The 1,138,711-nt window shown below is 31.5% G+C and overlaps 3 protein-coding genes and 1 long non-coding RNA gene across 30 annotated transcripts; 2 read left to right on the plus strand and 2 right to left on the minus strand.

Moving 5' to 3' along the window:
* The first annotated feature begins 30,276 nt into the window (after positions 1 to 30,276).
* Zasp52 (Z band alternatively spliced PDZ-motif protein 52) lies at positions 30,277 to 541,080 on the plus strand. 27 transcript variants are annotated; one of them, XM_075313766.1, is made up of 18 exons: positions 69,398 to 69,576; positions 70,300 to 70,622; positions 127,732 to 127,763; positions 175,909 to 176,034; positions 403,752 to 403,903; positions 403,970 to 404,126; positions 418,061 to 418,197; positions 442,275 to 442,369; positions 454,258 to 454,609; positions 470,418 to 470,612; positions 479,273 to 479,372; positions 497,884 to 498,507; positions 498,889 to 499,221; positions 504,486 to 504,669; positions 521,552 to 526,121; positions 530,374 to 530,557; positions 535,251 to 535,490; positions 540,051 to 541,080. In XM_075313766.1, exons 4-18 carry the CDS (start codon positions 175,924 to 175,926, stop codon positions 540,126 to 540,128), a joined length of 7,512 nt encoding a protein of 2,503 aa, XP_075169881.1. In that variant the 5' UTR covers positions 69,398 to 69,576; positions 70,300 to 70,622; positions 127,732 to 127,763; positions 175,909 to 175,923; the 3' UTR covers positions 540,129 to 541,080. The 27 variants fall into 27 exon arrangements, with proteins under 27 accessions (XP_075169884.1, XP_075169886.1, XP_075169881.1 ...); XM_075313768.1 differs by lacking the exon at positions 70,300 to 70,622 and adding an exon at positions 97,664 to 97,713; XM_075313778.1 differs by lacking the exon at positions 127,732 to 127,763 and having other exon boundaries at positions 69,399 to 69,576; positions 521,552 to 522,436; positions 523,760 to 526,121.
* On the plus strand, positions 169,872 to 170,707 carry LOC142240034 (uncharacterized). Its single transcript, XM_075311757.1, has 3 exons — positions 169,872 to 170,025; positions 170,078 to 170,414; positions 170,686 to 170,707. Exons 1-3 carry the CDS (start codon positions 169,872 to 169,874, stop codon positions 170,705 to 170,707), a joined length of 513 nt encoding a protein of 170 aa, XP_075167872.1.
* Positions 492,479 to 492,976, minus strand: LOC142241919 (uncharacterized). The gene is made up of 2 exons (XR_012723869.1): positions 492,836 to 492,976; positions 492,479 to 492,765 (listed from the first exon to the last, which is right to left on the minus strand). It is a non-coding gene; the product is annotated as an uncharacterized LOC142241919 (long non-coding RNA).
* A 17,493-nt stretch (positions 541,081 to 558,573) lies between the features above and the next one.
* LOC142238680 (uncharacterized) lies at positions 558,574 to 898,545 on the minus strand. Its single transcript, XM_075310386.1, has 6 exons — positions 896,790 to 898,545; positions 855,002 to 857,613; positions 593,522 to 593,706; positions 575,228 to 575,450; positions 574,362 to 574,454; positions 558,574 to 559,813 (listed from the first exon to the last, which is right to left on the minus strand). Exons 1-6 carry the CDS (start codon positions 898,278 to 898,280, stop codon positions 559,156 to 559,158), a joined length of 5,262 nt encoding a protein of 1,753 aa, XP_075166501.1. The 5' UTR covers positions 898,281 to 898,545; the 3' UTR covers positions 558,574 to 559,155.
* Positions 898,546 to 1,138,711: the final 240,166 nt, after the last annotated feature.

Raw genomic sequence — 1,138,711 nt, forward strand, 5'->3', positions numbered from 1 at the left:
CCAATTTTTACCTCCGATTTAGTTGATATTTTGCACAGGGAGTAGAATTAGCATTGTAGCTATGCCTGCCAAATTTGGTTTAAATCGGTGCAGATTTAGATATAGCTCCCATATATATGTTTTTCTGATTTCGACAAAAATGGTCAAAATACCAACATTTTCCTTGTAAAAACGCCACTGCTTAGTCGAAAAGTTTTAAAAATGACTCTAATTTTCCTCAAATTCTAATACTTATATATCGAGCGGTAAATCATAAATAAACTTTTGCGAAGTTTCTTTAAAATTGCTTCAAATTTAAATGTTTCCCATATTTTTTTATTAACATTGTGTTCCACCCTAGTGCATTAGCCGACTTAAATTTTGAGTCTACAGATTTTGGTGCGACTTTTGACTTTCCTTACTTGTTTTAACTACATTACTAATGCGGACATCACGCCGAAATCACAAAAACAATAAAATAATTTTCATACAATTCAAGAAACTTAACTACATATTTCGTTGACTAAATTTTTTATAGAAATAATTTTTGTTTTATTTCTATAGAAATAAATTGTTTACAAAATTTTCTATAGAAATAAAATTTTGACAAAATTTTCTATAGAAATAAAAATTTGACAAAATTTTCTATAGAAATAAAATTTTGACAAAATTTTTTATAGAAATAAAATTTTGACAAAATTTTCTATAGAATTAAAATTTTGACAAAATTTTCTACAGAAACAAAATTTTGACAAAATTTTCTATAGAAATAAAATTATGACAAAATTTTCTATAGAAATAAAATTTTGACAAAATTTTCTACAGAAATAAAATTTTGATAAAATTTTCTATAGAAATAAAATATTGAGAACATTTTCTATAGAAATAAAATATTGAGAAATTTTTCTATAGAAATATTTTCTATAGAAGTGGTGCAGGGTATAATATAGTCGGCCCCGCCCGACTTTAGACTTTCCTTACTTGTTTATGTTAAAGCTTGTGACCAGTGGTAGCATTGAAATGCAGTCTTAAGGAAGTAGATTATTTTATTGTTAAGATTAAAACCACAAATGCCACGCAATTTTATTCAAAAGGATGCTCATGAAATAATATTTCAATGGTATTTTTGTTATGAAAGTATGGAAACCCCCTTGAATGAATAGAACATATAATATCGGGAAATTTGAACAATGCAATTCTTCTTTTAAATAAATTATTTCCGGTGGGAGGTAAATAATAGATTTTAAAATGTTAAACCAAAAAAGCATAACGGCGCTAGTAAGGTTTAAAGAATGCCAACTTCATTAGAAATTAATTAGACGAACTTCTGTTCATAGTATGCTTTTGTTGAATAAAAACCAAAATTTAGTGAAAAGTACTTTTTCGCTCAAAAAAAAACCTAATAATTACATTTTCCATTTCTGATTGATAAGCTCTCTTGTTCCAGTACGAGAGCATAAACTAAGCAAAGATAATAAAAGAGGAAGATGGGAGATTGGCTTGCGTCATACCAAATGTTGCATTTGCCAGATTAGTTTAATACATGTTTGTAACCTTTTAGTTGTTTTTAGTTTTCATTTTTTAAATGAGAAATTTAATTTTCTTAATGAAACAATGATAAATTTTAGGCAACAACAAAAAAAATTAAATTTTCCCCTTTATGGAAATTTATTTCGTGCTCTTAATTTCTTTTTATGTGCATTTTAATGCTATGTCAATACTTGTCGTATACGCGTTTGGTTCGAGTATTAAACTAATGTGGTAAATGGTTTGATGTGCTCAGTAGCCAATCTCCCATCTTCCTCTTCTATAATCTTTGAAACTAAGGACAGTTGTGTGTAGTGAACTCTACAAAAACAAATCGTTCGTAAAGCTAAGCCATTTACAACAAAACACATATCAATGCATACATACTATTAGCGGGAATTCAATGAAACAATATTCAAGAATAACACATTCTCTATTATACCGCATGTTTCAGTGAAGAGTTATTCTTTTTTGCAATAATTAATTATGAAATAACATAAATGTAAAGACATCGACAGAAACCCATATTAAAAACTATGGTCAGGAAACAAGATACACTATTAATAATAAATTGCCCATTAACAGTCTTATAATATAAAAACGTTTTGTTTCATAATTTACTAAAACTATATTTTCTGTATAATAAATCAATGTAAATCTAACGATTATGAATTCGCTTATAACTCACCTCAACCTCGTCGTTTATGCCAATGCCTACAACATTCTATAAAATTCGCTTTATTTTGGTAATATGTAATACATACCGAGCAACGGTACACACTATTATGTAGAACACTAACACTAACACACACGAATACAAAAAACGATCGACCGCAAAATAGAATCTAAACCGAACGAGGCCAGAGTTAAAACAGGACTAACAAAAGCTGTGTATACGTTGGTGGTGGATACCATAGAATTTTTTTTTTAGTAAATACGCAACTGGAGCGGGTACAAATCTCTTCCTCTAACAAAGAGAAGGTTTTCATTGGAAACGGAAATTTGTTCTCCCCACATATTGAGAAACTCTCTTGTTCTAGTATGAGAACATAACATATGGAGAGTTATTTGTAGTGAACTCTACAAAGAGCCGAAAACACAACGATTTTTTTAACCATGCACCCGGTCAAATATTCATTGTAAATGTTTAGTAAGGGAAGTCAGAATAACATTATAAAAAGTAAAATTAACAAGAAACATAAATTAACCATATATGTATATGGTTAGATTTTACCTGAGTGATGAGAAATGAGTACGAAATAAACTATAAAAAAACCATTCGGCTCAGTTATGTCGATATTTATGAACAGCTATGTGTTATACGAAGGTCAGTAGTAAATTACACGAAGTTGCAACGATTGCGATTTCTGTCCGACCACCGCTCTCTTTTTTCTAGCTTCATTGATTGTTGAGTTGTGCGGCAGCTTTTCATTGTTACAACAATTAAATTTAAATTTGTATATTTATATTAGCAATTTTTATACCCTGCGCCACACTGTGGAACAGGGTATTATAAGTTAGTGCATATGTTTGCAACACCCAGAAGGAGACGAGATAGACACATGATGTCTTTGGCAAAAGTGCTCAGGGTGGGCTCCTGAGTCGATATAGCCATGTCCGTCTGTCCGTGAACACATTTTTGTAATCAAAGTCTAGGTCGTTGCTCCGATTTAGTTGAAATTTTGCACAGGGAGTAGAATTAGCATTATAGCTATGCGTGCCAAATTTGGTTGAAATCGGTTCAGATTTAGATATAGCTCCCATATATATATCTCGCCCGATATGGACTTAATTTGCTTAAAATTTTGCACAAGAAGGACAATTAGTAGTATAGTCAAGTGTGCCAAATTTTATTGAAATCGGTTCAGATTTAGATATAGCTCCCATATATATCGTTCGCCCGATTTACACTCATATGACCACAGAGGAGGGAGTAGGGAGTAGAATTAGCATTGTTGCTATGCGTGCGAAATTTGGTTGAAATCGGTTTAGATTTAGATATAGGTCCCATATATATTTTTCTGATTTCGACAAAAATGGTCAAAATATCAACATTTTCTTTGTAAAATCGCCACTGCTTAGTCTAAAAGTTGTAAAAATGACTCTAATTTTCCTAAACTTCTAAAACATATATATCGAGCGATAAATCATAAATAAACTTTTGTGAAGTTTCCTGAAATAGAAATAAAATTATGACAAAATTTTCTATAGAAATAAAATTATGACAAAATTTTCTATAGAAATAAAATTGTGACAAAATTTTCTATAGAAATAAAATTTTGACAAAATTTTCTATAGAAATAAAATTTTGACAAAATTTTCTATAGAAATAAAATATTGAGAAAATTATTTTGACAAAATTTTCTATAGAAATAAAATTATGACAAAATTTTCTATAAAAATAAAATTTTGATAAAATTGTCTATAGAAATAAAATATGGAGAACATTTTCTACAGAAATAAAATATTGAGAAAATTTTCTATAGAAATAAAATTTTGACAAAATTTTCTATACAAATAAAAATTTTTGACAAAATTTTCTTTAGAAATAAAATTTTGACAAAATTTTTTTATAGAAATAAAAATTTCACAAAATTTTCTATAGAAATAAAATTTTGACAAAATTTTCTATAGAAATAAAATGTTGACAAAATTTTCTATAGGAATAAAATTTTGACAAAATTGTCTATAGAAATAAAATTTTGACAAAATTGTCTATAGAAATAAATTTTTGAAAGAATTTTCTGCCAATATTCGACATAAGTATATAAGTATATGGTCTTAAAATAAAATTAAAACAAGTATATACGGCCGTAAGTTCGGCCAGGCCGCAGCTTAGGTACCTTATGTATCATGGATTGCGTAGAAACTTCTACTAAAGACTGTCATCCACAACCGAATTACATGGGTTGCGATAACTCTTGCCAATGGCACGGTATCTCAAAACTACCTAACAACGTCTTTTAAATTGTTAGTCCATACGTGGTATATATTAGACAAAAAAAGGTATATATAGGTAAGTCTGCAAATAATTACGAACCGATATGTACTTTTGCGAGGTAATTAGAGAGCCAGAATCGAAATATGGGGATCGCTTTATATGGAGGCTTTGTACAATTATCGGTTCATAAAATGACCAATTTTTGTGTGATTGGGGATCGGTTTATCTGAGGGCTATATATAACTATAGACCGATATGGACCTAGTTTGGCATGGTTGTTAGCGGCCATATACAATGTGCCAAATTTCAACCAGATCGCATGAATTTTGCATCTCCAATAGGCACCGGAGGTCAAATCTGGGTATCGGTTTATATGGGAGCTATATATAATTATGGACCGACATGGACCAATTCCTGCATGGATGTTAGATACCATATACAAACACCACGTAGGAAGGAGCCACCGTGGTGCAATGGTTAGCATGTACGCCTTGCATACACAAGGTCGTGGGTTCGATTCCTGGTGAGATTTCTGAGGGCTTCAAATCTTGTCTAAGTGGTTTCACTGCAATGTGGAACTCCGTTCGGACTCATTGAGCTTAACATGGAATCGGGCAGCACTCAGTGATAAGAGAGAAGTTCACCAATGTCGTATCACAATAGACTGAATAGTCTAAGTGAGCATGATAGATCGGGCTCCCACCTAACCTAACCTAACCTAAGCTAACACCACGTACAAATTTCAGACGGATCGGATGAATTTTGCTCTTCCAAGAGGCTCCAGGCTCAAATCTGGGGATCGATTTATATGGGGGTATATAGTTATGGACCGATATGGACCAATTCCTGCGTGGTTGTTGGAGACCATATACTAACACCACGTTCCAAAATTCAACTGAATCGGATGAATTTTGCTCTTCCAAGAGGCTCCGGGGCTCAAATCTGGGGATCGGTTTATATGGGGGCTATATATAATTATAGACCGATATGGACCAAATTGTGCATGGTTGTTATTGACCATATACAAACACCATGTACCAAATTTCAGCCGGATCTCTTGGATCCTCAAAGCCAAGCAAGCCAAATCTGGGGATCGTTTTATATGGGGGCTATATATAATTATAGACCGATGTGGACCAATTTTTGCATGGTTATTAGATACCATATACTAACACCACCTACCAAATTTCAGCCGAATTGGATGAAATATACTTCTCCGCAAGCCAAATCTGGGGGTCCGTTTATATGGGGGCTATACGTAAAAGTGGACCGATATGGCCCATTTGCAATAACAACTACTTGTGCCAAGTTTCAAGTCGATAGCTTGCTTCGTTCAGAAGATAGCGTGATTTCAACAGACGGACGAACGGACAGACGGAAGGACGGACAGACGGACATGCTTAAATCGATCAAAATTTTGCCATGACCAGAATATATATCCTTTATGGGGTCTTAGAGCAATATTTCGATGTGTTACAAACGGAATGACAAAGTTAATATATAATATAAACCTATGGTGGGGGGTATAAAAATAAAATCGATTGTTCGAAATATTTTAAATAAATTGTTATGGTGATGGTCATTAAAATGGATCGATTCAGCCCATCTGCTAGTCTAACATTCTAGGAAAAATAAAATGATCTCCATAATTAGAAGTTGCTTTTCATTTACGTCATACCTTACATTGATCGAATGATTAACGTTTTATTGTTGTCCAAATGCTTTTTTCTTCTTTGGTTTTCTTCAATTTTGTATTTTTTGGTTTGAAAAAGGGTCATACCGATCCGGAGCTGGAGGAGTTTAAAAATCATGGTTTCAATCCAGCTTCGACCGAACACTAAAAAGTTTTTTTAGCGGTGGATTATCCCCTCTCAGTAATGCTGGTTTCATTTTTCAGCAGTGTTTCAAAGATTCTCTAAGAGGTTTCACTGCAATGCACTAAAGGGTGATACGGTCAAAATTTGGTCAAGGGAAAACGCGTGTAAATCGGTGAAATCGTTTATTTAAAAAATCAAATTAAATTTCTTTTTCAAGTTCAATTAGTATAAAATTCAGGAAAAATATTCAGTTAGGCTTTCGCTTTTCCAAATCCGAATTGCTGGGCCTCACGCTTGACACCTGCCATCAGATTTTGTACAGCCACCTTGTCCACCTTCTTCGCCGCAGAAAGCCAGTTTGTTTTGAACTGCTGCTCGTCCTTAGCAGTTTTTTTGGTCTTCTTTAGGTTCCGCTTGACAATAGCCCAGTATTTCTCAATTGGGCGGAGCTTTGGCGTGTTGGGAGGGTTCTTGTCCTTGGGATCCACCTGCACGTTGTTGGCGGCATACCACTCCATGGTCTTTTTACCGTAATGGCAAGATGCCAAATCCGGCCAAAACAGTACGGAACAACCGTGTTTCTTCAGGAAAGGCAGCAGACGTTTATTCAAACACTCTTTCACGTAAATTTCTTGGTTGACAGTCCCGGAAGCTATGAAAATGCTGCTTTTCAAGCCACAGGAACAGATGGCTTGCCAAACCAGATATTTCTTTACGAACTTTGACAGTTTTATGTGCTGTCCCGGAAGCTGCTTGTAGTCGGCTTTGACGTAGGTTTCGTCGTCCATTACCACGCAGTCAAACTTCGTCAGCATCGTCGTGCTTTGGCCGTCGTAGTTTGTTTATAATCGCGATTTGGAGTCACTACCTTCTTGTAAGTCGATAGTCCGGCTCGTTTTTTGGCTCGATGCACGGTTGTAGACGATACACCCAGCTTATTTGCGGCATCTCGGAAAGAGAGATTAGGGTTTCGCTTGAAACTACCGGCAACTCTCTTTGTCGTCTCAGCGGCTTCCGGTTTTCGATTTCCCCCCGATCCAGACTTCCTGGCTGTCGACAAACGTTCCCCAAACACTTTAATTACATTTTTAACGGTTGATTTGGCAACTTTTAGCGATTTTGCCAGCTTTGCGTGCGAGTAGCTCGGATTTTCGCGATGCGCGAGCAAAATTTTGATACGCTGCTCTTCTTGCTTGGACGGCATTTTGACAACTGAAGAGTGAATTCCTACACACACACACCTTCAAAATGAGGGGTGTTCAGGTTTTTTAAATGCAAAATTGAAAGAAATACGTCAAGTTTATATTGACCAAATTTTGACCGTATCACCCTTTATTTACAAAAATGTTAAGTTTTTTACAAAATTTAGTTTAGTCATTCCGTTTGTAACACATCGAAATACTGCTCTAAGACCCCACAAAGTATATATTCTGGGTTGTTGTGAAATTCTGAGTCGATCTGAGCATGTCCGTCCGTCTGTTGAAATCACGCTAACTTCCGAACGAAACAAGCTATCGACTTGAAACGTGGCACAAGTAGTTGTTATTGATGTAGGTCGGATGGTATTGCAAATGGGCCATATCGGTCTACTATTACGTATAGCCCCCATATAAACGGACCCCCAAATTTGGCTTGCGATTGATCTAAGAGAAGCAAATTTCATCCGATCCGGTTGAAATTTGGTACATGGTGTTAGTATATAGTATCTAACAACCATGTAAAAATTGGTCCACATCAGTCCATAATTATATATAGCCCCCATATAAACCGATCTCCCGATTTGGCTTTCGGAGCCTCTAAGAGAAGCAAATGCCATCCGATCCGGCTGAAATTTGGTACATGGTGTTAGTATATGGTCTCTAATGACAATGCAAAAATTGGTCCACATCGGTCCATAATTATATATAGCCCCCATATAAACCGATCACCAGATTTGACCTCCGGAGCCTCTTGGAAGACCAAAATTCATCTGATTCAGTTGAAATTTGGTACGTGGTGTTAATATATGGCCTCAAATACCCATGCAAAAATTGGTCGAAATCGGTCAATAATTATATATAGGCCCCATATAAATCGATCCCCAGACTTGACCTATGGTGCCTTTTGGAGAAGCAAAATGCATCCAATCTGGTTGAAATTTGGTACGTGGTGGTAGTATATGATATTTAACAACCATGCAAAAATTGGTCCATATCAGTCCATAATCATATATAGCCCCCATATAAACCGATCCCGAGATTTGGTTTTGGAGCCTCTTGGAGGAGCAAATTTCCTCCGAGTCAGTTGAAATTTGGTACATTGTGCTAGTATATGGCCGTTAACAACCATGCCTAACTAGGTCCATATCGGTCTATAGTTATATATAACCCGATATAACGATGTTAAGAAGTTTTTAGATACCACAACCCAAGTAATTCTATTGTGTATGACAGTCTTTCGTAGAAGTTTCTACGCAATCCATGGTGGAGGGTACATAAGATTCGGCCTGGCCGAACTTACGGCCATATTTACTTGTTCTTCTTTGGTTTTCTTCAATTTTGTATTTTTTGGTTTGAAAAAGGGTCATACTGATCCGGAGCTGCAGGAGTTTAAAAATCGTGGTTTCAATCCTGCTTCGACCGAACACTAAAAAGTTTTTTTTAGCGGTGGATTATCCACTCTCAGTAATGCTGGTGACATTTTTCGGCAGTGTTTCATAGATTCTCTAAGAGGTTTCACTGCAATGCATTATGGGTAATTTGACCCGATTTTGTGACAAAAACATTTAATTTTCTTTGTTGAGAAAAGCTTAAATTAAACAAATTTTGCAATGAACAGACTAACCATTGCATCATGGTGTATCTAAACATTTCCCATATTTACTTTACTAGAATATTTTAAAATTACTTCTACTAATTCTCCCTGAATAGTCCCTACGATGATACATCAACATCTTGATTGCACCTTTCAACGAATCTAGCTGATCTCATTTTCGTTCCTTCGTAGTTATCTCCTTGTATGTCAAGATGTGCGTTCATTTGTATTTGCTCAATTACTTAAAATGCCAACTACGCATGCGTGACATTTTTAAAATAATTTCACCTTCCTTCCTGTGGCGGTGAAAATCATTACAAGTCCACACCGCAAAATTAAAGAACAGCATAAAAAAGGAAAACGGTCAGCAGGAAAACCTGATTATAGTTGGAATACTTAGTTAGCTGAATGTGTTTTGTGTTCAAGTGCAATGGGAGCAAAGTGAGGGCAAACGAAAATGAAGGGCTAAATGATTTACTCCTCTTTTGTCAGCCAAATGGGCACGTACGACAAATGTTGGTCGTCCGTTGCTTGGTTAGCCAGTTGGATGGTTGCAATGTTTGACTTACTCGGTGAATGGATGGACGGATGATGGCCCGTCCGTCTATCTGGATATGATAAAAGCATGCAGTCCTATTTCGAAAGGTTGCCAAAGAACAAACAATCTTTGCCACACATATACATTGTGCTTTTTGTGTTTTTTCTTACAGGCTTCTCTCATGGCAACTTGGTAACAGAAAACTCGACGGGAAAACTCTGAACCATCTATCCATCGAACAAAAGTTGTTGGTGCAAAAACACATGCACGTCCATGTAAGGGGGAAAGGCCCTTCATAAAAAAAAAAAAAAAAAACAACTACAAAATGTGAAAAGGAATTTTGCAACATGTTGCAAGCGTAAATAAAATGTAATAAAACGTGCTAGCCGGGTGGCAAAAACAACAGCCACAACAACATTGGCCATTGGCGGCGAATGGCACACAACAATGGCGGCATCATCACCACAGAAAGATTATTCTTTGCTCACAAACAAGGTACGTACGTGCAGCATCAAGTAGAGCGCACGTATTGAACTCACTGTGGTGGGCAACCGAGAAAATATGTGAATTAAATTTTCTCCGATGGTTCTCAGTACTAGAGAAAATGTAAGTGTGTAAACACAACCATGGTTAGGTTAGGTTAGGTTATGTGGCAGACCGATGTATCAGACTCACTTAGACTATTCAGTCCATTGTGATACCACAGTGATGAACTTCTCTCTTACCACTGACTGCTGCCCGATTCCATGTTAAGCTCAATGACAAGGGACCTCCTTTTTATAGCCGAGTCCAAACGGCGTTCCACATTCTAGTGAAACCACTTGGAGAAGGTTTGAAACCCTCAGAAATGTCACCAGCATTACTGAGGTGGGATAATCCACCGCTGAAAAACTTTTTAGTGTTCGGTCGTAGCAGGAATCGAACCCACGACCTTGTGTATGCAAGGCGGGCATGCTAACCATTGCACCACGGTGGCTCCAACCATACAGCCATAGCGACTGATCATTTGTTTATGTGTAGAATCTTGTGGGAATATCAAAAGGTCAAGAACCCCGTGGACAGTCCTGTGGCACGGCTTCGGATGGCTGAGTCCTCCATGTATGTATGCTGTAATGGCATGTAAAGTTGTTGTTGTGCTACGAACTTTACGGAATCCGTGATGTTGATTAGCAGCTAGAAATTTTTCCACAACGCTGGGGAGCAGTAGTGCCTCAAGAGTTTGGGTTATTGGCGAGAGAAGGAGATCTGTAATATTCACTCATCCTCTAGTCTTTGTCTGGTTTCAGTAGCGGAATCTTACCCATTCTCCATACATAGACGATTCCAAAGACAAATTGAGGAGTCTGGTGAAGTACTTAACTCCCATATTCCCAGATACTTCAACATTAGTATAAAAATTCCGTCGGGATCCAACGCCTTCGGCTGAGGTAAATGGTGGGGCGTCGCTGGCTCGCAGACAACCAATGCGAGATGCTCAATAAACAGTCGGTTAAAAAATCTCGCGCCGAAAGCGACTGATATCCCATCAACTCTTGTAGCGGAATTCGAAGGGGCTCTTAAAGGGTGATACGGTCAAAATTTGGTCAATATAAACTTGACGTATTTCTTTCAATTTTGCATTTAAAAAACCTGAACACCCCTCATTTTGAAGGTGTGTGTGTAGAATGTTGCTCCTATTTTGATTTTGGAATTCACGCTTCAGTTGTCAAAATGCCGTCCAAGCAAGAAGAGCAGCGTATCAAAATTTTGCTCGCGCATCGCGAAAATTCGAGCTACTCGCACGCAAAGCTGGCAAAATCGCCGTTACAAATGTAATTAAAGTGTTTGGGGAACGTTTGTCGACAGCCAGGAAGTCTGGATCGGGGGGAAATCGAAAAGCCGCTGACACGACAAAGAGAGTTTCCGGTAGTTTCAAGCGAAACCCTAACCTCTGTCTCCGAGATGCCGCAAATATGCTGGGTGTATCGTCTACAACCGTGCATCGACTTATAAGAAGGTAGTGACTCCAAATCGCGATGATAAACAAAATACGACGGCCAAAGCGCGATCCCGGAGGCTGTACACGACGATGCTGACGAAGTTTGACTGCGTGGTAATGGACGACGAAACCTACGTCAAAGCCGACTACAAGCAGCTTCCTGGACAGGAGTTTTATTCGGCAAAAGGAAGGGGAAAGGTAGCAGATATTTTCAAGCACATAAAACTGTCAAAGTTCGCAAAGAAATATCTGGTTTGGCAAGCCATCTGTACCTGTGGCTTCAAAAGCAGCATTTTCATAGCTTCCGGGACTGTCAACCGAGAAATTTACGTGAAAGAGTGTTTGAATAAACGTCTGCTGCCTTTCCTGAAGAAACACCGTTGTTCTGTACTGTTTTGGCCGGATTTGGCATCTTGCCATTACGGTAAAAAGGCCACGGAGTGGTAAGCCGCCAACAACGTGCAGGTGGTTCCCAAGGACAAGAACCCTCCCAACACGCCAGAGCTTGAGAAACACTGAGCTATTGTCAAGCGGAACCTAAAGAAGACCAAAAAACTGCTAAGGACGAGTAGAAGTTCCAGGCAAACTGGCTTTCTGCGGCGAAGAAGGTGGACAAGGTGGCTGTACAAAATCTGATGGCAGGTGTCGAGCGTGAGGCCCGGCAATTCGGATTTGGAAAAGCGAAAACCTAACTGAATATTTTTCCTGAATTTTATACGATTCACCGATTTACACGCGTTTTCCCTTGACCAAATTTTGACCGTATCACCCTTTATTGTTGACCACACACCTATCTGTACCCTGTGTAGGTTGCTCTAACCAAGTGTTTCGCTTGTGCTCTTTGACTATCTTATTAATCTCTAGATTCAATTTCACGATTCTGGGATCAACTGGATTAGCACGACGGCACTCGTCTGTGAGTCCCACCGATTCTGTTGGGAAGTTGGGTTTCACCTGGACTATTCGACCAGCGGGTATGAAATGAGCGGCTGCTTTTGATGGTGTCGCGGGACACCCTCTGAGCGATGTGAACATGAGAGGGGGATGGAAGCTCCTTAAGCGGCGATCTATGTAGTATCTGAAGATTTCTTTTGTTTAAAAAAAACGTCCAGCATTACGAGGTATGAAATCGAATTGGTGAAAATTATGGAGAGGTGGTCTGATCCCAGTAATATGATTGATTGCTATTGATGTACATCGTTTGGTGTTGCAAATTGACCATTTTTATTGGACCACTTTTAGGTATTTTCCCCATGTAAACTCCATGACTTCTTCACACTCCTGGGTGAGCAAACTTCATCTGATCCGCTTGAAATTTGGTACGAGATGTCAGTATTTGCCTTCTAATAACCAAGCTGGGGAGGAGTAGTGCTATTGACACGAGAAGGTAGATCGATCTGTACGATTCATCCATGCTCGAGTCTTTGCTTGGCTTCAGTAGTGAAATCGCCATACACATTCTGCTGACAATGTCTGCAGAATGTGTCTGGAAGTATTCAATTCCCATTATTCCCTGATGCTTCAACATTAGTATAGAAATTCCGTCGGGGCCCAGCGCCTTGCAGGGTTTTGCGCTATTGATGACATTTGAAACTTCGGCTAAAGTAAATGGTGGCGTGTCGCTGGGCTGGACACCACGAATGCAACGAATGGCTCTCTTTTTGATAGTTGTTTGTCGCGCATCTCTTCGGATTCGCCGCCAAAATTGACAGATATCCCATCATTCCTTGTAGCGGGGTTCAAGCGGACTCGTACCTTGTGCCTCGATTGCTCTAACCAAGTGTTCCGCTTGTGCTCTTCGACTATCTTACTACTCTCCAGATTCAGATCCCCGATTTTATGACCAGCAGCAGTGATGCCAATTTGATGCTTTTAGCACCAAATTTAGTGCTTTTTGATTTGCAAAAAGCGGCGTGTGTCCGAATTTCTTAACTTGATAAAGATGTCATTAAAAAGTTTGTATTAAATTCACAAAAGCGTTCACAATTGAAATAAGAAATAGACTCCCTCCAAATAACAGGTTAGCTGATAAGTCCCCGGTCTGACACATAGATGGCGTCGCTAGTATTAAATACATATTATTTTTGTATAGTACCAACCTTCAAATGATTCGTGTCAAAATTTGACGTCTGTAAGTCAATTAGTTTGTGAGATAGACCGTCTTTTGTGAAGCAACTTTTGTTATTGTGAAAAAAATGGAAAAAAGGAATTTCGTGTTTTGATAAAATACTGTTTTCTGAAGAGAAAATATACGGTACAAACAAAAACTTGGCTTGATAATGAGTTTCCGGACTCTGCCCCAGGGAAATCAACAATAATTGATTGGTATGCAAAATTCAAGCGTGGTGAAATGAGCACGGAGGACAGTGAACGCAGTGGACGCCCGAAAGAGATGGTTACCGACGAAAACATCAAAAAAATCCACAAAATGATTTTGAATGACCGTAAAATGAAGTTGATCGAGATAGCAGAGGCCTTAAAGATATCAAAGGAAAGTGTTAGTCATATCATTCATCAATATTTGGATATGCGGAAACCTGTGCAAAACGAATGCCGCGCGAGTTCACATTTGACCAAAAACAACAACGTGTTGATGATTCTGAGGGGTTTTTGCAGCTGTTAACTCGTAATACACCCGAGTTTTTCCATCAATATGTGACAATGGATGAAACATGGCTCCATCACTACACTCCTGAGTCCAATCGACAGTCGGCTGAGTGGATAGCGACCGGTGAACCTTCTCCGAAGCGTGGAAAGACTCAAAAGTCCGCTGGCTAAAAAATGACCTCTGTTTTTTGGGATGCACATGGAATAATTTTTATCGATTATCTTGAGAAGAGAAAAACCATCAACAGTTCTTGGAGCGTTTTAAGGTCGAAATCGCGGCAAAACGGCCCCAGATGAAGAAGAAAAAAGTGTTGTTCCACCAGGACAACGCACCGTGCCACAAGTCATTGAGAACGATAGCAAAAATTCATGAATTGGGCTTCGAATTGCTTTCCCACCCACCGTATTCTCCAGATCTGGCCCCCAGCGACTTTTTCTTGTTCTCAGACCTCAAAAGGATGCTCGCAGGGAAAAAATTTGGCTGCAATGAAGAGGTGATCGCCGAAACTGAGGCCTATTTTGAGGCAAAAACCGAAGGAGTACTACCAAAATGGTATCAGAAAATTGGAAGGTCGTTATAATCGTTGTATCGCTCTTGAAGGGAACTATGTTGAATAATAAAAACGAATTTGGACAAAAAATGTGTTTTTCTTTGTTAGACCTGGGACTTATCAGCCAACCTGTTAAAGCTGAACACTTGGATAGATAAAATTGAAAATGCTTTTATTTTTTTGTAGTACATTTAATTTTAGCTGGCTGGAGTAGTTTTTTATGGTTGGAACTGGTATGTTAGAATTTATAATATATTTTTAGTGTTTTTTTACCCTTCGGGAGTTGGTATCACTGAGCAGCACGGTTAGCCCGACAGCGTTCATCATGCTCGTCAGCAAGTCACGCCGATTCTATTGGGAAGTTTGGCCTCACCTGGACAATTCGACCAACGGGTACAAAGAGAGTGGCTGTTGCGATCTTTGTAGTCTCTGAAGCCGTCCCAAATGGCTTTCTTTTGGTTAACGAATTATAGAGAGTGGGTCTGATACCAGTGAAATGATGGATTGTTATTGATATAGGTCGCTTAGTATTGTAAATAGAGCACTTTTAGACTGCTCTATTTCTCCTCCCGCGTATCATCGATAAGTTAACAATTGGATTGACCGATATTTCAAAATGACCCTTCGACGATTACAAGCAAATTTAATGGGGCCACAACCTTGATGAAATCCCAATTTACTCTTGGTTTTAGCCACTGTACATAACAAATTGCGGAACTGAAGGAGCATTTGGTCTCATGGTTGGTTCATGGTTGCCACTGCACGTACAAGTGATCATCATTACGATTTTTCCTCTACATCTCCTACGCTTTTCACATACGTGAATCAAACGCATTGGATTGCTCAAATTATTTTTTTGTTTTGTATAATACTCCAACATTTTATTCGTTCAATTTGCTCGCTGTAAAAAGGGAAATTTTGTAGAAACCCCTGAAATAAAGTAAGAAATTTAAATTTTGTTTTCTATAAAAATTAATTTCTTTGGTAGAACTTTCATTTTTGTTCGTTTTCTCGTTCTGTATTTGATTTTTGGTAAGTAAGCAATAACAACCAATTTCACTTCACTTAAGTTGTTTGTCCTTACCCCATGGTTGGGCTACAAGCAAATTTCACTTATTCTCAATTAATCAAGAAAAGGACCCCATGGGCAAAGAAACCAGTTTGCATAGTAGCAACTCTTTGCTTTTGCAATTGAGCCCAAAAGTCCAGAACGAACCACTTTCTCGGTCAAAATCATTGTGGCAGAAATAAATGGTGGCAGTGTTACTCTGCCATTTGGGGGTTTTTCTTTTTATGTCATGAGAAGAACATTTCTGTTTCGGGTAGACAAAGCAACAAAATTGAGACCACTCGCCCAGAGATGATGGTTGAAGTGGTTGTGATTTTGGATACATATCACAGGGGCGTCGAGTAATGGGGTGTTGTCCTTTAGGCTATAATTATAGATAAGCTATCTACTTTATTAATGAATTATAATTTGGTAGCTGTGTATATTTCATAGGAAGTTAATATAGTTTCCTTTAAAATTTGAAATTTAATTTAAAGCATAAGAAATTAGGATAACGCCATCTTAAGGCTAATGACTGCGTATGGGCATATGTAGAGATAAATTTCTCGAAATTATTGATAACTGAATAAGGGCAGGTCATTGTGACAGGTTTTCTGTCACCTCCACTGTTGCCAAAGTTGGTCGAATTCTACCAACAGTCGTAGATTTTTTACTGTTTGGTAGATTGGTAGAATTCATGATGTTTTGGAAGATACAATTTTATTTTCTATAAAAATAAAAATGTTTGACAACATTTTCTATAGAAATAAACATTTTCTATAAAAATAAAATGTTGATTAAATTTTCTTTAGAAATAAAATATTGACAAAATTTTTTTAAAGAAATAAAAATGTTTGACAAAATTTTCTATAGAAATAAAATTTTGACAAAATTTTCTATAGAAATAAAATTTGGAAAAAATTCCTGTAGAAATAAAATTTTGACAAAATTTTCTATATAAATAAAATTTTGACAAAATTTTCTATAGAAATAAAATTTTGACAAAATTTTCTATAGAAATAAAATTTTGACAAAATTTTCTATAGAAATAAAATTATGACAAAATTTTCTATAGAAATAAAATTTTGACAAAATTTTCTATAGAAACAAAATTTTTACACAATTTTTTATAGAAATAATATTTTGACAAAATTTTCTATAGGAATAAAATTTTGAAACAATTTTCTATAGAAATAAAATTTTGAAAAAAAATTCTATAGAAATAAAATGTTAACAAAATTTTTTATGGAAATAAAATTTTGAGAAAATTTTTTACATAAATAAAATTTTGACATCATTTTCTACATAAATAAAATTTTGACAAAATTTTCTTTATAAATAAAATTTTGACAAAATCTTCTATAGAAATAAAATTTTGAGAAAATTTTCTATAGAAATAAAATTTTAACAAAATTTTCTATAGAAATAAAATTTTGAGAAGATTTTCTATAGAAATAAAATTTTGAAACATTTTCTATAGAAATAAAATTTTGAAAAATTTTCTATTGAAATAAAATTTTGAGACAATTTTCTATGGAAATAAAATTTTGAGAAAATTTTCTACAGCATTAAAATTTTTAGAAAATTTTCTAAAAAAAAATTTTGAGAAAATTTTTTACAACATTAAAATTTTGAGAAAATTTTCTATAGAAATAAAATTTTGAAAAAATTTTCTATAGAAATAAAATTTTGAGACAATTTTCTAAGGAAATAAAATTTTGAGAACATTTTCTACAGCATTAAAATTTTGAGAAAATTTTCTAAAAAAAATAAAATTTTGAGAAAATTTTCTAAAGAAATAAAATTTTTGAGAAAATTTTCTACAGCATTAAAATTTTGAGAAAATTTTCTATAGAAATAAAATTTTGAAAAAATTTTCTATAGAAATAAAATTTTGAGACAATTTTCTATAGCACTAAAAGTTTGCGAAAATTTTTTCAAAATTTTATTTCTATTGAAAATTTTCTCAAATTTGTAGTGCTGTAGAAAATTTGCTCAAAATTTTATTTTTTTAGAAAATTTTCTCAAAATTTTAATGCTGTAGAAAATATTCTCAAATTTTTATTTCCATAGAAAATTGTCTCAAAATTTTATTTCAATAGAAAATTTTTCACAATTTTATTTCTAAAGAAAAATTTTCTCAAAATTTTAATGCTGTAGAAAATTTTCTCAAAAAAAATTTTTTTTTACATTTTCTCAAAATTTTAATGCTGTAGAAAATTTTCTCAAAATTTTATTTCCTCAGCAAATTGTCTCAAATATTTATTTCTATAGAAAATTTTTCAAAATTTTATTTCTATAGAAAATTTTGTTAAAATTTTATTTCTATAGATTTTTTTTTTCAAAATTTTATTTCTATAGAAATTTTTTAAAAATTTTTATTACCATAGAAAATTTTTTCACAATTTCATTTCTATAGAAAATTTTGTCAAAATTTTATTTCTATAGAAAATTTTGTCAAAATTTTATTTCTATAGAAAATTTTCTCAAAATTATATTTCTATAGAAAATTTTCTCAAAATTTTGTTTCTATAGAAAATTTTCTGACAATTTTATTTCCATTAAAAATTGTCTCAAAATTTTATTTCAGAACATTTTCTAAAAATTTTATTTCTATAGACAATTTTGTCAAAATTTTATTTCTATCGAAAATTTTGTCAAAATTTTATTTCTATAGAAAATTTTCGCACAATTTTATTTCTACAGAAAATTTTGTCAACATTTTATTTCTACAGAAATTTTTTTAAATTTTCTTTCTATAGAAAATTTTCTCAAAATTTTGTTTCTATAGAAAATTTTTTCAAAATTTTATTTCCATAGAAAATTGTCTCAAAATATTATTTCTATAGAAAATTTTGTCAACATGTTATTTCTACAAAAAACTTTCTCAAAATTTTATTTCTATAGAAAATTTTGTCAAAATTTTATTACTATGGAAAATTTTATTGCTATAGAAAATTTTCGCACAATTTTATTTCTACAGAAAATTTTGTCAACATTTTATTTCTATTGAAAATTTTGTCAAAATTTTATTTCTATAGAAAATTTTGTCAAAATTTTATTTCTATAGAAAATTTTTTCAAAATTTTATTCCTTTAGAAAATTTTGTCAAACATATTTATTTCTATAGGAATTTTTGTCTAAATTTTATTTATATACAAAATTTTGTCAAAATTTTATTTCTACAGACAATTTTATCAAAATTTTATTTCTATTGAAAATTTTGTCAAAATTTTATTTCTATAGAAAATTTTGTCAAACATTTTTATTTCTATAAAAAATTGTGTCAGTAGTTTATTTCTATAGAAAATTTTGTCAAAATTTTATTTCTATAGAAAATTTTTATTTCTATAAAAAATTTTGTCAAACATTTTTATTTTTATAGAAAATAAAATTGTATTTCTAAAGAAAGGTACTTAGTTGGAAAGTATCTTCCAAAACATCAAGAATTCTACCAATCTAATAAAAATTTTTAAAAAATTTCTATAGAAATACAATTTTGAAAAAATTTTCTGTAGAAATATAATTTTGACACAATTTTCTATAGAAATAAAATTTTGAGAAAATTTTCTATAGAAATAAAATTGTGACAAAATTTTCTATAGAAATAAAATTTTTAAAAAAATGTTCTGTAGAAATACAATTTTGACAAAATTTTCTATAGAAATAAAATTTTGAGAAAATTTTCTATAGAAATAAAATTTTGAGAAAATTTTTTATGGAAATAAAATTTTGAGAAAATTTCATACATCATTAAAATTTTGAGAAAATTTTCTAAAAAAAATTAAATTTTGAGAAAATTTTCTACAGCACTAAAATTTTGAGAAAATTTTCTAAAGAAATAAAATTTTGAGAAATTTTGAAAAATTTGATATAGAAATTAAATTTTGACAAATTTTCTATAGAAATAAAGTTTTGACAAAATTTGCTATAGAAATAAAATTTTGACAAAATTTGCTATAGAAATTAAATTTTGACAAAAGTTTCTGTTGAAATTAAATTTTGACAAAATTTTCTGTTGAAATAAAATTTGTTGTTTGGTAAATTTTTGGTAACATTTTTCTCCAAATTTTGGTAGAATATTTTTTGGCTCGAATAGCAACCGTGGTCACCTTTTGATCATTGTGTATGTGGATGATTGTGGACCACGTTTTCTTGGGAGCCATTTCGGCTCAATGGTTAGCACGCAAGATCTACGCTGGTTTAAAATATATGGGTCTGCTAAATGGATTGACATTTTTTATCAGGTAGTGACCGGTTACATTGATTTTTCACATTTCCTGTTATTTGAAATTTTCGGGTTGAATCATAGTAAGACTGCAAACTCAAAGTGCAGAATTCGGTATGATCGAACCACAAAAATTCAAATATCAAATCTCGAGAACCTTGATAATCTTTCTGATCAGTTTTCCTGCCGTAGGTGATTTATATCCTATCGTTCCTGCTACAGCGGTTAGAGAAGGTTCCTACGGTGATTCACATCTTATCAACACTCGCTTTCCGCGATAAACATAAAGCAACTGCTACCCTCAATCATCACCATTCGCTTTATTATTATTTTCGATCCTCTTCAAAGCTTTCCCAGTCCAACACCTCCACAAATTTTAACACTACGCCTATGCATTTGGTCATCACAATTTACCATTTGGGCGAAAGACATCGAAATCTTGTATTTTCGTAGAGCGATAACTTCGTAGAACAAAAATAAATGGAATGTCTGCCCATCATGCCACAGACATGACAAGTTTGCGTTGCTCGTTTTTTTTTTGCCATCTTCGAAATTCGTTCTGGGTACGTGTGTCCATGGTAAGTAGCGTGTGTCAGAATGTTTCCGTTTAAAGCAGATCATCATGAATGCCATCATCTGTATTGGCCGATTTCTTGTTGTGAGCCGCCACCACAGTTGTCCATTTGATCATATGTCCGTCCGTTCGTCCGTCCATCCATCCGTCCTTCTTACCATCCAATGTTCATAGTTTTTGCGCTGCTGATCAGCCTGGTTGAACATTGTAGTCGTCACCCAGATAATCAGGAAACTGGAGGAACCAGTTTGAGCAGCCTAAATATAGAACATTACAATAAAACTGTGTACTTTTTTCATGGTTTTCGACTCCTTCGTACTTACAACTTACATGTTTAGCATTGTGGACATGGTAAAATTTTGGCCACCAAATGAAACAATTTCGATGCTATAGCACAATCATTTTGTGGCTTAGAGCAAGTTAGAGAGAAGTTACCAAACTTGAGTCTTGTCATATATATGAGAAACTCTTTTAAGGGGAGACCGATAGTCGATTGTATTCAAGTAAGGCACAAATCCCAATACCATCACCATAGGATAGTCACTGAATTAAAAAAACAAATAGCACCTATATTTAATTGCATTGCATGTAGTAACCAGACAAATAATCCTCAACGAATTATTCATAAGACAAATAAAAATATTTATTAAATAATCTTCAACTGAAATTTCCTATAGAAATGAAAATTTGAGAAAAATTTCCTATAGAAAGGAAATGTTGGGAAAATTTCCTGCAGAAATGAAATTTTGGGAAAATTTCCTATAGAAATAAAATTTTACAAAATTTCCTACAGAAATTAAATTTTGCAAAAAAAAAAGCATATAGAAATTAAATTTTGCGATTTTTTTTTGGAAATGAAATTTTGCAAAAATTTTCTAAAGAAATAACAGTTTGCAAAAATTTCTTATAGTAATGAAATTTCGCAATAAAAAGTCTAGTAGAAATGAAATGTAGACAAATTTTCCTATAGAACTGATGTTTTGCAACAATTTTCTATGAAAATGAAATTCTGAGAAAATTGTCTATAACATAGTAATAAAAAATTTGACAACATTTCTTGTACCAATGAAATTTTGACAAAATTTTTGGCAGCAATGAAATTTTGACAAAATTTCCTACAACAAAGAAATTTTGGTAAAATTTTCCATAGAAATTAAATTTTGACAAAATTTTCTACAGCAAAGAAATTAAAAAAAAAAAACAAAATTCTATACAAATTAAATTTAGACAAAATTGCCGATAGAAATTACAGTTTGCAAAAATTTCCTATGAAAATGAAATTATACAACAATTTCCTACAGAAATGAAGTTTTCACAAAATTTCCTATAGGAAAGAAATTTGAAAAAACTTCTTATAGAAATTAAATTTTGAACACATTTCCTATATAAATGAAATTTTGAGAAATTTCCTAAAATATGCAATTTTATAAAAATTTCCTATAGAAATTAAATATTGACAAACATTTCCTATAGAAATTAAATTTTTGACAAAATTTCTTATAGAAATGAAATTTTGACAACATTTTTTATAGAAATTAAATTTTGACAAAATTTCCTACAGAAATGATATTTTGACAAAATTTGCTATAGAAAAGAAATTTTGTAAAAATTTCCTATAGAAATTAAATATTGACAAAAATTTCCTATAGAAATGAAATTTCGACAATATTTCCTACAGAAATGAAATTTTGAAATTTTTGAGAGCAAAAAAATTGTCTACAGCAAAGAAATTTTGAAAAAATATTCTATAGAAATTAAATTTTGACAAAATTGACGATAGAAATTAAATTTTGCAAAATTTCCTCTGAATTTTGGCAAAATTTCCTCTAGATATGAGATTTTGACAAAATTTGCTATAGAAATTAAATTTTGATAAAAATTTCCTATAGAAATTAAATATTGACAAACATTTCCTATAGAAATGCAATTTTGACAAAATTTCCTACAGTAATTAAACTTCCTCTAGATATGAGATTTTGACAGAATTTCTTATATAAATGAAATTTTGACAAAATTTCCTATAAAAATGAAATTTTGACAAAATTTCCTATAAAAATGAAATTTTGACAAAATTTTTGAGAGCGAAGAAATTTTGACAAAGAAGAAGAAATTTTTAAAAAATATTCTATAGAAATTAAATTTTGACAAAATTGCCGATAGAAATTAAATTTTGCAAAATTTCCTCTGAATTTTGGCAAAATTTCCTCTAGATATGAGATTTTGACAAAATTTGCTATAGAAAATAAATTTTGATAAAAATTTCCTATAGAAATTAAATATTAACAAACATTTCCTATAGAAATGCAATTTTGACAAAATTTCCTACAGTAATTAAATTTCCTCTAGATATGAGATTTTGACAAAATTTCTTATATAAATGTAATTTTGACAAAATTTCTTATATAAATGAAATTTTGACAAAATTTCCTACAGAAATGAAATTTTGACAAAATTTCCTATAAAAATGAAATTTTGACAACATTTTTGAGAGCGAAGAAATTTTGGCAAACTTGTTTACAGCAAAGAAATTTTTAAAAAATATTCTATAGAAATTAAATTTTGACAAAATTGCCGATTGAAATTAAATTGTGCAAAATTTGCTCTGAATTTTGGCAAAAATTCCTCTAGAGATGAGATTTTGACAAAATTTGCTATAGAAATTAAATTTTGACAAAAATCTGCTATAGAAATTAAATTTTGACAAAAATTGCTATAGAAATTAAACTTTGACAAAATTTCCTATAGAAATGAACTTTTGACAAAATTTCCTATAGGAATGAAATTTTGACAAAATTTCCTGTAGGAATGAAATTTTGACAAATGATATACATATATTTAAATATTTGTTTTTTTTTTGTTATTTAATTTATTTGTATTTGAGTATAAATGGAAAATGTTATTATTTCAACTTTGAACCCGACATGTGCCATCTTTATCGATTCAATTCACGATCGACATTCGTTTAAAAACAGATTTAGGACTTGAACAGAAATCAAATGCCCATTCTCCACTCGACAATGTAAAGTCCACATTATGGATACTACCCACAATCAAACATACATACATTCCTATACAACCAACATAAATGATGCAAAAAATATTGCGGGGAATTTAAATGAAGAGTGTGTGTCTGTTTGTCTTTCGTGGCCAATGCTTGGGGCGTGTGGTTTGTGTCATACTGTGTCGCGTTTTTATTTTCTTTGTAATTTACTGATAACAAGTACGTTTCTTGTTGTTGTTGTTGCATTTATTTTTGTGTGGTGTATAAACAAATAATCAACAGGTAAGCTAACCACAAATGCAATAGCAAAAACAACAATGCTATGCAGCAGCCGCAAAAGCAAAAACTATAACAGAATACCCATTATGCATTGTGATATTCGATCTCTGTTTATTCTCAGTATGTACTTGCTCCCAGACTGTTAATGCAAAGTAAGAGAGAAAGAGAGAGTACATTTGGCGGCAATTTGATTCCTTACTCTCCGAAGATAGCTCATTTGTATCTTCGTTTTTGAAGCGAATGCAGTTTGAAGATATTTAAAGAGTTGCCAACTCTTTGGAATTAGATTTTTTTTGTAGGGAGATGGGTAATTTAAATCGTTAACACTAACTAAAGGAATAAGTATTAAAATATGTGCATATTGTTTGAAATCAAATAAATTTCATTAATGTATACAATGGAAAATTTATTAAATCCAATTTTACAATCTAACATACCAGGACACGACTATCACTGATAAATTGCACTTTCATAGCTTGCGCGCTGAAGGAATAATTTCTTTTCTTACAAATATGGTAAAATTTAAACAAAATAGGGTTTTTTAAGTTGGCTCTTAATTTGAGTTTCACGTTTTTTGTTGTTACGAAACTCAACATTAGGGAGTTTCTTCCTTTAACAAAATTTGACTGTAAACATTTACTTGTGAAATACAAGGGTATTAACGGCCTTTAAGTACAAATAAGCCAGAATAGAGATACCATTAGCAAATTTCGCAATAACCTTTGAGTTACAGTATGAAAAACGGTTTCAATAAAATGATTTTCTTTCAGGATTACAACTTATCGTAGTGATATACCTACGATATTCTCCAAGAATATGGTAAACATTTGCATCATAAATATAAATAAACTATGCGAGATTTCATACAAATGGGTAGTTATTGTATGTCCTATAATGCGTATATAGGTACACTGAAAAAACAGTGAACCCACCAGGAAGAAAACTTTCGGTTAATTTTAGAAAATTTTTAATATTTGTAGAAAATTTTAACTAAGCAGTATTACAAACGTTGGCATCACGTCGATGTAGTAAAAATAAGTAAATATTTTTCGACAAATTCAAGAAAATTTATTAGACATAACTAAGTTTTTTCACTTGTTAAAGAAAATTTTGTAGTTTGTAGGAAAAACTTGGAGTTCAAAATTGCAAGAATGTCTTTAGTGACATACGAAGTTCATGATGGACGCATTTTTGGCAAAATTTACAAATTCAAAGAAATTCTGAACTATTTTGTTGAAGACACGAATTTAGTTAATCTTTATGCTTCATTATATATATTTTTTTCCTCGGTTTTAGTTAATTTAACAAACTTACACAAAAAATTATTAGAGTAAAGGAAACTTTCTCCAAACATAATAATTTCGTGAACTAAAATAAAGTTAAATTGGCTTTAGTGAAATAGAGAGTTCGCTTTTTTTTTTTGAGTGTAGCCATAGTGTTGTGGATTATTCTTTTGATGTTGCGTCAATCACACGAGTTCTTTAAACTAAAGAGGAATTCTTGAAGAAGTATCCCCAATTTTAATTTTTTAAATCCCTAATTTTAATTTAAAAAATTTAAATTTGGATACAGTCTCAGTTATCGTATTTTGTATTATCTTTTTGATATAAAATCAGAATTATCAGGCTATAACGAAGTTAGGCTGATAAGTTTCTCCGCCTGACGTAAGATCAACATACTGATATTTTAAAAATTTAGGCTAGTTTGAACCCGAATTTGCAGTTTTTAACGGTGGTCGGTGTTTGCTTTTTAATCTGGAAACTAATTAGCATGGCAAAATAATATAGAGGTTCTGAAAAACTACGATAGCGCCACTATACTCGTAGAAGATAAAGTGGCCTGCCCATGGGAATCTAGCGAAGCAGCTGGCACATTATTAGATTCAAAAGTTTACATGCCGCTATCATACATTAGCTTTTTTCAGGACAATTAACGCAAGCGCAACACAAATTCGAAATCATAGTAGAATCGTTACAGGATCCATAGAAATGTTTTGAATTAATATAATCTACCAGGCCCAGATTAGTGAAGAGCAGACTCATACTTACACGACTTCGTAAAACAAATTTACAAGACAAAAGATTAATTTAGCCAACATTTACAAAAAGCTATATATTGTAATTTACTATTTTGGTAACAATGGCATGATCGCGACACGTATTTTTGTTTTTATCGGTAATCTATATTTTTCACTATTTGATGGTTAACAAAAGTATTTTTATCGTTCATTTTAAAATATTACTACGACTATTAAAAAAATATTACTATTACTAGAGATTGTAATAAGAATTATTAAGCTCCCTAAAATTCTCATTTCGTTGAGATCGTAACATTTAAGGATGTGTGATGGTAACATTTTAGTTGTGAGAAAAAATTAGTCCAGAATTATAACATTTTAGCTTTTGACCATGTTCTTTATATTGTGAGTAAGTATTATTTCACTAGACAAAAATTATTTTGTTTAAAATTTTACATGGAAAGCAAAAAAATGTGCCTACCAATAATATTTTGCCTTCAATCAACAAACAGTGACCCCACCAGGAAGGAAAATGTTGGTTTATTTTAGAAAAATTAGGTTCATTTTAGAAAATTTAACTACACTGTAATACAAACGCAGATGTCACGCCGATTTCACAAAACTAGGTAAATATTTTTCGGCGACATTGATTTTTTTCACTTGCAAAAGAAAATTTTATAGTATGAAGGAATAAATTGGAGCTAAAAATTGCAAAAAAAAAAATTGGAGCTAAAAATTGCAAACCTAATTTTAAGAAACTGTTTGGTGGGAGTCATGAATTTAGTAAATCTTTATGCTTCATTTGTGTATAATTTTTCCCCTTTGTTAGTTAATTTAATTAACGTACGCAAAAATTATTAAAGTCAAGAAAACTTTCTCAAAACGTAATGATTCCATGAACTAAAATAGAGTTAAATTGGGTTTAGTGAAATATAGGGTTCAATTGTTTTGAGTGTTTGAACGCCACAGCTATATCTCACTTCATCGTAAACATAAAGCAATAATACATACCTTCGAAATCAAATTTTTGGCTAATGAAATTCCCCTTTATTATAAACTCCTTTTTTTAAACAAATTTATCTCAATTTATGGTCTTCAAACAAGCCCAGCAAAAAACAAAATTGGATGTTGTTTCACAGGCACAATTTTAAAACCAACAAGTAAGTAAAGTCTAAAGTCGGACGGGGCCGACTATATTATACCCTTCACCATCTCAACTACTTCAAAATTTGCTGGGAGCTATATAAAGGTTTGCATTTCCAGATACAAATACTTATAATGGAGACAATTTTTGTACTTCTAGAGAATCTCTAGAATTAAAATTTAAATTGGCTAAAGCTATCCAGTTAATTGGAGGAAAATCCCATAGAAAATGTGTATAAAATATGAAACAGTCTACCATATTTCCCCAACTCTGGTGTACGTATATATGGGAACTATATATAATCTGAACCGATTTTGACTAAATTTGACATGCATAGTTAGATTAATAATTATGCTATCTCTGCACAATTTCATGAAAATGGGAGTATAACTTTGGCCTCCGTTGTCATATGAGTCGGGCGAAATATATATATGGGAGCTATATTTAAATCTGAACCGAGTTCAACCAAATTTGGCAAACTTACCGATACTATTAAACGTACTCCATATGCAAAATTTGAAGCAAGTCACGGCAAAACTCTGGCTTTTTAGGGCATATAAGTTCAAATCGGACGAAAGATATATATGGTAACTAAAGGGTGATTTGTTAAGAGCTTGATAACTTTTTTTTTAAAAAAAACGCATAAAATTTGCAAAATCTCATCGGATCTTTATTTGAAACGTTAGATTGGTCCATGACATTTACTTTTTGAAGATAATTTCATTTAAATGTTGACCGCGGCTGCGTCTTAGGTGGTCCATTCCGAAAGTCCAATTTTGGGCAACTTTTTCGAGCATTTCGGCCGGAATAGCCCGAATTTCTTCGGAAATGTTGTCTTCCAAAGCAGGAATAGTTGCTGGCTTATTTCTGTAGACTTTAGACTTGACGTAGCCCCACAAAAAATAGTCTAAAGGCGTCAAATCGCATGATCTTGGTGGCCAACTTACCGGTCCATTTCTTGAGATGAATTGTTCTCCGAAGTTTTCCCTCAAAATGGCCATAGAATCGTGGCATGTAGCGCCATCTTGTTGAAACCACATGTCAACCAAGTTCAGTTCTTCCATTTTTGGCAACAAAAAGTTTGTTAGCATCGAACGATAGCGATCGCCATTCACCGTAACGTTGCGTCCAACAGCATCTTTGAAAAAATACGGTCCAATGATTCCACCAGCGTACAAATCACACCAAACAGTGCATTTTTCGGGATGCATGGGCAGTTCTTGAACGGCTTCTGGTTGCTCTTCACTCCAAATGCTTATTTACGTAGCCATTCAACCAGAAATGAGCCTCATCGCTGAACAAAATTTGTCGATAAAAAAGCGGATTTTCTGCCAACTTTTCTAGGGCCCATTCACTGAAAATTCGACGTTGTGTCAGATCGTAAGTCTATTCATGATGAAATGTCAAAGCATACTGAGCATCTTTCTCTTTGACACCATGTCTGAAATCCCACGTGATCTGTCAAATACTAATGCATGAAAATCCTAACCTCAAAAGAATCACCCTTTATATGTAAATCTGAACCGATTTTAACCAAATTTGGCACACATAACAGTATCATTAAACGTACCGTTTGTGCAAAAATTGAAGCAATTCATAGTAAAACTCTGGCTTTTGAGGCCATATAGCTCTAAATCGCGCGAAAGATATATGGGAGCTATATGTAAATACGAACCGATGTCAACCAAATTTGGTACGCTAACCGATACTATTAAACGTACTCCTTGTGCAAAATTTGAAGCAAGTCAGGGTAAAACTCTGGCATTTGAGGCCATAAAAGTTCAAATTGGACGAAATTTATATATGGGAGCTATATCTAAATCTGAACCAATTTTAACCAAATTTGGCACATATAACGTACCCATTAAACGTACCCTTTGTGCAAAATTTGAAGCAAACCACTGCAAAACTATGGCTTCTGAGGCCATATAAGTCCAAATCGGACGAAAGATATATATGGGAGCTATATCTTAATCTGAACTGATTTGGCTGATATTTTGCAAGTTTTGCGAGACTAATAAAATATTCGAATGTACTGAATTTGAAGAACATAGGTTGATAAATACGCCAATTATGACCAGATCGGGGATAAATATATATGGCAGCTATATCTAAATCTGAACAGATTTTTTCCAAAATCAATAGCGATTTTCTTTGTGCCAAAAAACGACCTTATGCCAAATTTGAGGACGATCGGACTTAAACTGTGAGCTGTACTTTGCACACAAAATTACATATACAGACAGACGGACGGACATCGCTAAATCGACTCACAATTTAATTCTAAACGATGGGTCTCAGACTAAACGATGGGCCTCAGACTTTTCCTTCTTGGCGTTACATACCAATGCACAAACTTATTATACCCTGTACCACAGTAGTGGTGAAGGGTATAAAAATGTCCGTCCAAAGATGTTCTTTATTTTATCTACAAAGAAAATTTTTTTAAATCATTTTTTATAAGTAATTTTTTCATATGTTTAATGGGGAATTTTAACTTTTTTTGTTTCAAATAGACCTAAAACAGAGTAAGAATAATTAAAATGATACAAACTATTTAATGTTTGTCAAAAAAGAAAAATTGAAATTTAAGAAAAATTGAGATTTTTTGAAAATATTTGAGATCAAATGTTTCAGACAAGCATCAGAATGCATTAAAAATCATCAAAACTTATAAAACTATTTATTTAGCAATATATAAAATTTTTTAATTCACACCCAAAACATTGAATTAGAATCACGCCTTAAAAAGTGATGCCAATTTGGTGTAACGGCTGCTGAAATGGTGGACATTAGTCCTATGACAAGTCTGTGAAATTCATCGCTTGTGCGTCAATTTTCCACCACTTCCGGATCCAAAAAGAACATGTTCACTACTTTTTTGGTGACGTTTTTTTTTTGCTGGGAGGTCTAATAGTTTTTATTTGCTCTTAAGGAAATTGTTTTGGCAACAAAATAATATTTCGGTCCTTAGCAAAGTGATCTTTCAGTGTATACTGTCGAAATCTAATTTTCACCATTTAAAAAGTCCCATTTCAAATTAGCCCACATTGTATGACACTGGCTTAGTAGGTGGTAACCCTATAGCATAACATCTACTTAGCGAAAGGTTCGCCAGCTCACTCGGCTCTTTGGTGTTTGTGTGCCATTGTGTGTACTCGGTTGTTGGTGTTGTGTTTGAAGATCTTTGAAAAATCATTCGTTTATTTGCATTGAACGCGCACGGTACACGTTGGAACGTCGTAGAGGTTGTTACATTGAATTCAATCGTTGAATATTGTGTGTATTTTTGGCTAAAAATCACAATAAACGCAAACAATTAAAAAAGCCGGAGGGTATTATAACGAAAAGTGATACTCGCATAAATCAACTCATTTGCCTTTGTGTTTGATTGAAGTTCCAAAAAGAAGTGATAACTAAAAAAAAGAAGAATTTATCTTCATCCCAAAAACAACGCAAAGACGTAAACAAAACAAACAACTGTTATGAGTGATTAAGTGAATGGTGAAGCATACATGGTGAGGGGAGCATTATCAAAACAAAACGAAAGAAATTTGCGAAAGCAATAAAAATAACAACAACAACAATTCATGAATAAGTGAACAATCGCGAGTGAATGTGTGTTTGTGTGTGTATGTATGTTTGGTAAACCCACAGAATTTGCCATTAACCTTAAGATACGTACAAAATATTGAATCATTCTTTGATGAATAAAATAAAATAGAATCCTCAGTACAGTGGATAAAAACAAGTACAAAAAACACAACAACAACGACAACCCCAAAATATCTTCAAAAGCAAAGTCAACAAAACATAAATTAAAAAAGCAGCAAAGCCGAAACTTTCTTCCTCAATCGTTGGAGATAACAGCAAAGGAGATATCATCCAGTGTTTAACCAAAATAAAAGTAATTATTTGTATTTTTTTAGAGTCGTTTTTTTTTAATGTGTTTATTTGATACTTATGCAATTCGTTTTAAGATTAATATGTCTTCTTAGTGCTATCTTGGTGCTTCTTCGAAATTAGTGTCATGAAACCGAAATTGGATACAATAATGCCTTAACGGACAACAAAGGCTTGTTTTCCACGAAAATATAAAGGTGTATATGGGACACTACATGGAATATATTTCCTTATTTGCAAGTGTTTCCTTATTTAGTGGTTAAAAAAAAGAGTTTTTAAAGGAATATAATTGAAGTAAAATTAGTATTAATGCGACTAATTGGAACAAATCTACTTTAACACAAGTTGTTAAAAATAAACAATTTTTTTTGAGTGTATTTTCGATTTGAAATCGAAAATGTAAGTAAAAAATTTGGCGGAAAAGCCAAGTTTTCGAGATATCGACATCTGAAAATCGATATTTTCCTTTATATTTTTCTTAATTCTGACAGAAATTTTTCATGAAATGAATAAAATTAATTTTTTTTGGCGTATTTGGTAAAAATAGTACATTTTAAGCAGAAAGTATTAAGTAAAAATTTTGTCCAAAGAGCGTAGTTTTCGAGATACCGACTCTTAAAAATTGGGTATAGGTGACTGGCCTTCGGCCGGGATTTGAGGCTTTCCCCTATGGGCAGGGTCCAAAGTGGGCTAACGCTAACCCAAAGGGGAAAGGTAGCCGGCCTTCGGCCGGGGTTTGAGACTTCCTTCTATGGACAGGGTCCAAAGTGGGCTAACGCGAACCTAAAGAGGATAGGTAGCCGGCCTTCGGCGGGGGTTTGAGCCTTTCTTCTATGGGCAGAGTCCAAAGTGGGCTAACGCGAACCTAGGACTTCTCCGGATGATTATGTGCGATGGCTACTAAATCCAATATACGTGGCAATGAAAACTTTAGGGGCCCGTAACTCCGAAAATAGGTCTTTCCACCAAAAAGTGGTATATCACATTTTGTGTTTCGAATCGAAAAGTCTACCCGCTGGCCAAAAATTGGACCAATCGGACCACTTGTACTAAAGTAGATTTAAGCCGACTAATTGTACATAATCTACCGTTAAAAATTGATAATTTATTTAATTTTTTCTTCGTGGCAAGAGCTAAATTTTTCTGAGATGCATAGGAGTAGAGAGCTTAGTCCCCTCAAAAAAAAAGTTTGCCAAAATATTGTATGTATTGTTCAAACATATTATATTTTATCTTCGGCATACATTGGTAGAAAAAAATCTCAAACTTGGACACTCTGAAAACCGGACACCTGCTAAACGTGGACAGTTGTCTGGGGACGAATGCTATATAAACACATTAAAATTAACTTCTAATAACTGGACAACTCTCAAATGTGGACAAAATTTCGGCGACCGTGGGTGTCCACCTTTCAGAGGTTTCAATGTATATATATTTTTAAAACGCCAATTGGTTACTTCCATGTTTGCATCCCAACATATTATATTTAAAACAAGTATATACGACCGTAAGTTCGGCCAAGCCGAATCTTATGTACCCTCCACCATGGATTGCGTAGAAACTTCTACGAAAGACTGTTATCCACAATCGAATTACTTGGTTTGTGGCATCTTAAAACTTCTTAACATAGTTTTCTAAATTGTGAGTTAGTCCATACGTGGTATATATCAGACAAAAAAGTTATGTATAGGTAAGTCTACAAAAAATTACGAATCGATATGAACTTTTTGCACGATACGTAGAGCCAGAATTGAAATATGGGGGTCGCTTATATGGGGGCTATATATAATTATGAACTTGGTATGGGCCAATTTTTGTGTGATTGCACGGATGAAAAAGACTGTTTTTCATATGTTTGGCTATAAACATTATATGTTTGGAACACAAATTTTCAAACACAATATTTTTGAGTGCAAGCATATAATGTTCATAAACTAGCATAACATGTTTGGGACATATATGTTAATATGTTAGAACATATTATGTTTGGGACATAAAATGTTTTTAAATATAATATGCTTGGATGCAAACATATATTAATTTAGAAATAGCCTATAAACATATATGTGTTTAGTAGCTTGGAGCGCTATTTAACAGGGAGCGATATTGAATTAAGTTGGTGGTTGTTGCTTGTTATTACAAAATTAACATTTTTTTATTTTTCCTTGGGCAATTGATCAGCTACTTCTTTGATCCTTACAAACTGTGTGGTCCGCTGTTCGAATCCCCGTCCGGCAAAAGGTAAAATTAAAATAAAAAAAAATCATACAATTGAATAATTTCTTCTACAATGTTTGTATTACAGAAAAAGGTGCTAAGAACTAAAAAATCTCGTGGAAGTGAGAAAGATGTGGGGGAATATACAATTGGGCAGAAACAAAATTTTGAGCATTCAGGTCGAAAACCTATGTTGTTAGCACCTATATTACCTGTTTATTTTCATAATTCATTATGATTGTAAATATATAAATAAATAAATAAAATTTTGAGCACAATATTGTTTGGGAGAATTTTTTTTAAGCATATAATATTTTTGGGTGCAAATGCTTATTGAATTTGGATGCAAAAATACAAAATGTTTGGAAATTAACTACCCAAACATATATTGTTTAGACCATATGCTTTCAAACATATTATATATTGGAAGAGATCAAACATATAAATGTTTGGGCAATAGCCAAAAATGTATATGCTTGAAGCAAAATATGTTTGGGAGTATATGTTACAGAAGCGATTTTTTGTGAGCGTGTGGGGATCGATTTATCTGAGGGCTATATATAACTATAGACCGATGTGGACAGAGTTAGGCATGGTTGTTAACGGCCATATACCAGCATAATGTACCAAATTTCAACAGACTCGGATGAAATTTGCTCCTCAAAGCGGCTTCAAAACCAAATCTCGGGACCGGTTTATATGGGGGCTATATATGATTATGGATTGATATGGATCACTTTTGGCATGGTTGTTAAATATCATATACTACCACCACGTAACAAATTTCAACCAGATCGGATGAATTTTGCTTTTCCAAAAGGCACCGAAGTTCAAATCTGGGGATCGGTTTATATGGGGGTTATATATAATTATGGACTGATATGAACCAATTCCTGCATGGTTGTTGGATACCATATACTAACATCACGTACCAAATTTCAACCGCATCGGATGAATTTTGCTCTTCCAAGGGGCTCAAATCTGGGGATCGGTTTATATAATTTTGCTCTTCCAAGGGGCTCAAATCTGGGGATCGGTTTATATGGGAGGTCAAATCTGGGGATCGGTTTATATGGGGCCTATATATAATTATGGACCGATTTCGACCAATTTTTGCATGGGTGTTTGAGGCCATATATTAACACCACGTACCAAATTTCAACTGAATCAAATGAATATTGGTCTTCCAAGAGGCTCCGGTGGTCAAATTTTGGTGATCGGTTTATATGGGGGCTATATATAATTATGGACCGATGTGGGCCAATTTTTGCTTGGTCATTAGAGACCATATACTAACACCATGTACCAAATTTCAGCCGGATGGGATGAAATTTGCTTCTCTTAGAGGCTCAACAAACCAAATCGGGGGATCGGTTTATATGTGGGCTATATGTAATTATGGACCGATGTGGACCAATTTTTGCATGGTTGTTAGAGACCATATACTAACACCATGTACCAAATTTCAGCCGGATCGGATCAAATTTGATTCTATTAGAGCAATCACAAGCCAAATTTGGGGGTCCGTTTATATGGGGGCTATACGTAAAAGTGGACCGATATGGCCCATTTGCAATACATCCGACCTACATCAATAACAACTACTTGTGCCAAGTTTTAAGTCGATAGCTTGTTTCGTTCGGAAGTTAGCGTGATTTTAACAGACGGACGGACATGCTCAGATCGACTCAGAATTTCACCACGACCCAGAATATATATACTTTATATGGGGTCTTAGAGCAATATTTCGATGTGTTACAAACGGAATGACATACCCACATCCTATGGTGGAGGGTATAAAAATTTAAAATTCTCGTAATTTGGAAAACCTTCTCAAAAGAACTTCTATGGAAGCGAAAAAGTCAAATGGCATCCCATCGGGGATGAAATTTATTCTTTTTATTATTTTTTTACTTTTTTTTATTAATTTCTATTTTTTTTAGTGTTTTTATTAGTTTTATATTTTTTGTAAAATTTAATTGTACACAATTTGCACTTAAAATCCCAGCAAAAAAATTTGGAAGTTCTTCCAAAGGCATAACTTTAAAAGCACTTCCAGAAGATGCACTCCCAATTATGTTCTTTATTTTAAATTCTCAGGAAGTTCTTTTAATTCAATTTTTTTATAACATGTTTTTTTTCATACTTTTGATGCGTAATTTTAAGTGTTTTTTTTTTTTCAAATAGGTTGCAAAAAGAGTAAGACTTCCTAAAATGATACAAATCATTTAAATTTTGTCGAAAAAAATGCTAAATCCAATCTGAAAACAATTGTGCATTTTTAAAAATATTTGAAGTTAAACGGTTCCGACAAGCGTTATGATCAAAAATATAAAAATTATTTGTTTGACAAAATATCACAGACTTTTTTAAATTACATCCAAAGCATTGAATTCGGATAGAACCTAAAGAAGTGATGCAAACTCAGTGCAACGGCTGTTGAAATGGAGGACTTCCGTTCTATGACAAGCCCATGTTAAATTCATCGCTTCTGCGTCAATTTTGCACCACTTCCGGGTCCAAAAAGAACATTTTCATTACTTTTTGGCGACACTTTTTTTGCTGGGATTTCTGATTGCGTTCTTTCTAATACTTGTCCACAAGGACTGCATCGGAAGTAGAAAAAAATCATTGGGGGATCCCAAGATGCGCTTTAGAAGAAATGTTTGTGCGTTTGTCCAAAAGGACTGCATCGGAAGTGGAAAAAAATTATTGGGGGATCCCACGATGCGCTTTAGAAGAAATGTTTGTGGACTTGTCCAAAAGGACTGCATCGGAAGTTGAAAAAACTCGATGGGGGATTCTGGGATGGGCTTTAAAAGAAATGTTTGTGGAACAACTTCCAATATTTTTTGCTGGGTGTTTGCATCCCATCATATTATATTTAAAAAAATGTTATGTCCCAAACATATTATGTTCTAACATATTAACATATGTGTCCCAAATATGTTATACTAGTTTATGAACATTATATGCTTGCACTAAAAAAATATTCTTCTTCTAGTTGGTCTTATTACTTACGTTAAAGTATCGTCTATACGACCACAACGAGAAAATTTTTTTTATTTAAATCTGACATTTCTAACTCGAGATATATTGTGCACCCCGAGAAGGAATATGATCATCTCAAACATGTTTTAAGAGCAAAATGTTATTTTTGGGTGGTGACCATGTAACATGGTTTTCGCAACCATGTTATTTTCTCGGAAATCATGTATCTGATTTCGGCAAGAAGGTTATATTTGACGAGAAAATAACATTTTAGTGACAAACATGTTACATGGTCACCATACAAAAATAACATTTTGCTCTTGAAACATGTTTGAGGTGATCATATTCCTTCTCTGCGTGTGTTTAAAAAAAAAAGAGCGACAATATAAAAATATTTAAAAATTTAAAAATGAAAAATTTTTAAATTTTTTTTTCGAATTCAGCAGCTCAAAATACATAAGAAAAGTTGATTTTCATCAAGTGTACATTTTGAAACATTTGCGTTAAAAAAAAGTACGACACATTTTCTTTGAAATAACGAAGAACTTTCATTGAAGTTGTAAAATTTCCGTTCGCGACATAAAATTGCCTTTGGTAATGTGCTTGAGTGTATTCTTTTATTTAATTTTTTTATTGCATGTCTATGCTACTTCTCATTTGGGTGACAGCATGATATGAATAAAAGTAAAGCAACCATACTAAAAGTTATTCAAAATAAAATATTTTTTTTTCTAAAAGTTCAAACATTTTTCATAAAAAGTACGAAATTATATGTAAGGGAAAATAAATCCGTATATGAAAATTCGTTTCAGCGCCACCTATATGTGAAAAAATGAGTTATATACGAATAAAATTTTTTTTTTTGCGATATAATCCTCCGTAGAAATTGGCACAAATTTGCCAAACGGGAAGAGATAGAAAAGCCAAATTTTAACCAAAGATAAACTGAAACGATAGCTTTCGATTGGAATTAAAACCTTTTGCCAGAAATCTTCCGAATCGGAGTAATGTTGCATATACGAAACAGAGAGAAAAGTGACCACTGTGGCCAAATGGAAAAAGATGGGGTTCCAGATTTATATGTGAAATATAGATATTTTAGTGCTCTATCCGATGGTAAAAACGGATATTGCGAAATGTGTTTGGGAGTCTCAATATATGGCTTGGAAAAAAGTGGACGCACTGCTCCTGGAGAGAAAAGTGACCACTGTGGCCAAATGGAAAAAGATGGGGTTCCAGATTTATATGTGAAAGATAGATATTTTAATGCTCTATCCGATGGTAAAAACGGATACAGCTAAATGTATTTGGGAGTCTCAATATATGGCTTGGAAAAAAGTGGACGCACTTCACCTCAAGAGAAAAGTGACCACTGTGGCCAAATGGAAAAAGATGGGGTTCCAGATTTATATGTGAAAGATAGATATTTTAGTGCTCTATCCGATGGTAAAAACGGATATTGCGAAATGTGTTTGGGAGTCTCAATATATGGCTTGGAAAAAAGTGGACGCACTTCACCTCAAGAGAAAAGTGACCACTGTGGCCAAATGGAAAAAGATGGGGTTCCAGATTTATATGTGAAAGATAGGTCTTTTAGTGCTCTATCCGATGGTAAAAACGGATACAGCTAAATGTGTTTGGGAGTCTCAATATATGGCTTGGAAAAAAGTGGACGCACTTCACCTCAAGAGAAAAGTGACCACTGTGGCCAAATGGAAAAAGATGGGGTTCCAGATTTATATGTGAAAGATAGATATTTTAGTGCTCTATCCGATGGTAAAAACGGATATTGCGAAATGTGTTTGGGAGTCTCAATATATGGCTTGGAAAAAAGTGGACGCACTGCTCCCGGAGAGAAAAGTGACCACTGTGGCCAAATGGAAAAAGATGGGGTTCCAGATTTATATGTGAAAGATAGATATTTTAATGCTCTATCCGATGGTAGAAACGGATACAGCTAAATGTGTTTGGGAGTCTCAATATATGGCTTGGAAAAAAGTGGACGCACTGCTCCCGGAGAGAAAAGTGACCACTGTGGCCAAATGGAAAAAGATGGGGTTCCAGATTTATATGTGAAAGATAGATCTTTTAGTGCTCTCTCCGATGGTAAAAACGGATATTGCGAAATGTGTTTGGGAGTCTCAATATATGGCTTGGAAAAAAGTGGACGCACTGCTCCTGGAGAGAAAAGTGACCACTGTGGCCAAATGGAAAAAGATGGGGTTCCAGATTTATATGTGAAAGATAGATATTTTAATGCTCTATCCGATGGTAAAAACGGATACAGCTAAATGTGTTTGGGAGTCTCAATATATGGCTTGGAAAAAAGTGGACGCACTTCACCTCAAGAGAAAAGTGACCACTGTGGCCAAATGGAAAAAGATGGGGTTCCAGATTTACATGTGAAATATAGATATTTTAGTGCTCTATCCGATGGTAAAAACGGATATTGCGAAATGTGTTTGGGAGTCTCAATATATGGCTTGGAAAAAAGTGGACGCACTTCACCTCAAGAGAAAAGTGACCACTGTGGCCAAATGGAAAAAGATGGGGTTCCAGATTTATATGTGAAAGATAGATCTTTTAGTGCTCTATCCGATGGTAAAAACGGATATTGCGAAATGTGTTCGGGAGTCTCAATATATGGCTTGGAAAAAATTTAGACTCCCAAACACATTTAGCTGTATCCGTTTTTACCATCGGATAGAGCATTAAAATATCTATCTTTCACATATAAATCTGGAACCCCATCTTTTTCCATTTGGCCACAGTGGTCACTTTTCTCTTGAGGTGAAGTGCGTCCACTTTTTTCCAAGCCATATATTGAGACTCCCAAACACATTTCGCAATATCCGTTTTTACCATCGGATAGAGCACTAAAATATCTATATTTCACATATAAATCTGGAACCCCATCTTTTTCCATTTGGCCACAGTGGTCACTTTTCTCTTGAGGTGAAGTGCGTCCACTTTTTTCCAAGCCATATATTGAGACTCCCAAACACATTTAGCTGTATCCGTTTTTACCATCGGATAGAGCATTAAAATATCTATCTTTCACATATAAATCTGGAACCCCATCTTTTTCCATTTGGCCACAGTGGTCACTTTTCTCTCCAGGAGCAGTGCGTCCACTTTTTTCCAAGCCATATATTGAGACTCCCAAACACATTTCGCAATATCCGTTTTTACCATCGGAGAGAGCACTAAAAGACCTATCTTTCACATATAAATCTGGAACCCCATCTTTTTCCATTTGGCCACAGTGGTCACTTTTCTCTTGAGGTGAAGTGCGTCCACTTTTTTCCAAGCCATATATTGAGACTCCCAAACACATTTAGCTGTATCCGTTTTTACCATCGGATAGAGCATTAAAATATCTATCTTTCACATATAAATCTGGAACCCCATCTTTTTCCATTTGGCCACAGTGGTCACTTTTCTCTTGAGGTGAAGTGCGTCCACTTTTTTCCAAGCCATATATTGAGACTCCCAAACACATTTCGCAATATCCGTTTTTACCATCGGATAGAGCACTAAAATATCTATATTTCACATATAAATCTGGAACCCCATCTTTTTCCATTTGGCCACAGTGGTCACTTTTCTCTTGAGGTGAAGTGCGTCCACTTTTTTCCAAGCCATATATTGAGACTCCCAAACACATTTAGCTGTATCCGTTTTTACCATCGGATAGAGCATTAAAATATCTATCTTTCACATATAAATCTGGAACCCCATCTTTTTCCATTTGGCCACAGTGGTCACTTTTCTCTCCAGGAGCAGTGCGTCCACTTTTTTCCAAGCCATATATTGAGACTCCCAAACACATTTCGCAATATCCGTTTTTACCATCGGATAGAGCACTAAAATATCTATATTTCACATATAAATCTGGAACCCCATCTTTTTCCATTTGGCCACAGTGGTCACTTTTCTCTCTGTTTCGTATATGCAACATTACTCCGATTCGGAAGATTTCTGGCAAAAGGTTTTAATTCCAATCGAAAGCTATCGTTTCAGTTTATCTTTGGTTAAAATTTGGCTTTTCTATCTCTTCCCGTTTGGCCAATTTGTGCCAATTTCTACGGAGGATTATATCGCAAAAAAAAAAAAAAATTTATTCGTATATAACTCATTTTTTCACATATAGGTGGCGCTGAAACGAATTTTCATATACGGATTTATTTTCCCTTACATCGAAATTATTTCATTAAAAGTACGTAACAATTTCATAAAAAGTTTGAAACTTTTTTCACAAAATGCACGAAGTTGTTTCTTACAAAGTACGAACAAATTGGAAGAAATTTTCATCGTGAAAAGAACGAAATATTTCGCCCTTTTAATGAAAAGTTTCTTTGGTTGTAAAACAATGACAAATTTCGTACTTTTAACGAAATTTTTCGTTATTTTTACGAAGAAAATTCTTTGGCTTCGAAATTACGGAACGCGGATTTCATTACGACCCAGCAAAAAACCTTAGCCAAAAAAAAGCAACCTAGCAACTGCTTTCAAAAAAATATTTAGGATACCCAATTTGTGATGTGTACACTCAAAAAAGAGTGAACTCTCTATTTCACTAAAGCCAATTTAACTTTATTTCAGTTCATGGAATTATTATGTTTGGAGAAAGATTTCTTTACTCTAATAATTTTTTGTGTACGTTAGTTAAATTAACTAAACCCGAGGAAAAAAATATACTCCAATGAAGCATAAAGATGAATTAAATTCGTGTCTTCCACAAAATAGTTCAGAATTTCTTTAAATTTGTAAATTTTACCAAAAATGTGTTCACCTTGAACTTCGTATGTCACTAAAGACATTCTTGCAATTTTGAACTCCAAGTTTTTCCTTCAAACTACAAAATTTTCTTTCACAAGTGAAAAAACTTAGTTACGTCTAACAAATTTTCTTGAATTTGTCGAAAAATATGTACTTATTTTTATGACATCGGCGTGATGCCAACGTTTGTAATACTGTTTAGTTAAAATTTTCTACAAATATTCAAAATTTTCTAAAATTAACCGAAAGTTTTCTTCCTGGTGGGTTGACTGTTTTTTCAGTGTAAGTAGTGCAAACTTTGATCATCTCCGATGAATTGTACATGAACTTCTGCTAGGACAGAAGTGCACCGTTTTTGGATCCTTTGCATTGTTTTAGAAATTATGCCTTGGAAGTTCATTTGAATTAAGCAATTTAACATCTAAAAAACAATTTTTTTTTCAATTACACTTTTTATTTTTATCAGAATATATATAAGTGCACTGGACTTTGTCACTATCCTAGTATCTTGTATGGCTTCAGAAGCCCGAGTTTTACATTAATTGCCTTCTAACTTCCTTTCAGACTCTGTGAATGCTAGAATTCTGGTCATTAAAATAAATTAGAACTTTTCCATTTCGGTTTCCTTTTACCTACATTCATAAGTAGCATCGCCGGTGTTTTTTAGTGGTCTGGATTTCTTCGTAGAATAAATATCGATCGACCCCAAAAATAAAACTTTCGGTAGTACTATAGATTATTTTGTAACTCTACATGATGCGGTACTATGACGAATTATTGCAATTCAATGTTTAAAGGCCAGTATTAAGCTGGCATTAGACCCCTAAATTGGACATTTTTTCACGGATCAATTCATTCATCAAGTTATAATGAAATTTGCAACAAGAAGATATAATTTTTTTTTTTGTTTTTGCAAATTTAGTTTTGTTTTTAGCGGCTAAACTCGAACTTTATACCCATCTTAATCGACGAAAAATCGTTCAATTTGTTTGAGTGGGTTGATGCATCCCAATGACTTCCTTTGGTTACCAACTTAAAAAAAAATCACTCATTGGGCACGAATATAATTGGAAAGAGGCAGTTATCCCCTCATTTTAGGTTCCGCATTTTATCAAATTGGATCTTGTCTTACAGGCTAGTTTATAGATCCCCAAAAAAGTAGAACTCTACGTTAAATAAATACCTGAATAAAACGATAGATGCTAACTAATTTTAAAGTGTACTCGCTAATCCTAGTAAAAATAAAAAAGAATCGAAATGTATACCTTGATATTCTAATCCGTTAGTATGTTCGTATGGCAAATACATCAAAATATTTACAATTCTTTTTTTCTTTTTCATATTGTTTGTCTTATTTTTCATCTGTGTGGGATTTTATTTTGATATTTTGCATCAGTAACCACAAGAAAGAAAGCTATGCGAATGATTCTTTGTATATTAAATTGATTGATGTGCTCCAGTTTCTTGCACAAAATATTTTCCTCTTCTTGTTCGAAGATCCAGTGAAATATGGATTTTGGCCGATATCAAGAGGCACTGATGGAAGCACTACAGCTGCAGCATATAGGCGCCCAAGTATTTTGTCAAGTTTTGAGGATTACACGTCTCCATTTACCATCATCCTCTCCTGACATAAGATATGAGTCAGTCAAAAAGAATTTAAGATGGGTTTAAGTGATTAAATAATTGAATATATTATCATTAATGGATATTAGGGTGGAAGCGATTCATTTTTTTAGACAGATAATTCTTAAAATTTTAGTTGTTATAGAATAGTTTGTAGTTTTTTCTTTGGAAATTTTAGATAAGATTCATTTGTATAGGAAATTTTGTCAACATTTCGTTTCTATAGGAAATATTGTAAAAATTTTATTTCTATAGGAAATTTTGTCAAAATTTAATTTTTATAGGAATTTTTGTCAAAATTTCATTTTTATAGGAAATTTTGTCAAAAATTTATTTCTATAGGAAATTTTGTCAAAATTTCATTTTAATAGGAAATTTTGTCAAAATTTCATTTTTATAGGAAATTTTGTCAAAATTTCATTTCTATAGGAAATTTTGTCAAAATTTCATTTCTATAGGAAATTTTGTCAAAATTTCATTTCTATAAGAAATTCTGTCAAAATTTCATTTCTCTAGGAAATTTTGTCAAAATTTCATTTCTATAGGAAATTTTGTCAAAATTTCATTTCTATAGGAAATTTTGTCAAAATTTCATTTCTATAGGAAATTTTGTCAAAATTTCATTTCTATAGGAAATTTTGTAAAATCTCATTTTTATAGGGAATTTTGTAAGAATTTAATTTCTATAGGAAATTTGTGTCAAAATATTATTTCCTATAGGAAATTTGTGTCAAAATTTCCTTGCTACAGGAAATTTTGTCAAAAATTTCTTTGCTATAGGAAATGTTGTCAAAATTTCTTTGCTATAGAAAATTTTGTTAAAATTTCATTTTTATAGGAAATTTGAACAAAATTTCATTTTTATAGGAAACTTTGTCAAAATTTAATTTTTTTAGGAAATTTTGTCAAAATTTCATTTCTATAGGAAACTTTGTCAAAATTTCATTTCTATAGGAAATTATGTCAAAATTTCATTTTTATAGGAAATTTTGTCAAAATTTCATTTTTATGGGAAATTTTGTCAAAATTTCATTTTTATAGGAAATTTTGTCAAAATTTCATTTTTATAGGAAATTTTGTCAAAATTTCATTTTTATAGGAAATTTTGTCAAAATTTCATTTTTATAGGAAATTTTGTCAAAATTTCATTTTTATAGGAAATTTTGTCAAAATTTAATTTTTATAGGAAATTTTGTCAAAATTTCATTTTTATAGGAAATTTTGTCAAAATTTCATTTTTATAGGAAATTTTGTCACAATTTCATTTCTCTAGGAAATTTTCTCAAAATTTCATTTGTATAGGAAATTTTGTCAAAATTTCGTTTCTATAGGAAATTTTGTCAAAATTTCATTTTTAAAGGAAACTTTGTGAACATTTCATTTCATTTAGGAAATTTTGTCAAAATTTCATTTTTAAAGGAAACTTTGTGAACATTTCATTTTTTTTAGGAAATTTTGTCAACATTTCATTTTTATAAGAAATTTGTGTCAAAATTTAATTTCTTTAGGAAATTTGTCACAATTTCATTTCTAAGAAACTTTTATCAAAATTTAATTTCTATAGGAAATTTGTGTCAAAATTTCATTCCTTTAGGAAATTTTATCAAAATTTCATTTCTATAGGAAATTTTGTCAAAATTTCATTTCTATAGGAAATTTTGTCAAAATTTCATTCCTATAGGAAATTTTATCAAAATTTAATTTTTTTAGGAAATTTTGTCAAAAATTAATTTTTATGGCAAATTTTGTCAAAATTTCATTTTTATACGAAATTTTGTCAAAATTTCATTTCTATAGGAAATTTTGTTAAAATTTCATTTTTATGGAAATTTGACAAAATTTAATTTCTACAGGAAATTTGTCACAATTTCATTTCTATAGAAACTTTTGTCAAAATTTAATTTCTTTAGGAAATTTGTCACAATTTAATTTCTATAGAAACTTTTGTCAAAATTTAATTTCTATAGGAAATTTGTGTCAATATTTAATTTCTATAGGAAATTTGTGTCAAAATTTCTTTGCTATAGGAAATTTTGTCAAAATTTCGTTGCTATACGAAATTTTGTCAAAATTTCCTTGCCACCGGAAATTTTGTCAAAAATTTCTGTGCTATAGGAAATTTTGTCAAAATTTCTTTGCTATAGGAAATTTTTGTAAAAAGTTCTTTGCTATATGAAATTTTGTAAAAATTTCGTTTTTATAGGAAATGTTGTGAAAGTTTCATTGCCATAGGCATTTTTTTCAAAATTTCATTTATATAGGAAATTTTGTCAAGATTTTATTTATATATAACATTTTGTCAACATTTTATTTATATATAACATTTTGTCAAAATTTCATTTATATATAAAATTTTGTCAAAATTTCATTATTATATAAAATTTTGCCAAAATTTCTTTGCTATAGAAAATTGTATCAAAATTTCTTTGCAATTGGAAATTTTGTCAAAATTTCATTTCTATAGGAAATTGTGTTAAAATTTATTTACTATAGAAAATTTTGTCAACATTTATTTGCTATAGGTCATTTTTGCATTTTTTGTTTCCTGTAGGATTTTTTTAATTTCTTTTCTATAGAAAATTTTGCAAACATTTCCTTGCTATGGGAAATGTTGTCAAAATTCTTTGCTATAGAAAATTTTGTAAAAATTTCTTTGCCATAGGAAATTTTAGTAAAGTTTCTTTGCAATAGGAAATTTTGTCAACATTTCTTAGTAATAGGTAGTTTTGTCAAAATTTCATTTCTATAGAAAATTTAGTCTACATTTCACCAAGTTCGTGGGCAATGTTTGTGCACTTGAAGAAACATTTCAATTAAAATAGAACCTTGACTTCCCAATGTCAATGAACTTGTGACCATTGCATATTCAAAAGTTTGGGACAAAACAAATGGCAGCATCTTAAAAATATCTGCTAACATTTTTGACAACCCATTAGAAAATCTAAAATGTGAAAACTTAAGCACTAACGTTTAACATATTGACAGCCCATCAGCTACCTCCTATTGTAGCTGATATTTTTAGTCCTCTTCCCCTATTGGTTTTCTAAAGCAACAATTGCAACAAATGGAAAATCTCGTCAAATCTACCAATAATTTTATTGACATCATAAAATTCCACTTGGATACTCGTTAATTATTTCTGTCGATGACTTCAAATCAACATAAATAAATGTTGCTATGGCAAATACATAAAAGGAAGACTAAAACAACAGACAATCATAATATGTTCTACAAATGGGCGAAGAACCATGAAATTTTCGGGTTCATTAAATTTTGAAATGCTATAAACACAAACAGTGGAGCTTAAAATAAATGAAGAGAACGAAATAATTTTATTGATATTAACATCTTAAATAAATGAAAATTTCTTTTAAAATTTTATTAAATTTTTATTTATTTTGTAATTTGTTTCGAATAAATCGCTCCATTGGCAGAAAATTGTCAAGACTACCTACAGCATTCTTCTTCATATTCCCATCGATAGTTTTATCTATCTATCTAGATAGATGTGAGCAGACTGCTTAAGTTAACTTTTTCCAGGTCCGCAAGTAATCTAAAGCTATATGCCCCATATTTGCTTGGTGTCGCTACAACCCTTGCAATTCTCCCATCGAAGATTTGCCATCATAACAGCCTTCTCACGCAGTATGAGCTTGCAGGTAGCCAGGGGCATACCAACAGATTCTAGTTCCCCTGGAATATGTAAGGTAGTACCTAGCCTTGCCAACTCATCTGCTTCGCAGTTCCCCATACCGGGGAGGCACACGCATCCAGATTTCACCCAATATTGTGCTGCTCAGCCTCCTCATTGAGAGATTTGCGGCAGTCGATGGCCGTTTTCGAGTTAAGGAACACAGAGTCCAAGGATTTTATTGCAAGTTGACTGTCTGAGTATATATTAATGCCAACATTTTTTGGAACATTACTTCTCAGCCAATTCGCCACCTCTCTTATTGCTAATGTGACCCACTAAGTGACAATAACATTCATTTTATAGTGAAAATACATGGATATGTAAATGTAATCAACACAGCAGAAAATTCATATTCTATATATCAAATCTTCTTCTTAATATCGTCTTCTAAATTCTAAGTTAGTCCATACGTGGTATATCTTATACAAAACAAGTATATACAGCACTAAGTTCGGCCGGGCCGAATCTTAAATACCCACCACCATGAACCAAATATTAGGGTTTCCTTTGAAATTTCAGGAGGGCTTGAGGACACTTCCCGAAGATAAATTTAAAGATTTCACCTATGAGGACTATATCAGATTCTGGATTTGTAAGAACCATTTTTGTTTGAGTTTTAGAGGAATCATTAACATCTCTTGTAAGTTTGCAAGAAAATTATAAAATAACGTCTTGGTTTGAAATTTTAAATCTGTAGAAGTAAAATCTGGAAATTTTACATTGAGTTTCAAGCAATTTTCATGATCAGTGCGCCTTCTACACCCCCAAGAAGTGAAGTCGGTCTATATGGAGGCATTACCAAATGGACCCATAAAAACTTAATCCGATACACGTTTTTGTGAGCCTAAAATACCAGAATATTTACAATTTCAGGCAAATCAGATAAAAACTTCGGTTTCTAGTGACCCAAGGAGTTAAATCGGGAGATCGTTCTTATGGGGGATATACTAAAATACGGACCGATAAAAACTTCGGATTCTAGAAGCCCAAGAAATAAAATCGGGAAATCGGTCTATATGGGGGCTATACCAAAATATGGACCGATACTCACCATTTTCGGCACACCTCTTTATGGTCCTAAACTACCTCTAGATATCCAATTTCAGACAACATGGATAAAAACTACGGTTTCTATAAGCCCAAGACCCCAAATCGGGAGGTCGTTTTATATGGGGACCATACCAAAACATGGACCGATACTCACAATTTTTGGCACACGTATTTGTGATCCTAAAATACCTCTAGATTTCCAATTTCAGATAAATTGAATAAAAACTGCGGTTTCTATAAGCCTAAGAAGTACAATCGGGAGTTCGGTCTATATGGGGGCTATACAAAAACATGGACCGATACTCACCATTTTTGGGCACACCTCTTTATGGTCATAAAATACCTCTAGATTTCAAATTTCAGGCAAATTGGATAAAAACTACGATTTATATAAGCCCAAGACCCCAAAGGGGGGTTTATATGGGGACTATATCAAAACCTGGACCGATATAGCCCATCTTCGGACTTGACCTGCCTGCAGACAAAAGACGAGTTTGTGCAAAATTTCAGCACGATTGCTTCATTATTGAAGACTGTAGCGTGATTACAACAGACAGACAGACGGACAGACGGACATCGTTATATCGTTTTAGAATTTCTCCCTGATCAAGAATATATATACTTTATATAGTCGGAAATCAATATTTCGATGTGTTACAAACGGAATGACAAACTTATTATACCCCCGTCACCATTCTATGGTGGTGGGTATAAAAAGGCAGATTAAATACGTATTTAATTCACTTTTAGACCGGTGTATATAGAGAAGTCTACAAATAATTACAAACCGATAAATTTTCTCCTCCCAGAAGCTCCGGAGGGAAAATCTGCGGATCGGTTTATATGGGGGCTATATATAATTATGGACCGATATAGGCACATTTTCCCCAAGGTTGTTAGAGACCATATACTAACACCACGTACCAAATTTCAACCGGATCGGATGAATTTTGCTCTTCAAAGAGGCTCCGGAGGTAAAATCTGCGGATCGGTTTATATGGGGGCTATATATAATTATGGCCCGATATGGACCAATTTTTGCATGGTTGTTAGTGACCATATACTTACACAACGTACCAAATTTCAACCGGATCGGATAAATTTTGCTTCTCGAGAGGGCTATATATAATTATGGACCGATATGGGTCAATTGTTGCATGGTTGTTAGAGACCCTATACTTACACAACGTACCAAATTTCAACCGGACCGGATGAAATTTGTTTCTCTAAGAGACTCCGGAGGACAAAGTCTCGGTTTATATAAGGTTTATACGTAAAAGTGGTCCGATATAGCCATTTGCAATGCCATCCGACCTACATCAAAAACAACTACTTGTGCCAAGTTTCAAGTCAATAGCTTATTTCGTTTGGAAGTTATGGTGTCTTAGAGCAATATTTCGATGTGTTACAAACGGAATGACAAAGTTAATAAAAATAATTAGTTTTGCGAGCAAAATCAAATAAATTTTTAGTTTAACTAATTAAAAATTAAAAAAGAGATCAATTAATTTTTAAACAGGTAAAATTTTGATTTCAAATTAATTTTGTTATTCATTATTTTCGTGAAGCGATTTTAATTAAAAAACAAGTATATAGGCCAAGTTCGGCCAGGCCGAATCTTATGTACCCTCCACCATGGATTGCGTAGAAACTTCTACGAAAGGCTGTCATCCACAATGGAATTACTTGGGTTGTGTTATCTTAAAACTTCTTAACAACGTTTTCTAAATTGTGAGTTAGTCCATACGTGGTATATATTAGAAAAAAAGTTATATATAGTTAAGTCTACAAATAATTAGGAATCGATATGGACTTTTGCACGGTACGTAGAGAGCCACAATTGAAAAATGGGGGTCGCTTATATGGGGGCTACATAAAGTTATGAACTTGATATGGACCAATTTGTGTGTGATTGCGGATCGATTTATCTGAGGGCTATATATAACTATACCGATATGGACCTAGTTAGACATGGTTGTTAACGGTCATATACTAGGACAATGTACCAAATTTCAACTGACTCGGATGAAATTTGCTCCTCCAAGTGGCTCCAAAACCAAATCTCGGGATCGGTTTATATGGGGGCTATATATAATTATGGACCGATGTGGATAAATTTTTGCACAGCTGTTAGAGACCATATGCTAACACCATGTACCAAATTTCAGCCGGATCGGATGAAATTTACTTCTCTTAGAGGCTCCGCAAGCCAAATCGAGGGATCGGTTTATATGGGGGCTATATATAATTATGGACCGATGTGGACCAATTTTTGGCATGGTTGTTAGAGACCATATACTAACACCATGTACCAAATTTCAGCCGGATCCGATGAAATTTGCTTCTCTTAGAGGCCTTGCAAGCCAAATCGGGGGATCGGTTTATATTGGGGCTATATATAATTATGGACCAATGTGGACCAATTTCTGCATGGTTCTTGGAGACCATATACTAACACCATGTTCCAAATTTCAGCCGGATCGGATGAAATTTGCTTCTCTTAGAGGCCTCGCAGGCCAAATCGGGGGATCGGTTTATATGGGGGCTATATATAATTATGGACCAATGTGGACCAATTTCTGCATGGTTCTTGGAGACCATATACTAACACCATGTACCAAATTTCAGCCGGATGAAATTTGCTTCTCTTAGAGGCCTCGCAAGCCAAATTTGGGGGTCCGTTTATATGGGGGCTATACGTAAAAGTGGACCGATATGCCCCATTTGCAATACCATCCGACCTACATCAATAACAACTACTTGTGCCAAGTTTCAAGTCGATAGCTTGTTTCGTTCGGAAGTTAGCGTGATTTCAACAGACGGACGGACGGACGGACATGCTTAGATCGACTCAGAATTTCACCACGACCCAGAATATATATACTTTATGGGGTCTTAGAGCAATATTTCGATGCGTTACAAATGGAATAACAAAGTTAATATACCCCCATTATATGGTGGAGAGTATAATTAATTGGATCGATTAATTTGGTGATTAAACTTTTTATTTGCGATCAAAGTGTTCAATTATACTTTTAATTGAAAATAATATTTTAATTGATTCAATTTGGGACAGTTAATATTTGAATTAAAAACGTAAAATTTTTTAAACATTTTCTTAACTGTCTGTATTTTTAATTTGATCAAGAGTTTTTTTTTTTGTTTTTTTTTTTTTTATTATTATATTATTATTAATTCATTTTTACAAATTAATTATATATATACATTTATAAACATATTTATAGCCTCAGCGCCATAATGGCATTATTGAGGCAATCTGGCAACATTTAAACTGTTAATGAAGTCAAAATTAAATTACAACATATTTCATTAAAAGAAAAAAAAAATAATAATACTAATAATAATAATTTTAAATCTTGTTCTATTATATTTAGCATAAATTCAAATTCTGCTTATTCCCATCATCATATTATAAGCATTTCAATATTGTCAATTAGATGACGCTTTAATCTTTGTTTAAATATTGATATTGATTGTGCATCTTTAACATACAATGGCAAATCATTATATTCCATGCTTCCCATAAATTCGATTCTCTGTTAACTATATCAATTATAAATTAATTGATTATGCTTTTTCAATTACAATCAATTTTTTAATTAGAAATATTTTAGTGTGTACCACTAAAATATTACCAAATTCAGTAAAATATCTTTCGATTTGTTTTCAGTGGACCACATTCTCATTTAATTATTGCTATATATTTTTAACGCTGGTGTAACGTATTAGGCACCCAAGTAAAATTTATTCTAAACACCAGTGTTATTGGTCATCTCTGCTTCTCCATTGCCCGCAGGGCTCCAAAGTCAATATATCATCAATCAAACGAAATTTAATTGATCTAATTTTATGTTGTGATTTTAATTCAATGTACATAATAAATTTTTCCGAATTTTTGCTATTGTAGAACATTATTAAACAAATAAATTTATTAGCTTATAGAACCTTGAGGTGTCAATGCGTCAATGAATTTCAGGAGAAGGCCTATGGGGAAAATCGTATATTTGTCGCTGCTACTACTCGTGGTTGCTAAGATGAAAATGTCGATTGATTTTTTATGAAAATTATTGAGCACACATAAATTTCTAAAGACTTTACAACATATTCTACAAAAAAAAAGAAAAAAAAAACATTTCCACATTTATTCTTTTGCTAGAGATGGGTTAGAAGTAATGGGTGGGGTGGCTAGGGTGGTATATGTGCTACCTTCAAGATTCATTACTTCATACTTGTTTGATGCGTAGTGGTATTTGCCTGTGGAGAGGGAAATCATAGAGTGTGTTGTGTTTATGTTTCTGTCCAATGATCATGTTGTCCTTGTTGTTGCTGTTGTTCTAACAACTAAAATTGCTAAAATGAAAGAGAAAAAATCGCTTTGGTCGCTTTTGTGGGCCAAGGCTGAAATATAATATAGTTCAGAGCACCACCATCATCATCTCATCACCACCACCGATGTGTAAAGAATGAAGAAACAGCATTTCGTCTATATATATTTTTAACCCAAACGATTTATGATGAACCGCATGGGTGGTGGCAGAAAATTTTTTTTGTTGTTTTTTGGGAGACTAATTCATAAAGACTTGCTTCTCTTTGGTATTTGGTTGAATTTTTCGTTTTTTTTTCTCGAAACAAATTTCTGGGCGTCGCTCTGTATGCCAAATATGTTTTTGAAGGCCATTACAATGTTGCAATTAGGTTTTTCTTTGGCGCCCCATGTCATCTTCCATTGGCATATATTTCTGAGAACTTTTTGAAGAGCACTTACCTTCAAATGCAATATCGAAATATTTACATATCACACAAGCGTGTTTATGACATTCTTAAATTTTACATCATAGAAATATGTAAAAAAAAATGTATATAAATAATTATAATATATTAATATAGACAATAATAGAGGAATTTATATCATATCCTATATTTTGCTGATGTTTTTTTACATTCAAAATAAATACTTTTCAGCTTAAAACCATGCATTGACTAAACTACAAGTGTAGCTTAACCAACAGAGGAAAAGTATGCTTGTCAAAACAAAACGAATGAAGATAGAGGAAACACGCTCAAAAACAAAACCCAGCCAACTACATTCAAATCGATAATTTGAGTTTCGCAAAGGAAGAGAGACATGCTTGCAAATTTGTTTAGGCAGTAGCCGACTATCAAATCAAAGCTTTTTTCGGAAGGTTCAAGTGTAGTTCACTTTGGGTTGAGTGAATTACACGAATTTATTCTGATAATGTGTTGATAGTTTTGCTGCAAGTATAGGATGCTGATGAGGAATGTGGTAATTCCGAAACAGCTGTACATCCAACCACACACAGAGAAGGAATATGATCACCTCAAACATGTTTTAAGAGCAAAATGTTATTTTTGGGTGGTGACCATGTAACATGGTTTTCGCAACCATGTTATTTTCTCGGAAATCATGTATCTGATTTCGGCAAGCAGATTATATTTGACGAGAAAATAACATTTTAGTGGCAAACATGTTACATGGTCACCATACAAAAATAATATTTTGCTCTTGAAACATGTTTGAGGTGATCATATTCCTTCTCTGCGTGCATCTTGCAGTCTATAGGCCTTTCCCCAAATAAATTTGACAAGCATACTTTTCCTCTGTTGGTTAAGCTACACTTTTGGTTTAGTCAAAGCATGGACTTAAGCTGAGATCAAAAACAACAATAACGATTGAAGAGAAACCAATAACAAACAAAACGAATAAATACTTCTTTAAATCAAATGAATAGTTTTTCATCTCAAAGGAAATAAAAAAAAAATTGTCGTAAGGCCAAATATTTCATGTCCTTAACATACGAATGCGAATTTTGATTAGCATAGAAGAGGAATTTCTCCGTTTCAAAGTTTTTTTGCCTTGTCCAACAGTTGATGAAGTGTTCAATGAAGTCGTTTTGTCCTTATAGTTAAGTGATTCGACTAGAAATTGGAATTTTAAAATTAAAGAAAAATGTGTTTGCCAAAGGTCAACCTAGGTTTAATAATTCTGAAAAAATCTTCAAAATCAATGAAAGCGCCGGACTATTAACCACTCCATATATTCACACATTGAGGATGGAGATTCTCATCATAAACTCTTGGGAGTTTGGGGACCCATATACTACAATTTTAGTGGTTGGTATTGCCACATGCTAAGAAAAAAAAGTTTGGAAAACGTGTACCGAAAACGTTTTTCTTTTGTTAGTTTTTTGAATTGCTTCCAAAATTTTAAACTTTTATCACCAAAAAAATTCGTTTGTTACAAAATTTTTATTTTTTCAATAAAAAAAAAAATTGTTTTTGAACCAACAACACAGTCCATTTCGTTTATATCAACACTGTTCTTTTCTGACTTTAAGTCTTTAATAAGACACATTTTACAGTTCATAGTAAAAAATTAATATAGTAGTATATAATGTTGAACATCTTTTCGGAATCTTCCGAACATATCTAGAATATATTAAAACAAGTATATACGGCCGTAAGTTCGGCCAGGCCGAAGCTTATGTACCCTCCATCATGGATTGCGTAGAAATTTCATCTAAACACTGCCATCCACAATCGAATTACTTAAGTTGCGGTAACGCTTGCTGATGGCAAGGTATCTTAAAACCTCCTAACACCATCTTCTAAATTGTATGTAAATCCATACGTGGTATATATTAAATCAAAAAAGATCGATCCAATACGTATATAAATCAGTTTGACAAAGTAGACATAAAATTTTGACAAAATTTTCTACAGAAATAAAATTTTAACAAAATTTTCTATAGAAATAAAATTTTCACAAAATTTTCTATAGAAATAAAAATTTTTACAAAATTTTCTATAGAAAGAAAATTTTGACAAAAATTTCTACAGAAATAAAATTTTAACAAAATTTTCTATAGAACTAAACTTTTGACAGAATTTTCTATAGAAATAAAATCTTGGTAGATTATTTTTGGCTCGAGTGGCAACCATGATTATGAACCGAATAAAATTTGAACAAAATTTTCTATAGAAATAAAATTTTGACAAAATTTTCTATAGAAATAAAATTTTGACAAAATTTTCTATAGAAATAAAATTTTGACAATGATGAAAATTTTATTATGAACCGAATAAAATTTTAACAAAATTTTCTCTAGAAATAAAATTTTGACAAAATTTTCTATAGAAATAAAATTTTGGTAGATTATTTTTGGCTCTAGTGGCAACCATGATTATGAACCGATATGGACCAATTTTTGTGTGATTGGACCAATTTTGGTATGGTTTTTAGCGACCATATACTAACACCACGTTCCTACTTTGAACCGGATCGGATGAATTTTGCTCCTCCAAGAGGCTCCGGAGGTCAAATCTGGAGAACGTTTTATATGGGGGCTATATATAATTATGGACCGATATGGACCAATTCTGGCACGGTTGTTAACGATCATATACTAACACCATGTTCCAAATTACAACCGGATTGGATGCAATTTGCTCCTCTTTGAGGCTTCGCAAGCCAAATCTGGAGATCGGTTTATATGGGGTCTATATATAATTATGGACCGATGTGGACCAATTTTTGCATGGTTGTTAGAGACCATATACCAACACCATGTACTAAATTTCAGCCGGATCGGATGAAATTTGCTTCTCTTAGAGGCTCCGCAAGCCAAATCGGGGGATTGGTCTATATGGGGGGCTATATATAATTATTGACCGATGTGGACCAATTTTTGCATAGTTGTTAGAGACCATATACCAACACCATGTACCAAATTTAAGCCGGATCGGATGAAATCTGCTTCTCTTAGAGGATCGGCAAGCCAAATTTGGGGGTCCGTTTATATGGGGGCTATACGTAAAAGTGGACCGATATGGCCCATTTGCCAAGTTTCAAGTCGATAGCTTGTTTCGTTCGAAAGTTAGCGTTATTTCAACAGACAGAGGAACGGACGGACATGCTCACATCGACTCAGAATTTCACCACGACCCAGAATATATATACTTTATGGGGTCGTAGAGCAATATTTCGATGTGTTACAAACGGAATGACAAAGTTAATATACCCCCATTCTATGGTGGAGGGTATAAAAATTGTCGTGACGCCAAAGAATTCATGTCCTTAAAATACGAGTGCGTATTTTGAGAAGCATAGAAGAGGCATTTCTCCGTTTCAAAGTTTTTTTTTGCCTTGTCCAAAAGTTGATGAAGTTTTCAATGAAGTCGTTTTGTCCTTATACACTCAAAAAAGTTTACTTGGATCCAAAGATTGTCACCTTCACTTAAGGATTCCTCTTGATAGCATAGATGCCACCCATACCATTTTCCGGCACGGATCCAGTCAAAATTGAGCTCTATACCATGACGGTATTGTTGTAGGATTATAAAAATGGTAGTGTTCCAATAATTGTTAATATTAATATTAATAAATATAAAATACAGTATTTATCAAAAATATATGAGTATATATTAGCAAAAATCGATCAATGTTAATAGAATTTCTCTGCATTTCCATGGTGGTGGGTATTTAAGCTTCGACCGGGCGGAACTTAAATCTGATCTTACTTGTTTAAATTCAATTTTTTCCTTCAACATATGAAAAAAATATTATTTGTAGTAAATTTTCTTTAATTTAATTATTGTAACATGTTGCAATTAGAAAACTGTTTTAGTTAAAAATTTCTAAAATAAACATACATTTTCTTTCATGGTACACTTTTTTGGATGTAGTTTTTAGTTTTTGCATAGTACAAATATATTTTTCCCTTTACACTCAAGAAAAAAAAAATGATAAATCACTTAACTTGCAACACCTTGTCAAAGAGAGTGCCATGAAATTGAAAAAGTCAAAACCGCACTGCTTCAAATGACCGCTGGGATGAATTTTTAAATGTTTTCATTTTTTTATTTTTTTTCTATACTGTTTGCTATATTTTATTGTCTACGATTTATTTTTATACCCACCACCATAGGATGGGGGGTATATTAACTTTGTCATTCCGTTTGTAACACATCGAAATATTGCTCTAAGACCCCATAAAGTATATATATTCTGGGTCGTGGTGAAATTCTGAGTCGATCTGAGCATGTCCGTCCGTCCGTCTGTTGAAATCACGCTAACTTCCGAACGAAACAAGCTATCGACTTGAAACTTGGCACAAGTAGTTGTTATTGATGTAGGTCGGATGGTATTGCAAATGGGCCATATCGGTCCACTTTTACGTATAGCCCCCATATAAACGGACCCCAAAATTTGGCTTGCGAGGCCTCTAAGAGAAGCAAATTTCATGCGATCCGGCTGAAATTTGGTACATGGTGTTGGTATATGGTCTCTAACAACCATGCAAAAATTGGTACACATCGGTCCATAATTATATATAGCCCCCATATAAACCAATCCCCCGATTTGGCTTGCGAGGCCCTTAAGAGAAGCAAATTTCATCCGATCCGGCTGAAATTTGGTACATGGTGTCAGTATATGGTCTCTAACAACCATGCAAAAATTGGTCCACATCGGCCCATTATTATATATAGCCCCCATATAAACCGATCCCCCGATTTGGCTTGCGAGGCCTCTAAGAGAAGCAAATTTCATCCGATCCGGCTGGAATTTGGTACATGGTGTTAGTATATGGTCCTTAACAACCATGCAAAAATTGGTCCACATCGGTTCATAATTATATATAGCCCCCATATAAACCGATCACCAGATTTGACCTCCGGAACGTCTTGGAAGACCAAAATTCATCTGATTCAGTTGAAATTTGGTACGTGGTGTTAATATATGGCCTCAAACTCCCATGCAAAAATTGGTCGATATCGGTCCATAATTATATATAGGCCCCATATAAACCGATCCCCAGTGACGTCCAGAGCCCCTTGGAAGAGCAAAATTCTTCCCATTCGGTTGGAATTTGGTACGTGGTGTTAGTATATGGTATCCACCAACCATGCAGGAATTGGTTCCTATCAGTCCATAATTATATATAGCTCCCATATAAACCGATCCCCAGATTTGACCTCCGGTGCCTTTTGGAAAACCAAAATTCATCCGATCTGCTTGAAATTTGGTACGTGGTGGTAGTATATGATGTTTAACAACCATGCCAAAAGTGGTCCATATCAGTCCATAATCGTACATAGTCCCATATAAACCGATCCCGAGATTTGGTTTTGGAACCTCTTGGAGGAGCAAATTTCATCCGAGTGAGTTGAAAATTGGTACATTGTGCTAGTATATGGCCATTAACAACCATGCCTAACAAGGTCCATATCGGTCTATAGTTATATATGGCCCTCAGATAAATCGATCCCCAATCACACAAAAATTGGTCCATAACAAGTTCATAATTGTATATAGCCCCCATATAAGCGACCCCCATATTTCAATTCTGGCTCTCTACGTACAAAAAGTCCATATCGATTCGTAATTATTTGTAGACTTAACTATACATAACTTTTTTGTCTAATATATACCATGTATGGACTAAATCACAATTTAGAAAACGATGTTAAGAAGTTTTAAGATACCACAACCCAAGTAATTCGATTGTGGATGATAGTCTTTCGTAGAAGTTTCTACGCAATCCATGGTGGTGGGTACATAAGATTCGGCCTGGCCGAACTTGCGGCCGTCTATACTTGTTTTCACTTAAAATGGCCAAATAGAATAATTTTTAAGACTTGCATAAGATAACTTCGTCGAAATTATAAAAAAAAACTCCAGGGATTTTTTTTAAAAAGTAATGTTTGCGGAACAACATACAATTTTTTGTTTTGATGCGAAATTAGTACCAGCCGAATGGCTACCATGACCATACCACATCCTTTTCATCATATTTTGACTGTGTTGAGTTTTATGTAATGTTTAGAAAAAACTTCCTGTCCTGTTGGTGAAAAATAAAAACCTTTGTCCTAAAAATAGGAAGCCATCAACGCCACGGGGCCAGGGTATATGCTTTAATCGCAATCTCAACTGTGAATATATTGAGTTCAATTGTCTCTTGGTCACTTTGACTTTCCCTTGCTGGTTAGTCCTATCGATTTTGGACGGTCAAAAATTTAGATTGACCCTTGATTACTTACGTTCACATTGAATTTAAAATTAGGCGGTTCTTTATCTTCCAAATTGAATTAGCGAGTTGTATCTTATTTTATAATCTAATGTTCTTCAACCCCATAGGATGTTATTCCGAATATGAATTATATCACTTTATTTGAGTCGCATTCACATCTGATTTACACTTACAACTTTTAAGTCAGTTCTTTAAAGTATGGTGTTCTTCAGTATATCCTTCTGATTCAACTCCATGATGGAGAATTTAGGATCTTCACTATAGTCGTATATGGTCTGATTTCCTTCTTTTATTGCTTGCTAAAATTTTCGTATTGAATTTTCAATCTGTAATACAACTTACATAGACCAACAAACAACGAAGACCGTTTCGCGTCGCTTGTCCTTTACCCTTTCACTACCGATGTCCACTTAGAAGGACATTCGAAAAAGACACCAAATTCTATTTTCCCACTTAGTTTTGATTTATTTCTCGATGTTATTTTAAAGTAGAGGCTTTATTCTAAATAAGTTATAAATATTGTCCATATTGGTGAGGTCTAAAATACATTTTTATGAACTTCTTTAACAATGAACGAAAAATACGAAAATTTGAGACAATTTTTCTACCGTATGTTTCAATTTGTAAAAAAAACTATAGCTGATACTTTTTCAGGTTCTTTTTTGTTTTTTTTTTCTCACATTTCGAAATATATTATAGGGCAAATAGCGCTTATTTTCGTAAGGCAATTTGGTCACAATTCAAGAATCAAGTTTTCAGAAGAAGCTCATATAGCTCTTGTAGTAATTGAGGTGGGTTTTCAAAATGAAAATTTTTGTTCTACATGCTGTTACTACAAGTAAAAACAGAAGAAAACTAAATGTTTTTAACATTAGGTTTATTTCGGTAGTGAAAGGGTTAAAATAGGATTGCGATATATTTTTTTTCCTTAGTCAAAAGTAGATAAACTTTTCAATAAAGTCGTTTTGTCTTGACTAAGGTCAACCTTGCTTTAATAATTCTGAAAAATTCTTCCAAAATACCATTTAATTATTGTGATTTTCATGAGGCGATTAATTTACGGCACACCCTGTTCTTGTAATAATTAAATATTATTCGTGAAACTTGAGCAACAGTTCTAATTAATTGTTTTAAATGATAACGTTTTTTAATCAAATTTGTCAACAAATTGGTTTCCGTCGTCTAGATTCCTCAAGATGAGATCACCACCTGAAATATTTAATAGGACATAGATTTATTTGCAATTTAGGGCAAGTGGTGCATGGCACATTAAGATGACCTTCTGGCATGCAATCATATTAGCTAGCGATATGAAATTTTATAACTGCAAGTAAGATTGAAAACGTGTGCTTTAGATTTGACGATAGTATAAGAGGAGACAGGAATATATTCAGGTTTAGAAAATAAATTCACTCGAAACATTTTCACTAATGGCTAATTAAATGTAGATTAGTGATTAATATAAATAATTGAGAGTGTTTAGAGATAACCATATTGAGTGTTAATATTAATCTATAGACTCAAAATTCTGTGGTACTTATACTTCGATAATCATTTATCGATAGATAGTGGAGTGAACAGCTGATTTATGGGCAGTAAAAATTATAATCGAAAACTGTAATTAATGTGCTATCAGCTGTTTTGTATGTATAATAAATCTAACGATCAGCTATTATGGGAATATTACGCTATTAATAACGAAATGTTCGGATATTAGCTGGATGTGTAGGATAAAATATGTGATCGGCCTTATTTATTGCCAGGATAAATTGTAATCATGTCCGTGAAAATACAGTTTACCTTGAAATGTATGTTAACATTGCCTCCGTACGGAACACAGCTATGTCATAACAGAGCTCTGTTAAGTACTTAACAAAAAGTGAACGTTTACTTATAAAAGCTTTCACTGTGCAAAAACTATAGAGGGGGGGTAGTGTACACCCATATACCAAGTTTTAGGGGTCGATGATATGATTTCAGAAGGTTCTGTGCAAGAATTCGAGATATTTTCACTTTAATTGGTGATCGAGCTACAGTTAAAGTCAAATGTGCCACTACTAAAACTATAGAGGGGGCAGTGTACACTAGATAGGGTCACGGCCTAAAGGAAAAAAAAAAGTTGATGCAGTCACCCCCCAGTTTTGTAGATTATTCGAAGATAATTTCAGAATACCAAAACCTTTTTTTCGTGCACCCTACGACCCCCGAAATACAATTTATTGTGCTGTGTCGTCATTTGAAGTCCGATCGAAAAGAAACGCATATCGTTGTTCGTGGTTGATCATGTGCTATATTTCGTGCATTGGTCATTTTTGACTCCGACGTCAAATTTGATTTTTAATTTTTTTATTTCGCTTCGTGTACCCCTATGATGCCCATTTCTGATTACCATTATAAAGATCTTAACTAAATATGAAACTTTTGCTTTTGAAGTATTTACTTATATTCATAAACAAAAAAGTTACAGAGATTTTAAAAAGTCAATAGGTCACCCTACACACCACCAAATAGTTTTTGCTGCGTTGTCATGATGTCCGATCGAAACCACATGCACATCGTTATTCACATCTACGAAATTAATTTATAAGGCATTTAGAACACAAAACCTGTTTATCTGTAAATTTCTAACGGTACCTTTGTATACATACTCGTTGTTTGCACTACGGCATTTTCTGCGTTATGCATGTGCATGTGTTTTAGCTAGAACAATTTGAGAGTCTACTGTTTTAAAATTCTAACAATCACTTTCGCTACATAATTTTTTAAGTCTGTCCATATTTTTGTGAGAGAAGGCTGTTGTTTTCACTTTTTTCAAATACTATCAACAGCCAAACCTCAGAATTGTCAACAACAGTACTGAGGTGGGATAATCCACCGCTCAAAAACTTTTTGGTGTTCGGTCGAAGCAGGAAAATTTTCTATAGAAATAAAATTTTGACAAAATATAGAAATAAAATTTTGACAACATTTTCTATAAAAAAAAATTAACAAAATTTTCTATAGAAATAAAATATTGACAAAATTTTATTTAGAAATAAAGTTTTAATAAAATTTTCTATAGAAATTAAATTTTGACGAAATTTTCTATATAAATAAAATTTTGACGAAATTTTCGATAGAAATAAAATTTTAACAAAATTTTCTATAGAAATAAAATTTTGAAAAAATTTTTGATAAAATGTTCCATAGAAATTAAATTTTGACGAAATTTTCTTTAGGAATAAAATCTTTTCGAAATTTTCGATAGAAACAAAATTTTGACAAAAAATTCTAAAGAAATACAATTTTGACAAAATTTTCTAGAGAAATAAAATTTTGACAAAATTTTCTATAGAAATAAAATTTTAACAAAATTTTCCATAGAAATAAAATTTTGAAAAAATTTTCTTTAGAAATAAATTTGTGATAAATCTTTCTATAGAAATGAAATTTTGACGAAATTTTCTTTAGAAATAAAATGTTGACGAAATTTTCGATAGAAATCAAATTTTAACAAACTTTTCGATAGAAATAAAATTTTAACAAACTTTTCGATAGAAATAAAATTTTGAAAATTTGTTTTTAAAAAATTAAGTTTTGATAAAATTTTCAATAGAAATTAAATTTTGACGAAATTTTCTATAGAAATAAAATTTTGACAAAATTTTCTAGAGAAATACAATTTTGACAAAGTTATCTAGAGAAATAAAATTTTGACAAAATTTTCTATAGAAATAAAATTTTAACAAAATTTTCTATAGAAATAAATATTTTATAAAATTTTCTACAGAAATAAAATATTGAAAAAATTTTCTATAGAAATAAAATTTTTGACAAAATTATCAATAGGAATAAAATTTCGACAAATTTCTATAAAAATAAAATTTTGACAAAATTTTCTACACAAATAAAATTTTGACAAAATTTTCTATAGAAATAAAATTTTGACAAAATTTTCTATAGAAATAAAATGTTGACAAAATTTTCTTTGGAAATAAAATGTTTACAAAATTTTCTATAGAAATAAAATCTTCACAAAATTTTCTATAGAAATAAAATTTTGACAAAATTTTCTACAGAAATAAAATCTTGACAACATTTTCTATAGAAATAAAATTTTGACAAAATTTTCTATAGAAATAAAATTTTGACAAAATTTTCTATAGAAATAAAATTTTGACAAAATTTTCTATAGAAATACAATTTTGACAAAATTTTCTATAGAAATAAAGTTTTGACAAAATTTTCGATAGAAATAAAATTTTGACAAAATTTTCTATAGGAATAAAATTTCACGAAATTTTTGATAGAAATAAAATTTTGACAAAATTTCTTTAGAAGTGAAATAAAATTTTGACAAAATTTTCTATAGAAATAAAATTTTGACGAAATTTTCGATAGAAATAAAATTTTCATAGAAATAAAATTTTGACAAAATTTCGTTAGAAGTTAAATTTTGAAAATATTTTCTATAGAAAGAAAATACTGACAAAAATTTCTATAGAAATAAACTTTTGACAAAATTTTCTATAAAACAAAAAAAAAATTGTCAAAATTTTCTATAGAAATAAAATTTTGACAAAATTTTCTATAGAAATAGAATTTTGAAAAAATTTTCTATAGAAATAAAATTTTGACAAAATTTTCGATAGAAATAAAATTTTCATAGAAAAAAAATTTTGACAAAATTTTCTTATAAGTAAAATGGTGACAAAATTTTCTATAGAAAATAAAATTTTGACAAATTTCTCTATATAAATTAAATTATGACAAAATTTTCTATAGAAATAAAATTTTGACAAAACTTTCTACAGACACAAAATAGTGACAAAATTTTCTATAGAAGTAATATGTTGACAACATTTTCGATAGAAATAACATTTTGACAAAATATTCTATAGAAATAACATTTTGAGAAATTTTCTATAGAAATAAAATTTTGACAAAATTTTCTATACAAATAAAATTTTGACAAAATTTTCTATAGAAATAAAATTTTGAAGAAATTTTCGATTGAAATAAAATTTGCATAGAAATAAAATTTTGACAAAATTTTCTATAGAAATAAAATTTTGACAAAATTTTCTATAGAATATAAATTTTTGACAAAATTTTCATAGAAATAAATGTTGACAAAATTTATTTGGAAGTAAAATTATGACAAAATTTTCTCTAGAAATAAAATTTTGACAAGATTTTCTATAGAAATAATATTATGCAAAATAAGAATCGTTTCTTTGGTAGATTTTGGTAATATTTTCTCCAATTTTTGGTAGATTATTTTTGCCTAGTAGTCGCTTTTCTAATTTAGTCTTCACTTTTTGTTAAAGTTAACTTTATTTTTTCCTTTGTTAAGTAGCTCTTTTATGGACCGGATAAATTACAATCTTAGAGTAAATGGAATTATTATTCACGCTTTCATTACCCATTGTTCTGGTCTTACTCCTTAAACCTTTGTAATGAGGTCTATATTCGTTAAACTCTCGATAATTTTTCGATATTATTCCTATGGTGGTATCTCTGGGTTTATTCTATTTGTGTCGGTATTTGTGCATATGGTCGATAACATTGTCTAGACCTCGATTTCGAAATAGTTCAGAGTAAACAAAACTAAACCACACATTTCCGGATGACATTTTCGAAAACAAATTTTGAAAATAAACGAAGACGATGGTGTCGATGCCAGCCAGTGCAATGTTTAACTTCAGCATCAATTCATTACAAGAAATTTATAAACAAACACAAAAAAATGCCAGCATATTGGGAGGTGTCGTATTATGGTGTAGGGAAAGTGTTCGATGAAAAGTCCATACAATTTGATGAAAATACATTAGAAATGAAAGAAAGAAAGAGATAAATGAATAAATAATGAAGAAGTACACGGACAAAAATTATGTAAATTACAAAATACTGTCCCAATACTTTTTACAAATGCAAAATTCAGAAGCTTGCTTTCTTTCTCCCATAACATATAATTATTAGAGAATAACGTCAAATATTATTAAACAAACATCGTTTTATTGTTTTTGAGCGAATTTGGTTTTGTTTAAACTGTATGCATTTAAAGTAAACCCTTCTTGTAAAGAAATACCTTTCAGTTAGGAATTGTCTACTTATAACAGGTCAATTTGAATATGATAATATATTTTACGTTTGATGAAAAGTGTCCACTTTTGATATTTATCCGCTTTTCAGATTGTACAATTTTGAGAAATTTGCATGCGTAGTTAAATATAGTCGCTATGTGTTGATTTGTTCCACTTCGTAAGAGTAAGAATTTGTAAAAGGTTACCACCTAAAATTCGTACTCTTAATCACTAAGAATATTCTGTTCGGTACTGTTTCGTACCATTTCACTACTTAGTACACTTTTTGTAAAATTACAGCAAAAACTGTTATTTTGATATTTTATACAGGCTGTATATATTTTAATTTTATTGCTCAAAAGCAAAATTTTGGAAATAACATCAAATTTTAGAAACATATTAGATTTGTTCGATGTGTCAACCTTTGGTACAAATTACGGCCTTCAAACGACCGCCAAAGCCACCACACGTGACACGTCATTGCATCCGCGGTATTATGGCCCATTTCCGGTAAAGCGCCGTGTTGAGTTGATCGACACTTTGGTAGTTTTTAGTGCCTACCTTATTCTCGAAAATGATCGACGCCCAAAAGTCCTTACAGATTGAGATCAGATTATTGGTTAACGCGTACTGAGCGCGATTGTGATGTGTACTCTAGGAAAGACCATGGTCTGAGGCCGAAATGTTTGAATGCTCAGGGCTTCAATATTGTCTTTAGAATTTATTCCCGATAATTAGCGCAACGTACGAATGCCACAATTGGTAGAATTCTACCAAAAATGATTGGTAGAATTCTTAATGTTTTGGTAGATTTTGCAAAATATTCTTCTCCAACTAAGAGCTACTTTACAAATTTTCTATAGAACTAAATTTTTGAGAAAATTTTCTATAGAACTAAAGTTTTGTCAAAATTTTCTATAGAAATACAATTTTGTTAAAATTTTCTATAGAAATAAAATTTTGATAAATTTTTCTATTGAAATAAAACTTTGACAAAACTTTCTATAGAAATCAAATTTTCAGAAATTTTTCTATAGAATTAATATTTTGAGAAAATTTTCTATAGAAATAAAATTTTCATAGAATTAAAATTTTGTCAAAATATCTTTAGAAGTAAAATTTTGACAAAATTTTCTATAGAAATAAAATGTTGAAAATATTTTCTATAGAAATCAAACTTTGAAAAAAGTTTCTCCAAAAATAAATTTTTGAGAAAAGTTTCTATAGAAATAACATTTTGTTAAAATTTTTGTATAGAAATACAATTTTGACAAAATTTTTTATAGAAATAAATTTTTGAAAAAATTTTTTATAGAAATAAATTTTTGAAAAAATTTTCAATAGAAATAAAATTTTAACAAATTTGATAAAATTTCTATAGAAATAAAATTTAGACAAATATAGAAATAAAATTTTCATAGAATTAAAATTTTGTCAAAATATCTTTAGAAGTAAAATTTTGACACATTTTTCTATAGAAGTACCATTTTGACAAAATTTTCTATAGAAATAAAATTTTGACAATATTTTCTATAGAAATCAAACTTTGAAAAAAGTTTCTCCAAAAATAAATTTTTGAGAAAAGTTTCTATAGAAATAACATTTTGTTAAAATTTTTGTATAGAAATACAATTTTGACAAAATTTTTTATAGATATAAATTTTTGACAAAATTTTCAATAGAAATAAAATTTTAACAAAATTTTCTATAGAAAAAAAAATTGATAAAATTTCTATAGAAATAAAATTTAGACAAATATAGAAATAAAATTTTCATAGAATTTAAATTTTGTCAAAATATCTTTAGAAGTAAAATTTTGACAAAGTTTTCTATAGAAATACAATTTTGACAAAATTTTCAATAGAAATAAAATTTTAACAAAATTTTCTGTAGAAAAAAAAAATTGATAAAATTTTTATAGAAATAAATTTTTGACAAAATTTTCAATAGAAATAAAATTTTAACAAAATTTTCTATAGAAAAAAAAATTGATAAAATTTCTATAGAAATAAATCTTTGACAAAATTTTCAATAGAAATAAAATTTTAACAAAATTTTCTAACGACATAAAATTTTGTTAAAATTTTCTATAGAAATAAAAATTTAGAAAAAGTTTCTATAGAAATAAAATTTTTCCAAAAATTTAAATGTTGAAAAAATTTTCTATAGAAATACAATTTTGAGAAAATTTTCTATAGAAATACAACTTTGACAAAATTTTTCCCGATAATAACCGCAAAGTGCGATTGCCACAATTAGTAGAATTCTACCAAAAATGGTAGATTTTTTATTGTTTAATAGATTGGTAGAATTAATAATGTTTTGGTAGATTTTGCAAAATATTCTTTTCCAGCTAGAGATACTTTACAAATTTTCTATAGAACTAAATTATTGAAAAAAATGCAATAGAAATAATTTTTTAAGAAAATTTTCTATAGAATTAAAATTTTGAGGAAAGTTTCTATCGAATTAAAACTTCGATAAAATTTTCTATAGAAATAACATTTTGAGATCATTTTCTAAAGAAATAAAGTATTGTCAAAATTGTCTAGAGGAATACAATTTTGTTAAAATTTTCTATAGAAATAAAATTTTGAGAAAAATTTCTATTGAAATAAAACTTTGACAAGACTTTCTATAGATATCAAATTTTCATAAATTTTTCTATAGAAATATTATTTTGGGAAAATTTTCTATAGAAATAAAATTTTGACAAAACTTTTTATTGAAATCAAATTTTCAGATATTTTTCTATAGAAATAAAACTTTGAAAAAGTTTCTACAGAAATAAATTTTTGAGAAAAGTTTCTACAATAACAACATTTTGTTAAAATTTTTGTATAGAAATACAATTTTGACAAAAATTTTTATAAAATAAATTTTTTACAAAATTTTCAATAGAAATAAAATTTTAACAAAATTTTCTAACGACCTAAAATGTTGCTAACATTTTTTATAGAAATAAAAATTGAGTGAAAGTTTCTATAAAAATAAAATTTTCTCAAAATTTTAAATGTTGAAAAAAAAATTTCTATAGAAATACAACTTTGACAAAATTTTTCCCGATAAGAATCGCAAAGTGCGATTGTCACAATTGGTAGAATTCTACCGAAAATGGTAGATTTTTTATTGTCTGGTAGATAGGTAGAATTATTAGTTTTTCTATAGAACTAAATTTTTGAAAAAATTTGCTATATAAATTAATAATAATTTTTTATAGAAATAAATTTTTGACAAGATTTTCTATAGAAATAAAATTTTAACTCGATTTTATAATGACATAAAATTTTGATAAAATCTTCTAAAGAAATAAAATTTTAACAAAACTTTGTATAGAAATAAAAATTTAGAAAAAGTTTCTATAAAAATAAAATTTTGAGAAAATTTTATTTCTATAGAAATTTAATGATGAAAAAATTTTCTATGCAAATAATTTGACAAAATTTTCTATGGAAATAAAATTTTGTAAAAATGTTCTATAGAAATAAAATTTTGTCAAAATTTTCTATAGAAATAAAATTTTGTCAAAATTTTCTATAGAAATAAAATTTTGTAAAAATTTTCTATAGAAATAAAATTTTGTCAAAATTTATATAAAAATAAAATTTTGTCAAAATTTTTAATAGAAATACAATTTTGTCAAAATTTTCTATAGAAATAAAATTTTGTCAAAATTTTCTATTGAAATAAAATTTTGTCAAAATATATATAAAAATAAAATTTTGAGAAAATTTTCTACGTAAATAAAATTTTTTGTAGCAATACAATGTTCACAAAATTTATTATAGAAAAAATTTATAGAAAAAAAATTGTATAGAAATAAAATTTTGTTAAAATTTTCTATAGAAATAAAATTTTGTCAAGATTTTCTATTGAAATAAAATTTTGCCAAAATTTATATAAAAATAAAATTTTGTCAAATTTTCTGTAGAAATAACGTTTTGTCAAAATTTTCTATAGAAATAAAATTTTGAGAAAATTTTCTACGTAAATAAAATTTTTTGTAGCAATAAAATGTTCACAAAATTTTTTATAGAAAAAATTGTTCGAGAAAAATTTTTATAGAAATAAAATTTTGTTAAAATTTTCTATAGAAATAATATTTTGGAAAAAAAATTTAATAAAAATAAAATTTTGACATAAGTTTCTATAGAACAAAATTCTGAGAAATTTTTCTATAGAAAAAAATTTTTCCAAAATCCGATTTTTTTGGTTTGTTTTGTTTGTTAGTTTTTTTGGTAACATTTTTTCCAAATTTTTCTTAGATTATTTTTGGCTCGAGTAGCAACCGTGATTCCATCACGAAGAACAGCGGTTTAGAAATGTGAACTGAAGTGGGTTGCAATACAAATTTCGAAAATTCTGACTGCCAAGTTCTGGCCAATTTTTGATCAGCCCTACTCCAAAGGATTTTAGCCGTTTGGTTATAAAAACTCTTTGCCATTTTCTTTGAGTGTACAAACAAACACAAACAGCATGCTTGAAATGAGGAAAATTTCAAAAAAAAATGGCCAAAAGCCAAAATCTAAACAAAAATACTCGAATAAAAGAACTGGTCTTCTTTTTTTCGAAAAAAAAGACTCAAATTGAAATAGTGTAGTTTTGTGGCAGAAAACAAAATAAATTTGTTTAAAATAAGCCGCATTAAATAATAGAATGATGCAAAATGATGAAGAAGGGGAGAAAACACATGGAAAATCACAGATAAATTCAAATACCGATGATGCAAAGCTACAGAAAATGCCAAAGAATGGCCAAGAAATGCAAAACACTAGGCGATGAAATAACAACAAAAAATAAAATAAAAAAAGAATTAACGAAAAACACTATTTGCTGCTCATCGTAGTGTGTTCTCACCAAGCGTGTTATACTTTCCACGCTGTCTATTTGAGTGAATTCTTGCTATTGTATATGTAAGTCCACGAATATGGATGGATGGCAGGGTGTGTGAGTGGGAAAATTTGTTTTACCCAATTTTTATGAATTTTCTTTAGTTGAGAGAAAATCGTCGCTTAGTTAACGTCGCTTTGGAACACAAAATCACTGCAATTTAAACGAAGGACAAATTCTTTCAAACATTCAAGCAAGAATTTACGAAGAACTCTGGAATAACGATTCAATTCAAAACGAGTGGAATTCAAATCGCCTGAGAAAAACGTTAGTTTTCCAAATTTTGTTTTTGTTAAATAATTTCGATTTAAAAAACAAAAGTGATTTATTTTATTGCAAATAAGCTAACATAGAAAAATAAGAACCAACTAAAAAATTATACAGAAGAAAATTAAGTTTTAAGGAAAAAAAGTGACCAACATAATTTTTACTACTAATAAAAAAGAAAACAGTGCAGATATTTACAATAAAAAATAAAATTTGAATTTATAATTAAAAAAAAATCTTAAAAATACATTAAAAAATTATTTAAAAAAAAAAAATTAAAAAAAGTTTTTAGTTCTTAAAACAAAGTTTTTAAAAATTTATTTATCCAAACCCTAGCCATTTGAAGGTTATCTCTGTTACGAAACCAAGAAAGAAAATAACCCAACGCTTTTAACCATGTGCGCCGTCTAGCGGTAGTGTTTAACAACATCTCTATCTTGTGGGTCTTCTTCTTTGTATTTGTAGTGTAATCGGTGTGAATGTGAATGAATAATCGAATAAATCGACTTGATGATATATTTTTTTTTTTTTTTTTTGATACAACGCGCCCACTCACATCCATTTTGCCCCCTCAATATTGCAAATTAGCGCCTATACAAATCTCTCACAAATCTGAATCAACTTCAATTGGGATTGTTTGTTGTTTGTTCAAAAAAATTTTTTTTTTCAAAATTTTCTAATTTTAAAAAAATTTCCGTTATTTTTCTCATCCATCCCACGCAGATATACACTTGTTGTTGTTTGTGTTTTTTTGTTTCACCTGGAGAACTTTTCGTCCGCAAAAATAAGAACAACAACAACCGATCTTTTGTGTTCGACGTTACGTCCCATACGATAAGTCGCAAGCCATCAATCCTTCTTCAATTGAAAAAAACAAAAAAAAAATCGTTGCCGCCACCACCACGACCATTTGTCAAAAATTTTTAAAAATATTTTTACGAAAAATATTTGATTTCGCAAAACTAAATTCAAACAAGATAAAGCAGTACTAAATTTTCGTTTTTATTTCTTCATCTCATATACGATACGTACGAAAACATTTCAAGGTGAGTATATTTTTAGAAAATATTTTTGCTCAACGTGAAAATTTCATCAGTATCTTTTTCGTTGGATTTGTCGTATTCTGTGGGTTTTATGCTTTTTCTGTTGGTCAATATCTGTGGATACAGCCAAAACTAGCCAGCAGCCAGTCAGTGATTCAGTCTGTCAGTCATTTCGCGTGTCTGTACTTTTTGGATGAGAGCATGTGGTTAGGTTTTTATTTTGTGTTTCTATGTTCTGTTTAGAAACACCAAGAACTCATCCCCCCCATTGGTGCTCTTTCAAACATTTCGCCATGTTTATAAAATATCATTGATTTGCAGAGATGTCCAAGATTTGGTTTGTTTTTGAGGGTGAAATGTCGTATTTTTCAATATAGCTTTCAGTCAATAGAATTGCTGTGGACATTTTTGCATATGCCTATTGATAACATTGATTATCGATTTTCTTGGTTTTAATACTTGAAAGTGAGAAAGATAGAGAGAGAGAGAGAGAGAGAGAAAGAGCCACAGCTAATAATCTCTTCCTTAGTCCCACATTGATTCTTATCATTAATAAATTCGACCATTCAACCAACCAAAGTTCAAATTGATAATTCGTTACTGTAGCACGTGCTAAGCCCGCTAACACGACCTCTTTAGCAGTAGAAAGTGTGTTTACTATATTTATCTGAGAGAGAGAGAGAGAGGGAGAGAAACCGAGCGAGAGATTATTCTTATAATGTCTTATTAGTACCTATGTTTTATAAGAATAACTAAAAACTCCGTATTATCTTCTCTCTCTCTCTCTCTTCCTTTCATAAAGTGATGGAGAGAAATCGCTATCCCCTTGTATTTAAACTCAATATTTGGGATATGGTTCATAGCTGAAACAGAAATATATGAATAAGGCTGAAAGTTTTATCGGATTGAAATAAGTTTAGAAGCTTCAAATTCTTTCACACATTAAACAACATATTGCCATGAGGCCAAAGATTGAAAATGATGCTTGACCAAAGGCCACTTGGCTTTAATATTTCTGAAAAAAAAAATCTTTCAAAATAACATTATCCATGTATTTATAACCCACACACAAAACGAACGTTTCAATAAAATTGAACCAGCAATACGGTTTAGGCAACGAAAATATTAATTAAATGTACGAAATGTATACTTATAAAAAAAAAAAATCATTACAATCATTACAATGATACTTTTTATCATTCCATTTATGAAATTGTTTCGTTGACTCAAACGTTTAACCTCAAATATTTAAAAAATTCGAACTTTTTCTAAAATGGATTTTTTTTTACAAAAGTAAATTAATTTGTACAATTTTATTAATTCTTACTCTGTTTTTTGTTTCAAAACAGTTAAAAATGCTCATTCAAAATATGAAAACTCGAGTCATAAAAAAATTGAATTAATATAACTTCCTGTGTAGTTAACGTACGGAACATTTTATTAATTCTTACTCTCTTTTTAACCTAATTGAAACAAAAAATTTTAAAATTACCCATTAAATATATGAAAAATAGCATTCACATTTTCTGAACTAAATTTTTGCAAAAGTATTATAGCAACTTGATATTGACGGATTTTGGGTGGAAAGTTTAACATTTAGACAAAAAATACCATAATTATTCATAATTTTTTTTTAATCAATTTTTGTGATAAATTTGCGGCTAATTTTGAGTCGAAATATTCGACGGCGGCTTCGACTGGCAAAAACTAGTCGGCGACGGCTAAAATCGGCGGCTTCATTCTCTGGTGGCAGCTCGATATTTCAGGCTCACTTAAAATCTTCAGTCCGTTGTGATACCACAGTGGTGAATTTCTCCTTTCTTCCTTACATCCTTCCTTTGTAGTTAAAATAAAATAAACATAAATAATTAAAATAAAATAAACATAAAATAAATTCAAATAAACATCTTTTGGAGGACATTTTTCGAAGCGATTTTAAATTTATGGCTTTAGAACTTCAATTTTTTTCTGGGGACTAAAATAATTTATTTTTGTAATTGTTTAGTTTTTTAAATGTAATATTAGGATGCCTATTATTTTTTTTACCAAAGTGGTCACATTTCTCTAGACCCTATATTTTTGTAGACCCTATACTGGAATTCTCAAATTTTGTAATATTACCATCGTACACTGAAAAAAAAGCATACTCGGTTCCAAAGATTTTGTCTTTACTTTAAAAAATTTGGTATTGATTCCGAGCCAAAGAAGCGGAGAATACAAGTAAGGATACTTTTAAGACACAATTCTCTTTTAAATTTAGGTTTTGTGTACTTTCTTCTAGGAAGCAAATTTTAATTTTTCGCTTTCTCAGCTTTTTTCTTCATATGCTATCAAAGTCCTTTAAAAACGAGTTAACGGCAACTTTATTTTCCAAATTAGGACTCGACTTCCAGTAGAAATTATGCTATGTTTGAAATAAAAAACTTCTTTAAAATAAAGTTTTGAAAAACATGTCCTATATTTGAACGATTTTTTGCTTTGTAGTCAAGATGCAAAAAGACAGCAAATTTAAAGACAATTTCATTAAATTTAAAGAATTTTTCTGAATTATTAAAGTCAAGTTGACCTTAAATTTTTTCTTTCATGTTAAGATACCCATTTTTAAGTCAAATCACTTAATTATAAGGACAATACGACTTCATTGAAAAGTTTATCGACTTTTGAACAAGGAAAATAACTTTATCTTAGAGATATGCGTCTTCTATGCTAAGCAAAATTTGTATTCGTATTTTAAAGACATGAAATCTTTGACCTCACGACAATATTTTTTTCAGTGTGTGGAAATCATGCTAACTTTCGAACGAAACAATCTATCGACTTGAAACTTGGCAAAGGTAGTTGTTATTGATGTAGGTCGGATGGTATTGCACATGGGCCATATCGGATTACTTTTACGCATAGCCCCCATATAAACGGACCCCCAGATTTGCCTTACGAAGCCTCTAAGAGAATGATATTTCATCCGATCTGCCTAAAATTTGGTACATAGTATTGGTATATGGTCTCTAACAACCATGCAAAAATTGGTCCACATCGGTTCATAATTATATATAGCCCCTTCATCCGATCCGGCTGAAATTTGGTACGTGGTGTTAGTACACACAAAAAAATTTCACGAAAATTTTTCCAATTAAAATGTTAATTGAGTTTTAACAAATATTCAATTAAAAATTTAATTGATTCAACAATTTTTTTAATTGAAACAAAAATCAATCACAAAAATAATAGTATCAATTAATTTTTTAATTGGATCAATTAACTTTTTAGTTGATCTTCAATTAATTTTTTAATTGATACTATCATTTCTGTGATTGAAGACATTTCAATTAAAAATTAATTGGATCAATTAATTTCGTGATTGAATCAGAAAAAAATTTTTTTTTGTGTATATGGTGTCTAACAACCATGCAAAAATTGGTCGATTTCGGTCATAATTATATAAAGCCCCCATATAAATCGATCCCCAGATTTGACCTCCGGAAGCTCTTGGAGGAGCAAAATTCATCCGATTCAGTTGAAATTTGGTACATGGTGTTAGTATATGGTCTCTAACAACCATTCAAAAATTGGTCACATCGGTCCATAATTATATACAGCACCATATAAAATGTTCCCCAGATTTGACCTCCGGAACCTCTTGGAAGAGCAAAATTGATCCGATCCGGTTGAAATTTGGAGCGTGGTGTTAGTATATGGCCGCTAAAAACCATGCCAAAATTTGTCCATATCGGTCTATAGTTATATGTAGCCGATCACACAAAAATTGGTCCACATCGTTCATATTCATGATTGTCGAGCCAAAAATAATATACCAAAATTTTATTTCTATAGAAAATTTTGTCCCGAATTTATTTCTTTAGAAAATGTTGTCAAAATTTTATTTCTATAGAAAATTTTGTCAAAATTTTATTTCTTTAGAAAATGTTGTCAAAATTTTATTTCTATATAAAATTTTGTCAAAATTTTATTTCTATAGAAAATTTTGTCAAAATTTTATTTCTATAGAAAATTTTGTCAAACCGACTTATAGACGTATTTAATCGGCCATTTTTTTAGTTTAATATATACAACGTATGGACTAGCTTACAATTTAGAAGAGAGTCTGTTAAAACTGCAAAAAGTCTGCTGAATAAGAGAAAGCAGTCACTGTTTGCTGAAATAACAAACATTGTCTGCTATTTTTAAGCTAGATTACATTAAAACTAGTAAAACATTATGTAATAACTACACAGTAAAAAATATCACCAACATTTTTCCAATTAAATTTTTAATTGATTTTGAAAAAATATTCAATTAAAATATTAATTGGCTCAACAATTTTTTTATTGAAGTAAAAACCAATCAAAAAAATATTTGTATGAATTAATTTTTTAATTGGAACAATAATTTTTTTCTGCGATTGAAGACATTTCAATTAAAAATTACTTGGTTCAATTAATTTCGTGATTGAAGACAAAAAATTATTTTTTTTGTGTCTATGAATTTTATAAAATATAGGCTAACAACAAATAAAATGTTTGGATATTAGAATGCAGGGGCATACAAAAACTATTTGGGATTCTTGAATATGCTTTCGGCAACATTATGAACCCAAAAAGTTTTACAATTTGTTATTCGCTAGACCCTGAAGTACAAAAATATAACAGAAGAGACCGACTGCTGGTTTAGTACACTTTTTTCTATGAGTGTAAGAATATCTGTAAATCGATCCTGGTCTTAAATCTAATTTACTACGAGTGTGAAAAAATAATCGCAATTAGTGTCAACTCAAAATTTTTAGGAAAACACGAATGATAAATTGCGGTCCAAGAAATATTTGATACATTTTAATTTTGCAATATTTTTTTTTGCATTAAAATAAGCACTAAGAATAATTACAAATCACATTTTTTGCTATTTTGAATGTTGCATCATTAATGTTGCCAAAAATTGATAAGCATCATTTCCTGTCGCATTCCAATATTTTTTCTGCCATTGCCAACAAGCGTGCCACAGACTGCTCATCGTTGGTTAATATGAATTTTAAGCCATCTTCTATTCGATAGCTAGAGAGAGAGAGAGAGAGATTTGTTAGACAAATTGCGAAACTATTGTTATAGTCACCATTGGCCATTTAGCACAGCATTTAGATATGCTAAAATTATACGATTTTTCTATTCCTTAATACGGCACAGCGAATATAGCAAAATAGAAATTTCTAAATGATCATAAAATATTTCCCATAATTTTTATCCACATGTCTTGAAGGCGGAGGCGGGGTATCATTCATAGTCAATTTGTTGTGATCTCGAATTTTTTTCACATAATTTTCTTTAGGCAACCGTGTGCAAATGAAGATCATCATATTTTGAGAGATACTCATCACTTTGTGTCTTAAATGATTGAAAAAGTATATTTTTTTAAAAGCCATAAATTAATGTGGCTATAACCACCCTCACGCAATCTAAATACTCGTGTGTGTTATTTCTGTGGTCTCAATGTGAATTATTTCGGTTTCATGTTGTACTCCTAACCCACTGCGATCTTAGATCTTTTTTTTGAGGATTTTTGTTTCTAACTGCACAGTGAAACAAATGGTATAGTGGCGTCAACAACTGTTGGATATTCATAAAGGAAATAGAGAGAAGAATTATATTAGCAACGAACTTGAGTGCGATTTCGTATAAATTTCATGTAGAATGGGATATAAATGGGGATATTGCGATCAAGATATAGATAGGCGGTGCTAAGAGCTAAATTCGATACAAGAGGGAGTTTTGAGTGGAAACTTTTATTCAGGAATGAGATTGATATAAACTTTCAGTATCAGAGAAATGCATCTTCTAACAGGTTGGTTGATAAGTCCCCGGTCTAACAAAGAAAAACACATTTTTTTTGTCAAAATTCGTTTTTATTATTCAACATAGTTCCCTTCAAGAGCGATATAACGACCTTTTGCCTCAATATAGGCCTCAGTTTCGGCGATCACCTCCTCATTGCAGCCAAATTTTTTCCCTGCGAGCATCCTTTTGAGGTCTGAGAACAAGAAAAAATCGCTGGGGCCAGATCTGGAGAATACGGTGGGTGGGGAAGCAATTCGAACCCCAATTCATGAATTTTTGCCATCGTTCTCAATGACTTGTGGCACGGTGCGTTGTCTTGGTCGACCAACACATTTTTCTTCTTCATATGGGGCCGTTTTGCCGCGATTTAGACCTTCAAACGCTCCAATAACGCCATATAATAGTCACTGTTGATGGTTTTTCCCTTCTCAAGTTAATCGATAAAAATTATTCCATGCGCATCCCAAAAAACAGAGGCCATTACTTTGCCAGCGGACTTTTGAGTCTTTCCACGCTTCGGAGACGGTTCACCGGTCGCTGTCCACTCAGCCGACTGTCGATTGGACTCAGGAGTGTAGTGATGGAGCCATGTTTCATCCATTGTCACATATCGACGGAAAAACTCGGGTGTATTACGAGTTAACAGCTGCAAACACCGCTCAGAATCATCAACACGTTGTTGTTTTTGGTCAAATGTGACCTCGCGCGGCACTCATTTTGCACAGGCTTCCGCATATCCAAATATTGATGGACGATATGACCAACACATTCCTTTGACATCTTTAAGGCCTCTGATATCTCGATCAACTTCATTTTACGGTCATTCAAAATCAGTTTGTCGATTTTTTTGATGTTTTCGTCGGTAACCACCTCTTTCGGGCGTCCACTGCGTTCACCGTCCTCCGTGCTCATTTCATCATGCTTGAATTTTGCATACCAATCAATTATTGTTGATTTCCCTGGGGCAGAGTCCGGAAACTCATTATCAAGCCAAGTTTTTGCTTCCACCGTATTCTGTCCCTTCAGAAAACATTATTTTCTCAAAACACGAAATTCCTTTTTTTCCATTTTTTTCACAATAACAAAAGTTGCTTCACAAAAGACGCTCTATCTCACAAACTAATTGACTTACAGACGTCAAATTTTGACACGAAGCATTTACAGTGAAACCTCTGAAAGGTGGACACCCATGGTCGCCTACATTTTGTCCATATTTGGGAGGTGTCCAGTTATGAGAGGTTAATTTTAATGTGTTGACATATCAAACGCCAGAAGACAACTGTCGACTTTTTGGAGGTGTCCTGGTTTCAGAGTGTCCAAGTTTGAGAGGTTTCACTGTAATACTAGCGACGCCATCTATGTGTCAGACCGGGGACTTATCAGCCAACCTGTTAGTGAGCAAAAATTTCAAGTGATGAATTGGCCAGCGCAAAGCCCCGACCACGGAACAATTTTTGCATGGCCGTCATAGAGCACATGCTGGCATCACGTACCAAATTTCAACCGGTTGGGATCAAATTTGCTCCTTCCAAAGGAAGCCAGAGGTAAAAAGATTGAAAAACTGGCTTAGTGAGCAAAAATTTATGGTCAATCGTGGGAAGACGGCGTAGGTTTGTGGGGTATTCAAACAAATAGGGATTGTACAAATCAGCTCCATCAAAAGTTAGAAGACCTGTGGGAACGAGTACAGCTTGAGTGGGAGAATATACCTGGAGAAATTATAAAGGAATATGGTATTAAAAAATAAAGGGTTATGTTTGTACCAAGTACTAGAAAATGTTCCAACTGACACCGGTATAGAAAAGTGCAATTGAGTACATGCGAGTTTTTTGTTATGTTTATTTATCTCTCTGAATTCCTTACTTTTTGTTTTGAGTTTTTCGTTGTTTTATTTAGAATTGAAGAAGGAATAAAGGAAAAATAAAATTATTTTAAGTTTCTTTATTGCTGCTTTTTTTATTCGTTTAGAATTAAAAAAAAAAATAATTATGTACTCATTTCTGCACGCCACTGTATATATTTTATGGGGTCTGAGACCAATATTTCCCATCATAGGATGGGGGGTTTAAAAAATCATATCAGATACCCTTTGCATACTTTATATAGTGAATCCTAGTATATGGAGTAGGGTATTATAAGTTAGTGCATATGTTTGCAACACCCAGAAGGAGACGAGATAGACATATGGTGTCTTTGACAATATTGGTCAGGGCTGACCCCTGAGGCGATCTAGCCATGTCCGTCTGTCTCTGAACATATTTTTGTAATCAAAGTCGCAAGGTCGCAGTTTTGGTCCAATCAACTTCAAATTTAGTACAATTTTATATTTTCGGTCAGAATAGCCAATTGATTTTGGAAGAAATCGCTTCAGATCTTGATTTAGCTCCCTTATATATGTTTCGCCTGATATGTGCTTATATGGCTCCAGAACCCCGAGTTTTTCTCTGATTCGCTGTGCTTCATTCCTGAAAGGATATTTATGAACCAGGACAGGACAGGATGCCACCCACTGCAGCCGTGTGAACCCTCTGTGATTATTGAAAATTTCACCAAAATCATCAGTTATAGTCACAAATTTTCTAACAATGCCGTGAATTCCCATTCGGATGTATTTACTTAGTTGGAGAGCAGTTTGCAGACTATGTCTCAGTTCAATACCAACCAAACCTAGAGATAGTTCTTGCATAGATGAAATTGGAATCTCAATGTTGCGTAAATATAAGAAATACAAAGTGTTCCTTGTTTTAAAGTTTAACGAGATTTTGCGGATGATATGTGGACATTTTTTAAAAACAATACTTTTATGCATTTACGACGCGTAAGTGAGGTTTCAAACTTTGCGACAGTCGCAAAACTCAAAAGGTTGAGTACAGGCTATCACTGTATACAGTTTCAGTTAAAAGAAAACAAGTATGTACGGCCGTAAGTTCGGCCAGGCCGAAGCTTATGTACCCTCCACCATGGATTGCGTAGAAACTTCTTCTAAACACTGCCATCCACAATCGAATTACTTAAGTTGCGGTAACGCTTGCCGATGGCAAGGTATCTTAAAACCTCTTAACACCGTCTTCTAAATTATATGTAATTCCATACGTGGTTATATTTAATCAAAAAAGATCGATCAAATACGTAGATAATTCAGTTTGACAAAATTTTCTATAGACATAAAATTTTGACAAAATTTTCTATAGAAATAAAATTTTAACAAAATTTTCTATAGAAATAAAATTTTCACAAAATTTTCTACAGAAATAAAATTATATCAAACTTTTCTATAGATATAACATTTTAACAAAATTTTCTATAGAAACAAAATTTTGACAAAATTTTCTATAGAAATAAAATTTTAACAAAAATTTTCTATGGAAATAGAATTTTAACAAAATTTTCTATAGAAATAAAATTTTGACAAAATTTTCTATAGAAATAAAATTTTGACAAAAATTTCTATAGAAATAAAATTTTGACAAAATTTTCTATAGAAATAACATTTTGACAAAATTTTCTTTAGAAATAAAATTTTGGTAGATTATTTTTGGCTCGAGTGGCAACCATGATTATGAACCGAATAAAATTTTAACAAAATTTTCTATAGAAATAAAATTTTGACAATGATGAAAATTTGATTATGAACCAAATAAAATTTTAACAAAATTGTAAATAGAAATAAAATTTTGACAAAATTTTCTGTAGAAATAAAATTTTGACAAAATTTTCTATAGAAATAAAATTTTGGTAAATTATTTTTGACTCGAGTGGCAATCATGATTATGAACCGATATGGACCAATTTTTGTGTGATTGGAGATCGTCTATATATAACTATAGACCGATATGGAACAATTTTGGTATGGTTGTTAGCGGCCATACACTAACACCAAGTTCAAAATTTAAACCGGGGCTTTATATGGGGGCTATATATAATTATGGACCGATGTGGACCAATTTTTGCACGGTTGTTAGAGACCATATACTAACACCATGTACCAAATTTCAGCCGGATCGGATGAAATCTGCTTCTGTTAGAGGCTCCACAAGCCAAATCTGGGGATCGGTTTATATGGGGGCTATATATAATTATGGACCGATGTGGACCATTTTTTGCATGGTTGTTAGAGACCATATAACAACATCATGTACCAAATTTCAGCCGGATCTGATGAAATTTGCTTGTCTTTGAGGCTCCGCAAGCCAAATCTGGGGATCGGTTTATATGGGGGCTATATATAATTATTGACCGTTGTAGACCAATTTTTGCATGGTTGTTAGAGACCATATACCAACACCATGTACCAAATTTCAGCCTGATCGGATGAAATATGCTTCTGTTAGAGGCTTCACAAGCCAAATCTGAGGGTCCCTTTATATGGGGGCTATACGTAAAAGTGGACCGATATGGCCCATTTGCAATACCATCCGACCTACATCAATAACAACTACTTGTGCCAAGTTTCAAATCGATAGCTTGTTTCGTTCGGAAGTTAGCGTGATTTCAACAGACGGACGGACATGCTTAGATCGACTCAGAATTTCACCACGACCCAGAATATATATACTTTATGGGGTTTTAGAGCAATATTTCGATGTGTTACAAACGGAATGACAAAGTTAGTATACCCCCCATCCTATGGTGGAGGGTATAACAAGTGTCATCTTTGGCTCACAATCATTACTAAAATCCTTAAGGGAAGTTTAAAATCGTTGGAACCAAACTTTTTTTTTGAGTTTAGTGTGATTCGTTTTCCTCAGTATAGATGACATCAATTGTTTATGGTGATTCTCTTGCATTTACCAAAAGGGTATTCTAAATAGAATGAACAATAACAACATGGAATGTTTGCTAACATAGTACCACATTCACAGTAATTTCCTACACAGTTCTATGTGCTTTTTCCGTAGGAATGTCTTTTGTTCTTAGGACAATGTAATAAATTTTAATTGGTCTACAAGAGTTATGCTATAATATTGTTTATATCATTCATTAAAATATTTATGAAAAAAAATAATATCTGTTTAGTGTTGCTTTTCACCCATAACATATTGTGTTCCCGTTGATCTTTTTTTTGTTTTACTAAGAATCACTAGTTGTTTGCATTACCGTGAATGGATTTGAGTTGAATTACCCACTCTTTATATCTTTCATATATCAACTATTCTTTGGGTTATGCTATTTATTTTTCTATAAAAATAAAAACAAAAAAATATATACTACATAAAATAGTCTAAAAACTAAATGAGTAAAAATATAAAAAAAAGAAAACTAAAGATATACAAAAACCATAAGAAATGTTTAAAAATATTTGATAAAGATACATAGTCTCTCGTTGAAATCTCGAACAAAAATAAATGATTTCAGCACGCAAATTGTAAACAGGAAAATGAGAAAATATAAAACAAAACTGTAACAGAAAAATTGAAAAAAAAAAACACATCAGCAACAACTATAAGAAAATAAATACTAAATATATATGTACGTATATAAGAACCAGCGGGTATTGAGTTTTCTTGGCGAACATGCAATTTAATTGCAATATCAACAACCAGCAGCAATAGCAAACCAAGACCGCTATTGCATCCCAAATGATACCAGGAACAATGGCAAGCAACAACAGCAACCCTATTTGATTGAATACCCCACAAAACTAAGACAACCAGAACCACAAAATAAAAAAAAAACAGACAGAAAAATAACAAGTATATACGGCCGCAAGTTCGGCCAGGCCGAATCTTATGTACCCACCACCATGGATTGCGTAGAAACTTCTACGAAAGACTGTCATCCACAATCGAATTACTTGGGTTGTGGTATGTTAAAACTTCTTATTCCTGCATGGTTGTTGGATACCATATACTAACATCACGTACCAAATTTCAACCGAATGGGAAGAATTTTGCTCTTCCAAGGGGCTCTGGAGGTGAAATCTGGGGATCGGTTTATATGGGGCCTATATATAATTATGGACCGATATCGACCAATTTTTGCATGGGAGTTTGAGGCCATATATTAACACCACGTACCAAATTTCAACTGAATCAAATGAATTTTGGTCTTCCAAGAGGTTCCGGAGGTCAAATCTGGTGATCGGTTTATATGGGGGCTATATATAATTATGAACCGATGTGGACCAATTTTTGCATGGTTGTTAGAGACCATATACTAACATCACATACCAAATTTCAGCCGGATCGGATGAAATTTGCTTCTCTTAGAGGCCTCGCAAGCCAAATCGGGGGATCGGTTTATATGGGGGCTATATATAATTATGGACCGATGTGGACCAATTTTTGCATGGTTATTAGAGACCATATACTGACACCATGTACCAAATTTCAGCCGGATCGGATGAAATTTGCTTCTCTTAGGGGCCTCGCAAGCCAAATCGGGGGATCGGTTTATATGGGGGCTATATATAATTATGGACCGATGTGGACCAATTTTTGCATGGTTGTTAGAGGCCATATACTAACACCATGTACCAAATTTCAGCCGGATCGGATGAAATTTGCTTCTCTTAGGGGCCTCGCAAGCCAAATCGGGGGATCGGTTTATATGGGGGCTATATATAATTATGGACCGATGTGGACCAATTTTTGTATGGTTGTTAGAGACCATATACTAACACCATGTACCAAATTTCAGCCGGATCGGATGAAATTTGCTTCTCTTAGAGGCCTCGCAAGCCAAATTTTGGGGTCCGTTTATATGGGGGCTATACGTAAAAGTGGACCTATATGGCCCATTTGCAATACCATCCGACCTACATCAATAACAACTACTTGTGCCAAGTTTCAAGTCGATAGCTTGTTTCGTTCGGAAGTTAGCGTGATTTCAACAGACGGACGGACGGACGGACGGACGGACGGACGGACGGACATGCTCAGATCGACTCAGAATTTCACCACGACCCAGAATATATATACTTTATGGGGTCTTAGAACAATATTTCGATGTGTTACAAACGGAATGACAAAGTTAATATACCCCCCATCCTATGGTGGTGGGTATAAAAACGCAAACTTAAAACCCACAGAACATTTAGTCAGGCAGTCACTATTGAAATCTGAATACAAAACTATGAAATGAAAAAAAAAGACAAAAAAAACAGAAATTAAAATGAAGAACTCTAAGAAAAGTAACAAACATTAAAATTCTCTAATGAGTGCAAGTTTGGCGCTTAGTCAATGAAATATACGAGGCCCCACATGAAATGCATTGACTAGGTCATTGCACTTGTCCCACACTTGTTTTGTGGGCATATTGAATAACAGAGATACCATTGATTTTAACGGAAAGCAATAATGATGGGAAAGAAATTAGTCTATCAATAACGTAAATTCAAACTACCCGAATTTAAATTGCTTAGCAGAAATATTGATTCCACAGCCTAAATTATAAATGGGTTTCCAATAAGTGTTGCTATTTTGGTATTTAAAGAAAAATATTTTTTTTGATATAATTTTTTTTTGTTTATTTAAGCAATTTCTACAATCATACTATGCTTATATTAACTACAACTAGTCTCTTTATACAGTAGTGACTAACCAGTAGTTTAGTTAAGGAATTTTGTAATGTTAATTAATTAATGATTCATAAATTAAAAGCAAAATTTAACTGGTTGTAAAGCGAGTAATAAGGTCATGCGGCTTAAATCTTTGTAATCTTCTTCTCATGTTGCCGATTTGAGAAAGTTCTGCTGCTCCCATGTTTATATGTTGTTGCAGTCTTTCATTATGCCTCTTTGCGAGGTTTACTATTTCTTCCTTTACGGTTTTTACTTGCAGGTCCCGATGCAGATCGTTATTCCTAATATACCATGGCGTGTTTACCGCGTTTCGTAGAACTTTGTTTTGGAAGCGTTGTATTTTCTCAATATGGGTAGCTTTTGCACATCCCCAGAGTTGTATGCCATATAACCAAACAGGCTTTAGTACTTCGTTATAAATCATAAGTTTGTTGTCAAGAGATAGGATGGAATTGCGTCCAAGTAGCCATTGGAGTTCTCGGTATTTTGCCTTCAATTCTACTTGTTTTTTGTCGATATGTTCATGCCACTTGAGTTTGGAATCTAATGTAATCCCGAGATATTTTGCTGAATGCGAATGAGGAATCTGGTTTCCATTTATGAATAGAGGATTGTATGTTATTTGATTTAGAGCGAAATCTATGTGAATTGATTTGTTACTGTTTAATTTTAGATCCCAATCTGTCGTCCACTTATATAAGCTATTCAATGTTAATTGCAAGTTTTGTTTGGTTTCTACAGTGTTAAAACCAGTCGACATGATGACCGTATCATCCGCAAAGGTACCTATGAAACAGTTTTCGCTCGTCGGAACGTCGTGGGTATACAAAAGGTATAACGTGGGGCCCAGAATGCTTCCTTGTGGAACACCAGATGTGATTTGATGTAACTCACTATATGAATTTTCGTAACGAACTCTAAAGTATCGATCTTCCAAGTACGATTGAAGAATATAACAAAATTTAAGTGGTAGTAGCGTACTAATTTTTTGAATAAGGCCAGAATGGTTCACTCTATCAAAAGCTTGGGAAATATCTAAGAATACTGCAGAGCAGACTTTTCTATATTCAAAAGCCTCTTCTATGTAACTTGTTACCCTATGAAGTTGATCTATCGTTGAGTGTTGTTTTCCGAACCCAAATTGATGATATGGAATAATATTCTTCGAAGTTATAATGGTTTCCAATCGGTTGCATAAAAGTCTTTCAAACAGTTTTCCAAGCACGGGTAGTAATGAAATTGGTCTATATGACTGTACATCGTGGGGATTTTTTCCCGGTTTTGGGATCATAATAATTTCGGCAACTTTCCAACAAAGCGGAAAGTAGTTTAACTTCAAGGCGGCATTCATGATGGATGTTATGTTTGCTACACTTATGTATGGTAAGTTTTTCAGAATTTCTCCGCTAATTAGGTCGAATCCTGGTGATTTTTTGTTTTCGATTTTATTTATAGCATCCCATACTTCCTTAAAAGTAAATCTTTCCAGGGACATTAGACTGTTGTTTTGAAGAGGATACGTTGGAGTCGTATAATCAGCGCCATTCGATTGTGAATTAGAAAAAGTTGTTTTAAGATGTTCGGCAAAGTGCTGGACTTTCTCAGAGTTACTTTTTAACCATATTCCGTTACTATTGCGTAGTGGAGCTTTCTGATCAATTGGTCTGTTAGTTTGTTGTTTGGTAGTTTTCCAAAGAGAATAGTTAGTTTTACTATCATAGGTAAGATTGGATATAGTTTTATAAAAACATTCTTCATTATATTTTTTAATTATTCTGTTTAATTTCTTCGACGCATTGTTGAAAATTCTCTTGTCTGCCGGAGAACGTGATATTTACCACCTTTTGCGGAGTTTCCGTTTGGATTTTATTAGATTTATTATGTAGGAGGGATAAGTTCGTGTATTTGTTTGGAAGTTTGATGGTGGAGTACTTTTCCAAGCAGCTTGTTGGATGTTATTAGAAAATTTGAGCACTTCATCTTCGATTTCATCGATGTTTGTAATTTCAGAAATCATTGTCGAATTTCTAACTAAAAATTTGAAGTAATTCCAGTCTGTTTTCTTGTTTGTCAGGGGGAGATTGTACTTTTGGTTTATGTTTGCACTTTTGTAAGTTAAATATATTGGTGTATGATCGGAGCTGAGCTCATAACCATCTTCTATTGCTAATTTGAAGAAGGCAATCTTTCTAGTAATAAAAAAAAGTCAATTAAGTCAGGACATTTTAAAGCATCAGTTGGCCAGTATGTCGGGTTACCGGTGGAAATTGATTTGCATCCTGTTTGCTTGAGAGCTCTTAACAATTCTTTACCTTTGGGAGTCGTTAGTCTGGATCCCCAGTGTGTGTTTTTTGCATTAAAATCACCGCCCATTATAAAACGATATTTGTGTTTCTCAATTATTTCCCTGTATCTTTCACACTTTATATTGTGTCTAGGTGGACTATAAACCGATGTTACTGATAACAAATATCGTTTTGATATAAATGATCGGAATATTTGAAAGCCAAATGTCGACTACCCACGGTTGCCACAATTGGTAGCATTCCACCAAAAATAGTAGATTTTTTGGAAGATTGGTTGAATTCTTTGTGTTTTGGTAGATTTTGTAAGAGGTAGACTACTCCGTTTGTATTTAACCTGATCTTTTTACAGTACGCACAGAAAAAATATAACCAAATATAATATCACTAAGAATTGAAGTGGAAAACGTAATCAATTAAAAAATTGACTAATACAATTAGTTTTTTTTTTAAACAAATTAAGAAAATGATAGACAACTTTTACATTTTTTAAATAATTATAACAAGTAACCCCAGTTAACATTCTAATTAAATTAAAATAAGTAAGGAAAGTCTAAAGTCGGGCGGTGCCGACTATATTATACCCTGCACCACTTTGTAAATCCACATTTTCGATACTATATCAAATCCGTCAAATGTGTTGGGTGCTATATATAAAGGTTTTTTTTAATCTTTATTAACAAATAATATGAAATTATTAGTTAATTAATGTTAGCTATAGCTACATAGGCCTTAAGCTTAACATATAGTTAGGTACATAGTTGGTAAGTTAGATTTTAGTTTTGGTTATGTCTTAGACGTATCTATACAGGTTTGATTCTTTTAAAAATTTTAATAAAATGGATACGTTATGTGTAGTAGGATTGGATATAAATGAAATAGGGTTTTCCCCTTTAAATGCATTATGTTGTATGGTTCGCGTGTCATTGCATTCACGCATAATATGATCAAGTGTTCTATTAGGCACATTACAATTACAACTTGGAAGGTTGGGGGCATTGATGAGGTGACCGTGTGAAAGTAAAGTATGGCCTAATCTTAATCTAAAAATCTTTATTAGCTATAATCTTGAAAGTTTTGATAGGTCAGAGTTTAGGTAATCCTTGATTGAAATTCTGCTAGGATTTATTGATCTATACCAAGGACTCGGATGTAAAAAGGGGATGTCATTGGCTTTTAAATGCTCTTGAACGAACCTGTATGAATCTCTTAAATTAAAATTCTCTGTTCCTATCAAAGGAGCTTTTAAGCCCTGCTTTGCTACATTATCTGCGAATTCATTACCTGTTATATTGCAGTGACCAGGTGTCCAAATAAGTACAATTTTAGGATGTTTATCGATCAATTTACTTCTTATGTAATCTGTGTAGAAGTCGTTCGCAGTAATATTCATGATCCTTTTAAGGGCGGACAGTGAATCAGAACAAATTGCAAATTTCCTCTCTTGGTGGAGACTATCTTAATTGCTTCGAATATTGCTATTAATTCAGCGGTAAACGTTGAAGTGTGGTTAGGAAGAATTGATGTTTTCAAAATACTTTGGTTCCCTACTACGCTGTATGACACACAATCCTGTGATTTCGAAGCATCTGTGTAAAGAAATTCGTGGCTAGGCATATCCTCTTGGCTTTTCTTATGTAAAGTTTCAAATAAAATTGGATTATGTTGAAGTTTGTTATATCTACTAAGAGTCAAATCTTCGCATCCTGACATTAGAAACCATGGAGGGAAACGTTTCAGACGGTTAGTTTTGGGTAGTTCTGAAAATAGACCTAGTTTTTTACATTCCTCAGTAACCCTATAAATCACTGATGGTATTCTAGGTACTTTTTTCCTATTAAGGCATTTCCGAAGAACTATTCTTAAAGGATCATTGGGTTCATATAAGTAGATTCTGGCTTGCTTATATAACTATTATCTAAATTGTGCAGTTAAAGGCAATATATTGGACTCAATATATAGATTACTAATAAGAGTTGTTCGAAACGCTCCGCAGCAGAGTCTAAGAGCAGAATTAATTACTGTGTTGATTTTATTAAGATAAGACTTAGGGGAGGAAACGTAGAAGGGAAGCGTAAACCGTATACGAGATAGAATCAATGCATTCGCAATGGATATGAGTGTGTCTGTACTGCAATTGTAGGACTTGCAAGCTAAACACTTTATAATGTTCAAATGTTTTTGAAGGGAGCCAATGAGTTTGTCAATATGAGAACGAGTATCTCTTATTTATATGAAGGCAAGAATCCGTAAGGAATTTGCTTCATTTAGTATGTAATCAGAAGATTCCAGTAGGCATACGCAAAAACGTTTTTGTCCCAAATACATACATTTAAATCTGACTCCATCTGAACAAAATTTATAATCTATAGACTTAAAATTTAAGTCGGCTAATGCCCTAGGATGCTACACTATGTTAATAAAAAAAATATGGGAAACATTTTAATCTGAACCAATTTTGAGGCAACTTCGCAAAAGTGTATTTATGATTTATCGATCGATAGATATGTATCGACTTAGCAGTGGCGATTTTATAAGGAAAATGTGGGTATTTTGGCAATTTTTGTCAAAATCGGAAAAGCATATGTATATGGAAGCTATATAGAAATGCGAACCGATGTCAACCAACTTCGACATGTATACTTAGTATTTTAATTCTACTCCGTGTGCAAAATTTCACGTAAATCAGACTACAACTTTGAACTCTGTGGTCATATGACGGAAAATCGGGCGAAAGATATATATGGGAGCTATATATAAATCTGAACTTTCAACCAAATTGGGCTAAAACTCAGGCTCTCTCTGTGTAAAATTTCACGAAAATCGGTAGTAAACTTTGGCCTCTGTGGTCATATGAGTCTACATCGGACGAAAGATATATATGGGAGCTATATCTAAATCTGAACCGATTTGGCTGAAATTTTGCAAGATTTTCGAGATTCATAAAATATTCGGATGTATTGAATTTGAAGAACATCGGTTGATAAACACGCCAATTATGACCACATCGGGGATAAATATATATGGCAGCTATATCTAAATCTGAACCGATATTTTCCAAAATCAATAGCGATTGTCTTTGTCCCAAAAAACGACCCTATGCCAAATTTGAGGACGATCGGACTTAAAGTGCGACCTGTACTTTGCGCACAAAAATACATGAACAGACAGACAGATGGACGGACAGACAGACAGACGGATATCGCTAAATCGACTCAGAATTTAATTCTAAGACGATCGGTATACTAAACGATGGGTCTCAGACTTTTCCTTCTTGGCTTTACATACAAATGCACAAACTTATTATACCCTGTACCACAGTAGTGGTGAAGCGTATAAATATATATGTATCGATTTAAAAGAATAATTAAAATGTTATTCGAAAATAATTGCATATTTTTATTGGTTAGACTCAAATCTAAAGAAAAAGCCAACTATGACTTGAAAATTCCTAAGAAAATATAAACTTTTGTAAAATTACAAGAAAATTATTTCGTCTAATGGAAAAAATTATAATTAAATAAAATAGTAAATAATGGAATTGATTGATTATTTTGGACTAAAATCAATTAAATTTTTAATGGAAGTAACTAATTTAGTGACCTTACAGTGGTGGAAGAAATTGATTAATTTTTTAATCATGTATATTTTTTTTACATTTTTATGATTAAAGAAATTTCAAGTTAAAAACAAGTATATACGGCCGTAAGTTCGGCCAGGCCGAATCTTATATACTCTGCACCAGAGGTTAGGTTAGGTTAGGTGGCAGCCCGATATATCAGACTCACTTAGACTATTCAGTCCATTGTGATACCACAGTGGTGAATTTAAGCTCAATGACAAGCGACCTCCTTTTTATAGCCGAGAAATAAAATTTTGACAAAATTTTCTATAGAAATAAAATTTTGACAAAATTTTCTATAGAAATAAAATTTTGACAAAATTTTCTATAGAAATAAAATTTTGAGAAAGTTTTCTATAGAAATAAAATTTTGGTAGATTATTTTTGGCTCGAGCGGCAACCATGATGATGAACCGATATGGACCACTTTTTATGTGATTGTGGATCGGCTATATATAGAAATAAAATTTTGAGAAAATTTTCTTTAGAAATAAAATTTTGACATAATTTTCTATAAACTAAAATTTTGACAAAATTTTCTATAGAAAAAAAATTTGACAAAATTTTCTACAGAAATAAAATTTTGACAAAATTTATAGATCTAAAATTTTGACAAAATTTTCTATGGAAATAAAATCTTGACAAAATTTTCTATAGAAATAAAATTTTGACAAAATTTTCTATAGAAATAAAATTTTGACAAAATTTTCTATCGAAAAAAAATTTTGACAAAATTTTCTACAGAAATAAAATTTTGACAAAATTTTCTATGGAAATAAAATTTTTACAAAATTTTTTATAGAAATAAAATTTTGGTAGATAATTTTTGGCTCGAGTGGCAACCATGATTATGAACCGATATGGGCCAATGTTTGTGTGATTGCGGATCGGCTATATATAACCATAGCGCGATATGGACCAATTTTGGCTTGGTTGTTAGCGGCCATATACTAGCACCATGTACCAAATTTCAACTGGATCGGATGAATTTTGCTCCACTATGAGCCTCCGGAGGTCAAATCTGGGGATCGGTTTATATGGGGGCTATATATAATTATGGACCGATATGGACCAATTTTTGCATGGTTGTTAAAGACCACATATTAACACCACGTACTAAATTTCAACCGGATCGGATGAAATTTGCTTCTCTAAGAGGCTCCGCAAGTCAAATCTGGGGGTCGGTGTATATGGGGCCTATACGTAAAAAGTGGTCCGATAACAACTACTTATGCCAAGTTTCAAGTCGATAGCTTGTTTAGTTCGACATGCTTAGATCGACTCAGAATTTCGCCACGACTTTATTGGGTCTTAGAGCAATATTTCGATGTGTTACAAATGGAATGGCAAAGTTAATATACCCTCCATCATATGGTGGAGGGTATAATAAATTTCGTGATTGAATAAAAAAATTCTGTGCGTTTACGGAATAACAACTAAGTTCAGAAGGAAAATTGTTTTGTGGCTAATAAGTCAGTCTTGCATATGCGGAATGCTTCATAAAGGTGTTTGTGAATTATAGAACTACAAAGTCAATGTCTTTCAAAATCTTAATTTTCGTGTTTGACAGTCCTAGACTAGGCTATTAACTCTTTTACTACCGATGTACTCTACAGAGGACATTTGAAAACAACTCAAAACACTGACTCCCCACTTAGTTTCGATTTATTTCTCGATGATATTTTAAAGTAGAGGCTCTTATCTAAATAAGCTATAAATATTTTGCATATTTCTGGGCACTAAAATGTATTTTCATAATATTTCTTGACAATAAACGAAAAATACACAATTTTGAGACAATTTTCCTACTGCACGTCTCTAGTAAATGGATATTCATATAAAAACTATAGCCTATTATATTGCAGATTATTTTTTGATTTTTTTCCAACACTTCAACAGATATTATAGGCCAAATAGCGTTTAATTTGGCCACAATGCAAGAATTACATTTTCAGAACAAACACATATAGCTTTAGAAATAATTGAGGTAGGCCTTCCAAATTGCAATATTTTTTTTTACATCCTGTTAGTACAAGTAGAAACAGAGCACAAAAAGTGTATCCAAAATGTTCTTTTTGGATCCGGAAGTGGTGCAAAATTGGCGCATAGGCGATGAATTTCACATGGGCTTGTCATAGGACGGATGTCCACCATTTCAACAGTCGTTGCATTAAATTTGCATCACTTCTTAAGGTGTAATGCGATTTCAGTGTTTTGAATTTGTATTAAGAAATTTCGCGATATTTTGAAAAAAATAATTTTAAAATTTTTATTTTTTTTTTTGATTTTTAATGCATTCTAGCGCTTGTCTGGAACATTTCTTTTTTTTTTCTTTTTTCTGAAAAACTTAAATAAATCGTACCGTTCTATTAATTCTTAATGTGTTTTTAACATATTTGAAATAAAAAATTTAAATTTCCCATTGAAAATATGAAAAAAAGCGAGTTATAAAAAATTGAATCAAAAGAACTTCCTGAGTAGTTAAAATAAAGAACATCTTTGGGAGAACATTTTTGGAAGAGCTTTTAAAGTTGTGCCTTTAGAAGTACTTCAAAATTTTTTTTTGCTGAGTAACGAAAGGACGACCATATCCTGGATTACAAAAAAAAAAAAAAAAAAAAAACAAAACTGTTTTATATGACGAATGAACTACCTTGTGCGAAAATTGAACCATTTTGTCTCTATATTTTAAGATTCATCTCATGATGAACTGATTTGAACTTATGTTTACGACCATTGAACTTTATTTCTTCGTTTAGTTCATAAAATGTTTGAAACATACTCAAAAAGAGGAAAATTTCATTCAAGCCGAACTGCGGCCAATTGTCAAAAATCCAACAGAGCTAACCTCGTTAAAGCGCAATAATTACTGCAGATTTTTTTTTATCGCCGTCTCATCATTGCCACAGCTGTAGTTTTATTGTTCTTTTCCGAAAATTATATTACCACATAAACTTCAGGCAGACGAAAAACAATTTTCACATTTTCATTTTCCATTTGTGAACACAAGAACCACCTCCCTCTCTTGTCTCCTGGCATTGCAGCACTATCAATACGAAAATTGTAATTACTACAAAACAATCATTCATTTCATTGCCTTCGATAGAGCTATTGACTCATCATCCTGTTTGGCATTTTTCCTGCAGAGGTTTTTGTTTCATGCGTTCGTATCTCATTACAAATTTCCTTCTTTTTTCGGAGATTTTAATGATTCCCGTCTCACGTACACGTATTCGGCTACAAGACATAATCTTTTGCTCATTTCTTTTGAGTTACATTTTGCAAAGACAATGAAACTGTTTTGCTTTGTTTTTAAGGAAAATTAAAAATTGTGTTCCTTGTTTTTTTTTTGGTTGAAGAAGGAACTGTTCTGGTGTTGTTTTTTCCATTTGTTGCGATGGTTGTAGGAGTCATTATGGTAAATGGCTTTTTTTCCCCGATTTAACGAAGAGGAACAAATGGGCGCTATCTATGGTCATGGTTAATTAAAAAGATTAAGTGGTTGTGGTTTTTCTTCTGTTTCTTAGAATATAACAGACATAAATAAGAAATTTTGTATATTGGAAAACATAAATGCGGAAAAAATTATGTCGACGATATTAATGAGTAGGGATTGTCTTGTAAAATGAAGGAAAAAGAAAGAATATTGTATATATAAAATATTATTTAGAATGATTTATTAATTTTTTTCGGATTTATAATGGATCATTAATAGTAAATACCCTACACTGAAAAAAAAATCCGTAGGTATGCTTTGAAACCCCAGAAGGAAGAATTGCTGCCTTACATTGTATTAAGGCACTGATAATATCGGTAATCGTAAGGGGATTTGATAAAAATCTACAATTAAATACTACAGTGTACAGGATAGCCGATATATAAATTTAACAGGTTGGCTGATAAGTCCCCGATCTAACAAAGAAAAACACATTTTTCTTGTCAAAATTCGTGTATCACTCTTGAAGGGAACTATGTTGAATAATAAACATAGTTCCCTTCAAGAGTGATACAACGATTATAACGTCCTTCCAATTTTTTGATACCATTTTGGTAGTACTCCTTCGGTTTTGCCTCAAAATAGGCCTCAGTTTCGGCGATCACCTCTTCATTGCAGCCAAATTTTTTCCCTGCGAGCATCCTTTTGAGGTCTGAGAACAAGAAAAAGTCGCTGGGGGCCAGATCTGGAGAATATGGTGGGTGGGGAAGCAATTCGAAGCCCAATTCATGAATTTTTGCCATCGTTCTCAATGACTTGTGGCACGGTGCGTTGTCTTGGTGGAACAACACTTTTTTCTCCTTCATATGGGGCCGTTTTGCCGCGATTTCGACCTTCAAGCGCTCCAATAATGCCATATATGAGTCACTGTTGATGGTTTTTCCCTTCTCAAGATAATCGATATAAACTATTCCATGCGCATCCCATAAAACAGAGGCCAGTACTTTGCCAGCGGACTTTTGAGTCTTTCCACGCTTCGGAGACGCTGTCCACTCAGCCGACTGTCGATTGGACTCAGGAGTGTAGTGATGGAGCCATGTTTCATCCATTGTCACATATCGACGGAAAAACTCGGGTGTATTACGAGTTAATAGCTGCAAACACCGCTCAGAATCATCAACACGTTGTTGTTTTTGGTCAAATGTGAGCTCGCGCGGCACACATTTTCCACAGGCTTCCGCATATCCAAATATTGATGAATGATATGACCAACACGTTCCTTTGATATCTTTAAGGCCTGTACTATCTCGATCAACTTCATTTTACGGTCATTCAAAATCATTTTGTGGATTTTTTTGATGTTTTCGTCGGTAACCACCTCTTTCGGGCGTCCACTGCGTTCACAGTCCTCCGTGCTCATTTCACCACGCTTGAATTTTGCATACCAATCAATTATTGTTGATTTCCCTGGGGCAGAGTCCGGAAACTCATTATCAAGCCAAGTTTTTGCTTCCACCGTATTTTTTCCCTTCTGAAAACAGTATTTTATCAAAACACGAAATTCAGTTTTTTCCATTTTTTCACAATAAAAAAAGTTGCTTCACAAAAGACGCTCTATCTCACAAACTAATTGACTTACAGACGTCAAATTTTGACACGAATCATTTGAAGGTTGGTACTATATAAAAATTTAATACTAGCGACGCCATCTATGTGTCAGACCGGGGACTTATCAGCCAACCTGTTAATGTAATGTAAAAAAAAAAAAAAACAAGGGAAGTCTAAAGTCGGGCGGGGCCGACTATATTATACCCTGCACCACTTCACTTTGTAGATCTAAATTTTCGATACCATATCACATCCGTCAAATGTGTTGGGTGCTATATATAAAGGTTTGTCCCAAATACATACATTTAATAAATATCACTCAATTTGGACAGAATTTGATAGACTTTTACAAAATCTATAGACTCAAAATTTAAGTTGGCTAATGCACTAGGGTGGAACACAATTTTAGCAAAAAAATATGGGAAACATTTAAATCTGAAGCAAAAGTTTATTTATGATTTATCGCCCGATATATATGTATTAGAATTTTAGGAAAATTAGAGTCATTTTTACAACTTTTCGACTAAGCAGTGGCGATTTTAAAAGGAAAATGTTGGTATTTTGGCCATTTTTTTCGAAATCAGAAAAACATATATATGAGAGCTATATCTAAATCTGAGCTATATCTAAATCAAATTTGGCACACATGACTATATTACTAATTGTACTCCTAGTGCAAAATTTCAACCAAATTGGGCCAAAACTCTGGCTTCTGGGCCATATAAGTCCATATCGGGGGAAAAATATATATGGAAGCTATATCTAAATCTGAATCGATTTGGCACACATGACTATACTACCAATTGTACCCCTTGTGCACAATTTTAAGCTAATCGGGATAAAACTCTGGCTTCTGGGTCCATATAAGAGCATATCAGGCGAAAGATAGCTATAGAGCTATATATATATCTGAATCGATTTCAACCAAATTTGGCACGCATAGCTACAATGCTAAATCTTCTCCCTGTGCAAAATTCCAACCAAATTGGGCCAAAACTCTGGCTTTTAGGACCATATTAGTCCATATCGGGCGAAAGATATATATGGGAGCTATATCTAAATCTGAACCGATTTCAATCAAATTTTGCAAACTTGACTATACTACTAATTGTACTCCTAGTGCAAAATTTCAACCAAATTTGACCAAAAATCAAGCAAATCGGTATAAAACTCTGGCTGCTGGGTCCATATTAGTGCATATCGGGAGAAAGATATATATGGGAGCTATATCTAAATCTGAACCGATTTCTTCCAAAATCAATAGGGTTCTATTCTGACCCAAATTAGGAACATGTGCCAAATTTGAAGGCGATTGGACTTAAATTGCGACCTCGACTTTGATCACAAAAATGTGTTCACAGACAGACGGACGGACAGACGGACATGGTTATATCCACTCAGCATTATTGCCTGAGCATTATTGCCAAAGACACCATGTGTCTATCTCGTCTCCTTCTGGGTGTTACAAACATATGCACTAACATATAATACCCTGTTTCACAGTGTGGCGCAGGGTATAAAAACTGAAAATAATTTAAATTTTAGAATCACTTTAGATTTTTCCCAATTGGCTAGTTTTGGCACGAATTATGGCCTTCAAATGGCCGAAATATTCATAACACTCCGCACGAAAATGGCTCTGCAGAATTTGGGTTATTCCGGCAAAGCGTCATCTTAATATGATCGAAATTTTGGCATTTTTTTTTAAGCCAAAACTTACTCTACCAAATGCCACAGGCTCTGAGTGCGAGTCCCGTTGTAATGTCCATTGTGTGCGACCGAAAAGTTTCTCTGCCCATGGGGCTTCAATACAGTCTTTATAATAATTTCTCTGTAATATTATTTTTAACCTTGTGAAAATCACAATCATATGTAAGCATTATCAAATTTGCCTCCATTTTAAGCGGTGATAGTTTTGTGCCATCCTGTGCCACCTTTTTGTCATACTGTGCCACTTCTTAGTTAATGTATTCTAGTTTTTGTGTATGTCAACTCCCTTTTCGACTTGTGTGCAATTTTCCCTTCGTGGATACGTATACCGCCTAAAAGTATGCACACACATCTTTCTATCATAAATAAACCGGATTAATCTCCTGAGTACTGCATTTGGAGGAACGGTTTGTAATGTAACGAATCTAAATTGAAAGACTATTTTAACAATTCAAAATACAAAAGAGCATGTATGTTAGGTGGCAGCCCGATGTCTCAGGCTCACTTAGACTATTCAGTCCATTGCGATACCACAGTGCTAAACTTCTCTCTTAGCACTGAGTGCTGCCCGATTCCATGTTAAGCTCAATGACAAGGGACCTCCTTATTATAGCCGAGTCCGATTGGCGTTCCACATTGCAGTGGAACTACTTAGAGAAGCTTTGAAACACTCAGAAATGTCACCAACATTACTGAGATGGGAAAATCCCCCGCTGAAATTTTTTTTGGTGTTCGGTCGAAGCAGGAATCGAACCCCCAACCTTGTGTATGCAAGGCGGGTATGCTAACCATTGCACCACGGTGGCTCCCGTAACTGCATTTAATTATGACTTTTTCTTTATGAAAAAGTGTGTGGCACTTTTTGTGCCACTCTCTGGAAATGTTCAACGGTAACGCTGGATGGAAGTCGATCAAATGAACTACGACCGTTCTTTCTTGTACAATAATTAATTCTTTTCTATAAATCTTTCATTAAAGTTTCTTCGCAATCAATTATAATTTTGTTTTTTTCTCTTTGCAGGTACGTTTGCCATATTGATTGAAATACTATAATTGCACTTGATATTTGACGTAAGTCCTTTTGGTACGATATATTATAATCTTGCCATTGTAGTTGTAAAAGGGGAGATTTCTATAGAAACATTTTTGAAAAAAAAACATATAATTCAGAAAAATTCATGAAATTTTTATATGAATCGATAGTACAGCCCATACAATTTTACGCTTGAAGATTATTTCATGAAAATGTTGATCATAAAATGGTCCCTCCATTTAGTCCAACATCTCCAACCGTATCTCACGAATAAATGCTTCAATGTTGTTTTCCAATGCGTCACATTAAGCGGGCTTGTATGTACACTGAAAAACAAAAATGGTGATCTAATATGAAAGATTTTGTAACTTAAATTGTAGGATACGCAATTTACACAATTTCAAGCAAAAAATTTTCTTTGAAATAATGAATATTAATTAGAAGAAAGTTTATACTCTTTGCTTTAAACCTTTTTATACCCTCCACCATAGGATGGAGGTATATTAACTTTGTCATTCCGTTTGTAACACATCGAAATATTGCTCTAAGACCCCATAAAGTATATATATTCTGGGTCGTGGTGAAATTCTGAGTCGATCTGAGCATGTCCGTCCGTCCGCCCGTCCGTCTGTTGAAATCACGCTAACTTCCGAACGAAACAAGCTATCGACTTGAAACTTGGCACAAGTAGTTCTTATTGATGTAGGTCGGATGGTATTGCAAATGGGCCATATCGGTCCACTTTTACGTATAGCCCCCATATAATCGGACGCCCAGATTTGGTTTGTGGAGCCTCCAAGAGAAGCAACTTTCATCCGATCCGGCTGAAATTTGGTACATGGTGTTTGTATATGGTCTCTAATGACCATGCAAAAAGTGGTCCACATCGGTTCATAATTATATATAGCCACCTTATAAACCGATCCCCCGATTTGGCTTGCGGAACCTCTAGGGGAAGCAAATTTCTTCCGATCCGGCTGAAATTTGGTACATGGTGTTTGTATATGGTCTCTAATGACCATGCAAAAATTGGTCCATATCGGTCCATAATTATATATAGCCACCATATAAACCGATCCCCCAAATTTGGCTAGGGGATCCTCTAAGAGAAGCACATTTCATCCGATCCGGCTGAAATTTGGTACATGGTGTTAGTATATGGTCTCTAACAATCGTGCAAAAATTGGTCCGCATCGGTCCATAATTATATACAGCCCCCATATAAACCGATCCCCCGATTTAGTTTGCGGAGCCTCTAAGAGAAGCAAATTTCATCCGATCCGGCTGAAATTTTGGTACATGATGTTAGTATATGGTCTCTAACAATCATGAAGGTTAGTTAGGTTAGGTGGCAGCCCGATGTATCAGGCTCACTTAGACTATTCAGTCCATTGTGATACCACATTGGTGAACTTCTCTCTTATCACTGAGTGCTGCCCGATTCCATGTTAAGCTCAATGACAAGGGACCTCCTTTTTATAGCCGAGTCCGAACGGCGTTACACATTGCAGTGAAACCACTTAGAGAAGCTTTGAAACCCTCAGAAATGTCACCAGCATTACTGAGGTGGGATAATCCACCGCTGAAAAACTTTTTGGTGTTCGGTCGAAGCAGGAATCGAACCCTCGACCTTATGTATGCAAGGCGGGCATGCTAACCATTGCCCCACGGTGGCTCCCAACCATGAAAAAAATGGTCCACATCGGTCCATAATTATATATAGCCCCCATATAAACCGATCCCCAGATTTGACCTACGGAGCCTCATGTATGAGCAAAATTCATCCGATTCGGTTGAAATTTGGTACGTGGTGTTAGTATATGGTTTCTAGCTACCATGCAGGAATTGGTCCATATCGGTTCATAATTATATGAAGTCCCCATATAAACCGATCCCCAGATTTGACCTCCAGTGCCTTTTGGAGAAGCAAAATTCATCATATCTGGTTGAAATTTGGTACGTGGTGGTAGTATATGATATTTAACAACCATGCCAAAAGTGGTCCATATCAGTCCATAATTATATATAGCCCCCATAAAAAACCGATCCCGAGATTTGGTTTTGGAGCCTCTTGGAGGAGCAAATTTCATCCGAGTCAGTTGAAATTTGGTACATAGTGCTAGTATATGGCCGTTAACAACCGTGCCTAACTAGGTCCATATCGGTCTATAGATATATATATAGACCTCAGATAAATCGATCCCTAATCACACAAAAATTGGTTCATAATTGTATATAGCCCCCATATAAGCGACCCCAATATTTCAATTCTGGCTCTCTACGTACCGTGCAAAAGTCCATATCGATTCGTAATTATTTGTAGACTTACCTATGCATACCTTTTTTGTCTAATATATACCACGTATGGACTAACTCCCAATTTAGAAAACGATGTTAAGAAGTTTTAAGATACCACAACCCAAGTAATTCGATTGTGGATGACAGTCTTTCGTAGAAGTTTCTACGCAATCCATGGTGGAGGGTACATAAGATTCGGCCTGGCCGAACTTACGGCCGTATTTACTTCTTATTGTATTTTTTTTCCGGAATGAGTGGCTTTCGGTCGGAGTTTCAGACTTTCTCCTATGGATGAAGACCAAAGTGGGCTATCGCAAATGCAAAGTAATAGGGATGGCGAGGTTTACGACTCCCTCCCTTTACGAGATCCAAAGTGGGCTGACTCGAATTCAAAACGATAAGTGTGGATGGCTGTGGTCGGGGTTTAAGGTTTTGACCTATGTCCAAAGTGGGATAAGTTAGGTTAGGTTAGGTTAAGTTATGTGGCAGCCCGATGTATCAGGCTCACTTAGACTATTCAGTCCATTGTGAAACCACAGTGGTGAACTTCTCTCTTATCACTGAGTGCTGCCCGATTCCATGTTAAGCTCAATGTCAAGGGACCTCCTTTTTATAGCCGAGTCCGAACAGCGTTCCACATTCCAGTGAAACCACTTAGAGAAGCTTTGAAACCCTCAGAAATGTCACTAGCATTACTGAGGTGGGATAATCCACCGCTGAAAAACTTTTTGGTCTACGACCGAACACCAAAAAGTTTTTCAGCGCAGGAATCGAACCCACGACCTTGTGTATGCAAGGCGGGCATGCTAACCATTGCACCACGGTGGCTCCCAAAGTGGGATAACGCAATTGTGTTGGCCTTCGAAAGGGGTTCTCTTATGGAGTCTAAAATGACTATGTTTAGATACCAAAGTGAGCTAAGGCGATTCCAAAATGACAAAAGTGGGTGGCCTACAGCAGGAGTTTTAGACCTTCACCTTCGAAGGCTAAAGAGGGCTACTATGATTTCCAAATGATAACACATCATTTAATTCAAATGTGAAAATGAGCCCCAAATTTTATTTTCAATGCTTCACTTACATTTGGTTGGGTCTCATATTCATTATGAAGCTTTAATGAACACGTCAACTAATATGTAATGCAAACTAATTATTTCAACTTCTCAAAAAATCTACCATGGTCAAACTAATTAGAAATTATCTCAGCATTTTTTTTACAGAATAGCTGAATAAACATGCGGAAGATAAAAAGATGAAACACTCACAATGAAATATGTATTTCAAATGAAGATATTTGAGAAAATAATTTCAAATTATATGTAGATAAGATTCGGTTGCTTTACGAAATAATCAAGAGAGAAAAACTGAACAGTTGTTCAAATAAATGTCACCGAAAGAATGGTGATTCACCAAGAGAACTGTTGTTTTTGTAGATAGAAGGCTGACAAATTGATACATATTTCGGCCTGATATATAAATGCTTTTCCAAAAGACACACATTTTTAGAAAATATTTCTGAATCATTATGATTATATATTTGTGAATATTGCAAGAATTTTCTGTTGGCCCATAGATTTTTTTTTGAAATATGCAGTCTTTGAATTCACTTAATATTTTTGTGGTCATTAATAAAGAATATAATGAAATTGTATCTGTCCTCGTTTTCCTTATTGATGATGGCAAAACGCCTAATCTTTCTATAATTTTTCTCACGCAGTGATTGGAGAGTTTTATGAAAAAATTTATAGTAGATTTCATTTAGGTACATATATGAAACACATATTCATCCATATGAAATTTATGAGATTTTTTAATTGCAAATTGTCCGCTACACGCTTACCAAAATCTCATAAACATTGAAATAAAAACGTCCGACTTTTTCGGCAATTTTATGGGGGCCATAAAGAATGTCTACATGTGTGTTATTTGTCAATAGATTGGGTGTTAGACACTGAAGAAAAAAATGTTTTAATTTTTTTCGTTAGCTTGCAAGGATTAGATATCTTAACACTTTATGCAAAAGGAATACAACATAGATTTGGGTTTTGCTTCATAAATTTGTTAACAAGGAAAAAAGGAAATTTCGCCCAAGAAAATGTCTACGTTTTAAAGTCTTCGCCCTTCAATATAAACTTAATATTTGAGACATATTACTTGGGGTATAGCAAATTTCTTTAAAAGTTGGGAAAAAATTCTAGGGATTTTTTTTTTTTGCAAAACAACACAATAAGTTACGAGGGTTTACATTTTATACTCGGGATTAGAGACCAAAAATTATCGAAAATCGCTTCATTATTGTTTAAAATATTCCCCATTAAGATCTATATGTACACTCAAAAAAAGTTTACTTGGACCCAAAGATTTTAATCTTCCCTTAAGGATGTTGGTACCGATTCCGATCCAAAGATGCGGCTTCTTTAAAATAAAGACATTTTTACGGACCTCCCTGGCTTTAAATCTAGGATCGATAAAATAAAATTTGGAAACAGATCTCATACATCGAATTTTTATTCTCTGTTTGCGGTATATTAATAGAGGTATTCATGAAGAAACAAATTCCAGTTTCAAAAGCCAAATTGTGCCAGATACTTCAAAGTAAAAACAGTTTTCTTAATGCTAAAAAAAAACTTTAAACCAAAGATGCAAATCCTTAAAATAAGTGTTAGTATACTATCGCTCATCAAATTACCTACACTGAAAAGTAGACGTACCATGCTGAATATCTGTTTTATGGTTGATTTAATTAACGGAAGATTTAAATCTGACTTCCTTATTAACAGCATATCATTCAATGTACCCTTTAGACCTACCCGCAACTTTGAACTGCTCCACATTGAATACTTTCGAACGAACTTTGAAAACAACGATCCACTTCGCCGTCTTTGTAAAGAATTCAATAAATTTTATTATTATCTTGATTTGTCAGAAGAGAAATACAATGTAAAGAAAAAGATAACATTATTATTAAATACTTGATATATTAACAAACAATATGTATATAATGTAATATATTACTGTTAGTCTGTAAGGGTTTAATCCATAGATGAAAATAAAAAAAAAAAAAAGTATATATTTAACAGTTGAGTTAAAGACAATTTCTTTAAATTAAAAATGTTTTTCTTAATTTTAAGGAAAGTTTTTCTTACTTCAAAGATGGGAGCCACCGTGGTGCAATGATTAGCATGCCCGCCTTGCATACACAAGGTCGTGGGTTCGATTCCTGCTTCGACCGAACACCAAAAAGTTTTTCAGCGGTGGATTATCCCACCTCAGTAATGCTGGTGACATTTCTGAGGGTTTCAAAGCTTCTCTAAGTGGTTTCACTGCAATGTGGAATGCCGTTCGGACTCGGCTATAAAAAGGAGGTCCCTTGTCATTGAGCTTAACATGGAATCGGGCAGCACTCAGTGATAAGAGAGAAGTTCACCAATGTGGTATCACAATGGACTGAATAGTCTAAGTGAGTCTGATACATCGGGCTGCAACCTAACCTAACCTACTTCAAAGATCTACAACTTTAGCAGAGGGACGCAAAATTTCAAGATTTGTGTCCTAAATTTAATAAAAAAAAATTTTTGAAGCAAGGATTATAAACTTTCTTTTAATTAAAATGTCATTATTTTAAAGAATTTTGTGCTTAACATTGCGTAAATTTCTAGTTTTAAAATGTAAGTTGCGTAATCTTCCATATTAAGTTAATACTTTTTTTCAGTGTATTTGCATGCATTTGAACCAATTGTAGAAGCATTTCTTCCACTCTGATCGAGGTATCTCCAAAACATGCACTCAGAGTGCAGACAAAATTTCCTATAGAAATACAATTTTGACAAAAATTCTTATAGAAATAAAATTTTGATAAAATTTTCTATAGAAATAAAATTGTGACAAATTTTTCTATAGAAATAAAAATGTGACAAAATTTTCTATAGAAATAAAATTTTGACAAAATTTTCTATAGAAATAAAATTTTGACAATATTTTCTATAAAAATAAAATGTTGACAACATTTTCCATAGAAATAAAATTTTGACAAAATTTTCTATAGAAATAAAATTTTTACAAAATTTCTTATAGAAAAAAATCTTGACAAAATTTTCTATAGAAATAAAATTTTGACAAAATTTTCTATAGAAATACCATTTTCACAGAGTCTTCTATAGAAATAAAATTTTGACAAGTTTTCCGACATACTAAAAATAAAATGACAAAGTTTACTACAGAAATAAAATTTTACAAAAATTTTCTATAGAAATAAAATGTTGAAAAAATTTTCTATAAAAATAAAATTTTGAGAAAATTTTATATAGAAATTAAAAGTTTTAGAAAATTTTCTATAGAAATAAAATTTTCACAAAATATTCTATAAAAATCAAATTTTGCAAAAATTTTGTATAGAGCTAAAATTTTGACAAAATTTTCTATAAAAATAAAATTTTGACAAATTTTTTTATATAAATAAAATTTTAACAAAATTTTCTATAGAAATACAATTTTGTTATTGTTGTTTTTGATCTCAGCTTAAAGCCATGCATTGACTAAACTACAAGTGTAGCGTAACCAACAGAGGAAAAGTATGCTTGCAAATTTGTTTAGGCAGTAGCCGACTATCAAACCTTTTTTCGGAAGGTTAAAGTGCAGTTCACTTTGGGTTAAGCTACACTTGTGAGGTGAGATCAAAAACAACTATAACAAAATTGTATTTCTAAAGAAAATTTTGTTAAAATTTTATTTATATAAAAAAATTTGTCAAAATGTTATTTTTATAGAAAATTTTGTCAAAATGTTATCTCTATACAAAATTGTTGCAAAATTAGATTTTTATAGAATATTTTGTGAAAATTTTATTTCTATAGAAAATTTTCTAAAACTTTTAATTTATTTGGGCAATTATCAGAATAAATTCGGGTAATTCACTCAACCCAAAGTGAACTGCACTTGAACCTTCCGAAAACCTTGACCAAATTTTCTATAGAAATAAAATTTTGACAAAATTTTCTATAGAAATACAATTTTGACAAGATTTCCTATAGAAATAAAATCTTGACAAAATTTTCTATAGAAATAAAATATTGTCATGAGTATATAGAAATACCATTTTAACAAGTTTTCCGACATACTAAAAATAAAATGACAAAGTTTACTACAGAAATAAAATTTTACAAAAATTTTCTATAGAAATAAAATTTTGAAAAAATTTTCTATAGAAATAAAATTTTGAAAAAATTTTCTATAGAAATAAAATTTTGACAAAATTTTCTGAAGAAATAAAATTTTGACAAAATTTTCTATAGAAATAAAATTTTGACAAAATTTTCTGTGAATTAAAATTTTGACAAAATTTTCTATAGAAATAAAATGTTCACAAAATATTCTATAAAAATAAAATTTTGCAAAAATTTTGTATAGAGATAAAATTTTGAAAAAAATTCCAGAGTAATAAAACTTTGACAAAATTTTCTATAGAAATAAAATTTTGACAAAATTTTCTATAGAAATAAAATTTTGACAATATTTTCTGTAGAAATAAAATTTTGACAAAATTTTCTATAGAAATAAAATTTTGACAATATTTTCTATAGAAATAAAATGTTGACAACATTTTCAATAGAAATAAAATTTTGAGAATTTTTTTCTATAGAAATAAAATTTTGGCAAAATTTTCTATTGAAATAAAATTTTGACAAAATTTATAGAAATAAAATTGTGACAAAATTTTCTATAGAAATAAAATATTGACAAAATGTTCTATTTAAATAAAATTTTGACAAAATTTTCTTATAGAAATCAAATGTTTACAAAATTTCCTGCAGAACAAAATGTTGCCAAAATTTTCTATAAAATAACATTTTTAAAAATTTTTCTATTAAAATAAAATGTTGACAAAATTTTCTATTGAAATAAAATTTTGACAAAATTTTCTATTGAAATGAAATTTTGACAAAATTTTCTATTGAAATAAAAATTTGACAAAATTTTCTATTCAAATAAAATTTTGAAAAAATTTTTTATTGAAATAAAATTCTGAAAAAAATTTTCTATTGACATAAATTTTGAAAAAAATTTCTCTAGAAATACAATTTTGACAAAACTTCCTATAGAAATAAAATCTTGACAAAATTTTCTATGGAAATAAAATTTTGACAAAATTTTCTATTTCCTATAGAAATAAAATCTTGAAAAAATTTGCTATAGAAATACCATTTTAACAAGTTTTCCGACATACTAAAAATAAAATGACAAAGTTTACTACAGAAATAAAATTTTGAAAAAATGTTCTATAAAATTAAATTGTGACAAAATTTTCCATAAAAATAAAATTTTGAGAAAATTTTATATAGAAATAAAAGTTTGAAATTTTCTATAGGAATAAAATTTTGCATGAATTTTCTATAGAGATAAAATTTTGAAAAAATTTTCAACAGAAATAAAATGTTGACAAAATTTTCCATAAAAAAAAAATTGACAAAAATTTTTATATAAATAAAATTATGACAAAAATTTACTATAGAAATAAAATTTCAAGAAAATTTTCTATAGAAATAAGACTTTGAGAAAATTGTCTATAGAATAAAATTTTGACAAAATTTTCTATAGAAATAAAATTTTGACAAAATTTTCTATAGAAATAAAATTTTGAGAAAATTTTTTTTATAGAAATAAAATTTTGGCAAAATTTTCTCTAAAAATAAAATGTTGAGAAAATTTTATATAGAAATTAAAAGTTTGAGAAAATTTTCTATAGAAACAAAATTTTCACAAAATATTCTACGAAAATAAAATTTTGCAAAAATTTTGTATAGAGATAAAATTGTGACAAAATTTTCTATAAAAATAAAATTTTGACAAAATTTTTTATATAAATAAAATTTTAACAGAATTTTATTTGTATAATTTTATTTATATAAATAAAATTATTGTCTATAATTTTTATTTATGTAAAAATATAGAAATACAATTTTGACGAAATTTTCTATTGAAATAAAATTTTGACAAAATTTTCTATTGAAATAAAATTTAGACAAAATTTTCTTATAGAAATCAAATTTTTACAAAATTTTCTGCAGAACAAAATGTTGCCAAAATTTTCTATAGAATAAAATTTTTACAAATTTTTCTATAGAAATAATATTTTGAGAACATTTTCTATAGAAATAAAATTTTGACAAAATTACCTATAGAAATAAAACCTTGACAAAATTTGCTATGAAGATAAAATAAAATATTGACAACATTTGCTACAGAAATAAAATTTTGAGAAAATTTTTATAGAAATAATATTTTGAGAAAATTTTCTATAGAATAAAATTTTTACAAAAAAAAAACGCCCTTATGTATTGATTGATTGATTGAAAAAACTATAATTCCACATTATTTATCTACAGTGTATTTCCCAATCTAAGAATTGCCACACAAGCACACATTTCTAACTCGAGAGCGAATTCATGAAATACCTACTTTCGTTGTGCTTTTGCCAAACACCCGCAATTTGTATGCCAATTGAAGAACAAGAAGTAAGAACACAAAAGCCCCTTACTATTTTGGTACATTGCAAACAATGTTGTATGAGTCCAAGTGCTCAAATGAAATCAAAGATCATCATCATAGACATTTTGCGCAATAATCCACCAACCAAGAAAAGCATTTCAGAACAGTGGCCCCAATTTTTTTTTGTTGGTTTGCCTCTGCCTATGTATAAGTAAATGTGAATGATTTTTCTAATGAAACAAGATAAAAAGAAATAATAGAAAAATAGTCATAAATCTAAAATGTGAAAATATTTTTCCCATTCATTTTGCATTTATAGCCAACCATTAAAAATATTTTGAGAAATCTTATACTCAACGTGTCGTTATTTGTTTTTAAATAAAACAAAATTTCATTTTAGATAGACATTAAAAATCAGAATAGCATATGTTGGCGGTGAATGAATAATTTGATTACAAGAAGCAAAAATAAAAGCAATTTAATTACATGACCTCAAATATACAAAGTATACTCGAAGGCAATGAGTCCGATTTTAGAGGGAAGTGAATTTCGAAAAAAATAGATAATAAGAAATCAATGCTATGAATCAGTTACATCAAATCGCCAGTATAGAATTAAGGTGCAATAATTAAATCAGTCACGAATATTAATTTCCATACAATAATGTCATAACTTTCATCACATTTGATGACATCATTTGCACTTAAGGTTTACTCTTCACCAACCACAAAATGATCACCCGTCAAAGATCAAGTATTTCAACACCACTCTCACTTTTTTGTTTGAAAATATATGCCAACAATTTAATATCCCTATAGAAATACAAGTCGTTACATTATATTTTGTATGTGGTTTATCCCAGTGGTTTTTGTTTTTTTTTTATTTGCAAAAAAAAAAATAGTGGGCTTTCTTGGTAATGAAGATAATGAAAGCAAGAACAATAAAAAACCATACTATGCGGTGCACACATACCAAAAAACCAAAAAATTTTGTGGTTTTCTTTAACGAATATGTGGGCGGTATTGTCTGCTGACACAGCTTTTCTTTCACTTTCAATTGATCTCAATGCAATGAAATAAGAGATAGAAAAAAAAACTTAAAATTGCTGCAACATACTTTTCACAAATAAGAAAAGACAAGTGTTGGAGGGCTTCTATTACAGCTACCCGAATTTAAAGATAAAAATAATGACATAAAAAAGTACCAGAATATTAGGTTGGAGCGAGGAGCATAAGATAAGATAATTTAAATATGAGCAAATAATGGAAAGTAGTAAAATAATATTGAAATAAGAAGCTCCTTACTTGACATACGTAACAGGTTGGCTGACAAGTCCCCGGTCTAACAAAGAAAAACACATTTTTTTTGTCAAAATTCGTTTTTATTATTCAACATAGTTCCCTTCAAGAGCGAAACAACGATTATAACGACCTTCAAATTTTTTGATACCATTTTGGTAGTACTCCTTTGGTTTTTGCCTCAAAATATGCCTCAGTTTCGGCGATCACCTCTTCATTTCAGCCAAATTTTTTCCCTACGAGCATCCTTTTGAGGTCTGAGAACAAGAAAAAGTCGCTGGGGGCCAGATCTGGAGAATACGGTGGGTGGCAAGCAATTTGAAGCTCAATTCATGAATTTTTGCCATCGTTCTCAATGACTTGTGGCACGGTGCGTTGTCTTGGTGGAGCAACACTTTTTTCTTCTTCATATGGGGCCGTTTTGCCGCGATTTCGACCTTCAAACGCTCCAATAATGCCATGTAATAGTCACTGTTGATGGTTTTTCCCTTCTCAAGATAATCGATAAAAATTATTCCATGCGCATCCCAAAAAACAGAGGCCATTACTTTGCCAGCGGACTTTTGAGTCTTTCCACGCTTCGGAGACGGTTCGCCGGTCGCTGTCCACTCAGCCGACTGTCGATTGGACTCAGGAGTGTAGAAAAAAAACTCGGATGTATTACGAGTTAACAGCTGCAAACACCTCTCAGAATCATCAACACGTTGTTGTTTTTGGTCAAATCTGAGCTCGGCACCCATTTTGCACAGAGCTTCCGCATATCCAAATATTGATGAATGATATGACCAATACGTTCCTTTGATATCTTTAAGGCCTCTGCTATCTCGATCAACTTCATTTCACGGTCATTCAAAATCCTTTTGTGGATTTTTTTTGATGTTTTCGTCGGCAACCACCTCTTTCGGGCGTCCACTGCGTTCACCGTCCTCCATGCTCATTTCACCACGCAGAGTCCGGAAATTCATTATCAAGCCAAGTTTTTGCTTCCACCGTATTTTTTCCCTTCAGAAAACAGTATTTATCAAAACACGAAATTCCTTTTTTTCCATTTTTTCACAATAACAAAAGTTGCTTCACAAAAGACGCTCTATCTCACAAACTAATTGACTTACAGACGTCAAATTTTGACACGAATCATTTGAAGGTTGGTACTATATAAAAATAATATGCATCTATGTGTCAGACCGGGGACTTATCAGCCAACCTGTTAGTAGTATGTAATGTCGTAATCGGAATCTTCCGAACATATCTGGAATATATGTAAAAAAAAAAACTTTTTGGTGTTCGGTCGAAGCAGGGATCGAACCTACGACTCGTGGCATGCAAGGCGGACGTAGCAACCACTGTTCCACGGTACCCAACTAAATGTATGTTTCTGTTAAATAAAGTTTGTTTAATCTACTCGTGGGCGCCGCAAGCTATGCTATATAAATATAACTTATATGGATAATTGTCTATTGGTGACAATAACAGCTACGTAGCCCAATGGACAGTGTGTTGGCTTACAAATTGCATGGTCCGCGGTTCCGTCTAGGCGAAAGGTAAAATTAAAAAAATAAAAAAATATAAAATCGAATAATTTCTTCTACATTGTTTGTATTACAGAAAAAGGTGCTAAGAACTATAAAAACCTCGAGGAAGTGAGAAAGATGTGAGGGAAAATGAAATTAGCCTGAAAAGATATTTTTGCGTGTATTCAAAAATGTCCTTACGACAATATTTTTTTAGTGACCGTGGTTTGACATCGGTACGAATACGAATCCTTAGGCCAAAAGATTTTTTGTCCTATAAATGGTATCCCTACATCAATTATCCGCTACTCTGGCTCGGATTAGTCTTAAGGCAAAATCTTTGGAAATGCGCAAGCTTTTATTTCAGTGTGTAATAGTACGTAAACACACTACTTTTACGCTTGATTTTCATCACGAAAAAAATTACTTTGTAAGTAAACTGAAATGCTTTTAGTGGATATATGAAGATCAATTACCATTTGCCCAGCAAAAAATTGGAAGTTGTTCCACAAACATCTCTTTCAAAGCGCATCCCGGAATCCCCCATCAATGTTTTGACAATTTCTTTTCTTTCTTTTAAAACTCATCCCTGGATCCCCTATTGATTTTTTCCACTTCCGATGCAGTCCTTTTGGACAAGTGTTAGAAAGTACGGAATTGTACCGTTTTAAGTGAAAAATAAAGTTTGAGACAATTAAATTTCGCAAACAAGAATAGAAAATCAATAAAAAAGCAAAAAATAATTAAAGAAAAAAAAAAATCATCCCCGGTGGGATTTTCACATCCATGGAAGTTCTTTTGAGAACTTTTTTTTAAATTTAATGGAAACTATATATTTATATAAAAATATGTGCCGAAAATAATAAAATAAAAACGATGTGTAGCACAAAAAAATATTTTTTGTAGAAAAATATTTAATAAAAAAATTGCCGCTGGTGAGATTTGAACCAGCGTTCTTTATTTTTTCATTCATAATAATAAAGAACATCTCAGGAAGTAGTTTAATTGTCATGCCGTGATGCCATATTAGGTTTGTATCACAAACATTTGAGTAGACGTTTTGATGCATCGTGTTCAATGGCGATTGTGGCTGAATGTGGTAAAGCGTTCTGTTATGTGTCAAGAGACCCAGGTTCAACCCCGATGGAAACGAAGAAGTTTCTCAATTTGTAAAAATGGCTGGGTGGCATTTCTAATTTAACACACACACCAGTGTAAAATTGGCAACATTCCTTATATACCAGTTTACTAAACAACTATCATGTTTTTTGTTTGCAATACCTTTTTACCCTTTTGTTTATTTTATATAAAAAAAAAACAACTCTTGACATTATGCGATTTTAAGTTAATATTTTCAATTAAAATCTGTCGAATCATCGACCATTAATTTCCGTTTTAATGTCAATTATAAAATTATTTCGAGTATAGTTAAACATAATTGCCTTTGATACATATATTTATTAATTTATTCCAATTTCCAATTTTTTTGTTCACATTTTAGTTTTTCTACAAGCAGGCATTGTATATTGTTATGCATTGATTTTGGTTTCATTTCATTTTGTTGTTATCAAATTAATTAGTTGTAAAGTCGACATTTACCTTTATGTGTTATTTTATTAATTACCGCTTTTGGTGTGGTATTCAATGCTTTTTGTGGTTGTAATAACTGCATAATATTCGCCATAAAATAATAGACAAAACAAAAAGCAATCAAATTAGTAGTAGCTCCATGAGCCTAAGGGGATATTATAATTAATTTATATTAATATAAGTGTGCGTATAGACATTTGTGAAATGGGATTGAAGATTATAATTCAATTTCTATTAGATTAAATAGTACACAGATAGACTTACACAGTCTCACATAAGTTTACATACCCTTGAGGTTTTTACCTTATAACTAAACATGTTTCTTGTTGTTGTTTATAATCCAGACTAAAAACATCTTCTTGAAAATGGACAAATACTTTGTTTTTCATATTAATTTACAAAATCTAAAGCATATATATGCATATTTTATTATATTTTAATAATTAAAGAAAATACAATTTTTTAATCCGTATGTAAACTTGTGTAAGACTGTGTATATATAGGTTAGGTTGGGCTATGGAGGATGACACGAATCCGTGCAAAGCTGATTTGTGTTCACTTAGGCCATACACCCAAAGAATAAATACTTTCCTCAGGAACGAAATTTTAAACAAACAAAAATCCCCTTTCTTATAAAGTATTTTCTTTAAGACCAAACAATCCCAAATCTATGATATGCGATTGAACGATTGTCTCTAATTCTTTTTATTTGCCTTTAAAGAAAATTCTTTAGCGTCAAAAGAAAAATTTTCTTTTCTAAAACGTTTTTCATTAAAAAAGAAAACTGAGTGTAGTTGGTCCAATGCGATTCCTCAAACTATTTTTCTCTTCCTGTTGGTCCTATTCCACCTCGGCCGAGATAATCCAGCCCTATACAATAATGTATAATGTCCTTCAGATCTGCCTAGTCCCTTCACCTAGAGGTCTTGATGGAAGCGAGAATATTCTTCAGGCTGCATCTCGCAAGTCTGTAATAGTCTGAAAGAAATAAGAGCCCAGTATATTGTTACTTCTGAGAGATAATGCTGGACACTGGCAAAGAAAATGGAATGAGTCTACAGTAGCTTCTACAAATCCTGTTATGATACCTATTAACGGCATTACATCCACCCTTTGCATCGACATTAGAGTTCCTACTATTATTCTCGTCCCATATAAGCCTTGTTTATTCACAGCCCGCAGAAGGAATCCAACGTCGCTTTTGTAAGTCGTCATATTTGCCATTGATCCTTTAAATATACAAAGAAAACTGATGAAAAAGTGCGAAATGACGTTATTTGTAATATCGTATCGTACGTAATATTACAGCAAAAAACAAGCGTCGATAGGGAAGTGGTGTAAAATTGACTCTGAAGACAGGATTGAAGGACGATTGCCTCTGGAGGCATAAATATTCTACCAAAATTTGGAGAAAATTTTACTAAAAAACTATCGAACAAAAAATCATAATTCGCAAAATTTTATTTCGATAGAAAATTTTCTTAAAATTTTATATCTATAGAACATTTCTATACAAAATTTTCTCAATTTTTTGTTTCTAAAAAAAAAAAAAATTTTTTTCAAAATTTTATTTCTACAGAAAATTTTTGCAAATTTTTATTTATATAGAAAATTTTGGCAAAATTTTATTTATATAGCAAATTTTTTCAAAATTTTATTTCTATAGAAAATTTTGTCAAAATTTTATATCTATAGAAAATTTTGTCAACATTTTATTTCTATAGAAAATTTTGTCAACATTTTATTTCTATAGAAAATTTTATCAAAATTTTATTTATTTGTCAAAATTTTATTTCTATAGAAAATTTTGTAGAAATATTATTTCTATAGAAAATTTTCTTTAAATTTTATATCTATAGAAAATTTTGTCAAAATTTTATTTCTATAGAAAATTTTGTCAAAACTTTATTTCTATAGAAAATTTTGTCAAAATTTCATTTCTAAAGAAAAGTTTCTCAAAATTTTATTTCTGTGGAAAATATTGCCCAAATTTTGTTTCTATAGAAAATTTTGTCAAAATTGTATTTCTAAAGAAAAGTTTCTCAAAATTTTATTTCTAAAGAAAATTTTGTCAACATTTTATTTCTATAGAATATTTTGTAAATATTTTATTTCAATATTTATTTGTAATATCGTATCGTACGTAATATTACAGCAAAAACAAGCGTCGATAGGGAAGTGGTGTAAAATTGACTCTGAAGACAGGATTTTTTCATGGGAATGTTATAAGGCAAAAGCACGATTGCCTCTGGAGGCATAAATATTCTACCAAAATTTGGAGAAAATTTTACTAATAAACTATCGAACAAAAAATCATAATTCGCAAAATTTTATTTCGATAGAAAATTTTCTTAAAATTTAATTTCTATAGAACATTTTTTTAAAATTTTTGTTTCTATGGAAAATTTTCTCAATTTTTTTTTAAAAATAAAAAGTACCCAAAATATTTTATTTCTATAAAATTTTTTTACATTTTTTTCAAAATTTTATTTCTATAAAAAAGTTTTGCAAATTTTTTTCTATAGAACATTATTGCCAATTTTTATCTATAGAAAATTTTTGGAAAATTTTATTTCTAAAGAAAATTTTTGCATAATTTTATTTATATAGAAAATTTTGGCAAAATTTTATTCATATAGAAAATTTTTGCAAAATTTTATTCATATTGGAAATTTGTCAAAATTTTATTTCTAAAGAAAATATTGTCAACATTTTATTTATATAGAAAATTTTGTCAATATGTTATCTCAAAAAAAAAAAATTGTCAAAATATTATTTCTATAGAAAATTTTGTCAAAATTTTATTTCTATAGAAAATGTTGTCAAAATTTTATTTCTATAGAAAATTTTGTCAAAATTTTATTGCTATAGAAAATTTTGTCAAAATTTTATTTCTATAGGAAATTTTATTTCTGCAGGAAATTCTGTCAAAATTTTATTTCTGTGGAAAATATTGTCCAAATTTTATTTCTAAAGAAAATTTTCTCAAAATTTTATTTCTAAAGAAAATTTTTTCAACATTTTACTTCTATAGCAAATGTTGTCAATGTTTTCTTTAAACAAAAAAAAAAAAAAAAAAAATATATTATTTCTATAGAAAATTTTGTCAAAATTTTATTTCTATAGAAAATTTTGTCAAAATTTTATTTCTATAGAAATTTTTTTCAAAATTTTATTTGTATAGAAAAAATTCTCAACATTTTATTTCTAAAGAAAATTTTGTCAACATTTTACTTAAAAAAATTGTAAAAATTGTATTTCTATAGAAAATTTTGTCAAAATTGTATTTCTACAGAAATTTTTGTCAAAATTTTATTTCTATAGAAAATGTTGTCAAAATTTTATTTATATAGAAAATTTTGTCAAAATTTTATTTCTATACAAAATTTTGTCAAAATTTTATTGCTATAGAAACTTTTTGAAAAATTTTATTTCTAAAGAAAATTTTCTCAAGATTTTATTTCTAAAGAAAATTTTGTCAAAATTTTATTTCCATAGAAAATTTTGTCAAAATTTTATTTCTGTAGAAAATTTTGTCAAAATTTTATTTCTATAGAATATTTTGTCAAAATTTTACGTCTACAGAAAATATTGTCAAAATTTTATTTCTATAGAAAATTTTGTCAAAATTTTATTTCTATAGAAAATTTTGTCAAAATTTTATTTCTATAGAAATTTTAGTCAAAATTTTATTTCTATAGAAATTTTAGTCAAAATTTTATTTCTATAATTTTGTCAAAATTTTATTTCTATAGAAAATGTTGTCAAAATTTTATTTATATAGAAAATTTTGTCAAAATTTTATTTCTATACAAAATTTTGTCAAAATTTTATTGCTATAGAAACTTTTTGAAAAATTTTATTTCTAAAGAAAATTTTCTCAAGATTTTATTTCTAAAGAAAATTTTGTCAACATTTTATTTCTATAGAAAATGTTGTCAATGTTTTATTTAAAAAAAAAATGTCAAAATATTATTTCTATAGAATATTTTGTTAAAATTTTATTTCTATAAAAAATTTTGTCAACATTTTATTTCTATAGAAAATGGTGTCAATGTTTTCTTAAAAAAAAAAAAAAATTAAATTGTCAAAATTTTATTTCTATAGAAAATTTTGTCAACATTTTATTTCTATAGGAAATTTTGTCAAATTTTTTTTCTATAGAAAATTTTATTTCTGTAGGAAATTGTGTCAAAATTTTATTTCTGTGGAAAATATTGTCCAAATTTTGTTTCTATAGAAAATTTTGTCAAAATTCTATTTCTAAAGAAAAATTTCTCAAAATTTTATTTCTAAAGAAAATTTTGTCAACATTTTATTTCTATAGAATATTTTGTAAATATTTTAATTCAATATTTATTTGTAATATCATATCGTACGTAATATTACAGCAAAAAACAAAAGCGTCGATAAATATTCTAACGAAATTTTGAGAAAATTTTAGTAAAAAACTACCGAACAAAAAATCATAGTTTGTAAAATTCTATTTCGATAGAAAATTTCCTTAAAATTTTATATCTATAAAATATTTTTTTAAATTTTGGTTTCTATAGAAAATTTTCTCAATTTTTTGTTTCAAAAAAAAAAATGTCAAAATTTTATTTCTATAGAAAATGTTTGAAAAATTTTATTTCTAAAGAAAATTTTCTCAAAATTTTATTTCTAAAGAAATTTTTGTCAACATTTTCTTTCTATAGAAAATTTTGTCAATATTTTATTTTAAAAAAATTTTGTCAAAATATTATTTCTATAGAAAATTTTGTCAATATTTTATTTTAAAAAAATTTTGTCAAAATATTATTTCTATAGAAAATTTTGTCAAAATTTTATTTCTATAGAAAATTTTGTAAAAATTTTATTTCTAAAGAAAATTTTGTCAACATTTTATTTCTATAGAAAATTTCGTCTATATTTATTTCAAAACAAATTTTGTCAAAATTTTATTTCTATAGAAAATTTTGTCAAAATTTTATTTCTACAGAAAATTTTGTCAAAACTTTATTTCTATAGAAAAATTAGTCAACATTTTATTTCTATAGATAATTTTGTCAAAATTTTATTTCTATAGAAAGTTGTGTAAAAATTTTATTTCTATGGAAAATTTTGTCAACATTTTATTTCTAAAGGGTGATTCTTTTGAGGTTAGGATTTTCATGCATTAGTATTTGACAGATCACGTGGGATTTCAGACATGGTGTCAAAGAGAAAGATGCTCAGTATGCTTTGACATTTCATCATGAATAGCCGAACGATCTGCCACAACGTCGAATTTTCAGTGAATGGGCCCTAGAAAAGTTGGCAGAAAATCCGCTTTTTTATCGACAAATTTTGTTCAGCGATGAGGCTCATTTCTGGTTGAATGGCTACGTAAATAAGCAAAATTGCCGCATTTGGAGTGAAGAGCAACCAGAAGCCGTTCAAGAACTGCCCATGCATCCCGAAAAAAGCACTGTTTGGTGTGGTTTGTACGCTGGTGGAATCATTGGACCGTATTTTTTCAAAGATGCTGTTGGACGCAACGTTACGGTGAATGGCGATCGCTATCGTTCGATGCTAACAAACTTTTTGTTGCCAAAAATGGAAGAACTGAACTTGGTTGATATGTGGTTTCAACAAGATGGCGCTACATGCCACACAGCTCGCGATTCTATGGCCATTTTGAGGGAAAACTTCGGAGAACAATTCATCTCAAGAAATGGACCGGTAAGTTGGCCACCAAGATCATGCGATTTGACGCCTTTAGACTATTTTTTGTGGGGCTACGTCAAGTCTAAAGTCTACAGAAATAAGCCAGCAACTATTCCAGCTTTGGAAGACAACATTTCCGAAGAAATTCGGGCTATTCCGGCCGAAATGCTCGAAAAAGTTGCCCAAAATTGGACTTTCCGAATGGACCACCTAAGACGCAGCCGCGGTCAACATTTCAATGAAATTATCTTCAAAAAGTAAATGTCATGGACCAATCTAACGTTTCAAATAAAGAACCGATGAGATTTTGCAAATTTTATGCGTTTTTTTTAAAAAAAAAGTTATCAAGCTCTTAACAAATCACCCTTTATAGATAATGTTGTCAAAATTTTATTACTATAGAAAGTTTTGTCAAAATTTTATTTCTAAAGAAATTTTTCTCAAAATTTTATTTCTAAAGAAAATTTTGTCATCATTTTATTTCTATAGAAAATTTTGTCAATATTTGATTTCAAAAAAAAAAAATGTCAAAATATTATTTCTATAGAAAATTTTGTCAAAATTTGATTTCTATAGAAAATTTTGTCAAAATTTGATTTCTATAGAAAATTTTGTCAAAATTTTATTTCTATAGAAAATTTTGTCTACAGTTTATTTCTATAGAAAATTTTGTCAAAATTTTATTTCTATAGAAAATTTTGTCTACAGTTTATTTCTATAGAATATTTTGCCAATATTTTATTAAAAAAAAATTGTCAAAATATTATTTCTATAGAAAATTTTTTCAAATTTTTATTTCTATAGAAAATTTTTTCAAAATTTTATTTCTATCGAAAATTTTGTCAAAATTTTATTTCTATAGAAAATTTTTGTCAAAATTTTATTTCTATAGAAAATTTTGTCAACATTTTATTTCTATAGAAAATTTTGTCAAAATTTTATTTCTATAGAAAATTTTATTTCTGTAGGAAATTTTGTCAAAATTTTATATCCATTCAAAATATTGTCCAAATTTTATTTCTATAGAAAATTTTTGCAAAATTTTATTTCTAAAGAAAATTTTGTCAAAATTTTATTTCTAAAGAAATTTTTCTCAAAAATTTATTTCTAAAGAAAATTTTGTCAAATTTTATTTCTGTAAAAAATTTTGTCAACATTTTATTGCTATAGAAAATTTTCTCACAATTTTATTTCTAAAGAAAGTTTTGTCATCATTTTATTTCTATAGAAAATTTTGTCAATATTTTATTTCAAAAAAAAAATTGTCAAAATATTATTTCTATAGAAAATTTTTGTCAAAATTTGATTTCTATAGAAAATTTTATCAAAATTTGATTTCTATAGAAAATTTTGTCAAAATTTTATTTCTATAGAAAATTTTGTCAAAATTTTATTTCTATAGAAAATTTTGTCAAAATTTTATTTCAATAGGAAATTTTATTTTTGCAGGAAATTTTGTCAAAATGTTATTTCTGTGGAAAATATTTCCCAAATTTTATTTCTATAGAAAAAATTTTGCAAAATTTTATTTCGAAAGAAAATTGTCTAAAAATTTTATTTCTAAAGAAAATTTTTTCAAAATTTTATTTCTGTGGAAAATATTTTCCAAATTTTATTTCTGTGGAAAATATTGTCCAAATTTTTCTTTCTATAAAAAATTTTGTCAAAATTTTTTTTCTATAGGAAATTTTATCAACATTTTATTTCTGTGGAAAATATTGTCCAAATTTTATTTCTATGGAGAATTTTTGCAAAATGTTATTTTTATAGAAAATTGTTGTAAAAATTTATTTCTATAAGTTTGTGAAAATTTTATTTCTATAGAAAATTTTGGTAACATTTTATTCCATAGAAAATTTACTTGCAAAAACTGCATAAAATAAAAGATTTTTATAAGCCAAAATTAAGTCCTTCTCCGAAAGAGTATTTTTGGATGTGCATTAAAAGCAATAATTTACGAAGAACTTCCTATAGTGTTAGCTGCGATTCCCCATTGTTAAAACCAGGAATATGTAATACCCTGGTGTACTTTTTAACTACTCACGAAGTTACACCCTCTCATAGAAGAAAAAAATCAACTAAAAGTAAAGGAAAAAATCATTGCCGCCAAATCATTACCTACGCCGCCAATCATGACCTACGTTTAGTTCATAAAATGTTTGCGACATACTTAAGAAAAGTAAGATTTCATTAGGCCGTGGAAATTTTCAAACAAAAAAATTAAATTTATTTCGAAACAAATAATTTTTTTGCAATAAAAATAAATGAAATTTAGCGTTAGTTTAACTACGCCCAATATAATCAGTACGTGAAAATAATTTTGTATTGTTTGCATTTTTCTTTTTCTTGTGTGTTGAAATACTTCTTATACATACAACAATAAATTATCATGAATTTAATTTAAATTAAAATCAATAAAATCCATCGGACCTACCTCAAATTTCTTCGAATTTACAAAATTCCATGCCGTTCATAAATAAAACTAATTTTAATTAAAATATCATCACATTTTTCTTCTTCCCCCATCCATTTCCCCTTTAGCTGATGTGTGGTAACACATATTTCTATTGAAAGCTCATAAATTTAATTAATTTTCCATAAATATTATGTGATAATTTTTTTGTTTTCTCCAAATTATGCCACATGCCAAGAGAAGACAATTCTTTCTCCCCGCAGACCAGACCACACCAAGAAACCGTGGTAATTATTTAACAATAAATTTCTATTCCCACCCTCCATTTAAATGGCAATTAATGTAAAACATGCATTTTCTCACACACACCTACAAACAAACAGGTTTGTTATTGTATTTTTGTCTTAAAGAGGGGGGTCATAGAGCAAAACACTATGCCGCTAAAGACTCTCCCATACTGCACTGCACATTGTGTATACGCACCCTGTTTCGGTGTGCTACATTAAAATAAAAACAATGAGAAAAGTCCCATTCTAAATGAGAATGCATTCCAAGGTGGCATAGATTCACGTTCTTGGAGGCTGGGAATTTAGAGAACCGGCATATGAAAACAATTTTATGTGTGGATTTCCTGCATTTTGATGGATTATGTGTAATAAATTTTATTTTTTGTTTCTTGGACTTTGTGCTTGCTAGACGATGAACAACATGTGTATATTAGGGTGAATACACGAAAAATCAACTACTTCATATAAATTTAGAAATTTTAGAAATTTCAATCAAATTAGGGTAAAACCCCATATAAGTCTATATCGAAATATATATATGGGAGCTATATCTAAATCTGAACCGATTTCTTTCAAAATCAATAGGGTTATATTCTGAGCCAAAACACATACTTGTGCCAAATTTAAAGTCGATTGGACTAAAACTGCGACCTAGACTTTGGTTACAAAAATGTGTTCACGGACAGACGAACATGGCTATATCGACTCAGGAGCCCACTCTGAGCATTTTTGCCAAGACACCATGTGTCTATCTCGTCTCCTTCTGGGTGTTGCAAACATATGCACTAACTTATAATACCCTGTTCCACAGTGTGGAGCAGGGTATATTTAAATTAAAATTTAAATTAAAATTAAATTAAATTTAAATTAAAATTAAATTAAAACTAAAACAAAATTTGAAAATAAAATTAGAATTGTTGAAATTAAAGCTAACATAAAAATTGAAATTGAAATTATATTTAAAATATATATTGATATTAAAAGTAATGCAACAGACTTCACATCGTTAGGAATTTAAAAGTGAAATTAAAATTAAAATAAAAATTAAATTTACTCTAACAATAAAATTGAAATTAAAACCAAATTGAAATTAAAATTGAATTTAATATTAAACTTAATTATAAATTAAGATGGTTCGTACTGTTCGAAATCAACGTCATTCATATAGGCTTAGAAAATCAGTGAAATATACACAATAAAAATTCCAATTTGTTTAATCAACATTAAATATTATATCAGTTAAGTCAATGATTGAGAATTTTTAAATTTTTAATTAAAAAAATAATTGACAGAATTAACTTTTTACTCAAACACGAAAGACTAAGTCAGACAAATTATAGAAAAATTTTCCAATTTTTGTAATTTTTACTTTTTAAAATTATTTGAAACCATAAATTTCAATTAAAAAATTATTGAAATTTGCTAATAAAATCAATTTGGCATCAATATTTTACTGATGCCCAAATAAAACTGTGATTGATACTATCATTTTCGTGATTAAGGACATTTCAATTTAAAAAAAGTAGATCGATTAACTTCTTGAATGAAACAGAAAAAAAATTTTCTGTGTAGGTTCATCTCAACCTATTATTTCACCGCCACCACATGCCTATAAAAATATTTATTAAATCTCCCTATGGAAAGCGATTCTAATGTTGAAATCGACGATAAGAGCCAAATCCGTTGAGTAACGAAACATTTTCGATTATTGTTTATTTTTCTTTGGAAAATCGGATGCATTTGGCACAATGTGTATGAGAATTATTAACTAAGTGATTTATGGCCATTGTTATGGCTGTTGACATTTACATATTTTTCTTGGCGTTATGCTAAATAAATATATAGGCCATTTATGCTACATACGCCAGTCTTTCTTTGGTTCAATTCATTCTCAAGGAATATCAACAACTATCGAAATGACTACCAAAAAAAAAAAACAAAAAAAAAAATCACTAAGCGCTAAACATTCAGACGATATTATGGCACTTGTTGTGTATAAAATTCTCTACTTATAGATTCTATGCCCGTCTGTTGGTCTGCCTTGTTGTCTATTTATTCAGTGGGCCAGTGGATGTCTGTCTATTCATCCATCCCGCCTGTCTCTAAATGTTAAATGAGACATGGCTTTCAGACACTTTTTACACAATTCCATTTGTTAGTTTAAATTCATTTGTGTGATATTACAGTGGCAGAACATGATTTATATTTTTGAAATAATTAAATCAAAAATAAATTCCAACTAAATAAGGTATTTGAAAAATTATGATAATATTATATACTTAAAGTTTTGTATGCAACTTACATGAATATTAATTTATTCAAATGTAATTTTATTTAAATTGAAAGTTCACAAGTTTAAGATTAAGTTTTATTTTATTTTTAATTTTTATTTTAATTTTAATTTTAATTTTAATTTTAATTTTAATTTTAATTTTAATTTTAATTTTAATTTTAATTTTAATTTTAATTTTAATTTTAATTTTAATTTTAATTTTAATTTTAATTTTAATTTTAATTTTAATTTTAATTTTAATTTTAATTTTAATTTTAATTTTAATTTTAATTTTAATTTTAATTTTAATTTTAATTTTAATTTTAATTTTAATTGTAGTTTTAGTTTTAGTTTTAGTTTTAGTTTTAGTTTTAGTTTTAGTTTTAGTTTTAGTTTTAGTTTTAGTTTTAGTGTTAGTTTTAGTTTTAGTTTTAGTTTTAGTTTTAGTTTTAGTTTTAGTTTTAGTTTTAGTTTTAGTTTTAGTTTTAGTTTTAGTTTTAGTTTTAGTTTTAGTTTTAGTTTTAGTTTTAGTTTTAGTTTTAGTTTTAGTTTTAGTTTTAGTTTTAGTTTTAGTTTTAGTTTTAGTTTTAGTTTTAGTTTTAGTTTTAGTTTTAGTTTTAGTTTTAGTTTTAGTTTTAGTTTTAGTTTTAGTTTTAGTTTTAGTTTTAGTTTTAGTTTTAGTTTTAGTTTTAGTTTTAGTTTTAGTTTTAGTTTTAGTTTTAGTTTTAGTTTTAGTTTTAGTTTTAGTTTTAGTTTTAGTTTTAGTTTTAGTTTTAGTTTTAGTTTTAGTTTTAGTTTTAGTTTTAGTTTTAGTTTTAGTTTTAGTTTTAGTTTTAGTTTCAGTTTCAGTTTCAGTTTCAGTTTCAGTTTTAGTTTTAGTTTTAGTTTTAGTTTTAGTTTTAGTTTTAGTTTTAGTTTTAGTTTTAGTTTTAGTTTTAGTTTTAGTTTTAGTTTTAGTTTTAGTTTTAGTTTTAGTTTTAGTTTTAGTTTTAGTTTTAGTTTTAGTTTTAGTTTTAGTTTTAGTTTTAGTTTTAGTTTTAGTTTTAGTTTTAGTTTTAGTTTTAGTTTTAGTTTTAGTTTTAGTTTTAGTTTTAGTTTTAGTTTTAGTTTTAGTTTTAGTTTTAGTTTTAGTTTTAGTTTTAGTTTTAGTTTTAGTTTTAGTTTTAGTTTTAGTTTTAGTTTTAGTTTTAGTTTTAGTTTTAGTTTTAGTTTTAGTTTTAGTTTTAGTTTTAGTTTTAGTTTTAGTTTTAGTTTTAGTTTTAGTTTTAGTTTTAGTTTTAGTTTTAGTTTTAGTTTTAGTTTTAGTTTTAGTTTTAGTTTTAGTTTTAGTTTTAGTTTTAGTTTTAGTTTTAGTTTTAGTTTTAGTTTTAGTTTTAGTTTTAGTTTTAGTTTTAGTTTTAGTTTTAGTTTTAGTTTTAGTTTTAGTTTTAGTTTTAGTTTTAGTTTTAGTTTTAGTTTTAGTTTTAGTTTTAGTTTTAGTTTTAGTTTTAGTTTTAGTTTTAGTTTTTGTTTTTGTTTTTGTTTTAGTTTTAGTTTTATTTTAATGTCAACTTTAATTTTAATTTAATCTTAATTTTATTTTTAATTTATTTATTTATATATTTTTTATAAAATAGTGTTTCTTTAATTTATTGATGCATTGTGTAGATATTTGCTAATAGTATAAAATTTAATTTCATCATTTTAATTTTATTTTTAATTTAAGTTTTAATTTTAATTTTAATTTTATTTTAATGTCAACTTTAATTTTAATTTAATATTAATTTTATTTTTAATTTATTTATAAATATATATTTTTTATAAAATAGTGTTTCTTTAATTTATTGATGCATTGTGTAGATATTTGTTAATTGTATAAAATTTAATTTCATCTTGAAGTTACGAACAAAAAACAAAAAAAAAAAAAAAAACTATGGCCTAACAAAAATTTTTATTTCTTTCGACACGAAAACAAGTGCTGAAAGAGAAATACTAACGATATAATATGTATGTACTTGACGGACAAGTGTCCCTCTATCCGTCCGACAAACCCTATCCAGCGTCAATTTCAGATTGTGTAAGAAAAATATTTTAGGTTTCTTTTTCTTTTAATTTTCATTTTCGTGTTCTTACTTTCACTATTATCGTACCTTTCACTATTATCGTACATTTGTTTACACGGTATATATTTCCTATGAATAGATGTGTCTGTTTATTTTATATATGTATTTTTGATATATTTTGACGGCTGCTCTTGTTGAAGATTTATTTTCAAGCAAATTATATTTTTATGTAAGGAAACTAGGCTAACAGCCAAATCTTTGGGTAAGAGAAAAAATTAACCCTCAGCATTTTTTCTCTTACCCAAAGAAAAGAAAGAAATACAAAATTTGTTATAAGAAATTTAAATTGAGAATTCGATTCTTAATGCATCATAAATTCTTCAGTGATCAGACATTTTCAACTACAGTTGTTTGTATTTATATAAACGAAGTTTATTTTAATACATTTGTGTATGCATTACACACTGGTTTATAAATAGAAATCGTAAATTGTGTGGCGTTGAGTATAAGATATACATGGCCCAGTAGATCAGTGTTGCCAGAAGTAGGCGAAATTTCCTATATGTTTATCCTAATATTTAGCGTCTTGTAGAGACGTGGGAGCACAATGTACACACTTTTTCAATCAAAACAATGTTTAGTAATTTTTACATTTTGGAGGCTTTAGAAGAGGAAATTAGAAGTTCTAGAGGAGGAAATTAGAAACCAAAACAATCTACCAAAATTTGAAGAACACCTTATCAGAAATCTACCAAACAATTTTTTCTCTATAATATTTTGTCAAAATTGTATTTCTATAGAAAATTTTGTAAAAATTTTATTTCTATAGAAAATTTTGTCTAAATTTTCTTTTCATAAAAAAATTTGTCAAAATTTTATTTCCATAAAAAAATTTGCCAAATTTTATTTCTATATAGAAAATTTTGTCAAAATTTTATTTCTATAGAAAATTTTTTCAAAATTCTCTACCAAACAAAATTTTCTATAGAATATTTTCTCAAAATTGTATTTCTATAGAAAATTTTCTCAAAATTTTATTTCTATAGAAAATTTTCTCAAAATTCTCTACCAAACAAAATTTTCTATAGAATATTTTGTCAAAATTGTATTTCTATAGAAAATTTTGTAAAAATTTTATTTCTATAGAAAATTTTGTCTAAATTTTATTTTCATAAAAAATTTTCTCAAAATTTTATTTCCATAAAAAATGTTATTTCTATACAAAATGTTGTCAAAACTTTATTTCTAAAGAAAATTTTGCCAAAATTTGATTTCTGTAGATACAAAATGCCAGAAGATGGTTAGTGGCACTAACCGAAATATTGGCAATAAATATTAAAACAAATCAATAATCGATTATTTCTATGAACTCAAGCCGAACAAAATAAGTAATCAATATTTATTTCTATACAAATTTTTGTCAAACTTTTATTTCTATAGAAAATTTTGTGACATTTTTATTTCTATAGAAAATTTTATTTCCATAAGAAATTTTGTCAAAATTTTATTTCTATAACAGATTTTGTCAAAATTTCATTTCTTAAGATTTTATTTCTATAGAAATTTTTGTCAAAATTTTATTTCTATAGACACATTTTGCCAAAAGTTTATTTCTATAGAAAAATTTGTTAAAATTTTATTTCTATAGAAAATTTTGTCAAAATTTTATTTTTATAGAAAATGTTGTCAAAATTTTATTTCTGTAGAAAATTTTGTCAAAATTTTATTTCTATAGCAAATTTTGTCAAAAGTTTATTTTTAGAGAAATTTTTTTTTCAAAATTTTATTTCTATAGAAAATTTTGTCAAAATTTTATTACTATAGAATTTTATTTCAAAATTTTATTTCTATAGAAAATTTTCTGAAAATATTATTTCTATTGAAAATTCTGTCAAAATTTTATTTGACAACATTTTGTATAGAAAATTCTGTCAAAATTTTGTTTCTATACAAAATGTTGTCAAAATTTTATTTCTATAGAAAATTTTCTCCAAATTTTATTTCTATTGAAAATTCTGTCAAAATTTTATTTCTATAGAAAATTATGTCAAAATTTTATTTCTATACAAAATGTTGTCAAACTTTTATTTCTATAGAAAATTTTGTCAAAATTTTATTTCTTTTAAAATTTTTTTATGAAAATTTTCTAAAACTTTTATGTGTCTTTCATGTTACGATACCCATTTTTAAGTTCAATTACTTAATTGTAAGGACAACACGACTTCATTGAAAAATTTATCGACCTTTAGGCAAGGAAAAAACTTTATATTAGAGAAATGCGTCTTCTATGCTAAGCAAAATTTGCATTCGTATTTTAATGACATGAAATCTTTGACCTCACGACAATATTATTTTTTTCAGTGTATAAAGGTTTTCCTTTCCCCTATACATACAATTAAAACTGACTCGATATATATCTATATCTGAACCGATTTCAATAAAATTTGGCATACGTGACTATAGTACTAATTGTTCTCCTTGTGCAAAATTTCAAGCAAATTAGGGTTAAACTCTGGCTTCTGTGACCATATATGTGAATATCGAGCGAAAGATATATACGTGGGAGCTATATCTAAATCTGAACCGATTTCTTCCAAAATCAATAGGGTTCTATTCTGATTCAAAAGAGAAACTTATGCAAAATTTGAACTATCGATTGAACCAAAACTGTGACCTGGATTTTGATTACAAAAATGTGTTCACACACAAACGGACATGGCTAGATCGACTCAGGGGCCGGCCCTGAGCAATATTGCCAAAGACATCATATGTCTATCTCGTCTCCTTCTGGTTGTTGCAAACATATGCCCTAACTAATAATACTCTGTTTCACAGTGTGGCGCAGGGTATAGTTAAATACTATATTTGCCTCTAAATTCTATGTATTAGGGAAGAGAAAGTGTTGAAAAGTAAATTAATGTTTGGTAAAAAAACAAGTTTGTGAGCATGTTTTATGAGCAAGATGTCAACGTTTATCACAAAAATAATATATCGTTCTGCCAAACAAGCATTTTCACCGCGACAAGAAAATTCAAAAATATTGGCTTTAGTCTGAAACTTCATTTGGGAAAATATATTTATTTTTGCTTGTATATATAATGTAGTCAATTAATCAAATAACTTTTTAATATGTTTGCTCTTATAATAATACAATATTTTCTTCTTCATTTCAGGTGCGTTTTAAATTCATTTAAACTTAAAACTGGTAAGATACAATTTCAGAATATTTCTCAGTATAATCCTATTTATATTTAAACGAAATCTATATTGGTCAGTTTAAAAATTAATTTCATTTCATTTATTATTATAAACCATAAATTCTGCAATACATACCATAGATACAAAAGGTGTATATATGATGATAATATTTCCCACAGGCTGACGTTATTGACGTCCCAGTGACGTCAATACCAACTAGAAGAGTTCTCAATTACCAAAGAATATTATACAAAAAAAAAAATATTCTCCTTCCAATTTCTTCTTAATATTTGGCCTTGAAAGAGATAAACGATGTGTAAATGATTTTTCCTCGGTTTGGCTTCATTCCATGGTAAAAAGTCTCACATGTAGGTGGATTATGTTGCCAAATCACCTTGGCTTTTTCTATATACATATAAAGTACACATGAAGTATACAAGAATATTTTAATTAACAAAAAAATTATAATATTCATTACGTTTAATTAATTTTCTCTCATAGGTTTGGTCAAAACAACACGTTCGTTGTTGCCAAACAATTTCGGAGGTGTCTACACAGTTGTATTCACATTTTCAATTTGGTATTGAAATGTATTCGAAATAAACATTATACAATTTTTTTTTATATAATACACTCCTCTTGAGGGCAGACTACGTCAATGTGATGTAGCAAAAGATCGCATGAAATTCATTATGATATAAACCGATCCCCAGATCCCCAATGAAAATTTTTACTTGAAGTATGTATATGTCCTCTTATAACCATACAAATCGACACCCAGAGTTGACCTCCGAATCCTTTGGGAGGAGCAAATTTCATTCGATCCAGTTGAAATTTGCTACGTAATATTAGTATATGCCCTTTAACAACCATATAAAAAGTGTTTGATAACGATCCAAAATTATATCTAGCTCCCATATAAACATATCCCCGGATTTGACCTTCGCACCTCATGAAGGAGCAAATTTCATCCGATGCGGTTAAAATTCGGTACGTGATGTCGGTATATGCGTTTTAATAAGTTTTCATATCGATTCATAATTTTATATAACGCCAATATATACCTAATCCGAAGATTTTACTTCTGGAGCGTCATGAAGGACCAAGTTTCATTAGGTCGCGTTGAATTTGGGCTTCAAATTACCATACGAAAATTGGTACATGTCGGTGCAAACCGATCAAGAATTGTGGCTTATGTAGGTATTTAATCTTACTTTTTTTATTTAATGTATACTCCATATGCAAATTAGGAACCTGAAATGTAGATCCACAAAGTGATGCTGGGTATAAGATAGTCGACTCCGCTTGACTTTAGACTTTCCTTTTTTGTTGTATGTGTATTTTTGCTGTTGTTTTACCATAATGTTTGCACGTAATGGTTATAATCAATAGATGTAATATGACATTTAGGACGTTATTTCTGTTTCGCAAAATCATTACAACAGTCAACTAGAAATCATACTCTGATTCTTAGGGGAATTTTCCAAAAAAAGAAAAAACATCGTACAAATATTTTACATTTCAGATATATCATACAAGAACTGCACAATGAGATATTTTATTTGTATTGTCCTTTCAATGCTCTTACTATTTACGTGTGCTGTACACTTCTGTAAAAATGTTATTTACAATTTTACGAATACATACTGCGTGGTATGCTTTATTAAATTTATTTCAAATAAATTTAAATCAACAATCCAGCATGCAATATATTTTTCTGTTTGCGAATTGTATTCATTGATTGTTTTTCAATAGCAGCCAATTGTTTGCGTTTTACCAGTAGCCATGGCAGCGCTGGATGTGACTCTATTGTCAGGGGCGAGGTGATGAAAGTCATAATGAAAAATTACCTCAGACCGCTATGGCACTAGCCACAGAAAAATTATTGAAATGATTAATTGTAGTTCACATTTTTCATTTGCGTTTACGCAAATTAAGAACTTCTGTTTGGCTAGAAAGCAATGCTTTCATGTTTCCTCCTATGGTTATTGGATATTGCATGGATACAATAGGTGAAGGATTGAGTTCCTTGGTAAGATCAATAAAGGTCCTGTGTATGGCATATGACTGATTTATTTATTAGTTTATGATCACTCCTAAAAGCGACAATTTATATGGATGTATAGATATATCCAAATTTTTTTATAAAAATATGTCAACATTTTAGTCAAAATATTATTTCTATAGAAAATTTTGTTAAAATTTTATTTCTATAGAAAATTTTGTTAAAATTTTATTTCTATAGAAAATTTTGTTAAAATTTTATTTCTATAGAAAATTTTGTTAAATTTTTTTCTATAGAAAATGTTGTTATTTTTTTTTTCTATGGAAAATTTTGTAAAAATTTTATCTCTATAACAATTTTGTCACAATTTTATTTCTATAGAAAATTTTGTCAAATGTTATTTCTATTTTGTCAAATTTTATTTGTATAGAAAATTTGGTCAAAATTTTATTTGTATAGAAAATTTTGTCAAAATTTTATTTCTATAGCAATTTTTTTTAATTTTATTTCTCTAGAAAATTTTGTCAAAATTATATTTCTATAGAAAATTTTGTAAAAATTTTATTTCTATAGAAAATTTTATTTCTATGGAAAATTTGGTCAACATGTTATTTGTATAAAAAATTTTCTCAACATTTTTTTTTCTATAGTAAATTGTGTCAAAATTGTATTTCTATCGAAAATTTTGTCAAAATTTGATTTCTATAGAAAATTTGGTCAAAATTTTATTTCTATAGAAAATTTTGTCAACATTTTATTTCTATAGCAATTTTTTTTAATTTTATTTCTCTAGAAAATTTTGTCAAAATTATATTTCTATAGAAAATTTTGTGAAAATTTTATTTCTATAGAAAATTTTATTTCTATGGAAAATTTGGTCAAAATTTTATTTCTATAGAAAATTTTGTTAAAATTTTATTTCTATAGAAAATTTTGTAAAAATTTTATTTCTATAGAAAATTTTGTCAAAATTTTATTTCTATAGAAAATTTTGTCAACATTTTATTTCTATAGAAAGTTTCGTCAAAATTTTGTTTCTCTAGAAAATTTTCTCAACATTTTATTTCTCTAGAAAATTTTCTCAGAATTTTTTTCTATACATAGTAAATTTTGTCTAATTTTTGTTTCTATAGTAAATTTTGTCAAAATTTTATTTTTATAGAAAATTTTGTCAAAATTTTATTTTTATAGAAATTTTTGTCAAAAGTTTATTTCTATAGAAAATTTTGTCAAATGTTTATTTCTATAGAAAATTTTGTCAAAATTTTATTTCTATGGAAAATTTTTTCAAAATTTTATTTCTATAGAAAATTTTGTCAAAATTTTAATTTCTATAGCAATCAAACTTCGTGAAATTTTGGCAATTTTTTTTTTCTAAAGAAAATTTTGTCAAAATTTTATTTCTATAGAAAATTTTGTCAAAATTTTATTTCTATAGAAAGTTTCGTCAAAATTTTGTTTCTCTAGAAAATTTTCTCAACATTTTATTTCTCTAGAACATTTTCTCAACGTTTTATTTCTCAAAAAAATTTTCTCAGCATTTTTTTTTCTATACATAGTAAATTTTGTCTAATTTTTTTTTCTATAGTAAATTTTTGCAAAATTTTATTTCTATAGAAAATGTTGTCAAAATTGTATTTCTATTGAAAATTTGTTAAAAATTTATTTTCCCTAGAAAATTTTGTCAAAATTTTATTTTTATAGAAATTTTTGTCAAAAGTTTATTTCTATAGAAAATTTTGTCAAATGTTTATTTCTATAGAAAATTTTGTCAAAATTTTTTTTCTATAGTAAATTTTTGCAAAATTTTATTTCTATAGAAAATTTTGTAAAAATTTTATTTCTATAGAAAATTCTGTAAAAATTTTATTTCTATAGAAAATTTTGTCAAAATTTTATTTCTATAGAAAATTTTGTCAAAATTTTATTTCTATAGAAAATTCTGTAAAAATTTTATTTCTATTGAAAATTTTGTCAAAATTTTATTTCTATAGAAAATTCTGTAAAAATTTTATGTCTATAGAAAAATTTGTCAAAATTATATTTGTATAAAAAATTTTGTTAAAATTTTATTTCTATGGAAAATTTTGTGTAATAGAAAGTTTTGTCAAATTTTAATTTCTATAGCAATCAAACTTCGTGAAATTTTGCCAAATTTTTTTTTCTATAGAAAATTTTGTCAAAATTTTATTTGTATAGAAAATTTTGTCACAAATTTATTTCTATGGAAAATTTTGTCAAAATTTTATTTCTATAAGGAATTTTGTCAAAATTTCATTTCTATAGAAAATTTTGTCAAAATATTATTTCTCTAGAAAATTTTCTCAAATTTTTATTTCTCTAGAAATTTTTCTTAACATATTATTTCTCTAGAAACTTTTCCTAACATATTATTTCTCTAGACAATTTTCTCAGAATTTTTTTCTATACATAGTAAATTTAGTGGCTTCACTGCAATGTGGAACGCCGTTCAGACTCGGGTTTAAAGAGGAGGTCCCTTGTCATTGAACTTAACATGGAATCGGGCAGCACTCAGTGATAAGAGAGAAATTCACCAATGTGGTATCACAATGGACTGAATAGTCTAAGTGAGCCTGATACATCGGGCTGCCACCTATCCTACATAGTAAATTTTGTCTAATTTTTTTTCTATAGAAAAAAAAAAATTTCATTCGTATAGAAAATTTTGTAAAAAATTTTATTCGTATAGAAAATTTTGTCAACACTTTATTCCTACAGAAAATTTTGTCAAAATTTTATTTCTATAGAAAATTTTGTCATAATTTTATTTCTATAGAAAATTCTGTAAAATTTTTATTTCTATGGAAAATTTTGTCAAAATTATATTTCTTTAGAAAGTTTTGTCAAAATTTAATTTCTATTGCAATCAAACTGTGTGAAATCTTGTCAAATTTTTTTTCTATAGAAAAATTTCTCAAGATTTTATTGCTCTAGAAAAATTTGTCAAGATTTAATTTCTATAGAAAATTTTGTCAAGATATAATTTCTATAGAAAATTTTGTCAAAATTGTATTTCTATGGAGAATTTTCGTAAAATGTTAGTTTTATAGTTTTATTGTGCTATGTACAGTTGTTTCTTTTTGGTGAATAAAACTATAAAGCAAATAAATGGAATTTATTTCAATCAAAATTTAATTTAATTTATTTTAAAATTACATCTTTTAAGCATTTAAATTGCTTTTTAGTTCTTCTGATTGGCTCACTCACTTAGAGTGTGAAGTGACAACAGCACTTGCTGCCTACAGCTTATTTGTCTTTCCAATCTATATTATTCACATTTTATTTTAAAGTTTTGTTTTACATCTATTAAATACGATCAGTGTTTCAATCTATTTTTATATGAAATCAATTACAATTTAAATAATTAAATATAGATTTTAGCTTGAAATTTTCTTCGTTTTTTTATTTATGGCACATTGTTTTTTGCTCAAAACTTTATTTGTTTAATTGCCAATTCATAAACTTCTTCTATATAAATATTTTGCAGTTAAAGTTTAAAACAAATATACATAACAAAAATATTCCGATTATTTTCACACATTAAGTGATAGTAAACAGTTCATAAAAAAAATGAAAATAATAAAAAAAACTAAAAATATTACACATTTAAAAAATCTGGCATACATATTCATAGCAATTTAAGGACATCTTCAAAAAATATATATGTGTGTGTGTGTGTTTGTATATGTTTATATACATATGTTTAAATTTGTGTGCCATAATGTGGAAGTAATAGTCATATTTGAATTTCCATAAAAATTTTATTTTCCTGTTGTGTTTTTTTTTTGGATTGCTGTCGGAAAATTGTATACTTATTTTTTTAACAAACTAGAACAGTTAAGTAAATAATATATGAGCAGGAAAAATAAGTTGTCGTTTCTTGTCCCCTGTATATGTGTGTACATACATATATCTGCGTTTTCATATGAAATTATATACGCATACAAATGCAATTATTTCTATGATATAGTATGGTACAAGGAGTTATACTTGTATGAAGATAAAGTCGAACATATGGGTCACTACTTGAGTGTATGTATACATAATAGAGATGCTGTGGCTTATGGCAGTTTTTGATTTGACTTCCGACATTAATTTTCAAAAAAAAAAAAAAAAACATTTGGCCTTATGTACGTTTTTGAGTTTTTGATTTCACTTCCGACATTAATTTTCCAAAATACATTTGGCCATATGCCCGCCTATTTTTCGGAGTATATGACCGCGATAGGGAAGAACGTAAAGCCCAAACTAAAATTTTCGGTAATTTTTCCTTTCATTTCATGTTTCTTGTGGAAAATCTCTTATCATTGTAACAAAGAAAAACACATTTTTTTGTCAAAATTCGTTTTTATTATTCAACATAGTTCCCTTCAAGAGCGATACAACGATTATAACGACCTTCAAATTTTTTGATACCATTTTGCTAGTACTCCTTCGGTTTTGCCTCAAAAAAGAACTCAGTTTCGGCGATCACCTCTTCATTGCAGCCAAATTTTTTCCCTGCGAGCATCCTTTTGAGGTCTGAGAACAAGAAAAAGTCGCTGGGGGCCAGATCTGGAGAATACGGTGGGTGGGGAAGCAATTCGAAGCCCAATTCATGAATTTTTGCCATCGTTCTCAATGACTTGTGGCACGGTACGTTGTCTTGGTGGAACCAGGGCTGTGGAGCCGGAGTCGGAGTCTGAAGATTTTGCTGGAGTCGGAGTCGTAAAAATTTTGCTCGACTCCGGCTAAACCAAATTTTTATAAACACTTCACATTTTTGTAACTAAGCAAGTTTTTACGCAAATTAGTTTCCATTGCGTTATTCATTCGATCAATGTACAGGATGATTGTAAATGAAAATCAACTTCCAATTACGTCTATCTTTTTATGTTTCCTAGAATGTTAGACTAGCAGATGGGCTGGATCGATCCATTTTAATGCCCTTATCAGTTTATTTGAAATATTTCGAACAATCGATATTATTTTTATTTTAAGGACATATACATATGTTATGTGGAATATTGACAGAAAATGTTTTCAAAGTTGTTTTTTATAGAAAATTTTGTCAAAATTTTATTTCTATAAAAAGTTTTGTCAAAATTTTATTTCTATAGCAAATTTTGTCAAAATTTTATTTCTATAAAAAATTTATTCAACATTTTATTACTATAGAAATATTTTTTTTTTATAAAAATTTAGTCAAAATTTTATTACTATAGAAATATTTTTTTCTATAAAAAATTTAGTCAAAATTTTATTTCTATAGAAAATTGAGTCAAAATTTTGTTCCTATACAATGTTTGCAAAATTTTGTTTGTTACACAAAAATTTTTTCAAAATATTATTTCTATTGATAATTTTATTTCTATAAAAATTTAAGTCAAAATTGTATTTCTATAGAAAATTTTGCCAAAAATTTTATAGTAATAGATTTTTTTATTAGAAAATTTGGTCAAAATTTTATTTCTATGGAAAATTTTGTCAAAATTTTATTTCTATAGAAAATTTAGTAAAAATTTTGTTTCTGTAGAATATTTCGGAGAATTTTATTTATTACACAAAAATTTTTCTAAAATTTTTCTAAAATACATTTTATTGATAATTTTTTTTTCAAAATTTTATTTCTATAAGAAAAAATTGTCAAATTTTATTTCTATAGCAAATTTTCTCAACTTTTTTTCTTACTGATGATGCTCACTGATACTCACTGTTATAAAAAATGTATTCAAAATTTTATTACTATACAAATATTTTTTTCTATATAAAATTTAGTCAAAATTTTATTTCTATAGAATATTCTATAGAATATTTTGCAAAATTTTGTTTGCTACACAATTTTTTTTTAAATTGTATTTCTATTGATAATGTTTTCAAACTTTTATTTCTATAAAAAATTTTGGCAAATTTTACAAATTTTATTCAAAATTTTATTTCTATATATTTGGTCAAAATTTTATTTCTATAGAAAATTTTCCAAAATTTTATTTCTATAGAAAATTTAGTCAAAATTTTGTTTCTGTAGAAAATGTTTCCAAAATTGTATTCAGTGAGCATACAATTTTTTAAAAATTGCTACTAAGTCTAACACTTGTTGAAATGACTCAAATTTTCAAATTTTTCAATGAATGAATCATAAATGCATTTTTGCAAAATTGTCTAAACAATTATACATATTTCCCAAATATTGCCCGAGTTTTGTAGAAGTCTGATTTGAGATTTTATCAAAATGTAGATATAAATACAAAGTTGTGCAGAGTACATTATAATCGGCACGCCCGACTTTAGACGTTACTTGCATTTTTATTTTTCGTTACAATTGTGTTACGTCCCATAACGTTAGATTTAAATTTTAAGTACATAGATTTTGTAGAAATATATACAATTTTGTATAAATCGATTCAGATTCAAATTCATGCATATGGAAATATAAACCTTTATATAGCTCGCAACAAATTTAAAGGATTTGAGATAGTATCATTAATTTTGGTCCACAAATATGTTACATATACTGTTGGTATCTTCTCATATTATGATGGGTATTTATATCACTATATTATTTATTAAACATTGCCCTAAATGTGAAATATAGAGTACAATTGGCATCTAACGTGAAATTAAGACCTTTTTTTGCACTTTCGATACTTCATATCGATCCACTTACGGTACCCCCACAATAGAACTACAAATTAGTGGTATTAAAATTAGATTTAGTTATATTACCCGGAGTCGACTCCGGAGTCGGAGTCGAGCTGATGAAAAATGCTGGAGTCGGAGTCGTGCAAAATTGGCTCGACTCCACAGCCCTGAGTGGAACAACACTTTTTTCTTCTTCATATGGGGCCGCTTTGCCGCGATTTCGACATTCAAACGCTCCAATAACTCCATATAATAGTCACTGTTGATGGGTTTTCCCTTCTCAAGATAATCGATAAAAATTATTCCATGCGCATCCCAAAAAACAGAGGCCATTACTTTGCCAACTTTTGAGGCCGAAAGTCTTAGCGTGGCAATGGGAATACCGTATCCGAACGTTTCAGTTGGATAATTGTAGGTCCTAACGTCTCTATACGGGAAATGTAGACCCGAAGTGCTCAGTAGCGCAACTTCAGTTCCATGTCGTTGCCTGTATATGTTTCTCGTGGAAAATATTCCTTAGAAGTTCTCAGATTGGTAGCTATATGTCGGTTGCCCAATTCAGTAGGGCAATTTTAGACACTAGCAAGGGAACTGTAAATCCGAAAGTCTTAGTGGGCAACTGTAAGCCAACAGTTCTCAGTGACGGAACTGTAGTCGTGAAGATCTCAGTCGAACAACTCAGTGTACTACGCCACCGAGAATGAATTCCCAGGGATGAGTAAAAGAATTTAACACCGATATGGAGCCACCGTGGTGAAATATTTAGCATGTCCGCCTTGCACACACAAGATCGTGGGTTCGATTCCTGCCTCGACCGAGCACCACAAAATTTTCTCAGCGGTGGATTATCCCACCTCAGTAATCCTGGTTACATTTCCGAGTGCTTCACATCTTCTCTAAGTGGTTTCACCGCAATGTGGAACGCCGTTCGGGCTCGTCTATAAAAAGGGGGTACCTTGTTATTGAGCTTAACATAGAATCGGGCAGCACTCAGTGATAAGAGAGAAGTTCACCACTGCGGTATCCAAATGTACTGAACAGTCTAAGTGAGCCTCAAATAACGAGCTGCCACTATACATCACCTAATCTAACCTAACACTGAATTGCTGGTATGATGACGTTGGTGTAAAAGTTCCGAGTTTTCGTCCTGTTTAAATCCTGAAGTACACTGTACATCTATGCATTACGTCTCCACGAAATATTTCTAAGTACGTGTAAGAAATTAATAGCGTACTGCAAAAAGTAAGCTGATATAAAAGATCAGTCTCCATCCATTCTCTTTTTCTCGTCGGAAACCAGAGCCAATAGAAATAATTCAAGCGATGGAATATCTGAGAATTATTTCTTCATTAACACGCAAATTAGAATTTAACTTCCATATAAGAATTTATTTTTCTCTTGCAATTATTCAATCTTAAATCCCCATGTGAATGCCCTCTTAAAATTATTATCTTAGTAGCCCATATGTACATACTTCACTCTTCTTCTTGAACAATCAAGTGTAGTTAGATATTCCAGTGAATATAGCATTTTAAAGATAGCACAATGTTCCACTGCCTGAATTGCAAGAGGACCGAAAACAGAAAGCGACAGTATGAAACGTAATTTTTGAACAAATGCAAGAAGAACAAAAAAAAAACAAAAAAAGAACAACGTCGTAACAGTAGTACTTTGTCAAGATAATTGCTACACTTTGTAAATGTCATGACAGTGAAGGAGAAATGACACAGCCACGAGAAACTATGATGACTTGGAGGAGATAATGGTGATGACTGCTACTACTAGACACCAATCTTGTCAGTGACATAAAAACATTTTGCAACCACTTGTACCTTTTGCCATAGTCCATTGTACTTTTGTCCAATATGGCGAAGTTGCGAACGGTACTGGATGTTAGTTAGATGGTTAAGTGTGATGCCGTTCTCACTTAAGATGAATTCAGGTGTAGGCACAGGATATGTGGGGGTCATCTCTTGTTCTTGTACATCAAACATCTGATACATTCTCATGTGTTGTAGGTATGGTACTACCTTTGTTACCACAAGGTTACCACTTTCTGGAATGACTTTTGCGTACTTTGAATACGAATTTTCAGTCAAAACGTCTAGGAAGCACGGTTGCTACAGCTGGTAGAATTCTACCAAAAATGGTAGATTTTCGACTGTTTCGTAGATTGGTAGAATTGTTTATGTTTTGGTAGATTTTGCAAAATATTCCTCTCCAACTAAGAGGTACTTCACAATATACAATTTTGAGAATTAAAATTTTGACAAAATTTTCTATAGAAATAGAATTTTGACAAAATTTTCTATAGAAATAAAATGTGGACAAAATTTTCTATAGAAATAAAATTTTGATAACATTTTCTATAGAAATAAAATTTTGACAGAATTTGCTATAGAAATAAAATTTTGACAAAATTTTTCATAGAAATAAAATTATGACAAAAATTTTCCATAGAAATAAAATTTTGACAAAATTTTATATAGAAATGAAATTTTGACAAAATTTTCTATAGAAATAAAATTTTGACAAAATTTTCTATAGAAATAAAATATTCACAAAATTTTCTATAGCAATAAAATTTTAACAAAATTTTCTATAGAAATAAAATTGTGACAAAATTTCCTATAGAAATGACATTTTGACAAATTTTTTTTAGAAATAAAATATTGACAAAATTTTCTATAGAAACAAAACTTTGACAAAATTTTCTATAACAATAATATCTTGACAACATTTTGTATAGAAATAAAATTTTGACAAAATTTTCTGTAGAAAATTTTGTCAAAATGTTCTATAGAAATAATTAAAATTGTGACAAAATTTTCTATAGCAATAACATTTTGAAAGAATGTTCTATAAAAGTAAAATTTTGACAAAATTTTCTATAGAAATAAAACATTGACAACATTTTTTATAGAAACAAAATTTTGACAAAATTTTTTATAGAAATAAAATTTTGACAACTTTTTCTATAGCAATAACATTTTTTATAGAAATAAAATTTTGACAAAATTTTCTATAGAAGTAAAATATTGACAAAATTTTCTATAGAAATAAAATTTTGACAAAATTTTCTATAGAAGTAAACTATTGACAAAATTTTCTATAGAAATAAAATGTTGACAAAATTTTCTATAGAAATAAAATTTGGACAAAATTTTCTATAGAAATAAAATTTTGACAAAATATTCTATAGAAATAAAATTTTGACAAAATTTTCTATAGCAATAAAATTTTGACAAAATCTTCTATAGAAATAAAATTTTAACAAAATTTTCTATAGCAATAAAATTTTGACAAAATTTTCTATAGAAATGAAATTGTGACAAAATTTTCTATAGAAATGAAATTTTGACAATTTTTTTTAGAAATAAAATATAGACAAAATTTTCTATAACAATAATATTTTGACAAAATTTTGTATAGAAATAAAATTTTGACAAAATTTTCTGTAGAAATACAATTTTGTCAAAATGTTCTATAGAAATAATTAAAATTGTGACAAAATTTTCTATAGCAATAAAATGTTGAAAAAATGTTCTATAAAAATAAAATTTTGACAAAATTTGCTATAGAAATAAAACGTTGACAACATTTTTTATAGAAACAAAATTTTGACAAAATTTTTTATAGAAATACAATTTTGACAAATTTTTCTATAGCAATAAAATTTTCTATAGAAATAAAATTTTGACAAAATTTTCTATAGAAACAAAACTTTGACAAAATTTTCTATAGAAATTAAATGTTGACAAAACTTTCTATAGAAATAAAATTTTGACAAAATTCCATAGAAATAAAGTTTGCACAATATTTTTTATAGATATAAAATTTGGCAAAATTTTGTAGGGTAATAAAATTTGCACAAAATTTTCTATAGAAATAAAATTTGCACAAAATTTTCTATAAAAATAAAATTTGCACAAAATTTTCTATAGAACTAAAACATTGACAACATTTTGTATAGGAACAAAATTTTCTATAGAAATAAAATTTTGCAAAAAAAAAGATAATTTTTGGCTCGAGTGGCAATCGTGCTAGGAAATTCGTAAGGACCACGTGATACCCTCAGCATCATTAATGAAGTATAAGAACACAAGCCGTATGAGTTTCTCCAAGACAAAAACTTGTGACGCTACTCTTTCCAAGCCCATTGTCAGCACGTCTCATTACGTAATTATAAGTATGGAGTGTGAACCATCTCCCGAGAAGTTATGTTTATGGTCAAAAATTTCTTTACACTTGCAAGTTTCGTGATGCAATATCTCCTCCTTTCGAGTCAAAATCATACTCCCTTATGAAATGTTTACTTAATTGTTTATTAACCTCATTTGGATGTTCATACACATGTAAATGTATGTAAGTGTATAAATATATGTGTAAGGATAATATAGGGTCTCAGCTGCATAAACTGTTAAAGAGCCCATTCTAACCTTGAGTACCATCATCAGAAGATCCTCACATAGAAGGTGAAGGTGTATTGTAATAGACGACGACAACATCATCTGTTAACCGACAACTGATGACGACTCCATTGCATATTCTTATGTGGCATTTAGCAGTAGGTTGATGGTTGATTTAAGTGCTGCATTCTTTTATGTGGTGACATCCTGAGTAAAGGCAAAGGTTAAAGGACAACCATTACGGTAATTCTGTGTTGCCTTTGCATAATAATAACCCGCCTTTCTATCTTGGTCTCAGATGTAATTGTAATGTGGCAGCAAAAGGTTGAGTTGAGTCTTTTGTTGATCCTTACATTTGTTTGATGGTGAATGCTAAAAAATTAAAAGTCAAATGCGTTTGCCATAAGTATTTGAGTTGGTTGGCATAAATTGCACAGTCTTTTTGTGTAAAGGACACCACACTACAAAGGATAATTTCTGTCACAGAGAAATCTTCAAAAAATAAATTTTCATGCAAAACAAGTAAGAGGGGCGATGCATTCGGTTGAATCGAAGCTCATATATCCTATAAAACTGAAATTTGAGAAAATTTCGCATAGAGAAACGAAATTTTTACAAAATTTCCTATAGCAAAGACATTTTTAGAAAATTGCATATAGCAAAGAAATTTTGACAAAATTTCGCATGGCAAACAAATTGTAACAAAATTTCCTATAGAAATGAATTCTTGTCAAAATTTCCTGTAGAAATGAATTTTTGACAAAATTTCCTATAGCAAAGAAATTTTTGACAAAATTGCCTATAGCAAAAACTTTTTTTTCGAAATTTCCTACAGCAAGAAATTTTACCAAAATTCCTATAGCAACGAAATTTTCACAAAATTTCCTATAGCAAAGACATTTTGACACAATTTCTCATAGCAAAGAAATTTTGACAAAAATTTCCCATAACAAAGAAATTTTTACAAAATTTCCCATGGCAAACAAATTTTGACAAAATTTCCCATGGCAAACAAATTTTGACAAAATTTCCTATAGAAATGAATTCTTGTCAAAATTTCCTGAAGGAATGAATTTTTGACAAAATTTCCTATAACAACGAAATTTTGACAAAATTTTCTATAGCAAAGACATTTGGACAAAATTTCCTATAGCAAAGAAATTTTGACAAAATTTTCTAAAACTAATTTTGACAAAAATTCCTATAGCAAAAAAGTTGTAACTAAATTCCATATAGCAACAATTTTTTGACAAAATTTCCTATTGAAATGATTTTTCGACAAAATATCCTATAGCAAAGAAATTTTAACAAAAGTTCCTATAGCAAACAAAATTGTGACTAAATTTCCTAAAGCAAAGAAATTTTGGCAAAATATCTATAGCAATGAAAAGTTGGCAAAATTTCATATAGCAAAGAATTTTTAATAAAATTTTCTATAACAACGAAATTTTGAAAAAATTTTCCATAGCAAAGACATTTGGACAAAATTTCCCATACAAAGAAATTTTGACTAAATTTTTTAAAACAAAAATTCCTACAGCAAAAAAGCTGTGAATAAATTCCATATAGCAATGAAATGATTTTTTGACAAAATTTTCTATTGAAATGATTTTTTTACATTTCCTATAGCAAAGAAATTTTAACAAAAATTCCTATAGCAAACAAAATTGTGACTAAATTCCATAGAGCAACGCAATTTTAACAAAATTTCCTAGAGCAAAATAAGTTTGACAAAATTTTCTATAACAACGAAATATTGATGAACGTTCTTATAGAAAAGAAATTTTGGTTAAATTTCGTATAGCAAAGAATTTTTGACAAAATTACCTCTAGAAATGAAAATTTTCAAAAATGTCCTAACGAAATTAATTTTTTTCAAAAATTTCCTACACAGAAAAAATTTCCGTAGTTAAACTAACGCTAAACTGAGCTTATTTTTATTGCAAAAATTGTTTGTTTTTAGTTAATTTGTTTTTAAGTTGCGAAATTTTCCCGAGCTTAATGAAATTTTCGATTTTTAAGTATGTCTCAAACATTTTATGCTCTAAACGTGAATATAAAGTTCAATGAATGTACACAAAAGCTCAATATGAACTAAAGCAAATGAAAATTTTCGTACGATTCCAAAATAAAGCAGGAATGAACTACTGTATGATTATAATGGCCCTGATTTGGAACCAATGATTTTCTTCTTTACATTTACTTAATTTTTCCTTTTATGAGAGCGTGTAATTTCGTGAACTGCAGTTAAAAAGTGACACAGGGCATTAAATTTTCCTAGTTTTAACAACGCTTTGTGGAATACAATTTAGTTCAATTTACTTACAAGTTATTTTTTTCTTTCTATAAAACCGTTTACTTTTTTCGATGTACAGAAATGAAAATTTTCAAAAATTTCCTATAGAAACAAAATTTTTCAAAAAAATTCCTATAGAAACGAAACTTTTCAAAAATTTCCTATAGAAACGAAATTTTTCAAAAATTTCCTATAGAAACGAAATTTTTCAAAAATTTCCTATAGAAAGGAAATTTTTCAAAAATTTTCCATAGAAACGACATTTTTCAAAAATTTCCTATAGAGACGAAATTTTTCAAAAATTTTCTATAGAAACGAAATTTTTCAAAAATTTTCTATAGAAACGAAATTTTTCAAAAATTTCCTATAGAAACGAAATTTTTCAAAAATTTCCTATAGAAACGAAATTTTTCAAAAAAATTCCTATAGAAACGAAACTTTTCAAAAATTTCCTATAGAAACGAAATTTTTCAAAAATTTCCTATAGAAACGAAATTTTTCAAAAATTTCCTATAGAAACGAAATTTTTAAAAAATTTCCCATAGAAACGAAATTTTTCAAAAATTTCCTATAGAAACGAAATTTTTCAAAAATTTTCTATAGAAACGAAATTTTTCAAAAATTTCCTATAGAAACGAAATTTTTTAAAAATTTCCTATAGAAACGAAATTTTTCAAAAATTTCTTATAGAAACGAAATTTTCTATAAAAAAGGAATTTTGACAAAAGGTCTTATAGCAAAGAAATTTAGACCAAAATTTCCTACCGCACAGAAATTTACTCAGAATTTCCTATATCAATAAAATTTTAAAACAAAATTAGGACAAAATCTTCAGACATCACCATACTTACTTTCCGATGCAATTTTTGTAATTTTATCGCTTCTTTACTTCACACTAGGCATCACACTGACCATCACCTCTTCACTCGAGAAAAATTGTCTTCCATCGCCCATTGATTGCTATACGATATCATCGTAATGACTTACTGTAGCGTGAATACTAAGGAGATCGCTATATTACGGAATGACGGCCTTATTATAGCCTTATAGTGAAGTGAAGGACATATTTCGCCGTGTGTCTGCGCGCTTACAATTCTCTTTATGCTCTTTAAGTTGTTCATTTATGTCGTCTGCTAGTCCTTGATATCCATTTCGTTTTGACTTTCCATTTGGTTTTGACTTTGGTGCACTTTTGGTATTAAATCGGCCTCTTTGTAATGATGGAAAGCGGATGCAGTTGTATAATTTTTGCTTTTTTGTTTGTGAGAATAATCACAAAACAGGATTGCATTGGGCTATGACCTACAAACATTATTTTAATGATGTACGAGTCATTACGGCAACCTTACCTGTGATTCTCTGTGAATTACTTGATTATAATGAGTTCATGTTCCACAAACCTAATTCCAGGATTGTTTTGGGAATACTATTGAAATGCTTTGAAAACAACAGAAATTACCTATAATTATAAGGGTTTTTAGATGTTTTTTCTAAACCACAAAAAAATGTGGATTGAAGCTGAGAACTTAAACAGCAAATGGATGCAAACACATTTTGATCACCTTAAAAATATTAAGTTGCTAAAATCATTGAAAATGTTTACGTTCTCAGTAACAACTCGTTAAGTTTAAAATTTGTAGTTTTTTATACCCTCCACCATAGGATGGGGGTATATTAACTTTGTCATTCCGTTTGTAATACATCGAAATATTGCTCTAAGACCCCATAAAGTATATATATTCTGGGTCGTGGTGAAATTCTGAGTCGATCTGAGCATGTCCGTCCATCCGTCCGTCCGTCTGTTGAAATCACGCTAACTTCCGAACGAAACAAGCTATCGACTTGAAACTTTGCACAAGTAGTTGTTATTGATGTAGGTCAGATGGTATTGCAAATGGGCCATATAGGTCCACTTTTACGTATAGCCCCCATATAAACGGACCCCAAAGTTTTTCTTGTGATTGCTCTAAGAGAAGCAAATTTCATCCGATCCGGCTGAAATTTGGTACATGATGTTAGTATGTGGTCTCTAACAACCATGCAAAAATTGGTCCACATCGGTCCATAAATATATATAGCCCCCATATAAACCGATCTTCTGATTTGGCTTGCGGAGCCTCTAAGAGAAGCAAATTCCATTCGATCTGGCTGAAATTTGGTACATGGTGTTAGTATATGGTCTCTAAAGGGTGATACGGTCAAAATTTGGTCAAGAGAAAACGTGTGTAAATCGGTGAAATCGTTTATTTAAAAAATCAAATTAAATTTCTTTTTCAAGTTCAATTAGTATAAAATTCAGGAAAAATATTCAGTTAGGCTTTCGCTTTTCCAAATCCGAATTGCCGGGCCTCACGCTTGACACCTGCCATCAGATTTTGTACAGCCACCTTGTCCACCTTCTTCGCCACAGAAAGCCAGTTTGCCTTGAACTGCTGCTCGTCCTTAGCAGTTTTTTGGTCTTCTTTAGGTTCCGCTTGACAATAGCCCAGTATTTCTCAATTGGGCGGAGCTCTGGCGTGTTGGGAGGGTTCTTGTCCTTGGGAACCACCTCCACGTTGTTGGCGGAGTACCACTTCATGGCCTTTTTACCGTAATGGCAAGATGCCAAATCCGGCCAAAACAGTACGGAACAACCGTGTTTCTTCAGGAAAGGCAGCAGACGTTTATTCAAACACTCTTTCACGTAAATTTCTTGGTTGACAGTCCCGGAAGCTATGAAAATGCTGCTTTTCAAGCCACAGGTACAGATGGCTTGCCAAACCAGATATTTCTTTGCGAACTTTGACAGTTTTATGTGCTTGAAAATATCTGCTACCTTTCCCCTTCCTTTTGCCATATAAATCTCCTGTCCCGGAAGCTGCTTGTAGCCGGCTTTGACGTAGGTTTCGTCGTCCGTTACCACGCAGTCAAACTTCGTCAGCATCGTCGTGTACAGCCTCCGGGATCGCGCTTTGGCCATCGTATTTTGTTTATCATCGCGATTTGGAGTCACTACCTTCTTGTAAGTCGATAGTCCGGCTCGTTTTTTGCTCAATACACCCAGCTTATTTGCGGCATCTCGGAGAGAGAGGTTAGGGTTTCGCTTGAAACTATCGGCAACTCTCTTTGTCGTCTCAGCGGCTTCCGGTTTTCGATTTCCCTCCGATCCAGACTTCCTGGCTGTCGACAAACGTTCTCTAATGATCATGCAAAAATTATGGTCTCTAATGATCATGCAAAAATTATATTATATATAGGCTCCATATAAACCGATCACCAGATTTGACCTCCGGAGCCTCTTGGAAGACCAAAATTCATCTGATTCAGTTGAAATTTGGTACATGGTGTTATTATATGGCCTCAAACACCCATGTAAAAATTTGTCGAAATCGGTCAATAATTATATATAAACCGATCCCCAGATTTGACCTCCGGTGCCTTTTGGAGAAGCAAAATTCATCCGATCTGGATGAAATTTGGTACGTGGTGGTAGTATATGATATTTAACAACCATGCCAAAAGTGGTCCAGATCAGTCCCCATATAAACCGATCCCGAGATTTGGTTTTGGAGCCGCTTGGAGGAGCAAATTTCATCCGAGTTAGTTGAAATTTGGTACATTGTGTATATGGCCGTTAACAACCATGCCTAATTAGGTCCATATCGGTCTATAGTTATATATAGCCCTCAGATAAATCGATCCCCTATCACACAAAAATTGGTCCATATCAAGTTCATAATTGTATATAGCCCCCATATAAGCGACCCCCATATTTCAATTCTGGCTCTCTACGCACCGTGCAAAAGTCCATATCGATTCGTAATTATTTGTAGACTTACAGATACATAACTTTTTTGTCTAACATAAGATATACCACGTATGGACAAACTCACAATTTAGAAAACGATATTAAGAAGTTTTAAGATACCACAACCCAAGTAATTCGATTGTGGATGACAGTCTTTCGTAGAAGTTTCTACGCAATCCATGGTGGAGGGTACATAAGATTCGGCCTGGCCGAACTTACGGCCGTATATACTTGTTTTTTTTTTTTTAAATACTATGCAAAATTACTAGAAACGTTTTGCATCATAATTCGTTGAATTTTTCTTGGATTCCGTCCATTATTCACTTTCTGGTTGTTATGTCTCTGATCTTCTTGAAGGATATGTTCCACTCTCGATTAAATTTTTCCATGTGCTCTTAATTTCAATATCTATTACAATGTCTTACTACTGCCCGGAGTATTGGGCAGTTTGCTGGATTTGCTTGGCGCGGTACTAAAAGTATATCAGTGTTGCTATATCATTCAAGAGTGCTTTTGACGGAGTCACATAATGCTGTCCGGTTAAAAATATGCAGATAACTGATAAAAAGTTTATTTTTGTAAATGTTTGAATTCTCATTTAAAAAAAAAATTAAAGTTCATGTTAACGTACTGTTTTTCCACTGTCCGTTGCGTCAAAAAAATATGGAAATATAGAGAAGTTCCCTAATTAATTAATTATGTGACATATTTAGCAAAGGTAATGAAATTATTATTGTGTTTTACAACTCTAGAAAAATTATGGTCGATAAATTCTACACAAGTATTAATCCTTTTTAAGTAAAAACTATAACAATGTTTACATGCTAGTGCTTTTTAAAGTTTTCTTTTCATAATTTATTTATATAAATATTTTCTTCATTTACAGGTATGTGCTTATCCTTACCCATATAGAGAAAATAATCTGTTCCGTAAGTTGGAATATTTAATGATAATTTTTAAAATTTTCCTATTCCTATAATAATATAAGGCAAACGATAGACTCAAAAGTAAACTTAATAATTTTTGTTACAGCACACTCCAAAATATCCTCTAGTTAGTGCTCAAGAGGGTTTATTTTAAGTCTATTTTAGTTTATATTATATTTTCATAAAATTTTCAAGACTTTAATAATTTGTTGCGTAGGTTAAGTAAATTAACTAAAAAGGGGGACAATTATACACCTACAAAGCGTAAAGACTAACTAGCAAAAAAATTATGACAAAATATCCCATAGCAAAGAATATGGGAAATATGTAAATCTATAGCCGTTTTATATTATGTATAGGGCTTTGTCTAAATCTGATTCAATTTGGCACACATTGCTCAAATGTGCAAATGTTCAAGTAAATCGAAGAGAAATTTTTACCTATGGGTCTATATCAGGCAAAATGTATATAAATCTGAACAGATTTTGACCAAATGTGGTATGCATAGTAAGAAATTTAATTCTGCTACCTGTACATAATTTCACCTAAATCGGAGTAGAACTTTGGTCTTTGAAGCCAAATGAGTATAAATCGGGCGAAATATGTATATGGGAGCTATATCTAATTTTGAACCGATTTCTTCCAAACTCAATAGTATTCTATTTTGATAAAAAAAATGTGTTCACAAATAAAGGGACATGGCTAGATCGACTCGAAAGCATGGTTGCCACAGTTGGTAGAATTCAAACAAAAAAAAAAATGGTAGATTGGTATAATTTTTGATATTTTGGTAGAATTTTTAAATATCCCTCTTCAACTAAGAGGTACACTGAAAAAAACCATGCCCGGTTCCAAAGATTTTGTCTTTACTTTAAAAATGTTGGTATTGAGTCCGAGCCAAAGACGCGGAGAATACAAGTAAGGATACTTTTAAGACACAATTCTCTTTTAAATTTGGGTTTTGTGTACTTGCTTCTAAAAAGAAAATTTTAATTTTTATCTTTTTCAGCATTTTTTTGTTCGTATGCTATCAAAGTCCTTTAAAAACAAGTTAACAGCAACTTTAGTTTCCAAATTAAGACTCGACTTCGAGTAGAAATTATGTTATGTTTCAAGTAAAAACGCCTTTAAAATAAAGTATTGAAAAACATGTCCTATATTTGAACGATTTTTTGCTTTGTTCTCAAGATGCAAAAAGACAACAAATTTAAACACAATTTCATTAAATTTAAAGAATTTTTCTGAATTATTAAAGTCAAGTTTACCTTAGCTCAAACAATTTCTTTCATATTATGATACTCAATTTTAAGTGAAATCGCTTAATTATAAGGAGAATACGACTTCATTGAAAAGTTTATCGACTTTTGGACAAGGAAAAAACTTTATACTGGAGAAATGCGTCTTCTACGCTAAGCAAAATTTGCATTCGTATTTTAAAGATATAAAATATTTGACCGCACAATAATATTTTTTCAGTGTACTTTAATTTTCTATAGAAATAAAATTTTGACAAAATTTTCTATAGCAATAAAATTTTGACAAAATTTTCTATAGAAATAAAATTTTGACAAAATTTTCTATAGAAATAAAATTTTGACAAAATTTTCTATAGAAATAAATTTTTGACAAAATTTTCTATAGAAATAAAATTTTGACAAAATTTTCTATAGAAATAAAATTTTGACAAAATTTTCTATAGAAATAAAATTTTGGCAAAATTTTCTATAGAAATAAAATAGTGACAAAATTCTCTACAGAACTAAAATTTTGACATAATTTTCTATAGATATAAAATTTTGACAAAATTTTCGATAGCATAAAAATTTTGACAAAATTTTCTACAGAAATAAAATTTTGACAAAATTTTCTATAGAAATAAAATATTGACAAAATTTTCTATAGAAATAAAATTTTGACAAAATTATCTATAGAAATAAAATTTTGACTAAAATTTCTATAGAAATAAAATTTTGACAAAATTTTCTATAGAAATAAAATTTTGACAAAATTTTCTATAGAAATAAAATTTTGACAAAATTTTCTATAGAAATAAAATTTTGACAAAACTTTCTATAGAAATAAAATTTTGACAAAATTTTCTATAGAAATAAAATTTTGACAAAATTTTCTATAGAAATAAAATTTTGACAAAATTTTCTATAGAAATAAAATTTTGACAAAATTTTCGATAAAAATAAAATTTTGAAAAAATTTTCTATAGAAATAAAATTTTGACAAAATTTTCGATAGAAATAAAATTTTGACAAAATTTTCTACAGAAATAAAATTTTGACAAAATTTTCTATAGAAATAAAATTTTGACAAAATTTTCTATAGAAATAAAATTTTGACTAAAATTTCTATAGAAATAAAATTTTGACAAAAGTTTCTATAGAAATAAAATTTTGACAAAATTTTCTATAGAAATAAAATTTTGACAAAATTTTCTATAGACATAAAATTATGACAAAATTTTCTATAAAAATAAAATTTTGACAAAATTTTCTATAGTAATAAAATAATGACAAAATTTTCTATAGAAATAAAATTTTGACAAAATTTTCTATAGAAATAAAATTTTGACCAAATTTTCTATAGAAATAAAATTTTGACAAAATTTTCTATAGAAATAAAATTTTGACAAAATTTTCTATAGAAATAAAATTTTGACAAAATTTTCTATAGAAATAAAATTTTGACAAAATTTTCTATAGCCATAAAATGTTGACAAAATTTTCTATAGAAATAAAATTTTGACAAAATTTTCTATAGAAATAAAATTTTGACAAAATTTTTTACAGAAATAAAATTTTGACAAAATTTTCTATAGAAATTTTGTCAAACTTTGACAAAATTTTCTATAGAAATATAATTTTTACAACATTTTCTATAGAAATATAATTTTTACAAAATTTTCTATAGAAATAAAATTTTGACGGAATCTTCTATATGTTAGATGAAAGAACTAAATTAAATTAACAAAAAACTTTTTTGTTATCATATTTTAATGAACATAATTTCGTTTTACTCTATAGCAATTAACTAATTGATTTCAGTTATGAATCATCAGCAAGTGTTTTCACATTAAGTTCTACATCGAAGCCATAATAATTAAATTTGAATTTTTGCAAACAAGAAATCTCCTTTAATAGCTTATCATGGAAATTGATTTGCTCATTCCCATAAATCGTTTGTCTTGGGCTTGGTTTAAAAATTGCAAACACGTTTTTTTTTCTAAGTTGTCTGCCAATAAGCAGCGCTTATTTCCGTATTGACTTTCTTTACACGTAATAGACATTTGAATTTAATTTTACACTTGCTAATCGGAAGAAATCTTTGACGTTTTAATTTTTATTTGAATAAAAATCAATGGTAATCAAACAAATTCTTTAATAAACCGCTTGTCAGAGGCATTTCATTGAAGCGGTAATTTAATTTTCTTTGAAGTGTCTAGAATATCATCTAGATGTTCAGCGAAATGATTTTTTTTTTGCGATAATTGATTTCGATTACACTAAGGAACATTGAAACGTTGAAGAACTGAAATCAGGGGATGTTAACATTTTAATAGATCGATACAAATTTCTATTTAAAAAAAATATGAATAAAAAAATTAATGAAAAAGAGATTTAAAAAATTTTTATAAATAAATGTTCCTTATGTTAAAAGAATTTGTCTTGAATATTGTGCATGTTGTTATACCTTCCACCATAGAATGAGGAGGTGTATTAATTTTGTCATTTCGTTTGTAACACATCGAAATATTGCTCTAAGACTCCATAACGTATATTCTAGGTCGTGGTGAAATTCTGAGTCGATCTAAGCATGTCCGTCCGTCTGTTGAAATCACGCTAATTTCCGAACGAAACAAGCTATCGACTTGAAACACAAGTAGTTGTGCCATGGTCGGATGGTATTGCAAATGGACCATATCGGACCACTTTTACGTATAGCCCGGGAGCCACCGTGGTGCAATGGTTAGCATGCCCGCCTTGCATACACAAGGTCGTGGGTTCGATTCCTGCTACGACCGAACACCAAAAAGTTTTTCAGCGGTGGATACTCCCACCGCAGTAATGCTGGTGACATTTCTGAAGGTTTCAACGCTTCTCTAAGTGGTTCCACTGGAATGTGGAACGCCGTTCGGACTCGGCTATAAAAAGGAAGTCCCTTATCAGTGAGCTTAACATGGAATCGGGCAGCACTCAGTGATAAGGGAGAAGTTCACCACTGTGGTATCACAATGGACTGAATAGTCTAAGTGAGCCTGATACATCGGGCTTCCACATAACCTATCCTACGTATAGCCCCCATATAAACCGACGCTCAGATTTGGCTTGCGGAGCCTCTTGGAGTAGCAAAATTCATCCGATCCGGTTGAAATTTGGTACATGGTGTAAGTATATGGTCTCTAACAACTATGCAAAAATTGGTCCACAACCGATGTGGACCAAAATTGGTCCACATCGGTTCATAATTATATATAGCCCCCATATAAACGGATCCCCCGATTTGGCTTGCTGAGCCTCTAAGAGAAACAAATTTCATCCGATCTGGCTGAAATTTGGTACAACCATGCCAGAATTGGTCCACATCGGTCCATACATATATATAGCCCCCATATAAACGGATCCCCCGATTTGGCTTGCGGAGCCTCTAAGAGACGCAAATTTCATCCGATTCAGCTCAAATTTGGTACATGGTGTAAGTATATGGTACATGGTGTAAGTATATGGCCGCTAACAACCATGCAAAAATTGGTCCACATTGGTTCATAATTATATATAGCCCCCATATAAACGGATCCCCAGATTTGACTTCCGGAGCCTCATGGATGAGCAAAATTCATCCGATTCGGTTGAAATTTGGTACGTGATGTTAGTATATGGCCTCAAACACCCGTGTACAAATTGGTCGAAATCGGTCAATAATTATATATAGCCCCCATATAAACCGATCCCCAGATTTGACCTCCGGAGGTCCTTGGAAGGGCAAAATTCATCCGATTCGGTTGAAATTTGGTGCATTGCGCTATTATATGGCCGCTAACAACCATGCCAAAATTGGTCCATATCGGCTATATATAGCCGATCCCCAAAATAATCTACCAAAATTTTATTACTATAAAAAATTTTGTCAAAATTTTATTACTATACAAAATTTTGTCAAAATTTTATTACTATACAAAATTTTGTCAAAATTTTATTACTATACAAAATTTTTTCAAGATTTTATTTCTATAGAAAATTTTGTCAAAATTTTATTTCTACAGAAAATGTTGTCAAAATTGTATTTCTATAGAAAATTTTATCAAAATTTTATTTCTATAGAAAATTGTGTCAAAATTTTATTTCTATGGAAAATTTTGTCAAAATTTTATTTATATAGGAAATTTTGTCAAAATTTTATTTATATAGGAAATTTTGCAAACTGAATTATATACGTATTTAATCGGCTTTTTTGTTTAATATATACCCCGTAAGGACTAACTTACAATTGAGAAGACGATGTGAAGAAGTTTTAAGATACCTTGCCATCGACAAGTGTTACCGCAACTACAGACAAAAAAAAAAAAAATTCTGATTCAATCACGAAATTAATTGATCCAATTAATTTTTTAATTGAAATGTCTTCAATCACAGAAATGATAGTATCAATTAAAAAAATTAATTGGAGGTCAATTAAAAAATTAATTGATCCAATTTAAAAATTAATTGATACTATTAATTTTTGTGATTGATTTTTGAATCTATTAAAAAATTTGTTGAATCAATTAAATTTTTAATTGAATATTTTTTAAAACTCATTTAAAATTTTTATTGGAAAATTTTTGGTGAAATTTTTTTTCTGTGATATGTAATCCATGGTGGAGCGTATATAAGATTCGGCCTGGCCGAACTTACGGCCGTATATACTTGTTCCTTCTAAAATTTCATAGGTCAATATTTTTTTGTTTCAGTGTATTAATGATTTGCACTTAATTACCATTACCATTCCAATCATATTCAAAACAGCATAGACTCTGGTTCACATCTTATTTTCTCACATGCTATGATGATGTCATGTTACAAATTTCCGATAAATTTCAAAAGTAACCACACGGAATGGAATTGCTTTCACAAAGAAATATAAAAACCAAAAACAGAAAAAAAACATGAAGGCCCAGTTAAAGGTGTGATAACCAAATCGACAATACGTAAATTGTGTTTTAATTTGTGTGTGCAATTATCGCACCTCGTTATATTTAAGCGTTTTTCCGCTCTTTCTTTGTAACAGACTTATTACAAAAATCGTATTGATTCGGTTCAGTTCACTTCAATTCAACTCATTTCGCAGTATCATTGTCAGATTAACAATCAACAACAGTCAATAGTTGAGGTTTGTGTTTTTTTTTTTTTTTTTTTTTTTTGTGAACAAGCTTAAAACACCCATATGACTGACTGTTTGTCTTCCACTTTTATTATTTTATATCCGCTTTTTTTGTTTGTCATTTTTTTGTGATTTTTTTTCGTTAACAACAATTTGCCATATATTTGTATTTGATGGTCTTTATTTAACCTTTACAATTCTGGGTGTTTGAGTTTTTTTATGGGATTTTGGTTTGGAATCTTATTTTCAATTATAACAATGCTACATATATGATCAGAAATGTATATCCAATGTAGGGATACATAAGTCGAAACTCGAATTTTTATTAAAAAAGGTTTTAACAGGTTTTTTTTATAAATATTATCATGTTTCATTTTTGCTTTTTTAAACTTAGAACGGATATTTCTTGTTATTCAAATTCCTGTACTTTAATAATGAGACTTTAATCTTGTTGTATCGGGCACGCTTCCATAAATAAATAAATAAATAAATAAAAAAGTCGACTTGATATATTTTAGGATATGCAAAAGTCCTTAAGTGAATATCTAAATATTTATTTATTTAAATGTCATTAATCTACAAAAATTAGTTTTTATTTAATTTACTCAAAAAATTTGCCCATAATTTAATTTGACTTTAAATTATGTATCAAGTCATGTACAACCATATGTTTTGATTATAAATACATATATGTACATATGTATGTATGTGATCTATAATATATCAAAGTTTGACATATATTTGCTCTCCAATTTGTGCCATAATTTATTGCTTATTTTTGTTTGCAAGGTGAGGTGAAAAAACACGGTTGTAGATTTTTCACTTTTACCATAATTTGCATGACCATAACTAATAACATGTAAGGTATTTTTGTGGCAATAAATATTGGCATCTGGCATTATTAATGGTCAATTAGTGTAGCATATTGTAATCATGCAAACACTAAGAAATTTATAGTTCTCATGTTAAATTGTGTTAAAAATGGATGAAAAGTATTTTTTGCCAATATTTAATTGGAAATAAAGTGCATGCATTTAGTATTTTCAGATTTAATTAGAATGCCAAGCATGCTTCTTGACGAAAGTTTTTATAGAATAAAATTTTTAGAAAATTTTCTCTAGAAATAAAACTTTTCTATAGAAATAAAATCGCCAGAAATTTTTCTAAAAATGTAGAAAATTTTCTATAGAAATTAAATTTTAACAAAGTTATCTATAGAACTTTTTTGACAAAATTTTCTTTGCATATACAATTTTGCAAACAATTTCTATAGAAATAAAATATTCTATAGAAATAATATTTTCGGAAATTTTTCTATAGAAATAAAATGTTCAGAAAATTTTCTATAGAAATAAAATTTTCCAAAAATTTTCTATAGAAATAAAAATGTTCCCAAAATTTTCTGTAGAAATAATATTTTCGGAAAATTTTCTAAAGAAATAAAATGTTCAGAAACTTTTCCATAGATATAAAATTTTCAAAAATTTTCGATAGAAATAAAACTTTTCAAAAATTTTCTATAGAAATAAAAATTTTCCCAAAATGTTCTGTAGAAATTAAATTTTCCTAAAATTTTCTGTAGAAATAATATTTTCGGAAAATTTTCTATAGAAATAAAATGTTCAGGAACGTCTCCATAGAATTTTCAAAAATTTTTCTATAGAAATAAAATTTTTGGAAAATTTTCTATAGAAATAAAATTTTCAAAACATTTTCTATAGAAATAAACATTTTCCCAAAAGTTTCTGTAGAAATAACCTTTTCTTAAAATTTTCTATAGAAATAATATTTTCGGAAAATTTTCTATAGAAATAAAATTTTCAAAATTTTTTCTATAGAAATAAAATTTTTGGAAAATTTTCTATAGAAATACAATTTTTGGAAAATTTTCTATAGAAATAAAATTTTCACAACATTTTCTATAGAAATAAAAATTTTCCCAAAATTTTCTGTAGAAATAACATTTTCCGAAAATTTTCTATAGAAATAATATTTTCTGAAAATTTTCCAATATTACAAAAATATATATAGTAATAAAATTTTCTATAGAAATAATATTTTCGGAAATTGTTCTATAGAAATAAAATGTTCAGAAACTTTTCTATAGAAATAAAATTTTCTATAGAAATAAAATTTTCAAAACATTTTCTGTAGAAATAAAAATTTTCCCAAAATTTTATGTAGAAATAACATTTTCCGAAAATTTTCTATAGAAGTAAAATGTTGAGAAACTTTTCCATAGAAATAAAATTTTTAAAAATTGTTCTATAGAAATAAAATTTTCCAAAAATTTTCTATAGAAATAAAATTTTCCCAAAATTTTCTGTAGAAATAAAATTTTCCAAAAATTTTCTATAGAAATAATATTTTCGGAAAATTTTCTATAGAAATAAAATGTTCAGGAACGTTTCCAAAAAAATAAAATTTTCAAAAAATTTTCTATAGAAATAAAATTTTTGGAAAATTTTCTATAGAAATAAAATTTTCAAAACATTTGCTATAGAAATGAACATTTTCCCAAAATTTTCTGTAGAAATAACATTTTCACAACATTTTCTATAGAAATAAAAATTTTCCCAAAATTTTCTGTAGAAATAACATTTTCCGAAAATTTTCTATAGAATGATATTTTCTGAAAATTTTCCAATATTACAAAAATATATATAGTAATAAAATTTTCTATAGAAATAATATTTTCGGAAATTGTTCTATAGAAATAAAATGTTCAGAAACTTTTCTATAGAAATAAAATTTTCTATAGAAATAAAATTTTCAAAACATTTTCTGTAGAAATAAAAATTTTCCCAAAATTTTATGTAGAAATAACATTTTCCGAAAATTTTCTATAGAAGTAAAATGTTGAGAAACTTTTCCATAGAAATAAAATTTTTAAAAATTGTTCTATAGAAATAAAATTTTCCAAAAATTTTCTATAGAAATAAAATTTTCCCAAAATTTTCTGTAGAAATAAAATTTTCCAAAAATTTTCTATAGAAATAATATTTTCGGAAAATTTTCTATAGAAATAAAATGTTCAGGAACGTTTCCAAAAAACTAAAATTTTCAAAAAATTTTCTATAGAAATAAAATTTTTGGAAAATTTTCTATAGAAATAAAATTTTCAAAACATTTGCTATAGAAATGAACATTTTCCCAAAATTTTCTGTAGAAATAACATTTTCTTAAAATTTTCTATAGAAATAAAATTTTCAAAAATTTTTCTATAGAAATAAAATTTTTGGAAAATTTTCTATAGAAAAAAAAAATTTCGAAAAATATTCTATAGAAATAAAAATTTTCCCAAAATTTTCGGTAGAAATAACATTTTACCGAAAATTTTCTATAGAAATAAAATTTTCAGAAAAATTTCTATAGAAATAAAATGTTCCGAAACTTTTCCATAGAAATAAAATTTTCAAAATGTGTTCTATAGAAATAAATTTTCGGAAAATTTTCTATAGAAATAAAATTTTCCAAAAATATTCTATAGAAATAAAAATTGTCTGTAGAAATAACGTTTTCAGAAATTTTTGTATAAAAATAAAATTTTCTGAAAAAATCCTATAGAAATATTTTTTTTTGCAAATATTCAATAGAAATAAAATTTTCAGAAATTTTTCTATAGAAATAAAATTTTCCGAAAATTTTCAATAGAAATAAAATTTTCAGAAAATTTTCTATAGAAATAAAATTTTCCGAAATTTTTCTATAGAAATAATATTTTCGGAAAATTTTCTATAGAAATAAAGTTTTCTAAGAAATTCCTATAGAAATATCTTTTTTCTAAATATTCAATAGAAATAAAATTTTCAGAAAATTTTCTATAGAAATTATATTTTCGGAAAATTTTCTATAGAAATAAAATGTTCAGAAACTTTTCCATAGAAATAAAATTTTCAAAAATTTTTCTATAGAAATAAAATTTTCGGAAAATTTTCTATAGAAATAAAATTTTCTATAGAAATTATATTTTCGGAAAATTTTCTATAAAAATAAAATGTTCAGAAACTTTTCCATAGAAATAAAATTTTCAAACAGTTTTCTATAGAAAAAAATTTTCGGAAAATTTTCTATAGAAATAAAGTTTACCAAAAATATTCTATAGAAATAAAAATTTTCCCAAAATTTTCTGTAGAAATAACATTTTCAGAAATTTTTCTATACAAATAACAATTTTCAGAAAACTTCTATAGAAACAAAATTTTCAGAAAATTTTCTATAGAAATAAAGTTTTCTGAAAAATTCCTATAGAAATATTTTTTTTTTTGCAAAAATTCAATAGAAATAACATTTTCAGAAAATTTTCTATAGAAATTTAATGTTGACAAAGTTATCTGTAGATATTGCTTGACAAATTTTTCTATACAAATAAAATTTTGTAAACAATTTATATAAAATAACATTTTGACGAAATTATTGTAAAAATAACCTTTCCTATAGAAATAAAACTTTGACAAAATTTTCTGTGGAAATGAAATTTTCACAAGTTTTCTATAGAATAAAATTGTCTATAAAAACTAAAATTTTGACAAAATTTTATATAGAAATAAAATATTGAAAAATTTTCTGTAGAAATAAATTTTTCTTCCGTGTACAAAAAACTAAAAATAAACTTTGGATATAATACCCACCTCATCTTTAAACTAAGGGAGTAGAATAATTCTTGTTTTATTTCAAAATGATCATAGCCAATAAAACTGTGATAAACAATTAAATTGTTTTTTTTTTTTCTAGAAATAAAATTTAATAAAAAATTTCTATAAAAATAAAATTACAAAAAAAAAATTAAATCTTTTTTTAATTTTTTTTTTTAATTTTTTTAGAAATAAAATTTTCAGAAAATTTTCTATAAGAACTAAATTATGACAAAATTCGTTAAAAATAAAATGTTGCAAACATTGTCTTTAGAAATAAAAATTTGACAAAATTTTCTATAGCAATAAAATTTTCAGTAAAAATAAATTTTGACAAAATTGTTTATAAAAAAATTCTATACAAATAAATATTTGACAAAATTTTCTATAAAAAATAAAAATAAAAATTTTGACAAAAATTTCTATAAAAATAAAATATTGATAAAATATCCGATAGAAAAAATTTTAACAAAAATTTCTATAAAACCAAAATTTTGACAAAATTTTCTTTAAAAATAAAATATTGACAAAATTTTCTATAGAAATAAAATGTTCACAAAATTTTCTTTAGAAATAAAATTTAAATTTGTTTAGAAATGAAATTTTAACAAACTTTTCTTTAGAAATAAAATTTTAACAAAATTTTCTTTAGAAATAAAATTCTAACAAAATTTTCTTTAGAAATAAAATATTGACAAAATTTTCTATAGAAATAAAATGTTTACAAAATTTTCTTTAGAAATTAAATTTTAACAAACCAAAATTTTGACAAAATTTTCTTTAAAAATAAAATATTGACAAAATTTTTTATAGAAATAAAATGTTCACAAAATTTTCTTTAGAAATAAAATTTAAAATTTTTTTTTAAGAAATGAAATTTTAACAAACTTCTTTAGAAATAAAATTTTAACAAAATTTTCTTTAGAAATAAAATTCTAACAAAATTTTCTTTAGAAATAAAATTTTTACAAAATTTTCTGTAGGAATAAAATTAATTAAAAATAAAAATAAAATTAATTAAAATTTTGACAAAATTGTCTATAAAAATAAAATGTTGACAAAATTTTCTAAAGAAATAACAGTTTGACCAACATTTTCTAAAGAAATAACAGTTTGACAATTTCTATGAAAATAACATTTTGACAACAATTTGTTTTTGTTAAAGTTAAAGTTACTATTAAGCCCCGTTCCTGTTAATTAAGGGTGTACCACATAATTCTTGTTTTATTTAAAAATTATCATAACCAATATCTATTTCGCTGTTGATTAATTTTACGACTAGGACGTGCCCAAAACAATTGTCGCAATAACTCCACCTTAAGGAAGTCTACCAGCAGCTTGTTTGCCAGCAATACAACTTATGATTTATTTAATTTAATTGTTATAGCATTCACTAGAAAATGTGCATAAATAAAAATTCTGAAAAGTGTTAATATGTTTGTTTTTTGTTTGCATAAACACCAACAACCTCTGTCTCTGTCACTTATTTATCGTCAAAAAGCTATCACACGCACTAAAAAACATTCAAAAAGAATTTGCTTTTTTCGCCACAAAAAAAAAAGTCGTTTATCAACTGTAAAAAAAATTATGAGTAATTGTCAGTGATGGTGGTAGCCGATTGACTTGTTGTAATGACTTAAGGAAATTACAAATCTTTTGTGTAATTTATTATGAGTTTTATGTGGTTGTTGCCGGTGTTTGTGACATTCCAAAATGGAATTGAAATGGGCTGCAGTAAATTGCATTTGACGAATGTCGTGTAAATTGCGAATAAAATATAAAGACATTTTATGATTAGGAGTTTTTACTTCTATGGTGATTGGAATAAGGGGATAAATAATAATCAGTTACGGATATGAATGAAAACATTCGTCATTGCCTTAATCGACTCTTGGGAATTTAATGTCTGACTAAGAGAGGAAACAGAAATGAGTTAAAACTACACTCAACAAAAGTGAACACAACAGGACACTAAAATTTTGTTTCATGTTTTCTTTTTTTAATTAAGACAACACTTTTTACTTTGAAGTATCTGTTATAATGTGGATTTTTATACTGAAAATTTAGTTTTACGTGAAAAGCTTGGTTATTATAACACAAAAAGATAATAAAATTCGATAAATGAGATTTGTTCAGAGAGAGAGAGAGGGAGAGCTAAGTATTAATAGCTCCCTAAACACGTCTCTATTGCTAATAAGCCCCATATTTGTAAGGTAAGGTCAAAATCTTTGCTTCCAACTAATCATGTTTTGTGGGTGTATACTCTGAAGATAATTAAAAACAATTTTGTTTTACATTCTGCCCCATTTACTTCTGCATTAAATCTTTACATTTTTAAAATATACTCGACTACTTAAAAATCTTGCACATTCAAAGCACTTAGTTATAATTTCCGATGCTAATACTCCATTTACCCTAAAATTTAATTTTCATTTGGCATCCGAAAGATGCAAAATGCAGTAAATTATGCAAAATTCAAAAATATTCCACAGTGATCCTTTCGTAACAAGCTTTAGGAATTGCGATTTTATACACATTTTATACATCCGCTAACGCAAAATGAATGTTAATTATATTACTTTGGTATTCCAGCAATATTCAACTAAGACTCCTCGCAATATCTGCTGACTACGCATTGGGTTAAATACAAATATTTATACCTAAGGGAACATGATTTAATATTAGGGTATGCAATGGTGTTACAAGAAAAATATTATTGTGATATTTTTGAAAGGAATTAAATTTTGACAAATTTTTTTATAGAAATAATATTTTGACAAAATGTCCTATAGAAACGAAATTTTGCCAATTTCCTATAGAAATTAAATTTTACTAAAATTTCCTAAGGAAATTAAATTTTGCAAATATTTTCTATAGAAGTGAAATTTTTGCTGGAATTTCCTATAGAAATTAAATTTTACTAAAATTTCCCAAGGAAATTAAATTTTGCAAAAATTGTCCATTTCCGAATCGTTTAGCTGGTCGTTTTTATATACCTTCATTTGGATATAATGAAAGCCATAACATACACGGCCCTGGTAAAGATGTGGCAAAGACTGAGTGTTCAATATAAACACTGCATGCCGTCTTGGTCCATCCACTTCATCCAAACTGCCCACCTTCCAATCAGCTGTTGGATGATCTGGATTGCATTGTTTCAGTCTATTTAAAATAGATTCAGGGTCAGGAGGATTTGCAGGTATCCACGCATGTGCTCTTGGTCTAGCCGGTATGTCTTTCTTCTCGTCTAATTGTAGAGCAGCTCCTTCCCAAACTTCACCAATTAGTATCAAAGCAGCTTTAAAACATTCTGTAGACGTCTGGTCCTCAAATGCGACTAGCGTAAATCCAACCAGCCTCTTGGTGTCGAGGATCTGGGCCGGGAAACTTTTCCAGCACCTGTGAGTAGACGCCAGACAAAGCATTCTCAATTTCCCCCCATTTTTGCTTTGGGACCATACCGTCCAATGCTCCTTTATTAATGATAGCCGTCACAAGGCTGTCTTTAGCAAGTGAGGCAAACGATCTATGATTCCTTTTGGAGGATGGCAGCTCATCCGGTGATCGTTCCCTTTTTCCTGCTTCAAGAATTCCTTGAGCCCGTTTTAAGGAATCGCTTTGTTTAGCCGACAACGTGCTTGGGTCGACTGATTCTAATTTCTTTTGGATAAACAAAGCATTTCTGCAATCCTTGAATCTCTTTCGTGAGGGATTACCTCCTTTTGATGTCGCTATGTTACCTTAGAAAAGGTTCGACTTGTCAAAGTGTCGCCACCTGTCGACCCGTCTACAGGTCGACTAATTGGGCCTAACTCTTGGTCATTGCCCAAATTTATAACTCCAGTCGATACCCGTCCACTGGGCCCTGAAGTTAGGAACCCAGTGGATGACTTTGAATTTCGCTGCATGGTGGCTTAATATCCCACCACACGTGAAATTCAAAATTTTGAGACAATTTCCTGTAGAAAGTAAATTTTGACAAAATTTCCCACAGAAATAAAATTTTAAGAAATTTTCTACAGAAATGAAATTTTAAGAAATTTCCTACAAAATTGATATTTTGAGAAAATTTCCTATAAAAAAGAAGATTTACGAAAATTTCCTATAGAAATTAAATTTTGCAAAAACAAAAACCTATAGAAATGAAATTTTGATCAAAATTTCCTATAGAAATTAGACTTTGACAAACATTTTCCATAGAAATGAAATTTTGAGAAAAATTTATATAGCAAAGAAATTTTGACCAAATTTGCTACAGCAAAGAAATTTTAACAAAATTTCCTACTGCAAAGAAATTTTAACAAAATTGTCTATAGAAAGGAAATCTTGACAAAATTGCCTACAGCAAAAAAATTTTGACAAAACTTTCTATAGCAAAGAAATTTTAACAAAATTTCCTATAGTAAAGAAATTTTGTCAAAATTTCCTATAGCAAAGAAATTTTGACAAAATGTTGACAAAATTTTGATAAAAATTTCCTATAGCAAAGAAATTTTGATAAAAATTTCCTATAGCAAAGAAATTTTGAAAAAAATATCCTATACCAAAGAAATTTTGACAAAATTTCCTACAGCGAAGAAATTTTAACAAAGAAATTTTAACAAAATTGTCTATAGTAAGGAAATCTTGACAAAATTTCCTATATAAATGAAAATTTGCTAAAATTTCCCATAGAACTGAAATTATGACAAAATTTCCCACAGCAAAGGAATTTTGACAAAACTTCCAATAGCAAAGAAATTTTAACAAAATTTCCTATAGTAAAGAAATTTTGACAAAATTTCCTATAGCAAGGAAATTTTGACAAAATGTTGACAAAATTTCCTATAGCAAAGAAATTTTGACAAAATTTCCCATAGCAAAGAAATTATGACCAAATTTCCCATAGCAAAGAAATTTTGAAAAAAAATCCTACGGCAAAGAAATTTTAACAAAATTTTATAAAGCAAAGAATTTTTTTGAAAATTTTGTAAAGCAAAGAAATTTTGACAAAATTTTATATAGGAAAGAAATTTGGACATAATTTCCAATAGCATAGAAATTTTGATAAAAATGTCGTATAGCAAAGAAATTTTGACAAAATTTCCTACAGCATAGAAATTTTAGCAAAATTTTCTATAGTATCGAAATTTTGACAAAATTTCCCATGGCTTAGAAATTTTGACAAAATTTCCTTAGCACAGAAATTTTAATAAAACTTTCCTATAGCAAAGAAATTTTGATAAAATTTCCTACAGCGAAGAAATTTTAACAAAATTTTCTATAGTAAGGGAATCTTGACAAAATTTTCTTTAACAAAGAAATGTTAACAAAATTTCCATAGCAAAGACATTTTGACAAAATTTCCTATAGCAAAGAAATTTTGATAAAAATGTCGTATAGCAAAGAAATTTTGACAAAATTTCCTACAGCATAGAAATTTTAACAAAATTTTCTATAGTAACGAAATTTTGACTAAATTTCCCATGGCATAGAAATTTTGACAAAATTTCCTATAGCACAGAAATTTTGATAAAAATTTCCTATAACAAAGAAATTTTGACAAAATTTCCTACAGCGAAGAAATTTTAACAAAATTTTCTATAGTAAGGAAATCTTGACAAAATTTTTATAACAAAGAAATTTTAACAAAATTTCCTATAAAGCAAAGAAATTTTGATAAAATTTCCTACGGCAAAGAAATTTTAACAAAATTTCATAAAGCAGAGAAATTTTGTCAAAATTTTGTAAAGCAAAGAAATTTTGACAAAATATTATATATCAAAGAAATTTTGACAAAATTTCCCATAGCATAGCAATTTTGACAAAATGTCCTATGGCAACTAAATTTTGATAAAAATGTCGTATAGCAAAGAAATTTTGACAAAATTTCCTTAAGCAAAGAAATTTGACAAAATTTCCTACAGCAAAGAAATTTTAACAAAATTTTCTATAGTAAAGAAATCGTGACAAAATTACCCATAGCATAGAAATTTTGAAAAAATTTCCTATAGCACAGAAATTTTGATAAAAATTTCCTATAGCAAAGAAATTTGGCAAAATTTCCTAAAGCAAAGAAATTTTAACAAAATTTTCTATAGTAGGGAAATCTTGACAAAATTTTCTATAGCAAAGAAATTTTAACAAAATTACCTATAGCAAAGAAATTTTAACAAAATTACCTATAGCAAAGAAATTTAGACAAAACTTCCCATAGCAAAGAAATTTTGACAAAATTTCCTATAGCAACGAAATTCTCTCAAAATTTTGTATAGCAAAGACATTTTGACAAAATTTTCTATAGTAAAGACATTTTAACAAAATTTCCCATAGCAAAGAAATTTTAGCAAAATTTCCCATTACAAAGAAATTGTGAGAAAATATTATAAAGCAAAGAAATTTTTACAAAATTTCCTACAGCAAAGAAATTTTGACAAAATTTCCAATAACAAAGAAATTTTGATAAAAATTTTCAATAGCAAAGAAATTTTAACAAAATTTTCTATAGTAAGGAAATCTTGACAAAATTTCCTATAGTAAAGAAATTTTAACAAAATTTTCTATAGTAAAGACATTTTAACAAAATTTCCCATAGCAAAGAAATTTTAGCAAAATTTCCCATTACAAAGAAATTGTGCGAAAATATTATAAAGCAAAGAAATTTTGACAAAATTTTATATAGCAAAGAAATTTGGACAAAATTTCCCATAGCATTGAAATTTTGACAAAATTTCCTATAGCAAAGAAATTTTGATAAAATCGTCCAATAGCACAGAAATTTTGATAAAAATTTTCTATAGCAAAGAAATTTTGACAAAATTTCCAACAGCAAATAAATTTTAGCAAAATTTTCTATAGTAACGAAATTTTGATAAAATTTCCTATGGCATAGAAATGTTGACAAAATGTTCTATAGAAAAGAAATTTTGAAAATTTGATTGAAGATTTCCTAAAGGAATTAAATTTTGACAAAACTTTTTATAGAAATGAAATTACTACAAAATTTCCTACAGAAATGAAATTTTGACAAAATTTCCTATTGAAAGAAATTTTGACAAAATTTCCTATAGAAATGAAATATTGAGAATATTTCCTATAGACATTTTGCAAAAATTTGCCATAGACATTTTGCAAAAAATTCCTATAAAAATGAAATTTTGACAAAATTTCTCATAGAAATGAAAACTTTCAAACATTTCCTATAGAAATGAAATTTTTCAAAAATTTCCTAAAAAAAATTCCTAAAGCAAAGAAATTTTATCCTATATAGGAATGCAATTTTGACAAGATTTCCTAAAGGAATTAAATTTTGACAAAACTTCCTATAGAAATGAAATTTCTACAAAATTTCCTACAGAAAAGAAATTTTGACAAAATTTCCTATAGAAATGAAACATTGAGAAGATTTCCTATTGACATTTTGAAAAAATTTCCCATAGACATTTTGGAAAAAATTTCTATAAAAAATCTTTTAAATATTCTTTAATACACTTGTGTATCATTTTCGTTAGACCCTAATGTATTTATATGCAATTGTGAAATCTCCACGCTATTATGCATAAGCACAAGCTTATGGAAAATATTTCATTTCTACTCTCCAACATTATCAGCAACATGTGTTGCAGCCTTGTGGTAACATTCGACTTTTGGCTCTAACTCCTGTTGGGTCACATTAAGAACTGGAAGTTAAGTAAATTCTACGGGCAAGCTTTTTTTTGCCTATTAGACAGATTTTAATGACTTAATGTAGTTAGGATTCACTCGTTTACAGCACAATACAGTAGCATGCACTTCAACCCTATTAAGTCGAAGGACAAAAACAGGTTAAGTAAAAAAAAACGAAGAATAGTACTAGAGACTATGCGATTCGCACGAGTACACATGCATCATGGGTCTATGTATTTGACAATGACATTTTTTTGCTTGTAGATTTTTGTTTTTGTATAACAACCATTCATAGAATAGCCTCAACGAAGCAAAGATTTTTTAAGCCATTTGCTAAACAATTTATGCGAACGCTAAAATGTATTAAAGCCCTGCTAGGAACCAAAAAAAACTCTTTTTATTATCTGTTGCCTAGCAGGCGTGGCAAGAATTCTGGTGGTGATAATACAATGCCTTGTTTCTGAGAGGTCTTACAACGAGGGGCCTCATTAGAAAAGGTCACGCAATTTTTTTTTTAATTATATAACTTTTTTTTTTAATTTAAATTTAAGATTTAAAAAAAAAAAAAAAAAATAAGTAAACTGAAATAAAAAAAATCTTAATAGAAAACAAGAATAATGTTAATATGGGGGCTGTAACTTGGAATTCTACCTTTTTATGTTATACTCTATGATGCTGGGTATAAAATTATTTCAAGTTTGATTAGAAATAATAAAAATACTTTTTCGTCTACCCAATATTAGTAATATGAGTACACAATAAAAATGCCTTCCAATAAAGGCCTTATATCCCTGTTATATGTGATTTCACCTTACCACCACTGACAGTGGTCGCAATGGTACAGTAGAGATGGTTCGCCAATGGCTTTGTCATGCCACAATTTACGGTGACTACGGGATGAAACTGACTGGGTTATCGGTGTTGCTAGAGCAACAATTTAAGCCACTGTTACTCAAAGATAACAAAACAGTCGCCACAGATACGAGTCATCCGCACGCATAGTATATACCTAACTACGTAGTGTTTTTGTTTTTTGGCCTAGAATTGCATGGATCTTGTCCAGATACTTGCCGTTGAACAAAATCAGCCCAGTAAGCGTATGCATATGTCCTAGAATGTTTGAAAAAAAATTTCGCTTTTTTTTGGTTTGTTTGGCACGAATCTTCGTGGGGGTATAAGTGGGCGAAGGACCATGCAAAACTAAATGTGCACTAAAATTTTATTTTATAACTTTAAAACGTGAGTGCATTATCATAGTTTGTATATGCATGAAATACCTTCAATTATCAGCATACATTGTTGGAAAGTGAATTAAAATCCTTTTTCTTTCTGTTGGTTTTGCACTTCACTTTAGCCAGTTATTTGCCATCTCCCATACCATTCATTTTTATTTATTTTTCTGGATGATGTCAATGAGAATGTACCCTAAAAGGGAAATTTCGAAGGAAAACGTTTATAAATTAGAAGGGGTAGTAGATTGATACCCTACAAATAAATAATTACAAAGTGCAATAGATGTCATTGTTTAGTATGGTATAACATACATAAACAATAATCCTTGGGCACTAGGAAACCAACTAATTACGCCAATAATTGGCACGAGATGGCCAATTATGACCAGAATGAGATGCGAACCTCCGTGGAAACCTTAATCAGAGAAGATGAAAGCGCTACAGAACCGCTCACAACCAATAGAGGAACTGCAAAATAAAGCCAAAAGGACAAGAAGGCACCTGTTTCTGACGGCATACCCGTAGACGTAATTAAAGAAATAGCAACCAAGCGACCCGAGACCCTACTTGATATGTACAAAAGTTGCCTAATAGAAGGTGTCTTCCCTACTGTGTGAAAAGAACAAGTTTAGTTTAGGTTAGGTTATGGAGGATGACACGAATCCGAACTAGCGGATTTGTGTCCACTTAGATCATAGTTGGTCCATTGCGGTTCCTCAAACTTCTTTCCATCTTCCTCTTCGTGTCTGTTTCGCTCCGGCCGGAATGAGTCCATTCTATGATAATGTGCCTTTCGGATGCGCCTAGGTCATCCACAAACAAAGACTAGTTGTTAGGGGCAAGGGCGACAAAGCGTCCCCACCGTCGTACACAGGAGGCTATCAGGACTGTTGCAGGTCTGTCCGTGAGACAATCGAAACATGGAGCCCTGGAGGATGTATTTATCAGACGCCGTCCGGGCGACACAACAGGGCAGTAACTGTTCGACATCTATAATTCTACTGACGACGCTGGATATTAAGAACCTATTGTGGACAGACGTAATATACACCCTAGAGTCTATATTTCACATAGCGAAATACTTGACGAGAATATTGAAAGACTATCTTAAGGACCAATTTTTGACATATGGCACTATACAGGGCGCAAGAAGACTGAAGGTAATTTCAGGTGCCGCACAAGGCACAATCCTCAGACCAGATCTCTGGTCCGCAATATACGACGAGGCACCCATGCCAGATAATACATTCCTTGTTGGCTATGACATAGGTGCTGCATAGGTGCTGCGATAAAACCGAGAAATACTGAAGAAGGTCAATGCAATCTTCGGTAAACCATGATATGTTCCGCGCAAAAGACTGGTTAGACTCGTGGTGCAATGGTTAGCATGCCCGACTTGCAGACACAGGGTCGTGGGTTCAAATCCAGTTTCGACTAAACACCAAAAAATTTTTCAGCGGTGGATTATCCCACCTCAGTACTGCTGGTGACATTTCTGAGTGTTTCAAAGCTTCTCTAAGTGGTTTCACTGCAATGTGGAACGCCGTTCGGACTCGGCTATAAAAAGGAGGTCCCTTGTCATTGAGCTTAACATGGAATCGGGCAGCACTCACTGATAAGAGAGAAGTTCACCAATGTGGTATCACAATGGACTGAATAGTCTAAGTGAGCCTGTTACATCGGGCTGCCACTATACCTAACCTAACGTAACGAAAAGGTACCTGCCTCAAAAGTAACGTACTCCAAGCAGATAGAGTACTATACAGAAAAAACTGTTACGATAACGTCGCGATTGAGCAGGCCCTCTTCCAAGCAGAAGAAGGATACTCATGAAGATGACTAACGGTATACTCCTATATGGAAACGAGATCTTGGCGTAGATACTACAGAGACGAACTAGACCAAAAATACAGTAAAGAGAACGGCAGTATACCGCACAGTATCGGGAAGCCGCATTAGTGATAGCAGTAACGATCCCTATAGATTTCCAGGCGATTGATCTGCAAAAAGTCTTCGAGCTAAACAAAAAAGTGCGACATGATACCGAACATTCAACAAGAAACCAGAGATAGATGGCAGGAACGAGACAAAGGCCAGATGGACACACCTACTTATAGCTGACATATATTTAATTATGGCGAGAGGCAAGATATGGGGAAGTGAGGTATTACATGACTCCATATGGGGTACTGGATTTACGAAGACGAAATGGGACTAAGACTGGACTCAAAATAACGTACTCCAAGCAGATTGAGTACGATACGGAAAAGGCTGCTAAGTCGCAACTGATCAGGATGATGGTAAACATAGAAGGACCTCTTCCAAGTAGAAAGAGGATACTCATGGAGATGACTAACGGTATACTCCACTATTAAAGCGAGATCTTGGGGTCGACCCTACAGAGACGAACTAAACCAAAAAGCTGTTTTCAGAACAGCTCTGAGAATCACTTCAGCATACCGCACTCTACCGGGGGAAGCCGCATTAGTGATAGCAGGGACGATTCCAATAGACCTGCAGGCGATTGAACGGCAAACGGTCTTCGAGGCTAAACAACAAAGTGCGAAGGACTTGATTCGACAAGAGAGGCTGGAACGATGGAGGGACGAGACAAAGGGCAAATGGACACATCGACTTATAACTGACATACAATTATATGGGGCGGTGATGTATTACATGACTCAGATGCTCTCTGGTCAGGGATACTTTCGAAAGTACTTGCAACGTATGGGGAAATTTAGGACAGAGAACTGAATTTACGAAGACGTCACAGACTATGCCGAGCATATATAGATATAGCCTGTGGGCAGAGCGGCGAACACCGATTGAAGATGAAATTGGACATGTCTCTCCGAGAAATATAGTTCTCCGCAGGAAAAAAAGTTGATATGGATACGATATTTTCCCATTTTAACTTGCAAGGAAAACAAAAATAAACCAAATTATATAATAGTAAAAACAACAAGCATCTACTCTTCCTTATAGAGACTACATGCGTATGACTTAAGAAATCTCCTCCTCCACTCTAAACATTTTCCCCAGTTTTAAAGTTTCAAATCCATAAAATACACATGGATACCCAAACATGCATAATGGTGGCAATAAAAATGCCACCACCAGCGTCATGTCACCGGTATAAAGTCTTCATTATTGTAATTTTGTTGGCAATCCACAGAAAATGCAAAAGTACCTGAGATGATTTGGCCAAAACGTAATGCTAAAATAGTTGGAGATTAACAATGTAACAAAAGTTGTCACAACCTACACAATCACGCGTACCATTAGAGAGTACGATATTTCTATGTGGAAGGACATGCCAGTGTAGTTTGTGTAAATGGTAGAGGATAGCTTAGGGAGTGTAGCAGAGTGGTTATGGTTTTTTTTTTAGGTTTTAAAGGAACCTACAGAATTGTATCGATATAAAATTATAAACAAAACCCGGGTATTCGGTTAGGTTAGGTATTACAATATTTTAAGCTCACTTAGACTATTCAGTCCTATGTTAAGCTCACTGACAAGGGACCTCCTTCGTGTAGCCGATTACGTTTAGAGAAGTTTGATACACTCAGAAATTTTGTAGAAATGGGGATAAACCACGGAAATGGTGTTCGATCGAAACTGGGATTGGATTCCCCCAACAAGGGAAAGTTACTACTTCTACAATGGACTATGATAGTATGACATTTATAAAACAAATTTTGTCAAAATTTTATTTCTGTAACAAATTTTATAAAAATTTTATTTCTGTAACAAATTTTATCAAACCTTCTTTTTCTATAGAATTTTTTTTTCGAAATTTTGTTTCTGTAGCAAATTTTGTCAAAATTTTATTTACTATAGAAAATTTTGCCAAAATTTTACTTCTGTAGAAAATGTTGTCAAAAATTTATATCTATAGTAAATTTTGCCAAACTTTTATTTCTATAGAATATTTTGTCAAAATTTTATTTCTTTAGAAAATTTTGGCAAAATTTTATTTCTATAGAAAATTTTGTCAACAATTTATTTCTATAGAAAATGTCAAAATTTTATTTCTATAGAAAATTTTGTCAAAATTTAATCCTGTAGAAAATTTGGTCAAAATTTTATTTCTACTGAAAATTTTGTCAAAATTTTATTTCTAATGAAAATTTAGTCAAAATTTTATTGCTATAGAAAATTTTTTCCAAATTTTATTTCTGTAGACAATTAAGTCAAAATTGTATTTTGTCAAAATTTTATTTATATAATTTTTCCATAGAAAAATTTGTCAAAATTTTATTTCTCTAGAAAATTTTGTCAAAATGTTATTTCTGTAGTAAATTTTGTCAAAAATTTATTTTTATAGAAAATTTTGCCAAAATTTTATTTCTATAGAAAATTTAGTAAAAATTTAATTTCTACAACAAATTTTGTCAAAATTTTATTTCTAGGGAATATATTGCCAACGTTTTATTTCTATGGAATATTTCGTCAACATTTTTTTTTTATGGAAAATTTTTCAAAATTTTATTTCTATAGAAAATTTGGTCAAAGTTTTATTTCTATAAAAAATTTTGTCAACATTTCATTTCTATAGAAGATTTTATGAAAATTTTTTTCTATAGAAAATTTTGTCAAAATTTTATTTCCATCGAAAATTTTGTCAAAATTTTATTTCTATCGAAAATTTTGTCAAAATTTTATTTCTATAGAAAATTTTGTCAAAATTTTATTTCTACAGCAAATTTGCTCAAAATTTTATTGCTACTGAAAAATTTGTCAAAATTTTATTTCTATTGAAAATGTAGTCAAAATTTTATTTCTATAGAAAATTTTGTCCAAATTTTATTTCTGTAGGCAATTTTGTAAACTTTTTATTTCTATAGAAAATTTTGTCAAAATTTTATTTCTATAGAAAAATTTGTCAAAATTTTATTTCTATAAAAAATTTTGTCAAAATTTTATTTCTATAGAAAATTTTATTTATTTTTTGTCAAAATTGTATTTCTATAAAAAATTTTGTCAAAATTTTATTTCTATAGCAAATTTTGTCAAAAATTTATTTTTATAGAAAATTTTATCAAAATTTTATTTCTATAGAAAATTTTGTCAAAACTCTATTTCTGTAGAAAATTTTGTCAAAATTCTATTTCTACTGAAAATTTTGTCAACTTTTTATTTCTATAGAAAATTTTGCAAAAATTTTATTTTTGTAGAAAATTTGGTCAAAATTTTATTTCTACTAAAAATTTTGTCAAAATTTTATTTCTATTGAAAATTTAGTTAAAATTTTATTTCTATAGAAAATTTTTTTCTATAACCAATTTTGTTAAAATTTTATTTCTAGGGAATATATTGCCAACATTTTATTTCTATGGAATATTTTGTCAATTTTTTTTATAGAAAATTGTGTCAAGATTTTATTTCTACAGAAAATTTTGTCAAAATTTTATTTCTATAGCAAATTTTGTCAAAACTCTATTTCTGTAGAAAATTTTGTCAAAATTCTATTTCTATAGACATTTTTCTGTCGACATTTTCTTTCTATAGAAAATTTTATCAATTTTTTTTTTGTTCTATAGAAAATGTTGTCAAAATTTTATTTCTATAACAAATTTTGTCAAGATTTTATTTCTAGGGAATATATTGCCAAAATTTTATTTCTATGGAATATTTTGTCAACATTTTTTTTCTATGGAAAAATTTTCAAAATTTTATTTCTATAGAAAATTTGTCAAAATTTTATTTGTATAGAAAATTCTGTCAAAATTTTATTTCTATAGAAAAATTTGTGATACTTTTATTTTTATAGCAAATATTGTCAAAATTTTATTTCTACAGAAAATTTTGTAAAATTTTTATTTATATAAGAAATTTTGTCAAAATTTTATTTCTATAGAAAATTTTGTCAAAATTTTATTTCTATAGAAAATTTTGTCAAAATTTTATTTCTGTAGACAATTTTGTCAACATTTTATTTCTATAGAAAATTTTGTCAAAATTTTATTTCTATAGAAAATTTTGTCAAAATTTTATTTCTATAGAAAAATTTGTCAAAATTTTATTTCTATAAAAAATTTTGTCAAAATTTTATTTCTATAGAAAATTTTGTCAGAATTTTATTTCTATAAAAAATTTTGTCAAAATTTTATTTCTGTAGAAAATTTTGTCAATTTATTTTTATAGAAAATTTTTTCAAAATTTTATTTCTATAGAAAATTTTGTCAAAATGTTATTTCTATAGAAAATTTTGTCAAAATTGTATTTCTACTGAAAATTTTGTCAACTTTTTATTTCTATCGAAAATTTAGTCCAATTTTTATTGCTATAGAAAATTTTGTCCAAATTTTATTTCTGTAGACAATTTAGTCAAAATTTTATTTATATAATTTTTATATAATTTTTCCATAGAAAATTTGGTCAACATTTTATTTCTATAGAAAATTTTGTCAAAATGTTATTTCTGTAGAAAATTTTGTCAAAAATTTATTTTTATAGAAAATTTTGTCAAAATGTTATTTCTATAGAAAATTTTTTCAAAAATTTATTTTTATAGAAAACTTTGTCCAAATTGTATTTCTATAGAAAATTTTGTCAACATTTTATTTCTACTGAAAATTTTGTCCAAATTTTATTTCTATTGAAAATGTAGTCAAAATTTTATTGCTATAGAAAATTTTGTCCAAATTTTATTTCTGTAGACAATTTAGTCAAAATTTTATTTATATAGAAAAATTTGTCAAAATTTTATTTTATGGAAAATTTTGTCAATATTTTATTTCTATAGAAAATTTTGTCAACATCTTATTTCTTGTGTAACATTTTATTTCTATAGATAATTTGGTCAAAATTTTATTTCTATAGAAAATTTTGTTAAAATTTTATTATTTTATTTCTATAGAAAATTTTGTCAAAATTTTATTTCTGTAGACAATTTGGTCAACATTTTATTTCTATAAAAATTTTGCGAAGATTTTATTTCTAAAAAAAATTTTGTCAATATTTAATTTCTATAGAAAATGTTGTCAAAATTGTATTTCTTTAGAAAATTTGTGAAGTATCTCTTAGTTAGAGAGCTATATTTGTCAAAATCTACCAAAACATCAAGAATTCTACCAATCTAGCAAACAGTAAAAAACTACAATTTCTGGGGGTATTCTAAGGTTTCATTTGAACGTTAAAAGTTTAATTTGATTTAAAACAGGATTCCTTTGATTTGTAAAAGAATACCTTGTATTTGAAAAGAAATCATTTAGTTTGAAAAAGGTTTCATTTGAAGTGAAAATTTGATATAGAATAAAATTAGTGAAACTTTCCCTCAAAAAAATGGAAAAGCTAACATGACCAACAACTTTTTAAACTGCCAATACTGTATTGTCTCCGGTTATATTATCCAACGTTACCAATTCCTTAAATAAAATTACAACAAAATTTCGATACTCCAGAATATCATTCCAATTGTATCTGCAAATTCCAACAATCTTTTGAAGATTTCAAGCTATTTGGTAGACGATCCAACCGAATCGAATGACCAACCGAATCTATGGTATTACCACAACTTACTAGCCAACTAAATTCTTATTTGCATAGCTGCTTTGTAGATAATATTCTTCAGTGCATGTGTGCTGTGGTTAAGTTTTTTTGCCACTTTTTATTTGGCGAGTATCATCACCATCCTAGCTTGCTATCACCTAGAAACCAACTCGGATTCAGTAACCATTTATAAAATGTATTGTCCTCGTAATCATCGTGTGTGAAAACACGACCATACAACTTAGATAAACTTTTGCTTAAAATTTGCATTGCAAATATCCCAGAATAGCAACTGAAACATGCAGCAACAAGAGACTATAAAAGAAGGGATTTATACGAAAATGTTTTTGGATTTTTATTTTAAGTTCCTAATTAGATGATTTTGTAAAGTTTTGCGGTAATACATGTTAGAAACTTATGCTAGTATTTGTTGTTGAGAATTTAATAGGCAAGTATAATCCTAGTTGGGAAAGACAAATAATGAAATAGTGCAGTCAGATTGGCAAGAACATAATATCATATCACTTACTCATTTAACTCAACTCAACTTTACATATGAAACCATTTTATGATACCATTGAGGCTATACACTGAAAAAATAGTTTTATTTTTTGAGGAATTAAATAACACGCAAACAAAGTTTTCTTTTCAGTTTCTTTTTCTGTGGTTGAATTTAATCTAACGTTGTTTTATATTCTTTTTCTATATTTCCAGTAAATATCTGTAAAAATGGCTCAACCACAAATGATGCAAATTAAATTGTCCCGCTTCGATGCTCAACCCTGGGGATTCCGTCTTCAAGGTGGTACTGATTTTGCCCAACCTCTTCTTGTACAAAAGGTAAGTTCTTCTTCCACCAATATAATGAAAACTCTTAAAATTCACCATGAAATGATGATGATGGGATACTATATATATTCTAGATCAGGAAGAGGTTTTAAGATGATATAATCTTGTCCGTCTGTCTGCTGTAATCATGAATCAGAAATAAAAGTTTGAAAAGTTTTTTCTGTAAAAACAAAATTTTGAAAAAATTTTGTACAGAACTAAAGTTTTGAGAAAATGTTCTCTAGAAATAAAATTTTGAGAAAATATTCTATAGAAATAAAATGTTGAAGAAATTTCCTATAGAAATAAAATTTTGAGAAAATTTCCTATAAAAATAAAATTTTGAAATACAATTTTGAGAAAATTTTATATAAAATTAAAATTTTGACAAAATTTCCTATAGAAATAAAATTTTGAGAAAATTTTCTATAAAATTAAAATTTCGACAAAATTTTCTATAAAATTAAAATTTTGATAAAATTTCCTATAAAATTAAAATTTTGATAAAATTTTCTATAAAATTAAAATTTTGATAAAATTTTCTGTAAAATTAAAATTAATATAAAACGTTTTTGAGAAAATATAAATTTTGACAAAATTTTCTGTAAAATTTAAATTTTGACAAAGTTTACTATAAAATTAAAATTTTGACTAAGTTTTTGAGAAAATTTCTCATAGAAATAAGTTGTTAAGAAAATTTCCTATAGAAATAAAATGTTGAGAAAACTTCCTATATAAATAAAATTTTGAAATATAATTTTGAGAAAATTTTCTATAAAATTAAAATTTTGTCAAAATTAATTAAATTAATTTGTCAATATAAAATTAAAATTTTGATAAAATTTTCTATAAATTAAAATTTTGACAAAATTTTCTATAAAATTAAAATTTTGACATCATTTTCTATATAAAAATAAAATATTGACAAAATGTTTGAGAAAATTTCCCATAGAAATAATATGTTGAGAAAATTTTCTATTGAAATAAAATTTTGAAATACAATTTGGAGAAAATTTTCTATAAAATTAAAATTTTATGAAAATTTTCTATAAAATTAAAATTTTTATAAAATTTTCTGTAAAATTAAAATTTTCTATAAAATTAAAATTTTGACATAATTTTCTATAAAAATAAAATATTGACAAAATGTTTGAAAAAATTTCCCATAGAAATAATATGTTGAGAAAATTTCCTATAGAAATAAAATGTTGAGAAAATTTCCTATAGTAATAAAATTTTGAAATACAATTTTGAGAAAATTTTCTATAAAATTAAAATTTTGTCAAAATTTTCTATATAATTAAAATTTTGTCAACATTTTCTATAAAATTAAAATTTTGATAAAATTTTATATTTTTTTAATTTTATATTTTGAAATAAAATTTTGAGAAAATTTCCTATAAAATACAATTTTGAGAAAGCTTTCTATAAAATTAAAATTTTTAAAAAATTTTCTATAAAATTTAAAATTTGACACAATTTACTATAAAATTAACATTTTGACAAAATTTTCTATAGAAACAAAATTTCATAAAAAAATGTTCTATAAATATTATATCTGTAAAAAATTTTATTTTGGTGTTAGGTCATACTACCAAAGTCCATTGTGAGCAAGTTCTCTCTCTTTGTAGAAGTAACAACTTTTCCTTGTGGGTGCAAGCTAAAATCGTTAAAACCTTTAAAATTTGGAAAAAATATTAAAATATTGTAATAAACAAATATTTATAATGCAAGTTTTAAAGAACAACGTTTGATACATCCGTTTTCCAAAAGTTGTATTTTTTGCTTGAACGCTTTCCATTATTTCCTCCATTCATATGTTGCCTCATATGAGCCTCGCACATCGTTCACTTTTCCAATACTGTCGAATTGAATTAGTCAAAAATTCTAAGTTCGCTAGAAAAAGTCCGTACTCTCAAATGACTAACTGCATTATATTGTTGGCTGCAACCCACACATTGTTGTGGAACCATGACTGATAACATGGAGTTTCCCAAAACAAATTTTCACACATCCATGACCCAAGCACATGGCCAAGTGATCCCTTAACCACCATTTCTGATAAATGCAACACTATATTGCTAAATTGTTCACCAGTCACTATATTTCAATGTAAAATTTGATTATGAATCATCCGTAGTGTATGAGCATGGGTGTGTGTGTGATGTTGACTATATTTTGGAATTAACACAATCACTGAGAGTGACCAATGGCCCAGTGGTTATGGTAGAAAGTGTTACTTTGGCCAAATCAAGCCTAAGAGTGTAGGTATGTGCGGCATGAGTGTGACGATATCCTACCAAAAAGCCCATTGATTTTAATACTCTTCAAGCTCAATTTGAATAGTCAACAAGTCGAGTTGATTCAATTGAAAAATTTATTCGCATATTAAAATTTTGATGGATTGTGTATTAGGGTGAAGTGAAATATTTTAATATAGGAAGGAAAGGAATTTTGGGTATAAAACTAAGTTTACCATTGAGTTGGTATCACATGAAAATACCGGGTTTTTAATACAAACGGATAGACGGACGGACATGATTAGATCGCCTCAAAATTTGACCACTATAAGACTTGATCAAGAGTTTTCAAACAAGAGGAGTTATTTTGAATAACTCTTTTTTCGGTAACTGTCATTTTAAACAATTTTATTATTCCTTGACATTGTACAAGTACAAGCTATGGTTAGGTTAGTTTACAGAGGATGACACGAAATCCATAGAAAGGGAATTGGTTTCCACTTAGACCATTTTGGTCCATTGTGATTTCTCGTTGTGGTTTCTTTTCTCTTCATTATCTAGCTTCCTTCGCCACATTTGTGTTTCCAAACGACTTTCCAGGTCTTCCATCCAGAATCCTTGATAAAGGCAAGCATATCCTTCAGATTACATTCCCGTACATCAGTAATATCCTGAACGAAAGTGGAACCCAATACACGGTTGCCACTCGAGCCAAAAATAATCTACCACAATTTGGAATAAAATTACCAAGAGAGTACCAAACAAAAAAATCTTATTAAAAAATTATTTCTATAGAAAATTTTGTCAAAATTTTATTTCTATAGAAAATTTTGTCAAAATTTTATTTCTATAGAAAATTTTGTCAAAATTTTATTTCTATAGCAAATTTTGTCAAAATTTTATTTCTATAGAAAATTTTGTCAACATTTTATTTCTATAGCAAATTTTGTCAAAATTTTATTTCCATAGAAAATTTTGTCAAAATTTTATTTCTATAGAGAAATTTGTCAAAATTTTATTTCCATAGAAAATTTTGTCAACATTTTATTTCTATAGAAAATTTTATCAAAATTTTATTTCTATAGAAAATTTTGTCAAAATTTTATTTCTATAGAAAATTTTGTCAAAATTGTATTTCTATATAAAATTTTGTCAAAATTATATTTCTATAGAAAATTTTGTCAAAATTTTGTTTCTATAGATAATATTGTCAAAATTTTATTTCTATAGAAAATTTTGTCAAAATTTTATTTCTATAGAAAATGTTGTCAAAATTTTATTTCTAAAGAAAATGTTGTCAAAATTTTATTTCTATAGAAAATGTTCTCAAAATTTTATTTCTATAGAACATTTTCTCAAAATTTTATTTCTATAGAACATTTTCTCAAAATTTTATTTCTATAGAAAATTTTCTCAAAATTTTATTTCTATAGAAAATTTTGTCAAAATTTTGTTTCTATAGATAATATTGTCAAAATTTTATTTCTATAGAAAATTTTGTCAACATTTTATTTCTATAGAAAATTTTGTCAAAATTTTATTTCTATTGAAAAATTTCTCAAAATTTTATTTCTATAGAAAGTTTTCTCAAAATTATATTTCATGTTAGCCTGATAATGAAACAGGCAATTGACGTCCAAATGCATTATATCTAATTATACAATTATTTTTCGAGCTTTATGGACAGATATAGATTAAGGAACATCGTTAGTAGAGCCATTGAAAAGAAAACGCCAGATACCAATCTATACACGCCTGGACTGTACATGTTTCGGTTCGGGCGAATGAACCTTTCCACAGCCTTTTGTATAGATCTGGCTGGGAGAGATAACTCAATTTTGGGCCCTTTATGCTAACTCCTTATGGAGAAAACATTTGGGAAATTTCCTCTTACAAATTGAATCATCTTTTCTCCCACTGTACATCATCTTTTCATATAACTTACAAGTCCCTTAATCTTATTTTTATTTCGTTTTGTTACATAGTAATGCAACAACACGAAATTTATTTTTAGAAAGCTAATTTGTTAGAAATCACCTAAGTGGTGAACAGTCGAACAATGCTTATTGTTTCTACAGTCAACTACAACATATGACAATTAACAGAAACTGGTTTCCAGGATACAACAACAATTCTAATGCGTACATTAGTCGTGTTTTTCCTAGTTTTACGACGGGCTCATCGTTGCTTATTATATTTCATGTTAGCCTGATAATGAAACAGGCAATTGACGTCCAAATGCATTATATCTAATTATACAATTATTTTTCGAGCTGTATGGACAGATATAGTTTTCTCAAAATTTTATTTCTATAGAAAATTTTGTCAAAATTTTATTTCTATAGAGAATTTTGTCAAAATTTTTTTTTTCCATAGAAAATTTTATTTCCATAGAAAATGTTGTCAAAATTTTATTTCCGTAGAAAATTTTGTCAAAATTTTATTTCTATAGAAAAGTTTGTCAAAATTTTATTTGTATAGAACATTTTTTCAAAATTTTATTTCTATAGAAAATTTCGTCAAAATTTTATTTCTATGTAAAAATTTCTCAAAATTTTATTTCTATAGAAAGTTTTGTCAAAATTTTATTTCTATAGAAAATTTTGTCAAAATTTTATTTCTATAGAAAATTTTGTCAAAATTTTATTTCTATAGAAAAGTTTGTCAAAATTTTATTTGTATAGAACATTTTGTCAAAATTTTATTTCTATAGAAAATTTCGTCAAAATTTTATTTCTATATAAAAATTTCTCAAAATTTTATTTCTATAGAAAGTTTTGTCAAAATTTTATTTCTATAGAAAATTTTGTCAAAATTTTATATCTATAGAAAATTTTGCCAAAATGTTATTTCTCCAGAAAAATTTCTCAAAATTGTATTTCTATAGAAAAGTTTGTCAAAATTTTATTTCTATAGAAAATTTTGTCAAAATTTTATTTCTATAGAAAATTTCTATAGAAAATTTTGTCAAAATTTTATTTCTATAGAAAATTTTGTCAAAATTTTATTTCTATAGAAAACTTTGTCAAAATTTTATTTCTATAGAAAATTTTGTCAAAATTTTATTTCTATAGAAAATTTTGTCAAAATTTTATTTCTATAGAAAATTTTGTCAAAATTTTATTTCTATAGAAAATTTTGTCAAAACTTTATTTCTATAGAAAATTTTGTCAAAATTTTATTTCTATAGAAAATGTTGTAAAAATTTTATTTCTATAGAAAATTTTGTCAAAATTTTATTTCTAAAGGGTGATTTGTTAAGAGCTTGATAACTTTTTAAAAAAAAAACGCATAAAATTTGCAAAATCTCATCGGTTCTTTATTTGAAACGTTAGATTGGTCCATGACATTTACTTTTTGAAGATAATTTCATTTAAATGTTGACCGCGGCTGCGTCTTAGGTGGTCCATTCGGAAAGTCCAATTTTGGGCAACTTTTTCGAGCATTTCGGCCGGAATAGCCCGAATTTCGTCGGAAATGTTGTCTTCCAAAGCTGGAATAGTTGCTGGCTTATTTCTGTAGACTTTAGACTTGACGTAGCCCCACAAAAAATAGTCTAAAGGCGTCAAATCGCATGATCTTGGTGGCCAACTTACCGGTCCATTTCTTGAGATGAATTGTTCTCCGAAGTTTTCCCTCAAAATGGCCATAGAATCGCGAGCTGTGTGGCATGTAGCGCCATCTTGTTGAAACCACATGTCAACCAAGTTCAGTTCTTCCATTTTTGGCAACAAAAAGTTTGTTAGCATCGAACGATAGCGATCGCCATTCACCGTAACGTTGCGTCCAACAGCATCTTTGAAAAAATACGGTCCAATGATTCCACCAGCGTACAAACCACACCAAACAGTGCATTTTTCGGGATGCATGGGCAGTTCTTGAACGGCTTCTGGTTGCTCTTCACTCCAAATGCGGCAATTTTGCTTATTTACGTAGCCATTCAACCAGAAATGAGCCTCATCGCTGAACAAAATTTGTCGATAAAAAAGCGGATTTTCTGCCAACTTTTCTAGGGCCCATTCACTGAAAATTCGACGTTGTGGCTCGTTAGTAAGTCTATTCATGATGAAATGTCAAAGCATACTGAGCATCTTTCTCTTTGACACCATGTCTGAAATCCCACGTGATCTGTCAAATACTAATGCATGAAAATCCTAACCTCAAAAGAATCACCCTTTATATAAAAATTTCTCAAAATTTTGTTTCTATAGAAAATTTTGTCAAAATTTTATTTCTATAGAAAATTTTGTCAAAATTTTATTTCTATAGAAAATTTTGCCAAAATGTTATTTCTCTAGAAAAATTTCTCAAAATTGTATTTCTATAGAAAAGTTTGTCAAAATTTTATTTCTATAGAAAATTTTGCCAAAATGTTATTTCTCTAGAAAAATTTCTCAAAATGTTATTTCTATAGAAAATTTTGTCAAAATTTTATTTCTATAGAAAATGTTGTCAAAATTTTATTTCTATAGAAAATTTTGTCAAAATTTTATTTATATGGAACATTTTGTCAAAATTTAGAGTCGACTTTTCCAATAGCCGAATAGTTCAAAGCCGAGCTTTTCATATTTGAAAAACAGAATTAAAAATTCCGAGTTTTCAAATGTTTAATAGATTGCACTATCGAAAGTTGATTGCTAGTTTTTTTATTATCGGAGTTTGATGGTATTGATATAAGCAAATTTCACGAGACCATTTTTGTTTTAAGAAAAAGTTTCCGAGCCATGATGTCTCTCAAAAAAGTGATCCAAATTGGCTACCACGATCTGTGATTTAATACTTAGCGAGTTATTCCTTTGGAGTCTCCTGAATGATAACCTCTACGCCTACATCCTAGTGTCAATTCAAGGTCCGGACTATATGTTGCATACTGACCCCCTAACCAACCTCAAGATGATCTGGCAAATCGCTATCAATGTGTGTATGGCTTGTATTTGGTCTGATGGAAGGCAATGCCTCTCCTATTGACCAATGATCGTTGCTTTTCGGTTGATTGATTTCTTCAGTGGAACTTGCAATTATTTACTCATAGTAGATAATTTTCTGACAATTTAACGAAAAATACAGTAAAACATTCCTTTTCAATTAAGAAATTGATCGTCTTTACCACGGTGTTTACGTTGTTGCCAGCCACTCCAACCGTTTCAGAAATTGGTAGATTTTGCTGTGATTCAGCAGCGATTCGCTGATAAAAATTCAGCCCATGAGATATTTTCGCGTTAATTCGGAAAGCTCCTCATTGCATCCAGCCTTATTCAAATGGTTCCCAGTGGGGTTTTGGACAATCTTTAGCTCCGGGGCAATCGAAAAAGAGCTTACATGATGTCGGACTCGACAATGTTCATGGTTACATTGACATTTCCTAAAGTTGGCCTTAATCAGCCATACACAAAACTGACAGAAAAGCAGATTTAGTATGAAAGGTCGTCTTTCTAACGCCATCTAGATGCTAGATATTGAAAAAATAATGGATTTTATTTTACGGTACCTTATATATCTTTATCCTATGGTAGCTTATATATTAAATCATTGTCTTCTTTGAGTGCTATCTTTAAATCCGGAGAAATTTGAGATAATTTCCAGGATTACCCAATGACCCCTGATTTAGTACAAATTATGTATTCGTTTAATCCCCAATAATTCCTTCTCATCACCATCCTAATTATTATTATTATTAGTTTATTTAAAATCATAATAAATTATGAAAATAAATACAAAAAAATGAAGGTACTAACAACTAAGGTTTTCGACCTAACCATCCTAATATTTTTGTGCATAATTTTGTGGTACCAAAAACAAACAAAAAACCCAAACAACTACTACCACTTCACCATCACGCACGTATCTTGAAAATGAAAATTGGCACAAAAATTGTTATTTTATTTAAAGGAAAAAGTCAAAAGGTACCAGAATGTATTATTATCACTTTTGTTGTTTGTGTTGTTATTACCGGTGATCATGAAGAGTGTTTGTCTTTTTTGATTTCTTGTTGTATGTTGAAGAGTTTTCTAAACAATTGGAGAATTTGTTGAGTCATCGTTGATTCATACATTTTGAGATTATTGGTGGGTTTTGAACACAAAAAAAAAAATCTCACTGTCTGTATGTAAAGGGTGATTTGTTAAGAGCTTGATAACTTTTTTTTAAAAAAAAACGCATAAAATTTGCAAAATCTCATCGGTTCTTTATTTGAAACGTTAGATTGGTCCATGACATTTACTTTTTGAAGATAATTTCATTTAAATGTTGACCGCGGCTGCGTCTTAGGTGGTCCATTCGGAAAGTCCAATTTTGGGCAACTTTTTCGAGCATTTCGGCCGGAATAGCCCGAATTTCTTCGGAAATGTTGTCTTCCAAAGCTGGAATAGTTGCTGGCTTATTTCTGTAGACTTTAGACTTGACGTAGCCCCACAAAAAATAGTCTAAAGGCGTCAAATCGCATGATCTTGGTGGCCAACTTACCGGTCCATTTCTTGAGATGAATTGTTCTCCGAAGTTTTCCCTCAAAATGGCCATAGAATCGCGAGCTGTGTGGCATGTAGCGCCATCTTGTTGAAACCACATGTCAACCAAGTTCAGTTCTTCCATTTTTGGCAACAAAAAGTTTGTTAGCATCGAACGATAGCGATCGCCATTCACCGTAACGTTGCGTCCAACAGCATCTTTGAAAAAATACGGTCCAATGATTCCACCAGCGTACAAACCACACCAAACAGTGCATTTTTCGGGATGCATGGGCAGTTCTTGAACGGCTTCTGGTTGCTCTTCACTCCAAATGCGGCAATTTTGCTTATTTAATTGTTTGCTCACTTGGTCGATTATGTAGACCATAAATCGGACTTAAAGCGCGAAACACATTTCGAACCGAACACTGATTTTGGTAATAAAATTCAATGATTTGCAAGCGTTGCTCGTTAGTAAGTCTATTCATGATGAAATGTCAAAGCATACTGAGCATCTTTCTCTTTGACACCATGTCTGAAATCCCACGTGATCTGTCAAATACTAATGCATGAAAATCCTAACCTCAAAAGAATCACCCTTTATATTAAATCATTGTCTTCTTTGAGTGCTATCTTTAAATCCGGAGAAATTTGAGATAATTTCCAGGATTACATTAAACCCAATGACCCCTGATTTAGTACAAATTATGTATTCGTTTAATCCCCAATAATTCCTTCTCATCACCATCCTAATTATTATTATTATTAGTTTATTTAAAATCATAATAAATTATGAAAATAAATACAAAAAAATGAAGGTACTAACAACTAAGGTTTTCGACCTAACCATCCTAATATTTTTGTGCATAATTTTGTGGTATCAAAAACAAAAAAAAAAACCCAAACAACTACTACCACTTCACCATCACGCACGTATCTTGAAAATGAAAATTGGCACAAAAATTGTTATTTTATTTAAAGGAAAAAGTCAAAAGGTACCAGAATGTATTATTATCACTTTTGTTGTTTGTGTTGTTATTACCGGTGATCATGAAGAGTGTTTGTCTTTTTTGATTTCTTGTTGTATGTTGAAGAGTTTTCTAAACAATTGGAGAATTTGTTGAGTCATCGTTGATTCATACATTTTGAGATTATTGGTGGGTTTTGAACACAAAAAAAACAAATCCCACTGTCTGTATGTAGTTTACGAAATCGACTGGCTGGGATGATAGTTTGTCTGGTTGGCCATATGTATGAATGTGGCACAATCTGACTACCACCTTTCACCATGATTGGGTCTTCTATGCAGACAAAAAACAGCTGTTTCGGAATTACCACATTCCTCATCAGCATCCTCTACTTGCAGTAAAACTATCAACCAATTATCAGAATAAATTTTTGCTGCAAGTAGAGGATGCTGATGAGGAATGTGGTAATTCCGAAACAGCTGTACATCCAACCATCTTGCAGTCTATAGGGCTTTGCCCAAATAAATTTGACAAGCATACTTCTCCTCTGTTGGTTAAGCTACACTTGTAGTTTAATCAATGCATGGCTTTAAGCTGAGATCAAAAAAACAACAATAACGATTGAAGAGAAGCCAACAATAACAAACAAAACGAATTTTATTTCTATAGAAAATGTTATCAAAGTTTTATTTCTGTAGAAAATTGTGTCAACATTTTATTTCTATAGGAAATTTCGTCAAAATTCTATTTCTATAGAAAATTTGGCAAAATTTTATTTCTATAGATAATTTTGTTAAAATTTTATTTCTATAGAAAATTTTGTCAAAATTTTATTTCTGTAGAAAATTAAGACAGCTTTTAATTAGAGAATAATCATAAAAAATCAAGAATTCTACCAATCTTCCAAACAGTAAAAATTTACCATTTTTGGTAGAATTCTACCAAACGTGGGAACCGTGGCTGGAAGTCGGGCCTATTTTGCTGGTTTGTGGCTCCGACTCCAGTATTTCTTATTAGTCTTGATTCCGACTCTGTAGTCAACTCCAGGTAATGTAGCTAAATCTCATTTTAATAGCTCTGTAATGGTAATTCTATGGTGAAAGGTTCCAAAAATGGACCGATATAAATATTCTTATGGTTGCATACTACAGGGCTGGGAGGACGGTTGCCCCTCGTGCCAAATTTCTAGCATGAATCTCTCCTATTAGCGACAATTTTTTGGGTGTAGAAATATCCCTTAAAATTAGCTCATTAAAATTTTGTGAAAATTTTATTTCTATAGAAAATTTTGTGAAAATTTTATTTCTATAGAAAATTTTGTGAAAATTTTATTTCTATAGAAAATTTTGTCAAAATTTTATTTCTATAGAAAATTTCGTCATAATTTTATTTCTATAGAAAATTTTGTCAAAATTTTATTTCTATAGAAAATTTTGTCAAAATTTTATTTCTATAGAAAATTTTGTCAAAATTTTATTTCTATAGAAAATTTCGTCAAAATTTTATTTCTATAGAAAATTTTGTCAAAATTTTATTTCTATAGAAAATGTTGCCAAAGTTTTATTTCTATAGAAAATTTTGTCAAAAGTTTATTTCTGTAGAAAATTTTGTCAAAATTTTATTTTTATAGAAAATTTTGTCAAAATATTATTTCTTTAGAAAATTGTGTCAAAATTTTATTTCTATAGAAAATTTTGTCAAGATTTTATTTCTATAGACAATTGTGTCAACATTTTATTTCTATAGGAAATTTTGTTAAAATTTTATTTCTATAGAAAATTTCGTCAAAATTTTATTTCTATAGAAAATTTTGTCAAAATTTTATTTCTATAGAAAATTAAGACACTTTTTAATTGGAGAATAATCATAAAAAATCAAGAATTCTACCAAGCTACCAAACAGTAAAAAATGTACCATTTTTGGTAGAATTCTACAAATTTTGTGTCAACCGTGGCTGGGAGTTGAGCCAATTTTGCTCGTCTCTGGCTCCGACTTCAGTATTTCTCATTACTCTTTATTCCGACTCTGTAGTCTACTCCATGTAATGAAGATGACATAAGCAGCTGAACATTTATGAATATAGTTTCTAAAGAAAAAAAATGTAAAAATCAGTTATGGACATTAGAGGTCGTAAATTTAAAGTAACAAATTTCAGGTGACTCTAATGAAAATCACTCCCTCCTAAAGACCGACTCAGATGATGGCACGTTGCCAGAGGTTTCATTTAAAATTGTAGCCTCCAAGGACATTAGGTTAATTGATTCAATGAAAATTTTATTAATGTTGATTGCAAAAATCAATTAATTTTTTAATTGATTCAAACAAAAATTTAATTGATGTCGATTGGGAAACACAATCAGTTTTTGATAGATTCTATTAATTATTTCGTTACTTATTACTAAACAATTAGGGCTAGAAATCGACATCGATTAAATTTTTAATTAAATTGTTAATTGGAACAATTAATTGTTTAATAAAAACAGCGCAAAATTTGCACTTATTTTCTTAACTAACTGTGTGTTCTTAGCTTGATTACAAAATTATTGTATCAATTATTTTTTTATTTAAAGACGTAACCATTTTCACTTGAATTATTCATTAAATTGGCTTTGTGTTTTTATTTTGATTAAAAAAATTGATTGCATTAATAAATTTTTTATTAAATATATAAAAATTCAATCATTTTTTTTTTAATGACATAGTCATCCGAGTTTGATTTTAAAATGGTAATAGTATCAAACAATTTTTTAATTAAAAATTTAAAATTTCTCAATCATTGACCTAATTGACTCAATGTTTTAAGTTGGATTCAAATGTCAATTGTATCAATTAATTTTTTAAGTGGAAAATTTTCATCTTCAATTAACTTTTTACTTGGAAATAGTTTGGTGATATTTTTTCTGTGCATTGAACTTGGGAAAGATCCTATAATCCCGGCATCTATTTAGGGAGCCGCCGTGGTGCAATGGTTAGCATGCCAACCTTACATACACAAGGTCATGGGTTCGATTGCTGCTTCGACCGAACACCAAAAATTTTGCAGCGGTGGATTATCCCACCTCAGTAATGCTGGTGACATTTCTGAGGGTTTCCAAACTTTTCTAAGTGGTTTCACTGCAATGTGAAACGCCGTTCGGACTCGGCTATAAAAAGGAGGTCCCTTAGCTTAACATGGAATCGGGCAGTGACAAGAGAGAAGTTCACCAATGTGGTATCACAATGGACTGAATAGTCTAAGTGAACCTGATACATCGGGCTGCCACCTAACCTAACCTAACCTATAATCCCGGCATAAAGTTTTTAAACTTTGCTTCAAATAGATGAATTCATTATTTGGATCCGATGTATGCTATTGGTCACGTATGTAAAGAATTATGTTATAAAAAACAAATACGCTTAGATTTAATTTCTCTGTATGTTATTCATCTAACAGTTCGTGATGATTTTATTGTTTTTTTTTCAATATTTTTTATTAATCGTGATGCTTTTGAAGTACTTTATTTACCTTATGCCATTTGCATATGTTTTCCAAGCTGGTGTTCATCTCTTCATTAAACAATCACTGAGTTTTATTTTTTTTTTATTAAATTCAATATGTTTATTTTCATGGCCCAAAGCATTTTATTTATCTTAAATAAACATGTCAAAGTTTTGTTGATTTAAGAAGAGAGAAAAAAAAAGCAATTTCGCTTTATACACTAAATCAATAAATAGAATAGCATAGAAATGAGAATGAAGAAAATTAATTTATTATGTTGATATCAAAAATCTTCTACTTTAAATATTAAGATGAAAATAAAGGGGTTTCCAATAACAGGAAACTCCGGCATTTATTTTGACTCCACGGCCGATGATACATTGTAGCCACCCTGTAGGTACCTCTAAAATAATTTCGTAATGTGAGTTGTGCCCGGGAAAAAGTTTGGATTGACCTAACTTAAGACCTTTGAATTTCCTATGCTTGTCATGTGATTCTGCCAGGCCGACTCCATGAAATAAAATCCCAACGAAATAATGATAATCTGGAGTTTGAACAGAGCCCAAAAAGAACATATTTATACCCTGCGCCACACTGTGGAATAGGGTATTATAAGTTAGTGCATATGTTTGTAACACCCGATATGGATTAATATGGTCCTACAAGCCAGAGTTTTGGCCCAATTTGGTTGAAATTTTGCACAGGGAGTAGATTTAGCATTGTAGATATGCGTGCCAAATTTGGTTGAAATCGATTCAGATTAAGATATAGCTCCCATATATATCTTTCGCCCGATATGGACTAATATGGTTCTAATAGCCGGAGTTTTCGCCCAATTTATTTGAAATTTTGCTCTAGGAGTACCATTAGTAGTGCAGTTAAGTGTGCAAAATTTGATTGAAATCGGTTCAGATTTAGATATAGCTCCCATATATATCTTTCGCCCGATATGGACTAATATGGTTCTAATAGCCAGAGTTTTGGCCAATTTGGTTGAAATTTTGCACAGGGAGTAGAATTAGCATTGTAGTTATGCGTGCCCAATTTGGTTGAAATCGGTTCAGATTTAGATATAGCTCCCATATTTTTTTACTAACATTGTGTTCCACCCTAGTGCTTTAGCCGACTTAAATTTTGAGTCTATAGATTTTGTAGAAGTCTATCAAATTCTGTCCAGATCGAGTGATATTTAAATGTATGTATTTGGGACAAACCTTTATATATAGCCCCCAACACATTTGACGGATGTGATATTGAAAATTTGGATCTAATAGTGGTGCAGGGTATAATATAGTCGGCCCCGCCCGACTTTAGACTTTCCTTACTTGTTTTTTACTAAAATTGTATTCCACTCTAGTGCATTAGCCAACTTAAATTTTGAGTCTATAGATTTTGTAAAAGTCTAACAAATTCTGTCCAAATCGAGTGATATATAAATGTATGTATTTGGGACAATCCTTTATATATAGCACCCAACTCATTTGACGGATGTGATATGGTATCGAAAATTTAGATCTACAAAGTGGTGCAGGGTATAATATAGTCGGCCCCGACCGACTTTAGACTTTCCCTACTTGTTTTCATAATGAAATAACGCCCCAGAAATTAAAAGTGAAATAAAATTCCTGTCAATTTTGCAAAAAATTTCTATAGATATAATATTTTCCAAAATTTTTATAGAAATAAACTTTTACAACAAAATTTTCTGTATAGAAAATATAATTTTGTAAAAATTTTCTGTAGAAATAAAATTTTGCAAAAATTTTCTATAGAACTAAAATGTTGCCTAAGTTTTATGTAGAAATTAACTATTGCAAAAATTTTACAAAAAATTTATATAGATATAATATTTTCCAAAATTTTTATAGAAATAAACTTATACAAAAAATTTTTTGTATAGAAAATAGAATTTTGTAAAAATTTTCTGTAGAAATAAAATTTTGCAATAATTTTCTATAGAACTAAAATGTTGCCTCAGTTTTATGTAGAAATGAACTATTGCAAAAATTTTCTATAGGAATAAAGTATTGCAAAAAATTTTTTTGAACTAAAATTTTGACAAAAACTTTAATAGGAATAAAAAATTGTAAAAATGTATAGAAATAAAATTTTGTCAAAATTTTCTACAGGAATAAAATATTGCCAAAAATTTTATATAAAAATAAAATTTTGCCAAAATTTTCTATAGAAAAAAAATTTGGCAAAATTTCTATAGAAATAAAATTTTGACAAAATTTCTATAGAAATAAAATTTTGATAATAATTTTCTATGGAAATAAAATTTTGACAAACATTTTCTATAGAAATAAAATTTTGACAAAAGTTTTCTATAGAAATAAAATGTTGACAAAATTTTCTATAGGAAAGAATATTTTCACAATATTTTCTTTAGAAAATAGAAATACAATTCAGACAAAACTTTCCATAGAAATAAAATTCTGACAAAATTTTCTATAGAAATAAAATTCTGCCAAAATGTTCTATAAAAATAAAATTTTGCCAAAATTTTCTATAGAAATAAAATTTTGACAAAATTTCTATAGAAATAAAATTTTGACAAAATTTCTATAGAAATAAAATTTTGACAAAATTTCTATAGAAATAAAATTGTGATAATAATTGACTATGGAAATAAAATTTTGACAAAAATTTTCTATAGAAATAAAATTTTGCAAAAATTTTCTATAGAAATAAAATGTTGACAAAATTTTCTATAGAAATAGACAAAATTGTTTATAGAAATAAAGTTTTAACAGTAATTTTTTGGAGAAATAAAATTCTGCAACAATTTTCTATAGAAATAAAATTTTGCAAAAATTTTCTATAGAAATACAATTCAGACAAAATTTTCTGTAGAAATACAATTCAGACAATATTTTCTATAGAAATAAAATTCTGAAAAAATTTTCCATAAAAACAAACTTTTGCCAAAATTTTCTATAGAAATAAAGTTTTGATAAAAATTTTCTATAGAAATAAAATTTTACAAAAATTTTCTATAGAAATAAAATGTTGACAAAATTTTCTATAGAAATAAAATTGTGACAAAATTGTTTATAGAAATAAAGTTTTGACAGTAATTTTCTGGAGAAATAAAATTTTGCAACAATTTTTTATAGAAATAAAATTTTGCAAAAATTTTCTATGGGAAAGAATATTTTCACAAAATTTTCTATAGAAATACAATTCAGACAAAATTTTCTATAGAAATACAATTCAGACAATATTTTCTATAGAAATAAAATTCTGAAAAAATTTTCCATAAAAATAAAATTTTGCCAAAATTTTCTATAGAAATAAAATTTTGCCAAAATTTTCTAAAGAAATAAAATTTTGCCAAAATTTTCTTTAGAAATAAAATTTTGAAAAGAGTTTTTATAGAAGTAAACTTTTGACAAAATTTTCTATAGAAGTAAATTAAAAAAAAAATCTTTAGAAATAAATTTTTGCAAAAATTTTCTATAGAAAAGAATATTTTCACAAAATTTTCTATAGAAATAAAATTCTGACAGAATTTTTCATAAAAATAAAATTTTGCCAAAATTTTTTATAGAAAAAAAATGTTGGACAAAATTTCTATAGAAATAAAATTTTGACAAAAAATTTTCTATAGAAATAAAATTTTGACAAAAATTTTCTATAGAAATAAAATTTTGACAATAATTTTCTAGAGAAATACAATCTTGCAACAATTTTCTAGAGAAATAAAATTTTGCAACAATTTTCTCCATAAAAATAAAATATTGCAAAAATATTATTTGCAAAAATTTTCTGTAAACTAAAGTATTAACAAAATTTTCTATAGGAATAAAATATTGTACAACTTTGCTATAGAAATAAAATGCTGGCAAAATTTTCTATAAGAATAAAATATTGCAAAAATTGTATGTGAAACTAAAATTCTGACAAATTAAAATTTTGCAAAATTTTTGTATATAAATAAAATTATGACCAAATTTAGAAATGGAAATATTCTAAAAAAAAATCAAAAGAAATAAAATGTTGCAAAAAATGAACAATTTTTTCATAATGAAATAACGCCCCAAAAATTTAAAATGAAATAATATCCCTGGGTCAATGGAATAAAGTCTCAAATATGAAATGAAATAAGGCCCTAAAAGTTGGCAAAAGCAATATATTTTTGGGTATTAACAAAATTTTCTATGAAATACAATGTTGACACAATTTTCTAAATTTTTGACAAAGTTTTCTATAGAAAAAAAAATTTGGAAAATTTTTCCTACAAAAATTGCAAAAATTTTCTATGACCTAAAGTATTAACAAAATTTTCTATAGAACTAAAAGTGTGACAACATTTTCTATAGGAATAAAATTTGTACAACTTTGCTATAGAAATAAAATGATCACAAAATTTTCTATAAGAATAAAATATTGCAAAAATTGTATGTGGAACTAAAATTCTGACAAAATAAAATTTTCCAAAAATTTTGTATATATAAATAAAATTTAAACCAATTTTTCTATAGAAATACAATTTGCACACAATAATAGAAATAAAATATTCTAAAAAAATTAAAAGAAATAAAATGTTGCAAAAATTTTCTATAGAAATAAAATCTGGATGTTTAAACAGAGCCCTAAAATAACAATTTTTTCATAATGAAATAAGGCCCCAAAAATTTAAAATGAAATAATATCCCTGGGTCAATGGAATAAAGTCTCAAATATGAAATGAAATAAGGCCCTAAATGTTGACAAAAGCAATCTATTTTTTGGGTATTATTTCGTTTTGTGTGGTTTTGTTCAATATTTAAGATTAGCATGTTATTTCATAATGAATTAACACCCAAAAATGAAAATTGAAATTAATATCCAAAAAATTAGTTTTTGGGGTGTTTTTTTTATTTTTTCTAAAAGTTGACTTCGCTAAAAAATATATTAGAATACTTAGAAATACAAATCTATCCAAGTGTCTTTACAAAATAACAAAATAAAATTGTTCCTATTGCAAATATTGGGGCGTTTCTTCGTATACACTTTTGGGATCGTATTTCATTATGAAATAAGACCCCGAATCATTTGGGGCCTTATTTTGTGGAGCCTTTTAGGTCAAATTAAACTTTACCCCAACTCGCATTTAACAACAAATGTCATAGTTTATTAATTAAACGGACTAAGAAGAAAACTAAAGTCATAATCTATTTTTGTCCTTCAATTTATATAATCGCATTTTCTTGGAAACCAAAAAAAAAAATAAAATAAACATAAGCATAAGCATAAGCATATAAAATTTTAATCCCTTAATTAATTTCATTATATTCATTACAAAACCGATTTAGTTTTGCTTGAAATGCCTGCCATAACACATTTAATAACATTTTAATACCACAATTATTTATCGTCCATTTGGCATCGTACTGATGGCCGAATCCCTAAACACACATTATTTTATAGCATTTTGCCACAGAGTGAGAGAGCAGGTAATTCATTAGAGATTCAAAGTACTTTTCATTGTTGTAAATTCATAAATTTCACAAATAAAATACCAGCTTAATAAAGCATTAAAAATTTGTTTAATTTTAAGCTCTAAAGCTTTAAGGGAAAAAAATCACAAAAAAAAAAAAAAATATTTACACAGCTGATGACTGTCTGGTGGTGGCACAATGAATTATTTTCATGTCATATATTTGCATTTTTTCTTGTTGTCGAAAGAGAATAACAAAAAAATGTACGAAAAAATACTAAATTTCATTTGAAAACAGTAGAGAAATAGCCCACAAGTTTCATGGGATTATAGATGATTGCAATAAAATATTCACTACTATTCATTTGCTATGGGATATAAAAACTCAAAAAAATATTCCTCTTCTTAAAACCATATTTAATTGTTTGCTTTAGCTTAAGATGGGTTCTCGTAATTTGTTTAACTCACAAAGAAGAACACTTACCTCAAACACACACACATACATACAAACATAAATGCTAGTGAACACCTGAGCTTTACGGCAGAGCCTTGAAACTGAATAATTTTCCTAAGAGCCTTGCCGTCCTTAGAATGGCTAGACTTTTATAAGTGTTGTTGGCCAAGGTACACAACAAACCCTTAATTTAATTAAAGTTTACCAAGGATATATAAAACAAATTATTTCTTAATTTCTATTGTAAGGCTATAATCAAAGAAGAATAAAATAAAGTTGAATACAAAGCAGGAAAGTTGACAATTTGTTTTACAAAATTGTCCATAAAAATAAAAATTGCAACAAAATTTTCTATAAAAATAACATTTGAACAAAATTTTCTATAAAAGTAAAATTTTAAACTAAATTTTCTATAAAAATAAAATTTTGACAAAATTTTCTTTAGAAATAAAATTTTGCAATAATTTTCTATAGAAATAAAATTTTGCAATAATTTTCTATAGAAGATAATATTTTCATAAAATTTTCTATAGAAATACAATTCAGACAAAACTTTCCACAGAAATAAAATTCTGACAAAATTTTCTATAAAAATAAAATTTTGCCAAAATTTTCTATAGAAATAAAATTTTGACAAAATTTCTAAAGAAATAAAATTTTAACAAAATTTCTATAGAAATAAAATTGTGATAATAATTTTCTATGGAAATAAAATTTTGACAAAAATCTTCTATAGAAATAAAATTTTGCAAAAATTTTCTATAGGAAAGAATATTTTCACAAAATGTTCTATAGAAATAAAATTCAGACAAAATTTTCTATAGAAATACAATTAAGATAATATTTTCTATAGAAATAAAATTCTGAAAAAAGTTTCCATAAAAATAAAATTTTGCCAAAATTTTCTATAGAAATAAAATTTTGCCAAAATTTTCTATAGAAATTAAATTTTGCCAAAATTTTCTTTAGAAATAAAATTTTGAAAAGAGTTTTTATAGAAGTAAACTTTTGACAAAATTTTCTATAGAAATAAAATTTTAAAAAAAAAATTTCTTTAGAAATAAATTTTTGCAAAAATTTTCTATAGAAAAGAATATTTTCACAAAATTTTCTATAGAAATACAATTCAGACAAAATTTTCTATAGAAATAAAATTCTGACAGAATTTTTCATAAAAATAAAATTTTGCCAAAATTTTCTATAGAAATAAAATTTTGAAAAAATGTTTATAGAATTAAAATTTTGACAAAATTTTCTATAGAAAAAAAAAATACAAAATATTCTATAGGAAAGAATATTTGGACACAATTTTCTATAGAAATAATATCCTGACACAATTTCTATAGAAATAAAATGCTAACAATTTTTTTATCGACAAAATTTTCTATCGAAATACAATTCAGACAAATTTTTCTATAGAAATAAAATTCTGACAAAATTTTCCATAAAAATAAAATTTTGAAAAAGTTTTTATAGAATTAAAATTTTGACAATATTTTCTATAGAAAAACAATTTTTGACAAAATTTTCTATAGGAAAGAATATTTTGACAAAATTTTCTATAGAAATAATATTCTGACAAAATTTTCTATAGAAATAAACTTGCGACAAAATTTTTTTTATCGAAATAAAATTTTGACTAAATTTTCTATAGAAATAAATTTTTTACAATAATTATCTATAGAAATAAAATTTTGACAACAATTTGCTATAAAAATAAAATTTTGCCAAAATTTTCTATACAAATAAAATTTTGCCAAAATTTTCTATACAAATAAAATTTTGCCAAAATTTTCTATAAAAATAAAATTTTGCCAAAATTTTCTATACAAATAAAATTTTGCCAAAAAGGTCTATAGAAATAAAATTTTGCCAAAATTTTCTTTAGAAATAAAATTTTGAAAAGAGTTTTTATAGAAGTAAACTTTTGACAAAATTTTCTATAGAAAAAAAAATTTGCAAAATTTTTTCTATAGAAATAAAATTTTGCCAAAATTTTCCATAAAAATAAAATTTTGCCAAAATTTTCTATAGAAATAAAATTTTGCCAAAATTTTCTATAGAAATAAAATTTTGCCAAAATTTTCTATAGAAATAAAATTTTGCCAAAATTTTCTTTAGAAATAAAATTTTGAAAAGAGTTTTTATAGAAGTAAACTTTTGACAAAATTTTCCATAAAAATAAAATTTTGCCAAAATTTTCTATAGAAATAAATTTTTGACAAAACTTTCCATAAAAATAAAATTTTGCCAAAATTTTCTATAGAATTAAAATTTTACCAAAATTTTCTATAGAAATAAAATTTTGCCTAAATTTTCTTTAGAAATAAAATTTTGAAAAGATTTTTTATAGAAGTAAACTTTTGACAAAATTTTCTATAGAAATATAATTTAAAAAAAAAAAATCTTTAGAAATAAATTTTTGCAAAAATTTTCTATAGAAAAGAATATTTTCACAAAATTTTCTATAGAAATACAATTCAGACAAAATTTTCTATAGAAATAATTCTGACAGAATTTTTCATAAAAATAAAATTTTGCCAAAATTTTCTATAGAAAAAAATGTGGACAAAATTTCTATAGAAATAAAATTTTGACAAAAATTTTTCTATAGAAATAAAATTTTGACAAAAATTTTGTATAGAAATAAAATTTTGACAATAATTTTCTAGAGAAATGCAATTTTGCTACAATTTTCTAGAGAAATAAAATGTTGCAACAATTTTCTCCATAAAAATGAAAAATTGCAAAAATATTATTTTGCAAAAATTTTCTATGAACTAAAGTATTAACAAAATTTTCTATAGGAATAAAATATGGTACAACTTTGCTATAGAAATAAAATGTTGACAAAATTTTCTATAAGAATAATATATTGCAAAACTTGTATATGGAACTAAAATTCTGGCAAATTAAAATTTTGCAAAATTTTCTATAGAAATACAATTCAGACAAATTTTTCTATAGAAACAAAATTCTGACAAAATTTTCTATAGAAATAAACTAGCGACAAAATTTTCCATAAAAATAAAATTTTGCCAAAATTTTCTATAGAAATAAAATTTTGAAAAAGTTTTTATAGAATTAAAATTTTGACAAAATTTTCTATAGAAAAAAAAAATTTTGACAAAATTTTCTATAGAAATAAAATGTTAACACTTTTTTTTATCGAAATAAAATTTTGACTAAATTTTCTATAGAAATAAAATTTTTACAATAATTTTCTATAGAAATAAAATTTTGACAACAATTTTCTATAAAAATAAAATTTGACAAAATTTTCTATACAAATAAAATGTTGAAAAAAGTTTCTATAGAAATAAAATTTTGCAAAAATTTTCTATAGAACTAAAGTTTTGCAAACATTTTTTATAGAAATAAAATTTTGACAAAATTTTCTATAGAAATAAAATTTTGACAAAATTTTCTATAGAAATAAAATTTTGACAAAATTTTCTATAGAAATAAAATTTTGACAAAATTTTCTATAGAAATAAAATTTTGACAAAATTTTCTATAGAAATAAAATTTTGGCGAAATTGTATATAGAAATCAAATTTTGAAAAATTTTCTATAGAAATAAAATTTTGAATAAATAAAGGGTGGTTAAAATATCAAGAGCCGATGTTGATTTTGAATAAAACACAAACTATTTAGGAAATTATTGTAATTTTATTTTATTATGATATATTGGCATTACTCTATTATGTATGGAACAAAATATCGGCCAAATGGGCGCCGCGACCTCGGTGTCACACCTTCATCCAATGGTCTAAATTTTCGATGACGCTGAGGCATAATGGAGGTTCTATGCCGTTAATGTGCCGAATTATCTCAACCTTTAGCTCTTGAATTGTTCCTGGCTTATCGACGTACACCCTTTCTTTCAAATAACCCCAAAGAAAAAAGTCCAACGGTGTCAAATCACATGATCTAGGCGGCCAATTAACATCGCCATTACGTGAGATAACAGGGCCATTGAATTTGTTGCGCAAAAAAAAGTTCGTTATCATCTCACGATAGCGAACACCATTCACAGTAACTGCCTGACCGGCCTCATTTTGGAAAAAATACGGCCCGATGATGCCGCCAGCCCATAAACCGCACCAATCAGTCACTCTTTGTAGGTGCATTGGTTTTTCGACAATCACTCTTGGATTCTCATTCGCCCAAATGCGGCAATTCTGTTTATTGATGAATCCACTGAGGTGAAAATGTGCCTCATCACTGAAGATGATTTTCTTCGAAAATTGATCATCCACTGTTGCCATTTCTTGGAACCATTCTGCCCATTCACGACGTCCATGGTTCAAATTGAGTAAGTCTGAAATAGAGAAATGTCAAATAAAATTCGGAAAAAAAACTTGGCGTTTTGGTGTGGTTCACATTCAATATCGGCCGTTACAATTTAACCACCCTTTAATAAAATATTTAAATTTTTTTCTGTAGGAATAAAATTTTGTTAACGTATTCTGCAGAAACAAAATATTTTACTTTGCCTAAAAATATATTCCTATTCACCATCATTACCCACACAGAGAGATTTGTAAAATGACATGAACACCTCCCATTCTATATAAATCGCTTCCAAAAAGCATTGACACACTACATATAAATCCCATTATAAGTTGCATGTAAAGAGATCATTGTTCATTTAAAACAAAACCAGCAGCCAAATTACGCATAGCCACAGTTGAGGCAAAAGCCCTTAGGAACAACCCATCTGCACTTCCCATAGTTTATCAATGGTATGCTTGGTTAGGCTTTCCAACTCTACGGGCACAACCAGCACAAACATCCTTATTGCCATCATTACCATATGCCAGACCCTGGTCGTCTCTATCATTGATACAATTCTGTCCAGAGTTACAACGACAAGTTTTTTAAATTGCCAACTAAAAAGTAATGAAAAAGTCCAACATTGACTTAAAATTTTCCTCAAAGCTTTTCATAAATGTATTCATGTCGCCAGAGGAATAAATCGAGGGTGTTTTGAGGATTATGAGAAGGCCTTTTTCCAATACCTAAAAGTAAAGTCGGTATTCGACAAATTTGTTTAGCATAGAATTTTATGAGATTTCATATCTTTGCACTGTGCCGTAGTTTTGAAAAATTTTATTTATATAGAAAATTTTTTACAAATATTTATTTTTATAGAACGTTTTTGCTAAATTTTATTTCTTTAGAAAATGTTTGCATATTTTATTTCTATAGACAATTTTTGTACATTTTGTACAAATCCTTGCAAAGTTTTATTTCTTTAGAAAAATTTTGCTAAATTCTATTTTTATTGAAATATTTTACAAAATTTTATTTCTTTAGGAAATTTTAGCAAAATGTTATTTCTATAGAAAGTTTTTGCAAAATTGTATTTTTATAAAAAAAAAAAAAAACTATTTGATAACCTTAATTTTTCGTATTTTATTCAGATATAAATTTTTTGCAAAATTTTATTTTTATAGAAAATTTTTACAAAATGTTATTTCTATAGAAAATTTTTGTAAATTTTATTTCTATTGACAATTTTGGAAAATTTTATTTTTATAGCAAAGTTTTTGAAAAATTTTATTTCTATGGAAAATTTTTGAAAAATTTTATTTCTATGGAAAATTTTTGAAAAATTTTATTTCTATAGAAAATTTTTGAAAAATTTTATTTTTATAGAAAATATTTGCAAACTTTTATTTTTATAGAAAATTTTTACAAAATATTATATCTATAAACTTTTTTCTATAAAATTTTATTTCAATAGAAATTTTTGCAAACTTTTATTTCTATAGAGAATGTTTGCTAAATTTTATTTTTATAGAATTTTTTTTTCTAAAAATTTTCTCTATAGAATATTTTTGCTAAATTTTGATTTCTGTACAAAATTTTTACAAAATTTTATTTTTATAGAAAATGTTTATACAATTTTATTCCTATAGTAAATTTTGTTATAATTTTATTTCAATAAAATTTTTATAATTTCAAAATTAAAAAAGAATAGAAAATAATAATAAAAAAATTTGCAAAATTTTATTTCTATAGAAAATTATTGTAAAATTTTATTTATATTAAAAATTTTTGCAACATTTTATTTCTATAGAAAATGTCTTACATTTTTTAATTTTTTTTTTTTGCAAAATTTTATTTCTATATTCAAGATTTTATTTCAATAGATAAGTTTTGCAGAATTTTGTTTCAATAGATAAGTTTTGCAGAATTTTATTTCAATAGAAAATTTTTTCTCAGTAGACCTTCCTTGTTTGTTGTAATGCAAGTTCTAGTACTCTAAGGCCATCTAAATTTCCTTCCTTCCCTCTTTTTGCACTGCTGCTCAATTTTATATCCATTTATATCAGAGTTTTTTCGAGAGTATCTGAGAGTAATTTATTCGCATGAGAGGTGGTGTGCGTGCCTGCTTGAAATTTATTTTTAAGCCTTAAGCTTTAAGACTTTTTCTCGTAAGTCGTTTTTTTCAATTTTGCAACAGGCAAAGTGGCAAAATAGGCTTAGTGTCAATTCCAAAGGAAGCTACGAGATAGGAACTCTAACTTTTACAAAGAGCTAGGCAAGAGGACATTAATGTTCAAATGGTTGCCAGTAATTTAAAGAACACTGGTGACTGGTTTGAGAAGATTTACTTATTGACTTTGTTTGTTTTTTTTACAACATTAAAAGTTGGATCGTTTCTGCTACCCTTAGAGCTAATGCTTGAGCAACCACCATTGTTATTATCATTCCGGCATATGGAATAGAACATTTAAAGCTTATTTTGCCTATTTTTAAGTGGTTCTCTGGAGATTTGAAAATGAAAGATGAGTATTAAATATCAGCACAAATAAACATTAACAACATATTTTAAATATTAAAAGCATAAAGGCTTTGAAGGGGTCTTGAATAAAGCTGAAATATTAGCTAACACACATGCTCTGAAGTCTGTGACAAGTTTAAACTTAGAAGGTAAAGTAAATATTATTTTTTTAGGGAGAACGTCATAGTCTTGTAGGTGTGGAAATTATTTTTATACCAGTAGCATTTATCGATGAGAATATGAAAATCAGAAAAAGATGTATTCTTGACAGTTTGGACAGAATTTTTGTTATGTCTATAACACCATACAAAACGGTAATGACGGATTAGAAAAGCTTTTATCAAGCTCTATAACGAATTGTAAAAAAGGCACGTTTCTCGTGTTCATTTTGAACTCTTCGGCTTCGTTTTGTGACAGGCTACAGGTTCTTTAAGCATAGCTTTATACATTGGAGCATCTAGGAATGGCACTGGTGATCACCATTATTGCATCCCACGAACTCTGTGCAATTTGCCGACGTTATCTTCTGTGCCGGCACTCTACACCGGCATTTTTTGTTTAATAGAGGAGAAAACTGTTGCTTACCTCCATCATTATCGTTGTTTATTCTGTATTGTAGCTTCAACATTTACCTTTAATCGGTTAAAGTGGACATTGATCTTCGATAATTTTGTCGCCTTCAACAAAAGCATTGAATGTGATTTTACACATTCTTAGGGTATATCGATTCATGCCATATAATCTAAATTACAATATTCTATCTGATCCAAATATGGATGTTCTTGCCGTCCCGCAATTAATTCTTTCTTTCTTTGTGGTATTGTAAATTAATTCTCTGCTTCACAAAATGCGGCTCGCTCACGCTGGGATCAGTGCCCTTGCTACCTTGAATAATGCCTCTCCATCTGTGAGTTGTAAAGCATTTTCTGGCATCTACAGAGGCTAATAGCCTCAACGACACCCCCGTGGATCTCGCAGATCTCTAGCCATATTGCTATGTGAACGTATTTCCTTCTCCGCTATAACCTGCTTTAGCTTAAGATAGGTACAATGGAAGTTCTGATACAATCGGTATTGAGCCTCTCTTTGTTTTAACGAGTGCCAAAATATACTTAACTCAATAACAAGTGAAAATTACTTAGAGAAGCCTTTGATGTTCCGCTGGTCGACTAAGTGGCAAGTGCATCAGACGCCGTTTCCCAATATAGAAAATTTTGTCAAGATTTTATTTCCATAGAAAATTTTGTCAAAATTTAATTTCCATAGAATATTTTGTAATTTTATTTCTTTAGAAAATTTTGTAAAAAATTTATTTTTATAGGAAATTTTGTCAAAATTTTATTCCGAGAGAAAATTTTGTCAAAATTTTATTCCGTGAGAAAAATTTGTGAAAATTTTAATTCTTTAGAAAATTTTGTCAAAATTTAAATTCGACAGAAAATTTTCTCAAGAATTTTCGTTTTATAGACAATTTTGTCAAAATATTATTTCTATAGAAAATTTTGTCAACATTTTATTTCTATAGAAATTTTTGTTAACGTTTTATTTCTAAAGAAAATTTTGTCAACATTTTATTCCTATAGAAAATTTTGTCAAAAATTAAATTCTATAGAAAAAATTTTGTTTTTATAGAAAATTTTGTCAAAATATTATTTCTATAGAAAATTTTGTCAAAACTTTTCTATCGAAATTTTGTCAAAATTTTATTTCTATAGACAAATTTGTGAAAATTTTATTTCTAAAGAAAATTTTGTCAACATTTTATTCTATAGAAAATTTTGTCAAAATTTGAATTCTATTGAAAAAATTTTCATTTTATAGAACATTTTGTCAAAATATTATTTCTATAGAAAATTTTGTCAAAACTTTTCTATCGAAATTTTGTCAAAATTTTATTTGTATAGAAAATTTTGTCAAAGTTGTATTTCTATAGAAAATTTTGTAAAAATTTTATTTCTATAGAAAATTTTGTAAAAATTTTATTTCTATAGAAAATTTTGTCAAAGTTGTATTTCTATAGAAAATTTTGTAAAAATTTTATTTCTATAGAAAATTTAGTCAAAATTTTATTTCAATAGAAAATTTTTAAAAATTTTATTTCTATAGAAAAATTTTTGAAAATTTTATTACTAAAGAAAATTTTGTCAAAATTTGAATTCTGCATTTTATAGAAAATTTTGTCAACATATTATTTCTATAGAAAATTTTTGTCAACGTTTTATTTCTATAAAAACTTTTGTCAACATTTTATTTCTAAAGAAAACTTTGTCAACATTTTATTCCTAGAGAACAATTTGTCAAAATTTAAATTCTATAGAAAATTTTGTCAAAATATTATTTTGAGGAGTCGGCTGTTGTGTCAAGCATGCACAGCGGCTGTTAATCTAACGGAGAGTCTGGTTCTTATGTGCTTTTGTTTATCAGACCCTGTTTCTCAATTTTGTCAAAATTTTATTTCAATAGAAAATTTTTTCAAAATTTTATTTCTATAGACAAATTTGTGAAAATTTTATTTCTAAAGAAAAATTTGTCAACATTTTATTCTATAGAAAATTTTGTCAAAATTTGAATTCTATATTTTTTGGAAAATTTTGTCAAAATTTTATTTCTATAGAAAAATTTGACAACGTTTTATTTCTATAGAAAAATTTGTCAACGTTTTATTTCTATAGAAAATTTGGTCAAAATTTAAATTCTATTGAAAAAATTTTCATTTTATAGAAAATTAAGTCAAAATATTATTTCTATAGAAAATTTTGTCAAAACTTTATTTCTATAGAAACTTTGTCAAACTTTTATTTCTATAGAAAATGTTGTCAAAATTTAAATTCTATAGAAAATGTTGTCAAAATTTTATTTCTATAGAAAATTTTGTCAAAATGTTATTTCTATAAAAATATTGTCAAAATTTTATTTCTATAGAAAATATTGTCAACATTTTATTGCTATAAAAAATTTTGTCAAAATTTTATTTCTATAAAAAAACAAAATTTTGTCAAAATATTATTTCTGTAGATTTTTGTCAACATTTTATTTCTAAAGAAAATTTTGTCAACATTTAATTCCTGTAGAAAATTTTGTCAAAATTTTAATACAATAGAAAATGTTGTCAAGAATTTTCTTTTTATAGAAATTTTTGTCAAATTTTATTTCTATAGAAATTTTTGTCAAATTTTATTTCTATAGAAAATTTTGTCACAATTTTATTCCGAGAGAAAATTTTGTCAAAAATTTTATTTTTATAGGAAATTTTGGCAAAATTTTATTCCGAGAGAAAGTTTTGTCAAAATATTATTTCTATAGAAAATTTTATCAACGGTTTATTATTAAAGAAAATTTTGTCAACATTTTATTCCTAGAGTGAATTTTGTCAAAATTTTATTTCTATAGAAAATGTTTTCAAAATTTTATTTATATTAAAGATCTGTGAAGAACCTCTTAGTTCGTGGGGAATATTTTGCAAAATCTACCAAAACATCAAGTAAATATTCTACCAATCTAAACTTTTATGTACCAAACAGTAAAAATTCTAGAATTTTTGATAGAATTCTACCTGATGTGGCAACCGTAGGTAGGTATTCAGTAGGTTCAAAATTTCGAGTGGGTTGTGAGAAAAATAGGTCATGAGTACATTCAGGAAATCAAATAAGGATACCAATTTATATGATTTAGATTTAAGATTTAATCGAATATAATCCTATATGCCTCATTGGAAATATTGGCCAACCTAAGAGGTACTTTTACATATATTATAACCAATACTAGTTTTGTTGCGAAGCTAATCGGAAGGAAGGACGGACGGACAGCACTGGTTCCCACCTGAATTTTCAGTACGGTTGTGAATTGATACTGAATGACACCACCTATAGTATATAGATATATAGATAATGCGCCCAAAAACTATTGATTTTTTGTAAAAAAATCTATTTAGGCTTAATAAAAAATCTTAGGTCTACAATTTGCCATTTTCCAATATTACATTCCAAATCGTTTGTTTATGCTTTATGAATTTCCCAAAAATTAAGAAGAAAAAAATCCCAGCAATGTCTGTGAATTTTTTCCACATTGTGTAACTTCAATAGGGATATTCCGTTTTGTTTTTCTTCTTTGGACAAACCCACTTTTTTCACTAATTTGATTGCCGACATTCAACGTTTGTTTTAGACAAACTTTGGTCTCGTTTGCATTGGACAAAATCAAAAAATCAACATCAACACTGAATTTTTAAAACAACGCAAATACATTCATCTGAGCAAACAAATAACTGCATTCATGTCCTTTTTCCCATTACGAGACTGGCCGAAAAAAAAATTAACGAAAAAAACAAACAGTTGCTCAATGTCTGATAATGAAATATGTTGCTGGTATGAACAAAAAACCGTAGCCGCCACAAACAAATAATGGTTGTCAGCTTCGAAAAAAAAAAATGCAAAAATCGAGAAAAATCTCTCCACATGTGTTGGTGTGTTTATCTGTGTTTGTGTGAGGGAGAAAACACCAAAAAGCTTTACTTAAAATTGTAAATACAGCTACTACATCATACACCAGGGCAAGCAAATGTGGCTTGGCCGAATGTAATGTCAGTTCATGAAAGGATACTGCCACCCCCTTGGCTATGAATATGTACGCTAATAAGGATTGCTATAGACAGAATAACAAAGAATCAACGGGACAAAACAAAGTTGGCACAAGTCACAAAAACAATAAAAAAAGAAGAAAGGACCAAACCAAGTTGACTTAACCTCAGTGCTATTTGAATATGCCAACCCTAAAGTCTGAAAGTGAGTTGTGTTGTTGGTAAAGATATCCATACTCATTTCAATAGGATATGCTGGCAGTTGTGGGTAATCAAAGAGCAGAGTTTTTAATATTTAATAAAGAAATATTTTGCTTTTCTGACATTTTTAAGAAAATTTCTATCAGTAGGAGTGGATGAAGTCATAGAAGTATAAATTCTATACACATTTTGATATTTTATTCAAATAAATAAATATTTGTCATGTTTTTTAATTTATTAAAAAACTTATTGGAAAACAATAATGCACATTTACTATTATATCTTTTCTTTACAGGTATGTAGTATAGACTATAAATTTTCCAAAAAGATCGCCACATTATATTGGTAAGAATTTTCCCTTTCCGAAAAAGTATTTTCTTTGAAACAAAAACTTTTCTATAGCACTAAAATTATATATCGAAATACAATTTTGCAAAATCTTTCATTAGAAATAAAATATTGCAAAAAATTCTATCGAAAAAAATTTAAATGATTTTCCCTACACCAAAAAATGTTCTATAAAAGGTATACAATTTTCCACAAATTTCTTAATGAAATGAAATGGTACCAAAAATTTTCTAGAGAAAGAAAATTTTGCAAAAATTTTCTCTCGAAGTAAAAATTAACAAAAATAATATATATAAAAATAATTTTTCGAAAAAAAATCTATAGAAATAAAATGTTGCAACAAATTTCCTATAGAAATAAAATTTTTACAACATTTTCAATAGAAATAAAATTTTGACAAAATTTGTATAGCAAAAATTTTTTGACCAAATCTTCTATAGAAATAAAATTTTGACAAAATATTCTACAGAAATAAATGTTTGCAAAAAATTTTTATAGAAATAAAATTTTTCAAACATTTCGTAAGAAATAAAATTTTGACAAAATTTTCTATAGAAATAAAATTTTGACAAAATTTTCTATAGAAATAAAATTTTGACAAAAATTTCTATAGAAATAAAATTTTGACCAAATTTTATCTAGGAATAAAATTTTGTCAAAATTTTCTATAGAAATAAAATTTTGACAATATTTTCTATAGAAATAAAATTTTGACAAAATTTTCTATAGAAATAAAATTTTGACAAAAATTTTTATATTAAATTAAAATATAATTAAAATTTTGACAAAATTTGTATAGCAAAAATTTTTTGACCAAATCTTCTATAGAAATAAAATTTTGACAAAATATTCTACAGAAATAAATGTTTGCAAAAAATTTTTATAGAAATAAAATTTTTCAAACATTTCGTAAGAAATAAAATTTTGACAAAATTTTCTATAGAAATAAAATTTTGACAAAATTTTCTATAGAAATAAAATTTTGACAAAAATTTCTATAGAAATAAAATTTTGACCAAATTTTATCTAGGAATAAAATTTTGTCAAAATTTTCTATAGAAATAAAATTTTGACAATATTTTCTATAGAAATAAAATTTTGACAAAATTTTCTATAGAAATAAAATTTTGACAAAAATTTTTATAGAAATAAAATTTTGACAAAAATTTCTACAGAAATAAAATAGTGACACAATTTTCTATAGAAATTAAATTTTGACAAAATTTTCTATAGAAATAAAATTTTGACAAAAATTTCTATAGAAATAAAATTTTGACAAAATTTTCTATAGAAGTAAAATGTTGACACAATTTTCTATAGAAATAAAATTTTGACAAAATTTTCTTTAGAAATAAACTTTTGACAAAATTTTCAATAGAAATAATATTTTGATAAAATATTCTACAGAAATAAAATTTTGACAATATATTCTACAGAAATAAAATTTTGACAAAATTTTCTACAGAAATAAAATAGTGACAAAATTTTCTATAGAAATAATATTTTGACGAAATATTCTACAGAAATACAATCTTGACAATATTTTCGATAGAAATAAAATTTTGACTAAATTTTCTACAGAAATAAAAGTGTGATAAAATTTTCTATAGAAATAAAATGACAAAATATTATATAGAAATAAAATATTGACAAAATTTTTTATAGAAATAAACTTTTGACAAAATTTTCAATATATATAAAATTTTGACAAAATTTTCTATAGAAATAATATTTTGACAAAATATTATACAGAAATAAAATTTTGACAAAATTTTCTATAGAAATAAAATTTTGACAAAATTTTCTATACGAAGAAATACAATTTTTACAAAATTTTCTTTAGAAATAAAATAGTGACAAAAGTTTTTATACAAATAAAATTTTGACAAACTTTTCTATAGAAATAAAATATTGACAAAATTTTCTATAGAAATAAAATTTTGACAAAATTTTTTATAGAAATAAAATTTTGACAAAAATTTCTACAGAAATAAAATAGTGACAAAATTTTCTATAGAAATTAAATTTTGACAAAATTTTCTATAGAAATAAAATTTTGACAAAATATTCTACAGAATTAAAATTTTGACAATATATTCTACAGAAATAAAATTTTGACAAAATTTTCTACAGAAATGAAATCGTGACAAAATTTTCTATAGAAATAATATTTTGACAAAATATTCTACAGAAATAAAAAAGTGACAAAATTTTCTATAAAAATAATATTTTGACAAAATATTCAACAGAAATAAAATTTTGACAATATTTTCTACAGAAATACAATTTTGACAAACTGTTCTTTAGAAATAAAATGTTGACAAAATTTTCTACAGAAATAAAATAGTGACAAAATTTTCTATAGAAATAAAATTTTGACAAAATTTTCTATGGAAATAAAATTTTTTACGAAATTTTCTATAGATATAAAATTTTGACAAAATTTTTGATAGATATACAATTTTGACAAAAATTTCTATAGAAATAAAATTTTGACAAATTTTGTATAGAAATAAAATTTTGACAAAATTTTCTACAGAAATAAAATAGTTACAAAATTTTCTATAGAAATAATATTTTGACAAAATATTCTACAGAAATAAAATTTTGACAATATTTTCTACAGAAATAAAATTTTGACAAAATTTTCTACAGAAATAAAATTTTGACAAAAGTTTCGCTAGAAATAAAATTTTGATAAAATTTTCTATAGATAAAAATTTGGACAAAATTTTCTATAGAAATAAAATTTTGACACAATTTTCGATAGAAATAAATTTTTGACAAAATTTCCTATAGATAGAAAATTTTGACAAAAATTTTGATAGATATAAAATGTTGACAAAATTTTCTATAAAAATAAAATTTTGACAAAATTTTCTATAGAAATAAAATTTTGACAAAATGTTCTATAGAAATAAAATTTTGACAAAATTTTCTACAGAAATGAAATAGTGACAAAATTTTCTATAGAAATAATATTTTGACAAAATATTCTACAGAAATAAAATTTTTACAAAATTTTCTTTAGAAATAAAATTTTGACAAAATGTTCTACAGAAATAAAATAGTGACAAAATTTTCTATAGAAATAAAATAGTGACAAAATTTTCTATAGAAATAAAATAGTGACAAAATTTTCTATAGAAATAAAATTTTGACAAAATTTTCTATAGAAATAAAATTTTGACAAAATTTTCTATAGAAATAAAATTTTGACAAAATTTTCTATAGAAATAAAATTTTGCCAATATTTTCTACAGATATAAAATTTTGACAAAATTTTTGATAGATATAAAATTTTGTAAAAATTTTCTATAGAAATAAAATTTTGACAAAAATTTTCTATAGAAATAAAATTTTGACAAAATTTTCTTTAGAAATAACATTTTGACAAAATTTTCTACAGAAATAAATTTTTTTTATACAAATAAAATTTTGGCAAAATTTTCTGTAGAAATGAAATATTGACAAAATTTTCGATAGAAATAAAATTTTAACAATTTTTTTTTTTGAAATAAAATTTTGACAACATTTTCTAGGGAAATAAAATTGTGACAAAATTTTGTAGAGAAATAAAATTTTGACAAAATTTTTTATTTAAATAAAATTTTGACAAAAATTTCTATAGAAATAAAATTTTTATAACATTTTTCATTTAAATAAAATTTTCACAAAAATTTCTATAGAAATAAAATATTGACAAAATGTTCTATAGAAATAAAATTTTGACAACATCTTCTATAGAAATAAAATTAAAAAAAAAATTTATAGAAATAAAATTTTGACAAAATTTTCTATGGAAATAAATTTTGATAAAATTTGCTATAGAAATAAAATATTGAAATAAAATTTTGACCACATTTTCTATAGAAATAAAATTTTGACAAAATTTTCTATAGAAATAAAATTTTGACAAAATTTTCTATAGAAATAAAGTTTTGAAAAAAATTTTGATATAATAATATTTTCACAAAATATTCTATAGAAATAAAATATTGACAAAATTTTCTATAGAATTAAAATTTTGACAACATCTTCTATAGAAATAAAATTTTGAAAAAAAATTTTATAGAAATAAAATTTTGAAAAAAAAATTTATAGAAATAAAATTTTGACAAAATTTTCTATGGAAATAAAATTTTGATAAAATTTTCTATAGAAATAAAATATTGAATAAAATTTTGACAACATTTTCTATAGAAATAAAATTTTGACAAATGTTCTATAGAAATAAAATTATCTATAGAAATAAAATTTTGTCCAAGTTTTTTATAGAAATAAAATTTTTCCAATTTTTTTTGTATAAAATATATATACAAACTTACATATTCCTACATTTTTATGCTGCTATAATATTGAGCATTTCTGTGGAAAAAAATTTCTACCGTATCTTTTAGAGTTCACATACTCCGCGACTTACAGGACATTTAGTAAAACCAATGCTTGGTCAAAGGGTTGGCTGTATACAAACGGCCAAATAAAAATCATAAATTAATCCTCTTTAAGCGGATGAGTAGCTTATTTTACATGCATTTATATGGACCTTAGTAAGGTCTTCTACTACCTTTCCTCCAATTCCTTAAGGCAAACAAAAAAATATCACAAAAACACTTCCGCAACAATTTTTGTTTATGTTGTCCCTTCGAATGATATAAACTGGCATACGAAGGGTATGATGAAAGCGAATATAAAATTAAAAAAATATATAACTATGTTGGAAATCAGTGGTTTTCTCAAAATAAGGATGACAGCCTTTTTACTCCCGTGGACATTGGACAAGTGCTAACAAATACCCTGCAGACGAGTTTTAAATACAAAAATTTTATTTTATATTATTTATAACCCCACAGATGGGTTTCTATGAAAACGAAAAAAGGCTTAGTAAATAAAAGAATATATTAGGAAAAAAATTTCTGTTGAAAAGGACAATCACTATAGTATCTGGGGATACCCATAGAGCATTAACTAAGGTCAGATGAGATTTTACTGATGGACCATAAGAAAACAACTAACAATATGAACCGTTTTTTAAATGTGCAGTTGATTACATTATTAGAACCTAGGAAAAAATAGTTCCTCTGTCCCAGAAGAAAATATTATGGAAGAGAAAATGGCTAAAATTAAAAAAAAAAAAATCTTTTGAGTTTTCCTTGTTTGTTTTGTTTTCCTGGGCTTCTTTCTCCTTGAAGCCTCCAGGAGGTGGCAAAAAATAATTGCAATGTTGTAATTTAATTAGCAACCCAAGGCAGTATCATAACAAAAAAGAGAACATTTTGTTTATCATTTTGCTGAAGCCCATGTTAAAACTGTTTCGAGATGATTTTATTTCGATTTCTCTGAGGTGAAAGTTGGTGAGCACCAACGACGTAATTTGGGAGAAAACTGTATGCGTAAATAAACTATCGGTTGGCCTTGGCAAGTTACAAATTTAATTAAAATTAAATTAGTTACGCTAAGTAAAAGAATTAATTTAATTTAAGCAACGTTAAATTAAATTATAATTGGTCCAGCTAATTCCATTTAAACTAATTAAAATAAAAACTAATTTAAGATAACTAAATTAAAAAAAAAAAAAAAAAAACAATTTAAATAAAAAACACTAAACTAAAATAAATTAAATGATAAAAATAAGTTCAATTATAGTAATTTAAGTAAAACAAGTAAGGAAAGTCTAAAGTCGGGCGGGCCGACTATATTATACCCTGCACCACTTTGTAGGTCCACATTTTCGATAGCATATCCAATGCATTGGGTTATATATAAAAGTTTATGTTCGAATATACATATATTTAAATCTGACCAGATCTGGACAAAACATGCCAGAGATCTACCAAATTTATAGACTTTAAATTTAAGTCGGCTAATGCCCTGGGTTGGAACACAATGTCAGAAAAGAAACTATGGAAAACATTTAAATCTGAACCAATTTTGAGCAACTTCGCAAAAGTGTATTTATGATTTATCGGTCGATAGATGTGTATTAGAAGTATAGGCAAATTGGAGTAATTATTACAAGTTTTCGTTGTAGCAGTGGCGATTATTTTATTAGGAAAATGTGGGTATTTTGGCCATTTTTGCCCAAATTGGAGAAACATATATATGGAAGCTATATCGATATCTGAACCGATTTCAACCAAATTTGACATGCATAGTTACTATCCCAGCAAAAAAAGAGCTTCCAAAAAAGTAGTTTGGATCCCCAATCTGTGATCCGGAAGTAGTGCAAGCTTGGATCATCTCCAATGAATTTTACATGTGCCCTGGAAGTTAATTTGAATGAAGAAATTTAAAAAGCGAAAAAATTTTTTTTTTAACCAATTTTACTTTTTTTTTCATCAATATGTTTTATTACACTATTATTTTCCTATTATCTAATTTTTACAATTTGAACAACTTTTTCGCTCCGACCAGGGATTGAACCTGGGTTTACTGGCACCATAACAGAACGCCTTAGCGCACTCAGCCACAAACGCCATTGAACATAAAGCGTCGAAAGATCAATTCAAATGTTTGTGATATGATCGTAATACGACACCAAGGAATAACATTTTAATTGCTTCTCGAGATGTTCTTTATTAGTATGAAGGAAAAAATAAGAAACGCAGGGTCAAATCTCACCAGCGGCAATTTTTTTTTATCAAATATTTTTCCAAAAAAATATTTTTTTATGTCATGCATCGTTTTTATACCCTCCACCATAGGATGGGGGTATATTAACTTTGTCATTCCGTTTGTAACACATCGAAATATTGCTCTAAGACCCCATAAAGTATTTATATTCTGGGTTGTGGTGAAATTCTGAGTCGATCTGAGCATGTCCGTCCGTCCGTCCGTCCGTCTGTTGAAATCACGCTAACTTCCGAACGAAACAAGCTATCGACTTGAAACTTGGCACAAGTAGTTGTTATTGATGTAGGTCGGATGGTATTGCAAATGGGCCATATCGGTCCACTTTTACGTATAAACGGACCCCCAAATTTGGCTTGCGATTGCTCTAAAAGAAGCAAATTTCATCCGACCCAGCTGAAATTTGGTACATGGTGTTAGTATATGGTCTCTAACAACCGGGCAAAAATTGGTCCATATCGGTCCACTTTTACGTATAGCCCCCATATAAACGGACCCCCCAAATTTGGCTTGCGATTGCTCTAAGAGAAGCAAATTTCATCCGATCCGGCTGAAATTTGGTACATGGTGTTAGTATATGGTCTCTAACAACCATGCAAAAATTGGTCCATATCGGTCCATAATTACATATAGCCCCCATATAAACCGATCCCCCGATTTGGCCTGCGGAGCCTCTAAGAGAAGCAAATTTAATCCGATCCGGCTGAAATTTGGTACATGGTGTTAGTATATGGTCTCTAACAATCATGCAAAAATTGGTCCAGATCGGTCCATAATTATATATAGCCCCCATATAAACCGATCACCTGATTTGACCTCCGGAGCCTATTGGAAGACCAAAATTCATCTGATTCAGTTGAAATTTGGTACGTGATGTTAATATATGGCCTCAAACACCCATGCAAAAATTGGTCGATATCGGTCCATAAGTATATATAGGCCCCATATAAACCGATCCCCAGATTTGACTTCCGGAGCACCTTGGAAGAGCAAAATTCTTCCCATTCGATTGAAATTTGGTACGTGATGTTAGTATAGGGTATCCAAAAACCATGCAGGAATTAATTCCTATCGGTCCATAATAATATATAGCTCCCATATAAACCGATCCCCAGATTTGACCTCCGGTGCCTTTTGGAGAAGCAAAATTCATCCGATCTGGTTGAAATTTGGTACGTTGTGGTAGTATATGATATTTAACAACCATGTGAGTTGAAATTTGTGGATGACAGTCTTTCGTAGAAGTTTCTACGCAATCCATGGCGGAGGGTACATAAGATTCGGCCTTGCCGAACTTACGTCCGTAAATACTTGTTATTTTCTATTTTCGGCATATATTTTCGTATAAATATATTTTTTTCATTAAAAATCAACAAAAACAAAATAAAAATTCTCGTAATTTGCAAAATCTTCTCAAAGAACTTCCATGGAAGCGAAAAAGTCAAACGAGACAGGTTCAAATCCCAGCGGGGATGAAATTTATTTGTTTTTATTATTTTTTACTTTTTTATTAATTTTCTAGTTTGTTTAGTTTTTTTTATTAGTTTTCTATTTTTTTGTAAAATTTAATTGTACAAAATTTGCACTGAAAATAACCTGATTGCGTTCTTTCTAATACTTGTCCACAAGGACTGCATCGGAAGTAGAAAAAAATCATTGGGGATCCCAAGATGCGCTGTAGAAGAAATGTTTGTGCACTTGTCCAAAAGGACTGCATTGGAAGTGGAAACAAATTATTGGGGGATCCCGCGATGCTCTTTAGAAGAAATGTTTGTGGACTTGTCCAAAAGGACCGAATCGGAAGTTGGAAAAACTCGATGGGGGATTCTGGTATGGGCTTTAAAAGAATTGTTTGTAGAACAACTTCCAATTTTTTTTGCTGGGATGTTAATTCTTCTCCCTGTGCAAAATTTCACGTAAATCGGACTACAACTTTGACCTCTGTGGTAATATGACGGAAAATCGACCTAAAGATTTTATGGGAGCTATATCTCAACCTGAACCGATTTCGACCAAATTCGGCGTGAATCGTAAGAATGTCAATTCTACATGCTGTGCAAAATTTTATTCACATCGGAATAAAACTGTGGCCTCTGGAGACATACGTGTAAATCGGGCGAAAGATATATATGGGAGCTATATTTAAATCTGGGAGCTATATTCAGCCAAATTCGGTAAGCATAGAAAGAATTACTACTATCTGTACAAAATTTCATATAAATCGGAGTAAAACTCTGGCTTCTGGAGTCATAAAAGTGCCTATCGGGCTAAAGATATATATGAGAGCTATACCTAAATTTGAACCGATTTCATCCAAAATCAATAAGGTTCTATTCTGACCCAAAACACAAACTTGTGCCAAATTTTATGTCGAATAGATTAAAACTGCGACCTAGACTTTGATCACAAAAATGTGTTCACAGACAGACAGACATGTCTATATAGACTCAAGAGCCCATCCTGAGCATTTTTGCCAAAGACACCATGTTGGTATCTCGTCTTCTTCTGGGTGTTGCAAACATATGCACTAACTTATAATACCCTGTACCACAGTGTGACGCAGGGTATAATTAAAAATACACGGGTTCTTTCAAACAACTAAACTAAATTATTTTATTCAACTTTATTTAATTCTAAAATTAAATTCAATTTAATTTAATTAGCATTTTATTAAACGAATAAATTGAAAACCAATTTAAAAGCAATCTTAGGAACTCATGAAATGGACGCTGAAAATGCTTCCGAAAATAACTAAACCACTTTGGCTATTGTTTCATGTATTTAACTCCTCAATGGAGGAGCAATATCTGCTGATGGTGCTTTGGTAGCTACTTGAGGTCAATAAAAAAACGGCTGCACATGGAAACAAGTGCGACACTATGCACCCATTCACCAGAGTCATAAAGTCGCACGACACCCCAACTTTTATGCCGAGAAGTGAGCCAAGGAGATTAGGTGAACATAAAGTCTTAATCTTGAATGGTTGAATAATAAAAAAAAACAAATCTTGAATAAATGGACTACCTTCATGCAACCTCAAATTGCGGAGGGGGGACAATATCACTCTAATTGTTCTACATTTATAAGGTGAAAATGGCGCCCATAAATTAAAAGAAAACAGAACAAAAGTAGCATCTTTAGCCACAACAATCACTCGACCTGATATCTCTAGTGACTGTAGTAGTCCTATTGTTACGATTGCCCCCTAAAACATGGATGCAAGATAAGGTAGGCCCCCCATAGAATTGGATACATCTTATCCAGCAGCACCAACAATTCCAAACAAATTGTGATGGAATACAAAAAAAGATCGATCGGTCGATTGATGTTCATTAGTTGTTTATGGCCGTGTATTTGTTCTGTCTCTTAGACTTCAGTTTAGGTTTTCTCTTCAGCTTCTTTGTTGTTTGGGTTTCCAGCTCGTATATCTATCACCGTATTGGCCTTGTTGTAGAACAGTGCACATTGAAGATTCCAAAGGAGCATAAATTTCTTTTGTGGCGTACAGAGAAAATGAAGTGTTACAGATATTTTGAAATTTTTATATTAAAACATAAATTAATTTTAACTTAATTTAGATGAATACTTACACCAACGTAGAATTTATAATATTACACAAAAATAAATTAATTTAAATTGAAATTAAATAATAATAAAATGAATGAGTTAACATCAATTAAACGTAAATAAATTTTATTAGATAATATTGGACAAGAGCAGCGTTGCCAGAATTGTTTCACCAAAAACCGCTAGATTTGCCCCAAAAAATAGCTAAAAAAAGCTAAAAAATTCTAAAAAATAGCTAGAAAAAAAGCTAATTTTTTTGTATCAAAAGTCACATTTTTGATTGAAATTTAACAAACTTAAAGGCTTTATTTCACTTACAATGCATATTATTTTCATTTTAATTCCACTTCTGTGAGACTGTAACAATATCTAAGGCATATTAGCTCTGTTTGCGTATTCGATACATTTTTATTACTATCACAAATTTTTTACTGGAAGTCCTTCGTTTTGTGGGAGCTACCTTCCCAACACCTCTATTTTATTTACTTGTTATTTTAAAATATTAAATGATCTAAGCATGCTTTGGATTTGTTCCTGTACATTTAACAAATTTTGAACTCTGAGAGGATTTTCAATATTTCTCTCTTTTACTACTTTCTACTACGAGTAAAGTAAAGGAACACAACTAAAATTTTAGTTTGGATTTGAAATTGTGAAAAATTCGAAATACATTACTTTTATTTAAATTGTAGAAAATACCTATAGTTTACATTTCCCAGTAAAAACATTTTCCTTTTCTTCATGAGCTATCAAAGTGCTTTAAAAACGTGCTAACGCCAACTTAAATTTCCAAATTCAGACTCGACTTCAAGTAGAAATTATTGTATATATACGTTTTTAAAATAAAGTGTTGAAAAACATCTTCTATTTTTGAACGCTATTTTGGTTTGTGGTTAAGATGCAAAAACTCCTCACATTTAAAGACTATTTCATTAATTCTTCCTTCTTTCATGAAAACATACCCATTTTTAAGTTGAATCACTTAATTATAGGGACAAAACGATTTTATCGTCTTTTGGACAAGGAAAACAGTTTATATAAAAGAAATTCACAAATGCTATTATAACCAAAATTCGCGTTCGTATTTTAAGGAGACGACAAAATTTTTTCAGTGCACAAAGCTATTCACGTCTACTATTTTAATTTAGTAATATCGTAATAACTTTAGAATATTATAATAACATAAAAAGGATAAACGAGTCAAATGATAATATTCCCAATAATTTACTGACAGTTTATCTAACAAATTTGTATGGTAATAGTAGATTTAAAGTTTACGATAACTTTTATGTATATAATGAAAAAACTTTACAACAAGGTGTATTTGCTACAAAAATGCCCGCATAATGGCTGGACTCATTATTAATGTTTCAACTGAGCTTTGAAATATGTGGAAACCCTTATACTTGCAGCAAGGCTTAGATAAAAACGCCGATTTATCCATATTTCAGTAGAAACATGTCGAAAATAAAAAAAAGCCAAAAATAGCTAAAAGGGTCATGAAAAAAAGCCAGAAAAAAAGCTAAAAGCTAAATGCATTTTTTTCCCGCTAAACGTCTTCAAAAAAAGCCAAATCTAGCGGGAAAAAAGCTAAATTGGCAACGCTGGTGGAGTATCAGTTGTTCAAGCATCAAAAATTCGGTTCTACTATTTATTGACTGAAAGGAGAATAGAGGGAATCATAAATTCGCTACGTGCAGTATTATTTCAGGAAAATCCCATACCACATTTTAGGATAAACCCATGCCCATGTCATCTTTATAAAAAAATGTTTACGCCGGCCGCATTGCAAAATTTTATTTCTATAGAAAATTTTGTCAAAATTTTATTTCTATAGAAAATTTTCTCAAAATTTTGTTTCTATAGAAAATTTTCTCAAAATTTTGTTTCTATAGAAAATTTTCTCAAAATTTTATTTCTATAGATAATTTTCTCAAAATTTTATTTCTATAGAAAATTTTTTGAAAATTTTGTTTCTATAGAAAATTTTTTCAAAATTTAGTTTCTATAGAAAACTTTTGTTTCTATAGAACATTTTTTCAAAATTTAATTTCTATAGAAATTTTTTTAAAAATTTTATTTCTATAGAAAATTTTGTTAAAATTTTATTTCTATAGAAAATTTTTTCAAAATTTAATTTCTATAGAACATTTTTTCAAAATTTAATTTCTATAGAAAACTTTTTAAAAATTTTGTTTCTATAGAAATTTTGTCAAAATTTTTTTTTCTATATAAAATTTTGATCAATGTTTACTTCTATAGAAAATTTTGATCAAATTTTACTTCTATAGAAAATTTTGTTTTAATAGAAAATTTTGTCAAAATTTTATTTCTATAGAAAATTTTCTCAAAATTGTATTTCTATAGAAAATTTTCTTAAAATTTTATTTCTATAAAAAATTTTTTATTTCTATAGAAATTTTTCTATTTTTGAACGCTATTTTGGTTTGTGGTTAAGATGCAAAAACTCCTCACATTTAAAGACTATTTCATTAATTCTTCCTTCTTTCATGAAAACATACCCATTTTTAAGTTGAATCACTTAATTATAGGGACAAAACGATTTTATCGTCTTTTGGACAAGGAAAACAGTTTATATAAAAGAAATTCACAAATGCTATTATAACCAAAATTCGCGTTCGTATTTTAAGGAGACGACAAAATTTTTTCAGTGCACAAAGCTATTCACGTCTACTATTTTAATTTAGTAATATCGTAATAACTTTAGAATATTATAATAACATAAAAAGGATAAACGAGTCAAATGATAATATTCCCAATAATTTACTGACAGTTTATCTAACAAATTTGTATGGTAATAGTAGATTTAAAGTTTACGATAACTTTTATGTATATAATGAAAAAACTTTACAACAAGGTGTATTTGCTACAAAAATGCCCGCATAATGGCTGGACTCATTATTAATGTTTCAACTGAGCTTTGAAATATGTGGAAACCCTTATACTTGCAGCAAGGCTTAGATAAAAACGCCGATTTATCCATATTTCAGTAGAAACATGTCTTTATTTTGTTGTGCCACCTTTATATACCCTAGGCCACACTGTGGAACAGGGTATTATAAGTTAGTGCATATGTTTGCAACACCCAGAAGGAGACGAGATAGACATATGGTGTCTTGGGCAATATTGCTCAGGGCCGGTCCCTGAGTCGATCTAGCCATGTCCGTCCGTTTGTGAACACATCTTTGTGATCATATTTTAGTCCAATCGACCAATGGTATAATTAAATTTATCACAATTGCATATTTCTTTTAGGCCAGAAAAGAATTGATTTTGGAAGAAATCGGTTAAGTTTTAGATATATCTCACATATGGCCGATATCTACTAATATGGCCCCAGAAGCCAGAATTTCAGCCTGATTTACTTTAAATTTTGCACAAAAAGTGCAATTGATAGTGTCGTAAAGTGTGCCGAATTTGGTTGAAATCGGCTGAGATTTAGATATAGCTCCCATATATATCTTTCACCCTATATGCACTTATAAGGCCTCAGAAGCCAGAGTTTTGCCCTAATTCACTTTTAATTTTGCACAGCGAGTAGAATTAATATTATAGCTATGCATGCCAAATTTGGTTGAAATCGGGTCAGATTTATATATAGCTCCCATATCTACTCGTATCTTTCCCCAGATTTTCACTCATATGACAACAGAGGTCAAAGTTGTAATCCGATTTAACTGAAATTTGGCACAGGGAGTAGAATTAACATTGTAGCTTTGCACGCCAAATTTGGTTGAAATCGGTTCAGATTTAGATATAACTCCCATATATATGTTTTTATACCACCACCATAGAATGGTGACGAGGGTATAATAAGTTTGTCATTCCGTTTGTAACACATCGAAATATCGATTTCCGACTATATAAAGTATATATATATTCTTGATCAGGGAGAAATTCTAAGACGATATAACGATGTCCATCCGACTGTCTGTCTGTCTGTTGTAATCACGCTACATTCTTCAATAATGAAGCAATCGTGCTGAAATTTTGTACAAACTCGTCTTTTGTCTGCCGGCAGGTCAAATTCGAAGATGGGCTATATCGGTCCAGGCTTTGATCTAGTCCCCATATAAACCGACCTCCCGATTTGGGGTCTTGGGCTTATAGAAATCGTAGTTTTTTGCCCAATTTGCCTGAAATTTGAAATCTAGAGGTATTTTATGACCATAAAGAGGTGTGCCAAAAATGGTGAGTATCGGTCCATGTTTTGGTATAGCCCCCATATAGACCGATCTCCCGATGTTACTTCTTGGGCTTATAGAAACCGCAGTTTTTATTCAATTTACCTGAAATTGGAAATCTAGAGGTATTGTAGGACCACAAATACGTGTGCCTAAAATTGTGAGTATCGGTCTATGTTTTGGTACGGTCCCCATATAAACCGACCTCCCGATTTGGGGTCTTGGGCTTATAGAAATCGTAGTTTTTTGCCCAATTTGCCTGAAATTTGAAATCTAGAGGTATTTTATGACCATAAAGAGGTGTGCCAAAAATGGTGAGTATCGGTCCATGTTTTGGTATAGCCCCCATATAGACCGATCTCCCGATTTTACTTCTTGGGCTTATAGAAACCGCAGTTTTTATTCAATTTACCTGAAATTGGAAATCTAGAAGTATTGTAGGACCAAAAATACGTGTGCCTAAAATTGTGAGTATCGGTCCATGTTTTGGTATGGTCCCCATATAAAACGACCTCTAGAGTTGGGGTCTTGGGCGTATAGAAACCGTAGTTTTTATCCAATTTGTCTGAAATTGGAAATCTAGAGGTATTTTAGGACCATAAAGAGGTGTGCCGAAAATGGTGAGTATCGGTCCATATTTTGGTATAGCCCCCATATAGACCGATTTCCGGATTTTACTTCTTGGGCTTCTAGAATCCGAAGTTTTTATCCTATTTGCCTGAAATTGGAAATCTAGAGGTATTTTCGGGTCATAAAGAGGTGTGCCGAAAACGGTGAGTATCGGTCCATATTTTAGTATAGCCCCCATAAGAACGATCTCCCGATTTAACTCCTTGGGTTTCTAGAAACCGTAGTTTTTATCTGATTTGCCTGAAATTGTAAATATTCTGGTATTTTAGGCTCACAAAAACGTGTATCGGATTACGTTTTTATCGGTCCATTTGGTAATGCCTCCATATAGAACGACTTCACTTCTTGAGGGTGTAGAAGGCGCACTGATCATGAAAATTGCTTGAAACTCAATGTAAAATTTCAAGATTTTACTTCTACAGATTTAAGATTTCAAATCAAGGCGTTATTTTATAATTTTCTTGCACACTTACAAGAGATGTTAATGATTCCTCTAAAACTCAAACAAAAATGGTTCTATAAATCCAGAATCTGATATAGTCCTCATAGGTGAAATCTTTAAATTTATCTTCGGGAAGTGTCCTCAAGTCCTCAAGCCCTCCTGAAATTTCAAAGGAAACCCTAATATTTGGTTCATGGTGGTGGGTATTTAAGATTCGGCCCGGCCGAACTTAGTTCTGTATATGCTTGTTTTTTTGTGATTTCGGCAAAATTGGCCAATATACCCACATTTGCCTTGTAAAAACGACACTGCAAGTCGATAACTTCTAAAAATGACTCCAAGTTTTCCTATACGTCTAATATACATCTATCGACCGATAAATCATAAATACACCTTTGCTAAGTTACCTAAAAATTGCTTCAGGTTTAAATGTTTCCCATATTTTTATACCCTAAACTACATAGTGGTCAGAGTATAATAACTTTGATCTGCCAAAAAATGTGCCTACAAGAAATATTGATTTTAGACCACATAAAATATATACCGATCGACTCAGAATCACCTCCTGAGTCGATCTAGCCCGTGTCCGTTCGTCTGTCCGTCCGTCCGTTCGTCTGTCCGTCCGTCCACGTATTTGTTGTTCGCAGGATTCCGTTTGCAATTATTAACCGATTTTGATGAAATTTGGTGTGTGGTACGGTTTTTTGGTACAGAGACGAACGCTATTGAATTTGGAAAAAAAATTGGATCAAATTTAGATATAGCTCCCATATATCTGTATCGTCCGTTTTCGATAAATGGGATCAGATTGCTTTTATTTAACTGGTTGGCTGATAAGCCCCCGGTCTAACAAAGAAAAACACATTTTTTGTCAAAATTCGTTTTTATTGTTCAACATAGTTCCCTTCAAGAGCGATACAACGATTATAACGACCTTCCAATTTTTAGATACCATTTTGGTAGTACTCCTTCGGTTTTGCCTCAAAATAGGCCTCAATTTCGGCGATCACCTCTTCATTGCAGCCAAATGTTTTCCCTGCGAGCATCCTTTTGAGGTGTGAGAACAAGAAAAAGTCGCTGGGGGCCAGATCTGGAGAATACGGTGGGTGGGGAAGCAATTCGAAGCCCAATTCATGCATTTTTGCCATAGTTCTCAATGACTTGTGGCACGGTGCGTTGTCTTGGTGGAACAACACTTTTTTCTTCTTCATATGGGGTCGTTTTGCCGCGATTTCGACCTTCAAACGCTCCAATAATGCCATATAATAGTCACTGTTGATGGGTTTTCCCTTCTCAAGATAATCGATAAAAATTATTCCATGCGCATCCCAAAAAAACAGAGGCCAGCGGACTTTTGAATCTTTCCACGCTTCGGAGACGGTTCACCGGTCGCTGTCCACTCAGGCGACTGTCGATTGGACTCAGGAGTATAGTGATGGGGCCATGTTTCATCCATTGTCACATATCGACGGAAAAACTCGGGTGTATTATGAGTTAACAGCTGCAAACACCGCTCGGAATCATCAACACGTTGTTGGTTTTGGTCAAATGTGAGCTCGCGCGGCACCCATTTTGCATTGTGCTTCCGCATATCCAAATATTGATGAATGATATGACCAACACGTTCCTTTGATACACCCAGAGAAGGAATATGATCACCTCAAACATGTTTTAAGAGCAAAATGTTATTTTTGGGTGGTGACCATGTAACGTGGTTTTCGCAACCATGTTATTTCCTCGGGAATCATGTATCTGATTTCGGCAAGCAGGTTATATTTGACGAGAAAATAACATTTTAGTGACAAACATGTTACATGGTCATCATACAAAAATAAAATTTTGCTCTTGAAACATGTTTGAGGTGATCATATTCCTTCTCTGCGTGTATCTTTAAGGCCTCTGCTATCTCAAACAACTTCATTTTACGGTCATTCAAAATCATGTTGTGGATTTTTTTGATGTTTTCGTCGGTAACCACATCCTCTACTGCGTTCACCGTCCTCCGTGCTCATTTCACCACGCTTGAATTTTGCATACCAATCAATTATTATCGATTTCCCTGGGGCAGAGTCCGGAAACTTATTATCAAGCCAAGTTTTGCTTCCACCGTATTTTTTCCCCTTCAGAAAACAGTATTTTATTAAAATACGAAATTCCCTTTTTTCCATTTTTTACAATAAAAAAAGTTGCTTCACAAAAGACGCTCTATCTCACAATCTAATTGACTTATAGACGTCAAATTTTCACACGAATCATTTGAAGGTTGGTACTATATAAAAATAATATGCATTTAATACTAGCGACGCCATCTATGTGTCAGATCGGGGACTTATCAGCCAACCTGTTATTGTACCTTTATCAAAAGCATATATAGGGTTAAAAATCGATAGTTAAAAATGGACTATACATTTGATCAATTCAGCCCATATTCTAGTAAAACCTACTTTTTATATCACCGTGTAATTTCATCCACATAAATACACTTTGAATGGCCTGAAATCCAGTACTTCGTTTTTCGTTGTTCGATTAAAAACCCCATTGGATTTTATTTTGTCGAAATATTTCTTTAGTTACAAAGAAATGAAGTGTTTTTAAATTTTGTTTCGCCGGAGTCGGAGTCGAGCAAAATTTATACGACTCCGGCTCCAAGTCCGACTCCAGCAAAATCTTCCGACTCCAAGACTCCGACTCCAAGACTCCGACTCTGGCTCCTGCTCCGACTCCACAGCTCTGGTCGACCCCGCCCGACTTTAGACTTTCCTTACTAGTATGAAGCTCTTTTTTTTTTTGACGGACAGTGTCTACTTGTAAAAAATCTTTCTACTTGGGAAAATTTTATACAACGCTAAGGTTCCCATAATCTTTTTTGGTCTCTCGGCATCGGCATTAGCCGAAATGTGGATCTACAAGTGGTGCAGGGTTTAATATAGTCGGCCTCGCCCGACTTTAGACTTTCCTTACTAGTTTGAAGCTCTATTTTTTTGCCGGGCAGTGTCTAGTTGTAAAAAATCTTTCTACTTGGGAAAATTTTATACAACGTCAAGGTTCCCATAATCTTCTTTGGTCTCTCGTTTATTACTAAGAATTTTATTATTAACTTTAAATTCTGCGCCGATTGAAACACCCAGTATATTTCTGAATTTAAACATTGCCTCATGGCCCATAAGATAGTCCTCTCATATTGTAAGCGAATATACATCCAAAATGGACTTATATTTAGTTGGGAGGCATCATCTTCGTATGAGTTCTGTTTCATATCTTTAGCACCTTTAAAACTTTACCATTTCATTGCATACCTTCAGCCATTCAACCATTAGGAGTAAGTTTATATGAGCGGCATTATGGCTACAAAGCTATTCCAAGATTTTGGCTTTGCTGCTTTCCCCATTGTGCTCTTCAATATCTCAAGTTCATCTGAAGAGCTTCATGCTTCGCGTTTTCCACCATCAAACGGGAATGTCTGCTGTTTCACTGGACTACAGCAAAACGTCTCTTCACTTAGATTTATGGCCTTTTAAGTGGCAACACATGTATTATCAGGTAACAACAGAAAAAATAACACTGGATATAAAAGCCAAACCTAAGTCTGGTCTCATTCGTAACCATTATGAGTCATTATTAAAAGACAATCTTACAAATGACTCAAAGTTATTATGTTGCAAAAAATACAAAAACAAAAATGTTCATTGGGCATTACCTCACAGAGATATGAGGAAAAAGCAAAGGACTCTATTGGGATGATGATGCAATGAATGGAAGGTAACATATTTTCTAAGATTTGAGCTTCTGCTAAAAATATGGAGGCGAAAGTTGATAGCACAGAGTTTTATGTGATTTATGTGAAACATTTAAGGTCTCAATGGACATGCCAAAATTAGCCTAATGTTTTCTTAGAGACGAATTGTTCTTTGGTAAATAATTTCCATATTAGGATGTGACCTAATGAAGACATTAGAATGATTCATAAGATTTTGTTTATTTATTGGTAATTCTGAATTGTGGTTGAATTTTTTTTAGAAAATAGGCAAAATGTTTTGTTTTTAAGGTGGAATATAAACGCATGCATGGAAGGTAACAAAGTTTAAACCACACTGACAAAAGAATATAAACCTAATATGGCAGATTATCTATCTTCTATCTTCTATACACACAAAAAAATTTCACGAAAATTTTTCCAATTAAAATTTTAATTGGGTTTTAAAAAATATTCAATTAAAAATTTTATTGATTCAACAATTTTTTTAATTGAAACAAAAATCAATCACAAACATAATAGTATCAATTAATTTTTTAATTGGATCAATTAACTTTTTAATTGACCTTCAATTAATTTTTTAATTGATACTATCATTTCTGTGATTGAAGACATTTCAATTAAAAATTAATTGGACCAATTAATTTCGTGATTGAATCAGAAAAAATTTTTTTTGTGTGTATATATAAAATTCAATCTATGTTTGTTTATTTGTTTGTTTGTTTGATTGTTTGTTTGTATGTTCCGAGTTGGCTCCGAAACGGCTGAACCGATTTACTTGAAACTTTCAGAGATCGTAGGGGGCGTTCATGTGGTGAAAATAGGGTATCTCATTTTTTGACACCTGGTCGCGGAGAGGGACCTCCCCTTTGTCGGACTTTTTGAAAATTGGACCAAAGTTGACCGATTGGCTTGAAATTTTCATTGAAGCTTGGGGTTGGCATCTGGACAAAGATCCGCTACTTTATATTTCGATATTTGGTGGCGGAGGGGGACCTTCCCTTTGTTCGACTTTTTTTTAAGTACACTGAAAAAAAAACATACTCGGTTCCAAAGATTTTGTCTTTACTTTAAAAATATTGGTATTGATTCCGAGCCAAAGAAGCGGAGAATACAAGTAAGGATACTTTTAAGACACAATTCTCTTTTAAATTTAGGTTTTGTGTACTTGCTTCTAGGAAGCAAATTTTAATTTTTCGCTTTCTCAGCTTTTTTTCTTCATATGCTATCAAAGTCCTTTAAAAACGAGTTAACGGCAACTTTATTTTCCAAATTAGGACTCGACTTCCAGTAGAAATTATGCTATGTTTGAAGTAAAAAACTTCTTTAAAATAAAGTTGTGGAAAACATGTCCTATATTTGAACGATTTTTTGCTTTGTAGTCAAGATGCAAAAAGACAACAAATTTAAAGACAATTTTATTAAATTTAAAGAATTTTTCTGAATTATTAAAGTCAAGTTGACCTTAGCCTATAAATGTTTTCTTTCATGTTAAGATACCCATTTTTAAGTCAAATCACTTAATTATAAGGACAATACGACTTCATTGAAAAGTTTATCGACTTTTGGACAAGGAAAATAACTTTATTTTAGAGAAATGTGTCTTCTATGCCAAGCAAAATTTGTATTCGTATTTCAAAGACATGAAATCTTTGACTTCACGACAATATTTTTTTCAGTGTACAGTGAAAAAACTAAAATTCTCTAAATTATCTGAGATTTACAGAGAACATGCGGTGATTATGGAATTAATATAAGGTACCTGATAATTTCATATGTGGTCGGGGAGGGGGACCTCCCCCTTGCCCTACTTTTTGAAACTTGGAACAAAATTATGCGATTTGCTTGAAATTTTCATTGAATGTTGGGGTTGGCATCTAGACAAAAATCCGCTGCATTATTTTTCGATATTTGTCCGCCTTTTTTTGTTTTTGAAGTAGAGTGAAAACAAAACTGAACTCCCCCGACTGAAATTTTACGGAAAAAATGGGTGAGGTTATGAAATTTATATCAGGTTCCTGATTTTTTAATAAAAATAAAAGGGCATAGGGGAACATCCGCAACTCTTAAGTACATACAGAGAAACAATTAAACTTTACCGAGTTACTTGAAATTTGCAGAGGACTGGGGAGAGATAACGATATTAATAGTGGATACCTGATTTTGTGATATTTGGGCGGAAGAGAGGCCGCCCCTTTAGGCATATAATTTGCTTGACATTTTCTGGGACGTTTACAAATATACGCTACATCACTTTTCGATATTTGGTCGGGGAGGAGGTTCTCCTCTAAAACTGCAAAAAAAAATTCTTAAGTTTTCTTGAAATTTACAAATGCAGTGGGGGAAGGTTATGAACGAAGAGGCAACCTTCCTTGCCACACACTTGAGAAAAGTTTCAAGAATTTTCAGAGAAGGTTAGGGGTGCTATTCATTACGGTGTTTGTCGATATTGTATCGGGGAAAGTGACGTCCCTTTAAAACAATAGATCACCATTTACACATCTCCGATCTACTTGAAATTTACAGGGAACGTGAGAGGAGGTGATTAAATTTATACATGATTTTTAAATTAGTATATGATTTTTCTATATTTGGTTGGGGAAGGGGAAAATTGAAATAAACTTTGTCAATTTACTTCGATAGAATTAATTGAGTAGTTGTGAAATTAATATAGGGTACGTGATAGTCCGATATCAGGTCGGAGTGGTGCGAAGGTGGGGAGAGGGTTCCCTTTTGTATGTTTTTTTGAAATTGAAAGTAGAGGGTTGTCCGTAAATGGGAACTCGGTACATAGTTTTATGATTTTTGCACAGGCTTCTGCCAGACTTCTTTTTAGTAAAGAACTTAAATGTACACGAAATTGGCAGCCAACGTAGAGGGTGCATCACGCCGTATTTGTACCTATAAACGAAAAAGCAAGTAGTCCGATTTGTTTGAAAAAATTCAAATATTTTCGAATTTGTTTTCAGCACGAAGGATAGGGTTGACTAAGTTAACGCAAAATGTTCTTACAAATACGCTTCGGAAGTCGCAGCGAAGCGGGCCGGGTTAAGCTAGTTAAACATAAATTGAAGGAAAGGCATTACGAAGAAATTTCTTAAAACGAAAGAAATTTGTACTAAATGAAAGTTTATATATAATTTTTAGTAAAAGCATATGTTAAACGTATACAGGGTTTCAACTACACTGACAAGAAAGAGCAAATTTCATTCGAGCCAGATAAAATTTCGTACCCGCCCTCTAACAACCATTTAAAACTTGGTCCTAGATCTAATTTCTGTAGCCTCTGGAGGAGTAAATTGCATCCGATTCGATTGAAATTTCGTTTGTGATGTCCGTATATGCTTTCTAATAATCATGTCAAAAAAAAAATGGTCTATATCGGTTCGTACCTATATATAGCTCCAACATAAACCGATCCCCAAATTTGACATCCGGAACCTCTTGGAGGAGTGAATTTAATCCGATCATGGTGAAATTTGGTAGGCGATGTTAGTGTATGCCCTTTAATAACCATGCAAAAGATTTTCCATATCGGTTCATACACTGAAAAAAATGTTTACGTGATATTAAAGATTTCGCAACCTAAATTTTATGATGCGAAATTTACAAAATATTAAGGACAAATTTGTTTAAAATAATGAAATTTTAATTAAAATTAAGTTTATAATCTTTGCTTCAAAAAAATTTTTTTTTCATTAAATTTAGGACACAAATTTTGTATATATGCGTCTCTCCGTTAAAGTCGCATGTCTTCGAACTAAGGCTAATTTCCCTTAAAGTAAAGAAACACATTTTTGATTCAAAGAAATTGTCCTTAAATTAACTGAAATATTGAAACTTTAGATTTAAGATAAAAACGCTTCAACTATAGGCTAAGACTTATTATAAGGATTTAGCGTCGTTGGTTTAAAGTTTTGTTTGGAATTAAGAAAACGTTTTTTACTCCGTTATAATTTAGATTTTTTAACTGACATTTGTTTGTACCTGAGTAACTTTATTAATAAACCCCGAAAAGAGAATGAAAATTTGATAAATGAGATCTGTATCCTAATTTTAATTTTATTGGTCCTAGATTTAAAGCCAGATAGGTCGCTAAAAAATGTCTTTATTTCAAAGAAGCCGCATCTTTGGCTCGGAATCAATACCAAAATCCTTAAAAGGAAGGTCAAAATCTTTTGGATCCAAGTAAACTTTTTTTTTGAGTGCAGTTATATATAGCCCCCCCATATAAACCGATCCCCAGATTTGATCATCGGAGCCTCTTCAGGAAAAATTTCCATACAATACGCTTGATATTTGGTACGTGATGTCGGCATCCAAAAATCATGCAAAAATTTCTCCATAACGGTAATTTTCAATTGCTTCACAATTTTTATACCCTCCACCATAGGATGGGGGGTATATTAACTTTGTCATTCCGTTTGTAACACATCGAAATATTGGTCCAAGACCCCGTAAAGTATATGTACTCTGGGTCGTGGTGAAATTCTGAGTCGATCTAGCTATGTCCGTCCGTCCGTCTGTGGAAATCACGCTAACTTCGGAACGAAATTAGCTATCGACTTGTTATTGATGTATGTCGGATGGTATCGCAAATGGGCTATATCGAACCACGTTTACGTATAGCTCCCATATAAACCGACCCCCAGATTTGGCTTGCGGATCCTCTTGGAGAAGCAAATTTCATCCGATCCGGTTGAAAATTGCTACGTGGTGTTAGTACATGGTCTCTAACAACCATGCAGGAATTGGTCCAAATAGGTCCATAATTATATATAGCCCCCATATAAAAATCATTCTCATAAAAAACAAGTAAGGAAAGTCTAAAGTCGGGCGGGGCCGACTATACAATACCCTGCACCACTTTGTAGATCGAAATTTTCGATACCATAGCACATCCGTCAAATGTGTTGGGGGGGGGGCTATATATAAAGGTTTGTCCCAAATACATACATTTAAATGTCACTCGATCTGGACAGAACTTGATAGACTTCTACAAAATCTATAGACTCAAAATTTAAGTCGGCTAATGCACTAGGGTGGCACACTATGTTAGTAAAAAACAAGTAAGGAAAGTCTAAAGTCGGGCGGGGCCGACTATATTATACCCTGCACCACTTTGTAGATCTAAATTTTCGATACCATATCACATCCGTCAAATGTGGGGGCTATATATAAAGGTTTGTCCCAAATACATACATTTAAATATCACTCGATCTGGACCGAATTAGATAGACTTCTACAAAATCTATAGACTCAAAATTTAAGTCGGCTAATGCACTAGGGTGGAACACAATGTTTGTAAAAAAATATGGGAAACATTTAAATCTGAAGCTATTTTAAGGAAACTTTGCAAAAGTTTATTTATGATTTATCGCTCGATATATATGTATTAGAAGTTTAGAAAAATTAGAGTCATTTTTACAACTTTTCGACTAAGCGGTGGCGATTTTACAAGGAAATTGTTGGTATTTTGACCATTTTTGTCGAAATCAGAAAAACATATATATGGGAGCTATATCTAAATCTGAACCGATTTCAACCAAATTTGGCACGCATAGCAACAATGCTAATTCTACTCTCTGTGCAAAATTTCAACTAAATCGGAGTTAAAAATTGGCCTCTGTGGTCATTTGAGTGTAAATCGGGCGAAAGCTATATATGGGAGATATATCCAAATCTGAACCGATTTCAACCAAATTTAGCACGCACAGCTACAATGCTAATTCTACTTCCTGTGCAAAATTTCAACTAAATGGGAGTTAAAAATTGGCCTCTGTGGTCATATGAGTGTGAATTGGGCGAAAGCTATATATGGGAGATATATCCAAATCTGAACCGATTTCAACCAAATTTCAACTAAATCGGAGTTAAAAATTGGCCTCTGTGGGCAAATGAGTGTAAAGCGAAAGCTATATATGGCGAAAGCTATATATGGGAGATATATCTAAATCTGAACCGATTTGGCTGATATTTTGCAAGTTTTTCGAGACCCATAAAATATTCGGATGTACGGAATTTGAGGAAGATCGGTTGATATGCACGCCAATTATGACCAGATCGGTGAAAAATATATATGGCAGCTATATCGAAATCTGAACCGATTTTTTCCAAAATCAATAGGGATCGTCTTTGAGCCGAAACAGGACCCTTTACCAAATTTTAGGACAATCGGACTAAAACTGCGAGCTGTACTTTGCACACAAAAATACATCAACAGACAGACGGACAGACGGACATCGCTAAATCGACTCAGAATTTAATTCTAAGACGATCGGTATACTAAACGATGGGTCTCAGACTTTTCCTTCTTGGCGTTACATACAAATGCACAAACTTATTATACCCTGTACCACAGTAGTGGTGAAGGGTATAAATATGGGAAACATTTAAATCTGAAGCAATTTTAAGGAAACATCGCAAAAGTTTATTTATGATTTATCGCTCGATATATATGTATTAGAAATTTAGGAAAATTAGAGTCGAAATCAGAAAAACATATATATGGGAACTATATCTAAATCTGAACCGATTTCAACCAAATTTGGCACGCATAGCTGCAATGCTCATTCTACTCTCTGTGCAAAACTTCAACTAAATCGGAGTTAAAAAATTGGCCTATGTGGTCATATGAGTGTAAATCGGGCGAAAGCTATATATGGGAGATTTATATAAATCTGAACCAATTTCAACCAAATTTGGCACGCATAGCTACAATGCTAATTCTACTCCCTGTGCAAAATTTCAATTAAATCGGATCAAAAAGTTGGCCTCTGTGGTCATATGAGTGTAAATCGGGCGAAAGCTATATATGGGAGCTATATCTAAATCTGAACTAATTTCAATAAAATTTGGCACACTTGACTATAGTACTAATTGTTCTTCTGGTGCAACATTTTAAGCAAATGAGGGTAAAACTCTGGCTTCTGGGGCCATGGGGTCGATTGGACGGACATGGCTATATCGACTCAGGAGGCCACGATGAGCATTTTTGCCAAAGACACCATGTGTCTATCTCGTCTCCTTCTGGGTGTTACAAACATATGCACTAACTTATAATACCCTGTGTAATCCACAACGTTAGGCACATCTGGCATTACACCCTGGCAAAACCACTTTTCGACAAAAAGTTTGAAACTCTAATTCCTAACAGTGAGACGTGGTATACACAGACCCCGAGGAATAAAAAATATATAGATTTCTATACTGATGGCTCCAAATTGAATGGACAAGTGGGGTTCAGAGTATATTCTAAAGATCTGGAAATTCGAATAGCGAAAAGATTACTTAATCACTGTAGGCTGAAATATTGGCAATAAGAGAGGTGGTGAATTGGCTGAGAAGTAATGTTCCAACAAATATTGGCATCAATATATACTCAGACAGTCTACCTGCAATAAAATCCTTGGACTCTGTGTTCCTTAACTCGAAAACGGCCATAGACTGCCGCAAATCTCTCAACGAGATGGCTGAGCAGTACAATATTCACCTAATATGGGTGCCTGGCCATACCGGGAACATACCGAGGAACTGCGAAGCAGATGTGTTAGCAAGGCTAGGAACTACCTTACATAATACAGGGGAACTAGAATCTGTTGGCATGCCTCTGGCCACCTGCAAGCTCTTACTGCGTGAGAGGGCTGTTATGATGGCCAATATTCGATGGTTGTAACGACACCAAGCAAATATGGCCCCATTTAAACTTAAACCGCACACTAGATATGCTAGTGTTCTCAAGGCGTCAGATAGCACTCCTGATATCTGCTATAACGGGTCGCTGCCTGATAGGCGAATTTGCAAAAACTATAGGTGCGAAGTATAATGACTATTGTATAAGCTGTCATGATGTGGAGGAAAAAGGAATCAATTAAACACCTCTTATGTGAGTATAGTCTAAGTGAGCCTGAAATTTAATCGGGCTGCCACTTTAACCTAACCTAACCTAACCTATAATACCCTGTTCCACAGTGTGGCGCACGATATAAAAAGAATTTCATCCTCTCAACTCTACGTAATATTTTGTCGCCAAAATGTTCCAAAATCTGAACAAACGACGAGTCGGTGGCAAAGTTTTTGGACGATAGCTCCAACATTGAGGGCAGTAGCATGATTATAACAGACAGTCAGATAGGCATTTTTACTTATTACACCCCATCACCATTTAATTGTGTTTGGTATGTATGAAAGATTTAAATCGATATCCTCAAAATGACACTTAGCCTACATTTGAAGCTTTGTTTTATCGTTAGTCCAGAGTTTCAATATCGCACTTAATTTAAAGATTTTTTTCTTTGGATCAAAAATGACTTTGACAGAGGGACGCAAATTTCAAAGTTTCTTATCTTTAACTTAATGAAAAATATATTTTAAGTAAAAAATTATGAACATTCTTTTAATTAAGATTTCCATAATTTAAAAAAAAATTCCTCTTTAATATTGTTTAAACTCCTTATCCTTAATTATGATAATCAGTAAGGCTCGACCGTAAAATTTGTGTTGTCCATGTATAGGTTACGCGATTTATTTCGATTGGGACTTAGTCTCGTCCATCATCACCTCTGACACTTGCTATTGATGTTTTTGTGATTTAGTGATTAGGGTAGTAAACTTTGGATATATTTTTTTTTTTTTTATAACACATCACGCATTACATTTGTCAAATCGATATCGATTTTGTAAGAAAAAACATATCTAACAAAAATTCTATTAAAGGGTATATATTTTCAAAGTTATAAGTCTTCTCAAAAATCCTCATTGAAACTCATCGGTGATATGTACCTCCTGCAATAGAAACCACTTAGTGATTATAGCCTTAATCCTCAACACAAAGCAGTATATTTGTGATGCTCCAGAATTTTAAATGTGGTCCAGCTTTCACAAAAGCATACATCTTTATCGTTTTCCATGAACTTTTTAGTATGGCATAGAAACAAATCTACAAAGTCACACACATACACACAGATTCGCACACATATCTAAATTATTGTTCTCCTTGCAATGCACCACTGGCCTTTCAACACATTAATTCTAAAGGAAATTTATAACCCATTGGCCAGTGATAAGAATTTATACGGAAGTGCATATAAATAACATAATTTCAGCAGATATTTTCTTTTTATTATTGTTGTTGTTGCTATCATTTTTGCTGTGTGCTTTTACTGCACTACTATTGGATTTGCTATGCTACGCTATACGAGCTTCAGATTGGCAAAAATGCAAGCTTGAGTTTGGGAAAAATACAATATGGACTAACTCACAAAAGGAAATATAAATAAAAGTAATAGTTTACAATATTTTGGAGCTAAAGACTAAAGTGTAAATTTTTGAATATTAAAATTCGAAATTTTTAAATCTAATTTAATGTACAGGATGGCTGCAAAACATATGCTATAGAGATAAAATTTTGACAAAATTTTCTATAGAGATAAAATTTTGACATAATTTTCTATAGAGATAAAATTTTAACAAAATTTTCTATAGAGATAAACTTTTAACAAAATTTTCTATAGAGATAAAATTTTAACAAAATTTTCTATAGAGATAAAATTTTGACAAAATTTTCTATTGAGATAAAATTTTGACAAAATTTCCTATAGAGATAAAATGTTTACAAAATTTTCTATATAGATACAATTTTGAAAAAATTTTCTAGTTTCTGCACGACTGTGTCATGATTGAAGGCTGCGGAGTTATTACAACAGACAGGCAGACTAACGGACATGATTACTAAGCCTTAGAATTTCTACCTAATCGAGAAATTCAGAAATCAATATTTCGATGTGTTACAAACGGAATGACAAACTTATTATACCCCCACCATTATTCTATGGTGGTGGATATAAAAATGTAGCGCTTTATATTGTTAAAATAACAATTTAAGAAAAAATCGATTTGTTAAAAATTTAAAATGTTACTTAGCTCTTTTACCCCTTTATAAGGAACAACTACAAATTTATGATAGTTTCCATTCAGGAAGGTCTTAATTTTAAGGGAATCAAAGGATATTTTTCTTCAAACTCTCCATAGACCAATAGACTTGTAATAAGGACTGATAAAATAATAATATAATGAGAATATATTGGTGGATTTACATGAATAAACTAAGTTAATCGTGTGGTGGTTTGCGGGGAATAAAAGAGAGTAATAGCTCCTTGAAGAAGTCTTGAATCTTTGTTTTAATAATATATGGTCTGGTAGGTAGGCTGGTGGTCAATTTTGAGTAGTTTTTTTATATTGGTATTTAATTTTTTTTCACAATATGTTTTAGATTCACTTGCAGTACAATACTCGAATCCATCCCATTATTGTCGAGTATATTAAAGTTTCATGACTATCAGAGTGGAAACTGAATTGCACAACAATAAGTCCCAATATCCATAAGTAAACCAAAGCTTCCATTGAGTGTTATTTAGTTTTTCATTTTTTCCGGTTTACTGGAATCATAACACAATCGTAGAGAATGAAAGCGGAAGAGGAAAAACACTAAGATTTTTGTTGAGAATATATTTTTATTTTAACGTCTTAGAACAGCTCATAGTTATGATTTCAATTTAAGCTGAAAATAGGATCAATAACTAATTCGGTTTAATTGATTTTAAATTATATATGGGGACAAACGCGACTGAAATTGACATTCCAGAAAATTTTGTTAAATTAGATACAAATCGGTTCCGAAATAGATTTAATAAGTCCAATTGATAGCATTCGCTCAACATGTATAAATATGACGCCAAGGGAAATAGTTTTTAAAACTTTACTTAATTTAAATGTGAATTACTCATCAAGTACAATTGAGATTCCCCTTATGGGCCGTTCATACGATCAATTTATCCGTACGCTAATACCAATATCCAACTTTTCGAGACATGTTGCTCACACCATAATTAATGTTTGACGTATCAATCGTCTTATGTGATCGATTACACATTTATCGATTTTTTTTATTGATCGCCTGTAATTCTTAACGTTTGACAACAGACATTATCGTACGCATTAAACGATAAAAATGTTCCATGCTCACCGTCCAAAAATAATATTTTGCTCTTGAAACATGATTGTGGTAATCATATTCCTTCTCTGCGTGAACCTTAGCCTACAAAATTTTCCAGGCGCAAAAGTATGAGATCCAGGGATTTTAGTGGCCTTGGTGCGATATAAATGAAGCGAGGAACGTCTTGTTTAAGCCATTATAGATTGACGCGTGCTGATTGTGATGACGATGAATCCTGTTAGAATGTCCAAGGTTTGGTTCCGAAATATTTGTCTACCCTTCAATACCGTCTTAAGAACATTTTACTTGGAATATTGGCCATTTATTTTGATCCACGTTCAATGAATACAAGCAGGGAGCGATCATCGGCCATTACGGCGTTGCTTGAGTTGTGGTGGCCAAATTCGGTAACTGCTCATATTAATGTTTCAATGTGAGGTTTTGCTCTTTTTGGAACTTCAAGTCGCATCAATAGCAAATTACTTAAAATCGTTGGGTCCAAGTAAACTATTTTTATACCCTCCACCATAGGATGGGGGTATATTAACTTTGTCATTCCGTTTGTAACACATCGAAATATTGCTCTAAGACCCCATAAAGTATATATATTCTGGGTCGTGGTCAAATTCTGAGTCGATCTGAGCATGTCCGTCCGTCCGTCCGTCTGTTGAATTCACACTAACTTCCGAACGAAACAAGCTATCGACTTGAAACTTGGCACAAATTTAGCTTGCAGACCCTCTAAGAAAAGCAAATTACATCCGATCCGGCTGAAATTTGGTACAATGTATTAGTATATGGTCTTTCACAACCATGCAAAAATTAGTCCACATCGGTCCATAATTATATATAGCCCCCATATAAACCGATCCCCCGATTTGGCTTTCGGAGCCTCTAAGAGACGCAAATTTCATCCGATCCGGTTGAAATTTGGTGCATGGTATTAGTATATGGTCTTTAACAACCATGCAAAAATTGGTCCACATCGGTCCATAATTATATATAGCCCCCATATAAACCGATCCCCAGATTTGACTTGCGGAGCCTCTAAGAGAAGCAAATTTCATCCGATGAGGTTGAAATTTGGTACATGGTGTTAGTATATGGTCTCTAATAACTATGCAAAAATTGGTCCATATCGGTCAATAATTATATATAGCCCCCATATAAACCGATCCCCCGATTTTGCTTGCGGAGCCTCTAAGAGAAGCTGAAATTTGGTACATGGTGTTAGTATATGGTCTTAACAACCATGCAAAAATTGGTCTACATAACAACCATGCCGTTAACAACCATGCCTAACTAGATCCATATCGGTCTATAGTTATATATAGCCCTCAGAAAAATCGATCCCCAATCACACAAAAATTGGTCCATATCAAGTTCATATTTGTATATGGTTAGGTTAGGTTATGTGGCAGCCCGATGTATCAGGCTCACTTAGACTATTCAGTCCATTGTGATACCACAGTGGTGAACTTCTCTCTTATCACTGAGTGCTGCCCGATTCCATGTTAAGCTCAATGACAAGGGACCTCCTTTTTATAGCCGAGTCCGAACGGCGTTCCACATTCCAGTGAAACCACTTAGAGAAGCTTTGAAACCCTCAGAAATGTCACCAGCATTACTGAGGTGGGATAATCCACCGCCGAAAAACTTTTTTGGTGTTCGGTCGTAGCAGGAATCGAACCCACGACCTTGTGTATGCAAGGCGGGCATGCTAACCATTGCACCACGGTGGCTCCCATATTTGTATATAGCTTTCGTATAAGCGAACCCCATAGTTCAATTCTGGCTCTCTACGTACCGTGCAAAAGTCCATATCGATTCGTAATTATTTGTAGATTTACCTATATATACCTTTCTTGTCTAATATATACCACGTATGGACTAACTCACAATTTAGAAAACGATGTTAAGAAGCTTTAAGATACCACAACCCAATTAATTCGATTGTGGATGCCAATCTTTCGTAGAAGTTTCTACGCAATCCATGGTGGAGGGTACATAAGATTCGGCTTGGCCGAACTTACGGCCGTATATGCTTGTTTGAGTATGGTTTTTGTATAAGGAGGTTTTCTTTGACATCGTATTCCCTTGAAATCTGTCACCATACGACTATCGACTATCCTAAGCTGCTTGAAACAATAAATACATCCCAATGAATTTTCCATAATTTCTTCGCCATCCTCTATTACCACCAACAACATTACCAAGGTCGTTTTATATTATTTGGTGTAATATAAGCAAACAAAAAAAAAAAAAAAAAAACGAGACAATCATAGGAAAAACATCTAAAAGCAACAGCAAAGAGCATAAATAAATCTATATTTGGTTTATGCATGTATGCCCGCACATAAAAGGATCACCAGGACCAAACATCGTTGAAGTGCCTAGAGCAGAGTTGTGCATTGAAGCTGTAACACAAAAGCCGATGAGTTGCTTCCTACGTTTATCCCATGGCAAAATTTCCTTTGACTCCATTCCATTGCAAAAAGGAATAACGATTTTAGGGGGGGGGGGAACGAAATAAAAATCTTCTCAACAATATTCTTCGCAGAACAATAGTAAGGATACGAGAATAGTTGTATTTACACATTGTTGTTATTGTTGTTATCCTTGCATTATTATTGCTATACTTATGCTCATATATAACAATAACAAAAACAATAACAAATACCTTACTGCTCTATCGTTGTCTCTTCTTCATGCGGTGTTTGTCAGGTTGTTTTTTGTGCTTATTTTTGTTTGAAAATAACAAAAAACGAAGGCAAAAGAACCACAATTGTAAAACACATGCTGAGAGCAGGATTACATCTATACAAAGAATATCTACCCTCCCCCACTCCCCTTCGCACTCTTTATATTCAACCACATAACATTAGCTTTGACAGATAAGTTTGTGTGAGTGTGTCTGTTCTGTTTGGTGAGAAAGTGTTGAAAATCAGCTTATGTTGTGAATGCATTGCGCCTTGGGAAAAGCTTAGAGCTTTTTTTTTACTACTTCCACAACCACCGCCCTCCGCCACATTTAAAAGCAATAATAAGTCTTAAGTAAGAAAACTGCTTAAATACCATTGAAAAAAAAAAAACCTACAGCATTTAATGGATGCTTTAATATTTATTCTTTGTTTACGTTCAAAGAAAGGAATTGTAAACAAAACTTTTAAACTTTAACTATTGAACCTTTCGAGTTGTACAAACAAAGAGACGTAATTTTTTACGAGGATTGCCTTTTCTATATTGCCATAAAACAAATATTAATTATGGAAGATAGCTTTATTATTTTTCAAAATATTCTTCAATAAGATCTGTACACTTTTGCATGAGTTTGAACAAATTGTCGAAGCACTTATGCTACTCTGATTGTGGTCTCTAAAACATGTATTCTGAACGCACAGCCACTTCCTCAGGTGTCGAAAAACGTTGACCTATCATTCTATTTTTTACGTACGGGAATAAAAAGAAGTCTTTCGGTACCAAGTCAGTTTTTTGAGCACTTAAAACAACAACAATTTTGAGTGCTCATAAATGGAGTAGTTGGAGTCGATATGTCTTTGGCGGTTGGTTTTTCTGATTTCTTGGAAGACAACCGGCAAACAAACCACTCAGAATTGAATGTTCTGGGCTTTTCTACACTGAAAAAAGCATACCCGATTCAAAAGATTTTGTTCTTACGTTCCAAAATCGTGAACGGATGGTACCAAAATGAAATGGAAACGTTCACGAAAAATCAAACCGGAATGTTCAAGGTTTCGTCCACGGGCGTTCACGATTTCATGAACAGCTTTCGTTTTTATACCCTCCCTAACATTGTCATTCCGTTTGTAACACATCGAAATATTGCTCCAAGACCCCATAAAGTATGTATGTATATATATTCTGGTATATGAAATTCTGAGTCGATCTAAGCATGTCCGTCCGTCCGAAACAAGCTATCGACTTGAAACTTGGCACAAGTAGTTGTTATTGATGTAGGTCGGATGGTATTGCAAATGGGCCATATCGGTCCACTTTTACGTATAGCCCCCATATAAACCGACGCTCAGATTTGGCATGCGGAGCCTCTTGGAGGACCAAAATTCTTCCGATCCGGTTGAAATTTGGTACATGGTGTTAGTATATGGTCTTTAACAAATATGCAAAAATTGGTCCATATCGGTTCATAATCATATATAGCCCCCATATAAACCGATCCCCAGATTTGGGTTGCGGAGCCTCTAAGAGAAGCAAATTTCACCCAATCCGCCTGAAATTTGGTACATGATGTATAATATATGGTCTCTAACAACCATGAAAAAATTGGTTCACATCGGTACATAATTATATATAGTCCTCATATAAACCGATCCCCAGATTTGACCTCCGGAGCCTCATGGGTGAGCAAAATTCATCCGATGAGGTTGAAATTTGGTACGTGGTGTTAGAATATGGTATCTAACAACCATGCAAAAATTGGTCCATACCGGTTTTAATAATATATATAACCCACATTTAAACCGATCCCCAGATTTGACCTCTGGAGCTATTGGGGGACCAAAATTCAACCGACCCGGTACGTGGTGAAGTTTGGTACATTTCACTAGTATATGACCGCTAACAGCCATGCCAAAATTGGTCCATATCGGTCTATAGTTATATATAGCCGATCCCCAAGAATAATCTACCAAGGTTTCATTTCTATAGAAAATTGTGTCAAAATTTTATTACTATACAACATTTTGTCAAGATTTTATTTCTATAGAAAATTTTGTCAAAATTTCATTTGTATACATTTTTTTTTCAAAATTTTATTACTATATAAAATTGTGTCAAGATTTTATTTCTATAGAAAATTTTGTCAAAATTTTATTTCTATAGAACATTTTGTCCAATTTTATTGCTATAGAAAATTTTTAAAAATTTTATTTCTTTAGAAAATTTTGTCAAACTGAATTATTTACGTATTTAATCGGCCTTTTTTGTTTAATATATACCCCATATGGAATAACTTACAATTGAAAACACGGTGTTAAGAAGTTATACGATACCTTGCCATCGGCAAGTGTTACCGCAAACGATTGTGGATGACAGTCTTTAGTAAAAGTTTCTATGCAATGCATTGTGGAGGGTACATAAGATTCGGCCTGGCCGAACTTGCAGCCGTATATACTTGTTTTTTTTTTTTTTTTTGGCCATGAAAAATCTTAAAATATGCGTTAAATGTTCTTATGGCGACTCCGTCGGTGGTGTAATGCGTTAAGGCGAGTGTTAGCGTGTATGGTACAGGCAATCCAGGTTCGAGACACGGTAGCGATTTTTTTTATATTTTTTTTTATAAATTCATAACCATTACGTTTTCAGATACTCAATTATGGTTGTTGTTTTGATAACGTAACATATGGTGACATTTCATGGTTGTCAGTCTGTTCTCCGTTTGACACCACTGTGTGTTTGTTGACTTTCATGCACGGATCGTTTGACAGCCAGGAACATTTTCCATCACCTGGGAATATACTAGACACTGCGTTCACTTCAGCCCGTTTGTGCTTTGGAATTCTTCCGTCAAGTCACAAGGCTTCTTTGGTATATAAGAACAACATATCTTTAAATTTCTTTAAATTTTGAAATCTCATCCGGCGATCGTTCCCTTTTTCGGCCTCAACAATTTCTTGCTTTGATTTAAAATAATCACGCTGTTTACTCGACAACGTATTTGGAGTGATTGACCCAATTTCCCTACACGCTTTATTAAGGGCATCACCTTTTACTGTCGTTGGGCTTGCGAAAGAGGTGGCACAGTCTGTCGACCTCTCTGGCCGACTTTTAGTTGTCAACTAATAATCATATCCCGATTCAGTCCGTTGATAACAGTCAACTGAACCATGAAGTTGGAAACCCTTAGGATGGCATTGTATTCCATTGCTGTATGTAGTGTTCCCGTTGCGCCACCTATTTTCCATGCATTGTTACTTTTATGTTCTTTTTAATTTTTGTGCCACCTTTTTGCACTTAATTAATTTTATTTTACTACAATATTAGTTTGTAAACATTATCCCAAATCCCATAAAAAATGCAGATGTGATCTTTGCAAGTAGTGTCTTAACAATTAATGGAGTTTGGACGTCCAATAGTGTGGGTATGAGCACTTTTTCCTTCTCATATCATTGGCTTTTCAAGCATAGACATGTTCCCACGGTTGCCACATTTGGTAGAATTCTACAAAAATGGTAGAGTTTTTATAGTTTGGTAGATTGGTAGAATTCTTGAAGTTTTGGTAGATTTTGCAAAATATTCTTCTCCAAGGTACTTCCATTTTTTTTTATTTTCTACAGAAGTTAGATTTTGACAAAAATTTTTTTATAGAAATAAAATTTTGTCAAAATTTTCTATAAATTCTATACCTTTAAAAATGCTAATTATCGTGTTAGATCATACCAATAAACTCCATTGCAAGTTCTCCTTTTTGTAGAAGTAGTAACTTTCCCTTGATGGTCCTAAATCGTTACAAGATTTAAAATCCGACACATTTATTATTCAATGGATATTTATACACCCCAAAAATTGTCGCAAGTCGGAGAGATCAAAATATATAATAAATAGACTTCTAAAAAAAATAAAAATTTCTTTCGAAGAAAAAAATTTTTTTTTCATACTAACCACAAAAATTTGATCGAAAACTTCAAAATAAAATTTTTTAAAGTTGGTAGATTTTTAGTAAAATTTTCTTCAAATTTTGGTAGATTATTTTTGGCACGAGTGGTAACCGTGCATAAACCGCCTGAAAGTATGTAATTTAACAATTCTGTATAACTAAACAAATATAATTCCTATTTTCCCTTTATGACGAAGTATGCCACTTTTTCTGCAACCTTTCTTAAATAAGTGTTTCACCTTGTAATACGAATGAAAATTTTATGCCAATTTTTTAAAAATTCTCAACGGGAATGATGGCTATGTGGGTTGTAGAACCACCGCATAGAAAATACGTAATAAGATTCAGATTAATACAATAGGAGAGACTCATAAAAATATATCAATATCTTTCTACATATATCAACTTCCATATGCATTTTTTAATGTTTCCTATATGTATCTTTCCTATATGTATCCCATTTTTATTAGTCTGCTCAAAAAAAGTTTTGGTAATTATGTCGTTAAAATAAAAAATGTTTGGACATTTTACAAATCAATCTTTTCTTTAATCTCGAATGACATTTAAAGTTCCTCGATTTTTTTCTATCGAGATCAATTTAATCTTCCAAATACCAAAAAAAGAAAGTCATTTCCTGTGGGTTAAGTCCCCATTGACATTTTTTGTCATCTCACCAAAAGCCATAGAAAATTAGTTTGTTTACAGAAAATTTTCCTTTGTCAAACATAAGGGAAAACGGGACTTGCTAATCTTTTTGTCACTATCCTGTTGTACATGTTTATCAGCGAAAGGAAAATTTTACAGGCTTCATCATTACCATCACCATTTGGAAGTTTTCATTTTCATTTTTCCGTAAATACTCACGTCTAAATCCTCTTCAATTCAATTCAAAACCAATTTGACAGATTAGATGAGAAAACATTTACGTTTCCCTTCTGTTATTCATTGACTGACTGGAGGGCTACCAATGTGTCTTGTTATTTCCTTTAACTTTTCGACCAACATCTCTCCACAAAAAAAAAAAAAAAACGAAAAGAACCTAAGGCAGTATGGAACCCAGGAATCCAAAACCAACTTAAGCTCTTTTTCTAATTGAACCTCTGGACTTTTACGGTTTTTTGTATTTAGTACGATATCAACGTCCCATATGGCGAACAGTCTTACGAAATGCTAAAAATAAATAATAGGGACAAACAGATGCTGACATATAATGCAACAACGCGATAGTCTGCGCCCGAAATGATTGTCTTTGCAAATTTAATTTCTATAGAAAATGTTCTCATATTTCTTTTATAAAAACTATTGTCAATTTTTTTTTTCTAGAGAAAATTTTTTTAAATTTTTATTTCTAAAGAAAATTTTATTTCTGTAGAAAATTTTCTTAAAAATTTATATCTATAGAAAATTTTGTCAACATTTTATTTCTATAAAAAGTTTTCTTAAAATTTTATTTCTATAGAAAATTTTGTCAAAATTTTATTTGTACAGAAAATTTTGTAAAAATTTTATTTCTATTAAAAATTTTGACAAAATTTAATTTCTATAGGACATTTTGTCAAAATTTTATTTCTATTGACAATTTTGCCAAAATATTTATTTGGTATTTCTATAGAAAATTTTCCCATATTTTTTTTTTTTTATAGAAAATATTGTAAAAAAAATTTTTTTAGAGAAAGTTTTGTCAAAATTTTATTTCTATAAAAAATTTTGTCAAAATTTTATTTCCATAGAAAATTTTGTCAAAATTTTATTTCTATAGAAAATTTTGTCAAAATTTTATTTCTAGAGAAAATTTTGTAAAATTTTTATTTCTATAGAAAATTTCTTTAGAAAATTTTGTCAAAATTTTATTTCTATAGAAAATTTTGTTAAATTTTTATTTCTATAGAAAATTTTCTCAAAATTTTATTTCTGTAGAAAACTTTCTTAAAAGAAAATTGTGTCAAAATTTTATTTCAATAGAAAGTTTTGTCAAAAATTTATTTCTATAGAAAATTTTGTCAAAATTTTATTTCTATTGAAAGTTTTGTCAAAAATTTATTTCTATAGAAAATTTTGTCAAAATTTTATTACTGTATAAAATTTTCTTTCTATAGAAAATTTTGTCAAAATTTTATTTCTTTTGTTTTTTTGATCTCAGCTTAAAGCCATGCATTGACTAAACTACAAGTGTAGCTTAACCAACAGAGGAAAAGTATGCTTGTCAAATTTATTTGGGCAAAGCCCTAAAGACTGCAAGATGGTTGACTGGACGCATGTTTCGGAATTACCACATTCCTCATCAGCATCCTCTACTTGCAGCAAAACTATCAACCAATTATCAGAATAAATTCAGGCAGTGAACCCAACAATGAACCACACTTGAACCTTCCGAAAAAAGGTTTTACATGATAGCCGACTTGTGCCGAAATATATTCGTACAAACATATCTCTTTTCTAGAAAATTCTGTCAAAATTTTATTTGTACAGAAAATTTTGTCAAAATTTTATTTCTATAAAAAATTTTGTCAAAATTTTATTTCTATAGAAAATTTTGTCAAAATTTTATTTCTATAGAAAATTTTCTCCAGATTTTATTTCTATAGAAAATTTTGTCAAAATATTATTTCTATAGAAAATTTTGTCAAAATTTTATTTCTATAGAAAATTTTGTCAAAATTTTATTTCTATTGACAATTTTGCCAAAATATTTATTTGGCATATCCATAGAACATTTTCTCATATTTTTTTTTATGGAAAATATTGTCAAAATAATTTATTTAGAGAAAATTTTGTTAAATTTTTATTTCTATAGAAAATTTTGTCAAAATTTTATTTCTATAGAAAATTTTGTCAAAATTATATTTCTATAGAAAATTTTGTCAAAATTATATTTCTATAGAAAATTTTGTCAACATTTTATTTCTATAGAAAATTTTGTCAAAATTTTATTTCTATAGAAAATTTTGTCAAAATTTTATTTCTATAGAAAATTTTGTCAAAATTATATTTTCATAGAACATTTTGTCAAAATTATATTTTCATAGAACAATTTTTTCAAGATTTTATTTCTATAGAAAATTTTGTCAAAATTGTATTTCCATAGAACATTGCTTTCATGATTTTATTTATATAAAAAATTTTGTCAACATTTTGTAAAAATTTTATTTGTACAGAAAATTTTGTCAAAATATAATTTCTATAAAAAATTTTGTCAAAATTTTATTTCTATTGACAATTTTGCCAAAATATTTATTTGGTATTTCTATAGAAAATTTTTTCGTATGTTTTTATTGAAAATTTTGTTAAATTTTTATTTCTATAGAAAATTTTGTCAAAATTTTATTTCTATAGAAAATTTTGTTAAAGTTTTATTTCTATAGAAAATTTTGTCAAAATTTTATTTCTATAGAAAATTTTGTCAAAATTATATTTCCATAGAACATTTTTTTCAAGATTTTATTTCTATAGAAAATTTTGTCAAAATTTTATTTCTATAGAAAATTTTGTCAAAATTTTATTTGTACAGAAAATTTTGTCAAAATTTTATTTGTACAGAAAATTTTGTCAAAATTTTATTTCTATAAAAAAGAAAATTGTATTAATTTTTAAGTTTAATAGAACTTAAATACCTGTTATTTATAATGTTTTATAAAATTTTGCTTATTATTTCTTTGTAAATAGATTGCAAATAAATGAGTTTGAGAAAAAAAAAAAGAAAAATATTAGAAATTATTTCTATAGAAAATTTCTCAAAATTTAGTTCTGTAGAAAACTATTAGAAATTAGAAATTATTTCTATAGAAAATTTCTCAAAATGTTATTTTTATACAATATTTTCTCAAAATTTTATTTCTATAGAATATTTTCTTAAAATTTTATATCCATAGAAAATTTTGTCAAAATTTTATTTCTATAGAAAATTTAGTCAAAATTTTATTTCTGTAGAAAATGTTGTCAAAATTGTATTTCCATAGAACATTTTTTCAAGATTTTATTTCTATAGAAAATTTTGTCAAAATTTTATTTGTACAGAAAATTTTGTCAAAATTTTATTTCTATAAAAAATTTTGTCAAAATTTAATTTCTATAGAACATTTTGTCAAAATTTTATTTCTATTGACAATTTTGCCAAAATATTTATTTGGTATTTCTATAGAAAATTTTCTCATATTTTTTTTATTGAAAATTTTGTCAAATTTTTATTTCCATAGAAAATTTTTTTCAAGATTTTATTTCGATAGAAAATTTTGTCAAAATTTTATTTCTATAGAAAATTTTGTCAAAATTTTATTTGTACAGAAAATTTTGTCAAAATTTTATTTCTATAAAAAATTTTGTCAAAATTTAATTTCTATAGAACATTTTGTCAAAATTTTATTTCTATTGACAATTTTGCCAAAATATTTATTTGGTATTTCTATAGAAAATTTTCTCATATTTTTTTTATTGAAAATTTTGTTAAATTTTTATTTCTATAGACAATTTTGTCAAAATTTTATTTCTGTAGAAAATTGTGCCAAAATTTTATTACCATAGAAAATTTTGTCGAAATTTTATTTCTATAGAAAGTTTTGTCAAAATTTTATTTCTATAGAAAATTTTTTCAATATTTTATTTCTGTAGAAAATTTTATTAAAATTGTATGCCTATAGAAAATTTTGTCAAAATTTTATTTCTATAGAAAATTTTGTCAAAATTTTATTTCTGTAGAAAATTTTCTTAAAATTTTATTTCTACAGAAAATGTTATCAAAATTTTATTTCTATAGAAAATTTTGTCTTAGTTGTACTTCCATAGAAAATTTTATCAAAATTTTATTTCTGTAGAAAGTTTTCTCAAAATTTTATTCTATACAATATTTGCTCAAAAATTCATTTCTATAGAAAATTTTGTCAATTTTTTATTTATATAGAAAATTTTGTCAAAAGTGTATTTCTATAGAAAATTTTGTCAAAAAGTTTTTTTCTATGAAAAATTTTGTCGAAAAAAATTTCTCAAGAAAATTTTGTTAAAAATGTTTGTTTAGTTGCCCTCAACTGTAAACATTTTCCAACAAAATATATTTTTCCAATTCACTCCACTGTTCTCTATCATCACAAAGGAAAAAACCAAAGAAAAAATGGCAGTTCTTTTTCCGGGTAATACTCGTAAATACCTCCCAAAAATTGATACGCACCGATATAATTTTTTTGTGGCCATCACAGAGGCGATGGTAGTCTTTATATCTCACCTAGTGGAAAGGTGGATGGAAAAATATGGATATGGAGAAAAGCTATTTTAAGTATTTTGGGTATTTTGGAGTCTTAAATCAAACTCCTCCCATCACTATAAAGGCCAATGCTATGATGGTACAAAATAAATGCAATTGACTACACAAAATACTCTCTTAGTTGCCACACTACTATGGCTACCACATTTCTTCCAAGCTCCTGCCGCAATGGCAGTTTTTCTACTTTGCTCCTCTATGTGGTCGTTTCTTTTGGCTTTTTTGAGGCATTGAAAACATACCTAAAGCTTCCCGAAAAAGGCTATTATAGCCAGGCTATAAAAAGAAGCTTATGACTCTGTACTATAGTGCTAGCCGATGGGACAGACAGATTGCTAGATAGACTCATCTCGGCAGGAGGGTATGATGTAATTTCGTAGAGATAAATTCATTGAAGGAAAAATGCCTATGGTCCTAATCACAAGAGGTTGATTTTCTTCTGTAACTCTGTCTGTGGCAAACTTCTTTTACGTTTTTTTTTTTTGTAAATGGTTTCACATACAGGAATTGTAGCCAGCCTGAGGTATATGTGTAAAGGACCCTAAGGCCAATAATTTTTGCCTTCACCTGGTGCAAGCTTACACACCAATGATGATATAGAAGTCACTGGAGGATTTAAAATTTGTTAGAGGTCTGAGTGAGTGGTTGTATAGAAGTTTGAAGTTGGTTAAAAACTAAAATACAGCCCAGGTTAGGTGTTGACTTTTATATATCACCCGATGAAGGTAAACACAAAAGCTGCAGTAGACTGTCGTCACAGACAGCATGTTATCCTTTCCTCAAAACTCTCTCTCACACACACACACACAAAGGCTTACTATGTACCAATAACAACAAATTCTACGCACATCATTGAAATGTTATATGCCCTGTAGTCCTGAATTTTATCAGATTATTTTCTGTTTACTTCCGTTTTTATTTTTCTTTATGTAACGAATGCGTATTAAGCTTTTAAGTCTAATGTGAAAATTTTGTAATCGCTTTTGGCCCAGAGGCCTGAAAATAGAAATGTGAATGTTGTGGATGTGTTGATGCCTTTCAATCTAATTTGGCTTTTCAATATTAAGCTGTTAATCGGTTAAGGCATGATAACCGGAAACGGAACGGAAACTATATTAAGGAAGTTGTGTATCTATGTGTGTGTGTGTAGTTGGAGTATATATGGAGTTTATATTCGTATCAGATACAATGTAGTGAATTAAGACAAACTACAATTTAAAGATCTGGATAAACAAATTTAAATTTTGATTAAATTTAAGAGCTTGTCCATTGATGATTTAGCTATAAGTAAGTGTAAGTTGTTGTGATTAAATTTTTAAATACTAATATGAAATACTTTTCTTATTTATTTGCAGGTATGTTGATTTGGACAGACATAAATTTGAATTTTAAGGTCGTAAGTGTATATATCATACTCTTTTGTAAGATGCACAATACCATAAGAAAATATATCAGCGGTGACAGTCTCAAAAATGAAATCCTAGGTTAGGTTAGGTTGGAAAGAGGATTCAGTTTGCCCTATCTGGTGTCGGCTTATTGGGCGCTATAACTTCCCAGCAAAAAAAGAGCTTCCAAAAAAGTAGTTTGGATCCCCAATTAGTGATCCGGAAGTAGTGCAAACCTGTATCATCTCCAATGATTTTTATATGGGCTTGTCATAGGACGGAAGTACTTCATTTTTTATCCTTTGCATTGCTTTAGAAGTTGTGCCTTGGCAGTTCATTTGGATGAAGAAATTAAAAAAAACTACACGGACGAAAAAGTCTGTTTTTCATATGTTTGGGTGTAAAAATTATATGTTTGGAATTCAAAATTTTTAACACAATATTTTTAAGTGCAAGCATATAATGTTCATAAACTACCATAACATGTTTGGAACATATATGTTAATATGTTAGAACATATTATGTTTGGGACATAAAATGTTTGTAAATATAATATGCTTAGATGCAAACATATATTAATTTGGAAATAACCTATAAACATATATGTGTTTAGAAAGAGAGACCTAGAGAGTATGCCGCAAGTAAAATAATGGAAGTAACCAATTGGCGCCTTAAAAATATATCCACACAAAGAAAATTTCATTAAAATTTTTACTACCTGTATACCCTAAGGTGAAACATAATATGTTTGAACAATACAAACAATATTTTGTTTGAACCAATCCTGAAAATATATATGCTTGAAGCAAAATGTGTGGTATATGTTACAAAAGCGATTTTTTTGAGAGTGTGGAAAACAATTTTTTTCACTTTGTTATTTTTTCAGTATTTTTTGTTACACTTTTACAAATTGTTACACTTTCCACCGGAGGTTGAACCTAGGTCTGTTGGCACCATAACAGAACGCTTAGCACACTCAAACGTCTATTCAAATGGGAGCCACCGTGGTGCAATGGTTAGCATGCCCGCCTTGCATACACAAGGTCGTGGGTTCGATTCCTGCTACGACCGAACACCAAAAAGTTTTTCAGCAGTGGATTATCTCACCTCAGTAATGCTGGTGACATTTCTGAGGGTTTCAAAGCTTCTCTAAGTGGTTTCACTGGAATGTGGAACGCCGTTTGGACTCGGCTATAAAAAGGAGATCCCTTGTCATTGAGCTTAACATGGAATCGGGCAGCACTCAGTGATAAGAGAGAAGTTCACAACTGTGGTATCACAATGGACTGAATAGTCTAAGTGAGCTTGATACATCGGGCTGCCACATAACCTAACCTAACCTAACCTATTCAAATGTTTGTAACATGAACCCAATATGACACCACAGCATGACTCTCTAACTACTTTCTGACATGTTCTTTATTAAAGGGTGATACGGTCAAAATTTGGCCAAGGGAAAACGCGTGTAAATCGGTGAAATCGTTTATTTAAAAAATCAAATTAAATTTCTTTTTCAAGTTCAATTAGTATAAAATTCAGGAAAAATATTCAGTTAGGCTTTCGCTTTTCCAAATCCGAATTGCCGCACCTCACGCTTGACACCTGCCATCAGATTTTGTACAGCCTCCTTGTCCACCTTCTTCGCCGCAGAAAGCCAGTTTGCCTTGAACTGCTGCTCGTCCTTAGCAGTTTTTTTGGTCTTCTTTAGGTTCCGCTTGACAATAGCCCAGTATTTCTCAATTGGGCGGAGCTCTGGCGTGTTGGGAGGGTTCTTGTCCTTGGGAACCACCTGCACGTTGTTGGCGGCGTACCACTCCATGGCCTTTTTACCGTAATGGCAAGATGCCAAATCCGGCCAAAACAGTACGGAACAACCGTGTTTCTTCAGGAAAGGCAGCAGACGTTTATTCAAACACTCTTTCACGTAAATTTCTTGGTTGACAGTCCCGGAAGCTATGAAAATGCTGCTTTTCAAGCCACAGGTACAGATGGCTTGCCAAACCAGATATTTCTTTGCGAACTTTGACAGTTTTATGTGTTTGAAAATATCTGCTACCTATCCCCTTCCTTTTGCCGTATAAAACTCCTGTCCCGGAAGCTGCTTGTAGTCGGCTTTGACGTAGGTTTCGTCGTCCATTACCACGCAGTCAAACTTCGTCAGCATCGTCGTGTACAGCCTCCGGGATCGCGCTTTGGCCGTCGTATTTTGTTTATCATCGCTATTTGGAGTCACTACCTTCTTGTAAGTCGATAGTCCGGCTCGTTTTGTGGCTCGATTCACGGTTGTAGACGATACACCCAGCTTATTTGCGGCATCTCGGAGAGAGAGGTTAGGGTTTCGCTTGAAACTACCGGCAACTCTCTTTGTCGTCTCAGCGGCTTCCGGTTTTCGATTTCCCCCCGATCCAGACTTCCTGGCTGTCGACAAACGTTCCCCAAACACTTTAATTACATTTGCAACGGTTGATTTGGCAAGTTTTAGCGATTTTGACAGCTTTGCGTGCGAGTAGCTCGGATTTTCGCTATGCGCGAGCAAAATTTTGATGCGCTGCTCTTCTTGCTTGGACGGCATTTTGACAACTGAAGAGTGAATTCCAAAATCAAAATAGGAGCAACCCAGCGGCGTAGTTCATGTGGTTGGAAGGCCTCTTTCCAGGCCTGTCTAGGCATTACAGAGGCCTGCTTAGGACATTACACCTTCCTTTCCATTTAACATAGGGTGAGATTGGAAGGCAAGGCCTTATTTGTAGCTTCCATAAAAGACCCTTCACCAGCCCTCCAAAAAGAAGGAGGCTTACAGTAGTGTATATAAAACACCTACATAATTACTGATAATATAACTACTTCTCACGTCCTTCCTATTGTAGGCATGTTGTAGCGCTAAACGGGTTCTCGTTTAGGAAGGCCTTCCATACACATTCCCAAAATAATGCCTTTATGATAAATAAATAATCCGGTATTAAATTTTTATGCTTTTGTTTCAAATTTATTTATTTTTAACATTAAAAAAGATTAGCGTTCAGAGATATATAAAAACATAAAGAAAATGTCAAGTCACTCCCCAAGATATCACTATATTTGATTCGTCTGGGCTCTATATTCTTTCTGCGTTTCGGTAAATTTATTGTCAAGATCTGAAAGAACTAAAATGCATTAAAAAATGAAAATAATAAAATAAAATTAAAGACTTACCGTTAGAGTTTTATACTTAAGGTTACTATCGCAAATGCGAAACACTTTATAATTTGGAAGACGTACGTACTTTACCAGATCAATAATTCAACTAACGAATAGCATGTACGCTAAATTATTATCCACATGGCATTAATGAAAATATTTTCTGACATAAATAGTTATAAATTTCAAATGTTGCTATGTTTCATTTTTGTTTTTGTTTGGGGTAGAAAATGTTAAAATACAATTCCTCTAACATACACGAAATCCTACGCATTCCTAATAGCTTATTTTTGGAAGTGGAAAGCAATGTAATTACATGCCTATTCATTTCTATTTGTAAGTCGGGGATTGTCATAATATGAAATAACCGTTTGACTTCCAAAGGCATTACAAATGCATTCTAATTATAAATTAATAGGAATGTAAACAATTTTAAAGCGCTCTTTTAAACGAGAGCACAAGACATCTCTCTTGCTACATAATTTTAACACCCATGCTATACAACTTTCTATAAAGAAGGCAGAGAGAATGTCCGTGTGCATAAAATGAAAAAAGTAAATGAAACGCAATGCTTAAATACAGGTCTGATTTTAGAAGGCTTCCGATGAATGTAAAATCAGTACACATGCATGCCTTATAAACACAACTCCTTCCAATTTAAGGCATTTAACATGCCTGAATTTGCAAGGTCCTTCTCGATTCCGCCGCTGGGAACATTCTACACACACACACCTTCAAAATGAGGGGTGTTCAGGTCTTTTAAATGCAAAATTGAAAGAAATACGTCAAGTTTATATTGACCAAATTTTGACCGTATCACCCTTTACAAAGTGGTGCAGGGTATAATATAGTCGGCCTCGCCCGACTTTAGACTTTCCTTACTTGTTACATTCTGTAAAAGACATGCAAATTTATCGCAAAAATAATATAATTTTAATTTAATCAAATTTTTTTGCCACGAAAAAAATTTCAAACGATGTTCATTGGCTCACAAATTTTTTTTGGAAGGAATCGGTTTTTCTTGTATCAAATACCATGTTCCATGTCAAAGTCAATTTTGACATATTCTAAATAAACCGATATGACAAATATGCATTGAGACATCAACATGACATTTCGTGTTATTTATACAGAACGAAAATAAAAAAAAGGAAAACAATTACATCACCATCTTCTCATATTGCAGAATTTGTTGGTTTAATTTAAAATGAAGTACATGACATGTTTTTTTGCCTTGATTTTTAAATGCTGGTGGTGGTTAAAACCACCAGACACCCACAAGCCATGTTGTTTTGTAGTGTTTTGCTTACTCCCATTGTGGTTTTATTTAAGTCATTCGATACTTTGGCAATACGGTTTTGGTATTTGTTTATATTCAATACAAAACACTCTGGTTAGAAATACAAAGCTTCCATTGATGAGCTTCGAGACAGTTTGACTCTCAGGCTGTCATTGATTATGTGAACATTTAATTTCGTTTTTCAATTTCAGTTACATTTCAATTTATTGCGCAATATACGTACTCGATTACATTACGAGTGTGGTAAACTCTGTTTCCCGCATTGCATTGCGCTTATTTAGCAATGTTTCACCAACATCTCCCTTAATAGGAATGGTCCAAGAGAGGAGTAGATGAAATGGATTTGGAAAAATCTTTAGTGTAATCATTTGTTAAATTGCTAAACCACAATCCAATATCGAAATAAGATGGGAAAATTCGTTCGTTGACCATAAATACTCTCATAGTAATTTCATGTATTACGATTATAACCGAATACAATTGCAAGTCGATTCATCCATTCATTCATTTGATAAGTCTTTCATTCATTCATTCATTCATTCATTCATTCAACCACATATATTGGGTCAATCATTCATTCGCTTGCTATTGTATTTGCCTATTCGATTAGTTACGGATCGCTTGTTTACTGTCCACTACATTGAGGGAGTGAGATTTATGAGATTAATATAAATTGACAGTAGTTGGGATAATAGAATAGTAGACCATGAAATCGATGGATTGGAAAAAATTGCCCAGTATTCGATAGATATATTGAAAAATAACAACTATACAAGAGTATTCATAATAAATATTTTCCGTTTATACAATTGCAGAGATTTTATTTTATTGGAATTTTTCAATTAAGATTTTTGTTACTGGTGGAGAGTTTTTAGCATACAAACAAATACATTGAAAAAACTAATTTATTTTCTCCGGAAAAAAATTATAGACAAACACAATAATTAACAAGTATATACAGCAGTAAGTTCGGCCGGGCCGAATCTTAAATACCCATGAACCAAATATTAGGGTTTCCTTTGAAATTTCAGGAGGACTTGAGGACACTTCCTGAAGATAAATTTAAAGATTTCACCTATGAGGACTATATCAGATTCTGGATTTATAAGAACCATTTTTGTTTGAGTTTTAGAGGAATCATTAACATCTCTTGTAAGTGTGCAAGAAAATTATAAAATAACGTCTTGATTTGAAATTTTAAATCTGTAGATTTTCACCCGAGAAGTAAAATCTGGAAATTTTACTTTGAGTTTCATACAATTTTCATGATCATTGCGCTTTCTACACCCTCAAGAAGTGAAGTCGGTCTATATGGAGGCATTACCAAATGGACCGATAAAAACTTAATCCGATACACGTTTTTGTGAGCCTAAAATACCAGAATATTTACAATTTCAGGCAAATCAGATAAAAACTACGGTTTCTAGAGACCCAAGGAGTTAAATCGGGAGATCTGTCTTATGGGGGCTATACTAAAGCATGGACCGATACCATTTTCGGCACACCTCTTTAAGGCCCAAAAATACCTCTAGATTTCCAATTTCAGGCAACTTGGATAAAAACTTCGGATTCTAGAAGCCCAAGAAGTAAAATCGGGAAATCGGTCTATATGGGGGCTATACCAAACTATGGACCGATACTCACCATTTTCGACACACCTCTTTATGGTCCTAAAATACCTCTAGATTTCCAATTTCAGGCAAATTGGATAAAAACTACGGTTTCTATAAGCCCAAGGCCCCAAATCGGGAGGTCGGTTTATATGGGGTCCATACCAAAGCATGGGCCGATGCTCACCATTTTTGGCACACCTCTTTACGGTTCTAGAGTACCTCTCGATTTCCAATTTCAGGTAAATTGGATAAAAACTGCGGTTTCTATAAGCCCAAGAAGTAAAATCGGGAAATCGGTCTATATGGGGGCTATACCAAAATATGGACCGATACTCACAATTTTTGGCACACGTATTTGTGGTCCTATAATACCTCTAGATTTCCAATTTCAGGTAAATTGAATAAAAACTGCGCTTTCTATAAGTCCAAGAAGTAAAATCGGGAGATCGGTCTATATGGGGGCTATATCAATACATGGACCGATACTCACCATTTTTGGCACACCTCTTTATGGTCATAAGATACCTCTAGATTTCAAATTTCAGGCAAATTGGATAAAAACTACGATTTATATAAACCCAAGAACCCAAATCGGGAGGTCGGTTTATATGGGGACTATATCAAAACCTGGACCGATATAGCCCATCTTTGAACTTGACCTGCCTGCAGACAAAAGACGAGTTTGTGCAAAATTTCAGCACGATTGCTTCATTATTGAAGACTGTATCGTGATTACAACAGACGGACAGACGGACATCGTTATATCGTCTTAGAATTTCTCCCTGATCAAGAATATATATACTTTATATAGTCGGAAATCGATATTTCGATGTGGTACAAGCGGAATGACAAACCTATTATACCCCCGTCACCATTCTATGGTGGTGGGTATAAAAACAAAAGTCCAATGGATTTTATTTCTATAGAAAATTTTGACAAAATTTAATTTCTACAGAAAATTTTGTCAAAATTTTATTTCTATAGAAACTTTTTTCAAAATTTTATTTCTATACAGAATTTTGTCAATATTTTATTTCTACAGAAAATTTTCTCAAAATTTGACTTCTATAGACAATTTTTTTAAAAATGTTATTTCTATAGAAAATTTTGTAAAAAAAATTATTTCTATTGAAAATTTTGTAAACATTTTATTTCTATAGAAATTTTTTTTTTTAAATTTTATTTCTGTAGAAAATTTTGTCAAAATTTTATTTCGTTTGTTATTGTTGGTTTATTCTTCAATCATTATTGTTGTTTTTGATTTCAGCATAAAACCATGCATTGACTAAAATACAAGTGTAGCTTGTCCACTTCGCTGAGTATCCCTTAGCATATTTTCGTTAACTTAGTCAACCATAACCCTCGATCTGAAAACAAATTCGAAAAGATTTGAACTCTTTTTAAAGAGTAGGGTCAGGGGAAATCCGGCACAAAAACTGAAGTACTGGTTAATCACTCCATGCTTTCCACACACGTGTCCCGTACATTTCCAAAAAATCGGAATACTTCCTTTCATTTATATACAGAAATAGGGCGGTTATGCAGATGTAAAACGGACCGGCTTTATAAACGTCGGGTAGGGGGTATTCCCTTTCAATCAATTGTTATACCCTCCACCATAGAATGGGGGTATATTAACTTTGTCATTCCGTTTGTAACATATCGCAATATTGCTCTAAGACCCCATAAAGTATATATATTCTGGGTCGTGATGAAATTCTGAGTCGATCTGAGCATGTCCGTCCGTCCGTCCGTCTGTTGAAATCACGCTAACTTCCGAACGAAACAAGCTATCGACTTAAAACTTGGCACAAGTAGTTGCTATTGATGTAGGTCGGATGATATTGCAAATGGGCCATATCGCTCCACTTTTACATATAAACATACCCCCAAATTTGGCTTGCGATTGCTCTAAGAGAAGTAAATTTCATCCGATCCGGCTGAAATTTGGTACATGGTGTTAGTATATGGTCCCTAACAACCATGCAAAAATTGGTCCACATCGGTCCATAATTATATATAGCCCCCATATAAACCGATCCCCCGATTGGGCTTGCGAGGCCTCTAAGAGAAGCAAATTTCATCCGATCCGGCTGAAATTTGGTACATGGTGTTAGTATATGGTCTCTAACAACCATGCAAAAATTGGTCCACATCGGTCCATAATTATATATAGCCCCCATATAAACCGATCCCCCGATTTGGCTTTCGGAACCTCTAAGAGAACCAAATTTCATCCGATCCGGCTGAAATTTGGTGCATTGTGTTAGTATATGGTATTTAACAACCATGCAAAAATTGGTCCAAATCGGTCCATAATTATATATAGCCTCCATATAAACTTATCCCCAGATTTGGCTTGCGGAGCCTCTAAGAGAAGCAAATTTCATCCGATCCGGCTGAAATTTGGTACATAGTGTTAGTTATGGTCTCTAACAACTATGCAAAAATTGGTCTACATCAGTCAATAATTATATATAGCCCCCTTATAAACGGATCCCCCGATTTGGCTTGCGGAGCCTCTAAGAGAAGCAAATTTCATCCGATCCGGCTGAAATTTGGTACATGGTGTTAGTATATGGTATCTAACAACCATGCAAAAATTGGTCCACATCGGTCCATAATTATATATAGCCCCCATATAAACCGATCACCAGATTTGACCTCCGTAGCCTCTTGGAAGACCAAAATTCATCTGATTCAGTTGAAATTTGGTACATGGTGATAATATATGGCCTCAAAACTCTCATGCAAAAATTGGTCTAAATCGGTCCATAATCATATACAGGCCCCATATAAACCGATCCCCAGATTTGACCTCCAGAGCCCCTTGGAAGAGCAAAATTCATCGGATTCGGTTGAAATTTGGTACGTGATGTTAGTATATGATATCCAACAACCATGCATGAATTGATTCATATCAGTCCATTATATATAGCCCCCATATAAACCGATCCCCAGATTTGACCTCCGGTGCCTTGTGGAGAAGCAAAATTCATCCAATCTGGTTGAAATTTGGTACATGGTGGTGGTGTATGATATTTAACAACCATGCCAAAAGTGGTCCATATCAGTCCATAGCTATATATAGCCCTCAGATAAATCGATCCCCAATCACACAAAAATTGGTCCATAACAAGTTCATAATTGTATATAGCCCCCATATAAGCGACCCCCATATTTCAATTCTGGCTCCCTGCGTACCGTGCAAAAGTCCATATCGATTCGTAATTATTTGTAGACTTACATACCTTTTTGTCTAAAATATAACACGTGTGGACTAACTCACAATTTAGAAAACGATTTAAGATACCACAACCCAAGTAATTCGATTGTGTATAACAGTCTTTCGTAGAAGTTTCTACGCAATCCATGGTGGAGGGTACATAAGATTCGGCCTGGCCGAACATACAGCCGTTTATACTTGTTATATATTAGATTAGATATAAAAATATTTTTATGATTTTGCCATATATAAATATAAATATATTTCTAATGTTTTATAACTTCAACGAACTTGTAGGTCAATAATTGGAAACCAAACCAACATATTTTTTTATAGTTAGTAAAGCCGAATGTATCTTAAAAGCAAACGAAATCGCAAATATTCATTTTTATGAGTATCTAATAAATATTGTAAGCTGAAGGACACACTTACTTCACATTGGTTTGAAGGAGGCAACCAAAAAGCCTTATTCTATATGCCCCCTCTCTATTCCACATTCAATTCATTGGGGAGTAGATATGAGAGTATGTTTTTGTGTAGGTGATATGCTGTTATTGAGTGTAGTCGTCCCCTCCAATACACGTATAAATAATATTATTCATACGCATGAGTGCTTATTGCAGCGATTAGGATGTGTTTCCATATTTGTTTTCATTTTCGTTGCGGTTGCGATACAGGCATCATAAGGTTGATTTTTTTTTCTGTTACCAGAGGCAATGCCATTGGAATTTTATTAGTATTCCCATAGTTTAGTTTCATATGTCAATAGGGATATTAAATGAGACCGCAAGATTCTGTGTGAAATTGAAATATCTTAGAGTTTCATAGTGGCGGATTTAAATCATAAAGCTACCCTGTCTTATGATACTAAAATATTTTCGATAGGGACCGCTTTGCAAGAACTTGTCAGCAATTGGGAAAATTTCTTTTATATAACCTTCATATTTATTTTGCAACTTTCCATCCTCTTATTAGATAACCCATTCCTCAGCAAAAACACATTGCGTTCGTAACGTACATTTATTTGTGTATGGTTGGTTCTCTTCGGGGATGTTTATTTTGAAATGACACGTAAAAATCGTAAAATACTTAATATATGTACAATGTTTGGTTTGTCCCAATATTGAGAGAAGTGTTTCCCGGAAAATGTATGTGATTTAGTTGATATGTGTATGCAAGTGTTCGAGTTCGAGTGTGTGTGAGCCAAATGTTCTATTTACCCAAAGCCTTAGGGTATACATACATGAGTGTGTGTGTATGAGGAAGTGCTCGTGTGTGATACTCACGAGATATGAGAATAGTTTTTCTATTGCCTTCTTTTTCTTGCTTCATTTCCGTTTCCGCTTCATATCTGTTATCAAGCTGTGCGTATAAGTTTGCTGCTACTCCTCGCTATGGATATTGTCCATGTTACTGTTGTAGTTGTTGTTGGATCAACTGTTATTGGCTTAAGCGTAAACAAATTGTTTTTAAATGGTTGCAAATAGTTTTATTATATGTAACCATATACATAAGTTAGTCAAGTATAATTTTAGCACGTATTGTTTTCAAATCGCATTTATATTCCATGAAAATCGACTACAGTGTGTAACAAATGAAGAGGAATGGTTCTGAGAATTTTTTTTTTCAAATTCATAGTTCCTTTAATTACGAAACTTTGTTTTGAATATTGATAAACCATAGGATGGGAGGTATGTTAGGATTAACTTTGTCATTCCGTTTGTAACACATCGAAATATTACTCTAAGACCCCATAAAGTGTATATATTCTGGGTCGTGGTGAAATTCTGATTCGATTTAAGCATGTGCGTCCGTCCGTCTGTTGAAATCACGCTAATTTCCGAACGAAACAAGCTATCGCCTTGAAACTTGGCACAAGTAGTTGTAATTGATGTAGGTCGGATGGTATTGCAAATGGGCCATATTGGACCACTTTACCGTATAGCCACCATATAAACCGCCCTCTTGGAGGAGCAAAATTCATCCGATCCTGTAGAAGTTTCGCACATGGTGTTAGTATAAGGTCTCTAACAACCATGCACAAATTTGTCCATATCGGTCCATAATTATATATATCCCCCATATAAACCGATCCCCCGATTTGGCTTGCGGAGCCTCTAAGAGAAGCAAATTTCATCCGATCAGGCTGAAATTTTGTACATGGTGTTAGTATATGGTCTCTAACAATCATGCAAAAATTGGTCCACATCGGTCCATAATTATATATAGCCCCCATATAAGCCGATCACCAGATTTGACCTCCGGAGCGTCTTGGAAGACCAAAATTCATCTGATTCAGTTGAAATTTGGTACGTGGTTTTAATATATGGCCTCAAACACCCATGCAAAAATTGATCGAAATCGGTCGATAATTATATATAGCCCCCATATAAACCGCTCCCCAGATTTGACCTCCGGAGCCCCTTGAAACAGCACAATTCATCCGATTCGGTTGAAATTTGGTAAGTGATGTTAGTATATGGTATCGAGCAACCATGCAGGAATTGGTTCATATCAGTCCATAATTATATATAGCCCCCATATAAACCGAACCGCAGATTTGACCTCCGGAGCGTCTTGGTTGAGCAAAATTCATCCAATCCTGTTGAAATATAGTACGTGGTATTAGTCTATGGTCTCTAACAACCATGCAAACATTTGTCCATATCGGTCCATAATTATATACAGCCCCCATATAAACCGATCCCCAGATTTGACCTCCGGGGCGTCTTGGATGAGCTAAATTCATCCGATCTGGTTGAAATTTGGTACGTGGTATTAGTCTATGGGGTCTAACAACCATGCAAAAATTGGTCCATATCGGTCCATAATTATATATAGCCCCCATATAAACCGATCCCCAGATTTGACCTCCGGAGCCTCTTGGAGGAGCAAAATTCAAACAAGCCCGTTAGGTTAGGTGGCAGCCCGATGTATCAGGCTCACTTCGACTATTCAGTCCATTGTTATACCACATTGGTGAAATTTTCTCTTATCACTGAGTGCTGCCCGATTCCATGTAAAGCTCAATGACAAGGGACCTCCTTTTTATAGCCGAGTCCGAACGGCGTTCCACATTGCAGTGAAACCACTTAGAGAAGCTTTGAAACACTCAGACATGCCACCAGCATTACTGAGGTGGGCTAATCCACCGCTGAAAAACTTTTTGGTGTTCGGTCGAAGCAGGAATCGAACACACAACCTTGTGTATGTAAGGCGGGCATGCTAAACATTGCACCACGGTAGCTCCAGGTTGAAATTCGGTACGTGGTGTTATTATATGGTCTCTAGCAACCATGCAAAACTTGGTCCATATCGGCCCATAATTATATATACCCCCCATATAAACCGATCCCCAGATTTGACCTCCAAAGCATCTTGGAGGAGCAAAATTCATCCGATTCGGCTGAAATTTGGTACATTGCACTAGTATATGGTCCCTAACAACCATGCTAAAATTGGTCCATTCGGTCTATATTTATATATAGCCGATCCCCAACCACACAAAAAATGGTCCATATCGGTTCATAATCATGGTTGCCACTCGAGCCAAAAATTATCAAGATTTTATATCTATAGAAAATTTTGTCATTTTATCAAAATTTTATTTCTATAGAAAATTTTGTCAAAATTTTATTTCTATAGAAAATTTTGTCAAAATTTTATTTCGTTTTGTTTGTTATTGTTGGCTTCTCTTCAATCGTTATTGTTGTTTTTGATCTCAGCTTAAAGCCATGCATTGACTAAACTACAAGTGTAGCTTAACCAACAGAGGAAAAGTATGCTTGTCAAATTTATTTGGGCAAAGACCTATAGACTGCAAGATGGTTGGATGTACAGCTGTTTCGGAATTACCACATTCCTCATCAGCATCCTCTACTTGCAGCAAAACTATCAACCAATTATCAGAATAAATTCGTATAATTCACTCAACCCAACGTAAAATACACTTGAACCTTCCCAAAAGCTGAGATCAAAAACAACAATAAAATTTTATTTCTATAGAAATTGTTGTCAAAATTTTATTTCTATAGAAAATTTTTTCAAAATTTTATTTCTATATAATATTTTGTAAAAATTTTATTTCTATAGAAAATTTTGTCAAAATTTTATTTCTATAGAATATTTTGTCAAAATTTTATTTATATAGAAAATTTTATCAAAATTTTATTTCTATAGAAAATTTTATCAAAATTTTATTTATATAGAAAATTTTATCAAATTTTTATTTCTATAGAAAGTTTTATCAAAATTTTATTTATATAGAAAATTTTATCAAAATTTTATTTCTATAGAAAATTTTGTCAAAATTTTATTTCTATAAAAATTGTTGTCAAAATTTTATTTCTATAGAACTTTTTTTTCAAAATTTTATTTCTATATAATATTTTGTAAAAATTTTATTTCTATAGAAAATATTGTCAAAATTTTATTTCTATAGAATATTTTGTCAAAATTTTATTTATATAGAAAATTTTATCAAAATTTTATTTCTATAGAAAATTTTATCAAAATTTTATTTATATAGAAAATTTTATCAAAATTTTATTTCTATAGAAAGTTTTATCAATATTTTATTTATATAGTAAATTTTATCAAAATTTTATTTCTATAGAAAATTTTGTCAAAATTTTATTTCTATAAAAATTGTTGTCAACATTTTATTTCTATAGAATTTTTTTTTCAAAATTTTAATTCTATATAATATTTTGTAAAAATTTTATTTCTATAGAAAATATTGTCAAAATTTTATTTCTATAGAAAATTTTATCAAAATTTTATTTATATAGAAAATTTTATCAAAATTTTATTTCTATAGAAAGTTTTATCAAAATTTTATTTATATAGAAAATTTTATCAAAATTTTATTTCTATAGAAAATTTTGTCAAAATTTTATTTCTATAGAAAATTTTGTCAAAATTTTATTTCTATAGAAAATTTAGTCAAAATTTTATCTCTATAGAAAATTTTGTCAAAATTTTCATATTTTGGTATTTATCTCATATAGACCGATCTCCAGATTTGACCTGTTATCCCAAGTTGTATGCGATTTGCCTGAAATTCAAAATTAAGAGGTATTTTGGGTCCATACATATGTAAGCCGAATATGGGGCGTATCGATCGATTTTGATATACGGATATACAGACCGATCTCCCGATTTGATGTCGACATACCGCAATTTTTATCCGACTTGCCTGAAATTCAAAATTTAGAGGTATTTTCGGTCCGTGTAGCGAATATTATGTGGATCGGTCCACGTTTTGGTATAGCTCCCATGTGAAAGTCTCCCGATGTCCATGCTGGTATATATGTTTGCTTGGCAGAGTATCTCTTATCAAATTCACCTGAAATTCTATATATGTATTTTCAAGTAACCTGACGAAAGTCGACCTTCTTCTTCCCCAATATGTCTTCGAAATACTTCGCGATTATGTTCCAATTCCATTCATCTTCTCTATCAGGTTTCGCTTATCTATTTCGCCCACTTGTTCCTCCATTTCCGATCTCGCGGTGCCCCATCGTATGCATCTGAAAAACGTGTTATGCGCATCATCGATAACATTCCCCTCTTCATAGAGGCAATATGGACTATCACATTTGCCCATCTTATGCAAATACATAAGTATTCGTGCTATCTGGGTTATACAGTAGTTCACGTTTCCGTGACTTATGTTCGCCCACTTCTCTAAGTCTTGTTGTCCACCTGCCATATATATCGATGTTCGTCAGTAACTTAAATTTAATTGAATTAATTTAAGTTAAATGACGAGTGCTTATTGCTTCTTTCAATTTTGTTCCACTGTGTGACTTGCAATGTTTCCTTCTCTTCTCCCAACGAATTGAGTTTTGGCACAAACTTTTAATCCTTTCGACAGAATTCTCAATGTGTTTGTTGCATGCTCCATTGAAAGTAACGTCTTAACATGGCCAAAACAAATTTCTACTAGGTCATTATAGGCTTCGCAATACAGCTCAATAATGGTGTTATTGCTTAATAAAGTTAGACTGACTCTATACCTAACACTCATACACACTTGAGTATACAAAGATTAAGGCCTCTCGCTAGGAGAACCATTTAACACTTGAAACAATTATCAGCGATAAATCTTTATACGCAGCTTAAATGGGGCTTTTAGCATTTAGCCAAAAGTATTGGGAAAATGAGTTTTGCCATTGTGGCAAAATTACTTTCGAACATACTAACAAATCTTGAGTAAATGTGTGTGTGTGCGTGTTAAAGTTACAACGACAATGTCGCTGATACTACATTATCCTTTGAGAGTTTCCTGGTAGGTGTGAATTTACCAGTGAATTGTTGATAGAGGTTTCGTTTTATTGCTTTGACGATATCATTGAACCAAAATACCTATAAATTGATGTTAGCAAGTGATGCCTCTATGAGCTCAGATAATAAATTGCAATTTATCTTAAGTGTTTCCTCGTGGCTTGGCAAACGGTTCCTTTCTTTGTGGCTATAGTGTTGCAGGAAAAAAATATGAACAGACTTTGAAAACAAATAGCAAAATAAATTTCTTCCTTAAACAATTACTTGTAAGTAATTGTATTAGAGTGTTCAGATTAGAACTGAAGTATGTGGTTGATTATCAATGTGTCTTAATTCTTGAGGTTTTGGCTTAGGATTGATAATGATAAACCAAATTGGGTTCTCTATTCTTATAAAGTGTATTTTCTATGAGTTGTTTTTGTTTTTTAATGTGAATCACTCTATTGTCTGACATCTGTATTGACAGTTTAAAGTGACGTCTCTACTCAGTATTGTTTGGTAAATCATCATCAATAGGTTAATACCAACAACAATTTTGCGCTTTTTTACCGCATAATTCTCTTCAGTGATGATATAATAACATGAAAGAAAAAATGTTTGGGCTAAGGTCAACTTGGCTTTAATAATTTAGAAAAAATCTTTAAATTTAATGAAATTGTCTTTAAATTTGTTGTCTTTTTGCATCTTGACTACAAAGCAAAAAATCGTTCAAATATAGGACATGTTTTTCAACACTTTATTTTAAAGACGTTTTTACTTGAAACACAGCATAATTTCTACTAGAAGTCGAGTTTTAATTTGGAAAATAAAGTCGTCGTTAACTTGTTTTTAAAGGACTTTGATAGCATATGAAGAAAAAAAGCTGAAAAAGCGAAAAATTTGCTTCCTAGAAGCAAGTACACAAAAGCCGATTTTAAAAGAGAATTGGGTCTTAAATGTATCCTTACTTGTATTCTCCGCTTCTCTGGCTCGGAATCAATAGCAAATTTTTTAAAGTAAAGACAAAATCTTTGGAACCGGGTATGCTTTTTTTCAGTGAATATTCAATGTATCATTGCTGAAATACGTCCTAAGATGCTTGAAAAGGTGGTCAAAAATTGGACCTCCAGAATGACCTTTGTGTAAAATCGTCGTGATTGCCATATGACCAAAATTATATTTAAATGTTAAATGATAAGAAATTATCTACCAAATTAAAAAAAAAAAAAAAAAAAACAAATATAAACGGCCGTAAGTTCGGCCAGGCCGAAGCTTATGTACCCTCCACCATGGATTGCGTAGAAACTTCTACTGAAGACTGTCATCCACAATCGAATTACTTGGGTTGCGGTAACACTTGCCGATGCCAAGGTATCTTAAAACTTCCTAACACCGTAATATATACCACTATACCATACGTGGTATATATTAAACTAAAAAAAGCCGATTAAATACGTATATAATTAAGTTTAAAGTTTCTATAAAAAATAAAATTTTGAAAACATTTTCTATAGAAGTAAAATTTGGAAAAAATTTTCTATAGAAATAAAATATGGAAAAAATTTTCTATAGAAATAAAATTTTCACAAAATTTTCTTTAGAAATAAAATTTTGACAAAATTTTCTATAGAAATAAAATTTTGACAAAATTTTCTATAGAAATAAAATTTTGACAATGTTTTCTATAAAAATAAAATTTTGGTAGATTATTTTTGGCTCGAGTAGCAACCATGATTATGAACCGATATGGACCAATTTTTGTGTGATTGGGGATCGGCTATATATAACTATAGATCGATATGGACCAATTTTGGCATGGTTATTAGCGGCCTTATACTAACACCACGTTGACAAAATTTTCTATAGAAATAAAATTTTGACAAAATTTTCTATAGAAATAAAATTTTGACAATGTTTTCTATATAAATAAAATTTTGGTAGATTATTTTTTGCTCGAGTGGCAACCATGATTATGAACCGATATGGACTAATTTTTGTGTGATTGGGGATCGGCTATATATAACTATACACTGATATTGACCAATTTTGGCATGGTTATTAGCGGCCTTATACTAACTCCACGTTGCAAATTTCAACCGGATCGGATGAATTTTGCTCCTCCAAGAGGCTCCGGCGGACAAATCTGGGGATCGATTTATATGGGAGCTATATATAATTATGGACCAATTCTTGCATGGTTGTTAGAGACCATATACTAACACCACCTACCAAATTTCAACCGGATCGGATGAATTTTGCTCCTCCAAGAGGCTCCGGCGGACAAATCTGGGGATCGATTTATATGGGGGCTATATATAATTATGGGCCGATATGGACCAATTTTGGCATGGTTGTTAGAGACAATATACTAACACCACGTACCAAATTTCAATCGGATCAGATGACTTTTGCTCCTCTAAGAGGCTCCGGAGGTCAAATCTGTGGATCGCTTTATATGGGGGCTATATATAATTATGGGCCGATGTGGACCAATTTTTGCATGGTTGTTAGAGACAATATACTAACACCACGTACCAAATTTCAATCGGATCGGATGACTTTTGCTCCTCTAAGAGGCTCCGGAGGTCAAATCTGTGGATCGGTTTATATGGGGGCTATATATAATTATGGGCCGATGTGGACCAATTTTTGCATGGTCATTAAAGAACAAATACCAACACCATGTACCAAATTTCAGCCGGATCGGATGAAATTTGCTTCTCTTAGAGGCACCGCAAGCCAAATCTGGGGATCGGTTTATATGGGGGCTATATAGAATTATGGACCGATGTGGACCAATGTTTGCATGGTTGTTAGAGACCATATAACAACACCATGTACCAAATTTCAGCCGGATCGGATGAAATTTGGTTCTCTTAAAGGCTCCGCAAGCCGAATGGGGGTCCGTTTATATGGGGGCTATATGTAAAAGTGGACCGATATGGCCCATTTGCAAAACCATCCGACCTACATCAACAACAACTACTTGTGCCAAGTTTCAAGTCGATAGCTTGTTTCGTTCGGAATTTAGCGTGATTTCAACAGATGGGCGGACGGACGGACATGCTCAGATCGACTCAGAATTTCACCACGACCCAGAATATATATACTTTATGGGGTCTTAGAGCAATATTTTGATGTGTTACAAACGGAATGACAAAGTTAATATACCCCCATCCTATGGTGGAGGGTATACAAATACCTACCAAATGACCTTTTTATAATTCAGCATGGGTTTTATTTAAATTTGAAATCAGCAAGCTCTTTGGAAAACAATTAATATTGTGTATAAACAAGAAATTTGAAGAATTTGAACTTTAAACCTAAAACTTTTACAATATAAATTCACTCTAACCTGACTATAAATTGTACGGAATATTCGCAGTCACTAACATAATATTTTTCCTTATTTTTCAGGTATTTTCTTTTATATTTTGCATCTGTAAAAACTAATAGATGAGAATTGTAAATGTCCATTAAATAAAGGCTATTTCATTAAAATATTTTATGTAAATTGCAAAGTCCCTTACCTAACCGAATTTTCATAACTGTAAAGCGGATTTAGAGAAATGTCTTAGCACCAAAAATATATCAGAAACAAACACCTACCATTCATTTAAAGAACTCTATTCGAAGTTACAGTGTTATCCTCGAGAATTTCTAATAAGTTGCAAAACAGCGTCCCTCGAAAAAGTTTACCTTAAAGTAGTGGCACATTTTTATGTTATAAGAAAACCAGTAAGGAAAGTCTAAAGTCGGGCGGGGCCGACTATATTATACCCTGCACCACTTTGTAGATCTAAATTTTCGATACCATATCACATCCGTCAAATGTGTTGGGGGCTATATATAAAGGTTTGTCCCAAATACATACATTTACATATCACTCGATCTGGACAGAATTTGATAGACTTCTACAAAATCTATAGACTCAAAATTTAAGTCGGTAATGCACTAGGGTGGAACACAATGATAGTAAACATATATGGGAAACATTTAAATATGAAGCAATTTTAAGGAAACTTCACACTTTTACTTATGATTTATCGCTCGCTATATATGTATTAGAAGTAGAGGAAAATTAGAGCAATTTTTACAACTTTTCGACGAAACAGAGGCGATTTTAAAAGGGAAATGTTCGTATTTTGACCATTTTTGTCGAAATCAGAAAACCATATATATGGGAGCTATACCTAAATCTGAACCGATTTCAACCAAATTTGGCATGCATAGCAACAATGCTTATTATACTCCCTGTGCAAAATTTCAACTAAATCGCAGTAAAAAAATTGGCCTCTGTGGTCATATGAGTGTAAATCGGGCGAAAACTATATATGGGAGCTATATCTAAATCTGAACCGATTTCAATCAAATTTGGCACACTTGACTACACTACTAGTTGTACTCCTAGTGCAAAATTTCCATCAAATTGGGCCAAACCTCTGGCTTCTAGGACCATATTAGTCCATATCGGGCGAAATATATATATGGGAGCCATATCTAAATCTGAACCGATTTCAACCAAAATCAATAGGGTTCTATTCTGACCCAAATTAGGAACATGTGCTAAATTTGAAGGCGATTGGACTTAAATTGCGACCTAGACTTTGATCACAAAAATGTGTTCACAGACAGACGGACGGACGGACCGACGGACGGACGAACAGACGGACAGACGGACATAATTATATCGACTCAGGGACCCACCCTGAGCATTATTGCCAAAGACACCATGTGTCTATCTCGTCTCCTTCTGGGTGTTACAAACATATGCATTAACTTATAATACCCTGTTCCACAGTGTGGCGCAGGGTATAAAAATATGACTTAATTCATTCTATATAATTCATTCTATATAATTTGTAACTATAAGTTTTTTTGAAATTATGTCCTAACATATCAAATATTGTCTCCATTTGATCAAAAATCATTCCTTGACAATTCCGTAAAGTAACCTGGTTTATCTACTATACGTGCCCACTTGACTTGGGTATTAAAAAGTTCTCAAAAAGACTAGGGTGGCCACCGTAGTGCAGTGCTTAGCATGCCCGCCTTGTATACACAAGGTCGTGGGTTCGATTCCTGCTTCGACCGAACACCAAACATTCTTTTCAGTGGTGGATTATCCCACCTCAATAATGCTGGTGACATTTCTGAGGGTTTCAAAACTTCTCTAAGGGGTTTCACTGCAGTGTGAAACGCCGTTCGGACTCGGCAATAAAAAGAGGTCCCTTGTCATTGAGCTTAACATGAAATCGGGCATGGAATTGAGCTTAACATGGAATCCCTTGTCATTGAGCTTAACATGGAATCGGGCAGCACTCAATGATAAGAGAAGTTCACCAATGTGGTATCACAATGGACTGAATAGTCTAAGTGAGCCTGATACATCGGGTTGCCACCTAACCTAACCTACCTCGATAATCGGGCAAAAAAAGAAAACACAAATGCATTTTTGAGCCCTCAAGCCATCGATTTGATGGGTCATCCGACGTAAAATCCGAACTTGATACCTAATGACTTCTGTTTATCACCGTACGTAAAAAATAAACCGAGGGGTCAAAGTTTTTCGAATCGATTAAAGCATTCGAATATATTTGGAGATTCATCAATCAGAGTGGCAAAAGTGCTTTGGTAATAAATTTTAATTTGATAATATTTTTAAAGACATTAAAGCAATTTCCGATAATTAATATTTGTTCTCTAATCCCAAAATATAAAACACAACTCCCGTATATGTAAATTGAAGAAAGGCGACTGCATAATTTTGTACAAAAAATTGATCAAATTCCATTTAACTCGTTTTTTCGTTTCTTTATAAAAACGTTTGCTGCTTTTCTACAATTAGTGCCTCATTTTTTTTTATAGTGTGTGCCGCTTTTTTTGGAAATTGTCAACGGTAGCGATAAGCTCAATATAGAATTTATCAGCATTCATTAGCAAGAGTAAAGTTGGCCAAATAGGGTTTACAAAATAAAGTTGCTAATCTAGATGGGTCTGTAACAATAAGCAGTCACAATTGCCTCACTTTAAATCACTTTCTTTATTAATTTAAAAATTTCCAATTTTATTTCAAATGTCAAGAAACCTTAATTATTACTCGTAGTGCCAAGGTGTTGCTTTAGCAATTTAAGATTCCCAATATTTCAATTAATTTTATTTTTCATTTCTTTCTATTTTCTCTTTACTATAATTGTATATATGTGTGTGTGTGTGTGTGTTTGTATTTTTGCTGGGAAGGTAGACGATGGAAGCCTCATTTTAATTAATTACTTGTTCTATGCTAATAATATAATCCAGGCCAGATGCCATTTCCTTTTGCCATTTCGCTAAATTGCAAAGCCTTAAATAAATTTATATCTCAACTTCCCATACTGCAGGTCCTATTTGATTGTATGTCTGCTATTCTTGTAAGCACACTCACACACTGACACGACTACAAAACAGGCTCTCATTGCTCTTGTTTCGTTTGCGAATAATAGCAATCATTAGGTTTCTTGGAAAGACATCAAGCCATCAGCTGAACTAGCAACTCGAGAATGCATGTCCTAGATGATTGCACGGAATGATTTGAGTGTTTCTCTCATTCGTAATTTGCCAAAAGGAGTTTCATCTGGACACTGAGAGAAAAAAATGGTTGATATTAATTTCATTTTTCTATAATTTAAAAATATTTAGAATTTTTATTTTGTATATTTCTATTAAGTCCTATTAATGGCTATGGGCTTTCCTAAATTGTAGATAAGGACAGTAGGAATTAAAAGATCGTCATCAGTTCCGCCATTTTTTAAAGGTAGCCACTCCCTATCTTATCTTGTGACTTTTTAGAATATTTCCTTTTTATTTACAAAGATTTTTAGAATATCTTCTTTTTTTGCAAAGCATCTGTCTTGACCATTTCTCCTATATAGTAGGTAGAGACAGTAGGAATTTAGATATCACACAATCGTCATCACAATCAGTATAAAATAGATTTTTAAGATACTCAGCAAAAAAAGCGTCGCCAAAAAATTAATAGATCCAATTAAAAAATTAATTGTTACTATTCTTTTTTTTGTGATAGATTTTTGTTTCAATTAAAAAAAAATCTGTTAAATCAATTAAATATTTTTTAAAACTCACTTAAGACTTTAATTGGAAAAATTTCCATGAACGTTTTTTCGGTGTAAGGAAGATGTCACAATAAGTAATACCTTCGAGAATTTCCAAAATTTTATTTCTATAGAGAATTTTGTTAAAATTTTATTTCTATAGAAAATTTTGCAAAAATGTTATTTCTGTAGATAATATTTACAAAATTTTATTTCTATAGTAAATTTTTAAAAAAATTTTATTTCTATAGAGAGTCATGTCAAAATTTTAATTCTATATTAAAATGTAACACTGATGACGATATGGGCCGTGTTGGAATAAAAGACCAAAACTTTTTCAATTGGGTATAAATCCCTGATTACAGTGCCATTGACAGTTTCTGGGGAATATTTAAGCTAATATCTTACTTTCTCTTAAGTCCTATTAATGGCTAAGGGCTTTCCTAAATTGTAGATAAGGACAGTAGGAATTAAAAGATCATCATAAGTTCCTCCATTTTTTAAAGGTAGCCACTCCCTATCTTATCTTGTGACTTTTTAGAATATTTCCTTTTTATTTACAAAGATTTTTAGAATATCTTCTTTTTTTGCAAAGCATCTGTCTTGACCATTTCTCCTATATAGTAGGTAGAGACAGTAGGAATTTAGATATCACACAATCGTCATCACAATCAGTATAAAATAGATTTTTAAGATACCCAGCAAAAAAAGCGTCGCCAAAAAATTAATAGATCCAATTAAAAAATTAATTGTTACTATTATTTTTTTTTTGTTGTGATAGATTTTTGTTTCAATTAAAAAAACTCTTAAATCAATTAAATTTTAATTAAATATTTTTTAAAACTCAACTAAGACTTTAATTGGAAAATGTTTCATGAAAATTTTTTCTGTGTAAGGAAGATGTCACAAGAATTTCCAAAATTTTATTTCTATAGATAATTTTTCCAATATTTTACTTCTATAGAGAATTTTGTTAAAATTTTATTTCTATAGAAAATTTAACATTGCTGACGATATATTGCAAAAAGTTATTTCTATAAAAAGTTGTGTCAAAACTTTTTTCTATAGAAAATTTTGCACAAATGTTATTTCTGTAGATAATTATTTATTTCTATAGAGAATCATGTGAAAATTTTAATTCTATATTAAAATTTAACACTGATGACGATATGGGCCGTGTTGGAATAAAAGACCAAACCTTTTTCAATTGGGGATAAATCCCTGATTATAGTGCCATTGACAGCTTCTGGGGAATATTTAAGCTAATCTCCTACTTTCTCTTAAGTCCTATTAATGGCTATGGAATTTTTTTAAATTATAGATAAGGACTGTAGGAATTAAAAGATCGTTATCAGTTCCGCCATTTTTTAAAAGTAGCCACCCTCTCTTATCTTGGGGCTTTTTAGAATATTTCCTTTTTATTTTCAAAGCTTTTTAGAATATCTCATTTTTTATTGCAAAGCATCTGTCTTGGCCATTTTTCCAATATAGTAGGTAGAGACAGTAGGAATTTAGATATCACACTATATAAGATAGTTGTCATAAATTCAAACGTTTTAGTGCTAATCCCATAGCCATCCTCGGCAAAAATATTGGAAAAGGCAACGGACAGCCCTCCTTGGCAATATATCCAAATTTTGCATTAATTTTGTATGTGTGATTTAGGATATAGCAATTGTTTAAATGCTACCTTATTTGCCTTCAATTTCATTTTATAGAAAACAAATAATTTGTTGTGATTATAAAATCATTCGGATACACAACAAGCCAACTTCGAAAGTTCATTCAATTTTTCAATGGGAGTCCTGCCCCTCTCTCATCTAGGGGCTTTTTAGAATATTTCTTATTTCGTAGTGCAAAACATCTACCTTGCAAATGATTTCTCCTACATAGTAGGTAAGAACAGTAGGAATCTAGATATGAAATTGATATTATTTTTCAAACTGTCGTCGTTAAAATCAGTACATAGTATATTTTATTGATAATTCTAATAAATTTAAAGCATCAGCCTATATCGCTTAAGATTTAGAGTTTAATCGCATACCCGAAGTCGGCATACCATTGGCTAAACGCATAGTTTGTCCTTGGCAATTTGCCAGGCCTAATTGTTATCAGTTAAAAAATTTTACAATAATGTCCATCTCCCTCTCTGATCTTGAAGCTTTTTAGAATATTTCCATTTATTTTTCCAAAGCATATGCCTTGACCATGGTTTATCCTAGATAGTAGGTAGGGACAGTAGGAATCTAGATATGATGTCAATTACCAAATGGACACATTTCACAACCTGTCTTCGTCAAAATCAGTACAAAGTAGACAATTTTCAGAAATTTTAAGCTTTAGTCATATCGCTTATGATTAAGACTTTATTCACATTCCCGACTTCGGCAAAAATATCAGTAATGCTATTATTGGCGAAAAGCATAGCTTCTCCTTGGCAATATATCCAAATATACAGAACAACATCAATTTGGCTGGAGTGGTTTAGGATATAAAAATTATGTAATTTTAATGATTTAAAATAAATTCTTTGCTTTAAATTTTATTTAAAAAAATTATCATTCGGATACTCAAAACTAAATTTCAAGATATTTGGATCATCTTCGTTTATCAAAAGTTTAACCAAAAAAAAAAAAAAATATCTATCTGCCAATATATATTTTTTTTACAAAATTGTTTTTTAAATAACAAAAAAAAAAAATACAAAACTTGTATCTTACGGGTACTCGAAAAGTAATTAAAAATATCGATTTATATGGAATCAGCATTGGAAAAAATCTCTAAGATAAACTCAATTGAAATTTTTTCTTACTGTACTGCCTTCTATTGATGCGCCAACCATTGTCGGCACGTTGAAATTATACTGCATAGAAATACCTTTTGGCAAACTACAAATTAATTGATAAAAGTACAATAAATAAATAACTAACAATAGAAAACGTAAAGAAAATTGAAATGAAGAGGCATCTCAAGGATCCATTCAGAAATGGTGGACAAAAGAGATGTGAAAATAGAATTTAATAAAAATTCAAGAAAATTGCAAAAGATAGTATTAAGATTTGTTTCTTAAGTGGAGTGGAGGAGATATTACGTCTGAAGCCCTTTTTTTACGAATCTCTTAATTCTTAAATGGTTGGTTTGGGTTGAAGAACTCTTTTAATTGAATTGAACATAAGTGGTAAATTAAAATACTAAGTGCTACAAATTAAATAAATTGCGCAAAAAAGAAAGTGGGAGAATGTATATGGAAAGGTTGGAGAATTATTTTCTATTTTTTTTATTAAGTCCTATAAATGGCTATGATTTTTTCCTGTATAGTAGATAGGGACAGTAGGAATCTAGATTCACTAAGATAAATTAAATTAAATTAAGTTATTGAAAAACTTGAACAAATACATTGGTCGTAGGAAATTTAATTTTTAAATAATATTTTAGTTTAAAATTAAGTAACGCAATTTAAAGTATTCTTTGACTCTTGCATTTTCAAAATTGCACATTTAGCCATTTGAAAGGTCATTGCTAAAATGGACAATCATGAAAATGCCCTCTGTGTGTGCGTGGAATTTTTCAATTGAATTGTACAATTGAACCCTTTCGCAGAGACATGCTCTTCGTACTATATTTGAATCCATAGGTTTATATATATTCGCCAGGATATAACAATACCAACACAAGTAATGACATCGACTGTGCAAAATTATTCGATGGTATTGCTGCCAACGACAACATCGACAACATTTTTATCATTTGGTCCAAATACCAACCAGTTTTGCAGTTCTTGCATTTTTCTCCCATTTGCTCGTTGCGAATTACATGCGAAGATAACCAAAAACCAAGGCAACATAAGCAAAGCGCAAGTTCCCATATAAGGATGATGCACATGATGATATTGGAGTGAGCGAGTGAATGTAGGTTGAGAATTTGTTTCTTTCGACATATTTATGTAAACAGGATATTAAGGATTTTTACCATACACAGACTCACACCGAAACGTAGGCCACAAATCTATAGTCATGTCTGATATTTTTTTCTGAATTTTAACCAGAGGGGTATTTGTACACCCAGAAAAGCAACATGATCACCACAAACATGTGTCAAGAGAACAATGTTATTTTTGGACAATGAGCATGGAACATTGTAGTCGCAAAAATGTGCTTTTCTCGGCAAACATATACAAGGTTGCCGAAATCAGATACATAATTTTCGAGAAAGTAACATTTTTGTGACAAACATGTTTCATGTTCTCCGTCCAAAACTAACATTTTTCTACAATAAACATGTTTGAGGTGATCATATTCATCCTTCTCTGGATGTAATTGCCCATTGTCGCTCCCCGCTCGTACTCATCGATAGTGGAGTCAAAAGATGCGACCTTAGCTGTTTTTATTCGAAGAGCTATCTGCTCTTCAGTTTTATAGGATCTTTTATAAGAAGGCCTTCTGGATTATCTTCGCCATCATTATTTCTCTTATTACTGACAAATTTCCTCGATATTGCTGCATGTATTCTCTCCACCACTGATGCTGGTGATGATGAAGGAGTTGTTACCACGTGCAGTGATGCAAACGAAGAAACGGAAGTTGGATAGTTGAAGTAAAATGGCACAGCATTAAATAACAACGACATCCGTGATGCCACTACAACTTGCATTCGTCGAATTGTTCAGACGAGTAGAGGACAATAAGAAGAAGGAAAGGGAAATACACTCTATGCTCACGTTGCTCTACTCATGCTGTGAAGGCGAATGGTAGAAGGATGACATACCAACAAATGTTTTATGTGCGAACAGGATTAATGTCATCGATGCCATTGCAATGGAATGCGAGCAAATATTTAATGTTCAGTGCATTTTTAGGTCACATCAATAACAAGCGCATGAAATCGAAGGATCGATAAGCCCGAAAACGAGCATATGTATATACAAACGACATGGTCCCACTCACATACACACATACACACACACACAAAGCAAAAGGACATAATTCCTTATGCTATTTAAGTTATGGTGTTTTCGAACTATTTCTTTCATCACGTTTTCCTTGGCCGACTCTTTTTTAAAGGGATAAAGATTAAAGATTTGTTGAAAAAGTGTTGAGGATTTCTTAAAACAGAAAAAAGTCCGATTAAAAAATTGGAAGGAGCCGACTAGACGATACTCTGTGCTAGTTCTGAGCAGGACTTTTCCAAACATCAAAGTCGGACAAAATTTATTTCACTCCTCAGCCCTTGTTTTTGAGTCTAACAGGTTTTTATGTAAAAAAGTCCCAAATATATACGCAAGGGCAGAGTTTTTGAACTTGTAGAACTAAAATTTTGACAAAATTTTCTTTAGAAATAAAATTCTGACAAAAGTTTCTCCAGAAATAAAATTTTAACAAAATTTTCTCTAGAAATAAAATTTAACAAAATTTTCTATAGAAATAAAATTTTGATAAAATTTTCCATAGAAATAAAATTTTGACAAAATTTTCTATAGAAATAAAATTTTAACAAAATTTTCCATAGAAATAAATTTTTGCAAAAATTTTCTATACAAATAAAATTTTGCAAAAAAATTCCATAGAAATAAAATTTTGCAAACATTTTCTATAGCAATAAAATTTTGCAAAAATTTTTCTGTAGAAATAAAGTTTGACAAAATTTTCTGTAAAAGTAAAGTTTTGACAAAATTTTCTAAAGAAATAAAATTTTGACAAAATTTTCTATAGAAATAAAATCTTGCGAAATTTTCTATACAAATAAAAGTTTTGCAAAATTTTCAACAGAAATAAAATTTTGACAAAATTTTTTATTTAAATAAAATTTTGACAAAATTTTCTATAGAAATAAAATTTTAACAAAATTTTCTATAGAAATAAAATTTTGACAAAATTTTCTATAGAAATAAAATTTTAACCAAATTTTCCATAGAAATAAAATTTTAACCAAATTTTCCATAGAAATAAATTTTTGCAAAAAAATTCCATAGAAATAACATTTTGCAAAAATTTTCTATAGCAATAAAATTTTGCAAAAATTTTCTGTAGAAATAAAGTTTGACAAAATTTTCTGTAGAAGTATAGTTTTGACAAAATTTTCTATAGAAATAAAATTTTGACAAAATTTTCTATAGAAATAAAATCTTGCGAAATTTTCTATACAAATAAAAGTTTTGCAAAATTTTCAACAGAAATAACATTTTGACAAAATTTTTTATATAAATAAAATTTTGACAAAATTTTCTATAGAAATAAAATTTTAACAAAATTTCCTATAGAACTAAAAGTTTGACAAAATTTTGTATAGAAATAAAATTTTGACAAAATATTCTATAGAAATAAAATTTTGACAAAATTTTCTATAGAAATAAAGTTTTAACAACATTTTCTATAGAAATAAATTTTTAATAAAATTTTTTATAAAAAAAAAAATTTTGACATCAATTTCCTTTAGAAATAAAATTTTGTCTAAACTTTCAATAAAAATAAGTTTTGACAACATTTTCTATAGAAATAAAATTTTGACAAAATTTTCCATAGAAATAAAATTTTGACAAAATTTTCTATAAAAATAAAATTTTAACAAAATTTTCTAAAAAAATAAAATTTTAACAAAATTTTCTATAGAAATAAAAGTTTGACAAAATTTTCTATCGAAATAAAATTTTGACAAAATATTCTATAGAAACAAAATTTTGAAAAAATTTTCTATAGCAATAAAATTTGAACAAAATTTTTGTAGAAAAAAATTTAACAAAAATTTCTTTTAGAAATAAAATTTTGACAACCTTTTCTATAGAAATAAATTTTTAACAAAATTTTTTTATAGAAACAAAATTTTGACAACAATTTTCTTTAGAAATAAAATTTTGTCAAAATTTTCTATAAAAATAAGTTTTTCCTTAGAAATAAAAAAGTTTGGAAAAATATTCTATAGAAATACAAATTTGCAAAAATTTTCTATAGACATAAAATTTTGACAGAATGTTCAACAAAAATAACATTTTTACAAAATTTTCTATAGAAACAAAATTTTTGCGAAATTTTCTATACAAATAAAAGTTTTGCAAAATTTTCAATAAAAAAATTTGTAACAAAATGTTCTATAGAAATAAAACTTTGACAAAATTTTCCATAGAAATAAAATTTTGACAAAATTTTCTTTAGAAATAAAATTAAAAAGTTTGACAAAATTTTCTATAGAAATAAAATTTTCACAAAATTTTCTATAGAAATAAAATTGTGACAAAACTTTCTATAGAAATACAATTTTGACAAAATTTACTATAGAAATAAAATTTTGACACAATTTTCTACAGAAATAAAGTTTGATAAAATTTTCCGTAGAAGTAAAGTTTTGACAATTTTTTTTTAGAAATACAATTTTTGCGAAATTTTTATACAAATAATGTTTTGCAAAATTTTCTATAGAAATAAAATTTTTGACAAAATTTTCCATAGAAATAAAATTTTGACAAAATTGTCTATAGAAATAATATTTTAACAAAATTTTCTATAGAAATAAAAGTTTAACAAAATTTCCTTTAGAAATAAAATTTTTGACAAAATTTTCTATAAAAAAATTTTTGACAACACTTTTCCTTAGAAATAAAATTTTGACAAAATTTTCCATAGAAATAAAATTTTGACAAAATTTTCTATAGGAAAAAAATTTGACAAAATTTTCTACAGAAATACAATTTTGACAAAATTTCCTACAGAAATAAAATTTTGATAAAATTTTGTATAGAAATAAATTTTTGCACAATACTTTCTATAGAAATAAAATTTTGACAAAATTTTCTATAGAAAAAAAATGTTGACAAAATTTTCTACAGAAATAAAATTTTGACAAAATTTTGTATATAAATAAAATTTTAACATAATTTTCTATAGAAATAAAATTTTGACAACATTTTCTATAGAAATAAATTTTTAACAAAATTTTTTTTTAGAAAAAAAATTTTGACAACATATCCTTTAGAAATAAATTTTTGCACAAAATTTTCTATAGAAATAAAATTTTGACAAAATTTTCCTTAGAAATAAAATTTTGACAAAATTTTTTATAGAAATAAAATTTTGACAAGATTTTCTATAGAGATAAGATTTTGACAAAAAAATTTATAGAGATAAAATTTTGTCAAAATTTTATTTGTGTAGAAAATACAAATAAAGTTTTGACAAAATTTTCTATAGAAATAAAATTTTGCACAAAATTTTCTATAGAAATAAAATTTGAACAAAATTTTCCATAGAAATAAAATTTTCTATAGAAATAAATTTTTAACAAAGTTTTCTATAGAAAAAATAATGTGACAACATTTTCTATAGAAATAAAATTTTGCACAAAATTTTCTATAGAAATAAAATTTTGACAAAATTTTCTATAGTAATAAGATTTTAACAAAATTTTCGATAGATATAAAATTTGAAAAAAAAATTCTATGGAAATAAAATGTTTACAGAACATTTCTTTCAAAGAAAAGTGTTTTTATAATAAACACATCGAAGAAATACGATTTTTTCTAGTTGGTAGTTTTTTTTTGTCTGTAAAATTGTCTGTAAAATTTTTATAGATTATTTTTGTCCCTATATATCATATAGTTTAAAGTTTTTATTTCTGTAGTTAAATTTAGAAAAGGCCTAGATTTAATCTTTGAATTATGACCCGGCTAAATTCAGAGCAAGATTTTTGTTATTTATATTTGAAATCGATTTTTAGACTTGAAAGAAAATTTCTATTGATACTGAATTCTTATCATAAATATCATTTCAATAAAAATATTCAATACACACTCTATGACCTTCATCAATTTTTTGATTATTATTTTTTTTTTTGTTTTTTTTTTTTCATTCCAAGCAATATATCATTTATAATAATTCCATAAATTCCATATCAATATGTTCAACCAGAAAAAGAAAATCTTTTGTAAATTGAGCATAACATCTAAATAAAATAGGTTTCATGATGAAATAAACGTTGATGATATATGGGCAAGGATATTGTTATTTATGATATAAATGTAATTCCCGCCTGATTGCCAGCCTTCATTGTCGGTATCGTCGTCTGTTTTATTATTAGCCGTTGATATTTGTATTAAAGCATTTTCCCTTGTATATCCTTTTGAGCCTCAAAGGATCAAACGCCCTTGGCCCAATAATGTAGTGTCGTTAAATCATATTGATTTATGGAGAATATGGTTGGTTTTATGGCTAACACGCAATGCAGAAATAGGCGACATTTTCCTTGCGTATGGGAATGTCTCTAAGGCTACCCTCGGCAAGAAGAAAAATATTTACTGTTCGGGAGTTGAAAATGGATAAAGATGACATTTGAACCACAATACAATATCTTTATTGGTGGTTTGTAATTTATTTAGTGGAGTTTTATATTCTTTGGGTAACCTATAAAAAGTAAATAAAACGATAGAACACGCAATAGTTGAATAACTATTTTGTTATTTCTTCGATGCCAAATACCGATATTGGGAAGCCGAAAATATATCCGACAACTGGAAATTTTACCGTTAAATAAATCGTCTTTGATATCAGAAAATCGGCCTATATAGGGTCAATATAATAGAGTGTTATCGAAAGTCTTCGAAAATACTCAATTGCTGGGAAAATTAGGTAGAATGAGTTTTCTCTAAAGGTGAGTATTAAGTTCGAGTTTAGCCACTAAAATCGCTAAAGTGAAAACTAAATCAGTAAGAAAAATGCATGAAATTATACTTATTTGTTGCAAATTTTATTATAACGTGATGGGAAAAGCCCAAAGCAAATTTTCACAAAGTTTGTATTCCTTAAAATGGATTATTAAAGAAAAGTAATCGTGAAAAAATGACGTTTTTAGCGGCTAAACTCGAACTTAATACCCACTTTAAAATGGGAAAATCTTCCAACTCACGTCGAAAAATGACCGTGTAGAGAGCTCACTATTTGAGAACTACGGTGTGGTTGCTATATATTGCAACCAACTTCAGTATAGAATGGCCTAAAACGAAGATTAAATAACATTTTAAACATATTGACTTACTATTGACTTTATATAAATTTTCTGTAGCAATTATTGTTACAATTTTATCTCTATAAAATAATTTGTTCAAAAATTTATTTCCATAGAAACTTTTTGCAAAATGTTATTTCTATAAAAAATTTTTGCAAAATTTTTTTCTATAGAAAATTTTTCCAAAATTTTATTTCTATAGAAAAGTTTGCGAAATTTTATTTTTATACAAATGTTTTGCGAAATTTTTTATTTCTATAGAAAATTTATGCAAAATTTTATATCAATAGATTTTTTTTCAGAATTTTATGTATGTTGAAAATTTTGTCAAAATTTTGTTTCTATAGAAAATTTTTTCAAAATTTTATTTCTATGGGAAATTTGTCAAAATTTTATTTCTATAGAAAATTTTGTCAAAATTTTATTTATATGCTAAATTTTGTCAAAATTTTATTTCCATAGAAAAGTTTTACGAAATTTTATTTCTATAGAAGTTTTTGCGAAATTTTATTTCTATAGAAAATTTTGTTTCTATAGAAAATTTTGTCAAAATTTTATTTCTATAGAAAGTTTTTGGAAAATTTTATTTCTATAGAAAATTTTTGCAAAATTTATGTCTATAGCAAATTTGTGAAAAATTTTATTTTTGTAGAAAATTTTTGCATAATTTTGTTATGGAAAATTATGTAAAAATTTTATTGCTATAGAAAAATTTGTCAAAATTTTGTTTATCTAGAAAATTTTGTTATAATTTTATTTCTCTAGAAAAATTTGCCAACATTTTATTTCTATGTAAAATTTTGACAAATTTTTTTTCTATGGAAAATTTGTCAACATTTTATTTCTATAGAAAATTTTTGAAAAATTTATTTGTATAGAAATTTGTTCAAAATATTATTTCCATAGAAAAACTTATCAAAATTTTATTTCTATAGAAAATTTTTGCAAAATTTTATTGCCATGGAAAATTTTTGCAAAATTTTATTTCTATAGAAAATTTTTGCAAATTTTATTTCTATAGAAAATTTTGTCAAAGTTTTATGTCTACAGAAAATATTGTCACAATTTTATTTCTATAGAGAATTTTGTGAAAATTTTATTTCTATAGAAAATTTTTGCAAAATTTTATTTCTATAGAAAATTTTTGCAAAATTTTATTTCTATAGAAAATTTTTGCAAAATTTTATTTCTATAGAAAATTTTTGCAAAATTTTATTTGTTGTTGTTTGTGATTTCAGCTTAAAACCATGCATTGACTAAACTACTAGCGTAGCTTAAGCAACAGAGGAAAATAATGTTTGTCAAATTTATTTGGGCAAAGCCCTCTAGACTGCAAGATGGTTGGATGGACGCACGTTTCGGAATTACCACATTCCTCATCAGCATCCTCTGCTTGCAGCAAAACTATCAACCAATTATCAGAATAAATTCAGGCAGTTCACTAAACCCAAAAGTGAACCCCACTTGAACCTTCCGAAAAAAGGTTTACAAATTTTATTTCTATAGAAAATTTTTGCAAAATTTTATTTTTATAGCAAACTTTTGCAAAATTTTATTTCTATAGCAATGTTTTGCAAAATTTTATTTCTATAGAAAATTTTTGTAAAATTTTATTTCTATAGAAAAATTTTGTAAAATTTTATTTCTGTAGAAATTTTTTTAAAAACTTTATTTCTATAGAAAATTTTTGCAAAACTTTATTTCTGTAGAAAATTTTTGCCAAATTTTTTTTCTGTAGAAAATTTTGTTAAAATTGCATTCCTATAGAAAAATTTGTCAAAATTTTATTTCTATAGAAAGGAGATTTGTACGCCCAAAAATATAAGATTCTACTGAGGGTCATGTTTTTCGGCTAATATACGATATTATCTTAATTTCTAAAAAGTTTTAAATGGCATATAAGATTATGCAATATTCTGTAATGAAAGCAGTTTTCTCATTTCAACCTCCCAAAATGGATCAAACTTTTCAAAATGAGATTTTTTTTTAATTTTGGTAGACCTTTTGGAAAATTCTTGTATATTATTCTTAACTTGAAGGGCAACCGTGTACACAAACTCTACTTTTTACGATTTAGAATAGACAAAAAGCAATGTGTTCAGTTTGTTTAACATATGCTGCAGATTTGTTTACATGAACTAAAATATTTTCTATAAATTTTTCCAAAAGGCCACATTAGAGTGAATCGAAATTCGATATGGTCAGATGTCAATGGCTAATCCATACACCAAGACAAATTGATATTTTCATTTCGCCGACATTCCTACACTTCAATGTGATTAATTCACGTGTGGAGTGTGAAGTGTTGAGTGACACAGTGATCTTGCTTCCTGACATTGAGTACAAAATTTCCATAATGTATCACAAATCTCCTACACCACCTACAAATGTCAGTATTACAAACAAAAATAAAATTCCATTCTTGGATAAAGAGTGTTTGGTTGCATTGCTTTGACCCAATTCAATCAAATGTTGTTTGTTTTTCTTTAAAAAAAAAAAAAAAACAAAAAAAAAAAATCTCAACAACTACAGAAGTAACACAAAAAATCCCTCTAGGAAAAATTTACATTTTCAAACTCGAGAGTGTGAGAGCATCTAAAATTGTTCATAAAAATAAATATTCCCCTTGGAGTATGGTTTTTTGTTTTGTTATTTTTTACACCAAGTTATAACATCTCCCTGGGGAAAAGCGTAAACACAAATGCAATGTACCTTTTTCTGAAAATAAACAAAAACAGACGGAGAAAAAAAACTCCAAATATAAATACAAAGGTAGAAGTGCAAATGGAGGCTTCTTAACACGTGCGTGATTTATAGGGAAAAATAAATTAATAGAAGACGGAAAATAAAGAAAAAGTGAAATGAATGAAAACTTTTAATCCATTCACATTTACACACAAAGAAAACAATTTTGTCTAGTAGAGAAAAAGTCTTAATAATAGATTCTACAAACATTAAATATCAATTAAATACAGACATTAGCTCGAAGAAAAAATTTAGTTCATTGTTAAATTTATATTCACGTTGAACGAACATTTCATTAGAGACAAAATGACATTTTTCTGATATCAATTAATGCCATCAGATTTTAATTGTATAAGGGATAGCCCAGCCATCTACATAGTGGATAAGAGATAGCATGAGCCATCTACATAGTGGAATCAGACAAAAAACTAGTAAATAATTATCCCTTTTGTCAGTTGTCTCTTTGTAATTTCGAATTCTTGCACTGACAAAAAACATTTACTTGTATCCAAAGATTTTGACCTTCCCTTAGGGATTTTGGTATTAATTTCGTTTAAATGAAGGAATTCTTAAGAGCTATAAACTTAAAATTAGGATGCAAATTTTATATATCGAATATTCATTTTCTTTTTGCGATTAAGAAAGATATTACAGTCAAAATAAATGTCAGTTTGAAAATCCAAAAAATAAAAAATACTTTACAGTAAAATTTTTTCAGGTTTTCAGTGTAGAGATGACGTGCGTTGTGGTTACAAAGCATTGGTTGACCTTACACTAAAAAAAAACAAAAAAGTTCACAAATTCAAAGATGTAAAATCCTCAAAAAAAAAGTCGTGGCCTATATTTGAAGTTTTTTTTTTATCACTAATCCAAAGATTCAATATCTCAGTTAATTTTGAAATTATTTCTTTGTTTGTTTGTTATTTACTTAAAGCAAAAAATGTTTTTCTTTACTTTAAGCAAAAGATTTGTAGAAGATTTAATTTTTTCAAAATTTATAAAAATCGACTTTTCTAGCTTCGACGATTTGAAAGTTTACAAAAAAAAAAAAAAAAAAAAAAAAACATTGAACAACACTCAAAATAAATGATATCGTCTATACACTCTTTAAGTTACCATAAAAATATTTGAATGGTATTCCCCAGTTATAAGAAAGTCGACTTTTCGAATTTTTGTTAAAATTTGGTCAGTCAATTTGGTGAACATCATAAATCTATTAGTCGATTTTCAGAGATGGACTTCTCATACGACTAGTCGATTGTAAAGATTCCAAACAGTCGATTGTGTGAAAAGTTGGTTTTCGACATTTCTAGCCCTAACTCGAATTGGTTTTCCAAGTTTTGACAAAATTTTCTATAGAAATCAAATGTTGACAAAATTTTGTTTCTATGGAAAATGTTGTCAAAATTTTATTTCTATAGAAAATTTTGTCAAGATTTTATTTCTATAGAAAATTTTGTAAAAACTTTATTTCTATAGCAATTTTGTAAAAATTTTATTTCTACAGAAAGTTTTATTTCTACAGAAAATTTTATTTCTATAGAAAATTTTGTCAAAATATTATTTCTGTAGGTTTTTTGTAAAAATTTTATTTCTTTTGAAAAGTATTACAAAATTTTATTTCTATAGAAAATTTTGTCAAAATTTTATTTCTATAGCAAATTTTGTCAAAATTTTGTTTCTATAGACAATTTTGTCAAAATTTTATTTCTATAGAAAATTTTGTCAAAATTTAAGCTACACTTGTAGTTTAGTCAATGTATGGTTTTAAGCTGAAATCAAAAAAAAACAACAACAATGATTAACGAACAAAAACCAACAATAACAAAACAAAACGAATGAAAGAAAGAAGAGGAAGCACGCTCAAAATAAAAACCAGCCAACTTCACTCAAATCGATGATTTGACGGTGGCAAAGGAAAAGAGAGATGTTTGTACGAATTTATTTCGGCATAAGCCGGCTATCAATGTAAAACCTTTTTTCGGAAGGTTCAAGTGTGGTTTATTGTTGGGTTTAATGAACTGCCTGAATTTATTCTGATAATTGGTTGATAGTTTTGCAGCAAGTAGAGGATGCTGATGAGGAATGTTGTAATTCCGAAACGTGCGTCCATCCAACCATCTTGCAGTCTATAGGGCTTTGCCCAAATAAATTTGACAAACATTCTTTTCCTCTGTTGGTTAAGCTACACTTGTAGTTTAGTCAATGTATGGTTTTAAGCTGAAATCAAAAAAACAACAACAATGATTAAAGAACAAAAACCAATAATAACAAAACAAAACGAATGAAAAAAATTTTATTTCTATAGGAAATTTTGTCAAAATTTTGTTTCTATGGAAAATTTTGTCATAATTTTATTTCTATAGAAAATTTTCTCAAAATTTTATTTCTATAGAAAATTTTCTCAAAATTTTATTTCTATAGAAAATTTTCTCAAAACTTTATTTAGATAGAAAATTTTGTCAAAATTTTATTTCTATAGAAAATTTTGTCAAAATTTTATTTCTATGGACAATTTTGTCAAAATTTTATTTCTATAGAAAATTTTGTCAAAATTTTATTTCTGTAGAAAATTTTGTTAAAATTTTGTTTCTATGGAAAATTTTGTCATAATTTTATTTCTTTAGAAAATGTTGTCAAAATTTTATTTCTATAGAAAATTTTCTCAAACTTTTATTTCTATAGAAAATTTTCTCAAAACTTTATTTATATAGAAAATTTTGTCAAAATTTTATTTCTATAGAAAATTTTGTCAAAATGTTATTTCTATAGAAAATTTTGTCAAAATTTTATTTCTATAGAAAATTTTGTCAAAATTTTATTTCTATAGAAAATTTTGTCAAAATTGTATTTTTTTGTCAAAATTTTATTTCTATAGAAAATTTTGTCAAAATTTTATTTCTATAGAATATTTTGTCAAAATTTTATTTCTATAGAAAATATTCTCAAAATTTTATTTCTGTAGAAAATTTTGCCAAAATTTCTATTCTATTCTATTTCTATATAGTATATTATGGCAAAATTTTATTTCTATAGAAAATTTGTACAACATTTTATATCTATTAAAAATGTTGTCAAAATTGTATTTGTATCGATTTATTCTATTTTGGCAAAATTTTATTTCTATAGAAAATTTTTACAAAATTTTATATCTATACAAAATTTTGTCAAAATTTTATTTCTATCGAAAATTTTGTCAAAATTTTATTTCTATAGAAAATTTTGTCAAAACTTTATTCCTATAGAAAATTTTGTAAACATTTTATTTCTATAGAAAATTTTGTCAAAGTTTTATTTCTGTATAGAATAATTTGTCAAAATTTTATTTCTGTATGGTATAATTTGGCAAAATTTTATTTCTATAGAAAATTTTGTCAACAATTTATTTCTATAGAAAATTTTATTTCTATAGAAAATTTTGTCAAATGTTATTTTTATAGAAAATTTTGTGAAAATTTTATTTCAATAGAAAATTTTGTCAAAATTTTATATCTATAGACAAATTTTTATTTCTATCGAAAATTTTGTCAACATTTTATTTCTATAGAAAATTTTGTCAAATTTTTATTCCTATAGAAAATTTTGTCAAAATTGTATTTCTATATAAAATTTTGCCAAAATTTTATTTCTATAGAAAATTCTGTCAACATTTTATTTCAATAGAAAATTTTATCAAAATTTTATTTTTATAGAAAATTTTATCAAAATTTTATTTCTATAGAAATATTTGTCAAAATTGTATTTTAATAGAAAATTTTGTCAAAAAATTTTTTCAAAATTTTATTTCTATAGAAAATTTTGTCAAAATTTCATTTCTATAGAAAATTTTGTCAAAATTTTATTTTTATAGAAAATTTTGTCAAAATTTTGTTTCTATAGAAAATTTTGTCAAAATTTTGTTTCTATAGAAAATTTTGTCAAAATTTTATTTTTATAGAAAGTTTTGTCAAAATTTTATTTATATATAGAGTTGTCAAAATTTTATTTATATATGGAAATTTTTGTAAAAATTTTATTTATATATAGAAAGTTTTGCACAATTTTATTTCTATAGAAAATTTTGTCAAAATGTTATTTCTATATAGAATAATTTGTCAAAATTTTAGTTTGTCAAAATTTTATTTCTATAGAAGATTTTGTCAAATCTTTATTTCTATAGAAAATTTTGTCAAAATTTTATTTCTATAGAAGATTTTGTCAAAATTTTATTTCTATAGAAAATTTCGTCAAAATTTTATTTCTATAGAAAATTTTGTCGAACAATTTTTCTATAGAAAATTTTGTCAAAATTTTATATCTATAGAAAATTTTATCAAAATTTTATTTTTATAGAAAATTTTATAAAAATTTAATTTCTATAGAAAATTTTGCAAAAATTTGATTCCTATAGGAAAAAAAAATTATTTCTATAGAAAATGTTGTCAAAATTTTATTTCTATAGGAAATTTAGCAAAAATTTTATTTCTATAGAAAATGTCAAACTTTTATTTCTATAGGAAATTTTTTCAAAATTTTATTTCTTTAGCAAATTTTGTCAGAATTTTATTTCCATATAAAATTTAAGTAACTAGAGAGGAATGGTGTGAAACCTATGCTATATTGAATCAATCAACCTATGCTATATTTAATCAATTAATTTCGTGATTGAAGACAGACATTATATTTTTGTGCATATCTAAAATAACACTAATTTTCCCCAACAAATTAAAATTTATTTAAGGATATTTCTGTATATAAGGACTGCTTTTAGAAGTTAAATATATCTTTTCAAACGTATACTCTAATTTTAATGATATTAACTATTTTATTTATCTTCAATTAAAATTTAACAATTTTTTATAATGTTACCTTAATTTTTTCCTATCTTTGCAGGTAATATTTCATCTATAATTATTTAAACAACATTAAAATCGGTATGTTTGCTTTGAACATTCAATTTCCACATTGGAGAACATTTGCTTTTGATTTAAATAACTGTATGACTCAATATACTTTATAATAAAGAGACATCATTCGTCGAGTGTATACACCTAAGAGCAAGCGAAACGTAACTGCTAGAGAACAAAATATCACAAAAAAGTACTACTGCAAAGTTAAGACCAATCATCCAACGTAAAAAGGGTGCAACATGCAATTTACGAATTACTTTTATTTACATTAACATTTTCTAAGTGCTTTGGTGCCAGTGGCTGGACGCCTTCATCAGTGGTATTGGAAACAGGTAGTCCATATATATTTTTTGGTGCTAATGCATCGACCCACGGACAGACTGACTGGCTTAAGTGACTCAATGACTTTTGTAGTTTTCTTCGACAATGGATGTGAAAAGGTTTCTAAGGGCACTTTGGGTGTTAAAGCCACCGTCATCATCGTTGTAAACCAAAGTGTGAGTCGTCCAGCGAATTGTTTGTGTGTGTTTCAGACACATCAAGACCATACCACGTAATTTTCCACTTTTAGCACTAACAGTGGGAATTATTTTCTTAAGGGATGGGGTTCCTTTCGGGATCGTTTTCGTGGGTAGTAAGTCGTTTGAAATTGTATAAGAATTTTATTTAATTTAAAATTCTAACTCAGTAACGTTTTAGAATTGCCCATACATATGCGAAGGCGGCCCGATAAATACTTTCTAGCCTCGCCGATGCCCGTTAGCATGTCATGGGTTCAATCCCAGTTTCGACGAAACACCAACGAGTTTTTCAGCGATGGATTATCCCCTCTCAGATCCATCATTATAAAATGGATAGCTTCAACACCTTACCTACATAGGATCGACTGTCACGAACCAATGTAGAAATTCCCTCGGATTTTGATAAATTGGTCTCTAGAATTTCAGCTATCAAATGATCTCACTCACATGGTCTTTTGAAATGACCACTGTCTCTTTTTTATTCGATCCCTTCAATCAGTGGTATGCTCGTACGAAATTATGGCTTTATCTTCCCTGACAACAAATAAATATTTCAATTATTCCTTTTATATCCTAGAGAACTTCGATAGCGTCCAATAGGGTCGCTTTCGCCCTAATGCTCCTAAAGAAAAAACAAATAATACTAATGCCCCAAAAACCACATAGAACAAATGCGGAACAAATTGTTATTTGTAGCTGTGATTTCATAGCAAATTCAACTAAAAAACAAAGTAACCGAAAAAAAAATTAAAGGAACATACACACACAAAGAGATTGAAAAGGGCAAAGTACAGGAATCCAAAGAAGATTTATGGCCACAATTAAAAATGAGAGCGACCGTCATTTTAAGGAAACTAAAATTGGAAGATAAATCACCAAAAGAAAAAATCATTCATAAAAGTGATTTATCAATCGAAACAAGAGGGAGGATAAGTCGAAAAAGAACCCTAAAGGGAAAATGACAAGAAAGAAGCAGGGAAAATTAGTGCAATTTGTTATTCACACAATCACATACCATGCTGTCAATCATATAATGGAACTATTAGTAAAATGCAGAAATAGAAGAGTAGGAATGAAAAAGGATTAGAAAACTAGATGTCCATTAAGGGAATATTTTCTATGAAGGCCATGTAATTCTGATCATGTTTTGCTAACAAAAATATTAATAATAAGTAAAAAAAAAACCAATAGCTTGAATAACAATTTCAATAAGTGGAAAAAAGGGAATGAAAACGTGAAATGCCTGATGGACAGGTGGCCCTTTACTCCTATAAAAGAGTTCTTCTTTATTCTCGATTATTATCGAACGATACTTTTTCCCAATGTATCTAGTTGCTATTATTTCTAAACTGCTCATCTGGTAGCTGATCGATTTATTCCAGTGTTGACAATCTTACAAAAGTGGTTTGATCTATTTCATACCGAAAAAAATTTATTCGTGATGAAACGCACGCGTGATAGTGTGACTACTTTATATTTGTTTGGAAAACTACAAGAGGCTGTCGTTATAACCCTTTGGAATTTAAATATAAATACAATTTTTATTTCTCGTACCATTGCTCGTTACTGTGATACTGGCAGTGTTGCATCGCGTTCAAAAAGTAAACGACAAAACCGTAATCACTCCAGAAGTGATCCGAAAAGTGACAGCCAGATTTAATCGGAATCTAAATTAGACTGGAGAGCTAGGTTAGGTTAGTGGGTGGCAGCCCGATGTATCAGGCTCACTTAGACTATTCAGTCCATTGTGGTACCACATTGGTGAACTTCTCTCTTATCGCTGAGTGCTGCCCGATTCCATGTTAAGCTCAATGACAAGGGACCTCCTTTTTATAGCCGAGTCCGAACGGTGTTCCACATTGCAGTGAAACCACTTAGAGAAGCTTTGAAACCCTCAGAAATGTCACCACCATTACTGAGGTGGGATAATCCACCGCTGAAAAACTTTTTTGTGTTCGGTCGAAGCAGGAATCGAACCCACGACCTAGTGTATGCAAGGCGGGAATGCTAACCATTGCACCACGGTGGTGGAGAGAGCTAAAGAGTTACTTCGTTTTCACGAAAGTTTCCGAATTTGATTTTCGCCGATGAGAGGCCATTCCAAATTGAGCAGATTGTAAACAAACAAAATTACTTGCCGCAGAGGTCAGCTTAAATTTCATTGTCCACCACAACTCAATGGCCATTGTGTTAGCCATCGTAACAGCCGATGGTCGCTACCCAAACAAATGTCCTAAGCCACGCCCTGAGCAGACAGCCATTCGGGCGCCGACCACGGACATCGCTTAAAACGGAGGTACCTCGCTTCATTTCATTTCTATAGAAAATTTTGTCAAAAGTTTATTTCTATAGACAATTTTGTCAAAATTTTATTTCTATAGAAAATTTTGTCAAAATTTTATTTCTATAGAAATTTTTGTAAAAATTTTATTTCTATAGAAAATTTTTTCAAAATTTTATTTCTATAGAAACTTTTGTAAAAATTTTATTTCTATATAAAAATGTTGTCAAAATTTTATTTCTATAGAAAAATTGGTCAACATTTTATTTCTACAGAAGATTTTCTCAAAATTTTATTTATATTTAAACTTTTTGCAAATTTTTTTTATAGAAAATTTTGTCAAATTTTTATTTCTATAAAAAATTTTGGCAATATTTTATTTCTATAAAAAATTTTTCTCAAAATTTTATTTCTATAGAAAATTTTCTCAAAATTTTATTTCTACAAATATTTTCTTAAAATTTTTTTTCTATAGAAAGTTTTCTCAAAATTTTATTTTATAGGAAATTTTGTCAACATTTTATTTCCATAGAAAATTTTGTCTAGATTTTGTTTCAATAGAAAATTTTTGTCAAAATTCTATTTCTATAGAAATTTTTGACAAAATTTGTTTACCCTCCACCATAGGATGGGGGTATATTAACTTTGTCATTCCGTTTGTATCCCGTCGAAATATTGTTCTAAGACCACATAAAATATATATATATATATATATATATATATATATATATATATATATATATATATATATATATATATATATATATATATATATATATATATATATATATATATATATATATATATATATATATATATATATATATATATATATATATATATATATATATATATATATATATATATATATATATATATATATATATATATATATATATATATATATATATATATATATATATATATATATATATATATATATATATATATATATATATATATATATATATATATATATATATATATATATATATATATATATATATATATATATATATATATATTCTGGTGAAACTTCAAGTCGATCTAAGCATGTCCGTCCGTCCGTCTGTTGAAATCACGCTAATTTCCGAACGAAACAAGCTATCGACTTGAAACTTGGCACAAGTAGTTGTAATTGATGTAGGTCGGATGGTATTAATGGGCCATATCGGTCCACTTTTACATATAGCCCCCATATAAACGGACCCCCAGATTTTGCTTCCGGATCCTCTAAGAGAAACAAATTTTATCCGATCCGTCTGAAATTTGGTACATGGTGTAAGTATAAGGTCTCTAACAACAATGCAAAAATTGGTCAACATCGGTCCATTTCTATATATAGCCTCCGTATAAACCGATCCCCAGATTTGGCTTGCGAGCCTCTAAGAGAAGCAAATTTCATCCCATCCGGCTGAAATTTGTTACATCGTGTTAGTATATGGTCTCTAACAACCATGCAAAAATTTGTCCACATCGATCTACGGATCGATCGATTTCTATTGACAATTTTTCAAAATTTTATTTCTATAGAAAATTTTGTCAAAATTTTATTTCTATAGAAAATTTTGTCAAAATTTTATTTCTTTAGAAACTTTTGTCAAAATTTTATTTTTATAAAAAAAAAATTTGTCAAAACTGTATTTCTATAGAAAATTTTCTTAAAATTTTATTTCTATAAAATTTTTTTCAAATTTTTTTCTCTATAGAAAATTTTTTCAAAATTTTATTTCTATACAAAATTTTGTCAAAATTTTATTTCTATACAAAATTTTGTCAAAATTTTATTTCTATAGAAAATTTTGTATTTTTTTTTTAGAAAATTTGCAAAAAATTTATTTCTATAAGAAATTTTGTCAAAGTTTTATTTCTATAGAAAATTTTTTCAAAAGTTTATTTCTATGGACAATTTTGTCAAAATTTTATTGCTATAGAAAAATTTGTCAAAATTTTAATTTTATATAGAAAATTTTGTCAAGATTTTTCTTTACAAATTTTTTGTCAAAATTTTATTTATATAGAAAATTTTGTCAAAACTTTATTTCTATAGAAAATTTTGTCAAAATTTTATTTCTATAGAAAATTTTGTCAAAATTTTATTTCTATAGAAAATTTTGTCAAAATTTTATTTCTATAGAAAATTTTGTCAAAATTTTATTTCTATAGAAAATTTTGTCAAAATTTTATTTCTATAGAAAATTTTGTCAAAATTTTATTTCTATAGAAAATTTTGTCAACATTTTCTATGGACAATTTTGTCAAAATTTTATTTCTATAAAAAATTTTGTCAAAATTTTATTTCTAAAGAAAATTTTGTCAAAATTTTATTTCTATAGAAAATTTTGTCAACATTTTATTTCTATAGAAAACTTTGTCAAAATTTTATTTTTATAGAAAATTTTGTCAAATTTTATTTCTATAGAAAATTTTGTCAAAATTTTATTTCTCTATAAGATTTTGTCAAAATAATATTTCTATAGAAAATTTTGTCAAAATTTTATTTCTAAAGAAAATTTTGTCAAAATTTTATTTCTATAGAAAATTTTGTCAAAAATTTTATTTCTATAGAAAATTTTGTCAACATTTTATTTCTATAGAAAATTTTGTCAAACTTTTATTTTTATAGAAAATTTTGTCAAATTTTATTTCTATAGAAAATTTTGTCAAAATTTTATTTCTATAGGAAATTTTGTCAAAATTTTGTTCCTATTTTATTTTATTTCTTTTCTATTTTGTTTATTTCGAATTTTTGCATGGGATCGGATGAAATTTGCTTTTTCAAAAGGCTCTGGATGTCAAATTTGGTAGTCGGCTATACCTAGAAGTGCTCCGGTATGGCCCATTTGCAATACAATCCAACCTATATCGATAATAACAGCATGTGGCAAGTTTCATGTAGATAGCTTATTTCTTTCGAAAGTTAAGGTGATTTCAACAGCCGGGCGGACGGACATTTCTAGATCAGCTCAAAATTTCACCTCGACCCAGAGTGCATAGTGAAACCTCCCAGAATCCGTACAAAACAGCAAATCATTCATATCGATTTTTGATCTTTTCACTCGGAAAATAGTTTCATGAATTCCTGCAAAGAAGGAGTACTTGTTATAGCACCTATCAATCTTTATAACTCATCATCGTGAAAAATGTAACTAATTTTTTCAATTATTATCGAAATTGAAAGAAAACAATGCGCCATAAGAATTTTCAATTAGTACTCTCCCCCTTTTAAGAAATTGAATTGTCTAATTTTTTGTTTGTTTTGTTATTGGAACCCAAAAATAAATCCTAAGAAATCTCTGAACAATTAAATTTACGAAACATTTGAAAAATTTATAAAATCAAACAAATCATACCGCTTCAAAGTGATTCGAGAATTCCCTTCGAAGTCATTGTCGTCTCTATACGTGTGTGTGTGTGCCTAAGTTGGTCATTGTTTCTGTTGTTGAATGTTGCCGGCAATTTATCAATTGCAGCAGCAACATTATCAGAACAATCGAAGCCATAGAGCAGCCATGGGCAGACAAATAGGCAAACAGCACTCGACTTATTCTTCTTTTGAATGTTGGAAAATTAATGAATTGTTTTGTGTTGGGTCATTCAGACAGTTCGAAGTTGTTTGCAGATACCGATAGGGATGACCGTAGGGAATAAATGGGGAAAATTGTCGGCAATTAAATTATATTGATGAAAAATTAAATTAAACTATATTAGATTAAATTAAATTAAATTAAATTAAATTAAATTAAATTAAATTAAATTAAATTAAATTAAATTAAATTAAATTAAATTAAATTAAATTAAATTAAATTAAATTAAATTAAATTAAATTAAATTAAATTAAATTAAATTAAATTAAATTAAATTAAATTAAATTAAATTAAATTAAATTAAATTAAATTAAATTAAATTAAATTAAATTAAATTAAATTAAATTAAATTAAATTAAATTAAATTAAATTAAATTAAATTAAATTAAATTAAATTAAATTAAATTAAATTAAATTAAATTAAATTAAATTAAATTAAATTAAATTAAATTAAATTAAATTAAATTAAATTAAATTAAATTAAATTAAATTAAATTAAATTAAATTAAATTAAATTAAATTAAATTAAATTAAATTAAATTAAATTAAATTAAATTAAATTAAATTAAATTAAATTAAATTAAATTAAATTAAATTAAATTAAATTAAATTAAATTAAATTAAATTAAATTAAATTAAATTAAATTAAATTAAATTAAATTAAATTAAATTAAATTAAATTAAATTAAATTAAATTAAATTAAATTAAATTAAATTAAATTAAATTAAATTAAATTAAATTAAATTAAATTAAATTAAATTAAATTAAATTAAATTAAATTAAATTAAATTAAATTAAATTAAATTAAATTAAATTAAATTAAATTAAATTAAATTAAATTAAATTAAATTAAATTAAATTAAATTAAATTAAATTAAATTAAATTAAATTAAATTAAATTAAATTAAATTAAATTAAATTAAATTAAATTAAATTAAATTAAATTAAATTAAATTAAATTAAATTAAATTAAATTAAATTAAATTAAATTAAATTAAATTAAATTAAATTAAATTAAATTAAATTAAATTAAATTAAATTAAATTAAATTAAATTAAATTAAATTAAATTAAATTAAATTAAATTAAATTAAATTAAATTAAATTAAATTAAATTAAATTAAATTAAATTAAATTAAATTAAATTAAATTAAATTAAATTAAATTAAATTAAATTAAATTAAATTAAATTAAATTAAATTAAATTAAATTAAATTAAATTAAATTAAATTAAATTAAATTAAATTAAATTAAATTAAATTAAATTAAATTAAATTAAATTAAATTAAATTAAATTAAATTAAATTAAATTAAATTAAATTAAATTAAATTAAATTAAATTAAATTAAATTAAATTAAATTAAATTAAATTAAATTAAATTAAATTAAATTAAATTAAATTAAATTAAATTAAATTAAATTAAATTAAATTAAATTAAATTAAATTAAATTAAATTAAATTAAATTAAATTAAATTAAATTAAATTAAATTAAATTAAATTAAATTAAATTAAATTAAATTAAATTAAATTAAATTAAATTAAATTAAATTAAATTAAATTAAATTAAATTAAATTAAATTAAATTAAATTAAATTAAATTAAATTAAATTAAATTAAATTAAATTAAATTAAATTAAATTAAATTAAATTAAATTAAATTAAATTAAATTAAATTAAATTAAATTAAATTAAATTAAATTAAATTAAATTAAATTAAATTAAATTAAATTAAATTAAATTAAATTAAATTAAATTAAATTAAATTAAATTAAATTAAATTAAATTAAATTAAATTAAATTAAATTAAATTAAATTAAATTAAATTAAATTAAATTAAATTAAATTAAATTAAATTAAATTAAATTAAATTAAATTAAATTAAATTAAATTAAATTAAATTAAATTAAATTAAATTAAATTAAATTAAATTAAATTAAATTAAATTAAATTAAATTAAATTAAATTAAATTAAATTAAATTAAATTAAATTAAATTAAATTAAATTAAATTAAATTAAATTAAATTAAATTAAATTAAATTAAATTAAATTAAATTAAATTAAATTAAATTAAATTAAATTAAATTAAATTAAATTAAATTAAATTAAATTAAATTAAATTAAATTAAATTAAATTAAATTAAATTAAATTAAATTAAATTAAATTAAATTAAATTAAATTAAATTAAATTAAATTAAATTAAATTAAATTAAATTAAATTAAATTAAATTAATCAGTATATGTCACCAATTCATGCATTGAGTGATATAACTTTTTAATTATATTCGAACAGTCAGAAATACGGTGTTGAAAAATACGACATGGGTCATCAAATGACCCCAACGTTAAACAAAACCAACATAAAACGAAATTGTAAAGGGTGATACGGTCAAAATTTGGTCAATATAAACTTGACGAATTTCTTTCAATTTTGCATTTAAAAAACCTGAACAACCCTCAATTTGAAGTTGTGTGTGTGTGTAGAATGTTGCTCCTATTTTAATTTTGGAATTCATTCTTCAGTTGTCAAAATGCCGTCCAAGCAAGAAGAGCAGCGTATCAAAATTTTGCTCGCGCATCGCGAAAATCCGAGCTACTCGCACGCAAAGCTGGCAAAATCGCTAAAAGTTGTCAAATCAATCGTTACAAATGTAATTAAAGTGTTTGGGGAACGTTTGTCGACAGCCAGGAAGTCTGGATCGGGGGAAATCGAAAACCGGAAGCCGCTGAGACGACAAAGAGAGTTGCCGGTAATTTCAAGCGAAACCCTAACCTCTCTCCGAGATGCTGCAAATAAGCTGGGTGTATCGTCTACAACCGTGCATCGAGCCAAAAAACGAGCCGGACTATCGACTTACAAGAAGGTAGTGACTCCAAATCGCGATGATAAACAAAATACGACGGCCAAAGCGCGACCCCGGAGGCTGTGCACGACGATCCTGACGAAGTTTGACTGCGTAATGGACGACGAAACCTACGTCAAAGCCGACTACAAGCAGCTTCCGGGACAGGAGTTTTATACCGCAAAAGGAAGGGAAAAGGTAGCAGATATTTTCAAGCACATAAAACTGTAAAAGTTCGCAAAGAAATATCTGGTTTGGCAAGCCATCTGTACCTGTGGCTTGAAAAGCAGCATTTGCATAGCTTCCGGGACTGTCAACCAAGAAATTTACGTGAAAGAGTGTTTCCTGAAGAAACACGGTTGTTCCGTACTGTTTTGGCCGGATTTGGCATCTTGCCATTACGGTAAAAAGGCCATGGAGTGGTACGCCGCCAACAACGTGCAGGTGGTTCCCAAGGACAAGAACCCTCCCAACACGCCAGAGCTCCGCCCAATTGAGAAATACTGGGCTATTGTCAAGCGGAACCTAAAGAAGACCAAAAAAACTGCTAAGGACGAGCAGCAGTTCAAGGCAAACTGGCTTTCTGCGGCGAAGAAGGTGGACAAAGTGGCTGTACAAAATCTGATGGCAGGTGTCAAGCGTGAGGCCCGGCAATTCGGATTTGGAAAAGCGAAAGCCTAACTGAATATTTTTCCTGAATTTTATACTAATTGAACTTGAAAAAGAAATTTAATTTGATTTTTTAAATAAACGATTTCACCGATTTACACGCATTTTCCCTTGACCAAATTTTGACCGTATCACCCTTTATCAAATATAATAAACTTAATAAAATTATTATTTTAATTACTTATACTTAATTCATTTATTAAATTTAATAATTATCCCGGATTACAAAAAACAAAATTCTGAATATTTTTAACTGTGTTCCCTAGTGTTCGTCATTTACTGGTTCAGCTTCTTGAATACACACATACATTTGCAGAGGCATCTATAGCTGCAAAGTACTAAAGCTTCTATGGCATATTGAAATTTTACGTGTATTGCTTTTCTGTTGTGTGTTGAATATAGGCCCAGATCATTGTTTCTTAACCAAATTTTGACCGTATCACCCTTTATCAAATATAATAAACTTTATAAAATTATTATTTTAATTACTTATACTTAATTCATTTATTAAATTTAATAATTATCCCGGATTACAAAAAACAAAATTCTGAATATTTTAACTGTGTTCCCTAGTGTTCGTCATTTACTGGTTCAGCTTCTTGAATACACACATACATTTGCAGAGGCATCTATAGCTGCAAAATACTAAAGCTTCTATGGCATATTGAAGTTTTACGTGTATTGCTTTTCTGTTGTGTGTTGAATATAGGCCCAGATCATTGTTTCTTAACCAACCAACGGGGGAATTCCCCGTACATAACATGATAGTGATGCCTTTGATGGTGATGGTGTATTGTACGAGTGTCTAGCCTTTTTGAATTGCATACATCCCTGGAACAATGCTAACAATATTGAGAAGTCCAGAACAATGGGAAACGAACAATTGAAAAACTATCGAATCTATGATTTTATTGTGTTTATCTCGTTACTGGACTACCTTAACACTCCATTGTTTATGGGCCAAAAGAACATGTAACATAATTTTTGTACTTCTTTTCAGGGAGGTCGTTTCTAGCGGCTCCTCTCTTAGGTTTAACACGTACCTCGGGCGTGAATGAAGTTGTGTTTTGAAGGTAGTTGTGTAATATTGCCTTATAGAAAAACTTCATGGAATAGGCATACTACCCAGAAGAGTCACAAAGTCTATGAAATGGCTTTTGCCCTCTATTTTATTTAGCGAACTCAAAGTCCAAATAGCTTTCCTCTACACTTTTCTCACCCTCACTACAGCTCAAGTTTTGCTTAATGTTAAGTCAAGCATATATTATTCGTGCTATTTGTTAGGTGTCCTCAGGGAGACTGTCTGCTGATTTTCAAAATGGTGTGCAATTTCCATTTGTTAGTGCTCCTTAGAGAAAGGCATTGGCCAAGAAGATGCTATCCATGGCGGCACAAACGAAAGCAAAACAATGCTGACTTTAGTCCCAAATGATTTGGAATTTTATTGCTTTACGAGTTTTGCAAATTAAGTAAACTCGAATATCAATATTAAATGAGTTCACAAGTTGAAAACGATTACATCGATTTTGAGTTTGATTTAAAATGAACTAATTTCCAATATTTTTGTAAAGGGATGTAAAAATTTAAACAATATCTAGATGTTAACAATGGTAGCGTAAATATTTTTTGTGGAGTCACAATTAAAATTTAAAATTTTTTGGACTCAGAAGTTAGAAAATTTTGAAAATGGTGAATTTCATGAGACTGTCACCGATTTTTTAGAATCTTTAGAATATCTTTCAAATCTATCAAATATCAATTTAAGGAGCTAAAATAGTCATAATTAATTTAAAAATTATATTATCTGAAAGTCCTCGAAAATGTGTGTGAAGATAAATTCGAATTTAAATTGTGGCAGAAGCCTTAGCCAAGACACTTTTTTGGAAAACACTAAGAATTTTAAATTGAATTTTATATAATTCGTTAGAGACTTTCATAAGTATCCATACTTGGAATAAATGTCATCTCAAAAGTACTTTAGAAACCGGCAAAATTCAAATGTAATTGAAAAAAAAAAAACAAAAACAAGAATATACGACCGTAGGTTAGGTTAGGTTAGGTGGCAGCCCAATGTATCAGGCTCACTTAGACTATACCACATTGGTGAACTTCTCTCTTATCACTGAGTGCTGCCCGATTCCATGTTAAGCTCAATGACAAGGGACAACCTTTTTATAGCCGAGTCCGAACGGCGTTCAATATTGCATTGAAACCACATAGAGAAGCTTTGAAACCAGTCACCAGCATTACTGAGGTGGGATAATCCACCACTGAAAATTTTTTTGGTTTTCGGTCGAAGCAGGAATCGAACCCACGACCTTGTGTATGCAAGGCGGTGGCTCCCTACGACCGTAAGTTCGGCCAAGCCGAATCTTATGTACCCTCCACCATGGATTGCGTAGAAACTTCTACTAAAGGCGGTCATCCACAATTGAATGACTTGAATTGCGACCGATGGCAAGGCATCTTAAAACTTCTTAAGATCATCTTCTAAATTGTAAGTTAGTCCATGCGGGAAATATATTAGACAAAAGAAAGGTCGATTAAATATGTATATATTCAGTTCTTGACCGGTATATATAGGGAAGAAATAATTACGAACCGATATGAACTTTTGTGCGGTAATTATAGAGCCAGAATTGAAATATGGGGGTCGAATTATATGGGGGCTATAACATATACAATTATGAAAACGAGTCTAGAGTCAGAATTTAAATCTGGGGATCGTTTTATATGGGGGCTATATATAATTATGGTCCGATGTGGACCAATTTTAGCATGGTTGTTAGAGAGCATATAGCACAACCATGTACCAAATTTCAGCCGGATCGGATGAAATTTGCTTCTCCTTGAGGCTCCGCAAGCCAAATCTGGGGGCTATACGTAAAAGTGGACCGATATGGGCCATTTGGAATACCATCCGACCTACATCAATAACAACTACTTGTGCCAAGTTTCAAGTCGATAGCTTGTTGTGTTCGGAAGTTAGCGTTATTTCAACAGACAGACGGACGGACGGACGGACATGCTTAGATCGACTCAGAATTTCACCACGACCCAGAATATATATACTTTATGGGGTCTTAGATCAATATTTCGATGTGTTACAAATGGAATGACAAAGTTAATATACCCCCCATCCTATGGTGGAGGGTAGAGGTGTGCGCGTGAGGGAGTTTTCCCGCACGCTCACGCACGCTCACAAATTCAAAATGCCATTCACGCACAATCACGCACGCCTGTTTTAGAATTGCTCACACTCACGCACGCTCACGAATGAATTCGTAACATTCACGCACGATCACGCACGCCCGTTTTTGAATTGCTCACACTCACGCACGCTCACGAATGAATTCGTAACATTCACGCACGATCACGCACGCCCGTTTTGGAATTGCTCACACTCACGCACGCTCACGAATGAATTCGTAACATTCACGCACGAAGGTTTTTATTGATTCACGCTCACTCACGTTCACGAACCAAAATCCTGCAAAGATAAACACTCACGATTGCAGAATAGTGACTACCGCACGCTCACGACGGGATATATCAACTCACGCACGTTCACGAACAACAAACTTATTCACGCACACTCACGATTCGAAAAAAAAACTACTTACGCACGTTCACGAACAATGAAACGTACTTCCACACACTCACGATTCATAAAAAAACTATTCACGCACGCTCACGATGTAAAATGCAACTCACGCACGTTCACGACTATTATACTTACAAAACAAACGAAAAAATGTAATTCACGAATGAGTACGAACTTAAAAACTTACTCACTCTCGCTCGTGATACAAATGAGCTACCCACACAAATTCGCCAAAATATTTCTAATTAAAAATCTGAAGTTGAAAACGTACTCAATTAAAAAATTAACAGATACAATTAACATTTTAATCAAATCAAAATATAAATTCAATTAAAATTTGGATTGATTTTGGCCGAAAAACTTAATTAATTTTTAATTGAGGCAATCAATGATTTATAGTGTTATTGTTTACTTATTTTATTTTTTATTATATTATAATTACATATATTATAACTATACTATATAGAATTATTTTTTTTACATCTAAGCCAAAATTTAATGAACCAATGAAACCAATTATTTCTGAAAATTATTAATTTTTTATTTGGAAGTATGTTTTCAATTTAAAAATGTAAAAATGTTCAATCATTATTATACCCTTCACCACTACTGTGGTACAGGGTATAATAAGTTTGTGCATTTGTATGTAACGCCAAGAAGGAAAAGTCTGAGACCCATCGTTTAGTATACCGATCGTCTTAGAATTAAATTCTGAGTCGATTTAGCGATGTCTGTCTGTCCGTCTGTCTGTCTGTTGATGTATTTTTGTGTGCAAAGTACAGCTCGCAGTTTTAGTCCGATTGTCCTAGAATTTGGTATAGGGTCCTGTTTCGGCTCAAAGACGATCCCTATTGATTTTGGAAAAAATCGGTTCAGATTTAGATATAGCTGCCATATATATTTTTCACCGATCTGGTCATAATTGGCGTGTATATCAACCGATCTTCCTCAAATTCCGTACATCCGAATATTTTATGAGTCTCGAAAAACTTGCCAAATATCAGCCAAATCGGTTCAGATTTAGATATAGCTCCCATATATAGCTTTCGCCCGATTTACACTTATTTTCCCACAGAGGCCAATTTTTTGCTCCGATTTAGTTGAAATTCTGCATAGGGAGTAGAATTAGCATTGTAACTATGCGTGCCAAATTTGGTTGAAATCGGTTCAGATTTAGATATAGCTCCCATATATAGCTTTCGCCCGATATGAACTTATATGGCCCCAGAAGCCAGAGTTTTACCCCACTTTGCTTAACATTTTGCACAAGAAGAACGTGAATTTCATCGTGAGCGTGAATTTTTCGTGAATGTGAGTTTCTTCGTGAGCGTGAACTTTCTCGTGAGCGTGAATTTTTCGTGAACGTGAATTTTTTCGTGAACGTGAATGTCATCGTGAGTGTGAAGTTTTCGTGAATGTGAATTTCTTCGTGAACGTGAATTTCTTCGTGAGCGTGAATTTTGTCGTGAGCGTGAATTGTTCGTGAATGTGAATTTTTTCGTGAACGTGAATTTTGTCGTGAGCGTGAATTTGAAAAAAAATTACTCACGCACATTCACGAACAGAATTTGATGTTCACGCACGATCACGCACGACACATTTTTGTTCAGTCCCATTCACGCACATTCACGTGATTTGGTCAAAATTTCATTCACGAATCACGTGACTCACGCGTGAATCACGCGTGTCACGAAAATTTCGTGTCACGCACACACCTCTAGTGGAGGGTATAAAAATGGGTAAAATAAAAAGAAAACTTTTCAAGAGGCTTTACAGCATATACTGAATTTTACCGTATAAATTTTTCTTGTTTCGTTTTTTGCTGTTGTGTTAACATCAGGGATCCGAAGCGGAGCGGAGCAACCCCTTTTTTTGCCGGAGCGGGAGCGGCATTTCTAAAATCCGGAGCGGAGCGGGAGCGGTTTCCAAATGAAAAACCGCTCCGCTCCGAATAAAATATAATTTGAATGAAATGAGTAACTTTGAAATTACACTGTGTAGGTAATTTCAAATATAGCTAGTACTTAGTGTAGTGTGAGTAAAGGTTTAAAATGTACGATATGTATTTTTGTACGTACGTACATTGGGGAGAACACAACGTGTTTTTTTAGTAATTGTTTTCAAAAACGGCAAATGTCAAAATATATCTCTAGTATGTGTTGTAAAAGTAACAACAGTACTTTCGATCAATTTCATCCCGTATTACTACAAAGATCTTTGTAATGAACGTCAAATAAAAGCAACTAAACGATCTTATTTATATTTAATTTTTTAGTTTTCTACACTGAAAAAAATATTGTCGTGAAGTCAAAGATTTCATGTCCTTAGAATAATAATGCAAATTTTGCTTAGCATGGAAGACGCATTTCTCTAAAATAAAGTTTTTTTCCTTGTCCAAATGTCAATAAACTTTTGAATGAAGTTGTAATGTCCTTATAATTAAGTGATTTTACTTAAAAATGTGTATCATAACATGAAAGATAAAATTTTTGAGTAAGGTCAACGTGACTTTAATAATTAAGAAAAATTCTTTAAAATTAATACAATTGTCTTTAAATTTGTTTCCTTTTTGCATCTTGCCTACAAAGCAAAAAATCGTTAAAAAAATAAGACATGTTTTCAACACTTTATTTTAAAGACGCTTTTTACTTGAAACATAGCATAATTTCTACTGGAAGTCGAGTCTTAATATGGAAAATAAAATTGTCGTTAACTCGTTTTTAAAAAATTTTGATAACAACTGACGAAAAAAATCTAAAAAAATGATAAATTAACATTTGCTTCCTAGAAGCAAGTACATAACCCCCAAATTTAAAAGAGAACTGCGTCTTTAAAGTATCCTTACTTGTATTCTCCGCTTCTTTGGCTCGGAATTAATACCCAAACTGTTAAAGTAAAGACAAAATCTTTGGAACCGGGCATGTTTTGCTGTTTTGCGGGCATGCTGTTCGAAAATGTATTTTTACAATAAAGGGGAAAAAAGCGAAATTAGGTAACACTAGATCTGAGTAAGAATATTCGTAGGTATACCACGGACTGATTTCGATGGAGGTTGTTGCAAACATAAACACACACACATTACAAATATAACAAAACCTCTTTCGGAGAGTAGTTACTTCTCTCTGTATAGACTTTCAATTCCAATCAGCGTTGCCGTTTTGGTCCGATCGGACCAAAATTAGTCCAAAAGATTTCTAATTTTTTAATTTGGTCCGATGGTCGGACCAAAAAGAATTTGGTCCATTTTGTTCCATTTTCATAAATTTGGTTTCTATCACATATTAAATAGTAGATGGTGCACCGCAAAGAATATTGTCGGGAGGCCAAATATTTCACATGCTTAAAATACGAATACGAATTTTGCTTAGAATAGAAGACGTATTTCTCTGAAAAAAAGTTTTTCCTTGTCTAAAAGTCTCTAAACTTTTCAATGAAGTCTGTTTGTCCTTATAGCCAAGTGATTCGACATAAAAATGTGTATCCTAACATGAATGAAAATTTCGTTTTGAATGAAGTCAAAATGGATTTAATATTTCTGAAAAAATCTTCAAAATTAATAAAATGTTTCACACATTGTTTTAAAGTCATTATACCCTAAACCACATAGTGGTTAGGGTATAATAAGTTTGATCTGCCAAAAAATGTGCCTACCAGAAATATTCATTTTAAACCCCATAAAATATATACCGATCGACTCAGAATCACCTCCTGAGTCGATCTAGCGCTTGGTGTCCGTTCGTCCGTCCATCTGTCCATGTATTTGTTGTTCACAGGATTCCGGTCGCAATTATTAACCGATTATGATGAAATTTGGTACAGGGAGTTTTTTGGGCACAAGGACGAACGCTATTGAATTTGTAAGAAATCGGATCAAATTTAGATATAGCTCCCATATATATGTATCGCCCGATTTCGGCAAATGGGGTCACGCTGTGCTTTTTTTCAAACGGATCGTCGCCAAATTTGGCAAAAGGTAATCTTTTTCATCGCCCTTCAAGTCTGCAAAATTTCATCCAAATCGGTTCAGATTTAGATATAGCTCTCATATATATGTATCGCCCGATTTTCCCACATTTAGCTATAGCTCCCATATATATGTACCGCCCGATTTTTCTAAATTTGGCCATAAAACCCTTATTTATCAACCGATCTTACTCAAAGTTTGCTAAATTTAATCTTCTATAGCACTAACTATATGTGCGAAATATCATCGAAATCGGTTCAGATTTAGATATAACTCTCATATATATGTATAGCCCGATTTTCCCAAATTTGGCCATAGAACCCTTATTTACTAACCGATCTTACTCAAAGTCCACTATAGTACTAACGGTATGTACAAAATTTCATCGAAATCGGTTCAGATGTAGATATAGCTCCCATGTATGTATCGCCCGATTTTGAAAAATTCGCCCCTAATAACCTTATTTTTGCACAAGGTAACCTTTTGTGGTATTAATTAAACCCGCAAAATATTACGCAAATTGGTTCAGATTATATAATTATATAATATACTATAATTTTCTCGAAGAGGAGCGGAGCGGAGCGAAAAAAATGGACCGCTCCGGATCCCTGGTTAACATTGAATATTTTATCATCTGGCAAGAAAAAATGTGGCATTATGTTAGAGGGTTAATCCTGTAGAAACATATTTGGACTGATTATATGCCAAGAAAAACTGAAAACTGTTAACCGAAACTCATCCTCATTTGGGTATCATTAAATTCAATAACATCAGTTTTAGTATATTAAAAAATTAAATTACATTATTCAACAAAACTCATATTGAATGAATGATTATCGATATCACTATTGCACTTTAAGGAAAACATCATTCACACTTTGCTTTTATACAGAATCTCTGATAACTTTGCTCTCCAGTATCGCTAAAACAAGCAACGTTCGTATTTGGAATTTCGCATGCTATCAACTTTCCGTCACTAATAAAGTATGGATGGTAAAGATGAAGTCACATAATACAACTCCTCTAACGATATATGCTATGTGCAAAGAAAAAAACTCACACTCCTAAAATTCAAAGCAATTTTTTTGTGTTTTTGAAAGATAGAAATGCAAGGATTTTTTTTCGAATGATTGCATTCAGGACTCTAACAAACTTCCTCACTACAGCAACCCATCGATATGATAGTCCATTTGCTATTCAGACATTACACCATACATCTCATGTTTGAACTATTCTCAAAACATGCGAGGAAGAGTAAAAGATGGCCATAAGGAAGAACAGACGGGGAGCAATCATCAAGGTAAATTCAATATTGTTATGTTTGCAGAGCTATTCCCTTTGGGTACAACCCAAAGTGTAGGTACCACCTACAACGTGAGGAAAATCCGTGAAAAATCCGATAGACACTCGACGATTTTTTTTTTCGTCTTCATTTTCTTTGTTTGCTTGCTTTGTTTATGCAAAACTAGTCGCACCAAATGCAGGTATGAGAAAGTTCTGTGATGCGTCCATAGATGGTGAAGGCAAAGAAAGGTAAAAATAAACCTAACGCTAAGCGAATGTGAGGATTTTTTCTATGTTATGGAAATTGTTGCTCTGCGAACAATTCAGTACAATGTCGAAGCCATGAACTAGGAATTTTTTAATATGATGATAACATAACTTTGCCTTGTCTATTCCATGTTGGCGAAAAAGAATGCTGGATTATGAATAATACCCAACGAATGGTAATGGAGCCATAGAATTCAACGTATGTGTGGAGTTTTCTACATTTGAAGGGCTTACATTGGCCAATGTTGTGTGTGTGTATGTGTGTTTTGGGATGGAAATCAAAAGAATTTGATTACACAGAGATAACAAAAAATATGCATTCGATGGTGAAAGGGTTGGAAAGGGGATTCAGTGATGATGGAATAGATTCAATGGAGTTTAACTAAATCCTTAAATGTAAAGAACTTTATCACATTACAGTTCAATTCCAAATGGAGGATTTAATTATGTGGTGGGTTGATATGGATTATGGATTTTAGACTACACTATCCCAACGGAATTTTAGTGAAAATTGCCACCTATCGTAGGACTGCTTCAGTTTATAGCAATTTTTCTACCCTCCACCATTGGTATGGTGGATCCAATCAAAAGATACTTCAAAGATTAGTTATTTATTATTATTGTTTTGATTTCAGCTTTAAACCATGTGTTGATTAACCTACAAGAGAGCTTAACCAACAGAGAAAAAGAATGTTTGCCAAATTTATTTAGACAAAATCCTTTAGACTGACTGCAATATGTATGGATGGACGATCGTTTCGGAACCACGATTGCTACTCGAGCCAAAAATAATCTACCAAAATTTTACCAAAGAAACCATATATACAATTTTATTTCCCAGTTTTTGATCAATTTTTTGAGGTTATCCTATAAAAAAATTTCTAAATTTTTTTCTGTAGAAAATGTTCGAAAAATTTTATTCCTATAGAAAATTTGGTCAAAATTTTATACCAAAAGACCTTTTGTGGAAATTTTATTTCCATAGAAAATTGTGTCAAAATTTTATTTCTATAGAAAATTTTGTCAAAATTTTATTTCTATAGAAAATTTTGTCAAAATTTTATTTCCATAGAAAATTGTGTGAAAATTTTATTTCTATTTTGTCAAAATTTTATTTGTTGTCAACATTTTTATCGAAATTATCTTTCTATAGAAAATTTTGTCACAATTTTATTTCTACAGAAAATTTTGTCACACTCTTATTTCTACATAAAATTTTATCAAAATTTTCTTTCTATAGGAAATTTTGTCAACATTTTATTCCTATAGAAAATTTTCTCAACATTTTATACCTATAGAAAATGTTGTCAAAATTTTATTTCTATAGGGAATTTTGTCAAAATTTTATTTCTATAGAGAATTTTCTCAAAATTTTATTTCTAAAGAAAACTTTCTCAAAATTTTATATCTAAAGCAATTTTTCTCAAAATCTTATTTCTAAAGAAAATTTTCTCAAAATTTTATTTCTAACGAAATTTTCTCAAAATTTTATTTCTATAGAAAATTTTCTCAAAATTTTAAATCTAAAGAAAATTTTCTCAAAATTTTATTTCTATCGAAAATTTTCTCAAAATTTTATTTCTATAGCAAATTTTCTCAAAATTTTATTTCTAAAGAGGTCCCTTGTCATTGAGCTTAACATGGAATCGGGCAGCACTCAGTGATAAGAGAGAAGTTCACCACTGTGGTATCACAATGCACTGAATAGTCTAAGTGAGCCTGATACATCGGGCTGCCACATAACCTAACCTAACCTTCTCAAAAGTTTATTTCTAAAGAAATTTTCTCAAAATTTTATTTCTTTAGAAAATTTTCTCAACATTTTATTTCTATAGAAAATTTTTTCAAAATTTTATTTCCATAGAAAATTTTGTCAAAATTTTGTTTCTATAGAAAAGTGTTTCAAAATTTTATTTCCATAGAAAATTTTATTTCTAAAGAAAAATATCTCAAAATTTTATTTGTATAGAAAACTTTCTCAAAATTTTATATCTAAAGCAAATTTTCTCAAAATTTTCTTTCTAAAGAAAATTTGGAAAAATTTTATTTCTATAGAAAATTTTGTCAAAATTTCATCTCTATAGAAAATTTTGTCAAAATTTTATTTATATAGAAATTTTTTATAAATTTTATATCCATAGAAAATTTTTGAATTTTTGAATCATATAAAACAATTACAATTAATTTTATGTTAGTTAGCTGATGGCCTCTGTAGCCAATGCTACTATTGTAATATTATTCTTATATTATACTATAAGTCTAATTATGTAAATAGATAAATAAATAAAATTTTTGAAAAATTTTATTTCTATAGAAAATTTTTGAAAAATTGTATTTCTATAGAAAATTTTTGAAAAATTTGATTTCTATAGAAAACTTTGTCAAAATTTTATTTTTATAGAAATTTTTCTCAAAAATTTATTTCTAGAGAAATTTTTCGAGAGAAAATTCTTGCAATATTATATTTCTATAGAAAATTTTTGCAAAATTTCATTTCTAAGAAAATTTGTGCAAAATTTTATTTCTATAGAAAATTTTTGCAATATACACAATTGTATTTCTATAGAAAAATGAGTCAAAACTTTATTTCTATAGAAAATTTTGTCCAAGTTTTATTTCTATAGACAACTTTGTCAAAATTTTATTTTCTATATAAAATTTCCACTTTTGGTTAAGATAATCTTGTAGTTAAGTCAATGATTAAAAAAAACCAACAATTACAAAGTAAAACAGATTATTTAGTTAAAAAAAATTTTTCCGTATCCAAAAATTTAGATTGCATTATCTAAACTAAATTTAAATGGTGATAAATTTTCGCAAATTTGCCACCATTTTAATTATGAATTTTGTTCCAGTATGGATGTGAAATGAATTTGCAAAACCGATAAGTCTTCAATTCGTCTAATCCATCTTTTTAACCATTTTTCATATTGCAAACATCTAAGCAACTTTCATCCAGTAAGTTCAATTCTAAAGAAATCAGAAAAACTTTTTGGTCATGACAAAAAATTATGCCATTTCATTGTCTGCTTATATCGTTTCAACTCTGTGAAAAATTAAAATTTTTTAATTAGCCAAATTTATTCTCACTCACCCTTTCTCACTCCTTTGTGGAATCAAAAATAAAACTGTCATAACTTTTTATGTAAAAAAATGTTCTTCTTTATTACTTTGCATGCTAACAAATTAATTTCAACTTTTTTTTCATCCCGGATTTTTTCTAATTCTCTCTCTCTCTCTTTTCTTATCGTTCCAGGTATGTTCAATTGTTGTTAACACTTCCAAATATTTTACAACTTTTTACGCACACTTCGTCTATTGTAAGTACCAGCAGCAGCAAAAGTGGTGGAAATCCACCAAGTAAACCAAACACAATCCAAAGGATATTGGGAAAACAAGTGGGGTTTATTGAGAGAAAAGTGGCGGGTTGCCATCAAAAACCGCCGAAAAACCTTAATTAAATCCTATTCACAAGTTAATTTATTTTTGTTATTGTTGGTGAACAAGAAAGAAAACAATTTTTTTTAGACAACAATGACTGGTATTATTGGGATTAGACCAGGCTACATACATTTTTGTTTGAAAGTTTGTTGACTATATTGAAAATATTTGGAAAGTATTGTTTGTGAATAGGATATTTTGAGCCTTAAAATGGGTGTGATAAGTGCCCAGCCTCACCTCCTGATTCAAGAGTATCGAAAAGAGTTTTCTTGGCGCCAACACGGATGCTACTCATGCCAGAAATAATTTACTAAAATTTCAAGAAAATTTTACCAAAAATCTACCAAATAAAAAAAAATAGTTTGAAGTTTTTGTCAACTTTTTGTATTTGGTATAAAAAAAAAATGTTTTATTATTTTATTTTAGAAGTCTATCTCCCATTGGCGACATTTTTTGAGTGTATAAATATCCCCTGTACTGCAAATATATCGATTTTTAAATGTTTCACAATGACCTAACACTAAAATTCAAAATTTTTCAAATATAAAAAAATATTTATTGCTGTAGAAAATTTTGTCAAAATTTTACTTATATAGAAAATTTTGTCAAAATTTTATTTCTATAGAAAATTTTGTCAAAATTTTATTTCTATAGAAAATTTTGTCAAAATTTTATGTCGATAGACAAATTTGTCAAAATGTTATTTCTGTAGAAATTTTGGCAAAATTTTCTATAGGGATATACTATCAAAGATCATTGCGGGTAAATTCTCTCTTTTTGTAACAGTATCAATTTTCGGAGTTTGGATTTTTTTTTTTTAATTTTATTTCTATAGAAAATTTTGTCACAAATTTTATATACATAGAAAATTTTGTCAAAATTTTTTGTCTATAGTAAATTTTGCCAACATTTTATTTCTACAGAATACTTTCTCAAAATTTTATTTTTATAGAAAATTTTGTTAAAATTTTATTTCTATAAAAAATTTTGTCTAAATTTTATTTCTATAAAAAATTTTTTCAAAATTTTATTTCTATAGAAAATTTAGTCAAAATTTTATTTCTATAGAAAATTTAGTCAAAATTTTATTTCCATAGAAAATTTAGGCAAAATTTTATCTCTATAGAAAATTTTGTTAAAATTTTATTTCTACAGAAAATTTTATTAAAATTTTATTTCTATGTCAAAATTTTTTTCTAAAGAAAATTTTGTTAAAATTTTATTTGTATAGAAAATTTTGTTAAAATTTTATTTTATAGAAAATTTTGTCAAAATTTTATTTCTATAGAATTTTTTTGTATACTTTTATTTGTATAGAAAATTTGGCAAAATTTTATTTCTATAGAAAATTTTGTCAAAATTTTATTTGTACAGAAAATTTTGTCAAAATTTTATTTCTGTCTAAGTTTTGGCAAAATTTTCTCTAGTAATAAAATTTTATAAAAATTTTATAAAAATTATACTATCAAAAAACCATTGTGGGTAAATGCTCTCTTTTTGTAAAAGTAGCAATTTTCCGAATTGAGATTTTTTTAAATTTTATTTCTATAGAAAATTTTGTCAACATTTTCTGTCTATAGTAAATTTTACCAAAATTTTATTTCTATAGAAAATTTTTCAAAATTTTATTTCTACAGAAAATTTTGTCAAAGTTTTATTTCTGTCTAAGTTTTGGCAAAATTTTCTCTAGTAATAAAATTTTGTAAAAATTTTCTATGGGAATATACTATCAAAGACCATTGTGGGTAAATTCTCTCGTTTTGTAAAAGTAGCAATTTTACGCATTTCGATTTTTTTTTAATTTTATTTCTATAGAAAATGTTGTCAAAAATTTTATGTCTATAGAAAATTTTGTCAGCATTTTTTGTCTATAGTAAATTTTGCCAAAATTTTATTTCTATAGAAAATTTTGTTAAAATTTTATTTCTATAGAAAATTTTGTCAAAATTTTCTTTCTATGTCAAAATTTTATTTGTATAGAAAATTTTGTTAAAATTTTATTTCTACAGAAAATGTTGTCAAAATTTTATTTCTGTCTAAGTTTTGGCAAAATTTACTCTAGTAATAAAATTATAAGTTTTTTTTTGGATAAGTTTTTTTTTTTTTGTTAATTTACTTGACTGATAATTCATAGTCGACCGATTCATAATATTGACGTTGGCAACAATATTCCGTTTAGACATATTTTGATGCCGAGTGTGGTTATACCAATTTTTATTCTATACCTACAATTTAATATTGCTGCGTTTTTTTTGCTTCTTCAAGAAATCAGCATAATATAAAGGTGGGAGAAAATATGTTAATGAATGACACTGAAAAGAGCTTTCAAATGCTCACAAAAACAGCACAAAAATACCATAAAACGTCAAATCCCACACTGTTTGTCAAAGGAGTTGTATACCATAGACCACATTCTATTAAGAAAATATATAAACTTCCCCCTCTCCGACCAACACTTCTCCGGTCATAGAGAAAAGAAAAATAATTTACCCCCCATGACACGCACAAGACTCCATTGATGAGTTTGTTAAAGGTTCGCAGTTTGCTTACTTTCTGTTATAACCATTATTATATTTTTTTCTTTTGTTCCTTAATGTTGTTCACAGACTTGTGGTGCTTTCTTTCAAAATTAGAAAATTTATCTAAGAAACAAATTTAAGGTTTTTAGAATTTCATATTATATTTTGAAATTGAAATGCTCTGGTTACACCCTTTCACTACAACAATGGCATAAGTAATGAGAATTTTTTTGGCTGGGAACAGTGGGAGATTTTCAATGAAGGATATGAGTTAAAGGACGAATCTCAGAAAATTTCTTCAAATTTTGGAGAACGTATAGAGCAAATCTTCATGACAAAATACCCTAATACTCTCATCCAGGGTATTGAAGACTACCTAGTTCAACCATTTTCTAAAATCCTAACAATTTCCACCCCATTGTTACAAATTCATTTCCATCGAAATTCACCTTCAGCTGTTTTCCCTTTTTTTTGTTTATAGCAATCATTTCATTGTAGGCACAAAACAAAATTTACATACTTTAATTAATCTCAGTTGCTTGGGAGTCTTTTGATGGCGATGCTCCCGCCGCTGTCTGCTATTTATACCAGCATTATGTGACTTTAGTCACGAGCCTTGATATACAAATGAAGTTTGTGCGTAGGTTCATTTCACGAACACCTCTTATTAACTCCTTGATTTCCCCACACGTACAAACGATGCTCCAAGCACGTGTCAAAGGTACGATGCCAACAGTCTTAGAAAAACACCATTAGATTTGTTGGCCTATGTGGAGGATAATAGAAATCTTTTAAATTTTCCTAAACTAAGTGTGTTGTTGCTTTAAGGCTCTAGAATTCTATTTATATAGAATGCACTTGCGTGTGATACAATAGGGCATCATTCATTGAACCCACCCACCACCATCACCACCTACTCTTCAACCGCCTTCGCGCAGCCCATTAAAGTTTGTAATTCAACAGCAAATGCTATTGAGGGGCGAAATTTCCTACATTACAGGTACAGCTATCTCATCATTTACCCGTCTTATTAAATGTCATGTACTCGCATTTGCACAGCTAAAGGAATTATTTTATATAGGTACACTGAGAAACATGCTAGACCATGCTTTCCGGCGATAAAAGTTCTTAAGGAGATGTTCGTAAGATTGTTGATGACCTTAATTAAATTTGATTTAATTTTTTTGGCAGGTGGGGATGGGAAAATGCTTTATGCACCTGCATCCATATGTCGTGTGCCGGACTCCATCGCAGTTGACGATACCTACAAAAAAACCATCCTACCTAGCCCCGGGCTATACTTTCCACCTCGGAAGTGCTTTCACATTACTGCGAGGTAGAAACCGTGGTGGTTCATGTTCATATCTTCATAGTCTGCGTCCAAACTCCCGCTTTCCTTTATCGCATCGCTACATCCACATCGGATTTCTTCTTGCGAAGAACATATTCTGCATATCCACTTACAACATCCTAGTGTCTCTCATTCAGTAACATTTTGTCGACTATGTTTCGGGGGCAGATGCGATCAATCTCATTCTCCACTTTCCTGTGTCGTTCTTTCCATCGGCTGCATTTGAAAAATGTGTGTTCTGCATTATCGACAATCTCCTTTTCCTCGTATATGCACATATTTGTACTGCATTTCCCCATATGGTTCAAATATTTACGAAATAGCTGTGGCCGGTTAGCATCTGGGTTATGTAGTAGTTCATCTCGCCGTGTTTTCTGTCTACCCATACTCGGACATCTGTTACAAGCCGATTGCGAAGAACATATTCTGCATATCCACTTACAACATCCCATTGTCTCTCATTCAGTAACATTTTGTCGACTATGTTTCGGGGGCAGATGCGATCAATCTCATTCTCCACTTCCCTGTGTCGTTCTTTCCATCGGCTGCATTTGAAAAATGTGTGTTCTGCATTATCGACAATCTCCTTTGCCTCGTATATGCACATATTTGTACTGCATTTCCCCATATGGTTCAAATATTTACGAAAATAGCTGTGGCCGGTTAGCACCTGGGTTATGTAGTAGTTCATCTCGCCGTGTTTTCTGTCTACCCATACTCGGACATCTGTTACAAGCCGATGTGTCTACCTGCTTCTACTTTCGTTTCTCCAGCGTTCTTGCCATTTCTATAGGGTTTCTCGCTAGATGTCTTCTGTCAGGGTTGTCGCGCCATATTGGTTGGTAAGAAAAATCTACCTCCGCTCAAATGCCTGAAGGTCTATTGGAACCATTCCCGCTTTCACTAGTACGGCTTCTCCCGATATTGTGCGGTACGCTGATGTAACCCAAAGGGCTGCTGTTCTCTGCACAAAGAGAGGTTTATTGGCTCGGGTCTGTCGTTGTAGTTTCGGCGTCCAGATTTCAGATTGATGTAGGACTATGCTGTTTGTTGTCTCCATGAGTACTTGTCTTCAACTTATGGAGCGGTCCTCCAATATTAGCCATAAGGCTGTTTAATCGTATCAGCTTTTGTCGTCGCATATTCGCCATGAGGCGGTTTAATATTTCCGTTATCGTGGCAGTCTTTGTCGTCGCATAAAAGGTTGGCTGATAAGTCCCCGGTCTAACAAAGAAAAACACATTTTTTTTAATTCGGTTTTATTATTCAACATAGTTCCCTTCAAGAGCGATACAACGATTATAACGACCTTCCAATTTTTTTATACCATTTTTGTAGTACTCCTTCGGTTTTGCCTCAAAATAGGCCTCAGTTTCGGCGATCACCTCTTCATTGCAGCCAAATTTTTTCCCTGCGAGCATCCTTTTGAGGTCTGAGAACAAGAAAAAGTCGATGGGGACCAGATCTGGAGAATACGGTGTGTGGGGAAGCAATTCGAAGCCTAATTCATGAATTTTTGCCATCGTTCTCAATGACTTGTGGCACGGTGCGTTGTCTTGGTGGAACAACACTTTTTTCTTCTTCATATGGGGCCGTTTTGCCGCGATTTCGAACTTCAAACGCTCCAATAACGCCATTTAATAGTCACTGTTGATGGTTTTTCCCTTCTCAAGATAATCGATAAAAATTATTCCATGCGCATCGCAAAAAATAGAGACCATTACTTTGCCAGCGGACTTTTGAGTCTTTCCACGCTTCGGAGACGGTTCATCGGTCCCTGTCCACTCAGCCGACTGTCGATTGGACTCAGGAGTGTAGTGATGGAGCCATGTTTCATCCATTGTCACATATCGACGGAAAAACTCGGGTGTATTACGAGTTAACAGACAGCAAACACCACTCAGAATCATCAACACGTTGTTGTTTTTGGTCAAATGTGAGCTCGCGCGGCACCCATTTTGCACAGAGCTTCCACATATCCAAATATTGATGAATGATATGACCAACACGTTCCATTGATATCTTTAAGGCCTCTGCTATCTCGATCAACTTTATTTTACGGTCATTCAAAATCATTTTGTGGATTTTTTTTATGTTTTCGTCGGTAACCACCTCTTTCGGGCGTCCACTGCGTTCACCGACCTCCGTGCTCACTTCACCACGCTTGAATTTTGCATACCAGTCAATTATTGTTGATTTCCCTGGGGCAGAGTCCGGAAATTCATTATCAAGCCAAGTTTTTGCTTCCACCGTATTTTTTCCCTTCAGAAAACAGTATTTTATCAAAACACGAAATTCCTTTTTTTCCATTTTTTCACAATAACAAAAGTTGCTTCACAAAAGACGCTCTATCTCACAAACTATTGACTTACAGACGTCAAATTTTGACACGAATCATTTGAAGTTTGGTACTATTTAAAAGTAATATGCATTTAATACTAGCGACGCTACCTATGTGTCAGACCGGGGACTTATCAGCCAACCTGTTACTCTATCTGTTTGAAGTACGTTAGTTTTGTGTCTAGTCTTAGCCCCAAATACTTAATTGAAAGTCTTGTACTTATAACTTAGTCGCCTATATACAACTCTATTACTAGTTGCAAATGTCGCCTTGTCATCAGTAATAATTCCGTTTTTTGCAAGGCTGAGTCCAGCCAGGTTTTCGTTCGTATCATAGTTTGACACAGTTTGCGTAGGGCTTCTTCCGTGTTTCTAGTTCTTATTATCGCAGCTATATCCCACTAGGAATGTGTCGTATGACATATCTATCCCTAAAATCTCGCCGTAAGTTGTGTTCCAACGGTCTGGTCGTAGGATTGATCCCTAAGGTGATTTCCTTCTTCTTGGCTCTTGTTGTTGTCTCGTATATCATTACGCGGTCCTTTAGGTAATCTCTTAGGAGCGTCATTTCTGTTGTAATACTGGTTCCACCGGGGTGCATACCCGCCTTGCATACACAAGGTCGTGTGTTCGATTCCTGGTTTCACTGTAATGTGAAACGGCGTTCGGACTCGGCTATAAAAAGGAGGTCCCTTGTCATTGAGCTTAACATGGTATCGGGCAGCACTCAGTGATAAGAGAGAAGTTCACCAATGTGGTATCACAATGGACTGAATAGTCTAAGTGAGCCTGATACGTCGGGCTGCCACCTAATCTAACCTAACCTAGGAGCGTCATTAGGTATTTCGGTATACGGAATATACTTTCCAGAGTGTGTATAACTTCTGTCCATCTAAAGTTGCGTTTTTGATGTCCAGAGTCGCCAATAGGATGATATGTCTCGATTGTTATACGTTTACTACATCCTTTAGTACTGCTAGTGTCAACATTCCGGGTCTGAATCCATATTGTTTATCTGACAGACGTCCGCCTGTCCTAATGGTCTCAGCAAGTCTAGGTTGTATTAGCTGCTCAAATAGTTTCCCAGCTGTGACCATGCACAAGGATCTGTATGACGATGGAAATGGAAGGTTCCTTTTGCTAACAAGTCCAGAGTCACCAGTAGGATGATATGTCTCGACGATTATACGGTATCTACTACATCCTTTAGTGCTCCTAGTGTCAACTTTCCGGGTCGGAATCCATATTGTCTATCTGACAGACGTCCGCCTGTCCTAATGGTCTCAGCAAGTCTAGGTTGTGTTAGCTGCTCAAATAGTTTCCCAGCTGTGACCAGCATGCACAAGTATCTGTATGACGATGGAAATGGTAGGTCCACTTTCCTTTTGCTAATAAGTACTAATCTTTGTTCCTTTCATGCTTTCGAGAAAATAACTGTTCCTAGACAGCTATTGTATATGGCAAGTAATGTACTGGGGCGTCTTATTCCTATCTCTTTCATGACCTCTGTGGGTATGCCATTAGGGCCGGGAGCTTTCGTATCCTTAAGGCTCTTTACGGCACATTACAATTCGTCCATTGTAAACAGCTGTATTTTTGTCGATTACTTCATCTGTGCTCTCATGTGTATGGAATAGCGTGTCCACACTATTTAGCATTGTGTTCTCGCCCATCTTATGTACGGAACTTTTTATGCCAAGTTTCTACATTACAATTTTATATTCCAGTCCCCAGGGGTTTTTATTAATGTCTGTTTTGTTAAAGTCTGATCTGTTCCCATTTAGCTCTTTTGCTCCTACATATGCAGTGCGCCAGGTCCCTCTTTGCATCTTTGTAAGCGTTGTTCCGCCTCTGCTTCGCTCCTTCGCCCTGGTGTATTTTCCGCTAGCCTTTATACAATTACGCCTACATTAGTTGTGTTCTACCAGTAAATGGCCTTGCGTTTTGAGTTGTTCCTCTTTATTGTCATAGCCTTGTTACAGCAAGTTTTTATTGTCGCCATAGTGCGATCTACAGTCTGGTTCGCATCTTGCTGATTTGTATTTTCGCCCAGAAACTCGGAGATAAAGGGTGATACGGTCAAAATTTGGTCAAGGGAAAACGCGTGTAAATCGGTGAAATCGTTTATTTAAAAAATCAAATTAAATTTCTTTTTCAAGTTCAATTAGTATAAAATTCAGGAAAAATATTCAGTTAGGCTTTCGCTTTTCCAAATCCGAATTGCCGGGCCTCACGCTTGACAACTGCCATCAGATTTTGTACAGCCACCTTGTCCACCTTCTTCGTCGCAGAAAGCCAGTTTGCCTTGAACTGCTGCTCGTCCTTAGCAGTTTTTTTGGTCTTCTTTAGGTTCCGCTTGACAATAGCCCAGTAATTCTCAATTGGGCGGAGCTCTGGCGTGTTGGGAGGGTTCTTGTCCTTGGGAACCACCTGCACGTTGTTGGCGGCGTACCACTCCATGGCCTTTTTACCGTAATGGCAAGATGCCAAATCCGGCCAAAACAGTACGGAACAACCGTGTTTCTTCAGGAAAGGCAGGAGACGTTTATTCAAACACTCTTTCACGTAAATTTCTTGGTTGACAGTCCCGGAAGCTATGAAAATGCTGCTTTTCAAGCCACAGGTACAGATGGCTTGCCAAACCAGATATTTCTTTGCGAACTTTGACAGTCTTATGTGCTTGAAAATATCTGCTACCTTTCCCCTTCCTTTTGCCGTATAAAACTCCTGTCCCGGAAGCTGCTTGTAGTCGGCTTTGACGTAGGTTTCGTCGTCCATTACCACGCAGTCAAACTTCGTCAGCATCGTCGTGTACAGCCTCCGGGATCGCGCTTTGGCCGTCGTATTTTGTTTATCATCGCGATTTGGAGTCACTACCTTCTTGTAAGTCGATAGTCCGGCTCGTTTTTTGGCTCGATGCACGGTTGTAGACGATACACCCGGCTTATTTGCGGAATCTCGGAGAGAGAGGTTAGGGGTTCGCTTGAAACTACCGGCAACTCTCTTTGTCGTCTCAGCGGCTTCCGGTTTTCGATTTCCCCCCGATCCAGACTTCCTGGCTGTCGACAAACGTTCCCCAAACACTTTAATTACATTTGTAACGGTTGACTTGGCAACTTTTAGCGTCGGATCGGATTTTCGCGATGCGCGAGCAAAATTTTGATACGCTGCTCTTCTTGCTTGGACTGCATTTTGACAACTGAAGAGTGAATTCTAAAATCAAAATAGGAGCAACATTCTACACACACACACCTTCAAAATGAGGGGTGTTCAGTTTTTTTAAATGCAAAATTGAAAGAAATACGTCAAGTTTATATTGACCAAATTTTGACCGTATCCCCCTTTAAGTACCATTCTGTCAAGCTTGTTAACATTCCATCGTATAGAAGTATCGCGTTGCCCTATTGACTGTATAGTAGCATTGCTTTCCACATGGAAAGCTAAATACTGATGGCCATTCCCGGTGTATGTATCCAGTACCTTCCACTCCTTCGTGTCCCGTACGCTGTGACAAAGGTAACATCCGGGATGGTGCCTTCGCACCATGGTCGTCGAAATGTTGCTGTGTTGCCGATATTTGCAACTGCCAAACCTTTAGAGCATCTCCAAAATTCTTTTTCCTCTCGAGTCCATTGTTCACTCTCCGCACTCTATACCGTGGCAGTTAAAGCCGCCTGCTATTGCCGCCTTTAAAACGTACAAAGTCCTCAAGATTTTTAAGTTTCTCTTTGGAATTGATCGATACTTTCCCTTGGTGTTGGATAACAGCTTACTATCGTGAATTTTTCAGTTTGTATCCACACGAATCCATTTCCTCATCCACTGTCCTTTGTAAGATGTCTGCAAGGGGAGGGGGGGTCCATATTGCACCAGTTCCAGACTCGTCTTCAATCCACAGTCCATTTACCATGCTTTCGTATTGTTCGCTGATACTTACAAAATCTGCATCCTCATAATCTTCACAATCTACGGCATGAGAGCGTGAGCCACTTTTCCTCTGAGCATGTTGGCTTGTAAGAACCTCAATTTTTGCCGTTTGGAGTGGGCTTACATCTGCGAGAACCCACCATGTGATCCGTTGATTTGCCCTCGCTCTGTGAGTAAATGCAACATTTCAGGGGATTCAGGGGATGTGGCCTGCCATGCCACATCTTTTACAGAGATCCATACTCTTCCTGTCGGTACCTTTGCATTCTCATTGTAGGTATCCCAATCCGAAACATCGAAAGCATCGATTTATTTTTTCCTTGTATCTCATACGGCAGTTCGTCCACCCTATTAAGATTCTCTGTTGGCTTAATAGCACATTTGCCTCGGCTGCTGGCATGGAAACGAAAACTCTCTTCTGTTCTCTGAAGTTTACAGCTGTGAGACGTACGGCCATGTCTTCATTCGTTGTCTTCGTTACCTTTTTAAAAGGTTCCCTAACTTCCTCTATGGTTGCATTTGTCTTAATGCTGTGTACCATTGTTTCGTTCTTCAGAGTGACCGTAATAGTTTCCCGGAAGGTTTCTTTGTTTCCGCCTTTCCCCACTACCAATAGTATTTAATTTATTTTAATTTAATTAATTAGTTTAATTAAATTTAATTTACTTTATTATAATTTTTATACCCACCACCATAGAATGGTGATGGGGGTATAATAAGTTTGTCATTCCGTTTGTAACACATCGAAATATCGATTTCCGACTATATAAAGTATATATATTCTTGATCAGGGAGAAATTCTAAGAAGATATAACGTTGTCCGTCTGTCCGTCTGTCTGTCTGTTGTAATCACGCTACAGTCTTCAATAATGAAGTAACCGTGCTGAAATTTTGCACAAACTCGTCTTTTGTCTGCAGGCAGGTCAAGTTCGAAGATGGGCTACATCCGTCAAGGTTTTTATATAGTCCCCATATAAACCGACCTCCCGATTTGGGGTCTTGGGCTTATAGAAATCGTAGTTTTTATCCAATTTGCCTGAAATTTGAAATCTAGAGGTATTTTATGACCATAAAGAGGTGTGCCAAAAATGGTGAGTATCGGTCCATGTTTTGGTATAGCCCCCATATAGACCGATCTCCCGATTTTACTTCTTGGGCTTATAGAAACCGCAGTTTTTATTCAATTTACCTGAAATTGGAAATCTAGAAGTATTGTAGGACCACAAATACGTGTGCCAAAAATTGTGAGTATTGGTCCATGTTTTGGTATGGTCCCCATATAAAACGACCTCCCGATTTGGGGTCTTGGGCTTATAGAAACCGTAGTTTTTATCCAATTTGTCTAAAATTGGAAATCTAGAGGTATTGTAGGACCACAAATACGTGTGCCAAAAATATTGAGTATCGGTCCATATTTTGGTATAGCCCCCATATAGACCGATCTCCCGATTTTCCTTCTTGGGCTTATAGAAACCGCAGTTTTTATTCAATTTACCTGAAATTGAAAATCTAGAGGTATTGTAGGACCACAAATACGTGTGCCAAAAATTGTGAGTATCGGCCCATGTTTTGGTATGGTCCCCATATAAAACGACCTCCCGATTTTGGGTCTTGGGCTTATAGAAATCGTAGTTTTTATCCAATTTGTCCAAAATTAGAAATCTAGAGGTATTTTAGGACCATAAAGAGGTGTGCCGAAAATGGTGAGTATCGGTCCATATTTTGGTATAGCCCCCATATAGACCGATTTCCCGATTTTACTTCTTGGGCTTCTAGAATACGTAGTTTATATACAATTTGCCTGAAATTGGAAATTTATAGGTAGTTTAGGACTATAAAGAGGTGTGCCACAAATGGTGAATATCGGTCCATGTTTTGGTATAACCCCCATATAGACCGATATCCCGATTTTACTTCTTGGGCTTCTAGAATCTGAAGTTTTTATCCAATTTGCCTGAAATTGGAAATCTAGAGGTATTTTCGGGCCATAAAGAAGTGTGCCGAAAACGGAGAGTATCGGTCCATATTTTAGTATAGCCCCCATAAGAAAGATCTCCCGATTAACTCCTTGAGTTTGTAGAAACCGTAGTTTTTATCCGATTTGCCTGAAATTGTAAATATTCTGGTATTTTAGACTCACAAAAACGTGTATCGGATTAAGTTTCTATCGGTCCATTTGGTAATGCCTCCATATAGACCGACTTCACTTCTTGAGGATGTAGAAGGCGCACTGATCATGAAAATTGCTTGAAACTCAATGTAAAATTTCCAGATTTTACTTCTACAGATTTAAGATTTCAAATCAAGACGTTATTTTATAATTTTCTTGCACACTTACAAGAGATGTTAATGATTCCTCTAAAACTCAAACAAAAATGGTTCTTATAAATCCAGAATCTGATATAGTCCTCATAGGTGAAATCTTTAAATTTATCTTCGGGAAGTGTCCCCAAGTCCTCAAGCCCTCCTGAAATTTCAAAGGAAACCCTAATATTTGGTTCATGGTGGTGGGTATTTAAGGTTCGGCCCGGCCGAACTTACTGCTGTATATACTTGTTAAATATAATTTAAATTAAAACAAATTTGTTTACAGTGTAGAAAAATATTGCTTTTGTACCAGTATCTTCTGCTAGTGTGGCCCAGATCTTCTTAGATTTTAAATTCCTCCTAAGTCTTTGCCATAGGTTTTGGTGTTCCATTTGCCAAGAAAGAGCTACACTTAACCCAATTTGAGAGAATGAGTGTTTGTTCCTGGTAATTGTCTGAGTACCAGTGGATGTGTGTGTGTGTATGAGGGAAATTATTTTCCAAGAAAATGGTTTTTAATGTACACCTATTCACAAATACATCCCAAACATAATCTATAAGCACACACATACCGAGGTATATGAAAATCTTTCCCACACACACACACACTAAGCCAGACATATGTTGTTTATGTGTTAATTCCACCATCATGTCAACATATAATTTCTCTTTGTAATGCTTGGTTGTTGGCTCTTGGCCTGGCTTTATGTTGTCGCCTCTGAGTTTTTCTCAAGGATGGAGAATTTTCGCCTACATATATCTGTGGGAGTGCAAGGTGTAGAAGTATACACTTGTCTATGTGTTCAAGTTCTTGCCTTTGGCTGTGTGTGTGTGCGTATATTAATATAAGTGTATTTCAAGGAGTTGATGTTGTTGCCAACAAACCATTGAAACTGTAGTAATTTTCTGTTGAAATTACTTCTGTTGAAAAACACTTCGTACTTCCACTTTATGAGCATAGTTAATTGTTGATGAATTTTTCTGTCTACCCTAATGATAAGGTGATATTATTAAATAGATTTGTATCCTTTCCGGTTGGTGAGTAGTATATATGGCAATTTATTGCTGTTATCCTGCTAGGTTGTGTGATGTAATGACTCGTGACAAAATTTTTATATTTAATTCGTTTGCCAGACGATATGATGTGAACTTTTGAGGGGAAAATTTTTTAAAGGAAATATTTAGGGCAATTATTTTGTAAAAGATAACTTATTTTTAAGCGAAGAGCAATGAAGTATTATAAATTGGCATAAACAGCAATTTAATTATGTTTATATTATTGACTCTGTTTTACAGAGTCAATAATAAAAACACACAAAGTCAAAGAAATTCATATGAAACAATTAAGGAAAGTCTAAAGTCGGGCAGGGCCGTCTATATTATACCATTCACCACTATGTATACCAACATTTTTGATATCATCTTAACACCTTCAAATTTGTTAAAAACTATATAACGGTTTATATTCCCATATACCAATATTTAAATATGAACCGTTATGAACAAAATTTTTTAAACTTTCACAAAATGTCTAGACTTGAAATTTAAATTGGTTAATGACCGGAACGGACCACAATGTTAGCAACAAAATATTGGAAATATTTAAATTGCATAAAATTCTGCATTTTAGATTTATAGGACGATATATACGAATTAGAGTATAGGTGAATTTGAGTCATTTTTGCTTGTTTTCGACAGTGTTACCAGAGAAATTTTTCGGTTTACCCTACAAGGACAACATAGTTCCCTACTTTCCCCCACATTCCCAAAAAATTTTTCCCTACAATATTTTTCGTTCTATAAAATAAAATTTTGACAAAATCTTCTATAGAAAAAAATTGGAAATTTTTCTATAAGACTAATATTTTGACAAAATTTTCTATGGAAATAAAATTTTCTATGGAAATAAAATTTGGAAAAAATTTTCTACGGAAATAAAATTTTAAATAAAATTTAAACTAAATTTTCTATAGAAATAATATCTTGACAAAATTTCTATACCTGCTCTAGAGTAACCAAAATGTAAAAAATATTAAAAACTGTGTTGAGTGAAAAAGTCCCTACATTGTGTTCATACGTCCCTACAAGACGCTAAAAATTAGAAAATAACCTACATGCAACACTGGTTTTCGACTTAAGATCGACGATTTTACAAGGAACATGTGGGTATTTTGGCCACATAACAGGTTGGCTGATAAGTCCCTGGTCTGACACATAGATGGCGTCGCTAGTATTAAATTCATATTATTTTTATATAGTACCAACCGTCAAATGATTCGTGTCAAAATTTGACGTCTGTAAGTCAATTAGTTTGTGAGATAGAGCGTCTTTTATGAAGCAACTTTTGTTATTGTGAAAAAAAAAATGGGAAAAAAGGAATTTCGTGTTTTGATAAAATACTGTTTTCTGAAGGGAAAAAATATGGTGGAAGCAAAAACTTGGCGTGATAATGAGTTTCCGGACTCTGCCCCGGGGAAATCAACAATAATTGATTGGTATGCAAAATTTAAGAGTGGTGCAATGAGCACGGAGGACGGAGAACGCAGTGGACGCCCGAAAGAGGTGGTTACCGACGAAAACATCAAAAAAATCCACAAAATGATTTTGAATGACCGTAAAATGAAGTTGATCGAGATAGCAGAGGCCTTAAAGATATGACAATGGATGAAACATGGCTCCATCACAACACTCCTGAGTCCAATCGACAGTCGGCTGAGTGGACAGCGACCGGTGAACCGTCTCGGAAGCGTGGAAAGACTCAAAAGTCCTCTGGCAAAGTAATGACCTCTGTTGTTTGGGATGCGCATGGAATAATTTGTATCGATTACCATGAGAAGGGAAAAAAACCATCAACAGTGACTATTATATGGCATCATTGGAGCGTTGGAGGTCGCAATCGCGGCAAAACGGCCCCATATGAAGAAGAAAAAAGTGTTGTTCCACCAAGCCAACGCACCGTGCCACAAGTCATTGAGAACGATGGCAAAAATTCATGAATTGGGCTTCGAATTGCTTCCCTACCCACCGTATTCTCCAGATCTGGCGCCCAGCGACTTTTTCTTGTTCTCAGACCTCAAAAGGATGCTCGCAGGGAAGAGGTGATCGCCGAAACTGAGGCCTATTTTGAGGCAAAACCGAAGGAGTACTACCAAAATGGTATCAAAAAATTGGAAGGTCGTTATAATCGATGTATCGCTCTTGAAGGGAACAATGTTGAATAATAAAAACAAAAAAATGTGTTTTTCTTTGTTAGACCGGGGACTTATCAGCCAACCTGTTATGCTAAAATCGGAACAACATATATATGGGGGCTTTGTCAAATTCGTAGCCGATTTTGATAAAATTTGGCACACATTGCTAAAATTTTAATTTAACCAAATTCGATATGCATATATATAATGTTAGTTCCACTCCTTGTGAAAAATTTTTCGTAACTCGGGGTAAAACTTTGGCCTCTGGGGCCATAGGATTGTAAATCGGGTGAAAGCTATATATGGGAGCTATATTTAAATCTGAACCGATTTCAACCAAATTCGGTACGCATATTTAGAACGTTAATTCTACTCCCTGTGAAAAATTTCACGCAACTCGGAGTAAACCATTGGCATCTGGGGCCATAGAATTCTAAATCGGGCGAATGCTATATATGAGAGCTATATTTAAATCTGAATTCTAATCCCTGTGCAAAATATCACGTAAATCACAACAAAATATTGGCCTCTGGGGTCATAGGATTGTAAATCGGGCGAAAGCTATATATGAGAGCTTTATATGAATCTGAACCGAATTGACTGATATTCTGCAAAATTTTTCGAAACTCACAAAATATTCGATATACGAGATTGGAAGAAGATCGGTTGATAAATACGTCATTTATGACCAGATCGGCTATAAATATATTTTTTTCCAAAATCAATAGTGATCGCCTATTAGCCGAAAAAGGACCCTATGCCGATCGGAGTTTGCACACACAAATACATCAACAGACAGACAGACATTCGGACATCGCTAAATCGACTCTCAATTTGATTCTAAGCCGATCGGGGTGTATGATTACTCCTTGGCGTTACATACAAATACACAAACTTATTATACCATGTACCACAATAGTGGTGAAGGGTATAAAAACATCAGAACATCAAAGTTATCCAGCAAAAAAATTTGGAAGTTCTTCCAAAGGCACAGCTTTAAAGCACTTCTAGAAGATGCACTCCCAATGATGTTCTTTATTTTAACTATCCTGGAAGTTCTTTTAATTCAATTTTTATAACTTGTGTTTTTCATACTTTTAATGGGTAATTTTAATTTTGTTGTTGTTTCAAATATGTTAAAAACAGAGTAAGAATTCATAAAATGGTACAAATTAATTAAATTTTGTCTAAAAAAATGCTAAATCCAATCTGAAAAAATTGTGAATTTTTGAAAATATTTGAGGTCAAACGTTTCCGACAAGCGTTAGAATCTATTAAAAATTATAAAAAATTATTTATTTGACAAAATATCACAGAATTTGTTAATTTACATCCAAAACATTGAATTCGGATCAGACCTAAAAAAGTGATGCAAATTCAGTGCAACGGATATTGAAATGGAGGACTTCCGTCCTATGACAAGCCCATGTTAAATTCATCGCTTCTGCGTCAATTTTGCACCACTTCCGGATCCAAAAAGAACATTTTCATTACTTTTTTGGCGACGCTTTTTTTGCTGGCTAACTTTGTTTAATGTTAAAATTCGATAAGCTAAGCTAAGCTGTTCTAATACAATTTCAAATTGAATTGTAAAGTTCAACTTCTGACTTCCGTTCATATTGAATCCATATTGTATCGTTCGTGACTCCTACCATCCCCTTTGGGTAAACACACCGAATTGTGTCTCCCTTTAATATTCGCTATGTGTACTAAAAGAGCTCCTACATCATAACCATCAATTTCCATTTTGCAATTGGTTCCACTTCAAACTAAATATCAATATGTCATCCATAATTTGTCACAAGTTTCATTTAGAAATTCCAAAAAATAACGAAAAACTTCTGCATACCTTTAGGCAAGCAATGAAAAACTATTGCAAAGCATATGTATGCTCATGTATACTTTTTGGCTCTGTACTTTCATTGCATATGCAGCATACTTTTAGATGCAGACAAATATACAAACATAGCCTAAATAGATTGAAACAAAATATTGGCAAAGTTATTGTACGAATAAATAGTCTATTGTATCAGAAAACTATGTATGCACATTTTAAAGTTAAATTGAAATTAAAAATAAAAATTGTTTTATAAGGAAAATAAAAAGGAATTAAATTCAAAGAATACGACTCTTTGGCTTTGTAAATAAATTGTTTTAATAGAAATTTGTTATGATTTTTCTATTGAAGGGCTTCGAAAACTTTAATTAACTTTAGTGAAAAGTTAAATATGTTTTTCTTGGAGTTTACACTGCATACACGGAAGAAAAAAACTGTTTTTCATATGTTTAAGGGACGACATGTAATATCTGAAGTATTGAATGAAAATTGTCATTTAGTAAACTAAAAAGCTGGTTGATTTTTTTAGTTAACGCAAGAAGCTTATTGATTTTGGTATAGATAAATTACCGGAAACGCAAGAAACTGGTTGAGTTTGGTATAAATAAATTGCCGGAAACATGTTCCATGAGTAATCATAGAGAGTTTCCCCATACCGGGAGATCCTCTCAAATATTTTGTCAATTATCTTGCAAGAGACGAAATATATTGCAACCAATTTCAGGTTACTATCATTTCGAACCCGCTTGTCTGATAGATGACAGATTTATTACATTGCAGGTTCATTTTACCCGAAATAACCCGAAAAGATTTGATCGGGTCAATTTTAATAGCGAATATTTTCGGGGAAATGTCCCAAACTTAGTATTTAAACCCTGGGCAGATATGTTATACATTGCGGAGTCATTTAAACGTAGGACTCAGCACCAGTCAACTGCTTGAAAAGGAGATTCCTTGTCTCATTTCTACCGCACAATGGCCACCGAAATCTCAGGATTTTGCAGAGTAAGATTGGCACTAAAATATATCAAAGTATAGCTAATCTCAAGATGGCGCTTCGCCGTGCATGGGACAAACTAACGCAGGGCTATTTTCGTACAGCGTGATGGCCAAAAAGTCAGGTTTACTTCTTTGGTCCATTTTTTTGTACGACCCCATCCATTGGAAGTGTAGTGGTTCGCCATGGGAAACTATCCACCCTACGAAATGGCTGGGCAGTAAAATTGCCAATTACACATTCGCTATTGCGCTATTGCGTTATACCTGAATATGTTTTACTTGCGGTATAACTCAGCGTTGCTTTTCTATAGAAATAAAATTTTGACAAAATTTCCCATAGAAATAAAATTTTGACCAAATTTTCCAAAGAAATAAAATTTTAACAAAATTTTCTTAAGAAATAAGATTTTGACAACATTTTTTATGGAAATAAAATATTGACAAAGTTTACTATAGAAATAAAATTTTGGCAAAATTTTCTATAGAAATAAAATTTTGACAAAATTTTCTAAAGAAATAGAATTTTGACAAAATTTTCTATAGAAATAAAATTTGGACAAATTTTTCCATACAAATAAAATGTCGACAAAAATTTCTATAGAGATAAAATTTCGACAAAATTTTCAACACAAATAAAATATCGACAAAATTCTCTATAGAAATAAAATTTTGACAAAATTTTCCATGAAAATAAAATTTTGACAAAATTTGCCATAGAAATAAAATTATGACAAAATTGTCCATAGAAATAAAATTTTGACAAAATTGTCCATTGAAATAAAATTTTGACAAAATTTTCCACAGAAATAAAATTTTGACAAAATTTTCCATAGAAATAAAATTTTGACAAAATTTTCCATAGAAATAAAATTTTGACAAAATTTTCCATAGAAATAAAATATTACCAAAATTTTCTTTAGAAATAAAATTTTGACAAAGTTTTCTATGGAAATAAAATTTTGACAAAATTGTCAAAAGAAATAAAATTTTGACAAATTTTTCTTTAGAAATAAAATTTTGAAAAAATTGTCAAAGGAATAAAATTATGACAAAATTGTCAAAAGAAATAAAATTATGACAAAATTGTCCACAGAAATAAAATAGTGTCAAAATTTTCCATAGAAACAAAATTTTGACAAAATCTTCTAAAGAAATAAAATTTTGACAAAATTTTCCATGTAAATAAAATTCTTACAAAATTTTCTATAGAAATAAAATTTTGACAAAAATTTCTATACAAATAAAATTTTAACAGAATTTTCTATACAAATAAAATTTTGGTAAAAAACAGTAATAAAATTTTGATAAAATATTCTATGGAAATAAAATTTTGACAAAATTTTCTATTGCATAGAAATAAAATTTTGACATTTTCCCTAGAAATAAAATTGCCAATTACACATTCGCTATTGCGTTATACCTGAATCTGTTTTACGTTCGGTATAACTTAACGTTACTTTTCTATAGAAATTTTGCCAAAATTTCCCATAGAAATAAAATTTTGACCAAGTTTTCCAAAGAAATAAAATTTTGATAAAATTTTCTTTATAAATAAAATTTTGACCAAATTTTTTATAGAAATAAAATATTGACAAAGTTTTCTATAGAAATAAAATTTTGGCAAATTTTTCTATAGAAATAAAATTTTGACAAAATTTTCTATAGAAATAAAATTTTGACAAAATTTTCCATACAAATAAAATGTCCACAAAATTTTCTATAGAGATAAAATTTTGACAAAATTTTCCATGCAAATAAAATATCGACAAAGTTCTCTATAGAAATAAAATTTTGACAAAATTTTCCATAGAAATAAAATTTTGACAAAATGTTCCATAGAAATAAAATTTTGACAAAATTGTCCATAGAAATAAAATTTTGACAACATTTTCTTTAGAAATAAAATTTTGACAAAATTTTCTTTAGAAATAAAATATTGACAAAATTTTCCATAGAAATAAAATGTTGCCAAAATTTTCTTTAGAAATAAAATTTTGACAAAGTTTTCTGTAGAAATACAATTTTGACTAAATTGTCAAAAGAAATAAAATTTTGACAAAATTTTCTTTAGAAAAAAAATTTTGACAAAGTTTTCTATAGAAATAAAATTTTGACAAAATTTTCAAAAGAAATAAAATTATGACAAAATGTCCACAGAAATAAAATACTGACAAAATTTTCCATAGAAACAAAATTTTGACAAAATCTTCTAACGAAATAAAATTTTGACAAAATTTTCCATGTAAATAAAATTCTTACAAAATTTTCTATAGAAATAAAATTTTGACAAAAATTTCTATACAAATAAAATTTTAACAGAATTTTCTATAGAAATAAAATTTTGACAAAATTGTCAAAAGAAATAAAATTTTGACAAAATTTTCTTTAGAAATAAAATTTTGACAAAGCTTTCTATAGAAATAAAATTTTGACAAAATTGTCAAAAGAAATAAAATTATGACAAAATTGTCCACAGAAATAAAATAGTGACAAAATTTTCCATAGAAACAAAATTTTGAAAAAATCTTCTAGAGAAATAAAATTATGACAAAATTTTCCATGTAAATAAAATTCTTACAAAATTTTCTATAGAAATAAAATTTTGACAAAAATTTCCATACAAATAAAATTTTAACAGAATTTTCTATACAAATAAAATTTTGGTAAAAAAATCTACAGTAATAAAATTTTGATAAAATATTCTATGGAAATAAAATTTTGACAAAATTTTCTATTGCATAGAAATAAAATTCATAGAAATAAAATTTTGACAACATTTTCCCTAGAAATACAATTTTGACAAAAAAATGTCCATGGAAATAAAATTTCGACAAAATTTTCAGGAAATTTTCTTTAGAAACAAAATTTTGACAAAATTTTCGTTAGAAATAAAATTTTGACAAAATTTTCGTTAGAAATAAAATTTTAACAAAATTTTCTATAGAAATTAAATTTTGACAAAATTTTTTAAAGAAATAAAATTTTGACAAAACTTTGTAAAGAAATAAAATTTTGACAAAATTTTGTAAAGAAATAAAATTTTGACAAAATTTTCTTTTCGAATAAAATTTTGATAAAAATTTCCACAGAAATAAAATGTTTACAAATTTTTGGTGAGTAAGATTTCCTTTTTTGTAGAAGTGATAACTTTTCCTTTGTGGCGCAAGCTAAAATCGTCAAAACATTTAAAATTCTATAATTTACAATCTGAGAGATATTTATACAGATGTTTTTTATTTGAATTTGGTAGATTTTTGGGAATCCATGTTGGCCCCATTTCGTAGAGTGTATTGATTCGCCATTTTGTTCAGACCGTCTAGAGAAGTCACTGCTATGATTAAAAAATCCTTACAGTAGGTTATATATAGGGCATAGCTTCCAACTACCATTTCATTTCGTACTCTTCTCAATTGTAATGGATGATTTGGGCACGTGTTGGTTATTTGGCCATTTTGCTCTAATAGAATTGAATTCTGACCAGAAGATAACGTTTGCATAGACAAAGAATGACTTGGTTTTTACTGCACTTACTTCCTTCTTCCTCTCCAATATACTGCACTCTAGTTCATCTTTGGACTCAAATGATGTATGAACTTCAGCTAGGAGCCTAGGAGTTCGAGTGCTGTGTGTTTCAGATTACGGATACCTTGGCAATGTGTTTATCTATTTTCACTGTCAGTTTTATGGACATTGGACAAATGATGCCACTGGCATAGTAAGTCATAGACCGACCGACAGAATGGTTCGATATGAAACGAATGGATGGATGGATGGATGAACTCCTAGACGGATAAGTACTATCTACACTCTTTGGTAGAACAATAAACCATAATAAGGTTTTTGACTTTGACTTATCGAAAGGCAAATGGAGTGCGTGCCCGTATAAATAGGAGTATTATGTGAAGGTAGATTGATTATCAACTGTTACACTTGGTTGTCCATAGTTATGGTCATATACTACCGTCTCTCTTTTGAAATCACCATATGCTTTTGTGCAATTGGTGCTTCTATGCATATCTGGTTCTCTTGAATGATTTGCCAATATGTTGGATACTGCCTTTTTTGCTATAACGAATGTTGAAGTTGAAATTGATATGGCAAGCAGATATCAATGGCTCAAGGAAGAAATAATTCATATGGAAAAGATTTCTAAATACAAAAATCCATTTATATGTGATTCTTCTCTGCAGACATTATGCAAAACCAAAACAGAAGTGTATCAAAAACCATATTGTTCAGGTTAACCCAGTGAACGATTTGATTAAGTCGTTGAAGTAAAAATTTTCATTTCAGTCATTACTGATCATGATTATTTCAACCATAACTAGATGTTTGTTTTTTTTTTTTTTTAATTTGATTGTTCAAAAGCAAACATATGGGAAAGAACATAACATTTTAGAATCAGTTTAGATTCGTTCGAGTGGGATGCCTTTGGCACGCATTATGGCCTTCAAACGGCAGTACAAGCCATCACACCTTAGAAGAAAGTAGCTCTGCGGTATTTTGGGCCTTAACTCTTGAGATGATCGACACTTTGGCATAGTTTTGTGCCAACCTTACTATCCACAATGCATCAGGCTCAACAGTAGAGGATCCAACTCTTTAAAGCCTTCTTGGTTGATGTGTGCTGACTGCGATGTTGGGAAGTCCAGTTTGAATGTCACTGGTCTGTAGCTGAAATGGTTATCTGCCCATTACCATCAACGGCTTGCATTCTGGTGGTCAATCGGAGGTGTACATTTTCCAAAAACTGCACGATTTCGAATGAAACTCCTCATTGGAGAAAACCAAATCCGGGTTTGGTCCAAGCTCATTTTTTAATATATGTTGCATCCATTCTCGCGATATGTTCAGCTCCACTTTTGGGACGCGATGCAACACTGCCAGTATCATGGTACACTCCTCTTCCCTCGGAGTGTTATTACCATTTTGTAACCGCTTTGTCATTACTTCGAGGTGGATCCCATGTGGTCAGTGACCATTTCCTTCTAGTCCGTTTCCAGATTCAAGTTTCCATTACTCAAGTCGTAGTGTGTATTTGTGAATCTTTTTCCGCGGAGAAATTGTTCTACAAATCGCCCTATGGCCTCCCAGTTTCTCACACTCTGTACCACCTTCTGGATTATATTTTTCGGAGAGTCATGTCGTATTTCATCTTCTAGCGCTGCCTGTCGTTCTGCCTACCCGACACATCTAAAGAATAACAGGTTGGCTGATAAGTCCCCGGTGTAACAAAAAAAAAACACATTTTTTTTTGTCAAAATTCGTTTTTATTATTCAACATAGTTCCCTTCAAGAGCGATCTAACGATTATAACGACTTTCCAATTTTTTGATACCATTTTGGTAGTACTCCTTCGGTTTTGCCTCAAAATAGGCCTCAGTTTCGGCGATCACCTCTTCCTTGCAGCCAAATTTTTTTCCTGCGAGCATCCTTTTGAGGTCTGAGAACAAGAAAAAGTCGCTGGGGCCAGATCTAGAGAATACGGTGGGTGGGTGGGTGGGGAAGCAATTCGAAGCCCAAGTCATGAATTTTTGCCATCGTTCTCAATGACTTGTGGCACAGTGCGTTGTCTTGGTGGAACAACACTTTTTGATTCTTCATATGCCGTTTTGCCGCGATTTCGACCTTCAAACGCTCCAATAACGCCATATAATAGTCACTGTTGATGGTTTTTCCCTTCTCAAGATAATCGATAAAAATTATTCCATGCGCATCCCAAAAAACAGAGACCATTACTATGCCAGCGGACTTTTGAGTCTTTCCACGCTTCGGAGACGGTTCACCGGTCGCTGGCCACTCAGCCGACTTCGATTGGACTCAGGAGTGTAGTGATGGAGCCATGTTTCATCCATTGTCACATATCGACGGAAAAACTCGGGTATATTACGAGTTAACAGCTGCAAACACCGCTCAGAATCATCAACACGTTGTTGTTTTTGGTCAAATGTGAGCTCGCGCGGCACCCATTTTGCACAGAGCTTCCGAATATCCAAATATTGATGAATGATATGACCAACACGTTCCTTTGATATCTTTAAGGCCTCTGCTATCTCGATCAACTTCATTTTACGGTCATTCAAAATCATTTTGTGGATTTTTTTGATGTTTTCGTTGGTAACCACCTCTTTCGGGCGTCCCCTGCGTTCACCGTCCTCCGTGCTCATTTCACCACGCTTGAATTTTGCATACCAATCAATTATGTTGATTTCCCTGGGGCAGAGTCCGGAAACTCATTATCAAGCCAAGTTTTTGCTTCCACCGTATTTTCCCCTTCAGAAAACAATATTTTATCAAAACACGAAATTCCTTTTTTTCCATTTTTTTTTTTCACAATAACAAAAGTTGCTTCACAAAAGACGCTCTATCTCACAAACTAATTGACTTACAGACGTCAAATTTTGACACGAATCATTTGAAGGTTAGTACTATATAAAAATAATATGCATTTAATACTAGCGACGCCATCTATGTGTCAGACCGGGGACTTATCAGCCAACCTGTTATATGTTCGGCATCATTCGCGATATCTTCTTCTCCTGAGCTGCATTTCCCCATACGATGCGGATACTTTCGAAAGTATTCGTGATCAAAGAGCATCTGAGTCATGTAATACGTCACTTATACCTTATCGGTGTTTCCATCTGCCGTTTGTTTCGTTCCTCAACCGTTCCTGCTTCTATATCTGGTGTCTTGTTGAATGTTCGGTACCAAGTCCGTCGTGTCTTGATGTTTAACCATTTGCCGCTCAATCGCCAGGAGGTCTATTAATGCGGCTTCCTACGATACCGTGCGGTATACTGACGTGATTCTCAGACCTGCCGTTCTCTCTATTGAAAGCAGCTTTTTCGCTCTAGTCCGTCTCTATAGGGTCGACGCCCACATTTCACAGAGGAGCATACTATTACTCATTTCCGAGAGTATTTTTCTTCTGCTTGAAAGAGCACCTCCTACATTTGCCATCAGCTTGCTCAGTCACTACGTTATCGTAGCAGCTGTTTTTGTCAAAAGCTAAAAAAAAAAATTAGTTTAAATAAATGAAAATAGCTGACAAACTGATCCCGTTTGCTTTAGTTGCAAAATATGTTCGCTGGTTTTCAGCTGGAGGTGTTACAGAAAGCTCTTGTTAGAATTTTCTAATACCAAATCAAATAGAAGAACTTCCACCTACCATATGCTCATTTGTAAAGTATTGAATTGCATTTCCTTTCCATTCGACATATACCATTGCCAAAACTATCGTTACTACCTTCTACTGCTCGTTCACTCTTGGTTAGGCATTATGCGGTTTCCTCACCTGGACATAGAATAATGAGCAACCAGCTGAATACTCCTTGTCATCTATGATAGTAGGATAAATGCAGCAGCTGGACAGCAGGTTTTGTTGATGATATGGTATGGTTTACACAGTATCCACTATAGTGACCATCATCATCTTTCTCCAGGTAACCATTGGCTTTTATTTAAAGTCATCATTACTTGAATACGCATTTGGATACATCCGACATATCCGATTTGTGGGTGTGCTGCGTTGGCAAAACATAAAATCCCATCCCAATTTGAGACTGCGGATGGCAGCAGTGATGACTATGTTCGTTCAGTGCAAAAGCTCAACATCTGCTCGTATATGATTTCCTTTGGGGATGAGGATTTACCGTTCTGTTCTCCACTCTAGCCCATTGTGGATCATGGAAGGCATCATTAATGATGCCATATCAATTTCACTGTATATTCGATTTTCTTTCACTGTGTAACAAAGCCCTTTCGTAGCAGGGCAATTTATTGCAAGGCTTCATCCATGGAGGAACAAATAATGTTTCTATTTTTGGGAAAAAAAAACAAACAAAATACTCCAAGCTAGAGGAAAATGGCAATAACAGTTAGTGGAAGAAGAATTTTACAAATTTGGGGCAAATGCAAATTTGGTATTTGGAAACTTTAAAGGAGTACATGAATTGGGATGTTCAGAGATCCCACATTTGAGGAAGAAATAACTTTAGAATATTTCTCATAGGAGTTGCAAAGATGTTTGAGATTCTTACTAGCTGGCAACTTAATTTGCAACTTAATTAACAAAATATTTTTCTTTATTTTTTTTTCAGGTATGTTCCATTGACTTTAATATCAGATTGGTAATTTAAGTATGTATGCGAGGTGAGTTATTAGCAGAAGATTTTTACATCTAGACGGGGACGGCAAACCCAATTCATAAAACTAGAACCACAAGAATCTTCAAATTGCACATCAAAAAATAATTTTCGGCAGGGAAAATCATGAAAATAGAAAAAACTATAGTTATTTTACTTTCTCCAAATGTGAAATTGTCGTTTAACCAGTCAATATTTGCAAAAGACGAATTTTTTCATATACTCGATTTTCGACTTTTTATCAATTGAATAAGTCTTCCTCAGTAACAGTCCATCTATCACGCCATACTAAAGTAGAAAATTTGAACCTCCAGTTCCGAAGAGAAGACGATTACTCGATTTTGACCATTATCAAAAGTTAAAAAAATTCAACAGTCCACTCGACGATTTGGAACATTAAAAAAAAAGTTGATTTAAAATTTTCTGCTCTTTTTTTTTTTGCAAAAAGTAAGGTTAAAATGGCAGCCCGATGAAGTTTCAGGCTCACTTAGACTATTCAGTCCATTGTGATAAGATTTTGTTAAAATTTTATCTCTATCGAAAATATTGTCAAAATTTTATTTCTATAGAAAATTTTGTCAACATGTTATCTCTATAAAAATATTGTCAAAATTTTATTTCTATAGAAAATTTTGTCAAAATTTCATTTTTATAGAAAATTTTGTCAAAATTTTATTTCTATAGAAAATTTTGTCACAATTTTTTTATAGAAAATTTTGTCAAAATTTTATTTCTATAGAAAATGTTGTCAAAATTTTATTTCTATAGAAAATGTTGTCAAAATTGTATTTCTAAGAAAATTTTGTCAAAATTTTATTTCTAATAATTTTGTCAAAATTTTATTTCTATAGAAAGTTTTATCAAAATTTTATTGCTATAAAAATTTTTGTCAATTGTTTTTTTCTATAGAAAATTTTGTCAAAATTTTATTTCTATAGAAATTTTTGTCAAAATTTTATTTCTAAGAAAATTTTTGCAAAATTTTATTTCTATAGAAAATTTTTGCAACATTTTATTTCTATGGAAAATTTTGCAAAATTTTATTTCTGTGGAAAATTTTACACAATTATTTCCATAGAAAAATATAGTCAACATTTTGTTTCTATAGTAAAATCGGCAAAATTTTATTTATATTTCCAAATGTGAAATCAATATTTCACATTTTGCAAAAGTCGGCTTTCGAATTATTTCCATATACTCGATTCTCGACTTTTTAACAATTTGAATAATTCGTCGTCAGTAACAGTCGATCTATCACGCCATACTAAAGTAGAAAATTCGAACCTCCAGTTCCAAAGAGAAGACGATAACTCGATTTTGATCATTATCAAAAGTTAAAAAATTCAACAGTCCACTCGACGATTTGGAAGATTACAAAAAAAGTTGATTAAGAATTTTCTACTTTTTTGGCAAAAAGTAAAGTTAAAATGGCGGCCCGATTATGTTTCAGGCTCACTTGTGATAAAATTTTCTCAAAATTTTATCTCTATAGAAAATGTAGTCAAAATTTTATTTCTATGGAAAATTTTGTCAAAATTTTATTCCTATAGAAAATTTTATCAAACTTTTATTTCTATAGCAAATTTTGTCAAAATTTTATTTCTATAAAAAATTTTGTCATAATTGTATTTCTATAGAAAATTTTGTCAAAATTGTATTTCTATAGAAAATTTTGTCAAAATTTTATTTTTATAGAAAATATTTGCAAAATTTTATTTCTATAGAAAATTTTGTCAAAATTTTATTTTTATAGAAAATTTTGTAAAAATTTTTATTTCTATAGAAAATTTTTGCAAAATTTTATTTCAATAGAAAATTTTTGCAAAATTTTATTTCTATAGAAAATTTTTGCAAAATTTTATTTCTATAGAAAATTTTGTCAAACTATTATTTCTATGGAAAATTTGGTCGAAATTTTATTTCTATAGAAAATTTTTGCAAAATTTTATTTCAATAGAAAATTTTTGCAAAATTTTATTTCTATAGAAAATTTGTGCAAAGTTGGATTTCTGTAGGGAAAATTTTTGCAAAATTTTATTTCAATAGAAAATTTTGTAAAAAATTTATTTCTTTAAAAAATTTTGTCATAAATTTATTTCTGTAGAAAATTTGTCAAAATTTGATTTCTATAGAAACTTTTACCAAAGTTTTATTTCTATAGAAAATTTTGTCAAATTTTTCTTTCTATAGAAACTTTTGTCAAAATTTTATTTCTATAGAAAATTTTGTCAAAATTTTTTTTCTATAGAAAATTTTTCCAAAATTGGATTTCTGTAGAGGAAATTCTTCCAAAATTTTATTTCTTTAGTTTGTACAAAATTTGAAATTTTGTCAAATTTTTATACCTATAGAAAATTTTGTCCAAATTTTATTTCTATAGAAAATTTTATCAAAATTTTATTTCTATAGAAAATATTTGCAAAATTTTATTTCTATAGAAAATTTTGTCAAAATTTTATTTCATATAGAAAATTTTGTCAAAATTTTATTTCTATAAAAAATTTTGTCATAATTGTATTTCTATAGAAAATTTTGTCAAAACTTTATTTCTATAGAAAATTTTATCAAAATTTTATTTTTATAGAAAATTTTGCAAAAATTTATTTCTATAGAAAATTTTCGCAAAATTTTATTTCTATAGAAGATTTTTGCAAAATTTTATTTCTATAGAAAATTTTGTCAAAATTTTATTTCAATAGAAAATTTTTGCAAAATTTTATTTCTATAGAAAATTTGGTCGAAATATTACTTCTATGGAAAATTTGGTCGAAATATTATTTCTATAGAAAATTTTTGCAAAATTTTATTTCTATAGAAACTTTTTCCAAAGTTTTATTTCTATAGAAAATTTTGTCAAATTTTTCTTTCTATAGAAATTTTGTCAAAATTTTATTTCTGTAGAAAATTTTGTCAAAATTTTATTTCTATAGAAAATTTGTCACAATTTTTTTTTGTATAGACACCTTTGTCAAAATTTTATTTCTAATATCTATGGAAAATTTTGTCAAAATTTTATGTCTACGGAAAATTTTGACAAAATTTTATGTCTACGGAAAATTTTGTCAAAATTTTATTTCATATAGAAAATTTTGTCAAAATATTATTTCTTATATTATGGATGTTTTTATTATATCCGACCTGTATATAGATTTTCCAATCGATAATTGTTGATAAAAACGAGCTCGAGGTCGTTGTTATCAATTGGAAAATTTTATTTCTATAAACATTTCTGTCATAATTGTACTTCTATAGAAAATTTTGTCAAAATTTTATTTCTATAAAAAATTTTGTCAAAATTTTATTTTTATAGAAAATTTTGTAAAAATTTTTATTTCTATAGAAATTTTTTGCAAAATTTTATTTCTATAGAAAATATTTGCAAAATTTTATTTCTATAGAAAATTTTCGCACAACTTTATTTCTATAGAAAAGTTTTGCAAAATTTTATTTCTATAGAAAATTTTTGCAAAATTTTATTTCTATAGAAAATTTTTGCAAAATTTTATTTCAATAGAAAATTTTTGCAAAATTTTATTCCTATAGAAAATTTGGTCGAAATTGTATTTCTATAGAAAATTTTTCCAAAATTTGATTTCTGTAGAGAAAATTCTTGCAAAATTTTATTTCTATAGAAAAGTTTGTACAAAATTTATTTCTATAAAAAATTTTCTCAAAAATTTATTTCTGTAGAAAATTTTTCAAAATTTGATTTTTATAGAAAATTTTTCCAAAGTTTTATTTCTATAGAAAATTTTGTCAAATCTTTATTCCTATAGAAAATTTTGTCAAAATTTTATTTCCACAAATATTAATTTTGTCAAAATTTTATTTCTAAAGAAAATGTTTTAAAAGTTGTATTTCCATAAATATAAATTTTGTCAAAATTTTGATTCTATAGAAAATTTTGTCAAAATTTTATTTCTATAGAAAATTGTGTCAAAACTTTAATCTATAGAAAATTTTACACAATTATTTTCATAAAAAAAATTTAGTCAAAATTTTATTTCTATAGAAAATTCGGCAAATTTTTATTTGTATAGAAAATTTTGTCAAAATTTGTTTTCTGTAGAAAATTTTGTCGAAATTTTATTTCTATAGAAAATTTTTGCCAAATTTTATTTCTATAGAAAAGTTTGTCGAAATTTTATTTCTATAGAAAATGTTTGCAAAATTTTATTTCTATAGAAAATGCTTGTAAAATTTAATTTCTATAGAAATTTTTTGTAAAATTTTATTTCTATAAAAAAATTTTTGCAAAATTTTATTTCTATTTAACATTTTGGCAAAAGTTTATTTCTATAGAAAATTTTGTCAAAATTTTCTTTCTATAGAACATATTTGCAAAATTTTATTTCCATAGAAAATTCTGTCAAAATTTTATTTCCATAGAAAATATAGTCGAAATTTTTTTCCATAGAAAATTTTGTCACAATTTGTTTTCTATAAAAATTTTTGTCAAAATTTCATATCTATAGAAAACTTTTGTCAAATCGAACGTACCTAACTTAGGAAATTTGTAACTAAAGGATTTGTTTATCAGACCTCGTATTCTTATCGCCCTGTTATCTGAAATATTGCAATATTAATCCAACCATAACCGAATATCTTTGTACTTTGGTAGAAGTACCCATTATAAAGGAATTAATTAATTACTTCTTATACCCAATAGGATCGAACTCTTTCTGTAGTTTTACCTTAGTTGTTTTAGAAAATATAAATGTAGTACTTAAACACATCTTCTCCTTATGCTGTTACCAATATTTACATTGCATACAAATCTTTTAAACAAATATTTTAAAGGATTTCTTAAATCAACTTCTTTTACCATTTAATTTATATTATTTATTATTATTTGTTCATCAAAGTTTTATGCCATATATTGAAGTGCCTAAACAATTTATGTCAATTTGTGGTCATTCTGTCCAAAAGAATAAGAGTGAAAACCACAATTTAATATTTAAAATTCAAGTGTTGACAGAGAAATTAAATTTCATTTTCATTAGATTAATACTTAAAAATTCATTTTTTAATGTCACGGATATATTTAAGTTTTTTTTTTTTTTTTGATTTTTTCTATTTTGAAAAATTAATTAGGTGAAAAATCGAATCGAATTATGAGTAAATGGTATGCCATTTAATTTTTTAGAATTTGATATTTGCAATTACAACAAATCAAGTAATTATTAAAGGGAAATTGTAACAATAATATGATTTCATTGGATTTCCCAAAAATGTCAATGCAATTTTGGCATCATTTCCGCTATATACATTTTTTCCTATTTACTGAGTTATGTTTACTTTAGAAAAATTGTTGTATTCAAATCTGTTAAATGGATTATCTTTTCACAAAAACTATGAATAGATATCCTTTAAAAATTGTAAAACAATTTATCACAAAAATGAATTGTTCCGTACAGAGGCGGAAGAAGGCTACCGATGCATGATCACATTCCATCGCATTATGGTAATGAGGTTCTTTATAAGAAAATCTTAATCGTACAATATCTTACAGTTATCATTAGATTTTTTCGTCTTCATTTTTCCCCTTTTGCTGCTGCAAACGTCATAATTATCCATTAGATGTGAGGCCCCATTAACATCCCCCTATTTATATCACCTTCAGAAAAAGATCCTATGTATTTGCATATTGCCAAAATAAAGCATAAATTAAATCTGTGATATCAAATTTATTACACATGAATAAACTTTCAAAAGGAAGCTAACTATTCCAAGAAATTCGAAAAGACATCCCAAGTTTTTCGAAAGCAGACAAAATATGAATTTTTGCCTAAAAGTGTTGAAATATCTTCCATGTACGTCTATAGTTTGTGAGTTCTTATTCTTTTATTCAAAACTTTCAGAAACTCGTTTCAACAATTTTGCTGTTAGTAAAATTCTTCATCATATGTTTCAAATATAGGGCTTTACATACCAAATAATTTTATTTTATTTTATTGTGTTTTTAATAACAATTACAAGAATTGATTCTTATAATTACAGTAAAGGCATTTTGATGACAAATAATATCTATCCTTAGATTTCATAAATGAAAATAAAAAATTTTTAATATTCCAGAGACTTATTGCATTTATGAAGACATACCAATATGTAATATGGTTTTTATACCGAAATGGAACAATTATTTTCCCTCTATTAGACCTAGCTAACCTTATTCTTCCGTATAAATAATATGGCTTATGTGAATAAATTATCCGATGCTTTTTTTTTTTTTTTTTTTTTTTTTGAGTGCTAGTGACATGGAACGTACTTTTTATAGCCGAGTTCGAACTTCAAAACACTCAGAAATGTAACCAGCATTACTGAGAGAGGAAAATCCACCGCCAAATTTTTTTTTTTGGGGTTCTGTCGAAATTGGGGTTGATCCCACGACCCTATGTATTGAAAGCGGGCATGCTAACCATTGCACCACGGCACCTCCGTTATACTACCTCTTTGTATCATTAGGAATTTTGACTTTGCAGGGTTAAGACATAGTCCATTAGCTTTTGCCAATTATTCTCTCGGACAATTTATTATCGAAATAAAATTTTAAAAAAAATTCTATTGAAATAAAATTTTGAAAAAAATTTTCTATAGAAATGAAATTTTGACAAATTTTTCTATAGAAATAAAATTTTGACGAAATTGTCAATAGAAATAAAATTTTGACATAATTTTCTAGAGAAATAAAATTTTGACAAAATTTTCCATAGAAATAAAATTTTGACAAAATTTTCCATAGAAATAAAATTTTGACAAAATTTTGCATAGAAATAAAATTTTGACAAAATTTTCTATGGAAATATATATATTTTTTTTTTGTTGTTTCGATTTCAGTTTAAACCATGCATTGACAAAACTACAAGTGTAGCTTAACAAACAGAGGAAAAGAATGTTTGTAAACTTTATTTGGGCAAAGCCCTATGGACTGCAAAATGGTTGGATGGACGCACGTTTCGGAATTACCACATTCCCAATCAGCATCCTCTTCTTGCAAACTATCAATAAATAAGAAAATTTGTACAAACATATCTCTTTTCCTTTGCCGCCGTCAAAATTTTGACAAAAATTTCTATAAAAATAAAATGTTGACAAAATTTTCTATAAAATATTCTATAAAAATAAAATGTTGACAAAATTTTCTATAGAAATAAAATTTTAACAAAATTTTCTATAAAATAAAATTTGGACAAAATTTTGTATAGAAATGAGATTTTGAAAAAATTTTCTATAAAAATAAAATTTTGACAAAATTTTCTATAGAAATAAAATTTTAACAAAATGTTCTATAGAAGCAAAATTTGACATAAATTTTGTATAGAAATAAGATTTAGACAAAATTTTCTATAGAAATAAACTTTGACAAAAATTTCTATAAAAATAAAACTTTGATAAAATTTTCTATGGAAATAAAATTTTGACGAAATTTTCTATAGAAATAAAATTTTTATAAAAAGTTTCTATAGAGATAAGATTTTAACAAAATTTTCTATGGAAATAAAATTTTAACAAAATTTTCTATATAAGTAAAATTTTAACAAAATTTTCTATAGAAATAAAATTTGACAAAATTTCCTATAGAAATAAAATTTTGAAAAAAATTTCTATAAAACTGAAGTTTTGACAAAATTTTCTATAGAAATAAAATTTTAACAAAATGTTCTATAGAACCAAAATTTGACATAAATTTTGTATAGAAATAAGATGATGACAAAATTTTCTATAGAAATAAAATTTGACAAAAATTTCTATAAAAATAAAACTTTGATAAAATTTTCTATGGAAATAGAATTTTGACAAAATTTTCTATAGAAATAAAATTTTTATAAAAAGTTTCTATAGAGATAAGATTTTGTCAAAATTTTCTATACAAATAAAATTTTAACAAAATTTTCTATAGAAATAAAATTTGACAAAATTTCCTATAGAAATAAAATTTTGAAAAAAAATCTGTAAAAATAAAATTTTGACAAAATTTTCTATAGAAATAAAATTTTAACAAAATTTTTTATAGAAATAAGGTTATTGCAAAATTTTCTACGGAAATAGAGTTTTGACAAAAATGTATATAAAGATAAAATTTTGACAAAATTTTCCATGGAAATAAAATTTTGACAAAATTTTTCTATTGAAATAAAATTTTGACAAAATTTTTCTATTGAAATAAAATTTTGACAAAAATTTCTATAAAAATACATTTTTGATAAAATTTTCTATGGAAATAAATTTTTGATAAAATTTTCTATGGAAATAAAATTTTGACCAAATTTTTTTATAGAAATTAAATTTTGACAAAATTTTCTATAGAAATAAGATTATAACAAAATTTTCCATAGAAATAGAGTTTTGACAAAAATGTCTATAAAAATAAAATTTTGACAAAATTTTCTATGGAAATAAAATGTTGACAAAATTTTCTATTGAAATAATATTTTGACAACATTTTCTATAGAAATAAAATTTTTATGGAAATAAAATTTTGACAAAAATGTCTATAAAAATAAATTTTTGATAAAATTTTCTATGGAAATACAATTTTGAAAAAAAATTCTATAGAAATACAATTTTTTTCAAAAATTGTCTATAGAAATAAAATTTTGACAAAATTTTCTATAGAAACAAAATTTTCTATCAAATCAATATCTTTAAAAGCAAAGTCCATTTTAAATATGTTTTGCTTTTTTGGTGCAAGGTAAAATCGTTAAAACATCTAAAAACAGACACATTTACAATTCAAGGGAAATTTATACACCCAAAAATTTGTCGCTTATAGGAGAGATCATAATATTGTGTAATATTTAAATAAATTTCTAAAGTAAAAAATTAAACATTTGTTTCGAAGAAAAAAACATTTTTTCATAATAACCACAGAAAAACTCCAAAATAAGAATTTTTAAATTTGGTAGATTTTCGGTAAAACTTTCTTCAAATTTTGGTATATTATTTTTGGCAAGAGTGGTAATCGTGGTAAGACATCGAAACTTAAAGCTGTCCCCGCTGTCAAAATATCGGAAATGTGCGTCAAATTCGGTATCCACTATACCCGATGGCAGATCCGTACAACTTTTACTTAATGCATGGCATTCAAGTGACAACCTTTCCCACTAGTTGTACTAACGCCTATATGTGGTGTTCGGTCGAAGTAACATAGGATCGAACGCACGTATGCGAGGCAGTCATGGTTAGGTTAGGTTAGGTTAAAGTGGCAGCCCGATTAAGATTCAGGCTCACTTAGACTATTCAGTCCATTGTGATACCACATTAACTAAAAGTACCTATTACATATGGGCACTTCTAGTTTTAACCGCTGAACCTTCTTGATTATTTTTCTTTGTTGAACCAACCTGATTGTTCCAAAAATATTAGCAGACTGCTTAAGTTAACGTTTTCCAGATCCGCCAGTAATCTGAAGCTATATGCTCCTAAAAGTTGCTTGCGCTTTACACAAAATGCAGGACACTCACACAAGAGGTGTTTAATTGATTCTTTTTCCTCCGCATCATGACAGCTCATACAATAGTCATTATACTTCGCGCCAATCGTTTTTGCAAAATCTCCTATCAGGCAGCGACCCGTTATAGCAGATATCAGGAGTGATACCTGACGTCTCGAGAACATTAGCATATCTAGTGTGCGGTTTAAGTTGAAATGGGGCCATATTTGCTTGGTGTCGTTACAACCCTTCTCCCATCGAACATTTGCCATCATAACAGCCTTCTCACGCAGCATGAGCTTGCAGGTAGCTAGGGGCATACCAACAAATTCTAGTTCCCCTGGAATATGTAAGGTAGTCCCTAGCCTTGCCAACTCATCCGCTTCGCAGTTCCCCGGTATGTTCCTATGGCCAGGCACCCATATTAGGTGAATATTGTACTGCTCAGCCATCTCATTGAGAGATTTGCGGCAATCGATGGCCGTTTTCGAGTTGAGGAACACAGAGTCCAAGGATTTTATTGCAGGTTGACTGTCTGAGTATATATTAATGCCCACATTTTTTGGAACATTACTTCTCAGCCAATTCGCCACCTCTCTTATTGCTAATATTTCAGCCTGAAAAACACTACAGTGATTAGGTAATCTTTTCGCTATTTGAAGTTCCAGATCATTAGAATATACTCCGAAACCCACTTGTCCATCCAATTTGGAGCCATCAGTGTAGAAATCTATATATTCTTTATTCAGTCATGCTAACCATTGATCCACGAATGAATGTTTCTGTGAAATAAAGTTTTTTAATTCGGCTCGTGGGTGCCGAAAACTATGCTTTATAAATATAATTATTGACTGTTTGTGTTGCTTGTGCGTTGCTGGCTATAGCGAAAATTGTCTGTTGATGAAAATATTAGCTACTTAGTCCAGTGGCTAGTGTGTTGGCTTACAAACTGTATGACCCGCGGTTCGTCCGCCGTTCTCCGTGCAAGCGAATGATAAAATTAAAAGAAAACAATTATAAACTCGAATAAGCTTAAATTTTATCTTCAATGGTCTCCCCCATATATGTCTATGCCAGCGCTTCGTACAGTCTATCTATTAATTTATACAATGTTGATAGAATATATAAATCCACATTGCCTTTCTTGATTAAAATAGAATATATCCCAATTGAAATATTATTTAAATTGACGAATATTTTCATTTAAATATATATTATTGAAAAATTCCATAGTTTATTTAATTTTGACTTAAATCCAAAGAAAAATCCAACTATAATTGTAGCCGAAATATGGAAGTTCTTACTCCCATAAAATGACACAAAAATTATTCCATTTAAGGGAAACATTATAATTTGATAAAAATTATAAAAAAAAATCATAGAATTGCTTCATTAGAATCTAAACTACTGAATTCTGATAAGATCTTAAGACATGATGCAAATTCAGTGCAACGTCTGTTGAAGTATTGCTATTCCTATTATTTTAGGTTATTTTTATAATTTATTAAGAATTATATGTCCACGGTTACCACTCGTGCCAAAAATAATCTACCAAAATTTCAAGAAAATTTTACCAAAAATCTACCTAATTAAAAAAACTCTTAATTTTTCTGAAATAAATCCCTTGCCGATTTTAGCTTTCACCAACAAGAGAAAGTTTCTACTTCTCTAAAACGGTGAAACTTTTTCACAATGGACTTTGATAGTATTACCTATCACTAAAATTAAAATTGTTACGGATATTGAATTTATAGTAAATTTTGTCAAAATTTTATTTCTATTGAAATTTTTGTCAAAATTTTATTTTTATAGATTTTTTTCTTAAATTTTATTTCTATAGAAATTTTTTCCAAAATTTTATTTCTATCGAAAATTTTGTCAAAATTTTATTTCTATAGAAAATATAAGCAAAATTTTATTTCTAGCGAAAATCTTGTCAAAATTTTATTTCTATAGAAATTTTTTCCAAAATTTTATTTCTATAGAAAATTTTGTCAAAATTTTATTTCTATAGAAAATTTAAGCAAAATTTTATTTCTAGCAAAAATCTTGTCAAAATTTTATTTCTATAAAAATTTTTGTCAAAATTCTATTTCTATAGAAACTTTTGTCAAATTTTCATTTCTATAGAAAATATTGTCAAAAATTTATTTCTATAGAAAACTATAGCGAAAATTGTCTGTTGATGAAAATATTAGCTACTTAGCCCAGTGGCTAGTGTGTTGGCTTACAAACTGTATGACCCGCGGTTCGTCCGCCGTTCTCCGTGCAAGCGAATGATAAAATTAAAAGAAAACAATTATAAACTCGAATAAGCTTAAATTTTATCTTCAATGGTCTCCCCCATATATGTCTATGCCAGCGCTTCGTACAGTCTATCTATTAATTTATACAATCTTGATAGAATATATAAATCCACATTGCCTTTCTTAAACCTTAGATGACATGGAAGTAGTTGTATACATGTTCTTATGTTAAATAAATATTTACAATTTAATTTGTAAGCAAATTTATTTTATCTCTAAATATTTATCAATGTACGTGTGAGTATTAGTGATGTTGATAGTTGAAGATACTATGTGTATGTCTGAGATGTGATAAATAATCTTCTTGCCAAATAATTGTATACATTCTCCTTGGAAATTATCATCTAGATTTTGGTTGAATAAATCTTTGCCCCGAAAAATATGCAAAACAAATCTAGGGAAGTTTGTCAACATTAAAGCCTTAAAATATGCTTTAAATTTCTTGCAAAACTTTTTGATTATTATGATTTTGTAGGTATAAAGGAAGAAAGTTTGCTTTCACATTTAATGCTCTACTTATTCGATGCCTGGATGTACAGAAGAACATTATCATTTCAGTTGGGGCTTTATCCAATTTGGGAGGGAGAAAAAAAAGAAGATTTTGCCGTTTTGTTGGTTTAACCAAATTACGTTTATATTTTCGCCTGCTCTATGATGGCTTGTTCGTTCCATAGCCTGCAGCCAGGATTATGAGACTTTTGTAAAGTGCAATGATAGGACTTTGTGTTGGCTCATACAATCTCTGCTTTGTTGATGCACTTCGTTCTTTTTTTTTTTTTGTTGAACTTTTTTTCAGTCCTTCTTTTTTGGCCATTCCCAAAGGAAAGGATAAAGTTTTCGGAAATTAAGTCAGTAGTAAGCAGTAGTGACTTAACTTCTCCCTGGAGATGGAAAAAGGGATAAAGTGTGTAATTAATTGAATACCCAAAAATATAGAGTATGGATTAAATTTACCAGTTGTAGTCTAACTGCAAATTCATATATTGTAGTTATCAAACATTTTAAATTTTTTCCAAGAAAATTAGGTATGTAAGGCTAATACAATAGGGAAGGGGATTGAACGATCCAAAGAGCAATAATTTAAGCTGATAATGAGTTTTTGTTTATATTAGAAATTTTGCGATTAAAATAAATTTTGAAATTTATGAGTTTCAGTAACCTTCTTATAGTTAGGTACACAGACAAGATATCAACGTACATATACAACATATTCCTATTTAAAATGTTAAAAACGTAAAAACCAATGTGGTATCACAATGGACTGAATAGTCTAAGTGAGCCTGATACATCGGACTGCCACCTAACCTAACCTAAAAACGTAATAAATTAAAATATTAATTTATACAATTGACTTTTTCATCAAATTAAAAAATAAAGTCAGTTAAGAAAATTATTGAAAAATATATAAATTTTGTCAAATAAAAAAAAGATTATTTACAATTAAATATACTATTGAAAATTTTAGTCAGAAATAATTTCTGATGTCACATGATTAGGGCTTTGATTAAAATAGAATATATCCCAATTGAAATATTATTTAAATTGACGAATATTTTCATTTAAATATATATTATTGAAAAATTCCATAGTTTATTTAATTTTGACTTAAATCCAAAGAAAAATCCAACTATAATTGTAGCCGAAATATGGAAGTTCTTACTCCCATAAAATGACACAAAAATTATTCCATTTAAGGGAAACATTATAATTTGATAAAAATTATAAAAAAAATCATAGAAGTGTTCATTAACATCCAACCTACTGAATTCTCATCAGACCTTAAGACATGATGCAAATTCAGTGCAACGTCGGTTGAAGTGTTGCTATTCCTATTGTTTTAGGTTATTTTTATAATTTATTAAGAATTATATGTCCACGGTTACCCCTCGTGCCAAAAATAATCGACCAAAATTTCATGAAAATTTTACGTAAAATCGACCTAATTAAAAATATCTTAATTTTTTATGAAATAAATCCCTTGCCGATTTTAGCTTTCACCAACAAAAGAAAGTTTCTACTTCTCTAAAACGGTGAAACTTTTTCACAATGGACTTCGATAGTATTACCTATCACTAAAATTAAAATTGTTACGGATATTGAATTTATAGTAAATTTTGTCAAAATTTTATTTCTATTGAAATTTTTGTCAAAATTTTATTTTTATAGATTTTTTTTCTTAAATTTTGTTTCTATAGAAATTTTTTCCAAAATTTTATTTCTATAGAAAATTTTGTCAAAATTTTATTTCTATAGAAAATATAAGCAAAATTTTATTTCTAGCGAAAATCTTGTCAAAATTTTATTTCTATAGAATTTTTTTCCAAAATTTTATTTCTATAGAAAATTTTGTCAAAATTTTATTTCTATAGAAAATTTAAGCAAAATTTTATTTCTAGCAAAAATCTTGTCAAAATTTTATTTCTATAAAAATTTTTGTCAAAATTCTATTTCTATAGAAACTTTTGTCAAATTTTCATTTCTATAGAAAATATTGTCAAAAATTTATTTCTATAGAAAACTTTGTCAAGATTTCGTTTCTGTAGATAATTTTGTCAAAAATTTATTTCTGTAGAAAAAAAAGAGTTGTTTCTATAAAAAAATTTATCAAAATTTTATTTCTGTAGGTAAATTTTACAAAATTTTATTTTTAACGAAAATTTTGCCAAAATTTTATTTCTAACGAAAATCTTGTCAAAATTTTATTTGTATAGAAAATTTTGTCAACAAGGAAAATTCTACAAAACGGGAAAACTTGCTCACAACGGATTTTGATAGAATGACCTTTCACGAAATGGATGTTAAATTTATAGTTAATTTTGTCAATATTTTATTTCAATAGAAACATTTGTCAAAATTGTGTTCCTATAGAAAATAGTGTGAGAAATTAGTTTGATAGTATGACCTATCACTATAATTAAAATTGTGAAGGATATTGAATTTATAGTAAATTTTGTCAAAATTTTATTTCTATTGAAAATGTTGTCAACATTTTATTTCTATAAAAGATTTTGTCAACATTTTATTTCTATAGAGGATTTTCTCAAAACTTTATTTTTAAAGAAAATTTTGTCAACATTTTATTTATATAGAAAATTTTGACAAAATCTTATTTATATAGAAAATTTTGTTAAAATTTGATTTCTATAGAAAATTTTGTCAAAATTTTATTTCTATAGACAATTTTGTCAAAATTTTATTTCAATAGAAAATTTTGTCAAAATTTTATTTCTAAGAAAATTTTGCCAACAAGGGAAAGTTTATACTTCTACAAAACGGGGAACCTTGCTCACAACAGACTTTGATAGTATGACCTTTCACGAAAAGGATATTGCTTTTATAGTTAATTTTATATAAAAAATTTTATTTATATAAAAATTTCAAAATTTTATATCTATAGAAATATTTGTCAAAATTTTATATCTATAGAAATTTTTGTCAAAATTTTATTTCTATAGAAAATTTTGGCAAAATTTTATTGCTATAGAAAATTTTGTCAAAATTTTATTTCTACAGAAAATATTGTCAAGAATTTATTTCTATAGAAAACTTTGTCAAAATTTCATTTCTGTATAAAATTTTGTCAAAAATTTATTTCTGTAGAAAATTTTGGCAAAATTTTATTTCTATAGAAAATTTGGCAAAATTTTATTTCTGGCGAAAATCTTGTCAAAATTTTATTTCTATAGAAAATTTTGTCAAAATTTTATTTCTATTGAAAATTTTGTCAAAATTTTATTTCTATAGAAAATTTTGCCAAATTTTATTTCTATAGAAAATTTTGTCAAAATTTTATTTCTATAGAAAATTTGGCAAAATTTTATTTCTATAGAAAATTTGGCAAAATTTTATTTTTATAGAAAATTTTACAAAATTGTATTTGTATAGACATTTTTGTCAAAATATTATTTCTAAGAAAATTTTGCCAACAAGGGAAAGTTTCTACTTCTACAAAACGGGCAACCGTGCTCACAACAGACTTTGATAGCTTGACCTTTCACGAAAAGGATTTTGCTTTTATTGTTAAATTTTATAAAAAATTTTATTTATATAAAAAATTCAAAATTTTATATCTATAGTAATTTTTGTCAAAATTTCATTTCTGTAGAAAATTTTGTCAAAGATTTATTTCTGTAGAAAATTTTGTCTAAGGTTTATTTCTATAAAAAATTTTGTCAAAATTTTATTTCTGTAGAAAATTTTAGCAAAATTTTTTTTCTATAGAAAATGTTGGCAAAATTTTATTTCTAACGAAAATCTTGTTAAAATTTAATTTCTATAGAAAATTTTGTCGAAATTTTATTTCTATGGAAAATTGTGTCAAAGTTTTATTTCTAGAGAAAAATTTGTCAACATTTTATTTCTATAAAAAATTTTGTCTAAATTTTATTTCTATCTAAAATTGATGTACCTCTTAGTTTGAATTTTTCCTTACTTCTACTTAATTTGTGATTTTATAAAACTAATTTCGTAAATGATAGATAAAACTGCAAAAATAACAGTATTTTTTTATTTTTATTTTAATGAACATCTCCAAAGCTGAATTAAAATTTTCTTAAATTTTCTCATAAAACTGTTAAACAATAGAACTCAACCACGCATAACTTGTAGTGAGTTTTTGAGAGTGTACAAAATATATTCATACGTATTTTTTCGCTTAATATATGATGCGAATTCATAGTAAAATCGCAACATTTATTTTAAATGCAACCTTACATCGTACTGTCCATAAAAATCCCAAATTAATTGAATAAATTTATATACAGACCTTTTAAAATTCAATCAAACCATTTCCAATCAAAATTAATTTGTCCTAAAAAAACAGCTTTCGGCATCTTTTTCATGCCTCAACACCAAAATGTCCTCGATATTCAATGAAATGTTGCAGATTAAATATCTCTTTGTTTAATTTGCATTGCATATCCATATTAATTTCTAGTAGGTTTTCGCTATCGTATTTTCAATGAAAAAAAATTCTCATAGGTAAAATTGAAATTATAGTTATATGAAAATCTGTGGCATCAAAGAAAGAAAATAAATTACATTTTTTTTATTGCAGCAAAGGATTTGAATTGCATACACAATATTTTCCACTGAATTAATTGCCATATATGTTTTTTTTTGTGTATCGTTAAAGCCAGATTTTGTTGGCTTTAAATTGAATTGACTATACCGTAACTACTTTGATTTATATGAAAATGATCCCGTTGGTATAATAGACAGCCAACTTCAGCTTGCCAGTATTTCTCAACCGCTCTCGTGATAGCTGACATATTTATTCCAATGACAGTTCATTTTATTTTTTACAATCCTACAAAAACATTTTGATCTATTGCATGCAGAAATATATATAATATAATATATATAATTATAGACCGATATGAAGCAATTTTTGCATGGTTGTTAGAGCCGATATACTAATACCGCGTACCAAATTTCAACTGGATGAGATGAAATTTGTTCCTCCAAGAGGCTTCGGAGTTCAAACCTGGGGATCGGTTTATATGGGGGCTATAGGGTAAGTGCAGCAAATGTGGTATACCCATTTGTTTTTCGAAAGCCAAATTTTTTGTTTTTCTTCGACGAGGCTAAGATTTTACCACATTCATTTTACTAGTGTTAGCCATCCACGCAACTATGAGCGAAAAATTAGAAACCCATAATTTCGGATATATTTGCGAATTTATTAAAAAACACATTAAGCACGGATTCATAAAATGTGCAGGTAATGTGGTACACCATAATGTAGATGTGTATCGCAATTGCATAAATTTTTTGCTTATTTAGTACTCGTCAGTTATTTACATTCGAAAATTAATAAATTTAAAATATATCTTCACACAAAACGAAATGATTAAGAACCACCAAAAAAACCTTCGAGCACGGGTAAATGTGAATTCTTTCAACTGGCACAAAAAAGAGTTGCAAAAATCAAATTGATCTTTTATAGCTTCATTTTCTGACAGCCACAATCTATTCAGCTTGGTTTAGTTCTTAGTATGTTGTTAGATAGAGAAAAAAGCTACTATACCACATTACCAGCCTATACCACATTTGCTGCACTTACCCTATATAATTATGGACCGATTTAGACCAATTTTTGCATATGTATTAAATACTATATATCAAAACCAAATGTCAACCGAATCGGGTGAAATTTGCTCCTTCAAGAGGCTCATGGGGCTTATATATAATGATGGACCGATTTGGACCATTTTTTGCATGGATGTTAGAAGCCATACGTAAACACCACGTACCGAATTTCATCCGAATCGGATGAAAATTGTTCCTCCAAGAGGCTTGGGAGGTCAAATTTGGGGATCGATTTATATGGGGGCTATACATAATTATGGACTGATATGAAGCAATTTTTGCATGATTGTTAGAGACGATACACTAACACCGCGTACCAAATTTCAACCGGATCGGATGAAATTTTCTCCTCCAAGAGGCTTTGGAGGTCAAATCTTGGGATCCCTTTATATGGGGGCTATACATAATTATGGACTGATATGAAGCAATTTTTCCATGGTTGTTAGAGACGATATACTAACACCGCGTACCAAATTTCAACCGGATCGGATGAAATTTTCTCCTCTAAGAGGCTCTGGAGGTCAAATCTTGGGATCCCTTTATATGGGGGCTATATATAATTATGGACCGATTTGGACCAATTTTTGCATGGATGTTAGAGGCCATATATAAACACCACGTATCGAATTTTAACCGGATCGAATGAAAATTGTTCTTCCAATAGGCTGCGGAGGTCAAATTTGCGGATCGGTATATATGGAGGCTATATATAATTATGGACCTATATGGACCAATTGTATCGTGAATATTGGAGACCGTATACTAACACCACGTACCAAATTTCAACCGGATCGAATTAAAGTTGCTTCTCTGAAAAGCTCCGCAAGGCAAATCTGGGGGTCCGTTTATATGGGGGCTATACATAAAAGTAGTCCGATATGGCCCATTTGCAATACCATCCGACCTACATCAAGTTATGGCAAGATTCAAGTCGATAGCTTTCGTTCGGAAGTTAGCGTGATTTCCACAAAATGACTACCAATGTCAAAAACACTACGATATGCGTGTAATTCGCAAACATTTCATTTATTAAATGATTGTACACAAAATTGTTCAGTTATACCAAAAAAAAAAAAAAAACATGGGACATGATTCTGTCCATTTTTGAAAAGAGAACGATCAAAAAAAATCAAATAAAACCCCCAAGAGCATCACTAACCGAATAGCGGGATATGATTTTTCCTATGGCAAGTTTTTTTTTTTTTTTGTTTTTTTTTTTTGATTTGGTCCTTTGGATCAACTATTCAACTATTATTAAAATGTTTTGTTTGTTCATCGTAGTTGGGCATAGCATAGAGGCCTGAAAGTTGGCGATTGTGATATGCACCATAGAAACCAATAAAGTGGAGGATACATGGAAACTTCAATGGTGATGCATAGAATACAAGTTAGCATAGTACAAGTCAGCAAAAGAGCTTACAACTGTTATAGCACACGCACATGGATACCAAATTTCCACGTGAAAACGGATATTGAGTTCATGCTTAAATTGACAATTTAATGAAAAATAGCAATTCGTACTTTGATTCATACCTGGCGGTTTCGGGAGTGTATAGTTACGTTTTATTTGTTAGTTTTTGTTCTTTTATTTTCTTTTGTAGTCACAAGCAAAATTCTCGAATAGGAAAAAAACCTAAAAGTTTTATTTAGAAAAACTTTAAAGAAAGCCAATGTGGTTATTTGTATGATATAGGCTTTAGTTGTTGAAGCGCAAATACTTGTGAAAGGGAAAATCGGAAGATCAACTACAGCAATTCTACTTGACCTCTTGTTGTACCACACATTATGAAACTTTTGATCACAAAAATCAATTCTTATTCATCAAATTGAAAAGCTGAAGAAGCAATCGATACAACCTATAACAATGTTATCATGTTTGGGTTGTCAATGCGTTTTCAAAACAATCGGAAAATCGTATACTACCGCTTCTTACGGCTTTGGAAATGCTATTAAATACAATCGATATATCGAAGAATGATGTTCTCATGTTGGGGTTGTAAGAACGCTTTCTCCCACAGTTTACAAAGCGTTCACAATGCTTTCACAACGCTTTTCCGTTTCGATTTTCAAAAATAAACCGGACAGCTCTTTTAAAGAGTAGGACCTGTGGAAGTCATTTTCTTCCTCCTGTGTGTAACGCATAAAACCCTTTTTGCGTTTCCTGTCAAATAAATGAGAAAAGGTCGGGTACAGCTTTTACATACAAAACTCTGGCAAGAAGAAGTTTTCCCTCCTGTGGAAAAAATATCAAAAAAATGTTGTCCTTCCCTGCATATTTCAAGAAAATAGGAAAACTCTCAATATCCAAAACAAAAATCGGATATGGAGGAGGGCCCCCCCGCTCTCGTTCCCAGCAAATTTCAAGTAAATCACAGAAGTTTCAAGAAAATTTAAAAACTTTAAATTTTCAAATTATCGGACAAATGGAGAGGAAGTGTACCTCCTCGATCATATATCACGTATCCTATATTCATTTATTCACCTTCTCTCACGTTCCCTGTAAATTTCAAGTAAATCGGAGAAGTTAACACTCAGAGAAGGAATATTATCACCCCAAACATTTTTCAAGGGCATAATTTTATTTTTGGCCGATGAACATAAAACATGTTTGATGCCACCATGTTATTTTCTCCATATTTATGTAGCTGCTTTCAGCAGCCATGTATATGTTTGCCGAGAAAACAACATATTTGCGATAAAAATGTCCCATATTCACCGTCCAAAAGTAACATTTTGCTTTTGAAACATATTTGGGGTGATCATATTACTACTCTGCGTGTAGACTTTGCTCCATTGTTTCAAAAATGATGACGTACCTTTCCCGAGCAAATAGCGAACAACAAATCAGGCGCTTTTTGTCCAGAGTAGAGGTGTGCGCCTGACGCGAAATTATCAATGAGTCGTGAACAAAATCTGAAGAATTCTCGTGAATGTGTGTGAATGGGACTGACACAAATATGTCGTGCGTGAGAAATAAAATCGGTTCGTGAATGTGCGTGAATAAAATTTCTGAAAATTCACGCTCACGAAAAAAATCAAGATTTAATTCTTACTCGTATGTTAACTGAAATTAATTTAGCTTTCGAACTATATTCTATTCATGAATTTTGTTACCTTTGCTCATACCCGGTTGGAAAATGTCGTGAGTTTCGTGAATTTGTCGTGAGTTACGTGAATTCTCGTGAATCGTGCGTGAGCGTGAGTCTGTAGTAGTTCGGGAGCCACCATGGTGCAATGGTTAGCATGCCCGCCTTGCATACACAAGGTCGTGGGTTCGATTCCTGCTTCGACCGAACACCAAAAAGTTTTTCAGTGGCGGATTATCCCACCTCAGTAATGCTGGTGACATTTCTGAGGGTTTCAAAGCTTCCCTAGGTGGTGTCACTGCAATGTGGAACGCCGTTCGGACTCGGCAATAAAAAGGAGGTCCCTTGTCATTGAGCTTAACATCGAATCGGGCAGCACTCAGTGATAAGAGAGAAGTTCACCAATGTGGTATCACAATGGACTGAATAGTCTAAGTGAGCCTGATACATCGGGCTGCCACCTAACCTAACCTATATTCATTCACTCACCTTTTCCCACGTTTCCTGTAAATTTCAAATAAATCGGAAAATTTCAAGTAACCAGAGAAAAATGTTTCAAGAGCAAAACATGAATATGAGACATGTTTGTGGCAGCCATATTATTTTCTCGAAAATTATGTAGCTGACTTCAACAACCATGTATATGTTTTCCGAGAAAACAACAAATTTGTGATAAAAATGTTCCATATTCACCGACCAAAAATAACATTTTGCTCTTGAAACATGTTTAGGGTGATCATATTACTTCTCTGCATGCAGATTTTGCTGCATTGTTTAAAAAAAACGTGACATAACTTTGCCGATCTAATATCGAACAACAAATCAGGCGCTTTTTGTCCGGAGGTAATTCTATACTTCCCTGAAATTTCAAGCAAATCGGGGAATTTTTCTACAAGATTCAAAATTTCGGGCATGTCCCTTTCCCCGACCAAATTTCCTTAACATTTCAAGTATATCGGAGAACTTTGGGTCGATTTTTAAAAAGTCGGGCAATGGTTAGGTCCTCCTTCCCGTCCAAATATTAAAGACTCAGGTACCCCATATTAACGTCATAACCTCCGCCACGCCCTCTGTAAATTTTAATTAAATTGGAAATGTTTAGTTTTTTTCACTTTAAAAAAAGTGGGCAAAGGAGTGGAACCCAGATCAAACATCGAAAACTAAAGTAACAAACTTTTGTCTAGACGTCACTCCAACCTTTCCCAAATGTTTCAAACGATTCGGAGAATTTTGGTCGTTGTCTAGACGTCACCCCAACCTTTCCCAAAAGTTTCAAACCATTCGTATAATTTGGGTCCAATTTAAAATTTTCAAAAGGCCAAACTTGACATAGGCGTCGATGGTCGAAAACTAAAGTAGCAGACCTTTGTCTAGACGTCACCCCAAACTTTCCTGAAAATTTCAAACAATTCGGAAAAGTTTGGTCATTGTCTAAATGTCACCCCAACATTTCCTGAAAATTTCAACCAATTCGAAGACTTTTGGTCCAATTTTCAAAGGTCAAACCTTACATAGGCGTCGATAGTCGAAAACTTAAGTAGCAAACCTTTGTCTAAACGTCACCTCAACCTTTCCCAAAAGTTTCAAACAATTCGTAGAATTTGGGTCCAATTTAAAATTTTCAAAAGGTCAAACCTTACATAGGCGTCGATAGTCGAAAACTTAAGTAGCAAACCTTTGTCTAGACGTCACCCCAACCTTTCCTGAAAATGTTAATCAAGTCAGAGAATTTACCCCGAACCTGACATGGGCGTCGTTAGTTTAGTGGACACCAGTGGGCACGAGAAACACCTAAAGCACCCGTTGCATTGAAAGAATGACGAAAATACTATGGGCTGACCCTGAAATGTAAATATATGGATAACTACTCATGGAGGGTAGGACGGCAATTAGGAGTGCCATTTTTGTTGAATTAACTCTGAATATGGCTTATATCTGATACTGGTACTATTCTCATATATCTATTTGCTATTTATCCATCTTCTCATTTGATTGGAATATCAAGTATTTTGAGATTTGCTATTTTATAGGATACTAATGGATGTTCTGAAACCCATAAAAAAGAGATTTAGTTTGCCTGCACTCGTCATTTAATACCAAAGATTATTTTCCCCTTTTTCTCAGTTGTTTCAACCGCAGATTACAAGAAACCTATTAATTTTACCATTCATTTCTTAAGAACTTATTTTCTATTGTTTTTGACAGCCATTGTTTTGTTATCCTTTCGAAAATCTCATTCTCATCAATATTTCAAACAACAACAAAAGCAGACATAGAATTCAATCCATAAAATTGAGGTGAGATGTTGGTGTCGTTTACACCATATTTTGTTTTGTTTTTTCCCTGGGCATTTCAACCACCATCGTTGGCATGGACATGGTATTTGCCCAGTTAAATGGCTGTCATGGGCACACATTTTAATTAAAAATATTTGATCAACCTTACGAAAAATCCATTAAGAAATCTCAGTCATTTCATAATTAATAACAAAACATGACCCTAGTGAGTACATTTACACTGTACTGCTGCAATACATGGACACATATCAGTGTTTGTATTTTCTTAACCATATACAATTACCCATACTGCTAAGTATGCCTTTGATATTAATTTAATTGCAAAAATTTACACGAATATTTTGTATGAATGTCTGTGTGTGTTAAATCTTGCCTTATTGCCGCCTACTAAGACCAATATGGCCACATTGGTCATTATCTGTTATCTATGGCATCCTTAAGGACTCTCTCTGAGAGGGTTGTGTGTGTGTGTGCGTATCGGTGTATTTTTGTGGCAGATGAGATAAATTGGCCAATGTTATAAATTTTACAAACCACTAACTTTAATAACTTACTCCCAAATGAACTGACAAGGGACCTTTATTACTACATACATAAATATTTGTGTCTATGGGTATGTAGGTAGATACATACACATGTATGTGGTAATAAATTCCGATAGTAATAAGAAAAACATGCAGCGTCAACATGCAAAACAAGAAGTGTGTGAATGTTTCTAGAAAGGGCAGAGGATCCACACTGCAAATGTATTTCCTGGTAGGTTTTCCTCTTATCATCATTCTCATCATCTATTTATAGAGTTGTAGGCGTGTGTGAGGGTGTGTGTGTATGGAAAAGTTTCTGGAAAATAAAGGCCTGCCTAAATAAATTTTCTTCAACATATTTACCACAGTAAATCATCATTTATATTATTATTAACATGAGGTCAGAACCGTAAATTGGCACATACAAATACAAGCAAATATACTCACATAAACAAATACATATGTATGTGTGTGAGTTTGTTACAGTATTTCGAGATATGTTTTTCACACATTTCCATACGAACAAACAACTCTCATGGTTATACAAGAGAAATACTTGAATGTGTGGTTTTTAGTTAATATAAATGTATGGGACTTTTCTTAAATTTCTTGAACAAGATTAAGATACAAAAAAAGTAAAAGTAGCACTTTAACATTTTAATAAAAAATTCCACATTTTAAAACAACCAAATATTACTATTTTACGTGTTCTTAGTGATGTTCGTCTCTTTGTCACATAAAGAGTTTCATCTCGCCAAAAAAATGAAATTAGATCGTGAATATTTTCTTGCGATTATTTTATACAATTTTCGACGTGGATTAACTCTGCAACAGTTCATAGATGAAATGAATTAAATTTTTGGCGATTAAACCGTCCACCAAGGATCTGGAAGTGCCCATATGTAATAGGTACTTTTAGTTAATGTGGTATCACAATGGACTGAATAGTCTAAGTGAGCCTGAAACTTAATCGGGCTGCCGCTTTAACCTAACCTAACCTAAGGATCAATCTTTATCGGTGGTATGGTGAATTCAACTGAATAAAGATAAAAAAAGTCGTAGCTGAATTTCGTGAAGGTCCCCAAATCAGTTGTCCTTCAGGAAACCATTGCAAGGTCTTCATGTGACCTATCGTGAAATTGATTCAAGCTTAGGCATTAGAGGGACCAGCATACATTTGTTCTCTTTGGATCCCTCAAAATTTGATAATCGCCCGAAAAAAGGCTCGTGTCGATTGGACGAAAGAAATGCTCCAAAAACACGATTACGGTGCTTCGAAATAACGGGTGATTTGTTAAGAGCTTGATAACTTTTTTTCTAAAAAAAACGCATAAAATTTGCAAAATCTCATCGGTTTTTTATTTGAAACGTTAGATTGGTCCATGACATTTACTTTTTGAAGATAATTTCATTTAAATGTTGACCGCGGCTGCGTCTTAGGTGGTCCATTCGGAAAGTCCAATTTTGGGCAACTTTTTCGAGCATTTCGGCCGGAATAGCCCGAATTTCTTCGGAAATGTTGTCTTCCAAAGCTGGAATAGTTGCTGGCTTATGTCTGTAGACTTTAGACTTGACGTAGCCCCACAAAAAATAGTCTAAAGGCGTCAAATCGCATGATCTTGGTGGCCAACTTACCGGTCCATTTCTTGAGATGAATTGTTCTCCGAAGTTTTCCCTCAAAATGGCCATAGAATCGCGAGCTGTGTGGCATGTAGCGCCATCTTGTTGAAACCACATGTCAACCAAGTTCAGTTCTTCCATTTTTGGCAACAAAAAGTTTGTTAGCATCGAACGATAGCGATCGCCATTCACCGTAACGTTGCGTCCAACAGCATCTTTGAAAAAATACGGTCCAATGATTCCACCAGCGTACAAACCACACCAAACAGTGCATTTTTCGGGATGCATGGGCAGTTCTTGAACGGCTTCTGGTTGCTCTTCACTCCAAATGCGGCAATTTTGCTTATTTACGTAGCCATTCAACCAGAAATGAGCCTCATCGCTGAACAAAATTTGTCGATAAAAAAGCGGATTTTCTGCCAACTTTTCTAGGGCCCATTCACTGAAAATTCGACGTTGTGGCAGATCGTAAGTCTATTCATGATGAAATGTCAAAGCATACTGAGCATCTTTCTCTTTGACACCATGTCTGAAATCCCACGTGATCTCCAAATACTAATGCATGAAAATCCTAACCTCAAAAGAATCACCCTTTATGTCTGCAAAATCATGACAGGTAATAAGTCGTGAATTGACGCGTATGAGCCCAAAAGTAAACAGCAGTCGACTGTATGGTTATTTCAAGATGAACCAAATCGAACAAAGGTTGCTCTCGCACGATGCACTTCCAAGCAAATGATCATCTGTTCTTTGGCTTTGCAGTAAAGACGAATTATTAAAGCCAAGTTGACCTTAGTCGAGCAAAATTTTCTTTCATTTTAGGATACACAATTTTAAGTCAAGTCACTTAACTATAAGACAAAATGACGCCATTGAAAAGTTTAACGACTTTTGGACAAGGAAAAAAGCTGTTAATAGCAGATAAATGCGTCTTATATGGTAAGCAACATTCGGATTCGACTTTTACGGACATGAACACTTTGGCCTCACAACAATAATTTTTCAGTAGACGATGTGACCACTTCCTCTCAAGTTTCGCATTTGCTCAGAAGCGGATGGGCACACTTTTCAAATATTTTTTGGAGGTTTCCAGTATTTGCCCCTTATTATACCCACCACCATAGAATGGTGATGGGGGTATAATAAGTTTGTCATTCCGTGTGTAACATATCGAAATATCGATTTCCGACTATATAAAGTATATATATTCTTGATCAGGGAGAAATTCTAAGACGATATAAGCATGTCCGTCTGTCTGTTGTCTGTTGTTGTTATCGTCCTGAAATTTGGCACAGATTCGTTTTTTGTTTGCAGGCAGGTCAAGTTCGAAGATGGGCTATATCGGTTCAAGTTTTGATATAGTCCCCATATATACCGATTTCCCGATTTGGGGTCTTGGGCTTATAAAAGCCGCAGTTTTTATCCAATTTGCCTGAAATTGAAAATTTAGAGGTACTTGAGGACCATAAAAAGGTGTGCCGAAAATGGTGCCCATCTCCATATAGACCCATCTCCCGATTTTGCTTCTTGGGCTTCTAGAAACTGTATTTACTATCCGATTTGCCTGAAATTGGAAATCTAGAGGTATTTTGTGACCATAAAGAGGTATGTCGAAAATGGTCCGTATCGGTCCATGGTTTGGTATAGCCCCCATATACACCGATCTCACGGTTTTGCTTCTTGGCCGTCTATAAACTGTATTTTCTATCCGATTTGCCTGAAATTGAAAATCTAGAGGTATTTTAGGACCATAAAGAGGTGTGTCGAAATTCGTAAAGAGGTATGTCCGTATCGGTCCATGTTTTGGTATAGTCGTCATATAAACCGATCTCCCGATTTTTATTTTTGGGCTTATTTCTTTAAACTTTATTTATTACCCGATTTGGCTGAAATTGAAAATTTAGAGGTATTTTGGAACCCCAAATATGTGTTCCGAAATTGAGGTGTATGGGTCCATTTTTTGTATAACTCCTATATAGACCGATCTCTCGATTTTACCTCTTGGGCGTCTAGAGACTATATTTTCTGGACGATTTGCTTGAAATTGAAAATCTAGAGGTATTTTAAGATCACAAATAGGTGTGTCGCAAATGATGCCTATTGGTCCATATATTGGTATAGCCCCCATATAGACCGATCTCCCGACTTTATTTCTTGGGCTTCTAGAATCCGTATTTTTTATCCAAATTGCCGGAAATTAGAAGTATAGACGTATCTTAGGATCATAAAGAGGTGTGTCGAAAATGGTCCGTGTCGGTCCATGTTTTGGTATAGCCCCTATATAGACAGATCTCCCGATTTTACTTCTTAGGCTTCTAGAATTCATAGTTTTAGTATAGCCTGCCGATAGACCGATCTCCAGATTTAACTCCTTGGGCTCCTAGAAACGGTAGTTTTTATCCGATTTGCACAAAATATACTGGAATTTTAGACCCTCAAAATTATGTATCGCATTTATTTTTACCGGTCCATTTAGCAAGTCATTGATATAGACTGATTTAACTTCTTGAGGGTACACCCAAAGAAAAAATATTTTCCTCCGGAATGAAATTTTAGACAAACGAAATTCCCCTTCCATATAAAGTATTTTCGTTTAGAGCAAACTAATCCGAATTTTTGATAAGCGACTCAACGATTGTCTCTAAAATTTGTGTCAAAAGAAAACTTTGATTGTCTAAAATTGTGTTCCTCAGAAAAGAAAATACTTCTTTCAGGCTATAGCAGGCGCACTGATCATGAAAATTGCTTGAAACTGAAAGTAAAATTTCCAGATTTTACCCATCGTATTGATTTAATTTATTTCATTGATTTCATATCAAGGCGTTCTTTCATCATATACTATTTTCTTCGGGAAGCGTACTGGTAGAAGTGACAAGTAACTCGCTACCACAAAGAGTTTTCAAAGTAAACTATTATATTTGATTCATGGTGGTGGGTATTTAAGATTCGGCCAGGCCGAACTTACTGCTGTATATAATTGTTTTTAAATTCGGTATTTATTACAAAATCGGCGAAAAATAAATAATATTTCTGTATTATCTCAAGAGAACATTTTGTGAAGTGAAAACAAAACCTATCTGTAATAGAATATTTTGGGATGTACATTAAAAGTAATGACCTTCGAATAGTTTCCAATTTTTCCAACTCTTAAAACTCTGCATAATTTTGAGGATGCCAGACCAAATGTATATGTGTTACGAAAACAAGGCTGAAAAGGCTGATACATCCTGAATTTAAGTTTTAGGTTCAAACGAAAACTACCTGTTTTGCTTTCAAAGACATGCTAGACATGCTATTATATTCCATTTACGTATCCACTTTTTATTGCCAGATTACTTAACAAATATTTTTACTTCTCTTTACAGGTATTAAATTGTATTTATTATAAAACAACTACGCAGTGAGTAGATTGAAGAATTGGACGATATCCACAACGACTCTGGAGATTGCATTATATATTTGTTCCAAACATACAAAATTTTTCAGTTGCTAGAAATTATCGATTTTGCTCTACAATTTTGTACAAAACTAATAGTTTGCAAAATTTAAATTTCCACAATTCGCCATATCAGTGTTATAACCCATATTCAAATCAATATTCGTATATGCAAATACAAACTACATGGAAACTGCTATCGTTACAACATGTAGGCACTTATACGCATAATATACAATCTCACACATAAACAACATGAGCATAATTTACTAGCGACCCTGTGCCAACACTCATATTCCTCAACCAGATGTGGGATTCTTAAGGGCGTTGGTGCCCATGTAAGAAGGAATAAAAAACAAACAAACAAAAACACCTTTTTGGTCTTCATCTTCCTTTTGTTGTATTCTTGAAACTCAAGGGAAACATAAAATTTCTATGACATTGCCTATCCACTAACGATGTTAATATGCGTATATGTGTGTGTTTATTTGCATATGGAAGTGTGGGTGAGGTTTGTGATGATGGGTATTGAGGTACGAGGACCAGTTATGAAAGGAGGTGCTATTATTATCTTAAAGTTAATTAAATTAATGGAATTGAACTAAATTCAGTTGACCAAATTAATTTAAATGAAATGAAATGAAATGAAATTAAATTAAATTAAATTAAATTAAATTAAATTAAATTAAATTAAATTAAATTAAATTAAATTAAATTAAATTAAATTAAATTAAATTAAATTAAATTAAATTAAATTAAATTAAATTAAATTAAATTAAATTAAATTAAATTAAATTAAATTAAATTAAATTAAATTAAATTAAATTAAATTAAATTAAATTAAATTAAATTAAATTAAATTAAATTAAATTAAATTAAATTAAATTAAATTAAAATAAATTAAATTAAATTAAATTAAATTAAATTAAATTAAATTAAATTAAATTAAATTAAATTAAATTAAATTAAATTAAATTAAATTAAATTAAATTAAATTAAATTAAATTAAATTAAATTAAATTAAATTACATTACATTACATTAAATTAAACTAAATTAAATTAAATTAAATTAACGTATATATAATAATTTTAACAAAATCAAAAAAAAAAAGAACAAGTATTTACGGCCGTAAGTTCGGCCAGGCCGAATCTTATGTACCCTCCACCATGGATTGCGTAGAAGCTTCTACGAAAGATTGTCATCCACAATCGAATTAATTGGGTTGTGGTATCTTAAAACTTCTTAACATCGGTTTCTAAATTGTGAGTTAGTCCATGCGTGGTATATATTAGACAAAAAAGGTATGTATAGGTAAGTCTACAAATAATTACGAATCGATATGGACTTGTACACGGTACGTAGAGAGCCAGAATTGAAATATGGGTGTCGCTTATATGTGGGCTATATACAATTATGAACTTGTTATGGACCAATTTTTGTGTGATTGGGGATCGATTTATCTGAGGGCTATGTATAACTATAGACCGATATGGCCCTAGTTAGGCATGGTTGTTAACGGCCATATACTAGCACAATGTACCAAATTTCAACTGACTCGTATGAAATTTGCTCCTCCAAGCGGCTCCAAAATCAAATCTCGCGATCGGTTTATATGGGGGCTATATATGATTATGGACTTATATGGACCACTTTTGGCATAGTGGTTGTTAAATATCATATACGACCAACACGTACCAAATTTCAACCAGATCGGATGAACTTTGCTTCTCCAAAAGGCACCAGAGGTCAAATCTGGGGTTCGGTTTATATGGGGGTTATATATAAGTATGAACTGATATGAATCAATTCCTGCATGGTTGTTAGAGACCATATATTAACACCACGTACCAAATTTCAACCGAATCGGTTGAATTTTGCTCTTCCACGAGGCTCCGGGGGTCAAATCTGGGGATCGGCTTACATATATGGGGGCCGTATATAATTATGGACCGATGTGGACCAATCTTTGCATGGTTGTTAGAGACCATATACTACCACTACGTACCAAATTTCAGCTGGATCGGATGACATTTGCTTGTCTTAGAGGCTCGGCAAGCCAAATCGGGGGATCGGTTTATATGGGGGCTATATATAATTATGGACCGATGTGAACCAATTTTTGCAGGGTTGTTAGAGACCATGTACAAACGCCACGTACAAAATTTCAACCGGATCGGATGAAATTTGCTTCTCTTAGAGGATCGGCAAGCCAAATTTGGGGGTCCGTTTATATGGGGGCCATACGTAAAAGTAGACCAATATGGCCCATTTGCAATACTATCCAACCTACATCAATAACAACTACTTGTGCCAAGTTTCAAGTCGATAGCTTGTTTCGTTCGGAAGTTAGCGTGATTTCAACAAACGGACGGACTGACGGACATGCTCAGATCGACTAAGAATTTCACCACGACCCAGAATATATATACTTTATGGGGTCTTTGAGCAATATTTCGATGTGTTACAAAGGAATGACAAAGTTAATATACCCTCATCCTATGGTGAAGGGTATAAAAACTAACTAAAAGTTCCAACACATTTCCATACCACCCTCCTATTATTCTCTCCTTAACCTCTACACCCATAAAGGTATTTCCCTGGCTATTGCCGGTGTATGTACATATGGATGTGTGTAAAGTCCACAACTTGAAGAACATCAACTAAATTGGAAAACATGATGAACACAAAACTTTGCACTGTGAACTCATTTAGGCAAACAAAAACACCTTTACATACATAGGCCATTCCATCCATTCGCTCCAACACTACTCCATCTAGTGTCCATCATCACAAATACACATATAGGCCAAGTTACAAAACCTATTTACCTTGGGTCGAGATATACAACTATACCAAAGATAAGCATATTTTATGTTAACTAATACGGCAATGAAAGCCAACGAAGGACTACACTATCTTAAGCATATGGTCTTTATGGAGCTAAGATGTGTTACTTTTACCATAGACTCCATAGTTCCTGAGATCCTAAGAGGAAGTAGAAACCTCAATTCATACATAAGGAAAAAAATGGTGGATATTGGATTAAAGTGAAATAGGTACATGTGTGTACGCTGGTGTTGGTTTGTGATGACGTTGGCATTGGGAACCATTCAAAATTATGACCGGTCTTATGTTTTCATCTGAAGGTTATTTGTTATGGGTGTATTGTTCTATAGTTTTTCATAGAGTGTAAAGTTTATTGCTTTAAGGAGTCTTAGTGAAATTTTTCATCTGTCCGTGTGAAAGAAGGAAATGTCCTTAGCAAAGATTACAGCTTAAGGTGTTTAAAACATGTGTTCATTACTGGATTGAAATTTAGGATAGAGAATTTATAACTAAGAGTCATGCAAGATTGCTCTGAAAACGCGAAAAACATTATTGACCCAAGGACATCTCTACAGATAATCATTTCTGAGGAGTAACCAGTATTTGGTTCTATAGAACATTTTCGGTACATACTTTTAGGCGTACTCATGTCTCATATATGACATTCGAAGCGTAAACTCATTTAATTTCACAAAAAAATGTTTGTTTAGCATCTTCGAGAAAATTTAGTTGCCATAACAAATTTTTTTCACTTGATAAAAAAGATTTCGTAATTCAAAGCAAAAAAAAAAATGTGGGTAAACATGGCTGTTTATGTTTAACATTTTACATTGCAGTGCACTGAAATGAAATGAATTAATTTATATTGGAACGTAAATATAGTTTGAGTTAATTTTTCTGCACAACAAAAAATGTCCGTTGTTAAATTGATGCTAAAATTAACTTATGCTTATTGAAAAAATTATTTTATTTGAGTTTATTTTACTTATTAAGAAATTTTGCTCAGCCCAACGAAATTATCTTTATTCGTATAAAGAACTAAACGCGTGTATAAATTTCAATGACCATAGAAATCAGTTCAATGCTAACTACAGCAAAACTGATGGCGCTTATCAGACGCTCTCCATCTCCATTTATATTCAATTGCAGTCCAAAATTACAAAAATGTAAATATAATAAAAATATAAAAAATTCTGAACTATTAAGAAATATGAAATCTTTATTTCCATATGAATTCCCCCCTTTGTGAGTTTATTTAACGAACGTATTAAAAAAATGTAAAAAATTAAAATTATTGGAAAATCAACTTTTCATGTCACAATCCATCAATTTCGACATGATTTGTCATTTAGTCATCTTTCAAATGTCGATTAGTCAATTTCGATCAACATAAAAACAACGAAAAGTTTGTTTCCTCCACCGACTTGTCTGAAAATTGGCATCGGGTGCCATTTAGAAACTAAAAAATGTTTAACATCTGGGAAACAATTGCTGAACACCTATCGCCTTTAACTCTCAAAGAACTAGGTAACCGTATATGATTCCCTTAGCATTAGCAGAGTTTTAACATAAAGGGCTGCCGATCACAATAAATAACGGTTTCCAGTGGCCGACTGCGAAATAGAGGTGTGCACGTGACACGAAATTGTTGTGACTCACGAATATTTTCACGCATGTGTCGTGAGTCACGCTCATGGCAACGGCGTGAGTGTGCGTGAGCGTAATTAACAAACCAAAATGTCGTGCGTGAGCGTGAGTCACGAAAATATTATCTTCGTGAGTGTGCGTGAGTAAAGATTTACGCTCACGAAAATAATCCCGCTCACCAACATAAAACGCTTAAGAGTTAAATTCATTTACAATTCTAGTGATACCTGGGATGTTAAGAGTGTAATAACGCTCTCGATTTTAATAATGCTTATGTTTTCAGACACGTCGCTAAGGTAAATTGCTCAAAAAATTGTTCGTGAGTCACGACATTTTTCGTGAGTCACGACATTTTCGTGCGTGAGTGTGGTTGAGTACAATTTTTCTTTTCGTGAATGTGCGTGAGCAAGAGCCCTACCAACCAGTATCGTGCGTGAGTATGATTTTTCCGTCGTGAGTGTGCATGAGTAACATATTACTCTCGTGCACACCTTTAATGCGAAACACATCATAACTTGTGGTGCATTCGAATTTTGCCTATACCCTCCTTTTTTAAAAGGATGTGTTTTTTATTCTTTTTTATACCCTCCACCATAGGATGGGGGTATATTAACTTTGTCATTCCGTTTGTAACACATCGAAATATTGCTCTAAGACCCCATAAAGTATATCTATTCTGGGTCGTGGTGAAATTCTGAGTCGATCTGAGCATGTCCGTCCGTCCGTCTGTTGAAATCACGCTAACTTCCGAAGGAAACAAGCTATCGACTTGAAACAAGTAGTTGTTATTGATGTAGGTCGGACGGTATTGCAAATGGGCCATATCGGTCCACTTTTACGTATAGCCCCATATAAACGGACCCCCAAATTTGGCTTTCGAGGCCTCTAAGAGAAGCAAATTTCATCCGATCCGGCTGAAATTTGGTACATGGTGTCAGCATATGATCTCTAACAACCATGCAAAAATTGATCCACATCCGTTCATAATTATATATAGCCCCCATATAAACCGATCCCCCGATTTGGCTTGCAGAGCCTCTAAGAGAAGCAAATTTCATCCGATTCGGCTGAAATGTGGTACATGGTGTGAGTATATGGTCTTTAACAACCATGCAAAAATTGGTCCACATCGGTCCATAATTATATATAGCCCCCATATAAACCGATCCCTCGATTTGGCTTGTGGAAACTCTAAGAGAAGGAAATTTCATCCGATCCGGCTGAAATTTTGTACATGGTGTGAGTATATGGTCTCTAACAACCATGCAAAAATTGGTCCACATCGGTCCATAATTATATATAGCCCCCATATAAACCTATCACCAGATTTGACTTCCGGAGCCTCTTGGAAGACCAACATTAATCTGATTCAGTTGAAATTTGGTACGTGGTGTTAATATATGGCCTCAAACACCAATGCCAAGATTGGTCGAAATCGGTCCATAATTATATATAGCCCCCATATAAACCGATCACCAGATTTGACCTCCGGAGCCTATTGGAAGACCAAAATTCATCTGATTCAGTTGAAATTTGGTACGTGGTGTTAGTATATGGTATCCAACAACCATGCAGGAATTGGTTCACATCAGTCCATAATTATATATAGCCCCCATATAAACCGATCCCCAGATTTGACCTCCGGTGCTTTTGGAGAAGCAAAATTCATCCGATCTGGCTGAAATTTGGTACGTGGTGGTAGTATATGATATTTAACAACCATGCCAAAAGTGGTCCATATCAGTCCATAATCATATATAGCCCCCATATAAACCGATCTCGAGATTTGGTTTTAGAGCCTCTTGGAGGAGCAAATTTCATCCGAGTGAGTTGAAATTTGGTACATTGTGCGAGTATTATATGGCCGTTAACAACCATGCCTAACTAGATCCATATCGGTCTATAGTTATATATAGCCCTCAGATAAATCGATCCCCCAATCACACAAAAATACGTCCACATCAAGTGCATAATTCTATATAGCCCCCATATAAGCGACCCCCGTATTTCAATTCTGGCTCTCTACGTACTTACCTACACATACATTTTTTATCAAATATATACCACGTATGGACTAACTCACAATGTAGAAAACGACTTAAGATACCACAACCCAAGTAATTCGATTGTGGATGACAGTCTTTCGTAGAAGTTTCTACGCTATCCATTGTGGAGGGTACATAAGTTTCGACCTGGCAGAACTTACGGCCGTATATACTTGTTTCGGAGTAATCTTATAACATCCAACCAATCCAACTTATAACAGATACTTCAAAGCTAAAATTCCTCAAAATAAGTTCTAACCTATATTCAATGTCAATATCAATTAATTGAAAGATTAATACTTCGAAAATGTTTTTCTTTGCTTTAAGGAAAATTTGACTTACTTCGAAGATATACGGCTTTAGCGGAGGGACGCAAATTTCAAGGATTCCTGTCCTAAATTTTAAGAAAAAAAATTTTAAAGCAAAGTTTATAAACATTCTTTTAACAAGATTTTCTTTTTTTAGTATTGGGGAAATAGGAATGACTCAATTTAAACTTATTTTCCTATGAAAAGGAGAAATTCTATAAAATAGGTATTTAACTGGCTAAATCTCCAGCTTAGTACCGCTTGACCACCAATGAATAACTAATTAACACATTTTCATCACTATGGTCAAATCTCCACCCTCAAAATAGGATTATTATTACAAATCACATAATGACCCGTGTTGCAATAACCTCAAAACCTTCCAAACCCAAAACCACAAATCACTAACCAAAACAAATATTAGCTTTTTTCGCTTCTCTGTCTTTCCCTCGTGTTTTGCTTACAATATCGTCCTTTAAGTATATAATTAAAAGAAAGAAGCTTATAAAGGATTATAACACGCACCCTTTTTATTGTGGACTCTCTCAGACTTCTTCAACCAGGAAAGAGGATTTAACTTTTCCTCTAACGTACACCCACAATCACACACCCACACGTAGACATTGTTTATGCACCTGAAACCTCAAAACGGCAATTGTATGACAACAACAAGGACATAAAGTAGCCACATAGTATTTTATATGTATATCGTGTAGTGTAGTGAGGTTGGAGAAGGATATAAAATGACAGGAGCAAGCACTTAACTTTAAATGACATGATGACAATTATAGCAAAGACACTAACAGGGGGCCACCAACAGCAACAACAACATCAGCTGTAAATGCAGTATGAAAATAGATAACAGTTTTTATGTCATATTTAGTTTGCACATGCATGCTGAAATAGGGGATAGATAAGACTCTGAGAAGTCAACTATTAAACCTGAATGACCTACGCTCAACGAATCGCAATATGAAAATGTAACTGCAACATGATATGTAAGGCATCAATTTAAAGCGCTACATTTTTTTAAATTTTATTTGTTCAAAATCAAAAATTTTCGGAAATAACAACAAATTGTTTAATTCGGTTAGATTAGTCCCAATTGGCTACCTTTGGCTTTTAAATAGCCGGCAAAGTCATCATACTCCGCACAAATGTGGCTCTGAATTCAATACAAAATTTTGTCGAAATTTTTGTTGTGTTGTTTCTATAGAAAATTTTGTCAAAATCTATAGAGAATTATGTAAAATTTTTGTTTCTATAGAAACTTTCGTCAAAATTTTATTTATTTAGAAAATTTTATCACAATTTTATTTCGATAGAAAATTTTGTAAAAATTTTATTTCTATAGAAAGTTTTGTCAAAATTTTATTTCTATAGAAAAAAATTTATCAAAATGCCATTTCTATACAAATATATTGTCAAAATTGCATTTGTATAGAAAATTTTGTAAAAATGTTATTTTTTTTGAAAATTTTGTCTAAATTTTATTTCTATAGAAAATTTTGTCAAAATTTTATTTCTATTGAAAATTTTGTCAAAATTTTATTTATTTAGAAAATTTTATGAAAATTTTATTTCCATAGAAAATTTTGTCAATACTTTATTTCTATAAAAAAATTTTGTCAAAATTTTATTTCTATAGAAAAATTTGTCAAAATTTTTTTTTCTATAGAAACACTGTGGAACAGGGTATTATAAGTTAGTGCATATGTTTGTAACACCCAGAATGAGACGAGATAGACACATGGTGTCTTTGGCAATAATGCTCGGGGTGGGTCCCTGAGTCGATATAACCATGTCCGTCTGTCCGTCCGTCCGTCTGTCTGTCTGTGAACACATTTTTGTGATCAAAGTCTAGGTCGCAATTTAAGTCCAATCGCCTTCAAATTTAGCACATGTTCCTAATTTGGGTCAGAATAGAACTATATTGATTTTGGATGAAAACGGTTCAGATTTAGTTATAGCTCCCATATATATCTTTCGCCCGATATGCACTAATATGGACCCAGCAGCCAGAGTTTTATACCGATTTGCTTGAAAGACTTCGTCGTATAGTCAAGTGTGCAAAATTTGATTGAAATCGGTTCAGATTTAGATATAGATCCTATATATATATATATATATATATATATATATATATATATATATATATATATATATATATATATATATATATATATATATATATATATATATATATATATATATATATATATATATATATATATATATATATATATATATATATATATATATATATATATATATATATATATATATATATATATATATATATCTTTCGTCCCATATTTTTTTTCTAACATTGTGTTCCACCCTAGTGCACTAGCCGACTTAAATTGTGAGTCTACAGATTTTGTAGAAGTCTATCAAATTCTGTCCAAATCGAGTGATATCTAAATGTATGTATTTGGGACAAACCTTTATATATGGCACCCAACACATTTGACGGATGTGATATGGGATCGAAAATTTAGAACCACAAAGTGGTGCAGGGTATAATATAGTCGGCCCCGCCCGGCTTTAGACTTTTCTTACTTGTTATTCCTATAGAAATTTCTTTCTATAGAATTTTTTGTCAAAATTTTATTTCTATTTAAAATTTTATCAAAATTTCATTTCTATACAAAATTATTGTCAAAATTTTATTTCTATAGAAAATTTGATCAAATTTTTATTCCTATAGAAAATTTTGTCAAAAATTTATTTATTTAGAAAATTTTGTCACAAATATATTTCTCTAGAAAATTTTGTCAAAATTTTATTTCTATAGAAAATTTTGTCAAAATTTTATTTCTATAGAAAATTTTGTCTAAATTTTATTTCTATAGAAAATTTTGTCAAAATTTTATTTCTATAGAAAATTTTGTCACAATTTTATTTCTATAGAAAATTTTGTCAAAATTTTGTTTCTACAGTAAATTTTTTCAAAATTTTATTTCTATAGAAAATTTTATTAAAATTTTATTTCTATTTTAAATTTCATCAAAATTTTATTTCTATTTTAAATTTCATCAAAATTTTATTTCTATACAAAATTTTGTCAAAGTTTTATTTTTATAGAAAATTTTGCCAAAATTTTAATTCTATAGAAAATTTTGTCAAAATTTAATTCTATAGAAAATTTTGTCAAAATTTTATTTCTATAGAAAATTTTGTCAAAATTTTATTTCTATAGAAAATTTGTCAAAATTTTATTTCTATTGAAAATTTTGTCAACATTTTATTTCTATTGAAAATTTTGTCAACATTTTATTTCTATTGAAAATTTTGTCAAAATTTTATTTCTATTGAAAATTTTGTCAAAATTTTATTTCTATAGAAAATTTTATTTCTATAGAAAATTTTGTCAAAATTTTATTTCTTTAGAAAATTTTGTCAAAATTTTATTTCTATAGAAAATTTTGTCAAAATTTTTTTTCTATAGAAAGTTTTGTCAAAATTTTATTTCTATTGAAAATTTTGTCAAAATTTTATTTCTATAGAAAATTTTGTCAAAATTTTATTTCTATAGAAAATTTTGTCAAAATAACTGTCAGACGAACGGTTTAGAAGTAATAGCAACTTGACGTTGGTTGTAATACATATCAGCCACACTGTATGCTTTTGCTGGAAGGTCCTCCAAATACTGTATATACAGTCTCATTACTGAAGAGGACAATATAAAAATCACGGAAATGTATTTTTGTTTGTTTTTGTTTTTCCTTTTTTTAATTTCGTACGCTGACGATCATTTTGTTAATTTTACTGCCTATCGATATATCATATGGCTACATTAATTTAAGGCACACCATTCCCAGCAGTAAGATTGATCTCTTCGAAAGCCATAGTGGTTCCGTCTCCATTCAATAAATTCAATTAAAATGTAATTATGCTCATGGCAAATAAGCTTAACGACTGACAGCTTGCCAATATTAACGAAATCCCAATTTCCCATCCAATTTTCCATAGAATGGAAAAACTTGTAAATAACGCGGCCAGATACTTACAACTTCCTTAAAATGCAGAAAAGCATGAAAACAAAAACGACACACCGGTGATGGAAATGGTTAAAGTGACATTGATACATGACAATTGGTTCGACAATTAGTTTAACATTGCATGCTGGGACAAGAGCCCGAAAGCCGACAACGCATAGTTTGCTGGAATACAACAAAATTGGTATTCCTTTGGCACGTTCGCCAACACTTGACATGAACCCAAATAGACTTTAAATGAGTTTAAACGAATGCAGTAAAAGCCATAAAGCTACCACCTCCAGATGTCAAGCTATGGACGGCTACTACTATAGAGCGCTATGACCATTGCCTCGACGTCATGATTCCAGCTACACCCACTCCAAACTTACTTACACTTTTCATTTCCATGGGAAATAATTTATTTGAAAACTTTCAGTGGAGAAGTAGTTAAGTGTGTAGACAATGGATATTGTTAGGTTTCTGGATGTCAATTCTGAGATTCATAAACAGTGGTTAAGGTTCACAAAAATTTTTAATGTGCCACAAAAAAACAACAAAAAGGCATGGAACAATAATAGGCGTAGACAGGGGGAATTGACGACTAGACCGATCACCATGGACGACATACTAGCAATTTTCATAAGACATCTCGAAGATTGGTGTAATTTTTATCTATAGCTTTGCATCTAAATTATCCCATCAACCTTTCTATTTGTATTCAGGGTTACCGCAAAAAAATCCTAAACAGTTGCACAAAAAGTGTCATTCAAAATTAAAAAGTTGTTCCTTTTTTCATACACAAAAATTAAATATCGTTTAAATCTAAATTACTTTTCCAGCCATTTAATCTCCTAGACATTGACTTTTCAGGGGAGTAGTGATACCGTTTTGCTACTTTAGTGGCAAATGTGCAACTTTTTTAAAGCGTTGCTACTTCAGTGCCACTTTTTTATAATGCTCGTATTATCGCTATGTTTTCACGGTTAGTTTTCTTTAATAATTCACAGAATATAAAGTTCTTGAGTTATGTCCCAACAATTTCATAAATACAATGAAAAATTTTATTGTTATGATTTTTTATTTAAATAATAAAAACCATTCATATCTTAATAAAAAATTTCATTGTCTTAATGAAAAATGTTCGTTATACAATTGGCTCAATTTTAACGAATTTTTCTTTCTGTATAACGACTAAAATCGAAAATTTAACATAAAATAGAATCAATTCGTTTAACACTACAATTGTGAGCACCTTTTATCTCTTAAACCATAGTCATATCAAACGGACAAATGTGGCGCCTGAAGATATGCAAAAAAATGTGGCTGTAGTAAGTAAACCGTTTTTCTCCTGAGCTATTAATTTCAAGGATTGATTTTCGATGAAGTGGGGATAAAACCGGCTTCCAAATTTCGTAGAAAAAACCGAGATCGATCGTCTGTTTATACAAATGTGTGCCATTTTTTTTAACAGAGTGTGCCACCTTTTATTCTATAGAAAATTTTGTATCTATAGAAAATTTTGTCAACATTTTATATCTATAGAAAATTTCGTCAAAATTTGATTTCTATAGAAAATTTTGTCAAAATTTTATTTCCATAGAAAATTTTGTCAAAATTTAATTTTTATAGAAAATTTTGTCAAAATTTTATTTCTATAGAAAATTTTGTCAAAATTTTATTTGTATAGAAAATGTTGTCAAAATTTTATTTCTATAGAAAATTTTGTCAAAATTTTGTATCTATAGAAAATTTTGTCAAAATTTTATTTGTATAGAAAATGTTGTCAAAATTTTATTTCTATAGAAAATTTTGTCAAAATTTTATTTCCATAGAAAATTTTGTCAAAATTTAATTTTTATAGAAAATGTTGTCAAAATTTTATTTCTATAGAAAATGTTGTCAAAATTTTATTTCTATAGAAAATTTTGTCAATTTTTTTTTCTATAGAAAATTTTGTCAAAATTTTATTTCTATAGAAAATTTTGTCAAAATTTTATTTCTATAGAAAATTTTGTCTAACTTTTATTTCTATAGAAAATTTTGTCAAAATTTTTTTCTGTAGAAAATTTTGTCAAAATTTTATTTCTATAGAAAATTTTGTCAAATTTTTATTTCTATAGAAAATTTTGTTAAAATTTTATTTCTATAGAAAATTTTGTCAAAATTGTTTTTCTATAGAAAATTTTGTCAAAATTATATTTCTATAGACAATTTTGTCAAATTTTTATTCCTATAGAAAATTTTATAATATATTTATTTAGAAAATGTTGTCAAAATTTTATTTCTATATATAATTTTTTGCAAATTTTACTTCTATAGACAATTTTATGAACATTTTTTTTTTGTCAAACATTTTGTTGAAATTTTATTTCTATACAAAATTTTGTCAAAATTTTATTTCTATAGAAAATGTTGTCAAAATTTCATTTCTATACAAAATTTTGTCAAAATTTTATATGTATAGGAAATTTTGACAACATTTTATATCTATAGAAAATTTTGTCAAAATTTTATTTCTATAGAAAATTTTGTCAAAATTTTATTTCTATAGAAAATTTTTGTCAAAAATTCGTTTCTATAGAAAATTTTGTCAAAATTTTATTTCTATAGAAAATTTTGTCAAAATTTTATATCTATAGAAAATTTCGTCAAAATTTGATTTCTATAGAAAATTTTGTCAAAATTTTATATCTATAGAAAATTTTGTCAAAATTTTATATCTATAGAAAATTTTGTCAAAATTTTATTTGTATAGAAAATGTTGTCAAAATTTTATTTCTATAGAAAATGTCAAAATTTTATTTCTATAGAAAATTTTGTAAATTTTTTTTCTATAGGAAATTTTGACAACATTTTATATCTATAGAAAATTTTGTCAAAATTTTATTTCTATAGAAAATTTTTGTCAAAAATTCATTTCTATAGAAAATTTTGTCAAAATTTTATTTCTATTGAAAATTTTGTCAAAATTTTATTTCTTTCGTTTTGTTTGTTATTGTTGGCTTCTCTTCAATCGTTATTGTTGTTTAACGATTGAAGAGAAGCCAACAATAACAAACAAAACGAATGAAGATAGAGGAAGCACGCTCAAAAACAAACCCAGCCAAATACATTCAAATCGATGATTTGAGTTTGGCAAAGGAAAAGAGATATGCTGGCAAATTTGTTAGGCAGTAGCCGACTATCAAACCCTTTTTCAGGAGGTTCAAGTGTAGTTCACTTTGGGTTGAGTGAATTACCCGAATTTATTCTGATAATTGGTTGATAGTTTTACTGCAAGTAGAGGATGCTGATGAGGAATGTGGTAATTCCGAAACAGCTGTACATCCAACCATCTTGTAGTCTATAGGGCTTTGCCCAAATAAATTTGACAACCATGGTTGGTTAAGCTACACTTGTAGTTTAGTCAATGCATGGCTTTAAGCTGAGATAAAAAAAAAAAAAAAAAAAAAAATTATTTCTATAGAAAATTTTTTCAAAGTTTTATTTCTATAGAAAATTGTGTCAAAATTTTATTTCTATAGAAAATTTTATCAAAATTGTATTTCTATAGAAAATTTTGTCAAAATTTTATTTATATGAAAATTTCGTCAAAATTTTATTTCACCAAAGAGTCACTAATGTAACTCTGTCTCGATTTCATCAAAAATTGATTTCCCCTTTAAATATATTTTATTCCCCATAATCATATGATATTTGTCTAATTCAAAATACAAAATTAGTCTAAAAAAATTAAAACTTTTTGGTTCATCATCTTCTGATTTTTCTCTTAACCCACTGTTATCATACTTGTCTCCAGCCTTAACTAGCATCAATGAACACGTGGATGTAAAGGAAACTTTAAAATTGTCTTGTCTTACAGTTGTGAAACGGAAACAAACCCGTAGTGGCCATAAAACTGTCGATTCAAAATATATTATTGACTTGATAAATGCTCCCCTGTGGATTCGTTTTTCGGCACCGGCAGCATATACAAATTGACTTGATCTACTTGGTCTCTCCTGGCCAAATTTGGCCACCCCATTTAACACACATAGATTGACCTCTGGATGGATGGATGGGGGGTAACAAATTGCTACCAAATTTGTTACCTCCCCATACATACAGTAGGATTAGCCAAGGAGGGCAGTGGAATATGGAAATTTCTTTTGGTGATTTTTTTTTCTTAAATTTTGTGGTAGGAAAGAGATGGATAATGTAATTTCGTTGCATATTTTTGTTGGTAGTAGAGCAACATGCATTAGTGTATGCCACAAAAACCACCGGAAACAAAGAGATTTTTATCAATCATTGAACTGACACAGTTGGCAGGAGTATCCAATATAGCATCTGTATGGCAGTGAGGTCATATTGTGGGGTGATTATCCTATTTTACGTAGTTATTGGCATCACCTTATCGGACCCTAATGGACATTCATATGAATGAGTGTGAGATAAAAGATGTCTCTGGTTATGTCTCTGTTATATGCAAAACAAAAAAACGGAGGACGAAAGTCCAATGAAAGGAAGATTTTTCAATTGAAAACAGTATGCTGGAAACAAAATATCGGTAATCTAGTTTTGTGTTTTATCATGTAACCGAAAAGTTTTCTTTATTCCATTTCGACTTGTGGACAATTCAAGTAACACTACCAGGTTCTCAAACGAATACACTGAGAAATATAAAATGGAACATGCAAGGGTATTGTATTTATTCTCTTTACATACCAAAAGAAGAAAATCAACTTTTTTCGTCGTCTTTACTTTTTTTAAATTTGACAAAAATTGATGCATCATATTCAATTAACTTTATATTTTTCCTCTGTGTATCGCTGGGCAATTTTCACTCTTACGTTTAAATGATTTCATAACAATATTTCATTTGCATCATAGCCATAAGTTTCCTGGGTTCTAGCCAGGGATCTTAATCCCTGGGCATTATATGAGAATGCAGCCTATATGGCTGGTGATCATCGAGACTCTCGAACAAATTGTCCGCAAAACTGTGGCACGAGGCAAGCAACTCTGACAAAAGCTACTCGATGTGTGGAAAACACAATTAGTGCTGTTGATTTCGATGCTCTGGATAAACACACGATACATGAGCCACAAACACAATGCCCTCAGTGCAAACTACGCCAGGGTTTAGTATGAATGCAAAACATTCACGAAATTATTGTCATTTATTTGTGAATAAAATACAGATGTGGTGAAAATTGTAGCATGGTCTTTATTTGAATTATTAAATTATTTTTGTTTTTGCGGGTAAGGATAGGAAAATGCTTCATGCACCTGGCATTCTGTTCACCCTTGTGTCGGACAAAGCCACGTGGCTACTGGCTAAAAACCCATCCCTCTTCCTTCTGGGTGTGATTACCACCTTGGAGCCGCTCTCGCATTACATCGAGGTGGACCCCTCCTGGTTTGTGATCATCTCCTTCTAGTCCTCATCGAGATTCGAGGTTACATTACTAATCTCATAATGTCCATGTTAACCTTTTTCCTGTGTAGAATGTGTTCTACAAAGCGCCCTATGGCCTCGTAGTTCCTCTCACTCAGTACCATATTCTCGATTATATTTCTCGGAGAGACATTTCCAATTTCATCTTCTAGCCCATATCTTCTCTCTCCCCATAACTGTATGTGCCTGCCATCTATCTCTGATCTCTTGTGAAATGTTTGGAATCAAGTCCATCGCGCCATGTTGGTCTATTGGGATCGTTCATACTATCAGTAATATGGCTTCCCCCGATACCGTGCGGTATGCTGATGTGATTCTCAGAGCCGCCGTTCTATGTACTAAATAAAGATTTTTCGCTTCAATCCGTCTCTGAAGGGTCGACGCCCAAATCTCACACCCACAGAGGAGTATACTGTTCGTCATCTCCATAAGTATCTTTCTGCTTGGAAGAGGGCCTGCTTTGTTTACTATTAGCCTGCTAAGTCGCGACGTTATCGTAGCGGCTTTCTTCGTTGAGTACTCTTTTTGCCAGGGTGGTGCAATGGTTAGCATGCCCGCCTTGCGTACACAAGGTCGTGGGTTCGATTCCTGCTTCGACCGAACACCAAAAGTTTTTCAGCGGTGGATTATCCTACCTCAGTAATGCTGGTGACATTTCTGAGGGTTACAAAGCTTCTTTAAGTGGTTTCACTGCAATGTGGAACGCCGTTCGGACTCGGCTATAAAAAGGAGGTCCCTTGTCATTGAGCTTAACATAGAATCGGACAGCACTCAGTGATAAGAGAGAAGTTCACCAATGTGGTATCACAATGGACTGAATAGTCTAAGTGAGCCTGATACATCGGGCTGCCACCTAACCTAACCTAACCTAGGGGCTATACCAAAACATGGACCGATACGAACCATTTTCGACACTCCTCTTTATGGTCCTATGATACGTCTATATTTCTAATTTTCGGCAATTTGGATAAAAACTACTGATTCTAGAAGCCCAAGAAATAAAGTCGGGAAATCGGTCTATATAGGGGCTATACCAAAATATGGACCAATAGGCACCATTTGCGACACACCTATTTGTGATCTTAAAATACCTCTAGATTTTCAATTTCAAGCAAATCGGCTAGAAAATATAGTCTCTAGGCGCCCAAGAAGTAAAACCGAGAGATCGGTTTATATGGGGGTTGTACCAAAAAATGGACCGATACACCTCAATTTCGGCACACATATTTGGGGTCCCAAAATACCTCTAGATTTCCAATTTTAGGCAAATCGGGTAATAAATACAGTTTATAGGAGCCAAAGAATACAAATCGGGAGATCGGTCTATATGGCGACTATACCATAACATGGACCGATACGGACCATTTTCGACACACCTCTTAATGGTCCAAAAATACCTCTAAATTTCTAATTTCAGGTAAATCGGATAGTAAATACAGTTTCTAGAAGCCCAAGAAGCAAAATCGGGAGATCGGTCTATATGGGGGCTATACCAAAACATTGACCGATATGGACCATTTTCGTCACACCTCTTTATGGTCCTAAAATACTACCAGATTTTCAATTTCAGGCAAATCGGATAGTAAATACAGTTTCTAGAAGCCCAAGAAGAAAAATCGGGAGATAGGTCTATATGGGGGCTATACCAAAACATGCACCGATACGGACCATTTTCGACACACCTCTTTATGGTCCTAAAATACTACTAGATTTTCAATTTCAGGCAAATCGGATAGAAAATACAGTTTCTAAACGCCCAAGAAGCAAAATCGGGAAATCGGTCTATACCAAAACGTAGTCCGATGGCACCATTTTCGGCACACCTCTTTATGGTCCTCAAGTACCTCTGATATTGACTTTGAATGAATGCTTTACTGATAAATTATCGTATATTCAAAAATACTTCCCATTGATTTCGTCGTAGTTGCTTCTACAATTCTTATCTGGAGTATAACTGCATAACCGCTTACAAAATGGTTCAGCTGAACAATTATATCCATACGAGCGTTGCCAGCGGTGACACATATACGCATTTCCCCGAGAACTATTGTTGTAGGCTTATATGGGAACAAACAACAAAAACAGCGACATCTATATATGCAAACTCACCAATACATGAGAGATAGAGATTTCAAACATGTTATGATAAAATCCTAAATTTGCGGATATTGGGATTTTTCAATAAATTTTGAATGACAACATTTTTTGTCGCAACGTTTTATAAAATCAATTTGCACAATCTAGTGAAAAGTTTGAAAGGACTTCATTTTGAAAATTCTTCCAAATTGGCATACCTAATATTCCCTAGAGTTTCCAAAAATTGGTAACGTGTTTGCCTCATTGCACCTGGGTACCTACAACATGATAAATTGCCACTTGCACACCCAAAAGGAATAAGCGGTTTTTGGCCAGCATTGCTGCTTTCTCTCTCGGTCTCTCTCTCGTTCTCCTCGCAAAGTCTCACATTGGCCTGCAGCATTACACCACTGTATGTGTATGTGTATGCGTGTGAGTGATTGTATCGTTGTCGCTGAGTTTTATTTTAAAATTCCCAAAGGATTTAAGACAACATTAAAATTTCATATAATTCTTTTTTTTTTCTTTTCAATATGAAATAGGCCCAACATAAACTTTCCTCAAAGAAAGATAAACGTTGTCTATGTGGTAATGCTGAATGATTAAATATTCACCATGGAAACTATACGCAATTATCTTAAGTGCTGCAAACAAATAGGGACAATCACTACGGCGAGGTAGAAAGCATTTTTACCGCTATAAAATCTAATTAATTGCTAAATTGAGATGAAAGAATTTATCGCTGCTTAATGTTGTTGCTCTTGGTTTTGTGAATAAATTACAATTTTAATTGAGTATCAAAACGTGTTGTATGGCCATGACAATTGCTGTGGAATGGTTGTCTGGTCGAATTGGTGTTGGCTGTAGGACGTGATTAATGCCATTTATTCGTGATTAGGTATACATTTTGCATATTGGAATTAAAGCGGCAAAAGGCATGAAATTAAATGTTGCATAAGGACACTTAATCTTCGATAAGGTTGAGTTGATTTTTGATGTATCAAACTAATCGAAATTAATTGGCTTGAAGTAATTAAAATGAAATGTTGGGAGTTAGGAGGATACTATTTTAGATTATTTGTGGCACAAAGGGTTAATTACATATATATAATCTATAAATTTTTTATGTAATTTAAAAAAGGGTGATCAGTTTAGTATTTAGCAAATACATATTGTGTATAAATTGGTATTTTTTTGTACCCTCCACCATAGGATGGGGGTATATTAAAGGGTGATACGGTCAAAATTTGGTCAAGGGAAAACGCGTGTAAATCGGTGAAATCGTTTATTTAAAAAATCAAATTAAATTTCCTTTTCAAGTTCAATTAGTATAAAATTCAGGAAAAATATTCAGTTAGGCTTTCGCATTTCCAAATCCGAATTGCCGGGCCTCACGCTTGACATCTGCCATCAGATTTTGTACAGCAACCTTGTCCACCTTCTTCGCCGCAGAAAGCCAGTTTGCTTTGAACTGCTGCTCGTCCTTAGCAGTTTTTTTTTTTTTGTGTTCTTTAGGTTCCGCTTGACAATAGCCCAGTATTTCTCAATTGGGCGGAGCTCTGGCGTGTTGGGAGGGTTCTTGTCCTTGGGAACCACCTGCACGTTGTTGGCGGCGTACCACTCCATGCCCTTTTTACCGTAATGGCAAGATGCCAAATCCGGCCAAAACAGTACGGAACAACCGTGTTTCTTCAGGAAAGGCAGCAGACGTTTATTCAAACACTCTTTCGCGTAAATTTCTTAGTTGACAGTCCCGGAAGCTATGAAAATGCTGCTTTTCAAGCCACAGGTACAGATGGCTTGCCAAACCAGATATTTCTTTGCGAACTTTGACAGTTTTATGTGCTTGAATATATCTGCTACCTTTCCCCTTCCTTTTGCCGTATAAAACTCCTGTCCCGGAAGCTGCTTGTAGTCGGCTTTGACGTAGGTTTCGTCGTCCATTACCACGCAGTCAAACTTCGTCAGCATCGTCGTGTACAGCCTCCGGGATCGCGCTTTGGCCGTCGTATTTTGTTTATCATCGCGATTTGGAGTCACTACCTTCTTGTAAGTCGATAGTCCGGCTCGTTTTTTGGCTCGATTCACGGTTGTAGACGATACACCCAGCTTATTTGCGGCATCTCGGAGAGAGAGGTTAGGGTTTCGCTTGAAACTACCGGCAACTCTCCTTGTCGTCTCAGCGGCTTTCGATTTCCCCCCGATCCAGACTTCCTGGCTGTCGACAAACGTTCCCCAAACACTTTAATTACATTTGCAACGGTTGATTTGGCAACTTTTAGCGATTTTGCCAGCTTTGCGTGCGAGTAGCTCTGATTTTCGCGATGCGCGAGCAAAATTTTGATACGCTGCTTTTCTTGCTTGGACGGCATTTTGACAACTGAAGAGTGAATTCCAAAATCAAAATAGGAGCAACATTCTACACACACACCTTAATGCAAAATTGAAAGAAATACGTCAAGTTTATATTGACCAAATTTTGACCGTATCACCCTTTAACTTTGTCATTCTGTTTGTAACGCATCGAAATATTGCTCTAAGACCCCATAAAGTACATATATTCTGGGTCGTGGTGAAATTCTGAGTCGATCTGAGCATGTCCGTCCGTCTGTTGAAATAACGCTAACTTCCGAACGATACAAGCTTTCGACTTGAAACTTGGCACAATTAGTTGTAATTGATGTAGGTCGGATGGTATTGCAAATGGCAAATGGGCCATACCGGCCCCCATATAAACAGACCCCCAAATTTGGCTTGCGTGGACTCTAAGAGAAGCAAATTTCATCCGATCCGGCTGAAATTTGGTACATGGTGTCAGCATATGATCTCTAACAACCATGCAAAAATCCACATCGGACCATAATTATATATAGCCCCCATATAAACCGATCCCCCGATTTGGCTTGCGGAGCCTCTAAGAGAAGCAAATTTGATCCGATCCGGCTGAAATTTGGTACATGGTGTTAGTATATGGTCTCTTATGATCATGCAAAAATTGGTCCACGTTGGTCCATAATTATATATAGCCCCCGTATAAACCGATCCTCAAATTTGACGTCCGGAGCCTCTTGGAAGACCAAAATTCATCTGATTCAGTTGAAATTTGGTACGTGGTGTTTATATATGGCCTCAACCACACATGCAAAAATTGGTCGAAATCGGTCCATAATTATATATAGCCCCCATATAAACCTATCCCTAGATTAAACCTCGGGAGCCACTTGGAAGAGCAAAATTCATCCGATTCGGTTGAAATTTGGTACGTGATGTTAGTATATGGTATCCAACAACCATGCATGAATTGGTTCATATCAGGCCATAATTATATATAGCCCCCATATAAACCGATCCCGAGATTTGGTTTTGGAGCCTCTTGGAGGATCAAATTTCATCCGAGTCAGTTGAAATTTGGTACATTGAGCTATTATATGGCCGTTAAAACCCGTGCCCGATTTTATCAAATTTCATTTAATTTTATTTTTCTGCGCCTAAGGACGATAGGACAGTGTTTTATGCACCTGACAGTGTATCCACCCGTGTGCCGGATTCCATCACAATCGACAACACCGGCTAAAAACCCATTCCTCTTCCCTCGGGGTATGAATACCCCAACGGAACTGTTTTCGCATTACTTCGAGGTGACCCTACGTGGTCCGTGATCATCTTTTTCTAGTCCGCATCCAGACTAAAGGTTAAATTACTCGTCGTGTCCATGTGAACAATTTTCTTGCGGAGAACATGTTCTAAAAAACGCCTCCCAGGTGCTCCCACTTTGTACCATATTATGGATTACATTTCATTTTCAAGCACTGTCCGCCGTTTTGCCCACCGGCTATATCTAAAGAATGTATGCTCGCCATCATCTGTGAGCGCTTCTTCTTCGTAAATATAGTTTTCTGAGCTGCATGTCCCCATACCATCTCTCCCGCCGATGGTATTTCCATCGGCCCTTTGTCTAGTTCCAGCCATTTATCTCTGGTCTCTTGTTCGGAAGTTCGGTATCAAGTCTGTCGTGCCTTTGCAGCTCAATAGCCTGGAGGTCTTCTGGGATCGTTCTTGCTATCACTAAAGCGACTTCCCCCGATACCGAGCGGTATGTTGAAAGATCGCTACTGGTGAGGAATTCTAAATAATAAATTCCACAATTGAATTCCCCTAAAATTGGATTAGTTTTGCTTTTCTTCGAATCAATCTGCATATTGGGACTGGGTTTTTCGAGCCTCTGCTGATATTGCGTAGCAAGACATATTTGCCTCTCTTCCCTTCTTTGACGATCTCTAAAGGCAAATATAATCACCAAATCACCTTTGCAAATATAAACACACCACGGTGCAATTGTTATTATCAATCTCCATTATTCTCGCTACTTAAAACAGTTTTTTCGCTCTAGTCCGTCTCTATAGCGTCGACGCCCAGATCTTAAATCTATAGAGGTGTATACTGTTAGTCATCTTCATGAGTATCTCTGGTCTCTTGTCCGATGTTCGGTATCAAGTCTGTCGCGCCTTGTTGTTTGGCCTCGAAACCCCTTTGCGGCTCAATAGCCTGTAGGTCTACTGGGATCGTTCCTGTTATCACCACATCGGCTTCCCCGATACCGAGCGGTATGCTGAAGTGATTCTCAGAGTTGCCGTTCTCTATACTGGAAGCAGTTTTTTTTTGCTCTAGTCCGTCTCTGTAGCGTCGACGTCCGGATCTTACATCCAGAGAGGTGTATATTGTTAGTCATCTTCATGACCATCTCTGGTCTCTTGTCGGATGTTCGGTATCAAGTCTGTCGCGCCTTGTTGTTTGGACTTCAAAACCCTTTGCGTTTCAATTGACTGGAGGTCTACTCCGATCGTTCCTGCTATCACTAAAGCTGCTTCCCCGATACCGAGCGGTATGCTGAAGTGATTCTCAGAGTTGCCGTTCTCTATACTGAAAGCAGTTTTTTTGCTCTAGTCCGTCTCTGTAGCGTCGACGCCCGGATCTTACATCCATAGAGGTGTATACTGTTAGTCATCTGCATGAGTATCCTTTTACTGTTCGGAAGAGGGCCTCCTATATTTGCCATCAGCCTGCACAGTCGCGACGTTATCGTAACTGCTTTCTCCGTTTCGTACTCTCTCTGCTTGGAATATTAGTCCCATGTACTTCATTGACTGCTTCAGTATCTCGTCGTATGTTGTAATCCGAGGATTGAGCCTTGTGCGGTTACTTCCATTCTTCTTGGGCCCTGTATAATGTCATATACCAAAATTGGGTCCTTATGATAGTCTTTAAATATTCTCGTTAAGTAATTCGGTTTGTGAAATATCATCTCTACACTGAAAAAAATATTTAAGTGGTATTAAAACAATTTGCAAACTATTAAGTACAAATTTCTTTAAAATAATGAAGTTTTAATTAAAAGAAAGTTTATAATATTTGCTTCAAAAATTTTTTTTTATTATATTTATTAATTTTTTTATTATACTACAAATATAAGTTTAGACTTATTCTGAGGAATTTGTATCTTTGGATTTTGTTTTAAACTGAAATTTAGTTATACGTGAATAGCTTTATTAATATGGTGCAAAAAGAAAATTAAAATTCCATAAATGAGATCTGTATCCTAATTTTAATTTTATTGATCCTAGATTTTAAACTACATATATCCCTAAAAATTTCTTTATTTTGGCTCGGAATCGGAATCAAAATCCTTAAGGGAAGGCCTTAGGTTGTTGAAAGCGTTCTTTATATCTAGTGTCACCAGTAGATATATAGATCAGAGAACTGCAACCGGTGGCTTTTTTCGTATAGCAATCCTACCCACAATATGTCGGTGGCAGTGAGTAAGACACCAATTACCGTGCGATCTTTTACATTCATACAAATGTAAGAAGCAAAAAAACACGACTAGTATATACCCATGTTCGTTTGCAGTGTTTTGCGGTGTTACACCAATCGGCATCGTAGCAATGCTCGGTAAACAAAAAACGAGTGTGGTAGTATACATACACTTAAGTGTGATTGTACTCAACAACAACAACAACTACCAGCAGTTGGTATTAGTTTAATAGAATTGAGAGAGTACCAATGAAGAGAGTACCAAACTGCTGAGATATGAGGTAACCAATGAGTGATTGTTTTAGTACGTTGTTTTCGAGAGACTAACAACTACCGACAGTTGTCGGTTCCGTTGGATATTGGTGGTTGCAATTCATTTTACCAATTGGTGTTTTAAGATTGCAAATATTGGTGTTTACTAAATACACTACACTGGTCGGTTGCGGTAGATCGCAGCCGTTCTCTAATAGAGACCTCAAAGCGTGGATAGTGTCGATTTTCCACGACACTAGCAGCATCAGATTAATTTAATTTCATTTCATTTAATTTTGCTTAATTTAGTTTAATTTAATTTATTTTAAACTAATTTAAATTAATTTCGTTTCACCTTAGTTTAATTTGAATATCCATATGAGAAAGAAGTTAAAATCTGCTCATGTGTTTTCCTTTTGTTTTACCACATATAGAAAAAAACAAAAGCAGGCATTGTCTCAAAATGGTATTTAAATCAATCAATATCCACGTAGAACAGTCATTAAACAATGAGTTTTTTTTAATTTCTATTTGTGCTTCAAATACACAAAGTTTTTTCGCCATTTAAGCATTTATTCAAACTAAAGCCTTTGAAAGCTCCAGACAATCATAAAAATATTTTATTTTGTTTTTAATTTTTCTTTTTTTTTTTTTGTTAATAGACTCGCCGTTCTATTCGCAAAACAATAAAATTTATAACGTTCAATAAATTTTCAAATATTTTTTTCTCTCTATAGAATTATTTAAATCTCTACAAATTGAATATTTTATTTATGTACATGTGTTCGCATGTTGTCGATGTTGAAAATGCAAAAAAAAGAAGCGAATTTATTTACAACAACTGCATATAGTTTCGTTTTTATGATATTAATCGGACAAATTTTTATGAGCCTTTAGACGAAATACCATAAATCCACCCAAAAGTATAGTTTTGTGTAGTCTGATATTAGGATGAGACGACCGAAAACGGGAAAATTGTGTTAGACAGAGGAAATTAGAATAGGAAAGTTTGTTAAAAACTTTTGATATTTTGTCCTAAAATAGTTTTGAATAATTTAGAAACTAGCGGGAGGTCCATGCTATGTAATAAGACTAAGATGGTATTTGAAAATACTGGCCTTAATACAAAATTCGACTCTGTTCTCAAGTCGGCAAATCTGCAGTTATTGACAATGGTCTTTCAACGTATTCCTTAAAATTATGCTTGAACGTTTTAATTGTAAGTTTTAGTTTTTAATTGTAAGTTTTAGTTTTTAATAAAACTGAACATATAAGTACACTCAACAAAAGTTTACTTGGATCCTTAAGGATTTTGGTATTGATTCAGAGTCAAAGATTCGGCTTCTTTAAAATAATGACACTTTTTAGAGAGCTTTTTAGCATCAAATCTAGGCTCTGTCAAATTAAAATTGGAAAACATACCTAATTTATTAAATTTTCATTCTTGTTTTGCGATACACACAAAATTTTTTTTTCTGATTCAATCACCAAATTAATTGATCCAATTAATTTTTTAATTGAAATGTCTTCCATCACGAAAATGATAGTATCAATCACAGTTTTAATTGGGCATAGAAAAAATTCTTGATTAAAAAATTAATTGATTTTTTTCAGCAAATTTCAATTAATTTTTTAACTGATTCAATTAAAAATTTAATTGATGTTGATTGCAAAACTCAATTAATTTATTAATTAAAAAAAGGTAACTATTTTTATTACTTTCTGAATTGACTTAGAGTTTTCATTGGGATTAACAAATGATTGTTTGAAATACATCATTAATTAAAAATTAAAAAAAAAAATCAGCACTTTTTTAACTGAATTAGTCTTCCGAATTTGATTGAAAAGTTAATTGTATCAATTAATTTATTAATTGAAAAAATTTTCAACTTCAATTAACTTTTTAATTGGAAATATTTTGGTGATATTTTTGCTGTGTATGTCAATTAAACTATTCACGTACAAACAACTGTCAATTTAAAAATAAATAAAAGTTTTCATCTTTAATCTAAAGCGTCAATATATCAGGTAATTTAAAAACGACTTGAAACTTGGCACAAGTAGTTGTTATTGATGTAGGTCGGATGGTATTGCAAATGGGCCATATCGGTCCATTTTACGTATAGCCGCTATATAAACGGATCCCCAAATTTGGCTTGCGAACCTTCTAAGAGAAGCAAATTTCATCCGATCCGGCTGAAATTTGGTACATGGTGTTAGTATAGGGTCTCTAACAACCATGCAAAAATTGGTCCACATCGGTCCATAATTATATATAGCCCCATATAAACCGATCCCCAGATTTGGCTTGCGGAGTCTCTAAGACAAGCAAATTTCATCCGAACCGGCTGAAATGTGGTACATGGTGTAAGTCTATGGTCTCTAACAACCATGCAAAAATTGGTCCACATCGGTCCATAATTATATATAGCCCCCATATAAACCGATCTCCAGATTTGACCTCCGGAGCGTCTTGGAGGAGCAAAATTCATCCGATCCGGTTCAAATGTGGAACGTGGTGTTAGTATATGGCCGCTAACAACCATACCAAAATTGGTCCTTATCGGTCTATAGTAATATATAGCCGATCTCCAATCACACAAAAATTGGTCCATATCGGTTCATAATCATGGTTGCCACTCGAGCCAAAAATAATCTACCAAAATTTTATTTCTATAGAAAATTTTGTCAAAATTGTATTACTATTTACAATTTTGTCAAAATTTTATTTCTATTTACAATTTTGTTAAAATTTTATTTCTATAGAAAATTTTGTTAAAATTTTATTTCTATAGAAAATATTTGTTAAAATTTTATTTCTATGGAAAATTTTGTCAAAATTTTATTTCTATTTACAATTTTGTTAAAATTTTATTTCTATAGAAAATTTTTGTTAAAATTTTATTTCTATAAAAAATTTTGTCAAAATTTTATTTCTATTTACAATTTTGTCAAAATTTTATTTCTATAGAAAATTTTGTCAAAATTTTATTTCTATAGAAAATTTTGTTAAAATTTTATTTCTATAGAAAATTTTGTTAAAATTTTATTTCTGTAGACAATTTTGTCAAAATTTTATTTCTATAGAAAATTTTGTCAAAATGTTATGTCTATAGAAAATTTTGTCAAACTGAATTATATACGTATTTGATCGATCTTGTTTTGATTTAATATATACCACGTATGGATTTACATACAATTTAGAAGACGGTGGTAGGAGGTTTTAAGATACCTTGCCATCGGCAAGCGTTACCGCAACTTAAGTACTTCGATTGTGGATGGCAGTATTTAGAAGATGTTTCTACGCAATCCATGGTGGAGGGTACATAAGCTTCGGCCTGGCCGAACTTACGGCCGTATATACTTGTTATAACTGATTTAGTCTTCCTAGTTTGATTAAAAATTAATTGTATCAATTAATTTATTAATTGAAAAATTTTTCAACTTCAATCAAATTGTTAATGGCAAATATTTTGGTAATATTTTTTCTGTGTTTATTTTAAGGATAATTTGCCTTCATTCAAAGACGTACGACTTTAACGAAGGAACGCAAATTTCCAAGATTCGTGTCCTTAGTTTAATGACATTAAACTAAGATTATAAACTTTCTTTTTATTCATTATATTAAAGCATTTTGTCCTTAATACTTTATAAATTGCGCATGTTAAAATTTATATCGCATAATCTTTCATATTAGGTGAATATTTTTTCAGTGTATGTTTTACGAAACGTGTCCTTGCCAACGAAAATAAAAACTTTTTGGTATTCCATAATTTATAAAAATTTTCTGTACACACAAACAAATTTTTTCTGATTCAATCACGAAATTAATTGATCCAATTAATTTTTTAATTGAAATATGTTCAATCACAAAATGTCAATTAAAAAAAATTATTGATCCAATTAAAAAATTAATTGATACTATTAATTTTTGTGATTGATTTTTGTTTCAAATTTGTTCAATCAATTAACTTTTTAAATGAATATTTTTTAAAAGTCAATTAAGATTTTAATTGGAAAAATTTTCGTGAAATTTTTTTCTCTGTACATTTCGTAAAAATGAAATTTTAGGCCAACGAAGTTATATTTTTTTTTTTTGTTAAATTTGTGCCCCTAAACAAATATTTACTAATTACATTACATACTTACATTACATTACATTACATTACATTACATAAAAGAAAATTGTATCTGTCTCAAATTTCGTTTCGGAGGAAAAAAATTTAGTGGTAAATACACACTAAAACATATACACTCTAATATCAAAAATTTTGCACACAAAGAAAATATAAATAATAAATCCAAAAATACTAAATATCAGGAGGCTTCCACAACTGTTCAGTAAACTTGTGTTCCAAAAGGATTCACAATAGAATCACATGTGGCCTTTATGTGTCCATATTGCCAGGATACTCATTGCATTCAAATACAAACAACAATCGCTTTGCAATAGAGGTTTGTTGATGGTTACGGTTTGGAGGTTTTTCTCTCCATTTTTTTTTTTTTATATTGAGAATTTTAGCAAAAGTGTTCTAGCATCATTATGTTCGGCAATTCGCATCTGCGGGAAATGAAAAGTTTAGGCTTTGATTGAGTTTAGTCAGTCAAAGACTTAAACAAATAAACCAAATTTTGTCGTTTTCTATGAATTCAAATGTGGGAGTGAAATACAGTATGCTTATGATGGATCTAAATAACTTTTTTTATACCCAATAAACATAATTAACAGAAATATTGAATCTATGAATTAAGGATAAAAAATACTTCCAACAATTTTTTAATAGTTTTTGTAATTTAAGAAATCATGTTTTGTTTTGAAGTGTCTGTTATAATTTGGATTTATAAGCTGATAATTTTATATTCGATAAATTAGGTCTGCAGCCAAATTTTAATTTTTTGGAGCCCACATTTAAAGCTAGCTCCCCAAAAAAATCGTTATTTTACAGCAACTTTCTCCCGGTATTAATACCCAAAAAAACATAAAATGTTGGTGTTTTGTTTTCCATATAATTTTTTGGGATCCTACTTCATTTAGATTTTGGGGCCAATTTTCATGGTGTCCATATTCATAGCGCCAATGAAGTTTTAAAATTTAAAAATTTTTCACAAAAATCTTTTCAAACTATAAAACTATTTTTTGTCTGATATGTAATACAACAAAGTAAAGCGCTACATTTTTAACTTTATTTTTTAAATTTATTGTTCAAGAGCAAAATAAAATCGGATTTTAAAAACAGTTTAATTTTTTTCGACTTTACTACCATTGGTCCGAATTATGGCATTTAAGCGGCTGAGAAAGCCATCACACCCTGCACGAAAGTAGTTTTGCGATATTGTGACTAATTCCCGGCGAAGTGCCGTCTTGAGAAGATTGCCACTTTTATATTTTTAGTGCCAACCTCTTTATGCAAAATGCCCAGGCATTAAAGTTCGACTGGCTTCTTTCGTGGAAGTGATGCAACTCCTTGGCTCTTTTCAGTCCAACTTGTTTTATGCTCTTGCATGGCTTTAGTCCAAGCTTATATTCAAATATGAGGTCCGTCCGTAATCGCAATATTTTCAGCTCACGAACCAGTTCTCAACGACTGAGGCGTGGATTTGTATTGAATCTGTTCTCCACTTTTCGGACAATTTCTTGGCCTCCACTTTCGGATAATTTCTTCGTTCTATTCGCCCACTTTATTGACGCGATGCAACATTGTCAGTATCAAGGTAACGAGAAACAAAAGATGTATTCACACTTAAATGCTGGAGAGCTCTAAGTATAACCACTTGTGGATTCCTAGCAAAATATAAAACAATCACACTATCGCACTCGTATTCGATTAGGAACAATCTTATTTCTGAATGCAAGAGATCAAAATGCTTTTGTAAGCTTGTAAACAATAAAGTGAACTGTCGCTGGAAAAATGATAGCCACCTGAAGTTGGTTGTTATACATATCAGCCACTCTGAACCTTCACGAAATTCGTCTTGGAGTGAACTACGACTTCGGAATTCACTATCGATACCATCGATAAACATAGGTCCTTGACGGAACTTCAGTGGCAAAAATTTAATTATGTTAATCGATGCACCGTGGCGGAATTAATTCACTTCGAAAGTTGTAGAAAATAATTACCTCAAAAAATAATAACCTCAAAAATGTCAAGCTCTTCGATCAGCTCAGTTGGTACATTGCAACACTAGGCATGCCCAATCCTGAAATTTTAATATAATTGGACATTTCTAACTCGAGATAAAAATAACGAGATATCTCAAAAACTGTTCCATAAAAAAATTAATTTTTTTTTTTTTGAATTCACCAGATTAAAATACATAAGAGAAGTCACATCTCATCAAATGACACATGAAAAAAAATTCTTTTTGTAAACTAATGTAATTTAACGTCAAAAGTTGTTAAAAATAATAGCCTCAAAAATGTCAAGCTCTACGATGAGTTCAGTTGGTACATTGCAAAACTAGGCATACCAAATCCCGAAATATATCGCCTTTTATTTTGCTCATTTTTGTTGTCTTAAGGTGTGTTTTACTAAAAGCTTCCCTATTAAATAAAGCCCGCCTAAAGGCGGGCTTGGGCATTAGAGGGTTAACAAAAATTGTCATCACTTTTTTAACTGATGTACTGCGTGTTCGTGGAATTTTCGTTCGCCTCGAGACGAACGATTCGTAAAAACTCTAATATTGATATCTCGAAAATCAGAGTCTGTGGAATCCCAATTGTTTTGGTGTTCGATAGTAAATCATAAATAAGGAGTTCATGACATATTTCAGGATTTTCTAGCAAATGTATCTAAAGTTATTTTAGTTTCAATCTAGACGAACGATACGTCTCGAGTCAATCAACTTATTAATTGGAAATATTTTGGTAATATTTTTTTCGGTGTAAGGGAAATTGCATATATATGTTTTTTTTTTTTTAATTTTAATCATTTTTAGAAAAGAATTTCAAACAAGTATATACGGCCGTAAGTTCGGCCAGGCCGAAGCTTATGTACCCTCCACCATGGATTGGTTAGAAACTTCTACTGATGACTGTCATCCACAATCGAATTACTTGGGTTGCGGTAACACTTGCCGATGGCAAGGTATCTTAAAACTTCCTAACACCGTAATATATACCACATAGTCCATACTAAAAACTAAAAAGGCCGATTAAATACGTATATAATTAAGTTTAAAGTTTCTATAGAAATAAAATTTTGACAACATTTTCTATAGAAGTAAAATTTGGAAAAAAATTTCTATAGAAATAAAATTTGGAAAAAATTTTCTATAGAAATAAAATTTTGAAACAATTTTCTATAGAAATACAATTTTGACAAAATTTTCTATAGAAATAAAATTTTGACAAAATTTTCTATAGAAATAGCATTTTGACAATGTTTTCTATAAAAATAAAATTTTGGTAGATTATTTTTGGCTCGAGTGGCAACCATGATTATGAACCGATATGGACCAATTTTTGTGTGATTGGGGATCGGCTATATATAATTATAGACCGATGCGGACCAATTTTGGCATGGTTTTAGCGGTCTTATACTAACACCACGTACCAAATTTCAATCGGATCGGATGACTTTTGCTCCTCTAAGAGGCTCCGGAGGTCAAATATGGGGATCGGTTTATATGGAGCTATATATAATTATGCACCGATGTGGACAAATTTTTGCATGGTCATTAGAGACCATATACAAACACCACGTACGAAATTTCAACTGAATCAGATGAATTTTGCTTCTCTTAGAGGCTCCGCAAGCCAAATCGGGGGATCGGTTTATATGGGGGCTATATATAATTATTGACCGATGTGGACCAATTTTTGCATAGTTTTCAGAGACCATATACCAGCACCATGTACCAAATTTCAGCCGGATCGGATGAAATTTGCTTCACTTAGAGGCTCCGCAAGCCAAATCGGGGGATCGGTTTATATGGGGGCTATATATAATTATGGACCGATATGGACCAATTTTTACATGGTTGTTAAAGACCATATACTAACACCATGTACCAAATTGCAGCCGGATCGGATGAAATTTCTTCTCTTAGAGGCTCCGAAAGCCAAATCGGGGGATCGATTTATATGGGGGCTATATATAATTATTGACCGATGTAGACCAATTTTTGCATGGTTGTTAGAGACCATATACTAACACTACGTACCAAATTTCAGCCGGATCGGATGAAATTTTCTTCTCTTAGAGGCTCCGAAATCCAAATCGGGAGATCGGTTTATATGGGGGCTATATATAATTATGGACCGATGTGGACCAATTTTTGCATGGTTGTTAGAGACCATATACTAACACTACGTACCAAATTTCAGCCGGATCGGATGAAAAGTGCTTTTCTTAGAGGGTCTGCAAGCCAAATTTGGGGGTCCGTTTATATGGGGGCTATACGTAAAAGTGGACCGATATGGCCCATTTGCAATACCATCCAACCTACATCAATAACAACTACTTGTGCCAAGTTTCAAGTCGATAGCTTGTTTTGTTCGGAAATTAGCGATTGCAACAGACGGACGGACGGACATGCTCAGATCGACTCAGAATTTCACCACGACCCAGAATATACATATATACTTTATGGGGTCTTAGAGCAATATTTCGATGCGTTACAAATGGAATGACAAAGGTAATATACCCCCAATCCTATGGTGGAGGGTATAAAAATATCACAGCATTGATTTATGTGCAAGTTGGTAGAGTAATTAAATATTGTGCGTATGCCCAAATACGAATACATACGTGTCAATTTTTTTTTCACAAATTGGCCATTGTTTTAGAGGGAAATTCAGAAATTTTGTAAAAATTAAAAAAAAGATGAAAGAAAAAATAAATGGACTTGGATTGCTAAACGGTAGCTACACATGGTTATTCTTATAACAATCTGGTACTTGGTCGTAGAAAGCAATCGTTGACAGTATGTCATTATTTCCAAGTTGAATGCATTGCTGGGGGTAAATGCACAAGAGGTTTGGGTAAGGAGTTTTTCACCTCTACTACTTCTCAAGTCTTTGGTGACTAGGAGAGTGTCCCTGCTCGAACACCTTTGGATGCTTGGATGAGCTGGTTTGGCTATAATACAATAACATTTGCCTTTAATGAGGTCATGTGGTCGTTTTTTTCTGTCTTTATTTTATTTTATATAATTTAAGTTTTTAATATTTCATATAATTTAATTTTTTTATTAATTTTTATCTCTTGGTTAAAATATTTTTTCTGAGTAAAGAATTTGTTTCTTTGCATAAAATCTCCTTTATCAAAATCTAAGCAATTCAATCAATATGCAATCATGTGTTGTTCTTTACAAAATGTTCGCTGGGTATTATCATCATCGATGGCTCTGATGATCAGGATGTTGGTTGGATGGCTATAGTGATGGTCAACGGACAACAATGGCTACAAATCACGATATCACAGCCACATTCACGAATGTCTATGGCTTTTGTTTTCAGTAGATTCATAATTTTTTTTTCGTCGCTCCCTCTCTCTCTCTACCACCGGTCAGTGGTAGTCTGGTGTGCTGATGTGGTCGCTGTTTGGTTGGTCCTTCTAAGCTTTTGTGCAATAATAAATTCATTTGTGACTTTTGTTTTGTTTTGTTCTATGTCGTATGGTTGCAATGGTCAGTTGTTAGGTTGATTCGATTGTGTTGTTTGCCTGGTTTAGCTGCTGCCTGCCTAACAACATTCACATGTGATGATTGTTTGGCCGCTTGGTTGTACGCGGGGACCTTTGGTATGTGAAAAACCCATGACAACCTTTGTATGTTGACTTTGGGCAAACGCGGCCCATCGCATGCTCCTCCTGGAGCCCATTTGCTCTTGTGGTTAACCGCAATTGGGTTGATTTCTGTTTAGAAGCAGCACTAACAATGTATGAAGGTAAACAACAAAATCGCACAATGCTCTCAAATGAAATGTGGTTTGGGGTGCGTTGGTTATTTGTCCATCATCATGTAAGCTTTGAGTATGGATTCTAGGTGGTTTTCTGGTGACGGTCCCTTTCCGTCATTGTGTATACTCTTTTGGCTTTTACCGGCGGTAGCCATCACCATAAACTAACATTGGTGATCAAATGACCCGTGATTTATTTGAAGCATAATTGAATTGTTACTGGTTGGGAAGGTAGGGAAAAATATTCAATGGTGGTTATTAGAGTTTTTTTCTTCTGGAAAATGATATGGTGGTTGGGAGGAGGACAAATGACAGATAGGACAGACTTCAGTTATGATGTGGTCAATTCCACTTCAATGAGTTAAAATCATTCAATATTGCGGGGGGAGGAGATGGTCTTAATTTATAGATGTTTCCCAGTTCATCTACATTACCCTAAGAAGTACTGCTCAAATATGTCTGATTAAGAACAAGGAGAACTTTCATTAGTACCAAATATCTCGCTCCCAAATTAATCGAGCTCCTAAAAGTATGCAACAGATTCTCAAAATGTTTGAACAAAGTTTTCTTTCATATTTTTTATTATTTCGAGTAAGAATCAAAACTCTATGCTAGTCAAGAAAAACTAAAAAAAATGAATATTAAATGAATTTTCTTAAAAATACGCATTTTTGTAAATCTAAGTATACTCATACAAAATAAACGAAATTTAAAAAAATTCGAGTGACTGATTTTTCTTTTGAATGGCTATTCTTCCGATTTACAGGAATAGGATATTATTTTCGGTTTTTTCTTCACTTTTAAAATATTTTTATTTCATTAACACAAACAATTTTCTTTCACTTTTTTAGGTTAATGGTGGCAGTCTTGCCGAAAAGGCTGGTCTAATGCCCGGTGATGCTGTGATCAAAATCAACGATGTCGATGTATTCAATTTGCGTCACAAAGATGCCCAAGATATTGTCGTACGCTCTGGCAACAATTTCGTTATGACAGTTCAAAGGTATGCTACAATTCATTTCAATAAACGATTTTTTTCTAAATAATTCGCGACTTCCAAATTTTACAGAGGTGGTTCAACTTGGCGTCCACATGTTCAACTCACCGGAAATGTACCTCATCCCAATGCTGGTAATTTACATACAGTGACAAAGACCTCATTGGCTCACAAACAACAAGAAGTTCAACATATTGGTTCCGGTTATAATAATTCGGCCAGACCTTTCGTAAGTAAAAAGTAGAAGGCTATTTAGAAAAAATTTTAAGATAGACTTAAAATTTATACTTAAAGTAGTAAGAATAACGATTTATTTTTATTTTTCGGTACCTACCACCATAGGATATTGATGGGGGCTATTATAAGTTTGCCCATCTGTTTGAAACACATCGAAGTATTGATATCTGAAAATTTTAAAGTATATAATTAATGATCAAGGAAAAATTATACGATGTCCGTCCGTTCATATATCTGTGTGTTGTAATCACGTTACGGGCTCCAAAAATTAAGCTATCGTGGTGAACTTTTTTAGATTAGGCTACTGGCAGCCCGTTATTTCAGACTCACTAAAACAAGGGAGCTCCTTTTTATAGCTGGGTCTAAACGGCATATTCCATTCACGGTTACCACAAATAGAAATAAAATTTTGACAAAATTTTCTATAGAAATAAAATTTTGACAAAATTTTCTATAGAAATAAAATCTTGACGAAATTTTCTATAGAAATTAAATTTTTACAAAATTTTCTATAGAAATAAAATCTTGACAAATTTTTCTATAGAAATAAAATTTTGACAACATTTTTTATAGAAATAAAATTTTGATAAAATTGTCTATAGAAATAAAATTTAGACCAAATTTTCTATAGAAATAAAATTGTTTACAAAATGTTCTATAGAAATAAAATGTTGATAAAATTATCTATACACTGTTAGAAAAATATGTTTTTCATATGTTTCGATATAAACAAAATGTGTTTCGGGCACAATTTTTAAACACAATATATTTAAGTGCAAACATGTAATGTTCTCAAACTAACACTAAATGTTTGGAACACATATGTTAATATGTTAGAATATATTATGTTTGGGGCATACATGTTTCATAAAAATTATATGTGTGAATGTAAACATATATAAATTTACAAATTTCGAGTAAACATATATATGTTGTGATATTTTATTCAGAGAGCGACAAAGAGAGAGAGAGAGAGTATAGAGAAAGAAATAGAGATAAAAACTGGGAGGGTCGGCGAAAGATATCAAATTAACACAGCGAGAGAATCAAAAGAGAGCAATTTCTGTGAAACCGCTTATATGTTGTTTCGGAAACTGCTTTATGATAAGGCCAAAAATTGTATGTGCTTAAGTCTAAATATTATTTAATTTAAGCCTAATTATTATTTAATTTGTGTATATTATAAAATTATTTATGTATGTTTATACTCGACTGCAATAAAAAAATAATATCTTAGCCTCGGGCACGTGGGCGCTGCAAACTATGCTATATAAATGTAACTTATAACGATAATTGTCTACTGGTGACTATAACAGCTACGTAGCTCAGTGGTAGTGTGTTGGCTTACAAACTGTATGGTCCTCGGTTCGATTCTCCGTCCAGGCAAAAGGTAAAATTTAAAAAAATTATAAAATTGAATAATTTCTTCAACATTATTTGTATTACAGAAAAAGGTGCCAAGAACTAAATAATTCCGTGAAAGTGAAAATTATGTTAGGGAATGAGCACAACATTCTTTGGGGAAAATTCTTCCAAGCATATAATATTTTTGGGCTCAAATGCTTCCAAACATATTATATGTTCACATAAAACAAACATATTAATGTTTCGGCAGTATCCAATAATATATGTGCTTCCTGCAAAATATGTTTGGAACATATGTTAGATAGGCGATTTTTTTTGATGGTGTAGAAATAAAATTTTGACAAAATTTTCTATAGAAATAAAATTTTGACAAAATTTTTTATAGAAAAAAAATTCTGATGAAATCTTCTATAGCAATAAAATGTTGACAAAATGTTTCTATAGAAATAAATATTCTATAGAAATAAAATATTGACACAATTTTCTATAGAAATAAAATTTTGACAAAATTTTCTACAGAAATAAAATTCTGATAAAATCTTCTATGGCAATAAAATGTTGACAAAATGTGTCTATAGAAATAAAATATTGACACAATTTTCTACAGAAATAAGATTTTGACAAAATATTTTATAGAAATAAAAATTTGACAAAATTTTCTATAGAAATAAAATTTTGACAAAATTTTCCGTAGAAATAAAATTTTGACATTATTGTCCATAGAAATAAAATAAATAAAATTTTCAATGGAAATAAAATTTAGACAAAATTTTCTATAGAAATAAAATTTTGACAAAATTTTCTATAGAAATAAAATTTTGACAAAATTTTCTACAGAAATAAGATTTTGACAAAATTTTCAATAGAAATAAAATTTTGGCAACATTTTCTATAGAAATAAAATTTTGACAAAATTTTTTATAGAAATAAAATTTTGACAAAATTTTCTATAGAAATAAAATTTTGACAAAATTTTATACAGAAATAAAATTTTGACAAAATTTGCTATAGAATTAAAATTTTGAGAAAATTTTCTATAGAAATAAAATTCTGACAAAATTTTATATAGAAATAAAATTTTGACAAAATTTTATATAGAAATAAAATTTTGACAAAATTTTCTATACAAATAAAATTTTGACAAAATTTTCTATACAAATAAAATGTTGTCAAAATTTTCTATAGAAATAAAATTTGGAGTAATTTTTGCTATATATAACTTTCAGTAGATTATAAAAATATGTTTTTTTTCGAAATTTTCAAGTTTGAAAAACCGCGGGAATTTTAGTTTCATGTTTGGTTTATATAGGGACAAAACCTTTTCATATGTCGACGAAAAGTCCCCTGACCCACAATTTCACATTTCTGCTAGCCTAACCCAGTAGTTTTCAAGCGGAAATTGAGTTTGTGCAAACAGGGTGATCAATATATTCTAACATTTATCCTGGTATTTGTCCATGGTAGGGAATGCAAAAGTATAATTTGCTTTCTCCTCTATGAATGTCTTTTTCCAACCGAAAATTTCTATCCAATTTATCTCATCGTTTACAAATGTTCGAGGAAATTCCATTATCAAAGTATTAAAGAAATTCTTTAATTTATATTCACAAAATATCATAGTTTCATCCATTGACTTTTCTTTTGAATTATTTTCAAATCCTTACTCAAATGACAAAAATTGAAAATCCTTTAAATAATACCTCCCAGATGGCCCCAAGAATTTTAGGTTAAAGCCCTTTTTTGTGTTTGGTTCTTATAAATCCTTAAGGGTAAACTATTCATATTTCATATTTTGACACATTTCAAACAGAAAACACAATGAATACAAATGTCATCAGTATGAGACACTTATGGGAGGTCTATGATACTCTCCAAGGATATTTTGATGCTAACAAACCCACAACAGATAGACCAACAACGGGTGGGAAAGGAAAATACACAAACGGAAGGATAGAATACAAAACTACATCAAAATAAAATGTTATATAAATTTCAATCATTTGTCATATAATTTTATTAAAATGTCATCTAGAGCATTTTCCTTTTGCTAAAATTTCAATGATTGAGATGATATGAGCCAAAAGGATTTTCTTCAACACTTGGCAATACTTAAATCTCCAGCTTCTTCCAAAAATTGGCCAACGAAGTAAGAAAATTCATTCAAATGCCCACTTCAAAATATGATTTCAAATGATGAGGTGGTGAGGGGATGGTTCAAATAGTGTTGGTCTGGAATGAGTAACCCTTTTCAACCGAACTTTTAACACTTTTATGAAGTAAAGCCAATTTCTATTATTATGTTGCTCACATAGAATGTGGTCTTTCAGAGGCTTTTCAAAATTTGGGTTGAATTGTTGTAGGATTATTACGAATACTAATGAATATTGAAGTTGGAAAATTACAACATAAAGGTTGAATATCTAAACATTTTCACAAAGTGTGAATATTTTTGGGTTTTATTGTTATTATCATTATTAGGGTTACACACTTGCCCTTAGAAACTTTTCCTGCCTCAATATGAATATACAATTAAGCATATTTATCCTTGGCACATCTGGTGTTATCCTAGATATGTATTTTAATGTTTGTTTATTTTCATTTGTGGTATTAAAAAAGATTCGTGGCAATGGTGCCTACATCAATTTGAGTTACAGGGTATCGGAAAATGGTTTTCTATCAACTGATTGTAATACTCTGAACTATATATAGACCCCTAAATGGGTTAATGACACGGTACACAGAACGAAAAAATTAACTTGCGATAATTTTTTTTCAAAGATTCAAAGTCCATAGTTGTAGGTGTTTTATAGAAAATATTTTCTAATTAGAACTTATAAAAAAAATCCACTTTTCAACAAAAATATCGTAGGCATTTTATCACTTACAAAAACAAAAAAGAAATTCACTATTCAACAATTAGTTCGTAATAGGTTTGTATGTTTAATATCGATAACAATAAATTCACAATTTGATAAAAATATCGTAAGCGATTTATCAACATTAAAAATCCTAATTTCGATAAAAATGTCGTAAGCATTTAATCAAGTATAATTAATGAATATATGTATCCGCCAGTTGATAAAAATATCGTCATCAATTTATCAATATTGTTAATAAAAATGTAGTTGAAATAAAAGACATTTTTACATAAAAGGAAAGTTTGTTCAACCAAAATAATAATCAACATAATTTTTAATTTTTCATAGAAATATTAAATAAATAACTACTCGAATTGTTGTCTTCATTGCATATATAATTTTTAACTCAAAACTCATTCCATCTCGAATTCAAATCGACGGCAGTTAATTGTTTTAACTCAAAATCGAATCCAATCTGTAAATAAAATTAGCTGCTATAATATATTTTATTTTTGTTTATCAGAAATATTTAAAAAGTTTATCAATAAAATCCTCGTACATTTGGCCGTTGATATCTCAAATTTTTCTATCAGAAATTATTTTCAAATATTAATGATAAAATACTCGTACATTTCGTCGTTGATATCCCAACATTTTTTATCAAATACAAAATCTATAAAGAAATTCAAATTATGAGTGCAAAACTTTATCAAATTTTTAAATATTTTTATCAAAATTTATCAATCCGTATTTTTTCTGTGTAGTGATATAACCTATCCCGATCCAAAACTTTTTTATAATAGTTTTTGTATTGGTTCCCCATTTTATATCCTTCTGCACTGCTGTTTCAAAATTCATATCTAAAAATAAATCCGAATCCACGACAATGTCCGTCCGTCCTTCTATTAAATTTCTTCAATATAATTATCCCGATTGGATTTAACAATATCCCTCCGTCTGTCCGTCCGACTTTCTATCAACTTTCTTTCAAATTTCCTCAATATCAAAACCCCGATTGGATCCGACGATTGGTTTCCATATACCCATCAGTCTTTCTATCATTGGGAAATTTCTTCAATATCAACCTTTCGATTGGATATAACAATGTCCATCCTATGTCGATCAGTCTTTTTATCATTTAAATTTTTCTAAATATTGGATTGGATTCAACTATGTTCGCCTGTCTGTCCATCAATCTTTCAAGCACTGGAAAATTTCCTAAATCTCAGTATGCCGATTGGATATAATACAATGGCCGACATCCGTTCGTCTGCCCGTTAGTCTTTCTATCATTGGCAAATTTCCTCAATATCACTATCCCGATTGGATTTAACGATGCCCGCCCGTCAGTCTTTCTATAATTGACAAATTTGCCGAACACCGATATGCCGATTGGATTTAACGATGTCCGCCAGTCTGCACGCAGAGAAGGAATATGAGCACCCCCACCAGGTTACAAGAGCAAAATGTTACTTTTTCACGGAAAACATGTAGCATGGTTGTCGAAACCATGTTAATTTCTCGGAGATTATGTATATGATTTCGGAAAGCATATTACGTTTGACGAGAAAAGAATATTTTTGCGACAAAAATGCTACATGGTCGCTGTGATAAAGTAACATGGTGCTCATGAAACATGTTTGAGGTGATCATATTCCTTCTCTGGGTGTGTCCATCATTTTTTTTATCATTGGTAAATCTTCTCAGTATCAATACGGCGATTGCATTTAACGATGTCCACCAAGCTTTCTGTCCTTAGAAAATTTCCTAAATATTCATATCCTGATTGGTTTTAACGATGTCCATCGTCAGTCTTTCAATAATTGAAAAATTTCCTAAACATAAATACCGCCAGTCTTTCTATTATGGCAAATTTCATCAATATCAATGTCCCGATTGTATTTAGTCGTTGATACATTTCCTCAATATCACGATCGGCTTTAACAAAATTTGTCAGTCAGCCTTTCTATCATTGACAGATTTTCTCTATATCAATAACCCAATTAGATTTAACGATGTCCGTCCGTCTGTCTGTCCATCAATCTTTCTACCCTTGGAATATTCCTTAAACATCAATATCCCAATTATATTTAAAGATGTCCTCCCAAGAGACTTTCTGCAGTTCGCAAAATTCCTCAATATCAATAACACGATCAGATTTAGAGATTTCCGTCCATCTTTCTATCATTGACAAATCATCTTAATCTCAGCAACCGGATTGGATTTAACGAAGTCCGACATCATTAGCAAATTTTCTCAATATCTCCATTAGAATTAACGTTTTTTGTCCGTCTGTCCATCAGACTTTCTATCATTGGCAAATTTCTTTAATATCAATGTCCCGATTGGATTTAACCAACCGTCCGTCCAACCGTCCGTCTATCAAACTTTCTATCGTTGATAAATTTCCTCAATATCCCCATTGGATTTAACGATGTTCGTCCGCCTTTTATTCTTTGGCAATTTTTTTAATATAAATAGCGGGATTGGATTTGACATAATCAGTCCGTAAATCGATCAGTTTTGTGGAGTGGATTTAACGATGTTCGTCCATCAGTGGCAACTCTCCTCGGTAGCAATACCCCTATTGGATTCAACGATGTTTGCCCGTCTCTCCATCAGTCTTCTAACTCAGACAAATTTCCTCAATAACCCGATTGAATTTAAGGATGCCAGTCGGTCGGTCCATCAGTGTTTCTATTTATACGCCTTTCAGACTATAAATTTATCCGGACGACAGTGCTCGTGTCGAACATATCGCACATATTGGCCACACTATAAGTTCAGTCCGAAGACATAATCGATACTGCTGCATGTTTATGGGATCGATAACACATTAACAGTTTTTTTAATCATCGCCGATAAATCGTATCGATTTGCCACACTGTAAGATTCTTTACAAAAACAGACATTCCGCCCGGAAAAACTTATAATCTGGAGACGCATTTAGACACACGCAGTACTTTTTTGTTACAATTTTTATACCCTCCACCATAGGATGGGGGTATATTAACTTTGTCATTCCGTTTGTAACACATCGAAATATTGCTCTAAGACCCCAAAAAGTATATATATATATTCAGGGTCGTGGTGAAATTCTGAGTCGATCTGAGCATGTCCGTCCGTCTGTTGAAATCACGCTAACTTCCGAACGAAACAAGCTATCGACTTGAAACTTGGCACAAGTAGTTGTTATTGATATAGGTCGGATGGTATTACAAATGGGCCATATCGGTCCACTTTTACGGATAGCCCCCATATAAACGGACCCCCAAATTTGGCTTGCGCGGACTCTAAGAGAAGTAAATTTCATCCGATCCGGCTGAAATTTGGTACATGATGTTAGTATATGGTCTCTAACAACCATGGCAAAATTGGTCCGCATTGGTCCATATAAACCGATCCCCCGATTTGGCTTTAGGAGCCTCTAAGAGAAGCAAATTTCATCCGATCCGGCTGAAATTTGGTAAATGGTGTTAGTATATGGTCTTTAACAATCATGCAAAAATTGGTCCACATCGGTCAATAATTATATATAGCCCCCATATAAACCGATCCCCCGATTTGGCTTGCGGAGCCTCTAAGAGAAGCAAATTTCATCCGATCCGGCTGAAATTTGGTACATGGTGTAGGTATATGGTCTCTAACAACCATGCAAAAATTGGTCCACATCGGTCCATAATTATATATATCCCTCACATAAACCTATCACCAGATTTGACCTCCGGAGCCTCTTGGAAGACCAACATTAATCTGATTCAGTTGAAATTTGGTACGTGGTGTTAATATATGGCCTCAAACATCAATGCCAAGATTGGTCGAAATCGGTCCATAATTATATATAGCCCCCATATAAACCGATCCCCAGATTTGACCTCCGGAGCCCCTTGGAAGAGCAAAATTCATCCGATTCGGTTGAAATTTGGTACGTGATGTTAGTATATGGTATCCAACAACCATGCAGGAATTGGTTAATATCAGCCCATAATTATATATAGCCCCCATATAAACCGATCCCCAGATTTGACCTCCCGTGCCTTTTGGAGAAGCTAAATTCATCCAAGCTGGTTGAAATTTGGTACGTGGTGGTAGTATATGATATTTAACAACCATGCCAAAAGTGGTCCATGTTAGTCCATAATCATATATAGCCCCCATATAAACCGATCCCGAGATTTGGTTTTGGAGCCTCTTGGAGGAGCAAATTTCATCCGAGTCAGTTGAAATTTGGTACATTGTGCTAGTATATGGCCGTATACAACCATGCCTAACTAGGTCCATATCGGTCTATCGTTATTTATAGTCCTCAGATAAATCGATCCCCAATCACACAAAAATTGGTCCATATCAAGTTCATAATTGTACATAGCCCCTATATAAGCGACCGCCATATTTCAATTCTGGCTCCCTACGTACCGTACGAAACTCCATATCGATTCGTAATTATTTTTAGACTTACCTACATATAATTGTCTAATAAATACCACGTATGGACTAACTCACAATTAAGAAAACGATTTAAGATACCAAAACCCAAGTAATTCGATTGTAGATGACAGTCTTTCGTAGAAGTTTCTACGCAATCTATGGTGGATGGTACATAAGATTCGGCCTGGCCGAACTTACGGCCATATATATTTGTTTTTTTTTTTTTTTGTTTTTTTTTTTTAATTTTTATAATTAAAATTGTAAAAAATGAATTTAGACACTTGCAACAAACGCTATCGCCTTCGTTGCAATTAAATACGAACTTTCTTGTACGAAACTCGGAAAAATTCTAACATTTTTTGATTATAATATTGTATATAACGATATAAATAAAATTGTCCTTATTACCATGTCATTAAATAACATTGTATTTGTAATGTCATCATTAAAAGGACAAATAGAAATGTGATTTATTTCGCTCAATATTCATTGTTTTTAAATCAATGAATAGTAGTAAAACACAATAATATAATAAAATAGATTATATTGTAACATGTTTGATGAATAGCTAACCATTTTAGAAAGATTCCTAAGCGGAACATATAAATCAATATACACCCGTGGCCATGTAAATAAAATTTTAATATCATATCGGTAAACTCCCTTACCTTATCTAGATTTTTTTTATATGTGGTATAAAGCTTTCTAAATTTCAGCACAAAGTATTCTTATACAGCGTCTGCAAAATATCCTAAGCACCCCTATTTCTATAGAGTTGGAATAAGATATCCAATACGTTTTACCTTCTTTATTTCTTTATATTCTTAATAGTTTATTTTTATGTCTCAATATGTCTCAAGAAAATCCCCTCTTACCCCAATTTGCTGAATCTCAATAAATGCCTGATTTGTTTTTTTTTTTTTTCTTTTATACACAGTATCCTTTGTCTATTTCCTTATGCTGAGAGAACATATGAATTAATTAACATTAAAAGACAATAGGGAGATATGTTTTGTTGCCAAAACAGAAGCTGCCACAATATCTTTATGATCGTTTAAAAGAGTATTAAAACTTTTAACTGGTTCCTACATGGAAAAAGTATCAGCAAGCCAGCCAACCAGCCAAATGTACTGTACGGAGCATAATAATAAAATTCTATAATAATTTTATCACTTTGCCCGAAAGATAATAATAACGTTTTCTCCATCTTCTTCTTCTTCATTTACTCTATGCCAGATTGTTGTTCGATCCAACACAATGGGATATTATTAAGACAAAACACTTTGTGACCTAATTTGCTAAAATGAAATCACGAAATAGAAAAATAGGAAAAAATAATAGGCGAAAGTGTCGACATAACAACAGTTTAAGTGCGGCTATGGGAACTTACAAAATAGCATATTAAGGAAATAAACTCTTAATGATAGACTCATATTTACTTATATGTCTGGATGACATAAGGAATTTATGTCACGCTCACTTAAAGACATTGGTAACTTTTGGGAAATATACAATAGAAGTATTGCGTTATAATTTCGTAGATTTTTGTTTTTCAACAAACGGGCTCGCATTATTCTAAGTTTTTGAAGAAAACTAATTGTTTAACAAAGGCGAAAAATTTTGATAGATTAGATTAGGTTATATAGGATGACGTCAATCCGTAGAAACGGAATTGGATCCCACTTAGGCCATGTTGATCCCTTGTGATTCTTCATAGTTGTTTTCTCTCCTCTTCATCAATCATATTCGCGTTACCAAACAAGTTCTCGGAATGAAATACCTAGCTTTCTAGGTATTTCATTCCGAAGCCTTGATAAAGATTACAGTCCCGTACATTGGTAATCTTCCGTTGCCTTCGGGTCAAGACGTCGTCCTGAAAACTGCTGCATCAACAGTCTATTTTATATGACTATCTTATCCCCAACTCTTCGCATTCCGTGCTTCCGAGCAAGTCCAGGTCACGGTTGCCACTCGACCCAAAAACAATCTACCACATTTTTAAGAAAATGTTACCAAAAAACTACCAACCAAAAAATATTATTTCAATAGAAAATCTTGTGAAAATTTCATTTCTATAGAAAATTTTGTTAAAATTTTATTTGTGTAGAAAATTTTGTCAAAATTTTATTTCTATAGAAAATTTTGTCAAAATTTTATTTCTATAGAAAATGTTGTCAAAATTTTATTTCTATAGAAAATTTTGTCAAAATTTTATTTCTATAGAAAATGATGGCAAAATTTTATTTCTATAGAAAATTTTGTCAAAATTGTATTTGTATAGAAAATGTTGTCAACATTTTATATGTACAGACAATTTTTGTCAAAATTTTATTTCAATAGAAAATTTTATTTCAATATAAAATTTTATTTCTGTAGAAAATTTTGTCACAATTTTATTTCTATAGAAAATTTTGTCAAAAATTTATTTCTATAGAAAATTTTGTCAAAATTTTATTTTTATAGAAAATGTTGTCAAAATTTTATTTCTATAGAAAATTTTGTCAAAACTTTAGTTTTATAGAAAATTTTGTCAAAATTTTATTTCTATAGAAAATGTTGTCAAAATTGTATTTCTTAGAAAATGTTGTCAAAATTTTATTTGTATAGAAAATTTTGTCAAAATGTTATTTGTATGGAAAATGTTGTCAACATTTATTTGTACAGAAAATTTTGTCAAAATTTTATTTGTATAGAAAATGTTGTCAACATTTTATTTGTACAGAAAATTTTGTAAAAATTTTATTTGTATAGAAATTTTTGTCAAAATTTTATTTGTGTAGAAAATTTTGTCAAAATTTTATTTGTATAGAAAATTTTCTCAAAATTGTATTTCTATAAAAAAAATTTGTCAAAATTTTATTTCAATTGAAAATTTTATTTCTGTAGAAAATTTTTTCAAAATTTTATTTCTATAGAAATTTTTGTCAAAATTTTATTTCTATAGAAAATGTTGTCAAAATTTTATTTATATAGAAAATTTTGTCAAAACTTTATTTCTAAAGAAAATGTTGTCAAAATTTTATTTCTTAGAAAATGTTGTAAAAATTTTATTTGTATACAAATTTTGTTAACTTTATTTCTATAGAAAATTTTGTCAAAATTTTATTTGTATAGAAAATTTTGTTAACATTTTATTTGTATAGAAAATTTTGTCAAAATTTTATTTGTATAGAAAATTTCTACAAAATTTTATGTGTACAGAAAATTTTGTAGAAATTTTATTTGTATAGAAAATTTTGTCAAAATTTGATTTCTATAGAAAATTTTGTCAAAATTTTATTTCTATGGAAGATATTGTCAAAATTTTATTTCTATAGAAGATATTGTCAAAATTTTATTTCTATAGAAAATTTTGTCAAAATGTTATATCTATAGAAAATTTTGTCAAAATTTTATTTCTATAGAAAATTTTGTCAACATATTTTTTCTATAAAAATTTTTGACAAAATTTTATTTCTATAGAAATTTTTGTCAAACTATTATTATTATAGAAAATTTTGTAAAAATTTTATTTATATAGAAAATTTTGTGAAAATTTTATTTGTATAGAAAAATTTGTTAAAATTTTATTTCTATACAAAATTTTGTCAAAAGTTTATTTCTATAGAAAATTTTGTCAAAATTTTATTTATATAAAAAATTTTGTCAAAATTTTATTTGTATAGAAAATTTTGTAAAAATTTTATTTATATAGAAAATTTTGTCACAATTTTATTTGTATAGAAAATTTTCTCACCATTTGATTTCTATAGAAAATTTTCTCAAAATTGTATTTCTATACAAAATTTTGTCAAAATTGTATTTCTCTAGAAAATGTTGTCAAAATTGTATTTCTATAAAAAAATGTTTGTCAAAATTTTATTTCAATAGAAAATTTTATTTCTGTAGATAATTTTGTCAAAATTTTATTTCTATAGTAACCTGTTTCTTCTACCGCAGAAAATGTTAGGAATCTTCCGTTGCCTTCGTGTCCAGCCGTCGCCCTGAAAAAAGCAGCATCCACAGTCCATTTTATATGACTCTCTAATCCCCAACTCTTCGCATTCGGTGTTTCCGAGCAAGTCCATGCCACGGTTGCCATTCGAGCCAAAAATAATCTACCAAATTTTTAAGAAAATGTTACCAAAAAAACTACCAAACAAAAAATATTATTTCAATAGAAAATTTTGTCAAAATTTCATTTCTACAAAAAATTTTGTCAAAATTTTATTTCTATAGAAAATTGTGTCAAAATTTTATTTCTATAGAAAATTTTGTCAAAATTTTATTTCTTAGAAAATTTTGTTAAAATTTTATTTATTATTAGAAGATATTGTCAAAATTTTATTTCTGTAGAAAATTTATGAAGTACCTCTGTTGCAAAATGTACCAAAACATCCACAATTTTTGGTAGAATGCTACCAACTGTGGCAACCGTGGTCCATGTTGTTCAGTCTCATGAGTATCACCTCAGCTGCTTTCGTGATATGCAGATCAAGTGGGCAGACTCCCATCAGACGTCCAGAGCTGCGGTGGCCGTTGTTCTCATTGCACCAGTCATATAAATAAGGGTCGTCCTGTTTATTCTGATTAATTTCTGTATATGATTCCGATGGTTCGTAATGTTACAATAGACGAGAGATTTTTGTTGCACTATTATTATTAAGTTATTGGAAAGAAAGTACCAGATACCAATATTCAAAATTTTAACTAGACATATGATTCATTGCTGACTAAGGCAAATTTTCATAGTCTTTTGTGTAGATCTGGCGAGGTGAGATGATTCAAATTGGGTCTTATATGTTAATTTCCTATGGAAATTATTCCTCCCAAATTGAACAATTTTTTCAACACCGCTGTGCATCATCTTCTCACATAACAGCTACCATCTTTCTTCAAAAGGTCCTTCAGATAGTCTTCTTTGAATTCTGCAGGTCAATTTATGATCTAAGCCACGCCTAAGACACCTTCTTTGTGCACACAACGTAAGACCCGATTGACTTCAGCTACTTTGTGACCTCGATGAAATGTTGATGTCGAAAATGATTTTTTTCCCCCTGGATTCTAATTTTTTTAAATTCTTCATATCGTCTCCCTAATATACCCCACTGTTATAGTTTACATTTTACCAATCGTAATTTTTTTTAAGAACTCAATTTACTATCATTGAGTGGTCGGTCGTATAGTCGATACTCTTGCTACATTGTTTCTATTGACATTTTGGATTTAGAACTTTTTTGTAACCTCTATATACTTTTTCATCATTCGTTTTTGTTTTCGTTCTTTTTTATTACAGGGAGGCAGCGCCGTTGATGGCAACGTTAAGAGCATTGTCAATAAACAATACAATACCCCAGTTGGCATTTACAGCGATGAATCTATTGCAGAAACACTCTCCGCTCAGGCTGAAGTTTTGGCTGGTGGTGTCCTTGGGTAAGTTTTTATAAACTCTTACACTTACTTTACAATTCCAGTTTTTTTTTTTTTGTTGTTTGATGCAATAAAACAAAATTGTATTATTTTCCTAGTTTCTCGTTTGGTATTGACTTTATTTAGAAAATTGTAGAAAACTTTTTAAACATTTTCGAGTGAAATAAAAAGATGGATTTTCTTTGGTGTTTTCTGCAAAGGTTTGGTTTAAAGTTGGGAAAGTGACAAATCTTGATATAATTTAAAAAGGCAACAAATGCTTTTTTTTTAAATCCACAACAAAATTCATGAAAGTGTTTAAAGTTGGGAGTGAAATGCTCACAATCTATCATTATCATTTCCCAATATTAATATCGTCCATCAGTCTTTATTTAATTGGAAAATTCCCTCTCATTATTGGATTTAACAGATGGATTGTCAAATTTTCGGAATATAAATATTCCGATTGGATTTAACGATGTCCGTCCGTGGTTCTATCATTGATAAATTTCCTCAATATCAATATTCCGATTGAATTTATCCATGTCCGTCCGTCTGTCCATCAGTCTTTCTATGATTGGCAAATTTCATCAATATCAATATCCGTCCCTCTGTCCATCAGTATTTCTATCATTGGAAATTTTCCTCAATATCCCGATTAGACTTAACGATGGCCGTCCGTCGTTCTATCATTGACAAACTTTCTTATTATTCCGATTGGATTTTCTGCTTCTCCAAGAGGCTCCGGAGATCAAATCTGGGGAACGGTTTATATGGGGGATATATATAATTATGGACCGATGTGGACCAATATCATGCACCAAATTTCAGCCGGATCGGATGAAATTTGCTTCTCTTAGAGGCTCCGGAGATCAAATCTTGGGATCGGTTTATATGGGGGCTATATATAAGTATGGACCGATTTGGACCACTTTTTGCATGGTTGTGAGAGACAATGTACAAACACCATGTACCAAATTTCAACCGGATCGGATGAATTTTGCTCTTCCAAGAGGCTTCGCAAGCCAAATCTGAGCGTCGGCTTATATGGGGGCTATACGTAACAGTGGACCGATATGGCCCATTTTCAATACCATCCGACCTACATCAATAACAACTACTTGTGCCAAGTTTCAAGTTGATAGCTTGTTTCGTTCGGAAGTTAGCGTGATTTCAACAGACGGACGGACGGACATGCTTAGATCGAATCAGAACTTCACCACGACCCAAAATATATGTACTTTATGGGGTCTTAGAGCAATATTTCGATGTGTTAAAAACGGAATGACAAAGTTAATATACCCCCCATCCTATGGTGGAGGGTATAAAAGGCCGATTAAATACGTATATAATTCAGTTTGACAAAATTTTCTATAAAAAAAAAATTTTGACAAAGTTTTCTATAGAAATCAAATTTTGACAAAATTTTCTATAGAAATAAAATTTTTACAAAATTTTCTATAGAAATAAAATTTTGAAAAAATGTTCTATAGAACTAAAATCTTGACAAAATTTTCTATAGAAATAAAATTTTGATAAAATTTTCGATAGAAATAAAAGTTTGACAATATTTACTATAGAAATAAAATTTGAGAAATTTTTCTATAGAAATAAAATTTTGACAAAATTTACTATAGAAATAGAATTGTAACAAAATTTTCTATAGAAATAAAATCTTAACAAAATTTTGTATAGTAATAAAATTTTGAAAAAATTTTCTATAGAAATAAAATTTTGAGAGAATTTTCTATAGAAATAAAATTTTCACAAAATTTTCTGTAGAAATAAAGTCTTAACAAAAAAGAATTTGGACAAAATTTTCTATAGAAATAAAATGTTGACAAAATTTTCTATAGAAATAAAATTTTGACAAAATTTTCTATAGAAATAAATTTTTGCCAAAATTTTCTACAGAAACCAAATTTTGACAAAATTTTCTATAGAATAAAAGATGGCACACTTTTTGATAAAATTTTCTAGCGAAATAAATTTTTGACAAAATTGTCTATAGAAAAAAAACTTTTGACAAAATTTGCTATATAAATAAAATTTTGACAAAATTTTATATAAAAATAAAATTTTGACAAAATTTTATATAAAAATAAAATTTTGACAAAATGTTTCTATAGAAGTCAAATTTTGACAAAATTTTCCGTAGAAATAAAATTTTGACAAAATTTTCTATAGAAATAAAATTTTTCCAAAATTTTTTATAAAAATACAATTTTGAAAAAATTTTCTATAGAAATTAAATCTTGACAAAATTTTCTATTGAGAAAATTTTCTATAGAAATAAAATTTTGACAAAATTTTCTATAGAAATAAAATTGTGACAAAATTTTTCTATAGAAATAAAATTTTGACTAAATTTTCTATAGAAATAAAATCTTGACAAAATTTTGTATAGTAATAAAATTTTGACAAAATTTTCTATAGAAATAAAATTTTGAGAAAATTTTCAATAGAAATAAAATTTTGACAAAATTTTCTATAGAAATAAAGTCTTGACAAAATTTTGTATAGTAATAAAGTTTTGACAAAATTTTCGATACTAGTAAAATTTTGAAAAAAATTGCTATAGAAATAAAATGTTGACAAAATTTTCTATAGAAATAAAATTTTGACAAAATTTTCTATAGAAATAAATTTTTGACAAAATTTTCTACAGAAAGTACATTTTGACAAAATTTTGTATAGAAATAAATTTTGACAAAATTTTCTACACAAATAAAATTTTGGTATATTATTTTTGGCTCCACTGGCAACCATGATTATGAACCGATATGGACCAATTTTTGTGTGATTGGGGATCGGCTATATATAACTATAGACCGATATGGACCAATTTTGACATGGTTATTAGCGGCCATATACTAATACCACGTTCCAAATTTCTACCGGATCGGGTGAATTTTGCTCTTCCAAGGGGCTCCGGAGGTCAAATCCGAGGATCGGTTTATATGGGGGCTGTATGTAATTATGGACCGATGTGGACTAATTTGTTCATGGTTGTTAGAGACCATATACTTACACCATGTACCAAATTTCAGCCGGATCGGATGTAATTTGCTTCTTTTAGTGGCTCCGCAAGCCAAATCTGGGGATCGGTTTATATGGGGGCTATATCTAAATATTTAATTTATTTATTTTCATATGCAACTAAGCCTTACAAAGGCCTTATACAGTTACTTAAATCAACATTTTAAATACTACTCAAAAAATAATTATAAACCGATGTGGACCAATTTATGCATGGGTACACAGAAAAAAATATCACCAAAATATTTCCAATTAAAAAGTTAATTGAAGTTGAAAATTTTTTCAATTAATAAATTAATTGATACAATTAACTTTTTAATCATAATAGAAACATTAAGTTAATTAAGTCAATGATTGAAATTTTTAAAATGTTTAATTAAAAAATTAATTGATACAATTACCTTTTTAATCAAATTCGGAAGACTAATTCAGTTAAAAAAAGTGCTGATTTGTTTTTACTTTTTTAATTAAAAATGTATTTCAAACAATCATTTGTTAATCCAAATAAAAACTCTAAGCCAATCTAACTAAGTAATTAAAAATAGTTACCCTTTTTAATTAATAAATTAATTGCGTTTTGCAATCAACATCAATTAAATTTTTAATTGAATCAATTAAAAAATTAATTGAATTTTGCTGAAAAAATCAATTAATTTTTTAATCAAGAATTTTTTCTATGCCCAATTAAAACTGTGATTGATACTATCATTTTCGTGATTGAAGACATTTCAATTAAAAAATTAATCGGATCAATTAATTTGGTGATTGAATCAGAGAAAAAATTTTTTGTGTGTACCATGTACCAAATTTCAACCGGATTGGATGATTTTTGCTCCTCCAAGAGGCTCCGCAAGGCAAATCTGAGCATCGGTTTATATGGGGGGTATACGTAAAAGTGGTCCGATATGGCCCATTTGCAATACCATTCGACCTACATCAATAACAAATACTTGTGCCAAGTTTCAAGGCAATAGCATGTTTCGTTCGGAAGTTAGCGTGATTTCAATAGACGGACGGACGGACATGCTTAGATCGACTCAGAATTTCACCACGACCTAAAATATATATTTTATATTTTTTCGATGTGTTACAAACGGTGGTGGTGGAGGGTATAAAAACTCGTACATTTCGCCTTTGATATGCCAACTTGTTTTATCAAATACAAAATCTATAACAAGTTCTAATTATCACTGCAAATCTTATTTATATTTTTATCAATATTTAGCAAGGCGTATTTTTTCCGAGAATGTTTTCATTTAAATTTCATTATATTTTATTTTATATATTTTTTAATAATTGGTTAACATTAATTAAATTTAACCTAAATTTTAATTCTCTCCTATTAAAGGTATTTTCGTTACATCACCAATTAATTAAATTTTGTCTGCTTTCCAAATGCAAAATTCCCCTTAAGTTTTCCGCCGCTCCTGTATGGCCTTAAACTATTTTTTGTAAAACAAAACCAAACAACTAGATCAAATTTTCTTCACCTACCCATTGGGATACCGCAAACTACATACATACTACCCCGATGTACTAGATACTTATTTTCTAAGTACTACTTTTGTACATAGTTTTCCTTTGGCTTTCGTTACGAACATTGTTTTAGTTTACATTGCCTTAATGGGGCTGAATGATGTTCGTATTTCATTCATAGACGAGATCCTTGTTGTTTTACTTTCAGTTTTTCTTGGTTATATTCACGCAGTGCTTTTCACGCGTGATTTCTTTTGAGTGAACTAAAAAGTGGAAATGTTCTTGAAGTTTTCATGAGAATCATGTTTCAGTTTTACAAACTTTGAGCTCATTTTCTGCTTGTTTTCCTCAGATTGCCTAGTGAGTTGGCTGGCTGTTGGTTGAGTGGGAATAGTGTACGCAATAACATTTTTGTATGCCAGGGGGCGCAATTCTCCTCAGGAAAGTGAAAAACTTCATGGTACTCTTGTTGCGAATATCCTAAACATCAACGTAATGAAACTTGGGATCCCGGGCGCTACATTCGCTTAACCTATAAAAAGTATTTACATGATGCACAAGGCATATATGATGGGCATGCATCCGACTCGGTGGTAAACTTGGGGGAAAAAATTGCGTTGCGCTTCACTAAATGAATTTCTCAGGATATGGGTCGCTCACTTTGGCACTATTTATGAGCACTGGTGTCTATGTGTGTGTTACATATAAACCTCTGTAGCTATGTCAGGATATGAGTAAAGTGAAATTAATTTTTCTTAATGCCTTTAAGCGTTCATTGTTAGGTTAGAAAGAAACCTAAGAGAATAGCTACTTTACGTTACTGATTAAAATTTGCTACATGCTGCCACATCGCTTGTTTTAGTATTAAAGCCAGCAATTGCAATGAATTCTATTATAAGAAGGAGCTATATATATGTGTAATACCACACACCATTGCGAAAAATGTTCTCCTAAAAGTAGGCTAAAAATATGCAGCTCTATAGTCTACGTTCGACAACTACGAAAAGATTTCACCTCAAAGTATGCTTTAAAAATATATTTGGGAATATTTAATAAGATGCTTATCAACACAGAACTACAAAATTTTAGTTTCACCATGGAGGTTGATAGCAAATAAGCTTAAGTAGTATTTTAACGAAGAAGGAAAATTTTAATTTTTGTTAGCTTGTTTACTCCATAAAACTCGAAATAATATAATAAATACAAATAATTCAGTTTTTTATACTCTCCACCATAGGATGGGGGTATATTTGTCATTCCGTTTGTAACACATCGAAATATTGCTCTATTTAAGACCCCATAAAGTATATATATATTCTGGGTCGTGGTGAAATTCTGAGTCGATCAGAGCATATCCGTCCGTCTGTTGAAATAACGCTAACTTCCGAACGAAACAAGCTATCGACTTGAAACTTGGCACAAGTACTTGTTATTGACGTAGGTCGGATGGTATTGCAAATGGGCCATATCGGTCCACTTTTACGTAATTTGGCTTGCAGGCTCACTAAGAGAAGCAAATTTCATCCGATCCGGCTGAAATTTGGTACGTGGTGTTAGTATATGGTCTTTAACAACCGTGCAAAAATTGGTCCACATCGGTCCATAATTATATATAGCCCCCATATAAACCAATCCCCAGATTTGGCTTGCGGAGCCTCTAAGAGAAGAAAATTTCATCCGATCCGGCTGAAATTTAGTACATGGTGTTAGTATATGGTCTCTAACATCTACGCAAAAATTGGTCCACATCAGTCAATAATTATATATAGCCCCCAAATAAACCGATCTCCAGATTAGGCTTGCTGAGCCTCTAAGAAAAGCATATTTCATCCGATCCGGCTGAAATTTGGTACATGGTGTTGGTATATAGTCTCTAACAACCATGCAAAAATTGGTCCATATCTGTCCATAATTATATATAGCCCCCATATAAACCGATCTCCAGATTTGGCTTACGGAGCCTCAAAGAGAAGCAACTTCCATCAGATCTGGCTGAAATTTGGTACATGATGTTGGTATATAGTCTCTAACAAGCATGCAAAAACTGGTCCACATCGGTCCATAATTATATATAGCCCCCATATAAACCGATCCCCAGATTTGACCTCCGGAGCCTCTTGGAGGAGCAAAATTCATCCGATCTGGTTGAAATTTGCTACATGATATTGGTATACATCGGTCAATAATTATATATAGCCCCCAAATAAACCGATCTCCAGATTAGGCTTGCTGAGCCTCTAAGAAAAGCATATTTCATCCGATCCGGCTGAAATTTGGTACATGGTGTTGGTATATAGTCTCTAACAACCATGCACAAATTGGTCCATATCTGTCCATAATTATATATAGCCCCCATATAAACCGATCCCCAGATTTGGCTTACGGACCATAACTATATATAGCCCCCAAATAAACCGATCTCCAGATTTGGCTTGTGGAGCCTCAACGAGAAACAAATTTCATCCGATCCGGCTGAAATTTGGTACATGATGTTGGTATATGGTCTCTACTACCATGCAAAAATTGGTCCACATCGGCCCTTAATTATATATAGCCCCCAAATAAACCGATCTTTAGATTTGGCTTGCGGAGCCTCAAAGAGAAACAAATTTCATCCGATCCGGCTGAAATTTGGTACATGATGTTGGTATATGGTCTCCAACAACCATGCAAAAATTGGTCCACATCGGTTCATAATTATATATAGCCCCTATATATACCGATCCCCACATTTGACCTCCGTAGCCTCTTGAAGGTGCAAAATTCATCCGATCCGGTTCAAATTTGGAACGTGGTGTTAGTATATCGCCGCTAACAACCATACCAAAATTGGTCCATATCGGTATATAGTATAGTATATATAGCCGATCTCCAATCACACAAAAATTGTTCCATATCGGTTCATAATCACTGTTGCCACTCGAGCCAAAAATAATCTACCAAAATTTTATTTCTATAGAAACTTTTGTCAAAATTTTATTTCCATAGAAATTTTATTTCTATAGAAAATTTTGTTAAAATTTCATTTCTAAAGAAAATTTTACCAAAACTTTATTTCTATAGAAAATTTTGTCAAAATTTTATTCCTATAGAAAATGTTGTTAAAATTTTATTTCTAATATAATTTTGTCAAACTGAATTATAAACGTATTTAATCGGTATTTTTTGATATAATATATTCCACGTATGGACTTACTTACAATTTAGAAGACGGTGTTAGGAGGTTTTAAGATAACTTGCCATCGGCAAGCGTTACCGCAACTCACTTAATTCGATTGTGGATGGCAGTGGTTAGAAGAAGTTTCTACGCAATCCATGGTGAAGGGTACATAAGCTTCGGCCTGGCCGAACTTACTTGTTTTAATATAACAAAGCTTTTCAATTAAATAACCCTGAGATTAAGATATGGCATTTCATGCTTCTCCATCCACTTCAAGGATGCGAGTTGTCTCTATTGAATGCGTCCAGAGTGAAGTAGGTGTGAAGGTTGTTGGGTTTGCAGGACCCGCTACGAAATGTCTCGCGTAATGTGTTTACAATTTGGGCATACATCTTGAACTGCCGGTTTGAAAGGTTTCGCTCCTGACAGACGTCCTTCATTATCGCTGACGAGTGTTGGTATTCACCCAGAACAATGCTGCACTTGTTGGGAAAGATTGCCCTCTGAAGTCGCAACGAATAGCTTTGGCCATTCATAGCATTGTTTTGTGTGGTTTACTTCACTGCACTTTGTTCGGTGTTGGTAGGGCAGACCTGCAGATTTCTTCATTGGATTCAGCTAGTACTGGGAGAGTCCAACAGATATCGCTAATGGGACGACCAATGACTTTATAATCGTTTCCTTTATAGTCGTTTCCTTATTCTCCCCCTAAGTGTTTTCAACCTTCACGATTTAGTTTCTGCTCCGAACTGAATATTAGACTTCACTACAAAAATCTTTGGACTTTTGAGCAGTGGAATGCTCTGGAAAGTTTCAGAATTCTTTCGACAATTAAGCCTTTAAGTTTGTGAAGGTGGTGTTGTTTTTTGGGTGCTTTACTCCACTGTACTTTTTTCGGTGCTGCATTTCTTCGGTGCTAGGTACGAAATTCGCAGTGAGGCCTATCCCAAAGCAGTTTGAATCCGTGGTGTAGTTGATATACTGGTGTCTTGTTGGCAACCCGCAGCGAGTATTCCACAACACCTAAAAATTTCTCCATTAGAGTCCAAACTGAGGCGACATAATAGTTATTAAAGGCAGTTTCTGCACCACCTGCAGAATGGAGAACATTGGATGCCGTTAGTATTTGGAGAGTTCAACAGATGTCACATAATCGCTAATGGGACGAAAAATGGAATCGTTAACTTATCTTCCCCCTAAGTGTTTTCTGCCTTCAGTATTTAGTTTCTGTTCCGAACAGTTTTGGCGATAGCATAGCAGACTTCACGAGGGAATGTTCTGGCCACGGATATAAATATTCTCCCCTGGGTTCACCTCTTTAGTTCAATACATGAAAATGATTCCTGTTGTTTTGTTAGAAAGTTTCAGAATTCAGCCGTAGGGAGGTAATCATTGAGGTAACAATATTTGAGATGCTTTAGTCCACTGCATTTTATTCTTTACTGTTAGGTATGAAATTTGTAGCGTTGTCTAACCGAAAGTCTTTTTGATTCGCGCTGCAGATGTTATGCTGGCGTCTTTTTGGCAACTCGCTCCGCAGATTCTTCAACGTCTACAAATTAGTTTATTAGATTCCGTAAAAATTTGGAGTACAAAGACAAATGGACCAATGGACTCGTAAAACTTTTGAATGGTCTCCTTATTTTTCCCCAACTGCAATTGGTTTTTGGCAACCATTTCCGCGTTCTTTACTAAAGAACAACAGGATATCAAACGTCATGCCAAGAATCTTGGGGTTTGTGGACTGATCGCGATTGCGGATGTCCACCTTCTGATTCAACTTTTTAGTCCAGTACATGAAAAAGGTTGCTCTGGGTTTGATTTCAGAATTCTGTCCACAAAAAAAGCCCATGGGTGCTTTTCTCCACTGCACTTTATTTGTATTTTTGAATAGTGGGAAAACAAACGGATAATCGTCTCCTTATTTTTCGAAAATGCTACATGCCAAAGTCTTCAGAATCTGGTTTCTGTCTCAACTTTTTTGGCAACAGGGTATCAAAGTGGGAAACCAACTAGATAATAGTGGGAGTCCATACCGAAGCAAAATAATCGTTAGGGGAACGACCGATTGATTCAAAAATCGTTTGAATCGTCTCCTTATCTTTCCAAAATGCTACATGCCAAAGTCTCCAGAATCTGGTTTCTGTCGCACCATTTTTGTAGCAACAGGGTATCAAAGTGGGAAAACAAACGGATAATAGTGGGAGTCCAAACCGAAGCAAAATAATCGTTAAGGGAACGACCAATGGATTCAAAAATCGTTTAAATCGTCTACTTATCCTTCCAAAATGCTACATGCCAAAGCCTTCAGAATCTGGTTTCTGTCCCAACTTTTTGGCAACAGGGTATCAAACGTCCCGCCAAAAATGTTGGGGTTTTTGTGGACGGGTCTGGTCATAAATGTGAATCTCAAACTCGAGGCTAATGTCTTTGATAACGCAAAAATAATTTCTGTCCGATTTTCAGTTTCAAAATTCTGGCGAGGAAGGACTCTTACTATTCAAAGCAGCTGATGTTCTGTCAATGTGAAATGTTCTGCGAAGCGGGGTAGCAATCTAGCTTCCACAATACTTGTCACAAGGAAGAAGAGTACTTGGTCGACACAAGTCTCAAAAGCGAGCCTGTTTTCCGGATTTCAAAATCAGTACAACCTTTCTTATTTTACAGGTGTGCGCCAAAAATCTTGCATTATTCTCCCCTTGCGCTTTAGCATCCTTGTACCTAAACTATCTTGTTACAAGGGTGCTGGCGGCCTTTGTCGCCAAGAGTATACACTCCCGATTGATGATCTGAGAGAACGGAAAATTGGAAAATTATGTGCAGAAGGCATACTGCAACCAAAGTTGCAGCTTCTTTAAAATGAATACATTTTTCACACTTGAAACCTTTTTCGTATTAATTTAAATTTTTTCGGCTGGATTTTCTCCCCGGAACTCATCCCTCTTATCTGCCAATCCTAATTGGTTTACTATTCTACTGCGTTATTGTTTGAAATAAATTATTCTTCTTGTGACTTAAGTCATATTAAAAATAAACTATTTAACTATAAAATGCTGAGGACTGCCTTAAGCTGTTTGCTACAAGTGTTTCTAATAGCTAATACCGCTGCATTATTATTAAAATATTAGCATCGACATAGGAAACATTTTGGAAAATTATGACAGCACGCGAAGACTTATGCCCCTCTAGGCAAATAGACGTCAGCATATATGTTCATCTATAAATAGCTACATGTGGCGGATATTCTTCCAAATTCTTTGCCAATTGACATAGAAATTTGTTTATTTTCGCTAACCGATCTAGAAACCACTAGCATGTATTTTATATATCAGCTAGCCAGGCAGCTAGTAAACATCCCACACGGATTTACTATACGTCTCAGATTTATGAACAGTTTTCTTATTATTGTTGTTGTTTTCGTTTTGTGCGTATTTATGTCCTAGATATAAATAAACAAATAATTAAATTAAACATGAAATTAGATATTTATAAGATTTCTATATGGAATTTCAAGAAACGGAAATTTTTACAAACAATGAGTTGACGATAAAAATGTGCATAGTTATTTTAAGGAAATTTTGTGCATGAATTATAATTAAATTACACTTTTCAAAAATGATAAGCAAATACGATTATGATTAATGAAGCAGTAAATGAAATGCAGTTTGTTGACAAAATCGCAGCAAATTGCCAATTATAAACATTGCTAATTTTTTCCATAATACACTGTACAAATGCTTTTGATATGTTTGCTAGAAAACAATAAATAGCTTAAGAAAAATTCTTCGTCCTTAAAACGTGAAAAAAAATAATTTAGTAAATTGATTAAAAGTAATAATTATACATTAATGCTTATTTGTCGTCAACGTATCATTTCTAAACCGTTCATATGAAAGCTGATATAACAGGTTGGCTGATAAGTCCCCGGTCTAACAAAGAAAAACACATTTTTTTGTCAAAATAAGTTTTTATTATTCAACATAGTTCCCTTCAAGAGCGATACAACGATTATAACGACCTTCCAATTTTTTGATACCATTTTGGTAGTACTCCTTCGGTTTTGCCTCAAAATAGGCCTCAGTTTCGGCGATCACTTCTTCATTGCAGCCAAATTTTTTCCCTGCGAGCATCCTTTTGAGGTCTGAGAACAAGAAAAAGTCGCTGGGGGCCAGATCTGGAGAATACGATGGGTGGGGAAGAAATTCGAAGCCCAATTCATGAATTTTTGCCATCGATCTCAATGACTTGTAGCACGGTGCGTTGCCTTGGTGGAACAACACTTTTTTCTTCTTCATATGGGGCCGTTTTGCCGCGATTTCGACCTTCAAACGCTCCAATAACGGCATATAATAGTCACTGTTGATGGTTTTTCCCTTCTCAAGATAATCGATAAAAATTATTCCATGCGCATCCCAAAAAACAGAGGCCATTGCCAGGGGACTTTTGGGTCTTTCCACGCTTCCGAGACGGTCCACCGGTCGCTGTCTACTCAGCCGACTGTCGATTGGACTCAGGAGTGTAGTGATGGAGCCATCTTTCATCCATTCTTACATATCGATGGAAAAACTCGGGGTGTATTACGAGTTAAAAGCTGCAAACACCGCTCAGAATCGTCAACACGTTATTGTTTTTGGTCAAATGTGAGCTCTCGCGGCACCCATTTTGCACAGAGCTTCCGCATATCCAAATATTGATGAATGATATGACCAACACGTTCCTTTGATATTCTTAAGGCCTCTGCTATCTCGATCAACTGCATTTTACGATCATTGAAAATTCATTTTGTGGATTTTTTTGATGTTTTCGTCGGTTACCACCTCTTTCGGGCGTCCACTGCGTTCACCGTCCTCCGTGCTCATTTCAGCACGCGTGAATTTTGCGTACCAAGCAATTATTGTTGATTTCCCTGGGGCAGAGTCGGGAAACTCATTATCAAGCCAAGTTTTTGCTTCCACCGTATTTTTTCCCTTCAGAAACATAATTTTATCAAAACACGAAATTCCTTTTTTTTTCATTTTTTTTCACAATAACAAAAGTTGCTTCACAAAGGACGCTCTATCTCACAAACTAATTGACTTACAGACGTCAAATTTTGAATCGTATCATTTGAAGGTTGGTACTATATAAAAATAAAAAAACGCATTTAATACTAGCAACGCCATCTATGTGTCAGATCGGGGACTTATCAGCCAACCTGTTATTTATTCTAGTAACGGTTTGATTTATTGTTGAAGCATCATTACCACAGCAAATTTTACTTCGTACCAATTTTTTTTCCAAAATCTAACCAAAATTCCCACCCACGAACCATTTATCGAAAAAATATCAGTGTAGAATGTTTGTCAATGCCACAACCTTTAAAACTAAAATATTTGAGTGATTCGTATACAAGCAATACTATTTACATAGTTGTGACCATGATCTTTCCATGCTCATTTAGTGGCCAAGAATGTGGTTGTACGGCGTCAGGTTGTTCACATCGAATATGCGATGTAAAAATATTTTTTTTTTTAAATATACAAATGAGTATAAACAAATCTTGGCAATGTCATATCTTAGGACAACTGACGATGATACAATAGATATTCAACAACATATTGATAAGATATTTAAATTCTTGCAATAAAAGTTATACGATACTCTGAATTAGGTTTGTAACATTCAATATTGATTATTCTGCTCTCAAAAGAAAATGAACCCTATTTAACTTTAAAGCCAATTTAATTCTTAATTTATTTTAATCTTTAATTTAATTCTATTTTAAGTAATGGATTTATTATGTTTTGAGAATGTTTTTTTTTTGACTTCAATAAATTGTTACGTTAATTAAATTAAATAAAATAGAAGAAAAACTTATACACAACTGAGACATAAACATTTCCTAAATTCGTATGTCCCACAATATAGTTCGAAATTTCTTAAAATTTTTAAATTTTACCAGTAATGCGCCCACCATGAACTTCATATAGTTCTAAGGACATTTTTGAAATTTTGAACTCCAATTTCTTCCTTTAAACTACAAAATTTTCTTTAACAACCCAGCAACAACGGATCCGGAAGCGGTGCAAAATTGGCGCAGAAGCGATGAATTTAACATTGGGCTTGTCATAGGACCGATGGTCCACCATTTCAATAGCCGTTGCACTGAATATGAATCACTTTTTAAGGTATGATTCAAATTCACTGTTTTGGATGTGAATTAAGAAATTCTGTGATATTTTTATAAATACTCGTAAATAATTTTTAAATTTTTTTATGATTTTTAATGCATTCTAACGCTTCTCTGAAACGATTGATCCCAAATATTTTCAAATATTTTTTACACAAAACATAAATAATTTGTACCATTCTATTAATACTTTCTCTGTTTTTAACCTATGTGAAACAAAAAAAATTAAAATTACCCTTTCAAAATATGAAAAAAGCGAGTTATAAACAAGTATATACGGCCGTAAGATCGGCCAGGCCGAATCTTATGTACCCTCCACCATGGATTGCGTAGAAACTTCTCCTTCAGACTGACATCCACAATCGAACTACTTGAATTGCGGTAACACTTGCCGATGGCAAGGTATCTTAAAACTTCTTAACACCGTCTTCTAAATTGTAAGTTAGTCCATACGGGGTATATATTAAACAACAAAAAAGGCCGATTAAATACGTATATAATTTAGTTTGACAAAATTTTCTATAGAAATAAAATTTTGCTAAATTTTCTATAGAAATAAAATGTTGACAAAATTTTCTATAGAAATAAAATTTTGTTAAATTTTCTATAGAAATAAAATTTAGACAACTTTTTCTATAGAAATAAAATGTTGATAAAAGTTTTTATAGAAATAAAATTTTGACAACATTTTTCTATAGAAATAAAATTTTGGCAAATTTTTCTATAGAAATAAAATTCTGACAAAATGTTGTATAGAAATAAAATTTTGCAAAATTTTCTATGGAAATAAAGTCTTGACAAAATTTTCTATACAAATAAAATTAAAAAAAAATCTATACAAATAAAATTTTGACAAAATTTTCTATACAAATAAAATTTTGACAAAATTGTATATACAAATAAAATTGTGACAAAATTTTCTATAGAAATTAAATTTTGACAAAATTCTCTATAGAAATAAAATTTTGAAAAAGTTTCTACACAAATAAAATTTTGACAAAATTTTCTATACCAATAAAATTAAAAAAAAAAAAAAATTCTATACAAATAAAATTTTGACAAAATTTTCTATACAAATAAAATTTATACAAAATTTTCTATACAAATAAAATTTTGACAAAATTTTCTATAGAAATAAAATCTTGACAACATTTTGTATCGTACTAAAATTTTGTCAAAATTTTCTATAGAAATAAGGTGATTTTTTTTTTGGCCATATGGACCAATTTTTGTGTGATTGGGAATCGGCTATATATAACTATAGACCGATATGGATCAATTTTGGCGTGGTTGTTAGCGGCCGTATACTAGCTTAATGTACCAAATTTCAACCGAATCGGATGAATTTTGCTCCTCCAAGAGGTTCCGGAGGTCAAATTTGGGGATCGATTTATATGGGGGCTATATATAATTATGAGCCGATATGGACCAATTTTTGCATGGTTGTTAGAGACCATATGCTAACACCTACGCACCAAGTTTCAACCGGATCGTATGAATTTTGCTCCCCCAAGAGGCTCCGGAGATCAAATCTGGGGATCGGTTTATATGGGGGCTATATACAATTATGGACCAAGTTTTGCATGGTTGTTAGAGACCATATACTAACATTACGTACCAAATTTCAACCGGATCGGATGAAATTTGCTTCTCAAAGAGGCTCCGCAAGTCAAATCTGGGGATCGGTTTATATGGGGGCTGTATATAATTATAGACCGATATGTACCAATTTTTGCATGGTTTTTGGATAAAGCTCGTACCAAATTTCAACCGGATAGTATGAATTTTGCTCCTCCAAGAGGCTCCGGAGATCAAATCTGGGGATCGGTTTATATGGGGGCTATATATAATTATGGGCCGATATGGACCAATTTTTGCCTGGTTGTTAGAGACCATATACTTACATCACGTACCAAATTTTAACCGGATCGGATGAAATTTGTTCTCAAAGAGGTTCTGTAAGTCAAATCTGGGGATCGGTTTATATGGGGGCTATATATAATTATGGACCAATTTTTGCATGATTGTTAGAGATCATATACTAACACCACGTACCAAATTTCAACCGGATCGGATGCAATTTGCTTCTGTAGAAGTCTGCGCAAGCCAAATCTAGGGGTCGGTTTATATGGGGGCTATACGTAAAAGTAGTCCGATATGGTCCATTTACAATACCATCCGACCTACATCAATAACAACTACTTGTGCGAAGTTTCAAGTCGGTAGCTTGTTTCGTTCGAAAGTTTGCGTGATTTCAACAGACGGACGGACGGACCGACATGCTTAGATCGACTCAGAACTTCACCACGACCCAGAATATATATCGTTAGCTTAATGTGTAAACGTGCTAAGTCAACCTTTTACAAAAAAATGGATTAAGATGCAGATTGACAGATAAATCAAAAATACATAGTTTATATCTGTTTTTATCTCTGTTTGGTAATGATGTGTAAAAGTGCACCTGTCAGCACCTGTTAAAATACACGTGCTAAATCAAATTTTAGGTTGAGTAGGCGTTGCTAAAAAAATTTTTATAGCAATTGTTTGTGTGCAATTTTGCGGAAAGTATACTGTTTGTATTGAAAGCATTTGTAGAAACTACATTTACATTTTTTTAGAAAATAGGTTTATTTCACAATCTATTAAGTTTTTTGTCTCTCCCGAAAATTTTTAAAAATTTGACTTAGCACTTTTACACATTAAGCTAACGATATATACTTTATGGGGTCTTAGATCAATAGTTCGATGTGTTACAAACGGAATGACAAGGTCATATACCCCCCATCCTATGGTGGAGGGTATAGAAATTGAATCCTGAGTAGTTAAAATAAAAATAACGAACATCTTTGGTAGGAAGTGATTTTACAGTTGTACCCTTAGAAGTACATCCAAATTTTTTTACTGGGAATTGAAAAAAAATATATTTTTTCTAATAAATTTTCTTTAATTTGTCCAAAAATACACTTAGCTATTTTTGTGAAATCGGCGTAAAATCTGCGTTTGTAATACAGTTTAGTGAAATTTTTCTAAAATTAATCAAAATTATTATATTTCATGTTAGCCTGATACCTAAACAGGCAATTGACCCCAATGGCGTTTTCTTTTCAATGGCTCTATTAACCATGTTCCTAAATCTATATCTGTCCATAAAGCTCGAAAAATAATTGTATAATTAGATTAATCAAAATTTTTAAAATTAACCAAAAGATTCCTTCCAGGTGGGTTCAGTGATTTTTTTTTTTGAGTTTTCTAATTACGGTTGTCTCCAATGACTTTGTTTTCCATACAAAATATCTATAAAGTTCTTTTTAGAGAACTTTATAGATATTTTACATTACATTACAGGGGAAGAATATTTTTTCCATTTTGTTCTTTTGTGAGTCAATGACCCGTTATAACAGATAACTAGACCCACCGAAAAGTATTTATTTTCTTCAATAAAAAATATCTTGCAGCTAAAAAAATTTTTCCTGAATAAATTATTATATATTTGAAACATCCTGACCCATATTTTATACAAATTTAATATCTTTTTAGCAATTTGCGCAAGAAGTATCAATATATTGATGCTTCATATTGAACATTTTCTTTTTGACATTTCCGGTACTTATCCTTGTACTTGCTGTGTTTTTTATGTTCACAAATTCATAAAAATTGGTGTAATAACCCATATAATTTTAATATTTAACGCATTTCTAATGAAAGTGCACATTATAACCACATTATAACCATTTTCCGTAATGAGATCCGACAAAATTATTTATGTTTTTTATGTCACACACGCTCTCTCAGTTATTTCAATATTATTTTATTGACGTATATTTTCACAAATCTATTGATTTATCGGAGACGTGTGTTATTTTAAATCTCAAAAATTAGTTATTTTTCTATGTAAAAAAAAAAACTAAAATAAAAAATATGTGTGATGTTTGGCACTTTGCATAAAATTTCTTCTTCAACAACACAAAAAAATTGTTCGTCATTCCTTTGTTGCTATATAAACACAATGGCTACCGCCAATTTAAAAATAATCATAAAGTGTTTTTTAGCCAAATTTGTAAACAAGAATTGTTGGCAGATCCAAAGACAATTAAAGAAGAAGACATGAATTGGGCTTTGATAGTGTTAGTGCTAAGAACCAGAGATTAGCCCCATACTTGTAGGAAAAGCGCTTCGAACTTACTGGTTTGATACAGACAATTTATATTTTGCTATTTTCTCAAAAGTTCCTGCCAATTTCTGTGTCGTTTGCACTAAATTATTAATTAAATGTTTCATGAAGTGTTTTCGTTCTTTTAAAAGTTAAAAAAATTGCTAAAATAAGAGAATTAGGTTTTGTTACGAATGCAAAATGAAAAGAGAAACCGAAAAAAAGTTGCAACTTCTCATCGAACATGTATGGGGCTAATCTCTGGTTCTTGAGAAAAAAGAATAACAACATGCCCAATTCATGTCTTCTTCTTTAATTGTCTTTGGGCAGATCTCCCATAAATATGTATTTTGTTTTATATCATATAAACTGATGAATATTAATTGAGAAAGTATGTCAATGTCACGTGAGTAGAAGAACAATATTAAATGGATACAATATTTATTTTCTGTAGCCTAGTGTATTTAAGAGGTCAATAACTTTATGTATAGCCTATTTTTAGGCGTTTTTGACAATATGTGATGTATCAAGAGGTAATTGGTGCAGCTGCAAGGATTCGTGAAATAGAAATATAGTGATAATATATGTCGTACAATATACCAGAAATGATACAGAATCACCAGCACAATGTAGAGATCGTGTTTACATCTAATAAATATAATTTTTAGTGGGTTTTTCATATAACGTAGTATCTGATCTCAAAATAAAAGCGAACACCGCTCATTGACAAGGACAAGTTCAAGGGTATGCCTAAAATTCCCATCGTCGCCTGATGCCTGTTTTGCAAGTACCGAGCAAACATATTTTTCAGGTGGCTTCATAAAGTTGGAGCTTCACTGGGACAACTTTATCGAGTTGAAAAAAAAAACAATGTTGAAAACTAAATCGCCACTTTTTCTTCTCTTTGCGTGAATTTTGGACAATTAAATGAAAGAAAAGACTTTTCCCTAAAGTACGAATAGTTAAATTAACTAAACTTCTTTAAATACTTGCAATTTACAAAAACCATAAGGGGTTTGAAATTAGTATCCTTATTTTTCGATATTTGATGGGGGAAAGTCCCTTTAAGATAAAAATAGAGCAAAATTGAAACTTCTCCAGGTTTACAGAGGACGTGGAAGAATGTGATTAAATTAATACTGTGTACATGATTTAGCGATATCTGGTCGGAGAAGGGCAACAGTGAAAAATTTAAACTTTGTCGTTTTGCTTGGATTTTATAGGGAACGGGTAAGAGGTTACGAAATAATATAGGCTACGTGATTTTTCGATTTTTGGTCGGGGAGGGACGAAGGAGAAGGTTCCCCTTGCCCGATTTTTGTTTTGGTTTTTTTTTTAATATCATGTTTTCGATTTTCTTGAAATTCGCAGGCAATGTCTAAGTGGGAACTTGCTACATAATTTTACGATATTTCCATAGCCTTCTTGACAGAATTTTTATGTTAAAAAACTTAAATATATATGAATTGGTAGGTGCATAGATTCTTTTTTCTAACTTCTCCCCTTGACTTTAAAACAAAAAATATTAAATACAAAAAATCGTTATAAGACGATAATATATACTGGTATAATAAGTTTGTCATTTCGATTACCGACTATAAAAAAATATATATGTATTTTTTTGATCATTTATAAGACGATATAATGACGTCCGTCTCTCTGTATGTTGTAATCACACTGCAGCCTTCAATACTGTAGCTATCGGGCCAATATTTTAGACAAGCTCTACATTGTCCGCGTGCAGTTCACGTTCGTGGATTAGCTGTAAACCGATGCCCTGATTTGTCTTCCTGAGTATATAGAAGCCGCTATTTTTATCTAATTTGCATGAAATTAGAAATCTAGAGATATTTTAAGACCATAATGAGCTGTGCCAAATTTAGTATACATACAATGGATAGCATGCCCGCCTTGCATACACAAGGTCATGGGTTCGATTCCTGCTTCGACCGAACACCAAAAAGTTTTTCAGCGGTGTATTATCCCACCTCAGTAATGCTGGTGACATTTCTGAGGGTTTCAAAGCTTCTCTAAGTGGTTTCACTGCAATGTGGAACGCCGTTCGGACTCGGCTATAAAAAGGAGGTCCCTTGTCATTGAGCTTAACATGGAATCGGGCAGCATTCAGTGATGAGAGAGAAGTTCACCAATGTGGTATCACAATGGACTGAATAGTCTAAGTGAGCCTGATACATCGGGCTGCCACCTAACCTAACCTAGTATACATCGATCCATGTTTTGATATTGCCCCCATATATTTTCTAAAGAAACAAAATGTTGACATAATTTTCTATAGAAATACAATTTTGACAAAATTTTCTATAGAAATAAAATGTTGAAAAAATTTTTACAGAAATAAAATTTTTACAAAACTTTCTATAGAAATAAAATTTGTACACAATTTTCTATACGAACAAAATCTTGACATAATTTTCTATAGAAATAAAATTTTGACAAAATTTTTTATAGAAATAGAATTTTGACAAAATTTTCTATAGAAATAAAATTTTGACAACATGTTTCTATAGAAATTAAATCTTGAAAAAATGTTCTATAGAAATAACATTTTGAAAAAATTTTCTATAGAAATAAAATTTTGACAAAATTTTCTATAGAAATAAAATCTTGGCAAAACAAAATTCTATAGTAATAAAATATTGACAATATTTTCTATAGAAATAAAATTTTGACAAAATTTTCTATAGAAATAAAATTTTGAAAAAATTTTCTATAGAAATAAAATTGTGAGAAAATTTTTTATAGAAATAAAAAATGAGAAAGTTTTCTATAGAAATAAAATTTTGAGAAAATTTTTTATAGAAATAAAACATGAGAAAGTTTTCTATAGAAATAAAATTTTGAGAAAATTTTCTATAGAAATAAAATTTTGACAAAAAAATTGTATTGTAATAAAATTTTGACAAAATTTTGTATAGAAAATTTTGCCAAAATTTTATTTTTATTTTGAAAAAAAAATTTCTCTAGTAATACAATTTTAACAATATTTTCTATTGAAATAAAATTTTAAAAAAATTTTCTATAGAAATAATATGTTGACAACATTTTTCTATAGAAATAAAATGTTGAGAAAATTTGTTATAGAAATTCAATTTTAATAAAGTTTTCTATAGAAATAACATTTTAAGAAATTTTTCTATAGAAATATAATGTTGAGAAAATTTTCTATACAATTAACATTTTGAGAAAATTTACTGTAGAAATAAAATTTTGACAAAAATTTTTCTATACAAATAAAATTTTGGCAAAAAAATTTCTATAGTAATAAAATATTGCCAATATTTTCTATAGAAATAAAATTTTGACAACATTTTTCTATAGAAATAAAATTTTGAAAAAAAAATTCTGTAGTAATACAATTTTGACAATATTTTCTATTGAAATAAAATTTTGAAAAAATTTTCTATAGAAATAAAATTTTGACAACATTTTTCTATAGAAATAAAATTTTGAGAACATTTGTTATAGAAATTCAATTTTGACAAAGTTTTCTATAGAAATAAAATTTTAAGAAATTTTTCTATAGAAATAAAATGTTGAGAAAATTTTCTATAAAATTAACATTTTGAGAAAATTTACTGTAGAAATAAAATTTTGACAAAAATTTTTATATACAAATAAAATTTTGGCAAAAAAAATTCTATACTAATAAAATTTTGACAATATTTTCTATAGAAATAAAATTTTGACAAAATTTTCTATAGAAATAAAATTTTGACAAAATTTTTCTAGAGAAATAAAACTTTTAGAATTTTTTTTATAAAAATTCAATTTTGAAAAAGTTTTCTTAGAAATAATTTTTATATAAATAAAATTTTGAGAAAATTGTCTATTGTAATAAAATATTGACAAAATTTTCTATGCAAATAAAATCTTGGAAAAAAATTTCTATAGTAATAAAATTTTGACAATTTTTCTATAGAAATAACAGTTTGATACAATTTTCTATACAAATAAAATTTTGATCAAATTTTCTATAGACATAAAATTTTAACAAAATTTACTATAGTAATTAGATTTTGACAAAATTTTTTATACAAATAAAATGTTGACAAAATTTTCTATACAAATAAAAATTTGACAAAATTTTCTATACAAATAAAATTTTGACAAAATTTACTATAGTAATTAGATTTTGACAACATTTTTTATACAAATAAAATATTGACAAAATTTTCTATACAAATAAAATTTTGACAAAATTTTCTATACAAATAAAATTTTGACAAAATTTTCTATACATATACAATTTTGACAAAATTTTCTATACAAATAAAATTTTGACAAAATTTTCTATACAAATAAAATTTTGACAAAATTTTCTATACAAATAAAATTTTAACAAAATTTTCTATACATATACATTTTTGACAAAATTTTCTATACAAATAAAATTTTGACAACATTTTCTATACAAATAAAATTTTGACAAAATTTTCTATACAAATAAAATTTTGGCAAAAATTTTTCTATTGTAATAAAATTTTGACAACATTTTCTATACAAATAAAATTTTGGCAAAAATTTTTCTATTGTAATAAAATTTTCACAAAATTTTGGCAAAAAAATTTCTATAGTAATAAAATTTTGACAATATTTTCTATAGAAATAAAATTTTGACAAAATTTTCTATAGAAATAAAATATTTGACAAAATTTCTTATAGAAATAAAATTTTGACAAAATTTTCTATGGAAATAAAATTGTGAGAAAATTTTCTATGGAAATAAAATTGTGAGAAAATTTTCTATAGAAATACAATTTTAAGAAAATTTTCTATAGAAAAAAAAATTTGACAAAATTTTCTATAAAAATAAAATATTGTAATAAAATTTTGACAAAATTTTGTCAAAAAAATTCTATAGTAATAAAATTTTCTATACAAATAAAATTTTGGCAAAAATTTTTCTATTGTAATAAAATTTTCACAAAATTTTGGCAAAAAAATTTCTATAGTAATAAAATTTTGACAATATTTTCTATAGAAATAAAATTTTGACAAAATTTTCTATAGAAATAAAAATTTGACAAAATTTCTTATAGAAATAAAATTTTGACAAAATTTTCTATAGAAATAAAACTTTAAGAAAATTTGCTATGGATATAAAATTGTGAGAAAATTTTCTATAGAAATACGATTTTAAGAAAATTTTCTATAGAAAAAAATTTTTGACAAAATTTTCTATAGAAATGATATTTTGGGAAAAATTTCTATAGAAATTTTTCAAAATAAGAGTTTGGGTTTGTTTTTTCTCAAAATTTTGGTAAATTATTTTTGGCTCGAGTGGCTACGGTGATTGGAAGCCGCAATTTTATCAAATTTGCTTAAAATCAAAAATCTACCCATAAATTTTTTTAGGTTCATAAAGTGTTGTGGCACATTTGGTATATATTGGAGGTAGCCCGCATATAGACCTATTTCTTGGTTTGACTTCTTGAGGGCATGAAAGCCGCAATTTTATCCAATTTTCTTGAAATTTAGAGGTATTTTGTTTTCATAAAAAGTTTTTCTAAATTTGGTATATATCGGCCTGCATAAAGATCGATTATTGATTTGATTAAAATTATCCATTTCAATCAATATAATAACATTCCACCGAATTTAGATCTGAAATCATATGAAAGGTAATATCTTGATTCGATTTTCATGAACGCATGGACAGAAATTTAAAACTCCCTCTAGGAATTAAACAAATAATTTACTGCAATTCTAAACTCTTATGTTTATTTGAACCGATTGTCCTGAAAGTTGACTATTTTACATAAAAATTCATTTGAAATTCTTTATAATAAATTTATGACCTCAAATGCCCAAAACATGGTCCCTAGGTGCATCCAACTTACTACAAACCCGTTATTTATCAAATTTGCACGATCTATTATCCGTAGCAAACGTTGTGATATGATATGTGTACTACATATGAAAATCTATTGCAAGGAGATGTTTTCAAAGATAATTATGGTGAAGGGTATTTAAAATTCGGCACGGCCAAACTGTTGGTCATATCCACCTTTTTTTCTCCTTTGCCTTTGCATAATTTTATGTTATTCCTCTTTTTAATCAATTCGTTATCCTTTTTCTCTTTACAGTGTTAACTTCAAGAAAAACGAAAAGGAATACCAAGCCGATAAGTCTGAAGTATTGAAATTCTTGCGCGAAGAAGAATCTGGCACCTCAACTCCAGGTAATATGACTGATTACTATGCCTTGGCTCAGCTAATGTTTTCAATTAATGGCGGGTGTAATCCTTTTGTTAGTGATGCCTGGCAATGATTATAGCAAAGGATGTGCCAAAACAAAGAACTAGGCAATATAGAAAAAAAAACATTTTTTGAAAGGAAATAATATAAAATTGCTGGTCCATTGACTTACATTGGGAATACATACAGCAGTAGTGTAGTAACGTGTGTAATGAGGCATATATTTGAAAATAGTTTTATGGGGTGGGTGGTAGTCTCTTGACTTTTACTAGACATAATATTTTTTTTAAAAATTGTCCACTAAGACCTTGAACATGGCCCACGTACTGAAAGTTAATCTATAATATATTAGAGAGTATGTTCAGTAGGATCTTGACATCTATTTGTGTTTGTTTTATTTTTCGCCATTTATTTATTTCATGTTTTTTCAATTTTCCTTCTTTCTCTAAAAAAAAAAAAAATATTTGAAAATTTCTTTGTATGTGAGTTTGTATGTGTATATGGTGTTTTTGTCTTGTATTCCATATATTTACTGATAGAAAAAATGTTTCTTTTTGTTTTTGTTTTTTTCTTCCTCTCTTTCTATACATTTTGGTTGGAATGAAAAATAAATGCCTATGTCTGTCTGGTCATCCGTTCACCAAAAAAAATTTCAAATAATTTTTATATGTGTTTTGTGTATTCGTTTTAATTCATCTCTGATCATTTGACTGTACACTTTTGGACTGGAAACATCTCCAACAAACCGTCCATCGACGATCTGCTCAATCGTCTTTAAACAAACACAACAACTTAACTGTGATATAAAATCAATTGTGAATATCAATTAACCACCAACAACGACACTTCTACTCAACAACAACACCTTCAACAAATCGTCATCATGTATTCTTCACCCTATTACAATCCTTACAACACAGCATTCAGCAACTATCCTACTCAAGAACCACAACAACAACAACAATATCAACCCCAACAACAACAACAATATCAACCACAACAACAACAATATCAACCACCACAACAACAATACCAACCATCGGCTACAAAACATGTCAGTGCCCCAGTAACTCAACCCAAACCTCCAAGCACCGGAGGTTTGCCAACTGGTCAAAATATCTGTTTCAATTGTGAACGTCTCATTACGTAAGTGTTCTCTTTGTCTTGTCATACGAAAATAAAAAGAAATCCATCAAACATTCCTTCATTCAAACCACAAACAAAAAAATACCCCTACCCCACATTGCATCTATTATAGTCCTGTACACTTCTTAAGTCATTATCTTAAGTATCATACCCATCATCATCATTATCATTCTTCATGATTCTAATTAATGTCATACTTCGTAACAAGCATTTTCCCCCTTTGTCCAATTTATTTGTCTCTTTCTTGCAAAAAAATCTAATTTTAAATTGATTTTAAAAATAAAAATTGAAAATTAATACAAAATGAAAAACAAGAACAACTCATACCATTGCATATAAATTGAATGAAAAATGTTCACACCAAGCAGCAATAATTTAATAGTGAAATGAAATGGAATGAAACATGCCAGAGGAAAAATACAACACTTGCAAATTGAAATTGAAAACAACAACAATAATACACTCGACATTTTTTATATTCACCATACTCGTCATCATAATCGTTTATAAAAATTTGTCCCTCCATGGTTGATGTCTGGACTAATTTCCGTTGATCACGTAATTACTGAAATAATAATGAGAAAATTATCGGGAAAATTATTTAAAAAAATAATATTTATTATCAATGTGCTCTAATTATGGAAAGAATTTAAGACCACGTTTATCTGCCCTTTCGAAAGTCTATTTGGTGTTCAATCGAAACGGGAATTGAACCCATGCTACCATGGTTCCCAAGAAGTGGTTCTCTGATGCTAACAATTTTTATTAATTTCATTGAAAGTCGCCACTTGAAGTTAATAGTTCATGGGATTAATACGTTACTTACTATAGACAAATTTCGTTGCATAGTTTTAGGCGGTACTTGATAACATAACGGTATGCATAGCGAAAAGTGAACATAAAAATTGTATTGGTAAAGCAAACTCGTTTATTCGTTAAGAAGCCGATCATATCCGTTATCTTGACAGGAATTGGGGTCAAAGTTCATAAAATATATTTCGAGGGTTGCCTTTTACATTTTGGGCTTTTTTCTTTTTTTTTTTTTTTTTGTAAACAAGAGACTAAAACCCGTTGATAACTTTTTGTTATGGATACTAAAGTCAAATATTAACTTTTGACTAATTAGCTTTTTGGGCAAACAAGGGCAAAGTCTAATTGAAGTTGAAGTTTTAAAAACGCCCACTAGACACTTGAATCTTGGGAATAGTTTGAGATGTTGGTCAAAATCGATTAATCTATTTGTTATGGAGAAAGTAAAAAAAGGTCGACTGATCGACTTTTGTTAGTGATCAAATTCGGATTTTATCGAAAAATTCCAAAGATATACTTTGATTTAAAAACGGAATGTGAGTCTCTACTAAGGATTGAAATGAGAACCAAAAATTCGGATTTTATCGAAAAATTCCAAAGATATACTTTGATTTAAAAACGGAATGTGAGTCTCTACTAAGGATTGAAATGAGAACCAAAAAGTCAGATTTAAAATGTTCCAAATTTGGAAAAATCCATTTTGTAGTTAATGATTTTTTTTATACTCTCCACCATAGGATGGGGGTATATTAACTTTGTCATTCCGTTTGTAACACATCGGAATATTGCTCTAAGACCCCATAAAATTCTGAGTCGATCTGAGCATGTCCGTCCGTCTGTTGAAATCACGCTAACGAACAAAACAAGCTATCGACTTGAAACTTTGCACTAGTAGTTGTTATTGATGTAGGTCGCATTGTTATTGATGTAGGTATTGCAAATGGGCTATATCGGTCCACTTTTACGTATAGCCCCCATATAAGCGGACCCGCAAATTTGGCTTGCAGACCCTCTAAGAGAAGCAAATTTCATTCGATCCGGCTGAAATTTGGTACATGGTGTTAGTATATGGTCTCTAACAACCATGCAAAAATTGGTCCGCATCGGTCCATAATTATATATAGCCCCCATATAAACTGATCCCCCGATTTGGTTTTCGGAGCCTCAAAATTCATCCAATCTGGTTGAAATTTGGTACGTGGTGTTAGTATATGGTCTCTAACAACCATGCTAGAATTGGTCCATATCGGTTCATAATTATATATAGCCCCCATAAAATCGATCCCCAGATTTTTCCTCCGGAGCCTCTTGGAGGAGCAAAATTCATCCGATCCGGTTGAAATTTGGAACATGGTGTTAGAATATGGTCTCTAACAAACACGCAAGAATTGGTCCATATCGGTCCATAAGTATATATAGCCCCATATAAACCGTTCCCCAGATTTGATCTCCGGAGCCTCTTGGAGGAGCAAAATTCATCCAATCCGAAATTTGCAACGCGGTGTTAGTATAAGGCCGCTAATAACCATGCCAATATTGGTCCATATCGGTCTATAGTTATATATAGCCGATCCCCAATCACACAAAAATTGGTCCATGTCGGTTCATAATCATGGTTGCCATTCGAGCCAAAAATAATCTACCAAAATTTTATTTTTATAGAAAACATTGTCTAAATGTTATTTCTATAGAAAATTTTGTCAAAATTTTATTTCTATAGAAAATTTTGTCAACATTTTATTTCTATAGAAAATTTTGTCAAAATTTTATTTTTATATAAAAATTTTGTCATAATTTTATTTTTATATAAAATTTTTGTCAAAATTTTATTTCTATAGAAAATTTTTTCCAAATTTTATTTCTATAGAAACTTTAAACTTAATTATATACGTATTTAATCGGCCTTTTTTAGTTTAATGTATACTACGTATGGACTACCTTGCAATTTAGAAGACGGTGTTAGGAAGTTTTAAGATACCTTGCCATGGGCAAGTGTTTCAATTACTCGATATGACTCTATTTAGGTTAGGTAAGGTTAGGTGGCAGCCCGATGTATCAGGTTCACTTAGACTATTCACTCCATTGTGATTCCACATTGGTGAACTCCTCTCTTATGACTCTGTTTAAAAAATGTAAAGTCAGTAGATTTTGAAGATGAACAAAAAATCTTTAGATACTAGGAATTCTCTTTGTAAAGAGTCGACTCTTCAATAATCGCAAAAGTCGAAATAAGAATTTTTAACTTTATTTTTCGAATGGATTACTCTTTTCCAAAATTAAAAAAAAAAGATATTTCGATTATTCGGATATCAAAAGAAAAAAATTTTCTTTTTAAAATTTGGAAGAGTCGACACTTTTGGCACCGTAACTCTCGTGTTTCCGATAAATTGATTTTCGACTTCTCTATCCCTTTTGAAGGTTACACAAAAATGATTGCGACCTTTCGACTTTTTGTCCCAAAAAATCGATTAACCGAAAAATAGTTTTTTGAAATCTCTATCTGTAGTCTCTACAGTAATAGTCGACTTTTCAATACTCTCGAAAGTCGAAAGTGGACTTCTTAATTCGATTTTTCGACTTTTTTCAAAATGTTAAAAAAATCAACTCTCCACTTTTCGGCCATCGAGAAAATGGATAAATCGACTTTTTTTTTAATTTGGATAAGTTGTTCTTTTTGATGATTGAAAAGTTTATTTTTGACTTTCAAATTATAAATTTGGATAAATTCGACTATTTTATTTTCATTACAATCTCTAACCTTTCCAATGGACTTTGTTTTTATCGATTTTATTTATTTTTTTTTTTTTTTTGGTCAAAGTCAATTTACAACAAAATAAATATTGGCCATACGTAGTAATCAATTCTTATGTTAGCGGGAAAATTCGGATTAGTCTTATACATTTTCTTATACATTAGAAATGACAGCTATATTTAGCATACCTCTTATCCTATTTATTCCTTGACCCAAAATTGAAAATAAACAAAAAAAAAAAACACCAATACTAATTGAGCTTACAAGAACAACACTCACACAAAGTCATTTGCCATATGTATATAAATCTCATTCCATCTTTCAAATAAATAATGCTGTAAATATTTTAAATCTCTTTTGTATTAACATTTGTACCTTTCTTTCTCTGTTTTATTTTCCATTCGCTAATATTTAATTATTTATCCCTATAAAATGCAGTTGGTAAGCTAAAATAAGAAATGTTTAATTGTTTCATATAAGAGAATTCTCAAAGACCTAACTAAGATAAAATAGATCATTACTAACCCATAAGCATATATACAATTAGCGTCATAATAAAATGTCAATAAGGATTCTTTTTTAAAAAAAAAAGGTATTAATGTTTGATTTTTAGATTTAAACCTAAAAATTTTCGTAAACTTAAATATATTTAAAAATTGAAAAAAAAAAAATAAATAAACCTAAAAAAAATTATGTTTAAAAAAACTGCTTCGTTAGACTTTATTATGACGCTCACTGTATGCTGAATCAATATACAATATTTCATGCAACAACGTGGTACTCGTTGTATCAAATATACATAGTGCCACAAAGGAAATTACCTTTAATATGAGATAAGATTTACGGTCATATCCCTTCTATGGACTTTAGATGTTAACAGTGTTGTAAATGTTTATATAACATATTTAACATATTTAAAAGTTTATTCAATGTTTACTAACCATAGATCTTCCCTACTAAGAAACAATAAGTGAAATTACAATTTTCGGATTTTTCGTTTGGCTTGAGGTCATGAACAAGTGAAAATGCTGTTGTAATTATTTTTCATTACTTTATTCTTGAAATATTACTGTTCTCACACGCAGAGAAGGAATATGATCACCTCAACCATGTTTCGAGAGCAAAATGTTATTTTTGGACGGTAACCATGGAACATTTTTGCCGCAGAAATTGTGTTTTCTCGGCAAACATATACATGGTTGCCGTAGTCAGACATATGCTTTTTGAAAAAATAACATGGTTGCCGCAAACATGTTACATGTTCTCCGTCCAAAAATAACATTTTGCTCTCGAAACATGGTTGAGGTTATCATATCCCTTCTCTGGGTGCAGTTAATTCGATATACCTTAGGTGATCGTCTTCAGCGAGATATGATATTTTACAAAGTACTTTTTCGTTACAAAACTCATATCTGGCAAACAGTCCTTTCCAGACATTAAGCATAAAGTACATATACTCTTTGAAAAAAAAAAATCCGAGCAATTTATATAGGGTGGCTGATATGTAATGCAATCAATTAAAGCGTTATATCTTTTATTTATTTTTTATACCCTCCACCATAGGATGGGGGTATATTAACAATGTCGTTCCGTTTGTAAAATCGAAATATTTTTCTAAGACCCCATAGAGTATATATATTATGGGTTGTGGTGAAATTCTGTGTCGATCTAAGCATGTCCGTCCATCCGCCCGTCTTTTGAAATCACGCCAACTTCCGAAACAAGCTATCGACTTGAAACTTGACACAAGTAGTTGTTATTGATGTAGGTCGCATGGTATTGGAAATGAGCCACGGTCCACTTTTACGTGTAGCCCCCATACAAAAGGACCCCCAAATTTTGCTTGCCGAGCCTGTAAGAGAAGGAAATTTCATCCGATCCGGCTGAAATTTGGTGCATGGTGTTAGTATATTGTTTCTAACCACCATGAAAAAATTGGTCCGATCCCCAGACTTGAACTCCGGAGCCTCTTGGAGGTGCAAAATTCATCCGATCCGGCTGAAATTTAGTGCGTGGTGTTAGTATATGGTTTCTAACCACCTTGAAAAAAATTGGTCCATATCGGTCCATAATTATATATAGCCGGAGACTCTTGTAGGAACAAAATTCATCCGATACGGTTGAATTTTGCTACGTCGTGTTAGTATATGGTCTTTAATAACCATGCAAAAATTGGTCCATATCGGTCCATAATTATATATAGGCCCCATATAAATCGATCCCCAGATTTGACCTCCAGAGCATCATGGAGAAGCACAATTCACCCGATCCGGCTGAAATTTGGTACGAGGTGTTAGTATATGATCTCTAAAAACCATGCAAAAATTGGTCCTTACCGGTCCATAATTATATATAGCCCCCATATAAACCGATCCCCAGATTTGAACTCCGGAGACTCTTGGAGGAGCAAAATTCATCCGATACGGTTGAATTTTGGTACGTCGTGTTAATATATGGTCCCTAATAACCATGCAAAAATTGGTCCATATCGGTCCCTATTTATATATAGCCCCCATTTAAACTGATCCCCCGATTTGACCTCCGGAGTCTCTTGGAAGAGCAAAATTCATGCAATCCGGCTGAAATTTAGTACGTGGTGTTAGTATATGGCCTCTAACAACCATGCAAAAATTAGTCCATATCGGTCCCTAATTATATATAGCCCCCATATAAATTGATCCCCAGATTTGATCTCTGGAGCATCTTGGAGGAGCAAAATTCATCCGATACGGTTGAAATTTAATACGTCGTGTTAGTATATGGTCTCTAACAACCATGCAAAAATTGGTCCATATCGATCCATAATTATATATAGCCCCCATATAAACCGATCCCCAGATTTGACCTCCGGAGCCTCTTGGAGGAGCAAAATTCACCGGATCCGGCTGAAATTTGGTACGAGGTGTTAGTATTTGATCTCTAAAAGCCATGCAAAAATTGGTCCTTATCGGTCCATAATTATATATAGACTCCATATAAACCGATCCCCAGATTTGAACTCCGGAGCCTCTTGGAGGAGTAAAATACATCCGATACGGTAGAAATTTGGTACGTCGTGTTAGTATAAAACCATGCAAAAATTGGTGCATATCGGAGCATCTTGGAGGAGCAAAATTCATCCAAACCTGGTGAAATTTAGTACGTGGTGTTAGTACATGTTCTCTAACAACCATGCAAAAATTGGTCCATATCGGTCCCTAATTATATATAGCCCCATATAAATTGATCGCCAGATTTGATCTCTGGAGCATCTTGGAGGAGCAAAATTCATCCGATACGGTTGAAATTTGATACGTCGTGTTAATATATGGTCTCTAACAACCATGCAAAAATTGGTCCATATCGATCCATAATTATATATAGCCCCCATATAAACCGATACCCAAATTTGACCTGCGGAGCTTCTTGGAGGAGCAAAATTCATCCGATTTGGTTGAAATTTGGTACATTGCGCTAGCAACCATGCAAAAATTGGTCCATATCGTTATATAGTTATATATAGCCGGTCCCCAATCACACAAAAATTGAAGACGGTTTAAAGAAGTTTTAAGATACCTTGCCATCGGCAAGTATTACCGCAACCTAAGTAATTCGATTTCGGATGACCGTCTTTTGTAGAAGTTCCAACGTGGAGGGTACGTAAGATTCGGCCTGGCCGAACTTACGGCCGTATATACTTGTTCAAATGGCTGACGAATCCATTACACGCTGCACGACAGTGGCTCTGCGGTATTTTGGCCCATTCCTAGCGAAGCGCCGTCTTGATAGGCCCTTCGGTATTTTTTATTGCCAACACTCATAGAAAAATTCAATAACGACGTACACGTTTCAAAACGATCCGTTCATGAAAGTGAATCGCATATGGCTCAAACGGTGAACAGACATTGTCCATCGGACAAAGATAAAATTACACTATGCGATTTCACAACAACAACTAGTGAAAACGTAATAATTACGAAATTAAAGGGTGATTTGTTAAGAGCTTGATAACTTTTTTTAAAAAAAAAACGCATAAAATTTGCAAAATCTCATCGGTTCTTTATTTGAAACGTTAGATTGGTCCATGACATTTACTTTTTGAAGATAATTTCATTTAAATGTTGACCGCGGCTGCGTCTTAGGTGGTCCATTCGGAAAGTCCAATTTTGGGCAACTTTTTCGAGCATTTCGGCCGGAATAGCCCGAATTTCTTCGGAAATGTTGTCTTCCAAAGCTGGAATAGTTGCTGGCTTATTTCTGTAGACTTTAGACTTGACGTAGCCCCACAAAAAATAGTCTAAAGGCGTCAAATCGCATGATCTTGGTGGCCAACTTACCGGTCCATTTCTTGAGATTAATTGTTCTCCGAAGTTTTCCCTCAAAATGGCCATAGAATCGCGAGCTGTGTGGCATGTAGCGCCATCTTGTTGAAACCACATGTCAACCAAGTTCAGTTCTTCCATTTTTGGCAACAAAAAGTTTGTTAGCATCGAACGATAGCGATCGCCATTCACCGTAACGTTGCGTCCAACAGCATCTTTGAAAAAATACGGTCCAATGATTCCACCAGCGTACAAACCACACCAAACAGTGCATTTTTCGGGATGCATGGGCAGTTCTTGAACGGCTTCTGGTTGCTCTTCACTCCAAATGCGGCAATTTTGCTTATTTACGTAGCCATTCAACCAGAAATGAGCCTCATCGCTGAACAAAATTTGTCGATAAAAAAGCGGATTTTCTGCCAACTTTTCTAGGGCCCATTCACTGAAAATTCGACGTTGTGGCAGATCGTAAGTCTATTCATGATGAAATGTCAAAGCATACTGAGCATCTTTCTCTTTGACACCATGTCTGAAATCCCACGTGATCTGTCAAATACTAATGCATGAAAATCCTAACCTCAAAAGAATCACCCTTTACAAAAAAATCTACCGTGATTCGAACCTGGATTATCTGCTCCATACACAGAAACAAATTTCACGAAAATTTTTCCAATTAAATTCTTAATTGAGTTTTAAAAAATATTCAATTTAAAAGTTAATTGATTCAACAAATTTTTTAATTGAAACAAAAATCAATCACAAAAATTAATAGTATCAATTAACTTTTTAATTGGATCAATTAATTTTTTAACTGACTTTCAATTAATTTTTTTTAATTAATACTATCATTTCTGTGATTGAAGACATATAAATTAAAAAATTAATTGGATCAATTAATTTCGTGATTGAATCAGAAAAAAATTTGTTTATGTGTGTACGCGTTAACTGTTGCCTTTGCACATTGCACCGCCGACGGAGTTGCTATAGGAATGTCGAACGAATATTTTAAGACATTTCACGCTCAAAGAAAAAGTTCATGAAATCAAGAACGCCCGCGGACGAAACCGTAAACATTCCGTTTTGATTTTTCGTGAACGTTTCCGTTTCTTTTTGTAACCGTCCGTTCACCATTTTGAAGCGTAATTTTCTCTATTAGTGAACCCTATTCTCCAAAATGCCCCAAACGCAAAAGTCAAACGGAGATTTTGGTGGTCATTATGCGGTATAAATGAAGAGGGGAACCATCTTTTTAAGCCAATTTTGGTTAGCGCGTGTTGAGTTTCATGGTGTTGAGTCCGATGCTAAGCCCGATGGTGTTAACTCCTGTTGGAATGTCCATTAGAGTGACCGCAACTTATATGGGTCAAAAAAAAATGTCGGAATCTGGCTCGCCTTAACCCCACAAAACGAACCCCCTTTCCAGATATTGGGATAGCCAAAATTTGAGCCCGATTAAACGACATTAACACGTGCCGCTCGTCCAAAAAAATTGGTTTTTTCTCAAATTTTAATCGGTCTCATATTTGGCTATCCCAATATCTGGAAAGGGGATTCGCTTTGTGGGGTTAAGGCGAACAAGATTCCGACATTTTTTTTGCCCCATATAAGTTGCGGTCACTCTAATGTCCATAGCCTACGGCCAAAATGTTTATCAGCCCAGGGCTTCATTACTGTCTTTAAGACATATTCCCGATAATATTCTGCATTTATTTGAATCCCACTGTCGATGAATGCGAGCGGAAGGAATAATAGGCCGTTACCAAGAACCACACCTTGTGGTCAATTGAATGTAAGTTTTCAGATGACCCCTTTGGCTAGGAAACCCGATAAGTCTATTTATTTGACACAAACTGCTCTCATCGGAGAAACTCAAATTCGGTAATTGGGCATTTTCGTGCAAGCGAAGCAGCCCTTGTCTCTTTCCAGGCAAGCGGTTTGGAAATTATAGCACCCTGTAGTTGGTTGCCACGCATATCAGCCTTCTGCACCCTAAAAAATCGCTTCTGTAACATATACCCCAAACACATTTTGCTTCAAGTATATATATTTTCAGGTTTGTCCAAATAAAATATTGTTTGTAGTGTTCAAACATATTATGTTTCATACACTGGTAGAAAAAAAAATTTAATGAAATTTTCTTTGTATATATAAAATTTTAAGGCGCCAATTGGTTACTTCCATTATTTTACTTGCAGCATACTCTCTAGGTCTCTCTTTCTAAACACATATATGTTTATAGGCTATTTCCAAATTGATATATGTTTGCATCTAAGCATATTATATTTACCAGCTTTTTATGTCCCAAACATAATATGTTCTAACATATTAACATATATGTCCCAAACATGTTATGCTAGTTTATGAACATTATATGCTTGCACTTAAAAATATTGTGTTTAAAAATTTGAGTTCCAAACATATATTTTTTACACCCAAACATATGAAAAAGAGTCTTTTTCGTCCGAGTATGCACTAAAAAAATCACTTTGTAATTTTTTAATGTTTTCTTATCAAACAAAAACCAACGCAACATATTCATAAATTTTATGTAAATATTCGTAGTATTCTAGTATTAGTAATGTATTATAGGAGAACATGGAATGACCAATTACGATTTTTTCCGGGTTAGAGAAAGAACTTTTGGGAGTTTAAAAAAATGGGGACAGCAATGACATTTTTACAAGATTCATAGCGTTTCAAGGTCTATGGGACATGGGACTACCATTATATGTATAGGTGAATTAATTGAGGTTTATTATAATTAAATTATATTTCAATTTTCTTTATCAATATTTGACTCTATCAAATTTATAACTAAATTATCCATAAAATCCTTTTCGAACATAAAACCATGGATATTTAGAACCACCAAGTGCTACCAGTTATTATGCAACAAAAAGTCATGCCATTGGTGGAAATGAACTACGTAGTCCTCAAACAGAAGAACGTATTACTGCGAAATTCCAAAAACCCACAACTACACAAGCGCCACCACCAAGTGCTCCAGCTCCCAGTAAAGTGGAAATACCAGTTCCCACAGAACCTGAACAACCTGATCCAAGGCTTATTGTTATGCCAGTATGTCCGGCATTGCAAACACCCGAATATAAAGAGGAAATGGAAAAGGCTGCAGCTGCGGCAGCAGACGGTGATCAACCAAAACCCTATACAGCCAGTGGACATCCGGCATGTTCAATGTGTGGTGTTGGCATAGTGTAAGGATTAAACATAATGCAAAAAAAAAAAAAAACACAACAAAATCAGTTGGGCTTATTTGTTAGTAGTAGTACATGTACATGTGTCCCCCCTGATGTCCCCTATCTCAAAATCATAGAAGAATCCTTTAAATATCTATCTCATTGAGTTATATTACCAAGATACATACACACATATATGTATGTGTGTGTGTGTCATGCTTATGAATCCATTTAAATATTGTTTATATATTATTTGTTTTATTTAAAAATTTTTGTTTCGGCATCAAAAGCTTATAATGGCCAGCCAAAAAGAATATGAAATATTCATGGCATACCTCTTTTGTAAATTCCCAATAATATTCACTGGGAAAGGGTAACGTGTGTTTTGTGTGTAACCCCCCTATATATGCACAGAGAAAAAATGTCACTACGTTGTTCTTCTTTTTTAATATTCAATTAACAAAATTATTTATATATGTTAGCTTGTAAATGAAACCAAAGCCAATCTCAGAAATTAACCTAAATATTTTTGTATTTGAATCCATTATATTTTAATTGAACTAAAAAAAAATTTAATTTATAATTTTTTTCAATAAATTAATGATTGATTCAAAGGAAAACTCACGGAGTTTCTCCGATTGATTGGATTGCAAAATATCAATATCTCAATTAACATTTTTTTGGAATTTTGGATTGATTGATACAAAATTTGAGTTACAAATTTTCAATGAAAAACTAATTTCACTACATTTTTATAGTTAGTTAAAAAAATTATGTATATTTATTGATTTGCATTTTTTTGGAATTTCGGATTGATTGATACAAAATTTGAGTTACAAATTTTCAATGAAAAGTTAATTTCACTACATTTTTTAAATTCAATTAAAAAAATTATGTATATTTATTGATTTGCATGCGAAACCAAATCGAATTTCAGAAATGAATTAAGCAAAATATTTTTTATTTGAATCCATTATATATTAATTGAAATTCTAATTTTTAAACTTACTAATTTTTATTATTGAATAAAGCACTTCTAAAAAAATAAATAATTACATTATTATGATACCAATTAAAATGGTTGATTCAAATGACAAACTCGCAAAGTTTCTGAGAATGATACGTTTGCAAAATATCAAAATCTCAATTGATGTTGATTCAAATGGAAACTCATGGAGTTTCTGAGATTGATTGGATTACAAACATCAATATTTCAATTAACTTTTTTTTTTTAATTTTTGATTGATTGATATAATTTCAAAATTCACAAACTTTCAATTAAAAGTTAATTTCACTAATATTTGCACATAAAAGTAAAAAAAATATATATTTATATACCCAGCAAAAAAATTTGGAAGATCTTCCAAAGGCACAACTTTAAAAGCAATTCAAGAAGATGCACTCCCAATGAAGTTCTACCCAGGAAGTTCTTTTAATTTAATTTTTTATAACTTGGGTTTTTCATACTTTTAATGGGTAATTTTAACATTTTTTGTTTCAAATAGTTTAAAGACAGAGCAAGAGTTAATAAAATAGTATAAATTATTCCAATTTTGTCGAAAAAAAAATTTAAATATATTCTAGAAAAATTGCGAATTTTTGAAAATATTTGGGGTCAAACGTTTCTGACAAGTGCTAGAATCCATTAAAAATTATAAAAAATTATAAAAATGATTTATTTGACAAAATATCACAGAATTTTTTTAATTTACATCCAAAACATTGAATTCGGATCACACCTAAAGAAGTGATGCAAATTCTGTGCAACGGCTGTTGAAATGAAGGACTTCTGTCCTATGACAAGCCCATCTTAAATTCATCGCTTCTGAGTCAATTGTGCACCCCTTCCGGATCCAAAAGGAACATTTTCATTACTTTTTTGGCGACGCTTTTTTTGCTGGGTATGTTAGCTTGCAAATGAAACCAAAACCAATCTCCAAATTAATTAAGATAAATATTTTTTATTTTTTATTATTTGAATTCATTATATATTACTTGAACCACAAAATGTTTATATTTACTAATTTTCTGTATTGAATAAATCAATTAAAAAATTAAATAATTACATCAATTAAAAATATCATTGTATCAATTAAACTGATTGATTCAAATGAAAACTCATGGAGTTTCTGAGATTGATTGGATTGTAAAATATCAATATCTAAATTAACTTTTTTTGTTTGAATTTTTCACAATTTAAAGTTAATAATACTACATTTTTGATATTCAATTAACAAAATTATTTCAAACGACTCAAAAAACAGTTGAGAAGATTTTGAAAAAATTCTCTACAAAAAAAATGTTGACAAAATTAAAATAAATAAAAATATAAACAAATATAAATAAAAATATATATAAAAAATATAAATAAAAATAAAATTTTCTATAGAAATAAAATTTTGACATATATTTTTATAGAAATAAAATTTTTATGAAAATAAAATTTTGACATCAATTTTCTATAAAAATAAAATTTGACAAAATGTTCTATCAAAATAAAATTTTGACAAAATTTTTTACAAAAATAAAATTTTGACAAAATTTTTTATAAAAATAAAATTTTGACAAAATTTTCTATAAAAATAAAATTTTGACAAAATTTTCTATACAAATAAAATTTTGATATAATTTTCTATAAAAATGAAAGTTTGATAAAATTTTCTATGAAAATAAAATTTTGATAAAACTTTCTATTAAAAAAAAAATTTGACAAATTTTTCTATAAAATAAAATTTTCTTTTTGTAGAAAATTTTGACATAAATTTTCTATAAAAATAAAATTTTGACAAAATTTTCTATAAAAATAAAATTTTGACAAAATTTTGTCAAAATTAAAATAAATAAAAATATATATAAAAAATATAAATAAAAATAAAATTTTCTGCAGAAATAAAATGTTGACATACATTTTCTATAAAAATAAAATTTTGACAAAATGTTCTATAAAATTAAACCCAAAAAGTTTAAAATTTATTATATTTTTATTGAATAAATCAGTGAATTGATTAAAACAGTAAATACACCAATTAAAAATATTCTCGCATTAATTAAAAATACGATTAATTTAAATTAAAACTTACTGAGTTAATGCATTTCTGAGATTGATTCGATAATATAAACAAATATAAATAAAAATATATATAAAAAATATAAATAAAAATAAAATTTTCTATAGAAATAAAATTTTGACATATATTTTTATAGAAATAAAATTTTTATGAAAATAAAATTTTGACATCAATTTTCTATAAAAATAAAATTTGACAAAATGTTCTATCAAAATAAAATTTTGACAAAATTTTTTTACAAAAATAAAATTTTGACAAAAGTTTTTATAAAAATAAAATTTTGACAAAATTTTCTATAAAAATAAAATTTTGACAAAATTTTCTATACAAATAAAATTTTGATATAATTTTCTATAAAAATGAAAGTTTGATAAAATTTTCTATGAAAATAAAATTTTGATAAAACTTTCTATTAAAAAAAATTTTGACAAAATTTTCTATAAAATAAAATTTTCTTTTTGTAGAAAATTTTGACATAAATTTTCTATAAAAATAAAATTTTGACAAAATTTTCTATATTTTGACAAAGTTTTGTCAAAATTAAAATAAATAAAAATATATATAAAAAATATAAATAAAAATAAAATTTTCTGCAGAAATAAAATTGTGACATACATTTTCTATAAAAATAAAATTTTGACAAAATGTTCTATAAAATTAAACCCAAACAGTTTAAAATTTATTATTTTTTTATTGAATAAATCAGTGAATTGATTAAAACAGTAAATACACCAATTAAAAATATTCTCGCATTAATTAAAAATACGATTAATTTAAATTAAAACACCGAAGTAATGCATTTCTGAGATTGATTCGATAACAAAAAAAAACATTTTTTTAATTATTTATTTTTTTAATTTGTGATATTTTTAATTGATTGATTGATATTAAAATTTCAGTTCGAAATCAATCCCAGAAATTAATTAACGGGCTTTCAAATCGCCGAAATGTTTATTTGAAGCAATTATTTTTAATAATAAAAAAACATCTGGAGTTTTTTCATTTATGACCTCGAGGACAAAAAGATATTGCACCAAATAATTTTTTAATTTAATAACTTATTTTAAGGTCGTGTTTAAAAAATTACGTGAATCAATTTAAACTGTAATTACATCCATTAAAAATATTACTGTGTCAAAATCCGATTGATTCAAATGAAAACTGAGTTAATTAATTTCTAAGATTAATTTTCTAATTTTAATTTAAAATTCTAATATATTACTTAAATTGTTAATCCTTAAATAAGCACTGTATCTTTTAAGATACAATCAGAAAAAATTCTTACGTTTTAAAATTTTGATCAAAATCATTTAAAAAAAAAATATGTTTTTCCGAAAAATCTATAGTACTTCGTGTAATCTGAAACTAAAATTTTAAATTAAATTTTGCCCGAAAACTTAAAAACCTACAAATGATTGTAAAAAAATGTGTAGTGTAAAAATATCTCTATTCTCTCTAAAACCAACTTCTTTATATGTAAATAAAAACTAAGTTGGATGCGCTCTGTTTCTTTTAAAAGACAACCACTATTTTTGCAAAAAAAAAAGAAACAAAACATAAAAAAAAATTAGAAAAAATTTAATCATCGTATTATATATTTTATCGGAGCAATCAGTGTTCCCGTTAAAGTGCTATATATAAAGGGTGATTCTTTTGAGGTTAGGATTTTCATGCATTAGTATTTGACAGATCACGTGGGATTTCAGACATGGTGTCAAAGAGAAAGATGCTCAGTATGCTTTGACATTTCATCATGAATAGACTTACGATCTGCCACAACGTCGAATTTTCAGTGAATGGGCCCTAGAAAAGTTGGCAGAAAATCCGCTTTTTTATCGACAAATTTTGTTCAGCGATGAGGCTCATTTCTGGTTGAATGGCTACGTAAATAAGCAAAATTGCCGCATTTGGAGTGAAGAGCAACCAGAAGCCGTTCAAGAACTGCCCATGCATCCCGAAAAATGCACTGTTTGGTGTGGTTTGTACGCTGGTGGAATCATTGGACCGTATTTTTTCAAAGATGCTGTTGGACGCAACGTTACGGTGAATGGCGATCGCTATCGTTCGATGCTAACAAACTTTTTGTTGCCAAAAATGGAAGAACTGAACTTGGTTGACATGTGGTTTCAACAAGATGGCGCTACATGCCACACAGCTCGCGATTCTATGGCCATTTTGAGGGAAAACTTCGGAGAACAATTCATCTCAAGAAATGGACCGGTAAGTTGGCCACCAAGATCATGCGATTTGACGCCTTTAGACTATTTTTTGTGGGGCTACGTCAAGTCTAAAGTCTACAGAAATAAGCCAGCAACTATTCCAGCTTTGGAAGACAACATTTCCGAAGAAATTCGGGCTATTCCGGCCGAAATGCTCGAAAAAGTTGCCCAAAATTGGACTTTCCGAATGGACCACCTAAGACGCAGCCGCGGTCAACATTTAAATGAAATTATCTTCAAAAAGTAAATGTCATGGACCAATCTAACGTTTCAAATAAAGAACCGATGAGATTTTGCAAATTTTATGCGTTTTTTTTTAAATAAAAAGTTATCAAGCTCTTAACAAATCACCCTTTACATTATATTTTGGAGTCGTTGATCTTAAAATTAATTTCAATTAAAAACTAATTTTATACGTAAATATCTTTGTTGAAGTTACCCTTAAGAACGAATACTTTCCTCCGAAACGAAATTTCTTTTTTTCTAAAATTGTCCATTTTTTTTTTCACCAAAACACTAAAGTACTAAACTAAAAGTACAAAAATAGATATGAAGACTATTACAATGTTATCAAGTGTTATCAAATTATGGATGGAAAAGATCCAAATTTAATCTTCTAAATTATTTGATTAAAAAAATAGCTGTGCAAATAATCTCGTTTTCAGCTTGAAATCTTAGCTTTAAAAAAGACTCTTCCTTCAGAGTTAAACTTTTTGGGTTTTTTTAAGTGTACAAATTTTACCACTCTCCCATATACTTTGAAAGCCGGGAATGGAACGCTACAACATCGCTGTCGGAATACGCATCCAACATCATTAAAAATTCCTGTGATGATTTCTCATTGTTGTAGTTGGGATATATGGCGTCAATGCATTTACAATTGCATTCGCCAATACTAAGGGAAAGAGTTGTGGTTGTCGGTCAGCTACTAGCAATGTTATTTGGAATTGCGGCTCTCACAGCACCAACCATAAACCCAAGAACAGATATAAAATCATCTGTGTCCTTATACCAGCCAGACACTGACACAACAGGGGGCAGCTTTGCTACCGCCACTCAACAAATTATCATTTAAATTGAAATATTCATAAAATGCAATTGCATACAAACGACCATGGTGCAGACAACGGAAATACATACAAACAAACGCAGTACAAGGATACGAGATGTATGTGGAAAATTCAAGGATACGGTATTAGTTCATAAATAGTGATACAATAATTTGCAAAATACTCAATTTTTTAAGGCAACAAAAGTCGGCTGGTTCCAATTTCAGCCATTTTTTTAAATAGGTTTCGTTAAATTTTTAAATTCTTTTAAAATAGTATACACAGAAAGAAGGGTTTTCTTTTCTGAGGAACGACGTTTTAAACAAAGTTTTATTTGACGCCAACATTTTTTTATTTTTAAGCAAATAAAAAAATATGAGAGACAATCGTTGAATCGCTTATCATAAATTCAGCTTTATATGCTCTAAAAGAAAATAGGTGATTACAAAGGGGAATTTCGTTCCTGAGGAAAGTAGTTTTTCTTTGGTTGTACCTTGTGCTTGGCTAATTTTGGAATTTATTGTTAAACACGCGAGTCAATGTAATTTCCCAGTGAGAGCTTCCCTGCAATTTTAACTTGGACAATTGAAGGCTTAGTTCTATCAATTGAATTTCCAACCAGGTTTACTTGGTATGCTTGTGCACAAATACAAACTAAAAGTTCGCTACTGTGTATGAACTTTGTGAAACACACAGACTTTAGAATCAGGACTACCTATTGTAGATGTTAGTATATGTTATATGTGTAGGTGTGAGGATAGCATCATATACGTATATGTGATTTAATATCAAAAGTATCCATAGCGAGTATGTTTGGTTATTCTGCCGGATGCATCCCACACACATACAAGCACATATCTACACTGAAATATGCATTGTCCGAGGTGATATGCATTTATGGACATTTGTATGAATTTTATATTAAGGTGGTTTTGGATATCAAATGAGAAATGGAGAATTCTTAAGTGATTTTCATTCATAGAACATTTTTGGGATCATACAATACCGAAAATTATTTAAATAGAGAAGAAAAATCACTATTGACAACGACAACTAGAGGCAAATAATTTAAGATTTTAATGGACTATTATGGTGCATTTTAATTTTTATTGCAATATAAAAATAATATATTCCAAGAACTCGTTCGAAGATCACAAGTCGCTTTGTGTTAAGATAATGAAAAAGACTTGCGTCGATTTTGAAAAACACCAATAATTGTTTAAAACATAAAAATTATTTATTGTTGTGTAATTTAAAGACTACAAGAACGGTCGATTTTTCATTTTGGTCCAACAGTAAAACCCATTGAAGCGATATTGGTCAAAATCAATCATTCCATTTACCATCACAGATGGTCGATTTCAATTGATTTTTATATTTTGGCCAACATAACAGAAATTTAACATTGTACATCGATATTGAAAAATATTAAAAATTGAGTAACATTAATTGAGGATTTAAACGATTATTCGAATTTGTCAACTTCAAAAGTCGATTTGATCGTAATAAAGTCAATTCTGGATTGTTTGGTATATTTGCGAGAAAATCGATGACTACCTGGAATTAATACTGACAGATATGTTATATATGTTCCTACACTAATAGAAAAAGTTTCGTTATATTAACGAAATGTTTCGTTAAAAGTCAGCCAATGAAACAAATTCGTTAATACAACGAAATTTTTCGTTATTATAACGAATTTTCTGCCAATCAACGAAATGTTTCGTACTATTGACGAATATTTTCATTGTATTAATGAAAATGTTTCGTTATATCAATGAAAAGTTTTCGTTGGCTGACTTTTAATGAAATTTTCTTTGTGTGTAATCATATTAAATTTCATTTTATATGATGGTAATTAATGTTGGTAATTAATGTCGATTTTTTATACCCTCCACTATAGGATGGGGGCTATATTAACTTTGTCATTCCGTTTGTAACACATCGAAATATTGCTCTATTTGCCCCATAAAGTATATATATTCTGGGTCGTGGTGAAATTCTGAGTCGATCTAAGCATGTCCGTCCGTCTGTCTGTTGAAATCACGCAAACTTCCGAACGAAACAATCTATCGACTTGAAACTTGGCACAAGTAGTTGTTATTGATGTAGGTCGGATGGTATGGCAAATGGGCCATATTCGTCTACTTTTACGTATAGCCCCCATATAAACGGACCCTCAGATTTGGCTTGCGGAGCCTCTAAGAGAAGTATATTTCATCCGATCTGAAATTTGGTGCATGGTTTTGGTGTATGGTCTCTAACAACCATGCAAAATTTGGTCCACATCGGTCCATAATTATATATAGCCCCCATATAAACCGATCGCCAGATTTGGCTTGCGGAGCCTCAAAGAGAAGCAAATTTCATCCGATCCTGCTGAAATTTGGTACTTGGTGTTAGTATATGATCTCTAACAACCGTGCCAGAATTGGTCCACATCGGTCCATAATTATATATAGCCCCCATATAAACCGATCCCCCGATTTGGCATGCAGAGCCTCTAAGAGAAGCAAATTTCATCCGATCCGGTTGAAATTAGGTACGTGGTGCCAGCATATGATCTCTAACAACCATACAAAAATTAGTCCCCATCGGTCCATAATTATATATAGCCCCCATATAAACCGATCCCCCGATTTGGCATGCGGAGCCTCTAAGAGAAGCAAATTTCATCCAATCCGGTTGAAATTTGGAACACGGTGTTAGTATATGATATCTAATAACCGTGCCAGAATTGGTCCATATCGGTTCACAATTATATATATATAGCCCCCATATAAACCGTTCTCCAGATTTGACCTCCGGAGCCTCTTGGAGGAGCAAAATTCATCCGATCAGGTTCAAATGTGCAAAAATTGGTCCACATCGGTCCATTATTATATATAGCCCCCATATAAACCGATCCCCCGATTTGGCTTGCGGAGCCTCTAAGAGAAGCAAATTTCATTCTATCCGGCTGAAATTTGGTACATGATGTTAGTATATGGTATCCAACAACCATGCAGGAATTGGTTCATATCAGTCCATAATTATATATAGCCCCCATATAAACCGATCCCCAGATTTGACCTCCGGTGTCTTTCGGAGAAGCAAAATTCATCCGATCTGGTTGAAATTTGGTAAGTGGTGGTTGTATATGATAGTGGTCCATATCAGTCCATAATCATATATAGCCCCCATATAAACCGATCCCAAGATTTGGTTTTGGAGCCACTTAAAGGAGCAAATTTCATCCGAGTTAGTTGAAATTTGGTACATTGTGCTAGTATACAGCCGTTAACAACCATGCCTAACTTATTAATTTTTCTCACTTCCTTGAAACATTGATTCTGTTCTTAACACATCTATATCAATATATCGATTATCTTCGAAACTAACCACCTTAGTATACTAAATATTCCTTTGACTGCGTGTTTTTTTTTCGGTACAATTTTATTTTTATATTTAAACATAAGTATATAGCTTTTAATATGTAATTGATAATATTGTTCATTCATTCATTTCAATACAAAACTGTTTATAAATGTATTGGGAGTCTTTATCCATTGCACCCTATGACCGTAGAGTTTCATACAATTTCAACTTTTAATTCAATTCGGTATTATTTTACGTATATCAATATACGAAAATTAACAACCATCAATAAGTGACGTAAACCATAATGAAATGCAAAAATGTATAAATGGATTATTTTTGGTAGCCAAAAAATAATGGAGAATATTCCCAATGTTTTCATCTATTTAACAGATACACCCAAAGAATAAAAAAACCTTCCTCTGGAACGAAATTCCCTTTTAATGTTAATTAGTTTCTGTAAGACCAAATAAATTCGAGTATGTGACAAACGATGCGATCTGTTTTATTTGCTTTTAAAAAACATTTTTGAGACTCAAACGAAAACTTTGCTTGTCTAAAATTTCATTCCTCAGAATGAAAAAAAAATCTTCTTTCAGTGTAGCAATTATGTTGGACTAAATTTTAGGGGTTTTAGATCTTAACCTTCAGCTTTGATTACATCAGTTTCTTATCTTAATTTATCTGCCCTCGGGAAGATTCGGGATCGCCCGATTTTATAGATTGCCCTAAATTTTATAACCTGCCTTAAATTCTAAATTTATTTTCCCTTTGAATCTTCACACAGTTATGCTGAATAATTGCTGACAAAGCCTCCTTATATGTTAGATATTTTTATCTATTTTTATTCTGTTGCTTATATTCTGAATAGTATTTATTTTTATTTGTCAATATTTATTTATATGTTTTGGCATTTTATCATCTAATATATTGCACATAAATATGTAGACGCACACCCACCCTCTCCAATGGGATATTTATCCATTTCAATACTCATTATGATTAATAAAGCGTAAATTAATTGTTAGTGAGTACTCGTTTCAATCAATTCATTATCAGAAAGAGAATTTCATTTTATTATTGTTCACATATCGTACTGCCACGTACCACCATCACCCATTGCAGTTTCATGTAATTTCATGGAAAATTAATTTAATAAATTAACCGCAAATTATTGGAGTGAATGCAAATAGAATTTGCCATTGTTCCAGACTCCAATGCTGCCTGGCTGGCTGGGCAAGCCAAATAAGTAATGAATTTTATTTATAAAGAGCTACTATGAATGAAACGTAATCAGTGGTGTTAAAAGTTGCAATGAAGTTAATATTGTAAGTGGCTATTTGAAAGCCGTATGTTCACAATATTTTTTTTTGTAAATGAAGGAATGAATTAATTTTAGGGCTTCCTATGTAAATTGTAAATTGAAAATTATCGTTTATATTTTATAAAGAGTAATAGGCACATTTCTAACCTATTTTGTTGAGAACATTTTCAAATACTCCTAAAAATAGGCACTACATATTTTAGTTTTAAATGTTATTGAATTGAATTAACCCTTTGACTACCGATGTCCACTTAGTAGGACATTCAGAAACGACATCAAACTCTATTCCCCCACTTAATTTCGATTTACTTCTCGATGTTATTTCAAAGTATAGTCTTTAATCTAAATAAGCTATGAATATTTTCCATATTGGTGAGCATTAAAATGTATTTTTATGAACTTTTTTTTAACAATAAATGAAAACTACGAAAGTTTGGGGCCATTTCTCTACAGTACACTGAAAGAAGAGTTTTCTTTTCTGAGGATCAAAATTTTCGACAAGCAAATTTTTTTTTTACGCTAAACACATTTCTGTAAAAGCAAATAAAAAAGTTTATAGACATTTGTTGTTTCACTTATCGTTAATTAGAATTTATTTGATCTAAAAGAGATATAAATATTTTCCATATTGGTGAGCACTAAAATTCATTTTTATGAACTTTTTTCTTTTGTATCAATATACAAAAAATGCGAATTTTTGAGATAATATTTCTACTGTACACTGTAAGAAGAGATTTCTGTTCTGAGGAACGATATTTTGGACAAGAAAATTTTTCTCTTGACGCTAAACAATTTTCTGTAAAAGCAAATAAAAAAGTTTAGAGACATTCGTTGTTTCACTTATCGTAAATTCGAATGTATGTGATCTAAAAGATAATACTTTATAAAAAATTTTGAATTTATTTCGGCATAAGCTGGCTATCATACAAAACCTTTTTTCGGAGGGTTCAAGTGTGGTTCATTGTTGGGTTTAATGAACTGCCTGAATTTATTCTGATAATTGGTTGATAGTTTTGCTGCAAGTAGAGGATGCTGATGAGGAATATGGTAATTCCGAAACGTGCGTCCATCCAACCATCTTGGAGTCTTTAGGGCTTTGTCCAAATAAATTTGACAAACATTCTTTTCCTCTGTTGGTTAAGCTACACTTGTAGTTTAGTCAATGTATGGTTTTAAGCTGCAATAAAAAACAACAACAAAGGGGAATTTTTTTTTTGGGTGTAAGTCTTTTTGTATTTTTTTTCTTTCTGTGGGTGTAAGTCTCCGGTAAATGGACATTTATACAAAAACTTTAGCTGATATTTGTTCATGTTCTTTTTTGTATTATTTTTTTCTCATGTATCAGGCTCACTTAGACTATTCAGTCCATTGTGATACCACATTGGTAAATTCTCTCTTATCACTGAGTGTTGTCCGATTCCATGTTATGCTCACTGACAAGGGACCTCCTTCTTATAGCCGAGTCCGAACGGCAGTGAAACCACTTAGAGAAGCTTTGAAACCCTTAGAAATGTCACCAGCTTCACTGAGGTGGGATAATCCACTTTTCGTAAATTCGAATTTATTTAATCTAGGTTAAGTTAGGTTAGGCGGCAGCCCGATATAGCAGGCTCACTTAAATTATTCAGTCCATTGTGATACCACATTGGTGAACTTCTCTCTTATCACTGAGTGCTGCCCGATTCCATGTTAATCTCAATGACAAGGAACCTCCTTTTTATAGCCGAATCCGAACGGCGTTCCACATTGCAGTGAAACCATTTCTGAAACCTCAGAAATGTCACCAGCATTACTGAGGTGGGATAATCCACCGCCGAAAAACTTTTTGGTGTTCGGTCGAAGCAGGAATCGAACCCACGACCTTGTGTATGCAAGGCTGGCACGCTAACCATTGCACCACGGTGGCTCTTAATCTAAGAGATAATATTTTATAAAAAAGAAGAATTTTCTTTGGTTGTTAGTTTTTGTATGTTTTTTCTTTGAGTGTATCTCTCCAGTAAATGGACATTTATACAAAAACTTTAGCTTATTTTTGTTCATGTTCTTTTTTGTATTTTTTTCTCACACATCGATATAGCAGGCTCACTTAGACTATTCAGTCCATTGTGATACCACATTGGTGAACTTCTCTCTTATCACTGAGTGCTGCCCGATTCCATGTTAAGCTCAATGACAAGGGACCTCCTTTTTATAGCCGAGTCCGAACGGCGTTCCAGATTGCAGTGAAACCACTCGGAGAAGTTTTGAAACCCTCAGAAATGTCACCAGCATTACTGAGGTGGGATAATCCACCGCCGAAAAACTTGTTGGTGTTTGATCGAAACTGGGTTTGAACCCACGACCTTGTGTATGCAAGGCGGGCATGATAACCATTGTACCACGGTGGCTCCCAATCGCAATAGCATTCATTTTCGTAAAGCCATTTGGTCACAATTCAAGAATTAACCCTCTAATGCCCAAGCCCACGGGCTTTATTTAATAAGGAAGCTTTTAGTAAAACACACCTTAAGACAACAAAAATGGGCAAAATGAAAAGAAAACTTATTTGAAACTATTTAAGAGGCTTTGTGGCATATGCTGAATTTTACCTATACATTTTTCTTGCTTAGTTCTCTTGCTTTTGTGTTGTTAACATTGAAAATTTAATCAGCTGGCAACAAAATTGGGGCGTTAGAGGGTTAAGATTTCAGAACACACTCATATAGCTCTTGAAGTTATTGTGGTGGATCCTAAACATTACAATTTTTCTTCTACATGATGTTAGTCCAAATAAAAACAGAAGAAAAACCAGTAAGGAAAGTCTAAAGTCGGGCGGGGCCGGCTATATTATACCCTGCACCACTTTGTAGATCTAAATTTTCGATACCATATCACATCCGTCAAATGTGTTGGGGGCTATATATTGTCCCAAATACATACATTTAAATATCACTCGATATGGATGAATTTGATAGACTTCTACAAAATCTATAGACTCAAAATTTAAGTCGGCTAATGCACTAGGGTGGAACACAATGTTAGTAAAAAAATATGGGAAACGTTTAAATCTGAAGCATTTTTAAGGAAACTTCGAAAAAGTTTATTTATGATTTATCGCTCGATATATATGTATTAGAAGTTTAGGAAAATTAGAGTCATTTTTACAACTTTTCGACTAAGCAGTGGCGATTTTACAAGGAAATGTTGGTATTTTGACCATTTTTGTCGAAATCAGAAAAACATATATATGGGAGCTATATCTAAATCTGAACCGATTTCAACCAAATTTGGCACGCATAGCTACAATGCTAATTCTACTCCCTGTGCAAAATTTCAACTAAATCGGAGTTAAAAATTGGCCTCTGTTGTCATATGAGTGTAAATCGGGCGAAAGCTTTATATGGGAGATATATCCAAATCTGAACCGATTTCAAACAAATTTGGCACGCATAGTTACAACGCTAATTCTACTCCCTATGCAAAATTTCAACTAAATCGGAGCAAAAATTTGGCCTCTGTGGGCAAATGAGTGTAAATCGGGCGAAAGCTATATATGGGAGCTATATCTAAATCTGAACCGATTTTGCAGATATTTTGCAAGTTTTTCGAGACTCATAAAATATTCGGATGTACGGAATTTGAGGAAGATCGGTTGATATACACGCCAATTATGACCAGATCGGTGAAAAATATATATGGCAGCTATATCTAAATCTGAACCGATGAACCAAAATCAATAGGGATCGTCTTTGAGCCGAAACAGGACCCTATACCAAATTTTAGGACAATCGGACTAAAACTGCGAGCTGTACTTTGCACACAAAAATACATCAACAGACAGACAGACAGACAAACAGACGGACAGACAGACAGACAGACAGACGGACAGACGGACATCGCTAAATCGAATCAGAATTTAATTCTAAGCCGATCCGTATACTAAAAGGTTGGTCTATAATTACTCCTTCTTGGCGTTACATACAAATGCACAAACTTATTATACCCTGTACCACAGTAGTGGTGAAGGGTATAATTAAAGTATTTAACATTAGCTTTTTTCGGTAGTGAAAGGGTTAAATTAAATTAAAATAAAAACAACTTTTTGAGGATTTGAGGATAAAAATAAATATTTTGAAAAATCAAAATTAAAAATAAAAAAAAATTAAATTAAAATGTAAAATTAAAATTAAAATTAAAACTAAAACTAAAATTACAATTTAAAATTAAAACTAAAAGTAATAGTAAAAGTAATATTAATAAAACTTAAAAAAGTATTCACATTCAAATAAATATTTTAAGAAAAATTAAAATAATATTATTCAGAAAAGTTAATAATTTTTTTTCTAAGTAAAAATCTCTTAAAATTGAAAAAATGGATTCAACCCATATTTATGTAAAAAGTCAATTGATTAAATGTGATTTCTAATCAGATCAAAAATCTCTTGTGACTTTAAGGGTCGATTAATTTTGATCTTGTATATTCGAAAATTTTCGTCCATGATTTCATAAAGTGATCAATTATGTATGTAATCCACTTTTATGAAATCCCAAATGTAATGTATGTAGACTTAATCATCAATCCCCTTCCAATATCCTATTCACAGAATACTAATATGCTTTTATCATTTTATCTATCCATAAAGTTTCCTCAATTTCATAGTATATCCCATAATCAATTATTCACCATCACTTGTTTTTTTTTTTTTTGTTAATATCTGAAATATCAAAATTAATTGATATATATTTTTTTTCAATTTTTTTTTGTATCCAATAACCTTTTACAAATACCTTGCTGTTGCTGCTATCTGATTCGATTCATCTACCCTGAAGTGGTGTTTTCGTTCGCATCAAGGACAAGAACTTGCACGTTGAGTGCTTCAAGTGTGCCACTTGTGGCACCAACTTGAAAAACCAAGGCTACTACAATTTCAACAACAAGTTGTACTGTGACATCCATGCCAAATTGGCTGCCTTGCAAAACCCACCACCCGGCACTGAAGGCTATGTTCCTGTACCAATCAAACCGTAAGTAGAACAAAATACCAAAAATATTAAAAAAAATATATAGCAGAGAGCAAAAATAATGCGTAATATTTTTCTGATTTTAAGGACTGGGTTTGGGCATGGTAGAGAAATATGTACAAAAAAAAAAAAAAAAAAAAACGAATGTAATTATATTTTTAAAGCTTTTTTTATTGAATTTTATTTCAATTTCTTTTATTACGAAATTAATGGAAATGTCCTTCCAGGAGAATTTAATTTATTTAAATATTCGTTGCTTTTGATATTTAATCAATCGTGAAATGCAAGATATCAAAAGATACAAAGGATTCATTGTAATTAAAGGTTTTCTGTAGTAAGTTTTTAATTGCATAGTAATTAAAAAAAACTCTTATTTGCAATCAGAATTAAAACAAGTAAATCAGTAGTTTAATTGTTGATTATACACTTAAAGAAAAAATTCTCTACTCCGGAATGAAATCACACGCAAATACAAATCAAAGAACCCTTTTTATGCCCTTTTTATATACAGTGAAACCTCTGAAAGGTGGACACCCACGGTCGCCTAAATTTTGTCCATGTTTGGGAGGTGTCCAATTATGAGAGGTTAATTTTAATGTGTTGATATAGCAAACGCCCGAAGACAACTGTCGACTTTTTGGAGGTGTCCTGGTTTCAGAGTGTCCAAGTTTGAGAGGTTTCACTGTATATACCCACATTGTGGGTCCATAATTATCTATAGCCACAATTATTATATGAACAGATTTGACTTTCGGAGCCTTCTGAAGGAGCAAAGTTCTTCCGATTTGGTTGAAATTTGTATGTGACGCCAGAATATGTCCCCTAATAACGCTTCCATATCGTCCATACACAGCCAAAAATTTCACGAAAATTTTTTCCAATTAAAGTCTTCATTGAGTTTCAAAAAATATTCAATTCAAACATTGATTCAACAAATTTGTAATTGAAACAAAAATCAATCACAAAATTTGATACAATTATTAATTAATTTTTTAATTGCATATATTAGTTTTTTCAATTAACTTTCCATTAATTGTTTAATTGATACTATCATTTCTGCGATTGAAGATATTTCAATTAAAAAATTAATTGGATCAATTTATTTCATGATTGAATCAGAAATTTCGCGAAAATTTTTCCAATTAAAGTCTTCATTGGGTTTTATAAAATATTCAATTAAAACTTTAAATGATTCGACAAATTTTTTAATTGAAACAAAAATCTATCACAAATTTTAATTGGATCAATTAATTTTTTAATTGACTTGCAATTAATATTTTAATTGAAACAGATCTGGAGAATACGTCGGGTGGGGAAGCAATTCAAAGCCCAATTCATGAATTTTTGCCATCGTTCTCAATGACTTGTGGCACGATGCGTTGTCTTGGTGGAACAACACTTTTTTCTTCTTCATATGGTGCTGTTTTGCCGCGATTTCGACCTTCAAACGCTCCAACAACGCCATATAATAGTCACTGTTGATGGTTTTTCCCTCCTCAAGATAATCGATAAAAATTATTCCATGCGCATCCCAAAAAACAGAGGCCATTACTTTGCCAGCGGACTTTTGAGTCTTTCCACGCTTCGGAGACGGTTCACCGGTCGCTGTCCACTCAGCCAACTGTCGATTGGACCCAGGAGTGTAGTGATGGAGCCATGTTTCATCCATTGTCACATATCGACGGAAAAACTCGGGTGTATTACGAGTTAACAGCTGCAAACACCGCTCAGAATCATCAACACGTTGTTGTTTTTGGTCAAATGTGAGCTCGCGCGCCATCCATTTTGCACAGAGCTTCCGCATATCCAAATATTGATGAATGATCAATATGATGACCAATATGTTCCTTTGATATCTTTAAGGCCTCTGCTATCTCGATCAACTTCATTTTACGGTCATTCAAAATCATTTTGTGGATTTTTTGGATGTTTTCGTCGGTAACCACCTCTTTCGGGCGTCCACTGCGTTCACCGTCCTCCGTGCTCATTTCACCACGCTTGAATTTTGCATACCAATCAATTTTTGTTGATTTTCTTGGGGCAGAGTCCGGAAACTCATTATCAAGCCAAGTTTTTGCTTCCAGCGTATTTTTTCCCCTCAGAAAACAGTATTTTATCAAAACTCGTGTTTTCCCATTTTTTTCACAATAACAAAAGTTGCTTCACAAAAGACGCTCTATCTCACAAACTAATTGACTTACAGACGTCAAATTTTGACACGAATCATTTGAAGGTTGAAACTATATAAAAATAATATGCATTTAATACTAGCGACGCCATCTATGTGTCAGACCGGGGACTTATCAGCCAACCTGTTATATATGGGAGCAATATCTAAATTTTTTTCGAAATTCAAAAGCGTCCGTACTTGTGCCCAAAAAAGACCATGTACCAAATTTCATCCAAAGCGGTTAATAATTGCGACCGGAATCCTTTGAACAACAAATACATGGACAGACGGACGGACGGACACCAATCGCTAGATCGACTCAGGAGGTGATTCTGAGTCGATCGGTATATACTCAATATTTCTGGTGTGGCACAGTTTTTTGACAGGTCAAAGTTACTATACCCTGACCACTATATTATGTGGTTTAGGGTATATAGAGTGATGGAATCAGAATTTTTGTTTTGTGTATCGGTGCATATTTATATGTAGCTTCCATAAAACAAATCCTCTGATTTGAATCTTGAGTCTCATTTTATTTCAAGTGTTGAAATTTGGTCTCATGGAAGGTTCTAATTTCACACAGAAAAAATATCACCAAAATTGTTCCAATTAATATTTTAATTTAATTAAAACAATCAAATGAAATTTTAATTGGTTCAACAAATTTTTTAATTGAAACAAAAATCAATCACACAAATTAATTGTAGCTATTAATTTTTGAATTGGAACAATTAATTTTTAATTGACTATGGTTATTGATACTATCAATTCCGTGAGTGAGGACGTTTCAATAAAAAATTAATTGGTTCAATTAATTTCGAGATTAAAGACAATTTCGTTTTTTTTTGTTTTTGGTCCGTGTATGTGTTGAAATTTGATAAGTGGTGTGAGTATAGGCTCTCTAGTAATTATATAAAAATTGGTCCTTTTCGGTTCATAATTATTTATAGAACCTATAAAAGACGTTTGCCTCCAAAAATATTCTGAAGTCATTTTGTGGATTTTAGCTATCAATTAAATCTTTTGGACATATACCACCACCAGCCCATATTTTATGTTCTTCAATATAAAGATGGACACAATGACAAGCAAACAGTGTTGTATATATTTAAAAATTTTTGCACAGTTCATTTAATACGTTTCACTCAATCCATTAATCTATTCTGGCAAAAACTAAAGCTATCCATCCGTATAATTTCAGAGGATATGTATGTCATTATCAATGTCTGTGTATGCGTATGTGTGAGAGAGTACACGGATCGCAATTGCATATGCCAATATGCTTTATGGTTGACATATTGGCAAACGTATTGACCTGACCACATCACCGCTGAGCTAAATACAAATGTCCTTTGACACCGAGTAGTGTGTGTATAAATGTCATAATGTGAGTGTGTGTGAGTGTGAGTGCAAAATTGAACAGTTATCTATAGCAAATGATAAAAACCGGAAACACAAAAGCTGACACACACATACATCTACATTGAGTACTGCAATGAAATTCATTCCGATTTCGTGGTAAATGGCTACTGACCAATAGCATATCTGCATTGCATTTGATGCGTTGCATACTCAAATGGTCCATTTGAGAGCAGTAATAGAAATTTTGTCCAATATACCAGAAATATATACAGTTTTGTTATCGCACTCATGGTGGATTTTCACATATTTCCGAAATTTAATTTAATTTGCTGTAGTCTCATATGTAAATTCCATTTTTGATAATCCATTCATCATTTGCCATTAAGCTCAATGTCATCATTAGTGAAAATCCCTTCAACTATATTTGAATGAAAATAATAGGGAAATGGGCGATATTTGTCCACTATCAATACCTCTTTCCAAATTGATAGTGACAAACTATATTGGTCATTTTGTGGTTGATTTTCATTTGTATTGTATTTGTTAGATGTATGAAAAGGATTTTAATTTTCATTGAGTAATGGTCGTCGATACGTTCTGTGATGTGTGTCCATCAATTTTATGAAATATGAAATTTATGTTAGGCTTTTCAGTTTCTGTGTGGGAGATTTTTGAATTAAATTGGAATAATTTTGATTTACTAAATAAACAATATTAAAATAAATTAAAAATAAAATAAAATAAAATAGAATAGAATAAAATAAAAATAAATTAAATAAAATTCAATTCAATTAAACTGTTCGTGTAATCTATGCGTCCTAGATCGAAGTAGAGCTTAATTTGTAATCACCTCCATAAAATTGCAAATTCCCTACAAATCCTGAAAAAATCTTCATATGAAAAATTTATTTTATTCATATCTTCTAAATTATATGTCCTAGAGCAAACAGGGTATTAATACGTGATCACTCTCAGAAAATTCTGAACAAATCGAAATGTTGTTATGGATATTTTATTTTGTTTATATCCCCTAAAGTATACGACCAAAGCGAATCGGAAATTCCCCCACATTTTCTAACAAAACAAATTTTTTATATGAAAAATTAATTTTGCTCATATCTCCTAAATTATGCGCCCTAGACCGGAAAAGTGCTCAATTCGTGATCACCCTCAGAAAAAAAACAAAATTCCATTCAAATCCTAAAATCTAAATTTGTATATGAATCTAAATTTCGTATATTCTAAACCATGTTTCGTAAAGCGAAGGGAAACTTAATTTGTGATTTGGGGGCCACCGTGGTGCAATGGTTAGCATGCCCGCTTTGCATACACAAGGTCGTGGGTTCGATTCCTGCTTCGACCGAACACCAAAAAGTTTTTCAGCGGTGGATTATCCCACCTCAGTAATGCTGGTGACATTGCTGAGGGTTTCAGAGCTTTTCTAAGTGGTTTCACTGTAATGTGGAACGCCGTTCGGACTCGGCTATAAAAAAGGAGGTCCCTTGTCATTGAGCTTAACATGGAATCGGGCAGAACTCAGTGATAAGAGATAAGTTCACCAATGTGGTATCACAATGGACTGAATAGTCTAAGTGAGCCTGATACATCGGGCTGCCACCTAACCTAATTTGTGATAACCTCCGGAAAATCGAAAATTTCATCCAAATCCTAAAACAATATAATATTGTTTCTAAAAAAAACATGGTTTGTTCATATCACCTAAAGTATGTTTCCTAGAGCCAGAAGGAGAAATGGAACAAACTATTTTGTAACGAAAATACTATTTCGTAACGAGATCTCGGCGTTACCGTTAGGAATTTGTAAGAAGTTTGACGGAAGCTACTACTCGATTTAAAAAGTGGCGCACTAGTTTCAAAGTAGTGGCAAATTTTTGATACAGAAAAAGGATTTACTCCTCTATTTATGCACTATAATAAATTGTTTAGTATGAAAGTGTGAAATTGTGTTTGTTTTTCAAATTGTAATAATGAAATTAATCTTTTTTATACCCTGCGCCACACCGTGGAACAGGGTATTATAAGTTAATGCATATGTTTGCAACACCCAGAAGGATACGAGATACGCACATGGTTCCTTTGGTAATATTGCTCAGGATCGGTCACTGAGTCGATATTGCCATGTCCGTTTGTCCGTCTGTCTGTGGACACATTTTTGTAAACAAAGTCTATGTCGCAAATTTTGTCCAATTGACTTCAAATTTGCACAAGTTTCTGTTTTGGGACAGAAGGGAACCCTAATCGGTTTCGACTTAGATAGTTCATCCGATCCGGCTGAAATTTGGTACATGGTGTTAGTATATGGTCTTTGACAAACATGCAAAAATTGGTCCACATCGGTCCATAATTATATATAGCCCCCATATAAACCAATCCCCCGATTTGGTTTGCGCAGCCTCTAAGAATAGCAAATTTCATCCGATCCGGCTGAAATTGTGTACATGATGTTAGTATAGGGTCTCTAACAATCATGCAAAAATCGGTTAACGTCGGTCCATAATTATATATAGCCCCCATATAAACGAAAGTTTCATCCGATCCGGCTGAAATTTGGTACATGGTGGTAGTATATGGTCTCTAACAACCATTCAAAAATTGGTTCACATCGGTCCAAATTATATATAGCCCCCATATAAACCGATCCCCAGATTTGACCTCCGGAGCCTCATGGATGAGCAAAATTCATCCGATTCGCTTGCAATTTGGTACCTGGTGTTAGTAAATGGCCTCTAACCATCATGCAAAAATTGGTCAATATCGGTACATAATTATATGGAGCCCCCATATAAACCGATCCCCAGATTTGATCTCCGGAGCCCCTTGGAAGAGCAAAAATTTACCCGATCCGGTTGAAATTTGGTACGTGGTGTTAGTAAATGGCCTCTAACAACCATGCAAAAATTGGTCCATATAGGTCTATAGTTATATATAGCCGTTCCCCAAAATAATCTACCAAAATTTTATTTTTATAGGAAATTTTGTCAACATTTTATTGTTATAGTAAATTTTGTCAAAATTTTATTTCTATAGTAAATTTTGTCAAAATTTTATTACTATAGAAAATTTTGTCAAAATTTTATTACTATAGAAAATTTTGTAAACATTTTATTACTATAAAAAATTTTGTCAAGATTTTATTTCTATAGAAAATTTTGTCAAAATTTTATTTCTATAGAAAATTTTGTCAAAATTTCATTTCTATAGAATATTTTGTCAAAATTTTATTTCTATAGTATATTTTGTCAAAATTTTATTTCTATAGAATATTTTGTCAAAATTTTATTTCTATAGAAAATTTTGTCAAAATTTTATTTCTATAGAAAATTTTGTCAAAATTTTATTTCTTTAGAATATTTTGTCAAAATTTCATTTCTATAGAATATTTTGTCAAAATTTTATTTCTATTGAATATTTTGTCAAAATTTTATTTCTATAGAATATTTTGTCAAAATTTTATTTCTATAGAATATTTTGTCAAAATTTTATTTCTAAAGAAAATTTTGTAAAAATTTTATTTCTATAGAAAATTTTGTCAAAATTTTATTTCTATAGAAAATTTTGTCTAAATTTTATTACTATAGGAAATTTTGTCAAAATTTTATTATTATAGTAAATTTTGTCAAAATTCTATTACTATAGAAAATTTTGTCAAAATTTTATTATTATAGTAAATTTTGTCAAAATTCTATTACTATAGAAAATTTTGTCGCAATTTTATTTCTATAGAAAATTATGTTAAAAGTTTATTTCTGTTAAAAAATTTTGTCAAAAATTTTATTTCTATAGAAAATTTTGTCAAAATTTTTTTTCTATAGAAAATTTTGTCAAAATTTTATTTCTTTAGAATATTTTGTCAAAATTTTATTTCTATAGAAAATTTTGTCAAAATTTTATTATAGTAAATTTTGTCAAAATTTTATTGCTATAGAAAATTTTGTCAAAATTTTATTAATATAGAAAATTTTGTCAAAATTTTATTATAGTAAATTTTGTCAAAATTTTATTTCTATAGAAAATTTCGTCAAAATTTTATTTCTATAGAATATTTTGTTAAAATTTTATTTCTATAGAAAATTTTGTCAAAATTGTATTACTATAGAAAATTTTGTCAAAATTTTATTACTATAGAAAATTTTGTGAAAATTGTATTTCTATAGAAAATTTCGTCAAAATTTTATTTCTATAGAATATTTTGTTAAAATTTTATTTCTATAGAAAATTTTGTCCAAATTTTATTACTATAGAAAATTTTGTATAATTTTATTACTATAGAAAATTTTGTGAAAATTTTATTTCTATAAAAAATTTTGTCAACATTTTATTTCTATAGAAAATTATGTTAAAAGTTCATTTCTATAGAAAATTTAATTATGAAATTATGGTTTGTTACGGTTGATGATCGCGATTTGCATACAAAGGAAAATTTTCTTTGCATACTTTCATGACAGGAGGACGGTGTAAACTCTACCAAATCTGATAAAACAATGTCCATAATTTTGATTTGGAATTTTGAATTGGGATAAAAATGAACAAGAAGTATTCTAGTATAAAAATAAATTATTATATAAAAAATTTTAAAAAATATGAAATGGTATGACACTAGGTGGCACAACAAAAAAGTTTTACAAAATTATCAATGTTTGAAAAAGTGGCAAAAGTGCCACTAAAATGACAGACCGTTAATACCACTTGTGACTTCTTTCTTTGGTCCATGTGAAAGATGGGGTATACACCAACAAGCCAGACCTCAAAGATACAACTCCTGATGTGAGCGAAGGCATATGTCAGCTACTTTGCCATTTGGACCTCTCCTCTCCATTTCATGAGCATTATCGTGTTGATCGTTTGATCCATGTTGATTTTCATTCCTTTTTATTACGAAATAAACTCCGATTATTTTTCTCAAAACATAAAAATTATCTTTTAATATTCACCAACCAGGACATAAACATTTCCGCCTATATGAATTTAGTAGTTTAATAAATAAGATTTATTTTTCTTTGATAGTAAAATAAATATATATGAGGGGAAAATATTACTCGAAACTTTGCTTTTCACGAATATTTGTGTTAATGAAATTATTTTTAACATATTGACTTTCTCATCCCTTACAGAAATACTAAATTGAGTGCTTCAACCATTTCTTCGGCATTGAATACTCATGGCTACAATAATGGTGTATCCAATGGTAGCTCTACCCCAACTCCAGCTCCGGTAAGTTTTTTATTCAATTCTATTCGAGGCGTTTTCGTAAAAGAGGCGTCCTATTTGTGTAAAGTGGGAAATGAATGAATGTGAAGTGAACAAGAACAAACATTCATAAATAAGTAAATGTTTGAAAGTTTTACAAGAACAAAAAAAATCTATATGCATTGATGTTGTAATACTCCACAAAAGTAAAACGTATTGTAACTACTAACACCCAGCAATCTCTACCACTACCACAATCATTATTATTGTAATGTCCCAACACCCAATCGAACAATTTTTCCATTCAATTTTCAATCGAAACCATTCATATTCTTACTCATCTGGAGATGTTGAAAAAAGAAATAGAAAAACGTTATACTACAAAAGTCACCTATATGTAAGCATACACACACACACATACTTCCACAGAAAAGGAAAGGGAGGCGCTACCCTGCTATAACAGCATCTGAAACTTAAACACTGTTTTGGCCAAGCTATGCACCAAAATTTGCTTGCATATTGGCAATGTATAATGGTTAAATGTGTTAGCCCATTTTTTGCTTAGGTTAAATTGCAAAATGACTTAAATTAAGCATTAACAGTTTTTGACAAACAATTCTGTTATTATCGTTAAATATTTTTAATTAGAAAAAAAAAATGTTATTTAAATAAAAACTGTTCCTAACATTTCCATAAATATTAAATTTCTAATCATAAATAAATTAATTAATTGAAAAAAAAATGTTAAATTAAATTTTCATATTTAAAAATCAATTAACTCATTTTGCTTTTTCGCATAACTCGACTAGGCTACATTTAAAATTCGATTTTGTATGCCATAAAGGCAAATGCTTGAAGTTGGTACAAGTGTTGGTGCCACTCAATTTTGTCGGTTCTGGGAATTTCCCTAAAGAGCATCCATAAGATACTCATATACCCAATGAAAATAAAGCAAAAATACAGTAGAAATACAAATAGCAAACTTTTTTTGTTTTGCTGTTTACACTGTGTTACATTGTTTCATGAGAAAACAACAGCACCTACATTTGCTGAAAGACCTCGACACGATGAAAATTCACCCACATACAGAGGCAAGCATACATTCGTGAGAGCAGAAGAAAAAAATGAACAACGATCTCAATTCACCAAAAATAAAATCAAAAAAAAAAAAAAATTATACAAAAAATAAATACAAGCATGGCAGAAATTTTCAAAACAAATATATAACCACTTTATGCTACAGATAGCGCTGTTCTATATGCAACTTAGACATAGCATTAGGGGTATTCACTGAAATAACGAAAAATTCTTTGTAATTTTAATATCTAAAAAAAAACCGTAAATTATTCCGAAAATACTCATTGAAATTGTAATGCTGTTATGAAAAGGTTTCGAAATATTTGCACCCCGTAACTGCCACACTCATAGAAGGAATATGATCACCTCAAAGATGTTTTAAGAGCAAAATATTATTTTTGGGTGATGACCATGTTATTTTCTCGGAAATCATACATCTGATTTCGACAAGCAGATTATATTTGACGAGAAAATAACATTTTAGTGACAAACTTGTTACATGGTCACTATACAAAAATAACATTTTGCTCTTGAAACATGTTTGAGGTGATCATATTCCTTCTCTGCATGCATATATCTGTAATATCACAATGGACTGAGTAGTCCAATGTCGTTTTCTTTTCTTGTAAAAAAGCATTTTGCCTGGAAAATGTACTTTTTAGTTTTTTTCTATAAAAAAAAAACAGGCAAAAGTGCGAAAAGGCTTCCAATTCTATTGTGAAAATAGCGCCACGCAAAGAGGCAAATTGCGGGCATTTTCAGCACTGCCAACAAACGAGAGTGCTACGATTGCCCTGTTTCCTTCTTGGATTTTTTTTTCTGCCCGCTGATATGATATCAGGTTTTTTAGATTGCTGACAACATTTTAAAAATGTGCATTCTGTACAGACAAAATGAAGGCAAGCACTATTTTTCAGAAAAGAAAACACCATAAGTGAGCCCAAAAATCTGGTCACGCATTTCCTAGCCCCACCTATCATATTTTCAACCGTACAAAAAAAGCGTTTTTAGCAGTGCTTTGGTTCCTCTAAGGAAATTCCGGTAATATGAGAACTATTTCGTAGTTTTTTCAAAGCGGATTTCAGCTATAAAAAAGGAGGTCCCTTGTCGCTGGAAACAGATACACCTTGATAAGGGACAAAATCAACTCAATAAACTTGTTAAATTCAGTGTATCTGCAAGGTCCAGATAGGACAAACAGCTTCCACACTTAATCTATGTTGAAAGAGCAATGTTTTCTTCGCCAAGTGGGATCATTATTTCTTATATATGTAGCGGTCCGCTAACGATAATTTTACCTTCAAAATAGTAGGGGAATCCCAAAAAGTGATAACTGTAACATTTTTGTACAAAAACACAATCTAAGCCTCCTTCGGTACACATTCGTCGTCTTTTTCGACTTTTCCTTGGTGTCCTATGGTTACGTTAGGTTAGATGGCAGCCCGATGTATCAGGCTCATTTAGACTATTCAGTCCATTGTGATACCACATTGGTGAACTTCTCTCTTATCACTGAGTGCTGCCCGATTCCATGTTAAGCTCAATGACATGGGTGGCCTATGTATGTCCATGTTTCATCAACTGTCCACAGAAATTTCAATTTTTTAGAATTTAAATGGAATTTGCGATTTATGAGAGTTATGACGAATTAAGCTCCTTTTCTCGTTGACCAGAGTGGGCGCATGCATCACTTATTGCTGTGCCCAAAGCGATATTTTCAATGGCCACTGTCTCAGCAATTTCGCGCACTTTAGGTCTACGTTGTAGCTGTAGGTTATCATTCATACATATATGGGTCATAAAAACTCCACAATTTTTTATTGTAACTGTCGCAGAAAAATAATTACCTTTAACGGCGATTTCTGAATGGAATTTGGTCTAATCGGCCGCATACAGCCATCCACGTAATATGCTAATGAACTTGCGGTTGCATTCTAGTCGGTTAGAACATATGTCATCGACTCAATGCTCAGTACTTTCGTTGTGTGATTACCGAGAATATCAAGAAGCGAATCACCAACCTTTATTCTAGAATCCAAGAACACTATCCTCCCTCACCATTTTCGAAAAAAAGTATTACAAACCTTGTTAACAGTGGTGGCGTTCGAAGGTGACATGTCGTCTGCAGTTGGAAGAAAATGCGAGAAAAGTTTCGACTGCCTTGTCTGAAAAGCTGTCAACAGTTTTAATGTCTTCCTTCTGGATATTTCATTTCTGAGACAGACAAATTTCGAACAATTAAGTTATCAAAAAAAAAAAAAATAGAATAGAATAGATAGAGGATAAAACCACTTCGCAAAACTCTGGTATCCTGCATCCTTCCCACTAAGATTGCGAATGACCGACTGAAGTTCAGTAAACATTAATAAATTAGAGTACAGTACAATATGATGATTTTTTTTCTGAATTATAATCAGCACTAAACCACTAAAGATATTTAGATAGTTACAGATTAGTATTGAACACTGAAGCCTTGGCTACAAAGTCGTAATTTTTAATTTCTGATCATATGGAACTCTTGCCGAACACATTACAGCTTCCAATAAATATCAAGTTTCCAAAGTGTAAAATATAGCATTTACTTCATCCGGGAAATATGGTAATATATTATTGGTTTCTTATTTCGCAGGACAAGATTACAGTGCACTCTCGGTAACGTGAACTAATTAAAACCAAGAGAGTTCACGTTAGCGAAAATGTTAACGCCAGCGTACTTCAGCGAATTTCAGAACAAAACAAAGCCATATTAGGGAGGTTTACACGTTCTAGCGTGATAGTCTTTTATTTTGTTATTAGTAATATTAAAAACTTAATTTAATGTCATAAAAAATTAAAAAAAAAAACAGATCGGAGAAATAGCAGTAAATTAATGATTAAAATTCGCGAAAAAAAAACCAAACTAGATCACTAAAAAATTCCGTATGTGAAATTGAAGTTGTATTTGGCTTTGTGAATCTGCCTTTAACATCAAATTTCATGATTTTCAGTGTTACGGAGTAGTTAGTGTATGAAAAAGCGAGTTCACTTTAAGCGGTGTTCACGTTACCGCGAGTGCACTGTATTAATATTGCTTTCAGTAAACTTAAATTATTACTGCAATTGAATCCTTCAACTCTCACGTACAAAATTTCAAGATAGACAATGTAGTGATTCATGCAAGCCATACGAAAACTGCAGTTTCCTTCTATTTAAATAAAAGGGCTGCACTACTAATACAACTTTTCAAGAGTAATTCAATGAATCATCCTACAATCAAATTTAAAAATTCATAACTTATTTATATACTCAATTCACTCAATTGAAGATACCTTATGGTCACTCATATTACTAAGAAATCATAAATTCCACATTAAGTGAATACTCCTATATGTTCACACACAAAAAAAAATGTTTTTAACTTCATACTTTTTTTTTAGCCGATTTGTTTTTTTGAATAAAGGCTTCTTTTTTTCTGCGATTCTCTGCTTGAAAATATAAAAAAAAAAATTGTTTGCGTTAGCAAAAAGCTTTTTTTGTTTGGAATAACTGTGTGCGTGTGTGTGTGTATGAGCTTTTGTGCATTCATTGGCTTCTCTTACAAGTTTATCTTTGTGATATATATTTGCATACAAAATATATATATATATATATATGGAAAAGATATAAATATATGTATTTTTATGTATAGATACGTATATACATATTGACACTTTTATATTTTTGGTACTGTTGTCGTCAATAATACGGCAGCATACAATTCATATAAATCAATGAAGCATGAGTGATAATGAAAAGAGAACATCGTTCATTTGAATCTCGAATTTAACTTTGACAAAATCTAGTAAATAATTAAATTGTTTCCTCAATTTCCCAAAAAAAAATTTTTTTCCATCAAACATTTTGTTGAATAAAAAAAATTTTGCTTTGTTATTTCCTACAAAAATAAGTTTGTAAAAGTCCAGCTCTACCTCATCTACTATATCCTTCACCAACCTTATTGAGTTTGTGGCCACGACCCATTTTAGAGATATTGTCGGAGATAGGAATGTTTATTAATAATTTTTTTTGATTTTTAACTTCCACATATTTTGCTTCATATGTATGGGAGCTATCATATACCTAAGCAATGTTGGATTAGAGGTTTGGAACCCATAAGATCGTATACTAAATTCGAAATTGAGAAAAGAAGATTGAGAACTTTTAAAAAATCTCTCTGAAATTTTGAATTTTCAAAATGGGTCCTTCACAAATCACAACATTGATGCACAGAAAAAAATATCACCAAAATATTTCCAATTAAAAAGTTAACTGAAGTTGAATGTTTTTTCAATTAATAAATTAATTGATGCAATTAACTTTTTAATCAAGATAGAAACATTAAGTTAATTAAATCAATGATTGAAAATTTTTAATTTTTTTAAATTAAAAAATTAATTGATACAATTAACTTTTTAATCAAATTCGGAAGACTAAGTCAGTTAAAAAAAGTGATGAACATTTCTTCATCCAAATAAAAACTCTTAAGCCAATTCAGAAAGCAATTGAAAATAGTTACATTTTTAAATAAAAAATTAATTGGGTTTTGTAATCATAATCAATTAAATTTTTAATTGAGTCTATTAAAAAATTAATTGAAAATTGCTAATGAAATCAATTAATATTTTAATCAAGAATTTTTTCTATGTCCAATTAAAACTGTGATTGATACTATAATTTTTGTGATTGAAGACATTTCAATTAAAAAGTTAATTGGATCAATTCATTTCGTGATTGAATCAGAAAAAAAAATTTGTGTGTGTGTAGATTTGTGAAGTCTAACATTCCAAACAGGGACACTAAAGCTAATTTTAACTTTATTTTAGTTCATGATAATTATTGTGTTTTTTTAGTCAAATATTCTCCAATATGAAAAACTTTCCTTCGCTTTAGTAAACTTTTATTTACTTAAATTGCATGAACTAGAAAAGAGAAATTATACGCAAATGAAACAGAATGACCTAAAATTTACTTTACGCACCTTAAATTAGGTTACACACAAAGAAAATTTCACGAAAATTTTTCCAATTAAAATTTTAATTGAGTTTTAAAAAATATTCAATTAAAAATTTAATTGATTCAAATAATTTTTTAATTGGAACAAAAATCAATCACAAAAATAATAGTATAAATTAATTTTTTGATTGGATCAATTAACTTTTTAATTGACCTTCAATTAATTTTTTAATTGATACTATCATTTCTGTGATTGAAGACATTTCAATTAAAAATTAATTGAATCAATTAATTTCGTGATTGAATCAGAAAAATTTTTTTTTTGTGTAGGTATTTTGACAGCCCAATATTTGAGATTCGCTTAGACTATTCAGTCTATTTGTATACCAAAGTGGCGAATTTCTCTCTTCTCACTGAGTGCTACCTGATTCTATGTTTAGTTTAATGGTGTTCCACATTGAGGTGAAACCATTTAGAGAAGCTTTGAAACACTCCGAATTGTCGCCAGCATTATTGAGAGGGATAATTCACCGCCGCAAAAATTTTCGAAACTGCGATTGAACCCATGACGCTTTGTATGCAAGGCGGGCATGCTAAACATTGCATCACCCTGTACCACGGTGTTGTACACCTTGAACACTTATTCGAAGATCGACCATAAAATCCAAAGTTTATAAGAATTCATTGAATATCCAGAACCCTACACTAATAGAAAAAATTGTGTTTCATAATCGTGAACCGAAGTTGTCAAAATGAAACGGAAATGAAACGTTCACAAAAAAAAAAAAAAAATCAAAACGGAATGTTCACGATTTCGTCCACGGGCGTTCACGATTTCATGCACGTCATTCGTTTTTCTTTGGCCATGAAAAGTCTTAAAATAATCGTTAGATCTTGTTATGGCAACTCGCCATCGGTGCAATGTGCTAAGGCGACTGTTAACTATCACAGTAGCGGTAATCTTTTTTTAAATTTTATTTATAAATTAAAGTAAAGTAACCACGTTTTCAGATCATGGACGCTGGTTATTGTTTTGACAATATATGGTGTCATTTTTACTTTGTCAGATTTACCCCATCTGTTCTCAGTTTTACAACACATGTGTGTTGGTTCACTTTCATGAACGGACCGTTTCGAAATGACCACGCCGTTGTTGATTTTTTCTATCGATGTACGGGTTTCAATACTCCACAAAATTATGCGTAAGATAGACATATAAGTTCTCTGTGCTTTAATGAAACTCTTATGCAGTCCGATATTATGATTTAGCTTCTAAAGTTCCCTGAAATTGGGAATTAGCTGATCTTTAGGAACCAAAACTAGACGTGTCTCACACAAGTTGTGGCAATTTTTTCAAACGGTGATACTTTTGTGCCATGGAGTAGTTTAGTTTTACAATTTTGTGGCACCTTTTTGTCATACTGTGCCACTTTTTATTTGCCATTTATTTATACTGTACCAATCTAACATTTCGATCCCAAATTTCGTAAGGTTTATGGAAATGATCGGTTTCATAACTAACAATCGAGAGTCCCCTGAAAACCACTAACAAGTTTGCAGGGGACATGAGTTACCGTCTTAAAGTATGCAAATAAATATTTTCAATATTGGAAACCGAATTAAATCCCTGGATATTAAATTTCAAGGAGTGGTTTTCAATGGAGAAAAAATTATTAGTAGCTTAGAGACGACTTAAATTGAAAACAGTGAGTTCAGAATTTTTTATAAAACATTGATATAAAAGCGTTTAATTTTTACTTGTTTCTATATAAAAAAAAAAAACAAGTATATACGGCCGTAAGCTTATGTACCCTCCACCATGGATTGCGTAGAAAGTTCTACTGAAGTCTGTCATCCATAATCGAATTACGGTAACACTTGCCGATGGCAATGTATCTTAAAACTTCCTAACACCGTCTTCTAAATTGCAAGGTAGTCCACACGTGGTATATATTAAACTAAAAAAAGGCCGATTAAATACGTATATAACTCAGTTTGACAAAATTTTCTATAGAAATAAAATTTTGACAAAATTTTCTATAGAAATAAAATTTTGACCAAATTTTCTATAGAAATAACATTTGGACACAATTTTCTATAGAAATAAAATGTTGACAAAATTTTCTATACAAATCGTAGATTATTTTTGGCTCGAGTGGCAACCATGAGTATGAACCGATATGGACCAACTTTTGTGTGTTTGGGGATCGGCTATATATAACTAAAGACCGATATGGACCAAATTTGGAATGGTTGTTAGCAGCTATATACTAACACCACGTTCCAAATTTCAACCCGATCGGATGAATTTTGCTCCTCCAAGAGGCTCCGGAGGACAAATCTGGGGATCGGTTTATATGGGGGCTATGTATAATTATGGACCGATATGGACCAATTTTTGCACGGTTGTTAGAGACCATATACTTACACAACGTACCACATTTCAACCGGATCGGATGAAGTTTGCTCCTCTAAGAGGAGGGAGCCATCATGGTGCAATGGTTAGCATGCCCGCCTTGCATACACCAGGTCGTGGGTTCGATTCTTGCTACGACCGAACACCAAAAAAGTTTTTCAGCGGTGGATTATCCCACCTCAGTAATGCTGGTGACATTTCTGAGGGTTTCAAAGCTTCTCTAAGTGGTTTCACTGGAATGTGGAACGCCGTTCGGACTCGGCTATAAAAAGGAGGTCCCTTGTCACGGAATGACAAAGTTAATATACTCCCCATCCTATGGTGGAGGGTATAAAAAAGTATGACACCTTTTAAAATGAATCGGGCATCCTTTATGATGAGCGACTCTTTTTGAAAATTCAAAATTTCACTGTTAAAAAGAAAATTCCTAATAATAACGAGATTTGTCATTAAAAATGAGATAATGAAACAAAATGCATTGATCATCTATGATGCGCATTGGAGACTGTTGTTGTGCGAAGTACACTACTGTACCATAGTACATGTAATCAGATTCTAAAATATAAAAATATTGTCCAGAATGAAATTTTTCATTAAAATGAAGCCAATGAAACTATTCACAAATAACGTGTAACTTTTCTTTATTGAATATTTTGTTAAATAAGGGAACTTTTAATTGTGATTTTATTTCATTTTATCAATTAAAGATTAAAAAAAAAACTATTTTTTAACTAATTTTGTTTCGGAACTACAGACCTCTACTATTATTATTTTTTTTTTTTGAAATTACCTTGCTGACAATGAGTAAAAATATGTTTTTTTTTGTCCCATGTAAGCCCTAATAAAATTCCATATTCAACCTTAATTAATTTCCACATTTGTGGTTACAATATTGTTTATATTCATTGTATGCATTATTAGTTCTCGTTTTTTATTACAGTTATAAAAAAATTGTTTTGCTTTTTTATTATTATTAAAAATTATGTTTTAAAATGTGTGTGCTTGAATATAATACCCGTATTCTATTACTACCCTTATAATATATTGTTTTGGTAAAATGCCTATCGCAAATATAAACAATTTTCAATGAGGTAATGTATATATTCATAGTGTATTAGCCACAATTCATCATCTGTCTACTGTTTATTGATAAGATTAAAATTTGTGGTTGGATTTTTTGTTTTGTTTATTTATTTTGTGTAAATATTGTGCATTTTAATAGAAGGATTTTTTTTCCCTTTGTACATTGTTGTAGAATTTATTGATAGATTTTTTTTTTTACTTTGTGCGATCTGTTTGTAGAGTAATATTACCTATTCCCCACTTAGTGCCTCTGAACACACTTCTGTTCTTGTTTTGTTATCTTGGTCACCACTTGGTTAATTTAATGCGAAGGAACCAAACAATGTTTTTGGATGACGTTATTATTTGTACGGCTGAAAGTGTGTGTTTTTTGTTTCTTGCGTATTGATTCCGATTAATGCAATGTTTTCATGAATTATCAATACGAGAAATTATGAGTCATTCATTGATTTGGGTACATATTCCGTACCTTAACATTGTAGGTATATGCGGGTTTAGTCATCGCTATGAGTCAGTATGAGATGAGAAAACATAAAATATATTTGAATTTTTTCGATTTTTCTTAGGCTTTTGTAAAATGCTAACATATGTTTATCAAAAAAATATTGTTGATATTTTGAAAGAACTTGGAACTACCATGATCTACTGGGTCGGACTATTCGACATAATTAATGTTTAAATACAAGTCTACATATTCTCGGGAATGTAGGTAGAAGTAAAGATATAGATTTTTTGACTAGCTAGCTGTTCAAATATAAGACTATTTTAAGTTTTAAATTATAGCTTTTTTAATAGTCTACTAGGTAAAATTATGGCTATTATTTATGGCTTTTCATTATGGCTTTGTTAACTTTTGGAAAACGCCACTTCTTTGTATTGTTTGGTACTTTTTATATCTAATTTTGCCAACAGCGAATATCGTCCATTAAAATTGAAAAATTTTATTATTAGAATTTTCATATACGACGAATTTTTCGAATTTATTGAAAACATGATTATTTCGCTGTTAGGCCGCCTTTCAATATATTACTGTTGGAAAAATCGAACGGCCATTAGTCGAAATTAAAGATCATGCAAAATCGTATTAAAGATTATAAAGAAAACTCGAAATATTTCATTATTTTGTTTTTTTTTTTTTAAACGTTCATCATGGTTTTTTGTTGGTTTGTATGTTTTTTTTTTGGTTTTTGATGCAAGATTTCTATTCTTTGAAATTCGAATTTTCGAGTTTTTTGAAAACTATAAATATTTTGCTTTTTCAAGGTAGTTTTTAATGTTTAAAATTTTAAAGACAATTAGTCGAAAATGAAGATATTTTGAAATCCTTTAAAGATTTGTAGACAAAACTCAAAAAATTGTATTCTTTGAATTTCGACTTTTCCATTTTATTTTAATTTTGAATACTTTTTTTAAATCGCCTTAATAGTTTTAAAATTTAAACGATAATTTGTCGAAATTGAAGATAATGCAAACTCATTTTTAAGACTTCAAACAAAACTGGATAAATTCTCAAAAAATTTTATTCTTTGAATTTCGACTTTTCCATTTTATTTTAATTTTGAATACTTTTTTTAAATCGCCTTGATAGTTTTAAAATTCAAACGATAATTTGTCGAAATTAAAGATAATGCAAACTCATTTCGAAGACTTCAAACAAAACTGGATAAATTCTATTATTCGAGTTTTTTAAATTCCACTTTCATTTTTTTTAATTTTGAATAGACTAAGTTCAGTTTAGCCGTTAAAATCAAAAATAAATTAGTAAAAAAAGTATAAAATATACCCATTTGTTGTAAAATTTATTATAGCTTGATAGGGAATATCCCAAGGCATCTTTTCCACCTAAAAAGTCGAGTAGCTATTTTTGAGAAACTTTTTTGAAACTTCAACTTTTTGTTAGGTTGAAGTCGACTTCAATTTCACAATCGACTTTGGTCATAAATCGATTAGCTGATTTGCAAAAATGTCCTATGTCGATTTGAATATTACCTAAAGTTGATTTTTTGTGCACTGAAAAAAAGCATGTCCGGATCCAAAGATTTTGTCTTTACTTTAAAAATTTTGGTATTGATTCCGAGCCAAAGAAGCGGAGAATACAAGTAAGGATATTTTTAGGACACAATTGCCCTTTAAATTTTGGTTTTGTGTACTTCCAAATTTTTGTTTTTCGCTTTTTCAGTTTTTTTTTTCTTCATATGCTATCAAAAGCTAGTTAACGACTACTTTATTTTCAAAATTAAGACTCGATTTTCAGTAGAAATTGTGCTATGTTTCAATTAAAAACCTTCTTTAAAATAAAGTTTTTAAAAACATGTCATGTATATTTGAACGATTTTTTGCTTTGTTGTCAAGATGCAAAAAGACAACAAATTTAAAGACAATTTCATTAAATTTAAAGAATTTTTCTGAATTATTCGAGTCAAGTTGGCCTTAGCCCAAACATTTTTTCTTTCATGTTATGATACCCATTTTGAAGCGAAATCACTTAATTATAAGGACAATACGACTTCATTGAAAAGTTTATCGACTTTTAGACAAGGAAAAAATCTTTATATTAGAGAAATACGTCTTCTATGCTAGGCAAAATTTGCATTCGTAATTTAAGGATATGAAATCTTTGACCTCACGACAATATTTTTTTCAGTGTGGCTACAATTTTTGGTTTGATATTATAGTCGATCTTTGCATTCGTAATTTAAGGATATGAAATCCTTGACCTCACGACAATATTTTTTTCAGTGTGGCTAAAATTTTTGGTTTGATATTATAGTCGATCTTCGGTTTTTGTAGTCTTAGAATGCCCTCTTTATTTTTGCGATAATTCTTAAAAAAAATTGAAAAATAAGAAAGAACGAAAATAAGAGTTTGACTAACACCAAAAGTCGACTTCAGTTTTCCAAAAATCATTTAAAGTCGATTTAATCACAAAAATTTTAGGAGAAACCGGCTATTCGAATTTTCAAATTCGACAAAACATGCCCAAGAAAACTAATCGGATTTGAGCATACAACCAGCCCACTACTGTCTTAGACTTAAAATTTAAATTTTAAAATAAAATTAAGAATTATTATTAATTTTTTTCTTTCAATTAAAAAAACAAATTTTTGACAACAAAATAACAAAATATAAAACTTAATAAAACCAAGGTCATACGAGGCAATCGATATTTTAAAATATGAGCTCTCTATGGTACATTATTCGATTTCGGACAATAACAAAATTGAATTAATCGTATTTGCCCAACAACATTAAATAAAAATTTAAAAATTATAAAACTCAAGTATTATATATTTGAATCAAACTTTTAGCACAACCGACTGTGGATATACAAAAAACTCAGCACCTTACAGTAAATTGTTTGATCTTAAAAACTTTAATGAAGTAAAATCTCTCAAGGAGATGGCTGAATAGTCTTCAAAAACAATATGTCTATCTAATCATACCTGTGCAATTTTACGGCATTTGGCTTTAACAATACATAGAGAATATAGATAATGTAGAATATGAAGGGTTATAATATGTTTTTAAATGTTTCGATTTTTTGTAAATCCCTTTTATTGTTCATAACGAGATGGCAACCCTGTTTAATCAAATATTTAAAATTCTTGTGTTTAATTTCCTATTCGATTATTTTGTATAACATGATTAATTACTCAACGAAACAGTATTTTTCTTAGAAACTATTTAAATGATAGTCATAGCCATAGATTTGAATGAGGCATTTTAGAAGCATTCTGACCGCACCTGACATTCACGATTACCCCAGCTCCAACAGCTTAATTTTAAATGGTGTACTTTTTTTTAAATTTTAGTCATTCGAAAAAAATTCAATTCTAAAATTAAGTTTTCGAATTTTCGGATGGCAGAGAACTGAAATTAAAAAAAAAATCGAAATAAAAAAATCACAAAATTAAAGGTGTTGGTTATTGATCAACATTACAATGGTGCCAATGGACGGACCAAGATGCTAAAAAGTTTATTTTGGTATCTAAAAAAAAAGAAGAAAAAGTCAACGTTTTTCTTTGGCTGTTACAACAAAGAATTCTATTTTATTTCGATTAACAAAAATTCGCATGGACAGCTGTTCTATTTAAAATAAAAGAGGAAGAATAAAAAACACATATTAGAGTTTTAACTTGCTAGTGTTTAAATACCTTAGAAATGTATGAGATGGATTCATGGTGGGTTCACAGGGCATGAAATGATGATCTTTTAAAGCAATAGAAAGAAGTGGATTTTATTTAATTTTTATTTATTTATTTTTGTTTTGTTTTTTAATTGACATTTCAATTTTTCCTTTTCCAAACGTAATTGATAACCACACGACCGATTATAGCTCATTTTGGTATTAAGTGTGAACGTCCCTTACACATATCTCAAGGTGTTTTGATTGTATTAGTACGTCTCATATGATAATGTGTGTTATTATTTTTGTTGCATTTGTATGCATGTTGTCAATGTGTATTGACGTGTGAACGATATGTACTTAATACTGTCATTCAATTTTAACGTAAATTTAGTCTGATTTCTTCTTGGTTTCTTTATAGTCAACGTATACGGTTCGGTACGGGTGCGGTATTCGTTTGAAATATAATTTCGAAAAATAAAAACCACACACAACAGAAAGCTCGACGATTTCCTAAAATCCACATAATTAATATATTTAATAATTTTTATTTTTGTTTTGTGTGATATACGGCGTTTATTTTATAAATTTTTTTTGCGCGTATTTTCTTTTCTATAATTAAAAGAGAAATATTTTAGTTGTAATACGAAAAACCGTATAACAAAAAAAAGGAAAAAAGTGTACATTTGGTGTTGTTTGATATTTCAACAAAGAGTGAAAATTTTTTGTATTGCGTAAAGTAAATTTATCATTAACCCATTACCATATCCACAAAATACTGCAATCGATGCAATCAATACAACAACAAAAATGCAAAAAACGAAAAATTACATAACTAAATATAACCAATAATAAAATAGAGAAATATTTAATTCATTTTATAATGAATACATTGCAAAATTATTGGAATACTCTTATGTGAATGATGTGTTTATTATTTGTTTGAATTTCTTTGTCCATTGAATTATTAATCAAAGATAATTGATCATTTCATATCAATTGACTAACAACGACCTTGACCTAATAGTTATGAAACTAATTTAAAAATAAAATCAATGTTGAAAAAGGTTATCGCAAAAAACGTGGTCGAAAAGCGGATGTAAAGTGGTGACAAAATTTATTTTGTTTAATAAGAAAAAACGATATTAATTTCAAAAATAATACGTTTTTGTTAATACACTATTAAATTGTATTGACATTATTATATTTACCTGCTAAAAAATTGGTTCTTGCCACTATTAAGCTAGTTTCCATCAAGAACATTTCGACATTCAAACAATTTTTTTTATAATTTTTTTTTTTTTTTATAAAATTTATTAAATTCGTATGATGAGTTTATTTAATTGAATTATAGTCCACTGTTTTGAATGTATTCTCAGAAATGCGACATATTATTTTTTTTTCACTAAATATGATTTAATTATAGTCCGTTGTTTAAATGAATAATCGTGTATTTGAAGTGATTTTTGTATTGTATTTGAGCCGAATTCGATCCCAGCAAAAAAGTGTGGCCCAAACAAGCAAGGAAAATGTTCTTTTTTATTTCATCGGGAGAAGTTAATTTTACGTGCGCTTGTCATAGGGCGGAAGTCATGCATAAATTCTCCTGATGTAATTCTTTTTAATATTTCGGATATGATTTGAAAAAATTAGAAAAACTTTAATAAACTAATCTGTACATTTATGGCAAATACTTATATTCACATCTTGTGAAATAAATATCGAAAAAATCCAACACGCAAGTGAAAACAGAGAATCTAGGTAATTGAACTGCATGGGTTTTTCTCCATAATTACTATTGGGTGTCGTTTAGGTTAGGTTAGGTGGCAGCCCGATGTATCAGGCTCACTTAGACTATTCAGTCCATTATGATACCACCGTAGTGAACTTCTCTCTTATCACTGAGTGCTGTCCGATTCCATGTTAAGCTCAACGACAAGGTACCTCAATGACGGCGTTCCACATTGAGAAGCTTTGAAACACTCAGAAATGTCACCAGCATTACTGAGGTGTGATAATCCACCGCTGAAAAACTTTTTGGTGGTCGGTTTTTGTGTATGCAAGGCGGACATGCTAACCATTGCACCACGGAGGGTGTCGTTTAGTGGCTGACTTATATTTTTTTAAGATTAGGTCCAGCCCAGCCCAACCCAACGATTTTATTTAGTAGGTTTTAATATTTGACGGCATTATGGCAAGGCATTTTAAGTAGAAACATGAACCTTAAAGGAGCACTTGAACACTTCTAGCACATATGTATTTTATTCCACGTCTTGCCAACCTCGGTTGCCACATTTGGTAGAATTCCACCAAAAATAGCAGATTTTTACTGTTTGGTAGATTGGTAGAATTCTTGATGTTTCGCCAAATATTCTTCTCCAACTACTAATTCACAAATTTTTAGACATAAAGATTTGACAACATTTTTTATAGAAATAAAATTATGACAAAAGTTTCTATAGAAATAAAATTTTGACAAAATTTTCTATAAAATTAAATTTTGACAAAATTTTCTATAGAAATAAAATTTAGACAAAATTTTCTATAGAAATTAAATTTTGACAAAATTTTCTATAGAAATAAAATGTTGACAAAATGTTCTATAGAAATTAAATTTTGACAAAATTTTCAATAGCAACCAAATCTTGACAAAATTTTTTATAGAAAAAAAATTTTGACAAAATTTTTTATATAAACAAAATTTTGACAAAATTTTCTAAAAATAAAATTTTGACAAATTTTTCTAAAGAAATAAAATTATGACACAATTCTCTATAGAAATAAAAATTTGACAAAATTTTCAATAGAAATAAAATCTTGACAAAATTTTCGATACAAATAAAATTTTGACAAAATTTTCTATAGAAATAAAATTTTGACAAAATTTTCAATAGAAATAAAATGTTGACAAAATGTTCTATAGATATGAAATTTTGACAAAATTTTCAATAGAAATAAAATTGTGACACAATTTTCTATAGAAATAAAATTTTGACGTAATTTTCTATAGAAATATAATTTTTACAAAATTTCTTATAGAAATAAAATTTCATTATATTACATGTTAGCCTGATACCGAAACAGGCAATTGACGTCCAAATGCATTGTATCTAATTATACAATTATTATTCGAGCTTTATATCTTTTTATTTTAATCTATATCTGTCCATAAAGCTCGAATAATAATTGTATAATTAGAAATAAAATTTCGACAAAATTTCCAATAAAAACTAAATTTTGAGAAAATTTTCTATAGAAATAAAATTTGTACAAAATTTTCTATGAAAATAAATTGTTTACAAAATTTTCTCTGAAAAGGAAATTTTGACAAAATTTTCTATGGAAATAAAATTTTGACAAAATTTTTTATGGAAATAAAATTTTGACAAAATTTTCTATGGAAATTACATTTTTACAAAATTTTCTATAGAAATTAAATTTTGACGAAATTTTCTATAGAAATAAAATTTAGACAAAATTTTCTATAGAAATTAAATTTTGACAAAATTTTCTATAGAATTAAAATTTTCACAAAATTTTCTATAGAAATAAAATTTTGCGAAAATTTTCTATAGAAATAAAATTTTGAGAAAATTTTCTATAGAAATCAAATTATGACAACATTTTCTATAGAAATAAAATTTTGACAAATTTTTCTATCGAAATAAAATTTTGACAAAATTTTCTATAGAAATAATATTTTGACAAAATTTTCTATAGAAATAAAATGTTGACAAAATTTTCTACAGAAATCACATTTGGACAGAATTTTCAATAGAAATAAAATCTTGACTAAATTTTCTATAGAAATAAAATCTTGAAAAAATTTTCTATTGAAATAAAATTTTGACAAAATTTTCTATAGAAATAAAGTTTTGACAATATTTTCTATAAAAATAAAATTTTGACAAATTTGACAAAAATAACATTTTCACAAAATTTTCTATAAAAATTAAATTTTAACAACATTTTCTATAAAAATTAAATTTTAACAAAATTTTCTATAGAAATAAAATTTCGACAGAATTTTCAATAGAAATAAAATTTTGACACAATTTTCTATAGAAATAAAATTTTGACAAAAAAAAATCAATCAAAATCAATGGCTTTACATGAACTACTACACCACCTAAGACTACATTAATTCAAATATTTTCTTTTTGAAAATATTTAGGGTATATTTTTTTCTGAGAATGCTTTCTTAGGTAGACAAAATATGTATATTTGACATAAAAGACACATGCTGTATTCAACAATGTTATATAAGAAATGTGGCACTAATTTCTTAAAATTGTTTAGGCCTAATTTAAATGCATTTTTTTAATTTAATTAATTTAGTTTTTTTTTATTGTACCACTACCCACCACTTTGAGAATAGAAAAATTAATTTAAACTTTTATGGCTTGACCATAAGTTTGGATATTTTTTGCTTCTATATCCTTAAATTTGTTCCAAATCATAATTTAAACTCCTCTTGTTCCTTGTTTACGCAACAGGGTTTTTTTTTTTGTTTCCTCATTCATCTAAGTACACACACACACATTTAAAACATAATTTCCAGTAATTATTGTATTGCCAACATGTTTATTTTATGAGTTATATTTTTTATGTTATATGCTGTGTATACATATTTTTTTAATTTAAATGTTGTTGTTGTTTCTTTTTCATTTTGTTTTGTGATACCCGAAAACAAAAAAAAACGCAATTTTGAAAAAAAAACAAAAAATGTTTAACACAATAATTTCCGCTTGCTTGGCATTGCTAACTTTGCTAATTAACCAAACTCCAAACAATTGAAATGTGTGCTACACCACCAACAAACACAATATGTGCGTTCCCGTGTGCTTTTCACCATCCCAAAGGCGGCAGATATGAATCTCAACGATTTACCCTTGCCACCACCACCATCACCCACACAATTGCAACAATACGAACAAGATCAAGGCAATGTAACTAATATCAGCAACATTCCACCACCACCGCCCCATACAAGGACATTGAGCAGTTTATCTTCAATGTCATCGGGCTCCAATACAACACATTCCTCTACACATTCCCTATCGCCGACACCATATCAATACCAACATCAGGGACAAGGACCCTGTAATAATGTCATAATGCAAACGCATAATATAACGATGGATCCCTATGCGTCCACATCACCCATGCATTCAAGACAGACATCCTCATCATCGTCCTCATTGAATTATGCTAGTGATAATAATTATATGACATCACCACCACCGCCACCACCACCACCACTACCACTGCCATCTATGTTGCCGCCGGCTGCTGAGGATAATAGAAATGGTGATTTGTATATTGATACAATGAAACAGCAACAGAATGCTATCGGTAGCAACAATAGTTCTAAATTGCTGACAAATCGAAATAATGAGAATGATAAGAATTCCTATAATAAAAGCGGAAACGGAAATGGTATCGGTGTCGGTAATGGTACCACATTTCAGCCCAATACACACAAGGTCTATAATAAATTTTTGAAAGAGTATTCCAATAAATTGTTAACTCAAAATAAGAATGGTGGCAGCAGCAACAACAGCAACAATCCAACACAAGATAACAATAATGGTCCCGATCAAACCACAAGTCCCTACAACAACAATAACAAAACGAACTCATTCATTAATAGCCCCTTCATCAGCAATAATAGTACACCCAAACCATTTGTAACAACACAAAAGACCCAGCATTATCCTCTCAATAGTAACAACAACACGAAGAACATTCTCACCAGCAGCAACAATGTCCTTTCGCAGGATAATAATAACACTGCTAGTTTCCCACCCAGTGTTGCTGTTCTAGCAGCCACACTCAATAATCAATTGAAATTTGATTCATGTCAGGTTGCACCAACTGCAGTAACAGGACCTACTTCCACCATCACCACCACCAAATCACCTTCTTCTAGCAATATTCCAATTGTAGATAAGAGTCTAATTAATAGCAACAACACCTACAATCCCGAAAGCAACACGACCACTACCACCACCACCTTCAATACGGGTACTAACGACATGTCCTCGACCATGGCCTCTTCAGGGCCAAGTGTTCAACCAACATCAGAAACCTCCAGTAATGGTGTGGGCGGTGATAAACCCTTCGAATATGTAACACTAACGGGTAATGTTATTCGTAGTGTTGTGCCTCCGGGTAAGGGCACTAATGTTAATTACAAGGTAAGTATTAGCCAATAGCTTTACGAACATTTATAAGGCCAGCATGCATTACTCCTAATAGGTTTTTGTAATCATTAGAAGCTAAAAAGCTCTAGGATTATGGCCTTTAGCAGTAAATGCTTATTTTATATGTATGTAGTGTATTTAGGCAAATTGCTTGTTTATTTGTTTTCATTTTATTTTTGTTAACACTTGCATGTTTCAAACTTCAAATCCTTGTTATATATTTTGTGGTAGTAAAAGAAATGACAAAAATTAGTCACAAAAAAAATCAAAGATGAAAATATGTAAACGATTATATTTTTGTATCTAATTTCTTATAAACATGTTTTGGAAGTCTTATTATGTTTTTGCAACATTTTGTCTTTAAACAAACATGTTGATAGCTTTTATAAACATATGGGTATTTCCTTAGATTGTGAGTATATATATGAAGTTTTGTGCCCTTATTCTCAACAATTTACTGACAGTTTATTGAAGGAATTTATATGGAAAAATTAGGATTAAAGTTTACTTTCACATTTTTAATATGAGGATAATTTTTTAATGGTACCTAGTGTTTATTGACTTATTCTGTACAAATTTGTTTGAAATGTTGCAAGCAATAGCGGTTGTTTGTCAACATTTTTGAAAATCACTGCTACCATTGTGATAAATTCCAACATTAATTTTTAAATGAAAATTCAGTATATCCAATCGAGTTTTTAGTTTCAGGAGACCCAAAATAAGTTAAATTAAAAATATTTATGTATAATTTCGGGTTTATCATAGGTAGATTTAGCCTTATTCTAAATATTAGTCGAGGAAGCCTCTTACTACTAATGATTGAATTGAGGTTCATCTTCCAATTTTTAAAAATAGTTTACCCCCAAAGATTCGTTTGTAATACATCGAAATATTACTCTCAGACCTCATAACATAAAGAATACACAGGGTGGTTGATATGTAATACAATAAAATAAAGCTCTATATTTTTAATTATTGTTGTAAAGCAAAAATTGGATTTTAAATTCAAATTTTAAAATCAGTTTAGATTTAAATTTTGACAAAAAATTCTATAGAAATACAATTTTGACAAAATGTTCTATAGAAATAAAATTTTAAGAAAAATTTCTATAGAAATAAAATTTTGACAAAACTTTCAATAAAAATAAAATTTTCTGTAGAAATAAAATTTTGACAAAATTTTCTGTAGAAATAAAATTTTGATGATGATAAAATTTTCTGTAGAAATAACATTTTGACAAAATTTTCTATAGAAATAAAATTTTGACAAAATTTTCTATAGAAATCAAATTTTGACAAAATTTTCTATAGAAATCAAATTTTGACAAAATGTTCTATAGAAAAAAAATTTTGACAAAATGTTCTATAGAAATAAAATTTTGACAAAATTTTCTATAGAAATAAAATTTTGACAACATTTTCTATAGAAATAAACTTTTGACAAAATTTTCTATAGAAATAAAATTTTGACAAAATTTTCTATAGAAATAAAATTTTGACAACATTTTCTATAGAAATAAAATGTTGACAAAATTTTCTATAGAAATAAAATTTTGACAAAATTTTCTATAGAAATAAAATTTTGACAAAATTTTCTATAGAAATAAAATTTTGACAAAATTTTCTATAGAAATAAAATGTTGACAAAATTTTCTATAGAAATAAAATTTTGACAAAATTTGCTATAGAAAAAAAATTTTGACAAAATTTTCTATAGAAATAAAAATTTGACAAATTTTCTATAGAAATAAAAGCTAAGATCGTTAAAACATTTAAAGGTGGACACATTTACAATTCTAGGGACATTTATCCACCCAAAAAATTGTCGTTAATAGGAGGGATCATTCATTCAATCGAGGAAAAAAACATTTCTTCCTACTAATTACAAAAATTGTGATACGATTTCCTTCATTTTTTGGCAGATTATTTTTGACACGAGTGGCACCGATTGGCATCCATTGTCTTTGGAATCCCCCATCATAATATTCAACCCACAGGTGACACAGGGTTTCAAAACATCTTAAATCAAAATGGGATTATTGGAACTTGAAGTTAACAAGAATCGAATTCATTTTCGTTTGGAGAAAATGTCGTATAGTCGAAATTCTGATTCTCGATTTTTGTATCCCTTGCAGAATTTCTTGTTATGAAATAAGTTTATCCCAATTGACTAATTAATGAAAGAGTTTTTAACACCAGACAACCATACACCTAAAATATACCCCAAAATGTATTTAAGGCTCATGTTCACTTTTGATTCAAAAGAATTTGAAACTAACTAATGAAAATGAATTCCAACTGATGGAAAAACATAAAGATTAAAGAAAAATAAATAGAATCTCTTAAGAATCGCTTTGAGTCCCACTTTGGACTTTTTCCATAAAGGAGAGGTTATGTTAGGTTAGGTGGCATCCGGATGTATCAGGCTCACTTAGACTATTCAGTCCATTGTGTTACCACAGTGGTGAACTTCTTTCTTATCACTGAGTGCTGCCCGATTCCATGTTAAGCTCTATGACAAGGGACCTCCTTTTTATAGCCGAGTCCGAACGGCGTTCCACATTGCAGTGAAACCACTTAGAGAAGCTTTGAAACATTCTGAAATATCACCAGCATTACTGAGGTGGGATAATCCATCGCTGAAAAACTTTTTGGTGTTCGGTTGGTACATGAATCGAACCCACGACCTTGTGTATGCAAGGCGGACATGTTAACCATTACACCACGATGGCTCCCAAAAAAACGAGAGTTTAGTACCCACCATTGGCAAATCCCAGAATGCATAAAATAGGATCGAATTGAAAACGTGGTCTAATCCAAAAAAAAATTGGGATTCATTTTCATACACTCAAAAAAAGTTTAGTTGGATCTAAAGATTTTGATCTTCCTTTAACGATATTGGTATTGATTTCGAGCCACAGATGCGGGTTCTTTAAAATAAGGAAATTTTTTTGCGACCTATTTGGTTTTAAATTTAGGATATATGAAATTAAAATTAGGATACAGATCTCATTTATCGAATTTTCATTCTATTGTTCCGGTATATTAATAAAGCTATTCACGTACAAACAAATGCCAGTTTAAAAATCCAAATTATGACGGATACTTCGCAGTAAAAAATATTTTTTTAATTCCAAAAAACAAAAAAACTTTAAACCAAAGATGCTAAATCATCAAAATAAGTCTTAGCCTATATTTGAAGCTTTTTTATCTTAAATATAAAGATTCAATATTTCAGTTAATTTAAGGTCGATTTCCTTAAATCAAAAATGTGTTTTCTTTACTTTGAGGAAAATTTGCCTTAGTTTAAAGACATGCAACTTTAACGAAGGGACGCAAACTTTTATAATGGGTGTCCTAAATTTAATGAAAAAAATTTTTGAAGTAAAGATTATAAACTTTCTTTTAATTAAAATTTCATTATTTTTAAGAAATTTATCCTTATAAATTGCGCTTCCTAAAATTGAGGTTGAAGTTTAATAGCACGTAAATATTTTTTTCATTGCATGAAACATTGAGGTTTATTTTCATAATGCAAACGGCATCCAAGAAATAAAATGAAGTTACTCCCAAAAAACATGAAAATTTGGTGTTGTTGTTTTCCATATAATTTTTTGGGGTCCTACTTCATTTAGGTTTTGGGGCTAATTTTCTTATTAATAGCGACGCTGAGCGAAAGTGGCCCTACAATATTTTGGTCCATTCCCGGCGAAGTGCCGTCTTGGTTATGTTTTTTTTTTTTTTTTGTACCAACCTTACTCTCCAAAATGACCCAGGTGCAAAAGTCCAACGGATTGACATCCGAAGATTTTAATGACCATTTTGCAGTATAAATGAAACGAAAAATCTCCTTTTTGAACCATTCTGGGTGAAACGTGCTGAGTCCTGTTGAAAAGTCCATGATCTGCGCTCGAAGTGTTTGTTTAGTCAGAGCTTCAATAATGTCCTTAGCACGTTTAACCGATAATATTTGGGATTTAATTTGAACCAACGATCGATGAATATGAGCAGGTCACATAGCTTTTCATGGGAGAAAACCAGAAATGCTTGTTTACTCAGAGCTTTAATACTGTCTTTAGGACGTTTAACCGATAATATTCGGGATTTAATTTGAACCATCGGTAGATGAATATGAGCAGGGCGCATGGCTTTTCCTGGGAGAAAATCAAATTCAGTAACTGGCCACTTTTGTACAAACAAAGCAACTCCTTGGCTCTTTTCAGTCTAACATTATTTGGGCATCGGTTCATTTTGAAATACGCGTTGCATATGTTCTCGTGATATGTTTAGCTCACGAGCAAATTTTGTACCACTGCGGCGTGGATTTCGATTAAATGTTGCCTCCACTTTTCGGACGCGATGCAACACTGCCATTATCAAGGTAACGAGCAGTAGTACGAGAAACAAAAGATGATAGCACCTTGTGGGTTTCTAACCAAGTATAAAGCAATCAAAATATCACGCTTGAATTCCATCGTGAATAAATTTATTTTCGAATACAATAGATCAAAACGTTCTTGTAAGCTTATAAACAATAAAATGAACTGTCACTGGAATAAATCTTTTAGCTGTCTGATAAAGAGTTTAGAAATGATAACAACCTCTAAAAAATATCAGACACCCTGTACAGACATGCGTTAAATTGGAATGTCATAAAGTATCCGATCGAACCGCAGCTTAAAAATGTTAAAAAGTCGGAAAGTTATTTTTTTAAAAGAAATTTGGAAGTCAAAATTGATTTTGATAACAATAGACTTGAGTAACTTTATGTTGCTTATTGATATATTTTTCGATTTATGGTAGTTGGAAATTGAGAAATCTGAAATGAAATGCCGAATAATATATGAAGTTTAGGTGTGGTTATTCAACCAATTAAAATTCTATAAGAAAAGGGCAATTAAAGAGCTCCAATTATAAGAAGAGCGAAATGCGTGATGATAAGAAGTCCTTGCATATCTGTTTCATTTTTCCTACGCCTCCGAGCACAGCTTACAAGTGATTTCTAAAAAAAGAAGGTTACATGTCATATGAGGTATGCCTTTGCACAAAAATATTTTGGTTTTCTTTGGAATTTTCGAGATTACTTTAAAGATTGATTTAAATGACTACCTTCTTCTTAGCTCTATGGAAATACTCATATGTTCTATTTTTGTATATAAAAACAAATTTAAATAAATTCCCCCCCGAAATTTATTATTTATATTCGTAAAAGCATAAAACTTATTCCTTCTATGATTTTCTTTTACATTTTCTTACAGGTCAATAACCAAGGTTATGCCCGTCCCTATGGTGCTCCACCAGCTGCTGCTCCCAAGTCACCAGTAACTTTCCCACCTCAAACCCAACAATGGAATGCCCCACCACCAACTCAGCCCAAGCCAAGTGCTCCAGCTGGCAATCCTTATGCCACTTTGCCACGTTCTAATGTTGGTCAAGGACAAGGTAAGCTTAATGAAATGCTTGACAGCGATGATTTAGATATAACAACACAAAATCAAGGAGATTGGGTTTGATGAAGATTTAGATAAAATCTACCAAAAAAAAAAGATAAGAAGAAAACAGAATATGTGATAAACTTCAAGGAAGAATATATTCCAACATTTTTGTTTTGGATATATTGTATTGATTTTTTTGTTAAATACATTTTTTTTCTTTAGATTAATTAGATAAAATAATGATAATAATTTTTTTCTCTTGTTATTAGAACCCAATTTTTTTCTAAATAAAGTTTTACCATATTTTCTTAACCCTTTAATAAACCTCAAAAAAGAAATGCCTAACTAAACCACAAAACTAAAACAGGCCTCTAACACAACAAACCAACAAAAAAAATATATAAACGCCCAAGAAATTATTCAAAATTCTGCATTAACCACAACAAAATGAAAGCTGACTAAATTTTATCTTCTCTAACATTATTGACCTGAAAACCTAAACCAAAAACGAAATTGTATTCGAAGAGACCCCCCCTCCAAAACTACAATAAAAACCAAATTTACAGAACACATTTGGCCCACAAAACCGAGCTTTGCTTTAACTAGAATAGATCTCCCCGTTTTGGAAAATTTTGCTGTAATAAAAAAACCCCCCACTTTGTTGCTCTCCCCCATATTTTGGATAGCCTTGAAAATGTTTCGATATAAATCTTTTTTAAAAACAAACAAAATATTCACAATTATTCTTGTATATTTTTATATAAATTGAATTGCTGTATATGAAAAATTACAAAACCAAAATCCTTTACAAATTGTAGTTCGTAGAACTCAATCCATGTACAGCAACAACAGCTATAACAGCAACTACAATATGTCGAAACAACAACAATACAAAACTCCTAGTTTTGTAGATGGACCCAATAGGTACTCAACTATACCCACTTATAATACAACATCCTCCTATAACAGCAACAACAGCTACAATAACAATTACTCAGGTAAAAATTAAAAAAAAAAAACACAGCTGTATAGACGAATATTGCTCATTTATGCAGCAACATTTATCACTGAAACAGCAATGCAAATTTTTGCAAATTCGCAAAGCTCTATGCAACATCACTCATTACAAAGCTGTTACATATTCCGGATTTAGTTTTTCAATAGTATATGAATTGTTTGTTGTTGAAAATAAGGCTTTTATTCATTTTCAATTCAAGCACAATACACAATTGCTTTGTTTTCTAGTTAGTCCACTCGATTTCTCTCATTTATTACACTTAAAATTTGAACACAGTATTCGCAATATACAAACCCATCATTACATTAATAGGGGAAAATAGTAGATTCCATAAGTCATTTATATCATTTCAAAAACTAACACTAGTTAACAAATTTTTTTTTTCATATACACTTGATGAGAGTCAATAAGAAAAGATGTATTTTGATATGCTGAATTCGAAAAAAAATTTTAAAAAAATTTAATGGAACAGTTTTTGATCAATGTAAACTAGTGTAATCTATGACAGAAGTTTTAATAGTTCTTTTACAAAATTGTAGATTACATATTTGTTGATTGAAATGATTTTTTTTTTATTTTAACTTGTAGAAAATTAAAAACAAAATATATTCCATAATTTCTCTAATTTAATATTTGTAAATTTAAACGCCATTCCACCTTTTTGGAAACATTTTTGATTCTGGAAAAATTCCCCCTTTCCTGTTATAACTTCCGTTCAGTGAAAGCGTATAGTCAAACACAATAATCGATGCTCTAGACAGGAAACGGAAACTGATGTTGTATACATGTATGAACATGTAAGCATGTAATGTAATATTATAGTATGCACATTATTCATAAACTATTCATCATGAATAATAAAAAAAAAAAAATAAAAACAAAATCGAGTAATAAATAATACGAAAGGGATGTGAAATATTATGTGTCATAGGTTTGGAGACTGGGTCCTACAAATTTTATTAGGATACAACTATCGATTCCAAAGGGGAAAATTTTCAAATGGAGATACATGGAGACATTACATAGAATAAATATTTGTTGGTTTTAATCATTAAACTAAATGAGAAATAATAGTTCTAAAATATTTTTATACCCTCCACCATACGATGGGGGTATATAAACTTTGTCATTCCATTTGTCGAAATATTGCTCTAAGACCCCATAAAGTATATATATTCTGGGTCGTGGTGAAATTCTGAGTCGATCTGATCATGTCCGTCCGTCCGTCTGTTGAAATCGCGCTAACTTCCGAACGAAACAAGCTATCGACTTGAAACTTGGCACAAGTAGTTGTTATTGATGTAGGTCGGATAGTATTGCAAATGGGCCATATCGGTCGGATCCCCAGATTTTGCTTGCGGAGCCTCTAAGAGAAGCAAATTTCATCCGATCCGGCTGAAATTTTGTACATGCTGTTAGTATATGGTCTCTAATGACCATGCAAAACTTGGTCCACATCGGTGCATAATTATATATAAACGCCATATTAACCGATCCCCAGATTTGACCCCCGGAGCCCCTTGGAAGAGCAAAATTCATGCGATTCGGTTGAAATTTGGTACGTGATGTTAGTATATGGCATCCAACAACCATGCAGGAACTTGTTCATATCACTCCATAATTATATATAGCCCCCATATAAACCGATTCCTAGATTTGACCTCCGGTGTCTCTTGAAGAAGCAAAATTCATCCGATCTGGTTGAAATTTGGTACGTGGTGGTAGTATATGATATTTAACAACCATGCCAAAAGTGGTCCATATTAGGCCATAAACATATATATCCCCCATATAAACCGATCCCGAGATTTGGTTTTGGAGCCTCAAAGAAAAGCAAATTTCTTCCGATCTTGTTGAAATTTGGTACATTGTGCTAGTATATGGCCGTTAACAACTATGACTAACTAGGTCCATATCGGTCTATAGTTATATAGCCCTCAGATAAATCGATCCCCAATCATACAAAAATTGGTCCATATCAAGTTCATAATTGTATATAGCCCCCATATAAGCGACCCCCATATTTCAATTCTGGCTCCCTAAGTACCGTGAAAAAGTCCGTATCGATTCGTAATTATTGGTAGACTTACCTGCACATACCTTTTTTGTCTAATATATACCACGTATGGACTAACTCACAACTTAGAAAACGATTTAAGATACCACTACCCAAGTAATTCGATTGTGGATGACAGTCTTTTGTAGAAGTTTCTACGCAATTCATGGTAGAGGGTACATAAGTTTCGGCCTGGCCGAACTTACGGCCATATATACTTGTTTTCAATTTAGATCTTCACTAACTCAACAACCCATTACATCTCCAGTTCTTTCAAAAACACTTCTCGACATATAATATTCAGGAGATCCACTCGGTTTATCTAATATAGAAATTATTGTTTGCATACTTTTGGGCGATATGCGTTTGCACTGAAAACATAGAAAAGGGAAAATTTCTTACAAATACAATATTTGACTCGTATAGTCGACTATTCGTTAAAACACCGACCATTTCCTTAATCTTAATAAGATTTAAAATCAACATGTACAAAAAAAATTTCAGTATCTAAATGTAAAGTGGCACAGTATAACAAAAATTGACACAAAAATGTAAAATATATGGCATTCAGTGCCACAACAAATGAGTGGCATAAAAGTATCACCGCTGAAAAAGTAGAAATTGGTTACTAAGGTAACTGGATCCAATTAATTTTTAATTCATATTGTTTCAATCGAGGAAATAATAAAAAAATTAATGATCCAATAAAAAATTTAAGTAATTATTTTTTTTTCTGATTGAATAATTAATCATAAATGGTTCCATAATTTGAATAGTTTTCAAATTCAATAACGATTCTAAATGAAAAAAAATATATATTGTAATTGGTAAAATTTCAAGGGCCGATGTTGATTTTGAATAAAACACAAACTATTTAGGAAATTATTGTAATTTTATTTTATTATGATATATTGGTATCACTCAATTATGTATGGAACAAAATATCGGCCAAATGGGCGCCGCGACCTCGGTGGCACACCTTCATTTGATGGTTCAAATTTTCGATGACGCTGAGGTATAATTAACGGTTCGGCCGTTAATGTGCCGAATTATCTCATCCTTTAGCTCTGGAATTGTTGCTGGCTTATCGACGTACACCTTTTCTTTCAAATAACCCCAAAGAAAAAAGTCCAATAGTGTCAAATCACATGATCTTGGCGGCCAATTGACATTGCCATTAGGTGAGATAACACGGCCATTGAATGTGTTGCGCAAAAGAGCCATTGTTTCGTTGGCTGTGTGGCAAGTGGCACCGTCCTACTGAAACCACATATCGTCCACATCCATATCTTCCAATGCGGGCCATAAAAAGTTCGTTATCATCTCACGATAGCGAACACCATTCACAGTAACTGCCTGATCGGCCTCATTTTGGAAAAATACGGCCCGATGATGCCGCCAACCCATAAACCGCACCAAACAGTCACTCTTTGTGGGTGCATTGGTTTTTCGACAATCACTCTTGGATTCTCATTCGCCCAAATGCGGCAATTCTGTTTATTGACGAATCCACTGAGGTGAAAATGTGCCTCATCACTGAAGATGATTTTCTTCGAAAATTGATCATCCACTGTTGCCATTTCTTGGAACCATTCTGCCCATTCACGACGTTTGGAATGGTCAAGAGGCTTTAGTTCTTGAGCCAACTGCACCTTGTAAGCGTGTAAATGCAAGTCTTTATGCATAATGTTCATCAACGATGAGCGTGAGAGGTGCAATTGTTGGGCACAACGACGAGTTGAGGTGGACGGCTCTTCAGCCACACTATCGCGAACAGCAGCAATATTTTCTGCAGTACGAGTATGCACTGGTGTTCTCACATCTTCTACAGACCCGGGTTGCTCGAATTTTTCCACGATTTTTGCTTTTGTACGCACATTTAGACGATCAAATTGACCAAAAAAATCACGAAGTGTACGATATGCATTTTGATTTGAACGCCCATTTTCATAATAAGACTGGATAACTTTAACACGTTGTTGGATTGTGTATCTCTCCATGGTTCAAATTGAGTAAGTCTGAAATAGAGAAATGTCAAATAAAATTCGGAAAAAACTTGGCGTTTAGGTGTGCTTCACATTCAACTTCGGCCCTTACCATTGAGGATTTAAAGACTTAGCTAACGTATATATAATATGACTCACTTATATATAAGACTTCCCTTTCGGGCTTTGCATGCCAGTTGTGAATCAAAAAGTTCGTTGCCGAATTTGACCATTTCAAGCCGGGACGTGTGAACCTGTAAGCCATCATGGTGAAAGAGCACTTTTATAAAGTAGGACTGAGTTCGCTTCAATCCAATGTCGATTCTGCCCCACTGTAAAGCTTGGAAATCTATTTCCATGTGGTAAATGTGGATCATATCCTGTGAATCCCCCAAAACGATTGTCATTACATTCAAGATAAATAGTCTTCGTCTTCATCTGGGTGCAATTTAATGTGGTTCTCCATTTCATCCAGTGCCACGAAATGATGGAGAACCTGTCTCGAATAATCATTATCAGTGTTAAACACTGCTCTGAAATGGTGTGGTCTAAGTTTTATATCGGTTAAGGTGCACAGAAAAAAATTTCACGAAAATTTTTCCAATTAAAATTTTAATTGAGTTTTGAAAAATATTCAATTAAAAATTTAATTGATTCAACAAATTTTTTAATTGAAACAAAAATCAATCACAAAAATTAATAGTATCAATTATTTTTTTAATTGTATCAATTAATTTTTTAATTGATACTATCATTTCTGTGATTGAAGACATTTCAATTAAAAAATTAATTGGATCAATTAATTTCGTGATTGAACCAGATTTTTTTTGTGTGTGGGTATTAAATTCGAGTTTAGCCGCTAAAATATTCATTTTATCACGATTACTTTTCTTTTATAATCCACTTTAAGGAATACAAACTTTGTGAAAATTTGATTTGGCCTTCTCCCCATCAAGTTATAATAAAATTTGCAACAAATATGTATAATTTAATGCCGTTTTCTTACTGATTTAGTTTTCACTTGCGCTATTTTAGCGGCTAAACTCGAACTTAATACTCACCTTTAGTTGGATTTCAATTATAAAATTGAAGAGTGAAGAGTAAGTTAAATGTGATGCAGATTTTTTTTATGATGATAACTCATCACAAAGTCATAAATTCATCTCACCACAAAGTGAAGAGTCGACTTATCGGTAGATGTAAAATCAAAAATCAACTTTCCTAAAATTTTAAAAAGTTGAAGAGAGTATTTTTCCATTTTTGGAAAAAGTAGACCTGTTGGTTCCATCACAGGGGCCCATTTCTGTCTTCGCCATGATATTTCGCCGATTTGAACAGTTTTTGCAGCACAAGTTTTTCATACCCAAAATATGCTATAAGATAAAATCAATGAGATGTTCTTAGCTATCCCGTAGACTTTCAATAGGCGGTCTGTCAATGAAAGATCATGGATTTTTGTCACTTTGCTCTCTTTGCTTAAGTTTTCTCAAAATGTTTTGTATGTTGGTGAACAAATTTTAAAAAATATATTTTGTCAACCTGTAAGCTCAGTATTAATACTGTAGAATATCAGTATTAAAATTCAAAAAATATATTTTGCCTACCTGTAAGCTTATATGTAGGATATTAGTATTAATACTGTAGAATATCAGTATTAATACTGGTTTATTTATTACACAAAATATTTGTCACCCACACCCGAATTATGAAAATTAAATGTAGAATAATTTTATTCAAAGCATTCTTGCATATACACCTTCAACCAAAGCGCAAATATAAAAAATTCCTTACATAACTATTTTCCTCATTCAAAGAACTACTGAAAATATGCACACAATTTTACAATTGTATTCAAGTGCGCTCTTCATACATATACTGATACAAAATAAAAATGGAAATGGAAATTCTTGCGAATACCAAGATATGTGTGTAAATGGTAACATTGGGCGCCAGTTTCCCAAGGTTAAATTGTGTAAAAGCAACATAATAAAAAAGACAACAGAAACAAATAAAAACAAAGAAAAAAATACATTTGTCTGACGATTGTCATGGATTTCTTGCATTGTTTTTTTTTTCAATCCAAGCAAATTAAGAAAAATTCATTTTTCTCTTTACTCGTTCTCCTTGCGTATGGATGATGATTAAGCCAACAAATATGAGACTATCATCTTGTTATTGTTGGAGGCAATGCCATACAAATAACATGATGAACAATAACAACAACAGCACCAACAACATTCACTAGATTCTCGTGAATGCCAATAATGAAAGCAACGACAACTGAAACAACATTTCGTGCATATATTTATGGTAATAAAAACTCATTACCATAAACAAATTATACGCACTGAAATATCCAGGCAACAAAACGTCATGAATTTGTGTATAGATGTGTGTGTGTGTATGTGTTGTATGCAGGGATGGAAAATGCAGTACTATAGTACTTTTTTCAATACTTTTCCACCCCGGTCAGTACCGTAGTACCCCCGCGAATGATTTAGTACCTTTTGTGTAGACATTTTTGAGTCGATATCAGATTTATGGTACAATATCTTTGACAAAATATTTTAATATTTTGAGAAAGTCTTTATCAACCTTATTTGCTAATAGTCTTTTACAAATATGGCAAAACAGATATGTTCATGTGGGAAGAAAATCTCGATTTTGTAAAAGACATAATCAAAAACAGGATTTTATTGATCTTCAAGAATGTTTTAGTCGAAAAAAAGAATGCGATTCTATATTATCGATTTTTTATTTCGGTAGAAAATGTTGTCAAAATTTTATTTCAATTGAAAATTTTGTAAAAAATTTATTTCTATAGGAAATTTTTGCAAAATTCTATTTCTATAGAAAAAATTTTGCAACATTTTTTTTTCTACAGATTTTTTTTTTGCAAAATTTTATTTCTATGAAAATGTTTGCAAAATTTTATTTATATAGAAAATTTTGTCAAAATTTTATTTTCTTTAAAATTTAGTCTCTTGACAATAATTTTCCAGTGAAATTTTTGTTGAAATTTAGTAAAAAGTCCCTTTCCGCTCAAAAAATACCTTTTTTGTACTTTCTTAAAAATTGTATTTTCCATCCCTGGTTGTATGTATAGATGAAGGTATTCTCACCCCCACCTACCCCATCACAAAATAGTAGTAGGCTATGGTGGATATGCTACAATGATATTAAATGCGTTTGCTCTCTTTCTCTCTCGCTCGCTCACATACCCTCTGTAGGCTCCCATTTTGGGAGAAATAAAATGAAATCGATATGTATACAATTGTATGACTTAATTTTCATACTACTGGTATACACATGTGAGGACATGTGTATATTTTCATATATATGGACTCGTTATACACGTCTCTCTGTATTATACATTTGCAATATATGTATGCCTATGTTAATTCGATCACAGTATATTTGATGATTGTATTCGTATATATGTATGTATGTATGCATGTATCCTGAGCAAGAGCAAAATCCTTCCGCAATTGTCATCTTATTAACAATTTTAATCAGTCTGCGAACAAAGTAAGGACCATTAACGTAATTGTCTGTTGATGACTACTGGCTTCTTGCTAGCAAGGAAAGAAAAAAAACAAAATCAATGAATGACTGAAGTGAACTGTAGGCTGAGAGATTTAATCAAATAAATTCCTTAGTTAAGGATGTCTACGGGAACTTTAATATATAAGAGAAAAAGTACTTGGGATTTTTATAGAATTTCTTTTTATTTTTATTAGTGTAACAACTTTAATATTCGGCAAAAGACAAACTAAACTAAGATTGGAAAATATACATGAAAACGATTATATTTTCTCTTGTATGAAAATGATTCAGGACATTAATTGCATTACATATCGTCTTTCTATATTAATTCATTAAAAAAAAAAGTGACCCAAAAAAACTGGTTTTCGGATCGAAAACTGAATATAGGTCTCACCTTTAAACATTTTTATTAAACCATTTTAATATTGCTGAAAAATCGATCTCAGTCAAAAATTCGACTGAAAGATTTTTATGGCTTTGAAAGCGAGTAATCGATTTTTTTAACTTCGCATAGCAGATTAAATTAATGTTTAGAATTACAAAGATTTAATTTAATTATCCAAATTTAAATACAAGAAAAGTCTATGTTTTCGATTTTAATAATCACCAAATAGTCCACTTATATTTTTTATCGGTTAATCTAACGTCGACTTTTTGGAAAGTACACCCAGAAAAAAGGGGCTCTAATGCCAACTGAACTTTATTTTAGTTCATGAAGATTAGTTGATTTTAGTTAAATTTTGCACAATATGAGTGAATGTTCCTTATTTGAATAATTTTTTGCTAACTTTAATGACGTGAACTAAAAATAAGAAAAAAAGTTGTATACAAATATAGTGCACAATTTTACTAAAAAATAAAATAGTTCATATTTTCCTAAAATTGCAGAAGTTTGCTTAAATTGAGTTCATAAGTCTCTCAAATGAGTTAATTTTACTAAAATTGTACCTGTCTCGAACTTCGTACAGCGCTAAAGACATTTTAACAATTTTTAAATCCAATTTTTTCTTCCAACATATGAAATTTTCTTAAACAACAGAAAAAAATTAATTATTTTTAAAAAATTTTCTTCAATTTGACAAAAAGTATTAACTTATTTGTAACATGTTGCAATTAGAAAACTTTTTTAGTTAAAATTTTCTAAAAAAAAACCTACATTTTCTTCCATGGTGAGGTCACTTTTTTTTTGGGTGTACTTAAGAATAGTAAAATTAAATAATTTGTTGTTGTTTTTAAAATGTTGTATTCACACTGGACATTTTTTTTAAAGGTCAGTTGACTATTTCAATCAATTAAAGTTAATTTATCTTTGCCGTTTTACATGGCCCCATTTTTTACGATGTTTCTCTACAATTATCTGGCAACACTGTTCCAATTTTTTGAAACTCATAGATTCGTTATTTGTATTTTTTTTTAATTTTTTTTATAAAAAATCTATATTTGACATTGGTGTTATTTCTAATTTAATGTTGAATTAAAAACTGTTTTTTTCAAATTAGAATGCACCGCAACTCGGGTTTTAAAAATGAATTGGAATATTTCAATCAATTAAAATTAATTGTAAAAAGTTTTCCGTCACTCTTGAAATTTAGTAAATTTTTATTAGAAAATTTCTTTATAAAATATTCAAGCGATAACGATTTAAAATAAAATACAAAACGTATTTATCCAGAACATAAACAAAAAAAATTTCAACACTGATATTATCACGAAATTATTAATCCAATTCATTTTTATTTGAAATTGCGTTAATATTTCCTCGAATATTGATATAATCAAGGACAACAATTTAAAAATAAAATAATTGATTCAATTAAATTTTTAATTGATTCAATGAATAGATTTTTGTTCTCATTAGAACTTTGTTTCAATTAATTCATTTTTAATAGTTTCTTTTTATACCCACCACCATAGAATGGTGACGGGGGTATAATAAGTTTGTCATTCCGTTTGTAACACATCGAAATATCGACTATATAAAGTATATATATTCTTGATCAGGGAGAAATTCTAAGACGATATGACCATGTCCGTCTATCCGCCTGGCTGTCTGTCTGTTATAATCACGCTACTGCCTTCAATAATGAAGCAATCATGCTGAAAATTCGCACAAACTCGTATTTTGTCTGCAGGCTGGTCAAGTTCGAAGATGGGCTAGGTTTTGATATAGCCCCATATAAACCGACCTCCCGATTTGGGGTCTTGGGCTTATAGAAAGCGATTCAACGATTGTCACTAAAATTTGTGTCAAAAGAAAACTTTGCTTGTCTAAAATATCGTTTCTCAGAAAAGAAAACTCTTTTTTTAGTGTGTAGCAGGCGCACTGATCATGAAAATTGCTTGAAACTGAAAGAAACATTTTCAGATTTTACTCCTCGTAATCATTTAAATAATGACGGAAAATCTACGATATGTTTATAATTTTTCTAAAACTCAAAAAAGGGTTCTTATAAATCCAGAATCTGATCTAGTCTTCATAGGTAGAATCTTTAAATTTATCTTGGGAAAGCGTACTGGTTGAACTGATTTGCTTAGGAGAATATCTTTCATTTATATTTGAATCATGTTGGTGGGTATTTAAGATTCGGCCCGACCGAACTTACTGCTGTATATACTTGTTTTTTTGATTGAAAAATATTTTTACCATGAAATTTTACATTTGCACTGATTAGTAATAAATATTTGCTGGTGAGATTATTTATGATACTTTGTTACCATTAATTTGAGCAAATCAATCACAATAATTAGCAATTATGAATGAAGAAAACTTCATTTATGTATTTCAGTTTTTATTATAAATATAAAAAGTCAATCACAATAATTATTTACTAACGAAATAAATCTTATCAAAATTTGTGCTAACAATACTGTTGACATGAACAGTGAGGTGATTTTCGGGATAGTATACCAACTACAAGATGCAATACTAAAAGAAAACAGACCTAATATCAAGTCTTTTTGCATACTCCTTAAGCTTGTTTATTGCTTATAATAACGCTCCTTATACCCATGCCCCATTCTCCCACCCCCCAACAAATTCTTAATTGTTTAGTCATTAAAACATTGTGAAGAATATCGTAATAACCATAATCCTATTTTGGTACCCCGTTTTCAGGTTATTATCAATACTAAAGAGAATTTGTTAACCATCACCATCAAATCCAATACAAGAACCACCAATACTACTACAAACCACCAAATGCAACCTTTCATCCAAATACATCCAATCCAAATTATATGTCAAACAAAATGACAAAACCCAGTCCATCTAATAATGTCCTTTTTCAAAGAGCATAGTGATATAGCAAAGAGTCACTAATGCATGTGAAAACAAAGCTTGAAAAAAAGGACATTATTTCCTTAAGTGTACGTCAACATCAAATGGATCGAAAGAGAATGAGAGAGAGAGAGAGTAGAAGAAGTCAACTAAAACCAAATAACATATACATATGTAACAAATATACCTTTACATTTATATGCATCATGGAAAATTTAACTAAAACAAATATGTGTGGTTATATTGATATATCACAATTGTAATGTGATATATATACAAATATTTAATTACAAAAAAAAACGTTTTCAATAAATTCATAAAAAGGCGATATTTTATCGACCAGAAATTTCACAAAACTTGATGAATATTTTTTTGGCTGTTATTTCTTCACACAACTAGTTTGTATACCAAAGTTTTGTTGTTTTTTTTTTATTTTTAATTTTCGTTAATTTATTTCCTATTTAATTTGTTTTGGTAATGTTTCAAAATTCATATAGATATGAAATGAACTAAAGAAAACTAAAAAAAAAGTTTAACCGAATTATTCTCTACAGTAACTTCACTAAAGCACACTTTGGCCTATTACTTAAGTGCCTGCTGAAGTTAAGTTCTACTGTTTTCTTGTTTTTTCTTTTACTAAAATTACACTTAACACTAATGATACTTTTACGATTGTTTTATTTTCTTATAACTACACATAATATTGTTTTTGTTCATATTTTTCCCCCTTGTATGTGTACGTATATGTATGTATGTTTATAAGTATATTGTTGTTGTGTTTTGTTGTTTTTATCTGATTTTTTTTCTCTGGATTCTTTGCATGTGTCCTTAAGTTTCCGAAATAGTTATTTAATTGGATTATATAAAGATGGGTATAACGGTGGGAAGTGGGGAATTTGTTGTGAGGACGTTTTTATGAGACCCAATTCAATTTATCGAAATTAGGGAGACTTTGGGAGTCTTTAATATATGTAGAATAACAAGGGTGGTTTACAAAAAATTAAAAAATATTTTGAGAAAAAGTTATGCTTTTTTAACATAACTCCTTATAACTCGTAAGCCTTGGATAAATAATTTTCCATTCAGCTATGGCTCCATGTAACATAATAACATCTCAAAGAAAAAATGCCTCAAATACAAAATGAAAGAAAACCCAAAGAGTGCAACCCTATAACATCCTAAAATTTATCAACAAAAATGTGACAAAACTCCCTAAATCTTGTGAAAGCAAATTTTTATTTTATTACCACACTGTTAGAAAAATATGTTTTTCATATGTTCCGATATAAACAAAATGTGTTTCGGGCACAATTTTTAAACACAATATATTTAAGTGCAAACATGTAATGTTCCTAAACTAACACAAAATGTTTGGGACACATATGTTAATATGTTAGAATATATTATGTTTGGGGCATGAATGTTTCATAAAAATAATATGCGTGAATGTAAACATATATAAATTTACAAATATATATGTTGTGATACTTTATACAGAGAGCGACAGAGAGAGAGAGAGTTAGTATAGAGAAAGAAATAGAGATGGAAACCGGGAGGGTTGAATAAAAAGATATCAACATAACACAGCGAGAGAATGAAATAAGAGCAATTTCTGTGAAACCGCTTGTATGTTGTTTCGGAAAACTGTTTTATAATATGGCCAAAAATTTGGTATGCTTAAGTCTAAATATTATTTAATTTGAATAGTAGATTGAGTATTCGGAATAAAGAGAATAGACATTCGGAACCAAGAAAATAGACATTTGAAAAAAAACAGCATATTTGTATTACAGAAAAAGATGCGAAGAACTCAAAAATTTCGTGGAAGTTAAAAATATGTGAGGGAATGAACACAATCTTCTTTGGGGAATTCTTCCAAGCATATACTATTTTTGGACTCAAAATGCTTCCAAACATATAATATGCTCACATAAAACAAACATATTAATGTTTCGGCGGTATCCAATAATATATGTGCTTCCTGCAAAATATGTTTGGAACATATGTTAGAGAAGCGATTTTTTTGAGGGTGCAGTTTTTCTAGTATCTGATCATCTGTTAATATATAGAAATGTGAGATGAAAAGCAAGTTAAAAGTTCGTTGTTTAAAATGGTTTTTGTATCCAGAATCAGTTTTCAGGCTAACTCGAACTATATCTTGAAGGTGTATCTTTTTTATTTGGATCAACCCCATTTCAAAGTCATATGCCGTCTTTATCTCAAATTTAATTTTCTGCCGATATTTATCGATAGGTCTTGTATCGATATTTATCGAGTTTTATTAAATGGTTATTTGTGGGTTTTATTACACAAAATGAAATAAAACCCCAAAACATGAAATAAATCCCAAAAAATATTGGATGGCTTGGATACTTGTTTCATTTTTTTCTTTTGGCGTTATTTCCATTAAGTATTTGTGCCCAGCGAAATTGAGCAGACCAGAATCAAGAAAATCCGGTGGATAGAACAAATTAGATCAATTTTCCCGCGGGAAGGAGGGGAATATGGACCTTAGGTTAGGGTTAGGTTAAAGTGGCAGCCCGATTTGGACCCTTTGTCAGATGGCGTCGTCCTGAACTTAAATTCCACTTAGGTTAGGGTTAGGTTAAAGTGGCAGCCCGATTTGGACCCTTTGTCAGATGGCGATGTCCTGAACCTAAATTCATGATATCTGACATTCTATCGCCCTGTTCTCGTTTTATCCGTCTCCACTTAATCGATGTGAATCACATCTTGTAAATTCCAAATAGTTTCAAATACTTTATTGTAAAGCCGTCGGTCTTCTCCTAATGTTACGAATCTCTCCTGTCATCCAGGGTTGTTTTGGAACATATTTCCTCTTACTGGCATTAGAACTTCAATATCCACTATCCGTGGGCACTTAGAGTTATTTTACTCTGGCAACAGTTCATTGCCCAATTCGTCCAATTTGGGCGTGGAGAAGGATGTGGACTCTTTGCCTGGTGGGCTTGTTTTGATATTCTCTTCAAGGAATTGTTGATATAGAACGGCCTTGTTGTCCTTTTACCCGTCTCCACTTAATCGATGTGAATATTTAGACATATGGAAAATGTCGAAAGACCTTCGCAAATCTCCCAATGATACGAATCTCTAGAGCTTTTTGTGGTAGATTTCCCCTCAATATCCACTATCATTGGACAGTCATATATTCGTATAAAAGTCTTGTCTGGATCAGAAACGTATATCTTACCTTTTACTAATCTATCCTTGAGAGGTAGGTTGTCGTTTCGCTCCGGTGGAGTTTGATCTGTATAAGAGTAGGATAGTTTCTTGGGATCTATGGATCTCCTATCCTGTATATTTGCTTACCTTTTACATAACCTTGGTGCTATTCGCGATTGACTCCGCCTGATATAGACCCAACACAAGGGTTTCAAGTTTTTTTCTCTTTTCGGTGAAATATCTCTCATTCGCCTACTTCCAGTCCTCTATCATGTCGAAATAAGACCTGCAGAACAGGGTCTATATCGAACTTGCAGGGCTTCTCTTTTCTTTTCACGTTTTTGTACATCTCCAAAAGTTCTTCCTCATCAGTTTCAGTGTGACTCCTCTGCTGTTAAAGATGATTGCACCAAATAGTTTTTGTAGGAACTTGACACAGGTTTCTTAGATACTTTGCCATGGAAATTCCTATGGCTTAAGCTGGAACCAGGGAATTGTCATCATCCATCTTTCTTCGCTATGAATATGGTTTAACCCTATTCCTTCGCGTTTTATTCAGTCGTTGGGCTCATTTTTTCGTATCCGGCTTGATATAAGTGAAATTTAATTTAATATGTTGTGGAAAATCCGTTGTAAAGGGTATGTGATTATCAACACTGCTTAATTAAGCGACATTCTTTTGTAGATATTCCATATTTTATAGTTTTATGTTATGCAGGCTGTCTACTAGATTTTATTTAAACTGTTATACTAATGGAAACATAAATACCCAAGTAATCTTCGTCATAATTAACTAGTATAAGAGTTACTTGTTAATTGTATAACAGTTAGGATTTAAGTTCCGAATATAATAACTCAAAAAAGGCCTGACATGGTCAGCAATGGATTATGAAAGTTTGAAATAGAAATTACTTATAATATTTGAATTAGTGATTTGTGGGAAATTATAACAATCATAAAGGGCGAGATGTACTATTATCATTACTCTAAAAACCATAAAAATTAATTTTTATTCGAGTATCAATAATACATTTTCTAGAAAATGTATCAATAATACATTTTCTATTATTATACTGTTCTACATAACAGTTACTTTTTAACTGTTATACACAATACATAAAATTCCTTTAAACTTCAATCAACAACTATGCAATTTATTTATTTTTCACAACACATATTACACTCTCTCCCATACATTTAAACCCCAAAACCTCTATTGCGACGATAAAAAAGGGTCCATTTGTGTTATACAATTGTTAATGTTTATCCCCATAGGTTAAAAACACTTTGCTCTCACTCACACAAGTGCTTAAGTGCTTTTTCTAGCTGTATATTAAAAAGTTAAGCGAATGTGCCGCTGCTTGCAACAAATCTAACATAAAAACGATTTTTATCTATTTTCTCTTTCGCCCCCCAAAAAAAAACAACACCAACAAAAATCCCACAAAACTTACCTGTCTCCTATTAATGTGCCAAAAAACCCGAAACATACATTTATTTTTCTCCAATGTCTGTCCTCTTCCAAACACATGCAATTTGAGAATTTTCTTACCACTAACCCAAAAATTATTTAACCCGTAAAACACAAAAACCGCACATTCGAATGCATCAAATTCATCGACATTTCCATAAACATCATTTCGTCATTATCATCTCAACCATTTCCATTGCCATCTTGTCATCGTCGTACTCCAAACTGTTGTTGTATATTTCGCACACAAACACGCAAAAATCCACCTACACATATGGAAACGCTGGCCAAACACAAATCCGCAAAACTACTTTCCTCATTCCCATGATGGTTGGAATGACCGGCCGTAATAGATGAAACCAACGAGGAAGGCTTGCAACCGCAATATGCTGAGACGTATTTCGAAGAGGATTATGAAGTTGAAGAGGCAAATCGACAAATGCGTTCGAATTTCTGTTGGCCTCCCCAGCAAGATGATAGTCATCGTACGCCCACTGCTGCACCTTTGTATATTCCACCGCCAGAGACACAACATGTTGAGGTGAAACCCATAGAAAATCCGCCTCCTCCGGAGATAGGGGAGAAGAAGCATACGCAACCACAACAGCAGCAGCATCAGGAGCAACAGAAGCAGCCTCAGCATCCCCAATATCAAAAATCCTCACAACAAGGTGGGGAACATGCTGAGTGTAGGACTATCCAAGTAACCCAGCAGCAAGCACAAAGTCAAACTCAATCTCAATGGCAAGTAACTCAGCAGCAGGCACAAAGTCAAACTCAATGGCAGAGTCGCTCAGCCCCACAACTTACGGTTGGTGTACAATCGACTGAATGTGAATCTGGTTCGGATTCCTATACTTCAACGTGTACTACAGCAACTACCACGTCGGAGGAATATCAACGCATGTATGCCGCTCAAGTGCAGGCCTATCAAATGCAACAACTCTATGATCAATCCGGATCAGAGTTTGACTATCACATGGATATGGAAGTGGCTTCCATGCAACAGAGTCATGATCAGTTGCAACTCTGCTCTTCTGAATATCTATCCGGACGTCGTAGTGCTCAAGATTGCGTAGAAACTTTAGTGCCTTCGCTTTGTACATACAAACTTGTCGATATGGTTCGTGAGGTAACTCCTAGCCCAGTGCCTCAGCAAAGCTCCTCCCAAGGATCGCGACGTGTGGTATTCCAAGACGATCCCGAAGTTAAGGTTTTGGAAACTCCTACTCAACAAGGTAACGAAATGGATAGTGCACAAGCAACCCCATCCCAAACCCAAACACAACAAACTCCGGAAGAATCCCATGAAGTGCCTGAACAGGAGGATCAAGTTGAGGTCCAAGAAGAAGGCCTGGTTAGAGAAGACCGCTCTCATATTTTGGAAAGTCAACGACTTTTCCAACCCACACCCGAGATTAAATACGAAATAGCTCCCGTAAGGCAAATTCCGCCTACGAAAATTCCCAATCCTACTCCCAAAGAATGGATAAATCCCATGGTGGCTGTATTGACTACAGCTCCGGAAACTCCCTTCCATATGATGGGTTGTTTGTGTCCCAAACCTTGTGATTGTTCGTGTCAGGTTGATCCGGCCGAAGAAGTCTCCAAGGTTATGGCCGAAGAGCCAAGTGCAGAGGCTAATCCAGAACCTTGTGAGAGGCCACTATCACCAACTCCCGAACCTGAGCCAGTTCCCATTAATAGCGTTTGGGAGACTCCTACGCTAACCAAGGCCATGACTATTGCCCCACCATTTGAGTTGAAATTTGCTCCTCCCGCTTCTGAGGGTGTTCCATTACCCGAAGAAACTGTTCCCTATATGCCCCCTCCCATGGATATGAAACCCTATTTGCGTGAAGACTATCGTCCAAAATCACCATTTGTAAGTGCACTTACCACTGCTCCCGACCGTCCATTCGAGGGTCATTTCGATCGTGATGTTCCAATTCATATCTTGGATTTGCCCACACCCACAGGTGTTTTAACCATGGCCGATGCATTGCGTACAGCCCCTGAAAGACAATATACTCCTCTGGATCCCGAAAATGCCACTCATCGTTTCGAAGAGGAGCAAAAGGAAAAGGAGAAGAAAAAATTGGAATTTCAGGTTCTCGATAAGGAAGAGGAGTTGGGTATACGCAAGCAATCCATAGACAAAGTGGAATATTTCACCACCGATAAGCGTAAGTCTTCGACGTCTGCATTTGCGGCCATGCAAGCATTCCAACCGTCTAACCAACCATTGTCCTCTACCTCAACACCGGCCACACCGCGTAATTCGTTGTCCTATACCAAGGCCGAAAGTGATATTGAATATCAAAAGTTTTGCGATGCTCAAGATCGCTATCAGAAAAGGCGTAGCTATTTCTCACAAAAAGAGCAAGAGCTTCTGCAACAACAACAACAGCAAACTCACACCACCACAACGACTACCTCTACCTCACAAGAACAACAACAACAATCTAAGCAACTACAAGCACAAACTAACACACGTGAAGAATCCTCATTATATTCCTCTACCAAAGCTAGCTCTTCTTCCTCTAACACCTCTTCCGCAGTCCAACAACAACAAGAACAGCAATATCAGAAACAGCAGCAAACCTCCTCATATGCCTCGAATCTAACACAAGCTTCCACAAAGTCATCGTCAGCTTCTTATACCACTATGGCTTATGACAAAGTTGCAACTTCTTTGAGCAAACATGAAGCGCATGAAGTAATCGAAGAAACCGCTCAAGACCTCGAACACTCTGAGGTCATTTTCCCACCACCATCACCGCTTAGTCATTTGCATACGAAAACCTCGACGGGTCTGCATCGTCCCGAAAATATTCCCAAATATCAACGCAATTGGACTGTGTTACCCTCGCAAAGTCCTGTACGCACCCCCGAACCGCATGAGTTACGGGAAAATGTTCCCCTTGCTTTTGTCGATACACCCAAAACGCCCGGCCATAGCATGGGCTCGTACGAAAACACTGTACATAAACCTGTGGCCCAAATGTCGACACGCACTTCCTCAGCCACCAATAATAACACAACCAGCAGCAGCACCACCAACAATAACAGCAATCTCACAGCACACCAACAGCATACGTCTGCCTCTGCCTATGGTTCGACAAGCGTCATGAGTTCCCAAGCGGATCAAAGGCATCAGCAGAGCGTTGCTAGTGCTTCCTCTCACTCCTCGCACTCGATGGCTAGACCCCAAGCAACTAAACCAACAACGGTTCCCATTATTATTGAAGATCGTGCGGGCCCTGTAACAATGGCCTTCCAACCACTCGACGAACATATGGTGCGAGATCATTCGCAGACTCCCTCTCGGCCCTATACTCCCTCCAGACCGGCTCCCATTGTTCCACGTTATCAAACACCTGAAAAGCTGTGCTTTGATGAGTGCCCTGCGGCCCATGCTCGCGATTATGATTTTCGATCAGCCTCTCCATTTCCAGATAGGGCTCGCTCACCAGCTTGTGGACCACCACCAAATCCCTTGGCTGCCATTCGTGCTCCCCGTATCAAGGATCCTGATGTTTCCAGTATGAGTCCTCGTGTTTTGCAAGCTGGTTCTATAACCACGGGTCAGAGTTATTTGGGAGCCCAGCAAGCCCAAAAGCAAGAGCAGATACTAGCACACACCGAGAGTTCCAGTCATTCGGGTATGCAGAGCTTTTCACAGCAACCCGAAAAGAAGGAGGAATACCAAATTGGTAACATGTCAGTACAGAAGAGAGAGCAATCCTCCCGCATGGCTGAGCAACAACAAAGGCAAATGCAATCGCAAACTACTACCCAAGTTGGTAATACCCAGATAGAACGTCGTCGCAAGGTAACCGAGGAATACGAACACACTTCTTCGGCCAAGACTGTGGAAATTCGGACTGGCTCTCAGAGCTCCTCGACGGATCGAAGACAATCCACAGCCTCTTATGGCAAGGGTTATGTGGCCAATCAGGCCAGACGTTTGTCGGGATTGGAACAGGAAATCACCAATTTGACTCCCCAGTCGCAGGCCATTAGCGCACGAGCTGCCCATTTAACTGAGAATAAGTTTCCGGAGTTTCACAGCCCGGAACCATTGGAGAAATTCCCCACCAAACCATTACTACCTTCTTACGATGAACCTAAGCCACCGAGCTATATCGTTTCTGGAGCCTCTACTAAGTCGGTGGCTAATACGTCGTCAAGCTGCTATCAACAAAAGCAAGAGCAAAAGCAATTGTCTACTGCATATGGCTCATCTGTGTTTTCCTCGCAACAGCAACAACAACAACAACAGAAATCATTAACTACATATTCGTCAGTATCATCTTCACAACAACAACAACAGCAACAAGTAAACACCGTTAGCTCTAGTGTAACCAAAGCTTCTGCTGCCACTAATAATCAAGCTTATAAATCGATCACAGCTGGTACTAACAACCAAACTGCTACTTCTTCATCATCAGCGTCAACGGGCATATGCCCTGTAACGGGAACTTTCTGTCGTCCCGGTCATACGTGCTGCAAACAGCAATCTATGCACTCAAATAATAACACCAACAACAACAACAATAATAACAATGTTAGTAATGGTGCCGCCTATCGGCCGAATGCTTCCTTAGGTTCAGCCAGCAATGCTTCTAATTTTGCAGCCAATAGCCAGCCACCGCGCCAACAGCAGCAACAGCAATCGCAAGCCACTGCACCAGCAACAAAAGCTCCAGCTGCTTCAAGTGCTTCGGCTCCTACGACTATGTCCAATCAAAATAATAATGGCGGTTCTGCTGGTTCTACAGGTTCAGCTGGTGGCATGGCTCCCAAAGGTGGTTCCTATGGTGCCACCTCAGCTCCTAAACGTGGACGTGGTGTTATGAACAAGCCCGCCGGACCCGGTGTCCGTATCCCATTGTGTAACAGTTGCGGTACCCAAGTCAGGTTAGATGATGTGCACATGAATGCTGTGTTTTGTGTTTCTATTTTTTGGATTCCCCCAACAAAGGAGTTCACACCGTGTTTCTTTATTTTGTTTTCTTTGTTCATTATTGTTAATCTGCATGATGTGTTGTTTTATTTTTAACTTTAAATTTACTTTAAGTTCTTTTGAAACTTTTGACAAATACGAAAACAACATTGTGGTCTATACGATCCCTAGAGATCTGATTTTAAAAGAGTGGGCCGTTCATCCTGTATATACTTTATGTGATTCACGACATAGATATTTTTATCAAAACTAGGACGATATTACTACTGACTAGATTTTTATATGTTGGAATATGCAATGCATTCCTTGATGTGGCAGTAGGCGAACAGTCTTAGAACTGAGACAAGAATATCTCATTCGTTTTCTCAATCGATGATCAGGTAGGCGGGAACGAAAACAGGAATTTCCCAAAATAGCGAAACATTGAACATGGACGATTACAAAAACCTCAAAGATCAATGGAAATCTAAATGAATTATTTATCAATTTTCCACAGATACAACTCTTTGAATAAATTCATTATTCAATAATTATATTGTAGTACAATGGTCAATTTAATATCGTACACCAAATTTAACCGGATCGGATGAAATTTGTTTCTCCATGAGGCTCCAGAAATGAAATCTGGAGACCATTTTATATGGGGGCTATATTAAATTACGGACCGACACTGACCCGTTATTAGAGAGCATATATTGACGTACTAAATCATATCGGATCCTTCAGGATGTTTCGGAACTTAAATCTGGGGATCCGAATACATGTGGGCTATATATATATATAATTATGAAACGACATGGACCAATTTTTGTATGGTTGCTAGAAATTTTAACCCTCAAGAGCTTAGAAGTCAAATCTGGTTATCGATTCATATGGTGGCTATATGCTTATGGACCAATATGGACCAATATGACATCACATATCAAATTGCAACCAGATCCGATGGTCCTCCAGGAGGTTCCGGACCATGGACCAATTTTTGTATGGTTGCTAGAAATTTTAACCCTCAAGAGCTTAGAAGTCAAATCTGGTTATCGATCCATATGGTGGCTATATGCTTATGTACCGATATGGATTGATTTGTGCATTGTTTTTCCAAGGCATATACTGACATCACATATCAAATTGCAACCAGGTCCGATAGTCCTCCAGGAGGTTCCGGCTGTCAAATCTAGGAATCTATAAGTTATGGACCGATATGCACAAATTTTTTGCATGGATGTTAGAGCATATAAACTAATATTACGTATTACACCGAATCGGATGAAATTTTTTCCTGCGAATCGGATGAAATTTATTCCTCAAGAAGTGAAATCTGGAAACCAATTCATAAGAGGGCTATATGTAATTATTGACCGACATGGACCAAACTTTGCATAATTATTTTTAGAGAGCATTGACATAACTTACCAGAATTCGACCTGATCGGATGACAGTTGATCCTGGACCGATATGGACAAATTTTTTGCATGGATGTTAGAGCATATAAACTAATATTACGTATTACACCGAATCGGATGAAATTTATTCCTCCATAATGCTCAAGAAGTGAAATCTGGAGACCAGTTTATAAGAGGGCTATATGTAATTATGGACCGACATGGACCAATTTTTATTATTAGAAAGCATTGACATAACGTACCAGAATTTGACCTGATCGGATGACAGTTGATTCTTTAGGGGATCGAATTTTATGTGGACTATAGATAATTGGTGAGATGCCAGCCTTCCATACAAAGGGTAATTTGAACCCATTACCCTTCCCAGTTTCGACAAAACACCAAAAAGTTTTCAGCGTTGTATTATCCCCTCTCAGTACTACTGGTGACATTTCTGAGTGTTTAGAATCTTCTCTATATGGTTTCACTGAAATTTGGAACGCCGTTCGGGCCTAGCTATAAAAAGGAGCTCCCTTGTCATTGAGCGCAAGTACAATCGGGAGACACTCAGTGAGAAGAGAGAAGTTCAACACTGTAGTATGGCAATGGACTGAATAGTCTATGTGAGCCTGTATTATCGGTCTGTCCCTATCCCTAACCCAACCTCTAGATAATGGATGAACCGACATGAACCAATTTTTGTATGGTTGCTATATTCACATCAAATAAAATGAAATTTGCTTCGGAAATCAAATCTAAGGATCGATTTGTATGTATAACACACATGCCATATCTCAACCGTGACAGTTTGAAGTTCCCGAAAGTCAAATTTAGGGATCGGTTTATGGGGGTCTATATATAATTATGAACCGATATGGACTATTTTTGTAAGGTATTTAGAAGACATTATCAAATTTCAACCATAACGGATACAAGAGATTCGGAAAGTCAAATTAGATTGGCAACACTATTTGGTATATTTGTTGTTTTCGCTAACTAGAAGCAAGTGTAATACTGCATTTAGAGTAGTCTATCAATACGGTTATCCAAAATATTGTAATATTACGTCAAGCTTACTTTATTAAGGAACAATGTTGATATAGTTGACATATCCACGTTGCAATTGCTGAATTTATTCCCAAACTGCTTTAAATCTATACAGGAAAAATATCACTAACATATTGGCAATTAAAATTTTTATTGAATTCAATTGAAAAATTAATTGTTTTCATTACGTTTTCAATCAAAAAAAAAATAAAAAACTCAGTCTCAAAAATTTATAGTTTCAATTATATTTTTTATTTGGAACAATTATTTTTTTTAATTGGCATGGTTGATTGATAGTATCATTTCCGTGATTGTAGAAATTAATAATTAATTAAATCAATTAATTTCATAATTGAAACAAAAAACTATTTAGAATAATAATTCGTCTGCTTTAGGACCCCCACAATGATGTTTTTGATAAATCTGAATAATGTCTGGCGAAACGACTATCAAAAATCTGAGCGTTTTATATTTAAGACAAAAATGTTTTTTATTTTAATAATCATATAAAACATGTACAATACCTCACTTGAAATTATATAAACCTTGTATCCTTGTGTGTCCTTATAAAGAAAAACCAAAAATCGTTATATTTAAGAAATTTTGTTATTTGCCCGCTTGTTTTGCCTTTTCCTTTTTACTAATCAATGCTGTTATTTTGCTTTGTTTTTTTTTTCGTTTCGTTTTCGTTAAATCCCCCCCTATTCCAGAATCCTTAACTAAATCCCAAATGTTAAATGATACCTTGCCTCGCATATCCAATGCTAATCCTAAAATAAATGCTTCTGCCAATGTTGCTGGATCTGCTGCTATAGCAACCAACACCGCCGCCTTAAAGCAAACTGACTTGGCAACCAATAACGACGATGATCCCACAGCAATGTTGAGTGCTTCCATAAGCAAAATCAATATGGACAATCAAATGAACAATTTCATGGCCGAAGCTGGTAAAGTTATTTCAAATATGTTGGAGGCCCGTTTGGCCAATTGTGGAGGTGGACCCTCAACCCACAGTGGTAGCTCATTGAGTTTACGCAGTAATAGTAGCTCCAATCTATCACGTAGTCCCATGGTTGTACGTAAGCGCTTAGATTTGGATGATTTTAAGGATATAAATCCAACAGAACCGGCTTCATTGAAACCCGTGGTGGCAGTTCAACAAAATGTCGAATTGAAACCCGTAGCCCATTCAGAGTCGAATAGTCTTATGGTGAAGGGTCCCTATACAAATGAATTGAGTGCTAATCATCCCATGGGTAAAGTTCTGGATATATGTGATAATGGTAAATTTAAACCGTCGTCTTCACCATTGGCCAAGAGAGCCAATGCTGTTGAGAGTGTAAACCCGCCTCCTCCACCTGCAGGCAGCAATGGAAATTTACCACCCTCCGAAACTGTGATATATCGTAATAATGATCGTTCCAATCGTAGAGCCAGTCATGCCATTGATCGCCGTTCCTATATAGAGACTAATGGTCAAACGGAATTGGCAAAAGATGGTCCTGTTTTTAGCATAAATGTTAAAGCCTTGGGCAAGGAGGGTACAGATCCCAATAAACCTATGTCTCCCGAAAATGAAGAGGTTGTAAGTCAGTTGCTTAAGGATGGTAAGAGGCCGATATGTTGTCAATGCAATAATGAAATAACATCGTAAGTGTTTTGTTTTTGATTTGTATTCTAACATAGCATTTTGTTTTTGTTTTGTTTTATTTTTGTGCTAAATACCATGTTACCATCAAGGTCTATTAATAATTTTATTTTAATTTTTCTCCTACAACAGAGGACCTTTCATTACCGCTTTGGGTAAGATCTGGTGCCCTGAACACTTCCACTGTACCAATGGCAATTGCCGTCGTCCCTTGCAAGATATTGGTTTCGTCGAGGAGAAGGGTGATCTTTACTGTGAATACTGTTTCGAAAAGTATTTGGCTCCCGGTTGCAGCAAATGTGGTGGTAAAATCAAGGTGAGTAGTTTTTTTTAGGTTATATCAATAAGACGATCAACTTGATTTCAAAGGCTTCCTATAAAAAGAAAAATAAAAATATTTTCTACAGACGTAAAATTTTAACAAAATTTTCTATAGAAAAAAAAATTTAGAAAACTTTCTACAAAAATAAAATGTTGACAAAATGTTCTATAGAAATAAAATTTTGACAAAACTTTCTATAGAAATAAAATTTTGACAACATTTTCTATAGAAATAAAATTTTGACAAAACTTTCTATAGAAATAAAATTTTGACAAAATTTTCCATAGAAATAAAATTTTGACAAAATTTTCGATAGAATAAAAAAAATAATAAAAATTTTCTATAGAATAATAAATAAATAATAATAATAAATAAATAAATAAAAAAAAATTTTGACATTTTCTATAGAAATAAAATTTTGACAAAATTTTATATAGAAATAAAATCTTGATAAAATTTTATATAGAAATAAAATTTTGACAAAATTTTATATAGAAATAAAATTTTGATAAAATTTTATATAGAAATAAAATTTTGACAAAACTTTCTATAGAAATACAATTTTGACAAAATTGTCTATAGAAATAAAATTTTGACAAAACTTTCTATAGAAATAAAATTTTGACAAACTTTTCTATAGAAATACAATTTTGACAAAATTTTCTATAGAAATAAAAATTTGACAAAATTTTCTATAGAATAAATAAATAATAATAAATAAATAATAATAATAAATAAATAAATGAATAAAATTTTGACATTTTCTATGAAATAACATTTTGACAAAACTTTCTATAGAAATAAAATTTTGACAAAATTGTCTATAGAAATAAAATGTTGATAAAAATTTCTACAGAAATAAAATTTTGACAAAACCGTCTATAGAAATAAAATTTTGACAAAATTTTCTATAGAAATAAAATTTTGACAAAATTTTCTATAGAAATAAAATTTTGACAAAATTTTCTATAGAAATAAAATTTTGACAAAATTTTCTATAGAAATAAAATTTTGACAAAATTTTCTATAGAAATAAAATTTTGACAAAATTTTCTATAGAAATAAAATTTTGACAAAATTTTCTATAGAAATACATTTTTTACAAAATTTTCTATAGAAATAAAATTTTGACAAAATTTTTTATTGAAATAAAATTTTGACAAAACTTTCTACGAAAATAAAATGTTGACAAAATTTTCTATAGAAATAAAATTTTGACAAATTTTTCTATAGAAATAAAATTTTAACAAAATTTTCTATAGAAAAAAAATTAGAAAACTTTCTACTAAAATAAAATTTTGACAAAATTTTCTATAGAAATAAAATTTTGACAAAATTTTCGATAGAAATAAAATTTTGACAACATTTTCTATAGAAATAAAATTTTGACAAAATATTCTATAGTAATAAAATTTTGACAAAATTTTCTATAGTAATAAAATTTTCTATAGAAATAAAATGTTGACAAAATTTTCTATAGTAATAAAATTTTCTATAGAAATAAAATGTTGACAAAATTTTCTATAGAAATAAAATTTTGACAAAATTTTCTATAGAAAAAAAATTAGAAAACTTTCTACGAAAATAAAATTTTGAAAAAATTTTCTATAGAAATAAAATTTTGACAAAATTTTCTATAGAAATAAAATTTTGACAACATTTTCTATAGAAATAAAATTTTGACAAAATTTTCTATAGTAATAAAATTTTGACAAAATTTTCTATAGTAATAAAATTTTGACAAAATTTTCTATAGTAATAAAATGTTGACAAAATTTTCTATAGAAATAAAATGTTGACAAAATTTTCTATAGAAATAAAATTTTGACAAAATTTTCTATAGAAATAAAATTTTGACAAAATTTTCTATACAAATAAAATTTTGACAAAATTTTCTATAGAAATAAAATTTTGAGAAAATTTTCTATAGAAATAAAATTTTGACAAAATTTTCTATAGAAATAAAATTTTGTCAAAATTTTCTACGAAAACAAAATGTTGACAAAATTTTCTATAGAAATAAAATTTTGTCAAAATTTTCTATAGAAATAAAATTTTGACAAAATTTTATATAGAAATAAAATTTTGACAAATTTTTCTATAGAAATAAAATTTTAACAAAATTTTCTATAGGAAAAAAATTTAGAAAACTTTCTACGAAAACAAAATGTTGACAAAATTTTCTATAGAAATAAAATTTTGACAAAATTTTCTATAGAAATAAAATTTTGTCAAAATTTTCTATAGAAATAAAATTTTGACAAAATTTTATATAGAAATAAAATTTGACAAATTTTTTATAGAAATAAAATTTTAACAAAATTTTCTATAGGAAAAAAATTTAGAAAACTTTCTACGAAAACAAAATGTTGACAAAATTTTGTATAGAAATAAAATTTTTACAAAATTTTCTAGAAATAAAATTTTGACAAAATAGAAATAAAATTTTCTATAGAAATAAAATTTTGACAAAATTTTCTATAGAAATAAAATGTTGACAAAATTTCTTTAAAGTCAATATATTAAAAAAAATATATATATTTTTCATATTAAATCATACTACTAAAGACTTCCTTTTTGTATAAGTTTTAAATTTCTCTTTAGTTAGTACAAGCTAAAAGTATTTAAAACTTCAACATATTTATAATTCAAGGGATATTTGTACCCAATAAATTTTCGCTGTAGGTGGGTATTAAGTTCGAGTTTAGCCGCTAAAATCGTATTTTTTTCACGATTACTTTTCTTTATTACTCCATTTTAAGGAATACCAACTTTGTGAAAATTTGCTTTGGGATATTCCCCATCAAGTTACAATGAAATCTGCAACAAATATATATAATTTTATGACTTTTTTTACTGATTTAGTTTTCACTTTAGTGAAAATTAGCGGCTAAACTCGAACTTAATACTCACCGTTAGGAAAATAATTAATAAACTTCCACAATAAAATTCTAAAAAATTTCCTTCGAAGAAATATTTTTTATTATTTATAACCACAAAAAAATTTGATCTAACACCGCAAAATAAGATTTTTTATTTGGTAGTTTTTTGGTAAAATGTTCTTCAAATTTTGTAGATTAGTTTCTTACTTTGCAACTGCTAATTTCTTCAATGTTTTAGCATTTGGTTTGTCAACCAAATGTAAGTGGTGTTGAATTTAGCCTATTCTAAACATGGTAAATTGGCACACATATTGAAATGCACTTGAGAACTATTTGAACTTAAGTCCATTTCATGTGCATATTTCAAGTCAATGTATATTTAATTTTTTTATTAAAAATTTTCACCTGTTATATTTTCAACCATGTAAATCATATCAGGTAAAAACAGATTATTAAATTTTCCGACATAATGGATTGGTGTTCAAATTGAAATAAGCTTGGTTATAATTTGAATACAAGTATCGGAAATTTCTTAATGCTTTTATTTTGCCATTTTGTATATAATCGAGAGTGCTAAATCGATTGAAATCGTATTGAATTTAACCCTCTTTTCAACTTGACCATATAGTGTACAAATTGACATTCACTTAAGATTTATTTGAAATCAACTTGAATTGTGCAACTTTAATTTTTTCTTTAACTGCAAATTTTCTAACGTATTAGCATTTCGCTTGTTTAGTATGCTAACCAAGTTAAAGTTGTTATTTAGCCCAATAATGAATTGAACTTAAATTCAAGTGTCTCTTTCAAGGCAATATGCATTGAATTTTCTCTATTAGAACTTTCCACCTGATAAATTTTCTACTAAATCTAAATCGTATTAAGTATGTTAAGCAGGTAAAAATGTTATTGAATTTACACCACTTTTATTCATGATGGGCTAGAGTTCAAATTGAAATAAGCCTTTTTAAAAATTGAATTACAAGTATTTTCGATTTTTTACAATAATACATTCAATTTGCCATTTTTGTTATCATAAAGAGTGCGTGCTAACTCGATTGTAATTGTATGAATCGGATTGAATTCTTGAATCCAAACATCGTGATTTGGTGAACATATTAAAATGCACTTGAAAGTTATATGAACTTAAGTTCAATTCAAGTGACAATTCAGGGCAATATTCATTGAGATTTCTTCATTAAAAATTTCCGCTTGAAATATTTCCTACTAAATCTAAATCGCATCAAGTTGAAAGTTGAAAAATGTATCAAGTTGAAAAATGTTCTTCAAATTGAGTTAAACTTGGTAATAATTTAAATACAAGTACGTGCAATTTTTTTTTATACTTTCATCTTGGCATTCTATAATTTTAATTAGAGTGTTAAGTCGATTGAAATGTCAAGTATACTAGTAAAATTTAATTGAATTTAGTCATTTTGTATCTCAATATATATTCAATTTATTTTATTAAGATTTCCCACCTGACATTTTCTCTGCCATCAAAATTATATCAAGTGTCAAATAAGTTTAGATACAATTGGAATACAAGTATATTTGATTTTTTTAACACTTTCAACTTGTTTTTTTTTTTTGCTTCATTTTGTCACTTTGCAAATCAAGAGTGCCAAGTCAATTGAAATTTGAAAGAATTTAGTCCTCTTCAACATGACGAATTATAATACAAAGAATTATTGGAAATCAAGTTGAATTCAAGTAGCTATTATTTAATATTATTTTTTTATTTATTAATTTCTTTTATTTTATAATAATTTCTCTTAAATTTCTTTTTATACGTTTCCATATAGGGTGATTGCTTGAATGCCATTGGCAAACATTTCCATCCTGAGTGCTTCTCTTGCGGCCATTGTGGCAAATTGTTTGGCAATACTCCATTCTTCCTAGAGGATGGTATGCCCTATTGTGAAGCCGATTGGAATGAGCTCTTCACCACCAAGTGTTTCGCTTGCGGTTTCCCCGTTGAGGCTGGTGATAGATGGGTTGAGGCCTTGAACCATAATTACCATAGTCAATGTTTCAATTGCACTGTAAGTATTTATCTGGGTGTGTATGTATGTCCGTAAATATATTTCTGTTTAATTTTCTACGTTAAGATATTAAATAGGCCCTTGAAAAGGTTAATGGTGGAATGATTATACCAAACGTTCGATGGGTAGTAGTAGTAGGGGGTGAATCAAATGAAAAGGATTTTGCGAAGGTTAAGGGTGTGAGGTTTATTTTTGAAAAATGACGCCCTTTTAAACGCTCATTTAATGAAGGTTACCAAAAGCGGGGTTGTTGTTGTTGTTAAAAAGTGAATTTGTCTGAAGCCAATAAGTACCATCGAAAAAAGTGAAAAGGGTTATAGCTGGCAAAAACTGGTATTTGCCACGAATATAAAAATGTTTATATTAAAAAAACCCAAATTAGCTTTGAAGTGCTATAAAAATTCTGCCACACTTTTAACCATATAATTGAGCAGACATGATTGGCAATTTGGAAATAAATGTTTTGGAAGTATAAATTTAGTAAAAACAAGTAAGTATAGTCTAAAGTCGGAAGATGCCGACTATCTTATACCCTTCACCCCTATGTAGGCCAAAATTTGTGTTACCATCTCAACTACTTCACATTTGCTGGAAGCTATATAAAGGAGACAGTTTTTTACTTCTACAAAATCTCTAGAATTAAAATTTAAATCGGCTAACGCTATCCAGTTAATTGTAGGAAACTTCCATTGAAAATGGGTCTAAAATGTGTAACAGTCTACCATATTTTCCAAACTCTGGTGCACGTATATATGGGAGCTATATATAATCTGAACCGATTTTGACTAAATTTGACATGTATAGTTAGAATAATAATTCTGCTATCTATGCGGAATTTCACGTAAATGGGAGTTAACTTTGGCCACCCTGGTCATATGAGTGCGAAACGGACGGAAGATATATATGGGAGCCATATCTAAATCTGAACTGAAACATGGATTTTGAGGCCATATAAGTTCAAATCGGACGAAATATATATATGGGAGCTATCGTTAAAAGACCGCTTGTGCAAAATTTGAAGTAAGTCAGAGAAAAACTCTGGCTTTTGAGACCATATAAGTCCAAATCGGGCGAAAGATATATATGTGAGCTATATCTAAATCTGAACCGATTTTAACAAAATTTGACACACTTAACGGTACCCCTTGTACAAAATTTGAAACAAATCACGGCAAAACTCTGGCTTTTGTGGCCATATAAGTTCAAATCGGACGAAAGATATATATGGGAGCTATATCTAAATTTGAACCGATTTTTTCCAAAACCAATAGCGATTGTCTCTGTCCCAAGAAACGGCCCTATGCCAAATTTGAGGACGATCGGACTTAATTTGCGAGCTGTACTTTGTGCACAAAATTACATATACAGACAGACGGACAGACAGACAGACGGACATCGTTAAATCGACTCAGAATTTAATTCTAAGCCGATCGGTATACTAAAAGATGGGTCTATGACCACTATTTCTTGGCGTTACATACAAATGCACAAACTTCCCAGCAAAAAAAATTGGAAGGCACAACTTTAAAAGCACTTCCAGAATATGCACTCCCAATGATGTTCTTTATTTTAACTACCCAGGAAGTTCTTTTGATTCAATTTTTTATAACTTGGTTTTTTCATACTTTTAATGGATAATTTTAACTTTTTTTTGTTTCAAATATGTTAAAAATAGAGTAAGAATTCATAAAATGATACAAATCATTTAAATTTTGTCGAAAAAAAATGCTAAATCCAATCTGAAAAATTTGGGAATTTTTGAAAATATTTGAGGTCAAACGTTTCCGACACGCGTTAGAATCCATTAAAAATTATAAAAAATTATAACAATTATTTATTTGACAAAATATCACAGAATTGTTTAATTTACATCCAAAACATTGAATTCGAATCACACCTAAAGAAGTGATTCAAATTCAGTGCAATGGCTGTTGAACTGGAGAACTTCCGTCCTATGACAATCCCATGTTATATTCATTGCTTCTTCGTCAATTTTGCACTACTTCCGGATTCAAAAAGAACATTTTCATTACTTTTTTGGCGACGCTTTTTTTGCTGGGAAGGTTAACACTAAAAACCACAAAATTTTCAATCATCTCATCACCGGAAATTGGCCAAACTACCACGGAGCTAGTTTCGTCTTTGTCGGCCGTTTTAAGGATATAATTCGAACAAATCTAAACTGATTCTACAATTTGATAATATATCCGATATTTTATGCTTTTGAACAATAAAATTAAAAAAAAAATTAATAAATATGTTCAGTGCTTTGACACCATGAGTTGTCAAAATAACAACCAGCGTTCATGATTTTAAAACGTAAAGGTGGCGAATTTATAAAAAAAAAAAACTCTACAGAGCTTTGAACCTGAATTGTCTACTCCATACGCATTAGCGCATTGCACCACCTACGTAGTTGCCATAAGAAGAATCGCAAACGCCCGTGGACGAAACCGTGAATATTCCGTTTTAATTTTTCGTGAACGTTTCCGTTTGAATTTGTTACCATTGGTTCACGATTGTGGAACGTAATTCTTTCTATTAGTGTAGGCGATAATGCCACAAATCTCTGAACGAGATGACTAATTAGATCATTATACACTTCCTATGGCTACCTGCACGGACGAATAAGACTGTTTTTCATATGTTTGGGTGTAAAAATTATATGCTTGAAACTCAATTTTTTCAACACAATATTTTTGTGCAAGTGCAAGCATATAATGTTCATAAACTAGCATAACATGTGTGGGACATATATATTAATATGTTAGAACATATTATGTTTGGGACATAAAATGTTTGTAAATATAATATGCTTGGATGCAAACATATATTAATTTAGAAATAGCATATAAACATATACGTGTTTAGAAAAAGAGACCTACTCTCTAGGTCTGCTGCAAGTAAAATAATGGAAGTTACCAATTAGCGCCTTCAAAATATATCCACACAAAGAAAATTTCATTAAAATTTTTTTCTACCATTGTATGCCCTAAGGTGAAACATAATATGTTTGAATAATACAAACAATAACTTGTTTGGACCAATCCTGAAAATATGTATGCTTGAAGCAAAATGTGTTTTGGGTATATGTTACAGAAGCGTTTTTATACCCTGCGCCACACTGTGGAACAGGGTATTATAAGTTAGTGCATATGTTTGTAACACCCAGAAGGAGACGAGATAGACACATGGTGTCTTTGGCAATAATGCTCAGGGTCGATATAACCATGTCCGTCTGTCCGTCCGTCTGTCTGTGAACACATTTTTGTGATCAAAGTCTAGGTCGCAATTTAAGTCCAATCTTCAAGCCTTCAAATTTGGCACATGTTCCTAATTTGGGTTAGAATAGAACCCTATTTATTTTGGAAGAAATCGGTTCAGATTTAGATATAGCTCCCATATATATCTTTCGCCCGATATGCACTAATATGGACCCAGCAGCCAGAGTTTTATACCGATTTGCTTGAAATTTTGTACAAACATAACACTTAGTCGTATAGTCAAGTGTGAAAAATTTGATTGAAATCGGTTCAGATTTAGATATAGCTCCCATATATATCTTTCGCCCGATATGGACTTATATGGCCCCAGAAGCCAGATTTTTGGCCGACTTTGGTTTAAATTTTGCACTAGGAGTACAATTAGTAGTATAGTCAAGTGTGCGAAATTTGATTGAAATCGGTTCAGATTTAGATATAGCCCCATGTATATCTTTCGCCCGATATGGACTAATATGGTCATAAAAGCCAGAGTTTTGGCCCAATTTGGTTGAAATTTTGCACAGGGAGTAGATTTAGCATTGTAGCTGTGCGTGCCAAATTTGGTTGAAATCCATTCAGATTTAGATATAGCTCCCATATATATATTTCGCCCGATATGCACTTATATGGACCCAGAAGCCAGAGTTTTATCCCGATTAGCTTCAAATTTTGCACAAGAAGTACAATTGGTAATATAGTCATGTGTGCCAAATTTGATTGAAATCGGTTCAGATTTAGATATAGCTTCCATGTATATTTTTCGCGCGATATGGACTTATATGGCCCAATTTGGTTGAAATTTTGCACTAGGAGTACAATTAGTAATATAGTCTTGTGTGCCAAATTTGATTGAAATCGGTTCAGATTTAGATATAGCTCCCATATATATGTTTTTATGATTTCGACAAAAATGGTCAAAATACCAACATTTTCCTTGTTAAATTGCCACTGCTTAGTCGAAAAGTTGTAAAAATGACACTAATTTTCTTAAACTTCTAATACATATATATCGAACGATAAATCATAAATAAACTTTTGCGAAGTTTCCTTAAAATTGCTTCAGATTTAAATGTTTCCCATATTTTTTTACTAAAATTGTGTTCCACCCTAGTGCATTAGCCAACTTAAATTTTGAGTCTATAGATTTTGTAAAAGTCTATCAAATTCTGTCCAAAGCGAGTGATATTTAAATGTAGTTTATATGTAATTATTTCGATTTACCCCACTGATACTTATTTTATTATATTAATGATCTTTCAAAATTAAATCATAATAACCCCTTTATCCTCTATTTCAGTACTGCAAACAAAACTTGGAAGGCCAAAGCTTCTACAACAAAGGTGGTCGTCCCTTCTGCAAGAATCATGCCCGTTAAAATTGGAAAACCAATTAGCGGTGTAATTTCCAAGCCTCCCCCTTAAAAGCAACCGCAAATAAGAGACACATCGTAATAACAATAAAAAAAAAAAACAAAAAAAGATTATTCTCTATTATAACTAAACCACGCACCTTATCATCAGGGATCATTTATGCATAAAAAAACAAAACTACATTGAATTTAATTAAACAACAAGAAAAAAAAAAATAATAATAAATAAAAACATTTTCTCTTCTCTTTTATTTAGTTAATAATAATGAAAAAAAAATAACTTTAATAATAACAAAAAACCAGAAACTTATTAAACCAATAAGCATAGCTTATTAATTTAAAACAAATCACAATTTATCCTTTTATCCGATAGACCTTAAAAAGGACAATTTCTAATGTTTTTGACCTCAGATTTTAAGATTTTTAATTAACGACAAATGAATGAAAAAAAAAACACATCCAGCTCCTATCCCCCTTATACCCAATGAAACGATGACGATCCTAGATTTATATAATACTACACTTTTTGTTTTGTATAAATGTAATTCAAAATTTTTTTCAAAATTATGTATCAATATAAAATTAAATTTTATTTTGTAATTTATAAAAAAAAATCGATTATTTGACCCTTTCTCTTATAGCTTTTCAACCGATAAATGTTTTATTTAATACGATTTGTTTTTGTATACGTTTCCCATCCCCTTTTAGCCAGTAAACAAACAAAAAAATTCTCTTGTTATTTTATTTGGGCCTATCCATCGTACTGTCTGCTTTAATTTCTATATTTATATTTATTATATGTTATATAATTATTACTATTATTAAATGTATAAAACAATTGCAATTATCTTTAATGAAGAAAATCAATTCATATTATGTAATATTAAAATACACAAAAAAAAAAACTACGATTTTTGCCGCTGATATCATTAATAAAATTTTTGATTGAAATCCTTTATTGTAGTGTTAATGTCACTGTTGATTATTATTTTTGGAAAGTAGAAGTAAGTACCGTCAAGTAAATATCGATATTGTAAAATTGGCATAGGTTAAGTTAGGTGGCCGCCCGGTGTATCAGGCTGACTTAAGCTATTCAGTCCATTGTGATACCACATTGGTGAACTTCTCTCCTATCACTGAGTGCTGCCCGATTCCATGTTAAGCTCAATGACAAGGGACCTCCTTTTTATAACCGAGTCCGAACGGCGTTAGAGAAGCTTTGAAACCCTCAGAAATGTCACCAGCATTATTGAGGTGGGATAATCCACCGCCGAAAAACTTTTTAGTGTTCGGTCGAAGCAGAAATCGAACCCACGACCTTGTGTATGCAAGACGGGCATGCTAACCATCGCACCACGGTGACTCCCTAATTGTATTTTGACATAACAAATTGTATATACTACTGAATTTTGGAAGAAATGAAGTCTAAATAGAGGATTAAAAAGAAGGAAACTTTTTCAGATATTTGAGATATTTAAATTAAAATATAATAATTTCATCCAAATCCTGAAAAATCTAAATTTTTTTATATAAAAACTTCTTATGCTTATATCTTCGAAAAGGAACTCAATTCGTGATTACCGCTAGAAAATTCAAAATTTTAACTAGATCCTGAATATCGAAATTTTTATATGAAAAACTATTTTTCTTAATATCTCCTATACTATGCGCCCTATAGCGAAGAAGTCCTTGATTCGTAAAAATCCGTTGAAAATCTAACATTCCATTCAAACCTCATATCTCCTAAATTATGTGCCATAGAGCGAAAAAAAGCTTAAATTGTAAATACCCCTAGAAAATCCAAAATTTCATCCGAATCCTGAAAAATCGAACGTTTTATATGAAAACTTATTTTGTCTCTTTTGGCCCTAGACCGAAAAGGAGCTTAATTCGTGATTACCCTTAGAAATCCAAAATTCCATACAAATCCTTAAAAAAATGTATATGAAAAACTTCTTTTGGTCCCATCCAAAGCTATGGGTACTAGAGCAACACAAACGAGCTTAGTTCGTAATCACCCCTAGTAAATCCAAAATTCCACCCAAATTCTAAAAAAAAATATATGAAAAACTTATTTTGGTCATATCTCTTATATTAAACAGGCGTCCTAGAGCGAAAAGGAGCTTAATTTGTGATCACTCATAGAAAATCCAAAATTTCATCTTACCTGAAAAATCGAAATTTGTATATGAAAAACTTATTTTGTTCCTATTTCCTAAACTATACGTTCTTGAACGAAAAGGACCTTAACTCGTGATCATCCCTAGAAAATCGAATCAGCCCCAGAAAATTGAAACTTTCATCCAAATCCTGAGAGTCGACTTCCACAGCTCCAAATTCGAAAATCGAATTATGTGAGCCATATATCTAAATTGCTCACAAAAATAGAAAATACGTTTTCAAGCTTGAGACGTTTTTGTATTATGTATGATGTGGTGCGAGATTTCAATTTCAATATTTTTGCAATTGTATTTTCTAAGAAGGCTACATCGACAAGTATCAGGAGAACAGAAAGTGCAATACACAACAAGCCTTTATAATGCGGAACAACAACAACCCAGATAGTATTTAAAATAGGTTGGCAACACTACGATCGTCTGCTACTGATATTGCCCGGTTTTTTTGTTTAAAATGATTTACGAATTTTCTATTAAATGTATATCGACAAGTATCAGGAGAACAGAAAATACAATAGACTCAACAAGGGGAAAAAACAGCAACCACATGTCAGTGATGCCAACTACCGAATGGCAAAAAGCTCCAAAACTATATTTCCCCATGTTGCGATATTCGGAATCGCAAATGGTAAGATTTTTTTCTTTTAAGCCTAGTACTAAGATCACGTTTTCTCATGAAAAACGTATAAAAAACGTTAGCGGGAAATAAACGCGAAATTTTTCAATTTCAATATTTTTGCAATTGTATTTTCTAAGAAGGCTACATCGACAAGTATCAGGAGAACAGAAAGTGCAATACACAACAAGCCTTTATAATACGGAACAACAACAACCCAGATAGTATTTAAAATAGGTTAGCAACACTACGATCGTCTGCTACTGATATTGCCCGGTTTTTTTTTGTTTAAAATGATTTAAGAATTTCTATTAAATGTATATCGACAAGTATCAGGAGAACAGAAAATACAATAGACTCAACAAGGGGAAAAAACAGCAACTACATGTCAGTGATGCCAACTCCCGAATGGAAAAAAACACTAAAAATATATTCCCCCATGTTGCGATATTCGGAATCGCAAATGGTAAGATTTTTTTTCTTTTAAGCCTAGTACTAAGATCACGTTTTCTCATGAAAAACGTATAAAAAACGTTAGCGCGAAATAAACGCGAAATTTTTCAATTTCAATATTTTCGCAATTGTATTTTCTAAGAAGGCTACATCGACAAGTATCAGGAGAACAGAAAGTGCAATACACAACAAGCCTTTATAATGCGGAACAACAACAACCCAGACAGTATTTAAAATAGGTTGGCAACACTACGATCGTCTGCTACTGATATTGCCCGGTTTTTTTGTTTAAAATGATTTAAGAATTTTCTATTAAATGTATATCGACAAGTATCAGGAGAACAGAAAATACAATAGACTCAACAAGGGGAAAAAACAGCAACCACATGTCAGTGATGCCAACTACCGAATAGCATAAAGCTCCAAAACTATATTTCCCCATGTTGCGATATTCGGAATCGCAAATGGTAAGACTTTTTTCTTTTAAGCCTAGTAATAAGATCACGTTTTCGCATGAAAAACGTATAAAAAACGTTAGCGTGAAATAAACGCGAAATTTTTCAATTTCAATATTTTCGCAATTGTATTTTCTAAGAAGGCTACATCGACAAGTATCAGGAGAACAGAAAGTGCAATACACAACAAGCCTTTATAATGCGGAACAACAACAACCCAGATAGTATTTAAAATAGGTTGGCAACACTACGATCGTCTGCTACAGATATTGCCCGGTTTTTTTTTTGTTTAAAATGATTTAAGAATTTTCTATTAAATGTATGTCGACAAGTATCAGGAGAACAGAAAATACAATAGACTCAACAAGGGGAAAAAACAGCAACCACATGTCAGTGATGCCAACTACCGAATGGCAAAAAGCTCCAAAACTATATTTCCCCATGTTGCGATATTCGGAATCGCAAATGGTAAGATTTTTTTCTTTTAAGCCTAGTACTAAGATCACGTTTTCGCATGAAGATATTCGTTTTTCGCAGAAATGAACTTAGTACTAAGCATTAGCGAAAAAATATAGATACTCTCGGACTTCAATACAATTTTAATTAGAACTTCTCATTAAAGAGAACTATATTACCAAGATTTAAGTTAATAAAATTCAGGGTTAAGAAATTATGGCCAAATGAAAATTTTGCGATTCCGAGTTATGGAACATGGGGGATTATAATTTCTAACACCCCAATTCCCATTACAAAAAATATTCCAGCCATTTAAAATTCGATCTTATTATAGAGAAACTTTTTAAGTTTCATGAAAATTTTGTACTTTTGTTTTTTTGCACATAAGAACCAAAAATTAGTTGATAGAAAATAACTGAAAATATATGATACATTAGTTCACATTTGATGGTTGTTTAAAAGTATGTTAGTAATAAATATAATTGAATATTTGAAACATATTTATTTTTTCTTCATCCCCTGGGAATAATAAAGATTTTATATAGTATTTTGATTTTTTTATTTACATGTTAATATTAGAGTTAATTTTTACATAAATTGTATCGCGAATTTAACCAAGTTGGTGATTTTTTCAAAAGACACTGTATAGGCAATTCGGCGTTTTTTTTGAAAATCAAATATCATCAAATTGACACCTCTGTTATATACTAGTTAAAAATAGATTAATATCACTAGCGTGTCTGCTACCGACATTGCACTGATTTCCCTCTTGTTTTCTCTGATTTGGATGTTTGTATGTCTACTTGTCTTATTTATGATATGTCTGTATATGTGAGCAATGCTACCTCTAATTGATTTGTAGTTTATTCTCTTCTCTGGTTGGTACATAGTTGATGTACAACATTTCTGATGTTAGTCGCTTAGTGTTTGTGCTCTCTCTCTCATCTCTCTTTCTCCAATTCACAAATTTGTTGATCTTACGAAGTAGCAGACGAGCGTAGTGATACTGCTCTATTTGTAACTACTATGTAAGTTGTTGTTGTTTTTCTGCTTAAATGTTAGTTATACGTAAGTGTTCTGTGAAAGTTGTTTGTACCTATTGTAGTTTCTGTTCTCCTGATACTTGATACGACATCAAACTAGAAAATGGAGTTTCTATTTGAAACAAAAAAGATTAAATCCGCTCCCCTCCAAAATTAACTATCATAGATTTTTTTATTTTTGTTTTAACCACGAAAAAAGCGGGAAGCAATTTTTTAATTGAAGTGTCTTTAAGCTCGAAAGTTATAGCTCCTCTCCCGATATAGAGCATTTTCTTTTTGAAGCAATATTTCCATCGACAAGAAAACTTTTCAGAAGGGACATTCATTTAATATAACATAGTGCGACATCTATCGCTGAGTGCGGTAGTCTTTCTTTGTTGATCAAATGAGTATTTACAATTGAATATCGAACTCACAAAAATTTCATTCACAATAATTTATCGATCACAAGATGGCGCACCATGATGTAATATATGCTGTGGTTCAGTGATTATCGCCTTGCTTAATACTAAATTCGTTTCTACGAAAAATATAGTACCAAATATAGGGTTGTTAGCTTATGGCGTTTTCTTTTCTTGTAAAAAATTCACACTTTTTTTTGCACTTTGTCAGGAAAATGTACTTTTTAGGTTCTTTTCTAAAAAAACAGGCAAAAATTCGAAAAGGCTTCGAATTCTGTTGTGAAAATAGCGCCACGCATAGAGGCAATTTACGGGCATTTTCAGCACTGCCAACAAACGAGAGTGCTGCGATTGCCCTGTTTCCTTCTTTGAATTCTTTTCTGCCCGCTGAAATGATAGCATTTTTTTAGGTTGCTGGTAACATTTTAAAAATGCGCATTCTGTACAGACAAAATGAAGGCAAAGCACTTTTTTCAGAAAAGAAAACACCATTAGTTATGCGGAATAATGTTCCTACCTATTTTTCCGTGCGAAAAATTTGGAGTTTTGTCGTTTTTTGTTCGAAAAACTTCAAAACAAAGTTGTTCTGTGTCACCCCTAGAAAATCCTAAATTCCATCCAAATCCTGATACAATCGACATCCACAGTTCCAAATTCGATATATAACCTTTGTTGTTAGTACTTATCTCAGGTAATATAAAAAAATTATTATGGTTTTAATTCTTTAATAAATAAATAATTCCTCAAGCTTGATATCGATGTCTCCATTCCAAAGTACGCTAAGCCTAAAAAGTGAATTTTACAGGAAAAAAGTTCAAAGTTTTTTTGGAATTTCTCAAAAACCGTATAATTTATAAATTCACTTTTTCGGTCTTAAATTAATGCTTCTTGTAGATTTTTTTCGTATGTACAATTTAAAAATAGTGTTAATAACTAGAACATGGTTAAAAAAGACTTAGACAACTTTAGACCGAACGAAGCTTTTTGCGCTTTTTGGTTTGGAAATTTTTAATAACAAATCAATCCAAATAAAAAACAGCGAACTTCATCAAAAATGCTAAGTCGACTTAGCATACTCTGGAATGAGGACATCGATATTGTCTTTGTATTATGTATGTACTCGATTTATTTATTTATTGTCAATATTTCACAATTGTGTTTTCTATCAAATATATATCGACAAGTATCAGGAGAACAGGAAATACAAGAGGTACAACAAACTGTCACAGAACACTTACGTATAACAATGATGCCAACTCCCGAATGGAAAAAGCACCAAAAATACGCTATAATTTCTAACACCCCAATACCCATCACAAACAAATTCGAGCAATTTAAAATTTAGTCCTGATACTTGTCCAAAAAAAAAAACAACAATTGTGAAATATTGACAATAAATTTTAAATAGCTATAATATTTTTTTGTGATGGAAATTGGGATGTTAGAAATTATAATATATTTTTGGTGCTTTTTGCCATTCGCGGATTGACATCACTGATATGTGAATTTTTGTTTTTCCGCTTGTTGTGCCTATTGTATTTCATGTTCTCCTGATACTTGTCGCTATATATTTAATAGAAAATTCTTAAATCATGTTAAACATAACTAAGTGCAATATCAGTAGCAGATGAGCATAGTAATGCTACTAAATTTTAAAGTACATTGCAATTCCTGTTCTCCTGATACGTTTATAAAAATTTTGTAAATTAAATCAATAGATTTTCAAAGTAAAACTATCATAATTGAAATTTAATAGAATATCTGTGATAATTAATTTATATGTTATAAATAAAAGCAATTCAATGCAATTGTGAAATATCGAACAATAAAGAAACCTAGTAGATGATACAAAAACAATATCTAGCTTGAAAAATTATTTTCAGTTTTTATGGGCAATATAGTTATATCGCTCATTTGAATGGAATTTTGGATTTTTCTAGGGGTGATCATACGAATTAAACTCCTTTTCTCTCTAGTACGCATATTTGAGAAGATATAAGCATAAGAAGTTTTTCATATTAAAATTTCGACTTTTTCAGGATTTAGGTGGAATTTTGGATTTTCTATGATTAATCACGAATTAAGCATTATTTTTTTCAATTTCCTCAAATTTAACAGACTCACTTGGTAAACTCTCCAATCTCTCAATTTTTTATACCTACACCATAAGATGGGGAGCACATTAACATTGTCATTCCGTTTCAAAATATTGGTCTCCAACCCCATAAAGTATATATATATGGTATCCTAGATCGTCAAGTAGTAAAAAATAGTAAAAAAGTATAACTGCTCCATAAATATATATTAGAGGTCTGCATCGAATTACTTTTCACTACATGTATGCAATTCGCTGTCGAATATAGTACATACACTGTCTTTCTCTCAGAGCGCAAGTAGTGAAGTGAAGAGAACACTTGCATGTCAAATACCACCAAGTACTTATCCGAAATAATATGTGTTCCGAAAAAAAGGAACAATAAAAACGTTAGTACTTGAGAAAAAGTACAACATGGATTCTCTTCACTTCACGTGGTAACACAAGTATTTCTCAGTTATGTGCGAAGCAAAACTTTACATTATTATTAATCATTGATATGTATGTATATCACATATTTCATATATTTATGTATGTCACACACTTACCTTAACGTTTGCCGTTCTTTATAACAAACCGCAAACATATATTATGGAGGGTAACTGTTTTTTGTATTTCTGAAACTGCACGTGGTACATGGAGTACTCTATGAAGTTTTGTTCTCGCAACACACTCGACGTGTTCACACTGAGTACACTTCAATAAGAGAGAAAGAGGAATATGTGTGTTTGTTGGTAGTGAAGACATCAGAGTAGCAACAAGAAGTTACTCGTGGCTTTTGGTGTTCATCAAAATGTGTACCAATAGTTTTGCGACTCTCTCAAATAGATGTACTCATGTAGCAAGTACGCGTGTACTCTGTATTTACAAATGGAATTGTGCAGACCTCTAATATATATTTCTTTATAGGCGTCATTTGGATCAAATATATTTTCACTGTAGTGATATCTACCGGTAGATAGGAACGTTGGGTTTAGTTTGGGCATGAACCGTACAATAACAATCATTTTTGAAATTTTGTGCTAGAAATTTATGATCATTCGGTTGGTATATAGGACAGCACTAGATGGCGCTCTAGAGATGATTCAAAGCAGAAACTGTTCAAATTTTGAAATAGACGAATAGTTAACTTTTCTAAATTTTGGAAAACCCATTGAAGTTTTTTTTTAGTTATTATTTTTTAATAATATTTCCGACCCCCGAAAAATTAAATTTGAACGAAAAATGCGGAGGCATTGCCAGCACAACCCTGTCTAGATTTTTATTGTTATCCAATTTTCCATTTAATTTAACCATAACGAAATCTAATTTTCATTAAAAAGGTCATTCAATACGAAAAATTTGTCCTCTCAAGAGATTGAAAAAATCACGACAGAATGTTGTCCCAAATGATGCAGAGAATACTGGAAATTGCGTAAGGAAAACATCAGAAGAAAAAAAGCACACACACAAAATCAATACTTGATTATGTCTTTTAAGTGATTTCATGCTTAACCAATTTCGTTCATGAATGGGCTATGGTTGTTGTTGCGGAAGAAAATATCCAAATGACATTCAAACCTTATGGTTATTGTTGTTTTTGTTACTTACTTATTTTTTTTGGGTTAACATTTGCAATTTGATACTTTCGATTTTATTCCAATGTGACTTTGGAGTTCACACTTTTCGCCTCTAGGTTTGTTATGGGTAAAATGTTTTGGTTTGATTTGGGTTTGAGTTCGAGTTGCCTTTTCTTACTGTTGCCACAAAACATAATGGTGTTAATCGATATTAACACTTGTTTTCCTTGCTTAACAATTTCAGAAAAGGGCAATAAAAAGGGGAGGAAAATCAAGAGAAATTTTTGGTTGACAAAATGTGACGACTTATCGAGCACCGTATTTTTATTGCAGAAATGATAGCAACCTGAAATTGATTGCAATACATTTCAGGCACACTGTATAGATTTTTAGGTGGATTTTCGAAAAAGGTTAAATTGGAGACTACACCAGGTACTGGATTTGCTATGATTTAAAATATAAATGAGCACGAAAAATAAAAAAAAAAAAACATCGGAAAATTTGACTGAGAAGTACGTTTTCAACCCACAATATTTTATGTTCTTTAATTTTTTTCTTTTCATATCAAACAAACATTGTTTCTAACTCTCTCTTTTAAACATTCTCTCTTTTCATTATTATTTCCAGTGATGCCAATTTAGCTATTTGATATCTGAAACTAGCTATTTTAAATGTTGATTTTCTAAAAAATTTGTATTATTAGTATATGGTCTCTAACAACCATGCCAAAATTGGTCCATAATTATATATAGCCCCCATATAAACCGATCCCCAGATTTGACCTCCGGAGCCTCTTAGAGGAGCAAAATTCATCCGATCCGGTTGATATTTGGTACGTGGTGTTAGTACATGGTCTCTAACAATCATGCACAAATTTGTAAATATCGGTCCATAATTATATATAGCCCCCTTATAAACCGATCCCCAGATTTGACCTCCGGGACCAAATTTCATCCGATCCGTTTGAAATTTGGTACGTGGTCTAAGTATATGGTCTCTAACAACCATGCAAAAATTGGTCCATATCGGTCCATAATTATATATAGCCCCCATATAAACCGATCCCCAGATTTGACCTCCGGAGCCTCTTAGAGGAGCAAAATTCATCCGATCCGGTTGATATTTGGTACGTGGTGTTAGTACATGGTCTCTAACAATCATGCACAAATTTGTAAATATCGGTCCATAATTATATATAGCCCCCATATAAACCGATCCCCAGAGTTGATCTCCGGAGCCTCTTGGAGGAGCAAAATTAATCCGATCCGGTTGAAATTTGGAACGTGATGTTAGTATTTGGTCTCTAACAAACACGCAAGAAGTGGTCCAAATCGGTCCATAATTATATATAGACCCCATATAAACCGTTTCCCAGATTTGATCTCCGGAGCCTCTTGGAGGAGCAAAATTCATCCGATTCGAATGAAATTTGGAAGGTGATGTTAGTATGTGGTCTCTAACAAACACGCAAGAAGTGGTTCATATCGGTCCATAATTATATATAGACCCCATATACATCGATCCCCAGATTTGACCTCCGGAACCTCATGGAGGATCAAAATTCATCCGATTCGGTTGAAATTTGGTACGTGGTGTTAGTATATGGTTTATAACAACCATGCAAAAATTGGTCCATATCGGTCCATAATTATATATAGCCCCCATACAAACCGTTTCCCAGATTTGAACTCCGGAGCCTCTTGGAGGAGCAAAATTCATCCGATTCGGTTGAAATTTGGAACGTAGTGTTAGAATATGGCCGCTAATAACCATGCCAAAATTGGTCCATATCGGTCAATAGTTATATATATAGCCGATCCCCAATCACACAAAAATTGGTCAATATCGATTCATAATAATGGTTGGCACTAGAGCCAAAAATAATCTGTCAAAATTTTATTTCTATAGAAAATTTTGTCAAATTTTATTTCTATAGAAAATGTTGCCAAATTTTATTTCTATAGAAAATATTGCCAAATTTTATTTCTATAAAAAATGTTGTCAAGATTTTATGTTGTCAAAATTTTATTTCTATATAAAATTTTCTCAAACTTAATTATATTACGTATTTAATCGGCCTTTTTTAGTTTAATATATATCCCGTATGGACTACCTTGCAATTTAGAAGACGGTGTTAGGAAGTTGTAAGATACCTTGCCATCGGCAAGTGTTACCGCAACCCAAGTAATTCGATTGTGGATGACAGTCTTCAGTAGAAGTTTTTACGCAATCCATGGTGGAGGGTACATAAGCTTCGGCCTGGCCGAACTTACGGCCGTATATACTTGTTTTTTGTTATAAAATTGATTTTCAACTAAATTGTTTTAATGTACAACAATTTTTTGTCGATGTATTTAGAGAATGCCGAAACTTTCGGGATCCCGAAAAAAATTCTGGCATCCCGGAATTCTATATTTTGAAAACTAGGGATTAATAAAAAATGATCCCGAATGACTATTTGTTTAAAATATTATTTTTTTTTTATCAATTTTAATACGAAAAGTACAAAAATTTAATTGTTTTAATTCGAAAAAAAAAAAAATCATTTAGCTATTTTTGTTTGTATTTAGATATTTTCTGTTAAAATTTGTTGTTTGATTTAGCTATTTTTGTTTCACAGTAGTTGGCAGCACTGATTATTTCCTACTTACAAACAAACAACAACAAATATATGGTAGTGATAATCGAACAATACTAAAAAAATACAATGCAATACATTGTTATTGTTTTAATTTTCTGTTCGCCTGATACTTGTAAAATTTGACTGTACATTATAAAAGTCGGGCAAAGGGCAGGTCACCCTCCCCCACCAAATATTGAAAAATAAAGCTGCGGATTTATGTCTAGACGCCACCACTAATCATCCTTGAACATTCCAAAAGAATCTGAGAACTTTGATTCGATTTTCAAAAAGTGGGTCAAAGGGGCGAGTTGTTCTCAAAAACATAAAGCGTCCTATTTTCACCACATGATCATGCTTACCGTTTTCTAAAAATTTCATGTAAATCGGCTCATCAGAACACAGAGAATTTTCCGATTTTTTATACTTCGATTTTTGAAGCTTTTTTTGTCATTCGAGAGTTGGCATCACTGAATAGTAAAAACAACTCAGTGCAATACACATACAGCTGACGAGTGTAGTGGTTCTAGAGTAGCTTTACGTATATTTGTTGTTGTCTATACTATACATGTAAGTTGGTTGTGTTACTGTTTTAATTTTCTGTTTGCCTGATACTTGTAAAATGAAATATGGGAAAAATGTTCGGTCGATATTTTTCCAAAAAATCAATGTCAAATACTGTGATTGGATACATATGAAATTTAATTTCTAAAAATATTTGGTATACTCCTGAGGAATTCAATTCAATATGATTCTCGCAAAAAATTAGGAAAAATAAATTAAAATTTATTAAAAAGACGTAGAGTTAAAAAAATACATGAATTTTTTATTATTCCAACAAGGAAGGCAGAACGAAAATCTAAGAAAAATCTTATAGTAATATTTATTATAATTTAAGTAAAAACCCTATGGGAAATGGATCAACCCCAGGATCGGTACATGACTAGTACCTGGTGTGTGGGTGGACCAGTCCCAGTTCTAGTCCACACGTATGGAAGGGACCAGTCACTTTAACATGGATTTGTCATTGGCGGGGTAAATTTACACGATAAGACAGGACTTGAAATCTTTGGCCTCAAGACAATATGTTTTTTAAGTGTAACTTTTTGCTTAAATTAGGCTAATTTGGCTTAAGCTCTATACGAAAACTTGTAGATCTCAATACTATGGTGGAGAGGAACACACCCTCCACACTATGTCTTATCTCTCCTTATATTGCTTGCAAATAACGCCTAATCTCCTATGCCAAAAAGATATGAAGTAGGGTGTGAAAAAGGTCAAACCGCATTAGTCGTTTATTCAAAACACATACAAAAATCAAAAAAATCCCCTAAAGAAAGAAAAGGTTTCCAGTACATTAAGTTCAACAGCAATATTAAAGGATATTGAATTACATACACACGCACACCTACACATGAATACAAAGCATAAAAAAGCCACAGCCTAAACGCAAAAAATCACATATGAAGCCATACGCATGCCATTGTATAAGAACAAAAAAAATCCAAACATATTGAACTGGATTTGGTTTTGCTAAAAAAAAAATCCTAGTCACATACTAACCCACAAGCCAAAGCCACAATATGAAATGCAAAAAAAAAAACACAAAGCAAAATAACCAAATCAGGGATCGAAAGTCAATTGAGGCGTTACTTTCCCTAAACCGCATAGAATGGTAAACTGGGTCAATTGAGTGAATTTTTCAATCTTACCATAGAAATAAAAATACGATATTTATTATTTTTTCTAACAATTTTTTTCATACATTTATTTTCTGTAATAATGTTGTTTGTTTGGGGGGTTTCTTTTGTTTTTATTAAATTTTTGTTTTATTATTTTGGTTTTTGTTGTTTGTCATTTCTAATTTACATATTTGTCGTAGTCGTATATTTTTTGTAGAGTTTTTCTCTCTTTTGTTTAACTTATAAATTACATAAAAACATTTAAATTTAAGGATTATCAATGTCTATATGTATATATAAATTTAGAGTTGAATAGGAGTAGTAGTAGTTGTAGTATTTAAATTAATATGTAATTTGTTATTGTTATATTTAGATATATTTGATATATATTTTTTTAATGGTTTTGTATATGCTTTGAATTTTCTTTTACCAAAAATGATTATATATATTATTTACATTATAGATTAAATAAAAGTTTTTGTTTTTTTTTTGTATTTCTTTAAATTATATAGCTTTTGTTTATACATGATTGAGATTATTTGTTTTTGTTTCGGTTTTATTTTTCTTTTTCTTAAATTATTGTATAACAAATAATATTTTAACAATTGTTTTGTTTTGTGTGTGTATGTGTTTTTCGTTTTTGTTTTTATATAAAAAAATAAATACCTTTGGATTAATAATGAGAATATAGTTTAGTTGTTTCCACATATAAATGTGTAAATATATGTTTGTATTTTCTTATAAACTAATTGCAAATTTTTATAACAAAGTGTGTGTTTTACAATAATACAGTTAGTTTTTGTTTGTTTCTTGTTGTCGTGTATAGTTTATATAACACAGTATAGAATAGTTTAGATTTAAGATATTACTATACATGAAACTATGGTCACATTTGCATAAACATTCTAAGGACAAGGCAAGTGAATTCTATGGCAATTTATTTTTCATTCGTATTTCCAAAAAAAAAATAAACAAAAATGTAAGAAAGCGAATGAGAAAGGCTATACCAGGCAGACCCATATTACGCTAGCCCAAACTAAGTCAATAAAAATTTGTATCAATTTTTGGGTTATAGTCACACTGGTCAAATGTTTATTTGGCGAACATTAAAATATCAACAAAATTTTTTATCACGATGAAAAAATAGAAAGAAACTATATACGAGGGTTACGGGATTGAACACACGGTTGCCGCTCTTGCCAAAAATAATCTACCAAAATTTTAAGAAAATTTTACCACAAATCTATCAAATTTAAAAAAAAATCTTATTTTGAAAATTTGATGTTTGAATTATGAAAAATTTGATTTTTTTCTTCGAAAGACATTTATATTATTTTATTTTAGAACCTTATTTCAGCATTTGCAATATTATATATTATGATCCCTCCTATTAGCGACAATTTTTTGGGTTTATAAATATCCCTTTAAATGTAAAAGTGTTGAAGTTTAAATGTTTTAGCGATACTTCTACTAAAAAGGGTAACCTACGCACAATGGACACGAAAACTAAAATCTTTATAGATATTAAATATAAAGATTTTTTTCTAATATTTTGTTTCTATAGAAAATGTTGTCAAAATTTTATTTCTATAGAAAATTGTGTCAAAATTTTATTTCTATAGAAAATTTTTGCAAAATTTTATTCCTGTAGAAAAATTTTGCCAACATTTTATTTCTATAGATAATTTTGTGAAAATTTTATTTCTATAGAAAATTGTGTCAAAATTTTATTTCTATAAATTTTTTTTTTAAAGTTGTAATTATATAGAAAATTTTTGCAAAATTTTATTTCTATACAAAATTGATTTCTATAGAAAATTTTAGCACAAATTTAATTTCTATAAAAAAACTTTTGCAAAATTATATTTCAACAGAAAAGTTTGTCAACATTTTATTTTTATAGAAAATTTTGTCGAAATTTTATTTCTATAGAAAATTTAGTCAACATTTCTATAGAAAAATTAGTCAAAATTTTATTTCTATAGAGAATTTTGTCAAAATTTTATTTCTATAGAAAGTTTTGTCCACCTTTCGTTTCTATAGAAAATTTTGTCAACATTTAATTTCTAAAGAAAATTTAGTCAAAAGTTTTTTCTATAGAAAATATTCTCAAAATTTTATTTCTATAGAAAATGTTCTCAAAATTTTATTTCTATAGAAAATTGTGTCAAAATTTTATTTATATAGAACATTTTTGCAAAATTTTATTCCTATAGAAAATTGTGCCAAATTTTATTTATATAGAACATTTTTGCAAAATTTTATTCCTATAGAAACTTTTTGCCAAAATTTTATTTCTATAGATAATTTTGTAAAAATTTTATTTCTATAGCAAATTGTGTCAAAACTGTACTTCTATAAATTTTTTTTTTAAGTTGTAATTATATATAATATAATGTTTGCACAAAGTTAATTTCCATAGAAGACTTTTGCAAAATTATATTTCAACAAAAAAGCTTGTCAACATTTTATTTTTATAGAAAATTTTGTCAAAATGTTATTTCTATATAAAATTTTGTCAATATTTTACTTCTATAGAAAATTTAGTCAACATTTCTAAAGAAAAATTTGTCAAAATTTTATTTCTATAGAGAATTTTGTCAAAATTTTATTTCTATAGGAAGTCTTGTCAACATTTCATTTCTATAGAAAATTTTGTCAAAATTTTATTTCTACTGAAAATTTTCTCAAAATTTGATTTCTATAGAAAATTTTCTCAATATTTTATTTCTATAGAAAATTTTCTCAAAATTTTATTTCTTTAGATAATTTTGTGAAAATTTTATTTCTATAGAAAATTGTATCAAAATTTTATTTCTATAGATAGTTTTGTGAAAATTTTATTTCTATAGAAAATTGTGTCAACACTGTACTTCTATAAAAAACATTTTAAAGTTGTAATTATATAGAAAATGTTTGCAAAATTTTATTTCTATAGAAAATTTATTTCTATTGAAAATTTTTGCACAAATTTACTCTCTATAGAAAACTTTTGTAAAATTATATTTCAACAGGAAAGTTTGTCAAAATTTTATTTCTATAGAAAATTTTTTCAAAATTTTATTTCTATAGAAAGTTATGTCAACATTTTATTTCTAAAGAAAATTTTGTCAAAAGTTTTTTCTATAGAAAATGTTCTCAAAATAATATTTCTATAGAAAATTTTCTCAAAATTTTATTTCTATAGAAAATTTTCTGAAAATTTCATTTCTATAGATTTTTGTCATTTTTGTCAACATTTTATTGCTATAGAAAATTTTGTCAAAATTTTATTTCTATAGAAAATATTGTCAAACTTTTGTTTTTATAGAAAATTTTAGCCAAAATTTTATTTCTATAGAAAATGTTGTCAAAATTTTATTTCTATAGATAATTTTGTGAAAATTTATTTCTATAGAAAATTGTGCCAAATTTTTATTTCTATAATTTTTTTTTAAAGTTATAATTATATAGAATTTTTTTATTTCTATAGAAATAAATTTTCTATAGAAATAAAAAAATTATTTCTATAGAAAATTTTTGCACAAATTTAATTTCTACAGAAAATTTTTGCAAAATTATATTTCAACGGAAAAGTTTGTCAAAATTTTATTTGTATAGAAAATTTTATCAAAGTTTTATTACTAAAGAAAAATTTTGCAAAATTTTATTTGTATAGAAAATTTTGCCAAAATTTTATTTTTATAGAAAATTTTGCCAAAATTTTGTTTCTATAGAAAATTTTGCCAAAATTTTATTTCTATAAAAAATTTTGTCAAAATTTTATTTATATACAAAATTTTGTCAACAGTTTATTTCGATAGAAATGTTTATCAAAATTTTATTTCAACAGAAAAGTTTATAAAAATTTTACTTCTATAGAGAATTTTGTCAAAATTTTATTTCTATACAAAGTTTTGTAAAAATTTTATTTCCATAGAAAATTTTATCAAAATGTTATTTCTATAGAAAATTTTCTTAAGATTTTATTTCTATAGGAAATTTTGTAAAAATTTTATTTCTATAGAAAATTTTGTGAAAATTTATTTCCACAGAAAATTTTGCCAAATTTTATTTCTGTAGAAAAATTTTGTCAAAGTTTTATTTCTATAGAAAATTTTGTCAAAATTTTATTTCTACAGAAAATTTTGTAAACATTTTATTTCTTTTAGAAAATTTTGTCAAAATTTTATTTCTATAGAAAATTTTGTCAAAATTTTATTTCAACTGAAAATTTTGTCAAAATTTTATTTCAGCAGAAAATTTTGTCAAAATTTTATTTCTTTAGAAATTTTTTCCTAATGTGATTACTATAGAAAATTTTTGCAAAATTTTATTTCTATAGGAAATTTTGTAATTTATTTTATTTTATTTCTAAAGAAAATTTTGTGAAAATTTTTTTCCACAGAAAATTTTATCAAAATTTTATTTCTGTAGAAAAATTTTTTTTAAAGTTTTATTTCTATTGAAAATTTGGAAACATTTTTTTTCTGTTCGAAAATTTTGTCAAAATTTTGTTTCTATAGAAAATTTTGTCAAAATTTTATTTCTTTAGAAAATTTTTTCAAAAATTTATTTCAATAATAAATTTTGTCAGAATTTTATTTCAACAGAAAATTTTCTCAAAATTTTATTTCAACAGAAAATTTTCTCAAAATTTTATTTCTATAGAAAATTTTTCCAAATTTTATTACTAAAGAAAATGTTTGTAAAATTTTATTTCTATAGAAAATTTTTTCAAATTTTATTACTATAGAAAATATTTGCAAAATTTTATTTCTATAGGAAATTTTGTAAAAATTTTATTTCCACAGAAAATTTTGTCAAAATTTTATTTCTGTAAAAAATTTGTCAACATTTCATTTCTCTGGGAACTTTTTTCAAAATTTTATTTATAAAACTTTGTCAAAATTGTATTTCTATAGAAAATTTGCTGAAAATTCCATTCCTATAAAATTGTATATAGATCGCGTAGACTGAAAAGAATCAAGGAATTTCCTTTAGATACAATTCGCTTTTAAAATTAAGTTTTGCCTACTTTAATTCTCGGAAAAAATTTTTATTTTTTAATTTTTTCTTCATGTGCTATCAAAGTTATTTATGAACTTTTTAACGACATCTTATGTGTCGTTAAAAAGTTTCAGATTCAGATTCGACTTCAAGTAGAAATTATGCTATGATTCAAGTAAAAAAAAAACAATTTTTTCGCATTCATTTTAAGGACATGAAATCTTTAGCCTCACTATAATATTTTTTAAGTAAGAGAATACCAGCATTGTTATTTACTTTATGCCTGCCTTAATATCCTATCTTTAGAATCTGATTTCTATTTTTGTAATTATCACTGGTTATGTTTCCTTAAGCCTTAAAATGTTACAATATTTTATTGTGAAGAGGCTTAATAAAATTTAAATAAAAAAAAATTTAGGATTTTTTAGATATTTTTAATCCACTTGCCCTCTATTGTTTCGTTTTGCAGACCCCAAAAGAAGTTTCTCTACAAATGTGCCAAAATTTCTAGTTGTTCTCTTGAACCACTTTGGCTCATATCTAAATTGGTAGTATTTTGACTTTCAACTGTATCTACGGCGGCTGCATTGTTATTATCTGTTGCTGTCGTTTGTGGGGGTGTTATGGTAACAATAGTAACTAAGTCATCTTTCTTATCACTTGAAGTATCTCTCTGGCTTATTATGCAATTCCTATCCAATTGCAAGGAATTACGCTTCTCTTCCGTTAGGGTTTTACTGCTGAGCACTTCACCACCACCACTGCTGCTACTCTTTGAATTGGTTGATGTCATTGCTGGTATTGTTGTTGCTGCTGATGTCGTTGTTAACGTGCTGGCTGTCAATGAGAGTTGTGTAGCTGGAGTTGAACTTAACCGTCGTTGCATTGTCCTTTGCTGTAGGGTATTGTATTCAGAGAGTTGTTCCACACTCAATGGCTCAGGTATATCCTCATTGGCCAAAAGACGTCCCGATGGTTCAGTTTCAATGCTCCGCTCACTGCTGATAGTACCAGGTGTGGTATTACGTGAACGATAACTGGGTGGGAAACTGTATTCAGAACCGCCAATACTACTTTCAGCACGTCCTGTGGCATTCGCTAGGCCAATGCCTCCTACTCCACGTATTGTGGAGGTTAAGGGAGCCCTGAAAAAAAAAAACCCAAACAAAAAGGTTAGGAAGATATCATTAAGAGATGGTTGTTTGGGAAATTGTTTTGTGTGCGTGTTTTTTTTTCGGTTTACTTCATTTGCATATTCTATGCAAATGTGTTTGACTGTAATATAAGCCAGTGTACGTGAGTGTGTGTGTGTACAAGGATATGTTTGCTATGCTAAATTTGCATGCCAGTCAATTTGATTGGCTTCAATGTGGGTGAGATGAAGATATTCTGTTTTTTAATTTAATCTGACACCTTTGAAGTAATTTGCATATTGATTGATTGCATATTGTTTTCGGAATGTAAATACACTGTTCGAGGGTTTATCTATGGTAAATGAATGATGCGGTTGGTTTTATCAATGACTGTTTTTTTTTGGGTGGGGGGGTAAGAATTTACTTTTATTTCATAGAGGATTTACAAATTGTTTATATATTAGCTTCAAAAATATGTGAGCTCTATTAAGGAAGAATTTAATACAATGGACTGAATAGTCTAAGTGAGCCTGAAACTAACTCGGGCTGCCACTTTAACCTAAGAATTTCTTTGAAATAAATAAATTTCAATTAAAAGAAAACTTTTTTTATCTTTGCTTTAAAAATATTTTTCAATAAATTTAGAACAGGTTTTTTTTATACCCTCCGCCACACTGTGGAACAGGGTATTATAAGTTAGTGGATATGTTTGTAACACCAAGAAGGAGACGAGGTAGACATATAGTGTCTTTGGCAATAATGCTCAGGGTGGTTCCCTGAGTCGATATAACCATGTCCGTCTGTCCGTCCGTCTGTCTGTGAACACGTTTTTGTGATCAAAGTCTAGGTCGCAATATAAGTCCAATCGCCTTCAAATTTGGCACGTGTTGCTTTTTTGGGTCAGAATAGAACCCTATTGATTTTGGAAGAAATCGGTTCAGATTTAGATATAGCTCCCATATATATATTTCGCCCGATATGCACTTATATGGACCCAGAAGCCAGAGTTTTATCCCGATTAGCTTGAAATTTTGCACAAGGAGTACAATTAGTAGTATAGTCATGTGTGCCAAATTTGATTGAAATCGGTTCAGATTTAGATATAGCTTCCATATATATCTTTCGCCCGATATGCACTTATATGGCCCCAGAAGCCAGAGTTTTGGCCCAATTTGGTTGAAATTTTGCACTAGGAGTACAATTAGTAGTATAGTCATGTGTGCCAAATTTGATTGAAATCGGTTCAGATTTAGATATAGCTTCCATATATATCTTTCGCCCGATATGGCTTATATGGCCCCAGACGCCAGAGTTTTGACCCAATTTGGTTGAAATTTTGCACTATGAGTACAATTAGTAGTATAGTCATGTGTGCCAAATTTGATTGAAATCGGTTCAGATTTAGATATAGCTCCCATATATAGCTTTCGCCCGATATGTACTAATATGTTCCTAGAAGCCAGAGTTTTGGCCCAATTTGGTTGAAATTTAGCACTAGGAGTACAATTAGTAGTATAGTCATGTGTGCCAAATTTGATTGAAATCGGTTCAGATTTAGATATAGCTCCCATATATAGCTTTCGCCCGATATGTAATATGTTCCTAGAAGCCAGAGTTTTGGCCCAATTTGGTTGAAATTTTGCACTAGGAGCACAATTAGTAGTGTAGTTAATTGTACTCAATTTGATTGAAATAGGTTCAGATTTAGATATAGCTCCCATATATATCTTTTGTCCGATATGGACTAATATGGTCCTAGAAGCAAGTGTTTTGGCCCAATTTGGTTGAAATTTTGCGCTAGGAGTACAATTAGCAGTATAGTCAAGTGTGCTAAATTTGATTGAAATCGGTTCAGATTTAGATATAGCTCCCATATATAGCTTTCGCCCGATTTACACTCATATGACCACAGAGGCCAGTTTTTTTCTCCGATTTAGTTGAAGTTTTGCACAGGGTGTATAATTAGCATTGTAAATTTTGAGTCTATAGAATTTGTAGAAGTATATCCAATTCTGTCCAGATCGAGAGATATTAAAATGTATGTATTTGGGACAAACATTTTATATATAGCACCCAACACAATTGACGGATGTGGTATGGTATCGAAAATTTAGATCTACAAAGTGGTGCAGGGTATAATATAGTCGGCCCCACCCGACTTTAGACTTTCCTTACTTGTTTTTAATTAAAAAAAATCTTACGAGCAATTGTTGTTTAACTAACATTTGTGCATCGATCGGTGCACTGACAAAACTAATGATCTGTTATCAAAGCTTATAAAGGGTGATTCTTTTGAGGTTAGGATTTTCATTAGTATTTGACAGATCACGTGGGATTTCAGACATGGTGTCAAAGAGAAAGATGCTCAGTATGCTTTGACATTTCATCATGAATAGACTTACTAACGAGCAACGCTTGCAAATCATTGAATTTTATTACCAAAATCAGTGTTCGGTTCGAAATGTGTTTCGCGCTTTACGTCCGATTTATGGTCTACATAATCGACCAAGTGAGCAAACAATTAATGCGATTGTGACCAAGTTTCGCACTCAGTTTACTTTATTGGACATTAAACCAACCACACGAATGCGTACAGTGCGTAAAGAAGAGAATATTGCGTCTGTTTCTGAGAGTGTTGCTGAAGACCGTGAAATGTCGATTCGTCGCCGTTCGCAGCAATTGGGTTTGTGTTATTCGACCACATGGAAGATTTTACGCAAAGATCTTGGTGTAAAACCGTATAAAATACAGCTCGTGCAAGAACTGAAGCCGAACGATCTGCCACAACGTCGAATTTTCAGTGAATGGGCCCTAGAAAAGTTGGCAGAAAATCCGCTTTTTTATCGACAAATTTTGTTCAGCGATGAGGCTCATTTCTGGTTGAATGGCTACGTAAATAAGCAAAATTGCCGCATTTGGAGTGAAGAGCAACCAGAAGCCGTTCAAGAACTGCCCATGCATCCCGAAAAATGCACTGTTTGGTGTGGTTTGTACGCTGGTGGAATCATTGGACCGTATTTTTTCAAAGATGCTGTTGGACGCAACGTTACGGTGAATGGCGATCGCTATCGTTCGATGCTAACAAACTTTTTGTTGCCAAAAATGGAAGAACTGAACTTGGTTGACATGTGGTTTCAACAAGATGGCGCTACATGCCACACAGCTCGCGATTCTATGGCCATTTTGAGGGAAAACTTCGGAGAACAATTCATCTCAAGAAATGGACCGGTAAGTTGGCCACCAAGATCATGCGATTTGACGCCTTTAGACTATTTTTTGTGGGGCTACGTCAAGTCTAAAGTCTACAGAAATAAGCCAGCAACTATTCCAGCTTTGGAAGACAACATTTCCGAAGAAATTCGGGCTATTCCGGCCGAAATGCTCGAAAAAGTTGCCCAAAATTGGACTTTCCGAATGGACCACCTAAGACGCAGCCGCGGTCAACATTTAAATGAAATTATCTTCAAAAAGTAAATGTCATGGACCAATCTAACGTTTCAAATAAAGAACCGATGAGATTTTGCAAATTTTATGCGTTTTTTTTTTTAAAAAAGTTATCAAGCTCTTAACAAATCACCCTTTACAACCTAAACTTGTTGTCTATAATGGTGTAGTAAGATACGTATATGGATTGAGGCGTTATGACCCTATTTCACGATATAGATCCTTGATATTTGGGGTATCATTTGATGATATGATTAATATAAGATCACTTGTATTCCTTCACAAAATAATCAACTCGGGTCAACCACGGTATTTATATGAGAAGCTTCGTTTTAATAGATCGGCCCGGGGTAAAAAAATTGTTCCAATGCGGTATCGAAGCCTAGTCTCTGAGTGGCATTTATTTGTTTACACCATACGTCTCTGGAATAATCTACCTAATAATTGGCAGCAAACTAACAACACAATGAAATTTAAAAAATTAATTTTTGCTCATTACCAGTCTTTGCAAACTAATTAATCCAGTTATCAATCATTAACACATATTATATTTTAAATGTTTTGTTTTTTTTTTTATTTTTTTACTTGATACTTTAAATTTATTTATTTAATAATTACTTTGTTATGAACACACAAATGTTCAAAACTTTTTTCAATATATTAAACCTTTAAATTTAATTTTAATTTTAAACATATTTTCATTTTTATCAAAATTTTGTAATCATTTCATTAATTTTTAATATAAATTAATATTATCATGATTCATTTTTGCTTTTTAAATTTATAACAGATATTGTGTTTTTATTAAAATTCCTGTACTTTAATTATAAGACTTTAATCTTGTTGTACAGGATATGCTTAAATAAATAAATAAAAAAAAAAATTGTCATCTTTGATTTAAAAATATTTTCCATTAAATATAGGGCAGGTAATTTTGGAATTTGCGTACCTTCCTTAAAGTCTATGTCTTTAAAGCAGGGCTCATTTACTTAAAGAAAAAAAAAATTATTTAAGAAAATAATTTTTAAAGTGACTGAGATGTTGAATCTTGGGTTTAAAGATAAAAAGCTTCAAATATGGGCTAAGACTTCGTTTGAGGCTTTTCTATCTAGGTATACATTTTCTTGTCTAGAGTTGATTGATTTCTTAAAACTGTCTTTATTATAAAGAAGTAGCAGATTTGTCGCAGAATCATGAATGGAGGTCTTTGGATCCATGTAATTTTTTTGAGTGTATTGGTGAAATATCAAAATAGTGACTATCTTCAGGTAACCCTATTGATGGTGAGAAAGTTTGCAGACGATAGGCATTTTAACGAATATTGTCAGAGAAATTCACCAATGTGGTATCACAATGGACTGAATAGTCTAAGTGAGCCTGATACATCGGGCTGCCACTTAACCTAACGACTTTTGGGCCCAAGAAAGTTGTAGCCTTCATGCACTGAAAAAAATATTGTCATGAGGCCAAAGATTTCATGTCCTTTAAATACGAATGGAAATTTTGCTTAGCATAAAAGGCGCATTTTTCTAATATAAAGTTTTTTTCCTTGTCCAAAAGTCGATAAACTTTTCAATGAAGTCGTATTGTCTTTATAATTAAGTGATTTGACTTAAAAATGGGTATCATAACATGAAAGAAAAAACTTTTGGGCTAAAGTCAACTTGACTTTAGGCCAAGTAAAAAAATTTTATTGAAATTTTCTTTGTATGAATATATTTTTAAGGCTTCAATCCATTACTTCCATTATTTTACTTGCAGCATACTCTCTCTCTCTTTATAAACACATATATGTTTATAGGCTATTTCTAAATTAATATATGTTTGCTTCTAAGCATATTATATTTACAAACATTTTATGTCCCAAACATAATATGTTCTAACATATTAACATATATGTCCCAAACATGTTAGGCAAGTTTATGAACATTATATGCTTGCACTTAAAAATATTGTTTTAAAAAATTTGAGTTCCAAACATATAATTTTTACACCCAAACATATGAAAAACAGTTTTTTTCGTCCGTGCGGTCATTGAACTTTATACCTACGATTAGTTCATAAATGATTGAGGCATAAAAGAAAATTTAATTAAACTGTGAAAATTTCGAAAAAAAATACTAACATTTAACTATAAACAAATATTTTTGGAAATAAAATCAAGTTAATTTTAGCGATAGTTTAACTACCGATTTTTTCGCGTCATTCAACAGCGTTGCCGTTGATAATTTTTATTTTTTTTATTTATGTATTTAACAAAAAGTGTTACCCTTTCCATAAATAAAAAATAAATACAAATTAAATGCATTTATATCAGTTTTTCCAAATAGAATTGTGAAATCAAATTTAATTTAAGTAAATGTATTAAGTTTAATTTATCCTAACAACCATTTTATCTCGATTTTATCGAAAGTCACCACATGAACTTTACAGAAGAACATGATATCTACTGTAAACAGTTTTCTTGCATATTTTTAGGCGCCAAATATAACCGCTTGAAAACTTGATAAATATGCAAAAGGAAAAGTGAATACAAATATAGTATTGTTTGCGTAAAATCCATTGATCCTTAAGACATAATTTAGTAATTCTGTGAAATAAAATATAGGAATTTTGACATAAACCCCCAACATGTTTTCAAAAAATTTTGTATCATACCTCCTTTACCACTGTACACACTTAAAGCCTAAGGATAATTTAACTTGTCTTCAAACTCCATGCTAATTACAAGTAATTTTCTCTTTAGCTCAACACATTTTTATGGCATGTATTTTAAACTCAAATTAGCTAAAATAAGAGAAGACAGAAAAAATCCCATATATTTTGACAGGGAAACAAAATAAAGCTGTGCTTCCTTGGCATCGCTAATAGAGGTGATGGTGTTTCCTCCATGATAAAACATTTCCTCTCCCTCTGTATTGGAGAACAACTTCAACGAGGAACTGCCAGAAATTAATCTAATCCGAAGTAGGGGGCCGAGTATATTCCCACAATAAGAAAATTTTTTCTTGCCTTGATGGGCCACATTACCATTTTCTCTATTTCTATATTCAGACAATAAAAAAAGATCAAAGTGGCAATTATCTGTTAAATGAGCCTCATATTAATCGTCTTATAATAAGGACGAAACCCCAGCTCTTAAATTTTTCAACAAATAGGAGTTTCCCCATTCTCAAATACCCACTCAAAGATTTTCGTAGGAATTTTGCTTTGGCAAAGTAAAGTGAAGATAACTTTGGAATTTCGAAAGTTGGAGGGGCAAAGCATCCACCCAAAGATGCTGCCTTCTATGAAAACAAAGGATATTTTTACATCCTAAGGATTTAACCATACATAACTGGTTGGGGGCGAGAACAAATGCAAGTCATTCAATAAGGATGGAGATACTTGGCTGCTGAAATGGATGTTCTTTTGGTTGCAGCAGCAGAAACAGTTTGGTTATGGTGAAAGGGTTTTATATAAAATGAAAAGTTAAGGAGACGAGTGATTATTCCTTATTCAAAGATATTTATGTCTTTGGTTGGTTTTTGATCCGTTGAAGATATTGAAATTTAAGGAATGAAGGAAAAATTCTTGGTCGTGAATAACACACAAACGATATGTGAAATCTAAAGCATTGAAAATAAACGATGAGGAGCTGAAGAGAACACTGAAGATAGTTTTAGAAAAATATTCGGAAAGGTCATAACATAAGCGAGTAATTAGAAGGATTCAATATAATTTTTGGACTAATAATTGTAGCAGCCTTGAAAGTTCATCCAAGCCTTCTAGTCTAAGGAAAGAGACGTGGTACGAAACTCCGGCGGACCTTTTATAATTGCAGCGGCGGAAATTCAAGCAGTGACAGAGAAATTATTTCCTGACAGTCGGCGATATATAAAGTCTGTATTTTGTATATTCCAGAAAAATGGAGGAAAGTAAAGGTTCTTGTCATTTCTAACGGTGGGTACTATGCAAAGTCGGTATTTTGCATATTTGAGAAAATTTCAGTGAAAACAATGAATTAACCCTCTAATGCCCCAATTTTTTTGCCAGCTGATTAAATGTTCAATGTTAACGACACAAAAGCAAGAGAACTAAGCAAGAAAAATTTATACGGTAAAATTCAGCGTATGCTTCAAAGCCTCTTGAATAGTTTCAAATAAGTTTTCTTTTTATTTTGCCCAATTTTGTTGTCTTAGGGTGTGTTTTACTAAAAGCTTCCTTATTAAATGAAGCCCGCCTTTAGGGCATTAGAGGGTTAATATAGAAATATTGATGAGTTAATAATTTTTTGTTATACCCACCATCATAGAATGGTGACGGGGATATAATAAGTTTGTCATTCCGTTTGTAACACGTCAAAATATCGATTTCCGATATTTCAGATTCGTCTTTTGATTGCAGGCAGGTCAAGTTCGAAGATGGGCTATATCGGTCCAAGTTTTGATATAGTCCCCATATAAACCGACCCCCCGATTTGGGGTCTTGGGCTTCTAAAAACTGTAGTTTTTATACAATTTGCCTGAAATTGGAAATCTAGAGGTATTTTAGGACCATCAAAAAGTGTACCGAAAATGGTGCGTATCGGTCCATGTTTTGGTATAGCGCCCATATGGACTAATTTCCCGATTTAGTTTCTTTGGCGTCTAGAAAGTGTATTTTCTATCCGATTTACCTGAAATTGGAAATCTAGAGGTATTCTAGGACCATAAAGAGGTGTACAGAAAATAGTGAGTACCGGTCCATGTTTTGATATAGCCACCATATTTTTTTTACTTCTTAGGCTTCTATAATCCGTAGTTTTAATCCAATTTACCTGCAATTTTAAATCTAGAGGTACTCTAGGACCCTAAAGACGTGTACCGAAAATGGTGAGCACCGCTTCATTTTTTGATATAGCCACCATATAGACCGATCTCCCGATTTTACTTCTTGGTCTTCTAGAACCCGCAATTTTTACCCGATTTGCCTCAAATCGGAAATCTAGAGGCATTCTAGGACCTTAAAGAGGTGTGCCGAAAATGATGAGTATCGGTCCATGTTTTGATATAGTCCCCATATAGACCGATCTCCCGATTTTACTTCTTGGACTTCTAGAATCCGTAGTTTTTATCCAATTTGCCTGAAATTTGAAATCTAGAGGTACTTAGGACCCTAAAGACGTGTACCGAAAATGGTGAGTACCGCTTCATTTTTTGATATAGCCACCATGTAGACCGATCTCCCGATTTTACTTCTTGGTCTTCTAGAACCCGTAATTTTTACCCGATTTGCCTCAAATCTGAAATCTAGAGGCATTCTAAGACCTTAAAGAGGTGTGTCGAAAATGGTGAGTACCGGTCCATGTTTTGATATAGCCCCCATATAGACCGATCTCCCGATTTGGGTCTAGATTCTAGAACTACAATTAAATGTGCTGAATACTGTGTGTATCCTTCCATGTTGTGGTATAGCCCCCATTATACCGAACTCCCGATTTAACTCCTAGGGTTTGTAGAAATTGTAGTTTTTATTCGATTTGCCACAAATTGAAAATATACTGGCATTATACACCCATAACAAAGTGTATATGATGTAGTTTTATCGGTCCATTTGGTAAGGCCTCCAAAGGCGCACTGATCATGAAAATTGCTTGAAACTGAATGCAAAATTTCCAGATTTACTTCTCGTAGTCATTTAAATAATTGGGATGAAAATTCACAGATTTTAGATTTCAAATCAAGGCGTTATTTCATCATTTTCTTGCACTTACAAGAGATGTTTATATCTAGTCTTCATAGGTAAAATCTTTACATTTATCTGTGGGAAGCGTACTGGTTGAACTGATCTGCTTGGGAAAATATCTGTCATCAAAACCCCCCTGAAATTTTCAAAGGAAACTATTATATTTCATTCGTGGTGGTGGGTATTTAAGATTCGGCCCGGCCGAACTTACTACTGTATAAACTTGTTTTTTTTTCATATTTTTGAACTTCCAACTTAAGAGTTTTGATGGAAAACCGAGTATAGTACTAACCTTACAGTTTGAAAATCACCCATTATTTGAGTGCGAAAGATTTGAGGTCAATCAATTTGTCATTCTTTCTTGAAATTCTGGGGAGTTTATTAGACATCTATTTTGAAACTGGTATTGATCCAAGGTTGGTCTGATAACGAGAATATGCTTCTGAGACCGCATTGCATATTCAAAGCTATCCGAAAAGGGACACAACCCAAGTAGGAATACCACGAGCTATGTTTCGGAAAAAATAAGTTAAGTGGTGTTATTATTTGGTGATGTGGCTCTACGGTCAGTGGAGAAATCTCTATGAAGTCCTATGGGTCGGTAAAAGGAAAACTCCTATAAGTTCCTATGGATGAGTGAAAACTGTGATGGGAGGGGTCGGGATAAATCCAGCAGAAAAAGAACTAGTTGTATAGTACAAGAAGTATAAGACAGTCCCACAGTCCCATGGAGCCCATCTTCTTAGGTGGCATTGAAATCCTCTTTTGGGGTGAATGAAAAATACCTTGGAAGCTGGTGACTAAGAAAAAATGGTACTGGCTATATTCATCAGTGGTTAGGTCCATAATGGCATATGGTGTTGTGATCTGATGGCCAGCACCTTAGCAGTCGACGATTTGAGACAAAGTTCAGCATCATTTTTCATTTAGTAAGACAGGCACTGTCTCCCCTACTGCCATGTTACATCTATTGCTTATAGGCACATTGGCCAAATAGTCAGACGCAATAGCAACAAAAACAGCCCTGCTGAAAGGATGGAAGTACGCTTATTCGAATAGCATGAATTTTTTTAAACCCTATCAAATTTCAGTCACCGATTCAAGGATTCATTTAAAAATACTTTCTCCTCCTTAGTTTAATTTAAATGACTAGACTACTGATTTACGAGAATAATAAATATAGCCGAATTTTAGATAGTTTATGTTTTCTAAACGGTGTGGGAAAACTAATAAAACATTTCAATATAAGGTGGAGTAAATAGGTATTGGTGAAATTCATTTCTTAAATTTATTATTATTATAAATTAATTGTTATCAATAACCAAATTAACGTTTTTTTATAGTTTTTCTTGTGTGGATGGTTTTAACTTAATTTAAATTCATTTAAATTTTCAAAAAAGTCACGATTTAAACTATGTTTAAATTGTTTATTTAAGAACCTAATAGTTATTTATTACAAAAATTTATAAGATTTATAATTTAATTTTTACTTATTAATGAATAAATAAAAAACTATTTTATTTAAATTCAATTACCAATTCAAATACTGGAAATAATGAGTTTTCTTTTGGCAGTGCAAATATAACATAATAGGTAAATATGTAATAATATCTATGAACATTTATTTTTAGTAAAAAAAAATATTATCCCCTATATGGAAATATTTAAATTCCCACCTATTAAAGTTCCTATCACGTTTATACTTTTTGTTTTTGCTTTTTTTCACTTTATGCACATATGTGTGAATCTTCGACAACAAAACGCAAATTGAGGTACAACAACAAAAAAAATATGAAAGTGTTAAAGAAAACACCTTTTCCTTTCCAACAGCAATCAATGAAAGACCAAAACTTTGAATAACTCATAGGGAGAGAAAAAAATAGTAAAACCTCAACTATGGAAGGAATCCCTTGAGGTGGAGGTTAAGCTGAATTTGAACTAAACGAAAAGTTATAGGAGCCATTTGTCCTCACAGTGGGATGAGAGTGAGTTAAAACGACGCGGAACCATGTTGAAGCTCCTAAGTTCTACGAAAGTCCAAATTAGAAATAATTTTACAATACTCGTAGCACTAAAAATAGAAATAATTTTACCATAGCACAAGAATTATAAATAGTTTTAAAATACCACTATCATGGAAGGACGGAAAAATTATAATCCACTTTCCTCCACCTTAGAGTTTTTGCAAAATGTTAATTTAGGCATGGTCATTAATTATTAATCATTTGTTTCTACAAAAACTAGCGTTTTTCCAAAACTTAACTTTTAATATAAACTTTTATTATCAATACTTGCCAAAATATGAAATTTTCGAAATTTTGGTCCCACTGTACAGACGGTAAGGTAAACAAAATAACATTAGCAATATGCACAAAAATACAACGAAAAAACTTTGTCGTTGAACTTTACAGACTGTGGTTTTATTATCACTTTTGTTTGCTTTTATTTTTGTTTTTATTCAAAGTTGTTCAATTTTGTTGCAGTTCAATATGGGGGTGGTAGTAATATTTTGCATACGTTCGGGGCAAACACACATATTCACACCATTCTAGAATAGTAATGGTAATAAATTTACATTTACCCTAAATAACAACAGCAAGAACAACATCAAGAGTATTGAATAAACCACAATAATTTCACCACATACATTTTTACATTACATTCTGTGTGGTGTGTTCCCAAAATGTTCCTATCTCTCCCTCTCTCTCCCTGTAAGTGAGAAAGTTTGTGCATGCCTTAGCTACTCCTTGTCTAAGAAATGGCCATTTGGTTGTGGTAAAACAACAACATTTCTAATATTCTAAATAGTTACATTGGTTCAGTATAGCGAATATCTCTCTCGCTCTCCATTACCCTGCTGTGCTAATTCGCTAGTGATAATTTATGGCTATTGTCTCAATATGAAAGCGAAGGGTAGGTGAGTGCAAAACTGCAGATATTTAGCGAGCATTGTTGCATTTATAAGCAGAGAGAAAGGAGATTTTATTTTCATTTGAATTCTTGAATATCCCTTTAAATTTTTGGCATATGATTCTATCTCTTATTTATTTAAGGATTATTTAAATTATTCCACAAAATATAAGATAATTTATGTATTGTAATAAGACTTTAAAATGACGAAATGGTGTAATACAGATGATTCAAAGAAAAATTTTTCAAAATGGTTACTGACAAACTAGGTTTTAGACTGCTGGAAATAAAATTCTTCTTCTACTTCTGGGATTGTAGGACCAGTAGAGTATATTGAAGAAAATATTGGCCTTATATGAACGATTATGCAAACGAAATTTTAGGATATTCTACATTAGTGATAAATGTCTTTAAAATAAAGAAAATGTAATTGAAAGTATATACAGCAGTAAGTTCTGCCGGGCCGAATCTTAAATACCCATCACCATGAATCAAATATAACAGTTTCTTTTAAAATTTCAGGGGGATTTGATGACAGATATTCTCCCAAGCAGAGCAGTTCAACCAGTACACTTCCCTAAGATAAATTTAAAGATTTTACCTATGAAGACTATATCAGATTTTGGATTTATAAGAACCATTTTTGTTTGAGTTTTAGAGAAATCATAAACATCTTGCGTAAGTGTGCAAGAAATTGATTTGAAATTTGAAATCTGAAGATTTTCACTCCCATTATTTAAATGATGACGAGAAGTAAAATCTGGAAATTTTACATTCAGTTTCAAGCAATTTTCATGATCAGTGCGCCTTCTATACCTTCAAGAAGTGAAATCGGTCCACATGGCCTTACCAAATAGACCGCTAAAAAGTAAATCCGATAAACGGTTTTGTGAGTCTAAAATACCAGTATATTTCCAATTTTAGGCAAATTGGATAAAACCTACGGTTTCTATAAGACCAAGAAGTAAAATCAGGAGATCGGTCTATATGGGGCTATATCAAAATAGGGACCGATACTCACTATTTTCGGCACACCTCTTCACGGTCCTAAAATACCACTAGATTTCCAATTTCAGGCAAATTGGATAAAACCTACAATTTCTATGAGCCCAAGAAGTAAACTCAGGAGATCGGTCTATATGGGGGCTATACCAAAACATGGACCGATAGTCACCATTTTTTGGCACACCTCTTTATGGTCCTATAATACCACTGGACTTCCAATTTCAGGCAAATTGGATAAAACCTTCGGTTTCTATAAGCCCAAGAAGTAAAATCAGGAGATCGGTATATATGGGGGCTACATCAAAACATGGACCGATAGTCACCATTTTTTGGCACACCTGTTTATGGTCCTAAAATACCTTTAGATCTCCAATTTCATGCAAATTGGATAAAAACTATGATTTATATAAGCGCAAGAAGTAAAATCGGGAGATCGGGAGGGGGCTATACCAAAACATGGGCCGATACTCACGATTTTTGACGCACCTATTTGTGGTCCTAAAACACCTCGAGATTTCCAATTTCAGACAAATTTGATAAAAACTACAGTTTCTGTAACCCCAAGACCCCAAATAGGGAGGTCGTTTTATATGGGGACTATATAAAAACATGGACCGAAGACGAGTTTGTGAAAAATGTCAGCACGATTGCTTCATTATTGAAGACTGTAGCATGATTACAACAGACAGAGGGACATGGTTACATCGTCTTAGAATTTCTCCCTGATCAAGAATATATATACTTTATATAGTCGGAAATCGATATTTCGATGTGTTACAAAAGGAATGACAAACTTATTATACCCCCGTCACCATTATTTGCTGGTGGGTATAAAAATGTGTGAAAACTTAAATTTTCAAAAAAAAAAAAAATCAAAATAAGGAGATCGGTTCATGTTGGTACATGATGACAATTTGTGGTGAGCTTCTCAAGCAAAGAACCCCACATTTAAAATTTTGGCCACAAAGCCCAAGTTTTATCAGAAAATGGACACATGTAACTTCCTGTCGGCGTAATTTAAGCAGTTTACTTGGACATATAACTGAATTTGTTTTCAATGTAAATCTAAAATACTGCAGTATTAAAAATCTCTTTTCATAATAGTCCTTTAATTACACTGCAATGAAAACCCAAATTACAGCTATATTAATGTGCAGGAACTTCCGGCAATAATAAAACAAAATTGCTGTTTGTAAGGAACCTCAATTAAAAGTGGAAAAATACAGAAAAAAGTACACATGTCAATTTTCGTCGTGGTAATGGAAATTTGATTGACGGTACCCTTGCAATTACCCATAAATATCTCACCCCTCTTTTTTTCTATTTTGCCAAATTATGTTATACCCCCATATCAATGAAAATCAACCACATTCGCAAGGACTAAAGACTGCAAAATGTTTGGTCCTTAGTGTGTGTGTTTTTTTTTTTTTGTTTTTGGTACATTTAGTCTTTTTGTGTATTTGATTACCAGCATTTAAAATAAATTTCTCCTTACCTTAGCAAACTTCCGGCATGTGAACGATAAGTGGGCGGTGGTGAACTGCCACGAACTACTCCATTCTGGCGATCACGATCCAAAAGTAGCAGTCTATAGGGGAAGAAAAAAAAACAAGAGAAACACAAAAACAATTTGTGTAAATTAATTGCCATTTTTTAAGTTTTCAAACATGGAAGCCAGCAATAGCAGGAGTAGAATCAAAGACACAAACCTCCAAAGGAAACTTCTATAATAAATGACACAAGGACATGCAATCATTAACAATGGTTGCAAAATTTTCTTCCTTTGTATAGGACATCAACAGCAACAACAGTGACAAAGGACTAAACAAAAGTTTCGTTGAAGGTCCGAACAACAAGAAGGACCTACCGAGAGAAATCGTTTCGATTAAATTGGTTTCAACAATGGACGATAGACGGACAAGCGGATACAATCTATTACAATACGTCTGCATTGTATGCAGCTTTCCTGCTGTCCAGTGGAAACATGCAATCCCTTTTACCCTAGGGCACTCCCCGGAATGGACTTGCCAAAATCCAGAAGAAATTTTCGCATAAAAGCATATATAGCCTTGCTTTCGGCCCTCCACCCCCATTGAATAGATGGATGGTCTATGTATTGAAATCCTTTTTAAACCACATTATGTGGTTAGCCACATTTTATGGTCTAGAGGGTCCTTTCCACTTTGTAGTTATCCCATTTGTCCTTGTTGCTGTTGCTATTGTAATTTTATAAAACGAAAAAGAGTTTTGTGTTTTTGATGTCATTAAGCTGTTCGACTACTACTACGACTGGTCACCACCATTTGCAAAATGGTAAGAAGGTAAAGGAAGCAAAGTGCCTTTCCCCTCCCCTGAACATACCTTAAACGATATTCTTGCATACTGGCCTGATATGAGGGTGGTGGTGGTCTATGTTGAAACTCTGGATATAGGAGACCTTGTGGTGCACCCCCACCTCGACTGCATGGTCTTCTACCACACCTGCCTAAATCAACACTGGAACCTAGACCCAGACATTGTGGACCACCAGGTGCGGTCATACGCCAAGCAGCACCACTAACCGTTACAAGGACAACACCAACGCCTGCAAGTAGTTAAAGTATAAATAAATACATTTGTTAGTTGGCTAATATTTGCAAAAGTTTTAAAGAAACTCTTAAATTACGAGTAGTAGAGTAAATATAGTTAAAGGGTTGGCTAGAAAGTTTAAAATATTGATTTGTAAAAACTTTGTATGGGATGTTACTAAAGACTGGGGAAATACTTTCTTCAAACTTAACAATTCCCCAAAAAAATATGAGACTCTAAATAAATGCACAGAACGAAATGGCACCTATATTAAATTATAAATATATGGACTTAATTATTTTTCATTTATTTTCAATAAACCAATCAGTGACTCATTTAAAACTAAATACAATTTATTAAATATTAAGGGGAATTTCCTAAAAAACAAGGGAATTTTAATTAAAAGAAGTCCATACTCTTGGCTTTAGATTTTTTCATTAAATTTGGGATGTGAATCTTCGAAATTTGTGTCGCTCAGTAAAAGTCTTTGAAGTATGGTAAAATTTCCTTAGAAACATTTTTGATTTCAAAACATAATCTTTATATTAATATATTGACATATATTATAAAAATCCAAAATAATAGAAGTTTCACGTACAGTGTGGCTGCTATGTAATGCTCGATTTGTCTTTACACTAATGATGTTGGTATTGATTCTGAGCCAAAGAAGCGGAGAACTGAAATGAGGACATATTTAAGACACAAAGTTTTCTCTAAAGATAAAATGTTGACAAAATTTTCTATAGAAATAAAATTTTGACAAAATTTTCTATAGAGATAAAATTATGACAAAATTTTCTATAGAGATAAAATTTTCTATAGAGATAAAATTTTGACAAAATTTTCTATAGAGATAAAATTTTGACAAAATTTTCTACAGAAATAAAATTTTGACAAAATTGTCTATAGAGATAAAATGTTGATAAAATTTTCTGTAAATATACAATTTTGACAACATTTTCTATAGAAATAAAATTTTGACAAAATTTTCTATAGAGATAAAATTTTGACAAAATTTTCTATAGAGATAAAATTTTGACAAAATTTTCTATAGAGATAAAATTTTGACAAAATTTTCTATAGAGATAAAATTTTGACAACAATTTCTGTAGAGATAAAATTTTGGCAAACTTTTCTATAGAGATAAAATTTTGACAAAATTTTCTATAGAGATAAAATTTTGACAAAATTTTCTCTAGAGATAAAATTTTGACAAAATTTTCTATAGAAATAAAATTTTGACAACATTTTCTACAGAGATAAAATTTTGACAACATTTTCTATAGAAATAAAATTTTGACAAAATTTTCTATAGAGATCAAATTTTGACAAAATTTTCTATAGAGATAAAATGTTGACAAAATTTTGTATAGAGATAAAATTTTAACAACTTTCTACAGAAATAAAATGTGGACAAAGTTTTCTATAGAGATAAAATTTTAACAAAATTTTCCATAGATATAAAATTTTGACAAAATTTTCTATAGAGATAAAATTTTGACAACCATTTCTATATAGATAAAATTTTCTATAGGGATAAAATATTCTACAGAGATAAAATTCTGACAAAATTTTCTATAAAGATACAATTTTGACAACATTTTCTATAGAAATAACATTTTGACAAAATTTCCTATAGAAATAAAATTTTGACAAAATTTCCTATAGAAATAAAATTTTGACAAAATTTCCTATAGAGATAAAATTTTGACAAAATTTTCTATAGAGATAAAATTTTGACAATATTTTCTTTAGTGATAAAATTTTGACAACATTTGCTAAAGAGGTAAAATTGTGACAAAATGTTTATAGCGATAAAATTTTGACAACATTTTCTATAGAGATAAACTTTTTACAAAATTTTCTATAGAGATAAAATTTTGACAATATTTTCTATAGAAATAAAATTTTCACAAAATTTTCTATAGAGATAAAATTTTGACAAAATTTTATACATATATAAAATTTTAACAAAATTTTCTACAGAAATAAAATTTTGACAAAATTTTCTACAGAAATAAAATTTTTACAAAATTTTCTATAGAGATAAAATTTTGTCAACATTTTCTATAGAGATAAAATGTTGAAACAATTTTGTATATATATATATATATATATATATATATATATATATATATATATATATATATATATATATATATATATATATATATATATATATATATATATATATATATATATATATATATATATATATATATATATATATATATATATATATATATATATATATATATATATATATATATAAAGATTTAACAAAATTTTCTATAAAGATAAAATTTTGACAAAAAATTTTTATAGAAATGACAACCTTAAAAACCCTTAAGAGGAGGTCAACAGCTAAGATTTCAAGTAAACTTTTGTTGAGTGTATATATGAAATTTCCTGGGAATATCCCCAAACGGATATTCTCTAATACATTTAATTTCCATAACCTTTACAATCATCAAACATATATCTGTACATAGGTCATATCTTCGTTGCCACTCACTGTAATCTGGATTAGATTGCTTATTTTAAAAGACGAACAAAAAATGAACAATGATAAAAGCATAAATGTAGCCAACAAAAAGGAACAAGGGACAAGTTAATGGAGTGAAAAACATGTTATTAGCCGATCGTTAGGCATGGCAGACAAGGGCGTTAAGTTATTCCAGAAATTTTCAACCTCATGGCATTTAGCGAACACCTTAGATAGACAACGAGAAAAAATACATCAATGCTATTTTGGCTTTTTTATGTTAGCTTGCATACTTTTTTTTTGAAAACAAAGTACTCTTGTATGTTTTGTTGTTTTTTTGCACATGTGTACTTAGTCATGATATATACATTAGAGGGATTCGATAAAAATAACTTAACGTCATAAAATATTTTATAAAAACAAACAAAATATAAATAAATAAATTTGATGTGAAAATATTTATCAAGATATATTACAACCATCGAATTAGAAATTATTGTCTAATAGAAGTATATGTATGGGAAAATATTGTCGGACTTTTCCAAAATTCGACCTTGCACTGTACCAGAAAATTTAAACTTCGAATAATGAATACTCGTATGGAGAGAAAGATGGACGGACGGACAACCAGGCCTAGACCAAAGAGATGAGTTAGAATTTATCGGTGTATTTAATGTGGCCCTAAATCGACTGGGAATTGGAAACATTTTAAAGCCAATCAAAGTATTTTTTTCAAGAGCAGAAAGTGGTACACGTACACTGAGAAAAAAACGCTTTGTAAATCCCAAATAATCTCTCATTGCTCTAATTATTTTGGTACTGAATACGATTTTGAATTTACTTAGTTTAGTTTATATACAAAAATTTGCCACTACCACTTTAATATTTTAAAATCTTTTATCTCGATCTGGTCTATGTTATTACATTATTCATGTAGGTCCATTCATATGTAATAACTTTTTCGTTGGATGTTGTTGACATAATCAGTGCTTGTGTTTCTGTTTTCTGTAGATGAAAAATTTCATGTGAATATTTTTGGGAATTCTCACTAATTTGTTTGGCATTCGTTGCGATGATGATGGCTGTTGTTCTTGTTGTTGTGATGAACAATTTTTCTGGCCAGTTGACAAAATGAACAACAGTGTCGTGTAAAAGTTTTAATTAATGTCTCTATATATTAATGGACTTCGTGTATATCTCAGCAAAGGTAATGTTGCATATACGAGTATTCATTCAATGCTTGAAATGGACTTTAATCAAAAGGATTCGAAATTAAAGTACATATATTCATATACATAGTAAATAGGGAGATAATATGGCTCGATTCGATGTTTAAAACGGTAAGTGTGGTGATTAAAACCTTCATGGATACTATTGACATCGTGTGGGTCCTTCTCAAAAAGTCAAATCTGAGAATTGGCTATTATGGCGTTTTTTTCTTATGTGGTCATCTAGAAGTCGATAGTTCAAAATCTTTAAAAAATCGAAATTTCGATTTTGCGATACGAACTACAATTCTTAGTTGAAAGACTCACTCTAGTAAAATCTTCAATTTAAATTAAATTTTACAAAACCGGGCCAAGTGCAAATCTTCTCTTCATTAAATAGTGTCAATTAGACGTTTTTCTCGTCATCTTCTTCAGTACAGTCAAGTAAGTGACAAAAGATAGCTTCTCATAAGTATACACTGAAAAAAAAAATTCCCGGTTAATTCCGAGCCAAAGAAGTGGAGAATTGGGATACCTCTTAGACACAATTCTCTTTTAAATTTAAGAATTGAAGAACCTATTTTTATACCCTGCGCCACACTGTGGAACAGGGCATTATAAGTTAGTGCATATGTTTGCAACACCCAGAAGGAGACGATATAGACATATGGTGTCCTTGGTAATATTGCTCAGGGCGGGTCCCTGAGTAGATATAGCCATATCCGTCTGTATGTGAACACATTTTTGTGATCAAAGTCCATGTCGCAGTTTTAGCCTAATCTCCTTCAAATTTGGCACAAGTTTCTATTTTGAGTCAGAATAGAACCCTAGAAAAATCGGTTCAGGTTTAGATATAACTCCCATATATATTTCGCCCGATATACGCATATATGGCCCTAGAGGCCAAAGTTGTACTCTGATTTACATGGTTTTGGATATACATGCTAATTTTTAGTTGAAATCGATTCAGATTTAGATAGAGCTCCCATATATATCTTTCGCACGATATAGCCCTAGAAGCCAGAGTTTTGCCCTAATTTGCTTGAAATTTTCCGTAAAGATAACAATTGGTACTATAGTCAAGTATGATACATTTGATTGAAATCGGTTCAGATTTAGATGTTGCTCCCACATATATCTTTCGACCGATTTTCCCCCATATGACCACAGATGTCAAAGCTGTAATCCGATTTACGTGAAATTTTGCACAGGGAGTAGAATTAACATAGTAACTATAGGTTAGATTAGGTTATGTGGCAGCCCTATGTATCAGGCTCACTTAGACTATTCAGTCCATTGTGATACCACAGTGGTGAACTTCTCTCTTATCACTGAGTGCTGCCCGATTCCATGTTAAGCTCAATGACAAGGGACCTCCTTTTTATAGCCGAGTCCGAACGGCGTTCCACATTCCAGTGAAACCACTTAGAGAAGCTTTGAAACCCTCAGAAATGTCACCAGCATTACTGAGAAGTCTAACAAATTTTGTCTAGATTGGGTCAGATTTAAATATATGTATATCGGAACTTACACAGTTGCAATAAACAAGTTTACGAGAAATTTGTGCCCATGTTTCCAAATCCACTTCCAGGTGAATGTGAATCAATTCCACGATTTTCGTGTCCTACAATCCACTTTCACCGGAATTTTCGTGAAATCAATTCACTTGCAAAAGTCTTGGTGAAAGTTGAATTATGTCCAAGATGGGTGTATTTCCGGTTAAAAAAAGTACTCGCGTAAAAAATTTGAAATGTTTTATATTTAATGCATGAGTTTTATTAAAACTGCGTCATTTTTAATTAAAAAAAAAATAATAAATTATAAAAAGTCTATTGATTCCACTTATTTTGATTTCCGCCTTAGCTTACTGAAAAGTTCAAAAAAGAACACCAAATTTTCACGTTCGTGGATTTGACGTGAATAGTGGAAGTGGAATTGAAGTGGATATCGGAACATAGGTGTTGATCTTTAGAAATTGCTAAGATTTTCTTCAGAGTATTTTTTACCGCAGGGTCTACATCTATGTTCTTTTTAAGGTCGACTAATATGGTTCATATTTCAAGTAAATTTAAGAACTTATGATGAATTTCAAAACGTCGACCATTTAACGATAAATAAGGTCATCTAGGTTTTGTGACATGATCTCCCTCTGTCACCCCTGTAAATTTCAAATCAATCAGATAAGTTGATTTTTTTAAGTATACTTGGAAACAAAAAATGGGGCAACTAGTACCCTCCCAGCCCTGAAAAATAGGTTTGGATGCAAACCACTTCATTCGATTAAAATTAAATAAGTAAATTAAAAAAAAAATCGGTCACGGAAAATGTCAAACATTTTTCTATTCGCAAATCAATGTTATTACATTCTAATTTAAAGGTATTGTACCCTATTGTAGGGTATAGGCTTGCTGCATATACTTTTGTATTGGCAAACCTACAACTCTGTATAGCTAATGAGTTTCATGAACATATCCATTACCTATTAATATAACCAAAACATCCGTTATACTGGCCGCTTACACGTCCATATTAAATTGTAAAACTTATGGGTTTAGTCTGAAATGCACAGTCACAAAAAATGTAAACGAATATGTGAGTGCGTGTGTATATGTCTATGTCAATGTTTGCTTATAATGTTTACATGTTGAGGGATATTCATCAGAATTCAGAAGCCTACTCAAGTGTGGCCCCTATATGTGTGTGTGTGTGTATGGATGTATGTGAATGAAAATAGCATGTGTGACCATCGCCTAGAAGTATGCTGCTATATTAATGCATGTACATGTTTATTATGCATCATTTACCATGAGAATGACGGTCAATTTAAGTGACATTGTATGTTCTTGTTTTTTTTTGCGAATATGTAAATGTGCGTTGTGAATATATAAGCTATTATGGGCTCTGATATTTTTCATTGGTTTTGTTTGTGTTTTGTATAAACGTGTAATTAAATGCCTATTTAATGGCAACAAAACAAAAAAAATCGGGAAATGGTAAAAGTATTTTCCCTTTTGCTTAAATATTTATTATTAAATTCACTCACACAATAATTTTATACCTTCACACCCATACACTCACATATGCATCGTAACACCAACACGATAATTAAGCAAAACAAACATGCAAACAATTATAGCCATCATAGACATCAAGGCAGCTTAAAAGAGGCTCCATCGTTGTGTGGTAAAAAAACACGAAAAACAACCTTAACATGTTAACATAATTACAATTGAACAAGAAGTCAGCTCATCAGTGGCTCCACAACGACTGTCAGAAACTAATTAAATAATATAAACATTGTTGTTTTTTTTTCAACATTAATATCGTTGAAAATTATATAATTTAAAGTTTTGCTAGAAATGAAATGGTAATTCTGGCATTTCTCTATTTTTCTGTTTAAACTTACAGAAGAAATTACGTTAAAAAATTTGTGACGGAAGTTTATTAAATATGGAGCCATTTCCCACAATTAGCTCTCCAGAATTGTTTATTTAGTTTCACACACTGCCTACTAAAACTTACTAGTTCGTTTGAAATGCTTCGCCAATTACCCAACCTAAGCCATAACGAATGACTTTGTTATTCGGTTTGTAACTCATCACTATAGATTTGAATTTGGAAACAAGTAAGGAACATTTCACGTAAATTGGATTATAACATAACGTTTGCCTGTATGGTCATATGAGAATAAATCGGGAGAATGAAATAAACGACCGATTCAAACCAAATGTGGCACAATTTACGACACTCAAATGTACTCCTTGTATACAATACGTCAGATATATATGGGAGCTATATCTAAATTTAGACTTTGATCACAAAAATATTTACCAGGTAGGCAGACGGACAGACGGTCAAGGCGAGATCTACTCAGGGGCCAATTCTGAACATTATTTCCAAAGACATTATGTGATGGGAGCCACCGTCGTGCAATGGTTAGCACGCCCGCCTTGCATACACAAGGTCGTGGGTTCGATTCCTGCTTCGACCGAACACCAAAAAGTTTTTCAGCGGTGGATTATCCCACCTCAGTAATGCTGGTGACATTTCTGAGGGTTTCAAAACTTCTCAAAGTGGTTTCACTGCAATGTGGATCGCCGTTCGGACTCGGCGATAAAAAAGGAGGTCCCTTGTTATTGAGCTGAACATGGAATCGGGCAGCACTCAGTGATAAGAGAGAAGTTCATCAATGTGGTATCACAATGGACTGAATAGTCTAAGTGAGCCTGATACATCGGGCTGCCACCTAACCTAACCTAACCCAAAGACATTATGTGTCTTTCTCGTCTCCTTCTGTGTGTTGCTAATATATGCACTCATCTTTTCCACAGTGTGGCGCAGGCTATTAAAAGACCAGAGTTAAATGTTTCATCGCTTAATTGCATTAAAAAACCTTTTTTGTTTGAGTGCAATTATAGAAATAAAATTTGGAGAAAATTTTCTATAATAAATATATAAATTTTTTAATACAAATATATATAATTTTGAGAAAACTTTTCTTTAAAACTAAAAATTTGATCAAATTTTTTATAGAAACAAAATAATGACAAAATTTTCTATAGAAATAAAATGTTGAAAAAAATTACTATAGAAATAAAATTTTGAAAAAATTTCCTATAGAAGTACAATTTTGTCAAAAATTTCTATAGAAATAAAATTTTGACAAAATTTTCTATAGAAATAAAATTATGACAACATTTTCTATAGCAATAAAACTTTGACAAAATTTTCTATAGAAATAAAATGTTGACAAAATTTTCTTTAGAAATAAAATTTTGACCAAAATTTCTATGAAAATAAAAATTTTATAAAACTTTCTATGGAAATAAAATTTTGACAAATTTTTCTATAGAAATAAAATTTTGAAAAAATTTTCTATAGAAATAAAACTTTGACAAAATTTTCTATAGAAATAAAACTTTGACAAAATTTTCTATAGAAATAAAATTTTGACTAAATTTTCTATAGCATTAAAATTTTGACAAAAATTTTCTATAGAAATAAAATTTTGACAAAAATTTTCTATAGAAATAAAATTTTGACAAAATTTTCTATAGAAATAAAATTTTGACAAAATTTTCTATAGAAATAAAACTTTGACAAAATTTTCTATAGAAATAACATTTTCCATAGAAATAAAACTTTGACAAAATTTTCTATGGAAATAAAATCTTGACAAAATTTTCATTACAAATAAAATTTTGACAAAAATTTCTATAGAAATAAAATTTTGACCAAAGTTTCTATAAAAATAAAAATTTGATAAAATTTTGACAAATTTTTCTATAGAAATAAAATTTTGAAAAAATTTTTCTATAAAATAAAATTTTGACAAAAATTTATATAAAAAAAAAATTTACAAAAATTTTTATAGAAATAAAATTTTGACAAAATTTTTTAATATAAAAGAAATAAAGAAGAACAAGAAGAAATACAATTTTGACATAATTTTCTCTAAATATTTGATCAAATTTTCTATAGAAATAAAATGTTGACCAAATGTTCTATAGAAATAAAAATTTGACCAAATTTTATATAGAAATAAAATTTTGACAAAAATTTTATATAGAAATAAAATGTTGACAAAATTTTCTATAGAAATAAAATTTTGACTAAATTTTCTATAGAAATAAAATTTTCTATAGCAATAAAATTTTGACAAAATTTTTTATAGAAATGGGAGCCACCGTGGTGCAATGGTTAGCATGCCCGCCTTGCATACATAACATCGTGGGTTCGATTCCTGCTTCGACCGAACACCAAAAAGTTTTTCAGCGGTGGATTATCCCACCTCAGTAATGCTGCTGACATTTCTGAGGGTTTCAAAGCTTCTCTAAGTGGTTTCACTGCAATGTGGAACGCCGTTCGGACTCGGCTATAAAAAGTAGGTCCCTTGCCATTAAGCTTAACATGGAATCGGGCAGCACTCTGTGATAAGAGAGAAGTTTACCAATGTGGTATCACAATGGACGGAATAGTCTAAGTGAGCCTGATAAATCGGGCTGCCACCTAACCTAACCTTCTATAGAAATAACATTTTGACAAAATTTTCTTAAGAAATAAATTTTTGACAAAAATTTCTATAGAAATAAAATTTTGACAAAATTTTCTATAGAAATACAATTTTGAGAAAATTTTCTAATATAAAAGAAATACAATTTTGACAAGAAGAAATGAAATTTCGACATAATTTTCTTTAAAAATAAAAATTTGACAAAATTTTCTATATAGATAAAATGTTGACAAAGTTTTCTATAGAAATAAAATTTTGACAAAATTTTCTATAGAAATAAAATTTTGACAAAATTTTTTTAAGAAATAAATTTTTGACAAAAATTTCCATAGGAATAAAATTTTGACAAAATTTTCTATAGAAATAAAATTTAGACAAAATTTTCTTAAGAAATAAAATTTTGACAAAAATTTCTATGGAAATAACTGTTGACAAAAATTTCTACAGAAATAAAATTTTGTTGTTTTTTTTTTTTATTTCAGCTTTAAAGCATGCATTGACTAAACTACAAGTGTAGCTTAACCAACAGAGGAAAAGAATGTTTGTCAAATTTATTTGGGCAAAGCCCTATAGACTGCAAGATGGTTGGATGGACGCACGTTTCGGAATTACCACATTCTTCATCAGCATCCTCTACTTGCAGCAAAACTATCAACCAATTATCAGAACAAATTCGGGTAATTCACTAAACCCAAAGTGAACTACACTTGAACCTTCCGAAAAAATGTTTGATAGTCGGCTACTGCCTAAACAAATTTGCAATCATATCTCTTTTCCTTTGCCACCGTCAAATCATCGATTTGAGTGCAGTTGGCTGGGTTTATTTTGAGCGTGCTTCCTCTTTTTTTCCTTCGCACGTTTCGGAATTACCACATTCCTTATCAGCATCCTCTATTTGCAGCAAAACTATCAACCAATTATCAGCATAAATTCAGGCAGTTCATTAAACCCAACAATGAACCACACTTCAACCTTCCGAAAAAAAAGGTTTTACATGATAGCCGGCTTATGCCTTTTTTCGGAAGGTTCTAGTGTGGTTCATTGTTGGGTTTAATGAACTGCCTGAATTTATTCTGATAATTGGTTGATAGATTTGCCTCAAGTAGAGGATGCTGATGAGGAATGTGGTAATTCCGAAACGTGCGCTGAAATAAAAAACAACAACAATGATTAAAGGAAAAAAACCAACAATAACAAAACAAAACGAAGGAAAAAAGAGGAAGCACGCTCAAAATAAACCCAGCCAACTGTACTCAAATCTATGATTTGAATAAAATTTTGACAAAATTGTCTATAAAAATAAAAATTTTATAAAATTTTCTATAGACAATTTTGACGAAATAATATTTGCTCTGTTTGGCAGTTTCTTGGTAAAATTTGGTAGGTGCTTATTGCCTCGAGTGGCAACAATTGCACCACGAGAAAGTGTATCAAATAGACTTTACTGAAAAAAGAGAAGCAGAAGCACTATTTTAATAACTGTGGAGTGCACCTTTGAGTGTACACTTAAATAATATTGTCGTGAGACCAAAGATTTCATTTTCTTCAAATGCGAATGCGAAGTTTGCTTAGCGCAGAAGACGCATTTCTTTGATATACACTTTTGTTTCCTTGTCCAAAATCGATAAACTTTCCAATATAGTCGTGTTGTCCTTATAGTTAGGTGACTCGATTTAAAAATTGTCATTTTAATTCTCGGCTTTTTTGGCTCGAAATCAATACCAACAGAATCTTTTGTGTAAAGACGAAATCTTTGGAACCGGGCATGATTTATTCTCAGTGAACGACCGACCACTAGAAGTGATTTTTCATCTCAAGTGTAGCTGTAATCGCTCATAACTTCTCTCCAATGGGTTTAATCGAGCATGGTGTCAAAGTAAAGCTGATTTGAATGAAATTTACATTTAATTTCGTGTATACATTAGCTGGATGTCAAGAGGAGCTATGTAAGTAATACTAAATGTTCAAGATTGGGTGGACTTAAGAAAGCCATTTGTAAGGAGTAAACTATTGGCAGATTACATACGTAAAGCTAGCAACTTATTTTTTAAACTACTCAAAGCATACGTCAAGAATGGAGTGTAGAAATTTAGATTACTTCCATACATTTTTGTCCCATAGGTTATAACCAATTATTTTATACAACAAAAATAGGATCGTTTGACTCAGCCAGCTACTCTGTATGTTAATATCTAAGCCGATATTTTCCTAAACTGTTAACACTGTTATTGTCATTTCATTCACTCACCGTATTCATAAGAATTTCGAGAATATTCGTGTATAGCCTTCAATATAAGCATCTAATTATGGTCAATGGACAATGCTAAATACGAGATTTTTTTCGTCAAGTCATTTCATTCGAAATATTTTCTTTATTAAATACACATTTCTTTTATATTTCTTTCTTGTCATCAGAAATAAGAGTTTTAGTGTCACACAATGACAAAGAGTGATCACAATAATGCCATTAGACAATGAATGGAATGAATGCAATAATTGAAAAATTAACCCATTTAGTGGGCGTAGAAATGGTAACGCTTGAAGTCGACTCTTGGTATATTCGTACAGTAACAACAATGGTAGTTGTTGGAGCAGAAATTTTGTTGCTAGTTGTTGAAATTAATTTTGTGTTTTTTTTTTTGTTTAAAAATCTCTCCCTCAGGCCACACACATTCAAACCACTCATATACTCGTATATGAGATGGTAAAGATGACAACAAATTTTTATGCCATTTCATTATATTTTTTTCCCATTGGACTTTCTCTTTCACAGTTTGATGGCTTTGTATTCGAAAAGCGAACGAAAGCTCAACATATTCATATATGAATATCCAATGTTTCATTACAAACTGACTGAATCATTCATTCGTTCGTTCATATTTTGATAATTTTTGTTTTGTTATTATCTTATATAGCAGTAGGATTTATTGATTATCGAAAATCTCTTAATCGTCGTTAGCCATTGAGGGTTCATTTAGGCCATTAATCGTTTTATTGCTACTTTTTCTTAGTTTTTCGTACGAAGAACTATCAACACAAACAATATCACAAATGAACATATCCAATGAAATCAATTTCATTATAAATGCTCAAAATTTCATTAAATTTTTAGCAAAATAAATAAAATTTCTTTATGTTTAAATTAAATGGAACAAAATAAAAAGCTCCCTTCGAGTATCCGATAATTTATGATAATTATTACAGAATATATTTACTAACAAAAGTCAGCAAAAGAGCTTTAAAAAATTATCAAATTTTTAATTTTTTTTAGAATAGAGCAGTTGCAGTTTTTTGTCGGCAGATTTTTTCTCAGTAAAACTTTGCACGAATAAGCACATAGTTACCAGCTGGTTTAAGTCATCAATAATCATACGTGTAATATATTTCACAGTATCAATTAGAAGTGTAGTAAAAAATATGGATATGTTTATTGTTTTAATTGGCTTAAAAGTTATGAGAAGTTGGATGGCGTTCCCTTACATTTTTGCTAATTTTAGCAATAAATTCAGGAAATTAATGAGGTTTTTCTTCTATAGATTTGCATTGCATACTTTAAGACATTGCACGTGTCCACTGAAAACATTATTGTAACAAAGGGAAAACTGTTCTCAAATATCGTATGGATCAACCTCAGGACCGGTACACGGTAGCCACTTGAGTCAAAATTAATCTATCACGATTTTAATGATATTCTACCGAATACAAATAATCTCATTTTGATTTTTTTGATAAAATTTAGAAAAACATATTTTTTCAAGAACTTTTTCTGATTTTTTTTTCATTACCTAAAAGTTTAATTTAACTAAATTCCTATTTCTTAACAAAAAATTAAGATTTTCGAAAGTAAACGGTCGCAGTAGTATCCATAAAAAAACTCGTTCTGAACTTACTTATTATTCTATTCAAAGAATAAAAACAAATGGAATAGCATACAAAAGTTTTTTTTTCTGATTCAATCACGAAATTAATTGATCGAAATAATTGTTTAATTGAAATGTCTTCAGTCACAGAAATTATAGTATCAATTAAAAAATTAATTGATCAAATTAAAAAATTGATATTATTAATTTTTGTGATTGATTTTTGTTTCCATTTAAAAATTTGTTAAATCAATTAAATTTTTAATTGAATATTTTTTAAAACTCAATGTAGACTTTAATTAGAAAACTTTTCGTGAAAATTTTTTCTGCGAGTCCACATCATTCAGATTTCTCTTCAATTAAATATCTTATAAGAGCACCTATTTTCTTTGGAGGGGCATACTTTGCCAAATGTACTGCGGCAACCGTGTACAAGACTTTTCGCTGGCGTGTATGGACCTGTCGCAGTCAAAACGTATGGAAGGGACCGGTTTTTATACCCTGCGCCATACTGTGGAACACGGTATTATAAGTTAGTGCATATGTTTGGAACACCCAGAAGGAGACGAGACAGACACATGATGTTTTTAGCAATACTGCTCAGGATGGGTTCCTGAGTCGATCTAGCCATGTCCGTCTGTCCGTGAACACATTTTTGTAATCAAAGTCTAGGTAGCAATTTAAGTCCAATCGACTTCAAATTTAGCACAAGTTCCTGTTTTGGGTCAAAATAGAACCCTATTGATTTTGGAAGAAATCGGTTCAGATTTAGATATAGCTTCCATATATATCTTTCGCCCGATATTGAGTTACATGGCCCCAGAAGCCAGAGTTTTAGCCCAATTTGGTTGAAATTTTGCACTAGGAGTACAATTAGTAGTGAAATGGGTTAAGATTTAGATATAGCTCCCATATATATTTTTCGCCCGATATGGACTTATATGCCCCAGAAGCAAGAGTTTAACTCTAATTTGCTTGCAATTTTGCACAAAGGAACAATTAGTACTATAGTCAAGTGTGCAAAATTTGATTGAAATCGGTTCACATTTAGATATAGCTCCCATATATATCTTTCGCCCGATATGGACTTATATGGCCCCAGAAGGCAGCCCAATTTGATTGAAATTTTGCACTAGGAGTACAATTAGTAGTGTAGTCAAGTGTGCTAAATTTTATTGAGATCGGTTTAGATTTAGATATAGCTCCCATCTTTCGCCAGATTTTCAATCATATGACCGACCACATAGTTCAAAGTTGTATTCCGATTTAAGTGAAATTTTGTACAGAGAGTAGAATTAACATACTAAGTATGCATGCCAAATTTGGTTGAAATCGGTTCAGATTTCGATATAGCTTCCATATATATGTTTTTCCGATTTGGGCAATAATGACCAAAATACTCAAATTTTCCATATAAAATCGCCACTGCTAAGTGGAAAACTTGTAAAAATGACTCTAATTTTCCTTTATTTCTAATACATATCTACCGACCGATAAATCATAAATACACTTTTACGAAGGTGCCTCAAAATTGGTTCATATTTAAATGTTTCATATATTTATACCTTGCGCTACACAGTGGAACATTGTGTTCCACCACAGCGTATTAGCCGACTTAAATATAAAATCTATAATTATTGTAGAACTCTGTGCAGATCTGGTCAGATATACAAAATATATGTGTATGGGTGCATATAGCATCCAACACATTGGACAGATTTGATGTGGTATCGAAAATATGGATTTACAAAGTGGGGCAGGGTGATGAAAAATTTTTTTACCAGGAGTGTAATATCTTCGAAAATTTAAAAAAAATTACATAAACTGGAGCATCAGTATCAGTTCTGTGATAGGTCTATCTGTGGTTATTACCATTAATTTTCCGTGGAGTTGTATTGGACTCGTATACTCAATTATTTGTTAAGACACCGAAATTGACATAAACTGGAGCATCAGTATCAGTTCTGTGATAGGTCTATCTGTGGTTATTGGCGTTAATTTTCCGTGGGGTAGTATTAGACTCGTATGCTCAGTTATTTGTTAAGACACCGATCTTATGTGCAATTTTAACAGGAGGGGAATAATGTAAAAAACTATTACAGAATAAATGAATTGTAATTAAAAAATTTGACAAAAAGGTGACACACAATTGTAAAAAGTGTGTGATTTAGTGACACAACACAAATGAGTCACAAAATTATCACCACTTGAAAAAGTGACAAATTTACCACTAACGTTGTAAAACGGTAACATATTTGGGATATTTTCGAACGAAGGTGTGCCTTTGTGATGGTGAAACTTATATTAATCCGTCTACTATGAATAATATACGAATAACCGTATTTCTGAATGAAACAGATCAAAATGCTTTTATAAGCTTGTAAAATATAAAATGAATTGTCACTGGAATAAATGTGACAGCCATCGCACGAGCCGTTTAGAAATGATAGCAGCTTGAAATTGGTTGTAATATATATCAGCCACGGTGTAGTATTAGATTAGGTAAGGTTAAAGTGGCAGCCCGATTAATTTTCAGGCTCACTTAGACTATTCATTGTGATACTACATTTACCCTGAAGTCTTACGGTACGGTCACACCAGGCAAATATTTGACAACAACCAAAAAAGAATTAGTCACCACAGAGAAACCAGCAAACATTATTTGCTTATATTGGATACATATCATCACGGTAAGAGCGATTTCAAAAAAACTGTATCAAGATATTTCGAAAATGCTCCTGGAAACAAGTTTGACACTCATTTTGGTCAAATATTTGCCTAGTGTGACTATATCTTAGTCTTGTCAAAATGAAAACCCTTACCATTAAAACAACAATACAATTTTTTTTCTTTTTAACTTAACGAGACTCTAACCATAACTTATGACATTTTTTCACACCTTTTAAGATTAGTATAAATTCATTACATACCACTTCTTCTAGCATTTTATTTAAGACTAAGACCCAAGAGTCATTACTTTTTGTAGTTACGGTAAAAAGAAAATCTGGCGAAGGTCATAATTCTACTATTACCAAAAGTCCGATAAAACATTGTAACAGTGAGGGAATAAAAAACTGTTCAAATCATAGCAGAAGCATCAGCTGTAATATTAGCGGTACTGTCATGCTGGTTAATTTAGGTCGATATCTACTACGTTACTGGGGGTGGTGGTGCTGCGTGTTCATTGGAGTTAAGTTTGTTTTTTTTTTTTGTCAACAACCTACAACACCGCCAGTCACATCAACGACAAAGTTGGCTTTGTAAATAACCAGCATAATGGTTACAATTAAATATGACAAATTATAAAGCTGGAAATATAGTTCAAAGCAATTTATGTGTGTTACGGCAAAAAAAAAATTGCCAATTGTAATACCACAAAGGGTTACAAAATGGAAACTATATTAACGTTTAGCTTTGCTGATCGATGGTAATTTGCAGCGCTGCAAAATATTTTTTGTGAGAAAATGGGTGAAAATTATAAATGAAATTTTTTGGAAGTTTCTCTACAAATTATAAAAATATATTCAAAACATATTTCTGATGAATTATTATGATGCTAAATATTTAATAATTACAAAAAATAAAAAAAATGTTTAAAAAATATTATTTTTTTTTTGAAATAAGGAATTGAAAGCTCTTATGAAACATAATGAAAATTGTCATAAATATCATAAATTTTTTTCTATTTACGGCCATTTTCTTGTAACACCGTTAGACTTTATCTTCTCTCCGGTTAACTTTAACTGAAAAATTTTCAGCAGTTAAATTTCTAACTGGTATGTGGAATATATAGGCAAGATGACAGATATGTCCATGGTACGGTTTAAAAGTTCGTTAGCTAACGGAGCACTAACGGAGCTTCATGAGAATGGGGGTTAAAAGGAAAATCATTTTTTGAAGCTCAAGGTCTTTTGAATAACTCTATTTATTTTTCCTAACATTTAAAATTTTTTGTTGTTTTTTTGGTTGGTTCAATTTTAATGATATACTTCGTTAATATAACGGAGCTTTTTCTACCGGAATGAAATTTTCATTTTTATGAGAGCAAAGCCAAGAAATAATTGACCTGAACAGTTTTTGTTTTCTATTAAAAAACATTTTTAGGAACAAAAGAAAATTTCGTTTCTATAAAATTTCGTTCTTCAGAACTTTTCTGTCACTGTAGAAATTGTCGGTTTTTAATAATACCAAAATTCATACTACCCATTTCAATAACCCTTTAAATTGTTTGGTTTCCAAGTCAAGCACAAATTAAATAAACATTACCGTTGAATAAACGCCAAAAAATAAACAAATAAATAAAAAACATAAATTTCGGTTACCGTAACCATAAAATAGTGTCATCATCATTACCGACATCAACGTCATCATCACCAACGTTGTCACGAACAATATGACAGCGTAATGAATTAACTACCTAATTTAATGATGCGAAATTTACACGCAGCCACTGCATAATTTAGATGATGTAATTTTAGTTTTATTTTTCTTTAGTTTGTTTTTTATATTGTCACAACTTACCAATCATAAGTAGTGCTGCTGTAAAATGAGAACTAGGAGGTCCTGCTAAGCCTGTAGCACCTAAAGCTGCACCACCCAATGCACAGGCAACACCACCTAAGGCGACCACAGCTATTAAGGCACGTAAAGGAGGACCAGCAAACCATTGGCCACAACAACCTTTACCCGAACGTTCTGAGGGCGATCTGAAAGAGCAAAAGAAAACTTGACATTAGTTTATTATGATTTTTTTTTAAATCAAATGCTTTGTTTAGTAGTTTCGAGAAGGAAAACGAATTTATAGAACATTTTCTCTCAAACAAAACAAACAAAATTTTATGGAAAATTTTCTGCCAAACAATTTTAATTTTATTATAAAAATCTCGGCTAAAAAAAACAAACTTATAAAAAATTTTCTGTCAAACTTTTATAGAAAATTCCCCGTCACACACAATTTTATAGAAAATTTTCTGTACCACAAAATTTTATAGAAAATTCCTTGTCGCACACAATTTTATAGAAAATATCCTGTCAAACAAAATTCTATAGAGAATTTTCTATTAAGCTACGTTTTATAAAAAATTTTCTGTAAAATAAAATTTTACAGACATTTTTTTAGTCAAACAAAATTTTATTGGAATTTTCTGTCAAACAAACATTTCAGAACATATTCTGCAAGACAAAATTTAATAGGAATTTTTCTATCAAGCCAAATTTTATAGGAAGTTTACTGTCACACAAAATTTTATAGAAAATTTTCTATCAAGCTACATTTTATAGAAAATTTTCTGTCAAACAAAATTTTATAGAAAATTTTCTGTCACACAAAATTTTACAGAAAATTTTCCGTCAAACAAAATTTTACAGAAAATTTTCTGTCACACAAAATTTTCTATCAAGCTACATTTTATAGAAAATTTTCTGTCAAACAAAATTTTATAGAAAATTTTCTATCACACAAAATTTTTTTCTGTCACAGAAAACTTTCCGTCAAACAAAACTTTACAGAACATTTTCTGTCACACAAAATTTTATATAAAATTTTCTATCAAGCTACATTTTATAGAAAATTTTCTGTCAAAAAAATTTTATAGAACATTTTCTGTCACACAAAATTTTATAGAACATTTTCTATCAAGCTACATTTTATAGATAATTTTCTGCAATAAAATTTTACAGAAATTTTTTGTCAAACAAAAGTTTATAAGCATTTTCTGTCTAACAAAATTTTAAAGAAATTTGCTTTCTACTTTAATTTAAAAATCTGTATTTGATACAAAATTTTCTAAAAAATTCGTTTCACAAACAAAAACTTATAGAATACTTTCTGTCAAACAAAATTTTATATAAAATTTCTGTCAAACTAAATTTTACAAAAAATTGCCTCTCAAACAAAATATTATAGAATTTTTTCTTTAACAAAAATTTTATAGACATTTTTCTGCCAAACTAAATTTTACAAAAATTTTTCTTTCAAACAAAATTTTATAGGAAATTTTATGTCAAGCCAAATTTTATAGAAATTTTAGTGTTAAATAAAATTTTATAGAATTGTTTATGTCAAACTACATTTTAGAGAAAATTTGCTGTCAAACAAAATTGTAAAAAATTTTTCTTGTAAAAAAATTTTCTTGCTCTTTTAATTAAAAAAAAAATCTGTAAAAAAAGCAAAGATTTTATCTGATACAAAATTTACTGTTAAAAAAATTTTTATATTTTGTCAAACAAAATTTTTTAAAAATTTTTTCTATCAAAAAAAAATTTATAGAAATTTTTATGTCATACTAAATTTTAAAGAAAATTTTCTGTCAAACAAAATTGTAAAAATAATTCTTGGTCTTTTAATTAAAAAACTCTGTAAAAAAGTAACAATTGTATCTGATACAAAATTTTGTAAAAAATTTCGTTTGGCAAATTTTTAAAAAAAAAAATTTACAAAATGCCGTGCAATGCAAAACTTTCTATAAAATTTCACTTGACCGATTTTTTTAAATGAAATCATGGTTACTAGAAGGTTAGGTTAGGTTAGGTTAGGTTAGGTTAGGTTAGGTTAGGTTAGGTTAGGTTAGGAGGCAGCCCGATCTATCAGGCTCACTTAGACTATTCAGTCCATTGTGATACCACATTGGTGAACTTCTCTCTTATCACTGAGTGCTGCCGGATTCCATGTTAAGCTCAATGACAAGGGACCTCCTTTTTATAGCCGAGTCCGAACGGCGTTCCACATTGCAGTGAAACCACTTAGAGAAGCTTTGAAAACCTCAGAAATGTCACCAGCATTAATGAGGTGGGATAATCCACCGCAGAAAAACTTTTTGGCGTTCGGTCGAAGCAGGAATCGAACCCACGAACTTGTGTATGCAAGGCGGGCATTCTAACCATTGCACCACGGTGGCTCCCTATGTTTACTAGAAAGTACTAAGACAATTTTTATGGTTGATTTTTTTGGTTGGTGCAACATTGTATATAACATTTTGTTTGATACAAAATTTTTTATATATATTTTTTTTTTTTATATAAAATTTGTTATAATCTTTTTTATGTTAAAAACACACTTGTATATCAAAAAAAAAATTCTGTAAAATTGTGTATAATACAAAATTTTCCTAAAATTTCGATTGAAACAACATTTTTTTTATAGAGTCTTGCTTGACCGAAAATACTTTAATAGCATTTTAGTTGATAGTATATTCACTAAATTTCATTTGATACAAAATTTGCTTTAAATTTTGTTTGAAATTTTTTTTGTTTTTTTTTTGATTCGAAATTTTCTATAAAAATGAAGTTGATGAAAACCATGTCTATCAAATTTTGTTTGATATAAGTTTTCTGTAAACTTAACTTAATATTTATCAACCATCTGCATAATTCGTCCTTGTGCTAAATATACAATTTGACAGGATTTTGTTTGGCTCTGCTTATCCTTCTGCCGACATGGGAACAAAGGTACCATTAAGATTCTATTCTTGTTAGTCTTTATTTGTTTCCCTTGTTTGCAAATAGAAGTAAATTGATTCATTATATTTAATTAGATGTTGTCAGGGAATATCACAGCTCAGATATTAGATTCCCAGGCAGAGCATTAGGTTTACGTGGAAGCTCAAGTTACCAATGGAAACGGCTACGAGATGATGAGTCCTGAAGTAAAATATCATGTTACTCCATAATATTTCCATGGTAAGGTACATTGATTAGGCCTAGGTAATTTGGTGTTTGCTTAAGCTGTAAAATATAGGACCCTGCTCATACCCTTAGAAAAATTTTTGCTCTCAGCTATGGTTGAGTGAATTTCGGTATAACAGAGAGTTTTCCCACCTGTAAAGGACACCACATCCACAACAAACACCTGCATCCGCAGATTATCAGCAATCTGTAAATTGTCTGCACAGATACGACAACCTGAAGGACCTCCAGCAAACATAATTTTTCATACGAACAGATTTAAAACAATGACAATGGCTAGAATAACCCCAGCCACAGCAGCCACAAGAATAACACAAAAATTAGTCTCAACATTAGTCTGGATTCAATGTAAGGTGTGAATTCAAGCATTCATTTATCCATTCATAAATGGGGAAAGCAGCAAATGCTCTGAAACTTTTGTTGAACAATTTTTCAGAAACATCCATAGAATTTCAGTCGCTTGGAAACAATAAAATATACTCCAATGTAAGCCATAAGGCTATATTTGACATTGGTCTATACAGACAACCATGACTGGCTGTTTGTCTGGCTGGGGTGTATGAGCATTTGACACAGACTCAAAATTTTTGTTATGCACCGTTAGGATTCCTGTCAAGGAAAACAGCAAACAGACCATTTTTGCTAGCTAGCCAGACAAGTAGTAAGGACAAGATGACAGTCGTACATTAAGTCTATAGGTTTAGGTGTTGCTACATGAACTGGCATGTTATCTCTGTCCTTTCTCTCCCCTAACCCTAAGATTCTGATAATGGGAATGCACATAAAAAAATAAATTTTAAAAGCAAATAAATATGTGTAAACAGAATCTAAAAAAAAAATAAAATTAAAATTAATAACATCTTATAGAAATTTTAATAGAATATGATTTTATGGAAATTTTAAATTTAGATTACAATTTTATAGAAATTTTTTATAGATTAAATTATTATAGAAAATATTCTGTGGATCAAAAATTTATCAAAAACAGAAAATTATAGAAAATTTTCAGTAAACATTTTATAGAAATTTTTAATAGAATATAATTTTATGAAAATTTTGTTTAGATTAAAATTTTATAGAAAATTTTTATCGTCATTGTTGTTTTTTTTTCTTTTTTTTTTGATCTCAGCTTAAAGCCATGCATTGACTAAACTACAAATGTAGCTTAACCAACAGAGGAAAAGTATGCTTGTCAAATTTATTTGGGCAAAGCCCTACAGACTGCAAGATGGTTGGATGTACAGTTGTTTCGGAATTACCACATTCCTCATCAGCATCCTCTACTTGCAGCAAAACTATCAACCAATTATCAGAATAAATTCGGGTAATTCACTCAACCCAACGTGAACTACACTTGAACCTCCCGAAAAAGGGTTTGATAGTCGGCTACTGCCTAAACAAATTTGCCAGCATATCTCTTTTCCTTTGCCAAACTCAAATCATCGATTTGTATGTATTTGGCTGGGTTTGTTTTTGAGCGTGCTTCCTCTATCTTCATTCGTTTTGTTTGTTACTGTTGGCTTCTCTTCAATCGTCATTGTTTTTTTTTTTTTTTTTTTTTTTGTGGATCAAAAACTTATCAAAAACAGAACATTATAGAATATTTTCTGTAAACAATATTTTATAGAAATATATCTGTAGATTTCTTTTAAAATTGTCTGTAGAACAAAATTTTACAGAACAATTTTTGTTGATTTTTTATTTTATTAAATATTTTCTGTAGAACCCATTTTATAGTAAATTTTCTGAAGAACCCAATTTTATAGAAAATTGAGTGTAGAATAAAATTTTATAGAAGATTTTTTGTGGAGTACAAATTCTCAATAGAAAATAATTTAACAGAAATGTTCTGAAGAACATAATTTTATATGAAACTTTCTGTAGAAAGTACATTGCTTTCAAAATTTTACTGCAGAAGATTTTTTTTTGGAAAATTTCATATAGAATTGTGTTTTAGAAAATAGTTTTTAGGCCAAAATCTTAGAGCAAATTTTCTCTACAGAAAAAATTTATAGAAACATTTTCTTCAAAAGAATGTACAGAATCGATTTTTAAGCAAAATTTTCTATTGAACCAAATTTTTATGGAAAAATTTTTGAAGAAAAAAAATAGAGAACGTTGTGTAAAATAAAATTGTACATTTTTTTTTTTTGGGCAAAAATGTTTATAGAAATTTGTGGAAAACAAAATTTTACAGAAATTTTTCTTTAGAGCAACATTTTATAGAAAATGTTCTGCAAATCAAATTGTAAGAAAAATTTTCTGTAGAACATATTTGGTAAGAATAAATATATTCAGAAAAAAATGTTATAGATGTCTTTTTAGACAAAAATCTTCTTCACATTTTTAAAGAAAATTTTTTTATTGGACAAAATTTTATAAAAAAATTGTAGAACAAAATTTTATAAACAATTTTCTGTAGAAGTACATTTTATAGGAAAATTTTTATACCCTCCACCATAGGATGGGGGGTATATTAACTTTGTCATTCCTTTTGTAACACATCGAAATATTGCTCTAAGACCCCATAAAGTATGTATATTCTGGGTCGTGGTGAAATTCTGAGTCGATCTGAGCATGTCCGTCCGTCCGTCTGTCCGTCTGTTGAAATCACGCTAACTTCCGAACGAAACAAGCTATCGACTTGAAACTTGGCACAAGTAGTTGTTATTGATGTAGGTCGGATGGTATTGCAAATGGGTCATATCGGTCCACTTTTACGTATAGCCCCCATATAAACGGACCCCCAAATTTGGCTTGCGAGGCCACTAAGAGAAGCAAATTTCATCCGATCCAGCTGAAATTTGGTACATGGTGTTAGTATATGGTCTCTAATAACCATGCAAAAATTGGTCAACATCGGTCCATAATTATATATAGCCCCCATATAAACCGATCCCCCGATTTGGTTTGCAGAGCCTCTAAGAGAAACAAATTTCATCCGATCCGGCTGAAATTCGGTACATGGAGTTAGTATATGGTCTCTAACAACCATGCAAAAATTGGTTCACATCGGTTCATAATTATATATAGCCCCCATATAAACCGATCCCCCGATTTGGCTTGCATAGCCTCTAAGAGAAACAAATTTCGTCCGATCTGGCTGAAATTTGGTACATGATGTTAGTATATGGTCTCTAACAACCATGCAAAAATTGGTCTATATCGGTCCATAATTATATATAGCCCCCATATAAACCGATCCCCCGATTTGGTTTGCAGAGCCTCTAGAGAAACAAATTTCATCCGATCCGGCTGAAATTTGGTACATGATGTTAGTATATGGTCTCTAATGGCCATGCAAAAATTGGTCCATATCGGTCCATAATTATATATAGCTCCCATATAAACCGATCGCCAGATTTGATTTCCGATGCCTTTTGGAGAAGCAAAATTCATCCGATCTGGTTGAAATTTGGTACGTGGTGGTAGTATATGATATTTAACAACCATGCCAAAAGTGGTCCATATCAGTCCATAATCATTTATAGCCCCCATATAAACCGATCCCGAGATTTGGTTTTGGAGCCTCTTGGAGAAGCAAATTTCATCCGAGTGAGTTGAAATTTGTGGATGACAGTCTTTCATAGAAGTTTCTACGCAGTCCATGGTGGAGGGTACATAAGATTCGGCCTGGCCGAACTTACGGCCGTATATACTTGTTGTAAAAATAAATTTTATAGAAAATTTTCTGTAGAACTAAATTTTACACAATATTTTGTATAGAACAAAAACTTTTAATAGAAAATATTTTATAGAAAATATTTTGTAGAATATTCTAAATTTTTTTAAACTTCAGTGGAATTTTTTTTTCGAAAATTTCTAGCAGAATTTTTATTTTTATTTTATTTTAATTTTTATTTGTCTGTAAAATGAAATCTTATAGAATTTTTTTTTAAACAAAATTTTTTTTAGAATTGTTTATACAAATCTGTCTGCAGATCCAATTTTTATACAACATTTTTGTAAAACAAACATTTCCTTAACTTTTTTTTGGAAAATGTTTTTTAGAAAATTTTCGGTGGAACTCAATTTTCTAGAAATTTTTCTGTGGAACAAAATCTTAAATTTTTCTTTAGAACAATTTATAGAAAATTTTCTGTAGAACTAAATTTTATACAAAATTATCTGCAGAACAAAATTATATAAAAAATTGTCTGCAGAATCATTATTTTGCTAAATTTTGTATTTCAGAAAATTGTCTGTAGAATGAAATCTTATAGAAATTTTCTGTAAAACAAAAAATTATAGAATTTTTAATACAAAATTGTCTGCAGATCCAATTTTTATACAAAATTTCCGTATTTTTTTTTTTTTTTGGAAAACATTTTTTAGAAAATTTTCAGTGGAACTCAATTTTCTAGAAATTTTTCTGTGAACCAAAATCTTAAATTTTTCTTTAGAACAATTTATAGAAAATTTTCCGTAGAACTAAATTTTATACAAAATTGTCTGCAGAATCATTCTTTTGCTAAATTTTGTATTTCAGAAAATTGTCTGTAGAATGAAATCTTATAGAAATTTTCTGTAAAACAAAAAATTATAGAATTTTTAATACAAAATTGTCTGCAGATCCAATTTTTATACAAAATTTTTGTAAAACAAACATTTCCTTAACTTTTTTGGAAAATGTTTTTTAGAAAATTTTCAGTGGAACTCAATTTTATAGAAATTTTTCTGTGGAACAAATGTTTATAGAAAATTTTCTTTAGAAAATACAAAAAAAAAAAATTTCTGTTAATCAAAATTTTATATTTGTGTGTTGTCTGTAGAATCGCTTTTTTACTAAATTTTCTGTAGAATCAAATTTAATTTTTTTAGAACTTTGTTGAACATTTTTTTGTAATATAGAAATTTTCTGATATTGTATAGAAAATTGTTTGTATAAAAAAATCTGTAAAGTAGAAAATTTTTAAAGAATCTTTTCTGTAGGTTAAGATTTTGTAGAAAACTCTCTGTAGGACAAAATTTAAATGTATTTGTTCTGTATGTCAAGATTTTGTAGAAAACTCTTTGTAGGACAAAATTTTATAGAAATTTTTCTGTGGAACAAAGTTTTATAGAAAATTGTTTATGGTTCAATATTTTACAGAAAAAAAATTTAAAACATCAAAATTATATAGAAAACTTTCTGTGGATCAACATTTTATAGAAAATTTCTTTTTGGTCAAGGTTTCATACAAAATGTTTTGTTAACCTAATTTTTGGAGAAAATGGTCTGTGGATCAAAATTTTTAGAAATGTTTCTGTGGATTAAAACTTTATAGAAAATATTTCAAAATTTTATAGAAAATTTTCGGCAAAACAAAATTTAATAGAAAATTTTTTGTTGATCACGATTTTACAGATATTTTTCTATAGGACAAAATTTTATAGAAAATTATCTGTAGAATTAAAATTTCATATAAAATTTTCTGTGGATCAAAATTTTTTGTAAAACAAATTTTTATAGATAATTTTCGTTAAGGTCAAACAACTACAGTGAAACCTCTGAAAAGTGGACACCCACTGTCGCCTAAATGTTGTTACACATTTGAGAGATGTCCAGCTTTGAGAGGATAATTTTAATCTATTACATTAACAAACGTCCCCAGACAACTGTCCACATTTGGGAGGTGTCCGGTTTTCAGAGTGTCCAAGTTTGAGAGGTTTCACTGTATATATACAAAATTCGATAGCTCAACTTTTTTTTTGGTAAAATTGTTTTCTCCTTTAAACATTTCTTTTAAATTCAGATCTGCACACTCTTCGAGTTCAAATTTCCTTATTTTATTTTTTTGCATGTATAGTTGTGTATTTTACCTGTCGTCTTTGACTTAACAAACACACAAAACAAAAACATCTGTGACAATGATTTTATGTTTCTTTCACGAAAATACTGAATCCTTAATATCAGTGTGTCGTGTACTCTCACCGTCTGAGTGGGCGTATACAGTAAGCGGGATACTGAAAGTTTTAAGAAAAACACCTTCAGACAGATTTGAAAAGGCAAAACAGAAAACTTTTCAAATAAACATTAAGTTGCAATGAAAGTTGACTGTTTTTCATATTTGTGCGCGTAGGTATGTCAGACAACCAATGGTGTCTGATACAAGAGCACAAATACGTTTTTCATTGGGGAAATTCATAAATTATAATCATAATGCAGGATAAAAAAAGAGTTGTGACAGCAACGGAGAGAGAACAAAAAGCGTTCGCATATAAATGAAGATATTTGTGTATGGATGTGACTGGTAATTTTAGAAATTATTTATTGAAATTTTCTAGACATGGAATTTTTAGTGTAAACACTTTTACACGCTTAAATTGTTATTGAAGAATTTTTTCCCTGAGGAACTTTATATATATAATGGAAAAATTTGAAATGGTAAGAAAAATATCTTTTAAGGAGAAGGATTAGCTTATAAAGCTAGTGTTGTATATATAAGAGCACAAAATTAATTATAGTAAAGTCTGGAGGTCTTATGTCTCTTCATGGATATTAAATGAAACTCTTTATATTAGATACACCGTTGTTGTCTTAGTTGATGAAAGCATTTTTCAAAGAAACTAGATGGAAATCTGGAGATCAATTTATAAGGAGAATATATCAGAGTATTTGAAATACACCAATCAAAAATCGTGAGTGGCTACTCGGGAAACAACGAACGAGTGTTCACGAAAAAGTAACACTAAACTTTAATGGTTCCTTTGTCGGACTGAGTAACACCAAGAGGTAAGTTTAGATGGTCCAACATACTTTGGTGCTTCGAAAACATCGTCGGACTGCAACGCAGTATGAGCGTTGCTCCATGTTCCTAGTTGTGCCAGCTTAGTCAATTTGCAATTCCTTGGTAAGTTCGTGTATATATACTAACATATTAGGAGAATATTGAATCTGGCTGTCCTCTCAAATGAATGACTATTTGAGAGGTTTGTTGCTGTTCAGATCAGTTTTCAACTTGAGGAACACGGGGTTCATTATCTGTTTGCCAGGTCTCTGCACCCAATCACCCATATAAGGTAATTACTGAACTTTGCAGTCATCTCGTAAAGTGATTTGAAGAAGTCCATGGTCGAAGGGAGCCACCGTGGTGCAATGGTTAGCATGTCCGCCTTGCATACACAAGGTCGTGGGTTCGATTCCTGCTACGACCGAACACCAAAAAGTTTTTCAGCGGTGGATTATCCCACCTCAGTAATGCTGGTGACATTTCTGAGGGTTTCAAAGCTTCTCTAAGTGGTTTCACTGGAATGTGGAACGCCGTTCGGACTCGGCTATAAAAAGGAGGTCCCTTGTCATTGAGCTTAACATGGAATCGGGCAGCACTCAGTGATAAGAGAGAAGTTCACCACTGTGGTATCACAATGGACTGAATAGTCTAAGTGAGCCTGATACATCGGGCTGCCACATAACCTAACCTAACCTAACCATGGTCGAAGTAGTTGAAACAATGGTGTGTAAAAATTTTATTCTAGGTTCACAGTCTGAAATTCAGCTGTATGGTATGTCCCAATAGCCAGGGTGTCATATTGTCTGAATATTTAACTGTTTAGGATCTTGGTGTGGAGAACCCGGACATCCTATTCCGATTACCGGATCATAGCAATTTTGACAAAATTTTCAATAGAAATACAATTTTTACAAAATTTTCTACAGAAATAAAATTTTGACTAAAACTTCTAAAGAAGTAAAATTTTCTATAGAAATAAAATATTGACAAAAATTTCTATAGGAATAAAATATTGACAAAAATTTCTATCGGAATAAAATTTTGACAACATTTTCTATAGAAATAAAATTTTGACAAAATTTTCTTAAGAAATGAAATTTTGACAAAATTTTCTATAGAAATAAAATTTTTACAAAATTTTCTTCAGATATAAAATTTTGACTAAAGTTTCTAAAGAAGTAAAATTTTCTATAGAATTTTGATAACATTTTCTATAGAAATAAAATTTTGACAAAATTTTCTTAAGAAATTAAATTTTGACAAAATTTTCTATAGAAATAAAATTTTTACAAAATGTTCTATAGAAATAAAATTTTGACTAAAATTTCTAAAGAAATACAATTTTCTATAGAAATAAAATGTTGACAAAATTGTCTATAGGAATAAAATGTTGACAACATTTTCTATAGAAATGAAATTTTGACAACATTTTCTATAGAAATAAAATTTTGACAACATTTTCTATAGAAATAAAATTTTGACAAATTTTTCTATAGAAATAAAATTTTGACAAATTTTTCGTAACAAATAAAATTTTTAAAAAATTTTTGGTATAAATAAAATTTTGCAAAATTTTTTGGTTTTGTTTTTTTGGTAAAATTAATCTACAACAATTTTACCAAAAAAAAACAAAATTAATCTACCAAAATTTTACCAAAAAACAAAACCGAACACTAACAAGTATATACGGCCGTAAGTTCGGCCAGGCCGAAGCTTATGTAGCCTCCACCATAGATTGCGTAGAAACTTCTACTGAAGACTGTCATCCGCAATCGAATAACTTGGGTTGCGGTAACACCTGCCGATGGCGAGGTATCCTAAAACTTCCTCACACCGTCTTATAAATTGCAATGTAGTCCATACGTGGTATATATTAAACTAAAAAAGGCCGATTAAATAGGTATATAATTAAGTTTTAAAAAAATTTTTATAGAAATAAAATTTTGACAAAAGTTTCTATAGAAATAAAATTTTGACAAAATACAATTTTGACAACATTTTCTATAATTTGGACAAAATTTTCTTTAGAACAACAATTTTGACAAAATTTTCTATAGAAATAAAATTTTGACAAAATTTTCTATAGAAATAAAATTTTGCCAAATTTTCTATAGAAATAAAATTTTGGTAGATTATTTTTGGCTCGAGTGGAAACCATGATTATGAACCGATATGGACCAATTTTTGTGTAATTGGGGATCGGCTATATATAACTATATACCAATATGGACCAATTTTGGCATGATTATTAGCGGCCATATACCAAAACCACGTTCCAAATTTCAACCGGATCGGATGAATTTTGCTTTTCCAACAGGCTCCGAAGGTCAAATCTGGGGAACGGTTTATATGGGGGCTATATATAATTATAGACCGATATGGACCAATTTTTGCACAGTTGTTAGGGACCATATACTTACACCATGTAGCCAATTTCAACCGGATCGGATGAATTTTGCTCCTTCAAAGGCTCCGGAAGTCAAATCTGGAGAACGGTTTATATGGAGGCTATATATAATTATGGACGGATATGGACCAATTTTTGTACAGTTGTTAGAAACCATATACTTACGCCATGTACCCAATTTCAGCCGGATCGGATGAAATTTGCTTCTCTTAGAAGCTCCGCAAGCCAAATCTGGGGATCGGTTTATATGGGGCCTATATATATTAATGGACCGATTTGGACCAATTTTTGCATGGTTGTGAGAGACCATATACTAATACCATGTACCAAATTTCAAACGGATCGGATGAATTTTTTCTCCTTCAAGAGGCTACGCAAGCCAAATCTGAGCGTCGGTTTATATGGGGGCTATACGTAAAAGTGCTCCGATGTGGCCCATTTTCAACGCCATCCAACCTACATCAATAGCAACTACCTGTGCCAAGTTTCAAGTCGATAGCTTGTTTCGGTCGGAAGTTAGCGTGATTTAAACAGACGGACGGACATCTTAGATCGACTCAGAATTTCACCACGATCCAGAATACATATACTTTATGGGGTCTTAGAGCAATATTTCGATATGTTACAAACGGAATGACAAAGTTAATATACCCCCATCGTATGGTGGAGGGTATACAAATGTTATTTCTATAGAACTTTTTGTCAACAGTTTATTTCTATAGAAAATATTGTCAAAATTTTATTTCTATCGAAAATTTTGTCAAAATTTTATTTCTATAGAAAATTTTGTCAAAATTTTATTTCTATAGAAAATTTTTTCAAAATTTTATTTCTATAGAAAATTTTGTTAAAATTTTATTTCTATAGAAAATTTTGTCAAAATTTTATTTCTATAGAAAATTTTGTCAACATTTTATTTCTATAGAAAATTTTGTCAAAATTTTATTTCTATAGAAAATTTTGTCAAAATTTTATTTCTATAGAAAATTTTGTCAAAATTTTATTTCTATAGAAAATTTTGTCAAAATTTTATTTCTATAGACAATTTGGTTAAAATTTTATTTTAACAGAAAATTTTGTCAACATTTTATTTATATAGAAAATTTTACTTCTTTAGAAATTTTAGTCAAAAAATTTTTAACCCTCAATGATACTCCGGATGTGGATCGGTTTATATAGGGATTATAGCTAAAAATGGTATCGATATCGTGTATAGTAAGCGCCGCATAACTATTCCATTGAAATTTTTTGGGTAACTATTCAATGTTCGCTTAATTACCTCAAAGAAGTAAAGAAAGTCTTCCTCCCATCGACTTCCTAAACCAATGCTTTGAACAAAAAATTGATCTTTGTTTTCGATAACGCACCATCAATTAGCTTCGGAAATGGTTTTATACGGTACATTCTCTATGTGCAATTGTATATATCTGTTCGCTTTAATAAAGGATTTTTTTAACAGACGGACGGACAGTTTGGTATTTGGTTTCGGAAAGCAATCCTTTTAAATGTACTAAGACAAAAAAATTGTTTTACAAAATTTTGATGCGATATTTTCATGACGGACACCCGACGAAATGGACGGATTAATGGTCAACGATTAGATCAGGCCTCAAGATTACACTATAATCAAAAATATGTGTAGACTATTATAACCCAATATCGATGCATTACCAGCTAAATTACTTCGTATGTTTTTGATGTAAGATATAACAATTCCGTGCTATCTTACAATTATTGGACAACCTTCTGGAGCTCCCTACACACAAAAAAAAAAATTCTGATTTAATCACGAAATTAATTGATCCAATTAATTTTTAATTGAAATGTCTTCAATCACAGAAATGATAGTATCAATTAAAAAATTAATTGAAAGTCAATTAAAAATTTAATTGATTCAATTAAAAAATTAATTGATACTATAAATTTTCATGATTGATTTATGTTTCAATTAAAAAATTTGTTGTTTCAATTAAATTTTTAATTGAATATTTTTTAAAACTCAATTAAAATTTTATGTAAATGTAAATTTTTTTCTGTGTAGCTAGTTAACCATGAATAACTTACAACTCATAGTGCAAATACCAACACTCCACTTTAAAGAAGAATAATTTTTCCTTTATTTCTATGATTAATGTTTGTAAGAATTTTAGTTTGTCATTTATCACACTGCAAGGATACACAGATGAGTGGCTCTTCATAAAAATATTCCATTGTCTCATATATTTCATTTGAATCACGAAAATATTTAAATTTGATTAAATAAAATTGAGGGGAAGTTTCATAAATGAAAATAATTGTTCTAATGTTTAAGTGACGGTGATGCTGATGATGATGACGAAATACCACTCAGACATCAAAACTTCTCTTCTTGGCTCTGTCATCATTCATAATTCATTTTTAATGTTACAAACAGGACAACGCTGTTAGATAATGGTAAGAGGACGCCAAAAAACTCGTCTATGATAAATGGTAATTTTTTCGTAAGGACATCTAAGAGGTATACAGTTTTTTTATATACATACGATGAGTTTTCTTTTTGAAAAAATATATAATATTGTAACAAATGAATATGGGGAATATTTCAGATAGGATGAACTTGCGTAGATAAGAAATGGAACGGCAACTGCATGACAATTGTGCTTACTAAGCTTCCTAAATAAAACTGCAGACCTGGGTGCATATATGTTGACCATATAATATTATGGACCAATTTTGGTTGAATTCTGGCACCGCTCTAAACTGGCAACTATAATATAACATAAAAAATAAAACATATATATATTTGTATTTAGAATATTTTTTTCAAATTTATTTCTAAAACCTGACTATTATATTTCCTTTCTATTTCCGCATATGCCCCCTGCTTCACCTTCTATTGGTTCCCAAAGAAGTTTCCTGTAAGAATGAAAAACTGCCTATGGTCATGTTGACACTGTCCGTGGGGGTTACAGTGTCACCATTTGCTTCATCATTCGTTTTCTGGTGAATTGAATGAAAAATTATGAATTGTCATCATCTTATTGTTGTTTTTTTTTTGTTTTTGATAAATAAAATTATCCACGAGTATTTGTAAGACATTAATAATATAGTATTTTGTTACATTTCTTATTTGTTCTTGTTGTTGTTATTTTGAAATTCTAAACAAGTAGAAAGAAGGGGAGAGAAGAATCCATTCTAAGCAAATTAATTATTAATATAGGGAAATGAACAATTTATTTTAAGTTTTTAGCCATCAAATAATAGAGACATTAAAAGAAATTTTGCAGAGAAATTTAGACAAAAGAAAAGGATGGGATATATTCTGGACAAAATAATTATAATATGTTTAAATCAAAATATTAGCCCCCTGGTCCTGTTGCAGACATAGAATCACGGTTATCACTCGAGTCCAAAATAATCTAGTAAAATTTGGAGAAAATGTTTTTGATAGTGTAAACAAAACAAAAATTTATTTTGCGCATTTTTATTTCTATAGAAAATTTTGTCAAAATTTTATTGCTATAGAAAATATATTTAGTTTATAGTATGTCTATAGAAAATTTTGTCAAGATTTTCTTTCTATAGAAAATTTAGTCAACATTTTATTTCTACAGAAAACGTTGTCAATATTTATTTCTACAGAAAATTTTGTCCAAATTTTAGTTCTTTAGAAAATTTTGTCAAAATTTTATTCATATAGAAAATTTTGTCCAAATTTTATTGCTATAGAAAATTTTGTCAAAATTTTATTTCTATAGAAAACTTTGTCAAACATTTTATTTTCTATAGAAAATTTTGTCAAAGATTTATTTCTACAGAAAATTTTGTCCAAATTTTAGTTCTTTAGAAAATTTTGTCAAAATTTTATTTATATAGAAAATTTTGTCAAAATTTTATTTCTATTGAAAATATTGTCAAGATTTTATTTCAATAGAAAATTTGTTTATTTATGTTATCTTTTTCTATAGAAAATTTTGTGAAAATTTTATTTCTGTGGAAAATTGTGTCAACATTTTATTTCTATAGAAAAATTTAGCCAATTTTTATTTGCATAGAAAATTTTGTCAAAACTTTATTGCTATAGAAAATTTATTTGTCTTATATTATTTCTATAGAAAATTTTGGCAAAATTTTCTTTCTATAGAAAATTTTGTCAAAATTTTATTTTTATAGAAAATTTTGTCAAATTTTATTTCTAAAGAAAATTTTGTCAAAATTTTATTTCTGGAGAAAATTTTGTCCAAATTCTATTTCTGTAGAAAATTTTGTCAAGATTTTATTTCTATAGAAAATTTTGTCAAAACTTTATTTTGTATAGAACATTTTGTGAACATTTTCTTTCTATAGATTTTTTTTTTTTTAAATTTTATTTCTATAGAAAATTGTTGTCAAAATTTGATTTCTTTAGAAAAATTTGTCAAAATTTTATTTATATAGAAAAATTTGTCAAAATTTTATTTATATAGAAAAATTTGTCAAAAGAAATTTTTTCTATAGAAAATTTTTTAAAAAATTTATTTGTTGTAAAAATTTTATTTCTATAGAAAATTGTTTCAAAATTTTATTTCTTTATAAAAATTGGTCAAAATTTTATTTCTATAGAATTGTGTTTCAAAATTTGATTTCTACAAAAAATTTTGCCAACATTTTATTTCTATAGAAAATTTTGCCAACATTTTATTTCTATAGAAAATTTTGTCACAATTTTATTTCTACAGAAAATTTTGTCAAAATTTTATTTCTATAGAAAATTGTTGTCAAAATTTTATTTCTATAGAAAATTTTGTCAAAATTTTATTTCTATAGAAAATTTTGTCAATATTCTATTTCTATAGAAAATTTTGTCAACATTTTATTTCTATAAAAAAATTTGTCAAATTTTTTTTTCTATAGAAAATTTTGCCAAATTTTTATTTCTATAGAAAATTTTTTTCAACATCTTATTCTATAGAAAATTTTGTCAAAATTTTATTTCTATAGAATTTTTTTCAAAATTTCATTTCTTTAGAAAATTTTGTCAAAATTTTATTTCTATTGAAAATTTGTCAAAATTTGATTTCTATAATCACAATTTTATTTCTATAAAAATTTTGGTAAACATTTTCTTCTATAGAAAAGTTTGTCAAAATTTTGCTTTTATAAAAATTTTTTCACAATTTTATTTCTACAGAAAATTTTAGTTCTTTAGAAAGTTTTGTCAAAATTTTATTTATATAGAAAGTTTTGTCAATATTTTGTTTCTACCGAACATTTTGCCACAATTTTATTTCTATAGAACATTTTGCCACAATTTTATTTCTATAGAAAATTTTGCCCAAATTTTAGTTCTTTAGAAAATTTTGTCAAAATTCTATTTCTATAGAAAATTTTGTCCAAATTTTATTTCTTTGGAAATTTTGTTCAAAAGTTTATTTCGTTATAAAAATTTTTCAAAATTTTTTTTCTATAGAAAATTTGTGATGTACCTCTTAGTTGAAGAGGAAATTTGAAAATCTACCAAACTTCAAGAATTCTATCAATCTACCAAAAAGTACAAATCTAGCATTTTTGCTAGAATTCTGCCACATGTGGCAACTAAGATTCTAAATTCTAAGATTAAGTTGATGATTACTGTTTTATATCCCAGCAAAAAAATTGGAAGTTCTTCCAAAGGCACAACTTTAAAAGATGCATTCCCAATGATGTTCTTTATTTTAACTACCCAGGAAGTTCTTTAATTCAATTTTTTATAACTTGGGTTTTTCATACTTTTAATGGCTAATTTTAACTTTTCTTGTTTCAAATAGGTTAAAAACGGAGTAAGAATTCATAAAATGGTACAAATCATTTAAATTTTGTCGAAAGAAATGCTAAATCCAATCTGAAAAAATTGTGAATTTTTGAAAATATTTGAGGTCAAACGATTCAGACAAGCGTTAGAATCCAGTAAAAATTATAAAAAATTGTGAAAATTATTTATTTGACAAAATATCACAGAATTTGTTAATTTACCCCAAAACATTGAATTCGGATCACACCTAAAGAAGTGATGCAAATTCAGTGAAACGGCTGTTGAAATGGAGGACTTCCGTCCTATGACAAGCCCATGTTAAATTCATCGCTTATGCGTCAATTTTTCAGGACTTCCGGATCCAAAAAGAACATTTGCATTACTTTTTTGGCGACGCGTTTTTTGCTGGGAATCTACCAAACTTCAAGAATTCTATCAATCTACCAAAAAGTAAAAATCTAGCATTTTTGATACAATTCTACCACATGTGGCAACTAAGATTCTAAATTCTAAGATTAATTTGTTGATTAGTGTTTTATATGTCCAATAATTTTCATCTATAATTTTTATATACCAAACTCAATTTCAAATATCTCATTAAATTGGTAACAACAAATAACATTACGATTAGCGATTTTATTATTACTACCATTGGCCTCAACGTATATTTTTGATTTCATTACCCATGGACTAAAAACACCGTTTTACTAGCCAGCTTTGTAGTTTATGATGTAACCGAGTGCGAAAGCTAATTAAAAAAATTTTATGATTTCGTTTGGCCAGTTTTTATTTTTTTTTTGTTTGTAATTGCAATGGAAGTGGAAATAGATGGGCAGCCTAACAAATCACCATGTTGGCCGAAAGCTAAAAAAAAAAAAATAATCGCATGTGAACGTTTAAAGAAGAAAAAATACTAATAATAAAATTAAGGAAAAATAATAACTTACCGAACAACCCATTAAAGAAAAAATTATATATTTCATGATCATTAGATAATGGCCATAAATCTATCATGTACATGTTCACACATTGCTGATAGATCTGAAAACGAAAATTATGGAGAAACCAATGTCTACTATCTGATGAGTAAGAGAAGAAAAATTGCAAAAATTACGACTAGTGGCATAAATGTAACTGGTCAGCAATTTTCATTTCCTATCATAGAGCACTGCATTGAAATCAAGTTGGGGATTTTCCTTACTAATCGTTTTTATTTTCATTTTCGTTTTGAGTTTTTTTATTTGTGTGTGTGTTTTTTTTTTTTCTTCTTAAAATATAGCTCAGCCATTAAAAATTACAAATTTTACTAAAGCACGCGATATATTAAATGGTCATAAATTTTAATTCATCATAAATTTAGTAATTTTTAAAGATTTCCTTTGTTATGATTTGTGTAATATTTTTGTATGTATTCTTTTATTTAATGTTGATGTTAATGTGTAGCAATTTAAAAAATGCGTAAAGCAATGATAAAGAATTGTGGAGTGATTTTGGTTGGGGTCTTCTTCCGGTAGAAAAATAAATTGTTCATTGTGTACATTTTATATGAACACAAAGCTTTCACATCACTTTAATTAATTAGAATGTTTTTGTTTCTGATATTTTTTATATGACATCTTATTAGCAATATTTTCCCGTATAAAACGACAGAAATTTTCGTGGGGATATTTTCCGCATTATAAGTGAAAGATGCCAACAACGAGAGTGACCTCGTTAATGTCACATATGAATCATTTAAAGGTAAATACTGTTGAACAATCGCCGACAAATTCTGAAAATATATATTCTTGAAGCAGAATAGGTGTGACAGTATATGTTACAGAGGCGAGTTGTTTAAGGGTGTAATCTGAATATAAATTTAACAAAAATGAAATGGAATACAACGAAAGAAGATTTTTCTAAATTTTTTTCTAAATTTTTGAAAAATTAAATTTTTTTGTGGCAATAAAAACGATTAGAGACAATCATAATCGAAATTTTTATCATATATTTTTTTACTTTTATAATTTTATAACAAGTAAGAAAAAGGCATTTCGCTTGTTTAAAATTTCGATCCGGAGGAAAGCAGCTTTTCTTTGTATGTATTGCCTGATTAAATGTCCTTTTTAATTATGCTACAAACTATTAATAATTCCTAAAAGGTTTTGTGGATACCTTTAATTATAAGAATATCAATGTGTAATACTAAATCTATGTAGTTATTTAAAGTTTTACTATGAAGTAAAACTTCATTCTATATCACTCCTTCAATTAGCTTTACTCGTACAAACATCTTTCTTTTAATGTTTTCCTTTTATTCAAACATGAAAACTTATGTCTTCATCGCCTGCGAAAATGTTCTACCATAGCAATGGAAATTTAATAGTACTTATTCCTATGGGTGTTGGATGCAGAGTTTCCAGAGCTTGTTACATATCACGCATAATTAAGTAAATTTAATAAAGTTTGTTTTTGCAGTGTCGATGTCAACGATAGAGCTACTTTCATGCTTTAAAGATAAACAGTGTTGGAGAAATGGAGAAAATACACAGGGCCTTTATAAAATATTATTAAATGCAGGGCTGTGGAGACGAATCAATTTTGTTCGACTACTGCTCCGACTCAAGCATTTAGAATTTGACACGAATTGTCTACGGAAAAATCTCAAAATTTTAGAGGTTTTCAAGAACTCTTTTTTTCAAATTTCATGCTAAAGTTATGAAGGTGGACATTAAAAAAGATCAATTCAGTTTTTTAATAAGATAAGATATGTTATAAAATCTTTATTTAGAGGAACTAACAGCCCAACACCCTTTCCCAAAACTTACACCTCAAAAACAAAACAATTGAACCAGATGAGGCCCTTATAGTGGTTACTAAAATGATGCTTCGTATTCCTTGCTGCTGATTGGCATAGACAATTGTCAGGTGGTATAATAGGGTACAATCGAGGAAACATTTCTATTTATATGGAAAATTTTGTCAACATTTTATTTCTATACAATATTTGGTTAAAATTTTATTTTTATAGAAAATTGTATTAGAATTTATTTCTATTTGTCAAAATTTTATTTCCATAGAAAACTTTCTCGAAAATTTTATTTCTATAGAAAATTTTGTCAAAATTTTATTTCTATAGAAAATTTTGTCACATTTTATTACTATAGAAATTTTTATCAAAGTTTTATTACTATAGAAAAATGTCGCCATATTTTATTTCTTTAGAAAATTTTGTCAAAATTTTATTTCTTTAGAAAATTTTCTCAAAATTTTATTTCTATGGAAAATTTTGTCAAAATTTTATTTCTATAGAAAATTTTGTCAAAATTTTATTTCTGTAGAAAATTTTGTCAAAATTTTATTTCTATAGAAAATTTTGTCAAATTTTATTTCTATAGAAAATTTTGTCAATTTCTTTTTTCTATAGAATTTTTATTTTCAAAATTTCATTTCTATAGAAAATTTTGCCAAAATTGTATTTCCATAGAAAATTTTGTCAAAATTTAATTTCTATAGAAAATTTTGTCAAAATTTAATTTCTATAGAAAATATCGTCAAAATTTTATTTCTATCGAAAATTTTGCCAAATTTTATTTCGCTAGAAAATTTTATCAAAATGTTATTTTAATAGACAATTTTGTCAAAAATTTATTTCTATAGAATATTTGGTTAAGTTTTTATTTCTGTACAAAATTTTGTCAGAATTTTATTTCTATAGAAACTTTTGTCAAAATTTTATGTCTGTAGAAAATTTTGTCAAAATTTTATTTCTATAGAAAATTTTATCAAAGTATTATTTCAATAGAAAAATTTCGCCATATTGTAGTTCTATAGATAATTTTGTCAAAATTTTACTTCTATAGACAATTGTGTCAAAGTTTTATTTCGTTAGACAATTTTGTCAAAATTGTATTTATATAGAAAATTTTTTTCAATTTCTTTTTTATATAGAATCGTTATTTTCAAAATTTCATTTCTATAGAAAATTTTGCCAAAATTTTATTTCTATAAAAATTTTTGACAAAATTTTATTTGTATAGAAAATTTTGTCAAAATTTAATTTCTATAGAAAATTTTGTCAAAATTTAGTTTCTGTAGAAAATGTTTTCCAAATTTAATTTCTATAGAAAATATCGTCAAAGTTTTATTTGTATAGAAAATTTTGTCAAAATTTATTTCTATCGAAAATTTTGTCAAATTTTATTTCGATAGAAAATTTTGTCAAAATTCCATTTCTATAGAAAATTTTGCCAAAATTTTATTTCTATAGAAAATTTTTGCTAAACTTTTATGTGTATAGAAAATGTTGTCAAAATTTAATTTCTATAGAAAATTTTGTCAAAATTTAGTTTCTATAGAAAATGTTTTCAAAATTTAATTTCAGAATGTTATTTTAATAGAAAATTTTGTCAAAATTTTATTTCTATAGAATATTTGGTTAAGTTTTTATTTCTGTACAAAATTTTGTCAGAATTCTATTTCTATTTGTCAAATTTTTATTTCTATAAAAAATTTAGTTAAAATGTTAGCTCCATAGAAAAATTTATTTCTATAGATATTTTTTTCAAAATGTTATTTTTATAGAATATTTTGTCCAAATTTTATTTCTATAGAAAATTTTGTCACAATTTTATTTCTATAGAAAATTTAGAAAATGATGCCCAAATTTTATTTCTGTAGAATATTTGGTTCAAATTTGATTTCTATAGAAAATTTTGTCAGAATTTTATTTCTATTTGTCAAATTTTATTTCCATAAAAAATTTTGTTAAAATTTTATCAAAATTTTTATTTCTATAGAAAATTTTGTCAAAATTTTATTTCTATAGAAACTTTTGTCAAAATTTTATTTCTATAGAAAATTTTGTCAAAATTTTATTTCTATAGAAAATTTTGTCAAAATTTTATTTCTATAGAAAATTTTATCAAAGTATTATTTCAATAGAAAAATTTCGCCATCTTGTAGTTCTATAGAAAATTTTGTCAAAATTTTACTTCTATAGACAATTGTGTCAAAGTTTTATTTCGTTAGACAATTTTGTCAAAATTGTATTTATAAAGAACATTTTTTTCAATTTCTTTTTTATATAGAATCTTTATTTTCAAAATTTCATTTCTATAGAAAACCTCATGTAAAATACATTAATTCTCTGCCTATTTGCCACCAGCTCCGCATCCCCCAAAAAAATTTTTTGTTTCTTGGCTACTTTTTTGCTTGGTCCCTCTTTAACTAATTTAGCTTTTTGGAAAGCTCAACATTTTTTCCCTGACACTCAATAATTGCTACCCCAATGTACATATGAATAAAGTCTAACATCACCATCTCCGTCTATGTAAGAATATATACTGTTTTCAAACATTGGATGTTTACATCAGAGTCTTGTGTATTTTTGCCTTTGTCTGAGAATGATGGTCCCGTCTATTGAGATCTCAAGGCTCTGAGTTCGTTAGTTTGTTTGTCCTTTTCGTCTATGGTCTATTGTAGTATATGCTTGTTGTATGTGCTTGAACTAAAGTTTGACGCAAATTGATATGTGCCACTCAACACGTCATAGCATCAGTATTCTGTCACACGCAGATGAGAGTGAAGAAAATCTATCACATTGACGTTGTCTCTGTGACGTGTTTATATTTCATGATGTACTGGTATTAAAAAAAAAAATTGAAATTTTATATTAGTATGTCATATATGTGTTTTCATTACTATTTTTTTCCCAGTGTAGTTTTTATGTAGTCAAAGTAATGCTGGCTGGGCCCATAGTGTCATGTTTGATTCTCTGTTTGGCCAACTCAATATAGAAATTGCCAATTCCCCTATATGGCATTGACAAGGGGGAGGGAGAGGGGCCAGAGTGGCAGGTTTTTGGATTGAAGAGATGTTTGTGAAAATTATGTCAAGTCTTTGCTACCTTTTATGGCAAGTGATTGAGTGAGCAAACGACTGAGTGAGTGAATGATACACTTTGTTAATGTCATATGCACTATGCACGAACATACTAACACACACACACAAACGCACACGTTCTGGCACACATATTCTCCAATGGAAGCAATTAAGCGAACATCCTCTTAAAGTTTGCTTCAATGCAAATTAAGTTTTAACTTAAAATGGAATTTAATAGAGGTCGATAGAGATAACCACTTATGGTTTTGAAATTTATTGCAATTGGGATTTTAATTAAAAATAAAATTTTGTAACATTTTATGAGATGAGAAGCTCAATGAAGCTGGAAAGTATATATCAACTGATCTAAGGAGTTGACAATTTGTATATCCTATGCTGCCACACTAATAAAAATATTATGCCAATATGAAAATTTAACCATCATAAAATGTAGGATAAAAAATTTACTTAATAGTTAAGACATTTTTTTTTCAAAATAAAGAAATTTTATTTATAAACAAGTATATACGGCCGTAAGCTCGGCCAGGCCGAAGCTTATGTACCCTCCACCACGGATTACGTAAAAACTTCTGCTGAAGACTGTCATCCACAATCGAATTACTTGGGTTGCGGTAACACTTGCCAATGGCAAGGTATCTTAAAACTTCCTACCACCGTCTTCTAAATTGCAAGGTAGTCCATAACATACGTGGTATATATATTAAACTAAAAGCGGCCGATTAAATACGTATATAATTAAGTTTGACAAAATTTTCTATAGAAATAAAATTTTGACAAAAGTTTCTATAGAAATAAAATTTTGACAATTATTTCTATAGAAATAAAATTTGACAAAATTTTCTATAGGAATAAAATTTAGACAAAATTTTCTATAGAAATAAAATTTTGGTAGATTATTTTTGGCTCGAGTGGCAACCATGATTATGAACCGATATGGACCAATTTTTGTGTGATTGGGGATCGGCTATATATAATTATAGACCGATATGGATCAATTTTGACATGGTTATTAGCGGCCATATACTAACACCACGTTCCAAATTTCAACCGGATCGGATGAATTTTGCTCCTCCAAGAGGCTCCGGAGATCTCATCTGGGGAACGGTTGTATAGCCCCCATATATAATTATGTACCCACATGGACCAATTTTTGCATGGTTATTAGAGACCATATACTAACACCACGTACCAAATTTCAACCGAATATTTCGATGTGTTACAAACGGAATGACAAAGTTAATATACCCCCCATCCGATGGTGGAGGATATAAAAAATTTAAAATCTTGATTATAAAAAAAAGAGATTTTCATTTGTCATATGTCCTTGATGTAAACAAATTTTCCTTAACCCTTTGAATACCAACTCCCACTTAGGAGGACATTCGTAAACAACAACAGACTCTGTTTCCCCACTTAGTTTCGATTTATATTTCGATGATATTTTAAAGTAGAAGCTTTAATCTAAATAGGCTATAAATGTTTCCCATATTGGTGACCACTAAAATGCATTTTCATAAACCTCTTTAACAATCAACAAAAAATACGACATTTTTGGCCTATTTTTCTACTGTATATCTCTTGTAAATGGATACTCATATAAGAACTATAGCCGATATTTTTCCGCTTCGTTTTTGCATTTGTTCTCAAACTTCGATTTATATAGTAGGCTAAATAGCGTAGGGACATTTGGTCACAATTCAAGAGTCAAGTTTTCAGAACAAACTTATTTAGCTCTTGAACTAATTGAGGTAGGTCCTCAAAATTTTAATTTATGGACGTGGTGCAATGTTTAGCATACCCGCCTTGCATACATAGTATCGTGGGTTCGAACCCAGTTTCGACCATACACCAAAAAGTTTTTCAGCGGTGGATTATCCCACCTCAGTAATGCTGGTGACATTTCTGAGTGTTTCAAAGCTTCTCTAAGTGGTTTCACTGCAATGTGAAACGTCATTCGGACTCGGCTATAAAAAGGAGGTCCCTTGTCATTGACCTAAACATAGAATCGGCCATCGGCCAGTAGTTCACCACTGTGGTATCACATTGGACTGAGTAGTCTAAGTAGGTATGAAACAACGGGCTGCAACTATACCTAACCTAACCTAAGGAATTGCTTCGCTTGTTCGAATGTGGGCAGTTGCTGAATTTGGTTTTCTCCAAAGAAAAGTCAATCCATATTGAGCAAGCGACCATCGGCGGCGCTTTAGTTCTTGTAGCCAATTGTAAGTGGAAATTTTCAGATGACCTTTTTGGCAAGTAAGCTCGATGGCCGATTGTCGCTCTCCCCTCATATTCATTGACCGTGGGGTCAAAATAATTTCCGAATATTATCGGGAAAAAGTCCTAAAGACAGTAATGAAGCGCTGGGCAAGCAAACATTTTCGTCGAAGACCATGGACATTCAAACACAATTCAGCACCATCATACTTAGCATGCGTCAAGCAAGAATGACTCGTTTCATTTCTACAGCTTAAGGCCACCAAAATCTCCGAATCTCAATCCGTTGAACCTTCGTGCCTGAGACATCTTGGATTTTGGTAAGATTGACAGTAAATCATAGCACTTCAAGACGGTTGTCTCAAAACGGCGTTTCAGCGGGAATGTGGCAAAATACCAGAGACCTACAATGAAAAAAGCATGCCCTGTTCCAAAGATTTTGTCGTTACACTAATGTTTTTGGTATTGATCCCTAGCCAAAGAAGCGGAGCATTGAAGTAAGGATACTTTTATCTTTTGAATTTGAGGTTTGCGTACTTGATCACAGCAAAAATATTTGGAAGTTCTTCTAAAGGCACAAGTTTAAAAGCACTTCCAAAAATGTCCTCCCAAAGAAGTTCTGTTTTTAAGCTGCAAAGGAAGTTCATTTGAGTTTTTTGTAACTCGCTTGTTTTCATATTTTTTTCATATTTTTAATCGACAATTTAAATTTTTTTGTATCAAATAATTTAAAAATAGATTAAGAATTAATAAAATGGTAAAAACTATTTAAATTTGGCCGAAAAAATGCCAAATCCATTCCAAAAAAATTGCGAATTTTTCAAAATATTTGATGTCAAACGGTCCACAAAGCGTAAGAATGCATTAAAACTCACAAAAAAATTAAAAAATTTTTTATTTGTCATAATATTACAAAATTTCTTAATTCACATCCAAAACACTGAATTTGCATCACACCTTAAGAAGTGATGAAAATTCTGTCCTATAACAAGCCCATGGTAAAACCATCGCTTTTGCACCACTTCCTGATCCAAAAAGAATATTTTCACTACGACGCTTTGAGACGCTTTTTTTGTTGGGATTTTAGGAAACACACCGAAAAAAAGTGAGCTGAACTACCTCGCACGAAAATTGAACTAAATTTTACTCCACATTTTGAGATTTCCACAAAGCGTTGTTAAAACCAGGAAAATTTAATGCACTGTTGTACTTTTTAACTGCAGTTCACGAAATTACATCCTCTGATAGAAGCCAACTCATCATCAAATCATTGGCGCCAAATCATCACCATTTTAACATACAGTAGTTCATTCATACTATTTTTGGGAATCGTACGAAAATCTTCGTTTCCTTTAGTTCATATTGAACTTATGTGTACGGTCATTGAACTTTATACCCACGTTTAGTTAATAAAATTTTGGAGATATACTTAAAAAAAGTAAGATTTCATTAAGCGGTAGAAAATTTGGAAAAAATAATAAAATTTAACTACTAGCAAATAATTTTTTTCCAATAAAAATAAGTTAAATTTAGCGTTAGTTTAACTACGGAAATTTTTTTCTGTGCAAATTTTAATTTATTTATTCTTTCATCTTTTTCTTTCAGACTCGAAATTCAAGTAAAAATTATGCTAGGTTAGGTTTGGTTAGGTTAAAGTGGCAGCCCGATTAAGATTCAGGCTCACTTACTCTATTCTGTCCATTGTGATACCACATTAACTAAAAGTACCTATTACATATGGGCACTTCTAGTTTTAACCGTTGAACCTTCTCGATTATTTTCTTCTGTTGAACCAACCAGATTGTTCCAAAAACATGAGCAGACTGCTTAAGTTAACGTTTTCCAGGTCCGATAGTAATCTGAAGCTATATGCCCCTAAAATTTGCTTACGCCTTACAGAAAATGCAGGACACTCACACAAGAGGTGTCATTATACTTCGTCATTATACAAATCATTTATGTTTTGTCGACAAAAATGCTAAATCCAATCTGAAAAAATTGTGAATTTTTGAAAATATTTGAGGTCAAACGTTTCCACAAGCGTTAGAATACATTAAAAATTATAAAAATTTATAAAAATTATTTATTTGACAAAATATCACAGAATTTTTTAATTTACATCAAAAGCCTTGAATTCGGATCACACCTAAAGAAGTGATGCAAATTCAGTGCAAAGGCTGTTGAAATGGAGAACTTCCGTTCTATGACAAGCCCAAGTTCAATTCATCGCTTCTGCGTCAATTTTGCACCACTTCCGGATTCAAAAATAACATTTTCATTACTTTTTTGGCGACGCTTTTTTTGCTGGGTATATGACCTCCATGCACACAAAGGGTCATAGGCTTTTCAGCGGAAACTCCTCAATAATACTGGCAATATTTGTTAGTATTATGATTCTAAGCTTTTAGAGTATTTGCAAAACTCTACCACCCCATTTTCCATTTAATTTGCGGCCATTCACTTTTCACATGAACAGTACTTCATATTAGTCCCAGGGCTATGGCATACTAAGTATATGCCATTAAAGTAACAATAAATTTTCATAATGATAGACAATTGCACATATAATAAAAATTAAACAGAGGGTGAAAAAAAAACTTTACAAGTATAATACCCTCCGATATATGCGGAAGGCCAGATAGTTTAGCTCGAACCCCCTCAAAGTTAACATAACCATTGACTTTAATGTTTTTCATTGATGATAATTTCCTATGTATTTCCTAAAATTTTTCACAAAACTACAAAGCAAAAGGGCACTGCTATTAACGCCACATGACTGACAATCGAAATGTTTCTTTGAATTTTCTTTGTTGTTGGTGATAGCCCTAGCCCATGTACCAATGTTTTGAGCTGCCTTTGTTAGATTGATCGAATGTTGAAATGCATTTTCAACAATAATTTGCTTTCAAAATCAATAAAGGCAATATCTTTGAATTTTTTGAGTTGAGTTGAGGGAGTTTTCTTATCAAAATCTCCCTTCGTTGTTAAGCAAAGTCATGACATTACATTTTATCCAATGGTCTTCTATTGTCCATCCGTCCGTTCGTCCATTTATATGCTTTCGAGTACTGCAAACTGCAGTAATATCATTTACAAGGCTTTTAGACATTAATTAAAATTATTGAATAATAAATTTTTACTTTTGTAGTTTCTAGAGGTTTTTTGTGCTTGGCTTGCTGCTGCATTGGCCGACCGTCCATCTATCATTATTTTGAAGTAATAACAAAAGTGCGAATGCTTTACCCTTGAACTACATTTATTTCATTTGTTTATGGTCGTTTATATTTCAATTTTAAATATACTTACATTTATAAACAAATAAGCGTAAAATGTATTAAGGGTATGTGTGCATGTGTGTAGTATTTTTCTTAACACTTTTTGTTAGCTTTATTCATGACTAATTGTAGGCCATATTAGTACGAGTAGTGCGAACAATTTGAGCCACTGCACTTAACTTTGAATTCATTCAGTAGCGTTTTTCTTTTTTAACCTTTCTGCTTAGTTTCTATCCATATAACTGGCTACATAAACTAAGAATTAAACTAATTTGCTAGAATTGATGTATGTTATAGTTTTTGTTTTTGTAAAAGTAATTTAAATGTAGTTTATGAAGCTTGTTTTTATTCAAGGTTAATCCATCTCTGTAATGACATAACTCAGTTTGAAAATGGCTAATAACAGATGTTTAAAGAAGAATTCAACATGAAGAAGTTCTTCTTGAAAAATGAACATGAATTTTAAATCTTACACGCAAAGAAAAAAAAAAACGTTTGGAAAACGTGTACCGAAAACGTTTTTCTTTTGTGAGAGTTTTTTGAATTGCTTCGAAAAGTATACACTTTTATCACCAAAGGTGATAAAAAAAAGGTGCTAATAACTAAAAAACTTCGTGGAAGTGAGAAAGATGTGAGGGAAAATGTAATTAGCTAGAAAACAATTTTTTTTGAGGTAGTCTTTATGAATTTGTTTTTACATCCTGGAAAAGAATAAACGTTTATCACAAACGTTTTTCTTCCAAATACACTTTATTTCAACGAAAAGCAAATGAGAAACGAACTTGATTTGTCTAAAATTTCGTTTGGGAGGAAAGAATTATTTTTTTTGCGTGTAGACGGATGCAATCTCATATATGCTTCATGTTTCCAATAAAAAAATACAACTTAAAAAATTATAGTTTTTGAGTCTTTACAGCGTATATGATATGTAATGCAGCAAAGTACATTTTATTGGCTAAAAGTTAAAGTTAACGTGAAAGTGGCATCCCGATTTATTTTCAGGCTCACTTAGGCTATTCAGTCCATTTTGATTGCCTAAAACTTACATTTTTAGTGTGAACTTTATTCTCCAAAATTTCCCAGGCCCAAAAGTAAAAAAAAAAACAAGTAAGGAAAGTCTAAAGTCGGGCGGGGCTGACTATATTCTACCCTGCACCACTGTGTAGATCTAAAATTTAAGTCGGCTAATGCACTAGGGTGGAACACAATGTTAGTAAAAAAATATGGGAAACATTTAAATCTGAAGCAATTTTAAGGAAACTTCGCAAAAGTTTATTTATGCTTTATCGATCGATATATATGTATTAGACGTTTAGGGAAATTAGAGTCATTTTAACAACTTTTCGACTAAGCAGTGGCGATTTTACAAGGAAAACGTCGGTATTTTGACCATTTTTGTCGAAATCAGAAAAACATATACACAGTCTTACACAAGTTTACATACGGTTTAAGAAATTGTATTTTCTTTAATTATTAAAATATAATAAAATATGCATATATATGCTTTAGATTTTGTAAATTAATTTGAAAAACAAAGTATTTGTCCATTTTCAAGAAGATGTTTTTAGTCTGGATTATAAACAACAACAAGAAACATGTTTAGTTATAAGGTAAAAACCTCAAGGGTATGTAAACTTATGTGAGACTGTGTATATGGGAGCTATATCTAAATCTGAACCGATTTCAACCAAATTTGGCACGCATATCAAAAATGGTTATCATACTCTCTGTGCGAAATTTCAACTAAATCGCTGTAAAAAATTGGCCTCTGTGGTCATATGAGTGTAATTCGGGCGAAAGCTATATATGGGAGCTATATCTAAATCTGAACCGATTTCAATCAAATTTGGCACACTTGACTACACTACTAATTGTACTCCATGTGCAAAATTTCCACCAAATTGGGCCTAAACTCTGGCTTCTGGGCCATATAAGTCCATATCGGGCAAAAGATATATATGGGAGTTATATCTAAATCTGCATCGATTTCAACCAAATGTGGCACTCATAGCTACAATGCTAAATCTACTCCCTGTGCCAAATTTCAACCAAATTGGGCCAAAACTCTGGCTTTTAGGACCATATTAGTCCATATCGGGCGAAAGATATATATGGGAGCTATATCTAAATCTGAACCGATTTCAATCAAATTTGGCACACATGACTATATTACTAATTGTACTCCTAGTGCAAAATTTCAATCAAATTGGGCCAAAACTCTGGCTTCTGGGTCCATATAAGTGCATATCGGGCGAAAGATATATATGGGAGCTATATCTAAATCTGAACCGATTTCAATCAAATTTTGCACACTAGACTATACGACTAAGTGTTATGTTTGTACAAAATTTCAAGCAAATCGGTATAAAACTCTGGCTGCTGGGTCCATATTAGTCCATATCGGGCGAAACATATATATGGGAGCTATATCTAAATCTGAACCGATTTCTTTTAATAGGGTTCTATTCTGACCCAAATTGGGAACATGTGCAACATTTGAAGGCGATTGGACTTAAATTGCGACTTAGACTTTGATCACAAAAATGTGTTCACAGACAGACGGACGGACGGACATGGTTATATCGACTCAGGGACCCACCCTGAGCATTACTGCCAAAGACACCATGTGTCTATCTCGTCTCCGTCTGGGTGTTACAAACATACATATGCACTAACTTATAATACCCTGTTCCACAGTGTGGCGCAGGGTATAATAATATCGGGAGATTTTGGTGGCCACGGTGTTGTAGAAATGAAGCGAGGAGCCACTTTCTTATGCCATTTTCGGCTGACGCGTGCGATGGTGCTTAATCCTGTGCCATGGATATAAGTTCTGTTAGAATGTTCACTGTTTTTCTGTACAGGGCTTCAATATTACCTAAAGGATATTTTAGTTTGTCTTCACGGTCGTTTAATACGAGGGGAAGTGACCACACCATTACCATCGGTGGCGATTGAGTTCTGGTGGACAATCAAGGTGGTTTTCAGCTGACCTCTTTAGCAACTCGGTAATTTTGTTTATTCAAAAACTGCCCAATTTGGAATGAATTCTTATCGGAGAAAACCAAATTCAGTCCTCGGCTCTTTCCTGTCTAACTTTTTTACGCACCGGTGCACAGTGTGCTATACGGCCAATCTTGCACCACAACCTTCAAAATCTTAAAAAGGGTTCTTTTTTGGTTAAAATTAAAAAAAAAAAAAAAAAAAAAAAAAAACAAGTTAAATTTTATTGGATTGCAATTTTTTTCAATCAATATAAACCGATCCCCAGATTTGACTTGCGGAGCCTCTTAGAGAAGCAAATTTCATCCGATCCGGTTGTAATTTGGTACGAGCTTTAAGTATATGGTATCTAAAAACCATGCAAAAATTGGTACTTATCGGTCCATAATTATATATAGCCCCCATATAAACCGATGCCCAGATTTGATCTCCGGAGCCTCTTGGGAGAGCAAAATTCATCCAATTCGGTTGAGATTTGGTACATTAAGCTAGTATATGGCCGCTAACAACCATGCCAAAATTGGTCCATATCTGTCTATAGTTATATATAGCCGATCCCCAAACACAGAAAAATTGGTCCATATAGCGAAAAATAAACTACCAACACTTTATTTCTATAGAAAATTTTGACAAAATTTTATTACGATACAAAATGTTGTCAAGATTTTATTTCTATAGAAAATGTTGTCAAAACTTTATTTGTATAGACAATTTTGTCAAAATTTTGTTTGTATAGAAAATTTGATCAAAATTTTGTTTCTATAGAAAATGTTGTCAAAAATTTATTTCTATAGAAAAGTTAGCAAAATTTTATTTCTATAGAAAATTTTGTCAAACTAAATTATATACGTATTTAATCGGCCTTTTTTATACCCACCACCATAGAATGGATAATAAGTTTGTCATTCCGTTTGTAACACATCGAAATATCGATTTCCGACTATATAAAGTATATATATTCTTGATCAGGGAGAAATTCTAAGACGATATAACGATGTCCGTCTGTCTGTCTGCCTGGCTGTCTGTCTGTCTGTTGTAATCACGCTACAGTCTTCAATAATGAAGCCATCGTGCTGAAATTTTGCACAAACTCGTCATTTGTCTGCAGGCAGGTCAAGTTCGAATATGGGCTATATCGGTCCAGGTTTTGATATAGTCCCCATATAAATCGACCTCCCGATTTGGGGTTTTGGGATTACAGAAATCGTAGTTTTTATCCAATTTGCCTGAAATTTTTAATCTAGAGGTATTTTATGACCATAAAGAGGTGTGTCAAAAATGGTGAGTATCGGTTGATGTTTAGCTAAAGCCCCCTATAGACCGATCTCCCGATTTTACTTTTTGGGCTTATAGGAACCGCAGTTTTTATTAAATTTACATGAAATTGGAAATCTAGAGGTATTGTAGGACCACAAATACGTGTGCGAAAATTGTGAGTATCGGTCCATATTTTGGTATAGCCCCCATATAGACCGATCTCCCGATTTTACTTCTTGAGCTTATAGAAACCGCAGTTTGTATCCAATTTACCTGAAATTGGAAATCGAGGGGTACTTTAGAACCGTAAAGATGTGTGCCAAAAATGGTGAGCATCGGTTCATGTTTTGGTATGGTCCCCATATAAACCGACCTCCCGATTTGGGGTCTTGGACTTATAGAAACCGTAGTTTTTATCCAATTTGCCTGAAATTGAAAATCTAGAGGTACTTGAGGACCATCAAAAGGTGTGGCGAAAATGGTCCGTATCGTTCCATGTTTTGGTATAGCCCCCATATAGACCGATCTCCTGATTTTACATCTTGGGTTTATAGAATCCGTAGTTTATATACTATTTGTCTGAAAATGGAAATTTATAGGTATTTTAGGACCATAAAGAGGTGTGCCACAAATGGTGAGTATCGGTCGATTTTAATTCTTGGGCTTCTAGAATCCGAAGTTTTTATCCAATTTGCCTGAAATTGGAAATCTAGAGGTATTTTCGGGCCATAAAGTGGTGTGCCGAAAACGGTAAGTATCGGTCCATATTTTAGTATAGCCCCTATAAGAACGATCTCCCGATTTAACTCCTTGGGTTTCTAGAAACCGTAGTTTTTATCCGATTTGCCTGAAATTGTAAATATTCTCGTATTTTAGGCTCACAAAAACGTGTATCGGATTAAGTTTTTATCGGTCCTTTTGATAATGCCTCCATATAGACCGACTTCACTTCTTGAGGGTATAGAACAAAATTGAAAATTGCTTGAAAATTGAAAATTGCTTGAAACTCAATGTAAAATTTCCAGATTTTACTTCTCGGGTGAAAATCTACAGATTTAAGATTTCAAATCAAGACGTTATTTTATCATTTTCTTGCACACTTACAAGAGATATTAATGATTCCTCTAAAACTCAAACAAAAATGGTTCTTATAAATCCAGAATCTGATATAGTCCTCATAGGTGAAATCTTTAAATTTATCTTCGGGAAGTGTCCTCAAGTCCTCAAGCCCTCCTGAAATTTCAAAGGAAACCCTAATATTTGGTTCATGGCGGTGGATATTTAAGATTCGGCCCGGCCGAACTTACTGCTGTATATATTTGTTTTGTTTAATATATACCCCGTATGGACTAACTTACAATTTAGAAGACGGGGTTTAGATACCTTGCCATCGGCAATTGTTAACTGCAACTCAAGTAATTCGAATGTGGATGACAGCCTGTAGTATAAGTTTCTACGCAATCCATTGTGGAGGGTACATAAGATTCGGCCTGGCCGATCTTACATTGCATAAAAAATACGATTATAGTTTCCAACTACAACTGATGCGCATATGTAAATTGAAATGTTTATTATTATCTCAAACAATTATTTCCTCTTAATATACCGAAAAATAATGGCAAAGCATTAGTGCTGCAATAGTTAAATTCAGTACATGTATGTCTTTGGATAATTGATGACGGCCTAACATAGACTTTCTATAAGTGGAAATGTGATAAAATAACATACGAGCTTAAATGCGTGAGACATTAAAAAAACGTATAACGGCAAAGATGAAGATGAACTAGTGATGGGTGTAGCTTGCTTGCCTTTTTTGTATCCATCTAAAAGGCATGGAAACTATACTCCTCAATACGCTATAAACTCATTCTGTGAACAAAGAATGATTGCAGCCTTCGCATGTACTCAGTCACACATAAACACCGTAATCATTGATGCATTACAGCGGTCATTTATTATGTTCAACTCAACCATCCATGCACAACGTAACCAATGAATGCTCAATTGAAGAAAGTTATATAGGTGCGCTTGCGCAGTATACCTAGCGGTGGTCATCAATCGTTTTGTCGTTTACAAACTTCACAGTTTTCGTATCTTTTTGTAAAGGCAACCAACTAAGTGTAGGTTAAGGAAAACTAAACTAAATTTTAGCGTACCCAGCGTACTATAACGAGCTTGTCTTACTTACATACATATATTATTTACATGTTCCATGTAAAGATGTGTGGCATTGTGATACAGTGGTATATGTTTCCAAAAAAAAGACTGAACAAAAATTTTTGTAATTTAAAAATGCTGAAGATGTAAGACTATTGAGCGGGGGTTTCCATTAACTAGCTCCATTTCGGTATTCAAAGGATAAACAATCGATTGGTTTTTTCTCCATACAATTTTTAGTCCGATGAAAAATGATGTCCATCTCATAATTCAGTTTGTGTTGAAAACTTTTCTTATTACCAAGTACTCATTGTGCAACTCTATCAAGTAAGCACTGTGAGGATAGACTGACCAGTTTCTCAGTCATCCGGAGGACCCTCTGTATTAAATTGGGATATGCTTCTAAATTGTTCCTACTTTTGCCATCAATATCGCCCACTGTGTTTTTATGCTCACAAGACCACAATCATTCAACTGTAAACTCTCAAGATAAATTGTTAAACGCTGCAAAGGAAATCAATGACAAAACTCCACTAGCAAGACCAACAACAACACATAAGAGAAAGATAAAAAAAGAAAATTTATTTCTTAAATGAAACAATATCGCATTTCCTTCCTATCTCGAACAACACAACAAAAAAAAAAAAACAAAGACAAAAAGAAAGAGAAAAAAAAAAACGACAATCACCCATCAACAAGGTTATCAATTGATTGATTTTGAAGTGGTACCGGCACCGGTAGAGTAGTTTGTTACAGTAGAAGAAGCAAGAGTGGAAACTGTTTAATGGAAAAATGATGGGAATGAATAGTTAATGTAATGGGAAGGTAAACCCCCGGTAATATTTCTACTCAAGGGGCTGGACTTAAGAGAAATGATTGGAAATTTGAAGTATTCGTATCATAAACCCTCTGTAGAGGAAAGACATTATTCCTTGGGGAATAGCGTTTACAAGAGGCTTAGTGTGTTTCATTCTTTGCAAAATGAATATGCTTAGTTGTTCATTGAATATCCTCCATCCTTATTATTTAGGACTTTGTGATCAATCCTAATGGTGGTGGTGGTGGTGCATGGTCAATAGGTGAATTAATAAAAGAAGGCAATAAGAACGGTGAATGAACATAAGAAGATTTAATGTGGAAGGCAAAATCATTGTTCTTGGACCACTATATATAAATGATAATAATCCTCAATGGCTTATGTATTCTTTAATGCGATTGAAATTGGCTAAAAGTTATAGTCGCTTAATATGAACAATTTCAATTATGATATAGATGTCACATTTTTTACTTGAGTAGCGAGTTTAGACGGTCATATCTTTACAGAATACACTGTGACTGATATCTATGCAGCAATGTGAAGCATTATTTGTTTTATTTTGGCTTATTCCCAGTTACACCCAGAAAAAAGTGTCTTCGAAACTAAATGAAAAAATGTTCACCAATTTAGGTTAGCCATTTTATTTCCATTCAGTTTAATTTTTGTGTGAAATAATAAAATTTACTTGTTTCAGTAAAAACTCCTAAACTGAAAGCAGTTAGGCCAAGTTCATTAACAAGAATAAGGCACGGCATTTTACAAATACTGTTTTTAGTAAGATTTCTTATAAAATGATAATTCTGACTTTCTTTATTATAGAAAGCTTATCATACATACAAATAACACTTGGCATAGAAAAATATTTTAGTTCATTCGTACTAAGAAGTATTCAATCCTTTCAAACCTTAAGGAAACACACTTGTTAGAATATAGGAAAATTTCCTACAATTCTTTTATCTACCTGTAATCATTACCTGGCATCGATGTGTTTGCGCGTGGGTTGTTTTTTTTTAGTTGGAATCGCGTTGTTATGGTATACGGAGGGACTGTTAAAAAAATAGTAAAATAATATAATAAAAAACAAATAAAATATATAAAATATTTGTTATTTAAAACTAGTGAGACAAATGTTCGTTTTTCTGAAAATTGGTTTATAAAAAAAGAAAACACCAACAGAATAACAACCCCTTCATTCGACTTCATTTTGGAATCTTCAATTAACAGCTAATATTCAGTGACACTAACCTTTTGTGAAAAAATTGGTTTAGGATTTTTTTGTTTATATTTGTAGGTATTGAAATTGTAAAAGGTGGACAAAATTGCTAGGCAGCAACTTATTCAAAGTGAAAGGTACCAGAAGAAGAATAAAAATGTGTAAGATTTGTCCAAATTAATGAAAAAAGTTCAATAAAATCATTCCAATATAGAAAAAATTTATCTAATATATGGAATGCATTCTACCTAATTTCTACGAAAATCACATCGTTCAAACAAATAAAAATGTCTTTGGCGCTATACGAAGTTCAACTTTCTTCATAATGAGTTCATTTTAACTTAAAGAGGGGGTCACTTTTTTCTGGGTGTAGATATGATCGATACTTTGTATTTTGTAGTGCCAACAGTCCAACGGATTTAGATCACGGTTGCCATACTTGGTAGAATTCTACCAAAAATAGAAGATTGTTTTCCTGTTTGATAGATTGCTAGAATTCTTGATAATTTGGTAGATTTTGTAAAATATACCACTTTTTGATCAACTTTTCTATAGAAATAAAATTTTGAAAAAAATTTCTATAGAAATAACATATTTTCTATAGATGTACAATTTTGACAAAATTTTTTATAGAAATAAAATCTTCTAAATTTTCTTTTTGTAGCCTGCGCCACACTGTGGAACAGGGTATTATAAGTTAGTACATATGTTTGCAACACCCAGAAGGAGACGAGATAGACACATGGTGTCTTTGGCAAAAATGCTCAGGGTGGGCGCTTGAGTCGATATAGCCATGTCCGTCTGTCCGTGAACACATTTTTTGCATCAAAGTCAAGGTCGCAGTTTTAGTCCAATCGACTTCAAATTTGGCACAAGTATGTGTTTTGGCTCAGAATAGAACCCTATTGATTTTGGAAGAAATCAGTTCAGATTTAGATATAGCTCTCATATATATATATATTTCTCCCGATATGGACTTATATGGCCCCAGAAACCAGAGTTTTACCCTAATTTGCTTAAAATTTTGCACAAGAAGAACAATTAGTACTGTAGTTAAATGTGCCAAAGTTTATTGAAATCGGTTCAGATTTAGATATAGCTCCCATATATATCTTTCGCCCGATATGGACTAATACGCTCCCAGAAGCCAGAGTTTAACCCCAATTTAGTTGAAATTTTGCACTAGGAGTACAATTAGTTGTGTAGTCAAGTGTGCCAAATTTTATTGAAATCGGTTCAGATTTAGATATAGCTCCCATATATACCGTTCGCCCGATTTACACTCATATGACCACAGTGGCCAATCTGCACACAAAAAAAAAAAATTTCTGATTCAATCACGAAATTAATTGATCCAATTAATTTTTTAATTGAAATGTCTTCAATCACAGAAATGATAGTATCAATTAAAAAATTAATTGAAGGTCAATTAAAAAATTAATTGATCCAATTAAAAAATTAATTGATACTATTAATTTTTGTGATTGATTTTTGTTTCAATTAAAAAATTTGTTGATTCAATTAAATTTTTAATTGAATATTTTTTAAAAGTCAATTAAAATTTTAATTGGAAAATTTTTCGTGAAATTTTTTTCTGTGTGTTATTCCGATTTCTAAATTTGGTTGAAATCGGTTCAGATTTAGATATATCTCCCATATATATGTTTTTCTGATTTCGACAAAAATGGTAAAAATACCAACATTTTCCTTGTAAAATCGCCACTGCTTAGTAGAAAAGTTGTAAAAATGACTCTAATTTTCCTAAACTTCTAATACATATATATCGAGCGACAAATCATAAATAAACTTTTGCGAAGTTTCCTTAAAATTGCTTCAGATTTAGGTTAGGTTAGGTCAGGTGGCAGCCCAATGTGTCAGGCTCATTTAGACTATTCAGTCCATTGTGATACCACATTGGTGAACTTCTCTCTTATCACTGAGTGCTGGCCGATTGCATGTTAAGCTCAATGACAAGGGACCTCCTTTTTATAGCCGAGTCCGAACGGCGTTCCACATTGCAGTGAAACCACTTAGAGAAGCTTTGAAACCCTCAGAAATGTCACCAGCATTACTGAGGTGGGATAATCCAACGCTGAAAAACTTTTTGGTGTTCGGTCGAAGCAGGAATCGAACCCACGACCTTGTGTATGCAAGGCGGGCATGCTAACCATTGCACCACGGTGGCTCCCTGCTTCAGATTTAAATGTTTCTCATATGTTTTACTAATATTGTGTTCCACCCTAGTGCATTAGCCGACTTAAATTTTGAGTCTATAGATTTTGTAGAAGTCTATCAAATTCTGTCCAGATCGAGTCATATTTAAATGTATGTATTTTGGACAAACCTTTATATATAGCCCCCAACACATTTGACGGGTGTGATATGGTATTGAAAATTTAGATCTACAAAGTGGTGCAGGGTATAATATAGTCGGCCCCGCCCGACTATAGACTTCCCTTACTTGTTTTAATTATTAATTTTCGTGTAAGGTTATTCTATCAAAGAAGTAGTAACTTTCCGTTGTTGGTGCAACCTAAAATCTTTAAAACATTTAAAATGCGACACATTTACAATTCAAGGGATATTCATACACCCAAAAACGGGTACTTAATAGAAGGGTCGTAAACATTTCTTTTCATTAAAACCCAGTTTTTTTATCATACTAAACACAAAAATTTGATCAAAATAAGTTTTTTTCTTTTAAATTGGAAGATTTTTGGTAAAATTTTGTTCAAATAGTGGTAGAATATTCTTGGAACTTGTGGCAACCGTTCCAAGTCTTATAAGATCTCCCATATTGTAGGAGTAGTAACTTTCCCACATTGGTACAAGTTAAAATAGGTTAGGTTAAAGTGGCAGCCCGATTAAGATTCAGGCTCACTTAGACTATTCAGTCCATTGTGATAACACAAGTTAAAATAGGTTGTTAGATTCATTTTAGCTTGACAATCAACGCTGGATAGAAGGCTCCCTGATTAACAGGACACGCCAAATTGGTCGAAAAGAGAAGTAAACTTAGCCAACTTTGCTTGTCGTACTGATTCGGCTAAAATCTACAGAATTCAGTTTTCAGCTCATTCGAATGTGGTTATTTCATCGGATTTGTGCTCGTTTAGACGGTATGCTTAAGATCCCCTGTAAAACTCAAATTAAATCCGATCAGTAAATGGTACTTTCAAATCCACCTGAAATTCTATATATTTTCGAGTAATACTTTAAGTTGAGGATTTTTTCAAAGAATCTATTATATTTAATTCATGTTTGTAGTAATTTTAGATTCGGCCCGGCCAAATTGTGTTTTGTGCATCAAATATTGCCTTCACTTTTTAGACAATTTCTGGCATGGCCCCTTAATTCTCCCGATACAACAGCGCCAATATCACAGTAATATGCAATGGTACGAGAAATAAAAGATTTCTTCACATGTTAATGCTGAACCAACCAAATATATAGCAATCACACTATCACACTTGAATTCCATCACGAATAACTTTGTTTCTGAATGCTTGTAAACAATAAGATGAGTTGTTACTTGAATGAAGGGAGCCACCGTGGTGCAATGGTTAGCATGCCTTGCATACACAAGGTCGTGAGTTCGATTCCTGCTTCGACCGAACACCAAAAAAGTTTTTTCAGCGGTGGATTATCCCACCTCAGTAATGCTGGTGACATTTCTGAGGGTTTCAAAGCTTCTCTAAGTGGTTTCACTGCAATGTGGAACGCCGTTCGGACTCGGCTATAAAAAGGAGGTCCCTTGTCATTGAGCTTAACATAGAATCGGGCAGCACTCAGTGATAAGAGAGAAGTTCACCAATGTGGTATCACAATGGACTGAATAGTCTAAGTGAGCCTGATTCATCGGACTGCCACCTAACCTAACCTACTTGAATGAATTTGACAGCTGTCAGACGAGCGGTCTAAAAATGATAGCAACCTAAATGTGGTTGTAGTAGATATCTGCTACCCTGTAGGATTAACCTGAGTAAAACATGAGATCTAATTCGATTCAATTAGTGTGTAAATATAACCATAGCGATAGGCGGTAGGCGAACACTTATTTACGTGTATTTCTTATGGGAAGCCTAAAATCCGCGACGGAATACCGTGTCGCTAAATTAAAACTTATTCTAACTCCTTGGAGAAAACTGGTATAGTGTTGCCATCGCTTATCGATTTTTTTAACTCACCACTAGGAATTGCTGTTGCCTGGACACGTGTAGATTATTTTTTCTTGAAATAACTCAACAACTTCATTGTTTAATATTGTCAAAGCGTGCTGTATTGACAACAAAAACGCTAGGAAACGTGAAAAAGGGAATTATTCGCCGTCAAGCTTATTGTATTTGCCGTTGCGGCAAAAATGTTTCGCCTATCGCTATGGTTATATTTACACACTTAGATTTGAGTAGATCCGAGAAATGGTAAGATCTGATCATATTTTATTATTATGGAATTAGATCTCATCAGATCTCAATATTGGCCTAGATCTAATAATTGTATATATCCCTATATAGTTGCATCTGACGTTGTTTGTCGTCATGTATTGAATTACCTAGAATTATATCTAATTGTATATCATCATATCTTGTTATATTTGATTAGATCTAAAGAGCTCTAATCAAATCTTACTGAATGCTTAATTTATACACACAGGAATATATTTTTTAAAGATTTGAAAAATTTGAAATTGAGGAAATCATAACTTGTACAAAATAATTGTGAGAAACGTACTTATTGTATATGTAATGGACAAGCTTATTAGCCTATCAATACTGATGTTGTGTTTATTTGCAAAAGTTTATCAATCTTTTATCTTTTATCTTATGATTTATGTGTTAGAATTCATATCGCTTGTTAATCTCTAGGGAAAGTTATATTTAGTTAGGCATTCAATAAAATATTGTCTTCTTGTTTTTAAGTCCATTTTTATCAATCTATTGTTTATTTTAGACAATAGCCGAACAACGCATGCAATATGTCAGAGATAATAAACAAAACATCTCCAATTTTATTATGAAAATTAAAATGTATAAACTTAAACAATACCATACATTTTGTATATTTATTTTGTTCGTTAACAAAGATTATAAATCATATCTCAAACTAACTTTTGGTTTTATTCTTTTTTTTCATAACTTTACACTGCATATATAGGATATAATAGAAGCACACATTAGCCTTAAGGCCTTAATAAATTTTATTAGAAATATCGAAAAAAACACACACACACAAATATAAATAATATTCAAACTTTACCATAACACCCTAATGAAAGAGAAAGCAAATATGTGTATATTTTATATTCTGATCAGCAATTCTTCCAATGGACCATGGGCCATATGCATGCATATACATACATCCATTATACAATGCGAAATAAACAATTTCTAGATGAAATGAAAATGGGGAGAGAATAGCAACAACAACAACATCAACTACAATAACAAATCATAAATTCCAAAGTGAAATATGCCAAGTCTCTTTGTGGTTCCCTTTCCACTCTGTAATTAGACCTAAATAAAACTGCACTTAGATGCATACATAGAGAGGGAGAGAGAGTAAGAGAGAGAATAAATGAGGATAACAAATGAATTGAAAATGACCTCAATCTAATGGATGCATAAACTCTAAGCTTATAAGCTCACACATACACACACTCAATTTTAATATAGACCCACATATACACAGCACAATCTCAATAGTAGTAATGAATGGCGGAATCTATATGGTTTGTATCCATAAGCTTTAGATGGCTTTCATTATCCATCAGAATGGCCAACAATGAATTTTCGAAGGGAGAGTGTTCAGGTACTGGGTTGGGAGGTTCTTAGGCATACTTTGGACCTGGCATCAAATTATACCTGTTGTTTGCCAACATTTTTGTTGATGAAAAATTTGCTTCAAGAGAGGATTGTGACTGTATCAATTGTTTGCCAATAAAAACGAGGAAAGAAGAAATGAAACTACCATTAAAATATCATCAAGATATCATACAAAACAACGTATATATGACCTAAATTGGATCATTCTAACTATATTAAAGCCTTCACTTTAATGTAGGATTTAGTTTTACTACACTTGCTAATAGGTTAACTTGGTTTACCAAAGTTTCAGTTAACGTAGCTGTTTCGCTTTTAATTTTCTTCGAAGGTGATGGAAGTACTGAAGTTCAAAATATGATATCTCATATCTGTATAAAAATTAGAGAATATAGGTAGTGTTTTGACAAATGATTATCGTCAAGTGTGAAAAATTTCATCGAAATCGGTTCAGATTGATATATATCTCCCACATATATGTATCTCCCGATTTTCACAAATTTGGCCATAAAACCATTATTTATTACCCGATCTTACTAAAATTTAGTACAAGATAATCTTCTATTGCATCAATCAAATCTGCCAAATATTATCAAAATCGGTTCAGATTTAGATATAGCTTCCACATATATGTATTACACGATTTTGAAAAATTTGTCCCTAATGACCACATTTTTGACCATAGAGGCCTCATTTATTATCAGATCTCACTCAAATTTATGTATCAATCAAACTTGTTAAATATTACCCAAATTGGTTTAGATTTAGAAATAGCTCCCATATATATGCAATAGCTCGCTTTTCCCACAGTTTACCAGACATTTCTGTTCAGATTGTGATAAAACTGTACCCCTCAATGTTCTTACATATGGACATGCGGGTTATCTCCCAATCCTATACCACTCATACCCTACAAACAATGTTTACTAATTCAGTAGGGGTGGTTTAGGGTATGATATAGTCGGCCACGCCGGACTTTCTACTTTACTCACTTGTTTTTATACCCTCCACCATAGGATGGGGGGTATATTAACTTTGTCATTCCGTTTGTAACACATCGAAATATTGCTCTAAGACCCCATAAAGTATATATATTCTGGGTCGTGGTGAAATTCTGAGTCGATCTGAGCATGTCCGTCCGTCTGTTGAAATCACGCTAACTTCCGAACGAAACAAGCTCTCGACTTGAAACTTGGCACAAGTAGTTATTATTGATGCAGGTCGGATGGTATTGCAAATGGGCCATATCGGTCCACTTTTACGTATAGCCCCCATATAAACGGCCCCCAAATTTGGCTTGCGAGGCCTTTAAGAGAAGCAAATTTCATCCGATCCAGCTGAAATTTGATACATGGCGTTAGTATATGGTCTCTATCAACCATGCAAAAATTGGTCCACATCGGTCCATAATCATATATAGCCCTCATATAAACTGATCCCGAGATTTGGTTTTGGAGCTACTTGGAGGATCAAATTTCATTCGAGTCAGTTGAAATTTGGTACATTGTGCTAGTATATGGCCGTTAACAACTATGGACCTAGTTAGTTCATATCGGTCTATAGTTGTATATAGCCCTCAGATAAATAGATCCCCAATATATAGCCCACATATAAGCGATCCTCATATTTAAATTCTGGCTCTCTAGGTACCGTGCAAAAGTCCATATCGATTCGTAATTATTTGTAGACTTACCTATACATACCTTTTTGTCTAATATATACCATGTATGGACTAACTCACAATTTAGAAAACGATGTTAAGAAGTTTTAAGATACCACAACCCAATTAATTCGATTGTGGATGACAGTCTTTCGTAGAAGTTTCTACGCAATCCTTGGTGGAGGGTACATAAGATTCGGCCTGGCCGAACTTACGGCCGTATATACTTGTTTCTTGTTACTGAGTGCACCTGATTTCATATTTAGCTCAATGACAAGAGACCTCCTTTATATAGCCGACTCCCAACGGCGTTTCACATTACGGTGAAGCCACAGAGAGAAGCTTTGGAACACTCAGAAATGTCACCAGCATTACTGATAGGGGATAATACACCGCTGACAAACGTTTTGGTGTTTGGTCGAAACTAGGATTGAACCCATGAGCTTTTGTATTCAAGGCGGACATGCTTACCATAGCACCAGGGTGGCTTGGTTTGGTTGATCTTTGTTGTTACAGACATATTTAAATTGGTTAAATGTCGACTTTTGGCGTTGCGACTTTTGAAATAAATAAATGAATAAAAAACGTCGATTAGTTGATTTGTCTCAATTTTTATAGAACTGAAAAGTCGATTAGCCAATTTTGAAGATTACGAAAAGTCGACATCGCAATTTATACAATTTTTGATTTTACGTCGATTTTACGATGGTTTTGGAGGAGAGGTGTCATTATTTTTCAGTTCTTAGTAGTCTAAAACACTGCAATAAACAGTGTGACTGATATGTAATGCATCCAACATCAGGTTGCTATCGATTCTAAATCGGTCGTCTGATAGCTGACAGCATTAGGAAGATTTTAATATTTTTGAATTTGGGCTTTGCCCAAATAAATTTGACAAACATTCTTTTCCTCTGTTGGTTAAGCTACACTTGCGGTTTAGTCAATGCATGCTTTTAAGCTGAAATCAAAAAACAACAACAATTTTTGAATTTGTTAATTATTATGGATTTTCTACAGCAGGGCCTACTTCTTTATTTTATTTTTAACAATTTTTCAAAAATATATTGGGAATTTTTGTGTGCAATTTTAATGTAGGTTAGGACAAGAGCCTAGAAAATATTGGTGATGCTGGCCATAACACATGCCAAAGGTTGTCAATCCAAAAATTTGTTCTAAAGGTTGATATTATTTCGGAAAATTTTTCCTTATAAAAAAATATAGCTATTTAATTTGTAGCAATACATATCGGCCACCCTGCATCAAAAATCTAGGAAAAAATTGTGGGACTGTTGTTATATTACCACATTAAAAGTAAGCCCTCATAGGTGGAATAATTTTTTGGGAGGTTTTACTCTACTTCAATTCTATTTAATTTCGTGAAGTAAGTTTTTTTGATTTTAAGTCCAATTTTGATTAATTAATATTATTATTTGTTTTTAATTTAAATTTATTTTAGTTTTTTATCATATTTTATTTTAATTCCAATTAACTTAATTTTAAGTAGTATTTTAAATTCAATTTTAATGTCAATTTAATGTTAAAGCAATTTTATTTAATTACAAAATAATTGTGTGCTTGAAACATAAAACTTACCCTAATAGTTTAAACATATTGCATAAAATTTTCTAAATATTTTCAATTGACCACTAATATCCAATATTTCATCATAAACATACCTGCAAAAGAGAAGAGATGAAAGTTAACATTTAATTTAAATTTTATGCATAATAATTTACAAGCATTCCAATAAATAATAAAGAATAATTCTAAGAATTTCAATAAAGTGTCACATAAAGTGATGAAATTATATTGAGCACATTCATTGATATAGGAATGTGGGAAATATCCTAATAATTTATTTTAAATCTACTAAAATACATAGCTCATATTTAGATAGACTAGGATATCCATTGAGCGCTCCTATTCCCATTGATTTAGTAATGCCTTTGAAATTATGATTTTTTTTTTTCGATGTAAAGGCGTTTAATTTGTTCATATAAATATTGTCGGCAATTATTAAGAAATATGGACAAACGAAGCAGCATACATAACGAGGGCAATATTTCTCTGTTCAAAATAGATTAAATAAAGTATTTAAATTATTCTTCTGTCTTTCATTATGTATGTGTATATGAGTTTGAGTGTGTGTGTGTGTGTATTTGCCTCCTATAGACACATCTATTGTTCCCTGGTTCAGATTTTTTCCTACAATTTTTTGTTCGACATAAACGATGCATTGTTAAGTATTTCGCATTTCTGATTCGAAACTAGAACACTGCACAATTATGCAGTCATCAAAAGTGGTTTACAGTGGGTGACAAAAGTAAGGGGGCAATATTAGCAATAGTATGTGATAGTATTCAAAAGGTCTCTTAAATTGGTGAAGCTAAATACTAATATGATCACCTCAACCATGTTTCAAGAGCAAAATGTTATTTTTTATGTGGTGACCATGTAACATGTTTGTCATTAAATGTTATTTTTTCGTCAAATATAACCTGCTTGGCCAAATCATATACATGATTTCCGAGAAAATAACATGGTTGCGAAAACCATGTTACATGGTCACTACCCAAAAATAACATTTTGCTCTTAAAACATGTTTGAGGTGATCATATTCCTTCGCTGGGTGCTCAGAAGAATGACTTTTGATACACGAAAAAGACTCTGTAAGAGTACGCAGAAAAAATAAAAATATTTTTTTCAATTTAAATTTAATTTAAAGTTAATCTATTTAAACAATTTTTAATGAAAACTTAAGTCAATGGCACTCTTTAAAAGCCAATCTGATTAATGATGCTGAGTAATCATTTCCATATTTAAATCAATTTCGTTTAAAAATTAAATTGATCGATTAATTTCGTTAATATAGACACGAAAACTAATTTTGTAATTTTTGTAATATGTAAACTGTTACTGATCAACGATTTCGATTTTTTTAGGAATTAAAAATATGCCTTAATCTGTGATCAAATTTCTATTACTTCATAATCTCATCTTCCTTTACTGACTTGATTTTATGATTTCTTTTTACTTTTTCTGGATTTATGAATCTGTTAACTTAATTTTGCTTCTCACTATTAATACATCGACTATATCTGTATGTCGGTTGGATAACAGTGCAATTAGTATGTCAATTTACTAAACTACATACGAGCTCTCATTTACGGATGGATAATGCGAAATACTCAAGTTAAATCCATACTTGGCAATCGCCATTCTCATCGTTATTATCATCATCAGTGCCATCATTATTGTTGTCATTAAAACTAACGAAGAGGATGAGGCTGGTGATGATGTCTAGAATGATGATCATCATTAGTTCCATTAATTTTATAATTACCTCCATGATGATATTAAAGAGATTATATATATATGTTGAGTTTCCAGTAAGAATTGTTAAATTTGGTGTTTCCTTGATACCATAGACTCTATGGAAGTTTTAAAAGTTTTGAATTTATTGTAGATACTTGGTTTTGTGGTGAAAAATATTATATTGGATACAGAGTTGTTGAAATTATAACCGTAGTGAGGTAACATTACGAATACCCTACCATAGGATAGAATGGGTTGTACCCTACAGCACATAATGAAAAAAAAAAAAAATACAAAGTACATAGACCCAAAGATTTTGTCTTTACTATGATGACTTTGTTACTGATTCGGAGCCAAGGGAGGGAGGAGTTACCCTAAAGATACATTTAAGATGCAATTTACGTTTACATTTAGGTTTGTAGTTTTTTTTTTCATACAAGTCCCTCATAAATGTGTAAAATTACAAAAATCCAAGTAAAAGCGTCCTTATAATAAACCTTTGAAAGATGTCATCTCTTGTCTAAAACTTCGTTCCTCAGAAAAGAAATCTCTTCTTTCGGTGCACTTCGACAATTGCATTATATATGCAATATCAATCAGAATTCGATGAATTTTCGGTAAGAATTTCAGAAATAAATGTTTCGATGTCATCAGCGTTGCTACTTATTTCACTTATGGAAGGCGTTTCCGATAAAGTTGGCAAAAAATTGACGACGCAAATCGAATTGCAACGTAAATCGAATTGGATGGAACAAAAAATTTGATGACTTAAATTGAAACAACGTAAATCGAGGGATTGCTGTATGTTAAGTTATAAAGAAATCATTGAACGAAAGGGCGATTTAAAAAATAATGCAGAATTGTTCAGATCTATTAATTTGACTTCATCTCAAAGGGATTTTCTTTTATGTACAGATTCCCATTTAAAGGTCTAATCGATTAACTCTAAGGAAAACAGCTTCAATGTTTTTTTTGTTTTTTTTTTTTTTTTTTTTTATCAACTAAAGCTCTGCTTTTCTGAAGGCAATAAATACGAAATTTCGTTAAATAAATCAGTCCCCGCTTTAGTACACAAAGTGGTAAAAAAAATATGGATCGCTCAAGTTTTGACCACCCACACCATGTATCGTACTAACTCTGGAATATTAACACTATTCTCCTTTATTTTTCTAAAAAGAGAAAAACAAGTTTATAGCAGCACTTCAAAATTGAGGCGATATACCTTCCTGTGGAGTACCTCTGTTAACATAACTATCAATACTAGCTTAGCTAACTAGCTAAGTAAAATTTTATTTCTATAGAAAATTTTGTCAAAATTTTATTTCTATAGACAATTTTATCAAACTTTTATTCATATAGAAAATTTTGTCAAAATTTTATTTCTATAGAAAATTTTGTCAAAATTTTATTCCTAGAGAAATTTTGTCAAAATTTTATTTCTATAGAAAATTTTAGCAAAATTTTATTTCTGTAGACAATTTTATCAAAATTTTATTTCTATAGAAAATTTTTGCAAAATTTTATTTCTATAGAACATTTTGTCAAAATTTTATTCATATAGAAAGTTTTATCAAAATTTATTTCTATAGAAAATTTTATTAAAACTTTATTCCTATAGAAAATTTTAGCAAAATTTTATTTCTATAGAAAATTTTGTCAAAATTTTCTTTCTATAGAAATAAAATTTTGTCAAAATTCTATAGAAAAGTTTAGCAAAATTTTATTTCTATAGAAAATTTTGTCAAAAATTTTATTTCTATAGAAAACTTTGTCAAAATTTTATTTCTATTGAAAATTTTTGCAAAATTTTATTTCTATAGAAAATTTTGACAAAATTTTATTTCTATAGAAAATTTTGTGAAAATTTTATTTCTATAGAAAATTTTTGCAAAATTTTATTTCTATAGAAAGTTTTAGCAAAATTTTATTTCTGTAGACAATTTTATCAAACTTTTATTGATATAGAAAATTTTGTCAAAATGTTATTTCTATAGAAGATTTTATCAAAATTGTACTCCTATGGAAAATTTTGTCAATATTTTATTTCTATAGATAATTTTAGCAAAATTTTATTTCTATAGAAAATTTTAGCAAAATTTTATTTCTGTAGACAACTTTATCAAACTTTCATTCATATAGAAAATTTTATCAAAATTTTATTTCTTTAGAAAATTTTAGCAAAAGTTTATTTCTGTAGAAAATTTTTACAAAATTTTATTTCTATAGAAAATTTTTGCAAAAGGTTATATCTACAGAAAATTTTTGCAAAAGTTTATTTCTATAGAACATTATGTCAAACCTTTATTTCTATAGAGAATTTTGTCAAAATTTTATTTCTATAGAGAATTTTGTCAATTTTTTTTATATACAAAATTTTGCAATATTTTATTTCTATAGAAAATTTTAGCAAAATTGTGTTTCTATAGAAAATTTTGTCAAAATTTTATTTCTATAGAAAAATTTGTCAAAATTTTATTTCTATTGAAAATTTTTGCAAAATTTTATTTTTATAGAAAATTTTGTTAAACTTATATTTCTATAAAACATTTTGTCAAAATTTTATTTCTATAGAAAATTTTGTCAAAACTTTAGCTGGAGAGATAATTTTGTCAAAATTATATCTCTATAGAAAATTTTGTCAAAATTTTATTTCTATAGAAAATTTTGTAAAAATTTTATTTCTATAGAAAATTTTGTCAAACTTATATTTCTATAAAACATTTTGTTAAAATTTTGTCAAAATTTTATTTCTATAGAAAATTTTTTCAAAATTTTATTTCTATAGAAAATTTTGTCAAAATTTTATTTCTACACGGTTGAAAAAGACTGTTTTTCATATGTTTGGCTATAAACATTATATGTTTGGAACACACATTTTTAAACACAATATTATTGAGTGCAAGCATATAATGTTCATAAACTAGCATAACATGTTTGGGACATATATGTTAATATGTTAGAACATATTATGTTTGGGACATAAAATGTTTGTAAATATAATATGCTTGGATGCAAACATATATTAATTTAGAAATAGCCTATAAACATATATGTGTTTAGTAGCTTGGAGCGCTATTTAACAGGGAGCGATATTGAATTAAGTTGGTGGTTGCTGCTTGTTATTACAAAATTAACATTTTATTTTTCCTTGGGCAATTGATCAGCTACTTCTTTGATCCTTACAAACTGTGTGGTCCGCTGTTCGAATTCCCGTCCGGCAAAAGGTAAAATTAAAATAAAAAAAAATCATAAAATTGAATAATTTCTTCTACAATGTTTGTATTACAGAAAAATGTGCTAAGAACTAAAAAAATCTCGTGGAAGTGAGAAAGATGTCGGGGAATATACAATTGGGCAGAAACAAAATTTTGAGCATTCGGGTCGAAAACCTATGTTGTTAGCACCTATATTACCTGTTTATTTTCATAATTCGTTATGATTGTAAATATATAAATAACTAAATAAAATTTTGAGCACAATATTGTTTGGGAGAATTTTTTTTAAGCATATAATATTTTTGGGTGCAAAATGCTTCCAAACATATTATATGGTCACATAATAACATATTGTTTTTTGGAAGACAACATTATTGAATTTGGATGCAAAAATACAAAATGTTTGGAACTTAGACTACCCAAACATATATTGTTTAGACCAATATGCTTTCAAACATATTATATATTGGAAGAGGTCAAACATATAAATGTTTGGGCAATACCCAAAAATGTATATGCTTGAAGCAAAATATGTTTGGGAGTATATGTTACAGAAGCGATTTTTTGTGAGCGTGTATAGAAAATTTTGTCAAAATTTTATTTCTATAGAAAATTTTGTCAAAATTTTATTTCTATAGAAAATTTTGTCAAACTTATATTTCTATAGAAAATTTTGTCATAATTTTATTTCTATAGAAAATTTTGTCAAAATTTTATTTCTATAGAAAATTTTGTCAAAACTATATTTCTATACAAAATTTTTCCATTTATTTTTACAGAAAATTGAAATACCACTTAGTTGGAGAGGAATATTTCGCAAAATCGACCAAAACATCAAGAATTCTACCAATCTACCAGTAGTATAAAAAGTACCATTTTGGTTGAATTCTACCAACTTTGGCAACCGTGCTTGCATAGGTGCACAATGTTTGTAAAATAACTCGAAATAAAGCTATGGCCTCTGTGGTCATATGAGTGTATGCATGGGAGCTATATACAAATGTGAACCGATTTCCTTCAAAACCATAAAACACATACTTGAGCCAAATATGAAGTCGATTGGACTAAAACTGCAACCTAGACTTTGATCACGAAACTGTGTTCGCAGGCAGACGGACATGGCTTAGGGGCCACCCTGAGCATTATTGCCAGATACCCCATGTGTTTATCTCGTCTCTTTCTGGGTGTTGCAATCATATGCACTAACTGATAATACCCCGTTCTACGGTGTGGCACAGGGTATAGAAACCTATGATTAGAGAAATTGAGATTATCAAAAAAACGTTATTCTTTCTCTCTCTGGAATAAACCTAATGTTAAATTCATTACTGGTAATGTGTTGTGATTACCCAGTTCTTTTGCTGATTATTCTCATAGTGGATTAAAAAAATTCTTCAACAGCAAAAATCAAACATCATAGACAGGCTTTCTACATTCTACACGAATTGTAATTGGGAAAGCATCGCATGTAGACTGTTGCCAACATAGGAAAGTTGGCGACAATGGGGTATAAATGCTTCCTCGAATGATGGCAACGATAAAGACGAGTGTTTTGAATGCATGTCTTCATCTAATGGGTTGGAATTGATGTCGCATCTGTGCCACCAATGGCCTATCGTAAATGATAATGCTGATGAGGATGCTGGTGCTGTTGTTGCTGGTGCTGGTGCGTTGTCGCTGTCGTTGCTGTTTTCTTCTTTAATTCTAATGCTAATGTCGTGCCTTGACTATGCCATGGTGATGATGATGACGACGACAATGATGTTGACGCCGTCAACGATAGTCTATTGTAAGTAGGATGGCTGCTTGTTCATGTTCAGGTCTTTAACAGATTGTTCTCATTTTGATTTGATTTTTTTGCAGTCGTTTTTTGTTGTTGTCGTTTGTCTGATTTGCTTTCTAGACATTTGTTTAGTTTTTAGTGGCGTTATTTCTATTTTTTTTTCTTTTTGCACACCCATAAACCAGGATGTGAGCTGAGGAGATCAAGAAGTGAAAATAAAATAAACGACATAGAAAATCTGAGAATTTGTGTGTGTGTGACAGTATGCATGTTATGCGTTGAAGTGAAAGGCATTCCTTTGTCTTGCAAAAAAAAAAATGCTGTTGTTCAAAAGTCGACAATTATTCTGTTGACTTTGCAAAATAGCAAGCACACATTTTGATAGCCTACATAGAAATATTCTTGTTTTCTGGAATAATGAGTAATCAACAGAGAAATGGGTCAAAACTAAATCCAAACTGGATTAGTCAGCTCTTAAAGAATTTTATGCAATTTAAACTTTAAAAATTATTTAAAGAAGTACGAGATTTGGGGCTATATATAATTATGGGCCAATTCCTGCATGGTTGTTAGAGACTATATTAACACCACGCACCAAATTTCAACCGGATCGGATTAATTTTGCTCCACCTAGAGTCTCCCGAGTTCAAATCTAGGGATCGGTTTATATGGGGGCTATATATAATTATGGACCTATATGGACCAATTCCTGCATGGTTGTTAAAGACCATATACTAACACCACGTACCAAATTTCAATCGGATCGGATGAAATTTGCTTCTCTAAGTGGCTCCGCAAGCCAAATCTGAGGGTCGGTTTATATAGGGGCTATATATAAAAGTGGTCTAATATGGCCCATTTGCAACACCATCCGAACTACATACATCAATAACAACTACTTATGTCAAGTTTAAAGTCGATAGCTTGTTTCGTTCGGAAGTTAGCGTGATTTCACCAAACGGACGGACGGACATGCTGCAAAACTATCGATAGTTTTATTTTTAATGTACTACCAATATTTATTTTCCGATAGCGATACCATCGAAGAACCCCAGATCAATGTAATATATTCATAATAATTTATAGGCAGTTTATCAAAGAAATGTGTATGGTAATAGTAGGTTAAAAGTTATCTTTTATGTCAATAATTGCCTCTCCTCTTATTTTATAGCAAATATTTTTTTCCATACAATAACCACCAGGAGGCTCAAGTTAACATCAATTAAAAAAGTAAAATTAAGAACGGTAGGTTTAAGTGGCAACCCGATTTATTTCAGGCTCACATATACTATTCAGTCCATTGTGGTAAATTTTGCATTGATTTTCATCGGGACGTCGGTGAAAAATCTTGGACCTTAGGTTTTTATAGCCTGCGCCACACTGTGGAACTGGATATTATAAGTTAGTGCATATGTTTGCAACAACCAGAAGGAGACGAGATAGACACATGGTGTCTTTGGCAAAAATGCTCAGGGTGGGCTCCTGAGTCGATATAGCCATGTCCGTCTGTCCGTGAACACATTTTTGTATTCAAAGTCTAGGTCGCAGTTTTAGTCCAATCGTGTTTTGGCTCAGAATAGAACCCTATTGAATTTGGAAGAAATCGGTTCAGATTTAGATATAGCTCCCACATATATAAATATTCGCCCGATATGGACTTATATGGCCCCAGAAGCCATAGCTTTACCCTAATTTGCTTAAAATTTTGCACAAAAAGAACAATTAGTACTATAGTCAAGTGTGCTAAATTTTATTGAAATCGGTTCAGATTTAGATATAGCTCCCATATATATCTTTCGCCCGATATGGACTAATAGGGTCCCAGAAGCCAGAGTTTTACCCCAATTCGGTTGAAATTTTGCACTAGGAGTACAATTAGTATTGTAGTCAAGTGTGCCAAATTTTATTGAAATCGATTCAGATTTAGATATAGCTCCCATATATATCGTTCGCCCGATTTACACTCATATGACCACAGTGGCCAATCTTTTACTCCGATTTAATTGAAATTTTGCGCAGTGAGTAGAATTAGCATTGTAGCTATGCGTGCCAAATTTGGTTGAAATCGGTTCAGATTTAGACAAATCTCCCGCATATAGCTTTCGCCCGATTTACACTCATGTGACCACAGAGGCCAATTTTTTACTCCGATTTAGTTGAAATTTTGCACAGGGAATAGAATTAGCATTGTAGCTATGCGTGCCAAATTTGGTTGAAATCAGTTCAGATTTAGATATAGCTCCCATATATATGTTTTTCTGATTTCGACAAAAATGGTCAAAATACCAAAATTTTCCTTGTAAATTCGCCACTGCTTAGTCGAAAAGTTGTAAAAATTACTCTAATTTCCCTAAACTTCTAATACATATATATCGAGCGATAAATCATAAATAAACTTTTGCGAAGTGTCCTTAAAATTGCTTCAGATTTAAATGTTTCCCATATTTTTTTACTAACATTGTGTTCCACCCTAGTGCATTAGCCGACTTAAATTTTGAGTCTATAGATTTTATAGAAGTCTATCAAATTCTGTCCAGATCGAGTGATATTTAAATGTATGTATTTGGGACAAACCTTTATATATAGCCCCCAACACACTTGACGGATGTGATATGGTATCGAAAATTTTGATCTACAAAGCGGTGCAGGGTATAATATAGTAGGCCCCGCCCGACTTTAGACTTTCCTTACTTGTTTTTGTTTTGTTTTTTTGGGTGAGGATCTAAATACATCCCTAAACGCTTTTCTTTAATTAATTAATAACATAATCAAAACATCCCTTATATTTATTAATAACTCTATTGCATCATATTACTCTTTCTGCATCTTAGTTCAAGATATTTTATATCTTGCGCAAAAAAGGAACATAAACATTCTCATTTTTGCCATCTTCAATCTCATTAATTTCATATCCAATTACTTTGGAATGGTCTTTCCCATTGATGCATTAGAAGAAATATTCATTTCATTCATTCATTCCGAGTGTGTGTGTTTTTTTATGATTTCAGTCTTTCTTTTTAATTAAAAATCTACAGTAAACATAAATCTTTAGTAGTTCTCTTAGTTCTTTCCTTTGAAATGTTATTCTCTTTTTCCCCTTACCCCACCGCACTTATGAGATTTCCTTTCAAGAGTCCATAAAAAGTATTGAATACCAAATGGATGCGAGTAAAAGAGAATGCGGCGTTATAGTGGATACTAACGATTGTACATGTTTACATGAATATAGGGATGTGTGTGAGCGTGTGTGCTCTTCTGTCGGATATTCACCAAAGCCAATACCAAATAAAGTAATTACTCAACTCGTTACCACTTAAAGTGTACTCAGAGACATAGAATATCTCTCACCCCAAACCAGCATTACAACAAACAATAATACCCAAGTAATCGGTCCATGTGATATACAAATACACAGATATGTATGGATAGCAATATGCACTAACCCATTTGGAGATAGAAAAAAATCTTATTACACAATATATAGGCTTAGGAGTGAGGGAGCATAATGATTCCTTGACTCCACCATCATCCCCTGTAGTTCGCCACCATCATCATCATCATCATATGTAAGCGTCTAATAACAATTTAGTCTGAGAAAGAACAAAAACAGATTCACAAAAACATGCAATGGAAACGGAACTACCATGAAGATGTAGTGCCGTTTTATTTGCAAACACTTAAAGGGAGAATTAAAGAATATTCTTCGCACACGGAGAGGGAGAAAGGACGAAAAAAAAAATTAAACGCAAACAAAGGATTTTTGTTTGTAATTAAGGAATTAGTGTTACCAATAAGTTTTTGTTCGTTTATGATTGCGTTTTGGCCAACAACTCAGCAACAAAAGTTTTCCCTTATTTTTGCCCCAGACATATCCTTGATCGTCTCACCCTACCAATACGTTTCCCCAAATTTTATTAACATGTATGGATGAATATTGTGATGGGTGCACGTGACTGTTTTCGACAGTTGAAGATATAAAGTTTTATTTATGTGGACGGTTGCTTGGTTGGTTGGTTGTTTGGTTATTTTGAACGCCAGTTTCATGGTATCTCTCTTGTGGGTGACGATGACAACGGCTAGGGTGATGACTATGGCAACAAAATGCAGCCACAGAAAAAGGATATCTAGATCCTTCAAAAAAGGTCTGAATATGTATTACTCACATACGTAATTCAAGGGTAATTTTTATGATTACATAGAACTTATAAAATGATTACTCCCTGTGTGTTACGATGTTGGAAAGTGGTTTGGGGTAGTGGGGAATGAGTTTCAGTAAAAGGTAGTACTACAAATCTCAAGTAAAACTCTAAGGGTTGTGATGGATGAAACCAGATATGATGAATTAAGTTATAATTAATAAGTTTCTATCTAATGAAGTTATCAAAGAAAAGGGGGAAAATGTTGATGGTAGCAAAGTAGAAATTGATCTGTTTGTATCTCCATGGAGAAAATTATTTATGTGGATTGTGGTTTCTACGTTAATGAAGCTGATTAGTTAAGGTAACTTATTGTGTACCTTGTGAAAAAGAAAATAACAATTTGTATCATAATCTTTAATAAAATATTTAAATCGTAATGATGCGAGTTAATTTTCTTGAAGTACAAGAGGTAATTTTTTCTAACATATATCAAGGAGTGAATAATGACTCTATCTCGATATCACTTATAACGTCCCAGCAAAAAAAGCGTCGCCAAAAAAGTAATGAAAATGTTCTTTTTGGATCCGGAAGTGGTGCAAAATTGACGCAGAAGCGATGAATTTAACATGGGCTTGTCATAGGACGGAAGTCCTCCATTTCAACAGCCGTTGCATTGAATTTGTATCACTTCTTTAGGTGTGATCCGAATTCAATGTTTTGGATCTAAATTAAAAAATTCTGTGATATTTTGTCAAATGAATAATTTTTATAATTTTTTTATAATTTTTAATGGATTCTAACGCTTGTCGGAAACGTTTGACCTCAAATATTTTCATAAATTCTCAATTTTTTCAGATTGGATTTAGCATATTTTTCGACAAAATTTAAATGATTTGTACCATTTTATGAATTCTTACTCTGTTTTTAACCTATTTGAAACAAAAAAAGTTAAAATTATCCATTAAAAGTATGAAAAAACCAAGTTATAAAAAATTGAATTAAAAGAACTTCCTGGGTAGTTAAAATAAAGAACATCATTGGGAGTGCATCTTCTGGAAGTGCTTTTAAAGTTGTGCCTTTGGAAGAACTTCCAAATTTTTTTGCTGGGGTGGCTATGCTCGCACTGTATGACACGGGGGATCGTGAACTGCAAATCCGAAGATCTCTCTCATTTAGCTGCAGAAACTAAGGCTTTGGTCACACTAGGCAAATATTTGACCAAAATGAGGGTCAAACATTTTTCCAGAACCATATTCCAAATATCTGGATACGGTTTTTGGAAAATATTCCTACAGTGATGTTATATAACCAATATGAGCTAAAAATGTCTGCTGGTTTGGCTGTGGCGACGGATTCTTTTTTGATTTCTGTCAAATATTTGCCCAGTGTGACCATAGCATAAGATTTCAGTTATTGAAATTATTGACTCTTGTCCGTATTGTAAGAAAACTTTAGAGAATGTCTTGAGTTTTGTGAAGCTGGATTGAAATGACTTCGTTGTAACAGACATGATGTATGTTAGATACATGATTAGACTGTCAAATCCAATATCTTATATCTTATTCCCTTGCAATGTCTGACTTATTTGACCCAAGAATCAACGAGAGACCTTTAGGGTAGTGTGGAACCCTGTTAAAGAGCAATCCAACGGAGGCCCTGGGTAGTTTCGTTGTATCCTTCGAAACAAAGATCACGTGAATCGTGTCCTCAACGAGTATTTTGAGCATGAGAATGCTGTCGGCACTATGGTTGCTGGTTTAGCTCATTCCAGCCAAAAATCGCAATCGTGGAGTATGATCAGTCAAAGTAGGAATATAATCAACTCAAACATGTTTTTCGAGCATAATTTTATTTTTGAATGGAAAATATTGGACTCTTTTTGTTTTCTCTCCAAAAATAATAATGCTTGCCCAAATAGCGTACATAGATTGCGATAAGCATGAAAACATGTTTAAAGTGATTAGATTCCTTCTCAGTGAGTTATGTTAGGTTGGATTGAAAAAAGTATTCAGGCTGCCCTGTCTCTTATCGGCTAACGTACACCTAAGCCAATATTCGGCTAATTTGTTTCCAGTCCCTGTTTTCTAGCTGGGCCATGTCCCGAATCAACGCTTCACCGATATAGTTAATGCTTTGCCTATTAAAATCAGGACAGTGACAAAGGTTGTATTCCAAGGTCTCCTCATCCTCAAAACACGCTCTACATGCACTATGCTCCCAATTCTAGGTTAGGTTAGGTTAGGTGTCAGGCCGATGTATCAGGCTCACTTAGACTATTCAGTCCATTGTGATACCACTTCTCTCTTTATCACTGAGTGCTGCCCGATTCCATGTTAAGCTCAATGACAAGGGACCTCCTTTTTATAGCCGAGTCCGAACGGCGTTCCACATTAGTTTATGTGGCAGCCCGATGAATCAGGCTCACTTAGACTATTCAGTCCATTTTGATACCACATTGGTGAGCTTCTCTCTTTATCACTGAGTGCTGCCCGATTACATGTTAAGCTATATAACAAGGGACCTCCTTTTTATAGCCGAGTCCGAACGGCGTTCCACATTCCACAGTGAAACCACTTAGAGAAGCTTTGAAACCCTCAGAAATGTCAACAGCATTACTGAGGTGGGATAGTCCACCGCTGAAAAACTTTTTGGTGTTCGGTCGAAGCAAGAATCGAACCCATGACCTTGTGTATGCAAGGCGGGCATGCTAACCATTGCACCACGGTGGCTCCCCTTCTAAGTGTTTGGTCATTATTCCCCAGTTCTCCTGACTGTCGTCCTACTCTCCTTGAGTAGATCTCCAGTCTTTGGGTCATCTCATAGTATTTTCGTCGCCCTTCCGTTGCATTGGTCCACATCGCTTTGTATGTCACCCGTGTACATTCATCAAACTCCGCCCGCCCAATAGAGGGAAACTTTACTTCCCTTCTACTATGATCATGCTTTTCATTCCAATACGGTTCACGATTGAACCTGTGTCTGTGAGTTTCATAATCAGTTTTTGACGAAATATGGATCCAACGATTTAATCTGGAGATAACAAACAGTTTAGACACATCGGTTTCGTAATAAAGGACGACGGGTTGTTCTATGTCAATTTTTTGGGCCCATACGGTACTAAATGAATATAAATCATTTTTAGCGAAGACAACATTCTATTGACCGGCTCACACCTCGCCCGGGTCGACTATGATACCACAGGTAGTGAAATTCTGTCAAGGACAAGGGAAATCCTTTGCATAGCCGAGACCGGAACGCATTTAAGACACTTTTGAAATCAATTAGAGACGCTTTGAAATACTCAGAAATGTCATCAACTGAAAGGGGATATCCCTTTGTTGAAAAACTTTTTGTTCGGTTGGACTGTTAACTATTTCACTACAGTGATTCCCACTCTATTTGTTCCTTATAGTCCAAATTTAAAATATTTCGATTTGAAATTCCAACTTCAGAGTGTCATATCTAAATAGTGGACGGTATAGGTCATTGTAGTATAGTACCACAACATACCGAGTTTCGGCTGGGTATTTTTAAATTCATTAGAATAAATCTCAAACGATACTTTTTTATGCAACTTTCCACCAAGAACTCTCAATACCAAGTAATCTAGGTGATCATTTATTTATTGTTTAATCTTAAATGGAAAATGTATTACTTTTCTGTGGGCCTATTCCATGAGGAAAGTATTTCTATATTATATATTATATGCAAGTTAAGCTTCTGTCCAAAAAAGGGTTTCCCCACAATAATTTACGAATTCATGGTTTAGGTAAAGTAAGGTATATTGACATCCCGATATTTTAGGCTCACTTAGACTATTCAGTATATTGTGAAGGGATCTTCTTCTTATAGCCGATTATATTATGGTGAATCCAATCTCAAGCAATAAAAAATTGTGGAAAACTCTATAGACAACTTTGCACTATTAAACTTTTGCTTTTAATAGTTTTCCCCTCTAGACTAAATACCAAAAAAATTAGACCATTGCTTAAATGAAAATTATGTCTCCCATTTAGAAGACCTAATCAAAGAACATCACTGTTCAGATTCTTGAACAATTAACACTATGGCCAATTGGACATATGTTCCACTCGTTGTTTTGGAAAACATCATCAGCAGGCTTTGTTAAATGGCACCAGTTTTCTGGATCTACTAGACTGTATGCCCTGTTTCCGCCTGACCACAAAGTGCCTTAATTAAAGTCATACAAACAATTGTCTGTTGCTCCGTTCTTATACACTAAGTCACCTAAATGATAATGCGCTGCCACTACAACGGCAAATGAATATGAATATTTAGTACAGACCGGCAATTAGTGAAATAGACGCTGTTTGTGTTGAGCTCTGTTACGATGGCGTTGCGACACTTGCCCATGTCTCAATGTAATCAAACGATAGGAGAAAGAGAAAGAGAGCGAACGAGCGAGCGAGAGAAAGAATAATAAAAGACCAATTCCACCCATTGTAATGAAAAGAAAACTAATGACATTCACCCAATTGTTGAATGTATGTGTGTATATGGACAAGGAACGATATAGAGAGATGATGTCGTGAATGACAGTGAAGAAGCCACTCCGACATAAAAAAGACATTAAAAATGAAAGCAGTACAAATCACATAGATGGACGGACGGATGGGCGACGAACGAATGAAACTCTGTTAGAACATTATGACAATGTTGGCTATGGTGTGACGTTGGTGGCATTCACTATCTCTTTGCTTTGAAATGCTAAACGACATGCAATGCCCCTTTCTATTCATGGGCTTAGAGTTCTCTATTTCTTTGCTAGCATATAGAGGAGTCAGAGTCAGTAGGAAGAAGTCAAAATATCAATATCCCCTTTTGTTAAAAATATAAAATTTGATAATAATAATAATATTAAATTTTAAAACTATTATTATATATAACCTACAATGGAATACTAGCTCTATTCCTTATCCTATAGAAAGAGAGACAGGGAGAGAGTCCCATGTATATGTCTCTGGCATGTTTCTGGATCTTTTGGAAGGATATAATTTTTAAAACCCAAGTTAAAAAACAACAAAAATCATTTGGAAATGTATAAAAATTTATGATAAAATCAAATTCCTGGGTAGAAAAATTGTTATTACTAAAAATTCACACTCTCCCCCCAAAGGCCTGAACATCTAAGATCCCCAAATAATTTCCAACTGTGAGTTTCTCAACCAGCCACAATGAAAGAAAAAAACCAAACAGAAACAATAAAAACTAAACCGACATAAAATGAATACCAGCATGAAACAGAATAATAAGTAGATGCAGTAGTAGTAGGAGTAGTAGACATGGTAGGGTAACAAAAAAGCAACATTTAATGTCTATAAAATAAATACATGCTAGTGTCTCCTCATCTATATGAGTCCGCAAAGAACAAAGTATGCTTTTCAAGTATTTTCACACATTACTGACCCACAAATGGTGGCATAGAAAAAAAATTCAAATAAAAGAACAGCCTTCCAACGACCGACCACGATAAAGTGCACAATAAAAGATGCTACCACAATAAATCAGTTTGAATTCATGGCGAGGAGAGAGAAAGAGAGGAGCGAGATTTTTTTTGTCACATGCAACACTTACATATACACAGAAAGGAAATTTTGACAAAATTTCCTATAGCAACGAAATGTTAACAAAATTTTCTATAGCAAAGAAATTTTAACAAAATTTCCTAAAGTAGTGAAAGAAATTCCTATGGCAAAGAAACCTGGACAAAATTTCCTATGGAAAAGAGATTTAGAGAAAATTTTCTACAGCAAAGACATTTTAACAAAATTTCTTATAGCAAAGAAATTAAAAAAAATCCCATAGCAAAGGAATTTTGACAAAATTTCCTATGACAAAGGTATTCTGACAAAATTTTTATAAAATTTCCTATAGCAAAGCAATTTTGACAAAATTTCCTATAGCAAAGAAATTTTGACAAAATTTTCTATATCAAAGAACATTTGACAAAATTTCCTAGGACAATGAAATCTTGCCAATAATTTCTATAAGCAAAGAAATTTTAAGAAAATTTTCTATAACAAAGAAATTGTGACAAAATTTCCCATAGCACAGAAATTTTGACAATATTTTCTATAGCAAAGAAATTGTGATAAAATTTCCTATAGCAAAAAAATTTTGACAAAATTTCCTATGACAAAGAAAATTTTCATAACCAAAGAAATTCTTATAAAATTTCCTATAGCAGAGCAATTTTTACAAAATTTCCTGTAACAAAGAAATTGTTACAAAATTTCCCATAGCACAGAAATTTTGATAATAATTTCTATAGCAAAGAAATTGTGATAAAATTTCCAATGATAAAGAAGTTTTGGTAAAATTTCCAATATCACGGAATTTTTGACACTATTTTCTATAGCAAAGAAATTTTGACAAAATTTCTTATAGCAAAGAAATTTTGACAAAATTTCCAATATCATGAAATTTTTGACACTATTTTCTATAGCAAAGAAATTTAGACAAAATTTCCTATAGCAAAGAAATTTTGACCAAATTTTCTGTAGCAAAGAAATTTTGACAAAATTTCCAAAAAAAGAAATTGTGACAAAATTTCCTATAGCACGGAAATTTTGACTATATTTTCTATAGCAAAGAAGTTTTGACAAAATTTCCTATGGCAAAAAAAAAAACAAGTATATACGGCCGTAAGTTCGGCCAGGCCGAATCTTATGTACCCTCCACCATGGATTGCGTAGAAACTTCTACGAAAGACTGTCATCCACAGATTTCAACTCACTCGGATGAAATTTGCTCCTCCAAGAGGCTCCAAACCCAAATCTCGGGATCGGTTTATATGGGGGCTATAAATGATTATGGACTGATATGGACCAATTTTTGGCATGGTTGTTAAATATCATATACTACCTCCACGTACCAAATTTCAACCAGATCGGATGAATTTTGCATCCCCAAAAGGCACCGGAAGTCAAATCTGGCGATCGGTTTATATGGGAGCTATATATAATTATGGACTGATAGGAACCAATTCCTGCATGGTTGTTGGATACCATATACTAACATCACGTACTAAATTTCAACCGAATGGGAAGAATTTTGCTCTTCCAAGGTGCTCCGGTAGTCAAATCTAGGGATCGGTTTATATGGGGCCTATATATAATTATGGACCGATATCGACCAATTTTTGCATGGGTGTTTGAGGCCATATATTAACATCACGTACCAAATTTCAACTGAATCAGATGAATTTTGTTCTTCCAAGAGGCTCCGGAGGTCAAATCTGGTGATCGGTTTATATGGGGGCTATATATAATTATGGACCGATATGAACCAATTTTTGCATGGTCATTAGAGACCATATACTAACATCATGCACCAAATTTCAGCCGGATCGGATGAAATTTGCTTCTCTTAGAGGCCTCGCAAGCCAAATTTGGGGGTCCGTTTATATGGGGGCTATACGAAAAAGTGGACCGATATGGCCCTTTGCAATACCATCCGACCTACATCAATAACAACTACTTGTGCCAAGTTTCAAGTCGATAGCTGGTTTCGTTCGGAAGTTAGCGTGATTTTAACAGACGGACAGACGGACGGACATGCTCAGATCGACTCAGAATTGCACCACGATCCAGAATATATATACCTTATGGGGTCTTAGAGCAATATTTCGATGTGTTACAAACGGGATGATAAAGTTAATATACCCCCATCCTATGGTGGAGGGTATAAAAATTACAAAATTTCCTATGGCAAAGATATTTTGACAAAATTTCCAATAGCACGGAATTTTTGATACTATTTCCTATAGCAAAGAAATTTTGACAAAATTTTCTGTAGCAAAGAAATTTTGACAAAATTACCAATAAACGGAAGTTTTGACAATATTTTCTCTAGCAAAGAAATTTTGACAAAATTTCTTATAACAAACAAATTTTGACAAAATTTCTTATAGCAAAAAAAAAAATTGACAAAATTTCCAATAGTAAGAAATTTTTACAAAATTTCCTATAGTAAGAAATTTTGACAATATTTCCTATACCAAAGAAATTTTGACAAAATTTCCAATGAGAAAGAAATTTTGGCAAAATTTCCAATAGCACGAAATTTTTGACACTATTTTTTATAGCAAATTTTCTTATAGCAAAGAAAAAATTTCTATGGCAAAGAACATTTGACAAAATTTCCTAGGGAAAAGAAATCTTGACAAAAATTTCTATAAGCAAAGAAATTTTAGGAAAATTTTCTGTAACAAAGCAATTTTGACAAAATTTCCCGTAGCAGAGAAATTTTGACAATATTTTCTATAGCAAAGAAATTGTGATAAAATTTCCTATAGAAATGAAATTTTGGCAAAATTTCTTATATCAAAGAATTTTTGACAAAATTTCCTATAGCAACGAAGTTTTGACAAAATTTCCTATAGCAAAGAAATTTTGACAAAATTTCCTATAGTAAAGAAATTTTGACAAAATTTCCTATAGCAAAGAAATTTTGACAAAATTTCCTATAGCAAAGAAATTTTGACAAAATTTAATATAGCAAAAAAAATTTGACAAAATTTCCAATAGTAAGAAATTTTGACAATATTTCTTATAGCAAAGAAATTTTCACAAAATTTCTTATAGCAAAGAAATTTTGACAAAATTTCCTATAGCAATGAAATTTTGACAAAATTTCCTATAGCAAAGAAATTTTGACAAAAATTTCCTACAGCAAAGAAATTGTAATAAAATTTACTACAGCAAAGAAAATTTTACAAAATTTCCCATGGCAAAGCAATTTTGACAAAATTTCCTATAAAAAAGCAATTTGACAAAGTTTCCGATAAAAATGAAATTTCGAAAAAAATTTCTATAGAAATTAAATTTCGAGACAATTTCCTATAGAAATTAAATTTTGAAAAATTTTCCGATAGAAATAAAATTTTGAAAAAACAAATCCAATAGGAATAAAATTTGACAAAATTTCCTATAAAATAAAACATTGCCAAAATTTTCTAATAAAATGAAGATTTAGAAATATTTTTGTCAGTGTATAACTCTAGTACTCTAGAGGAATCTTTGATGTACATGCTGTCATTGATGTTGTCATACATACCTTTAGATATCAACATTTGATTTCAACTAAAACTCGCGGAATAGCTCAAAGTAAAACTAACATAGAAGTAAGCAAGTAACCAAGGAGCTTGGTTGCCTGTGGTATACAAAAACTTTTGACATGAATTTTATGAAAAGAAAGCTATGACTGACTTTTAGGTGCAAATGCTCATACAATACGACAAAAAAAATTAACTCGTTTTTGTTTGATATGCAGTAGAGCAGAAACCCAACTAAAAATAAACAACATGAAGAACTCATAAGAGCGACTTCAATAAATCGTCAGATACCTGACGTACAGTCAATGTTGAAGTTTTTGGATGTGGATTTCGTTTGGTCCATGTGAATGAAAGAGATTCTAATTTGTGTGTGCAAAGCTTCTAACTTCAAAAAATTCCTATACCCATTACCTGCTGTTTAATGACTTCTTCCAAGAAAACCAAGTTCGTCACACGCACTCCAAGACGTGATTCAACATCGTCAGAGATAGATAGAGAGAGACCTTAATCAAATGTGGTTATTAACCTGTGTGTTTCGAAGGCTACATGTAGGAATCCCTGTTCTTTTATGAGCTATTTAAAGTCATAAAAAGTTTTTATAGTTCGTAGCAAGAAACCCAAATATAACCACAAAAAACTAAAAACTACAGTCATTTTATCAGAGTACGGAACGCAGGACATGTAAAGAAAATGGTATGGGATCCAGGTTTTGTATTATAGCCATAAAGATCCCCAGACCTAAACATAGTATTGTGTCTCTTTTCGTAGAATTTAATAGCATTTCTTTACCAGAGATATGAAATCATTTGTATGACCATCATTATCACCGTAATAAAAATAATTGAAAATAATGTTTTTTAAAGGAAATTATTGCACTCTCAATAGATAGAGTACTCACAGTATAAAATTGTAACCGATAGTTGTAGTAGATGAGACTTCCACAATTCCACACTAAAACTCAAACTCAGACAATATTTTCCATAGAAATAATATTTTGACAAAATTTTCTATAGAAATAAAATTTTGACAAAATTTTCTATAGAAATAAAATTTTGACCAAATTTTCTATAGAAATAAAATTTTGACAAAATCTTCTATAGAAATAAAATTTTGATAAAATTTTCTATAGACATGAAATATTGACAAAATTTTCTATAGAAATAAAATTTTGGCAATATTGTCCATAGAAATAAAATTTTTGACATTTTGCAAAAATTTTCTGTAGAAATAAAATTTTTACAAAATTTTCTGTAGAAATAAAATTTTGACAAAATTTTTTATAGAAATAAAAAAATTTTACAAAAGTTTCTATAGAAATAAAATTTTGATAAAATTTTCTATAGAAATAAAATATTGACAAAATTTTCTATAGAAATAAAATTTTGACAAAATTTTCTATAGAAATAAAATTTTGACAAAATTTTCTATAGAAATAAAATTTTGACAAAATGTTCTATTGAAATAAAAAAAAAAAATTACAAAAGTTTGTATAGAAATAAAATTTTGACAAAATTTTTTATAGAAATAAAATTTTGACAAACATTTCTATAGAAATAAAATTTTGACAAAATTTTCTTTAGAAATAAAATATTGACAAAATTTTCTATAGATATAAAATTTTTACAAAATTTTCTATAGAAATAAAATTTTGACAAAATTTTCTATAGACATAAAATTTTGACAAAATATTCTATAGATACAAAATTTTGACAAAATTTTCCGTTGAAATGAAATTTTGACAAAATTTTCTGTAGAAATAAAATTTTGTGTAGAACTAAAAGTTTGACAAATTTTCCATAGAATTAAAATTTTGACAAAATTGTCAATAGAAATAAAATTTTGACAACATTTTCTATAGAAATAAAATTTTGACAACATTTTCTATAGAAATAAAATTTTCATTCGTTTTGTTTTGTTATTGTTGGTTTTGTTCTTAAAGCATTGTTGTTGTTTTTTATTGCAGCTTAAAACCATACATTGACTAAACTACAAGTGTAGCTTAATTTTGGCAATATTGTCCATAGAAATAAAATTTTTGACAAAATTTTCTATAGAAATAAAATTTTTGACAAAATTTTCTATAGAAATACAATTTGTACAAAATTTTCTATAGAAATACAATTTGTACAAAATTTTCTATAGAAATAAAATTTTGACAAAATTTTCTATAGAAATAGAAAAATTTTACAAAAGTTTCTATAAAAATAAAATTTTGACAAAATTTTTTATAGAAATAAAATTTTGACAAAAATTTCTATAGAAATAAAACTTTGACAAAATTTTCTTTAGAAATAAAATTTTGACAAAATTTTCTATAGATATAAAATTTTGACAAAATTTTCTGTAGAAATAAAATATTGAAAAAAAAAAATTTTATAGAAATAAAATTTTGGCAAAGTTTTCTATAGAAATAAAATATTGACAAAATTTTCGATAGAATTTTCTATAAAATTGTGTCTATAGATATACAATTTTGACAAATTTTTTTATAGAAATAAAATTTTGACAAAATTTTTTACAGAAATAAAATTTTTACAGAATTTTCTATAAAAATAAAATTTTGACAAAATTTTCTATAGACATAAAATTTTGACAAAATTTTCTATAGACATAAAATTTTGACAAAATTTTCTATATATATATATAACATTTTGACAAAATTTTCCGTTGAAATGAAATTTTGACAAAATTTTCTGTAGAAATAAAATTTTGTGTAGAACTAAAAGTTTGACAAATTTTCCATAGAAGTAAAATTTTGACAAAAGTGTCTATAGAAATAAAATGTTGACAAAATTTTTTATAGAAATAAAATTTTTACAAAATTTTCTATAAAAATAAAATTTTGACAAAATTTTCTATAGACATAAAATTTTGACAAAATTTTCTATATACATAAAATTTTGACAAAATTTATTATAGAAATAAAATTGTGACCAAAATTTATTATAGAAATAAAACAAAGAAACAAAATTTTCTATAGATATAAAATTTTAACAAAATATTCTATAGAAATAACATTTTGACAAAATTTACTATAGAATCAAAATTTTGACATAATTTCTTATAGAAGGTTAGGTTAGGTTAGGTTATGTGGCAGCCCGATGTATCAGGCTCACTTAGACTATTCAGTCCATTGTGATACCACAGTGGTGAACTTCTCTCTTATCACTGAGTGCTGCCCGATTCCATGTTAAGCTCAATGACAAGGGACCTCCTTTTTATAGCCGAGTCCGAACGGCGTTCCACATTCCAGTGAATCCACTTAGAGAAGCTTTGAAACCCTCAGAAATGTCACCAGCATTACTGAGGTGACATTTCTGATTGTTTCAAAGCTTCTCTAAGTGGTTTCACTGGAATGTGGAACGCCGTTCGGACTCGGCTATAAAAAGGAGGTCCCTTGTCATTGAGCTTAACATGGAATCGGGCAGCACTCAGTGATAAGAGAGAAGTTCACCACTGTGGTATCACAATGGACTGAATAGTCTAAGTGAGCCTGATACATCGGGCTGCCACATAACCTAACCTAACCTAACCTTCTATAAGAAATTATGTCAAAATTTTGATTCTATAGTAAATTTTGTCAAAATGTTATTTCTATAGAATATTTTGTTAAAATTTTATATCTATAGAAAATTTTGTTTCTTTGTTTTATTTCTATAATAAATTTTGGTCACAATTTTATTTCTATAATAAATTTTGTCAAAATTTTATGTATATAGAAAATTTTGTCAAAATTTTATGTCTATAGAAAATTTTGTCAAAATTTTATTTTTATAGAAAATTTTGTAAAAATTTTATTTCTATAAAAAATTTTGTCAACATTTTATTTCTATAGACACTTTTGTCAAAATTTTACTTCTATGGAAAATTTGTCAAACTTTTAGTTCTACACAAAATTTTATTTCTACAGAAAATTTTGTCAAAATTTCATTTCAACGGAAAATTTTGTCAAAATGTTATATATATATATAGAAAATTTTGTCAAAATTTTATGTCTATAGAAAATTTTGTCAAAATTTTATGTCTATAGAAAATTTTGTCAAAATTTTATTTTTATAGAAAATTCTGTAAAAATTTTATTTCTGTAAAAAATTTTGTCAAAATTTTATTTCTATAAAAAAATTTGTCAAAATTGTATATCTATAGACACAATTTTATAGAAAATTCTATCGAAAATTTTGTCAATATTTTATTTCTATAGAAAACTTTGCCAAAATTTTATTTCTATAAAATTTTTTTTTTTTCAATATTTTATTTCTACAGAAAATTTTGTCAAAATTTTATATCTATAGAAAATTTTGTCAAAATTTTATTTCTAAAGAAAATTTTGTCAAAGTTTTATTTCTATAGAAATTTTTGTCAAAATTTTATTTCTATAAAAAATTTTGTCAAAATTTTATTTTTATAGAAACTTTTGTAAAATTTTTCTATTTCTATAGAAAATTTTGTCAAAATTTTATTTCTATAGAAAATTTTGTACAAATTGTATTTCTATAGAAAATTTTGTACAAATTGTATTTCTATAGAAAATTTTGTCAAAAATTTTATTTCTATAGAAAATTTTGTCAAAAATTTTATTTCTATGGACAATATTGCCAAAATTAAGCTACACTTGTAGTTTAGTCAATGTATGGTTTTAAGCTGCAATAAAAAACAACAACAATGCTTTAAGAACAAAACCAACAATAACAAAACAAAACGAATGAAAATTTTATTTCTATAGAAAATGTTGTCAAAATTTTATTTCTATAGAAAATGTTGTCAAAATTTTATTTCTATTGACAATTTTGTCAAAATTTTAATTCTATGGAAAATTTGTCAAACTTTTAGTTCTACACAATATTTTATTTCTACAGAAAATTTTGTCAAAATTTCATTTCAACGGAAAATTTTGTCAAAATTTTGTATCTATAGAATATTTTGTCAAAATTTTATGTCTATAGAAAATTTTGTCAAAATTTTATTTCTATAGAAAATTTTGTAAAAATTTTATATCTATAGAAAATTTTGTCAATATTTTATTTCTAAAGAAAATTTTGTCAAAATTTTATTTCTATAGAAATGTTTGTCAAAATTTTATTTCTATAAAAAATTTTGTCAAAATTTTATTTCTATACAAACTTTTGTAATTTTTTTTTTTTATTTCAATAGAACATTTTGTCAAAATTTTATTTCTATAGAAAATTTTGTCAAAATTTTATTTCTATAGAAAATTTTGTCAAAATTTTATTTCTATAGAAAATGTTGTCAATATTTTATTTCTATAGAAAATTTTATCAAAATTTTATTTCTATAGAAACTTTTGTAAAATTTTTTTATTTCTATAAAAAATTTTGTCAAAATTTTATTTCTACAGAAAATTTTGTAAAAATTTTATTTCTACAGAAAATTTTTGCAAAATGTCAAAAATTTTATTTCTATGGACAATATTGCCAAAATTTTATTTCTATAGAAAATTTTGTCAATATTTCATGTCTATAGAAAATTTTATCAAAATTTTATTTCTATAGAAGATTTTGTCAAAATTTTATTTCTATAGAAAATTTGGTCAAAATTTTATTTCTATAGAAAATTTTGTCAAAATTTTATTTCTATAGAAAATTTTGTCAAAATATTATTTCTATGGAAAATATTGTCTGAGTTTGAGTTTTAGTGTGGAATTGTGGAAGTCTCCTCTACTACAACTATCGGTTACAATTTTATACTGTGAGTACTCTATCTATTGAGAGTGCAATAATTTCCTTTAAAAAACATATAGAAATAAAATTTTGACAATATTGTCCATAGAAATAAAATTTTTGACAAAATTTTCCATAGAAATAAAATTTTTGACAAAATTTTCTATAGAAATAAAATTTTGACAAAATTTTCTATAGAAATAAAATTTAGACAAAATATTCTATAGAAATAACATTTTGACAAACTTTTCTATAGAAATAAAATTTTGTCAAATTTTTTCATAGAAATAAAACTTTGACAAAATTTTTTATAGAAATAAAATTTTGACAAAATTTTCTATAGAAGTAAAATTTGATAAAACTCTCTACAGAAATAAAATTTTGACAAAATTTTCTATAGAAATAAAATTTTGTCAAAATATTCTAAAGAAATACAGTTTTGACAAAATCTTCTATAGAAATAAAATTTTGACAAAACTTTCTATAAAACTAAAATTTTGACAAAATTTTCTATAGAAAAAAAAAAATTGACAACATTTTCTATAGGAATACAATTTTGACAATATATTCTATGGAAATAAAATTTGACAAAATTTTCCATAGAAATAAAATTTTTGACAAAAATTTCCATAGGAATCAAATTTTGACAAAATTTTCGATAGAAATCAAATTTTGACAAAATTTTCTATAGAAATAAAATTTTGACAAAATTTTTTAACAATACAATTTTGACAAAATATTCTATAGAAATAAAATTTTGACAAAATTTTTTATAGAAATAAAATTTTGACAAAATTTTCTATAAAAATAAAGTTTTGACAAAATTTTCTATAGAAATAAACTTTTGACAAAATTTTCTATAGAAATAAAATTAAAAAAAAAATCCTATAGAAATAAATAGAAAATAAAATTTTTTATAGAAATAAAATTTTGACAAAATTTCCTATATAAATAAAATTTTGTGAAATAAGGTGTTTGGTAGAATTTTCTCAAAATTTTTGTACCATGAAAAAGTGTTACCATTCGGAATATATTTTGGGGTTCCATTAATTCGTAACTATCAGGGTTAAGATATCCGTGAGTATTAGGCCATGTATTCATACGATTCTCATTGACCCTGTCATTAATAGAAAACAAGTTATTTTATGTTTTGATAGATGTTTGCTCCTGCAGTATGCTCAAGACGTCAAACATGCGAAGCAGTTTAAATAGTGGCTATAACTAAGAGTGGTCCGATATGATCCATTGGAACATTCGACCTACAAAATCAATAAATCCTTGTTTCAGGGTTGAAGCCTATAGCTTGTTCTGTGCGGAAGTTAGCATGATTTCAACAAAGAGCCGTATATGCCAACATTGACTCAGAATTTTACCACGACTAAGAATATATGATTTGGGTATAAAATCATTTTGTTTTTTTTTATTTTTACTTGTTGGTATTTCGCTTTGAGATATTGTAAATAAATATTTGTAATGCAACTCTTAATGTATATTAATGTAATGTAACCCTAAGATGTAACTCAAATTTGCTTACAAAATCCAAATCTAGAGAATATATTCCTAAAATCGACAATATTACTTCTCCCAAGAATTACCCCATCTTGCGGATTGCCCAATCTTTGTTATTATCATTTCATCATATTGCATAATTTACTTGGATCTTTTCTGTTCAAGAAAAAAAAAATATACAAATGATACTGCAATGTCATAATTTCTCCCTCACATCGAACAACATAATCTCCAATGACTATATCGATATTAATTTATTTGATTACATTTCCTCCACATCACTTTGTTGTTTATTCTATTGCTTTTATTTCACAAGCATATAGAGTATTAGAAGAGTGCTTGCTGCCAACCGACAATCATCATAATAAAAATAATAATAACCATATATATTTCCGTTTGCATTTGTATCCGCTTTTCATCACATCTCACACGCCGTTGAAACAGTTCGAATAGGCTCTCGTTAAGATAAGAAATCATCCGAAAATGAAAAAAGAAAGATAGACCAAACGAAAGGCACCAAAAATTATGGCTGTTTGAAATATCGAGCACCAGAACCCATGGCTCTTAAGAAACACTAGAAGGAATATTACAATGCGAAAGCAACAACGTCATTTGGATATAGGAGAAAAAAAAAACAACAGAAACTAAGAAGATGATGATAAGCCAACCAAACCATGATTGGGGGTTAGAAAATGATACTCTATACTCAACACTTGGAATCGTATTAGGCACATAACATATATACCCCCAAGTAGCTGGGGTTCACCAAGCAATGAATGAATGCTTGGCTAACAATGGAATGCCGGTCGGATATGAAGGCTCACTGTATAATGTTAGGCACAAAACATCATGACCATAATCATCATCATCGTCATACAGCATTATCACAGTCATCGGTAGTAGAAAAGATTTTTGGACCCAAAAACGACGATGAATGAAGTACCCGCCCAGATTTTTGAAGGAACACACAAAGAAATGAATGTTGCCTTGTACTGGCTTGTATGCAATAGGACCATTACTTTTGCTCGCCTCCTCCTAACCAACGACAGCATATTGTTTGGGTTATTCTCCAAATAGGGTACAGGAAAGCCTATAAGGATATACAAGGATGTCGTTATGCAACAAAGACGAATACGAGAATTGGGGAAAATTACAAGAAATCATAGTTAGGCTGTTTTCTTTATTACTGAGTGCTGCCCGATTCCAATTTAAGTTGAACGATATGGGATATCCTAGTTATAGGGAAGCTGTAAAGCTCTCAGAAATTCTACTGAGAGAGTAAGAAAACAGGTCCTTTATATAGCCAAGTCCAAACGGGGTTTCCCATTACGGTGAAACCACTTAGAGATGCTATGAAGAAGTCAGATATGGCACCAGCATTACTGATATGGGATAATTCCACCACTAAAAACGTTTTTTATTTGGCCGAAACTGGGATTGCAAGACGGGCAAGCGAACCATTGCACTATGCTGGCTCCCACCATAAAAACTGGGGAAGATAGCAACAAATCGTAGCGACAGTGATACCATTACTATGCTACTCTCTCATTACTGAGTGCTGCCCGATTCCATTTTTAGTTCAGCAATAAGGTAAGGTTAGGTTAGGTTATGGAGGATGACACGAATCCGAGCAAGGCAGGTTTGTGTCCACTTAGACCTTACACACAAACAAATTTCACGAAAAATTTTCCAATTAAAATTTTAATTGAGTTTTAAAAAATATTCAATTAAAAATTTAATTGATTCAACAATTTTTTTAATTGAAACAAACATAATAGTATCAAAAAATTTTTTAATTGGATCAATTAACTTTTTAATTGACCTTCAATTAATTTTTTAATTAATACTATCATTTAAGTGATTGAAGACATTTCAATTAAAAATTAATTGGATCAATTAATTTCGTGATTGAATCAGAAAAAAAATTTTTATGTGTAGTTGGTCCAATGTCGTTCCTGAAACTCCTGTTGCTCTTTCTCTACGTGTTTGTCCCACTACGGCTGGGATAATCCCATCACATGGCAAAAGTCCTTCAGATATGCCTATGTCCTCCTTGACGAACGCGAGAATATTCCTCAGGCTGCAGTCTCGCAAGTCGGTAATAGTCTCAAAGCAATAAGTGCCCAGTATCTTCTTTCTTCTCAAATATAATTCTGGGCGCTGGCATAGAAAATGGAATGGATCCAGACACCATCTACAAATATCATCATTCGTTAGACCGATCATTACCACGATAAGGGACATACGGCTTATATTTGTTGGCGAAATGGCAAAGGGAGGCTTTTAAGCTCTCAGAAATACTAATGAAAAGGCAAGAAAGCGAGTACTTAGTCTACAAAAAACGACCTTTGTTTTTCAACATAAACTCGGTTCAGCGAAGCTTAAACTTTTTTCACCTCCGCAATAATTCGGTACAGTAGATCCCTGTATTCGGTACAGTAGAGCCCCTGTATTCACCTCTGCAATAATTAGATAAAGTAGAGCCCCTGTATTGGTCCAACTCTAACTCAAGGAGTTATCCTTTTCTATGGGGAATGTTCGCTTGGTACTGTCCACTGTCCACTGTCCACTTTCCCTTTCTGTTTATACCAGTGATTCCATATTTACCTCTCCTGTATTTCTCTCAAACAGCGTTAGACACAGCTCTTAATTGGTTTCACCGTTGTGATCTGATTTGAGAAAATTATGCATCCATTGCGTCCACAGCTTTTCCGTGCCCAAAATTTTATGCAAGTGTAACCTACTTTCTCACCTATATCGCCGACTTTTAACCGGAGGTAGATAGAGTTAGATAGAGTTTATGGGTCACTCTATGCGAGATAGAGTTTATGGGTCACTCTATTATCCGAGGAGGTAGTACGACATCGTCGTACTACAGTTTTTGAGGTATGTATGCCATCGAAAGTGTATTGCCACCGTATGTATCTCCGTACCAAAACACTAATCAAATCACAGACTGATATTTGTTTTCGCAATTTTTCTAGAATCCCCAAATTACGGGTCTCAGATTAAAATTTCGTAAAAAAAAACGGTTTCGACTATGCACTCCAGTTAGTGGACGACGACATTTTGAATACCAGAAAATTGTGGCCATAACCTTTGCGTCGGATGGAAAAGTCTTAACCCTGTGGGCAACACATTCGATGCAGTCCTCTGTTTCGGGTGTTTCTTGTTCTCCGATGTGAATGCTGCCATGTTTTGTCCGCTATCACGAAGCGCCTACCGACTTAATTCATTCCCAGGAATTTGCTCTTACAAGATCGTGAATTTTTGTCAATTCATACACCCGCATCATATGGGTGCACGGACATGTCGGAATAAGCGGAAACGTAAAGACAAAAACTGGCGATCTAATTATGAGAGCAGGAATTTGCTCTTACAAGATCGTGGATTTTTGTTAATTCCACCCGCATCATATGGGTGCCCGGACATGTTGGAATAAGAGGAAACGTAAAGGCAAACAACTGGCGATCTAATTATGAGAGCTAAGACACATAGGGAAGTGAACTTAGAGAAAACAAATCCAATAGAGGCAATGCGGCCCGAGTTGGATGTATGGGATTGGGCGACGAAAATACTATGCGGTGACCCAGACCCAGAAAAAGACTAGAAACTACTCATGGAGTGTAGGAAGACAGTCAGGAGGATCGTGGGTATATCACCACAACCACAATCTTATGGATCAACATCTACCACCCAGGAATCACATCATCTAGACGGCGGGATCCAGCACTACAAAGGAGGGCCTCTAGACTAAGCAGATCTGAAGCGGTGAGAAGCTACAAGGTTAATCCTGTTCTCGGAGTCCGACCACCGCCCACAATACTGTAGGAAATAGATGTCCAACGGCAAACTATGGTAGGTTTGGCCCAACTAAGATCAGGCAAATGCAGCGTAGGTCTGAAGCGGTGAGAAGCTACAAGGTTAATCCTGTTCTCGGAGTCCGACCACCGCTCACAACACTGGAGGAAATAGTTCTTCCACGGCAAACTAGGGTAGGTTTGACCCAACTAAGATCAGGCAAATGCAGCGCCTCGATTTCTTTCTATCAGTGATTGCTAGCAGCGCAGCTGACGTGTGTCTCTTCTATAATTAAGGGTCACATGACACGCGTCACCTTTCCAGCAAAACCTAACAGACTCAGAAGAAGCTAGTGCGCACACCAAGTCGAATTCAGGATTGGGTGTTTGTCAGTCGACATCGGACAGGGCAACCTGGATCCTCGATTCTTTTAGTCGTATAAACATTGTGATATGACAAGTTTCGAATTTACTTCTCGAGGGAGCCACCATGGTTCAATGCTTAGCATGCCCGCCTTGCATACATAGGGTCGCAAGATCCTTTAGGAGTCTAAAAGTTGTTAACTGTTCGCAATAAATCACTGTTAAAAAATGTTTAGTTGCGAGTGGAATTAACTAACACTGTTTCATAAACTCTTTGCGTATCCTTGACCTATGAAGGGTGCTAAAAGAGGCCATAAGTCCTAAACAGTCTTTCGAATATAAGGATTTCTCGATACACTGAAAATCTATAGACTTACTAAAAAACTACAATATCTCCCAGATTTCCCCAATATCTGCCAGATTTCGAGTTCCTCAATATTGCGATTGAGATAAAGCAAGATCCTTCGAGAGACTCAAAATTCTTCAATGTTCCCAACATCCGAGTTCATGGGTACCATCAGCGATCTCCATATTCATTGGAGCGCAAAAAGTTCTTGTGGATCATTTAAATTTTAGCTCTGGGATTCTAAGCTAACCTGTTAGTCTGTTATTCTCACTTCTGTGATTCGAGGGGACACATCATCGGATTCCGGTAATTTTTCATTTACGATTTAGTTAATTGGAATTTTCAGAAGCTGATTTAACTACACTCCAGAAACAGCACTTTCTTCCGACCTGAATTTCAGACCAATGAAGTTTCTAGTTGTTGTTTTTTTGCTTAATTTATTGCAGATTTCTCTTGAATTGGCTTTTACCAAAACCACTTCAATCTCGATATGACACTCCCTACAACCACATTTCGTGTCCGTCGAAGCTGATCTGTAAAACAATCCAACACTTCCTTTCTTTTTCCCATGATTTCAGTGAATATGCATGATAATGTGTGTAAATGGAACTGATACTAAGTTTGCCTAGCCTGGTGGTGTTGATGATGGGGCTTTGCAAAAAGCAAGCAAGAATTTCTATGGACATAACAAAGTTACTACTGCGTTTACGCTTCTGCTGCTTTATGTTTCGTTCACAATGATGCCTAGTCAAACATTTTGAATGGGAGTAATTTCAAGTTGCTTGCTTTTGGGATAGAGCCGGAGAAAAGTAATGTGAATCAGCCATACAATGACGATGGCGATGGCGGATGGGAATGGTTACGCGTCCCAACACATTTAAACAATACTCAGAATAAATAGCAGATATTTTTGGTGTTATCGTGAGGGAAATGAATTTGCGTTTTTCATCGTCATTTGCAGAAATTCTCCATTCTCTATAAAGATAGATTGTACGAGAAATGAAGAATACGATATAGGATAGCCACATACAATGTACAATCACATACATATCTATGGAGCTATGGACAAATTTAAGGATAGATGGATGGTCGCTTGGTTATTTTGGATCTGCCACAAGGAATAACCCTGGTGGTGGTGGAGGAGGCGTCATACACCACAACTATACATCCGTATTGCTATGCAAAAATGTGAATGCTGGGTTTGTAAAGGAAACTATTACGTTGTAGCATTATTATGGCAAGAAATAACAACAGCAACAACCACACCGATTCAGGCAACATCAATAGGGCGCTCCAGCTTTAGTTTCATCTTCAGCCACAATCAACACCAAATAGTAATGAAAGCAAAAAAAAAATAGAGAATCTCATTCAGTTTTACGATTGCAATTCACCATACACACTAAAAATAATGATATCTAGTCATTCTTCTTCCTGAACATCATCATCTAGGCTAGAATGTCCTTCCTTGCTATTATTGTTGTTACTGTTGTAGCTACTGTTTGGGGTCCTGCTTGGTTTTGTTTATTTTCCATCGTAATTTCCGAGCCTTCGATAATGAAATACTCAGAGCCCAAACAACACCCACAGCAATGAATATGGCAATGGCCCAAGAGTAAATGTTATGTAGTCCATTGTACCCACTAGGCTGACAGGAAGCGAAATTCTCGGGCAGGCCTTTAAGGAATTGCGTATATTTTGTGATAAGTACTCGTTTCATGTTTTTTTTTTTCGTTTTTCATGAAAGGTCCTTCCTCCCAGCATGAGAAAGAAAATGAGATCTGTAATGGAATTTAAGAGAACTTTAATGATTTTCGACACCTCATTTAAAATGGGAAAGATTGTGATGTTTCCATGGAAATGACAAGTAGTTTCCTAGAGATGAAAACATAAAAATGGATAAGATAGGAAGTGAGGCGAAAATATGAATTTTAGGGAATGTTTAGTTTAAGATGTCAACAGTTATGTGGTGAAACTTTTTTTAAGGTATAGAATTTCAAAATTCAAAACTGGTGTGGAATTTAATGATTACTAGCAATTGCAGTGTGAAGTCACCGCAAAATAATACCAGAATCCAAATAATTTCAATATTTGTTGAATCCTTAGCTACTTTGTGGAAAATTTTTCCAATTTCACAACCTAAGATTCTCCAACCTAGTTCGCTACCAGTTCGCTTAGAATACTGCATATCCAGCTTCTATTCAGGGTCAGAAGAAAGGTTTCTCAAATTGTTAAAAATAAAACACATAATAAAAATAGTAACAGGTCTGTTGATTTCGAAGACCAAGGGATGTCTAGTAATGTGAAGCTAACATCCAGGTACCTGTAGAATCCAGATCACGGCTGGGATAGCACTACTCCAGTCTCTATGTAGCCATCCCTCATCATCGCTGATATGTGGTGGTCTTCAAACACTCCACGCTAAAAGATATTGCCTTCTGAACCGTTGCTGCACGGCCTCTAATACCGCCCTTATTTCATCACTACTGTCATCAACTATCAGGTAACTAATTGATTGTAAAAGTTCGAATGCTCTCAGTGTGGCCACACTGCGACTTCTTCAACCACCAGCAACAAATTCTCATATCCGACACGAACGATTTTGTACGACTAGGATATCCAAACATATGAATTTATAAAGGAAAATCGGCTGAAACCAGTCATATGAAAGCTTTCGTATCGGATATATGCTGTAAGTCTTTTCTAAAGTCGAACCGGATAGCATTGGCTCGTTCAGACGCTGCCCTACTGGATGGTTTGTGCCTCAGTTCTTTATCAGGTCCTGCTGGGTAAGGAGCTCACCGAGAACATTTTATACTCTTGCTGGAAAGATATCCAGTGACATTCTGTGTCGATTGAAGATTTCTCCATTACGTCTCGTTTATACAGGGAGTCTAAGCGTGGCCCGCATAGCCGATAAGGGGACGATCAATCGACTCATAGGTGTTATAAATCGTCTCTTTATCTCCCAAGTGCTACCAGCTGGCTCTACTGGATGAAAGCCACCGTGGTGCAATGGTTAGCCTGCCCGCCTTGCATACACAAGGATGTGGGTTCGATTCCTGCTTCGACCGAACACCAAAAAGTTTTTCAGCGGTGGATTATCCCACCTCAGTAATGCTGGTGACATTTCTGAGGGTTTCAAAGCTTCTCTAAGTGGTTTCACTGCAATGTGGAACGCCGTTAGGACTCGGCTATAAAAAGGAGGTCCCTTGTCATAGAGCTTAACATGGAATCGGTCAGCACTCAGTGATAAGAGAGAAGTTCACCAATGTGGTATCACAATGGACTGAATAGTCTATGTTAAGTGAGCCTGATTCATCGGGCTGCCACCTAACCTAACATAACCTACTGGATGAGTCCACAGGTTGGTTTCGCAGGACACACAAAGAAATTCATCGTTATGTGAGGCGGACGTTCACAATTTGGGTAAATATCTTGAATAGCTGAGTTCAGAAGTGATAAGTAACTGTCCAGGTACTTGAAGATTCCGGATCGTTGCATCGATCTCTTAGGTAGACGCGTGTCATCATCGCTGACACGCTTCTCCCTCAAAAATGCTACGCTTCTCCCTCAAAAACGAATGCTTTCGTTCGACTAAGATAACTTAAACAGGTGAATTTATAAAGTACAATCAGTGAACATTTCAGTCGAAGGAAAACGTTCTTATCGGATATGAGAATTTGGCTGTAAATCTGGTAAGTTAGTTACAGTGCTTCCGGGAGCATATTGGACTCATGCTGCAGATGCTGTTGTAGTGTTTTGAAGTGATAACCAGTTGACAATTTTCTGTAACGTTTGAAGGTGTCTCCATTACGTCTTGCTTATATCGGGAGTCCAAACGGAGGGATGCATAATCCATAGGGGGATGACCAATGAATCGGATCGTCTCTTTCTCATCCCACCAAGTGCTAACAACCAATGACTGCTACCAGCTGACTCTACTGGATGACTTCAGAGTGAAGTAGCTATCAGATCTGTTGTATTCACAGGACACGTAAATATATGCCTCGTGATGTTATGCGGTTCTCCACAAAATTGGGCAAACATCCTGAATTACTGATTTCAGAAGTGGGAGGTAACTATTCGGGTACATGGACAAGATGTGGATGGAGAATCGTAACTAGGATAGCACCGATATGGTTTCTTTAGGCAGGCGTCTCTCGTCATCGCTGATCTACCAACGGGAACAACGCCACCTGGTGGGAAGATATTGCCTCCGGAACCGCTGCCGTGAGCATGACCTCCAATACCACTCTAATTCCTTAATTTTAAGTCTATTATCCAGACGAACAGAACGGCCTTGGCTTGTGCAAATGGTGACAAGGTTTGAGTGGTTTGCCCTTTATAAGGTGCTAGTGGGCGAGAAGGTCACAGTTTTGTAGCGCTTTTTGGACTAATGCTGCAAATACTTTTGCCATGTCTTGGAGTGACATGTAGTGGAACCGTCCAGATGTCTTGGATTGACATACAGTGACAATCAGTAGATTTTTTGAAACGTCTCTTCATCTTTCCCCATGTGCGGCCAGTTAATGCCTTCAGAATCATGTTTCTACTTCCAACGTTTTTAGCAACAATTTCCGCATGCTTTCCGAAAAGGAACACCACGACAGTCCCTAAGTACAGGGAAGTAGTTATTGATCATCACTTCAAGCTCCTTGATGTTTCAACCTGATGTAACTGTGGAACAAGAGTGCTGTAGTCATTAGTGAAATTCACTTTCCATTGGATTATATATAGGCCAATAATGAGGACTATTTCATAATTTTCTCTATTCTTCGCATTTCTCCATCTTATACAAATGATTGTCCATTTATCAGCATTTTGGCTTTTGTTAAACTTCGTCTTGCAATTATTTGTCATACAAACAAATCATTTTGTTTTCAACTTGAGAATTGTTTACCTTTCTGTTTCATTGGCATTGGCATATTGTTTATTGTTAACCATTGTAGACATTTCTTTTCATCTTTCAGTTTTTTCTTGAATCACGTTGAAGAGAGGGACTGGTATTATGCAAATTCTAAAGAAGACTTTCTAATTCATGCAAGACAATTCAATGTTTCACATAGGCCATCAGACAATGTAAAGCCGATTTTGCCGACATGCAAAGAGTAGAGATAGGGTGAGAATGAGAAAGAAACAATGTGAAGAAGACATTTCATCAGTGTTACCAGTATTTTTCTGAATATTGTCTCTTAATTAGAACGCTTGTGGGACGAAAAATTCCACAATTTAAATTTAAATTCCTCACAAAAATTTCCAATGAATTTTTGACAAGTTTTTATGAAGAAAACAATTAATTAAGCACTGCTGGAGAAAATCAGAAATAATTTAAAACCCAAAGGATGTTTTTTTTATCGAGATTTCGAAACACAACACCAGGAGACTTCTAGTGGTCTTCCAAATGCTCGAGAAATGAAAACGGGAGTTCGCTCACCATGTATTTATGAACAAAAATTTTCTCCTAAATACTCAAGTTAGATGGGAGATCTATATGAAGATGATTCATCTTCATCATTTCTATATTTATGGGATATATTGTCCAAATCAGTGATGAACATTGATGAGGGGCAACATTTAGGCCCGAGTAGATATATGTCTTAGCCGAGGAGAGTGAAATTGAAATGAAAAAGGGCTGCCAAAATGAAATCCTGTGACCCTTTGTATACCTTTGGAATAAAGCGTAGAAGTTTTCTTTTTTACATTTTGACGATTCATTGTGTTGCACGTTTAATAATGCAAAAATAAGAAGAATTTCATTTAAACTTGTAAAAATCACCATTTTATGGAAATTCTCCACCAAATCTCTAAGTCAAAAATTTCGGCCCCCAAACCACGGGCATTCCCCAAATCTGGGGCATAAACTTAACTAAAAAGTTTCGTTCCCATGTACGAAAAAATATCCTCAAGTTGGGAAAAATACCCAACGTAGAAGATTCGTCCCTGCCGACGAAAAAAATTGGGAACAAATCCCAACTAAAAAATTTTGTTCCCATCCACGAAAAAAATAACACGAATACAGGAACACATCCCCAACTGAAACATTTTGTCGTCATCCACGAAAACTATCCCCAATTTGGGTATAAATCCCCAACTCAAACATTTCGTCGCGATCGACGACAAATATCACCAATTTTGGGACAAATGTCCAACTCAAAAATTTCGCCTCCGACCACGAAAAATGTTCCCCAATTTGAGCATATATCTCCAACTAAAAAGTTCGTCTTCATCCACGAAAAATATCCTCAATTTTGGGACAAATCCCCAACATAAAAATTTCGTTACCATCCACGAATAACAATTTATAATTTGGAGAAACATCTTCAACTTAAACATTTTGCCCCCATTCACGAAAAAATATTCCCAATTCAGGGGAAAATCTCCCCAATTTGGTAACAAATTCCCAACTCAAACATTTCGTCCGTCCACGAAAAATATCCTCAATTTAGGTATAAAGCACCAACTCAAATATATCGTCCCCATACAAAAAAATGTCCCCAATATGGGGTCATATCGCAAATTTTTGAACAAATGTCCAACTCAAAAATTTCGCCTCCGACCACGAAAAATCTTCCCCAATTTGAGATATATCTCCAACTAAAAAGTGCGTCTTCATCCACGAAAAATATCCTCAATTTTGGGACAAATCCCCAACATAAAAATTTCGTTGCCATCCACGAATAAATATTTACAATTTGGAGAAACATCCTCAACTTAAACATTTTGCCCCCATTCACGAAAAAATATTCCCAATTCGGGGGAAAATTGGAAAAACATCCTCAACTTTAACATTTTGTCCCCATCCACGAAAACATATTCCCAATTCGGAGAAAAATCTCCCCAATTTGGTAACAAATTCCCCACTCAAACATTTCGTTTCCGTCCACCTCAATTTGGTTGTAAAGCACCAAATCAAATATTTCGTCCCAATACACAAAAAATGTCCCCAATATGGGGTCATATCCCCAACTCAAAAATTTCCTCCGCATCTGCGAAAAAATGCACAGTTTGGGGACGAATCGCCAACTCAAACAAATGGTCTCCGACAACGTAAAAACGATCCCGAATTCGGGGATAAATCGCCAACTCAATAATTTCGTCCCCATCTACAAAACATATTCTCTATTTGGGGACAAATCCCCTGCTCAATAATTTCGTCCCCATAGACAAAAAAATATTCCCGATTTGGGGACAAATCCCCAACTCAAAAATTTCGTCGCCATTTACGAAACAATATCCCCAACTTGATGGCAGGGAGCCACCGTGGTGCAATGGTTAGCATGCCCGCCTTGCATACACAGGGTCGTGGGTTCGATTCCTGCCTCGACCGAACACCAAAAAGTTTTTCAGCGGTAGATTATTCCACCTCAGTAATGCTGGTGACATTTCTGAGCGTTTCAAAACTTCTCTAAGTGGTTTCACTGCAATGTGGAACGCCGTTCGGACTCGGCTATAAAAAGGTGGTCCCTTGTCATTGAGCCTAACATGGAATCAGGCAGCACTCAGTGATAAGAGAGAAGTTCACCAATGTGGTATCACAATGGACTGAATAGTATAAGTGAGCCTGATACATAGGGCTGCCACCTAACCTAACCTAACCCCATCCACGAAAACATATTCCCAGTTCGGTGAAAAATCTCCCCAATTTGGTAGGAAATTCCCAACTCAAACATTTCGTTTCCGTCCACGAAAAATATCCTCAATTTGGGTATAAAACACCAAATATTTCGTCCCCACACACAAAAAATGTCCCGAATATGGGGTCATATACCCAACTCCAAAATTTCCTACGCATCTACAAAAAAATCCACAGTTTGGGGACGAATAGCCAACTCAAACAAATGGTCTCCGACAACGGAAAAACTATTCCCAATTCGGGGATAAATCGCCAACTCAATAATTTTGTCCCCACCTACAAAACATATTCCCTATTTGGGGACAAATCCCCTGCTCAATAAATTCGTCCCAATAGACAAAAAATATTTCCGATTTGGGGACAAATCCCCAACTCAAAAATGTCGTCGCCATCCACGAAACAATATCCCCAACTTGATGACAAATGCCCACCTTAAAGATTTCAACGCCATCCACGAAAAAATTTCTCCAATATGGGGTGAAAGATCTAACTCAAAAATTTCTTCCGCATCCACGAAAAAATGCACAATTTGGGGAAAAATTCTCAATATTGGCAACACTGCATTTCACTGTTTCATGGAGATAAATGAATACAAATTGGGTATTGTCATTTTTAAATGGAACTTTCTGCCTCAGTTTGATTCTGACAACACTATTTATTTATTTATTCTGAAGACGGTGCCAAGCTATTTCCTCTGGAAAATGGACCCTATTTGGTGGTGATTAAATATCCAACTACAAATGTAATTTAATACATAACACAATTTTTTTACTATAAAAATAGTGTATAAATAATAAAAAATTAATTGCTTTAAAGTAGGAAATGTCTTTGCCTAAATTCAGATATATCATGTTATAAACGAATTTAGGTTTTATTTTGTTATATACGAAAATCTATTGAATTATATCGATAATACTTTGAGTGAAATTCCAAAATTCTTTTTTCGTCGCAATCTTCTCATCAGTCAGCATTTCACTTCAGCATGTTTTCAATAAAACAAAAAGAGCAAAATAAAACCAAAAAATTGAAAAAATCATAGAAGAAATTGTCACATCGCATACCAACCAAATATGTTCACTCTACCTGAATGAATGAAAGGGAGAAGCGAGAATTTATGAATATCTACATAATAAGAAAGTATGAAAAAATTAACATGCATGAATGGAAACGAAAAGTAAGAAAAAAAAAAGCACATCACAATCGTCGAAGAAAACAAAAGCAAATAAACAATGCTTACAACGCGTGCTGATATTTGACTCCGTCATGCAAAGGAACAAAGCTTACCAAATATGCTGTTAATGATTTCCATTTCAATGTCGTTTTCGATTATTATTTTTTTTTGTACTTTTGTTTTTTGCTCAGCAAAAGCTTGTAGAAGGTGTGCAGAAATATGAATATGGTTATACACAGTCTCACACAAGTTTGCATACGATTAAAAAATTTATATTTTCTTTAAATAATAAAATTTTAAAAAATATACATATGTATCCTTTATTTTTAGTAAATTAATTTGAAAAACAAAGTATTTGTTAATTTTCAAGAAGATTTTTTTGGTGTGGGTTATAAAAAACAACAAGAAAAAGGTTTAGTTAAGAGGTAAAAAACTCAGGGGTATGTAAACTTGTTGGAGTCACTATCCAACTTTCCAGAGGGTAGTCACCTAAATCCTCAGATTCGGACACCCTCGCTTGTTTGTCTTTACGTTTTCCTTTGATGATCAAGACGTCCCGTCTTTGGATGAAATTTAATTGTTCTTTCCCAATGGGGAAGGTAAATGTATTTCCATGCACTGATCTTATTGGAATGCAAAAACACGTCAGTTGGATTCACTAGCCCCTGGGGCAATACAAATATATTTTTTCTTTGGTTAAACACTTTTCCCAAAGGGATAGCTAAGCAATATTTTTCCTCCAAAGAAATAATGTCACAAATAGCTCACTGGTAAATACAAAGGCACGATAGTTCACTTCAAAACCAATGATTTTATTTTTACAAAATATAAGTACAAAAAGTTCATATAAAATTTGATTATTTATTTTATTTAGCACTACTAATTGTCTCCTTTCTTGTACACTTTAAATCACAATATGGCGCTTAGCAAGAAAAAAAACACTATATATAAAAAAGACAATGTCAACCAAAATGAATCTAACGCCGTCCACAAACAAGGACGGTGACGGTCATGCAAGGACTGATTAGTCCACGTTGTGTTGCATACGTCAGTGATACAACACAGCGTTTTCTCGCATCAACATCCCGCCCCCCTTGCGACTACCTCGCAATTAATTCAAAACAAAAAAAGTTGTTAAAACAAAATAAAAATAAATGAATTCATGGTGGCTTATTATCTATCATATATAAATTCAGGAACCAGCCTGTTAATATACACCCCTGGGGGTAAAAAAAAAACAAAAATAATTCAGTTGTTGTCTCAGAGGCACATTATCCGCAAAAATTAAAGTCTCTTGCCACTTCCCCGAAGAATGTCCATCCAAAGATGGTGTTCTGGGCATACGGCAAATCACGCTCCAGTTTAGGCAGTCCCAGGTAAATCCTTTCGGCGACGTCTCGTCCCAATATAATACTTACTCCTCTCGGTAAGTGAAGGCCTGGGTCAGCTAATGCTTTATCTGGGTAAACATCTCTCAAGTATTGTAGATTGAGAGGTTTATCTGGCTTGGTAAGCGCCATCGGCTGTGAGTTGAGCAAGGTGGTGGTTAGTGTTCTGACATTGTTATGGATTGAACTCAGAACCACAGGTATAGTACGTCCAAATTCTGGCCCACGTCGTGGAAGAGGCCAGCCAAGATAAATCTCGCTTTTATTCATAGATGGAATGAGAAGTGCCTTGGCTTGTACAGGAGTTTCGAGCTTCCCAGGGATTTTAACCATAACGAGAGCAGACATTGGTAACCAAACATTTCGACGTGAATTCATAGGGTGTAACAACGTATGATGAGGGAGATGGCAAATGTGACATCCCTTGGTCCTTGGGCAGTGAATTGCTACATGAGACATCCCCATACAATTGAAGCAAAAATTCCTTTCTCTTATGTAGTCCTCCTTCACTGGAGTTGGCAGCTGGAGAAAGATGCGACAATGACGCAGCGAATGCCTGGTATCGCAGAATGGGCATTTGAACTCGTCCTTGAAACTCATTTCTGTAATAAATAAAAATCCAATAGTGAGGAAGAGGAAAATTTGGATACTGAGCAAGAGTAAGTGAGACAACATAAACTGGGCTGGAACTGAGATCTTATTGAGAGCGAGGAAGTAACACAAGCTTATGAATAGGTCGAGAAATAATTCCAGTCTGTGTTCGTAAATCCACAACACGAACACGGTTATCACGACCATGATGAAGTTTTATAACCCGCCCCAAACGCCAATCATTGGGAGCGAGAGCTTCATGACGAAGTACAACTAGATCATTAATTTTTAGATCTTCTTGAGAATTCTTCCATTTCGTGCGCTTATGAAGCTCCTTCAAATATTCGGCCTTCCACCTTCGGCAGAATTCCTGCTGAATCAACTTCAAACGTCGCCAACGATTTAGCAACGACGTGTTATTTGCGGATTCCTCTGGCTCTGCTGGAGAAAGAAGAGATCCCCCTATGAGGAAGTGACCGGGAGAAAGGGCACCGAAGTCATCAATATTGTCTGATATCGGAGTTAATGGCCTGGAATTGAGGCAAGATTCTATGGTGGCCAAAATTGTAGCAAATTCTTCAAAAGTATGTCGAATTTGCCCAGACATCTTTTTTAAATGATTTTTGCAACTTTTTACTCCCGCCTCCCAAAGCCCACCCATGTGTGGCGATGAGGCAGGAATAAAATGCCATTGGAGCTGTTGATGACCATATCGGGTGACAGCTTCATCCTTCAATTCAGAGACAGTCCGAGCTAAGTTTCTTCGGAGTTCTCTATCCGCTCCAACAAAGTTTTTCCCGTTATCCGAGTAAATATGACGAGGACAACCTCTTCGAGACACAAAACGAGCCAAAGCCGCCAAGAAAGCTGAAGTGGAAAGATCGCTGACTGGCTCCAAGTGTATAGCCTTAGTCACGAAGCAAACAAATAAACAAATATACCCCTTTGAAATACGACAACCGCGTCCATTGAAAGTTTTAATTTCAAACGGGCCAGCAAAATCTACCCCAGAAGTAGAGAAAGGTCGATTAAATGTTGTTCTTTCTTGAGGAAGTGCTGCCATAATTTGACTTTGCCGTTTCTGTTGAGCAATAATACATTCTTTGCAGCGTCGATACTGTGCTTTCACGAGAGTCCTGCCCCTTATAATCCAACATTCAAGCCTCGTAGTAGCAAGTGTCAATTGAACACCACCATGGTTCGTTAGCTTATGTACCAATGCAACATAAAGCTTTGCGAAGTAGCTTTGATAAGCCAATATGACGGGATGCCTCTCGTGGTAAGATAAGGCGGTTGTGGAACCCAAGCGTCCATTTGCTCGAATGAGCTGGTCCTTATCCAGAAAAGGAGTAAGAGAAAGAAGAGAACTACCTGATGGCAAATTTTGTTTCCTCATGAGACAATCGTATTCTGAAGAGAAATAAATTCTCTGCGACAATGACATCAAACGAAGACGAGTGAATCTAAGTTCCTTTGCAGAGAGTCGAACGCTTTCAAACTTGTATTTTGTTTTATGAGAAATGTGTATACGTCGAAAGAAGCGAAACATATATGATATTACATGGATAGCCCTCGAGAGGCAAGAAAATCTTTCCAATATATCTTCTTCTATAGTCGATCTAGCAACATGAGCTCTTACAGGTTTAGATTCAACTGTTGTGTCTGGGATCGAAATATTTAAAGGCCATTCACTTTCTTTCTCTTTGAGCCAAATTGGTCCATGCCACCATAAACTACAATCCTTTAATTCTAAAGGAGTTCGCCCCCGGGTTGCTAGATCCGACGGATTAACAGCCGTTGGCACATGTCGCCAGTTATTACCAACTTTTTCTTGAATAATAGCAACCCTGTTTGCTACGAACGTTGTCCATGTATGAGGAAGTTTTCTTAACCAACACAGAACAATTGTTGAGTCAGACCATGCAAATAAATTAGTTTTTGAAATTTTCATTTGAGGCAGAATAGAATCAACCAATTCAGACAACAGTAGAGCTCCACATAGCTCTAGTCGAGGCAAAGACATCTTTTTTAGGGGAGCAACCCTGGATTTGGAAACCAGCAAGTTTGTGTAAATTTGATTACCAATTTCTATTCTCAAATATAAAGTTGCAGCATATGCTAACTCCGACGAGTCACAAAATCCATGCACTTGTACACTGCACTCAGGAGAATATTTTACCCAACGGGGTATACAAATATCATCAATTCCTTTTGAATCAGAGACAAAATTTTTCCAACTAATAAGAGTAAGTGGCTTTAAGGGATCGTCCCAGCCTATATCATCGAGCCAAAGTTTTTGCATTAAAATTTTTGCCCTTACAACAATTGGAGACAGCCATCCCAAAGGGTCAAAAATTTTGGCAATAATCGACAAAACTTGTCTTTTTGTGTAAGAATTTCTTTCTTCTATTTTATCCATCACAAAATAGAAACAATCTGAGGAAGCGTTCCACCTAATACCAAGTGTTTTCGCAGAACTCTTATCATCAAACTCTAAAAAGTCCTCTCTCAATAGATGCTCACGAGGAATTCCATCTAATATATTTTTAGAGTTGGATGTCCATTTACGTAATTCAAACCCGGCTGAATTCAAAATTCCAATTAATTCATTTCTCGCTTTCAGACCTTCATCAACGGTATGAACACCAACCAACGCGTCATCAACGTACATATTCTCACGCAGTATTTTTGAGCCAAGTGGAAAATTATTTTCTTCATCTTCCGCCAATTTCAAAAGCGTCCTAATAGCCAAATAAGGAGCGCAATTTATGCCAAAGGTTACCGTTTTCAATTGGTAATCGGTAATTTCCTCGTTTGGGGAAGATCTAAATAAAATACGCTGATATGAGGCATGATTTGAATTGACCCAAATTTGTCTATACATTTTGCTAATGTCAGCATTAAAAACAAATCGGTATAGACGCCAATTCAAAACTAGTGAGACAATATCTTTTTGCAGTGTAGGGCCAACATATAACATGTCGTTTAAACTTTTGCCATTAGATGACGCACATGAGGCATTAAAAACAATTCTCAACTTTGTTGTAGTTCTATCAGGTTTGAATATCCCGTGATGAGGCAAATAAAAATAAGTTCCATTGCTCGATAATGGCCGATCCACTTTTTCCATATGTCCTAGAGACAAATATTCTAAAATGACTTTGTCATATTCCGATTTATGTTCAGGCCTACGAATCAAAGAATCCTCATTTCTTAAAAATTGGGACAACGCAATATATCGACTTGAGTCAGAAGCAAGTGTAAATGGTAAATCCGACCGAAAGGGCAGGTTTACAGTATATCTCCCATCAGAACCTCTAACAGTAGTCGATCGAAAAATTTCTTCACATTTTTTATCCTCAAATGAAAGTTTACATTTTTTGGGAACTTCTTCTATTGTCCAAAATTTGGCAAGTTGATCTTGTAATGATACTCTAGTACAGTGAGAAACACGAATCATTCTTCTTCGTGTTGAATTCTCAGTTGGGCCGGTCAATATCCAGCCAAAAACTGTTTCTTGGGCTATCAGAGAACCAAGAATGCCTTTTTGTACTCCATTGAGCAAGATAATTGGATAAATATTTCCTCCGAGTAAGATATCTACGGGGCCACTTTCATAAAATGTAGGATCTGCCAAATCCATCTTTGGGATTTTCTCTATACAACTATTCTCAATAGAATGTGTGGGAATATTGCCTGTTATATCAGGCACAACTAACGCTTCTAATTCCAATGAGAAAGATTCATTTTTCCTTGATCCAATTTTCAAGAAAGCAATTTTGGAACATTTGGTTAAAAATTCTCCACCTAAGCCAGAAATATCAGCAGAGACAGACTTTGTAGGTAATTTCAAAGTCTTTTGAAGACGTGAGGAAATAAATGTATCGTCCGAACAGGGATCAATTAAAGCCCTAGCTTTATACGCAACACCATTTTTCAAAATATTTATCAAAGCAGTGGCTAGCATTGTTCTATTTGAGACAGAAGTATGAAAAGCACGAGCACTTGAGGAAGTCGAGGGTTCGTCGTCTTGTACGCCGTTATTTGTTGTTGAAGATTGAGGAAGATTTCTGTTTTCCTTCGTATTCGAAACATTGTTTTGAGGCGATTTATTTTTATGCATTAAACTATGGTGTTTCAAATTACACTTTGAACAAGCAGACGACCTACAGTCTACTGCTCTATGACCCTGAGCCAAACAATTAATGCATCTATTTTCTTTTCGGACAACATTTAATCTATTTCGAAATTCCATATTGAGAAACTTTGGGCAAGATTTTAATGAATGAGTTCCTTTACACAAACTGCATTTACTCTCATTCACTTTTGTATGATGGACTTTAAATTTTTTCGAGTTATCATATTGGTTGAATTTCGGACGAGAATTCTGAGAAAGTTGTGAACCAATAGAGCCAGTTATATCCGAAACGCTCTCCAACGCTTGAAACCTTTCAGTCAGAAATTTATTCAAATCCTCCCATCGAGGCATTTCTGTTTTATTTACTAAAGATTGTTCCCACAGAGAAAGCGTTAGTTTAGGCATTTTAGTGGAACATTGATAAACAAATATTGGATCCCAAGATTTCACATCAATTTTATATAATTCCAAAACCGAAATACAATTTGTGACATCACGTTGAAGTCTCTTAAGACCACTTGCAGATTCTTGCCCACAGGGAGTCAAATTAAAAAGATTTCTCAATTGAGAGTTAATTAGAATCCTTTTATTTTCATATTGATTCTTTAGATTATCCCACGCAATTGAAAAGCCCTCAGCTGTTAGCGGGATATGACGATTAATTTCCCTTGCTTCTCCACTTGTCTTTTGAAAAAGATGGTATAGTTTTTCTACGGCGCTAAGTTTTTTATTATTAATGTATATGGCCGTGAACAAATCACGAAAACTAGGCCATGATACGTAGTCCCCGTGAAAAATTTCAGTATCGCACGGAGGGACAGCTATTGAGGAAGACGAAGACTTAGCAGAAATCGGATTAGCTTTAATTTTTTCCTTCCATTCTCCCAAAGTACTAACACATTTTATATAGCTTTCATGAGCTAATTTCCTTTTCGTTTTTATCGCTTCTCTATTCTTTTTATAACACTCAGTGTCTGAAACGCAATTTTTGTGTGCCTGTTTCCATGCTGCCCACAACAGACGAACTTCCTCTTCATCTGCTTCAATTGCAGATAAATTATACCTTGAGGAGTCAGTTCCAGAAAGATTTTCTTCGAATGACACAATCTCCTCACACTGAGTTACAAGGTCTTCAAAGGTCGACATTTTACAAGAGAAAACAATTTGATTCACAATTATAAATTTTTTGTTTAAGAGGCAGTGAAACAATGAAATGAGAAAGTTATTTATGTTTGCTCAAGAAGCAAAACAATGTATGGCCGATTAAACCAATTCGGTATATCGAATTCCAAAATTCTCCAAATTTATTTATATATATTTTTTTTTCCAAAATTTCCAGAAAATTCCAATTTGTCCCAAGAAACAAAACCAAATGAGGCAATTATGTAGTAAGAGCCAAATAAATTTCAAAATTTTCCCAAATGAAAATTTTTCCAATATAAATTGTTCCAATCAACAATACAATTGATCTCCAAACTTAATCAATTATTTTTATTAACGCCAAGGAAAAGTATTCAGAAACTTTCATCTTATGAGCAAGATTTATCATCAATGAAAAAGTCACCAATATTTCCGCTTTGCAATTTAAATATTTTACAAAATTTTATATGCTCATTAAATTCCAATGTTAGTTTCAAGTATTTTAATTTCTCCTACGAGAAAATTCAAAATCCAAAGTTTTGTTCAAATGAAAAAATTCTTTAGAGGAAGCCAAAATTAAAAAAATTTCTTCAAAAATTCAAATATCCCAACGGATGAGTTCTGACTCACAATGTTTTCCAATTAATTTTTGTGAGTCAATAATTTTTGATTGGTTGAATTATAACAATCACGAGACAGTATTGTTCAATATATAAGTGAAAAAATGAAGTAATTCTGCAACAAATTATTTCTCAAAAATTTTTCTCAGTGTAGATACATGTAGTGCAATCAATTTTATATGCGATCAGTTCAAGATGTACAATTTTAAATTCAAAATTTTCCAAATAAAATTTTATTCTCTTCTGGCCCACTGTATCAATCATGTACTGTCATTTGTCCAAGTTTTCAAACCAAAGTCTTTTCCAGTAAGACTGTCACAGTGTATGATTTTCCAGGATACTAATATTAAGTAACTGCCTCTTAGAGCCAATATTCGGAGTCACAAAAATCCATAGACACAAACAAGGATTGCTTCGAATGTTAAAGGTAATTATTTGTGAGCCAGATTTACCAAGAGGAAGATTATTTCTTAAATTTCATCATTTTATATAAACCATTATCTTTTAAACTTTGCGCCACTGTGCAAGTATATACGACAATGTATTGTTTTCAAATATTGTATATGCCCTTTGTTATGATTTATGTATTTGCTATTTTCTCCAAAAATCAAACATAAATAATCGTATCCAAATATACGAATCCAAGTGTGTAGCGCACAAGCGATGTGCGAAATCAACGAGGGGTGAGGTAGACAAAAAAGCTCTGCAACTGCATACAATGAGAAAGAACAGCGCACAAGCAGAGCAATGTTTTTAAACTCCACATCAAATTGAGACAACAAAATTTCTAATGATCGATGTAAGCATGGGTAACAAGTGAAGAGATGGGGGTTGTTGCCAAATTTCAATGCATCAAGGGAAAATGCAAAAATGTAAACAAGCAATTTGCCGGTTCAATACAACACCAACAACAGAGAAAGGGAACGCAAAGCAGACAAGAAGAATGCAAAGGTAACGGTATGACTTTGATGAAGGCTTGGCCTTGAAAATTTTTGGACGAGTTATGTAACAAATAACTTTCAAAATTGTCCACAATTTTTGAGGAAGATTTACGCAGCCGAGCCAGCATGTATGTCCACCACAATATAATATTTTGAATGTAATATTGTGTACATACCTTTTGTCCAAATGTTTTCTTGTTGTTGAATTTACCACTGGTTCTGCTGATGTTGATAACCAAATTTTGTTTAAATTGACGGCTTCTGAAGGACCATATGTTGGAGTCACTATCCAACTTTCCAGAGGGTAGTCACCTAAATCCTCAGATTCGGACACCCTCGCTTGTTTGTCTTTACGTTTTCCTTTGATGATCAAGACGTCCCGTCTTTGGATGAAATTTAATTGTTCTTTCCCAATGGGGAAGGTAAATGTATTTCCATGCACTGATCTTATTGGAATGCAAAAACACGTCAGTTGGATTCACTAGCCCCTGGGGCAATACAAATATATTTTTTCTTTGGTTAAACACTTTTCCCAAAGGGATAGCTAAGCAATATTTTTCCTCCAAAGAAATAATGTCACAAATAGCTCACTGGTAAATACAAAGGCACGATAGTTCACTTCAAAACCAATGATTTTATTTTTACAAAATATAAGTACAAAAAGTTCATATAAAATTTGATTATTTCTTTTATTTAGCACTACTAATTGTCTCCTTTCTTGTACACTTTAAATCACAATATGGCGCTTAGCAAGAAAAAAAAACACTATATATAAAAAAGACAATGTCAACCAAAATGAATCTAACGCCGTCCACAAACAAGGACGGTGACGGTCATGCAAGGACTGATTAGTCCACGTTGTGTTGCATACGTCAGTGATACAACACAGCGTTTTCTCGCATCAACAAAACTTGTGTGAGACTGTGTATGTACACATGAAATGTTTGTATGTAGGATTGACACAGTCATGCGAAATTGTTATTTAAATTCTTTAATATTTAGAGAAGAGAGTCATGGTTTTCACGATTATAGTTGAAGAGAAAAATTATAGAGAAAAACGTAAAACTGAATGAACGTAATTTTCTAAATCGGATTATTTCAAGAGTGGTGGTAGACCAAGCCACCATATCACCACATCCACTGGGCTGCCAACTTCTGGAAGTTATCAATTTGGACAATGATCAAGAGTTAGGCCCTTTCAGTGGACGTGTATAAGGGTCGAAAGACTGTGACTTTTCTTTGTCACAATTGATATAGACCAATTTTGTGTGATTGGGGATCGGATATATATAACAATGGACTGAATAGTCTAAGTGAGTCTGGAACTTAATCGGGCTGCAACTCTAACCTAACCTAACTATAGACCGATATGGACCAATTTTGGTATGATTGTTAGCGGCCATATACTAACACCACGTTCCAAATTTTAACCAGATCGCATGAAATTTGCTTCTCTTTGAGGCTCCGCAAGCCAAATCTAGGGATCGGTTTATATGAGGGCTATATATAATTATGGACCGATGTGGACCAATTTTTGCATGGTTGTTAGAGACCATATACCAACACCATGTACCAATTTCTGCCGGATCGGATGAAATTTTCTTCTCTTTGAGGCTCCGCAAGCCAAATCTGGGGATCGGTTTATATGGGGGCTACATATAATTATGGACCGATGTGGACCAATTTTTGCATGGATGTTAAAGGCCATATACTAACACCATGTACAAAATATCAGCAGGATCGGATGAAATTTGCTTCTCTTTGCGGCTCCGCAAGCCAAATCTAGGGATCGGTTTATATGAGGGCTATATATAAGTATGGGCCGATGTGGACCAATTTTTGCATGGTTGTTAGAGACCATATACCAACACCATGTACCAAATATCAACCGGAGCGAATGAAATTTTCTTCTTTTTGAGGCTCCGCAAACCAAATCTGGGGATCGGTTTATATGGGGGCTACAAATAATTATGGACCGATGTGGACCAATTTTTCCATGGTCATTAGAGACCATATACCAACATCATGTACCAAATTTCAACCGGAGCGGATGAAATTTTCTTCTTTTTGAGGCTCCGCAAACCAAATCTGGGGATCGGTTTATATGGGGGCTACAAATAATTATGGACCGATGTGGACCAATTTTTCCATGGTCATTAGAGACCATATACCAACACCATGTACCAAATTTCAGCCGGATCGGATGAAATATGCTTAGATCGACTTAGAATTTCACCACGACCCAGAATATATATACTTTATAGGGTCTTAGAGCAATATTTCGATGTGTTACAAATGAAATGACAAAGTTAATATACCCCCATCCTATGGTGGAGGGTATATAAATATTGTTTCATCTGACCAAATGGTCCAATTTCATTTTAACTCTTAATTGTATATTTTTTTCTGAGTAGTGCATTTTTCCCAATGATTTCTGTATTCAAAGGATCTATGCAGTACACGTACCCATCAGATATTATTCCTCTAATCTTCACATGTAGAACAATATGGGAGAATACTAACTAGTATTTTTATAATAATTTCACCATTTTTTAGCCATGTTCTTCTTTTAAAATATTCATTTGAAATTTCATTTTTACTATTAATTCAGACAAAAAAAAAAAAAAAAGAATGAACAACAATAACAGTTCAAAGATCACAGAGAAATAGGATTTGAAAATAAAACATATTCACTTGTGTTGTGTTTGATTACTGCAGATTTTGTTTTTAATATCTCACAAACCTAAATACTATGTAATTCATATCCTGAAGCTGAGTAGAAAAAATATGCTACTGAATGGAATATTGTTTCATATAAAAGGTTATTTTATATTCAAAGAGTAATACATTGTTCCTTTGAAAACTGGCCTAGATTTGTATGTTCCACAGAAACTTAAAAATAAAACCAATCAATATTCATGTGTATATTCATAGGTCCATACACATGATGGACCAAAGAGGATATATATTGAATGCAGGCCTATTTGGACTAGTGTATTGTGACGCATAATAAGGAAAAACAAAAGAATTTCTCTAGAAGATTAGTTATACGAGTATATGCATATGTTGAGATATACATATATAAAAAAGGTGGGGTATGTTTGAATATAAATAGAAAACAAATATCACCAATTTTTCCAATTATAATTTCAATTTCCAAAAAATTTCAATCAAAAAGTTTATTGATTCCAAAATATGTTAATAAAAACAAAAATTAATTACAACAAGTATATACGGCCGTAAGTTCGGCCAAGCCGAAGCTTATGTACCCTCCACCATGGATTGCGTAGAAAGTTCAACTGAATACTGTCACCCACAATCGAATTACTTGGGTTGCGGCAGATGGGAAGGTATCTTAAAACTTCCTAACACCGTCTTCTAAATTGCAAGGTAGTCCATATGTGGTATATATTAAACTAAAAAAGGCCGATTAAATACGTATATAATTAAGTTTGACAAAATTTTCTATAGCAATAAAATTTTGTAAAAATTTTCTATAGAAATACAATTTTGACAAAATTTTCTATAGAAATAAAATGTTGACAAAATTTTCTATAGAAATCACATTTTGACAAATTTTTTTTTGGAAATAAAATGTTGACAAAATTTTCAATAGAATTAAAATTTTGACAACATTCTCTACAGAATTAAAATTTTGACAAAATTTTCTATAGAAATAAAATTTTGCCAAAATTTTCTATAGAAATAAAATTTGACAAAATTTTCTACAGGAGTAAATTGTTGACAAAATTTTCCATAGAAATAGAATTTTGACAAAATTTTCTATAGAAATAAAATTTTGGTAGATTATTTCTGGCTCGAGTGGCAACCATGATTATGAACCGATATGGACCAATTTTGGTGTTGACAAAATTTTCTATAGAAATCACATTTTGACAATTTTTTTTTTTGGAAATAAAATTTTGACAAAATTTTCAATAGATTTAAAATTTTGAGAACATTCTCTATAGAATTAAAATTTTGACAAAATTTTCTATAGAAATAAAATTTTGCCAAAATTTTCTATAGAAATAAAATTTGACAAAATTTTCTACAGGAGTAAATTGTTGACAAAATTTTCCATAGAAATAGAATTTTGACAAAATTTTCTATACACTGAAAAAACAGTGAACCCACCAGGAAGAAAACTTTCGGTTAATTTTAGAAAATTTTGAATATTTGTAGAAAATTTTAACTAAACAGTATTACAAACGTTGGGATCAAGCCGATGTCATAAAAATAAGTACATATTTTTCGACAAATTCAAGAAAATTTATTAGACATAACTAAGTTTTTTCACTTGTTAAAGAAAATTTTGTAGTTTGAAGGAAAAACTTGGTGTTCAAAATTGAAAGAATGTCTTTAGTGACATACGAAGTTCATGATGGACGCATTTTTAGTAAAATTTACAAATTTAAAGAAATTCTGAACTATTTTGTGGAAGACACGAATTTAGTTCATCTTTATGCTTCATTGGAGTATATTTTTTTCCTCGGGTTTAGTTAATTTAACTAACGTACATAAAAAATTATTAGAGTAAAGAAAACTTTCTCTAAACATAATAATTCCATGAACTAAAATAAAGTTAAATTGGCTTTAGTGAAATAGAGAGTTCACTTTTTTTTGAGTGTAGAAATAAAATTTTAGTAGATTATTTCTGGCTCGAGTGGCAACCATGATTATGAACCGATATGGACCAATTTTGGTGTGATTGGGGATCGGCTTATATAACTGTAGACCTATATGGACCAATTTTGCCATGGTTATTAGCGGCCATATACTAACACCACGTTGCAACTTTCAACCGGATCGGATGAATTTTGCTTCTCCAACAGGCTCCGGAGATCTAATCTGGGGAATGGCTTATATGGGGGCTATATATAATTATGGACCGACATGGACCAATTTTTGCATGGTTGTTAGAGACCATATAACACCACGTACCAAATTTCAACCGGATGAATTTAGCTTCTCCAACAGGCTCCGGAGATCACATCTGGGGAATTTTTTATATGGGGGCTATATATAATTATGGATCGATATGGACCAATTTTTGCATGGTGGTTAGAGACCATATAACGTACCAAATTTCAACCGAATCGGATGAATTTTGCTCCTCCAAGAGGTTACGGAGATCAAATCTGGGGATAGATTTATATGGGGGCTATATATAATTATGGACTGATATGAACCAATTCCTGCATGGTTGGTGGATACCAACATCACGTACCAAATTTCAACCGAATCGGTTGAATTTTGCTCTTCCAAGGGGCTCCGGAGGTCAAATCTGGGGATCGGTTTATATGGGGCCTATATATAATTATTGACCGATGCAGACCAATTTTTGCATGGTTGTTAGAGACCATATACTAACACCATGTACCAAATTTCAGCCGGATCGGATGAAATTTGCTTCTCTTAGAGGCTCCGCAAGCCAAATCGGGAGATCGGTTTATATGGGGGCTATATATAATTATGGACCGGTATGGACCAATTTTTACATGGTTGTTAGAGACCATATACTAGCCCAATGTACAAAATTTCACCACATATATAATTTCAACCGGATCGGATGAATTTTTTCTCCTCTAAGGGCTGCGGAGGTCAAAGCTGGGGATGGGTTTAAATGGGGGTTACATATAATTAAGACCACTATGGACCAAGTTTCGCATGGTTGTTAGAGACCATATACTAACACCACGTACCAAATTTCAACCGGATTGGGTGAATTTTGCTCTTCCAAGGGGCTCCGGAGGTTAAATCTGGGGTTCGGTTTATATGGGGGCTACATATAATTATGGACCGATTTCGACCAATTTTTGCATGGGTGTTTGAGGCCATATATTAACACCACGTACCAAATTTCAGCCGGATCGGATGAAATTTTATTCTCTTAGAGGCTCCGCAAACGAAATCAGGGGATCGGTTTATATGAAGACTATATATAATTATGGACCGATGTGGACCAATTTTTACATGGTTGTTAGAGACCATATAGTAACACCATGTACCAAATTTCAGGCGGATCAGATGAAATTTGCTGCTCTTAGAGGCTCCGCAAGCCAAATCTGGGGGATCGGTTTATATGGGGGCTACATATAATTATGGACCGATATGGACCAATTTTTGCATGGTTGTTAGAGAGCATATACTTACATTATGTACCAAATTTCAACCGGATCGGATGAATTTTGCTCCTCCAAGAGGCTCCGCAAACCAAATCTGAGCGTCGCTTTATATGGGGACTATACTTAAAAGTGGATCGATATGGCCCATTTGCAATACCATCCGACCTACGTCAATAGCAACTACTTGTGCCAAGTTTCAAGTCGATAGCTTGTTTTGTTCGGAAGTTAGCGTGATTTCAACAGGCGGACGGACGGACATGCTTACACACAAAAAATTTTGTTTTGATTCAATCACGAAATTAATAAATCCAATTAATTTTTAATTGAAATGTCTTCAAGCACAGAAATGATAATATCAATTAAAACATTAATTGACAGTCAATTAAAAAATTAATTGATCCAATTAAAAAATTAATTGATACTATTAATTTGTGTGATTGATTTTTATTTCAATTACAAAAATTTTTGAATCAATTAAAGTTTTAATTGAATATATTTTTAAACTCAATTAAGATTTTAATTGGAAAAATTTTCGTGATTTTTTGTCTGTGTAGATCGACTCAGAATTTCACCACGACCCAGAATATATATACTTTATGGGGTCTTAGAGCAATATTTCGATGTGTTTCAAACGGAATGACAAAGGTAGTATATCCCCCATCCTATGGTGTAGGGTATAAAAACGAGGAAAAACTTAATAATTTCGTACTTCTCACCAAATAGTTCATTATTTCTTTAAATTTGTAAATTTTACTACAAATGCGCCCATTTTGAACTTCGTATGGCACTAAAGACATTCTTCCAATTCTGCACTCCAATTGCTTCCTTCAAACTACAAAATTTTCTTTAACAAGTGAAAAAAATATATTTTTTTTTAATAAATTTTCTTGAATTTGGCTCGACTAAAATCGAAATCTATTCAAGCTAACCTCATAGTTACCTTGCAGTGACCAGTGTAATTACCTGAAATGAAAAAAAAATTATATTTGTCCATTAGTCAAATAATAAAGTTAGGCAATGATTACATTGCTTTAAATTATATAAAAATTAAATAAAATTTAAAATTCTCCGCAAAAAAAAGAAGACCAAAAGTAAGAGAGAAAACTTTCATCCATTTAGATTGGAATTCAGCAAAAGCAAAATTGAGAAAAACAAACCCAAGTTATTTTAAATGTTTTCCGGATTTTTCAATAAGGTTTCAAAGTCACGTTTTTCAATATTCAATAAAATTTCATTATTCTTTTTGGAACTTTTCAACATTATCGACAAAAGCATTGCAGCAAGTAGCAATTTTACTACTAGCCCATGATATCCCTAAGGCAGAAGTAGAGATGATGATGATGACGACGACGACGACAATAATGGTGCTCTGGCTATGTCGGCTGATGGTGTGACAGCGGTATGACACAGCGATAACAAAACATTTGGTAAATTTCATTATTACAATTGTAATCTCTAAAATACAATTTACCATTTGCCGGCAACGGATCCGGCTTTACATTTCGCTGCCATAGATTTCTACCGAAGCTGTGAAACTATTTTATAACTTTATGTAAATTCCAACTATCAACTATGGAGAAATAAATGGATGGGGCTAGACAATTGAAACCTATAGCAAAGCAAACGATAGGGAGAGATGGTAGAAAATATTCTCATTGCAATAAGGAAATCAAAAGTGAAGAAAGAAGGAAATGAGTATTCATTTCCGTTTCTCTGTTTGTCCCCATCGTAGTAGTTAATGTCATCGTTTCGATGTGAAAGTATAAATCTTCTGAAGAAGCGGTAAGACTATTGTGGTGGTTTAGTAACCCAAGAAACGAAAAGGGAGGAAATCCTTTCGTTTTTTTATGTTTGCTTGAGGAAGACAAGAAAGTTATGTCCTCCTTGTCGATATCACCAACCATAAAATATTGTGTTCAAGTTATCAATTGTATGTGACCAAAAATTTGTAAAGGAATACCAAAGAAGTGGGAAAAAGACATAGCACCCAAAAAAACTTCCCATTCCCAGAATTTTCCTGTTCAAAAGCATTTTCGGCATTTAAAGAGTGTGGGTGAATGGTCATGATAGCAATGAAGACAAGCAGTCTTACTCAACCCAAATGGCCCAACATTTAAAGAAAACCCTATGGGTTTTTTCTTATTTCATTTTGAAATTCTCAAACTGTGTAAATCGAATTTGTAATAGTTTAGTTGCTCTGTTGGTTGAAAAAAATTCCAGCAGAAAATCAAAGTGGAAAACAGAAATATTTTTACAAAACTATTGAGAATATCGTTTTTTTCTTATTTGACATCATATAAAAGTTTCATTGAAAGATTTATTGAAAAGTGAATACTTTTACATTATTTCAAATAAAAATTGATTAAAAAGTTTGTCTTTTGCAACGGGTTTATGGTCAAGACGATTTTAAAATCACCTATACTAGCAATTAATAAAAAAGGGTCCTTAAATACTACAATTATGTTCCCCTATTTACAACATAGAATTTGTAAACATAACACACCAAAAAAAAAGTTGCCTTGGATTTAAAATTTGATTTGATTGATTATCCCTTCATAATATGGGTATTTGTTCCGGAGCAAAGATATGGCTTCTTAACAATAAACGCGTTTTCTAGCAAGTTATCTTCCCCAAGTTAAAATTTTGAATTTTGGTATTGATTACGAGCCAAAGATGTGGCTTCTTTAGAAAAAAAATTTTAGCGACTTATCTGGCTTTAAATGTAGGATCAATAAAATTGAATTATCACGTTTATCTACTTTTCATTCTCGTATCGCAGTATATTAATACAGCTATTCACGTACAAACAAATGCCAGTTTATAACAGATACTTCAAAGTAAAAAATGTTTTCTTAATTAAAAAAAAAAAAAAAAAAAAACTTTAAACTAACAATGCAAAATCCTCAAAAAAAATCTTAGCCTATATTTGAAGGGTTTTTATCTTAAATCTAAAGATTCATTATATCAGTTAATTTAAGGAAGTTAAATCAAAAATTTATCCTTAATATAAAGATATATGGCTCTACTGGAGGGACTAGAATTTTCAAAATTTGTATCCTAAATTTAAATGAATAATTTTTTGAAGCAAAGATTATAAACTTTATTTTAATACAAATTTATTGTTTTAAAGAAATTTGTCTTTAATAGTTTGTAAACTGCGCATACTAAAATTTAGGTTGTGTAATCTTTAAAACCACATAAATATTTTTTTCCATCGCAGTTCCCTAACCAGAGAGAAACCAAACAACTAATTTTTGAAATTCAGAGTGAGCCTAATTAAATTAAAATCCGATTATTTGTTATCGGCCTTAAAACCGACGAAACCGTAACCGAATTTTTAGTTAGATTTTTAAGATTTTTTATGAACTTAACAATTTATACGATAGACTAAAAAATTATATATGTTTAGAATTTTAAATGCTTTACAAGAGGAAATGTTACTAATCCTACAAAAACAAGTATATACGGCCGTAAGTTCGGCCAGGTCGAAGCTTATGCACCCTCCACCATGGATTGCGGAGAAACCTCTTCCAAAGACTGTCATCTACAATCGAATTACTTGGGTTGCGGTAACACATGCCGATGGCTAGGTATCTTAAAACCTATTAAATTATAAAAGGCCGATTAAATATGCCAACATTTTCTATAGAAATAAAATTATGACAACATTTTCTATAGAAATAAAATTTTGACAACATTTTCTATAGAAATAAAATGTTGACAAAATTTTTTATAGAAATAAAATTTTGACAAAATTTTTTATAGAAATAACATTTTAACAAAATTTTGACAAAATTTTCTATAAAAATTACATTTTTACAAAATTTTCTATAAAAATAAAATTTTAACAAAATTTTTTATAGAAATAACATTTTTACAAAATTTTCTATAAAAATAAAATTTTTACAAAATTTTCTATAAAAATAAATTTTTTACAAAATTTGTTATAGAAATAAAATTTCGACAAAATTTTCTATACAAATAAAATTTTGACAACGTTTTCTATAGAAATAAAATTTTTACAAAATTTTCTATAAAATAAAATTTTTACAAAATTTTCTATAAAATAAAATTTTTACAAAATTTGTTATAGAAATAAAATTTCGACAAAATTTTCTATAGAAATAAAATCTTGACACAATTTTTCATAGAAATAAAATTTTGACAAACTTTTCTGTAGAAATAACATTTTGACAACGTTTTCTATAGAAATAAAATTTTGACGACATTTTCTATAGAAATAAAATTTTTACAAAATTTTCTGTAGAAATAAAATTTTGACAAAATTTTCTATAAAAATAAAATTTTAACAAAATTTTCTATACACAAAAAAATACAAAATTTTCTATAGAAATAAAATTTTTACAAAATTTTTTATAGAAATAAAATTTTGACAAAATTTTTTATAGAAATAAAATTTTGACAAAATTTTCTATAGAAATAAAATTTTGACAAAAATTTTTATAGAAATAATATTTTAACAAAATTTTCTATAAAAATAAATTTTTAACAAATTTTTCTATAAAAATAAAATTTTAACAAAAATTTTTTTAGAAATAAAATTTTGACAAAACTTTCTATAGAAATAAAATTTCTACAAAATTTTCTATAAAAATAAAATTTTTACAAAATTTGTTTAGAAATAAAATTTCGACAAAATTTTCTATAGAAATAAAATTTTGACACAATTTTCCATAGAAATAAAATTTTGACAAAATTTTCGATAAAAATAAAATTTTAACAAAATTTTCTATAGACAAAAAAAAAAATACAAAATTTTCTATAGAAAAAAAAATTACAAAATTTCCTATAGAAATAAAATGTTGACAAAATTTCTTATAGAAATAAAATTTTGACAAAATTTTTTATAGAAATAATATTTTGACGAAATTTTCTATAAAAGTAAAATTTTGGTAGATTATTTTTGGCTCGAGTGGCAACCATGATTATGAACTCATATGGTCCATTTTTTGTGATTGGGGATCGGCTACATATAACTATAGACCGATATGGACCAATTTTGGTATGGTTGTTAGCGGCCATATACTAACACCACGATCCATATTTCAAACGGATCGGATGAAATTTGCTCCTCCAAGGGGCTCCGGAGGTCAAATCTGGGAAATGGTTTATATGGGGGCTATATATAATTATGGACCGATATGGACCAATTTTTACATAGTTGTGCCAAATTTCAATCGGATCGGATGAAATTTGCTTCTCTAAGAAGCTCCGCAAGCAAAATCTGAGGGTCGGTTGATATGGTTGCTATACGTAAAAGTGGTCCAATATGGCCCATTTGCAATACCGTCCGACCTACATCAATAACAACTACTTATGCCAAGTTTCAAGTCGATAGCTTGTTTCGCTCGGAAGTAGCGTGATTTCAGCAGACAGACGGACGGACATGCATAGATCGACTCAGAATTTCTTACACGAAAAGAATATTTTGTCAAAATTTTAATTACATAGAAAATTTTGTAGAAATTTTAATTACATAGAAAATTTTATTAAAATTTTATTTCTATAGAAAATTTTGCCAAAATTTTATTTCTATAGAAAATTTTGGCCACATTTTATTTGTATAGAACATTTTGGCCACATTTTATTTGTATAAAAAATTTTATCCTATAGAAAAATTTGCCAAAATTTTATTTCTATAGAAAAATTTGTCAAAATTTTATTTCTATAGAAAATTTTCCCAAAATTTATTTCTATAGAAAATTTTGTCAAAATTTGATTTCTCTAGAATATTTTGTCAAAATTTTATTTTTATAGAAAATTTTTGCCAAATTTTATTTCAATAGAAAGTTGTTGCCAAATTTTTATTTGTGTAGAAATTTTTTCCAAATTATTATTTCTATAGAAATTTTTGTCAAAATTTTATTACTATAGAAAAATTTTATCAAAATTTTATTTTAATAGAAAAAATTTCCAAATTTTTTTTGTATAGAAAATTTTGACAAAATTTTATTTCTATAGAAAATTTTGTTTCTACAGAAAATGTTGTCAAGATTTGATTTCCTTAGAAAATTTTGGTTAAATTTTATTTCTATAGGAAATTTTGTCAAAATTGTATTTCTATTGAAAATTTTGTCAAAATTTTATTTCTATAGAAAATTTTGTCAACATTTTATTTCTATAGAAAATTTTGTCAAAATTTTATTTCTATAGAAAATTTTGTTAAAATTTTATTTTTATAGAAAAATTTTCAAGATTTTATTTCTATAGAAAACTTTTGTCAAAATTTTATTTCAATAGAAAAATTTTGTAAACATTTTATTTTAATAGAAAAAATTTCCAAAATTTATTTTTTGTATAGAAAATTTTGTCAAAATTTTATTTCTATACAAAATTTTACTTCCTTAGAAAATTTTGTTTAAATTTTATTTCTATAGAAAATGTTGTCAAAATTGTATTTCTATTGAAAATTTTGTCAAAATTTTATTTCTATTGAAAATTTTGTCAAAATTTTTTTTCTATAGAAAATTTTAATCAAAATTTTATTTTAATAGAAAAAATTTCCAAAATTTTTTTTGTATTGAAAATTTTGTTAAAATTTTATTTCTATAGAAAATTTTTCAAAATTTTATTTCTATAGAAAATTTTCAAAATTTTATTTTTATAGAAAATTTTGTCAAAATGTTATTTCTATGGAAAATTTTTGTCAAAATTTTATTTCAATAGAAATATTTTATCAAAATTTTATTTTAATAGAAAAAATTTCCAAATTTTTTTTTGTATAGAAAATTTTGTCAAAAATTTATTTATATAGAACATTTTGTAAAAATTTTCCTTCTATAGAAAATTTTGTAAAAATTTTTTTGTTACATAGAAATTTTTACTTCTATAGCAAATTTTGTCAAAATTTTATTTCTATAGAAAATTGTGTTAAAATTGTATTTCTATAGAAAATTTTATCAACATTATAGCATTCTACCAATCTACTAAACAGTAAAAAAATCGACCATTTTTGGTAGAATTCTATCAACTGTGGCAACATTGGTAAGGATCCCAACAATCTCTCTCGCTGAAACACACACATTTTTATATCATCCATATGGCCCAGCATTGATTTGTTATAGTATTTGTCTTCTTGCTTGTTTCTTTCGTTTTTTTCTTGCAATTTTTATAACTTATCTTCACATAAAACAATTTCAATTTCAATTGATTTGATTTTCTTTCGCTATCAAAATCAAATTGAAGAACTCCAAACCAAACAAAAGAATCTGTCCAAAGTTTTCTTCTCTCACTGTTGTCTGCCCATCCGGCATCCTTTGAGCTAAAACCCAAGAGTGAGAGAAAATGGAATTTGCATAGATATACATTTTTATTGTCATCCCTTGGAAAACAAATGACAATTGTTATTGGAAAATTTATTTGCATTTGCATTAAGAATATTTTGCAATATTTCTTAGCCGAGAATGTCAGAGTGACTGGTAAAAGAAAATTTCTCCATTTCATTGTAATTTCCTATGCTGCATTGGAGAGGCAACAAAACAACTAAATATGAGGGTGGTTGAAAAAAAATCGAAGACAACAAATTTTTGTTGTTCCTAAAAAATTCTCAAGTATCTTTGGAGATGTCATAGTTTGCTTATTTTTATTTTTGTATTTTTTTTTTTGGGTAATGTAAACGACATGTGTTCTAACTTGTTCTCTCTGATATTGTAATATGTTATAGACTAAACGCATTTTGGCTTTTACGAGTTTGGCTCCTCCATCTAAAACATTTCAATTCAATGAAATTTTGATTGGATTTTTTTTTTTCGAATATTTTTTGGGTAACGTTTTTGTTTTTTTTTTTTTGGTTCTTTTCTCTATGGTTATGGGTGTTCCATTTTAGTTGAAAATCTTCTAAAATGCAAATTTGGGTTAGTGGATTTATTTGGGAGATACTCGTATTTATTTCTTTGCATTTATTTTTATTTTCTTTCAGCAGCATTGAACTTGGGTAGAAACATTATTGAAATCACCATCACGAATTTCGTCTACCCTTTCCCTTTCGATGATGGGAGTTCGTTGGTTTTTTATGTTTATGTTTTTTAATAAATGTAATACAACTACATGGTCATATATCTCGCTTTATGTTTGTAGCATTTGTGTGTGTGTGGGACTGTATGTGTTAGAGTATATATGCTGGGTATCATTATAGAAATAGGTACCCTCTTTTTTTGTTTTTTTTTGCTCCTGCGCTTGTTTTACTCTTCGTTTTTTTTTCAATTTACATAATGGTTTTTATGAATGCGGTTTATAGAAAAAGCCATTTTTTAATATTTATGTATTTTTTTCAAATTATATGGATTTGATCATGTTCGTTATATGTATATGTGTGTATACATATGATGCTTGCATATGTATTTATTCTATTAAGAAATTATGATATAAAGGGTGATTCTTTTGAGGTTAGGATTTTCATGCATTAGTATTTGACAGATCACGTGGGATTTCAGACATGGTGTCAAAGAGAAAGATGCTCAGTATGCTTTGACATTTCATCATGAATAGACTTACTAACGAGCCACAACGTCGAATTTTCAGTGAATGGGCCCTAGAAAAGTTGACAGAAAATCCGCTTTTTTATCGACAAATTTTGTTCAGCGATGAGGCTCATTTCTGGTTGAATGGCTACGTAAATAAGCAAAATTGCCGCATTTGGAGTGAAGAGCAACCAGAAGCCGTTCAAGAACTGCCCATGCATCCCGAAAAATGCACTGTTTGGTGTGGTTTGTACGCTGGTGGAATCATTGGACCGTATTTTTTCAAAGATGCTGTTGGACGCAACGTTACGGTGAATGGCGATCGCTATCGTTCGATGCTAACAAACTTTTTGTTGCCAAAAATGGAAGAACTGAACTTGGTTGACATGTGGTTTCAACAAGATGGCGCTACATGCCACACAGCTCGCGATTCTATGGCCATTTTGAGGGAAAACTTCGGAGAACAATTCATCTCAAGAAATGGACCGGTAAGTTGGCCACCAAGATCATGCGATTTGAAGCCTTTAGACTATTTTTTGTGGGGCTACGTCAAGTCTAAAGTCTACAGAAATAAGCCAGCAACTATTCCAGCTTTGGAAGACAACATTTCCGAAGAAATTCGGGCTATTCCGGCCGAAATGCTCGAAAAAGTTGCCCAAAATTGGACTTTCCGAATGGACCACCTAAGACGCAGCCGCGGTCAACATTTAAATGAAATTATCTTCAAAAAGTAAATGTCATGGACCAATCTAACGTTTCAAATAAAGAACCGATGAGATTTTGCAAATTTTATGCGTTTTTTTTTTTTTTAAAGTTATCAAGCTCTTAACAAATCACCCTTTATATGGAAAACCACATAAACACGAAATGGTGGTTGTTTACAGGGTTCGAATATTATGAGGAATTCCATATTTTTGTGACGAACGTACTTTTATTAAAAAAAGTAACCTACTTTTATTCTATTCAGTAGCAAATAACATGAGCTTGATCAAATTAAAACTTCACTTAAGAATGAGATGTTTCATAAGCAAAATGTTTTTTGCTCGGATATTATGTGGCTGATATCGGCAAGAATGTTATGATTGGCGAGAACAAAATATTTTACGGCAAAAGTGTTCCATGTTTCCCATCCATGGAAACTCTTGAAGAACATTTAAGGTGAACATATTCCATAATGTTATTTTTGAACGGGAAACATGGAACATGTTTGTCGTAAAAGGCAGTGGCTTTGCAGATATTAACTAGATACTGACTTTTGCAAAGGAATGCAAGGTCCATATTTTGGGCATTTAGAAAGAAAAAAAAAAAAAAAAACAAACCAACTTCGTAGAGGACCTTATACACAGGTTAGTGGCAGCCCGATTAAATTTCAGGCTCACTTAGACTATTCAGTCCATTGTGATACCACATTTAACTAAAAGTACCTATTACATATGGGCACTTAGGTAATCTTTTCGCTATTCGAATTTCCAGATCTTTAGAATTTACTCCGAACCCCACTTGTCCATTCAATTTGGAGCCATCAGTATAGAAATCTATATATCTTTTATTCTCCGGGGTCTGTGTACACCACGCCTCACTGTTGGAAATTAGAGTTTCAAACTTTTTGTCGAAAAGTGGTTTTGCCAGGGTGTAATCCACTACGTTAGGCACATCTGGCATTACTTTGAGGACCGAACTATGACCGTACATTTTTTCCGACCACAGCGATAGCTCGCGCAACCGCACAGCCGTTGTTGCAGCTGACTGTTTGACCAAAATGTCTAAAGGCAATAGATGTAGCATGACATTAAGGGAGTCTGTTCCTGTCTTACTAAATGCGCCTGAGATACATAAGCTCGCCATACGCTGAACTTTATCTAAACAAGTCGGTTTCTGAAGTGCCGGCCACCAGACTACAACACCATATAGCATTATAGGTCTAACTAATGCACAATTTTTGGTTTTAGCCCCCACTTTTTTCCTATTGCCTTTTTGCACGAGTACAAAGCTACCGTGGCTTTTCTCGCCCTCTCTTCAATATTAAGCCTAAAATTCAGCTTCCTGTCCAAAATAACGCCAAGGTATTTTGCACACTCACCAAAGGGAATTTCAGTACTCCCTAAGGAAATGGGCCTAACCGTGGGAGTTTTGCGATCTTTGCAGTACATGACTAGTTCTGCTGGATTTACACCAAGAACATTATCTTTCGCCCATTTCTCAGTCATCCGGAGAGCTCTCTGTATAATATCTCTGATTGTGGATGGGAATTTTCCCCTGACTGCTAGCGCCACATCATCTGCGTATGCCACCACTTTTATCCATTATTTTTCTAGGGAAACCAGAAGGTTGTTTATAGCAACATTCCAAAGAAGAGGTGATAGAACTCCTCCTTGGGGAGTGCCTCTGTTCACATACCTTTGTATGTTTGCTTGCCCTAGAGTGGCTGAAATACGTCTCTTTATTAGAAGTTCGTCTAACAGCCTAAGTATGCCTGGATCAACATTAAGAGTTGTCAGTCCATTTAATATCGAGCTCGGATGGACATTATTGAACGCCCCTTCGATGTCTAGAAACGCAACGATTGTGAATTCTTTGACAGATAGTGAGCTTTCAATAAATCTGACTAGTTCATGCAATGCGGTCTCAGTAGACCTGCCCTTCGAGTATGCATGCTGTCGTTTCGAGAGCAAACTTGAATCCACGCTAGTTCTCAGACACATGTCTATCATCCTCTCCAGGGTCTTAAGTAGGAATGAGGATAAGCTGATTGGTCGGAAATCCTTCGCACTCGAGTGAGAGGCTTTTCCTGCTTTAGGTATGAAGACGACTTTTCGGAATCCTTTGGCTGATCGCTTTTGTATACCTTCATATGGATATCATGAAAGCCATAACTTACACGTCCTTGGGTCTGGGCTAGATGGGGCAGCGACTCTATGTTTAATATAAACACCGCATGTCGTCTTGGTCCATCCACCTCATCCAAACGACCTTCCAATCGGCGGTTGGAAGACCTGGGTTACATTCTGGGTGTAAAAATTATATGTTTGGAACTCGAATTTTTTACTACATTATTTTTAAATGCAAGCATATAATGTTCATGAACTAATGTAACATGTTAGCGACATATATATTAATATGTTAGAACATATTATGTTTGGGACATAACATTTTTGTAAATAAAATATGTTTGGATGCAAATATATATTAATTTAGAAATAGCCTATAAACATATAGGTGTGTTAGAAAGAGAGACTTAGAGAGTAAGCTGCAAGTAACAGAATGGAAGTAACCAATTGGCGTCTTAAAATTATATACACACAAAAAAAATCATTAAAATTGTTTTCTACCAGTGTATGCCCAAGGTGAAACATAATATGTTTGAATAATACAAACAATATTTTGTTTGGACCAATCCTGAAAATAAATATGCTTGAAGCAAAATGTGTTTGGGGTATGTTAACATTTTTCCTCAAATTATTCCAGTGACAGTTTATTTTATTGTTTACTATCTTACAAAAGCATTTAGATCTACTGCATTTAGAAAAAAAAGTTAATCACGAATAATTTGGTTGGAAAACAATAAGCGTTTGTTCGTTACAGTGATAATAGCTATGTTGTATAGCTTCCAAAAAGTGAATGAAAATAAAACGGTAATAATACCTAAATGATTTGAAAAAGGCCAGATTTGATCGAAATCCCCGCTGCAGTGGTAGTAAACTTGCTCGTGAGGTGAACATATCGCAAGAACGGTTGCAACATATATTTATACAAGTATATACGGCCATAAGTTCGGCCAGGCCGAAGCTTATGTACCATCCACCATGGATTGCGTAGAAACTTCTACTGAAGACTGTCATCTACAATCGAATTACTTGGGTCGCGGTAACACTTAAGGTATCTTAAAACTTCCTAACACCGTAATATATACCACATAGTCCATACGTGGTATATATTAAACAAAAAAAAGGCCGATTAAATACGTATATAATTAAGTTTAAAGTTTCTATAGAAATAAAATTTTGACAAAATAAAATTTTGACAACATTTTCTATAGATGTAAAATTTGGAAAAAAATTTCTATAGAAATAAAATTTGGATAAAATTTTCTATAGAAATAAAATTCTGACAAAATTTTCTATAGAAATAAAATTTTGACAAAACTTTCTATAGAAATAAAATTTTGACAAAATGTTCTATAGAAATAACATTTTGACAATGTTTTCTATAAAAATAAAATTTTGGTACATTATTTTTGGCTCGAGTGGCAACCCTGATTATGAACCGATAAAGACCAATTTTTGTGTGATTGGGGATCGCCTATATATAACTATATACCTATATAGACCAATTTTGGCATGGTTATTAGCGGCCTTATACTAACACCACGTTGCAAACTTCAACCGGATCGGATGAATTTTGCTCCTCTAAGAGGCTCCGGAGATCAAATCTGGGGAACGGTTTATATGGGGGCTATATATAATTATGGACCGATATGGACCAATTCTTGCGTGTTTGTTGCAGACCATATACTAACACCTCGGACCAAATTTCAATCGGATTGGATGACTTTTGCTCCTCTAAGAGGCTTAGGAGGTCAAATCTGGGGATCGGTTTATATGGGGGCTATATATAATTATGGGCCGATGTGGACCAATTTTTGCATGGTCATTAGATAACATATTCCAACACCATGTACCAAATTTCAGCCGGATCGGATGAAATTTGCTTCTCTTAGAGACTCCGCAAGCGGAATCGGTTTATATGGGGGCTTTATAAAGGGTGATTTGTTAAGAGCTTGATAACTTTTTAAAAAAAAAAAAACGCATAAAATTTGCAAAATCTCATCGGTTCTTTATTTGAAACGTTAGATTGGTCCATGACATTTACTTTTTGAAGATAATTTCATTTAAATGTTGACCGCGGCTGCGTCTTAGGTGGTCCATTCGGAAAGTCCAATTTTGGGCAACTTTTTCGAGCATTTCGGCCGGAATAGCCCGAATTTCTTCGGAAATGTTGTCTTCCAAAGCTGGAATAGTTGCTGGCTTATTTCTGTAGACTTTAGACTTGACGTAGCCCCACAAAAAATAGTCTAAAGGCGTCAAATCGCATGATCTTGGTGGCCAACTTACCGGTCCATTTCTTGAGATGAATTGTTCTCCGAAGTTTTCCCTCAAAATGGCCATAGAATCGCGAGCTGTGTGGCATGTAGCGCCATCTTGTTGAAACCACATGTCAACCAAGTTCAGTTCTTCCATTTTTGGCAACAAAAAGTTTGTTAGCATCGAACGATAGCGATCGCCATTCACCGTAACGTTGCGTCCAACAGCATCTTTGAAAAAATACGGTCCAATGATTCCACCAGCGTACAAACCACACCAAACAGTGCATTTTTCGGGATGCATGGGCAGTTCTTGAACGGCTTCTGGTTGCTCTTCACTCCAAATGCGGCAATTTTGCTTATTTACGTAGCCATTCAACCAGAAATGAGCCTCATCGCTGAACAAAATTTGTCGATAAACACGAACCGAACACTGATTTTGGTAATAAAATTCAATGATTTGCAAGCGTTGCTCGTTAGTAAGTCTATTCATGATGAAATGTCAAAGCATACTGAGCATCTTTCTCTTTGACACCATGTCTGAAATCCCACGTGATCTGTCAAATACTAATGCATGAAAATCCTAACCTCAAAAGAATCACCCTTTATAATTATAGACCGATGTGGAACAATTTTTGCATGGTTGTTAGAGACCATATACTAACACCATGTACCAAATTTCAGCCGGATCGGATGAAATTTGGTTCTCTTAGAGGCTCCGCAATCCAAATCGGGGGATCGGTTTATGTGGGGCTATATGTAATTATGGACCGATATGGACCAATTTTTGTATAGTTGTTAGAGACCATATACTAACACCATGTACCAAATTTCAGCCGGATCGGATGAAATTTGCTTCTCTTAGAGCAATCGCAAGCCAAATTTGCGGGTCCGTTTATATGGGGGCTGTACGTAATAGTGGACCGAATTAGACCAATTTTTGCATGGTTGTTAGAGACCATATACTAACACCATGTACAAAATTTCAGACGGATCGGATGAAATTTGCTTCTCTTAGAACAATCGCAAGCCAAATTTGGGCGTCCGTTTATATGGGGGCTATACGTAAAAGTGGACCGATATGGCCCATTTTCAATACCATTCGACCTACATCAATAACAACTACTTGTGCCAAGTTTCAAGTCGATAGCTTGTTTCGTTCGGAAGTTAGCGTGATTTCAACAGACGGACGGACGGACATGCTCAGATCGACTCAGAATTTCACCACGACCCAGAATATATATACTTTATGGGGTCTTAGAGCAATATTTCGATGTGTTACAAACGGAATGACAAAGTTAATATACCCCCATCCTATGGTGGAGGGTATAAAAATGTGATTGGGCACAGCCATTGCAGTTCCAAAAACTTCAGCATATCATTTATGAGCGTAAAAGTACACAAAACGAGACAAGATTTTTTTTTGTTAAAATTTAGTTTGCTTTTATCGAATATGTATTTCTACAGCAGTCAACATTTTTAAAGACTCTGATTGGTTTAGTTGTTCAGTCAGGGGCTGACTTTCCTAATAATCTAAAATTTAAATGGATATCCTTGTAAGCTTTTTGCAAATAAATAAATTCAATATACTCTCTTTATTTAACAAAGTATCGATTATTACACATTTCTTTTGAGAATCATCCGAACCCTGAATGGTTGGTAATATTTATGATTAGGTTTCTTGGCGCGTTTCACCTCAACATACTCGTAATCATAAACTTCACTGGGAAACATGAGGGTAACAGCATAACAGCATTCATTGCTATAATCGAGTAGAATAGAGGAGGCATATACCCGTGTACGAAAGTCTGTCGAATGTAGTACATAGAAATATAGAACATTTTTACAAACAACGGCGAGATGAATGATGTTAATGCCTGTTTAATGGCTTATTTTGGTATGTAAGCGAACATGAATGAACAGTCATTTATATGGAACACAAAATTTATGATATATATTTTTTTTTTTTAACAAAAAAGTAAAAAATCAACTAATAAACAAATATTACAAAATGGATCAATATAAAGGAGTGATGGGAAATAGAATCCTTACATTTAGTAATATAAATGTAGTTACTGGAAACCTATCGAGGATGATGAAGATTCTCGGCGAATAATCTCCTTGAGAGTCTACTTTAGACTGAAACCATATTTATTATATTAGCATGTTGAAGAACTCCAAATGAGGCCAATAAAAAATCCAGCAAAAATTTTGAAAAGCTTAATAACATCTCACCAAAAAATATCAATTTTTCGACTTCTCAGTTTGCGACTTTGGAATTTTTTGGAAATTTACATTTTTAAAATATTGGGGCAATTTGGTAATAGTATTTTTCCAACAAAAAAGTCTTCATTAACTCAATTTAATATAAATTTCAGGTCACTCCAAATCCCATCATTCCAATTTTGCACTTTAGGCAAATGTGCTCAAAAACTCCATATAAATACTACCAGTAGCACCACACTCTCTAATCAGAGTAATGTATGAATAATGATGATGTTTTTTTACCTTTACGACCACATAAAATCCGCATATAAACCAATTTTGTGAGCCAATAAAACGCTAAGAAAAAAACCCTCGAAACGTTTTCTAAATATGCCAAGCATCAGTTATGACAAAAAAAAAACGAACGCTTTATTCTATCATAATGATGCTTGGAATTTAAGACGAGAGTACTTAGAATTTGATTAAAACAAAATACCTCATAAAACTGTAAGCCACAGCAGCAGCACCTTACTGCTGGACATTAAAAATAAAAGCATTGTCCAAGGCAATTATAAATTTAAATGAACCATTATAAATTATAATGTGATTTTCAAGTCATAATTTTTTTATTATGGATTTTACGCCCATTACACAAGCCAGAGGGCAATGGGGGGAAAGACTTAAATTTGTGGTAAATATATCACAACAAAAATGTTGTTATCATGCGTTGACATTTTGGTCAAAATACCAAAAATTACTCAATTAAACTAAAGCAGTAATAAAACAGCCTTAATTAAATTTCCTGAGTACCAAGAGGCCAGAGAAATTCATTATGACAATGATAATGGTGCGGCAAAATGTTTTAAATTTTTGGACCATTTATGCATCGTTAAACTAGAGGCATTGGGTCACAGTGTTCCCTCATAAAATTGTTCTTATTTGATGTAAATATATTTTTATTTTCATCTCATCTTTTCCCACACCCAGAGAAGGAATATGATCACCTCAAACATATTTTAAGAGCAAAATGTTAGTTTTGGGTGGTGACCATTTAACATGGTTTTCTCGGAAATCATGTATCTGATTTCGGCAACCAGGTTATATTTGACGAAAAAATAACATTTTAGTGACAAACATGTTACATGGTCACCATACAAAAATAACATTTTGCTCTTGAAACATGTTTGAGGTGATCATATTCCTTCGCTGCGTGCAGTGAAGTCGAAATTGTTTTGGACTCGCAACACTGTGTGTTATTATGTCTGTTATTTGCATAGTTTAAATTTCATTTCATTTTTTCGCATAGCTTAAAGTCATCATAATTGTCCGCACTTTGTTTGGAAAAATTGTGGATTATTTACATAATAAATTATATTAAAAGTGATTGTGGTTTATGACCAAAAATAAAAACCTATTGTCGCGACGATGCGTCAACAATGGCGCTTCGCTGATTGTGATGCCATTTTGGTGTTTTATTCAGCATTAAGGGAAGATATTCACGGTGACAGACAGAGAGGTATGAAAAAAATGTATTGTTACAAAATTAGCAAATTTTTGTCTGTCATATTTTGACATTTTGACCTAACTACAAAACAAAAGCGGATTTATTATAGAAAATATTTCACTTTGCGTTTTTGTTGTTGTTTTGGTTATTAATATGTAATCATTGTTTTGAAGAATAGAAAGACCAAGAATTTTAAACTCGCAAATAGAAAGCACTCCCACCTTGGGGTTTGATAAAAATAAAAAAAAAACTTTACTTTTATTTTATATAAATAAAATAAAAACAAGTATATACGGCCGTAAGTTCGGCCAGGCCGAATCTTATGTACCCTCCACCATGGATTGCGTAGAAACTTCTAAGAAAGACTGTCATCGACAATCGAATTACTTGGGTTGTGGTATCTTAAAACTTCTCAACATCGTTTTCCAAATTGTGAGTTAGTCAATACGTAGTATATATTAGACAATACGTAGAGAGCCAGAATTGAAATATGGGGGTCGCTTATATGGGGGTTATATACAATTATGAACTTGATATGGACCAATTTTTGTGTGATTGGGGATCGATTTATCTGATGGCTATATATAACTATAGACCGATATGGACCTAGTTAGGCATGGTTGTTAACGGCCATATACTACCACAATGTACCAAATTTCAACTGACACGTATGAAATTTGCTCCTAAAAAACCAAATCTCGGGATCGGTTTATATGGGGGCTATATATGATTAAGGACTGATATGGACCACTTTTGGCATAGTTGTTAAATATCATATACTACCACCACGTACCAAATTTCAACCAGATCGGACGAATTTTGCTTCTCCAAAAGGCACCGGAGGTCAAATCTGGGGATCGGTTTATATGGGGGCTATATATAATTATGGACTGATATAAACCAATTCCTGCATTGTTGATGGATACCACATACTAACTTCAGGTACCAAATTTCAACTGAATCAGATGAATTTTGGTCTTCCAAGAGGCTCCGGAGGTCAAATCTGGTGATCGGTTTGCATGGTCATTAGAGACCATATAAAAAAACCATGTACCAAATTTCAGCCGGATCGGATGCAATTTGCTTCTCTTAGAGGCTCCGCAAGCCAAATCGGGGGATCGGTTTATATGGGGGCTATATATAATTATGGACTGACGTGGACCAATTTTTACATGGTTGTTAGAGACCATACATTAACACCATGTACCAAATTTCAGCCGGATCGGATGAAATTTGCTTCTCTTAGAGGATTCACAAGGCAAATTTGGTAGACCGTTTATATGGGGGCTATAAATTTGCTTCTTTAGAGGATTCGCAAGCCAAATTTGGGGGTCCGTTTATATGGGGGCTATACGTAAAAGTGGACCGATATGGCCCATTTGCAATATGTACCATCCGACCTACATCAATAACAACTACTTGTGCCAAGTTTCAAGTCGATAGCTTGTTTCGTTCGGAAGTTAGCGTGATTTCAACAGAGGGACGGACGAACGGACATGCTCAGATCGACTCAGAATTTCACCACGACCCAGAATATATATACTTTATGGGGTCTTAGAGCAATATTTCGATGTGTTACAAACGGAATGACAAAGTTAATATATCCCCCATCATATGGTGGAGGGTATAAAAATGTATAACATATTGGAAATGCTGTTTGCATGCTTGATCTGAGCATGTCCGTCCGTCCATCCGTCTATTGAAATCACGCTACCTTCCGAACGAAACAAGCTATCGACTTGAAACTTTGCACAAGTAGTTGTTATTGATGTAGGTCGGATGGTATTGCAAATGGTATTGCAATATTGCCATATCGGTCCACTTTTACGTATAGCCCCCACATAAACGGACCCCCAAATTTGGCTTGCGAATCCTCTAAGAGAAGCAAAATTCATCCGATCCGGTTGAGATTTGATACGTGATGTTAATATATGGTATCTAACAACCATACAAAAATTGGTTCATATCGGTACACAATTATACACGCACAGAAAAAACATGTTTGGACATGGTTGCCGCATCCATTTAATGCTTATTTAGAGTATTTAATTGTCGCGAAAACCATGTATTTTGTCTTTGTAAAAATAATTTTCGAGCGGAGAAAAATATATGTTGGCAATAAGCATTTAAATGGTTCTCAAATGCCGCAAACATGTTCTATAATTTTAATGATAGAATTTGAGACCATTATATGGTCAGGAAAATCATGTACCTGACCATTCAATTTTTTTTACTTTTTTGCAAAGAAAAAAGTATTTTTATAGTTTACGTATAGATATGTCTACAAGCATTACATGGCCATAAAGACCATGTACATTGTTTTCGTGACCATTTAATTTTTTAATTTTTTTGCAGCGACAAGAATTTTATAAAAACATTGAGCAGGTACACACGATCTTCATTTTGCGCGTCAGTCGTGTGTTGATTGTTTCTTGGAATGGACGGAGAATACGGAATTATTGTGTTTTGTGTTAATTTATTTATTCAGAAATGGCACGTGGTTTTATGTGAATACAAAAAAGGAAAGTGTAATTGAAACAAATGTACCTGGTTTTTGTTCTGTATTTTGACATATGGTATAATTTATTTTTATTTGCAGTTATATGATGTCTGTGTTTGTACATTTGATGGGCAGGAAGTAAATATGGAATGATTTCTTATTGTTGAAATTGAACCAAACTAGAGTGTGTAAAAATATGTGAAGTTTGCTTGCACAACATTATAAATACAAATAAACAATGAATTAGTTTATAAATAAATAAAAACAAATAAATAAAATTGATTTTGTGTTTTCTTTTCTCAAGTGGCGTCCTTTTTTCGACGACGAAAAAAGTTTTTTCATAAAAATCAAAACATTTTAGGTCGTGACCATGTTCTTTTAACTAGAAGAAAAACATTTTTGACGAATAACATAACATTTTAGATCGTGACCATTGTCTTTTAATGGAAACAAAATTCTTTTTATCAATATAATAACATTTTAGATGAGGACAATTGTATTTTTCTTAGAACCATGTTCACTGAGCCAACATGGTTGCAGGTTAAAATGTTACATGGTCGCCGCAAAAATAGCTGCTATCATATTATTTTGCTCTTCGAATATGATTGTGGCAATCATGTTTCTTCTCTGCGTGTATAGACCCCATATAAACCGATCCCCAGATTTGACCTCCGGAACCTCTTGGAGAAGCAAAATTCATCCGATCCGGTTGAAATTTGGTACGTGGTGTCAGTATATGGTCTCTAACAACCAAGCAAAAATTGGTCCATATCGGTCCATAATTATATATAGCCCCCATATAAATCGATCCCCAGATTTGATTCATCCGATTCGGTTGAAATTTGGTACGTGGTGTTAATATATTGTATCTAACAACCATGCAAAAATTGGTCCCTATCGGTCCATAATTATATATAGCCCCCATATAAATCGATCCCCGATTTGACCTCCGGTACCTCTTGGAGGAGCAAAGTTAATCCGATTCGGTTGAAATTTGGTACAGTTCGCTAGTATATGGCCGCTAACAGCCATGCAAAAATTGGTCCATATTGGTCTATAGTTATATATAGCCAATGACCAATCACACAAAAATTGGTCCATATCGCCAAAAGTAATCTACCAAAATTTTAGTTTTATACAAAATTTTGTCAAAATTTTATTGCTATAGAAAGTTTTTTCAAAATTTTATTACTATATAAAGTTTTGTCAAATTTTTATTTCTATAGAAAATGTTGTCAAAGTTTTATTTCTGTAGAAAATTTTGTCAAAATGTTATTTCTACACTGAAAAAACAGTGAACCCACCAGGAAAGATAACTTTCGATTCATTTTAGAAAATTTGGAACTTTTTTAGAAAATTTTAACTAAACGGTATTACAAGCGCTGTTATCAATCCGATATGGCAAAAATAAGTAAATATTTTTCGACAAATTCAAGAAAATTTATTACACATAACTAATTTTTTTCAGTAGTTAAAGAAAATTTTGTAGTTTTAAGAGAAATCTTGGAGTTCAAAATTGCAAGAATGTCTTTAGTGACATACGAAGTTCATGATGGACACATTTTTGGTAAAATTTACAAATTTAGAGAAATAATGAACTATTTAGTAAGAAATACGAAATTAGGAAATCTTTATGCTTTATTTGTGTATAACTTTTTCCCATTTTTTAGTTCATTTAACTAACATACGCAAAAATTTATTTGACTAAAATAAACTTTTTCCAAACATAATGATTCTATGAACTAATATAAAGTTAATATGGCTTTAGTGAAATAGAGAGTTCACTTTTTTTGAGTGTATAGAAAATTTTGTAAAAATTGTATTTCTATAGAAAATTTTATTTCTATAGAAAATTTTATCAAAATTTTATTTCTATATATAATTTTGTCAAAATTTTATTTCTATAGAAAATTTTGTCAAAATTTTATTTCTATAGAAAATTTTGTCAAAATTTTATTTCTATAGAAATGTGAACATTATATTTCTACAGAAAATTTTTGTCCAACTGAATTATATACGTCTTTAATCGGCCTTTTTTGTTTAATATATCTCCCGTATGGACTAACTTACAATTTAGAAGACGGTGTTAAGGATTTTTTAAGATACCTTGCCATCGGCAAGTGTTATCGCAACCCAAGTAATTCGATTGTGGATGACAGTCTTTAGTAGAATTTTCTACGCAATCCATGGTAGAGGGTGCATAAGATTCGGTCTGGCCGAACTGACGGCCGTATATACTTGTTAATAATTCGGAAATAACCCGATTATGGGATTTTTTATGTAAATTTGATCGATTTTTTTTTAATTCAATGGCAGTGGTTCAAGAAGAAAATGTGCTTTAAATAGAGACTTCATTTTGCCACGATTGGAGTAATACCATACCACAATTCGTTTTTAATACATCAAGAAATTTTATTTATATATGGATAATAGTATATACAATAAATACCTGACAATATTTAAGTGGCTTTGAGATTATCATTTTATTACCTGGAAAAAGAAAAAATATATGTTATATATGCGTATAAAATTTATATAATATATTTAATATAAAATAGATACTAATTTGTTTATTTTATTATAAAAAAAAAATATTTTACTTTATATTGTTTTATTTTATTTAAATTTATTTTATTCCGGAAAAAAAATTGGAAGTTGGTCGGAAGGGCCAACTTGAAATTCAGTTCCCAAAGATGTTAGTTAGTTTAACTACAGAGGGAGTTCTTTTAGTTATAACTCGCTATTCTCGTATTTTTAATGAGTAATTTTAACTTTTTTCCATTACATTAAAAAATCATAAAAAATTAGTTTCAATTCAATTTTCATATTACTCTTTATCATAAAATATAAAAATTAATTATTTGGTAAAATATCACAAAACTTTTTAAATTCGCACTCAAAACAATAAATTCGGGCCACACATTAAGAACCCAGCAAAATAATTTGGAAGTTCTTCCAAAGGCACAACTTTAAAATCACTTCTAGAAGATGTACTCCCAATGATGTTCTTTATTTTAACTGCCCATGAAGTTCTTTTAATAAAATTTTTTACAACTGGTTTTTTTTTTACTTTTAATGGGTAATTTTAACTTTTTTTGTTTTAAAGATGTTAAAAACAGAGTAAGAATTTATAAAATGGTACAAGTTTTTTAAATTTTGTCGAAAAAAAAGCTAAATCTAATCCGAAAAAGTTGTGATATTTTGAAAATATTTGAGATCAAACCTTTCCGACAATCGTTAGAATCCATTAAAAATTATAAAAATTATTTATTTTACAAAATATCGCAGAATTTTTTGATTTACATCCAAATCATTGCATTTGGATCACACATAAAAAAGTGATGCAAATTCAGTGCAACGGCTGTTGAAATGGAGAACTTCCGTCCTATGACAAGCCCATGTTAAATTCATCGCTTCTGCGTCAATTTTGCACCACTTCCGGATCCAAAAAGAACATTTTCATTACTTTTTTGGCGACGCTTTTTTTGCTGGGAAGTGATTCAAATTCAATGCATTGCAGTTTAGTCGTATAGCAAGCCCATGTTAAATTCATTTTTTTTCTGCACCAATTTTGAATCACTTCCGGATCCAAAATAACGTTTTCACTGCGTTTTTAGCGACGCTTTTTTTGCTGGGTTTATTTCACCTTATTGCATTTTATTTTATTTTATTTTATTTTTCTTTATTTCTTTTATGTTACTCTATTTATTTTATTTTATTGTATTTATTTTTATTTTATATTATATTGTCTTATTTTATTTTATTTTGCACTACTTTATTTATAATAAACAAGTAAGGAAAGTCAAAAGTCGGGCGGGGCCGACCCTTCACCACTATGTATACCGTCATTTTTGATACCATCTTAACATCTTCAAATTTGTAAGGAGCTATATAAAGGTTTATATTCCCATATAAAAATATTTAAATATGAACCGATTTGGACAAAGTTTTTTAAAATTTCACAAACTCCAGACTTTAAATTTAAATTGGTTAATGACCAAGATGGACCACAATGTTAGTAAAAAATATTGGAAATATGTAAATTGCGTAAGATTTCGCAAATGTGCATTTATGATTTATCGGAATAAGAGTATAGGTAAATTTGAATCATTTTTGCGAGTTTTCGACTTAACAGTAACGACTTTACAAGGAAAATGTGGGTATTTTGGCCATATTTGTTAAAATTGGAAGAAAATATATATGGGGGCTTTGTCTAGTTCTGAGCCCGATTTTGATAAAAATTTGGCACACTTGTTAAAATTTTAATTTAACTCTCAGTGCAGAACTTCAAAATTTGCCATATAAGTGCATATCGGACGAATCATATATAATGAAGCTATATCTAAATCTGAACCAATTTCAACTAAATTTGGCATGCATAGTAAAAATGTTAATAACATTCCCTGTGCCTAATTTCAAGCAAATCGGAGTAAAATTTTGACCTATGGTGGTGATATAGTCATATGAGACGAGAGATATATGGAAGCTATATCTAAATCTGAACCGATTTCAACCAAAATTTCACGTAAATCGGAACAAAACATTGGCCTCGAGGGCCATAGGAGTGTAAATCGGGCGAAAGCAATATATGGGAACTATATCTGAATCTGAACCGATTTGATTGATATTCTGCAAAATTTACAAGACTCACAAAATATACGAAATTGGAAGCAGATCGGTTGATAAATACGTCATTTATGACCAGATCGGTTATCTATATATATATATATATATATATATATATATATATATATATATATATATATATATATATATATATATATATATATATATATATATATATATATATATATATATATATATATATATATATATATATATATATATATATATATATATATATATATATATATATATATATATATATATATATATATATATATATATATAAAATTCAATCTATGTTTGTTTATTTGTTTGTTTGTATGTTCCGAGTTGGCTCCGAAACGGCTGAACCGATTTACTTGAAACTTTCAGAGATCGTAGGGGGCGTTCATGTGGTGAAAATAGGGTACCTCATTTTTGGACACCTGGTCGCGGAGGGGGACCTCCCCTTTGTCGGACTTTTTGAAAATTGAACCAAAGTTTACCGATTTGCTTGAAATTTTCATTGAAGGTTGGGGTTGGCATCTAGATAAAGATCCGCTACTTTATATTTCGATATTTGGTGGCGGAGTGGGATCTCCCCTTTGTTCGACTTTTTTTAATGTACAGTGAAAAAACTAAAATTCTCTAAATTATTTGAGATTTACAGAGAACATGCGGTGAGGTTATGGAATTAATATGGGGTACCTGATGATTTCATATGTGGACGGGGAGGGGGACCTCCCCCTTGCCCTACTTTTTGAAACTTGCAACAAAATTATGCGATTTGCTTGAAATTTTCATTTAATGTTGGGGTTGTCATCTTGACAAAAATCAGCTACATTATTTTTCAATATTTGGTCGGGGAGGGGGACCACCCCTTTGTCTGACTTTTTTTTAAAGTACAGTGAAAACAAAACTAAACTCCCCCGACTGAAATTTTACGGAAAAAATGGGTGAGGTTATGAAATTTATATCAGGTTCCTGATTTTTTAATAAAAATAAAAGGGCATAGTTTTAAGTTTTCTTGAAATTTACAAAAGCGGTGGGGGAAGGTTGTTAACGAAGGGGCAACCTTCCTTGCCCCACACTTGAAGGAAAGTTTCAAGAATTCTCAGGGAAGGTTAGGGGTGCTATTCACTACGGTGTTTTTCGATATTGTATCGGGGAAAGTGACGTCTCTTTAAAACAATAGAGCAAAATTTAAACATATCCGATCTACTTGAAATTTACAGGGAACGTGGGAGGAGGTGATTAAATTTATACATGATTTTTAAATTAGTATATGATTTTTCTATATCTGGTTGGGGAAGGGGAAATTTTGAATAAACTTTGTCGATTTACTTCTATAGAATTTATAGGGACCATTGAGTAGTTGTGAAATTAATATAGGGGTACGTCATATTCCGATATCAGGTCGGAGTGGAGCGAAGGTGGGGAGAGGGTTCCCTTTTGTCCGTTTTTTGTCTTAAATTGAAAGTAGAGGGTTATCCGTAAATGGGAACTCGGTACATAATTTTATGATTTTTGAAAAAGCTTCTGCCAGACTTCTTTTTAATAAAGAACTTAAATTTACATGAAATTGGCAGCCAACGTAGAGGGTGCATCATTTTCCAACATTTTAGCAAATGTTAATGTGGCAAAATTTTTTACTACTTTTGCCTTTTCCGATTTATTGAATTGGAGACAGTAATTCTTTGTATGTTATGTTATTATAATATAGTGCTTAATTTTCAGATATGTTGAGGAGAAGGATACATTGCCACACTTAAAATTCAAAAGAAATATAGAAGATTGTCTAACTACTTGAATACAGAACATTATTTAAAAAATTTGGAGGAAAGGGTACACCCTCTCCCCCACATTTTTTAAGACGAACCGTTTTACATATTCATATCCGCCGTATTTGTACATATAAACGAAAAAGCAAGTAGTCCGATTTGTTTGCAAGAATTCGAATCTTTTCGAATTTGTTTACAGCACGAAGGATATGGTTGACTAAGTTAACGCAAAATGTTCCTACAAAAACACTTCGGAAGGCGCAGCGAAGCGGGCCGGGTTAGCTAGTAAATATATATACAGCAGCTATATCTAATTCTGAACCGATTTTTTCCAAAAACAATAGGGATCGGATATCGCTAAATCGACTCAGAATTTAATTCTAAGCCGATCGGTATACTAAAAGATGGGTCTATGACTACTACTTATATAATATATATTATTTAAGGCTATAAAATTTAAATTATATAATTAATATGAAATAGATACTACTTTGTTTATTTTCCAATTCTAATAAAAATAATATATAAATTTTTTATTTTTATGTATTCCCTTATTTCATAATATAAATAATAATAATAATACATATTTGATTTTAATGTATATTATTTTATTTTTAATTTAAATTGTTTTATTTTATTTCATCTTTTTCAATTTATTTCATTCTATTTTGTTATACCCACCACCATAGAATGGTGACGGGGGTATAATAAGTTTGTCATTCCGTTTGTAACGCATCGAAATATCGATTTCCGACTATATAAAGTATATATATTCTTGATCAGGGAGAAATTCTAAGACGATATAACGATGTCCGTCTGTCCGTCTGTCTGTCTGTCTGTCTGTCTGTCTGTCTGTCTGTCTGTCTGTCTGTCTGTTGTAATCACGCTACAGTCTTCAATAATGAAGCAATCGCGCTGAAATTTTGCACAAACTCGTCTTTTGTCTGCAGGCAGGTCAAGTTCGAAGATGGGCTATATCAGTCTAGGTTTTGATATAGTCCCCACATAAACCGACCTCCCGATTTGGGGTCTTGGGCTTATAGAAACCGCAGTTTTTATTCAATTTACCTGAAATTGGAAATCTAGAAGTATTGTAGGACCACAAATACGTATGCCAAAAATTGTGAGTATCGGTCCATGTTTTGGTATGGTCCCCATATAAAAGGACCTCCCGATTTGGGGTCTTGGGCTTATAGAAACCGTAGTTTTTATCCAATTTGTCTGAAATTGGAAATCTAGTGGTATTTTAGGATCATAAAGAGGTGTGCCGAAAATGGTAAGTATCGGTCCATATTTGGTATAGCCCCCATATAGACCGATTTCCCGATTTTTATTCTTGGGCTTCTAGAATCCGAAGTTTTTATCCTATTTGCCTGAAATTGGAAATCTAGTGGTATTTTAGGACCATAAAGAGGTGTGCCGAAAATGGTGAGTATCGGTCCATATTTTGGTATAGCCCCCATATAGACCGATCTCCCGATTTTACTTCTTGGGCTTATAGAAACCGCAGTTTTTATTCAATTTACCTGAAATTGGAAATCTAGAGGTATTGTAGGACCACAAATACGTGTGCCAAAAATTGTGAGTATCGGTCCATGTTTTGGTGTGGTCCCCATATAAAACGACCTCCCGATTTGGGGTCTTGGGCTTATAGAATCCGTAGTTTAAATACAATTTGTCTGAAATTGGAAATTTATAGGTATTTGAGGACCATAAAGGGGTGTGCCAAAAATGGTGAGTATCGGTCCATATTTTGGTATAGCCCCCATATAGACCGATATCCCGATTTTACTTCTTGGGTTTCTAGAATCCGTAGTTTTTATGCGATTTGCCTGAAATTGTAAATATTATTTTAGGCTCCCAAAAACGTGTATCGGATTAAGTTTTTATCGGTCCTTTTGGTAATGCCTCCATATAGACCGACTTCATTTCTTGAGGGTATAGAAGGCGCACTGATCATGAAAATTGCTTGAAACTCAATGTAGAATTTTCAGATTTCAGATACTTCTCGGGTGAAAATCTACAGATTTAAGATTTCAAAGCAAGACGTTATTTTATAATTTTCTTGCACACTTACAAGAGATGTTAATGATTCCTCAAAAACTCAAACAAAAATGGTTCTTATAAATCCAGAATCTGATATAGTCCTCATAGGTGAAATCTTTAAATTTATCTTCGGGAAGTGTCCTCAAGTCCTCAATCCCTCCTGAAATTTCAAAGGAAACCCTAATATTTGGTTCATGGTGGTGGGTATTTAAGATTCGGCCCGGCCGAACTTACTGCTGTATATACTTGTTTTATTTCATTTTATTTTATTTTATTTTATTTTATTTTATTTTATTTTGTTTTATTTTGTTTTATTTTATTTTGTTTTATTTCATTTTATTTTATTTTATTTTATTTCATTTTATTTTATTTTATTTTATTTTATTTTATTTTATTTTATTTTATCTTATTTTATTTTATTTTATTTTATTTTATTTTATTTTATTTTATTTTATTTTATTTTATTTTATTTTATTTTATTTTATTTTATTTTATTTTATTTCACTTTGTTTTAGTTTCAATTTTATTTCATTTTTTTATCATTTCAGTTTTTTTATTTTATACGTTACTTTCACACTGTTGGTATTTTTTCTAAGTACTTTAGGCAGACTAAGTGACTTTTTAGTGAAAATAAAATCACAAAACACCAATTTGTTACCCCTTGGGATAAAGTGAATGGATCCATGTCTGCCTATTGTATTCCAAAGATAATAACATGGTGGTCTGCCCTTTATCTATAGTCTCTTTGTACCACATATAAGAATGCCAACTTAAAATAAATCCTTGCAAATGGCAACGTATCCCTAATACAAACAAAAACTGAATTGTTGAGAAAAACAAAAAAAGATGAAAAACAAAAACACAAAAAAGACCTTGTCTCTTTTTATTTACATCTTAATATCAATCACATAATACAAATTTGAGTGATGAGCCAGACATAAGAACCACCAGATATTCAATCTGCCAGATAAACCACATTTAGGCAGATATCATAGAATGGTAGCTTACATTCCATTGCTAATACTCATCTGTGACACATTAGATTTTTTTGTTTGATGGCTTATGAAACATCGATGTCAAAATGTTTCCCATTCTTTATGTTGGATTTTGGAATTGTTATCACTTTTTCCCGTTTAGGTTTCAAATTTCATCTAAAGTGAGATTTAAAAGCCATTTAATACAGAAAAGACCTTCCATAGAGTTTCAATAGAGAAAATATTGCAATTGCACCAACAAGAGCTACCGTTACGTATAACACCATGGGAAAGGATAAGAAAAAAAATTAAATATAAATATATTTTTACAATATTTTCTATAATTATAGAAATTTTGTATACAAAAAATTTTTCAAAAATTTTTCTATAGACAAACAAGTTTTACAAAATCTCACTTGATTAAAATTTTCATAGAAAAAAATGATAAAATTTCTAAAAATTAAAAATTTTTTAGCAAATTTTCTATAAAGACAAAATCTGGACAAATTTTTTTGTACAAAAATTTTGACAAAATTCTATATAGAAACAAAATTTTGACAAAATTTTACAAGAATACAATTTTGACAAAATTATCTACAAAAATACAATTTTAGCAAAATTTTCTATAAGAACAAAATTTTGAAACAAAGATTTCCTTTAGATAAAATTTGTACAAAATTTTATATGAAAATACAATTTTAACAGAATTTCTATAGAAAGTTTTGACAAAATTTTCTTTATAACTAAAATAGATAAGAAGAACTAAACGTATCTATAGATATAAAATTTTGACAAAATTTTCTATAGAAATAAAATGTTGACAAAATTTTCTATAGAAATAAAATTTTGACAAAATTTTCGATAGAAATAAAATTTTTATAGAAATAAAATTTTGACAAAATTTTCTACAGAAATAAAATTTTGACAAAAATTTCTATAGAAATACATTTTTGACAAAATTTTCTATAGAAATAAAATTTTGACAAAATTTTCTATAGACATAAAATTTTGACAAAATTTTCTTAAGAAATAAAATGTTGACAAAATAGAAATAAAATTTTGACAAAATAGAAATAAAATTTTGACAAAATTTTCGATAGAAATAAAATTTTCTATAGAAATAAAGTTTTGACAAAATTTTCTATAGAAATAAAGTTTTGACAAAATTTGCTATAGAAATAAAATTTTGACAAAATTTTCTATAGAAATAAAATTTTGACAAAATTTTCTATAGAAATAAAATTTTGACAAAATTTTCTATAGAAATAAAATGTTGACAAAGTGTTCATTGTGCATTGCAACCTCATTCAGTTAAGCACCCTAGAGATGACTTAAACTCACAACGGATGGTAGCTGTTGCTGCAAAGTGAAACATCCTTTTATACCCACTGCAGTCAAACTCCACTAACTGATGTTCCATTTAAATGAATTGTCTAACCTAAAACAGAAAAAAAGACACATAAAGCTAAAGCTAAAATCGTCGGGGAAAAAGTGCTGAATAAAATCGGCCAAAAAGACACAGACCATGGTGGCATCATGCCACCATATCATGGGTGCATGCTTTGTCAATGTGATTTTGTTGGGACTATAGAAACGAGCATAGAACTATGAAACCAATCAATCGCAAGCCATTCATTTTTTCAATCCAATTTTTGTTTGTATATTTTTACTCTGGTAATGCTACAGGCGTCTGCCATTGCAATGTTATGGATGTGGCTGTCATGGTATCTGAAAGACCTCTTGGTTACAGACAAATCGACATTCGAATGTGAGATTTTTATTTTATTTTTTTGATCATAACATCTAACTGAAATGCTGCAGAAAAAATAAGAATACAAAAACAATTGGTAAATGCAATGCCGTGGGGATTTAAAGCCAATGCATATGTTGGGACCTTCTGGTCGTGGATATGGGTCATAGTGTTGCAAGTACAACGAATAACCAATGAATATCATGTAGTCGGGTAAAATCGACAATAATATAAACTAAACCATTAATTAACTTTAAATATACATAAAGTACAGATACAATTGATAATAAAATTAAAAAAATAAACTAAAAAAAAATTAAACCTAAAATTAGTAAAAGTTTCTATAGACAAAAAAATTGACAAAATTTTATATAGAAAACAAATTTTGACAATATATTCAACAGCTAAAAATTGTTATACAAATAAAAAATTGTGACACAATTTTTTATAGACAAAAAAAAATAAATTATCTTTCCTACAGATCAAAAAATTCATCAAACCTACCATACAATATTTAAAAAAAAAATTAAGTTTTAGAAAAATATGTAAAGAAATAAAAGTTTTTCCAACTTTTCTATAAAAAAGTCTATAGATAAAAACTTTGACGAAATTTTCTATATAAATTTTATATATATATATATATATATATATATATATATATATATATATATATATATATATATATATATATATATATATTAGCAAATATTCGATAAATAAAAAATTTAACAAAATTGTCTATAAAAATAAATTATTGACAAAATTTATATTGAAGTGAATTTTGACAAAGTTTCTTGGAAGTTTAGCTTTGACAAAAACTTAAATAGAAAAAAAATTCTAGAAAAATGTTATTTTGACAAAATTTTCTAACAAACAAGTAAGGAAAGTCTAAAGTCGGGTGGGGCCGACTATATTATACCCTGCACCACTTTGTAGATCTAAATTTTCGATACCACATCACATCCGCCAAATATGTTGGGGGCTATATATAAAGGTTTGTCCCAAATACATACATTTAAATATCACTCCATCTGAACAGAATTTGACAGACTTCTACGAAATCTATAGACTCAAAATTTAAGTCGGCTAATGTACTAGGGTGGAACACAATTTTAGTAAAAAAAATATGGGAAACGTTTAAATCTGAAGCAATTTTAAGGAAACTTCGAAAAAGTTTATTTATGATTTATCGCTTGATATACATGTATTAGAAGTTTATGAAAATTAGAGCCATTTTTACAACTTTTCGACTAAGCAGTGGCGATTTTACAAGGAAAATGTTGGTATTTTGACCATTTTTGTCGAAATCAGAAAAACATATATATGGGAGCTATATCTAAATCTGAACCGATTTCAACCAAATTTGACACGCATAGCAACAATACTTATTCTACTCCCTGTACAAAATTTCAACTAAATCGGAGTTAAAAATTGGCCTCTGTGGTCATATGAGTGTATGTATGGGAGCTATATCTAAAGTGTATGTATGGGAGCTATATCTAAATCTGAACCGATTTCAACCAAATTTGACACGCATAGCAATAATGCTAATTCTACTCCCTGTGCAAAATTTCAACTAAATCGGAGTAAAAAATTGGCCTCTGTGGTCACATGAGTGTAAATCGGGCGAAAGCTATATATGGGAGATATATTTAAATCTGAACCGATTTCAACCAAATTTAGCACGCATAGCGACAATGCTAATTCTACTCCCTGTGCAAAATTTCAACCAAATTGGGGTAAAACTCTGGCTTCTGAGACCGTATTAGTCCATATCGGGCGAAAGATATATATGGGAACTATATCTAAATCTGAACCGATTTCAATAAAATTTGGTACACTTGACTACAGTACTAATTGTTCTTCTTGTGCAATATTTTAAGCAAATTAGGTTAAAACTCTGGCTTCTGGGGCCATATAAGTCCATATCGGGCGAAATATATATATGGGAGCTATATCTAAATCTGAACCGATTTCTTTCAAAATCAATAGAGATCTATTCTGAGCCAAAACACATACTTGTGCCAAATTTGAAGTCGATTGGACTAAAACTGCGACCTAGACTTTGATTACAAAAATGTGTTCACGGACACACGGACAGACGGACATCGCTATATCGACTCAAGAGCCCACCCTGAGCATTTTTGCCAAAGACACCATGTGTCTATCTCGTCTCCTGCTGGGTGTTGCAAACATATGCACTAACTTATAATACCCTGTTCCACAGTGTGGAGCAGGGTGTAAAAATCGAACAAAATTTTCTTTAGAAATAAAATTTTGACAAAGTTTTATACAGCAATAAAATTTAAACAACATTTTCTATAGAAATAAAATTTTGGCAAAATTTTTTATACAAGTTAAATTTTGGAAAAATTTAGCAATAAAATTTTATCGCAATAAAACTTTATTGCAATTTTCTATCGAAATAATATTTTGACAAAATTTTCTGTAGAAATAAAATTTTGACAAAATTTTCTATAGAAGTAAACTTTTGACCAAATTTTCTATACAAACAAAATTTTGACATTTTCTATACAAATAAAATTTTGACAAAATTTTCTATAGGAGCCAAATCTTGACAAAATATTCTATAGAAATAACATTTTGACAAAAATTTCTATACAAATAAAATAAAATCAAACTATCTATTGTACTTTACATTTTCTCCGCTGTCTTGTTACTTCGGCGGAGGAAATGTAAAGTACAATAGATAGTTTTATTTTATTTTCTGAATTTTGTAATTAATTTTTGTACAATTTTGTAATTTTGAAATAAAATGTTGAGAAACTTTTCTATAGAAATATTATTTTGAGAAAATTTTCTAAAAGAACATCTAACAAAATTTTCTATAGAAATAAAATTTTGACAAAATTTTCTATAGAAATAAGATTCTGACAAAATGTTTTATAGAAATAAAATTTTGACAAAGTTTTCTATAGAAATAAAATTTTGACAAAATTTTCTATAGAAATAAAATTTTGACAAAATTTTCTATAGAAATAACATTTTGACAAAAATGTCTATACAAATAAAAGTTTGACAAAATGTTCTATAAAAATAAAATTTTAACAAAGTTTTCTATAGAAATAAAGTGTTGACAAAATTTTCTATAAAAATAAAATTTTGACAAAATTTTCTTTAGAAATAAAATTTTGAAAAAATTTCCTATCAAAATAACATTTTGACAAAATTTTCTATAGAAATAAATATTTGACAACATTTTATATAGAAATAAAATTTTGACATATTTTTCTATAGAAATAAAATTTTGACAAAATATTCTATAGAAATAAATTTTTGACAAAATTTTCTATAGAAATAAAATTTTGAAAAATATTTCAATAGAAATAAAATTTTGAAAAATATTTCAATAGAAATACAATTTTGACAAAATTATCTATAGAAATAAATTTTGGCAAAATATTCTACAGGAAGAAAATGTTCTATAGAAATAAAATGTTGACAAAATTTTCCAGAGAAATAAAATGTTGACAAAATTTTCCATAGAAATAAAATGTTGACAGAATTTTCTATAGCAATAAAATTTTGACAAAATTTTCTACAGAAATAAAATTTTAACAACATTTTATATAGAAATAAAATTTCGACCAAATTTTCCATAGAAATAAAATATTGACAAAATTTTCTGTAGAAATAAAATGTTGACAAAATTTTCTATAGAAATAAAATTTTGACAACATTTTATATAGAAATAAAATTTTGACGACATTTATATAGAAATAAAATTTTGACAAAATTTTCTATAAAAATAAAATTTTGACAAAATTTTCTTTAGAAATAAAATTTTGAAAAAATTTCCTATCAAAATAACATTTTGACAAAATTTTCTATAGAATTAAATATTTGACAAAATTTTCCATAGAAATAAAATGTTGACAGAATTTTCTATAGCAATAATATTTTGACAAAATTTTCTACAGAAATAAAATTTTAACAACATTTTATATAGAAATAAAATTTTGACCAAATTTTCCATAGAAATAAAATATTGACAAAATTTTCTGTAGAAATACAATGTTGACAAAATTTTCTATAGAAATAAAATTTTGACAACATTTTATATAGAAATAAAATGTTGACATATTTTTCTATAGAAATAAAATTTTGACAAAATATTCTAGAGAAATAAAAAATTTGACAAAATTTTCTATAGAAATAAAACTTTGACAAAATATTCTATAGAAATAAAATTTTGACAAAATTTTCTATAGAAATAAAATGTTAACAAAATTTTCTATAGAAATAAAATTTTTATAAAGTTTTCTATAGAAACAAAATTTTGACAAAATTTTCTATAGAAATAAAATTTAGACAAAATTTTCTATAGAAATAAAATTTTGACAAAATTTTCTATAGAAATAAAATGTTAACAAAATTTTCTATAGAAATAAAATTTTTATAAAGTTTTCTATAGAAACAAAATTTTTAAAAAATTTTCTATAGAAATAAAATTTAGACAAAATTTTCTATAGAAATAACATTTTGACAAAAATTTCTATACAAATAAAATTTTGACAAAATTTTCTATAAAAATAAAATTTTTACAAAGTTTTCTATAGAAATAAAGTGTTTACAAAATTTTCTATAAAAATAAAATTTTGACAAAATTTTCTATAAAAATAAAATTTTGACAAAATTTTCTATAAAAATAAAATTTTGACAAAATTTTCTTTAGAAATAAAATTTTGAAAAAATTTCCTATCAAAATAACATTTTGACAAAATTTTCTATAGAAATAAATATTTGACAACATTTTATATAGAAATAAAATTTTGACATATTTTTCTATAGAAATAAAATTTTGACAAAATATTCTATAGAAATAAAAAATTTGACAAAATTTTCTATAGAAATAAAACTTTGACAAAATATTCTATAGAAATAAAATTTTGACAAAATTTTCTATAGAAATAAAATGTTAACAAAATTTTCTATAGAAATAAAATTTTTATAAAGTTTTCTATAGAAACAAAATTTTGATAAAATTTTCTATAGAAATAAAATTTAGACAAAATTTTCTATAGAAATAAAATTTTGACAAAATTTTCTTAAGAAAGTGTCTGGAGAAGAAAAATTGAGAAATTTTTTTAGAAATAAAATGTTTTAGAATAAAAGAAAATTTTGATAAAAAATTGTAGAGAAATAAAATTTTGATAAAAATTTTTATAGAAATAAAATGTTGAGAAAATTTTTTATAGAAATAAAATTTTGGAAAAATTTTCAATAGTTAAAAAATTTATACAAATTGTATAGAAATTTTGTCAAAGATTTTCTACAGATAAGAAACTTGGCAAATATTCAATGAATAAAAATTTAAAAAAAAAAAACTCTATAGAAAAAAAAAAATAAATAAAACTGAACTTAAAATTGTCTTTCAGTTAAAATGTAGTAAATTATTAAAATTCAAATAAAATAGAAAACTTCTCACTGAATTTGTTTATTGAACTTCCCAATTTTGTCAATGTGCTCGATAAAATCCATTTAGTCACTGCATGTTATGCCTTACAGCTAAGGCATAGTTTGGCTGAGTGAGGGTGTGGTAAATCTGTATTTGACAGCTGAGCTATTTTTCAAATGAAATTACAAAAATCTGTGGTACTTGACGGATGATGTTTTATTGAAATGGAATTTCGGGTAGCCAATTTAATGGATTTGTTTTTAAAGGATCCACAGTAGAGTATTTTTGAAAATGAATTGCCAAATTGAAATAACTTATCTCGATTTGCAATACAAACACATTTTGCCAAATTGGCAATGATAGGTTATGTTGACCGTAACAAAACATTTGGCATTCGCAAATATCTATTCATCCATATATGCTTCCCATAAATTTCATCGATCCTTGTTGTTTCTCAATACATCACTCCTTAATATCTGCTGACAATAAAATCCTATAATAACCCCCTGGTCTTTTAGCTAAGCTCTTCCTATACTTGCTACTAAAAATAACCTTCAATGTTAATTAACCCAAAAAGTGTTTTGTCTATATGGACTTATTTAGCGTCTGTCCTCAAACGCCAAGCCTACAAAAAAGAAAAAAAAACGCCGTCGACCCTTATGAATAAATCTCTTTTCCACTTCTCACACACGTATCCTTTGAATGAATGGTTGCAAACAGAATAGAAAATCTGCCATTATCTTTCGACTGACATGGTTAGAGCCCTCCTCTTCTTATTTTAACCATATTTCCGTCCGTTCTTTGGTTTGAATCATGAGTGTGGCATTGGTAACGAACGCTAGGAAGTGTCGATGGTAACCAAATCAGTGCGCTATTTTCTAATATGACTCTTTAAATCCGTTGTCCCTTGCTTATCGTTCCAATTTCTATCTATGCGTGTCAGTGGGTGGGTGGGTTGGCAATGGGTGGTTGGCTTAGTCGAGAGCATACACACACACTAGAATGCACCCACCCAACCATCCACAAATACAATATCAAATGACGCACTACACTTACGTTTTGTCTTCTTTTCATTTGGGCGGATTTCTGTTCCAGTTGTATTTTTTTTTTTTGCTTTTTGCTCCTTTGAAACAAAAGGAAATTATAACTATGGCAACAAAACAAAAGCCCCTGCATTGTGCATAACCAAATATGATAGACACTCTTGGTAGATTTGATTTGGGCGTGGGGTATTGTAGCGGCCCCTCCCCCTGGTTAGACTCAAAATTTTGCTTTGCTTTATCTTATTTAGGGATGCCATTTGCGACTGGGTTTTAGAAATTGAAAATTCTATGGCGATTTCGATGCCTACAGAAAAAATGCACCATTTCGAAAATGATTGCAAAATATAAAGGACATTGGCTTTTTTGGGTGTCTTTACTTAGATATAACTTCAGACTTAAATTATCATTTTGGACGGAAACTGTAGTATAATATTAGGGTAACACGTTTTAACTGATATAAAATTGCCCTTAATTTGTAGAAAATTTAATTTTGAAAATTGAAAAATTTTGGAAAATGTGAAATTCGTTAATCAACTCATAGGAAATTTTGAAATCTTTAAATATGAATAGGGTTACTTATGGCCTTAACACCATAAGGACTGATGTAGACCATCGTCCATGTAACCCGCTAAAATTTTAATATCGTGATATTCGCGCATGGCATCCCTATTCTCATCCCACACTTCTGTCGACTCTCTTCAGCACTTAGTCCACCCCGGGATGCCTTATCATGATGCAAAGAATATTAAATTGCCAACTTATATTAAATTTATCTTTATCTTCATAATTCAGTTACCAAAACAACACACAATGTGAACACCAACACCAGTAACAACAACTCAAACCATCACCATCACACCAAAGAGATCAAACCAAAACAGCATTCATTGCTGTCATGCAAAAAGGGTGTGTGGGATGACGGGTGTTTATGTGCTGTCTGTAGTAGCATATCCTAACAACACCAGAAGGAATCAAACACTCATTGTGGCAATAGCATTAGCAGGAGTAACAATCCAAATTGCTGTGCTAAACCATTGCAAAGTATTTTTTAGCCAGAAGGGATGAACTCTACACACGTTCAAATCTAAATGCATAACACCGTTGGAGAAAAATGAAACAAAAAGCCGATAAAAATCCCTAAAAATATTTAAAAGTTGAAAGTGTTGTTTGCGTCTTGAGGGGGGGATTTGCAAATCACATTTTCCGAAAAGCGAGAGGAGTATGAGGTTCGCGCTAAAAGTTGAGAAATATGGATGTATAGAAAAAGAAGGAATATTTTAAGAATAAATATTACTAGTAAAAAAAGGGAGCCACCATGCTACAATGGTTAGTTAGTATGCCGGCCGTGGATTGAAACCCAGTTTCGACCAAATCCAAAAAGTTTTTCAGCGCTGTTGAGATTTCTGAATGTTTCAAAGCTTCTCTAAGCGGTTTCACCACTATGTGGAACGCCATTCAGACTCAGCTATAAAAACGGAGGTCTCTTGTCATTGAGCTAAACATAGAATCGGGCAGCTTTAAGAGAGTAGTTCACCACTGTGGTATCACAATGGACTGATAAGTATAAGTGAGCCGCAAAATGACGGGCTGCAACTATATCAAACCTAACAATAAAAAAATTTTAAAATATTATTATTATTACTAGTTTATTTAAAATCATAATAAATTATGAAGATAAATACAAAAACATAAAGGTACTAACAGCTAAGGTTTCCGACCTATTTAAAAAATATTATAAATTAATTTATATTAATTTCTATATATAAAAACAATACTTTTATCCAAAGCATTTAATGTTTCTGTGTCTAAGCCTTCAATATTTAATAAATTGTGTTTTTTAATACATTTCTTAAAAGTTTATTCATGAACAGATAAATATCAAATCTATCAAATTTTTCTTCAAAGAAAAATTAATTAAAATTAATAAAAAAATTAATTGATTCAATTATTGTGTTTAATCAATTAAAAATTAATTGAACCAATTAATCTCTTTAACAGATAAATTAAATAATTAAATTTTTAATTGATATTAATAATTGATATTTATATTTTCGTAACTAGTACAATTTTAATTAAAAATTGATTGGATGAATTAACCGTGTTATTGAAATCAAAAACTATGTTTTTTTTTGGAAAATGTTTCCATTAAGCGCACTCTGAGGAACAGGGTATTATAATTTCGTTTATATGTTTCCAACACCCAGAAAGAGACGAAATAGACACATGGTGTCTTTGGCAATAATGCTCAAGACCGGCTCCGCAGTCGATCTAGACGACAAATCGGTCTAGATTTAGAAATAGCTCCATATACATATATCTTTCCCATGACTGACACTCCTATGACCACAGAGGACATAGTTTTACTCATTACTCAGATTTACGTGAACTTTTGCCCGCGCCCTACAGAAGGCGCAGATTGTCTCATACAGGTAGTGGCCACCGGATTCACAAGATGTGATCCACATCGACTACATGAATAAGGGTAAAGCAGTATTTATTTCTACAGTCGCAGTTTCATTCCTTTCTGCGACTTTTCATGAATTTCCAACGGTAACCTGGAGAAAAGTGATAACATACCGGTAGTACGCCAGATTAATGGGCCGAGTCGAAGATGAATTGAAGCCGGCTCAAATATTTCGCCTATGTGAAATTGGACAACGAACTGCAGTCCCATCCAATATGTTTTCCTGATTTTGCCAAAATTTTATTTCCATAGAAAATGTTGTCAAAATTTAATTTCAATTGAAAATTTTGGCAAATTTTATTTCTATAGAAAATTTTGGCAAAATTTTATTTCTATAGAAAATGTTGTCAAAATTTTATTTTGACAAAATTTTCTATTTCTATAGAAAATTTTTTCAAAATTTTATTTCTATAGAAAATTTTGTCAAAATTTTATTTCTATAGAAAATGTTGTCAAAATTTTATTTCTATAGAAAATTTGTCAAAATTCTATTTCTATATAAAATGTTGTCAAAATTTTATTTCTATATAAAATTTTGTCAAAATTTTATTTCTATAGAAAATTTTGTTAAAATTTATTTCTATAGAAAATTTTGTCAAAATTTTATTTCTATAGAAAATGTCAACATTTTGTTTTCTATAGGAAATTTTGTCAAAATTTTATTGCTATATAAAATGTTGTCAAAATTTTATTTCTATAGAAAATGCTGTCAAAATTTTTTTTCTATAGGAAATTTTGTCAAATTTTTTTTTTCTATAGGAAATTTTGTCAAAATTTTATTTCTATAGAAAATTTTGTCAAAATTGGAAAATTTTGTCCAAATTTTATTTCTATAGAAAATTTTGTCAAAATTTTATTTCTATAGAAAATGTTGTCAAAATTTTATTTCTATAGAAAATTTGTCAAAATTTTATTTCTATATAAAATTTTGTCAAAATTTTATTTCTATATAAAATTTTGTTAAAATTTTATTTCTATAGAAAATGTTGTCAAAATTTTTTTTCTATAGGAAATTTTGCCAAAATTTTATTGCTATATAAAATTTTGCCACAATTTGATTTCAATAGAAATTTTTGTCACAATTTTATTTCTATAGAAAATTTTGTCAAAATTTTATTTCTATAGAAAATTTTGGCAAAATTTTATTTCTATAGAAAATTTTGTCAAAATTTTATTTCTATAGAAAATTTTGTCAAAATTTTATTTCTATAGAAAATGTTGCCAAAATTTTATTTCTATAGAAAATTTGTCAAAATTTTAATTCTATATAAAATTTTGTCAAAATTTTATTTCTATATAAAATTTTGTCAAAATTTTATTTCTATATAAAATTTTGTCAAAATTTTATTTCTATAGAAAATTTTGTTAAAATTTTATTTCTATAGAAAATTTTGTCAAAATTTTATTTCTATAGAAAACTTTGTCAACGTTTTATTTCTATAGAAAATGTTGTCAACATTTTTTTTCTATAGGAAATTTTGTCAAAATTGTATTTCTATAGAAAATTTTGTCAAAATTTTATTTCTATAGAAAATTTTGTCAAAATTTTATTTCTATAGGAAATTTTGTCAAAATTTTATTGCTATATAAAATTTTGCCACAATTTGATTTCAATAGAAAATTTTGTCACAATTTTATTTCTATAGAAAATTTTGCCACAATTTTATTTCTATAGAAAATCTTGCCAAATATTTAATTCTATAGAAAATTTTGCCACAGTTTTATTCCTATATATAGCCAATTTTTATTCTGTTCCAAAATTGTATTTCTGTAGAAAAATTTTATGTTATTTCTCTAGAAAATTTTGCCAACATTTTTGTTTCTATAGAAAGTTTTGCAAAAATTTTATTTCTATAGAAAATTTTGGCACAACTTTATTTCTTTAGAAAATTATGCCAAAATTTTATTACTATAGAACATTTGGCACAATTTATTTTCTATAAAAAATTTTGGCAAACTTTTATTTCTATAAAAATGTTCAATCCTTTCCTTTCTGGCGCTATGCGACCTTTATAAAATATCCGAAATTTGCGTCTTTTTTATCATTATGCTATTTTTTGTGCGACTGTTGAGATTTCTGAATGTTTCAAAGCTTCTCTAAGCGGTTTCACCACTATGTGGAACGCCATTCAGACTCAGCTATAAAAACGGAGGTCTCTTGTCATTGAGCTAAACATAGAATCGGGCAGCTTTAAGAGAGTAGTTCACCACTGTGGTATCACAATGGACTGATAAGTATAAGTGAGCCGCAAAATGACGGGCTGCAACTATATCAAACCTAACAATAAAAAAATTTTAAAATATTATTATTATTACTAGTTTATTTAAAATCATAATAAATTATGAAGATAAATACAAAAACATAAAGGTACTAACAGCTAAGGTTTCCGACCTATTTAAAAAATATTATAAATTAATTTATATTAATTTCTATATATAAAAACAATACTTTTATCCAAAGCATTTAATGTTTCTGTGTCTAAGCCTTCAATATTTAATAAATTGTGTTTTTTAATACATTTCTTAAAAGTTTATTCATGAACAGATAAATATCAAATCTATCAAATTTTTCTTCAAAGAAAAATTAATTAAAATTAATAAAAAAATTAATTGATTCAATTATTGTGTTTAATCAATTAAAAATTAATTGAACCAATTAATCTCTTTAACAGATAAATTAAATAATTAAATTTTTAATTGATATTAATAATTGATATTTATATTTTCGTAACTAGTACAATTTTAATTAAAAATTGATTGGATGAATTAACCGTGTTATTGAAATCAAAAACTATGTTTTTTTTTGGAAAATGTTTCCATTAAGCGCACTCTGAGGAACAGGGTATTATAATTTCGTTTATATGTTTCCAACACCCAGAAAGAGACGAAATAGACACATGGTGTCTTTGGCAATAATGCTCAAGACCGGCTCCGCAGTCGATCTAGACGACAAATCGGTCTAGATTTAGAAATAGCTCCATATACATATATCTTTCCCATGACTGACACTCCTATGACCACAGAGGACATAGTTTTACTCATTACTCAGATTTACGTGAACTTTTGCCCGCGCCCTACAGAAGGCGCAGATTGTCTCATACAGGTAGTGGCCACCGGATTCACAAGATGTGATCCACATCGACTACATGAATAAGGGTAAAGCAGTATTTATTTCTACAGTCGCAGTTTCATTCCTTTCTGCGACTTTTCATGAATTTCCAACGGTAACCTGGAGAAAAGTGATAACATACCGGTAGTACGCCAGATTAATGGGCCGAGTCGAAGATGAATTGAAGCCGGCTCAAATATTTCGCCTATGTGAAATTGGACAACGAACTGCAGTCCCATCCAATATGTTTTCCTGATTTTGCCAAAATTTTATTTCCATAGAAAATGTTGTCAAAATTTAATTTCAATTGAAAATTTTGGCAAATTTTATTTCTATAGAAAATTTTGGCAAAATTTTATTTCTATAGAAAATGTTGTCAAAATTTTATTTTGACAAAATTTTCTATTTCTATAGAAAATTTTTTCAAAATTTTATTTCTATAGAAAATTTTGTCAAAATTTTATTTCTATAGAAAATGTTGTCAAAATTTTATTTCTATAGAAAATTTGTCAAAATTCTATTTCTATATAAAATGTTGTCAAAATTTTATTTCTATATAAAATTTTGTCAAAATTTTATTTCTATAGAAAATTTTGTTAAAATTTATTTCTATAGAAAATTTTGTCAAAATTTTATTTCTATAGAAAATGTCAACATTTTGTTTTCTATAGGAAATTTTGTCAAAATTTTATTGCTATATAAAATGTTGTCAAAATTTTATTTCTATAGAAAATGCTGTCAAAATTTTTTTTCTATAGGAAATTTTGTCAAATTTTTTTTTTCTATAGGAAATTTTGTCAAAATTTTATTTCTATAGAAAATTTTGTCAAAATTGGAAAATTTTGTCCAAATTTTATTTCTATAGAAAATTTTGTCAAAATTTTATTTCTATAGAAAATGTTGTCAAAATTTTATTTCTATAGAAAATTTGTCAAAATTTTATTTCTATATAAAATTTTGTCAAAATTTTATTTCTATATAAAATTTTGTTAAAATTTTATTTCTATAGAAAATGTTGTCAAAATTTTTTTTCTATAGGAAATTTTGCCAAAATTTTATTGCTATATAAAATTTTGCCACAATTTGATTTCAATAGAAATTTTTGTCACAATTTTATTTCTATAGAAAATTTTGTCAAAATTTTATTTCTATAGAAAATTTTGGCAAAATTTTATTTCTATAGAAAATTTTGTCAAAATTTTATTTCTATAGAAAATTTTGTCAAAATTTTATTTCTATAGAAAATGTTGCCAAAATTTTATTTCTATAGAAAATTTGTCAAAATTTTAATTCTATATAAAATTTTGTCAAAATTTTATTTCTATATAAAATTTTGTCAAAATTTTATTTCTATATAAAATTTTGTCAAAATTTTATTTCTATAGAAAATTTTGTTAAAATTTTATTTCTATAGAAAATTTTGTCAAAATTTTATTTCTATAGAAAACTTTGTCAACGTTTTATTTCTATAGAAAATGTTGTCAACATTTTTTTTCTATAGGAAATTTTGTCAAAATTGTATTTCTATAGAAAATTTTGTCAAAATTTTATTTCTATAGAAAATTTTGTCAAAATTTTATTTCTATAGGAAATTTTGTCAAAATTTTATTGCTATATAAAATTTTGCCACAATTTGATTTCAATAGAAAATTTTGTCACAATTTTATTTCTATAGAAAATTTTGCCACAATTTTATTTCTATAGAAAATCTTGCCAAATATTTAATTCTATAGAAAATTTTGCCACAGTTTTATTCCTATATATAGCCAATTTTTATTCTGTTCCAAAATTGTATTTCTGTAGAAAAATTTTATGTTATTTCTCTAGAAAATTTTGCCAACATTTTTGTTTCTATAGAAAGTTTTGCAAAAATTTTATTTCTATAGAAAATTTTGGCACAACTTTATTTCTTTAGAAAATTATGCCAAAATTTTATTACTATAGAACATTTGGCACAATTTATTTTCTATAAAAAATTTTGGCAAACTTTTATTTCTATAAAAATGTTCAATCCTTTCCTTTCTGGCGCTATGCGACCTTTATAAAATATCCGAAATTTGCGTCTTTTTTATCATTATGCTATTTTTTGTGCGACCTTTTTTAGTCGATGATAAATTGTAGTCTGCCCAAATTTTTCGCCTCTGTGAAATTGGACTACGAACTGCAGTCCCATCCAACGTGTTTTCCTGATTGGAACATTCGCCCTGTAGAAAGTTTAGTCGAATAAAAAGATTATCGTAGTCATATATGACGCAAGAAAGCGTATTTTTAATACAGATCAAAAAGTTGAAGCATTGATGGAGACTATGTTGAATTTTTTACTTTACAAAATAACTTTCCACATAGGTGACTTTAAATTATACATCCATATTGAATTTCACAGAATTTCGCAATTAACTGCATTCGCCCAAAAGGATATAACGCATCCTCCATCAATATCACCGTAAAAAACTTTCCCATATATGCTGTACGTGTATGTTACTCAATTGAAATTAATGTTACTTATGAATACAAACGTGTAATACTTTGTTTTACTTCTACAAAAAAAGCATTCCTTTCCAAAAATAGCATTGCTCCTTATATGTAAACTCAACATATCGTTTTAATATGCAGAACAAGTTTACGGTTTTTGGGGAAGAACAAAAGAAACAGCAGCTAAACCAACGACGTATCCCACTTCCTTGCCCCATGCAAGCCACAAATCTTTACCTATCCTCTTCCGTCTTGCCAATATCATCAGGTCAGAGGAAAACAGAAATGAATGTGTTTATTTATATTTCATATCTGAAAGCCGATATTTTTGTATGTGCTCAAGGATGATGCAAAGGATACCAAAAGGGATTTTTTTCTTTAATCTCATGGGATAGGGTTTCTGAAAGAAAGGGCCTTGAAGAACACCTAAGAAAGAAGGAAAATTATGTGATATGTCTACTGTTTTACATTCTATGCAACAATAAACTACAATAGATATGTTAGGACCAGTAAAATTTCGTAACAAATTTGGGGTATACACAAGTAAATCATCTGGTGTTATTATTTAAAATTTCTGGATTTTAAACAATACCAACACATTGAAAATGGCGCCCGAGCAGGGACTCAATTTTAAAACATAATTTGGAAAACAATTGTCCACCTGCAAGCACAGCCGAGAAAAATGACTGTCTAGAATGCAGTAAGTTGGTAATATGGTACGGGCATTAATGTCATATACCGAATTTTAAGCGGATCACATTGCGTCCCAAGATGCTTAAGAAATTGAATCTAGGATGAATTTAGTTTTGACAACAACAGTTAAATGTCCTTCTTCGCTACTTCTGAGAAGCACCGATATTCAAGAAGATGGAATAGAGCCGCGCCACTGGGGATCAGTAAATCGGTCAGTTTATTTGATCAAATGTGATCAAATAAATTGATGGTTTTCCATCTTTTGTTTCGTTGAGAAGTTAACGTGATATCAACAGACGGATGGGCACTCAGGCCTGGAATGGATTAAAATGTCTCCACCATAATCCACGAAATTCAAAGAAAATTTTGCCAAAAATCTACCAAATTTAAAAAATATAAAATTTTTGCAAAATTTTAATCCTGTATAAAATTGTGCCAAAACTTTATTTCTATAAACAATTTTGCATCGTGCTTGATTAGTTACTGATTTACATTGCAAAGTTTTATTTCTATATAAAATTTTGCCAAAATTATATTTCTATATAAAATTTTTTCAAAATTTTATTTCTATATAAAATTTTTTCAAAATTGTATTTCTATAGAATTTACTATAGAAATAAAATATTGTCAAAACTGTGTTGCTATAGAAAAATTTTTACACAATTGTATTTCTATAAAAAATTGTACCAAAATTTTATTTCTGTAGAATTTTTTTTTTAATTTTATTTCTATAGAAAATTTTGTTAAAAATTTATTTCTATAAAAAATTTTGCCAAACTTTTATCTCTTAAGAAAATTTTGCAAAAATTTTATTTCTATAGAAAATTTTGCAAACATTTTATGTCCAAAGAAAATTTTGCCACAATTTTATTTTTATAGAACAATTTGTAAACATTTTTTCTATAAACAATTTTTGGCGAGTTTATTCTTATAAAAAATTTTTGTCGAAATTTTATTCCTATAGAAAATTTTGCTAAAATTTGGTTCTATAGAAATTTTTAGCAAAATTATATTTTTATAGAAAATTGTGCCAGAATTTTTATTTCTATAGAAAATTTTGCCAAAATTTTATTTCTATAGAAAATTAAGTCAAAATTTTATTCCTATAGAAAATTTTGCTAATATTTGGTTCTTTATAAAATTTTTGCAAAATCATATTTCTATGGAAAATTGTGACAACATTTTATTTCTATAGAAAATTTAGTCAAAATTTTATTTCTATATATTTCTATAGAAAATTTTGCCACAATTTTATTTATATAGAATATTTTTTGTCAACATTTTTTCTATAAAAAAATTTTGCCACAATTTTATTTTTATAGAACAATTTGTAAACATTTTTTCTATAAAAAATTTTTGGCGAGGTTTTTCTTATAAAAAATTTTTGCCGAAATTTTATTCCTATAGAAAATTTTGCTAAAATTTGGTTCTATAGAAAATTTTATTTCTATAGAAAATTGTGTCAAAATTTTATTTCTATAGAATATTTTGCCAATATTTTATTTCTATAGAAAATTTTGCCAAAATTTTTTTTCAATAGAAAATTTAGTCCAAATTTTATTTCTATAGAAAATTTTGCCACAATTTTATTTCTATAGAAGATTTTGTCAAAATTTTATTTCTATAGAAACTGTTGTCAAAATTGTATGTCTATACAAAATTTTGTCAACATTTGATTTCTAAAGAAAATTTTGCCACAATGTAATTTCTAAAGAAAATTTTGTCAAAATTTTATTTCTATAGAAAATTTTGCCACAATTTTATTTCTATAGAAGATTTTATCAAAATTTTATTTCTATAGAATATTTTGCCAATATTTTATTTCTATAGAAAATTTTTTTGAATACAAAATTTAGTCAAAATTTTATTTCTATAGAAAATTTTGCCACAATTTTATTTTTATAGAAGATTTTGTCAAAATTTTATTTCTATAGAAAATTTTGCCACAATATTATTTCTATAGAAACTGTTGTCAAAATTGTATTTCTATACAAAATTTTGTCAACATTTTATTTCTAAAGAAATTTTTTCCACAATGTTATTTCTATAGAAAATTTTGTCAAAATTGTATTTCTATAGAAAACTTTGCCACAATTTTATTTCTATAGAAGATTTTAGCAAAATTTTATTTCTATAGAATATTTTGCCAATATTTTATTTCTATAGAAAATTTTTTTGAATACAAAATTTAGTCAAAATTTTATTTCTATAGAAAATTTTGCCACAATTTTATTTCTATAGAAGATTTTGTCAAAATTGTATTTCTATAGAAAATTTTGCCACAATATTATTTCTATAGAAACTGTTGTCAAAATTGTATTTCTATACAAAATTTTGTCAACATTTTATTTCTAAAGAAAATTTTGCCACAATGTTATTTCTATAGAAAATTTTTTCAAAATTGTATTTCTATAGAAAATTTTGCCACAAGTTTATTTCTATAGAAGATTTTATCAAAATTTTATTTCTATAGAATATTTTGCCAATATTTTATTTCTATAGAAAATTTTGCCAAATTTTTTTTTCAATAGAAAATTTAGTCAAATTTTTTTGTCTATAGAAAATTTTGCCACAATTTTATTTCTATAAAAGATTTTGTCAAAATTTTATTTCTATAGAAAATTTTGCCACAATATTATTTCTATAGAAACTGTTGTCAAAATTGTATTTCTATACAAAATTTTGTCAACATTTTAATTCTATAGAAAATTTTGCCAAATTTTTTTTTCTATAGAAAATTTTGTCAAAATTGTATTTCTATAGAAACTGTTGTCATAATTGTATTTCTACAGAAAAATTTGCCACAATTTTATTTCTATAGAAAATTGTGCAACAATGTTATTTCCATAGAAAATGTTTCCTAAATTTTATTTCTATAGAAAATTTCGTTTAAATTTTATTTCTATAGAAAATGTTGCCAAAATTTTATTTCTATAGAAAATTTTGCCAAAATTTTCTAGACGATGGGGTCAAAATTGTATGTCTATAAAAATTTATGCAAAATTTTATTTCTGCAGAAAATGTAGTCAACATTTTGTTGTTATAGAAGAATTTCCCAAATTGTGTTTTGTTGTTTCTATAAATATAGAAAATCTACCAGAACATCGAGAATTCTACCAATTTACCGATCAGTAAAAAAAATCTATCAGTTTTGGTAGAATTCTACTAACTGAGGTAAGCGTGGCTATAACCCTGACGCTAAGTGCATTAAGGAGATTCTGTAGCAATTACCTCTTGCATGCCAACAAAAGAAAAGAAACAAAATTATTGCCTTCTACTGAGCCCACATTATCCGTCCCTGCATTTGGAGATGCTTGCAACAATGAATGGCTTTCATATTCTCTTACAATTCGTTTCATATGTAAATAGCTTGGCCAAAATCTGTGGATGTGGACGAGTGGTAGTTTAATGGAAAACAATCTTTACAATTGCATTTTTGTATCTTCTGGTTTTTAAGAGTCTGGGATTTCGTATTTCATTTCCTCGGATTCCAAAGCAAGGCTTCCAGAGACAATGAATGTAACAACAGACCACGCAGACAAGACTGAGGAAGATGATGATGGTGATGGCGATGAACACCCCACAAAAAAAACAAAACTGGAAAAACAAATCAACGCTTTAATTTGTTGTCTCGGCATAAGAGAAAGTTATTTCGGTTGCATTGCAAATTTTGTGGATGAATGTGGATGAGCAGATGAATGTCGTTGGTTTGCTAAAATCTGCTACTGTGTATAATTTTTTTTGTGGCCTTTTCGTGTTTTTCCTTGCTTGCTCTTCTGGTGCAGTTTCAAATTTCACGTTGTTATATGTACCATATAATTTGTTTTCATATGCTTGCTGGTAAACATTTTTTTGGGTTCGGGTTTGCTTGTCTTTGCTCAGATTCATCTTAATAATTGCAAATGTTTTACATAGCATTAACCCTCTTGAGGGGAAAAGCGATTTTTTGTTTTGTTTTGGAAATTACACATAATATCTTAGATTTAGAAGGAATTTATACGAAAATGAAAATTAGAAATATTATGTTATACTGAGTGGTAGGATATGTAATGCAACAAAGTATTTTTTGATTTTTTATTTTATTGCTCAAAAGCAAAACCGATTATCAATACTTTTGTATTTTTAGTGCCAGTCTTACTCTCCAAAATGTGCCAGGATCAAAAGTTGAACAGATTGAGATACTGAGATATTTTTTCCTGTAGAAATGAAGTGAAGAACATTTCTTTTAAGGCCATTATTGGTTGATGCGAGCTAAGTGCGATGATGTTGAGTTCTTTTGGCTCTTTTACTCAGGGCTTAAATACTATCCTTAGGACATTTTCCTAGTAATATTCGGCATTTATTTTGAGCTTCATGGTCGATGAATACGTGCGGGAGTGATCATCTGCCTCTTTTTAAGTCGTCTGACCATGCCATTTTTGATAAGCTCACCAGTAAAAACAAGGTCCTCAATTCACTTGCTAGCAGCACTTGGGGTACGGACAAAGAAACTCTGTTGACTACCTATAAGACAATTGGCCGATCGGCGGCGAGCGACACGTTGTGGAATATACAGACCTGTCAGAACGATGCCCTTAGCCTTGCGACAAGCTGTCTCCGCAATACACCCTTGGATCACCTTTATGAGGAGACGAAGATCATCCCAGTGCTTCCACACTATTGCATATTGTCAAAACAGTAACAAATTTTCTATAGAAATAAAATTTTGACAATATTTTCTATAGAAATAAATTTTTAACAAAATTTTCTATAGAAATAAAAATTTCACAAAATATTTTATAGAAATTAAATTAAATTTTGACAAAATTTCATATAGAGATAAAATTTTGCAAATATTTCTATAGAAATAAAATTTTGCAAATATTTCTATAGAAATAAAATTTTGCAAAATTTTCTACAGAAATAAAATTTTGACAAAATTTTCTATATAAATCAAATGTTGACACACTTTTCTAAAGAAATAAAATTTTGCACAATTTTCTATAGAAATAAAATTTTGATAAAATCCTCTATAGAAATAAAATGTTGACAAAATTTTCTATAGAAATAAAATTTTGAAAAAATTTTCTATAGATATGAAATTTTGGAAAATATTTCTGTAGAAATAAAATTTTGGAAAATTTTTCTATAGAAATAAAATTTTGGAAAAAAATTCTAATTTAAATTATATAGCACCAGTGTGAACACCTCAAACGAACAGACCTGTCAGAACGATACCCTTAACATTGCAAGAAGCTGTCTCCGCAATACACCCTTTGATCACCTTTATGCGGAGACGAAGACCATCCCAGTGCTTCCACACAATTGTTGTCAAAAAAGTAACAAATTTTGTATAGAAATAAAATTTTGACAAAATTTTCTTTAGAAATAAAATTTTGACAAAATTTTCTTTAGAAATAAAATTTTGACAAAATTTTCTATAGAAATAAAATTTTGACAAAATTTTCAATAGAAATAAAATTTTGACAAATTTTTGTATAGAAATAAAATTTTGACAAAATTTTCAGTAGAAATAAATTTTTAACAAAATTTTCTATAGAAATAAAAATTTCACAAAAATTTTTTTAGCAATAAAATTTTGACTAGAAATACTCGTATTTGCAAAATTTTATTTCTATATGAAATTTTGTCAAAATTTCATTTCTATAAAATATTTTGTGAAATTCTTATTTCTATAGAAAATTTTGTTAAAAATTTATTTCTGTAGAAAATTTTGTCAAAATTTTATTTCTATAGAAAATTTTTGACAAAATTTTCTATAGAGATAACATTTTGACAAAACTTTCTATAGAGATAAAATTTTGACAAAATTTGCTACAGAAATAAAATTTTGAAAAATATTTCTATAGAAATAAAATTTTGGAAAAAATTTCTATAGAAATAAAATTTTGACAAAATTTTTCTAAAGAAAGAAATTTTTAAATTTTGACATAATTTCATTGGAAATAAAAGTTTGCAAAGAGAAATAAAATTTTGACAAAATTTTCTATAGAAATAAAATTTTGTCATGATTTTCTACAGAAATAAAATTTTGAAACAATTTTCTATAGAAATAAAATTTTGACAACTTTTTTTTTAGAAATAAAATTTTGACAAAATTTTCTATAGAAATAAAATTTTGACAAAATTTTCTATAGAAATAAAGTTTTGACAAAATTTTCTATAGAAATAAAATTTTGACAAAATTTCATAGAGAAATAAAATTTTGCAAATATTTCTATAGAAATAAAATTTTGCAAAATTTTCTATAGAAAAAAAATTGACAAAATTTTCTATAGAAATAAAATTTTGCAAAATTTTCTATAGAAATAAAATTTTGACAAAATTTTCTATATAAATCAAATTTTCTACAGAAATAAAATTTTCTATAGAAATAAAAAATTTCACAAAATTTTTATAGAAATAAAATTTTGCAAATAGTTCTTAGAAATAAAATTTTGCAAAATTTCATTAGAAATAAAAATTTTGACAAAAATTTCTATATAAATCAAATGTTAAGAAACTTTTCTACAGAAATAAAATTTTGATAAAATTTTCTATAGAAATAAATTTTTCACAAATTTTTTATAGAAATAAAATTTTGCAAAATATAGAAAAGAAATTTTGACATAATTTCATTGGAAATAAAAGTTTAAATTAAAATTAAAATTTTGACATTTTTTTTAGAAATAAAATTTTGACAAAATTTTCTATATAAATAAAATTTTCTATAGAAATAAAGTTTTGACAAAATTTTCTATAGAAATAAAATTTTGACAAAATTTCATAGAGAAATAAAATTTTGCAAATATTTTTATAGAAATAAAATTTTGCAAAATTTTCTATAGAAAAAAAATTGATAAAATTTTCTATAGAAATAAAATTTTGCAAAATTTTCTATAGAAATAAAATTTTGACAAAATTTTCTATATAAATCAAATTTTCTACAGAAATAAAATTTTGATAAAATTTTCTATAGAAATAAATTTTTAACAAAATTTTCTATAGAAATAAAAAAATTCACAAAATTTTTATAGAAATAAAATTTTGCAAAATTTCATTAGAAATAAAAATTTTGACAAAAATTTCTTAGAAATAAAATTTTGCAAAATTTCATTAGAAATAAAATTTTCACAAAAATTTCTATATAAATCAAATGTTAAGAAACTTTTCTACAGAAATAAAATTTTGATAAAATTTTCTATAGAAATAAATTTTTAACAACATTTTCTATAGAAATAAAAAATTTCACAAATTTTTTATAGAAATAAAATCTTGCAAAATATAAAAATGAAATTTTGACATAATTTCATTGGAAGTAAAAGTTTGCAAATAGAAATAAAATTTTGCAAAATTTTCTATAGAAATAAAATTTTGACAAAATTTTCTATATAAATCAAATTTTGATCAAATTTTCTACAGAAATAAAATTTTGATAAAATTTTCTATAGAAATAAATTTTTAACAAAATTTTCTTAGAAATAAAATTTTGCAAAATTTCATTAGAAATAAATTTTTGACAAAAATTTCTATATAAATCAAATGTTAAGAAATTTTTCTACAGAAATAAATTTTTGATAAAATTTTCTATAGAAATAAATTTTTAGCAACATTTTCTATAGAAATAAAAAATTTCACAAAATTTTTTATAGAAATAAAATTTTGCAAATATTTCTTAGAAATAAAATTGTGCAAAATTTCATTAGAAATAAAATTTTGAAAAAAAAATCTATATAAATCAAATGTTAACAAACTTTTCTACAGAAATAAAAGTTTGACAAAATTTTCTATAGATTTGACAAGATGTAATCTTAATATTTCCTTTTCAATTTTATTCGGTTCATCATGGGTTATTGAATTTATCTTTGGCCATTTGTTTTCCAAAGTATCAAATTGCATTTTCGTTGCTTACAGCTAAATATGATGGTGATATTAGTCGAAATTAGTGAAAAGTCACCAAAAAACATATAATGCCATGGCGGAAAAACAAACCCCGAATGGAAGGAAAACAGGAAACTAGAGATGATTTATCATTGGTCTAATGTGTTATGACAATATACTGAACTAAAGCCAGCCATCCTGTGACATAACAACCACTACTCCATCTTCGTCTCCCTGGGCCACCAGGCAGCAACAAAAATCCATTTCCATTGTCATCACAACAACCAATTAGAGGAACAAAGGCTAATGCGGCTAAAAATGCTTAATATCCCATATAATTAGAAGATATTAATTTACCAAATTATGTTGAATCTTTCACAAGGAAAGCAACAACAATAAACATTTCTCTCTCTCTCCCTCACACACACACATGTCCACACTCTATTCTTATATAGGAAGATGGGGATTATTTGTGAAATCCATCTTAGTTGCATTTGAAATGATTCGTGTTGATGATTTATTTTAGTCTTTTGTTAGAATTTTAAGACAACATTGCTTTGGTTTCTGAAGAAATGAGAAGGAAATGATGATGAATACCATGAAGGAATAAATGAAAGAACGAACGACTGGATGGATGGATGGATGAATGGGTAGATGAATACATGTAAAATTTGGTGAAGTAATTATTATCCTTATGAACTATAAAGGATGAGAGAGATCTCTTTATTGAGATAAATGAAAAAGGGGAGTGGCACAAGTAATCATTTACTATAATGACTGACTATGCATTAATATCTCATAAAGTGAGTATATAAATTGAAAAGTCATTGGAATGGTAAACATTATGTGCGTATATATTAATTAAAAAATAAATTATTATAGTAGAACATCTAGTCAGTTTTAGGTTGATTAGAGAAATCCTAGACTATGCATCATAAGATAAGTTTATTATGCTGTGCCTTCTGTGTATCATTACTGACATTTTATTTTATTTGTTGGGCGTAAACTAAAGGAACCAATTTCAGTGCAATTTTCAAGCAAACTGGAATAAATCGTTTCGGATACTAAAACAAACAAAGATATCTCCATTTTTATTGACCAGATGAGAATATAGAAGCTGTACTGATATCTAGTTTTCAAAATCCAATGTCGTTTGTTCCAAAAGTTCTACATTACATGTTATCCATATAATTCGAAATCCATTTATAAACTGAAATAAATATTGATCTAATATGAAATATTATGCAAGCAAAATTTTACAATTTAATTTTCACAACTTACACAATAATAAAAACAAATTTCTTTTAAGTAAAAAAAAGTTTATAATCTTCGCTTCAAAAGTATTTTTTTTTTCATTAAATTTACGACCCGCATTTGGAAATTTGCGTCCCTCCGTTAAAGTCGTATGTTATTAAGATAAGATAAGATACGTGGTATATATTGGACAAAAAAGGTATGTATAGGTAAGTCTACGAATAATTACGAATCGATATGGACTTTTGCTCGGTACGTAGAGAGCCAGAATTGAAATATGGGGGTCGCTTATATGGGGGCTATATACAATTATGAACTTGATATGGACCAATTTTTTGTGATTGGGGATCGATTTATCTGAGGGATATATATAACTATATATATGGACTTAGTTAGGCATGGTTGTTAACGGCCATATACTAGCACAATGTACCAAATTTCAACTGCCTCGGATGAAATTTGCTCCTCCAAGTGGCTGCAAAACCAAATATCGGGATTGGTTTATATGGGGCCGATATATGATTATGGACAGATATGGACCACTTTTGGCATGGTTGTTAAATATCATATACTACCACCACGTACCAAATTTTAACCATATCGGATGATTTTTGCTTCTCCAAAAGGCACCGGAGGTCAAATCTGGGGATCGGTTTATATGGGGGCTATATATAGGTATGGACTGATATGAACCAATTCCTGCATGGTTGTTGGATACCATATACTAACATCACGTACCAAATTTCAGCCGAATCGGATGAATTTTGCTCTTCCAAGGGGCTCCGGAGGTCAAATCTGGGGTTCGGTTTATATGGGGGCTATATATAATTATGGACCGATTTCGACCAATTTGTGCACGGGTGTTTGAGGTCATATATTAACACCACGTACCAAATTTCAACTGAATCAGATGAATTTTGGTCTTCTAAGATGCTCCGGAAGTCAAATATGGTGATCGGTTTGTATGGGGGCTAAATATAATTATGGACCCATGTGGACCAATTTTTGCATGGTCATGAGAGACCATAGACTAACACCATGTACCAAATTTCAGCCGGATCGGATGAAATTTGCTTCTCTTAAAGGCTCCGCAAGCCAAATCGGGGGATCGGTTTATATGGGGGCTAAATATAATTATGGACCGATGTGGACCAATTTTTGCATGGTCATGAGAGACCATAGACTAACACCATGTACCAAATTTCAGCCGGATCGGATGAAATTTGCTTCTCTTAGAGGATCTGCAAGCCAAATTTGGGGGTCCGTTTATATGGGGCCTATACTTAAAAGTGTACCGATATGGCCCATTTGCAATACCATCCGACCTACATCAATTACAACTACTTGTACCAAGTTTTAAATCGATAGCTTGTTTCGTTCGGAAGTTAGCGTGATTTCAACAGACGGTCGGAAGGACATGCTCAGATCGACTCAGAATTTCACCACGACCCAGAATATATATACTTTATGGGGTCTTAGAGCAATATTTCGATGTGTTACAAACGGAATGGCAAAGTTTATATACCCCGATCCTATGGTGGAGGGTATAAACATTTGATAAATGAGATCTGTATCCTAATTTTAAGTGTTCCTGATCCTGTGATCCTGTGGCACCCATTTTCCACACTTTTGGATCTTTCCTATAGACTTTAAACGGAAAACAGAAATTGTTTATTGTGCAACGTTTAACATTGCTGCCATTCGCTTTTGACTCAAAGTGTCATCTCCACCCAATAACGGTGTCTTTGGTTGCCTTTCACGTTCTTCATTTCTCACATAAAAATCATTATATCTGAATCGTTGAAACCATCTTTTGCATGTTACTTCTGATAGAGCATACGACAAACATGCGATGTGCCTCTGCAGCACTCCTCTTCAAATAAAATCAAAAAATTAATGCTATCCGCAAATCATCGCTTTCTGGTACAAAATATGATATTTTTAATACGATGATCACTAAATATTATTCACAGATGTCATACAAGCAAAAAACCAAAAAAAAAAACCAAATAAGGGCTCGTTCACAACAAATGTTCCCTATAGAGACATTTGTATCTTGACGCTCACTTCATACCGGTACACCTGGTAAATCTACATAGGTCCTTAACAATTTCTTTATTTTAAATAAGCAGCTCACATTCCGAGCCAAGAATCAATACCAAAATCCTTAAGGGAGTGTAAAAATCTTTGGATCCATGTAAACTTTTGTTGACTGTATCACGAAATTATCTGCTATGAATCATCTTCGAACATGACATACCAGACGAAATTTCGGAACGATAGTTTTAATATTAACGGTACACTCAAAACAAGTGAACCCTATATGGCACTAAAGTAAATGTAAATCTAATTTATTTCATGTAATTATTATGTTTTGAGAAAGTTTTCTTGATTTTAATCATTTGTTTGCCTCCGTCAGTTATATATAAAAACGAGGGAAAAATTATACACAAATGAAGCATAAAGATTTACTAAATTCGTGTCTCCCACAAAATAGTTCAAAACTTCTTAAAATTTTGACATACTCATGAAGGTGTTAAATTGCACATGCACTAATGGGATTATATCGTTTAAAATGAAATTCCAATTTAGCGTAAATTTTTTTGACAAATTCAAGAAAATTTATTTGACATAAATATTTTTATACCCTCCAGTATATTAACTTTGTCATTCCGTTTGTAACACATCGAAATATTGCTCTAAGACCCCATAAAGTATATATATTTTGGGTCGTGGTTAAATTCTGAGTCGATCTAAGCATGTCCGACCGTTCGTCCGTCTTCCGAACGAAACAAGCTATCGACTTCAAACTTGGCACAAGTAGTTGTTATTGATGTAGGTCGGATGGTATTGTAAATGGGCCATATCGGACCACTTTTACGTATAGCCCCCATATAAACGGACCCCCAGATTTGGCTTGCGGATCCTCTAAGAGAAGCAAATATCATCCGATCCGGCTGAAATTTGGTACATGGTGTTGGTATATGATCTCTAACAACCACGCAAAAATTGGTCCCCATATAAACCGATTCCCAGATTTGGCTTGCGGAACCCCAAAGAGAAGCAAATTTCATCCGATCCGGCTGAAATATTGTACATGGTGTTGGTCTATGGTCTCTAACAACCATGAAAAAATTGGTCCACATCGGTTCATAATTATATATAGCCCCCATATAAACCGATCCCCAGATTTGGCTTGCGGATCCTCTAATTACATATAGCCCCCACATAAACCGATACCCAGACTTGGCTTGCGAATCCTCTAAGAGAGCAAATTTCATCCGATCCGACTGAAATTTGGTACATGTTGTATGTATATGATCTCTAATCACCATACAAAAATTGGTCCGTATCGGTCCATAACTATATATAGCCCCCATACAAAACGGTCCCCAGATTTGACCTCCGGAGCCGTTTGGGGAAGCAAAATTCATCCGATCCGGTTGAAATTTTGTACGTGGTGTAAGTATATGGTCTTTAACAACCATGCCAAAATTGTTCCGTATCGGTCCATAATTATATATAGCCCCCATACAAAACTATCCCCAGTTTGACCTCCGGAGCCGTTTGGAGAAGCAAAATTCATCTGATCCCGTTGAAATTTGGTACGTGGTGTTAGTGTATGATTTGTAACAACCATGCAAAAATTGGTCCGTATCGGTCCGTAATTATATATACCCCCCATATAAACCGATCCCAGATTTGGCTTGCGGAGCCTCTGAGAGAAGCAAATATCATCCGATCCGGCTGAAATTTGGTACATGGTGTAATTGTATAGTCTCTAATAACCATGCAAAAATTGGTCCGTATCGGTCATTAATTATATATAGCCCCCATACAAAACGGTCCCTAGATTTGACCTACGGAGCTGTTTGGAGAAGCAAAATTCATCCGATCCGGTTGAAATTTGGTACGTGGTGTTAGTATATGGTCTTTAACAACCATGCCAAAATTGGTCCATATCGGTCGATAATCATATATAGCCCCCATATAAACCGATCCCCAGATTTGGTTTTGAAACCTCTTGGAGGAGCGAATTTCATCCGATTCAGTTGAAATTTTGTGTTTTTTGTAACTATATGGACACAAAAACCATGCAAAAATTAGTCTCTATCGGTCCATAATTATATATGGCCCCCATATAAACTGGTCTCCAGATTTTACCTCCAGATTTCATCGGATCCGATTGAAATTTGGTACATGGTGTTAGTATATGGTCTTTAACAACCATGCCATAATTGGTACATATCGGTCCATAATCAGATATAGTATTCCCAGCAAAAAAAATTTGAAGTTCTTCCAAAGGCACAACTTTAAAATCACTTCCAGAAGATGCACTCCCAATGATGTTCTTTATTTTAACTACCCAGAAAGTTCCTTTTATTAAATTTTTTATAACTTGGTTTTTTCATACTTTTAATGGATAATTTTAACTTTTTTTGTTTCAAATAGGTTAAAAACAGAGTAAGAATTCATAAAATGGTACAAATCATTTAAATTTTGTCCAATCTGAAAAAATTGTGAATTTTTGAAAATATTTGAGGTCAAACGTTTCCGATAAGCATTATGTTAGAATTCGTTAAAAATTATAAAAAAATTATAAAAATTATTTATTTGACAAAATATCACAGAATTTTTTAATGTACATCCAAAACATTGAACTCGGATCACACCTAAAGAAGTGATGCAAATTCTGTGCAACGGCTGTTGAAATGGAGGACTTCCGTCCTATAACAAGCCCATGTTAAATTCATCGCTTCTGCGTCAATTTTGCACCCTTTCAGGATCCAAAAAGAACATTTTCATTACTTTTTGGCGACGCTTTTTTTAGTGGAATGTTTTGTCTAACATTTATCTTATATGGTCGATGTTAAGAAGTTTTAAGATACCGTGCTATTGTTAAATAATTCGGTTGTGGATTACAGCCTTTTCTACGCAATCCATGGTGGAGTGTACATAAGATCCAGCCTGGCCGAACTTACGGCCGTATATACTTGTTTTATCTTCAACTCCATGCCCACTGGCCCATATTACATATTTAAGTTTTTCACATTTTATTTTTATTATTTTAGCAAAACTCCATGAATCACACTTTAACCAAAAGAAAAAAAAAACAAAAATACATTTTGGCACTCCTTAGTGGTTAATTTTTGTAAAACGTATTATTCGTTTTTTTTCCTCTACAAAAACCTAAGCATGTTCAAATATAGTCTGGAATAAATGTTTGATCGGACGTGCAAAACTTATGATGACAAATATTCGTCATGTTTCCCACTATATGGACAACGTGTGAAATGAAGTTTGTATTGTGTTTTTTTTTTTCTTTTATTTTATTATCTTTGAGGCTTTTGTAATTAATATTTCTTTTCACTTGTATCACGTTCGTTGGTGTAACATTTGTAATTCATTGTTTTCTACCCAATTTCATTTCCATAACTATCTTTGAATAGTCATTCATGTAGCCGCATTTCATTTCATTTGTCAAAAACGATAGGATTTTATGCCAAGATGTGGTATGTGAGATAGTGGTGATGATTATTATTATTTTCGATGCTAAACAACAAATGTTACAAATATACACAGGAAAAAAATTGTGTGATTATTACAAATGTTTGAAAATGGAATGCACAAAAAAAAAATTGAACAAAAATCCTCATTTTAAGATTTTCACAAAGCGTTGATAAAATCAGGAAAAATTTAATTGCCTGGGGTAGTTTTTAACTGAACTTTACGAATTTACACCCTCTCATTGAAGAAAAAATAAACCAAAAGTAAAGAAAAGAATCATTGGCGCCAAATCACGACCATTTTAACCATACCGTAGTTCATTCTTACTATTTTTGGGAATTCTACGGCAATTGGCTTTTGCTTTAGTTCATATTGAATTTATGTGTACGGTCATTGCACTTTATACCCACACGGTTAGTTCATAAAATATTTGAGACATACTTAAAAAAAGGAGAATTTCATTGGGCTGTGGAAAATTTCGAAAAAATAATAAAATTTAACTACACCCTCAAAAAAAATCGCTTCTTTAACATATGTTCCAAACATATTTTGCAGGAAGCACATATATTATTGCATACTGCCGAAACATTAATATGTTTGTTTTATGTGAACATATTAAATGTATGTTTGGAAGCGTTTTGAGCCAAAAATATTATATGTTTGGAAGAATTTTTCCCAAACACGATTGTGCTCATTCCCTAACATACTCGTAATTTTCACTTCCACGAAATTTTTTAGTTATTGGCCCCTTTTTTTGTAATACAAATAATGTTCAAGAAATTATTCACTTTTATAAATTTTTTAAATTGTACCTGTCGCCTGCACGGAGAATCGAACCGAGGACCATACAGTTTGTAAGCCAACACACTATCCACTGGGCTACGTAGCTGTTATAGTCACCAGTAGATAATTATCGTTTTAAGTTACATTTTGTAACGGCTCTCACACTGGATCCTAACTTCTACTGACCATTGCTACCGAATGTTCCGACCTTGCTCAGTGGAGGGGGGGTGTTCTTGTCGCCGAAGTTAGATCCCAGCCGCTTACACCAACAATAAAATTTTAATGGTAGCATACACTTTTTTTTTTCATAATGACAAACCTAGTTAGCTATTTAAAAGAAAACGGAACCGGTCCCGGAAAATGGATATCTAGGTGTCATTGATATCCGATCGGTTATCCCACCCTGCCTTGCCGACCAAGATGTTTGTCAGCCCTAACGACACTCTACACGCTCAAACCTTCAATTTCGAAAATTAAACGCAAATACTTTAATAATAATATTGCATATTTTTAGGAATCATTATATTGACAATTATTTCTAGATCAACAAATAAATTAAAGGGGAATTAAAAATTATGTTAAATTGCAAACAGTGGCCTATCTCAATATTTTAAAATTCTAATACAAGAAAACAAATCAGAATTAGTTGAATAATCTTAAATAATGAAAATTCCCATCATCCATAGATATATAACAAATTAAGAAGATAAAAAAAAACAAAGATTCTTTAATACTCACGAAATTATTTGAGTTGCTCAGCCAACAAGCGCTTGTGGACCAGTACTTGAGTTACAGTTTCTTAATATAACTTGAAAAGAATAATTTAAATTAAGAGTATATACATATATAGATGAGTAGGTTTGCGGTCTCCATAGTGTTTTCTGGAAAACGTTGATCTATATTGATTGTAATTTTTCAAAGTGTAGGCCAGACAGGGCTCTAGAAATAATTTCCTTATATATGATTTTCTTTTGATACCCGGATTCTTTGTTGCTTCATGTAATTTATAGCGAATTGCGATATTTAGGTAAATTTGGGATATTTATGCCGCATTAATTGCCATTTTGAAAGCCTTTTTACTTTCACAATCCAATTTAATTGTGCGTTTCAGCCATGTCAAAATTCCATATGCCAATTTTGCAATCTGTGGGATAGTCATCCCACAGATCCAAAAGATCTGTGGCCAAATAACAGCCTTGTCCAACTTCCTGTGATTTAATGATGTCAAACCAATATTCAAATTTAAAAAAAATTAAAGGATTTCTAAAACAAAAATTACCCATAATATCACTAAATCATATATTGGCCGAAACCACAAAAAAAACCCTTACCGGCTAAAGATAAAAATTGTATTTCGCAGCTAATTGCAATAAATCTTATTCGCAAATCAAAACCAATTTCTCTTTATTTTTTTTTTTTTCAAAATATTTGCTTGCAACTTATTATGATTGTGAAGTCGATACAGAATGAAAATTTTCTATTTTCCAATTGACACATGAATGAAAGGCATTTCAATTTTTCAATTGCCTTTTTTCCACAAAAAAAACTGAATTTAAATTTTTCAAAGTAAAACTGTGCAAGTGCGTGAAACCCCCGTCATAATTTATATAGCATAGTTTGCAGCGCCCACGAAACATACATTTGTTCGCCACGTGGAGCAGTGGTTAGCATGTCTGCCTTGCATGCAAAGGGTCGTGGGTTCAATCCCTGCTCCGACCGAACACTTTTTTTTTTTAAATTTACACATTTATACATTTACACATTTATATACTAAATTAAATTTTTATAATGAAACTTCGAAATGTGCGTTATTAAAGATTTATAGTCAGTAACAGTGCTTGCTTTAAACGAAATTGACTGATTTTTGGATAAAATATTATTTTTTATTGCAAAAATAACAATTTTGTAACAAAAAACGGTTTTTGATACAAAACTTTAAAATTTGGAAGGAATTCAAAAACTCTAACAAAAGAAGAACGTGGAGTCGAGTATAAACATACATAAATAAAAAACATAAATTTATTTGAGCAGTTTTTTACTAGCATTTAACACCATCGCTCTAAAATTCCTTTTATTTTTCTTTAATAATTCATTTTAAAGAAAATAAACTTTTTAAATGTTTTAGCTTTAAAACTCAAACTTAATGCCCGCTGGTGTCCGTCAACTCCTCGTGGACTACTTATTAATAAAGAGGAACTAAACTTTGTTTTTTTACATTTTACTGTGTAATTTTTCACTATTTCCTCCTTATTTCATTTTACTGTCCCAACTCTAAAAAGAGTATAGTGCCCTTTCGTTATTTTTATGAAGACCCCTGATTTCTTTTAACGAACCAAGAAAAAAATTGTGCCCATAATACCAAAATGATAAACAAAACACATGTCCACACATACATAAAATGCTGCTCACAAGGCGAAAACATATGCTGTTTGTTTTTCAAATGTCTATTTTCTTGGTTCCGAATGTCTATTCTCTTTATTCAAATTAAATAATATTTAGACTTAAGCATATCAAATTTTTGGCCTTATCATAAAAGAGTTTTCCGAAACAACATACAAGCGGTTTCACAGAAATTGTTCCCTTTTGACTCTTTTGCTGTGTTATATTGATATCTTTCGTCAACTCTCCCGGTTTCCATCTCTATTTCTTTCTCTATACTCTCTCTATCTGTCGCTTTGAATAAAATATCACAACATATGTATGTTTAGTCGAAATTTGTAAATTTATATATGTTTGCATTCACATATATGATTTTTATGAAACATTCATGCCCCAAACATAATATATTCTAACATATTGACTTAGATGTCCCAAACATTTAGTGTTAGTTTAGGAACATTACATGTTCACACTTAAATATATTGTGTTTTAAAATCGTGCCCGAACACACATTTTGTTTATATCGGAACATATGAAAAACATATTTTTCTAACAGTGTACAAACAAATATTTTTTTTTTTTTGGAGTAAAAATAAATTAAATATAGCTTTAGTTTAACTACGGAATTTTTTTCTGTGCATATAATTGTTTACAGTGTATTTGTGTGTGTGTGTAAATACAATATGTATACAATTTGAATCATTTTCTACTTTATAATTGTTTATCAAAATAATCTTTCTCCCTTCAATAATGGAAATTTCATCTTCAACAATATCTCCTTCCAACTTCATGACTGTGATGATGATCATCGTCATCATCATCATCGTCATCACTATAATGAATATTGTCATTGTTCAACTTCATGTTATGTGGGGACAAAATTCAAAACTCATTCTCATATGTGGTTCCAAAAAGTTTCTAAGGATTGTTATCCTTGTGTGTGTGTGTGTGTGTGAGTGAGTGTGATTGTATTTGTTTACTTATTTAAATTATATAAATAAAACTACACAGGATGTGTTTTGTTACCAAAAACAAAGAATTATCTTTGAAAAAATTTTAAGGGTTGTTGTTTTGATACTTGCCTTGGGTTCTTAACCACGAGAGAATGAATGAATTTTCAGTATTCAGTTGCTATTATCTGCTACTATTATATATTTTGCACCCATACCATTACCATGTTTGGTAAATATGGGGATGTTGTGTTGAAAATTTGTGGCGTAAATTATTTAAATAGTTTTCAAAGTGACAATCTTATGTTGGGGAGATTAAATTTGATATATGTAAGTTTTGTATATCTTAGCTTTAAGCAAATAAAACTATATACCAAGGATGTGGCAAAAATGGAAGTGATAAAAATTTGGAATAAGATTTCAAATGGGTGGTTAATTAGACAATACATCCCAGCAAAAAAAAATTGGAAATTCTTCTAAAGGCACAACTTTAAAGGCACTTCCAAGAATGTCCTTCCAAAGATGTTCTCTATTTTATCTACAGAGGAAGTACTTTTAATTACATTTTTTTATAACTCGCTTTTTTCATATATTTAATGGGTAATTTAGCTTGTAAGAAAATGGTACAAATTATTAAATTTGTGATGAAAAAATGCAATATCCATCCCGGAGTAATTGCGAATTTTTGAAGTCAAACGTTTCAGACAAGCTTTAGAGTGCATAGAAAATCATAACAAATGATATGTATAAATTATATATTTAGCTAAATATTATAATTTTTATACCCTCTACCATAGGAAGGGGTATATTAACTTTGTCAATCCGTTTGCAACACATCGAAATATGGTTCTAAGACCCCATAAAGTATATATTTTCTAGGTCGTGGTGAAATTTTGAGTAGATCTAAGCATGTCCGTCCCGTCCGTCCGACCGTCTGTTGAAATCACGCTAACTTCCGAACAAAACCAGCTATCGACTTAACACTTGGCTTAAGTTGTTGTTATTGCAAATGGGCCATATTGGACGGCTTTTACGTATAGCCGCCATATAAACCAACCCCCAGATTTGGCTTGCGGAGCCTCTTAGATAAGCAAAATTCATCCGATCCGTTTGAAATTTGGTACGTGATGTAAGTATATGGTCTCTAACAACCATGCAAAAATTAGTCCATATCGGTCTATAATTATATATAGCCCCCATATAAATTGATCCCCAGATTTAACCTCCGGAGCCTCTTGGAGGAGCAAAATGCATCGGATCCGATTGAAATTTGGTACGTGGTGTAAGTATAACAGGTTGGCTGACAAGTCCCCGGTCTGACACATAGATGGCGTCGCTAGTATTAAATGCATATTATTTTTATATAGTACAAATCTTCAAATGATTCGTGTCAAAATTTTACGTCTATAAGTCAATTAGTTTGTGGGATAGAGCGTCTTTTGTGAAGCAACTTTTGTTATTGTGAAAAAAATGGAAAAAAGGAATTTCGTGTTTTGAAAAAAATACGGTGGAAGCAAAAACTTGGCTTGATAATGATTTTCCGAAACCTGCCCCAGGGAAATCAACAATAATTGATTGGTATGCAAAATTCAAGCGTGGTGAAATGAACACGGAGGACGGTGAACGCAGTGGACGCCCAGAGGTGGTTACCGACGAAAACATCAAAAAATCCACAAAATGATTTTCAATGACCGTAAAATGAAGTTGATCGAGATAGCAGAGGCCTTAAAGATATCGAAGGAACGTGTTGGTCATATCATTCATAAATATTTGGATATGCGGAAGCTCTGTGCAAAATGGGTGCCGCGCGAGCTCACATTTGACTAAAACCAACAACGTGTTGATGATTCTGAGCGGTGTTTGCAGCTGTTAACTCATAATACACCCGAGTTTTTCCGTCGATATGTGACAATGGATGAAACATGGCTCCATCACTACACTCCTGAGTCCAATCGAAGTCGGCTGAGTGGACAGCGACCGATGAACCGTCTCCGAAGCGTGGAAGACTCAAAAGTCCGCTGGCAAAGTAATGGCCTCTGTTTTTTGGGATGCACATGGAATAATTTTTATCGATTATCTTGAGAAGGGAAAAACCATCAACAGTGACTATTATATGGCGCTATTGGAGCGTTTGAAGGTCGAAATCGCGGAAAAACGGCCCCATATGAAGAACAAAAAAGTGTTGTTCCACCAACACAACGCACCGTGCCACAAGTCATTGAGAACGCTGGCAAAAATTCATGAATTGGGCTTCGAATTGCTTCCCCACCCACCGTATTCTCCAGATCTGGCCCCCAGCGACTTTTTCTTGTGCTCAGACCTCAAAAGGATGCTCGCAGGGAAAAAATTTGGCTGCAATGAAGAGGTGATCGCCGAAACTGAGGACTATTTTGAGGCAAAACCGGAAATTGGAAGGTCATTATAATCGTTGTATCGCTCTTGAAGGGAACTATGTTCAATAATAAAAACGAATTTTGACAAAAAAAATGTGTTTTTCTTTGTTAGACCGGGGACTTACCTGTTATGGTCTTTAACAACCATGCAAAAATTGGTCCATAATTATATATAGCCCCCATATAAACCGAACCCCAGATTTGACCTGCAAGCACTTTATTTCTATAGAAAATTTTGTCAAAATTTTATTCCATAGAAAATTTTGTTAAAAATATTATTTCTACACAAAATTTTGTCAAAATTTTATTTCTGTAGAAAATTTTGTTAAAATTTTATTTCTATAGAAAATTTTGTTAAAATTTTATTTCTATAGAAAATGTCGTGAAAATTTTATTTCAATAGAAAATTTTGTCAAAATTTTATTTCTGTAGAAATTTTGTAAAAATTTGATTTCCATAGAAGATTTTGTCAAAATTTTATTTCTATATAAAATTTTGTGAAAATTTTATTTCTATAGAAAATTTTGTGAAAATTTTATTTCTATAGAAAATTTTGCCAAATTTTATTTCTATAGAAAATTTTGTCAAAATTTTATTCCATAGAAAATTTTGTTAAAAATATTATTTCTACAGAAAATTTTGTCAAAATTTTATTTCTGTAGAAAATTTTGTTAAAATTTTATTTCTATAGAAAATGTCGTGAAAATTTTGTTTCAATAGAAAATTTTGTCAAAATTTTATTTCTGTAGAAAATTTTGTCAAAATTTTATTTTTGTAGAACATTTTGCCAAATTTTAGTTGTATAGAAAATTTTGTAAAAATTTTATTTCTGTGGAAAATTTTATTAAAATTGTATTTCTATAGAAAATTTTGTTAAAATTTTGATTTCTATAGAAAATTTTGTCAAAATTTTATTTTTATAGAAAATTTTGTCAAGCTGAATTATATACGTATTTAATCGGCCTTTGTTTGTTGTTGTTTAATAAAGGGTGATTCTTTTGAGGTTAGGATTTTCATGCATTAGTATTTGACAGATCACGTGGGATTTCAGACATGGTGTCAAAGAGAAAGATGCTCAGTATGCTTTGACATTTCATCATGAATAGACTTACTAACGAGCAACGCTTACAAATCATTGAATTTTATTACCAAAATCAGTGGCAGAAAATCCGCTTTTTTATCGACAAATTTTGTTCAGCGATGAGGCTCATTTCTGGTTGAATGGCTACGTAAATAAGCAAAATTGCCGCATTTGGAGTGAAGAGCAACCAGAAGCCGTTCAAGAACTGCCCATGCATCCCGAAAAATGCACTGTTTGGTGTGGTTTGTACGCTGGTGGAATCATTGCACCGTATTTTTTCAAAGATGCTGTTGGACGCAACGTTACGGTGAATGGCGATCGCTATCGTTCGATGCTAACAAACTTTTTGTTGCCAAAAATGGAAGAACTGAACTTGGTTGACATGTGGTTTCAACAAGATGGCGCTACATGCCACACAGCTCGCGATTCTATGGCCATTTTGAGGGAAAACTTCGGAGAACAATTCATCTCAAGAAATGGACCGGTAAGTTGGCCACCAAGATCATGCGATTTGACGCCTTTAGACTATTTTTTGTGGGGCTACGTCAAGTCTAAAGTCTACAGAAATAAGCCAGCAACTATTCCAGTTTTGGAAGACAACATTTCCGAAGAAATTCGGGCTATTCCGGCCGAAATGCTCGAAAAAGTTGCCCAAAATTGGACTTTCCGAATGGACCACCTAAGACGCAGCCGCGGTCAACATTTAAATGAAATTATCTTCAAAAAGTAAATGTCATGGACCAATCTAACGTTTCAAATAAAGAACCGATGAGATTTTGCAAATTTTATGCGTTTTTTTTAAAAAAAAAGTTATCAAGCTCTTAACAAATCACCCTTTATATACCCCGTATGGACTAACTTGCAATTTGGAAGACGGTGTTAAGTAGTTTTAAGATACCTTGCCATCGGCCAGTGTTACCGCAACCCAAGTAATTCGATTGTGGATGACAGTCTTTCGAAGAAGTTTCTATGTAATCCATGGTGGAGGGTACATATGTTAAGATTCGGCCTGGCCGAACTTACGGCCGTATATACTTGTTTTAATTCACATCCAAAACACAGACGTCGGATCACACCTTAAGAAGCGATGCAAATTCAGTTCAACGGCTGTTGACATGGTAGACATCCGTCCTATGACAAGCCCATGTTAATCGCTTCTGCGCCAATTTTGCACCACTTCCGGATCCAAAAAAAAAAAACATTTTCACTGTTTGTTAGGCGACGCTTTTTTACTGGGATGTTTATACACTAAAAAACATTGAACCCAACTTGGGTTAATTTTAGAAAATTTTTAGTAAACTTTATTACAAACGCCAATGTCATTTCAAATGCCGATTTCACAGAAGTTAAATATTAAATATTTTAAATAAATATATTTCCATAAATTGAAGAAAATTTATTTGACATAAATATTCGTTTTCACTTGTTAAAGAAAATTTCGTAGTTTGAAAGAACAAAAATGGAGTTCAATATTGCAGAAATGTCTTTAGTGCATTACGATGTTCAACATGGGCTCATTCTTGCTAAAATTTACAAATTTTAAGAAATTCTGAATTATTTTAGGGGAGACACGAATTTAGTAAATCTTTATGCTTCATTTGTGTATAATTTTGCCCTCTTTCTTAGTTAATTTAATTAACGTACGCAAACAATTATTAAAGTCAAGGAAACTTTCTTAAAACATAATAATTTCATGAACTAAAATAGAAGTAAATTGGCTTGAGTGTCATATAGGAATCACTTTTTTTGAGTGAAAGTTTGTATGTAACATTCAGAAAGATCGATTTGAAACCGTCTTAGAAGAAATTTTGCAGATATCCGTCGGTCTGTTTGTCACTGAAGTTTTGTGTACAAAATACACAGAAAAAAATAAACCAAGAATAAAATACGTCGTACGAAAAGTGAACTAAATTATACCCCATATTTTGAGATTTCCTCAAAACGTTATTAAACCCAGGAAAAATTAATTCCCTGTTGTACTTTTTAACTACAATGCACGAAATTGCACCCACTCATAGAAGAAAAAATGAACTAAAATTAAAGAAAAAATCATTGGCGCCAATTCATGACCATTTTAACCATACTGTAGTTTATTTGTGGAATTCATACAAAAATTTTCTTTTGCTTTAGTTCATATTGAACTTGCTCATGGAACTTTATACCCACGTTCAGTTCATCAAAAGTTTGACACATACTTACAGAAAGGAAAATTTCATTAGGCTGTGAAAAAATTTCGAAACAAATTTAACTTCAAACAAATAATTTTTTGCAACGAAGTAAGTTAAACTAACGCTGAGTTTAACTGCGGATATTTTTCAGTGAATGAAACAGGCAATGTCAATAAAAGAAAAACCGCAAATTTACTATAATTTAAATAAATTAAATAAAATTTAATTTAGTTTAATTCAGCTCATTTTTTTTTTATTTATTTCAAAGTTAATATAAATTTAATTATTAAAGTTAATTTAATAAAAATTTTATTCCAATTTTGCGCACAGTTTTTCTTATTTATCTAAATTTCACACATTGATTATTTCCATTTGAAAAATACCAAACAAAAAGACTTCCAGAGAAAGTTTATATTCCTAAGCTCTTAAAACATAATCATGTCTCATTTCAGTTAAAAATCATCTAATCTGTTTCTCCATCATCAATATCCTCTCCACTGACTCATCCATATTTTATATTTTTTACAATTCACATTCAAAGGAAACCAAAACCAAGAGCACTTGGAGATCAGAGTTTTTGTTTCCCACATTTGCCAAATTTTCATTAAATTTTAGTTACTTCATTGTTATGGCCAAATTGGCCATACATTTTATTTCCTTCGATATATGTGGCCTAAAAAAGTATTCACAAATCCGCAACAAAACACTAAAACGATCGGTTAACAATCTTCACAGGCGATTTGAGTTCAACCCAAAAAATAAAAACCCACATCATTTGAAGGCATAAAAATAAATAAATTGTCACAATTAACCACTCTCAAACACCCACTCAGTGTTTTTGGTGAAGAAACGAATGACTGTCTGAGACTGGCCGTATACCTGGTTTCATGATCTCTTGTCAGTTTTCTTTCGCTTTGGCCTCAGACTAAGTTAACTCGTTTCTCTTCTCTCTATTGGTCATGTGAACCAGTCTAGTGTAAGAAGAAGAAGAAGAAAACTAGCACAGAAAAATTATTCCAGTGAGTGTACACTATCGCAAATGCCACCTACTTTTGATTTGGATTCGCTAAGCTGTTAGTTTTGATGCTTGTTAGCCAAAACTTTTTTGCCCAGAAGTTCCAAACAATCTAAAGGCAAGATACCATTTGAGTTCATACAGGCAAAATGTATTTCATTTTCAAAAGACATAAATTGAAGTATTAATCGAAATATGTGTGGCATGAGGAACATTTTAGTAATTTTCCTTGGAAATTATAACGTCAACCGTATTTTTAATTAATTTATTACATTTACAATAAAATTATAAATATAATTGTAAGCTTTGACTGCTAGGGTCTTAAGCTTGTTCTATAGAAATAAAATTTTGACAAAATTTTCTATAGAAATAAAATTTTCTATAGAAATAATTTTGACAAAAATTTTCTATAGAAATAAAATTTTGACAAAATTTTCTACAGAAATAAAATTTCGACAAAATTTTCTATAGAAATAAAATTTTGCAAAAATTTTCTATAGAAATAAAATTTTGCAAAAATTTTCTGTAGAAGTAAAATTTTGACAGAATTTTCTTTAGAAATAAAACTTTGACAAAATTTTTTATAGAAATAAAATTTTGACAAAATTTTCTAGAAATAAAATTTTGACAAAATTTTCTATAGGAATAATAGTTTGACAAAATTTTTTATAGATATAAAGTTTTGACAAAATTTTCTATAGAAATAAAATTTTGCAAAAATTTTCTATAGAAATAAAATTTTGAAAAAATTTTCTATAGAAATAAAATTTTGACAACATTTTATATAGAAATAAAATGTTGACAAAATTTTCTATAGAAATAGAATGTTGAGAAAAGTGTCTATATAGCAAAAATTTTAACAAAATTTTCTATAGAAATAAAATTTTGACAAAATTTTCTATAGAAATAAAATTTTGACAAAATTTTCTATAGAAATAAAATTTTGCAAAAATGTTCTATAGAAATAAAATTTTGCAAAAATGTTCTATAGAAACAAAATTTTGACAAAATTTTCTATAGAAATAAAATTTTGACAAAATTTTCTACAGAAATAAAATTTTGACAAAATTTTCTATAGGAATAATAGTTTGACAAAAGTCTCTATAGATATAATGTTTTGACAAAATGTTCTATAGAAATAAAATTTTGCAAAAATTTTCTATAGAAATAAAATTTTGACAAAATTTTTTATAGAAATAAAATTTTGACAAAATTTTCTATAGAAATAAAATTTTGACAAAATTTTCTATAGAACTAAAATTTGGCAAAATTTTCTATAGAAATAAAATTTTAACAAAATTTTTTATAGAAATAAAATTTTGACAACATTTTCTATAGAAATAATATTTTGACAAAATTTTCTATAGAAATAAAATTTTGACAAAATTTTCCATAGAAATAAAATTTTGCTAAAATTTTCAATAGAAATAAAATTTTGACAACATTTTCTATAGAAATAAAAGTTTGACAAAATTTTATATAAAACTAAAATTTTGACAAATTTTCTATAGAAATAAAATTTTGACAAAATTTTCTATAGAAATAAATTTTTTTCAAAATTTTCTATAGAAATAAAATTTTGACAAAATTTTCTATAGAAATAAAATTTTGACAAAATTTTCTATAGAAATAAAATTTTGACAAAATTTTCTATAGAAATAAAATTTTGACAAAATTTTCTATAGGAATAAAATTTTGACAAAATTTCTAGTGTACGAAGAAGAAGAAAACTAGTACAGAAAAATTATTCCAGTGAGTGTACACTATCGCAAATGCCACCTACTTTTGATTTGGATTCGCAAAGCTGTTAGTTTTGATGCTTGTTAGCCAAAACTTTTTTGCCCAGAAGTTCCAAACAATCTAAAGGCAAGATACCATTTGGGTCAATACTAGCAAAAGTGTATTTAATTTTCAAAAGACATAAATTGAAGTATTAATCGAAATATGTGTGGCATGAGGAACATTTTAGTAATTTTCCTTGGAAATTATAACGTCAAACTTATTTTTATTTAATTATTACATTTAGAATAAAATTATAAATATAATTGTAAGCTTTGACTGCTTAAGCTTGTTCTATAGAAATAAAATTTTGACAAAATTTTCTATATAAATAAAATTTTTACAAAATTTATATAGAAATAATTTTGACAAAATTTTCTATAGAAATAAAATTTTGACAAAATTTTCTATAGAAATAAAATTTTGACAAATTTTCAATAGAAATAAAATTTTGACAAAAATTTCTATAGGATTAAAATTTTGACAAAATTTTCTATAGAAGTAACATTTTGCAAAAAATTTCTATAGAAATAAAATTATGACAAAATTTTCTATAGACATAAAATTTTGACAAAATTTTCCACAGAAATAAAATTTTGACAAAATTTTCTTTAGAAATAAAATTTTGACAAAATTTTCTATAGAAATAAAATTTTGACAAAAATTTATATAGAAATAAAATTGTTGTTTTTTATTGCAGCTTAAAACCATACATTGACTAAACTACAAGTGTAGCTTAACCAACAGAGGAAAAGAATGTTTGTCAAATTTATTTGGGAAAAGCCCTATAGACTGCAAGATGGTTGGATGGACGCACGTTTCGGAATTACCACATTCCTCATCAGCATCCTCTACTTGCAGCAAAACTATGGTTTTAAGCTGCAATAAAAAACAACAACAATGCTTAAAGAACAAAACCAACAATAACAAAACAAAATAATAAAATAAAATTTTGATAAAATTTTCTATAGAAATAAAATTTTGACAACATTTTCTATAGAAATAAAATTTTGACAAATTTTTCTACAGCAATAAAATTTTGACAAAATTTCCTATAGAAATAAAATTTTGACAAAATTTTCTATAGAAATGAAATTTTGACAAAAATTTATATCGAAATAAAATTTTTAAAAAAATTTCTATAGAAATAAAACGTTTGACAAAATGTTCTATAGAAATAACATTTTGACAAAATTTTCTACAGAAATAAAATTTTGCAAAAATTTTCTATAGAAACAAAATTTTGAAAACATTTTCTAAAGAAATAAAATTTTGACAAAATTTCCTATAGAAATAAAATTTTGACAAAATTTCCTATAGAAATAAAATTTTGACAAAATTTTCTATAGAAATAAAATTTTGACAAAATTTTCTATAGAAATAAAATTTTGACAAAATTTTCTATAGAAATAAAATTTTGACCAATTTTTCTATAGAAATAAAATTTTGACCAATTTTTCTATAGAAATAAAATTTTGCAAAAATTTTCCATAGAAATAAAATTTTGACAAAATTTTCTATAGAAATAAAATTTTGACAAAATTTTCTATAGAAATAAAATTGTGACCAATTTTTCTATAGAAATAAAATTTTGACCAATTTTTCTATAGAAATAAAATTTTGCAAAAATTTTCCATAGAAATAAAATTTTGACAAAATTTTCTGTAGAAATAAAATTTTGACAAAATTTTCTGTAGAAATAAAATTTTGACAAAATTTTCTATAGAAATAAAATTTTGACAAAATTTTCTATAGTAATAAAATTTTGTCAAAATTTTCTACAGAAATAAATTTTTGATAAAATTTTCTATAGAAATAAAATGTTGACAAAATTTTCTACAGAAATAAAATTTTGACAAAATTTTCTATAGAAATAAAATTTTGAAAAAATGTTCTATAGAAATAAAATGTTGACAAAATTTTCTATAGAAATAAAAAGTTGACAAAATTTTTATAGAAATAAAATTTTGACAAAATTTTCTATAGGAATAATAGTTTGACAAAATTTTTTATAGATATAAAGTTTTGACAAAATTTTCTACAGAAATAAAATTTTGCAAAAATTTTCTATAGAAATAAAATTTTGACAAAAATTTCTATAGAAATAAAATTTTGACAACATTTTATATAGAAATAAAATGTTGACAAAATTTTCTGTAGAACTAAAATTTTGACAAAATTTTCTATAGAAATAAAATTTTGACAAAATTTTCTATAGAAATAAAATGTTGACAAAATTTTCTATAGAAATACAATTTTGACAAAATTTTCTACAGAAATAAAATTTTGCAAAAATTTTCCATAGAAATAAAATTTTATTAAAATTTTCCATAGAAATAAAATTTTGACAAAATTTTCTATAGAAATAAAATCTTGACATAATTTTCTTTAGAAATAAAATTTTGACAAAATTTTCTATAGAAATAAAATTTTGACAAAATTTTCTGTAGAAATAAAATTTTGACAAAATTTTCTATAGAAATAAAATTTTGACAAAATTTTCCATAGAAATAAAATTTTGCTAAAATTTTCAATAGAAATAAAATTTTGACAACATTTTCTATAGAAATAAAATTTTGACAACATTTTCTCTAGAAATAAAATTTTGACAAAATTTTCTATAGAAATAAAATTTTAATAAAATTTTCTATAGAAACAAAATTTTGACAAAATTTTATATAGAAATAAAATTTTGACAAATTTTCTATAGAAAAAATTTTGACAAAATTTTCCATAGAAATAAAATTTTGACAAAATTTTCTATAGAAATTAAATTTTGACAAAATTTTGTATAGAAATAAAATTTTGACAAATTTTCTATAGAAATAAAATTTTGACAAAAGAAGAAATAAAATTTTGCAGAATAGGATTTTTTTATTTGGTAAAATTTTCTCCAAATTTTGATAGATTATTTTTTGCTCGAGTGGGAGGAATCACACTAACATGCCTGAATTCCATTACGTATAATTTTATTTCTAAATACAATAGATCAAAATGCTTTTGTAAGCCTGCAAACAATAAAATTAACTGGCACTGGATTAAATCTGTCATCTTTCAAACAAACAGAAATTTAAAAATGCTCATCTGACCAACATCTTTAAAAATTCTTGTAAATTATCCCAAAATCGCATTGTAAGCCTGAATAGAGAAACCCTGATCTAGCCATATGAGCCAAAACTTCTATGACTGCAAACCTGCCTCAATAGTTAGCTGTTAAGCTAAAGCAGCACTATAATCGCATCTAAAAAAAGAACTGCGTCAAGTCCACTGCAATAACCAAGTTTATTTTATGATGCAGGCAGGTCAGGCCGGCTAAACCACAATCGAATAAGCAACAGGTACAGTGATAGTTTATGAAAACAGCATAATGCCAACGACATACACACACAGTGAAAAAAAATCTTCTTACCGAAAAAAAAATCTTTCGAATGTAACAGGAAAATCTAACGGTTTATTAAGACAAATAGAAACGTGTTTTCTATAAATGGTGATTTTTGGTTGGACCTTATAGACCACTTTATAGTAACGTTTGCACGATGACGACAACAATGAATGCAATGATGAGTAAGAATTTTCTCGTATAGCCATAATGATGGACACATAAATAAAATATAGTATAAAACCAGTTAGGATTAAAATTGTGGAAGGAAATGGTCTACAAATGTGGTGGTTGCAATGTGTCCTACACATTATGATTATGGTTAAATAGGTTAAGATAAAATAGACATGTTTGATCAATACAGGTGCAATGGCAATAGTTTAGGTATACCATTAAGTGTAGTAAGTAGAAATTTATTATAAATACAACCATCAATTGGAAGCATAATCTTTTTACAACACTTAATATTTGCTAGTATTTCTAACCAAATTCTTTAGCTCAGTTTTTTGTATTTACAATATAATGAACTTTTTTGAAACAAATATTAATATTTTTGTCGACCCTTTTCTGTCATTTTCCGCTAGAGAGATTATTCCATTAGTGTAAAATTTGTATGGTTTCTCGGCGGAAAAACTCCGAAAAATATTTATCGCAGACTGTTCGTGAAGCCAGCTTTACTCCATTAGAGACTTTTGCATTGCCCGAAAAAAATGGTAGTTCGATGGTGCAATGTTGCGTATGTATGAAAAATTCCCAGCCATGCTACCCCAGTTTTACCAAACCGCATTAACGTCATAAGTTGTTAAAACTAAATCGTTTTTGGTGAAACAATTCTGGCAACGCTGCTGGTAAGACACAATGAGATTGGTAGTACTGAAGGTAGATAATACCAACGACGTCTATTGAACGTCCCTACTTTTATTCTTAGTAGAAATTTTTAACAAAAAATCTTTTTGCTATAAAAAATCAACGAGCACGATGTTGATACAGTTAAAGTAAATTAAGGAAAATATATCACATCTTGATGTTGTAAAACATAAACATACTTTATTTATGCCGCCTCATGCTTAAGAGTGCCACAACTAATTGCAAAATTCTAAATCACTGGCTAATAAGTTATAATAAATTTGTTCTACTTTAAGATGAACCATATTGGGGGAGCGAACTAAAGTTCAACTGAAATAACCAATGGTTAACTAAAATGCAAATGGAGATATCGAAATATATTTCGCAGATTTAAAATCCTTATATCCATACACCATAAGCAATTCCAAATAATTCAATTTCATAAATAATTCAACAAGTACAGAAGAGTGCGTTATAATTTATAATGCATTAATAACCTTTTGACTACCGATGTCTACTCGAAAACGACACTAAATTCTATTTCCCCACTTCGTTTCGATTTATTTCTCGTTGGTATTTTAAAGTAGAGATTTCAATCTATATAAGCTATAAATGGTCTTCATATTGCTGAGCACTAAACTGCATATTTATAAACCTCCTTAAAAATAAAAAAATTTTGAGAGCATTTTTCTACTGTACGTCGCTAGTAAATTGACATTATTTCGGATTCTTTTTTGTATTTTTTTTCTCACACTTCGATAGATATTATAGGCCAAACATCGCTTATTTACGTAAAACCATTTGGTCACCATTCAAGAATCAAATAAACTCATATAACTTTTGAACTAATTGAGGTATGTCCTCAAAATTACAATTTGTTCTACATGCTGTTAGTACAAGTAAACAAAGAAGAAACAAGTATATACGGCCGTAAGTTCGGCCAGGCCGAAGCTTATGTACCCTCCACCATGGATTGCGTAGAAACTTCTTCTACATACTGCCATCCACAATCGAATTACTTGGGTTGCGGTAAAGCTTGCCGATGGCAAGGTATCTTAAAACCTCATAACACCGTCTTCTAAATTGTAAGTAAGTCCATACGTGGTATATATTAAATTAAAAAAGACCGATTAAATACGTATATAATTCAGTTTGACAAAATTTTCTATAGAAATAAAATTTTAAAAAAAAATTCACAAAATTTTTTATAGAAATAAAATTTTTACAAAATTTTCCATAGAAATAAAATTTTGACAAAATTTTCTATATAAGTAAAATTTAAAAAAAAAAAGTTTGACAAAATTTTTTATAGAAATAAAATTTTTACAAAATTCTCTATAGAAATAAAATTTTGACAAAATTTTCTATAGAAATAAAATGTTGACAAAATTTTCTATAGAAATAAAATGTTGACAAAATTTTCTATAGGAATAAAATTTTGACAAAATTTTCTCTAAAAATAAAATTTTGGTAAATTATTTTTGGTTTGAGTGACAACCATGATTATAAACCGATATGGACCAATTTTTGTGTGATTGGGGATCGGCTATATATAACTATAGACCGATATGGACCAATTTTGGTATGGTTGTTAGCGGCCATATACTAACACCGGGTTCGAAATTTGAACCGGATCGGATGAATTTTGCTCCTCCAAGAGCCACCGGAGGTCAAATCTGGAGAACGGTTTATATGGGGTCTATATATAATTATGGACCGATATGGACCATTTCTGTCATGGTTGTTAGAGACCATATACTAACACCATGTTCCATGGTGTTAGTATATGGACCGATGTGGACCAATTCTGTCATGGTTGTTAGAGACGATATACTAACACCATGTTCGAAATTTCAGCCGGATCGGAAGAAATTTGCTTCTCTTTGAGGATCCGCAAGCCAAATCTGGGGATCGGTTTATTTAGGGGCTATATATAATTATGGCCCGATGTGGACCAATTCTGCCATGGTTGTTAGATACCATATACTAACACCATGTTCCAAATTTCAGCCGGATTGAAAGAAATTTGCTTCTCTTTGAGGCTCCGCAAGCCAAATCTGGAAATCGGTTTATATGGAGGCTATATATAATTATGGCCCGATGTGGACAAATTTTTGTATGGTTGTTAGAGACCATATACCAACACTATGTACCAAGTTTCAGCCGGATCGGATAAAATTGGCTTCTCTTTGAGGCTCCGCAAGCCAAATCTGGGGACCGATGTAGACCAAGTTTTGCATGGATGTTAGAGGCCATATACCAACACCATGCACCAAATTTCAGCCGGATCGGATGAAATTGGCATCTCTTTGAGGATCCGCAAGCCAAATCTGGGATCGGTTTATTTGGGGGCTATATATAATTATGGCCCGATGTGGATAAATTCTGTCATGGTTGTTAGAGACCATATACTAACACCATGTACAAAATTTCAGCAGGATCGGATGAAATTTGCTTCTCTTGGAAGCTTCGCAAGCCAAATCTGTGGATCGGTTTATATGAAGGCTATATATAATTATGGCCCGATGTGGACAAATCGTTGTATGTTGGTTAGAGACCGTATACTAACACCATGTACCAAATTTCAGCCGGATCGGATGAAATTTGCTTCTCTTTGAGGCTCCGCAAGCCAAATCTGGGGATCGGTTTATATGGGGGCTATATATAATTATCTACCGATGTGGACCAATTTTTGCATGGATGATAGAGACCATATACTAACGCCATGTACCAAATTTCTGCCGGATCGGATGAAATTTGCTTCCCTTTGAAGCTCCGCAAGCCAAATCTGGGGATCGGTTCATATGGGGGCTATATATAATTATGTACCGATATGGCCCATTAGCAATACCACCCGACCTACACACAATAACAACTACTTGTGCCAAGTTTTAAGTCGATAGCTTGTTTCGTTGGGAAGTTAGCGTGATTTCAACAGACGGACAGACGGACGACCATGCTTAGATTGACTCAAAATTTCACCACGACCCAGAACATATACTTTATGGGGTCTTACAGCAATATTTCGATGTGTTGCACTAAGAGAAGCAAGTTTCATCCGATCTGGTTGAAATTTGGGACGTGGTGTTAGTATATGGTCTCTAACAACCATATAAGAATTGGTCCATTTCGGTACATAATTATATATAGCCCCCATATAAATCGATCCCCAGATTTGTCCTCCGGAGCCTCTTGGAGGAGCAAAATTCATCCGATCCGGTTGAAATTTGGAACATGGTGTTAGAATGTGGTCTCTAAGAAACACGCACGAATTGGTCCATATCGGTCCATAATTATATATAGCCCCCATATAAACCGTTCCCCAGATTTGACCTCCGGAGCCTCTTAGAGGAGCAAAATTCATCCTATCCGGTTGAAATTTGCAACGTGGTGTTAGTATAAGACCGCTAATAGCCATGCCAAAATTGGTCCGTATCGGTCTATAGTTATATATAGCCGATCCCCAATCACACAAAAATTGGTCCATATCGGTTCATAATCATGGTTGCAACTCGAGCCAAAAATAATCTACCAAAATTTTATTTTTATAGAAAACATTGTCAAAATGTTATTTCTATAGAAAATTTTGTCAAAATGTTATTTCTATAGAAAATTTTGTCAAAATTTTATTTCTATAGAAATTTTTTTTCCAAATTTTATTTCTATAGAAAATTTTTTTCCAAATTTTACTTCTAACATATAGAAAATGTCAAATTTTATTTCTATAGAAACTTTAAACTTAATTATATACGTATTTAATCGGCCTTTTTAGTTTAATAAAGGGTGATTTGTTAAAAGCTTGATAACTTTTTTTTTTAAAAAAACGCATAAAATTTGCAAAATCTCATCGGTTCTTTATTTGAAACGTTAGATTGGTCCATGACATCTACTTTTTGAAGATAATTTCATTTAAATGTTGACCGCGGCTGCGTCTTAGGTGGTCCATTCGGAAAGTCCAATTTTGGGCAACTTTTTCGAGCATTTCGGCCGGAATAGCCCGAATTTCTTCGGAAATGTTGTCTTCCAAAGCTGGAATAGTTGCTGGCTTATTTCTGTAGACTTTAGACTTGACGTAGCCCCACAAAAAATAGTCTAAAGGCGTCAAATCGCATGATCTTGGTGGCCAACTTACCGGTCCATTTCTTGAGATGAATTGTTCTCCGAAGTTTTCCCTCAAAATGGCCATAGAATCGCGAGCTGTGTGGCATGTAGCGCCATCTTGTTGAAACCACATGTCAACCAAGTTCAGTTCTTCCATTTTTGGCAACAAAAAGTTTGTTAGCATCGAACGATAGCGATCGCCATTCACCGTAACGTTGCGTCCAACAGCATCTTTGAAAAAATACGGTCCAATGATTCCACCAGCGTACAAACCACACCAAACAGTGCATTTTTCGGGATGCATGGGCAGTTCTTGAATGGCTTCTGGTTGCTCTTCACTCCAAATGCGGCAATTTTGCTTATTTACGTAGCCATTCAACCAGAAATGAGCCTCATCGCTGAACAAAATTTGTCGATAAAAAAGCGGATTTTCTGCCAACTTTTCTAGGGCCCATTCACTGAAAATTCGACGTTGTGGCAGATCGTAAGTCTATTCATGATGAAATGTCAAAGCATACTGAGCATCTTTCTCTTTGACACCATGTCTGAAATCCCACGTGATCTGTCAAATACTAATGCATGAAAATCCTAACCTCAAAAGAATCACCCTTTATATACTACGTATGGACTATGTGGTATATATTACGGTGATAGGAAGTTTTAAGATACCTTGCCATCGGCAAGTGTTACCGCAACCCAAGTAATTCGATTGTGGATGACAGTCTTCAGTAAAAGTTTCTACGCAATCCATGGTGGAGGGTACATAAGCTTCGGCCTGGCCGAACTTACGGTCGTATATACTTGTTTAACGCTAGGTTTGTTTTGGTAGTAAAAGTGTTAATACAGTTCAGTTCTTAAAATTCAATTAATTGACTTTGGTCAAATTATTCTATATTAATTTTCCTACTTTCAAAAAGTTGTCATTATATTCGTGAAACAAAATTCTTTTTATATAAATTAAAATCGATTTTATTTTGAATTTAATTTGTGATTTTAAGTTCATTTGCATTTCAGTTCTCTTCTATGGCCAAAAGGAAACTCATTCATGTAATGCAGTACTAACTTGATTGACTAACAACTGTGTACTCTAACATAAAGTTTTTCAAAAAGTTTAGCTAAGGCGAGGTCAACCAGAACACTCATAATTACGATGATGTGGTAAATTATATACGACCATATTTTCCTCTCTCTTATACACTCTGACAATCAATTTTAGTTTTCAACTTGAAGCGGAAAATCAAAATGAACACCATATTTTCCCAAAAAAAAATAACAAGAACAAGAACAAGAATTTCAAACATCGAGACTACGAATATGTTAAACTCACATAAGCGTAACCAGAACAAATGCCACGGAAATCAATTTTTTCTATTTGCCATTGTTCGGTATAACTGCCAAGCCAAGCAAAACCGAGAAAAACTCACACCTAACACAACTCAAATGGATGGAGGGATGGATGGATGGATGCTTTAAAAAAAAATTCAATCAGGTTTTCTAATTTACTCGATTGTCAAATTGTAGCTGTATTTTGGAATGAACAAAGTCATCATAGACATTGTTATGGTACAAGGGAAAGAAAAAGTTCTAATTAAAAATTTAGAACTTCACGGTTGTTTATGATATGTTGGCATCATTGTCATGAAATTATCAAACTCATCAAGCGTAAAGAAGTTTTATGAATGTCTTCAAAGATAGCATGAGTTCATCGAATAACGAATAATGGCATGGAAACAATATCGTCGCATAAAGGGATTTCCAATAAGAGATGTTATGTTTTTGATATTATATATTTCTTTGAATATATAATTTTTTGGATCAAGTTTATTTCGTAAATCGACGGAAAGTATTCTGTTAATAATGAAGAGCAATATCAATAATGCTTATGGGACGACGGGTATGGTCTTTGAAATTTTCGTTAACTAACTGTTGATTCAACCTAATTTTCGAAAATGTATGGTCCAATAATTCGGAGGAACCATAAGTAGCATCACACAGTCACACTTTAAAGATTCTCAATATAATTTTTTTGCATTTCTCAGGCCCACTTGCTCATTTCAAAACGATTCGTTCATGAAAGTGAATCAACACACATGTGGTATCAAACGGTGAACAGGCGGTGTCAATCTGACAACGATAAAATGACACCATGCGTTGTCAAAACAACAACCAGCGTTCATGATCTGAAAACGTTATGGTTACGTGACTCGAACCTATGTTTTCTGCACCATACGCGTTAACACTCGCCTTAGCACATTGCACCACCGAGAGAATTGCCATAATAATGTCTACAGATTATTTTTAGACTTTTCATGGCCAAAGAAAAACGAATGCCGTTCATGAAATCGTGAACGCCCGTGGACGAAATTGTGAACATTCCGTTTTGTGAACGTTTCCGTTTCATTTTGTCACCGTCCGATCACGACTATGGAACGTAATATTTTCTATTAGTGTACGTATGTGAATGTGGAAACGTGTCTCCATCGGCCTAGATGATCGAAAAATTCGGCCTACAATTTTTCTAGGAATTTAAAATTTTTAATTCTCTGCAGACAGCGATAACCAAATAAAGGGTGAATCCAAATAATACTTCTTATTGGAAACCCGACTAATTTTAATTTAAATAAAATTCCAATATTATTTTAATTCTTATTTTAATTTCAATTTAATTTTAATATAACTCTAATTTTAATTTAAATTCCATTTTTAATTTAAATATTTATGATTTTTATAGTATCAATTTGTTTTTTTGTTTTAATTTTTTATATGAGTTTTTCTCATAATTCTAATTTTCTCATTCTCATCGGCCTAGATGATCGAAAAATTCGGCCATATTTTTTCTAGGAATTGTAACGGGCAAATCACAAAAAACCTCTTATTGGAAACCCTAACTCCATTTAAATTTATTTCAATTTTATTTCTAATTTTAATTTCAATATTCAGCACACAATTTTTCTGAGAATTGTAATAATTTCAAACCTACGTTGACTGGACTACCGAAATACCGGGTAAACACCGGAGTTGGAAAACTTAACTCAAATTAAATTTATTTTAATTTTAATTTAAATATTAATTCTAAGTTCAATTTTACTTTCAATTTAAATTTTTACATTTAATATTAATGTTAAGTTTAATTGCAATTTCAATTTAATATTAATTCTAGTTTTAATTTTAATTTTTATACCCACCACCATAGAATGGTGACGGGGGTATAATAAGTTTGTCATTCCGTTTGTAACACATCGAAATATCGATTTCCGACTATATAAAGTATATATATTCTTGATCAGGTAGAAATTTGTAAGTCGATATATACGTCTGTTTGTCTGGCTGTCTGTCTGTTGTAATCACGCTACAGTCTTCAATAATGGAGCACTCGTGCTGAAATTTTGCACAAACTCTGCAGGCAGATCAAGTTCGAAGATGGGCTATATCGGGGCAGGTTTTGATATAGTCTCCATATAAACGACCTCCCGATTTGGGGTCTTGGGCTTATAAAAATCGTAGTTTTTATCCAATTTGCCTGAAATTTGAAATCTAGAAATATTTTATGACCATAAAGAGCTATGCCAAAAATGGTGAGTATCGGTCCATGTTTTGGTATAGCCCCCATATAGACCGATCTCCCGATTTCACTTCTTGGGCTTATAGAAACCGCAGTTTTTATTCAATTTACCTGAAATTGGAAATCTAGAGGTATTGTAGGACCACAAATACGTGTGCCAAAAATTGTGAGTATCGGTCCATATTTTGGTATATCACCCATATAGACCGATCTCCCGATTTTACTTCTTGGGCTTATAGAAACCGCAGGTTTTATCCAATTTACCTGAAATTGGATATCGAGAGGAACTTTAGAACCATAAAGAGGTGTGCCAAAAATGGTGAGCATCGGTCCATGTTGTGGTATGGTCCCCATATAAACCGACCTCCCGATTTGGGGTCTTGGGCTTATAGAAACCGTAGTTTTTAACCAATTTGCCTGAAATTGAAAATCTAGAGGTACTTGAGGACCATCAAAAGGTGTGCCGAAAATGGTCCGTATCGTTCCATGTTTTGGTATAGCCCCCATATAGACCGATCTGCCAATTTTACATCTTGGGTTTATAGAAACCGCAGTTTTTATTCAATTTACCTGAAATTGGAAATCTAGAGGTATTGTAGAACCACAAATACGTGTGCCAAAAATTGTGAGTAGCGGTCCATATTTTGGTATATCACCCATATAGACCGATCTCCCGATTTTACTTCTTGGGCTTATAGAAACCGCAGGTTTTATCCAATTTATCTGAAATTGGAAATCTAGAGGTATTGTAGGACCACAAATACGTGTGCCAAAAATTGTGAGTATCGGTCCATGTTTTGGTATGGTCCCCATATAAAACCTCCCACTTTGGGGTCTTGGGATTATAGAAACCGTAGTTTTTATCCAATTTGTCTGAAATTTGAAATCTAGAGGTATTTTAGGACCATAAAGAGGTGTGCCGAAAATGGTAAGTATCGGTCCATATTTTGATATAGCCCCCATATAGACTGATTTCCCGATTTTACTTCTTGGGCTTCTAGAATCCGATGTTATTATCCTATTTGCCTGAAATTGGAAATCTAGAGGTATTTTCTGGTCATAAAGAGGTGTACCGAAAACGAAACTACAACCCCTTGGGTTTCTAGAATCCGTAGTTTTTATCTGATTTGCTTGAAATTGTAAATATTCTGGTATTTTAGGCTCACAAAATCGTGTATCGGATTTAGTTTTTGTCGGTCCATTTGGTAATGCCTCCATATAGACCGACTTCACTTCTTGAGGGTGTAGAAGGCGCACTGATCATGAAAATTGCTTGAAAATTTCCAGATTTTACTTCTACAGATTTAAGATTTCAAATCAAGACATTGTTTTATAATTTTCTTGCACACTTACAAGAGATGTTAATGATTCCTCTAAAACTCAAACAAAAATGGTTCTTGTAAATCCAGAATCTGATGTAGTCCTCATAGGTGAAATTTTTAAATTTATCTTCGGGAAGTGTCCTCAAGCTCTCCTGAAATTTCAAAGGAAACCCTAATAATTGGTTCATTGTGGTGGGTATTTAAGATTCGGCACGGCCGAATTTACTACTGTATATACTTGTTTTTTTTTTGTTTAATTGATTATGAATAAAGATAAACAAAACAAAATTAATTTTGATATTAATTTTAATTTCAACTTTAATTTTATTTTTAATTTTAGTTGTAATTTTATATTAATTTTAATTTTCTCATCACTTTACAATTTCTCTGGGAATTGTTAATAATTTCAATTCTGCGTTGACAGGATTACCAAATTACCGGGCAAACACCTCTTATACGAAACCCTAAGTGAATTTAAATTTATTTTAATTTTAATTTAAATATTTATTTTAATTTTAGTGTTATTATTAATTCTAATTTGAATTTTACCTTAAATTTAAATTGTAGTTGTAAATTTAAATTTCAATTTTAAGATTAATATTATTTCTAGTTTTGATTTCAAAATTTAATTTCAATTTGAATTTATATTTCAATTTTAGTTTTCACATAAAAATTTAATTTTATGTTACTTTCAATTTTTATTCTAATTTAAAATTATGTTTATTTTAATTATATTTTTATTTTAACTTTATGTTTAATTTTTATATAAATTTTAATTTAAATATCATTTATAATTTTAATTTTTGTTGTAATTTATATTTAATTTTTGTGTAATTTTTTAATATTAATTTTAGTATTAATTTAAATTAAAATTGTATTTTTATTATTCTTTTTCTTTATTAGTTTTTTATTCGTTTTTATCTCAATCTTTTAAATTTTTTATTCGTTTTTATCCAAATCTAATTTTTTATCTTAATCTTAATTTTAATTTTGAATTTATTTTAATTTTTAATTTAGTTTTTATTTTTTAACTTAAAATTTAATTTTATTTTGTAATTTTATTTTTAATTTTAATTTAGTTTTAAATTTCAAATTTAGAAAAATTTTAACTACAATCTAAAATTAAATAAAAATAAAATAAAAATTAAACTAAAACTAATTTAGTTTATTTTTAATTCTAATCGTAATATTACTTAAAATTATTCAATAAATTGAAACTATTCAATTTCATAAGATTTGATTTAATTCATTTTAGTTAGATTTAATTTACTTATTTTATTTTTTTGTTTAATTTAATTTAAACACTATATATTTCTTATTTTGAAATATTTCATTGCAATGTATTTATCTGCTTTGGCTTTAGTCAATTACTGACATTTTTAAATAGCACCTTGGCCACCATCATTAATTGTTTGTCGCTTCACTGTATGGGGCCTCAATAAACTCAATAGTCTTTGCCCCCAAAGAGTTCATGTACCGCAATACCAGCCCACAGAGCCCCTATGATGTAATATTAGCTAACATCTACCCATTGTCCTCGTTTTAAAGAAAAAAAATTAATGATTTTCTGGTGTTGCCATTTAATTAAGAAATCATCAATCATTTTTCCCTAGATCGGTGTCTATTTTTCTCTTTCATCCAGGCGACTGAAAAAATAGTGTACTAAGTGTTATGAAGGAAAATAACTCAACATTCGATGATAGTCTGTGGTTACACTAGAAGAAAAATATGTGTACTTTATAAAGATTCCGGTCAAAAAAGCAACAAGTACTCGTATACTACTGTACAAGAAAGGAAAAAAGTTTCACCGTTTGCCAAAAGTGGCAAATGGCTTTGGCATATATGGATCGATAAGAACTGAGTGTAATAATTTTATTCGTCCTAAATATTAGAATTTCTTTCAGTGTAAATAATGAAACATAAACTTTTTTCTGATTTCCAAGACCCGAAAGTGTGAAAATTTGGATTATGAGTTACTGCCAAACATTATCCGTATTTGTATTCAGACGCATCCATCAACATAGCAACGTAGTTGATGTCATGTGTCCGCATACATTCATCAAAACCAAAAACAAAACAAAAAAAAAAAAAGAAACGAGATATCTTTCAATATTCATGCTAGCTATAAAAATGTCCAAGTCTGATGAGGAGTGAATATGGAAAATATTTTCTCATTTGGTTCATTTTGTTTTTATAAGGGAGCTAGCCTATTAGGCTAGCATCACAATAGACTCAAATTGTGTTGATTGGCGGTGGAAACAAAGTAGCATTTTTCAAGGGGCTTGGAAGGGGGGAGAATTTCAAATATTCCAAATACTAATTATGCACGCACATGCTGATGACGATGATGATGATTTCACTTGGGGTTCTTTGTTAAGAAATTTCAAGATTTCCAAAAAAATTATATGTATGTAGCTTTACAATTTGAAACGCAATAGGTATGAATACTGCGTATGTTGAGATTTCTAATGGTCCCCCCAAAAATATGAAGAGCACCAAATATGGTATTCGTGTATTTTAATAATTGAGGTGGATTCGGAACAAATTCCATTTTAATTAGTATTATTTGTTTCGTTTTGTATGTAAGTGCTAATTAAGTTATAGTTCTTTTGAAATTGCGTGAGAAATTTATTTTGTGGTTTTAAATCTTTTTTTCTAATAAATTATGTTTTTTTTATTATATTTATAAATGATTTGTTTATGTAGTTTAGATGTATACTCACTTATGGAGAAGAAAATATTTTATAATCAATTTATCACGTACCTGAAAATAAAGAAGGTAGGAATAAAATTAGTTAAAAGTTTATAAACCAATAGGTCAAATAATGTTATCGACTGATATGGGATCTATGCATACAAACAAAATAGTTTTTGTCTTCAATCACGAAATTAATTGATCCAATTATTGTTTTAATTTAAATGTCTTCAATCACAGAAATTATTTAAAAAATTAATTAAAAAATTAATTGAATTTTGCGATTGATTTTTGTTTCAATTAAAAATTTTTTTGAATCAATAAAATTTTTAAGCGAATATATTTTAAAACTCCATTAAGACTTTAATTGGAAAAATGTTCGTGAAATTTACCTACATAAATGACAAGCGTTATTTATGCGATCGTAATAACTCAACAACCTTAAAGTTCATTGAAAAATATAAAATAAGAAAAAATAAGTATATACGGCCGTAAGTTCGGCCAGGCCGAAGCTTATGTACCCTGGATTGCGTAGAAACTTCTACGAAAGACTGTCATCCACAATCGAAGTACTTGGGTTGTGGTATCTCAAAACTGGTTGTTAATGATCATATACTAGCACAATGTACCAAATTTCAACTCACTCGGATGAAATTTGCTCCTCCAAGAGGCTCCAAAACCAAATCTAGAGATCGGTTTATATGGGGCTATATATGATTATGGACTGATATGGACCACTTTTGGCATGGTTGTTACATATCATATACGATCACCACGTACCAAATTTCAAGCAGATCGGATGAATTTTGCTTCTCCAAAAGGCACCGGGGATCGGTTTATATGGGAGCTATATATAATTATGGGCTGATAGGAACCAATTATTGCATGGTTGTTGGATACCATATACTAACATCACGTACTAAATTTCAACCGAATGGGAAGAATTTTGCTCTTCCAAGGGGCTCTGGAGGTCAAATCTGGGGATCGGTTTATATGGGGCCTATATATGATTATGGACCGATTTAGACCAATTTTTGCATGGGAGTTTGAGGCCATATATTAACACCACGTACCAAATTTCAACTGAATCAGATGAATTTTGGTCTTCCAAGAGGCTCTGGAAGTCAAATCCATGTGGACCAATTTTTGCATGGTTGTTAAAGAACATATACTAACACCATGTACCAAATTTCAGCCGGATCGGATGAAATTTGCTTCTTTTAGAGGCCTCGCAAGCCAAATCTGGGGATCGGATTATATGGGGTCTATATATAATTATGGACCGATGTGGACCAATTTTTGCATGGTTGTTAGAGACCATATACTAACACCATGTACTAAATTTCAGCCGGATCGGATGAAATTTGCTTCTCTTAGAGGCCTCGCAAGCCAAATTTGGGGGTCCGTTTATATGGGGGCTATACGTAAAAGTGGACTGATATGGCCCATTTGCAATATCATCCGACCTACATCAATAACAACTACTTGTGCCAAGTTTCAAGTCGATAGCTTGTTTCGTTCGGAAGTTAGCGTGATTTCAACAGACGGACGCACGACAATGCTCAGATCGACTCAGAATTTCACCACGACCCAGAATACATATACTTTATGGGATCTTAGAGCAATATTTCGATGTGTTACAAACGGAATGACAAAGTTAGTATACCCCCCATCCTATGGTGGAGGGTATAAAAACAACGAGTGTAAAAATTAAAGTCCAATTTAATAATAAAGATATATTCTGCTCACAAAAAAAAAAAAAAATATCACCAAAATATTTCCAATTAAAAAGTAGTTTGAAGTTGAAAAATTTTTCAATTAATAAATTAATTAATACAATTAACTTTTTAATCAACTCAGAATAAGTTAAAAATAGTAATGGATTTTTTTTTTTAATTTTTAAATAAAAATTTATTTCACACAATTCTTTAATCAAACTAACAACACAAAGTCAGATAGGAAAGTAATTGAAAATACGTTTTTACGTATTTTAATTCAAGAAATTAATTGAGTTTTGCAATCAATATCAATTAAATATTTAATCGAATCAATTACAAAATAATTGAAATTTTCTATCAAATCAAATAATTTTTTAATTAAATATTTTTTTTGCCCAATTAAAACTGTGACTGATACTATAATTTTCGTGATTGAAGACATTAATTGGATCAACTAATTTCTTGATTGAATCAGACTTTTTTTTTTGAAAAATTTAGCTCTGAAAATTTTAATGAAAAGTAAATTTGATTGTACAGCTAATCTCATTACTATTCGGATAACTTCAAATTGCTTTTATAATGGATAATTGTCCGCAGTCCAATAAACAAATTTATTCATTGAAAAGAGTATCGACTTTTTGTTAAGGAAAACTACTTTATATGAGAGAAATGCGTTTTCTATACTAAGCAAAATCGAATTCGTATTTCAATGTCAAGAAATCTGTGGCCTCACGTAATTGGCTCTGCGGTATGATGGCCTATTCCCGGCGAAGCACCGTCTATATACGATACTCCCCAAAATCCAAAAATCAAACGGATTGAGATCGCGATATTTGGTGGTAGTTGTACAGTAGAAATGAAGCGAGGAACCCCGTTTTCAAGTTTTTTGATTGAGATGTCAGCGGCCGAAATTTTTGTCCACCAAGGACTTCAAAACTGTCCTTAGAAGATTTTTCCCAATAATATTCGGCATTTATTTTTAACCCCTAAAATAAATACAAGTGGGAAATGATCAACGGCATTTACAGCGGTCCACACTATTAATATCAGCGGCGCCAATCGAATGTGTACATTTTCAGCTGACCTCTTTGGCAAGTAAGCTCGATCTTCACAAACTGTTCCAATTTGGAACGGTGACCTCCTGCACTTTTTGGAACTTCAATTGCTTTAGTCTAAGCTCAGTTTTCAATATGTACTGCATCCATTCTCGGAATATATGCTGCTCACGAGCAAATTTTCTACCACTGCGGCGTGGATTTTGATAAAATCTAGCCTTAAAATTGCGGATCATTGCTGGTGATGTTACCTTTTATTCGTCATCTTTTTGGACGCGATTTCGCTAAAAATTTATTCACATTTAATCGCTGTAGGACTCTCACAATAGCCACTTGCAGTTTTCCAGCAAAATCCAAAGCAATCACGCTTGAATTTCATAACGAATATCTTTATTTCTGAATGCAATAGATCAAAATGATCTTGTAAGCTTGAAATCAATTAGACCACTTAGATATTAGAAGAAAATTACGGAAAAACAGAACTTTTACAATTTAAGGTCCAGGGAACGAGATTCTAACTATCTATATTTAAGTATTCCAATATAATATAAGCTTCAAAATATGTCTTCTATATGACATGAGGTTAAGAATATGAATCAATATTGCCCATCTTAGAATATATGTATGAAACAAATAAAAACAACAAATATGAGCCAAAACTTATAATTATATTTATTTTTACATAAAACAGTTCGTCAGAGACACCCATCACACATGAGTGATTGATAAAATTGGGGAAGTCCTTGGTTTGGTATATGGACACAATGGATTAATCTCAAGTCCTTTTTAGTATTGCATACCAATGCATAGCGATATATAGTATTAACATATGTCTACATAGTGCTGTAGACAAAATCAAACCAACAACCGACTTTTGAATTATTCCACGAATATAATGTTACTGATATTGTATACAGAATTTCCTTGAAATGTATGATTTGTGAAGACATTTTTTGTAAATTTTATATGGAGTTTTCCCCCTTGTTCCAATTTAAAATCTTCCTCGATCTGACAAAGACTTAAGCAACTCCATTAGGTGCCGTCTTCAAATGTACAACATTCCTCATGGGGGGAGCCATTAATCAACCCTCCACGAAAGTAAACAAAATGCTACAACTAAAGATCTCCATTTCAGATTATCCTCTTTCAAAAAAAAAGAGCAACTTTAAAAGCAGCTGGAAATGAACAATCAGAATAAAAGCAAACTTTGACTGTCTCAATAGAATAAAAACTCGAAACCACATAGGTCTGGAGTTGACAATCCAAAAAAAAAAATGTATGCCAACAATGTCTGTAAATAAGTATGTCATGTCCAAGGAATCCATAGAAAAACGCATACACACACGCTCATACCAACAAATAAATTCCAAGAGGAAAATCAACAGTTAATATAAAAAAAAATAAAATCACGCAGAGATATAAACTCCCCACAATTTCACAACTCCTTCTTTTTTTTTGTCATAGATGGACTCTTAGAAGAAAGCAGCTTGGATGAAAAAAAAAATATGAACAACTGGAACACAGTGACAAAGACTGACGACGACCACTTCTTGTACTCTGAATAGTTTTTCCACTTAAGAAATATTTGTCATCTTATCATTAGATCTTGTAACATAGAAAAAACAAACCCATAGAATAAAATGAAATATAAAATACAACACGAACACACACACACTCTGGCATAGGAAAACATCTAAAGAACATTGAAAGCAAAGATGCGACATAGATACCAGGCACTTAAAAGATCTACAAGAAACCATGATGACGGTGAGAGAGAGAGATGCAATTGGAGGTCGTAGTGGTGCTGGTGGTATGCCGGTGTTTTGTAACCAAACGATTTTCGATTGCAGACATTAAACATAACACAAATGCAATTTACTTGTAAATAAGTTTCATCTCTCTTTCTCTCTTCGTCTATGTCTACTTGTTTCGAGATGTGTATTTGTAATCAATGTATCTGGAAATCTAGGAAAGAGTATCAATGTTGCTGTATCTCTCATGTTTTGTGGTGTGTTTGATTTAGAAGATTTTGCTTTTAAGTATAATGACATAAATACACTTAGAGGAAATAAGAGGTAGTGAGAGATATACTAAAAGAATGATTGAAGGATGTAGAGAATAATAAAGAGCAGCGAAATTCAGTTTAAACAATTAATAAATAAAAGGCAAGGCAAATTAAAATAAACAAAAACAAGTATATACGGCCGTAAGTTCGGCCAGGCCGAAGCTTACGTACCCTCCACCATAGATTGCGTAGAAACTTATACGAAAGACTGTCATCCACAAATTTCAACTCACTAGGATGAAATTTGCTCCTCCACGAGGTTCCAAAACCAAATCTCGGGATCGGTTTATATGGGGGCTATAAATGATTATGGACTGATATGGACCACTTTTGGCATGATTGTTAAATATCATATACTACCACCACGTACCAAATTTCAACCAGATCGGATGAATTTTGCTTCTCCAAAAGGCACCGGAGGTCAAATCTGGCGATCGGTTTATATGGGAGCTATATATAATTATGGACTGATAGGAACTAATTCCTGCATGGTTGTTGGATACCATATACTAACATCACGTATCAAATTTCAACCGAATGGGAAGAATTTTGCTCTTCCAAGGTGCTCCGGAGGTCAAATCTGGGAATAGGTTTATATAGGGCCTATATATAATTATGGACCGATATCGATCAATTTTTGGATGGGTATTTGAGGCCATATATTAACATCACGTTCCAAATTTCAACTGAATCAGATGAATTTTGGTCTTCCAAGAGGCTCCGGAGGACAAATCTGGTGATCGGTTTATATGGGGGCTATATATAATTATGGACGGCTATGGACCAATTTTTGCATGGTCATTAGAGACCATATACTAACATCATGTACTAAATTTCAGCCGGATCGGATGAAATTTGTTTCTCTTAGAGGCTCTGCAAGCCAAATCGGGGGATCGGTTTATATGGGGGCTATATATAATTATGGACCGATATGGACCAATTTTTGCATGGTCATTAGAGACCATATACTAACACCATGTACGGTATTTCAGCCGGATCGGATGAAATTTGTTTCTCTTAGAGGCTCTGCAAGCCAAATCGGGGGATCGGTTTATATGGGGGCTATATATAATTGTGGACTGATACGGACCAATTTTTGCATGGTCATTAGAGACCATATACTAACATCATGTACCAAATTTCAGCCGGATCGGATGAAATTTGTTTCTCTTAGAGGCTCTGCAAGCCAAATCGGGGGATTGGTTTATATGGGTGCTATATATAATTATGAACCGATTTTGACCAATTTTTGCATGGTTGTTAGAGACCATATACTAACACCATGTACCAAACTTCAGCCGGATCGGATGAAATTTGCTTCTCCTAGAGGCTCCGCAAGCCAAATCGGGGGATCGGTTTATATGGGGGCTATATATAATTATGAACCGATGTGAACCAATTTTTGCATGGTTGTTAGATACCATATACTAACACCATGTACCAAATTTCAGCCAGCTCGGATGAAATTGGCTTCTCTTAGAGGATCGGCAAGCCAAATTTGGGGGTCCGTTTATATGGGGGCTATACGTGAAAGTGGACCGATATGGCCCATTTGCAATACCATTCGACCTACATCAATAACAACAACTTGTGCCAAGTTTCAAGTCGATAGCTTGTTTCGTTCGGAAGTTAGCGTGATTTTAACAGACGGACGGACATGCTCAGATCGGCTCAGAATTTCACCACGACCCAGAATATATATACTTTATGGGGTCTTAGAGCAATATTTCGATGTGTTACAAACGGAATGACAAAGTTAATATAACCCCATCCTATGGTGGAGGGTATAAAAATCATATATTAATTACACTCAAAAAAAAAAAGTCAAGCCATATAGTTAAACTGCATTACAAATGCCGATATCACCACAAAAGTAAATATTTTCCGAGAAAATTGATTACACAAAATTAATTGTTTTTCTTGTTAAAGAAAATTTCGTAGTTTGAAGAAAACAATTGTAGTTCAAAACTGAAAAAAATTCTTTAACATCATAGTTAGTTTAGGATGGGCGCATTGCGAACTTTAAGAATTATTTTATGGGAACTACGAAATTGGTAAAATTTTATGCATCGCTGAATATAATAATTTCCACTTTTTGGTTTATTTAACTAGCGTTCACAAAACTTTATGAAATTAAAGCATACTTCCCCATATTAGAGACAACTATTTTGGCGATTTCGTTTTTTTTTTTTGATTTGTGTTTTGCGTAAAAGTTAGGACACCAATCTTTGAAATTTGTCTCCATCCGTCGTATGTCTATAAAATGAGGCAATTTTTTAAAGCAAAGGAAAATCATATTTGATTTAAAGAAATATGCCTGTATTCAAAACAATTTACTGACAGTTTATTGAAGGAATTTGTATGGGAAAAGTAGGTTTAAAGTTCAATTGTGTTCAAAAATGTCTGTATTTAAAAGAAATCGAATGAATACTAATATCCCTAAGAGAAGGTTAAAAATTCTCGATCCAAGCGTGTAAGAACAACAGCCTTTGGTAAAGAAACTTAATGAGATAAAAAAGAATTGAGAAGAACAAAATCTTAGCTAGGTGTTAATTATTGTCTTCATGTTCTTGGTGTATATGGCTTTACAATAAAATTATATAGGTTTTCTATTTTATAAAAATCCAAAATCTATATTCGGAACTAGCATTTCTTTGTCTGTCCACATGCTAAAATCTAGTCATCTGGTAAATAATGTGGACAACCCCAAATAAACGGATTTCAGCCTGTGAACTTAGTAATAGCGAATCTCTTTTTAGTCCACAATTTTTACGACATATTACGGCTGATATAATCCAAGAAAAAAACTCCATGAATAGTTTTTCAAAACACTATCGCAATTTCTTTAAGTGTAGCTCATAAAAACAACACACTTAGAATATTGAGGCAAAGACCTCACATTTCAAATCCATTAAAAGTGAATGAAGTGTGTTTGTTCGGTTTGTGTTTTTAGTATTTCATACTACAAAATTCTTTCTACGACAAGTTGTTGGGTTTTTTTCCTCAGCTTCTTTCAGCTGTCTATTTCATCTTGGTGGCTACTCCATCATCGACATCGTCATCATCGTCGTCTGTAAGAGAAGCAAAACCATAGCCCACATCATCATTGCCATGTGTTGATTGGGTAAAACGTGTGCAGTTTATTCTTTTCATTTGTCTTCTAAGCAAATAAAAACACTTTGACAATCTTTTCTCCTCGTCTCGAAGATTTTCCAATGGATGCTCCGATACTCTTGAGTAGAACAGTAAAGAAGGCTTTGCTAGTTACTAAAATTTTTCCCATTTTGTGGTTGTTGTTCTTTTTGGTTCTTTGCTCGAAGATTTTCCCTGATATATTTTCTTTTCGATGTTTATGTTTTGGGGGTAAAAACAGAAACTCGACTGCACTTCAAGGAGCATAGCTAATAAACCTCTAAGGAGGTTGTCTATCAAAGATAGTTTATTTTTCTGCAAGTAACATTGGATGGGTGTTATGTTTTCTTTGGAGAATGAAGTCAATATTTTTGTTAGGGTTTCTCAATTACATTAGGGTAAGGATGTTATTTTTATTTCAGCACTTTCACCATTTATTTTGTGAAAGAGAGAGAGAGAGGATGGACGAAAGGTAAAGTGGTTTAATGTATGTGTTACTGTGAAGTACCTACACAAAAAAAAAATCTGATTCAATCACGAAATTAATTGATCCCATTATTTTTATACCCTCCACCATAGGATGGGGGTATATTAACTTTGTCATTCCGTTTGTAACACATCGAAATATTGCTCTAAGACACCATAAAGTATATATATATTCTGGGTCGTGGTGAAATTCTGAGTCGATCTAAGCATGTCCCTCCGACCGTCCGTCCGTCCGTCTGTTAAAATCACGCTAACTTCCGAACGAAACAAGCTAACAAACTTAGCACAAGTAGTTGTTATTGATGTAGGTCGGATGGTATTGCAAATGGGCCATATCGGTCGACTTTTGCGTATAGCTCCCATATAAACGGACGCTCAGATTTGGCTTGCGAGGCCTCTAAGAGAAGCACATTTCATACGATCCGGCTGAAATTTGGTACATGGTGTTGGTATATGGTCTCTAACAGCCATGCAAAAATTGGTCCACATCGGTCCATAATTATATATAGCCCCCATATAAACCGATCCCCCGATTTGGCGTGCGGAGCCTCTAAGAGAAACGAATTTCATCCGATCCGGCTGAAATTTAGTACATGGTGTTGGTATATGGTCTCTAACAACCATGCAAAAATTGGTCCACATCGGTCCAAAATTATATATAGCCCCCATATAAACCGATCCCCAGATTTGGCTTGCGGAGCCTCAAAGAGAAGCAAATTTCATCCGATCCGGCTGAAATTTGGTACATGATGTTGGTATATGGTCTCTAACAACCATGCAAAAATTGGTCCACATCGGTCCATAATTATATATAGAACCCATATAAACCAATCCCCAGATTTGGCTTGCGAAGCCTCAAAGAGAAGCAAATTTGATCGGATCCGCCTGAAATTTGGTAAATGATGTTGGTATATAGTCTCTATCAACCATGCAAAAATTGGTCCACATTGGTTCATAGTTATATATAGCCCCAGATTTGGCTTGCGAAGTCTCCAAGAGAAGAAAATTTCATCCAATCCGGTTGTAATTTGCAATATGTGTTAGATTTGACCTCCGGAGCCTCTTGGAATAGTCAATATCGGTCTATAGTTATATATAGCCGATCTCCTATCACACAAAAATTGGTCCATATCGGTTCATAATCATGGTTGCCACTCGAGCCAAAAATAATCTACCAAATTTTTATTTCTATAGACAATTTTGTGAAAATTTTATTTCTATAGAAAATTTTGTTAAAATTTTATTTCTGTAGAAAATTTTGTCAAAATTTTATGTCTATTTTGTCAAACTGAATTACATACGTTACCGCAACTTAAGTAAGTCGATTGTGGATGGCAGTGTTTGGAAGAAGTTTCTACGCAATCCATGGTGGAGGGTACATAAGCTTCGGCCTGGCCGAACTTACGGCCGTATATACTTATTTTAATTGAAATGTATGCAATCGCAGAAGTGATAGTATCAATTAAAAAATTAATTGACAGTCAATTAAAAAATTAATTGATCCAATTAAAAAATAATTGATACTATTAATTTGTGTGACTGATTTTTATTTCAATTAAAAAATTTGTTGTAGCAATAAAATTTTTAATTGAATATTTTTTAAAACTCTATTAAGATTTAAATTGGAAAATTTTTCGTGAAATTTTTTTCTATGTAGACATATTCATTGGGAAGTTTAGTTACAAGGAAAAATTCTTTGTATCAAAGAAATAAGTCTACCAACTTTCCATTTGAATTTTAAGAACAACAAGAATCAGAAATCTTTGGCATCACGACAATATATATATTTTTTTTTTTCAATGAATAATTATGCAGCAATGATATATAAATAACATATTTCGAAAAATATTGAAATTGTAATTTTCCCGAAATATACTAAAGCTCTTAAACATTTTGCCACCTATTTTCTGGGATGTGTCATCACAAAATAATAACCAATCATTAAATTGAAGAAAATTGCTTTCAATCCCCAAACAACAATTTTGCAAAATACCAGCTACCAAATTATTTACGATACCTTAAGCAACAGTTCGTTGCTAACCCAAAGAAATCAGGCCAAGAAAACACAAAATAAGCATCTAATTTCAAATGAAGATGCTTGCAATCAAAATAAGCCACAAGCATTTATAAGTAATTTTTATTGGTTTGAAGCAACGAAAAATAAATGTTTATAAGGCTTCAGGAAACTGAGTTGAAGTCTTGAGTAAATGGAGAGAAAAAAACAAAACACGCGGCGCACACAATAAACGCCAAAACAGGAAAGTTGTTTGGTCACTTTGAGGTCTAAGATTTTGCGAATATTTTTTTCTGCATTGGTTTTTTTATTTTTATTTTTCTTACATTCATCTTATTCCAGATTTAAGTTTAATTTTTTTAGCTTGAAAAACTTCTCTGAAAAAAACTATACTTGGCAATAGTAAGCCATGAGTCAGTTTTACTTACAGATGTTTGTATCTCAAGTTTGTTTTATTTTTTGGATCTATTATTAAATTGGTTTTGTTGCAAATGTAATTTATTGTATTTCGATTGCCAAAACCAAAAACAAAACTTGCCCACAAATTTGAAGTATAAAACATGACACTTTCCTAAACATTAATCATTATTCGCAGTTAACTTGAAAACATCTGGGGGGTTTCTACTATTATCTGGTTTTGTAATGGAAAAACGACGCCTAGGGAGGTCAAACAACCTAAAATAAATATTATATATAAATATGGTTAATTATTAAAAATTAGTTTCAAATTAAAATTTGTCTAGAATTGAAAAATTGGCTTCGCTGTTGAAAAGGTTAAGGAAGAAAAATTAAACAAAAAAATAACTATAAAAATTATGAATATTGATTTAAGAATAAAACGGGGTTTCCTTCGAAGCTATTAATCTTTGGCATTTGACAAATATAAACAATTAAACAATCAAAACTATATATGTTTGTCAATTATGATCCATGAAGAGTCATTGAAATCACAAGATTCAATGGTCACTCCAAGGAATGAGTTTTTTGTCAGCAGGAGCTAAATCGTAGAATTCGTTCTTCGATGGCAATAACGAAAATGGGTTTTTTTGCCACTATCGAAAAACAATTTATTTCTATAGAAAATCTTGTCAAAATTTTACTGCAATGCGAAATTTTGTCAAAATTTTATATTTATAGAATTTTTTTTTTATTTCTATAAAAAATTTTGTAGGTTTCAATAGAAAATGTGTCAAAATTTTATGTCTATAGAAAATTTGTCAAAATTAGAAATAGAAAATTTTGTCAAATTTGTATTTCTATTTAAAATTTTGTCAAAATTTTAGTTCTATAGAAAATTGTGCCAAAATTTTATTTCTACAGAAAATTCTTCTATGTAGAAAGTTGTCAAAATTTTATTTCTACAGAAAATTTTATCAAAATTTTATTTCTATAGAAAATATTTGCAAAATTTTATTTCTATAGATAATTTGTGCACAATTTTATTTCTATAGAAACTTTTTGCAAAATTTAATTTCTTTTTTTGCAAAATTTTATTTCTATAGAAAATTTTATAAAAATTTTATTTCTACAGAAAATGTTGTCAAAATTTTATTTCTACAGAAAATTTTGTACAAATTTTATTTCCAAAGAAAATATTGTAAAAATTTTATTTCTAAAGAAAAATTTGTCAAAATTTTATTTCTGCAGAAAATTTCGTCAAAATTTTCTTTCTATAGAAAATTTTGTCAAAATTTTATTTCTATAGAAAATTTTGTCAAAATTTTATTTGTATAGAAAATTTTGCCAAAATTTTATTTCTATAGAAAATTGTGCCAAAATTTTATTTCTATAGAAAATTGTGCCAAAATTGTATTTCTATAGAAAATACTTCTATAGAAAATGTTGTCAAAATTTTATTTCTACAGAAAATTTTTTTATAGAAAATTTTATCAAAATTTTATTTATATAGAAAATTTTCTCTAATTCTTTTTTGTGTAGAAACTTTTTGAAAAAAATTATTTTTATTGAAAATTTTTAAAAATTTTTTTTTTATAGAAAATTTTGTCAAAATTTTATTTCTATAGAAAATTTTGCCAAAATTTTATTTCTATAGAAAATTGTGCCAAAATTGTATTTCTATAGAAAATTCTTCTATAGAAAATGTTGTGAAAATTTTATTTCTACAGAAAATTTTTATATAACAAATTTTATCAAAATTTTATTTCTATAGACAATTTTCTCTAAATTTTATTTCTGTAGAAACTTTTTGAAAAATTTTAAAAATTTTTTTATAGAAAATTATTACAAATTTTTTTTATAGAAAATTTTGTCAAAATTTTATTTCTATAGAAAGTTTTGTCAAAAGTTTTATTTCTATAGAAAATTTTGTCAAAATTTTATTTTTATAGAAAATTTTGTCAAAATTTTATTTCTATAGAAAATTTTGTCAAAATTTTATTTCTATAGAAAATTTTGTCAAAATTTTATTTCTATAGAGAATTTTGTCAAAATGTTATTTCTATAGAAAATTTTGTCAAGATTTTATTTCTATAGAAAATTTTGTTAAAAATTTTATTTCTATAGAAAATTTTATCAAAATTTTATTTCTATAGAAAATTTTGTCTAAATTTTATTTCTTTAGAAGATTTTGGCAAATTTTTATTGCTATAAAAAATTTTGTACACATTTTATTTCTAAAACAGCAATTGTCAAAATTTTATTTCTATAGACAATTTTTTCAAAATTTTATTTCTATAGAAAATTTTGCAAAAATTTTATTCTATAGAAAATTTTGTACAAATTTTATTTCAAAAAAAAAATTGTCAACATTTTTGTTCTAATGAAAATTTCATAGAAATTTATTTTTATTGAAATTTTGTTCACAAAATTTTATATTATTTTATTTTTTCTATAGAAAATTTCTTTTGTTTTTTTTTTTGTTTATTATGCCAAAATTTTATTTCTATAGAAAATTTTGCAAAAATTTTGTTTTTATAGAAAATTATGTCAAAATTTTTTTTCTACAGAAAATTTTGATATAGAAAATTTTATCAAAATTTTATTTCTATAGAAATTTTGTACTATTTTTTTTCTATAGAAAAATTTGCCAACATTTCTCTTTTCCATTCTTGATTAAGCTACACTTGTAGTTTAGTCAATGCATTATTTTAAGCTGAAATCAAAAACAACAACAATGATTAAAGGAAAAAAACCAACAATAACAAAACAAAACGAAAAATTTTATTTCTAGCGAAAGTATTATCAAAATTTTATTTCTATAGCAAACTTTGTCAAAATTTTATGTCTATAGAAAATTTTCTGAAAATTTTATTTTTATAGAACATTTTGTAAAAATTTTATTTCTATAGAAAATTTTGTCATAATTTTATTTCTATAAAAAATTTTGTACAAATTTTATTTCCAAAGAAAATATTGTCAAAATTTTATTTTTATAGAAAATTTTATAAAAATTTTATTTCTATAGAAAATTTGGACAAAATTGTATTTCTATAGAAAGTTTTGTAAAAATTTTATTTCCAAAGAAAATATTGTCAAAATTTTATTTTTATAGAAAATTTTGTCAAAATGTTATTTCTATAGAAAATTTTGTACAAATTTTATTTCCAAAGAAAATATTGTCAAAATTTTATTTCTATAGAAAATTGTCTGAAAGTTTTATTTCTATAGAAAATTTAGACAAAATTGTATTTCTATAGAAAATTTTATCAAAATTTTATGCCTATGGACATTTTGCCAAAATTTTATTTCTAGAGAGAATTTTGCAAAAATTTTATTTCTATAGGAATTTTTGCAAAAATTTTATTTCTATAGAAAATTTTGCAAAAATTTTATTTCTATAGAAAATATTATCAAAATTTTATTTCTACAGAAAATTTTTATATAGAAAGCTTTATCAAAATTGTATTTCTATAGAAAAAAAAAATAGAAAATTTGTGTAAAATTTTGTTTCCACAGAAATTCTTTTGCAAAACTTAGTTTCTTTTTGTTTGTTTTGTGCAAATTTTTATTTCGATAGAAAATGTTGTGAAAATTTTTTTTTTGCTATAGAAAATTTTGTCAAAATTTTATTTCTGTTGAAAATTTTGTACAAATTTTATTTCTGTTGAAAATTTTGTCAAAATTTTATTTCTATAAAAAATTTTGTCAAAATTTTATTTCTTTTGAAAATTTTGTCAAAATTTTATTTCTATAGAAAATTTTGTCAAATTTTTATTTCTACAGAAAATTTTGTCAAAATTTTATTTCTATAGAAAATTTTGTTAAAATTTTATTTTTATAGAAAATTTTGTCAAAATTTTATTTCTATAACATAGGGTAGCACTCATTGATAAAAGAGAAGGTCAACACATGTGGTATCCAATGCGAACGTAAATGTAACGTGCTGCCACCATACGTTAGAATTTTGAATATTTCCGAAACCAATGTTTGTATTCAATCTCTCTAAACAAAACTAGAAACGTTACAAAAAACTTAGTTTCATTATGGTCTCTAATTAAATTCTTTTTCATTTCAAATCACTGATGATGTCACTTGGCCACTCTTTCTATTAATCAAAACAAGCTTATGAATTCACTCATATTGCAATTACTTTACCATTCCATTAAATGAATATTTACTTCATTAGCCAATACTGACCAGCTGAGCAAGATGAAGAAAAAAACCGGAGATCATTGACATTAATCCAAATGATGGACTTCAGCTACTGGGTCTTTCGCTATATGCGAGTATAACGCACATAGTAAAAGACCTCCAACACAATTTATTTACTACCACGTTTTTACTAAATTGCACTTCAAAACTTGAATATCGGTGATAATGAATGACATCGCCAAAAAAGAAATAGACTCCAATATTTAATGAACATTTCAATTCAGAGTGTACAATGCAAACTTCCAATAAACCTTTCATTAAACTCGTTTCGTGGTTCCAAAGAAGTAAAAAAAAAAAACTGTAAGTGAGCATGCGTAAAATAAAACTTTTATGGCGTATTTTCATTATGGTTGCTGCGTCATTGTTTCAAACGCCATATTGAGGTTGCCAATATGGCTGGCGTTAGGAGAGCACGGAAAACAATAGTCAAACTGGAAATATTGAAGTTAATGCTAACTTCAGCCAATATTGCTGTTGAAGCAGATGATGATAAAGAAGCAGGTTCAAAAGAAAATTTGCATTAAATTGCGAAAATGAAAAGTAACGATGCCAAAGTGCACTCCACTATGATCCAATGCATAGATGAATATGTTGGGGCACAGTATTTCGAGCAATTTTACTTCTATAGAAAATTTTTGCAAAATTTTATATCAATAGAAAATCTTGTGAACATTTTATATCTATACAAAATTTTGTCACAATATAAATTTTATAGAATTTATTACTTTAGAAAATGTTTGCAAAATCGTATTTCTATATAAATTTTTTTCCAAATTTTATTTCTTTGGAACACTTTGTCCAACTTCTTTTTTCTATAGAATATTTTGCAATATTTAATTTCTATTAAAAATTAGAAAAAATTTTATTTTTATTATTTTTAAAACGTTCGCAAAATTGTATCTCTATAGAATAATTTTGCAAAACCTTATTTCTCTAAAAAAGTTTTGTCAATATTTTATTTCTGTAGAAGTTTTTCAAAATTTAATATCTATAGAAAATTATTGCAAAATTTTATTCCTACAGAAATTTTTGCAAAATTTTAGTTCTATAGAATTTTATTTCTATAGAAATTTTTGTCAAAACTTTATCCTACAGAAAGTTATGTCAACATTTTATTTCTATGGAAATTTTTTTAAATTTATTTTTTGTAGAAAATTTTGTCAAAATTTGTTATCTATAGAATTTTTGTTTTATTTTTAATTCTATAGAAAATTTTAAAAAAATTTTATTTCATTTAAAAATTGTATCAACATTTGTATGTTTTTTTGAAATTTTTGGAAAAAAATTATTTCCATTGAAACTTTTTTATTTCCTTTTAAAATTTCGTCAAAATTGTTTCATTATAGAAAATTTTATCAAAAATTTTATTACTATAGAAAATTTTGTCGATATTTTACTTATAAAGTAAGTTTTGTTTCTGCACAAAATGTTATTTTTATGGAAAAATTTACAAAAATGTTAATTCTATAGAAAATTTTATGAAAATTTATGTAAAAATTGTTTAAACAATTTTATTTCTATTGAACATTCTTTAAAATTTTATTTTGATAGAAAATTGTTGAAAAATTTTTTTTGGTTAAAAAATTTGGTAAAAATATAATTTCTATATAAACTTTTGTGAACGTTTTCTTTCTATAGAAAGTTTTCTAATAGTTTTATTTCTATAGAAAATATTTGCAAAATAGTATTTCTATCGACAATTTTTGTAACATTTAATATCTAAAAAAAATTTGCTAAAATTGTATTTCTATCGAAAATTATGTCCAAATTAAAATAAATATGGGCAAAATTTTATTTCTATAGATTTGTTTTTCAACATTTGATTTCTGTAGAAATATTTTTCACAATTTTTTTTCCATAGAAAATATTCTCAAAATTTTATTTCTATAAAAAGTTTTATCAAATTTTTTTCATGTAGAAAATTGTGTGAAAAATTTTATTTCTATAGAAATCTTTGTCAAAAATTTATTCTTTTAGAAAATTTTGTCACGACTTTATTTCTATATAAACTTTTTGCAAAATTTTGTTTCTATAGACAATTTTTACAAAATTTTATTTTTATTGATATTTTTTGCGTAAATAATTGAAAAAATTTTATTTCTATAGAAAATTTTTACAAAATCCTATTTCTATAGAAATTATTAAAAAATGTTGTGAAGTTTACTATACATAGAAAATTTTGTTAACATTTTATGGCTGTTGAAAATTTCTATAGATATTTTAATTCCTTAAAAAAAAATTTTCAATATTTTATTTCTTTGCAAAATATTATTTTTATAGAAAATCTAGGCAAAATTTTATTTCGATGGATTAGTTTTCAAAATTGTATTTCTATACAAAATGTTGTCAAAATTTTATTTCTGTAGGAAATTTTATAAAAATTTTATTTCTATACGAAATTTTGTGAAAATATTATTTCGTTACTTTTTTTTTAATTATTTCTATAGAAATTTTTATAATTTTTTTGGAAAATTGTATCATATTTTTTAGAAAATTTTGTCAAAATTTTATTACTATAGAAAATTGTATCAAATTTTTTTACTATAGAAAAATTTGTCAAAATTGTATTGCTCTTAAAATTTTGTCAAAATTTTATTTCTATGGAAAATTTTCTTAATATTTTATTTCTATAGAAAATTTTCTCAAAATTTTATTTCTACAGAAAATTTTCTCAAAATTTTATTTCTATTGAAAATTTTCTCAAAATTTTATTTCTATAGAAAATTTTCGAAAAATTTTATATCTTTAGAAAATTTCTGCAAAATATTTCTATAAACAATTTTTATAAACAATTTAATATCTGTAGAAAATTTTGTTAAAATTTTATTTCTATCAAAACTATGCCCAAATTTCCTATATCAATAAAATTTGGGCGAAATTTCTCTACACTCAAAAAAAATTTTACTTGGATCCAAAGATTTTGACCATCCCTTAAGGATTTTGGTATTGATTCCGAACCAAAAATGCGACTTCTTTAAAATAAAGAAATATGTTAGCGACCTATCTGGCTTTAAATCTAGGACCAATCAAATTAAAAATAGGGTACAGATCTCATTTATCAAATTTTCATTCTCTTTTCAAGGTTTATTAATAAAGGTAGTCACGTACAAATAAATGCCAGTTTAAAAAAAAACAAATTATAACGGATACTTCAAAGTAAAAAATGTTTTCTTAATTCCAAAAAAAAAACTTTAAACCAAAGACGCTAAATCCTCAAAATAAGTCATAGCCTATATTTGAAGCGTTTTTATCTTAAATCTAAAGTTTCAATATTTCTGTTAATTTAAGGACAATTTCTTTAAATCAAAAATGTGTTTCTTTACTTTAAGGAAAACTAGCCTTAGTTCAAAGACATGCGGCTTTAACGGAGGGATGCAAATTTAGAAAATTTGTGTCCTAAATTTAATGCAAAAATTTTTGAAGCAAAGATTAAAAACTTTATTTTAATTAAAATTTCATTATTTTAAAGAAATTTGTCCTTAATGTTTTGTAAATTTCGCATCCTAAAATTTAGGTTGCGTAATATTTAATATCACGTCAATATTTTTTTTTTCAGTGTAGAGTCAAAATTGTAATTTCTATAGAAAATTTTGTCGAAATTTTACTATAGAAAATTTCGTCAGTTCTTCATTAACAATTAGAAAATCTATTAGATAGCAAAAGCATATCTTTAAAAATTTGACTATTGGTGACTGAATCACCATACTGTGAAGAATTGCTAACGACAATTCCACGATCGACGTTAAGAAAACCCGCTCACGTGGATTTGCATAAAAATCAACTGCTTACTTTGATTTTCCTTATTGCTAGAGCTGCTGCCACACAGTCCCAAGTAGATAGAGCTGATGCTGTTGCCACTTTTTGTTGCAATAACAGCTGAAGTTTGCTGAAGTTGTAAAACAAGTTTAATTCATAATAAGACATAAACTCAGTCAGTCACAACCGCACTACATCCTCATTCAGCAGCGCCAGTATCAAATATTCACAGTAGAAAGAAAATGCAAAGCAACAATGATAATGGTTAACTAAAATAACCCAGCAAACATATTGAGTGTTCAATCTTGATATCTTAAGGAGGGACAAGTAATCACTACATATAAAAGTTCATGTGGTGAAAAGATATTGAGCGAACATCGGGGCACATCATTTTCTTTAGAGTTAAATATTAAATAGAAATTGTTGTGGTTAAAAATCCATTTTCAATAAATTTAGATACAATTCGATGTCAGGATACGGCTACCCATAGTTTCCATTCTTTTATATTGCTAACAACATTTTTTGCTGGACCTCACCAATGAACTGGAATTCACTGAGTGGAGTTAGAGTAACAAATCTATTTACTGAGAGTATGTGTCTCCTAAGCCTTAGTTTACAATGGTCAACTGGAATGGAATATCCCAATCTCTAACACTCACACAGCTATGACGACCCCCTACTATTAAAAAATTACGATGAATCACCTTAAGTAAAATACAACTACGTAGTGCAGTGCGAATGAAACAGTCAGAGGAGGAGAATCAGGGGGAACAATTAAAACAATCAAAAAGAAACCTCCAAATAGGAATAAAATGTGAACAACTGAATAGACCAAGTACTCGACCAAAGATTTCACCAAGTTTGTTTTTGCATTTTTGTTATTTTTCTTCTTCTTCGTCATCATTTACTCTTGTGTGATGCTGAGATCTCATACCTTCACATACATATACATCTATGGTTCAATAGTAAGAGGAATATTATTCTACACAAGCATTGAAGTAGGATTGCCACGTTTTAATAATTGGAAATAATTCGATAACTGACATTAAGACAATGGAGAAAATCAGACACTATAATTGAATTGTTAATGGAATCAGATAGAAGTTGTATGGTGATTCAGATACTGGTTTATCCACTTATTTACGAATCATGGTTCGGTGCCTGATTAATGAAGATGCACCCAGAGAAGGAATATGATCACCTCAAACATGGTTTAAGAGCAAAATGTTATTTTTGAGTGGTGACTATGTCAAATGGTCTTCGCAACCATGTTATTTTCTCGGAAATCATGTATCTGATTTCGGCTAGCAGGTTATATTTGACGAGAAAATAACATTTTAGTGACAAACATATTACATGTTCACCATACAAAAATAACATTTTGCTCTTGAAACATGTTTGAGGTGATCATATTCCTTTTCTGCGTGTGGGTTTAGAAAGGCTCTTTTCTGTTTGTTTTCACCGATTCATTAGGTGAAATTAATTTGATGTCCTTCTCCTTTATTATTTGAAATTCAGAAAATTTGCTTATTTATCATCTTTTTTATCCTTCTTTTATATTTAGCATCTTCTTCAAAACGTTGTATACAAACTTTAACACCTTTTTCTTCGTTACCTGACCGAACGCTTTCGTTCGACTGAAATGCAAAAAGCAAATGATTTTCTTTTATAAATGCAGATGTCTTGGACATCCTAGTCGAACGAAAACATTCGTTTGGAATATGAGAAATTGGCTGCTAATTTCTATGAGTGCACACAAAAAAAAATTTTTCTGATTCAATCACGAAATTAATTGATCCAATTAATTTTTAATTGAAATGTCTTCAATCACAGAAATGATAGTATCAATTAAAAAATTAATTGAAGGCCAATTAAAAAGTTAATTGATCCAATTAAAAAATTAATTGATGCTATTATTTTTGTGATTGATTTTTGTTTCAATTAAAAAATTTGTTGAATCAATTAAATTTTTAATTGAATATTTTTTAAAACTCAATTAAAATTTTAATTGGAAAAATGTTCGTGATTTTTTTTTTTTTTGTGTTTGTAATCGATTATTCCGTAGCTAATAGCAATTTTGGAAAAGTGGAGGCTTATTTTTCAAGACAGTATCCATTTAATTCGAAACGTTTTTTCGAGGTTTATAACTCTACGGGACACACCCCTCCCCAACGGTACAGGACCAGTCCCTGATGTGTATGGGCCTGCCCCTGTTCTGTTCGAAACGTATGGGAAGGACTTGTAATTATACCCACCACCATACAATCGTGATGGGGGTATAATAAGTTTGTCATTCCGTGTGTAACACATCGAAATATCAACTTCCGACTATATAAAGTATATATATTCTTGATCAGGGAAAAATTATAAGACGATATAAGCATGTCCGTCTGTCTGTTGTAAACACGCTAAAATCTTCAATAATTACGCTATCGTCCTGAAATTTTGCACAAACTCGTCTTTTGGTCTGCAGGCAGGTCAAGTTCGAAGATGGGCTATATCGGTCCAGGTTTTGATATAGTCCTCATATAAACCGACCTCCCGATTTGGGGTCTTGGGCTTATAGAAATCGTAGTTTTTATCCAATTTGCCTGAAATTTGAAATCTAGAGGTATATTATGACCATAATGAGGTGTGCCAATCGGTCCATGTTTTGATATAGCCCCCATATAGACCGATCTCCTGATTTTATTTCTTGGGCTTATAGAAACCGCAGTTTTTATTCAATATACCTGAAATTGGAAATCTAGAGGCATTGTAGGACCACAAATACGTGTGCCAAAAATTGTGAGTATCGGTCCATATTTTGGTATAGTCCCCATATAGACCGATCTCCCGATTTTACTTCTTGGGCTTATAGAAACCGCAGTTTTTACTCAATTTACCTGAAATTGGAAATCTAGAGGTATTGTAAGACCACAAATACGTGTGCCAAAAATTGTGAGTATCGGTCCATGTTTTGGTATGGTCCCCATATAAAACGACCTCCCGATTTGGGTTCTTGGGCATATAGAAACTGTAGTTTTTATTCAATTTGTCTGAAATTGGAAATCTAGAGGTATTTTAGGACCATAAAGAAGTGTGCCGAAAATGGTGAGTATAGGTCCATATTTTGGTATAGCCCCCATATAGACCGATTTCCCGATTTTACTTCTTGGGCTTCTAGAATCCCAAGTTTTTATGCTATTTGCCTGAAATTGGAAATCTAGAGGTATTTTAGGACCATAAAGAAGTGTGCCGAAACTGGTGAGTATCGGTCCATATTTTAGTATAGCCCCCATAAGAACGATCTCCCGATTTAACTCCTTGGGTTTCTAGAAACCGTAGTTTTTATTTGATTTGCCTGAAATTGTAAATATTCTGGTATTTTAGGCTCACAAAAACGTGTATCGGATTAAGTTTTTATCGGGCCATTCGGTAATGCCCAGGGTTGGCCTGTCACAAACTGTGACTTTTGCGACATACATTTGCGACGGTATAATACGTATGTCGTAAATGTCGTAAACCTACTGTAGAAAACCAAATTTTGAATAGAAGACATCCTGAAAATTTTTTAATTTAATTTGACAGTATTCGCTGTGAGTTTCTCCAGAAATTTGTGAAAGTTTTCCCATGGTCAAGCCTATTTTCTTAGGTGGTATCGAAATTCCCGTTGGTGAGTGTGCAAAATACCTTGGAGTTATATTGGACAGGAGACTGAACTTAAAGCTAAGAAAGGACGAGAAAATCCACGGTTACCCTGTACTCGTGCAAAAGGCAATAGGGAAAATGTGGGGACTAAAACCGAAAATTGTGAACATTCCTAAGAATTGAAACTTCTTCGTCTTGGATATCATCGAATTCGCTGCCTAGCCGACGCGACTAAAGTATTTTCAGTTTGCGACTTTTGTTACTTTTTCTACATTTACGACGCATATGTGACGTTTACAACATTGCGACAGTCGCAAACCGAAAAAAGTTTGATACAGACCATCTCTGGTAATGCCTCCATATAGACCGACTTCACTTCTTGAGGGTATAGAAGGTGCACTGATCATGAAAATTGCTTGAAACTCAATGTAAAATTTTCAGATTTTACTTCTCTGGTGAAAATCTACAGATTTAAGATTTCAAATCAAGACGTTATTTTATAATTTTCGTGCACACTTACAAGAGATGTTAATGATTCCTCTAAAACTCAAAAAAAAAAAAATGGTTCTTATAAATCCAGAATCTGATATAGTGGTCATAGGTGAAATTTTTAAATTTATATTCGGGAAGTGTCTTCAAGTCCTCAAGCCCTCCTGAAATTTCAAAGGAAATCCTAATATTTGGTTCATGGTGGTGGGTATTTAAGATTCGGCCCGGCCGAACTTACTGCTGTATATACTTGTTTTAACATAGGATTGTCATTGACGGGTTAAATTTACACTTTAAGACACGAATGGGACTCATTACAAAGGATATGGCCAGAGATATCTTAGAAGACCTACACCATAGATAGATCCTCTAGAAACACGAGGAGCCAAGGTGGGGCAATGGTTAGCATTGCATATAAAGGGTCATGGGTTCAATCCGAAAATTCAATAATCCTGGTGAAATTCCAGAGTGTTTTCTAGCTTTTCTAAGTGATTTCATCGTAATGTGAAACGCAGTTAAGGGCGTTTTCGTTTCGCAAAAAACATGTTGCCTTGGTGTTACACTACTTTTCCCTAAATGATAGTGTCATTCCAAAGTTATTGTTAATTCAAAGTATTGCGAGGGATCCAGGACCCAAAAGCAATGACAGTGTCGTGTCCTTCATATTTTGTATTCAATTTCAAGAATGTTGCACCTTTTTCCCCAATCAAAATCGCCATAGGTTAGGTTAGGTTAGGTTATGTGGCAGCCCGATGTATTAGGCTCACTTAGACTATTCAGTCTATTGTGATACCACAGTGGTGAAATTCTTTCTTATCACTGAGTGCTGCCCGATTCCATGTTAAGCTCAATGACAAGGGACCTCCTTTTTATAGCCGAGTCCGAACGGCGTTCCACATTCCAGTGAAACCACTTAGAGAAGCTTTGAAACCCTCAGAAATGTCACCAGCATTACTGAGGTGGGATAATCCACCGCTGAAAAACTTTTTGGTGTTCGGTCGTAGCAGGAATCGAATCCACGACCTTGGGTATGCAAGGCGGGCATGCTAACCATTGCACCACGGTGGCTCCCGCCATAAGTCTCGTCTATTAAAAAGATGTGCCTTGTCATTGCCCTAAACATATCGGTCAGCATTTATTCACGACATGTGGTATCACAATGGACTGTCTAAGTAAGTCTAAAATAACGAGCTCCCACTATACCTGATAAGTCTCAAAACACGATGTGCTTCAATTTATCTCAACGCGTGCAGTCCATTGTTTTAACCCTTTGACTACCGTTGTCCACTCAGGAGGACATTCGGAAACATCACCAAACTCTATTTTCCCACTAAGTTTCGATTTATTTCTCGATGTTATTTTAAAGGGGGTTTTCAATCTAAATAAGCTATAAATAATTTCATATTAGTGAACACTAAAATGTAAAAACAGAAGAAAAATTAACGTTTTTGTCATAAGGTTTATCTCGGTAGTGAAAGGGTTAATTGTATTTGAGATTAGATGGAGGAACCATACGAAAAAAAAAACTCCCATAAATCATGCTAAAAATCGTAAAACTCATCTTGGAAATAGCCTCACAGTTGCGCCAGAAAATTGATATCCATCGTGTTCTGAGGTTCACAATGTGCGATCTATATCGACTACCTGTAGAAGGATAAATCGATCACTCGGCTATACAATGCCGATTTTATGGGACGATACGATGCTGAATTGAATCCGCTTCTAGGGTTTAAGTGTTGCCTCGATTTATTTCATTCCCACTTGGAATCTGCCCATAGGTTAGGTTAGGTGGCAGCCCGATGTATCAGGCTCACTTAGACTATTCAGTCCATTGTGATACCACATTGGTGAACTTCTCTTTTATCACTGAGTGCTGCCCGATTCCAGTTTAAGCTCAATGACATAAATATGCCTTTTATTGTCCCGCTTAATGGAAAGAAATGGTTTCTTGATTTCAACCTACAGAGATCGTGAGTTTTTATCAATTTATTCTCAACTGCTCATTTGTCTTTCTCAACTGCTTATTTGTCTTTAACTGCATCGCATTTTCTCTCTATCATCAGGATATTTTAGTTTAATAGAATTTTTACCTTTAAGGAGTAAGGATAATCCGTAGCCACTGCGTCTAGTTTAATTATTGTGGGGGGTACTTTAGCCTGAGAATACTGAGGTTATGGCGATTAATTCTCTGTTCCATGCTTAGTCGAACTCTTACTCTTTATCTTCAGATGTAAGTACTGTATTTTTTTGCCTACACGGTGGTATATTTTCTTCTCCAATTACGGGGTAATTACGCGTAAATCTATTGTTCTATTAGGTTAGGTTAGGTGGCAGCCCGATGTATCGGCCTCACTTAGACTATTCAGTCCATTGTGATACCACATTGGTGAACTTCTCTCTTATAACTGAGTGCTGCCCGATTCCATGTTAAGCCCAATGACAAGGGACCTCCTTTTTATAGCCGAGTCCGAATGGCGTTTCACATTGCAGTGAAACCACTTAGAGAAGCTTTGAAACCCTCAGAAATCCACCGCTGAAAAACTTTTTGGTGTTCGGTCGAAGCAGGAATCGAACCCACGACCTTGTGTATGCAAGGCGGGCATGCTAACCATTGCACCCCGGTGGCTCCCATTGTTCTATTACATCATCAATTATCTCCTTCCATTCGTCGTTATCTTTTAAGTGTTAATCAAGTGTTTAAAGATTTTCTTTATCTTTTGCCTAATATCCCCATATTTCACCTCTACGATCGTATTTTCACCACGTTACACGGTAACTCTGCCCGAATATTTTCTCGTTTAAATGCAAATTCTGCAATTGTGCAAACTAGAAAAAGAATCCGCTTTAGCCCATTATTCTTTTTTGCAATAGCCAAAGCCAACGGCAAAAAAAAAATAAAAACAACAGCAAACCGAATTTCAACTGGGAAATTTCAAAAGAACATTGCAAAAGAAAATCAATTTATGACTCGAATGTACACTCACTGTCATTCGTATGCACTACGTAGTGAATTGCCAGCCAGGCATATGCATGAAATCATAGCAACCTGAACATTCGAACATGTTGAAGGTAAAAGGTGAAGTATGACGGCATGTGCACTGTATGGTAATGCAGCAGCACCATCATTCATACTCAATTTAAGATACCACCACAGTACTCATGTATATATGTCCGTCTGTTTGTCTGTCTATTTTTTTGGTCTAACGAAGCCGGATGAAATATGTTAAGACGGTGTTAGAAATGTTATTCTGTTGTTAGGGATTCTTCGTTATCTCTCGGTCACTTCATATCATCTGTTCTGTTTTCTAGCCATTACAGTTCATTTTGTGTGTTTGTCGGATTACTTCTTCTACATCTCTTCAAGTTTGTTTGTCAACCACTTATGTGAGTATTGCAGCTGCCGCCTTTAAGTCTATCTTTATTTTCTTCTATTCTTCTTTGTTTTCTTTGTTGATTCTAACGGATTTCTAAAAGCTTAGATGCATTTACAAATGCAAGTTTATCGGGGTTGTGTTGGTATGACATTTCCATGAATGAATCCATGAACCATGATAGAGAAAGAAAGCTCAGTGTAGAAAATTGAAGAAAGAATTTGGGTAAATTGCAATGCTTACTTGGAATTCTTCGACGACATTGGGTACACTAAAATACATCAGAGGCAAGTGAAACACATAATTGGTAAAATTACTTGTCTAAATATTTTCTTCTTGGAATTTGTTTTGGCCAAGTGTATGGTTGCAAGTTACTTCCAGATGATTATCTATATTTATGAGTAGAAACATGAAAAACGTGTCTCATAACTTTCAGAACAAATACAGCAACTTCAAGACAAAAATACGATTTTTTACAACCAAAGTAGACACTTCTTGCTTCGCAAGCCCTACTTTGCCAAAACTGTCTAATTTTTTCTTACATACATATAACGAGAATCTTGTTTTAAATAAATACGCTAGAAGCTGGCCTGGTTAATCAAAAAAAACTCTTGTAATAATCAATCAAAATAATAATGTAAATCGACGAACCAACACAGAAAAAAAATTCACGAAAATTTTTCCAATTAAAATCTTAATTGAGTTTTAAAAAATATTCAATTAAAAATTTAATTGAGTCAACAAATTTTTTAATTGAAATAAAAATCAATCACACAAATTAATAGTATCAATTAATTTTTTAATTGAATAAATTAATTTTTTAATTAACTGCCAATTAATTTTGTAATTGATATTATCATTTCTGTGATTGAAGACATTTCAATTAAAAAATTAATTGGATCAATTAATTTCGTGATTGAATCAGAAATATTTTTTTTGTGTGAAACATAAAATAATTGCCCAATATGGGGTTTTAATTCTGGTGCTATGAATAAAGACAATATGAAAATGAGCCTCAAATCCTAAATGAAATAGGAACCCTAAAAAATTATATGGAACACAACACAAAATGTTTATGTTTTTGGGGTTGCAACTTAATTTTATTATAGGGGCCATTGGCATTATGAAATTAAACCCCAATATTTCTTCGGGTTTTAATTTCAGAATGCAAATGGCCCCTATAATAAAATTAAGTTGCAAATGAAGTAGGAACCCTAAAAAAATATATGGAACACAACACAAAATGTTTATGTTTTGGGGTTGCAACTTAATTTTATTATAGGGGTCATTTGCATTATGAAATTAAACCCCAATATTTCTTCCGGTTTTTGTCCTAAGGGCAAACTTCAATGTGGGCCATCGCAAAACAATTGGGGTTTATTTCCAAGATGCAAACAAGTCCGCAAAAGACAAAACTAAGTAACTTCTCAAAAAATTGGTGTTGTTTTCTATGTTCCCATAATTTTTTGGGTCACAATTCATTTAGGTTTTGAGGTTCCTTTACGTGGGGTTATTCATTTTGGGCGTTATCAAAATGGAACACCCAGAAAATGAGCTTCAAATCCCAAATAAAACAGTGAGCCCCAATACATGAATATGAACCCCAATAAAATGTAACTGAAGCTGGAAAATCGAGCCCAAAACAAAATTAGGACTCATTTTCACTTATAATTTAAATAAATGTATTTCAATGGACCCCAACTGATGGAAAATGAAACACGTGTTACTGATTACGAAAAATATTAATTTTTGTATTTTGTATTCCCGCAGCAAAAAAAAAAATACAAGTTCTTCCAAAGGCACAACTTGAAAAGCACTTCCAGAAGATGCACAATGATGTTCTTTATTTTAAGTACCCAGGAAGTTCTTTTAATTCAATTTTTTATAATTTGGTTTTTTCATACTTTTAATGGGTAGTTTTAACTGTTTTTGTTTCAAATAGGTTAAAAACAGGGTAAGTATTCATATAATGGTACAAATCATTTAAAATGTGTCGAAAAAAAATGCTAAATCCAATCTGAAAAAATTGTGAATTTTTGAAAATATTTGAGGTCGAACGTTTCCGACAAGCGTTAGAATCCATTAAAAATTATAAAAATTATTTATTTGACAAAATATCACAGAATTTTTTAATTTACATCCAAAATATTGAATTCGGATCACACCTAAAGAAGTGATGCAAATTCAGTGCAACGGCTGTTGAAATGGAGGACTTCCTTATTAAAATGAATCAATTTTAATAAGTCTATCCATAGGGGAAATCTAAATCCACGGATGCAGGCTGGCGACTTATATCACTTTGAAATTGCGTTAGCCCGCATTGGTCTCGGTCCATAGGAGAAAGTCTCAAGTCCCGGTCGAAGTCCCGAACTTACACCACTTTGCACTCACGTTAGCCCACTTTGGAAAACAAAACCTTGAACTCCCACCAAGGGTCATCCTCCGTTATTGTGTTAAGTGCACGTTAGCCCACCTCACCATCCATTTCAAATCTGTTGCAACATAATTCTATTCCAAAACCAAAAAAGTTCGTTTGCCACCATTGGCAAATCCCAAACAGAAACAAGTAAATTCGGCCGTAAGTTCGGACAGGCCGATTCTTATGTACCCTCCACCATGGATTGCATAGAAACTGGTACTAAAGACTGTCATCCACAATCGAATTACTTGGGTTGCGGTAAAACTTGCCTGTGGCAAGGTCTCTTAAAACTTCTTAACACCGTCTTATCAGTTGTAAGTTAGTCCATACGGGGTATATATTAAACAAAAAATAGCAATAACATTTTGACAAAATTTTCTATAAAAATAAAATTTTGAAAACATTTTGTATAAAAATAAATAATTTTGACACAATTTTCTATAGTAATAAAATTTTGACAAAATTTTCTATAGTAAGAAAATTTTGACAAAATTTTCTATAGTAATAAAATTTTGACAAAATTTTCTATAGTAATAAAATTTTGGCAAAATTTTCTATAGACCGATATGGACCAAATTTGCCATGGTTGTTAGCGGTCATATACTAACGCAATGTACCAAATTTCACCACATACATAATTTCAACCGGATCGGGTGAATTTTGCTTTTCCAAGGGGCTCCGGAGGTCAAATCTGGGGATCTGTTTATATGGGGCTACATATAATTATGGAACGATATGGACCAATTCCTGCATGGTTGTTAGAGACCATATACTAACACCATGTACCAAATTTCAGCCGAATCGGATGAAATTTGCTTCTTTTAGAGGCTCCGCAAATCAAAATGGGGGATCGATTTATATGGGGGCTATATATAATTAGAGACCATATACTAACACCACATACCAAATTTCAACCGGATCGGGTGAAATTTGCTCATCCATGAGGCTTCGGAGGTCAAATCTGGGGATCAGTTTATATGGGGGCTATATATAATTATGGACCGATGTAGACCAATTTTTGCATGGTTGTTAGAGACCATATACCAACACCCTGTACCAAATTTCAGTGGGATCGGATGAAATTTTGCTTCTTTTAGAGGCTCCGCAAATTAAATCGGGAGATCGCTTTATACGGGGGCTATATATAATTATGGAGCGATATGGACCAATTCCTGCATGGTTGTTAGAGACCATATACTAAAACCATGTACTAAATTTCAGCCGGATCGGATGAAATGTGCTCCTTTTAGAGACTCCGCAAATCAAATCGGGGGATCAGTTTATATGGGGGCTATATATAATTATGGAGCGATATTGACCAATTCCTGCATGGTTGCTACAGACCATATACTAATACCATGTACTAAATTTCAGCCGGATCGGATGAAATTTGCTTCTTTTAGAGGCTCCGCAAATCAAATCGGGGAACGGTACTAACATCATGTACCAAATTTCAACTGGAGCGCATGAATTTTGCTCCTCCAAGAGGCTCTGCAACCAAATCTGAGTGTCGGTTTATATGGGGGCTACATTGAAAAGTGGTCCGATATGGCCCATTTGCATTACCATCCGACCTACAGCAATAACAACTACTTGTACCAAGTTTCAAGTCGATAGTTTGTTTGGTTCGGCAGTTAGCGTGATTTCAACAGACGGAAGGACGGACGAGCGGACATGCTTAGATCGACTCAGAATTTCACCACGACCCAGAATATATATACTTTATGGGGTCTCAGAGCAATATTTCGATGTGTTACAAACGGAATGACAAAGTTAATATACCCCCCATCCTATGGTGGAGGGTATAAAAATATGTGTTGTCTTCAATCACGAAATTAAGTGATTCAATTAATTTTTAATTGAAATGTCTTCAATCACGAAAATGATAGTATCAATCACCAAAGTCAATTAAAAAATTAATTGTTCAAATTAATTTTTGTGATTGATTTTTGTTTGTTTGTTATTGAACCAATTAAATTTTTAATCGAATATTTTGAAAAACTCTATTAAAATATTTATTGGAAAACTTTTGGTGATAATTTTTTCTGTGCAGCGAAAATATGTCCCACGTGAAAACGAAGCAAAATGCCAATGAGGCAAATGGACCCAATAATAAAATGAAGTTACGAGTACAATGCAGAAAAAATAAATAATTGGTGTTGATGTCAATATTACGAGGTTCTATTTCATTCGGGCTAATTTTCATGAAGTTTGAATTTTAATAATAAACCCCAATATTTCCAATGAAAATGAAGCTTAAATTCCTTTTAAGGATTGTGCTTCATTTTCATAGGGGGTCTTATTTCATGTTGCCCAAAAATGTTGAAATTAATCCCAACTTGCTGATTGATTCAACTCAGTGCTGGAAAATACTTTATTTTAGGTATGATTTTCAACACTAAGGCGTTGTATGCATAGATTTCTAAGGAAAAAATGTATACTAGTTTAAAGTCTTCATTGATAGACTTTAAACAAGTATAATTGTTTTTTTAATTTACTTTTTACGATTTTATCATTATTCCTTTTAAGGCAGATTGTAGATTTCACTATATTTTTCAATATGCACTGAATTTATTCCATGATGTCATTAGAGTTTCACATAATCCAATACGAATTCCCAACTAAATACCTAAATACTCAATATTCTATTTCTCACGATGTTGTTTCTAGTTTCCTTGCTCTCGAATGTCAATATCTAGTAACTAGTAATTATAGATTGTAGTTGTATAGTTAACCTTGAACTTGATGGAGAATATCTAAACATAGTTTTATTTTTCAAATTGATTCAGTTACGATGCAGGTCTCATTGAGTATTTCAAATAACTAAAACGTAACCGAAAGTTAATTGATAGCCCGAAGATTATATCAGATTTAGTAATTAGATCAGCTTATCCACATAGTCATTTTATAGAAATAGCTTGAAATTGATTTTATGTTAATAGGGATTTAATTAAATTATCCCACTGACATTTGTAAGGTTGCCCAATAGAATTATCTGACATGCTTGCTTGCTGGCTTATTCGTTTGTAACTATCAGTCCATATGCTATGCGAAATGAAACATTGTCTAAAAGTTTTGGAATGACAGTTTCATTTGAGTAATTATTGATCATTAACATTTGCCAGATAATTATCGAACATTCATGGTGTTAACTGTTTAGTGACTTGGTTTAAAATTGGTCTTAAACATTTAGCTAACAGCTAATAGGGTTGCATAATAACGCTAGAGAACCTTGATTATTATGTATTTAACGTGGGTCGAGAACACATTAACAGAAGGCCGAAGAGAATGTAGACAGAACAGAAATAGATTTTATTTTAACTATACAATAAAATTAGTTTAGAGTGGTAATGAAAATTCTTTGTAAAAAGTTTTTTACTTAAACTATCAAAATCCAAAAATTGTAAACCTCGAAGTTTGTTATACGAAATTGGTATATTTATATTTTGATATGGCTAGACTTCACGGCGGTATGAAAATGGAAAATGAAAAATGGAAATGGAAACAGGGTCACAAATGTGAACGCTTTATAATAGCTCATTCACATTAGGCTCGAAATCTACTAAAAGTGGATTTGAAATCCCTTTTTTATAAGGCAAATGACAGTTGAAATCTAGTGGATTTTGGAAGTATAATGTGTATGAGGTATAAGGAATATTAGTCCCACGGAAATGAGCTCCAACAAAATGAATGACTTAAGCATAACCTAAGCAACATAAAATTAGGGCCCATTTTCACTCTTGATTTAAAAGTAATGAACTCCAACTGATGCTTCATAGTGAACAACATATGAACCCCAACACTAATATAACTGAAGAAAGAAAATCGATCCCAAAATAATGTTAGGGTTAATTTTTACTATTGATTTAAAAGACTGTGTGAACATGAACCCTAACTGATGGCAAAAATTTGAAGTTTTAAGAAAAAACTTATATAAGTTACTAATTACGAATCTCTTGGGAATCGTCTGTCCATAGAAGAATGTCTTAAACCCCGGCCGGAAAAAAATAGGCCACACGTGAAAACGAACCACAATCCCAAAAAGGAAATTGGGGTTCATTTTAATTTGAAATATGGGGATTTATTTTCATAATGGAAAAGAACCCATAAAAATGAAGTTATGGAAGAACTCATGGCGGAAATTAAAATAAGCCTCATTTGAAAACGAAGCACAGAATGAACGAAGTTACTGAATACGAATCTCCGGGGAATCGTGTTAGTCCACTTTGAACTCTGTCCATAGAAGAAAGTCTAAAACCCCGGCCTGGTGAGGTTTATTTTCATAATATAAACGGGCCTCAAAAATAAAATGATATTACGGAATAACTCTGTCCATAGGACAAAGTCTTAAACACCGGCCGGAAAGAAAATAGACCTCAAGTGAAAACGAAGCACAAGAGGAAATTTTTATTTGAAATATGGGAGTTTAATTTTCATTTGAAATATGGGGGTTTAATTTTCATTTGAAATGTGGGAGTTTATTTTAATAATGGAAACAGGCCCCAAAAATGAAATGAAGTTACGGTAGTACGAAAATGGGCCCCAGAAAAATGAGCTCCCGACCCCAAATGAAAGCGGACCATAAATGTGGACGACGGTTCGTAATGAATATGAGCCCTAATAAAATGGAACTAAAGCATGAAAATGGGACCCAAAATAAAATTAGGGCTTATTTTCACTTTTGATTTAAAGGTAATGTACCCTAACTGATGGACAAATTTTAGGTAATCCCACTTTGGACTCTGTCCATGGGAAAATGTCTTAAACCCCGGCCATCCACGCAAATAGCACATCTGATTCAAACAAAAAAATGGGAAATAAACAACAAATGGTGTTATTGTTTTCCGTATAATTTTTGGGTTGCTAATTCTTTTAGGTTTTGAGGCTAATTTTCATGGGGCCCATATTCATACTGCCATAAATACGGTGAAGAAAGCCTTCAACTCATTGTTGGACTCACTTCGATCATAGTAAAGCCAGGAGGTTAGGTGGCAGCCCGATGTATCAGGCTCACTTAGACTATTCAGTCAATTGTGATACCACATTGGTGAACTTCTCTCTTATCACTGAGTGCTGCCCGATTCCATTTTAAGCTCAATGACAAGGGACCTCCTTTTTATAGCCGAGTCCGAACGGCGATCCACATTGCAGTGAAACCACTTAGAGAAGTTTTGAAACCCTCAGAAATGTCACCAGCATTGCTGAGGTGGGATAATCCACCGCTGAAAAACTTTTTGGTGTTCGGTAGAAGCAGGAATCGAACCCACGACCTTGTGTATGCAAGGCGGGCATGCTAACCATTGCACAACGGTGGCTCCCAGGAGGTATTGAATAATATTGAATCAATAAAACCTATTTTCACATGGTTTTCACATTTAATACAAGGTAGCTGATATGTAATGCAACAGTGTAAACCGCAATATTTTTCATTTTAAAGCTAACAGTAACGGAAATACCATCACTTTTTAAAATCGCTTTAGATTTGTTTGAATTGGTTACATATGGCACGAATTATGGCCTTCACACTTGGCTCTGCAGTTTTTTGTCCCATTTCCTTTTTGATTTTTTTTAGTTCCAAAATGACTCAGGCGCACTAGTTCAACAGATTGACATCCGGAGATTTGGGTGGCCATTGTGTGGCAGAAATCAAGCGAGGAACCTCATCTCTAAGCCAATCTTAGTTGACGCGCAATGAGTGCGATGATGCTGAGTACTTTTGAAATATCCATGGTCAGCGGTCACGGTTGCCATTTATGCCAAAAATAATCTACTAACATCTAAAGAAAGTCCTATCTACCAAGTTAACAAAATCTTATTTGGAAGTTTTTAATAAAATTTGTGTGGGATATGTTTTTTTTTTTTTGGAAAGAAGCATTGCAATGTTATATGTTATGATATCTTCTATTAGCGACAATTTTTTGGGCGTATAACCATCAGATAGAAATGTTATATAGAAAATTTTCTAAAATTTATAGCAAATATTTTAAAAATCTAATTTCTATAGAAAAATTTTGTCAAAATTTTATTTCTATAGAAAATTTTGTCAAAATTTTATTTCTATGGAAAATTTTGTCAAATTTTATTTCTATAGAAAATTTTGTCAAAATTTTTTTTCTATAGAAAATTTTGTCAAAATTTTTTTTCTATAGAAAAATTTGTCAAAATTTTATATCTATAGAAAATTTTGTCAAAATTTTATTTCTACAGAAAATTTGTCAAAAGTTTTTATCCGTAGAAAATATTGTCAAAATTTTATTTTTATAGAAAATTTTATCAAAATTTTATTTATATAGAAAATTTTGTCAAAATTTTATTTCTATAGAAAATTTTGTCAAAATTTTATTTCTATAGAAAATTTTGTCAAAAATTTTATTTCTATAGAAAATTTTCTCAAAATTTTATTTTTATAGAAAATTTTATCAAAATTTTATTTATATAGAAAATTTTGTCAAAATTTTATTTCTATAGAAAATTTTGTAAAAATTTTATTTCTATAGAAAAGTTTGCCAATATTTTTTTTTCTATAGAAAATTTTGTCAAAATTTTATTTCTATAGAAAATTTTGTCAAAATTTTATTTCTATAGAAAATTTTGTCAAAATTTTATTTTTATAGAAAATTTTGTCAAAATTTTTTTTCTATAGAAAATTTTGTCAAAATTTTATTTCTATAGAAAATTTTGTCAAAATTTTATTGCTACAGAAAATTTGTCAAAATTTTTTATCCATAGAAAATATTGTCAAAATTTTATTTTTATAGATAATTTTATCAAAATTTTATTTATATAGAAAAGTTTGTCAAAATTTTATTTCTACGGAAAAATTTGTCAAAATTTTATTTCTATATAAAATTTTGTCAAAATTTTATTTCTATAGAAAATTTTCTCAAAATTTTATTTCTATAGAAAATTTTGTAAAAATTTTGTCAAAATTTTATTTCTGGAAAATTTTGTCAAAATTGTATTTCTATAGAAAATTTTGTCAAAATTTTATTTCTAGTAAATTTTGTCAAAATTTTATTTCTAATATAAATTTTGTCAAAATGTTATTTCTATAGAAAATTTTGTCAAGATATTATTTCTATAGAAAATTTGTCAAAATTTTATTTATATAGAAAATTTTGTCAAAATTTTATTTATATAGAAAATTTTGTCAAAATTTTATCTCTCTAGAAAATTTTGTCAAAATTTTATCTCTCTAGAAAATTTTGTCAAAATTTTATTTCTATAGAAAATTTTGTCAAAATTTTATCTCTCTAGCAAATTCTGTAAGAATTTTATTTCTGGAAAATTTTGTCAAAATTTTGATTCTATAGAAAATTTTGTCAAAATTTTATTTCTATAGAACAATTTTTTCGAAATTTTATTTCTATAAAAATTTTATCTAAATTCTGTTTCTATAGAATTTTTTTGTCAAAATTTTATTTCTATAGAAAATTTTGTCAAAATTTTATTTCTATAGAAAATTTTGTCAAAATTTTATTTCAATAGAAAATTTTTTCAAAATTTTATTTCTTTAGAAAATTTAGTCAAAATTTTATTTCTATAGAAAATTTTGTCAAAATTTTATTTCTATAGAAAATTTTGTCAACATTTTATTTCTTTAGAAAATTTTGTCAAAATTTTATTTCTATAAAAAATTTTGTCAAAATTTTATTCCTATAGAAATTTTTGTCAACATTTTTATTTCTATAGAAAATTTTGCCAACATTTTATTTCTGGAAAATTTTGACAAGATTTTATTTCTATAGAAAATTTTGTCAAAATTTTATTTCTGGAAAATTTTGTCAAAATTTTATTTCTATAGAAAATTTTGCCAAAATTATATTTCTGTAGAAAATTATTTCTAAAGAAAATTTTTTTCAAAATTTTATTTCTACAAAACATTGAAGTATTTCTTAGTTGGAGAGGAATATTATGCAAAATCTTCCAAAACGTCGAGAGTTCTACCAATCTACCAAACAGTACAAAATATACAATTTTTGGTAGAATTTTATAGATCCTAGTTTTAAAACTAAATAGCTCCCCAAAAAATATCCTTAGTTTAAAGAAGAGCATCTTTGGCTCGAAATAAATACCAAAATATTTAAAAGACTGTCAAAATCTTTGGATCCAAGCAAAATTTTTTTTAGTGTAACACTTCGTTTTATTTATCGGGTATAAAGAATAATTTCTTTATATCCGAATTTTATTTCTTAAATTCCATCACCCCACTGACTAATAGGATCCCTATATCACCCGACATATGCAATCCAATTTAATCATTTGAAATGCCTGAGTAATTTTTGTGTCGTCCTATTTCATAATAATTTTTCATCAAGTCAGCAATGATTTACCCCATTATCGTATGTATAACGAATGAACAATTTAGCATTATTATAATTATTGTTAATATTAAAGTAGTCGTTTGTTTTTATGCATATTGCTGCATAATACTTTATTAAATATTTAATTGCTTTCATAGGTCCCATTATAAATGCTGACGTATACTATGTCAGTTGCACCAGTTTCATTTCATTGATGTGAGTTTATTTTTTTTTTTTTGCAATTTGTAGCATATTTAATTATTCATTAGCAAAATAGCAAATTAATTGTGCTTTTGTGCGGTGTATTCGTAGTTTTCTAGCCTCAATTATAAAAACATATGCCGCTTATTTTCACTGATCGATTGTTAAAACCGGTTAAGTCACATTAAGAAAGTGGTGATAGTGGCGATATTAATAATGAAGCTTTGTATTCTTTATGGAAATGAGTAATACATTAAATTATTAATTATAAAAAAAAAAACAAAAACAATCATTCTATGAATGTTATAGTAACCTAGTTTTCAGAACAAAGAATTTGTTTGTTCGTAGAGAAATTTTCGATAATAAAGTGAAACTATTCTCATTGGTTTATGGGAAATAACAGAGGATTATTTTCATATGCGACTTTCGAAACAATAGCTTTCATATGGAGATACATTGTTTTGTAGCTTGATTTATAAATCTGACAACTACTGATTTGAAAATGGGTAAAACTAAAGTAATTTTTTTTAAATTTTTCTATCTATTCCAGTCATTTATAGAGTCTATAAATTAGTCAATTATATTATTATGTATTAATTTAAAATATTATCTCCAAATGAGTTAATAACTTTCTACTTAGATTTATTACAATCTTTTGGATAATCTCTCATTGTCACCTGTATATGTTAATTTTAACTCAATATCAATTTATTTCATAAGTTTTAATAAATTACATTCATTGAGATTTTAAACATGTTTATTAAAATCACAGGGATTATATTCCCAGCACGTTTATGTGAAGATGCAAATAAAAAATGTCATACAAAACAGGGCAGGTGTATTGTAATTAATGTGTGGGAATAATAAATATGATGATTTGCATTACTATTCATTCGGGTTTAGAACAAATAGTTGGCTTTCTAGTTTTTTTTTTTTATTTTTTCAAAATAAAAATGCAATTCATGTGAGAAAACAAATCTGTTTTGTAGGTTTTTTGTTTTGCTTACCACATAACTGACTGACTGTTCGTATAAACTGAGTCAGGTTAAAGTAGTTTTGACATTTAACATTTTATGAATTCAAGCAAAGTCTAACTTAATAGTAGACAAAGTTGAAAAATGTGTTAATAATTGTCTAGCAACTCCCATCAAAATAAATTAGCGGTTTACTCAGATCGATATATGTGCTTCGTATTGAGATTGAAGTTGCACCCAGATCACTGAATAGAATAATTAACGTCATTATAGTTTTGTTCTTTTTATAGATAATTTGAAGTATACGAGTTTCAAGAGCAAATCAAAGGGGAAGTTTTCATACTAAACACTATACATGGACCCACCATGAAAAAATGTTGGTTTATTAAAAAAATGTTTATCAAAAAATTTGGAGCAAAAATTTGCTAAAATCCCCTTGAAGCTATACGAAGTTCAAGATGAACACATTTTTGATAAAACTTACTAATACGAAATACTACGAAAGTTCGACCGAACACCAAAAAAATTCAGCGGTGGATTATCCCACCTCACCCAGCAAAAACTCCTATTACCAGGTATGAGTACAAGTATGCCTGCGCCAAATTGGTAACAACTTCCTCGTACATATATCAGTAGTAATACTTTTACACGGGCATGACATTGGAGGAAAGTACTTCCGTACAAGCATACCAGCAGTCGAAAAATAAGTACTTCTTCGCATGCATACCAGCTCCCCAAAAATAATATCTTCACCATAAAGATACCCAAAAAGTGCGAACTCACCCCTGTTGTTTTGTAATCCAACACACTAACATATACCACGTTCCACGACATGGATATATTCAATGATATTATTTTGTAATATAAATTATGTACTATACAGCTTTAGAAAACAAAGATATATTGTATTAGCAATTTTTTTCTGAAATGTAATTTGGCATTACTTATCGCTACTATTAACGGTGCCCACTGTACAGCCGAACCCGGACCTCAAGATATGATTTTGATTACCGGTATTAATAGAAAGAATCATTTGCCTACACAGGTAAGTTATTATTTTTAAATCCCAGGTAATACTTCAAGTAGTAACTTTTTGATTACCGGTATTACTGAAAGAATCACTAGTGCTTACCAAATTTTTGCTGGGCAGTAATGCTGGTGACATTTCTGAGGGTTTTAAATCTTCTGTAAGTGGTTTCACTGCAATGTGGAACGCCGTTCGGACTCGGCTATAAAAAGGAGGTCTCTTGCTTAATATGGAATCGGGCAGCAGTCAGTGATAAGAGAGAAGTTCACCAATGTGGTATCACAATGGACTGAATAATCTAAGTGAGCCTGATACATCGGGCTGCCACGAATCACATTATTTCTGAAATAAAATTTTCGATATGTATAAAATTTTGAGAAAATTTTCTATAGGAATAAAATTTTGACAAAATTTTCGATAGGAATAAAATTTTGACAAAATTTTCTATAGAACAAAATTTTGACAAAATTTTCTATAGGAATAAATGTTTGACAAAATTTTCCATAGAAATAAAATTTTGACAAAATTTTCTAAAGAAATAAGCTTTAGTCGGAATTTGGTATAGAAATAAAATTTGGATAAAATTTTCTATAGAAATAAAAATTGACAAAATTTTCTATAGAAATACATTTTTGACAAAATTTGCTGTAAAAATAAAATTTTGACAAAATTTTCTATAGAAATAAAATTTTGACAAAATCTTCTATATGTTAGGTTAGGTGCAGCCCGATGTATCGGCTCACTTAGACTATTCAGTCCATTGTGATACCACATTGGTGAACTTCTCTCTTATCGCTGAGTGCTGCCCGATTCCATTTTAAGCTCAATGACAAGGGACCTTCTTTTGACAATATTTTCTATAGGAATAAATTTTTGACACAATTTTCTATAGAAATAAAATTTTGAGAAAATTTTGTATGGAAATAAGATTTTGGAGAATTTTCAATAGAAATAAAATTTTGAGAAAATTTTTTTTTGAAAAAAGATTTTGAGAAAATTTGCTATAGAAAAAAAAATGTTGATAAAATTTTCTATGGAATAAAATTTTGACAAAATTTTCCAAAGAAATAAAATTTTGACAAAATTTTGTATAGAAATAACATTTTGACAAAAATTTCTGTAAATGCAAAATTTTGATAAAATATTCGATATGAATAAAATTTTGAGAAAATTTTCTATAGGAATAAAATTTTGACAAAATTTTCTATAGAACAACATTGTGACAAAATTTTCTATAGGAATAAAATTTTGACAAAATTTTCTATAGGAATAACATTTTGACAACATTTTTCATAGAAATAAATTTTTGACAAAATTTTCTAAAAAAATAAACTTTAGTCAAAATTTTGTATATAAATAAAATTTGGATAACATTTTCTATAGAAATAAAAATTGACAAAATTTTCTATAGAAATAGATTTTTGAGAAAATTTGCTGTAAAAATAAAAGATCAAAACAAAATATGAAATAAAATGTTGAAAAAATTTTCTATAGGAATAAAATTTTGAAAAATTTTCTATAGGAATAACACTTTGACAAAATTTTTTATAGAAATGAAGTTTTGACAAAATTTTTCATAGAAATAAAATTTTGAAAAATTTTCCATAGAAAAAAATTTTGACAAAATTTTCTAAAGAAATACATTTTTGACAAAATTATATAAAGAAATAAACTTTAGACAAAATTTTGTATAGAAATCAAATATTGACAAAATTTTCTATAGAAATAAAATTTTTACAAAATGTTCTATAGGTTAGGTGGCAACCCGATGTATCAGGCTCACTTAGACTATTCAGTCCATTGTGATACCACATTGGTGAACTTCTCTCTTATCACTGGTTGCTGCCCGATTCCATGTTAAGCTCAATGACAAGGGACCTTCTTTTTATAGACGAGTCCGAACGGCGTTCCACATTCCAGTGAAACCACTTAGAGAAGCTTTGAAACCCTCAGAAATGTCACCAGCATTACTGAGGTGGGATAACCCACCGCTGAAAAACTTGGTTCCTAGCCTTGCTAACTCATCTGCTTCGCAGTTCCCCGGTATATTCCTATGGCCAGGCACCCATATTAGGTGAATATTGTACTGCTCAGCCATCTCGTTGAGAGATTTGCGGCAGTCGATGGCAATCTTAGAATTATCGTATTTTCAGAACCACCCTTCCCAGGATTGCACTGGACTGCTCTTCAAGCGTCTCATAATTCTCAGCGATATGTGGTTCAACCTTTTCATTTTACCCTTCCTGATCATTTCCTTCTCGTAGCCGTCGATTTCCCAATTCTATTACCTCCTTGAGTATATACACCAAGAGAAGGATTATGATCACCTCCTAAGACAGACTATATTTTTTGTGTGGACGATTAACATATAACATGTTTTTTGGAACTATGTTGTTTTCTTCGACATTATGTATCTGATTGCGACAGTCATTTTATGTTTGACGAGAAAATGACATTTTGCTCTAGGAGGTGATCATATTCCTTCATAACGTGAAGTTGATCTCGTTGCGTTTTAAGTTCTCTAAGGTGAGGAACATCATTACAAGATCGAATATATCCTTGACCGCCATTCGAAAGGCGGGAAGACTTTAATCTCCCTGCACTGAAAAAAAAGCATACTCGGTTCCAAAAATTTTGTCTTTACTTTAAAAAATTTGGTATTGATTCCGAGCCAAAGAAGCGGAGAATACAAGTAAGGATACTTTTAAGACACAATTCTCTTTTAAATTTAGGTTTTGTGTACTTGCTTCTAGGAAGCAAATTTTAATTTTTCGCTATTTCAGCTTTTTTTCTTCATATGCCATCAAAGTCCTTTAAAAACGAGTTAACGGCAACTTTATTTTCCAAATTAGGACTCGACTTCCAGTAGAAATTATGCTATGTTTGAAGTAAAAAACTTCTTTAAAATAAAGTTTCGAAAAACATGTCCTATATTTGAACGATTTTTTGCTTTGTAGTCAAGATGCAAAAAGACAACAAATTTAAAGACAATTTCATTAAATTCAAAGAATTTTTTTGAATTATTAAAGTCAAGTTGACCTTAGCCTATAAATTTTTTCTTTCATGTTAAGATACCCATTTTTAAGTCAAATCACTTAATTATAAGGACAATATGACTTCATTGAAAAGTTTATCGACTTTTGGACAAGGAAAATAACTTTATTTTAGAGAAATGCGTCTTCTATGCTAAGCAAAATTTTTATTCGTATTTTAAAGACATGAAATCTTTGACCTCACGACAATATTTTTTTCATTGTGATACCTTTCATTCTCCCCAATCTTCTTGTCAAGGCCTATAATTTTGATTTTTTTCCCCACCTTCGGCTCTTGCAAAGCTTCACTCAACTACAGGTTCTATGTTAACTACTTTTGAAGGAGATTCAAGGTTAGATAGGTATAGCCGTTAATTCAGGCTCACTTTGAGTATTCAGTCCTCAGTGATACCACAATTTGTGAACTTATTTCTAGCAACTCCCATCAAAATAAATTAGCGGTTTACTCAGATCGATATATGTGCTTCGTATTGAGATTGAAGTTGCACCCAGATCATTGAATAGAATAATTAACGTCATTATAGTTTTGTTCTTTTTATAGATAATTTGAAGTATTCGAGTTTCAAGAGCAAATCAAAGGAGACCTTTTTATACTAAACACTATACATGGACCCACCATGAAAAAATGTTGGTTTATTAAAATAATGTTTATAAATTTGTGAACTTATTTCTGAGACATTGGAGATCCAATATCAAAGTAATTATAGCTTTAATCCAAAGACCATTTCTCTAATTTTTGAAAAGTCTATTTTATAAAATGTTGATAAAGTCGACTTTAAACTTATGGTATTTGGTAAAGGTCGATTTTTGACAAAGTCTTTTTAACTCACTTAGCGACATTTTAAAATTTTGAAAAAGTCTTTTTTTTTGCCATTATAAAAACATCAACTTTTGTTGAGAAATATTTTCTTTTTATTTTCAACTTTCATGTCAAAGTAGTTTTTTTTATATATTTCATTGTATTTATTTTTTATTTAAAAATTGATTTTGGTCACTATAAAAAGTCAATTTGATTAAATTAAAAAAGTCGATTAGTCGAATTTAACGATTACAAAAAGCGTTGTTCGATTTCTTTTTTTTTTTTTTTTGTTTTTGACATAAAATCGATTGATCCAAATTTTAATGTAACGTATGTCCCATGTGCTTCCACCCACATTGTTCCGTCTGCTTTTATTCATATGGGCAAATGACCTTTTAGTAAAATGTTTTCTTCAATCAAGTTTGAAATCTTCTGATATAAAAAAAAACAATAATTAAATTGAAACCTTCGCCGAAATATATAAAAATACCGCAAAACAACGAAAACAAGAAGTTGCAAATTATTATGTTTTTAACACAAAAGTTTGTGTATTTAATTAAACTTTATATTTAAGCAAATAAATTTTGATTACAAACTTGTTTTGCCACAAAAAAAAAAAAAAAAAAAAAAACGAACGAAAACAACAAATCAAAAACGAAAAACCAAGAAACAAAAAAGTAATAATGGCATTTTTTATGACTTTTTTCAGTTTTATGCCTGGTTCCGCTGCACACCCATCATCCATGTACACGAATCGTGACAGCTTTATAGTCAAACAGCATCTAAACCAGATTTGTTTTGTTTTTTGGTTTTTGCCTACCAAAAACCACACTCACGCGCATTGGGAATTTCTCTTGGCCGTCTCCCTCACTTTCAAGTTCAGGGTAAAAGTTTACATAAAAAATAAAACAAACAAAATAAAATTTCTTGTTATTTTAACATTTAGCTTGCATCGAAAAACTCGATTCGATGTGGTATCATGGCATGGTAGATCTAAAATTTGCATAATATGAAATTTTTAATCTGGTTAAAAAAATAAAATCGCTAAATTTATGAGAAACCGAAACACATATAGGATGTGGGAGATGGTCTGACTATGTGGACTAACTGATGATTACGAAGAGATGTTGATGGTGGTGATACTCGTAGATTTTCACTGTTAAAAAAAAAAAACAAAAGTAGTGGAGAGATTTTGAAAGTAGTATTGCCAACTATGAGGAGACTGTTTTAAATAGGGATATACGAATATAGAATTATAGTCCGATATGTCGGATATAAAGTCTGATACATATTCAGTGTGGCCCTTTAGGCTAAGACTATTCAGTCTATTGTGGTACCACAAGTGGTGAACTTCTCTCTTGTCAATGAGTGCTGCCCGATTCTATGGTTAGCTCAATGACAGGGAACCTCAGTCTCATAGTCGAGCCCGAACGGCTTTTCAAATTGCGGTGAAAAAGCTCTGAGAAGCTTTAATCAATCTCTGAGTATTTTTTGGTGTTCTGGTTGAATCAACTCCAACCCATGCACAACGGTTGCTCCCGGTTTTCACAAAAGTAGTCAGATACCGAAATTTTCGAACTTGCCAAAGAGGTCTGCTGAAAATTTTCACCATCGATTGGTCTCCATAACTCAAGCAATGTCAATGTGGGACGCCGTAATGGCCTATGGTCGCTACAAGCACGCATTTTCCACACAGTAGCAAAAGCACCATCACACTCTGCAAGCGTCCTTCAAGAATGGCTTACAAAGGAGACTCCTTGCTTCATTTCTAGCGCAGAATGGCCACCAAAATCTACTAATCGCAATCACCATTGCCACAGTTGGTAGAATTATAACAAAAATTTTAGATTTTTTTAAATGTTTGGCATTAGTTAAATTCTTTATTTTTAATAGGTTTTACAATATAGAAATAAAATTTTGACAAAATTTTCTATAGAAATAAAATTTTAACAAAAATTCCTACAGAAATAAAATTTTGATAAAAATTTCCATAGGAATAATATTTTGATAAAATTTTCCATTGAAATAAAATTTTGAAAAAAAATTCTATAGAAATAAAATTGTGACAAAATTTTCTACAGAAATAAAATTTTAACAGAAATGTCTACAAAATTAAAATTTTGATAAAATTTTCTATAGAAATAAAAAATTTCTATAGAAATAAAATTTTGACAAAATTTTCTATAGAAATAAAATTTTGACACAATTTTCTATAGAAATGATATTTTAACAAACTTTGCAATAGAAATAAAATTTTGACAATATCTCCTATAGAAATTTTCTATAGAAATAAAATTTTGTCAAAATTTTCTTTAGAAATAAAGTTTTGACGAAATCCCTATTTTCGATCTATTTTCTATAAAAATAAAATTTTGACAAACTTTGCTATAGAAATATAATTTTGACAATATCTTCTATAGAAATTTTCTATAGAAATAAAATTTTGACAAAATTTTCTATAGAAATATAATTTTGACAAAATTTTCTATAGAAATTAAAATTTAATAGACTTTTCTATAGAAAAAAAATTTTGACAAAATTTGCTATAGAAATAAAATTTTGACAAAATTGTCTTTAGAAATAAAATTTTGACAAAATTTTCTATAGAAATAAAATTTTGACAAAATTTTCTAAAGAAATAAAATTTTGACAAAATTGTCAATAGATTTAAAATTATGACACAATTTTCCATAGAAATAAAATTTTGACAAAATTTGCTATAGAAATAACATTTTGACAAAATTGTCTTTAGAAATAAAAAAAAAAGTTTTGACGAAATCCCTATTTGCGATCTATTTTCTATAAAAATAAAATTTTGACAAAATTTGCTATAGAAATAAAATTTTAACAATATCTTCTATAGAAATTTTCTATAGAAATAAAATTTTGACAAAATTTTCTATAAAAATATAATTTTGACAAAATTTTCTATAGAAATTAAAATTTAATAGACTTTTCTATAGAAATAAAATTTTGACAAAATTTGCTATAGAAATAAAATTTTGACAAAATTGTCTTTAGAAAAAAAATTTTGACAAAATTTTCTATAGAAATAAAATTTTGACAAAATTTTCTAAAGAAATAAAATTTTGACAAAATTTTCTATAGATTTAAAATTATGACACAATTTTCCATAGAAATAAAATTTTGACAAAAATTTCTCTAGAAATAAAATTTTGACCAAATTTTCAATAGAAATAAAAATTTTACAAAATTTTCTATAGAAATAAAATTTGTACAATATCTTCTATGGAAATCTTTTATCGAAATAAAATTTTTACAAAATTTTCTATAGAATTAAAATTTTGACAAAATAGAAATAAATTTTTGACAAAATTTTCTATAGAAATAAAATTTTGACAAAATTTCTTTAGAAATAAAATTTTGACAAAATTTTCTATAGAAATAAAATTTTGCCAAAATTGTATATAGAAATAAAATTTTGAAAAAATTTTCTACAAAAATAGGAAATGTCTACAGAAATAAAATTTTGCCAAAAGTTTCAACAGAAATAAAATTTTGACAAAATTTTCTATAGAAATAAAATTTTGACAAAATTTCTACTTTCGATCTATTTTCTATAAAAATAAAATTTTGACAAAATTTGCTATAGAAATAAAATTTTGACAATATCTGCTATGGAAATTTTCTATAGAAATAAAATTTTGACAAAATTTTCTATAGAAATATAATTTTGACAAAATTTTCTATAGAAATAAAATTTTGATAGACTTTTCTATAGAGATAAAATTTTGATAAAATTTTCCATAGAAATAAAATTTTGAAAAAAAATTCTATAGAAATAAAATTGTGACAAAATTTTCTACAGAAATAAAATTTTAACAGAAATGTCGACAAAATTAAAATTTTGACAAAATTTTCTATAGAAATAAAAAATTTCTATAGAAATAAAATTTTGTCAAAATTTTCTATAGAAATAAAGTTTTGACGAAATTCCTATTTTCGATCCATTTTTTATAAAAATAAAATTTTGACAAAATCTGCTATAGAAATAAAATTTTGACAATATCTTCTATAGAAATTTTCTATAGAAATAAAATTTGGACAAAATTTGCTATAGAAATAAAATTTTGAAAAAATTTTCTTTAGAAATAAAATTTTGAAAAATTTTCTATAGAAATAAAATTTTTACAAAATTTTCTAAAGAAATAAAATGTTGACAAAATTTTTTAAAAAAATAAAATTTTGACAAAATTTTCTATAGATTTAAAATTTTGACAAAATTTTCTATAGAAATAAAATTTTGACAAAATTTTCTACAAAAATAAAATTTTGACAAAATTTTCTATAGAAATAAAATTTTGACAAAATTTTCTATAGAAATAAAATTTTGACAAAATTTTCTATAGAAATAAAATTGAGACAAAATTTTCTATTGAAATCAAATTGTGGCAAAATTTAATATAGCAATAAAATTTTGGCAAAACTTCCTATCGAAAAAAAATTTTGACAACATTTCCTATAGAAATAAAATTTTGACAAAATTTTCTATAGAAATAAAATTTTGACAAAATTTTCTATTGAAACAAAATTTTAACAAAATTTTCTATAGAAATAAAATTTTAACAAAATTTTCTATAGAAATAACATTTTGACAAAATTTTCTATAAAAATAAAATTTTGACAAATTTTCTATAGAAATAAAATTTTGACAATATTTTCTATAGAAATAAAATTTTGACAACATTTTCAATAAAAATAAAATTTTGACAAATTTTCTATAGAAATAAAATTTTGACAAAATTTTCTATAGAAATGAAATTTTAACAAAATTTTCTATAGAAATGAAATTTTAACAAAATTTTCTATAGAAATAAAATGTTGACAAAATTTTCTATAGAAATAAAATTTTGACAAAATTTCCTATAGAAAAAAAATTTTGACAAAATTTTCTATAAAAATAAAATTTTAACAAAATTTTCGATAGAAATAAAATTTTGACAAAATTTTCTATAGAAATAAAATTTTGACAAAATTTTCTATAGAAATAAAATTTTGACAAAATTTTCTATAGAAATACAATTTTGACAAAATTTTCTACAGAAATAAAATTTTGACAAACTTTTCTATAGAAATTTTTTTTTTTAGAAATAAAATTTTGACATAATTTTCCATAGAGGTAAAATTGGGACAAAATTGTATATAGAAATAAAATATTGACAAAATTTTCTATTGGAATAAAATTTTGATAATTTTTTTAAGATAAAATAAAATTTTATCAAGTAGAAGTTGGCCCCTTATCCGTTTTGGAATTGCTCGCTTCAAACAATTTATATTACAACATTTTTATTTATGACTTAATATCTTCAATTTAGCTTAAACAATTCAGTGAAATTTAAAAGAAAAAAATAAATTGAAAGCGGAATCATTGTCGCATGGTATATGAATAACACATAATAATCGAGTAAATATATCAGTGAGTTAACTTTAAGGTATTACAGCATAAATTCGAGCAAATTACAAAGGAATTATATTTGCCATTTGTGAACATGTTTCCAGTACAATACGAAGCAAACATTTTGCCGTAATGCCTACAAAGACGGTTTTCTGCTCAATGCTTGCTGTTTTTTCATTTTTCGTTGAAATTGTTAAAAATAAAAGATGTGTTCATCATAGAAAGTGAAAGTATGCTGCAAATAAAATAACTCCAATCCAAAACAAACAAAAAAACTCAAAAAGCCAACCATCGTACTCTTGAACTCCAGAAAGAAAACAACGTTTGCAGTAGATGGAAAAAAAACTGTTTACAATAATACCAGAAAATATAACAAAAAACAAAAGAGAAAAAGCCAACAATCAGCAAGCGAAAAAAATAACCTCAACAACCGCAACGGTGCAAAAGTTGAAAGGGGTAAAAATAAAAGGCTCTTGAAATGAACGGAGTCATATGAAGCATTTGGTTACCAAAAGCGGTAAATGGCACTGAAAGAAATTTTATTTTGGATGTCTAATAAAATAAAATTGAACTTAATATAATTTACTTCGGTTTAAATTATTATTTTAATAAAATTCAAATAAATTACTTTTATTTATAGTTTTTCATTTAATTTAATTTTAACTTAAAATATTTTTTATTTCGATTTCAATTATTATTATTTTAATTAATTTAAAATAAATTACTTTTATTTATATTTTTTTATTTAATTTAACTTTAAATTAAATAAAATTAAATCATTTATTAAATTTAAAAAAAAAAATTAATGTGATTTAATTCATCTTAATTAATTTTGTATAATATAATATTGAATTTTCTTTAATTATCGATATTATTTTTTTTTGGTTTATTTATTGTTGCTTTTTACACAATATGCCCCTTTGTGGTCACCAGTTTTCCCACCGTGTAGTTTATCGACCAGTTGTTTTAACCACAAACTCCAAAATCCATGTTGGGCTAAACCAACCGACCAAACAATCTGAGCAAGCTTAATCACTAAGTGTCCGTCCTTCCGTCAGTCAGGCTGCCTGTATGATATGCTTTTTTTTCATGAAATTGCTATACAATTACAATGATCTTTGTTTGCCCTCTTTGTTGTTGTTTTCTTTCATTTCAAGCCATTCAAAACGGTTTATTTTCTGTTGATTTTGCATTATTCTCCATTTTTATGATTTTATTTTTTTTCTCAATTTTTTCTTTATTATTTTTTCCTTTGTAAGCTAAGAGAAGAAAAACATGGCTAATATTTCACAAAACCAAGCGGGCACAGTAACACTACAAGAAATCCATAAAATTTGTTAAGAAATATTGCAACGTCATTGCTGATATTGTTGGCATCGAACAAGAGATGTGATTATGCGCCAGCGCAAATGCAGTCACTCTTAAACAGAAAATAACCACCTTCTTGCTACCAAATAACCAGAATGCAGTTACTAAGCCAGGCTAAATTAAGTTTCGCAAAAAAAAAAAACAGCAATGATTTAAAAACCAAGTTTTATTGTTTGTTGAATTTAATCCATAAGTTATGGCTCATTTTCGAAATTCAAAAAAAAAAATGATGGTATACAAATTGTCTGAATGTTAATAATCAATGGAATAAATAAAAATTTTGCAATGATCACCCGCCAACGAACTCACTTTCATTGTAATCTTTCGCTTTTAGAAGGTATGAGAGTAAGTGATATTCCATTGAGAAGACCTTTCATTTAATGGTCTGAAGTAGGATTGGGAATTGTTTTGTACTTTTGGACTGACAGAGTGAAGGATAAGAAGATATATTAGGAAAATGAAAACTAGAGGGTATACCCAAAGGTATGTATGTTAGGTATGGTGACAGTCAAGGCCGTATTCAGGGGGGGATGAGGGGGATCAAACCCCCCCCCCCGAAATGAATGAATATTTTTATATAAATAAATATATATTTTAGCTGCATAGAAAAATCTTATCGAAGATGTTGAAGAAAAGCTGGAGGTTTTATTTTGAAAAACGCTTACCTATAAAACTTGCACAAATCATAGAATACTAGTTGAAAAGCCCGTCAAACGACGGTCGAAAAAAACAAATTATTTTTGTTCTCGCATCACAAATTTCATTTTTGGAAAATGTATTTCTGCTTTTTATGTGCGTTTGTTGTTATTTTTGTGAACATGACTCGCTTTGTTTGGCCATAGCAACAACAACGAAACAGCCAAACACACATGTGTAAATGAAATGGCGCAAAACCTGCGAAAAGAACCTGCCTAATTCAGCGATGGAAGCAATAAGGAGATTTTTCCAAACGTGCATATTCTTTTAAAAATGTTGGTCACTTTGCCAGTTACTCAGGGATGGAAAATGCAATTTTTAAGAAAGTACAAAAAAAGTATTTTTTGAGCGGAAAGGTACTTTTTACTAAATTTCAACAAAAATTTCACTGGAAGATTATTGTCAAAAGACTGAATTTTAAAGAAAAAAAATTTTTACAAAATTTTCTATAGAAATAAAATTTTGCAAAAATTTCCTATAGAAATAAAATTTTTACAAAATTTTCTATAAAAATAAAATTTTGCAAAAATTCTATATAGAAATAAAATGTCGACAACTATTTCTACCGAAATAAAAAATCGATAATATAGAATCGCATTCTTTTTTCGACTAAAACTTTCTTGAAGTTCAATAAAATCCTGTTTTTGACTATGTCTTTTACAAAATCGAGATTTTCTTCCCACATGAATATGTCTGTTTTGCCATATTTGTAAAAGACTATTAGCAAATAAGGTTGATAAAGACTTTCTCAAAATATTAAAATATTTTGTCAAAGCTATTGTACCATAAATCTGATATCGACTCAAAAATGTCTACACAAAAGGTACTAAATCATTCGCGTGGGGTACTACGGTACTGACCGGGGTGAAAAAGGTTTGAAAAAAGTACTATAGTACTGCATTTTCCATCCCTGCAGTTACTACGTGCTCATCCGAACGTTCATTTTCAACAATGATTCTGGATTTATAAGAACCATTTTTGTTTGAGTTTTAGAGGAATCATTAACATCTCTTGTAAGTGTGCAAGAAAATTATAAAATAAAGTGTTGATTTGAAATCTTAAATCTGTAGAAGTAAAATCTGGAAATTTTACATTGAGTTTCAAGCAATTTTCATGATCAGTGCGCCTTCTACACCCTCAAGAAGTGAAGTCGGTCTATATGGAGGCATTACCAAATGGATCGATAAAAACTTAATCAGATACACGTTTTTGTGAGCCTAAAATATCAGAATATTCACAATTTCAGGCAAATCAGATAAAACCTACGGTTTCTAGAAACCCAAGGAGTTAAATCGGGAGATCGTTCTTATGGGGGCTATACTAAAATATGGACCGATACTCACCGTTTTCGGCACACCTCTTTATGACCCGAAAATACCTCTAGATTTCCAATTTCAGGCAAATAGGATAAAAACTTCGGATTGTAGAAGCCCAAGAAGTAAAATCTTGAAATCGGTCTATATGGGGGCTATACCAAACTATGGACCGATACTCACCATTTTCGGCACACCTCTTTATGGTCCTAAAATACCTCTAGATTTCCAATTTCAGACAAATTGGATGAAAACTACGGTTTCTATGAGCCCAAGACCCCAAATAGGGAGGTCGTTTTATATGGGGACCATACCAAAACATGGACCAATACTCACAATTTTTGGCACACGTATTTGTGGTCCTACAATACCTCTAGATTTCCAATTTCAGGTAAATTGAATAAAAACTGCGGTTTCTATAAGCCCATGAAGTAAAATCGGGAGATCGGTCTATATGGGGGCTATACCAAAACATGGACCGATAATCACCATTTTTGGCACACTTCTTTATGGTCATAAAATACCTCTAGGTTTCAAATTTCAGGCAAATTGGATAAAAACTACGATTTCTATAAGCCCAAGACCCCAAATCGGGAGGTCGGTTTATATGGGGACTATATCAAAACCTGGACCGATATAGCCCATCTTCGAACTTGATCTGCCTGCAGACAAAAGACGAGTTTGTGCAAAAAATTTCAGTACGATTGCTTCATTATTGAAGACTGTAGCGTGATTACATCAGACGGACAGACGGACATCGTTATATCGTCTTAGAATTTCTCCCTGATCAAGAATATATATACATTATATAGTCGGAAATCGATATTTCGATGTGTTACAAACGGAATGACAAACTTATTATACCCCCGTCACCATTCTATGGTGGTGGGTATAAAAATATTGTATACATACCTATGCATAAATAAAATTTTCTACACATGAGATTATATGAATATTTTTTTTTAAAGTTGAACCCCCCCCCCGAATTAAAATCCTGGCTACGGCCTTGGTGACACTCTCTTATTTGAGAATCACCTAAAACTTCCAATTCATTACTTTGTTAAACTGCTCTCATACTATACTAATTACTGATGCTGATGCGAACGTCATGATTAGAGGCCCTTATAGTAAAAATTCCGATTAATAATAATAGACTTGCTGTTTAGCTCGATTCTTGCTAGACTAATGAAGCTAATTTACTGGGCCCTGAAGTTGTCAATCGATCGATGGCAGCATGCAAAATTAGTTGGCACCTACCACTACCACTAAAATCAAATAAATTCTGATTAAAAAAGCACATCTGTTTAGCACAATGGTTAAATGGTTAATGTACCCAGTGGGTTAGGGCCTTGAAGTTGTCTATAAATTTTTTGCCTGTTGGCTTCTGGCGCAACCGCAATCAAAGTTCATAATTAGTACGTATTACGGAAACACTGAAATTAAAAAATCCTTATAATACAGCAAGTCTGTTCAGCTTGACGGTTGAATGACTAGCGGGCTTTAATTACAGGTCCCTGAAGTTGATATCCGTTTTTAATCTTAGTTTATTGTAACAACCCACTCGAAATCCGTAATAAGAACCTATTACGTTGACACTGAAATTAATAATTCCAATAAATTTCTGTCTAACACGATGATACAATGACTGATGTACCTAAATTACTGTGCCTTCAAGTTTGTGTGCATGTTGGCTTATTGTAGCACCACAATCGAAGTTCAGGTACCTATTACGGAAACACGAATTAAAAAAATCTATTACTACAGCGAGTCAGTTCAACATGACGATTGGCCTTAAATTACAGGGCCCTAAAGTTGAAAGCCGTGTATAATAAGCTTGTCATTCCATTTGTAACACATCGAAATATTGATTTTAACCAATATAAGGTACATATATTTATTCTTGACCACACCGAAAGAATTCTCTTCGTTAATTTTACGAAGAATTCTTCATTAACTATTCTTCGTGAATTCTTCATTAAAATAACGAAAATTTTCATTCATTTTCGTAAATTTTACCAAGAACATTTTACGAATATACGAAACTTCTACGAAATATTCTACATTACGAAATATTCTACGTAAAAATTTCGTACTTTTAACGAAACTTTCTTCAAATTTCATGAATTTTGCGTTAAAATTTCTTCATAAAAAGTAGGAAACATTTTCTTTGAGATAACGAAGAAATTTCATTGAAGTTGTAAAATTTCCGTTCGCGACATAAAATTGTCTTTTATAATGTGCTTGAGTGCATGCCTTTATTCTATTTTTTATGCAAGTCTATGCTACCTAGGGTTTCCTTATGGATAACTTTCAAAAGAGAACTTTCGCTTTAAAAAAGAGAACATTTTAACTAAAAAAGAGTTTACAATAAAAAAATTCTTTTTTAAATAATTAATAATTTTATTGAAAATAATAATAGTTTCTAATGATAGAAACAACGAAAAAAAATATGATAAAACAATAAAAAGCAAAAAGAATCAAATTTTCTTAAAAAATAAAGAGAATAAATTCAAAAATACGCTGTCAAAAATAAAACACAAATGTTCCTATGATCTCGCCCACAATTGACGACGACAACGTATTGGCGTATATACGTCGTATTTTCAATTACATCTAATTTTTACGTAGTACGTCGAAACGTCGCAATTGTGTTCCGGCCTTTAATTTGTCAACAGACTTAACCCAGTAAACAATTAGTGGCAAACAATTGTGGGGAATTCCTACTAAATAAATAAAATTCCATCAATCTAGGAGTTTTTTTGAAATAGAGTACATAAAGAGCACTGTTGGACATAAAACGACGGCACCAAAAAAAGAGAGTGAACAAAAAGATACGAACACAAAAAAGAGAACATGTTCTCTTTAAAAGAGATGTAATGGATAGCGCGCTATGAATAAAAGTGAAGCAATACAACTAAAAATTATTCAAAAAATTAAGATGCAAAGTAGTGATGTCATTTTTCACACTTGTAACTACAACCAAATGCACTTTCGACTATATTTTTTTTTTCTAAAAGTGCGAACATTTTTGATAAACAAGTACAAAGTTTTTCATAAAAAGTACGAAAATTTTTCAGAAAAAGTACGAAACAATTTCATAAAAAGAACGAAATTGTTTCATAAAAAGATTTTTCATAAAAAGTACAATTTTTTTCTTAAACTACGAAAATTTTGGAAGAACTTTGCTTTGTAAAAAGTACGAAATATTTTTTATCTTTAATGAAATGGTTGTGAAACAATGACAAATTTCGTACTTTTAACGAAATTTTTCTTTTTTTTTTACGAGGAAAATTCTTTCGGTGCAGGAAAAAATTGAAAGATGACATAACTATGTCCGTCTGTCTGTTGTCATCACGCTATAGCCTTCAATAGTGAAGCCTGAAATTTGGCAAAAACCCGTCTGTTGTCTGTCGACCCATGTTTCGATATAGCTCCTTATAAACCGAGCCATTGATTTAGGGCTTGACCATCCGATTTGTTTGAAATTTGAAATCCAAAGGTATTTTACGTGTGTTAAATTTTGTATATATCTTGATATAGCACCCATATTGACCGATCTCCCGATTTAACTTCTTGAGGGAATGCAACTCGCAATGTTCATTCGATTTGCTTGAAATTTGATGGAGTAAATTATATGAGTTCTATAGTGGTGGGTAATTAACATTCGGGCCGGCCGAATTTTTCGCCGCATGTACTTGTTAATATTAGCATATTGTATCAACCCACTAGAAATTCTTAATAAGAACCTATTACGGCGATACAATTAAAAAATTCCGATTATTAAAGCACTCCAGTTTAACTTGACGTACGAATAAATAATATGGATCTAGAAGAGAAGGTTATAAGGTGGACTGCAACGGAGGCCTTTGAGATTACTTGCCGAAACTATCTGTCTGTTAAATCGGATAATAAATTCTGAAGAGCAGTTTCAGTGTTGGCAAACGTATTTTCGCTGGAACGCCCTTCCAAAAGCAATAGAAACAGATCTCATATTTGTAAATTTCCCTCATCCTTATGTTTTTTTAGCATACCTTGTGTTTGCATACACAAGGTCGTGGGTTCGAAATCTGCTTCGACAGAACACTAAAAAGTTTTTCAGCGGTGGATTGTCCCACCTCAGTAATGCTGGTGACATTTCTGAGAATTTTAAAGCTTCTCTAAATGGTTTCACTGCAATGTGGAACGCCGTTCGGACTCGGCTATAAAAAGGAGGTCCCTTGTCATTGAGCTTAACATGGAATCGGGCAGCACTCAGTGATAAGAGAGAAGTTCACCAATGTGGTATCACAATGGACTGAATAGTCTAAGTGAGCCTGATACATCGGGCTGCCACCTAACCTCATCCTTATGTTTCCAATCATATAAACTGTTCCATAGCATAGGACAGTACTTATTGATAAGAGAGAAGGTTACTACTGTGCTATTACAATGGACTGAGTAGTCTAGGTGAGACTAAAGGATCGAATTGCCACTATATTTAACCTGACCTAACTACCCGACCCGACTTCCCGACCGACTGAGCAACGCAATTGAAAACCGACTTATCCGCGAGGGAAGTAACAGAAGTCGAGCCCTGAGGTTTCGCCACACCATCAAATGATTCAAATGGCAATGTCAGCCCTGCAACATCTCAAGTATTTCCTAGAGAAGTGAAAAAATTGTCTTTCAGACCAAGTCCCGGAAGGTGTTGAAGGGAGTTAAACATTTTAGAACTGTTTTCTTAAAATTTTTATGAGATATATTGTAAATAGGATTATGGAATGATTCGAATTATTAAATACCCTGTTATTTGGAATACAACTGTCAATTGTTAAATGAAATTAAATTTAAAAACTACTATTTCCCAAATTAGGAGGCAACGTAAATTGCTATTCGTTTTTGAGCCAAGGTGACTTGGCTCATTAACGATAAAAAAATTGAATTCACGTATAAAATAAACCAATGTAAGTTAACCCGAAACTCCTAATTTTTCCTCGTCGCAATATTTTATCTTCCAGAAGAACTTAAATAAATGTACACTCATTCGTTTGTCTGAACAAAAAAGATTTCAATTTCAGTCCCTTCTAGACAGAGAGAGAGGAGTATTTCAAGAAAAAGTTGATAGAACTGCAGGTTGTGAAGTGACTTGTTTATAATATTTTCGTATTTTTTTTTTTTGTAATTTTTCTATCCCCAATAAAGAAAATTCTTTGTATAGGTTTTAATCCTCAAGATGCTGAATAACGTTATTAACATATAAGGGAACCCATATAAGATTAATTGCAAATCCTAACGTCAATGTTTTCTTAAATATTCAATAGTAAGCAGTAAATGAATTAACCAACGAACTTGAACTGTTTCTTCATGTATCATTCTAGCAGTTCAAATTAGCGGATATGTCTTTCATAAATGGAAAGAAACAACAAACAAAAAACTAAAACATATTAAAAACTTTCTCTTTTAAGGCGAATGGATACAATTTACGATTATATTCACATGGATTAACTTCCTTATCGATTAGTTATGAAATCAAAATTTATTTTCTTTAATGTCATGTTGTTTCGTTTCTTTCTTCGTTTTCTCAAGAAAGTTATATTAGTTCGATATTGTATTTTATGGACCATGTTTATGGGCTTGCTTCCTTTTTCAGCTTACACTAATGAGTTGGCAATATTTATAATATATTTTTTGTAGCATTATCCCCTTTAATAAATGCTTTTAATATCCCAAAACTGAAGTAAATGGTCATTTGGAGGAAAGGTTTAGCAAAAAACAGCAGATTAAAGTATTTTATATTTATTTTCTTTTTCCTCTGATTCAAAGGAGTTGGAGTTTTATAGCATTTGGAGTTTTGATTTTACTTTTGACTTTGGCTAGTTGGTTAACCCGCATCTAAATGTCAGTTGGTAAGCCATTTTAATCGCATCTAATGTTAAGTAAACTATATTTCAGGTCTGTCATGTCTGGAATTGGTTGGTTCATGGTTGAGTAAAAGGGAATTTAAAGCCCAGCAGCTGTATGACGAAGAAATGAATGAAAATCCTAAACAAAAAAACAACCAGAGGTGATCTAAAACAATCAGTGTGAGTGTTTTCACAAATGAGTGGATATCATCCAAACAGAAATATGGTTACAGAGATGGACAGACAGCAATGAATAGATGAACGAATATGTGCAGAGATTCAACCATCTCAATGTCTAAGACAACTAAAATTGGTCGTCACCATCATTATCGTTGTATTCATGCACAGTGGATTTGAGAAGAAGATACCGAAACCGCAGTTACCATCATCTATCTGTTTGTCTGCAGTGCTAAGAAAAATCCAAACATGAATGGAAGTTAGGGGAAATCTTTAACCTCTAAGCAAAAAAAAAAAAAATCGGTTATCTAATGGAAGTTAAAAACTTCGTACCAAAATCAGTTGTACCATACCCCTAGAAATACTTTGGGAATCAGTTCTTATTCTTACCAATTTGAAAAGAAAGATTATTTGTCAATAAAAGTGTTTACCGCAATGAATTTGCTTTTATAAAAGAAAGAACCTCATTTTTATGGATGAGTCCGAACGGCGATTCACTTTGAACCTTTGAGGCTCTCAGAATTGTCGCCCACATTACTGGGAGGAGATAATGAACCGCTGAAAAACATTTTGTTATTTGGGATTGAATCCATGACCCTTTGTATGTTAGGCGGTCATGCTCACCATTGCACCACATGATTTCCAAACTGAGAGGTAGCGGATCACTCATCTAGAAATGTCAGAATGTAGCTAAGACATCGGTGATCTTATATCGCTAGGAAGTTGTCTCTAATCGTCGTTACCAAGTGGGGGTCTTCCACCCTGTGTATTGTTGCACTGGTTTTTGATCTGCAAGAGTTAGCTTTACCAAATGCCTCCTGGATTCTCCTATATCTGGTGCCACCGATTTGATAATTAATTCTCGATCACTTCTGAAGTCGTGAATTATTGTTTGCAGCGCGGGCATGCTAACCATTGCACCACAGTGACTTCCAAAGACATCAGCGATCTGATATGGCTGGGCGCAATCGTCGTTACCAAGTGGGGTTTTTTCATCCATTACAATGTTGCAATGGAAGATGTTCTGAACTGCAAGAGTTAACTTTCCCAAAACCCGCCTGAATTCTCTTACCCGTTGATCCTTCGATCGGACGATTAATTGGTTTTCGATATCTTCTGATGTCGTGAATTGTTATTTGATCTTTCACAGAAACTAGAGTGGACTAATTCTGCCCTGCCCTGCTTCGGAGTCTTGGTGTGACGTAGAGTGGCGAAATATCGGAATTGGGTCTTGTTAAGAATGAAGCCTAAACAAAGACATCAGCGATCTGATATGGCTGGGAGCAATCGTCGTTACCAAGTGGGGTTCTTTCATCCATTAGAATGTTGCAATGGAAGATGTTCTGAACTGCAAGAGTTAACTTTCCCAAAAGCCGCCTGAATTCTCTTACCCGTTGATCCTTCGATCGGACGATTAATTGGTTTTCGATATCTTCTGAAGTCGTGAATTGTTATTTGATCTTTCACAGAAACTAGAGTGGACTAATTCTGCGAGCCCTGTTTCGGAGTATTGGTGTGACATAGAGTGGCGAAATCTCGGAATTGGGTCTTGTTAAGAATGAAGCCTAAACAGGGTCCGCGGACTTAGCGGGGAATATACTATTCATCGTTTGTTTCGTCACCATCTCCTTGACCGTTTGAAGATAGCTCATTTTAGACTCCCTACTATTGGGAATCAAACCGGATTCTGGATAACCGAAAAGGGAACGATTTATCGTATTTTGAATCGTCTCCTCATAGTTTCACATTTGCAGATTTTTCTATTCGGTCTCATTAATACTGGGACTCCAAACGAGATCAGCATTTGAATTTGGTTCATATCGTGACATAGTTTTTTTTTTAACTCTTAGGGCAAAGAAGCCATCAATTGTAGGGAGGTTAGCATTAATCCTCACCCCAAGCCCCTTAAACTTTCCACCTGCCTTAACTATGGAACAATCCTGCACATAGGTGATCTTCTGGTAGTGGTAGAGAGATCCTTTCCACGTAAAAATTGTAGAAGGCCGACCCGTTTGCTCATCTTGGGACTATATGTTTTGCTCCGGAATTCTACATTACAATGCCTACCGCTCTTATAACTAACGAAGCACCTCTGAAGATAATTATGAAGAGAAGACTACCAAACATCTCTTTAGTGGATTCTAAGGACTTCGACAATTCCAATGAAGGAATAATCGAACTTCTATGCGATCTTTCACTATACAATCCCTCTATAAAATTCAGGAAAAATATTCAGTTAAGCTTTCGCTTTTCCAAATACGAATTGCCGGGCCTCACGCTTGACACCTGCCATCAGATTTTGTACAACCACCTTGTCCACCTTCTTCGCCGCAAAAAGCCAGTTTGCCTTGAACTGCTGCTCGTCCTTAGCAGTTTTTTTGGTCTTCTTTAGGTTCCGCTTGACAATAGCCTAGTATTTCTCAATTGGGCGCAGCTCTGGCGTGTTGGGAGGTTTCTTGTCCTTGGGAACCACCTGCACGTTGTTGGCGGCGTACCACTCCATGGCCTTTTTACCGTAATGGCAAGATGCCAAATCCGGCCAAATCAGTACGGAACAACCATGTTTCTTCAGGAAAGGCAACAGACGCTTATTCAAACACTCTTTCACGTACATTTCTTGGTTGACAGTCCCGGAAGCTATGAAAATGCTGCTTTTCAAGCCACAGGTACAGATAGCTTGCCAAACCAGACATTTCTTTGCGAACTTTGACAGTTTTATGTGCTTGAAAATATCCGCTACCGTTCACCTTCCTTTTGCCGTATAAAACTCCTGTCCCGGAAGCTGATTGTAGTCGGCTTTGACGTAGGTTTAGTCGTCCATTACCACGCAGTCAAACTTCGTCAGCATCGTCGTGTACAGCCTCCGGGATCGCGCTTTGGCTGTCGTATTTTGTTTATCATCGCGATTTGGAGTCACTACCTTCTTGTAAGTCGATAGTCCGGCTCGTTTTTCGATTTCCCCCCGATCCAGACTTCCTGGCTGTCGACAAACGTTCCCCAAACACTTTAATTACATCTGTAACGGTTGATTTGGCAACTTTTAGCGATTTTGCCAGCTTTGCGTGCGAGTAGCTGGGATTTCCGCGATGCTCGAGCAAAATTTTGATACGCTGCTCTTCTTGCTTGGACGGCATTTAGACAACTGAAGAGTGAATTCCAAAATCAAAATAGGAGCAACATTCTACACCCACACACCTTCAAAATGAGGGGTGTTCAGGTTTTCTAAATGCAAAATTGAAAAAAATACGTCAAGTTTATATTGACCAAATTTTGACCGTATCACCCTTTAGATTGTACTTATGTCCCACCGGAAAACATACCACCGTGGTGCAATGGCTAGATTGCCCGCCTTGCATACACAGGGTCGTGGGTTCGAAGTTTTTCAGCGATGGATTATCCCACCTCCGTAATGCTGGTAGCATTTCTGAGTGTTTCAAAGCTTCTCTAAGTGGTTTCACTGCAATTTGGAACGCCGTTCGGACTCAGCTATAAAAAGGAGGTCCCTTGTCATTGAGTTAAACATCAAATCGGGCAGCACTCAGTGATAAGAAAGAAGTTCACCACTGTGGTATCACAATGCACTGAAAAGTCTAAGTGAGCCTGAAATATCGGGCTGCAACTATACCTAAGCTAACCTAACCTAATATTCGATATTCAACGAAGTAGGGCTTCCGAAAAAAGTATATTTGGCTTTTGCGAGTCCGTCAAGTTTGCCTATTTCTTGGGTTCAATACTGAAACAATCATTCTTATGTTTCAAATGTCCTGAATTTTAAGAATGCCAGGAATCCAGTGCCACTTGTTTCCGATGTCTTTCAGCATCCTCCTTCTCAGGTAATTTCGGATAATCAGGCTTTTTAAATTTGGCATTTCCACAATTTCGGATTTGATGCCCGCTATTCCTTTTTGTTTTGTTAATGATGTCTATCTACAAGAGAAGAAACTATGCATTCAAAATAAGGCCTAGAAGCCCCTAAGCATTTTTCTCTTAATGTTTTAAAGAAATTTTGATTCATCTTTGATTTATTTAATACTTGCGGCAGTGATGCGATGAATGTTAATTTTCTCCTCAAAACCCACTGTATAAGTGTAATGCCTTAACCACACGACAATGGGATGAGCAGAGTTATAATAAAAAGTGTTGCTATTGTACGGTACGATTATATATCCATCTATTCATCCGTTTGTCCGTCCGTCTGTCTTCAGAGTTCAAATGTAATTTCAGCCTTTTTTTCTATTTACTGTTGTTGTTTTCATTTAAAGTCGTTAGGCCGTTACTCTAGACTTCGGATGCTGATGTTGCTTTTTTTTTTGGGTGTAGTTGTTGTTGTAACCGACAAACACAACAAAGGCAAAATCACAAAAACTTTCTTTTAACATTAATTTTTATAGGTTTGACTTTTTAGTATTGTCGACTTGAGATGAGTATGAAATCTCATTGGAGGTTGAAAATTAGATTTTATTTCTTGGCGGTTAAGTATAGAGTTGGCGTCCCATGAAACCAACAATTGTCTGTATCGCCTTTCGAAAAAATCAAAAACAAAAACACCTTTTCAAACTAAAGGAATCAACCTTACTGAGACTTATTTGTAAATCTTTGCAGGCCTTCTTGTTTTTCAAATTTAATGAAGAAAAACTTTTCTTCTTTGTTGTATTAAAAATATATTAAATTCCTTAAGCTTTCAGCTGTAGGCCAGCACAATATCAATTGACAATGGATTGAAAACGTGAGGCAATGATGATGATCTTCACAGGAATCATCAACACCAAATCTGGTCTAGAAATGTAATTAATCTTAATCATAAAATAAAATACATATATATGTATGTATGTATGTAAGAGCATAAACAATTATGTAGTTGACTGTTTCTGTGAATAGTTGGCATTGATTTATGAAATATACTGAACAAAATTTCCATTGGAAATGATTCATTTTCTGGATTCTTGATTTCTTTAGCCTTCAGAAACTATGATACTACAAGATAAGGTTAAGCTAATATAAGATATTCAGCGAAGTAAGGCTTCCAGAATTTTCGTCACAAGGGAATTAAGAATATGTTAAAGTGGATGTTAAATGTCTAGAGTGTCTACTTCCTAGGTTCTATATCGACACAACCTTAACTATGTTTGTGTATATCCGGAATTTTGAGAATGCTGATCTATTGAAGGTGTGGGCTGGAATTCCATAGTTTTGCAATCGAATTTGTGTCAGCATCATTTCAGTCGTGCTTCAGACTCTATGATAATACATGATAAGGTTAACAAGATGATCTGATTTTTTTCCGTTTCATGTAGGCAGATAATCACCTTATCCGATTTGTTCTGTGCTTGAATACTCACTTCAAGTTTTCAACTAATTACGAATTCTCCTACTTTATTCCTATCTCTGAAATCATATAAGGTCAATGTTTTTTTCTCCTCCTATTTAAGGCGATTTTTGTCTCCTTAAACCTGCGAGAGTTTCCTCGTACTCTCCCGGTGTCAAAAATACGCTAACGCTCGTCACTATACTCCACGATGACGGATCTTTGGTCTTCGTTTTACTGTCTCTGACGTTTCCTCGTCCTTTTCCGACGCCATACATACGATAACTATCGTCACTACACTCCACTCTGATGGCTTTTACTATCTCCATAGCTTTGTCGTCTTCTCCCGACACCATACGATCATCACTACATTCCACTATGACGGCTCTTTTTGTCGTGGTTTTGCTATCTTGAATTAGTTCCCGGATTTAAATTTCTTTCGTGTTCCTCCTAAAAGGTGATACGGTCAAAATGTGGTCAAGGGAAAAATCGCTGCTTTTCAAGCCACAGGTACAGATGGCTTGCCAAACCAGATATTTCTTTGCAAACTTTGACAGTTTTATGTGCTTGGAAATATCTGCTACCTTTCCCCTTCCTTTTGCCGTATAAAACTCCTGTCCCGGAAGCTGCTTGTAGTCGGCTTTGACGTAGGTTTCGTCGTCCATTACCACGCACTCAAACTTCGTCAGCATCGTCGTGTACAGCCTCCGGGATCGCGCTTTGGCCGTCGTATTTTATTTCTCATCGCGATTTTGAGTCACTACCTTCTTGTAAGTCGATAGTCCGGCTCGTTTTTTGACTCGATGCACGATACACCCAGCTTATTTGTGGCATCTCGGAGAGAGAGGTTAGGGTTTCGCTTGAAACTACCGGCAAATCTTTGTCGAAACTACCGGCAAATCTGGGAGCCACCGTGGTGCAATGGTTAGCATGCCCGCCTTGCATACACAAGGTCGTGGGTTCGATTCCTGCTTCGACCGAACACCAAAAAGTTTTTCAGCGGTGGATTATCCCACCTCAGTAATGCTGGTGACATTTCTGAGGGTTTCAAAGCTTCACGGCTATAAAAAGGAGGTCCCTTGTCATTGAGCTTAACATGGAATCGGGCAGCACTCAGTGATAAGAGAGAAGTTCACCACTGTGGTATCACAATGGACTGAATAGTCTAAGTGAGCCTGATATATCGGACTGCCACCTAACCTAACCTAACCTAACCTTTGTCGTCTCAGCGTCTTCCGGTTTTCGATTTCCCCCCCCCCCCCCCCCCCCCCCCCGATCCAGACTTCCTGGCTGTCTACAAACGTTCCCCAAACACTTTAATTACGTTTGTAACGGTTGATTTGGCAACTTATAGCGATTTTGCGTGCGAGTAGCTCGGATTTTCGCGATGCGCGAGCAAAATTTTGATACGCTGCTCTTCTTGCTTGGACGGCATTTTGACAACTGAAGAGTGAGTTCCAAAATCAAAATAGGAGCAACATTCTACACACACACACACCTTCAAAATGAGGGGTGTTCAGGTTTTGTAAATGCAAAATTGAAAGAAATACGTCAAGTTTATATTGACCAAATGTTGACCGTGTCACCCTTTATAATGTTCATAGCGTTTCGCTATTCCAAAATCCTATATTTACCCCCAGAGTCCATTCCTTAACTCTTGCAATTTGGCGTTGATAATGTTCTTGCAATCCACCTTGGTTCGTGATCGTACCGTAAGTTCTGGATATCTGTTCGACTATACATATATTCATCCCCATCGCATTTCTACACGTTCTAAGCTTTCATTCCGATTCTCCGATCACTCTGATTGCACCCCGAAGATTTCACATATGAACCCAATGAAGGAACAGAATTACGGATCGCTCACGTTCATCCCACACCCTTGAACTACCTTGATAACATTTAGCTCACGTTATGGGGTCTTAATGGGTAGCTTTTCAGAGCCATCATTCCGATATCGCTCTGGTTTCATACTGAAGAATGCAAACATGAACCGGCTGAAGGAACAGAATAGCACATCAATCCACTATCAATACCTTGGTAACATTTGTATGATGTTGTGGGAACCTTAACGCATTTGGAACTCTATGTATCTCGATGTTTGGATCCATCGGATGTAATCGCAAACCCACCCTCTTCTCTTCTCTTGACCAGCGTGGATAATTGCTCTTAACTTTTGGTAAATTTCTTATGAGATCCAGCATGGTGCAATGTTCAGCATTTCTGCTCTACAATCAAAGGGCCATGGGCCAAGGTTTGTATAGTGTCAGCTCGCTATTTTAGGCTAACTTAGACAATTCAGTTCATTCAGTTCATTCATTGCATCTCTGTTATCATTGAGTGATGCCTGAATGATGACAAGGGACTTCATTCTTATAACCGAGACCGAACGGGGATTCACTTTGCCGAGAACCCACTAAGAGCAGCTTTGAAGCAACCAAAAATGTTACCAGCATTACTGAGAGAAGATAATCCACCGCGGAAAAATAGTTTGAAGTTTTGGCCTAACTCCAAAAATCTGTTGGCAGTGCTGAGTGTTTCAAGGTTCTTCTCTTCGAAGGAGCAGTATTTCTCCTTGTTACCCGATGAAACCTACGATAGTTCGCCTTAGTTCTTTCCTTGGGTCATTTATGGTAAATGACCCAAGGAAAGAACTAGAAAGAACATTCCGAATCAAGTTTAGTCTAGTAGAGAATTTAGAGCAGTATCTCCATACGTTCAATGTTCAATATTGACCCTAACTTCCTTGTAAACGCTATCCCTATTACCTCATATTTATTTTCTATGATACTCTTAATCTTAAAGTTTTTCAGTGTATCAACATTATTCGATATGAACATAAATCTCTTTTCCTTGTATGGGGTTAAATGAGACAATGCACGATGATAATTAGCCAAGTGTTATTATTGCTTTTATTTGTCTGTCCGTCTGTTGAACGATTTTGTGTATAGACTCTAATGTAATGTAGTACAATAGTGGTGAATGACAGCGTCGAAGGAGGTGAGCTTTTGAGAAATAATTACTTGTTAATAGGTCTCTTTCAATATATGGAAGTTAAGAAAATGTGTCAGGGTATAGACGTCATTAAAATTAATGTTATTCTCTGCCTTTTTTAATCTCTTCAATATTCAATGATTATTTCTATTTGATGGGATGTATTGAAACCGATGTATAAACGTTACTGTAAACTAGTCCAATTGATAGGAGATGAATAAGCGATAATTCTGAAAGTATTTTGAGCTTAAACTATGTTCAATATTCTGAATAAAGTCTGGAATAATGGGAAACCGAATGCTAAGAAAATTTTCTCAATCAACAAAATCTCTTTTGTTGCAGTCTTAGGAGGTCGTTTCCGTTTTCTCTAAGAACCTAAAAACAAGGTTCGATTTTGTCATCTTTATTTTGACCTCTCCTAAGCGTAGCAAGAGGCGGGACCTTGTGGAGTGCTTAGGGTGCCTTAAGTACGTCCTAATTTCGAAGCAAGCATATTTGTATATCTTCCATTTCCCAAATATACGAGTCGATGCAATACAATCAATAACATGGGATAAGTCCCGAAAAAACAAGTAATACGTTTATTTGGTTTCTCATTCGTCTAGCTCATCCAAAATATATGCAAATTTAATTTACTAATTTCGATGGGGCATGAGTTTAATGGCTGTCCTAGAATATCGAACATGGGGAACTATATGAGATTGGAGTGATCTTGTTTAACTCGTTAATTTCAGCTACTATGGAACTACTTCGTTTACAAATCGTTGGAGATTGGAGTGATATTGTTTAACTATGGAACTACTTCCTTTACAAATCATATAAATCCTTCGACAAAATCGTATAAATCCTTCGATATTAATCAGAATTCTTTTCTAAACCAATATAAAAATTCCCACAAAGTTTATCATTACAGATTCCAAACGCAGTGGAATAACATGCGGACCTTGTGGTGTCTTCGCAATTGGATCATTTGCATATCGAGACCAAGATTTTCACCGTGCGTAGACGTAATAATATGTTGTCAAAACAGAATCTCCTGACTTGTTATCACCCAACTATCCAAATCACAATGTTGTGGAAGGACAACCACCACACAGGAATGTAGGATTTGATCTTCACTGTCTAAAGCCGGAGATCTAATAGTACAAAATAGAGCTTCTAAATCTGAAAGGGACTCCTGAGGAGACTGTAGCTGAAACGGTGAGAAAAGCTACAAGGCAACTCGTGTTCTCCGAGTCCAACTACCGCACTGGAGAAATAGACCTCCCACAGCAAATCAGGGTAGTTCTGGCCCAACTGAGACCAAGCAAGTGCAGACGTGTGGCTGATAGGACGTACCGAAGTGTCACTTGAAACGTATAATCTTTTCACTTGCTACGAAACTCACCACCAGCATCCCATCTTGGTCATAGAGTATTTCGATCGGATAAAAGCTGATGCATTAATAGAGCAACACGTACCATTCTTGTCAAGTATGTAGTGCTAGCATAATGTATTTCTGTTTGAAATTTGCAAGAGAATATCTAGTAGGCATTCCATTTTTGTTGCTTGCCATAATTTTCCAATACATATTTTCTTTGAGTTAGTTAGAAGATATTTGTAGACGTGTTAAAAAGAAAAAATAAATCTACCATCTTTTTTTGTAAAATTTGTGTTTCAATTTTTGAATTACAAAATACCACGTCAATTGGTGACCCCGACAAACGATCGAATTATAAAAAGATGTTTCGTTCTCCAGTTCTAAATCCTAGAAGAGAGAACGAAACCCGAGACAATCAAGAAGAACTGGTAGCAGGAATGTCTCCACCAATGGCTCAGGGAAATATATCGATGAATTCTATTTTGGACGACCCGATACCAACAGGAGCGGTTGAAATATCCCGTGTTTCTGTGAAAATTCCACCATTCTGGCGAAATAACCCGGCGATTTGGTTCAAGCAAGTTGAGAGTCAATTCATTACATCTGGAATAATATCGGATTCAACCAAATTTCATACAATTGTTGGAGCCATTGATGCAAACGTTCTCTCTGAGGTAAGCGACTTAATGATAAATCCACCCGAAACGGAGATGTACGAAACCTTGAAAAGAAGTATTCAAGAACGTAATTTTACACCAACAATACGGCCAGGATATAGAAAAGAGTATTCATGAAATTGTCCTTAAAAAAATTTATATCATGACTCCCAACTAAGAATCACAGTCTAAGTCGATCTTACCCTGCTTGTCCGTCTGTCTATTTTTTTTTTTGTGAGACGTTCCAATGAGTTTTTAAAACTGGTCATGATAATCTAGCACCACCTTTGATGAAAGATTCATAAGATATTCCTAACCGGCACAAACACCTGGCAACGTTGGGACGAGAGCAGTGTTGCCAGGTAATTTTTGATTCTTCCCCCCAAATCTTAAGAAAAAAAACCCTAAATTGGTCTAAACTTTTTTCAAAAACCCCCAAAAATTTTAAGTATGTAAATAATACAAAAAGAGACCCAAAATTTAGTTAAAAATCCTGTGATACACTTAAAAAATTAAATTTAACACAAATATATAAACTGAAAGTAGATTTTTTCTGAGGAACAAAATTTTAGACAAAATAAGTTTTTTATGCTAAAAATTTTCTTTTGAAGTAAATAAAAATCATTAGATAAAATCATTACACCACTTGTCACAAATTCGGGTTCGATTCCTGCTTCGACCGAACACCAAAAAGTTTTTCAGCGGTTGATTATTCCACCTCAGTAATGCTGATGACATTTCTGAGGATTTCAAAGCTTCTCTAGGTGGTTGCACTGCAATGTGGAACGCCGTTCGGACTCGGCTATAAAAAGGACTCGTAGCAGGAATCGAACCCACGACCTTGTGTATGCAAGGCGGGCATGCTAACCATTGCACCACCGTGGTGCAATGTTTAGCATGTCCGCCTTGCATACACAGGGTCGTTGGTTCAAAACCAGTATCGACCAAACACCATAAAGTAAAGCGGTGGATTATCCCACATAAGTAATGCTGGTGGCATTGCAGAGTGTTCCAATGCTTCTCGATGTGGTGGCAATGTGGAACGCCGTTAGGACTCGGCTATAAAAAGGAGGTCCCTTTGTCATTGAACTTAACATATAATCGGGCAGCACTCAGTGATAAGCGGGAAGTTCACCACTGTGGTATCACAATTGACTGAATGACTATGTGACATCTACGAACTGGAAGAAAACGCACAGCACATAATTTTCCCTTGAAAACGAAAGAAAGAATTTCCAACGTTTTAATAAATATGCAAACGTAGCTGATCTTCTAAAAGCATGCGACCCTCTCAACTTGAAGGACCTAATTCAATATATTCAGAAATATAAATTAGAAATCTGAGAAAAATCTGCCTTCAAACTCTTGTCTGCACCAACGGCAGAATAAACGGTAATAACTAACTGTAAAATCTGCCCTGGTATATGAGAATCTACATATTCAATCAATCAAAATCTGAGGCGGACATAATAAAAAAATAGGGACCCTACCTATGAACAGGGACACGGTTTTTGTAATAACGCACAAATTTGAAAAATCTCTCACTCTAAAAACACTAAAGAAGAAGAAAAATCCCGCTCTAGAAGTACTTATTTTTACTAAGCTGATAAAAAACAGCTGATTTGCTCCTACTCAGCTGATTAAAACAGCTGATTTGTTGCAAAATAACCTTATTATACTATCCAGTAATAAACTCACACTTACCTTCTCATAATCGGCAATGGCAATGTAAATCTGCCATCATTAACCATTGGTGTGGCACCTGGTATAGGAACCGTTGATATCACCGATGTCAGCATTGTTGTACCCGCTGGTGGCGGTGGTGGTGGTGGACCCAATAGAGTAACACCCGCCGTAGGTGGTGGCGGTGGACAGGCATGAGTAAATTGTGACAATGTCGTAGCATTCGGATGGCTAGACATACTGGCACTTACACCCATTGTAGGTGGTGGTGGAGGTGGTTGCGAGGGTAACGCACTATATGGGGGCGGGTAATGATTGTGTAAAATGTCGGGCAACATAGGTCGCATCATGGCAACATTATGGGGATTTTGAACCAAACCCGGATGTAAATGGGGTGGATGTAATATGGGTGGCAATGGTGGAGCCGGCATAGAATGACGATCCAAATGAGAATGACGCCCTGGATGATGTGAGTGAGTGGGAGCAACCATCATCGAGGCGGTATGATGTAGATGACGTCGTTCACGTCTCTCACGGCGTCTTTGATCACGATTATTGCCCAGTGTTGCCGAGGCGGTAGAATCCCGTGAGGGCGTTTGAGCTTGTCCGTGAGATCTGGGCGATCTTAATTGGACCGAAGATAGATCATCAGTTTGACATTCTGTCGAGGTAAAAGTACGAGAAGGTGATGTCGTTTGACCATTGATTTGAATGACATTAACACTGGTATTTGGCCCATTTGAATTATCCTTGATCGTAGGGTTACCATTTGCATTTTTCACTTGGTTATTTTTTGTATTTTCATTATTTGCATTATTATTATTTTCAATATTTAACACTTTAGGCACTGAACTATGATTGGATGGGGTGGTATTGGAATTTTTCCCCCCACCATTTCCATGTATATCACTACGATTGCGATTATTTTTTGAAGGGCTATTATCACTGTTACCATTACTACTACCGCTCTTTATTCGTTTCGTAGGTGTTGGAGGATTTGTGGTAATCACTTGAGAGCTATTTACATAAGAGATATTGAGATTTGTATTTGTTGACATATCGCTTAGATTGGTAATACTTCTGTTGTTGTTGTTGTTGTTACTATTATTATTGGTATTATTATTATCATTATTAGTAGTTGTTGTTGAAGAATTATTCACATAATTACAATTTATCACACTAACACCATTTTTAGCCATTGTTGTTGTTGCTTTTGGCGAATTCACTATGGCCTGATTTAAATGAATTTGGGAAGCATGTTCCCCAACATTGTTGTTATTGTTGTTATTGACACTATCATTGGTAACGGCGTTATTCACATTCGTATGACTTGGATTCTGATTCACTTGTATGGTTAAACTTGGTGTACGTTGACATGGATTTGTTAAGGCCGTTACACTATTTGTTGTTGTTAGGAAAACACTACTGGTACTTGGATTCACTTTATTTGTGGTATCAACACCACCACTATTATTTTTGGCGCTTCCACAAACCTCCGAAGAAGTTGTAGAGGTGGTGGTGGTGGTAGAAGTGATGCCATTGCCCGTGGCAGCGGCTGGTACATTGAGACGCATATTTACCGCCGTATTTTCGCACGAATCAACCGTCCCCGCTACGTTTTCGCCTTGCGTTTCGCGTAAACGTTTTTCTCTTAAACTTTCACTGGCCCGAAATTCGGCATATAAACGTTCCAATTCTGCTAAACATTTATTGGGTGTTAAATTATACGTGGTCGTTGTCTCAGTGTTTGTATTGGTGGTGGAGCTACTACTGTTACTACTATCACCCGACGTGGTGTTCTTTTTTGATGCTGTTGCTCCAACGAAACTTGTTTTAAACGTATCCGCTGTATTATAAAAATGCGATGGATGCGACGACGCGCTTAATCCTCCTCCATACGATGTGTTTACCTCAAATGAACGCGTCAAACTGATCGGCAGTGGCAATGCCGTTGTCTCATACGGTGGCAATTCTCCTCTCAGCAACAACGCATTGCTGTCGCTATTTCTACTATGGCAATACACTGAGTACATGAATTCTCTCGGCTCTCTGTTGTAGAGAAAATGTTTTGGTGTGTATGCATTCATTTGTTGTAACGTAGTGGTTAGAGGGTTCATTTTATCATACTCCATGCTTTGGTCATATATTTCGCTAGTGCCCAACACTTGATAGAGCATTTGGTGAGTGTGCTCGTGATGGGGGTTGTGGTGGTGGTGGTGCTGAGGTTGATGTTGGAGAGGTCGTTGCTGATGGTACCATATAAAATTATTATTTTGTTTATTTTCTGTTTTCGTTTGCTCTTGTTCTTCGGTTTGTTGTGATATGGTATTCGTCTTTTTGTGTTGTGTGTTTTGATCATGGTCCACCAGCACCAGCTGATTTCTTTGATGAATCAGTGCTTCTTCGCTTTCTGCTTCATTATCACTATGTGTTTGTTGGTGTTGTTGTTGTTGTTGATATAGTTGTACTGCAGGCTCTGTGCTCTCGTTTATTGTGGTAATTGAGCAGCTGATGACGTTGTTGTTATTATTATTACTATTGCTGTTGTTGTTATTAATAGTGTTTACGATATGTTCATTATCAACATTGATTGTGGCAACATGTTGCTGATTGCAATGTATCGAAGAAGCACGCTGTAAATATACACAGAGAATAGAGATTGTGGCTGTTAGACTTCAACACTAGAGTGAAACAAAAGGGTTTGAATATAGGCTATGTGTGGAGGCGATTTTAGTTGTTATAAAAAAGTGTGTGTGTGTTTTTTTTTTATTTTTTCATTTGTAATTTCATTTCATTTCTTTGAGATTGATATTAAGTTTGCGTTATGGTATAAATGATCTTAATCGGAATGTAGATTTCAGACTATATTAAGTACATTTATTCTTTATTATTTAGTCTTCCTATTAATACTTACCGGAGGATATACTACAGGTTAGCAAAAATAATCTATGGGATCTAGGGCTGTCATTTGGGATAAAACCTGTTTTTTTGGGGACGGAATTAATCCTGAATCCCGGGATTTTTTATTTCGAGTCCCGGGATTTTCCGGATCCCAAAAAATAATACCAATTTGTTAAATTTATGTCTTTTTAGGAATGTTTATAATTTAAATGAAGTCTTCATTCAGTGCGAACGCTCCTTAGGTTTCAAATTGAGTTAAGAAACATTTATGGTACACCTTGAGTAAGAATTTATTATACATGAGTAAACGATCGGATCCTCCTTTGAATGATGAGTTCATGTGAAATGGAATTCGTGCCACATAAAATAAAAATCAATGGTTCGTCGACAATATGACAAAATCACGTTTATCTGATAAAATTTGGATGCCTTGGTGACTTTAAGAATTTACCGAAAACGATGAACTACAAAAAGATTAACACAAGTGTACGAAAATGTACCTAGTATAATAAAAATCCTTAAAAACTTTTGTTGGGTAAGATAGCGATATGCAATTGTTTTTATACCCTCCACCATAGGATGGGGGTATACTAACTTTGTCATTCCGTTTGTAACACATCGAAATATTGCTCTAAGACCCCATAAAGTATATATATTCTGGGTCGTGGTGAAATTCTGAGTCGATCTGAGCATGTCCGTCCGTTCGTCTGTTGAAATCATGCTAACTTCCGAACGAAATAAGCTATCGACTTGAAACTTGGCACAAGTAGTTGTTAGTAATGTAGGTCGGATGGTATTGCAAATGGTCCATATCGGTCCACTTTTACGTATAGCCCCCATATAAACGGACCTCCAAATTTGGCTTTCGAGGCCTCTAAGAGAAGAAAATTTCATCCGATCCGGCTGAAATTTGGTACATGGTGTTAGTATATGGTCTCTAACAACCACGCAGAAATTGGTTCATATCGGTAAATCATTACATATAGCCTCCATATAAACCTGTCCCCCGATTTGGATTTCGGATCCTCTAAGAGAACCAAATTTCATCCGATCCGGCTGAAATTTGGTACATGGTGTTGGTATATGGTCTCTACCACCCATGCAAAAATTGGTCCACATCGGTCCATAATTATATATAGCCCCAATATAAACCGATCCCCCGATTTATCTTGCGGAGCCTCTAAGAGAAGCAAATTTCATCCGATCCGGCTGAAATTTGGTATATGGTGTTGGTATATGTTCTCTAATGACCATGCAAAAATTGGTCCACATCGGCCCATAATTATATGTAGCTCCCATTTAAACCGATCCCCAGATTTTACCTACGGAGCCTCTTAGAGGAGCAAAAGTCATCCGATCCGGTTGAAATTTGGTACGTTGTATACGAATATGGCCTGTAATAACCATGCAAAAATTTATCCATATCGGTCCATAAATATATATAGCCCCCATATAAACCAATCCCCAGATTTGACCTCCGGAGCCTCTTGAAGGAGCTAAATACATCCGATCCGGTTGAAATTTGGCACGTGTTGTTAGTATATGGTCTCTAACAACCATGCAAAAATTTATCAATATCGGTCTATAAATGTATGGAGTCCCCATATAGTCCGATCCCCAGATTTGATCTCCGGAGCCTCTTGGAGGAGCAAATTTCATCCGATCCGGTTGAAATTTGGTACGTGGTGTTAGTACATGGTCTCTAACAACCATACATGGTCTCTAACAACCATGCTAAAAACAAAAAAACAAAATCGATCGCCAATCGGCCCGGCCGAACTTGTTTTTAGTTCATGGAATTATTATGTTTGGAGAAAGTTTTCTTTACTCTAATAATTTTTTTCGTGAGGTAGTTAAATGAACTAATAAACGGGAAAAAATTATACACAAATAAAGATTTACTAAATTCGTACTACTCACAAAATAGTTCATTATACACACCACCATAGAATGGTGACGGGGGTATAATAAGTTTGTCATTCCGTTTGTAACACACCGAAATATCGATTTCCGACTATATAAAGTATATATTCTTGATCAGGGAGAAATTCTAAGACGATATAACGATGTCCGTATGTCTGTCTGTTGTAATCATGCTACAGTCTTCAATAATGAATGAATCGTGCTGAAATGTTGCACAAACTCGTCTTTTGTCTGCAGGCAGGTCAAGTTCGAAGATGGGCTGTATCGGTCCAGGTTTTGATATAGTCCCCATGTAAACCGACCTCCCGATTTGGGGTCTTGGGCTTATAGAAATCGAAGTTTTTATCCAATTTGCCTGAAATTTGAAATCTAGAGGTATTTTATAACCATAAAGAGGTGTGCCAAAAATGGTGAGTATCGGTCCATGTTTTGGTATAGCCCTCATATAGACCGATCTCCCGATTTTACTTCTTGGGCTTATAGAAACCGCAGTTTTTATTGAATTTACCTGAAATAGGAAATCTAGAGGTATTGTAGGACCACAAATACGTGTGTCAAAAATTGTGAGTATCGGTCCATATTTTGCTATAGCCCCCATATAGACCGATCTCCCGATTTTACTTCTTGGGCTTATAGAAACCGCAGTTTTTATTTAATTTACCTGAAATTGGAAATCTAGAGGTATTGTAGGACCACAAATACGTGTGCCAAAAATTGGTAGTATCGGTCCATGTTTTGGTATGGTCCCCATATAAAACGACCTCCCGATTTGGGGTCTTGGGCTTATAGAAACCGTAGTTTTTATCCAATTTGTCTGAAACTGGAAATATAGAGGTATTTTAGGACCATAAAGAGGTGTGCCGAAAATGGTGAGTATCGGTCCATTTTTTGATATAGCCCCCATATAGACCGACTTGCCGATTTTACTTCTTGGGCTTCTAGAATCCGAAGCTTTTCTCCTATTGGCCTGAAATTGGAAATCTAGAGGTATTTTCGGGTCATAAAGAGGTGTGCCGAAAACGGTGAGTACCGGTCCATATTTTAGTATAGCCCCCATAAGAAGGATCTCCCGATTAAACTCCTTGGGTTTCTAGAAACCGTAGTTTTTATCTGATTTGCCTGAAATTGTAAATATTCTGGTATTTTAGGCTCACAAAAACGTGTATCGGATTAAGTTTTTATCGGTCCATTTGGTAATGCCTCCATATAGACCGACTTGACTTCTTGAGGGTGTAGAAGGCGCACTGATCATGAAAATTGCTTGAAACTCAATGTAAAATTTCCAGATTTTACTTCTTTTATTTTATAATTTTCTTGCACACTTACAAGAGATGTTAATGCTTCCTCTAAAACTCAAACAAAAATGGTTCTTATAAATCCAGAATCTGATATAGTCTTCATAGGTGAAATCTTTAAATTTATCTTCGGGAAGTGTCCTCAAGTCCTCAAGCCCTCCTGAAATTTCAAAGGAAACCCTAATATTTGTTTCCTTGTGGTGGGTATTTAAGATTCGGCCCGGCCGAACTTACTGCTGTATATACTTGTTATTTCTATAAATTTGTAAATTTTACTATAAATGCGCCCATCTTGAAGTTCGTATGACTCAAAAGACATTCTTTCAATTTTGAACTCCAATTTTATCCTTCAAACTACAAAATTTTCTTAAACAAGTGAAAATTGGGAGCCACCGTGGTGCAATGGTTAGCATGTCCGCCTTGCATACACAAGGTCGTGGGTTCGATTCCTGCTTCGACCGAACACCAACAAGTTTTTCAGCGATGGATTATCCCACCTCAGTAATGCTGGTGACATTTCTGAGGATTTCAAAGCTTCTCTAAGTGGTTTCACTGCAATGAGGAACGCCGTTCGGACTTGGCTATAAAAAGGAGGTCCCTTGTCATTGAGCTTAACATGGAATCGGGCAGCACTCAGCAATGGACTGAATAGTATAAGTGAGCCTGATACATCGGAAAACCACCTAACCTAACCTAACCTAACCTAACCTAAACAAGTGAAAAACATTAATTATGTCAAATGAATTTTCTTGAATTTGTCGAAAAAATATTTTTTGTTTTGTTTGTGATAACGGTGTGATGTCAGCTTTTGTAATATTATTGTTTAGTTATAATTTTCTAAAAATAATTTAAATTTTCTAAAATTAATAATTTTGTTTTTTTGTCACCGTTCTTTTCAGTGTAGGCTTCCAGTGGGGACCTCGTAGGATAATATAATTTTATAATCCTAGTCCACCTTAAGTATAATTGTAGGTACTCATAGTAATCTTTTTGGAATCTAGCAATTAGTCACAAAATAGCAACTTTTTGCTTATATCACTCTAGTGCGATTAAGCATTTAATGTGAAAAGACAAATAAGTTAATTAAATCATATTTCTCATTTAATTACTGGCGTGTGCCAACCAAGTAAGACTATAATATGCAAGCCTACACAAAAGGACTAGCATGGACATTTCTCCAGGACATATACTCAAACCATAGGATATTAGACACTAATTTGTAATAAACTTTTATTCGTTTTGTTTTTTTTTTTTTGGGATAAAAATAACAAAAACTCTCTAGCATATAATATAAATATGTTCAATTTATCTTAAGTAAGGGCCAATTTGGTGCTGGTTTTGCTATAGCCTTAAGATAATTACGTTAATAACAACCCTCCACCCTCTACATCAAAATGAAAAAAAGGCTAATAACAATTTCGTGTAGACACACGGTCCTCGGACTCTGGGTATTATGGGCAAGAAGTAAATGGTAGACCACAACATATGCATAAATAAATGTCCAGTAAATTGATGGCTATAAATATGTATTAGCAAATAACAAGAAAGGACCTTTTACTCAAACCCAAATGCCAAAGGTAAGCATTTTCATGCGAAATAAAGGTGTATGTATCACATAGGTGGGGATTTTTGAATTTTGTTGATAAAGAAAGAGAGGGTGGCATTAGATAGCAAAGAAACTGCAATAATAAAAAAAATAAAAATGTATATCCGTTTTGTCTATCCACTAAAACCTACCACCGCCACTTAAGGAGTTGCTAAAGCCCTTATTACAACCACCTCGCCTCCAAATAATTGCTGTTTTCCGCTATAACCACCAGACAGTTGAAAATGACTGTGAAGAACATAAATTGTTAATCAACTTCGTTTATCCAATCGTAAAACTTTAGTACAAGTAATGGAAATGACGGGTTATTAGAATTGGCGTAAAAGTTGACTCTCGAGAGGAAATGCTAGAGGTAATTATACTTTTACAATTTTCTTTTACATAGAGAAATCAAATGTTGTAAACATTATGAAATTGCGTGTTGGTAAGTTGCTATATATATGCTCAAGTACACTACAAAAAATATCGAAAAAATAATTATTACCTCCCAAACGACAAGCAAATATCGTTTCTCATTTGCTTTTCGCTCTAAGGAAAATTATTTGGAAGAAAAGTATATATTTTTTCTGATAAACGTTGATTCGAGATTACGTCAAAAAAATAAAATTTTCTGGCAAATTGTATCTTCCCTCACATCTTTCACACTTCGTATTTAGTTCTAAGCACCTTATTCTGTAATGCCAACAATGTAGAAGAAATTATTTGATTGTATATATTTTTGTTTTTAAATTTATCTTTCACCTGGACGGAGAATCGAACCGCGGACCTTACAATTTGTAAGTCACTGGGCTACGTTGCTGTTATTGTCATCAACAGACAACGTTATGACCATCAACGCACAAGCAACTTCTACAGTTATAAGGTTATATTTATAGAGCATAGCTTTGGGCGCCTACGAGCCGATGTAAAGAAACTTTATTTAACAGAAACATACATTTAGTTGGCCACTTTCTTACAATTACAACTTTTGGAAACAAATAAAAAGTGTATGGCATTACATACTACTATAATATATTTTTACTATGAAACTTCAAAATGAGTCTTATTAAAGACATACATTCAGAAAGGAACAGTGCTCGATATACACCAAATGATTTTGGACAAAAATAATTTTTTATTGCATAAATAACGTATTTTTTTTCTTTGCATGTAGTGTGGCAATCTACCGACTATATATACGGCTGTAATTTCTACATATCGAGACTATTTCAGATTCTGCAAATGCAAGAACCATTTTTGTTTGAGTTTTTGAGGAATCTTAGATTAGATTTTGCAACAATTTTCTATAGAAATAAAATGTTGAGAAAATTTTCTATAGAAATAAAATTTTAAGAAAAGTTTCTATAGAAACAAAATTTTTACAAAACTTTCTATAGAATTAAAATTTTGACAAAATTTTCTATAGAAATAAAATTTTGGCAAAATTTTCTATATAAATACACATTTGAGAACATGTTGCACAAAAATAAAATTTTGAGAAAATTAAATAGAAATAATTAAATTTTATAGAAATAAAATGTTGAGAAAATTTTCTATAGAAATAAAATTTTAATAAAAGTTTCTATAGAAACAAAATTTTTACAAAACTTTCTATAGAATTAAAATTTTGACAAAATTTTCTATAGAAATAAAATTTTGGCCAAATTTTCTATATAAATACACGTTTGGGAACATGTTCCACAGAAATAAAATTTTGAGAAATTGTTATATAGAAATAAAATTTTGACAAAATTTTCAATAGAAATAAAATTTTGGGTTTGTATGATAATTATGGATCGATATGGTTCACTCTTTGCAGGATTGTTGGAAGCCATATACCAACACCAAATTTCAACCGGATCTGATGAAATTTGCTCCTTCTAGAGCCTCCGCAAGCCAAATCTGGGGGTCGTTCATATGGGAATTTTGAGAAAATTTGCTATAGAAATGAAATTTTGACAAAATTTTCTGTTAAAATAAAATTTTGACAATGTTTTCTATAGGAATAAATTTCTGACACAATTTTCCATAGAAATAAAATTTTGAGAAAATTTTGTATGGAAATAAAATGGTGGCAAAATTTTCTATGGAAATAAAATTTTCAGAAAATTTTCTATAGAAATAATTTTTTGAGAATTTTAAGAGAATTAAAAATAATGTTGATAAAATTTTTATGGAATAAAATTTTGACAAAATTTTCACAAAATTTTGTATAGAAATAAAAATGTGAACAAATTTTCTATAGAAATAAAATTTTGAATCGGCATCCACTCTTAGCTTTCTTGTGAGTTTTATAGAAGTTCTTTAAAATTTTGCCAGCAAAAATTTTTCATTGATACAAAGAAACAGGTCCGTTAAGATCAGTCTTACCGTTGTGCGACTTTAGTCGCATTTTGCAACCTTTCTAGCATCATGCGACTTTAGTCGTATTTTGCAACCTTTCTTACGTCATGCGACTTTTTTAAACATGAAAAAAGTGTGTCTTAAGTCGCACAAAAGGGAAGAGCTTCAATTTGAAGCAATTTTTATAAATGGGAATTCATCACCGCGCGCCTTATGTGGGAGCTACCGTTGTGCAATGGCCCTCATTGCTCATGAATTCAACCCCAGTTTCGACCAAACAGCAAAATGTGTATCAGCGGTGGATACTGAGTGTTCCAAAGCTTCTTCAAGTACTTCATCGTAATATGAAACGCCGTTTGAACTCGGCTATAAAAAAGAGTCCACTTGTCATTGAGCTACCCATAGAAGCACTCATTACTAAGAGAGAAGTAAATCACGTATAGTATCACAATAAACATCCGACCTATGTACCTAACTTACACGTTGTTCTGGTTGGTTCATTTCATTTCAACCACTAGATCCGTTAAATTTTGTTGATAATTATCACAAATGTTTACTGTTTTTAATGTTGACAAAATTTTGTATAGAAATAAAAATTTGAAAAAATTTTCTATAGAAATAAAATTTTGAGATTTTTTTACAGAAATAAAATTTTGCCAACATTTTCTATAGAAATTAAATTTTGACAAAATTTGCTATAGAAATGAAATTTTGACAAAATTTTCTGTGGAAATAAAATTTTGACAAAATTTTCTGTGGAAATAAAATTTTGACAATGTTTTCTATAGGAATAAATTTCTGACACAATTGTCTATAGAAATAAAATTTTGAGAAAATTTTGTATCGAAATAAAATGTTGGCAAAATTTTCTATGGAAATAAAAAATGTTGATAAAATTTTTATGGAATAAAATTTTTGTCAAATTTTTCACAAAATTTTATATAGAAATACAATTTGACCAAATTTTCTATAAAAATAAAATTTTTGCAAAATTTTCTATAAATAAAAAATGTTGACAAAATTTTGTATAGAAATTAAAATTTGAAAAATTTTTCTATAGAAATAAAATTTTGACAAAATTTTCTATAGAAATAAAATTTTGACAAAAATTTTCTATAGAAATAATTTTTTGAGAATTTTTATTTTTTGTTGAAAAAAGATTTTGAGGAAATTTGCTATAGAAAAATAATGTTAATAAAATTTTTATGTAATAAAATTTGACAAAATCTTATATAGAAATAAAATTTTGTCAAAATTTTCTATAGAAATTAAATTTTGACAAAATTTGCTATAGAAATGAAATTTTGACAAAATTTTCTGTGGAAATAATATTTTGACAAAGTTTTCTATAGGAATAAATTTCTGACACAATTTTCTATAGAAATAAAATTTTGAGAAAATTTTGTATGGAAATAAACTGTTGGCAAAATTTTTTATGGAAATAAAATTTTCAGAAAATTTTCTATAGAAATAATTTTTTTTTAAATTTTTATTTTTTGTTGGAAAAAGATTTTGAGGAAATTTGCTATAGAAAAATAATGTTGATAAAATGTTTATGGAATAAAATGTTGACAAAATTTTCCATAGCAATAACATTTTGACAAAATTTTCTATAAAAATAAAAATTTGACAAAATTGTCTATAAAAATAAAATTATTGCAAAATTTTCTATAAATACAAAATGTTGACAAAATTTGGTATAGAAATAAAAATTTGAAAAAATTTTCTATAGAAATAAAATTTTGAGATTTTTTATATAGAAATAAACTTTTGACAAAATTTTCTGAAGAAATACAATTTTTACAAAATTTTCTATAGAAATTAAATTTTGACAAAATATTCTATAGAAATAAAATTTTGACAAAATTTTCTGAAGAAGTGAAATTTTGACAAAATTTTCTACAGAAATAAAATCTTGACAATATATTCTATAGAAAAAAAAAGAAAATTTCCTAAAAAAATAAAATTTTGAGAAAAATTTTCTATAGAAATAAAATTTTGAAAAATTTTCTATAGAAATAAAATTTTGAAAAATTTTCTATAGAAATAAAATTTTGACAAAATCTTCTATAGAAATAAAATTTTGATAAAATTTTCTATAGAAATACAATTTTGACAACATTTTCTATAGAAATAATTTTATGACAAAATTTTCTTAGAAATAAAATGTTGGAAAAATTTCCTACAGAAAGAAAATTTTGACATTTTCTATGGAAATAAAATTCTGATAAAATTTCCTATAGAAATAAAATTTTGACAAAATTTTCTGAAGAAATAAAATTTTGATAAAATTTTCTATAGAAGTAAATTTTTTACAAAATTTTCTATAGAAATAAAATTTTGACAAAATTTTCTAAAGAAATAACATTTTGACGAAATTTTCTATAGAAATAAAATTTTACAAAATTTTCAATAGAAATAAAATTTTGGGTTTGTATGTATAATTAAAGATCGATATGGTCCAATCTTTGCAAGATTGTAGGAGGCCATATACCAACACCAAATTTCAACCGGATCTGATGAAATTTGATCTTTCTAGATCCACCCCAAGCCAAATCTTGGGGTCAGTTTATATGGGAGCTATTCGGCCTACATCAATAACTACTATTTGTGACAAGTATCAGGTCGAAAGCTTCTTTCGTTCGGAAGATAGCGTGATTGCAACGGACGGACATCGCTAGACCGACTCAGAATTTCACTACGACCTAAATATATACTTTATGGTGTCTGAGATAAAGGTGCAAAACTATCCATAACACTATCGATAGCACTATCGATAGTTTTAGTTTTAGGGTACTATCGATATTTATTTTCCGATAGCGATACTATCGAAGAAACCCAGATCGCTATAAAAATACCGGCAATGCTACATACCAAAGTAGGTAGAAATAAACAAAAATTGGAAAATTCTAATTTATTTTAATGTTTGTCTTATTCCTTTAAAAAAGATTTTTAAATGGATTTTCTTTTATTCTGTACACAGAAAAAAATGAAGCAGAATAAAAATCAATTACTGGCATAATTGAATGAAAAAATTATACCAAGTACGATTTTTATTAAGTCAAATACAAAAATAATTGGTTGAATGGAAAACTGGAAAAAATATCCAAATTCCCCGATAATTGAATTTACAACACATCAATTACTATGTTCAATTGGACCAAGTGTAAAAGTTATTGATTTAATTATAATGCGTAATTGCCAGACAAAACTGATTATGACGTTGCTAAGTAACGAAAAATAAATAAATACAAACAATAAAATATCATTTATTGTTATTATTAGGAAACTTTCTAAGTACATGGTCGCGCAAATAAAAATCGGTATCGCGATTCCAAATGTTTAAATATTAATAACGCATCATATTTTATTTTTATCGTAGGTAAGTATGTTATATACTTTTATCTAAATCCGAGTTTTTTTGACAAACGAACTTATGTGCAAACTACTCTGAAAGAATTCTCTTCCTAAAAATTAACAATTTCGTTGTGAGTGTATCGTGTGTGAAGAACTCTCTCAAGCACATTCACGAAATACTCATGTATGTTTTCGCAAATACGATTAAAGATTCACAATAATTTTTCGTGACTTCGACTATTAGTCGGGATCACGACGAATCACGAATGTTTCACAGCACGAACTTTTTAGAATGGAAAGTTAATATAATATATTTAGTACATATTTCGTATATTCGTAAAAAGTTGTTCGTAAAATTTACAAAATTCCACCATTTCAAAATGAAAGACTTTTTTGTCAACAAGTTTTCAATAACTCTCAATGGACTTTAGTAATTAACACTTCAAATAGGGTTTTTAGTTTTTTATTCGTTTTAAATAATATAAATTTACTTATGAGTTCCAAACACACAAGAGAAAAGAGCAAACTTTTGTTTAAGGAAAAACATTTAAAATTAATTGTTGCAAAAAATCCGATAGTATCGATACTATACTTAAAACTATCGAATGGAGCGACTATCGATAGTTTTGCAGCTCTAGTTTGAGACGAATATTTCGATGTTTTACAAACGGTATGACAAAGTTAATATAACCCCTTATCCTATGGTGGAGCGTATAAGAAAACTGTTTGTGTGTACTCACAAACACTTTCAAATATTTTTTTTTTCGTAATTTTTTGGTATAGTTTTCTTAGATAAAATTTTTTTTGGCACGCTTATATATTTTCCCGATTTTTTAGCTCATATTAAATAACAGCTAAAATATAATAAAAATTCATATGTAATTACCTTTGGATTCTCACTTTGTCACAATTGATTTGTCGTAGAATTAACCAAATTAAGTAATAAATATGCAAATTTTCGCTAAATAACCTTAACTGACTGACGCCCGTCTTTAAAACCTATTAAACACTTAATGCTGTAGTGAAGAGTCATCCCAAAACATATGACCAATTCATTTGCTCTATCTCGGAGATATAATCTCTTCATTAGAGATATAAATATGTGCACATGTTGTTACACATTGTTGTACTTATATTTGTATGTGTGTGTGTGTGTTAAGAGTGTGTATTGTAAATAACTTCATCTGCATACGAATTGTTGGGCCAGTAACAATGAATACGGCTTTACATTCTCATTAACTTTACATTCATTAAAATCACCCATTGTGAGGGGACACAGGCGATAGGCAGACAGACAGATCAAGTTGACATTTGACCGATACGCGTAAATAACATTGTGTGTATGCTATATCCCCCTCTCCAGCATGAATATGTCATTCTATAGAGAGTATAGTCGGTGCCGGTCTCTTGTCTGATCTAATGTCATCATGCATAGCTATTAGTGCTAGATTTATTCATTGTATTTGGTGTTGTACTATCCCATTCATGTGTACGAGAATGCAACTGATAAATTAAATTGTTGAAATTTATTATAGGGCACTCACGAAAACCAAAATACACACACACACACACACTGTCACATAAACAAATAATAATTATCTAAAAACAATACATTTGTTATAACGGGAATTATCGCCATACAAACTACAACAGCCATCAGAAGAGACACAATCAAGGCAACATACTAAATTACCTAAAATTTAGGAGAACAATACCCATAGATATTTTAATATGGAGTGGCTAATCTGGTTATCTACTGACATCAAGAGCAAACGGTACTTTCATTATAATAAACGAGAAAAGGGTTGCCATTTCATGGAAATATTTGTGATTTATATGGGCAAATGTCAACATTGGGTGAAACACTAAACCATGTTCAGCGCTCGTACATTGAAGCCAAGATTGGCAATCTTGGAAACAGAGAATGAAATTGTCTTCATTGGAAAAAGCGTCGAGGAAACAGAGTTCCTAAAGACAAACTACTGTAAGGGAAATGAATAGGCTGGAAGAAGGATTTTCTCCGCATTAAGCACAAAGATTTCATCTAAATAATCCCACATTTATTTATTTATGCATTATTTGTTGTGTGTATTTTTTTAGAATCCGAGTTTGCTTCCACTTCTATTTCCAACTTTTCAAACAATTCTTGTCATGAAATTAGTTAATTTTACTACAGCAACTCAAGTAACTAATAAGTAATTTATTAACAAGTATAAACGGCCGTAAGTTCGGCAAGGCCGAATCTTATGTACCCTTCATGGATTGCGTAGAAACTTCTACCAAAGACTGTTATACACAATCGAATTACTTGGGTTGTGGTATCTTAAATCGTTTTCTAAATTGTGAGTTAGTCCACACGTGGTATATATTAGACAAAAAGGTATGTAAGTCTACAAATAATTACGAATCGATATGGACTTTTGCACAGTACGTAGGGAGCCAGAATTGTAAATTGGGGTCGCTTATATGGGGGCTATATACAATTATGAAGTTGATATGGACCAATTTTTGTGTGATTGGGGATCGATTTATCTGAGGGCTATATATAACTATAGACCGATATGGACCTAGTTAGGCATGGTTGTTAACAGCCATATACTAGCACAATGTATCAAATTTCAACTGATTCGGAGGAAATTTACTCCTCCAAGAGGCTCCAAAACCAAATCTCGGGATCGGTTTATATGGGGGCTATATATGATTATGGACTGATATGGACCACTTTTGACATGATTGTTAAATATCATATACTACCACCACGTACCAAATTTCAACCAGATCGGATGAATTTTGCCTCTCCACAAGGCACCGGAGGTCAAATCTGGGGATCGGCTTATATGGGGGCTATATATAATTATGGACTGATATGAACCAATTCATGCATTGTTGTTGGATACCATATACTAACATCACGTACCAAATTTCAACCGAATCCGATGAATTTTGCTCTTCCAAGGGGCTCCGGAGGTCAAATCTGGCGATCGGTTTATATGGAGCTATATATAATTATGCACCGATTTGGACCAATTTTTGCATGCTCATTAGAGACCATATACTAACACCATGTACTAAATTTCAGCCGGATAGGATGAAATTTGCTTCTCTTAGAGGCTCCCCAAACCAAATCTAGGGATCGGTTTGTATGGGGGCTATGTATAATTATAGACCGATGTGGACTAACACCATGTACCAAATTTCAGCCGGATCGGATGAAACTTGCTTCTCTTAGAGGCTCCGCAAGCCAAATCGGGGGATCGGTTTATATGGGGGCTATATATAATTATGGACCGATGTGGACCAATTTTTGCATGGTTGTTGGAGACCATAGGATAGGATGAAATTTGCTTTCTTAGAGGCTCCGCAAGCCAAATCTGGGGATCGGTTTATATGGGGGCTATGTATAATTATAGACCGATGTGGACCAATTTTTTCATGGTTGTTAGAGACCATATACTAACACCATGTACCAAATTTCAGCCGGATCGGATGAAACTTGCTTCTCTTAGAGTCTCCGCAAGCCAAATCAGGGGATCGGTTTATATGGGGGCTATATATAATTATTGACCGATGTAGACCAATTTTTGCATAGTTGTTAGAGACCATATACCAACACCATGTACAAAATTTCAGCCGGATCGGATGAAATTTGCTTCTCTTAGAGGCCCCGCAAACCAAATCGAGGGATGGGTTTATATGGGGGCTATATATAATTATTGACCGATGTGGACCAATTTTTGCATAGTTGTTAGAGACCATATACCAACACCATGTACAAAATTTCAGCCGGATCGGATGAAATTTGCTTCTCTTAGAGGCTCCGCAAGCCAAATCGGGGGATCGGTTTATATGGGGGCTATATATAATTATGTTCCGATGTGGACCAATTTTTGCATAGTTGTTAGAGACTATATACCAACACCATGTACAAAATTTCAGCCGGATCGGATGAAATTTGCTTCTCTTAGAGGCTCCGCAAGCCAAATCGGGGGATCGGTTTATATGGGGGCTATATATAATTATGGACCGATGTGGACCAATTTTTGCTTAGTCATTAGAGACCATATACTAACACCATGTACCAAATTTCAGCCGGATCGGATGAAATTTGCTTCTCTTAGAGGCACCGCAAACCAAATCGGGGGATCGGCTTATATGGGGGCTATATATAATTATTGACCGATATGGACCAATTTTTGCATAGTTGTTAGAGACCATATACCAACACCATGTACAAAATTTCAGCCGGATCGGATGAAATTTGCTTCTCTTAGAGGCTCCGCAAGCCAAATCGGGGGATCGGTTTATATGGGGGCTATATATAATTATTGACCGATGTGGACCAATTTTCGCATGGTTGTTGGAGACCATATACTAACACCATGTACCAAATTTGAGCCGGATCGGATGAAATTTGATTCTCTTAGAAGGTCTGCAAGCCATATTTGGGGGTCCGTTTATATGGGGGCTATACGTAAAAGTGGACCGATATGGCCCATTTGCAATACCATCCGAACTACATCAATAACAACTACTTGTGCCAAGTTTCAAGGCGATAGCTTGTTTCGTTCGGAAGTTAGCGTGATTTCAACAGACGGACGGACGGACATGCTCAGATCGACTCAGAATTTCACCACGACCCAGAATATTTATACTTTATGGGGTCTTAGAGCAATATTTCGATGTGTTACAAACGGAATGACAAAGTTAATATACCCCCCATCCTATGGTGGAGAGTATAATAATATTAGTAATACATTAGTAGAATACGTATATAACTTTTTTAATAGAACTTAATTTTAAAAACTCAATCAAAACCATCTTTTGCGATATTCAATATCGATTGGCCGTCATTTATTCATATCCGAATTAAGAAATTTTCAATATATTATTCCACCATCATGGCAACTCTGTCATTTGCTAAATAAACGAGTGTTTGTGTGTTAAAACTAAAAATTATTAATTACTTTAGAACCAAAAGCATTTCACAAATATACGTACGAGTATATCGACGCAGAGTCATTCTATATGTATGAAACTCTTACACTCTTGTTAGTCTCTTGACTCTGTCGGTAGAGATCTATTGGATTTGTAGAGTCACCAACCAACCATTACCGCTTTGTTGCTACTATAGCTGTTGCCTCTGCTCTTGCTGCTGCTGCTGGTGTTGCTGTTCAAGTGATATCAAACATTGTAACTGATTTGACAACAGACGTCAAGTGCAATCAGCATGATGACCCCAATCCCCAATATGAGTGTATGAGCTGATTATATGGAGAACTCACATCATAGTACGGAAGGCAGGGTGCTGCCATGTCTGTATGTTTGACTATGGCTTGTGGTTATGGATGCGGATGTCATGAGTTTCAATTTTAATCTGAGCTTCTGAATTCTATACTCACATGAGTATTTGGCACTGTTTTGGGTGACTGGCTGGCGCTATTCGTTTTTCATCATCCCCGACATTTGTTAAGTATTTCGTTTAAGTATCAAGTGTTTGTCGGTAAATGAGATACCCTTTTAGTTTTGGGATTTTGAGTTTTAATCGAGCTCTAGTTCTTTTTGTTTGTTTGATAATACTTGGGGTGTTGGAGTATTGACAAAATGGTTTTCGAAACCATTATGTTGGCGATATGGGGCATAACTGAAATATTTGTACAACTTACACACACACAGAAGAAATATGGTTGTCACGATCACGATATTCGAAGAACAAAATTATATAATTGGAATTTTTTTTTGTGTAACATTTTTATTACTTCGTCCATTGAAAGTAGTGCTAATAAAAACAACATGCTGGCCAATGCTTTGATCCCGATGAAAACAATGTTGTTCGCATTAAAAACCATGGTCACAAACAAAAATGTTTTGAACTTGAAGAAAATAGATTCTTTCCCAAAATAAGAACATGGTCACAGTCTAATATGTTAGACTAAGTGGTTTCACTGCAATGTGGAACGCCGTTCGGACTCGGCTATAGAAAGGAGGTCCCTTGTCATTGAGCTAAACATGGAATCGGACAGAACTCAGTGATAAGAGAGAAGTTCACCAATGTGGTATCACAATGGACTGAATAGTCTAAGTGAGGCGGATACACCGTGCTGCCACCTAACCTAACCTAAATATGTTATGTTCTTTATAAAAAATTTTCCCAATTTATTGGGAGCGCACACCCTCAAAAAAAAATCGCTTCTGTAACATATACCCCAAATATATTTTGCTTCAAGCATATATATATATTCAGAATTGGTGCAAACAAAATATTGTTTGTATTCGTCAAACATATTATGTTCCACCTTACGGCATACACTGGTAGTAAAAAATTTTAATGAAATTTTCTTTGTGTGGATATATTTGTAAGGCGCCAATTGGTTACTTCCATTATTTTACTTGCAGCATACTCTCTAGGTCTCTCGTTCTAAACACATATATGTTTATAGGCTATTTCCAAATTAATATATGTTTGCATCTAAGCATATTATATTTACAAACATTTTATGTCCCAAACATAATATGTTCTAACATATTAACATATATGTCCCAAACGTGTTATGATAGTTTATGAACATTATATGCTTATACTTAAAAATATTGTGTTAAAAAATTTGAGTTCCAAACATATAATTTTTACACCCAAACATATGAAAACAGCCTTTTTCGTCCGTGCAGAGACTAAATTAGGGAATCGGCCCAATTTTTGGCTTCCTCATAAGAACGAAAATGCTAATCAGCCTGGTAATGTGGAATCACTCGCAAGAAGTAATCAAAAGGAGCAATGTCTGGGCTATATGGCGGGTGGGATCGGACTTCCCATTTGAGTGTTTCCTAATAAATCTTTACAGGCTTTGCAACGTGTGGCCAAGCATTATCGGGCTGGAAAATCACATTGTGGAACATTATTTTGATATTGTGGCCATATGTCATGCAATACTCGGCATCAATTGAATTGGAGACACATCTCCTGTGATTGTTTCACTCAGCTGGTCCCACCAAATACATAACATAAACTTATTTTCATGGATATTCGGCTTGGTTGTCAATATTGAGGGATGATCGCCTTTCGATGTTATAGAAGTGGTGATTTTGATGTGGAGGATAAAGAAGCTCCAAAGCAGCCAAAGAAGATTGAAGATGCTGAATAGGATGCATTACTCGATAAGGATCCATGTCTAACGCAAGAGGAATTTGTCAAGTCGTTCGAAGTTACATGTCAAGCTGTTTCCCATCGAACGAAACTATTGGGAATGATTCAAAAGCAAGGAAATCGGCCGACAAAACCATCGCAGGCTGTTCGAAAATGGCTCTGTGGTATTTTGATCCATTCTCGGAAAAACAGCGACTTGAGATGATCGACACATTGGCAGTGCCAAACCAATCCCAGGCGCAAAAGCCCAACGGATTGAGATCCGCAAATTTTGGTGGCCATTTTGCAGTAGAAACGAAGCGAGCAACCTCCTTTTTAAGCAATTATTGGTTGACAGGAGCTGAGATCTGTTTGAATGCCATTGTCTGCGGCAAAAAAAATTGTTTGCTCACATGCATGGAATGAATAAGATCATCCCAAGACGAATATAATTAAGGTTGGCTGATAAGTCCCCGGTCTGACACATAGATGGCGTCGCTAGTATTAAATGCATATTATTTTTATATAGGACCAACCTTCAAATGATTCGTGTCAAAATTTGACGTCTGTAAGTCAATTAGTTTGTGAGATCGATACTGTTTTCTGAAGGGGAAAACTACGGTGGAAGCAAAAACTTGGCTTGATAATGAGTTTCCGGACTCTGCCCCAGGGAAATCAACAATAATTGATTGGTATGCAAAATTCAAGCGTGGTGAAATGAGCACGGAGGACGGTGAACGCAGTGGACACCCGAAAGAGGTGGTTACCGACGAAAACATCAAAAAAAAATCCACAAAATGATTTTGAATGACCGTAAAATGAAGTTGATCGAGATAGCAGAGGCCTTAAAGATATCAAAGGAACGTGTTGGTCATATCATTCATCAATATTTGGATATGCGGAAGCTCTGTGCAAAATGGGTGCCGCGCGAGCTCACATTTGACCAAAAACAACAACGTGTTGATAATTCTGAGCGGTGTTTGCAGCTGTTAACTCGTAATACACCGAGTTTTTCCGTCGATATGTGACAATGGATGAAACATGGCTCCATCACTACACTCCTGAGTCCAATCGACAGTCGGCTGAGTGGACAGCGACCGGTGAACTGTCTCCGAAGGGTGGAAAGACTCAAAAGTCGGCTGGCAAAGTAATTGCCTCTGTTTTTTGGGATGCGCATGGAATAATTTTTATCGATTAGCTTGGGAAGGGAAAAACCATCAACAGTGACTATTATATGGCGTTATTAGAGCATTTGAAGGTCGAAATCGCGGCAAAACGGCCCCATATGAAGAAAAAAAAAGTGTTGTTCCACCAAGACAACGCACCGTGCCACAAGTCATTGAGAACGATGGCAAAAATTCATGAATTGGACTTCGAATTGCTTGCCAACCCACCGTATTCTTCAGATCTGGCCCCCAGCGAATTTTTCTTGTTCTCAGACCTCAAAAGTATGCTCGCAGGGAAAAAATTTGGCTGCAGTGAAGAAGTGATCGCCGAAACTGAGGTCTATTTTGAGGCAAAACCGAAGGAGTACTACCAAAATGGTATCAAAAAATTGGAAGGTCGTTATAATCGTTGTATCGCTCTTGAAGGGAACTATGTTGAATAATAAAACGAATTTTGACAAAAAAAATTTGTTTTTTTTTTTTGTTATACCGGGGACTTATCAGCCAACCTTTTAGTTCATAGGGAACTTATAACATGGTTGTCGCAATCGCAAACTATGTATCTGATTTCGGCAAGCATGTTATGTTTGCCGAGAAAACAATATTTTTGAGAAAAAAAAACTGTTCTATGTTTCCCGTGAAAAGGGAACATTATACTATTGAAACAGGTTTAGAGTGGTCATATTCCTACTCTGGGTGGAGGGCTTAAATAAGTTAGCACCTGTCAGGTGTCAGACGAGCGGCTTAGAAATAATAGCTACTCGAAATTGATTGCACTATATATATATATGTGCCAACTTTTGTAATATCCGGTAAGCGTCAAAAAGGTCAAATCACCCACAAGACTAAAATCAATCTTTGGTCTTGGAATGCCCCATAATGTTAGAAACTACAAGAAATTACTCACTTCAAATACACCCAAAGTGACACAAAGACCTCTTAGGGAAAACTATAATTTACAAAGATAATCCCAAACGATTGTTTATAACCATGGACTATGTATGTGACATTTAGTGACTCAAGGGGCCAGACAAACTTACAAACAGACACTCATCTAGTCAACCATCCCGAGTACCTAAAACTTGACAAGTATTGACATCACTTTGAACCCAAACGGATATTTTTGACATATGAGGCAACATTTGATTCTAACCGACAGCAATTCAAAATGCAATTCATTTCGATAAGACCACAAACTAATCCACACACAACACAGTGACACACACACACACACTCTCAAACACCCACATATAAGCTCATCAAGCACTCATACACAAACAAGGAAACCACAATGTTACATATATGACAGTATTACATGAAAAACACCCACTTAGTCCAACTAATCTCCCCCTTAAAAGCAAACCGCCTGTTTGAGAGCCAGTCATTGAAAAGTGAAGCTAATATTGGTTACACATCCATAGGGATGCAAATGAGTGAATCAAAGAGGACACTTGAGCCATTTTTCAATGTCCGAAAAAAAAAACACAGGAAAATTGCTATTAGAAATTTTATTGGGCTTTTCTTAATTCTCAAATATGCAGTTCAATGAGTGGAAAACTCACTGAAAATGTAATAAATTAATGATTATTTACTTGTGGCAGTTTTGAATTGCAAAACATTTCAATTTGGAAATGTGAAGTGATTCTGCAGGAGAAGAAGAAGGATGTGACCATTGAAAATAAAAAGGAAATCTCATATTTTTTTAAATCTATCAAAAATGGATTTTTATTTTTTTTTTAATTATATGTTATAAAATCCCGAAACTTCTCTCGGGTAAAGGAGTTGACAGTCTCTAACCGAATGTGGGATGGGGAGAAAAGATGGACGCTTTAAGGCATCCATCTCAGGAGGCTCATTAGAGTCTTTCGCGGACCAAACAGGATACAAAACATCCAAATGAATATTACACGAAACTATGATACTCCTACCGCACAAGGGGAAGGTCTCCCAATGGCGGCAGCCAGCGATCAATCGTCGAATCAAGAAGCGTCAAACTCAGGCAATCGTAGACCTCATAAAGGAGTAGACGACTTGGTAGTTGAGGAAGGTTACAAGCACAGCTTCTATAGGTGTGGCCAACTTGGCACCTGTAGCTGAGGATAATGCTACATGAACGACTAGCTATGTAGCTGTTAGCAAGAGGCATGAGAAGGATGAAGAGCCTCAGGGGAGGTTAGGTTCCTTATTCCCCCGAAATGTGGTAGAGAATTTGAATCCAACTTGGATGTCAATGTTACTAAATATCTTGGCAAACCCAACATATGACGGGGCTAGCGAGTAGAGGTGTACACGTGAGTAATAGATTACTCACGCTCACGCACACTCACGACTGAAAAATCATACTCACGCACGATATTTTTTGGTAGGACTCACGCACACTCACGAAAAGAAAATTTGTATTCACGCACGAAAACGTCGTGACTCACGAAAAAACCTGACTCACGAAAAATAACGTGACTCACGAAAAATATCGTGACTCACAAATAATTTCTATTGCTAACCAGAAATCGAGGATCTGGTTAGCAATAGATTCTTGGACTATGTCATCGATATGAAAAATTGCAGTAAAATTTAATATACCAAGAAAAACTAGCAGAGATTTAAATTCAATTGAAAATTTCCTATGTTTTTTTCGCAGACACTTTTCTGACTTTTTTAAATTCCTTATACATACAAATATCAAATGTACGAATCAAATTTCCTCTTTCATTGATATCAGCATATCAGTACCTAAAATCATCAACATTACCACTGTTCATCATCGTCTCTATTATCATCATCCTTGAGTATAACATTTGCATCAATGAATATTTAATTATTTAATTAAATGAGTAACATTTGGATTTGAAGTTGAACAAAATGGAATAAAACACCAAACCAGACATATCATCATAGAGACATATCTCTGTGTATATATATATCCTTCTAATAAAAACATTAGAACATCCATATAGACATATTTGTTTACTATATCACCCATTCCAGGAGCAAGTATTTGTAATGTATACAAATATCCTCTAGAATGGATATTTGTTAGTGTAATGACATTTAATGGCTACTAAAAGAGATATTTAGATAGAGATAATGTACACACACAGTGACTGGACAAAGGCAATGTTTTAATAGTTCCGCCATATTGTTGGTCGTCCAATTTATGTCCTCACATTAGGCATCTGACTAACGCAGTATGTGTCATTTGTGATAGCTTTTAGACCATCATACATTTAGTTAATATTAGGTTGATTTTACACAACAAACAAAAAAAATTGCTAATTGCTTAATTAGACTCCCAATTGTCTCTAAAAACAGATATGTGTGGGGTTATATGCATTTTATTCTACTTCAAAATATGCTGTTTTTTCAAAATATTTTTTTAATTTAATATGTGTCACCCTTTTACTGATTTCTTAAAGAGAAAACCAGTCACTAAGCGAAAATTTGATTGGGGATAGTATTGAATTTTAAATTATATAAAATTGTATATAAATGGGAAATATGATAATAATCCATCTTTTATCTTATGATCCTTATTAAATGAACTCCACTCAATAGGAATCTTTTTTATTTTATATAAAACAAGTACACACAAAAAAGTTGTTCTGATTCAATCAAAAAATTAATTGATCCAATTAATTTTTTAATTTAAATGTCTTCAATCAAGATCAATCACAGTTTTAGTTGGGCATTACAAAAATTCTTGATTTCATTAGCAAATTTAAATTAATTTTTCTTTGATTAAATTAAATGTTTAATTGATGTTGGTTGAAAAATTCAATTAATTTCTTAATTAAAAACGTAACTATTCTTAATTACTATACTATATTTCAATCACTTTTTAAAACATTTTTAATTACTTTTTAGTTTGATTAAAATTTTTTATAGAAATAAACTGTTGACAAAATTTTCTATAGAAATAAAATGTTGACAAAATTTTTCGCAGAAATAAAATTGTAACAAAACTTTCCGTAGAAATGAAACTTTCACAAAATTTTCTATAGAAAGAAAATTTTAACAAAATTTTCTATAGAAATAAAATTTTAACAAAATTTTCTATAGAAATAAAATTTTGACAAAATTTTCTATAGCAATAAAATTTTGTAAACAATTTCTATATAAATAAAATTTTGACATAATTTTCTATAAAAATAAAATTTTTACAAAATTTTCTATCAAAATAAAATTTTTACAAAATTTCCTATAGAAATAAAATTTTGACTAAAATTTTCTATAGAAATAAAATTTTGGCTAAAATTTTCTATAAAAATAAAAGTTTGTCAAAATATTCTATAGAAATAAAATTTTGACAAAATGATCCTAATACCCAAATCGGGTAAGAAGTTTGTATGTTGGCGGCTTAAAAAAGTTAAAAACGGCGTTTTTTTAGTAAAAATGTGGTAGAAAAAAACCATATAAAAATTCATATAAAATATAAAACACGATGCTAACAGCAATTTTGTTTTTTTGCATATAGCTGAAATTTTTACAAAGAAAATAAGCCCTTACTTAACAAAATCTTACAACAAATAGCGGACTTATAACTTTTTTGGTAAAATTGCTGTTAGCATCGTGTTTGTTATTTTATATGAATTTTTATATGTTCTTTTCTGCCACATTTTTACTAAAAAAACGCCGTTTTTTAACTTTTTTAAGCCGCCAACATCCAAACTACTTACCCAATTTGAAAATTTTCTTAGAATGAGTTATAGACGGCTCAAGTTTCTTTAATTTGAGTAGCACTAGGATCAAATAGGTCAAATAAGACGAAAGATATGCTCAAAATTGTAGGTGTACCTCCAAAAATTAAAAAAAAAATTAAAAAAATTAATTAAAACTCATTTTCGTGTTTAGTAGGTCAAAATCAATAAGAAAAAATATGCTAGAAACAAATCACAGAGAAAATTTTGTTATTTGTTACCTAGTGAATTTTGACAAAATTTTCTATAGAAATAAAAATTTTCTATAGAAATAAAATATTGACAAAATTTTCTAAGAAATAAAATTTTGACAAAATTTTCTATAGAAGTTTTGTTTTTGTTTAGTATTTTTGGGGTAGAATTTTGGAAAATTTTAAACGTTTGGAAAAATTTAAGATACACGCACTGTGTAGCAGAACGCGTTAGCCCACTCAGCCACAAACGCCATTGAACACGAAGAGTCGAAACGTCAATTGAAATGTTTGTGATATGATCATTATATGACACCGAGGCATAACATTCTAACTACTTCTCGAGATATTCTTCATTAGTATGAATGAAAAAAATTAAGAACAAAGATTCAACACTCACTAGTGGCATTTATTTTTATAAAATAAATTTAAAAAATTGTTTTTTTTTTTTATGTTGTACATCACTTTTATTCTGTCATTTTCGGCATATATTTTTTTAGAAGTACCTATATAAAAAACTCAATAAAAAATTTACAAATTGTAGTAATTTGCAAAACCTTTGCAAACGAATTTCCATGGAAGTGGAGAAATCAACAGGCACAGGCTCGGATTTTCATTTTCTTTTTACTTTTTGTGATTTTCTGTTATTTTTTATGTCATTTTATTGTCCAAATTTTGACTAAATTTGACCAAATACAGTATATTCAAAGGCTGGTCCAACAAACCTTCATCCGAAGAGGAAAAAAATTGATGTAGGTTCTATGGTTGCCACAGTCACAATATGTAGAATTCTACGAAAAATGTTAGATTTTTTAGTGTTTGGTAGATTGGTAGAATTTTCAATGTTTTGGTAAAATTTGCAAAAATGTTATATCTTTTAGATTTTAACAAAATTTTTAGATTTTAACAAAAAAAAAATTTTTACAAAATTTTCTATAAAAATAAAATTTTTAAAAAAATTTCTATAAAAATAAAATTTTTACAAAATTTTCTATAGAAATAAAATTGTAACAAAATTTTCTATAGAAATAAAATTTTTACAAAATTTTCTATAAATAGAAAATTTTGATAAAATTTTCTGTAACAATAAAATTTTGACAACATTTTCTATAACAATAAAATTTTGATAAAATTTTCTATAAAAATAAAATTTTGACAACATTTTCTATAGAAATAAAATTTTGACAAAATTTTCTATAGAAATAAAATTTTGACAAAATTTTCTATAGAAAATTTTCTATAGAAATAAAATCTTTACAAAATATTCTATAAAAAGAAAATTTTGATAAAATTTTCTATCAAAATTAAATTTTTACAAAATTTTCTGTAAAAAAAGAAAATTTTGATAAAATTTTCTATAAAAATAAAATTTTGACAAAATTTTCTATAAAAATAAAATTTTGACAAAATTTTCTATAGAAATAAAATTTTGACAAAATTTTCTATATTTAGATATACAATTTTGACAATATATTCTATAGAAATAAAATTGTGAGAAAATTTTCTATAGAAGTAAAATTTTGAAATAAAATTTTGACAAAATTTTCTATAGAAATATATTTTGACAAAATTTTCTATAGAAATAAAATTTTTACAAAAATTTCTATAAAAAAAATTTGATAAAATCTTCTATAAAAATAAAATATTGACAAAATTTTTTATAGAAATAAAATTTTTGACAAAATTTTCTGTAGAAATAAAATTTTGACAACATTTTCTGTAGAAATAAAATTTTGACAAAATTTTCTATAGAAATAAAATTTTAACAATATTTTCCATAGAAATCAAATTTTGACAAAATTTTCTATATAAATAAAATTTTTACAAAACTTTCTATAAAAATAAAATTTTTAAACAATTTTCTATAAAAATAAAATTTTGACAAAATTTTCTATAGAAATAAAATTGTAACAAAATTTTCTGTAGAAATAAAATGTTTACAAATTTTTCTATAAATAGAAAATTTTGATAAAATTTTCTATAAAAATAAAATTTTGACAACATTTTCTATATAAATAAAATTTTGATAAAATTTTCTATAGAAATAAAATTTTGACAAAATTTTCTATAGATATAGAAATAAAATTTTGACAAAATTTTCTATAGAAATAAAATTTTGACAAAATTTTCTATAGAAAATTTTCTATAGAAATAAAATTTTTACAAAATTTTCTATAAAACGAAAATTTTGATAAAATTTTCTATAAAAATAAAATTTTTACAAAATTTTCTGTACAAAAAGAAAATTTTGATAAAATGTTCTATAAAAATAAAATTTTGACAAAATTTTCTATAAAAATAAAATTTTGACAAAATTTTCTATAGAAGTAAAATTTTGAAATAAAATTTGGATAAAATTTTCTATAGAAATAAAATTTTGACAAAATTTTCTAAAGAAATAAAATTTTGAATAAAATTACTATAGAAATAAAACGTTTGACAAAATTTTCTATAGAAATAAAATTTTGATAAAATTTTCTATAGAAATAAAATTTTAACAATATTTTCAATAGAAATCAAATTTTGACAAAATTTTTTATAGAAATAAAATTTTGACAAAATTTTCTATAGAAAATTTTCTATAGAAATAAAATCTTTACAAAATATTCTATAAAAAGAAAATTTTGATAAAATTTTCTATCAAAATTAAATTTTTACAAAATTTTCTGTAAAAAAAGAAAATTTTGATAAAATTTTCTATAAAAATAAAATTTTGACAAAATTTTCTATAAAAATAAAATTTTGACAAAATTTTCTATAGAAATAAATTTTGACAAAATTTTCTATAGAAATAAAATTTTTACAAAAATTTCTATAAAAAAAATTTGATAAAATCTTCTATAAAAATAAAATATTGACAAAATTTTTTATAGAAATAAAATTTTTGACAAAATTTTCTGTAGAAATAAAATTTTGACAACATTTTCTGTAGAAATAAAATTTTGACAAAATTTTCTATAGAAATAAAATTTTAACAATATTTTTCATAGAAATCAAATTTTGACAAAATTTTCTATATAAATAAAATTTTTACAAAACTTTCTATAAAAATAAAATTTTTAAACAATTTTCTATAAAAATAAAATTTTTACAAAATTTTCTATAGAAATAAAATTGTAACAAAATTTTCTGTAGAAATAAAATGTTTACAAATTTTTCTATAAATAGAAAATTTTGATAAAATTTTCTATAAAAATAAAATTTTGACAACATTTTCTATATAAATAAAATTTTGACAAAATTTTCTATAGAAATAAAATTTTGACAAAATTTTCTATAGATATAGAAATAAAATTTTGACAAAATTTTCTATAGAAATAAAATTTTGACAAAATTTTCTATAGAAAATATTCTATAGAAATAAAATTTTTACAAAATTTTCTATAAAAAGAAAACTTTGATAAAATTTTGTATAAAAATAAAATTTTTACAAAATTTTCTGTACAAAAAGAAAATTTTGATAAAATGTTCTATAAAAATAAAATTTTGACAAAATTTTCTATAAAAATAAAATTTTGACAAAATTTTCTATAGAAGTAAAATTTTGAAATAAAATTTGGATAAAATTTTCTATAGAAATAAAATTTTGACAAAATTTTCTAAAGAAATAAAATTTTGAATAAAATTTCTATAGAAATAAAACGTTTGACAAAATTTTCTATAGAAATAAAATTTTGATAAAATTTTCTATAGAAATAAAATTTTAACAATATTTTCAATAGAAATCAAATTTTGACAAAATTTTCTATAGAAATAAAATTTTGAAATAAAATTTTGACAAAATTTTCTATAGAAATAAATTTTGACAAAATTTTCTATAGAAATAAAATTTTGACAAAAATTTCTATAGAAATAAAATTTTGACAAAATTGTCTATAGAAATAAAATTTGTACAAAATTATCTATAAAAAGAAAATTTTAATAAAATTTTCTGTAAAAATAAAATCTTGACAACATTTTCTATAAAAATAAACTTTTGATAAATTTTTCTATAAAAATAAATTTTTGACAAAATTTTCTATAGAAATAAAATTTTGACAAACTTTTCTATAGAAATAAAATTTTGACAAAAATTTCTATAGAAATAAAATGTGACAAAATTTTCTATAGAAATAAAATTTTGACAAACTTTTTCTATAGAAGTAAAATTTTGAAATAAAATTTGGATAAAATTATCTATAGAAATAAAATTTTGACAAAATTTTCTATAGAAATAAAATTTTGACAAAATTTTCTAAAGAAATAAAATTTTGAATAAAATTTCTATAGAAATAAAACGTTTGACAAAATTTTCTATAGAAATAAAATTTTGATAAAGTTTTCTATAGAAATAAAATTTTCTATAGAAATAAAATTTTGACAATATTTGCTATAGAAATAAAATTTTGACAAAATTTCTACAGAAATAAAATTTTGACAAAATTTTCTATTGAAATAAACTTTAGACAAAATGTTCTATAAAACTAAAATTTTTACAAAACTTTCTATAAAAATAAAATTTTTACAAAATTTTCTATAAAAATAAAATTTTGACAAAATTTTCTATAGAAATAAAATTTTGACAAAATTTTCTATAGAAATAAAATTTTGGCAAATTTTTCTATAGAAATAAGATTTTGACAAAATTTTCTATAGAAGTTACATTTTTACAAAATTTCTATAGAAATAAAATTTTGACAAAATTTTCTATAGAAATAAAATGTTGACAAAATTTTCTATAGAAATAAAATGTTGACAAAATTTTCTATAGAAATAAAATTTTGACAAAATTTTCTATAGAAATAAAATTTTGACAAAATTTTCTATAGAAATAAAATTTTGACAAGATTTTCTATTGAAATAAACTTTAGAAAAAATGTTCTGTAAAACTAAAATTTTTACAAAATTTTCTATAAAAATAAAATTTTGACAAAATTTTTTATAGAAATAAAATCTTGACAATATTTTCTATAGAAATAACATTTTGACAAAATTTTCTGTAGAAATAAAATTTTGAGAAAATTTTCTATTGAAATAAAATTTGAGAAAATTTTCTATAGAAATAAAATTTTGCCAAATTTTTTATAAAAATAAAATTTTGATAAAATTTTCTATAGAATAAAAAAAATAATTTTTGGTCGGATTTTCCTCAAATTTTGGTAGATTATTTTTTGACTCAAGTGGCAACCGTAATAGAATCTTAGAATGCTCTTTAATCGTTATTGTTGTTGTTGTCTTTTTTTTTTTTTTTGATCTCATCTTAAAGCCATGCATTGACTAAACTACAAGTGTAGCTTAACCAACAGAGGAAAAGTATGCTTGTCAAATTTATTTGGGCAAAGCCCTATAAAGGGTGATACGGTCAAAATTTGGTCAATATAAACTTGACGTATTTCTTTCAATTTTGCATTTAAATAACCTGAACACCCCTCATTTTGAAGGTGTGCGTGTGTAGAATGTTGCTCCTATTTGGATTTTCGAATTCACTCTTCAGTTGTTAAAATGCCGTCCAAGCAAGAAGAGCAGCGTATCAAAATTTTGCTCGCGCATCGCGGAAATCCGAGCTACTCGCACGCAAATCTGGCAAAATCGCTAAAAGTTGCCAAATCAACCGTTACAAATGTAATTAAAGTGTTTGGGGAACGTTTGTCGACAGCCAGGAAGTCTCGATTGGGGGGAAATCGAAAACCGGAAGCCGCTGAGACGACAAAGAGAGTTGCCGGTAGTTTCAAGCGAAACCCTAACCTCTCTCTCCGAGATGCCACAAATAAGCTGGGTGTATCGTCTACAACCGTGCATCGAGCCAAAAAACGAGCCGGACTATCGACTTACAAGAAGGTAGTGACTCCAAATCGCGATGATAAACAAAATACGACGGCCAAAGCGCGATCCCGGAGGCTGTACACGACGATGCTAACGAAGTTTGACTGCGTGGTAATGGACGACGAAACCTACGTCAAAGCCGACTACAAGCAGCTTCCGCGACAGGAGTTTTATACGGCAAAAGGAAGGGGAAAGGTAGCAGATATTTTCAAGCACATAAAACTGTTAAAGTTCGCAAAGAAATATCTGGTTTGGCAAACCATCTGTACCTGTGGCTTGAAAAGCAGCATTTTCATAGCTTCCGGGACTGTCAACCAAGAAATTTACGTGAAAGAGTGTTTGAATAAACGTCTGCTGCCTTTCCTGAAGAAACACGGTTGTTCCGTACTGTTTTGGCCGGATTTCGCATCTTGCCATTACGGTAAAAAGGACGAGCAGCAGTTCAAGGCAAACTGGCTTTCTGCGGCGAAGAAGGTGGACAAGGTGGCTGTACAAAATCTGATGGCAGGTGTCAAGCGTGAGGGCCGGCAATTCGGATTTGGAAAAGCGAAAGCCTAACTGAATATTTTTCCTGAATTTTATACTAATTGAACTTGAAAATGAAATTTAATTTGATTTTTTAAATAAACGATTTCACCGATTTACACGCGTTTTCCCTTGACCAAATTTTGACCGTATCACACTTTAGATATAAAATTTTGACAATATATTCTACACAGAAAAAAATTTCATAAAAATTTTTCCAATTAAAATCTTAATTGAGTTTTAAAAAATATTCAATTAAAAATTTAATTGATCCAACAAATTTTTTAATTGAATTAAAAATCAATCACACAAATTAATAGTATCAATTAAATATTTAATTGGATCAATTAATTTTTTAATTGACTGTTGCGGCCCTTTAGTTTAGGTTCATCATTATTAAATAATTATCGATAATTTTAAATTGAATTGAAATATATAAAACTCTGCTATTTTTATTGCCTATGATGTACTTCTTGTAAGCAGAGAGACTTGATCTCTCAATGTTAATCTGTTATACCACTGGTTCTTTAAACTACTGCATTCCATTGTTGTTTTTGTATTTTGTACATAAATCTGGCTGAATATATAGGAGACAAACAGAACAGTAACAAATGATTTAAAACGGAATAGACATAAGCGTGAAAAATAAAAATTGAAATAAATTTAGTGTTACATCGACAAGCAAACCGTTTGAAGTTCATTTTTTTTTGCGAACTCCTCCATTTTTTTTGGTTTATCACTGCGGTGTAGTTACTCCGTTTGGAAAAAAGCTTCCCAGCGTAATCATTGGCGCCCGAGAAGGGACATAACAAGGTCCAAAAAGAAATTTTAAGATTTATACGAACTTTTTGTAAATCTCATCGTAAAAATTGAATTGTCTCACTAGCGGCCATTTATTCCAGTAACCCGAGTATTATTATACAAGACTACAAGTTGCTCTAAATAGAAGTTGTGAGTATATTGTGCCATTTCTCTGGAAACGCTTGAACCTATTATAAAGAAGGGTTCCAGTTAAAAGGTATTAATTTGTAGTAAACAGAAAAGGCAATATATACTTTCGGTATACGCGTGATAATGGTTAAAGGGGCTAAAAGGGAACAAGATCTTCCAAAATCAAGGGATTGTTTGGTTAATTCCTTGAATCGAAGCAAATCGTACATTTTTAAAAATCATGCCTCAATGAATTTGTCCGAGCTTGAAACTCGCTTAAGTTTGATCGAATCAGTATTTACTCAATTATGCACGATTCAAACATCAATTGAACAAGAGTCGGAAGAGGATAGTGAATTAGACAAGCGTCAACGTTTTGAGGAAATATATTGTGATGTAAAATCAAAAATTTTGACTGCTATGAAGCAAAAGGACAGGCGTGCATCTAATACTCATGAGTCAGTATTATGTAATCAAACTCTAAATAATACTAATGTGGTGCCAAGTCGATCATCTAATCTGCCAAAGTTAAAATTGCCTAACTTTTCTGGCAAATATACCGAATGGACAAACTGGTTTAATACGTTCTCCTCAATTGTAGATTCTGACCATGATTTAGATGACTTGTCGAAATTTATTCATCTTAGATCTTGTTTAGGTCCGATCCCTTTGGGAACTATAGAGTTTTTGGAGCTCACAGGAGCTAACTATGTTAAGGCATTGGGATTACTTAAGAAACGGTTTGAGAACAGATCTGTGATTTTTCAGTCCCATGTGAAGGAATTATTTGATTTGGAACGAATATCTGTACCCTCTTCAGAGTCAATTCGTAGGTTGATTGATGTAATAAATTCTCACTTGCATTCTTTGGAAAGTTTAGGTTCCCCTGAGGAGTTGAAGAATATGATGGTTTTCTATTTGGCTCGTTTGAAGCTAGACGATGTGACTTTGGCGAAGTGGCATGAGTGCTCCAAGGTCGAGGAACTGCCATCGTGGAATATTTTGGAATCATTTCTTGTCAAAAGGTGTTTATCTCTTGAAAGCTGCGAGGCGAATTATGATCATAGTGGAAGTAGTGGCATTAGGCGCAATTCTTGTAAATTTTCAGGGCGTAAGGCAAAGGCAAAGGCTCTTTCCGTATCGGTTGGAGGGGGCAAATTATGTTGTCCTTCTTGCAATGCCTCGCATAAAATTTTCCAATGTCCGAAATTTGTAGCTCTTTCCCCTCAACAAAAATATTTTGAGGCCAAGAAGTTTTCGATTTGCATTTTGTGTTTGGAGGCTGATCATGCCGTTAGAGAGTGCAAGAGTAAGAAGTGCGAGAAATGTGGGAAACCTCACCATGTTCTGCTACACAGAGAAAATGTCAGGATGTCTAAGTCTTCGGAAGAGACAGATCTAGTGGACAGTGGATTCAATGCAGCTCTTTACAGTCCAATGATTTCTAAGGCTACGTCAAATTTTTTGGCTACGGCCAGGATTTTAGTTAGGGGTAATAAAGGACAGTTTCGAGAAATTAGATGCATTTTGGACTCGGGAAGTCAATTGAACTTCATCACTTCAAAACTCGTTAGTATTCTTAAGTTACCTAGTGAAAGCTCTTCTACTTTAGTAAGTGGCATAGGGAATTCTAATTCCCATATAGAGGGCAAAGTGAATACGCTAATGAAGTCTAGGGTAACGGATTTTTGTTGCAAACTAGATTTGCATATATTACCGGTTATTACCAATTATTCACCTACCCCTGAAGTAAATGTGGAGAATTGGAATTTGCCAAATAACATAAAGTTAGCTGATCCCTACTTTCATCAGCGAGGTGAAATTGACGTTCTCTTAGGTGTTGGGGTGTTTTTCAAGTTGTTGGCAGTTGGACAGATTAAGTTGGCAGACCATCTCCCGATATTACAGAAGTCTTTATTAGGGTGGATTGTGGTTGGAGACTGCAATACTGATTCCGAAGTAACTTCCCTTGTAGCCTCCAATGGCATTCGCGACGATGATGGTAAGTTGCGAGAATTAGTGGAGCGTTTTTGGTATTGTGAGGAACTTTCACCTGAGTTTGTTTCCCCTCTTTCTCTAGACGACCAAATGTGTGAAGATATATTTATTTCTACTGTACAACGATCTCAGTCTGGGCGTTTTATTGTTCGTTTGCCGTTCCGTGAGTTAAACTGTTCACTTGGAAAGTCGTATAATATTGCACTTAAACGATTTTTGAATTTAGAGCGTAAACTGGAGCTAGACTCAGAATTGAGGAACGAATATTTAAATTTCATCGATGAGTATGAGTCTTTGGGACACTTAGAAACTCTATCTGATGATGTCGACATAAATTCAGTCAGGTACTTTATGCCTCATCACCCTGTTTTTCGGTTGCAGAGCTCAACGACTAAATTGCGTGTCGTCTTTGACGCATCGTCTAAAACCGATAACGGTTTCTCCTTAAATGATCATTTACTGGTCGGGGCTCGCCTCCAGCCAGACATTTTTGATATTTTGATACGTTTTCGCTCATATAGGTACGTTATAACGGCAGATGTGGCCAAAATGTTTAGGCAGGTCTTGGTCCACGAGGACGATTGCATGTATCAATGCATTTTGTGGCGTCCTAAAAAAACGGATGCAATCAAAGTTTTGAAATTGAGAACAGTAACTTACGGCACTAGTGCCGCCCCTTTTTTAGCGGTTAGGTGTTTGAATTATTTGGCCGATCATTTTAAGGAAAAGTGTCCATTGGGTAGCCAAGCTATTTTGGAGAATTTTTATATGGACGATATGCTTGCGGGTTCTAATTCTATGGAAGGGTTATTGAAGTTGAAAGATGAAATCATTGAAATTCTTAGTTCAGGAGGGTTCGATCTACACAAGTGGAGATCTAATTGTATCAACCTCAATTTCACACCTGAATGCCTTAATATAAAAACCGAGGATTGTGCGAAGGCCCTCGGGATAATGTGGGACTCAAGAAAAGATATTTTTTCATTTTCATATGTTGATGTTCAAAATACGAAATGTTCGAAACGAATTGTACTTTCCGAGGTGGCCAAACTATATGACCCATTGGGACTAATAAATCCTGTTGTTGTTTTAGGAAAGATTTTTCTGCAACATTTGTGGTGTTTGAAATTGGATTGGGATGAGTCACTGCCTCAGGAGTTAGTTACCCGTTGGATACGTTTTAGGAAGGAAATTCCTATTCTGAGTGAGATTGAATTTGATAGATCGTTTTGGAGTACGGGTGAAATGGTCTCGATAGAATTACATGGATTTTCGGACGCTTCTCTTAGGGCATACGGAGCTGTTGTATACGCTAGGGCATGCGACGCAGATGGAAAAATCACGGTGGTTTTAGTAGCGTCTAAATCGCGAGTGGCCCCATTGAAGTCTCTATCGCTGCCGCGATTAGAGCTTCAAGGTGCGGTGTTATTAGCTGGTCTTATGAATAGGGTGAAGAAATACATTGCCTTCGGTAACCCTGCTACCTTTTATTGGACTGACTCGACACTCGTTTTGCAATGGTTAGCGTCACACCCATCTAGATGGTCTACATTCATAGCTAATAGAGTGAGCAAGATTCATAGTACATCATTAGTCCAGGATTGGTACAAAATTGAAGGTCGTGATAATCCAGCAGACATTGTTTCTCGCGGTATGTACCCCTCTGAACTGAAGACTTCTGAACTTTGGTTCAAGGGTCCAAAGTTTTTGAACAATTTGAAGGAGTCGTGGCCAATAATGGGTTCTGAACCATTGCAAATTTCTGAAGAGATGGAGGAGCGCAGGGCGGAATTTACTTTAACAGCTACTGCTAGTGATGAACGTATTGACTTGGTGTCCACCCGTAAATTCAGTAATAATTTTCCTAAATTACAGAGAGTATTTGCTTACATATACCGATGGCGCATGAGCATTAATTCAAAGCTCACCTCTAGCCACAAATCTTTTTTAACAATTCCAGAATTGAACGGTGGTTTAGAGTACATAATTTTCAATATACAAAATATTCATTTTTTTGAAGAGAAACAGAATCTAATATTAAATAGAAGTGCAAATTTAGTATCTATTCAAAAGCTAAATCCATTTTTGGACAACTCGAGATTGCGTTTACTTAGAGTTGGCGGTCGCTTGACAAAGGCAGAGCTTCCTTTCGAAGTAAAACATCCTATCCTATTGCCGGGAAATCATGTTATCATTACTTCGTTAGTCGATTATATTCATAGATTTAATTTACATCCAGGAGCTACCGCCTTAATGGCCTTTGTTCGCCAGCGTTTTTGGATATTAAATATTAGAAAAATAGCGCGAAGGGTTGTTCGAAAATGTTTGCGTTGCTTCAGACATAATCCTAAGCCTCTTGTTCAATTTATGGGTGATTTGCCTTCACACCGTGTAAATAAAAATGAAAATCCATTTTTTCATTCAGGTATGGACTTTGCTGGACCCATATCCGTCCATTACAAAATAAGAGGCAAACGTCCGTATAAAGTATACCTTGCTATTTTTGTTTGCTTTCAAACGAAAGCCTGCCACTTAGAAGTGGTAACCGATCTGAGTACCGACTCCTTTATATTAGCATTAAAGCGTTTCTTCGCCCGAAGAGGTTTATGCTCGCACTTGTATTGCGACAACGCAACTAATTTTGTGGGAGCTGCTAGAAGATTGAACAATACTATGAGAGCAGTATTCGACGAAGATGGAAAACGAAATATTGATCAGGAGTGCGCACAGAGAGGCGTGCAGTTTCATTTCATACCCCCACGAACACCACATTTTGGAGGATTGTGGGAGAGTGCCGTAAAAATTGCCAAGCAACTAATTGTGCGACACACCAATGCAGCCTCATTAACCTACGAAGAACTGAATACTGTTGTCACCCAAGTTGAAGCTGTGATGAATTCACGTCCTCTCTGCCCTCTGTCGCCTGATCCCAATGACTTGGATGCACTTACCCCAGGGCATTTTTTAATTGGGAGAGCACTCAATTCCTTACCAGACCACTCTGAAGAAAATGATCTAAATATCTCCCACTTTAACCGATGGAAACGAATTTCAGCTGTACATACTGTCTTCTGGAGAAGGTGGTCAAAAGAATACTTGACTTTGATGCAAGTCAGAATGAAGTGGCATACGAAGGAGAAGAGCGTCAGTGTGGGAACACTTGTACTTATATCCGAAGATAATTTGCCACCCACCTACTGGATGTTGGGACGAGTTGTTGAAACTCATAGTGGTGCTGATGGGTTGATACGTGTGGTGACACTGCGAACCAAAAGAGGAATACTTAAGAGAGGCATTAATCGCATTTGCCCTTTACCATTAGAATAGCCGCAATGAATTCGTTTGTTTTGGAAGAAACTTCCAAGGTGGGGACTATGTTGCGGCCCTTTAGTTTAGGTTCATCATTATTAAATAATTATCGATAATTTTAAATTGAATTGAAATATATAAAACTCTGCTATTTTTATTGCCTATGATGTACTTCTTGTAAGCAGAGAGACTTGATCTCTCAATGTTAATCTGTTATACCACTGGTTCTTTAAACTACTGCATTCCATTGTTGTTTTTGTATTTTGTACATAAATCTGGCTGAATATATAGGAGACAAACAGAACAGTAACAAATGATTTAAAACGGAATAGACATAAGCGTGAAAAATAAAAATTGAAATAAATTTAGTGTTACATCGACAAGCAAACCGTTTGAAGTTCATTTTTTTTTGCGAACTCCTCCATTTTTTTTGGTTTATCACTGCGGTGTAGTTACTCCGTTTGGAAAAAAGCTTCCCAGCGTAATCATTGACTGTCAATTAATTTTTTAATTGATACTATCATTTCTGTGATTGAAGACATTTCAATTAAAAAATTAATTGGATCAATTAATTTCGTGATTGAATCAGAAAAAAAAAATTTTGTGTGTATAGAAATAAAATCGTGAGAAAATTTTCTATAGAAGTAAAATTTTGAAATAAAATTTTGACAAAATTTTCTATAGAACTAAATTTTGACAAAATTTTCTATAGAAATAAAATTTTTACAAAAATTTCTATAAAAAAATTTTTTGATAAAATCTTCTATAAAAATAAAATTTTGACAAAATTTTCTATAGAAATAAAATTTTGACAAAATTTTCTATAGAAATAAAAATTTCAATAAAATTTCTATAGAAATAAAATTTTGATAAAATTTTCTATAGAAATAAAATGTTGACAAAAATTTCTATAGAAATAAAATTTTGATAAAATTTTCTATAGAAATAAAATTTTGACATAATTTTCTGTAGAAATAAAATTTTGAGAAAATTTTCTATAGAAATAAAATTTGATAAAATTTTCTATAGAAATACAATTTTGCCAAATTTTTTATAAAAATAAAATTTTGAAGAAATTTCTATAAAAATAAAATTTTGACAAAATTTTCTATAGAAATAAAATTTTTACAACATTTTCTATAGAAATAAAATTTTGACAAAAATTTCTATAGAAATAAAATTTTGATAAAATTTCCTATAGAAATAAAATTTTGACAAAAATTTCTATAGAAATAAAATTTTGATAAAATTTTCTATAGAAATAAAATTTTGACAAAAATTTCTATAGAAATAAAATTTTGACAAAATTTTCTATAGAAATAAAATGTTGACAACATTTTCTATAGAAATAAAATTTTGACAAAATTTTCTATAGAAATAAAACGTTTGACAAAATTTTCTATAGAAATAAAATTTTGACAATATTTTTTATAAAAAAAATGTTGACAATATTCTATAGAAATAAAATTTTGACAAAATTTTCTATAGAAATAAAATTTTGACAATATTTTCTATAAAAAGAAAATTTTGATAAAAGTATCTAAAAAATAAAATTTTGACAAAATTTTCTATACGAATAAAATGTTGACAATATTTTCTATACAAAAAAAAATTGACAAAATATTCTATAGAAATAAAATTTTGACAAAATTTTCTATAGAAATAAAATTTTGACAATATTTTCTATAAAAAGAAAATTTTGATAAAAGTATCTAAAAAATAAAATTTTGACAAAATTTTCTATACGAATAAAATTTTGACAATATTTTCTATACAAAAAAAAATTGACAAAATATTCTATAGAAATAAAATTTTGACAAAATTTTCTAAAGAAATAAAATTTTGCCTATATTTTCTATAGAAATAAAATTTTGACAAAATTTTCTGTAGAAATAAAATTTTGAGAAAATTTGCTATAGAAATAAAATTTGATAAAATTTTCTATACAAATAAAATTTTGCCAAATTTTTTATAAAAATAAAATTTTGGTAAAATTTTCTATAGAATAAATTTTTTTTTTCGTCGGATTTTCCACAAATTTTGGGTAGATTTTTTTTCGCTCGAGTGGCAACCGTTATAGAATCCCAGAATGCTCTTTAACTTTAAAAGAAGTGTTTGTGGAACTACTTCTATTTATTTCTGGGAAATTTTAAGGTATTCGAATTGCTATGAGGTTAATTGTACAACCAATCTGGCCAAGTCTTTATTGCAACTTTTCCATTATTTTGACAAAAATTCGTTTAGGCTAAAGTAAATTTCTCGACTTTTGTAGAAACCACCAAGCAAAAGAACTTTCCCTGCCCTCTATTATAATTTTCAAATTCCCTTTTTAAACTATAATAACCTAAATGAAGATTTGCCAAAGTTTTGTGTTCTAGTCCTCTTCTGAGTTTGTTTTCGCCTAATTGCCTGAGTAGTTGAAAACGATTTTATTTAACTTTTAAGCGACTCTACAATTCAACACCTTTAACCACATTTTATAAGATTCTCTAGTATAGTCAGACAGATGATGGGTGCTTTGCTAACTATGTCGCCACACATAATCCTTGTAGCCAAGTCTGGGTTTTATTTACCGACAAGTCTTTCACAAATGACGAGGGTCTCAGTTTTGAATGGTGCTGATGCAGGTGTAGGAGGTGTCTTTTTTAAACAAAATGAAAATCAACTTACCTCAGTTAGAAAATCATCACTAAATGAATGAACCAGATGTGTTCCAATGCTGGTGACACAACCACCATTATTCGTTGATTCACAACTGTTGCCAACGTTTCGTAGAGGATTATTGCTGGGACTACCAATGCCTGTACTATTGCTGCTCCTTTGAGTACTGCTACTACTACTGCCGATGTTATTGTTGACGTTGGCGTTGTTGATGTTATTGCTTGTATTCGTATTAACGCGACGACTGTTATCCTGTCGCCTGGCCAAAAACGTGGATGATGAGGTGGAAGAGGCGGCGGAGGTGGATGACGATGTTATGCTCGAAAAGCGACCCTGTGTAATTGTTGACACATTTGCTTTTAATGTCTCCAGCACCGGCTTGAATATATTCAAATGTTTGCTGCTGTGGCGAGCTATACGAGTGACATGACGACGTCGTGTTCGCTGGTGTTCTTGTTTTTGCTGTTGTTGCTGCTGTTTTGAATACAAGGACTCATATGAGGGTGGCTCCTTGGCCTCAGATGCTGTGGTAGTCATAGTCATATTGGCTAATGGCATTGAGCCTGCAATTCCAGATGATGGTGATGAGGAGGATGACGGCATTGACGATGATGAACTCGCTGGCAAGGTAACTGTAGCTGTATTATTTGTGCTAGAGGAGGGGTGTGGGGCGGGTAGGGAATTAGAGTTGGCAGTTGTTGATGAGTGCGAGTTGGAAGAGGAGGACGAGGAAAACCATTTGCTTAGCCCTGCTATACGACCATAGGAAGGATATGAACAACGATTTTTATGACTCTCTAATGATGCTGCAAATGAGGAACTCATTGTATTGTTGTTGTTGCCGTTGCTGTTGTTACTCGCTAATGTACTCTCATTAGGATAACAATTATTGTGTGCATCTTCGACAGCTACCGCAATCAGATGACTAGAGTTCCCCATTGTGGTGGTGGTGGTGGTGGCGGCCGCCACAAGCTCCTCTGGCCCAGTGACAGCTGTCAAATGTCCATGTTGGGCACCCAACACAAGACTGGAAAAAGGCACTAATGGTGTAGTTACAGATGCATCACATATCTCATCCGTCCCATAATAGCTGGATGTTGGCTCTGCAGCAATAGCAAGTAGACAATTACTTGTTGCCACTATAGGAGGAACCGGTGGAGCCGGTGGTAGGTTAACTAAATGCGTTGGAGTTGGTATATAGGCCACAAGATTTGTGACTGCTGACGCCGGTCTCATTATCCTGGGTGAGGGCGATGGTATTGGCGATGGTGGTGGTATAGTGGGTACACTCGTATAATCATATTGACTTTTGGATTTTCTCAATTGCTGACGATGCATTGCAGAGTGATGATGAAGATCATCTTCATCCTCCGATGAGGTATCCGTATTGGAGGCTCTTTCATATGGTGTCCATAACATCGAGGATAAGGCCTCTTCGACGTCAGGTGGGCGACGTTGGGAATGTGAATGGCCATAATTTGTGGCTCGTTTTGTGGCCATATTGCAGCAGGGAAAATGTCACTGATATTTGTGACTTTGGTAGTAAAGGAAGAGGCGGTAACGGTGGTGGTGGTGGCGGCGGCTGTGACTTTTGCTGGTGGGTGGCTTTGTGATTGGATATAGTTCTAATATGGGCAGTGATGGATATTGTGCGTCTTGTTGCCTTATCATCAAATTGAGACATTTCACTATTGGTATCAATTGTGGTTACCCAAGAATTTCATTCCTCTTCCTAATACATCCAAAATGGAATATGAAACGTACACAATTCTTGTTCTGGCTCAATAACCAAGTAGTGCTCTCTCTATCTCTCTCTCTCTCTCTCTTTTGATTACATTTCGAAATGTGAACAAATATTTGATATTTTACAAATATTTTCCATAGTCCAATGATTTAGGGGAAATGTAAAATTCTGCCCTGAAATTCAATATCTACAACGAATATTTTCTCCTTCATGGGGGAGGGGGGGGATGGAATGTCATCAACCTGCAAGAAATTTAAATGGAAATTTATGTGTATGTGAGAAAAGAGATCCTTTTTGTAGTCCTTTGATGCGTATACAAGAAAATTGTTATTGACATTTCTTTCGTTTCGTTTGTTTCGGATAAAAGTATTAGACACCAATAAGGGGTAGTAAAATGTAAATAAATTCTCTGGTCTACTTCATCCCGATACAATCCTTGGACAGGCCAAAAACAAGAAATGCGGGGAAAACCAATCTAACCATATCATTTTTGGTTATATTTACATATTTGTCTCCAATTTCTAAAGACGTATACATGTGTGTGTGTGTGTGTGTGTGTGAGTATGTGCATGTTTTTGCATTGGTGGGGAAAGATTTATGAAAAAAAAAACGGAAAATTAAAAACCAAAAAACATTTTTCATAAAAATATTTTAAAATTGAAATTCCCTTCCCCCATTTTGCCAAGCAGATATCAGACATCTTTTTTGTGTATCTAAGATATGTCTATGTATTGAGGATATTTGTATATTGACAGAGGTGATGATGTTTTCCTGGATCCTAATCCTATTTACTCTACTCAAAGTTATTCCATGAAATTTGATATGTGGTATATGACCCTTCCTTTTTTGTTTTTGATGGGGGTAAGTAAAGAAAAATTGATTTTAAAACCTAATATCAACTGACAATGTCCATGGACATGATGTTTGAATATTGAATTGAATTTTTGGGGTCGTTCATATTGTTGGATATTTTTTTTTAAATTTATAATCTTTCTTAATATTTGTCTTGTGTGGGCACTATATGCTTTCTTACAAATAATCAAGAGGACAGGAAATCGAAACAGGGGGGTAGTTGTAGGATTACGAAAAAAACCTTAAACGGGCAAGGAAAAAGAGTGGGGAATAAATCCATGGATTTTGGGATAGCTACACCACCATCAACAGAGAAAAAGAAACGGGCAGTTACAATTAATATATTGGACATCCTTTCATCAGGAGGGGGAGGGAGTATTGTAGGGACTTTACTGTATAATATTTTTACTTTGTTTATTTAGTTTTAAATAATTTGTATACCATTCCTTGTTTGGTCATAGAAATTTTATATACACTGAAAAAATATTGACCTAATATGGAAGATCAAACAACTTAAATTTTAGAACTCGAAATTTACGCAATGCTAAGGACAAAATTCTTTAAAATAATGACATTTAATTAAAGGAAAGTTTATAATCCTTGCTTCAAAATTTTTTTCCATTAAATTTAGGACATAAATTTAGAAATTTTCCGTCTCTCTGCTAAAGTTGTAGATCTTTGAAGTAAGACAAATTTTCCTTAAAATAAAGAAAAACATTTTTAATTTAAAGAAATCGTCTTTAACTCTTTAAATTTAAGGTTTTTAAATTTAAGATAAAATCGCTTCAAATATAGGCTAAGACTTATTTTAAGGATTTGCATCTTTGGTTTAAAGTATTTTTAGCGTTAAGAAAACAGTTTTTACTTTGAAGTACTTGGCATAATTTGGATTTTGAAACTGGAATTTGTTTGTACATGAATACCTTTATTAATATATCGCAAACAGAGAATAAAAATTCGATGAATGAGATCTGTATCCAATTTTAATTTTATCGATCCTAGATTTAAAGCCAGGGAGGTCCCTAAAAAAATGTCTTTATTTTAAAGAAGCCGCATCTTTGGCTCGGAATCAATACCAAAATCCTTAAAGGAAGGTTAAAATCTTTGGATCCAAGTAAACTTTTTTTTGAATGTAGAGCTTTCATAGAAAATCATTATTGTAATCGGAATACAGAAAAAAGATACAATTTACTTAATTACAACCATCCTCTACTGAACTTTCTGGTGTTTTTGGTCCGATTTTACGATAAAAAAAATTGCCAAAATTTGCGAAGAAAAAAATGCTATCTCGGCTAACTCTTTTCTCGCCACGGATAATTTGACTTACTAAATGTTGCTCTATAAATTTGATTTTACTTTCTGTGCAACCGGGCAAACTCTATTCTCGCCACGGATAACGTGACTTACTAAATGTTGCCCTATAAATCTGATTTTACTTTCCGTGCTACCTGATAACAAATATCATGTACTAGTCCAGTACAGGAGTAGTCCCTTGTCTGTATGGACCTGTCTCAGTTCTGGTCAAAACGTATGGAAGGGATCAGTCACTTGAATATGGGTTTGCCATTGAAAGAGTGTATGTACATTTAGGACACACGTAGACTCATTCCAATGGGCACATCCTGGGACAGTTTAGTTGAACCACAATTTAGGAAGCCACAATGGATTGCGCAGAAACTTCTACTACAGACTGTCATCCACAATCGAATTACTTGGGCTGTGGTAACACTTGCCGATGGCAAGGTGTCTTAAAACTAATTTTTCTATAGAAATAAAATTTTGACAAAATTTCGTTAAGAAATAAATTTTTGGTAAAATTTTTATAGTAATAAAATTTTGACAAAATTGTCTATAGAAATAAAATGTTGGTAGACTATTTTTGGCGATATGGACCACTTTTTGTGTGATTGGGGATCGGCTATATATAACTATAGACCGATATGGACCCTGTTTTGGTATGGTTGTTAGCGGCCATATACTAGCGCAATGTACCAAATTTCAACCGAAATGGATGAATTGTGCTACTCCAAGAGATTCCAGAGGTCAAATCTGGGAATCGATTTATATGGGGGCTATATATAATTATGGACCGATATGAACTAATTTTTGCATGATTGTTAGAGACCATATACTAATACCACGTACCACATTTCAACCGGATCCGATGAATTTTGCTCTTCCAAGAGGCTCCGGAAGTCAAATCTGGGGATCGGTTTATATGGAGACCATATACTAACACCACGTACCAAATTTCAGCCGGACCGGATGAAAATTGCTTCTCTTAGAGGATCTGCAAGCCAAATTTGGGGGTCCGTTTATATGGGGGCTATACGTAAAAGTGGACCGATATGGCCCATTTGCAATACCATCTGACCAACATCAATAACAACTGCTTGTGCTAAGAGTCAAGTCGATAGCTAGTTTCTTTCGGAAGTTAGCGTGATTTTAACAGACGGACGGACATGCTTAGATCTACTCAGAATTTCACCACTACCCAGAATATAACAGGTTGGTTGATCAGTTCCCGGTCTGACACATAGATTCGTGACAAAATTTGACGTCTGTAAGTCAATTAGTTTGTGAGATAGAGCGTCTTTTGTGAAGCAACTTTTGTTATCGTGAAAAAAATGGAAAACAAGTATATACGGCCGTAAGTTCGGCCAGGCCGAAGCTTATGTATCCTCCACTATGGATTGCGTAGAAACTTCTACTGAAGCCGATGGCAAGGTATCTTAAAATTTCCTAACACAGTAATTTATACCACATAGTCCATACGTGGTATATATTAAACTAAAAAAAAGGCCGATTAAATACGTATATAATTAAGTTTAAAGTTTCTATAGAAATAAAATTTTGACAAAATAAAATTTTGACAACATTTTCTATAGAAGTAAAATTTTTACAAAATTTTCTATAGACATAAAATTTTGACAAAATTTTCTATAGAAATAAAATTTTGTCAATATTTTCTATAGAAATACAATTTTGACAAAATTTTCTATAGAAATAAAATTTTGACAAAATTTTCTATAGAAATAACATTTTGACAATGTTTTCTATAAAAAAAATTTTGGTAGATTAATTTGAGCTCGAGTGGCAACCATGATTATGAACCGATGTGGACCAATTTTTGTGTGATTGGCCAATTTTGGCATGGTTATTAGCGGCCTTATACTAACACCACCTTGCAAATTTCAACCGGATCGGATGAACTTTGCTCGTCCAAGAGGCTTCGGAGATCAAATCTGGGGATTGATTTATATGGGGGCTATATATAATTATGGACCGATATGGACCAATTCTTGTATGGTTGTTAGAGACCATATACTAACACCACGTACCAAATTTCAACCGGATGAATTTTGCTCCTCTAATAGGCTCTGGAGTGTAAATCTGGGGATCGGCTTATATGGGGGCTATATATAATTATGGGTAGATGTGGACCAATTTTTGCATGGTAATTAGAGAACATATACCAACACCATGTACCAAATTTCAGCCGGATCGGATGAAATTGGCTTCTCTTAGAGGCTCCACAAGCCAAATCGTGGGATTGGTTTATATGGGGACTATATACAATTATGGACCGATGTGAACCAATTTTTGCATGGTAATTAGAGGCCATATACTAACACCATGTACCAAATTTCATCCGGATCAGATGAAATTTGCTTCTCTTAGAGCAATCGCAAGCCAAATTTGGGGGTCCGTTTATATGGGGGCTATACGTAAAAGTGGACCGATATGGACCAAATTTTGCATGGTTGTTAGAGACCATATACTAACACCATGTACCAAATTTCAGCCTGATCGGATGAAATTTGCTTCTTTTAGAGCAATCGCAAGCCAAATTTGGGGGTCCGTTTATATGGGGGCTATACGTAAAAGTGGACCGATATGGCCCATTTGCAATAACATCCGACCTACATCAATAACAACTACTTGTGCCAAGTTTCAAGTCGATAGCTTGTTTCGTTCGGAAGTTAGCGTGATTTCAACAGACGGACGGACGGACGGACATGCTCAGATCAACTCAGAATTTCACCACGACCCAGAATATATATACTTTATGGGGTCTGAGAGCAATATTTCGATGTGTTACAAACGGAATGACAAAGTTAATATACCCCCATCCTATGGTGGAGGGTATAAAAAAGGAATTTCGTGTTTTGATAAAATACTGCTTTCTGAAGGAAAAAAATACGGTGGAAGCAAAAACTTTTCTTGATAATAAGATTCCGGACTCTGCCCCAGGGAAATCAACAATAATTGATTGGTATGCAAAATTCAAGCGTGATGAAATTAGCACGGAGGACGGTGAACGCAGTGAACGCCCGAAAGAGGTGGTTACCGACGAAAACATCAAAAAAATCCACAAAATGATTTTGAATGACCGTAAAATGAAGTTGATCGAGATAGCAGAGGCCTTAAAGATATCAACGGAACGTGATGGTCATATCATTCATCAATATTTGGATATGCGGAAGCAAAATGGCTCACATTTGACCAAAAACAACAACGTGTTGATGATTCTGAGCGGTGTTTGCAGCTGTTAACTCGTAATACACCCGAGTTTTTCCGTCGATATGTGACAATGGAAGAAACATGGCTCCACCATTTCACTCCTGAGTCCAATCGACAGTCGTTTGAGTGGACAGCGACCGGTGAACCGTCTTCGAAGCGTGGAAAGACTCTAAAGTCCGCTGGCAAAGTAATGGCCTCTGTTTTTTGGGATACGCATGGAATAAATTTTATATATTATCTTGAGAAGGGAAAACCATCAACAGTGACTATTATATGGCGTTATTGGAGCGTTGGAAGGTCGAAATCGCGGCAAAACAGCCCCATATGAAGAAGAAAAAAATGTTGTTCCACCAAGACAACGCACCGTGCCACAAGTCATTGAGAACGATGGCAAAAATTCATGAATTGGGCTTCGAAGTGCTTCCCCACTCACCGTATTCTCCAGATCTGGCCCCCAGCGACTTTTTCTTGTTCTCAGACCTCAAAAGGATGCTCGAAGGGGAAAAAATTGGCTGCAATGAAGAGGTGATCTCCAAAACTGAGGCCTATTTTGAGAAAAAACCGAAGGAGTACTACCAAAATGGTATCAAAAAATTGGAAGGTCGCTATAATCATTGTATCGCTCTTGAAGGGAACTATGTTGAATAATAAAAACGAATTTTGACAAAAAAAATGTATTTTTATTTGTTAGACCGGGGACTTATCAGCCAACCTGTTATATACTTTATGGGGTCTTAGAGCAATATTTCGATGTGTTACTAATGGAATGACAATGTTAATATACCCCCATCCTATGGTGGAGGGTATAAAAATTCTAATAAACTGAGGAGTCGTTACTCATTCTGTGATAGATCCTTCACACTAATAGAACAAATTACGTTCCAAAATCGTAAACGGACGGTGACAAAATGAAACCGAAACGTTTACAAAAAAAAATCAAAACGGAATGTTCACGATTTCGTCCACGGTCGTTGACGAGATTATGAACGGCATTCGTTTATCTTTGGCCATGAAAAGTCTTAAAATAATCGTTAGACATTGTTATGGCAATTCCGCCGGAGGTTCAATGTTCTAAGGCGACTGTTAACGTCTATACAGACAACACTGGTTCGAGTCACTTTAGGGGGAAATATTCTTGTTATACCCACCACCATAGGATGGGGGTATATTAACTTTGTCATTCCGTTTGTAACACATCGAAATATTGCTCTAAGACCCCATAAAGTATATATATTCTGGGTCGTGGTGAAATTCTGAGTCGATCTGAGCATGTCCGTCCGTCCGTCCGTCCGTCCGTCTGTTGAAATCACGCTAACTTCCGAACGAAACAAGCTATCGACTTGAAACTTGAAACAAGTAATTGTTATTGATGTAGGTCGGATGGTATTGCAAATGGGCCATATCGGTCCACTTTTACGTATAGCCCCCATATAAACCGATCCCCCGATTTGGCTTGCGAGGCCTCTAAGAGAAGCAAATTTCATCCGATCCGGTTGAAATTTGGTACATGGTGTTAGTATATGGTTTCTAACAACCATGCAAAAATTGGTCGACATCGGTCCATAATTATATATAGCCCCCATATAAACCGATCCCCCGATTTGGCTTGCGAGGCCTCTAAGAGAAGCAAATTTCATCCGATCCGTCTGAAATTTGGTACATGCTGTAAGTATATGGTATCTAACAACCATGCAAAAATTGGTCCACATCGGCCCATAGTTATATATAGCCCCCATATAAACCGATCCCCCGATTTGGCTTGCGAGGCCTCTAAGAGAAGCAAATTTCATCTGATCCGGCTGAAATTTGGTACGTGATGTTAGTATATGGTCTCTAACAACCATGCAAAAATTGGTCCAGATCGGTTCATAATTATATATAGCCCCCATATAAACCGATCACCAGATTTGACCTCCGGAACCTCTTGGAAGACCAAAATTCATGTGATTCAGTTGAAATTTGGTACGTGGTGTTAATATATGGCCTCAAACTCCCATGCAAAAATTGGCCGATATCGGTCCATAATTATATATAGGCCCCATATAAACCGATCCCCAGATTTGACTTCCAGAGCCCCTTGGAAGAGCAAAATTCTTCCCATTCGGTTGGAATTCGGTACGTGATGTTAGTATATGGTATCCAACAACCATGCAGGAATTGGTTCCTATCAGTCCATAATTATATATAGCTCCCATATAAACCGATCCCCAGATTTGACCTCCGGTGCCTTTTGGAGAAGCAAAATTCATCCGATCTGCTTGAAATTTGGTACGTGGTGGTAGTATATGATATTTAACAACCATGCCAAAAGTGGTCCATATCAGTCCATAATCGTATAATCCGAGTGAGTTGAAATTTTGTACATTATGCTAGTATATGGTCGTTAACAACCATGCTTAACTAGGTCCATATCGGTCTATAGTTATATATGACCCTCAGATAAATCGATCCCCAATCACACAAAAATTGGTCCATATCAAGTTCATAATTGTATATGGCCCCCATATAAGCGACCCCCATATTTCAATTCTGGCTCTCTACGTACAAAAAGTCCATATCGATTCGTAATTATATGTAGACTTAACTATACATAACTTTTTTGTCTAATATATACCACGTAAGGACTAAATCACAACTTAGAAAACGATGTTAAGAAGTTTTAAGATACCACAACCCAAGTAATTCGATTGTGGATGATAGTCTTTCGTAGAAGTTTCTACGCAATCCATGGTGGTGGGTACATAAGATTCGGCCTGGCCGAACTTGCGGCCGTATATACTTGTTTTTAATTTTTATACCCTAAACCACATAGTGGTCAGGGTATAATAACTTTGATCTGCCAAAATATGTGCCTACCAGAAATATTGATTTTAGACCCCATAAAATATATACCGATCGACTCAGTATCACCTCCTGAGTCGATATAGCCCTTGGTTTCCGTCCGTCCATGTATTTGGTGTTCGCAGGATTCTGATCGCATTTATTAACCGATTTCGATGGAATTTGGTACAGAGTGTTGTTTTCACACACGACGTACGCTGTTGAATTTGGAAAAAATCGGATGAAATTTAGATATAGCTCCCATATATATTTATCGCCCGATTTCGATAAATCGAGTCAGATTGCGTTCATTTACCTACCGTTCATTTACATTGCTTCAAGTTTGCCTAAATGTAATCTAACTGACCACCATCTAAGTGTTCCAAATTTCATTGAAATAGGTTCAGATTTAGATATAGCTCCCATATACATGTATCGCCCGATTTTCACAAATTCGGCTATAAGTCCTTTATTTATCAACCGATCTTACTCAAAGTTGGCCAAATCTTATTTTCGCTAGTTCTACTATATGTGCAAAAAATCATCGAAATCGGTTCAGATTTAGCTATAGCTTCCATATATATGTATCACCCGGTTTTCACAAATTTGAAGTACTGCTAAAAGTAACTTATGTTTGTGACAAAAACTATTTTGTTATACCCTCCACCATAGGATGGGGGTATATTAACTTTGTCATTCCGTTTGTAACACATCGAAATATTGCTCTAAGACCCCATAAAGTATATATTCTGGGTCGTGGTGAAATTCTGAGTCGATCTGAGCATGTCCGTCCGTCCGTCTCTTGAAATCACGCTAACTTCCGAACGAAACAAGCTATCGACTTGAAACTTGGCACAAGTAGTTGTTATTGATGTAGGTCGGATGGTATTGCAAATGGGCCGTATCGGTCCACTTTTACGTATAGCCCCCAAATAAACGGACCCCCAAAATTGGCTTGCGATTGCTATAAGAGAAGCAAATTTCATCCGATCCGGCTGAAATTTGGTACATGGTGTTGGTATATGGTCTCTAACAACCTTGCCAAAATTGGTCCATATCGGTCCATAATTATATATAAGCCGATCCTCAGATTTGACTTCCGGAGCCTCTGAGAGGAGCAAAATTCATCCGATCCGGTTGAAATTTGGTACGTGGTGTTAGTATATGATCTCTAACAACCATGCAAGAATTGGTTCATATCGGTCCATAATTGTATATAGCCCACATATAAATCGATCCCCAGATTTGTCCTCCGGAGCGTCTTGGAGGAGAAAAATTCATCCGATCCGGTTGAAATTTGGAATATGGTGTTAGAATGTCGTCTCTAAGAAACACGCAAGAATTGGTCCATATCGGTCCATAATTATATATAGCCCCCATATATACCGTTCCCCAGATTTGATCTCCGGAGCCTCTTGGAGGAGCAAAATTCATCCGATCCGGTTGAAATTTGCAGCGTGGTGTTTGTATAAGGCCGCTAATAACCATGCCAAAATTTGTCCGTATCGGTCTATAGTTATATATAGCCGATCCCCAATCACACAAAAATTGGTCCATATCGGTTCATAATCATGGTTGCCACTCGAGCCAAAAATAATCTACCAAAATTTTATTTTTATAGAAAACATTGTCAAAATGTTATTTCTATAGAGAACATTGTCAAAATGTTATTTCTATAGAAAATTTTGTCAAATTTTTATTTCTATAGAAAATTTTGTCAAAATTTTATTTCTAAAGAAAAATTTTTCCAAATTTTATTTCTATAGAAAAATTTTTCCAAATTTTACTTTTATAGAAAATGTTGTCAAAATGTTATTTCTATAGAAACTTTAAACATAATTATATACGTATTTAATCGGCCCTTTTAGTTTAATATATACCACGTATGGACTATGTTGTATATATTACGGTGTTAGGAAGTTTTAAGATACCTTGCCTTTGGCAAGTGTTACCGCAACCCAGGTAATTCGATTGTGGATGACAGTCTTCAGTAGAAGTTTCTACGCAATCTATGGTGGAGGGTACATAAGCTTCGGCCTGGCCGAACTTACGGCCGTATATACTTGTTTCCGTTAATTTTTATTTTTTTTTAAGAATTTTTTAACAGCTTAATGTCTCAAAAAATCGAATGCCAATCAAGGCCGATAAACTTTACCTACACTTTTCAAAAATAGTAAGAATGGACTACAGCGTGGTTACTATAATAATTATTTGGAGCCAATGTTTTTCTGTTCTTTACTTGTAGTTAATTTTTGCTTTAAGAATTTCGTAAATTGTAATTAAAAATTCATAAATCTCAGTATTTTATCATTATTTTAACATTAGCATTATGGAAATCTCTAAAATTGGAATATAATATAGTTTAAAATTGGAAAATAATATAGTTTAATTTTCGCACGAGAAAATTCATTATTTCACTTCATCTGCCAACCCTGAACCGGAATAAAGAAATTCCTTATATTCTAAATATTTTCCAATTAATTTTCGCAAATCCCAATGCTACATTCTATAGACAAATTTATAGTATAATATCACATAATTTCCCCTTCGAGTTGAAAACAAAAATATGTGAGATAACCGAAAATAAACCCTCTCATTGAAATTAGTTAATCATGATCAATTTATCACGAAGTGTAATTTAGGCCAACATCCATTATTCTATTTCTCTGCTTTAGACTGAACCACAAGTTAATTTTAAGCACCAATTATGACACATTTGGCAAGGGTACTGCCAACTAATACACATACACTCACACGACTATGTGTATGAACCAAAGCCTTTAAGACCATTGACTTTTCAACATTTTATTTTAGGTTATTTTTTCAGACTCTTTCTCTCTCCCTATCTCTCTTTTGCTATATAAAATAACCATCACACATAGACATTGTGAAATGTCCTCAAGATGTTTTCACAAATACTAATGCTGGTGCTACATAGCTCCTGTCTTCAACTACTCCATACTGCAGAATAAAATGTGCAAAGTCTTTGTGGTTATATTAAGCCTACTTAAATGTTTTCTACTCTCATCCGTATATATGTACGTACTATATTATGATGACACATAGGCAATGTCACTGTCCTGACAGTGTTAGAAAAAAGAGAGACTTGGGGCACAAAAAAAAAGGAATGAAATAAAATAGAATTTTGAATTATGGACATGTTTCTAAAACATCATAATGAATCATAATGGAAACGCCTCATACACTGAAAAACAAACATGCCCGATCCCAAAGATTTTGTCTTTACACTAATGATTTTGCTATTGAATTCGAACCAAATAAGCCGAGAATTAAAGTAAGGATACATTTATAACATAATTTTCTTTTAAATTTGAGTTTTGTGTACTAGATTCTAGGAAACAAAGTTTTATTTTTTCGTTTTTCGGATGTTTGCTTCACGTCCCATCAATGTATTAAGGTTCATGGGTCCATAAAGGGGGTCGTGGGCGAAATCCCACGAACTTCGAAAATCGAATTTTTGTTAAAAAAAAAACGGAACATAAAATTTTCATAGTCATCAAAATGAGATGATCGACTTTTGATCTCTCTGAAAAACTTGTCAAATCTGCTTTTGATGTGAACAACACTCGATTAAAATACTTTCAACGAGAACTGGAAAAATGGGTATTGAATTGCAAAGGGAATGTGCCGAAAGTCGAGATTTTCGAAGAGCCATTTTTTTTTTAAATTTGCGTAACGTCAACACTTGCGCCGGTCGAATTGTTTTTTGTTGTCCCTTCGAGATAATCGACGAAATAAAGAAGCACTGGTATAGTCACGAAATGTTTACTTGTATCCAAAAATTCTGACTTTAATTTAAGTGTTTTCATCATTTTAAGGAAAATTTTCCTATCTTCAGGGATACATGACTACGGCTGTCACTGTTGGTAGAATTCTGCCAAAAAGCATAGAGTTTTTACAGTTTAGTACATTGGTAGAATTCTTGATGTTTTGGTAGATTTTGCAAATTATTCCTGTCCTACCTCACAAATGTTCTATAGAAATAAAATTTTGACAAAATTTTCTATAGAAATAAAATTTTGACAAAATTTTCTATAGACATAAAATTTTGAAAAAGTTTTCTATAGAAATAAAAATTTTAAAAAGTTTTCTATAGAAATAAAATTTTGACAAAATTTTCTATAAAAACTAAATTTTGACAAAATTTTCTATATTGACAAAATTGTTCTATTTTGACAAAATTTTCTATAAAAATAAAATTTGGCAACATTCTCCACAGAAATCAAATTTTGACAAAATTTTCCACAGAAATCAAATTTTAACAAAATTTTCTATAGAAATAACATTTTGACAAAATTTTCTTTAGAAATAAAATTTTCTATAGGAATAAAATTTTCTTTGGAAATAAAATTTTGACAAAATTTTCTATAGAAAAGAAGATTTTTTTATTTGGTAGTTTATTGCTAACATCTATTTTATTTAGAATTTAGAAATAATATTTTTACACACTGTTCTATAGAAATAAAATAATAAAATAAAATTTTGACAAAAATATCCACAGAAATAAAATTTTAACAAAATTTTCTGTAGAAATAAAATTTTAACAAAATCTTCTCTAGAAATTTTCTATAGAAATAAAATTTTTAAAAAATTTTCTATAGAAATAAAATTTGTACAAAATTTTCTATAGAAATGACCATTTTTTATTTGGTAGTTTTTTGGTAACATCTATTTTATTTAGAATTTAGAAATAATATTTTTACACAATGTTCTATAGAAATAAAATAATGAAATAAAATTTTGACAAAAATTTCCACAGAAATAAAATTTTGACAAAATTTTCTATAGAAATAAAATTTTGACAAAATTTTCTATAGAAATAAAATTTTGACAAAATTTTCTATAGAAATAAAATTTTGAAAATTTAAACAGAAATAAAATTTTGACAAAATTTTCTATAAAAATAAAATTTTGACAAAATCTTCTCTAGAAATAATACGGTCAATAGAAAAAAAAATTTTGACAAAATTTTCTGTAGAAATAAAATGTTGACAAAATTTTCTATAAAAATAAACCAATATTCCTTGTTTGGTAGTTTTTATGGTATTTATTTTATTTAAAATTTAGAAATAATATTTTGACAAAATTTTCTATAGAAATAAAATTTTGACAAAATTTTCTATAAAAATAAAATTTTGACAAAATTTTCTATACAAATAAAATTTTGACAAAATTTTCTTTAGATATAAAATTTTGAAAAAATTTTCTATAGAAATAAAATTTTCTATAGAAATAAAAATTCGACAAATTTTCGATAGAAACGAAAATTTGTTTATTTGGTAGTTTTTTGGTAACATCTATTTTATTTAGAATTTAGAAATAATGTTTTTACACAATGTTCTATAGAAATAAAATAATGAAATAAAATTTCGACAAAAATTTCCACAGAAATAAAATTTTAACAAAATTTTCTGTAGAAATAAAATTTTGACAACATTTTCTATAGAAATAAAACTTTCTATACAAATAAAATTTTGACAACATTTTTTATAGAAATAAAATCTTGCCAAATTTATTATAGAAATAAAATTTGCACAAAATTTTCTATGGAAATAACATTTTGACAAGATTTTCTATGGAATAAAATTTTGACAAAATTTTCTATAGAAAGAAAATTTTGACAAAAATTTCCACAGAAATAAAATTTTACAAAAATTTTTAAAGATATTAAATTTTAACAAAATCTTCTCTAGAAATAAAACTTTCTATAGAAATAAAATTTTCACAAAATTATCTATAGAAATAGAATGTTGACAAAATTTTCTATAGAAATAAAATTTTGACAAAATTTTCTATAAAAATAAATTTTTTACAAAATTTTTTATAGAAATAAAATTTTTACAAAATTTTCTACAGAAGTAAAATTGTGACAAAATTTTCTATAGAAATAAAATTTGACAAAATTTTCTATAGGAATAAAATTTTGACAAAATTTTCTATAGAAATAAAATCTTGACAAAATTTTTTATTGAAATAAAATTTGAACAAAATTTTCTATAGAAATAACATTTTTACAAGATTTTCTATGGAATACAATTTTGACTAAATTTTCTATAGAAAATTTTGACAAAAATTTCCACAGAAATAAAATTTTGACAAAATTTTTTATAGAAATTAAATTTTGACAAAATTTTCTATAGAAATAATTTTTTTACAAAATTTTCTACAGAAGTAAAATTGTGACAAAATTTTCTATAGTAATAAAATTTTGACAAAATTTTCTATAGAAATAACATTTTGATAAAATTTTCTGTAAAAACAAAATTTTGACAAAATTTTCCATAGAAATAAATTTTTGACAAAATCTTCTATAGAAATAAAATGTTGACAAAATTTTCTATAGAAATAAAATTTTGACAAAATTTTCTATAAAAATAATTTTTTTACAAAATTTTCTATAAAAATAAAATTTTTACAAAATTTTCTACAGAAGTAAAATTGTGACAAAATTTTCTATAGGAATAAAATTTGACAAAATTTTCTATAGAAATAAAATTTTGACAAAATTTTCTATAGGAATAAAATTTTGACAAAATTTTTTATAGAAATAAAATCTTGACAAAATTTTTTATTGAAATAAAATTTGCACAAAATTTTCTATAAAAATAACATTTTGACAAAATTTTCTATGGAATAAAATTTTAACAAAATTTTCTATAGAAAGAAAATTTTGACAAAAATTTCCACAGAAATAAAATTTTACAAAAATTTTTATAGATATTAAATTTTAACAAAATTTTCTATAGAAATAAATTTTTTACAAAATTTTCTATAGAAATAAATTTTTTACAAAATTTTCTATAGAAATAATTTTTTTACAAAATTTTCTATAGAAATAAATTTTTTACAAAATTTTCTACAGAAGTAAAATTGTGACAAAATTTTCTATAGAAATAAAATTTTGACTAAATTTTCTATAGAAATAACATTTTGACAAAATTTTCTGTAAAAATAAAATATTGACAAAATTTTCTATAGAAATAAAATTTGACAAAATTTTCTATAGAAAAGAAGATTTTTTTATTTGGTAGTTTTTTGGTAACATCTATTTTACTTAGAATTTAGAAATAATATTTTTACACAATGTTCTATAGAAATAAAATATATAGATAAAATTTTGACAAAAATTTCCACAGAAATAAAATTAAAAAAAAAATTGTATAGAAATAAAATTTTGACAAAATCTTCTGAAGAAATAAAACTTTCTATAGAAATAAAATTTTGACAAAATTTTCTATAGAAAAAAAAAAAAATTGACAAAATTTTCTATAGAAATAAAATTTTGACAAAATTTTCTATAGAAATAAAATTTTGACAAAATTTTCTCTACAAATATTTCTTGTTTGGTAGTTTTTATGGTAAAATTTATTTTATATAAAGTTTAGATATAAAATTTTGACAACATTTTCTATAGAAATAAAATTTTGACACAATTTTCTATAGAAATAAAATTTTGAAAAAAAATCTACAGGAATAAAATTTTTGAAAAATTTTGTAGAAATTAAATTTGACAAAATTTTCTACAGATATAAAATTTTAACAAAATTTTTTATAGAAATAAAATTTTGACGAAATTTTCTATAGAAATCAAATAAGAATTTTGTTTGGTGGTTTTTTGGTAAATTTTTCTCTAAATTTTGGTAGATTATTTTGGGCTCGAGTGTCAACCTTGCATATGACTTAACGGGGAGTCGTACATTTCAAAAATTTCTGTCCTGAATTTAATTTTAAATGTTGGATTGGTATTACCAAAGAGAAAAACAACATAGCACAAAAAGGAAATAAAATCTTCAAAAGCCAAACATTTCTAAACTCAGAAAAAGTATTTTGAGTATTTTGAGAAATGTTTAATTTAGTTGTATTCCCAACGCCGATATTAAAAAAATTAGAAAATGTTTTTTCAAAATTTTTTTCGATAGAAATAAAATTTTAACAAATTTTTTTATAGAAATAAAATTTTAACAAAATTTTTTATAGAAATAAAATTTTGAAAAAAATTAGTATAGAAATAAAATTTTGACGAAATTTTCTATAGAAATCAAATAAGAATTTTGTTTGGTAGTTTTTTGGTAAAATTTTCTCCAAATTTTGGTAGATTATTTTGGGCTCGAGTGTCAACCTTGTATATGACTTAACGGAGAGTCGCACATTTCAAAAATTTCTATCCTGAATTTAATTTTAAATGTTGAATAATACCAAGCCAAAGAGAAAAACAACATAGCACAAAAAGGAAATAAAATTTTTAAAAGCCAAAAATTTCGACACTTAGAAAAATATTTTGTATATTGTAAGAAATGTTTAATTAAGTTGTATTCCCAACGCCGATATTATAAAAATTAGAAAATGTTTTTGTCAAAAATTTTGGAAAATTTATACAAAGTAATTAATTGATGAAGGTTTGGAAATTGGAATTCAACTTTTTTAAAAATGTGTACCCAAAGAAAAAATACTCTTCTACGCAACGAAACTTTAGACAAACAGAAACCCCTTCCTTAAAAAAGTAGTATCTTTTAGAACAAAGAAACCCGAGTGATTCCGACTTTTTTATTTGCCTTTAGAGAAAAATTTTTAGCTTGTAAAGAAAACTTTGATTGTCTGAAATTTCGTTCTTCAGGAAAATAAATCTTCTCTTAGTATACTTACAAAGATCAAGATAGATACATTTCTGATAAAATGGGTTTACACAGTTTTAGCCGAATTTAGCATCACCTAAAGAACTCTTGAATAATATGGCAACAATGCCCTACATATAGTGAATTAGATGTAAACGAAAATTCGTTTGCTGGAACAATAAAACCGATAATTTTCCAGTTAGTTTAGTATCTCATATCGTATCACTAGAATTTTCCACACCCTTTCGATAAAATATCCCGCCGTACACTATTTCTTTAAAATTCGTCTATTTTTAGATTGTTCTTCGACTTCTTTTGGGCTATTTAATTTTCTAAATAGAATTTGGTTTGAACATTTGTGTGTCATGAATAAAATATGGAGTCCTTGGCATATCCCCATCAACATTCTTGTACACGTACATATACAAATACTAAGCCATACACACACAGGCACACTAAAAAAAACTCAAACGTAAACATAATTTGGCACAGAAAATAATTCCAAGGAAGACAAACAAATAAAAAAAAAAAGAAATTTGCAGAAATTGAAGAAGACTTAAGACCAGGGAAAAATAAATGTAGCAATATAGTCGTGTCTAGAGGAAATACGGGTGTGTTAGAAAATATTCGCAATGAAATAGACATCACATAGTGCCTCCATAGGCCTAACAAATCAACCAGTTTTCATTTTTTTCGTTCTTTCTTTCGTTCGTTTTTCTGGTCTGACTGTTAAAGCTGTGAAGAAAACCATCAGCAGCCAACCAACCAGATAGCCGGCCAGCCAAGTAGCAAACCCAACAGGCAGGAAGGAAGGACATTTTTGTTCATTTCATGAAAACTTAACAAAAACGAAAAAACAAAACTTGAATGAATTGAAAAAATAAGAACATGAGAAAACTAACAAGAAAAACTACTTTAAATTATTAAATGTTTTTCTAGGATATTGGGGAATATGGTTGCTCAATAAAATAAATTTTAAAGTGAGCAATAGAAATATATTTTATTTTTTTTTTTTGTGAGAATATTCTTCAATAAATTCGAAGCAGTTAAACTTCCTTATGAGCTCGTATAAATTTCATAGCAGAGTCAGGTCAGTAGAAAAGTGACATAGTCGGTCAAGGATTTTGAATTTTATATTCAAAAGATGCGGCAATATACAAAAATCAAAATTTTAAAACATTGGCATTTTTCTGAATTATTAAAAATTCTATATCTCAATATGTTTGCCAAATGTCTGTTTTGATTTTTTAAACTCGGCTACCCAAAATGTATATAGTAGCTCAAAAATTGGTTCATTCCTTGAGAGCTTCCTAAAGTATCTCTAGCGCTACATTATTATTATTATTATTAAATAATTCCTAATTTTAATTGCAAACGTATGCTGTTAATTACCCGACAAATTGCAACATGCAAATCCGTTTTACTCTCACACTAAAGTGACATTGATGCTTTTAATTTGTGATTTATTGTCTGGTATTAATTAAATGCAAAATGTTTGCATGCGGAGAAAATTTGGATTAGCTGAATATTCTCACGCTTTTCTTTTCAACAGTCACTTATTTATTCACACATTGTCTTAGACAAGCTCCTAAGGTGGGGTGTTGTTACAAATTGTTGCTCGAATGCCGTACAATTCAAATTTAGTTGCATGTTGTCTATCTACTTGCAATATTTTTGAAATGAATATGTCCGTCTTTCCATGTGGCTGTCTGTCTGTCTTACTTTCTGTCCATGGCTTTTTTCAGTAGCTTATCAAGAAATTGTTTTACATATGATGGCCACATTTGTCATTTCCTTTTGAATGAACATTACAGATTAAATGTGGAAATGCTCGAGAGAAATGGATGTCACAATAACAAAATTCAAAACCACAAGTGGCAATTACATTTTAAAGTGTGTGAAAAATGCATTGATGTGATTTTTTTCATCTTAAAAATTAGGACTTATCTATCCGACAAAATTAATAGTTGAAATATAGATTTATGAAATTTTTATACAGTAGGATGTTTTTTTTTTTTGTCAAATGGAAAATTTTTATTTGGAAATTAGAGATTCTTGAACGGATAAATATTTTTTTATCTCAAAGACCATTTTGATTATAATTTCCTGTAAAATGTTAAAATGTTTGCGTTTCGAAATGTACATAGAAAATTCAGTGAACACTGGAAAAAATTGATATAATATGAAAGAATATGTAATCGAATGTATATGAAATTTATACAATATTAAAAAGAGAAATTTAATTTAAATTAATTTTTTTTTATTAAATTTAAAACACGAATCTTTCACTTTGCGTCCCTCGCTAAAAGTAGTATGTTTTTGAAATAAAACATATTTTTCTTAAATTAAAGAAAAAAGTTATGACTTAGAGAAATTTAATTAACTGAACTATTGAATGAAGTTTAAAATATAGGCTAATTTTGAGGAGTTTTCGTCTTTGGTTTATGTTGTTTTCTTTAATTAAACAACAAAAAATATTTTTTTCTTTCAAGTATATATATTATTATTAATTTTTTTTGATTTTCAAACTAATATTTATTTATAAATAAATAACGTTTTTGATATATCGTAAAAACTTTATTTTTGTGATATATTTGGCCCGAAAGCAGTATCAAAAATCTTAAGAGAATGCATCCAATTTATTTATTTAAGTAGAATACTTTAAATAAATTTATTTAAAATTTATTTAAAGTATTCCACTTCAGAATATATTGCTCAAAAATTCGGCTTTAGTTTTCTTTAGAATTTCAAAAATTTTAAGTTATGAAATTTGTATGAAAAAATTAGTTAACCAAAGTTATAAATTCAGTTTTAACATGCTGTTCGTAATCTTTTATTCACATTACTTAATAAAGACAACTTTTATTCAAGTCGTTTTGTCCTCATAGTTAAGTGATTCGACATAAAAATGTGTATCTTTACCTTAAAGAAAATTTCGTTGAACTGATGTCCACGTGGCTTTAATAATTCTAAAAATTCAAAATCATTGAAATCGTCTTTAAAATTTTTTATATTTTGTATTTTGACTACGAAGCAAACAAAAAACAAGTATAAAGGGTGATACGGTCAAAATTTGGTCAATATATACTTGACGTATTTCTTTCAAGTTTGCATTTAAAAAACCTGAACACCCCTCATTTTGAAGGTGTGTGTGTGGAATGTTGCTCCTATTTTGATTTTGGAATTCACTCTTCAGTTGTCAAAATGCCGTCTAAGCAAGAAGAGCAGCGTATCAAAGTTTTGCTCGCGCATCGCGAAAATCCGAGCTACTCGCACGCAATGCTAAAGTTGCAAAATCGCTAAAAGTTGCCAAATCAACCGTTACAAATGTAATTAAAGTGTTTGGGGAACGCTTGTCGACAGCCAGGAAGTCTGGATCGGGGGGAAATCGAAAACCGGAAGCCGCTGAGACGACAAAGAGAGTTGCCGGTAGTTTCAAGCGAAACCCTAACCTCTCTCTCCGATATGCCGCAAATAAGCTGGGTGTATCGTCTACAACCGTGCATCGAGCCAAAAAACGAGCCGGACTATCGACTTACAAGAAGGTAGTGACTCCAAATCGCGATGATAAACAAAATACGACGGCCAAAGCGCGATCACGGAGGCTGTACACGACGATGCTGACGAAGTTTGACTGCGTGGTAATGGACGACGAAACCTACGTCAAAGACGACTACAAGCAGCTTCCGGGACAGGAGTTTAATACGGCAAAAGGAAGGGGAAAGGTAGCAGATATTTTTAAGCACATAAAACTGTCAAAGTTCGCAAAGAAATATCTGGTTTGGCAAGCCATCTGTACCTGTGGCTTGAAAAGCAGCATTTTCATAGCTTCCTGGACTGTCAACCAAGAAATTTACATGAAAGAGTGTTTGAATAAACGTCTGCTGCCTTTCCTGAAGAAACACGGTTGTTCCGTACTGTTTTGGCCGGATTTGGCATCTTGCCATTACGGTAAAAAGGGCATGGAGTGGTACGCCGCCAACAACGTGCAGGTGGTTTCCAAGGACAAGAACCCTCCCAACACGCCAGAGCTCCGCCCAATTGAGAAATACTGGGTTATTGTCAAGCGGAACCTAAAGAAGACCAAAAAAACTGCTAAGGACGAGCAGCAGTTCAAGGCAAACTGGCTTTCTGCGGCGAAGAAGGTGGACAAGGTGGCTGTACAAAAGCTGATGGCAGGTGTCAAGCGTGAGGCCCGACAATTCGGATTTGGAAAACCGAAAGCCTAACTGAATATTTTTCCTGCATTTTATACTAATTGAACTTGAAAAAGAAATTTAATTTGATTTTTTAAATAAACGATTTCACCAATTTACACGCGTTTTCCCTTGACCAAATTTTGACCGTATCACCCTTTCTTATTATGGACTGATAGGAACCAATTCCTGCATGGTTGTTGAATACCCTATATTAACATCACGTACCAAATTTCAACCGAATGGGAAGAATTTTGCTCTTCCAAGGGGCTCCGGAGGTCAAATTTTGGGATCGGTTTATATGGGGCCTATATATAATTATGGACCGATTTCGACCAATTTTTGCATGGTTGTTTGAGGCCATATATAAATACCACATACCAAATATCAACTGAATCAGATGAATTTTGGTTTTCCAAGAGGCTCCGGAGGTCAAATCTGGTTATCGGTTTATATGGGGGCAATATATAATTATGCACCGATGTGGTCCAATTTTTGCATGGTCATTAGAGACCAAATACTAACACCATGTACCAAATTTCAGACGGATCGGATGAAATTTTCTTCTCCTTAAGGCTCCGCAAGCCAAATCGGGGGATCGGTTTATATGGGGGCTATACATAATTATGGACCGATGTGAACCAATTTTTGCGTAGTTGTTAGAGACCATATACTAACACCATGTACCAAATTTCAGACGGATCGGATGAAATTTTCTTCTCTTCTTCTCTCAAATCTGGGATCGGTTTATATGGGGGCTATACATAATTATGGACCGATGTGAACCAATTTTTGCATGGTTGTTAGAGACCATATACTAATACCATGTACGAAATTTCAGCCGGATCGGATGAAATTTGCTTCTCTTAGAGGCCTCGCAAGCCAAATTTAGGGGTCCGTTTATATGGGGGCAATACGTAAAAGTGGTCCGATATGGCCCATTTGCAATACCATCCGACCTACATCAATAACAACTACTTGTGCCAAGTTTCAAGCCGATAGCTTGTTTCGTTCGGAAGTTAGCGTGATTTCAACAGACGTACGGACGGACGGACATGCTCAGATCGACTCAGAATTTCACCACGACCCAGAATATATATACTTTATGGGGTCTTAGAGCAATATTTCGATGTGTTACAAACGGAATGACAAAGTTAATACCCCCCATCCTATGGTGGAGGGTATAAAAATTTTAAAAATATGAGATATTTTTCAACGCTTTATTTTAAAGATTATTTTTATTTAAAACATAGTTAATTCCCGCTTGAAGTCGAGTATGAAATTGGAAACACGTTTAAAGGACTTATAGCTCATGAAGAAAACAGTTGAAAAAATAAAAAAACAATTATGTTAGATTAAAATTTTTTCTACAATCAAGTACGCAAAACTCAATCGGAATCAAAATCAAAATCGATGTAGCCAAGTATGCTTTTTTTCAAAAATATTTTTGTGTTATCGTTTGCTCGAAATCAATATAAAATTTTTTAGGGGAATGACAAAATCTTTGGATCCAATTAAAATGTTTTTGATTGTTGGAGAAATTTTTATTTGAAAATTTAAATTTCTCGAAGGGACGAATATTTTGAAAATATTCTACTTCAGAGTATAGTGCTAAAAATTTTGGGTTTAGTTTCCTTTAGAATTAAAAAAAAAAGATATGTTATTTGTAAAAAACAGTTAACCAAAGATATATATTCAATATGGTTCTCACAATATTTTATTCAAATTACTTAATAAAGATAATCATGTTGGACAATTTGTGTACTAACCTATATTCCTAATGAGAAATTGCTCCCAGTGAGCCGAAAGCAGTATCAAAATTCTTAAGAGAATGCCAATATATTTGCATTCAATTTATTTATTTAAGTACCTCTCATAAGTGATTTTAAAGCGACTTTGCCATGAGTCGACTTTTTGTAAACTCCAATCGACTTGTGATATTTTTGAAAATGCCCTAGTAGATTTTTGATGTTGAACAAAATCGACAAATTGACTTTTAACTAAAAATTCGATATTAAATGAAGAAGAGGAATGTGATGACGAGAGTATATGTACACAATATCAATTATTTTTAAAAATTTGTCAAAGGTGATAAATAAACCTAATGAAAAAATATCTACTTTAAAGACATTTCTCTAATATAACGATATTTTACTTAAATAAAGATATTTTATAAACATAGCACTGAAGAAATTTTGGAATTAATACCCAAATGTTTGAAATCATTGGATTTTGATAACATTTTTTGCCGTGTATATTAACATTAAGAATACAGGAGAGAAAGAAAAGATTAAATATTTGCCAACAGAATTATAGGAAACAATAACTGCCTTTCTTTACCTGCCATGGCTCTGTTTACACACTTATATTTCTGTCATACCACAACTGAGGCTGATATATCAAATCAGCATTGCAGGAGATTTTCTGTATGTGATTAAAATATCTGAACTTTTCAATTAAATTCACTCAATGGGGTATCTTGGCATTTTTAGAAGCTTTCGCTAATATAAAGACATATATTAGAATATGCCGATATTATAAACATAAATTAATTTGTTAAAAAAATAAGCACAAATTGAAATATTTTCCAGAGAATAATTAAAAAATTTTAATTAATTAGAAAATAATTAAAAATTTTAATTAAATTAAAGAGAATGACAGAATCTAAGATTATGCCATATCATGGGTTTTGAAAATTATTCCATGTTGAATAAACTAAAACTATGTGACACAAAATGTCCCTTAGTCATTTAAGTGCTTGATGTAATTTAAAGCACTATGTAGTCAGGATATAAGAAAATATTTGTATAAAAATAGGCCTATGAAAAATAAAGGTTGAATTTGAATTTTCAAATATTTGCAAATATGTATCGGCATAATTAAAAATTGGTCAGTATCACTATCCAGCAAAAACTAAATTTGGAAGTTCTTACTTAGTCATTACTTACTTAAGTCATCCAGAAATATTCTTCAGATAATGGACTTAATTTTCTCTTTACCAAAAATTCTTTTGAAATTTGGTACGTTTTGTTATGTTAGTATATGGCTTCTACCAACCATGCGAAAATGGGTCCATATCGGTCCAGATAAACCGACCCCCATATTGTACTTCTTGAGCCTCCTGGATAAGCAAATTTCATCTTGCCCTGCTAACTATCATGTAAACCGACCACCATATTTCATATTTTTTGATGAATTTTTGTAGATAATTTTTAACTTGTGTGGCATTGTGGTAATGAAGCCTGTTTTCATCGAATCTGCTTCAAAATTCGGTACGTTTGTAGTCTATATATTAGTCCATATAGACCGACCCTTCTACAAAAATATATTAGACCGCTAAAACACGGTTGCCATTCGAAAAACTGTTTCTTCGAAAGAAATGATTTATTATTTTATTTCAGAAATTTACTTTTTATTTTATGATCATTTCTAATACCAAAAATTTATTTGGGTGCATAAATATCCCTTGTTTAGAAATGTTTCGAAATTTTAAATATTTTTAAATTGCACCTGCAAGGAAAATAGCTATTTCTAAAAAACAGAGAACTTACTCACACTTTGGTAGTATGATCTAATGAGAATTATAATTCTCACAGATGTTGACTTAATATTGACGTTATAGAAAATTTAGTCAACATTTTATTTTTATTAAACTTTTCTATAAAAATAAAATGTTGACTAAATTCAAAAAAAATTCAAAATTTTATTTTATTTTTATAGAAAATTTTCTTTTATATAGGAAATTTGTCAAAATGTTATTCCTGGAGAAAATTTGGCAAAATTTGACTGGTAGAGAAATTTTTGTCAAAATTTTATTCCTAGAGACTATTTTGTTAAAATTCTATTCCTAGAGAAACTTTTGTCAAAATTTTATTCCTAGAGACTATTTTGTTAAAATTTTATTCCTAGAGAAAATTTGGCAAAATTTTTTCGCTATAGCCCTTTTTGTCAAGATTTTACTCCTAGACACAATTTTGTTAAATGTTGTTCCTTAAGAAAATGTTGTCAAAATTTTATTCCTAAAGAAAATTTTATCCAAATTTTATTCCTAGAGCACTTTTTGTTAAGATTTTACCCCTAAAGACAATTTTGTTCCTAAAGAAAATGGTGTCAAAATTTTATTCCTAAAGAACATTTTTTTCCTAGAGAATTTTTTGCAAAATTTTATTTCTAGAGAAAATTTTTTTCAAAATTTTACTCCTAGACAAAATTTGGCAAAATTTTATTCCTAGAGCTCTTTTTGTCAAGATTTTACTCCTAAAGACAATTTTGATAAAATTTTATTTTTATATAAAATTTTGTCCAAATTTTATTTCTATAGAAAATTTTGTCAAAATGAGAATGACAATTCTCACAGATGTTGACTTAATATTGATTTTGTAGAAAATTTAGTCAAAATTTTATTTTTATAGAAAAGTTTGTCAAAATTTTATTTTTATAGAAAATTTTAGTTTATATAGGAATTTTGTCAAAATGTTATTCCTAGAGAAAATTTGGCAATTTTTTTTTTTTTGCTAGAGCACTTTTTGTCCAGATTTTTTCTTTAAGAAAATGTCAAAATTTTATTCCTAAAGAAAATTTTGTCAAAACTTTATTCCTACAGAAAATTTTGTCAAAATTTTATTTCTATAGAAAATTTTGTCAAAATTTTATTCCTAAAGAAAACTTTGTCAAAATTTTATTCCTAAAGTAAATTTTGTCAAAATTTTATTCCTAAAGAAAATTTTGTCAAAATTTTATTCCTAAAGAAAATTTTGTCAAAATTTTATTCATATAGCACTTTTTGTCAAGATTTTAATCCTAAAGACAATTTTGTTCCTAAAGAAAATGGTGTCAAAATTTTATTTCTAGAGAATTTTTTTTTTTCAAAATTTTATTCCTAGAGAAAATTTGGCAACATTTTATTCCCAGAGCAATTTTTGTCAAGATTTTACTCCTAAAGACAATTTTGATAAAATTTTATTTTTATAGAAAATTTTGTCCAAATTTTATTTCTATAGAAAATTTTGTCAAAATGAGAATGACAATTCTCACAGATGTTGACTTAATATTGACATTGTAGAAAATTTAGTCAACATTTTATTTTTATAGAAAAGTTTGTCAAAATTTTATTTTTACAGAAAATTTTAGTTTATATAGGAATTTTGTCAAAATTTTATTCTTAGAGAAAATTTGGCAAATTTTTTTTGCTAGAGCCCTTTTAGTCAAAATTTTAATCCTAGAGACAATTTTGTTAAAATTTGGTTCCTTAAGAAAATGTTGTCAAAATTTTATTCCTAAAGAAAATGTTGTCAAAATTTTATTCCTAAAGAAAATTTTGTCAAAATTTTATTCCTAAATAAAATTTTGTCAAAATTGTATTCCTAAAGAAAATTTTGTCAAAATTTTATTCATATAGCACTTTTTGTCAAGATTTTAATCCTAAAGACAATTTTATTCCTAAAGAAAATGGTGTGAAAATTTTATTTCTAGAGAAAATTTTTTTCAAAATTTTATTCTTAGAGAAAATTTGGCAAAATTTTATTCCTAGAGCACTTTTTGTCAAGATTTTACTCCAAAAGACAATTTTGATAAAATTTTATTTTTATAGAAAATTTTGTCCAAATTTTATTTCTATAGAAATTTTTGTCAAAATGAGAATGACAATTCTCACAGATGTTGACTTAATATTGAATTTGTAGAAAATTTCGTCAAAATTTTATTTTTATAGAAAATTTTAGTTTATATAGGAATTTTGTCAAAATGTTATTCCTAGAGAAAATTTGGCAATTGTTTTTTTTGCTAGAGCCCTTTTTGTCAAGATTTTACTCCTAGAGACAATTTTGTTAAAATTTGGTTCCTTAAGAAAATGTTGTCAAAATTTTATTCCTAAAGAAAATTTTGTCAAAATTTTATTTCTATAGAAAATTTGGCAAAATGTTATTCCTAGAACACTTTTGGTGATGATTTAATTCCTATAGACAAATTAGTTAAAATTTTATTTCTATAGAAAATGTTGTCAACATTTTATTCCTAGAGCACTTTTTGTCAAGATTTTACTCCTAGAGACAATTTCGTTAAAATTTTGTTCCTAAAGAAAATGGTATCAAACTTTTATTTCTAAAGAAAATTTTGTCAAAATTTTATTCCTAGAGAAAATTTTGGCAAAATTTTATTCCTAGAGCACTTTTTTCAAAATTTCACTCCTAGAGACAATTTTGTTCCTAAAGAAAATGTTGTCATTATTTTATTCCTAGAGAAAATTTGGAACAATTTTATTCTCAAAGCACGTTTTGTCAAAATTTAACGCCTAGAAACTACTTTGTTAAAATTTTATTCCTAAAGATTTTTTTTCAAAATTTTATTCCTAGAGAAAATTTAACAAAATTTTATTCCTAGAGCACTTTTTGTCAACATTTTGCTCTTAGAGACAATTTTGTTAAAATTTTATTTCTATAGAAAATTTTATCAAAATTTTTTTCCTAGAGCACTTTCTGTCAAGATTTTACTCTTAGAGACAATTTCGTTAAAATTTTGTTCCTAGAGAAAATTTGGCAAAATTTTATTCCTAGAGCACTTTTTGTGAAGATATCACTCTTAGAGAAAATTTTGTTAAAATTTTATTTGTATAGAAAAATTTGTCAAAATTTTATTCCTAGAGCACATTTTGTCAAGATTTTATTCCTAGAGACAATTTTGTTAAAATTTTATTCTTAAAGAAAATGTTGTCAAAATTTTATTCCTAAAGTTAATTTTGTCATAATTTTATTCCTAGAGCACTTTTTGTCGACATTTTGCTGTTAGAGACAATTTTGTTTAAATTTTATTTCTATAGAAAATGTTGTCAACATTTTAATTCTAGAGCACTTTTTGTCAAGATTTTACTCCTAGAGATAATTTCGGTAAAATTTTGTTCCTTAAGAAAATGGTATCAAACTTTTATTCCTAAAGAAAATTTTGTCAAAATTTTATTCCTAGAGAAAATTTGTATAATTAGAAAATTTGGCAAAATTTTATTCCTAGAGCACTTTTTGTCAAAATTTAACTCCTAGAGACAATTTTGTTAAAATTTTGTTCCTAAAGAAAATTTTTTCATTATTTTATTCCTAGAGAAAAATCGGCACAATTTTATTCCCAAAGCACGTGTTGTCAAAATTTAACTCCTAGAGACTACTTTGTTAAAATTGTATTCCTAAAGTTAATTTTGTCAAAATTTTATTCCTAAAGTTAATTTTGTCAAAATTTTATTCCTAGAGCACTTTTTGTCAATATTTTACTCTTAGAGACAATTTTGTTAAAATTTTATTCCTAGAGAAAATGTTGTCAAAATTTTATTCCTAGAGCACATTTTGTCAAGATTTTACTCCTAGAGACAATTTCGTTAAAATTTTGTTCCTAAAGAAAATGGTATCAAACTTTTATTACTAAAGAAAATTTTGTCAAAATTTTATTCCTAGAAAAAATTTGCAAAATTTTATTCCTAGAATACTTTTTGTCAAAATTTAACTCCTAGAGACAATTTTGTTAAAATTTTGTTCCTAACGAAAATTTTGTCATTATTTTATTCCTAGAGAAAATTTGGCACAATTTTATTCCCAAAGCACGTGTTGTCAAAATTTAAATCCTAGAGACTACTTTGTTAGAATTGTATTCCTAAAGTTAATTTTGTCAAAATTTTATTCCTAAAGTTAATTTTGTCAAAATTTTATTCCTAGAGAAAATTTGACAAAATTTTATTACTAGAGCACTTTTTGTCAACATTTTACTCTTAGAGACAATTTCGTTAAAATTTTGTTCCTAGAGAAAATGTTGTCAAAATTTTATTCCTAGAAAAAATTTTGCAAAATTTTATTTATTATATTAATTTGGCAAATTTTTTATTCCTAAAGAGTATTATTTTACAAAATTTTATTCCTAAAGTAAAGTAAAGTTTGTCAAAGTTTTATTCCTAGAGAAAATTTTACAAAATTTTATTCCTAGAGCATTTTTTGTCAAGATTTTAGTCTTAGAGACAATTTTGTTAAAATTTTGTTCCTAAAAAAATGTTGTCAAAATTTTTAGTCCTAGATTAAATTTTGTCAAAATTTTATTCCTAGAGCGCTTTTTGTCAAGATTTTACTCCTAGATACAATTTTGTTAAAATTTTGTTATTAAAGAACAAAGTTGTATATTCGGTAGAAATTCCTGTATGCGGCCTACGGTGAAGTGTACAAATATTTCGAATGTATTCCTAGCTCATTTAATTTTTTGGCACAACAAATATTTTCGCTGAATACAAATCACACCCTAATATAAAACAAGCCAAGATGTTGAACATCGTAGACATGTAATTCACACGCGTGCTCTAAACTAAGTGTGTCACCAAAACACACACCAAAAAGAATTGCTCTTAAAGCAACCAAATAAAGAATTCGTTCGTTCGTTCGTTGTGTGAATTTGGACCCCCAGGGTTGAAAGAACCACAAGAATAAGGCAAGGAAAGGACATAAACCGGAACTCAAGCCATGGGAAGTAAAAGAAACATTTTGAGTCACAACTTTAAGATTTACGAGTGTTCATAAAGTCACGCCACTTAATTGTAAATGGAGGAGATATTTCATACACAAGGACTAACGCATAGGCATGATGCATGTCACACAGACACATACACCCCCGCATATAAATGTTCATTCACACGTACACTTCTAGTCACATGATTCTCCTCTTTTGGAAAAAGTGTTGCAATGTCAAATATTTTGTAACCTTCTGTATGTATGTAGAAGATTTTCGAGATTTTTTTTGGAGGAGGAGACGGAAATCTCTTCACCTCAAGTGTATAGACCTTGTTTTGTTTTTATGAAAGATGAAAAAATAAATTATTATTTTTAGATGTAGTTGTTGTTGTTGTTATGATGATTGTTATTATTTGTAGTTTGGCGTTATGTTTCTTCGGATTTCCCTCTTTCTTTCTAGTGCATAATCAAAACTAGAAAAAAATACACACAAATTTGTCTGTTTTTGAAGGACACGTGCCATTCATATGTCTTGCCACCACTCTACTACTCTTAGCCATTCTTTACACTTCAATTGAGTCTTTGTCTGTGAAACATAAAATAACTGCAATGGCATTGCCGCTAACGCCCAGAACGTCCTTCATCCTCGCACACTCTTTCTCTGTGTTGTAACCTTGTATGAATTGCAATGGTACATTGCTGGAGGGTGGGTTGTGTTTGTTGGTCTTTTGTTTTTGTTGATGTCTATTCAAATAGGTATTCACAAAAGTTATGTTTCATATTTTATAACACACTTTCACTAGTGAATTTGTAATTCTAGAAACTGTGTTGTGAAAACAAAATGCTATGGTGTCGATAAGAAAGTAATGTTGAGGAGGGATAAAACACAAAAAAAATAACTATATTACACTCAAAAAAATACACACGGTTATTCGTCATCTTATTACCTTTCATTTAAGTACCAACAACGTTATAATCGGACATTTCTAATTCGAGATATATTGTGTTTAGTGAAAAAAGAGCCAAAATTTAAAAATAACGGAATATCTCAAAAACTGTTCCATAAAAAATTTTAAACATTTTTAACTTCCGAACAAAACAAGCTACCGACTTGAAACTTGGCACAAGTAGTTGTTATCGATGCAGCTAGATCCGGTTGAAATTTGGTACGTGGTGTTAATATGTGGCCTTCATGCAAGAATTGGTCCATATCGGTCCATAATTATATACATCCCCCATATAAACCTATCCCCTGATTTTGCTTGCGGAACCCCTTGAAGCAGCAAATTTCACCCGATCCGCTTGAAATTTGGTACGTAGTATATGATCTCGAACAATACTGCACAAATTGGTGCATATCGGTCCATAATTACTATATATAGCCGCCATATACACCCAACCCCTGTCTTTGCTTGCGGACCCTCTTGGAGGAACAAATTTCATCCAATCCGGTTGAAATTTTGTACGTTGAGTTAGTATATGGTCTCCAGATTTGACCTCAGGAGACCCTTGGAGGAGCAAATTTCATCCTATCCGGTTGAAATTCGGTACGTGGTTTTTCTATACCGCCTTTAACGTTCATGCAAAAATTGGTCGATATAAGTCCATAATTATGTATAGCCGCCATATAAACCGACCCCCAGATTTGGCTCTCGTAGCCTTTTGGAGGAGCAAATTTCATTCGATTCGAAGTTCTCTGATTCGGTTGAAATTTTGTACGTGGAGTTAGTATATGGCCTATACCTACCATGCAAAAATTCATTCACGTGGTTAAAATCCCAGCAAACAATTTTGGAAGTTCTTCCAAAGGCACAACTTTAAAAGCACTTCCAGAAGATGCACCCCCAATGATGTTCTTTATTTTAACTACATAGGAAGTTCTTTTAATTCAATTTTTTATAACTTGGTTTTTTTATACTTTTAATGGATAATTTTAAGTTTTTTTCAAATAGGTTAAAACAGTAAGAATTCATAAAATGGTACAAATCATTTAAATTTTGTCGACAAAAATGCTAAATCCAATCTGAAAAAATAGTGCATTTTTGAAAATATTTGAGGTCTAATGTTTCCGACAATCGTTAGAATCCACTAAAAATTATAAAAACTATTTATTTGACAAAATATCACAGAATTTTTATACCCTGCGCCACACTGTGGAACAGGGTCTTAAAAGTTAGTGCATCTGTTTGTAACACCCAGAAGGAGACGAGACAGACACATGGTGTCTTTGGCAATAATGCTCAGGGTGGGTCCCTGAGTCGATATAACCATGTCCGTCTGTCCGTCCGTCCGTCTGTCTGTGAACACATTTTTTTGATCAAAGTCCAGGTCGCAATTTAAGTCCAATCGCCTACAAATTTGACACATGTTCCTAATTTGGTTCAAAATAGAACCCTATTGATTTTGGAAGAAATCGGTTGAGATTTAGATATAGCTCCCATATATCTTTCGCCCGATATGCACTAATATGGACCCAGCAGCCAGAGTTTTATACCGATTTGCTTGAAATTTTATACAAACATAACGCTTAGTCGTATAGTCAAGTGTGCAAAATTTGATTGAAATCGGTTCAGATTTAGATATAGCTCCCATATATATGTTTCGCCCGATATGGACTTATATGGCCCCAGAAGCCAGATTTTTGGCCGAATTTGGTTGAAATTTTGCACTAGGAGTACAATTAGTAGGTGCAAAATTTGATTGAAATCGGTTCAGATTTAGATATAGCTCCCATATATATCTTTCGCCCGATATGGACTAATATGGTCCTAAAAGCCAGAGTTTTGGCCCAATTCGCTTGAAATTTTGCACAGGGAGTAGATTTAGCATTGTAGCTATGCGAGCCAAATTTGGTAGAAATCGATTCAGATTTAGATATAGCTCCCATATATGTCTTTCGCCCGATATGCACTTATATGGACCCAGAAGCCAGAGTTTTATCCTGATTAACTTGAAATTTTGCACAAGGAGTAAAATTGGTAGTATAGTCATGTGTGCCAAATTTGATTGAAATCGGTTCAGATTTAGATATAGCTCCCATATATATGTTTTTCTGATTACGACAAAAATGGTCAAAATACCAATATTTTCCTTGTTAAATCGCCACTGCTTAGTCGAAAAGTTGTAAAAATGACTCTAATTTCCTAAACTTCTAATACATATATATCGAGCGAAACATCATAAATAAACTTTTGCGAAGTTTCCTTAAAATTGCTTCAGATTTAAATGTTTCCCATATTTTTTTTACTAAAATTGTGTTCCACCCTAGTTCATTAGCCAACTTAAATTTTGAGTCTATAGATTTTGTAAAATTCTATCAAATTCTGTCCAAATCGAGTGATATTTAAATGTATGTGTTTGGAACAAACCTTTATATATAGCACGCAACACATTTGATGGATGTGATATGGTATCAAAAATTTAGATCTACAAAGTGGTGCAGGGTATAATATAGTCGACCCCGCCCCACTTTAGACTTTCCTTATTTGTTTAGTTGACATCCAAAACATTGAATTCGGATCATACCTAAAGAAGTGATGCAAATTCAGTGCAACGGCTGTTAAAATGGAGGACTTCCGTCCTATGACTAGCCCATGTTAAATTCATCGCTTCTGCGTCAATTTTGTACCACTTCCGGGTCCAAAACGAACATTTTCATTACTTTTTTGGTGACGCTTTTTTGATGGGATGTCCATTTTTTGGAGCTAATGCTATTTCTTTACTTTTAGTTATTTTTTTTTTTCTTCTATAAGAGTGTTTAATTTTGTCAACTGCATTAAAAAGTACAACAGAGCATCGATTTAACAACGCTTAGTGGAAATCTCAAACTGTTGAATACAATTTAGTTCAATTTTTTGCACAAGTTAGTTTATTCTTATTATAAAACAATTGATTTTTTTTTCGGTGCATTTAGAATACGAATCTTTGACATTGTAGTATTTTCGTTAAAGACGTATGTCCTTCAGATAAATAGAACCACTTTTATTATTTTAAGAAAAAATCTTTAAATTGACTGTGACTGACTATCGTTTTACCAAAATATGGGCTTGTGCCATGAAGATCGTATAAGAAGTCCCATATATATTGCGAAAAACAAATAGATGTACAAATGGACGATACTGGACTTAAAACATGTAGAGGCTCGAAAGCAAAGCCGCCAAGGCTGTGACGAAATTGAAGGTGCTCGGAAACGTGAAATATGACAAACCATCAATGGATAATAGGAGAGTGGGTGGGTGTAATGCAACTATCCACGATCACATACCTGTGCTGGCCATAGCAGCTGACATTTTGGACCCCAGGACAGAATGGGACCCTAGAACAGAATGGGACCCCAGAACAGATGATTGGGCGCTGGAAACACATAAAACGATGTGAACCAGAGAACTGCAACCGGTGGCTTTTTTTCGTATTGCAATCTTACCCACAAAATGTCGGTGGTGGTGAGTAAGAACACCGGTGAGTAAAAACACCACTAGTATATAATAATGTTCGTATGCAATGTCTTGCAATCTTAAACCAATTGACATCGTAACAACGCTCGGTAAACAAAAAACTAGTGTGGCACTTAAGTGTGATTGCACTCAACAACAACAATTACCAGCAGTTGGCATTAGCTCAAGAGAATAGAGAGAGTAACAAATAAAAGAATACCCAATTGCAATTGGTGTTTTAAGATTGCAAATATTGGTGTTTACTAAATACACTGGTCGGTTGCGGTAGATTACAGCCGTTCTCTGATGTGAACCAAAAAGACGACGAAAATACTATGGGGTGACTCAGATAAGACCCTAAAGGTTTATAAAAATTCATGGCCGAAATGCTCCCCGTCCAATTCAGTTGCGTGAATTCGCCACATATTGGGAAAATTTTGGGTTTTAAAATTTTAGAGTGAATAATTTTCAAGTTCATTAAAGCCAATTTTTCAAGTTCATTAAAGCCAATTTATTTCACTAAAGCCAATATATATTAGTTGATTGAATTATTATGTTTGGAGAAAATTTCCTTTACTCTGCTAATTTTTTGCGTACGCTATATAAAAGAACTATACAAAATTATATACAAATGAAGCATAAATATTTATTAAATTTGTACTTTTCACATGATAGTTCATTAATTTAATTTGTAAAGTTTTATTACAAATGCGCCCACTTTGAACTTCGTATGGCACTAAAGACATTCTAGAAATTTTTAACTCCAATTTTTTTTCTTCAAACTACAAAATTTTCTTTAAGAAGTAAACAAATTAATTATTTATAATAAATATGACGAAAATTTTTTAATTATTTTTATGATATCGGCGGGATGTCAGCGTTTGTAGTACTGTTTAGTTAAAATTTTCTAAAAATACTCTAAATTTCCCAAAATTTTTCTTCCTAGTGGGTTCACTGGTTTTTCAGTGCATTTGGTCATTACTTTATTTAATATGTCTCTCGTTATTCTGGAGTTTAATTTATGGAATCATTGACTTCTCGAATAGTAGAAAAATATTTAATTATTTTTATGATATCGGCGGGATGTCAACGTTTGTAATACTGTTTAGTTAAAATTTTCTCAAAATAATCTAAATTTTCCAAAATTTTTCTTCCTAGTGGGTTCACTGTTTTTTTTTCAGTGCATTTGGTCAATACTATTTATTTAATATGTCTCTCGTTACTCTAGAGTTTAATTTATGGAATCACTGGTTTCTCTAATATTTTTTGTTCACAAATAGTATTCCAAAGAATTCCATAATTTCTAATGTTCCCAAAGATATCACATTATTATCGTTAGTCCTACCTCCACAGCTTACAATATATGGCTGTCCTTCTATCCAAAAGGTTCACCACAAAATATAATACAAATGTATATACAATCATGACTAATTGAATTAAGGACATAATTACACCTTATAGGGTTTTTGCATGGAGGAGAGCTCTTCAAACCAACCCCTCGCCCAAAACACAGAGTATGCCAAAGTATAAGAAATTCTATGCAACCTAGTGTCTAGTTTAACCTCATTTCTCTTGCATTGTTCTGCACTTCCATCTGCACGCCAAGTGCAATTGTTTCGAGTTCTTTTTTTTTGCTGAAACTGAATTTTCCATTTCCATTGGGTGTAGGTGGTGTTTGTGATGGTTTGAATTACTTTTAGTTTTTCTCTTTTCAATGTAGAAGGGGGAAAAAAAACAACAGCTTCACGACCTTTAATTGAAAAAAAAAGAAAGCTACCTTCCTCCACCACCCCCTCCTCCACAGCCATCAGAGGTTCATTGAGAGATATGGCAGAATGCATTGCATCTGCTTTCATGGAAAACAACACAATTAAAATCTGAATTCTGCTGCAATGCTGGTCTTCACACTTCTCCTTCCACTACAACCGATGGTTGGGGTATTGCATTAAGAGCTGCACTTATCCAGTGTGGAACACAACTGTTCTATCTCTATCTAGGCAAGAACATCAGCTGGGAAAACACAGCATAGTATTAAACACACAAACTTTGAACATTTCCCTCATCTCTTGGAGAACATATGGCATGGTGCAGTTTTTAGTCACTGTCGTGGGATTTGGCTTTCAATTGATTGCAGCAGCTAGTTTTGCTTGAAGCTCTGGTGCAAGGAGAGTACGGTTGTAAAGTTTGTTCTGGTGAAAGTGTTTTGTGACACTGGGATTTAATACATAACATTTCGTATACGAAGCAATTGGAAAACATGTTCTGTGAATAGCAAATATTTTTGATTTAAAGTTTAGAATTCACTAAAAGGAATACATTGAAATTCATCCAAAAATATTTCAAAAAATTTCGCATACATATTATCTTTAGAAAGCTTCTCTAATTTAGTATTGCTGTTAAAATTAAAGTAAAATATCTTGAATTATTTTCACTAAAATTTGCAATAAGCCTCTTGAGGGGAACTTTAATTTCCCATCTCCTGTCATTATGAAATAAAAATAAACACCGACATTGTCTTTGTAACCACGATTTTCACTCTGGCTAGAATCCTATTAAAAGCGGTAGACATTTACTGTTTGGTATTATTAGTTTTAATCTTCATTAAATTATCGACTTAAAGTCGTTAACTATAGTGGAAGTCCTATATTTTAGCCTTATATTAATTTTAGAAAAGTTTAACTAAACTGTATTACAAACGCAGATGTCACGCGGATTTCACAAAAATAAAGTAAATATTTTTCGAGAAATTCACGAAAATTTATTTGACGTAATTAAGTTTTTTATACCCTGCGCCACACTGTGGAACAGGGTATTATAAGTTAGTGCATATGTTTGCAACACCCAGAAGGAGACGAGATAGATACATAGTGTCAATAATACTCAGGTTGTGTCCCTGAGTCGAGCTAGCCATGTCCGTCTGTCCGTCCGTCCGTGAACACATTTTTGTGATCAAAGTCTAGGTCGCAGTTTAAGTCCAATCGCCTTCAAATTTGGCACAAGTTCCTGTTTTGGGTCAGAATAGAACCCTATTGATTTTGGAAGAAATCGGTTCAGATTTAGATAAAGCTCCCATATATATCTTTCGCTCGATATGCACTTATATGGACCCAAAGGCCAGAGTTTTACCCTAATTTACTTGAACTTTTGCACCAAGAGAACAATAAATACTATAGTCAGGTGCGCCAAATTGGATTGAAATCGGTTCAGATTTAGATATAGCTCCCGTATATATATATCTTTCGCCCGATATGGACTTATATGGCCCCAGAAGCCAGAGTTTTACCCTAATTTACTTGAACTTTTGCACCAAGAGAACAATAAGTACTATAGTCAGGTGCGCCAAATTGGATTGAAATCGGTTCAGATTGAGATATAGCTCTCATATATATCTTTCGCCCGATATGGACATATATGGCCCCAGAAGCCAGAGTTTTAGCCCAATTTTGTTGAAATTTTGCACTAGGTGTATAATTAGTAGTATAGTCAAGTGTGCTAAATTTTATTGAAATCGGTTCAGATTTAGATATAGCTCCCATATATATCTTTCGCCCGATTTTCCGTCATATGACCACAGAGTTCAAAGTTGTAGACCGATTTACGTGAAATTTTGCACAGTAGTAGAATTAAAATACTAAGTATGCATGTCACATTTGCTTGAAATCGGCTCAGATTTCAATATAGCTTCCATATATATGTTTTTTCCGATTTGGGCAAAAATGGCCAAAATACATACATTTTCCTTATAAAATTGCCACTGCTAAGTCGAAAACTTGTAAAAGTGACTCAAATTTTCCTTTATTTCTAATACTCATCTATCGACCGATAAATCATAAATACACTTTTGCGAAGTTGCCTCAAAACTGGTTCAGATTAAAATGTGTCCCATATTTGTTTACTAACATTGTGTATCATCCCGGGGCATTAGCCGACTTAAGTTTTAAGTCTATAGATTATAAATTTTGTTCAGATGGAGTCAGATTTAAATGTATGTGTTTGGGACAAAAACCTTTATATATAGAACCCAACACATTTGACGGATTTGATATAGTATGGAAAATGTGGATTTACAAAGTGGTGCAGGGTATAATATAGTTCACCACTGTGGTATCACAATGGACTGAATAGTCTAAGTGAGCCTGATACATCGGGCTGCCACATAACCTAACCTAACCTAACCATAATATAGTCGGCCCCGCCCGACTTTAGACTTTCCTTGCTTGTTTTTTGTTTTCAAGTGTTAAAGAAAATTTCTTAGTTTGAAGGAAAAAATTAAAGTTCAAAATTGCAAAAATGTCTTTAGAACCATACGAAGTTCAAGATGGGCGCAGTATTAGTAAAATTTACAAATTCTGAGAAATTCTGAACTATTTTGCGAAAGACACGAATTTATTGATTTGTGTATAATTTTGCCCCTTTTTCTGCCAATTTAATTAACGTACACAAACAATTATTAAATTCAAGGAAACTTTTTCAAAAGAAAATAATTCGATGAACCTAAAGAGAATTAAATTGGCTTTGGTATTGATTCAGAGTCATGGAAGCGGAACATTTTTTTCAGATTCCAATTAATTTTTTAATTGAAATGTCTTCAATCACGAAAATTATAGTATCAATCACAGTTTTAATTGGGCATACAAATTTTTTGATTAAAAAATTAATTAATTTAATTTGAAAATTTCAATTAATTTTTTTTTATTGATTTAATTAAAAATTTAATTGATGTTGATTGCAAACCTCAATTAATTTTTTTAATTAAAAATGTAACTATTTTCAACTAGTTTCTAAGCTGAATTTTCTTTTAGTTTGATTTTTGAAAAATTTGATTGTTTGAAATAAACTTTTATTGAAAAATTAAAAAAACAAAATCCATCACTTTAACTGACTTAGTCTTCCGAGTTTGATTAAGAATCCAGCAAAAAAAATCGAAGTTCTTCTTAAGTCACCACTTTAAAAGCACTTCCAAAAATGGCCTCCCAAAGATGTTCTTTATTTTAATTGCACAGAAAATTCATTTGAGTCCATTTTTTTCAACTCGATTTTTTCATATTTTTAATGGTAAATTTAAATTTGTTTTTGTTTCAAATAGGCTAAAAATAGATTAAGAATTAATAAAATGGTACAAATTATTTAAATTTTGGCGAAAAAATTCTAAATCATTTCTAGAAAATTAAGCCGATATCCTAAGTTTCTAGTTGCTTTTTGTTATATATTTATTATAATTTGTAATTATAGTAAAGAATTTAATTAATAAATAAAATAAAAATTTCTAGAAAAATTGCAAATTTTTAAAAATATTTGATGGCAAACGTTCCAGACATGCGTTAGAATGCAGTTAAAATAAACAAAATAATTTTTAAATTATTTTCAATTATGTGACAAAATATAACAAAATTCTTAATTCACATATAAAACACTGAATTCGCATCACACCTTTAGAAGTGATGCAAATTCAGTGCAACGGCTGTTGAAATGGTAGACAAGCCCATGTTAAATGCATCGCTTCTGCGCCACTTCCTGATCTCAAAAGAACATTTTCACTGCTTTTTTGGAGACGCTTTTTTTTTGCTGGGAAGTTAATTGTATTAATTATTTTTTTAATAAAAATTTAAAAATTTTCAATAATTGACTTAATTAACTGAATGCTTGTATCTTGATTGTAATTGTATCAATTAATTTATAAATTGAAAAAATTTTAATTGCAAAAACGTCTTTAGTGCCATACGAAGTTCAAGATGGGCACATTATTGGTCAAATTTATATATTTTATGAAATTCTCAACAATTTTGTGGGAGACACGAATTAAGTAAATTGTTATGCTTTATTTGTGTAAAATAATATTTTAAACATTTTTGGTTAATATCCCTAACGTATACAAGAAATTATTAAAATCAAAACATTTTTGCATTGGGGAAATTTTAATTAAAGCAAAATCATATTCACGAACTTCAATATATTGTTAAATTGCATTTAAAACCCTGGAGGGTTCACTTTTTTTTGAGCATATAAACATGATCCCGGCTGAATATTGAGCTGTTCTCACGTGGTAATATCTTAGTGGAACAAAAACAGTGAATCCGCCAGTAAGGCAAATTTTGGTTAATTTTAGAAAAGTTTGCTTTATTTTAGAAAATATTTTTCGTCAACTTCAAGAAAATTTTATTAGACACAATTACTTTTTTTCACTCGTTAAAAACATTTCGTAGTGTAAAAAACAAAAATTGGAAACAAAATAGAACAAGTATATACGGCCGTAAGTTCGGCCAGGCCGGAGCTTATGTACCCTCCACCATGGATTGCGTAGAAACTACTACTGAAGACTGTTATCCACAATCGAATTATTTGGGTTGCGGTAACACTTGCCGATGGAAAGGTATCTTAAAACTTCCTAACACCGTAATATATACCACATAGTCCATACGTGGTATATATTAAACTAAAAAAGGCCGATTAAATACGTATATAATTAAGTTTAAAGTTTCTATAGAAATACAATTTTGACAACATTTTGTATAGAAGTAAAATTTGGAAAAAAATCTATAGAAATAAAATTTGGAAAAAATTTTCTATAGAAATAAAATTTTGGCAAAATTTTCTATAGAAATAAAATTTGGAAAACATTTTCTATAGAAATAAAATTTTGGCAAAATTTTCTATAGAAATAAAATTTTGACAACATTTTCTATAGAAGTAAAATTTGGAAAAAATTCTATAGAAATAAAATTGGAAAAAATTTTCTAGAGAAATAAAATTTTGGCAAAATTTTATATAGAAATAAAATTTTGACAAAAGTTTCTATAGATATAATATTTTGACAAAATTTTCTATATAAATAACATTTTGACAATGTTTTCTATAAAAATAAAATTATGGTAGATTAGTTTTGGCTCGAGTGGCAACCATGATTATGAACCGATATCATATGCTGACACCATGTACCAAATTTCAACCGGATCGGACGAAATTTGCTTCTCTTAGAGGCTCCGCAAACCAAATCTGGGGATCGATTTATATGGGGCCTATATATAATTATGGACCGATATGGACCAATTCCTGCATGGTTGTTGGATACCATAAACTAACACCACGTACCAAATTTCAACCGGATCGGATGAATTTTGCTCCTCTAAGAGGCTCCGGAGGTCAAATCTGGGGATCGGCTTATATGGGGGCTATATATAATTATGGACCGATATGGACCAATTTTGGCTTGGTTGTTAGAGACAATATACTAACACCACGTACCAAATTTCAATCGGATCGGATGACTTTTGCTCCTCTAAGAGGCTCCGAAGTTCAAATCTGGGGATCGGTTTATATGGGGGCTATATATAATTATGGGCCGATGTGGACCAATTTTTGAATGCCCATTAGAGAACATATGCCAACACCTTGTACCAAAATTTCAGGCGGATCGGATGAAATTTGCTTCTCTTAGAGGCTCCGCAAACCAAATCTGGGGATCGGTTTATATGGAGGCTATATATAATTATGGACCGATGTGGACCAATTTTTGCATGGTTCGTTAGAGATCATATACTTACACCATGTACCAAATTTCAGCCGGATCGGATGAAATTTTATTTTCTTAGAGGCTCCGCAAGCCAAATTCGGGGATCGGTTTATAAGGGGGCTACATATAATTATGGACCAATGTGGACCAATTTTTGGTTGTTAGAGATCATATACTAACACCATGTACCAAATTTCAGCCGGATCGGATAAAATTTGCTTCTCTTAAAGCAATCGCAAGCCAAATTTGGGGGTCTGGTTATCTGGGGGCTATACGTAAAAGTGGACCGATATGGCCCGATTTGCAATACCATCCGACCTACATCAATAACAACTACTTGTGCCAAGTTTCAAGTAGATAGCTTGTTTCGTTCGGAAGTTAGCGTGATTTCGACAGACGGACGGACGGACGGACATGCTCAGATCGACTCAGAATTTCACCACGACCAAGAATATATATACTTTATGGGGTCTTAGAGCAATATTTCGATGTGTTACAAACGGAATGACAAAGTTAATATATCCCCATCCTATAGTGGAGGGTATAAAAATGTCTTTAGTACCATACTAAGTTCATTATGGGTGCATTGATAAAATTTAAAAATTTTTAGCCTATTTTGCACTATTTTGTGGGAGACACGAATTTATTAAAACAATTGTTTCAATTGTTTATAATTATTCCCCCTTTCTTAGTTCATTTTACTAATGTACACAAAAAAATATTAAAGTTGAGAAAACTATGTCAAAACATAATAATTCCATGAATTAAAATATAATTAAATTGCCTTTAGTACCATAGACAATTAATTTTTATAGTGTATTTATATATTTTAAATATTTATTATAAACAGATAATTCATAATATTTTTATTTTTCAAAATTTCTATCTAAGACACTGTTATATTTCCTGGCCAAAAAAATATTTAAAAAAAAACACAGAAATCTAGACAAACCTAAATTGGGACCAAGACACATAAATAATATACGGAAAATTGCACCATAAGGGAACTATAGTGACCTTGGACATTAAGTTTGTCTATGGTTCCTATAAGAAGCACTAATAAAGAAAAGTAGTGGTATCATGCTCAATATAAACAGGAAAAGCTTGTAGAAGTAGCAAAACTTTATGTTTTGTTCAAATACACGTTCAAGATAAACACACACACGCGCGCACTTACACTCATGACACACACATAGGTATGGAAGAAAAAGGTAGCAAGGAAGGAAGTGGTACTTGATTATTTACTTGATTACTTGTGTAGAGCTACTGGCTCGCTACTTTAATGTAAACATTGGTATGAACGTGAACTTAAACGTAAATTGGGCACACGCCACAAAAACACAGACACAAACGCACACGCACATACAGGATAACATTGGCACACTCACTTGTAATGTGGCATCAATGTACACACTTCAGTTAAACGGCCTTTTTGAGGTCCTTTGTAAAGGACTGTTTTGTTTTTATTTTTTCTTTTGATGCTTTTTTTTTATTCTATTTTATTTTATTTACTCTTCTGAGAATTCTTTTCCAACTTTATTTTGAAAAAACATTATTTTTTGAAGTTTCAGCTCTTTCGCTTTATTGTTGGTTGTTTACATTTTTTTTTTTTTGTTTTTGCTCCTTTGAGTTGAATTCACTTCCACTTTTCACTTTCACGTCGTAAACGTTATTCGTTTGTTAATGGTACTCCAAGCAAAGGACTTTTCAAGTCCTAATTGGTTCCGTAACGCGGCCACATTTCTTTCGTTAGTTTGTATTCCGTATGCACGTTGTATCCTTTGCATTGGCGTTTGAACACTGTTCGCCGGAAAAATATTTCGGATCTATGCTCCTTCTGCTGCTGCTTGGAATTTACTTTCATTGGACTTTCATATTTGTAAGGCCAATGTGGCATAAATAATTTCCACACATCACACAGCCCAGGCAGCAACATCAGCAGTAGCAGCAGCAGAACAATCATATCTGATTAGTTTCACACTCTTGTTAATGCATCCCACCATGAAATCCACAAAATTTTGTTGAGTTTGCGCAGTGCCAAGAGCGTGTAAGCGTTAGAACTCAAAAGGACACTTTCCTCTAAGAGTATGACTTCCACATTCAATGCCATCACATTGTCGTTAGTTGCTTTTGGTACTCTAAAGAGGCAGGTTAGAAAAGAGGGTAAAATTCGTTCATGTTTTCTTCAAGTCAAGGCCTTGCACTCGTACAAAATCACGCTAATTTCACTGCAAAACGGAAGTAATATAGTTTAATTTTCTCCAAGAGTCAGGGATCAGGTCACCATGAAGGTGGCATAACAAAACATGTGGTTTTGTTGTAAACTTTTTTACGAGCCTCTTTGCCATGTGCTAGCGTTCATGTTCAAGGCTCGTCTTAAAGAGAATTTTGCTAATTTATCCAAAACAAAAAACAAACAATGGTTTCATTTTATGGTTATAACCATACGCCACGAGGATGTCATCATTGGAACGTGGATGTGATTTTATTATAAATTTATAAGGGTGCGGTAAAGGTTACCGCACTACACTTATATATATGCCAAGTTACTTAAATTGTTATTGATCTGAGGCAACAAAAAATTCAATGCTTATTTTATTTTGTTTTCGTTTTAGTGTTTTGAAGAGGTTTATTTTTGGTTTTACTTGGAAGGAGTTTACTGGTTCTTTGAAAAAAACAAAAAAACAATCGAATGACCTTTATGTGATACATATGGAATACTTCATTGCATGTATACACTGAAAAAAATATTTACGTGATATTAAAGATTACGCAACCTCAATTTTAGGAAGCGCAATTTACACACTATTAAGGACAAATTTCTTTAAAATAATGAAATTTTAATTAAAAGAAAGTTTATAATCTTTGCTTCAAAAATTTTTTTCATTAAATTTAGGACACCAATTTTGCAAATTTGTGTCCCTCCGTTAAAGTGGCATGTCTTTGGACTAAGGCTAATTTTCCTTAAAGTACAGAAACATATTTTTGATTTAAAGAAATTGTCCTTAAATTAACTGAAATATTGTAACTTTAGATTTAAGATAAAATCGCTTCAAATATAGGCTAAGACTTATTTTGAGGATTTAGCATCTTTGTTTTAAAGTTTTTTTTTTTGGAATTACCAAAATATTTTTAACTTCGAAGTATCCGTCATAATTTGAATTTTTAAACTGGAATTTGTTTGTACGTGAATAGCTTTATTAATATACCGGAAAAATAGAATGAAAATTCGATTTATGAGATATGTATCCTAATTTTAATTTTATAGATCCTAGATTTAAAGCCAGATAGGTCGGAAAAAATGTCCTTATTTTAAAGAGCCCGCATCTTTGGCTCGGAATCAAAACCAAAATCCTTAAAGGAAGGTCAAAATCTTTGGATCCAAGTAAAATTTTTTTGAGTGTATGTAATAACTATAAAGTACACTGAACAATTTTGACCTTAATATGAAGGATTATGCAAACTAAATTTTTGGACATTCTATTAAGGACGAATGTATTTAAAGTAAAAACCGTTCATAATATTTGTTCAAAAAATTGTTGTCTTTAAATTTACGGCGCGAATTTGAATTTGAAATTTACGTCCCACTGTTAAAGTTGTATGGCTTTAAGAAAAAAAAAAAATACTTCAAAATTTTCTCAACATTTTATTTCTATAGAACATTTTGTCAAACTTTTATTTCTATAGAAAATTTTCTGAAAATTCTATTTCTAAAGGAAATTTGATCAAAATTTTATATCTATAGAAAATTTTCTGAAAATTCTATTTCTAAAGAAAATTTGATCAAAATGTTATTTCTATAAATTTTTTTCTCAAATTGTATTTCTTAGAAAAATTTCACAAATTTGTATACCCTGCGCCACACTGTGGAACAGGGTATTATAAGTTAGTGCATATGTTTGCAACACCCAGAACGAGACGAGATAGACACATGGTGTCTTTGGCAAAAATGCTCAGGGTGGGCTCCCGAGTCGATATAACCATGTCCGTCTGTCCGTGAACACATTTTTGTAATCAAAGTCTAGGTCGCAATTTAAGTTCAAACGCCTTCAAATTTGGCACATGTTCCTAATTTGGGTCAGAATAGAACCCTATTGATTTTGGAAGAAATCGGTTCAGATTTAGATATAGCTCCCATATATATCTTTCGCCCGATATGCACTAATATGGACCCAGCAGCCAGAGTTTTATACCGATTTGCTTGAAATTTTGTACAAACATAACACTTAGTCGTATAGTCAAGTGTGCAAAATTTGATTAAAATCGGTTGAGATTTAGATATAGCTCCCATATATATCTTTCACCCGATATGGACTATATGGCCCCAGAAGCCAGATGTTTGGCCGAATTTGGTTGAAATTTTGCACTAAGAGTACAATTAGTAGTATAGTCCAGTGTGCAAAATTTGATTGAAATCGGTTCAGACTTAGATATAGCTCCCATATATATCTTTCGCCCTATATGGACTAAAATGGTCGTAAAAGCCAGAGTTTTGGCCCAATTTGGTGCCAATTTTGCACAGGGAGTAAATTTAGCATTGTAGCTATGAGTGCCAAATTTGGTTGAAATCGATTCAGATTTAGATATAGCTCCCATATATATCATTCGCCCGATATGCACTTATATGGACCCAGAAGCCAGAGTTTTATCCCGATTAGCTTAAAATTTTGCACAAGGAGTACAATTGGTAGTATAGTCATGTGTGCCAAATTTTATTGAAATCGGTTCAGATTTAGATATAGCTTCCATATATATTTTTCGCCCGATATGGACTTATATGGCCCCAGAAGCCAGAGTTTTGGCCCAATTTGGTTGAAATTTTGCACTAGGAGTACAATTAGTAATATAGTCATGAGTGCCATATTTGGTTGAAATCGGTTCAGATTTAGATATAGCTCCCATATATATGTTTTTCTGATTTCGACAAAAATGGTCAAAATACCAAGATTTTCCTTGTAAGATCGCCACTGCTTAGTCGAAAATTTGTAAAAATTACTCCAATTTTCCTAAACTTCTAATACATATATGTTATATCGAGCGATAAATCATAAATAAACTGTTGCGAAGTTTCCTTAAAATTGCTTCAGATTTAAACGTTTCCCATTTTTTTACTAACATAGTGTTCCACCCGAGTACATTAACCGACTTAAATTTTGAGTCTATAGGTTTTGTAGAAGTCTATCAAATTCTGTCCAGATCGAGTGATATTTAAATGTATGTATTTGGGACAAACCTTTATATATAGCCCCCAACACATTTGACGGATGTGATATGGTATCGAAAATTTAGATCTACAAAGTGGTGCAGGGTGTAATATAGTCGGCCCCGCCCGACTTTAGACTTTCCTTACTTGTATGTATTTATATGTATAGAATATAGTTCGAGAGCTAAATTAATTTCAGTTAATAACATATACGACTATGAATTAAATCTTGATTTAATGAATTAAATCTTGATCACATAATGTTGGCACGAGAGTAGACGTGTTTTTAGAGCGGTGCACAAAAACTTAAAATAATTGTAGATAAGTTATAAATCTCAGTTGTGAAGTAATTAAATGATGACCAATAAACTTGAAAAATCCAGTGAAATTGACATTTAATTGATACTGTTTGGTTTAATTACAAATAATTGAATTTTAATGTGGTACATTTATTGAAATGTAATTTATTTTTCCCATGCTCCACAAAAAAAACGAAAAACGGTCAAAGAATAACAATCAATGAGAGATGTGATGTGATCTTTGTTTTTAATACTCTAAATATGCTAACGAAGAGCAGAAAATAAATAATTATACTCAACACATAAATTTGTCGTGGACAGTAGACGCTACTCTTATACAGTTGTAACTGTTTATAAATGAATGTATAAGAGATTTTGAAAGTGATAGCACAACAAATTATGTATAAACTATTGGGCAGAGAGAAAAAGAGTGCCGCAAAAATATTGTAATGTATTACTGCTTTTACCGTTCAGTGAGCAATAACATTTAAAGCACAACAAACTGTCAAAAATAAATATTGATAGAGCCAAAAGATTCAGATTGAAATAAAATTTTGAGACAATGAGTAGCTGCGTAGCGTGCAAGAAAAAAGTCCAAGGGGCTAAATTTGTTGAATGTGGTATTTGCAAAACGTCGTATCATACGAAATGCGCTGCAACTAATGTTCCTGGGTTAACGGAGGTAGTAGTTGATTGGATACGGACTAGCAAAGGAGGTGTATTTTTCAAATGTCAGTCTTGCATCGAGTCATCGCAACAGGGAAGAACTGGTATTTCTGACATGTCTTCCAGATTAAATACTCTTGAGGCCAGCATACAGCAGTTGTCTAAGATAATATCAGAAGATGTTTTGACTCAACTCAAAGGCATAAGAGACGATGTTACTAAATGCGTGTTGAAGAGTGAGGCAACAGATCGATATGTAAAAACCAAAGTCAAGCAGTTCGAAGTGGAATACAATGGGCTCAAAAGGCAACTTAATAGGTCTGATATCTTAATTAGTGGCCTTCCAAATAATTTGAGTGCAGAAGAGCTACACCAAGGAATTTACAAAATTGGAAATTTACTGGATGTCAATATAACTGAGCCGGATTTGAATCTCTGTACCTATATACGTGGAAAAAAGGTTGTTCTGGTTAAATTTAATAGCATTTACAAACGGGATCTCGTATTCAAGAAATATATCTCCAAGAAAAATTTAACGTTAAACCAAGTTATGTCGACTGATATCCAGGCCAGAATATTTATGAATGACAACCTGACACCACTTGCTGCTCGAATGAAATTCTTATGTAGAAAGATGATGAAAGAGAAAAAAATTAGAAAATTTATGCTGTTGAACAAAAATCAACCTGAAGTAAAAATAACATTTAATGATGGCGCCGAAAAAGTTCTAAATGATGAAAAATTGGCCGATTTGGTGAAGGAGCCTGAAATGGAAGAAGTTATTGATGCATAGATATATTTTGAGTCTATTGAATTATATAGTTGCATTGAATTCATTATATTTATATACGAATTAAAATACAGAATGAAATATAATAAATTTATTCATATTTATAGATATATTATTTAATTTAACTCAATTTCGTTATGTGCAAACCTAAGGGTGTGTATTTATAAGATCACCGATTATTTCTACAAAACGTAATGCTATTACGGAAAAATTAAATGTATATTACAGAAGCCTATTTGATTCATACAAAGAACTTTTAAAGATCACGGACAGCATGGTTCACCCGTTGTAAACCCATTGTCAATTCTGTTAATATTACATACCTCTGTAAATAGTGATTGAGTAGTCTGTTAAAAAACTAATACTCGGTTATGGTTGGGTAAATTTCGAGCCTTTTTTTCATAATAGCGTTTTAGCTGGTATAACAGATTGTTTAATTTTTTTTTTTTTTTTTTGGATTTGCTATGGTCGATATTTAACCTGCATCGAAGAATATGAGATAACCGTTTTAGGATGTATTACAAATACTGTAATAAGGGCGTAGTTTGTTTATATTAGCACGTATTATCTTGAGGTCGGTACTGGGTTCATAGTTCGCAGTGGAATGCATTAGTCCTAGTTATAAAAAGGATTTTCCAAGATAATCCATTAGTTTAAATTCTTTTGCTGTACTTTACTTATAAATTCATGTATAGAGCATGGACTTCAGTACCTTCTTTATGAGTTGATTATATTCGTCTATAATTGTAATTTGGATTTTAAACAGAAAACTGCTTTTAAATTGTATGTTATAGTAACACAGAAAAAAATCTCATGACCATTTTTCCAATTAAAATTTTAATAGAGCTTTAAAAATATTCAATTAAAGATTCAATGGATTCAACAATTTCTTTTTTTAATTGAAACAAAAATCAATCACAAAAATTATTAGTATCAATTAATTTTTTTTTTTTTTTTTTTTTTGATTGATACTATGATTGAGGGCAATTCAATTAAAATTAATTGGATCAATTATTTTCGTGACTGAATCAGAAATATTTTTTTTTTTTTTTTTTGTTGTGCGAAAGTTCAAAATACTACGGTGCATTATATCTGAAATGAAGCAATAACTGTTGTTGGAACAACTAAAGACGACAAATGTTTATTAGCCTTTACACAAAAGTTCCTTTTCCTCGTATTTAGGATTAATTAATTATTATAGTGGATAGCAAAATATTTTTATTTCAAGGAAATTTATTTTATTCGTATTATCTCAATCTATGGCATTGAAAATTCTTTTCTGCTATCTCGGGTATTTAATGTTTACCAGCATACCACGACTTATGTCAACAAATTCTGTTTTTGTGTACATTCTGTAACTATAGACTACTTTTATTATGCAAATGTACTTTTATACATGCTGTCTCTATTTGGCAATGGGCTTCTGTGATATATTTTGCCTATCGATGCAAAAATTTCTATATTGGTTATAATTTTTTTTGTATCTAACACTTGTTTTTTTTTTTTGGTTTTTATTTTATTTACTTATTTTTTAATAATACTCAAGTTTTTGCCAATTGTTACTTAACTTTCTGATCGACTGCTTTGAATTAATTATTACTTAATATATTTTTTCTAATATTGTGAGTCATATTCATCGATTCTTTATTTTTATCTACATTATTGAGGATTTTTGTGAACTGCTTTATTATCGCATTAAATTTTTTTACAATGACATTTTTTGAATTATTTTCATCTAGTTATAAGTTATACAATAAGTTAAATAGCTTACGTTTAATATCGGTGGAACGAATTAGGATGACAGTGTATCGATATGTCTATACCTAATATTTTAGGGCCAACCATTAGCTCGGATGCCTTAAAGGATCTACATCTAACTAACATCAATCTTAATGTTATACACTTTAATGCTCAGAGTATTGTTCCTAGCCGCACTTCTAGCAAAATTGATGAAATTCGATTGGTATTCTCTAACAATGTATTTGATGTTATATGTATATCGGAAACCTGGTTAAAAGAGCACATTGGGAATGAGGCAGTTGCTTTAGATGGTTATAATCTACACAGAATGGACAGAGTAGCATCTCGGGGTGGGGGTGTATGCGCTTATATTAGAAAGTCTTTAAAGGCAAGAGTTGTAGGAAGTCTTACCGACGATTGTATTGCTGAGGGGATTTTTATAGAAATCGAGTCAGTTGGCGGCATTAAGGTTTTGTTAGGAATAGTATACCTACCTCATGGTGGTTTTACAAATTGTGAAGGCGTGTTACAGGAAATTTCGGCAAGATACTTGCACACTATTATAGTTGGGGATTTTAATGTGGACCTATTTGGGCGGGAAATTGAAATCGCTAGATTTTCTTCTTCATGTGGTCTTGAGGTTGTTCATAATGCGATGCCGACACATATTGTGCCCAATACAGGTGGGGTATCATTAATTGATTATTTTTTGGTGACTGATCGTAACCTAGTGGAGTCAAGTGGTCAATTTTTATTTCCGTCTTTGAACTCGCATCACGCTGCAATATACGCTTCGATCGCGGTTAGGAAACGTATTATACCTGTGGCCAAGCAAATCCGAGACTATTCCAGGCTGGATACGACCAGATGTTTTGAGGATCTCTCTAATTCGAATCTCGATTACATATTCACGGTGAATGACCCCAATTCGCAACTGGAAGTGTTTAATGATGTGGTACAGGATGTATATGACCGTCATGTTCCTCTCAAGTTTGTACGTAATAGAGGGACTTCCAATTGGTACGAGGATCCACTTATAACTACTGCTCTTAACATGCGTGATTTGGCATATAGAGCTTTTGTCGAAAATCGGAATGATTTGAACTGGAAGATATACTGTAAGTATCGGAATCGAGCAAAGACAGTTATTAGGAGAAAGAGGGCTTTTTACTATCGGCATATTTTTACGGCCGTATCTTCGAAAGATTTGTGGAATGAGCTTCGAAAAGTGGGTTTTGTAGACAGCTCTCGGGTAGTAACGAACATTAATGTCGATGAGTGCAATAGATCATTTATACTGCCGCCGGTGAACGATCAGCAAGATTTGGCTATTCGACGTAATTTGGCTATAGATGAGAATGCCTTTAGTTTGAGGAATGTCGATGTGCATGAAGTTTGGGACAGTATATGCAGGATAAATTCGAACGCTGTTGGTTATGATGGGATACCACTGAAATTCATAAAGATTATTTTTTCAGCTATTGGCAGATACCTAGTACATATATTTAATACTATATTGACGACATCAACTTTTCCCCGGATATGGACACGTGCCAGAGTAGTTCCGGTGCCAAAAATAAGGTCACCTCAGCTAATCTCTGACTATCGGCCTATTAGTATTGTCCCAGCTCTCTCTAAAGCTTTGGAGAGTCTAATTAATGAGCAGATGACTTCTTACCTTAATGAGAGGAGACTGTTGTCGGTGTATCAATCGGGATTTCGGAAGGGGTGTAGTACAACGACGTTAATGACAGATTTGGTTGATGGGATTAGGGAATTGATTGATGGGAGGAATGTCGTTGCCTTGGTTAGTTTGGATTTTAGTAGGGCCTTCGACTCGATAAGTCATATAGTTCTTTTGAACAAGCTGTATGAAAAGTTTCATTTCTCGTCTTCAACCTGTTTCCTATTGAAGTCATTTTTGAGTCATAGAACTCAGTTTGTGCAGTGTGGTGATGATGTTTCAGATGTATGTGAAGTGTACCGTGGAGTACCGCAAGGATCAATTTTAGGCCCTCTCCTTTTCTCTCTATACATTAATGATATTTTTGATAATTTTAATTTTATGAAGGCACACTTGTATGCAGATGATCTGCAATTGGTCGCGCACTCTTCTGGTGAAGATTTGCAACATTTCGAAGCAAAGGTGAATAGAGAATTGGGTAGTATTTCTGATTGGTGTCGAAGTAACTACATCGATATTAATATAGCGAAATCTAAATCTATGATCTTTGATTGTTCGTTCGTCTCTTATATACATTTTGCTTTGAACGGTTGCACTCTTCAGAATGTAAAGTTTATGAAGGTTTTGGGATTTTATGTTGATGACAAGCTAAAATTTGACGTTCATGTGTCTAGGATAGCTTCGAGATTAGCCTACCTCTTGCGAAGGTTATATGCCACAGGGGTCTCACTTCCACTTGAGGTCAAGAAAGTAGTGGGAAAGTCCCTATTATTGCCACATATATTATACGGAATTGAGGTTTACTCGGGGGCCCCTTTGGGTACGCTTGATCGCCTCCGGTTACTATTTAATAGGATTGTTCGCTATGTTTATGGTTTGAGTTACTACGACCATGTCAATTCTTATGTGTTGCAGTTTCTGGGGTGTAGTTTTGGGAATATGGTTGATCTAAGAGTACTTTTATTGTTGTATAAGGTCATGAAGCACGATAATCCACCATATATGGCTTCGAATTTTGTGTTTGGGTCTTCAACTAGGACTCATTCATTGCAGCTGCCTCAGTACCGCTCTCTAATTATGCAGCGTTCATTTCGTGTCCGGGCAATACGATTATGGAATTCGGTAGTACCATATGATAATAGGAACTTTTCGTATTCATGCAACCAATTCCGGGACATTGTTCTGCAGTGTTTTTGATGGCCTTCTTGGATTTTAATTATGCTAATGGTCCCATAGATATTCGATTTCGTCATCCATTTTCGTTCCACTAATTACTTTAGGATAAGCATTAGTTTATAAGTTTGTATTTTAATTTTTTAAGGATTTTTTATTAATTGTGCCTATATATATTAAACTGCGTAATCAATTAGGCCGAATACGGCTCACAGGTTATTGAATGAACAAATAAATGAAATGAAATAAATGAAATGATTTTTTCGTGAGCGTGACTTTGCAGAAATTTTATTCACGCACATTCACGAACCTATTTTATTTCTCAATGTTTTTTTGTGAATGTAGGATAAAGTAGAAAACTTTTTTTGTCCTTGTAGGGTAAACCGCAAATTTTCCCTAACAACACTGATTAACTTTGTAATTCTGTTTCTAACACATCGAAAACTTTCGGGTTAGTGGTGAAATTCTGAGTCGATCTAGCGATGTCCATCCGTCTCTTGAAATCACGCTAACATTCTAACGAAATAGGCTATCGAAATATTTACAAGATATTAAAGATTGCGCAACCTTAATTTTAGAATGCGCAATTTACACAACGTTAAGGATAAATTTCTTTAAAATAATGAGATTTTTATTAAAAGAAAGTTTATAATCTTTGCTTCAAAATATTTTTTCTTTCAATTTTTGAAAATTGGCATCCCTTCGTTAAAGTCGTATGTCTTTGAACTAAAGAAAAATTTCCTTAAAGTAAAGAAACACATTTTTGATGTAAAGTAATAGTTCGTAAATTAACTGAAATTTTGGATCTTTAGGTTTAGCTTAAACGCTTAAAATATAGGCTAAGAATTATTAGCATCTTTGGTTTTAGCATCTTTGGTTTAAAGTTTTTTTTGGAATTAAGAAAACATTTTTTATACCCTCCACCATAGGACCCCAGTATATATATTCTGGGGCGTGGTGAAATTCCGAGTCGATCTAAGCATGTCCGTCCGTCCGTCTGTTGAAATCACGCTAACTTCCGAACGAAACAAGCTATCGACTTGAAACTTGGCACAAGTAGTTGTTATCGATGTAGGTCGGATGGTATTGCATGGGCTATATTGGACCACTTTAACGTATAGCCCCCATATAAACCGATCCCCATATTTGGCTTGCGGAGCCTCTTAGAGAAGCATATTTCATCCGATCTGGCTGAAATTTGGTACATGGTGTTAGTATATGGTCTCTAACAACTATGCAAAAATTGTTCCATATCGGTCCATAATTATATATAGCCCCCATATAAACCGATTCCCATATTTGGCTTGCGGAGCCTCTTAGAGAAGCATATTTCATCCGATCCGTCTGAAATTTTATACATGGTGTTGGTATATGGTCTCTAACAACCATGCAAAAATTGGGTTCACATCGGTCCATAATTATATATAGCCCCCATATAAACCGATCCCCGGATTTGGCTTGCGAGCCTCAAAGAGAAGAAAATTTCATCCGATCCGGCTGAAATTTGGTACATGGTGTTGGTATATGGTCTCTAACAACCATGCAAAAATTGGTCCACATCGGTCCATAATTATATATAGACCCCATATAAACCGATCCCCCGATTTGGCTTGCGGAGCCTCAAAGAGAAGCAAATTTCATCCGATCCGGCTGAAATTTGGTACATGATGTTGGTATATGGTCTCTAACAACCATGCAAAAATTGGTTCACATCGGTCCATAATTATATATAGACCCCATATAAACCGATCTCCAGATTTGGCTTGCGAAGCCTCAAAGAGGAGCAAATTGCATCCGATCCGGCTGAAATTTGGTACATGGTATTGGTATAGGGTCTCTAACAACCGTGCAAAAATTGATCCACATCGGTCCATAATTATATATAGCGCCCATATAAACCGATCCCCAGATTTGTGTTGCGGAGCCTCAAAGAGAAGCAAATTTCATCCGATCCGCCTGAAATTTGGTACATGATATTGGTATGTGGTCTCTAACAACCATGCAAAAATTGGTCCACATCGGTTCGTAATTATATATATCCCCATATAAACCGATCCCCAGATTTGGCTTGCGAAGACTCCAAGAGAAGCAAATTTCATCCAATCCGGTTGTAATTTGGAACATGGTGTTAGTATATGATCTTTAACAACCGTGCCAAAATTGGTCCATATTGGTCCATAATTATATATAGCTCCCATATAAAACATTCTCCAGATTTGACCTCCGGAGCCTCTTGGAGGAGCAAAATTCATCCGATCCGGTTCAAATTAGGAACGTGGTGTTAGTATATGGTCGCTAACAACCATACCAAAATTGGTCCAATCACACAAAAATTGGTCCATATCGGTTCATAATCATGGTTGCCACTAGAGCCAAACATTTTATTTCTATAGAAAATTTTGTCAAAATTTTATTTCTAGAGAAAATTTTGCTAAAATTTTATTCGGTTCATAATAAAATTTTCATCATTGTCAAAATTTTATTTCTATAGAAAATTTTGTCAAAATTTTATTTCTATAGAAAATTTTGTTCAAATTTTATTCGGTTCATAATCATGGTTGCCACTCGAGCCAAAAATAATCTACCAAGATTTTATTTCTATAGAAAATTTTGTCAAAAGTTTATTTCTATAGAAAATTTTGTTAAAATTTTATTTCTGTAGAAATTTTTGTCAAAATTTTCTTTCTATAGAAAATTTTGTCAACATTTTTATTTCTATAGAAAATTTTGTGAAAATTTTAGTTCTATAGAAAATTTTGTTAAAATTTTATTTCTGTAGAAGATTTTGTCAAAATTTTATGTCTACTTTGTCAAACTGAATTATATACGTATTGGATCGATCTTTTTTGATTTAATATATACCACGTATGGACTTACATGCAATTTAGAAGATGGTGTTAGGAGGTTTTAAGATACCTTGCCATCGGCAAGCGTTACCGCAACTTAAGTGATTCGATTGTGGATGGCAGTGTTTAGATGAAGTTTCTACGCAATCCATGATGGAGGGTACATAAGCTTCGGCCTGGCCGAACTTACGGCCGTATATAGTTGTTTTAATTGAAGACATTTCAATTAAAAAATTAATTGGATCAATTAATTTAGTGATTGAATCAGACGATTTTTTGTGTGTGTTATTTTTAAAATTTTGTAAGAAATTTTCCCCAGCCCAGACGATTTTTTCTTTATTCCAATTCAAAAATTGATTTAAAAATTTTATGAACTAAATACAAATTAGTTCAATTTTAAATAAACCGAAGAAGTTGTTCGTACACTTCTCAAAAATAGTAAGAATGGACTACAGCGTAGTTAAAATGGGAATGATCTGGCACCTAAGATTTTATCTTTATTATACCCACCACCATAGAATGGTGACGGGGATATAATGAATTTGTCATTCCGTTTGTAACACATCGAAATATCGATTTCCGACTATATAAAGTATATATATTCTTGATCAGGGAGAAATTCTAAGACGATATAACGATGTCCGTCTGTCTGTCTGGCTGTCTGTCTGTTGTAATCACGCTACAGTCTTCAATAATGAAGCAATCGTGCTGAAATTTTGCACAAACTCGTCTTTTGTCTGCAGGCAGGTCAAGTTCGAAGATGGGCTATATCGGTCCACGTTTTGATATAGTCCCCATATAAACCGATCTCCCGATTTGGGGTCTTGGGCTTATAGAAATCGTAGTTTTTTATCCAATTTGCCTGAAATTTGAAATCTAGAGGTATTTTATGACCGTAAAGAGGTGTGCCCAAAATGGTGATTGATCTCCCGATTTTATTTCTTGGGTTTATAGAAACCATTGTTTTTATTCAATTTCCCTGAAATTGGAAATCCAGAGGTATTTTAGGACCACAAATACGTGTGCCAAAAACTGTGAGTATCGGTCCATATTTTGGTATAGCCCCCATATAGACCGATCTCCCGATTTTACTTCTTGGGCTTATAGAAACCGCAGTTTTTATTCAATTTACCTGAAATTGGAAATCTAGAGGTATTGTAGGACCACGAATACGTGTGCCAAAAATTGTGAGTATCGGTCTATGTTTTGGTATGATCCCCATATAAAACGACCTCCCGATTTGGGGTCTTGGGCTTATAGAAACCGTAGTTTTTATCCAATTTGTCTCAAATTGGAAATCTAGACGTATTTTAGAACCATAAAGAGGTGTGCTGAAAATGGTGAGTATCGGTCCATATTTTGGCATAGCCCCCATATAGACCGATTTCCCGATTTTACTTCTTGGGCTTCTAGAATCCGAAGTTTTTATCCTATTTGCCTGAATTTGGAAATCTAGAGGTATTTTCAGGTCATAAAGAGGTGTGCCGAAAACGGTGAGTATCGGTCCATATTTTAGTATAGCCCCCATAAGAACGATATCCCGATTTAACTCCTTGGGTTTCTAGAAACCGTAGTTTTTATCTGATTTGCCTGAAATTGTAAATATTCTAGTATTTTAGGCTCACAAAAACGTGTATCGGATTAAGTTTTTATCGGTCCATTTGGTAATGCCTCCATATAGACCGACTTCACTTCTTGAGGGTGTAGAAGGCGCACTGATCATGAAAATTGCTTGAAACTCAATGTAAAAGTTCCAGATTTTACTTCTACAGATTTAAGATTTCAAATTAAGACGTTATTTTATAATTTTCTTGCACACTTACAAGAGATGTTAATGATTCCTCTAGAACTCAAACAAAAATGGTTCTTATAAATCAAGAATCTGATATAGTCGTCATACGTGAAATCTTTAAATTTATCTTCGGGAAGTGTCCTCAAGCCCTCCTGAAATTTCAAAGGAAACCCTAATATTTGGTTCATGGTGGTGGGTATTTAAGATTCGGCCCGGCCGAACTTACTGCTGTATATACTTCTTTATTTTATTTTTATACCCACCACCATAGGATGGGGGGTATATTAACTTTGTCATTCCGTTTGTAACACATCGAAATATTGCTCTAAGACCCCATAAAGTATATATATTCTGGGTCGTGGTGAAATTCTGAGTCGATCTGAGCATGTCCGTCCGTCCGTCCGTCTGTTGAAATCACGCTAACTTCCGAACGAAACAAGCTATCGACTTGAAACTTGGCACAAGTAGTTGTTATTGATGTAGGTCGGATGGTATTGCAAATGGGCCATATCGGTCCACTTTTACGTATAGCCCCCATATAAACGGACCCCAAAATTTGGCTTGCGAGGCCTCTAAGAGAAGCAAATTTCATCCGATCCGGCTGAAATTTGGTACATGGTGTTAGTATATGATCTCTAACAACCATACAAAAATTGGTCCACATCGGTCCATAATTATATATAGCCCCCATATAAACCGATCCCCCGATTTGGCTTGCGAGGCCCCTAAGAGAAGCAAATTTCATCCGATCCGGCTGAAATTTGGTACATGGTGTAAGTATATGGTCTCCAACAACCATGCAAAAATTGGTCCACATCGGTCCATAATTATATATAGCCCCCATATAAACCGATCCCCCGATTTGGCTTGCGAGGCCCCTAAGAGAAGCAAATTTCATCCGATCCGGCTGAAATTTGGTACATGGTGTCAGTATATGGTCTCTAACAACCATGCAAAAATTGGTCCACATCGGTCCATAATTATATATAGCCCCCATATAAACCGATCCCCCGATTTGGCTTGCGAGGCCTCTAAGAGAAGCAAATTTCATCCGATCCGGCTGAAATTTGGTACATGGTGTTAGTATATGGTCTCGAACAACCATGCAAAAATTGGTCCACATCGGTCCATAATTATATATAGCCCCCATATAAACCGATCCCCCGATTTGGCTTGCGAGGCCTCTAAGAGAAGCAAATTTCATCCGATATGGCTGAAATTTGGTACGTGATGTTAGTATATGGTCTCTAACAACCATGCAAAAATTGGTCCACATCGGCTCATAATTATATATAGCCCCCATATAAACCGATCACCAGATTTGACCTCCGGAACCTCTTGGAAGACCAAAATTCATCTGATTCAGTTGAAATTTGGTACGTGGTGTTAATATATGGCCTCAAACTCCCATGCAAAAATTGGTCGATATCGGTCCATAATTATATATAGGCCCCATATAAACCGATCCCCAGATTTGACCTCCAGAGCCCCTTGGAAGAGCAAAATACTTCCCATTCGGTTGAAATTTGGTACGTGATGTTAGTATATGGTATCCAACAACCATGCAGGAATAAGAAGTTTTAAGATACCACAACCCAAGTAATTCGATTGTGGATGACAGTCTTTCGTAGAAGTTTCTACGCAATCCATGGTGGTGGGTACATAAGATTCGGCCTGGCCGAACTTGCGGCCGTATATACTTGTTTATTGTTCAAAAGTCAAAGATTACGGAAATGATATCAAATTTTAGAATACGTTTAGATTTGTTCGAATTGACTGTCTTTGGCACAACTTATGGGCTAAAAAGCCCGAAAACCCATCACACGGCGCAGGAAAATGAATCTGCGGTATTTTAACCAATTCTTGGCGAAACACCGTTTTATAGTAATCGAGTCCCAACCTTACTCTAAAAACTCCCCAACAATTTGAGATTCGGAGATTTTAGTGGACATTGTGTGGTAGAAATGAAGCGAGGAACTTCATTTATAAGCCATTGTTAGTTGACAATGGTGCTGAATGTGCTTTTGGAATGTCAATCGTTTGCGGCTAAAATGTTTGTCTACCCATGGCTTCAATACTGTCTTTAGGACATTTTCTAGATAAAATTCGATATTTATTTTGAAGCGACCATCCGCCGTTACTGCGACCCTTTGCGAAGCTTGAGTTCTGGTGGTCAGTCGAAGGTATACATTTTCAGCTGACCTCTTTGGCAAGTAAATAGGTTGTTCAAATAACGGTTTTATACCCTCCACCATAGCAAGAGGGTCTATAAACTTTGTCATTCCGTTTGTAACACATCGAAATATTGGTATAAGACCCCTTAAAGTATATATATCTACGTCTAGATTTATAATTTCCAATATTATAATTTTGCCCATGGGATAACCATTTTCATTGGCACAATGACTTGCTGCCAATTTTGTGCAAATGACCTAGCCTTTCAATAGAACAATGCCACCTCTGTTCGCATGCATATGAATTGCTGCCAATGTTTATTTGATCGACTTTTGGTTAACTAAATCTATTGACCATCTAATTAGTTGGCTTTTCAATGTTCAATGGTAATTGGGTCAACATTTGCATATTCCATTTAATTTGGTTTGTAACCATTTGGGAAAAATTAAACAAAAACAAATTTGCTTAACTAACTAACAATAAAACAAATTAGGATAAATTGCGCATTTTAAATATCCAAAATAATTTTCCAAAAATGCATTTTAAATGCAAAACTGCTGCTGCTGTTGATGTTGATGTTGCTGTCACCCAAGAATTCAGAGCAATAGACAATCGGCAGCATGTGATAACTATGTTTGCCAGTATGTCATCACTATCGTGATTAAAAGCAGTAACAAGTACTGAAATCTAATGAATGGGAATCATTCACATTGGTATGATTGTAAAGGGTGGGGCAAATATGAATCACCATTTAATATTAAACAATTCAAAGATTTTGACCTTCCCTTAAAGATTTTCGTAATGATTCTGAACCAAAGATCTAGGCTCTATAACTCTTAAATTAGGATACAGATTCAAAGATTCGTGTACTAAATTTCAAAGCAAAGATTATTAAATTTATTTTAATTATTTTTTTTTTTTGTTTTTAAGAAATGTGTCCTTAATATTGTATAAATTGAATGCACTCAAAATCTCAAATCTTCCATATTACTATTTTTTTTTTCGTTGCGATTATTGCAATCAACAATATTTAGAAAATTTGACTTCACACTTTTGGGTAACCTTGCTTGAATATTTCCAAATGAATGCCTATCATATGAATGATTGAAAGTAAGAACAAATGTAGTCTATCTACCTGAGAGTCTCCCTGAATACTACACACCGTTCAGCTTTGCATATTATTATTGCATACGCAAAAGCAGTATGGATGGCAACTCCTATTATGTCAGTTATTATAATGAAGAACCTACCAACGACAAATGACTATCAGACACGCATGGGGTAGTTATGTTATGTAAGTAATTATCATCGATACATATTAATCCAAATTGACAAGTAAATTTTCAACAAATTTTTTAATGGCAAATGACGAACATATTTAAATTTTGGCTCTACATTATTAATTTGGCAGAACGTTATAAACACTATAAATGAATAATGAAGCGCTATAGTTTTGCAAAGTCGATCATACACCCAGAAAAATGTGCCTTCGAAACTGAAGGAAACAAGGTATATACGGCCGTAAGTTCGGCCAGGCAGAATCTTATATACCCTCCACCATGGATTGCATAGACCTTTCTACTAAAGATTGTCATACACAATCAAATTACTTGGGTTGTGGTAATACTTGCCGATGACAAATTTAATCAAAATTTTATTTCCATAAAAAAATTTTGTCAAAATATAAATTACTTCAAATTGTTTCTATAGAAATAATTTTTTTTTAATGTTATTTCTATAGAAAATTTTGTCAAAATTTTATTTCTACAGAAAATTTTGTCAAAATTTCATTTTTGTAGAAAATTTTGTCAAAATTTTATTTCTATAGAAAATTTTGTCAAAATTTTATTTCTATAGAAAATTTTGTCAAAATTTTATTTCTATAGAAAATTTTGTCAAAATTATATTTCTATAGAAAATTTTATCAACATATTATTTCTATAGAAAATTTTGTCAAAATTTTATTTCTATATAAACTACGTCAAATATTTTTCTATAGAAATATTTTTTTTAAGGTTATTTCTATCGAAAATTTTGTCAAAATTTTATTTTGTATACAATTTTGTAAAAATTTTATTTCCCTAAAAAATTTTGTCAAAAATTTTACTTCCATAAAAAATTTAGTCAAAATTTTATTTTGTCAGAATTTTATTTCTATAGAAAATTTTGTCAAAATTTGGTTTCTATAGATATGTTTGTAAAAATTTTGTTTCTACTGAAAAGTTTGTCAAAATTTTATTCCTATACAAAATTTTGTCAAAATGTTATTTCTATAGAAAATTTTGTCAAAGTTTTGTTTCTATAGAAAATTTTGTTAAAATTTTATTTTTATAAAAAATTTTGTTCAAATTTTATTTATATAAAAAATTTTGTCAGAATTTTATTTCTATAGAAAATTTTGTCAAAATTTTATTTCTACAAAATTATTAAATTATTTCTATAGAAAATGTTGTCAACATTTTATTTCAATAGAAAATTTTATCAAATTTTACTCTATAGAAAATTTTGTCAAAATTTTATTTCCATAAAAAATTTTGTCAAAATTTTATTTCTATTGAAAATTTTGTCAAAATTTTATTTCCATAAAAAAATTTTGTCAAAATTTTATTTCTATATAAATTACGTCAATTTTTTTTTCTACAGAAATATTTTTTTTAATGTTATTTCTATAGAAATTTTTGTCGAAATTTTATTTCTACAGAAAATGTTGTCAAAATTATATTTTTGTAGAAAATTTTGTCAAAATGTTACTTCTATAGAAAATTTTTGTCAAAATTTTATTTCCATAAAAAATTTTGTTAAAATTTTATTCCTATAGAAAATTACGTCAAAATTTTTTTTTGCTATTGAAATTTTTGTAAAAATTTAATTTCTATAGAAAATTTTGTCAAAATTTGATTTCCATAGAAAATTTTGTCAGAATTTTATGTCTATAGAAAATTTTGTCAGAATTTTATATCTATAGAAAATGTTGCCAAAATTTTAATTCTATAGAAAAATTTATCAAAATTTTATATAAAATAAATAAATAAAAAAAATAAAATTTTATCAACATTTTATTTCTATAAAAAATTTTGTAAAAATTTTATTTCTATAGAAAATTTTGTCAATATTTTATTTCCATAAAAAATTTTGACAATATTTTATTTCCATAAAAAATTTTGTCATAATTTTATTTCTATATAAATGACGTCAAATTTTTTTGTATAGAAATAATTTTTTTTTTAATGTTATTTCTATAGAAAATTTTGTCCAAATTTTACTTCTATAGACAATTTGGTCAAAATTGTATTTTCATAAAATTTTTTTTTCAAATTTTTATTCCTATAGAAAATTATGAAAAAATGTTATTTCTATAGAAAATTTTGTCAGTATTTTATTTCTATTGAAAATTTTGTCAGAATTTTATTTCTATAGAAAAATTTGCCAAAATTTTATATCTATAGAAAATTTTGTCAACATTTTATTTCTATTGAAATTTTTTTTAAAAATTTATTTCTATAGAAAATTTTGTTAAAATTTTATTTCTATAGAAAATTATGTCAAAATTTTATTTCTATAGAAAATTTTGTCAGAATTTTATTTCTATAGAAAATTTTGTCAGAATTTTATTTGTATAGAAAAATTTGTCAAAATTTTATTTCTATAGAAAATTTTGTCAGAATTTTATTTCTATAGAAAAACTTGTCAAAATTTTATTTCTATAGAAAATTTTGTCAAAATTTTATTTCTATTGAAAATTTTTTCTAAATTTTATTTCTATAGAAAATTTTGTCGATATGTTATTGTTATAAAAATTATGTCAAAACTATATTTCTATAGAAAATTTTGTCAAAATTTTATTTCCATAAAAAATTTTGTCAAAATTTTATTTCTATTGAAAGTTACTTGACGTAATTTTCTATAGAAAATTATGTCAAAATTTTATTTTTATAGATATTTTTGTAAAATTTTTATTTCTACAGGTAATTTTGTCAAAATATTATTTCTATAGAAAATTTTGTCAAAATTTTACTTCTATAGAAAATTTTGTCAAAATTTTATTTCTATAGAAAAATTTGTCAGAATTTTGTGTCTATAGAAAATTTTGTCAAAATTTTGTTTCTATAGAAAATTTTCTGAAAATTTTAGTTTTATAAAAAAATTTTGTTAAAATTTTATTTATATAAAAAATTTTGTCAGAATTTTATTTCTACAAAAAATTTGGTCGAAATTTTATTTCTATAGAAAATTTTGTTAAAATTTTATTACTATAGAAATATTTTTCAGAATTTCATTTCAAAGAAAATTTTGTCAACATTTTATTTCTATAGAAAATTTCGTCAACATTTTATTTCCATAAAAATTTTGTCAACATTTAATTTCTGTAGAAAATTATGTCAACATTTTATTTCTGTAGAAATTTATGTCAAAATTTTATTTTGTAGAAAAATTTTGTCAGATTTATTTTTATAGAAAATTTTGTGAAAATTTTAATTCAATAGAAAGTTTTGCCAATTTTTTTTTCTATAGAAAATTTTGCCAAAATTTTATTTTTATATACAAATTTTGTCAAAACTTTATTTTTATATACAAATTTTGTCAAAATTTTTTTTCTATAGAAAATTTTGGCAACATTTTTTTTCTATAGAAAATTTTGGCAACATTTTATTTCTATAGAAAATATTTGCAAATTTCATCCGGATCGGATGATCGGAGGTCGGATCGGTTTATATGGTGGCTATATATAATTATGAACCGATATGGACCAATTTTTGCGTGGTTGTTAAAGACCATATATTAACACCGCGTACCAAATTTAACCGGATCGGATGAAATTTGCTTCTCTAAGAGCCTTCGCAAGCCAAATCTGGGGTCGGTTTGTATTGAGGCTATACGTAAAAGTGATCCGATATGACCCATTTGCAATACCATCCGACCTACATCAATAACAACTACTTATATAAAGTTTCAAGTCGATAGTTTGCTTCGATCGGAAGTTAGCGTGAATGGAAGAAGGAAGTTAGCGTGACGAATATATATATACTTCATGGAGTCTTAGACCAATATTTCGATGTGTTATAAACGGAATGACAAAGTTAATATACCCCCAGGAGGGGGTGGAGGATATAAAAATGTTCATCAATTTAGTTTAGCCATTTTTTTCCATTTAGTTAAATTTCTGTTTATACTAAATTCGCATTCGAATTTTAAGGACATTAAATTTTTGGCCTCACGATAATATTTTTTTTTAATGATTTTTTTGGGAGCTGAAACGAAAACTTCTTTTTACGGCCTAAACAATGATAGGATGATCCGTTAAACTCTTTAATTAAGATATCTTCTATCAAACCATCATATAGATATTCATGTACGTAGTTACGAGAATGTTATTTAGAAAAGGAAATTACTACATGAAGTCCCACATTTACAATTTAACTTCGACTTATATGTATTATGGCCTCACTAATGAAATCTTCTAATGCAATTCATGATTGATTATAATTTATGCTTGCCTTTCTAGGCCATAAAGTGAAAAACGAAAATTCCATCATGTAAAATAAATTTGATTAAAAGCACTGCAATAAAAAAAAAACAAATGCTACATGCAATTTTAAATGTTTAAAATTCTGGAATAAATAAAAACATTAAACTTTTGCATGCATAATTATAACACAAAATGCCATGGAGGTAATGTCCTTGTCCCATATTCAAAGCTTTTGGTGTATTTTTGTTTACCGTTCCATTTTTCTATTGTCTTTTCGCCCGCATCAACAATTTGTGCACCATTAAGGGTAACAGAATAGCTGCTGGTGATGGTACTGCTGCTATCGCTACTGCCTGGTGGAAAGCACAGCACATAGTGAAAACAGAAGAAGATATATCATTCATCTAAGCAAAACTGGGTACCATTCTCATGCTGGCCTCCAACCATCCTCGAAGGATTTTAATGTGATGTGACAAAAGTAAAAGCACATATTTTTCAACAAAATTCGCATTTAAATAAATTCTGAATTTCATATGAAATTCATACTTGCTTACCTACACATGCGGTATGCCAGAGTAGGCAAATATGACAATGGACAATGGGTTCCAAAACGTTATAGGTTTTTCTGTACAAATTCGAATTTTTATATAGAGCGACATTGTTTAAACAGTGGTAACATTTTAGAACGGTATGAGATAAGATATAAAACAGGCTATGAACAGGTTTCTGTGTGGGAACAATAGGTACAAAGGTCTCAGTGGTGGAATATTGGGGTCTACTGTTCCACCACTAAGACCTTCGGGCCTACTGTTCTCCCACAGAGACGGTCGAACCTACTGTTCCATCACGTAGAACTTGGAGCCTACAGTTCCCCACAGAGGCCTTTGAGGTTACTCTTCCTTCCTACCACTGAGACCTATGGGCCTACAGTTCTACCACGGAGACCTTGGAGCATACTGTTCCCCACAGAGCCTAATGTTCCCCACAGAGATCTTCATGTCCACAATTCTATAACTAAGACAGTCGATCCTACTGTTCCACCACTAAGATCTTCGGAGCTACTGTTCCACCACTGAGATGTTTGGGCCTAGTATTCTCCCACATAGACCATGGAGCGTACCGTTCCCCACATAGACCTTCGAGTTTACTCTTCCACCACTGAGTCCTCTGGGCCTACTATTCCCCCACAGAGACGTTTGGGCCTACTGTTCCAGCACAGAGATCTTGGAGCCTACAGTTCCCCACGGAGACCTTTGTGTTTGCTCTTCCACCACAGGGACCTATGGGCCTACAGTTCTTCGAGACTAATGATCCCCATAGTGACCTTGGAAACTACTATTCCCCCACAGAGACGTTTGGGCCTACTGTTCCAGCACAGAGACCTTGGGGACAACAGTTCCACCACAGAGACTTTCGAGCCTAATGCTCCCCACAGAGACCTTCATGTCTACTCTTCCACAACTAAGTCCTTTGGACCAACTGTTCCACCACTGAGATCTGCGTGCCTACAGTTCCATCACAGAGTCCTTCGGGCCTACAGATCCAACACAGACACCTTCGAGACTAATGTTCCCCATAGAGACTTTGGAACCTACTATTCTCCCACGGAGACGTTTGGGCCTACTGTCTTACCACAGAGGCCTTGGGTATTACGGTTCCCTACAGAGAACTTCGAGCCTACTATTCTTCCATAGAGACGTTTGGGCCTACTGTTCCACCACAGAGAGCTTAGCGCCTACAGTTCCCCACGGAGACCTTTGTTTTTGCTCTTCCACCACTGAGACCTATGGGACTACAGTTCTACCACAGAGACATTGGAGCCTACTGTTCCCCACAGGGACATTCGAGTCCAATGTTCTCCACAGAGACCTTCATGTCTACTCTTCTATTACTAAGACCGTCGGGCCTACTGTTCCTCCACTAAAACCTTCGGGTTTCATGTCTACTCTTCCACAACTAAGTCCTTTGGGCCAACTGTTCCACCACTGAGATCTGCGTGCCTACAGTTCCATCACAGAGTCCTTCGAGCCTACAGATCCACCACAGAGACCTTCGAGACTAATGTTACCCATAGAGACTTTGGATCCTATTATTCCCCCACAGAGACGTTTAGGCCTACTGTTCCACCACAGAGGCCTTGGGTCCTACGGTTCCCCACAGAGAACTTCGAGCCTATTATTCTTCGATAGAGACGTTTGGGCCTACTGTTCCACCACAGAGAGCTTAGAGTCTACAGTTCCCCACGGAGACCTTTGTTTGTGCTCTTCCACCACTGAGACCTATGGGCCTGCAGTTCTACCACAGAGACATTGGAGCCTACTGTTCCCCACAGGGACATTCGAGTCCAATGTTCTCAACAGAGACCTTTATGTCTACTCTTCTATTACTAAGACCGTCGGGCCAACTGTTCCACCACTAAAACCTTCGGGTCTAAAGTCCACCAAAACTAAGACCACCACAGATACTTTCGAGCCTAATGTTCCCCAAAGAGACCTTCATGTCTACTCTTCCACAACTAAGTCCTTTGGGCCAACTGTTCCACCACTGAGATCTGCGTGCCTACAGTTCCATCACAGAGTCCTTCGGGCCTACAGATCCACCACAGAGACCTTCGAGACTAATGTTACCCATAGAGACTTTGGATCCTACTATTCCCCCACAGAGACGTTTGGGCCTACTGTTCCCCACAGAGAACTTCAAGCCTACTATTCTCCCATAGAGAAATTTGGGCCTACTGTTCCACCACAGAGAGCTTAGCGCCTACAGTTCCCCACGGAGACCTTTGTGTTTGCTCTTCCACCACTGAGACCTATGGGCCCACAGTTCCACGGCAGAGACATTGGAGCCTACTGTTCCCCACAGGAACATTCGAGCCCAATGTTCTCCACAGAGACCTTAATGTCTACTCTTCTATTACTAAGACCTTCTGACCTACTGTTCCACCACTGAGACCTTTGGGCCTATTATTCCCCCACAGAGATGTTTGGGCCAACTGTTCCACCACAGAGACCTTGGAGCGTAGTGTTACCCACAGAGACCTTCGACTGTACTCTTCCACAATTAAGACCTTTGGGCGTACAGTTCCACCACAGAGACCTTCGGTCTACAGTTCTACCACAGGGACCTTGGAGCCTACTGCTTCACCACAGAGACCTTCCAGCCTAATTTTCCCTATAGAGACATTCATGTCTACTCTTCCACAACTAAGACATTCGGGCCTACTGTTCCACCACTGAGATCTGGGTGCCAACACCGTGATCTACGGGCCTACAGTTCCACCACAGAGACCTTGGAGCCTACTATTGCACCACAGAGACCTTTGATACTAAAGAGACATTCGAGCCTACTCTTCCACCACTGAGATCTACGGGCCTACAGCTCCATCACATAGATCTACGAGCCTATTGTTCCAGCACAGACACCTTCAGGCCTGCTATTCCAACATTATGATCTACGGGTCTACAGTTCCATCACAAAGACCTTAGGGCCTATAATTCCACCACAGAGACCTTCGAGTCTACCATTCCTCACAGAGATCCTAGGGTCTACTATTCCACCACTTAGACCTTCGGGCCAACAGTTCCACCACAGAGACACATGGGCCTACTATTCTACTACGGGCCTACTATTCTACCACTGAGATCTTCGGTCATACAATTCGTCCACGGAGACCTTCCGACCTACAGTTCCACCACTAAGACCTTCGGGCCTACTGTTCCACCACTGAGAACTTTAGGCCTACTATTCCCCCACAGAGACCTTTGGGCCAACTGTTCCACCACTGATATATACGGGCCTACAGTTCCATTAGAGAGACCTTCGAGTCTACCCTGCCACCACTGAGACATTCGGTCGTACTGTTCCCCACTAAGATCTGCGTCCCTACAGTCATTGTCAATAACTGAATAAACCAAAAGTCGACTTGTTTAAAATTTGAAAAGACTTAAAGTAGATTTTCGTTTTTTTTTTTTTTTTTTTTTTTTTTTGAAAAATTAAAGGCCGACTTTTAATGAATCACAGAAAATGGGATCATATCCGTTCTTTTCTCCGAATGGACTTAGGGAAATAAATTTCCCCATTCTTCCCATTTAATTTCGAACATACTCATATCCCAAATGTTTCCATTGTGCTTCATTAGATGATGAAAGAGGATTTTAATGCTTAACTCTATTCTTGTGTGCCGGCCGTTTAGATTCTAACTATTCATTATTTTAATTAAAATATGTTCATACATTTGGCACACTAACTCGTCGCGGGCATCCCAGAGTAACAGAGTATCACTGCTGCTGTCCACTTCGGAATGATAACACATTTTCACATAACCACCATTTGGTGGGTGAATTTATTTTGAAACGTGATTTAGTTGACGATGAAAATGTTATCTCCGAATAGTGAACATTGAATAAATTTTGCAAAGTAGTTTTGCATTTGTGGGCTGTTGTTGATGATGATGAGTTGTAGAAAATTTCAAATGTCATGCATGATATCAACCCACACAAGCCTAAAAATATGCACCATAATATGCAAATAAGGCCAAACAGTTGGTGGTTTACACCACAAATGATGTCCTAGCGAGCATGCATAATGCAATGCCAATTCATAGAAATAAATTAAATTTTCATAAATGTACCAAATACATTTCAGATTGATGTAAATTTATTTAGACTGATATGCAGAAATTAAAATGGCAAATAAGCAGATTTGTTTGCTTATTATTTTTTTTTTTTTTAGATATATCAAACAAGTCATAATGATCAAATAGAAACTCCCTTTTTAAGGAATTTAGTGTAGTAGAAAATCTGTACTACCCCAGCCAAAAAAATTGGAAGTTGTTCCACAAAACATTTGTTTTTAAGAGCTTCCCGAGATCCTCCATCAATTTTTTCCACTTCCGATGAAGTTTTTTTTTTATTTGTCTTAGAAAATGCGTTACTTGGTCGTTTTAAGTGAAATTTGAAATTTTGGACAATTAAATGTCCAATAACAAATAAATGACCACTGACCGCAAAACGGAAATGGCTATTTCGATATGTTAATGACAAGTTTCGATAACGAAATGACAAACTTATTATACCTCCATCACCATTCTATTGGGTGTTGTGTATAAAAATATTGATAACAAGAGCAGGAGCAAAAAAAAAAACAAGCATATACGGCCGTAAGTTCGGCCAGGCCGAAGCTTATGTACCCTCCACCATGGATTGCGTAGAAACTTCTACTGAAGACTGTCATCCACAGTCGAATTACTAGGATTGCGGTAACTTTTGCCGATGACAAGCTATCTTAAAACTTCCTAATACCGTAATATATACCACGTAGTCCATACGTGGTATATATTAAACTTAAAATGGCCGATTAATTACGTATATAATTAAGTTTGACAAAATTTTCTATAGAAATAAAATTTTGACAAAATAAAATTTTGACAACATTTTCTATAGAAGTAAAATTTGAACAAAATTTTCTATAGAAATACGATTTTAACAAAATTTTCTATAGAAATAAAATTTTGACAAAATTTTCAAAAGATTTAAAATTTTGACAACATTCTCTATAGAATTAAAATTTTGACAACATTTTCTACAGAAATAAAATTTTGCCAAAATTTTCTATAGAAATAAAATTTGACAAAATTTTCTATAGGAATAAAATTTCGACAAAATTTTCTATAGAAATAAAATTTTGCTAGATTATTTTTGCTCAAGTGGCAAGCATGATTATGAACCGATATGGACCAATTTTTGTGTGATTGGGGATCGGCTATATATAACCAAAAACCGATATGGACCAATTTTGGCATGGTTATTAGCGGCCATATATTAACACCACGTTGCAAATTTCAACCGGATCGGACGAATTTTGCTCGTCCAAGTGGCTCCGGAGTTCAAATCTGGGGATCGGTTTATATAGGGGCTATATATAATTATGGACTGATATGGACCAATTTTTTAATGGTTCTTAGAGACTATATACTAATAAATACCATGTACCAAATTTCAGCCCTATCGGATGCAATTTGCTTCTCTTAGAGGATCCGCAAACCAAATCTGGGAATCGATTTATATGGGGGCTATATATAATTATGGACCGATATGGACCAATTATTGCATGGATGTTAGAGACAATATACTAACACCAAGTACCAAATTTCAACCGGATCGGATGAATTTTGCTCCTCTAAGAGGCTACGGAGTTCAAATCTGGGGATCGGTTTATATGGGGGCTATATATAATTATGGACCGATATGGACAAATTTTTGCATGGTTGTTAGAGACCATATACTAATACCATGTACCAAATTTCAGCCGTATCGGATGCAATTTGCTTCTCTTTGAGGCTCCGCAAGCCAAATCTGGGGATCGGTTTATATGGGGGCTATATATAATTATGGACCGATGTGGACCAATTTTTGCATGGTTGTTAGAGACCATATACTAATACCATGTACCAAATTTCAGCCGTATCGGATGAAATTTGCTTCTCTTAGAGAAATCGCAAACCAAAATTGGGGGTCCGTTTATATGGGGGCTATACGTAAAAGTGGACCGATATGGATTAATTTTTGCATGGTTGTTAGAAACCATATACTAACACCATGTACCAAATTTCAGCCGGATCGGATGAAATTTGCTTGTCTTAGAGGCTCCGCAAGCCAAATTTGGGGGTCCGTTTTTATGGGGGTTATACGTAAAAGTGGACCGATATGGCCCATTTGCAATACCATCCGACCTACATCAATAACAACTACTTGTGCCAAATTTCAAGTCGATGGCTTGTTTCGTTCGGAAGTTAGCGTGATTTCAACAGACGGACGGACCGACATGTTCAGATCGACTCAGAATATCACCACGACCCAGAATATATATACTTTATTGGGTCTTAGAGCAATATTTCGATGTGTAACAAACGGAATGACAAAGTTAATATCCTATGGTGGAGGGTATAAAAATTAAACGTGAAATTGGTTGAAAAAAATTTTTTTTTCGCTTTAAAATTTCTTCATTAAAATTCCAAGGCACAGCATCTAAAGCAATGCTAAGGATACGAAAATGAAGTACTTCCGTCCTTTGACAACCCATGTAAAACTCATTGGAGATGATCCAAGTTTGCACTACTTCCGGATGCCAATTTGGAGATCCCAACTAGGGTGTGGGATCGGCTTTGCTTAAAAACGATTAAAACTGAAAAAAGCTTTTGTTTTTGTTGGGACGTCGATGATGTCAAACCCTAATACTGTAATTCATATTTTTCCTAAAAGAATGGTCATATAGCTTTACATTTGATGGAAATTGATTTGGCCTGCTATGGTGCCAACGACAACGAAGAAACTTTTTCAAATTGTCATTGTGAGTTACTAACAACAAAAAATTTATCCCGAAATATTCATATTAAAAATCCTTTATTACATCTCAATTTTTCCTCTCTACTAAACTACGGATAACTTTGGCTATTGTTCCTTGCTGTTGTTCTTCGGTTATGTGGCTATGTTGTCATTTTTTGTCGTTTTTTTTTGTATTGGTATTTGTATTGTAATTGAAATTTATAACATAACAATACGGCAACATTGTATTGTTCCATTTGCCATTGTTCACATAGCAGAAGGATAGACGAACAGGAATGAAGATGTAGCCAGCGATCCAGGCGACCAACCAACCAAACCACCTACTATTCCTGACCAACTTTTCCTTATGGTTCTCCTTTGCCGCAAACAAAACTAAACAAATTACTTTATCTACTAAATACTATTTCATTGTTTTCCAAAAACGAGAGGAGGATTTTATGTTCTTTGAATTTTGAAGTTTCAGCGGAAATAGAGTATCACACATCAAAAGAATGATAGGTATTATAACAAATTTCTATAACATAATGGTGAACAATCCATCATAAGATGAGGTTTACCGATGATATACTGAAATAGCCTTTGATAACAGGACGAAATATCGTTTTGACAAAATTTTCTATAGAAATAAACTTTTGACAAAATTTTCAATCGAAATAAAATTTTGATATAAAAAAATCTAAAGAAATAAAATGTCGACAAAATTTTCTATAGAAATAAAATGTTGATAAAATTTTCTATAGAAAAAAAATTTTGACAAAATTTCATATAGAAATGAAATTTTGACAAAATTTTCTAAAGAAATAAAATTTTGACAAAATTTTCAATAAAAATAAAATTTTGAAAATTGTTCCATAGAAATAAAATTTTGACAAATTTTCTGTAGAAATAAAATTTTGACAAAATTTTCTATAGAAATAAAATTCTTACAAAATTTTCTATAGAAATAAAATTTTGCAAAATTTTCCATAGAAATCAAATGTTGACAAAATCTTATATAGAAATAACATTTTGAAAAATTTTCCATTGAAATCTTCTATAGAAATAAAATGTTGACAAAATTTTCTATAGAAATAAAATTTTGACAAAATTTTCTATAAAAATGTTGACAAAATTTTCTATGGAAATAAAATTTTGACAACATTTTCTATAAAAATAAAATTTTGACAAAATTTTCTATGGAAATAAAATTTTGTCAAAATTTTCTATGGAAATAAAATTTTGAAAAAATTTTTAATAATAGAAATAAAATGTTGACAAAATTTTCTATAGAAATAAAATTTTGACAAAAATTTTCTAGAAAAATGTTGACAAAATTTTCTATGGAAATAAAATTTTTCTATGGAAATAAAATTTTCTGTTGAAATAAAATTTTGCAACAATTTTTTATGGAAATAAAATTTTGACAAAATTTGAAAATTTGAACTTGAAATGAAATTTTGACAAAATTTTATATTGAACTAAAATTTTACAAAATTTTCTATAGAAATGAAGTGTTGATAAAATTTCCTATAGAAATGTAATTTTGATAAAATTTCCTATAGAAATGTAATTTTGACAAAATTTTCTATAGAAATAAAATGTTGAAAAAATTGTCTATAGAAATAAAATTTTGACAAAATTTTCTATAGAAATAAAATCTTGACAACATTTTCTATAAAAATAAAATTTTGACAAAATTTTCTACAGAAATAAAATTTTGACAAAATTTTCTATAGAAATAAAATCTTGACAAAATTTTCTATAAAAATAAAATTTTGACAAAATTTTCTACAGAAATAAAATTTTGACAAATTTCCTATAGAAATAAAATGTTGACAAAATCTTCTATAGAAATATAATTTTGACAAAATTTTCTATAGAATTAAACTTTTGACAACATTTTCTATAAAAATAAAATGTTGACAAAATTTTCTATAGAAATAAAATTTTGAGAAAAGTTTCTATAGAAATAAAATTTTGACAAAATTTTCTATGAAAATACAATTTTAACAAATTTTCTATAGAAATAAAATTTTGACAAAATTTCCTATAGAAATAAAATTTTGACAAAATTTTCTTTAGAAATAAAATTTTTACAAAATTTTCTATAGAAATAAAATTCTGACAAAATTTTCTGTAGAAATAAAATTTTGACAAATTTTCTATAGAAACACAATTTTGCAAAATTTTTTTATGGAAATAAAATTTTGACAAAATTTATCATAGATATAAAAATTTTACAAAATTTTATATATAGGAAATTTTGGCAAAATTTTATTTCTATAGAAAATTTTGTAAAAATTTTAGTTCCATAGAAATTTGGTCAACATTTTAGTTCTATAGAAACCTAAAAATTTTAAATTTTTTTCCTATAGAAAATTTTTGCAAAATTTTATTTCTGTAGAAAGGTTTATCAAAAGTTTATTTCTGTAGAAAATTTTGTCAACATATTATTTCTATATAAAATTGAAGTAACTCTTAGTTGGAGTACTTTTTATATTTTATTTTAATTATATTCGAAAAATTCTACCAAATAATCAAGAATTCTACCAATCAACCATTTTGGGTAGAATTCTACAAGCTGTGGCAACCATTCTTCTGAGTCGATCTAGCAATGTCCGTCTGTCTGTGAACACATTTTTTATCAAAATGGAACCCTAATGAATATCAATTCAGATTTATATAAATTTTTTCATATATATACCCAGGTCAAAATTTCTGTGCGATTTACTTGAAAATTTGCACAGAGAGAATAATTAACATTTGAGCAATGTATGCCAAATTGGCTCAGATTTAGACAAAGGCCCATACATAATATAAAAAAGGCTTTAGATTGAAATATTTCCAATATTTTTTACTAGCAGTGTGCTCCGCCCCAGGGCATTAGCCTATTTAAATTATAGCTCTAGAGATTTTGTCCAACTCGATTCAGATTTAAATATAGCAACCAACAAATTTGAAGGTTTCGATATGGTATCGAACGGGTAGATCTACAAAGTGGTCCAGGGTAAAAAATTAGATTTTATAAATATATATGCACAAGATTGTTGGTATCTGTTCATATTATGAAGAAGCCTCTATGTAAGTTTATGTCAAAATTTAATTTATTGACAATAGTAGCCAATTGGCCTAAATTTCTTTAAAACTTCTAATTTTAGTCGGTATACAACTGGTGAAATTTAGAGCTAGAAATAAGATAATTTATATGGGTCCATTTTTTGTGGAGGAGTAGGCTACGGAGTCGGGAGTCGAGGCTGATGAAAAATGCTGGAATCGGTGTCGAGCAAAATTGGCTCGACTTCACAGCCCTGTTCCCGACATTAGCTCTTTCTTTCATGTATATATTGCAAAAATACTATAAACTATTTTTAAAAATAACAAGTATATACGGTCGTAAGTTCGGCCAGGCCGAAGCTTATGTACCCTCCATCATGGATTGCGTAGAAACTTCATCTAAACACTGCCATCCACAATCGAATTACTAAAAATGCGGTAACGCTTGCCGATGGCAAGGTATCTTAAAACCTCCTAACACCATCTTCTAAATTGTATGTAAGTCCATACGTGGTATATATTAAATCAAAAAAGATCGATCCAATACATATATAATTCAGTTTGACAAAGTAGACATAAAATTTTAACAAAATTTTCTACAGAAATAAAATTTTAACAAAATTTTCTATAGAAATAAAATCTTGGTAGGTTATTTTTGGCTCGCGTGGCAACCATGATTATGAACCGAATAAAATTTGAACAAATTTTGACAATGATGAAAATTTTATTATGAACCGAATAAAATTTTGACAAAATTTTCTATAGAAATAAAATTTTGACAAAATTTTCTATAGAAATAAAATTTTGGTATATTATTTTTGGCTCTAGTGGCAACCATGATTATGAACCGATATGGACCAATTTTTGTGTGATTGGACCAGTTTTAGTATGGTTGTTAGCGACCATATACTAACACCACGTGCCTAATTTGAAACGAATCGGATGCAATTTGCTCCTCTTTGAGGCTTCGCAAACCAAATCTGGAGATCGGTTTATATGGGGTCTATATATAAATATGGACCGATGTGGACTAATTTTTGCACGGTTGTTAGAGACCATATACCAACATCATGTACCAAATTTCAGCCGGATCGGATGAAATTTACTTCTCTTTTAGGCTCCGCAAGCCAAATCTGGGGATCGGTTTATATGGGGGCTATATATAATTATGGACCGATGTGGACCAATTTGTCCATGGTTGTTAGAGACCATATACCAACACTATGTACCAAATTTCAGCCGGATCAGATGAAATTTGCTTCTCTTTTAGGCTCCGCAAGCCAAATCTGGGGATCGGTTTATATGGGGGCTATATATAATTATGGATCGATGTGGACCAATTTTTGCATGGTTGTTAGAGACCATATACCAACACCATATACCAAATTTCAGCCGGATCGGATGAAATTTGCTTCTCTTTTATGCTCCGCAAGCCAAATCTGGGGATCGGTTTATATGGGGGCTATATATAATTATGGACCGATGTGGACCAATTTTTGCATGGTTGTTGGAGACCATATACCAACACCATATACCAAATTTCAGCCGGATCGGATGAAATATGCTTCTGTTAGAGGCTCCACAAGCCAAATCTGAGGGTCCCTTTATACGGGGGATATACGTAAAAGTGGACCGATATGGCCCATTTGCAATACCATCCGACCTACATCGATAACAACTACTTGTGCCAAGTTTCAAGTCGATAGCTTGTTTCGTTCGGAAGTTAGCGTGATTTCAACAGACGGACGGACGGACGGACATGCTTAGATTGACTCAGAATTTCACCACGACCAAGAATATATATACTTTATGGGGTCTTAGAGCAATATTTCGATGTGTTACAAACGGAATGACAAAGTTAATATACCCCCATCCTATGATGGAGGGTATAAAAATATAAAAAACAAGTATATACGGCCGCAAGTTCGGCCAGGCCGAATCTTATGTACCCACCACCATGGATTGCGTAGAAACTTCTACGAAAGACTGTCATCCACAATCGAATTACTTGGGTTGGGGTATCTTAAAACTTCTTATTCCTGCATGGTTGTTGGATACCATATACTAACATCACGTACCAAATTTGAACCGAATGGGAAGTATTTTGCTCTTCCAAGGGGCTCTGGAGGTCAAATCTGGGGATCGGTTTATATGGGGCCTATATATAATTATGGACCGATATCGACCAATTTTTGCATGGGAGTTTGAGGCCATATATTAACACCACGTACCAAATTTCAACTGAATCAGATGAATTTTGGTCTTCCAAGAGGTTCCGGAGGTCAAATCTGGTGATCGGTTTATATGGGGGCTATATATAATTATGAGCCGATGTGGACCAATTTTTGCATGGTTGTTAGAGACCATATACTAACATCACGTACCAAATTTCAGCCGGATCCGATCAAATTTGCTTCTCTTAGAGGCCTCGCAAGCCAAATCGGGGGATCGGTTTATATGGGGGCTATATATAATTATGGACCGATGTGGACCACTTTTTGCCTGGTTATTAGAGACCATATACTGACACCATGTACCAAATTTCAGCCGGATCCGATGAAAGTTGCTTCTCTTAGGGGCCTCGCAAGCCAAATCGGGGGATCGGTTTATATGGGGGCTATATATAATTATGGACCGATGGGGACCAATTTTTGCATGGTTGTTAGAGACCATATACTAACACCATGTACCAAATTTCAGCCCGATCGGATGAAATTTGCTTCTCTTAGGGGCCTCGCAAGCCAAATCGGGGGATCGGTTTATATGGGGGCTATATATAATTATGGACCGATGGGGACCAATTTTTGCATGGTTGTTAGAGACCATATACTAACACCATGTACCAAATTTCAGCCGGATCGGATGAAATTTGCTTCTCTTAGAGGCCTCGCAAGCCAAATTTTGGGGTCCGTTTATATGGGGGCTATACGTAAAAGTGGACCGATATGGCCCATTTGCAATACCATCCGACCTACATCAATAACAACTACTTGTGCCAAGTTTCAAGTCGATAGCTTGTTTCGTTCGGAAGTTAGCGTGATTTCAACAGACGGACGGACGGACGGACATGCTCAGATCGACTCAGAATTTCACCACGACCCAGAATATATATACTTTATGGGGTCTTAGAGCAATATTTCGATGTGTTACAAACGGAATGACAAAGTTAATATACCCCCCATCCTATGATGGAGGGTATAAAAATATAAAAAATAAATAGACTAAATATAAACTATTTTTAAAATATATTCCTTCAAATAAATTGTTATCCTTCCACATCATAACTATCCAAGATGTACACCCTTTTCCAAAATGACGTTATGCAGTGTTCAATTTAACTTTATTCGTGCAACGACTTTTTGATGTTGCCAAAACACTTCTGCCATACTGCTGATACTTCTGCTCTCATTCTCCGGTATATACTCTACGGAGTGCAAACATTTCCGTTTCCTGGTAACATTTCTAGTGTGTGTGTGTGGATATGTGTGCTTGTATCTCTGTGTATTTGTTCATGACTATATAGACTATATATTGTTGTGGGTTTGGAAAATGTGTGAATGAGTTCGCTGCCATAACCATTCGGGTGGGGGAGGCAGGGTACAAGTGTTCATGTATAGAGTTTTCCAAAGTCAAGATGCCACTTAATGTTTATAATTTTCCATTTGAATTTTCTTTTGTTTTCATTTGAAATGTTTCACAAAGAATGCCAACCAATTTTTATATTTTTGCGGAATCCTACTTTTGTGGTTATGGCAATGGCAAGAAGTCATAAAATAATAAAAACTACCAAAACTAAGAAAACAAATTGTCTTGATTCTAGCCCATAGTAGTATTGTATAATTGGAATGTACAACTTCTCGGTGTTTCTCCCACAGATGTGGAAGAGAGCTATTTTGTTTTTAAGTTGAAAATTTGGTTTGCGATTTCCCAGCAAGTCACCTTGTTAGCCTTGGCTCAAAACAATGAATTTTTATGCGTACTTTAATTTTTGTTAAGTGTTATTGGAATAACTTTGAAATGAAAACAAATGCTTTAAATGTTAATTGCTTTTGTTATTGGAATTTTTCGAATTGAGTCAGTTGTCGATACTGCGAAACCAAGTTTTTTTCTATGTGAAAAGCAAAGAATTTTGCAATTGAAACTATTGAGGGGATCCGATGTGTTAGGCTAAGTGAGGTGATGGTAGGTTATTGCCGATCTACTTAGACTTAAAAATGTGTATCTTAACATGAAAGAAAATGTTGTTTAACTTAGCTCAATTTGGCTTTAACTAATTCTGAAATGACTAACTAATTCTAATGAACTTTGATAGGACATGCAGAAGAAATAAAAAAATCAAATTTGTTTCCTAATTTCAAGCACCCTCAATTTAAAAGAGAATTGTGTCTTATATATACTTTTGGAGCCACCGTGGTGCAATGGTTAGCATGCCCGCCTTGCATACACAAGGTCGTGGGTTCGATTCCTGCTACGACCGAACACCAAAAAGATTTTCAGCGGTGGATAATGCTGGTGACATTTCTGAGGGTTTCAAAGCTTCCCTAAGTGGTTTCACTGGAACGCCGTTCGGACTCGGCTATAAAAAGAAGGTCCCTTGTCATTGAGCTTAACATGGAATCGGGCAGCACTCAGTGATAAGAGAGAAGTTCACCACTGTGGTATCACAATGGACTGAATAGTCTAAGTGAGCCTGGTACATCGGGCTGCCACATAACCTAACCTATATATGCTCTTACTTCAATTCTTTGGCTCGGAATCCATAACAAAATCATTAATGTAAGGGCAAAATCTTTGGAACCGGACAAGGTTTTTTTTTCTAGTGTAGGCAAGACAAGAAAAAATCCATAAAAATTAATTATAATATTGAAAGGGTTAAAATTCAACACTCCATTCTATAGTGTAATATTATATTGCATTATTTTCTTTATTTATGATTGAAAATGTATTTTTATACCCTCCACCATAGGATGGGGGGTATATTCACTTTATCATTCCGTATGTAACACATCGAAATATTGCTCTAAGACCCCATAAAGTGTATATATTCTGGGTCGTGGCGAAATTCTGAGTCGATCTAAGCATATCCGACCGTCCGTCCGTCTGTTGAAATCACGCTAACATCCGAACGAAACAAGCTATCGACTAGAAATTTGGCATAAGTAGTTGTTATTGATGTAGATTGCGTGGTATTGCAAATGGGCCATATCGGTCCGCTTTTACGTATAGCCTCCATATAAAAGGACCCCCATATTTGGTTTGCGCAGCCTCTAAGAGAAGCATTTTTCATCCGAACTGGTTGAAATTTGGTACGTGGTGTTAGTATATAGCCTCTAACAACCATGCAAAAATTGGCCCACATCATCCCATATAAACCGATCCCCAGATTTGGCTTGCGAAGCCTCTAGGAGAAGCAAATTTCATCCGATCCGGCTGACATTTGGTACATGGTGTTAGTATATCGTGTCTAACAACCATGCAGGAATTGGTCCACATCGCTCCATAATTATATATAGCTCCCATATAAACTGATCACCAAATTTAACTTGCGGAGCCTCTAAGAGAAGCTAATTTCTTCCGATCCGGCTGAAATTTTGTACATGGTGTAAGTATATGGTCTGTACCAACTATGAAAAAATTGGTCCATTTAGGTTCATAATTATATGTAGCCCTCATATAAACCGATCCCCAAATTTGACCTCCGGAGCCCCTTGGAAGAGCAAAATTCATCCGATTCAGTTGAATTTTGGTACATAATGTTAATATGGTCTCTAACAACCATGCAGGAATTGGTCCATATTGGTTCATAATTTGACCTCCGGTGCCTCTTGGAGAAGCAAAATTCATCCGATCTGATTGAAATTTTGTACGTGGTGTTAGTATATCGTCTCTAACAACCATGCAGGAATTGGTCCATATCAGTCCATAATTATATATAGCCCCCATATAAACCGATCCCCAGATTTGGCTTGCGGAAGCTCTAAGGGAAGCAACATTTTATCCGATCTGGCTCAAATTTGGCACATGGTGTTAGTATATAGTCTCTAACAACCATGCAGGAATTGGTTCACATCAGTCCATAATTATATATAGCTCCCATATAAACCGATCCCCCGATTTGGCGTGCGGAGCCTCTAAGAGAAGCACATTTCATCCGATCCGTCTGAAATTTAGTACATGGTATTAGTATATGGTCTCTAACAACCATGCAAAAATTGGTCCACATCGTTCCATAATTATATATAGCCCCCATATAAACCAATTCCCAGATTTGAACTGCGGAGCCTCATGGACGAGCAAAATTCATTCGATTATGTCGACATTTGGTACATGGTGTTAGTATATGGTCTCTAACAACCAAGCAGGAATTGGTCCATAGCGGTCCATAATTATATGTAGCCCCCATATAAACCGATCCCCAGATTTGACCTCCGTAGCCTCTTGGAAGAGCAAAGTTCACCCGATCCGGTTGAAATTTGGTACGTGGTGAAATTTGGTACATTGCACTAGTTATGTATGCTAACAACCATGACAAAATGATCCATATAGTTATATATAGTTATAGTTATATATAGCTATATATAGCCGATCCCCAAAAATAATCTTCAAAATTTTATTTAAATAGAAAATTTTGTCAAAATTTTATTTTTATACAAAATTTTGTCAAGATTTTATTTCTATAGAAAATTTTGTCAAAATTTTATTTCTTTAGAACATTTTGTTAAAATTTTATTACTATACAAAATTTTGTCAAGATTTTATTTCTATCGAAAATTTTGTCAAAATTTTATTGCTATTGAAAATTTTGTCAAAATTGTATTTCTATAGAAAATTTTGTCAAACTGGATTATGTACGTATTTAATCGGCCTTCTTTTTTTTTGTTTAATTCATACCCCGTATGGACTAATTTACAATTTAAAAGACGGTTTTAAGAAGTTTTAAGAAGCCTTGCTATTGGCAAGTGTTACCGCAACCCAAGTAATTCGATTGTGGATGATAGTCTATAGTAGAAGTTTTTACGCAATCCATGGTGGAGGGTACATAAGATTCTGACTGGCCGAACTTACGGCCTTATATACTTGTTTAAAATTGTTGTTTATGCCTACAAAACCTATTTAGGTTAGGTTATGTGGCCGCCCGATGTATCAGGCTCACTTAGACTATTCAGTCCATTGTGATACCACAGTGGTGAACTTCTCTCTTATCACTGAGTGCTGCCCGATTCCATGTTAAGCTCAATGACAAGGGACCTCCTTTTTATAGCCGAGTCCGAACGGCGTTCCACATTCCAGTGAAACCACTTAGAGAAGCTTTGAAACCCTCAGAAATGTCACCAGCATTACTGAGGTGTGATAATCCACCGCTGAAAAACTTTTTGGTGTTCGGTCGTAGCAGGAATCGAACCCACGATCTTGTGTATGCAAGGCGGACATGCTAACTATTGCACCACGGTGGCTCCCTATTTATTGTCATTGCTCGTAGCTTGAGTAAAATGTTTTAATATTCCCTTATTTGATTTATTACAAAATCTGTTGTTCTAAATCATTCGATTTGTTTTTGTATCTTGTCAATTACATTTGAATTTAATAGAATTAGTTAAGTTAAGCATGTTAAAATGTAAACAAACACAAATTTAAATGAAAACTTTGGGGATTGAAAAAACTAAATTCATTTGCATAGCATTAGTAAATTTCTAGGATGTGGTGTTGTTGGTCTTGCGTTTATTTAAATATATAAATTTGTTTATGAAAATGTATATATTCACACACGCACACACACACATGTTGCAAAATTAAAATAATATATCCACAATAACACAAATTTTAATTCTCAAGAGTTTTATATACCACATTATGATGTGGTAGGGCATCTACTCGTATGCACGCAATGTGAAGGTTTTTCAATTTGAATTTCGTTTTGTAATATTTTTATATTCACCGCCATAGGATGGTGATAATAAGTTTTGCCATTTCGTTTGTCGGAAATCGATTTCCGACTATATAAGTTATGTGATGTGTGACATATCGTAGTCGGCGCTCTGGCCCGTCGACATATTTCACTCTAGATTTCAATTTTTTTCCTCCAAAATTCACTATATTGAGACAAAAATATATATGAAGACAAAATAAAAAAAAAACAAAGCATTTGAATTTACTGTAAGTGCCAACAAAACTAGATTCATGAAGAAACAGATGATAGCCATAAAGATGTCCCCATTAAAAATGCTATAATTTAGAACCTTCTTGAGAATACCACCTTTTCTCTTTTCTATTTCTGAAGTTTCCTAAATTTTGATATTTGACTGATAACTTATTGTGCTGGTGTTCTATTTTTAAAATAGAAATGTTTTATCCCTCAATATTATTTTTCCATTTTTTGGTTTTCCCAGTTTATTCTAAAAAAAACGAATTTTGCAAATATATTGAGTCGCTTTTGAAATAATGAATTTTTAATTAATTCAGAAAAATTCAAAATTTCTGAAGTTTTCATTTGTTTTATTGGTCCAATTTTAATGAAGTTTTTGTATTAGTCTAGGGTCACAAAAAATTTCAGCGAATTCAACATTGGTTGCAATTGAGCCAAGGAACTTTTGTATGAAAATTGAAATTGGATTTAGATTTAGAAATCTGAAACTGGATAGAATGACTTGACTTCTTGGCCATCTAGACACTGCACTTTTTCCAATTTGTCTAAAATTAGAAATCTAAAGGTATTTTAGGTCCTTAAATGGTTGTGACGAATATGGTGTGTATCGGTCCTGGACCACATAGACCGATCTCTCGATTGGACTTCTTAGCACGGTTGCCACTCGTGCCAAATATAATCTACCAAAAATTAAGAAATTTTTACCAAAAATCTACTAAATTTAAAAATATCTTATTTTGAAGTTGTTAATCATATATTTGTTAAAATTTTACTTCTATAATTTTTTTGTCAAAATATAATTTTTCTAGAAAATTTTGTCAAGATTTTATTTTGCCAAAATTTTATTTTTATAGACCATGCTGTCCAAAAATGTCCAATGTTAACCTCGTCAAAAGAGAATTTTATTTCTATAGAAAATTTTGTCAAAATTTTATTTCTATAGAAAATTTTGTCAAAATTTTATTTCTATAGAAAATTTTGTCAAAATTTTATTTCTATAGAAAATTTTGTCAAAATTTTATTTCTATAGAAAATTTTGTCAAAATTTTATTTCTATAGAAAATTTTGTCAAAATTTCATTTCTATAGAAAATTTTGTCAAAATCGTATTTCTATAGAAAATTTTGTCAAAATTTTATTTCTATTGAAAATTTTACCAAAATTTTATTTTTCGGAGGGTTCAAGTGTGGTTTTTGTTGGGTTTAATAAACTGCCTGAATTTATTCTGATAATTGGTTGATAGTTTTGCTGCAAGTAGAGGATGCTGATGAGGAATGTGGTAATTCCGAAACGTGCGTCCATCCAACCATCTTGCAGTCTATAGGGCTTTGCCCAAATAAATTTGACAAACATTCTTTTCCTCTGTTGGTTAAGCTACTCTTGTAGTTTAGTCAATGTATGGTTTCAAGCTGAAATAAAAAAACAACAAAATTTTATCTCCATAGAAAATTTTGGCAAACTTTTATGTTTATAGAAAATTTCGCCAAAATTTTATTTCTACAGTAAATTTTGTCAAAATTTTATTTTTACAGAAAATTTTGCCAAAATTTTATTTCTATAGAAAATTTTACCAAATATTTATTTCTCTATAAAATTTTACCCACATTTTATTTCCATAGAAAATTTTGCACATATTTTATTTTAATAGAAAATTTTTCTAATTTTCTATAGAAAATTTTTCCAAAAATTGTATTTCTATAGAAAATTTGGCCAAAACTTTTTTCTATAGAAAATTTGGTCTAAATTTTATTTCTATAGAAAATTTTGTTAAAATTTTATTTCTAAAGCTTTTTTTAATTTTATTTCTATATAAAATTTTACCAAAATGTTGCCGACGGCAACATACTGGATTGGTGTAGGTGGAAGGTAAAAATGTTTCCTACTGTATTTCTTCTTTGGTCATGTTGGATTTGTCCAACAACATAGTACACACAAAAAAATAAAATATGAATTTGTACATTTTTATATATGTATGGACTTTTTCATAAAAAAGTATGTACACTTAAATAATATATTGTTTTCGTAAATACTTGTTGTGAAATTATGAATTTTTTAATAATATATAACAGGTTGGCTGATAAGTCCATAGTTCATAGTTCCCTTCAAGAGCGATACAACAATTGGACTCAGGAGTGTTGTGATGGAGCCATGTTTCATCCATTGTCACATATCGACGGAAAAACTCGGGTGTATTACGAGTTAACAGCTGCAAACACAGCTCAGAATCATCAACACGTTGTTGTGTTTGGTCATATGTGGAATTTAGATCCATAAATCGGTAGTATCGGCTGAATATGGCATCGGACCAGGTTTGGGTATAGCTCTCATATTGACATACAGTGTACAATGAATCCACAATAAAGTCACCCCCCCCCCCCCTCAAAAAAAAACATTCTTAACTTCCTCCATGTTTTATCCGCGAACATTTTTGAAACATTGTCCTTTAGTGAAAAGCTAAAATTCTACGTCCGCTTATTTTGTTCAGATAACTTTTCGAGACAAAAGATATAAAAACATTATGCGGCAAAGAAATTTCACCAACATAAAATTATTATAATTTTTTTTCTCTTATACCTTCCCCAAATCTGCGAAATTCAAAAAACTGAAAAAAAACTAAAAAAGAAACCCAACAAACGGTTGAAATTCCTAAAAAGTGGTTAAAAACTAAGAAAAGCGTTGTCTAAAGTTACTTAACATTAATGTTGCACAGTAAAGCAGCCAACCGACAATGTTTAAAAACAATGGCGTAACGTCAGAAAAATAGGATAATAACCGACTTTAGCCACTTACGAGGTTTAAATTTCAAAAATAAAAAAAGAAAGAATGTGGAAGAAAAAGTTTTCACATCATAGTAAAAGATTTTGACTCGCTATTGTGGCTAGTTTTATTCAATGTGATATAAAAAAACTATTCTCTGCTATTAAGAGCTAAAATCTTGAGGAAGAAATTTAAAACAAAAAAATTATAATGTTTGCAAGTCTAGTGCCTGATTAAGCTATGGGTAAGCGATTTTGTTAATGTGAATGTTAAGCAATGACTAAATATATGGGAATGCATGATGAATGATGATGATGTCAGAACAATTTGTTGGGTACCTTAAGGAATAATGTTGTCATATAGCAAAATACAAAATAGATTCTACCAAATTTCCAATTTTACATTACCATACAAGTTTTTTTTTATTCCAACCCAGCAAAAAAATCGGAAATTCTTCCAAAGGCACAACTTTAAAATCACTTCCAAAAATGTCCTCCCAAAGATGTGCAGTTAAATAAATTTTAACTGCACAGGAACTTCATTGGAGCCAATTTTTTTATAACTCGCTTTTTTCATATTTTTAATTGAAAATTTAAATTTTTTTGATTCAAACAGGCTAAAAGCAAATTAGAAATTAATAAAATGGTACAAATTATTTAATTGTTTTTTTTTTTATAATGCTAAATCCATTCTAGTAAAAATTGCGAATTTTTGAAAATATTTGATGTCAAACGTTCCAGATAAGCATTAGAACGCATTAAAAATCATAAAAAAAATTGTAAAATTATTTATTTGTCAAAATATCACAAAATTTCTTAATTCACGTCCAAACACTGAATTCGCATTACACTTTAAGAAGTGATGCGAATTCAGTGCAACGGCGTGTTAAAATGGTGGACATCCGTCCTATGAAAAGCCCATGTTAAATTCATCGCTTCTGCGCCAATTTGGCACCACTTCCGGATCCAAAAAGAACATTTTCAGTGCTTTTTTGGCGACGCTAATTTGGCTGGGATAGTAAAAAATAGAACACTTCAAATAGCACCCATTGATACCCTAAATTATTCCTACTGAATTAATAGATGTATGTATGTAGATTTGTGATGCAAATTCAAGACTGTTTCCTGTATTATTAACATCAAAGAAATATTTCATAATTTAAAAATAAAAGGTTTGCCTTGTTTCCCTGGGAATCGGAGTGTATTGGGGCTATATTAGAGTTGTGCACGTTAGTAATATTTTACTCACGCATACTCACGAAGGAAAAATCTTACTCACGCTCTATATTGTTTGGTAGGACTCTCACGTACACTCACGAAGAGAAAATTAGTACTCCCGCACTAAAATGTGTTTTTATACCCTCCACCATAGGATGGGGGGTTCCGTTTGTAACACATCGAAATATTGCTCTAAGACCCCATAAAGTATATATATATATATATATATATATATTCTAGGTCGCGGAGAAATTCTGAGTCGATCTAAGCATGTCCGTCCGTCCGTCTGTTGAAATCACGCTAACTTCCGAACGAAACAAGCTGTCGACTTGAAACTTGGCACAAGTAAAGGGTGATTCTTTTGAGGTTAGGATTTTCATGCATTAGTATTTGACAGATCACGTGGGATTTCAGACATGGTGTCAAAGAAAAAGATGCTCAGTATGCTTTGACATTTCATCATGAATAGACTTACTAACGAGCCACAACGTCGAATTTTCAGTGAATGGGCCCTAGAAAAGTTGGCAGAAAATCCGCTTTTTTATCGACAAATTTTGTTCAGCGATAAGGCTCATTTCTGGTTGAATGGCTACGTAAATAAGCAAAATTGCCGCATTTGGAGTGAAGAGCAACCAGAAGCCGTTTAAGAACTGCCCATGCATCCCGAAAAATGCACTGTTTGGTGTGGTTTGTACGCTGGTGGAATCATTGGACCGTATTTTTTCAAAGATGCTGTTGGACGCAACGTTACGGTGAATGGCGATCGCTATCGTTCGATGCTAACAAACTTTTTGTTGCCAAAAATGGAAGAACTGAACTTGGTTGACATGTGGTTTCAACAAGATGGCGCTACATGCCACACAGCTCGCGATTCTATGGCCATTTTGAGGGAAAACTTCGGAGAACAATTCATCTCAAGAAATGGACCGGTAAGTTGGCCACCAAGATCATGCGATTTGACGCCTTTAGACTATTTTTTGTGGGGCTACGTCAAGTCTAAAGTCTACAGAAATAAGCCAGCAACTATTCCAGCTTTGGAAGACAACATTTCCGAAGAAATTCGGGCTATTCCGGCCGAAATGCTCGAAAAAGTTGCCCAAAATTGGACTTTCCGAATGGACCACCTAAGACGCAGCCGCGGTCAACATTTAAATGAAATTATCTCCAAAAAGTAAATGTCATGGACCAATCTAACGTTTCAAATAAAGAACCGATGAGATTTTGCAAATTTTATGCGTTTTTTTAAAAAAAAAGTTATCAAGCTCTTAACAAATCACCCTTTAGTTGTTATTGATGTAGGTCGGATGGTATTGAAAATGGGCCATATCGGACCACTTTTACGTATAGCTCCCATATAAACCGACGCTCAGTTTTGGGTTGCGTACCCTCTTGGAGGAGCAAAATTCATCCGATCTGGTTGAAATTTGGTACACGGTGTTTGTATATGGTCTCTCACAACCATGCAAAAATTAATTATATAGACCCCCATATAAACCGATCCCCAGATTTGTCTTGCGGAGCCTCTAGGAGAAGCAAATTTTATCCGATCCGTCTGAAATTTGGTACATAGTGCTAGTATATGGTATCTAACAACTGTGCAAAAATAATTATAATAGCCCCCATATAAACCGTTCTCCAGATTTGACCTCCGAAGCCTTTTGAAGGAAAAAAATTCATCCGATCTAGTTGAATTTTGAGGAGCCTTTAATAGAAGCAAATTTCATCCGATCCGGCTGATATTTGGTACGTGGTGTTATTATATGATCTCTAACAACCATGCAATAATTGGTCCATATCGGTCCATAATTATATATAGCCCCCATATAAACCGTTCCCCAGATTTGAACTCCGGAGCCTCTTGGAGAAGCAAAATTCATCCGATACGGTTGAAATTTGGAACATGGTGTTTGTATATGGCCGCTAATAATCATGCCAAAATTGGTCCATATCGGTCTATAGTTATCTATATATATAAAATTCAATTTATGTTTGTTTATTTGTTTGTTTGTTTGTTTGTTTGTTTGTTTGTATGTACCGAGTTGGCTCCGAAACGGCTGAACCGATTTACTTGAAACTTTCAGAGATCGTAGGGGGCGTTCATGTGGTGAAAATAGGGTACCTCATTTTTTGACACCTGGTCGCGGAGGGGGACCTCCCCTTTGTCGGACTTTTTGAAAATTGGACCAAAGTTGACCGATTTGGTTAAAATTTTCGTTGAAGATTGGGGTTGGCATCTAGACAAAGATCCGCTACTTTATTTCGATATTTGGTGGCGGAGGGGGGCCTCTCCTTTGTTCGACTTTTTTTTAAGTACAGTGAAAAACCTAAAATTCTCTAAATTATCTGAGATTTACAGAGAACATGTGGTGAGGTTATGGAATTAATATGGGGTACCCGATGATTTCATATGTGGATGGGGAGAGGGAAGGTTAGGGGTGTCGATATTGTATCGGGGAAAGTGACGTCCCTTTAAAACAATAGAGCAAAATTTAAACATCTCCGATCTACTTGAAATTTACAGGGACGTGGCAGGAGGTGATTAAATTTATACATAATTTTTAAATTAGTATATGATTTTTCGATATCTGGTTGGGGAAGGGGAAAATTGAAATAAACTTTATCGATTTACTTCGATAGAATTTATAGGGACCATTGAGTAGTTGCGAAATTAATATAGGGTACGTGATAGTCCGATATCAGGTCGGAGTGGAGCGAAGGTGGGGAGAGGGTTCCCTTTTGTCCGTTTTTTTTTTCTTTTCTTAAATTGAAAGTAGAGTGTTGTCCGTAAATGGGAACTCGGTACATAATTTTATGATTTTTGTACAGGCTTCTGCCAGACTTCTTTTTAGTCTTCATTTTAGTAAAGAGAGGGTTCCCTTTTGTCCGTTTTTTTTCTTAAGTTGAAAGTAGAGGGTTGTCCGTAAATGGGAACTCGGTACATAATTTTATGATTTTTGTTCAGGCTTCTGCCAGACTTCTTTTTAGTAAAGAACTTAAATTTACATGAAATTGGCAGCCAACGTAGAGGGTGCATCATTTTCCAACATTTTAGCAAATGTTAATGTGGTAATTTTTTTTACTACTTTTGCTTTTTCCGATTTATTGGATGGGAAACAGTAATTCTTTGTATGTTATTATAATATAGTGCTTAATTTTCAGATATGTTGAGGAGAAGGATACCTTTCCTTGACAAACCCCACTTTAAATTCACAAGAAATATAGAAGATTGTCCAACTACTTGAATACAGAACATTATTAAAAAAATTTGGAGGAAAGGGTACACCCTCTCCCGCCGTATTTGTACCTATAAACGAAAAAACAAGTAGTCCGATTTGTTTAAAAGAATTGAAATCTTTTCGAATTTGTTTTCAGCACGAAGGATATAGTTGACTAAGTTAATGCAAAATGTTCCTCCAAATACGCTTCGGAAGGCGCAGCGAAGCGGGCCGGGTTACGCTATATATACTTAAAACTTGGCACAAGAATGGGCCATATCGGACCACTTTACATATAGCCCCCAAATATAAATCGTCCCTAAATTTGGCTTGCGGAGCCTCTTAGAGAATTTCATCCGACGTGGTTGAAGTTTGCTGCGTGGTGTTTATATATGGCCTTTAACACACATGCAAAAATCGGTCCATATCGATCCATAATTATATATATTGCCCCCATATAAACCGATCCCCAGATTTTGCTTGCGGATCCACTAAGAAAAGCAAAATTTATCTGATCCGGTTGAAATTTGGTACGTGGCGTGAGTATGTAGTCTCTAACATTTATGCAAAAATTGGTCCTTATAGGTTCATAATTGTATATAGCCCCCATATAAACGGACCCCCATATTTATCTTGTGGTTCTCTTATTACCACGCAAAAATTCATATTGGAGGGTACATAAGATCCGGCCCGGCGAAATTACGGCCGTATATACTTGTTTGAAGTCTGAGTAATGTTTAGAATAATTTCTAATGTGTGTGTGTTTTTTTGTTTTTTTTTTTTTTTAACTCTTATTTCATGCCATGATATTCTTTACGTTGATATTTCTTTAATATTGATTTTCCTTTCAGGATAAAGATGCTGTACATAAACTATTTTTGCCGCTCTTATATACATCACATGCATGTTTTAGTTCATTTAGGAAAAAATTTCAAAAAGGCAATAAAATGAAAATCTTATATGGGTAGCGTCCAGGGTTGGCCTGTCAAGCCTATTTTCTTAGGTGGTATCGAAATTCCCGTTGGTGAGTGTGCAAAATACCTTGGGGTTATATTGGACAGGAGACTGAACATAAAGCTAAGAAAGGACGAGAAAATCCACGGTTATGTGGGGACTGAAACCGAAAATTGTGAACATTCCTATGAATTGAAACTTCTTCGCACATACAATCGTCTTGCATATCATCGAATTCGCTGCCTAGCTGACGCGACTGAAGTATTTTGAGTTAGCGACTTTTGTTACTTTTTCTACATTTACGACGTGTATGTGACGTTTACAACTTTGCGACAGTCGCAAACCTAAAAAAGTTTGATACAGACCATCTCTGGTAGCGCCAACATCCATCATGTTTGATGTCAATCCTTTTAAAGGAATACATGAACATAAGCAATTTGGTACTTAATATGTAAGCAATGTTACTACATATGCTGTTATATAAGTACATTGCAAAAAAATATATAATATAAACCTAGCATGAAAGATTATATTACCTAAATTTAAGGACACGCAATTTACACAATATTAAGTACAAAAGTTTTAAAAAGATATTTTTTTCCAAAATTTCCTATTTATAGGAAATTTAGCTAAAATGTATTATTTATAGGAAATTAAGCTAAAATTTACTATTTATAGGAAATTTGGCTAAAATTTATTATTCATGGAAAATTTGCTAAAATTTAATATTTATAAAAATTTTTTTTATTATTTACTATTTTTAGGAAATTTTGCCAAAATTTACTATTGATAGGAATTTTTACTAAAACTTATTATAGAAAATTATAGAAATTATAGAAAATTTTGCTAAAATTTACTATTTGCATAAAATTTTGTTAAAATTTACTATTTACAGAAAATGTTGCCAAAATTTACTATTTGTAGAAAACTTTGCCAAAATTTGTTAATTATAGAAATGTTTGTGAAAACTTACTATTTATAGAAAAAATTTCCAAACATTTTCTATTTATTGGAAATTTTTGCTAAAATTTACTTTTTATAGAAAAATGCGCGAAAATTTACTATGTAAAGAAAATTTAAAAAAAAAATCTATAAATTGTAAATTTATAGAAAATTTTGTAAAAATTTACTATTTACTATTTTTTTATTACTATTTACGGAAAATTTTGCCAAAATTTACTATTTGTAGAAAATTTTGCCAAAATTTTTTAATTTGTTTTGTTTTGTTGTTGTTGGTTTTGTTCTTTAAGCATTGTTGTTGTTTTTTATTTCAGCTTAAAACCATACATTGACTAAACTACAAGAGTAGCTTAACCAACAGAGGAAAAGAATGTTTGTCAAATTTATTTGGGCAAAGCCCTATAGACTGCAAGATCCAACCATCTTGCAGTCTATAGGGATTTGCCCAAATAAATTTGACAAACATTCTTTTCCTCTGTTGGTTAAGCTACTCTTGTAGTTTAGTCAATGTATGGTTTTAAGCTGAAATAAAAAACAACAACAATGCAAAATTTTTTAATTATAGAAAAGTTTATGAAAATTTACTATTTATAGAAAAAAATTCCAAAAATTTTCTATTTATTGGAAATTTTTTTCTATAAAAAGTAAATTTTACTTTTTATAGAAAAATGTGCCAATATTTACTATTTATAGAAAATTTTAGAAAAAAATCTATAAATTGTAAATTTATAGACTATTTTGGAAAAATTTACTATTTGTAGAAAATTTTACGAAAATTTACTATTTATGGAAATTTTTGCCAAAATTTGCTATTTATCGTAATTTCTGCAAAAATTTTCTATCTATAGAAATTTCTGCAAATATTTTTCTTTAAAATTATGAAATTTTAAATAAATGAAAGTTTAATCTTTATTTTTTCTTCAACAGAAAAAATTATTAACTTTAGGACACAAATTTTGGAAATAAGCGTTCCTCCATTAAAGCCATATTTCTATGAACTGACACAAATTTTCTTTACAATAAAGAAAAACAAGTTGGATTAAGAAATATCGTCTTTAAATCAACAGATATATTGAAACTCTAGATTTAGAATAAAAACCTTTCAAGTATACGCTAAGACTCATTTCCAGGATTTTGCCTTTTTGGTTTAAAGCTTTACTAGAATTAATAAACCCTCTTTTACACCCTCCACCATAGGATGGGGGATATATTAACTTTGTCATTCCGTTTGTAACACATCGAAATATTCATCTAAGATCCCATAAAGAATATATATTCTGGGTCGTGGTCGATCTAAGCATGTCCGTCCGTCCATTTGAAACTTGGCACAAGTAGTTGTTATTGATGTAGGTCGGATGGTATTACAAATGGGCCATATCGGACCCCATATAAACCGACGCTCAGATTTGGCTTGCGGAGCCTCTTAAAGGAGCAAAATTTGGCCCACATCGGTCTTTAATTATATATAGCCCCAGATTTGGCTTGTGGAGCCTTTAAGAGAAGCAAATTTCATCCGATCCGGCTGAAATTTGGTAAATAATGTAAGTATATGGGGAGCCACCGTGGTGCAATGGTTAGCATGCCCGCCTTGCATACACAAGGTCGTGGGTTCGATTCCTGCTTCGACCTAACACCAAAAAGTTTTTCAGCGGTGGATTATCCCACCTCAGTAATGCTGGTGACATTTCTGAGTGTTTCAAAGCTTCTCTAAGTGGTTTCACTACAATGTGGAGCGCCGTTCGGACTCGGCTATAAAAAGTAGGTCCCTTGTCATTGAGCTTAACATGGAATCGGGCAGCACTCAGTGATGAGAGAGAAGTTCACCAATGCGGTATCACAATGGACTGAATAGGCTAAGTGAGCCTGATACATCGGGCTCCAACCTAACCTAACCTAACCTAACCTAAGTATATGGTCTCTAACAACTATGCAAAAATTGGTCCACATCGGTCCATAATTATATGTAGCCCCCATATAAACTAGAGGTGTGCACGTGACATGAAATTGTCGTGACTCACGAACATTTTCGTGATTCGTGCGTGAGTCGTGAGTCACGCTGATGACAACAGCGTGAGTGTGCGTGAGCGTGATTAACAAACCAAAATGTCGTGCGTGAGCGTGAGTCACGAAAATAATATCTTCGTGAGTGTGCGTGAGTAAAGAAATACACTCACGAAAATTTTCCTGCTCTCCAACATAAAACGCTTAAGAGTTAAATTCAATTACAATTTTAGTGACACCTGGGATGTTAAGAGTTTAATAACACTCTCGATTTTAATAATGCTCATGTTTTCAAACACTTCGGTAAGGTAAATTAATCATAACATTATTCGTGAGTCACCATATTTTACGTGAGTCACGATATTTTTCGTGAGTCACGGTATTTTTCGTGAGTCACGACGTTTTCGTGCGTGAGTGTGCGTGAATACAAATTTTCTTTTCGTGAGTGTGCTTGAGTCCTACCAAAAAATGTCGTGCGTGAGTGTGCGCGAGTATGATTTTTCAGTCGTGAGTGTGCGTGAGCGTGAGTAAACTATTACTCACGTGCACACCTCTAATATAAACCGATCCCCAGATTTGGCTTGCGGAGCCTCTAAGAGAAGTAAATTTCATCCGATCCGGCTGAAATTTGATACATACTGTAAGTATATGGTCTCTAACAACTATGCAAAAATTAATCCGCATCGCTCCATAATTATATGTAGCCCCCATATAAACCGATCCCCCGATTTGGCTTGCGGAGCCTCAAAGAGAAGCAAATTTCATCCGATCCGGCTGAAATTTGGTACATGATGTAGGTATATAGTCTCTAACAATCATGCAAAAATTGGTCCACATTCCTCCATAATTATATATAGCGCCCATATAAACCGATCCCCAGATTTGGCTTACGGAGCCTCAAAGAGAAGCAAATTTCATCCGATCCGGCTGAAATTTGGTACATGATGTTGGTATATGGTCTCAAACAATCTTGCAAAAATTGGTCCACATCGCTCCATAATTATATATAGCGCCCATATAAACTGATCCCCAGATTTGGCTTGCGGAGCCTCTAAGAGAAGTAAATTTCATCCGATCCGGCTGAAATTTGATACATACTGTAAGTATATGGTCTCTAACAACTATGCAAAAATTAATCCGCATCGCTCCATAATTATATGTAGCCCCCATATAAACCGATCCCCCGATTTGGCTTACGGAGCCTCATGGAGAAGCAAATTTCATCCGATCCGGCTGAAATTTGGTACATGATGTTGGTATATGGTCTCAAACAATCTTGCAAAAATTGGTCCACATCGCTCCATAATTATATATAGCGCCCATATAAACCGATCCACAGATTTGACCTCCGGAGCCTCGTGGAAGAGCAAAATTCATCCGATTCGGTTGAAATTTGGTACGTGGTGTTAGTATTTGATCTATAACAACCATTCAGGAATTGGTCCACATCGCTCCATAATTATAAAGGGTGATTCTTTTGAGGTTAGGATTTTCATGCATTAGTATTTGACAGATCACGTGGGATTTCAGACATGGTGTCAAAGAGAAAGATGCTCAGTATGCTTTGACATTTCATCATGAATAGACTTACTAACGAGCAACGCTTGCAAATCATTGAATTTTATTACCAAAATCAGTGTTCGGTTCGAAATGTGTTTCGCGCTTTACGTCCGATTTATGGTCTACATAATCGACCAAGTGAGCAAACAATTAATGCGATTGTGACCCAGTTTCGCACTCAGTTTACTTTATTGGACATTAAACCAACCACACGAATGCGTACAGTGCGTACAGAAGAGAATATTGCGTCTGTTTCTGAGAGTGTTGCTGAAGACCGTGAAATGTCGATTCGTCGCCGTTCGCAGCAATTGGGTTTGTGTTATTCGACCACATGGAAGATTTTACGCAAAGATCTTGGTGTAAAACCGTATAAAATACAGCTCGTGCAAGAACTGAAGCCGAACGATCTGCCACAACGTCGAATTTTCAGTGAATGGGCCCTAGAAAAGTTGGCAGAAAATCCGCTTTTTTATCGACAAATTTTGTTCAGCGATGAGGCTCATTTCTGGTTGAATGGCTACGTAAATAAGCAAAATTGCCGCATTTGGAGTGAAGAGCAACCAGAAGCCGTTCAAGAACTGCCCATGCATCCCGAAAAATGCACTGTTTGGTGTGGTTTGTACGCTGGTGGAATCATTGGACCGTATTTTTTCAAAGATGCTGTTGGACGCAACGTTACGGTGAATGGCGATCGCTATCGTTCGATGCTAACAAACTTTTTGTTGCCAAAAATGGAAGAACTGAACTTGGTTGACATGTGGTTTCAACAAGATGGCGCTACATGCCACACAGCTCGCGATTCTATGGCCATTTTGAGGGAAAACTTCGGAGAACAATTCATCTCAAGAAATGGACCGGTAAGTTGGCCACCAAGATCATGCGATTTGACGCCTTTAGACTATTTTTTGTGGGGCTACGTCAAGTCTAAAGTCTACAGAAATAAGCCAGCAACTATTCCAGCTTTGGAAGACAACATTTCCGAAGAAATTCGGGCTATTCCGGCCGAAATGCTCGAAAAAGTTGCCCAAAATTGGACTTTCCGAATGGACCACCTAAGACGCAGCCGCGGTCAACATTTAAATGAAATTATCTTCAAAAAGTAAATGTCATGGACCAATCTAACGTTTCAAATAAAGAACCGATGAGATTTTGCAAATTTTATGCGTTTTTTTTTTTTTAAAAAGTTATCAAGCTCTTAACAAATCACCCTTTATATATCCCCCATATAAATCGATTCCCAGATTTGACCTCCGGTGGAGAAGCAAAATTCATCTGATTCAGTTGAAATTTGGTACGTGGTTTTAATATATGGCCTCAAACACCCATGCAAAAATTGGTCGAAATCGGCCCATAATTATATATAGCCCCCATATAAACCGATCCCCAGATTTGACCTCCGGTGCCTTTTGGAGAAGGAAAATTCATGCGATCTGATTGAAATTTTGTATATGGTCTCTAAAAACCATGCAAAAATTGGTCGAAATCGGTCCATAATTATATATACCCCCCATATAAACCCATCCCCAGATTTGACCTACGGTGCCGATCTGGTTGAAATTTGATAAGTAGTGTTAGTATATGATATTTAACAACCATGCCAAAAGTGGCCCATATCGGTCCATAATCATATATAGCCCCCATATAAACCGATCCCGAGATTTGGTTTTGGAGCCTCTTGGAGGAGAAAATTTCATCCGAGTCAGTTGAAATTTGGTACATTGTGCTAGTATATGGCCGTTAACAACCATGCGTAACTAGGTCCATATCGGTCTATAGTTAGCCCTCAGATAAATCGATCCCCAATCACACAAAAATTGGTCCATATCAAGTTCATAATTGTATATAGCACCCATATAAGCGAGCCCCATATTTCAATTCTGGCTCTCTAAGTACCGTGCAAAAGTCCATATCGATTCGTAATTATTTGTAGACTTACTTATACATACCTTTTTTCTCTAATATATACGTATGGACTAACTTACAATTTATAAGACAATGTTAAAAAGTTTTATGAGACCTTACCATCGGTAAGTAAAGGGTGATTTGTTAAGAGCTTGATAACTTTTTTTAAAAAAAAAACGCATAAAATTTGCAAAATCTCATCGGTTCTTTATTTGAAACGTTAGATTGGTCCATGACATTTACTTTTTGAAGATAATTTCATTTAAATGTTGACCGCGGCTGCGTCTTAGGTGGTCCATTCGGAAAGTCCAATTTTGGGCAACTTTTTCGAGTATTTCGGCCGGAATAGCCCGAATTTCTTCGGAAATGTTGTCTTCCAAAGCTGGAATAGTTGCTGGCTTATTTCTGTAGACTTTAGACTTGACGTAGCCCCACAAAAAATAGTCTAAAGGCGTCAAATCGCATGATCTTGGTGGCCAACTTACCGGTCCATTTCTTGAGATGAATTGTTCTCCGAAGTTTTCCCTCAAAATGGCCATAGAATCGCGAGCTGTGTGGCATGTAGCGCCATCTTGTTGAAACCACATGTCAACCAAGTTCAGTTCTTCCATTTTTGGCAACAAAAAGTTTGTTAGCATCGAACGATAGCGATCGCCATTCACCGTAACGTTGCGTCCAACAGCATCTTTGAAAAAATACGGTCCAATGATTCCACCAGCGTACAAACCACACCAAACAGTGCATTTTTCGGGATGCATGGGCAGTTCTTGAACGGCTTCTGGTTGCTCTTCACTCCAAATGCGGCAATTTTGCTTATTTACGTAGCCATTCAACCAGAAATGAGCCTCATCGCTGAACAAAATTTGTCGATAAAAAAGCGGATTTTCTGCCACTGATTTTGGTAATAAAATTCAATGATTTGCAAGCGTTGCTCGTTAGTAAGTCTATTCATGATGAAATGTCAAAGCATACTGAGCATCTTTCTCTTTGACACCATGTCTGAAATCCCACGTGATCTGTCAAATACTAATGCATGAAAATCCTAACCTCAAAAGAATCACCCTTTATTACCACAACCCAAGTAATTGGATTGTGGATGACAGTCTTTCGTAGAAGTTTCTTCGCAATCCATGGTGGAAGGTACATAAGATTCGGCCTGGCCGAACTTACGGCCGTATATACTTGTTTTACTTTGAAGTATTTGTTATAATTTCGATTTTTAAACTGTTAAAAACTAATTTCCCATAATCCTTATTGTTAATAATTTTTTTAGAGTGTATATATTTGATCCACAGTATAAAAGCATCAATGTTAGTAGTACCCTAATTCTAGATATATGGGTAGTGGTGATGACTACCCTATGTTCAAGGTATATTTGCATGTTTAATGTTTACCTTTCGATATGAGGACAAGGTAACATTGACACACATACGATTACACACAAACACGCATACCTACTACGCCTACACACCTTGCTGTAGAAATATCTGACTTTACCCTAGTCAAGTTAACTCAACTCTTTCCTGATGTTGTTGTTGTTGTTGTACTTGTGTAACTGTATTCTAATCGACTCTACACTCCCTAGCCTTTTCAAAGCCAAACGAAGGCACTGAGAAGTGATTCATTCAGGTGATGTGTTTACATTTCTCTGAAGTTGGCGATGGCTTTGGTCGACGCTTTGTCGGCTAACTGGATGTTAGGTGGGAGGGGATGGCACAAGCTATGTGTATAGTCGGACTTGTGTCAGAAAGGTGCGATAAGTGTTAATGAATACCTTAAGTAAACTATTTAAATTGCACTCATGACCGAGATAAGAGATGTTAACTTTTGTTTTTCGATTTCATAACAGAGATAGAAAAAAGGCGAAAAGGAAGGGGAATTAATGCATATGAATACGGATGTACATATGTATGTATGTTTTTGTTTATCTTAGACCTGTCTGTTATTCATGTTTTATGAATAGGCTTAGTTTGTATCTATAGGTAATCTATAACATTGAAGGGGACTAGCATTCATGACCCCAAAGTGTTGGGACATTATTCTTATGTTTAAAGTAAGCAGGATAGAGATACCACTCTACTACTTAACATATAAAAGCAATATATTCCATAATATTAACAATATGTCCAACTCGTCGATATTGATTGAAATTACAAAACTTCATGCAGAAATTATTTCTAAAAATATGACAAACGTTTTCGATTCTAAATTGAGAATCCTAGTAAGAGGAATATATTAATTTGCCCCTTATCTACTACCCAGAGTTGGTTTGTCGTAAACTGTGAGGCATTTAACATACATTTACGACGTATTCTACCATACGTCAAAAATGTCGTAAATGTCTGTAATATACGTAGTTTTTTATACCCACCACCATAGGATGGGGGGTATATTAACTTTGTCATTCCGTTTGTAACACATCGAAATATTGCTCTAAGACCCCATAAAGTATATATATTCTGGGTCGTGGTGAAATTCTGAGTCGATCTGAGCATGTCCGTCCGTCCGTCCGTCCGTCCGTCCGTCCGTCCGTCTGTTGAAATCACGCTAACTTCCGAACGAAACAAGCTATCGACTTGAAACTTGGCACAAGTAGTTGTTATTGATGTAGGTCGGATGGTATTGCAAATGGGCCATATCGGTCCACTTTTACGTATAGCCCCCATATAAACGGACCCAAAAATTTGGCTTGCGAGGCCTCTAAGAGAAGCAAATTTCATCCGATCCGGCTGAAATTTGGTACATGGTGTTAGTATATGGTCTCTAACAACCATGAAAAAATTGGTTCACATCGGTCCATAATTATATATAGCCCCCATATAACGATCCCCCGATTTGACCTCCGGAGCCTCTTGGAAAACCAAAATTCATCAGATTCACTTGAAATTTGGCACGTGGTGTTAATATATGGCCTCAACCACCCATGCAGGAATTGGTTCATATCAGTCCATAATTATATATAGCCCCCAATCCTCAGATTTGACCTCCGGTGCCTTTTGGAGAAGCAAAATTCATCCGATCTGGTTAAAATTTGGTTCGTGGTGGTAGTATATGATATTTAACAACCATGCCAAAAGTGGTCCATATCAGTCCATAACAACCATGCCTAACCATATCGGTCTATAGTTATATATAGCCCTCAGATAAATCGATCCCCAATCACACAAAAATTGGTCCATATCAAGTTCATAATTGTATATAGCCCCCATATAAGCGACCTCCATATTTCAATTCTGGCTCTCTACCACGTATGGACTAACTCACAATTTAGAAAACGATGTTAAGAAGTTTTAAGATACCACATCCCAAGTAATTCGAGCGTGGATGACAGTCTTTCGTAGAAGTTTCTACATAATCCATGGTGGAGGATGTTTATACCCTGCGCCACACTGTGGAACAGAGTACACACAAAGAAAATTTCATTAAAATTGAGCCAACGAAAATTTTTCATTGATATAACGAAACATTTCCATTAATACAATGTAATAAATCGTTAATAGTACGAAACGTTACGTTGATGAACAGAAAATTCGTTATAATAGCGAAAAATTTCATTGTATTGACGAATTTGTTTCATTGGCTCACTTTTAATGAAACATTTCGTTAATATAACGAAACTTTTTCTATCAGTGTATTATAAGTTAGTGCATATGTTTGCAACACCTAGAAGGAGACGAGATAGACACATGGTGTCTTTGGCAAAAATGCTCAGGGTGGACTCCTGAGTCGATATATCCATGTCCGATTTATATATAGCTCCCATAAATATCTTTCGCCCGATATTAACTGATACGGTCCCAGAAGCCAGAGTTTTACCCCAATTTGGTTGAAATTTTGCACTAGGAGTACAATTAGTAGTGTAGTCAAGTGTGTCAAATTTTATTGAAGTCGGTTCAGATTTAGATATAGCTCTCATATATATCGTTCGCCAGATTTACACACTCAAAAAAAAGTGAACTCTCTATTTCACTAAAGCCAATTTAACTTTATTTTAGTTCATGGAATTATTATGTTTGGGAGCCACCGTGGTGCAATGGTTAGCATGCCCGCCTTGCATACACAAGGTCGTGGGTTCGATTCCTGCTACGACCGAACACCAAAAAGTTTTTCGGCGGTGGATTATCCCACCTCAGTAATGCTGGTGACATTTCTGAGGGTTTCAAAGCTTCTCTAAGTGGTTTCACTGGAATGTGGAACGCCGTTCGGACTCGGCTATAAAAAGGAGGTCCCTTGTCATTGAGCTTAACATGGAATCGGGCAGCACTCAGTGATAAGAGAGAAGTTCACCACTGTGGTATCACAATGGACTGAATAGTCTAAGTGAGCCTGATACATCGGGCTGCCACATAACCTAACCTAACCTAACCTTATGTTTGGGGAAAGTTTCCTTTACTCTAATAATTTTTTGTTTACGTTAGTTAAATTAACTAAAACCGAGGAAAAAACTAAACTCAAATGAAGCATAATGATTAACTAAATTTGTATCTTCTACAAAATAGTTCAGAATTTCTTTAAATTTGTAAATTTTACCAAACATGCGTCCATCATGAACTTCGTATATCACTAAAGATATTCTTGCAATTTTGAACACCAAGTTTTTCCTTCAAACTACAAAATTTTCTTTAACAAGTGAAAAAACTTAGTTATGTCTAATAAATTTTCTTGAATTTGTCGAAAAATATTTACTTATTTTGATGACATCGGCGTGATGCCAACGTTTGTAATACTGTTTAGTTAAAATTTTCTACAAATATTCAAAATTTTCTAAAATTAACCGAAACATTTCTTCCTGGTGGGTTCACTGTTTTTTCAGTGCACTCATATGACCACAGTGGCCAATCTTTTACTACGATTTAATTGAAATTTTGCACAGGGAGTAGAATTAGCATTGTTGCTATGCGTACCAAATTTGGTTGAAATCGGTTCAGATTTAGATATAGCTCCCATATATAGCTTTCGCCCGATTTACACTCATATGACCACAGAGGCCAATTTTTAACATCGATTTAGTTGAAATTTTGCACAGGGAGTAGAATTAGCATTGTAGCTATGCGTGCCAAATTTGGTTGAAATCGGTTCAGATTTAGATATAGCTCCCATATATATGTTTTTCAGATTTCGACAAAAATGGTCAAAATACCAAAATTTTTCTTGTTAAATCGCCACTGCTTAGTCGAAAAGTTGTAAAAATGACTCTAATTTTCCTAAACTTCTAATACATATATATCGAGCGATAAATCATAAATACACTTTTGTGAAGTTTCTTTAAAATTGGTTCAGATTTAAATGTTTCCCATATTTTTTTACTAACATTCTGTTCATTAGTGCATTAGACGACTTACATTTTGAGTCTATAGATTTTCTAGAAGTCTATCAAATTCTGTCCAGATCGAGTGATATTTAATTGTATGTATTAGGGACAAACCTTTATATATAGCCCCTAACACATTTGACGGATGTGATATGGTATCAAAAATTTAGATCTACAAAGTGGTGCAGGGTATAATATAGTCGGCCCCGCCCGACTTTAGACTTTCCTTACTTGTTATGCCCTGAAATACTTCTAGATTTCCAATTCAAGCAAATTGGATAAAACTACGGTTTCTTTAGGGACGAAACCCCAAATCGGGAGGTCGCTTTATATGGGGGCTACATCAAAATATGGACCTAGGTTAGGTTAGGTGGCAGCCCGACGTATCAGGCTCACTTAGACTATTCAGTCTATTGTGATACCACATTGGTGAACTTCTCTCTTATCACTGAGTGCTGCCCGATTCCATGTTGAGCTCAATGACAAGGGACCTCCTTTTTTATAGATTGCTTCATTAGTTATACTTTACGTAGTCGGAAATCGACATTTCTATGTGTTACAAATGGAATAACAAATTAATTATGATGATGGGGGTCATCATTCTAAGGCGTTGGGTATACAAATTGCTACTCGGACCATCTCTGCTACAGAGACATGCTTGAACATGAGACTTGTGTATAGGCAAAGTAAATATTCATGTTATTAATTCATCAAACCAATACACAAAATGACTTCATATATTTCAGCAAAAAATCTGACACTTAATCCCCAAACTATAGTTGTGAGTTTGGTTATCCTAGAGGATTCAAAATGTTTGCTCACTCTTATGAAGAATTTCATAATTAACAGAAACACTTCATGTAAACATCAATCACAATTATATTCAAATCTTTATGGAGCATACTATTAGGCGTAGGTGGGAAAGACGTAATAATAGGCCGAGACTACACTTGTAAGATATTATTAATGTAAATAATTATAATGATTGTTGTTTTAGAATCTCTTTGATATTATATTCTACACTTCGCGAAACTGGGTAGCTGACACGAAGTGTTACCAATTCGAATGGCGTTTTTGAAAACAGTTTTCATTCAATTCATTCACTTTTGCTTGCTATGGTGTCACCTTTGGCCTTGACTATTTTGGCCGGCAAGCTGAATGACTTCCTTAATCCATGCCACCCTCTCTAAAATGACACAAAAAGCCCACTCGATTGGTCTCTGAAGTGGGAATAATGAATTTTTACATTACTTTATACGACGTTGTTTAGTTTTTTTGGTAAGTTCTAGACAGAAATAATTGAGTTTCCACGGCTGCAAATCAATCGTTTTCCGGGAATAACTTTGAATTGAGGCTCGATTAGTTTTTTTGAAAATCAATTTTTAATTATTTTTAATGATGAATTTTAAAAGTCCAAATTGGATTGAAAGGAAATTTAATACAAATCTATTTGTTGTAACTCTGAGAGTATGTACATCGAAAAAAATATTTATATGATATTAAAGATCACCCAACATAAATTTTAGGATGCACAATTTACAAAATATTAAGAACAAATTTAAATAATGAAATTTTAATTATAGTAAAGTTTATAATCTTTGCTTCAACATGTTTTTTTTTTAAGTTAGGACACAAATTTTGAAAATTTCCGTCCCTCCTTTAAAGTCGTGTGTCTTTGAACTAAGGCAAATACAGAAACACATTTCTGGTTTAAAGAAATCTTCCTTAAATTAGCTGACATTGTGAATTTTTAGATTTAAGATAAAAACGCTTCAAATATAGGCCAAGACCTATTTTGAGGATTTAGTATATTTGTTTTAAAGGTTTTTTTTTTGGGAATTAAGAAAACATATTTTACTTTGGAGTTGTAATTCCGATTTTTAAACATGCATTTGTTTGTACCTGAATAGCTTTATCAATATACGGCGAAAAGAGATGAAAATTCGATCAATTATGGTGATTTCGATTGATAAAAAATATGTTGCATATTTTACACCTTACCCCCATAAATCGAAAATTTTTGTTCGATTGGAAAATTCAGTGCAGCCTACCCAAAATGTGCACGTTCGATTGACGGGGTGTTATCCATCGCAAGAGCAAAAGTGTAATCCATTTTACACCGTAGCCGGTATGCGGTGCAGATGGTTACACTTTCAATCAGATGTTGAAGACACTTTTATTCTTCGACCTAAATAATAGCGTTGTTCAAAATACAAAAGAAAGTGCGTGACGCGTGTATTGTGGTTACTTTTCAATTTCTTCAGCTGATTAATTTACCAAGAAGAAGCATATCAATTGTTTAGTGCCGCGACAACAAACTTCGATATTAAATATTTTTAATATAATAGCAAAACCCAAAAAGCAAATGCGTTTTTTTTTGGCCAATACCATTTAAAATGCGCTATTGGACAGTCGTTGTTCTGACGACGATGAAGAAGTTACAACGTCATTGCTTGGACGAAATGACCAACGGCGAGTTAAAAACTTTGTTGACTTGTGGCTTCATCATTATCCATTATAAAATAGTTGGAGGTTGTCTTTTCTTTAATGTTTAATTCCAATAATAGTTGTTAAAAATAATCAAAATATTTTCACCAAATTCCTTTTGTTTTGATTTTATATCAGTGTTGCACCTTTTTTGTTCGTTTTCAAATACAAACGGTGTGGTCTTTGCAAGGGGTTTCGGCAACACTGTGGTAACACCATAAAATGTTGTATCATTTGTATGCCACACCTTTTTCCCCAAACGAAATCACCGTAAGATCTGTATCCTAATTTTAATTTTATTGATCTTAGATTAAAAGCGAGATAGGTCGCTAAAAAGACTTTATTTTAAAGAAGCTACATCTTTACCTCCTTAATCCCTTATCAAAATAAAAATTTTTGGATCCAAGTACAAATTTTTGGGAGTACGGGGGACTAATATAATGTAACAATGTAAAACGCTATATCTTTTTCATTGTTAGGTAGAAATAAATCAAGGATTCGAAGGTGGTGAATACTGGTCTGAGGCCGAAATGTTTGTCCGCCCAGGGCTTCAATACTGCCTTTATGACATTTTCCCGATTTTCCCTGATAGAGGAGCGACAATCGGGCGTTACGGCGGAATTCTGTTGGCCAATCCAAAGTTTCTCTTGACGTCTTCGGCAAGAAAACCCGATCATTTGGTTTATTCAAAAACTGATCAATTTGGAATGACTTTCCATTGGGCTATTTCCTAGCAATCCTTAAATCTTTAAAATTTTCTGAATTGTACCGAGTATAGAAGGGTAAACAAAATAATGGAAATTTCCAATAATTTGTATACCCTGCGCCACACTGTGGAACAGGGTATTATAAGTTAGTGCATATGTTTGCAACACCCAGAAGGAGACGAGATAGACACATGTTGTCTTTGGCAAAAATGCTCAGGGTGGGCTCCTGAGTCGATATAGCCATGTCCGTCTGTCCGTGAACACATGTTTGTAATCAAAGTCTAGGTCGCAGTTTAAGTCCAATCGCCTTCAAATTTGGCACAAGTTCCTGTTTTGGCTCAGAATAGAATATTGATTTTGGAAGAAATCGGTTCAGATTTAGATATAGCTCCCATATATATATTTCGCCCGATATGGACTTATATGGTCCCAGAAGCCAGAGTTTTACCCTAATTTGCTTAAAATTTTGCACAAGAAGAACAAATAGTACTAAAGTCAAGTGCGCCAAATTTTATTGAAATCGGTTCAGATTTAGATATAGCTCCCATATATATCGTTCGCCCGATTTACACTCATATGACCACAGTGGCCAATCTTTTACTCCCATTTAATTGAAATTTTGCACAGGGAGTAGAATTAGAATTGTAGCTATGCGTGCCAAATTTGGTTGAAATCGGTTCAGATTTAGATATAGCTCCCATATATAGCTTTCGCCCGATTTACACTCATATGACCACAGAGACCAATTTTTTGCTCCGATTTAGTTGAAATTTTGCACAGGGAGTAGAATTAGCATTGTAGCTATGTGTGCCTAATTTGGTTGAAATCGGTTCAGATTTAGATATAGCTCCCATATATAGCTTTCGCCCGATTTGCACTCATATGACCACAGAGGCCAATTTTTAACATCGATTTAGTTGAAATTTTGCACAGGGAGTAGAATTAGCATTGTAGCTATGCGTGCCAAATTTGGTTGAAATCGGTTCAGATTTAGATATAGCTCCCATATAAATGTTTTTCTGATTTCGACAAAAATGGTCAAAATACCAACATTTTCCTTGTGAAATCGCCATTGCTTAGTCGAAAAGTTGTAAAAATGACTCTAATTTTCCTAAACTTCTAATACATATAAAGGGTGATTTGTTAAGAGCTTGATAACTTTTTAAAAAAAAAAAACGCATAAAATTTGCAAAATCTCATCGGTTCTTTATTTGAAACGTTAGATTGGTCCATGACATTTACTTTTTGAAGATAATTTCATTTAAATGTTGACCGCGGCTGCGTCTTAGGTGGTCCATTCGGAAAGTCCAATTTTGGGCAACTTTTTCGAGCATTTCGGCCGGAATAGCCCGAATTTCTTCGGAAATGTTGTCTTCCAAAGCTGGAATAGTTGCTGGCTTATTTCTGTAGACTTTAGACTTGACGTAGCCCCACAAAAAATAGTCTAAAGGCGTCAAATCGCATGATCTTGGTGGCCAACTTACCGGTCCATTTCTTGAGATGAATTGTTCTCCGAAGTTTTCCCTCAAAATGGCCATAGAATCGCGAGCTGTGTGGCATGTAGCGCCATCTTGTTGAAACCACATGTCAACCAAGTTCAGTTCTTCCATTTTTGGCAACAAAAAGTTTGTTAGCATCGAACGATAGCGATCGCCATTCACCGTAACGTTGCGTCCAACAGCATCTTTGAAAAAATACGGTCCAATGATTCCACCAGCGTACAAACCACACCAAACAGTGCATTTTTCGGGATGCATGGGCAGTTCTTGAACGGCTTCTGGTTGCTCTTCACTCCAAATGCGGCAATTTTGCTTATTTACGTAGCCATTCAACCAGAAATGAGCCTCATCGCTGAACAAAATTTGTCGATAAAAAAGCGGATTTTCTGCCAACTTTTCTAGGGCCCATTCACTGAAAATTCGACGTTGTGGCAGATCGTAAGTCTATTCATGATGAAATGTCAAAGCATACTGAGCATCTTTCTCTTTGACACCATGTCTGAAATCCCACGTGATCTGTCAAATACTAATGCATGAAAATCCTAACCTCAAAAGAATCACCCTTTATATCGAGCGATAAATCATAAATAAATGTATGTATTTGGGACAAACCTTTATATATAATAGAGCATTGCATGAGAACATTCATTCATAGCGCACACAACTGCACTCATGAAACGGTTCGAGAAGACTGAATAATCTTCGTTGATCGAATGAATAGAATGAGAACACTGGCTTGATCGAATCGGTTCGAATGAATGTAAATGTATGAATGAGACATGGTTTGAATCACACCCAATAATTCAGTATCGAGTGAATGTTGTTGTGACGTCAAATCATTGAAGTTGTGTATTTGTTTCCATTCTCGGTCGCAAGCAAACATTCGATTGCATTTGGTGAAACGGGATAATCGAGAATACTCGAACATTTAGCGGGAGTTTCGGGAATTTGCAAAGTTCTCGAGTATGTTATGACAAAAAATGGAATCATGCTTAATGAGAAAAGAAGTCATACAGTTTGTGTTTCTTTAGATATAAGTGTGTAATTAATAGTTAAGCTTATTGACGATAAAATGAGTAATTCTAACAAGGTAAATGTTTAAAATTGTAATGTTTTTATATGTAATTAGCAAAAGTACATTTATTTTTGTATTTTGTGTCTGTTTTTTATAACATCCACCATAGGAAGGGGGTATATTAAGTTTGTCATTCCGTTTGTAATACATCGAAATATTGCTCTAAGACCCCATAAAGTATATATATTGTGGGTCGCGGTGAAATTCTGAGTCGATCTACGCATGTCCGTCCGACCGTCTGTTGAAATCACGCTAACTTCCGAACGAAACAAGCTATCGACTTGAAACTTGGCATAAGTAGTTGTCATTGATGTAGGTCGGATGGTATTGTAAACGGGCCATATTTTATCAAAATTTTATTTGTATAGAAAATTTTATCAACATTGTATTTCTATAGAAAATTTTATCAAAATTTTATTTCTATAGAAAACTTTGTGAAAATTTTATTTCTATAAAAATTTTTATCAAAATTTTATTACTATAGAAAATTTTATCAAAATTTTATTTCTATAAAAAATGTTGTGAAAATTTTATTTCAATAGAAAATTTTGTCGACATTTTATTTCTATGGAAAATTTTGTCAAAATTTTATTTCTATAGAAAAAAGAAAAATGTTTTATTTCCTTTAAATACGAATGCCTCTTATTTTTATACGAAAAAGTGAATTGCATTTTTAACGATTACTTACTATAATGCCCAAAAATATCATCCCAAATGTTTCTCCTAAAAACTAGAGCAATATTTTGTTTTGCTGTTAATACCTTTTTATATAGAAATGCATAAGGTTTTGTCCACTTTATGTTATTTTTTTTTTACTTCATACACAAGCGCCTTTCCATCAACTTACAACTAAACAAACGTACAATACATATAAAAGTTGTTGTTATTGTTACTACGTGAGGGCAAAAAAAGATTCGAAATCCTCGATTCCTTCACTTTGTTTTCGAAAACAATTTGACTCGTTGTGTTTGATCCCGAAGACTGAATTTGTTTGATTGACCGTTTCATACAACACAAACGAGAACGAGTTATGGTTGTATTCGAACTTACAAACATCGGTCCAAACGGGAACGACTACAAATCTCTACCTTACTTGTTGGGCTTCGAGATGTTCTCGAACACAAAAATATATGACCGATGCAATGCTCTAATATATAACCCCCAACACATTTGACGGATGTGATATGGTATCGAAAATTTAGATCTACAAAGTGGTGCAGGGTATAATATAGTCGGCCCCGACCGACTTTAGACTTTCCTTACTTGTTTTCTTTTGAAAAGTCTTTCGATCCATTTCTTGGTAGAGGTGGAATTTAAATGTTTGCAAGGCATTATCCAAAACGCTTTTACGTAGATATATATGTAGATTTTAGATCTTTTCCTCATTTTTAAAATGAAATCCGAAATACTGAAATATTATGACACTCGAAGAACTAATGAGGAATCAATGCTTAAAAAATATGACAAACCCATTTAAAATTCATTGCTTTCGAGATCCAAAAAGTTTAGCCGCTAAACTTGAACTTTGTACTCACCTATACGGTTTAAATTTGATACAATTTGATACACTATATATTAAGTTTTTAAGAAGTATACATTTAGGCGTTATTATCTCACATTGGTAGTAAGCCGATGTTACATCCATTTTGTTTATTTTTTTTGTACAAAATAGCTAAATTGGCATCACTAATTTCAATAATGTGTGTGCAACAGAGAGAGCCAAAGAATTTTTGGCGGGATTTTTTTTGTGTGTTTTTGGCACATAGCAAACGAACACAACCACATAACATTGCAAGTATACTAAACGCAATGCATAAATACAAATATGATGACATACGTATTGGGGCAATGTACTTTACTTTCAATACGTATTGGTCGAATACCAATAAGCTTAAGCAAACAATTAATAGATGAGCGTAACTTTACGAGTCATATACAAGAAAGAATGTAACTTACATGTTTTTAAGAGTTTGATGCATCTATCGAAGAAATGTTTTTGAGGGGCGATGAAACAACCAAACAATATTAGCCAATTATTGTACATTCGTTTTTTGCTATGATCTAAAAACTTTGTTTAATAAACACTTGAATATAAATAAGCAAACACAACCATCTCATGGACACAAACAAATCACTTAATCGAAAAAAAGATCGCAACAACGAAAATCAACTAAACACCGCGAAGGTAAGTACCGAACTGCTTCGTTGTGTTTGTGTGTAGTCAAGAAGAACCTGTTGAGTGGCGCTAGGGAGAGCGGATATGCATTTCATTCAACGTTAGTTGATGGATACGGAAACTCACTCAACTTTAGTTTGTAAGCAAGAGGAAACAAAGAGAAAAGTTTTCTTATTCTCTGCTTTGTTGCGTTCTCTTAATTTGCAGTACACATCGGTTTTATTGCTAAACTGTAAGAGATGATAAAATTCTTAATTCTTAAGTATTTGTTTTTTATTGTCCCATTTTTATGATTCATTAGAGTGCAAGGGAAAATGTGCCTACACTCAAAAAAAAAAATACTTCTATCAAGAGATTTTGACCTTCACATAAGAATTTTGATATTGATTCAAAATAATTTCTGTTCAAAAAAACAAAAACAAAAAATAATAAAAAACAAGTAAGGAAAATCTAAAGTCGGGCGGGGCCGACTTTATTATACCCTGCACGACTTTGTAGATCTAAATTTTCGATATCATATCACATCAGTCAAATGTGTTGGGGGCTATATATAAAGGTTTGTCCCAAATACATACATTTAAATATCACTCGATCTGGACAGAATTTGATAAACTTCTACAAAATCTATAGACTCAAAATTTAAGTCGGCTAATGCACTAGGGTGGAACACAATGTTAGTAAAAAAACAAGTAAGTAAAGTCTAAAGTCGGGCGGTGCCGACTATATTATACCCTTCACCCCTATGTAGGCCAAAATTTGTGTTACCTCTCAATTACTTTACATTTGCTGGAAGCTATATAAAGGAAACACATTTTTTTACTTCTACAAAATCTCTAGAATTAAATTTTAAATCGGCTAACGCTATCCAGTTAATTGGAGGAAACATCCATTGAAAATGGGTCTAAAATGTGTAACAGTCTACCATATTTCCCCAACTCTAGTGTACGTATATATGGGAGCTATATATAATCTGAACCGATTTTGACAAAATTTGACATGTATAGTTAGAATAATAATTCTGCTATCTACACTGAAAAAACAGTGAACCCACCAGGAAAGATAACTTTCGAATAATTTTAGAAAATTTGGAACTTTTTTAGAAAATTTTAACTAAACGGTATTACAAGCGCTGGCATCACTCCGATATGGCAAAAATAAGTAAATATTTTTCGACAAATTCAAGAAAATTTATTAGACATAACTAAATTTTTTCAGTAGTTAAAGAAAATTTTGTAGTTTTAAGAGAAATCTTGGAGTTCAAAATTGCAAGAATGTCTTTAGTGACATACGAAGTTCACGATGGACACATTTTTGGTAAAATTTACAAATTTAAAGAAATAATGAACTATTTTGTAAGAAATACGAAATTAGGAAATCTTTATGCTTTATTTGTGTATAACTTTTTCCCGTTTTTTAGTTCATTTAACTAACATACGCAAAAAATTATTTGACTAAAATAAACTTTTTCCAAACATAATGATTCTATGAACTAATATAAAGTTAATATGGCTTTAGTGAAATAGAGAGTTCACTTTTTTTTGAGTGTATGCGAAATTTCACGTAAATGGGAGTATAACTTTGGCCCCCCTGGTCATATGAGTGCAAATCGGACGGAAGATATATATGGGAGCCGTATACGTATATATATCGTTAAAAGTATCGCTTGTGCAAAATTTGAAGTAAGTCAGGGCAAAACTCTGGCTTTTGAGACCATATAAGTCCCAATCGGGCGAAAGATATATATGTGAGCTATATCTAAGTCTGAACCGATTTTAACAACATTTGACACACTTAACGATACTATTAAACGTACCCCTTGTGCAAAATTTGAAGCAAATCACGGCAAAACTCTGGCTTTTGTGGCCATATAAGTTCAAATCGGACGAAAGATATATATGGGAGTTATATCTAAACTTGAACCGATGGCAATCAAATTTACCCAGCATTGGTAGAATGTCAATTCTACCCTCTGTGCAAAATTTCGGTAGTAAACTTTGGCCTCTGTGGTCATATGAGTCTACATCGGACGAAAGATATATATGGGAGCTATATCTAAATCTGAACCGATTTGGCTGATATTTTGCACGATTTTCGAGATTCATAAAATATTTGGATGTACGGTATTTCAGGAAAATCGGTTGATAAACACGCTAACTATGACCAAATCGGGGATAAATATATATGGCAGCTATATCTAAATCTGAACCGATTTTCCCAAAAGCAATAGCGATTGTCTCTGTCCCAAGAAACGGCCCTATGCCAAATTTGAGGACGATCGGACTTAAATTGCGACAGACAGACGGACATCGCTAAATCGACTCAGAATTTAATTCTAAGCCGATCGGTATACTAAAAGATGGGTCTATGACCACTATTTCTTGGCGTTACATACAAATGCACAAACTTATTATACCCTGTACCACAGTAGTGGTGAAGGGTATAAATATGGGCAACATTTAAAGCAATTTTAAGGAAACTTCGCAAAAGTTTATTAATGATTTATCGCTCGAGATATATATTAGAAGTATATATACAGTTTGTCAAGAAAGTGTTTTGACAATGGGAAAAAATTATGTTTTGTTCCAAAATTAAATATAATGAAATTTTAAAAAAATATTTTATTATGTATTTTGCAAAGTATACATACGTACACAGAATTAAAAATTTAATAAAATATTTAATATTTCAATTATTTCTAGAATTTGAAATAGTTGGCAATGTCAAAAGACTTTCTTGACATACTGTATATTAGAAGTTTAGGAAAATTAGTGTAATTTTTACAACTTTTCGACTGAGCAGTGGCGATTTTACAAGGAAAATATTGGTATTTTGACCATTTTTGTCGAAATCAGAAAAACATATATATGGGAGCTATATCTAAATCTGAACCGATTTCAACCAAATTTGGCACGCATAGCTACAATGCTAATTCTACACCCTGTGCAAAATTTCAACTAAATCGGAGTTAAAAATTGGCCTCTGTGGTCATATGAGTGTAAATCGGACGAAATCTATATATGGGAGCTATATCTAAATCTGCACCGATTCCAACCAAATTTGGAAAATTTCAACTAAATCGGAGTAAAAGATTGGCCACTGTGGTCATGTGAGTGTAAATCGGGCGAACGATATATATGGGAGCTATGTCTAAATCTGAACCGATTTCAATAAAATTTGGCATTTTTGTCAAAGGCACCATGTGTGTATCTCGTCTCCTTCTGGGTGTTGCAAACATATGCACTAACTTATAATACCCTGTTCCACAGTGTGGCGCAGGGTATACAAATTATTTATGTCTAATAAATTTTCTTGAATTTGTCGAAAAATATTTACTTATGGTGATTTCGTTTGGGAACAAAAGTGTTGCATACAAATGGTACAACATTTTATGGTGTTACCACAGTGTTGCCGAAATCCCTTGCAATGACAACACCGTTTGCGTGTGAAAACGAACAAAAAAGGTGCAACACTGATATAAAATCAAAACAGAAGAAATTTGGTGGACATATTTCGATTATTATTAACAACTATTATTGGAATCTCGACTAAAGCTGAGTACCATGTTCAGTTTTCAAGGTGAAAATCAGCTTGTTTTCACGGTTACTTTTTTAAATTAATTAGTTCAGAAATATAAAATTATTCGCAATTAATTCCTTGTATATCTTCTATACACTATTTGACAAGACTTGATAAAAATATAATCGTCTTCCTATATATATTTTTGTACTTTTAATTTAGTGTTTTGGTGAAAAAACCGAACATAGTACTCACCTTAACACGCAAATTTTTCTTGAACCTGATTTTATATTTTCTTTTAATGATCTTACTTCTACTTCAGAGTACAAATTACATCCTCCGTTGGTCATCTCGTCCAAGCAATGATGTTGTAACTTCTTCCTCGTCGTCAGAAGAACTACTCTCCAATAGCGCATCTTCAATGGTGTTGGCCAAAAAGAAACGCATGTGCTTTTTATATTTTGCTATTATATTAAAAATATTTACACGCATCACGCACTTTCTTTTGTATTTGCAACAACGCTATTATTTAGGTCGAAGAATAGAAGCGTCTTCAACATCTGATTGAATGTGTAACCCTCTGCACCGTAGACCAGCTACGGTGTAAAATGGGTTACACTTTTGCTCCTGCGATGGGTAACACTCCGTCAATCGAACGTGCACATTTTGGGTAGTCTGCACCGAATTTTCCAATCGAACAAAAATTTTCGATTTATGGGGGTAAGTGTAAAATATGCAACATATTTTTTACCAATCGAAATCACCATTAGTTTTGTGATATTGTCGTGATGCCAGCGTTTGTTATACTGTTTAGTTAAAATTTTCTGAATATATTAAAATTTTTCTAAAATTCACTGTTTTTTCAGTGTGTGTCCCAAACATTTAATGCTACTTTAAGAACATTACATTTAAAAAATTGTGCCCGGAACACATTTTGTTTATATCGGAACATATGAAAAGCATATTTTTCCAAAAGTGTAAGGAAAGACGATAAACGTTATCTTGATGTCTCTCTTATAAAATAAATTTGAGTAAATTTTCGTTTTCCTCTGTTGTTGTGTAGAAAGAGAGTTATGTCCGCATCCTCTCTTTATACAACAGGTTCTATTCAAATATTCAACAACATGAAAGCTCAGTTTGGTAGTAACTCTTGCATTGTCAAGACGATTTTATAAATTGCAATCTGTTTTTAGTTATGAAGTGAAGTTTTGTGCAAATCTTTAGTGGATTTTATCTATAAATAAGAGGGTGGTACACAAAAGTGTTGACACTTAAAAGACAAAAGAAACATTTTTAATATCTGATAAAACGATCGCAATTGTTTTTGTACCTATCTTTGTGTTGTTCTGTGTTTGAAGCCTGGCAAGAAATACAAATAAAAATGTAAGTGTGTTTAAATTCTCTAAAATGCATTAGTACAGTTTTTTTATTAGCATTAGCTAGTTGCTATGTGAGCATACATACATATTCTTATTTTATGTTTTTGTTTTTGCATTCATCTTGTGTGTCTATTCTCTCATATACATACATATGTTAATTTTTACTCCCATATTTATTGCTTTATGAATATGCATATCTATGTTTGCCGGTGTTCTTCGATTGTATTTACTGCGAATTTTGTTGTTGTTACTTTTTTGTTCGGCAAAAACAAAAACATTGCGCCAAAAATTTGGATACTCACACTCAATACCTACCCAATCACAAATCATAGTACATACAATTCTATTCTGGTTTCGACAAAAAAAAAATTTAATGGGCGTGAGTGTGTGAGAGACATTGAAAGTACGAAATGTACAACAAAAAAATTAAAGAGAAAGAGTATGAGAAGGAATTTTGTTTTGTGACAACAACAACAACAATAACAAAGAGTTTAAGTTTTGTCAATCGAATATCATTTAAGCATACATAAAATTAAATAAATATGGATCAGGGAAGAAAAAATCTGTTTGGCATGTCATAGTACCGCAGTACTTGAAAGACGATAATCTCTATCTGTTGTTGTTTCTCTTATAAAATAAGCTTGAGTGAACTTCCGTTTCAATGCATTTGAATAGGAAGAGAATTATATCCGTATCCTCTCTTTACTCAACAGGTTCTTGTTAAATTTCCAACAACTTGAAAATTCAGTTTGGTAATAGCTCTTGCGTTGTCAAGACGACTTTGTAAATTGCAATCTAGTGTTATGAAGTGGAAGTAATTTTGTGCAAATCTAAAGTTATTTTATTTTATAATCAAAGGAGAACACAAAAGTGTTGACAGTTAAAAGAGAAAAGAACCTTTTTATTTTTAGATAAAACGATTGCTTATTTTTTTGTGTGTTTAATTTTGTGTTGTTCTGCGATTGAAGCCTGGCAAGAAATAACAACAATATTAATGTAAGTGTGTTTAAATAGTCTAAAGTGCATTAGTACAGTTTTATTTGCGTAAACTAGCTGCTATGTGAGCAGTTAGTTAACTACCCAAATACATATTTTCATTTATTTATTTTTGTTTTCGCATTCAATTTGTGTGTGTGTGTTCATTTATACTCGCATATTTATTTCTTTATGCATATGAATTTCTATGATTCGTATTCTTAACTTGGATTTATCGTATTTACTGTGTTGTGTTAGTTGTTGTTTGTCTTTTGTCTGCCAAAAACAAAAACAAATGTGCCAAAAAATTTGGATACACACAATCATTACCCAAACAATCATATACATAGCCTAGTGTGTACTAACTATGCTAAGCTATGCACACATATAGGCTGGCATTCGGCAAGTTAACTTGAATGGGTGTGAATGTGCGAGAGATATTAAAAGTAAGAGATCTACAACAAAAATAAAGAGAAAAAGAGAATGAGAAAGAATTTTGTTTTGTGACAACAACAGTGCAAAGAGTGTAAGTTTTGTTAATCGAATATCATTTAAGCATACATAAAATTAAATAAATGTGGATCAGAGAAGAAAGAAGCGGTACTTTAGCATTTTTTTTTTTCAATACTTTTAATATGTCAAAGTACTGCAGTATTTGAAAGATGATCATCTTTATTTTGTTGTCTGTCTTATAAAGTAAGTCTGAGTGAATTTCCGTTTCCATAGAAAGAGAGTTATATCCGTATCCTGTCTTTACTCAATGGGTTCTTTTTAAATCTGCTTGGTGTAACATGGTGCTCTTGAAGCATGTTTGAGGTGGTCATATTCCTTCTTTGTCGGCTCACATCGGACCACTTTTAAATATAGCTTCATATAAACGGATCTCCAGTTTTGAATTATTTTTATACCCTCCATCATAGGATGGGGGTATATTATAACTTTGTCATTCCGTTTGTAACACATCGAAATATTGCTCTAAGACCCCATAAAGTATATATATTCTGGGTCTTGGTGAAATTCTGAGTCGATCTAAACATGTCCGTCTGTCCATCTGTCTGTTGAAATCACGCAAAGTTTCGAACGAGACACACTATCGACTTGAAACTTGGCACAAGTAGTTGTTATTGATGTAGGTCGGACGGTATTGCAAATGGGCCATATCGGTCCACCTTTACGTATAGCCCCCATATAAACGGACCCCCAAATTTGGCTTGCGAATCCTCTAAGAAAGCAATTTTCATCCGATCCGGCTGAAATTTGGTACATGGTGTTAGTATATGGTCTCTAACAACCATGCAAAAATTGGTACACAACGTTCCACTTTTACGTATAGCCCCCCATATAAACGGACCCCCAAATTTGCCTTGTGAATCCTCTAAGAGAAGCAAATTTCATCCGATCCGGCTGAAATTTGGTACATGGTGTTAGTATATGGTCTCTAACAACCATGCAAAAATTGGTCCACATCGGTCCATAATTATATATAGCCCCCATATAACCCGATCCCCCGATTTGGCTTGCGGAGCCTCTAAGAGAAGCAAATTTCATCCGATCCGGCTGAAATTTGGTACATGGTGTTAATATATGGTCTCTAATGACCATGCAAAAATTGGTCCACATCGGCCCATAATTATATATAGCCCCCATATAACCCGGTCACCAGATGTGACCTCCGGAGCCTCTTGGAACACCAAAATTCATCTGATTCAGTTAAAATTTGGTACGTGGTGTTAATATATGGTATCAAACACCCATGCAAAAATTGGTCGAAATCGGTCCATAATTATATATAGGCCCTATGTAAACCGATCTCCAGATTTGACCTCCGGAGCCTCTTGGAAGAGCAAAATTCAACCGATTCGGTTGAAGTTAGTATATGGTATCCAACAACAATGCAGGAATTGGTTCATATCAGTCCATAATTATATATAGCCCCCATATAAACCTATCCCCAGATTTGACCTCCGGTGCCTTTTGGAGAAGCAATATTCATCCGATCTGGTTGACATTTGGTACGTGGTGGTAGTATATGATATTTAACAACTATGCCAAAGGTGGTCCATATCAGTCCATAATAATATATAGCCCCCATATAAACCGATCCCGAGATTTGGTTTTGGAGCCTCTTGGAGGAGCAAATTTCATACGAGTCAGTTGAAATTTGGTACATTGTGGTAGTATATGGCCGTTAACAACCATGCCTAACTAGGTCCATATGGGTCTATAGTTATATATAGCCATCAGATAAATTGATCCCGAATCACACAAAAATTGGTCCATATCAAGTTCATAATTGTATATAGCCCCCATATAAGCGACCCCCACATTTCAATTCTGGCTCTCTACGTATTGTCTAATATATACCACGTATTGACTAACTCACAATTTGGAAAACGATGTTAAGAAGTTTTAAGATACTACAACCCAAGTAATTCGATTATCGATGACAGTCTTTCGTAGAAGTTTCTACGCAATCCATGGTGGAGGGTACATAAGATTCGGCCTGGCCGAACTTACGGCCGTATATACTTGTTTTTTTTTTCTATCTTCTACGGGTTTTGAGAAATTTCAAAAACAAAACTTTAAACTTGTGTGCTGTAAAATTCACTTTTTAGACTTAGCGTACTTAGGAATGAAGCAGTCGATATGTTTACTCTAAATTTGTAAATGTATATATGTTTACATTCACAAATATTATTTTTATGAAATATTCTTGTCCCAAAAATAATATATTCTAACATAACATATTAACATATGCACTCAAAAAAAAGTGAACTCTCTATTTCCAATTAAACTTTATTTTATTTCATGGAATTATTATGTTTGGAGAAAGTTTCCTCTACTCTAACAATTATTTTAGTACGATAGTTAAATTAACTAAAAAACGTGAAAAATGTATACACAAATTAAGCATAAAGATTTGCTAAATTCGTATTTTTCACAAAATAGTTCGTTATATTAAATTTAAATTTGTAACTTTTACTACAAATGCGTCCATCATGAACATTGTATGTCACTAAAGACATTCTTGCAATTTTTAACTCCATTTTTTTCTTTCAAACTACAAAATTTTCTTTATCAAGTGAAAGAAATTATTTATGTCTAATAAATTTTCTTGAATTTGTCGAAAAATATTTACTTAGTTTTGTGATATTGTCGTGATGCCAGCGTTTGTAATACTGTTTAGTTAAAATTTTCTGAATATATTACAATTTTTCTAAAATTCACTGTTTTTTCAGTGTGTGTCCCAAACATTTAATGCTAGTTTAGGAACATTACATTTTTGCACTTAAATATATTGGGTTTAAAAAATTGTGCCCGGAACACATTTTGTTTATATCGGAACATATGAAAAACATATTTTTCCAAAAGTGTAAGGAAAGACGATAAACGTTATCTGGATGCCTCTCTTATAAAATAAATTTGAGTAAATTTTCGTTTTCCTCTATTTGAGTAGAAAGAGAGTTATATCCGCATCCTCTCTTTATACAACAGGTTCTATTCAAATATTCAACAACGTGAAAGCTCAGTTTGGTAGTAACTCTTTCATTGTCAAGACGATTTTATAAATTGCAATCTGTTGTTATGAAGTGAAGTTTTGTGCAAATCTTTAGTGGATTTTATCTATAAATAAGAGGGTGGTACACAAAAGTGTTGACACTTAAAAGACAAAAGAAACATTTTTAATATCTGATAAAAAGATCGCAATTGTTTTTGTACCTATCATTGTGTTGTTCTGTGATTGAAGCCTGGCAAGAAATACAAATAAAAATGTAAGTGTGTTTAAATTCTCTAAAATGCATTAGTACAGTTTTTTTATTAGCATTAGCTAAAAGGTGATTTGTTAAGAGCTTGATAACTTTAAAAAAAAAAAAAAACGCATAAAATTTGCAAAATCTCATCGGTTCTTTATTTGAAACGTTAGATTGGTCCATGACATTTACTTTTTGAAGATAATTTCATTTAAATGTTGACCGCGGCTGCGTCTTAGGTGGTCCATTCGGAAAGTCCAATTTTGGGCAACTTTTTCGAGCATTTCGGCCGGAATAGCCCGAATTTCTTCGGAAATGTTGTCTTCCAAAGCTGGAATAGTTGCTGGCTTATTTCTGTAGACTTTAGACTTGACGTAGCCCCACAAAAAATAGTCTAAAGGCGTCAAATCGCATGATCTTGGTGGCCAACTTACCGGTCCATTTCTTGAGATGAATTGTTCTCCGAAGTTTTCCCTCAAAATGGCCATAGAATCGCGAGCTGTGTGGCATGTAGCGCCATCTTGTTGAAACCACATGTCAACCAAGTTCAGTTCTTCCATTTTTGGCAACAAAAAGTTTGTTAGCATCGAACGATAGCGATCGCCATTCACCGTAACGTTGCGTCCAACAGCATCTTTGAAAAAATACGGTCCAATGATTCCACCAGCGTACAAACCACACCAAACAGTGCATTTTTCGGGATGCATGGGCAGTTCTTGAACGGCTTCTGGTTGCTCTTCACTCCAAATGCGGCAATTTTGCTTATTTACGTAGCCATTCAACCAGAAATGAGCCTCATCGCTGAACAAAATTTGTCGATAAAAAAGCGGATTTTCTGCCAACTTTTCTAGGGCCCATTCACTGAAAATTCGACGTTGTGGCAGATCGTTCGGCTATTCATGATGAAATGTCAAAGCATACTGAGCATCTTTCTCTTTGACACCATGTCTGAAATCCCACGTGATCTGTCAAATACTAATGCATGAAAATCCTAACCTCAAAAGAATCACCCTTTAGTTGCTATGTAAGCATACATACATATTCTTATTTTATGTTTTTGTTTTTGCATTCATTATGTGTGTCTATTCTCTCATATACATACATATGTTAATTTTTACTCACATATTTATTGCTCTATGAATATGCATTTCTATGTTTGCCGGTATTCGTCGATTGTATTTACTGCGAATTTTGTTGTTGTTGCTTTTTTGTTTGGCAAAAAACAAAAACATTGCGCCAAAATTTTTGGATACTCACACTCAATACATACACAATCACAAAGCATAGTGCATACTATTTTATACTGGTTTCGACCAAAAATTTAATGGGCGTGAGTGTGTGAGAGACATTAAAAGTACGAAATGTACAACAAAAAAAATAAAGAGAAAGAGTGTGAGAAGGAATTTTGTTTTGTGACAACAACAAAAACAAAGAGTGTAAGTTTTGTCAATCGAATATCATTTAAGCATACATAAAATTAAATAAATATGGATCAGGGAAGAAAAAATCTTTTTGGCATGCAGTGTTGCCAGTATTGGGGATTTTTCCCCAAATCGGGGATATTTTTTCGTGGATGGGGACAAAATTTTTGAGTTGGGGACTTGGGGATTTGGTGGGGAATTTCCACAAATTTGGGGACTTTTGTGGGGAATTTTCGATATTTGTTCAGTATACGAGTAATTATCACAGTAAGAACTATGGTTTATATGAAATTCTTTACATGCTTAAAAAAAGGCTTAATGAAGTACAGAGATTCTCAAAAATATAAAAGAACTTTCCTCCTCTTTATTCCACGGAATTTATTTGGGTGGCCCAAGAGCTTCTTTACAATTTACTCTTTTTCTTAAGAAATTTTTTACTATTGTGAAATTATTTCGTAAGGACTCATATGCGTACATCACTGATTTTGAACATGTATCCCATATCCCGCACATACAGAGTAGAGTTCATATCGGACAGCAACGCATTTTGATCGATAAATTAATTTTATTTCTTGACTATATGTTGATCGAACTCCCATTTTTATTTCTCGAGCGAGGATTTGCATAAGACGACTCGATGTCTCTTTATACCAATAATTAACTCTGATGGGGGCTGGTATCGAATGATATTTTGAGCACCCGTCTCCTGGCTTTGTGTTTTGAAATCTTCATTCAATTGCACATTTTTATTTTATTTAAAATGTTTTTTTTTTTTTTTTAATTTTGTATGGATTTTCTACAGCAGAGTCTATTCGTTTACTTTTTTTTGAAAAAACTTGCCAAAAATTTCTTGGGGATTTTTATGGGGAATTTTAAATTAAATTGGGGATTTTTGGGGATAAAAGCGATCCAATTTGGGGAAAAGAGCTCGGAAAATACTGGCAACACTGTTGGCATGTCATAGTATCGCAGTACTTGAAAGACGATAATCTTTACCTGTTGTTGTTTCTCTTATAAAATAAGCTTGAGTGAACTTCCGTTTCAATGCACTTGAATAGAAAGAGATTTATATCCGTATCCTCTCTTTACTCAACAGGTTCTTGTTAAATTTCCAACAACTTGAAAATTCAGTTTGGTAATAGCTCTTGCGTTGTCAAGACGACTTTGTAAATTGCAATCTATTGTTATGAAGTGGAAGTGGTTTTGTGCAAATCTAAAGTTAGTTTATTTTATAATCAAAAGAGAACACAAAAGTGTTGACAGTTAAAAGAGAAAAGAACCTTTTTATTTTTAGATAAAACGATTGCTTATTTTTTGTGTGTTTAATTTTGTGTTGTTCTATGATTGAAGCCTGGCAAGAAATAACAACAATATTAATGTAAGTGTGTTTAAATATTCTAAAGTGCATTAGTACAGTTTTATTTGCGTAAACTAGCTGCTATGTGAGCAGTTAGTTAACTACCCAAATACATATTTTCATTTATTTATTTTTGTTTTCGCATTCAATTTGTGTGACCATTCGTATGTGTGTTCATTTATATATTATTTATAATATTTATTTCTTTATGCATATGAATTTCTATGATTCGTATTCTTAACTTGGATTTACCGTATTCACTGTGTTGTGTTGTCTTTTGTCTGCCAAAAACAAAAACAAATGTGCCAAAAAATTTGGATACACACAATCATTACCCAAATAATCATATACATAGCCTAGTGTGTACTATGCTAAGCTATGTACACATATAGGCTGGCATTCGGCAAGTTAACTTGAATGGGTGTGAATGTTTGAGAGACATTAAAAGTAAGAGATCTACAACAAAAATATATAAAGAGAAAGAGAATGAGAAGGAATTTTGTTTTGTGACAACAACAAGAACAAAGAGTGTAAGTTTTGTTAATCGAATATCATTTAAGCATACATACATAAAATCAAATAAATGTGGATCAGGGAAGAAAGAAGCAATACTTTAGTATTTTTTTTTTCAATACTTTTTTATATGTCAAAGTACTGCAGTATTTGAAAGACGATAATCTTTATTTTGTTGTCTGTCTTATAAAATAAGTTTGAGTGAATTTCTGTTTCCATAGAAAGAGAGTTATATCCTTTACTCAACGGGTTCGTTTTAAATGTGCATGGTGTAACATGGTGCTCTTGAAACATGTTTGAGGTGATCGTATTCCTTCTCGTCGGATGACATTGCAAACGGCCCACATCGGACTACTTTTATATATAGCTTCATATAAACGGATCTCCAGTTTTGAATTATTTTTATACCCTCCATCATAGGATGGGTGTATATTATAATTTTGTCATTCCGTTTGTAACACATCGAAATATTGCTCTAAGACCCCATAAAGTATATATATTCCGGGTCGTGGTGAAATTCTGAGTCGATCTAAGCATGTCCGTCCGTCCGTCTGTTGAAATCACACTAACTTCCGAACGAAACAAGCTATCGACTTGAAACTTGGCAAAAGTAGTTGTTATTGATGTAGGTCGGATGGTATTGCAAATCGGGCCATATCGGTCCACTTTTACGTATAGCCCCCATATAAACGGACCCCCAAATTTGGCTTGCGATTGCTCTAAGAGAAGCAAATTTCATCCGATCCGGCTGAAATTGGTACATGGTGTTAGTATATGGTCTCTAACAACCATGCTAAAATTACATATAGCCCCCATATAAACCGATCCCCAGATTTGACTCCGGAGCCTCTTAGAGGAGCAAAATTCATCCGATCCGGTTGAAATTTGGAACATGGTGTTAGAATGTGGTCTCTAACAAACACGCAAGAATTGGTCCATATCAGTCCATAATTATATATAGCCCCCATATAAACCGTTCCCCAGATTTGATCTCCGGAGCCTCTTGGAGGAGCAAAATTAATCCGATCCGGTTGAAATTTGCAACGTGGTGTTAGTGTAAGGCCGCTAATAACCATGCCAAAATTGATCCATAATGGTCTATAGTTATATATAGCCGATCCCCAATCACACAAAAATTGGTCCATATCGGTTCGTAATTTTATTTTTATAGAAAGTATTGTCAAAATGTTATTTCTATAGAAAATTTTGTCAAAATTTTATTTCTATAGAAAATTTTGTAAAAATTTTATTTCTATAGAAAATTTTGTCAAAATTTTATTTCTATAGAAAATTTTTTCCAAATTTTATTTCTATAGAAAATTTTTTCCAAATTTTATTTCTATAGAAAATTTTTTCCAAATTTTACTTCTATAGAAAATGTTGTCAAAATTTTATTTCTATAGAAACTTTAAATTTAATTATATACGTATTTAATCGGCCTTTTTTAGTTTAATATTTACCACGTACACGCTCACAAAAAATCGCTTCTGTAACATACACTCCCATACACATTTTGCTTCAAGCATATACATTTTTGGGTATTGCCCAAACATTTATATGTTTGATCTCTTCCAATATATAATATGTTTGAAAGCATATTGGTCTAAACAATATATGTTTGGGTAGTCTAAGTTCCAAACATTTTGTATTTTTGCATCCAAATTCAATAATGTTGTCTTCCAAAAAAACAATATGTTATTATGTGAACATATAATATGTTTGGAAGCATTTTGCACCCAATCATACAATCATAATGAATTATGAAAACAAACAGGTAATATAGGTGCTAACAACATAGGTTTTCGACCTGAATGCTCAAAATTTTCTTTCTGCCCAATTGTATATTCCCCCACATCTTTCTCACTTCCACGAGATTTTTTAGTTCTTAGCACCTTTTTCTGTAATACAAACATTGTAGAAGAAATTATCCAATTGTATGATTTTTTTTTATTTTAATTTTACCTTTTGCCGGACGGGGATTCGAACAGCGGACCACACAGTTTGTAAGGATCAAAGAAGTAGCTGATCAATTGCCCAAGGAAAAATAAAATGTTAATTTTGTAATAACAAGCAACAACCACCAACTTAATTCAATATCGCTCCCTGTTAAATAGCGCTCCAAGCTACTAAACACATATATGTTTATAGGCTTTTTCTAAATTAATATATGTTTGCATCCAAGCATATTATATTTACAAACATTTTATGTCCCAAACATAATATGTTCTAACATATTAACATATATGTCCCAAACATGTTATGCTAGTTTATGAACATTGTATGCTTGCACTCAAAAATTTGTGTTCGAAACATATAATGTTTATAGCCAAACATATGAAAAACAGGCCTTTTCATCCGTGTATGGACTATGTGGTATATATTACGCTGTTAGGAAGTTTTAAGATACCTTGCCATCGGCAAGTGTTACCGCAACCCAAGTAATTCAATTTTGGATGACAGTCTTCAGTAGAAGTTTCTACGCAATCCATGGTGGAGGGTACATAAGCTTCGGCCTGGCCGAACTTACGGCCGTATATACTTGTTTTCAATTCTAAACATATAAAAAAGCAGCAATACAGAAACTCAAAATAAAATCATTTTTCCTTTATTCCTTCTTCAATTCTAAATAAAACAACAAAAACTCAAAACAAAAAATAAAGAATTCAGAGAGATAAATAAACATAACATTTTCAACTACTAGGTCTATAACCCTTGTACAATTTCATCTGGTATATTCTGCCACTCAAGCTGTACTCGTTCCCACACGATTTTCTTGAATTTCAAACATTTGTTGGTCCGAAAAAGCATGTGATTCTATATTACGCTTTCACACACTGAAAAAAATATTGTCGTGAGGTCGAAGATTTCATGTCTTTAAAATGCGAATGCAAATTTTGTTTAGCATAGAAGACGCATTTCTCTAATATAAAGTTTTTTTCCTTGTCCAAAAGTCGATAAACCTTTCAATGAAGTCGTATTGTCCTTATAACATAATTAAGTGATTTCACTTAAAAATGGGTATCATAAGATGAAAGAAAAATGTTTGGGCGAAGGTCAACTTGACTTTAATAAATTCTTTAAATTTAATGAAATTAAATTTGTTGTCTTTTTGCATCTTGACTACAAAGCAAAATATCGTTCAAATATAGGACATGTTTTTCAACACTTTATTTTAAAGACGTTTTTTACTTGAAACACAGCATAATTTCTATTAGAAGTCGAGTCTTAATTTGGAAAATAAAGTCGTCGTTAACTTGTTTTTAAAGGACTTTGATAGCATATGAAGAAAAAGAGCCGAAAAATTAAAATTTGCTTCCTAGAAGCAAGTACACAAAACCCAAATTTAAAAGAGAATTGTGTCTTAAAAGTATCCTTACTTGTATTCTCCGCTTCTTTGGCTCGGAATCAATACCAAACTTTTTAAAGTAAAGACAACATCTTTGGAACCGGGTATGCTTTTTTTTCAGTGCACGAACACCTTTTATATAAGAAGTTATCGATCGTGTATTAAACTAATGTGAACCATTACAGTCACGGTTGATACTTGAGACAAAATTAATCTACCAACATTTGTGTCAAAATTTTATCTCTTAAAAAATTTTGTCGAAATTTTATTTTTATAGAAAATTTTCTCAAAATTGTATTTCTATAGAAAATTTTCTCAAAATTTTATTTCTATAGAAAGTTTTCTCAAAACTTTATTTCTATAGAAAATTTTGTCAAAATTTTATTTCAATAGAAAATTTTCTCAAAATTTTATTTCTATAGAAAATTTTATCAAAATCTTATTTCTATGGAAAATTTTGACAACATTTTATTTCTATAGAAAATTTTCTCAAAATTTTATTTCTATAGAAAATTTTCTCAAAATTTTATTTCTATAGAAAATTTTCTCAAAATTTTATTTCTATAGAAAATTTTGTCATAATTTTATTTCTATAGAAAATTTTGTCAAAATTTTATTTCAATAGAAAATTTTGTCAAAATCATATTTCTATAGAAAATTTTGTAAATTTTTGCCACACTGTGGAACAGGGTATTATAAGTTAGTGCATATGTTTGTAACACCCAGAAGGAGACGAGATAGACACTTGGTGTCTTTGGCGATAATGCTTAGGGTGGGTCCCTGAGTCGATATAACCATGTCCGTCTGTCCGTCCGTCTGTCTGTGAACACATTTTTGTGATCAAAGTCTAGGTCGCAATTTAAGTCCAATCGCCTTCAAATTTGGCACATGTTCCTAATGTGGGTCGGAATAGAACCCTATTGAGTTTGGAAGAAATCGGTTCAGATTTAGATATAGCTCCCATATATATCTTTCGCCCGATATGCACTAATATGGACCCAGCCGCCAGAGTTTTATACCGATTTGCTTGAAATTTTGTACAAACATAACACTTCGTCGTATAGTCAATTTGATTGAAATCGGTTCAGATTTAGATATAGCTTCCATATATATTTTTTTCGCCCGATATGGACTTATATGGCCTCAGAAGCCAGAGTTTTGGCCCAATTTGGTTGAAATTGTGCACTAAGAATACAATTAGTAATATAGTCATGTGTGCCAAATTTGATTAAAATCGGTTCAGATTTAGATATAGCTCCCATATATATGTTTTTCTGATTTCGACAAAAATGGTCAAAATACCAACATTTTCCTTGTTAAAACGTCACTGCTTAGTCGAAAAGTTGTAAACTCTAATTTTCCTAAACTTCTAATACATATATATCGAGCGATAAATTATAAATAAACTTTTGCGAAGTTTCCTTAAAATTGCTTCAGATTTAAATGGTTCCCATTTTTATACCCTGCGCCACACTGTGGAACAGGGTATTATAAGTTAGTGCATATGTTTGTAACACCCAGAAGGAGACGACATAGACACATGGTCGCTTTGGCAATAATGCTCAGGGTGGGTCCCTGAGTCGATATAACCATGTCCGTCTGCCTGTCTGTCCGTCCGTCCGTCCGTCTGTGTGTGAACACATTATTGTGATCAAAGTCTAGGTCGCAATTTAAGTCCAATCGCCTTCAAATTTGGCACATATTCCTAATTTGGGTCAGAATAGAACCCTATTGATTTTGGAAGAAATCGGTTCAGATTTAGATATAGCTCCCATATATATATCTTTCGCCCGATATGCACTAATATGGACCCAGAAGCCAGAGTTTTATACCGATTTGCTTGAAATTTTGTACAAACATAACACTTAGTCGTATAGTCAAGGGTGCAAAATTTGATTGAAATCGGTTCAGATTTAGATATAGTTCCCATATATATCTTTCGCCCGATATGGACTTATATGGCCCCAGAAGCCAGATTTTTGGCCGAATTTGGTTGAAATTTTGCACTGGCAGTACAATTAGTAGTATAGTCAAGTGTGCAAAATTTGATTGAAATCGGTTCAGATTTAGATATAGCTCCCATATATATCTTTCGCCCGATATGGACTAATATGGTCCTAAAAGCCAGAGTTTTGGCCCAATTTGGTTGACATTTTGCACAGAGAGTAGATTTAGCATTGTAGCTATGCGTGCCAAATTTGGTTGAAATCGATTCAGATTTAGATATAGCTCCCATATATATCTTTCGCCCGATATGCACTTATATGGACCAAGAAGCCAGAGTTTTATCCCGATTAGCTTGAAATTTTGCACAAGGAGTACAATTGGTAGTATAGTCATGTGTGCCAAATTTGATTGAAATCGGTTCAGAGTTAGATATAGCTTTTATATATATTTTTCGCCCGATATGGACTTACATGGCCCCAGAAGCCAGAGTTTTGGCCCAATTTGGTTGAAATTTTGCACTAGGAGTACAATTAGTGTGCCAAATTTGATTGAAATCGGTTCAGATTTAGATATAGCTCCCATATATATGTTTTTCTGATTTCGACAAAAATGGTCAAAATACCAACATTTTCCTTGTTAAATCGCCACTGCTTAGTCGAAAAGTTAAAAAAATGACTCTAATTTTCCTTTACTTCTAATACATACATATCGAACGATACATCATAAATAAACTTTTCCGATACATCATAAATAAATTTTGCCTTAAAATTGCTTCAGATTTAAATGTTTCCCATATTTTTTTACTAACATTGTGTTCCACCCTAATGTATTAGCCAACTTAAATTTTGAGTCTATAGATTTTGTAAAAGTCTATCAAATTCTGTCCAAATCGAGTGATATTTAAATGTATGTATTTGGGACAAACCTTTATATATAGCACCCAACACATTTGACGGGTGTGATATGGTATCGAAAATTTAGATCTACAAAGTGGTGCAGGGTATAATATAGTCGGCCCCGCCCGACTTTAGACTTTCCTTACTTGTTTTCTATAGAAAATATGGTGAAAAATTTCGTTTTATTTATCTATAGATAATTTATGAAGTATCATGAATTCTACCAATCTAACAAACAGTAAAAAATACCATTTTTGGTAGAATTCTGCCAACTGTGGCAACCGTGGCAACAATACTACAATCTTTGTAAGCGAATATAAAATTAAAAAAATATTTAAAATTGAAGAGTTGACAAACAAAATATTATTTTCTTTAAAATTCAGTAAAAAGGAGCTCTTGATAATAATCTTCCCATTGAATTCTTGTTGAAAAGTACTTTTTCGCTGAAAAAACCTTTTTGGTACATTCTTAAAAATAGCATTTTCCATCTCTGATGAATATGCATTACTATGTTTGGTTGGTATTCTAAGTTTGGATTTATTGTGATTTTAGTTGTTTTTGGTCTTTTGTTTGTCAAAATCAAAAACAATGTGCAAAAAATGTGCACATATAAGTTGGCTTGACAAAATCTTGCATGGGTGAGAATGTGTGAAAGACATTAAAAATAAGAGATGTACAAATATAGAGAATGAGCTGTTATGACAATTTATCTATTTTGTAGATAGTTTTAGCTATTTTTGATGGTGAGATAAAAGAAAATTTGTAAAATTGCTGTTGGCTAGAAACTTAAGCTGAGTACTATGTTCAATCGAATTTGAGTACCATACATACAATTTTTACACCGAAACATACGGATATACAGTCTTTTTATTTACAACTTTAAGTCAGAATTCGCCAATAAATATCACTGATCGGATGGGAAAGAAACCACAACAATACCTTAAACACTATTTAGAAAAATTACTTAAATAAATGTTAGAAACTCACAGCATCGTAAGAATGCAAACCTTCATCCTTAGAAATTTTTAATCAAACATCAAAGTGGCAATTCTGTATGGACGACCACCTTAATTAAATTGAAATTAAAATCAATTAAATATCTAAGCATTTCAATAGAAATTCAAATTATATCAGACAACAGCCATCGGGAGCAGTGGCAGATGTAGTACAGAATGAAAAATAATTTCAGACAAATTTGCACACAGCACACAATAATCATCTTTGGTCCTTGACGCCTGATGGTGGCAACGGTTGAGAAGGACATCACGTAAATAATTCCACCAACTCATTTGATTTGTTCTGCCAGCATCAGATTGAACATTCGAAGCATTCCTATTAAACATTCCAACAAAATGTGTAAAAGAATTTATGGCCTTTTGTGAAGCTGCTTCATTTATTTACAGCATTCGCTTTCTCAATTTCCAATTCGTCCTTAACTTAAATTTGCAGCAGCGTATCCATATCCGTGTTAAAACCAAGAAAACCTCAAAGACTTTTAGTTTTCCCACAGGCTGTTTAATGACGGTGGTGGTGGAAGGCTGATTGTAAACACAGTGACTGGTTGTAAACACCAGGGAGGACTAAAAAGGAAAACAAAAACACCCATTACCAAAAATTTCGCTGTTTATCTTTTGCATATACGCGCAAATTCCTTTACTTTCGAAATTTTATGTATTGGCTTCAAATGGAATGCACAGTGGATCTGAATAAAATATATTAAGCTAGCAATACTTCTCTCAATAATACAACATTTTTGTGACAAAAATTTTCCATGTTCACCGTTTAAAAATAACAGGTTGGCTGATAAGTCCCCGGTCTAACAAAGAAAAACACATTTTTTTGTCAAAATTCGTTTTTATTATTCAACATAGCTCCCTTCAAGAGCGATACAACGATTATAACGACCTTCCAAATTTTTTTTTGATACCATTTTGGTAGTACTCCTTCGGTTTTGCCTCAAAATAGGCTTCAGTTTCGGCGATCACCTCTTCATTGCAGCCAAATTTTTTCCCTGCGAGCATCTTTTTGAGGCATGAGAACAAAAAAAGTCGCTGGGGGCAGATCTGGAGAATACGGTGTGTGGGGAAGCAATTCGAAACCCAATTCATGAATTTTTGCCATCGTTCTCAATGACTTGTGGTACGGTGCGTTGTCTTGGTGGAACAACACTTTTTTCTTCTTCATTTGGGGCCATTTTGCCGCGATTTCGACCTTCAAACGCTCCACTGACGCCATATAATAGTCACTGTTGATGGTTTTTCCCTTCTCAAGATAATCGATAAAAATTATTCCATGCGCATCCCAAAAAACAGAGGCCATTACTTTGCCAGCGGACTTTTGAGTTTTTCCAGGCTTCGGAGACGGTTCACCGGTCGCTGTCCACTCAGCCGACTCTCGATTGGACTCAGGAGTTTGTGATGGAGCCATGTTTCATCCATTGTCACATATCGACGGAAAAACTCGGGTGTATTACGAGTTAACAGCTGCAAACACCGCTCAGAATCATCAACACGTTGTGGTTTTTGGTCAAATGTGAGCTCGCGCGGCACTCATTTTGCACAGAGCTTCCGCATATCCAAATATTGATGAATGATATGACCAACACGTTCCTTTGATATTTTTAAGGCCTCTGCTATCTCGATCAACTTCATTTTACGGTCATTCAAAATCATTTTGTGGATTTTTTGATGTTTTCGTCGGTAACCACCTCTTTCGGGCGTCCACTGTGTTCACCATCCTCCGTGCTCATTTCATCACGCTTGAATTTTGCATACCAATCAATTACTGTTGATTTCCCTGGGGCAGAGTCCGGAAACTCATTATCAAGCCAAGTATTTGCTTCCACCGTATTGTTTCCCTTCAGAAAACAGTATTTTATCCTTTTTTCTATTTTTTTACAATAACAAAAGTTGCTTCAGAAAAGACGCTCTATCTCACAAACTAATTGACTTACATACGTCAAATTTTGACACGAATCATTTGAATGTTGGTACTATATAAAAATAATATGCATTTAATACTAGCAACGCCATCTATGTGTCAGACCGGGGACTTATCAGCCAACCTGTTAACATTTTGCTCTTGAAAAATGTTGGATGTGATCCAGTGTTGTCAGAATTAGGGGAAATTCCCTACATGTAGGGAATATTTAGCGTCTTGAACAAAGTAGGGGCACAATGTAGAGACTATTTCACTCAACAAATTATTAATAATTTTTACATTTTTGTGGCTGTAGAGGAGGAAATTTAGAAGCCGGCAAAACTTGATATTTAACAATGTGTGGTAACCGCGATTACCACTCGTGCCAAAAAAATCTACCAATATTTGAAGAAAATCTTACCACAAATCTACTAAACAAATATTTCTATTGAAAACTTTGTCTAAATCTTATTTCTATAGAAAATTTTGTCAAAATTTTATTTCAAAACAAGTAAGGAAAGTCGAAAGTCGGGCGGGGCCGACTATATTATACACTGCACCACTTTGTAGATCTAAATTTTCGATATCATATCACATCCGTCAAATGTGTTGGGGGCTATATATAAAGGACAAACCTTTCGAGTTATATTTAAATACATACATTTAAATATAACCCGATCTGAACAGAATTTGATAGACTTCTACAAAATCTATAGACTCAAAATTTAAGTCGGCTAATGCACTAGGGTGGAACACAATGTTAGTAAAAAACAAGTATATACGGCCGTAAGTTCGGCCAGGCCGAATCTTATGTACCCTCCACCATGGATTGCGTAGAAACTTCTACGAAAGACTGTCATCCACAAATTTCAACTCACATGGTTGTTACATATCATATGCTACCACCACGTACCAAATTTCAACCAGATCGGATGAATTTTGCTTCTCCCAAAGGCACCGGAGGTCAAATCTGGGGATCGGTTTATATGGGGCCTATATATAATAATGGGCCGATATCGGCCAATTTTTGCATGGGTGTTTGAGGCCATATATTAACATCACGTACAAAATTTCAACTGAATCAGATGAAGTTTGGTCTTCTAAGAGGCTCCGGAGGTCAAATCTGGTGATCGGTTTATATGGGAGCTATATATAATTATGGACCGATATGGACCAATTTTTGTTAGAGACCATATACTAACACCATGTACCAAATTTCAGCCGGATCGGATGAAATTTGCTTCTCTTAGAGGCTCCGCAAGCCAAATCGAGGGATCGGTTTATATGGGGGCTATATATAATTATGGACCGATGTGAACCAATTTTTGCATGGTTGTTAGAGACCATATACTAACACCATGTGCCAAATTTTAGCCAGATCGGATGAAATTTGCTTCTCTTAGAGGCTCCGCAAGCCAAATCGGGGGATCGGTTTATATGGGGGCTATATATAATTATGGACCGATATGGACCAATTTTTGCATGGTTGTTGGAGACCATATACTAACACCATGTACCAAATTTCAACTGGATAGGATGAAAATTGTTTCTCTTAGAGGCTCTGCAAGCCAAATCGGGGGATCGGTTTATATGGGGGCTATATATAATTGTGGACCGATATGGACCAATTTTTGCATGGTTGTTAGAGACCCTATACTAACACTATGTACCAAATTTCAGCCGGATCGGATGAAATTTGCTTCTCTTAGAGGCCTCGCAAGCCAAATTTGGGGGTCCGTTTATATGGGGGCTATACTTAAAAGTGGACCGATATGACCCATTTGCAATACCATCCGACCTACATCAATAACAACTACTTCTGCCAAGTTTCAAGTCGATGGCTTGTTTCGTTCGGAAGTTAGCGTGATTTCAACAGATGGACGGACGACGGACGAACGGACGAACGGACGGACGGACGGACATGCTCAGATCAACTTAGAATTTCACCACGACCCAGAATATATATACTTTATGGAGTCTTAGAGCAATATTTCGATGTGTTACAAACGGAATGACAAAGTTAATATACCCCCCATCCTATGGTGGAGGGTATAAATTTAAATCTGAAGCAATTTTAAGGAAACTTCGCAAAAGTTTATTTATGATTTATCGCTCAATATATATGTATTAGAAGTTTAGGAAAATTAGAGTCATTTTTGCAACTTTCGACTAAGCAGTTGCGATTTTACAAGGAAAATTTTGGTATTTTGACCATTTTTGTCGAAATCAGAAAAACATATATATGGGAGCTATATCTAAATCTGAACTGATTTCAACCACGCATAGCTACAATGCTAATTCTACTCTACCATGTGTAAAATTTCAACTAAATCGGAGTTAAAAATTGCCCTCTGTGGTGATATGAGTGTAAATCGGGCGAACGATATATATGGGAGCTATATCTAAATCTGAACCGATTTCAATAAAATTTGGTATACTTGACTACACCACTAATTGTACTCCTAGTGCAAAATATCAAGCAAATTAGGGTAAAACTCTGGCTTCTGGGACCGTATTAGTCCACATCGGGCGAAATGTATATATGGGAGCTATATCTAAATCTGAAGCGATTTCAACCAAATTTGGCACGCATAGCTACAATGCTAATTCTACTCCTTGTGCAAAATTTCAATTAAATCGGAGTAAAAGATTGGCCACTGTGGTCATATGAGTGTAAATCGGGCGAACGATATATATGGGAACTATATCTAAATCTGAACCGATTTCAATAAAATTTGGCACATTTGACTACACTACTAATTGTACTCCTAGTGCAAAATTTCAACCAATTTGGGGTAAAACTCTGGCTTCTTGGACCGTATTAGTCCATATCGGGCGAAATTTATATATGGGAGCTATATCTAAATCTGAACCGATTTCTTCCAAAAGTAGTAGGGTTCTATTCATAGCTACAATGCTAATTCTACTCCCTGTGCAAAATTTCAACTAAATCGGAGTTAAAAATTGCCCTCTGTGGTGATATGAGTGTAAATCGGGCGAACGATATATATGGGAGCTATATCTAAATCTGAACCGATTTCAATAAAATTTGGTATACTTAACTACACTACTAATTGTACTCCTAGTGCAAAATATCAACCAAATTGGGGTAAAACTCTGGCTTCTGGGACCGTATTAGTCCACATCGGGCGAAAGCTCTATATGGGAGATATATCTAAATCTGAACCGATTTCAACCAAATTTGGCACACATAGCTACAATGCTTATTCTACTCCCTGTGCAAAATTTCAATTAAATCGCAGTAAAAGATTGGCCACTGTGGTCATATGAGTGAAAATCGGGCGAACGATATATATGGGAGCTATATCTAAATCGGAACCGATTTCAATCAAATTTGTCACACTTGACTACACTACTAATTGTACTCCTAGTGCATAATGTCAACCAAATTGGGGTAAAACTCTGGGTTCTGGGACCGTATTAGTCCATATCGGGCGAAATATATATATATATATATGGGGCCTATATCTAAATCTGAACCGATTTCTTCCAAAATCAATAGGGTTCTATTCTGAGCCAAAACCAATACTTGTACCAAGTTTGAAGTCGATTGGACTAAAACTGCGACCTAGACTTTGATTACAAAAATGTGTTCACGGACAGACGGACATGGCTATATTGACTCAGGAGCCCACCCTGAACATTTTTGCCAAAGACACCATGTGTCTATCTCGTCTCCTTCTGGGTGTTGCAAATATATGCACTAAACTTATAATACCCTGCTCCACAGTGTGGCGCAGGGTATAAATACTATTTTTGGTAGAATTCTACCAACTGTGACAATCGGGGTGGAAGTGTAGGAAAATTTTTTGGGAATATAGGGGAAAGTAGGGAAAATTTTTGGTTTACTCTACAAGGACCAAAAAGTTCCCTACTGGGGTGATCATATTCCTTCTATGCGTGTACAATAGCGTATATGCTTATTCTATCCCACTGTGCCATTGGTCGAGTTTATTTCATGGAAAAATTACAGCCCATTACTGCCATTACAACACGATTTTCTTATATTGATGCTGTAGGTTTGTCGCCTTGTTTTAACTTAGGTCCTTGGGTCCTTGGCTGTAAAAATTGTTTATGCTCAAGTGATTCAACTCAAAAAAACCCAACAACAATACGAACAACAAAATTCTACCAGAATCTTTAGCTGCTCAAACAAAAAATCACCACGAAGGATATCATTCCCTACATTCATTCATTCATCCACCTACCCACAAAATACAAATTAGGTTAAGGCAATAAATTGTTCTGTGGTATCGGAATCCGCAAAGGGCTCAAAGTCCCAAAGAATGCAAATACCATGAAAAATTACAAATTTATTTTGATTTGTGCCAAAATGATGAAACTTCTACGAAACGGGAATTTTTTTGTTCTTGAATTCTTCTTTTCTCTTTTCCAAAGATTTTAGTGATACCAAAAACTTTGGGGCAATGAATGGGACGGTCGTGTTCTCATTTGAATCAGTAACTACTGTTTTGTTTTTTTTTTTTTTTGGTTCTTTTTTTTAAGGTTATTTTGTGGTAATCTCTTTTGTAATGGATGCTATGCCATTGGAATAAAATTGCCTAGCTTAGTAATTTAAAAGAAAAATATGGCTCTACGTACAAAGGTGGATTGCTTTAAGAGCTTAGATAGATTCGCCTTTGCTCCACGGAATTGGATTTATGGTCAAGGATCAAAAGGTAAAGATAATATTAGTTCACAATGTGTGGAGTTCATTCATAAAATTGTAAACAAACGAACTCAAATTGTGCTGAAGGAACGGATCTAAATTTTGCTCCTAAGAGGAAAACGTTAAAGAGTGGCTATTAAAGCCGCCAGTTGGCAGTTTATGACATATATAGGGTGGCTAATATGTTTTGCAACCAATTTCATTCATTTCTAAACCGCTCTTCTGCCATATTATTATTCCAGTGACAGCTTTCATTTTATTTTTTTATAAGCCTACAAAAGCATTTTCATCTATTGCATTCAGAAATATAGTTATTCGTTCACGCAAAGAATAGTTTTTGTCTTCAATCACGAAATTAATTGATCCAATTAATTTTTAATTGAAATACCTTCAATCACAGAAATGATAGTATCAATTAAAAAATTAGTTGAAAGTCAATTAAAAAAATTAATTGATACTATTAATTTTTGGTTGAATTAAAAAAAAAATAAATTTGAAGCAATTAAATTTTTAATGAACATTCTTAAAAACTCATTAAGATTTTAATTGAAAAATGTTCGTGAAAAAAAATTTGTTGTGTACAAAGGATCATGGGTGAAATCTCAGTTTCGGCCGAGAATCAAAAATATATTCAGCTGTGGACCGTCCCAGTTCAGTAATGGTTGTGGAATATCATAGTAATAAATAGGAATCGGGCAGCAACACTCAGTGACAAGAGAGATGCTTACAATGAGTTGAACAGTCTAAGTGATTTTGAAATAACAGGCTGTCATTGTACCAAACCCAGGTTGATAGCCTACCTTTCTATTTATTTTCATAACTTATTATGATTGCAAATATATAAATACATAAATAAATATACCGAACCTAACATACCTCTGCGGCCTGAATTTCGATCATATTTGTCCTTCACTTTTTGGGTAATTTCTGGTGTTGTAACTTTTTTTCGACCCCATTTTGGATGCGATACAAAATATGGCAAATATAAAGCAATCACACTATCACGCAGTTTTAATTTGAAGAAATAGTTCTTAAATTAACTGAAATGTTGAATCTTTAGATTTAAGATAAAAAAGCCTCAAATTGGCCTTTGTTTGACCAGGGATCCGGAGCGGTCCATTTTTTTCGCTCCGTTCCGCTCCCGCTCCGGAGAGAAAAAAAAAACGCCCCCGCTCCACTCCTACTTAGAAAAAATTATTTTTTATACCCACCATCATAGAATGGTGATTGGGGTATAATAAGTTTGCCATTCCGTTTGTAACATATCGCAGTATCGATTTTTGCTTATATAAAGTATATATATTTTTGATCAGGAATAAATTGTAAGACTACCCAGCAAAAAAAAGGGAAATTCTTCTAAAGGCACTACTTTAAAAGCACTTCCAAAAATGCCCTCACAAAGATGTTCTTAATCTAACTACACAGGAAGTTCTTTTCATTTTTTTAAAACTCGCTTTTTTTCATATTTTTAATAAAAAATTTTTAAATTATTTTGTTTTAACAAGGTTAAAAAGAGAGTAAGAATTAATAAAATGGTATAAATTATTAAAATTTTGTCCAAAAAATGCTAAATCCATTCTAGAACAAATAAGGAAAGTCTAATGTCGGGCGGGGCCGCCTATATTATACCCTGCACCACTTTGTAGATCTAAATTTTCGATACCATATCACATCCGTCAAATGTGTTGGGGGCTATATATAAAGGTTTGTCCCAAATGCATACATTTCAATATCATTCGATCTGGACAGAATTTGATAGACTTCTACAAAATCTATAGACTCAAAATTTAAGTCGGATAATGCACTAGGGTGGAACACAATGTTAGTAAAAAATATGGGAAATATTTAAATCTGAAACAATGAAAGCAGTGGCGATTTTACAAAGAAAATGTTGGTATTTTTACCATTTTTGTCGAAATGAGAAAAACATATATATGGGAGCTATATCTAAATCTAAACCGAGATCAACCAAATTTGGCATGCATAGCTACAATGCTAATTCTACTCCCTGGGCAAAATTTCAACTAAATCGGACCAAAAAATTGGCCTCTGTGGGCAAATGAGTGTAAATCGGGCGAAAGCTATATATGGAAGATATATCTAAATCTGAACCGATTTCAACCAAGTGTAGCGCGCATAGCTACAATGCTAATTCTACTCCCTGTGCAAAATTTCAACTAAATCGGAGCAAAAAATTGGCCTCTGTGGTCATATGTGTGTAAATCGGGCGAAAGCTATATATGGGAGCTATATCTAAATCTGAACCGATTTCAACCAAATTTGGCACGCATAGCTACATCGCTAATTCTACTCCCTGTGCACAATTTCATTTAAATCGGAGTAAAAGATTGGCCACTGTGGTCATATGAGTGTAAATCGGGCGAACGATATATATGGGAGCTATATTTAAATCTGAACCGATTTCAATAAAATTTGGCACACTTTACTACACTACTAATTGTACTCCTAGTGCAACATTTCAACCAAATTTGGGTAAAACTCTGGCTTCTGGGACCGTATTAGTCCATATCGGGCGAAAGATATATATGGCAGCTATATCTAAATCTGAACCGATTTCTTCCAAAATGAATTGGGTTCTATTCTGAGCCAAAACACATACTTGTGCCAAATTTGAAGTCGATTGGACTAAAACTGCGACCTAGACTTTGATTACAAAAATGTGTTCACGGACAAACGGACATGGCTATATTGACTCAGGAGCCCACCCTGAACATTTTTGCCAAAGACACTATGTGTCTATCTCGTCTCCTTCTGGGTGTTGCAAACATATGCTCTAGCTTATAACACCCTGTTCCACAGTGTGGCGCAGGGTATAAAAAGGTAGATTAAATACCTGTTCTTGATCGGTATATATAGGGGAGTCTATAAAAAATTACGAACCGATGTGAACTGTTGCATGGTAATTAGAGAGCCTGAAGTGAAATATGGTGGTCGCTTTATACGGGGGCTATATACAATTATGAACTGATATGCACCAATTTGTGTATTATTGGGAATCGATTTATATGGGGGCTATCTATAACTATTGAGCAATATGGAACAATTTTGGCATTGTTGTTAGCGGCTATACCCTAGCACAACGTACCAAATTTCAACTGAATCGCATGAAATATACTCCTTCAAGAAGCTCCGGAGGACAAATCTAGGGATTAGATTATATGGGGGCTATATATAATTATGGACCGATGAGGAACAATTTTTGTATGATTGTTAGAGTTCATATACTAACACCATGTACCAAATTTCAGCCGGATCGGATGAAATTTGCTTCTCTTAGAGGCTCCGCCAGCCAAATCGTGGGATCGGTTTATATGGGAGCTATATATAATTTTGAACCGATGTGGACCAATTTTGCCTGGTTGTTAGAGACCATATACTAACACCATGTACCAAATTTCTGCCGGATCGGATGGAATTTGCTTCTCTTAGAGGCTCCGCAAGCCAAATCTGGGGATCGGTTTATATGGGGGCTATATATAATTATAGACCGATGTGGACCAATTTGTGCATGGTTGTTAGAGACCATATACTAACACCATGTAGCAAATTTCAACGAGATCGGATTAATTGTGCTCCTCCAAGAGGCTCCGCAAGCCACATCTGAGCGTCGGTTTATATGGGGGGCTATACGTAAAAGTGGTCAGATATGGCCCAATACCATCCGACCTACATAAATAACAACTACTTGTACCAAGTTTCAAGTCGTTTAGCTTTTTTCGTTCGGAAGTTAGCGTGATTTCAACAGACGGATGGACGGACATGCTTAGATCGACTCAGAATTTCACCACGACCGAGAATATAAAGGGTGATTCTTTTGAGGTTAGGATTTTCATGCATTAGTATTTGACAGATCACGTGGGATTTCAGACATGGTGTCAAAGAGAAAGATGGTCAGTATGCTTTGACATTTCATCATGAATAGACTTATTAACGAGCAACGCTTGCAAATCATTGAATTTTATTACCAAAATCAGTGGCAGAAAATCCGCTTTTTTATCGACAAATTTTGTTCAGCGATGAGGCTCATTTCTGGTTGAATGGCTACGTAAATAAGCAAAATTGCCGCATTTGGAGTGAAGAGCAACCAGAAGCCGTTCAAGAACTGCCCATGCATCCCGAAAAATGCACTGTTTGGTGTGGTTTGTACGCGGGTGGAATCATTGGACCGTATTTTTTCAGAGATGCTGTTGGACGCAACGTTACGGTGAATGGCGATCGCTATCGTTCGATGCTAACAAACTTTTTGTTGCCAAAAATGGAAGAACTGAACTTGGTTGACATGTGGTTTCAACAAGATGGCGCTACATGCCACACAGCTCGCGATTCTATGGCCATTTTGAGGGAAAACTTCGGAGAACAATTCATCTCAAGAAATGGACCGGTAAGTTGGCCACCAAGATCATGCGATTTGACGCCTTTAGACTATTTTTTGTGGGGCTACGTCAAGTCTAAAGTCTACAGAAATAAGCCAGCAACTATTCCAGCTTTGGAAGACATCATTTCCGAAGAAATTCGGGCTATTCCGGCCGAAATGCTCGAAAAAGTTGCCCAAAATTGGACTTTCCGAATGGACCACCTAAGACGCAGCCGCGGTCAACATTTAAATGAAATTATCTTCAAAAAGTAAATGTCATGGACCAATCTAACGTTTCAAATAAAGAACCGATGAGATTTTGCAAATTTTATGCGTTTTTTTTTAAAAAAAAGTTATCAAGCTCTTAACAAATCACCCTTTATATACTTTATGGGGCCTTAGAGCAATATTTCGATGTGTTACAAACGGAATGACAAAGTTAATATACCCCCCATCCTATGGTGGAGGGTATAAAAAGAATTCATATGATCGAAACAAATTCTCCGACGTAAGGTTTCATTCTGTTTGATAGAAGAAAGAAAGAAGGATTTCGTTCAAAAATGAATATTTTTTTCTTTATGTGTATCCGTATCTCAACTCTACTTCGTTTTCGAATAGCTGAGTACCACAGTTGATTGCTATCACAACGTAACTCAAAAAATCTCCATCAATAGCATGAAATACGATGGAATAGAGACAAGTGTCCCAAATGGCCATTGGAATAACAATAGATTCCTTTTCAATGCACATCTAATGAAACTTTAATGGGTAATCGAGAAAATGGAGCACAGCGTCAGGCTATTGTTTCTTAATTAGCACAGCGTATATTATTGTCCAATTCGGGTCGGAGTGAACAAAAAGAAAATCATTTCAACAACTGTATCAATTTTCTATACCCTAAAGCACAAGGGGGGGGGGGGGGGGGGGGAATTCCATTCTAAGTACTTTGTAATGGTTGTTTGATAAACAATTCCATCATGGCTTAAATAAACACTCCGTCGAACTACGTCAGTTAAAGCCAGTCAAATAATTTTTCATTTTTCAATATCGGACGATTGTATTGTTGCTCAGTTAAATGCTAAGGGTAGAGATGGTGATGTTTAGATGTCGTGGGGGTTGGAAACGGAAATAGGACAACGGAGTCAATATAAATTCGAATAATTACATTTCTTTTGAGGTTTATTATGTTTGTGAAAAACATTAAATTTCTTAAATAAACATTAGCGTTTTTAATTGTCCAAATGGCTCAAAAGTATTTTGTATTTGTTTAGGGATGCCTTTTGTATTACTGTGGAAATTCATTGGCAATTCTGATATCTACCCTAAAGCATTTACTTGATTAACCCTTTGAATGCAGTTAGTCGTTGGGCGGGGGTGTAGTCATTTGCTTTAAATGGGGGAAATATGCCAAATTTATTTAAAATGTTAACTGCTTATATCCTCCACAATAGGATGGGAGGTAACTCATCGAAGTATTGGTCTCCGACCCCACCAAAGAATATATATTCTGGGTCGTGATGAAATTCTGAGTTGATCTAGTGATGTCCGATTTTCCCCTCGAAAATGACGATATTAGCTCCATTAAAAAATGTTTACTGGAAATCGTTCATTTACACCGAAAAGCCTACAAAAAGGGACAGTTGTCAGGTAGAGAATCAAGTTACTTAATTAGGGCGAATTCAAAATTTAAACGGAACGAAATTAAAAATGCCCTGAACCATATTTCATAGATAGGCAAATGGATGGCCGGAAATTATGGTTCATATCGCTTCATAATTATTTAGCTCCCATATAAACCGAGACCTTGCCATTGGCAACCCAGAAATTTCGATTGAGGATGACAGTGTTTACACAGCAAAAAAAATGTGAAGTTCTTCTCAAGGCACAGCTTAAAAATAACTTCCAAGAATGCCCTCCCAAAAAATGTTCTTTATTTTAATTGCACAGGAAGTTTATTTGAGTCAATTTTTTAAATCGTTTTTTTTTTTATTTTTAATGGGAAATTCTATTTGCTTGTTTCAAATAGGCTATTTAAGAATTATTAAAATGGTACAAATTATTTAAAGCATAAAAAATGGTAAATCCTTCTAAAGAAATTGTGAATTTTTGAAAATATTCGATGACAAACGTTCAAAACTAGCGTTATAAAGGATTAAAAATCATAAAAAATTTTTAAAATTACTTGTAAAAATATCACAAAATTTCTTAAATTTTTAAAAATTTAAGAAATTTTAATTTTTTTAAAATAAACTTAAAAAAAACTTCTAAAAATGCCCTCCCAAAAAAATGTTCTTTATTTTAACTGCACAGGAAGTTCATTAATAAAATGGTACAAATTATTTAAATTTAGCCGAAAAAATTTTAAATCCTTCTAGAAAAATTGCGAATTTTTGAAAATATTCGATGACAAACGTTCCAAACTAGCGTTATAAAGGATTAAAAAATAATAAAAAATTTTAAAAATTATTTATTTGTTAAAATATCACCAAATTTCTTAATTCACATCCAAAACACTGAATTCGCTTCACACCTTAAGAAGTGATGCAAATTCAGTTCAGCTGGTGAAATGGTGGACATCCGTCCTATGATAAGGCCATGTTAAAGTCATCGCTTCTGCGTCAATTTGGCACCACTTCCGGATCCAAAAAGAACAGTTTAACTACTTTTTAGGCGACGCTTTTTTTGCTGGGCAGTAGAACGAATAAATTCAAATTTGTTCCCTACAAATTATGCCGAAAATAACAAAATAAAAACGATGTGTAACATAAAAACAAAAAATTTTGGAAAAATACATAATAAAACAAGTAAGGAAAGTCTAAAGTCGGGCGGGGCCGACTATATTATACCCTGCACCACATTGTAGATCTAAATTTTCGATACCATATCACATCCGTCAAATGTGTTGGGGGCTATTTGGTTTTGTTTGTCCCAAATACATACATTTAAATATCACTCGATCTGGACAGAATTTGATTGACTTCTACAAAATCTATAGACTCAAAATTTAAGTCGGCTAATGCACTAGGGTGGAATACAATGTTAACAACAAAGAGTTAAAAATTGGCCTCTGTGGTCATATGAGTGTAAATCGGGCGAAAGCTATGTGGGAGATATATCTAAATCTGAACCGATTTCAATCAAATTTGGCACGCATAGCTACAATGCTAGTTCTACTCCCTGTGCAAAATTTCAACTAAATCGGAGCAAAAAATTGGCCTCTGTGGTCATATGAGTGTAAATCGGGCGAAAGCTATATATGGGAGCTATATCTAAATCTGAACCGATTTCAACCAAATTTGGCACGCATAGCTACAATGCTAATTCTACTCCCTGTGCAAAATGTCAACTAAATCTGAGCAAAAAATTGGCCACTGTGGTCATATGAGTGTAAATCGGGACAACGATATATATGGGAGCTATATCTAAATCTGAACCGATTTCAATAAAATTTGGCACTCTTGACTACACTACTAATTTTACTCCAAGTGCAAAATTTCAACCAAATTGGGGTAAAACTCCGGCTTCTGGGACCGTATGAGTCCATATCGGGCTCCCATATATATGGGAGCTATATCTAAATCTGATCCGATTTCTTCCAAAATCAATAGGGTTCTATTCTGAGCCAAAACACATACTTGTGCCAAATTTGAAGTCGATTGGACTAAAACTGCGACCTAGACTTTATTACAAAAATGTGTTCACGGACAGACGGACATAGCTCACCCTGAGCATTTTTGCCAAAGACACCATGTGTCTATCTCGTCTCCTTCTGGGTGTTGCAAACATATGTACTAACTTATAATACCCTGTTCCACAGTGTGGCGCAGGGTATAAATATTGCCGCTTGTGGGATTTGAACCAGCGTTCTTTATTTTTTTATTCATAATAATAAAGAACATCTCAAGAAGTAGTTAGAATGTCATGCCGTGGTATAATATTAGGTTCATATAACAAACATTTGAATAGACGTTTTGATGCATCGTGTTCAAGGCGTTTGTAGCTGAGTGTGCTAAGGCGCTCTGTTATGGTGCCAACAGACCCAGGTTCAACTCCCGGTGAAGGCGAAGAAGTTTTTCAATTTGTAAAAATTAGATAATAAGGAAATAAAAGTGTAACACAAAAAAAAAACTGATAAAAATAATTGGAAAAAATTGTTTTTTATTTTTTTAATTTCTTCATCCAAATGAACTTCCAAGGTACAACTTCTAAAGCAATGCAAAGGATCCAAAAATGGAGTACTTCCGTCAAGCCCAAGTAAAATTCAATGGGGATGATCCAAGTTTGCAATACTTCCGGATAGCAAATTGGGGGTCCAAACTACTTTTTTATACCCTCCACCAAAGGACGGGGGGTATATTAACTTTGTCATTCCGTTTGTAACACATCGAAATATTGCTCTCAGACCCCATAAAGTATATATTCTGGGTCGTGGTGAAATTCTGAGTCGATCTAAGCATGTACGTCCGTCCGTCTGTTGAAATCACGGTAACTTCCGAACGAAACAAACTATCGACTTGAAACTTGGCACAAGTAGTTGTTATTGATGTATGTCGGATGGTATTGCAAATGGGCCATATCGGATCACTTTTACGTATAGCCCCCATAAAAACGGACCCCCAGATTTGCCTTGGGGAGCATCTAAGAGAAGCATATTTCATCCGATCTGGCTGAAATTTGGTAGATGATGTTGGTATATAGTATCTAACAACCATGCAAAAATTGGTCCACATTGGTCCAAAATTATATATAGCCCACATATAAATCGATCCCATATTTGGCTTGCGGAGCTTCTAAGAGAAGCAAATTTCATCCGATCCGGCTGAAATTTGGTACATGGTGTTAGTATATGGTCTGTAACTACCATGCGGAAATTGGTCCATATCGGTTCATATTTATCTATAACCCCCATATAAATCGATCCCAAGATTTGACCTACGGAGCCTCTTGGAGGAGCAAATTTCATCCGATCCGGTTGAAACCATGCCATGCCAAAATTGGACCATATCGATCTATATAGCCTCATATAAACCGATCCCCAATCACAGAAAAATCACGATTGCCAATAGAGCCAAAAATAATCTACCAAAATTTTATTTTATTTTGTCAAAATTTTATATTTCTCTAGAAAATTTTTTTCAAAATTTTAATTCTATAGAAAATTTTGTCAACATTTGATGTCTTTAGGAAATTTTTATTGAAAAAAATTAAAAAAAAATATTTCCTTTCTGGATTTCGCGCAAGGATGTGGTATGATTTTTATACCACCGCGCCTATGTGATAGCTTTATTTATGAAATATGAAGTAAATTCAATTGGTATCTCTATTGAATTTTGCTTACTCCAATTTGGTGGGGTGACTTCTACAAGGCTGCTAAATAAATTAGATATAGGCATATCGCCGTCGGTATCAAATTGTTGACCCGAATTTAAAACTCCACTACATCACTGGTTTTCACCTTCATCAAAGTGTTTATATTCATTGTCGACTGCAAGGATGTTATCAAAAAGTTCCTGGATTTGGTTCTGATCATCGAGGTCCTCAACATCATCGACAACTGCCTCTGCGTCTGATGGAATCTCTTCCACAAGAACTTCATCCTCGATACACACAAAAAAATTTTATTCTGGTTCAATCACGAAATTAATTGATCCAATTAATTTTTTAATTGAAATGTCTTCAATCACAGAAATGATAGTATCAATTAAAAAATTTATTGAAGGTCAATTAAAAAATTAATTGATCCAATTAAAAAATTAATTGATACTATTAATTTTTGTGATTGATTTTTGTTTCAATTAAAAAATTTGTTGAATCAATTAAATTTTTAATTGAATATTTTTTAAAACTCAATTAAAATTTTAATTGGAAAAATTTTCGTAAAATTTTTTTCTGTGTAGTTTCCAATATATAGGATATATCACTGTCTGGGTTTATTGTTTTTAGCCATGGATATAATGCGCAGTGGTATTATTTTTATACCATCAACTTTAACCCTCACTACTTCAAAATTTTTTATTTATTTTGATATTACTGTTTTTTAAGCACGTTATTCAATATCTTATTGATCAAAAATTATACAAGTATAAAGTCTAACGCAAGTGTTTAGCAGAAATTTGCTAAATAACGGAAAACACTGTCAACACTTGACAGATGGTACTCAAGTTTAGTTCAAAATATATATATCCATCTCTTTCGAACATTTGGTATATTTCTTGTTTCTTGAAATATAAGTTTAAATCTATATAAAAGTGATATTTAGAATATACCATTGCACACAGAATGTAGGAAAATTAATTAGCTAAGTGGTATAGTATTCATACCACCGGACCGGAACGAGTTATAAAACTTGAGGCAATAAAACATATTCTTAAATACAATGAAACTTTTCGTTATTCTAATGAATTTATCTATTCGATGATGAATTTCTTCATACAATTAATGAATACTTTCATGGCGTTAATGAACATTTTTCACCTAATTAATGTATTTTCTTTTTGTGTGTAGTCTAAATATTTATTCAACAACCTCACTTTCAATTCGCCTTTGTGAATAATAACTTTTAAAACGTAACCTTTTTCCGAACATATAGAAAAACTTTGTAAAACACTGCACTTGTTAGCTTTCTGAATACAAATACATATTCAGTTTAGTTTTTCAAATGCCACAATCAACCCTGATTTAGAGGCCATACTTAACGACCATTACATACATTTTTGTTTCCATTTTAAAATGAAACTTTACTATTTAATTGATCTCCATGGTTCTTGGATGAAAAAAAGTTATATACCATCAAATTACTCAAATGGATATAAATGCTTGGTAACATCATACTTGCCAAGGATTAGAAAAAAGTTTGTCCACGATTTAGTTTAGTTGTCTATTTTGATGTAATGGCGACATTGTTGAACAGGGATTTACACAAAAAATTACATGACAAGATCCATTTGCCATTTGTAACAGAAAGTATTGTTGAAGCAAGGACATTAAATTAATTATGCTGGCAAACTTTATTTTGTGGATTATCTTGGAATTTTACAAATGCTGTCAATCCAATTCAATTTGGGTTAAAATGGTTTTGTTTTTGTTTTAAAGTTTTCTAGAATACTAAATATAAATCTATATTAGGACGATATGATATACGAAGTGATAGGGTTAAATTATGGAGATGGATAATGTACCATAGGTATACTTAAACCAAATTACCGTTGATAGAAAACCAGTTTAGTATGTGGGCCCTACACTAAGCAAAGTGATGTGAAGTATGAAATAAATTGCATTATTATTTAGATTTGTGACCTTAAAAATTAGAAATCTTCAATTTCTTTGAAATTAATTCATTATGCCAAACAATAATGTTTATAAGATGTCCTGCTACAACCTCCAGCAACAAAAAAAAGTGGAAAAGAACTATTAAATTCTAGGGCCATATTAAATTCTAAAACAAGTAAAGGGTGATACGGTCAAAATTTGGTCAATATAAACTTGACGTATTTCTTTCAATTTTGCATTTAAAAAACCTGAACACCACTCATTTTGAAAGTGAGTGTGTGTAGAATGTTGCTCCTATAAATATATTCAGTTGTCAAAATGCCGTCCAAGCAAGAAGAGCAGCGTATCAAAATTTTGCTCGCGCATCGCGAAAATCCGAGCTACTCGCACGCAAAGCTGGCAAAATCGCTAAAAGTTGTCAAATCAACCGTTACAAATGTAATTAAAGTGTTTGGGGAACGTTTGTCGACAGCCAGGAAGTCTGGATCGGGGGGAAATCGAAAACCGGAAGTCGCTGAGACGACAAAGAGAGTTGCCGGTAGTTTCAAGCGAAACCCTAACCTCTCTCTCCGAGATGCCGCAAATAAGCTGGGTGTATCGTCTACAACCGTGCATCGAGCCAAAAACGAGCCGGACTATCGACTTACAAGAAGGTAGTAACTCCAAAACGCGATGATAAACAAAATACGACGGCCAAAGCGCGATCCCGGAGGCTGTACACGACGATGCTGACGAAGTTTGACTGCGTGGTAATGGACGACGAAACCTACGTCAAAGCCGACTACAAGTAGCTTCCGGGACAGGAGTTTTATACGGCAAATGGAAGGGGAAAGGTAGGTACCGATTTACACGCGCTTTCCCTTGACCAAATTTTGACCGTATCACCCTTTACGTAAAGTCTAAAGTCGGGCGGGGCCTACTATATTATACCCTTCAGCACGGCTCCTTCAAATTTTTTTGGGAGTTATTATCAAGGTTTATATTCCCATATACAAATATTTATATCTGAAACGATTTGGAAGCAATTTTTTGTACTTCTACCAAATCGCTAGAATTTAAAATTAAATCGGCTAACATCCTAGGATGAAAGCTAGGGCACTTTTGATACAATTGTACAAAAGAACATTTATGATTTATCGGGCGATACATACGTATTGGAGATATAGGACAATTTGAGTAATATCTAAAATTTTTGCTACTCAGCTGTGGTGATTTTACAAGGTTAGATCTCGCCAAGATATGTGGTCAATTATGGGTTGTGATATATTATATCGCCAATTCGGGCGATATTTCCACAAGTTGGGGCTTTATTTAAAATTCGACCGTTCTGTGGAAAGTTTGGCATTACAGTGTGTAGAATATGACTACGATATGGGGAAATCATCACAAAATTTTGTGTAAGATGTGGGTAATTTGGCCACATTAGATCAAGATGACACACTTCTTTGTGGAAACTATCGAGTCAATTGAAGGAAACTCCCATTGAAAATGGGTCTAAAATGCTCTGGCGTGCATATATATGGGAGCTATATCTAAATATGAACCGATTCTGATCAAATGTGACATGCATAGATACAATAATAATCCTGCTATCTCAGAAAAAAACGTAAATGGGGGAATAATTTTGGCCTCCGTGGTCATATGGGTGTCAGTCGCGCGAAAGATATATATGGGAGCTATATCTAAATCTGAACCGATTTCAAATTTGGTACACTTAACGATACTATTGAATGTAACAGGTTGGCTGATAAGTCCCCGGTCCGACACATAGATGGCGTCGCTAGTATTAAATGCATATTATTTTTATATAGTACCAACCTTCAAATGATTCGTGTCAAAATTTTACAGACGTCAAATTCAATTAGTTTGTGAGATAGAGCGTCTTTTGTGAAGCAACTTTTGTTATTGTGAAAAAAATTGAATTTCGTGTTTTGATAAAATACTGTTTTCTGATGGGGAAAAATACGGTGGAAGCAAAAACTTGGCTTGATAATGAGTTTCCGGACTCTGTCCCAGGGAAATCAATAATAATTGATTGGTATGTAAAATTCAAGCGTGGTGAAATGAGCACGGAGGACGGTGAACGCAGTGGACGCCCGAAAGAAGTGGTTACCGACGAAAACATCAAAAAAATCCACAAAATGATTTTGAATAACCATAAAATGAAGTTGATCGAGATAGCAGAGGCCTTAAAGATATCAAAGGAACGTGTTGGTCATATCATTCACCAATATTTGGATATGCGGAAGCTCTGTGCAAAATGGGTGCCGCGCGAGCTCACATTTGACCAAAAACAACAACGTGTTGATGATTCTGAGCGGTGTTTGCAGCTGTTAACTCGTAATACACTCGAGTTTTTCCGTCGATATGTGACAATGGATGAAACATGGCTCCACCACTACACTCCTGAGTCCAATCGACAGTCGGCTGAGTGGACAGCGACCGGTGAACCGTCTCCGAAGCGTGGAAAGACTCAAAAGTCCGCTGGCAAAGTAATGGCCTCTGTTTTTTGGGATGTGCATGGAATAATTTTTATCGATTATTTTGAGAAGGGAAAAACCATCAACAGTGACTATGGTGTTATTGGAGCATTTGAATGTCGAAATCGCGGCAAAACGGTCCCATATGAAGAAGAAAAAAGTGTTGTTCCACCAAGACAACGCACCGTGCCACAAGTCATTGACAACGATGGCATGAATGGGGCTACGATTTGCTTCCCCACCCACCGTATTCTCCAGATCTGGCCCCCAGCAACTTTTTCTTGTTCTCAGACCTCAAAAGGATGCTCGCAGGGAAAAAAATTGGCTGCGATGAAGAGGTGATTGCCGAAACTGAGACCTATTTTGAGGCAAAACCGAAGGAGTACTACCAAAATGGTATCAACAAATTGGAAGGTCGTTATAACCGTTGTATCGCTCTTGAAGAAAACTGTGTTGAATAATAAAAACGAATTTTGACAAAAAAAAGTGTTTTTCTTTGTTAGACCGGGGACTTGTCAGCCAAACTGTTACTTGTTATGCAAAATTTGAAGCAACTCAGAGCAAAACTGTGGCTTTTGAGGACATATAAGTGCAAATCGGACGAAAGATATATATGGGAGCTATATCTAAATCTGAACCGATTTCAACCAAAATTGGCATGATACTATTATGTTAAACGTACTTCTGGTGCAAAATTTGTAGCAAATGAAGGCAAGTCTCTGGTTTTTAAGGCCATGTGTTATAAGTGCAAATCGGACGAAAGTTATATATGGGTGCTATTTCTAAATCTGAACCGATTTGGCTGATATTTTGTATATCTTACGAAAGCTCCAAATTATTTGGCTGTCCGAAATTTCGAGAAAATGCGTTGATAAATACGTCAATTATGACCAGATCGGTGATGAATATATATGGCAGCTATATCTAAAACTGAACCGATTTTTTTCAAAATCAATAGCGATTGTCTTTGAGCCAATGTAAAACTCTGTCCCAAATTTGAGAACGATCGGACTTAAACTGCGAGCTGTACTTTGCACACAAAATTACATATACAGACAGACGGACGGACAGACAGACAGACAGACGGACATCGCTAAATCGACTCAGAATTTAATTCTAAGACGATCGGTATACTAAACGATGGGTCCCAGACGTTTCCTTCTTGCCGTTACATACAAATGCACAAACTTATTATACCCTGTACCAGGGATGTGGAGTCGAGCCAATTTTACTCGACTCCGACTCCAGCATTTTTTATCAGCTCGACTCCGACTCCGGAGTTGACTCCGGGTAATATAACTAAATCTCATTTTAATACCACTAATTTGTAGTTCTATTGTGGGGGTACTGTAAGTGGATCGATATAAAGTATCATATTTATTTATGTATTCAAAAAAAGGTCTTAATCTCACATTACATGCCAATTGAACTCTATATTTAAAATTTAGGGCAATGTTTAATAAATAAATTAATGATATAAATACTCATCATAATATGAGAAGATACCAGCAGTATATGTATTTGTGGACCAAAATTATTGATACTATCTCAAATCCTTTAAATTTGTTGCGAGCTATATAAAGGTTTATATTCCCATATGCATGAATATGAATCTGAATCGATTTAGGCAAAATTGTTTATACTTCTACAAAATCTACACGCAAAGAAAAAAAAAAAACGTTTGGAAAACGTGTACCGAAAACGTTTTTCTTTTGTTAGAGTTTTTTGAATTGCTTCGAAAATTTGAAACTTTTATCACCAAAAAATTCGTTTGTTACAAAATTTTTATTTTTTCAATAAAAAAAGTTATTTTTGAAATAACAACACAGTCCATTTCGTTTATATCAAACACTGTTCTTTTCTGACTTTAGGTCTTTAATAAGACACATTTTACAGTTCAAAATTTAATATAGTACAATGTAATGTTGAACATTTTTTCGGAATCTTCCGAATATATCTGGAATATATGTAAAAAAAAAAAAACAAAAGCAAAAAAAACTTTGGCCGAAGCAGGGATCGAACCCACGACCCTTGGCATGAGAGTCGGACGTAGCTACCACTGCTCCACGGTGCCAAACTAAATGTTTGTTTCTGTTAAATAAACTTTGTTTATTCGGTTCGTGGGCGCCGCAAGCTATGCTATATAAATATAACTTATATGGATATTTATCTATTGATGACCATAACAGGTACATAGCTCAGTGGTTAGTGTGTTGGCTTACAATGTGCATGGTCCGCGGTTCGATTCTCCGTCCAGGCGAAAGTTAAAAAAATTTTAAAAATTTATAAAATCGTATAATTTCTTCTACATTGTTGGTATTACAGGAAAAGGTGTTAAGAACTAAAAATCCTCGTGGATGTGAGAAAGATGTGAGGGACAATGCAATTAGCAAGAAAATATGTTTTGTTTTTTTGAGCTAGTCTTTATGAAATTGTTTTTACATCCTGGAAAAGAATAAACGTTTATCACAAAAAGTATATACTTTTCTTCCAAATACACTTCCTTACAGCGAAAAGCAAATGAGAAACGAACTTTGTTTGTCTAAAATTTCGTTTGGGAGGAAAGAATTATTTTTTTGCGTGTATGTACTTAAAATTTAAAACTAACGTTATGGGACGTAACACAATTTTAACAAAAAATAAAAATGCAAGGGAAGTCTAAAGTCGGGCGGGCCGAATATAATATACTCTGCACAACTTTGTATTCAGATCTACATTTTGATAAAATCTCAAATCAGACTTCTACAAAATCTCGGGCAATATTTGGGAAATATTTATAATTGTTTAGACAATTTAGCAAAAATGCATTTATGATTCATTCATTGAAATATTTGAAAATTTGAGTCATTTCTACAAGTTTTCGACTTAGCAGTGAGTATCAGTGAGCATAGAATTTTGGAAAATTTTTTGTCTAGTAAATAAAATTTTGCAAAATTTTGTTTCTATAAATTTTCTACAGAAACAAAAATGTTGACTAAATATTCTATAGAAATAAATTTTGGCAAAATTTTCTATAGAAATCACATTTTGACCAAATATATAGAAATAAAATTTTTAATAAAAAAATTATAGAAATAAAAGTTTGAAAAAATTATCAATAGAAATACAATTTAAAAAAAATTGTATAGCAAACACAATTTTACAAAATTTTCTATAGAAATACAATTTTGCAAAGTATTGTATAGAAAAAAAATTTTGACTAAATTTTCTATAGAAATAAAATTTTGACTAAATTTTATATAAAAACAAGTATATACGGCCGTAAGTTCGGCCAGGTCGAAGCTTATGTACCCTCCATCATGGATTGCGTAGAAACTTCTTCTAAACACTGCCATCCACAATCGAATTATTTAAGTTGCGGTAACGCTTGCCGATGGCAAGGTATCTTAAAACCTCCTAACACCATCTTCTAAATTGTATGTAAGTCCATACGTGGTATATATTAAATCAATAAAGATCGATCCAATACGTATATAATTCAGTTTGACAAAGTAGACATAAAATTTTGACAAAATTTTCTACAGAAATAAAATTTTAACAAAATTTTCTATAGAAATAAAATTTTCTATAGAAATAAAAATTTTGACAAAATTTTCTATAGAAAGAAAATTTTGACAAAAATTTCTACGGAAATAAAATTTTAACAAAATTTTCTATAGAAATAGACTTTTGACAAAATATTCTATAGAAATAAAATCTTGGTAGATTATTTTTGGCTCGAGTGGCAACCATGATTATGAACCGAATAAAATTTGAACAAAATTTTCTATAGAATTAAAATTTTGACAATGATGAAAATTTTTTTATGAACCGAATAAAATTTTAACAAAACTTTCTCTAGAAATAAAATTTTGACAAAATTTTCTATAGAAATAAAATTTTGACAACATTTTCTATATAAATAAAATTTTGGTAGATTATTTTTGGCTCTAGTGGCAACCATGATTATGAACCGATATGGACCAATTTTTGTGTGATTGGACCAATTGTTGTATGGTTGTTAGCGACCATATACTAACACCATGTTCCTAATTTGAACCGGATCGGATGAATTTTGTTCCTCCAAGAGGCTCCGGAGGTCAAATCTGGAGAACGTTTTATATGGGGGCTATATATAATTATGGACCGATATGGACCAATTCTGGCACGGTTGTTAAAGATCATATGCTAACACCATGTTCAAAATTACAACCGGATTGGATGAAATTTGCTTCTCTTGGAGACTTCGCAAGCCAAATCTGGGGATCGGCTTATATGGGGGCTACATATAATTATGAACCGATGTGGACCAATTTTTGCATGGTTATTAGAGACCATATAACAATATCATGTACCAAATTTCAGGCGGATCGGATGAAATTTGCTTCTCTTTGAGGCTCCGCAACCCAAATCTGGGGATCGGTTTATATGGGCGCTATTTATAATTATGGACCGATGTGGACCAATTTTTGCATGGTTGTTAGAGACCATATACCAACATCATGTACCAAATTTCAGCCGGATCGGATGAAATATGCTTCTGTTAGAAGCTCCACAAGCCAAATCTGTGGATCGGTTTATATGGGGGCTATATATAATTATCGACCGATGTGGACCAATTTTTGCATGATTGTTAGAGACCATATACCAACACCATATACCAAATTTCAGCCGGATCGGATGAAATATGCTTCTGTTAGAGGCTCCACAAGCCAAATCTGAGGGTCCCTTTATATGGGGGCTATACGTAAAAGTGGACCGATATGGCCCATTTTCAATACCATCCGACCTACATCGATAACAACTACTTGTGCCAAGTTTCAAGTCGATAGCTGGTTTCGTTCGGAAGTTAGCGTGATTTCAACAGACGGACGGACGGGCGGACGGACGGACATGCTTAGATCGACTCAGAATTTCACCACGACCCAGAATATATATACTTTATGGGGTCTTAGAGCAATATTTCGATGTGTTACAAACGGAATGACAAAGTTAATATACCCCCATCCTATGATGGAGGGTATAAAAATATTCCTATAGTAATAAAATTTTTAATACATTTTTGTAGCAGTGAGTATCAGTGAGCATCAGTAAGAAAAAAAATTTGCTATAGAAATAAAATTTGACAATTTTTTCTTTTAGAAATAAAATTTTAAAAAAATTATCAATAAATATACAATTTTAGAAAAACTTTTGTGTAGTAAATAAAATATTCTACAGAAACAAAATTTTGACTAAATTTTCTATAGAAATAAAATTTTGACAAAATTTTATATAGAAAATTTTCTGCCAATATTCCACATATCTATATGTCATGGCCTTAAAATAAAATTAAAAAAAAAATAATTTAGATTGTTCGAAATATTTCAAATAAATTGATATGGGCATTAAAATGGATCGATCCAGCCCATCTGCTAGTCTAACATTCTGTACATTGATCGAATGAATAACGCAATGGAAAAACTTGCTTAGTTACAAAAAATGTGAAGTGAAAAATTTGGTTTAGCCGGAGTAGGAGTCGAGCAAAATTTTTACGATTCCGACTCCGACTCCAGCAAAATCTTCAGACTCCGACTCCAGCTACACAGCCCTGCCCTGTACCACAGTAGTGGTGAAGGGTATAATAATTTCCACTTTAATTAGAATATCAGATTTTCATGAAATTTTCTATCGCTATATAAATGAAGAAATCAATGTTCTTTTTAAAAACCGTCATCATGCAGTAACTTTGCGGGATTTTGTGCAGGGTATCCCTACGACATTATCTCTTTGCTCACTTATTTTGCAACACATTTTGCGCTGCTGGCGTCCTTGTCGTCCTGTGTGATAACGTTTTAATCCTTTTAAAAGCTTCCATTAAGAGTTTTTCTTTGGCATCACATCTTGTTCGTGTGTTTTTATTTGTTCGTTGCCTGTCTGTCTAACGTAACTTTCGTTAGCCTTGGTTTGGTCAATGTTTCATTTTTCTCCAAAAAAAAAACTTTCTTTCTTCATGTTTTTGGTAGAGATTTCATTTTGGTTTCTTTGGTTTCGTTCGTTCTTTTTCTATTTTTTTTTTTTTTTGTGATTTTGTGAAGTTTCGAGGATGATGGTGAATGTAAGGTAAAAACAATTGAAACATTTTAAAGTTCTTTCTTTTTTTTTCATTTTGGTTTCACTTCTTTCCAAAGATTTGAGTGGTAAACAAAATTCAATTAGAGTAATTAAACATCAGTTGATATACACTCATGCATACCCGAACATTACGAAATTTAAGACTACAAAAAACAAAAAAAAGACAAAAACACAAAGAACAAGATAATGTCCTCATATTAAATTAATGAATATTAAAAGTTGTGAGTTTTGTTGTTTATAAAATATTTGAAAGCATTCTTAGTTTCTTATTCATTTTGCTTGAGTTAAAAAAACGTGTATAAGATTAAAATTTTACATAATAAAGATGATACAAAAAGGAAATTGTGATTAAAACATCAGTAATGGCTTGAAAAGATTTTAAAAAGTTATAGGAAATAAGCGAAATATCTCGGAACAGCGTCTAAATCCGATTTCCGTACCTGTACGAAAAAAGTACTATTACCTCCTAGTGAAATTTTAGAACAACGAACTACGTTTGGTTTGTTTTTTTTTTTCGTGGTTTGTTTGTATATTACTTTGCGATAAACGTTGACGTCTTTTACAGGATTAGCAAATTATACTCCGCGCCACACTGAAAAAAAACATGCCCGGTTCTACAGATTTTGTCTTTACTTTAAAAATGTTGGTATTGATTCCGAGCCAAAGAAGCGAATACAATACATGTAAGGATACTTTTAAGACACAATTCTCTTTTAAATTTGGGTTTTGTGAACTTGCTTCTAGGAAGCAAATTTTAATTTTTCATTTTTATACCCTCCACCATAGGATGGGGGTATATTAACTTTGTCATTCTGTTTGTAACACATCGAAATATTGCTCTAAGACCCCATAAAGTATATATATTCTGGGTCGTGGTGAAATTCTGAGTCGATCTGAGCAGTCCGTCCGTCGGTCTGTTGAAATCACGCTAACTTCCGAACGAAACAAGCTATCGACTTGAAACTTGGCACAAGTAGTTGTTATCGATGTAGGTCGGATGGTATTGAAAATGGGCCATATCGGTCCACTTTTACGTATATCCCCCATATAAAGGGACCCCCAAATTTGGCTTGCGATTGCTCTAAGAGAAGCAAATTTCATCCAATCCGGCTGAAATTTGGTACATAGTGTTAGTATATGGTCTCTAACAACTAGACGAAAATTGGTTCAAATCGGTCCACTTTTACGTATAACCCCCACACTGAAAAAAATATTGTCGTGAGGTCAAAGATTTCATGTCTTTAAAATACGAATGCAAATTTTGCTTAGCGTAGAAGACGCATTTCTCTAATATAAAGTTTTTTTCCTTGTCCAAAAGTCGATAAACTTTTCAATGAAGTCGTATTATCCTTATAATTAAGTGATTTCACTTAAAAATGGGTATTATAACATGAAAGAAAAAATTTTTGGGCTAAGGTCAACTTGACTTTAATAACTCAGAAAAATTCTTTACATTTAATGAAATTGTCTTTAAATTTGTTGCCTTTTTGCATCTTGACTACAAAGCAAAAAATCGTTCAAATATAGGACATATTTTTCAACACTTCATTTTAAAGACGTTTATTACTTGAAACATATCATAATTTCTACTGGAAGTCAAGTCTTAATTTGGAAAATAAAGTTGTCGTTAACTCGTTATTAAAGGACTTTGATAGCATATGAAGAAAAAAAGCTGAAAAAACGAAAAATTAAAATTTGCTTCCTAGAAGCAAGAACACAAAACCCAAATTTAAAAGAGAATTGTGTCTTAAAAGTATCCTTACTTGTATTCTCCGCTTCTTTGGCTCGGAATCAATACGAATATTTTTAAAGTAAAGACAAAATCTTTGGAACCGGGCATGCTTTTTTTCAGTGCATATAAACGGACCCTCAAATTTGGCTTGTTATTGCTCTGAGAGAAGCAAATTTCATCCGATCCGGCTGAAATTTGGTACATGGTGTTAGTATATGGTCTCTAACAACCATGCAGAAATTGGTCCATATCGGTCCATAATTACATATAGCCCTCATAAAGGGTGATTCTTTTGAGGTTAGGATTTTCATGCATTAGTATTTGACAGATCACGTGGGATTTCAGACATGGTGTCAAAGAGAAAGATGCTCAGTATGCTTTGACATTTCATCATGAATAGACTTACTAACGAGCAACGCTTGCAAATCATTGAATTTTATTACCAAAATCAGTGTTCGGTTCGAAATGTGTTTATCGACAAATTTTGTTCAGCGATGAGGCTCATTTCTGGTTGAATGGCTACGTAAATAAGCAAAATTGCCGCATTTGGAGTGAAGAGCAACCAGAAGCCGTTCAAGAACTGCCCATGCATCCCGAAAAATGCACTGTTTGGTGTGGTTTGTACGCTGGTGGAATCATTGGACCGTATTTTTTCAAAGATGCTGTTGGACGCAACGTTACGGTGAATGGCGATCGCTATCGTTCGATGCTAACAAACTTTTTGTTGCCAAAAATGGAAGAACTGAACTTGGTTAACATGTGGTTTCAACAAGATGGCGCTACATGCCACACAGCTCGCGATTCTATGGCCATATGGCCATATGGTCTCTAACAACCATGCAGAAATTGGTCCATATCGGTCCATAATTACATATAGCCCTCATATAAACCGATCCCCCTATTTGGCTTGCGGAGCCTCTAAGAGAATCAAATTTCATCCGATCTGGCTGAAATTTGGTACATGGTGTTGGTATATGTTCTCTAATGACCATGCAAAAATTGGTCCACATCGGCCCATAATTATATATAGCCCCCATATAAACCGATCCCCAGATTTGACCTCCGGAGCCTCTTAGAGGAGTAACAGTCATCCGATCCGATTGAAATTTGGTACGTGGTGTTAGTATATGGTCTCTAACAACCATGCCAAAATTGGTCCATATCGGTCCATAATTATACATAGCCCCATATAAACCGTTCCCCAGATTTGATCTCCGGAGCCTCTTGGAGGAGAAAAATTCATCGGATCCGGTTGAAATTTGCAACGTGGTGTTAGTATAAGGCCGCTAATAACCATGCCAAAATTGGTCCATATCGGTCTAGAGTTATATATAGCCGATCCCCGATCACACAAAAATTGGTCCATATCGGTTCATAATCATGGTTGCCACTCGAGCCAAAAATAATCTACCAAAATTTTATTTTTATAGAAAACATTGTCAAAATGTTACTTCTATAGAAAACATTGTCAAAATGTTATTTCTATAGAAAATTTTGTCTAAATTTTATTTCTATAGAAAATTTTGTCAAAATTTTATTTCTATAGAAAATTTTGTTAAATTTTTATTTCTATAGAAAATTTTGTCAAAATTTTATTTGTATAGAAAATTTTTTCCAAATTTTATTTCTATAGAATTTTTTTTCTCCAAATTTTACTTCTATAGAAAATGTTGTCAAAATTTTATTTTGTCAAAATTTTATTTCTATAGAAACTTTAAACTTAATTATATACGTATTTAATCGGCCTTATTTAGTTTAATATATACCACGTAAGGACTATGTGGTTATATTACGGTGTTAGGAAGTTTTAAGATACCTTGCCATCGGCAAGTGTTATCGCAACCCAAGTAATTCGACTGTGGATGACAGTCTTCAGTAGAAGTTTCTACGCAATCCATGGTGGAGGGTACATAAGCTTCGGCCTGGTCGAACTTACGGCCGTATATACTTGTTCTTCATATCCTATCAAAGACCATTAAAAACGTGTTAACGACAACTTTGTTTTCCAAATTAAGACTCGACTTCTAGTAGAAATTATGCTATGTTTCAAGTACGATTTTAACGATTTTTTGCTTTGTAGTCAAGTTGCAAAAGGACAACAAATTTAAACATTTTTTCTTTCATGTTATGATACCTATTTTTAAGTGAAATCACTTAATTATAAGGACAATACGACTTCATTGAAAAGTTTATCGACTTTTGGACAAGGAAAAAAACTTTATATTAGAGAAATGTGTCTTCTATGCTAAGCAAAATTTGCATTCGTATTTGAAAGACATATCTTTCATATCGGTCCATAGTTATATATAGTCCCCTTATAAACCGATCCCCTGATTTAAGTTCCGGAGCCTCTTAGAGGATCAAAAATCATCCGATCCGGTTGAAATTTGGTACGTGGTGTTAGTATATGGTCTCTAACAATCATGCAAAAATTGGTTCACATCGGTCCATAATTATATATAGCCCCCATAAAAACCGATCCCCAGATTTGACCTCCGGAGCCTCATGAAGGAGTAAAATTCATCCGATCCGGTTGAAATTGGGAACGTGGTGTTAGTATATGGTCTCTAACAACAATGCTAAACTAGGTTCATATGGGTCTATAGTTATAGTTATAGCCCTCAGATAAAGCGATCCTCAAACGCACAAAAATTGATCCATATCGGTTCATAATTGTATATAGCCCCCATATTTCAATTCTGGCTCTCTAATTATGGCGCAAAAGTCCATATCGGTTCGTAATTATTTGTAGACTTACTTACATATACATGTTTTGTCTAATATATAGCACGTAACAACTAACTTGCAATTTAGAAGACGATGTTAAGAAGATTTATGATACCTTGCCATCGGCAAGTATTACCACAACCCTACATGGGTTCCTGACAGTTTTTCGTAGAAGTTTCTACGCAATCCATGGTGTAGGGTATATAAGATTCGGCCTGGCCGAACTTACGGCCGTATATACTTGTGTTTTTTTTTGACATGTTGTCAATAAATAAAATATGCATGTTCGAAAATAAATATTTCATAACCTCACATTGAAATGCATATACGCAATATTTAATTTTTCTTGCATAAATGCTACAGGCATAATAAATGATCTTATGGAAGGCCTTTATATACCCATGACAATAGAATGGTGATTGGGGTATAATAAGTTTGTTATTCCGTTTGTAACACTTTGATCTACCTAAAATTATCTACCAAAAGTAGAAGAAACTTCTACGACAAACTACCAAATTTAAAAAATCGTATGAAACATATGTTTTTTTTTCTCGAATACTTGAATGGTCCCTCCTATCAGCGAGTTTTGCTTTTATTTCTATAGAAAATTTTTACAAAATTGTATTTCTATTGCAAATTTTGTCAAAATTTTATTTATATAGAAAATTTTGTCAACATTTTATTTCTGTAGAAAAATTTGTCAACATTTTATATCTATGGAAAATTTTGTCAAAGTTTTATATCTATAGCAAATTTTTTCAAAATTTTATTTATATAGAAAATTTTCTCACATTTTATTTCTGTAGAAAATTTTGTAAAATTTTTATTTCTTTTGTCAAAATTTTATTTTTATACAAAATGTTGTCAAAATTTTCTATAAAAATAAAATTTTCTATATAAAAAATTTTGACAAAATTTTCTATAGAAATTAAAATTTGACAAAAGTTTCTACAGAAATAAAATTTTGACAAACTTTTCTTAAAAGGTAAAATTTGTATTTGTATAGAAAATTTTGTCAAAATTTTATTTCTATAAAATATTTTGTCAACATTTTATTTCTACAGAAAATTTTGTTTCCATTTTATTTTTGTCAAAATTTTACTTATACAGAAAATTTTGTTAAAACTTTATTTTTATAAAAAATTTTGTCAAAATTTTATTTCTGTAGAAAATTTTGTCAAAATTTTATTTCTGTAGAAAATTTTTTCAAAATTTTATTTCTATGGAAAATTTTGTCAAAGTTTTATATCTATAGCAAATTTTTTCAAAATTTTATTTATATAGAAAATTTTCTCACATTTTATTTCTGTAGAAAATTTTGTAAAATTTTTATTTCTTTTGTCAAAATTTTATTTTTATACAAAATGTTGTCAAAATTTTCTATAAAAATAAAATTTTCTATATAAAAAATTTTGACAAAATTTTCTATAGAAATTAAAATTTGACAAAAGTTTCTACAGAAATAAAATTTTGACAAACTTTTCTTAAAAGGTAAAATTTGTATTTGTATAGAAAATTTTGTCAAAATTTTATTTCTATAAAATATTTTGTCAACATTTTATTTCTACAGAAAATTTTGTTTCCATTTTATTTTTGTCAAAATTTTACTTATACAGAAAATTTTGTTAAAACTTTATTTTTATAAAAAATTTTGTCAAAATTTTATTTCTGTAGAAAATTTTTTCAAAATTTTATTTCTATGGAAAATTTTGTCAAAGTTTTATTTCTATAGAAAATTTTGACAACATTTTATTTCTATAGAAAATTTGTGAAAATTTTTTTATATAGAAAAATTTGTCAACATTTAATTTCTGTAGAAAATTTTGCCAACATTTTATTTCTATGGAAAATTTTGTCAAACTTTTCTATTTATAGAAATTTTTGACAACATTTTATTTCTATAGAAAATTTTTTTCAAAATTTTATTTATATAGAAAATTTTGTCAACATTTTATTTCTGTAGAAAATTTTGTCAAATTTTTATTTCTATAAAAAATTTCGTCAAAATTTTGTTTCTATAAAAACTTTTGTCAAAATTTTCTAAAGAAATAAAATTTTCTATATAAAAATTTTTGACAAAATTTTCTATAGAAATTAAAATTTGAAAACATTTTCTTTAGAAGTAAAATTTGTATAGAAAATTTTGTCAAAATTTTATTTCTATACAATATTTTGTCAAAATTTTATTTCTACAGAAAATTTTGTGAAAATTTTATTTCAATCTTATTTTTGTCAAAATTTTATTTATACAGAAAATTTTGTTAAAACTTTATTTTTATAAAAAAATTTGTCAAAATTTTATTTCTATAGAAAATTTTGACAAAATTTTTTTTCTATAGAAAAAAGTTTTATTTCTAGAGAAAATTTTGACAACATATTATTTCTTTAGAAAATTTTTTCAAAATTATATTTATATAGAAAATTTTGTCAACATTTTAATTCGGTAAAAAAATTTTGTCAAATTTTTATTTCTGTAGAAAATTTTGTCAAAATTTTATTTCAATAAAAACTTTTGTCAACATTTTATTTTTATAGAAAATGTTGTCAACATTTTCTATAGAAATAAAATTTTCTATATAAAAAATGTTGACAAAATTTTCTATAGAAATTAAAATTTTACAAAATTTTCTTTAGAAGTAAAATTTGTATGTTATAGAAAATTTTGTCAAAATTTTATTTCTATAAAACATTTTATCAAAATTTTATTTCTACAGAAAATTTTGTGAAAATTTTATTTCCATTTTATTTTTGTCAAAATTTTATTTATACAGAAAATTTTGTTAAAACTTTATTTTTATAAAAAAATTTTGTCAAAATTTTATTTCTGTAGAGAATTTTGTCAAAATTTTATTGCTATAGAAAATTTTGTCAAAATTCTATTTCTATACAAAATTTTGTCAAAATTTTATTTGTCAATTTTAGTTGTCAAAATGTTATTTCAATAGAAAATTTTGTCAAAGTTTTATTTCTATAGAAAATTTTGACAACATTTTATTTCTATAGAAAATTTTGCCAAAATTTTATTTCTATATATTTATATAAATTCAAGTACTCGTACCTCTTATTTGAAGAGGACGAGTTTGCAAAATCTACCAAAACATTAAGAATTCTGCCAATCTACCAAACAGTAAAAATCTACCTATTTTGGTAGAGTTTTACTAACTGTGTCAACCGTGATTAGAACTCAGTCGCTTAAGTTGCAAAGAAATTTTCATTGATCCTTTCGTAATAATTATTTGAATCTCTTACCCATGAGGCCCTACAAAGTTTCTGATTGGATTGAGCCTTGTCGTCACTCACATGTATAATATTTATATGTAAATACTTGTGTGTGGATTTGCTGACAATGTAGTCACACACACATACACACAAACTCTTAACAGATGGAAACCATATGAAAATGGGTGTTTTAAGGTTAGCCACCATAGAGAAACTATCATAGATCAACGATACTGATGTGGCAAGAGTTTGTGAATGGCTGCTCTTGTTTGCTTTATGGTAAAACAAATACACATTCATCTCTACACACATACATACTCGTATATGAATATGTGTTCACTAACAATAAGCCATACTCATACACAAGTGGTCATTGATATATACATTGAAATTCGTATCCGTAGGCTATTTTCTCTTTATGACCACATTCATTTCCTGGATATGAATATGAGAAAGCCTAATTTTGTCACTTTATTAAATTTAACAACAAACCCCAAAATGTTGGTATTGTTGTCTGCTGTATCTTCCCAAAACTCAGAGATTCATGCCAATATTTAAATTTTCAAAATTGGTGGGCGAAACCATCCAGTGCGAGGAATGTCATAAAGGAGGTTGTGCATTCATGGAACTGTTCGAGGAATATTTGGTTGCATTTGACAACAAGTGTAAATATTAGCAGTTTGCTAATTTAATGATTCATCGCTGGCTGCAAATGAATGGTGAAACGGATGTGCTCAGCAGGACCGGCCATTGTGAATATTCAATTCGGGCCTTTTTAATGTTGATTTAATGAAGCTGATGGGAAGACAGAAACTTTAATAAATTTTACCAACAAGTCGAAAGTCGTTGTTTACAAATTTTCAAAAAATCGAACAATCGACTTTTCTAAAATTAAAAAAAAATCGTAAAATGTACTTTTCCCGAAGTAGAATAGTTGAAAGTAGACTTCTTGATTCCCAGTTTGAACGCGAGACATCTCGTGATAACCCAACTGAATACTGAGATATTTATATAAAAAATAACCAACAGCCGTTTTCGGATTTTACATAGAAAATGTTGAAAGCTTCGTGAAAAATTGTCCAGTCTAGCACGCAAAGTCTACTAGATCCAATTTGAGATTTAACAAGTATATACGGCCGTAAGTTCGGCCAGGCCGAAGCTTATGTACCCTCCACCATGGATTGCGTAGAAACTTCTACTGAAAACTGTCATCCACAATCGAATTACTTGGGTCGCGGTAACACTTGCCGATGGCAAGGTATCTTAAAACTTCCTAACACCGTAATATACACCACATAGTCCATACGTGGTATATATTAAACTAAAAAGGCCGATTAAATACGTATATAATTAAGTTTAAAGTTTCTATAGAAATAAAATTTTGACAAAATTAAATTTTGACAACATTTTCTATAGAAGTAAAATTTGGAAAAAATTTTCTACAGAAATAAAATTTGGAAAAAATTTTCTATAGAAATAAAATTTGGAAAAAATTTTCTATAGAAATAAAATTTGGAAAAATTTTTCTACAGAAATAAAATTTTGACAACATTTTCTATAGAAATAAAATTTTGACAAAATTTTCTATAGAAATAAAATTTTGACAAAATTTTCTATAGAAATAAAATTTTGGCAAAATTTTCTATAGAAATAAAATTTGGAAAAAATTTCCTATAGAATTAAAATTTGGAAAAAATTTTCTATAGAAATAAAATTTGGAAAAAAATTTTCTATAGAAATAAAATTTGGAAAAAATTTTCTATAGAAACAAAATTTGGAAAAAATTTTCTATAGAAATAAAATTTGGAAAAAATTTTCTATAGAAATAAAATTTTGACAAAATTCTCTATAGAAATAAAATTTTGACAAAATTTTCTATAGAAATAAAATTTGGACAAAATTTTTTTTTGAAACAACATTTTGACAATGTTTTCTATAAAAATACAATTTTTGTAGATTATTTTTGGCTCGAGTGGCAACCGTGATTATGAACCGATATGGACCAATTTTTGTGTGATTGGGGATCGGCTATATATAACAATTTTGGCATGGTTATTAGCGGCCTTATACTAACACCACGTTGCAAATTTCAACCGGATCGGATGAATTTTGCTCCTCCAAGAGGCTCCGGAGAACAAATCTGGGGATCGGTTTATATGGGGGCTATATATAATTATGAACCGATATGGACCAATTCTTGCGTGTTTATTAGAGACCACAATCTTACACCATGTTCCAAATTTCAACCGGATCGCATGAATTTTGCTCCTCCAAGAGGCTCCGGAGGACAAATCTGGGGATCGATTTATATGGGGGCTATATATAATTATGGACCGATATGGACCAATTCTTGCATGGTTGTTAGGGACCATATACTAACACCACGTACCACTTTTCAACCGGATCGGATGAATTTTGCTCCTCTAAGAGGCTCCGAAGGTCAAATCTGGGGGGTTTATATGGGGGCTATATATAATTATGGACCGATGTGGACCAATTTTTGCATGGTCATTAGAGAACATATACCAACACCATGTACCAAATTTCAGCCGGATCGGATGAAATTTGCTTCTCTTAGAGGCTTCGCAAGCCAAATCGGGGGATCGGTTTATATGGGGGCTATATATAATTATGGACCGATGTGGACCAATTTGTGCATGGTTGTTAGAGACCATATATCAACACCATGTACCAAATTTCAGCCGGATCGGATGAAATTTGGTTCTCTTATATGCTCCGCAAACCAAATCGGGGGATCGGTTTATATGGGGGCTATATGTAGTTATGAACCGATATGGACCAATTTCTGCATGGTTGTTAGAGACCATATACTTACACCATGTACCAAATTTCAGCCGGATCGGATGAAATTTGCTTCTCTTAGAGCAATCGCAAGCCAAATTTTGGGGTCCGTTTATATGGGGGCTATACGTAAAAGTGGACCGATATGGACCAATTTTTGCATGGTTGTTAGAGACTATATACTAACACCATGTACCAAATTTCAGCCGGATCGGATGAAATTTGCTTCTCTTAGAGCAATCGCAAACCAAATTTGTGGGTCCGTTTATATGGGGGCTATACGTAAAAGTGGACCGATATGGCCCATTTGCAATACCATCCGACCTACATCAATAACAACTACTTGTGCCAAGTTTCAAGTCGATAGCTTGTTTCGTTCGGAAGGTGGCGTGATTTCAACAGACGGACGGACGGACGGACATGCTCAGATCGACTCAGAATTTCACCACAACCCAGAATATATATACTTTATGGGGTCTTAGAGCAATATTTCGATGTGTTACAAACGGAATGACAAAGTTAATATACCCCCATCCTATGTTGGAGGGTATAAAAATTGTTATGTTATATCGGGCCCTCAAACCTTCAAATTCTCTCTAAATATGCCATTACTCTTAGATATTTCTTGCATTTCAGTTTCCGTTGTGGTAGTCGTTGTACACAATCATGGAGTCTTTCATTTCCTGTTGATAGTCCCTGGTACTCTAAACTGCTACTCGTACTCTAGCAGTGCCATGAGCACAACCATCAGTTAATGTATGCGTGAAGCAATTACTAATGCAGAATCTCCTCCAACACAACTCTCCAGCAACCACATGTCCCAAGTTCTCCATGGCATACAACTACAGCAGGGTATATTTAACTGGTTGCCACCACTTGAGGAAGAGTTGCATCCATAAGTAACCATTAAATGGAATTATTTGTGTAAAATTTGATTTGTGTCTGTTTAATGGTGAAAGCCAAAACTGCACCAATAGTACAGACGGCAGGACGGATGAGATTTATTTGCAGTTACCCAAAGACAAAAGAGAAAAGATTGGCAGACGGACCAATGCCGAAGGGATTGACGCAAATAGCATAAATTAAATTATTTGTATGCGCTTTCAATATTTATTTTGGGAAATTAAGCTGAAGTGAGTACAAAGTGTTGAGCAAGATGAATAGCGAATGAAATCGTATATTTATTGGTTCTACCAAATGCCAAGAAATACAAGTTAGCATAAGTCAAGTGGATTTATGCAAATGCAGGGTTAGTGAATTTATTTATTTTATTTTTAAGATAAGAGCTATATGTAGCTTTCGAAAGCCAAAGAGCTCTAATTGGTGATGTGAGCAATATATAAGATAGCAATATACATGTATTCAAGATTATTTTCTAGATGGTATGGTAGGCATGCCGTTATCCAATGGAGGCCTTGCAAGTAAAGGATCATTGGTTCTAAAGAAACTTGAAATAAAATTAAGCTATCCAAAAATTAATCAATGTAGAAATAAATAAAAAAACTTTTCTGCAGAAATAAAATTAAAAAGAAAATTCCAAAAATTAAAAATTTTCTACAGAAATTAATTTTGACAAAATTTTCTATAGAAACTAAAATTTGACAAAATTTTCTATACAAATAAAATGATGACAAAATTTTCTATAGGAATAAAATTTTGACAAAACTTTCTATTGAAATCAAAAAAAAAAAAAATCCAAAATTAAAAATTTTCTACAGAAATTAATTTTGACAAAATTTTCTATAGAAACTAAATTTTGATAAAATTTTCTATAGAAATAAAATGATGACAAAATTTTCTATAGGAATAAAATTTTGACAAAACTTTCTATTGAAATAAAATTTTGACAAAATTTTCTAGAAAACTAAATATTGACAAAATTTTCTATAGAAATAAAATAGTGAAAGATTTTCTATAAATTTCCAAAAATTAAAATTTTGTCAAAATTTTCTACAGAAATTAATTTTGACAAAATTTTGTACAGAAACTAAATTTTTACAACATTTTCTATAGAAATAAAATGATGACAAAATTTTCTATAGGAATAAAATTTTGACAAAATTTTCTAGAAAAATAAAATATTGACAAAATTTTCTACAGAAATAAAATATTGAAAGATTTTCTATAAATTTCCAAAAATTTCCAAAAATTAAAATTTTGTCCAAATTTTCTACAGAAATTAATTTTGACAAAATTTGTATAGAAACTAAATTTTTACACAATTTTCTATACAAATAATATGATGACAAAATTTTCTATAGGAATAAAATTTTGAAAAAACTTTCTATTGAAATAAAATATAGAAATAAAATATTGAAAGATTGTATTGATTTCATCGTAAAACCATACATTGACTAAACTACAAGTGTAGCTTAACCAACAGAGCAAAAGAATGTTAGTCAAATTTATTTGGACAAAGCCCTATAGACTGCAAGATGGTTGGATGTACAGTTGTTTCGGAATTATCACATTCAACATCCTCTATTTGCAACAAAACTATCAACCAATTTCCAGAATAAATTCGGGTAATTCACTAAACCCAAAGTGAACTACACTTAAACTTCCCGAAAAAAGGTTTTTGATAGTCGGCTTTTACCTAAACCAATTTGCAAGCATTTCTCTCTCCTTTGCCAAAGTCAAATCATCGATTTGAGTGAAGTTGACTGGGTTTGTTTTGAGCGTGCTTCCTGTATCTTAATTCGTTTTGTTTGTTATTGTTGGATTCTCTTCAATCATTATTGTTGTTCTTGATCTCAGCTTAAAACCATGCATTGACTAACCTAGAAGAGTACCCTAACAAACAGAGAAAGTATGTTTGCAAAATTTATTTTCTATGCTTGTTAAATTTTGATAAAATTTTCTATGGAAATAAAATTTTGAAAAAATTTTCTATAGAAATAAATTTTGGCTAATTTTTCTATAGAGTTTAAAATTTTGCAAAAATGTTCTATATAAATAACACTTTGCAAAAATTTTTAATGGAAATAAAATTTTGCAAAATTTTTAATTGAGATAAATTTTGACAAAATTTTCTGTAGAAATAAAATCTTGACAAAATATATAGGAAGAACATTTTAACAAAACTTTCTCCAGAAATAAAATATTGACAAAATTGCAAATGAAACTATGATAAGCTTTCCTATAGAAATGAAAAATTCTTATAAAAATACAATTGTGAAAAATTTATCAAAAGAGATAATTTTGACAAAATTTTCTATAGAAGTAAATTTTTGACAACATTTTCTATAGAAATAAAATTTTGCAAAAATTTTCTATGAGAATAAAATTTGACAATATATTCTGTAGAAAAAAAAATTTGAAAAAATTTTCTAAAGAAATACAATTTTGACACACTTTTTATAGCAATAAAATTCTACAAAAATTTTCTATAGAAACAAATTTTTTAATAGAAATAAAATTTTGCAAAACTTTGCTATAGAAATAAAATTTTGCAAAACTTTTCTATTGAAAAAAAAAAATTTGCAAAACTTTGCTATTGAAATAAAATTTTGCAAGAATTTTCTATATAAATAAAATTTTGCAAAAATTTTCTATAGAAATAAAATTTTGCAAATATTTTCTGTAATTTGCAAAAAATTTCGATAGACATAAAATTTTGAAAAATCTTCTGCGAGCCTATGCTATAGAAATAAAATTTTGAGAAAATTTTCTAAAGAAATAATATTTTGATAAAATTTTCTATAGAAATAAAATGTTGACAAAATTTTCCATAGAAACATTTTTAGTAAAAACAAAATTGTGCAAAAATAGAAATAAAATTGTGCAAACAATTTTAAGGGAATTTTAACAAAATTTTCTATAGTAAAAAATTTTTGAAATAAAATTTTGACAAACTTTCTAAAAAGTTTCTATCGAAAAAAAAAATTTACAAACATTTTTTATATAAACAAAATTTTTAATAGAAATTAAATTTTGCAAAATTTTGCTATAGAAATAAAATTTTGCAAGACTTCTCTATATAAATTAAAATTTTCAAATATCTTCTATAGAAAAAAAATTTTGCAGGAATTTTCTGTAATTTGCAAACATTTCTATAGTAATAAAATTTGCTATAGAAATAAAATTTTGCTAAAATTTTCTATAGAAATAAAACTTTGACAAACTTTTCTATAGAAATAAAATTTTGCTAAAATTTTCTATAGAAATAAAACTTTGACAAAATTTTCTATAGAAATAAAATATTGAAAGATTTTCCAGAGAAATAAAATTTTGGCAAAATTTTCTATAGAAATAAAATTTTAATCATTATTATTGTTTTGATTTCATCGTAAACCATACATTGACTAAACTACAGGTGTAGCTTAATCAACAGAGGAAAAGTATGCTTTTCAAATTTAATTGGGCAAAGCCCTATAGACTGCAAGACGGTTGGATATACAGCTGTTTCGGAATTTTCACATTCCTCTTCAGCATCCTCTATTTGCAGCAAAACTATCAACCAATTTCCAGAATAAATTCGGGTAATTCACTAAACCCAATGTGAACTACACTTGAATTTCCCGAAAAAAAGTTTTTTGATAGTCGGATTTGCCTAAACCAATTTGCAAGCATTTCTCTTTTCCTTTGCCAAAGTCAAATCATTGGTTTGAGTGTAGTTGACTGGGTTTGTTTTGAGCGTGCTTCCTGTATCTTCATTCCTTTTGTTTGATATTGTTAGTTTCTCTTCAATCATTATTGTTGTTCTTGATCTCAGCTTAAAACCATGCATTGACTAACCTACAAGAGTACTTTAACAAACAGAGAAAGTATGTTTGCAAAATTTATTTTGTATGCTTGTTAAATTTTGATAAAATTTTCTATGGAAATAAAATTTTGAAAAAATTTTCTACGGAAATTAAATTTTGAAAAAATTTTCTATAGAAATAAATTTTGACTAATTTTTCTATAGAGTTAAAAATTTTGCAAAAATTTTCTATATAAATAACATTTTGCAAAAATTTTTAAGGGAAATAAAATTTTGCAAAATTTTTAATTGAGATAAATTTTGACAAAATTTTCTGAAGAAGTAAAATCTTGACAAAATATATAGGAAGAAAATTTTGACAAAAGTTTCTCCAGAAATAACATATTGAAAAAATTGCAAATGAAACTGTGATAAGCTTTCCTATAGAAATGAAAAATTCTTATAAAAATACAATTGTGAAAAATTTATCAAAAGAGATAATTTTGACAAAATTTTCTATAGAAGTAAATTTTTGACAACATTTTCTATAGAAATAAAATTTTGCAAAAATTTTCTATGAGAATAAAATTTGACAATATATTCTGTAGAAAAAAAAATTTGAAAAAATTTTCTAAAGAAATACAATTTTGACACACTTTTTATAGCAATAAAATTCTACAAAAATTTTCTATAGAAACAAATTTTTTAATAGAAATAAAATTTTGCAAAACTTTGCTATAGAAATAAAATTTTGCAAAACTTTTCTATTGAAAAAAAATTTTGCAAAACTTTGCTATTGAAATAAAATTTTGCAAATATTTTCTGTAATTTGCAAAAAATTTCGATAGACATAAAATTTTGAAAAATTTTCTGCGAGCCTATGCTATAGAAATAAAATTTTGAGAAAATTTTCTAAAGAAATAATATTTTGATAAAATTTTCTATAGAAATAAAATGTTGACAAAATTTTCCATAGAAACATTTTTAGTAAAAATAAAATTGTGCAAAAATAGAAATAAAATTGTGCAAAAAATTTAAGGGAATTTTAAAAATTTTAACAAAATTTTCTATAGTAAAAAATTTTTGAAATAAAATTTTGACAAACTTTTTACAAAAGTTTATATGGAAAAAAAATTTTACAAACATTTTTTATATAAACAAATTTTTTAATAGAAATTAAATTTTGCTATAGAAATAAAATTTTGCAAGAATTCTCTATATAAATAAAAATTTTCAAACATTTTCTATAGAAATAAAATTTTGCAACAATTTTCTATAATTTGCAAAAATTTCTATAGTAATAAAATTAGCTATAGAAATAAAATTTTGCTAAAATTTTCTATAGAAATAAAACTTTGACAAACTTTTCTATAGAAATAAAATTTTGCTAAAATTTTCTATAGAACTAAAACTTTAACAAAATTTTCTATAGAAATAAAATATTGAAAGATTTTCCAGAGAAATAAAATTTTTACAAAATTTTCTATAGAAATAAAATTTTAATCATTATTATTGTATTGATTTCATCGTGAAACCATACATTGACTAAACTACAAGTGTAGCTTAATCAACAAAGGAAAAGTATGCTTGTCAAATTTATTTGGACAAAGCCCTATAGACTGCAAGACGGCTGGATGTACAGCTGTTTCGGAATTATCACATTCCTCTTCAGCATCCTCTACTTGCAGCAAAACTATCAACCAATTTTCAGAATAAATTCTGGTAATTCACTTAACCCAAAGTGAACTACACTTGAACTTCCCGAAAACAAGGTTTTTGATAGTCGGCTTTTGCCTAAACCAATTTGCACGCATTTCTCTTTTCCTTTGCCAAAGTCAAATCATTGGTTTGAGTGCAGTTGGCTGGGTTTGTTTTGAGCGTGGTTCCTGTATCTGTATTTCCTGTATTTTATAAAAATAAAATTTTGAAAAATTTATCAAAAGAGATAATTTTTTGACAAAATTTTCTATAGAAGTAAATTTTTGACAAAATTTTCTATAGAAAAAAAATTTTTCAAAAATCTTCTATGAAAATAAAATTTGACAATATTTTCTGTAGAAATAAAATTTTGAAAAAATATCCTAAAGAAATAAAATTTTGACACACTTTTTATAGAAATAAAATTTCACAAAAAAATTTTTACAGAAACAAATTTTTTAATAGAAATTAAATTTTGCAAAACTTTGCTATAGAAATAAAATTTTGCAAAACTTTGCTATTGAAATAAAATTTTGCTAGAATTTTCTATGTAAATAAAATTTTGCAAAAATTTTCTGTAATTTGCAAAAAATTTCGATGGATATAAAATTTTGAAAAATTTTCTGTAGACAAAAAAAAATTGCGAGCACATGCTATAAAATAAAATTTTGAGAAAATTTTCTACATAAATAAAATTTTGATAAAATTTTCTAAAGAAATAAAATGTTGACAAAATTTTCCATAGAAACATTTTTAGTAAAAATAAAATTTGGCAAAAATAGAAATAAAATTGTGCAGAAAATTTTAAAGGAATTAAATTTTGCAAACATTTTCAGTAGAAATAAATCTCTGACAAAAGTGTCTATGGAAATAAAATTTTAACAAAATTTTCTATAGTAAAAAATTTTTGAAAAAATTGTCTAAAGAAATAAAATTTTGACAAACATTTTACAAGAGTTTCTATGGAAATAAAATTTTACAAAAATTTTTAATAAAACAAATTTAATACAATAGAAAATAATAGAAAATTTTTTAATAGAACAAAATTTTCTATAGTAAAAAATTTTTGCAAATATTGTCTAAATAAATAAAATTTTGACAAACTTTTTACAAAAGTTTCTAAGGAAATGAAATTTTACAAAAATTTTTTATAGAAACAAGTTTAGTACAATAGAAAATAATAGAAATTTTGTTAATAGAAATTAAATTTGGCAATAGAAATAAAATTTTGCAAGAATTCTCTATACAAATAAAAATTTTCAAGCATTTTCTATAGAAATAAAATTTTGCAACAATTTTCTGTAATTTGCAAAAATAGTAATAAAATATTCTATAGAAATAAAATTGTGCTAAAATTTTCTATAGAACTAAAATTTTGACAAAATTTTCTATAGAACTAAAATTTTGACAAAATTTTCTATAGAAATAAAATTTTGACAAAATTTTCTATAGAAATAAAATTTTGACAAAATTTTCTATAGAAATAAAATTTTGACAAAATTTTCTATAAAAATAAAATTTTGATAAAATTTTCTATAGAAAAAAAATTTTGACAAAATTTTGTATAAAAATAAAATTTTGATAAATATTCTATAGAAATAAAAATGTGATAAAATTTTCTATAGAAATAAAATTTTGATAAACATTTCTATATAAATATTTCTATAGAAATATTTTGATATAATTTTCTACAGAAATAAAACATTGACAAAATTTTCTATAGAAATAAAATTTTGACAAAATTTTCTATAGAAATAAAATTTTGACAAAATTTTCTATAAAAATAAAATTTTTATAAATATTCTATAGAAATAAAAATGTGATAAAATTTTCTATAGAAATAAAATTTTGGCATTTTATAAACATTTTCTATAAAAATAAAATTTTTCAAAAATTTGATGTAGAAATAAAATGGTGGAAAATCTTTTAAGGGAATTAAATGTTGCAAATATTTTCTATAGAAATAAAATTTTGACAATATTTTCTATAGAAGTAAAATTTTGACAAAATTTTCTATAGAATATAATTTTGACAAAATTTTCTATAGAATATAATTTTGACAACATTTTTTATAGAATATAATTGTGACAACATTTTCTATAGAAATAAAATTTAGAAACAATTTTCTACAGAAATAAAATGTTAAAAAAATTTTCTGTAGAAGTAAAGTTTTCTATAGAAAATAAAATTTTGGCAAATTTTTCTATAGAAATGAAATTTTAAATTTTGATTTTATTCTATTTAATGAAATAAACCTTCGATAAATGTTTTTATCAAAAATTTTATTATCAATATTTTCCTCAGAAATAATATTTTGTCAAAATTTTCTATAAAATAAAATATTCACAAAATTTTTTATATAAATAAAATGTTTGTAATTATTTTTTTGCTTGTCTCAATAATATTCGAACCTAGATATAATTCTATCAGCCTCTTCAGTGTCTAAAGCAGGAAATAATTTTGTTAATTATTTTGCATAAATCATTGTCTCCATATTGTTCCATATATATTTGACAAATATCAATCAATTTCCCATTACCCATATGTCTTTATAACCCAATATCCTGATTTTAAGTAATTGAAAAATAGCATTTGACAAATTGTCTCGTCAGACTGTCTGTCTGTGCTACATGATGAAGTCCTTTATTTGTTCGATGATTACATGAAAACATCTGTTTTCTTCACTTCAGTTTGATTCGCTTCAGTGAGCTTTCTTATCCACCAAATCCTCCATCCATACATGAGCTTATCCTCGTAAGAAACAAAATAACGTAGCATCACAAAAGGAAGTAAAAGGGAATCCGTTGGGGCTTCACAAAAACAAAAGGCAATATGCAAAATGAAGCATAAAACTGGAAGTAATCAAGTGTCTCAAAATACTTTAAGACAACAGACCGACAAAAACAAAGATACACACACTCACATACCAGAGGCCAGTAGAAGCTCAAGATACCGGGATATATTCATATGTATCCCTCAGGATGCCATCAAAGTATCCAAATGCCTGAATGTAAACAAAATATTTACATTCCACACACACACACAGGAGGAAGATAGCACGTGCAAAATATCTTCCAAAAACGTGAGTCCTCTTAGCTTCCACTCTTACCAACGGCAGGCGCAAACTCACCACAGATGTGGAACATAGTGGATATCAAGAGGATTGTATCTCTTGTATCAGAGACTAACAGAGTGATTAAAGAATTCGCAATGACATCTTATAAAAAATTTAAGACTCTGGAATACATTAACAATAACACCAGCAACTTTAATTTCATTCATCCTCTTGTTTGTCCTTTTTTGTTGTTTGGTTTCCGATTCCTGATTTGTGATGTTTTTGGTGAAATGAAGAGCAGGACACAATGGCAGTAAAAGTGTAACAGAAAGCTATTAAAATTTTATAAAACGACAACTCTGATTAGGTGAAATCCAACTGCAATGGATGCTAATGGTCTTGGCCACATTGTTGAATATCAGAGTACATTTAAATCGGATTACTGTCGGCGAAAAAGTTTCACTCCCATATCAATATTTAATGCGATTTCTTCCTTTGAATTTTACGTTTTGCTTGTGTACTCCTACGAATGTAATCGATTATGAATTCAGATGTAAATGAACTATAAGGTGTTTGTGATACTGTGACAATATTCTTTTGAGAAATTCGAGCATAGAAATTAATTTTTGGAATTCTTGGCAATTTTTAATTAAATTTTGGATGAATCTTAAAAGGGAGCAGGTTAAGTTAAGTTCTTTTAATGCCACAAGCGAATGTCGTTTAAATTGTAATTTACGATTTATTTGTAAGAATATCGCAATGTCGTTTTATATATAATTATTTTCTTGTAAAGGGCAAAAATAACTTGGTATACTACATTTTTAGGATACCTTCACGGACGCTAATGAATTTTGAGATGCTTTTATTAGACCATATATTTTTAATGACTTTTTTGTGAGACCCCAAATCAAGCTTAGGTTTAAAATTTCAAGGGAATCTGATGAAAGATTTTGTCTTTACTTTAAAAAAATTGGTAATGATACAATTTGGTATACTTTTAAGACACAATTCTCTTTTAAATTTGGGTTTTGTGTACTTGCTTCTGGGAAGCAAATTTTAAATTTTCTCACTTTTTTTTCTTCATATCCTATCAAAGTCCTTTAAAAACGAGTTAACGACAAATTTATTTTCCAAATTAAGACTCGACTTCCAATAGAAATTATGCTATGTTTCAAGTAAAAAAATTCTTTAAAATAAAGTTTTAAAAAACATGTCCTATATTTCAAAGATTTTTTGCTTTGTAGTCAAAGATGCAAAAAGACAACAAATTTAAAGACAATTTCATTAAATTTTAAGAATTTTTCTGAATTATTAAAGTCAAGTAGACCTTAGCCCAAATATTTTTTCTTTCATGTTATTATAAGGATAATACGACTTCATTGAAAAGTTTATCGACTTTTGGATAAGGAAAAAAACTTTATATTAGAGAAATGCGTCTTCTATGCCAAGGAAAATTTGCATTCGTATTTTAAAGACATGAAATCTTTGACCTCACTACAATATTTTTTTTCAGCGTGGCAATAGCAATAAAAGGTGGCACATTCATTTTAAAAAAGTGTCACACTTTTTCGACATTCACCGATATGATTGTTTTATATAAAATTGTGAAATAATAATTTTATACCCTCCACCATTAACTTTGTCATTCCGTTTGTAACACATCGAAATATTGCTCTAAGACCCCATAAAGTTTATATATTCTGGGTCGTGGTGAAATTCTGAGTCGATCTGAGCATGTCCGTCCGTCCGTCCGTCTGCTGAAATCACGCTAACTTCCGAACGAAACAAGCTATCGACTTCAAACTTGGTACAAGTAGTTGTTATTGATGTAGGTCGGATGGTATTGCAAATGGGCCATATCGGTCCACTTTTACGTATACACACAAAAAAATAAATTATGAATTTTTACATAAATTGGTAAATTTTTAATAATTTATGGACTCTTTCATAAAATAGATGTACGTTTACGTAATATATTTTTTGGTAAATATTTGTTGTTATAAATTATTATCTTTTTAATAATGTGCATGGACTCTTTCATACAATTTATGAAACTTTACATAATATATCCAAAATACTGGTTTTCCACAATATAGTGTTACTCTTAAAGGTATACAATACAAGCATAGCATACAAACAATACAAGCATACAATACGAGACAAAAAAGACAAACATAGCGTTTTTTAAAGTAACACGTGTCTTTACTGTGTTTGGTTTGTTCAGTCCAGTTTGATTCGCCGTCGAGATCGGAAGATTATTTATTACTGCAAAGGTTGATGAAATAAAGTAACTTTAACCACGTTTCAATTGCTCATGTTTATAACTAAATTAAAATAATCATGTTTATAACTAAATAAAACATAATAAAATTATGTTTTCTTGCTTGCTGGGCTTTAACGGATTTTTTTACTAAATGGGCCTATTATGTATGCAATTAGGGCAAATGAAATGCAAAAGAAAAAAGGAAACGTTACATTTAATGTATGCCGTTTTAATGACTATTATGTAAAAGTACATAATTTTTCAGTATCGTATACTTCATTTATAATATAAAAAATTTCATTAAAATTATGTATTCATCCGTACTCATTCAAAACCAGTATTTTTGTAAATTATGAATCGTTTTCATACAGTTTATGAATTCAGTGTTTGGAAAATTTTTAAGAACACTATTCATAAAATAAATGTATTATTTTTTTGTGTGTAGCCCCCATATAAACCGCTCCCACGATTTCGCTTGCGGAGCCTCTAAGAGAAGCAACTTTCATCTGATCCGGCTGAAATTTGGTACATGGTGTTAGTATATGGTCTCTAACAACCATGCAAAAATTGGTCGACATCGGTCCATAATTATATATAGCCCTCATATAAACCGATCCTCCGATTTGGGTTGCGGAGGCTCTAAGAGAAGCAAATTTCATCCGATCCGGCTGAAATTTGGTTCATGGTGTTAGTATATGGTCTCTAATCACCATGCAAAAATTGGTCCGCATCGGCCAATAATTATATATAGCCCCCAAATAAACCGATCCCCCGATTGGGCTTGCGGAGCTTCTAAGAGAAGCAACTTTCATCCGATCCGGCTGAAATTTGGTACATGGTGTTAGTATATAGTCTCTAACAACCATACAAAAATTGGTCGACATCGGTCCATAATTATATATAACCCCAATTTAAACCGATCCCCCGATTGGGCTTGCGGAGCCTCTAAGAGAAGCAACTTTCATCCGATCCGGCTGAAATTTGGTACATGGTGTTAGTATATGGTCTCTAATCACCATGCAAAAATTGGTCCGCATCGGCCAATAATTATATATAGCCCCCAAATAAACCGATCCCCCGATTGGGCTTGCGGAGCTTCTAAGAGAAGCAACTTTCATCCGATCCGGCTGAAATTTGGTACATGGTGTTAGTATATGGTCTCTAACAACCATGCAAAAATTGGTCGACATCGGTCCATAATTATATATAACCCCAATTTAAACCGATCCCCCGATTTGGCTTGCGGAGCCTCTAGGTTAGGTTAGGTGGTAGCCCGATGTATCAGGCTCACTTATACTATTCAGTCCATTGTGATACCACAGTGGTGAACTTCTCTCTTATCACTGAGTGCTGCACGATTCCATGTTAAGCTCAATGACAAGGGACCTCCTTTTTATAGCCGAGTCCGAACGGCGTTCCACATTGTAGTGAAACCACTTAGAGAAGCTTTGAAACCCTCAGAAATGTCACCAGCATTACTGGGGTGGGATAATCCACCGCTGAAAAACCTTTTGGTGTTCGATCGAAGCAAGAATTGAACCCACGACATTGTGTATGCAAGGCGGGCATGCTAACCATTGTACCACGGTGGCTCCCTAAGAGAACCAAATTTCATTAGATCCGGCTGAAATTTGGTACATGGTGTTAGTATATGGTCTCTAATGACCATGCAAAAATTGGTCCACATCGGTCCATAATTATATATAGCCCCATACAAAGCGATCACCATATTTGATCTCCGGCGCCTCTTGGAAGACCAAAATTCATCTGATTCAATTGAAATTTGGTACATGGTGTTAGTATATGGCCTCAAACATCCGTGCACAAAGTGGTCGAAATCGGTCCATAATTATATATAGCCCTCATATAGACTCCGGAGCCCCTAGGAAGAGCAAAAATTCATCCGATTCGGTTGAAATTTGGTACGTATATGGTATCCAACAACCATCCAGGAATTGGTGCATATCAGTCCATAATTATATATAGCCCCCATATAAACCGATCCCCAGGTTTGACCTCCGGTGCCTTTTGGAGAAGCAAAATTCATCCGATCTGGTTGAAATTTGGTACGTGGTGGTAGTATATGATATTTAACAACCATGCCAAAAGTCGTCCATATCATATATAGGCCCCATATAAACCGATCCCGATATTTGGTTTTGGAGCCACTTGGAGGAGCAAATTTCATCCGAATGAAATTTGGTACATTGTGATAGTATATGGCCGTTAACAACCATGCCTATCTAAGTCCATATCGGTCTATAGTTATATATAGCCCTCAGAAAAATCGATCCCCAAAAAAAAAAATTGGTCCATATAAAGTTCATAATTGTATATATCCCCCATATAAGCGACATCATATTTCAATTCTGGCTCTCTACGTACCATATCGATTCGTAATTATTGTAGACTTACCTATACATACCTTTTTGTCTAATATATACCACGTATGTACTAACTCACAATTTAGAAAACGATGTTAAGAAGTTTTCAGATACCACAACCCATGTAATTCGATTGTGGATGACAGTCTTTCGTTTCTACGCAATCCATGGTGGAGGGTACATAAGATACGACCTGGCCGAATTTACGGCCGTATTTACTTGTTTTTAAGTTTGGTCCTCGCAAACTTAACAATTATTTCACTTACAGTTTAGAAGGCTTTATCTACTATAGTAAATTTCCTTTGCATACTTTCAGGCGGAACTCTTGCCCGTTGAGAAGATTATGATACAAAAGGAAAATTGTTAACAAATATAGTATTCGATCGGTATATTCGATTTTTTGTTAGGGATCATATCCGCAATTTTAACAGTATTTGATATACAAAAAATTTTACTGTATAATATAATTAAAAAGTGGCAAAACATCGAAAAGGTGGCACACAATTTTAAAAAGTATCAAAATACCATACTCTCCCAAGTCGACCAATTTTCAACTAGGGACGCACAAACTTGTAAACTTTGAAGAAGACATCTCAGCGATCATACAAAGAAGCAGTTAAGATGATATCTTTATCCATTCAAAAATTGCGGAATTATTTCCAAAAAAGGCGATTTGATAGTCGTATGACACATCTGCAACTCGAAAAACAAGTAAGGAAAGTCTAAAGTCGGGCGGGGCCGACTATATTATACCCTGCACAACTTTGCAGATCCAAATTTTCGATACCATATCACATCCGTCGAATGTGTTGGGGGCTATATATAAAGGTTTGTCCCAAATACATACATTTAAATATCACTCGATCTGGACAGAATTTGATAGACTTCAACAAAATCTACAGACTCAAAATTTAAGTCGGCTAATGCACTAGGGTGGAACACAATGTTAGTAAAAAAATATGGGAAACATTTAAATGTGAAGCAATTTTAAGGAAACTTCGCAAAAGTTTATTTATGATTTATCGCTCGATATACATGTATTAGAAGTTTAGGAAAATTAGAGTCATTTTTACAACTTTTCGACTAAACAGTGGCGATTTTACAAGGAAAATGTTGGTATTTTGACCATTTTTGTCGAAATCAGAGAAACATATATATGGGAGCTATATCTAAATCTGCACCGATTTCAACCAAATTTGGCACGCATAGCCACAATGCTAATTCTACTCCCTGTGCAAAATTTCAACTAAATCGGAGCAAAAAAATGGCCTCTGTGGCAAAAAATGGCTATATATGGGAGATATATCTAAATCTGAACCGATTTCAATAAAATTTTGCACACTTGACTACACTGCTAATTCTACTCCCTGTGTAAAATTTCAACCTAATTGGGGTAAAACTCTGGCTTCTGGGACCGTATTAGTGCATATCGAGCGAAAGATATATACGGGAGCTATATCTAAATCTGAACCGATTTCAATGAAATTTGGCACACTTGACTATAGTACTAATTGTTCTTCTTGTGCAAAATTTTAAGCCAATCAGGGTAAAACTCTGGCTTCTGGGGCCATATAAGTCCATATCGGGCGAAATATATATATGGGAGCTATACCTAAATCTGAACCGATTTCTTCCAAAATCAATAGGGATCTATTCTGAGCCAAGACACATACTTGTGCCAAATTTGAAGTCGATTGGACTAAAACTGCGACCTAGACTTTGATTACAAAATGTGTTCACGGACAGACGGACATGGCTATATCGACTCAGGAGCCCACCCTGACCATTTTTGCCAAAGACACCATGTGTCTATCTCGTCTCCTTCTGGGTGTTGCAAACATATGCACTAACTTATAATACCCTGTTCCACAGTGTGGAGCAGGGTATAATGAGGTTCACAATAAATTCTGACATCATAAGTTGTTTGTATTTTCCTTGTACTCTAACCACGGTTGCCACAGTCGGTAGATTTCTACCAAAAATATAGATTTTTTACTGTTTGATAGATTGGTAGAATTCTTGATTTTTTTTCTAAATTTTTGCAAAATATTCCTCTCCAAATAGAAGGTACTTCAATGTTCTATATAAAATAAAATGTAAAAAAAAATTCTATAGAAAGAAATATTTAACAAAATATTATATAGAAATAAAATTTTGACAAAATTTTCTATAGATATAAAAATATTCTAATAATATAATATAAAATAAAACAAAATATAATTCTAATAATAGCCATCGTGGTGCAATGGTTAGCATACCCGCCTTGCATATACAAGGTCGTGGGTTCGATTCCTGCTTCGACCGAACATCAAAAAGTTTTTCAGCGGTGGATTATCCAACCTCAGTAATGCTGGTGACATTTCTGAGGGTTTCAAAGCTTCTCTTAGTGGTTTCACTGCAATGTGGAACGCCGTTCGGACTCGGCTATAAAAAGGAGGTCCATTGTCATTGAGCTTAACATGGAATCGGGCAGCACTCAGTGATAAGAGAGAAGTTCACCAATGTGGTATCACAATGGACTGAATAGTCTAAGTGAGCCTGATACATCGGGCTGCCACCTAACCTAACCTAATAATATAAAATTGTAAGAAAATTTTCTACAGAAATAAAATTTTGAGAAAATTTTTTATAGAAATAAAATTTTGAAAAAAATGTTTATAGAAGTAAAATTTGGACAAAGTATTTTATAGAGGTTGACATTTTGACAAAATTTAATAGAAATACAAATTTTTGAAAAAATTGTCTATAAAAGTTAAATTATAAAAAAAGCACCTATAAAAATGAAATATTGTTAAAATTTTCTATAAATGTAATATCATTAAAAATTCAAATTTTCGTGTTACATCATACTATCAAAATCCATTGTGAGTAAGTACAAATTTGAGAAAAATTCTACAAAAGGTAAATTTTGACAAAAATTTATAGAAATTTTGACAAAATTTTCAGTCGAAATAAAATTTTGAAAAAATTTTCTATAGGAATAAAAATTTTCTATAAAAATACAATTTTGTGAAAATTATCAACAGAAATAACATTTTGAGAAAATTTTCTAACGAAATAAAATTTAGAGAAATTTTCTATAGAAGTAAAATTTGGACAAAATGTGTTTTAGAAAAATTAAATTTTGACTAAATTTTCTGTAGAAATAAATTTGTGATACAATTTTATATAGAAATAAAATTTTAACACAATTTTATATAGAAATAAAATAACATTTTGACTAAATTTCCTATAGAAATAAACTATTCTTTAGACATACAATTTTGAGAAAAATTTCTACAGAAATAATATTTTGAGAACATTTTCTATAGATGTAAAATTCGTACAAAATATTTTATAGAAGAGACATTTTGTAGACATTTTGATAAAATTTAAATATTGAAAAAAATTTATAGAAATAAAATTTTGAAAATTTTTCTATAGAAGTTAAATTTTGACAAAAAAAAAATCTATAAAAATAAAATATTGTCAAAATTTTTCAAAAATTAAATATCTTCAAAATTTCTTTTGGTTTTTATTGTTGGGTTGTTCTTCAATCAAATTTGTTGTTTTGATTGCAGCTTAAAAGCATTGCGTTGTCTAATTTACAAGAGTAGCTTAACCAACAGTGAAAAACTAAATTTTTAATTTCGTGTTAGATCATACAACCAAAATGCATTGTGAATAAAGGGTGATACGGTCAAAATTTGGTCAAGGGAAAACGCGTGTAAATCGGTGAAATCGTTTATTTAAAAAATCAAATTAAATTTCTTTTTCAAGTTCAATTAGTATAAAATTCAGAAAAATATTCAGTTAGGCTTTCGCTTTTCCAAATCCGAATTGCCGGGCTTCACGCTTGACATCTGCCATCAGATTTTGTACAGCCACCTTGTCCACCTTCTTCGCCGCAGAAAGCCAGTTTGCCTTGAACTGCTGCTCGTCCTTAGCAGTTTTTTTGGTCTTCTTTAGGTTCCGCTTGAGAATAGCCCAGTATTTCTCAATTGGGCGGAGCTCTGGCGTGTTGGGAGGGTTTTTGTCCTTGGGAACCACCTGCACGTTGTTGGCGGCGTACCACTCCATGGCCTTTTTACCGTAATGGCAAGATGCCAAATCCGGCCAAAACAGTGCGGAACAACCGTGTTTCTTCAGGAAAGGCAGCAGACGTTTATTCAAACACTCTTTCACGTAAATTTCTGGTTGACAGTCCCGGAAGCTATGCAAATACTGCCACCGTGGTGCAATGGTTAGCATGGCCGCCTTGCATACGCAAGGTCGTGGGATCGATTCCTGCTTCGACCGAACACCAAAAAGTTTTTCAGCGGTGGATTATCCCACCTCAGTAATGCTGGTGACATTTCTGAGGGTTTCAAAACTTCTCTAAGTGGTTTCACTGCAATGTGGAACGCCGTTCGGACTCGGCTATAAAAAGGAGGTCCCTTGTCATTGAGCTTAACATGGAATCGGGCAGCACTCAGTGATAAGAGAGAAGTTCACCAATGTGGTATCACAATGGACTGAATAGTCTAAGTGAGCCTGATACATCGGGCTGCCACCTAACCTAACCTAACCTAACCTAAATACTGCTTTTCAAGCCACAGGTACAGATGGCTTGCCAAACCAGATATTTCTTTGCGAACTTTGACAGTTTTACGTGCTTGAAAATATCTGCTACCTTTCCCCTTCCTTTTGCCGTATAAAACTCCTGTCCCGGAAGCTGCTTGTAGTCGGCTTTGACTTAGGTTTCGTCGTCCATTACCACGCAGTCAAACTTCGTCAGCATCGTCGTGTACAGCCTCCGGGATCGCGCTTTGGCCGTCGTATTTTGTTTATCATCTTGTAAGTCGATAGTCCGGCTCGTTTTTTGGCTCGATGCACGGTTGTAGACGATACATCCAGCTTATTTGCGGCATCTCGGAGAGAGAGGTTAGGGTTTCGCTTGAAACTACCGGCAACTCTCTTTGTCGTCTCAGCGGCTTCCGGTTTTCGATTTCCCACCGATCCAGACTTCCTGGCTGTCGACAAACGTTCCCCAAACACTTTAATTACATTTGTAACGGTTGATTTGGCAACTTTTAGCGACTTTGCCAGCTTTGCGTGTGACTAGCCCGGATTTTCGCGATGCGCGAGCAAAATTTTGATACGCTGCTCTTCTTGCTTGGACGGCATTTTGACAACTGAAGAGTGAATTCCAAAATCAAAATAGGAGCAATATTCTACACACACACCTTCAAAATGAGGGATGTTCAGGTTTCTTAAATGCAAAATTGAAAGAAATACGTCAAGTTTATATTGACCAAATTTTGACCGTATCACCCTTTAAGTTCTTCCCTATTGTTGACGTAGAAAATTTCCCTTGCTGGTGCAAGCTAAAATTTTTATAACATTTTAAATTGCATACATTTGCATTTCCAGAGATATTTATTACCCAAAAAAGTCGCTAATAGGAGATATTAAAATATATATGAATTTGCAAATACTGAAATAAACTTCTAAACAAAAAAATTGTAATTCATTTCTTTCGAAGAAAAAAAAGACAATGTTTCATACTAGCCACAAGAATTTGATCCAAAACTTCAAAATAAAAATTTTTTAAATACGGTAGATTTTTGGTAAAAGTTTCTTCAAATTTTGGTAGATTATTTTTGAAACGAGTGGCAATCGTCACTGTAACCCAATAGATTCGGTAGACCTCCCTGTCAATAGTTCGATGGTAGAGATTCTATGGTATTGATAGTAACATAGATGCTTCAGCTTTCTCATTTTCTGGCAAATATCACCTGCTCAATAGGAGTGGTCCTTTAAACCTCCGATGGCTTATTATAAAAGGAAGGTTGTATACATATCTCTACCTTCAACCGGAGAAGATAAAGTGTACAGGCACTTTCTGTATTGCTTTGAATTCCGTCGTCTGGCAAAGAGATATGCTAGTCTGTTCTCGATTTATATGCCCGTGATGATGTCTTCAAAAATATCCTTATTTTAATTTATTGTACCATCTAGCTAGGATAATTCATCCACATTCAAAGAAAATTGATTGCCTAGGATGTCATACTTGGCCTAGTTAGTGTATCTAAACACTTGTTTTGACTCAATTTCCCAAGTATGCAGAACGGTGTTTATTTATATGCTTTACTAAGCAAGTACATGTGCATCATCAGCATCGTCGTTATCATCACAGCAAGGACCAACATCATCTGTTCTAGGCAATAACATTCCAAAAAGCGGTGGCGGTGGCGACACCCGCAACTGATGTTGGCAATAGCAACACTGCCCATCAATGGCAGAAGTGCATAAGTGGCACTTATACAAGAACGATAATGATGTCACTGTTGTATCGTTGTTGTCCCTGGTTAACAAATTGTTTGTGTCATTGCTTGCAACTTCAGTGTTTTCGCGGTACTCGGATATATACCCTGGAACATCAAAACAAACCAAGTGCCTTGTAGCAGACAGGCAATGCTGCTAGCTGGCTGGCTGACTGGGCAGAAACTGCAGGTTGACATATCTGAAATGGGAAAGGGGCTACCCACTTGTTTTCCAGGATTAAAATAATCCAGATATTTTACGACCATGACACGCACACACACACACAATCATGAATATAACCCTGGGAGTATATCTTGTTCTAATGGTGGTGTCGTTGTGGCAATTATTACGGGGTGTGTGTGTGTATGTGGATAATACTGCGAATGCGGCAGTTACTCACGGTTATTATTTTTTTGTTTGTTATTTTGTCTCTCATTGCCCCATGTTGTGTAAGGGTTTTCTTGCATTATTGTGAACAACGTTGGTGTTTTTATTGTCCTTAATGCGGTTATTCTAAGTTTAGTCAGTTTAATGTACTTTTATATTTGAAACCTGAAACATTGACATGATGGAGTTTACCAAAATTGGCACAGTGTAATTCTCATTGCGTTGAATATCCAACAGCAGGAAATGTCAAAACCGATTTGGAAAGTATTGAAGGATCGAATTCCATGTCGGTTAGGTTAGGTTAAGTGGCAGCTCGATGTATCAGGCTCACTTAGACTATTTGGTCCATTGTGATACCACATTGGTTAACTTCTCTCTTATCACTGACTGCTGCCCGATTCCATGTTAAGTTCAATGGCAAAGGACCTCCTTTTTATAGACGAGTCCGAACGGCGTTCTACATTACAGTGAAACCACTTAGAGAAGCTTTGAAACCCTCAGAAATGTCACCAGCATTACTGAGGTGGGATAATCCACCGCTGACAAACTTTTTGGTGTTCGGTCGAAGGAGGAATCGAACCCACTACCTTGTGTATGTAAGGCGGGCATGCTAACCATTGCACCACGGTGGCCTTTAAAAGGACCTTTATAAGACTAGTATGATCCATGTGTATATTGTGAGACATCGCGGGAGTTTTAAAAGGTTGTAGTAACAGGTTGGCTGAAAGTCCCGGGTCTAACAAAGAAAAACACATTTTATGTCAAAAATTCGTTTTTATTATTCAATATAGTTCCCTTCAAGAGCGATACAACGATTATTACGACCTTTCAATTTGTTTATACCATTTTGGTAGTATTCCTTCGGCTTTGCCTCAAAACAGGCCTCAGTTTCGGCGATCACCTCTTCATTGCAGCCAAATTTTTTCCCTGCAAGCATCCTTTTGAGGTCTGAGAACAAAAAAAAAAAAAGTCGCTGGGGGCCAGATCTGGAGAATACGGTGGTTGGGGAAGCAATTCGAAGCCCAATTCATGAATTTTTACCATCTTTCTCAATGACTTGTGGCACGGTGCGTTGTCTTGGTGGAACAACACTTTTTATACCCTCCACCATAGGATGAGAGTATATTAACTTTGTCATTCCGTTTGTAACACATCGAAATATTACTCTAAGACCCCATAAAGTATATATATTCTGGGTCGTGGTGAAATTCTGAGTCGATCTGAGCATGTCCGTCCGTCTGTTGAAATCGCGCTAACTTCCGAACAAAACAAGCTATCGACTTGAAACTTGGCACAAGTAGTTGTTATTGATGTAGGTCGGATGGTATTGCAAATGGGCCATATCGGTCCACTTTTACGTATAGCCCCCATATAAACGGACCCCCAAATTTGGCTTTCGATTGCTCTAAGAGAAACAAATTTCATCCAATCCGACTGAAATTTGGTACATAGTGTTAGTATATGGTCCCTAACAACCATGCAAAAATTGGTCCATATCGGTCCACTTTTACGTATAGCCCCCTTATAAACGGACCCCCAAATTTGGCTTGCGATTGCTCTAAGAGAAGCAAATTTCATCCGATCCGGCTGAAATTTGGTACATGGTGTTAGTATATGGTCCCTAGCAACCATGCAAAAATTGGTCCATATCGGTCTACTTTTACGTATAGCCCCCATATAAACGGAGCCCCAAATTTGGCTTGCGATTGCTCTAAGAGAAGCACATTTCATCCGATCCGGCTGAAATTTGGTACATGGTGTTGGTATATGGTCTCTAATAACCATGCAAAAACTGGTCTACATCGGTGCATAATTATATATAGCCCCCATATAAACCGATCCCCAGATTTGGCTTGCGGAGCCTCAAAGAGAAGCAAATTTCATCCGATCCGGCTGAAATTTGGTACATGGTATTAGTATATACCATTCAAAAATTGGTCCATATTAGTCCATAATTATATGTAGCCCCTATATAAACCTATCCCCAGATTTGAACTCCGGAGCCACTTGGACGAGCAAAATTCATCCGATCCGGTTGAAATTTGCAACGTGGTGTTAATATATGGCCGCTAATAACAATGCCAAAATTGGTCCATATCGGCCTATAGTTATATATAGACGATCCGCAATCACACAAAAATTGGTCATTATCGGTTCAAAATCATGCTTGCCACTCGAGCAAAAATAATCTAGCAAAATTTTATTTCTATAAAATATTTTGTCGAAATTTTATTCCTATTGAAAATTTTGTCAAATTTTATTTCTATAGAAAATTTTGGCAAAATTTTATTTCTATAGAAAATGTTGTCAAAATTTTAATTCTATAGAGAATGTTGTAAAAATTTTAAATCTTTTGAAAATTTTGTAAAAATTTTATTCTATAGAAAATTTTGTCAAAATGTTATTTCTATAGAAAATTTTGTTAAAATCGTATTTCTATAGAAAATTTTGTCCATATTTTACTTTTATAAAAAATGTTGTCAAAATTTTATTTCTATAGAAAATTTTGTCAAACTTAATTATATACATATTTAATCGGCCATTTTAAGTTTAATATATACTACGTATGGACAACGTGGTATATATTACGGTGTTAGGAAGTTTTAAGATACCTTGTCATCGGCAAAAGTTACCGCAACCCAAGTAATTCGACTGTGGATGACAGTCTTCAGTATAAGTTTCTACGCAATCCATGGTGGAGGGTACATAAGCTTCGGCCTGGCCGAACTTACGGCCGTATATACTTGTTGTTCCAAAACCGTTCAATTTGGAATAGTGTTTAATTGGAGAAACCCAAATTCTGTGACAGACCATTTTCGTGCTAGCGAGGCATCTCCTAGTCACTTTATAATTTCATTTTTTAAACATCGGTGTTATATTCAGCTCGATTAAATCTGGCCTTCACTTTTCGGATCATTTCATTTGTTGTTAAAATTTTTTCGTCCATTTTTTGGAAGCGGTGCAACACTAACAGCACAATGGTAGCGAGAATTGATTCGATCTATTCACATTTAAATGCTGGAGGGCTCTAACGATCATATTATCACGTCTGAATTCAACCACGAATAACTTTATTTCTGAATGCAATAAATCAAAATGTTTTTGTAAGCTAATAAACAAATTAACTGCCATTGGAATAAATCTGTCAGCTGTCGAACGAGCGGTTTAGAAATGACAACAACCTGAATTTAATTGCAATATATACCATGCACAATGTACACTTACACATATATACAATGTGGCTAACATGGTACCAGTATACCGTATTGATATCAGAAAAAAATCGGGTTAAACCCGATGTTCGTCCGTCTGTTGAAATCAACCGGCAACAATAGCTGTTATTGATGTAGATCGGATGGCATTGCAATGGGACTATCGAACCACTTTTAAGTATAGCTCAAAAATTTGATCCAATTGAAATTTCGTACCATGCAAAAATTGGTCCATATAGGCCCCATATAAACCGATCCCAGATTAGACTTCCTGAGCTTATTGGAGGAGCAAATTTGATCAGATTCCGTCGAAATTTTGTACGTGATGTCATTATGTGTTTTCTATTAATCATCCAAAAATTTTTTACTGTCAGTCCATAATTATATACCGATCACTTATAAACCGATCCCCAAATATGTCTTCCGGGGCCTTTTGGATGATGAAATTTTATCCGATCTAGTTGAAATTTGATACTTAAAGTTAGTATATGCCCCTCTAACAGCCACGCAAAAATTGGTCCATATCGTTTTGTCATATTTTTGATTTTTACAATTATTTGTATAAATTCCTATTTGAAAATGTCACTTTTCTAACCGTCAAACCACTGTGCATTAATAATGACAATCTAATATTACCCGGTACACTATAGAACCTTAACAAGTGAATGCTACTGGTTGTAGGTTGCCATTGCTCATATTACTGTCGTTGATGATGGTAATGCTGTTGCTGACGAAGTTGAGAGGGGAATCATCTGTACTCAGCCATTTAAATGCTTCTGGCATAATTATACCAAGGGGTTGTTGTGAATGAAAAGTCCGCAATAGTAGCAATATCAAAACATCGTAGAAGTAGCAGTATGAACACCAACAGCAACAGCAGCAATGGCAACATTCAACATCAGCAATATGCTACTATGATATGATGCTGTAACCTTAGCTATGCAGCTGTGTTGTAGAACAGTGTCAGTTATTGTGTTGTGTACTAGGGACGATGCTATTGCTGAAGTTACTGGGTTACTGGTACAAGGGTTTCACATAACACGACTTCGAGTAGAACATACGTTGTTCTTGTTTTCAGTTTTCCTCTGCATCTTGGGGATTTATAATTTTGAAAAAAGTTTTGGTCTGTTGTTGTTGCTCGGCTTCTTCCTTTGCTCCTTCGTGTTGTTTTTTTTTTCGAGCTTAATATAAAGAAGTTTAAATATTTCGCCTACTTTGCAAAATAATAGGGTTGATTTATGGTGGAACCACAAGTATGCCTTAATGCGGAAAATTACAAAGTTGGCTATTTTGTATTGTCGGAGGGTTGGTGGAATTTCTCTTCCCCCGAGGGTTAGGTGTGGACAAAAAAGGCATCTGTTTGCTTGGGATACTCTCGCTTATTATTAATGGCTAGGGTATTATATGAAGTTGCTGTTTCAAAACATCCTTCTAAATACATAAGTGGGGTTAAACATATGGTCATGAATTAATATCTAAACTTGTATTGTTACGAAATGGTATGGGGGAAATGAATTGGCCATGCACTGCACAGATGTTTAGAAATTTGAAGTAACAAATTTAAAGAAGGAAATAACTGGAAAATTAAAATTGTGGAAAATATTAAATATAGGGGCTATGTACGGACTAATTTTTGGGTGATTAGTAAAAAATTTTAACAGAATAATGCTTGTTGTAGGCCATATACAAACACAACGTACCGACTTTCAAGCGAATCTGATGAAAGTTCCTGCTCCAAGAGGCTCCGAAAGCCAAATCTGGGTATCGATTTATATGGGGCTATATATAATTATGGACGGATGACGGATTTTTGCATGGTTTTTAAAGACCAGATACTAATACCATGTACCAAATTTCAGCCGGATCGGATGAAATTTGCTTCTCCAAGAGGCTCCGAAACAGCGTTGCGACAATGAGTTTTTATTTTGGACCAACATTTTTCCCAAATTGGACCAGAATTCGTACCAGCAGACCATTTTTATACCCACCACCATAGAATGGTGACGGGGGTATAATAAGTTTGTCATTCCGTTTGTAACACATCGAAATATCGATTTCCGACTATATAAAGTATATATATTCTTGATCAGGGAGAAATTCTAAGACGATATAACGATATCCGTCTGTCCGTCTGTCTGTTGTAATCACGCTACAGTCTTCAATAATGAAGCAATCGTGCTGAAATTTTGCACAAGCTCGTCTTTTGTCTGCAGGCAAGTCAAGTTCGAAGATGGGCTATATCGGTCCAGGTTTTGATATAGTCCCCATATAAACCGACCTCCCGATTTGGGGTCTTGGGCTTATAGAAATCGTAGTTTTTATCCAATTTGCCTGAAATTTGAAATCTGGAGGTATTTTATGACCATAAAGAGGTGTGCCAAAAATGGTGATTATCGGTCCACGTTTTGGTATAGCCTCCTTATAGACCGATCTCCCGATTTTACTTCTTGGGCTTATAGAAACAGCAGTTTTTATTCAATTTACCTGAAACTGAAAATCTAGAGGTATTGTAGGAACACAAATACGTGTGCCAAAAATTGTGAGTATCGGTCCATATTTTGGTATAGCCCCCATATAGACCGATCTCCCGATTTTACTTCTTGGGCTTATAGAAACCGCAGTTTTTATTCAATTTATCTGAAATTGGAAATCTAGAGGTATTGTAGGACCATAAAGAGGTGTGCCAAAAATGGTGAGTATCGGTCCATATTTTGGTATAGCCCCCATATAGACCGATCTCCCGATTTTACTTTTTGGGCTTATAGAAAACGCAATTTTTATTCAATTTACCTGAAATTGGAAATATAGAGGTATTGTAGGACCACAAATACGTGTGCCAAAAATTGTGAGTATCGGTCCATATTTTGGTATAGCCCCCATATAGACCGATCTCCCGATTTTACTTCTTGGGCTTATAGAAACCGCAGTTTTTATTCAATTTACCTGAAATTGGAAATATAGAGGAATTGTAGGACCACAAATACGTGTGCTAAAAATTGTGAGTATCGGTCCATATTTTGGTATAGCCCCCATATAGACCGATCTCCCGATTTGGGGTCTTGGGCTTATAGAAACCGTAGTTTTTATCCAATTTGTCTGAAATTGGAAATCTAGAGGTATTTTAGGACCATAAAGAGGTGTGCCGAAAATGGTGAGTATCGGTACATATTTTGGTATAGCCCCCATATAGACCGATCTCCCGATTTTACTTCTTGGGCTTATAGAAACCGTAGTTTTTATCCAATTTGTCTGAAATTGGAAATCTAGAGGTATTTTAGGACCATAAAGAGGTGTGCCGAAAATGGTGAGTATCGGTCCATATTTTGGTATAGCCCCCATATAGACCGATTTCCCAATTTTACTTTTTGGGCTTCTAGAATCCGAAGTTTTTATCCTATTTGCCTGAAATTGGAAATCTAGAGGTATTTTCGGGTCACAAAGAGGTGTGCCGAAAATGGTGAGTATCGGTCCATATTTTAGTATAGCCCCCATAAGAACGATCTCCCGATTTAACTCCTTGGGTTTCTAGAAACCGTAGTTTTTATCTGATATGCCTGAAATTGTAAATATTCTGGTATTTTAGGCTCACAAAAACGTGTATCAGATTAAGTTTTTATCGGTCCATTTGGTAATGCCTCCATATAGACCGACTTCACTTCTTGAGGGTGTAGAAGGCGCACTGATCATGAAAATTGCTTGAAACTCACTGTAAAATTTCCAGATTTTACTTCTACAGATTTAAGATTTCAAATCAAGACGTTATTTTATAATTTTCTTGCACACTTACAAGAGATGTTAATGATTCCTCTAAAACTCAAACAAAAATTGTTCTTATAAATCCAGAATCTGATATAGTCTTCATAGGTGAAATCTTTAAATTTATCTTCGGGAAGTGTCCTCAAGTCCTCAAGCCCTCCTGAAATTTCAAAGGAGACCCTAATATTTGGTTCATGGTGGTGGGTATTTAAGATTCGGCCCGGCCGAACTTACTGCTGTATATACTTGTTCCAAATTAAATTAATATCATTTAAAAGTTAAAAATTTTCCAAAATTTTACTTCAAAATAAATTAATGTCAAATAAATATTTACTTCTATAGAAAATTTTGCCAAATTTTATATCTTTAGAAAATTTTGTCAAAAAATTTATTTCTATAGAAAATTTGTCAAATTTTTATTTCTATAGAAAACTTTGTCAAAATGTTATTTCTGTAGAAAATTGTGTCTAAATTTTATTTCTATAGACAATTTTGTCAATATTTTATTTCTGTAGAAAATTTTGACAAAATTTTGTTTCTTTAGAAAATTTTGTCAATATTTTATTTATTTGTCAAACATTTATTTCTATAGATAGTTATTGCAAAATGTTATTTCTATATAACATTTTTACAGAATTTTCTTCTTATAGAAAATTTATGCATAGATACAAAATTAATCTATATAAAATGTTTTAAGTTTACTTCTTCCAAAATTTTGCAAAATTTTAATTCTATAGAAAATATTGTTAAAATTTTATTCCTGCAGAAAATTTTGTCGAGATTGTATTTCTATAGAAAATTGTGAAAAAAATACCGATTTGACGAAAATTCACCAGAATCAACGAAATTCCATTTGGTCCGACCATCGGACCAAATTTAAAAATTAATAATTTTTTGGACCAATTTTGGTCCGATCGCACCAAAATGGGAACCCTGCTCCGAAAGCCAAATCTGGGGATCGGCTTATATGGGGGCTTTATATAATTATGGACCGATATGGACAAATTTTTGCATGCTTGTTAAAGACCATATACTAACATCACGTACCAAATTTCCACTGCATCGGACGAAATTTGCTAAATCTGGGGTCGGTTTATACGTAAAAAATTGAATGAAAAGAACTTCCTGTGTAGTTAAAATAAAGAACATCATTGGGAATACATCTTCTGGAAGTGCTTTTAAAGTTGTGCCTCTGGATGAACTTCCAAATTTTTTTGCTGGGTAGTTAATATGTAATATTTTTTATACCCTGCGCTACACTGTGGAACACGGCTTTAGTCAATGTAGGCAAGTGTGCCAAATCGGTTCAGATTAAATATAGCTCCCATATATATCGTTCGCCTGATTTACACTCATATGACCACAGTGGCCAATCTTTTACTCCGATTTACTTTAAATTTAGCACAGGAAATAGAATTAACATTCCAACTGTCTGTACCAAATTTGGTTGAAATCGGTTCAGATTCGACAAAAATGGTCAAAATACCAACATTTTCCTTGTAAAATCGCCACTGCTTAGTCGAAAAATTACTCTAATTTTCCTAAACATCTAATACATATATATATCGAGCAATAAATCATAAATAAACTTTTGCGAAGTTTCCTTGAAATAGCTTCAGATTTAAATATTTCCCATATTTTTTTACTCATTGTGTTCCACCCTAGTGCATTAGCCGACTTAAATTTTGAGTCTATAGATTTTGTAGAAGTCTGTGAAATTCTGTCCAGATCGAGTGATATTTAAATGTATGTATTTGGGACAAACCTTTATATATAGCCCCCAACACATTTGACGGATGTGATATGGTATCGAAAATTTAGATCTACAAAGTGGTGCAGGGTATAATATAGTCGGCCCCGCACGACTTTAGACTTTCTTTACTTGTTTTTTACAAACATTGTGCTTCATCCCAGGGTGTTAGCCGATTTAATTTTTAATTCTAGCGATTTGGTATATGGGAATATAAACCTTGATAATAACTCCCAACACATTTGAAGGAGTTGAGATGGTAACACAAATTTTGGTCTACATAATGGCGAAGGGTATAATATAGTCGGCCCCGCCCGACTTTAGACGTTACTTACTTGTTATACCCTCCATCATAGGATGGGGGTATATTAACTTTGTCATTCCGTTTGTAACACATCGAAATATTGCTCTAAGACCCCATAAAGTATATATATTCTGGGTCGTGGTGAAATTCTGAGTCGATCTAAGCATGTCCGTCCGTCCGTCCGTCCGTCTGTTGAAATCACGCTAACTTCCGAACGAAACAAGCTATCGACTTGAAACTTGGCACAATTAGTTGTTATCGATGTAGGTCGGATGGTATTGAAAATGGGCCATATCGGTCCACTTTTACGTATAGCCCCCATATAAAGGGACCCTCAGATTTGGCTTGTGGAGCCTCTAACAGAAGCATATTTCATGCGATCCGGCTGAAATTTGGTACATGGTGTTGGTATATGGTCTCTAACAACCATGCAAAAATTGGTTCATATCGGTCCATAATTATATATAGCCCCCATATAAACCGATCCCCAGATTTGGCTTGTGGAGCCTCTAAGAGAAGCATATTTCATCCGATCCGGCTGAAATTTGGTACATGATGCTGGTATATGATCTCTAACAATCATGCAAAAATTGGTCCACATCGGTCCATGATTATATATAGCCCCCATATAAACCGATCCCCAGATTTGGCTTACGGAGCCTCTAAGAGAAGCATATTTCATCCGATCCGGCTGAAATTTGGTACATGTGTTGGTATATGGTCTCTAACAACCATGCAAAAATTGGTCCATATCGGTCCTTAATTATATATAGCCCCCATATAAACCGATCCGCAGATTTGGCTTGTGGAGCCTCAAACAGAAGCAAATTGCATCCGATCCGGCTGAAATTTGGTACATAGTGTTGATATATGGTCTGTAACAATCATGCAAAAATTGGTCCACATCGGTCCATAATTATATATAGTCCCCATATAAAACGTTCTCCAGATTTGACCTCCGGAGCCTCTTGGAGGAGCAAAATTCATCCGATCCGGTTCAAATTAGGAACGTGGTGTTAGTATATGGTCGGTAACAACCATACCGAAATTGGTCCAATCACACAAAACTTGAAACTAGAGCCAAAAATAATCTACCAAAATTTTATTTCTATAGAAAATTTTGCCAAAATTTTATTTCTGTAGAAAATGTTGTCAAAATTTTATTTCTAGAGAAAATTTTGTTAAAATTTTATTCGGTTCATAATAAAATTTTCATCATTGTCAAAATTTTATTTCTATAGAAAATTTTGTTCAAATTTTATTCGGTTCATAATCATGGTTGCCACTCGAGCCAAAAATAATCTACCAAGATTTTATTTCTATAGAAATGTTTTTCAAAAGTTTATTTCTATAGAAAATTTTGTTAAAATTTTATTTCTGTAGACATTTTTGTCAAAATTTTCTTTCTATAGAAAATTTTGTGAGAATTTTTATTTCGATAGAAAATTTTGTGAAAATTTTATTTCTATAGAAAATTTTGTTAAAATTTTATTTCTGTAGAAAATTTTGTCAAAATTTTATGTCTACTTTGTCAAACTGAATTATATACGTAGTGGATCGATCTTTTTCGATTTAATATATACCACGTATGGACTTACATACAATTTAGAGATGGTGTTAGGAGGTTTTAAGATACCTTGCCATCGGCAAGCGTTACCGCAACTTAACTTCCACTTGTGGGTGGCAGTGTTTAGAAGAAGTTTCTACGCAATCCATGATGGAGGGTACATAAGCTTCGGCCTGGCCGAACTTACGGCCGTATATACTTGTTTTTTACTAACATTGTGTTTCATCCCAGGGTGTTAGACCATTTAATTTTTAATTCTAGCGATTTTTTCGTTTCAGATATAAATATATGTATATGGGAATATAAACCTTGATAGTAACTCCCAACACATTTGACGGATGTGATATGGTATCGAATATTTAGATCTACAAAGTGGTGCATGGTATAAAATAGTCGGCCCGCCCGACTTTATACTTTCCTTACTTTTTATACCCACCACCATAAAATGGTGACGGGGGTATAATAAGTTTGTCATTCCGTTTGTAACACATCGAAATATCGATTTCCGACTATATATATATATATATTCTTGATCAGGGAGAAATTCTAAGACGATATAAGCATGTCCGTCTGTCTGTCTGTTGTAATCACGCTACAGCCTTCAATAATGGCGCTATCGTCCCCAAATTTGGCACATATTAGTTTTTTGTTTGCAGGCAGGTCAAGTTCGAAGATGGGCTATATCGGTCCAAGTTTTGATATAGTCCCCATATAAACCGACCTCCCGATTTGGGGTCTTGGGCCTATAAAAACCGTAGTTTTTATCAGATTTGCCTGAAATTGGAAATCCAGAGGTATGTTTGGACAATAAAGAGGTGTGTCGAAAATGATATGTATCGGTCCATGTTTTGGTATAGCCCCCATATAGACCGATCTCCCAATTTTGCTTCTTAGGCGTCTAGAAATAGTATTTTCTATCCGATTTGTCTGAAATTGAAAATCTAGAGGTATTTTAGGACCATAAGGAGGTGTGTCGAAAATGGTCCGTATCGGTCCATGTTTTGATATAGCCCCCATATAGACCGATCTCCCGATTTTGCTTCTTGGGCGTCTAGAAATTATATTTACCATCCGATTTACCTCAAATTGGAAATCTAGAGGTATTTTGGGACCATAAAGAGGTGTGTTGAAAATGGTCCTTATCGGTCCATGTTTTGGTATAGCCCCCATATAGACCGATCTCCCGATTTTGCTTCTTAAACGTCTAGAAACAGTATTTTCTAGCCGATTTGTCTGAAATTGAAAATCTAGAGGTATTTTAGGATCATAAGGAGGTGTGTCGAAAATGGTCCGTATCGGTCCATGTTTTGGTATAGCCCCCATATAGACCGATCTCCCGATTTTGCTTCTTGCGCGTCTAGAAACAGTATTTTCTATCCAATTTGTATGAAATTGAAAATCTAGGGGTATTTTGGGACCGTAAAGAGGTGAGTCGAAAATGGTCCGTATCGGTCCATGTTTTGATATAGCCCCCATATAAACCAACCTTCCGATTTGGAGTCTTGGGCCTATAAAAACCGTAGTTTTTATCCAATTTTCCTGAAATTGGAAATATAGAGGTATTTGAGGACCATAAAAAGGTGTGCCGAAAATGGTGCCCATCGGTCCATGTTTTGGTATAGCCCCCATATAGACCGATATCCCGATTTTGCTTCTAGGGCTTCTAGAAACTATATTTACCATCCGATTTGCCTGAAATTGGAAATCTAGAGGTGTTTGAGGACCATAAAAAGGTGTGCCGAAAATGGTGCTCATCGGTCCATGTTTTGATATAGCCCCCATAGAGACTGATCTCCCGATTTTGCTTCTTGGGCTTTTAGAAACTATATTTTCTATCCGATATTCCTGAAATTGAAAATCTAGAGTTCTTTTGGGACCATAAAAAGGTGTGCCGAAAATGGTGCCCATCGGTCAATTTTTTGGTATAGCCCCCATATAGACCGATCTCCCGATTTTGCTTCTTGGGCTTCTAGAAACTGTGTTTATTACCCGATTTGCCTGAAATTCGAAATCTAGAGGTATTTTTAGACCACAAATAAGTGTGCCGAAATTAAGGTATATCGGTCCATTTTTTGGTATAACCCCCATACAGACTGATCTCTCGATTTTTACTTCTTGGGCGTCTAGAGACTATGTTTTCTATGTTTGAAATTCTGGAGGTATTTTAAGATCACAAATACGTGAGTAGCAAATGGTACCCACTACGACGAAGAGTTTTCAAAGAAAACTATCATATTTGATTCATGGTGGTGGGTATTTAAAATTCGGCCCGGCCGAATTTACTGCTGTATATACTTGTTTTTTTGGAATACGGTAAACATTTTTTACTATGCGTTGTAATTTGGATTGTGATCTGGCATTTGTTTGTAGGTGAATAGCTTTATTAATATATCGCGGAAAGAGAATAAAAATTTGATAAATGACATCTGTATCCTAATTTTAATTTTATTGATCCTAGATTTAAAGTCAGATAGGTCGCTAAAAAATATTTTTATTAAAAAGAAGCCGCATCTATGGCTCAGAAAATCCTTAAGGGAAGGTCAAAACCTTTGGATCCAAGTAAACTTTTTTTTGAGTGTATGTAAATATGGATTATGTACCAGTGTTTCCATTTTAAATTAGATAAATGGTTATCACCAGTTACTAGATTAACCTTTTAAACCATTCATATGTTTAACTTCCTTAAGGCAGCACATATTTCATATAATTTTCTCATCTATAGATGACACACCCCTACAAAGATTTTTCTCCATGTGACTCGAACAGAATGTCTATTGACCTTATTGATGATGGAGTAAAATTTATATCTTTTAACTTTGTATTGCCTTTTGACCCTCCATCCCCATCTGTCGTTATGAAATTTCATATCTATAGCCATTATATGTCATCTTCCACTTGGGGCCCATATCAAATCGCATATAATTTATGGTTACAACTAGAGTGTGCGGGGAGGGAGAGAAAATGGAAAATTTTAACTATGACAGTGAACATTTATCGAATAAACAATTAAATGTCACATGCATCATACTCCTCCTTCTCCTCGTCCTTCACTTACCACCACCATCACTCGCCAAAAAGCTTAGAAACTACGCAAACCACGACAATCGAAAAGAAGAGAACTTTTTGAAAAGTTCAAACATGGCATTTAAGTTAAGTGAATATGCTTCCACAACTGATATCCTTGTGGGTTATTTATAATCCTCCCCCTGTCAGTTGAAAAAAAAAAAAAAAACAACACAAGGACCACTGAAAAACTTTGCATTGGAACATTTAAATCCTAGAAAATATGTCACACAGCGAAACAATCTCATGGTGCGTGAATTATTAAACACCAAAAACGGAAAAGAAAAACTCAAAAACTTTTGTATCTGCAGAATTTTCACAAAGTTGTATTCATTGTTTTTTTGTTGCTATTCATTGGTGTGGCTTCACACCCCATCCCAAAGAAAAAAAAGAATAGAAAACTTTGTAGACATCAACAACCAACATCTCACATCGCTTATATCCTCTTCACTAATTCCGGCACAGGGTGCTGGTACGATGCAGAACGACATGCAATGCAGCTCCAATTCTCCACATCGGTATAAATAACCATATCCATAGCTAAAAGGAAAACGAATGTATTTAATAAATCTTTACACTTAATGTGCTAAAAACACTCATCGATTTTCACCCGACAACGATTTCCTTTTGTCTCAAAACTTTTCTCTTTACTCTGGGTGCTGGGTGGGTAAGTGCAACGGCATCAACAACTCCATTAGGGTGTGTGGCTGTGTGTTGTTGTTGAGTTTTGCTATGATGTCATTTTTGAGAAATGAAAAATTTTCCGGAATTATTGGGAATGCAGCAAATAAATGTCTTTCAATATGTATATCCACCATGTTTACTTGCAAAGTTTTTATACCAACCACCATAGGAAGGAGGTATAATATGATTGTCATTCGTTTTTCAAAATATCGAATTAGGTTAAAGTGGCAGCCCGATTAAGATTAAGGCTCACTTAGACTATTCAGTCCATTGTGATAATTTTTTTATATCGAATTAAGATATGTAATAAGAAAAAATTGTCGACTTTTATTTTTTTTCCAAAATTTTTAAAAATCGACTTTGGATTGTCGACTTTTCTTTTTTTCCAAAACTTTTAAAAATCGACTTTGGAATTTTTTAGGACTTTTCATGGCCAAATAAAACCGAAAGCCGTTTATGAAATCGTGGACATTCCGTTTTGATTTTTCGTGAACGTTTCCGTCTCATTTTGTTACCGTCCGTTCACAATTTTGGAATGTATTTTTATACCCATGGGGGTATAATAAGATTATCATTCCGTTTGTGACACATCGATTTCCGACTATATAAAGTATATATATTTTTGTGGAGAGGGAGAGAGAGAGATTCTAAGACGATATAACATGTCCGTCTGGCTGTCTGTCTGTCTGCCTGTCTGTTGTAATCACGTTACAGTCTTCAATAATGAAGCAATCGCGCTTAAATTTTGCACAAGCTCGTCTTTTGTCTACAGGCAAGTCAAATTTGCCGATGGGCTATATCGGTCCAGGTTTTGATATAGTCCCCATATAAATCGACCTCCCGATTTGGGGTCTTGGGCTTATAGAAACCATAGTGTTCAATAAATTTGCCTGAAATTTTAAATCTAGAAGTATTTTAGGGCCATAAAGATGTGTACCGAAAATGGTGAGTATCGGTCCATGTTTTGATATAGCTCCCATATAGACCGATCTCCCGAGTTTACTTCTTTGGCTTTTAAAATTCGTAGTTTTTATCCAATTAGCCTAAAATTAGAAATCTGGAGATATTTAAGGACCATAAAAACGTGTGCCGAAAATGGCGTGTATCGGTTCATGTTTTGATACAGTCCCCATATAGACCGATCTCCCGATTTTAACAGGTTGGCTGATAAGTCCCCTGTCTAACAAAGAAAAACACATTTTTTTGTCAAAATTCGTTTTTATTAATCAACATAGTTCCCTTCAAGAGCGATACAACTATTATAACGACCTTCCAATTTTTTGATACCTGTTGGTAGTACTCCTTCTGTTTTGCCTCAAAATTGGCCTCAGTTTCGGCAATCACCTCTTCATTGCAGCCAAATTTTTTCCTGCGAGCATCCTTTTGAGGTCTGAGAACAAGAAAAAGTCGCTGGGGGGCCAGATCTGGAGAATACGGTGGGTGGGGAAGCTATTCGAAGCCCATCGTTTGCCACCGTTCTCAATGACTTGTGGCACGGTGCGTTGTCTTGGTGGAACAACACTTTTTATACCCTCCACCATAGGATGGGGGTATATTAACTTTGTCATTCCGTTTGTAACACATCGAAATATTGCTCTAAGACCCCATAAAGTATATATATTCTGGGTCGTGGTGAAATTCTGAGTCGATCTAAGCATGTCCGCCCGTCTGTCCGTCTGTCCGGCTGTCCGTCCGTCTGTGGAAATCACGCTAACTTCCGAACGAAACTAGCTATCGACTTGAAACTTGGCACAAGTAGTTGTTATTGCTGTGGGTCGGTTGGTATTGAAAATGGGCCATATCGGCCCACGTTTACGTATAGCCCCCATATAAACCGATCCCCAAATTTGGCTTGCGGAGCCTTACGGAGCAGCAAAATTCATCCGATCCGGTTGAAATTTGGTACGTGGTCTAAGTATACGGTATCTAACAACCATGCCAAAATTGGTCCATATCGGTCCATAATTATATATAGCCCCCATATAAACCGATCCCCAGATTTGACCTCCGGAGCCTCTTGGCTCCGATCCGGTTGAAATTTGGTACCTGATGTTAGTATACGGTCTCTAACAACCATGCAAAAATTAGTCCATATCGGTCCATAAATATATATAGCTCCCATATAAACCGATCCCCAGATTTGACCTCCGGAGCCTCTTGGAGGAGCAAACTTCATCCTACCCAATTGAAATTTGGTACGTGGTGTTAGCATATGGTCTCTAACAACCATGCAAAAACTGGTCCATATCGGTCCATAATTATATATAGCTCCCATATAAACCGATCCCCAGATTTGACCTCCGGAGCCTCTTGGTTACCCCTCCAATTCATCCGATCCGTTTGAAATTGGGTACCTGATGTTAATATACGGTATCTAACAAGCATGCAAAAATTGGTCCATATCGGTCCATAATTATATATAGCTCCCATATAAACCGATCCCCAGATTTGAACTCTGGAGCCTCTTGGATGAGCAAAATTCATCCGATCCAATTGAAATTTAGTACGTGGTGTTAGTATATGGTATCTAACAACCATGCAAAAATTGGTCCATATCGGTCCATAATTATATATAGCTCCCATATAAACCGATCCCCAGATTTGACCTCCGGAGCCTATTGGAGGAGCAAAAGTCATCCGATGCGGTTGAAATTTGGTACATTTCGTTAGTATATTGCCTCTAACAGCCATGTAAAAATTGTCAAATTTTATTACTATAGAAAGTTTTGTCAAAATTTCATTTCTATAGAAAGTTTTGTAAAAAGTTTATTTCTATAGCAATGTTTGTCAACATTTTATTTCCATAGAAAATTTTGTCAAAATTTTATTTCTATAGAAAATTTTGTAAAAAATTTATTTCTGTAGAACATTTTGTCAACATTTTATTTCTATAGACAATTTTGTCAAAATTTTATTTCTATAGAACATTTTGTCAACATTTTATTTCTATAGAAAATTTTGTCAACATTTTATTTTTATAGAAAATTTTGTCAAAATTTTATTGCTATAGAAAATTTTGTCAACATTTTACTTCCATAGAAAATTTTGTCAACATTTTATTTCTATAGAAAATTTTCTCAAGTTTTTATTTCTATAGAAAATTTTGTCAAAATTTTATTTCTATAGAAAATTTTGTCAAACTGAATTATATACGTATTTAATTGGCCTTTTTTTTTGTTTAATATATACCCCTTATGGACTAACTTACAATTTAGAAGACAGTGTTAAAAAGTTTTACGATACCTTGCCATCGGCAAGTGTTATCGCAACCCAAGTAATTCGATTGTGGATGACAGCCTTTAGTAGAAGTTCCTACGCAATCCATGGTGGAGGGTACATAAGATTCGGCCTGGCCGAACTTACGGCCGTATATACTTGTTTCTTCTTCATATGGGGCCGTTTTGCCGCAATTTCCACCTTCAAACGCTCCAATAACGCCATATAATAGTCACTGTTGATGGTTTTTTCCTTCTCAAGATAATCAATAAAAATTATTCCATGCGCATCCCAAAAAACAGAGGCCATTACTTTGCCAGCGGACTTTTGAGTCTTTCCACGCTTCGGAGACGGCGGTTCACCGGTCGCTGTCCACTCAGCCGACTGTCGATTGGACTCACGAGTGTAGTGGTGGAGCCATGTTTCATCCATTCTCACATATCGACGGAAAAACTCGGGTGTATTACGAGTTAACAGCTGTAAACACCGCTCAAAATCATCAACACGTTGTTTTTGGTCAAATGTGAGCTCGCGCTGCACCCATTTTGCACAGAGCTTCCGCATATCAAAATATTGATGAATGATATGATCAACACGTTCCTTTGATATCTTTAAGGCCTCTGCTATCTCGATCAACTTCATTTTACGGTCATTCAAAATCATTTTGTGGATTTTTTTGATGTTTTCGTCGGTAACCACTTCTTTCGGGCGTCCACTGCGTTCACCGTCCTCCGTGCTCATTTCACCACGCTTGAATTTTGCATACCAATCAATTATTGTTGATTTCCCTGGGGCAGAGTCCGGAAACTCATTATCAAGCCAAGTTTTTGCTCCCACCGTATTTCCCCTTCAGAAAACAGTATTTTATTAAAACACGAAATTCCTTTTTTTCCATTTTTTTACAATAACAAAAGTTGCTTCACAAAAGACGCTCTATCTCACAAACAAATTGACTTACAGACGTCAACGTTTGACACGAATCATTTGAAGGTTGGTACTATATAAAAATAATATGCATTTACTACTAGCGACACCATCTATGTGTCAGATCGGGGTTTTTTTATCCAATTAGCCTAAATTTAGAAATCTGGAGATATTTTAGGACTATAAAGATGTGTGCCGAAAATGGCGTGTATCGGTCCATGTTTTGATGTAGCCCCCATATAGACCGATTTCCCGATTTTACTTCTTGAGCTTCTAGAATCCGTAGTTTTTGTCCAATTTGCCTAAAATAAAAATCAAGAGGCATTTTGGGACCATAAAAATGTTTTCAAAAACTGGTCAGTATCAGACTGTGGTGTTATGTTGCCCCCATATATACTGATCTCCCGATTTTACTTCTTGGGCTTCTAGAAACCGTAGTTTTTATCCAATTTGACTGAAATTGACAATTTGGAGATTTTTTAGGACTATCAATAGGTGTGCTGAATTTATTGTCGGTACAGGTTTTGATATAGCCTCCTTTAAAACAGGCCCCCCCGATTTGGGGTCTAGATTCTAGAACCGCCATATAGACCGATATAGAAGGTTCACTGATCATGAAAATTGTTTGAAACTGAATGTAAAATTTCCAGATTTTACTTCTCGTAGTCATTTAAATAATGAGGTAAAAATCTACAGATTTTCTATCAAGGCGTTATTTTGCTTACACACTTACACGATATGATTATAAGTCCCCTAAAACTCAAACAAAAATGGTTCTTATAAATCCAGAATCTGATCTAGTCTTCATAGGTAAAATTTTTAAATGTATCTTCGGGAAGCGCAGTGGTTGAACTGATCAGCTTGGGAGAATATTTGTCATAAAACCCCCTGAAATTATGAAGTAATCCCAGCAGAAAAATTTGGAAATTCTTCCAAAGGCACAACTTCAAAAGCACTTCCAGAAGATGAAGATGATGTTCTTTATTTTAACTACCCCGGAAGTTTTTTTAATTAATTTTTTTATTACTTAGTTTTTTTCATACTTTTAATGGGTAATTTTAAATTTTTTTTAGTTTCAAATAGGTTAAAAACAGAGTAAGAATTCAGAAATGGTACAAATTATTTAAATTTTTTCAAAAAAATGCTAAATCCAGTCTGAAAAATTGATGAATTTATGAAAATATTTGAGGTCAAACGTTTCCGAAAAGCGTTAGAATCCATTAAAAATTATAAAAATTATTTATTTGACAAAATATCACAGAATTTTTGAATTTACATCCAAAACATTGAATTCGGATCACACCTAAAGAAGTGATGCAAATTCAGTGCAACGGCTTTTGAAATGGAGGACTTCCGTCCTATGACAATCCCATCCCAGCAAAAAAAATTGGAAGTTCTTCCAAAGGCACAACTTTAAAAGCACTTCCAGAAGATGTACTACAAATGATGTTCTTTATTATAACTACACAGGTAGTTCTTTTAATTCAATTTTTTATAACATGCTTTTCTACACTTTTAATGGGTAATTTTAACTTTTTCTGTTTCAAATAGGTTAAAAACAGAGTAAGAATTCGTAAAATGGTACAAATCATTTAAATTTTGCCGAAAAAATTGCTAAATCCAATCTGAAAAATGTGTGAATTTTTGAAAATATTTGAGGTCAAACGTTTCCGACAAGCATTATAATCCATTAAAAATTAAAAACAAATATACAAAAATTATTTATGTTTCAAAATATCACAAAATTTTTTAATTTACATCCAAAACGTTGAATTCGGATGACACCTAAAGAAGTTATGCAAATTCAGTGCAAAGGCTGTTGAAATGGAGGACTTCCGTCCTATGACAAGCCCATGTTAAATTCATCGCTTCTGCGTCAATTTTGCACCACTTCCGGATCCAAAGAGAACATTTTCATTACTTTTTTGGCGACGCTTTTTTTTGCTGGGATGTTGAATTTATCGCTTCTGCGTCAATTTTGCACCACTTCCAGGTCCAAAAAGAACATTTTCATTCCTTTTTTGGCTACGCTTTTTTTGCTGGGCCGCTACGACGAAGAATTTTCAAAGGGAACTATTATATTTGATTCATGGTGGTGAGTATTTAAGATTCGGAATTTTGCCGGGTATAAAACACCGTAAAGACAAAAAAAATTAAGGAAATTTCTAAACAAATATTTTACGAGTGTACTGATCGATTTCTCGACAGACAAGTAGAAAGACTTAGGATTTTTTTATGTTATCACTTTTTTATACCCTCCACCATAGGATGGGGGTATATATGGGTTTGTACCACAATGCATGTGGGCCATATTGGACCACTTTTATGTGTAGCCCCATATAAACCGACTCCCAGATTTGGTTCGCGGAGCCTCTTAGAGAGGCAAATTTCATCCGGGTTGAAATTTGGTACGAGGTGTAAATATATGGAGCTACCGTGGTGCAATGGTTAGCATGCCCGCCTTGCATACATAAGGTCGTGGGTTCGATTCCTGCTTCGACCGAACACCAAAAAGTTTTTCAGCGGTGGATTATCCCACCTCAGTAATGATGGTGACATTTCTGAGGGTTTCGAAGCTTCTCTAAGCGGTGGATTATCCCACCTCAGTAATGATGGTGACATTTCTGAGGGTTTCGAAGCTTCTCTAAGTGGTTTCACTGCAATTTGGAACGCCGTTCGGACTCGGCTATAAAAAGCAGGTCCCTTGTCATTGAGCTTAACATGGAATCGAGCAGCACTCAGTCATAAGAGAGAAGTTCACCAATATGGTATCACAATGGACTGAATAGTCTAAGTGAGCCTGATACATCGGGCTGCCACCTAACCTAACCTATGGTCTCTAATAACCATGCAAAAATTGGTCCGAATCGGTCCATAATTACATGGTGGAGGGTACATAAGATTCGGCCTAGCCTTACTTACGGCTGTACATACTCCCAGCAAAAACTCTCATTACCCGGTAATCTTGTAGGTAAGCCTATTTAAAAATTAATAACCACTTATTAATTGGCATCGCTTCAGATTACATTTACATACCCATGTCCTAGGAGGAAAGTACTTCTCCCCAGGCATACTTTAGGCCATAAAATAAGTAGTGCATTTAAAGCATATAATCACCTGCTATGTAATGACTTATTCGTACACTCAAAAAAAAAAGTGAACTCTCTATTTCACTAAAGCCAATTTAACTTTATTTTTGTTCATAGAAATATTATGTTTGGAGAAAGTTTTCTTTACTCTAATAATTTTTTGTGTACGTTAGTTAAATTAACTAAACCCGAGGAAAAAAATATACTCAAATGAAGCGCAAAAATTAACTAAATTCGTGTCTTCCACAAAATAGTTCAAAATTTCTTTAAATTTGTAAATTTTGCCAAAAATGCGTCCATCATGAAATTCGTATGTCACTAAAGACATTCTTGCAATTTTGAACTCCAAGTTTTTTCTTCAAACTACAAAATTTTCTTTAACAAGTGAAAAAACTTAGTTATGTCTAATAAGTTTTCTTGTATTTGTCGAAAAATATTTACTTATTTTATGACATCGGCGTTTGTAATACTGTTTAGTTAAAATTTTCTACAAATATTCAAAATTTTCTAAAATTAACCGAAAGTTTTCTTCCTCGTGGGTTCACTGTTTTTTCAGTGTAGATACACCAAACCTTGCAAAATAGCCACTTATTGTCTCAGGCAACCAAATCTCGATAATATTGATTTCTATCGCCGATTACAATGGATCCAAATATGGCGAGTGATGCTGTAATAGGAGAACTACTTGAATAGAAACGAATATTGTATAAATAAACAAAAAATCTAATAAATAATCTAAATAAGATTACACGTAAATTGATTTCACACTTAAAATAGAAATAAATGTAGGTTGTTTAAGGGAGGTGGATTCGTGAATTACTTTATAATATATCCAATAGCCAATTAACATAAGGTTCGAAATCTCCTAAAAGTGGATTTTAAGTCTCTTTTTTATAAGGCAAATGGCATTTGAAATTTAGTTTAAGCGCATTTTGGAAGTGTAATTATTAAGGGGTAATTTTAACTTTTTTGTTTCAAATAGGTTAAAAACAGATTAAGAATTAATCAAGTGGTAGACATTTTTTAAGTTTTGTCGAAAAAAATGCTAAATACATGTTATGTATTAAGAATATGCAAACGGAGGTATAAAAACTTCAATTAAAGAAACTCACTGTGTAGTTAAAGTAATGAGTATCTTTGTGAGAACATTTTTGGAAGTGTTTTTAACGTTTTTTGCTGGATCTAATAGCACCTTCAACAGTGTATGTGTAGCAACTGAAACAAAATACGAGAGGTTTTTAAGTTTTCCTCGAACCCAATGCTCGAAGAAAGTTCATGTAACCCTCATGTACATAGTTCATGAAGTATCAACATAAGATTAAGCAAAGATTATGGTTGCTTCAACAATTGAAACTTTTGCTCTTATGAGGGAGACCTCAATCCATCTATCAAACAAGAATAAGAAGAAGTGATTCTTTCCATATCTAATGTACATAGACAAATTGCCAATGTTGGCATGGAATATTTCTCTAACTTAGGGAAGAATAAACACAGCAAGATCTACGGGAAACTTTAGCGTTAAAAATTTTTCCATTTTGATAAATTGTGATTTGAACAGTTTATCTTTTTTTCATTTCATCTGATACTATGTAGTATTTATTTTCCCTGTAATTGTGTTTTGGGCTGTGTGGTAAGAAGGATTTTGGATGAGAAAATGAATAGCAAAAAAAAAGAAAGTTTTGGAAAAGTTTTAGTTGTTTTCAAGTATTTCGAGGACTCAAGAACTAGAAAAAATAAGTATTAAGAACATCAATTAGGTATTAATGTAGGTAGGAGAAGAACGCCATATTGTCTTCGTGGGCATAACTTTGAAGTCTTCAATTAGCGTAATGTCCGTAATAGATTTTGTGGAATAAATTTGTTGATTGAAATTCTCAATGGGGATATATCCTATAGGTTAGTTATTTGTTTCGTTCTCCTGAGATTTCATATTATTTTAAAGTATATTTTTTATCTTGAATGATTCCTCAAAAAAAAATTTCCCCAATACAAAAAAAAAACAAAAAACCGAAATTTAAATCTTTCCATGAATAGTCAACATTGTGTCACAGAGTTGATTGCAAATTGCTTATACATTCTTATCTATCCTTAAGGATGTAAATATACATGTCCCCCTTTTTTTGCATAGAAGATTTCTCTAGATTCTTGAGTTTTGCTACTACTCAAGGTAAGATGGTGAAGAAGAAAAGAACAAAAAAAAAAAAACAAATCAAAATGAACTTTGAGCAATTAATGAAATGTGTAGGCAGAACCTCTTGCCGACTACTCTGTCGACATCGAAAAAAGAAAATCAAGCAGAATCTCTTGCAAATTTATGTTGTCCTTTTATCAATTTTCCTTTTACTGATGATTCGTATTTATTTGTATTTTTTGTGTCTATTTTCAACATTTCATGTTGTTGACATTAGCATTTCAAGTCTTCTTTAGGTTTAACAAACATTTTGCATTTTTTCGTTTCGTTTCGTTTTTTGTTTGTTTGACAACATCTTCTTTTGCTTCTTGGAATTCGAAAGCTTTTATAGCGTATTACAATTCTAATTCAATACACTAAGAAAAAACATTTTCAATTCAATAATTTATTAGTTTATTTATAATCGTAATCTATCTATACTCGTACACCCTCAAAAAAAAAATCGCTTCTCTAACATATGTTCCAAACATATTTTGCAGGAAGCACATATATTATTGGATACTGCTGAACAATTAATATGTTTGTTTTATGTGAGCATATTATATGTTTGGAAGCATTTTGAGTCCAAAAATAGTATATGCTTGGAAGAATTCCCCAAAGAAGATTGTGCTCATTCCCTCACATAATTTTCACTTCCTCGAAATTTTTGATTTCTTCGCATCTTTTTCTGTAATACAAATATGCGGGTTTTTTTTTCAATTCTCTTGGTTCCGAATGTCTATTCTCTTTATTCCGAATACTCATTCTAATATTCAAATTAAATAGTATTTAGACTTAAGCTTATAAAATTTGTGGCCTTATCATGAAACAGTTTGACGAAACAACATATAAGCGGTTTGACAGAAATTGCTCTCATTTCATTGTCTGGCTGTGTTATGTTGATATCTTTTTATTCAACCCTCCCGGTTTCCATTTCTTTTTATTTCTCTATACTAACTCTCTCTCTCTCTCTGTCGCTCTCTGAATAAAGTATCACAACATATATATGTTTACTAGAAATTTGTAAATTTATATATGTTTACATTCACACATATTATTTTTATGAAACATTCATGCCCCAAACATAATATATTCTAACATTAACAAATGTGTTCCAAACATTTTGTGTTAGTTTAGGAACATTACATGTTTGCACTTAAATATATTGTGTTTAAAAATTGTGCCCGAAACACATTTTGTTTGTATCGGAACATATGAAAAACATTTTTTTCTAACAGTGTATATGTATAAAATTCAAAGTATGTTTATTTATTGGTTTGTTTGTATGTTCCGTGTAGGGGGCACTCATGTGGTGAAAATAGGCTACCTAATTTGTTGATACCTGGTTGCTGAGGGGGACCTCCCCTTTGTCCGATTTTTTGAAAATTGGATCAAAGTTGACCGATTTGCTTGAAATTTTCATTGAAGGTTGGGGTAGGCATCAAGACAAATATCCCCAACTTTATTTTTCGATATTTGGTTGCGGATGGGGACCTCCCCTTTGTCCGTTTATTTTTTAAAGTACAGTGAAAAAACTAAAATTCTCTAAATTACCTGAGATTTACAGAGAACATGTGGTGAGGTTATTAAATTAATATGTGGTACCTGATGTATTCATATGTGGTCGGGAAGGGGACCTCGCCCTTACCCGACTTTTTGAAACCTGGACCAAAATTATCCGATTTGGTTGAAATTTTCAGAGAAGGTTGTAGGGTGCGTCTAGACAAAGGACGGCTAACTTATTTTTCGATATTTGGTCAGCCAGGGGACCTCCCTTTTGCTCAAATTTTTTAAAGTACAGTGAAAACAAAACAAATTCTTCGAATGAAGATTTACGGAAAACAGGATGAGGTTATGAAATTTATATCAGGGGCTAATCACGGCATTCGATATCGAATTCATAATCACTTAGACTATGTAGTCCATTGTGATACCACAGTGGTGAACTTCTTATCACTTATCACTGAGTGCTGCCCGATTCCATGTTAAGCTCATAGCCGAGTCCGAACGGCGTTCCACATTTCAGTGAAACCACCCTACGGGAGATGGATCAAGCACAGGACCGGTACAGAACTAGTCCCTGGTGTGTATGGACCAGTCCTAGTTCTGGTCAAGACGTATGGGAGGGACCGGTCACTTTAACATGGGTTTGTCATTGACGAGGTAAATTTACACTTTAGGACACGTCTTGGACTCGTTGCTAAGAACACGTCCTGGGACATTAGTAATAGCACTCCATAGACAGGTCCTCATGAATCAGTCCCGGACAAACTCTTAGGAATCTGTTTATGTTATCCGAATCGCATCAGAAATGAAAAACTTTTGAAATATGTTCAACAATAGGTTATTCTGCTAATTCTAATTCACTAAACGTGTAGATCCAATTAGATTTTTATATCAAGCCAGTATGGAAATCATTAAATTTTGACTATTTAAAAACTGCAACAAAGTGGATCACCGGTACCAGTCCTGTGATAGGTCCGTCAGTTGCAATTTGCACCAATTTCCCGTATGGCACTTAGAGAAGCTTTGAAACCCTCAAAAATGTCACCAGCATTTCTGGTGGGTGGGATAATCCACCGCTGAAAAACTTTTTGGTGTTCGGTCGTAGCAGGAATCGAACCCACGACCTTGTGTATGCAAGGCGTGGTATATACTAGACATCGGATCGCGGGAGTCGATATCGAGTTTTTTGATCGACAATTTTTATACCCTCTACCATAGGATGGGGGGTATATTAACTTTGTCATTCCGTTTGTAACACATCGAAATATTGCTCTAAGACCCCATAAAGTATATATATTTTGGGTCGTGGTGAAATTCTGAGTCGATCTGAGCATGTCCGTCCGTCCGTCTGTCTTTTGAAATCACGCCAACTTCCGAACGAAACAAGCTATCGACTTGAAACTTGGCACAAGTAGTTGTGATTGATGTAGGTCAGATGGTATTGCAAATGGGCCATATCGGTCCACTTTTACGTATAGCCCCCATATAAACGGACCCCCAAATTTGGCTTGCGAGGCCTCTAAGAGAAGCAAATTTCATCCAATCCGGCTGAAATTTGGTACATGGTGTTGGTATATGGTCTCTAACAACCATGCAAAAATTGGTCCACATGGGTCCATAATTATATATAGCGCCCATATAAACCGATCCCCCGATTTGGCTAGCGAGGCCTCTAAGAGAAGCAAATTTCATCCGATCCGGCTGAAATTTGGTACATGGTGTTAGAATATGGTCTGTAACAACCATGCAAAAATTGGTCCACATCGGTTCATAATTATATATAGCCCCCATATAAACCGAACACCAGATTTGACCTCCGGGGCCTCTTGGAAGACCAAAATTCATCTGATGCAGTTGAAATTTGGTACGTGGTGTTAATATATGGCCCCAACCTCCCATGCAAAAATTGGTCGAAATCGGTCCATAATTATATATAGCACCCATATAAACCGATCCCCAGATTTGATCTCCGGAGCCCCTTGGAAGAGCAAAATTCATCCGATTCGGTTTAAATTTGGTACGTGATGTTGGTATATGGTATCCAACAACAATGCAGGAATTGGTTCATATCAGTCCATAATTATATATAGCACCCATATAAACCGATCTCCAGATTTGACCTCCGGTGCCTTTTGGAGAAGCAAAATTCATCCGATCTTGTTGAAACTTTGTTGGTATATGATATTCAACAACCATGTCAAAAGTGGTCCATATCAGTCCATAATCATATATAGCCCCCATATAAACCGATCCCGAGACTTGATTTTGGAGCCTCTTGGAGGAGCAAAATTCATCCGAGTCAGTTGAAATTGGGTACATTGTGCTAGTGTATGGCCGTTAACAACCATACCTAACGAGGTCCATATCGGTCTATAGTTATATATAGCCCTCAGATAAATCGATGCCCAATCACACAAAAATTGGTCCATATGAATAATTGTATATAGCCCCCATATAAGCGACCCCCATATTTCAATTCTGGCTCCCTATGTACCGTGCTAAAGTCCATATCGATTCGTAATTATTTGTAGACTTACCTACACATACTTTTTTTGTCTAATGTATACCACGTATGGACTAACTCACAATTTAGAAAACGATTTAAGATACCACAACCCAAGTAATTCGATTGTGGATGACAGTCTTTCGTAGAGGCTTCTACGCAATCCATGGTGGAGGGTACATAAGATTCGGCCTGGCCGAACTTACGGCCGTTTATACTTGTTTTCCTTAAGAAAACTGTATTTTTATCAAAACACGAAATTCCTTTTTTTCCATTTTTTTTTCACAATAACAAAAGTTGCTTCACAAAAGACGCTCTATCTGACAAACTAATTGACTTACAGACGTCAAATTTTGACACGAATCATTTGAAGGTTGGTACTATATAAAAATAATATGCATTAAATAATAGCGACGCCATCTATGTGTCAGACCGGGGACTTATCAGCCAACCTGTTGTATCGTATCGGCCTTTTGGATATTTTTAAGTCATTAAGCAGACTATCGACAGATCCATATATTTAGAGGCTGCATTAAATAATAAAAAAATAACAAAAATACTATATCTCAGGTCAATCGAAGACCTACTGGTATTCACGCCAATATCACATAGCCAAATAAATGTGGTATTTTCCAAGTGTATAATCTCTCAGTTCAATTTAGTTCAGTACTCTTGATGCGTTTATGCCTTCCTTTACTACTTCTGCTGCTGGTGCTTATGGCTGGCCTGATGAAGATGATGATGACGATGCCTTTTGCTGGCAGTAGGACTTTACAAACATTTTCCTTTTAATTTATTTGATTAAATGCATTTAAAAGAGACAGAAGCAAAGGCGGTGGCAATAACTTCTCAGTTATTTCCGAGACGAGAAGGAATACGAAAAATCAGCACAGAACAAGAAGAATTCAAGAAAAAAAGTTTAAATATTTACATAAACTCTCTCCATCTCTCTATCTCGCTCCAACTCTCTGAAGATGAGTCAAGGAGTGTTGGAAACTAAAGAAAGGATTTTTACTAAGGCTTACTCTATTCTTACTCTGCTGCCTTTGCTTTGATTCGGTTAAGTGCTTAAGGATGTTTGAATTGAATTTTAATTGGGTCATTTATGTTATCAAATGTACCGGAAAAGTTATGCTAATATCTTCACAAAAAACCAAGAAAATGTAGAATCAGAGAAAGGGGAAGAGACAAAAAATATACCTATTTGGGAATTGCTTAAATTAAGTTATTGAGAAGGGAATCATTGCAAGGAATATTTGTTACTGACATTGCACAAACAATGATCAATTTCAATGATAAGGGTTCAAATCCATTATTTGTAATTGGATAATGGTTTGCAAATAAGGATTTACTCAAATAGTTGTAATGAAAGAATTTTGATGATGTACGATATTCCAAAATAAAAAAGAAGATTAATTGGTGTAAGTAAGGAGTTTGATTTCTTCCAAACAATTGGTCATATTGTGACGAAAGGACAGTGTAATAAGCCTATGTGGCTGTATTAAGTCTATACAGTATTGCAGAAGTTGTAATTTTAAACTAATAACTAATACAAAATCACAATTGATTAGCACTAAACAAATTCTATACTAATTACGACCTCGTATGTTAGTAATGAAGCAGGAAGAAATTTTTGGTATAGTGGTAGACCAAGCTTACAGAAGCAAGTAAAATTTTAACGCGTTGTTAAAGTAAGGAACATTTAATGAGTTTGAGTTATTTGTATAATGGTACACACAAAAAAATTTTTTTCTGGTTCAATCACGAAATTAATTGATCCAATTAATTTTTTTTTATTGAAAAGTCTTCTATCACAGAAATGATAGCATCAATTAAAAAATTAATTGAAGGTCAATTAAAAATTAATTGATCCAATTAAAAAATTAATTGATATTATTAATTTCTGGGATTGATTTTTGTTTCAATTAAAAAAATTTTCAATCAATTAAATTTTTAATTGAATATTTTTTAAAACTCAATTAAAATTTAATTGGAAGATTTTTCGTGAAATTTTTTTCTGTGTACTCAACATTTACATCTTTTCATATAATAAGAAATGGACTAAAACAAAAAAAAAAATCATGTGCGTCAAACCAAGACAATATTAGACGTGCAGTCGATTTTATCTTTTGCTTTAATGAAATTAAAATTTATTTGTGTGCACACAAAAAAATTTTTTTCTGATTCAATCACGAAATTAGTTGATCCAATTAATTTTTAATTGAAATGTCTTCAATCACAGAAATGATAGTATCAATTAAAAAATTAATTGAAGGTCAATTAAAAAGTTAATTGATCCAATTAAAAAATTAATTGATACTATTATTTTTGTGATTGATTTTTGTTTCAATTAAAAAATTTGTTGAATCAATTAAATTTTTAATTGAATATTTTTTAAAACTCAATTAAAATTTTAATTGGAAAAATTTTCGTGAAATTTTTTTGTGTGTGGTAATGAATTTTATACCTACGTTTTTTTTTTCATACAATTTTCAAAACTTTTTTTTTTAAACAAATAACGAAACCGTCTCTATTATACACTGCACCATTCGGTACACTAATACAATTTTTTTCCTGATTCAATAACGAAAATAATTGATCCAATTATTTTTTTAAATGAAAAGTCTTCAATCACGAAAATTATAGCATCAATCACAGTTTTAATTGGACATAAAAAAATTCGTGATTAAAAAATTAATTCATTTAGTAGCAAATTTCAATTAATTTTTTAATTGATTCAATTAAAAATTAATTGCAAATTCAAATAATTTTTTCATTAAAAACGTAACTATTTTCAATTACTTTTTTAATTGACTTAATTTGATAAAAAAATTAATGTTTGAAATAAATGTTTAGTTAAAAATATCTATCACTTTTTAAATGATTTAGCCTTCCGAGTTTATTAAAAAGTAAATTGTATCAATTAATTTTAAAATTGATTTTTTATACCCTCCAACAGGATGGGGGGTATATTAATTTTGTCATTCCGTTTGTAACACATCGAAATATTGCTCTAAGTCTACATAAAGTATATATATTCTGGGTCGTGGTGAAATGCTGAGTCGATTTGAGCATGTCCGTCCGCTAACATCCGAACGAAACAAGCTATCGACTTGAAACTTGGCATAAGTAATTGTTATTGATGTAGGTGGGAGGGTATTGCAAATGGCCCATATCGGACCACTTTTACGTATAGCCCCCATATAAACCGAACCCCAGATTTGGCTTCCGCTTGAAAATTGGTATGTGGTGTTAGTATATGGTCTATAACAACCATGCAAAAATTGGTCCATATAGGTCCATAAATATATATAGCCCCCAGTACATGGTCTCTAACAACCAAGCAAAAATTGGTCCATATAGGTCCATTACACTAGCCAACAGTCGTTTTGTGAATTGGTTCTAGCATAATTTTTCTCATTGATTTTGACCTACTAAACACGAAAATGAGTTTTAAAAAATTTTCTGTCGATTGGTTTTCGAGATACAAATTTTTGAACGTTTTTTTTTAAGTTTTGGAGGTACACTTACAATTTTGAGCATATCTTTCGTCCTCTTTGACCTATTAGACCCTATTGCTACTCAAATTAAAGAAAATTGAGCCGTCTACAACTCATTCTCAGAAAATTTTCAAATCGGGTAAGTAGTTTGGATGTTGGCGGCTTAAAAAATTTAAAAAAACGGCGTTTTTTTAGTAAAAATGTAGCAGAAAAAACCATATAAAAATTCATATAAAATATAAAACATGATGCTAACAGCAATTTTGGTTTTTTGCGTATAGCTGAAATTTTTACAAAGAAAATAAGCTCTTACTTAACAAAATCTAACAACAAATTATTATAATTTTTTTGGTAAAAGACCGAAAAGACCAAATCAACACATCAACGCTGTTTTCCACATGGCATAAAATGTTGTTAGAATTTTCTGAGAATGAGTTGTAGATGATTCAATTTTCTTTAATTTGAGTAGCACTAATATCAAATAGGTCAAAGAAGACGAAAGATATGCTCAAAATTGTAAGTGTACCTCCAAAAATTAAAAAAAGTTCACAAATTTGTATCTCGAAAACCAATCGACCTAAAATTTTTTAAAACTCATTTTCGTGTTTAGTAGGTCAAAATCAATGAGAAAAATTATGCTAGAATTCACAGAGAAATTTTTGTTATTTGTGACCTAGTGTTATTATATATAGCCCCCATATAAACCGATCCCCAGATTTGACCTTCGGAGCCTCTTGGAGAAGCAAAATTCATCCGATCCGGTTGAAATTTGGTACGTGGTGTTAGTATATAGTCTCTAACACCCATGCAAAAATTGGTTCATATAGGTCCATAATTATATAGACCCCATATAAACCGATCCCCAGATTTGACCTCCGGAACCTCTTGCAGGAGCAAAATTCATCCGATTCGTTTGAAATTTGGTAAATTTCGCTAGTATATGGCCGCTAACAGCCATGCAAAAATTGGTGCACATCGATCTATATTTATATATAACCAATGGCCAATCACACACAAATTGGCCCACATCGCCAAAAGTAATCTACTAAAATTTGATTTATATACAAACATTTGTCAAAATTTTATTACTATAGAAAGTTTTGTCAAAATTTTATTACTATAGAAAGTCTTGTCAAAATTTTATTTCTGTAGAAAATTTTGTCAAATTTTTATTTCTATAGAAAATGTTGTCAACATTTTATTTCTATAGAAAATTTTATCAAAATTTTATTTCTGTAAAAAATTGTATCAAAATTTTATTTCTATAGATAATTTTGTCAAAATTTTATTTCTATAGAAAATTTTGTTAAAATTGTATTTCTACAGAAAATTTTGTCAAAATTTTATTTCTATAGAAAATTATGTCAACATTTTATTTCTATAGAAAATTTTGTCGAACTGAATTATATACATCTTTAATCGGCCTTTTTTTGTTTAATATATCCCCCGTATGGACTAACTTACAATATAGAAGACGGTGTTAAGTATTTTTTAAGATACCTTGCCATCGGCAAGTGTTACCTCAACCCAAGTAATTCGATTGTGGATGACAGTCTTTAGTAGAAGTTTCTACGCAATCCATGGTGGAGGGTGCATAAGATTCGGCCTGGCCGAACTTACGGCCGTATATACTTGTTTTATTTTAATGATTCTCTCTTGATTAAAAAGTTAATTGTATCAATTAATTTATTAATTGGAAATATTTTGGTGACATTATTTTCTGTGCTGTGAGTTGTAGACCACTTGTTCATCAAAAAAAAAAAAAAATAATAGTAATAATAATAATTTCAATCTAGCTTAGGAAAATATTCCATTCCATTCACCATTAGATGTGATCCTACAAACAAAAAATAACTTAAATTCTGATAAGTCTGGAGTCGATCTTTAATACCCACATGCTGAAAAAAATCACAGCATTTTCGAGCTATGGCCATCCGAAAAATTGAAAAAAAGTGCTCAATTTTGAATTTTGGAAAAAAAACTATAGAGGCTCATACAACAAACGGCAACCAATCTAGCAAAACCCAGAAATTACTTTTCTCCTCTCATCGAGTAAGTAATTATTAGTTTGAAGTCGAAAAGTTGAATATTGCGTCACTGTGTAATAGCGTCCGTTGAAAACACTTCGTCGTAGCGGGTTATTTGAAAATATATAGAATTTCAGATGGAATTTCATGGGTATCGTATAAAAAATGGGATGTCTAGACGCTCAAGAGGTCAAAGCGCGAGATCGGTCTATATGTGGGAGATACCAAAACATGGATCAATATACAGTATCTCCAGCACACTTACACAGAAAAAAGTTTTTAACGAAAAATTTTCCAATTCAAATTTTAATTGAGTTTTAAAAATATTCAATTAAAACTTTAATTGAATCAACAAATTTTAACTATGCAAAAATTGGTCCACATCGGTCAATAATTATATATAGCCCCCATATAAACCGATCACCAGATTTGACCTCCGGAGACTCTTGGAAGACCAAAATTCATCTGATTCAGTTGAAATTTGGTACGTGGTGTTAATATGTGGCCTCAAACACCAATGCAAAAATTGGTCGAAATCGGTCCATAATTATATATAGCCCCCATATAAACCGATCCCCAGGTTTGACCTCCGGAGCCTCTTGGAAGACCAAAATTCATCTAATTCAGTTGAAATTTGGTACGTGGTGTTAATATATGACCTCAAATACCAATGCAAAAATTGGTCGAAATCGGTCCATAATTATATATAGCCCCCATATAAACCGATCCCCAGATTTGACCTCCTGAAGAGCAAAATTCATCCGATTCGGTTGAAATTTGGTACGTGATGTTAGTATATGGTATTAAACAACCATGCAGGAATTGGTTCATATCAGTCCATAATTATATGTAGCCCCCATATAAACCGATCCCCAGATTTGACCCCCGGTGCCTTTTGGAAAAGCAAAATTCATCCGATCTGGTTGAAATTTGGTACGTGATGGTAGTATATGATATTTAACAACCATGCCAAAAGTGGTCCATATCAGTCCATAATCATATATAGCCCCCATATAAACCGATCCCGAGATTTGGTTTTGGAGCCACTTGGAGGAGCAAATTTCATTCGAGTCAGTTGAAATTTGGTACATTGTGCTAGTATATGTCCGTTAAAAACCATGCCTAACTAGGTCCATATCGGTCTATAGTTATATATAGCCCTCAGATAAACCGATCCCCAATCACACAAAAATTGGTCCATATCAAGTTCATAATTGTATATAGCCCCCATATAAGCGACCTCCATATTTCAATTCTGGCTCTTTACGTACCGTGCAAAAGCGCATATCGATTCGTAATTATTGGTAGACTTACCTATATATAACTTGTTTGTCTAATATATACCACTAACTTACAATTTAGAAGACGATGTTAAGAAGTTTTAAGATATCTTGCCATCGGCAAGTGTTACCACAATCCAAGTAATTCGATTGTGGATGACAGTATTTCGTAGATGTTTCTACGCAATCCACGGTAGAGGGTACATAAGATTCGGCCTGGCCGAACTTACGGCCGTATATACTTGTTTTGTTTAATATATACGCCGTATGGACTAACTTGCAATTGAGAAGACGGTGTTAAGAAGTTTTAAGATATCTTGTCATCGGCAAGTGTTACCGCAACCCGAGTAATTCGATTATGGATGACAGTCTTTAGTACAAGTATCTATGCAATCCATGGTGGAGGGTACATAAGATTCGGCCTGGTCGAACTTACGGCCGTTTATACTTGTATTCATTATCGTATCCTTCGAAATATTCTGTGAAGGATATGATTCTTCCCTAAAAATTAGATATTAGTTTTATATTTATATTTTAACCTGCACTGAAAAAAATACTGTCGTGAGGTCAAAGATTTCATGTCTTTAAAATACGAATGCGAATTTTGCTTAGCATGGAAGACGCATTTCTCTAATACAAAGTTTTTTTCGATAAACTTTGCAATGAAGTCGTATTGTCCTTACAATTAAGTGATTTCACTTATATGAAATCACTTAATATGAAAGAAAAAATGTTTGGGCTAAGGTCAATTTGACTTTAATAATTTAGAAAAATTCTTTAATTGTAATGAAAATGTCTTTAAATTTGTTGTCATTTTGCATCTTGACCACAAAGCAAAAAATCGTTCAAATATAGGACATGTTTTTCAAAACTTTATTTTACATTTGACGGGATGTTCATTAATCTAAATTTTGACATTGCAATATTTTTAATGTTAATCAATTTTAGGACCTGTAAACTTTCGTCATCAAAACCAGTCCTTATTGTCAGATACAAGGAACGTTTTAAAAGATAAGCCAATTAAATCAATTAAAATCAGTTTAATGCCACAGATAGTACTACAGAAACATGATTTGGCACATATGGCAAATAATTCTAGATATTATTCTTTTCTTTTTTTTTTTTTGGGAGTGAAAACTAATTGCCACAAAAAGCTAATTCAATTCAATTGGTATTGTGTGGCAAAGGGAATTGCTAACAGCTTTCATAATCAAGATAAATACACACTGATTTAAATGGATAAATTTAAATCGGATATTGACTTTCTGCCCAGTTCAGTTCATTTTTGTTGTTATTTGGGATTTTGCAATAATTGAATAAATAGGGATTTAAAAATGTTTTAGATATAAATCCTAATTTGCATAAAAGCCATGTGAATATGAAATTGCTAACTGCTGCATTACATTCAATTTAATTTGGATATATTTTCATTTTCCCTCGTCTTTCTCATGTGGATAGCTGTGGAAAAAAGTTTCTACTATATCTCCTGCCATGTAATTTTATTTGAAGGGACACACCTCCGCTCGCAATTTTTTTTAATGCTAGACCAATTTCAGAGAGGAAATAACATATCAGTAAAATGGGTGTGCCTCAATTTCCTTTATTTCTTTCCAGCTATAATGGAGTTGTGAATATTGTTTTTTTCACTCTCTCTGTCTCTCTCCATCGACATTCATAATCACACACCAATTTGAGTATACTTGTGTGTGTGTGTCTACGCTTATCTTTTCCTTGCACATGAGTGACAGCATCAAGCGGAAGTCCTTTTTTCTTGAGTGTGTGTGTGTGTATGTGTATGTGAATGACATGCAACAATATGTTTTTGCAAATGTATGATTTTTACCGTTTCTGTGTTATCGCTGTCGTTGAGCGGAAATTAACTGTATGAATGTTGCTACTTCTTTTTTGACATACTCGATGATGTGAAAGGAAATTTCATTATTGAAACATTCAAGTGTGTGCATCTACATTGGGTCGTATACATGGAAAACATTTTATGAAAGTAATAAGTTTATCTATAAATGTTACTACGTTATTGTCATAGTACATGTGATTTGATGTGGAACTTTGGTTTTCACGGTTATATGTTCCAATGTACTTGAGGCTAAGGATAGTGTACATGAGTAAGTAAGGACATCAGTAGTAGATAAGGTTTTATGTCATCTGCAGTATGCCTAACTTAATTACAAATGGACCGCTTAATTGAAAACTCAGCATGCATTGAGAGTTCAACACAACAATGTCTGGAACATTATGGTGGAAACTATGATAAGGGTTTTGTGTTTTGAGAACTATGTTGTATTAAAACAATTATTTTTTCTAGGTACCATATTAAATATACAATGTTGAAATGAGTGGGAATGTATGCATATTTATTTGGTGCAATGGTTAGCATGCCCGCCTTGCATACACAAGGTCGTGAGTTCGATTCCTGCTTCGACCGAACACCAAAAACTTTTTCAGCGGTGGATTATCCCACCTCAGTAATGCTGGTGACATTTCTGTGGGTTTCAAAGCTTCTCTAAGTGGTTTCACTGCAATGTGGAACGCCGTTCGGACTCGGCTATAAAAAGGATGTCCCTTGTCATTGAGCTTAACATGGAATCGGGCAGCACTCAGTGATAAGCGAGAAGTTCACCAATGTGGTATCACAATGAACGTTGAAAGTTACAAGAGGCTTAGCAGCATACACTCAAAAAAAAAGTTGACTTGGATTCAAAGATTTTGACCTTCCCTTAAGGATTTTTGTATTGATTCCAAGCCAAAGATGCGGCTTCTTTAAAATTAAGACATTTTTTTAGCGACCCATCTGGCTTTGAATCTAGGACGAATAAAATTAAAATTAGGATACAGATCTCATTTATCAAATTTTCATTCTCTTTTCACAGTTTATTAATAAAGCTATTCATGTACATACAAATGCCATTTTAAAAATACAAATTATAACGGATACTTCAAAGTAAAAAAGTTTTCTTAATTCTAGGTTAGGTTAGGTTAGGTGGCAGCCCGATATTTCAGGCTCACTTAGACTATTCAGTCCATTGTGATACCACAGTGGTGAACTTCTCTCTTATCACTGAGTGCTGCCCGATTCTATGTTAAGCTCAATTGCAAGGGACCTTCTTTTTATAGCCGAGTCCGAACGGCGTTCCACATTGCAGTAAAACCAGAAGCTTTCAAACCCTCAGAAATGTCACCAGCATTACTGAGGTGGGATTATGCACCGCTGAAAAACTTTTTCGTGTTTGGTCGAAACTGGGTTCGAATCCACGACCCTGTGTATGCAAGGCGGGCATCATAGCCATTACACCGCGATGGCTCCCGTAAAGCCAATTTAACTTTATTTTAGTTCATGGAATTATTATGTTTGGAGAAAGTTAGTTAAATGAACTAAAATTTAAGATTCGGCCGGGCCAAATCTTAAATACCCACCACCATGAACCAAATATTAGGGTTTCCTTTGAAATTTCAGGAGGGCTTGAGGACTTGAGGACACTTCCCGAAGATAAATTTAAAGATTTCACCTATGAGGAGTATATCAAATTCTGGATTTATAAGAACAATTTTTGTTTGAGTTTTAGTGTGCAAGAAAATTATAAAATAACGTCTTGATTTGAAATCTTAAATCTGTAGAAGTAAAGTCTGGAAATTTTACATTGAGTTTCAAGCAATTTTCATGATCAGTGCGCCTTCTACACCCTCAAGAAGTGAAGTCGGTCTATATGGAGGCATTACCAAATGGACCGATAAAAACTTGATCCGATACACGTTTTTGTGAGTTTAAATACCAGAATATTTACAGAATGGAAGCCCAAGAAGTAAAATCGGGAAATCGGTCTATATGGGGGCTATACCAAAATATGGACCGATACTCACAATTTTCGGCACACCTCTTTATGACCCGAAAATACCTCTAGATTTCCAATTTCAGGCAAATAGGATAAAAACTACTGTTTCTATAAGCCCAAGAACCCGGGAGGTCGTTTTATATGGGGACCATACCAAAACATTGTGGTCCTACAATACCTCTAGATTTCCAATTTCAGGTAAATTGAATAAAAACTGCGGTTTCTATAAGCCCAAGAAGTACAATCGGGAGATCGGTCTATATGGGGGCTATACCAAAATATGGACCGATACTCACAATTTTTGGCACACGTATTTGTGGTCCTACAATACCTATAGATTTCCAATTTCAGGTAAATTGAATAAAAACTGCGGTTTCTATAAGCCCAAGAAATAAAATCGGGAGATTGGTCTATATGGGGGCTATACCAAAATATGGACCCATACTCACAATTTTTGGCCCACGTATTTGTGGTCCTACAATACATCTAGATTTCCAATTTCAGGTAAATTGAATAAAAACTGTGGTTTCTATAAGCCCAAGAAGTAAAATCGGGAGATCGGTCTATATGGAGGCTATACCAAAACATGAACCGATACTCACCATTTTTGGCACACCTCTTTATGGTCATAAAATACCTCTAGATTTCAAATTTCAGGCAAATTGGATAAAAACTACGATTTCTATAAGCCCAAGACCCCAAATCGGGAGGTCGGTTTATATGGGGACTATATCAAAACCTGGACCGATATAGCCCATCTTCGAACTTGACCTGCCTGCAGGCAAAAGACGAGTTTGTGCAATATTTCAGCACGATTGCTTCATTATTGAAGACTGTAGCGTGATTACAACAGACAGACAGGCAGACAGACGGACAGACGGACATCGTTATATCATCTTGGAATTTCTCCCTGATCAAGAATATATATACTTTACATAGTCGGAAATCGATATTTCGATGTGTTACAAACGGAATGACAAACTTATTATACCCCCGTCACCATTCTATGGTGGTGGGTATAAAAACAGGACAAAACAAGTAGGAAAAGTCTAAAGTCGGATGGGGCCGACTATATTATACCCTGCTCCACTTTTTATATCTAAATTTTCGATACCATATCACATCCGTCAAATGTCTTGGGGGCTATATATAAAGGTTTGTCCCAAATTCATACATTTAAATATCACTCGATCTGGACAGAACTGGATGGACTTCTACAAAATCTATAGACTCAAACTTTAAGTCGGCTAATGCACTAGGGTGGAACACAATGTTAGTAAAAAAAACTATGGGAAACGTTTAAATATGAAACAATTTTAAGGAAACTTCGAAAGAGTTTATTTATGATTTATCGCCCGATATATATGTATTAGAAGTTTAGGAAAATTAGAGTCATTTTTACAACTTTTCGACTAAGCAGTGGCGATTTTACAAGGAAAATGTTGGTATTTTGACCATTTTTGTCGAAATCGGAAGAACATATATATGGGAGCTATATCTAAATCTGAACCGATTTCAACCAAATTGGGCACGCATAGCAACAATGCTAATTCTACTCCCTGTGCAAAATCGGAGTTAAAAATTGGCCTCTGTGGTCATATGAGTGTAAATCGGGCGAAAGCTATATATGGGAGCTATATCTAAATCTGAACCGATTTCAACCAAATATGGCACGCATAGCTACAATGCCAATTCTACTCCCTGTGCAAAATTTCAACTAAATCGGAGCATAAAATTGGCCTCTGTGGTCATATGAGTGTAAATCGGGCGAAAGCTATATATGGGAGATATATCTAAATCTGAAGCGATTTCAACCAAATTAGGCACGCATAGCTACAATGCCAATTCTACTCCCTGTGCAAAATTTCAACTAAATCGGAGCATAAAATTGGCCTCTGTGGTCATATTAGTGTAAATCGGCCGAAAGCTATATATTGGAGCTATATCTAAATCTGAACCGATTTCAACCAAATATGGCACGCATAGCTATAATGCCAATTCTACTCCCTGTGCAAAATTTCAACTAAATCGGAGTTTAAAATTGGCCTCTGTGGTCATATGAGTGTAAATCGGGGGAAAGCTATATATGGGAGATATATCTAAATCTGAACCGATTTCAACCAAATTGGGCACGCATAGCTATAATGCCAATTCTACTCCCTGTGCAAAATTTCAACTAAATCGGAGCATAAAATTGGCCTCTGTGGTCATATTAGTGTAAATCGGCCGAAAGCTATATATTGGAGCTATATCTAAATCTGAACCGATTTCAACCAAATTTGGCACGCATAGCTACAATACCAATTCTACTCCCTGTGCAAAATTTCAACTAAATCGGAGTTAAAAATTGGCCTCTGTGGTCATATGAGTGTAAATCGGGGGAAAGGTATATATGGGAGATATATTTAAATCTGAACCGATTTCAACCAAATATGGCACGCATAGCTACAATGCCAATTCTACTCTCTGTGCAAAATTTCAACTAAATCGGAGCATAAAATTGGCCTCTGTGGTCATATGAGTGTAAATCGGGGGAAAGCTATATATGGGAGATATATCTAAATCTGAAGCGATTTCAACTAAATTTGGCACGCATAGCTACAATGCTAATTCTACTCCCTGTGCAAAATTTCAACCAAATTGGGGCAAAACTCTGGCTTCTGGGACCGTATTAGTCCATATCGGGCGTATGATATATATGTGAGCTATATCTACATCTGAACCGATTTCAATACAATTTGGCACATTTGACTATAGTACTAATTGTTCTTCTTGTGCAAAATTTTAAGCAAATCAGGGTAAAACTCTGGCTTCTGGGGCCATATAAGTTCATATCGGGCGAATTATATATATGGGAGCTATATGTAAATCTGAACCGATTTCTTCCAAAATCAATAGGGATCTATTCTGAGCCTAAACACATACTTGTGCCAAATTTTAAGTCGATTGGACTAAAACTGCGACCTAGACTTTGATTACAAAAATGTGTTCACGGACAGACGGATATGGCTATATCGATTCAGGAGCCCACCCTGAGCATTTTTGCCAAAGACACCATGTGTCTATCTCGTCTCCTTCTGGGTGTTGCAAACATATGCACTAACTTATAATACCCTGTTCCACAGTGTGGCGCAGGGTATAATTATAGTTATAGTTCATTATTTCTTGAAATTTGTAAATTTTACTCCAAATGAGCTCATCTCGAACTTCGTATGGCACTGAAGACATTCTTGCAATTTTGAACTCCATTTTTTGTCTTCAAACTACAAAATTTTCTTTAACAAGTGAAAAAAAAATAAATTATGTCAAATACATTTTCTTGAATTTGTTGAAATATGTTTACTTATGTTTGTGATATCGGCGTGATGTCAGAGTTTGTAATACTACTTAGTTAAAACTTTCTAAAAGTAATCTAATTTTTCTAAAATTAACCAATTTTTTTTTTCTTGGTGGGTTCACTGTTTTTTTTTCAGTGTAGACTTTCATAATATTATTTAAAGAAACCTGATTTTGGGATATGAACTGGCTAAAGTCCATGGATACAGGATAAATATTAATAGAATTGTTCATTAAAGTTTCGTTTAGATAAAATATTGAAATATATTTTGTTTTAGTTTTTTTTTTAATATAATTAAAGTTACAACCATGTTCAATAGATTTAAATCTCTATACAACATGGAAGTATACGTTTTATGACAAAAACCATTAGCATTGCATAAAGGATATATCATTATCACATCTCTTGCTATGCCATTCTCACACCCTGTGGACAGTTTGGTTTTCATGAATAATCTGCTAAATAGCACCGAGTTCATTATGCTGGCATGGACATTGACATAGCAATGAGATGGCATGGGCGGAGAACCTTCATGCATTAACATGTTCTGGATAAACATGTACATCAGATACATTTTTTATAATTTTATCATGTAATGAAAATCTATAACAAATTTACTCATGTGTAGTTATTAAATAAAATATCAAAACAAGAGATTTAAATTGAACAGAAAGATACTCGTTTACATGTTGCAATTATTATGCGGTTTTAAAAACATTATAGATAATCAGATGAACAAGATAATCAAAAGTGTATGACTTTAATTTAGCATTGAAAGCTTTAAAGTGTGCAAGATAATGATGAAATTACGCCTTGATTTGAAATCTAAAATCTGTAGATTTTCATCCCCATTATTTAAATGATTACGAGAAGTAAAATCTGGAAATTTTACATTCAGTTTCAAGCAATTTTCATGATCAGTGCGCCTTCTATACCCTCAAGAATTGAAGTCGGTCTATATGGAGGCCTTACCAAATGGTCCGATAAAAACTAAATCCAATACACGTTTTTTTAATTCTATTTCATTTCAGGCAAATCAGATAAAAACTACGGTTTCTATAAGCCCAAAAAGTAAAATCGGGAGATCGGGCTATACCAAAACATTGACCGATACTCGCCATTTTCGGCGCGCCTTCTTTATGGTCCTATAATACCTCTAGATTTCCAATTTCAGGCCAAATGGATAAAAGCCCAAGAAGTAAAATCTAGAGATATGTCTATATGGGGGCTATATCAAAATATGGACCTATTTTCACCATTTTAGGCACACCTTTTTATGCTCCTAAACTAGCCATCTAGATTTTCAATTTGAGGCAAATTGGGAAAATCATTAGCGTAGCTAGACAATTTTCCTAGGAGGGGCTATAGCCCCCCTAGCTAAAACTTTATAGACTGAACTTATAGGTTCAACTAATGTTTTATTTCATAAAATTGAATAAAGAAATAGACATGAAAATAACTCCACAATCCATTTATAATAAAGAAACTAAAAGTACCCTACGGGAAATTGGTGCAAATTGCCACTGACGGACATATTTCAAAAGTTTTTTTTTTCATTTCGGGTTCGATTAGAAGCCCAAATTGAAAGAGATTTCTAAGAGTTTGACCGAGACTGGTTCCTGAGGACCTGTTTATGGGTTGCTCCTGCTAAATTGTCCCAGGACGTGTCCTTTGGGATGAGTCCAAGACGCGTCCTAAAATGTAAGTTTACTCCGTCAATGACAAACCCATGTTAAAGTGGACGGTCCCTTACATACGTTTTGATCACAACTGGGACTGGTCCATACACACCAGGGACTAGTCCTGTACCAGTTCTGTGGTTGATCCATTTCCCGTAGGGTAGTTCCACACTTTTCCCAGCAAAAAATTGGGAGTTGTTCTAAAGGCACAACTTTAAAAGCACTTCCAAAAATGTCTTCACAAAGAAGTTAACTATTTTGACTACACAGGAAGTTTTTGTACTTTATATTTTATACCCTCCACCATAGGATGGGGGTATATTAACTTTGTCATTCCATTTGTAACACATCGAAATATTGCTCTAAGACCCCATAAAGTATATATATTCTGGGTCGTGGTGAAATTCTGAGTCGATCTGAGCATTCCCGTCCGTCCGTCCGTCCGTCTTTTGAAAACACGCTAACTTCCGAACGAAACAAGCTATCGACTTGAAACTTGGTACAAATAGTTGTTATTGATGTAGGTCGAATGGTATTGCAAATGGGCCATATCGGTCCACTTTTACGTATAGCCCCCATATAGACGGACCCCCAAATTTGGCTTGCGAGGCCTTTAAGAGAAGCAAATTTCATCCGATCCGGCTGAAATTTGGTACATGGTGTGAGTATATGGTCTCTAACAACCATGCAAAAATTGGTCCACATCAGTCCATAATTATATATAGCCCCCATATAGACGGACCCCCAAATTTGGCTTGCGAGGCCTTTAAGAGAAGCAAATTTCATCCGGTCCGGCTGAAATTTGGTACATGGTGTTAGTATATGGTCTCTAATAACCGTGCAAAAATTGAACCACATCGGTCCATAATTATATATAGCCCCCATATAAACCGATCCCCCCCCACATAAGAGAAGCACATTTCATCCGATCCGGCTGAAATTTGGTACATGGTGTAAGTATATGGTCTCTAACAACCATGCAAAAATTGGTCCACATCGGTCCATAATTATATATAGCCCCCATATAAACCGATCCCCCGATTTGGCTTGCGAGGCCTCTAAGAGAAGCAAATTTCATCCGATCCGGCTGAAATTTGGTACATGGTGTTAGTATATGGTATCTAACAACCATGCAAAAATTGGTCCACACAGGTCCATAATTATATATAGTCCCCATATAAAACGATCACCAGATTTGACCTCCGGAGCCTCTTGGAAGACCAAAATTCATCTGATTCAGTTGAAATTTGGTACGTAGTGTTAATATATGGCCTCAAAGTCCCATGCACAAATTGGTCGGTATCGGTCCTTAATTATATTTAGGCCCCATATAAACCGATCCCCAGATTTGACCTCCAGAGCCCGGTGGAAGAGCAAAATTCTTCCCATTCGGTTGAAATTTGGTATGTGATGTTAGTATATGGTATCCAACAACCATGCAGGAATTGGTTCCTATCAGCCCATAATTATATATAGCTCCCATATAAAGCGATCCCCAGATTTGACCTCCGGTGCCTTTTGGAGAAGCAAAATTCATCCGATCTGCTTGAAATTTGGTACGTGGTTATAGTATATGATATTTAACAACCATGCCAAAAGTGGTCCATATCAGTCCATAATCATATATAGCCCCATATAAACCGATCCCGAGATTTGGTTTTGGAGCCTCTTGGAGGAGCAAATTTCATCCGAGTCAGTTGAAATTTGGTACATTGTGCTAGTATATGGCCGTTAACAACCATGCCTAACTAGGTCCATATCGGTCTATAGTTATATATATCGCTCAGATAAATCGATTTCCAATCACACAAAAATTGGTCCATATCAAGTTCATATTTGTATATAGCCCCATATAAGCGACTCCCATATTTCAATTCTGGCTCTCTACGTACCGTGTAAAAAGTCCATATCGATTCGTAAGTATTTGTAGACTTTACTATACATAACTTTTTTGTCTAATATATACCACGTATGGACTAACTCACAATTTAGAAAACGATGTTAAGAAGTTTTAAGATACCACAACCCAAGTAATTCGATTGTGGATGACAGTCTTTCGTAGAAGTTTCTATGCAATCCATGGTGGAGGGTACATAAGATTCGGCCTGGCCGAACTTACGGCCGTATATACTTGTTTATATTTTAATGCGTTTTCTGTTTTCTTTTTTCAAATAGTTTAAAAAAAGAGTAAGAATAAATAAAATGGTACAAATTATTCAAATTTTGCCACAAAATGCCAAATCCATTATAGAAAAATCGGTAATATTTGAAAAAAAACGTTTTAAACAAGCGTTAGAATACATTAAAAATCATAAAAAGTATAAAAATTATTTATTTGGGAAAATATCACAAAATTTTTAATTCACATTCAAAACACTGAATTCGGCGACGCTTTTTTTGCAGCATTATTAAGATATTAAATTTTGAAAGAATAGTTTTAATATCAATTACAGTTTTTAATCAACTAAATCATAAGTTCAACCACAGATTTATTTCATAAATATCAGACTTCTACCACAACCCAAGTAATTCGATTGTGCATGAAAGTCTTTAGTGGAACTTTGTGCGTTGTACGGGTATATACTTGATTAATTTTTATAAAAATGTAAAATCGTAAATAGGTTTTCAAATTCTGGGGGGAGGGCTAAAATTTTTCTGGGGGGGGTCTAAGCCCCCTCCCCAGAGGCCTTCCTACGCTTATGGAAAAAATACTATGATTTTTATAAACCCAAGAAGTAAAATCGGGAGATATTCTATATGGGGGCTATACCAAAACATAGACCGATACTCACCTTTTTTGGCACACCTCTTTATGGCCTTAAAATACCTCAAGATTTCCAATTTCAGCCAAATCGAATATTAAATACAGTTTCTAGAAGCCCAAGAAATAAAATCGGGAGATCGCTCTATATATGGATGCTGTACCAAAATAGGGACCGATACTCACCATTTTTGGCACACCTCTTTATGGTTTTAAACTACCTCTAGATTTTCAATTTCAGGCAAATTGGATAAAAACTACGGTTTCTATAAGCCCAGGAAGTAATATCGGGAGAACGGTCTATATAGGGGCTATACCAAAACATGGACCGATACTCACCAATTTTGGCACACCTATTTTTGATCCTAAAATACCTCAACATTTCCAATTTCAGGCGAATTGGATAAAAACTACGGTTTCCATAAGCCCAAAACCCCAAATCGGGAGGTCGGTTTATATGGGTACTATATCAAAACCAGGACCAATATAGCCCATCTTCGAACAGACAAAAGACGAGTTTGTGCAAAATTTCAGCACGATTGCTTCATTATTGAAGACTGTAGCGTGATTACAACAGACAGACAGACAGACGGACATGGTTAAATCGTCTTAGAAAATCTCCCTGATCACGAATATATATACTTTATATAGTCGGAAATCGATATTTCGATGTGTTACAAACGGAATGACAAACTTATTATACCCCCGTCACCATTCTAATATGGTGATGGGTATAAAAATGTCTTTGGTGCTATACGAAGTTCAACTTTCTTTAAAATTAGTTAGTTTTAACTTCAAGAAGGGTCACTTTTTTCTGGGTGCATATCAACAAAACTAAGCCTTCAATTCAATGGTGATTTAAAAATGTCACACTTGTAATTTATTTTATTCTTAAATTTAATTTGATTTATTTGTTAGCCTTGAAAATGGGGAGGATAAAGCGAAAAAAAAAAAACAAATAAATAATACAATGAATGAAACCCAACAACCCAAATGAAAAATAAAACTCCACCCAAACCCCTTTTCCAGAGAGTGTCTTTGCTTATGCGTTATTGTTTTTGTTTTTTTTTTACTCTTCCCTTGGCTTTGTTTTGGATCTATAACATTGTGTCAACTTGTTTTTGACACGTTTCCCCAAGGGAAGTAGTTCAACAATATGGTTGTTAAAATAAATTCCAATGGCAGGCCCATATATACAGGACTTTCCTATATGAGTAGTATTCCCTCACTTAAATATACAAACTCGACCATACGACTATACTAACACATACATATGCAATACGGAAACAAGAAAAATGAATAAAAGTATTTGGCCAAAATGTCACTTGAGGTGTGTGCGAGTGTGTTTGTGTTCGAATGATGGAGAACAGATATGCTAGTGCTTGAATATATTGGTTTGTGTATCGCTTCAGTTTTTTTTTTTGTTCTATTTTTCTATCACTTTATTCAATTTCACCTTTTGAACTTTATTATTTATATTTTCCAGAGGCTTGTCGTTTTTATTTTTGCAAATATTTTATATATGGGCCACTAGATACATACACCCTCAAAAAAACAATCGCTTTTGTAACATATACTCCCAAACATATTTTGCTTCAAGCATATACATTTTATGGGTATTGCCCAAACATTTATATATTTGATTTCTTCCAATATATAATATGTTTGAAAGCACATTGGTCTAAACAATATAATATGTTTGGGTAGTCTAGGTTAGGTTAGGTTAGGTTATGTGGCAGCCCGATGTATCTGGCTCACTTAGACTATTAAGTCCATTGTGATACCACAGTGGTGAACTTTTCTCTTATCACTGAGTGCTGCCCGATTCCATATTAAGCTCAATGACAAGGGACCTACTTTTTATAGCCGAGTCCGAACGGCGTTCCACATTCCAGTGAAACCACTTAGAGAAGCTTTGAAACCCTCAGAAATGTCACCAGCATTACTGAGGTGGGATAATCCACCGCTGAAAAACGTTTTGGTGTTCGGTCGAAGCAGGAATCGAACCCACGACCTTGTGTATGCAAGGCGGGCATGCTAACTTTTGCACCACGGTGGGTAGTCTAAGTTCCAAACATTATGTAATTTTCCATCCAAATTCAATAATGTTGTCTTCCAAAAAACTATATGTTATTATGTGAACATATAATATTATATGCTTAGAAGAATTTTCTCCCAAAGAAGATTGTGCTCAAAATTTTGTTTCTGCTTAATTGTATGGTGGAGGGTATAAAAATATATAGTCGGAAATCAATATTTCGATGTTTTACAAACGGAATGACAATCTTATTTTACCCCCGTCACCATTCTATGGTGGTGGGTATGAAAACATTATAATCTCTATATTTATTAAAATATTTATACCCTGCGCCACACTGTGGAACAGGGTATTATAAGTTAGTGCATATGTTTGTAACACCCAGAAGGAGACGAGGTAGACACATGGTGTCTTTGGCAATAATGCTCAGGGTGGGTCCCTGGGTCGATATAACCATGTCTGTCTGTCCGTTTGTTCGTCCGTCTGTCTGTGAACACATTTTTGTGATCAAAGTCTAGGTCGCAATTTAAGTCCAATTGCCTTCAAATTTGGCAAATGTTCCTAATTTGGGTCAGAATAGAACACTATTGATTTTGGAAGAAATCTGTTCAGATTTAGATATAGCTCTCATATATATCTTTCGCCCGATATGCACTAATATGGACCCAGCAGCCAGAGTTTTATACCGATTTGCTTGAAATTTTGTACAAACATAACACTTAGTCGTATAGTCAAGTGTGCAAAATTTGATTAAAATCGGTTCAGATTTAGATATAGCTCCCATATATATCTTTCGCCCGATATGGACTTATATGGCCCCAGAAGCCAGATTTTTGGCCGAAGTTGGTTGAAATTTTTCACTAGGAGTACAATTAGTAGTATAGTCAAGTGCGCAAAATTTGATTGAAATCGGTTCAGATTTAGTTATAGCTCCCATATATATCTTTCGCCAGATATGGACTAATATGGTCCTAAAAGCCAGAATTTTGGCCCAATTTGGATGAAATTTGGCACAGGGAGTAGATGTAGCATTGTAGCTATGCGTGCCAAATTTGGTTGAAATCGATTCAGATTTAGATATAGCTCCCATATATATTTTTCGCCCGATATGCACTTAAAGGTTGATACGGTCAAAATTTGGTCAAGGGAAAACGCGTGTAAATCGGCGAAATCGTTTATTTAAAAAATCAAATTAAATTTCTTTTTCAAGTTCAATTAGTATAAAATTCAGGAAAAATATTCAGTTAGGCTTTTCCAAATCCGAATTGCCGGGCCTCACGCTTGACACCTGCCATCAGATTTTGTACAGCCACCTTGTCCACCTTCTTCGCCGCAGAAAGCCAGTTTGCCTTGAACTGCTGCTCGTCCTTAGCAGTTTTTTTGGTCTTCTTTAGGTTCCGCTTGACAATAGCCAAGTATTTCTCAATTGGGCGGAGCTCTGGCGTGTTGGGAGGGTTCTTGTCCTTGGGAACCACCTGAACGTTGTTGGCGGCGTACCACTCCATGGCCTTTTTACCGTAATGGCAAGATGCCAAATCCGGCCAAAACAGTACGGAACAACCGTGTTTCTTCAGGAAAGGCAGCAGACGTTTATTCAAACACTCTTTCACGTAAATTTCTTGTTTGACAGTCCCGGAAGCTATGAAAATGCTGATTTTCAAGCCATAGGTACAGATGGCTTGCCAAACCAGATATTTCTTTGCGAACTTTGACAGTTTTATGTGTTTGAAAATATCTGCTACCTTTCCCCTTCCTTTTGCCGTATAAAACTCCTGTCCCCGAAACTGCTTGTAGTCGGCTTTGACGAAGGTTTCGTCGTCCATTATCACGCAGTCAAACTTCGTCAGCAGCGTCGTGTACAGCCTCCGGGATCGCGTTTTGGCCGTCGTATTTTGTTTATCATCGCGATTTGGAGTCACTACCTTCTTGTAAGTCGATAGTCCGGCTCGTTTTTTGGCTCGATGCACGGTTGTAGACGATACACCCAGCTTATTTGCGGCATCTCGGAGAGAGAGGTTAGGGTTTCGCTTGAAACTACCGGCAACTCTCTTTGTCGTCTCAGCGGTTTCCGGTTTTCGATTTCCCCCCGATCCAGACTTCCTGGCTGTCGACAAACGTTCCCCAAACACTTTAATTACATTTGTAACGGTTGATTTGGCAACTTTTAGCGATTTTGCCAGCTTTGCGTGCGAGTAG

The sequence above is a fragment of the Haematobia irritans genome, chromosome 5, assembly GCF_050003625.1.
Source record: "Haematobia irritans isolate KBUSLIRL chromosome 5, ASM5000362v1, whole genome shotgun sequence".
NCBI lineage: Eukaryota > Metazoa > Arthropoda > Insecta > Diptera > Muscidae > Haematobia > Haematobia irritans.

Bases quoted from the DNA above. Each gene is read 5' to 3' on its own strand.
- LOC142240034 (XM_075311757.1), top strand. From the start codon at position 169,872: ATGACTCCATATGGGGTACTGGATTTACGAAGACGAAATGGGACTAAG. The intron at 170,026-170,077 runs GTAGAAAGAGGA...CCACTATTAAAG, and splicing joins CATAGAAGGACCTCTTCCAA to CGAGATCTTGGGGTCGACCC. The intron at 170,415-170,685 runs GTACTTGCAACG...TCTTCCTTATAG, and splicing joins GGTCAGGGATACTTTCGAAA to AGACTACATGCGTATGACTT.
- Zasp52 (XM_075313769.1), top strand. From the start codon at position 175,924: ATGGCTCAACCACAAATGATGCAAATTAAATTGTCCCGCTTCGATGCT. The intron at 176,035-403,751 runs GTAAGTTCTTCT...TCACTTTTTTAG, and splicing joins AACCTCTTCTTGTACAAAAG to GTTAATGGTGGCAGTCTTGC. The intron at 479,373-497,883 runs GTAAGTTTTTTA...ACCATCCCAAAG, and splicing joins CTACCCCAACTCCAGCTCCG to GCGGCAGATATGAATCTCAA.
- LOC142238680 (XM_075310386.1), bottom strand. From the start codon at position 898,280: ATGGCCACAAAACGAGCCACAAATTATGGCCATTCACATTCCCAACGT. The intron at 857,614-896,789 runs GTAAGTTGATTT...GTATATTTACAG, and splicing joins GTGATGATTTTCTAACTGAG to CGTGCTTCTTCGATACATTG. The intron at 574,455-575,227 runs GTATGTTCAGGG...CTTCCCCTATAG, and splicing joins ATGCAAGAATATCGTTTAAG to ACTGCTACTTTTGGATCGTG.